Genomic DNA, 1,153,433 nt, shown 5'->3' with positions numbered 1-1,153,433 from the left:
CTGATGCTGGGAAAGATTGAGGGCAGGAGGAGAAGGGGACGAGAAAGGATGAGATGGTTGAATGGCATCACCAACTCAATGGACATAAGTTTGGGTAGACTCCAGGAGTTGATGATGGACAGGGAGGCCTGGTGTGTTATGGTTCATGGGGTTGCAAAAAGTCAGACATGCAGAGCGACTGAACTGACTGACTGATAGGCAATTTAATTGATTCCTGACACACACTTCAACCTTCTTGAAATCAAGCTATATAATATGTTGGCTACTTGACACTGCTGTATGATATACAGGAAAATTATTAAGAGAGTGGATCCTAACAGTCCTCTTCAGAAGAAGAAATTTTCTCTTTTCTTTCTATTGTATCTGTATGATGGATGCTAACTAAATCTTGTGGCAATCATTTCATAATATATGTAAGTATAATCATCATGTTGTTAACCTTAATTCATACAGTGATGTATTGTATGTTAATTATTTTTAAGTAAAACTGAGATGAAAAAGTGATAAATTTCAAATCCAAACATTCAACAGCTTGATATTCATTAATACTGAAGAGAAAAATTTGATTCATTTCTTGGACAAAAAAAAAGTGAATATAGATACATACATATATTATATGAATTACATAATAAATAGATTTAAAATGGCTATCATATATGTGCTCAAGATTATGAGGGAAAACATGGGCATGCTAAGAAAAAAGAGAAAGATATCTTTAGAAACTAAGCAAAAATTGTGGAGAGAAAATATTTTAATTAACTGTAATTTAAAAAAAAATCACTGGAGACACTTACCAGAATACAGACACTTGTCAACCATAGTATTTACTGCCATATCAGTCAACAAGTATGGCACATCCATCAGTTATTTTGAGCCTCCAAATGTGAATTTCTGAGCTTAGAGAGTGCCCAAAAGGAAGAATAATGTGAACTATCCAGCAGTTATCAGCCTCTCCTCACAGTGAGTGCTGAGGATCTCTGGGGATGTGAGAAAGCCTGGAAGGCAACCATCTACCTCGCCCTACCATGAGGAAGGAGCTAAGAATGTGAATATCAATCCAATCATTTAGATTAAATATAAAAATAAAATATACAATTAATCCAAAGGAAGAAAAACAGAGAAAAATAAAGAAAAATATGTGACAGATGGAAAATATATAATATGATTAGTTTGAGTAATTTTGATACCACATTATATAAAAGTGGCTTAAGCATTAAAAATATAATGTAGGTATTGCCTAAATGGATAAAAATGTGAGATCCAACTGTATTAAGACAACAAATGCAATGTTAATATGGACAAAGAAAGTTTAAGTTAAAATACACTATATAAAACTTCATCATAAAAAGCTGGAATGGCTACATTAATTTCACAAAACCTAGATTTCAAAACAAGGACTATTACCAGAAATAAAGTATTAATTTAGCAATGGTAATTTACAAAGAAATCACTAACATTCAGTGCTCATGAAACTAATGGGCTTCCCAGGTGGGATTAGTGCCAATGCAGGAGAGGGATTCAATTCCTGGATTGATTGGAAGATCCCCTGGAAGAATAGGCAATGGCAACGTAATACAGTATTCTTGCCTGGAAAATTACTTGGAGAGAGGAGCCTTTTGGGCTATAGTCCATGGTGATGCAAAAAGTTGGACACAACTGAACATGCATGCATACACACACATGCAACTAATAATGTTGCTTCAAAATACACCAAGCAAAAAAATTGCAACACAGAAAGGAGAAATATAAATACACACAGTCACAGTTGGAGATTTCATACCTCTGCTTTTAGTAACTTACAAAACAAGTAAAATATTACCAAGTATCTGAAGGATAGGAACAATACCATCACCTAAATGATATGATTGCTCTTTATAAAACATTACATTCTGTACTCATGGAGAAAAGTTTGTTCAATGCATACTCAATGGAATATTCACCAAAATAGGTTGCATGCTGGCTATAAAATAAGTATAAAAGAATTTAAGAGTGTGAAAATCATACACACAATTTTTTTTCCTCTGACTACAAAATAATTAAATCAGAAATTAATGACATATTTGGAATCAGTTCAGTTCAGTTCAGTCGCTCAGTCGTGTCCGATTCTTTGCGACCCCATGAATCGCAGCACGCCAGGCCTCCCTGTCCATCACCAACTCCCAGAGTTCACCCATCGAGTCCATGATGCCATCCAGCCATCTCATCCTCTGTCGTTCCCTTCTCCTCCTGCCCCCAATCCCTCCCAGCATCAGAGTCTTTCCAATGAGTCAACTCTGCATGAGGTGGCCAAAGTACTGGAGTTTCAGCTTTAGCATCATTCCTTCCAAAGAAATCCCAGGGTTGATCTCCTTCAGAATGGACTGGTTGGATCTCCTTGCAGTCCAAGGGACTTTCAAGAGTCTTCAACACCACAGTTCAAAAGCATAAATTCTTCGGTGCTGAGCCTTCTTCACAGTCCAACTCTCACATCCATACATGACTGCAGGAAAAACCATAGCCTTGACTAGACGGACCTTAGTTGGCAAAGTAATGTCTCTGTTTTTGAATATGCTATCTAGGTTGGTCATAACTTTTCTTCCAAGGAGTAAGCATCTTTTCATTTCATGGCTGCAGTCACCATCTGCAGTGATTTTGGAGCCCCCCAAAATAAAGTCTGACACTGTTTCCACTGTTTCCCCATCTATTTCCCATGAAGTGATGGGACCAGATGCCATGATCTTCGCTTTCTGAATGTTGACCTTTAAGCCAACTTTTTCACTCTCCTCTTTCACTTTCATCAAGAGGCTCTTTAGTTCCTCTTCACTTTCTGCCATAAGGGTGGTGTCATCTGCATATCTGAGGTTATTGATATTTCTCCTGGCAATCTTGATTTCAACTTGTATTTGTTCTAGTCCAGCGTTTCAATAATGAAATATTATTGGAATAAACCCACAGTCAAAATTAAACAACATACTTATAATGACATGAGTTTAAATAAAATATTGTAAGCAAAATTATGAGATATTTAAATCGATTGAAATGAAAACTGACCTATCAATGGTAAATTCTTGTATTAGAAAAGACTGAAATTCCCAAGAAACAGTTAAGAAAATGAAGTGCAAATTATAACTTTGCAGAAATCTGATACCTAAATCTAACTACCTGGTTAATTTAAAAAGTATTGTTTTTACATAGCTTTTTTTTCACTTATATCTGATCATCAAAGCAGCATTAGAATCCCATCTAATATTTTAAATGCCCAGGTGGAACTATATATGCCTAATTCACTCCGGGATTCCTCCTTTCTATAGCATGGGCTTGGGTGATCATGATTAACAGTATCTGCTGTATTATAAATGTTTTCACATAAATCATGGTTGGTTAAATTTGTTTGATGGTAACACTTGACAAAAGAGTGATTCTTGATAACGACAATGCCACCAAACAAGAAAGTGTACACTTTTATATGTAAAACATAATTTAACGCACAAATCTCCTTATATGTAGAAAGGTTTGGGATTTTTTCAGTGGTCCGCTGGTTAAGACTTCATACCCCCAACCTAGGGGGCAAGGGTTCCATGCCTGGTCAGGAAACTAAAATCCTGCATGCCACAAGGCTCAGTCAAAAAAAAAATAATAATAATAATTTTTCAGTCTTTTAGTTATTAGGGCAGTTTAGTTTTACTCTTTCTGCTGATTGATAAGTGATCCTCTCTCTTTCTCTCTCTTTTTTCCCTTTGTTTCTTTCTCTTTTCAAATTTTAGTTTTCTCTTTATTTCCACTTCTACAACATAACTAACTTTGTTAAGTTAGGTGAATCTTATTGAAGAACAGTATCTTTTAAAATTAGCCAGTAAGCTTCCTTGAAACAGGTCTGCCTCTATGCTGCCTTAAAGGGGTGTGCAGTCCTGGCTGAGTTTCTGAAAGTGGGACTGAGACTAGAAGCTTTCTACCACTGCTTCTAGAATCTTTTACTTTAGATGTGAGATTTTTCACTTGTTAACAGTTTAGCAGCTGTTATTCCTAATATAAATGCAAATGTAGATGTGTTAACTTGAAAGACCAAGCTTGGCCATTCTCCTGATTTATGGAGCAATTTTGGAGAATAATTATAGGACAACGACAGAGGAATGAATGCCCTGTCAGAGGGAGCTAATGTACAAAAGTGATACACTTTGGACATTATGAGATGACGGCAGGTAATACAGAATTTTAGTAAAGCTATTGACTTATTGTTCCAGGGTTTTCTCTGCTTTACTTGTTGAAAATATATCTAATCCTTTTGGAGTAAATAAGTCCTTTGAAAAAAATTTGCATAGGTAAATGAGAATAGAAGAAAAGAAAACTTCAGAAGAAAAATATATTAATTTTTCTATTAGTTTAATCAGAAATGAGTTAATCCATTAATTTGAAAAAATAAAATAAAATGAGGTGAGGTGATGAGATGAGATGAACTAAAAATAAAGTAAAAATAAAATAAAAGAGAACCACATGGATGCCTGGAATTGTAGCAGTAGATCACAAAGTTATTAATTTCTCTTAGAGTGGTAAAGGGCATAGAATAGAAAAGAATAGTGTTTAATCACTCAGTCATCTGCAACTCTTTGTGACCCCATGGATCCAGACTCCTCTGTCCATGGAATTCTCCAGGCAGGAATACTGGAATGAATAGCCATTGCCTTCTCCAGGGAATCTTCTGGACCCAGAGACTGAACCCATGTCCCCTACATTGCAAGCAGATTCTTTACTGTCTGAGGCACCAGGGAAGCCCTAAGGGGCATAGAAATACATTTTAAATATATTCAGTATCTCCATATTATGTCAATGTGGGCCTTGCAATTGTATTAATTTTTAAGTCACTGGTAAAGACCCTTGTTTACTGAGCTCATTGGTCTCCTCACCTCACTGTATTTTCCTGTGCATTTCCTTCTGTCTTGTGATTCTTGCTTAGGCCATCCTGCAGTTTCTACTCTAATAAGTGATCTACTCTAAGAAGACACATATATCTTGCACTGAGGCTAATTTTGTTGCCCTTAAAGCTGCCACTATAAATCACTTTCTTAATCTAGCACACAATCTTCCTCCTCTGATCACTTCACTGCTTTTTCTGGGAACACCACCAAAAACTGCATCCTGCCTTGCTGTAGTTTCAGTATTCTATGCTTAACAAAGAGCATTGATAAAAGGACCTATTTCTGCCCTAGAAAGACTAATATAATAGAGGGAAAGAAAAAGAAGTAACATATTTCTGTTCTTTCTCTGATTATTAGGTGCTATTTTTTTCTCTTTGACTACTCACAAATTAACACATGGACACCCATTCCTTTGACTCTTATTCCATTTCAGCTAACATAGAGGTTATTTTAATTTACCTGGTTTGGTCATGCTTATGTGGCAGTACAAACCATTCATTTATTTTTCATCTGCAATAGCCTCTTTTCTCCATCTCCCACCCCCAGCCCCCTACATGTCCTTTCATGCTGTGCTCCTGAACAGCCTATTTTCTAATTCAAAGTGATCTTGCAGGATTATCTTCCAAAACTAGGCACTTGGACTTTGTTAATAAATCAAGATGTGATGTTTTCCCTGTGGTAATTCATTTTCTACTTAAAATTCAGAAATAAAGGAACAAGTACATTTTTTATGTATGTGACAAATACTAACAGAAAATAACCAAATTACTAAACTAAATAATAAAATGATGGGGTACAACTTCTGGTCACATAGCTTTAAAGTCCTGAAGAATATGCACGACTAGATTTCTTTAAAAAAAAAAAAGAGTCCTAAGGCAAAGGCACAAGCATGAAAAATGTCATGAATGCTGTGCTGAGAACGAAGAAATCATACGAAGCTTACTTGCCTTGAGATGTATAAAAAAAAGATCCCACAATAAATCTCTATTTGTTTTCAAATATCAGTTTGATTAAACTGTTTTAAATGATTAGTTGAAACACTTTTAACTTTTGGGCTTCTTTACTTCATTTGTGCAACACATATTTTTATTTAGAGAGAAAATTATCCTGTGTTTGCCTGAATTTAACTGGGTTGGGAAGATCCTCTGGAGGAGGGCACAGCAACCCATTGCAGTATTCTTGCCTGGAGAATCCCATGGAGGGGCCTAGAGAGCTACAGTCCATAGGGTTTTTATTTTTTTATTTTTTTAATACAAATTTATTTATTTTAATTGGGTGCAAATTACTTTACAATATTGTATTGTTTTTCCCATACATCAACATGATTCTGCCACGGGTGTACACATGTTCCCCATCCTGAATCTCCCGCCCACCTCCCTCCCCATACCATCCTTCTGGGTCATCACAGTGCACCAGCCCCGAGCACCCTGTATCATGCATCAAGCCTGGACTGGCGATTCATTTCACATATGATATTATACATGTTTCAATGCCATTTTCCCAAATCATCCCACCCTTGCCCTCTCCCACAGAGTACAAAAGACTGTTCTATACATTTGAGTCTTTTGCTGTCTCTCATACAGGGTTATCATTACCATCTTTCTAAAATTCATATATATGCATTAGTATACTGTATTGATGTTTTTCTTTCTGGCTTACTTCACTCTGTATAATAGGCTCTAGTTTCATTCACCTCATTAGAACTGATTCAAATGTATTCTTTTTAATGGCTGAGTAATACTCCATTGTGTATATGTACCACAGCTTTCTTATCCATTCATCTGCTGATGGACATCTAGATTGCTTCCATGTCCTGGCTATCATAAACAGTGCCACGATGAACATCGGGGTACATGTGTCTCTTTCTATTCTGGTTTCCTCGGTGTGTATGCCAAGCAGTGGGATTGCTGGGTCGTATGGCAGTTCTATTTCCAGTTTTGTAAGGAATGTCCACACTGTTCTCCATAGTGGCTGTACTAGTTTGCATTCCCACCAACAGTGTAAGAGGGTTCCCATTTCTCCACACTCTCTCCAGTATTTATTGCTTGTAGACATTTGGATAGCACCCATTCTGACTGGAGTGAAATGGTACCTCATTAAAACTCTCACTGACATAATCCTCTACATAGAAAACCCTGAGGACTCCACCAGAAAATTACTAGAGCTAATCAATTAATATAGTAAAGTTGCAGGATATAAAATCAACACACAGAAATCCCTTGTGTTCCTATACACTAATAATGAGAAAATAGAAAGAGAAGTTAAGGAAACAATTTCATTCACCAATGTAATGAAAAGAATAAAATACTTAGGACTATATCTACCTAAAGAAATAAGATCAGATCAGATCAGTCACTCAGTTGTGTCTGACTCCTTGCAACCCCATAAATCACAGCACACCAGGCCTCCCTGTCCATCACCACCTCCCGCAGTTCACTCAAACTCATCTCCATTGAGTCAGTAATGCCATCCAGCCATCTCATCCTCTGCCGTCCCTTTCTCCTCCTGCCCCCATCCTTCCCAGCATCAGAGTCTTTTCCAATGAGTCAACTCTTCGCATGAGGTGGCCAAAGTATTGGAGTTTCAGCTTTAGCATCATTCCTTCCAAAGAACACCCAGGGCTGATCTTCTTTAGAATGGATTGATTGGATCTCCTTGCAGTCCAAGGCACTCTCAAGAGTCTTCTCAAACACCACAGTTCAAAAGCATCAATTCTTTGCACTCAGCTTTCTTCACAGTCCAACTCTCGCATCCATACATGACCACTAGAAAAACCATAGCCTTGACTAGATGGACCTTTGTTGGCAAAGTAATGTCTCTGTTTTTTAATACGCTCTCTAGTTTGGTCATAACTTTCCTTCCAAGGAGTAAGCTTCTTTTAATTTCATGGCTGCAGTTATCATCTGCAGTGATTTTGGAGCCCCCCCAAAATAAAGCCTGATACTGTTTTCACTGTTTCCCCATCTATTTCCCATGAAGTGGTGGGACCAGATGCCATAATCTTCGTTTTCTGAATTTTGAGCTTTAAGCCAACGTTTTCACTCTCCTCTTTCACTCTCATCAAGAGCCTTTTAGTTCCTATTCACTTTCTGCCATAAGGGTGTTGTCATCTGCATATCTGAGGTTATTGATATTTCTCCCAGCATTCTTTTTTTAAAAATTTATTTATTTTTAATTGGGAGATCATTGCTTTATTTTTTTTATTTTAAAATTATTTTTAAAATAAATTTATTCATTTTAATTGGAGGTTAATTAGTTTACAATATTGAGAGACGCTGGGCTGGAAGAAGCACAAGCTGGAATCAAGATTGCTGGGAGATAGCAATTTTGATTCCAGCTTGTGCTTCTTCCAGCCCAGCGTTTCTCATGATGCACTCTGCATATAAGTTACATAAGCAGGGTGATAATATACAGCCTTGACGTACTCCGTTTCCTATTTGCAACCTGTCTGTTGTTCCATGTCCAGTTCTAACTGTTGCTTTTTGACCTATATATAGGTTTCTCAAGAGGCAGGTCAGGTGGTCTGGCATCCCCATCTCTTTCATAATTTTCCACAGTTTACTGTGATTGAATGAGTCAAAGCCTTTTGCATAGTCAATGAAGCAGAAGTAGATGTTTTTCTGGAACTCTTTTGCTTTTTTAACCTATATATAGAAAACTATAAAACACTGGTGAAAGAAATCAAGGAGGACACTAATAGATGGAGAAATATACCATGTTCTTGGATCAGAAGAATCAATATAGTGAAATGAGCATACTACCCAAAGCAATCTATAGATTCAATGCAATCCCTATCAACCTACCAACGGTATTTTTCACAGAGCTAGAACAAATAATTTCACAATTTGTATGGAAATACAAAAAACTAATAGCCAAAGCAATCTTAAAAAAGAAAAATGGAACTGGAGGAATCAATCTGCCTGACTTCAGGCTCTACTACAAAGCCACAGTAATCAAGACAGTATGGTACTGGCACAAAGACAGAAATATAGACCAATGGAACAAAACAGAAAGCCCAGAGATAAATCCATGCAACTATGGACACTTTATCTTTGACAAAGGAGGCAAGAATGTACAATGGAGGAAAGACAATCTCTTTAACAAATGGTGCTGGGAAAACTAGTCAACCCCGTGTAAAAGAATGAAACTAGAACACTTTCTAACACCATAGACAAAAATAAAGTCCATAGGGTTTTAAAGAGTGAGACAAGACCGAAATGACTTAAGATGTGAGCAACTGAGAAAAACTGACCTTGTATGGGTTAAAGAATCCATTAAAGTAAACTGAATACTGTTACAATAAATCTGGACAGTCAGTATCTTAAGTGGGTGAGTAGTGTGGCTAAACCCTGTCACACTAAAAGCTCATTGTGTCAGAAATTTTGTTCAAAGGAGCTATTCAGGAACATAGAATGATGTTCTTCAATATCTGATTTAAATAAAAATTAAAAAAAATACCTTAATATACCTTAAAAAAACAGCTACCAAATTGATGAAAAGGAAGAGGAGAAAGGATAGAATTAAGCAAGAGGTACTGGGAGGGATTTGGCCTGGAATTGGATTTTATCACCTTTGTCTACACTGCATTAATGGAAAATCCAAGCACATACTTAAAAGGAAATACCAACTGTGGAGAATAACTAACCAGTATCTGACCTAGCAAACAATACTAGTTTGTTTGGTTTTTGTTTATTGCAACTGGAATGTTTTCTGGGGCCAATAATAATTTTTAGGATATACTGTATAAATAACAAATAAAAAATTGCTTTCATTCTTTTAGATTCATTATTTCTTATTAAATGCTATTCAAAATCATCAATGGGTATGAAAAGAAACAATTAATATAAACTGTCATAGATTAGTCACAGTAACATACTGTGTTGTCACACAGTGTGACAATGCAAATATGAAGCTTATATCTTTTTCTGTTTCCATTATGTTTTGCTGTTGTTGTTGTTTAGTCACTATGCCATGTCCAACTCTTTGCAGCCCCATGGATTGCAGAACACCAGGCTCCTCTGTCCATGGGTTTTCCTAGGTAAGACTGCTTGAGTGAGTTGCCGTTTCCTCCTTCAGGACATCTTTCTAACCCAGAGATGGAACCCACATCTCTTGTATTAGCAGGCAGGTTCTTTACCACTGAGCTACCAGGGAAGCCCTCCTGCTAAGTCACTTCATTCGTGTCCGACTCTGTGCAACCCCATAGATGGCAGCCCACTAGGCTCCCCCATCCCTGGGATTCTCCAGGCAAGAAGTGGAGTGGGTTGCCATTTCCTTCTCCAATGAGTGAAAGTGAAAAGTGAAGTCACTCAGTCGCTCAGTTGTGTTTGACTCTTTGTGACCCCATGGACTGCAGCCTACCAGGCTCCTCCATCCATTTGACTTTCCAGGCAAGAGTATTGGAGTGGATTGCCATTGCCTTCTTCATAATAGGGAAGCTCTATTATGGTTTATTACAGGATATAAAATGTAGTTTCTTGTGCTATATAGAAGGATCTTATTGTTTATCCATTCTACATATAATACTTTGTATCAGATATCTTAACATGTCCCTGGATTCATTTTGTGTCCCAGTTGTGAGTATCCATGTTTGCGTGCTTATGATGTTGACCCATTTATGTTACATACAACTATAGTAATAAAAGGGTAAATACGGCGTAACTTGACATATGTAATTTTTTTCCTCTCTCTTTGTATCTGTTTCATTGGAACAGATCTTATTGTTTATAGGTTCAGTCAGTCAGTTCAGCTCAGTCATTCAGTCATGTCTGACTTTTTGCAACTCCATGGACTGCAGCACACTAAGCTTCCCTGTCCATCACCAACTTCTGAAGTTTACTCAAACTCATGTCCATCCAGTCAGTGATGCCATCCAAACATCTTGTCCTCTGTTTTCCCCTTCTCCTCCTGCATTCAATCTTTCCAAGCATCAAGGTCTTTCCCAATGAGTCAGTTCATCATACCAGGTGGCCAAAGTATTGGAGTTTCAGCTTCAGCATCAGTCCTTCCAATGAAATTCAGGATTGATTTCCTTTAGGATTGACTGGTTGGATCTCCTTGCAGTCCAAGGGACCCTCAAGAGTCTTCTCCAACACCACAGTTCAAAAGCATAAATTCTTTGAGGCACAGCTTTCTTTATAGTCCAACTCTCACATTCATACATGACTAACGGAAAAACCTTAGCTTTAACTAGATGAACCTCTGTTGGTAAAATAATGTCTCTACTTTTTAATAGGCTGTCTATGTTGGTCATAACTTTTATTCCAAGGAGCAAGTATCTTTTTTTGTTGTTGTTGTTTTTTTTTTATAGGTATACATTTTTTATTTTATTTATTTAGTGGGTTTTGTTTTGTTTTGTTTTGTTTCGTTTTGTTTTGTTTTGTTTTGTTTTACTTTACAATACTGTATTGGTTTGTTTGTTGTTGTTTTTTTATTTTTTATTTTTTCAATTTTAAAATCTTTAATTCTTACATGCGTTCCCAAACATGAACCCCCCTCCCACCTCCCTCCCCATAACATCTCTCTGGGTCATCCCCATGCACCAGCCCCAAGCATGCTGTATCCTGCGTCAGACATAGACTGGTGATTCAATTCTTACATGATAGTATACATGTTAGAATGCCATTCTCCCAAATCATCCCACCCTCTCCCTCTCCCTCTGAGTCCAAAAGTCCGTTATACACATCTGTGTCTTTTTTCCTGTCTTGCATACAGGGTCGTCATTGCCATCTTCCTAAATTCCATATATATGTGTTAGTATACTGTATTGGTGTTTTTCTTTCTGGCTTACTTCACTCTGTATAATAGGCTCCAGTTTCATCCATCTCATCAGAACTGATTCAAATGAATTCTTTTTAACGGCTGAGTAATACTCCATTGTGTATATGTACCACAGCTTTCTTATCCATTCATCTGCTGATGGACATCTAGGTTGTTTCCATGTCCTGGCTATTATAAACAGTGCTGCGATGAACATTGGGGTACATGTGTCTCTTTCCATTCTGGTTTCCTCAGTGTGTAGCCCAGCAGTGGGATTGCTGGGTCATAAGGTAGTTCTATTTGCAATTTTTTAAGGAATCTCCACACTGTTCTCCATAGTGGCTGTACTAGTTTGCATTCCCACCAACAGTGTAGGAGGGTTCCCTTTTCTCCACACCCTCTCCAGCATTTATTGCTTGCAGATTTTTGGATCGCAGCCATTCTGACTGGTGTGAAGTAGCAAGTATCTTTTAATTTCATGGCTGCAGTCACCATCTGCAGTGATTTTGGAGCCCAGGCAAATAAAGGGTCTCACTGTTTCCACTGTTTCTCCATCTATTTGTCATGAAGTGATGGGACTGAATGCCATGATCTTAGTTTTCTAAATGTTGAGTTTTAAGCCAACTTTTTCACTCTCCTCTTTCACTTTCATCAAGAGGCTCTTTAGTTCTCCCTCGCTTTCTGCCATAACTGTGGTGTCAACTGCCTATCTGAGGTTATTGATATTTCTCCCAGCAATCTTGATTCCCACTTGTGCTTCATCCAGCCTGGCATTTCTCATGATGTACTCTGTATATAAGTTAAATAATCAGGGTGACATTATACAGCCTTGATGTACTCCTTTCCTGATTTGGAACAAATCTACTGTTCCATGTCCAGTTTATAGGTTACAAAATGTATATCAAAAAATGTACCACTAAAATCATTTTCAAGAGTCCTTAGCTAGGAAAAAGAAATAACTATTATTATTCTGATCATGTCCCTAGCCTATAATACAGTTAGGTATTTCATTTCTCTTCACCAATAGTCTTGCCCTGGTTTCCAGTGATGTGTGAGAAAGTCCCAAGTGTTGTACTTAGCTATATTTATTTATAGAAACCAAATGTGTAATTAACATGTCTCAAGGAGGTGAAGTAAGTGTCAGTTTGAGCCCATCAAGTGTTATCTAATCAAATTTCATGAATTAATGTTTTCAGTGAGCAGTGTTTCCTGGAGGCATATTGGCTAAGGTGAAAAGTAGAGATGCAGATTAATGGAAATTCAATTTTTTGAACTGTTAATGGGCTCTTAGGTAGTAACCCATTGGCAGATAAGCTTAAATACTTCAGAAAATAAAAGGAAAGTAATCATAAATACATAGTATTCTTGGCCATCATTCATAGACAACAGTTCTGTAATTTCACAATTATTCCCAGGCTTGTAATTATTTGTGTTGGCAAATATATTATTTGATTTTGAAAACTGTGTCACTAATTACAAGGTTTCTGAAGATTTATTTTGTAGTATCTATCCTATTATTACCATTTATCATTTGTAGTTCTGATCCTATAAATTCAAGATTTCTATACACTCCTGGGAGTATTTTCCCTTTAATGAGACATTGATAGTGAAGGGGTATTAATATGAAACATTTCAATGAAAAGGTCGTGAAACATCTAAATTCATAAGAAAGTCTGTTTAAATGATGTTATAATGACATCTTTATATGTACCAGAAAAATCCTTAAAGACATGTTTTTACTAGAAGTTGCAGGAAATATTTATCTAAAATTAACTATTTTGTTCAATGAATTAGGATGTAAGAGTTTCAAGGGAGTCTGAAACATTGAATTTTGTAATTTTCATACCTAACTGCACATCAGACTATGTTGGTACCTAAAGTTATTATTCAGTAAGACTCTTTTTGAAGCCAGAGACCTGTATTTCAAAATGAAGACCAAATTTCTTAAGATAATTCTAACATAGCCAGGCTGTTAATTGAGGATGGCTGTTCAAGAATAAATATTTCATTTTACTTATAAGAAAGTAATATCTAAAAAGAATAAGAGCCCAGGTTAAAGGCCTATTTTTAATTTCATCTAATTTCTTAGTTTTAGGCCAGGGTGAGGGGAGAAGATGAGTACAAGTTACTTCATCAGGGGTGACAAGCACATATTCTAATATACTTTAGTATGCTATATCTTTTCTTTATAAATGTGTTGTCAATATTAAAAAAAAAAAAACACTCAGTGGTTGTTTTAAAGTTGAAAATGTGCATTACTAATATCCAAAAAGGTATTTAGGTTCAAAATTATATTACTTCAACTTCATCCTTTGCTTTTCTTAATTCACACTTAATGCTTATTAATTTTTATTTCCAACCTTCCATTTTTAATTTCTCAAATATGATGTCCCAAGAGTATAATCCTTTATCTACCATCATATCTATATGGATATGTAATTCTTGGCATTGTCATACATTGTATTTATGTGTGTATCACAAATCAATTTTATATTTTATTAATTTTATTTTTATTAGTTCTTTCCTAAGAATGTTATGAAAAGAAAAAAATGCACATTTCTTTATAGTTACCATGTATTTCTGGCATTTTTTTTTTAGATACATAAAATAAACTATAAAGATATACAACATGGGGAATATAGCCAATATTTTGTAATAACTACAAGTGGGGAATATCCTTTAAACATTTTGAAGCTCTATATTTTATACCTGTAACTTGTATAATATTGTACATCAACCAGACTTCAATACAGAAAAAAAATCAGAAAAACAGACACACACAAAATGTCATTTCTTTTCTTCAGGTCTCCATTATTTCTGATGAGGAATAAGTAAGATTCCTGTTACTGTTTTTCTGTATGTAGTAGTTCTTTTTTTTCCTCTTAATGTTTTCAGATTATCTTTGATTTTCTATTAAATTTATCAGACCCACAAGTCCATTTATTTCTGTCATTTTGGGGGAAATTATTTTACATTGTTTATTAAAAAATGTTCTGCCCTACTCTCATGTGCTTCTCTTCCTGACACAGTTATTATATAACAGTTTTATTTTGCCTGACAATTGCTAACTATCTTGAGCATGTTTCTCTCAATCACTGTCTCTGTCTGCTATTCAGTTAATTTTTATTGTATATTTTTTTATTGATTAGTGATCAATGCCACTGGCCCCGTTCTCACCTCCAATCTACTGTGAAGCACAGCAAAAATTTTTGCCTCAGTTATTTTAATTTAAAATTTTAGAATTCCCCTATTTTTATGGATTCCATTTCTCTGATGAGATTACATGAATGTGCAATCATTATCATCTTGTTTTTTAATCTTTTGAAAATAGTTGTACTTTTATTTGAACAATATGTAATACTTTAAACTTGTCTGCAAAATCTAATACCCAAGACACTGTTAATTTGACTTCAATTGATTGTTTTACTGACTACTCATCACATATGCTGGTTTCCTTGCTTATTTAATTTTTAAAATTACCATTTTGTACTAAAAATATTTTATGATAAATTATAGAGATTCTAGATTCTGTTAACTTTCCCTGAAGTATATTTATTTTCTTCTCGTAGGGAATTCAGTTGCTAACTGGTCACTTGTCCTTAGTTAAGCTCTGTTAACACTTTGCTGGGAACTATTTCTGAAGAGTCCTAGGTGTCTCTTAAGTCCTCTAACTTGTAAGACTTGGCCTCTACACCCTTCCTCTCCTGTAGAACTTCTCAGGGTTTGATTTTAGTGTGTTAGGGAAGGTACAATGAAGGTCTTACTAGGTCCTCAGACTTACTCATAAGCTGTAGTCTTTTTGGTGTCTCAGCTGGATGTCCAAAATGTAAAGAAAGTGGCAGTGACATTTTGCCACTTTCGCTGGATTGGGTACCAACATCGCCCTGTGCAGTTACTTCTCCCACTCATTTTATTCTCAATCCTGCAGTCAACACTATTGGGTAAATCCTGCAGAGTCTTTCACTGTGTATCTGAGACTTGGTCCTTGGCACAGAACTTGTTAGGAAAATTCAAGCATGTTTGTGGGAAGCCACTTTTCTAGGCTCCATCTTCTTCAGTGGTTTTATCTACAGAGCCCAGATGCTTGGGCACCCATGGATTTTGACCTCTTCCTCCAGATTTCAACTCAACCGTTGGGAATCCTATTGGAAACCAGCTTCCTGAGTCATGATTAAGGAACTGTCTTCTGGTAGAGGGATGATTGCGGAGCAAATCTGAATGTCCATGTTTCCAAAATTTGGTGCTATATGCCCTTGCTGTCTAGTTCATAATAACTATTGCCTTATGTACATTGTCTAATTATTTGTTTGCAGTGGAGGATGTAACCCAATAATATTACCCTAAAACTGGTTTCACCCTATTTGCAAGTAAGGACAGCACTGGGTATCTTTTCCAAAGCAGTGTGTTTCTGAACAATGTAATTGGAAAGTTTTAAGCTAAGGGTCCGTGCATAATCATAAAGGGGTTGAGTAAAGGAGAATTCAGTATAGATTTGGGGCAAAGGTTGACAGAGTCCAGACTTTAGTTGATCAAAATCAGAAGGGTCAAGGCTATCATTCTATTTTCCACGTGGGCATGTGTGTGTATGTGTGTGTGGTGTGTGTGTGGTGTGTGTGTGTGTGTGTGTGTGTGTGCATGCCTGCACATAGAGCCGTGCTTAGTTTCTTCAGAGCTCAAAGAAAATATATATCAGATTGGTTAGTACATCTTATGAGGAGGAACCTGGACTCTGTTTGACAGCTGAACTTTTCTTTTTCTTTTTTCTTTCTTTCTTTTTTTTTTTTTTTTTTTGCTGCTTTTCCTTCTGTCTTGCATTCCCTCACTTCCCCTTAAAATCATGGATTACTGATTTCTGTCGAAGGGCAAGTTTTGAGGCTGGGCTTAGACCGCAAAATGGCTTGGGCTAAAATGGCTCTTTTTATGTCAAGAAAGACCATTCTTGCTTCTCTTTCTCTGAGAACCCCTTAACCTATGTGCTTACAAAACGACTCTATCATACTTGGAAGCAAAAATCCTGTGTTGATATGTGATGTTTGGCATTAACACACAGAAAAAAATACATAAGACTTAATTGAAACTCTAAAAGAAAAAATTATTTTCAATTCTTTCAAAATAAAAGTCAAATTATGTCTCATGTAAGTTCAAGACAGAAGAGCACATGTGTTGTATCTTCATCTTACAGGAAGATGTCAAAGATGATGTTTACAGTTATCTAAAATTAATAATTAAAAGTCAACTGTATTTTGAAAATAACTATTCTGTATTGAGTGGAACAACAAAAGGGTATACAGATTGAATTTAATAAGGTAAACTGTCATTTTTTTTCATAACAAGTCAATAGTTCCCACATAACATTGATAAACCAGGAACTAGAACTCTGAAATTCATGGATGTAACCATGAGAAATATTCTTCATTCATTGCTAGACTAGAATATTAGTGGAGGAAGATAGAAAAAGTAAAGAGGACATTTTTTTCTCTTCCTTCTAATGAATTAAAGTCATATGTGTGTTAAAAGCTTATAAAACTGCATATTGGTTCAGGATTGGGAACTCATGTTCACCCGTGGTGGATTCATGATGATGTATGGCAAAACCAATACAGTATTATAAAGTAAAATTAAAAAAAAACCCTGCATATTGAATAAGCATACCCATTTTGACACCCATTTATCACATAATAATTAGTTACCACTGGCTTATATGATGTAAAGATCCTATTATTATTTCCTATTTTATTAATGTAAAACTCTTTAGATGCATATGTTATTTTTATGTTCAGAAAGCACACAGGCATGTAACTATTAAGCACAGTGTTTGGTTTGGACTTTTAAAATATTTTAGCTAGACTGATGAACCTAATTGCAAGGCAGCAGTGGAGATGCACACATAGAGAACAGACTTGTGGAAATAGTGGGGGGGAGGCAGGAGACGGTCGGATGAACTGAGAGAGTAGCAGAGAAACATAAATTGCCATCTGCAAAATTTAGCCATTGGGAATTTGCTATATGGCACAGGGAGCTCAAATCAGGTGCTCTGGTTTGGACTTCTGGGTCTCACTGTGTTTGTTGGGCTTCCCTTGTAGCTCAGTCCGTAAAGAATCTGCCTGCAGTGCAGGAGAACTGGGTTCAATCCCTGGGCTGGGAAGATCCCCTGGAGAAGGAAATGGCAACCCACTCCAGTATCCTTGCTTGGAAAATCTCATGGAGCCTGATGGGCTGTAGTCCATGGTATCGCAGAGTTGGGCACAACTGAGCAACTAACACTTACTTACTTAGTTACTTACTTGTGTTTGTTAGGTTGTTTTTTAAAAAGGACATATGCAAATATAGTTCTGCCCAAATTTTCCTCAATGACCCAGGCTTCCTGGTAAGTCACTGTCCTCAAACTATCCAGGGACATTAATCTTTCAGCAATTCAAGGCTTGCCTAGTAGCTCAGTTTAAAGAAACTACCTGCAGTGCAGGAGACCTCAGTTCCATTCCTGGGTCAGTAAGATCCCCTCGAGAAGGGATAGGCTACCCACTCCAGTCTTCTTGGGCTTCCCTGGTGGCTCAGCTGATAAAGAATCTGCCCACAATGCGGGAGACCTGGGTTTGATCCCTGGACTGGGAAGATCCCCTGGAGAAGGGAAAGACTACCCACCCCACTATTCTGGCCTAGAGAACTGCCTGAACTGTATAGTCTATAGGGTTGCATAGTTGAACACAACTGAGCAACTTTCACCTTTTTTTCACTTTCACTTTTTTTTTTTTTTTGGACTGAGCAACTTTTCACTCAACAATTCACCCAAATTTTTAATTAACGAAATTTTAAAAAATATTTAAAAAATTTTATTTGGCTGTGCTGTGTCTTAGTCGTGGCTTGTGGGATCTTTGATCTTGTTGTAACATGCAAAGTCTTTAGTTGCAGCGTGCAAATTCTTGGTTGTGGCATGTGGGATCCAGTACCCAGATCAAGGATCAAACCTGAGTCTCCTGCATTGGGACCTTGGAGTCTTGGCCACTGGATGACCAGGGAAATCCTACAGCCAAATATATAATCATATTTGTCTCTTTTTACTGAAGATTTAAAAAGTTCTATGTATTGCCAGTGAAATGAAATTGTCTTCCTTGGTGAAAGGTTGTTGAATCACGATGCCGGGATTCTTGGCCCCCAGAGAACAATTCAATCTGGGGCCAGAGACGAGACTTGATCGCTCAGAGCTTTTGTGTAATAAAGTTTTACTAAAGTATAAAGGAGATAGAGAAAGCTTCTGACATAGGCATCAGATGGGGGCAGATAGAGTACCACCCTGCTAGTCTTCAGCTGGATGTTATATAGTCACCAGCAGTCTGTTAATGAAAGAAAGGAATGTCTCAAAACTTAGAATGGCACCAGGACCCTCACCCATAAGATGTATTTTGGGATAATCTTGGCATCAAATGGTTTATCTTGGGCCATAAAATGATTAGCTTGAATCTTGAAGAAGGGCAGATCACCATACAAATAGTTTCATTTACATAGATTAGAGGAACAATGTCAGAGTGTAACATACTGGTTTATCAAGTAGGTTCTGAGCCAAAAGGCAGAACCCACTTGAAGACAGAGTTTGGAGTAAATGCATAGTACATTAGCATGGCTTAAGATAAACATTTCCATGAGAAAAAGGCATTGGTTATCTCTAGGTTTGAGAATAGTTAACTTCAGGTGAAACCAGGTGTCATGGAAACACAGAATTTTAAGGGAAACCTCCTTTTAAATTTGTATCAGTTCAGTTCAGTTTAGTCACTCAGTCGTGTCCGACTCTTTGCGACCCCATGAATCGCAGCACACCAGGCCTCCCTGTCCATCACCAACTCCCGGAGTTCACACAGACTCGCTTCCATTGAGTCAGTGATGCCATCCAGCCATCTCATCTTCTGTCATCCATTTCTTGTCCTGACCCCAATCCCTCCCAGCATCAGAGTCTTTTCCAATGAGTCAACTCTTCACATGAGGTGGCCAAAGTACTGGAGTTTCAGCTTTAGCATCATTCCTTCCAAAGAAATCCCAGGGCTGATCTCCTTCAGAATGGACTGGTTGGATCTCCTTGCAGTCCAAGGGACTCTCAAGAGTCTTCTCCAACACCACAGTTCAAAAGCATCAATTCTTCAGCGCTCAGCCTTCTTCACAGTCCAACTCTCACATCCATACATGATAGAGAAGGAAAAAATATCGCTAGTTTGTTTCCTCCTGCCACTTAAGAGAGATAAAAATGTCTGACACTTACAGGCTATTTCCTCCGTTTGGAGACCCCTGGCCTTCCTGCCTGTTACCCTCTCATTTGCATGGCATTCAACTTGTATTCAGAGCTAACTTGTTTGAGCTCCTAAACCTACTTCACCTACCTTGATTCTGGATATTCCTGTAAATGGGATGCCTGGTTGCTGGCCAACCATTGCCTCTAAGGGAGTGCTATGAATTTTACTTCCATCTTCTTTACTTCTAAGAATTAAATTGGACACATTCAAGAACTACTACATAATATTTTAGTATCTGAGGATACAGTAAACCCTCATTACTTTGGGGATAATTTCTGCATCTGAAAAAGGCAGTAAAAAGAGCATTCTCTGTGAAGATGACTTGTGATACCATCTGGAAAATGGCATGCTGAGTCATGTTTCAGAGTTTTGTGCATTAGCAATTATTTGATTACACTTTTACCAGAGAGTATGGTTATCTTTGCACACAGAGTTCTACCATAGGTTGTAAACATAGCACAAAATAAGTGAACAGGGATACTTAACATTCTGCTCTTTTCTATTTATTTAGCTTTCAATGTACTTTCTAACTTTATTTCCTTGCAAACTTGCTGACATTGCATACTATTTATAAAGTTGTAGCTACCAAACTTAAATGGAAGGTTTCATTTTTATATGATGACTATCCTGCATAGTTTCATTTTACACTACTTCACATTTTATGACAAAAAAATATATATTAGGATAGCACAGTTATGAATCATTTAGTGTCTAGAGTATACAAACATAATTATCACCTAACATGATGCAAAATACATAAAAGAATCTCTTATAACTCAAGGAACATATTTGAAACCCTACAAATATTCCTATTCTGAAGAATACTATATTATGGGATAATGAAAAGAATATGAATGTGTAATTCAATAATCATTTCCATAAAAAAGAAAACCTGAATTCAGATCTGTGTGGTTATTTAGTAGAGGAGTAACTCTGATTATTAATATAGGGAATGTTTAATATAATATGCAGTCATACTGAAGTACTCATCTGTGATGTTATATGTTACTCTAATATTTCCCTGAATTCATCTCTAAGAGAAAGGTAATTAAAAATAAAGATGCAATGCTTATTCCCATCACAAATCATACTTTATTGTAATGCATACTTTTAGATACACATTTAAAGGGTATCCATCATAAATTTTTATGTTGTACATGAAAAGTGGATAATATTCCAAATAGGTAATAACTTTAGAAATTGTATGGAAATGAATGGCACAAATGTGCTTGTGCTGCTTATTTTGAATGCATATAGCAGTAAAATTCATCACTCAGGAAATTTTCTATTCAAATGCTTGTAAGTTCAGAATTCCTCTGCAATCAGATTTTTTCCTCCCCTGGTTCTTTTTTGTTTGTTTATTTCTTTGATTTTTTATTAATATAGAAGAGAAGTGAATAACCAAACCAAAAGTCAAAGGATGTTAGTACTTCCCAGTAAGCTTTTTTTTTTTTTTTTTAAGTCCACAGGTAATTCCTTGGAGCACCTAGGGGTCTATAACGCACTCAGAACTTCTTTCTGCTTCATGTATTGAACTCACAATGGTCATATATTTTGTATATGGTAATATACATGTCTCAATGCTTTTCTCTCAAGTTATCCTACCCTCACCTTCTCTCACAGAGTCCAAAAGTCTGTTCTTTACCTCTGTGTCTCTTTTGAGCTTTGCATATAGGATCATCATTACCATCTTTCTAAATTCCATATATATATGTTAATCTACATTGGTGTTCTCTTTCAGACTCACTTCATTCTGTATAATAGACTCCAGTTTCATCCACCTCATTAGAACAGATTCATATGCATCCTTTTTATAGCTGAGCAATATTCCATTGTGCATATGTCCCATGACTTCCTTATCCATTCATCCAGTGGAAATCTAGGTTGCTTCCATGTCCTAGCTATTGTACACAGTGCTGCAGTGAACATTGGAGTACATGTGTCTCTTTCAACTCTGCTTTCCTTGATGTGTATGCCCAGCGTGGGATTGCTGGATCATGTGGCAGTTCTATTTCCACTTTTTTTTTTTTTTAATAGAATCTCCACACTGTTCTCCATAGTGGCTGTACCAGTTTGCATTCCCACCAACAGTGTAAGAGGGTTCCCTTTTCTCCACACCCTCTCCAGCATTTATTGATGATACATATAGATAGAGAAATGTACCATGTTCTTGGATTAGAAGTATCAATACAGTGAAAAAAGAATATACTACTCAAAGAAATTTATAGATTCCCCACAATCCCTATCAATCTAATGGTATTTTTCAGAGAACTAGAACAAACAATTTCACAAATTGTGTGGAAACACACACAAAAAGTACCTTGAATAGCCAAAGCAATCTTGAGAAAGAATAATGGAACTGGAGGAATCAACCTTCCTGACTTCAGCTTATACTACAAAGTTACAGTCATCAAGACAGCATGGTACTGGCACACAGACAGAAATATAGATCAACGGAATAAAATAGAAATCCCAGAGAAAAAAACAAACACCCATGGACACCTTATCTTTGACAAAGGAGGCAAAAATATACAATGGAGCAAAGACAATCTGTTTAACAAGTGGCACTGGGACAACTAGTCAACCATGTATAAAAGAATCACACTAGAATACTTTCTAACACTATACACAAAAATATACTCAAAATGAATTAAAGATGTAAATGTAAGTCCAGAAACTATAAAACTCTTAGAGGAAAACCTAGGCAGAACACTATCCAACATAAATCAAGGCAAGAACTTCTATGACCCCCCCCCCAGAGTAATTATATATATGTAAACAAATGGGACCTTATTAACCTTAAAAGTTTTTGTGCAAGGAAGGGAACTATACGGTGAAAAAGCAGCCTTCAGAATGGGAGAAAATAATAGCAAATAAAACAACTGACAAATAATTAATCTCCAAAATATGCAAGCAGTTCATGCAGCTCTATACCAGAAAAGTGAAAAACCCAATCAAACAATAGGCCAAATAACTAAACAGACATTTCTCCAAAGGAGACATACTGATGGCTAATAAACACATGAAAAGGTGCTCAACATCGTTCATTATTAGAGAAATGCAAATCAAAACCACAATGAGGTATCATCTCAGGCTGATCAGAATGGCCATCATCAAAAAGTCTAAACACAACTTTCAACTGATCAATTAGAAAGACAAAATTGAAATACCTCGTCCTTTTCCTTTGTTTTTATAATCACTGTACTATTGTTGTTTGCTGCAATCCACTGTTTAAATGCAAGAAAGCATAGCACCACAGTAGTTAGAAGCACAATTGAGCCTTAAGTGAACTGAAGCAACTGCAAATCTTGATGAATTTAGTCTTTAATTTTTTGTTGTTTGATTGAAAAATCTAATATATATATATTTTCTATCTCAGTTTTATTTATTTTACTTTACAATATTGTATCGGTTTTTCCATACATTGACATGAATCTGCCAAGGGTGTACATGTGTTCCCCATCCTGAACCCCCTCCCACCTTCCTCCCCATCCCATCCCTCTGGGTCATCCCTGTGCACCAGCCCCAAGCACCCTGTATCATGCATCCAACCTGGACTGGCAATTTGTTCCACATGTGATAATTTACAAGTTTCAATGTCATTCTCCCATATCATCCCGCCCTCACCATCTCCCAGAGAGTCCAAAAGACTGTTCTGTACATCTGTGGCTCTTTTGCTGTCTCACATACAAGGATATCGTTACCATCATTCTAAATTCCATATATAGGTGTTAGTATACTGTATTGTTGTTTTTCTTTCTGGCTTACTTCACTCTGTATAATAGGCTCCAGTTTCATGCACCTCATTAGAACTGATTCAAATGTATTCTTTTTAATGGCCAAGTAATATTCCATTGTGTATATGTACCACAGCTTTCTTATCCATTCATCTGCTGATGGACATCTAGGTTGCATCCATGTCCTGGCTATTATAAATAGTGCTGCGATGAACATTGGGGTACACGTGTCTCTTTCAATTCTGGTTTCCTTGGTGTGTATGCCCAGCAGTGGGATTGCTGGGTCATATGGGTTCTATTTCCAGTTTTGTAAGGAATCTCCACACTGTTCTCCATAGTGGCTGTACTAGTTTGCATTCCCACCAACAGTGTAAGAGGGTTCCCTTTTCTCCACACCCTCTCTAGCATTTATTGCCTGTAAACTTTTGGATAGCAACCATTCTGACTGGTGTGAAATGGTCTTCATTGTGGTTTTGATTTGCATTTCTCTGATAATGAGTGATGTTGAGCATCTTTTCATGCATTTGTTAGCCATCTGTATGTCTTCTTTGGAGAAATGTCTATTTAGTTCTTTGGCCCACTTTTTGACTGGGTCATTTATTTTTCTGGAATTGAGCTGCAGGAGTTGCTTATATATCTTTGAGATTAATTCTTTGTTAGTTGCTTCATTTGCTATTATTTTCTCCCATTCCGAAGGCTGTCTTTTCACCTTGATTATATTTTCCTTTGTTGTGCAGAAGTTTTTAACTTTAATAAGGTACCATTTGTTTATTTTTCCTTTTATTTCCAATATTCTGGGAGGTGGGTCATAGAGGATCCTGCTGTGGTTTATGTCATTGGGTTTTTTGCCTATGTTCTCCTCTAGGAGTTTTATAGTTTCTGGTCTTACATTTAGATCTTTAATCCATTTTGAGTTTATTTTTGTGTATGGTGTTAGAAAGTGTTCTAGTTTCATTCTTTTACAAGTTGTTGACCACTTTTCCCAGCACCACTTGTTAAAGAGATTGTCTTTTCTCCATTGAATATTCTTGCCTCCTTTGTCAAAGATAAGGTGTCCATAGGTGCTTGGATTTATCTCTGGGCTTTCTATTTTGTTCCATTGATCTATACTTCTGTCTTTGTGCCAGTACCATATTGTCTTGATGACTGTGGCTTTGTAGTAGAGACTGAAGTCAGGCAAGTTGATTCCTCCAGTTCCACTCTTCTTTCTCAAGATTGCTTTGGCTATTAGACGTTTTTTTGTATTTCAATACAAATTGTGAAATTATTTGTTCTAGTTCTCTGAAAAATACCGTTGAAAGCTTGATAGGAATTGAATTGAATCTATAGACTGCTTTGGGTAATATACTCTTTTTCACCATATTGATTCTTCTGATCCATGAACACGGTATATTTCTCCATCTATTTGTGTCCTCTTTGATTTCTTTTACCAGTGTTTTATAGTTTTCTCTATATAGGCCTTTAGTTTCTTTAGGTAGAAATATTCCTAAGTATTTTATTCTTTACGTTGAAATGGTGAATGGAATTTTTTCCTTAATTTCTCTTCCTGTTTTCTCATTGTTAGTGTATAGGAATGCAAGGGATTTCTGTGTGTTTATTTTATATCCTGCAACTTTACTATATTCATTGATGAGCTCTAGTAATTTTCTGGTGGAATCTTTAGGGTTTTCTATGTAGAGGATCATTTCATCTGCAAACAGTGAGAGTTTTACTTCCTCTTTTCCAATCTGGATTCCTTTTATTTATTTTTCTGCTCTGATTGCTATGGCCAAAACTTTCAAAACTATGTTGAATAGTAGTGGTGAGAGTGGGCACCCTTGTCTTGTTCCTGACTTCAGGGTAAATGCTTTCATTTTTTCACGCTTAAGGATAATGTTTGCTGTGGGTTTGTTATATATATATTTTATTATGTTGTGGTATATTCCTTCTATTCTTGTTTTCTGGAGGGTTTTTATCATAAATGTTGTTGATGTTGAATTTTGTTAAGGCCTTTCTCTGTATCTATTGAGATAATCATATGGGTTTTATTTTTCAATTTGCTAATGTGGCATATTACATTGATTGATTTGCAGATATTGAAGAATCCTTGCATCCCTGGGATAAAGCCCAGTTGGTCAAGATGTATGATCTTTTTAACATGCTGTTGGATTCTGTTTGCTAGAATTTTGTTAAGTATTTTTGCATCTATTTTCATCAGTGATATTGGCCTGTAGTTTTCCTTTTTTGTGGCATCTTTGTCAGGTTTTGGTATTAGGGAATGGTGGCCTCATTGAATGAGTTTGGAAATTTACCTTCCTCTGCAATTTTCTGAAAGAGTTTGAGTAGGATAGGCATTAACTCTTCTCTAAATTTTTGGTAGAATTCATCTGTAAAGCCGTCTTGTCCTGGGTTTTTGTTTGTTGGAAGATTTCTGATTACAGTTTAAATTTCTGTGCTTGTGATGGGTCTGTTAAGATTTTCTATTTCTTCCTGGTTTAGTTTATGAGAGTAGTTCTTTTCTAAGAATTTGTCCATTTCTTCCAAGTTGTCCATTTTATTTCCATATAGTTGCTGATAAGTTTCTTATGATCTTTTGTATTTCTGTGTTGTCTGTTGTGATCTCTCCATTTTCATTTCTAATTTTGTTGATTTGACTTTTCTCCTTTCTTTTTTTTTTTTATGAGTCTAGCTAATCGTTTGTCTATTTTATTTATCTTCTCAAAGAACCAGCTTTTGGCTTTGTTGATTTTTGCTATTGTCTCTTTTGTTTCTTTTGTATCTATTTCTGCCCTAATTTTTAAGATTTCTTTCCTTGTACTAGCCCTGGGGTTCTTCACTTCCTCCTTTACTAGTTGCTTTAGGTATAGAGTTAGGTTATTTATTTGACTTTTTTCTTGTTTCTTGAGGTAAGCCTTTAAAAATATGTTTAATTTTTCAAAACAAAATTTGTGTGATTCAAGCATTAGCTGCATAAATGAGAATTTTCCAAATTAACTTCTTTGAAGATTACATATAAAAGAGAATGCTTGTTAAAGCATGTGTACCAAAATAAATGTGTTATTTTAAAACACATGCACATGTTTATATGTATACACATATATGTGTGTGTGTATATATATATATATATATATATATATATATATAGAGAGAGAGAGAGAGAGAGAGATGCATCTTTGAACATTTTTTTATCAGTGACTTTATTTAAATCACAAGTGTATATTGCAAAATAAATATGACCAATATTCAGTTAGTTTTTTTGTTTCTGAATTTCTGCAAGATATGCAATACCTTGCTGTCTGAATCCAGGAAATATATCTCCCTTAACCTCAAACTTGACATGCCACTGAATGACACCCACTGAAGGACTCCTCTTTACTGAAACCACTAGTTTCAGTAAATGGCTGAGGCTTCAAAGAGCTCCACTACCACATTTCTTTATGTCTCATCACAGAAAGAATTCACCAACAGGACAGTTCATTTCAGTTCGCTGCTCAGTCATGTCTGACTCTTTGCAACCCCATGGACTGCAGCATGCCAGGCCTCCCTGTCCATCAACAACTTCTGGAGTTTACTCAAACTCATGCCCATTGAGTCTGTGAGGCTATCCAATCATCTCATCTTCTGTTGTCCCTTTCTCCTCCTGCCTTCAATCTTTCCTGACATCAGGGTCTTTTCAAATGAGTCAGCTCTTCTCATCAGGTGGCCAAAGTATCGGAGCTTCAGCTTCAACATCAGTCTTTTCAATGACTATTCAAGACTGAGCTCCTTTACAATAGACGGGTTGGATCTCCTTGCAGTCCAAGGGACTCTCAAGAGTTTTCTCCAACACCACAGTTCAAAAGCATCAATTCGTTGGTGTTCAGCTTTCTTTATAGTCCAACTCTCACAGACATACAAGTCTACTGGGAAAACCATAACTTTGACTAGATGGACCTTTGTTGGCAAATAATGTCTCTGCTTTTTAATACGCTCTCTAGGTTGGTTATAACTTTTCTTCCAGGGAGCAAGCGTCTTTTAATTTCATGGCTGCAATCACAATTTGCAGCGATTTTGGAGCCCCTCCGCCCCCCGCCAATAAATAAATAAATAAATAAATAAAATCTCTCACTGTTTCCACGGTTTCCCCATCCATTCGCCATGAAGTGATGGGACCAGATGATGTCATCTTAGTTTTCTGAATGTTGAGCTTTAAGCCAACTTTCTCACTCTTTTCTGTCATTTTCATCAAGAGGTTCTTTAGTTCTTCATTTTTCACCATAAGGGTGGTGTCTTCTGCATATCTGAGGTTATTGATATTTCCCCTGGCAATCTTGATTCCAGGTTGTGCTTCATCCAGTCCACTGTTTCTCATGATGTACTCTGCATATAAGTTAAATAAGCAGGGTGACAATACACAGCCTTGACATACCCCTTTCCCAGTTTGGAACCAGTCTGTTGTTCCATGTGCAGTTCTGACTGTTGCTTCTTGTCCTGCATTCAGATTTCTCAGGAGGCAGGTCAGGTGGTCTGGTCTTCCCATCTCTTTAAGAATTTTCCACAGTTTGTTGGAATAAAATACTTGTGAGGCTTACAATTGGGCAAACGAGAGGCTCAAGAACTTAATGGGCTACAATTATATAATCAAAGGAAAAGTGGAGACAAGAAAAAGACCACTCCCTTCCTCATTCTGAGTAGATGTCATGTTTCCATCATCAGCTCCTCCTCCAGACTGGGCAAGGGAGTTTTCTTGTCCCTGTGTGATCAAGCCAGAACTATCATAGCACTATGGAAATAGTATTTCATGTCTCAGTACAATACTTTGAAATGTCACCTTTCCATAAATTGCTATTTTTTATGTGCGCATAGAGTATGTCTTAGGGGTCATTGACTTACTAAGTTCACTGGGTAGGATGTGATTCTCATGCGACCATTGTTTTAGTGTTGGGGGCCTCTCACATGCTTGTGCTGCATGGTGTGTTGCTGAGAAAGTCTGCTTTGGTTTTGTGATTAATCACACCTGTTTTCTTCGGTGATCATTAATTTACTGGAGTCTCTCATATTTTTTCTACTTGCATTTCTCTACCTAGTGGGATTAACTATTAATATTTAATCACCTACTTTGTCCCTTTATCTATATCATTACTACTGGGGAAAATATGGAATTGTCTGGCAAATGCCTTAGTATATCAGCTGGAGTAAACAAACCTTAAATAGTGTTAGGAGTAAATTCCCCTACTGACTCTAATCTGTTCTCATTAAATTGTAGCGTGGCAAAATTATTTCCTTCTTTAAGCTTATCTATCACTAAAGCACAATTTGATGCCCTCCTATTATATCAGTGGTAAGGAAACAATACCCAATTGTGTTCCTTATTTTCTGTTTATGCTCAGGACACATGAAAGCCTTAATACTTTCAACAGATTTGTTTTTGGTCTTCAAATAATTGAATATAACACCACAAGGAGAAGTATTCTATCTCACTCCATGAGTGGGCTGGGGAATGAGCAGGAGAGGAACCAACTCAAATATTCAAAGAGCCCAGCTGACAATCTGTGTCTGTAGCCACAACTGATATAAATTATGTAACCCTAAAGCACTGTAGATAGGAGTGAAGGTTTCCCTAGATGGAAGGTACAGAGATCAGTGAGGAAAGATCGAGCTGAAGAGAGTAATGGGTGTATGCACTGAATAATGCAGCTCCTGCCAAGAATTCTGAAGAGCTTTTTTTTTTTTTAAGTTTTTTATTTTGTATTGAGGCATAGTCAATTAACAATGTTGTGATAGTTTCAGGTGAACAACAAAATGTTTTCACCGTGCATATACATGTATTTTTTCTCTCCTAAACTCCCCTCCCATCCAGGCTGCCATGTAATATTGAAGAGTTCCCTGTGCTATACAGTAGCTCTTCATTGGCTATCCATTTTAAATATAGAAGTGTATATGGATAACCATAAGTTCATTCCTTTAGTCTGTAAGCCTCTCTGTTTTGTAAGTAAGATCATTTGAATTATTGCTTTTTTAGATTCCACATATAAGGGATGTCATAAGATATAAAATATTATTTTAAATGTGAAAATAGTCCCCATAAATATAAGAACATAAAAGATATGCTGAGGGAACCAAAGGAATTATTAGTAAATAATGAAGTTTTTGTAGATTTATACTATGTTTTACAAATGGACAGAGAAAGATATGTGTGTTGTTTCAGAAAAAAATTATCCTATGATCCTAGGGATTATGCAGATGACCTTGAACACTTTTGGAAAGAACAGAAAGTAGAGTTGCTAAGAGGGTGGCTCTTCTGCCCACATGACTGCAGATATTCAGACATTTTGATGTTGTGTTTTCAGAGAAAATTCTTTCACGTTAAGATAGGCTATTTAAAATATTTTCCAAAAAAAAGTTACTAGATTTAGAATGCATCAGCACTCTTTTTTCCCTGTTTCTTTAAAGAGACATCAGAACTGTAAAACATTCATCCAGGATAAAAGATAAACACTTTGATGAATTTAAGGTATAAAAGAAATACATTTTCTCTTTATAGTTCCCTGGTTTGAACCTAGTCTGATAAAGAGATGATTTTGTGCATTTGTATTTTCCAAAAGTGTTATAGTTAGCAAAAATCATCCATATTCTTAAAGTGAACCCTCCTAGAGAGACTTTACAGACTTAACAAGATGAGCAGTCTATCTAAAGGAATAAGGTAATGGAGGGTTGTGGTGTGGATCCACACTACCTGCCTCAAAATTCTGACCCTAATAACCATGCTCAAATCCCCCTATCATTTTCCAGTGTGGATGACGCGTCTGGCTCTCCTCCCAAACTCATCCCTTTCAATTTATCAGTGGATCAAGTGGGAAAACCCCTGAAATGTTTTAGTGGAAACATCTGAAGCAGGAGGCTAATGAATCCACAACTCAGTATATGTAGGGTAAAGACATGACAGAATGTGTTGTGAGTTGTAATGTAAATACAAAAAGTTGTCAGAGAAATGAGGGTATGTGATTCTTGGCATTGAAAGATAAGAAACAAGCAACATCTCCATGAAGAAATCACACACACACACACACACACACACACACACACATACACACACACAATCCATTGGTGAATCTTCTGACCTGAAATGTGGCGTGGATCCTAGAAGAGACCTCCTCCCATCACTGCCACTACCACAAGTGACAGGAGCTACTTGGAGAGGCACACTCTAGCCCTCTCTACAGGGGAAGTGTAGCCTCATCTTAAATCTGTTTAAAACATTCCTCTAAGAAGAGTGATATAAAGGCTAGAATGACCCCTCCCTCCATTCAGGGAATTTAGAAACCACTTTCCTCATTTCCTCCTAACCTCAGTGTCTTTTTAAAAAGTTTATTAATTTTTAAATTGTTCTATTTGCAATTTTTTAAGGAATCTCCACACTGTTCTCCATAGTGGCTGTACTAGTTTGCATTCCCACCAACAGTGTAGGAGGGTTCCCTTTTCTCCACACCCTCTCCAGCATTTATTGCTTGCAGATTTTTGGATTGCAGCCATTCTGACTGGTGTGACGTGGTACCTCATTGTGGTCTTAATTTGCATTTCTCTAATAATGAGTGATGTTGAGCATCTTTTCATGTGTTTGTTAGCCATCCGTATGTCTTCTTTGGAGAAATGTCTATTTAGTTCTTTGGCCCATTTTTTGATTGGGTCGTTTATTTTTCTGGAATTGAGCTGCATAAGTTGCTTGTATATTTTTGAGATTAGTTGTTTGTCAGTTGCTTCATTTGCTATTATTTTCTCCCATTCAGAAGGCTGTCTTTTCACCTTGCTTTTATTTTCCTTTGTTGTGCAGAAGCTTTTAATTTTAATTAGATCCCATTTGTTTATTTTTGCTTTTATTTCCAGAATTCTGGGAGGTGGATCATAGAGGATCCTGCTGTGATTTATGTCTGAGAGTGTTTTGCCTATGTTCTCCTCTAGGAGTTTTATAGTTTCTGATCTTACATTTAGATCTTTAATACATTTTGAGTTTATTTTTGTGTGCGGTGTTAGAAAGTGATCTAGTTTCATTCTTTTACAAGTGGTTGACCAGTTTTCCCAGCACCACTTGTTAAAGAGATTGTCTTTACTCCATTGTATATTCTCCATTGTATATTCCTTTGTCAAAGATAAGGTGTCCATATGTGTGTGGATTTATCTCTGGGCTTTCTATTTTGTTCCATTGATCTATATGTCTGTCTTTGTGCCAGTACCATACTGTCTTGATGACTGTGGCTTTGTAGTAGAGACTGAAGTCAGGCAAGTTGATTCCTCCAGTTCCATTCTTCTTTCTCAAGATTGCTTTGGCTATTCGAGGTTTTTTGTATTTCCATACAAATCTTGAATTTATTTGTTCTAGTTCTGTGAAAAATGTTGCTGGTAGCTTGATAGGGATTGCATTGAATTTGTAAATTGCTTTGGGTAGTATACTCATTTTCACTATATTGATTCTTCCGATCCATGAATATGGATACCTTATGACCCAGCAATCCCACCGAGGAAACCAGAATTGAAAGAGACACATGTACCCCAATGTTCATCACAGCACTGTTTATAATAGCCAGGACATGGAAACAACCTAAATGTCCACCAGCAGACGAATGGATAAGAAAGCTGTGGTACATATACACAATGGAGTATTACTCAGCCGTAAAAAAGAATTCATTTGAATCAGTTCTGATGAGATGGATGAAACTGGAGCCGATTATACAGAGTGAAGTAAGCCAGAAAGAAAAACACCAATACAGTATACTAACACATATATATGGAATTTAGGAAGATGGCAATGATGACCCTGTATGCAAGACAGGGAAAGAGACACAGATGTGTATAACGGACCTTTGGACTCAGAGGGAGAGGGAGAGGGTGGAATGATTTGGGAGAATGACATTCTAACATGTATACTATCATGTAAGAATTGAATCGCCAGTCTATGTCTGACGCAGGATGCAGCATGCTTGGGGCTGGTGCATGGGGATGACCCAGAGAGATGTTATGGGGAGGGAGGTGGGAGGGGGGTTCATGTTTGGGAACGCATGTAAGAATTAAAGATATTAAAATTTAAAAAATAAAAAACTAAAAAAAAAATTTTTAAATTGAAGGATAATTGCTTTACAGAATTTTGTTGTTTTCTGCCAAACATCAACATGAATCCATACCAGGAAAGGAAAAATGGTCTAAATTGTCCTTGGTAGCAAGGGAAGAGACAAGCCCTGTTACTGAAATCATGCAAACAGTTCAGATGAAAGAGATGCTCAAAATCAACAGGAGAAATCATAATTTACAATGTAGAAGCAATTATTGGTATCGTTTTGAGGGACCTGAAAAAGCCCCAAACATTCCCATCATTTCTACTTCTGGTCCACTGTTGGAGAACCAGGATCAGATAGGTGAGGGAGGACTCTTGTATAAAATTGCAAGAAGACTTCAGGTATGAAAAATGATGAAGGATCCCCTGATGCCTAGCAGAGGTAGATGTTTTGTGGGTTGATAATTTACCCAAAGGGGAGATTTTAAAGAAAAATTTTGCAGTGTACTCTGAACTTGGTTATGTATATATCACATTCAGCAATAAGATTTCTTTTATGCCTGTAGAGTGTGACTTCTGTTGATTTGAAAAAAAAAAATAACAGCACAATATAAGAGTTATGAGTTAAGTTTTATTTGGGGCAAAATGAATACTATAACCTGGGAGAAAGCATTTCAGATACCTCTGGGAAATCGTTCCAACGAGTAGGGGGAATGTCTGTACATATATGATTTTGGTGAAGGGAAAAGTACTTCCAATTCAGCACTTTTTTTTTTTTCCTTGCAAAAGTTTGCTGCTAGTCTCATGATGGTTACTCTTAGTTACAAGGAGCTGACGTAACCATGAAGGATTTTAGAGCTTTTCTAGACATGAGGAGATGCAAAATTGGACTCATAAGATTTTCTCCTGAAAATATCTGTCTGAAGAAATTTTCTACCCATTTTTCCTGGAACACAGAGTATCTCATGCCTGATCTCCACCCTAAACTCCCCTCGAGGGGTGATGAAGATCAGCAGTTGCAGAGGCTCAAAATTCAACCCATGTAGACGTAGGTACATATGTGTGTTTGTTGTTCAGTCATGTCCAACTCTTTTTGACCCCTTGGACTGTAGCTCACCAGGCTCCTCTGTCCATGAGATTTTAATGGAATTGGTTGCCATTTCCTCCTCCAGGGAATCTTCCTGACCCAGGAATCAAACATGGGCCTCCTACTTTACAAGCAGATTCTTTATGGGGCAGGTGCCAATTTGTAGGTGACACTTTGCTTCCAAAAAATTATGGGTACACCCAAGGTTATTCATAAATAAATGGATTGTCTTTCTAATATTCAAGATATATTCAAATTTCTAAAGAATAGTCACAAACTCAGGGAAAATATAGAGAAATTCTTCATATTAGCAAATATAATGAGACTGAGCCCTAGGAAGTTGAAGGGTGTCTAGAGTAAGGGTCTTTATTCAACTAACGTGAATTGAAGAAAAAAAAAAAAAGAAATAGACCCCTGGATCTCCCTTAAAAGTCTTGTCACCCACACACTTGTGGGAAATTAATTTTTGACACAGGAAGAAAAATATATATTGGAGTAAAGACATCATTTTCAATAAGTGGTTCTGGGAAAACTGAACAGCTACACATAAAACAATGATATTAGAAAATCTAATACCAAAAACAAAAATAAACTCAAAAAGGATTAAAGACCTAAATATAAGACCAGAAACTGTAAAACTCCTAGAAAAAACATAGGGCATTCTTTGACAAAAATCATAGCATTTTTTTTTTTTAAATCTAGTTCCTAAAGCAAAGGGAATAGAAGCAAAAATTAACAAATGAGACATAATTGCACTTGAAAGTGTTCACACAGCAAAGGAATCCACTGACAAAACAAAAAGACAGCCTACTGAATGAGAGAATATATTCACAAATTATATGACCAAGAAGAGGCTAATACCCCAAATATATAAACAGCTTATACAACTCAACATAAGAAAAAGAACAATTAAATGGGCAGAAGATCTAAATAGACAATTTTCCAAAGATTCCATGCAGATAACCAAAGGCACATATAAAGATCCTTAACATCTTTAATCATCAGAGAAATGCAAAGTAAAATCACGATGAGATATCACCTCACAACTATCAGTATGGAGATCATCAAAATGAACAAGTAACAAATGTTGGTGAGAATGTGGAGAAAAGGGTGTCCTTGTGCACTGTTAGTGGGAGTGTAAATTGGTGCAGCCAATATAGAAAAAAGTATGGACATTTCTCAAAAAAAAAAAATGAAAAATAGAACTACCACATGACTCAGCAATTCCATTCATGGGAATACTTTTTTTTTTTAATCACCTAAAAATACTAATTCTGATAGCTAAAATTGTTTCATGTAGCTTTAAATAATAATACTGTAAATAATGCAGCATTATTTGCAATAGCCAAGATATGGAATCAACCTAAATGCCCAACAGATAAATATATAAAGAAGATGTGTTAATCAGCTATACCTAATACAAAATATAGTTTTAAAAAAGGAAGATATGGTATATATACACAAGAGAATACTGTTCAGCCATTATATATATTTTTTCCATTTGCAAAAACACGGATGAACTAGAAGGGTATTTATAAGTGAAACATCAGGCAGAGAAAGAGACTTACAGCATGATATCACTTAAATGTGGAATCTAAAAACTACAGCATATTAGTGAATGTAACAAAAAAGAATCAGATTCAGAGATATAGAGAACAAACTAATAGTTATGAGTGGGCAAAAGGGGAGGAGCAAAATAGGAATAGAGACTTAAGTGTTGCAAAGAACTAGGTGTAAAATAAATAAGCTACAAGGTTATATTATACAGCACAGGGCATACGGCTGATTTTATAACTGGAGCATAAACTTTAAAATTGTGAATCACTTTCTTGAAAATATGAAGCATAAGGTATTTCACACTAATTACACCTCAATGAAAAATAATTTGCTCTTTTGTCACAAATTATTTCAGCATAATTTTATTATATATACTTTTAAATAATAAATAAATATCATGACCAAAATAGAGTATTGTTACTTTTTAAGAAGGACTAAATTAAATATAGACTTCTACAAAATAGTTTCTATAATTCTGTGATTCAAAATAGAAGATTATTTTAAACAGAATGGAAGCTCTCAACATCAGAGTATTCTAAGTGTGGTGATCCTTATTCTTAATGTAAAGTGTTAACCTTCTGTAATTTTATTTAAAAATTGTAAAATGATTAGACTAGTTGGTTTAAAGAGATTGGTTTAGGGAGAGGTAATTAATGGCAGACATCTGCATTTGCTTATTTTGTTATGTAATAGTCCTAGGATTTACTTGAAAATGGTCAACTGGGTTAATGCAAGTTTTAATTCTCTTGAAAGGTATTGATCACTTTGTGAAAACTATAATGAAATTTGGGACTAAATTATGAGATTTCTAAGGAGTACTCTAGTTTCCAACTGGTTCATTTTCTGTAATTTTTATCATCACAATGATCGTAACATCCACAGTCAATAACTACATCAAAAGTAAATTAACTTGCAAGATATTATTTTATTTACTAAGCTTTTTTAAAGCTTATTTACAAAGCTTATTTACTAAGCTTTACTTTACTAAGCTTATTTTATTTTGCTAAGCTCAAAACTGACTAAACAAAATGATTGTCACTAGAGAAAGTGAGTTGGATTACATGCTTTTAAGGTATTTACTATTTGTACCTCATAATCAAGAGAGAGGTAAAATTTAAAAACCCAGAGAAATGATCAGCTTATATTAATAAATTTGCACTACACTTTCCCAGTGGTCTAGTAAATTGAATTTAAGTGTCAACAGGATATTTGAAAAGTGCTAAGGTAAGCTGCATGACAAATAGTAGGTAGATGTGGCTTTTGTGAGAATTCTTAAAGATCTAAGAATATGTAGCTTCTTTTGTTTTTACTTTAACATATATAATCCTTACAAAATATGCAATCACAATCTCTACTCACTTAGAATGTAAAAATGTAAATGTGATTAATGAGATCCAAATTAAACAGCAGCATATGGGGCTTCCCTGCTGGCTCAGATGGTAAAGAATCTGCATACCATGTGAAAGACCTGGGTTCAATCCCTGGGTCTGGAAGATCCCCTGGAGAATGGAATTCCTACCCACTCCAGTATTCTTGTCTGGAGAATTCGATGGACAGGGGAACCCAGTGGACTACAGTCCTTGGGGTCACAGAAACATCAGGCATGATGGAGCGACTAACAAACATGGAGCATATGATTTCAATAGTATAATACATCAAGTTGTTTCATAAAAAAAAAAAGTCAAATTAAGTTAGAGAAACACATTATATAAGAATATCATCATGAAGATGCACAATGAACCTAGCTGTATAAAATGTGCCAGAAAAAAAGTAATTTTCTTAAAAAGAAAAGGTAATTATCAGTCAGTTCAGTCATTCAGTCCTGTCTGACTATTTGCAACCCCATGGACTGCAGCACTCCAGGCTTCCTGTCCATCACCAACTCCTAGAGCTTACTCAAACTCATATCCATTCAGTCGGTGATGTCATCCAATCATCTCGTCCTCTGTCGTCCCCTTCTCCTTTCACTTTCAATCTTTCCCAGCATCAGGGGCTTTTCCAATGAGTTGGTTCTTCATATCAAGTGGCCAAGTATTGGACTTTCAGCTTCAGTATCAGTCCTTCCAATAAATATTCAGGACTGATTTCTTTAGGATTGACTGCTTGGATCTCCTTGCAGTCCAAGGGACTCTCAAGGGTCTTCTCCAACACCACAGTTCAAACACATCAGTTCTTCATTGCTCAGCTTTCTTTACAGTCCAACTCTCACATCCGTACATGACTACTGGAAAAACCTTAGCTTTAACTAAATGGACCTTAATTGGCAAAGTACTGTTTTTGCTTTTTGATGTGCTGTCTAGGTTGGTCATAGGTTTTCTTTCAAGGAGCAAGCGTCTTTTAATTTCATGGTGGCAGTTACTATCTGCAGTGATTTTGGAGCCCCCCAAAATAAAGTCTGTGACTGTTTCCATTGTTTCCCCATCTATTTGCCATGAAGTGATGGGACCAGATGCCATGATCTTAATTTTCCAAATGTTGAGTTTTAAGCCAACTTTTTCACTCTCCTCTTTCACTTTCATCAAGAGGCTATTTAGTTCTCCTTTGCTTTCTGCCATAAGGATGGTGTCATCTGAATATCTGAGGTTATTGATATGTCTCTCAGCAATCTTAATTTCAGCTTGTGCTTCATCAAGCTCAGCATTTCTCATGATGTACTCTGCATATAAGTTAAATAAGCAGGGTGACAATATATAGCCTTGACACCCTCCTTTCCTGATTTGGAACCAGTCTGTTGTTCCATGTCTGTTTCTGCCTGTTACTTCTCGACCTGCATACAGATTTCCCAGGAGGCAGGCCAGGTGATCTGATATTCTCATATCTTTCAGAATTTTCCACAGTTTGTTTTGATCTGCACAGTTAAAAGCTTTGGCACAGTTAATAAAGCAGAAGTAGATGTTTTTCTGGAACTCTCTTGCTTTTTCTATGATCCAACAGATGTTGGCAATTTGATCTCTGGTTCCTCTTCCTTTTCTAAAACCAGCTTGAACATCTGGAAGTTCACGGTTCACATACTTCAAGTCTGGCTTGGAGAATTTTGAGCATGAACAGCATGAAAAGGCAAAAAGATAGGACTTTGAAAGATGAACTCCCCAGGTCAGTAGGCACCCAATATGCTACCGGAGATCAGGGGAGAAATAACTCCAAAAAGAATGAAGAGATGGAGCCAAAGCAAAAACAACACCAAGTTGTGCTAATGATTGGGGATGGAAGTAAAGTCTGATGCTGTAAAGAGCAATATTGCATAGTAACTTGGAATGTTAGGTCCATGAATCAAGGTAAATTGAAAGTGGTCAAACAGGAGATGGCATCAACATTTTAGGAATCAGTGAACTAACATGGACTGGAATGGGTGAATTTAATTCAGATGACCTTTATATCTATTACTGTGGGCAAGAATCCCTTAGAAGAAATGGAGCAGCCATCATAGTCAACAAAAGAGTTTGAAATGCAGTACTTGGATGCGATCTCAAAAAAGACAGAATGATCTTTGATCAAGGCAAACCATTCAATAACACGATAATCCAAGTCTATGCCCTGGTCAGTAATGCTGAAGAAGTTGAAGTTGAATGGTTCTCTGAAGACCTACAAGACCTTCTAGGACTAACACCCCAAAAAAGATGTCCTTTTCATTATAGAGGACTGGAATGCAAAAGTAGACAGTCAAGAAATACCTGGAGTAATATGCAAATTTGGCCTTGGAGTACAAAACAAAGCAGGTCAAAGGTAACAGTAAATTTGTGTAATTCTAAGTTTCCCTTCCCAGTTATTGTTTCAGTTTTTACTGTTGAAACCCACTTTGGAAAATGGTTGTATGATAAGTTTATAGTTTAACTCTGATGTATTATCATTTGGGAAGGACTCACAATAATTGGAAAAATTAGACATCACTTCAGTAAAGAATCTGCCTGACAATGATGCAGGAGATAGAGGAAATGCAGGAGACTCATATTCAATCCCTGGGTTGGAAAGATCCCCTGGAGGAGGAAATGGGAATCTATTCCATTATCTTTGCCTGGGAAATTCTATGGACAGAAGGATCTGATGAAGTACAGTCCATAGTGTAACAAAGAGTCAGATTTGACTGAGTGCCTGAACAAGCACACACATATTACAACATGAATCAGATTACCTACTTGTGGGGTTGGAGGAGGATTGGATGTGATAGTCACTCCATCCTACAACTTCTGTTGGTTTTGCCAGTTAACAGAAGAGTTCTCCCTGAGAGACAACTGTACCTTCCCTCATCTAAATCTTCCCACCCTCCAGATAAGGATAATTATTATGCCTGAAAGCGAAAGTGTTAGTTGCTCAGTCCTGACCACTCTTTGAGTCCCCATGAACTGTAGCCCACCATCCATGTAAATCTCCAGGCAAGAATACTGGAGTGGTTTGTCATTTCCTTCTCTAGAGGGTCTACCCAACCCCGGGATGGAACTTGTGTGTCTTGCATTGCAGGCTGATTCTTTACCACTGAGTCTCCAGGAAGCCAAGAACTATTGTACCTGGATTCTCCTTGTCATTAATCTTCAGTTGAGACTGAACTGCTACACAAACAATGTCCGAATGTCACTATTTAATCAAAATAAGATTAAAGTCAGGATAACTTCAAAGCTAAATAATATTATTTGTAAATCAGAAATAAGTGTAAAAAACATGAATATTTTAATTTCATTTGATCAGGATTCATTCAATTCATCTCTGGGCTTCTCAGGTAGCTCAGTGGTAGAGAACCCACCTGCTGATGCAAAAGGCATAAGAGATGCATGTTCAGCTCCTGGGTAGGGAAGATTTTCTGGAGAAGGAAATGGCAACTCACTCCAGTATTCTTGCCTGGAAAATCCCATGGACAGAGGAGTCTGGCAGGCTACAGTCCATAGGATCATGAAGAGTCAGACAACTGAAGCGACTGAGCATGCACACTCAATTCATCTCTAGTCACTTTACCATCCAGTCAGCCTGCATGAATATGGGATTTTCTTATATTTGTTTGTTCTAAAACAAGACTCACCCCACTTGATTAAAATTACTGAAAATTTAGATCACATAAAACCATATAGTTTATTTATAAATGAGTTTAAACTTTGGAGTTTGGCTTCACTTTCAAAAGTCCCATGTGAATATGCTTTGCAAAAGAAAGAATATTTAGTTTTCATTGCCATTACTTAAAACCAACAAACAACAACAACAACAAAGAAACAGAATATTGTCTTCAAGGTTTCTTAGTGGAAGTATAAAATCTGTGATATCTATAATGTAGAGATGAAAGTAACCAGAGGAAACCACAGACACCCAGATGCCCTTCTGGTAATCAGCTACTCGCAAGCCCTACTTCCTGTAATCTCTTTGTTACCTGGGTCAAGGCACACACAATAATGGTTGCTTTTTCCTGTTATGCTGAAGCCTGGACAAAAATCCAACCCAATGGTCTTTTGATTCCTTTTCACTAAATTCTCAACAAGTCCTAGACTTTAAGAACTTATCTAAAATAGAGAACAAAATAAAAATAAATAAATAATATAAAAATGATCTAAAAATGTATCAGCAGATGGAAAAATATTTATTATGAAGCCCTAAAGCACCCGTTTGTAAGTCAACTAGGAAAAGCATAGAAATGAAAAAGCAAATAAAACAAAGGCAAAAAAATGAAAGCAGAAAAATCTTCACAATTTTGTTTACCTTCCTAGGAGATTGAAACATTTTAAATCAACAAACATAGTCCCAAAGAGAAAGTGAGAACCACAAACACCTTTTTTCTCCTGATAATAACTCCATCCCTGAGTGAAATGCTGCTGCTGCTGCTGCTGCTAAGTCGCTTCAGTCGTGTCCCTCTGTGCGACCCCATAGATGGCAGCCCCCTAGGCTCCCCCTTGTCCCTGGGATTCTCCAGGCAAGAACACTGGAGTGGGTTGCCATTTCCTTCTCGAGTGCATGAAAGTGAAAAGTGAAAATGAAGTCGCTCAGTTGTGTCCGAATGTTCACGACCTAATGAACTACAGCCCATCAGTCTCCTCCGTCCGTGGGATTTTCCAGGCAAGAGCACTGGAGTGGGGTGCCGTTGCCTTCTTTGCTGAGTGAAATAGCATATTCTAATCACATCACAGACCCTGATCATTAATCGTCTTCTGACCAATAAGGCTTTACTGTTTCCTTCAGTTTGACTACACTGAAGGGAACAGCTTAGACAGCTTTGCTCCTGATTGTAGGCCCCTGACTTCCATTTCCTTAGAGGTTTTATTCTGAAAAAAAATTTTTAAATTGTAGTTTTTAATGCCTCTGTAAGATGCAAATCTTCCACTTTCCTGCCAGTTGGGTTGGCTTTACAAACCAGAAATGTCTTTCTCAAGATATTGGCAGCCATATCTCTGAATGTAATGATCAAGCAAATAGGATTCATCTCTCCCTATCTCTGTAGCGGGCTAGAACCCTAACTTTAGTAACTGCCAATTAGTAAACACAAATGGCTAATCACATTGACCAGACTCCCTGCTGATGTCTTTTTGTATTTTTTCACTTCCTCCCTCTGGTGCTTAAAATCTCTCCTCTCTTTGGTTTCAGAAGCACTGAGTTCAATCTCTCTCCCCTCTTTCAATAGTCTTGAGCAGTCTTCCTTGCCTGTTTAGCTCAACAATTTTTCTTTGACACTTTCTCCTTGGGAATTGAGAGGAGTGTGGTGCAATATGACATTTTTCTAATGTCAGGAATCACTAATAAGTATCTGTAAAACCAAACTTTCCTTTGATAATTTAAAAAGAATCAGTAAAAGAAATGCTGTAAAACCAATGAAGCAACCAAAAAGAAAAAAGCACCTGCCTTTAGCATAGGAGATTTTACAGCCCTTCTCTTCTCTTATTCATCCAGCAGCACTCTCCACACTTACTTAGAATCAAGCCAACGATATAGGTAAAGAGATAGGTTTTACTTTTGCTGCTTGCGATCTCAATTAGCTCATAAGAATATTTTAGCAAAAATAATTTGATGTACATTAATTGAAATGTGTGTTACTAAAAAACAAGGAGGCATTTGCAGATATGTATATTTACCTTTATCCAATGACCAGTGACTTAAACAACTAGACTTCAATTATTTCTTTACCTCTATACCAGCTGCTGTAGTCCATCTGGGCAACTATAAGAGAAATGCCACAGACTGGGTGGCTTATAAAAAAATAGAAATTTATTTCTCACACTCTGAAGGCTGGGAAGATCACGATCTTGGCACTGTTCAATTCCTGAATTATATCTGGTGATAGCCCTCCTCCTGCCTTACAGATGGCCATATCTTGCTCTGTCTTCACATGATAGAAGATGCAAGAGAGATTTTTGGGGTCTCTTTCATGAGGATTCCACTCTTATGATCTAATAACCTCCCCAAAGTCCTGTCTCCAAATACCATCACACTGGGGATTAGATTTCAACATACAAATTTATGGGTAAGGAAACAAATTTAGGGTTATGAAACACTAACATTCAAGGCAAAAGCATCAAGTGGTCAAGTTTCATATTTCTTTGACTATATTCATGTACAAAAAAGTTAAATATAATCTAAATTATTGAATATATAATCTAAATTATTGAATCAACACTGCTGTATCTGACATAATATGTGTTCAGTGTTTTGTATCCTTTTATTCATTGCCACTATGCTACAGAGCTTTTATAGACATTTTTCCCCTTAATCACCTAGTTTCAACTGTGAAATTGTGATACCATGGATCTACATTATATCTGCTTCCAGATTCTGATCCTTCAGAAAACTAAAATCATTGTGATATCCAAGATATGCTTGCTCGCTCTCTCTCTTTAGTTGCGAAGTCGTGTCTTACTCTTGCGACCCCATGGACTAGCCTGTCAGGCTCCTCTTTCCATGAGATTCCCCAGGAAGAATACTGGAGTGGTTTGCCATTTCCTTCTCCAGGGGATCTTCCCAACCCAGGAATTGAATGCAATTCAATTCTCCCTGCAATGCAAGCAGATTCTTTACCAACTGAACTATGAGGGAAACCCCCCAAAGAATCCATTTTCATTTCCTTGAAGGTGAAAAGACTCTTTGAGAATGTATGGTCTCAATAATTCTTTTGGATAAGGTGCAAATCACACAGTTCTCCATAACACTGCTAATATGAAAACAAAATCTCTCTCTGTCAATTAATTTATATGTGTATTTATATACCTCATTACTTTCAACAGTTAAAAATGCCATCTTAATGTACTAGGGTTAGGCAAGAGGGCTGGTTGTGGGGGAGATGACAGAGCTTCAGATCACCCTTGAATAAGACATAGTTTTGTATGTTTATGCCTAGAAATTATTCTCAAAAGGAGCGTGTGTATAATTGGCAATGACCATAATAAAGCAGTAAAAGGGCCTCAAGAAATATTATAAGAAATAATTAATGCCTAAAAGGCAGCTCTGTGCATTCATTATCACCCTCATTCACATCTGTTTTATTATATATGCCTTTTTATATGACGTTGAAGAAGAATAGATAGTTTTCTGTTCACCCTGCAAAGTTCCACAGCATGTCAATAATATTCTTCTGAGTTCTTAATGAGAGTCTTTAAATTTCAATAAATAATATGCTTTCATTTGGGAACTCATGAAGAGTTTTCAACAATTCATTCCCAGACAATATTTTGTGGGATCATTATGCCAGAAATTTCACTAAGTAATATTACTCAAATAATTTAATAAGAAAATATCTCTGTAAATAGTTTTCTGATCCTTATAGTGTCAATTTGTTAAGCAGTCTTTTTTTTTTAAATCAAGCTACAATAATGTTGTCAAATCCTTGATGTTGTTTTTAATAATTTCATTACTTCAATGCTTGTCAGAACAAGTTAAACTAATGATAAATTAAATTTATTATTTTAACATATAATTTAACGCTATTTTATTTGCAGTACTTTGCCAGTAATAAAGTTTGCTCTTCAAGTGAAATGAAATATTTGGAAACTGATTTTAAATAGTTTGGTTTAAAAAAAAATCCATGAACCAGTAAGATAATAGTCACAGCAAATTTTTTTATTATTTAAAATTTTAGATGGTCATCTTGGTTCTGTATTTGTATGTACAAAATATGGTAAGATAATGAAAGAGAGAAAACATGATTTAGTATTAGTTATGTACTTTTGACTCTGTAGGAGAGGCCGAGGGTGGAATGATTTGGGAGAATGGCATTGAAACATGTAAATTATCACATGTGAAATGAATTACCAGTCCAGGTTCAATGCATGATACAGGGTGCTTGGGGCTGGTGCACTTTGATGACCTAGAGGGATGGGATGGGGAGGGAGGTTGGAGGGGCTTCAGGATGGGGAACACATGTACACCCATGGCAGATTCATGTCAATGTATGGCAAAACCAATACAATATTGTAAAGTAAAAAAATAAATAAATAAATATTTAAAAGATATGACTTTAAAAATAATATTTAATAATAAAAACCAATTTAAAAATTCCCCTTAAAAAAATTTACAGCAAAATTCAAATCCTAACCTTCTGCTAGTACATTTAGCCATTAAAAGTAAATACATGGAAATTCAAGCAGGTGATCACTGGCATACTGCTAATGACATGAACTCTGGGATTAAGTTGCTTAGTTTGAACCTGAGCTCTGACATCTACTCTCTGGATGACCATTGGCTTAGTAATTAGTTACTAATTATTTATTTTCTTTATTTCACATTCCTATTCTGTGAGAGATACTAATGGTGTCTAGACAGAAGCCAGACACCAAAGACTTGAGATTTTATTATTCAAATTATATAAAATTTTAGAGCAGTCAAACTACCCTGTGATAGAATTCAGTGCAAATAACTCTAGTAATTGGGACTGACTAGGAAAGACAGTGTATTTCTGGAGTAAGGGGATGTTCTCTATGTATCATGATGGGGTCACTGTTAGATGGAAGAATGCATTTGTCAAAAGTCATCAAAGTTTGTCTTATATCTCATAATTTCAATATATGTAAATGACGCCTTATTTATGTTTAAAACATAAAATGATAAAAAAAAAGTTCAACATAAATCTAGTATAGCATAGAGTGAATGTATCATAATAGCCAAACAATTAGTGACTGCTGTGGAGGGCAAGGGCTTGAGGTGGCCCAGCTTTGCTGTTATGATGTTGACAATTACTGGCCTCGAGACCAACCTTCCTTCTTCACTCTACAAGTATTTGTGTGTCTTTAAGGCAAATGCATTGAAGTTGAACAGTATATAAACTCGGAGGAGGTAAAAATGGGAGCTAATGTTGGCATTTCTTAGCTTGTCTCCTTATCTACAGAAAGGTCTGAACTTCAGTAAGCTAAACCATTCAGGTATGACCTAAATCAAATCCTTTATGATTATACAGTGGAAGTGAGAAATAGATTTAAGGGCCTAGATCTGATAGATAGAGTGCCTGATGAACTATGGAATGAGGTTGATGACATTGTACAGGAGACAGGGATCAAGACCATCCCCATAGAAAAGAAAAGCAAAAAAGCAAAATGGCTGTCTGGGGAGGCCTTAAAAATAGCTGTGAAAAGAAGAGAGGCAACAAGCAAAGGAGAAAAGGAAAGATATAAGCATCTGAATGCAGAGTTCCAGAGAATAGCAAGAAGAGATAAGAAAGCCTTCTTCAGTGATCAGTGCAAAGAAACAGAGGAAAAGAACAGAATGGAAAAGACTAGAGATCTCTTCAAGAAAATTAGAGATAACAAGGGAACATTTCATGCAAAGATGGGCTCAATAAAGGTCAGAAAATGTATGGACATAACAGAAGCAGAAGATATGAAGAAGAGGTGGCAAGAATACACAGAAAAACTGTACAAAAAAGATCTTCACAACCCAGATAATCATGATGGTGTGATCACTCATCTAGAGCCAGATATCCTGGAATGTGAAGTCAAGTGGGCCTTAGAAAGCATCACTATGAACAAAGCTAGTAGAGGTGATGGAATTCCAGTTGAGCTCTTTCAAATCCTGAAAGACGATGCTGTGAAATGCTGCACTCAATATGCCAGCAAATTTGGATAACACAGCAGTGGCCACAGGACTGGAAAAAGTAGGTTTTCATTCCAATCCCAAAGAAAGGCAATGCCAAAGAATGTTCAAACTACCGCACAATTGCATTCATCTCACATGCTAGTAAAGTAATGCTCAAAGTTCTCCAAGCCAGGCTTCAGCAATACGTAAACCATGAACTTCCTGGTGTTCAAGCTGGTTTTAGAAAAGGCAGAGGAACCAGAGATCAAATTGCCAACATCCTCTGGAACATGGAAAAAGCAAGAGAGTTCCAGAAAAACATCTATTTCTGCTTTCTTGGCTATGCCAAAGCCTTTGACTGTGTGGATCACAATAAACTGTGGAAAATTCTGATAGAGATGGGAATACCAGACCACCTGACCTGCCTCTTGAGAAATCTGTATGCAGGGCAGGAAGCAACAGTTAGAACTGGACATGGAACAACAGACTGGTTCCAAATAGGAAAATGAGTACATCAAGGCAGTATATTGTCACCCTGCTTATTTAACTTATATGCAGAGTACATAATGAGAAATGCTGGACTGGAAGAAGCACAAGCTGGAATCAAGATTGCCGGGAGAAATATCAATCACCTCAGATATGCAGATGACACCACCCTTATGGCAGAAAGTGAAGAGGAACTAAAAATCCTCTTGATGAAAGTGAAAGAGGAGAGCGGAAAAGTTGGCTTAAAGCTCAGCATTCAGAAAACGAAGATCATGGCATCTGGTCCCATCACTTCATGGGAAATAGATGGGGAAACAGTGGAAACAGTGACAGACTTTATTTTGGGGGGCTCCAAATATCACTGCAGATGGTGATTGCAGCCATGAAATTAAAAGATGCTTACTTCTTGGAAGAAAAGTTATGACCAACTTAGATAGCATATTCAAAAGCAGAGACATTACTGTGCTGACTAAGGTCTGTCTAGTCAAGGCTATGGTTTTTCCTGTGGTCTTGTATGGATGTGAGAGTTGAACTGTGAAGAAGGCTGAGTGCCGAAGAATTGATGCTTTTGAACTGTGGTGTTGGAGAAGACTCTTGAGAGTCCCTAGGACTGCAAGGAGATCCAACCAGTCCGTTCTGAAAGAGATCCACCCTGGGATTTCTTTGGAAGGAATGATGCTAAAGCTGAAACTCCAGTACTTTGGCCACCTCATGGGAAGAATTGACTCATTGGAAAAGACTCTGATGCTGGGAGGGATTGGGGTCAGGAGGAGAAGGGGATGACAGAGGGTGAGATGGCTGGATGGCATCACTGACTCAATGGACATGAGTCTGATTGAACTCCAGGAGTCGGTGATGGACAGGGAGGCCTGGCGTGCTGCGATTCTGGGGTCACAAAGAGTTGGACACGACTGAGTGACTGAACTGAACTGAACTGTACTGAAGCACTGTTTACTTACTTCCCTGGTAGCTCAGGTGGTAAAGCATCTGTCCGCAATGCGGGAGACCTGCGTTCCGTCCCTGGGTTGGGAAGATTCCCTGGGAAGAAAATGGCAACCCTCTCCAGTACTCTTGCCTAGAAAATCCCATGGATGGAGGAGCCTGGTGTCCATGGGGTCACAAAGAGTTTGACGCCACTGAGCAACTTCACTTTTAAGCATTCTTTAAGCTTAAGTTAAGTGGGATAATTTTTCATTCATTAAATAAGAACATAGAACTATTCTCAATTTAGGTACATCTGTTCCTAGAAACTAAAAATGTGGTATTCTGGCTCATATTTTCTTTCATCCATCTATCAACTCTGCTTTTCTTTACACATTATTTCCAATTCCTTCATAAGGCCAGAGAAATGTGTGACAATCCATTTATACACAAGCATTCATTTTAAGGGAAGAAAGACTATTTCCCACAAGACAGGTGTCAAAATGTGCATCAAAAAATACAGATCCCAGCCCATGGTATGGTTGGTAGCTATGATTATCTTCAATAAATAATGTGGCATAGATTTCCAACAACCAGGAAAATAGATGATAGGTCACCAATTATACCAGAACAATGACTACATACACCATCCTCAGGGAGGCAATGAAGTGGAGAAAACAGATACTGTGCCGCCTGAATGCTGGGTACAACAGTATGTTAGGCTATTTATTTATTTAAAATATCGGTGCTTTTTTTGTTTTGAAAATGTGGGTTATAATGCTATTTGTCTTCATAGAGAATAAGATAAAATGAAGGAAAGTTATGACCAACCTAGATAGCATATTCAAAAGCAGAGACATTACTTTGCCAACAAAGGTCTGTCTAGTCAAGGCTATGGTTTTTCCAATGGTCACGTGTGGATGTGAGTGTTGGACTGTGAAGAAAGCTGAGCACCAAAGAATTGATGCTTTTGAACTGTGGTGTTGGAGAAGACTCTTGAGAGTCCCTTGGACTGCAAGGAGATCCAACCAGTCCATCCTAAAGAAGATCAGTCCTGGGTGTTCATTGGAAAGACTGATGCTGAAGCTTAAACTCCAATGATTTGGCCACCTCATGCGAAGAGTTGACTCACTGGAAAAGACCCTGATGCTAGGAGAGATTAGGGGCAGGAGGAGAAGGGGACAACAAAGGATGAGATGTCTGGATGGCATCACTAACTCGATGGAGATGAATTTGAGTAAACTCCGGGAGTTGGTGATGGACAGGGTGGCCTGGCATGCTGCGATTCATGGGGTGGCAAAAAGTCAGACACAACTGAGCAACTGAACTGAACTGAAAGAGTATTTTAAATGGTGTCTGTCAATATGATAATGTTTTATTAATGTAAAATTCAGAACTCCGAAATTTTATGGTTATTTAGAATTATTATTTTGTTTACTTTATATTGCAGTGTAGTTGATTAACAATGTTGTGATAGTTTCAGGGGTACAGCAAAGTCATTCAGTTATATGTATGCATTAGTTTTCTTATTCAAATTATTTTCCCATTTAGATTATTACAGAATGCTTAGCAGCATTCTCTGTGCTATGCAGTAGATATCTGCTGCTTATCTGTTTTATATATAGCAGTGTGTACATGTCCACTCTGATCCAAGCTATTCCTCTCCCACCCACTTTCTCCCTGGTAACCATAAGCTTGTTTTCTAAGTCTGTGAGTCAGTTTTTGTGTTGCAAATATGTTCATTTGCATCACATTTTTTTTAGTTCTGCATACAAATGATATCATATGACATTTATCATTCCTTGACTGGCTTACTTCATTTAACATGACAGTCTCTGGTTTCATCCATGTTGCTCCACATGATACCATTTCATTTTTTTGGATATCTGAGTAATATATTTCTATATATGCACCACATCTTCTTTATCCATTTACCATTATTTACCACATCCGTTGACAGACATTTAGGTTGCTCTCAGGTCTCGGCTATTGTAAATAGTGCTGGAGTGAACATTGCTGTGCATGTACCAACCATGTTTTTCTCCAGATACATGTCCAGGAGTGGGATTGATGGATCATACGGGAGCTCTATCTCTAGCTTTTTAAGGAACTTTCATACTGTTCGTTTTACTGACTGTACCAATTTACATCCCCAGCAACAGTTTGGGAGGGTTCTTTTTTTCTCCACAACCACTGCAGAATTTATTGTTTGTAGATTTTTGATGATGCTTTCTGACTGCTGTGAGGTAATATCTCATTGTAGTTTTCATTTGATTTTTTGTAATGTTTAGCTAGGTTGAACATTTTTTCTTGTGACTGTTGGCCATCTGCATGTCTTATTTGGAGAAATATCTGTTTAGATCTTCTGCTCATTTTTTTTTTCCTTTTCTCCTTTGCTTTTTGCTTCCCTTCTTTTCACAGCTATTTGTAAGACTTCCTCAGACAGCCATTTTGCTTTTTTGCATTTCTTTTTCTTGGGGGTGATCTTGATTCCTGTCTCCTGTACAATGTCATGAACCTCCGCTCATTTTTTGATTGGGCTGTTTTTTATAATATTGAGCCATGTGATCTATTTATAAATTTTGGAGACTAATCCATTGTCAGTTGCATCATTTGAAAATATTTTCTGTCAATCTCAAGATTGTCTTCTCATTTTGTTTATGGTTTCTTTTGCTATGCAAAAGCTTTTGAGTTTAATCAGGTACCATTTGTTTATTTTTGTTTTTAGTTCCATTACTCTAGGAGACATATCAAACAAGATATTCCTCCAATTTATGTCAGAGAGTAGCTTGCCTTATTTTCCTCTCTGTTTTATAGTATCCATCTTACATTTACTTCCTTAATCCATTTTGAGTTCATTTTTATGTATGTTGTAGCAGTGTTGCAATTTTATTGTTTTACATACAACTGTCCTATTTCTCTAGCATCATTTATTGAAGAGACTGTCTTTCTCCCACTGGATATTTTGCCTCCTCTGTCATAGATCAGATGACGCTGGATCATTGAAAAAGCAAGAGAGTCCCAGAAAAACCTCTACTTCTGCTTTCTTGAGTGTGCCAAAGCCTTTGATTGTGTGGATCACAACAAACTGTGGGAAATTCCTAAAGAGATGGAAATACTAGACTACCTGACCTGCCTCCTGAGAAATCGTATGCAGGTCAAGAAGCAGCAGTTAGAACTGGACTTGGAACAGCAGGCTGGTTCCAAATTGGGAAAGGAGTACGTCAAGGCTGTATTTTGTCACTCTGCTTATTTAACTTCTATGAAGAGTACATTACAAGAAATGCTGGACTGGAAGAAACACAAGCTGGAATCAAGATTTCTGGGGAAATATCAGCAATATGCAGATGACACCACCCTTATGGCAGAAAGCAAAGAACTAAAGAGCTTCTTGGTGAAAGAGGAGAGTGAAAAACTTGGCATAAAACTCAACATTCAGAAAACTAAGATCACGGCATCTGGTCCCATCACTTCATGGCAAATAGATGGGGAAATAATGGAAATAGTGACAAACTTTATTTTTGTGGACTCCAAAAACTATAGATGGTGACTGCAGACATGAAATTAAAAGATGCTTACTCCTTGGAAGAAAAGTTGTGACTAACCTAAACAGCATATTAAAAAGCAGAGACTTTGCAACAAAGGTCCATCTGGTCAAAGCTTTGATTTTTCAGTAGTCAAGTATGGATGTGAGAGCTGGACTGTAAAGAAAGCTGAGCACCGAAGAATTGGTACATTTGAACTGTGGAGTTGAAGAAGACTCTTGAGTCCCTTGGACTTCAGGGAGATCCGACCAGTCCATCCTAAAGGAAATCAGTCCTGAATGTTCATTGGAAGGACTGATGCTGAAACTGAAACTCCAGTACTTTGGCCACCTGATGTGAAAAACTGACTCATTTCAAAACACCCTGATGATGGGAAAGATTGAAGGCAGGAGTAGAAGGGGATGACAGAGGATGAGATGGTTGGATGGCATCACCGACTCAATGGACAGGAGTTTGAGTAAGCTCCAGGAGTTGGTGATGGACAGGTAAGCATGGCATGTTGCAGTCCATGGGGTTACAAAGAGTTGGAAACAACTGAGAGGCTGAACTGAACTGAACTGAGATGACCAGTTATTTCTGCGCTTTCTAGCCAGTTTTGTTGACTTACAGTTCTGCTTTTGTGCCAGTACCATAATGACATTTTGGATAATTTTTGTCATAAATGGGTGATTTGTTGTTGTTGTTGTTCAGTTGCTAAATCATGTCCCGCTCTTTGTTACCCCGTGGACTATAACATGCCAGGCTCCTCTGTCCACCATCACATGGAATTTGTTCAAATTCATATATATTGAGCTGGTGAAACTATGTAATCATCTCATCCTCTGCCACTCCCCTTTTCCTTTTGCCTTCAGTCTTTCCCAGCATCAGGATCTTTTTCTTTCTTTCTTTTTTTTTTAATTTTTATTTTTACTTTATTTTACTTTACAGTACTGTATTGGTTTTGCCATTACATGCATTTCCAAACATGAACCCCCCTCCCACCTCCCTCCCCACAACATCCCTCTGGGTCATCCCCGTGCACCAGCCCCAAGCATGCTGTATCCTGCATCAGACATAGACTGGTGATTCGATTCTTACATGATAGTATACATGTTTCAATGCCATTCTCCCAAATCATCCCACCTTCTCAGGGTCTTTTTCAATGTGTCAACTCTTAAGTCAGTGGCCAAAGTATTGAAGCTTCAACAACAGTCCTTCCAGTGAATATTCAAAGTTGATTTCCTTTAGGATTGACTGCATTGATCTCCTTGAAGTTCAAAGGACTCTCAAGAGTCTTCTCCAGCACCACAATTAGAAAGCATCAAAACTTTGGCATTCAGTCCACTTTGGCAAAAGCCTTCAGCTTTTCTCATATCCCTACATGACTACTGGAAAAACTCTAGCTTTGACTATGAAGACCTTTGTTGGCAAAGTGATGTCTCTACTTTTCATAAATTTCTCATAACTTTCATTTCAAGAAGCAAGTATCTTTGAATTTCATTGCTGCAGCCATCCTGCAATGGTTTTCAGTTCAGTCGCTCAGTCGTGTCTGACTCTAAGCTCAGGAAAATAAAATGTGTCACTGCTGCCACTTTTTCATCTTATATTTGCCATGAAGTGCTAGGACAAGATGCCATGATCTTAGTTGTTTGTTTGTTTGTTTGTTTGTTTTTTCCCAATATTGAGCTTCAAGCTAGCTTTTTCAGTCTCCTCTTTCACCTTCATCAAGAGGTTTTTAGTTCCTTTTTGCTTTTTGCCATTAGTGTGGTATCATCTGCATAACTGAGGTTGTTATTTCGCCCTGCAAATTTGATTCCAGGTTGTGATTCATCCACCCCAGTATTTTACATGATGTACTCCACAAAGAAATTAAATATGCAGCATGATAATATACAGACATCATAAAAAATTCTTTCCCAATTTTGAACTAGTCAGTTTTTACAGTTTTTGTCAAAATTTTTTCTGCATCTATCGGTATGATCATATGATTTTTAGTCTTCAATTTGTCAATGTCATGTATCATAGTGATTTATTTTTGGATATTGAAAAATCCTTGCATCCCTGGCAAAAATCCCACTAGATCATGGTGTATGACCTTTTAAATGTATCATTGTATTTTAATTGCTAGTGTATTGTTGAAGGCTTTTGTGTCTATGTTCATCAGTGATATTGGCCAGTAATTTTCATTTTTTGTAGTATCATTGATTTTCTTTCCAAATTGATGTAGCCTTAAAGAATGAGTTTCAGAGTATTCTTGTCTCTGAGAACTTTTGAATCATTTCAGAAGAATACAAGTTAACTCTTCTCTAAATGTTTAATAGAATTTGCCTTTGAAGCCATTCATAGTATCTTATTGTTCTTTGTATGTCTGCTCGTTTGTTGTAACTTCTTTTTCATTTCTAATTCTACTGCTTTGAGTCCTCTGCCTTTTTTTCTTGATGAGTCTGTCTAAAGGGTTATCAATTTCTTTTATCTTCTCAAGGAACCAGCTTTTAGTTTTATTTCTCTTTTCTATATCTTCATTTTTTTTCATTTATTTCTGCTCTAATCTTTATTTTTTTTCTTCTACTATATTCAAGGTGTTTTTTTTTTCTTTATCTAGTTGCTTTAAGTGTAAAGTTAGGTTGTTTATTTGATATTTTTCTTGTTTCTTGAGGTAAGATTGTATTGCTATAAATTTCCCTCTTAGAAATGCTTTTGCTGCATCTTAAGGACTGTGTCTTGTTCCTCTGGTTGGTAGGGCTGTCCTCGGGAAGGCTTTAAGCTACTTTTCTGCTGAAGGTTGGGGCTGTAATCCTACCCTGTTGGTTAGCCTGAAACAGCCCAGCATTGGAATGTAGATGCTGTAAGATGGGGCTAATGGTGACTTCCAGAAGGGCTTGTACCAATGAGTACTCCTCCAGATCTGCTGCTACCAATGTTTTTGTTCTCACAGTGAATGACATACAACTCTACCTCCACAGGAGACCATCCAGTACTAGCAGGAGGTATGGCCTAGTCTCTAGTCAGATCACTGCTTTTTTCCCTGAGTCCCGATGAGCACATGTCCTTGAATGCACCCTCCAAAACTGGACTCTGTTTCCCCTAGTCATGTGTAATTTCTGTAATCAAACCTTACCGGCTTTCAAAGCCAGATTGTCTGGGGCTTTCCCCTCCTGTTGCTAGACCCCTAAGCTAGGAATAGGGCTTAGAAATTTCACTTCTCTTTGAAAACTTCTGTGCTATAATAATTTTCTAGTTTGTACATCATCCACCTGTTGAATTTTAGATTTTATTTTATCGCAATTGCACCCCTCCTACTATCTTATTGTCAGCTTTCCAGGTGGCTCAATGGTAAAGAACCTGCCTGCAGTGTAGGAGACACAGGAGATGCTGGTTCAATCCCTGGTCAGGAAGATCCCTTAAAAGAGGAAACGACAACCCACTCCAGTATTCTTTCCTGGAAAATTCCATGGAAAGAGGAGCTTAGCAGGCCATGGGCTTGCAAAGAGTCTGACACAACTGAGTGTGCATGCACAGACATCATCTTATTGTGACTTCTTTGTCTTTGGATGTTTGGATGTAGGGCATATATATGTGTGTGTATATATATATATTTTTTTTAATTATTATTATTATTTTTTTTTTCTGATTCCAGCTCTTTTTGTTGATGGTTGTTCAGAAGTTAGTTGTTATTTTGGGATTCTTATGAGAAGAGTTGAGCTCAGATATTTCTACTCCCAGAATTATTGTTATTTTCACCTTCATCTTTGCTCTAGTAGTCAGAAAGTAGAAAAATAAAAGCCTCAGAAAGCTATGAAATTGAAATCACACTTCTGAAGAGCAATCATACTGAACAGACCTTTATTCAAACTTGTTATTTCTTTGGAGTTTATTTTTGAATAACATAAAGATTATGATGCAGTATCCCCTAAATTTTCCAGATTTGGAAAAGTTACCAAGCTATACATAGACAAAAGTTCTCTGTGTTGTAAAAGCTATGAGACTACAGATATAAAACATAAAGTCTTGGTTTGTGGCAGGGCACAGTTGATATCAATAAAAATTACAGTGTTCAAAAGTAGAATATCATAAATCTCAAGCTATACTTCAGCTAAGATTTGCTAAATATGCATTATTATCAGGGTTTTAAAATACTGAAATATCATAGGAGTTTATATATATGTATATATGTAACACTACATAACATGGCTGTATTTCTAAAGCAATTTGGAAACAGAAAGATCTCAGGAAAGTTCATTCTCTCTGGTCTTTTCTTTAGAGTTGCATATAAATAGTTGGCACTGTGATATTTTGTTTTATGTTTTAATAGCAATTCTGAAAGCATACATATCCCAGCTGACTTTTTGGATTACATCTTGATAAAAAGCAAGAGTGCTTTACACCCCATTTCCTGCCACAGGTAATTTCCTTTGAATCCTTAGAGAGACCAGCAATTTTACACTTTTTACTTGAGGGAGCCACTTCTGGTGTTAAAATAAAACAAAAATAAAGAGCCAAGAAAAAGAGAAAAAGCCCTTGCCTTATTTTTCAAAGTTACATCCATCCAAAGACTTTCTCTGGTCAAACACAGAGCAGCTGTAAAATCTAAATGAAGGACTGGAGTCAAATATTTCCTAATTGCCTGTTTTTCAGTACCGTCTGTTCTTTTGCTGCATTTGGTTATGTGCCACTAAATATATAAAACTAAGTTACACTATATTACCCCCAAAAGATGCCATGTGTTAATAAAGATTGTGGAAACTTGTTTATGTCAACTTCCAGAAATATATTAAAAAAATAGAAACACATTTATCTGTGAATAAATTTTAAGTCCCTCTCATTCATTCATTTTCTGTTTATTTTGGTGTATTATTTGAAAATAAGGAGGTTTAATTTGAAACATTGGGCAATATTTGATGTTATTTATGATAGTAAAATAGTCATTTCTATCACTGTTGCATAATGATGCTTTTGTGACCCTCAGAGGCTTTTGTAGGGTTCTCTCCATGACTACTGCTGGTAGAAGAGTCCTTTCAGTTTAAGTGTGACCATCCTCTGATCAGTTAAAAGTGGAAAATAAGCTTAAACCAAGTGTTTGTCTCCATGCAAAAGAAATAGTTGATGCTTGAACCATTCAATTAATTCATACATCTTTGTGTGTGTATACAAAATGAGTAATTAAAAGAATGTTTATTCAGCCACAGAGATAGTCTTTTATGTTGTTCATTTCTCAAAGTAGTGAGAGATCAATTTTGTTGCAACAATCCCAGGAGACTTATTTCCGTTTTCCAGGCCCTGAAGTTAATTAGGGAGAGGGGAAAGCTAATGAAAATAATTGAGTGCTTACCAAATGCCAGCTGCTTATCAAATATCAGGTATAGTGCCAGAAATGTTGTGGAGGGCTTAAATCCACAGGCTTTGGAGTCAGATATAATTTAAATTAGAACTAACTTGTTTAGTGACCTTTGGAAATTTCTTACTTCTCTATAGGCTTTATCCTCTCAAGTGTAAAAAAGAAATGATACCGTCACCTGTTTAAGTGATTTCTGTAAGAATAAACATGCACAAATACCATTCATATCATCTATTTATCATCTTTAACTCATCTTACAAAACGATTTGAGACAGGTGAAGCTTTATTATATACATTTCTTAACTCCTTCCCCGTGTTTTCTCATCAGCATTTACTGAAACCGAGGTGTTTGTCATCTGCTATGCCATCACATTCATCCATGTCACTATTTGTATAGTATTACAACTACAGTTTGTCTAAGACCTTTGCCTTTGAGCATATTATCTAAATGCAATGTTGCCGTAAACATTATATCCGGTCACTAAAGAATTTTGTGGTGTTTTTGTCCCCCCTCCCCCTCTAAAAAAAAAAAAAAAAAACAGGAAAATTTTAACATTCCAAAATTTTAACAATTTTGACCAGAAGACTATTAAAGATTATTGGTAAAAAAAAATTCTAAGATTACAAACAATAGAAAATCTCCTGCATTTATATATGAAGTGAAGTCAAGAGAGTTTAACATTGACGTTCTATGGACCCCAAACTTTTTGTTAAATGTCAGATTTACTCGTAAAAAAATAATAATTTTCTTTTAAAGGAAAGTGCTTTAGCATAGAGGCACAATGGTGGAATTTCTGAACATGCAATTATAGTTTGTCCTTTGACGAGCTATTTAAGTACAGAAAAAGTTTCTGCTTAAATAAGAAAGACCTAAATGCTATTATTCTTAGAATTCTCATTATTTTAATTACAGAAACCAGGATATAATTTTGCAAAGGTTAATTTGGTTTAGAATTTATAGCTCAATCTTCTGTTATAGATTACTCCAATTTCTCCAGACTAGAAGTAATACTAATAAAAGAAACGATGAAGAAATTTTGCAATTAAACATTTAAAATTACAATTAATTAAATATATAAGTTTACATATTGGCGATTATAGAACAATTACAACTTTTAGTTATTCAAACTAGCTTGAATGAAAAACTGATTGAATCTGTATGCATCTATTTTTAATAATAATCTCTCCTGAACTCAAATAGTTATTCAAACCTTTTGCTTATCTTTAATAGATTCCTTAGTGTGTGATCCACAGATATCTCATAAAGATTTTTTTAAGTTCCCAATCCTCCCCACACTTAATAATACAACTTGTTTCACACAATAGAAAAGCCTGAGTTTTTTTAAGATATCTTGATCTCCTTAGTATTGCAATAAACATGCATGTACCATTTATAAAATTAACTTGAAATCACATCTGGTCTCTGATCTGGAGTTTTGGTTGAATTAGTGTGACATTTGTTTCTAACAAGTTCAAGCCCTTGTAAAGCATTCTTTATTTCTACTTCAAGTGCAGTTGATTTACCATGCTATATTACTTTCTGATATCATATATATATATATATATATGTATGTGTGTGTGTATATATATATATATATATATATGTATATATATGTATGTATGTATATGCATGTACCAATATCCCTGGTGTCTCAGAAGGTAAAGAATCTACCTACAATGCAAGAGACCAAGGTTCAATCCCTGGGTTGGGAAGATTTCCTGGAGGAGAAAATGGCAACATACTCCAGTATTCTTGCCTGGAGAATCCCATGGACAGAGGAACCTGGCAGGCTATAGTCCATGGGGTTGCGAAGAGTCAAACACGACTGAACAACTAACAATTTTAATTTCATATATTTATATGTGTGTGTGTATGTGTGTATATCTATATTCTTTGCTATATTCTTTTCAATTATGATTTATCATCAGATACTGAATAGATTCCTTATACTATACGGTAGATCCTTATGGTTATCTTTTTTATATATAGTTGTGTGTATCTATTAATCCCAAATTCCTGATTTCTCTCTCTCTCTCCCTTTGCTAACCTTAACCTGTTTCCTATGTCTCTGAGTCTGTTTCCATTTTATAAATAAGTTTGCATCATTTTTTTTTTAGATTCTTCATGTAAACAATATCATAAGCTATTTATCTTTCTTTGTCTGACTTACTTTGATATTGCATGAATGCTAAATTGCTTTGGTCATACCTGACTCTATGTGACTCCATGGACTGTAGCCTGCCAAGTTCCTCTGTCCATGGGGAAGACCTAAAATGGTAATATCTAGATTCAAAAGTGTTCCTTTTCTATGTCTTTAAATATTCTCAAACTGTTCATATTTTTAAGTTGATTAACAAATGCTTTTTATTAAATAGTTGATCTCACATTAAAACTTCTTGGAATGAAATTTGCTCAGAACATTCATGTGCTCTTGTTTTCATAATCTTCCATTTGGCTTCCATCCTTGCACTTCTTTATACACAAGTGGCCTGAAGCTTAAAAAATACTCTCTGATTTTTTTATATTATACTTATCCTTGATTCCTCAGAAGCTTTTGTTGCCACAGATCAACCATTACTTATAAATTTCTCTTTCTTCCTATAAGATCCTGTGCACTCTTGCTGTTTTTAATAGGAACTTCTTTTGTCTCATTGTCTTTCTTTTCTTTGCTACTCACTAGGTCTTAGAGCCTCTAAAATTTGAGTTCTGTTGTGTTAAAATTAATCTTCAAAACCCTAATTAATCTTTTACAACTCTTTAATTACAAATTTATGTTGATTAAATCTGTTATGACTAATTTGATTTTTCCTTTACCTTCTTGTGCCCAGAACTGAGAAATGTCCAAGTATTCAGATTAAAATTGTTAATCAAGTACTTGTGGATGATTCAAATGGATAAAATTAGATCAGAAAAAAACAGCATGGAAAAGAAATATTCTGGGAAAATGTACAGGCTAGATTGGCAATGGATTTCTTAAACTGTAACATGGAGGCTAGACCTAACAATAGTGCTTTGAACTCGATAGGTAAAACTATTTTCTACTAGGAAAACTCAACCAAACTACCAGTTATGTAGGTTAAGTTTAAATAAGAATGCCTTCACAGGTGAGTTCTACCAAAAATTTAGAGAAGAGCTAACACCTACCCTACTTAAATTCCTCTAGAAAATTGGAGAGGAAGGAAAACTCCCAAACTCATTCTACAAGGCCAGCCCTGATAACAAAATGATGCAAAGATGACAGAAAAAAAGAAAACTACAGGCCAATATCATTGATAAACATAGATGCAAAAATCCTCAACAAAACTTTAGCAAACAGAATTCAGCAACATAGTAAAAAATGACACATCATGATCAAGTGAGCTTTATTCCAAAGATGCAGTATTAGCAAATCAATCAATATGATACACTATATTAACAAACTGCAAGATAGGAACCATATAATTATTTAAACAGATTCAGAGAAAGCCTTTAACAAAATTCAATACTCATATGGGATAAAAACTCTCTCCAAAAAGTAGGCTTAGAAGGAACATACCTCACCATAATAAAAGCCACATACTACAAACCCATAGCAAACATTATCCTCAATGGGAAAAAAAAACTGAAAGCATTTCCTCTAAAATTAAGAACAAAAAAAGGGTGCCCACTTCTTACTACTACTATTCAAGATAGGTTTGGAAGTCTTAGCCACAGCAATCAGAAAAGGAAAATGAAATAAAAGGAATCCAGATGGGAAAAGAAGTAAAACCCTCACTGTTTGCAGATGGCATGATCTTCTACATAGAAAACCCTAAAGAGGTCACCAGAAAATTGCTAAAACTAAATCAATGAATACAGTAAAGTTGCAGGATATAAAATTAATATCCATAAATCCCTTACATTCCTATATAATAATAATGAAAATTCAGAAATAGATTAAAGAAACAATCCCATTCACCATTGCAATGAAAAGAATAAAATACTTAGGAATAAATGTACCTAAAGAAACAAAAGACCTTTATACAGAAAAGTATAAAATACTGATGAAAGAAATCAAAGATGACACAAATGGATATGTATCATGTTTGTGGACCGGAAGAATCAATGTAGTGAAAAAGAATATACTATACAAAGCAATGGCACCCCACTCCAGTACTCTTGTCTGGAAAATCCCATGGACAGAGGAGCCTGGTAGGCTGAAGTCCATGGGGTCGCGAAGAGTCGGACACAACTGAGCTACTTCACTTTTAATTTTTACTTTCATGCATTGGAGAAGGAAATGGCAACCCACTCCAGTGTTCTTGCCTGGAGAATCCCAGGGACGGGGAGCCTGGTGGGCTGTCGTCTCTGGGGTCACACAGACTCGGACATGACTGAAGCAACTTAGCAGCAGTACACAAAGCAATCTATAGATTCAATGCAATCCCTATCAAACTGCCAACAGTAATTTTTCACATAACAAGAACATAAAATTTCACAATTTATATGGAAACACAAAAGACTCCAAATAGCCAAAGCAATCTTGAGAAAGAAAAATGGAACTGGAAGAATCAACCTTCCTGACTTCAGACTATACTACAAAGCTAGTCATCATGACAGAATGATACTGGCACAAAGGCAGAAATATAAATCAATGGAACAAAATAGTAAGTCCAGAGATAAATCCACATGCCTTATGAATAGCTTATCTTTGACAAAGGAGGCAAAAATATACAATGGAGAAAAGAGCAGTGCTGGGAAAACTGGTCAACTACATGTAAAAGAATGAAAGTAGAACACTTTCTAACACCATATGCAAAAATAAACTCAAAATGAAAGACCAGAAACTATGAAACTCTTAGAGAAAAACAGAACACTCTCCAACATAAATCAAAGCAAGTTCCTCTATGACCCATCTCCAAGATTAATGGAAATGAAAACAAAAATAAACAAATGAGAACTAACTAAACTTAAAAGTTTTGCACAATGAAGGAAACTATAAGCAAGGTGAAAATATAACCCCTAGAATGGGTGAAAATAATAGCAAACAAAGCAACTGATGAAGAATTAATCTCCAAAATATACGAATTGCTCATGCAGCTCAATATCAGATAAATGAACAACCCAATCCAAAAATGGGCAAAAGACCTAAATAAATATTTTCCAAAGAAGACATACAGAAGGCTAATAAACACAAGAAAAGATACTCGACATCACTCATTATTAGAGAAATGCAAATCAAAACCACAGTGAGGTATCATCTCACACCTGTCAGAATGATTGTCATCAAAATGTCTATAAATAATAAATGCTGGAGAGGGTCTGGAGGAAAGGGAACTCTTTTACACCATTGGTGGGAATGCAAACTGGTACAGCCACTATGGAGAACAGTGTGGAGATTCTATAAAAAACTGGAAATAGAACTGCCACATGATGCAGCAATCCTACGGCTGGGCATACACACCGAGGATAGCAGAACTGAAAGAGACACATATGAACTCCAATGTTCATTGCAGCACTATTTGCAGATGGCATGATCTGCAACCTGGGATATGGAAGCAACCTATATGCCCATTGGCAGACAAATGGATAAGGAAGTTGTGGTACATATACACAATGGAATATTACTCAGCTATAAAACAGAACACATTTGAGTCAGTTGTGATGAAGTTGATGAAACTGGAACCTATTATATACATTGAAGTAAGTCAGAAAGAGAAAGACACATACTGTATATTACCATGGTGGTGGTGGTTTAGTCGCTAAGTCATTTCTGACTCTTGTGACCCCATGGACTGTAGCCTGACAGACTACTCTGTCCATAGGTTTCTCCAGGCAAGAATACTGGAGTGGGTTGCCATTTCCTTCTTTGGAGGATCTTCCCAACCCAGAAATTGAACCTGAGTCTCTTGTGTCGTAGGCAGATTTTTTACTGACTGAGCTACAAAGGAAACCCCCTATATTACCATATATATATGAAATTTAGAAAGATGGTACCAACAATCCTACATGCAGGGCAGCAAAGGAGATACAGATATAAAGAACAGACTTTTGGACTCAGTGGGAAAAGATGAATGTGGGATGATTTGAGAAAATAGCACTGAAACATGTACTTTACCATATGTAAAATTGATGCCCAGTGCAAGTTTGATGCATGAAGCAGGGTACCCAGAGCAGGTTCTCTGGAACAACACAAAGGTGTGGGGTGGGGAGGAACATAGGAGGAGGGCTCAGGAGTGGGAGGGACACCTGTATATCCATGTCCAATTCATGTTGGTGTGTGGCAAAAACCATCACAGTATTGTAATTATCCTCCAATTAAAATGAATATATTAACTTTAAAAGACAAAAAAAATGTATAATCATTTAGGAAATTTACCTGCAGCTAGCTGTCTTTGTTAAGAAATTAGTTGACATTGCATTCTGCAATATTGAGACTATAAACAGGAAAGATAAATCTCAGAAACCGGCTAACAGTGGATCTTACCATAAGTCCCAAGGTGACAGCGTGAGTGCAGGTTAGAGAAAAAATTTTTGTCAAAGAATGGAAATTGAGGAACGAGTGTCTCAGGGGGACAACAAAGAAGCTCAGTAAATGAGAAAAGTTTCACTTAGGGATCAGAACATAAAATGAAGATATGATAAAAATAGTCCCCAAAGAAGATTTTATAAGATTGGCAAAATTCAATAACACTATTACCCCATGACTAATACTATTGTCATCAAACAATCCATGAACGGACTATGAAATAAATTAAATATGACCATAATAGTATAAGTTTCTCTGTTATTTAAAGATGTGTGCTCAATCATTTAGTTGTGTCTGACTCTTTGCGGACCTATGGACTGCAGCTCGTCAGGCTCCTCTGTCCATGGGATTTTCCAGGCAAGAATACTGGAGGGATTTTTCATTTCTTTCTCCATGGGATCTTTCCAATCTCAGAATCAAAGTCATGTCTTCTGCACTGACTGGCAGCTCCTTTACCACTGATCCACCTGGGAAGATCTATTTATTTTAAAATATAGACAATTTACAGAGAAAGAAGAGAGGAATTCTAACGTGGGGTTGCAAGTAAAAATGCAGGTGAGGAAAGGTGAGATGTACAGAGTTCTGGAATATAGGGACTTGTGTATCAATGAAAGACTCGTCTAATCAAGTGGAAAGACACGTGATGCCAGTAAATATTTACCTTAATATAATTGAGACAACATATATTTCAATACAAATGTAATGTAGAAAATCAGAAATGTAAGTAACTAAACAAATAATTGAAATAATATAGCATATATATTAAAGACATGTCAAAATTACAGTAAGAAATATATAATGGAATATTTAAATTTTAGACTCTGTTATTATGTATTAATTTGTTACATAATGAAAGCTTTTTTTAAAGGAGAAAAATATAATAAGACTTTTTAAATATATATCATCATGGATGAACCTAGAGAATATTATACTAAATCTGAGAGCAAAAGGCAAGTACTGTATGATATCACTTATAGTATATGGAAACTAAAAACAATACAAGTGAATCTATATATGAAACAGAAAAAAGACTCACAGATACAGAAAACAAACTTATGGTTCCCAAAGGGGAAGACAGGGGAAGAAATAAATTAGGAGTTTGGGATTAAAAGATACAAACCACTATACATACAACAGATAAGCAACACGAATTTACTCTATAACACAGGGGATAATATTCAATATCTTATAATAGCCTATAATGGAAAATAATATGAATATATGTATATATTAATTTATATATATAAATTAATCTCTTTGCTGTAAACCTAAAACTAACATAATATTAACTATACTTCAATACAAAATATTAATGACACATGTATTTGCCCATTATAGAGTAGATCTCTGTTTCTTCTAATCCTTCTCTGAACTACCTGCTGCCACAAGGAGACCTTGGTTTTGCTTTGTCTGGTTTTGTTTTGCTTTCTTTTGTTTCATGTTCATAGCACAATGTAAAATCCACCCTTCCTTGGTGTTCTGCTCTTCTCAAGCCGATTTTACATTATTTCCTGTTCAGTGTGATGACAATACACTAAATACCCTCTCAACAAAAACATTCAAGCATGAGATAATTAGGACTTTAGTTACCAGCAACAATGTTTTCAAATGTGTAGAAATTAGATCCCAGCTCTTCAAAAATGTCCACTCATTTCTTTCTTTTTTTTTTTTTTTTTCTTAAAGCAAAGGAGACTTACCACAACTTCTGGGTCTTGAGTGAAGAAAAGAAGCCTTGTGGTTGATGAGGTTATATTTGACCTCTGGAGCATAATGTTTCCTGCTTTATTTTACTAAAACACATTTTAGCTCAGAGAAACTAATTCCTTTACAATGAAGTACATTTTTGTGATGATCTGAATACTTTGGTGGTGATCAAAATCTCACTAGGTGCCATTCAAGAGAATTTCAAATAGTATCAGTGAGGTACAGTAATGTGCCCAGTTTGATAGCTCTATGACCATGTGTAAGGATTTATATTTTATAATGTGTAGGCCATAGTTATGTCTGGAGGTCTGCATTTTATGAGAAGGATATTATATATGAATATATCAGAGCATTTCAATATTGCATAGTAAATTAGTGATAGCTGAGAATTTGAACTTTAGTCAGCTAAGTGGTCATTGGTCTGTTCATCTAAATGGACCCAGAAAAATGAGGAAATTATAATATTAAATAGATTTTTCAACTTGCTCATATGATGAATTTAGTAGATTCTTTCAACCTTCTTTTATTTTGAACTCAGGTTTCTAAAAATACCAATATAAGTAAATCTGTCCTAATTGCATACCATTTGAGAAAAGTCTTGGTTTTTTTTGTTGTTGTTGTTTCCACTTATTAAAAGAAATAATTTTTATTATTTTTGGCCATAGCATATGGTGTGTGGGATCTTTATTCACCAGCTGAGGATTGAACCGTGGTCCCCTGCAGTGAATGTGTGGAGTCTTTTTTTTTTTTTAATATAAATTTATTTCCTTTAATTTTAGGCGAATTACTTTACAATATTGTATTGGTTTTGCCATACATCAACATAAATCCGCCACAGGTGTACATGTATTCCCCATCCTGAACCTCCCTCCCACCTCCCTCCCCGTACCATCCCTCTGCGTCGTCCCAGTGCACCGGCCCAAAGCATCCTGTATCATGCATCAAACCTGGACTGGCGATTTGTTTCATATATGATATTATACATGTTTCAATGCCATTCTCCCAAATCATCCCACCCTCACCCTCTCCCACAGAGTCCAAAAGACTGTTCTATACATCTTTTTTTTTTTTTTTTTTTTGCTGTCTCACATACACGGTCATCATTACCATCTTTCTAAATTCCATATATATGCATTAGTATACTGTATTGGTGTTTCTCTTTCTGGCTTACTTCACTCTGTATAATAGGCTCCAGTTTCATCTACCTCATTAGAACTGATTCAAATGTATTCTTTTTAATGGGCTGAGAAATACTCCATTGTGTATATGTCCACTCATTTCTAAAGCCAACTATTTGGTTGTTTACCGATGAGGTTCTTCATACCTACAATTGTATTATATAGGCCTCCCATTTCTAAATTCCCATCATTTTCAATCACTCTGAGCTTGAAGGACATCAAGAATAAGACAAATGTCCCATTCTCAGAGAAAATGGTTTTAATGCACAGAGATCATTTGGATTTGGAAACTGAAGTTAAATTTCAAATAGTTAACTTTAGTACATACATGAAAATGTCTTGTTTAACTTAACTACCTTTTCTGATAATTTTTCCCAGTCCTGAAACTGCCTTATATCCAAACACTTAGCTATTTTTTCACCTTGGGAAATTGTGTCACAACCTACATGTAACAGTGAATAAATTCATCTCTTTCATTTTTTTCTAGTCACCTGAAGTCCTCTTCGGAGATCATCAAGCCTTTTTGGCAAAACTATACACAGATATCTGCTTTATTGTTATATGTTTCAGTTTCCATATTTTCAACCTCAATGCATTTCCAAATTAAAGCAGAACATCCTGTTCCCCACACTTTGAAGATTTGATTTGATGAATGGCCAACATTTTGTAAATCTTCTCTACAACCAGCAAAAATGATAACCATCTTGTAAACACATGTTATTAAACATGTAAAGGTTGTCCTTTTACTTTTATATTAAGGTGAAACTTCATTAAGTGCTTCTACATTGTTTTAAGAAAACTGAAAAGCAAGATAATGAAGAAAATCTTTATTGAGAAACCCTCGATAAACCAAACCTTACTACTTTTGACAGAACTATGTACAAGGTATGCAGAATATTTAACAGATAAGGCTTTTTCAATTTATTTGGTAAGAAGTTTGTAGACAAAATGACATTTGCATTGTCTGTCTGCCAAACATGCAGATGGACAGGCAAAGCCTAGTTTGTATTTGGATAAGATATTAACAATCTTGTATCTTGTGTTTTCTGCAGTTTTGTTACAATCCTCATAGAAATTAGGAATATTACTTGAAACATCATATTTCAAATCAAAGAAGCTGAAAGCAAGAGGATATATATATTTAAAATTTCTTCCTATACTGTTTTGGCCATGATTCAGCAACAAACCTAACAAACAATAGACTAATAGACTCTAGGGAATATAGTTATGGGTAAGATCCTCAAAATTAGCACTAAATGGTAAAGGGCCAAAACATCAGCATTAAAATGTCTCCTGTGTTTTGTTGCAACACAGACCATTTGGTTGCAACTTCTGAATAAGAAAATGGTTCTTTATGAAATTTCTCAGATCAGCCCAGAGAACATTATGATAAATATTGGTTCCTGTGGCACTCCCAAACTAATTCAGCAGCACTATTTTTGACAAGCAATTTGTATCTTTAGGAAAGAAAATCTCTCTTGATTGATTTAGAAGTGCTTTTGTGTCTCATCCTGGATTTGTGAGTTTCCACCTCCATATGTGTGCTCATATGCTAAGCTCCACCAGGCATCATGACAAGTTCTGCTCTGCAGATTGTCCAATATTCTCTGCTGTGGTTGCTATCCTCCCTAATTTAGTGGTATATGTCCTTCCATCTGCCATTAGTATCACTCAGTTGTTTACTTCTCTTTTTGGTGATGTCTGAATCATTCCACTGTTAACGTTGCAATCATTCATTTTCATCATCTTAATTGTTATAAAAAATAGTCAAAATATGTACATTGTTAACATTTAATCTAACACTGTGTTGTGTTACTCACTAACTCAATAGTGTCCGATTCTTTGTGACCCCATGGACGGTAGCCTTCCAGGCTCCTCTGTCCATGGAATTCTTTAGCATTACCATGATACAAAGCATTACAATTAATCCATGAAAAAAGTAAAAGTGTTAGTTGTTTAGTCCTGTCCAGTTCTTTGCAACTCCATGGACTGTAGCCCTCCAGGCTCCTCTGCCCATGGAATTCTCCAGGCAAGAAAACTAGAGTGGGTAGCTATCCCCTTCTTCAAGGGATCTTCCCAACCCAGGGATCAAATCAAAGTCTCCTGCATTCTTTATCATCTGAGGCAGATTCTTTTTCATCTGACCCACCAAGGAAGCCCCACAGTTAATTCATAAGCAAAGTCAAAGATGAAATATTAATACTCAAAATTTCAACACACTTTAATTATACACATAGTTTTCTATTTTGGAGTGAGCAAAGATTCTCATGATCCATTGTTGGGAAAGCAGATCATGATTTCCAAGATCAGAGTTGAGGGAAAAAAAGTAACAGAGACTACAGAAAGCAGATAATCTCTACCATATCCATTTTACACCAAAAGGAGTATTTCTTTTAGCTTCTATTTTGGGGACCATTATAAGTTTTCTATACATTTCCCCCAAACGACCAAGCTCATTATAAAAAGAAAAAAAGGAAAAGAATAGAACTTTTAAAATTCTGGAAGAAGTTTGTTCCAAAATGTGGCACTTTTAGTGCTAAAACATAGGCAGATGGCTTTTCACCCTATGATACTGCTGCTGCTGCTGCTGCTGCGTCGCTTCAGTCGTGTCCGACTCTGTGCAGCCCCATAGACAGCAGCCCACCAGGCTCCCCCATCCCTGGGATTCTCCAGGCAAGAATGCTGGAGTGGTTGCCATTCCCTTCTCCAATGCATGTAAGTGAAAAGTGAAAGTGAAGTTGCTCAGTCGTGTCTGACTCTTCGCGACCCCATGGACTGCAGCCTACCAGGCTCCTCTGTCCATGGGATTTTCCAGGCAAGAGTACTGGAGAGGGGTGCCATTGCCTTCTCCTATGATACTAACTTGTAGCAAATCCAAAGACGCTGAATAGAAATCTAAGTGAAGTACTAAAAAGGAGAAGACACAGAAGCATTGTGAGGGCTGGGGCATGAGCATCAGACACATTTTGTGGAAAGTGAAAGAGCAGTTTGTTAAAAAGAAAACAGGCACATAATAGTAAAAGAGGTTAGCCCCTATACAAATGAGGCTCTTGATGAGAAAAGACAAAAGAATGGCGCTTCTGTCTCTCTCTCTATATATATATTTATACATATACACACATACATACATATGGGCTTCGCAGGTGGTAAAGAAAACAGTCAGCAAAGTGATGTCTCTACTTTTTAATATGCTGTCTAGATTTGTCCTATCTTTCCTTCCAAAGGGCAAGCATCTTTTAATTTTATATATATTAAATATAATTTTGCTTATATTTAATAAAATATAAGCAGTGGCTTATATTTTATTAAATGTGACTTCTTTATGGTAGTTCCTTTAGATATTCTTAGGAAAGGCTAATGTTTTACATATTGAAAAATATTCGTACACTTATATTAATTTACATTCATATACTTTACACATATGTATTAGGTATCAAAATATGTTTCAAAATCTTAGGAGTGTAATTGTTATCACCTTTTCCTTTACTGATAACATTACTTTTATTTAAAGAAATAAAGGCTAATAATTTCTCTATAGTACCTCAGAAGATGTTATTTTTATATTATTTTGTTTTTTTCATTTATAGAAATTGCAAATATAATTGACACAAATTTTCAAAAGATGTAATAGTGACCTTTTGAAAATTTCTAGTAGAGTAATAAATACTTTATTGCTTGATCTCCATGAAATCTATTCAAAATGTTACTACAATGAAGTATTCACAAATAAAGATTAGATAATTGCATTGCTTTAAAATAGTTCTATTCTGTACCTAAGTTAGTAGTTAAAAATTAAATGATGTTTGTATACTTTTCTAATATATTGGCTTATATTGCAAGTGCATTAAGTATGTTATGTAAAAGAAAGAAACCGGGTTGAGATTTGTAAACAGTGGTGCTAGATGTATTTTTAACAGAATTTATGGATCATTGTTTAATATAATTTGCAAGTATATCACCTGACATTTTTCATAAGTGCTATCCTTATGGTATGGAGAGCACAAATTTGTGGTATAAGAAGACTATGGTGTGGAGCCCTATACCAAATTCACAGGTGCGAGGCCTTGTACCAAATCCACAAATGTGGAGCCCAGCATCAAGGTCAACTCCAGAACTGACTGAGCCTCCCAGCAACCACTGTCATAAACTCTCCTGATCTAAACTGGCCAGCTCGCTAACCCCATCTTAGGAAAAGATACCCATGCTAACCAGTCACCAAATACCACCCTGCCAGCAGGAATATTCTTTGTCTTGAGGCTATAAAAATTGACTACTAACCCACAGCAAGGATTGGCTCTCCCTTGAGCCAGCCTGCTGCTCTCCACTCTAATAAGCTCCATTCTGTCATTCTGCCTCATATCTGGAAATTCTTTCCCAATCTGCACACAGATCACAACATACAAGTGTTGTTTCTATAAATAATACAAACAAAACTCAATATTTTGATAGATTTATAGATAAATATCATCGTTTTGAAAGAGCAAGAGAAATCCATGTGCACTAAACTAAGAGTAAAGTATGAACTGTAAGGGCTTCCTAGGTGGCTCAATGGGTAAAGAGTCCTCCTGCAATGCAGGAGATGCAGGAGACATGGATTCGACGCCTAGGTGGGGTAGATACCCCAGAGGAGGGCATGGCAACCACTTCAGTGTTCTTGCCTGGAGAATCCCATGGACAGAGGAGGCTGGTGGGCTATAGCCTATGGGGTGGCAAAGAGTTGGACACAGCTGAATTAACTGAGCATGCACACATGCACTCTCACTGGCATTTGAAATACATGATCACAGACAGGAGAGAAGTCTGAACAGATGATGTATTGAATCTTGCATGCTAATTGCACTGATCTGAATATGCAGCACACATCCAATGTCATTTACTCTAAACTAATGCCTGAACAGTTTCTCCTTAAGTAGATGATAAATATTTTCTGCTGAGAGTTTAAAATAAAGATGAGATCACTTCTTTCTTTCTTTCTGAGCATTCTCCTTTTGTTTCCTTATTTTTTTTTAATATTTAAGGTTGTCTAATAGAATTCTATTCATCGGTAATGCTTGATTCAAAGACGTTATTGCTTTATTTTAAATAACATTTGGATATAGTTAAGGTTTATGATGGAGAAGGCAATGGCAACCCACTCCAGTACTGTTGCCTGGAAAATCCCATGGATGGAGGAGCCTGGTAGGCTGCAGTCCATGGGGTTGCGAAGAGTCGGACACAACTGAGTGACTTTACTTTCACTTTTCACTTTCATGCATTGGAGAAGGAAATGGCAACCCACCCCAGTGTTTTTGCCTGGAGAATCCCAGGGACGGGGGAGTCTGGTGGGCTGCCATCTATGGGGTCACACTGAGTCGGACGTGACTGAAGTGACTTAGCAGCAGCAGCAGCAGCAAAGTGTATGAAAATGTCATACACCATTACCATGAATATAATATATTCAACCATTACCAAACAATAAAATTTGACATAATGCATAACTAATTTACATATATGTAGTGAAACAGTCGCTATACTCAATCCATTAACATATCGTCTCACAGTTAACTTTATTTTTTTCTGGTGAGAGCACCTGAAGCCTATTCACAAATTTCCAGTATTGAACACAGTATTATTTTTTAAATTAATTTATTTTTAATTGAAGGATAATTGCTTTATAGAATGTCGGTAGTTTCCCATACGCCAAATAGATAGCCTATGGGAATTTGCTATATGACTCAGGGAACTCAAGCGGATGCTCTGTAACAACCTTGAGAGATGGGATGGGGAGGGAAATTGGAGAGAGGCTCAAGAGGGAGAGGACGTATGTTTACCTATGGCTGATTCATGTTGATGTTTGGCAGAAATCAATATAATATTATTAACTGTAAGTGTCATGCTATATATTAAATCTTTAGGCTACTCCGTCCTATGCAACAGCAACTTGGACTCTTAGAGCAACATCTCCCCTCCCCTCATAACCTTCATTCCACTCTCTGCTTCTATATAATTTTTAGACTCTGTATATAAATGAGAACATTCAATTTTTTTTTTCTGTGTCTGGCTTATTAGTTATCCAGATTTATCCATGTTGCTGAAAAATACGTTTCTACTTTGAAACTGAATTAGATAGGTAGATAGATACAGAGAGAAGGGGATAGGGATTGTTTCCACATCTTGACTATCCTGAATAATGCTGAAATGAACAATGTATCCCCTCAAGGTACTGATCTCATTTCCTTTGGATATTTACCCAGAAGTAAAATTTCTGGTCATATGGAGGTTTGTTGTTGTTGTTTTTTCCAAGGAAACTTTATACTGTTTTCCATAGAGGCTATTCCAGCTTACATTCTGGCCAAAAGTGTGCAGGGTTCTCTTTTACCCACATTCTCACCAATGCATGATATTTATTGTCTTTTTGATACTAGCTACTGTAGCAGGTGTGAGGCGATATCTCATTGTGGTTTCGATTTGCATTTCCCCAATTATAAGTGATATTGGGCAACTTTTTTTGTATACTAGTTGACCATTTGTATGTCTTTCTTGAAAAATTGTCTCTTCAGGTCTTTCTCTGTTGTTTTTTTTTTTAAATTATGTGTGTGTGTGTGTTCTTGAGTCATGTTGTGTCGCTTATAGTTTAAAACCTTAAATTTATTCAAATATACTCAGTTAATTTTATATGTATTTTCATATTTAATCTGATATCTAAATTATAGGGAAAGCATTCACATGATCATTCATTATAGATAAATCACACAGTAAATGACTTTCTACTGTTTTAAGGGTTTCATCTCACTTGCAGTCACTTCTCTTTTGATAAATTGATGGATCTCACAGGTATGATTCAAAGGATGAGCTTGATAACTTTTCCCAGGGATCATTACCTAATTTCTCTCTTATTACCAATATTTATAATATTTGTGTTTGCTTTATCATAGTCTTGTTTATAAGTCTTCAGTGAAGTTAAACTGAAAAATGGGAAAAATAAGCTTTAGTTTGATTCCCTCCAGGCTAGGATGTGAAAAGGCGACATCCTGATGCCTGGGACACACTGGGGTCTGTACAACAGCTTCAGCTCTGCACTCTCTCACAGAGGGGATGTGGTTCCTTAATTTATTTATTTTTAATTGGAGGATAATTGCTTTACAATTTGTGTTTGTTTCTGCCATACAATATGAATCAGCCATAGTTATATACACATCCATATATATATATTCCTTTTCTCTGGAGCCTCTCTCTCTCTTCTCCCATCCCATCCCTATAAGTGGTCACAGAGAGCCAGTGTAGTGTATATATGTCAATGGTGCTTTCTCAATTTGTCCTACCCTCTCCTTCCCATGCTGTCCACTAGTCCATTTTCTACATCTGTGTGTCCACATCTTACCTGTGAATAGGTTCATCAGTACTACTTTTATAGATTACATATATATATATATATATATATGTATTGATATATGTTATTTGCTTTCTCTTTCTGAGTTACTTCACTCTGTATAACAGACTCTAGGTTCATTTGCTTCAGTTCAACTGACTCAAATTTATTCCTTTTATACCTAAGCTATATTCCATTGTATATATGTATCATGACTTCTATATCTATTCATCTATCAGTGGACATCTGGATTGCTTCCTTTAGAGTCTCAAAGTTTAGAATTCAAACCTTTGAATTTGCACATTTTTTAAAGGTCTGTATAGAGTTAATGCCACATATATTATCACACCACCAATATTACACACAGAAAACTATACACCCCCGAGATTTTTACTCAGATCACTCAAAAACTGCAAGAGAAATTTAGTAGTAGCTGACAGAAAAGGAAAAATGGAGGAATCATCCGCAAGATGCTGATCAGTCCTCTTCATATGTCCAAAATCTACAACTTGGGAACTCAAGTCAATATGAGAGAAACCAGGAAAATACAGACATTAGTATGAACTCTCATTATCTAGTCACCATTTGGGGCAGAAAATTTGTTTCAGTTCTTGTTTTATAAAGTCATATTTCTTTGTTTAGTGTTATTTTCTCTCTGAAATGTAAGCATAAGTGATGAGGACAATGTCTCAGCTTGGCACATGACATTCCCCAAATTCCTCCAAACTCTTTCCACCTTTCAGCTTTATGACATGGTTAACCTCAGACTGATCTTGCAGTAATACATGTTACAGAAGTCAGAGCATATGAGAACCTGAGAGTTCAGACCCTCTGCCATGCTATCCATGAAGACAAAACATTAATACAGGCCTTATATACTTGGGGACATTTTATGAAATATCTGTACAACTCTTACAACATTATTTTTTATTCCAAATGGAGATTTTTAATAGGCGTATTATATTTTTGCTCTACCTTGTATATTGGGCAGATATGTTTATATTTTAAAGTTATCATTGAAAATTAGACAAACATGACCTGATGGTATCTACTTAACATCACAAAGAGATCCTAGAAAGTGAGCTGAGTACAGTGCAGAGGGTATATGAAACAGGTGGTAAAATAGCTCTACTTGTGGGAAAAAAATGGAGTGCATGAATACTGGGCTAATCAGATGACTGAGTTTTACCTATATCATAGTGTCTGAACATATTTTGGTCATTTATTTATCAATTATTGTATTTATGTATAGAACCTGTTTTTATTAAATTATAGTCAACTGATAATGTGTTAGTTTCTGGTGTACAGCAAAGTGATTCAGTTATACTTAATATATATTTTTCATATTCCTTTCCATTATGACTCATTAAAGAATATTATATGTAGTTTCCTGTGCTATCCAGTAGGACCTTGTTTTTCATTCATTCTCTATAGAACAGTTTGCATCTGTTAACCCCAAACTCCTAACCAACCCTTCCCCATCATCCTGCTTTGCAAGCACAAGTCAAGAATGTTTTCTATGTCTACGTATCTGTTTCTGTTTCATAGATAAGTTTGACTGTGTCATATTTTAGATTTCATGTATAAGTGACATCATATGATATCTGTCTTTCTCTGTCTGACTTACTTTGCTTAGCGTGATCATCTCTAGTTCATCCCATGTAACTGGAAATAACTTTGTTTTATTGATTTTACAGCTGAGTAGTATTCCATTATATATATGTATATAATTACATTATATACATTATATACACATATATACTATATTTATTATTCATCTATCACATAGTATCTAATCTTATATTTTTAATTCATTTTTCTATTTATAAAGCCCCTGAGTTGCAGTTGGTAATACGAATGCCAAAGCAGAAATTGCAGTTCCTGGCTGTAGATGTGGCATTGTGCCCAATGTGAGATCAGGGAAATAAGGGGGGTGGATGTGTGCTTACTATGTGCTTCCTCTCCCCACTTCCACAGACTAAAACCCAGAGCAAAAAGCCAAATAATATAATTAAGATGGCAGAACACAAACATACACTTGGGCTTTGAACTAAAACTCAGCTTAGGCATTTCTATCAATATTTGAAATGTATGAGTAAAGGTTTGAACACAAACAAGCTTTCCGTTTATAAGATGAGCAAGTCCTGGTGATTTAATGTACAGCATGGTGACTTCCCTGGTGGCTCAGAGGTTAAAGCATCCGCCCACAATGTGGGAAACCTGGGTTCGATCCCTGGGTCGGGAAGATCCCCTGGAGAAGGAAATGGCAACCCACTCCAGTATTCTTGCCTGGAGAATCCCATGGATGGAGGAGCCTGGTGGGCTTCAGTCCACGGGGTTGCAAAGAGTTGGACATGACTGAGCGACTTCACTCACTCACTCACTCATGGTGACTATAGCTAACAATATTTCATTGTACATATGAAAGTTGCTAAAAGATTAAATTTTAAAAGTTCTCACCATACCAACACAAAAAGTGTAACTATGTGAAGTGATGGATGAGTTAGCATTATTGTGGAGATCATTTTACAATATATCAGTTCAGTTCAGTCTCTTAGTCATGTCCAATTCTCTGCAATCCCATGGACTGCAACACAACAGGATTCTCTATCACCAACTCCTGCAGCTTGCTCAAACTCATGTCCATTGAGTCTGTGATGCCATCCAACCATCTCATCCTCTGTTGTCCCCTTCTGCTCTTGCCTTCAATCTTTCCCAGCATCAGGGTCTTTTCCAATGAGTCAGTTCTTTTCATCAGGTGGCCAAAGTATTGGAGTTTCAGCTGCAGCCTCAGACCTTCCAACAAATATTCAGGATTGATTTCCTTTAGGGTTGACTGTTTGGATCTCCTTGCAGCCCAAGGGACTCTCAAGAGTTTTCTCCAACACCACAGTTCAAAAGCATCAGTTCTTTGGTGCTCAATTTTCTTTATAGTCCAACTCTCACATCCATACATGACTACTGGAAAAACCATAGCTTTGACTAGACGTACTTTTGTTGGGCAAGTAATGTCTCTGCTTTTTAATATGTTGTCTAGGTTAGTCATAGCTTTTTTTTTTTTCAAGGAGCAAGCATCTTTTAATTTCATGGCTGCAGTCACCATCTGCAGTGATTTTGGAGCCCAATGAAATAAAGTCTCTCACTGTTCCCATTGTTTCCCCATCTATTTGCCATGAAGTGATGAGACCAGATGCCATGACATATGTCAAACTGTTATGTGTACATCTTAAACTTACACAGTGTTATATGTCCATTATATCTTAACCAAGCTGGGGAGGAAAAAAGAACTTTGTGATACATCATCAAGGGGTTCCTGGTTCTTTTTGCATACTTTAGAGGTAGAAAGTGAAGTCGCTCAGTCATGTCTGACTCTTTGTGACCCCGTGGACTGAAGCCCACCAGCCTCCTCTGTCCAAGGGATTCTCCAGGCAAGAATACTGGAGTGGGTTGCCATTTCCTTCTCCAGGGGTAACCTCTATCCAAAAACTACAAAGCACTCACTCTAAGGTTAAGTTCCCTCTTTTTTTTTTTAACATATTCACTTCCTCTTTCCTCTAATTTCTCTACCAATATTGTTTTGTATTCTCACCATGCATTAAATTTTTAATCAGTCCAAGCTAACAGAACAAAATGCAATTCACATATTCTTGAATCTGTTTGAGCAGATTTAGACTTAGCTTTGAAGTTAGCATATGAAAATATTTTCTTTGCTGTATTCTTTTTTTTTAAACAATATTTCTCAGTTACCATGTTATACATAATCAATGTTTTTATTTAAAAGTATTTTCTGCTTCTAGATGTAGTCAAATGATAAAAATACACCTATTGTATTCCCTAAAATCTTCTAAAATGCCTCAGAAAGTGATTTATCTGTTTTTATAACTGTTAAAGCAATGGTGATGGTGTTTTTTCTTTTTAATTAATGAAATTAGAAAAGTACTCACAAACACATCAGTGCTAAATCTTTACTGAAAGAGAAATGGTAAACAAATGAATATATTTAAGCCAGTAGCACGACAAAATAAATCAGCCAGAGTGTAGATTTAGAACATTTTTAAATAGGTAAAGATAGAACTCTCAAATGCCTAAATAAGGAATAGAAGCAGTGTTTAGAAAATAGCCTATGCAGTCTCAGAAGACTCTAGAAAGAACTTGTAAAAAGATGGTTTGTAAGGCCAAGTTTTTAGTTTCAGAAAAATTGACTAAGAAGTTTACCTGACAGCAGAATTTGGTGTACACATTTTAATTGCAGAGCTTAATAAATAAAAAAATATTTTTTTTCCCTCAAGACACTTGATTAGAGCTGAAATAAACTATTAGAAGAAAGAAATCAATAGTCACTGATACAGTGACTACAAGAAAATTCCCCCTCAGTAATCGTAATATTTTGGGAGCTTCCTAGGTGGCTCAGTAGGTAAAAAATCCACCTGCAATGCAGTCACAGGAGCAGCAGGTTTGATCCATGGGTTGGGAAGATCCTATGAAGGAGGGCATAGCAACCCACTCCAATATTCTTGGCTGAACAATCTCATGGACAGTGGAGCCTGGCAGGTTACAATCCACGAGGTTGCAAAGAGTTGGACATGACTGAAGTGACAGCACACACACATGCTAACGTGCACACAATCATAATATTTTACAAAATAATTTAATTCCCTATAATTATAATTTTATGTAATTAGCACAATAGTTCTAAATAAGTAGCATATGCCTGGAACATCAGTGTCAATTAAATCATTATGTGTCATAATGAACCACACATAAATATTTCTTATTTTGTTTTCAGTATTAAAGATGATAAGAGAAACAAATAAAAAGCCAAAATATGGCTTATATGATATCTGAATGTTATTGACTTCATATTATGTGAGTTTGGTAGCGAAAGAGCCAGCTGGTATGACCCAGGCAACTTTATTAAAGATGAGAGCAAATTCTCTTAATACAAAATCAATAATAGCTAAATAGTATGACATTTTAAATAGTTAATTTCTAGTAAGTGTAGAAAGAATGTTTGTTATAAACAAATATATTACTTTAATATTTTGTTTATAACCTTACACAGGTAAGCATTTTGAGTCACAGAGAAAATTAAATTTAAACTAGTCTCTTGGGTTCATTTGCATAACATCAGCCACATTACTAGCTTTTGTGAAACAGTTTTTGTAATTGCTGTTGTTGTTACTGTAAAATGTTGGAAGAACAATCTCTAAACTACAGCATTTATTCTGAAACCCTTTTTCTCTGCCAGATACTATGTTAGATGCTAAAGAGATACAAGATTAAAGACCAATTCTAACTTAAACGGATATTATATCCAGAAAGAAACAATGACTGAAAGATAGTGTGATGTGTGTTGGTGGATAACAGAACACACCGCATAGTATGTTTAGGAAGTGAAGATCTGCCAACAGATGATCAAGGTGAATCATGGTGGAAGGTGTTTTGAAAGACAGACTGAAGCAGTGGGATGAAGGGGAGAAGTGTATTTCAGTTAGGTAATGTCCGGGAGGTATACAATTACATGAGTCTTATTTCTGGAATAAGCAGAGAGAAAAGGAGGAGAGGTAAGGACTGATGGTGGGAAATGAGGTGTGGGTTGAAGGCACCAACCAAATTATTAAAGGCTTTACCTTCTAATTAAACACTTAACAATTATGACAATACACTGCTGTTAAAACATGAAAACATGTTTGCAATTTACAGAAATTATTTTAGTCAAGTTGGAGGTTGTTTGAAAGAGTGTGGAAATAAAAGTGGGAAATGCAATTGAGAATCACATCTAGATATTCAGGCTGAAATCATGAGGAGAATAAAGGATGTAGGGACAATGGGAAAGGAGAGCAGATGAGGAAAGCTGAATTGAATAAAGCAGAGAATTCTCAGGCTCTGGTGGATGCTCAGGCTGGTGGCAGGAGGAAGGTCGGAGCTTCCCAAATGTTTCGCTTAGCTGACTGTGGAAACAAGGCAATTCACAAACATGGCAAATGCAGGGAGAGTGGACATTTGGGGAGAAAGATTTAAACATACTGTCTTCAGATTTAAACATATTTATTTTAGCTTTTAATGAGACATCTCTGTGAAGTTGCCAGATGGTCTTTGGCTGAAAAGACAGAATCTAACATCAATTTTGAGTTGTTGAGAGCTTTGGTTTATATGAATTTATCAAAAAATTGTCCAACAGAGGTCATGCAGGGTGAACATATAGAGAAAGCAGAGCTCTGGGTACCAATGGTGAATGTGAGGCAAGCAGAAAAAATACAAACTTACTTTGTAATGAATAATTTTTAAAAATGGTTTATATCATAGCTAAGGCTAAAATATCCATAACTGGGCCTATCTTTAATTGGCACATAAAATATACATAAATTATATTAATATATAATACACTTATTTATAACATATAAATTATGTGATGTGTGAACATATACACGTGTATGTGCTTATTACATACATGTTATATTATATATTTATAATCTTTACATTGATACAGGTCTGGAGTATAGCATAACTCAAAAAAAGTGCCTGTAATGCTCATAAAAAATTTTAAAACAGCATCAATATTTTAAACACTTAACTTTATAATGAAGTGTAGAAAATATTAATTTAACAGCAAATAAAAATTATATTGAATAAATTATTCAGCCTTATCATTTAATTTATTTAGTTAGTAACAGGTTTGTTCTATTGTTAAAATCCAAGCCTTGAAACTTATTTGACATGATGAACAGTATGCAAAGGCAAAATGATAGGATACTGAAAGAGGAACTCCCCAGGTCAGTAGGTGCCCAATATGCTACTGGAGATCAGTGGAGAAATAACTCCCAAAAGAATGAAGGGATGGAGCCAAAGCAAAACCAATACCCAGTTGTGGATGTGACTGGTAATAGAAGCAAGGTCCAATAATGTAAAGAGCAATATTGCATAGGAATCTGGAATGTTAGGTCCATGAATCAAGGCAAATTGGAAGTGGTCAAACAGGAGACGGCAAGAGTGAACATCAACATTGTAGGAATCAGCAAACTAAAATGGACTGGAATGGGTGACACTAACTCAGATGACCAGTATATCTAACTGTAGGCAGGAATCCCTCAGAAGAAATGGAGTAGCCATCATGGTCAACAAAAGAGTCCGAAATGCAGTACTTGGATGGAATCTCAAAATCGACAGAATGATCTCTGTTAGTTTCCAAGGCAAACCATTCAATGTCACAGTGATCCAAGTCTATCCCCCAACCAGTAATGCTGAAGAAGCTGAAGTTGAATGGTTCTATGAAGACCTACAAGACCTTTTAGAACTAACACCCCAAAAATATGTCCTTTTCATTATAGGGGACTGGAATGCAAAAGTAGGGAGTCAAGAAACACCTGGAGTAACAGGCAAATTTGGCCTTGGAATATGGAATGAAGCCAGGCCAAGACTAATAAAATTTTGCCAACAAAACACACTGGTCATAGCAAACACCCTCTTCCAACAACACAAGAGAAGGCTCTACACATGGACATCACCAGATGGTCAACACCGAAATCAGATTGATTATCTTCTTTGCAGCCAAAGATGGAGAAGCTCTATACAGTCAGAAAAAACAAGACCAGGAGCTGACTGTGCCTCAGATCATGAACTCCTTACTGCCAAACTTAAACTTAATTTAAAGAAAGTAGGGAAAACCACTAGACCATTCAGGTATGACCTAAATCAAATCCCTTATGATTATACAGTGGATGTGAGAAATAGATTTAAAGGCCTAGATCTGATAGATAGAGTACCTGATGAACAATGAATGGGGGTTCGTGACATTGTACAGGAGACAGGGATCAAGACCATCCCCATGAAAAGAAATGCAAAAAAGCAAAATGGCTGTCTGAGGAGGCCTTACCAATAGCTGAGAGAACAAGAGAAGTGAAAAGCAAAGCAGAAAAAGGAAAGATATAAGCATCTGAATGCAGAGTTCCAAAGAATAGCAAGAAGAGATAAGAAAGCCTTCTTCAGCGATCAATGCAAAGAAATAGAGGAAAACAACAGAAAGGGAAGGACTAGAGATCTCTTCCAGAAAATTAGATATACCAAAGGAACATTTCATGCAAAGATGGGCTTGATAGTGGACAGAAATGGTCTGGACCTAACAGAAGCAGAAGATATTAAGAAGAGGTGGCAGGAATATACAGAACTGTACCAAAAAAGATCTTTATGATGAAGATAATCATGATGGTATGATCACTCACCTATAGCCAGACATCCTGGAATGTGAAGTCAAGTGGGCCTTAGAAAGCACCACTACGAACAAAGCTAGTGGAGGTGATGGAATTCCAGGTGAGCTATTTCCTGAAAGATGATCCTGACAGATGGTGCTGTGAAAGTGCTGCACTCAATATGCCAGCAAATTTGGAAAACTCAGCAGTGGCCACAGGACTGGAAAAGGTCAGTTTTCATTCCAATCCCAAAGAAAGGCAATGCCAAAAAATGCTTAAACTGTTGCACAATTGCACTTACCTCACACACTAGTAAAGTAATGCTCAAAATTCTCCAAGCCAGGCTTTAGCAATATGTGAACCATGAAATTCCAGATGTTTAAGCTGGTTTTAGGAAAGACAAAGGAACCAGAGATCATATTGTCAACATCTGCTGGATCATGGAAAAATAAGAGAGTTCCAGAAAAACATCTATTTCTGCTTTCTTGACTATGCCAAAGCCTTGGACTCTGTGGATCACAATAAATGTGAAAAATTCTGAAAGAGATAGCAATACCAGACCACCTGACCTGCCACTTGAGAAATCTGTATGCAGGTGAGGAAGCAACAGTTAGAACTGGACATGGAACAACAGACTGGTTCCAAATAGGAAAAGGAGGACGTCAAGTCTGTATATTGTCTCCTTGCTTATATAACTTATATGCAGAGTACATCATGAGAAACTCTGGACTGGAAGAAACACAAGCTGGAATCAAGATTGCTGGGAGAAATATCAATAACCTCAGATATGCAGATAACATGACCCTTATGGCAGAAAGTGAAGAGGAACTCAAAAGCCTCTTGATAAAAGTGAAAGGGAAAGTGGAAAAAGTTGGCTTCAAGCTCAACATTAAGAAAATGAAGATCATGGCATCTGGTCCCATCACTTTATAGGAAATAGATGGGGAATGAATGGAAACAGTGTCACACTTTATTTTGGGGGGCTCCAAAATCACTGCAGATGGTGATTGCAGCCATGAAATTAAAAGATACCTACTCCTTGGAAGAAAATTTATTACCAACTTAGACAGCATATTGAAAAGCAGAGACATTTTTTGCCGACTAAGGTTCGTCTAGTCAAGGCTATGGTTTTTCCAGTAGTCATGTATGGATGTGAGAGTTGGACTGTGAAGAAGGCTGAACACCGAAGAATTGATGCTTTTGAACTGTGGTGTTGGAGAAGACTCTTGAGAGTCCCTTGGACTGCAAGGAGATCTAACCAGTCCATTCTGAAGGAGATCAGCCCTGGGTGTTCTTTGGAAGGAATGATGCTGAAGCTGAAACTCCAGTACTTTGGCCACCTCATACAAAGAGTTGTCTCATTGGAAAAGACTCTGATGCTGGGAGGGATTGGGGACAGGAGGAAAAGGAGACGACAGAGGATGAGATGGCTGGATGGCATCACCGATTGGATGGACGTGAGTTTGAGTGAACTCTGGGAGATTGTGATGGACAGGGAGGCTTGGTGTGCTGAGATTCATGGGGTTGCAAAGAATCGAACACGACTGAGCAACTGAACTGAACAGAACTGAACCCTTAAATGAAATTCTCCCTTTTTCATTCCATTTCACCTACTTCATATATCTTTACAATACATATAGTTAAAAACATTCAATTGATCAGAGCAATCAGAGCAAATATCAGACCAGATCTGATCTTATTTTGCAGATGATAAAAGATATGCCATAAATAGATATTAATAGTCTATGCTTAGTTTCAATTTGACTTTTCATAAATCAAAAAATAAAAATACTTCCAGATATTGTAACATTCAGTAATGAATTTTCACTCTTTTTGCTAAAAGAAAACAATATTATTCCATAAGTGCCTTTTGTGTGTACTGAATGAAGATTCCTGCAGGATAAACAGCAAATGATTGCTTTGTGTGTGTGTGTGTGTGTGTGTGTGTATGTGTGTTATGATTTAATAGCCATAGACATCTGAGTGCACAGCTTCAATAACTGCATGATAAAGGCAGGTTGCCTGAAGTCTTCAATTAAGGGAAAAAGCATCCTTTAGGTCATTTCTGGGAGAACAGAAAGCTGCATTGCAATTAGACTTTCCACTGGGACAAATAGCTCAATCTAATTCCATTTATAAACAACAAAAGGAGTGCTGATAACAATTTATCATGTGTCTGTGCCAAGGAAAATACGCAGGTGACCAGAGAGATTAAAGACAGCATTGGTGTGTGCTATAGGATGCCTAAATCAAAACCAAGTACTGTACGCACACACTGAATACACTTAAACTTCGTTTCTTTCTCATTAAAAAAAGTAAAACATTTTGAGGATACTTTAATGAGTTAATATGGCTATGGTATATTTATCTTTTCAAAAATATATTCCTTATTCCCTTTGATTTAGCAGAGATTTAAAGAGATATCATTATTCAAATCATGTGACTCACAGTTGCTGCCTCATCCTTTTTGGTGTAATTGATATACATTTCACTTTTTTATGTATGCAGTAAACAGGAATATATTACTACTGTTTTGAGTTTAACAGTCAATTAACTTTTAGAAAGATTAAAAATTTTAAAAATAATTTTATTCCTACATTGATTTTGCCATTCCCCACACTTTCTATTGCTTTTTTAGTTACTGTCTATCATATTATATTAATATGAAATAAGCTTATAAAATTCCTTCAGCCTAAGAACTTCATTTAATTTTCTTGTAGTACAGTGCATATCTGCTGGTAATGAATTCTCTCTGTTCTACTTCATCAGAAAAAGGCTATTTTTCTCCTTTAATTTTGAAAGGTAGGAAGAATGAGAAAAACAAAAATTTGAATGAGAAGTATAGGTTGATAGATTTTATTTTTCTTTCAAGGCAAAATGGTTCAGTCCATTCTCTTCTCATATAGTTTTTATCTATAAGACTTTTTCAATTCTTACCCCTGTCCTTCCATATATACTGTGTCCTATTTTAAAAGATAAAGTTGTTTCTAATATATTTCTCTCTCATGTAGCATCTGATGTCTCTAGAATATTTTTTTTCCTTTTTTAAAAAATAGTCGGATGTTCTCTGAGCTTCTTGGAAATAGACTTAGCTATATTTTACCATTTTTGTAAGAATATCAATAGTTTTCTTTTAGATATTCTTCTGAAATTTCAGTAGCATGCATATTAGACCATTTGAAAGTGACTGGCAGCAATATGAACTATTATTTTCTTTTCTACTTTATATTCTCTTTTGTTTCTTAAATATCACTTATTTTTCAAACTTCATCAAACTTCTTCAAGATCCCTGATTAATGTCATTATAAGTTAAAAGAGTTTCAGGAAAAGTACATCCAAGTATACTCAAACATATTGCAAAATACGTAGAGTTCTAAAAATGAGCAGATCTTAAAAACATCAATATAGAAAAGAGAGATAGCATTTCAATTAAAAAAATAGGAGAAGTACTACAGAAATTATTAACAGAACCATCTCAGCAGCAACAATGAGCATCTTGTCTTTTATCTCACTTCTATTATATAGATTCTAAATCTGGAAAAGGATATTTTGGGGGTGGTACTATTAACAAAAAGGAAAAATACAGAGATGAGAAAGTAAATATATTCAAAGAAACTTTTCTTTTCCTCTCAAATTAAGTTTGCTCTGACAAGCTGTGTGGTATAGTTTTAAAAAATACCATTGCAAATCAGGGTCTGTTGTGATGTGACAAGACCAGAGAAATTGGATATAAATATACATTGTAAAAAATACTTGTTGCTTCACATAATACATTTAGTTCATACAATTCCTTTTGCAGTTTTTACATTCACTATATAAGTTTGAAAATTATGTCAAAGTTTTATATTCATGTAATCAATGTATTCCCTTCAGTAATATATTAATACATTGCATTACATATTTATATTTTAATACACACAAACACATATGTACACATAAATTTTATTAATATATTATTTATAGCATCAGTTCAGTTCAGTCGCTCAGTCGTGGCCGACTCTTTGTGACCCCATGAATTACAGCACGCCAGGCCTCCCTGTCCACCACCAAATCACGAAGTTCACTCAGACTCGTGTCCATTGAGTCAGTGATGCTATCCAGCCATCTCATCCTCTGTCTTCCCCTTCTTCTTCTGCCCCTAATCCCTCCCAGCATCAAAATCTTTTCCAATGAGTCAACTCTTTGCATGAGGTAGCCAAAGTACTGGAGTTTCAGCTTTCGCATCATTCCTTCCAAAGAAATCCCAGGACTGATCTCCTTCAGGATGGACTGGTTGGATCTCCTTGCAGTCCAAGGGGCTTTCAATAGTCTTCTCCAACACCACAGTTCAAAAGCATCACTTCTTCAGCGCTCAGCCTTCTTCACAGTCCAACTCTCACATCCATACATGACTACTGGAAAAACCATAGCCCTGACTAGACAGACCTTAGTCGGCAAAGTAATGTCTCTGCTTTTGAATATACTATCTAGGTTGCTCATAACTTTTCTTCCAAGGAGTAGGTGTCTTTTAATTTCATGACTGCAATCACCATCTGCAGTGATTTTGGAGCCCAAAAAAATAGTCTGACACTGTTTCCATTGTTTCCCCATCTATTTCCCATGAAGTGATGGGACTGGTTGCCATGATCTTCGTTTTCTTAATGTTGAGATTTAAGCCAACTTTTTCACTCTCCTCTTTCACTTTCATCAAGAGGCTTTAGAGTTCCTCTTCACTTTCTGCCATAAGGGTCGTGTCATCTGCATATCTGAGGCTATTGATATTTCTCCCAGCAATCTTGATTCCAGCTTGTGTTTCTTCCAGTTCAACGTTTCTCATGATGTACTCTGCATAAAAGGTAAATAAGCAGGGTGACCATATACAGACTTGACATCCTCTTATTCCTATTTGAAACCAGTCTGTTGTTCCATGTCCAGTTCTAACTGTTGCTTTCTGACCTGCATACAGATTTCTCAAGAGGCAGGTCAGGTGGTCTGGTAGTCTCATCTCTTTCAGAATTTTCCACAGTTTCTTGTGATCCACACAGTTAAAGGCTTTGGCATAGTCAGTAAAGCATGAATAGATGTTTTTCTGGAACTCTCTTGCTTTTTCCATGATCCAGCAGATGTTGGTAATTTGATCTCTGGTTCCTCTGCCTTTTCTAAAACCAACTTAAACAACAGGAAGTTCACGGTTTACGTATTGCTGAAACCTGGCTTGGAGAATTTTGAGCACTACTTTACTTGTGTATGAGATAAGTGCAATTGTGCAGTAGTTTAAGCATTTTTTGGCATTGCCTTTCTTTGGGATTGGAATGAAAACTGACCTTTTCCAGTCCTGTGGCCACTGCTGAGTTTTCCAAATTTGCTGGCATAATGAGTGCAGCACTTTCACAGCACCATCTGTCAGGATCATCTTTCAGGAAATAGCTCACCTGGAATTCCATCACCTCCACTAGCTTTGTTCATAGTGATGCTTTCTAAGACCCGCTTGACTTCACATTCCAGGACGTCTGGCTCTAGATTAATTATCACACCATCGTGATTATCTGGGTCGTGAAGATCTTTTTTGTACAGTTCTTCTGTGTATTCCTGCCACCTCTTCTTAATATCTTCTGCTTCTGTTAGGTCCAGACCATTTCTGTCCTCTATCAAGCCCATCTTTGCATGAAATCTTCCCTTATTATCTCTAATTTTCTTGAAGAGATCTCTTGTCTTTCCCATTCTGTTCTTTTCCTCTATTTCTTTGCATTGATCGCTGAAGAAGGCTTTCTTATCTCTTCTTGCTATTCTTTGGAACTCTGCATTCAGATGCTTATATCTTTCCTTTTCTCCTTGCTTTTTGTTTCTCTTCTTTTCACAGCTATTTGCAAGGCCTCCCCAGATAGCCAGTTTGCTTTTTTGCCTTTCTTTTCCATGGGGATGGTCTTGATCCCTGTCTCCTGTACAATGTCATGAACCTCATTCCATAGTTCATCAGGCACTCTATCTATCGGATCTAGGCCCTTAAATCTATTTCTCACATCCACTGTATAATCACAAGAGATTTGATTTAGGTCATACCTGAATGGTCTAGCAGTTTTCCCTGGATTCTTCAATTTGAGTCTGAATTTGATAATAAGGAGTTCATGATCTGAGCCACAGTCAGCTCCTGGTCTTGTTTTTGTTGACTGTTACAGCTTTTCCATCTTTTTCTGCAAAGAATATAATCAATCTGACTTTGGTGTTGACCATCTGGTGATGTCCATGTGTAGAGTCTTCTCTTGTGCTGTTGGAAGAGGGTGTTTGCTATGACCAGTGCATTTTCTTGGCAAAACTCTGTTAGTCTGTACCCTGCTTCATTCTGCATTCCAAGGCCATATTTGCCTGTTACTCCAGGTGTTTCTTGACTTCCTACTTTTGCATTCCAGTACCCTATAATGAAAAGGACATCTTTTTTGGATATTAGTTCTAAAAGGTCTTGTAGGTCTTCATAGAACCATTCAACTTCAGCTTCTTCAACATTACTGGTTGGGGCATAGACTTGGATTACTGTGACATTGAATGGTTTGCCTTGGAAACTAACAGAGATCATTCTGTCATTTTTGAGATTCCATCTAAGTATTGCATTTCAGACTCTTTTGTTGACTATGATGGCTACTCCATTTCTTCTGAGGGATTCCTGCCTACAGTTAGATATACTGGTCATCTGAGTTAGTGTCACCCATTCCAGTCCATTTTAGTTTGCTGATTCCTAGAATGTCGATGTTCACTCTTACCATCTCCTGTTTGACCACTTCCAATTTGCCTAGATTCATGGACCTGACATTCCAGGTTCCTATGCAGTATTGCTCTTTACAGTATTGGACCTTGCTTCTATCACCAGTCACATCCACAGTTGGGTATCGTTTTTTGCTTTGGCTCCATCCCTTCATTCTTTCTGGTGTTATTTCTCCACTGACCTCCAGTAGCATATTGGGCACCTACTGACCTGAAAGAGTCCCTCTTTCAGTATCCTATCATTTTGCCTTTCATACTGTTTATGGCGTTCTCAAGGCAAGAATACTGAAGTGGTTTGCCATTCCCTTCTCCAGTGGACCACATTCTGTCAGACCTCTCTACCATGACCCGCCTGTCTTGTGTTGCCCCGCAGGCATGGCTTGGTTTCATTGAGTTAGACAGGGCTGTGGTCCTAGTGTGATTAGAATGACTAGCTTTCTGTGAGTATGGTTTCAGCGTGTCTGCCCTCAGATGTCCTCTTGCAACACCTACCATCTTACTTGCGTTTCTCTTACCTTGGATGTGGGGTATCTTTTCACGGCTCTTCCAGCAAAGCACAGCTGCTGCTCCTTACCTTGGATGAGGGGTATCTCCTCCTACTGCCCTTCCTGACCTTCAACATGGGGTGGCTCCTCTAGGCCCTCCTACGCCCACACAGCCACCACTCCTTGGGCATGGGGTAGCTCCTCCTGGCCGCTGTCCCTGGCCTCAGACACAGGGTAGCTCCCCTTAGCTGTTGCCCCTGGCCCCGGACTTGGGGTAGCTCTCGGCCATGCTTAGTGTGCTGGCCCACCACTGCCTGTGCTTAGTGCGCCAATATAAACACATAAATATTAGGGGTAAAAACCATAGCCTTTATATTCTCTATAACTTCTATGGAGAAATTTGATCTTAAAGACAAACTCTTAGTGTTAATGGAGAATAGTATTAAAACAAATTTAAGGAATTATTTAAAACTAGCTTTCTATATTTGACTACTGTGTTGCTAGAACATAAGTTGGGTATATCTTGCCCAAACAAACCGTCTGAATCTCTGTCTATTAAAGAAGCAAGTGGAGTGATGTAGACTGTAGGGGGAGGAGATAGAACAGTTCGTCCAGGGCAGACAGATAACCCAGGTCAAAACCAAACATGCTTCATTTTCTCTCAAACTTGCTTTTATTTCCATATTTTGCAAATCAAGACAGCCATCATTTAGTCAATCAAGATAGAAGTTTACATCATTCACAAAACAGTTCTGACCTTTCACTTGCTCTTGGTAAATCTTATCAATTACTGCCCTACTAGTATAATAGGTCTCTAACTGTTTTTCTGTGAGTATGGTTTCAGTGTGTCTGTCCTCTGATGCCCTCTTGTAACACCTACCATCTTACTTGGGTTTCTCTTACCTTGGGCGTGGGGTATCTCTTCACGGCTGCTCCAGCAAAGCACAGCTGCTGCTCCTTACCTTGGACGAGGGGAATCTCCTTACCAATGCCCTTCCTGACCTTCCACGTGGGATGGCTCCTCTAGGCCCTCCTGCGCCAGCCCAGCCACGCTCCTAGGGTTGCTCCTCCTGGCTGCCACCCCTGGCCTCAGGGGTTCGGGGTGGCTCCTCCCAGCTGCCTCCCATGTCCCCAGGCACTGAGTGGCTCCTCAGGGTCACCACCCCTGGCCTTGGGCCTGAGGTGGATTCTCCTGGCCTCCCTGTCCTCAGACGTGGGGTAGATCCTCTCGAATGCCACACCTGACCTCAGATGCGGGGTGTCTCCTCCCGGCCGCCACTGACCTCGGATGCAGAGTAGCTCCTCCCGGCCGCCTCCTCTGATCTCAGACTAGGACCACAGCCTTGTCTAACTCAATGAAACCAAGCCATGCCTGCGGGGCAACACAAGACAGGTGGGTCATGGTGGAGAGGTCTGACAGAATGTGGTCCACTGGAGAAAGGAATGGCAAACCACTTCAGTATTCTTGCCTTGAGAACCCCATGAACAGTATGAAAAGGCAAAATGATAGGATATTGAAAGAGGAACTCCCCAGGTCAGTAGGTGCCCAATATGCTACTGGAGGTCAGTGGAGAAATAACACCAGAAAGAATGAAGGGATGGAGCCAAAGCAAAACAATACCCAGCTGTGGATGTGACTGGTGATAGAAGCAAGGTCCAATACTGTAAACAGCAGTATTGCGTAGGAACCTGGAATGTCAGGTCCATGAATCTAGGCAAATTGGAAGTGGTCAAACAGGAGATGGTAAGAGTGAACATCGACATTCTAGGAATCAGCAAACTAAAATGGACTGGAATGGGTGACATTAACTCAGATGACCAGTATATCTACTACTGTAGGCAGGAATCCCTCAGAAGAAATGGAGTAGCCATCATAGTCAACAAAAGAGTCTGAAATGCAGTACTTGGATGGAATCTCAAAAATGACAGAATGATCTCTGTTCATCTCCAAGGCAAACCATTCAATATCACAGTAATCCAAGTCTATGCCCCAACCAGTAATGCTGAAGAAGCTGAAGTTGAATGGTTCTATGAAGACCTACAAGACCTCTTAGAACTAACACCCCAAAAATATGTCCTTTCCACTATAGGGTACAGGAATGCAAAAGTAGGAAGTCAAGAAACATCGGGAGTAACAGGCAAATATGGCCTTGGAATGCAGAATGAAGCAGGGCAAAGACTAACAGAGTTTTGCCAAGAAAATGCATTGGTCATAGCAAACACCCTCTTCCAACAGCACAAGAGAAGACTCTACACATGGACATCACCAGATGGTCAACACCAAAGTCAGATTGATTATATTCTCTGCAGCAAAAGATGGAGAAGCTCTGTATAGTTAGCAAAAACAAGATCAGGAGCTGACTGTGGCTCAGATCATGAACTCCTTATTACCAAATTCAGACTCAAATTGAAGAAAGTAAGGAAAACTTCTAGACCATTCAGGTATGATCTAAATCAAATCTCTTGTGATTATACAGTGGAAGTGAGAAATAGATTTAAGGGCCTAGATCTGATAGATAGAGTGCCTGATGAACTATGGATGGAGGTTCATGACATTGTACAGGAGACAGGGATCAAGACCATCCCCATGGAAAAGAAAGGCAAAAAAGCAAACTGGCTATCTGGGGAGGCCTTACAAATAGCTGTGAAAAGAAGAGAGGTGAAAGCAAAGAGAAAAGGAAAGATATAAGCATCTGAATGCAGAGTTCCAAAGAATAGCAAGAAGAGATAAGAAAGCTTTCTTCAGCGATCAATGCAAAGAAATAGAGGAAAAGAACAGAATGGGAAAGAGCAGAGATCTCTCCAAGGAAAAGTAGCGATACCAAGGGAACATATCATGCAAAGATGGACTTGATAGTGGACAGAAATGGTCTGGACCTAACAAAAGCAGAAGATACTAAGAAGAGGTGACAGGAATACACAGAAGAACTGTACAAAAAAGATCTTCACGACCCAGATAATCACGATGGTGTGATCACTAATCTAGCACCAGACATCCAGGTAAATGGCTGATAAAATAAATACCATATTGAAGCAGAAAAATGGAGGGTAACGGGTGGGTGGATTCAACCAATAAAAAAGACTCAGTAGAAGTTCTTTCATTGAAAAATTTGGGAAAATAATTGGCTAATATGTAGATATGTATTTCATGAGAAATGTAATGTAAATTATTAACTTTAAAAAGAATATAGAGAGGACATTTCTCAAATATATTACTTGGACCCATAATGAAAAATTTTTACCTTTACACTAAAAGTGAAGATAAAGATATTATTCTGCTGTGTTTAAAGGGCATGATATAAGTAACCAAATTAGAAAACATGACCATGCAGATTGCAGATATTAAGAGTTGAGAGCTGGAGAACAAAGCTTAAAAAAAGATTGTGCTCAAAGCACCCTCATCTTTCAAAACAGGGAGTCCAATGATAATTGATCAAAGTTAAATTATAAATGTAACAAATTATTTTAAAAATTGAAGCATCCAATAAGTAAATTAAAATAGAGATATAAATAGGAATAGATAGGAGACTGTTGACAGGAAGAAAGGTAAAAGAGAAAATACATGAGAAGAGAATTTAACAGGTGAGAACTTACCAGTAAAGTAATAGCTACTATCTCAAACTGATAAATCAAGCATTTATGACAAAGCATATTACTTTGATATACAGTGGTAACTAACAGAAGAGTGACCTAAAAGAGTCAAAAGAAGTTGAGGGGGGAAATAGATGGAGCTGGAAAGCAATAGTAGCAGAACATAGCTGTGTCTCATTAAAGCTGTTCTGCTTACTTCAATGTGACTCTATATATATCAAAGTGTAATAAAACTGACAATATACTAACAATTAAAAGATATATTAATACCACACGAAAATATATGTATCCATACCAGCAATCAAATAATTATTAAATGTTTAAAATTACACTGGAACTCATTTTCATATGTTTTCTAAATTAAGAAAAAAATATGAATAAGAGGCTGGAAGTGATAAAATGACCATCTTCTCAAAATCTAGTGGAAATATCTCAAATAAGCATTTTCATAAAAAGTTGGTATCAAATATAGAATATTTTGTTATTTCTATTTAAAAATCTATTCAAAATAAATAATCAAAAATTTAAAGCCAAAGTAAATTTAAAAACAAATATTAATTGAATTTTTATTTTAATACACATTCAATTTTAAACTCTATGCCTTGATTTCAAAATTTGGAAATATAAATGGAGTCAAGAAATTCAGACTATACATTTGGAAATTGAAATATAATAAGTTAATTTTAATTGAGAAAATCCAAGTCAATTAATAATTTGTCAAATATCAGTTTTATCAACTCTTCTCTCTTTATATGTATAACAAAATAAATAAAACCTCATATGATTCTTAATTCACTGTCTTTCTCTTTTTCTTTTTTTTTCCACTATGTTTCTTGATTTCAACAATATTACTTGGGTAGATGGTATGTTTCCAGGATGTACCTAAGCCATAGCAAGTAGTTATTTACCTACTCTTTTTAAGTATGTGGCAGAATATAATCTCATGAGGAAAGATAATTAGTTATTCTGTTCTTTCTGCTGAATTCTCAGGATCCAGTTAAATGTTTTCCTTGGCAAATTTTCATTAAAGACTTGTTAAATCAATGAATTAATTAATTAATCACTTTAAAATACTTCTTATGTTCTTTTTCACATTGAGGAGAGTGTTTACCCACCAGGGAAACAAGGATATTGTCATTCAACGTACAATTTACCACAGCTGCCAAATCATTATGGATACCCACAGCACCTACAATGTTCTTTGAGTGGCTGGATTTCTTTAGTCATTAATGTGTTAGATGCTAAGGAAGCCATGAAAATGTGAGACTCCAAGAATTTAATGAAATATGAGGTTTTTAGTTGACACTTCCACAATCCATGGACTAGGTGGGATATGAGAAAATTACACTTATATCTACAAGTTGTGAATAATCGACATGGGTCTTAGGTTGGTTTTGCTTAAAAGGGGACAGAAACTTTCCTAATCTTTGGAATAAAGTCTAATAAATTCAGGTATTCATTTTGTTTTCTTTGTCATTTAAATTCTAAACGCTCTGGATGCATTTATTGCTTTGTGCACATTCATTTACGGTATTAGCAGCTTTATGAAACTCTGTATTATGCTGAAATCAGAAAATGAAAGTAGACTTAGTGGAAAATGTCATAAAGAAAATATAGAGCCTGTTTAACCTTGGAAGGCTTTGATTGTGAAATGTGATGGAAAATGAGATATTAAACGTACCTTATGTTAATCAGTTATATTTATCTGTAGTCACATATTGCATTTTTACCAGACATCACCATCTCCATTTCACTGAAAGTAAGTTAGAATATTAAAACAAGTGTGGCTGACTCATTTTAGATACATGGGATACTTTCATTTATCAAAAGACTCTTTTCATATCCTGTGGATTTTTAAAATTCCTTTTCTTTTTTCAAGAGAGTTAATAAAAAGCAAGAGAAAATTCAGAGCCAGGTATATCACAGCAGCTAAGGAAAAGCAAACAGCTGGTACATAAACATGATTGTAGATTCATTAGATCCTGAATATATATTCACACTTACCTGCCATTTCAAGGTGAGAAAATTTTTAGTTATTGTCAATGAATATAGTGTTTCAATAGCTCATTGAACCTGAAACTGGTTGAAATATTATAAACAAGACATTGAAGTCATCTTTAAGTAGAAAAAGGAAACAATTGTAGGTGAAGCCAGGGAAAAAGAAAGCTAACCATATGACTCTATGAAGCCATTGCCAAAAACTAAATTACCAGAAAATTTAATTCTCTGTATTATAGAAGTTGATTATTATTCTAAGTACTCTGAAAATAATTCTTTATCTGGAAATAGTTTAACAAAATACTTCTCTTAGACTTGCAGGCTTAGAGAGCAAGCTTATGACTGCTAGGGTGGAAGGGATAGTTAGGGCATTTGGGAAGGACATGCACATACTGCTCTATTTAATATGAATGAGCAACAAGGACCTACTGTATACCACATGGAATTCTGCTCAATAGTATATGACAGTTTAGATGGGAAGGGAGTCTGGGAGAGAATGGATCCATGTACATGTATGGCTGAGTCCCTTTGCTGTTCACCTGAAAATATCACAACATTATTAATCAACTATCAGTTCAGTTCAGTTGCTCAGTCATATCTGACTCTTTGTGTCCCCATGGACTGCAGCACGCCAGACTTCCCTGTCCATCACCAACTCCCAGAGGTTGCTCAAACTCATGTCCATTGAGTCGGTGATACCATCCAACCATCTCATCCTCTGTTGTCCCTTTCTACTCCTGCTTTCAATCTTTCCCACATCAGAGTATTTTCCAGTGAGTTAGTTCTTCACATCAGGTGGCCAAAGTATTGGACTTTTAGCCTCAGCATCAGTCCTTCCAATGAATATTCAATTCAGGAAGGATTTCCTTTAGAATTGACCAGTTGGATCTCCTTGCAGTCCAAGGGACTCTGCAAAGTATATTAATTAATTATACCTCAATACAAAATTTTTAAACATTAAAAATAAGTAAAAGAAAAAGAAAAAATACTTATTTTTATCTGACTGAATATCAAGCCCATACTCTTAGGCCTTAAATATTACATATGCTAGCATTTGAAGATGAGGAATAAGCATATCAAACTGAACTCAAGACCACAAGAATTAGTAAATACCTATAAGCTCACATATTTTTGAAAAAGTAGAAAAGACATGGTCTTTTAACATATTATGTACACATGTTTTCAAATGTTAAAAATAAAATGTTCTTGTGAAATCCCTAATTAATAGAGAGGGTATGACATGAACAGAAATTAATAAAGTATATAGTTAAATAAAATCAAGAGTCAGTGTTATTTGCAAATGATGGCTTGAATATCCCTTAGAAAAATTTATGTTATGGTATAAATTTCTTGGGAAATTACTTTTTCTGATCTACTGTTTAAAAGGAAACAAATCATTAAAATATATGTAAATATTATTTTATTTCTCAACACATACAGGGTTCCATCTTTGTTTCTAACCATCTGTATAGTAAAATATATAATAATATCATGATTTCTAGAAAAAGAATGTAAAATGCCATATCATATTGCTGGATGAAGCTAGGCTCTATTTCAAGTTTAACTGATAAAGCTGATTTCAATTCCCAATATCTGAAACCATTCAATTTTTATGTAAGTATTTATTTCAATTCCCTCCACAGTTTCATTTTATTCCCTAGATCATGCAAAACAGATAAATGCATACTAATCCTCATTTACCTAAATTAAAAAATTGACTCCTATATTCTTCCTTTAGATTTCTTAAGGGGACTTTAACTTAATTTTCTTTCTACTTTGACACTTTTATTTTATTTTGGATGCTGATATTCTAGAAACAAAAAGTTCAGATGATCTAAACTCTAGTGGACCTTTTTTTGTTGACCTATAGGCAACAACCTCTGAATACAGAATGTTTCAAAATGTACTGGTTTTGTGTTTAGTGTTTTGTGTTTACTGCTCCCCCCCCCAAATTGTTTAATTGAAACATATGAAACTAATATTTTATCAAAATAATACAAGTGTTTTGAATATTGGAGGAAAATTTATTTTTCACCTAAACCTATTAAATCAAGTATATTTTTTTTAAATTAAGCATATTCTTCTAAGTTTACTAAAAATTATTTGGGATAACCTATCTGCTATGATAACATTCAAATAAATATTCAACAAACAATTTTGCTTCACACTAATTTTGAATTACAGTGTGGAGAGTGAAAAAGTTGGCCTAAAGCTCAACATTCAGAAAACGAAGATCATGGCATCCGGTCCCATCACTTCATGGGAAATAGATGGGGAAACAGTGTCAGACTTTATTTTTTTGGGCTCCAAAATCACTGCAGATGGTGACTGCAGCCATGAAATTAAAAGACGCTTGCTCCTTGGAAGAAAAGCTATGACCAATCTAGATGGTATATTCAAAAGCAGAGACATTTCTTTGCCAACTAAGGTCCGTCTAGTCAAGGCTATGGTTTTTCCTGTGGTCATGTATGGATGTGAGAGTTGGACTGTGAAGAAGGCTGAGTGCTGAAGAATTGATGCTTTTGAACTGTGGTGTTGGAGAAGACTCTTGAGAGTCCCTTGGACTGCAAGGAGATCCACCCAGTCTATTCTGAAGGAGATCAGCCCTGGGATTTCTTTGGAAGGAATGGTGCTGAAGCTGAAACTCCAGTACTTTGGCCACCTCATGCAAAGAGTTGACTCATTGGAAAAGACTCTGATGCTGGGAGGGATTGGGGGCAGGAGGAGAAGGGGATGACAGAGGATGAGATTGGTTGGATGGCATCACTGACTCGATGGACGTGAGTCTGAGTGAACTCCGGGAGTTGGTGATGGACAGGGAGGCCTAGTGTCCTGCAGTTCATGGGGTCGCAAAGAGTCATACACGACTGAGTGACTGAACTGAACTTGTATTATTTCTGTGTCACATTTGGCAGGTATAAATTCATCAAAAGCATTCATTTTTATGTTAAGCTAGTACCATTTTTAAAGTGTGTAATTTTAAACATCTTCAATTTTATTTTCATTTTTCCTCAAATTTTAGTTTTTAACTTATTAGTCAATTCTTGTGGTTTTCAGATTTAGAAGTCTTTACATACCAGTCATTTTCTCATTTATAACAAATTTAATTGAAAATAGTTGTAAAAAAAAAAAAAACCATGTCATTTCTTTCTAACATTATCTATCAGAATGGCAAATAACCCTTATGTAGTAAATGATTCAAGAGGTCAGCTAGTATTGGTTTATGTATCATTGATCCTGTTCATGATACCAGTCCTCTTGCTGTTCACACTGTTTGCACCCTTCACTGAACCCAGGGTAGGCAAGGCTTGAGCTAAGAGGCTGGAAGGAAACTTGAGGAGCCATAGGAACTGCAGACACGTTTATCCTCTCCTGGTTGGCACAGCAGTTGTAACAGTAGACATGCTCTTTTTTCTCCTCTCACAGCTGACCCAATAGACATAGCTATGATACAGCAGTAATGCTGTTGCTTTTTAGGTGGAGCTCATAAATCTCAGAGTCGGACGTGACTGAAGTGACTTAGCAGCAGCAGCATAAATCCCTACATACAACACAAAGTAGCTCATGACCAACTGAGTACTTTGTGAAGTGCATGCACAGTGCTATAAATGAGCTCAGCTCTTATATAGTCATTATGTACCAAGTGTAAGGCAAGAGTGAGAGGCCTTGGGGTGAGAGAGCCTGGCCACACTATCTTGGCTAATTTGCTTTCTCCTCACAGTTTACTTCCTAGATAAATGGAAACATAAGCATTCTTGTTTCAAAGCAGATGTGGTAGATAAAAAATCAGCAGTGAAATAACCAGGATTAGGGTATTATGGTAGACTCTTTAAGTTGCATGCAGTTATATTAGTAAGGAATCTTGAGACGGAATTATTGGTAAAATGGGTCATCTTAGAGATATCGTATATGCAGAAAACAATTCTCTAATTTGAGGTGAATGTTATTTAATGTCACTGTACTAAGATGTCCCTCAGTCTTTTGCTTCTAGCATAAACAAAAACTAATTATCCAAATAACTAATGAAATCAAACTACTCCCCAGCTGCCCATTCACTAGACAAATAATTTCTTTTACAAAGTATATGTCTACTATCTAACCCATACCTCCTCAGTTTGCTTTATTGTTAAGCTTAAATCTTAGTTCTTCCCTCTATATTACATCATTTTGACAGTAACATGACTCAGCATGTTTTTAATTACTCATATTAAAAAAAAATAACTAGAGATAACCTAAAAGTGACATCTAGTAGTAAAAGCATATCTAACAACCCCTAGGTCTTGGTTCATAATATCATTCTCCAATATATGGTACAATAGCATCTTAGAGAAATGACTGCATCTTGGTTCAGGGATGGAAATATAAAATATGAGTATGGAGTATGTTCTAGCTCCAGAAAAGGAGGAAGTATTGAGAACCAAAAACAAAACATATTAATGAGAGTATGTCAAAGGGGCAAAAAGCCAAGTGAAAGAGCTCATAGTCATCAAAGTTGTACAATTTGATCAAAAATTAAATAAAGTATCATTAGATGATAACACAAATTATAAAACAAATATCCATGACTTCAAGCTGATGGAAATAAATGATTAAAAAATAAATGAGTGAGAAAATACAAATCTCTTATGCAGAGAATTAAAAAGAATTCAAGCAAATACTTCAACCTCAAGGAGGTGAAGTATCAGTTCAGTTCAGTTCAGTCGCTCAGTCGTGTCCCACTCTTTGCGACCCCATGAACTGCAGGACACTAGGCCTCCCTGTCCATCACCAACTCCCGGAGTTCACTCAGACTCATGTCCATCGGGTCGGTGATGCCATTCAGCCATCTCATCCTCTGTCGTCCCCTTCTCCTCCTGCCCCCAATCCCTCCCAGCATCAGAGTCTTTTCCAATGAGTCAACTCTTCGCATGAGGTGGCCAAAGTACTGGAGTTTCAGCTTTAGCATCATTCCTTCCTAAGAACACCCAGGACTGATCTCCTTTAGAATGGACTGGTTGGATCTCCTTGCAGTCCAAGGGATTCTCAAGAGTCTTCTCAAACACCACAGTTCAAAAGCATCAATTCTTCAGCACTCAGCTTTCTTCACAGTCCAACTCTCACATCCATACATGACCACTGGATAAACCATAACCTTGACTAGACAGACCTTGTTGGCAAAGTAATGTCTCTGCTTTTAAATATACTATCTAGGTTGGTCATAACTTTCCTTCCAAGGAGTAAATGTCTTTTAATTTCATGGCTGCAAAAACCATCTGCAGTGATCTTGGAGCCCCCCAAAATAAAGTCTGACACTGTTTCCACTGTTTCCCCATCTATTTCCCATGAAGTGATGGGACCAGATGCCATGATGTTAGTTAAATCCTACTCTATTGCAGGTTGTGCATAGCCACTTCTTTCCAAAGAGACAGTATGGAAAATATTGGGGGGGGGACAACTTTACAGTGAAACAACCTAACACACATTATATCAGGTAGATGATTGAAGTCAATATCAACATTATAAGGTATGATAATAATGCTTGCTTGATATGGTATGGTGAAAATGGCATTTTTATGTCTGTGATCCAAACTCCATAGTCTCTATATTGTTATGAAACAAAAAAAGATCATACAAACTGGAATAGAGTTGACTCAATAAATATCTGATCATCACTTTTCAAAACTGGCAAGGACACCAGAAAAAAGGAAAATATGAGAACACCATCACAAATAAGATGAGCTTGAAAAGACTTGAGAACTAAATAGAAGGAATCCTGGATGATCTCCTGGGACAGTAAAAGAAAACTAGGTAAGAACAAAGGATATGTGAATGAACTATGGATTTTAGTTGATGATCATATGTCACTATTGGTTAAAGAATATTAACAAATGAAATATACTAGTGTAAAAAACTAATATCAGTGAAGATTTTGTACAGGATATAAGAGAACTCCACACATTCTTCTCATTTTTTTTTCTGTAAATATAAAACTGTTGCAAAAACTAACATATATTAAAAATACAAGGCATTACTGTTGCTAAATATTGTCCCTCTGCTTCAAATCATAAGTTGTATAACCACAACTTTAGATTCATATGTTCAGGACACAACTCATGACCCAATGTTCCATTCACAGAGTGGGATTAGCAGAAGTCATTTTATAGATTCTGTTGTGCAGTAAGAATTTTAAGTGACACAAGTTGCTTCAAATGTCTATTCTCATTTTCTGAAGAATATTTACACAGTGCTTGTCTACGAGCCATTTAACTTGCATATAGTAAGTTCTGAAAGCCTCCTGTAGGAGACTTATTGAAGCATTCCTTTTAAATTCCCTTATTTTAGACTTCTACTCAAGAGAATGATGTAGTTGGCTGAGACAAACACTCCTGATGAAACTGGGGTGGGGGGGACTTGATAAATTACATACATCCATTTTTTTCTTTATTTTATAGATTTTATTTCTAAGAGTAGTTTTAGTTTTAGGTTTGCAGAGAAACTGGACAAAAACAGAGAAAGTCTTATATGCTCTCCAATCTGCCCATAAACTCATTGCTGACCCAAGATTATTTGGATTTTCCCCTCTGTTACCTTCCAGAAGTTTTAAAGTTTGCATTTTAAATTTAGTCTACAATTCATTTTGAATTAATTTCTATAAAAGACAAAAGACCAGTATCTAGAATTTTTCTTTTTCTTTTCTTTTCTTTTTTTTGTCATGAGATCTCCAGATGTTCTAGTACAATTATTGAAAAAAATTATACTTTTTCCATTTGGTTGTATTTGCTCTTTTCTCAAAAATTAGCCAGCTATAATGATGTGGTTCTATTTCTGGACTCTCTTTTCTGTTCCATTGATCTGTCTGTTCTTTGCCTAAGAATAGACAATCTTGATTACTAAGCCTTGAAGTTGGATGGTGTCAGTTCTTTGATTTTGTTCTTCTTTTTAAATATCGTCATGACTATTCTAGGTCTTTGGATTTCCATACGAACTTTAGAATCTGTCTGTCAATATACATAAATTTGATGGGATGTTGGAATTGTGTTGATTTTATAGATAAATTTGACATCCTAACAACAATATGTATTTCTATTCATGAACATGAAATATATCTACATTTATTTGCATTTTCCTTCATTTCATTAGAGCTTTGTAGTTTTCCTTATATGTATCTTATATATATTCTGCTAGAGTTATACACATATTTTTTTCAGTTTTATGGTATTAATGTAAATAGATTGCATTTTTAAGTTTTGATTGCTCATATCTATATATAGGAAAGTGACTGAGTTTGTTTAATTCCTTGTGTTTTGCCACCTTGCTATAAGTGATTTTTAGTTTCAGGAATTTTTGTTTATTTATTAAGACTTTCTATATTGACCGTCATGCTGTCTGTGAACAAGGAGAGTTTTATCTTCCTTTCTCAGATCTATACCTTTATTTGTCTTGTCTTACTGCGTTAGTGAAGGCTTTCAGTATTGTCTTGAATAAGAATAGGAGTTGGGAGCATTCTTACCTTATTTCTGATCTTGGGGACAGAATCTATTTCTCACCTTTAAAAGTCATGTTACTTTTCTTAGCTTTAGGATTTTTTTATAGATGTTGTTTATCAGGTTTATACACTTCCTCTCCATTCTTAGTTTGCTGAGAGTTTTTTTCATAAATGAGTGTTGGCAGAATTAATTTTAAAGAACATCAAAAGATTGTGGAATAATGAGTACTAGAATAAATAAAATTAAATTAACTAAAATGTAATTAAAATACCAGAGAGGGAGGAAGTCTTCATAATAAACTTTATCATCAGGAGACATTTTCTCCCAAGTGGGGATTTGGTAAATCTATGAGTGGCAGGGAAATCAGATTGGTCTAGGAGAAAACTCTCTATTTAGCTGAAAAAAATCAAAAACTTCAAAGTTACTTGGGACTAGCTTGACAGCTTGGGAATTTGTCAATCCATAAAACAGCCTGAATTTACACTGGCACATTTTATGATTTCTAGGATGGCAGATGGGTTGTTTGAACCAGGAAGAAAGAGTGAAATCACCCATAGTGTCACAATGTTTACCATACACATCTGTGATCCAGGGGGTAGTGGATTCAGGCAGTGCTGGCCACAGAAGCACAGTGGGTCTCTCCTTTAAGACATAAATCAGGTTGTGAAAGTGTGCAGAATGAAGCTAAAGAGTTAAACTCAAAATCTGTAAGGGGTGGAGTAGAGTCTTCCATAACCTGTTAGCTCTGAGGAATCAGATACCCATTGTGCAGTTAATCAAAAGACTAAGAGGAACCTACCCTTGAATGTGAGCCCAGTAATCTCTCACAGAAACAACACTTGCAGATAATAAATCCACTTTAGATTAAGTGCTAAAATCAAGAACCAGAAGATCCTATGAGTGAACAAAAACAAGTGGGCTATGTTTGGCATGAATTTCCAATTTTTATGACTTTTAGCCTCAGGCAGGCTGCTGACAGTGCTGTTTAGATGGCTAAATCTTCAAAAGAAAATGTGAAATCTTTCTAGCATGAAGAAGAAAGCACTGTTTGAGACAACTACAGAGCTGAACAATGAGAGATAAATCCCAGAAAGGTTAGCAACAAAGGAAAACCTCCAATCTGTGTCTCAACAGTGTGTAAATATCTGGATCACCCCTGAGCCACATAGACATGGGACAGAAATGGAGCAGCTAAGGATTGGAGAACTGGACTTAGATTTGAGCCTCCCTATAAAATGGCTTCTAGTTTGACTCGAATCAAGTAATGGATTGTTAAAATTTAAAAAAAAAAAAAAAAAAAACCAGCAACAAATGTTTGATATTTTGATGCTACCGACAACCTGTCTTCAATATTTTTGGCTTTAGTTAGGATGCTACCTTTTGGTTATATTTTAAGTTTTGAAGGATAAATTATTGTGAAAAATTACATAACATTATTCTGAAATTAAGATATACACAAGAATAGTTAAAACATTATATAGTTTGCCACCATGTATTAAGCTACAAAAGATGTAAATTCAAATGAATATCACTTACACTGATGGATTTATATGTTTAGAAGTTTTGTCACTATGGTATTAATATTTGTTTCTTTGGGCTATTTTGCTGCACCGGAGGCAATTTTGCCTGCCGTTTCTTTAGGGACTGCCAACTTTCATTAGGAAAACACAGGAAGCACATTAAAATACAATCTGAGACATTGAGATGCATATAGCATTCAACTTCACATACAAACAAGTTCACTATTTGAAGTATTGTATGCAGTCTGTGAAACAAACCCGTGAATTTTTATGATCTCTGTTTCACACAACTCTTGACCACTCTCAATATTATCTATCTATCTATCCACCTACCTATACATATTATACCGTTACAAGGAGAGAATACCCATCATGAGGATCAATGAAGTGAATAGCACACTTATAATTTACACAGCTTGTGATTAGAGCAATTTTCTACAAAATCATTTCTAGATTCATGTATTTAATTTTCTTTCCTGCTACTCTACCTATATAGTTCCAGTTCCTGGTCCTATAGATTACATTTGCTTATGAAAGGTTGTTGTTGAATCACAACGTCTGGATTCTTGGCCCCAGGAGGAGAAGAATTCTATCCAGGGCCAGAGATGAGGCTTGATTGCTCAGAGCTTTTGTGTAATAAAGTTTTATTAAAGTATAAAGGAGATAGAGAAAGCTTCTGACATAGGCATCAGAAGGGGGCAGAAAGAGTGTCCCCCTGCTAGTCTTCAGCTGGATGTTATATAGTCACTAGCAGTCTGTTAATGAAAGAAAGGAATGTCTTAAAATTCAGAATGGCACCAGGCCCCTCACCCATAAGATGCATTTTGGGATAATCTTGGCACCAAATGGTTTATCTTGAGCCATAAAACGATTAACTTGAATCTTGAAGAAGGGCAGATCACCATACAAATAGTTTTATTTACATAGATTAGAGGAACAATATCTGAGTATAACATACTGGTTTATCAAGTAGGTTCTGAGCCAAAAGGCTGTACTGACTTGAAGACAGAATTTGGGGTAAATGCATGGTACATTAGCATAGCTTAAGATAAACATTTCCATAAGAAAAAGGCATTAGTTATCTCTAGGTTTGAGAATAGTTAACTTCAGGTGAAACCAGGTGTGATGGCAACACAGAATTTTAAAAGAAACCTCCTTTTAAATTTGTATAGAGAAGGAAAAAATATCTCTAGTTTGTTTCCTCCTGCTGCTTAAGACAGATAAAAATGTCTGACACTTGCAAGTTATTTCCTCCTTTTGGAGACCCCTGGCCTTCCTGCCTGTTACCCTCTCACTTAGTTGCTCAGTAGTGTCCAAATCCTTATGACCCTTTGGTCTGTAGCCTACCAGATTACTCTATCCATGATAATTTTTCAGACAAGAATACTGGAGTAAGTTTCTATTTCCTCCTCTAGGAGATCTTTCTGAACCAGGTTGGAATTCACATCTCCTGTCTCCTGCATTTCAAGCAGATTCTTTACCAGCTGAGCTATCTAGGAAGTCTCAAAGATTATATTTGCATAATGTAAATTTTGTTTGCGTAATCTGTATTTCTTTGGCCTCTTATCACAATGCTGGGTAAGTCAGCACCTTGGAGGACAGTTCCCAAAATGGAGATGGCTAGCCATATATTGCAAATTCCAGAAAAATGTCACTTTTCTCATGCATTGGAAAAGGAAATGGCAACCCACTCCAGTACTCTTGCTTGGAGAATCCCAGGGACAGGGTAGCCTGGTGGGCTGCCGTCTATGGGATCGCACAGTCGGAGACGACTGAAGAGACTTAGCAACAGCAGCAGCAGAACCAAAAGTGAAGGATTTCCTGCCTCAGTGCTTCCTCAGTGAGACCCAAAAAGTTTCCATACTTAACCCAATATTACATAATATGAGAGAAAAAAAGACAGATGATAAGGTAAAACATTAAAGTGCAGCAGTCTTTAACATCTGCATTTAAAATACTGGTTTGGCAAATTTTACAAAAATATATAGTTTATTTGCAAATACCCAGTGATCTTTCTGAGGTTTGAAAGAAATCCATGCAAGTGAAAGACCGAAAATTTGAGTCTTATTAGCTTCATTGAAAATTCACTGTTACATATTATGTAGCATGGTCAGAAATTTGTGAATTACTAGTTGAAATCCCTAATTAAGATATCAGTAGAATAAAGAATCCAGCACTTTTATACATATCTTGAAGCAGAGGCCATGGACGTAGCAGAGTCAAACATACACTTTTCCTCATTGATCTATGGAAAACAAAAAAATTAGAATTCTTAAAATTGCTCCTGTTTGGAAATTATTAATCTGTGAATAGTAAAACTAAATTTACAGTATTTTCAAGTCTATTTTTATTTCAATCATTTTGAAGAGAAAGCAAATAATTACCAAAATTGTTCCCCCAAAAACTCATTAATTAAGACTATCTTTAAATTTTATTCCCCCCCCCTTTTTTTTTTTTTTGCATTGGCTAAGGAAAAAGGATAAGATTACTTTGCCTAGTAACCAAGATGTCTCCTAAGCACTCTAACATCTATTCAACTAATGTCTTATGTTTTTTTATACGTCAGCCAGATTTATGTGTACCATGTAAACTTATGTATACCAGTAAATATGTGTAGCATGTATTTGCCATCATCCGTGTTCTTTTTTCCTTTCTAAAGTATTTTACTCTCCCCTGTGAATAACTCCTACCCTCAAGAACCAACGCTTCAGTAAATCATTCTATCCTTCCTCAAGAGTCACGTGATATAATGAATCTTTTTTTTTTTTAATGGCAAGGAGGTTATGCCTTTCACAAGAACTTCATCTTTCCTATTAGTTGCAAACTCATAAAGATAAAGGACTACATATTTTTATTTTTATGTCTAGATAATTATTTGGCCCACAACAGAAAAAATTATACTATGTATATTAACAAAAATGACATTATATTAAAAGAAATAACTTGGACCCACAAAAATGACACTGTTATTAAGAAAAAGAACTAACTTTGACCCTCTGTGTGTCATCTATGGGCCACCTTTGCTCTAGATCCCACGGAGTCTTCTCACTTTCCTCCTATTTCTCTAATTAGACGTCTTAGTTTACATATTTAAAGATTATCTTGTTATGAGAAAAACACACATAATGAACAATATTGTCTGCACTGTGCACATTTATTTCCCTTTACTTTTATGTTTAGCCTCAGTAGAGTGACCTATTTTTTTTTTTGAGTCAGTACAAAATAAAAAGATAAAGAACCCTTACTTATAGTAGTTACCTTGCACAGTATAAATGGAATGTTCCCTTATCTCATAAATCATTAAATACCAAAGGAATGTGAGAGAATGATTTACAAAGTCCATCATTAATAGAATAAGGGGAGTTGCAAGCAGGCTAAAGAGAACTCCTACAGAGTTAGATCTCAAAGATACCTGACAAAAAGTTATAGAAAGAGGCAGCACAGTTCAGTTCAGTTGAGTCACTCAGCCGTGTCTGACTCTTTGCAACCCCATGAATCGCAGCACACCAGGCCTCCCTGTCCATCAACAACTCCCAGAGTTCGCTCAGACTCACGTCCATCGAGTCAATGATACCATCCAGCCATCTCATCCTCTGTCGTCCCCTTCTTCTCCTGCCCCCAATCCCTCCCAGAATCAAAGTCTTTTCCAATGAGTCAACTCTTCGCATGAGGTGGCCAAAGTACTGGAGTTTCAGCTTTAGCATCATTTGTTCCAAAGAAATCCCAGGGTTGATCTCCTTCAGAATGGACTGGTTGGATCTCCTTACAGTCCAAGGAACTCTCAAGAGTCTTCTCCAACACCACAGTTCAAAATCATCAATTCTTCAGCATTCTACCTTCTTCACAGTCCAACTCTCACATCCATACATGACCACAGGTAAAACCATAGCCTTGACTAGACGGACCTTAGTTGGCAAAGTAATGTCTCTGCTTTTGAATATGCTATCTAGGTTGGTCATAACTTTTCTTCCAAGGAGTAAGCATCTTTTAATTTCATGGCTGCAATCACCATCTGCAGAGGCAGCACACTTGGAAAGAAAAACAACCATCTCTTTTGGCTAAATGGGCCTATGGTCTGAGAGTTGATGGGGGCTTCCCTGGACAAATTCACCATGACAAAGGAGCTGAAAAAGGTAGGATGAAAGAGAAATCCCGTGGATATACCATATTTGTAAGAAGCTGTCTGTTGCTGAGTATGATGAAAGAATGAATTGAGTAGTCCTATGTCAGGGGATATCTGAAGGCAGTGAGTGATAAAGCTAACACAAACACACATATAGCTTGGATCACAAATAATTTCACTGAGAACTAAAGGAAATTTCTCTTATTCTTAGAAAATCATTTAAAAAACTTTACTAGCATGAAATTATTGAATTAAAAAAATAAATGGCTTGTTACAATTCTGTATGAGGTACTTTCATCTTGTTTGCCTCTGTGTTTGTTTTTCAGCAGTTAGTGGCATGACCACTAGTATTCTGTTTTACCTTTTAAGTGGTCCTTCTGACATTTAAACACCATCACTAAAAGAATGAAACTAGATCACTTCCTAACACCGCACACAGAAATAAACTCAAAATGGATTAAAGATCTAAATGTAAGATCAGAAACTATAAAACTCCTAGAGGAGAACATAGGCAAAACACTCTCAGACATAAATCACAGCAGGATCCTCTATGATCCACCTCCCAGAATTCTGGAAATAAAAGCAAAAATAAACAAATGGGATCTAATTAAAATTAAAAGCTTCTGCACAACAAAGGAAAATATAAGCAAGGTGAAAAGACAGCCTTCTGAATGGGAGAAAATAATAGCAAATGAAGCAACTGACAAACAACTAATCTCAAAAATATACAAGCAACTTATGCAGCTCAATTCCAGAAAAATAAACGACCCAATCAAAAAATGGGCCAAAGAACTAAATAGACATTTCTCCAAAGAAGACATATGGATGGCTAACAAACACATGAAAAGATGCTCAACATCACTCATTATTAGAGAAATGCAAATCAAAACCACAATGAGGTACCACTTCACACCAGTCAGAATGGCTGCGATCCAAAAATCTGCAAGCAATAAATGCTGGAGAGGGTGTGGAGAAAAGGGAACCCTCCTACACTATTGGTGGGAATGCAAACTAGTACAGCCACTATGGAGAACAGTGTGGAGATTCCTTAAAAAATTGCAAATAGAACTGCCTTATGACCCAGCAATCCCACTTCTGGGCATACACACCGAGGAAACCAGAATTGAAAGAGACACATGTACCCCAATGTTCATCGCAGCACTGTTTATAATAGCCAGGACATGGAAACAACCTAGATGTCCATCAGCAGATGAATGGATAAGAAAGCAGTGGTACATATACACAATGGAGTATTACTCAGCCATTAAAAAGAATTCATTTGAATCAGTTCTGATGAGATGGATGAAACTGGAGCCGATTATACAGAGTGAAGTAAGCCAGAAAGAAAAACACCAATACAGTATACTAACACATATATATGGAATTAGGAAGATGGCAATGACGACCCTGTATGCAAGACAGGGAAAGAGACACAGCTGTGTATAACAGACTTTTGGACTCAGAGGGAGAGGGAGAGGGTGGGATGATTTGGGAGAATGGCATTCTAACATGTATACTGTCATGTAAGAATTGAATCACCAGTCTATGTCTGACGCAGGATACAGCATGCTTGGGGCTGGTGCATGGGGATGACCCAGAGAGATGTTATGGGGAGGGAGGTGGGAGGGGGGTTCATGTTTGGGAACGCATGTAAGAATTAAAGATTTTAAAATTTAAAAAATAAAAAACTAAAATTAAAAAAAAATCATAATTAAAAAAAAGAAAATTAAATAATTATTGTAAATGCTTAGTACTCAATCTGAGAAAATTTTTAATATTTCTGTTATCATTATTGCTAGTAGAAATAGTAGTATTATATCAATATAAGTCCACTTAATAATATAAGTACTAAATAAGTTTAATCAATAAATATATTTACTTAAATTATAAAATCGCAAGCATTTAAAGTAAACCTCAGATTTGTATGTGGCAGGAATTAGGAAAACTATCTGTCTTAGCCTATGATTGAGTTATGAGAAAGTAATCATTAGGTAAATTGAAAAATTAAGTAAGCCACTTACTTTATTCAAATGACTCAAACTAAAATATTTAACTCATTATGCTTCATTTTAAATTGTTTTAGATTGCTAGCTGACTTTTGTTCACCACTTGCCCCATTTTGAAACAAAATGTAACAATTTATAGATTATTCTTTTGTATTTCTGTACTTTCATTAGCAGAGGTGTTAGAACCAATTAGATTTATTTTTTTGGTTTTTTTTTTTTTTTAATTCTCAATGAGGAATTTATATTTTCAGACTGTGGTGCTGGAGAAGACTTTTGACTGGGTTGACTTAAGGAAATCAACCCTGAATATTCATTGGAAGGGCTGATGCTGAAGCTGAAGTTCCAATACTCTGGCCACCTGACGTGAAAAACCAACACATTGTAAAAGATCCCGATATTGGGAAACATCGAGGGCAGGAGGAGAAGGGGGTGACAAAGGATGAGATAGTTGGATAGCATCATCAACTCAATGGACATGATTTTGACCAAACTCTGGGAGAGAGTGAAGGACAGAGAAGCCCGGCACACTGCAGTCCATGGGGTTGCAAAGACTGAGTGACTGAACAACAACAAAGAAATATTTAGGTTTTATGGATCAATCACTTAATTCTAACCATGTTCAGACATTTTAGAGACCTATCCTCACTTGGAAAAATAAAACTGAATAAGAAAGAACATCTGATGTAGGTAATTCCTACTATGTCAATACTGACAGCATTTGCTGAGCTTAGTACGTAACCCTTTCAGGAAACAAAGCACAAGGCAATTGTTTCATATCCTACTAAATGCAAACTTGCTTTTGATCTTTTGCAATAATGGAAGTGAAAATTGTCTTTACATTCACAACAGGCTCTTGTTTGCTGGAGAAATAATACTACAGCAGAGCCAATTGTAAATGCACAGTGAAAAGCATTTTGAAGATAAGCAAAATTCTACTATGCTTGACATGTTTGAAATGTGGTCAGTATGAGAACATGTGTTAACAAGTGTGCAGATGATGACTGACATTAAATTAATAGTTCTCACACATAATGGAATGCAAATAAGGTACAGTAAATGAGCTTGTGTCCCGTTAAAATGTTAGGGGAAATGCATGTAGACTCAATAGGTCAGTACAGGGTGTGTATGTGTGTGTATGGGTAGTGATGTTGCCTAACATAAAGCTCTGGAAAATTTAATCAGTACACAGGGGATGGCATGAAGGAATTCATAATCTAAAATAAAGGTTGCCTTCTAATAATGAAATTTGCACAAATGGGCACTGAGTAAATGAGATTAGTAAATCTCTCTAAAATACTAAAACTAAATGATTATCTATAAATTACTGACTAAAATGGATTTTGATAGCCTTATTCTAATCAAGGTTCCTAGAGTATAGTTCTTATCATAGGATCATTTTAGTAAGTTAGTCAAGTATATTTTATCTGTATGTGCTATATATTTCTTGTTTGCTTCATCAAACTCACTCTCCATGCCTCTCTCCCATACTTTGTGCTGAGAGAGACTGATTTTAGGAAGTGCATCAAAAAAATGCAGAACTCTCTGCTCTTGACATCTGATACATCTAACAAGAGGAATAAACAAGAAGTCAGCAAAGAGAGTGGAGTTATTCTTGGGATATTTCCTCTAAATCCATCATCCTTGCAAATTTGCTGCAGAGTGGCTGTTTTGAGTTTTTGTTGTTGTTGTTTTAATAAAAGCTATAACTAATCTTCCCTAATTCTGATAACTTTAGGCATAGGAGTGGATTCCCTTATTGCAAGCTTAGCTCCTTTACGATTCATTATTGGCTTTGTCTTACCCATATCTGTACCATTTAAAAAATTTCCTTTATTAAATTATGCTCAAAGTGCAATGTGTCATTTACTTCTTGATGAATATTACTTCTTGATGAATATACTAAAAAAAAAAAGAAAGAAAAAAAAAAAAAACTTTCCCTTGTCAGGGAACTAAAATTTCACATGCCACGAGGCATGGTCAGGGAAAAAAGAAAAATTGTTTGTATGAATGAAATAAGTGTTTACAAGATCAAAGCTTAAAATTGCTGAGGAAAAAAATAACTGGGTAAATAGATGTCTCCTCCTCTTTAGATGATGTAGTTTCTTGTCAGTTTCTTAAGACGGTCCAGTCATATTTCCCTGGAGGATAGCTTTATCGAGTGATCACTGTTGGCATTGGTAATGTCACTGAATAGTTTGCTAGTGTTTATTCTTATTGAGTACAACTCATATTAATATAAATGCCAATGTCGGTTTATAATTACAGAGTATAACACATAAAACAGCATTAAAATTTTCAGGTTCTGCATGATTGTATCCTGTGCATTATTCCCTGAGAGTTAACTTAGTGTGATTTGATACTCTTGGCTCTAAAGAATTCTTAGTCCACAGTCCAGAGGGGAGTACTGGACTTAAATAGTTAATGATCAAACCTTATTGGTTATGTTTTAACTCAACTTATGTCACCCTACAAAAGACCAACTAGACAGACATGTTCCCTCGGTGTCATGTCTTTGAACTCTAATTGCCTTTGAACTAAAAAAAAATGTTTAAACATTGATTATTTTCCAAAATTTCTTTTTCTGTAAAGATAGCCACCTAACTTTCCATAGCGAAGGTAACTTATTGGTTTATGCAAGCAAGTCAGCTTTTGCAGTTGTGCTGACTTAAATAAATAGCTAGACTGAAAAACAAGCAACAAAAGCAGAGTTACCATATGATCCTGCAATTCTGCTCCTGTGCATATATCTTGAAAAAGCCACAGTTTAAAAAGACACGTGTACCCCAAGTTTCACTGCAGCTCTGTTTACAAAAGCCAACACATGGAAGCAACCTAAGTGTCCATGAACAGATGAATGGATGAAGAGGATATAATATTACTCAGCCATAAAAAAGGATGAAATAATGCCATTTGCATAAACATGGGCAGACCTAGAGATTATACTAATAAATGAAATAAGTTAGAAAGAGAAGATCATTATATGATATCATTTATTAGTAGAATCTAAAATAAGGCACAAATGAACTTAGATGTGGAGAACAGACTTGTGGATACAAAAGAGAAAGGGAAAGAGAAATAAATTAGGAGTTTGGAATTAATATAAAGCTATTTTATATAAAATAAATAAGAAGGTCCTACTGTACACCATAGGTAACTATATTCAATGTCCTATAATAAACAATATGAAAAAGAATATATACATATATGTGTGTGTGTGTGTGTATCTGAATCATTTTGTTGTAAACCAAAAACTAAAACAATATTGCAAATTAAATATAGTTCAATAAAAATAGTAAAATAAAAGAATAATACATTTCCAATAAGGAGTATAATTTTTGTTCAGTAACAAATATAAATTTTAAGAAGTACCATTAGCAAGTATTCATTATAATGTTAAAAGAATACCAATGTAAAGAGGGGTCAGGGCTCATTCTATTAGTTTTGTACTTTTTCCTCAAAATCAATACATCGGTATGGTATCTATGAGTAATGTGTGGTTGATCCTGCCCTAAACCGTGGGCATTTCTGTGGACTAGATAAGGAAGATGGCTAAAACAAGTCTCTTTTTTTCATTGATTTTAATAAAATGATTAAGTATTTCCTATGTTACATGCATACATAGGCCAGAAACATGTTGAAAGCACAAAGATAGCCAAGATACTTTAATCCAAGAGGTAAAAATCTAATAATCAACTATTACTGTAAAAGTAGATGGAGTCTTAAGGGTATTATTACTTTCTATCTACTGACTGCTGCTGCGTCTGTTTTATGAGTATAATCCAAGTATGATACAACGAAGTATCCTTGACAAGAGATTTATTGGGAATTCCTTACACATAAAGAAAAAAAAAAATGAAGCTGTTTCTTTGAGGAAAGTAGCAGAAAGGTCCATAACATCACAAAACCTGTGTTCCTGGGATACTAACAGATTTTAAGCACATACTCAGGCATTAAATAATGATTTAATTTAATGTTAATGTCTTACAAATAAATAAATAAGGGGTGCTTGAAAGCATTGAGCAGAGTTCTCTGTGCTATACAGTAGGTCATATATATGTAATATATATGTTCTATGTAGCATGTATGAGAGAGGGAAATGGCAACCCATTCTGGTGTTCTTGTCTGGAGAATCCCATGAACAGAGGAGCCTGGTGGGATGCTGTCCATGGGGTCGCACAGAATCGGACACGACAGAAGGCAGCAGCAGCAGCATGTAGCACGTGTGCTCAGTTGTGTCCTACTCTTTGCAATCCCAGACCTCTGTCCAAGGAATTTTCCAGGCAAGAATACTGAAGTTGCTATTTCCTTCTTCAGGGGGTATTCCCAAGCCAGTATTTGAACCTATGTCTCCTGCATTGCAGCTGGATTCTTTACCACAGTCCCACCTGGAAAGCCCTATGATCTTTGTCAGTTCAGTTCAGTTCGCTCAGTCATGTCCGACTCTTTGCAACCCCATGATCTGCAGCACGCCAGGCCTCCCTGTCCATCTCCAACTCCAGGAGTTCACCCTAACTCATGTCCATCGAGTTGGTGATGCCATCCAGCCATCTCATCCTCTGTCATCCCCTTCTCCTCCTGCCCCCAATCCCTCCCAGCATCAGAGTCTTTTCCAATGAGTCAGCTCTTTGCATGAGGTGTCCAAAGTACTGGAGTTTCAGCTTCAGCATCAGTCCTTCCAAAGAACACCCACGGCTGATCTTTAGAATGGACTGATTGGATCACCTTGCAGTCCAAGGGACTCTCAAGAGTCTTCTCCAACACCACAGTTCAAAAGCATCAATTTTTCAGCACTCAGCTTTCTTCACAGTCCAACTCTCACATCCATACATGGCCACTGAAAAAACCATAGCCTTGACTAGACAGACCTCAGTTGGCAAAGTAATGTCTCTGTTTTTGAATATGCTATCTAGGTTGGTCATAACTTTCCTTCCAAGGAGTAAGTGTCTTTTAATTTCATGGCTGCAGTCACCATCTGCAGTGATTTTGGAGCCCAAAAATTAAAGTCTGACACAGTTTCCACTGTTTCCCCATCTATTTCCCATGAAGTGATGGGACCAGATGCCGTGATCTTCGTTTTCTGAAAAACGATCTTTATAGTAGTGTGCATTTGGCAATTTCAACCTAATTCACCCCACACCCTCCCTTACCTCCCAGTAATCATAAGTTTGTTTTCTAAATCAGTGAATCTATTTCTATTTTGTAAATAATTTCATTTGTACCATTTTTAAGATTCCACATATAAAGCAATATCCTGTGATATTTGTCTTTCTCTGTTTGACTTCACTCAATATGGCAATCTCTAGGTCCATCCATGTCACTGCAAATGGCATTATTTAATTCTTTTTTGTGGCTGAATAATATCCCACAGTATATATGTACCACATCTTCTTTATCCTTTCTTCTGTTGATGCATATTTAGGTTGCTTCCATATCCTGGCAATTGTAAATAAAGCTGAAATGAACATTGGAGTGCATATATCTTTTCAAATTATGATTTTCTCTGGTTATGTGCCTGGGAGTGGAATTTCTGGGTCATATAGTAGCTCTATTTCTAATTTTTTTAAGGAACCTCCATACTGTTCTCCATAGTGGCTGCACCAATTTACATTCCTACTAACAATGATAGAAGGTTCCTTTTCTCCACATCCTCTTCAGCATTTGTTGTTTACAGATTTTTTTTAGTGATTATCATTCTGACCCATGTAAGGTGATACCTCATTACAGTAATGATTTGCATTTATCTAAAAATTAGTGATCTTACACATATTTTCATGTGCTTTATAGCCATCTATATATCTTCTTTGGAAAAATTTCAAAATGATCTTCAGCCCATTTTTTGATTGGGTTATTTGTGTGTGTGTGTGTTATTGATCTTCACAAGCTGTTTGTATACTTTGGAGATTAACCCCTTGTCAGTTGCTTCATTTGCAAGTATTTTCTCCCATTCTGATGGTTTTCTTTTCATTTGGTTTGTGGTTTCTTTTGCTGTGCATAATGGCCTATATGAGAAAAGAATCTTAAATAGGTGGATATATGTATATGTATAACAGATTCATTTTGCTGTACACCCGAAACTAACACAACATTTTAAAATCAAATTGAAAAATAATAATAATACCTATCATTCCCCAACTATCATGGGCCAAGTTCTTTAGATATATGATCCCTAAACCATTCAACAAAAAGTATGGTATTATTAACTCAGTTTACTCGTCAAGAACCTGAGATTCAGAAGTTTTGAGCAGTTAAATTTCAAGTTACAAAGAAAGGCTATGAAACTCAAGTTTTTCCAAAATACCACACCCAATTCATGTGGCTATTACTCATAAAACTAAGCTACTAAGCATCAAACCATAGCCACTGGTAGACATGGCAGGAAATACTTCAAGAGATCATTCAATTCTTTCTGAAATGACAGCTTGTAATTTCTAAAACATCCTTTCTAGTGAAACTTGGGGGAATCCAAAAACAGAGCAAGTGATTGAACCCTGCCTAGAATTCAGTGAAGTACTTTGCACCTAAAGAAACTGGAGCTACCTCACTGGGATTCTCACTGGGCTTCCCAGGTGACGATAGTAGTAAAGAACTTGCTTGCCAATGCAGGAGACTTAAGAGATGCCCGTTCAATTCCTAGGTCAGCAAGATCCCCTGGAGAAGGAAATAGCAACCCACTCCAGTATCCTTGCCTGGAGAAACCCATGGACAGAGGAGGCTGTCAGGCTACAGTCCATAGGGTCGCAAAGAGTCAGACACCACTGAAATGAGTGAGCACACAGCACAGTGGAATCCAGCACTAAAAAGAGGGTGTCTGGCTCCTGAACCCAGGCATTGCCAACATCATTTTAATCTATGCTCAAGTTCTCATTAAGACAAGATAAACCCTGTGCTTCCTCCCACAACTTTCAAATTCATGAGACACTTCTTCTAGTCAGAATGATAGCACATTAAGAAAAATTGAATTTTTCTACAGTATTATTTCTTTGAAACAATAATATAGAATCTAAAAATGAAATTGGAAAATGGGACAAAAATATGGTAAAACATTTCACAGTTTCTGCTTGATCTTTATAGTATCAAATACTGTAGATGGGTAAAAAGTTAAATAAAAATTTCATTTACCTAATTTTTTTTAAAAAATGGGAAAATTAGAGTCAGTATGAGAATTGAAGAAACTAGTCTAGAAAAGAGAGTAAAGGTAAGATTGAAATGATGAAAAAATAACAAACATGAAATGATGAAGGTATTGTTGGAAAGTTCTGAACTCTATTAAAAACTCAAAATAATGACTTCACACCATAAACTTCTGTCTTGCAAAGGTGCATGTGTGCTAAGTCCCTTCAGTTGTGTCCAGCTCTGTGCAACACTATGGACTCTACACTATGAGGCTCTTCTGTCCATGGGATTCCTCAGGCAAGAATACTGAAGTGAATTGCCATGACCTCCTCCCGGGGGTCTTCCCAATCCAGGGGTTGAACCAAGATCTCTCTTATGTCTCCTGCATTGGCAGGCAGGTTCTTTAACACTAGTGACACCTTGGAAGCCCTAATTCATTTTTTAATCTTCATTTTTAATTGATTCATAGTTTTTTATGAGGTTATACAATTTTTAAAATATGTTGATTATCTCACAGAATTGTGATTTCCCAAAGAAATACCTAAAGAAAAAGAATTGTTATCACATCTGCTATGGTAATAAAAAAATTCTAATATAAAATAATTTTCCTATACTTTAAAAGTTCTCTCCAAGACACTCAAGCTTATTTGCAAATGAATCTTTTATAGTGGTCTCCAAGGACTCTTCCTTTCTGCAGCATTTTGTCTTTCACAGGTGAGAAACTTCAAGTGCCCACAGTAATTTTATTTGATCCTGTACTATCCTTTCAAAGCAGGTGCAAAAACCTAAAGAGCCATGACATTCATCACTCAGCAAGATTTTTATGTCTGTAACACTGAAAGAAAGCTGCAAATTTGATTTGAGATTACTTTACAAAGTCCTAGGAGAACTGAGTTATTAGTCAGCATCATGACTAACATAAACTCTTTTAATCTCTATTACATTGATTATTTCTCTTCTGACGTCAATGAATTTCATTGAAAGTCATGCCCATATTCTCAAACCTTTCCTTCCTCTAGTTGACAAATAAGAAAAATAATGGTTAATGAAAGCAGCATCTGTATATAGGGCAGAAGGGACTATATCTAAAATGTAAAATCAGAACTTTACATTACTCTATGATATTATAGCAAAATTCTGTTTGAATAGAAGTTATAATAACAAACTATAGTAATTTTTCATGAAAGAGATAATGCTCAAACATTACTGTTGTTTATATAATTTTGCACCAGACTTCACTAAAAATATAAGAATCCAAGAATCACTGAGCCCAATTCTTTTATATTTCACCTGCAATACCTATAAAAGTATTTTCTTTCCCTTTTTGATATTTCAAGGCTGTCAATCGCATTGTCCTTCTAGAAAATGACACTTACTAACGTAAACTCGTGGCTTCATTAATTAAAGAGTAGATAATAGGCCAGTTTCCTGAAAAGATTTGTAGGTATTATTTTAAAAAGAATAGAAAAATGTTGCATTTATTATACCTAATTAATGATATTTCTGACATAGTTTAGTTATACATTTCATATATCCAATTAAGTCCTTTTATGGAAGGGATGTATTCTGAATCCTAAGCAAATAATTACATGGTAATTGAAAGTAAAGAAACAAACAAAAAAGATAGTTTGGAAAATATTTAAATACTGTTTTTATCATTTTGCCTAGTAGACTACAGTCCATGGGATTGCAAAGAGTCGGACACAACTGAACGACTTCACTTCACTTTTTATCATTTTGAACTCTTTTGTAAAGTTAATTAATATGTATCATTCTTACATAAATTTTATTAAATATTTTCCTTAAAATTTATTAGCTTATAAACATGAATGATTATTTTAGTTAGATAATTTTATTTAATTCTAAGGGGTTTTGGAAATATGCAAATATCTCATCTATTTCTGTTTCTTTCATAATAATACAACAGTGAGCTATAGATAAAAAATATAAATTTTTATATACACTATTAATAAAAGTTTTACAAGTTATTTAGTCAGTTTGCTGCTGCTGCTGCTAAGTTGCTTCAGTCGTGGCCGACTCTGTGCGACCCCATAGACGGCAGCCCACCAGGCTCCTCTGTCCCCAGGATTCTCCAGGCAAGAACACTGGAGTGGGTTGCCATTCAGTCTGTTTAGCCATAGGTAATTGAGAGTTCCCTGGACTGCAAGGAGATCAAACCAGCCCATTTTAAAGGAGATCAGTCCTGGGTGTTCTTTGGAAGGGCTGATGCTAAAGCTGAAACTCCAGTACTTTGGCCACCTCATGCGAAGAGTGGACTCATTGGAAAAGACTCTGCTGCTGGGAGGGATTGAGGGCAGGAGGAGAAGGGGATGACAGAGGATGAGATGGCTGGATGGCATCACCAACTCGATGGACGTGAGTTTGTGTGAACTCCGGGAGCTGGTGATGGACAGGGAGGCCTGGCGTCCTGCAATTCATGGGGTCGCAAAGAGTTGGACATGACTTAGCAACAGAACTGAACTGAATTGATTCTTATTCTTCCAGTCTTGAATTATGCAGTCTGTTTTCATGAAGCTTGTTTCTGGACTAAAATATTCTGAGAACACTGTCGTTTAATATTGTCTGAAATAAGCCAGTTCATGGTGATACCTTCTTAGACTGGGAAGCTGGTAGAGTCCTGGGGAGGAGATATAAGTAATCTTAAAAAGTACAGGTTGAAGAATTGGTAATGAAATATTGTGATGTTTCAACTTACTTTCAAGTGGTGCAGTAACAGCAAAATACCTCTGCTGTATTTATACAATGGTAAGAAAACAATATATCAAAATATGCATTGTAATTAAATAAAACTAAACTAGGAAATTAGTATAGTAGTATTTTTGCTATTATTCCTCAGTTTTTTTCTATTTAAGAAAATTTTCATAATAAAACACTGGGTAAATAATTAGAAGATAATATAAAACTAAAGTTGAACATTTCATCTAAATTACCATTGGAGATACTTTAAATCTTGCGAATACTTTATTTGTTTGCAATAAGCTTGTACACTATATACTGTGCATAGAGAAGCTGGAGAATGTTGACTTAAACTAAGAGAAGAGAAAAAAATGTAAATATAAGCTCTGTGTATTCAAATTGTTGCCCTTTTAAAGAACTGGATGTAAAAGCTCTGCAGGAACAGAAAATACTTCCAGAGTTATATGTCTTTCTCTTTGATGTTGAGAAATTATACTATTAAAATAATTTAAGATTTTCTTGTGTGGTTAAAGGACTAAAGAAAATAGAGGAGTCTTTTTTAATGGTTATAAATGTGAGGATCAGTTCAGTTCAGTTCAGTCACTCAGTCATGTTCAGCTCTTTACAACCCCCATGGACTTCAGCATGCCAGGCTTCCCTGTCCATTACCTACTCCCAAAGCTTACTCAAACTCATGTCCATCGAGTTAGTGATGCCATCCAACCATCTCATCCTCTGTCATCCCTTTCTCCTCCCATCTTTAATCTTTCCCAGCATCAGGGTCTTTTCCAATGAGTCAGTTCTTCACATCAGGTGGCCAAAGTACTGAAGCTTCAGCTTCAGCATCAGTCCTTCCAATGAATATTCAGGACTGATTTCCCTTAGGATCGACTGGTTGGATCTCTTTGCAGTCGAAGGGACTCTCAAGAGTCTTCTCCAACTCCACAGTTCAAAAGCATTGATTCTTTGATGCTCAGCTGTCTTTATAGTCCAACTCTCACATCCGTACTTGACTACTGGAAAAACCACAACTTTGACCAGACAGACCTTTGTTGACAAAGTAATGTCTCTGCTTTTTAAAATACTGTCTAGGTTGGTTAAAGTTTTTCTTCCAAGGAGCAAGCATCCTTTAATTTCATGGCTGCAGTCACCATCTGAAGTGATTCTAGAGCCCAAGAAAATAAAGTCTCTCACTGTTTCTATCGTTTCCTCATCTACTTGCCATGAAGTGGCATGTGAGGATGAGAAGGTTTAAATATAAACTTTTAGGTGTAAATAGTATATAAGTAATTTAGCTTAGTGTATGCATATATATATAATTAATATTATAAATATTATATTTTTGAGATAAAGACAGAGTAAAGTACAAAGAAAAAACATTCAGGAGTAAATTTTGCTGAAAGAAAATGCTAAGAGGACAGGTATCCATACTTGTACTAAGATATGCTATGCTTGTATGTATGTCATGTAAAAAAGAGTTGTTGAGTTAGCTAATGTCTTCTAACTGTGCCAATAGAATGTGTCTGGTAGCAAAATGAATCAGTAGTTTAAGAAGAAAATACTAGAGAGATGAGTTCACCTGCTAGCTGTAAACCAGCTGGTTCTTTCTATCATGTGAGATATAAAAGATGTATTTTAATGCTAGGAGTTCATAATACATCTATTTGTATGGAATGCTTTTATCTTGCATGAAATTCAAGAAATACTTAGATTTCTGAACCACACAAAGTTAGAATTTCTGTAGTACTGGATTCAAATTCTAAAGTGAATTTCAATTGTTTCTACTTAAAGTTCAATTTTTAGCAAATGGAAATTATTGCTTTCCATTATATTAAGATTCAGATATTTGGTACATTTCCTCTTCAGTTTCATTTGACACAAAACTTCATTACTAATATCTCCTTCCTAATCACCCATCTTGGTGTTAATTTTATTTATAAATTTATATTTAGAAAAATTTTATCTAAAAACTCTTCTAAATTTTCAAATACCATGGAACTAAAATATATATATTTTCTTTGTGTTGAACAGATAATTTATTATGTAGAGATAATAACGTTATTATATAAAAGCATATAGCCAAACAAGATAAAGAAATTTTTTGGCTCCTACACTCACACCCATTCACTAGCAATAAACTAGTAAAAACAGCTAACATTTGGGTCTTATACTTCCAGGTATTTTATGTGTATGTAGGTATGGATGTATTTATTTATATATAATATGTATACATAATGTTTACTACAACACACTTTATTATGTTATGTAATATATTAAATAAAGCAATATTATTTGATAAGAATTTTCCTTTTAGTAATATTTCCTGTGTGTCTTTTCATATCCATGGATTAAAATCTATCTTACTCTTTTTAAAAGCTTTATGGATAGGACTTTATTTCCTTTTGAGATTTGCTATAATACTCGGAATCACTGGTTATTCACCTTGTGACTGAGCACCGCCACATAAGATTTGAGTCTATGTTTGGTGTGCTCTTAACTGTTTTGGTAGCCTTATTTTACCTAAAACTGTGAATGAAAAATGATCAGTGGAGATGTGCCATAAAAATAATGTTTTCATGTCAAGTGAAGCCTTGGTGATGATCATGGTGTACAAATGCTGCTTCCATAAAAATTCAAAAAATAATTTAAAAGGCAGGAAAATTTACACATCTCATGCCACTTGTAAATCCAAATATGACAAACTTGAAAAAAACACTGGCACAGTATCAATATCATAGATAAATGTCTATTGGAAATTTGGTTTCAGCACATCATTTACAATATTGAATCAATGAAACAATAAGTTTAATTGATTAAATTATAGTTATATAGGTAATTAATATAACTTCCTAGGTGGCACAGTGGTAAAGAATCTACCAGCCAATGCAAGAGATGTTGGGAATGTGGGTTTAAATCTTGGGTTGGGAAGATCCCCTTGAGAAGGAAATGTATTTTTGCCTGGAAAATTCCATGAGCAGAGGATCCTGGCAGGCTACAGCCCATGGAATCACAAAGAGAAGGACACAACTGGGCACACATACTATACCGCACATAAATATAGTAATTAACTTGTAAATATGTTTTGGTTTTATATCTGCATAAATGCTATTACAGTTTATATATAAAATACTATTATATTTAATATTTTAATAAAAATCTTCGTAAGATGAGTAGTTCATAATAATTTGACTATTTCTTTAAGAGGCCATACCTTATTCAACTTTAAAAGACACTGACATAGAAAACAGCCTCAACACATATTATGTGATATCTACTTCCTGTTTTCTGAACATTTTATTTCAAAGAATACACTATATTTTAAACATATTTAATGTCAAAAGTAAAAATGAAGGCATAATTGGACTTTTCAATGAAGCAAAAACTAAAAGAGTTAAACAGAGGAAGAATTTTCCAATGTCATTGATGATCCACTTGAAAATATAGAATATAAAATTCATAAGGAATTTTATAACTATGACAGCATAGTTTATTCATTATGGTTATGCCAATCCAGAATATTATGGTTTCTCAATATATATATGCTTAAAATATAGAGATGAATACATACATAAGTAACTAATGTATTGTTTCTTATTGAATGTAAATGGATAGTTTTGCTTGCATAAAATTTACATTTTGATGATGAGCAATTTGAGAAGATACATGAGCAATTTGTCTTAAAATTAAGACATTAATTTTTTGAAAAAAAAATCTGCCTAAATTTTATAGAGAAAAACCTTTAAAGCATTTAATTACATACTTTTGAACAGACAGAAATTAATCATTTGCATACACATAAAAAATTTAGGAGAAAGACAAGTGTTCCAGAATGGCAGAGGACAGCCCTCCAAAAATTTACATCTCTATAAAAGATATGAAAGATTTTGGGTCAGCCAATCAAAACATTGGCCAAAGAACTAAACAGACATTTCTCCAAAGAAGACATACAGATGGCTAACAAACACATGAAAAGATGCTCATCATCACTCATTATCAGAAAAATGCAAATCAAGACAACAATGAAGTACCATCTCATGCCAGTCACAATGGCTGCTATCAAAAAGCCTACAAACAATAAATGCTGGAGAGGGTGTGGAGGAAAGGGAACACTTTTACACTGTTGGTGGGAATGCAAATTAGTACAGCCACTATGGAGAGCAGTGTGGAGATTCCTTAAAAAACTAGAAATAGAACTGCCATACGACCCAGCAATCCCACTGCTGGGCATACACATCGAGGAAACCAGAATGGAAAGAGACACGTGTACCTCAATTTTCACTGCAGCACTGTTTATAATAGCTAGGACATGGAAGCCACCTAGATGTCCATTAGCAGATGAATGGACAAGAAAGCTATGATACACATACAGAATGGAATATTATTCTGCTATTATAAAGAATGTATTTGAATCAGTTCTAGTGAGGTGATGAAATTGGAGCCTATTATACAAAGTGAAGTAAGTCAGAAAGAAAAACACCAATACACTATATTACTGCATATATATGGATTGAAAATGATGGTAAAGATGACCCTATATGTGAGACAACAAAAGAGACACAGATATGAATAACAAACTTTTGGACTCTGTGGGAGAAGGCGAGGGTGGGATGATTTTGAGAGAATAACATTGAAACATGTGTATTACTATACGTGAAATAGATCACCAGTCCAAGTTCAATGCTTGAAACAAGGCACTCAAAGCCAGTACACTGGGACAACCCTGAGGGATGGGATGGGGGACACATGAACACCCATAGCAGATTCATGTCAGTGTATGGCAAAAACCACTACATATTGTAAAGTAATTAGCCTCCAATTAAAATAAATTAATTAAAAATAAGATAAAACAAAGAAACAAAAGATTTTGCTTCAAAATAAGCTTCTCAGGGTCTGGATTTAACCAAAGTCTTGCAACAGCCTAAGTAGTGGTTATTCAGTAATGACAGTTAAATCTTTATAGGAATAGCTGATTTGGGGATATTTCAACTTGTCATCTTCCCATCTCCTCTCCCCAAATCCATAGTAGCCTTTCTAATGACAGCTTCACAATCATGAAAGCTGTGAAAACTAGCAGTCTAGTACCCATTGGTAGTGGCAGGCCTTGCGCATAGTTGAACCAGAAGCCCTATCCCTGGAGAATAGCCACTTTTGACATTGATGGAAAGTTCCTGCAAAAATCCCATTCCCAGGCCTGATTGTATCTGAGGTAGGTCAATGAAAAAAGTTCTCTCCCTCAAGCAGTTGTTGAAAAACTTAGTGATAATTACTTAACATCACAGCAGGCTAAAGCAATGATACTAACTGGGACAAACAAGAGGAAAGTAAAACATTGTGAGGAAGATATGAGAAATAAGATATCCATAGTAGTTTTAAAAAGCTCATTATCTATCTATTATCTATCTCATTATCCTAGAGATCCAAAAGGCCATGTGCTTGTGCAGGGCTCTGTGTATATGACAAGAAAATCACGAAGAAACATTGTTGCTTCACTTGTGGCTGACTGAAACTCTATGCTAGCAGAAGGTAAAGACAAAGCAGAGTTGCAAATTGCCAACATGATCTCAGATCAGAAATGTTGCATCCTGACCAAATCTGAAAGACATTGATTCCAGTATAAGTGAATCTTTGTCCAATCACTACCTAACCTCTAAGCTAGATGAGCAGAGACTTTAGTAGTCAAACATGTCGGGGAAAAGAGACTTTATGAAATCAGTTCCGGAAAGTTACTAAATAGCAAAAAATCCCCCATAATTAGTACCATTAGCAAAATATAAAGAAGCAGGAAGTCTGATATCCACACTTGCCAATTACTTTATCAAAGACATTCAGTTTTCAAGCAAAAAAATTTTTTCAGTAAATTATTAAATCATGGCATTACGCTCTGTATCAAGTAAACAAAACAGTCAATAGAAACTCCCTAAGGAAGAACGGAAATTTCATGGAGCCATGAAATTAAAAGACACTTACCCCTTGGAAGAAAAGTTATGATGAACCTAGATAGCATATTGAAAAGCAGAGACATTACTTTGCCGACTAAGGTGCATCTAGTCAAGGCTATGGTTTTTCCTGTGGTCATGTATGGATGTGAGAGTTGGACTGTGAAGAATGCAGAGCGCTGAAGAATTGATGTTTTTGAACTGTGGTGTTGGAGAAGACTCTTGAGAGTCCCTTGGACTGCAAGGAGATACAACTAGTCCATTCTGAAGGAGATCAACCCTGGGATTTCTTTGGAAGGAATGATGCTAAAGCTGAAACTCCAGTACTTTGGCCACCTCATGTGAAGAGTTGACTCATTGGAAAAGACTCTGATGCTGGGAGGGATTGAGGGCAGGAGGAGAAGGGGATGACCGAGGATGAGATGGCTGGATGACATCACGGACTCAATGGACTGAGTCTGAGTGAACTCCGGGAGTTGGTGATGAACAGGGAGGCCTGGCGTGCTGCGATTCATGGGGTCGCAAAGAGTCGGACACGACTGAGTGACTGAACTGAACTGAAGGAAGAATGAACTCCCTGATGTTCAAGCTGGTTTTAGAAAAGGCAGAGGAACCAGAGATCAAACTGCCAACATCCGCTGGATCATGGAAAAAGCAAGAGAGTTCCAGAAAAACATCTATTTCTGCTTTATTGACTATGCCAAAGCCTTTGACTGTGTGGATCACAATAAACTGTGGAAAATTCTGAAAGAGATGGGAATACCAGACCACCTAATCTGCCTCTTGAGAAACCTGTATGCAGGTCAGGAAGCAACAGTTAGAACTGGACATGGAACAACAGACTGGTTTCAAATAGGAAAAGGAGTATATCAAGGCTGTATATTGTCACCCTGCTTATTTAACTTATATGCAGAGTACATCATGAGAAATGCTGGACTGGAAGAAACACAAGCTGGAATCAAGATTGCCAGGAGAAATATCAATAACCTCAGATATGCAGATGACACAACCCTTATGGCAGAGTGAAGAGGAACTAAAAAGCCTCTTGATGAAAGTGAAAGTGGAGAGTGAAAAAGTTGGCTTAAAGCTCAGCATTCAGAAAACGAAGATCATGGCATCTGGTCTCATCACTTCATGGGAAATAGGTGGGCAAACAGTGGAAACAGTGCCAGACTTTATTTTTTGGGCTCCAAAATCACCTCAGATGGTGACTGGAGCCATGAAATTAAAAGACACTTACTCCTTGGAAGAAAAATGATCAACCTAGATAGCATATTGAAAAGCAGAGACATTACTTTGCCGACTAAGGTCCATCTAGTCAAGGCTATGGTTTTTGCTGTGGTCATGTATGGATGTGAGAGTTGGATTGTGAAGAAGGCTGAGCGCTGAAGAAATAATGCTTTTGAACTGTGGTGTTGGAGAAGACTCTTGAGAGTCCCTTGGACTGCAAGGAGATCCAACGAGTCCATTCTGAAGGAGATCAACCCTGGGATTTCTTTGGAAGGAATGATGCTAAGGCTGAAATTCCAGTACTTTGGCCACCTCATGTGAAGAGTTGACTCATCGGAAAAGACTCTGATGCTGGGAGGGATTGGGGGCAGGAGGAGAAGGGGATAACCGAGAATGAGATGGCTCGATGGCATCACGGACTTGATGGGCGTGAGTCTAAGTGAACTCCGGGAGATGGTGATGAATAGGGAGGCCTGGTGTGCTGCGATTCATGGGGTTGCAGAGTGGGACACGACTGAGCGACTGAACTGAACTGAAGGAAGAATGGGGAAGGGGCGGGGGGGCTTCCCAGGTGATGCTAGTGGTAAAGAACCCACTTGCCAATGCTGGAAATGTCAGAAATGCAGGCTCAATCTTTGGGTCAGGAAGATCCCCTGGAGCAGGGTATGCCAAGCCACTCCAGTATTCCTGCTTGGAGAAGTCCAAAGAAAGAGGAGCCTGGGGAGCTATGCTCCATAGGGTTGCAAAGAGTTGGACACAACTGAAGTGACTTGCCATGCATGCAAGGAAGAACAGATTTTGGCCATACTAGATAAATATTTTAAATTAATTTTTAAATTGTATTCAAAGAAAAAGCAGGAATATTGTTTAGAGGATTAAAGAAAAGTATGGATTGATATATCATGAAATGCAGACTATCAAAAAATAGAAAAAAATAACCCAGAAAGGAAACAAAAAGAAATTCTGGGATTGAGAGGTAAATTGTTAGAACTCCTTACAAAATTCTTTGAAATTTTTATTCTCACATTGTGAAGGTATCTGGAAGTGGGGCTTTTGAAAAGCGTCTATGGCATGAGAATGGAGCCCTCATGAACAGGATTGTTCACATTTTATAAAAGATGCTCCAGAGAACTCTTTTATTCCTTCCACCAAGTGAAAACATGAGATGATGACTTCTGTCTATGAACCAGGTACATGTCCTCACCAGAAATAAAGTTACCAGCACTTTGATCTCGGACTTCCAAGCCTCTAGAATTGTGAGAAAAAAGTGTTTGTTGGTTATGAGCTATGCAGTTCATGATAAATTTGGCATCGTAGCCCAGACTAAGACAAATAGTAACTGATATTTTAAATAAGCACAAGAGGAGTTCAAATCTCTAACACAAGAGAAGATTTGAGTTGACTTAAGAAAAAATAAGCATACTTGAAAATAGGTCAATAGAGATTATCCAGTCTTAGAAGCAGGAGAGAAAAAAATAATGAAGAAAAAGTGGAGATAGTCCCAGATGTCTGCAGGACACCATGTTGTTTACCAATGTGCAGACAATGATAGTGACAGAAGGACAGCAGAGAGGAAAAGGCAGAAAGTATATCTGATGAAACAATACAGTATAATTCCTCTATATACACACCTTCAACCTGTGAGCTTTCAAAGATGTGAATATGTGTTTTCATGTCCAATCATGTAGGTTGCTTCATGTGCCTGGCATACATTGTCACATGTGTGTATCTTCTATAAGCAGTTGTGCTTTTGTGTACTTTATCACAAACAATTCTATACCCAGGAAGCAATCCTTCAAAAAATGAAGATAAAATTAAGATGAATTTTTAAAAATTATGAAGAATTTATTTCAGCAGACCTGGACTGTAAGAAATTCTTAAAGGAGTCTTTCAGGCTTAAATGAAAGAATACTTAGAAATGAGTTCAATCAATCCAAGAAAATAAAGATCATTGATAAAATGATTGGCTTATTTAGGAGATATTGTGGGTTTACTTAAGAACATGATAATAAAAAAAAGAACATGTCAATAAAGCAAATATTGCAATAAGGTCAGTCAGATAAAATTGATTTCTCAGGGCATATAAAAGTTACTGATGATCCTACATGCAGGGAAGCAAAGGAGACACAGATGCAAAGAACAGACTCCTGGACTCAGTGGGAGAAGACGAGGGTGGGATGATTTGAGAGAATAGCATTAATACATGTACATTACCACATGTAAAATAGTTGACCAGTGCAAGTTTGATGCATGAAGCAAGGCACCCAAAGCCAAAGCTGGTGCTCTGGGACAACCCTGAGGGATAGGATAGAAAGGGAGGTAAGAATGGGGTTCAAGATGGAGGGGACATATGTATACCTGTGACTGATTCATGTATGAAAAAAACCATCACAATATTGTAAAGTAATTTTTCTCCAATTAAAATTAATTAATTATTTTAAAAATGAAACAAAACAAACTATGTTTACACTTTAATATACTCTATTATGTGTGTAGTACCCTATCTATAAAAAGCAATGTACATACCTTAGTGACTGAACAACAACAACATACCTTAACTAGAAAACACTTTATTGCTAAAAATTGCCAAACATCATCTGAGCATTCAGTGAGTCATAATCATTTTGCAATAGTGATGTTCAAATGTGATCATAGATCACCATAACGTATATAATAATAAAAAAGTTGGAAACATTGTGAAAGTTACTAAAGTGTTACACAGCGACATGAAGTGAGCAAAGGGTGTGGAAAATATGCCATAGATAGACTTGCTTAATGCAAAATTAACACAAATTTTCAATTTGCAAAAAACACAAAATCTGTAAAATTTGGTAAAGTGGAGTGCAATAAAACAATGTCTACTACACATAAATAAGCAGGAGAAACAGTATAATTTTAAAGATTTCGACTTTAAAACTGTCATCATCTAGCTTAAAAGACAACTGATGAAAGAGATAACCATAAAGTTACGTAGATGGTTTATAGTGTATAAAGTCATGATTTGTGTGACAAAAGTAGCATAAAGAAGGCAGACAGAGAATGAATCTGCTTTGGAGAAAACATTGTTTATGATTTTGAAATTAAGCTAGCATTACTCTGAACTATAAAAGTTTATGTAAAAAGATGTAATGCCAAGGCAACCACTAACAGCATATCTCTAAATATATAGTTTTTTAAAAAAGAAATTAAAATGGAGGACAAGAAAATGTTTACTTTGCATGAAAGAAAACTGAAATGTAGGGATAGAGGAGTGTATGAAATTCAAGACATGTGTGAAGCAAATGGCACAATATCAAACACCATTTTTATTTATCAGTATTTTCATTAACCTTGAACATACTAACTATTCCAATGAAAAGTCATATATTGGTAGAGGGAGAAAGGATGTTATTCAACTATATATTATGCCCAGGTAAATGCTTTAGATTAAAAGTTACAAATAGAAATATAAAGGGAAGGAAAAATTATCCCCTGCAAATAATAAACAAAGGAACAAGATTGGATCTATTAATACGAGGCAAAATAGAATTGAAGAAAAATAGTTACTAGAATCAAATAAACATTCAAATGGTAAAAGGATGAAACAGGAAGATACAGAAAGTAAAACAGGTATGCAGTTAATAACAATGTTCTAAAATGTATAAAGCAAAAACTGAGAGAATTGAAAGAAAGGTAGAAAATTTAACAGTAGCAGTTGGAGAATATGGAAAAATTACTTTTAAAAACCTAAACAACTATTGGATCTGTGAATAATCCACAAGGAAAATTCAGAAATACTTTTATAAGAAAATAAAGACACACGAAAATTAAGGAATGCAGCCAAAGTGTCCCTTAAAATGAAATTTATGGCATCAAAAAGGAATGAAGATAAAAGAAAATAATTCTACCTTTTTCACCAAAATAAAATATAAATTAGAAAGTTAACTAAACTCAAATCTAGCAGAAGGAAAAAAAAACAGGTTAAAATAGAAATAAATGAAATAGGAGATCAAAAACAACAGGGAACATCAATAAAATCAGAAGTTAGATCCTTGAAAAGATTTTTAAAAGTTAATAAAATTTTAGCTTGACTGACCAAGGAAAAAGAAAGATCTAAAAAACAGTGGGAATGAAAGAAGGTATACCTCCAATGACTTTACAAATATATATTATAAATAAAGAAATAACATGAACAGCTACTTATCATATATATTAATATATGTATATTATCAAAATGAAAAAGAATTCTAGAAAGACACAACTAAGTCAAGAAGAAAGAAAATCTGAATAGACCTACCAAAAGTAAAGAGTGTTAATAAATAATTTTGAAAATTTCCATTAAAAAACAGTCCAGGATTAATTGCTTCAGTGGTAATCTCTCCCAAGCGTACAAATTATATTCAATACAAATCCTTTACATATTTTTCCAAAAATATAAAATAAATATAACTTTTTTCCACTAATTTCATGAGTTATATGGTAACCCGAATTTTGATGTTATCCTGATATCAAAATAAGACAATGCATCAAATGAAAAGGAAACTACAGAACAATGTCATGTAAAAACATAGATGGAAATGTTCGTCAAAATGCTAGCAACCAAATCCAGCACATATCCGAAGCATCATATAACTTGATCAAATGGGACAAACTATAAAAATAAAAGATCCATTTATCCAAAAGTCAAGAATCATATTATGGAATAAAGGACAAAATTCATGCTTATCCACAGAGATGCAAAAAAAAAAAACCCTGATAAAGTGCACATTTTACTGTCAAACATTCAAGAATCTAGGAATAGAAACAGACTTCCTTTACCTAATAAAGATGATCAAGAGAAAAGCTACAGCTACATTGTATTTTATTGTTAAAGACTGAATGTTTTCTTTTAGTTTTTTTTTTTTTTTGTAGATAGAGAGCAAGATAAACATCTGCACTCTCTATTCTTTCATTTAATATTGTATTGGAAATTCTATATAGGGAAATGAGGCAGGAAAATATTTGAAAAGACATCCATATTAGGTAGAAAGAAGTAAAACTTTGTATCTGTAATGTGATGCATACAATCTTGCATACAGAAAATTCCAAGGAAACCACAAAAATGTAATTAAAACTAACATCAGTAAGTTTATATAAGTTCAGAATAAAAAAAAATTGCTAGTATAGTAGCAAAGTCCAAAAAAGTCCAATTCACAATAGCACCAAATTAATATAATATTTGGGAATAAGCTCAGCAAAAGAAATAAAAATAATTTTATTGAAAACTACTAAACACACAATTGAAATATTAAAATTTCTGATTAAAATAATTTTTAAAATAAATGCATTTTAAAAGTATCAACATAATGGAAAGCTATCACATGTTTATGAATAAGAAGACTAGATATTGTTATTATGGCAAAATTTCCTAAATAGATCTACAAATTCAATGTGATCCTTCTTAAATAATGATGACAATAATTAATGATAATAAAAAAATTAGGATGAAAGCATCTTCTGGAAGTTTGATGCCTCTTTCTTACACTGTTTGCTAGGTGAATTTCGAGATCTTTTATTTGTCATTACCAAAGTATTACTGTATTTTTACCGATGATCTTGTGACAGCATTCCAGTCCTCAAATATGAACTCTAGGAATAGAAGTTCAGTTTCCTTTATCTTCACACTGATTTTGCTAGTATAGTCTTAAATTTATAATAGATACTCAGGATCATCATAAAGCTATTCATCCACATGCAGCAAATTTAGTTTGCCTCTGTGATGAAAACAATCTAAAATCACTGCTTGAAAAGTCTCTTTATTATCTATTTTAAAGTGTCACTCAAAAAGAAATGATCCATGATAAAAGCAACAAATCCTTTAAAATCAGTTGATGCTAAAGACAGATTTTCATAACTTGTGGAAAATTTATAAGCCACATCTATCGTTTTAAAAATCTTAACAAAGAAATAAAGATGATTAGGGTATTTCATTTCTCTTTAACAAAGAGGTCCACATAACATTGTTCCAATTGGTAAAATTTAATCTCAAATGTTTCATATATTGAAATCTAGAGATGTTGCTTATAACACTATTTTTTCTCTTTATTGTTAAATAAGAAGAGATATTCCATATAAGAACACCTGGAGCTTCTACTGATCAAAGGCTGAAAGGAAAACTAGGTATGCTTTTTTTTTTTAATTAGCTCTAATTTATTCTATTAGAGGTAAATGTGTAAACTGTTGGTAGTAGGCGAGCCTAAAGGGAATTTGCATCAGTGTCAAACACAGACTGTGCCTCAAGTCTTTGCTTTCTAATAATTCAAACTAAGGAAAAGCTAGTAAAATTAAATATGTATATAAAATCAGATTCAAAATTTTAAAAAAACAACAACACGTTTTAACATCAAAGAACAGGCAAGTCTCACACCTGACAATGGTTTATTTCAAAGATGTGTTAAATAAATTATATTTTAATAACTCCAATATTAAATACTTTATTTAATTAATACAGAAAACAAAAAGGCATGATAAATGCAACAGTATATGTACAAGGTTAAAGATGTAAGAGCATCCATTCAGCCTGGAGACAACTTGATATATACTTAGTGGTTTGTTCTTGACTCTTTGACGCTTCATTTTTTAAATTTTATTTTTGTCTGTACCAGGTCTGGGCTTCCCAGGTGGTGCTAGTGGTAAAGAACTCCCCTGCCAATGCAGGAGATAAAGGTTCCATCCCTGGGCCAGGAAGATCCTCTGGAGTAGGGCATAGCAACCCACTTGAGAATTCTTGCCTGGGGAATCCTATGGAGAGAGGAGCCTGGCAGGCTATGGCCCATAGGGTCACAAAGAGCCGGATATGAACGAAATGACTTAGCACACCTGCACCAAGTCTTAGTTGTGTTATGTGAGATACTTATCTAATGTTTTCTTTTACATGAAATTTGTATTTTCTTCTCTTGAACGTCAAAAGTCACTTCTAAACCAGGACCACATACCCTCTTAATCGCCCTGGCTTAACCTGAGAGTTTTAGAAGCTGTCCCTGCTTAGCCACTGGATGAATACTCAGTCTCACTATGGAAATACTGATAAAATCATGTTATCAACAGGGTATATTCATTTGAAGTTCAAATAACCATTGAGAGCATCTGTTGTAAAACACTATTTGACACTATTTCTAAGTTTATTACCAGTTCAGTTCAGTGGCTCAGTCGTGTCTGACTTTTTGCAACCCCATGGATTTCTGGAAAACAGGCTTCCCTGTCCTTCACCAGCTCCCAGAGCTTGCTCAAACTCAAGCCCACAAGTCGGTGATGCCAGCCAGTCATCTCATTCTCTGTTGTCCCCTTCTCCTCCTGCCTTCAATCTTTCCCAGCATTAGGGTCCTTTCCAATGAGTCAGTTATTCACATCAGGGGGCCAAATTATTTGAGCTTCAAGGTCAGCATCAATCCTGTCAATGAATATTCGGGACTGATTTCCTTTAGAACTGACTGGTTGGATCTCCTTGCAGTCCAAGGGACCCTCAAGAGTCTTCTTCAACACCATAGTTCAAAACCATCATTACTTCTGTGCTCAGCTTTCTTCATGGTCCAACTCTCACATCCCTATATGACTACTGGAAAAAATCATAGCTCTGACTAGATTGAACTTGTTGGCAAAGTAATATCTCTGCTTTTTAATATGCTGTCTAGGTTGGTCATCAGAGAAGGCAATGGCACCCCACTCCAGTACTCTTGCCAGGAAAATCTCATGGGCAGAGGAGCTTGGTAAGCTGCAGTCCATGGGGTCACGAAGAGTCGGACACGACTGAGCATTTTCACTTTCACTTTTCACTTTCATGCATTGGAAAAAGAAATGGCAACCCACTCCAGTGTTCTTGCCTGGAGAATCCCAGGGACGGGGGAGCCTGGTGGGCTGCTGTCTCTGGGGTCGCACAGAGTCGGACACGACTGATGCGACTTAGCAGCAGCAGGTTGGTCATAGCTTTTCTTCCAAGGAGTAAGCGTCTTTTAATTTCATGGCTGCAGTCACCATCTGTAGTGGTTTTGGAGCCCCAAAAAACAAAGTCTGTCACCATTTCCATTACTTCTCCATTTATGTGCCACGAAGTGATGGGACCAGATGCTGCAGAGCCCCCCCCAAATAAAGTCTTTCACCATTTCCATTACTTCCCCATCTACTAGCCATGAAGTGATGGGACCAGATGATGTGATCTTAGTTTTCTGAATGTTGAGCTTTAAGCCTTCTTCACTCTCTTCTTTCACAGTCATCAAGAGGCTCTTTAGTCCTTATTTTCTGCCATAATGGTGGTGTCATCTGCATATCTGAGGTTATTGATATTTCTCCCAGCAATCTTGATTCCAGCTTGTACATCATCCAGCCCAGCATTTCTCATGATGTACTTTGTATATAGGTTAAATAAGCAGGGTGACAATATACAGCCTTGATGTATTCCTTTCCCGATTTGGAACCAGTCTTTTGTTCCATGTCCAGTTCTAACTCTTGCTTCAGTATTGGGAGCTATTATTTATCTCTGTTATGATTACTTGTGACATGATGCAAGGATAAGGAATGGGAGATGACAGAGAAAATAGTAGAAAGTAACCAAAATAATCAGAGTTAAAAATGCAATTGTATATTGAATGAGATATGAAGAGAACAGGAAAATAAAATAGATAAAAAGAATGGCAAAAAGTCACAGAGACTCTTGTAGTAAGATAAAGAAATAATTATTTAGGTTTAGGTAAATTAGGGAAGATAAAAACAAGAAAAATAGAATTCTGGAGTAACAAACTCAGGGAAAAACAACAAGGCAGTGAGAAAATGTTGATATGGATTTTAATTACATACATAAAATTTTATATTTAAATTACTGAGCTTTAAGAAATCAAATGCCACTGATTATACAAATTTTCTAGTGCAGATTATTTCCAAATTATTTCCATATATTGTAAATGATATTACAGCTTTCCTACTTTTTCTCCATTTTTTAAAAATAGAAGTAGAGTTGATTTGCAATTTTACGATAGTTTCAGTTATGGTCCATAGTGATTTGGCATTTGCATAGATTGTGGAATGATAACAGCAATAAGTCTAGTAGTCATCTGTCCCCAGGCAAAGTTTTAACATATCATTAAATATATTCCATATGATGTGTTTATTTACTCTATATCTGGAGATTTGTGTTTCTTAATTCCTTTCACATAGTCCATCCTCACCCTAACTCCCTCCTTGCTGAAAACCACCATTTTAATCACTTTGTGCATAAATCCATTTCATTTTGTTTTATCTTATTTTTTAGGTTCCACATATGTGAGATCACACAGAATTTGTCCTTCTCTGACTTATTTCACTTAGCCTAATACAAGCTCAATCCATCCATGTTGTCACAAATGGTAAGATTTCATTTTTTATGTCTAAGTAAATATTTCTTTACTTATGCATACATATTTATGTATATACAATATATATGTCTTCTTTATCCATTCATCTATCTATTATAGTCCTGGCTACTGTAAAAAATGCTGCAATGATGGTTGGTTAGCATGTAACTTTTTGAATCAATATTTTTATTTTTCTCTGGTAAATACACAAAATTGCTGGTTCATATGGCATTTCTATTTTTAATTTTCTAATAAATCTCTGTACTCTTTTCCATAGTGGCTGCACCAATTAAACACTTCACAAACAAAGGAAGGTCCCTGAATATCTTCTCCCACTCAGCAGCTTGCCTAGTTTTTTCATTGATGACTTCCTTCCTGTCCAAAAGCTTTTTAGTCCCATTTGTTTACTTACTGTCTATATTTTTTTCTAGAAATTTTATGGTTTCAGATCACACATTTAATTCTTTAATCCATATTTAATTCATTTATGTAAATTGTGTGAAAAAGTCAAGTTTGATTGTTAGGCATGTTGGTATCCAGTTTTCCCAACACCATTTTATTGAAGAGGTTGTTATTTCTGCCTTATAAACTTTTGCCCCCATTGTCATTTTATTTATGGGTACTTTATTAATGTATATATCCATTTTTACACAATTTAATTATTGTAGCTTTGGAATATAGTTTGAAATTAGAGAGTGTGGTACCTCCATCTTTCTTCTTAATTCTCAAGATTGTTTTGGATATTCCAGGTCATTTGTAGTTTTATACAAATTTTAGAATGATATATTCTATTTCTGTGAAAAATGCCATGAGTATTTTAATAGGGACTGCATTAAACCTGTAGATTGCCTGGAATAGTATGTTTATTTTAACAGTTTCACCCATGAGCATTCTATATCTTTCTAGATATTTGTGTTATCTTCAATCTTTTTCTCATCAGTGTCTTGTAGTTATTAATGTAGTTTCTCACCTCCTTGGTTAGATTTATTCCTAGGTATGTTTTTCAATATATTTGTAAACTGAATTATTTTCTTAGTTTCGCTTTCTGATAGTTTGTTTTTAGTGTATAGAAGTGTAATACATTTCTGTGTATTAACTTTGTATCTTGAAAGTACTTATAAGGTCTAACAAGTTTTTTCTTGTGTATGTGTGTGATGTCTTTAGAATTTTCTGTGAATAGTATCGTGTTATCTGAAAACAGTGACAGTTTTATTTCTCCCTTTTCAATTTAAACTTCCTTTTTTTCTTTTCTGATTTTTAAGTTTAGGACTTCTAATACTGTACTGAATAAAAGTGAGAATGAGCATCCTTGTATTATTTGTGATCATAGAAGAAATGCTTTCAGCTTTTCACTATTTAGTATGATGTATCTGTTGGCTTGTCTTAAATGGCTTTTATTATTTGGAGGTATGTTTCTTCTATACTCACTCTGTTAATAATTTTTATCATTAATGTATTTTGGATTTTGTCAAGAGGTTTTTCTGTACATATTGAGATGATCATATTCTTCATTTAATTACAGTAGTGTACAATGCTGATCGATGTGGATATTGAATCACCCTGGGATTCCTGGGGTAAATCTCATTTGATCATGGTATCTGATACTTTTGAAGTGCTATTGAATTCAAATTATTAATATTTTGTTGAAGATTTTTGTATCTATGATTTATATCAATATTATCAGTGATTTGGGCCTGTAATTTTCCATTTTGGGGATATCTGTTTGATTTTGATATCAGAATAATGCTGGCCTTATTTAATAAGTTTGGAAGTGTTCTTTCCTCTTCAAAATTTTGGAATAGTTTAAGAAGCATAAATGTTGAATTTTCTCTAAATGTTTGGTGGAATTCACCTGTGAAGACTCATGGTTCTGGACTTCTTTATTAAAAGTTTTCTGATTACTGATTCAATTTCATTACTGGTAATCATTCTTTCCAGAGTTTCTGTTAATTCCTAATAAAATATGGGGACATTGTAAATTTTCAGAAGTTTATGCATTTCCTCTAGGTTGTTCAGTTTGTCAGGGTATAATTTTTGTAGTAATCTCATGAATTTATATATCTGTGGTATTTGTTATGTCTTCTTTTTATTTATGACATTATTTATTTGGATCCCCCTTCTATCTTTATTAGACTGCTTCAAGGTTTATCAATTCAGTTTATCTTTTCAAAGAACCATATCTTAGTTTAATTTATCTTTTATATTTTTTAGTCTCCATTAACCCCAAAGAACTGATGCTTTGAACTGTGGTGTTGGAGAAGACTCTTGAGAGCCCCTTGGACTGAAAGGAGATCTAACCAGTCCATCCTGAAATAGATCAGTCCTGTGTGTTCATTGGAGAGACTGATGTTGAAGCTGAAACTCCAATACTTTGGCCACCTGATATGAAGAGCTGACTCATCTGAAAAGACCCTGATGATGGGAAAGATTGAGGCCAGGAGGAAAAGGGGATGACAGAGGATGAGATGGTTGGATAGTGTCACTGACTCAATGGGCATGGGTTTGGGTAGACTCCAGCAGTTGGTGATGGACAGGGAGACCTGGAGTGCTATGGTTCATGGGGTGACAAAGAGTCAGACACGACTGAGCGACTGAGCTCCCTTCTTATTCTTCACTATTTCCTTTCCTGTATTAACTGGGTCTTTTTTGTTCTTCTTTGACATAAATATTTATTTTATTTTTTTTTAACTTTACAATACTGTATTGGTTTTGCCATACATCAACATGAATCTGCCATGGATGTACATAAGTTCCCACTCCTGAACCCCCCTCCCACCTCCCTCCCCATACCTTCCCTCTGGGTTATCCCAGTGCACCAGCCCCAAGCATCCTGTATCCTGCATCAAAGCTATGCAAACTAGTACAGCCGCTATGGAGAACAGTGTGCAGATTCCTTAAAAAACTGGAAATAGAACTGCCTTATGACCCAGCAATTCCACTGCTGGGCATACACAACGATGACATAAATATTTTTAAGGCAAATTATATTTATGAGTATATTTGAAGATGGCATTTTGTTTTAAAACATGCTATTTTATCAAGCTGGTTCAAAGGTAATTTGGGATATTTGAATTAATAACACATATTATAATTTAATTTTTCAGCTTAACTTTGCAATTAAAAATTAAGCCACTTTGATTTGTAGTATCTAACAGAAATCATAATCACTTTCCAACACATGCTTGTTGTATCATGTGAAAAACAGTAGCTTCCCCAATAACACTGCTTCACTATCATGCATCTATGATAAATCTGTCCTTTTCTTGTTTCAGAAAGAAAGGTATATACTACAGTGACCTCAGAGGGAGATAAGCACTACTGCAGTTCATATACATGACTCCTCTATGTGCCTACAGATAAATCTCTGACAAGGTGAAGTATGAAGGAAATAGAAAAAGAAGAAAACCCAGGAGAGACCCATTTTTCTTATCAATTCCATTAATGAAAAACAAAGATTCAGAATCTGAAGTCTGCAGACAGTGCATCACTTCCTAGCTAACTTCAGGCTCATAGAAGCTCTATGAAAGACTAACATACAAATATATTTCTTACTGCACATACACAGACTAGAGATAAAGGAAAGATTTCTTTAAACACCTTACTTAAAAATTAGGGAGCATCCAGAAAATAAGAATATTTTTCCAAAAAAAAAAAATCAGGAGGTTATGTTCTCTCACATTAGGAATGTAAGATCAAAGTGGAACCAAATGTTTATATTGCTACATGATTCCAATTCTATATGTTCCAATATCCTTTTTTTATGAGTAAATAAAAAAAAATCTCCTAGGATTGTCTCTTTCATCTAATGTGCTGGAAAAAAACTGTTGAATGATTGATTCTAATTCTAACTAAGAATTAATATTTTTGGTCTTTGCATTGGAATATTATAGTTGTTATAGTAAGATCACTAATGCTTTGTAGTTGTTGTTGCTCAGTTATTCAGTCATGGATTCTGAAACCCCATGGACTCCAGCACACCAGGCTTCCCTGTCCTTCATCTCTCCTAGAGTTTCTCAAACTCATGACCATTTAATAAAATGAATATTCAGGGTTGATTTCCTTTAGCATTGACTGATTTGATCTTGCTGTCATAGGGAATCTCAAGAATCTTCTCTAGCAATATAGTTTGAAAGCATCAATTCTTCGCCATTCAGTCTTCTTCGTGATCCAAATCTCACATCCATATATTACTACTGGAAAAACCATAGCTTTGACTAGATAGATCTTTGTCAGCAAATTATGTCTCTGCTTTTTAATATGCTGTCTAGTTTGGTCATAGCTTTTCTTCTAAGGAGCAAGTGTCTTTTAATTTCATGACTGCAGTCACCATCTACAGTGATTTTGGAGCCCGAGAAAATAAAGTCGGTCACTGTTTCCATTGTTTCCACATCTATTTGCTATGAAATGATGGGGCCAAATGCCATGATCTTCAATTTTTTAATGCTGAGTTTTAAGCCAGCTTTTATACTCTCCTCTTTCACCTTCATCAAAAGGCTCTTTAATTCCTCTTCACTTTCTGCCATAAGGATGGTGTCATTTGTGTATCTGAGGTTACTAATATTTCTCCTTGGAAACTTGATTCTTACTTGAGCTTCATCCAGCCTGGCAGTGTTTCACATGATGTACTCTACATATAAGTTAAATAAACAGGGTGGCAATATACAGCCTTGACATGCTCCTTACCCAATTTGCAACCAGTCTGTTGTTCCATACCCTGTTCTAGCTATTGATTCTTGACCTGCATACAGGAGGCAGGTAAAGTGGGCTGGTATTCCCATCTTCTTAAGAATTTTCCACATTTCTTTTTTTTTTTTTTATGATCCATACAATCAAAGCAAAGCGTTAAAAGTATACTCAATGAAACAGAGGTAGATGTTTTTTTGGAATTCCCTTGCGCCGCTTTCTGTGATCCAATGAAGGTTGGCAGTTTGATCTCTGTTTCCTCTGCCTTTTCTAAACCGAGCTTATACAACTGGAAGTTCTTGAATCATGTAGTGCTGAACCCTAGCTTGAAGGATTTTGAGCATTACACTGCTAGCATGTGAATTTAGTGTAATCGTGCAATAGATTGAACATTATTTGGCATTGCCCTTCTTAGAGATTGGAATGAAAATTTACTGTTTCCAGTCCTGTGGCCATTGCTGAGGTTTCCAAATTTATTGGCATATTGAGCACAGCACTTTAACAGCATTATCTTTTAGGAATTGGGGCTGGTGCATGGGGATGACCCAGAGAGATGTTATGAGGAGGGAGGTGGGAGGGGGGTTCATGTTTGGGAATGCATGTAAGAATTAAAGATTTTAAAATTAAAAATAAAAAAAAATAATAATAATAGTAAAGCACATTAAAAAAAAAAAAGAAATAGCTCAGTTGGAATTCCATCACCTTCACTAGCTCTGTTCATAGTGATGCTTCCTAAGGCCCACTTGACTTCAAAATCTACGATGTCTGGCTCTAAGTGAGTGATCATACCATCATGGTTATCTGGGTCATTAAGATTTTTTTTTTTGCATATATATATATATATATATTTTTTTTTTCCTTGTATTCTTGCCACCTCTTCTTAATATCATCTGCTTCTGTTAGGTCCATACCATTTCTGTCCTTTATTGTGCCCATCCATGTATGAAATATTCCCTTTATATTTCCAAATTTTCTTGAAGAGATCTCTAGTCTTTATTTCAGTTCAGTTCAGTTCATTTCAGTCACTCAGTCGTGTCCGACTCTTTGTGACCCCATGAATCGCAGCACACCAGGCCTCCCTGTCCATCACCAACTCCTGGAGTTCACTCAGACTCGTGTCCATCGAGTCAGTGATGCCATTAAGCCATCTCATCCTCTGTCGTCCCCTTCTCCTCCTGCCCCCAATCCCTCCCAGCATCAGAGTCTTTTCCAATGAGTCAACCCTTCTCATGAAGTGGCTAAAGTACTGGAGTTTCAGCTTTAGCATCATTTCTTCCAAAGAAATCTCAGGGTGGATCTCCTTCAGAATGGACTGGTTAGATCTCCTTGCAGTCCAAGGGACTCTCAAGAGTCTTCTCCAACACCACAGTTCAAAAGCATCAATTCTTCGGTGCTCAGCCTTCTTCACAGTCCAACTCTCACATCCATACATGACTACTGGAAAAACCATAGCCTTGACTAGATGGACCTTAGTCGGCAAAGTAATGTCTCTGCTTTTCAATATGCTATCTAGGTTGATCATAACGTTTCTTTCAAGAAGTGAGTGTCTTTTAATTTCATGGCTCCAGTCATCATCTGCAGTGATTTTGGGGCCAAAAAAAAAAAAAAAAAAAAACGTCTGACACTGTTTCCACTGTTTGCCCACCTATTTCCCATGAAGTGATGAGACTGGATGCCATGATCTTTGTTTTCTGAAAGTTGAGCTTGAAGCCAACTTTTTCACTCTCCTCTTTCACTTTTATCAACAGGCTTTTGAATTCCTCTTCACTTTCTGCCATAAGGGTGGTGTCATCTGCATATCTGAAGTTATAGATATTTCTCCCGGCAATCTTGATTCCAGCTTTTGTTTCTTCCAGTCCAGCGTTTCTCATGATGTACTCTGCATATAAGTTAAATAAGCAGGGTGACAGTATACAGCCTTGACGTACTCCTTTTCCTATTTGGAACCAGTCTGTTGTTCCATGTCCAGTTCTAACTGTTGCTTCCTGACCTGCATACAGATTTCTCAAGAGGCAGGTCAGGTGGTCTGGTATTCCCATCTCCTTCAGAATTTTCCAGTTTATTGTGATCCACACAGTCAAAGGCTTTGGCATAGTCAATAAAGCAAAAGTAGATATTTTTCTGGAACTCTCTTGCTTTTTCCATGATCCAGCAGATGTTGGCAATTTGATCTCTGGTTCCTCTGCCTTTTCTAAAACCAGCTTGAACATCAGGAAGTTCATGGTTCACATATTGCTGAAGCCTGACTTGGAGAATTTTGAGCATTTCTTCACTAGCATGTGAGATGAGTGCAGTTGTGCGGTAGTTTGAGCATTCTTTGGCATTGCCTTCCTTTGAGATTGGGATGAAAACTGACCTTTTCCAGTCCTGTGACCACTGCTGAGTTTTCCAAATTTGCTGGCATATTGAGTGCAGCACTTTCACAGCATCATCTTTCAGGATTTGAAACAGCTCAACAGGAAATTCCAACACCTCCACTAGCTTTGTTCTTAGTGATGCTTTCTAAGGCCCACTTGACTTCACATTCCAGGATTTCTGGCTCTAGATGAGTGATCGCACCATCGTGATTATCTGGGTCGTGAAGATCTTTTTTGTACAGTTCTTCTGTGTATTCTTGCCACCTCTTCTTAATATCTTCTGCTTCTCTTAGGTCCATACCATTTCTGTCCTTTATTGAGCCCATCTTTGCATGATATGTTCCCTTGGTATCTCTAATTTTCTCGAAGAGATCTCTAATCTTTCCCATTCTGTTCTTTTCCTCTATTTCTTTGCATTGATCGCTAAAGAAGGCTTTCTTATCTCTTCTTGCTATTCTTTGGAACTCTGCATTCAGATGCTTATATCTTTCCTTTTCTCCTTTGCTTTTTGCCTCTTTTCTTTTGATAGCTATTTGTAAGGCCTCTCCAGACAGTCATTTTGCTTTTTTGCATTTCTTTTGCATGGGGATGGTCTTGATCCCTGTCTCCTGTTCAGTGTCATGAACCTCATTCCATAGTTCATCAGGCACTCTATGTATCAGATCTAGGCCCTTAAATCTATTTCTCACTTCCACTGTATAATCATAAAGGATTTGATTTAGGTCATACGTGAATGGTCTAGCGGTTTTCCCTACCTTCTTCAATTTAAGTCTGAATTTGGTAATAAGGAGTTCATGACTTGAGCCACAGTCAGCTTCTGGTCTTGTTTTTGTTGACTCTATAGAGCTTCTCCATCTTTGGCTGCAAAGAATATAATCAATCTGATTTCAGTGTCGACCGTCCAGGGGTGGTGCCCAGGAGGAGCAACTCATGTCCAAGGAGCGGTGGCTGTGCGGGCGCAGGAGGGCCTAGAGGAGCCATCCCACATTGAAGGTCAGGAAGGGTGGCGGTGAGGAGATACCCCTCATCCAAGGTAAGGAGCAGTGGCTGCGTTTTGCTGGAGAAGCCATGAAGAGATACCCCATGCCCAAGGTAAGAAAAACCCAAGTAAGGTGGTAGGTGTTGTAAGAGGACATCAGAGGGCAGACACGCTGAAACCATACTCACAGAAACCTAGTCAATCTAATCACACTAGGACCACAGCCTTGTCTAACTCAATGAAACTAAGCCATGTCCATGGGGCAACCCAAGATGGGCAGGTCATGGTAGAAAGGTCTGACAGAATGTGGTCCACTGGAGAAGGGAATGGCAAACCACTTCAGTATTCTTGCCTTGAGAATCCCATGAATAGTATGAAAAGGCAAAATAATAGGATACTGAAAGAGGAACTCCCCAGGTCAGTAGGTGCCCAATATGCTACTGGAGATCAGTGGAGAAATAACGCCAGAAAGAATGAAGGGATGCAGCCAAAGCAAAAACTACCAAGCTGTGGATGGGACTGGTGACAGAAGCAAGGTCCAATGCTGTAAAGAGCAATACTGCATAGGAACCTGGAATGTCAGGTCCATGAATCAAAGCAAATTGGAAGTGGTCATACAGGAGATGGCAAGAATGAACATTGACATTCTAGGAATCAGCGAACTAAAATGGACTGGAATGAGTGACTTTAACTCAGATGATCATTATATCTCCTACTGTGGCCAGGAATCCCTTGGAAGAAATGGAGTAGCCATCATGGTCAACAAAAGAGTCCGAAATGCAGTACTTGGATGGAATCTCAAAAATGGCAGAATGATCTCTGTTCGTTTCCAAGGCAAACCATTCAATATCACAGTTATCCAAGTCTATGCCCCAACCAGTAACACTGAAGAAGCTGAAGTTGAACAGTTTTATGAAGACTTACAAGACCTTTTAGAACTAACACCTAAAAATGATGTCCTTTTCATTATAGGGGACTAGAATGCACAAGTAGGAAGTCAAGAAACACCTGGAGTAGCAGCAAATTTGGCCTTGGAATGAGGAATGAAGCAGGGCAAAGACTGACAGAGTTTTGCCAAGAAAATGCACTGGTCATAGCAAACACCCTCTTCCAACAACACAAGAGAAGACTCTACACTAGGACATCACCAGATGGTCAGCACCGAAATCAGGTTGATTATATTCTTTGCAGACAAAGATGGAGAAGCTTTATATTCTTTGCAGTCTTTACTTAGCAGTGGAGAATTAGGACTTCTAGATTTGTTAGGAAAGTTTTAAAAATATATAAGTGAGGTCAAGTGACATTTAAGTAATTTTGAGGAAATTTGAAAATAATGTTGAAAAATTGTCTCCATAGCAATTGCTAAGGAAGTAGAGAAATTAATTGTTTAGGAAAGATTAAAAGGATAAAAATGTAGTCTTTCAAAATCTAAAACTTTGATCTCTGTATTTCTTGGAAACAATTTAATATCTAATTATACATTTAATTGTTATTATATTATAATCTTTTTACTCTTTTTATAATATATATTTTTAAATTTTTATTTTTTGCTTAACACACTTGTACTGTACATATTTTAACACTGCTTTTCTCATGGAAATAGCAAAATATTTTAAAAGAAATTGTGTTCTAATTTGTCCAACAATATAAAGTTTAAGTCTAGACTAGTGATGTTATTCCAGTGACATAATTATTTCCCTTATACCAGATGTAGACACGTGTTCAAAAATATACCCTTGGTCATAGCAGTTTTCCAGGGATTAGAAGGAATTGGGTCAAAACCCCAAATACTTATTTGTTCCTTGACTGCTTTTTGGAAGAAATTATCTCTTTTTATTCAAAGATATAAACAAAAAGAGAAATCTAGAACCGATGCCAATATTTTGACTGAAATTCTGCTGTACTTAAAACCAGAAAAATGGATTTTCAGTTTAGTTAAGTCACTATATAAAAGAGAAGCTAAGTGTGAAATTTCAAGACCAACAGCTAAGAAGTTGAAAAGGTAACTTTCTTGGTTTGTGTTGATTTTTTAAAAAATGGACACATTTTTTTAAATGTGTCTCCATTCTAAACCATCTAAGTGAAGTAATCTCTACGTCAGATAAAAATGTTTGAAACTTGCATTTTTTATTTAAAAAGTTGTTATCAAATTATCACTTCTATTAAGCATTGTCTATATTTTCAAATAAAGAATACCATTCTACCTTACATATTTTGACAAGAACAACTTCCTTCTTAGAGAGAAAAGCATGAAATTTGGCTCAAAGAAATCATACCTGTCCTTGCACATCTTGCCTTTTGTACAAAAGCAACTTTTTAAGAAATAGCACACAAAAGACTATATATATCTGATTCCTCTAATCAAGACTCTTCCAAACCACTCTTCTCAGATGGTGATAAAGGTAGATGGTGAGTGCATATCTTCTTTAACCTCCTGTCAGTGACTATGCCAAGGCACAATGAAATATGGCAAATTTACAATGTAAATAAATGAGTGTGAATGACCATCAGACATTTCATCTTTATGGGAGTGGAATAGTTTGTATTAAAAACATAGCACAGGCCCCTGATTGATTGTTTAATATTCACTCAGTAACAGTATGAGCTTGGCTATATACTTTGCTACTGAACTTAGAGATCTTTGTGTTACATTTGAGCAGAGCATATCCTATTCATACTGTTCCTACTCTCCTGCAAGAGTGAATAATATCTGAATCAAATATATTCTTAGTTGTGGATGTGAAGTCACTTCAGATATGTTCAACTGTTTGCAACACGATGGACTGTAGCCCACCAGGCTCCAGAGTCCATGGTTCTCTAGTCAAGAATACTGGAGTGGGATGCTATTTCCTTCTCCAGGGAATTCTTAGAATACTTGTTGTTAATTTAAACTGGCAAATGTAAGCCGTTGTATAGTGCTAGAAACAAAGGTAAAATAACAATATGCATAATAATTTATCATTGCACCTTAAGCATATCTGTGTAGAAAAACTCTAGGCTAAAAAGTTGGCAAGAGTTGGTGTTTTTTTATGCCTAAAACATTCATTTCCATTCAGTTGTTCAGTTGTGTCCAACTCTTTACAACCCCATGGACTGCAGCACTCCATGCTTCCCTGTCCAACATTAACTCCTGTAGCTTGCTCAAACTCATGTCTGTCGAGTCAGTGATGCCATCCAACCATTTCATCCTCTGTCATCCCCTTCTCCTCCTGCCTTCAATCCCTCCCAGCATCAGGGTCTTTTCAAATAAGTCAGTTCTTCACATCAGGTGGCCAAAATATTGGAGCTTCAGCTTCAACATCTGTCCTTCCAATGAATATTCAGGACTGATTTCCTTTAGGATTGACTGGTTGGATCTTCTTGCAATCCAAGGGACTCTCAGGGCCTTTTCCAATGCCATTTTTCAAATCATCAATTCTTTGGTGCTCAGCTTTCTTTATGGTCCACATTTTACATCCATGCATGACTACTGGAAAAACCATAGCTTTGATTAGGCAGGACTGTGTTAACAGGAGTGAGAAATCAAGCTATGTATATTTTGGAATTATTAAAAAATAAATGAATATAGTAGGTTCTTTTGTATATAATGATTATTTTTATTATGCTATTCTTAGAAAGGAGAATTGATTAAAAAGAGATTTTTAAAAATGTAAAAAAGCAAATAAAGAGAGGAAAAAGAAATCATAGATATTTCTAGAGCAGTCAGTCTTACTGGAATTTTCCTTACCATGCTTTATTGAGGAATCAAAGTCAAGTGACTTTCTAAAAATGTTGAGAGTAAAAATGAAATCACTGGGACTTAAGCATCTGTGTATATAAGAAACCTTATATCAGTGAAGATGCGAAGTCATTAGAATGAGGCTTATAATATTCATGAATATAAACTGGTAAGGACAGTTCATATATATGGTTTAGAGAGAAAATGAGATCTATTAAGGCATTAATACTGTGTTATCATGGCACAGTTTTTTCAATCATAATTCAGTCAAGGAAGCAAAATCACTATGAGTGCTATAGGATAAAGGGTTTACTATGCTAATTTGACCTCTTATATTTGTGGATGGAGCTTGGATAGCAAAAACCTAGAGGGGGAGGTAGGGGAACAAAAAAGATTCTAATCAGTCGGTGTGAATAGAGTTCTGCACCCTTATGTGGGCCTGAGATGCAGAAATTGTGCTAAGATCTACAGGGAGCTGCTGCCTTTGGGTAGCTTTATCTCTGTGAGTCTGCAGCTAAGCATATGATGGTGGACTAGGGGCTTCGGTTTGTCAGCAAATCCAGCAGTCAGAAGGAAGAGCTGATGAGATTATGAAGAGGCTTAAACCCATGGGTATGTGGCAGTCTTCAGGAATGGCTCTTGCTTCACTCATGTACTCCAAATTTCATGCACATGTCTCTTTCGGCCACCTCTCACTCAGAACCATACAAGGAAGGGGGTTCTGAAAAACATACTTCTATCTTAACCAGATCAACAGATGGCAAAATAAGTTCTGGCTCCTTAGAATATGAAGTTGGCTAAAACCCAGCCTTTAGAGGAAATCGAAGAACGCATACACACTTGAGAAATGTTTACAGAATGACACATATTAAGTAGAAGAGTAATGCAATATTTTAATGTGATTGAAATCAACAAATTTTTACCAGAAGCTTAGTGTTTACATAAGCACAGCTTTTGATTGTGACTATTAAAAGATGGCTCATAAAAACTGACCCCAAGATATTAATACAACAGTGTGTAACATGACAAGCAGATTACAAATGATTAAAGAGTAGCAGTTTTCCTAACAAGACAGAGAGACGGTCTTGCACTTAGCAATGAAATACAAAGAACAAATGGACAAAACAAGGAGACAAAGACAGATGGAAGTTAAGACCAGTAGCAATAGCAGCAGAAACTAAAGAAAATACAGTCTTTACAATTTAAGGAAATTAGTGCATAGGGAATCCAAGAGGCCCTGGGATCAATAAACTTTTAAATATCACTATATCATTGCCTCAGGAGAAAAGTATTAACTTTAAAGGACAATACAGATCCCAGGTCACAACAACAAAACAGAAAACCAGGACAGAGCAAGACATTCCTTTTAGCTACTTTTTGCTAAAATATTTTAACAGTTCTTAATAAAGACAAATGAGCAACTCAGTAAGAAGAAGGTTATTAATAGGTCATAAAATAAATATACAGATTATTATTCATTTAATTGCTAAGCATAATTTGAAACAATTCATTTGTTGTTAAAATAGATATCCTTTCATCCAAGGGGAATCAACTATTTGTAAATAATCTTGGCATACTTATTGGTGATTACTAAACAACTGGCACATCTACAGTTAATTGAACACATTTTGTTTGTTTGTTTTTGGTCATGTTTCACGGCATGTGGGATCTTGGTTTCTGAACCAGGGATTGAACTCCTGCAGTGAAAGTACAGAGTCTTAAGCACTGGACAGCCAAGAAAATCTTTTGAGCAGATTATTAAACATAAATTGGAAGTAACTGGTGTTTCTCCTAGAAAAATCCTATTTGTGGTACTGAATAGCCAGCTAGAAATTTTTATACATTTTCAACTCTTAAACGCCTTTCCCTCTTTTATCATAGTGGTTAGAAAGCTAAAAGCTACATTTTTCAACTTCCCTTAAAGCTAGATTCAAGGTTTATTTACCTTTTAGAAATAGCATTCTTGTGGGATGTGAAAGTTTAGCTTAGACCATTTTCTTCTATAATTGATGTGTGGCAAGAAAGCCCTGAGATATATGAATATTTGTAACTTTTTAAATATTTTTGTATTTGGCTGTGTTTCATAGATGTGAAACAAACGAAGGATTTATATCTGATAATTCCTTATGTTCTATATATCTGACCTTTTAACCGGTACTATAACCACAAAATTCTTTGTGTTAAATTCTTCCTGGTCGAAATACCTAAAGTGAATTCTTACACTATTTCTTGTATTGTGCTCTGACAGTATACAGGTGCCTCTTTAGAATCATTGATTGATCAGATCTATACTAGAATCTAATAAAACACCACAGGAGACAATGAATTATAATTTTTTAACATAATTACTTGATTGGGAAAATAAAACATGCCTTGTTGGATTGTGAGATTTTACTATACAGTAATATATCTCCAAAGCCAAAGGAACCTGAGATCATCAACACTGGGGTTTGCTTCAAACCTTTGTGTGATTGTTGCCTTATTTGCTCCCAATAGTCTTCACTTAAGAAATAAGATAAAGCATGTGTGAAGATATTGGAACAGTCCTAATCAGCAATTGAGTTACTTGTAATTATGTTTAAAATTATATAAAGGTAATGTTATAGGTACTTCTCACTCCCTAAAACTACAGGAATTTTGACTGATTTTTTTTTTTCTAAAATATTTATTGTTATTTTCAATGTAAAACAATTAAACAAAGTTTCATATTAGTTTTGAAGAAATGGTTCAACTTTATTAGATTTATGCTTTATATTGTGCTTAAAGTATTAATGGTAGGGAACTCATTCATTAAAAAACATTGTGTGTACGTGTGTTCTGAGTCGCTTTAGTCATGTCCAACTCTGTGCAACCCTATGGACTGTAGTCCATCAGGTTTCTTTGTCCATGGGGTTCTCCAGACAAGAATACTGAAATGGGTAGACATTTCCTCCTCCAGGGAATCTTCCTGACTCAGGGGTCAAATATGTATCACCTGTGTCTCCAGGATTCTTTACCATTGAGCCAACAGGGAAGTATGTCTCTCCCAGTCTCCCAGTTTGATCATGAATCTTTTTACAAAAAGAAATGCATAAGGAAAAGTATTTAACATGAATTAGTTATTTGCGGAAAAAAAACTGCTCTATTATCTGTGATTTTTTTTCTTATTCCTATGTTTTGTTTATATTTAATATTAATGGCTCACTCATTTTATATTGTTATAGATTTATTTAATGAAGAAGATGATATCCAAACTTGCCTTATTCTCTGGCTTTGTTCAGTTTAAATAAATAATATTTATCAGCTAAAGGCTCAGTCTGCCCATATCCTGAGCAGGGTAGTCAATACATTGGCAGCCATGCACAGCAGCTGACAAGCTCTGAAACTCATCTGGTGGGTGATCTGGTTACACATAAGTGCACTGTCTTCTCCTCCCCTTTGTCACTGCCCCTTCTACTACCATGGTGCCATGTCAGTATGACTGGACTTCATCCAGCCTTAATATCCTTGGTCAGCACTTATATGCTGAAATTCTGCCACTGCACCAAGCAAAGGCAAGCTGAGTGGAGTCCTGCCACACAGTCTTGTTTTTCCCAGTCTCCCCAAAAATGTTTTTCTTTGGAAGAAACACTGTCCTAAGCAGTCAGATCCATAATCTCCTCTCTGATTCCAATATTTGCTTGCTACCTACATTCTCCCTATACCATTTCTCACCCATCTAAATGGGTCTCGTTAGGTCTCCAGGACTTCTTGAACCAAGCCAGAGTTAAGCATGATCACTTAGAAATAGCACAGCTCTGAAATGCCATATTGTTCTGGCAGGAAGGGCCTCGTTAGCCAAGTTACCTTCATCTGTCTTTTTGCTATTAAATCCCATCTGCTTCGACATCTCTTTGTCCCCTTCTGCTAATATTGCAGTCTGAAAGCCAAGCTTTTCTCTGCTGGACATGATAAAAGCATTTTAGTTTTCTCTTTCTGTCACACTCCACAGATCTCATAAACCTTATACACTTTGAGAATAAGATGACTGGCTTTCAAGCATATAAAAATTTATTTAGGCATATTTTTGGACGTATAGCTTTTATTCCAAAGTTTATACAAAGCAAAATAATCATCAGCAAATAGTGTCAAACTATTTCAAATGCTAGAATTAAAGGAAATATTGATTAAAAGGACTTCCAAGCTGTTCTATAACACACAAACTCTTTATAGTTGTCAACTTCTCAACAAGTATTTCTGCCCTGCTATTTCAATGAAAACAACCTATCCAAAAGTTTTACATGGGTCAAAAACATGAGATAAAAAAGTATTAGGTATACTTTTACCTGTAACACACACTTGCTTCAAAAATTTTTCTTCTGGAAAGGAAAAATCCCCTTAGGTACATTGAATACTAATTGTGTTTACAGTATATTTTAAATACTAGGAATTAATATTGCTGACATAATTATGAGTAAAAAATAAATAAAGAAAACAAGAAAATATTTATTTAAGAAAAAATTCAAAATGGATGAATGATTTCTAAATTGTATATGAATATCCATTACAACATAAATATTTATGTATTTAAAAAAATCTTTTGTAAGTTTTACTTTCTCAGAATCCCTTTTGTAATTTTAGAAAAGTCAATAAATTTAGGGAATAATTTATATAGTTGTACATGCTTGTGTACATGCTAAGTTGCATCAGTCATGCCCATCTCACTGAGACCCCATGAACTATAGCCAGCCAGGCTCCCCTACCCTCAGGATTCTCTAGGCAAGAATACTAGAGGGAGTTGTGATGCCTTCCTCCAGGAGAGTTTCAATACCCAGGGAGAGAACCCTAGTCTCCTATGTCACCTGAATTGCAGGCAGACTCTTCACCACTGAGCCATGAGGGAAGCCCCATTTTCCCACCCTGAAATTGTGTAATTCAATGAGCCCATGATAGCCTAGATCTCATACACTTAATTCAGCTAAGTATACCTTGGAAGATAATGCTGTGTAAAGTAATCATTTGTTCTCATTATTCCATTCAATTGTACTACTGTTTTGTCTTGAAAATAAACATAATATGAAACTCTCATAAAATTAAAAAAAAATCAAAGTATCTTTAAAGGTAATAAGATTAAAAGCTAAACAACCTTCCAAAAGTCTGGGAACACTTTGAATATGTTTTTAAAAAAATGGACAATTTCTGAAAAGATAATTGATCTGTAAAATGGTGTGTAATGAAAATTAGATACTCTGAAATGGGAATCTTTAAAACTAAATTTTACTACCATTAACCTGAATTCAAAATTCAGAAAGCACATTTGTTATTTCTACTATTATGACTAGGCCACCCATATACTTTATTCCTCTTCAATCCATTTTGAAATGTCAAATAAGAAAATGCACAGATAATATAAGTATCTATAACTTGGATTCAGCAGCAATCTGAAAATAAGTTAGTTTTAAGCAACAAAAGCAGGTAAGACGAGATATTTGCAAATCATATACCTGTTAAAGGTCTAATATCCAAAATATGTAAAACATTCATATGACTCAAAAGCAAAAATCCACATTTTTATTTTAAAATGTTCATAGTATCAGAATAGACATTTTTCCAAAGAAAATTTACATACAGATAGCTAAGTACATTAACAGATAATCATTATCAAGAGTCATCAGAGAAAAGCAAACCAAAGCCACAATAAGATATCATTTTATACCTATTAAATGACTAATATTAATATATAAAACACAATAAATAGCAAGTGTTGGCAAAGATGTCAACTGCTTTAAATTGGTGCAACCACTATGAAAACTAGCATGAAGGTTTCCCCCAAAATTAAATATATCTACAGCCACTATGGAGAACCGTGTGGAGATTCCTTAAAAAATTGCAAATAGAACTACCTTATGACCCAGCAATCCCACTTCTGGGCATACACACCGAGGAAACCAGAATGGAAAGAGACACATGTACCCCAATGTTCATCGCAGCACTGTTTATAATAGCCAGGACATGGAAACAACCTAGATGTCCATCAGCAGATGAATGGATAAGAAAGCTGTGGTACATATACACAATGGAGTATTACTCAGCCATTAAAAAGAATTCATTTGAATCAGTTCTGATGAGATGGATGAAACTGGAGCCGATTATACAGAGTGAAGTAAGCCAGAAAGAAAAACACCAATACAGTATACCAACACATATATATGGAATTTAGGAAGATGGCAATGACGACCCTGTATGCAAGACAGGAAAAAAGACACATATGTGTATAATGGACTTTTGGACTCAGAGGGAGAGGGAGAGGGTGGAATGATTTGGGAGAATGGCATTCTAACATGTATACTATCATGTAAGAATTGAATCGCCAGTCTATGTCTGATGCAGGATACAGCATGCTTGGGGCTGGTGCATGGGGATGACCCAGAGAGATGTTATGGGGAGGGAGGTGGGAGGGGGGTTCATGTTTGGGAACGCATGTAAGAATTAAAGATTTTAAAATTAAAAAAAAAAGTTTTTTGGTCAAAGGGCCTTTTTAACACTCAAAAATTATTGAGGGCCTCAAAGAACTTTTACATTGATTAAATATATATATACACACACACACCATATATGCCAGCAATTCCACTTCTGGTTTTCTATCTGAAGAAAGTGAAATGCTAACTTAAAAAGATAAATGCTCATTTCAGCATTATTTTAAATAGAGAAGATATTGAAACATTTTAATGTCCATCTTTGTCCTTGAATGTATTAAAAAAATATGGGGTTGGGGAACCTGGAGGCATTGTGCTAAGTGAAATGTCAGAAGGAAAGGATAAATATCAAAACATCTCTCTTTACCTGTGGAATCTAAAAACAAACTATGAAAAAACAAACAAATAGCAGCAACAACAACAAAAATCTCATTGATATAGAGATCACAGTGATAGTTGCCTGAGGCAAGGGATAAGCATCATGGGTGAAGAGAGTCAAAACGTACAAATTTTCAGTTAAATAATGAATAAGTCAATGTACAGTATGGTTACTATAATTGATAATATTCAGGACTTCCCTGGTGGTCCAGTGACCAGGATTCTTTGTTTCCAATGCAGGGGACTGGAGTTCAATCCCTGGTTGGGGAACTAGATCCCACATGCTGCAACTAAGAGTTTGTCTTCCACAACTAAAGATCCCAGGAGACTGGTTCTACATGGCAGAGTAGAACATGCATTCATCTACTCCTGTGAGAGCACTAAAATTGTAATTAGCTATTGACAATCAGGCACTCTGTCTATCAGATCTAGTCCCTTAAATCTATTTCTCACTTCCACTGTATAATCATACGGGATTTGATTTAGGTCATACCTGAATGGTCTAGTGGTTTTCCATACTTTCTTCAATTTAAGTCTGAATTTGGCAATAAGGAGTTCATGATCTGAGTCACAGTTAGCTCCTGGTCTTGTTTTTGCTGACTATATAGAGCTTCTCCATCTTTGGCTGCAAAGAATATAATCAATCTGATTTTGGTGTTGACCATATGGTGATGTCCATGTGTACAGTATTCTCTTGTGTTGTTGGAAGAGAGTGTTATGACCAGTGCATTATCTTGGCAAAACTGTTTTAGCCTTTGCCCTGCTTCATTTCGTATTCCAAGGACAAATTTGCCTGTCATTCCAGGTGTTTCTTGACTTCCTACTTTTGCATTCCAATCCCCTATAATGAAAAGGACATCTTTTGGGGGTGTTAGTTCTAAAAGGTCTTGGAGGTCTTCATAGAACCGTTCAACTTCAGCTTCTTCAGTGTTACTGGTTGGGGCATAGACTTGGATTACTGTGATATTGAATGGTTTGCCTTGGAAATGAACAGAGAGCATTCTGTCGTTTTTGAGATTGCATCCAAGTACTGCATTTCGGAGTCTTTTATTGACCATGATGGCTACTCCATTTCTTCCAAGGGATTCCTGCCCACAGTAGTAGATATAATGGTCATCTGAGTTAAATTCACCTATTCCAGTCCATTTTAGTTCGCTGATTCCTAGAATGTCGATATTCACTCTTGCCATCTCCTGTATGACCACTTCCAATTTGCCTTGATTCATGGACCTGACATTCCAGGTTCCTATGCAATATTGCTCTTTATAGCATCAGGCCTTGTTTCTATCACCCATCACATCCACAACTGGGTATTGTTTTTGGTTTGGCTCCATCCCTTCATTCTTTCTGGAGTTATTTCTCCACTGATTTCCAGTAGCATATTAGGCAACTAGGAACCTGAGGAGTTCACCTTTCAGTAGCCTATCATTTTGCCTTTTCATACAGTTCATGGGATTCTCCAGGTAAGAACACTGAAGTGGTTTGCAATTCCCTCCTCTAGTGGACCACATTCTGTCAGACCTCTCCACCATGACCCTCCTGTCAAGTAGCTGTGAAAAGAAGAGAAGCAAAAAGTAAAGGGGAAAAGGAAAGATATAAGCATCTGAATTCAGAGCTCCAAAGAATAGCAAGAAGAGATAAGAAAGCCTTCCTCAGTGATCAAGGAAAAGAAATAGAGGAAAACAACAGAATGGGAAGGACTAGAGATCTCTTCAAGAAAAATAGAGATATCTAGGGAACATTTCATGCAAAGATAGGCTCAGTAAAGGACAGAAATGGTCTGGACCTAACAGAAGCAGAAGATATTAAGAACAGGTGGGAAGAATACACAGAAGAACTATACAAATAGAATCTTCATGACCAAGATAATCACAATGGTATGATCACTCACCTAGAGCCAGACATCCTGGAATGTGAAGTCAAGTGGGCCTCAGAAAGCATCACTACGAACAAAGCTAGTGGCTTGTTGACCTATTTCAGATCCCGAAAGATGATGCTGTGAAAGTGCTGCACTCAATATGCCAGCAAATTTGGAAAACTTAGCAGTGGCCACAGGACTGGAAAAGGTCAGTTTTCATTCCAATCCCAAATAAAGGCAATTTCAAAGAATGCTCAAACTACCACACAATTGCACTCATCTCACACGCTATGAAATAATTGTCAAAAGTCTCCAAGCCAGGCTTCAGCAGTATGTGAACTGTGAACTTTCAGATGTCCAAGCTGGTTTTAGAAAAGGCAGAGAAACCAGATATCAAACTGCCAACATTCACTGGATCATGGGAAAAGCAAGAGAGTTCCAGAAAACATCTATTTCTGCTTTATTGACTATGCCAAAGCCTTTGACTGTGTGGATGAAAATAAACTGTGGAAAATTCTGAAAGAGATGGGAATACCAAACCACCTGACCTGCCTCTTGAGAAACCTATATGCAGGTCAGGAAGCAGTAGTTAGAATTGGACATGGAATAACACACTGCTTCCAAATAGGAACAGAACTATGTCAAGGCTGTATATTTTCACCCTGCTTATGTAATTATATGCAGAGTACATCATGAGAAACGATGGGCTGGAAGAAGTACAAGCTGGAATCAAGATTGCCAGGAGAAATATCAATAACCTCAGATATGCAGATGACACCACCCTTATGGCAGAAAGTGAAGAGGAACTAAAAAGCCTCTTGATGAAAGTGAAAGAGGAGAGTGAAAAAGTTGGTTTAAATCCCAACATTCAGGAAACTAAGATCATGGTATCTGGCCCCATCACTTCATGGCAACTAGATGGAGAAACAGTGGAAACAGTGTAAGACTGTTTTTCGGGGCTTCAAAATCACTACAGATGGTGGTTGCAGCCATGAAATTAAAAGACACTTACTCCTTGGAAGAAAAGTTATGACCAACCTAGATAGCATATTGAAAAGCAGACATTACTTTGCTAACAAAGGTCTGTCTACTCAAGGCTATGGTTTTTCCAGTGGTCATGTATGGATGTGAGAGTCGGATAGTGAAGAAAGCTGAGCACCAATGAATTGATGCTTTTGAACTGTGGTGTTGGAGAAGACTCTTGAGAGTCCCTTGTATTGCAAGGAGATCCAACCCATCTATTCTAAAGGATATTAGTCCTGGCTGTTCATTGGAAGGACTGATGCTAAAGCTGAAACTCTAATACTTTGGCCACTTCATGTAAAGAGTTGACTCATTTGCAAAGACTCTGATGCTGGGAAAGATTGAAGGCAGGAGGAGAAGGGGACGACCAAGGATGAGGTGGCTGGATGGCATCACTGACTCAATGGACATCTGTTTCAGTGAACTCCGGGAGTTGATGATGGACAGGGAGGCCTAGCGTGCTGTGATTCATGGGTTCGCAAAGAGTCAGACACGATTAAGTGAGTGAACTGAACTGAACTGATTGAACAATCATCAATATGATGCTACAACCCATCGAAAAAACATACTTCACATCCAAAGACAAAGAAGAGGCTGCACCAAGTCAGTAAGAAGGGCACAATCACTGTAAAATCAAGTCTCATAGTAACCTGGTGGGCAACTCATGACCTGTAGAACAATAATTCCAAAAATGTTCTTTTACTGTTGTGATGGTTCTGAGCCCATGTCTGGTTTTCCCAGGAAATCTGGTTTTCCCAGGAAATCTGGTATTCCCAGAAAATCTTTCCTTGAATACCAGCAGGCTTTGATTGTAGGACTTCCTCAGGACTGGGGAAACAGAGATTTCACTCTTGGAGGGCAAAAATAAAATATTGTGTGCTCCAGGACCAAGGGAAAAGGAGAAGTGACCTCATAATAAATGAAATCAAGTCTACCTGCTAGTGTTGGAGGGTCTCCTGAGAAGTTGTGGGTCTGCAGTGGATTGCCCTGGGGATGGAGACACTAATAGCAGCAGTCCTTGGATTTCCCCCTGCCCCCATCAGGAATCCTGCAGAAGCCTCTCAGCCTCATCCTCCAGATGAGAGACAGAGAAATCAAGAAGAACTATAATCCTGCAGCATCCAAAAGGAAAACCATAATCATAGAAAGTTAATCAAAATGAAAGGGCAGAGGATTATCTCCAAAATGAAGGAACAAGACAAAATCCCAGAAAACCAACTAAGTGAAATAAAGATAAGCAACTTTCCGGAAAAAGAATGCAGAATAATGACAATGAAGATGATCCAGGATCTCAGAAAAAGAATGAAGAAGATACAAAAACATGCCTACAAAAACTAGGAAGACCTAGGAAAACTAAAGAACAAACAACAGAGATGAACAATTCACTAGAAAGAATCAATAGCAGTAAAAAAAAAAAAAAAAAAAAAAAAACTGAAGCAGAAGAACAGATAAATAGCCTGGAAGAAAATGGTGGAAATCACTGTCACAGAATAGAATATAGAAAAAAGAATGAAGAAAAAAAATTAAGACAGCTTTAGAGACCTCAGGGACAAGATTAAACACACCAACAGTCACATTATGGGGGTCCAAGAAGGAGGAGAGAGAAAGGACCAGAGAAAATATCTGAAGAGATAATAGCTGGACAATTCCCTAACATGTTTTGGTTGTTCAGTTGTTAAGTTGTCTCTTACAGTTTGTGACCCCATTGACTGCAACTCACCAGGCTTCCCTGTCCTTAACCATCTCCCACAGTTGCTCAAACTCATGTCCATTGAGTCAGTGTTGCCAACTAACCATCTCGCCCTCTGCCGTCCCCTTCTCCTTCTGACTTCTATATTTCACAGCATCAGGCTCTTCTCCAATGAGTTGGCTCTTCGCCATCAGGTAGCCAAAGCATTGGAGCTTCAGCTTCAGCATCAGTTCTTCCAATAAATATTCAGGGTTGACTTCCTGAATATTTAGGATTGACTAGTTTGAACTCCTTGGGAAAGGAAATAGTCAACCAAGACCAGGAACTACAGAGAGTCCAGTCAGGATAAACCCAAGGAGGAACACACCAAAACAAATAATAACCAAAATGATAAAAATTAAAGACAAAGATAAAATATTAAAAACAAAGAGGGTAAAAAGACAACATACAAGGGGACTCCCATAAGGTTATCAGCTACTTTTACACCTGAAACTCTATAAGCCAGAAAACAAGGGTACAAAATATTTAAAGTTATGAAATAAAAAACCTTACAACCAATAATACTCTATGCAGTGAGACTCTCATTCATATTTGATGAGAAATCAAAAGCTTTATAGATAAGCAAAGGTTAAGAGAATTCAGCAGCACTAAGCCAGCTTTACAAGAATGCTAAAGAAACTTCTCTAGGTAGGAAACACAAGAAAAGGAAAAGACCTACAAAAAATAAACCCACAACTAAGAAAATGGTCATAGTATTACATATATTGAAAATTAGATTAAATGCAATGGATTAAATACAACAACCAAAAGACATAGACTGATTGGATCTATATGACTCATATATGCTGTCTACAAGACCCATATATACTGTCTACAAGAGACCCTGGGACTTCCCCGGTAGCTCAGTTGGTAAAGAATCTGCCTGCCATGCAGAAGACCCCAGTTCAATTCCTAGGTCAGGAAGATCTGATGGAGAAGGGATAGGCTATCCATTCTGGTATTCTGGCCTGGAGAATTCCATGCACTGTATAGTCATGGGGTGGCAAAGATTTGGACATGACTGAGTGGCTTTAACTTTGACAAGAGACCTACCACAGACCGAGGGACACTTACAGACAGAAGGTAAGGAGATGACAGAAAATATTCCTGACAAATTGAAATAAAAAAAGAAACCTGGAGTAGCAACACTTATATCAGACAAAATAGACTTTAAGACTGTTACAAGAGACAAAGAACAAAGCTACATAATGATCAAAATTCAATCCAGAATAAAAATATGACAATTAAATATATACACATCCAACATAGCAGCAACACAATATGTAAGACAAATATGAACAATTATAAAAGGAAAAAAGTCCATAGTGACACAGTAATAGTGGGGGACCTTAAATCTAATTTTCATCAGTGAACAATCATCAAGACAGAAAGTTAATATGGAAACACAGGCATTAAATAACACTTTAGATCAGTTACATTTAATTGATATTTACAGAGCATTCCATCTAAAAATAGCAGATTACATTTTTTTCTCAACTGCACATGGAACTTTCTCCAGGATTGATCACATGCTGGGCCACAATGTGAGTCTTAGTGAATTTAAGAAAATTGAAATTCTATCAAGCATCTTCTGTGGTCAAAAAGCTATGAGATTAGAAATAAACTACCTAAAACAGAAACTATAAAGAACAGAAAACTATAGTGGTGAAACAATATGCTACTAAACAACCTATAAATCATTGAAGAAATCAAAGTGGAACTCAAAAAATACATGGAGACAAATGGAAACGCAAGCATGACAATATAAAATCTATGGGATGCAACAAAAGCAGTTCTAAGAGGGAAGTTTTCAGCAACATAATCTTACCTCAAGAAAAGAGAAAAATCTCAAATCAACAACCTAAGCTTACATTTAAACAACTAGAGGAAGAAGAACAAACAAATCACAAATATACTAGAAGGAAAGAAACCACAGACAAGATCAATGAAGCTAAAAGCTGATTCTATGGAAGATAAACAAAATAGGTTAAATGTTAACTAGTCTAATAAAAAAAAAGGTAGGAGAGTAAAATCAATGAATCAGAAATGAAAAAGAAGTTATAATTGACTCTACAGAAATAAAAAGGATCATAAGAGTACTATGAGCAACTGTATACCAATACAATGAAAAACCTGGAAGAAATGGACAAGCTTTTAGAAAGGTACAATCTCCTAAGACTGAACCAGTGAAAAATAGAAAATAAGAGCACAACAATCACAAGCACTGAAATTAAAACTGTGATTTAAAAACTCCAACAAACAAAAGTCTAGGAACTGATGGTTTCACAGAGAATTCTATCAACATTGAGATAGCACTTAACAGGTTGCTCAGAGGGTAAAGAGTCTGTCTACCATGAGGGAGATCTGGGTTCAATCCCTGGGTGGGGAAGATCTCCTGGAGAAGGAAATGGCAACCCATTCCTGTATTCTTACCTGGAAAATCCCATGGATGGAGGAGCCCGGTAGGTTACAGTCCATGGGTAGCAAAGAGTCAGACACAACTGAGCTTTCACTTTCACTTTAATACCCATATTCCTGAAACTGTTCCAAAAAATCACAGAGAGGAAGAAAAAAATTCCCAAACTCATTATATGAAGCTACCATTACCCTGACACCAAAACCAGACAAAGATACCACAAAAATAATAATAATAATGAATATAGATGCAAAAATTCTCAACAAAATACTAGCAATTCACTATGGCTAAAATTATGTACTCCTTATTGCCAAATTCAGACTTAAATTGAACAAAGCAGGGAAAACCACTAGACCATGCAGGTATGACCTAAATCAAATCCTTTACGATTATACAGTGTAAGTGGGAAATAGATTTAAGGGACTAGATATGATGGACCGGGTGCCTGATGAACCATGGACAAAGATTCCTGACATGTACAGGAGAGAGGGAGCAAGACCATCCCCAAGAAAAAAAAATGATAAAAGCAAAATAGCTTTCTGAGGATGCCTTACAGATAGCTGTGAAAAGAAGAGAAGTGGAAAAGAGAGGAGAAAAAGAAAGATATACCCATTTGAATGCAGAGTTCCAGCGAATAGCAAGGAGAGATAAGAAAGCTTTCCTCAATGATCAGTGTAAAGAAATAGAAGAAAATAATAGAACAGGAAAGACTGGAGATATCTTCAAGAAAATTAGAAATACCAAGGGAACATTTCACACAAAGATGGGCTCAATAAAAGGCAGAAATAGTATGGACCTAATAGAAGCAGAAGATATTAAGAAGTGGCAAGAATACACAGAACTGTACAAAAAGATCTTCACAATCCAGATGATCACAATGGCGTGATCACTCACCTAGAGTCAGACATCCTGGAATGTGAACTCAAGTGGGCTTTAGGAAGCATCATATGAACAAAGCTAGTGGAGGTGACGGAATTCCAGTTGAGCAGTTTCAAATCCTTAAAGATGATGCTGTGAAAGCACTGCACTCAATATGTCAGCAAATTTGGAAAATTAAGCAATGGCCACAGGACTGGAAAAGGTCAGTTTTCATTCCAATCCCAAAGAAAGGCAATGCCAAAAAATGCTCAAACTACTGCACAATTGCACTCATCTCATATGTTAGTAAAGTAATGCTCAAAATTCTCCAAGTCCGGCTTCAGAAATACATGAACCATGAATTTCCAAATGTTCAAGCTGGATTTAGAAGGGGCAGAGGAAGCAGGGATCAAATTGCCAACATCCAGTGGATCATGGAAAAAGCAAGAGAATTCCAGAAAAACATCTATTTCTGCTTTATTGAGTATGCCAAAGCCTTTGACTGGGTGGATCACAATAAGCTGTGGAAAGTTCCGAAAGAGATGGGAATACCAGACCACCTGACCTCCCTCTTGAGAGACCTATATGTAGGTCAGGAAGAACAGTTAGAACTGGACATGGAACAACAGATTGGTTCCAAATAGGAACAGAAGTATGTCAAGGCTGTATATTGTCCTCCTGTTAATTTAACTTCTATGCAGAGTACATCATGAGAAACGCTGGGCTGGAAGAAGCACAAGCTGAAATCAAGAGTGCGAGGAGAAATATCAATAACCTCAGATATGCAGATGACACCACCCGTATGGAAGAAATTGAAGAAGAACAAAAGAGCCTCTTGATGAAAGTGAAAGTGGAGGGTGAAAAAGTTGGCTTAAATCCCAACATTCAGAAAACTAAGATCATGGTATCTGGCCCCATCACTTCATGGCAACTAGATGGAGAAACTGTGGAAACAGTGTCAGACTTTATTTTTCTAGGCTCCAAAATCACTACAGATGGTGGTTGCAGCCATGAAATTAAAAGACACTTGCTCCTTGGAAAGAAAGTTATGACCAACCTAGATAGCTTATTGAAAAGCAGAGACATTACTTTGCCAACAAAGGTCCGTCTAGTCAAGGCTATGGTTTTTATGGTGGTCTTCTATGGATGTGAGAGTTGGACTGTGAAGAAAGCTGAGCACCGAAGAATTGATGCTTTTGAACTGTGGTGTTGAAGACTCTTGAGAGTTCCTTGGACTGCATGGAGATCCAACCAGTCCATCCTAAAGAAGATCAGTCCTGGGTGTTTACTGGAAGAACTGATGTTGAAGCTGAAACTCCAATACTTTGGCCACCTGATGCGAAGAGTTGACTCATTGGAAAAGACTCTGATGCTGGGAGGGATTGGGAGCAGGAGGAGAAGGGGACGACCAAGGATGAGATGGCTGGATGGCATCACCAACTCGATGGACATGAGTTTGAGTGAACTCCGGGAGTTGGTGATGGACAGGGAGGCCTGGCGTGCTATGAATCATGGGGTCGCAAAGAGTCGGACACGACTGAGCGACTGAACTGAACAGAACCCTTTAGAATTTATTTCTTTTCCTACTTGATCCTTTGTATGAACTGAGTTTTCCAGGATCAGTTAAATACATTATTGTGTAAAATTTTATAGATGTGTAAAATACAAATTGTGTATCACTGGACATTAGTAATATTAAAATAATGCATTACAACAGAGATTAAAGTCAAGTCGTATTAATAGAACAAGTATTGATGCTCCAGTTTGAATTGAATTTGACTGAATTGAAGGTTATTATAATATAAATGGAATATTCATTGCAATTTAAATGTAAATGAAGTTAAAAGGGATGAACAGAGAAGAAAATTTGACATGCAAATACCACAGTGAGGTTACATACTACATTTTTGTTGATCATGTACTCTGTAATATTTTAAGTATTCCAGTTTCACAATATCAAGGGATAAAATATTTATATACATATCCACAGAGAGAATATGAAATAATTCCATTCAAACTAAATTCAAATGACAACTAAAGCTAGGTTCTAATACTATAAAGAATGCTTGTGATTTGTGTATTTGTGAAAGCTTCTATTCTGAGGATTTTAAGCAGTATCACTTTAACTGACAATTCAAAAGATATTTTAAAACCATTCTTGAACTAAAAATTTAGGGATACCCTCTTCTTGTTTGTAAATCATCATTTCTTTCTAAATTCTGTAGAAACCGTTTGTATTTCCTTAAGTTAATTCATATCTCATATCTGCCTATATATATATATGTATTTGCAATAATTTTATTATAATTATATTAATTTATTTAAAGTATGACTGATAGGTCTCTGAATCTATGAAATTTTCTCAGTCAATTCAAGATGAAAAAAATCTAAAGAATTAGTAGTTAAGTCAATAAAATATCTACAAGGACACTACCAGAAATTCTATAAATGAGAATCTTAAATTCTGGACTCTTATTCTAGGAAACAAAGGCTTTCTGACTGTCTCATTTCAAGGACATCCCTGCAAAGATCTCATTTATTTTTTTTTCCCACATTAGATGTCTCAAATTGGGTAAATATTATCTCTATGTACAAATGATTGATACCTTTTGTTATCACCTACCAGCTAAGCGCTTATAACTTCCCTAAACTTAAACATTAAGCTTTGGCTTGCCCCCTAGTTTGAGCAAGTACTACAGCACTAGGTGTAGAAAGTATCTTCTTACCAACTCAATGTGAGAATCAGCCAGCTACACAGAGAAACATTTCTAGAATGTGGATTCTGATTCACCACTTGCACATCTGGTCTACTTGCCCTGTTCTCACAAAATCCCTGCATTCCTTAATTATACATACATCAGTTCAGTTAAGTTCAGTTGCTCAGTCTTGTCTGAATCTTTGTGACCCCATGGGCTGTAGCACGCCAGGCTTCCCTGTCCATCACCAACTCCTGGAGCTTAGTCAAACTCATGTCCATCAAGTTGGTGGTGCCATCCCAACCATCTCATTCTCTGCCATCCCCTTCTCCTCCTGCCTTCAATCTTTCCCAGCATCAGGGTCTTCTCCAGTGAGTCAGTTCTTCCTATCAGGTGGCCAAAATATTGGAGCTTCAGCATCAGTCCTTCCAATGAATATTCAGGACTGATTTCCTTTAGCGATTGACTGTTTTGATCTCCTTGCAGTCCAAGGGACTCTCGAGAGTCTTCTCCAACAACCACTGTTCAAAAGCATCAATTATTCAGTACTCAGCCATCTTTATGGTCCAACTCTCACATCCATGCATGACTACTGGAAAAACCATAGTTTTGACTAGACAGACCTTTGTCAGCAAGCTAATGTCTCTGCTTTTTTGATACGCTGTCTGGCTGTTCACAGCTTTTCTTCTAAGGAGCAAGTGTCTTTTAATTTCATGGCTGCAGTCACCGTCTGCAGTGATTTTTGAGCCCAGGAAAATAAATTTTGTCATTGTTTCCATTTTTTCCCCATCTATCTGCCATGAAGTGATGGGACAGGATGTCATGATTTTCATTTTGTGAATGCTGAGTTTTAAGTCAGCTTTTTCACTCTCCTCTTTCACTTTCATCAATAGGTTCTTCAGTTCCAAGTCTCTTTCTGCCATAAGGGTGGTGTCATCTGCATATGTGAGGTTATTGATATTTCCCCCAACAATCTTGATTCCAGCTTGTGCCTCATCTAGGCCATCATTTCGCATGATGTATTTTGCATGTAAGTTAATAAACAAGGTGACAATATACAGCCTCCATGTATTCTTTTCCTAATTTTGAACCAGACCATTGTCCATGTCCAGTTCTTACTGTTGCTTCTTGACCTGCATACAGGTTTCTAAGGAGACAAGTAAGATGGTCTGGTATTCCCATCTCTTGAAGAATTTTCCAAGTTTGTTGTGATCCACAAAGGATATAGCAGTCAATGAAGCAGAAGTAGATGTTTTTCTTAAATTCCATAGCTTTTGATATGATGTAATGAATATTGGCAATTTGATCGCTGATTCCTCTGCCTTTTCTAAATCCATCTTGAACATCTGGAAGTTCTTGATTCAGATACTGTTGAAGTCTAGCTTGAAGGATTTTGACCATTACCTTGCTAGCATAGGAAATTAGTACAATTTTACAGTAGTGTGAACATTTTTTGGCTTTGCCTTTTTTGGGGATTGAAATGAAAACTAAAACTTTCTAGTCCTGTGCCATTGATGAGTTTTCTAAATTTGCTGACATATTGAGTGCCTAATAAAAGTGCATAAAAGTGCATCATCTTTTAGAATTGGAGTAACTCAGCTGGAATTCCATCACTTCCACTAGCTTTGTTCATCATTATGCTTCCTAAGACCCACTTGATTTCACACTCCATGATGTTGGCTCTAGGTGAGTGACCACACCATCATGGTTATCCAGGTAATTAAGATATTTTTTGTATAGATCTTCAGTTTATTCTTGCAACCTCTTCTTGATCTCTTCTGCTTCTGTTAGTTCCTTGTCATTTCTGTCCTTCATTTTGCCCATTTTTGCATGAAATATTCCCTTAGTATTTCCAATTTTCTTAAAGAGATCCCTAATCTTTCCCACGTTATTTTTTCCTCCCCTTCTTTGCATTGTTCACTTAAGAAGGCTTTCTTATCTCTCCTTGCTATTCTCTGGAACTCTGCGTTCAGTTGAGTTTATCTTATCCTTTGCCTTTCACTTTTCTTTTTTTCTCAACTATCTGCAAAGCCTCCTCAGGAAACCACTTTGCTTTCTTGCTTTTCTTTTTCTTGTGGATGGTTTTGGTACACTTCCTGTACAATGTTACAAACCTCTTTCCATAGCTCTTCTGACACTCTATCAAGTCTAATCTCTTGAATCTATTCTTCACTATATAATCATGAGGGATTTGATTTTGGTCATACCTGAATGGTCTCATGGATTTCCCCTACCTTTTTCAATTTAAGTCTGAATTTTGCAATAAGCATCTAGTGATCTGAGAAACAGTTAGCTCCAGGTCTTGCTTTTGCTGAGTGTATAGAGCTTCTCCATCTTTGACTGCAAGGAACATAATCAACCTGATTTTGGTATTGACCATCTGGTGATGTCCATGTGCAGAGTTGTATCTTGTGTCGTTGGAAGAGGGTATTTGCTATGAGCAGTGTGTTCTCTTGGAAAAACTCTGTTAGCCTTTGCCCTGCTTCATTTTGTACTCTAAGGATGAACTTGCCTGTTATTTCAGGTATCTCTTGGCTTCCTACTTTTGCATTCCAGTTTCCTATGATGAGAAGGACATCATTGTGTGTGTGTGTGTGTGTGTGTGTGTGTGTTAGTCTAGAAAGTCTTGTAGTTCTTCATAGACCCGTTCAATTTCAGCTCCTCAGCATTATTGTTTGGAGCATAGACTTGGATTATTGTGATGTTGAACGGTTTGCTTTGGAATCAAAACATGATCATTCTGTTGTTTTTGAGATTGCAACCAATTACTACATGTAAGACTCTTGTTGGCTATGAGGGCTAATCCATTTATTCTAAGTGATTCTTGCCCCCTCTAGTAGTTATAATGATCATTTGAATTAAATTCTCCCATTCCCATCCATTTCAGTTCACTTATTTCTAAGATATTGATGTTCACTCTTGCCATTTCTGTTTGATGATATCCAATTAACCTTGATTCATAAACCTAACATTCCGGATTCCTATGCATTATTGTTCTTTACAGCATCAGTCTTTACTTTCATCACCAGACACATCCATAGCTGAGTGTCATTTCTACTTTGTCCCAGCTTCTTCATTCTTTGTGGAGTTACTTCTCTGTTTTTCCTGAGTAGCATATTGGATGCCTACTGACCTAGGGGACTCATATTCTGGTGTTTGTTTGTTTGTTTTTTATCTTGTCACACTGTTCATTGGGTTCTTGAGGCGAGAATATGGAGGTAGTTTGCCATTTCTTTCTTGACTGAACCACATTTTGACATAACTCTCCTCCATGACCTGTCCATCTTGAGTGGCCCTCCTAAGGGTATTGCTCAGTGCTTCATTGAATTACTCGGGCTGTGATCCATGTGACCATCTTGGTTAGCTTTCTGAAATTGCGGTTTTTCTTCTGGAGGCTGTGGGATTTATATCTTTCTTCTTTTCTAACATATCCATTCAATTCCATGAATGTATTCATAAGCACAGTTTCACTAAAACCACAAATTTGTAAGCTACGTTTTTATTTTCATTTAGCTAAAAATAGCTCCTAATTGCTCTTGAAATTTATTCTTTGACCTATTTGTTATTTAGAAATGTATTGTTTAATCCATATATTTAAGATTCTCCAGTTTTGCTTCTGATTTCTGTCTTAAGTTCATTGTGAATCAAGGGCAGACATTGTATAAATTTTTAATTTAAACTTGTCATGTTTTATTGTCCAGAATGTCACGCATTCTGGTGAGCAGTCCAAGTGAGTTCAAGAAAAAGGTTTATTTTCCTGTGGTTGAATGAAGGAGTCTATAGATGTTGATTGTATCCAGTTGATGGGTGGTATTGAATTCAACTATATCCTTGTAGATTTTCTGCTTCCTGGATTTTTTCATTTCTGATAGTGTATTGATATCTCCAAATATAATAGTGGGTTGATAGAGTGCTGATATCTCCAAATATAATAGTGTTGATAATACAGTATTGATATCTCCAAACTGTTGATATAATAGTGTTGATAATAGAGTGTTGATATCGCCATAAAATAGTGAGTTCATCTACTTCTATTTGCAATTTTGCCCCACATACTTTGATATTCTTTTGTAAGGAATTGTTATGTTTTCTTGGAGGACTGACTCCTTTGTCATTATATCGTGCCTTCTTTATTCCTCATAACTTTTCTTGCTTTGAAGTCTTCTCAATATGAAATTAACATAGCTACTCCTGATTTATTTTGATTAATGCTAGCATGGTATCTGTTCTGTCTTTCATTTACTTTTAATCTGTATTTGTCTTCAATTTTTTTTAACATTTATTTATTTATTTTTTAATTGAAGGATAATTGCTTTACAGAATTTTGCTGTTTTCTGTCAAACAGCAACATGAATCAGCCATAGGTATACATATGTCCCCTCCCTCCCACCTCCCTCCCCATCCTACCCCTCCAGGTTGATATAGAATTGATATGTATATTTGAGTTCTCTGAAACATAGAGCAAATTCCCATTGGCTATCTACTTTACAAATGATAATATAAGCTTCTATGTTACTCTCTCTATACATCTCACCTCTCCTCCCCTCTCCCTGTGTCCAAAAGTCTGTTCTCTGTCTCTCCATTGCTACCCTGCACATATATTCATCAGTACCATCTTTCTAGATTCTGCATATATACATTAGGAGATAATATTTACCTTTCTCTTTCTCAGTTACTTCACTCTGTATAATAGGCTCTAAGTTCACCCACCTCATTAGAACTGATTCAAATTCATTCGTTTTATGGCTGAGTAATATTCTATTGTGTATATGTACAACAACTTCTTTATCTATTCATCTGCCCATGGACTTCTAGGTTGCTTTCATGTTCTAACTATTATAAACAGTGCTCCAGTGAATACTGACGTACATGTGTATTTTTAAATTTTGATTTCCTCAGGGTATATGCCTAGGAGTGGGATTGCTGGGTCATATGGTGGTTTTATTCCTAGTTTTTTAAGGCATCTCCATACCATCTTCCATTCTGGCTGTATCAGTTTACATTCCCATCAACAGTGCAAGAAGGTTCCCTTTCTCCCCACACTCTCCATCATTTATTGTTTGAAGACTTTTCAATGATGGCCATTCTGACTGGTGTAAGTTGATGTCTCATTGTAGTTTTGATTTGTCTTTCTCTAATAATGAGCAATGTCGAGCATCTTTTCATGTGTTTGTTAGCCATTTGTCTGTCTTCTTTGAAGAAATGTCTGTTTGGGCCTTTTTCTCACTTTTTGATTGGGTTGTTTGTTTTTCTGGTATTGAGTTGCATGAGCAATCATCAAGATATTATGGTACAATGGAACAAGATAGAAAGCCCAGAAATAATCCCACACACCTATAGGTACCTTATTTTTGACAGCCAAGGCAAGAATATACAATGGGACAAAGACAGCATCTTCAAAACTTGGTACTGGTAAAACTGGACAGCTACATGTAAAAGAATGAAAACATAACACTTCCTAACACCATACACAAAAATAAACTCAAAATGGATTAAAGACCTAAATGTAAGATCAGACATCATAAAACTCTTAGAGGAAAACAAGGCAGAACATTCAATGACATAAGTCAAAGCAAGATCCTCTATGACCTACCTCCTAGAGTAATGGAAATAAAGACAAAAGTAAACAAGTGAGATCTATTTAAACTTAAAAACTTTTGCACAGCAAAGCAAAGCATAAGCAAAGTGAAAAGACAACCCACTGAATGGGAGAAAATAATAGCAAATGAAACAACTGACAGGATTAATTTCCAAACTATATAAGCAGCTCATGCAACTCAATGTCTTCATTTTTAAAGTGTGTGTGTGTGTTTATTTTTTTTTTTTAAAAAAACAATATGTAGCTTGGTCTTTTCTTCTTCTTGTTGTTGTTATTGCTGCTGTTTTTTGTCATTAGTATAAACTCTTTCTTTCAATGAGTACATTTAGGCCATTCATATTCAAAGTGGTGATTGATGTAGTTGGATTGCTATCAACCATATTTATTACTATTTTGTATCTTTGTTCTTTATTCCTATTTTTGTCTTTCGTTCTCTCTTTTTGTTGCTTTAATTTTAATTAGGCATTTTGTATAATTTCATTTTCTCTTCTTTCTTAGCATATTAGCTATACTTTAAAAACATTTTTGGTTATAGCTCTGGAATTTGTAATATTCATTTCCTGCTAATCCAAATTCACTTTTAAATAACACTATTCTACTTTATGGATAATATGAGTACCTTATAATAACAAAATTATTATACTTTCTCCTCCGCATTCCTTGTATCTTTGTTGTTACTTATTTCACTTATGAGTAAACATATGGATACAGATATGCATATACATAAGTGTATATATATGTGTGTACACATATCTACTTATAAGATATGTACATAAGCAGAAACAATCTAATACATAGTTACTATTATAATTTTGAACAAAGTAATCTCTCAGATCAATTTAGGATAAGAAAAAGTTCATTAGCTTCAGTTATTCCATCTTTGGTTCTCTTCTCCTCTTTATATAGATTCAAGTTTCTGATTTATTTTCCTTCTCTCTAAAGAACATTAAAAAAAAATCTTGCAAGTAAGATCTACTGGCAACAAATCTCAATTTTGGTCATCAGAGAATGTCTATTTCTCCTTTACTTTTGAAGGACAGTCTTTCTGTGCAGAGAATTCTGAGTTGGCAGCACTTTTTTTCTGTAAATATTTGCCACTCTGCAATTCTCTTGTTGCATAGCTCCTGAGGAGAAGTCATATATGTCTTGCCTTTTCTCTTCAATACATAAGTGTCCCCCTCCCAACCCTCAGCTTCTTTCAGGAGTTTTCCCAGGAGTATCTACTGTTTAGTACTTGACGTTAATTTAGGGAAATTCTTGGTCACTATTATTTCAATTTATTTTTCTGTTTTATCCTCTTCCTTTTCCTAGTACTCCCTTTCTATGTATGCTACATGGTTTACAATTGTCCATTGGTTCTGGGGTATTCTGCTCTGCTTTTTCTGTCTTTGTTCTTTTCACTCTTTAGTTTCAGCAGTTTCTGCTGATATCTACCCAAGCTTAGAAATTCCTTTTGCAGCCACTCCTAATCTACTAGCTATCCCATCAAAAGCAATCTTCATTTTTGTTACAGTGCTTTGTTTTGTTTTCCCTAGCATTTCTTTTTTGTGCTTTAGTAGGATCTTAATCTTTCTGCTTACATGGTTTATTTTTCTTGTATGTTTTATACTGTATTAATTAAAATCCTAGCATATTAAGCATAATTATTTAAAATTTTGGTCTAATAATTCCAACATTTCTGCCATATCTGGTTCTTAGGCATGCTCTGCCTCTTCAAATTGTTTTATATTTTACCATTTATATTCCTTAGACTTTTTTCTTTATAGTTGGTAATTATATACTGAGGAAAACCAGCTACTACAATTAGGCCTTTAATAATGTGATGGTAGGTCATGGAAGGCAGTGAAATGGTTCTGTGTCAGGTGTCCCCAACTTCCGAGCCACAGACCAGTAGTTGTCCATGGTTGCACATCAGAAGATGAGTGTCTGGCAATGAAACAAAGCTTCATCTGTACAAACAGCCCCTCCCCTTGCTCACATTACCACTTGAATTCCACCTCCTGTTAGATCAGTGATGCATTAGATTCTCATAGGAGCATAAACCCTACTGTGAACTGCATATGTGAGGATCTAGGTTGGGTGCTCCTTATGAGAATTGAATGCCTGATGGTCTGATTCTACATTATGGTGAGTTGTATAATTTCTCATTATATATCAGAATGTAATAGTGCACAATAAATGTAATGTGCTTGAATCATCCTGAAACCACCCCTCTCTTCCCACCCCAACTCTGAGGAAAATTTGTCTTCCATGGAGCAGGTCTCTGGTGCCAAAACAGTTGGAGACCACTGTTCTATAGTCCTGTAATTATCCTGTAATTTGCCTCTAGACTGAATTTCTTGAGTGCCTCTCAGTCTCCCTGACTCCCACTCTCTTCGATGGAACTGAGTGGGCCAGTGTTGTGTACTGTCCTTCTTCCAGGAAGTTATGCTTTGATAATATTCCCAGTATATTAGACTCTGGTTAATGATTTTGTCCTGAGAGCAGGACTTTTTAAGAAAAACTGAATGCTCTGACATATTTCACAATGTTTCCTTTTCCCCACCCCCTGTGGAAAGTACGTCCAAAATTTACTGTGCGAATTGGTCTGACATTTTGAGGTAAAACTCACAAATATATGGGGCCCTCTATCACTTGGTCTCCCTGGAGGTTTTAACTCTTAGACTTGTCCTCTCTGAATCTCCAGAAATTTGTAAATTCCAGTTCAATTTATCCTATCCCAGCAGGGATTTCTCAGAGGTTTTCACTTGTGAGCTCTGCTTTGATGATACAAAATTCCCCATCTGTCCTTCCAATCTTGGGAACAGTAGTTTGCCCTGTTTCTCACCTCCATTACAGCCCCAAGAAGTATTATTGATTTTTCAGTCTATTCAACTTTATACTTCTTGCTAAACTAGAGTGGCAACTTTCAAGCATCTTACACGTGGAACTGAAAGGCAGATTCTGTTCCTATTTAGTTTTTGAAAATTATTTTTCCTATATATTAATACAATAAAACCATGTTCCCAGAAATTAATATTTATAATTTATTATTAATTGTTCTATAAGTGGTTCACAAAAACTTGAGAAATGGTGCATTCTATAACCTTATCTAAGTTGTGTATAAGAGATGTTATCTACAGTAGAAACACCTGCTTGAATTTCACCACCTTAAACACAGAAGGATATTGACCTTAACTATAATTGCATCTTTTCAACTGTTTTTAAATAGTTGAGAATTTCTGCTTCTGAATTTTTCTAAGAAAATACACATAATCATCACATGGATATTTGAAAGTTTTGTCAAGACTATGGCTGCTGGGCTCTAGGTGTTATCAACATTTAGGTTATTTATCTCCAGTTAACTCCCTGCCATGCTTTCTCCACTCTCCTTTTCACTCTTAATATTAGTCACAAACTACTCCAGGAAAATAACCTTGGATTTCACTTTAATTGAGCATCTAGTCTCCTATTCACAATGTTAGTATAGCAAGCATTTTACTTCTTTTTATCACAAGTATAAGTGAAACAGTCATGTCTGACTGTTTGTGACCCCATGAACTATACAGTCCATGGAATTTTCCAGACCAGAATACTGGAGTGGGTAGCTGGTCCCTTCTCCAGGGGATATTTCCAACCCAGGGGTTGAACCCAGGTCCTCCACATTGCAGTGAATTATTTACCAGTTGAGCCACAGGGCCCTCTCTGAATCTCCAGCAATTTGTGAATTCCTTTGGATCTAATTCCTTAAAATTAATCTTTTGCTCATTTTTAAGTTTCCTCAGGCAAGAATACTAGAGTGGGTTGCCATGCCCTTCTCCCCAGGATCTTTCCAACCCAGGGATAGGGTGCAGGTCTCCTACATTGCTGGCGGATCCTTACCAACTGAGCCGCTAGGGAAGCCCTTTCAATTTCACTGCTGATTCCTTTACCTGAGTTTTAGAGCAGTCCCTAGAAGTATCTCCAGTGAAATTCACTTGGTCATGTCCAACTCTTTGAGGTCCCCATGAACCATATAGTCCATGGAATTCTCCAGGCCAGAATACTGGAGTGGGTAGCTGTTCCTTTCTCCAGGGGATCTTCCCAACCTAGGGATCGAATCCAGGTCTCCTGCATTGCAGATGGATTATTTATCTTTATTTTAATTTAATTTTATTCAAGTTGAAGTACATGATTCAATTATTATTCTTAGAGGCCTATTTTCATTATAATACAGGCTATTCAAATCTTTCAAAAATACCATATTGCTTACTGTAAAATATTATATCTTCTAATTTCATATTAAGCACCAATTTTTTATATTTGTATTTATCTCACTGGTGCATTTTTTATGTTTCCAGAAAAAAATAAATAAATAAAATAAAACAAAAAACAAAACTAACAACAAGAAAAACCCCTTAAATTTGTCCATAGAATCCTTCCACTGTTTCTGGATATAATTCTTTCTTTTTATATCATTTTATTGTGTTTAAATTATTCTTAATTTACTGTGATTTCACATATGATATTAAATCAATAAATTTCAACTACACCAAGAATTTAAATACAAAATGAAAATTTTAAAATCTCTTCCAAATGAGAATATCTTTAAATGACTTGGAACCTAGGGAAGAATTTCTTAGACTTACTGCACAGATTAGAAAAATAAATACTGATACAACTGACTGCATTGAAGTCAAGCATCTTTTTGTCAATAAAAAATAAGAAAGTAAACATGCGCTGAAGAAAATATTTGGCTCATATACAATTAAAATTTTTAATATTCAGATTATATTGTATTCCTATCTATTGTTAAAATACATACACATCTGCACACAAGCATCACAACAAAATATTAAAGTAATGCTCCAATATTTCACAGTAGGAAAAATAGCTAGATGATAAAGATGATTTTTTCAACTTAATTTTTAATGTTGGTAATACAAATTAAATAACATTGAATATAATAGAAATTCATTGCTACAAAATTGAAAAACAAAACAATATGCACTAAAATAAATGAAAAAATTTGGAAAAATAAAGTTGTTAATAATGAATAAAGCAATGGATAGTGTAGGAAAAGTATAAATTAATAAAATAATTTTGAAAACAATTGGAATTTCAGGGTGAATTTACACATCTGTGCTAGTAGATATGTACAGAAATGCACATTTCAGCATTTCTAAGACAAACACTACAAAGAACCAAAAAGTCTATTAGCATTGAATGAATAAATGAGATTTTATAGCTTTGTAAGACAAAATACTTTTAACAGTGAAAATTAATAAATATCCTTTATATTGGCCAACATATATATGAACCTTAAAAAGATAGTTAATGAAAAAAAATCTGGTCACAGAAGTCACAAAAGCATTATTACATGGAAATAAATTTCAATGATGAAACATTTCTTAGAAAGTAAAGATACATGTATATGCCATAAGAGTATGAGATAATATAAGACAACTCATAATAAAATTCTGGATAGTGACTTTCTTGGGCAGGAGGCAAATAGAGAATCTTTTAAAACAGAATGAACATATGAAATTTGATTTCAATGGTAATATTATACATATTAAATTTGGTGATGAATAAAATTATCATTTCATTAGTAAAACTTAAAATATTACAGGAATTGTTTTTTGCTTGCATTTTAACCTATCTACACAAAAAAGGATGAGGAAGAAAGAGAAGGAAATGAAGCCAGTTGAGCTGGGTTCAAGTTCTGCCTTTGACACATGTACTGTTAGCTCTGGGCAAGTTATTGAGCTCTCCTGTGTATCACTTCTTATGTGTAAAAAGGGTTATAACAACTGCTTCTCTCACAGTTTTCATAAAGAATAAATAAATTAAAATACATAAATAAAACAATTTGGAATAGAATCTAGCAGGTAGTATATACCAAACAAAAGACAGTTTTCACATTTAATTCTGGAGGAACAAAATCTCAACTGTAAATTTTTTATCACTTATGTGGAGAAACAGTAACTTGAACATAACAGGAAAATAAAATAAATAGTACTGATTAAAAAAAATACTGAAGTATAATTGTTCTATAATGTTTTCTTAATTTCAGCTGTACAGCAAGGTGAGCTTACTCAAACTCATGTCCATTGGGTCAGTGGTGCCATCCAACCATCTCATCCTCTGTCGTCCCCTTTTCCTACCGCCTTCGATCTTTCCCAGCTTCACGGTCTTTTCAAAAGAGTCAGCTCTTTGCATCAGTTGGCCAAAGTATTGGAGTGTCAGCTTCAACATCAGTCCTTCCAATGAATATTCAGAACTGATTTCCTTTAGGATGGACTGATTGGATCTCCTTGCAGTCCAAGGGACTCTCAGGAGTCTTCTCCAACACCACAGTTCAAAAACATCAGTTCTTCAGCGCTCAACTCTCTTTATAGTCCAACTCTCATGGAAAAGGAAATAGCAACCCACTCTAGTGTTCTTGCCTGGAGCATCCCAGGGATGGGGGAGTCTGGTGGGCTGCTGTCTATGGGGTCTCACAGAATCAGACACGACTGAAGTGACTTAGCAGCAGCAGCAGCAGCACACCCATATATGACTACTGGAAAAACCATAGCCTTGACTAGACAGACATTTGTTGGCAAAGGAATGTCTCTGCTTTTGAATATGCTGTCTAGTTTGCTCATGGCTTTTCTTCCAAGGAGTAAGTGTCTTTTAATTTCATGGCTGCAGTCACCATCTGCAGTGATTTTGGAACCCCTCCCCCCAAAATAAAGTCTGTCACTGTTTCCAGTTTCCTCATCTATTTGCCATGAAATCCTACTCTAGGAGATCTTCCCAACCCAGGAACTGAAGCCCCATCTTTTATGTCTCCTTGATTGGCAGGTGAACTTTTCACTATGCCACCTGGAGTAGCTCCCCACCAACCCATGGGGAAGTCATAAGATCATGCCATGATCTCATTTTTCTGAACGCTGAGCTTTAAGCCAACTTTTTCACTCTCTTCTTTCACTGTCATCAACAGGCTCTTTAGTTTTTCTTCACTTTCTGCCATAAGGATGGTGTCATCTGCATATCTGAGGTTATTGATATTTCTCTTGGCAATCTTGATTCCAGCTTGTGCTTCATCCTGCTCAGTATTTCTCATGAGGTACTCTGCATATAAGTTAAATAAGCAGAGTGACAATATACAGCCTTGAAATACTCCTTTTCTTATTTGGAACCAGTCTGTTCTTCCATGTCCAGTTCTAACTGCTGCTTCCTCATTAGTTATCTATATTATACATATTATCAATAGTGTATGTGTTAATTGATCAGTCATGTCTGACTCTTTGCAACCCCATGCACTGTAGCCCTCCAGGCTCCTCTGTCTATGGAATTCTCTAGGCAAGAATACTGGAGTGGGTTACCATTTCCTTTTCCAGGGGATCTTCCTGAGCCAAGGATTGAATCCATATCTCCTGCATTGTGGGTGGATGCTTTACTATCTGAGCTAGTATGGAAGCCCCATCAAAAAAATATATATGTCAATATAGGGCTTCCCAGGTGGCATAGTGAAAATTTCACCTGCCAATCCAGGAGACACAAAAGATGGGGCTTCAATTCCTGGGTTGGGAAGATCTCCTAGAGTAGGAATTCATGGAGAGAGGAGCCTGGAGAGGTTGAGGGGGGACGACAGTCCATAGGGTCACAAATACTTGGACATGACTGAGTGACTGAGCACACACAAGTGTCAATGCCAGTCTCCAAATTCTTAACCCCCAGTTATCAATTTTTTTTTCAATTTTTAAAACTATTTAGTACAAAAAAATAATCTTTACACACACACACACATGTCAGTGCTCTGGCTCCTGTCAAACTCTCCAAACTCTTCAAAATAAGGACATGGCCTCCTGTTAGTTTTTGACACACAGTTGCTCTGCCTTTCCATGTGCTGATTCATCTGCATAGAATTCTCTTCATTTAGCTCTTTATATCTTTGGTTCACCCTCACAGATTACTTCTAGACAGCATCCCTTCCTGAGGTAGATGGCACAACATCCCTAACCAAAAGTCAATCTGTGTGACTTTGAGTTATAGGATTATTCAGTTATTTGGTGATTGACAGAAATTCACAGGATTACTTGCTTGGTGTCTCTTTCCTCCCAACACACAGTTATCTAAGTTTGACAGAGGCAGGAGCTCTTCTAGCTTATTAACTACTATACCCTCAACACCAAGAAATTCATCTAGTACAGAGTTGTCACTCCATATATATATTCATGAAATAAATGGATGAATGTATGACAGAACAAGGTAATAATTTAATATAGCCTGCTCCTGAGTATTGTTAGGTATTTAGCTAATGCTTTATAGTTCAGTTCCATACATTGCTTGATTATTTTTCTTTCAGTTACATAACATGCAAGTATGGTATTTTGTTTTCAATTTTCAAAGACTTTTTATTTGACAAAATATGCTGCCAAATACAGCAGTGATCATGTTAGCAGAATGCTTCTGTAGAATAGAAGCCTCATCAGTCTGCTTTCATAAAGCATCAAAGTATTGATTTCAGGTAAAATGTGTGATAATTGTTCTCTATCATTCATGAAGAGTCATTCAGACAGATAAGAACAATTGGCCCAAGACAGCTTGAGGAGTGGCACACTACCTCAATTATAATACTGTTTACAGAGGGACATTGCTTAATATAACAATACTAAAACGTTTTGCAAAACCTAGAGAGGCCAGGAGATGATAGTGAAGAACAAAGGAGCCTGGCATGCTGCAGTCCATGGGGTCACAAAGAGTCAGACACAACTTACAGACTGAACAGCAACAGATATTAAACCAGGAAAAGAAAATTCATAAAATAAATCTTCTGAGATACAGTTATTAAACACAAAATGTACATTTCTAAAATAATTTTAGTGAAAGTGAAGTCACTCAGTCGTGTCCGATTCTTTGTGACCCCATGGACTATAACCTACCAGGCTCCTCCATCCATGGAATTTTCCAGGCAAGTGTACTGGAGTGGGTTGCCATTTCCTTCTCCAGGGGGTCTACCTGACCCAGGGATTGAACCCAGGTCTCCCACACTGCAGGCAGACACTTTACCATCTGAGCCACCATGAAAGACAAAAATAATTTTATCTGATGATCTATTTTTAACACTGCTAGTAATTTTGAAATAAGGTTCATGTGTTCTTATTATAAAACTGGAAGTTGAAACCTCCTTAAAGAACTCAGGTCTGGCTTAATGATACAAAATTAGGATGAGAAATGGGAAGTAATTATAAGCTAATGCATTTTACATTATTTACAGTTCCTACTTTCCATATTTTCTCATCTTCCTTCACTTTATTCTCAGGGAAGCTAAAATTGAGTTCCCAAATCAGTGTTGTCCTTATAAAATTTGGATTGCAAGAGTAATGAAGTACCTTCAATTATTGATAACATCTTTCGTCAAAAAGAAACATCATTTAACAAGGAGGTTAAATATAAATAGGTGAGGTATAGAAGTGAAAACTAACTTTAATATATCACACCAAAAAGTAAGCAAATAAAATACATAACCACTTTCAAAGTAAAGAACTCAATAAAAATAAGGGCTTCTCTGATATCGCAATTGGTAAAGAACCCACCTGCAGTGGATAAGACCTCGGTTGGATTTCTAGGTCAGGAAGATCCGCTGGAGAAGGGAAAGGCTACCCACTCCACTATTCTGACCTAGAGAATTCCATGGACTGTATAGGCCTTGGGGTCACAAAGAGTTGGACACAACTGAGCAACTTTCACTTCAATAAAAATAAAGCTACTCATCAATCTGTTCAGTCTGTTGCTTGTTTTATTAGTTTTTTTGAGACACACTTCATAGATTCTTAGTAAAACTCTTTTATAGCAAATCAATGTTTAAAGAACAAAAAAGATGTGATGAATCAAATTTCTTAGAGTTCCAACAATCAAAATAAGACATCTTCCACATGCAGTGATTGTCTAATTTAGTTCACAATTTCAAATGGTGTTCTTCAAGAAACTTTGACAGCAGGACACTTAGCGGGGACCCATATCAATCACTGGCAAATCATTCTCACCATCTAGTGATGAGAGCTATAAGACGAATAATGGCATTTGAAATGATTTAAGGACTTCCCTGGAGGCTTAAGGGTGAAGGATCCAACCACCTATGCAGGAGATACTGGTGTGACCCCTGTCCTGGAAGACCTCATATAGGCGTGACAACCAAGCCTGGGCTCTAGAGCCTGGGAGCCACAACGACTGAACCCACATGTCCCTAAAGCCTGTACACACAACAAGAGAAGCCACTGCAATAAGACCACTTGCCACAACTAGAGGAAGCCTGCATGCAGCAACAAAGACCCATTACAGCCAAAAAAATTAATTTAATTAAATTATAAGGTAAATTATTTAAACTGAGTATAGCACATTTTAATAGCTATGTAGCAATTACAAGTATCTTGAACTATCTAAAAATAAAATAAAAACGAATGTCACTGGGTTTTTCATTTTCACCAATTATGTACAAACCATTACGTCTACCATAAAGAAAGTCTGCTTGTGGACGACAGCAAAGGAGCATGCTTATCTTTTGATCATATCACATTATTTATGAGAAATTGCATATATTTCCACTTTTATGTGTGGGTTAGGTGTGTATAGATACATTTAAGGGTTATACTATTATGCTAAATGTTACAAATGCAAAACCAATACAATATTGTAAAGTAATTAACCTCCAATTAAAATAAATAAATTTATATTAAAAAAAACTCAGATTAAAAAAGTAAAACTAGGTGGCCTAAAAACCAATTCTATTATTTATAAAACAATAAAGCTTGTGAAATTAGCCACTGTACAACTATAATACAATCTAATAGCAAAATATTTGATGGATTCATCAATCTTACTTATAGAGCCCACCATTCTGGGAATAAAAATAGAAATGTTTCCATTTCTTGCCTTCTAAATGGAGAACTGTTATAAAATCTTTAGTCTGAAAAATTATTAAAACTGCACACATAGCTTGGTGTCTGCTTTTCTTTAAAATGGTAATATTGAAAAATATTGTACATGAATAAAAATTATTGACCCTGGAGGAGGGCATGGCAACCCACTCCAGTATTCTTGTTACAATAATCCCATGGGCAGAAGGGCTTGACAGTCTTCAGTCCATGGTTCGCAAAGAGTCGAACACAACTGAAGTGACTGAGCATGCAAAGATTATTGAAATTAGTGGGAGGCAACATTCTGTAGTGGATAATGTTTAAATAGCACATATAACCTTAGTTTAAGAGCATATGCAACACTGATAAACTTTGACCTTTTGACAGGATAACCTTTCTTAACCTCTTCTCACCATGCTTCATTTTCCTTGCTTTAAAAAATAATAATAATAAGGTCAGCTTCAAAATGTTATTAATGTGATACTATACAATGCTCTTAGTAATGAGACTGGCATCACTATATTCTATAGTAATAGTATGTATATAATGTACATGTGTATAAGCATATATATGTCAGTATATACCTATTTCCAGCTTATGTTGATCTTTTGTACTTTTAATCTTATTTAGGAGAACTTTATTTTATTAATGAACTTAATACAATAAATATTATTGATCACATCTATCAGATTTTTGACGATAACCTCTCTCTAAAATATTATTTTTCACTGTTTCCACACCTGTCACCATTATGTTCACATCTGTGAGATTTGTAAGTTTTGATTATTACAACCACCAGTGCTTTGATGAAATAAACATTAAAATTCAGGTGGAAAGATAATGTGTAGATAAAATCAGTATGACTATAGTCTAACCCTACTTATTTTTTCTATTACAATTTGTAAATGGCAACATTCTGTTTTCACAAAACACTGAATCAGCCAACACAAGTATTTCTAAGAGTCTTCATATGTAACAAAAAGAGCTCTGCCTATCACAGTTCTAGGGTCTAGAAAAGGATTACTGGGATGAAGTAAAGTTAAACAGCTTGCTCCATTGAGTATTTAAGGATGTCTATCACAGCACTGATAAGAGTTAAGTATGACTAGAAAGGCAATCTCCCAGGTAGTTTTCAGAATAAACAAGAAGCCAAGCTCTTGAACCGTAGTACTTAGCGCTTTCCTAAGGGGCCTTTAGTTTTGCTCAGGGCCTAGCTGTCAGAAAGACTTCATTTCTGCACCTATGGTAAGTCATATTTGATATCACTCTCTGTATAAGAGTGTGAATTAAGTAAAATATAGAGGGTCTTTGTGCTGAATGTGCAGTTTAAGAAAGCACAATGAACATCCACATGCTTTCCTGGGTCTTCTACACCTGCATACTTGGCAGGACATCGTATATAAATATAAATGAATATTTAAATCACAGATGTGAACACATTTAATTTAGTTGCTGTCATATCTGCCTCAGAGAAAAACATGTGGGAATGATAGTATTTATTGTCTTATAATTAAATGAAAGTAATTACTATAATATGTTCTCATGGAAACGTTGTTCTATTTATTAGCGACTGCTTTAAAAAATGTGTGTGTTAGAAAACATTTCAGCTTCCAGCTGAATTTTTGTTTTTCATCGAGAAGTATAACTTTCTAGTTCTGCTTCTTAGTTATCTACCATTAAAAGGATGTTTTACTTTTCTAGTTTGGGTCATACTTGGACATGGTATGATGCAATAGATATTCAAACAGAGTTGGAAATATATTTTCAACTGAGGTATATCAACTTAAGAAAAAGGGGCAAATCATAATGAATAAATAAATTGGTATTTTAGAAGCCCAGAAAATTAAATAACAAATTTAAATAGAACTGCTCCCAATCTGAGCTGACTACATTTAAGTTTTTTAAAATATTTTATAAAAAAATTTATATATGAATTAACGTAAATGTTTGAAATATTGAAATAAAATTAGAAATAAGAAAAAATTAATTTTTGACACAAAACTTAAAAAAATTCTCTAAACATATCCATGGATATTCTTTTAATCTTTCACCTTTTACGGTTAGAGATGGCATACAGGGAAAGTATAAGTTTCAAATTGTCAGGTTAAAATTTGGTTTTAGAAACAGTGTCAGACTTTATTTTTTGGAGCTCCAAAATCACTGCACATGGTGACTGCAGCCATGAAATTAAAAAACGCTTACTCCTTGGAAGGAAAGTTATGACCAACCTAGATAGCATATTCAAAAGCAGAGACATTACTTTGCCAACAAAGGTCCGTTTAGTCAAGGCTATGGTTTTTCCAGTGGTCGTGTGTGGATGTGAGAGTTGGACTGTGAAGAAGGCAGAGCGCCAAAGAATTGATGCTTTTGAACTGTGGTGTTGGAGAAGACTCTTGAGAGTCCGTTGGACTGCAAGGAGATCCAATCAGTCCATTCTAAAGGAGATCAGTCCTGGGTGTTCTTTGGAAGGACTGATGCTGAGGCTGAAACTCCAATACTTTGGCCACCTCATGTGAAGAGTTGACTCACTGGAAAAGACCCTGATGCTGGGAGGGATTGGGGGCAGGAGGAGAAGGGGACGACAGAGGATGAGATGGCTGGATGGCATCACCGACTTGATGGACATGAGTTTGAGTGAACTCCTGGAGTTGGTGATGGACAGGGAGGCCTGGCATGCTGCGATTCATGGGGTCGCAGAATCGGACACTACTGAGCGACTGAACAGAACTGAACTGAATGTTACCTTCAAAAATTTTTGCTATGCTGTGTTGTATTCCAAGATAGCACTTATAAATGTAAATTATTTAAAATAACTAATTATAAAATAATACAATTTCTAAATTTCAGTAAATAAAGAAATTCAATGAAAATACACGTTTTTACCTCTTCTCAACTTTCATTTAGGACATTGAAAAGAAACATAAACAAGAGGGATGATATTGTTTATATGTGTAATCTAAAAACAAAAAGATGCAAATAAACTTATATGCAAAATAATAGTAGGTCCAGAGGCATAGAAAGCAAAGTTAGGGTTACCAAAGGGAAGAGATAGAAGGGATAAATTATGAGTTTATGAGTTTGAAATTAGCTTATACAGTATACTATATATAAAGTAGATAACAAACAAGGACCTACTGTATAGCACAGGGAACTTTACCCAGTATTTTGTAATAATATATGAGAAAAAAGAATATATATATATAATAATAATAACAGAATCACTTTACTATACATCTGAAACTACCACAACATTATAAATGAATTATACTAAAAAATGATACTTCTTCTGGCCCACTGGAACTGTATAATGAAAAAGATTAATTGTCCCTACCTAATTTTTGTGGAGCCTAGCTTGATAAAATACATTTGAGCTTTCATATTCTTTTGAGATTTGACTGAGGATACTCTCAAAATAGGTATTTTCTAGGCTTCAACTCTTTTATGAATAAAATGAAACATTGTAAAGGACCCTGAACTATAGAGTAAAACAGCAGGGTGATATGCCAAAAGTGGAAATGGACAGTTGATATGAGAGAGCTATGTAAGATGTCATGATCATCCTGAAAGATTGTGGTTCTGAAGATCTGTGTGCTATGCTGGGATTCATGAACTCAGGAGGAGAGGATTTTGTTCAGGGGCCAGAGATGAGGATAGGCTACTCAGAGTTTTTTTGTGTCGCAAAATTTTATTAAAGTATAAGAGAGATAGGGAAAGCTTCTGACACAGACATCAGAAGGTGACAGAAAAAGGGCCTGCTTGCTAATTTTTAGCACGGCGTTTTATGTCTGTTAGCAAGCTGCTAATCAGATAAGGGAGACATCTCAAGGCTGAAGTAGTTCCACCAAGCCTCTCTCCCACAGTATGCATTTTTGAGACAGGATGGCACAAGGTGTGTCATTCCCCCAGTCATAAAACGATTGACATGAATACTGGTTTGTTGAGCCATTATGAGCCTAAGATTTGAGGGGAAAAAGAAAAAGTTGGTCTTAGGTGGAATGTCTTTGAAGAAAGGCAGATTCCAAAGCAAATATATAGTCTTATTAACATAGCTTAAGAAAAATATTTTCATAAGAAATGAATTGGTTAGCTCAATGTTTGAGAAAAGTTAAGTTCAGGTGGAATTAGGTGTCATCACCAGAGAAGGGAAAAAAGTCTGCCACTTGAAGATTATTTCCTCCTACCATTTGGGGACCTCTGGAGTCCCTACTGAAGCTGTTAACACTCTGAATCCCATCCTTCACTGAATCTCTGTTATGAGTTACACATTGACCTAGCTTTGCCATCTGCCTTTGTGGTAGCTACCAGTACAGTACCCAGAGTATCTATTACCACCCTCTTAATCACGTGAGTTGCTTGGGCAAGAAAACTTTAACAGTTGTGACATAAACAGAGGTTTTTAATGCACATATGTTGTTTGACTTAGTCACTTAGTCTTCTACTACTTGCCATGAAAAGAACATGCCCCGAGGAACTGCTTGTCCCCAGAATGAAGAAGATAAATCAAAAAGTACGTAGAGTCTAGTGTCATCCAGCAAAGACCAAATGAGCCTCGTTGAGATCAAACTGCAGCCAACCTAAAGATCTATTAAGCCAGGAGAGTGAATAAATATCATTGCTAGCCACTGGCTTTGGGATTGCTTGTTACACAATACTGCCACAGCAGGAGCTGAGTAATACAGTTTGTAAGGCTTGTCTGTGCTTGAATTCTAACTACACTGATTTTGAATTGAGCGATATTAGTTAAGTTACTGACATTGTACATTAAGGTTCTCTTTTAAAAGAGGAAAGTGTAAAGAAACTTAAGAGGATTGCTGTGAGAATGACATGAGTTGAAGCATATATGTTTCAAATAATACCTGACTATAAATGCTCATTACATGTAAATAAATTACAATTCTTAATAAAGTATAAAATTTCATATAATTTCATCTAGAATGGTGACCCTTATGTAAAAGGAACATATACATTAACCTTTAGTGTCTAAAGATGAATACAAATGCTGGGACTTCCCTGGCAGCCCAGTGATTAAGACTTAGCCTTCCATCGTAGGGGATGTGGGTATGATTCCCAGCTGGGGAGCTGAGAGCCCACAAACCTCATGACCAAAAACAACAGCAAAACAAACAAAACAGAAAGACATATTGTAACAAATTCAATAAAGATTTAAAAATCTGTCCACATAAAATAATACCAACATCTTTCAGATTATAAATATGTGTAAGTCAGTGTGTGTGTGTCTGTGTGTGTACCTCTAACCTCAGATGTAACTGCTAAGTAATTGAATTACCTGTAATGGCTCAAGATTTTAATATTTTATGACATGATAATATTACAGACCACAGAAAGTTGAATGGCTACAATTATTTGGGTAAATTTCTGAATGGAAAATATAAAAATCTATATTATTTTCCTATTACTACTGTAATAAATTACTACAAACTTGGTGTCTTAAATTATACAAATTTATTATTTTATTTTATTACTATTATTTTGTAGTCAGGAGATCAGAAGTCCAAGATGGGTCTGACTGGACTAAAGGCGAGGTGCCCTCAGGGTTGCATTCCTTCCAGGAGCTCTATACCAGTTTCTTGTTTTATCATTGTTTGTGTGTGATATTGGCTTTTTAAATTTTATTTTTAAAAAATATTTATTGCAGTCTAGTTCATTTACAGTGCTGTGTTAGTTTCAAGTGTACAGAGAAGTGAATCGGTTACACATACATTTATCAACTCTTTTTAGATTCTTTTTCCATATAGATCGTTCTGTCTTTGAGAGGTGGCCTGTGTGCCCAAGCCACCACACACAGCTGCATCTCTGTTGTTCTGATTCCCTCTCCCACTTTAAGGTCTCCTGTGATTACACTGAGCTCACCTCAATAATGCAGAATACCTTCTATTTTAAGGTCAGTTCATCAGCAAACTTAATTCCATCTGTACCTATTGCCATGTAATCTAATATTCAAAGGTTCTGGAGGTTATATATAGATATCTTTGAGGTGGGAGGACATTAATCTGCCTAAAAAATATACTAATTTTAACTTCTAAGTATGAATGTTTTCACTTCTACCCATTATAGTGATAAGCAAACTCATGGCCAAAATAAATGTTCATCTTAAAACAAGGTAATATTTCTCTACGCTGCTCTGTATTTAAATCGTCACATATGCTAGTTTCCATTTGGGTGTCTGAGCATATTTGTCTGAGAGAGAATGTTCCAGGATTCAAATCTGCACATTTTACTTCTACTAATAGCATCTTTCAGAAAATAACATTTTATATATTTACATATTCTATATACAAATGTATTTTTTTTCCTAAGTAGCAAACAAAATCTGTGTTTTTAAATTGGCTGCCTTGGGATTAAAAATCAGTGCACATCTATTTTTTAACATAATTCTGCTATACAAGCTTCTTTTCAATGTATTATTTTTTACCTTCTTATTCTACCATTAGCCATGTTATAGGGCTATAATAATTTTAAAAAACCCTTTTGATAAACTAAGTGAAATTCCATCAGGTAAGTTCTGTTCAATTATGGCATTTAGAGTAACCCATATTAGCTTCAGTTGAAATGTGAAATCTATCAGGAACTTATATTTTTATTCTTTTATTTTCTTATTATTAGATATTTGTGTTTTCATATTGCTTTTGTTTTTCTTGAACTCTAGGTAAAACATATTTACAGAGCAAGAAGTGAAATACTTTATCATTTGTTTTTAAAACATAGTTAAATATAAAGTAAGATACAATTATTTTTACAAAGTAGCAATTTACAGTTCATCAATATACAAAGAGGGGCTTTCCTGATGACTTGGTGATAAAAAACCTGCCTGCCAATGCAGGAGACACAAATTATATCCCTGGGTCAGGAAGATCCCCTGGAAAAAGAAATAGCAACTCACTCCAATATTCTTGCATGGGAAATCCCAAGGACAGAGACTGGTGGGCTATAATCCATGGGGTCGAAAAAGAGTCAGATACAACTCAAGAAAAAAGCAACAAGAATATACAAAGAACCAAGGGGGAAAAATAATCTTATTTTAAGACGTAATTTTCTTTTGATCTTTTATTCTTCTTTTTAGGACTATTTTAAGGAGAAAATAAAGTTGTTGAAACTTGGAGGGATCAATTACTATTACAATCAGTATTAGGCTTTGGAGTGCTGGGCATCACTTAACAGAGAAATTTTGTTGTTCAAAATCTTCCTTTCTTTTCCTGACTTAGATATTTTGCAATATGTCACAAAACTATTAGTTTTAATATGACAGTTACAATGTCATTTACTGCTGATATGCTGAGTACATAGTTGACTAAAAATTGTTTATTGGAGTGACCATTCCAAACAATGCTGGGATAAATCTTGCTGACAGATGTTGTTGTTCAAGAGACTTTGCTAAAGAAAATTTACAGTATCAGCCATGTCACCCCTGAGATAAGAGACAAAGATAGGTATCTGTGGACTCTGAAAGCCACAAAACACATTATCCTGAGTTCTAACAGCCTGGACCACTGCAAGCTGCAAAAAACACATGATATAAAAGAATACTAGAATGACTAAGGGTAGAAAAGAGTACTTTTGAGGTCAACAGGTTTTAGTGCCTAGGCTGGCGAAATTGGGACTATTATTGCAGATTTCTCTTTTTAAGGTCACTCCACTTACTTCTTTTAAAAGGGAAAGAATAAATTTTAAAGAAGATGGCTACCAGACACAATTCAACTATAAAATCATCAGTCTTCAGGTTTCAAAATGACAGACACATTTTTTTAAAATGTGATAGTTCCTCAAATTGTTCTTGAAAATATAAGGCTATAAGCCTTTAAGCAACTTTGAACTTATCATTATCTTGTGTATGCATTTGTTTCTCTATGATTTTAAGATCCTCTAAGGGAGAGTTTTTTTCCTCTGTTCTCTGCTAGTTCTGATCTAGCCTGCTATTTTCACTGTTCTAAACTCTATAGGGCTTACATTTATGGCTTTAATTTTCAGTGTCATGTTCTTTTCAAATGCCAATAAAAACTAGCTTTAAAAACACAAAAGCAAGAAATGGTTGGCTATGTTACTTTAATTGGTCTATCTGAAATAGAAATTAAGGAGTTAGCAATAATTGCTCATTTTTGGACCATGAAAATAATAAGAAAAAGAAATAGTTCTAATGGCAAGTTGTTCATGCTACCTCCTAATAAAATTGAAAAGATATTTTAATTCTAAACGTATCTGAGGGAAATTTAAACTTTGAAAACAATGGCTGCCAACAAATCATATTTAAATGAGAAGAGTTATAAAGAACAGAATGCAAATATAGTATATATGAAAATGAATAGTTCCAACACAAACTGTGTTGCTTTTACTTCCTTGGGAAACCTAAAGTTCATTATGGCGAAAATAACTCTCCAAACATATTATTTTGAGAATATTGTGAAGTAATTAACCTCCAATTAAAATAAATAAATTTATATTTTTAAAAATTGCTTGCCATTGAATTTTTTTTTAGTTGAAAATGTTTTGTTAATAGATATCATTTGAAAACAGTAATGATAATAACAGTAAGTGAAAGACCCCAGAGCACACACATACATATTTCTGAAAACTTTAAATGTGCACAATCATGACAGTATCTCATGTACAGTTGGAGGAAGGATGTATTTTAACAAAAGGTAATGAAGTGTCTTGCCAAGAAACTATCCTTCAGATAATACTTTCCATACCTGCCACCTTGTATTTTTTTAAATACGTAAAGGATAAAGTTTAAGGTTTTGCATTATTTATATAATAATATCCACATACTCTTTCCACCATTTACTTATTTCAAGACCAGAATCACTCATTTTATCCTGGGTTCACAATGCATGGGCATGTGTAAAGCAAAGGTAAATCTAAAATCTAAATAGAATTGATTTCACTTGGTTCAAAAATATGCCTCTCATTACTGAGTTAATTCTTTAATACTTTTCTGAAAAAAAATAAAAAGAAATAAAGCAAACCAATTGACAAATCTTAGATAAAGCCATATCTGAAGGATTTTGCTTATTGTTTCCCTAAATATCCAGTTTCATTAGTGAAATAATTATGTTGATTCTCCTGACACACTTTCTTGATTAAGGATATGATGTATATGTCAAAATTTCCTACTTGCATTGGGAGGCAGATTCTTTACCACAGCACCACCTGGGAGGGGATATATGTATACCTATGGCTCATTCATGTTGATACTTAGGCAGGAAAATAACAAAATTCTGTAAAGCAATTATCCTTCAATTAAAAAATAAATTAATTTAAAAATTTCCCACTTGCTAGTTTCCTCAAGATGCAATTGTTTACAATGACCTCAATTCTTCTATGACCCAAAACACCTTTCCAAAATCACAGTATATTACAAAAGCAGAAATCTCTCTCTGCAGGAAATTCGAAACTACATGACCAAATCACATACTGATGTGAAAATGAATTCAAAACTGTTTATTCTTCCTCCTGCACATGAAGCTAGATTACATTGATGCTAGCATTGGTCATGCATTGTGATTGAGCAACAGAATATGAGTGGGAGTATTGTGTACTGTTTCTAAGATTGACCCATGAAACTTCCTGTACACCATCTTCCATTTTCCCGTTTCTTTGATGTGATCCAATGTGCATGAAAGCCTAAAGGTTGAAAAACACAGAACTTCAAGATAAAAAAAAGAAACAAACAAACAAACACCTGATTTGTAAATTGTTACCAGGGAGAAAGACACAAGCTAGTCAGGAACATAGTTTTGGAATTTACTTGACTAATAAACCTCACTAGTGTTTTTGAGCTTTTGTAAATTTATCAGTGCAGTTAATATTATACAGGGCTTCCCAGGTGGCTCAGTGGTAAAGAATCCACCTACCAATGCAGAAGATGTGAGTTCAATCCCTTGGTTGGGAACATCCCCTAGAGAAAGGAATGGCAACCCACTACAGTATTCTTGCCTGGGAAATCCCATGGACAGAGGATCCTGACAGGGTACAGTCCAAGGGGTCACAAAAGTGTCCGACATGACTTACTGACTAAACATCAAAACAGTAACATCTCATGAAGTTAAAGCAAAAGCTTATACCAAAATTTAACTGGAAATGGCTTGCTGGCTTTACAGGCACCTGAAGTGTGTGTCATTGGCTTCATGCCTGGATGACAGATGGTAAGAAAAGAGATATTGCAAATTGTAAAGCTGAAGATCTTTGTTCTATAATGGCAGAATGTTCAGTAAAAGTATTGCCCATAAAAATGTTGACAGTTCAAAACAGACTATGTGTCTACCGAGCCTGAGTTGAGGGAAATGGAGTTAAAATAAACTGTGCACTGGCTATGATCGAAAGCTTTAGCAAAGTATTGTGTGATGTTAGGTAAGCAAGAATTGGCTGGTTTTCAAATATGGATGTGAGTAGAAGAAATAAAGAAAGTTATGAAGTTGGAAAAGCCACCAACCACTTCTGTATCCAAGTCAAAAGATAGGAGATTGGAAAAAGCTTGGAACTAAAACCCCAAAAAGACTTTATTTGAACAAACATGTTAGCCCTGAGAAAAAGACTACTCAAGTTAATACTGACTTACCTGAATCTTTTCCTTCAGTTTATCTCAAATTAGGCAAAATTAAGGGGAAGAAGAAAGTAAGATTGACAAATCAAAGAAACAAAGCAGACCTGAGAATTTTGCGCCCAGAGAACTTTGTGTAATTTTACATGCACATTTGAAACATCTGCAAACGAACAGATCAGAAATCTACATTTTAAAAAAGAATTGTTTTAGCAAAGGAAAAACTAAACCAGCAAATAATGCTTTGAAATTTTTACTTCAAATTAATCTCTGTTGTTAAGAGTTTCACAAGTAGGAAGAAACCTGTAAAAACCATGCTCTATCAAATAAGTAATTACTCCAAATTACACCCACTTCGTATAGAGCTCTGGAGAGTAACAAAGAAGGAAAAATCTGTCAGAAAGAAGAAAAAAACGGCAAAAATAATGAAGAACAATATATTAGGAGAACTAGTTTCTGTTGTTGTTTAATTGCCAAGTCGTGTCTGACGCTTTTGCAACCCCATGGCCTGTAGCCCACCAGTCTCCCCTGTCCATGGGATTCTCCAGGCAAGAATACTAGAGTGGGTTGCCATTTCTTCCTCCAGGAGATCTTCCTAACCCAGGGATCAAATCTGCATTTTAGCATCGGCAGGCAGGTTCTTCACCACTGATCCACCTGATTTCATTACGGCGATTCTCCAACAGTCAAAGCAGAAGTTTCTACAACACTTGCATTGCAGGATTTTACTATTGCTCTAGAAAAGTGATTTCAGTGTGTCTCTCATTCTTCGTTGTTCCAGATGAGAATTTTTACTATGGTCATATGGCTCCCACTTCTCAAGCATGTAAAAACAGACATGCAAAAATCATGTAAGACGTGTTTTGGTTTATAGGTTGTCAGACAATCAGAAATTCATTGAGACCAAGGAGATGGCATAGAGATCTTGAGTTTGGGATTAGGTGCAATAATTAGGTGTCTTTGTTTATCTTCATTGAAAAGGGATTAATTTTTGTCCCATATTTGGAAATAAGAGAACTTGTATTTTGTGACCAGATGGGTTGACTTTCAGAGACAGGCTGTGTATTTATTAGACCCATTTCCTCTTCGTTTAGACAGCCACTTACAAAATATATGCTGATCTCCTTTATATTCAGACCTGATTATATTACAATAAATATCATAGAAACAAAATCAATGTGAATTGGCCTTTAAAAATCTCCCATGTGCATTTTCCATAATTGTTATCTTGTTAGTTTTTGCTTTCTTTTTTTTTTTTTCAGAAAATATAGTAACTTTGAATATCGCACATTGAAAATGATGGGCCTAAAGTTTGGAACTGCCTTGTTGCTTAGAATGTCATCTTAAAAAACACCCATTTTAGATTTTATATGATTAAAATATTGATAAATAATAATATAAATACAACACATAACTAAAATAAAATAACAATTATAAAATATACTTCTCTGTATTTCTTACCTGTTTTGTGTTCTTAGATATGTTTATTTAATTATATTTCAGCTTTACCTTAACTGGTTTACATATGTCACTGCCAGAAACATGAAATTCAAAGTTCTATAATTTTTAGTTATGTCCAAACTACCTCTTATGATATATTTATAGGTTTAATCCAGTTTGTTATTCCACAGATATTTTCACATTAATCCACTTAATTACACAAGTGGTTCTGAGCTGCTCTTTACGTGTGATTCTGTGCTATCATTGGGGAATCAGGAAATAGGGCCAAAATCTTGTCTTCAAAAAGCTTAGAGCCTAATGCAAAAGTGAAAGTGAAGTCGCTCAGTCATGCCCGACTCTTTGCGCCCCCATGGACTGTAGCCCACCACGCTCCTCAGTCCATGGGATTTTCCAGGCAAGAGTACTGAAGTGGGTTGCCATTTCCTTCTCCAGAGGATCTTCCTGACCCAAGGATTGAACCCAGGTCTCCTGCATTGTAAGCAAGACGCTTTACCGTCTGAGCCACCAGGGAAGTCCAAGAAACCTTATAGGTATGCCATAATTAGTCACTGGGTTCTTATAATGAGCCCAAAACATTACTTAATGAGGCTAATGTGACACCTAAGACACCCAAAGAAAGCTCAGAAACAGGAGCAATGAGAGCGGGAACCCACCAGAAGTCTTTGCTACCACTGACAGCATGTATGCCAGAGCTCAGGACACTGAAACAATATCATCGTCCTCATACTTGCAGAACTTGCTGACAATGAACATCTCATTCTCTTCCAGCTCCCACATGTACTTCAGGTAAATAAAAAAATAGTAATAATGAAAGAATGTGAAAGATGCCACTGAGAAAAAAGTATAGCTGTCCCTCAGTATTCACGAAAGATTTGTTCGAGGAACATTACCTTCCCCCATGGATACCAAGATCTAGGATCCTCAAGTTCCTTATATGAAATGGCATAGTACAGCTGGCCTGCTGAATTGCCATGTTCTGCAACCATGGATTTAACTATGGTGGGTGGACCCAACTCAACTCATATAAGCTCTAGAGAGGCACATAAGAAAGACACTTGTACAAATGGTAAATCGTACTTCAGGTATGCATGACTGAATGTAGGCTTTGAGGATGAGTAGGAGCTATCCGGGCAAGGTTAGCTGGGAAGAGGAAGGAGTCAGTAATATAAAAAAAGCTGTAGACATAACAGCAAATTATATCACAGCATCATTTTATGCCATATTAAACTTTTGTGATATTTTCTAAGAACAAATAGATACCATTTACAGGTTTAAATCAGAAATTACATTCTTGGGATATGAATAGTACTTTAGAAAGAACAATTTACCATCTTGGATTTAAATATGTTAAATCTAAATTCAGGATATAAGAGAATGTTAAAAATTCCATGCAGAAGAATGTGCATCTTAACTGGTGTAAGAAAAATGGGTAAAAAATGAAGTGGCAATATTCAAGAGTCAGAAGTATTAAGTATTAATAGGACAAGAAAGGTGCATGATTGATGGATAAATATGCTTAATCTGGAAAGTAATTAATCAAGGTCTTCAGGTTTCTGTCATGGTATTATCAGAGAAAACAGAAAGCTGAACTGACTTGGGATACAGACAATAAGATTTGAATGTACTATGTGGAATTATGTATTAATATTAGAAATTTTAAGTAAAATTATTTTATAGCTGCTCTGGATCTCAGAAATTGATCTTGACTGAAAATAACCATGCACAATAAATGAGTACACCAAGCACATAGAAAACATTGCCTAAAACTTATATAGGAAGGCGTGACCAATAGGGCAGAGTAGGAAGACCCTGAGCTCACCTTCTCCAGTGGACACACAAAATTGCAACTATTTAGAGAGGAAATGTTATCAAGAAAGACCTGAAGACTAGCATAAAAGACCTTCTATTCTTAAGCATATAAAGAAGGAACCACAACAAGAGAAGCAGGATGGGAAGAGATGTGGTAAAGACCCATACCTGCGTGTGGATGATGCACAAACATGAGGATAATCATAAATGCAAAGTTTCTTCCCAAAGAGGAGCGGGAAGGATTCTAGCTCCACACTGAGCTTTGAAACCTAGCATTCCAGAGCCATGAAGACGAGCTCCCAGAATAGTTTATTCTGAAGGCTAGTGAGTCTTACTATCAGGAGAAATTAATGGCTATAGGCGACAGAGATTCCACATATAAAATAAGCTAACAAAATCTCACATGATCTGGGACACAGAATAGAAGGAGTAATTTAAAGGAGCCCGGGTCAGACATACCTGTTAATCCTGGAGGAATGCCAAAAGAGGCAGGGGGCATATTGAGCTAATCCTGGGGACACAGATGCTGGCCTCTGCACAAAGCAGGGCCTGGAAACTAACTGAAATGGGAACCAGCTGTGCCTACCAGACCACACAGAGTAGTCAGCCCACTACAACAGAAAGGCCCATGAAGCTCACATGGGGACATCTCTAGAACACACAGCTCTGGTCCCAGAGAGGAATGCACTACTGAGTCACACAGGGCACTTCATAAAAAAGGCCACTTCTTCAAGTTCAGTAGAGTAACAACTTACCAAATACATGGGGTGGGGGGAAACTATAACAGTGAATTAGGCAAATTGAAATGATAGAGGAAAAGAATTACAAATGAAAGAATAAGAATAAATATCAAAATTCTCACACTGTTCAGGAAGTTTTAGGATACACAACAGATTTCCCAACCTGGGGATCTGGCAAAGGGACTGAGAATCCCCAGAAAATTTGACTTTGGAGGCCAGTGGTACTTGATTACAGAATTTCCACAGGACTGGGGACACAGAATCTTGGAGGGCACAAACAAAAACTTGTGTGCACCAGGACCCAGGAGAAAGAAGCAGTTTCACCACAAGAGACTGAGCCAGACTTGCCTGTGACTGTCCAAGAGTCTCCAACAGAGGCATGGGTCAACAGTGGCCTGCTGCAGGGTGAGGGGCACTGAATACAACAGCATGGTATAAGTCCTTTTGAAGGAGGTCGCCATTAACATCATTATGCCTTCCATAGTTTGGCCTCATGCCAACAAAAGGGAGGGAACACAGCTCCATTCATCAAGAGAAAATTGGATTAAAGATTTGCTGAGCATGGCCCTGCTCATCAGAACAAGACACAGATTCCTCCAGAGTCAGTCTCTCTCCTCAGGAAGCTTCCACAAGTCTCATATTTATCCATCAGAGGGCAGACAAAATGAAAATCACAATCACAGAAAACTAGCCAAATTGATCACATGGATCACAGCCTTGTCTAACTCAATGAAAATATGAGCTATGCCACAGAGGGCCACTCAAGATGGATGGGTCATGGTAGAGATTTCTGACAACACATGGTCCACTAGAAAAGGGAATGGCACCACTTCACTATTCTTGCCTTGAGAACCCCATGAACAGCATGAAAAAGCAAAAAGATATAACACTGAAAGATGAACTCCTCAGGTCATTAGGTGCCCAATATGCTACTGGAAAAGAGTGGAGAAATAACTCCAGAAAGAATGAAGAGACGGAGCCAAAGAAAAAAACAATGCTCAGTTGTGGATGTGACTGGTGATGGATTTAAAGTCTGATCCTGTAAAGAACAATAAAGCATAGGAACCTGAAATGTTAGGTCTATGAATCAAGGCAAATTGGAAGTGGTCAAACAGGAGATAGCAAGAGTGAACATTGACATTTTAGAAATCAGTGAACTAAAATGGATTGTAATGAGTGAATTTAAATCAGATGACCATTATATCTACTACTGTTGGCAAAAATCTTCTAGAGGAAATGGAGTAGCCCTCATAGTCAATAAAACAGTCTGAAATGCAGTGCTTTGGTGAAATCCAAAAATGAGAGAATGATCTCTGTTCATTTCCAAGGCAAACCATTCAATATCACAGTAATCCAAGTCTATGCCCCAACCACTGTGGTTGAGGAAGCTGAAGTTGAGAGGTTCTATGATGATCTACAAAACCTTCTAAAGCTAACATATAAAAAAGATGTCCTTTCCATCATAGGGGAAGTACAATGCAAATGTAGGAAATAAAAAGATACCGCAGTAACAGGCAAATTTGGCCTTTGAGTACGAAATGAAGCAGGGCAAAGCCTAACAGTTTTGCCAAGAGGACACACTGGTCATAGCAAACACCCTCTTCCAACAACCCAAGAGCTGACTCTACACATGGACATCAACAAATGGTCAGTACTGAAATCAGATTGATTATATTTTTCGCGAAGCTCTATAGAGTCAGAAAAAAAACAAAAACAAAAAAAAAAACAAGATTGGGAGCTGACTGTGACTCAGACCATGAACCTGTTTTGGCAAAATTCAGACTTAATTTGAAGAAAGTAGGAAAAAGCACTAGACTGTTCAGGTATAACTTAAATCACTTATGATTATACAATGGAAGTAACAAATAGATTCAAGGGATTAGATTTGAGTGGCTGAAGAACTATGGATGGAAGTTTGCGACATGGTACAAGAGGCGGTGATCAAGACCATCCCCAAGAAAAGGAAATGTAAAAAAGCAAAATGATTGTCTGAGGAGGCCATACAGATAGTTGAGAAAAGAAGAGAAGCTAAAGGCAAAGGAGGGAAAGGAAAGATACACCCATCTGAATGCAGAGTTCCAAAGAATAACAAGGAGAGATAAGAAAGACTTCCTCCATGATCAGAGCAAAAAAATAAAGGAAAACAATATAATGGGAAAGACTAGATTTCTTTTCAAGAAAATTAGGGATACCTAGGGAAAAGTTCATGCAAAAATGGGCACAATAAAGGACAGAAATGGTTTGGTTCTAATAGAAGCAGGAGATACTAAGAAAAGGTGGCAAGAATACACAGACGAACTACAAAAAAGATCTTCATGACCCAGATAACCATGGTGGTATTATCGCTAACATAGAGCCAGATATCCTGGAATGTGTAGTCAAGTGGACCTTAGGAAGCATCACTATGAACAAAGCTAGTGGAGGTGATGGAATTACAGTTAAGCTATTTCAAATCCTAAAAGATGATGCAGTGAAAATGCTGCACTCAATATGTCAGAAAAATCAGAAAACTCAGCAGTGGCCACAGGACTGGAAAAGTTCAGTTTTTATCATAATCTCAAAGAAAGGCAATGCCAAAGAATGTTCAAACTACCACACAACTGCACTAATCTCACACAAAAGTAAAATTACACTTGAAATTCTCCAAGTGAGGTTTCAAAAGTATGTGAACCAAGAACTTCCAAATATTCAGGCTGGATCTAGAAAATGCAGAGGAATCCAACATAGTTTTGGAAGTTTAACCACAGCAATCAGAGAAGATAAAGGAATGAAATTCAGATTGGAAAAGAAGAAGTAAAACTCACCTTTGCAGATAACATGATCCTCTACATAGAAAACCCTAAAGACACCACCAGAAAATTACTAGAGCTAATCAATGAATATAAACAATTTTATTCACCATTGCAGCAAAAAGAATAAAACTTAGGAATAAATCTAGCTAAAGAAACAAAAGATCTATATACAGAAAACTCTAAAACACTGATAAAAGAAATCAAACATGGCACAAATAGATGGAGAAATATACCATGTTCATGGATCGAAAGGACCAGTACAGTGAAAGTGAATATATTACCCAAAGCAACCTATAGATTCAATGCAACCCCTATCAAGCTATCAAGAGTATTTTTCACAGAACTAGAACAAATAATTTCACAATTTGTACAGAAATACAAAAAATCTCAAATAGCCAAAGCAATCGTGAGAAAGAAGAATGGAACTGGAGGAATCAACCTACCTGATTTCAGGCTCTACTACAAAGTTACAGTCATCAAGAGAGTATGGTACTGGCACAAAGACAGAAATAAAGATCAATGGAACAAAATAGAAAGCCCAGAGATAAATTCACACACCTATGGACACCTTATCTTTAACAAAGGAGGCAAGAATATACAATGGAGAAAAGACAAGTGGTGCTGGGAAAATTTGTCAAGCACTTGTAAAAGAATGAAACTAGAACACTTTCTAACAACATGCACAAAAATAGACTCAAAATTGGGTTAAAGATCTAAATGTAAGACCAGAAATTATAAAAGTCCTAGAGGAAAGCATAGGCAAAACACTCTCTGACATAAATCACAGAAGGATCCTCTAAGACCCACCTCCCAGAGTAATGGAAATAAAAGCAAAAATAAACAAATGGGACCTAAGTAAACTTAAAAACGTTTGCACAACAAAGGAAACTATAAGCAAGGTGAAAAGACAGCCTTTAGAATGGGAGAAAATAGCAAAACGAAGCAACTGACAAATAATTAATCTCAAAAATATACAAGGAGCCCATGCAGCTCAATACCAGAAAAATACACGACCCGATCAAAAAATGGGCCACAGAACTAAACAGACATTTTTGCACAGAAGACACACAGATGGCTAACAAACACATGAAAATATGCTCAACATCATTCATTATCAGAGAAATGCAAATCAAACCCACAATAAAGTATCATCTCACGCTGGTCACAATGGCTGCTATCAAAAAGTCTACAAACAATAAATGCTGGAGAAGGTGTGGAGAAAAGGGAACCCTCTTACCCTGTTGGTGGGAATACAAACTAGTACAGCCACTATGGAGAACAATGTGAAGATTCCTTAAAAAACTGGAAATAGAACTGCCATATGACCCAGCAATCCCACTGCTGGGCATACACACCAAGGAAACCAGAATTGAAAGAGACACATGTACCCCAATGTTCATTGTAGCACTGTTTACAATAGCTAGGACATGGAAGCAACCTAGATGTCCATTGGAAGATAATGGATACAAAAGTTATGGTACATATACACAATGGAATATCACTCAGCTATTTAAGAGAAAGCATTTGAATCAGTTCTAATGAGGTGGATGAAACTGGAGCCTATTATACAGAGTGAATTAAGTCAGTACACTATATTAACACTTATATATGGGACTTAGAAAGATGGTAACAATGACCTTATATATGAGACAGCAAAAGAGACACAGATATAAAGAGCAGACTTTTGGATTCTGTGGGAGAAGGTGAGGGTGAGATGATTTGAAACGATAGCATTGAAACATGTTTATTACCATATGGAAATAGACTGCCAGTCCAGGTCTAATCCATGAGACAAGGTACTCAGGGCTGATGCACTGGGATGACCCTGAGGGATGGGATGGGGAAGGAGGTGGGAGGGGAGTTCAGGATGTGGGACACGTGTACATCCATGGCTGATTCATGTTGATGTATGGCAAAAAACACTACAATATTATGAAGTAATTAGCCTGCAATTAAAATAAATAAATTAATTTTAAGAAAAGAAAAGGCAGAGGAACCAGAGATCAAATTTTCAACATCTGTTGAATCATAGAAAAAGCAAGAGAGTTCCAGAAAAACATCTACTTCTGTTTTATTTACTATGCCAAAGCCTTTGACTGTGTGGGTCACAACAAACTGGAAAAATTCATCAAGAGATGGGAATACCAGACCACCTTACCTGTCTCCTGAGAAATCTGTAGGCAGGTTAAGAAGCAACAGTTAGAATCAGACACAGAACAATGGACTGGTTCCAAATTGGGAAAGGAATACATCAAGGCTGTATATTGTCATCTTGCTTATTTAACTTATATGCAGAAGCCCATTATGTTAAATGCCAGGCTGGGTGAAGCACAAGCTGGAATAAAGATTGCTGGGAGAAATATCAATAACCTCAGATATCCAGATGACACCACCCTTATGACAGAAAGCAAAGAACTAAAGAGCCTCTTGATAAAAGTGAAAGAGGAGAGTGAAAAAGTTGGCTTAAAATTCAACATTCAAAAAGTTAAGATCATGGCACTGGGTCTCATCACTTCATGGCGAATTGGTGGAGAAACAATGGAAACAGTGAGAGACTTTATTTCTTGGACTTCAAAATCTCTGCAGATTATGACTACAGCTATGAAAATAAAAGACACTTGCTCCTTGGAAGAAAAGCTATGACCAACCTAGACAGCATATTAAAAAGCAGAGACATTACTTTGCCATCAAAAGTCCATCTAGTCAAAGCTATGGTTTCTCCAGTAGTCAAACATGGATGTAAGAGTTAGACCATAAAGAAAGCTGAGTGCCAAAGAATTTATCCTTTTGAACTGTGCTGTTGGACTTCAAAAAGATCAAATCAGTCAATCGTAAAAGAAATAAGTGCTGAATATTCATTGGAATGACGGATGATGAAGCTGAAACTCCAATAGTTTGGCCATCTTATGCAAAGAACTGACTCATTGGAAAAGACCCTGATGCTGGGAAAGATTGAATGCAGGAGAAGGGGATGACAGAGGATGAGATGGTTGAATGGCATCACCAACTCGATGGACACAAGTTTGAGCAAGCTCTAGGAATTGGTGATGGACAGGAAAGCCTATAGCAAACAGTCGAATACCACTGGGTGACTGCAATGAATTGAACTGAAAATACCAAAAGACTAAATAAAATAAGTGGAGACAAGTAATCTACCATATAAAGAGCTTAAGGTAATGATCATAATTATATTCAAACAACTCAGAAGAATGGATGAGCAATGAGCAGTTAGAAGTTTTTTTTGTTTGTTTGTTTTAAGGCTTGTTAGAAAGCCTTATTATTATAGAAAACAGAGTAGTGGAAATCTCTGAAACTGAACAGAAAAACAGAAAAAGAACTTTTAAAACTGAGAACATTTTAAGTGGCCTCTGGTACAGCATCAAGTGCACTAACATTCACATTATAGAGGTTCCATATAGAGAAGAGAAACAGAAAGGGGAAAAGAGCATATCTGAAGACATAATAGCTGAAATTTTCTAAAACCTGGGAGGGGAAATAGACTTCCAGGCCCAGGAACCACCGGGAGTACCAAATAGGACAAAAACCAAAGAGGGCCTCACCAAGACACACTGTATTTAAAATGGAAGAAGTAAAGATAGCCATGAAATTAAAAGATACTTGCTTCTTGGAAGAAAAGCCATGACAAATATGGACAACATATTAAAAAGCTGAGACATCACTTTGCCAACAAAGGTTCATATAGTCAGAGCTATGATTGTTCCACTAGTCATGTTCAGATGTGAGTGTTGGACCATAAAGAAGATTGAGACTGAAGAACTGATGCTTGTGAAGACTCTTAAGAGTCCCTTAGACTTCAAGGAGATCAACCCAGTCAATCCTAAAGGAAATCAACTCTGAATATTCATTACAGGAACGATGCTGAAGCTGAAGCTCCAATAATTTGGCCGCCTGATGGAAATGGGTAACTCTTTGGAAGACTTTGATGCTGGGAAAGATTGGGGGCAGGAGAAGAAGAGGATGACAGAGGATGAGATGGTTGGATGGCATCATTGACTCAATGGACTTGAGCTTGAGCAAACTCCAGAAGATAGTGAAGGACAGGAAAGACTGGTGTGCTGTAGTCCATGGGGTCACAAAGAGTTTGACATGACTGAGCAACTGAACAGCAACAACAAAAGATAAGAGTATTAAAAGCATCAAGAAAAAAGCAACAAATTTCAACTCCCCAATTTTTGCTGTGAGCTTACTTTCAGCGGAAACTCTGCAGCCCAGAAGGGAGTGGAATAATATATTTAAAGTAATGAGAAGGAAAAAAAAAAAAAAAAAACTACCAGAAAGAATACTCTGCCCAGAAGGTCTTATTTATATTTGGAAAGATCAAAAAGTCTTAGACAAGTGAAAGTTAAGAGTTCAGCACCATGAATCCAGCTTTATTAGAAACATTACAGAGAACTCTTTAAGCAGAAAAGGCCACAACTAGATATATGGAAATTACAAAATAAAAAACATACTAGTAAAAGCAATATACTATAAAGGTAGTAAATCAACCATGTATAAAGCTACTGGGAAGGTTAAAAATCAAAAATTAATAAAATTAAGTACATCCACAATAGATAGTGAAGAGACGCTCATAAATATGTAAAATGTGATGTCAAAACAGTAAATATATGGGAGGTAAAAATGCAGGGTTGCTAAAATGCATTCAGATGTATAGGATCAGCTACTTAAAATAATTAGAGAGATAGGAGATTGCTATAAATAAATGTCATGTTAATAAAAAGTCAAAATTCTATAATAGATACACACATAAAATAGAAAGGAACCAAAATACAACACTAAAGACAGATAGACATCAATCTCTCTCCTTTATCTTTTATTTTCCTTATTCCCTCTTCTCTCCTTCTCTCCACATATCTAACATTTCCCTGTAATTTAAAACATTTTTGCTTCACAAAATTTAATAATATTCTCATTGAGAAAACAGCAGTCTCTCAAGACAGAAAGTTATTGCACTTATTACTTAAGAACAGCAACCAACACCCTCAAAAGGAAAACAAATAAACAGCCCAGTGGGAAGAGGAAGTTCCAGGGATGCTACATTTCTTAAATGATACTTATGTTCTTGTTTACTAATTCCTAAATTTGCCTCAGTCCATGGCTGCTGAATCTTCACTTCTAGCAACTTTACCATGAAAAACTTCTGCTCCTGTAAATATTAAAACTAAGGAAACTTCAAAAGTTAGATTTATTTAAAAAACAGAAGAAATGGTCCTGTTTTATTCTGTTGCATTTTCTTGTGCGTGTGTGTTTTTTTTAAACAAAACTCAATTTATCAATTCGAGAGAGGGTAGAACATAAAAGTAAAGAATGTTGCCATAAAAGTTGGAAATATATCCTCTATAACAGCTTCTGGGGCCGATCTGCATAGCAAGTTCTTGGTTGTTTATTCAGCGTGAAAGCTAATAAATCTATCTGCGAGAACTCCTAAAAGGCAATCATTTTCAGAAAGAGCGAATTCTGGCAAAACCTATTGTTTCAGCAAATCCAAATGACAAGAGCTTTAATATGACAACATTTGCAGTTCCGGGGGCACAGTACATTTTGGAATCATAAAAGTAGTAACACATTCTGTGTGGCAAAACATACTGTGTTTAAATCTGTCCTATTGAATCGTGCTGCTAATGGTAATACACACTGTATTAAGGAAAGGAAGGATGACAAATTACAAACCTACATAGATCTAGTCATTTTGCAAGACTATCTTTATTTTCTTTTCATCCATCTGTTTTGCTTTCACACATTCTCCACATGCAGTTAGAACATCTCTCTCTCAAGAGTTTTCTCAGACTGTGTTTTTACTTTTCTTGAGAAAGTGTGTTTTAGATTTTCCAATAAAAAAATTCTACTTAATTGAAAATGTCAAAAGAATATAATTCTTTTTAAATTCATGAATTTTTAAAAAAACATTTTTTAACTTTGCTACATGTAAAGTTATGATGCCTAGAAAGGTGAAATGCATTTCTTATTTCATTTACTTCTCCAATTTCTTCTTTCTTACTGAGGTCCAGAGCACAGAACATTGTAGAAAATGAAAAGTGTGGTAGTCTTTACTGTAACTCTTACAATCCGAGAATAGAAGCATGACACAGTTCAGTTCAATTCAGTTGCTCCATCGTGTCCGACTCTTTGCGACCCCATGAATCGCAGCACGCCAGGCCTCCCTGTCCATCACCAACTCCAGGAGTTCACTCAGACTCACGTCCATCGAGTCAGTGATGCCATCCAGCCATCTCATCCTCTGTCGTCCCCTTCTCCTCACAGGTAGAGTCAAAATAGGGAAACTGTGGCAAAGTGAAGGTAAGCGATGTTAGAAGTAAGGCAGTAAGAGGGAAAACAATACACTGTGAACTTGGAAGTATAGACAAATAACTGTCTTTATTTAAGAACTGCCAATCTCTCAGGCTGCATGCTGCAAGTTTGCCCCTCTTATAGTCAGTTTAGGTTTTTGTTTTTTAATGGATTTATAAAGATACTTCTTGTTTGGAGTCTGGTTACTGCCTCAATCCATACTTCAGAGAATTGCAGGAAAACACAAAAGTTTCTAAAGGCATTTCTTCACACACGTCTGACTTACTTTTCCTTTCTTTCACATGTCACATCTAATCTAAACCTATCAATCAGTCTTTTAAAGTTCTCTATAAGTGAACTCAATATTTCTTTTTTTTTTTTTTTGAAGGTCGCACAAAGTGAAGTTTCTATCTGTAGCAAATAAGGAGGCCACCAGGAATCATTTCCCAAAGCCTGGCTCCTCAGCAAGAAAAGATTAGTTCTTCTATTAGGGTAAGGGTTGAATGCTCAAGCAGGAAGATTCTGTCAGTACCTATAAAGACAGACATGATCCTACACATGGAACTTGAGAACATGCTTCTTCATACAGCTCATGTTATGTCAACGATGCTTAAGCTTCACCTAGGGAAGAAATTTTAGCATTGAAATGAAGCAAAGGTGCCTTTGGAACACTTTGGTCTGTCTGAGCAAACTCCAGTCTTATGGTCCAGCTCAAGGCTCAAACCAGTTGTTAGATAGGAAGTTAAGCATGAGCAGCGAGGAGTGGCCTAGACAAAAAAGATCATAACTGATCTCTAAACCAACTGAAACACAGAACTCTGTTAAATAAGCTGCCCAAGAGCACATAGATGACAGAGTTGGGATTTGAAGCGACTTCACTTTCACTTTTCCTTTCATGCATTGGAGAAGGAAATGGCAACCCACTCCAGTGTTCTTGCCTGGAGAATCCCAGGGACGGGGGAGCCTGGTGGGCTGCCGTCTATGGGGTCGCACAGAGTCAGACACGACTGAAGCAACTTAGCAGCAGCAGCAGCAAACCCCACCACAGACATGCCCGAATATGCTACAAAATAACCACAGATATCTTTCCAACTCGTGCATGGACTCTAAGCACACAGTGGATACAAACTAAACAGACTTATCCAACTCTGGTACATGTGCCCTTGATGCACAGCAGTGTCCTCAAGTTACTTCGGGTAACTGGGAGCCCATTAAGGATTCAGATATATTCTATACCTACATACATTTGATTTTAACAGACTGAATTATTGGAAAGACGCGCAATAGAGCATGTTGTTATAAAAGTTGCTACTATCAATCAAAACTGTCAGTCCATGCCTACCTAGATGAATATATAAAAGCTCAATCTTGAAAACCCCATACCTCATCATCCTGGGACCAGTTACTCTCATGGCTCGGCTCACCTTTCCCTTGAGATTTCATTTCTGTTCTTTCTTCAATAAAGTTGGTTTTGCCATGGGGGACACCTCAGATTCTTCTTTATGTCTTTACCAAGAACTGAGGCCCAGGAGGAAGGGTCCTCTTTGACCCTCCTTCTCTGGTTTCGGGGCTCTTGATGATGCAGTCTCTTGGAGCTGTCCGTACCCTGAAAAGAAACAACTCAGTAAACAGCACTGGGGATTTTCTGTACCAGAGCCACCTAGGGACACAATGGCCTCCCTGGATCTTATTCTTTGCTTGAGGCTGACTTCTAGAATGTGAATCTGCTTTCACTGAAGCACTTTTTTAGGAGAATTGGGATTTCTCATGACTAACAGATTTTCACTAGGTATCGTCAAGTAAAGGAATCTGTACTCATTTCAAAGCGTGAAAGATAATGTATCCAACTGATGAGAAAATTCAGTGGATCTCTGCAGCTCTCTGAATCCTAACTTCACTTTTCCCAGTTGAAGATATTGCTATTCAGGAGTTGGTCATTATTGAAAGGGTCCACCTGAACCCATTACAAGTCCCCTTGGCCCTGGCCTTTGAAGTAAAAGGCTTTTCCTTTAGGTTAGCAGGTCTCCTCTGAAGCTGCTTCAGAGCTAATGACTATGAATGTGAGGATGTATAAGCAAAAATTAGCTGTTGGGCTGGGGAACAGGTAACAATTTAGACTGTAAGTCCACCATAAAGCAGAGTCTTCTAACTCCCAGTTTCCTGAAGGATACAGATAAAGGTCTGGCACACATTCCTAAATTGTTTTTATAGTAAAAGGACCCCCACCAGATGAAATTAATGGCCACAAGAATATAGACTCTAGACTGGTCTAAACAAGAAGACTGGTGATGCAGGAAGCTTTACCTTGCCGCTAACCAATCTGGGAATTGTGCATGATCTGATCACATACCCTGCAGCCCCCTCCCTTACACTGTCTTTAAAACCTCTTCTCTGAGAGCCATCAGGGAGTTCAGGTCTTTTGAGCATGATCTATCTCCTTCACACATGCAATAAATACTGTACTTTTCTTCACAGGAACTTGGTGTCAGTAGACTGGCTTTACTTTACACAGGCAGATGTACCAAAGTTTGTTTCAGTAACACACCATTCCCAGCAGATAATCAGGCCAGTTTCCTGTGATCCACTTTCTTGATTTGAGGTGCTCAGCTTTCTCTGCTCCCTCTATTCAAATCCTGTCATCAGGGTCCAGATCAATGTCTTCCACTGTCCTGAGACTGTGCTTTCTTAGAGATCTCAATTACTAAGTTATACAAAGGTTTGCTTCCTAGACTGTCAGCTCCTGTTTCTGTTGCTCCTTCAAATGGAAAATGTGCTGCTTTAGGATATCTATGATATATTACTTGCTCACATCTTTCAAAATGCCCTGAATAGAATATGCCTTTGCTATTCTCAAAGCCAATTCTGTGTGATTAAATGATAAAAAAGCACACTGTTTCTTAGACAGGTTTTTTCATTAATAAATATATTAGATAGAAGTGATGGGTTAATAAAAGCAAGCATAATTTAATCTACTTTAAAACTTCCATTTTTATCCTTAAAAAAGTGTTTGGAATATAGCATCTTACTCTAAGAGATGTCCACTGTAATGTTTTTCCTAATTTTTCTCCACTCAATTCCATTCTAATTTTTTTTTTTTAGTAGTACTAATAGCTAACATTTATTCAGCATCATTCTAATTAATATGAAGTGTGGCAAGGAGTTCCTTGCTAATAATTTTCAGTTAAAGTAATACAAAAGAGAAAACTATGTTTTCTCTTGAATACAAGCAGATACATATACACACATATTGATTCACTAAACTGTTTTAATGATTAACAAGCTCTTAGTGGGTTATAATTAGAAGAGCATTTCATCAAATTTAGCAATCTTTTATCTTCATAAATTGCTCATATGCAAACAAATGATAGTATTTATTTTATATAAACATAAAATTTTCAAGATAATATTAATTTAGTTTTGGCTTAAATTCAGTAATATTATTTGGCAAAAACACAATACATATTAATGAAAGATTTCCTGAAGTAATTTTGCTACTGTAGCTAATGTTGTTTCAGAAATTAATACTACTTCACAATATGAAAATAATAGTCACAATTTTCTTAAGTATGTCTAGAGCAGAAAATGTTGGAAAATGGGGTTAAGTTTCAAACCCTGACCTCTCTGCCTGCGGCTCTTCCATTTTTCCACCCTGTGATTTACCTTTCTGTTTTTATGTGCTCAAAGTGATGCAGTCATAAAACAGAATATCTTATGGATGCTGAGGAAGTTCCTGCATATAATTAAATTAATCATAAGCATTTGTTAGGTTGCAAAAAAAATCATAACCATTTTTTTCTTAGTGAATATTTGTTAATGAACAGCATTATCTTTCTCTAGCTCATAGGAATTATTTTTATCCCAAATATATTTCCACAGCAATTCTCACATTTCACTGAAAATGCAGTTCAAACTCATTAGCTGTGTTTTATCCAACTCCTCTGTTGCTATCCTCACAGTATTTTCCAATGGATTCAACTCAAATTTTCTGCAGTTTTAGAAATGTGACCTGATCTATCTCATCAGTTTTGTCACTCTTCTCATTTCACTGTGCCTGGGATTCTTCCCATTTTCCTCCTAATTGCTAATTTCAAAGCTTTGTTCAAGAGTTGCTGTCTTTTTGAAGATGTCACAATGTACTCCTTTGCTCAGTTCCATCTCTATCTCCTTCTCTTCGTATCCTGAGGTACCTGAGTTCTCTTTGACAGTGTCCCTTGTGGGCTGCAATGTGGGTCATCTGAAAAGGATTGTCTTAGTCATCTCTGTGAATTAGAGACCAGAGGCAGTGGTGCAGCAATATGGGGTCTCAGAAAAAACACCTTTGCTGCTATTGCTGAATATGTCATGTTAAATTTTTGAAGAAGGGCAAAAAAGTAGCATGAATTTCAACTTTCAGAAATAAGGAGTTTAGAAGCCATCCTTTCAAGTTATTATAATGGAGATGTGTGGACATTTGTACACCGCAGTTTCCCAGAACTGATAGTCTCAAAGAAGGTTCTGTAGGGAATGACAGAGGGGACACCAAGGAGCTCTGTCAGGCACTTAGCATCTATCCTGTACCAGGGCTTTGTTTATAGCTCTAAAAATACATGTAATTCTGCACGTATATGTAGGTAAATTCAATGCATACATAAAAGTTTTAGGATTTTTATGGCTAATTTGATAGCTATAAAATTAATAATTAATAATATAAAAGTAAGTGAAAGTGTTAGTTGCTCAGTCATGTCCAACTCTTTGAGACCCCTATGGACTGTAGCCCCACAGGATCCGCTGTCATTGGAATTCTCCAGGCAAGACTACTAGAATAGGTAGCCATTCCCTTCTCCAGATCTTCTTGACCGAAGAATCAAATCCAGGTCTCCTGCACTGCAGGCAGATTCTTTTACCACTCAAGCCACCTGGGAACATAAAGTATATGTTAATATTATTATAAAGCTTAAAGGTTGAGGAGTTAGGATGGGGGGAAAAATTCTCCAATCAAGAATAGAAACTTTATAATAGAAAAGAAAAATTCAATTATATGAAAGATACTTCCATAACCTTATTGGTGGCTAGACGAAAATAACTGAAACAAGAATTATCAATATTTTCTCTTTATTAGTTTGCTTCTCCACGCATCCAACAGCTTAAGAACTTTGAAGATGTTTCTATCTATACACCCAGATTCAATGTCATAACTCAACTAAATTATTAAACCAAAGATCCTTTCTATAGCCCGTAACCAATGACTCTTACTTGGATAGCAGAGACGTCTCAAACCTCCATGTGTTTATTGCAATCAGCCATCATTTTTCAAACATTCTTTCATGTTTTGATGGCCAACTTTACCCTCTAGGTTTTGCTTCTTCTTTAAGGAAATTAACATCCTTTATATGCAAAATATTAGAAACATTAAATTTATTTTACATTTATATGAAATATTATTGAAATCTTATGGCATCTGGATAGCATCATTGACTCAACAGACATGAGCTTGAGCAAGCTTTGGGAGATAGTGAAGGACAGGGAGACCTGGAGTGCTATAGTCCATGGGGTCACAAACAGTTGGACATGACTTAGCAACTGAATAAAAAATTGAAATCTTGATTAAAATACATTTTCCATGGTTAAGTTATTTTTATGGGTGAAACCACCAGAATCCTCTTTCTGATTCTCATATTCTAGTGATGATTTCATTAGCTACTTTACCATGAAAATGGAAGCATTAAGAAGAAGACTTCTAGATTCTCACCTTCTTCCCATATCTAGTTCCTTCCAGTGCATTCTAAATTCTATCTCTTATCTTCTCAAGTATATCTCTCAAATACTTTTATTCTGTCTTTTCTAATCACATTTTAAAAATATTAGTATCAGATATTTCTAATCTGCTACCAACTGATGCTTTTGACCTGTGGTGTTGGAGAAGACTCTTGAGAGTCCCTTGGACTATAAAGGACTTCAAACCAGTCAATCCTAAAGGAAATAAATCCTGAATACTCTTTGGAAGAACTGATGCTGAAGCTGAAACTCCAATACTTTGGCCATCTGACATAAAGAACTGACTCATTAGAAAAGACCTTGATGCTGGGAAAGATTCAAGGCAGAGGAGAAGGGGACGACAGAGGAGGAGATGGTTGGATAGCATCACCAACTCAATAAACAAGAGTTTGAGTGAGCTCTGGAAGATGGTGAATGACAGGGAAGCCTGGTGTGCTGTAGTCCATGGGGTCTCAAAGAGTCAGACATGACTGAATGACTGAACAACAACAAATCAGCTACCATAATGATGCAATTTATACTTATTTTTTAAAAATGAAAAACATTTGCCTATAGTCGTGTCCTACTCTTTGTGACCCGTGGACTCTAGCCCACCAAGCTCCTCCGTCTATGGGATTCTCCAGGCAAGAATACTGGAGTAGGTTGCCATTTCCTTCTCCAGTACTAGCCACTACATCCATCTCATTGCATGGATATCTTTGAAAGACTCACAGAGTCCAATTTTCCTTGTCTTGTTCTTTATTTTTAAATTTTTTTTTCAGTTGCAAGATAATTGTTTTACAATATTGTCTTGGTTTCTGCCATACAACATTATGAACCAGTCATATATATATATATATATATATATATATATATATATATATATATATATATATATATATCTCCACTCCTTCTTGAGCCTCCTCTCTACGCCTTCTGCCATCCTTCTTCTTCAGGTCATTGCAGAGTGCCAGGGTGGGCTCCCTGTGTTATGTGGTAGCTTCCCTCCAGTTATCTATTTTACACATTTCCTCATGCTCAGAAGTAAAGAATCTGCCTCCCAGTGTAGAAAACATGGATTTGATCTCTGATTTGGGAAAATCCCCTGGAGAAGGAAATGATAACTTACTCCAGTATTCTTGCCTGGGAAATCCCACAGACAGAGGAGCCTGGCAGGCTACAGACAATGTGCTCACAAACAGACAGACAGGACTTAGGGACTAAGCAACAACAAACAAGTGTATGCCTGTCAATGCTACTATCTCAGTTCATCCCACCCTCTCCTCTCACTGCTGTGTCCACAAGTCTGTTCTCTACATCTGTGTTTTCATTCTTGCTTTGCAAATAAGTTCATCAGCACCTTTTTTCTAGGTTCCGTATATATGCTTCAATATACTATATTTATTTTTCCCTTTATGATTTACTTCACTCTGTATAATAGGCTTAAGTTCATTCTCCTCACTACATCAGACTCAAGTATCTTTCTTTTTTATGGCTGGGTAATATCCCATTTTATTATATGTATGTACCACATCTTTATTCACTCATCTATAGATGAATATCTAGGTTGCTTCCATGTCCTGGCCATTGTCAATAGTGTGGCAGTGAACACTGGGGTACATATGTCTTTTTGAATTGTGATTTTGTCAGGATACATGACCAATAGTGGGATTACTGGGTCATATGGTAGTTTTATTCTTATGGTAGCTTTTTGAGAAATCTCCACACTATTCTCCATTGTGGCTGTATCAATTTACATTCCCACCAACACTGCAAGAGAGTTCCCTTTTCTCCATATCCTCTCCAACATTTAATATTTGCAGATTTTTTATGATGGCCGTTCTGACTAGTATGAGGTGGTACCCAGTTGTAGTTTTGATTCACCTTTCTCTAATAATGAGGGATGTTGAGCATATGTTCATGTATTTATTGGCCATATGTGTATCCCTAACCTCTGGTGAAGGAAACAGCAATCCACTCCAGGGTTTTTGCCTGGGGAACTCCCATGGACACTAGAGCCTGGAAGGCTACAGTCCAGAGGGTCAGAAAGAATCAAACACAACTGAGCATGCATGCACATGTCTTCACTGGAGAGGTGTCCATTTAGGTCTTCTGCCCATTTTTGATTGAGTTATTTGCTTTCATAATATTGAGCTCATTCTTTCTTAATTCCAATTTAATCAGGTTTGAAAGTGATCTCTGACCAAAATTGTTCTCAAGATGAACAATATCATCCACATTGATTAATCCTAGTTTAAGTTCTCAGTAAAATATCTTACATACCATCTTGGCCAAGTTAGACATATTTAACAGTTGATAGCCATTGTTCACATAATTTACAGTGTTATATTACATTATTTTTTAAACTAATTCACTTCCCTTTTTTCTGGCTCCCTCTTTTTTTTTTTTTCAAAATCGCTTGGTGTTAATTCTTGGTCTTTTCTTTCCTTATTTATAGCTAATATCTTGATCTCATTATGTTTCATCATTTTAAATTTTCCAAAAGTTAACAATTTAAAAATATACAACTCTAGCTTGTATATCAAACATGTCAAATTCAACAAATGTAATGTTTAACTCCCAGTGTTTTTCTTTTAGGCTTGCTCTAGTATAATGTTCCCAATTTCTGTAAATAATAAATTCTCTCAGTTGCTCTTTCATAAAAATTCTATAGTTATCTTTTTTTCACCTACGAATTTCACCAAGAAATTTCATCATCTATGAAAGGATAAAGTATATATTGAACAATATAGCATAGGACCTGGAATGTTAGGTCCATGAAGCAAGGTAAATTAGATATGGCCAAGGAGGAGATGGAAAGAGTGAATATTGACATTTTAGGAATCAGTGAACTAAAAAGACAAGAATGAGTGAATTTAATTCTGGTGACCATTTTATCTACTACTGTGGGCAAGAATCCCTTAGAAGAAACAGAATATCCCTCACAGTCAACAAAACACTGAAAGGCAGTATTTGGGTGCAGTCTCAAAAATGACAGAATGATATTGGTTCATTTCAAAGGTAAACCATTCAATATCAACCCTGAATATTCATTAAAGGGACTATTGCTGAAGCTGGAGTTTAAATACATTGGCAATTTGATGCAAAGAGCTGACTCATTGGAAAAGACCCCAATGCTAAGAAAGATTGAAGGCGAAAGGAGAAGGTGATAGCAGAGGGTGAGGTAGTTAGATATAGCATCACTGACTCAATGGACATGAATTTCAGCAAAATCTGAGTGATAGTGGAGGATAGAAGAACCTGGGATGCTACAGTCTGCAAGCTCACAAAGAGTTGGACACTTCAAGACTGACCAACAACATATACGTGTGTATATATATATATGTATATACATATGACTACACACAATGGGATACTACTCTGCCATGAAATATGAAATAATGCCATTTGCATCAACTTGGATGGACCTAGAGCTTATCATATTAAGTTATGCAAATCAAACAGAGAAAGTCAAATATCATATGCTATCACTTATATATGGAGTCTGGAAAAAAATACAAATGAACTGATTTACAAAACAGGAATAGACCTATAGACATAGAAGGCAAATTTTCAATTAACAAAGGGCAATGGTGGGATAAATTAAAAAGTTGATATTAACATACACATACTACTATATATAAAATAGTAAAGAACAACAAAGATCTATTGTATAGCAAAGATCTATTGTATAGCACAGGGAACTATACTGAATATTTTGTAGTAACTTATAAGGTAAAAGAATCTGAAAAAGAATATATATATATGTGTGTGTGTATATATATATATCACTGTACTGTATGCCTAAAACTAACATTTCTTAAATCAACTAGACTTCATTTAACAAAAAAAGAAATCTTATCATCTTATCTCTCAGTCTCTTCATATCTTCATGTCTTTTAAACATGGTCTATACTGCTGTCCTCGAGAAGGAAATGGCAATTCATTCCAGTATTCTTACCTGGGAAATTCCATGGACAGCAGAGCCTAGTGGGCTACAGCCCCTCAGGTTTCAGAGTCAGACACAATTTAGTGACTAAATAACAACAAATCGCTCTCATTTCACGTTCAGATTGCTACCATAACTACTAGATCTCAATTTCTACTGGAACTCTCTACAGTCTATTCATTTTTTTTTTTTTTCCCAAGGCGTGGAAAGGCTTTAATAAACATGACCAAGGGACTGGGTGAGGGGGAGGAAAACTCTAGATCCAGCCTTTTTCCCATTTCAGCGGCTGCAGAGGAGGGAGGGGGCTTGACCCTGTTCCCAGATGCAAAGGCAGCTGGAGGACAATCCCTGGAAGTCTCCTGTACCCAGCAGAGGGGCTGAGGGGAGAGGGAGAGAGAAGTCCTTGCTGGTGCTGCCAGGAACCTCGGAGACCTGAAGCAGCAAGCTGACCTCTGAGGTCAGGAGAGGCCCGGAATCAGGCAGGAACAGAGGAAGTCAGAAGGGTAGATGGACTGAACAGGAAGGGAGACTCTTGGGTCCCCATACAGCATTGTCACAGAGGGGCCCCAGGGTCCGCTGGCTCCAGGGACTGAGACCCACAGGGAGGCACCCCCAGCCTGAGACACTCACGAAGGGGCCCTGACGTTTCCCCTTACCCTGTTCAGCTGTGGTCCGAAGAGGGTCTAGAGGGAGAGGGGAGGACGGGGCCTGCCTGGGTGGGCAGAGGAGGGAGCCTAGGACGGGCATGCGGGGGAGGGACGGCGGGAGGGCCTCTAGCTGCTGTTCTGCTGCTTCCTGCTGGCGAATAAGGTTGGCGATAGGACTCGTGATGCCGCCTATCAAGGTCCAGTACTCGTCAAAGCTGATGCGTCCGTCGTGGTTGGCATCCAGGTCCTGGATGAGCTTGTCAGCAGCCTTCCGGTTCCCCGTGTCCGTCAGCATATGGTTGAGCTCTTTCTGAAGCATCTTCCGGAAGCTGCTCTTGCTGATCTTGTTCTTGACCAGGCTGTGCTTGGAGACGTATTTGTAGAAGTTTTCCACCAGGACGACCACCGCCTTCTCTAGCTCCGTGTAGGAGTCCGCCATCTCACTGCCTCACGCCTCACAGGGCCTGCCTTCTCGGTCCACTTCCTCTCCTGCGGGGCTCTGGGGCCTGGGCTCTGGCACTGCCAAGCAGCTCCCCGCGCTCAGCCCAGCCAGGACTCCTCCCCGCTGCACTCCCAGATTCTGTCCCACTCCCTCCTGGATCCTGCAAAATGTGAGGTAGTTCTTTGGCCAAAACCAACCAATGATTCTTCATTTCTCTCAGAGTAAAAACCAAAGAATTTACGATAATTTAGAAAGCCTGGCAAGATCTTACTCTGAGTTGAATTAAATTCTCCATCTCCCCACCCCCAACAACACAACAACAACAACAAAAAAATGTTTTTAAATGTTGAAATCCTACACAAAGTGATGATGTTTGGAGATGTGGCCTGTGGGAAATATTTGGGTTTAGATGAAGTCATGAAGGTGGGATCCTTATGACGGGATTTGTGTCCTTATAAGAGACATCAGCAAACTTGTGTTTTTGCTCTCTGCCATGGGAAGACACAGGAAGAAAGCAGCCATTTAGAAGCCAGGAAGAAAGCCCTCACCAGAACTCAACAATACTAGCAACTTGATCTCAGACTTTCAGCCTCCAAAACTGTGAGAAAACTAATTTTTGTTGTTTAAACCACCCAGTCTGTGGTATTTTTTAATTTTTTTTTTTTTCTGGCAGCCCAAACTCACTAATACAGATGTCTGTTAGCTTTCTGAGTCATCTTTCTTATATCTCTTTTACTCCAGGAAGAGTCTCCTTTTTCTTTCTGAAACTGCCAAGAATGATTGTGCATTGGAATCTAGTTCTACATATATCCTATGCCTGAAATGGTCTTTTGGAAGACATTCACTTGCCAAAATATATCACCTTTCAAGTCACTGCTCAGATCACACTTTTTCAGTAATCTGCTCCACCTGTCCTATGTCAAACTACAATTAGCCACAATTACACCTGCCCCATGGTTCTACCTCTTTATTCTGTTATACTTTTTAAATTTATTTATTTACTCATTCAATTATTTAAAAAAATATCTAATAGTAAAATACGTATGTTATAAAAATGTTAAGTGAAAGGAATATACAAAACTGTATACATCATTTGATCCCAATCAAACATAAAATACACACTTCTCATTGCCTGGACGAATATAAAAGTTTCAAAGAAAAAAGACCCCAAAAGACGTAATGGATGGATCTATCTGGTTTATGGTATTTGAGGTGATTTTTGCTGTTTATTTGTTATTTTCATGAAGTGTTTATTTAAAAATTAATTTATTTATTACATATTGGAATATAGTTGATTTACAGTGCTGTAGTAGTTTCAGGTGTCCAACAAAGTGATGCAGTTATGCATATACATTTACCTGTTCTTTTCCAGATTGTTTTCCCACATAGGTCATTACAAAATATGGACTAATGTTTCTTTTACAGTATATCAGTTCCTTGTTGGTTATGTATTTTTTATACAGAAGTGTAATCTATTAATCCCAAATTCCCCACTCTATTTTTTCAATGGAATATATTATCTTCCAGTCATAATGCATCATTTACTGATATTATTAAATGTCATTCTCTGCTTATTAAACTGTAAACTTCACAAAGACAGGGATTATTTTCCTTTACTTTTTTTTCTCATGAATCCCAAATGTTTATTAAAATAATAAATATTTTCCTTTAATGGCCAAAACCATTGGCCAATGTTCATGTGTGTTATACTATCTAAAGTATTTTTTCCTGAGTGCTCGAACATTCATCCATGTGATAATTATGAATTATTATGCAGATTTCATATTCTATTTTCCTCCTGATATATATTTTAATAAGTGCCTTATTTTCTTTTCATTCTCATTCTCACTATTAACATTAAAATTTTATATGAAATTAGCTTCTTTTTTCTTAACATTTCTTTTGTTAAGGAATGAAGCATAATCACATTAGGTTATTTTCATTTGAAACTCTGAATCTGATGATTCCTGATGTGCCTTGCTCACAAAAATGTTAATTTTGTAAAGAATTTGAATCATAAACCTCACTGTAATATAATTGGAGGCACTTGGCATGTATATGTGATCAAGAAGAAAACACCACTATTTTTAATCTTATATTCCAGTGATCATATTTTGATATGCTATAAATACAAATTCAGCTGTGTGAGTTTTAAACACTACTGTTTTCTTTTGACACTCAATTTAAAAGCCCATTTCATTTCTTGAGATTTGTCTACAACCTTTTTTCAAAAATTTTTGCTAAAACCATTCCCATGGTACCCATCATGTCCTTCCAAAATTATGACATTTGATCTTTAACTTTAATCCTTTAAGTAAAGATGCTTTCAAATTGTGGTGCTTGAGAAGACTTTAAGAGTCCCTTGGACTGCAAAGAGATCAAACCAGTCAATCCTAAAGGAAATTAACCCTGAATGTTCATTGCAAGGACTGATGCTGAAGCTGAAGCTCCAATACTCTGGCCACCTGATGTGAAGAACTGACTCATTGGAAAAGACCCTGATGCTGGGAAAGATTGAGGGCAGGAGAAGAAGGGGGAGACAGAGGATGAGATAATCAGATGGCATCGCTGACTCAGTGGGCATGAATTTGAGCAAACTCTGAGATAGTGAAGGACAGGGAAGCCTTGCATGCTGCAGTTCATGGAATCACAAAGAACTGAACACAATTTAGTGACTCAACAACAACAAATGCTAAGATGTTTCTCTGAAACTTCCATATGATTTATTTAAGGCTTATCATTATTTTTTTTCATAAATTATCAGTCCCTCCCTCTCAAATGAGTTGATATCTGTAATATAACTTTGAAGGTAAATGCAGATTTTTAATATTCATCTCCACTTTTTCACTTCAGACATGATATACTTTTACTCTGTTTCATCAGTGCTTTTAAAAATTCTAGGTAATAAAAAAAGCTTTTTTTGTAAATACAACATACACTTTTCATTTCATTATTATGAACAGATTCCTTTTAGTTTTTAGTGTTTTTTTTTTTTTCCCCACATATTGCCACTCCATTAGTGAGAATGAGTGTAAAAGATTTCAGTCACACTGAGTAAGTTTGTTCTTCTGTGGACTCAATTCTCTGCCTGAGAGTGAATCAGATACTTGGAGAGGACCATTCGCACCTGCTGTGCATGTGTGATGCTCAAAACAGCACCCAAGTGCCTCAAAAATTTATGTATCTGGTCTCAAAGATATTTACAGAACTTGACCTCAATCCCCAAGAGGAAGGGATGAAAGGATACCAGGAGATTAACTGATGCAGCTATTGTGTTCAGGCAGGCTTATTTTGAAACTATTCAGGACAGATCATTTTCTAATTATTGTTCTGAATCATTACACTTCTGTGTAATTTCATTCTCTTTAAAAGGAAACAAAGCAGGTGCTGCAGTGCCATGCAGCTAGTGCTTTCTAATACTTCCTGCACTGAATGGTTACCTTGGCTCTCTTCTGTTGTTGTTATTTGTAAGTATCCTCCTAGCAAAGGTTAATATATTTCATTATCCATGCTTTTAAATTGAAAATAAAATTATTCTACTGGTTTAAATTTATTTATTTATTTTTTGTTTGTTTGTTTTCTTTTTTTTTTTTATTTTTATTTTTTTATTTTTTTAATTTTTAGTTTTTTATTTTTTAAATTTTAAAATCTTTAATTCTTACATGCATTCCCAAACATGAACCCCCCTCCCACCTCCCTCCCCAGAACATCTTTCTGGGTCATCCCCATGCACCAGCCCCAAGCATGCTGCATCCTGCGTCAGACATAGATATCAAAGATAATCTAAGCACAATAAATTCCCTACTTATGAATGAGTTCTGTTTAGAGAACATGTTGTTTATAAGTCCAACAAAATCAGCCTGGGTACACAAATCACACGATTGGCTATATAGAGCTGTACTATTAGGTTTATAATATTTTTAACAAAAATGATACATAAACATAGATACAAAAAATAAAGAAAACAGTTTACTCTTACAGTACGATAGTGCACTAAAACAGCTGGCATACAGTGGCTGGCCTCTAGTGAACAGACAATAAGAGTTACTGGCTAGAGGAGGAAGAGGAGGTGGGAGATGGTAGAACTGAAAGATTGTGAATAACAATGCCAACAAAGGGCAAGCTGAAACTTCCTTCACTCACATCCTGGGGTTGAAATGAAGATACTGCACTACTGTGTACCTTGCTGTACAAATGTGTACAGACAGTAAAGTACACAGAAGCACAACCATTTGTAGAGGATACATGCATGACAATGTGCATCAGTCACATGAACTAACTCACACAATTGAACATGTGAACACACATTCTCATCTTTGAAAGTTCACATGCAAAGTTCGCATGTAAGGGAATTACTGTAACACAAAAGTAGAAACATATTTTTATTAAGAGTTCAGCAGAGATTCAGTGTAGTTCTGCCACTAGAGCCTGACTACCTTGAACACATCTCCCCTTGTTAAGTGTTTAGAATAATATTTACATTAACTACTTTATTGGATTATTTAAAGATTAAATAAGCTAATGCATGTCATAGTGCCTAGAAAACTACAAGGTGTTTTTCAATTATTAGGCTTTTAATCTTATCACTTCTATGTCCCTGGCAGAATTTTGTTTATATGGCTATTGTAGCATTCAGGATGTTATTTCTTTGTATTAAATGTCTCTGTTCTGATTCTCAGCCCTAAGGTGGTCAACTACCAGAAAGCAGCTAACTTACTGTCAGGTTCCTTGAATGCAAACAAGTACAGGGCCATAAATCTAATAACCAATAAATACATGTGGAATGAACAAGCAAATGAAATATATAGGTTTCATTACTGATTATTTGCAATACTAATATAAGTTATTAGACTAAGTTGGAAAGAGAAAACCAAGGCATAATGGAAATAAAGCTACATATTTCCAGATTTTGATGGGGAAAAAAAATCCCATGTGAAGTAAATCTATACTCCAAGTTTTGCCTAAGCAGAATTTGAAGAGAATATTCATGCTTTGAAACTATTGGAAGGGAATAATATATTCCAACAAAGTAGTCTGTGTTACCATTATGTTTATGTCTGATGCTACTGAGGTCCACTGAGCTTTAAAGAGTAATGGACACCAGAGTCCAGGTACTAAATGAGCCATATTCTATCTCTGCGGTCTTGGGAAGCTGGACTTTAATGGTCTGTAAAAGACAAGGATGTCTGCTACTTAAATGTAAAGTATTGTGAAATATCGCTTGCTTTGTAAACATCTCAGTCTATCTCAATAGATGCAGAGAAATCTTTTGACAAAATTCAACACCCATCTATGATGAAAAAAAAAAAACTCTCTAGAAAATAATCATAGAAGGAACATACAACAACATAATAAAGGCCATATTTGAGAAACCCACAGCAAACATTATTCTCAATGATGCAAAGCTGAAAGCTTTTCCTCTGAGATCACGCACAAGACAAAGGTATCCACTCTCACCACTGTTATTCAATATAGTTTTAGAAATCCTAACTACAGCAATCAGAGAAGAAAAATAAATAAAAATAATCTAGATTGGAAAAGAAGAAGTAAAACTCCCACTGTGTGTAAATGACATGATACTATTCACAGAAAACTTTAAATATGCCACCAGAAAATTACTAGAGCTAATTAATGAATATAGTAAAATCATAGAATCTATGAATATAGTAAATATGTAGGATATAAAATTAATGTACAGAAAACCCTTGCATTTGTATATCCTTACTTCAAAGCTTTAATTAAGCCTGCTCCACACATTGCTTGAATTGGGCACCTGGACTGTTCAATTGATTTTTGTCAAATGGAGTAAAATTAAAGCTTTGTTCTCACCCTGACACTACAAGGACAAGTTAGTGGTAGAATATGACTCTGCTAGAGTAAAGAGATAAAATGATCACTGCTGAGGTGAAGAAAATCTTCCCTGTCTGCACACATGCAGAAGGCTCTTTGGGCATCTAGAAGGAAAGGCATGATCCCATAATAAGTTTGGACATGCACCCATGGCTTCCTAGGTGGTGCAGAGGTAAAGAATCTTCCTGCTGATGCAGGAGATACAAGAAATGCAAGTTCAATCCCTGGGTCAGGAAGATCCCTTGGAGCAGGAAATGGGAACCCACTGCAGTATTCTGGCCTGGAAATTTCCATGGGCAGAGCAGTCTGGTGGAGTATAGCCCATGGGTTTTCAAAGAATTGAAACCACTGAGCACACACACACATGCACCCATAGGCTTCTGCAGTGGGATCCATCTTAGAAAAAGTTTTGCATGCATGTTGGGCAGGGTTCTAGAGCTGGTCAGGTGAGGGAAAATAAATAAAATAATTGGCCAAAGGTAAAAGAAGACTCAGAAGGAGTCCTAGGTATGAGATTTAAGTCACCTTTTTACTGTGTGCCTCGTCATTGCAGAGAACACTCAGACTCTCTGGGTATGCACTTCTCTCTTGCTTCAGTCTTATAAACAGTTTGTCTGTATGAGCTCTCACTTGTTGTGCTGTGTCTCCAATAATACACTTTGTGCCTGTTTGTACTGTTTTTGCCTTCTTGAAAATTCTTGCTTTTAAATGGAGGAAAGAAAGAGCCAGGACCACTTTGCTTCTAGTTTCTAGCTCTTGATGGTCTACTGCCTAGGATTTGTGGTTTTTCACCCTGGCTACCCAGGTTCAATTCCTAGGCAGGGAATTATGATCTCTCTTTAGGACTGCTCATTGCTGTCTCCCAGAGATCAGAATCAATGGTAATTTAAGAAATAAGCAGCAACAAAATCAGCAGAAGCCATACATATTGAGTCTGGTGGAGCTAAAAGGAATATAAAAACACCAAAACTCACTTAAAATATTTGAATAAACACTGATAATCTCACCATATATGACAGAAGTATAATATTTATGTAATATTACTTTAATATTAATAAAAAGAATTTATGATCAAAAAGCATTAATATGAGAATTTAGATGATTAAAAATTATGGTACATAATAAGGGGAGAAAAATGTGAAGAAGCATAAAGCACAGTCTACTTTTGAAGAAGTAAATTTTTTCATTTGAAATAAAATGCTTAGAATTTTGGTGAGCTTAGAGCATAGGATTTCAAAATATTTAATTCAGAATAATTTGCCTTTCATTTAGTGAATCTACATTAAAATTCTGAAAGAAGATATAGCAATTAATGATATTATTCAGAAAATATAAGAAAAAGACACTAAGGATAATTTTCTGTTTCTCCCCTTTTTATACTTATATATGCTGTTTTTTATTTTTTATTTTTCCTATCCTACCAAAAAGAAAAAAGAACAAAGCCAATACGCTGAGGAGTTTTCTATTCTGAATTGCACATTTGTCTAATTTTTTTGCAATTTATGGGTTGGCTAGAAGAGAGCTAATGCTGAGGAAAAGGAAGCAAACACAAAGGAAAGGATGGTTCATTCATGCAGGGATGACTAGTTCACTATTTGACCATTCACAACATTTTTATTCAACCTGATGTTATATTGATTGTCACAAAGTCAAAACTGTGTACAATTTTCTTGTTTAGATATTTTAATGGGTAACTTTATGGCATTTTATAAATATATTTAAACCTACTTGTAAATATTTGCAAAGTTTTACTAATACAGTTTTTTATAAAAATCAAAAGAATTTTATATGTTTTATAATTTCTGGGCTGCTGAATGCCCCTATTTTATGACAAAGTTTATCAGAGTCACTTGTTAGAATAGTTTCTGTGAGGTATTAAGCACCAGACAAAAAAGGAGGAAAAGATCTTGAACCAATAGGGTAGGCTTAGGCGGGAGGGATAGAGGCACCAATTCTTGATGAGAAAGAGCATATTTTACCCTAAACTATAAGAAAAATCTCTGCACTCTACAAACAACAAAACAAAAGTACTAAGTAGGTTTATGCAAATCCTGATCCTCTAATAAATTTATCAATACTTTAAGTCATATAACTAAGTTGTGAATTACTGTGAGATGGATGATTTATCTTCTTGAAACATATTTGGTAGGGTGAGTAAAAAGCACTTGCTGATAATAAAATCAACTACTAAAAATCCTCTTATGAAAGTGAAAGAGGAGAGTGAAAACGTTGGCTTCAAGCTCAACATTCAGAAAACTAAGATCATAGCATCTGGTCCCATCAATTCATGGGAAATAGATGGGGAAACAGTGAAAACAGTGTCAGACTTTATTATGGGGGGACTCCAAAATCACTGCACATAGTGATTGCAACTTGGGAGGAAAATTATGACCAACCTAGATAGCATATTCAAAAGCAGAGACATTCCTTTTCCAACAAATGTCTGTCTAGTCAAGGCTATGGTTTTTCCAGTGGTCATGTATGGATGTGAGAGTTGGACTGTGAAGAAAGTTGAGCGCTGCAGCATTGATGCTTTTGAACTGTGGTGTTGGAGAAGACTCTTGAGAGTCCCTTGGACTGCAAGGAGATCCAATCTATCCACTCTAAAAGAGATCAGTCCTGGTTGTTCATTGGAAGGACTGATGCTAAAGCTGAAACTCCAATACTTTGGCCACCTCATCCGAAGAGTTGACTCATTGGAAAAGACTCTGATGCTGGGAGGGATTGGGGGCAGGAGGAGAAGGGGGCGACAGAGGATGAGATGGCTGGATGGCATCACCGACTTGATGGACATGAATTTGAGTGAACTCCGAGAGTTGGTGATGGACAGGGAGGCCTAGTGTGCTGCAATTCATGGGGTCTCAAAGAGTCAGACATGACTGAGTGACTGAACTGAACTGAACTGAACTGAAAGGTTTAAGCAGTTGCCAGTAGTAACCAAGATTCCTCTTAGTCATGTTCTAATGATGAAAGCCAAGCTGGAATCTCATATTGAGTTTCTACTTTCCTAAGGCCCCTTGAAATATTAGTCAAAACCTGATAGGAAGCAGATATTCTTGGTGTAATTGGAGGAAAGCTTGTGCTATTGGAAAAGATTTAGAAATACCAGGAGGGTTCAGAAATAGCAGGAAGGAATTAGGGTGGTCCTTCAACCTAGTGAGCCTGTCATGGGGTCTGAGTGTGGATGTGGGTTTTCCTGGATGTAGTGGAGGGAGAGCTGAATGGAGAAGACTCCTGGCTCAAGTTGTGTTCTCTAACAGTGAAATGCAGCTCCCATGGTGATACAGAAAGACTCAGGAAACAAAGGACCCTAACTGCTCATACGGATACCAGAAAAGATACATCATTTTGATTACGAATATCATTGAGAGGAGGGTTGAGGTGCAGCCTGGAGGTACCACATTGCATTAGCCCCTGGTCCTGCACGGTTGTCCCCTGCAGTCACTGTCCATGCACTCTAAGAGCTATTTTCCCTTAAATTGTTCCTCTCTAGTTGAATACCACAGGTGGAAGATTGTGCAGGGTCTTCAGAAACCAGCACATTTTTATTGCCTGTGCTCCATTGTTTTCATGGTGAGTCTCTTGTTCAGATGCTACAAAGTTTGTTTTAAATGCCATTTCTCTGTGCATCATGGTTTCACTGAGTGTAAAACAAGGTGTCTTTGCCTTCTGCCTAATGCCTGTGTATGAGGAGGCTGTCCTTGGGCCTGCTTCTGTCATTCTTGCCTCAGTATTGTTCTCTATATGGTATTCTGGTGCTTGCAGGGGGATGGCAGAAAAGTGGGGAGCGGCTGATGCAGTCCACGTGGGTTATCTGCCCTGGGCGTGGGAGGATAAGGAGTGATGGGGCCTGAGAGAAGTATCCACCCATACTTCCTTAGAAATTTTACATTCCTTATCTGCTTCTCTTTCTTAAATTATATTATAGTGTGTATTCATTCAGTGTAAACAACCAGTTTTGTTGAGCAGGGTCCTTCCCATTTAAACGTATCTTTGATATCACCTAAAGTAGCACTGGGACCTCTTCATAGAGTTATGTGAGTAGTCCTCAGTAATGGTGTTACCAGATAGGGTTCTTGGTCTCCTTAATTAATAGAAATTGACAAGAGATCACACAAGAAATTCATATACGGCTTTATTAGGGCCCCTGATGCAGCAGGCAGAAAAGAGAACAAGTAACAGTTTCCCTTGTTAGTTTGATCAATGAGGGTGGGACAAGTTTGCTTTTTTTATGGGATGAGGGTAGTGGTAGGTCCAAGGTTCAGGCCAGAGGAGTGGCTTAGGCGATTTGTCTACCCCTTAGGAGGTGTTGAGTGCAGGGGGCATGTGCAGTACCCTGCTTTTGTGTCAAATAGCAGTTGGGCTCTTCTGGTGTTTTTGTATCTTGGTGTCCATAATTTGCCCCAACTGTACATGTGTGCAGTTATTTTCAGTCCCTCATAATTTGTATTTTGTTGCTCAAAGAGATATTTGTCCAGGTGCAAGCACTACACCAAAGGATCCCAGGTACCAGCCTCTCTTAATGGAACTAGTCTCAATCTGTATCAAACATCAGGCTAGTAACCATCTTTGACAGAGAGTAGAAGATAATATCTGGAAGGGTCACTGTGTCTACAAACTGTGGGTGCTGCAGTCTCTGTGTAAGTTGCTGTAGCTGACACTAAATATCACAGAGCAATTAGGAAGCTTTATAAACTATTTCAGAAGCACTCTTTTTATAAGTGATTTGACATATGTATTTCCAAATTCCTTCCAGTTTATATAGTTCCACTATAATCCAAAAAATTTTACCCTTTGATATGTCACCTTAGGACAGACTTAGAAGCAATCATGATGCTACTTTCTCTCTTCTTTAGCAGCCCATTGTAATATCTCATGTGCCTTCTCAAATTGAGAAATCATTTCTCTACTGGTTCGAATGTGATGTCAACACCATTTATCAGAGTACAGGTGGTGAGTGTCATGACCTGCCATGAAAGATTACATTCCCTTCTGCAATATTAATATAATTAAAATTGAATCTACCTTTTTCTAGGACAACATGCTAGTGGTGTACTGGATCTTTTCCCCAAGTAAATGCAAACTCTCCCAGCTGTCTTTTGTAACAGAGTTGGAAAAATTAGCAGGAACAAGGTCAGTACCAGCACATCATTCTCTTCCAGCCAACTGAGCTTCCACTGCTCAGAAATTAAAAGTATACAGACTCTAGAGCCAAACATTCAGGATTCTTATTCTAGCCCCCTTTCTTAGGAGGTGTATGACTTTGTCCAAGTTCCTTAAATTCCTTGTACTTCATTTTCCCTAATCACAAAAGTGAGTTTCAACTGTATCTACTTCATAGTGTTGCCATGAACATTAAAACAGTTATAATACTTCAAGCATGTAAAGGAGTGCCTATAAATACCAAGCACTATATCAGTGTTTGTTACTACTCATGTACCTAAATCCTTTGTAAATATCATTTTTCTAAAATAGAAAGTATACTTCCTGAGATCTTCCTGAGAGCCATTACTGTTTCAAATTCCCCACTGGTTTTAGCTTTAGTGAGATCGGAGATTTCTACTAAGCATGTCCTCTTAAACCTAAAAGGAGATCAGGCATTCAGCATGTCAGCCAGGTCTTAGCTTTTGGTTATAGTTCCCACATCCCCACATTGTAATCTCAGCATGTCATAGAACAAAGCTCATGTTAAATATTTTTAGCTTCTTTATCTTTGACTGTTCACCACCACCAGCCCACATCCATTCAGCTTTAGAGCAAAGCTCTTGTCTATGTTTTTAACTAATATTAATCCATAGAAGCCAGAATCCTCTTCCATAGTGTTCTTGCAACTTCTGTTGTCTCAGTCTTCTCCAGAGCAATCACCGGGGAAATGCAGTATATGTTTTTTCTTTACAAAGTCTAATATAATCTATTGAGCCAGGACCCCAAGAGGTAAGTTCTTCATACTGTACTGGAAATTCTATTTGTCATTACATAGCTTAATGTCTGAGTCACAGAAGAGGATCAGTTCAACCAAGCATTACAATGTACTCCCACCTCTACTCTCTTTATCACCCTGGTGGTATCTTTCCACCAATATTTGCCCCAAATGGCCTATGATTTCCATAGAAATGTATTTAAACTGCTCATATATAAGTGTGTGCAGTCAGAATATATGACAGAGAGAAGCTGCTTTCTTCCTAAGAGATAGTGGTATAAAGTTCTGGAACTTAGAAATCCTCATGTGCTCCAGGAAATAATAATATGAGAGAGAAGGTCATATCATATCACTAGTATGTTCAAATGAGCCATTGAAACTCATCTTTATATCTAAGGCTAGAGTCATTGTATCAGGTTGGCCAAAGTGTTTGTTCAGGTTTTTCCATAAGATCTTACACAAAACAGGAACAAACTTTTTGCAATAACACCTGGTGAGATCTGAAGTAGGCTGTGCCTCTCTCATTAGTCTCAGCCTCGGGTAGTGCTATATACCAAATGCCAACAGAGTGAGGGAATCCACAGAAAAGAGTCAGGAACACAATTGATTTTCAGGTGTCAGCTGAAGCCTCCCAGACTAATAAACCTGAGCACTATTACTGAGTCCAAGCTTGTACTGCTCGTATGAATACATCAAGAGATGAGTTGTTGGGGCAAGGAATAGTGAGATTATTTGGAAAACCAGCAGGCCAAGAATATGGTAGACTACTGTTCCAAAGACCCATCTGACCTGAATTATAATTCAAACTTCTATTATACTAAAGGAGGAGAGAGTAAAATCAAACACTTCCTGGTCCCCATCAGCCTCAGGATGGGATGTGTTAATTTTTTCTTCCCTGTAGTCATTCACAGGTGGGCTTAGTCAGGATGTTTCCTGTGAGCTAAACAAAGGTTTAGCTTAATCCTCCTCCTTAATCCTACGTGGGAAACAGGGTTCTCAGAGATGGGCCATTATGTCTAAACTAAGCTTATGGGCAAAACCTTTTAATGATTAACTTGCAATAGAATATAAATGTTCTGCCCTATTATGGCACAGTGTGTTCTTGAACTCAGAATTGCAGAGTTACAAGAGTCACATACAAGTTTCTGGGCATCTGGATCTCAGCCCCTTAGATAATCACATAGCCTATGCTTATTACTCATATTTTAAAAATAAACTTGTTAAACATAAAATTGCCAAACCTATCATATGTGATCAAATTATTTGTATTGACTCATTTGTGCTATGATTTGTAAAAATTAATTATAGAGGGAAAAGTTTTATTATTGTCTGATGATTTTACTAAACTAGGAAATAAAATTTCTTCTTAGAAGATGCTCAGTGACTTTAAGTGTTTTGAGGGCAGCATGCCAAGCTTGATAAAAAAGAACATGGCATTGTTACCAAATCAAACTTGGGTCCACTTGCCCACATGCAGTAAAGCCAATCTACTGACACCAGGCTGTGGTAAAGGAATTTCACGGTATTTACTGTGCATTCACAGTAAAGAGAATTGGAACTCATAATCAAAAAGTCCCCAACTTTCCAATGGTTTTAAAAGCATTGTAAGGGAGGGGGCTGCAGAAGGTATGATCATTTCATACACAATTCTTGGATTGGTTGGCATCAAGGTAAAGTTCCACGTAATGTCAGTCTTCTGGTTTCAACTGCTCTCCTGTTTATGTTCTTGTGGTCAGCAGTTTTCACCTGGATGGAGTTTGCTTCTTAGAAAAACCATTTAGGAATGCGTCATGTCTTTATGTATCTTGCAGGGAACTGGGAGTTTGGTGATTCTGCCACGTGGTCAGTTTATTCTAAATTGTTACCAGTTCCCCTGCCCAACAGCTATTCTTTTTTTCTATATCTTCACCTTCCTAATCTTCAGCTCTAGACGGCATTAAGAGACGCAGGAGAGGTCCTAGAGACTAAAGGCAAATCCTTTCTACTTTTTCTTCAAAGGACAGGGACACATCAGCTTGTACATGGTTTCTATCCCCTCTTTTCTTTGATACTCCTCAAGAACACATTCAGGATAAGAAAGGAAATAAAGTGTTGGATAGAGAGGTTAATCATAAACTCAGGAGAGGAACTCCTTTGGGGTGATTCAGCTTCATCACTGGCAACTCTCGGTAAAAGTCCCTAGGCTAGCTCTGTGAAACTTTGTGTCTTCTCTCTAACTAGTTTTAACTTAACTCAGTATGTTTGTGTACCTGTGACATTTCTTTTTCCCCAGAAAATCCTGTACACTATGATTGAGAACTGCAGAGATTAAAAGGGAGAGATGATAGAATCACCTGGAGAGGAATAAATAACAAAGCACAGAAAATAGAAATGGGAATTGGTGAAAACACAGCCTTTGAAATCACTAAGAATAACAGTAGACATAAGACCAAGATTTAAAGATTTAGGAGAGAAGAATTTTGTTCTCCTGGCTCCCTGCCTCCTCCTCACTAGAAAGTAAGCTTCCTTTCAAGAAGAGTCTTTGCTTGCTTGCTTCTTATAAAACCAATACCTAGAGCAGAGGCTAGTAATAGCTGGTCCTTAATAAATATTTCATAAATAAATGAATAAAAGAGTAAAAGTAGCACAGAAAAAGTAGAATTTGAAAATTTGAAGATTAGTTTAGCTATGGACACAGAGAAGTCTGCTAAAAATGTCAGGTTGCTCACATATGCAATGCCCATTTATTCCTAAAGTAAATATTTACCAATTTGGGAAAAGCTATGTTGCTATCTAATAGTAACCACACTCATATAAAACCTTCTTGACTAGTTCCAAAACTAGCAGTGTGACAAAACACAGATGCAAACAATCAAATTGACAAAAGGCAAGAAGTTGCCAAATGACAACTTCAAAATATTCATTTTATCTGATGGTTTAGTCCTCACTGGATTGGAAACTTCTTACGGACAACAGTAGTATATCATCTGTTTTTGTTTCCTGGTGGGGCACAGTATCTGATTCAGAGAGCGCATGTTTATTAATGTAATTGAACTAAATCCTGAGAAACTTTCTCAGCAAAGCAGATATCATGCCAGATCAAATATGGCTTGCCCTAATCTCTACAAATGAAGGATGCACTGTTGTTACTTCATTAAATCTCCTGAAAACAGGTAACTCTTGGCAATTCCTCCTCTCATTGGAAAGAACCATTGTACTGAAACTGAATTGATTATTTAATGTCCATATACTTTTTTCCACTTTTTTTTTAAACTATAGGATAATTGCTTTACAATATTGCATTAGTTTCTGCCATAAACCAACATGAATCAGTCATAGGTCATACCTATGTGCCTTCCCTCTTGAACCTCTGTGGGAAGAGAGTAAATTAGCCAAGATGGCATATTCAGGGTCTCTTGCCCCATGTTTTGTAAATGATGACTATGGAACAACTGAGATCGTTTGTAGCACTGCACATGTGCATCACGAGGTCCTCACTTGGTCACAGGCTCCTGTGTGAGGCACACCTAGCTCCACCCATAAAGCGGCAGGAATTAATGCTGCGTCATGGCTGTGATTGATACGTCAGACAGGAGAGGAGAGAAAATCCATGAATTAGCATGAAAATTCCTGAAGTAGCATGAATACTACTACAGCTGCTGCGTCAGCCAGGAGAGAAAACTGTTCTGGCTGCTGCGTCAGCCAGGAGAGAGGTTATGTGTGGTTATGTTGTGTTATGTCTTCTGCTACGGCTGCTGTGCCAGCTAGAAGAGAATAAACGTGTCTGCAGCTACTACGGCTCTTCATGTCTTCTTCCAGCCTCTTAGCTCGTGCGAACAGTGCGGACAGCGTGAACAGCAAGAGAACTGACCACACAACAGAATGAAGAGCAATACAACCTCCCTCCCACCTTCCACATCATCCCACCCCTCTGAGTTGTCACAGAGCACTGGGTTTCAGCTCCCTGCATCATATGGCAAATTCCCACTATGTATCTATGTTACATATGGTAATATATGTGTTTCAATGTTACTCTTTCAATTTGTCCCTCATTCTCCTTCCCCCACTGTGTCTACAAGTCTATTTTCTATGTCTACATCTCCAGTGCTGCCCTGTAAATAGATTCTTCCATGCTGTCTTTCTAGATTACACATATATGCATTAACATACAATATATATTTCTCCCTTTCTGGCTTACTTCACTCCGTATAGTAGGCTCTAGGTTCATCTACCTCATTAGAACTGACTCAAATGTGTTCCTTTTTATGGCTGAGTAACATTCCATTTAATGTAGGTACCATGATTTATTTATCCATTCATCTGTTGATAGACACTTGGGTTGCTTCCATGTCCTAGATATTGTAAATAGTGCTGCAATAAACATTGAGATATTTGTGTCTTTTTCATTTATGGTTTCCTCAGGGTATATGCCCAGTAGTGGGGTTGCTAGGTCATATGGTGGTTTTATTCCTAGTATTTTAAGGAATGCACTTCCCTGGTGGCTCAGATGGAAAAGCATCTGCCTGTAATGTGGGAGACCTGGGTTCTATCCCTGGGTCAGGAAGATCCCATGGAGAAGGAAATGGCAACCTACTCCAGTACTCTTACCTGGGAAATCCCATGGATGGAGGAGCCTGGTAGGCTACAGTCCATAGGATTGCAAAGAGTCAAACACAGCTGAATCTCTAAACTGTCTTCCATAGTGGCTATATCAATTTGCATTCCCACCTGCAATGCAAGAGGGTTCCCTTTTCTCCACACCCTCTCCAGCATTTATTGTTTATGGACTTTTTGATGATGGCCATTATGACTAGTGTGAGTTTGTATCTCACTGTAGTTTAGACTTGCATTTCTCTAATAAGGAGCAATGTTGAGCATCTTTTCATGTATTTGTTGGCTTTCTGTATGCCTTATTTGGAGAAGTGTCTGTTTAGGTCTTCTGCCCACTTTCTGTTTGGTTGTTTGTTTTTTGGTATTGAGCTATATAAGCTGCTTGTATATTTTGGAAGTTAATCTTAGTTGATTAATTTGCTATTATTTTTTCTCATTCTGAGAGCTGTCTTTTCACCTTATTATTTTCTTTGCAGTGCAAAAGCTTTTAAATTTATGTCCCACTTGTTTATTTTTGTTTTTATTTTCATTATTCTAGGAGGTGTGTCACAGAGGATTATGCTGAGATTTATTCTTATGTTATCGTCTAGGAGCTTTATAGTTTCTGGCCTTACATTTGGGCTCTTCTGATAGCTTGGTTGGTAAAGAATCTTCCTACTATGGCAGGAAACCATGGTTCAATTCCTGGGTCAGGAAGATCCACTGGAGAAGGGATAGACTACCCACTCCAGTATTTTCAGGCTTCCCTTGTGGCTCAGCTGGTAAAGATTCTGCCTGAAATGTGGGAGACCTGGGTTTGATCCCTGTGTTGGGAAGATTTAGTGTCCAAATACTTAAAAAAAATAAGACATAATAGTCTTCTGAATATGTATCAAATGTAAATACATCCTTTAATTATTACAGATGGTAAATTATCCAACCCTCAATATCTGTAAATTTGTAAAGTGTGCTTTGATATTCATATCCTGTATTTCTCATGATAAATTCTTCATTTGCACACTTTTTTTTTTCCCTTCAGATCTTGGGCTAAAGGAACTTCAAAACTTAGAATTTAAAAAGTATTAAAAATTATTTGGCCCAGTCCTTTCATTTTACAGATGTGAAGACAGAAATTCAGAGGAACTAATTCCTACAACTAAATGCAATGATTTTCCAAGGCCAGGTAGCTCACTATAATATGGCTTAGACTAGAATTCCAATCTTCTGATTTCCTAGTCCTGAGCTCTAACTGACTCTAGGACTGAGTCAGCTCAGAGTCCTGAGCTCTCTTACTAAACTCCTTCAAAATAATATCATATAATTTATTTGATTTTTTTTAATGTTTACCATTCTATAATCCCATCATTTAAGGAATGCACTGCAAACCCATGTTGTATGACAGCTTTCTGCCACCCACTGCCTGTCAGTCTCTCTCAGAGGATGAGAGTTCCTAGAAAGTGCATTCACATCTCTGTGATTCCATGAATTGGTTTAGAAAAGTGCCACTTCTAACACAGCACAGCTTCTGAACCACGGGGAAACTTCATTCTCTAGTCCCTTGGGCTTCAATCTGATTTGTGTTGAATAGTATTATCTGTATGAACCAACTGAGACAGGAAAAATGGTACACCAGGAGGTACAGGCAGACATAAATATTTTAAGTAAAACAGTAACAGTGGGAACTGAGATAATATATAGAAACACGGGACCTTAAAGTATTCTAATTCTTTCCTTTTAAAGATAAGTAAACCTTTCTAAAAAGATTATGGGCTAATAAGGATCTCATAGATAAAAAGTGTTAAGAGTAAAATTGCAAATGAGAAACCATACATCCCATGAATTGCATCAAAAGCATTGTTTCCAATACATTTGTTAATGGTTTTCAAACTAGAACTTTGAAGGACTATTTCTGTCAAATGTGTATACACTAGACACATATAGTTGACACTGGGATTTAAATTAACTAAATTAAATTATCAATTCTGGTCCTCAGTCGTAGCAGCCACATTTCAGGTATCCACTAACCACAGGTGGCTCATGGTTCTTTATTGGGCAATGAAGATGTAGAGCTTTCCATCAATGCAGAATGTTCTTTAGGATATTACAGGACTGAAGATCCTCTTTGCTGATGGTCGTGTTTTCACATTAAATTAAGTATTTCTGAAAGTTCTTCAACTTAATGTATTTGACCTTGGTATTTTAAAATATGTTTTAAATCATAATGTAAATACCACACAACTCCTTGCCTTTGTTTCTGCTCCTCTAGCAACATAGTGACTCACCAAGGTGATAAAATATGAATCCCTGGAGTTGGATGAATTATTAACTATATTTTTCATAACTGACAAATATATAGTTCTTATTTACCACATCCATAAAAATGGGCATTAGTAGTACTTTAGAACCTGCCTGCCAGTGCAAGAGACATACGAGATATGGGTTCAATCCCTGGGAAGATCTCCTGGAGGAGGATATGGCATCCCACTCCAATATTCCTGCCTGGACATGGACACAGAAGCCAGGTGGGCTACTGTCCGTAAGATCACGAAGAGATGTGACTTAGCATGCACACATGCAGTACTCAATTTCAATAAAAATTTCAAAATATCCATTTTGAAATAATTATAGGCTCACAAGAAGTCACAAATATATATTCAAGAAGGCCCTTCATACGCTTTAGAGAAGGCATACTCTTCATCTAGACTTCACAAGATTTAACATCTACAATGCTACAGTACAACATTGAAACCAGGAAATTACCATAATTCAAAATGTAGAATTTCTTCAGAATTTAGTAGTTAGACATGGATGTGAGTGTGTGTGTGTGTGTGTGTGTGTGTGGTTCTATATGATTTTATATATGTGTAGCTTAGTATAGCCACCATCACAAGGATATTTAACTGTACCATAACAAGCCTCCCTTGTGTTATAGCCACATCTATTTCACCCTACCCTCTACCATTATTACCAAGTCCATGTTCATATTGCTTGTTGCAAGATAAACCCATAAATCAAGAGACAAGTTGTTAGGGCAAGGAACAGGGGCTTTATTTAAAAAGCCTTCATACTGAGTAGATGGTAGACCTGTGTCTCAACAAACCATCTTACCTGGGTTAGAATTAAGTCTCCTTTTATCCTAAAAGGAGAGGGGGTGTGGTTGGTTATTGCAAGCTTCCTGGTGTTGGAATCCTTTGTTCTTAAAGCTGTCCACATAGGTGAGGTCACAATGTTCCTGTAAACCTCAAACAAGAAAAATTTTACTTTTTATTTTGCACTTTTTATCTCTATATGAATGGAAATGTGTTACACTTTTAAAGGTCAGAGCCTTGAAAATGGGCTATCAAGTATATTTCAGGTTAAAGCCAACATTCTTGTAGCAAAAGCAAAGGAATACAAATGTTAAAGTAAAATAAATGGATCCGGTATTGAGTGAAATTTGCTCTTCCCTATTATACCGTGGCCATCAAGATCCATCATCATCTATGCAATCAGGTTATTTAACAAATGTTATAATGAAATATAATGTTATATAAATGTTGTATAAATGAATGTTATATAAATGAAATGATGCAACTTTTGTTCATCATAGGCTTTTTACACTGAGCTTAATTTTCTTGAAGCTCATTTAAGTTGTGTGTATCAGTAGTTAAATTCTTATTATTATTGAGAAATATTCCAAGATATGAAGGTTCTACAGTTCACTGAATCATTCATTCACTGGAGAATATTAAAGAAGTTTTCTGTTTTTGCCAATTAAAAATAAAACGTATGAAATTTCACGTACAGGTTTCTACATGTTGAAAGCTCTCAGTTCTTTGGAAGAAAAGGCCAAGAGTACAAATCCTGGGTAATTGGGATCATTTTTAGTTTTATTACTGTTAAATTATTTTCTTAACTTAATGTACAACTTCGAATTCAAATAAGCAATGTATGAATCATTCAATTTTGATAAATCTTTACCAGCTTTTGGCTTTATCACTACTTTTAGCTATTCTGATGTTTGTATAATAACAACATATTATCCTTTTAATTTCTATTATTCTAAAGGCTAATAATAGTGAAGTTTTTTCCATATGTTTATTTGTCATGCACATATTTTCTTCAGTGAAATATCTTTTCATATCTTTTGCTTGCTTTCTAACTGCATTGTTTTATTAATACTGAAATTATACATTCTTTACACATTATACATATGAATCCTGTGTTAAATGTGGGATTTGTGTTTTCTCCTAATCTATAACTTTTTTTTTCTTTTAATCTTAGGGTTTATTGCAAAGGAAACCTTTAATTTTGATGCTTTCAATTTATCTATTTTTCCTTTTATGGATCATGCTTTTGATGTCAAGTGTAAGACATTTTGCCACACATGTTTTCTCTTACACTTTTTCTAAATGCCTTATATTTTTAGTATTATGTTTTATATTTAATCCATTATCCATTATGTATTTTTGTATAAAGTGTCAGATCAATGTGTAGGTTAATTTTTGCCTTGAGTTGCCCAATTGCACCAGAACCATTCCTTGAAATAATTTTAGTTTATCTATTCTGTTATACTGATCTAAATCTTTCTCTTCAGCAGAACCACACTGTCTTGATTCCTCTAGACATAGAATAGGCCTTCATGTTTAGAAGAATGTTTCTTCTCACTTTATTTTCTTTTACTGTCTTCTTTAAAAAAAATATGTCTTAAGGAATTTCCACAAAATTTAAAAAATAAATTTGTCTACATTTCAATAAAAGCTTGTTGATTTTCTGATTGAAATTTTTGGTGGTGAGCACGCTATAGTGCAGGAGAATAGTAAAGCAAAGAGAGATAAGAAAGCCTTCTTAAGTGAACAATGCAAAGAAATAGAGAAAAACAATAGAATGGGAAAGACTAAAAGTCTCTTCAAAAAAATTAAAGAGAAATACCAATGGAATATTTCATGCAAAAATGGTCATAATAAAGGGAAGAAATGATATGGATCTAACAGAACCATAAGACATTGAGAAGAGGTGGCAAAATACAGAGAAGAACTGTACAAAAAAAGTCTTAATGACATGTATAGCCACGATGGTGTAATTATTTATCTAGAGCCAGACATTCTGAAGTGTGAAGTCAAGTGGGCTTTAGGAAGAATTACTAGGAACAAAGCTAGTGGAAGTGATGGAATTCCAACTGAGCTATTTCAAATCTTAAGAGGTGATGCTGTTAAAGTGCTGCTGTCAATATGCCAGCAAATTTGGAAAACTCAGCAGTGGCCACAGGACTGGAAAGGGTCAGTTTTCGTTCCAGTCCAAAGTAGGGCAATACCAAAGAATGTAAAAACTACTGCACAGTTGCTCTTATTTTGTATGCTAGCAAAGTAATGCTTAAAATCCTCCAAACTAGGCTTCAACAGTATGTGTAATGAGAACTTCCAGATGTACAAATTGGATCTAGAAAAGGAAGAGGAACCAGAGATGAAATTGCGAAAATTTGTTGATCATAGAAAAAGTGAAAGAATTCCAAAAAAACATCTACTTCTGCTTCATTGACTATGCTAAATCATTTGACTTATACATTACAACAAACTATGAAAAATTTTTGAAGATATGGAAATACCAGACCATCTTACCTGCCTTCTGAGAAACCTGCATGCAGATAAAGGAGCAAAAGTTAGAACCGGTCATGAAACAACTGACACAAATTGGGAAAGGAATACATCAAGGCTGAATACTGTCACCCTGCGTATTTAACTTATATGAAGAGTGCATCATGCAAAATGCCAAGCTGAATGAAGCTCAAGTTGGAGTCAAGATGCCAGGAGAAATATGAATAACCTCAGATATGTAGATGACACCACTCTAAGGGCAGAAAGGGAAGAGGAACTAAAGAGCCTCTAGATGAAGGTGGAAGAAGAGACTGAAAAATCTGGCTTAAAACTCAGTATTCAAAAAATGAAGATCATGGCATCTGGTCCTATTAAATCATGGCAAATAGATGGAGAAAAAATGGAAACAGTGATAGATTTTATTTACTTGGGCTCTAAAATCACAGTGGATAGTGACTGCGGCCATGAAATCAAAAGACGCTTGCTTTTTGGAAGAAAAGCTATGACAAACACAGACAGCATATTAAAAAGCAGAAACATCACTCTGCCGACAAAGATATGTATAGTCAAAGCTATAGTTTTGCCAGTATTCATGTATAGATGTGAGAGCTTGACAATAAAAGAGGCTTAGCGCCCAAGAAAATACGCTTTCAAACTGTGGTGCAAATAGTTGAGCAACTGAACAACATCAACACACTATAACATAGAAAGTCAAAATATAATGCTGTACAAATGAAACATACAAAGTTATAAATGAAGATTGCTGTTTGTCAGTCACTAAGTCCTGTTTCACTCTTTGTGACCCCGTAGATTGCAGTTTGCCAGCGTTCTCTGTCCATCACTATCTACTCGAATTTTCTCAAATTCGTGTCAATTGAGTCATGATGCTATCTAACCACCTCATCCTCTGCTGCCCCCTGTTCCTTTAATCTTTCCCAGCATCAAGATCATTTCCAATGAGTTGTCTTTTTCCATAGATGGCAAAAGTATTAGAGCTTTGGCGTCAGCATCAGTCCTTTCAATAAATATTCAAGGTTGATTTCCTTTAAGATTGATTGGTTTGATCTGCTTGCTGTCCAAGGGATTCTCAAGAGTTTTCTCCAGCACCACAGTTTGAAAACATCAGTTCTTTGGTGCTCAGCCTTCTTTATGGTCCAACTCTCACACCCATACATGAATACTGGAAAAGCTATTGCTTTGACTAAACAGAACTTTGTTGGCAAAAGTAATGTCTCTGCTTTTTAATTTGCTGTCTTGGTTTATTATAGTTTTTCTTCCAAGGAGGAAGGAAAATCTTTTAATTTCATAGCTGCTGTCTCCTTCCTCAGAGATTTTGGAGCCCAAGAAAACAAAATCTGTCACTGTTTCCCCTTCTATTTGCCATGAAGTGATGGGACTGGATGCCATGATCTTTGTTTTTTGAATGTTGTGTTTTAAGCCAGCTTTTTCACTCTCCTCTTTCATCAAGAAGCTCTTTAGTTCCTCTTCTCTTTCTGCCATTAGAGTGGTATGATCTGCATATTTGAGTCTGTTGATATTTCTCCTAGCAATTTTAATTCCAGCTTGAGCTTCATCAAACCTGGCATTTTGCTTGATGTACTCTGCATATAAGTTAAATAGAGTGAGAATATACAGCATTGCCATACTCCTTTCCCAATTTTGAACAAGTCTGTTGTTCCATATCCACATCTAATTGTTTCTTGACCTGTATATAGGTTTCTTAGGAGACAGGTAGGTGGTCTGGTACTCACTTTTCTTAATAGTTTTTTCATTTTTTTGTGATCCACACAGTCAAAGACTTTCCCATAATAAATGAAGCAGAAGTATAAATTTTTCTGGAATTCCTTTGCTTTGTCCATGATCCAATCTATGTTGGCAATGATCTCTGGTTCCACTACGTTTTCTAAATCCTGCTTTTACCTCTGGAAGCTTCCATTTCATGCACTGTTGAAGCCTACCTTGAAGGATTTTGAGCGTAACCTTTCTAAAATGTGAAATGAGCACAATTGTGCAGTAGTTTGAACATTCTTTGGCATTGCCCTTCTTTGGGACTGGAGAGAAAACTGACCCTTTCCTATCTTGTGGTCCTTCCTGAGTTTTCCAAATTTGCTGACATGTTGAGTGAAGCACTATCACAGCGTTATCTTTTTTTTTTTTTAAGTTGAGAGTATATGATATTTATTTTTTTTCCTCAGTTTTTTTTTTTTAAATTTTAAAATCTTTAATTCTTACATGCGTTCCCAAACATGAACCCCCCTCCCACCTCCCTCCCCACAACAACTCTCTGGGTCACCCCCATGCACCAGTCCCAAGCATGCTGCACCCTATGTCAGACATGGACTGGCGATTCAATTCTTACATGATAGTTTACATGTTAGAATTCCCATTCTCCCAAATCATCCCACCCTCTCCCTCTCCCTCTGAGTCCAAAAGTCCGTTATACACATCTGTGTCTTTTTTCCTGTCTTGCATACAGGGTCGTCATTGCCATCTTCCTAAATTCCATACATATGTGTTGGTATACTGTATTGGTGTTTTTCTTTCTGGCTTACTTCACTCTGTATAATTGGCTCCAGTTTCATCCATCTCATCAGAACTGATTCAAATGAATTCTTTTTTATGGCTGAGTAATACTCCATTGTGTATATGTACCACAGCTTTCTTATCCATTCATCTGCTGATGGACATCTAGGTTGTTTCCATGTCCTGGCTATTATAAACAGTGCTGCGAGGAACATTGGGGTACATGTGTCTCTTTCAGTTCTGGTTTCCTCGGTGTGTATGCCCAGCAGTGGGATTGCTGGGTCATAAGGTAGTTCTATTTGCAATTTTTTAAGGAATCTCCACACTGTTCTCCATAGTGGCTGTACTAGTTTGCATTCCCACCAACAGTGTAGGAGGGTTCCCTTTTCTCCACACCCTCTCCAGCATTTATTGCTTGCAGATTTTTGGATCGCAGCCATTCTGACTGGTGTGAAGTGGTACCTCATTGTGGTTTTGATTTGCATTTCTCTAATAATGAGTGATGTTGAGCATCTTTTCATGTGTTTGTTAGCCATCCGTATGTCTTCTTTGGAGAAATGTCTATTTAGTTCTTTGGCCCATTTTTTGATTGGGTCATTTATTTTTCTGGAATTGAGCTGCATAAGTTGCTTGGATATTTTTGAGTTAGTTGTTTGTCAGTTGCTTCATTTGCTATTATTTTCTCCCATTCAGAAGGCTGTCTTTTCACCTTGCTTATATTTTCCTTTGTTGTGCAGAAGCTTTTAATTTTAATTAGATCCCATTTGTTTATTTTTGCTTTTATTTCCAGAATTCTGGGAGGTGGATTATAGAGGATCCTGCTGTGATTTATTTCTGAGAGTGTTTTGCCTATATTCTCCTCTAGGAGTTTTATAGTTTCTGATCTTACATTTAGATCTTTAATCCATTTTGAGTTTATTTTTGTGTACATTATCCTCAATGGTGAAAAATTGAAAGCATTTCCCCTAAAGTCAGGAACAAGACAAGGGTGTCCACTTTCACCGCTACTATTCAACATAGTCCTGGAAGTTTTGGCCACAGCAATCAGAACAGAAAAAGAAATAAAAGGAATCCAAATTGGAAAAGAAGAAGTAAAACTCTCACTGTTTGCAGATGACATGATCCTCTACATGGAAAACCCTAAAGACTCCACCAGAAAATTACTAGAGCTCATCAATGAATATAGTAAAGTTGCAGGATATAAAATCAACACACAGAAATCCCTTGCATTCCTATACATGAATAATGAGAAAGTAGAAAAAGAAATTAAGGAAACAATTCCATTCACCATTGCAACAAAAAGAATAAAATACTTAGGAATATATCTACCTAAAGAAACTAAAGACCTATATATAGAAAACTATAAAACACTGATGAAAGAAATCAAAGAGGACACTAATAGATGGAGAAATATACCATGTTCATGGATCGGAAGAATCAATATAGTGAAAATGAGTATACTACCCAAAGCAATTTACAAATTCAATGCAATCCCTATCAAGCTACCAGCCACATTTTTCACAGAACTAGAACAAACAATTTCAAGATTTGTATGGAAATACAAAAAACCTCGAATAGCCAAAGCAATCTTGAGAAAGAAGAATGGAACTGGAGGAATCACCTTGCCTGACTTCAGGCTCTACTACAAAGCCACAGTCATCGAGACAGTATGGTACTGGCACAAAGACAGACACATAGATCAATGGAACAAAATAGAAAGCCCAGAGATAAATCCACACACATATGGACACCTTATCTTTGACAAAGGAGGCAAGAATATACAATGGAGTAAAGACAATCTCTTTAACAAGTGGTGCTGGGAAAACTGGTCAACCACTTGTAAAAGAATGAAACTAGATCACTTTCTAACACCATACACAAAAATAAGCATTATCTTTTAGTATTTTAAGTAGCTCAGCTCTAATTCTATCACCCCCACTTCCTTTATTTGTAGTAATGCATTCTAAGGCCCACTTGGCTTTACACACCAGGTTTTCTGGCTCTAGGAGAGTGACTACACCATCGTACTTGAGTCATTAAGAACTTTGCTGTATAGTTCTTCTATGTATGCTTGCCAACATTTCTTAATCTCTTCTGCTTCTATTAGGTCCTTAAAATTTTTATCCTTTATTATTCACAACCTTCCTTGAAATGTTCTCTTAATCTCTTCAATCTTCTTGAAGAGATCCCTAGTCTTTCCCATTCTATTTTTTTCCCTCTATTTCTTTGACCTATTCATTTAAATAGAGCTTCTCATTTTCCTTGCTATTCTCTGAAACTCTCCATTGTGTTTCTTTCCATTTTCCTTAATTTCCAGTTCTCTTCTTTCTTCAGCTACTTGAAAGCCTCCTCAGACAGCCACTTTGCCTTCTTACATTTATTTTTCTCTAGGATGGTTTTGATCACTGCCTTCTGTACAGTGTTGCTAACTTCCATCCATAGTTCTTCGGGCACTCTGGGCTACCAGATATTGTTCCATGAATCTATTTGTCACCTCCACTGAATAATCATAAGGGATTTGATTTAGATTATATGTGAATGGCCTAGTGGTTTTCCCTGCTTTCTTTCAATTTAAAGCTGAATTTTGCAATAAGGTACTCATGATATGAGCTATAGTCAGTTCCAGGTCTTATTTGTGCTGACTACATAGAGCTTTCCATCATCATCTGCAAAGAATACAATCAATCTGATTTTGGTATTGACCATTTGATGATGTCCATGTGTAGAGTAGTCTTTTGTTTTGCTGTAAGACGTTGTTTGCTATAACCAGTGTTTTCTCTTGACAAAACTATGTTAGTCTTTACTCTGTGTCATAACCAAACTTACCTGTTACTCCAGGTATCTCTTGTCTTCCTATTTTTGTATTCCAGTCTCCTATAAGGAAAAGGATATCTTGTTCTGATGTTAGTTCTAGAAAGTCTTGCAGGTCTTCATAGAAGCAGTCAACTTCAACATTTTCAGTATCAGTTGTTGGGGCTGAGACTTGGATTTCTGTGATGTTGAATGGTTTGCCTAGAATATGAACCAAGCTCATTCTACTGTTTTTGAGCTTGCCCCCAAGTACTGAATTTTAGACTCTTTTATTAACTACGAGGGCTATTCCATTTCTTCAAAGGGATTCTTGCCCACACTAGTAGATATAATGATCATTTGAATTAAACTTTTCCATTCCCTTCCATTTTAGGTCACTGATTCCTGAGATACTGACATTCACTCTTGCCATCTCCTGCTTCACCACTTCCAATTTACTCTGATTCATGGACCTAACATTCTAGGCTTGCAGTATTGTTCTTATAGCATTGAACTTTACTTTCATCACCAGACACATCCACAACCGAACTTCATTTCCACATTGGCACAGTTGCTTCATTCTTTCTGGAAGTATTAGTAATTGCCCTCTGTTCTTCCCCAGTGGCATATTGGACACCTTCCAATGTGAGGTGCTCACTTTCTAGTGTCATATCTTTTTATCCTTTCATAAGTTTCATGGGATTCTCACAACTAGAATAGACTAATTTGCCATTTGCTCCTCCAGGTAATGAAGGCACTTCAAGTGGGGGGAAAAAAAAAAAAAAAAACAAAAAAACAACCTCTGCAGCAACAGAGAAAAAAAAATCCCTATAGATCAATTTAAGAACTGATATCTTTACTCAGCTGTGTGTTTAAATCAATGTACATAATATGCTTTTTCTAGTATTTATGATTCCTTTGATTTTTCTTCTTCAATATCTTATTATTTTCTATATACAAATTATATACAAGTGTTGTTAGATTTATCCCTCATATTTCATTATCTCTGGAACAATTTTAAATGTTTTTGAATCCTTAATTTCAGTCTTCAATGGTTCATTGTAAATATATAGAAATGCAATTGATTTGTGTGTATTGCTCTTGTATCTTATGACCATACTGAATTCACTTATCAGTTCTAGAACATTTCTTGCAGATTCCTTGGAATTTTCAACATATGCATTATGTCATCTGAATATTTCTCCTTTCATCTCCATCAGTTTTCACTTTATAACAGTGTTACTGAGATAAAATGCAATGCCACAAAACTCAGCTGCTTAAGTGTACAATTGAATAATTTTAATATATCTTAGTTGTACAAATATAATCGTAATCAGTCACAGAAGACATTCATCACCCTAAAAGAAAATCAGTTCTTATTAGAGATCATGCCACCCAATCCTCCCTGAACCTCTAATATACTTTTATGTCTCCCTAGCTTTGTATTTTAGAAATTTTATACAAATGGAATTGTTCAAGATATGGTCTTTTCAGGAAAAAGGACACAGATGTGTATAACGGACTTTTGGACTCAGAGGGAGAGGGAGAGGGTGGGATGATTTGGGAGAATCGGAATTCTAACATGTATACTATCATGTAAGAATTGAATCGCCAGTCCATGTCTGACGTAGGGTGCAGCATGCTTGGGGCTGGTGCATGGGGATGACCCAGAGAGATGTTGTGGGGAGGGAGGTGGGAGGGGGGGTCATGTTTGGGAATGCATGTAAGAATTAAAGATTTTAAAATTAAAAAAAATAAAATAAAATAAATAATTTCAAAAAAAAAGATATGGTCTTTTATGACTGGCTTTATTTAATTAGCATAATGTTTCAAAGTTCACCTGTTTTAAAGTAGGTAACCATTCATTCTTTTATGATTTATAATTATGCCTTCACTAGATGTTAAATATCTGAATATATCCACATTTTTGCTATTATGAATAATGCTTCTATGGACAATTAGATATATGGTTTTCTGTATGCCTATATCTTAAGTCTTGTATGTATACCTAGAAGTGGGATCCTTGAGTCATTTGATAATTCCATATCAATATTTTATGAAGTTTACAGACCATTTTTACAAAGTATTGATAATATTTTACATTCTCACCAGAAGTGTAAGAGATTTCTTATTTTTCCACATACACACCAACACTAGTTATTTTTTCATTTTGATTATTATGTTAGTTGGTGTGAAGTGGAATCACATTATGGATTTTATTAGCATTTCCTTCATAGATAATGATCTTCTGTAGCTTTTCACGGGTAGACTGGCCATTTTTATATTGCCTTTTTATTGTTTTTACAAGTCAATTGAGAGGTAATTGACATTTTATTGCATACATTTGTTATTTTTTATAAAACTTAATTAAGTATAATTGACATATTATATTATGTAAGTTTAAAATATACATTGTAATGATTTAATGCATGCATATATTGCTTATTATTTACCACAATAAGGTCAGTTAATACATCTTACATCTCACAAATTACCATTTTTTTCTTTATTGTTGGTGTAGTGAGAACCTTTGCAATCTAGTTCCATAAGAATATTCAAGTGTACAATACAGGACTGTGAACTATAGTCACCATTCTATACATTCAATCTCTGAATTTTCTTATCACTAGAAGTTTGCATCTTTTGAGAAATATGTCCTTTTCATTCCCAATTCCCCAGTCACAGTCCCTAGTAAACACTATATAATCTCTGCCTTTATGGATTCTACATATGCATGAAATCATTTATTATTTGTCTTTGTTTCATTTCACTTAGCATATTGACCACAGTTTTCTTTTTTTCTTTTAAGTTATAACATTCCATTGTGTGTGTGTGTACAGCATTTTTTAAACCATTTATTTGTCCATGCATGCCTAAGTGTTTTTTTTTTTTTTCCATACCTTGGCTACCATAACTAATACTTCAGTGAATATGAGGGTGAGCATCTCACTTCAAGATAGTGATTTCATTTCCTTTGTATTTATAAACAGATGTGGAAATACTGCTAATTCAATTTTCACTTTTTCGAGGAAACGGCATGCCATTTTCCATAGAGGCCAGACCAATTTATATTCTCACAAAAAATGCAAAAAGGCTCAGTTTGCTCCACGTCCCTGCTACTACTTATTAGCTCTTGTCTTTTTGATAATAACTGGTCTAACAGGTTTGAGGAGATATTGTGATTTGGAGTCACTTCTCCCTGATGATTGGCAATGTTGAGCACATTTTCATTTACTTCCTGGTCATTTGTAGGTTTTCTTTGGGGAAGTATCATTTTAGGTCCTTTGTTCATTTTAAAAAATCAAATTATTTACTGTTTTTTTTTTGAAATTGAGTTTCATGTGTTCCTCATATACTTTTGATATTAACTCCTTATCAGATATATGATTTGTAAATATTTCCTCTCACTCTTTTGTTGATGGTTTCCTTTGCTGTGCAGATTTTTTATTTTTTCAGTTTGATAGAGTTCCACTTATCTATTTTCATTTGTACTGCATTTAGTTTTGGTGTCCATTTGAAACAAAAAATCATCACTAAGACTGATATGAAGGAACTTGTTGCCAACATTTTTCTTTTTCCGGGAGCATTATAGGTTCAGCTCTTACATTCAAGTTTTTCATCTAATTTAGTTAATTCTTTTTATTATTATTATTATTAATTAGTTAGTTTTTATGTGTGGTGTTAGATAGTAGTCCAGTTTCTTTTTTTGTTTTTATATGACTGCTCAGTTTTTCCAAGATAACTTATTTAAGAGAGTGTCCGTTCCCCACTGTGTATTCTTGGGTCCTTTGTTACAAGTTAATTGACCATATATGAATGGGTTTATTTCTGGGCTCTCTATTCTGTTCCATTGATCTATGTGTCTGTTTTTTATGGCAATACCATGCCATTTTTGATTACTGTGCAACTTTGTAATATACTTTGAAATCAGAGAGTATGATGCCTCCAGCTTTATTTTCCTTTTTCAAGACTGAATTGGTTATTTGTTTTGTTGTCTCTCTCTCTCTTTCTCCCTCTCTCTTTTTTTTGTTCCATGCAAATTTTAGGACTGTGTTCTATATTTGTGAAAATTGACATTTGAATATTGATATTAACTGCATTGAATCTGCATATTGCTTTGAGTAGTATAGACATTTACCAATATTAATTCTTCCAATCCATGAACACAGAATATATTTGCTTTGTTTGAATATATGCATTTATTTGTTTCTTCTTCAATTTGTTTTGTTAGTATCTTATAGATTTCAATGTTACAGAACTTTCACTTCCTTGGTTAAATGTATTTATTCTTATTTTTTTATGCAATTATAATTTAGTTTCTCTTAATTTCTCTTTCTAATATTTTGTAATTAGTGCATAGGAATGCACCAGACTTTTATATATTGATTTAGTTTCATGCAAATTTTGAATTATTTTGTTAGTTCTAGTAGGTTTTTGTTTTTTGTTTTTTTGTGTGAGTCCTTGGGGGTTTCTATATATAATGTTATGTCAACTGCAAATAGCAAAAAATTTACTTCTTCCTTTTTTACATTCGCCATTTCTAATAATTTGTTCCAGTGTATTCAAGTTACTGTCTGATTTAATTTCTTTATCCCAATACAGTTTAATACAGCTTCTCTTTCTTGCTATTGCCTAACATAATTCTGTGTTAAAGGACCAACAATACCACTATAGCATAATGTCTGATAAAATTCATTAACAAATCAATTAAAAGAATAGGGAGTGAGTATGCATTTATACTGTATTTAGCAATTATATAATAGCTATTATCATGCTTTTAATTTTTTCTTGTAAATTCACATTATTGTCTGGGTTCTTATGCCTTTATTCTGAAAACAATTCCTTTAGAATTTCAAGTTAGTTTTTTAAGTGAAAAATTCTCTGAATTTTGTTTATATGAGAATATTTCATTTTATAATTTCTTTATATTATAATCTGAAATAAAATTTTGCTGGATATAAAATTCTTGTTGACAATGTTTCAGCATTTTGAACATGTCATACTGACAGTGTGCCATATGTCATACTGTCATACAATGGCTTCCATTGTTTGTGATAATTCTTCATTGTTAATATTACTGGTGTTGCCATACGGGCAATGTCATTTTTCTCTTGCTTTGACTTGTGTCTGTCACTGGCTGTCAAAATCTTTACTATGGCAAGCCTGATGTGGATATTTTTGTATTTGTACTATTTGCATTTTATTGGTAGGTTAATGTTTTCCATTAAATGTTGGAATTTTCATTTCTTATTTCTTCAATATATTTATTTTATTCTGTTAATCCTATTGCATACATTGTGATGTTGTTAGTGATGTAATATTTTTATCTTAGACTCTGTTCTTTTGTCTTTATTTTATATCATATCATTCTTATTATATTACAATCATTATGAATCTATTTTCAGTGAATTAGTTTTGGGTACATATTTTCAACTCTAGAAATTCAGCTTTTTTTTAAAAAATTCTGTCTTTATTGCTATTCTTTCTTTGGTAGGACATTGCTATTATCTTTCTTTTGATGTTTTTAAAGCATAGCTTCTCTTACTTCTTTGAAGATATTTAAAACAGCTGCTTTGAAACTCTGCTTGTTCAGTAAAACAGTTGGAGTCCAAAATATTTTCTGTTTACCCCTCCTCTAGGTCATGGTTTTTTTTCTTTGTCTGTATGTTTTTGTTGTTTTTAAAAGTAAGATAGTTTATAACATAGCAAATCCACATACTGTTTAACAGAGCTTCTTGTAGTTTTTACTCATTTATGACTTCATTGGACTATTAGAGTGAGATATACTCCACCCTGATGCTAGGAAAGATTGAAGGCAAGAGGAGAAGGGGACAGCAGAGGATTAGGTGGTTGGATGGCATCACTGACTCGAAGAACATGAATTTGAGCAAGCTCTGAGGGTTGGTGATGGACAGGGCAGCCTGGTTTGCTGCAGTCTATGGGGTTACAAAGAGTCAAACATGACTGGGCGACTGAACTGAACTAATAGTCCACTCACACAAGTTGAAGTCTAATGCTATTGCACAGAAGGTATGGCCTTTAACATTTTCACAATCATTCTTGAATGACATTGGTTTTAGCAGGACACTCTCAGACTGTTTCATTGTCTGATCTCTGTATTAATATGTCTTTGTTGTATCGTAACAATTACACGGCTCCAGTAATTGCTGGCTGAATTCATTATTGTTTTAACAAACCCTGGGGACAATTTGCTCAAACGTCTGCTCAAATTACATTCAGAGTTTTTTTTCAGAATTTCTATGATTCATCTCTGTAATTTGCTCCAAACTCTGGGTTGGAGTGTGGCGGGGGTGGGGTGGGGTGGGGTGGGGGGTAGGGGGTGCTTTTCTTAGCTGTGCATTTCTCTGATTCTCTCTAGTAAAATTGTTGGCCTACAATTTGTAAATTGTAAACTTTTTTTATTTTTATTTTTCTGGAAGTGTCTGTTAAACAAAGAGTTGCTTTGTTAATATACATGATTAATACAAACTATGAAGTGCTAAGAAATGTTAATACCTAAGTCATAGCAAGCAGGTGGCAATTCAACATCCAGGGTCAATAGAAAACTTAGGGGGGGGGCTGCAACAGATTAGACTCCCATGGTGGAGGACACATTTTCAGAGGTGAAGTGGGTGCAGGTGTAACAGCTTTTCAAGTTCCCTCTCATCACAGAGGATCATCAGCAGCACTCCATTCAAGGAAAAGTGTGCTATCTGGCGCTCTTCAGGCAGGGCAAAATTCAAAATCTAGTGGATTGAAGGGGAAGGATTTTTCTATTTCCGGATAAGTGTTGACTGTAGTAGGCACTGAGCTTTTTGCTTTAATGACCTTCCCAGTCAGGTTTTTGGTAGAGAAGGTTGTGTTTCTATCTGAGTGGTTCACTAGTCTTTCTTGACTTTTCTGAGGTTGATAGTTTCAAGCGCCTTTCTGGCAGCTCTGGGTAAGGTGGGTGGAGCATCAACATTTTACCAACATGTGTTGTTGAAACCTAAGATCTCCCTTCTAAAGTTTACAGAAGGCTCAGACCCCAGCTTCACTCTGTAAATTGTAAGTAGAGTTACCAATTGCTTACAGTTCACATCTTTATCATTTTTAAGAGTGTTCTTTAACCTTAATTTCCTCACATTCTGTTTCAAATAAAGTCAGGTTTTTTTGTGGGTGATTTTGGAGCTATATCTATTCTTATGGCCTCCTTTTCCTCTTGTGACAAACATCAGGTTACTATCTGGAACTGGGAGTAGGGACAGTAACTCACCTTTCTTGGGGTGACACTAGGCTGATGATACAGTCTCCAGTGCAGAGATCCCAACCTTTTTTGGCACTAGGGATTGATTTAATGGAAGATAATTTTTCTGTATCAGGGGTGGGAGGATAATTTGGAGATGACTAAGTGCATTACATGTAATTTGCACTTTATTTCTAATCTAATATCACTGATGATCTGACAGGAGGTACTGGCCCATGGCCTGGAGGTTGGGGACCCCTGCTCTAGTGTTCTTGATTTTTTTTTTTCACCTTGCCTGAAAGTCTAACTTGCAGGTAAATTGGGCCAATGCTGAACAAAACCCCAGTATTTTCAGCTTGTCTAGACTAGATTTGATTCTCTGTTCTCTGAGTGGGTTGCTATGGAATTCAGTGGTTTTATTCAATATATCAGGTAATAAATATTTTATAATGTACAACTTAAGTTATATAGTAATTTAACCCAGGGTTTAGTTTAGTTTGGTCAAGAGTTTAGTCTCTGCCAGTAGTAAACAAACCTACTTTTCATTTAAAGAATGTTTTTCTTGCCAAATATGACATGCATATACTTCTAAGTCCAGTAGGATTTAATGGAGCTTCTTCTAATAGCACTGGAATAATAGGCTGAATACAAATACAGTGGTAGGATAACTTATACTGCAACCCAGGCATTGTGTAAGTCAAATTAATATCTATCCCATTATCAATATTATTTATTTAGACACTTTTACAATACTATTAAGCTCTGAACTTTAAATGTGTTTACCATAATGTCTATAGATGACTGTCCCTTGTACCTAGATATATTCTACACACTTTGCATAATATAAATTTTCCCACAGTTCTCTGTATTATTTGCACTTTTCCTAGACTTCAACTATTAAACATGTCTTATTTTTTACAGTTAAAAGATTTTGTTGTTGTTTAGCCACTAATTAGTGTCCAACTCTTTGTGAACCCATGGACACAGGCCAGGCTTTCCCGTCCTTCACCATCTCCTGGGGCTTGTTCAAACTCATGTCCATTGAGCCCGTGATGCCATTCCACCATCTCATTCCCTGTCATCCCCTTCTCCTGATTTCTAACTTTCCCAGCATTAGGGTCTTTTCCCATGAGTCAGCTCTTCACATCAAGTGGCCAAAGTGTTGGGGCTTCAGCTTCAGAGTCAGTCCTTGCAAAGAATAATCAGGCCTAATTTCCTTTAGGATTAACTGGTTTGGTCTCCTTGCAGTCCAAGGGACTCTCAAGAATCTTCTCCAACATCACAGTTCAAAAGCATCAATTCTTTGGTGATCAGCCTTCTTTATGGTGCAATTCACACATCCATGTGTGACTACTGGAAAAACCATAGCGTTGACTATAAGGACTTTGTAAGCAAAGTAGTGTCTCTGGTTTTTAATACTCTGTCTAGTTTGGTAAAGCTTTTCTTCCAAGGAGCAAGCATCTTTTAATTTCATGGCTACAGTCATTATCTGCAGCAATTTTGAAGTCCGAGAAAATAAAGATTGTCACCGTGTCCATTGTTTCCCCATCTATATGTCATGAAGTGATAGAACCAAATGGCATGATTTTAATTTTTTGAAGGTTGACTTTTAAGCAAGCTTTTTCAATCTCTTTCACCTTCATCAAGAGGCTCTTTAGTTCCTCTTTGCTTTCTGCCATGAAGGTAATGTTATCTGCATCAGTTCAGTTCAGTTCAGTCGCTCAGTCATGTCTGACTCTTTGCAACCCCATGAATTGCAGCACACCAGGCCTCCCTGTCCATCACCAACTCTCAGAGTTCCCCAAACTCATGTCCATCGAGTCAGTGATGCCATCCAGCCATCTCATCCTCTGTCATCCCCTTCTCCTGCCCTCAATCCTTCCCAGCATCAGGGGCTTTTCCAATGAGTCAACTCTTCGCATGAGGTGGCCAAAGTATAGGAGTTATAGCTTTAGCATCAGTTCTTCCAATGAACACCCAGGACTGATCTCCTTTAGAATGGACTGGTTGGATCTCCTTGCAGTCCAAGGGACTCTCAAGAGTCTTCTCCAACACCATAGTTCAAAAGCACCAATTCTTGGGCGCTCAGCTTTCTTCACAGTCTAACTTTCACATCCATACATGACCACTGGAAAAACCATAGTCTTGACTAAAAGAAACTTTGTTGGCAAAGTGATGTCTCTACTTTTGAATATATTATCTAGGTTGGTCATAACTTTCCTTCCAAGGAGTAAGCGTCTTTTAATTTCATGGCTGCAATCACCATCTGCAGTGATTTTGGAGCCCCCCCAAATAAAGTCTGACACTGTTTCCACTGTTTCCCCACCTATTTCCCATGAAGTGTTGGGACCAGATGCCATGATCTTAGTTATCTTAATGTTGAGCTTGAAGCCAACGTTTTCACTCTCCTCTTCCACTTTCATCAAGAGGCTTTTTAGTTCCTCTTCTCTTTCTACAGTGTCATCTGCATATCTGAGGGTACTGAGATTTCTCCCGGCAATCTTGATTCCAGCTTGTGCTTTCTCCAGCCCAGCATTTCTCATGATGTGCTCTGCATATAAATTAAATAAGCAGGGTGACAATATACAGCCATGACATACTACTCCTTTTCCTATTTGGAACCAGTCTGTTGTTCCATGTCCAGTTCTAACTGTTGCTTCAGACCTGCAGATAGGTTTCTCAAGAGGCAGATGAGGTAGTCTGAATTTTCAGACTTTCAGAATTTTCCACAGTTTATAGTGATCCACACAGTCAAAGGCTTTGGCATAGTCAAGAAAGCAGAAGTAGTTTTTTTTTTTCTGGAACTCTCTTGCTTTTTCCATGATCCAGCAGATGTTGGCAAATTGATCTTTGGTTCCTCTGCCTTTTCTAAAACCAGCTTGAACATCTGGCAGTTCATGATTCACGTATTGCTAAAGCCTGCCTTGGAGAATTTTGAGCATTACCTTACTAGCATGTGAGATGAGTGCAATTGTGCAGTAGTTTCAGCATTCTTTGGCATTGTCTTTCTTTGGAATTGGAATGAAAACTTTTTTCCCAGTTTGCTGGCATATTGAGTGCAGCACTTTCACAGCATCATCTTTCAGGATTTGAAATAGCTCCACTGGAATTCCATCACCTCCACCATCTTTGTTCGTAGTGATGCTTTCTAAGGCCTACTTGACTTCACATTCCAGGATGTCTGGCTCTAAGTGAATGATCACACCATCGTTTTATCTGGGTCATGAATCTCTTTTTTATACATTTCTTCTGTGTATTTTTGCCACCTTTTCTTAATATCTTCTGCTTCTGTTAGGTCCATACCATTTCTGTCCTTTATCAAGCCCAACTTTGCATGAAATGTTCCCTTGCTATCTCTAATTTTCTTGAAGAGATCTCTAGTCTTTCCCATTCTGTTGTTTTCCTCTATTTCTTTGCCTTGATCACTGAGGAAGGCTTTCTTATCTATCCTCGCTATTCTTTGGAACTCTGCATTCAGATGCTTATATCTTTCCTTTTCTCCTTTGTTTTTCGCTTCTCTTCTTTTCACAGCTATTTGTAAGGCCTCCACAAACAGCCATTTTGCTTTTTTGCATTTCTTTTCCATGGGGATGGTCTTGATCCCTGTCTCCTATATAATGTCACCAAGCTCAGTCCATAGTTCATCAGGCACTCAGTCTATCAGATCTAGTCCCTTAAATCTATTTCTCACTTCCACTGTATAATCATAAAGAATTTGATCTAGTGGTTTTCCCCACTTTCTTCAATTTAAGTCTGAATTTGGCAATAAGGAGTTCATGATCTGAGCCACAGTCAGCTCCCAATCATGTTTTTGCTGACTGTATAGAGTTTCTCCATCTTTGGCTGCAAAGAATATAATCAATCTGATTTTGGTGTTGACCATCTGGTGATGTCCATGTATAGTCTTCCCTTGTGTTGTTGGAAGAGGGTATTTGCTATTACCAGTGCATTCTCTTGGCAAAACTCTATTAGCTTTTGCCCTGCTTCATCCTGTATTCCAAGGCCAAATTTGCCTATTGCCCCAGGTATTTATTGACTTCCTACTTTGCATTCCAGTCCCCTATAATGAAAAGGACATCTTTTTGGGTGTTAGTTCTAAAAGGTCTTGTAGGTCTTCATAGAACCGTTCAACTTCAGCTTCTTCAGCATTACTGCTTGGGGTATAGAATTGGATTACTGTGATATTGAATGGTTTGCCTTGGAAATGAACAGAGATCATTCTGTCGTTTTTGAGAGTGCATCCAAGTACTGCATTTCACACTCTTTTGTTGACCATGATGGCTACTCCATTTCTTCTAAGGGATTCCTGCCCACAGTAGTAGATATAATGGTCATCTGAGTTAAATTCACCTATTCCAGTCCATTTTAGTTTGCTGATTCCTACAATGTTGACGTTCACTCTTGCCATCTCCTGTTTGACCACTTCCAATTTGTCTTGATACATGGACCTAACATTCCAGGTTCCTATGCAATATTGCTCTTTACAGCATTGGACCTTCCTTCTATCACCAATCACATCCACAGCTGGGTGTTGTTTTTGCTTTGGCTCCATCCCTTCATTCTTTCTGGAGTTATTTCTCCACTGATCTCCAGTAGCATATTGGGCACCTACCGACCTGGGGAGTTCCTCTTTCAGTATCCTATCATTTTGCCTTTTCATACTGTTCATGGGGTTCTCAAGGCAAGAATACTGAAGTGGTTTGCCATTCCCTTCTCCAGTGGACCACATTCTGTCAGATCTCTCCACCATGACCCGTCCATCTTGGGTGGCCCCATATGGCATGGCTTAGTTTCACTGAGTTAGACATGGCTGTGCTCCTTGTGATTAGATTGACTAGTTTTCCTTGATTATGGTTTGTGTATCTGCCCTCTGATGTCTCATGCAACACCTACAGTCTTACTTGGATTTCTCTTTCTCGTTTCCCCCCCCCCCCCCAGAAGTTTGCATATCTCTAGTTCATTTAGTTATTGTCTGCATATCTGTTGTTATTGATATTTCTCCTGGCATCTTGATTCCAGCTTGTGATTCATCCAACCCAGCATTTTACATGTTGTATTCTGCATGTAAGTTAAATAAACAGGGTGACAATATACAGCCTTGACACACTCCTTTCCCAATTTTGAAATAGTCTGTTATTCCATGATCGGTTCCAACATTGCTTTTTGACATAATAACAATAGACCTCATGGGGGAAAAAAATCCCAGGAAAGTCTAAATGGGTAAATATGTTAAAAAACAAAAATTGAACTTAGACATTTTTGAAAGAATTCAAAAATGGAATTTCAAAGTAACATACCTAAGTATTTAAAGTATAACTAGTACATGTATTTATTCTTGTAATTTTCTTTGAAGATTACAACTTTTTTGGATGGTGGTATTCAGTCCAAATAATTATAACTGACATTAGCAAAATTCAAAACTAAGGTAACAATAAAAGAAGCTGAATATAGTTGAATTACATAGTGAAAATTTTTATGCACAATACATACGAGTAAGATAAATCAATGGCAAGTTATTTCATGTTGGATGTTGCAGTAAGCATAAATTTACCACACTCTTAAGATAGGGATCGAACCCAGGTCTCCTGCATTCCAGGCAGACACTTTAATGTCTGAGCCACCAGGGAAGTCCCTAAGATAAATATTAATAAAGTTGTAGATACTCTGAATGATAAATGGTACACTTTTTATTTGATGAGTTAATCTTAAAACTTAAACATAAATATCTCCAAATATACTAATATTTTTCTGGAATACTATATATGCAACATGTTTTATTTATTTCATATAAACATGCTCTTTGTGTCATGGGTAATAAAGAAAGGACCAACCGCCTCTATAACTAAATAAATAAATGCATAATAATTTAGATTTTAATTATATATGAAAAGGATCATTCTTTAACATAGCAAACATCTTGTTTACATAAGCATTTACATTTAATTTGAGATGGAAAATACTTTAAAAGCATCATCTATCCAAATGTTCATTATGTCTATTAACTCTAATACTTTAGAGAGTTAGAGGATATTAAATAGAAAACACCTGCCTGAATAATGCTACTTTCAATTATCACAGTTTAATAACATTCAAGGAATACATTTTTGCCATAATGATTTGAGATTATCAGAAAGTTCAACATATGCTCCAAAAACTACTTTGAGTCCAATTAAAATAGTAATCCAATCATCTCCCATATGTTTATTTACTGCCTAATATGTGCTTACTGCATACAAATCCTTTTTTGTTTTCAGTATTGATAAAACAGACAAATATTCCTGTTCTTGTTTGATTGCATAGTATGTATGTTTTGGATAGGGTTAGTTCAGTCGCTCAGTCGTGTCTGACTCTTTGCGATCCCATGAGTTGCAGCACGCCAGGCCTCCCTGTCCATCAACAACTCCCGGAGTTCACTCAGACTCACGTCCATAGAGTCCGTTATGCCATCCAGCCATCTCATCCTCTGTCGTCCCCTTCTCCTCCTGCCCCCAATCCCTCCCAGCAGCAGAGTCTTTTCCAATGAGTCAACTCTTCGCATGATGTGGCCAAAGTACTGGAGTTTCAGCTTTAGCATCATTTTTTCCAAAGAAATCCCAGGGTTGATCTCCTTCAGAATGAACTGGTTGGATCTCCTTGCAGTCCAAGGGAATCTCAAGAGTCTTCTCCAACGCCACAGTTCAAAAGCATCAATTCTTCGGCTCTCAGCCTTCTTCACAGTCCAACTCTCACATCCATACATGACCACTGGAAAAACCATAGCCCTGACTAGACGGACCTTTATTGGCAAAGTAATGTCTCTGCTTTTCAACATGCTGTCTAGGTTGGGCATAACTTTTCTTCCAAGGAGTAAGCATCTTTTAATTTCATGGCTGCAGTCACCATCTGCAGTGATTTTGGACCCTCCAAAAATAAAGTTTGACACTGTTTCCACTGTTTCCCCATCTATTTCCCATGAAATGATGGGACCAGATGTCATGATCTTCGTTTTCTGAATGTTGAGCTTTAAGCCAACTTTTTTACTCTCCACTTTCACTTTCATGAAGAGGCTTTTGAGTTCCTCTTCACTTTCTGCCATAAGGATAGTGTTATATAGATAATAAACAGAAAATAAATTATGTTGCATGTTAGATATTGATTCAATTATGGCAATAAATATCAGCAAATATGATAGGCATATTCTGGAAGATTATTTCAAATTTTAAATAGGGTAGTCAGAAAAATCTCACTGGTAAGCAGATATGTGAAGAAAGTAAAGAGACAATTTATAAGAATGAATGGGGAAAAGTGCTCCAGGTAAAAGGGCCAGCAAGTGTAAAGATTCAAGACTAGGGATGATATTTTAAAGGAAAAGAAAAGCTGATATGACTGGAGATGAATGGAATGGAAGCGCTCATGTGATGATCACAGGATCAGAAAGTTAATGGTATGCTACATCGTGCAGTTTAATGTAGACAATTTAAGAAAATCCTAGAATCTAAAAGAACAGAGAACTACCATTTCCTACCCACTGCCCTGCTCACAAAGCTGGAGGGTCACTCTGAGAGTAGGAAGGGACTATTTCCAATACCAGTCTCAGATATATGACTCAGATTATTTTACAAATCACTAGGGTAGGGGAAAGAAGATCATAAGAACAGAGAGCAACAGACCTGTTCTCTTAAATTCTGACTTTTCTACAGCAGAGTTTAAAGGGACTTAAACTTGAAGGCTCTTTTTAAAACAATAGATTTTAGAGGTAATCAAATGAGAGGAAGCGGGTAGTTCACATGGGTACAGAGCTAAATCACAGGTCAGCTAATTATTCAGAGATAACCAGGGAAACTGACACTAAGGAAAACCAGATCATAAAAGACCCTAAGACAGAACTCAAAAGCAACAAAGGAAAAATATTAAATTAATATTGAATTGTTTAATTAAAAATTATGTTGCCCTAAAGCAACAAATGCAAAAATATATTTTCATACAGTGAAAAGATCATGAAAAGAATTTAAATGTAACCTTAGAAAATAGTCACCCAATTCAAAAATAAGCAGTAAAGTAAAAGAAGGGAATAGAAAAGAAATGGGGAAGCAGTGGAAACAGTGACTGACTTTATTTTCCTGGGCTCCAAAATCACTGCAGATGGTGATTGGAGCCATGAAATTAAAAGACGCTTACTCCTTGGACACAAAGTTATGAACAACCTAGACAGCATATTAAAAAGCAGAGACATTACTTTGCCAAACAAGGTCCAACTAGTCAAGGCTATAGTTTTCCCAGTGGTCATGTATGGATGTGAGAGTTGGACTATAAAGAAAGTGCCCAAGAATTGATGCTTTTGAAATGTGGTGTTGGAGAAGACTCCTGAGAGTCCTTTGGACTGCAAGGTGATCCAACCAGTCCATCCTAAAGGAGATCAGTCCTGGGTGTTCACTGGAAGGACTGATGTTGAAGCTGAAACTCCAATACTTTTGCCACCTGATGTGAAGAGCTGACTCACTGGAAAAGACCCTGATGCTGGGAAAGATTGGGAGCAAGAGGAGAAGGAGACAACAGGGAATGAGATGGCTGGATGGCATCATCGACTCGGTGGACATGGGTTTGGGTGAACTCCGGGAGTTGGTGATGGACAGGGAGGCCTGGCGTGCTGTGGTTCATGGGGTCACAGAGTCGGACACGACTGAGCGACTGAACTGAACTGAACTGCACTGAGACCTATTTAAAAATAAATAAACAAGAGGAAGATGTAATTCTAAGGATAATAATATTACATTCAGTATGAATGAATCAAATAATCCAATCATAGTGCAGATGTATTCAGACAGGAAGGGAAAAGATCCAAATACACATTGTTAAAAGGAACATATTTCAAACTGAAAGATACAAATATAAAATAAAAGGGTGGAAAATATATGCAAAAGCATTAAGAAGGTGGCTGGAGACAAATGAGATTTTACTACTATCAAAAAAAAAAAAAAAGAAAAGACAGTTTAGTTAAAAAAAAAAAAAGAAAGAAAAGATAAAACTTCCTACAATGTCCCTGTAAGTGGAATTCAGTTCTTCTTTACATGGTTTCCCGACTAGGTTTACCAGATTTCTGCCCTCTTCCCCAGCAGCAGAGCATTCTTCCTCTCTCATTTATCTACCTGTGTCTTGAGACTGAGTGCTTGCTACACTACATCAGCGTCAGAGGATCTGCTCTCATGCCTCTTGTGAACAATGAGTTCTTGCCTGTTCCTGGGGGCGATAAAGATGGCTGCCCTTCCTCTAGGGGCTTACCATTTGGCTTCCTAGGTGAGAAGAGTCTCAGCAAGGGCACAGGGATAGCTCCCCACAGCAGCTGGTCACCTGACTCACAGCACCTCCAGGGAAGCTGCCTCCAGTCTCCTGCCTGCCTCTGATCTTATATGCCATCGGAAAGGATACTGAGTGTATGAACGCCTCCCGTGCTTGTGCTCCTAGCCCCAGCCCTTCCAAACTCATAAATTAGCCCCTACAAGCCTTTAAAAAGCTGCTAAACTTTTTGCTGATTTACTATTGCCTGCCTTTATGTAGACTACCAGGATTAAATAATTCCTTGCTCCTCATTAGAAATGAGTTTACCTGTTGAACTTACAAACCTAGCTCTACACTATGCTCAGGCAAAATTATGATTTTGACACTTTTCCAACTTTTTCTCTTTATTAGAGTGGGAGGGGCTTTCTTTGAAAATTTCTTTTTTCTAACAAATGCCAGTAGCTTCATTATTTTTGAATTATGTTGCCTCATTTTCATCTTATAGACAGAATCCATAGATTCTGAACCGTTCAATTTGATTCCTTTTTTAAAGTCCTGTTTGTGAATACTTGTATATGTTTACTAATTTTCTTATTTACATATTTATAGCTGATTTATTTGAAAATTTTATTTCTCAATTTATTTCCAATGAATTGAGAATGTTTTCTATATTATTTTTCTTTGTTAAATTTGAGTCTGTAATTGGTTTTAAAAAGTACTACTAATTTTTAAGAAATATCAAAGAAGTGATTTTTGGAGATATATAACTGTGAAAGTGAAAAGTAAAAATGTTAGTTGCTCAGTCATGTCTGAAGCTTTGCAACCCAAGGACTGTAGCCTGCCAGACTTCTCTGTCCATGGGACTTCCCAAGCAAGAATACTGGAGTGGGTTGCCATTTCCTTCTCCAGGGGATCTTCCTGACCCAGGAATAGAACCTAGGTCTCCTGCATTGTAGGCAGATTCTTTACCATCTGAGCTACTAGGGAAGCCATTGTATATAGAGAGAAAATAGCTTTTTTGTATGTATGTGAATATATATTTATATGCATGTGTACGTGCATATTTATTCATTAGGTGTTCAGTTCAGCGTCTGATTCTTTGTGACCCCATGGATTGCAGTACGCCAGCCTTTCATGATTATCATGGGACTCTTCACTTGGACTTTGTAAACTGAAGAATTTAGCTCGAGGTATAAAAGAACAGTGTAGTTTTTCATGGAACTGCAAAAAGAATTTATACACGTGAATAAGAGGAACAGATTTAACATTGAAGTAGCAGTATATTCTTTCAACTTTGAGACAATTCTGAATCTTCTTTTAAAAGTGGCAAAATGCACATGCAGAGACAGTCTTCAAGACATTTATCAGAACAACATATTTTATTTTTCAGTCTGTTCTTTCTTAGTTTCAGCCAAATTATGCTATGTACAAAATTTAATTATGAACTTGAACACAAGTCCCAAAACATTGACAATTTTATCATCACTGAACTCTTGTGTAAAAGAAAAATGGTGAAAACTTTTCTAATTCACCAACTGTTAGCTGCACATTACTGTGAAATAGCTGTGTAGCACTCATTATGTTCCACAGAGGCAGAGACATTTTGTTGATGAATATTACTGAGAAACTGTGCTTTTTTTGTTTACTAATAGGACAATGTAATTTATTAACTACAAGCTAACAAAAAAAATCATATTCCTATGCTAAGATTTAGCCTTCTAGGAGGATGGGAAAAGGTTACCATGATTCAAGTCTACAATAATGAGTTTATATAGCATGATTTTCAGAACATATTTCTGTGCATGAAGATTCCAAGGAGAGGTAAATGATATTAGAGTGTGATTGGAAGAAAAATGAAAATAGGCTTTTGATAAAATGTTGCTTTTTTTTTTTCTTACCTCTTCACACAGGAAGAACAGCTAAACAGTAGATGCATGGACAAGTGACATTAGAAGTGACCTCTCATGAGCTCTTAGGCTTGTGACATTTGGGGTGTACATTTCATGTTATTTTACTCTTGCTAATTTTCATGATAGCCATATTGTTCCTGAATTTTTTCTCACTTTTAAAATTTGCATATATGATAAGCTGTCAAATATGATTAAACACTGTTTCATTCTGTGAAATCTGAAATAATGTAAAATCCAGTCAAGTTCACTTAGTTTTTTAAAAAGAAAACCCTCTGAAGATCTTTTGAGTGGGAGTCTTAAAGGTAATAAGATTCTAAAATTATACTTTTTAAAAAACACTTGTATTTTACTTTTATATTATTAGACAGACAATGGAATAATGGCTGAAAATTACATTAGTTTGCTATAATACATGATGACACTACTCTGGAAATATATTCCATGTCCATCATTCTCATTTGTCTTTTATATAAACCCTCCTTCTCTCTGCCAATCTGCTTTTCTTTCATGGCTCTCATATTTTTACCACTGGTGTCATAATTGAAACCTGCTGATTTGTCTCTTTTCATCACCCATATATATTCAGTTGCCATCTCAAGTATGTTTCCTTAACACACCCTGTCTTATATGCATGCTTGTGTGCTAAGTAGCTTCGCTTATGTGTGACTCTTTGCGACCTTATGGATAGTAGACTACCAGGCTCCTCTGTCCACAGAATTTTCCCAGCGAGAATACTAGAGTGGGTTGCCATGCCCTCCTCCAGGGAATCTTCTAGACCCAAAGACTGAACCTGCAACTTCTGCATTGGCAGGCAAGGTTTTTAGCAATAGCGTCATGTGGGAAAACTGATTTTTCTCTTTTTATCATCCATATTTATTCAGTTGCCATTTCAAGTATGTTTCCTTAACAGGCCTTATCTTCAGTTCAGTTCAGTTGCATAGTCATGTTCAGCTCTTTGCAACTGCATGGACTGCAGCATGCCAGGCTTCCCTGTCCATCATCAACTCCCGGAGCTTGGTCAAACTCATGTCCATCAAGTCAGTGATGCGATCCAACCATCACATCCTCTGTTGTCCCCTTCTCCTCCTGCCTTCAATGTTTCCCAGCATCAGGGTCTTTTCCAATGAGTCAGTTCTTCCCATCAGGTGGCCAAAGTACTGGAGCTTCAGCTTCAGCATCAGTCCTTCCAAAGAAATCTCAGGGTTGATCTCCTTCAGAATGGACTGGTTGGATCTCCTTGCAGTCCAAGGGTCTCTAGAGTTTTCTCCAACACCACAGTTCAAAAGAATCAATTCTTCAGCACTCAGCTTTCTTTAGGGCCCGACTCTCACATCAGTACAAAACTATTGGAAAAACCATAGCTTTGACTAGACGGACTTTTGTTGGCAAAGTAATGTCTCTGCTTTTTAATAAGCTGTCTAGGCTTGTCACAATTTTTCTTCAAAGGAGCAAGTGTCTTTTATTTTCATAGCTGCAGTCACCATCTGCAGTGATTTTGGAGCCCAAGAAAATAAAGTCTCTCCATTATGGAAACATAAACTGTTTCCATTGTTTCCTCATCTATTTGCTGTGACATGATGAGACAAGAAGCCAAGATCTTAGTTTTTTGAAGGTTGAGTTTTAATGTTGAGTTTCATCTTGTTGTATATAATAGATCATAAACTTCCATTTTCTGCAGTAGCCTCCCAACTGATACCAGTTTCTCCAATTTCCTGTCAAATCTTCGTTATATTAGAAAATAAAAAAATGTTGCGTGTTGTCACTGTTCTTTCTCTTTTTAAAAATTAGTCTTGAGTTCCCACTCTCTGGATTAAGTCTAGACTCTTTCAATTTGTTTCATTCTTCATGTCATGCTCAGTTGCTTCAGTCATGTCTGACCCTGCAACCTCTGCCTATGGTATTCTCCAGGCAAGAATACTGGCATGGGTTGCTATGCCTTTCCCCAGGGGATCTTCCCAACCCAGAAATTAAAACTGTGGTGTCCTGTGTCTCCTGAACTGCAGGCAGATTCTATACTTACTGAGCCACCTGAAAAACCCTATTCTTTACTTCCCTCCCTCCAAAATCTGATCATAAGCCATTTTTCATGAATTACCACCTTCTTTTTCATAAATATTAATTTTTTCTTGTCAATTTTGCCCAAAGACCTCCCCATGTTCTACTTCCATTCTTGGTTTCACACCTTTTCTTATTTCATGCCTGTTAGGGTTACCACACAATTATTTACCAGATAATTTGCAGCAAAATTGTGTCATATTTTTTTGGCTACCTTGTTGCTATTTTATCTTATCTGTTAAAAATCTATTCTTTTTAGAGAGCGGTGATGTCATCATTTTATTCTAGTCTTTCGTCATGTTCAGTTTTCACATATACCCAGTTATTGATGAGATCATTATATTCAATACACGTTTATCAAGATGTGTGTAGAGCAATGCTGATGCCCTGTATGCCAGCTCTTACTTTTTCTCTCTACCACTGAAGAAAGAAATATCTATCTTAGAAAATACAATATTGCATTTCCTTATTTTTTTAGAGTATCACAAATGTCAATATTTTAAACATTACACTGTTAAAAAGGGGGGCTCAGTATTTGTGTGGTTAATAGTGTAAGAATGTGGGGAAAAAGGGATTTAAGTCTATGTTTATGTTCCATTCTGATATTCATTCATTCCTTTAATACACAAGAGGGGATTCTAAAGAAATACACATCATAAGAGGATAAATATCTTGCTTTACATATGAATATGAAGGGACAGAGCAACTTAGAATTGATATAATGAAGCTAAGCTGTCTTTCCTTGATTGGTCTCACTTTACCTGCCCTCTACGCCATCCCATCACTTTCAAAACAGTGGGGATATAAACCAGTCTGTGTCTGAAGCACTGGGAGGAAAACAAAACAAACACGGGTATTCACATTAAAACACTGACTGAACTCTCAAGGGTTAAAATGTAAGAGGTTTATTCTCTTTTATCAAGCAGTGTCTACAGACAAAGCAGCCACATGGTGTAAGCTACCAAAGAAGGATGTGTGAGACAGACTTAGATTAAATCATTAGGTCACAGCCACTTTATGTGGTTCATGTTCACAAAGAAGAAAACTGCTAAAAAGGAAAGCAGGTAAGTAGAAACATAAGCTAACTTCTGTTGTCTATTAAATCTGCCTCCCATAATGTTTTCTTAAGCTAAGAATAAATCTACTGTTATCACATAGTTCAGGATGCTATATATACATAAGATAGTACACACTATAAAATTTCAGGTTTCTAAGCAGTTTTACACAATTAAACTTGAGTAAAATTTGTATTTAAAAAAGACCTTATTGGATTACCTTCAGGAAATGGAGGTCATTTCAACAGTACATTAGCATTTTTAGCAACAATAAAACAAAAATATAGTAAGTAAAAGATTCTCTAAACGATGTAAGCTTTTACTTTAAGCCTGGATAATAATCTGCTTATTTCAATAAACCAAGTTACTAGTTTTAATGCACTTCTACTGGCCTTTTCTTTGCCCTGAAAAATGAAAGCAATGATTTTTACTTCTATGTAGTGTCTCAAATAAGAGGATTAGTTAGGTTTCAAACTTTGACACACAGTGAGAGAGTTGTTTAAGGATTATATAGGAGTTAAGCAGAAGTCATTTGGGAAAGTTATTAAGGAATGAGTACTTAGATGGATTATATTTAAATAGCAAAGGCAATGGAGAAGTACATCTTTTCTCACCACTGTGGTGCTACCCCCTAATTCCCAATTTCTGTTACTAATTGTCCTAAACCGCTAATACTCATCAGTTCTCTAGCCAGTTTTTTTTTTCTCTCTGTTGTTAATTTCCCTAAATGTGGTTTACTCTAAGCAGACACAAATAATGCTTCTATTTTGGAAATAAAAGTTCCTGCTAATGCAACACTGAACTACTTCAAAAGAAACAAAAATGTCTATTCCACTAATAAGATATATTTGTAAGCAGTTGACATCCCAGACAAACTTGCATTAAAAATATAATGCACTCTCGTGATTGAAAGCAAAGTGAGTCAATAATACACTGCAAACATATTACCATAATTATTTTCCTCCCTTCCTCCTCATTTTCCATAGCATGCTGCAGATTATACAGTGAGTGTCAAACAGAATTTGTCACCTGTGTACAGCCTAAGGACAGTTTATGTCTTCAAATGATATTTCATTGAGGGTTAGACAAATGACTGAAGGCTGGGTTTGGTGAAAAAGATGTTCAACTTTTATCTTTAAATGACAAGAAATTTATAGTGATGAGGGTGGTCACTATGCAGCTTTTAGCCTTCCTTTTCCTCTTGTGACATTCCTTTCAAGGCACGAAAGATTAGAAACAGTGGATGGGACAGAATATTTTGAATTAAGAATTTTAAGTTTCCACAACATCTTTTATTTCTGGTTTAAGCATACCAAAAGGACAGAAAAAAAAAAAAAAGGTCAATTACCCTCAAGATGAAATGGTGTTTAGAATCATTGGAAATTCCCTGCAGTTGAGTTATTTTTAATTATTTAAATTCCTATTCTATTGGAAAAAACATAACAGTAGATTTGGTTCTTATACTTGAAATAGTTTCTCATTAAATATTGTGTTAACTATTTCTAATCAACCAATATTACTAATTGTGTATGTCTTTGTTTAAAAACAAAACAAAACTATTTTATTTGGGCCATCCAAGTAACTGATGTTTGGCTAGGATACAAACTTAGAAAGTTAAACTGTAAATTTAAATAATGGATTAGTGCAGTGTATTGGAAAACTCTTGATTTAATAATTATTTAACAGGGCTTCTAGGCTTCTCCAACCCAGATGACTGTGTTTCCCTTCTCAACTTCAGTGATCTCACAGTTTAACTTATTGAGTCGTCCATCAAGTATAAAGAGAGAGTCCTTGGAAGGAGTCATCAGGTATTGACCAAACAAGCCACTGTCCTGGATTTGCCTGTTCTTCAGGTTCCAAGGCCATTCTTCTGCCTTGAGTGGTTCCTTAAGGCTTTTTATCATCTTAACCTTCCCGGAGGCAAGCTCCACAAAGAGCACATCTGTCTGTGTGCTTGAACTACCATAAATGTTGTACTGATGGCCTTCCGTAAAGGATGGCTGAAAGGCCAGGTCAGATATGTGCAGGTTAGTGTGAATATCAAAAGCCTCCTGTATTTCTCCTCTGATGGTGATGTACTGGACCCTCACAAGACCTTTCACGTCACTGATGGTGACAAGATAGTGTCCATCTGGAGAGATGTATGGAGTACCCGTCACGTCACTGTTGAACCCAATGACCGAGTCGGTGACACCGTCCACCAAGAGCTGTGGGGGAGCCGCCCCAGTGCCGTTGGGTTTGCAGCCAATGAAGTAGTATCCTCCCAAGTGTGTGTATGCTAGTGACTGCGGGATGCATTGATAGTCCTTCAAATTAATAGTCTTGATGTATGACATGGTTTCAAGATCAATCTTTTGCAGTGCAGCTTCATCTTTATGAAGAATAAATCCAAACCTGCAAAAATGAAAATCAAAGTTAGACAGGAAACTCCAAAGGGGTGAAGAAAATGCACTACGGGCAGGAGGAAAGGGGACTCAGAGCCTGGGCATTAGCTGTCAGGCTGTGCAGGAGCTGGTGGCTGAATCTTGTTAGAGTCCGCTTTAAATCCCACTGCCCTCCTCCTTCCTTAGGTTGTCCTTTCATTACAGCCAAACAATTATAACTCATGCTATAGAAAGCAAAATAATTAAAAGTGATGTATCTAGTTAACTGGAACAACATTTTACTTTTATCATTGAGGGCCAAAAAGTAAACATATTTTGCATGTCTCAAAGCCCACTGAAATTGAATCAACTTAGTTAATGTCTAGGAAAACGAGAAAGAATGAAAACCTTGAATATACATCTTTTCCACTCACTTTATTGACTTCTTATATTGCCTGTGATCATCAAATAAATTTGATACTCATCACTGTTTAGAAAAGTATTCATATTTTTCTCATTTTAAGCTGTTTCACCTTAATAGATGCAGATTTAGGGAGTATAGAACTATTAGACTTCTATTTATTGCATTTTAGAATCACCTTAACTACCTGTATGATTTTAACATTTATTTTATTATGTTCTAAATCCAAGTTAAAATTTCATCCTTGCCATGCTAATAGTGTTATAATTATTAATGATACACCTATGTTGTATTGATCATTTTACATTAAATAATGATGAACTTTGGATATTTATGGCATTTTTCTATTAAATTTAATTTAAAAATAAATATATTTTAAAATATGTTTTGGTGATCTCTTTGATTACTTCAGTGATTTTTGTCCTGAATGCTAGCTGTAGATGATCAGAAGTCCCTGTGAAATGGAGAAGTCAATTTTGTGAAGTTTTGCTTGTTTGGGGGTGAATATATATGGAAACCCTTACCTATAACATGGGTGACTTCCTAGCAAAAATAAGATAAAGTGAGATAGAAACTACTTTATAAAGTTACACCCAAAATGCACAGAGGCCAACAGAATTGGAAGTGACTTTTATTTTTTTTATTGATTAAAGCACTGTCTAATATTTCCAAAATAAACACCAATACAGTATACTAACACATATATATGGAATTTAGAAAGATGGTAATGATAACCCTGTATACAAGACAGCAAAAGAGACATAGATGTATAGAACAGTTTTTTGGACTCTGTGGGAGAGAGAGAGGGTGGGATGATTTGGGAGAATGGCATTGAAAAATGTACAATATCATATATGAAATGAATCATCAGTCCAGGTTCAATGCATGATACTGGATGCTTGGGGCTGGTGTACTGGGACAACCCAGAGGGATGGTATGGGGAGGGAGGAGGGAGGGGGGTTCAGGATGGGGAACACGTGTATACCTGTGGCGGATACATGTTGATGTATGGCAAAACCAATACAATATTGTAAAGTAATTGACGTCCAATTAAAATAAATAAATTTATATTTTTAAAAAAAGAAAAAAAATAAAGACAAGAGAGGTATTGTTAACTGACTTTGCTTCTAAATGAAAAAATAATATTAAGATGACTTTACTGTAAGTATTAAAACAAAAGGCTTCTGATGTGGTTCAGCGGTAAAGCAGGAGATGCAGGTTCAATCCCTGGATCAGGAAGATCCCTGGAGAAGGGAATGACAACTCCACTCTGGTATTTTTGCCTGAGAAATCCCGTGGACAGAGAAGCCTGGGAGGCTACAGTCCATGGGTTGCAAAAAAAGTTCAGTTCAGTTCAGTTCAGTTCAGTTCAGTTCAGTTCAGTTGCTCAGTCATGTCCGACTCTTTGTGACCCCATGATATGCAGCACGCCAGGCCTCCCTGTCCATCACCAACTCCCGGAGTTCACTCAAACTCATGTCCATCGAGTCAGGGATGCCATCCAGCTATCTCATCCTCTGTCATCCCCTGCCCCTCCTGCCCCTAATCCCTCCCAGCATCAGAGTCTTTTCCAATGAGTCAACTCTTTGCATGAGGTGGCCAAAGTATTGGAGTTTCAGCTTTAGCATCAGTCCTTCCAATGAACACCCAGGACTAATCTCCTTTAGGATGGACTGGTTGCATCTCCTTGCAGTCCAAGGAACTCTCAAGAGTCTTCTCCAACACCACAGTTCAAAAGCATCAATTCTTCTGCACTCAGCTTTCTTCACAGTCCAACTCTTACATCCACACATGACCACTGGAAAAACCATAGCCTTGACTAGATAGACCTTTGTTGGCAAAGTAATGTTTCTGCTTTTCAATATGCTATCTAGGTTGGTCATAACCTTCCTTCCAAAGGAGTAAGCGTCTTAATTTCATGGCTGCAATCACCATCTGCAGTGATTTTGGACCCTCCAAAAATAAAGTCTGACACTGTTTCCACTGTTTCCCCATCTATTTCCCATGAAGCGATGGGACCAGATACCATGATCTTAGTTTTCTGAATGTTGAGCTTTAAGGCAACATTTTCACTCTCCTCTTTCACTTTCATCCAGAGGCTTTTTAGTTCCTCTTCACTTTCTGCCATAAGGGTGGTGCCACCCTTATGGCAAAAAGAGTTAGATACTACTTAGAGACAAAACAATAACAACAATTAAAACAAAACAAACTCTAAGAATGGCTCATTTTATTCTTGTCACCTAGAAAATTCATTTTCCATATGCTATTTCTTAAAAAATTAATTTTTGTAAAAAAATTGCCACCTAAACACATAATATAGAAATATGGTACATTCAGGATAATAGCACCTTAAAATTTCAATATAAGCATGTGACAAGCTCTAAATATGAAATAAACACAGACTTTTAACATCATAGAATAAAACAAGATAAATGTTCTTTAAAAAGTCAGTCATAATGATGGAAGTTATGGAGTGCATAAGCAGAAATATTTTACTAAAATAGACATAATACTGTAACTGCTAGTATCACTGATCCTGTTCATGAATGAGGCCAGTTGTCTTGCTGTTCACTGCACTTACTGTTCACTGAACCCATGGCAGGCAAGGGGCAAGCTAAGAGGCTAGAAAATGCAAGGAACCATAGGAACTGCAGACTCCTTATTCTCTCCTCGCTGGCGCAGCAGCCATAGCCGCAGACACACTGTATTCTCTCCTCTGTTATTGACTCAAGGGATACAGCCGTGATGTGGCATTAATGCCACTGCTTTTTAGTTGGAAATCATATCCTTGCCTGGAGAATCCCAGCGATGGGGGAGCCTGGTGGGCTGCCGTCTATGGGGTCGCACAGAGTCGAACACGACTGAAGCGACTTAGCAGCAGCAGCAGTAGCAGCATATCACCAGTAGTCTACATCTAAGTAAGTACCTGCTAACGTGCATGTGCAGAGCTGTAAGTGATCTCAGCTGTTACATAATCATGATTTATAAAACATGGGACAAAAGCAAGATGCCCTAGGGTGAGAGAGCCTGACCATGCCATCTAAGCCAATTTGCTCTTTCCCTATATTGCTTCTATGTTACTACATTTAATAGAGTTAGGAAACTATGCAATAATTTTAGATATATTTGAAAATTTGTGAGAGACTACTTGTTGCCTTTGGAGAGCATGACTTTTTCTATACAAAAGAAGAACGACTGTGTATAACTACTCCTTTAAAAAGATTTCTTAAACATTTATTGAATGATTACTAAATAGTAAGTGCTGGAAATATACTGGAGGTGAACATAACTCACCCTGCTTCCAAGGAGTCTAGAAATTTTAATGGATTAAACAACTGAAATTAAGTGATTAATGCTTAATTATAATATTCTGAAGTATTATTACTTAGTAACTATTACTTTTTCTATATATACTTAAAAGGGAATAAAGTAATCATTTTGAAAATAATATTTGTACAATATTTCAGAATGACATGCATAATTTCTTATTAATTTCCTGAATCTTAATCTTGTCTTGTGTCAGTAATAACTGGGTCAGTGTTCTTTCAGTAAACAAAGCTCATACCATACCTAGTCAGGATACAATTTCAGTTTTGATTACAATGGTATGAAGACACCTTTACGACGTTAGCAATCATTTCCAAATGTTCCCATCAAAAAATGAATACTTGGTGTAGGTTTTAAGTACTTTGCTGTTGTGCAGTCCAACTCTTTATAACCCCATAGAGAGGCACACCAGTCTCCTCTGTCCCCCACTATCTCCAAGAGTTTGCTCAGACTCATGTCCTTTGAGCTTGTGGTGCTATCTAATAATTTTATTCTCTATCACCCACTTCTCTTGCCTTCAATCTTTCCCAGCATCAGGGTTTTTTTCAGTGAGTTAGCTCTTTGCCTCAGGTGGCCTAAGCATTTGAGCTTCAGCTTCAGCATCAGTCCTTTGAATGAATATTCAGGGAATATTTACTTCATTTAGGATTGATTGGTTTGAACTCCTTGTAGTGCAAAGGACTCTCAAGAGTCTTCTCTAGCACCAGTTTGAAAGAAGCAATTTTTCAGTGCTCAGCCTTCTTTATGAACCAACTCTCAGATCTGTACATGACTACTGGAAAAACCATGGCTTTGAATATACAGAATTTGTGGGCAAAGTGGTGTCTCTGCTACATGAATACTACCTTAATGCTAAAGAATTTAAAAGCTCTCAAAATAAAAACCCAGTCCAATTATTTCTGTGTTATCAGCATCAAAAATACCATACAGTTGTAAATATAAATAATTTGGCTGAATTTTACTTGTCTTAATAAATAATGGACTTGGGCTATTGAAAAGAGGTGTGTTTCTATTCATTAACAGTGATAAAGGATACGTAAGTATGAAGATGTATACCTGTGTCTGGTGTCATTTATGAATTTGTTAATTATTATGGAAGATATTATCTCTTTTTTGTTATATATGATGCATGTGCTCAGAGGCAAAAGTAGTAATTTGCACATTTAATAAAAGCCATAAACCAATCAAGACTTGGCATTTCAGTTCTCTTAATCTTGTGTCTTCTGTTCCCTTTGGGCAATGTTATTTGAATGCTAAAGAGGAAGTAAGAGACAAGCTCTAACTAACTTGAACTAGTTTCACTCTGATACTGAAGGGTGCATTCAAGTTTTCTGTCATACAATCCAGCCTCTTTTGGAGGTAATTAAAATTTTTAAAAACAACGCCCCTTGTAGGGTGATAAAATTACATTCCTTTTGGCATCCATGTTGTATGCTCCTTCAGGACTATAGATCTAGCTGCATAAGCAGATGCATTGAGAAAGCCTTCAATTCTTCATTGCTGATTTATTGGGTAGGAAGTAGTGTCTCTAATTCAAAATTTCCCCCTAGTACAGATTGATATTCTGAAGTCTCCCACTGTTCATTAGTCTGTGATTATTATTTACAAGGCTCTCAACTATCACGTCTGCTTAATATTATAAAATTCTGCATAGTACTAGGCCTAATAGTTTGTCTAGTATTTGTCAGAATGTCTATAGGAAGTTGAAGACTATGACAAATAAGAGAGTTAAAACTTATTCTTGTGATCACTTTGTTAATTAGGGAAATGCAGCAACTAGGAAAGTTGGACCTCTCATCACGGCGTTGTGTGGATTTGATGTCAGATTTGTTGAAGAGGGTGACTTTTCTTCTTTCCCAAATTGTTTAGTTTTTCTGAGTGTTTAATCAATTTAGTTCATTATAAAGTTTATAAAAAGATTCAACTTTAACTACTGCTTTTATGCTTTAAAGTGAGGTTTTGAAGTGATTCATGTTCAGAGAACTTGTTGTTTTGGATAAAGTAAAGATTTTCAATATGAGCTGATTTAGTTCATGACCCAGTTTTTCAACATAATGCACATATGAACTTACATAAAGTCCTTGACTTCCACAAGTTTCAATTTCCTCATCAGCATGAAGAGAATAAAAGTAACTTGTTTTGAGAATGAGAATAAATGTATGATTATTACCAGGAAAATAGTACATTCTCAAAAAACAGAATTTGTCCATGTTTTATATCTTAATAATAACAGAGTTAAGAGTCTCAGTAGGGGTCCCCAAGGGACAGGAGGAAATAAACCTCAAGGGGTAGATTTTTTTCCCTTCTCTGTTGAGGACACCTGGTTCCCCTAAGCTTAACTTTTCTCAAACCTTGAAGTAACTGATGCATTTTTCTTATGGAAATGTTTTTCTTAAGCTGTGTTAATGAAACCATGCATTTGTTTTGAAAGTTGCCTTTCTTCAATTCAGTACCACCTAACATATTTTTCTTTTCTCAAACCTTGGGCTGACAATGGCTCAGTTCAGTTCAGTTCAGTTCAATTCAGTCACTCAGTCATGCTGGACTCTTTGCTACCCCATGGACTGTAGCACACCAGACTTCCCTGTCCATCATCAACTCCCGGAGCTTACTCAAACTCACATCCATCAAATCGGTGATGTCATCCAACCATCTCATCCTCTGTCATCCCCTTCTCCTCCCATTTTCAATCTTTCCCACCATCAGAGTCTTTTCAAATGAGTCAGTTCTTCCCATCAGGTGGCCAAAGTACTGTAATTTCAATTTCACATCAGTTCTTCCAGTGAATGTTCAGGACTGATCTCCTTTAGGATGGACTGGTTGGATCTTCTTTCAGTCCAAGGGACTCTCAAGAGTCTTCTTCAACACCACATTTCAAAAGCATCAATTCTTTGGTGTTTAGTTTTCTTTACAGTCCAACTCTCACATCCATACATGACTACTGGAAAAGCCATAGCTTTGACTAGATGAACTTTTGTTGGCAAAGTAATGTATCTGCTTTTTAATAAGTTGTCTAGATTGGCCATAGCTTTTTTTTCAAGGAGCAAACGTCTTTTAATTTCATGGCTGCAGTCACCATCTGCAGTGATTTTGGAGCCCAAGAAAATAAAGTCTCTCACTGTTTCCATTATTTCCCCATCTATTTGCCATGAGGTGATGGGACCAGATGCCATGATCTTAGGTTTCTGAATGTTGAGTTTTAAGACAACTTTTTCACTCTCCTGTTTCACTTTCATCAATAGACTCTAAAAGATAATGTCTCAACAAACCAGTATTCATGTCAATTATTTTATGGCCTGGGATGACACACATTTTAATCTCATAAATGCATATTGTGGGAGAGGGGCCTGGTGAAACTCCCTCAGCCTCTCTTATCTGTTTAGCAGCTCTCACTAACAAACATAAAATGCCTTGCTAAAAACTAACAAGCAGGCATTCTTTCTGTCCCCTTTTGATGTCTGTGTCAAAAGCTTTCTGTACCTCTATTATACTTTAATAAATCTTGGCTACACAAAAGCTCTGAGTAGCCAAGACTCATTTCTGTCCCAAGATCGAAATCCTCTCTCCTTGAGCTCACAAATTCTGGTGTAGCACACGGCTTGCAACCGCAACCTTTCAGTAGCATAATTTTCCCTTTGGTATCAAATATAATCTTTCTTATGGCATAATAGATTTTTATAACAGATTTTCCATAGGTGGAAAAATAAGAACAAATGTCAGTTTTTTTCTATATAGCCAGTATTCCCACAATGTGAAAAATAAGCATGCACTGTTACCCAACTATGATGAGATTTCTCTATTTGTGAATTCAACAGAGATCTCTTTAATAACAGAAATTCACATTTTTCTTCTTGCCCTCACTTGTATCAACAGGATTTATGCCCAGTCCACACCTCACCCAATCACCAAATAGTTCACTTGATCAGAAACAAGGGCAGCCTAGCTCACTCCACCATCTTTTAGGGTTGCTGTTTCAGTTCTCAGGGAGGGGGTGGAGCAGATGCCCATGGGATACTGGTGACTTTGAACTCTGCACAGATGATGGGGTTTGAAATAGATACCTCAAGGACTTTCACTAAAAATACCAGAAAATTTTGTGGCTGACTTTAGGACCTGGATCTTTAAGAAGATGGAGAGTTGCAGTCATAGTTTACGCCATGACAATTCAGGAGCCTTGCAGAGGAAGTGATTTGGCAGAGAGAGGAAAAGAATAGATACTTAGAGAGAAACATGATTGAAACATCATGAACCCTAATAAAGAGCACCTGCACAAAGACCTCCAGATCCCACAAGACCAGGATATAGGTCTTGCATTTGAATAATGAATGGTTTTCCCACATCTTTCATTAGACAGTCCCCAAATGAGTCTGATCACATAGAATCTCACAAAGCTGTTTTAAGTTACTCACTCTACAGCATCTGCAATGTTATTCTGCCCCTGTTCCACTTTCAAATCCATCACCTCAGATGCTACTGAAGGAATCGCCTAACTACAGCTAATGACTTGTATTAATTTGCCATATGGTCAGTCCCAAGAGCAATGATACTCCAAAGTTTAGAGTGAAAGTTACTCCAAAGATTTGCAGAAAAACAATTATTTTATCTCCTGAGTTTTCATTTAGGGTTGACTCTTACCAGAGTCCATGCAGATTCCCATCTGGACAGTTCTGTTTAAAGCTGACTTCTAATATTAAAGCTGACTTCGGATCACTAAGGACCAGCCCCCATCTTAGAAGCTGGGAAGTGTTTCTTTAATAAAAAAATATATATATTGGAATATAGTTGATTTCCAATGTTGTGCTAGTTTCTACTGTACAGCAAAATGACTCAATTATACATATAGGCCCCTTTTTTAACAGTTGTTTTTCCTATATAGGCCATTACAGAGTTTTGAGTAGAACTCTCTGTTTTATACAGCAGGTTCTCATGAGTTATTCACTTTATATATAGTAGTATGTATATGTCAGTCCCAATCTCTAAATTTGTCCCTCCACTTTTCCTCCCTGGTAACCATTAGTTTGCATTTTACATCTGTCTCTGTTTGTTTTGTAAATAGTTTCATTTGTACACCTTTATTTGTTTATTTTAGATTTCACATATAAACAATGTCATATCATATGCATCGTTATGTGTTCAGCTTACTTCGTTCAGTAGGGTAATCTTTGGGTCCCAAAGTTTGTTCTTTTATGACTGAGTAATATTCCATTGTATATATTATAGCACATCTTCTCTACCCACTTCTTTGTTGATGGACAGGGAGTCCCTGGTGACTCAGATTGCAAAGAATCTGCCAGCAATGCAGGAGACCCAAGTTCAATCCCTGGGTCAGGAAGACGCCCTGGAGAAGGAAATGGCAACCCACTCCAGTATTCTTGCCTGGAAAATCCCATGGATGGAGGAGACTGGCGATCTAAAGTCCGTGGGGTCACAAAGAGTCGGACACGGCTGAGCGACTTCACTTTCACTTTTGTTGATGGACATTTAGGTTACCTCCATATCATGGCTTTTGTAAACAGTGCTGCAATGGCTTTAGTGTGCATATATTAATATCTTTTTGAACCATGATTGTTTTCTGTTCCCACAGATTTCGCAGTCTTTCTGATTCACCCTCTCCCTTGCTATATGATCTCCTTCCTCAAACCCTGTCCTCTGCACCTAAACAATCTTTCTCTGTATATCAATGGATGCAAATGGGGAGCAGTAAGTGGAGACTGAGTGTATTTGAGGTTTTATTTAGCCAGATACTACACCCTATCAGTTAAAAAAATGCTGCCATCCACATATAAATAAAAGCATTTTCCAAAACTTTTCTGATGTCTCAATTTTAGAAACTATATTGTTTGAACTGTATAGAAAACATATGCTAAAGTAAATAATCACTACTTCATAAAATGCAGGATTAGTAATATCTTGTTTTTCTAATTGGATATGTATCTTGCTTTTCCAAATGGAAGTTAAGAAATGTTTAACAGATAAGGAACTAAAAGTTCCTCTCCTTGTAATGGGCTTCCCTGGTGGCTCAGTTGATAAAGAATCTGACTGCAATGTTGTTGACCCAGGTTCAATCCCTGGGTCAGGAAGATACCCTGGAGAAGGGAATGGCAATCCACTTCATATTCTTGCCTAGAGAATCCAATGGATAGAGGAGCCTGGAGGGCTAAAATCCACAGGGTCACAAAAAGTCCGACATGACTAAGTGACTAACATACACACTCCTTGCAATTAATGTATAGCTCCACATACACAATGTGCTGTTGAAATAGCATCTTCCATTGTGTTACAGTTAGCACAGAGTTTTCATGGACACACACCATAAATCTGACATGAACCATCATTCACTAGTTTATGAATTCTTTTATATTTACTTGTTTTCTATTATCCTAGACTGACCCTTGTAAGAAAAGATTGAATGCTGTTGCTACTCAAGTACCAGAGGATTTAGTTTTTATCTGAACTTCACATAAATAGCTCGATAAACGATACCTGTTCATAAGCAGTGGTCATATTCACACTGGGAAGAGGGAAAGCATATAGAAATAGAATTGATACAGTTAGTAGAGATTTATAACAAGAGCAAGGACAGTCTCTGAATTATCCTAAAGCTTAGATGTGTTTGACAAATGATAATACTTTGATGTTTTCTGTTTTCAACACACAGGTTGAAAAGCTGTAAAATGAACACCAGGATGCCCTCCTGCCTGCCTTTTATAAGTATATTTTAGAAATTCTGTATTAAAGATTTTAGGTACATCACCTCTCCCTTACTTTCTTTTTTTTTTTTCTTAAAAAGAAGTAAAATGTGTTTATGAATATGAAGTCTACTATTGTCTTCTTTCTCTCATATCTTATTTTTCTGTGGTGTCAAGAATTTGATTCTTCTAGAAAAAACTGACATGTAAATATATAACTTAATTTCACTATATTGAGAATGTCTAATTTCTTGACAGCATTAATACAGTATCTGAAGGTCTATAACTTCTAGTGAGTAATCAGGGCATACAGAAAAAAAAATCATATTTATTAAGAATTCTGTGCATACACACCACATGGACTACAGACCATAGTTTGAATATCTAAATTATCCACCATATTTTGAAGAGCTTAAGAGCTTAGGGGAAAACATGACAACTATGCCTTAATATGCATTTTTAAAGACTGGTTACTCTCCCCAATTTGATTTTGGAAAACAACATGAAAATCTGAAAGAGCAACCTCTCTGACTTTACCTGTTCTTCTGATTAGAATGTTTTTCATGAAAAAGTTAGTAAATGGATCAGAGGTGAAATACCAGAAGTGGAGTTAGTAATTAGCAGAGTGAGAAATAATTTTTAAGCATAGAGTGGATACTAGAAAAAGTAGATAAAACAAAGGAAAAAAAAACAAATTAAAATCTTTCTAATCAATTAAAAATATTGCCAAAATGTCTACTGTATACCTGTAAGACAGAAAAAGAAGTGGAAAAAAAAAGTTCCATGAGGAACCACGTTTGGCATGGTTTGGGATCTGGAGACTATGTGATCATATCCAGTAATTATTCATAACCTACTATATGCAGCACACTTTGTAAAACCTTAGGAAGAAAAGGGGGAGGAAATAGATGGTTTCTCTCCTTTAGGAAATTATCCTTAAGGTCAAGCAGTGGGATGCTTTTAATTGTGTGCCTTGACTTGCAAAGTATGTTTAGGGAAATGCTTCAGAGAAAAGATGGGTGTAGCTACAGCCCTGTAACAGTTATTAGCTTGTATTTTTGTAATGCTCACCTTTCACTTGAAGAGAGAGCATATATAAGTCTGGATCCCAAAAGGGAAAGAACAAACTCTAATTAGAATAAATCAATGGGGTTTACAAAATAATGGAAATTGACTACACGTGTTAGTGCAGTAGTGTATGGAGAGCAACAGTAAATGTATAGTCACTGCTGTGTTCTGGAAGGAAGGAGCTATGTGGAGAGGTATGTTTTGTGAGAAGCTGGGACTTTATATCTTAAGAAACAGCTGTTCTACAAGAAATCAGCAGACAAGGTGCTAAGGACAGGGTGTATGTGGAGACATATTACTCTCTTGTCCTGTCTTCTGCATGCAACCTCCAGCCCGGCTTCTTACTGGCCAGAAAAACCAGCCAGTCACATTACCCAGACCCCTGGGATGGAGAGAGGAGGAGAAAGGTAGAGTTTTTACAAAACAGCAACACCAAAGAGGCTGAAAAAACCCATTGAGTGAATGAACAGAACTGCCTGGAGTGAGGATTGTAACATACATATATCTCTAATTGAGATCGCTTGACAATTGATATAAAACAAATATGTACATTTGCAAGTTGCGATAAGAAAAATTCTTGACTTTTTTGCCTGAAATGAATGCTTCTTTGCATAACATTTTCTTCTGGTAAAGGTGTGGAAAATGTCTCTAAATTTTAGTTACTATTAAAACATTTTTAATAACTGCCATGTACTGAATGTGTGTGTCCTATACACTCATTCCCTCCAAATTCACATATTGAAGCTCTAATTTTTCATGTGATGGCATTTGGAGAAGGGACTTTTGGAAAGAATTATATCATGTGGGTGGAGCACAGATGAATGAGACAGTGCCTTATGCAAAACATAAGAGAGATGATCTCCCTCTTTCTCTCTGCTGTGTGAGGATGCAGCAAGATGATAGTGGTCTGCAAACCAGGAAGAATCCAACTAAGCAGATAGATACATGGCCTCTGACTTTCCAGCCTCAGAATGGTAACAAATAAATTTCTGTTGTTAAAGCTATCCAGGTTCTGGTATTTTCTTAAAGCACTTTAACTGACTAAGACAGACTTTGGTACCAGAAGTGGGGATACTATTATAAAAAAGTGTGACAGCAACTTTAAAGCTGAGTCGTGGCTAGAGGCTGGGGGAGTTATGAGTTCATGTAAGAAAAAGTCAATATTGCTATGAAGCGGTTATTAAAGGTAACTCTCATGAAAGCCCAGGAATAAAAAAAGGTGAGAAAGCCTCTGTCTTCTTAGAGAATACAACAGAAACCATGAGAGAATGTGGAAATATGGATGGTAGAGGTCATTCTGATGAGGTCTCAGATGGTAGTGAGAAAATATCATTGAAAACTGGGGAGGACCATCCAAGGCCCTAGGGGTACAATCCCTCACTTCGCAGAGCTGCAGAGGCAGAACGGCCATTCCAGTAGGTCTGGAAGGCACAACATCAAGCTAAAGAGTATATCTTGAGACGAAAATTTCATAGAGTTTGCCATGCTGTGTATCAGAATTGCATGGGACTCATCACTATTTTCTTTTCTCATTTCTCCCTTTTGGAATGGAGCATGCATTTTGTACCTGCTCCACCACTGTATTTTGTGTTCACCCTCAAAATTCACATGTTGAAGCCCTAATTCCCAATGTGCTTCTATTGGATGTCAAGACTTTAGGAGGAAATTAAGTCAAGGGAATAGTGCCATTATAAGAAGAGACATGAAAGTTTATCTCTCTCTCTACCATGGGAGGACATTGCAAGAAGATGCTGCTCTGCAAACAAGGGAGAAGCCAAGCATGCTGACACCCTGGTCTTTGACTTTCCAGCTTCTTAAGAATGAGGAATAAACTTTTGATTAAGCCACTTGGTCCACAGTATTTTGTTAAACTAATGGAACTAAGATAGAAATCATGGAGTAAAAGTTATACACATATGATTAATGTTAGTAGTAGTATAATTATTTTCCCATCACTTTTTACATTTTCTTCAGACAAGACTAAAGCTTCATGAGCAACTACTTTTTAACAGACTAAGGAGTTATAACATAATTTCTGAAATTTATTTGGATTTAGTATTTAAACACTGTATCATCGGGTGTGTGTGTTCTTGGGTATGCAAGGGTAAGGTAAAGGAAAGAGCTTTGTTCTGTTTTCTTTAGTTTGCATGTTTTATTTATATTAACAATCATAGGACTGGTATCTCATGTTGTGTCTTAGTTTTTCTCTTTCAACACTATATTTTGCAGATATGTTCCAGTAGCACTGTGTAGTATTTATATTTATTCTATTGCTTTAAAGTTGTTCACAGGCATCTGCCTTAAGAGTCACCATATTTCACTTCTTCTATACCATGATGTGTGTATTCATGTGGCTTCATTCAACTGCTGGGTTGGTTGGTGGCTGAGCACAGTAAGGAAGCCTGGGGTGGCTGGGTCTCCCTCTTTCAGTGTGGTTTTCTACCCTCAAGGATACTACACAAGACTTTCTCCCAAGATGACTGTGGCATTCTAACAGGAGAACCTCTAGATAGTCAAGTCTCAGCTTGCCTCATGTTTGCTTTCATCCCTTGATATTAAGGGTCAAGCCTAGGGTCAACATGGAAGGGGGCCATCTAAAAGTATTGATGCTATGAGACTATTCACTGAGACCTTTATTATAACTGTCCATTATATAAGGTAATATTTTGAATAGTGTTGTACTGAATACTCCATCATTTCCCACTAATTCAGAATGCTGTTTGTTGGTCACATGCCTTTAGTCTATGTCTGAATGTTCTACTTATTTCATCAGCCCTTCTCCTTAAGCATAAGTTTTGCACTATTTTATTTATAGAGCCTATAAATATGTATAAATATCCAGGAAAATGAATCTTTCACATTTTACCTCAGAATTTATTGGCTATTTTGTATGCATAATGTTCCATAAACTTTATAGTTTATCAAGTTATAACATGATTAGTATTTTTATCTTATGCTTGGTAATCAGCTCATCTAATTAAAAAATGTGGATATTTTGAGGGGATTTATCAAATCTATCCATTAAGTAATGGAATTTTAGCATTTTAAAAAGCAATATGATATATATTTCTATTTATTTAATTTATTTTTAACTTTAATATCAAGAAAGAGTCATCTTTTCTTGGATATATGCATAAGTATTTTATGCTTTTTGTTGCTAATGTTAGATTATTTTTTCCATTATTTCTACTGATTGATTTTTGTTGGTGTATATACAAATTTACTGATTTATGATTATTACTCTTAGGACCCTTAACATTCTAAATTATTTTATTTTCTAGTCAGTTTACAGGTGATTTTCTAGTGTTATCTATTTTTAATAATATCATCTGTAAAGATGGATAACTTCTTACTTTCCTTTTGTAATTTTTAATCCACTTAAGTCTTAATCTTTATCATTATAGTAACTAGTACTTTCTTTTTATTTTTCAAATATAACTGTTTTGACCTAATGGTATTTTAGCAATATGGAAAATTATTTGTTGAATGGAATAAAAATTTCAGAAACAGACTCATGTCACATGGTGAATTAAAAGCATAATAAATATGCATAATATATAGTGTTGAGTCAGCTATTTAACAAGAAAATATATATATCTCATGTCTGATACAAAATAATATATAGATAGATGAAAAGAAAATTATAATAACAATGAAAAATCACTAATTATAATAATATTTAAAGAACAATATTAAAAGATGAGTTGGTAACAGTATTACTGTTAAAAACATCAAATATTTAAACTGGAGAAGATGAGGCCTTTTTAAGCAAGACCCCACATTTGATAAGTCAAAAGGTGGGGCTTTATAGAAATGACTGTATTTTGGAAAAAAAAATGGCTAATGCAACCTATTAATATCCTGATTATATAATGAATAACTAAAGTTAGAAAAAAGAAAGAAGCAAAAAAACATTAGCAAAGAAATGAAAGGTTATTCCTCACATGAAGGGAAACTATAATAGCTTACAAATGTCAAATGATTCAAAACTTCTTAATTAGGTGAATATTTTTTAAAAAAGCAAGATATTTATTTTATCAATCTATTGATAACAATAATAAAGTGTATTTAGATCCAACACTAGTAAGGATGTGATTAAGTGTGTTCTCTTACACACTATTGGTAGAAGCATAGTTGTTTTACTCTTTTTGAAGAATATTTTGGTTTTATTTTCCAAACTAAAATATGACTCTCCTTTAATGAAGTGATAATGTCTCAGTATCTTCCCTTAATAAGTGCCCATAAATACTGCAAGGTAGTCATCTGGAAGGATTTTCACTGGAACACTGGCTGCAGTTATGAAAATTAGAAATAATCTAAACTTCATACAATAGCAGAATAATAGAAGAAAGCAAAAATAAACAATAAACCATCTACCAATTGAAATTTCATTCTGCAGTTACAAAAATGACAGCATATTAGTAATGACACAGAAGAATCTCTAAAAATGCTAATTTTTAAACAAGTATACACCAGTCTGCATTTCACAGGTGGCTATAGTGGTAAAGAACCTGTCTGGGAATGCAGGAAACATAAGATACGTGGGTCTGATCCCTGGATCCAAAAGATTCCCTGGAGGAGGGCATGGCAACCCACTCCAGTATCCTTGCCTGGAAAATCCCATGAATAGAGGAGCCTGGCAGGCTACAGTCCATAGTGTCAAACAGAGTTGGACACGACTGAAGCAACTTAGCACAGAAGCGTGCAGGCATACATGAGTTTAAAAAGGATATTGTTTTTTTTTAAGTACTTGTATGTAATTGCTTCAATAAATGAATTGAAAGATTATTCACCAGTCTATCTTGTCTTTTAGAGAGAAAGCACTATGAGTCCTTTTCTTGTTATTGTGTATATTTTTGTGTGCTTTTTAATTTTTAACTAAGATTAAAGGAGTGAGATGCTAATTCATTTTACAAATTAGGAATATATAATGTTAAAAATGTTCAGTGAAATTGGCACTTTCTTATATTCCTAAAAGCCTTGTAATTGCATGTAGAAAATAATTAGGAATTAGCATTAAAGATCTTTCACACACTTATGTCCTCTTTAATAGTAATTCATATCCAAGTTGACTAACCTAAGAAAACAATAATAAATATAAACAAAACTTAATTCAGAAATGTATGTATAACATTTTATACACAGTAGTGAAGATTTACAAATAATTTGTATTTGTATAAATGCTGATATAACCACCTAATATAATAGAATACACATGATGAAAATATATTATAAAGCATTGATTTAAGATTACTGTTTTATGCAATAAAGTTATATAAGAAAATATAATATTGTATGAATAGTATAATAAAATCATTAACCATAAAATAAGCAAAGCCCCTACCTGCACTGATAAATACGCACAAAGATAAATATGCCCAAAGGTAACTTTGGTCAAAGATTGGATTAAATTAATTTTTATTTTGTTTGTTTTAAATTTTGTAAATTTTTTTCCATTCAATGAGTATAATTTATTTTTGTAATAATGTTTAAGAAATATATAGAGTTAATTGTAAACATATGCATATATACTATATATGTATTGTATGCATTTTATAAAGATGGGCACAATGAAGGACAGAAGCAGTACGGGCCTAATAGAAGCAGAAGATATTAAGAAGAGGGTAAATAAAGGTCTTAGTGATCTGGATAACCATGATGGTATGATCACTCACCTAGAGACAGACACCTTGGAGTGTGAAGTCAAGTGGGACTTAGGAAGCTTTACTATGAACAAAGCCAGTGGAGGTGATGGAATTCAAGCTGAGCTATTTCAGATCCTAAAAGATGATGTTGTTAAAGTGCTGCATGCAATATTTCAGCAAATTTGAAAAACTGAGCAGTGGCCAAGGACTGGAAAAGATCAGTTTTCATTCCAATTCCAAAGAAAGGCAATGTCAAAGAATATTCAAGCTACCATCCATCTGTATTCACTTCACATGTCAGCAAGATTATGCTCAAAATCCTTCAAGCAAGACTTCAATAGTATGTGAACTGAGAACTTACAGATGTACAAGCTGGGTTTAAAAAGGCAGAGGAACCAGAGATGAAATTGTCAACATCTGCTGGATCACAGAAAAAGAAAGGGAATTCTCCCTCCCTCCCATCTCCCACAAACACAAAAAAAATCTACTTTGTTGACTGTGTTAAAGACTTTGACTGTGTGGATTACAGCAAACCACGCAAAATTTAAAAAATGGGAATACCAGATCACCTTGCCTGAGAAACCTGTATGCAGGCAGCTTAAGATGTATCAGTTAAAACAGGACATAGAACAGTGGTTCAAAATTGGGAAAGGAGTACATCAAGGCTGTATATTTTCACCCTGCTTATTTAACTTATATGTAGAGCACATCATGTGAAATGCCAGTCTGGATGAAGCATAAGCTGGATTCAAGATTGCTCAGAGAAATATCTATACCTCAGATATGCAAATGACACTATTTTAATGGCATAAAGTGAAGAGGAACTAAAGAGTCTCTTGACGAACTTGAAAGAGGAGAGTGAAAAAGCTGGCTTAAAACTCAACATTAAAAAAATGAAGATCATGGCATCTGGTCCCACCACATCATGGTAAATAGATGGAGAAACAAAAATTCCAGAAAAATGGAAACAGTGAGAGACTTTATTTTCTTGGGCTCCAAAATCATTGTGGATGGTGACACAGCTATGAAATTAAAAGATGCTTGCTTCTTGGAAGAAAAACTATGACAAACCTAGACAGTATATTAAAAAGTATTGAATCACTTTGCCAATAAAGGTCTATATGGTCATGCTATGGTTTTTCCAGTACTCATGTATGGATGTGAGAGTTGGATCATAAAGAAGGCTGAGCACCAAAATATTGATGCTTTTGATCTGTGGTGTTGGAGAAGACTCTTGAGAGTCCCTTGGACAGCTAGGAGATCAAACCAGTCAATCCTAAAGGAAATCAAACCTGAATATTCATTGGAAACATTGATGCTGAAGCTAAAGCTCCAATACTTTGGCTTCCTGGTTCGAAGAGTCGACTCACTGGAAAATACCCTCATGCCTGGAAAGACTGAGGATGAGAGGAGAAGGGGGCAACAGAGGATGAGAAAGTTGGATGGGATCACCAACTCAATGGACATGAGTTTGAACAGCTCGGGGAGACAGTAAATACAGGGAAGCCTGGCATGCTGCCATTTTTGGAGTTGCAAAGAGTCAGACATGACTGACTGACTGAACAGAAACAACAAATACATATTTGTTCAATAGTAAAACAAAATATAGGGACTCTAGATTGAAAGCTCAGGTAGATCTCATTATAATTACTGACCATCATTTTAGTCTTAAATATGCATTTACTAAGTGAGTAGATAAATGTATGGACTGTGATTAGAGTTTCAATAAACAGGTACATATAAAGAGTCATCTTCTAAAAACTATACTGAAAAAAAAATTAAGATACCAGAATATGTTTGGATATCAAATTAAAGGAAAAATGTATGTAATACAAAGCATCCTTATATTGAATCAAGAGAGGAGATGATGGAAGATTAAATTCAAGGCACAAGTAGGAAATATATAGTAAATGAATAATAGAGGACCAACAGAACATGTGTGATCTGTAATGTGCACAAAGCATTTGACTAGTACTAGATAGTGACTTCTTATTTTGTTCAACTATCTTATTTTGTTCAGGTTTAAGAAAAACATATGTAAGAACTAGAAGAAACCAGAGAATGACATATGAACAAATACAGAATATCAATATAATATAGAATATCAATAAAAAGATATAAATTGTTAAAATGAAACAAAAAATTCTACAGCCAAAATTACAATAATTAGAATGAAATATTTGCTACAGGATTTCAACAGAAGATTTGAGCAAGCCAAAGAAAGAATAAGCAAATTTAAAGAAAAGTGAATGAAATGATCTAATCTGAAGAAAGAATAAAGAGAATTAAGTAAACTAATCAGAGTCTAACAGACCTGTGAGATACCACCAAATATGTCAACATACATGCTACAGTTGTCACCAACAGAAAGAAAAAAGAGAAATGGGACAGGAAATGTAATTAAAGGAACAATGGAAAAACAAACATTCTCCAAATTTATTGAAACCCACGATTCTATGTATCCAATGACCTCAACAAACTCTAAGGGCAAATAAAGAGATCCACATCTAGACATATAGTAATCAAACTGTCAGAAGCCAAAATACAGAGAAAATCAGAAGAGCAGCATAAAAGAGCCTCAGTAAGATTAACAACACATTTCTTATCAGAAACCATGAAGCCTAGAAGACAATGGGATGACCTATCCAAAGTGCTGAGAGAAGATACATATTAACCAAGAATTTTTTTATCCCACAAAAAGACCTGTCAAAAATAAAGCAAAATTGAGACATTCTGAGATTTTAAAAGCTTAGGAAGATTGTGCTACTATATCTGCCACATAAGAAATTCTAAAAGGTATACTTCAGCCTGTAATAAAAGGATACTAGCTAGAATTTGGACAAAATACTAAAAAAAAAAAAAAGAGAATGAAAACTCTCAAAACTTAAATAATTTGTAGAAGTCATATGAATACATTAAAAAACCCATGTAAAAGAAGCTACTTAGGTAAATATAAAAGCGTGTATTATTGTATTTTGGGTTTCTTTTTAGTTCCTAGACAACTAAATAAGATATAATTATAAATCTGTGTTTCTGGGAACACATTGTATAAAGACATAACGCTTGAAAACAACAACATAAAGAAGGAGGGGCAGAGTAGTGTAGATTTAGGGTTTTGTATACAAATAAAATTAAAGAAATGTTGAAGGAAACTAACTCGTCTTAAGATGTTAATTATAATCACCAGGACTACCACTAATAAAATGACTAAAGAGAATATGAAAAAGGAAATGTATATAAGATATCCAAAATTTTCACTATAAAAAATCAGCACAAAAGACAATATTAATGGAAGAAATGAAGAACAATAGTCATACAAAATGTACAGAAGACAAATAGAAAATATGGAAGAGTCATAGTAGTAATTTATTTAAATGTAAATGGTTAAACATTCCAATTAAAGTTATATAAGAGAAAAATGGATTTTTAAAAAGAAAACAAACATGATCTACTCTATACTGTTTACAAGAGAGTCATCTTAGATCCACAGACAAAACTATGTTAAAACATGTAGAATGGAAAATGATTTTCCATGAAAAGAGTAACAAAAAGATCTGGGATGGCTATACTACTAACAATATCAGATTTAAAAAACAAACTTTTAATTAATTACAAGAGACAAGGAAGGACATTATATATTGATGAAAGTGTTCCAAAACATGTGAAGCAAATACTGACAGACCTAGGGAGAAAATTCCACAACAGTTGGAGACAAATATCACACTTTCAATAACAGATTAAGCATACAGATTTTTCAAAAAGAAAATAGAGGACTTGGACAACACTATAAAACAATCCCACCCACAAAACAGTAGAATTCATATTCTTTTTAAGAGCACATGAGACTTTTCTACGATAGTCCATATGTTTCAACCACAAAACAAATCCTATCAATTTTGTAAAAACTGAACTAATACAAAGTATCTTCTCCAACAACAGTGAAGTTAGAATAAAAATCAATAACAAGAAACTGGAAGATCACAAATATGTGGAAATTAACTCTAAAGAACTAACAAGTGAAAGAAGGAATTAAAAGGGATATTAAGAAATAGCAGTTTATGTGTCTGGAAATAGCAGTTTATGGGTCTACCTACATGTGGGAGACCAGGTTCGATCCCTGGGTCAGGCAGATCCTCTGGAGAGGGAAATGGCAACCCACTCCAGTACTCTTGCCTGGAAAATTCCATGGACAGAAGAGCCTGGTAGGTTATAGTCCATGGGGTCTCAAAGAGTCAGACATGACTGAATGACTAGCTTTCTCAGTTTATATTAATAGAATAGAGGAGTTCATGGTCATCAAAGTTGATGCAGAAAATCATTTCAGAATATCCAAAACCCTTTCATGATAGAAGCTTTCAGTCAACTAGGAAGAAGAAGGAATCTCCTTAAAATGATAAAGGACATTTGTGAAAAACTCATTGCTGACATCATGCTCATTGTCACTGAAATCCCTTCCTTCTAAAATCAGGTACAAGACAAGAACCACTTTTATTCAAGATTGAACTGGAATTTTTAGCCAGAATAATTAGGCATTAAAGAAAAAAATGAATGTTATTCTTAATGAAAAGGAAGAAATAAAAATATTTTAATTCAAAGATGACTTGAGGTTGGTTACACATAAGAAATTCTAAAGCATACAGACACACACACTTTCTATTAGGGCTAATAAACAAATTCAGGGAAACTGCAGATAAAAGAATAAGTCAAAACTCTACTGTATTTCTACATCTAGCAATAACCAAGCTGAAAATGAAATTTAAAAAATTTGCCATTTACAGAAGCATAAACATAATAAAGTTCTTAAGAATAAATTAATGAAGGGACTGTAAGACGTTCACACAGAAAACTACAAAGCATCACTGAAAGATGTTAAAGAAGGTTTAAAAAATGAAAAGGCATTCCTTGTTTATGAACTGAAATACATCTTATTACTAAAATGGCAAGACTCCTCAAAGTGATTCATAGATACAGTGCAATCCTTATCAAAATCCCAATTGTCTTTTTTTTTAAATAGGAATGGAGAAATTGGACCTTATATTCATGTAGAATTGAAGATAACCAAAATAGGCCATAAATCTTGTCAGAGAATACAAAACGATGTAGGTCTCTCATTTCCTCATTTTAAAAGTTAATATCAGTCTACTTTACTCACAATTATGTGTTTCTAGCATAGGAATAAAATTATAGGCCAAGAAATAGTATTGAGAGCCAAGAAATAAAGCAGTGTATGTATGGCCAGATTATTTTTCTCATGGGTACTAAGAGTATTCAACTGGACAGGACAGTCTCTTCAGCAAATGGTGCTGTGACAAATAGAGACTCACATGCAAAAGAAGGAAGTTGATCCCCTTCCCCTTACTATATATAAAATTTAACTAAAATGGATCAAAGATCTATTACTATAAAACACTTTGAAGGAAACAGGTATAAATCTTCATGATCTTAGATTTAGCAATGATTTGTTAGATATGACCCCAGAAGTAAAAGTAGGAAAATAAAAATAATTTGGATTTTATCAATTTAAAACATTTTGTGAATCAGAGGTCATTAGAGGGAAGTAAAAATACACCCCACCGAATGAGAGAAAACATTTGCAAATCATATATCTGATATTGTCTAGTATCCAGAATAAAGAAAGAACACATACAATGCAAGATCAAAAAGATAGTCTAAAGTGAAAAATGAGCAACGGATTTGAATAGAAGTTTCTCCAATGATGATAAACAAATGACCAAAAAACACTAAAAAGACATTTAACATCATTAGTCATTAAGAAATGAAAGTAAAAATCCAATAAATAGCATATAGCATACATTAGGATAGCTATCATCAAAAAGATGACAAATATTGGCAAGGATGTGGAAAAATTAGAACTTGTATACATTCTGGACAGCTTGGTGTTTTCTCAAAAAAAATCCAAATATGAAATATCATATGATACAAGATATATATACATACATACATACATATATATCTTATATATATATACACATATATATATATACATAATATATATGTGTATATATATATATATATAATCTCCAAACTTGTAAACAGGTATTCAAGCAAACAGTTGCACACAAATATTAGTAGTAGTACTATTCAGAGTATTCAAAGTGGAAATGACCTACTTATTTATTAATAAATAAATGGGTAAAAAAATGTGGTATATCCATATAACAGAGTATCAAACCCAAAATTAAGTACTGACACAAGTTGCATGTAGATGAACTTGCAAAATGTCAAGCTATGTTGAAGAAACCAGATGCAAAATGTTACATATTGTATAATTCAATTTACTTAAAATACCTTAAATTAATATGTATACAGATCAAAAACAAATTAGTGGTTTCCAGGGGCTGAGGCAGGGGGAGATGGGAAGCGACTGCTTAGTGTGCACAGTTAGGTTCACTTTAGGAGGTGAAGAAAACATTTTGGAATATTCTGAAACTAGAGTAATGCTTAAATAACATTCTGAATATACTAATATTAGGTACTGTACACTTTGAAATGATTAAGCTTGTGCTACATGGATATTCACCTTAAAATATTTTAAAAAGCAACTTAAATCTGAATGCTATTAAAGACTAAACTAAAACCGCTGTTGTTGTTGGTCTTTAAGTCATGTCTGATTCTTTTGTGACTCCATGGCCTGTAGTCTGCCAGGGTCCCCTGTCCATGGGATTTCCCAGTCAAGAATACTGGAGTGAGTTGCCATTTCCTTCTCTAATGGATGTTCCCAAACCAGGAATCAAACCTGAGTCTCATGCATTGACAGGTGGTTTCTTTACAACTGAGCCACCTAGGAAGCCCAAACTAAAACTAATTAACAGCAAAAAAAAAGAGTGGCAGTTGCCAACAAATTTAATTCAGTTTAACATTAATGAATCAAGAACTCTGTCGCTGCTTTGTGGCATATTTGAATATTAGTTTCACCATATCATCAGTCTTTATATAATCTTTATCTATTGTTAATGGATTAAAAAAGCGTGATAAAAATATATGTACTCCTTTGTTGTTCAGTTGCTAGGTTATGTCCAACTCTTTGAGACCCCAAGGACTGCAACACCTCAGGTTTCCCTGTCCTTCATAGTCTTGCAGAGTTTGCTCAAATTCACATCCACTGAGTTGATGATGCCTTCCAACCATTTCATCTTCTGTCACCTCCTTCTCCTTCTGCCCTCAGTCTCTCCCAGCATCAGGGCCTTCTCCAATGAGTTGGCTCTTCACATCAGGTGGCCAAAGTATTGGAGCTTCAGCTTCAGCATCAGTCCTTCCAATGAATATTCAGGGTTCTTTTCCTTTAGGATTGTTGGTTTGATCTCCTTGCTGTCCAAGAGACTCTAAAGAGTCTTTTCCAGCACCAAAGTTCGAAAGCATAAACTCTTCGGTACTTAGCCTTCTTTATGGCTCATTTCTCACATCTGTGCATGATTATCGGAAAAATCATAGCTTTGACTAGATGGACCTTTGTTGGCAAAGTGATGTCTCTGCTTTTTAATATACTGTTTAGGGTTGTCATAGCTATTCTTCCAAAGAGCAAGAATCTTTTAATTTCAGGGCTGCAGTCATTGTCCACAGTGATTTTGGAGCCCAAGAAAGTTAAGCCTGTCCCAGTTTCTATTTTTTCTATGAAGTGATGGGAACAGATGCCATGATCTTAGTTTTTTCAATGTTAAGTTTAAGCCAGCTTTTTCACTCTCCTCTTTCATCTTTTTCAAGAGGATCTTTAGTTCCTCCTCCATTGCTACCATTGAGGTGGTATTATCTGCATATCTGAGGTTGTTGATATTTCTCCTGGAAATCTTGATTCGAGCTTGTGATTCCTTCAGCCTGGTGTTTCACATAATGTACTCTGCATATAAATTAAATAAGCAGGGTGACAAAAAACAGCTTTGATGTACTCTCTCAATTTTGAACCAGTCCAATCTTTCATGTCTGATAATAACTGTTACTTCTTGAACTGTATAGTTTTTAAGAGGCAGGTTAGGTGTTCTGGTGTGCCCATATCTTTAAGAATTTTTCATAGTTTGTTGTGAGCCACACAGTCAAAAGATTTAGTGTAGTCATTGGAGAAGGAGTGGATGCCTTCCTGGAATTCTCTTGCTTTTTCTATGATTCAAAGGATTTTGGCAATTTCATCTCTGGTTCCTCTGTCTTGTCTAAATCCAGCTTGTACATCTGGAAGTTCTAAGTTCATAGACTGTTTAAGCCTCACTTGAAGGGTTTTGAGCATTACTTTGGTAACATGTGAATCCATTCTGTAACCATAAGGGATTTGATTTAGGTCATACCTGAATGGCTTAGTGGTTTTCCCTGCTTTCTTCCAATTACATCTGAATTTTGCAGTAAGGAGCTAAGACTTAGCCACCTTCAAGTCTTGTTTTTGTTGACATAGAGCTTCTCCATCTTTGGCTGCAAAGAATACAGTCAATCTAATTTCAGTACTGACCATCTGGTGATGTACATGTGTAAAGTCATCTCTTATGTTGTTGGAAGAGAGTTTGCTATGACCAATGTATTTTCATGGCAGAATTCTGTTACCCTTTGCCCTGCTTCATTTTGTACTCAAAGGCCAAACTTGCCTGTTACTCTAGGCATCTCTTGACTTCCTTCTTTTGCAATCCTATCCTCTCTAATGAAAAGGACATATTTTCTGGTGTTAGTTCTAGAAGGTCTTGTATGTCTTTACAGAAGCATTTAAATTCAGTGTACTTGCCCAGCCCTTGGCACCATTGGCAGAAAGTACTTTGCAGTATGAGAGGTAGCAGTGGGAACTGCTCAGCCCCCTGGACCTCCCAGTCAAGGGACAGAAAGCTCTTCAGAGGTCTTGATTCACCAAGTGACTTGAGTTCCTAGGAGCACGTGGCTTGTGGTCTGGCTGTGCTTGGCTGTCCAGCCACAGCAGCAGTAGCTGCCCAGCACAGGAATGGCCAAGAGGAGATACCCCACGTCCAAGGTCAGGAGTGCCAGCCAAGAGGAGATACCTCACATTCAAGGTAAGAGAAATCGAAGTAAGACGGTAGGCACTAAGAGAGGGCATCAGAGGGCAGACAGACTGAAACCACAATCACAGAAAACTAGCCAATCTGATCACATGGACCACAGCCTTGTCTAACTCAATGAAACTAAGCCATGCTGTGTGGGGCCACCCAAAACATACGGGTCGTGGTGGAGAGGTCTCACAGAGTGTGGTCCATTGGAGAAGGGAATGGAAAACCACGTCAGTATTCTTGCCTTGAGAACCCCATGAACAGTACAGAAAGGCAAAAATATAAGACACTAAAGGATGAACTCCTCAGATGCATAACTGTCCAATATGCTACTGGAGATCAGTGGAGAAATAACTTCAGAAAGAATGAAGGGATGGAGCCAAAGCAAAAACAACACCCAGTTGTGGATGTGACTGGTGATAGAAATAAGGTCCAATACCGTAAAGAGCAATATTGCAAGGGAACTTGGAATGTTAGGTCCACAAATCAAGGCAAATTGGAAGTGGTCAAACAAGAGATAGCAAGAGTGCATGTCGACATTCCATGAATCAGCAAACTAAAATAAACTGGAATGAGTGAATTTAACTCATATGATCATTATATCTACTACTGTGGGCAGGACTCCCTTAGAAGAAATGGAGTAGCCATCATGTACAACAAAAGAGTTTGAAATGCAGTTCTTGGATGTAATCTCTGAAACTACAGAATGATCTCTGTTCGTTTCCAAGGCAAACCATTCAATATCACGGTAATCCAAGTCCATGCCCCAACCAGTAATGCTGAAGATGCTGAAGTTGAACAGTTCTATAAAGACCTACAAGACCTTTTAAAACTAACCCCCAAAAGATGTCCTTTTCATTATAGGGGACTGAAATGCAAAAGTAGGAAGTCAAGAAACACTTGGAGTAACAGGCAAATTTGGCCTTGGAATACAGAATGAAGCAGGACGAAGGCTAACAGAGTTTTGCCAAGAGAGTGCACTGGTCATAGTAAACACCCTCTTCCAACAACATAAGAGAAAACTTTGCACATGGACATCACCAGATGGCCAACACCACAATCAGACTGATTATATTATATTGTTTGCAGTCAAAGATGGAAAAGCTCTATACAGTCAGCAAAAACAAGACCTGGAGCTGACTGTGGCTCAGATCATGAACTCATTATTGCCAAATTCAGATTTAAATTGAAAAAAGAGGGGAAAACTACTAGACCATTCAGGTGTGACCTAAATCAAATCCCTATGATTATACAGTAGAAGTGAGAAATAGATTTAAAGGACTCGATCTGATAGAGTCCCTGATGAACTATGGATGGAGGTTCATGACATTGTACAGGAGTCAGGGATAAAGACCATCCCCAAGACAAAGAAATGCAAAAAAGCAAAATGGATGTCTGGGGAGGCCTTACAAATAGCTGTGAAAAGAAGAGAAGCGAAAAGCAAAGGAGAAAAGGAGAGATATACTGATTTGAATGAAGAGTTCCAAAGAATAGCAAGGAGAGATAAGTAAGCCTTCCTCGGTGATCAAGGCAAAGAAATAGAGGAAAACAACAGTGTGGGAAAGACTAGAGATCTCTTCAAGAAAATTAGAGATACCAAGGGAACATTTTATGCAAAGATGGGCTCGATAAAGGACAGAAATGGTATGGACCTAACAGAAGCAGAAGATATTAAGAAGAGGTGGCAAGAATACACAGAAGAACTGTACAAAAAAGATCTTCACGACCCAGATAATCATGATGGTGTGATCACTCACCTAGAGCCAGACATCCTGGAATGTGAAGTCAAGTGGGCCTTAGGAAGCATCACTACTAACAAAGCTAGTAGATGTCATGGAATTCCAGCTGAGCTATTTCAAATCCTAAAAGATTATGCTGTGAAAGTGCTGCACTCAATATGGGAAAGGAGCACAGCGAGATTTTGCAGATTGTCACCCTGTTATTTAACTTATACGCAGAGCACATCATGTGAAATGCCAGGCTGGGTGAAGCACAAGCTGGAATCAAGATTGCCAGGAAAAGGATCAACAACCTCAGAGATGCAGATGATAACCACTCATTGCAGAAAGTGAAGAGGAACAAAAAAGCCTCTTGATGAGGGTGAAAGAGGAGAGTGAAAAAGCTGACTTGAAACTCAACATTAAAAAAAAAAAAAGATTGGGGCATCTGGTCTCATCACTTTATAGCAAATAGAAGGGGAAAAAGTGGAAACAGTGACATATTTTATTTTCTTGGGCTTCAGAATCACTGTGAATGTTTACTGCAGCCATGAAATCAGAAGACATTTGTGCCTTGTAAAGAAAAGCTATGACTAACCTAGACAGCATATAAAAAAGCAGAGATATCACTTGCTGATAAAGGTCCCTATAATCAAAGCTATGGTTTTTCCAGTAGTTATGTACAGATATGAGAGATGAACCATTAAAAAGGCTAAGTACCATAGAATTTATGTTTTTGAATTGTGGTGCTAGAATAAACTCTTGAGAGTCCCTTGGACTGCACAGAGATCAAACAACTCAATTCCAATGGATATCAACCCTGAATATTCACTGGAAGCACTGATTCTGAAGCTGAAGCCCCAATGCTTTGGCAACCTGATGAGAAGAGCTGACTCACTGGAAACGACTCTGATGCTGGGAAAGATTGAAGGCTAAAGGAGAAGGAGGCAGCAGAAGATAAGATGATTAGATATAATCACTGACTCAAGGGACATGAATTTGAGAAAACTCTGGTAGATAGAGAAAGACAGAGGAGCCTGGTGTGCTGCAATCCATGGGGTCACAGAGTCAGACATGACTTAGTGACTGCAGAATAACAACTTCTATATATCAGCTTGTGAGATCTTGAACAAGTTACTTTATCTCAGTTTTGGTTGTTTTCTTTGTTGCATATTCTAATAATGTATAATAAGTGAAGATTAGAGAAATACCTGTATGAAGTCTGGTATATATTATTCTTTTTTTTTTGCTGTGTGCTCAGTCATGTCCAACTCTTTGTGACCCCCTGGACTATATAGCCCATGGAATTCTCCAAGCCAGAGTACAGGAGTGGGTAGCCATTACATTTTCCAGGGGATCTTCCCAACCCAGGAATCAAACCCAGATCTTCTGTATCACAGGCGGAATCTTTACCAGCTAAGCCACCAGGGAAGCCTAGTATATCCTAGGTGCTAAGTAAATTACAGCTATTCTCATTAAGAGTAACTGCAGATATCAAAAGAATCTATTAAAATTAAAATAATGCAAATATCAATCAGCAGTTTATTCATTTCAATAATTTAGATAATTTCCCTGAGAAAGGAAGATAAATACTTTTAACAAACAGGATTTTTTTTCCCTAAGCAGTTTTTTTTCCAGTCCATTCATCTTTTCTGAGGTTGACTTAACAATTTTGGCCTTGTATTAAATTCCTTAACTTTTATCTACTCAAAAAGATGTATGTTGCATAAAAAGGGTTAAATAGCTAGCATTTTAGAGAACCAGCATTTAATTTGTTTTGACATTGTTCTTTAATTTAAGGTCTACACGGTTGGCTGAGTGAGGGATGGCCTGCAAGGTCGTTTCTTTATTCAGAAAAATGAGCACTCAGATATTTAGAAATGCCACATGGAGAATATGTGCGTATAGTACATTTAAGTATCTGAGCCTATGTTTACTTTAAGCCTGATTCTACATACTGATTTATTTATGAGATTTTCAGTGCCAATCCTTCAGCATCAAAGTGTGGAATTCTTGAGGCAAGAATAGTCTTCTCCAATACCACAATTCAAAAACATCAATTCTGCACACAGCTTTATCTATAGTCCAATTCTCACATCCATACATGACTACTGAAAAAACCAAAGCCTTGACTAGACAGACCTTTGTTGACAAAGTAATGTCTCTGCTATTTAATATGCTGTCTAGGTTGGTCATAACTTTCCTTCCAAGGAGTAAGCATCTTTTAATTTTATGGCTGCACTCACCATCTGCAGTGATTTTGGAGCCCCCAAAATAAAGTCTGACACTGTTTCCACTGTTTCCCCATCTATTTTCCATGAAGTGATGGGACCAGATGCCATGATCAGAGTTTTCTGAATGTTGAGATTTAAGCCAACTTTTTCACTCTCTTCTTTCACTTTCATCAACAGGCTCTTTAGTTCTTCTTCACTTTCTGTCATAAGGGTGGTGTCATCTGCATATCTGAGGTTGTTGCTATTTCCCCTGGCAATCTTGATTCCAGCCTGTGCTTCATCCAGCCCAGTGTTTCTCATGATGCACTCTGCATATAAACTAAATAAGCAGGATGACAATATACACCCTTGACGTACTCCTTTCCTATTTGGAACCAGTCTATTGTTTCATGTCCAGTTCTAACTGTTGCTTCCTGATCTGCATATAGGTTTCTCAAGAGGCAGGTCAGGTGGTCTGGTATTCCCATCTCTTTCAGAATTTTCCACAGTTTATTGTGATCCACACAGTCAAAGGCTTTGGCATAGTCAATAAAGCAGAGAGAGATGTTTTTCTGGAACTCTCTTGCTTTTTTGATGATCCAGTGAATGTTGGCAATTTGATCTCTGGTTCCTTCAGCTTTTCTAAAACCAGCTTGAACATCTGGAAGTTCACGGTTCACATATTGCTGAAGTCTGGCTTGGAGATTTTGAGCATTACTTTACTAGCATGTGAGATGAGTGCAACTGTGCAGTAGTTTGAAAATTTTTGGCATAGCCTTTCTTTGAGATTGGAATAAAAACTGACCTTTTCCAGTCCTGTGGCCACTGTTCAGTTTTCAAAATTTGCTGACATATTGAGTGTGGCACTTTCACAGCATCATCTTTTAGGATTTAAAATAGCTCAGCTGTAATTCTATCACCTCCACTAGCTTTGTTCATAATGATGCTTCCTAAGGCACACTTGACCTCACTTTCCAGGATGTCTGGTTCTAGTGAGTGATCACACCATTGTGATTATCTGGGTTGTGAAGATCTTTTTTGTACAGTTCTTCTGAGTATTCTTGCCACCTCTTCTTAATATCTTCTGCTTCTGTTAGGTCCATACCATTTCTGTCCTTTATCAAGCCCGTCTTTGCATAAAATGTTCCCTTGGTATCTCTAATTTTCTTGAAGAGATCTCTAGTCTTTCCCATTCTGTTGTTTTCCTCTATTTCTTTGCCTTGATCACCGAGGAAGGCTTACTTATCTCTCCTTGCTATTCTTTGGAACTCTTCATTCAAATCGGTATATCTCTCCTTTTCTCCTTTGCTTTTCGCTTCTCTTCTTTTCACAGCTATTTGTAAGGCCTCCCCAGACATCCATTTTGCTTTTTTGCATTTCTTTGTCTTGGGGATGGTCTTTATCCCTGACTCCTGTATAATGTCATGAACCTCCATCCATAGTTCATCAGGTACTCTGTCTATCAGATCTAGTCCCTTAAATCTATTTCTCACTTCCACTGTATAATCATAAGGGATTTGATTTAGGTCACACCTGAATGGTCTAGTGGTTTTCCCACACTTTCTTCAATTTAAGTCTGAATTTGGCAATAATGAGTTCATGATCTGAGCCACAGTCAGCTCCAGGTCTTGTTTTTGCTGACTGTATAGAGCTTCTCCATCTTTGGCTGCAAAGAATACATAATCAATCTGATTTCACTGTTGACCATCTGGTAATGTCCACGTGTAGAGTCTTCTATTGTCTTGTTGGAAGAGGGTGTTTGCTATGACCCGTGCATTCTCTTTGCAAAACTCTATTAGCGTTTGTCCTGCTTCATTTTGTACTCCCAGGCCAAATTTTCCTGTATAATCTTGGACTAATAATGTGAGTCTGGATGTCAGGGAACCTACCATGTACAGATTCTACCACATACTATTTGTGTGGTCATCGGTGATTTATTTTCTTCATCTGTAAAATGAATATAGTGAGGCTTTCCTGGAGGTCCAGTGGTTAAGACTGTGTTCCCAATGCAGCCATCACGGTTTCCATCTCTGGTCAGGGAACTAAGATCTAGCTTACTGCATGGTGTGGTCAAAATAAATAAGTAAGTAATAAATATGTAAGTAAGTAAATAAAGTCTCCAGTCATTGACATTAAAAAAAAGAAAAATAAATAAAATGAGAATAGCAATAACATCTGCTCATAGGACTTTTGCAAAGGCCGGATTAATTCATGTAACACAAATGAAAAGACGTCTTGCATATATTCACTGCCGTATCTTTGGTATATAAATATTAAATGCTTAGTAATGACTACATGAATTACTTCATGTGCATTAGTCTCTCATCTGTGTCCAACTCTTTGTGACCTCATGGGCTGTTGTCTCCCACTCTCTTCTGTCCATGAGTTTTTCCAGGCAAGAACACTGGGGTGGGTTGCCATTTCCTTCTCCAGGGGATTTTCCTGACCCAGGGATCATACTTGGGTCTTCTGCATTGCAGGCAGACTCTTTACCATCTGAGCTACCAGGTAAGCCTGAATTATTTACTTCAGGGTAATGTACTAATTGCTATAATTAGGCATGGCATTCCACTGGAAAATGGACAGTTCACAGAGACTGACAGAAATTATGAAAGTTTTCCAGAAGGAGATAAAGCAAGTGTTGGAAGACACTGGTCAGATGCAGAACAGGTGATAATTCATTTCAAATATGGTGGTTTAGTTGCTAAGTCTTGCCTGGCTCTTGCAAACCCATGGACTGTAGCCTGTCAGGCTCCTCTGTCCATAGGATTCTCCAGGCAAGAATACGGGGGGTGGGGGGGTTGCCATTTCCTTCTCCAGGGGATCTCCCTGACCCAAGGATCAAATCTGATCCTTGGGTCTCCTGCATTGCAGGTAGATTCTTTACCAACTGACCTATGAGGGAAGCCCCATTTCAAATGCAGGGGAAAAAAAAAAAAAAGCAACATAGTCGGTGACATTGAATACAAGCTGTCTTGCACTACAAAAGCAACATGCATAAAATGGAGATATTTATTTCATTCTGCTCTGAGCTCCTTGAGAGGCACGCATTGGGCAGCATATCTACAGTCCTTGTATCTATAACACTGAGCTTTACATGTAAGAGGCATTTGTCATCTCATGCATTATTCTTTAGATAGCTTCCTAAACTTCTCTCAAACACTTCTCTCAATCACTTTTCAATCTCCTTCACGCAGAGCTTCCAGGATAACCCACGGCACACACATAATCCCTCAAAAGAAGAGCAGACAAGAAAACTTCAATATCTGCCTGTTACCGATGGCCCTGAAGATACATTACTGCTCCAACACTGGCCCCATTTTTCATATCTTCTCTATTCAGCCCCTCTGTTTTTCCATCTAAATCATATATATTTGCCTATACACATGAAACAATTTTTCTAATTATAACATATATATTTTTGTATTGCAGTCTTTAATTCCAGAGGCTAAAAAATAATGCAGTGGGAAAAGCAGGGAAAGTACCAGAAAACAAAAAGAATATGCTCATAAAGGGAAGAGATTAAGTTTCTGAATATTGACCAGTCCTTAGTACTACATCCTTGAGGACTCTTTGCCCTGAAGGACCTGTCCTTGGATCAAACTCCTATGTTAGTTTCCTAACTGCTCTCCACTCCTGTCCTCTGGGACTATAACCTCTACACCAACCGCAGTGGCATCACCCCAATGAAAATCAGGGTTTCATCTGATCCCTTCTCTTTTTAACGGATTCTGTTGCACTCAGAATACAATGTAACCTGATCTCCTTTTCTAAACTCATCTCCTCCCTCAAGCCACAGTGGCCTGTGGTCTGCATGGCAGACTTGTCAGAAGAATTTCTGTTCGATAAGTTTGAGCTCACAGTTACCTCTTCATAAAATCCTTGGCTTGATTGATCTCTCATATTTTTTCAATTAGTATCTCTTCACAAACACCTGCTACATTATTGTTGTCAATAACTTCACATTCTATTTTTCTCAAATTTTGATGCCTTTTAGTGTGCCTGAGTAGTTCCTGGAATTCCGATCGTCACTGGGTACTTGTAGATATTAGTCTCCAATCCTTGAAATTAGAAACCTGGTCCTGAATTCTGTGATCTCATCCAAGAACTACTTGGGGAAGTTCTGTTCAGTTACAGCAGGCTGTCCTTCAGTCAGCAGTATATAATTCCCATTTTTCATTCTCTATCAATATCTATAAATTCCTTCAAAGAAGGACTATTGAGAGCACTGTAAATATTGTACATAAAGAACCCAGTAGACTGCTTGGCACAAAACATAAAGGGTATTTGCTGATAGAGCCATTGCTGTTTTTTTTTTTTAAATAAGAATGTTTATTTATTTATCTGTATCATGTCTCAGTTTCAGCATGCAGGCTCTTCGTTGCAGTACATGCATTCTCTAGCTGTGGCACATGGGCTTAGGAGCATGCAGGCTCAATAGTTGCATCATCTGGGCTTAGTTTTCCCTGTGGCATGAGGGATCTTAGTTCCTTAACCGGGGATTGAACACACTCCTCCTGCATTGCATGGTAGATCCTCAACCACTGGACTACCAGGAAAGGGTTACGAGATTTCTGAACAGGAAAACTAGGTTTTCCTCCTATACTAATGACAATCTTCTTAAGGCTCCAGAACCAATTTTCTTATTTATATTGCCAGATTATTCCAGAAACAAGCTAGGTTTGGAGTTACACCAGAAAAATTGAAGCTAGGCATCCAAGAGGGCTAGGCAAATAGCCAAATATGCAGGTCCCAGCATAGCTCAGGGAATCTGAGCTTCTACATTGGGCCTTAGGGTTGCCTGTGTTGCCTGCTCTCAAGTTAATTTAGCTGACCATGTAACCGAAAAAGCAACACAAAGAAAAAGCGGGCAATTTGAAGCAGGCATTCAGCAGGCCAAAAAAAAAAAGGAGGGGGAGGGGAGGCAAGAAAGCGGGCATTTCCTGCAGGAGGCCTAAATGCTATTCTTCAATACATCTTAAGGAGTTTATTTTGTAAAAATACATCACACCATAATGCGACACATTTATTTCTTGGAGAGGAGAGTATAAGCTTTCAAACACATGGCTTCTTAGCCAGGTGCCTCCTTGGAAAGTACCTGTTGACTGAAATGCATTGCAGCATATTACAATCCGACCGCAGCTTCACTTATCTGTTGGAAAGGCATTTATATTGCACTTATCACCTAGTACCTGTTAAAGCTGTTTATGGAGACCACAAGGAAGAAATAATTTTTATGCTCCTTTTAGTTTGCTATAAATTCAGAAACAATTTTGCTTGAACAGCTGATCTATGAATTAATAATAAGGGACTATAACTTTTTTTCACTACAGTATGTCAAGTACTTCCTTTGTGTTAAAAATTGATGAGGCTCAAAACTCCATTTCTTTACAGGAAACAAATTTCAAAGGCCTATGGGGTAATCACCACTTCCTTTATATGGAAATTTCCTTCTAAGATCACACCTTGGCTGGTACAAAATAAATAAAAGTTTAGCTTTGAGTTCAGTATGACATAAAGTATTATATTCTTTTTTTAAGGACTTCCTGAAAAAATTCTGTGAAAAACCATGTGAAGAATAGTTTTTAGTCAAACAGATCATGCTTTATCTCAGAATTGCTATCTAAAGAAATAATTAACTGAGACTTTTCATCATGTGTATAACCCTCTCATTTGCTTTCATTGACTCTGTTTTTGGATTTTCAAAACTACTATTGTTGAAGTCAAATGATTCTCTGTCTCATGTTTTTTCATTCAGCATTATCTTGAATTTTTCAAGACTAAGACACTGGTGAAATGAGCATTCTACCATTCATATTATTAACCAGATACAGGCCATGATAAAAATATCCTCTTCTTCAGATATGATGTCTTATTCCTGTACATAGACACATGGCAGCTGAACCAAAGTCAACTTGAAGGTACACAAGGCAAGAAGCAAGAGTTCACCTTTTCTAGTATTTAATAGGGTTTATCATCAGATGCAGATGTTGTGCAGGAGAGGGACCAACACTTTCACCAAGGTCCAAAGATTGCCCAGATTATTCATGTAGTAAGACTAATTCTTGGACTTCCCTGGTGGCTCAGAGGTTAAAGCGTCTGCCTGGAATGTGGGATACCTGAGTTCGATCCCTGGACCGGGAAGATCCCCTGGAGAAGGAAATGGCAACCCACTCCAGTACTCTTGCCTGGAGAATCCCATGGGGTTGCAAAGAGTTGGACATGACTGAGTGACTTCACTCTCACTTTTCAAGACTAATTCTTAAACTAGTTTTAGCATAATTATTTTGACATTGGAAATAGATTGTTAATTTATTCAAAACATTTATTTGCTCTTTCTTAGAGTCATATGGCATGAAATGAATAATATAAAGTCATGAAGGGAAATAGTCTACCCTTCTTAAGGTTTTATTTTTGAGAAGCAGTGAGAAAAATTCTTGAATAGGGTCTGTAGGAGGCCTGAATTTTCCTTTATATAAAGACAAGCTTATACCTCTTTTTCTCCATCACTTTTAAATTAAATTTAAAAAACTGCTTTCATTTTCCTCTTTTCCCATTTTTAATCTATTTATATTCCTATAGAAAGGGAATCTTGCTTCTTCCTCTTTTTTTTTTTTTTCTAGTGCTCAGTATGCGGAGCGAAGTGAAGTCGCTCAGTCGTGTCCGACTCTTTGGGACCCCATGGACACCAGGCTCCTTCGTCCATGGGATTTTCTAGGCAAGAGTACTGGAGTGGGTTGCCATTTCCTTCTCCAGGGAATCTTCCTGACCCAGGGATCAAACCCAGGTCTCCCGCATTGTCAGACAGATGCTTTACCATCTGAGCCACCAGGGAAGATTTTGTAAATATCCTGTCTCTAAAGGTAGAGATTGGAAGTTAAGTCAGAAAGGGGCTAAAACACTACTTTGGATTTTTCCAAATACATACTCTGCAAATGAGCTTCAATATTGAGCAGTTTAAAATTAAATATATATATATATATATATATATATGATGTCAGTAGAGTTTTAAAAAGCAGACACTGAAGTTATAGACAAAATGCATCTAGGAAAGAAAATATTTTTATACCATAAAATGTTGCTATTTTGAGTAATGTTTAAGTTTTCCATATTTAGATACTATGTTACATTATGAAAAATATCAGATCTAATGATCATGAGGTGTGTCAGCTTCTGGCCCAATGTCACTCAAACAGGATAAGTTCAGGGTTGATTTGTCATTAAACTGTATTTGGTAATGTGGTGAATTGAGGTATGGTTACCAGTAACCGGACTGGAAGAGACACAAGCTGGAATCAAGATTGCCGGGAGAAATATCAATAACCTCAGATATGCAGATGACACCACCCTTATGGCAGAAAGAGAAGAGGAACTAAAAAGCCTCTTGATAAAAGTAAAAGAAGAGAGTGAAAAAGTTGGCTTAAAGCTCAACATTCAGAAAATGAAGAACATGGCATCTGGTCCCATTACTTCATGGGAAATAGATGGGGAAACAGTAGAAACAGTGTCAGACTTTATTTTTTGGGCTACAAAATCACTGTAGATGGTGACTGCAGCCATGAAATTAAAAGATGCTTACTCCTTGGAAGAAAAGTTATGACCAATCTAGACAGTATATTCAAAAGCAGAGACATTACTTTGCTGACTAAGGTCTGTCTAGTCAAGGCTATGGTTTTTCCAGTAGTCATGTATGGATGTGAGAGTTGGACTGTGAAGAAGGCTGAGCACTGAAGAATTGATGGTTTTAAACTGTGGTATTGGAGAAGACTCTTGATAGTCCCTTGGACTGCAAGGACATCCAACTAGTCCATTCTGAAGGAGATCAGCCCTGGGATTTCTTTGGAAGGAATGATGCTAAAGCTGAAGCTCCTGTACTTTGGCCACCTCATGCAAAGAGTTGATTCATTAGAAAAGACTCTGATACTGGGAGGGATTGGGAGCAGGAGGAGAGGGGACGACAGAGGATGAGATGGCTGGATGGCATCACTGACTCGATGGACGTGAGTCTGAGTGAACTCCGGGAGATGATGATGGACAGGGAGGCCTGGCGTGCTTGCGATTCATGGGTTTGCAAAGAGTCGGACATGACTGAGCGACTGAACTGAACTTACCAGTACCACAGATTTGGATAATTATGTATTACATTTTAACAGCTATTCATTGCTGAGGAAGTCCTTATTTCAAAGAACATTTGTCTCCTTTGAGAGAATGATTAACACTTGGTAGTCCTTTTATCTATATAGGACTGCATGGTGACCACAAAGCATTAGAGAGAAGAACACAGACCATGAGGCTCTGGTTTAAGTCAGTCTTAAGACCTGAGAGTTTGCTTTAAAGCTGGAGGGACTTTGGAGATGATCTGGCTCAATTCCTTCATTTTACAGATGAAAATCTTGAAACCCAGTGAGATTAAAGGATATACCTGAAGTCACACAGTTCACTTATTGAAGCGCTTGGACTGGAGCCTGTGTTCTTAAATTCTATTCTGCTCGTCTCTCAGGAAAGGGATGTTAACAGGCAAAGCTTAAAACTACTGTGGGAGATATTTTTTAGAAGATTGGCTGCACTTTATTTTTATTTTTTGAAGTGTAGCTGATCTATGATGTTGTATTAGCTATAGGTGTACAGCCAAGTGATCCAACCACACATGTATATATCTATTCCTCAGACTCTTTTCCTTTACAGGTTATCACTGAGTGCTGAGTATAATTTTTTGTACTATACAATAAGTCTCTGTTGATTACCTATTTTATATATAGTAGTGAATATCTGTTAATCTACAAATTGTAATTTACTCTGTCACTCTCCTTTCTTCTCTTGTATCCAAAAGTTTGTTATCTATGTCTGTGGGTCTATTTCTGTTTTGAAAAGATGCTCAATATTAATCTCAATTAATATATTAATATTAATTAATATCACTAATTATTAGAGAAATGCAAATCAAAACTACCACGAGCTATCACCCCACACGTCAGAATGGCCATCATTAAAAAGTCTATAAATAACAAATGCTGGAGATGGTGTGGAGAGAAGAGAACCTTCCTATATTGTTTGTGGGAATGTATGTTGGTAAAGCCACCATGGAGAACAGTATGGAGGCTCCTTAAATAAAAAAGAAAAAGGAAAAAAAAAACTAAAAGTATGCCTACCTTAAGATACCACTCCTGGGCCTGTATGTAGAGAAATAATTAAAAAAAATTTTTTTTTAATTGGTTGTTGTTATCTAGTTGCTCAGTCATGTACAACTCTTTGTGACCCCCTGGACTGCAGCACACTAGGCTTCCCTGTCCTTCCCTGTCCCTGGCATTTTTTACGCTCTATAAGCTGAAACTCCAGTACTTTGGCCACCTCATGCAAAGAGTTGACTCATTGGAAAGGACCCTGATGCTGGGAGGGATTGGGGGCAGGAGGAGAAGGGGACGACAGAGGATGAGATGGCTGGATGGCATCACTGACTCGATGGACATGAATCTGAGTGAGCTCCGGGAGTTTGTGATGGACAGGGAGGCCTGGCGTGCTGCAATTCATGGGGTCACAAAGAGTCGGACATGACTGAGCAACTGAACTGAACTGAACTGAACTGAACTGAACTGATGTATTGGCACATAGATGGAAAAAAAACTTAACTATTTTGGAATGTTTAAGATTATAAACCATCAAAAGGTGCCAGAAAAAGTACTTAAAGGAAAAAAAATACCCTATTTTCTAGCTAGTATATCAATCTATTTTGCTTAATATTACTTTTTGTGTAACTTATAGACATTTGTATATCTTCATGTTCTTCACTATATGCAGAGATTCAGCTTACTAAGATGAGTTAACTATTTATAGTAATTCTGTTCATATAACATTTATTTAATAGCCATTATCTGTTAGGTATTGCATAAAGTGAATGGTTTTACAGGTTCTACTAGCTTACTTCAAGAAGCTTAATATCTAGGGAGAGTGTAAGGATAAACAAAATCCTCTGATATTTAAAAAAATGTAATGTAGCTTTAACGGCTGTAATCATAATCAGTTTTGAGAATTTAGGACATGCACAGAGATACAGTTAGGGGATAGACCAGTAAAAATTTGGGAAAATTCCTTAGAACTAACAGGCACAATTCGATGTGGGTCTTGAAGGAAAGGCAGAACCTTGTAGTCAGTATTAAGGTGGATATTTTTAGCACAGAAATTAGTCCAAGTTTATTTCTATGACATTCACCTTTGCTCTTCAAGTTTGAGGACACACTGGAGTGGGTTGCCATTTCCTTCTCCAATGTATGAAAGTGAAGTCACTGAGTTGTGTCCAACTCTCAGCGACCCCATGGACTTCAGCCTACCAGGCTCCTCCGTCCATGGGATTTTCCAGGCAAGAGTACTGGAGTGGGGTGCCATTGCCTTCTCCGTTGAATGGAATAGAATTAAGCAACCATACTTTCTTTGATCTCTGGCTATGAGTGACTGGAAACTAAATTTTTATATTATTTAGTCAGTTACCTAATGGTCTCTGGTAGTACTTTAGTTGCTAAGTAGTGTCCAACTCTTGCAACCCCACAGACTGTAGCCTGCCGGCTTCTCTGTCCATCGGATTCTCCAGGCAAGAATACTGGAGTGGATTGCCATTTCCTTCTCCAGGGGATCTTCCCAACCCAGGAATCAAACCCAGGTCTCAGTTAAAATGGTTGCCAACTGTCTCAGAGAATTCGGCAAAATGTGGTTTTTGAAAGGACTTACATTTTTTACCAAAAATCATGTTAAGAAAACCAAGCTTTACTACTAGGTAGACTTTATAAATCTACATGTATAGTTTAGCTAGAAATAAGAAAACTCCTAAGTTAAATGCTAAATATTTAATAGTAGAAGCTGACTTTAATATTTTGCACAAATTACATCAGACATGAGAATAATCAGTTCTTCTGCTGTGGGGAGTTTAACTGACTGAAGTCTCAGCTGCTGTGCCTTGAACTCCACAGCTGCCTTTGTGAAATGATCGTGTTGTTCACAGGCTTCTCTGAGCCAATCGCTGAGTATGCAGTAGTAAATCAGGCTCATTTCTACTGATGTGAGCCATCTCTAAGTGGGGGTTTTGGCTCCAGGACTTCCAGTGGCATTGTTAAATCTTCCTTAGGCTGTAAGGTAGTCTAAGATGCTTCACCCAAACTAATTTTCTTGCAGACCATTCTTTTTCACTTAGACTCACACATGCACCATGGGTAGACATGCAGCATAATCAGAAATACACCATGGACAAACAGACACAATGGATAGACATAGACACCATAGACACAATGGATAGACAGAGATATCACGATCAGATGTATATCATGGGCAGATAGCTCTCCCAGGCCTGCCTGGCTATCTCCCCATTGTTCTCACAAGTACTTCTCCTAATATAAATTTCTTGCACAATGCTTCATATCTACTTTTCAAAAGACCCAGAATAAGACACATGCATATAAACTGTACATAAAGATAAATTCTGATTAGAATGTCATATCATGACTATGACAAATTTTCAACAAAAGCAATGAATTATTGTTATTTAAGAAGTTCAGTCTTCATAGTAAAGAATTAAAACTAGCCCATTCCCTGGCAACTCTCAGAAATGCTATTCAAATTGGTCAATGAATACAATACTTTATACTTCTATCATACAGAATAAAGGCTCCCCTTGTAGCTCAGTTGGTAAAGAATCTGCCTGCAGTGCAGGAGACTCAGGTTCGATCCCTGGGGTGGAAGATCCCCTGGAGAAGGAAATGGCGACCCAATTGCCTGGAATATCTCGTGGACAGAGGAGCCTGGTGGGCTGCAATCCATATGAAGCATTGTGCAAGAAATTTATATTAGGAGAAACACTTGTGAGAAAAAATGGGGAGACAGCCAGGCAGGCCTGGGAGAGCTATCTGCCCATGATATACATCTGATCGTGATATCTCTGTCTATCCATTGTGCCTGTGCCTATCCTTTGTGTCTGTCCCTCATGCATATCTGTTCATGGTGTCTATTTGTCCATGGTGGATTTCTGATCATGGTGCATGTCTACCCATGGTGCATGTGTGAACCTAATGACTTCCCTGGTGGCTCAGATGATAAAGTGTCTGCCTACAATGTGGGAGACCCAGGTTAAATCCCTGGGTTGGGAAGATTTCCTGGAGAAGGAAATGGCAACCCACTCCAGTATTCTTGCCTGGAAAATCCTATGGACGGAGGAGACTAGTAGGCAACATTCTCCATGGGGTCGCAAAACGTCAGACATGACTGAGCGACTTCACTTTCACTTTTCATACAAAAAAAAACTGGACTTTCTCAAAGGAGTCAGGAAAGCTTTTTAAACTGTGTTTTTTCTGAATGTAAAATAGGCCTTCCATGTTTTGTCATGTACATGTGCTTCTGCACATGCTCTTTCATCTGTCTATAACAACCTCCCTCATGAATTTCCCCTTGTTTGGCTGACAATTTATTAAGATTCAACTTTTTGTTATGGTCTCAAGGTAATCATGATTAAGAGAAATTCTACAACAAATGCAAATGAAAAGATGTTTACTTGCCAAAGGAAGGCAAAGGCTTAAGAACACATCTGTATAGGGTCAAAACTTGATACAGAGGACACACAGCAGAATGCTCCTAGTTGGAACGGCAGTACTACCAGCCCTCAGGTCCCCATAAGAACATGAAATTGTCCATGATACCCCTTTATATATGATAAAGATCTAGAAAATTCCTTTCTTCTCTTTCTGCTTTTCATTCTCAAGGGATCTGTATTCTTTCCCACATTCTTCCAAGTCTTTAGGTGATTTTGGCTATTGTCTGCTTGTCTGGTGTCAGAAACCAAGCATTTTTTAATGGTTCCTAGAAAAGGGGTGAGCTCATCTTCAATTTTCTAGGCAAACTATCCACCAGCATTTTCATGTCACAAGCTTTACATTCTGGTATTTCTTCAAAATCCACTGTACACATTACTGCTACTGCTACTTCTTCCCTCCAAAATGGTTGCATCCTATCTTTCTCTTAGAAATGTCTTGATTTACATCTATTATAGCACTTACCATAATGCATCAGACTATGTTTATATATTAAGCTATTTTACTAGGTTTGGAAGACTTGAGGGTCAGTCCTCATTAAAACCTATGTGTTAAAGTTTTCTCTATCAACTCTCTCCATCTCATCCTATCTTTGCCTACAGATGATCAGATTGAGCCTGTCAAAGAATTGGGACATTTTACTCTTTCTTAAATAATTAGGAGGATTAACTCTTACTTGAGACAGAAATAAAGTAAAAGCTTTTCCTGAGTAATTTCAATCTTGCAGCAGAAAGTTCCTGAAATAGTTTCAAATAACTTCTATTAATTAAATTCAATCCTTCCCTTAGAGCATTCTGAATTGGCACCATGTGCCAGGCAGTGAGCTCAGTGTTGGAGTAGGAATACAATAATAGACAATGATTCTGTTGCTCAGCACCTGACTCTGATGGTGAAGACAAATATGTGAACAAATAATTTTTGAAAAATCATTCTGCTATCATAAAACTTTCATGGAATTCTCTGAAAGTATAATTTTGAGGAGCTGGAATAAATTTAACAGAGGAGATTAGGTATAGAGACAGTGACAGATAAGAAAATTTTGCATAGTAGAAGCCTAGTGAGCAGAGTGTCTAAAGCACAAGATGAACATTAGGAAGTAGCAGCTAGCAAGGGTGAAAAGAACTAGATCACAAATGGACATAATCCAATGATAATTTCTTTTAAAGTTAATGAGGATTATTACTACCTTGGAAGCTTTGACTTGGTTCCAAATGCAATATAGTAACTGAGACAATTTGACAAATAAGAATATATATTTACACCAGTCAGAATGGCTGCGATCCAAAATTCTGCAAGCAATAAATGCTGGAGAGGGTGTAGAGAAAAGGGAACCCTCCTACACTGTTGGTGGGAATGCAAACTAGTACAGCCACTATGGAGAACAGTGTGGAGATTCCTTAAAAAATTGCAAATAGAACTACCTTATGACCCAGCAATCCCACTGCTGGGCATACACACCGAGGAAACCAGAACTGAAAGAGACACATGTACCCCAACGTTCATCGCAGCACTGTTTATAATAGCCAGGACATGGAAACAGCCTAGATGTCCATCAGCAGATGAATGGATAAGAAAGCTGTGGTACATATACACAATGGAGTATTACTCAGCCGTAAAAAAAGAATTCATTTGAATCAGTTCTGATGAGATGGATGAAACTGGAGCCGATTATACAGAGCGAAGTAAGCCAGAAAGAAAAACACCAATACAGTATACTAACACATATATATGGAATTTAGGAAGATGGCAATGACGACCCTGTATGCAAGACAGGGAAAGAGACACAGATGTGTATAACAGACCTTTGGACTCAGAGGGAGAGGGAGAGGGTGGGATGATTTGGGAGAATGACATTCTAACATGTATACTATCATGTAAGAATTGAATCGCCAGTCTATGTCTGACGCAGGATGCAGCATGCTAGGGGCTGGTGCATGGGGATGACCCAGAGAGATGTTATGGGGAGGGAGGTGGGAGGGGGGTTCATGTTTGGCAATGCATGTAAGAATTAAAGATATTAAAATTTAAAAAATAAAAAACTAAAAAAAAACAAAAAGAATATATATTTTTGAAACCAGAATTGAGAGCTTGTGTTGATCTTGTGAAACTGGGGAGTGACATGGAGGGTGAGCTGTCCACATGGAAGCAGAAATCACTCTGCAAGATTTGGCCTCCAGAGGAGTTATTGCTCAGGCTGAGCTTAGATGCTGTGAGATAACAACAAATAAGACAAGCTTAAAGGGATGGAATTGAGATGGAGGATTATACATTGCTAAATGGGGGGCTTTTTTTTTCTCATGTTGAATTAGGACCAATGATAGTGAAGGCAAATAGCTTCCTCCAAGGCCCTGGCACATCAAGGCTGCTCAGAATGAGAATGCCAGGTACATGTGCAAACGTTGCCTCAATGAGAATGAAGTTTCATTAGAGGCAAGGAAGGTGCAGAAAAATGTTGGTAGAGGTCTGTGGATGTAAGAGAATTTAACTCAAATAGCTGTTTATAAAAATGGGATAATGTCAAGGTATCTGAGGTAATTTCCTGCCTAGAAGTCTCTGAGATTTTTCACATTTGCCTTTAAATGGGTCAGTCTCTACTTATTTATTTTTTTAAATCTCTTATGTTCATAATGTACCAGAGAGAAATAAAAATCGCAACTTTGAAATAAGTGAGCAGCTCATTGCACTGATTGCATTGGTGGTGAAAATGAATATACAATTCAACAAAATACTTTATCTAAAATCTTTCATATGGAGCTTTCTAATTGCCCTTTTATTTCTTGTTGATGATAAAGAAAATAGGCTGCCCAGTTAGCATTGTATATAGCTATAGAATGATACTTTTACAAAGTCCTATGAAAAAAATTCACAAATGTCTAACTACCACCAGAGGTTATTTTTCAGTTCTGCAATTCATAAATGTAAATGAACAAAAGATAAGTGAATTGAATTAAAATATATCATTACTGGACTAAGTTTCAAAAGTAAAATTAAATTGATAGATCTACATTATGAATTATTACTATACTCCAGATGCTTGAATTTTTTATAGAATAGTTAATTATCATATAGAAAGCAATGCTTTGAAAGAGATAAGCAGTCTACTCTGATACAATAGATTAGAAACAAAACAAAACAGATTTTGTTAAGTAATTCTTTTCTCTCATACTTGAAATGCATCCTTTCTAAGGCTTATCCCAGTAACATTTCATAGTGAGGACAAATATTGATCACAGAGTATTTAACAGACTGGCAGCTATGAAGGAATCTCTCAAATGATGATGAAAATAGGGAATGAACAGGCTTGTTTTCTACTGGAAGTGATTTAAGCATTAAACATACATTATAATCAACATAATTTAGTTGATTAAGCATAATTCAATTAATTGATTCAAAATCCCCTCTTTTTTATTTTGCAGAGAACACAGCAAGAGTGATTACATATCTGGATGACTTGATAATGTATTTGGTTTTTTTTCTCCCTATATTATAATATGCTATTTTTTTATAGATTAACAAAGAACATGTCTACAAAAATGTCCCATTAAACAAGTATCAGAAATGTATTTAAAATACAAATAATAGTTCAGCATCTCTCCACAAAATGGAACAAGAAGAGATTAGGAGTAAGTAAAGGCAAATTATAAATAGAGGTTAGTGTGTATATATGTGTGTTGGGGGAGTGGGTGGGTAGGGGGCATGGAGTGTCATCAGCCAGCAGAACCAAGTGTTCAAAAACACTCAGACTCAGCATTCAAACAATACTGTGTCCATACGCAACCTAGTTCCAAAATTTAATAGCAGCATAACATCGAGAAAGCACATTGCCTTGCAAAATTAAATGTTTAGTAAAGATCAATTATTTGTAAAGTGATTTAAAAACTATATGACAACTGATAGCACAGAGGCACCAATCCGTTAGAACATGTGACAGCCTATGTACATCTGCTAACAGAAGCCGTGATTATTTAATGCACACACAGCCGAGCTATGTAAAACATATGTACACACAGGGTAATTGAAACCAATTGACACTTTCAAGTTTGTATCAATCAAAAATTAATTTAGACATGCACTGAGTTGTAGAGCTATCCTTTTGTGCATCTAAGAATTGTGTCAGGAAAGTTCTCAAAGAAATGGCCAGAATGAGTTGATTCTGACATACGTTCTACAAGTGATTAAAGATGGATTATTGCCATTTTCAGAAGCTGCAGGTCCTGACAGATACAGATAATGCCAAACAGTACAATATCTGCTCATATTATTTGTCTTGGCAAAGAATAAGGTGACTCAGCATGTCATCTCACAATGACAAGGCTACTTTTTATTTTATTTTTTCCTTTTTAAGTAGCAAAAAGAACAGCTAAATGTTCCAGAGAACACATTGCAAATGAGCATGTCATTACTGACTCTGCAAGGAATTCACCAACATACAGATCTTTGTTCCTTCCATTGTTCTGCAGAGAACACAGCAAGAATGATTGCATATCTGGCTTCTTGATAATGTATTTGTTTTCTTTCTCCTTCCACCCACAGTAAGTCTCTGACAATCTCATTTACAAACAGAATGGGTTCTATCTTGTTTTCCTCAAGCTGTTCTGAGTTTTCTAATGAACGTCCTTCTATGCTGGTGATTTGTTCATTCTGTTCAAAATACTGACCTCCTTCAGGACCTGCCAGATGTCACATCTTGATGTCTTCTTATTTTGTAGATTGTTGCCTTTACCGCATTTTCCTTTCAGCCTTGAGGAAATGAAGGTCTCTATCATGGCTGTGATTTCAACCACTAGTAGTGTTTTATTTTAAAGGGTCTGAGATGTCTTACACTATAGGATTGACATTTACAGTGGTGCATATTGATCCTAACAGAAATAACTGTGGGAGCTTATTTTTTTTTAACTTGTTTGGGGGAACATACTGATATTCCTAGTCAACTGAGGAATACATTTTGAGAATATTCAAGCCTTTGCCTGCTTGGTAGTCATTACATAATAAGCATGCAGATTTATTGACTACTTTGATAGTAACATTTCAAAAATTCCCCAGTAATCCATTTGACAAGTATTTATCTGGAATTCTTGCATGTGATCTTTGTTACAGAACGGTTTTCCTCTAAATTATTTTGGCCAAAGATAAGACTCTCAACAGAGCTCACAGCAGTTGTGTAAAGCATCATTATTGCTCACGACTGACAAGAAAAAAAAGGAACACAAAAACAAAAAGCAACAAACTATTCTTGGTTTTGAGCCTCTATTTCCTGTTTGCTAAAGAGTATGATTTACTCTCTCTACAGCACCAACATTAAAATAAACAAATAAACAAGTTTTCCTGAGTTTTATAAGTCAATTACTAAATATACTAAACGTCAACTGCAGATGACTTTGTTCTTCATTGTGTTACAATTTGATAAATTTCATTTAAAAGAAGAATTACTCTTTTTTTGAAAAATATTAGTCATGGAGTAGGTAGTGTTCTAATTTACTTATAAATCTTTATCAGTTCTTCAACATTGCTGTACACTACATTGATGCTAAATTAAAACTGATGAATCTAATGAAATATCAATGAAATATTTCTAATTAATGATATTTCTAATGAAATATCAACTACAATATGCACACTTTGAACCAAAACATGTATTGAGTAAATGTCTCTCGAGGATTTTCAGAATGGCATGAAAGACATAAATCTCAAGCAAACAATCTAGGAGATTTATAATGAAATCTACCTGAGAGAGAAGAAAACAAAAAAAGATTCTTTAGACCTTAGAATAATGACAGTGTGTCCTGCATTGAAGGTTTCTTCAATCACATGTTTTAGTCAAATCCTAAATGACATAAAGGCTTCCCTTTAAGAAAGGTTCTAGTGAGTTTTCTCTTCATAGCACTTAGAGAAGATGAGGATTTGTGCAAGCTGTAGAGATGGATGCCCAGACTGAATAAGTGAATCGCCCTATTTATAACTGCCATAATCTAAGGAACTCTGAGAAAAATTCTTAGATGGCAATCTTATAGGTTTGGTGTTACCCTTGAGCTGTCTCAAGTAATCAAAAAATCTTCAACTGATCTGTCTCCATACAATGTTACACAAGTAACTGATAAGTGTTTACTCTCTTCTTCCACAGCACCTAAAGCCATGGGGAAATTATCAGAAAGCTACAAACTGGGCACATACTTTCTTTTATGAGGAATAACCATGCCAAAGAAACATTACTAAGTGCAGCATTTTTTAACAACAAATATTTACTGAGTGTTCATTAATGTAACTATTTTAGGAAACAATATGACCAAAAAAAAATAATCATCATCCCAAGGCAAAAAGAAGCAGCATTTATTAATCACTTACTACGTGCCAGAAACTACGTAAAATCCTACAATCAACAAAATAGTGTGAAGCAGGTAATATGTGTATTTTAGACATAAGGAAACCAATAATAGACTTTCATTTTTAAATAATAGGATATCCAATATAAATATCTTAAATGAAAAAAAGAGAAAAAAGAGCGCTCTCATAGAGGAAATTCTGGAACGAGCTCAAATATAGCTGAAATTTGCTCTACAGTAATGTAATCATCCATCTCATGCTAGTAAAATAATGCTCAAAATTCTCCAAGCCAGGCTTCAGCAATATGTGAACCGTGAACTTGTAGATGTTCAAGCTGGTTTTAGTAAAGGCAGAGGAACCAGAAATCGAATTGCCAACATCCGCTGGATCATGGAAAAAGCAAGAGAGTTCCAGAAAAACATCTATTCATGCTTTATTGACTATGCCAAAGCCTTTGACTGTGTGGATCACAATAAACTGTGGAAAATTCTTAGAGAGATGGGAATACCAGACCACCTGACCTGCCTCTTGAGAAACCCATATGCAGGTCAGGAAGGAACAGTTAGAACTGGACATGGAACAACAGACTGGTTCCAAATAGGAAAAGGAGTACATCAAGGGTGTATATTGTCACCCTGCTTATATAACATATGCAGAGTACATCATGAGAAACGCTGGGCTGAAAGAAGCATAAGCTGGAATCAAGCTTGTTGGGAGAAATATCAATAACCTCAGATATGCAGATGACACCACCCTTATGGCAGAAAGTGAAGAGGAACTAAAAAGCCTCTTGATGAAAGTGAAAGAGGAGAGTGAAAAAGCTGGCTTAAAGCTCAACATTCAGAAAATGAAGATCATGGCATCTGGTCCCATCACTTCATGGGAAATAGATGGGGAAACAGTGGAAACAGTGTCAGACTTTTATTTTCTGGGCTCCAAAATCACTGCAGATGGTGATTGGAGCCATGAAATTAAAAGATGCTTACTCCTTGGAAGAAAAGTTATGACCAACCTAGATAACATATTGAAAAGCAGAGATATTACTTTGCAAACCAAGGTCTGACTAGTCAAGGCCATGGTTTTTCCAGTAGTCATGTATGGATGTGAGAGTTGGACTGTGAACAAAGTTGAGCGCTAAAAAATTGATGCTTTTGAACTGTGGTGTTGGAGAAGACTCTTGAGAGTCCTTTGGACTGCAAGGACATCCAACCAGTCCATTCTAAAGGAGATCAGCCCTGGGTGTTCTTTGGAAGGAATGATGCTAAAGCTGAAACTCCAGTACTTTGGCCACTTCATGCGAAGAGTTGACTCACTGGAAAAGACTCTGATGTTGGGAGGGATTGGGGGCAGGAGGAGAAGGGGACGACAGAGGATGAGATGGCTGGATGGCATCACCGACTTGATGGACGTGAATCTGAGTGAACTCCAGGAACTGGTGATGGACAGGGAGGTTTGGCGTGCTGTGATTCATGGGTTCGCAAAGAGTTGGACACAACCGAGCGACTGAACTGAACTGAACTGAACTGAATGTAATCATAACTCATTTTGAAAAAAACTTATGCAAAATTGAGACTTAATACGAGGGCAGGAAGAGCCTCTAGCAAACTAATGTGCTTAGACTCACCCTGCAGTAAGTGTGATTCACCAAATTTGAATCTATGTTCTTACAGTTTCAAAGTATGAGTTCTTTTTAAAAACAATTAAAAAAATAATACATAAGCATATTTACAAAACAGAAACAGAATCACAGATTTGGAAAAAATATATATATATATGGTTACCAAAGGGAAAACTTGAAGAAAGGAGGAGCTTGGAATGAACATACGCACACTACTATCTAAAAATAGATAATTAACAAGGATCTATTCAATAGCACAGGGAAACCTACTCAATATTTGGTGATACCTTATATATAGTCTGAAAATGAATTGATACGTGTATATGTATAACTGAATCACTTTCTGTACACCTGATACTAACAAAGCATCATAAATCAACTACATTCCAATAAAATTTTTAAGACAATGTAACTTTTATTAACTCTAGTTCCATACATATGTATAAATGAAACAAAATCTAGTCTTAGTTTCCTATTGGAACATAGCATAGTGTCCATCATGTGAATAGTTGAAGCTTAATACAATCACATGAAATAAATAAATAAACTTGCTGTGAGGCTGAATGCCTTTAACAAGAAGTACATACTGCTTGTGATTTTGGCAGCTCCCAAAAGTCTCGGGGGACTGGGGATAGAGTGTGCATGCTGAGGCTGCTGGAGTTTGTGGTGTTCGTTCTATTTGCCATTACATAAGCAGACAAAGTAGCCAGGCTTTGGCCTCGAAATCACTGTTGAACAGATGTGCTGTGGAAGGGGAGACCTGACCTTTCAGTACAATATCTACAGTGTTGGCTCAAGTGCTACATGAGATGTGGACTTGCCTGATGATTCCTTCCTTCCAGAAGACTTCAGCATTGTCTTGGGAATAATTAATTAATCCAAGTCGCTCAGTCGTGTCCAACTCTTTGTGACCCCATGGACTGTATAGCCCACCAGGCTCCTCAGTCCATGGAATTTTCCAGGCAAGAGTACTAGAGTGGGTTGCCATTTCCTTCTCCAGGAGATCTTCCCAACCCAGGGATCGAACCCAGGTCTCCCGCACTGCAGGCGGGAGACCCGCCTACCATCTGAGCCACCAGGGAGTCAATGGGACTGGGTTACTACTGCTAACAATGTCTCTCACATCGTGGCCCTGCATCCTCTCAAGGCTGGTTATTTCAGCTTCACCTCAGCAACTATTCCTTACCTGGCCCAAGAGAATAGGCCCATAGTGATGGACTTTATCAGTGCACCTGAACGAGGAGGAATCCTGGCTCAGCATAGTTGAATTGTAGATTTTTCCCCCCATTTCCTGGACTGCGTAGCTTTTTGGGTCAAGACTCTCCCTTCAGTGGGCATCCCCCTGCAGTCATGGTACTCCAGCAAGAGGAAATATGACATCCCCCAAACCAAAAAATAACCAAGTGGGGCTTCCATGGCTCTCCCTTCCCCAGAAATCCAGGTGCTTTCCAGACTCCCAAGGGTATCTCAATGCCATCTTTTCTCCCTTGACCCTTGGCCACCTTCTCCTGGATCCTGCCTGCTCTCAAACAGAGTGAAGGATCATGTGGGAGTCTGTGAGAGCCTCCTTGGTTCCATCATGAATCCATACAAAGAAGAATGCCTTCAAAAACTAGCTTGATCCTTAGTCCCTATGGTGTACCACTGATGTGTCCTGGGATATGTTGCTGGCAATGTGAACTCTCTTGGGGGTTCAGAAGCAGGCGCTTTGGAGACTTCCTGACACCACCCCCATCCCCTGCCCTCCAGTCTCAAAAGAGAGTGGAAGATAAGATGAAAGCTGTGGGACCCTAGGAGGCTACCCAGTCTCTGTGCTGGCTTAGGAAAGCTCTTGCCATATGGGGTATTCTAATAAAAATAAATGCCACCATGGGGGAAAAAACAAAAACGAAAAAACAAGATATAAATTTTGAGGAGAATGCCATCATAAATGACAAAGGAATAAAAAAATCTGCATGAATTAGAGAGTGTTTGAGTTTGTCCAGGAGATTGATATAACTTAAGAAGATCCAAATCAGGATCAGAAAGAGCATTTTAGACAACACTAACAGTTACATGGAAACTACAAATACAGATTCTTTTAACTTACAATGTGTTTATGGAAGTAAATGAAGTCAAAATGAATTGACTAGCCCTAACCTACCAAAAAGTATAGCTTAATCTGTGAGAAGGAAAGTGTTAGTTGCTTATCATGTCCTACTCTTTATGATCTCACGGGCTGTGGCCCACAAGGCTCCTCTGTTCACGGTCATTCAGGTAAGATTCCCCAGGCAAGAATATTGGAGTGGGTAGCCATTCCCTTCTCCTGGGGATCTTCTTAACCAAGAGATCGAACCCAAGTCTTCTGCATGCAGGCAGATTCTTTACTGTCTGAGCCAGCTGAACTTAGGACTCAGAACACTTAACTTTGACCACAGTTGGGCAAAATCATCTAACACAAAGCCTATTTTATAATAAAGTATTGAATATCTTATGTAACTAATTAAATATTGTACTGGATGTGATAGAGAGAATGGCTGCAGAATGGTTATGAGCATGTGAGTTATCTACCCTCAATGATGGTGAGGCTAACTGGGAGCTACAGCATCATGAGAAGAGATCCCACCATGTATCATGATCCTGGGAAAAGAGAAATACTCGAATTATGTTTTCTACTAAGTTTCTCTCACTTTCACCCCATCTAAAATTGAAAAATTGTTAGTCTGGATAGGGGCTACTCAGGTTCCCTTAACTGGACCATAGTATGTGTACAGATCAGTCTTAGGAGTTAAGCCTACTGAAGGCAATAGATTCAACATTGTGTGTTATTGTTATTATTATCATCGGCTATACCCTGTGGCATGTAGAACCTCCCTGACCAGGGAACAAACCCGAAGTACTATAATGTCTTACATTCTAAGATAGTGCCCTCTGCAGAGGAGACATGAAATCTTAACCACTAGACCACCAGGAAAGTCTGGCTTCAACATGCTTTGGACTTAAATTATATGCAATAGAGAATATGTTAAGGTTGCATTTTCCTCCCAATGCAGAGTTGTATCACCAAAGCTCTAAAGTTAGGAAAAAGAGTCTAGTGGTTCTCTGGTGAATTGAAGTATGGAGAAAATGAATATGGATAAATAGTAAAGGAGTAGTAATTTTGTTAGCAAGGTGAGAAGGATCAACTTAGGGCTGGGTCCAGAGACAGAAGAACATGTTAATAAAAAGATATTACAATGTTAGACAAGAGCAAAGAACAAAAAACAAGTACAGGGTCTGCGCAGCTGAGTTTTGTTGTGGCAGAGGTACACAGAAGTGATAGACGGGGATGTTTCACAGGTGACATTAGGATAATTTGCATAGCACGTTAACTAGATTTTACTCGGAAAGTGAATAAAGGACTTGAGTTCTATAATCTATTGAGTGCTAAGGCACTGAATTTAGACAGAACAGAGTTTATAGCTGGTTCCAACACTTATTAGTTAAGTGATTCACCATATGTAGAATAGGGATAAAAGTTTATGGAGCTGCTAGTTTTAAATGAGGGAGTACATAAAAATTCTTACTTCATTGTCTGGTTTGTATTAAGTGCTCAGTGTTTGTTAGTTACTATTAAGATATTAGACAATAACTACAGAAATAAGAACAAAACTATACCTAAGCCATACAACCTGAGGAGGTGTATGTGATACAGCAACTCAGCCAAATCCAGAAAATTATACTGTAAATTCTATATTAAAATTAAAAAAAAAATTATAAGGAACCACTTTAAATGATTCTTGTCCATAGGACAATAGGAAAGTTAGACATTACTGATGAAACTGTTAAACAACATAAATAAATGGTAGTGGGTTTCCTGCATTTCCAGAAAATTTCTCGAATGTTTGATCCACTTTTCTTTAACATTGTTGTTCCTTTACTTCTTGCTAAAATTTGAATTCATTTCAGTGCATGCCTTAGGAAATCATCATAATAAAAAGTCTGAACATCTTTAAGGTATTTACCTCAAAGACATATAAAAAATTTAAGACATTTTGTATTTCACTTGTATAAATACAATAACAAAAACTGTTTCTCTGATGAATTGGCAATTTTAATAATGGCTTTATTAATCAGAATAAATATAATTTATCCCTTTCCTATAAATCCAAATGCTATGGTGGTTCCAAAAGTGTTTTCAAATTTTAAAAGATGGTAAAAATGGATCACTTTGAAATTGGATAAGGGATAGAAGAAGTACCAAAAGCATTATCAGCATATCTTAATTTCATGTTGGTAAGGCACAGATTGGAATCAGGAAATAAAAAAAATATTAAATAGGTTAATGTAACTACTTTTATGAGGTCACTGATAATGATGATATCCATGCAGCATATTTATTAATTCAAAAAACATAAAATATTAAGTTATAGAAACAATGTATATCTCAAATGACTGTTGCCAAATGGTTTATATTCCACTCTACTTACGTTTATTAAAAAGTCATTTGTGTCCAAACAAATCTTTTTGAACTAGATCTCTTTACTTCTCATTGTAATGAAAATTTGGACGGAAGTAGAGGTTTCTTGCCTGGAGAATCCCAGGGACGGGGGAGCTTAGTTGGCTGCTGTCTGTGGGGTCGCACAGAGTTGGACACGACTGAAACGACTTAGCAGCAGCAGCAGCAGCAGAGGTTTTTTAATGTTAAAAAATGACAAGCAAATTAAGTTTACACAAAATCAGGAAGGCATATTTAGTCAATATTAAGATACTCATGCTGCAGTCCAAGGGGTCACAGAGTCAGACAAGACAATTAGCAACTGAACAACAACAACAAGGATACATGTATCTATGATCTATTGAAACATTTTTCAAAAATTTTTATATAAATTAATCATTTATGTTCAAATTATTTTCAGATATCAATTAAATGAGTCTTGTCCATTTTCTTTAATTAAAAATTATTCAGATTTCAAAAACTTTTTTTATTTTACTTTAATTAAACAAAAGCAATGTTTCCTTTTATTCTAATTGATGACTAATTTTGATTTATGTTATTAAGGAAAAAAGTCTAGATTTTTTAGAATTTTCTTGGCTTAGTTACATAAATCAGCAGCTACTTTCATAGCACAGGCAAACTCTGATTCCCTTTTGTTACAAAGATACTAAAGACTACTTACATTTCAAAAATTACATAAACATAAAATAAGCTGCTACATTATGGCAAAAAATTAAATTATTAAAATTTTATATTGGTTTCCTTGAAAATCAGATGTCTATATAGAATAAAAATCTACGTATTTCATTACCTATTCCCCTCTCAAAATAAAAACGGCAAAAAAGATAATGTTTCTATAGTACAGAAAAAAGTTAAACTAAATACAGAAGAAATATTAGGCATACTAAACAGTTTTAAGAGTCACTTAAGGCAACTATTATTTTTATTTCCCTTGAAGCTGTTTTTTTTTTCATCTTGTGAGCCCTGTATACCGTATACCATGCTGGTGTAAACACTGAAGAATAAAACCCTTGCCGTTTGATGTTATCACCTGGTTATGTGAATATGTCTACTTACAGCTGATGACAGATTTGATTTAATAGATTATTCCATTAACTAATTTGGTAGGTTCTTTTGTTATAGTTAAATTTTAGGGCTTTCTGACATCCTTTTCATGTCCTTCAGTTCTTGCTTGAATCACATCTCAAAGAACTTTAAAAACTGACATCTTGCTGAATGATTTTTTTTTCAAGAAATAAAACACTATAACATAACACTGTAACATAACAAGATAACAAGTGAGCATCTTTAATTTGAAAGAAAAAAGGAATCTATTTGTCTATATATTCTTTGATTGACTCATTAGTCAATTTCTTCTTCCTACACAGGTAACCAGAGACAGGCTACAGTTACAGATTTAAAACAAAATTAAATGAGCACAAAATGTTAAAGTGAATTCACAGGGGATAGTTTTTACATAGATAAAAACTCCTGTAAATAGTTTTTACGGCCTCAAATTATTGTAAAGATAATATCAGTGAACCCCGTGTTGTCCTTCTACAGAACACCTACCACTACCACTAATTTTACATTTAAAATAATTTTTCTTATATGGCAAAAAAAGAGAGAAAAATATGAGATATATATATATATATATGAAATAAACATTTTAGCAACATTCCCAGAAATGTTCTAAAATGTTCTACTGACTGCTATCATTAATTTATGTATGTGCTCTTAAAGATAAAATTATTTATTTAATAGCATTGCTTTTTGAGCCACAGTTGGAGTCTTTCATTCAAAAGGCAGGTTTTTTTTTTTTTTAATATGATACTTGTATTTAAAGTTTGAACATTTAAAAAAGATATTTCTTCAAGTAAAACTTCATGAATCATAAAACTAGATGCTATGGTAAAATATATCATTTTGCTTCAACAGGAAAATAACAAATCCCTTTAAAAACAGAATTAAAAACCTCAATATTATTTTCTTTTTTTTCCTGTTTTCTATTTATTTTTATTTTTATTTTAACTTTATTTTACCTTACAATACTGTATTGGTTTTGCCATACATTATTTTCTATACACATTTTATAAGAACTAGTTAATGCTTTATTTGCTTCATTCAAAATATTGTTTTCTAATCTATTGCATTTACATATGAAATAAATCCTGGCAATGTGCACATTAGATTTACATAAGAAATTTCTTAAGTTCTCAGTGTGAGTTCTGTCCTCATCTTGTGAAGTATTGCATTATATCATATCTTGTGATGTATTTCTTCATGTATCTTAACTGTTATCTGAGTTTGTTTTAACTGTCAAACAAAGAAACCCAAGAAATCTAGACAGTCTATTATTTATTTGTTTAGGGTAAAATAAGTTTGTTTTACCATTTCCAGCAAAATCTCAAGTCATATGGGGCAGAGGGGAAAAGTATGTGGGATTGTGCTATGTATACACTGCAGCTGGACTGCTCTGTGTTTTACGGATCACTTTGATGAGTTAGCATAAGGACCTCTGAGGGAAGAAGCAAGAGGTATTTTACTTTGCATAATAAAACTTGAGAGGCAGATCTGTGATGTGGAGTGTTTCTAAATTACATGTTATTAGTGCTCCATTGATTTCTTCAGTAAAAAATGCTGTAGAATTAATCTAGTCAGAGGCTTTATTAAAATCTAGAGCTTGGAGTCTGCTAATCATACCTGTATAAAACTTCCTTTTTAAAAATAATGGAATACATAGATTTCAAATATACATTGCTTTTAAATCCAACCTGGAGTTCCCTTGTGGCTCAGCTGGTAAAGAATTTGTCTGCAGTACGGGAGACCTGAGTTTGATCCCTGGGTCGGGAAGATCCCCTGGAGAAGGGAAAAGCTACCCACTCTAGTATTCTGGCCTGGAGAATTCCATGGACTGTATAGTCTGTGGCGTTGTAAAGAGTTGGACATCGCTGAGCAAATTTCACTTTCACTTGTTTCCCATATGACAAAAATATTATAAGGGATAAATATTACATTATATACTAATAAAGAATAGTAACCTAAGTGAATATTCTGTCAAACAGGGGTTGGTCTATTTGGTTCATCTATCTTGGGCTCTTTCCTTATAAGACTCAGATAGAGCCTGCTAATAAGGGGCAGAGACCAAGTAGGGGATCAGACATTATCTCACTCAAGAAATAATGCAGATAGCTAACTGAACACACACACACACACAAAACACACACACCACTAGGCTGCAAGCACTCAGTAATTTTCTGTCTTAGGCATTTTATTCTCCATGTGTGGGTTTACCAATATGCCAAAGAATGTGGGAAGTACTGTTTAAAATAAAACCAAATCCAGTGAACCAGTAGTGTGTTTACTCCTTTAGAAATAAGGTGAAGATGTGTATAACGGACTTTTGGACTCAGAGGGAGAGGGAGAGGGGGGGATGATTTGGGAGAATGGCATTCTAACATGTATACTATCATGTAAGAATTGAATCGCCAGTCTATGTCTGACGCAGGATACAGCATGCTTGGGGCTGGTGCATGGGGATGACCCAGAGAGATGTTATGGGGAGGGAGGTGGGAGGGGGGTTCATGTTTGGGAACGCATGTAAGAATTAAAGATTTTAAAATTTAAAAAATAAAAAACTAAATGTTGGAAAAAAAAAAAGAAATAAGGTGAAGAAAGTTATCACATTTTTGAATAGAAGAAACTTTGAACCCTAGTAAGAATCCTGGAGCATATGCCAACAATGAATTGCATGTGCGTGCCTTCAGTCATGTCTGACTCGTGATCTCAGGAACTACAACCCATCAGGCTCCTCTGTCCATGGGACTTCCCAAATGAGAATATGGGAGTGGGCTGCTAGTTCCTCCTCCAGGGGATCTCCCCACCCCAGGGACTGAACCCGCATCTCCTGCATTGGCAGGCGGATTCTTGACCACTGAGTCACCTGGGATATGTAGTATTGAAAGTACAGATTTGTTTAATAAACAATTTATATCTGCCTTTTTTTATTTGGTAAAGATAGCACACTAGGCCCTGAGAGTCTAAGAGTTCAAGAAGTCCTGACGATCTAGAGTTTGTGTTTTCATAGAGCAGACAAGGAAGGAAGAAGTTCAGAGAAGCTGAGAAAGCAAAGGTCATGATTTCAGGATTTCCAAGTGTTTCATATATTCACTAAAAGCAGAGCTAGATAGAAAAAGTTCCAGCTCCTGAATATAATACCTTCTGTTAGTTTATTTCTGTCTGTGGAAGGAATTAGCATATAAGACGGAAGGGAGCAATAGAAAAATTGAACCTCACTGAACAGCGATTTTGCAAGATCATTATCTAGGAACCATTTTTGGAAACAATTTTAACTGCTGCTCTTCATCCTGATGGTATACTTTTCCTAAAAAGGCATGAAACAACTGATATTTTCAGTTTCTGATGTGTTTGGCTTTTGATGTAATCAGACAATTTTAGTGCTAAAACTGTATCTTCATACACCTGGCCTGTCCATGAATCAAGTCACAAGTATAGAGTTCTCTTGATATATGGCCAGCCAAATACATATATATATATATATAATATATAAATATATTAATTTATATATTATATATTATATTATATATTATATAATATATAATATTATATATTATAATTAATATATAAATATATAAAAATAATATATATATATAAATCTTGCTTTAACAGATTTGATAAGATATGAGGAGAATGGTATACTTTAACTTTCACAGAATGTTTATTGTTCCCTTGGAGAAGCTTTAAGGAAACACATATCAAGGATGCAGCATGCTTGGGGCTGGTGCATGGGGATGACCCAGAAAGATGTTCAGGGGAGGGAGGTGGGAGGGGGGTTCATGTTTGGGAATGCATGTAAGAATTAAAGATTTTAAAATTTAAAAAATAAAAAACTAAAAATTAAAAAAAAAAAAACAAACCAAAACCAATCTGTTTGTAATCATTTTCTTGCTACAATTTATAAAGAAAAAGAGTGCTGTAGACCTCTCTGCAGACTACCGGAATGGTGCCTGCTCCTTGAGTGGAGACACAGCCATTGGCTGTACAGAGATTATGTCAGATCTGATTCTGGATAAGCCCTTAGACTGTCACTGCCATATTTTTTGCAAGCAGTGGCCTAAAAGAGTATCTCCAGTTGCTACCTTTATCCTTTCCAGCGCACACAAAGTAGACCTTCCCTGAGGTCCACTTTCATAAGATTCCTGAACTCTCTATCCAAGCTGAGACATTCACTGGAATCTGTTTCACCCCTGGGGTATGTGATAGGGAAGTCAGGAGTATCAAGGAAATTTAGGGACTCTCATTGTTTATTTGTCTGCTTTCATTAGAAGGTCAAGTCCAGAGGAAGACAAAACTTTGGAGACTGTCATTTTCAGATTTTTATGTAAGTGCTGGTTGCTTTCAAGGTCTACCTCTCACTGTGATGCACAGACACACTGTTCATCTTATTGTTTGCCATGTAATCCTTCATTGAAATACACACACACTCGCACACACCTTCCAACTATATCCATTAATTCTAAGACTAACCCTAACCCAATCTCCGCGAAACTGCTTCATTTTCCTCTCAAGAAATAGAAGTACTTTACAGGTAGATTTCTAGAGAAATGTAATCCAAACAAAAAGGGGAAGTAGTTTGAAATTTTAGGCAGTCAGTTCAAATGGTGGTATTGAGGGATGACTTCAAGCGCAGGGAAGACTTTTTTTTTTTTTTTTTTTGCAGGCAAGATTTTTAAAACATCTTAAATAGCGATAGTGTTGCCTAAGTTACTATCTTCCCTTCTGACTTTTACAGAACAAGTTCTGGGGTAGATACATAAATCAGAAATGATTTATTTCTTGTATTACTCGAAGCATCCTCTGTGCCAATTGACATTGCCCTATTTGAACCAGTTGGGATTAAACTCTAGCTGCCCTCCAGTTTGAGAGAGGACAAGAGATGAGAGAGGTATGATTTGCAGAGGTTATGAGGGTCAGACTGTAAATACATCTTTTTTCATCAATTGAAACCTGTTTTCAATTGTATCAAAGGTACTATTTTAGTCAGTGAAAATATTAAGAATTTCTACTTAGAGCTCTAAGTAGCCTAAATGTTAGCTGTGCCCTTTTATCTAAGCAAAAATATGTTGGCAGTAATCTTTATTCTTTTGTTATTCATGACAACTAAATCTTCCAAAAAGAATTCTGCTAATTTCTGTATTTGTTGTAGCTTTACTTTCTGGCCTTCTCAGTGTCTTGCACTAAGCTTTATCAAAGTCCTCTGCTCTGAACTACACTGGCCCCTTGTAGTAATCACTTTCCCCCCCTATCTACTACCAAAAAAATCAGTTTTGGAAGAATTATCTAAGATTTTTCATAGGAGATCCGGTGGAAATATTCCTTCACTCATTGCCTGACTCTCTGCCTCTTCATCAGTTTTGCCTTCTATCATGTCAATTCTCGTTACCCTCAGTTTTCATTCAGAGATTTTTAAAAATGTGATAAATGATAAATTACTGTCAGATTTATCATTTTTATTCCATGTAGATAAATTCTAATAGCATTTGCACAGAAAGTTGCAATAATTACATATACTACAACAGGAAACTGACATTTAAACTTTTCTGTCTCCAGAATGGCCCTCCAAATAAAACACAATCAATTATGCAAATATCCATTCTCTCTGAGATTTGATGTGTAACCCAGCCATTGCAACACAACCATTCTTTGGAAAAAAAAATACAATTATTTTTAAATTACTTTTTAATTTCTGGCTAATTAAAAAATTTATAATGAAAGTTATTAAATTCCCATACATTAGCCATATCATAAGAAATTAAAAGTAGTAGGCTATACAATTCAGACATATATATAAAATGATATAATAACTTAGTTCTTTAGATACAAATTATGAGTAACATAATAAACATTTGCTTTTGATTAAAAAGATAATGAATTATAATTTTAATTTTTATGACATTAAATAGACATAATTGAATCTTCTGAGAATTGCACACACATTTTCATATGTAATAGTCTCTTTTAATTTTTTACCTATCTGGAGACTTGTTTGAGTTCAAATTGAAATTCCTCATGTAAGAAATTTATATTTTTCAGGTCATTACAAAATACACATCTTAGAACTACATAATCTTTCCAACTTTTGAACTATGATTCATGGTTTGTTAATGACTTGTTGAAATTTAAGTTTTTTAAAGAAAATTTTCTATGAACTGTCAGTCTAAAAAAAGAATGCCTATTTAATATACATTGCCAGTTCACTGAAATGCACAATGAATTATTAATGTGAAAAATATGTCATTTGTTGAATATGCAGTGGACCTATTTTTGAAAAAAGTAACAGAACATGAGATATGAAATGTTTTATTTGTAAGTGAAAATCACTCAGTTGTGTCTGACTCTTTGCAACCCCATGGACTGTACAGTCCATGGGAATTCTCCAGGCCAGATAACTGGAGTGGGTAGTCTTTTCTTTCTCCAGGGGATCTTCCCAACCAGGGGATAGAACTCAGGTCTCCCACATTGCAGGCAGATTCTTTACCAGCTGAGGTACAAGGGAAACCCATTTTATTCTTACTTGAAAGCAAAAAGGCTTATAATTGTGGAATAATTGAAATCAACATATTTTAATAAACATCAGAAAATCATGTTTTATTAATTAAATTTCAAGTGATTTATATTTTCTCTAAATATTTGGGAGATGGATTAACCAAATATCTATTATGGAGTTTTAATAATCTGTAAACTTATAGTCAAAAAGTGTTAATCAGTTCCTTTCAGAAGCGTAGGAATTACTTTTCTGGGTGAGGCAGAAGTGTAACTGCCCTCTCTCATCTTTCAGGAAGTTTAGTTCAACAAAACTATATTCACAACTAGAGCTAATAAATACAAGGCATATAGAATGGCTGCATGCTTCTCGAGAGTATTTTTGAACCATCTCCTGGACAAGCACTCACATTCAAGAAAGAGACAAGAATGCAAGCTTGGTTCATTAGCCAGAACACAACAGTTTAGAGACCATTTTGATTTCAATCAACTGTATGTATTACCAGTATGTCTGGTTTAGTCCAGACACAGGTTAATCTTTTGATTCTTTTTTTTTTTTTTTTTAATTTTTAGTTTTTTATTTTTTAAATTTTAAAATCTTTAATTCTTACATGCATTCCCAAACATGAACCCCCCGCCCACCTCCCTCCCCAGAACATCATTCTGGGTCATCCCCATGCACCAGCCCCAAGCATGCTGCATCCTGCGTCAGACATAGACTGGCGATTCAATTCACATGATAGTATACATGTTAGAATGTCATTCTCCCAAATCATCCCACCCTCTCCCTCTCCCTCTGAGTCCAAAAGTCCATTATACACATCTGTGTCTCTTTCCCTGTCTTGCATACAGGGTCTTCATTGCCATCTTCCTAAATTCCATATATATGTGTTAGTATACTGTATTGGTGTTTTTCTTTCTGGCTTACTTCACTCTGTATAATCGGCTCCAGTTTCATCCATCTCATCAGAACTGATTCAAATGAATTCTTTTTAACGGCTGAGTAATACTCCATTGTGTATATGTACCACAGCTTTCTTATCCATTCATCTGCTGATGGACATCTAGGTTGTTTCCATGTCCTGGCTATTATAAACAGTGCTGCGATGAACATTGGGGTACATGTGTCTCTTTCAATTCTGGTTTCCTCGGTGTGTATGCCCAGAAGTGGGATTGCTGGGTCATAAGGGAGTTCTATTTGCAATTTTTTAAGGAATCTCCACACTGTTCTCCATAGTGGCTGTACTAGTTTGCATTCCCACCAACAGTGTAGGAGGGTTCCCTTTTATAGAGAAAGAACGGATAAATGAAACCCAAAGAAGGTATTTTCAATAATAACCTCTTCTAAGCTCTCCTGCTATAGAGTAATATATGAATAGAAGTAATAGCATGAAGCCTGGGCAATGTCACTCAGAATAGGGTGGAATTCAGTTAGGGAATTGGATGAGTCAGTGGTACCAGATTCCATTCTCAGGCATTTATAAATATGGAAATTAATCTCCTGAAATTCAAATTCCTCAGACTACTAGGAAACAGACCTACTTCAGGCTCTGAAGAAATTTTAAAGTGCTGAGAACTTCAAATTGTCTTAAAAGTTGAATGACTTTCCAAATTTTGTGAAGACTTGGTTGTTTTTTTTTTTTTCTAAACTGCATGATTATAAGTATCAGTCTTTTAATATAGAATTAGGAAGTTGTTTTCTCTGAAGTTCTTTGATTTTTATTTATTTTAGAGATGAAAGAAGCCTGAGAATTATAGATCAAAAAAAAAAAGAAAAGAAAGAAAGAAAGAAAATAAAGAAGAAACAAAGCAGAGAGAAAACAACAACAAAAAACTTTTAGCAAAACTGTAGCTAATCACAGGGCAGCCCTTGCTACAGTACAGATTATGAGTAGTTCTGTCATTTCTATTATGGGTAACTTAATATTAACACATTATGTTGTCCCAGTTCCTGGAAAGAAAGGAATTAAGCTGAATTCACAATAGCCAGTGGGAAATGGTGTTGCTGGGACAATCAGGCTGGGATCTGTCAAGAGACATAAGTTCCTCTTACTGCTACTTACTGTTTCCCCACATATAACCATTCCTGTGTGCTTGATGCTGTGCCCACCACCTGTCAGATATTGTGTTAGCTGCTGAGAAATCGGGTGCATAAGAAATACTATCCTCCCTCAATACTCTGTAGTCGGATTTAGGGACAAGTGTAACACTTACTTCTTTATTTCTATTCTTATGAGAAACATGAATTAAGTGCCTACCAGTTTTGAAGGGCTAAGGACACAAAACCTTGCACAAGTCCCTGTGTCTCTGTCTTTTAAACACTGACTCAAGAGTTAGTGTGACTTTCTTAGTCACGTCAGACTCTTTGCGACCCTATTGAAGGGCTGTCCAGGCTCCTTTGTCCATGGAATTCTCCAAGCAAAAATACTGGAGAGGGTAGCCATTCCCTTCTCCAGGAAGTCTTCCCAAACCTGATCTCCTGCATTGCAGGCAGATTGTTTACCATCTGAACCAGCAGAGAAGGGGAAATGTGAAGATGTAGAAACAAAGAATAGTTGTTGGGCCAGGAACATAACAATTGAGACTATAAATTAGCCACATGGCAGAATCACCAAACTCCTACTAATTTCTTGAAAGATATAGATAAAGACCTGACACATATTCCCAAATTGGTTTTATTGGAAGTGGACTCCAGCAGATGAGAACTGCTGATCACAAGAACATAGACCCTAGACTGGTTGAAAACAGAAGGTTGACAATGCTTAAAACTTCACAATGATGCCAACTAATATTGGCATTATTGGCACTAATGTTGGAATTATTCATAAGCTGATCACATCCTGGTCCATGAACACACTATAAAACTCCTCACTACCCACTCCAGGGCAGGTCATAGTCTTGAGGACACTAGCCTGCTGTGGCCTCGTTTGCCTGACAAATCAATAAAAACTACCCTTTTTCACTTCACCCAAATCTCTGTTTCCACATTTCTATTTAACACTGGTGAACACAGTTCAGGTTTCAAAAACAGATATAAAATCCTGACACTTGGCCAGAAGCTTTTCAGACATGCAGAATATAAATAATTTGAAATGAGAGAGTAGCTATCTGAGAGAAAAGCAAATTAGTGTGACAATGAAACAGATCAGGACCCTATGGTCCTTGCCCCCATGTCCTCAGCCTGCCTTTTGTCTGTGGAAAAGCTTTAGTCAAAGAAGTTTAATCAGAGAAGTGAGAAAAAAGCAGAAACATAAAAAACCATCAAAGGAGAACAAAAAATAATAGTTTACCCTTTAAACAGTCAAGGACCTGTAGTGCCTCCTCAAAAGAAAGACAGCGCTAAGTCGTATCCAACTCTCCAACTCCTGTGACACTATGGACTGTAGCCTACCAGGCTCCTCTGTCCATGGGATTCTCCGGGCAAGAATGCTGGAGTGGTTTGCCATTTCCTTCTCCATGGGATCTTTCAGACCCAGGAAATGAACTCAGGGCTCCAGCATTGCTGGCAGATTCTTTACCAACTGAGCTATGCAGGAAACCTTCCTCAGAGGCTATAGATAATATTTGGAGCCATATCTGTGAGCTGTCTTATAGATACTGAAACCCCCACGAGGTGGAAGAAGTTAACAACATAATGACCAGACGTAGTAGCCATGACATGAGCTGCCACGATTCCAAGAACTGACCTCAAAGAAATGGGAACAAACTGACCCTGGAGCTAAAGACTAACTGTTTCCAAAACAATCAAGATGACCCTGGTTAGACCACCAATGACCAATATCAAGATGACTATCAGCGCTGATGGTGCTGTTTCTGCTTGTACTCCCCTTTCTCTGTCTATAAAAGCTCTTGCCCCCAGACAGTCAAGTTTGGGCAAGGGAATTGGTCTTTGGACAAGCATTCACCCTCTCCCCTGGTTGCCTGCCAGCATTCAAAATAAAGCAAACTTTCCTTTCCATCAATCTGGCTTCTTTAATGGATTTTGAGTAGTGAGCAACCAGACCTGGGTCTGGTAACAATTAAGGGTCAGAGGAAGAGAACTAATATTAACTAAATACATATTATGCATCAGACCTTCTATCTGGCCTAGAATTTACACCAAATACAATAGTCAGAAAATAGCCTCAAATTCTGAAAAATACAATTCATGAAAAGAACAATCTTATAACACAAGCCACATTTGGGTAGGATAAAATGTTTCATGAATTGTTAGGAGAAAAGACTTTATCCCTCAGGTTCTCCTCATATGCAATAAATCCTCATTATGTTAAAAATTCTTTACATATTCAACAGTTTATTTTTGGAAATACATGCTAATTTTTACTTTCTCTTCACTTTAGTAATAGTGATAATTACTGTGAAATGTAATAGGAATTATGATGATCACTCATATTCCTTAAACTGGGACTCTATACTGGTGGAGCTTCCTGGTGACTCAGGAGCTGGTGGCTCCTGCAATGCAGGAGACCTGGGTTTGATCCCTGAAGAACGGGATGGCTACCCACTCTGATATTCTTGCCTGGAGAATCCCATGGATAGAGGAGCCTGGAAGGCTACCATCCATGAGGTCACAAAGAGTTGGACACAACTGAATGACTAAGTATGCATGCATATGCTGGTAGAATTGCTATAATTTAATTTAGAATTCTTACAAGTATTGTCAAAACATCTATGTATTTGTCTATATATGTATAAAAGAAATAAAGGAACTTAGAAATATCCTCAAGCAATACTTTTCAGTGTTTATTATAAAATATAGAAATAACCAAAAAAATTTGCTTTATATGTGTTAACCTTATTTGCATAATCTTCCAATAATTATTAGCTCTGACTTCAGCTATGTAGTCATCATTCTGACCCTAAAAAGATATGTTCTGACAGGATATCAATTATACATACAAACACAGAACCACACATGGTGTTTATTGCATCCAGACCCAACTCTGGTAACTATTTTATAACTTACTTGCTATAGGGAAAAAATACTCCAAATGATATATTATTAACCATAGTAGTGTTACATATAGGAATTTTGACTCAAATAATTGTATAAATAGTGCACTTTAAAAAATAAGCAAAGTTGATAACACGTATATTAACTATACTAAACTATATTAAGTATATTAAACACAATAATAGGGAATAGGATAGCGAGATAAATAAAAGTAAATGCTACATATTAAATGATTTACTAGTAAAAATTTATCAGCAACTTGAAGATAGCAAAAGGATATTTATTAAACATAACACTCAATGTCAATTAAATAAACTTTGTTCTCATCAAATAAGGATGAAAACATTACATATTTTTCGGTATCTCAGCAGGTGGGACCATTTTCAGTTTCTATGCTGATTTCTTCAGTCTCTGAACTCTTCCAGTGTTTGCAGTCAGACCTAAAGATTATTTCTTTATGCAAATGCTTTTCAAATATGCTGAATTTTCATTGAGTTCGACTTATTTTCCATGAAAACAGTTAATAAATGTGAAGCACATTATAATCACTTTATTGCTGAGGGATATAATCGGCATTCTGAAAACAATAAACAATTGCTTGACAAATATATTAAACTCTTTTAAACATATTCATGGCTGCCCAAAGAACAGTTTCTACATAAAACCTTGACTGTGAGCCACAACTGTTATTTATGAATTTCCCTTTTTATTTTTGCAAGTTGATTTTGTACTGTTTCAGAATTCTTAAATCCAATTTTTAGACAAGATAATTTTCACTTTACTTCAAGGGGAACAAATATACACAAAGATCAAATAATGGTTCATATAAAATATGTGATGCAGTCTCCCCCCAACCAAATTCTCTTGAAAAAGAAAATACAATATTTGTTTTGTTAAGATTCACTAATATTGCTAAGCAATACTTTACATTTTTTCAATAAATCAATAAAATATTGATTAGTTTTAGAAATTGTAAATATCCAAAGTCTCCCACTTTAAACATTTAAACCACTTCTGTGATACTCTAAAGTGATATTGTTAGAAGTATTTACTCTTTTACTTCTTGTGAATACACTGAGAGACTGAACGAATAAACACGTTTTCGCGAAGTGCAGACCTTAAATATTTCATTTCAACTTACTATACATCCTGATACAATGTTATATTTGTTTCTCTATGGGTAAAATGATACAAGAATGTTATTATAATAAGTTGAATGGATTTTTCTGAGATTGGTTCTCTTCTCTGAAATGAATTCAACCAAGTTCAAATTTTAGCATCTTGCAAAAACCTAATCAGAAGAACTTAAAGACAATTTGCAAAAAACATTAAATGCAAAACTGATTTAAAAATGCAGCCATACCTTTATAAATTCAATTCTCCACTATATATAAGAGGGACTAGAATACAGAAAATTCATCACTAATGTTGATAAGCAAAAGTTCATCAAGCAGATGAAACAAAGTTAATCAGAGTGCAATTATGTGTGTATTTGTTGTATAACAGAATTTTTCTTTTGGTGCTTCCCCATGACTTTCTATCAAAATTAGAGAGAAATCTAAAACATGACGCTCATCAGATCGCTCACCTTATGTGGTTGATGAGGAGTGTGGTGGTGGGAATGAAGAAATCGTCCACCCTGTCAAACTGCTTCCCCACAGGCTGGGTGTGGATGGTGTGGTGTGGTACATTCCCACCTGCCAGGGTTATCACCTAAACAGAACATTGTGTTTAGATCCTGGCCAAGCATGTCCTTAATAGGATCAGAGATGAAATAAACCTTTGGCATTTGTTTGCATAGACTCTTTATTTTAAACCTTAATATTAGTGTATTATTAAGCAAATTGGAATTCTGTTTGCTAATTTCAATGTAGAAACTTCTGTTTCTAAAAAGGAAAAAATGGAAAACCTTTTTTATTGAACAATTTCTGCTTAAAATATATAATAAATTTGTACATCGATAACTTCTATATTATAAAAATGTTACTGCTTTAATAAGAAAAATAAAAACAAGCATACATATGATGAAAATTATTAAATTTGTTTCTTTTTCTTTGTTCCTCCCTTTTCCTTCCTTCCTTCATAGCTTTATTGGGGAGTAAATGATATATAAAAAACTCCCCTCCTATAGAACATAGTTGGAAACATAGGAAAGAAAACTCCAAAATATATCATTTGAAATATTTTTGCTGTTAGAAATCTTAGGTTGCATTATATTTTATTTTTTCCTTTAATAAATTGAAAATAATAGATTTAAGCAACTTTAATCAAAGAGATTTTTTTCAAATATTCACCATTAATTGATTTTAAAACTTTCATATTTCTTTAAAGAAAAGATCACTACATGTAAGTTCTTTTATCCCATTTTGCATCAAATTCTTTGTTTTTCCTTCTGATTTCTCATACCTCCACATTTGTCCTATTGTCTCTTCTTCATAGCCATTGTTCTGTATGAGCCTTTTAATGTATGTACTTTCTTGCCTTTATTTTACTTCTTTTAAACCCTTTCTACATGTGGTTACCAAATTAAACATCCTAAACTATTGGCTGCCTAATAGACTTTTCTCCCTCAAAACTGAGTGTCTTCCTTTGGTTTTTAAGACAGAAGTAAATATCATTTTTATTTTTAGTTTTTTCCCCCAAAAGGTTAATTTTTCTTCATTGCAATGATTATACTTTCATTGGGTTCCATTGGAAATTGCCAAGTTCAAGAAAATAGATTAATTATTATAACAGTCAAGATAGGTTCAGTCATGTTACAATCAAAAACCAAAACAGAACAGAAACAAATCCTTACTTCTTTACTGCTTCTTTATTTTTTAAAAATAAACATTTTGTTTTATACCTGTTACTTTCCCAGAGGTCTTTGGCAAGATATCTATTGCTTTTAGTATTTTTATTCTGTTTTCCATGAAGAAAGAATAGCCAACTACCTTGCATATTTCTATTCATGGCAGACTTATTTTGCCAGAACTAATCATATGGCTCCACCCAACCAGGATACCCTTTTCCCCTGCCATGTGCCCAGGAAGAGAGAACCAATGTACGTGGTTAAACTTTAAAGACATTGTACCTATTTTATTCATGGTTATCTTACTAATGTGTATCAGTGAGAAAGTCCTCACTGGACTTCAGCCACTTATAATAATGTCTACAAGACTATAATAAAACTCAACAGGGTTATAAAAAAGGAACTCTCCAAATTGTTTTCCATTAGGCTGTACAGAGGTGTATATTTCTCAGTATGCATGTAGATGCATTTGAAATTAATAATAGTACTGACTGACAACAGCAGTAATAATTTGGAGAGCTTGCTATGTGTTAATATGTGTTTTAAGTAGTTTACAGGCATCACTGAATTTAATACTCAAACAATACTATAATGTGTGTATTGCATCCCACATCATTCACACTCCTGAAGGCCGATTAACTGAACCTCTCTTCTGCATTTGTCATTGTCATAGATTGTAAAATATGCAAAGCCACACCCCCAGTTCCCTTCAGTCTGGACTTTTTCCCCTGATGGGTCTAGGCCCTTCTTGCTTCTGGAATTGAGCTGGAAGTGGTGATTTGCCAGGTTCGGGACTGAGTCTACTGACTGCAAGGACACAGACTGATCTGGGATGCACTTTGATCAATAGGTGCAATCTTGCAAAAATCCTGGCTCATTTCTAAGAATGTTCTGCTGCCTGCCTCTCTGTGTGCGATGCCTGCAGTAAACAGAGACACCACTTCCCACTGTTGCCTCATCGGACTAGACTTATGTCCAGACCAGTAGAAGAATGCAAGGACTTTATTCCAAGTTGTTCACTGGAGATATTTACTTGTCAAATTGTTGTATATTTGTAGGATAGACACTGCATTTATGTCGTAAAACATCAGACGACTGATACATGAATTTTAGAATTTAAGAGAATTTAAGTTTTCATAAGATATAAATGCCCATTGAAAAGAAAAAAACATAACTATGATAAATCTTTAAGACTTTATCTTTAGAACAGTAGATGGAAAATCATTGTCTTAAATACTTAAAATTATGACAATTTATGGGTTTATATTAATCAATTATAAATATCACATAAAATAATACATAATAAATATTGCTTTCAGACTGGACAAAGACATACAGATTTAGTTATATTTTCAACATGAAAACACAGAGAAGGGCTTTCAGATCCTTGATAAAATGTTGTGCATGTTCAAGTTTAAGAGGGTAACATTATAAGATACAAACATTAGAGCAAAGAAGTACTTCCTAGCCTCATAACCTAGCAGTCTGTAGATGTAAGACTTTCACCATCATGGCACAGGGACACTGGAAAAACTGAGAGCTTGACCATGGGGTTCGGTTTCAATTCATTTTTTCCAAAGGAAAATCAGTTCTCTTTTTCAAATAAATCTTAGATCCCATTATTTTGGAAGACATTTCATGATAATCTTATTGGGAGACAATTATCCATACATATTTTGACATTTCTGCTGAGTCAGGTCTTTCTGAGCAAAAAGTTTGCTTAAAAGATGATGGCATAGCAAAAATGCGTTTGAAAGTTGGAGATGGAGTATTGCTCCTGAGAGATTTAGGGACTTAATTCCTCTGAGCCAATTACTACATTGCCAGGATACTGACATACTCCTCTACTCCAGGAGAAGATTTGGATATATTTCAGAATAACAATCTCTATTTCTCACATGAGATGGTGGACTGAGGTGCTAGCCACCTAAAATAACTTAGAGGCTCATGATTTGAGTCAGTAGGACTGTGCTAGTTATTCAGGGTGACTCTAAACTCTCACCGCATCACCCCATGGGGATAGGGGCTGCAGAATAAATGCTAACAGGTTCCAAGGGTAAGAGACAGTCTGTTCTCTGATTCAGAAACCCTGTTATTCCTGCCAATGTATCTATATATCTGTTTATCTATCTATCACCAACTTATCTATCACCTATTTATATATCATCTATCTGTCTTATACATACATAAATGCACACACACACACACATTCTTCATGTAAATAAATTTTATTGTATGTCATATTTTGAGTAATTCTCAAATACTGCATTTTGTATTATATTTTTAGATGTGAGACTAACCTTTCACTTCTACCCAGCAAATATTTTAAAAATTTGCTAAATCTTATTAGCATATTTTTACTAGACATTCGGGGGAAATAACCCATTTTTAGATGGTTATATAGTGTGTGGGATGATTCTTAACATCCCTACAAAAGTAATTGTCAAAATGTGTATATATGTATATATACATCTATCTGTCAATTTCAAATCATAAGCAAATTCTACAAAAATGACAGTAATTATTCCCCAGTTAGAAATGAACCAGCAGTCAGATAGTGAAATCCTGTGTGTTTGGAGAAAACTGAAGACCTGCTTTGAGACTCTGTCTAACTCTCCCGGGCTCTACTTCACAAGCTACACTCCCCACATCCCTTTCTAGAGAGATGAAAACAAGAAAATTTGAGGGAAGCTGGAAATTGCCAAACAATCCATCACAATCACCCCAACCTCCATGCAGTGGCTTCAGCTTTGTCATTATAGGTTATTCTTTTGGCATATAAATCTAATGTTTGGAACATCTAAATTAAAATATTTCCTAACCAAAAATGTATTTGTGTATCAACATTTTTTTTCCTTTCTGTGAAGATCTAGATGAAAGAACATCATTGTTAAATGGTTAAATGCCCAATTAGATACTGAAAGTTTTAAAGATCATCATTTTCTCAGACACACTGAAAGGGACTTACCTGTAGTGTTGGAGAAGTCTTTTCCATTGTACCCCAGCTGAGCACCCAGACCTGGTCATGAGATTTGTCATAGTGTAATTTAACTGGGACGGGATCTGTGCTTACTGCCTGTAACAGATAGGGGTTGAAAAAGATTTCAGACCCAAATATGACTTTAAAACTTGGCCGGAAATTATGTAAAAATTCAAGGGCTTAGATGTAGGATTAATAAATGTATGTTGCCCATAGATGGACCTAGAGATTGTCATACTGACTGAAGTAAGTCAGACAGAGAAGAAGAAATATCACATGACATCCCTTATTTGCAAACTCTAAAAAGAAATGATACAAATGAATTTATTTATAAAACAGAAACAGACTTACAGACTTAGAGAATAAATTTATGGTTGTATGGGGGTGGGATAGTTAGGGAGTTTAGGATCAAATTTACACGCAGCTGTATTTTAAATCGATGAAAAACAAGGTCCTACTATATAGTCCAGGAAACTGCTCAATGTTATGTGGCAGTTTTGATGGGAGGGGAGTTTGGGGGAGAATGGATAGATGTATATGTATGGCTGAGTCCCTTTGCTGTCCATCTGAAGCTATTACAACACTATTAATTGGCTATACTCCAATATAAAATTAAAAGTTTAAAATTGCATGTTGCCAATTAATTTTCTAAATCCTATTTTGATTAATTCAGAAATATGATACCTTACTCTAATATGTTTTTACATGATTTTATATAGTTTTATATTCATTCATTACCTATGTAAATTGTGTTTAACAGAGAAGCTATTTAGGAACTCAAGGTATAAATGATTAATATGTGCATTTTAATCAGCTGTTGAGTACAGGTAAGAACTATATTTATACTATTAGATTTTTCTATCCCAAAGCTAGTTATGGGATTTGACTGTTTATAATGCTAAAACATCAACAATCTAATATATGGTTGCAACTATAATGACAAATTACCTAATTTAGCTTCTTTAATGAGAAATCTAAAATCACAGAAAAAAGAGAAGCAGCTTTTTGTACTATACTTGATATGAGAAATGCATTTTTCTGCAAATATTTATACCTAGCATTTACGGAAAATACAACTTTCAAACATAAATTGCTGCCAAGAAGTTATTTCACTCACCTTAATTCCAAGCTATTGATATTATAACCTAACACTGCATTTCAGTAATTTCCTATAATAGTTACATATTTTCTAACATAATACATAAAACAAATTGTATTCAATACAACAACCCTTATCTGATATTAAAAGCATTTTTCCCCAGAGCTGTATTGAATGACCTTAGAGAATTTCCCAAGTTAATTCATGATGTAATCCTCTTCTCAATGGGCTAAAAGTAAACTATAATCACATTGAGTATATAGAGATTCATATTTTAACTATCACAACAGCAACTTGGTTTTACTGAAGCATTTCTTTTCTAAAATGTTGGCCTGTATTTTAGCTATTTAAAATTCTCAATACATTGCATTTGAAGTAATTATTGGAGTTCTGAAAAGACCTGTTTAAACATTTCTGTGTTAGTGTCTTCAGCCCTTTTTTTCTAGCTAACAAAGCCATTAAAATACTTTGGTTTCAGGTGGGCAGCGATGTTGTCAGGGAAGGTAGTCCACTTGGAAAGCAGCAGAGATTCAAGTCAATGACTAAGCTTATTCCCCTTTGAGAAGTGTGAAATTTCCCAGCCTTCCTAGAGATGAGGGGTGGTCACATGGCATATCTTAGTTAAGATGATGAATGATTTCTGAAAATAAAGCATTTTCATGGAAAGAGACAATAGCAGGAGGAGACTTCCATGCATCACACTTTTTTTTTCTTCCTGCTTTGAAAGTTGTCATTTAAGAATATTAATCCTCAATTTCTAAAGACTTCACACTCCATTTTATGCTAGTATAGCTCAGCAGGTAAAGAATCGATCTGCAATGCAGGAGACACAGACAGCACAATTTTGATCCCTGGGGTTGGGAAGATCCTTTGGGGAGGAAATGGCAACCCACTCCAGTATTCTTGCCTGGGAAATCACATAGCCAGAGGAGCCTGGTGGGCTACAGTCCATGAAGTCACAAAGAGTTGGACATGACTGAGCAACTAAGCATGCAAGCAAGATTCCTTTGATTTTTCATATTTTCCCTTTATATGTTAAACTTGATCTATGTACGATTAATAGTCAGACTAGTTTACATGTAACTTAAATTGGAATAATATTTAGGCTTTTACCAACTGAGCTGTGAGGGAAGCCTGAAATAGTTCAACAGGCAACAATACCACGATGAGAAAGATGTCACTGTTATTCAATTCTTAAGAGACAGTTATAAAAATAGCAAAGATCATTAGCTAGCTTTTATGTAGTAGGAAACAATCTGAATAAAAATTTTTAGTTTGCCAGCTCTTGTAAGTTTCTTTTCTTCTCACCTGGCCATTCACAAGTATTATCTTTTAAAGGGTATACTGGGATTCTCTGGTGGCTCAGTAGTAAAGAATATGCCTGCCAATGCAGGCGATACGGATTCAATCCCTGGTTCAGGAAGATCCCCTGGACAGAGGAGTGTGGCGGGCTACAGTCCATAAGAACTCAAGGAGTCGGACATGACTTAGAGACGAAACAACAACAAAGTGTATAATGGCACAGTCCATAGTTAATATCCATATTAACATACAGTCCATAGTTAACTAGTTTTGTTAATATCCTCATGAAATGGATAAGAAAACTGAGACATTTGTCTCGCCAGTAGTCATCCAGCAAGTGATCAGCAGGCTTGGTATTTGGGTCTGTGTTCTTTCCCTAAGTGGGGACCTCCCTACCTATGAAAGAGCAGCCCCTCTTGCTGAGAAGTTTCATTCCTGACAATGTCTGGATTGGATAGGTTGCCTTCCTATTTATACTTCATGGACAGGAAATATTCTTTTTTATTTTTTTATTTTTTGGAAGGTGAGGAGAAACGGGGCCCAAGTATATGCAGTAGCATTTGTATAAGCAGCATAATCCCAGGGGAAAGGCATCAAGAGGCAGTATACACCATGTTTGCCTGCGTGCCAAGTCACTTCAGTCCTGAACTACTCTTTGAGACCCTAGGGACTCTAGACACCAGGCTCCTGTGTCTGGGATTCTCCAGACAAGAGTACTAGAGTGAGTTGCCATGCCCTGCTCCAGAGGATCTTCCCAACCCGGGGACCGGATCCACGTCTTTTATGTCTCCTGCATTGATAGGCAGATGCTTTACCATTAGTCCCACCTGGGAAGCCCTATACACCATGGTTATGAATGTGTATTCTGAAACTGACTTCAAATTTTAGTGTCTTCATTTAAACTGAAATAACAATAATGAAATAACACTTTGGGAAGTCACTAAACTTACTGTGGTTCAGTTTCCTCTATAATAAGATGGAGACAATAATAACACCTACTTCAAAGGGTTCCTGTAAATATTACGGAAGGTGGTAAGTACAAAGTGCCCAGGTAAGTCTGGTGAGTGTTAAACATTATAAAAATACCACTGCTACTACTATTAGAAAAAACTAACTGTACTAAAGTACATGGCAGCATCTCAGTGTTTTAGAGATGGAATGCCTTTATTTAGCAAATGAATTTGATAATTCTGTAATAATTTAATAATTAATAATCACAGTCTTAGTCCTGGAAGAGTTTATAGGTGATAGGGTGGAAGAACTTAAAATAACTAGCTGCAAGTCTAATTAATAAAAATACAGGACAATTGCCATGGAAGATCAAAGGAAGATGTAAGAACAGGATGAGGGAGAAGAGGAGGTGATGCTTTCACTGAGCCTTAAACTATGAACATTTTCTTTTATAAATGGCAAGCAGAGACTATTTTTAAAAGTTAACTTATGAGAATATGTTCTAGGAGGTGTCAGAAGTTGTTCATGATTAATCTCCTTCAAATAAGATCAATGTTTTTGAAGGAAGAAAATATAAATTTTCAAAGCAACTTCAGAATTTGAAAGATGTTTATTCAATGCCCTCCAAAATGTGTAAACAATTTTTGCTTTCAGTATTTCATAGGTTTAGTATTAAATTCAGTTTATTTTGCTTTTTGGTTATAAAAGCTCACCAGAACTAAAAAAAGACATTCAGATAAAAATGAAAAGTAATTCTGACATACTATGTTTGGAAGGTGTTTAACTCCTAGGAAAAATCTATTTACAACTTTCAGGTGTTCAGATATAACCCATTTTACAGAGGAAACATTGACATGGTTTTCAGCAATGAAATCATACAACCATGACAAAAATATTTCCAAACAACTGTATTCAGGATCATAACCCAATTTTCTGTCAAAAAACTGATATTTTCCTATTTATATGACCAACCTTTGAAAGGATAAATTACAGGTATTGGATTTTACGAATTATTTGCTAGTCCTCTTTGTAAATTACTTAAACCATCTGTCAGTTTAGATCATTAGCTTTTGTAAAAGAATAGCTCTATATTTGACACTTTAAAATTCTTGCCACAATTAAGCCTCTAAGCCTTTGTGTTGTAAAGCACTTCATTTTTTTCAGTTTTAAAGAAAATTGTACACATTCTATTATAATTGACTGTCCTCATTCTCCCCTACTTTCTGTCACCAGGACCTGGCTGGATCTGCCTTCCAAAGACTGAATCTTTGCAGCTCCTGCCCTGCTCTGAGTGCACAGGGAGCCTTTACCATCTTCAACCTCACCTCAGGATTTCCACCTTTTAATTTTCTACTTGTCACAATCTGGATAGCTTTATAGGAGTGACCTGGTTTTTTTGCTGCTGCTTTTTGTTTTCATTTTTGGTGAGTATTATTAGATGGATCATGGCACCAGTTTGGCCAAAACACTGCAATGTCATCTCATTTCCCTCAGAGTAAAAGCCAGACATCCTTATAATGACTTGCCACTCCCGGTCTTCTTTCTCAGACCCCTCATTTCCCACACCGCCCCTCATTCCTGCCTATGTCTCTGATCTAGATGTTCCGGCCACTTTGCTCTTCATCCAACATGTCAGTCAGTCATCAGTTCAATTCAGTTCAGTCGCTCAGTCGTGTCTGACTCTGCGACCCCATGAATAGCAGCATGCCAGGCCTCACTGTCCATCACCAACTCCCGGAGTTCACTTAAACTCATTTCCATCGTGTCAATGATGCCATCCAGCCATCTCATCCTCTGTCGTCCCCTGGTCCTCCTGCCCTCAATCCCTCCCAGCATCAAAGTCTTTTCCAATGAGTCAACTCTTCCCATGAGGTGGCCAAAGTACTGGAGTTTCAGCTTTAGCATCATTCCTTCCAAAGAAATCCCAGGGCTGATCTCCTTCAGAATGGACTGGATGAATCTCCTTGCAGTCCAAGGGACTCTCAAGAGTCTTCTCCAACACCACAGTCCAAAAGCATCAATTCTTCAGTGCTCAGCCTTCTTCACAGTCCAACTCTCACATCCATACATGACCACAGGAAAAACCATAGCCTTGTCTATACTGACCTTAGTCAGTAAAGTAATGTCTCTGCTTTTGAATATGCTATCTAGGTTGGCCATAACTTTTCTTCCAAGGAGTAAGCGTCTTTTAATTTCATGGCTGCAATCACCATCTGCAGTGATTTTGGAGCCCAAAAAAACAAAGTGTGACACTGTTTCCACTGTTTCCGCATCTATTTCCCATGAAGTGATGGGACCAGATGCCATGATCTTCGTTTTCTGAATGTTGAGCTTTAAGCCAACTTTTTCACTCTCCTCTTTCACTTTTATCAAGAGGCTTTTTAGTTCCTCTTCACTTTCTGCCATAAGGGTGGTGTCATCTGCATATCTGAGGTTATTGATATTTCTCCCCACAATCTTGATTCCAGCTTGTGTTTCTTCCAGTCCAGCGTTTCTCATGATGTACTCTGCATATTCCCCCAGAACCAGTCTTTCCCATATAACCAAGTGTCTGCTTCCTGTACACCTTGGTTGAGAACTCACCTTGTAGGTGAGGCCAACCATGGGCACCCTGCCCTCTGTTCTTAACTTTCCCAATCCCATCTACCTTGTTCTGCTGCTTTACCTTTTCCAATAACACTGACCACTTCCCATATTGTAGAATTTACATATAATCTTCTTTTGTCTGTCTCCAGTCACTGGAGTCTAGGCTCCAGGAAGGCAGGCCTTTTCGGTTTGTTTAGCTATGTGATATCACCTTTTGCACTTAGAATAATACCTTGTAAATAGTAGTATTCAATATATAATTAATGTACCTCTGTATCTACTTTTCAAGAGACAGGTAAGGTGGTCTGGTATTGCCATCTCTTGAAGAATTTTCCACAATCTGTTGTGATCCACACAAAGGCTTTAGCATAGTCAATGAAGCAGATGTTTTTCTGGATTTCTTTTGCTTTTTCTATGATCCAGTGGGTATTGGCAATTTTATCTCTGATTCCTCTGCTTTTTTTATCTAGCTTGAATACCTGGAATTTCTCAGTTCACATACTTTTGAGCCTAGCTTGGAGAATTTCGAGCATTACTTTGCTAGCATATGTAATGAGTGCAATTGGGCAGTAGTTGCACATTATTTGGCATTGCCTTTCTCTGTGATTTGGATGAAGGCTGACCTTTACAGGTTCTGTGCCCACTGCTGAGTTTTCCATATTTGCTGGCATATTGAGGGCTGCACTTTCACAGCATTATCTTTTAGGATTTAAAAATAGCTCAGCTGGAATTCTATCACCTCCACTAGCTTTGTTCATAGTGATGCTTCCTAAGCCCCACTGGACTTCATGATCCAGAATGTCTGGCTCTGGCTGATTGATCACACCATCATGGTTATCTGGATCATTAAGATCTGTTTTGTATAGTTCTTCTGTGTATTCTTGCCACCTCTTCCTAATATCTTCTGCTTCTGTTAGGTCCATACTGTCTCTGTCCTATATTGTCCCCATCTCTTCATGAAATTTTCCCTTGGTGTCTCTAATTTTCTTGAAGAGATCTCTAGCCTTTCCCATTCTATTGTTTTCCTATATTTTTTTGCATTGATCACTTAGGAAGTCTTTCATATCTCTCCTTGCTGTTTTTTTGGAAATCTGCATTCAGATGGGTATATCTCTCCTTTTCTCATTTGCCTTTCACATCTCTTCTTTTCACAGCTATTTGTAAGGCCTCCTCAGACATCCATTTTGCCTTTCTTTTTCTTGGAGATAGTTTTAAGCACCTCCTCGCGTATAATGTTAGAAACCTCCCCCCATAGTTTTTCAGGTACTCTATCAGATCTAATCTCTTGAATCTACTTGTCACTTTCACTGTGTAATAGTAAGGGGTTTGATTTAGGTCATACCTAAATGGCCTAGTGGTTTTCCCTATATTCTTCAATTTAAGTATGAATTTGGCAATAAGGAGTTCATTATCTAAGCCGCAGTCTGCTCCAGGTCTTGTTTTTACTGACTGCATAGAGCGTCTCCATCTTTGGCTGCAAAGAATATAATCAGTCTGATTTGGTGTCGACCATCTGGTGATGTCCATATGTAGAATCAGCTCCTGTATTGTTGCAAGGGGGTGTTTGCTATGACCAGTGCATTCTCTTGGCAAAACTATTTTACCCTCTGCCCTGTTTCATTGTGTACTCCATGGCCAAACTAGCCTGTTACTCCAGGTATCTCTTGACTTCCTACTTTTGAATTCCAGTCCCTATGATGAAAAGGGCTTTTTATTTCTGTATCAGTTCTAGAAGGTCTTGTGCCTCCTGAGAATCCTGTATGTGGGTCTAGAAGCAGCAGTTAGAAGAGGACACTGGACAATGGACTGGTCCAAAATTGAAAAAGAAGTACATCAAGGCTGCATAGTGTCACCCTGCTTATTTAGGCTATATGCAGAGTATATCATGCAAAATGCCAGCTGATTATAAAATGCATGCGGATTATACCACCTTTATGGCAGACAGCAAAGAGGAACAAAGAGACTCTTGATGCAAGTTAAAGAGGAGTGTAAAAAGCTTGCTTAAAACTCAACATTCAAAAAATGAAGATCATGGCATCTGGTCCCATCACTTCATGGCAAATAGATGGGGAAACAATGGAAACAATGACAGAATTTATTTTCTTGGGCTCCAGATTCACTGCAGATGGTGACTGCAGCCATGAAAATAAAAGAGGCTTGGCCCTTGGAAGAAACCTATGACAAACCTAGGCAGCATATTAAAAAGCAGAGACATTAATTTGCCAACCAATGTCCATATAGTGAAAGCTGTTTTTTCCAGTAGTCATGTATGAATGTGAGAGTTGGACCATAAAGTAGGTTGAGCACTGAAGAATTGATTCTTTTGAACTGTGGTGTTGGAGAAGACTCCGGAGAGTCCCTTAGTCTACAAGGAGATCCAAGCAGTCAATCCTAAAGGAAATCAGTCCTGAATATTCATTGGAAGGACTATTGCTGAAGGTGAAGCTCCAATACTTTGGCTACCTAATGCAAAGAGCCAACTCATTAGAAAAGAACCTGATGCTGAGAAAGATGGAAGGCAGGAGCAGAAGCAGACAACAGATGATGAGATGAGAAAATGGAATCATCAACACAATGGATACGAGTTCGAGCAAGCTCCAGGAGATGGTGAAAGACAGGGAAGCCTGGTGTGCTCCAGTCCATAGGTCACAAAGAGTTGAACATGACTGAGCAACTGAACAACAACTACTTTACTGGGAAAAGTAATTTGCAAAATTGAACATCATGCCCAATAGCATAATGATTTAATCATTTTTATTGTTTTATAATATATATGCTTAACAAGATTTGTTATGAACAAAGCTTTTCTCTAAATATATTACAAATGCAAAACTTTTTAAACTTCATGACAGTCTGTCTGTTGATGTGTGCACAATTGCTATCTCATTTGTATAGATTAAAAAAAAATAAATTCATTGTACCAATGTCCATCCCTCCAAACTATAAAACTCTCACTTTACTCTCAAATGCTCTCATGCTCATCATCCAGGTGGCTTGGTGGTAAAGAATTTGCCTGCCAATGGAAGAGACATGAGTTCTGTCTGGGTTGGGAAGATCCTCTAGAGAAGGAAATGGCAACCCAGTCCAGTACTCTTACTGGGGAATTCCCATGGACAGAGGAGCCTGGAGGTCTCCAAGGAGCCTTGCAACTCCAAGGAGTTGCAAATAGAGTCAGACAGGACCTAATGACTAAAACAATCAATGTCCACTCTTTCCAACTGTAAAACTCCCACTTTCCTGCCAAGTACTCTCATACCCACCATCCAAAATATAGATGAATTCAGGTATCCAATATTATTCCATTTATTAAATATTTTTTTAAAGTAATATTATTCTTTTTTTAGTTTAAAAAATATTAAAAAATGTCCTGGGATTCCCTTCTCACATCTGTTCATCTCTCAGTGCTTTTTTATTGTATACACTCTGCTTGGAGACCATTGATGTATATATATTTGTTTCCACAGCCACCAAGCATATCTCAGAAAAAAAAAATTCAGAATATAATGTTCAGAAATATAAGATTGGGAAAAAGGATTACACATATGCTTATCTTTCACTTCAAGATTAACTTATGCACATAGAATGCTTAAGTATTACTTATAGTTTGCATTTCTTATCAACATTATTTTCCTAGAATAATTGTTTCCAAACTTTGCCTTTAGAAACTTAGAAATTACACTTATTTGCAGCACATGATTCAACCCCCACCACCATTATAGAACAAAGGGGATCAATTTTGATCTATTGAATGGTTCTGTGGGACTTTGTTTAAATAAAATTTTCTAACACTCTATGCTGGAAATTTCTCTCTCATCCCATAAACACCATTCTTTTGTGTATACCGCAGCCTTTGCTTGTCTTGGTGACATTCAGATAATTAAGCCATCAAAATCCTTCTTCCAAAGATTTATTGACTTATTAGACATATTCAGAAACATCTTTCAAATCACTATATTTCATTATTGTGATTAATTAATAGTAGCTATCTACATCCAATCAGTCCATTCTAAAGGAGATCAGTCCTGGATGTTCTTTGGAAGGAATGATGCTAAAGCTGAAACTCCAATACTTTAGCCACCTCATGTGAAGGGTTGACTCATTGGAAAAGATTCTGATGCTGGGAGGGATTGGGGGCAAGAGGAGAAGGGGACAACAGGGGATGAGATGGCTGGATGGCATCAAGGACTCGATGGACGTGAGTCTGAGTGAACTCCGGGAATTGGTGTTGGACAGGGAGGCCTGGTGTGCTGCAATTCATGGGGTCACAAAGATTCAAACACGACTGAGCGACTTTACTGAACTGATCTACATATACAGATCCTAAAATCCATATTGCAAATTTCCCATGTAAGCACCTTTTCAGACTGTTATATTATCATGATGAAGTAACTTTTTTATCCTGTTCCTATGTAAAAAATATGTAGAATATACTATATAACACAATAACAAACAGCTTTACTTGTAGTTTTATAAACATATTGGTAATATTTTTCTTTAATATTTTAAAACTGTTTCAAACATTGAATAGAATGCAATTTACTTAAAGTATGAAGGTTTTCTCTTTGTATATCTATAAAATTTAACACCCTCATAATTCCAACATAGGAGATACACATTTATCAGTATAAATTCACTTCTTGAAGTGGTGAACCAATTACAGATAATTTAAAATTGATGCTCTATTGATTATGCTCCAGCTGTATCAACTTCTATAAAGATGGCATGTTTAGTCAGAGTGAAGTTCTGAGAATAACAACAAAGATACACAGAACCTGGAGTTTAGCCTTGACATGAAGGAACAGTGAAGCACAGCTTGTTTATCAGTCTGACAAGTAGAGTACCAGCTGGCTAATTAAGTGAACCTAATTTAAACTAATGATGTAGATTCTCAGGATAACGTGCTAACAGCTAGAGGAGACTGCTGATGACACTTAAGAATACCCGAGGTGTTACAATAAGCCACTTCTGCATCCAAGCAGAACCTGATTTTGTTCCACAGAACACAAAATGAGGTCAGTTTACTAGTTAATCTTTTATGCAAAAAAACACCTGCATGCCATTCTTACAAAAATTATTAATGAGAGAAGCAATAAACATTTGATGTTTAAAGCAGTACCAAGATTATAGATTCCTTTAAGAGTTTGTGAGCTTTCATTTTTAAGCTGCAGGTAGAAATGATATTAATGTAAACACTGAAAATTAATATACCTCTACTGTAAGAATTTATCATGAAGTTTCTAAAACATATGTTGTCAAGAAAATATTTATCATTTTAACAATAAAATGTAGCAATGCTGTTCAAGTTTTTTAAACATTGCTTCCTAAGATTACATATTTAATATCAATTTACAAAGTTAAATACATGCAAAAGAAATAAAGAAAAACTCAGAAATTATGATTTCTTAGAGAAAGTCAGTATAAAACACTAGAACTGACAAACAAAACTTGAAATGTTAAATTTAAATAGGTGTAGTGTTATTTTTCTTACTTTCTTTTTCTAAAGTAAGACAATTTGATTTGGACTTCACTCTCACATCACTCTGTCCATTCTATAAAAAATTCTATAGTAGTTTCTATCATGTTTGGGAGGTGATTAACTAAAATTTGATTATAATTATTATTCTTAGTTGCCACTATAGTATACTCAGGTTATAACAAAAGAAATCAACAGAAATACAGCATAGAATCAGGAAGGATAACTTCATTAGGAGACAAAGGGGTCAAATTGATAAAGGTGCTTTACTCTTTACAGGATTAACTTCACAACTTGCAGTTGACTCAGAACGCACTCTGCTCTTGGATATAAATAAAGATTTAAATGACAAATTGTTGGGAGCCACGTTAGGCACTACTGACAAAACGGAGGCACGGCCCCTGCCCCCTCTCCTCATTATGCAGGCACGGACCCGGGATGAAGGAGTTAGGCCTTGTAATCCTGACTTGTTTTTTCCTCTCCTCTGCTGAGTTGACTGAAAACGAATATTAAGGCGCTTATTGTTCTTGAGAGGAGCATGAGAAGGCACAAAGCCTTCTGCAGCTCTGCTCAGAGAATAATTCATAAAGTTAATCATTGACATTTGTTTAAGGCCTTTACAAAAGAGTGTTCCAGGATGAGCCCATAGGTGGCAGCTTGAGGCCATGGGAGGGATTTATATCTGAAGCCTATTAGTGAGGAAACTGTTTATGGCAAAGGAGTTTACTGAATTTAGGGCTTAGAAATAATTAAAATAGTTAGAAGTTAAAGATTTAAGGAATGTTTGTGAGTTAGCATATTTTACTATAGCTTGTAGAGGTTAGGAATTTTTAGAGACACTATAGCTAGAAGCCTTTTTAAGAGATAGTGAGCTCAGGATGTTAGGGGCAAACAGGATTTAGGAAGATAAGTAGTAAACTGAGGAATGTGTCATGAGTTGCAATGTAATCACAAGTTAACTATAGGACACATTAGAGGAAGTAGATAATAGATGGTAAGGCTGATTCCCAGAGAATCACTGAAGCAGGAACTCTGTTTGAAAAGCAACAATGATTTATGGGCATAATAAATCTGGGTGAGGGGAACTGAAAATGTCAAACCTCTGACCTAATGTTTTTGTAAAAGTATAAAAGAGAATCTTAAACTTGAAATAAATAGGCAGTCCAAGAAATCTGAGAGACTGTCTCATCGCCGGCACCGTCCATCTCTTCAGGTTGAATCCTTGGCTGCTGGAGCTGGACTCTGGCAACAAATTAAGCTATTCTCTTTCAATTTTTGAAGTAACTAGAAATACTTTTTTTTTTTCTGGTTTTAAAACTTGAATTACTTGGATTATTAATTTATAAAACAGACATTTCAATGTCTATGTCTATTAAATCTATTATTTACATGAGAAAAGCCTTGAGAGAGTTCAGAATTCTTAAGAGATGATGTATTTTCCAATGTAAAAGTAGAGTAATTAAGATATTCCTAACTCATCTTTAAACATGTTCTTTTGAGGACTAAAATTCACATACTCTAAGGGCATGTTAAACAAACATAAGGATGTATTATTTCACCAAGCAGTCAGAAGACTTATGGAATTCACTTATGGAATTCACCTCTTCTAAAGAGGTTCACAGGTTGAAATTATAAATGGTTGAAAACAGGAGAATTTAAACAAACTCAAAGATAGAAAATTTGATTTTATTTAAAAGATAATTTTATGGGATATATATCTAAAATTTTAGGTTGATATTTTAGTCAACAATATCCCTGAAAAAGTAGTGTCTTGTCAGAAATAAGGATAGATTGCACGTACTCAGTATGGAAATCTTCATTCCCTAAATTAAGGGAGCCTCTACCTTTCTATAGTAGAGATCTGTGCAGAATATCCCAAATCATTGTAGCCACTGTTTTACACGTCTTCTTCCCAGGAAGGAATTTTTAATAGTGAGGAAAAAATCAGACTCCATATTACATCTGTTCCTTTCACTGTGGTTAGTCATGCTGGCTCTGCATCTTTTGTAAAAGAATGTATTGCCTGTTGTTCAGCCACTAAGCCACTAAGTCATGTTCAGCTGTTTACGACCACATGAACTGTAGCACGCCAGGGCTTTGAACCAGCTCTGAATCAGAAATAGGGCCCTCACCAGATCGCTATCATGCTTGCACCTTGATCTTAGAATTTCCACATTCAGAAACTTGAGAAATAAATTTCCCTTGTTTATAAACAATGCAGTTTGCTGTATTTTTGTTTCTTTTTTATTTAAATTATAGCAGCCTGAATGGTGATATGAAATGATAGTGAAAATGCATAGAAAGTGAAATATTTAGTAATAAGGCATATGTAATCACTATTGTATGCAAAAGTTAATAATATACCTTTTAGTTTAAGAATAGTCGTTATGTTCAATTTGTGTATAATATTACTTTTGTCTGTTGATTTATCAAATATTTCTCATTTTGATCATATGTCAATTTTTTCTAGTAATATGGTAATACGGAGAAGGCAATGGCAACCCACTCCAGTACTCTTGCCTGGAAAATCTCATGGACAGAAGAACCTGGTGGGCTGCAGTCCATGGGGTCACTAGGAGTCGGACATGACAGAGCAACTTCACTTTCACTTTTCACTTTCATGCATTGAAGAAGGAAATGGCAACCCACTCCAGTGTTCTTGCTTGGAGAATCCCAGGGACGGGGGAGCCTGGTGGGCTGCCGTCTGTGGGGTCGCACAGAGTCGGACACGACTGAAGTGACTTAGCATTATGGTAATAACCACTTTACAAAATTGTAAGCAATCATATGTTTTCCTATTTTTAATTTTTTAGTCAACTTTTTAACTCATTAAGTAACTTGCTTTAACTAAACACTTTGTGCCTTATAGCCCCTTTTTGAACCTGATGTTAATATTGTTACATCAATTTTTATGTTTTGCTGTTAGTTTATGCTAGCATAACCTGTGACTCTTTTTTTCCATTTTGGAAGTATATCTATTATAATATGCATATGATTAGATATTTATTATTCAGTTTATTACTTTTTATTATAAGCTAGTTACTTCATTTCATCCTCTGTTATTGTAATTATATACATATTTGATTTTATTCTATAATTTTTTTGTTTTTGCTTTTAATTATTTTTTGTTGGAGTATAGTTGATTTGCAATGTTGTGTTAGTTTCTGCTATACAGCACAGTAAATCAGTTATATATATATATATGTCCACTTGTTTTTAGATTCTATTCCCATATAGGTCATTACAGAGTATTAAGCAGACTTCTCTGTGCTATATACCAGGTTCTTGTTAATTACATATTTTATATACAGTAATGTCTATATGTCTTTTGTTTGATTTTTTGGAATTGTGCCCCTCCTTTTTTTTCTATAATTTTGTTTAAAATTTTGGCTTAATTTTTCAGTTTTATATTTTCTCTTCCTTATTTCTTCTTTTCCTATTGTATTTATGAGTAGGTTGTGCATTTATTTATTTATTTATTTATTTTTGCAAGACTTTTTATTTATTTTTTTTTAAGAGCTGTAAAATTTTATTTTGATTTTAAAATATATAGAACATTCCTCTTTATTTTACATATGAGTTTATATAGTTAATCTTTTTTTTTTTTTTTTAAATTTTAAAATCTTTAATTCTTACATGCATTCCCAAACATGAACCCCCCTCCCACCTCCCTCCCCAGAACATCTTTCTGGGTCATCCCCATGCACCAGCCCCAAGCATGCTGCATCCTGCGTCAGACATAGACTGGCGATTCAATTCACATGATAGTATACATGTTAGAATGTCATTCTCCCAAATCATCCCACCCTCTCCCTCTCCCTCCGAGTCCAAAAGTCCGTTATACACATCTGTGTCTCTTTCCCTGTCTTGCATACAGGGTCGTCATTGTCATCTTCCTAAATTCCATATATATGTGTTAGTATACTGTATTGGTGTTTTTCTTTCTGGCTTACTTCACTCTGTATAATCGGCTCCAGTTTCATCCATCTCATCAGAACTGAATAATAAATTATATGTATATATAAATTATAAATATAAATACCAATATAAATATAAATATATATAAATTATATATATACCAATTTATTTATTTTAAATGCACAACCTATTCATAAATACAATAGGAAAAGAAGAAATAAGGAAGAGAAAATATAAAACTGAAAAATTAAGCCAAAATTTTAAACAAAATTATAGAAAAAAAACAGATACAATATTTAAGACATACTTTCTTGAAGTATGAAACACATATTTAACATATGCATAATAATTAGTAATTATTTCAACTTACATAATATAAGAAATCTTAATATAAGTAATATCAATATCAACCCTTCCCCCACTTACATGGTTTTGTACACTATTTAAATACCGTGTTGTTGTTTTTTTTCTATTTTAGTCCTGTGTTTTCACTCTTAAAAATGTTGACCTTAAATTCAGGGAATACCATTATTACTGACAGTTAATATTTTAATAAATCTTATGTTTACCAATTTACTTGCTCATTATATATCATATTTAATAGCTTAGTTTATTTTCCTTATTCTTACAGTGAGTAGTTTCAACTTTATATAACTTTATTTTGTTGATGAAATTTTTCTACTGACCATATAATATCAGAGTATATTTTATTTCCACTTAGTCCTTTAATAATATTTTTTTACTTTCTTTTCATGCTCATTATAGCTATTGAGAAAATTGCTACTATTCTCATGGTAATTCATCTACCATTTTTAGGTCTTCCTTTGATTTTGTTTAATCATTTCATGTCAGTATACTTAGGTATTGAGTTTTCTCTATTTAAGTTTCATTGCCCTTTCTAAATCTGAGACTTTAGAGTATTTTTAAATAAATTGTACAATAAATAATAACACAAGGTACATGTATATTATGATATGTAATAATATAATAACATATGACATATTATCAACTTTACCCATTTCTTTCTATTTGGTATATTATCAGATTTTCCCCTTTCTTTCTGTTATCTCCTTCTAGAACTTATCCTTTCTACTGTTAGTGTATAAATAAAGTCTGATATATATATATATATACATTTATTTATTTAATTTTTATTAGAGTATAGCTGCTTTACTTTTCCCCTGGAGAAGGGAATATTCCAGTGTTCTTGCCTGGAAAACCCCATGGACAGAAGAACCTGGCAGGCTACAATCCAGGGGGTCGCAAGGGTAGAACACAACTTAGCCACTAAACCTTTACAATGTTGAGCTAGTTTCTACTATATAACAAAGTATATCAACTATAAACATACATATATCCCCTCTTTTTCTCAATTCCCCTCCCATTTATGTCACCACAGAGTGCTGAGTAGAGTTTCCTGTACCATATATAGGTTCTCATTCGTTACCTATTTTATACATAGTATCAGTTGTGTATATATATCAATCCCAATTTCCCAATTCATCTCATCCCTCTTTTCCCCCTTGGTGTCCATATACTTTTTTCTTTATGTCTGTGTCTTTATTTCTGATTTGCAAATACAATCATCTGTATGACTTTTCTACTTTCCACATATATGTATTAATATATGACTTTTTTTTCTTTTTCTGACTTACTTCACTCTGTATGACAGTCTCTAAGTCCATTTATATCTACACAAATGACCCAATGATTTACTTTTTTATGGCTGAGAAATATTCCATTATATATATATGTACCAAGTGTCTCCTTGTCTAACCTGAGCCAGAAACATGTATGTCTGTCTGGTCACATATTTCTCACCACTCTGCACAATTCCCTGAATGACTGCAAAATACCATAAGTACTGGTTTTGTGGTTCTAAATAAATTCAAGAGAGTAGGTGAGTTTTAAATACAGAATCAGCAAACAATGAGAATCAACTGTAATTGATTTCTCTGCAGCAAAAATGAAAGAATAATACTTGCTCCAGGTAAATGAAGTGACCTCACAATTATCTTGTGCAGCCAATGTAGCCAGACACAGAAAACGAATATTGTATAAATTTCCATCTCTGTAATAATAAAAATCAGGCAATACTAACTTGTGGTAACAGAAATCTGCATAATGATTACCTTTAGATAGGTAATGACTAGAAAGAGTAATAAAGCATAATTATTAATATTTTAATACCAAAATCACAGGAGAATCCATTTAGACTGTGTCTGTATTTTCTAACTAATAAAAGTGTAAGTTTTAGATTCATGTCTGAAAAATATCCACAATCATAATTATATTATATTTTAATATTATATCCTTGTATGTCTTTTTCATTCTCCTAGTATTTTATAGTCATAATAGTCACTTTGAAAATGCTATAATTTATGTGATTTTTTTAACATTGCCTGAATTTTCATTATTGATATTTTGTATTAATTTTAAAATTTACATCATTGTCTGAAGATAGAAGTTACATGAATAATAAATGATGTTCACTTTTCTCACTTTCAAATATCTAGTAGGTAATACATATTCAGTTGGTGTAGGTTTCTGGTTTGAACACTGAATTTAAAGACCAGCCTGGTTATTCCTGAAAGAACATCTAATTTTAACCTACCAGCTAAAGACTCTTAATAATCCTTGACTAATGCCTGTAATTCACTGGCCTATGTCACTGCTGAAATCAAAGTAAAATAAACCTGGTCAAAAAGCAAGCAGTCTCAAAGACAGACACATAGGATGTAAAATATACAGAAAAATATGTTCTCCCAGTAGACACTGACCATTAGATAGACAGCCATTAGATAGGGTGCACACAAGAAGTACGTAACCCTGGAGGCCTTAGAATTTTCTAGAAGACAGTTATTATCCTTTCATGACCCTACTGTTCATTCTCTTATTTGAAACTGAACCACAAATTTATAACTCTGTAGACATCAGAGCATTCAAACAGATACTTCTTATCTGTGATACCAAGCACATCTTACAAAAGACAATTAACAAATACATATAAAAATGGATAGATGATTGCATGAATTCATATGAAGTTGTTAAAAGCTATTAGAGTGAGAAGCGTGATTTTGAACTTCTTAGAATATTTTTTGTTATAGTCAGGAATCAATATTAGAGGTACTAACAGCTACTTCAATATTGATGCAAGAAAAAAAAATCTATAAAAGTAAGAAATGGTTAGATTTCAGGGTCTGTCAGAATTTTGATAGTAAACCAGTATACAGTGCATATACCAGGCCCTGTTATAAATGCTTGAATGCTTTTATCCATTAATTGATATAATCCTTAATATAATGTTATGGGCTATGTACGCTTCCAAGGTGCTACAGTGGTAATCCTCCTGCCACTGCAGGAGATGCAAGAGACGTGGGTTCAGTTCCTGGGTTGGGAAGATTCTCTGAAGTAGGGAATGGCAGCCTACTTAAATATTCTTTCCTGGGAGATCCCATTGTCAGAGGAGCCCTACTGGCTGCAGTCCATGGGGTCGCAAAGAGTCAAGCACAACTGAGCACACACACAAAATGTGTACAGTTATTGTTCTGATTTAACAGATTATATTGATACACATCTCAGGATACTATTTTAAGTTTGTTTCCTCTGAGCTAAGAAGCCATAGATCCTAACAGTCAAGGGCTTGGAGGCTGAAGCCAGGCTGTCAGGAGGCAAATCCTATCCTTACCCTTGTTTGTTGTATGACTGAATTCTAGTAGATGGTCCAAGTTGGATAGTTTTGGAAAGAGCAGAAGATAAAATAGTTGATGACTCAAACCAGAATAGTCTCCATAACCATAATCATGGCAACATGGAAAAATTACACGGCAAGATTGGAAATTTTTTTCTCTGTCATAGACCTATGTACATATTATTTGTTTTACTACTGTGGTAAAACCTACTCAATTATTATTATCCATTAAATCTATTATTGTCCAGCCTTTCTTATGAATCAAATGAGAAAGCTATAATACTTTTTCTGTGATGGTAACTGCTGATGCTGCTAAGTCGCTTTAGTCGTGTCCGACTCTGTGAGACCCCATGGACGGCAGCCCACCAGGCTCCCCAGTCCCTGGGATTCTCCAGGCAAGAACACTGGAGTGGGTTGCCATTTCCTTCTCCAATACATGAAAGTGAAAAGTGAAAGTGAAATCTGTCAGTCATATCCGACTCTTCGCAACCCCCAGGACTGCAGCCTACCAGGCTCCTCCGTCCATGGGATTTTTCAGGCAAGAGTACTGGAGTGGGGTGCCATTGCAACTAGGATACCTTAATTGACCATGGACCAGGAAGGACTCTCTTTGCTCTATACATAAAAAGCAACTCTGAGGATGATTTCTGCGTAAATGGTCATGTTGGGACTATAAAGTATTCTTGGAATCTAACTGTTGAAAACAAAAGCTCTTTCAATTACTTCTTTAATTGCTTAGGCTCAAATAGTAGAGTAAGAGGAGAGTTTGCAGAAAACTTATGTATTTTCTATTTATCCAAGTAATGAAACAAGTTATCAATGACAATCAACTGATAGGTTACCTCATAATGACTATTACATTAAATTAAATTTTCTTTAAAACAACCTTCACTTTCAAGAAGAGGAATCATTCATACCTGAACAACTTTTTGAGACTGCACATCAACAACAAGGACTCTATCCAAAGTTGGCTGTGCGACATAGATGAACTTGTCCTTGACATTCACAGCTGAGGCCCACACACACCTCTGGATTTCATCACCTTCAGCTTTGGGACAGACTTCATCCTAAAATTTAGAAAATATAAAATTAAATGAACACCTTAAATTATAAATGGATATGGACATATGACAAGTAACATTAATGTTGGACACTTTACTACTTTTGTTGTAGAAAGTTATATATATTTGTATACATGTATATATATAAATACATATGGTAATATATATTTATATGCTATATATTTATATTTATATCAAATATCTAGAGTTAAAACAGTATACAGTACATAGTTAAGTTCATTAAATGTGTATAGAAACTAGTGTGAATAATCCTTTAGAATATATTTTCTCAAGTTTAATTGCTCATTTATAGTAATAATGAATATTGCTATATTCATATAGTCCTTTCATCCATCCCTACCTGTTCATAACTCAGTAACTGCTTAAACACATAATAAGTCCAATGTTTCCTCCCAAATCCCCCAGTCTGAAACTTCTGTACCAGACATCAGAAACCACACTAAATACATCTAGAGCCTCTCCAAACCCAAGGTACATTCATAGTCCTTTCAAAAGCTACTAAACCCACTTGAAAAAGAAGAATTCTAATTTGTGGAGAATCAGGAACTTGGAAAAAATAATAAGGCTTTTTTATTCATAATGTTTATTTTATTTTTGATTTAGTATCAAGGTGAAATTTTACAAAACTCTTTCATCTGTCTGAATTTTTTTTTTTCATTTTGTTCCATTACCCTAGAACTGCCTTCTGGCTGAATATTATATTGTTTGTGCTAGATCTTCTATTTCATCCTTCAAAATTAAATAAATGTTGAAGGTATACAAATGTCTTTCTGATTTGCATCTGCAGATGTTGAAAGGAGAATAATGTCATTTAGGTCTTTATTTTTGCTCCTGGTTTTCCTTTTATTCACTGGTATAACGGGTTTGCTTTTCTGATGGCTCAGGTGGTAAAGAATCTTCCTGCAATGTGGCACACACAGGTCCAATTCCTGGGCCAGAAAGATCCCCTGGAGAAATGAATGGCTATCCACTCTAGTATTCTTGCCTGGAGCTTTCCATGGAGAGAGGAGCCTGGCAGGCTATAGACAATGTGGTCACAAAGAGTCGGACATGACTGAGTGAAACACACACATTGGGTTTGTAATTCTCTCAATTTATTTATAGTTAGAAAAACCACCAGCAAGAGAGCTCTACACAAAATTTATGTATAAGTATATATTTATCTAATGATAATATAATGATAAACACTGATTCTAGTGTGGCACTTTTTTATGATTTAGGCCTGATCTCTGAGTACCACATCTAACATTGATTTGTATACTCTAGGTAGTAACTCCAAAGCTCAATTAAAATACTCTCTTTCTTTTCTAATTTGAACAAAAACAATTATTTTTCATCAGAGAGCCCATCCACCATTTGTATTTAATAATCATGAAACAAAATCAATAAAATGTTCATTATCAGCATCACCTAAACAGTTCTTTCAATGAAAAGATAATACTGACAGTAGATGAACCATATCTGGCATTTAGTAACTAAAATGAATACCAAAATAATTCTCAGGCAGCACAACCACAGAAGATGCTTCTCTTTCTTGCATAAAATTTGGAAAGTAATGTAAAAACCAGAACACTTTGGAATGAGAAGCTCAGTATGGGCTCTGCTGGTTTTGTTCTCCACCCTTAGATCTAATTCTGAAGAACCTGAAGGGCCCACTCATTTTTAAAATCCAGTCCAGAAGTACCAAGTTCACCAAAACACCAGGGACATATAACAGTAGTATTTCCTGAACAGTGCAGTTGTTCCAGGCTTCCAGGACATAAACAAACAAACAAAAGAGAAAACTAAACATCCAATGTATGTTTCTGGTCATTATGGAGGGTTTGAATGAACACCATTTTATAGAATGCACCACAATGATATTAAGATTACCATCAGCAGTGAGTGTCCATGGCACCCATCCGCAGGCAGCATAAGCCAAAAGGCAGAAATCTGTTCTCAGCACATGTCCAGAACACAGCACAGGATTTTACCTTCATTCATCAATTTTCAATGAAACATTATTTTCTACACCCAACAGTTTTCTTTAGAAGAATCCTGAACATCTTTGACAAGGACCTATTTCATGAGAACCAAACACTATATAAAATACGTACTTGAGAAGCATGAAAAGGTGGGGAAGAGTGGGACCTAAGATTGATAAAAGTTTCTGAATATAGGGAAGTTGTTTACAAATTCTTTGCTGTTATGTAAAATCTCACAATGAAACCTGCCAAAATAACAGAAAGCATGAGTGACCTGACACGGAACTGTCAGCCAAACAACTGCTGAACCAGGAGCAATTTCCACCTCTTCGCTACAAAACTATTCAACAGTAAAATAAACTGCTCTGCTGGGAATTATTTCCTACCTTGTATGCTGTCACTAGAAGATGTCCCTGACCAGACTCACAATCATTTTTACAAAGCCATTAAAACTTTCCTGACAGTCACCCTAAATTTTCTTTGCTGTGCTTTATGCCATTATTTCTGATTATAGTCTATTAGGTCCCTTTTTATAGTAACAGTCCTCTTTTTCCAGGTTACATAGATGAATACTTGTTTCTGAGGATAGAAATAGTAGGGGAATACATTTCACATGCATTAGGCATTCAGTGGGATAAAAGAAAAGCTAAAAAAACACCAGAGATGCAAAAGAAGATTAAGATAATATCCCAATGAGGAAAACTGTTAGGAATTATATTAAAGAGTATCATTCAATCATCTTTATAGAAACGTATACTGCCGTTGAGAGTAAAAGGGTTAATAAGATTTTAGAGCTAATGAGAATGAGTCAATAATAAAAAGACAATTCTAGCTCATAATGAATACTTATCTATTTCCTTGTGGGTCACTTACATATTTCATTATATATTTCCTGTATATGAATTATCTTCTTCCAAAATTTTAAAGGAGTATACCATTAGTGATAATGGAAATTTTAACTTAGCAATTAAAGTAGTGTCGATGCTTCCTGATCTGCTAAACTAAAATTATAGTTTGTATAGTTGAATATATTTTGAATATTCAAAATATAGTTTGAATATATATATATTCATCTTCTATAGGAATCAGTCATTTTCATTTATTGTATTGGTTTCCTATTAAAAATACTTAGCTCTTAAATCTCCAATCTTGTATCTTTCCTCCTTTTCTTCACAGTCACTCCTGTGCCATTCATAGCGAGGATGAATGGATCTGTTACAAGCACCTCTGTTTCCCTTTCATCCAGCTCAACGGGAATCTGGCATTATTCTTTCCTCCCATCCTCTCTCTAATCACGGTTTGTCCACTACCCTTTGCCTGCAGAAACAATCTGCCTACACTTAATCAATGTGCTAAGTCACTTTAGTTATGTCCAACTCTTTGTGACCCCATGGACTGTAGGCTGGTAGGCTCCTCTGTCTGTGCGATTTTCTAGGCAAGAACACTGGAGTAGGTTGCCATGCCCTCCTCCACGGGATCTTCCCAATTCAGGTATCAAACTCATGTCTTTTATGTCTCCTGCATTGGCAGGCGGGTTCGTTACCACTAGCACCACCTGGGAAGCGCACATTTAATCTATAACTTTAGTTATACCTCCAGCTGCAATGGAACATGTACATACCTTAGTAATTTAAGCAAACATTAATTGAATTCATCTGCTTTCCCTTCCAATAACCAATCTAATACTCTCTTTATTTTGAGCAAGCTTTTGAGAACCTTAGTTTCATTTCTTGACTTTTCATTCTAAATTGTTCATACTTCAAACTGGCATTTGAGAAACCCTGGCTTTTCCAAAAGAGAAGTCTTGAAAACTTATCAATGGCCTCAGAATTTACAATCATTGGTCTTCACTTCTTGCTGGGGAGGATTTATTGGACACTTTCTATGTGAAAGATAGCATGCAAAGCTATGTTTGGGAAGAAAAACATGAATATGAATGAATGCCTGCTCTCAAGTTGCTTATTATTTCTCTCATATTCAGCTGTTTCAGACATTTAGTTCTTCCTGGAATATGGTTTTTCATTGTTGTAAGACAGAATTAGCAATCAATGGCCCCAGACCAAATTCAGTCCACTACTCATTTTGATATGAGGCTTAGGAACTAAGATTTTTTTTGGCATTTTTTTTAATGGTTGAAGAAAAGTCAAAAGAAGAATACTATGTGGTGACAGGTAAACATCAAATGGTATTCAAATTCATATAAATAAATATTTATTGGAACATAGCTACACCCACTCATTTAAATAGTATCTATCATGTGGGGAGAGAGCAAATTAGCCAAGATGGCATGTTCAGGCTCCCTCGCCCCACGTTTTGTAATTGATGACTATGCAACAGCTGAGATCACTTATAGTACTGCACATGCATGTCAGGAGGTTTATGTAACAGCTGAGAGCATTTGTAACACTGTGCGTGTGCGTCACGAGGTACTCACTTGGTCACAGGTACTTTCTGCAGTACACCTGTATAAGCTTCACCAGGAAAGCCCTGGCTGCTGCTGCTGCCCTGGGGCTACATTGGAGTGACACCATGATTATGTTCTATGAGGTTATGATATGGCTCCATTATGGCTATTTTATGGTTCTGTTGTTGCTGCTGCTAAGGCTGCTCTGTCAGCCAGGAGAGAGGCTGTGTTATGGCTGCCTTGCCAGCCAGAAGAGAATAAACATGTCTGCAGATCCTATGGCTCCTTAGATCTTCCAGCCTCCAAGTTTGCACCTTGCCTACCCTGGGTAGTAGGGTACCCAGTGAAAAGAGTACCTCACAGTGAGCAGTGAGGACAGTGTGAATAGCAAGACAATTGCATCACAGACAGGATAAACGGTACATATATCAGTATTTAAAAGGCAAACAACTCAATTAAAAAATGGACAGAGGACCTGAATAGGTATTTTTCCCAAAGACATACAGATGGACAACAGGCCTATGAAAACAGACACTAATCATCAGGGAAATGCAAATTAAAACTACAGTGAGACATCGCATGACATATGCCAGAATGGCTGTCATCAAAATGACAACAAATAAAGAACCTGCCTGCCAATGCTGGAGACACCAGAGACATGTGTTCAATCCTTTGGTCAGGAAGATTCCATGGAGGAGATGGCAACACACTCCAGTATTCTTGCCTGGACAATCTCATGGACAAAGGAGTCTGCCAGGCTACAGTCCATGGGGTCGCTAAGACTCTAACATGACTGAGCACACAGGCAATTTAAACCTACTCTTAGCTAGATTATATAGATAGGTACCATGTGTCTATCTGCATTATCTGTATATCTATATCTTAAATCGCTGTCATTCATGTACCTGTTTGTGTATTCATGTGTGTGTATGTATTCTCCTTTTAAAATTTATTTTCTATTAAATTTTGGAATCAACTTTAATACTTTCTTTAATACAATGCACTTTCTTCTCTCTATTATGCTTCTATTTCAAATCGCCTATTCAATAGTTTCTTGTGGAAGACAAGGAGGGAGGAAGACCTGATGAATTGCAAGGCCAAATATTAATTCCTGGTTGTCATCCAACCATGATAATAATAAGGTGCATGGGGATGACCCACAGAGATGTTATGGGGAGGGAGGTGGGAGGGGGGTTCATGTTTGGGAACGCATGTAAGAATTAAAGATTTTAAAATTAAAAAAATAAAAAACTAAACTAATAATAATAATAATAAAAATAAAAAAGAAACATACAGTTTAATATGGCTAGAATAGTGTGTTGTATATGATGTGACTTTTAACACAATAAAAATTTTTTTTAACTAAAAAAAAAAAAAAAGAATGAATAAACTCTTAAAGGAATTGAATGTAAAATAAATAGAGCAGAAAAGCAAAGTCTAAGACTTGACTTTCCTGAAGTCACCAGAAGGGAACAGAAGCTAAAGAAACTACTAAAGGTGGAATTTAACTAATAGGATTAAGTGACAACCAGGGTAAGTTAGAGCCTGGAACCCATATCAGCAAACTTGTATTCTGCATGGTCCAGATAGTAAATAGCTTAGGCTTTGCTATTCATATTACCTTCATCTGCATGAAAGCGCAGACAACATATATTTTTCTTCCAGATTTATTGAGATATAATTGACATACAGCACTGTGTACATTTAAGGTGTACAACATAATAATTTAACTTCCATCATGGAATGATTATCATACTAAGTTTAGTGAGCATCTATCATCTCACATAAATGCAAAATAATAGACAAAATTGTTTTCCCTTGTGATGAGAACTCTTATTGTTTACTCTCTTAATGATATTCATATATAACATGAGACAGTGTTCATTAAACTCATCGTGTCATCCATTACATCCCTAGCATTTATTTATCTTATAACTAGAAGTTTATATCACATTCAGGTAATTCTATCTTTCCCCATTCTCTGCCTTGCTGCTGCTAAGTCGCTTCAGTCGTGTCTGACTCTGTGCGACCCCATGCATGGCAGCCCACCAGGCTCCCCCGTCCCTTGGATTCTCCAGGCAAGGACGCTGGAGTGGGTTGCCATTTCCTTCTCCAATGTATGAAAGTGAAAAGTGAAAGTGAAGTCACTCAGTCGTGTCCAACTCTCCGCAGCCTCATGGACTGCAGCCCACCAGGCTCCTCCATCCATGGGATTTTCCAGGCAAGAGTACTGGAGTGGGGTGCCATTGCCTTCTCCATTCTCTGCCTTGGGTGACCTCAAATCTGATCTCTTTTCTATAAGTTTGTTTACCTGTTTATTTTTAAAGTATAATTGATACTATGTTAGGTCACAGGGCACAAATAGTGATGCAATCTTTCTATATATTGCAAAATGATCACCACAATAAATCTAGTTACTACCTGTCACCATACATAGACACTACATTATTACTGACTATACTCCCCCACACTATACATTTTGTCCCCGTAACTTATGTATTTTGTAACTGGAAGCTTGTACGTCAATCTCCCTCATCAATTTCATTCATTTCCCCACCCCTCCCCTCAGATACTTCACCTTTTTGTTCTCTTTATCTATGACTTCATTTCTGTTTTGCTATGTTTGTTCACTTGTGTTTTTTTTTAGATTACATATATAAGTGAAATCATACTGTATTCATCTCCCTCTGATTTATTTTAGTTACCATAATACCCACTAGGTTCATCTACATTGGCAAAAATGGCAAGGTTTCACTCATCTTTATGGATGAGTAATATTCCATGGTATAAATAAATCGTCTTTTTATCCATGTCATCTGTTGATGGGCACTTAGGTTGCTTCCATATCTTAGCTACTGTAAATAATGCTAGAGTGAACTTATTATTTGTTTTCTTCAGAAAAATACTCAGAAATGGAATTCCTTGATTGTATGGTAATTCTATTTTTAATTTTCTTAGGAAGTTTCATATTATTTTCCATAGTGGCTGCATCTATGTACAATTCCACCAACTTGGGCTGATTCTTTAAAACTGAGTCACTTAGGAAGCCCTTGACTTATATTCTGGAAGTTTAAAAAACTAAGCAATTCTACAAAGTAATAAATAAACTATGGGGTAGTAAAATGAGAAAGTAATTGACAATAACAATTATGCATAACCCTACATATAGAACATTAGTATACTCAACATGTAAAATAGCTTGTTTAAACATACTTTATAGGCTAGGCCTCTCTAATATATAAAGAAAGGCAAATACATGAACTTCTGTATAATTTGGATTACAAATGCATTCTGTCATTTGCATAGCTGTTAATGAAAACACACTGCAATAGTATTATAAAGAAGGCAGAAATAAGTGTGCAACAAATCAGGTTACCTAAGCTGAATACACTCAAATTGGGTACCACATTGTGCGTTCACCCAAGAGTAGTATATAGATGCATCTAGATACAGAATGAACTACTGGGAATGAATTTTGAGTCAAAGGTAAAGAGAGAGGCTTTGATGTTTGATAAAAATGTAAGCATTAAATTCGAAAACCCTTAGACATATTGTCGACCTGATTCTCTCACTGATCAGATCCTTAACTATGAAAATAAATTGGTTTCATATATAAACTACTATGTAGAAAATAAATTAATGAAAGCCTACTGTGCATCACAGGGAGCCCTACTCAGTGCTCTGTGGTGACCTCATTGGGAAGGGAATCCAAAGCAGAGGGGATATATGTACAGCTGATTCACTTTGGTGTACAGCAAAACTGACACAATATTGTAAAGCAACAATACTCCAATGATTATTTTTTAAGAAAATAAGAGTTCAGCATTTCTCCTGGCTTAACATTACTGCTTCTTTGCCAGTCAAATTCCTAAGACTGGCAGAAGATTCTGCTCCCTTGAAGGTAGCTGAGAATTGGGAAGAAAAAGATTTTGCAAAAAGAAAAAAATTAAATCTTACTGAAAATATGTAACGGTAATCTTTATTATTTTCCAACAAATGATCTGTTCTTCAGCAAGATTGTTCTCATCAAAATTTCATAAAAACCAATAATTTCCCACAGTGACTAAAAAGCATATCACACATTTTATTAATCAAATTCCTTTTAATCTACATTTAAAAAGCCACATTTCCAAAACCTATATAATTCACCCCTAATTACTATGGGTCTTACTCATTTCTTCTTGTCTGAATTTTCATAGCATTTATATTCAGTGTAACATGATTTGGCCTTTAATCATGTATTATCATTCCCACCTAAAATGTTAGCCTTTGCTATTCCTGTACATTTTCCAAACATACTGGGGAAAGTACAATAGTACTTCAGCAAACACATGTTTAAATATCACTTATTGTAGCAAAAATAAAGGGAGTGGATCCATAAGGTGTGTATTTCTCAAATATGATGTTAAATCCTATGCCATGTTATCCAGAATCACTGAGACACCAAATTTTAGAGCATTTTCAAATTATGGTCTCTGGATGGCTGCCAGTGGCATATCATTTGTTACCAAACTGAGAATAGTATAGAAATGGAAAATAATCACTTAGAATCTTTATATATACAAATATTTGTATTTAAATTTGAGCTATTCATGAATATACTAGATATAATATATTCCTTTTAATCTTGCTTTGCTAAATATAACTTATGTTTATATTTTATATATACATTTATATAACTAAATGTATTAGAAAACCTTGATCTTACAATAACATATTGAACAATTTAATATCAATGGTTATCTCCCTTATTGGATTTTTTAAGGCAATGAAGTTAAAGTACTTTCATAAATTTTTCAAGATCATTGTTTATAACACAAGTTTTACAACTGCTATTTTCTACAATTAGATATATTCAATTTATCTAATTCTTATTGCCATTTCATTTATGAAAATGTCATAAACAGTCTAGTTCATATTAATCAAAGTATAGGTAATCATGGCAGTTGAGGGCTGATTTGCCTTAATTTGGCTTATCAAAGAAAATTGCCAGACAGCATTATTTTGATTCTAGGATATCAAAGTTACTCAGACCACATAGAAATAGAAATAGAAATTTTCATCCTTTCTTTTAATATAAAGTTTATGCATGTATGTCTTTCAGTGATATAATAAAAATGGAGCAGACAACATTACAGTATCATAAACTGAGGACTGGTTTCTTTTTAGAAGCAATGCATTAGAGAGATTAAAACATAGGCTTTGAGGTCAACCAGACATAGACATAATCCAGTTTTATACTCACATTAGCTGTATGAATACTCCGCTAAAGCTTTATATCACCTGTATAATATTATCAATCACATAGGCCTAATACGTAGGTTAAATGAAGTTATGTTTGAAAAGGTCAAATGAGCAATAAGTACTACCTGTTATTTTCATATAGAAAATTCACCATGGGCTACGTTTCATGAAAATTATAACAGTCTATGAATTTTTCATCATTTTTTTCAGTTTCCAAAATGCTTTGGAGGGAAGTTGTATATATTTAAGAATTTCAGATAGGTGTTTCAAATATAGAATAAGAGTTGCATAATAATAAGAAAAAATTTCCCTTTATCCTTTTGCAGTTCAGTGATATTGAGCTAATTATCTTTTCTCAATTTCCTTATCTAGAAATTGAGAGGGTTAATTAGCATTTTTCCATTGTTCTAATAAAAGAAAAAAAAAGGTATTTGAATTATTCTACCCTGCTTAAGCAAAAAATATTTTATTAGTTTTTAGAAGTATTAGTGTTATTGTATTAGGTCCACCCATTTTGTTGCCAATGGCAGAAGTTCTTTTTTGTTTTGTTTTGGCCATTCCATGAAGCTTGCAAGATTTTAGTTCTCCAATCAAAGATTGAACCTGGACCCTTGGCCGTGAAAGCTCAGAGTCCTAACCACTCGATTACCAGGGAATTCCCAGAATCTCATTCTTTTCCATGACCAATATTCTACTGTGTGTGTGTTTGTGTGTGTGTGTAAATCACATCTTTAACCATGCATCTGTCGATGGGCAATTGGGTTGCTTCCATATTTTGACTATTGCAAATAATACTACAATGAATATAAAGGTGCATGAATCTTTTCAAATCAGTGTTTTTATGTTCTCTGGATATATATTCAGCAGTGGAATTGCTGGGTCATATGGTAGTTCCCTTTATAGCTTTAGGAGGAGCCTCTGTACTGATTTCCACAGTGACTGTAGCAGTTTACATTCACACCAACAGTGTAGGAAGGTTCCCTTTCCTCCAAATCCTCACTAGTATTTATTTGTAGAGTTTTTAATGATGGCCATCTTCAGAGGAGTGAGGTGAATAACGCATGTAAGAATTAAATATATTAAAATTTAAAAATAAAAAACTAAAAAAAATAAATAAAAAATAAAAAGAAACAAATTTGTAGAGTATTAAATTTCAAATGTCCACAGAACATAAAAGAGACGAAAGAACCTTAGACATTTTGTGAATGCAAGGCTAAATAATTTGTTTGTTGGATCTCCTGGCTTGGGGTTGATAAGTTTTAGCGAACACTGAGAATCCAGGGGCAGGGACTTAAGGTCTATTTGGAAAGGCATAAATTTGAATAATGGGAAAATCAAATTAAATGTCAAGACCGTGGGTTTCCCTTTAGATACAAGAACCAGTAGAGTTCAACAAAATGTCCTTTGAACTGAAAGCTAATACTAAGTGCTAAAGGAATTAGACAAATATGGGGGATATCAGGACATGTAAATTATATGGAGGCACAAGGTTCATGATGGATCAATTCAATAAAATGTAGTGTAGTTAGTTGGAATTAAAAAATTAGTTGTGTTTCATTCCATTCTCCAAAGTGATGAAGATTTGATTTTTATGAAGGTGATTTGTACAAAGGCTATGAAACAGCAAATGTGCTCTTTCCTAACTTTATTTAACAAAGCACAATTGGTAAGTTGGTTAGATAGAGTGAATATATATCATTTAAAAATTCTTTTTTTCACCTGATAACACATGAACTTAAGTTCACACAAAAAAATAAAAATAAAAAATATAGAAAGATGAAAGTTATTTCTGTGTTCTGGATTCTAATTTTTTAAGTAACAAAAGAGAATATTTGTTTAAATAGTCATTCTAACTATGGATTAATAGTAAAGATTAAAAGGACTATAAGAAGATACTGGATTAATTTACCTTGACATTTCATTTGAAGCATCAAGATAAATTAATTCAAATAGATTCATTTAAAATGTATTTTGTGCATGTTCTTAGTCATGTCTGACTCTTTGGGACCCCATGTACTGTAGCCTGCCAAGCTCGGGATTGTCCAGGAAAGACTACTGGAATGGTCTGTCATTTCCTCCTTCAGGGGATCTTCCTGACCCAGGGACCAAACCTACATCTCGCGTCTCCTGCATTGGAAGGGGGATTTTTACCACTGAGCTACCTGGGAAGCCCAAAATGTATTATAAACTCAAGCAATTTTATTTTGATAGATTTCATTTCTCTGTGTTCTTATTATATTACTCAAGCAAATGTAGATTTTTAAATAAATAATACCTGTGAAACAGATTATCAGGCAGTTGAAGGAATGACTTCTCCAAAACAGGATTGAGGCAAAAAGCTTGAAGTTTAGTTTGGGAGATCATAAGCTATAACAAACTATCTTTAGCCATTTAAGGGACTTTCATATAGATTCTATTCCTTGATGCTTTCTAGCTCTTTTATTAAATGGAGTAAATTAAATTAGTTATTATTGGTATAAATCCATAGGATAAAAATGAAACAAAGCTAAACTTTTAATGAAAAAAGTCAAGCAATTTGAACGAGATTGTATACCAGAAAGAAGTTCCCTTCCCTTTCTTTAAATGCATGATTTTTGGATCGCAGCCATTCTGACTGGTGTGAAGTGGTACCTCATTGTGGTTTTGATTTGCATTTCTCTAAAATCTGCAAGCAATAAATGCTGGAGAGGGTGTGGAGAAAAGGGAACCCTCCTACACTGTTGGTGGGAATGCAAACTAGTACAGCCACTATGGAGAACAGTGTGGAGATTCCTTAAAAAATTGCAAATAGAACTACCTTATGACCCAGCAATCCCACTGCTGGGCATACACACCGAGGAAACCAGAACTGAAAGAGACACATGTACCCCAATGTTCCTCGCAGCACTGTTTATAATAGCCAGGACATGGAAACAACCTAGATGTCCATCAGCAGATGAATGGATAAGCCAGCTGTGGTACATATACACAATGGAGTATTACTCAGCCGTTAAAAAGAATTCATTTGAATCAGTTCTGATGAGATGGATGAAACTGGAGCCGATTATACAGAGTGAAGTAAGCCAGAAAGAAAAACACCAATACAGTATACTAACACATATATATGGAATTTAGGAAGATGGCAATGACGACCCTGTATGCAAGACAGGGAAAGAGACACAGATGTGTATAACGGACTTTTGGACTCAGAGGGAGAGGGAGAGGGTGGGATGATTTGGGAGAATGACATTCTAACATGTATACTATCATGTGAATTGAATCGCCAGTCTATGTCTGACGCAGGATGCAGCATGCTTGGGGCTGGTGCATGGGGAGGACCCAGAAAGATGTTAGGGGGAGGGAGGTGGGAGGGGGGGTTCATGTTTGGGAATGCATGTAAGAATTAAAGATTTTAAAATTTTAAAAATAAAAAAACTTAAAATTAAAAAAAAAAAAAAGTTAATTTTATATGACAACCAGCAACATCCAGCTCAGTGGCTGGACCAAGAAGAAGCTCCAAAGCACTTCCCAAAGCCAAACTTGCACCCAATAAAGGTCATGGTCACTGTCTAGTGGTCTGCCGCCCATCTGACCCACTGCATCTTTCCGAATCATGGTGAAACCATTAGATCTGAGAAGTATGCTCAGCAAGTTGATGAGATACACCAAAACTGCAACACCTACAGCCAGTAATTGCTCAACAGAATGGGCCCAGTTCTTCTCCACAACGCCTGACTGCACATCACACAACCAATGCTTCAAAAGTTGAATGAATTGAATTATGAAGTTTTGCCTCATCCTCCATATTCACCTGACCTCTCGCCAACTGACTACCATTTCTTCAAGCATCTTGACAGCTTTATGAAGGGAAAAGGCTTCCACAACCAGCCAGAGGTAGAAAAAGCTTCCCAAGAGTTCACTGAATCCTAAAGCATGGATTTTTATGCTACAGGAATAACAAACTTACTTCTCATTGTCAAAAATATGTTAACTGTAATAGTTCTTATTTTGATTAATAAAGATGTGTTTGATCCTGGTTAAAAAAAAAAAATAAATAAAAATAAAAATAAATGCATGATTTTTTTTAATGCTAATTTAAGGATTTTTCTCTTTGGGGACATTTGTTGATAAGCAAAACATGTTTTACTGATTACTTTTCTAAGAATATCTATGTCATCCTCCTCTGAATAGCTTACTTTGTCTAGCAACCATTTAAAATTGTTGATGTAGAAGTGTAAATTGAGGTAATTTTATGATTGATGTGTTCTCTACATTTGTTTAGTACAGTGTATATCATTTAGGAATTTGTTTTTGGAGGAAAGTAATCTCACAATGCAAATGGCACAGGGTCATCTTGATGGAGTTCACTGTCTCCCCATATTAGCTGGCAGAGGGCGCTTTATGTGGAAGGCAGGCTTAATCATTTTGTTCAAAATGACATTGACTGAAAAATATTATTCTGAAGTATGGTAGATTTATATTCAAAAATTATAAGGCTTGTTAGAAGATAATTATACACATGTGTACTGAACTGTATTATAATTCACACATTAATTTACACCACATAGGAACACCTATACTGAGTATCATTGCACCTTACTTTTGTGGTCAACATTCTTTAAAAGTCATTTTAGCAGGATTCATGTTATTAACTAGTTAATGATTATTATTGCAAAAAACTTCTATTTCTCATAGGTATGAAGTGAGTGGATACTGGCCAAATAATTTATACACATATAAAATATTTTTCTATGTTTGTACTAATTAATGTAAAATATAAAATTATATCCATTTTAAAATCAAATGTTGTAAACCTTTAAAAATAAATGTTACATTAAAAAATAAATTACTTCTGCATCTACCTTCTTTATGGGTAAGAGGACAGATCAAAAGCACATTTTTTTGTATTTTCTTTTTAAAACTATATCTTTATTATATTGCCTTCAGAATTGCATTTGGTCTTGTCCCTTTTTACTGACAAATCTGAAAAAGTTCTGCCACACTACCCAGCTCAGGAATATTCTCGAGTAATAAAGTGAAGACAATATGGAATAAGAGTTCACCAAAACTGCCTCTGTGATTTAGTTCAGTGCAAATCCTTGAGGTATGTAGATTATATAACCCCCTTTTGTTTTGCATCTTTAAGCTTTCCAAATAATTTCAAAAGTAAACTATAGGACATAAGATAATTTTTGCACAATTATATTCACTATATCTATACACTGAAAGTTACATATTTTAAGAAATTTAGAAAACATAAAACCATTATATGATAAATTATATGGAGGAATATTTAATTGTCATTGTAAACTTTCAGCAATATTTTAAAAATTTGTGATTTAGTCATTTAATAAAATAAAGACGTTAATTTACTATATTGTTTTCCATCCTTCAAATTACTCAAACTGAGACTAATGACCTATCTAAATAGAAAAAGAGATATTAATGAAATGACAAGCTTTCAGTGTTAAATTAATATTTTGACAACTACTGTTGAAATAGAAAATGTTAGCAATGGTAAATCAAGCAAGAGATTAAAGTTAAATATAAAGTTTAAGAAATATCAAGAAAAAATAAGGACTAAAATTAGAATAAATCATGAAGATCATAAATCTAATCCTCAAAACATTACAAAAAATATGTAGTTTTCAACATATTAAGAAAATACGAAAGTTAGGGATTTTTTAAGCAATATTATCCTTCAGAGAGAAACATCACAAGAAAACATCTAATACTGATGATTTAAGAAATATTTTTGAGCACATTAGTTAAAGTGATTAAATGTGATTAATTACATGAAGACAGACTGGGGATGCACAAAGTAAAAAACTACTACTTTTTAAACTAAATTTTTGTATTTTTTTTCCCATGCCAATCTGTTACTTTGAATAAGTCAACTGGTACTTTTTTGTGTGAATACAGCTAAATCTTAGACCAGAAACAGTAATTTAAGAGCCGTAGACTGATTTACATAATTTTGTAATTCTCAAGTAAAAATGTTTCATGTTTAAAGACATTTGTATGAATGATTTTTATATTGAGATCAATTTTAGCCTCAAGAAGTTTCTATTGAAAAATCCAAATTCCTATAAGCACATTTCTTTCTCAAGTACGTAAAATGTGCTCTTAGGTGTATACAGTGAATCCTTATACCTCATATAAAAAATGTGATGGCAATACATTGTCTGAGACACAGACATAATTCTGATCACATCCAAATAACTTGGCTGGTTCTTATTAATAATCTCTCAAAGACTTAGTATGTTATTTTAGATAAAATTACTTGACCCAATTAATATGCTATAGAACTCCATTGAAAGACTGTTGCACAATTTACATGCTTCCCACGACTGTCCCCTAATGTTAGGCTTGCATACTTCAAGTGAGTTAGAGGCACAATGTGAGAATTTCGTGAGTGTGATTTTTAATGAAAGATTAAAAGGCTTCTTTAAATCCAAGGCTTCAAAAACCAATTTCATAAATTTGTTTCTTTTAAAATCTACAGCGTGATCTTCCAAGAAACAGTTAGAGGTAGTTTACATTACTCTGTTTAGGTAGCCTTTGCAAGATACTATTGTAATCACAAAGGGATGAAAGCTTAAATTTTTACCATTTTATAACTCTTTGTAAATTAAGCCATGTTTGAAAAGAAACCCACTGAGAACAGAATAAGTGGGGAAACATTTCGATTACCTTTCTGAAATATACAAGTGGTATTGAATTCAAAAGTTTGCTCAATGGCTTCATGGGGAAATAAATTGTCTGCATGGTATAACGGGGCTGATGTTTTAACAATTATTTTTGTGGACAGAATTTGAAGAGGTAATAATTGAATTAGAAACAGAAGGAGATGCTGGGAAGGGAATTGAGAAATGCCCTAAAGTCTGAGCTGCTCTTTGGACATAGAAAAGAGAGGTCTGTTTTCCCATTTCTATTCTCAGTTTCAATTTCTTGATTCCTGAGTATTCTGCACACTATGGACAAACTATCCCTATGTACAAGCTCCATTCTAATAGGGTACTAATCATATTATTTATAAAGATAAGGCCATTTTCTTATGTAGAAATTCTAAGCCTAGATAATAGACATTTTACATCAGACTTTCTGCAGAAAATATGTTCCCCTAGACTTAAAGTTGCATCAAAACCAGGACTGGAATCTTCACATTTCAACATATAAGACCCATGCATGATGAGGGCCTGAGCCATCAAAGGCTTCCTTGGAGGCTCAGATAGTAAAGAATTTGCCTGCAATGCAGAAAACCCAGGTTCCAACCCTGGGTTGGGAAGATTCCCTGGAGAAGGAAATGGCTACCCACTCCAGTCTTCTTGCCTAGGAAATCAGACAAGCCTGGCAGGCTACAGTTCATGGGGCTGCAAAAATTTGAACACGACTAAGCAACTAACATACACACACACACACACACGCATGATAAAATATATGTGATTTTCTTTCAAGCTCTTCTATTCCCCAGAAAAGAATAAATAATACCATGGTATATATAGAGAACAGTGGCTGAGTGAACTGAAGGAAAAAAAAAGTGTTGAAGATTAAAAGAGTTGTAGACATGTAGATATGTTGACAAAATACTTGAAAACCAGAAGAGTGAAAAAGTTGGTAACCTTGGAAAAGCTTGTCATCCCTGAACCTGTAATCAAAACATTTTTCCAAACCCATTTCAGTTTGAGTTCTGAAGTTACAAGTCTGGAATAGAATTCTATTTGCTTGAAGTTCACACTTATTGCTGGTGACAAGATGAAAGTACATACAACTAGGATAAATATAGCCAGAATCCTATCTAGTTAAGCTACATCACAAAAAAAAAAAAAAGGAAAAAAGAGAGATGAAAGTATAAATAAAATAACATTCTATGAATCTTCAACCAACTATCAAAAGCTCAAATCTGATGCAATCTGACATTGCACCAAAATTGAATTTTTATTTAGAGTAAGCAAAGAGCATCTTCTAAGAGATTTCATCAAAAATTCTATACTCTAAATATTTCGGTTTTCATCTAAATGTTACTGGTCAATGAGTTATATTGGGGATTGCACTGCTCTTCTCTTAATATCAACAGTGACTTTGAAAAATATTATATCTATGTTTAATCTTTTTGTATGTGTGTGGGATAAATGATTCCAAATGCCTCATTTCCTCTACTCACACTCAAGAGATTTATCTCCTAAAATCCAGAAGAGCTAGATTTTTTTTCTATATAAGCATTCTAACCTATCTTGGACTGAGCATCTGCACAGTATATTTTGACTGTGTGATTCTGAATTAAGAGACCCATGAGATTGATTGCATGTGTGTATGCTAAGTCACTTTATTCATGTCCAGACTCTTTGTGAGCCCATGAACCTGCCTGGCTCCTCTGTCCATGGGATTCTCCAGTAAAAAAAAAAAAAAAAAAAAAAAAAAAACTGGAGTAAGTTGCATGCTCTCCTCCAGGGAATCTTCCTGATAACAGAGGTCGAACCCACATCTCTTATGTCACCTCCACTGGCAGGTAGATTCTTTACAGCTAGTGCCACCCGGGAAGCTCAGAGATTATGTTTACCCTAACAATTCAATGATCATTAATTTTATGAAACATTTTTCACAAACACATGAAAAGGGGAATGCTGTTTTGTGGGAATTGTAAAGTAAGGAGAAATAGTAGGTTGAGGAAAGATTTAGATGCATACAACTTTAAACTCAGACAATGCATAAAGATGAAGAGCCTAAGGCTATATGCAACAGAGTTTTCAATAAATGCACTTCATAAATGTTATTTGATTACCTGCCATCTGTAAGGCAGGTACTGAAGTACCAATATTCTCAAGGACACTGGAAATAACAAATTTAATCAAAGCCTTGACTAGTGGAGATAGTAAGATATGATGGAGTGTATTCTCTGTCAGCTAGGCTATGGCGAGGCTATGTTGCCCAATTTTTAGATCAACAACTAATCTGATAGAGAATGGATAAACAACAGAGTCTCACTGTATGACACAGGGAACTATATTCAGTATCCTGTGATAAACCATAATGGAAAAGTATACATACATACATATATATATATATATATATATATATATGTATAAGTGAATCACTTTGCTGTACAATAGAAACTGATATAATATTATAGATCAACTATACTTTAATAAAAAGAACTAGTCTGGTGTCTCTGTGAAAGTGTTATGGATGTGATTAACATTTAAAATTAGTTGGCTCTAATATAGACCTAAGATAGATCATTACCCCTATGATGTGAGTGGACCTCATCCAATCAGTTGAAGGCCTTCAGATTTAAGATTGAGGTTTCCCACAGAAGAAATCCTGCCTTAGAGCTTCCACATAGAAATATACTTGAGTTTCTAGTCTGGCTACAGATGTTAGACTCAAGACTCCAATATTGAATTGTATCAACAGTCTGCTGACTCAGTCTATGGTTTTTGAATTCCATGATGAATATCAACTCATATTTGAATTTCCTGCTGTGTGGTCAGCCCTACAAATTTGACACACATTCCACTCCACCAACCATTACCAGAGCCAGTACCTTAAAATTAGCATATGGAGCTAAAGTTAGTGATGGAGAGATATAAATCCAGATATAATATTAATTCTACTGGTTCTGTTTTTTTCTGGAGAAAAATATTATTTTGGCATCAGTTCAGTTCAGTTCAGTCACTCAGTCATGTCCAACTCTTTGTGACCCCATGAATCACAGCACACCAGGCCTCCCTGTCCATCATCAACTCCCAGAGTTCACTTAAACTCATATCCATCGAGTCAGTGATGCCATCTAGCCATCTCATCCTCTGTCATCCCCTTCTCATCCTGCCCCTAATCCCTCGCAGCAGCAGGGTCTTTTCCAATGAGTCAACTCTTCACATGAGGTGGCCAAATTATTGGAGTTTCAGCTTCAGCATCAGTCCTTTCAATGAACAACCAGGACTGATCTCCTTTAGGATGGACTAGTTGGATCTCCTTGCAGTCCAAGGGACTCTCAAGAGTCTTCTCCAACACCACAGTTCAAAAGCATCAATTCTTCAGCGCTCAGCTTTCTTCACAGTCCAACTCTCACATCCATACATGACCACTGGAAAAACCATGGTGTTGACTAGACGGACCTTTGTTGGCAAAGTAATGTCTCTGCTTTGGAATATACTATCTAGGTTGGTCATAAATTTTCTTCCAAGGAGTAAGCGTCTTTTAATTTCATGGCTGCAGTCACCATCTGCAGTGATTTTGGAGCCCAAAAAATAAAGGCTGACACTGTTTCCACTGTTTCCCCATCTATTTCCCATGAAGTGATGGGACCAGATGCCATGATCTTTGTTTTCTGAATGTTGAGCTTTAAGCCAACATTTTCACTCTCCTCTTTCACTTTCATCAAGAGGCTTTTTAGCTCCTCTTCACTTTCTGCCATAAGGGTGGTGTCATCTGCATATCTGAGGTTATTGATATTTCTCCCAGAAATCTTGATCCCAGCTTGTGTTTCTTCCAGTCCAGCGTTTCTCATGATGTATTTTGCGTATAAGTTAAATAAGCAGGGTGACAATATACAGCTTTGACGTACTCCTTTTTCTATTTGGAACCAGTCTGTTGTTACATGTCCAGTTTTAACTGCTGCTTCTTGACCTGCATACAGGTTTCTCAAGAGGCAGGTCAGGTGGTCTGATATTCCCATCTCTTTTGGCATAAAACCTAGACATTTTCTCATGAAATTTGTTTATAGTTAGACATGTAAATCTAGTAGAAAGTGGCACCAGATAACTTTCATCCTCTAAAATTAACATCTTCTTGTATTTTAGCAGAAAACAAAATAGATTCACATAGGACGCAATTATTTAATTTACCATTTATTCTCAGAGCATAACACCATCAATTTTTCTTTTTTCTACTTCTGTATGCTTGTGTATCATGAAAATATCTCTGTATACATATTCTAATTATTTAAACTCTTATCACATTAAGGAATAACAAAATAAAGCAATGTGAAATAACAGTTTATTCTAGCCTTTATTTCACATATATTGATTATAATAATTTCATAAGAAATTTCTCTTTTTTTGGTATAAGCAAAAATCCCTATATTCTGTATTTGAAAATTATAAACAGGATGTAATTTTAGCCACTTGTCCATTCTCCATATTATTCTTAGTGCTTTACCCAGATATATTGGTCAGTTAGAAATGTATTTGTATTTTAATTTCAATATTCAAATTTCAGGAATGTCATCTATTTAAACACACACTATTTGACAGTTTCTCCTGAAAAATACAAATCTAACTTTTCCTACTCATTTTGCTTGTTTTTCCATTAGCATGTAGAAATTTTGTAAATGTTTGTTTTATATAAGATAGGAACACTAACTTTCTCTCCTTATATCTTTTTGTTTCACAATAGGCATTTCTAGCATTAATCCCGTAGGTACAATGACTATAAGATTTCCAGGAGCTATGATTTGAAAATTCTGAATCATCAATTAGTTCATATAATCAATTATCCCTGATTTGTCATTGGTGGTGTGTACAGTGGATGTGGATTCTCAGGCTGAAGGATGTGAGCTAAGGCTATCATCACTGATGTCTGGTTTCCATCATCTCTTCAATTTTTATCTTTCTTATAGAAAAATATACATTGTGTGTGTGTGTGTGTGTGTGTGTATGTGTGTTATTTGTAGGTGCCTCAGAAGGTAAAGAATCTACCTTCAATGCAGGAGACCCGAGTTCGATCCCTGGGGAGGGAAGATACCCTAGAGAAGGAAATGGTAACCCACTGTAGTATTCTTGCCTGACAAATTCCACAGACAGAGGAGCCTGGTGGGCTACAGTCCATGGGTTGCAAAGAGTAGGACATGACTGAGCAACTAACATTTCACTTTCACTATTTCATACACACACATATACATACAGAGAGAGACACAAAATTCTATATGCTTTCTACTTCAGCTGTTTTAGAAGGAAGTATAATTATCCAGAAAGGCTTAAAAAAGAGACATTCAGTTAAATAAACTTTACATCCCTATTGTCCAGATTTGTCACAAAATTATAAAAACAATTTTTCCTTGCTTTTTTCAGCTTTAGATTCCAAATAGCTACAACTGCTAATTCTGTAGGAATCTGAGAGAAACACTCCTTTGTAAAATGACTTTGTTTGGATTTAAATTATCATTTGGATGCCAAGTTTCTGATATCTGTTAGACCAGACTTATCACTCATACTGTTTTTTTTTAATAGTTTTCATTGGAGTATAGTTGATTTATAATGCTATGTTTGTTTTTGCTGTACAGTTGTATATAGGCATATATATACATATGTGTATATATGTATATATATATATACAGACACACACATACGTACACTCTGTTTTAGATTCTTTTCCCATATAGATCATTACAGAGAATAGAGTTCCCTGTGCTATATAGTAGGTTCTTCTTACATAATGTTTTTATAAAATTATAAATGTGCTATAAAATTGAGTGAATTGCTTTCTCAGGAACAAATATTTAGTATTTTTATATGTTTATTTACATACACACACAACTTATTCAAAATACATTTAGTCAGTATTGATTTGATGTGATTATAAAACTAAAGCGCATGTACAATTTCAAATGTTTTCATACTTGTTAAACTATTGATTAAGAAACATGGTGATGATTCTATTTATTAATTTAGCCTATAAATGAAATATTTTTAAATCAAAAATAGTTTTATTTGTTTTAAATATCTATACACATACTGAGTTAAATTATTTGCTTTCTTTAAAATAGGACACATTAGGTCATTTTTTCCTGTAGTGTCTAAAGAGGTGCTGGCCCAACTTATCTCACTGTCAAATATTTTTTCCTTTTCATCCTAGGATATGGCTTTAAGGTACAAACCATTGTTTCCATAAATTAACATATGGCAACACTGACTACTAGTAGACTGGAAACAGGAGTTGAAAATAAAGTATCTAAACCAAGGCATTAATATATATTTTGCTTACATCTTGAGATCATGCCAACCTTGAAATAAGTATCAAGAGAGGGTTGCATTCTGAGGTCCACCAATATTTTATTTTTGGATGACTACACTTGTGTGGGAACACACAGGTAATGCAGGTACCTTCAGTATTACATATTTTGGTGTAGAAACATATATTTATGTGTATATATATATATATATATATATATATCCATGGGACTTCAGTGGTAAAGAATCTGCCTGCCAAGCTGAGGTTGGAGGTTTGATCCCTAGGTCAGAAAGATCCCCTAGAGAAGGAAATGGCAATCCATTCCAGTATTCTTGCCTGGGAAATTCCATGGACAGAGGAGCCTGTTGGGCTACAGTCCATGGGTAGCAAAAGAGTTGACTTGACTTAGCAACTAAACAATAACAACAGAATATTTAACCATAGCAGTATAAACATAATTTCTTATTACCTTGCATAAAAGTATACTCCCTAATATGTAAAATAAATACCCATTTATTCAGATATTCTTTTATTTTCTGAATGTTGTATCAAAATTTTACACAAAACAATTATTTCTGTGAAAGGTAAGGTATAGATAGATATCAATAAACAAAGGAATTGATGTTTTTCCATCTAAATCTAAGTCATTCATTCCATCGTGAGCTCATGAAAAAATAAGATAAAAAACTAAAGGGAATTCACATTTATAAAGCAGGTAATATAACACTAATTTCATCAAATTATTTACAGTTTATTTTCTTTTACTGTGTAACCACTGCCCGCCAAAATGAAAGACATTGTAAATTAAAGAGCCAGTATGTTCATTTTTCGTAGTCAACTTTAGTGCTTTTATTTGGATTACAAACAAACAATTAAGAATACTCAATATATTATTTTCCTCTTTAAATATAAAACCTGAATAAAATAACAGATAATATCATAGCTTTAATATGGTCCTCCCCAAATATCTCATATATGTATAGATTTCATTGTATTTCCAAAATACAATTCTACTTAAAATTTCTGCATAAAACTATAAAAAAATTTTTATATACTTGCCTGAAATCCAAGGAGCTTTTCACTCGGCTTAATGTGCCTCTGAAATTCACATTCTATGGGTTGTATCACTTTGATTCCATCTTCATAAAAAACGTAGAACATGTTCCCAATTCCCAGACCTTAGGAATAAAAACACATTCAAAAGTTCAAAATAAAATTATCAGAAACCTTTGCAACCAAAACTCAGTGCCTGTCATATTGCTGGTGGGAGATCAGTTTGTGAAGCCATGTAATGTTAATAAAGCAAACCATGTGAGACCTTTACCAAATGTCTGAGTAAATCTGTGATATTACGCAGAAATTCCATTTCTTCACCCTAATCTGTATATCAGTGCTTTCTTTGTAAGTCAACAAATGTTTCAGATATTTTAAACTAATTATAAATGGAAATTATGAGCCCTTTGATACACAGATTATGTCTGCTACCTTCACACTTAATTTAGGTGTTGATTAAGATATAAAAGTACTTTCTGAAGAATCATGTTTATCCTATGTCTTATTCGAGTTCCCTAGGGAAAATAAATTGTCATCCTTTGCAGGAATTTAGAAACAAATTCTTTTTGTTCTAGAAACAGAAAGTTGATTCCTCCAGTTCCATTCTTCTTTCTCAAGATTGCTTTGGCTATTCGAGGTTTTTTGTATTTCCATACAAATCTTGAAATTATTTGTTCTAGTTCTGTGAAAAATGTGCCTGGTAGCTTGATAGGGATTGCATTGAATTTGTAAATTGCTTTGGGTAGTATACTCATTTTCACTATATTGATTCTTCCAATCCATGAACATGGTATATTTCTCCATCTATTAGTGTCCTCTTTGATTTCTTTCATCAGTGTTTTATAATTTTCTATATATAGGTCTTTAGTTTCTTTAGGTAGATATATTCCTAAGTATTTTATTCTTTTCATTGCAATGGTGAATGGAATTGTTTCCTTAATTTCTTTTTCTACTTTCTCATTATTCGTGTATAGGAATGCAAGGGATTTCTGTGTGTTGATTTTATATCCTGCAACTTTACTATATTCATTGATGAGCTCTAGTAATTTTCTGGTGGAGTCTTTAGGGTTTTCCATGTAGAGGATCATGTCATCTGCAAACAGTGAGAGTTTTACTTCTTCTTTTCCAATTTGGATTCCTTTTATTTCTTTTTCTGCTCTGATTGCTGTGGCCAAAACTTCCAGAACTATGTTGAATAGTAGCGGTGAAAGTGGACACCCTTGTCTTGTTCCTGACTTTAGGGGAAATGCTTTCAATTTTTCACCATTGAGGATAATGTTTGCTGTGGGTTTGTCATAGATAGCTTTTATTATGTTGAGGTATGTTCCTTCTATTCCTGCTTTCTGGAGAGTTTTTATCATAGATTTTGGAGAATATGTATTAAATATTTTCCAAAAATAACATTTGTAAATGTAATCCCACTAGAGTCTTACATGTCAGTTTTCATAATGATAAATTTTGGGGATAATTTCTCCACTTTAAAACATGAATTAATATAAGGTCTTGCAAAAATCGCATTTAAATCGTACTACTAGTTTTTTTCACACTGCAGGTTTGGGTTTGTGACATCTTAGAAATCCATCTCACTTACATTATAAACCCACTCCTCATGGGTGCAGGATGCTACAGATCAGACACCTGAAATGCCCATGGGGATTAACAGAGGTGTGCACCTGGGGACTTTTCATGTCTGATTGCATACCTTTTCTCTTGGTTTCCTCTGCTTCTGCCTTGTTCCCCTCTGCTTCTGCCTTGTTCCAACATGTCCAGACTGAGAGTATGTAGTACTTCCTTTCCTGATCCTCTCCTGATTATCTCATCCAGGTATACCAGTTCGCAAACCATATTTATTCAGTTTAATTCTACCATACATAATCCAGTGAGAGCATATGCCCTTTAATAGTTAAGCAATTATATTGAAATCTTGGTAGTTGGAAAATCCAAATTGCTTAAAATGTTTAACATCTGAAAACATTTTTAATTTTTATTTCAATTGACAATACTACAAAGTCTATGAAATCAAGACTGAGGATCACAAGTATTTAATTTGCAAAAAAATAAAATTATTTAACTTAAGCTGTATTTTCTTTTATTAAATATGTTTCTAGCTAATTTAAAATGTCACCAGTTCTGCCTATTTGATCTGTGTCCATCTATTCCTATGATTAAGAGGAATATGTATTCCAATCAGAATTATAACTTTATTGGTATTTATACATAATGAAATTATTTCTAACTAATAATGCATATCCATTTTAATATTTTGACAAATCTTACTGTTTTATAAATATTTTACCATTCTTATATTTTAATACATGTTATCTTGATCAGTTAATTGTGCATTTTAATTCCAGAATGCACAACGTTACAATGAGATGTTCCAGAATAGTAGCAGAAGTGGCAAGGACTAAGTTTAAGTTGTTTTTCATGAAATAAAATTTAAGACTTGTCAGCTGTTATTCATAATTACAGCTCTGCATACAGAAACATCAATTCTATACCTAAAGGTATACAAAATTCAGTTTTTATGCAAAAAAATATTTGTATCAATAAGTTTTTGTATAAACATGGATAGATGGTTGATGTGTGCTACCTATTAGTGATTTGCAAATTAACATGACTGGGGGTTGAAACTTAGGAGCACAAGCAAGCTGTGATGTGGTGTCAGATTTTCACTTGTGTCAGTTTCTTTGTTTGATGGTGATTACAAATTACATAACATTTTTAAACGAACTTGACGCTACCCTCCTTCAGCTGCTGCACAATTCTGCTCCACAGTCAGCAATTTGAATGTGTTTGAATTTTACAACTACTCCAAGTCCAGACTGTTTGCAAAGTTTCTTGAAGCATCTTCTGTCCTTTCTCCTATGGATGCTTTCAATATTATATATATATATATATATTTTTTTTTTTCCTATATTCTGTGCATAGTGCAGTCAGTGAGATTTCACTGTACTTTTGCACAGATTAAATTTCCGGGGGTTATCTTCCTCTGAAAACCTGCTTAATCCATGCAAATCACTTTCAACCCTTAAAGTGTATTTTCTTACTTTTTAAAATATGAGTTACACATCAGCATTTTTACAGAGTATAAACTACTTTCCAAGTTACAAGTTATTGAGAAATACAGATAACTTTAAGCAAGGTGCATTTTACTGTTTTTGGTGGGAATACAACTCCTTAGTGTTTATGAAATAGTAATGCCAACAAAATATCATGTACAAATATATTAAAATGATAATATAAATGAACTAGGTATTAGTCACTCTGCTAGGAAATAAAACTTTATCCTCAGAGCTGTTGATGAATTCCTCTCTTCCCCATCTAAACAAGGTTTATTTTGCCATTTCTTTTCTTGCTAGACATATCTTATTCATCAATTATCCTTTAGATTTTAGCAGAAGAGTTTATAATCTGAGTATACAATGAAGATGTATCATTCTAAACTTGCTACTATAATATTATAATTTATTTTGAATATGCTGCTGCTGCTGCTGCTGCTAAGGCGCTTCAGTCGTGTTCAACTCTCTGCGACCCCATAGACAGCAGCCCACGAGGCACCCTCATCCCAGGGATTCTCCAGGCAAGAACACTGGAGTGGGTTGCCATTTCCTTCTCCAATGCATGAAAGTGGAAAGTGAAAAGTAAAAGTGAAATTGCTCAGTGGTGTCCAACTCTTAGCGACCCTGTGGACTGCAGCCTACCAGGCTCCTCTGTCCATGGGATTTTCCAGGCAAGGGTACTGGAGTGGGGTGCCATTGCCTGCTCTGAATATGCTACATACAGAATAATACAAATTACCTGATGCTGGGGATCTTGGTAATTGAAGACACATGCTGATTTTTACATTAGGGGTATTCATTAGCTTTATTTGTATAATAAGCAATAATGTACCTGTTAGGGGAAGTGCATTGAAACCGCCCACCCTGGCCAGGCACCATAGTAACTTTTTGCCTGAGTTGTTTTGCAACAGGAGGTCCTGCTAAGGAACATGGAACTAATAAGCCACCACAAATTGGAAGAGTTTGGGAAAGGTCAAAAGGAGACACAACATGTCTGACCACCTCCCAGAATCCTTCTCTCTGGTATCCATCTTGGCTGAACAAGGTGTGCACCACCAGGAAGGACTCAGAGTCAGAATGATTGGCCAAAGACAACCCAGAAACTAATCCCATCACCATAAGACCCGAGACTGCGAGCCACGTGGCAGAGCTGTTCTTCTGGGTTCCCTTACCATACCGCTCTCCACCCAGGTGCCCTTTCCTAATAAAATCTCTTGTTTTTTCAGCACATGTGTCTCCTTGGACAACTCATTTCTGAGTGTTAGACAAGAGCCCAGTTTGGGGTGCTGAAAGGGGTCCCCCTTCCTGCAACATACCTGTCTATGTTCAGTATAACTATGTTATTATAACATATATCCATGTTCTAACTGTTTAAAAAATTTTTTTGGTGTGAGAGACTGTTAACAGAGATAAATCCCATTCTTGATTCAGATGGCTCAGAGGTAAACCATAGCTATAGAACTTTTTGTTATATCGTGGGGAAATTATTTATTATGCAACTTCTGTGTTGTAATTGTAAGAAGTAAATAAGATGGAGAAAGGAAAACATGTAGCCGAGTGACTTGAACTCTTACTATGAGTTCAAGAAATGTTGAATTGTCCCTATTTTTATGATTGACATTACCTCTTTGAAACATCATTGGGGGGAAATGGTGAAATGGCATATAACCAAATGTACTTACTGTCCTCATATCTTCCTCAAATCTACACTGTGAGATATACTACTAGTACATTTTAGTTTTTTATGAGGTTGAATTCTATGAATACATGAGCCTTCTGAAAGAACAACCTGATTTTCTAGTAGAGCAGTTGATCTTTTCAGGGGGGTCTGCAAATTCAAGCTATTTTCATAATTATGCTAAGATGTCATTTGCATTTTTCTCTTTCATTCAAATGTAGAATGTAGCTCTTGACAGTTTACATGACATGTGTGCTATGATGATATCACAACAGTTCAATGCAGAAGCAGATATAGGAATTCTATTTTATTTAGCCAGATATTTTTTAAAATTCAGTGTTCAATAGTGAGCCTTTTCAATTTTTAAATATCAGTTTACAAATAATATGCTATTTATGTCTACATGTAATGGGTTTACTACAATTATTTTTCATAAATTATTAAATACATATTTGAATTTTGTTTTAATTTCTAGTATGGTAATTAAAGTGGATAGAAATAACCTACATAAACAAAAGCTCTTTGGGTTGTCAATAATTTTGAAAAGTGTAAAAGATTTCTGAGTCCCAAAATGTCTGACCGCTAGTTTTGATTACAGTTCTTTCCTCATTGATGTATTGCAGTTTACTACAAAAGTTCTTGATGTAAGTAAAAGCTTTACAACTGTAGTCATTGTAAAGTTTAGGAATATGTGCTGTTTTGTCTTTTCTCATCACTTGGTGAAGACAGACATAAGTACTTTGTCTTTTTCAGGTCGATAGTTAATCTAACAAGGTATAGTAGCTCACAAAACTGATCTATAATTTGTTTTTTCCTTGTGAGCTTTTTCTCTGCTTTGTTTTTATTTCTATACAGAAAGGACACACACAAGAAGAGAAGTATTCCCCAGAGGATTTTTTTGATCAATACTGTACTTTTAAATATATGAGATGGACTGAGAAAAAAAATGGATGTAATTTACATCCTTCTATCATTTCTTTGAGGACCACTACACAAGAATAATAGTGCATTATGGTAATATAGTTACATTATGTGTTACATATAACACTATATTCCATAAATTATATCAAATAATGGTTATTTGTGATTATTGGATGAATATTTAAGTCAATAATAAAACTATTTTGTGGTGTTTGCCTTCCTCTGGTGTAAGTTGCCATTACTTTAGCATTTGATTTATGGTCAATAGCAAATTATAATCCTACAATGCAGTGAGTTGGTAACCAATCAAAGGTCATTTAGTAAGTTTTGTGTTAAAGAAGGTCCTTCATTGATTGATATTGTATTATTCTCTTCCCTTTCATATAATTCTAAAGTTGTTTTTAATAAAGAAGAAAATAGGCAAAATAGATGGTCTGCATTATATTTCTCACCTTGAATAACCCAACAGGGATGAATTTTCAGTTTATTAATGTTCCCATTTTTGGTACTCAGTCTTTGGAGCTCAAATCCTTTTCACACACATAGGAACACCAAACTATCACATCTCAGTGAGATATTTATGTTTTGTTCAATTGAAATAAGAGTGACTTCCTCTTTCCATCTTTTAGATTTTTGGAGAGTGATTGTGTTAAACTTATTAGGCACTATTAATTCAGGATGTGGACACTATCTGAACATTATATATTATTGATCAGAATGATATTATCCAAAGCTAGTCTTAAGTCAGAATTCAATTCCCTGAACTTTCAAAGATATGCTGAAAATTTTGAATGCAAATCTGAATGATTGATTTCACATTCAATTATCAACATAGCAAAGGTTATATCATAACAGAGCATTTGTTTGCTATGTAGTTAATATTAGGAGAAATCATACATATTTATGTATATGTGCATGTGCTTGTGTATATACATATATTTGTTGTTTTTGTTCAGTCGTCAAGTCGTGTCTGACTCTGAGACCCCATGGACTGTAGTATACCAGGTTTTTCTGTCCTCCACTATCTTTATAGCATTGAACTTTATTTTCACTGGGTTTTCCTAAGAGTTCAGTTGGTAAAGAATCTGCCTGCAATGCAGGAGACCCCAGTTCAATTCCTGGGTTGCGAAGATCCCCTTGAGAAGAGAATGGCTACTGACTCCAGCATTCTGGTCTGGAGAAGTCCATAGACTGTATGGTTCATGGAGTCACAAAGAGTCAGACACAACAGAGCGACTTTCACTGACTTTCAACACGAGACATGTCCACAGCTGAGCATCATTGCTGCTTTGGTTCAGCTGCTCATTCTTTCTGGAGCTATTAGTAATTGCCCTCTGCTCTTCCCCAGTAGCATGTGGGACACCTTCCAACCTGGAAGCTCATCTTCTGGCATCATTTCTTCTTGCCTTTATATGCTGTTCATAGGGTTCTCCAGGCAAGAATCCTGGAGTGGATTGCAATTCCTTCTCCAGTGAACCACATTTTGCCATAAGTTTTCACTATGACCTATCCATCTTGGGTGGCCCTGTATGGCATGGCTCATAGCTTCTTTGAGTTACACAAGCTCCTTCTCCATGACAAGGCTGTGATCTATGAAGGGAGTGTACAAATATGCATACACATATATGTGGGTGTGTATATGCACATATATCTGCAAATGGTTGTCTTGTCAGATTCCTTTTTTGATCTGAAAACAGTTTTCTGAGATAAAATGCTAAAACATTGATATTTGTTTTTAACAGAGAAGATACAGAACTTGCAAATGAAAATGTTAACAGCTTGATCACTCTGGCATTGGCATCACGAACAGACAGTAGAAGATGTGGTCTCTCCCTCACCCAGGGATATGATACTCTAAGTCCCCTGAATTTAAAAGCCTTACCTTCTGAAAGCTCTCCTTTTTCATTTTAAATATTTCACCAATATTGTTGTGAGACAGTAATTTGGTACTGAGAACCTTACCAATATTTTGCTCTAAAAACAATTATACAGTAGCTCATTAAGTTCGTGTGAACTCTTCTGTATTTCCCATGCACCCCTGCAGCACAGAAGAGTCTGGACAACAAAATGTGACAAATCTGAGGTCGAAGGAGTTAAGAGAGGGCCTGACGCCTATTATTCTTTTTTTCCCACTTTGGTGACATTATAGGTCACAAAGCTAGTCAGATAATAATGTAACACATAAACTTTTTTGCAATATTTCACTGTAATTTTCTATTTGTACCTTGTGCTGGTTGGTGTTAATTGCCCAACTAATATAGTAATTTATTTGAATAATTCCTATTACAGATAAATGTATGAACAGATTCATAAATATTTATAAAGATAATTTTAAAATTATATATATATATATATATACATTTGCTTTCAGATCACTAAATGTCACATCAAGCCAGTATTTTCCAAGGTAATTTCAGTTCCATATTGATCCTATTCATAATAAATTTAGAAAATGCTCTATTATATAACAAACCATCTGACATCTCTCCTTAGAGTTTGAAATTAATATATCTAAAAGTTCAACTTAATCCTGCAGTGAATAAGATGGTTTAAATTGCTTTAATTCAGTGCTTATAAAAACCCTTATTATCATTACACCATAAAACATATACCAAACTGTCTACTAAATAAATATTAGGAAATACTTTATTAGATTATAAGACCATAAAAAATATTGCAAAAGAGACCTAGCCATACCTAATCTTTTAATGTATACTTTGAGATCATCTATGTAGTAAAATTAGTTGACAATGAGTTAATCTTCCATTTCACAAGATTAAAAATTTCATTAGAGCAGATACTAGATCTTATCTTTACAAGTGCTTTCAAAGTGCTGTACATTTAGTTGTCTCTTTAAAATATTTGTAAATAAATGAGTGATATATTTTACTCCCTTCTAAAATGTTTTTTTACACTCCCATAAAAAAAAAAGTTTGCCTTTAAGTCATACGACATTATAGAGGAATTATGATTTTGAAATCATGGTAATAGTGACAATGTAAGCATGCAAACAGAAAGCACTGCTAGAGTGAAAATAAAAATGGGTCTCAGAAATATGGACTTTTTGTTAGTTATTATTCTATCCTTAAAAATACAGGTAGAAATTTACTTTGGATGCTTCTTTTGTTATTTCAATTATTTTTATGAAATAGTTGTAAACATGTTTGTGGTTAAATGATTCCTCAACTTGGTCTATTATGCCTGGCCACCATTATTACTATTGCATGCAATCATTTTCAATTGTAATGACTTACTGATAACTGTGGTATTATAAATATAATTTACAGATTTCTGGAATCTGAGTCAAGTATATTGTTTTCTCAAATATATTGTTTTAAATTTTATTTCAGAAAACAGCAAAGTACTCTGATGATAACAGTACATAGAAAAAAAGGATTTTAAAAATTTCCTAAAACATTTCTTGTATATGCTTTAAAATTACCTGCAAAATGTATTAAATGATTTCTCAAGCTATGATTTCTCAAGCACATATTCTGGGTCAAACAACATCATATAGAGTAAGCACATCACTGACTGATGGAGAGTACTTATTGAAAGCATATAGTTTCAAAGATTAACAGAAGAAAAAGTTAAATGTTTTCATATAATGAATATCAGGATGATTTTAATTAATCTGGAGGTATCCTATATTTTTAAAGGTCACCTAAATAATATTATACTATTACTACATATTAATGATTATTATAAAGTACTAATGTTAATGACATCAATTCAAGTTATAAAAAAAGAGTTGTTTTAGATATTTTAAAGAGATTTACATATCACAAATTTACAAGGAGGGTGCCAAACTATATTTCAAGCATTGTTTTAAAAAATTATGGCTCAGAGAGGTAAAATGAATCATTCAAATTTTCCCAGCAACTAGTGATCTCTGAATATTTAGGTTTTATTCCTTCCCTTTATAATGATTAAATAAAATCCATTTTTTAATACCCAGAGAAATATTTGTTTGATCTCAAGAAATAAGAGAGTCTAAAGAAACATCTAACATATATGCTAATCATGTCATAATAATATCTGTTTCAGTAATGAATTCGTAAGTTCAAATGTGAAATATCTAAGTGGAATAAAATGAGAAGATAAAATTACTCCAATAGCTCTTAGTAAACTGGAGTTTAGGGCCTTTACAAAAGATTTGAGGAGAAAGAAATACCAAGGGAGAAAATAAAATGCGTTATGGTCATCTTTGAGAATAAAATTAAGATGGCTAAATTTCAGAATTTATTAACCCTTCTGAGGCATGGTCCTCCAGGTGGCTGTGACTCCAGTTCATATAAGAGTTACAACAAGAAACAAAGAAGTTTTTCTACAATGGTTTGTGTAGGCAATTACTTTGATAACTGCCTTCCAAGAGTGTAATGATGACTTATCCACACTTTTCTCCTAAGAATTTAAGTAATGCACTTGGGATATTTAAATTCTGGGCAAATACTGCCACTTGGCTTTTGTGGCTAATTAAGAAAGACTAGCACAATTGAGTGCAGACTATAATTTAAAAAGTTGATAAAAAAAATCTTGCTGAGAACTAACAACTGTCCTTAGTTTTGAGATGACAAATTTGTGAGATAAAGAGGCTCTAGTTTATATACTGGTACAGACTGGATTTGAATCCAGTTACTTCAAGTTTATAACCCATTTTTTCCTTTTTTTAAAAGATTATTTTTGATGTAGATTGTTTCATATCTTTATTGAGGTTTTTTTTTGTTGTTTTTTTTTTTTGTTTATTTTTTTACAAAATTGCTTTTGTTTTTGTCTTGGTTTCTAGCCACAGGGTTTGTGGGATCACATGCCTCTACCCAGAGATTGAACCTGCAACCCCTGCATTGGAAGGTTAATTCTTAACTACTAGACCATCAAGGAAGCTGCAATAACCTGTTTTCTTTATTTATTATATTCCATTCATAAGGTAACAGTTTTCTAATTTTTTCTTTTTTAATCTGAATCACGGTTAATATATAAATTCTGTTTAAGTTTGCTTTCATTTATTTGACTGATTTTAATTCTATACTCTTAAAAAGCATTTCCATATATTATAATATAACCTCCCTATTATATATCAATAATAAATCAAGCTGATGAGAACCTATAAATATTTTAAATGGTAGCCATTTACAGAATAATACTGGTTTATGCTCAAATAAAATTTTAATGACAATAGAAATGAATAAGGCAATTATTAGAACTGATAGTCAACAATATATCAAGTAAGCAAAATAATCACAATAATATAAAAAAATGGAATTTAGTACCTTCTTCTCTCCATAATATGTTAGCTACTGCAGCATGTTTGAAAGGAAAAGGGGAAAAAGAAAAATGAGTAAAGTGAGAATCAATTACATAGTAATAAAAATAACTATCAAAGAGGTCACAATCTCTAAGATAGAACGTGCATTTAAGAATAATGAAGGTGAATTCAACAATCTACTCTAACAAAAACATTAAAATGCTGGGACTATGACAATGTTCTGCTCATGTCTTGATAGCCAATTCTTCTTTACAACAGAGATTATGCTAATAAACAACAAAAAATTATGTGTCACTGAAAACATTGGGATATTTAAGCTAATTTGTTAAAATATACCTTTAAAATATGCATAGTAGTTAAAACTATTCATTTATTTGAGGTAATACTTAGAAGTTAGTAATTGGAGCAGTTACAATTTTAAAATTCTTAATAATCATAAGTAATATTTCAACATGGTATGCAATGAATGACAAAATGAAAAACACTATCACAGAAAACTAACCAAACTTCTCACATGGACCACAATCTTGTCTAATGCAATGAAACTATGAGCCATGTCATGTAGGGCCACCTAAGATAGACGGGTCATGGTGGAGAGTTCTGATAAAACATAGTCTACTGGAGAAGGAAATGGCAAACCACTTCAGTATTCTTGCCTTGAGAACCCCATGAACAGTATGAAAAGGCAAAAAGATAGGAAACTGAAAGATGAGCTCCCCAGGTCTGTAGGTGCCCAATATGCTACTGGAGAATAGTGGAGAAATAACTCCAGAAAGAATGAAGAGGTGGAACCAAATTAAAAACAACCTAAATGTCCATCAGCAGATGAATGGATAAGAAAGCTGTGGTACATATACACAATGGAGTATTACTCAGCCATTAAAAAGAATACATTTGAATCAATTCTAATGAGATGGATGAAACTGGAGCCGATTATACAGAGTGAAGTAAACCAGAAAGAAAAACACCAATATAGCATACTAACACATATACATGGGATTTAGAAAGATGGTAATGATAACCCTGTATGTGAGACAGCAAAAGAGACACAGATGTTTAGAATGGACTTTTGGGCTCTGTGGGAGAGGGAGAGGGTGGGATGATTTGGGAGAATGGCACTGAAACATGTATACTGTCATGTAAGAAACGAATCACCAGTCTATGTTCAATGCAGGATACAGGATGCTTGGGGCTGGTGCATGGGGATGATCCAGAGAGAGGATATGGGGTGGGAGGTGGGAGGGGGTGTTCAGGATTGGGAACTCATGTACACCCATGGCGGATTCATGTTAATGTATGGCAAAACCAGTACAGTATTGTAAAGTAAAATAAAGTAAAAATAAAAATTAAAAAACAAAACAAAACAGCACCTAGTTGTGGACATGACTGTTGATGGAAGTAGTCTGATGCTCTAAAAAGCAATATTGCATAGGAACCTGAGATGTTAGGTCCATGAGTCAAGCAAATTAGAAATGGTCAAACAGGAGATGGCCAAGAGTGAACATCAACATTTTAGGAATCAGTGAACTAAAAAGGACTACAATGGGTGAATCTAACTCAGATGACCATTTTATCTACTACTGTAGATAAGAATCCCTTAGAAGAAATGGAGTACCCATCATAGTCAACAAAAGAGTCCGAAATGCAGTACTTGGATACAATCTCAAAAATGACAGAATGATCTCTGCTATTTCCAAGGCAAACCATTCAATATCACAGAAATCCAAGTCTATGTCCTGACCAGTAATGCTGAAGAGGTTGAAGTTAAGTGGTTCTCTGAAGACCTACAAAATTCAAGAACTAACACCCCCAAAAGATGTCCTTTTCATTATAGGAGACAGGAATGCAAAAGTAGGATGCCTAGATATACCTGGAGTAACTGGCAAATTTGGCCTTGGAGTACAAAACAAACCAGGTCAAAGGCTAACAGTTTTGCCAAGAGAATGAACTGGTCATAGCAAACACCCTTGTCCAACAACACAGGAGACAGCTCTACACATGGACACCACCAGATGGTCAATACTGAAATCAGATTGATTATACTCTTTGTAGCCAAAGATGGAGAAGCTCTATACAGTCAGCAAAAACAAGACCAGGAAATGACTGTGGCTCAGATCATGAACTCCTTATTGCCAAATTCAGAATTATATTGAAAGTAGGGAAAACCACTAGGCTATTCAGGTATGACCTAAATCAAATCCCCTATGATTATACAGTGGAAGTGACAAAAAGATTCAAGAGATTATATCTGATAGAGAGAGTGGCTGAAGAATTATGGAAGGAAGCTCATGACAGTTTATAGGAGGCACGGATCAAGACCATCTCCAAGAAAAGAAATGCAAAAAAGGCTAAGTGGTTGTCTGAAGAGGCCTTACAAACAGCTTAGGAAAGAAGAGAAGTGAAAGGCAAAGGAGAAACGTAAAGATATACCCATTTGAATGCAGAGTTCCAAAGAATAGCAAGGAGAGATAAGAAAGCCTTCCTCACTGATCAATGCAAAGAAATAGAGTAAAAAAAAAAGAATGGGAAAGACTAAAGATCCCTTCAAGAAAATTAGAGATATCAAGGGAAGACTTCATGCAAAGATGGGCACAATAAAGAATATAAAAGTAGCAGGAGACATTAAGAAGAGGTGGTAAGAATACACAGAAGAACTATACAAAAAGAACTTCATGACCCAGATAACCATGATGGTGTGATCATTCATGTAGAGCCAGACATCCTGGAATGCAAAGTCAAGTGATTTTAGGAAGCATTACTATGAACAAAGCTAGTGGAGGTGATGGAATTCCAATCGAGCTATTTTGAATCCTAAAAGATGGTACAGTTAAAGTGCTGTACTCAATATTCCAGCATATTTTCAAAATACAGCAGTGACCACAGGACTGGAAAGGGTCAGTTTTCATTCCAATCACAAAGAAAGGCAACACCAAAGAATGTTCAAAATACCACACAATTTCACTCACATGCTAACAAAGTAATGCTCAAAATTCTCCAAGTCAGGCCTCAACAGTACATGAACCATGAACTTCCAGATGTACAAGTCAGATTTGGGTAGGCAGAGGAACCAGAGATCAAATTGCCAACATCTGTTGGATCATTGAAAAAGCATGAGAGTTGCAGAAAAATATCTATTTCTGCCTTATTGACTATGCCAAAGACTTTCACTCTGTGGATCACAAAAATTCTTCAAGAGATGGGAATACCAGACCACCTGATCTGCCTCCTGAGAAATGTGTCAGCAAGGTCAAGAAGCAATAATTAGAACTGGACATGGAACAGCAGACTGGTTCCAAATAGGGAAAGGCATATGTCAAGGCTGCATATTGTCACCCTGTTTATTTATCTTGTATGCAGAATCCATCATGTGCAATGTCAGGCTGGATGAAGCACAAGCTGGAATCAAGATTTCTGGGAGAAATAGCAATAACTTCAGATATGCAGAAGACACCACCTTTATGGCAGAAAGAGAAGAACTAAAGAGCCTCTTGATGAAAGTGAAAGAAGAGAGTGAAAAAGTTGGCTTAAAGCTCAACATTCAGAAAATTAAATCATGGCATCCGGTCCCATCATGTCATGGCAATTAGATAGTGAAACAATAGGTAGAAATTGTGAGAGACTTTATTTTGGGGGGCACAATAAATGTTCCTTACTTTGTTTTTCTCCAAAATCACTGCAGAGGGTGACTGCAGCCAGGGAATTAAAAGATGCTTGCTCCTTAGAAGAAAAGCTATGACCAACCTAGATAGCATATTTAAAAGCAGAGAGACTACCTTGCCAATGAAAATCTGTCTAGTCAAAGCTATGATTTTTCCGGTAGTCATGTATAGATGTGAGTGTTGGACCTTAAAGAAAGCTGAGCACCGAAGAATCAATGCTTTTGAATTGTGGTGTTGGAGAAGATTCTTGAGAGTCCCTTGAACAGCAAGAACATCCAACCAGTCTGTCCTAAAGGAAATCAGTCCTGATTATTCATTGGAAGAACTGATGCCGAAACTCCAATACTTTGACCGCCTGATGAGAAGAACTGACTCATTGGAAAAGACCTTGATACTGGGAAAGATTGAAAGCAGGAGGAGAAGGGGATGACAGGGTGAGATGGTTGGATGGCATCCCCGAATCTATGGACATGTGTTTGTGCAAGCTCCAAGAGTTAGACATGGACAGGGAAACCTGTCGTTCTTCAGTCTTTGGGGTCGCAAAGAGTCGGAAAGAACTGAGTAACGAACTGAACTGAAAATTCAATAAACCTAAACATATCTTGCTTATTTCAATGCATAATAAACAATTCTTATTAAATTATTCCTGTACAATAGGTCTATTAACTATTGTGTAGGAACTAACTAAATAAATGGAAAGTTAAAATATTAAGGCAGGTATGAAAGTAAATATCAACTAAATATATTCTCAGCAAAATGCCTGCCTCCCTTACTAATTCAAATTTATCCAATTGTATATAATTTCATTTTTTGAAATACAGTTGATTTAGAATTATAAAAGTTTTGGGAATATACACACACTTTCAAAGCAAAACAATATTAGTGAAAAGGAAATGAAACTGAAGGCAAAGCTCATACACATCTGATTACTCCCTGCACATTTTAATGATATAAAACATAATCACTTTTGGAAAAACTAAAGTCTGACCATCAGTGTCATAGAGCCAAAACTGGGTTCCAGTGCTCCTTGCTGGAGGCTGGAGGACCAAGTCATATATGTTTTACCACTTAGTATGTTTTTTAAAATTAATTTTCATAGAGTAAGCATTTTTTTGAGATTCTCTCTTGTAAACAAAGGTAAGTAGACTTGTTTCCTCATATCTTCATCCAAAGGGTATGAAGTGTGCACATCATGTGCCAGGCACTGTATTCAGTACTACATTACACAGGATAAGATTGACCTAGTTTCTGTGCTAATAGTGTTTATATGGTAGTTGTTCAGTCACTAAGGTGAGGGTAAAGAAAAAGAAAAAACAAGATTCAAATTATATAATTTCACAATTAAAATTTTAGTGTGTTATGAAAGAAAGGAACATAGTACCCTAAATGCTTTTAATGAGTGGATTATACATGATCAGTGAATCTGGGGGAGATATCTCTTCCTAATGATGATGCTGAAGGAGAAGTTTAAAATATGAAAAAGAGTGCACATGGGGAGGATTGGAGGAATCTGACTTTCAGACATAGGAAAAGCATGCATAAGCCCTGGTGGTATGGTAATACACTGCTGTTGAAGGGCCAAGGGCAGACATTTTTAAGATAGGCAATAACATGTGAGAAAGTACAAAAAATGCGTGATTTGTAATATTAATACCAGATAAAGTAAAATTCAAAGCACTATGTAGTGAGTTTAAAATTATATAAATTTAGAGCACAGAATTAAAATATGAGACAAACTATTAGGATTAGATACAACATTCATAAAGCTATACTCATATTCTGCTTTGACTCAGTCACCTTCAGTATTTGATAAATGAAGAGGAAAAACACAAAGTTACAATGACATGATTATTATTGCTGAATTAGTGTTTTTATAATGAATGTTCTGTGATAAAAACAGGAAGTGTTTTCTTTTCAAGTTTTCTTGAGAGATATTCAAGAGCAGTCCTAAAGTAAGTCAAAAATTGAAAGACTTGCTGTATTCTGGAGGTAGATTTCAATAACCGTAAACTGCTTAGACATCTTCAGAAAGCAATAAAGCAAATATAAAACTGTGTTACAAATATTTAAAACTATTAACAAAAATCATTTAACAAACTAAATATTTTTAAAATCAAATATAATTATAACTCATATCAAGCAACAAAAATGCAAAAAATAAAATTTAAGGTGAACTCAAAGAGTTTTGGCCAAAAGATAATGCATATAATTAATTAATGCATTGCTGATCAAAATAGATGAAAGAGAGAGAGAAAAAAAAAATCCAAGAAGGAGAAGGAAGGCAGGAGAGAGGGAAGAAAGAAGAAATGATTGTAGTTATGTTAATTTTAAATTAATGTAGATTTTTTTCTGTAGCAAATTTAATAAGCTCTATTGAATTTATTTATGTTTTTATACTTTTGTATTTTATAAACATATTTTATAAATTCCAAGGAACTATAAATATCCAAACTGAACACAAAAAAATAAATCTGAATAATAATAATCATGGTACTAATTAAAATATTTTCAAAAATAATTTCTCCTCAATATTATTTTAGGGTATGAGGTTTCTATAAAGTGTATTTAAGACTTCTCTGATGGCTCAAAGGGTAAAGCATCTGTCTGCAATACAGGAGACCTGGGTTCAATCACTGGGTCAGGAAGATTCCCTTGAGAAGGAAATGGCAACCCACTCCAGTATTATTGCCTGGAAAAGCCCATGGACAGAGGAGCCTGGTAGGCTATAGTCCATGGAGTCACAAAGAGTCAGACATGACTGAGTGACTTCACTTTCACTTTCTTTCACTTAAAGAATTATATAATTCCTGTTATATTCAACATTGTTGAATGTAGATCAAGATGGAAACATGCCTTTTCATTTTGTAAAGTCAGAAGAAGAGATGCCAATTAATTGATAATAATCGCAAAGTAAAACAAATTACAAGACACTTTAATGACAGAAATTACAAATAAAATACAAGTGAAATTCACCAGTATATTAAAATTTTGATCATACGTTTGTTAGCCATCTGTATGTCTTCTTTGGAGAAATGTCTATTTAGTTTTTTGGCCAATTTTTTTATTGGGTTGCTCAACGTCACTCATTATCAGAGAAATGCAAATCAAAACCACAATGAGGTACCATTTCAGGCCAGTCAGAATGACTGTGATCCAAAAGTCTACGGGCAATAAATGCTGGAGAGGGTGTGGAGAAAAGGGAACTCTCTTACACTGTTGGTGGGAATGCAAACTAGTATAGCCACTATGGAGAACAGTGTGGAGATTCCTTAAAAAACTGGAAATAGAACTCCCTTATGACCCAGCAATCCCACTGCTGGGCATACACACCAAGGAAACCAGAACTGAAAGAGACACATGTACTCCAATGTTCATCACATGTCCAATGTTCATTGCAACACTGTTTATATTAGCCAGGACATGGAAGCAACCTAGATGTCCATCAGCAGAAGAATGGATAAGAAAGTTGTGGTACATATACACAATGGAGTATTACTCAGCCATTAAAAAGAATACATTTGAATCAATTCTAATGAGATGGATGAAACTGGAGCCAATTATACAGAGTGAAGTAAGCCAAAAAGAAAAACACCAATACAGTACACTAATGCATTTATATGGAATTTAGAAAGATGGGAACGATAACCCTGTATGTGAGACAGCCAAAGAGACACAGATGTATAGAACAGTCTTTTGGACTCTGTGGGAGCGGGAGAGGGTGGGATGATTTGGGAAAATGGCATTGAAACATGTATAATATCATATAAGAAACGAACTGCCAGTCTAAGTTCGATGCAGGATACAGCATGCTTGGGGCTGGTGTACTGGGATAACCCAGAGGGATGGTATGGGGAGGGAGTTGGGAGGGGAGTTCAGGATTGGGAACACCTGTGGCTGATTCATGTCAATATATGGCAAAACCAATACAATATTGTAAAGTAATTAGCCTCCAATTAAAATAAATAAATTTAAATTTAAAAATAAATAAAATAAAATTTTAATCATAGACAGGTATCTTCTTGGAATGAAAGAGGGATTTGATAGAAATTTAATTAAGAAATCAATTCACTTGATATATTAGAACATAAAATGAGAATGATAAATACCGCTTAAATCTGAAAACAGAATCTCACAAAATGCATCACATATTATTAAGTGCAATATACTCTTAGTGACCTAGCACCCTATAAGTAGAGGCACATTCTAATGTTAGAATTAACACTAATATTAACATACACATGTTAATATAAATGTGTGTTAAATTTTTAACATTTAACAAAACAAGGATAATAAATTAATAAATGAATAAGGGACTGTGACTGTACTAGAAATTAATTTTGATGGACTGAACAATTTATTAAATCCAGAAACAAATAAAAATTTATAAGTACTGTAAAATTGTAAATAAAATGATCTAAATTTGAAGATAAAAATGTTTCAAAGAATTAATATTGCACATAAAAATAACAAGAGAGTTCAGTTAGGTGACAAGACACAAGATAAATACTCCAAATTTCACTTTCTTACATAAGAATTAGAAGACACAATAGAAGATTTTATTTATAATAGCCCCAAAGTGTAGTATATCAATAATTTACTGAAATAAAAATGTATAACAAATCAACTATAACATTCATTAAAATTATGCTAGATAGGACCCGATAGTATTCCTAGATCAAGAAGATAAATAATAGAAAAATAAAATTTATTCTTAATTACTTAATTTAAAAATGTCATTTATTGTTATTGTCTGTTTAGAACATGTTCTATTGATTGTACAAAGTTAGACTGGGAATGTTTAGAGACATTGACATGTGTTACCAAAGTTGACTTCTGAAAGGTTGCTGTCATTACTACCAGCTGTCCATGAAAGTTCATCCCACCATACTCAGGGTGAACTGTTTCTGCATACGTGTGTATATGTACACACATATATACAAGCTTACCAAATGTGAATAAATATTATCTCACAAATATACTAGGTTTGCTTATAAATTATATTGACTATGTTAGCGAATATATAAATAAAACTTTCTTCTATTTATGTCCTTATCCATTATTTATATTGGAATGTCATTTCATAATTTTTGCACTTTTGACAGCTACTTGTATATTGGAATGCCTTTATTTTGTCACATCAATTTATCCTTCATACAATATAAACAGCTATCTGTAATAAACACAGGCTTGACGATGCCACTAATTTGCTTAGAAACATAATGTACTTGTATGTGTGTGTGTGTTTGTGTAAGCTCAAAATCCTTAGCAAAGCACACATGGGCTTCCACTATGTGCCTATGTCATCCTAAAGCCACATTATAAACATCTAGTCATTTTGAATCTCTTCATTGTTATACATGCTATACCTGCAGGAATACCCTCAGTAAAATTCTTCACCTAATTTACTCTTGGTTGGCCTTTAAGTTCCAGCTTAGCTTTTTATCTATAGGTAGCCTGCCTGGAACCAAAAGTTGAGTTAAATGACAATTTTTCTCTACATTTGGAATCCTGTGAAACATCTGTGGCATTCTGTAATTTATCATACATAATCTCTCTCAAAATCCTTTCTTTATAATTAAATAATGAAAACTTCAAAGCTATAGACCTCCATTATTCAATGCTTATTCATGACAATTGAAATGTAAAACTCTTTTTGAAGATAATGTGTATCTTATAATGAAAATGTGGTTCAATGGAACAGATGCCTAGACACAAGGAACTTTTATTAAGGCCCTTTTGATAAATTGCCTTATTATGTAAGTTAGGGACTTTCAGTTATGTTCAAATGATGGATGTCATGTTGTATGTGCCATTTCTATGAGAAAATGCATGTGGAGGGTGAATATTACATAAACAACTGTAATATTGTCATCAAGTATGGAGCAGCATGCTATAGTACTGAACAACTATTTTCCTAGGCTACTCATGTGCAAATTGCTTGGCCTTTCAACTAAGTAAGTTTTTTATTAGCCTTCTCTTTTGTAAGTGTAAGGTTTGCACTAGTGCAAAACACTTTTTGATAAGCTATATTTATGTGAGGATAACATTTTAGCTAGCTATCTTATTGACTGTTTCTCCATTTGGACTTAAAAAATTGACAACTTCAGAAGGCAAATGAAAAGGGCAAAGTCAAAAGAAAATATAGATAAAAATTTAATGTATCTGAAAAAATGTGTGGTTAGTCAAAATGTCTTGGAATGTACATATGGTGAAGGAAATGAGACATTTAAAATATACTATTCCAGGGGTGGAAAGCTATATAAGATATGCCAAATACACTGCCTTCCATATGCCAATTTCAAAGCCAATTTTAAGTGAAACTGTCACTCATTTAGCACTGATTGAAGACAATAATCCAAGGACTACAGATTTCCAATCTAGTGCCTAGCATTAGTTGATTAGGCAATAGCACCAAGATTACATGAAGGCATACAATCCAGAAACTAGCCACAGCTCCATGGTTTTAATCTCAATGAACCGATGAGGTAGGGTAATAATATTATTTTAAGGGAGGGTAATTTGAATCAGAAATTGTGTTTCTGATTCATGAAACTGCAAACACAAGAAACACTAGAAAATCAAGAGCACAGAGAACTAAAATTGTAAGAATGCATAGCAAAAGTTACCATGCACAGAATTAGGGCTGTGATAATTTGTGATAATGCAGATCAGGATTCGAGAAAATAAGAAAAGGAGGAAGATCTATGCAACTCATGGGAAAGCAAGAGTCAATCATTGTCTGATTACATAAAGTTGGTTTCTGGGTTCTGAAAGGAGATACATCTCTGACTGCTTCATGTTGCCAGTTTAATGCTTACATATATTTTTTAAAATCCTTGAACATAAACAGATAGAGATAGTATACTCTTGACAACCAAGTGAGTTGGATTGAGACCAAGACAATGTCAGAATTATTCCCATGTTAAGGAAAAATTGTCATTATATGAAGGTGATGTCACACTATATACAGAAAACCCTAAAGACTCCACACAAAAACCACTAGAATTGATAAATTAACTCAGCAACATAGTAGGATATAAGATTAACAGAAATATGTTGCATTTATTTAAACCAACAATGAAATATCAGAAAGAGAATGCTAACAAACAATCCCTATCAAAATTGCATCAAAAATAAAATATTTAGGAATACATCTTTCCAAGGAGGTAAAAGACTTAAATGATAAAAACTACAAAACATTAATAATGCTAACTGAAGATGACTCAAAGAAATGGAATGATATTCCATGCTCTTGCATTGAAAGACTTAATATTGCTAAAATGGCCAAACTACTCAGAGAAATTTACAGATAATGCAATGCCTATCAAAATACCCAGGACATTTTCCACAGTATTAGAACAAATAATCTTAAAATTTATATAGAACCACTAAATACTCAGAATTGCCAAAGAAATCTTGAGGAATAAAACAAAGCAGGGGGCACAAGCAACTGAGACTTCAGACAATACTACAGAGCTATAGAAATTAAAACAGCATGGTATTGGCACAAAAACAAACATATGTGTCAATGGAACAGAATAGAGAGCCTGGAAACAACCTACATGCCTATGAACAATTAATTTTTGACAAAGTAGGAGGAAAAGCAGTCTCTTCAGCAAGTAATTTTGGGAAAGTTTGATAGCTTCATGTAAACCAACGAAGTTAGAACACACCCTTGTACCTACCAAAAAATGAATTCAAAGTGATGTAAAGACTTAAATATAAGACAAGACAGCATAAAACTCCTAGAAGAGAACACAGGCAAAACATTCTCTGACATGAATAGTACCAATGTTTCCTTAGGTCAGCCACCCAAGGCAATAAAGATAAAAGCAAAAATAAACAAATGGGACATAATTAAGCTTAAAACCATTTGCACAGCAGTGGAAAACAAACAAACACAAAAAGACAATGTCCAAGCTGAGAGAAAATATTTGCACATGATGTGACCAAACAAGGGCTTAAATATACAAACAGCTCCCACAATTCAATAACAACGACAACAACAAAAAAAAACCCAATCAAAAAATTGGCAGAAGACGTAAATCGACATTTCTCCAGAGAGGAAATACCCATGGCCAATAGGCACATGAAAAGGTGCTCATATAGCTAATTATTAGAGAAACGCAAATCAAAACTACAACAAGGTATCACCTTACATGAGTCAGAATGGTCATCATTACAAAGTCTACAAATAATGAATGCTGCAGAGGTTGTAGAAAATGCCACACTGTTGATGGTTTTGTAAACTGGTGCAATCAGTATGGAAAACATATGAAGGTTCCACATAAACTAAAAATTAAGTCACCATGTGATTCAGAAATCCCACTCCTGGGCATACACCCAGGCAAAAGTATAATGTAAAAACATACATGCAGCCCTACATTAATAGAAGCAGCCATATGGTCAATAGCCAGGATAATGGACATGGAAGCAATCTGAATTTCCATCAACAGGTGGAGAAAGAAAATATGTTTTATATATATATATATATATATATATATATATATATACGGTAATATTACTCAGCCATTTACAAGAATGAAAAAAAAAAGGCCATGGAAAGAATGAAATAATGCTATTTGTAGCAACATGGATGAACCTAAAGATTACCATAATAAGTGAAGTAAGTCAGAAACTCAAAGACAAATATTATATGACTTATATGTAGAATCTAAAACATGACACAAATGAGCATATCTTTCAAACGAAAAAAGATATACAGATATATAAAGCAGACTTGTGTTTGCCAAGGGGGTGAGGGGATGCAGGAGGAAAGCATCAGGAATCTGTGATTAGCAGGTATAAGAGATTACATAGATGATGGATAAATGAAGGAAAAAACTACAAGAGTAAGTGAAACAGAAGAAGGGGATCATTAGGATCATGTTGTACACCACACAGTGTTAGCGTAACAGACTGCTTTCTAAGCAAACTTCAAGAAAATCTTTCTAACCTCCTCTTGTCCAGACTGCCAATACTTAAGCTTCTCTTAATATAGAATATCTAAGCCTACTAATGTTAGGAAGTGACTTGATTTTTGAGAATTCTTCCCATAAATGACTGGTTGTGCTTTTTACATAATAAACAATAACAGTGACATCATTAAAAATAGTGGGTAATTAGCAACAGATAGGAGAAGGCAATGCCACCACACCCCACTACTCTTGCCTGGGAAGTCCCATGGACGGAGGAGCCTGGTAGGCTGCAGTCCATGGGGTTGTGAAGAGTTGGACATGACTGAGCGATTTCACTTTCACTTTTCACTTTCATGCACTGGAGAGGGAAATGGCAACCCACTCCAGGATTTTTGCCTGGAGAATCTCAGGGACGGGAGCCTGGAGGGCTGCCATCTATGGTGTCGCACAGAGTCAGACACGACTGACGTGACTTAGCAGCAGCAGCTACAGATATACAAGAGAACAACGTTGCCTTCTAATTAATTCATTTACACACTCTACTATTTTAATTAGGTAGCAACGTTACTTTTGCTTTTGCTTTAACTTCACCATCTAGAGCAGAGACAACAGGATGAACTAGATAATTGTAAAACTAAAATGATCATAGCACATTTTAAGTAGTACCTGGCACATGATGTTATATATGTATATATCCATCTCCTAAGCAGAACACAAGATCAGCACACTTATAGAAATTAAATTAATGAAGATGTTGCCAAAACAAAACATTGCATAAAAGCATATTCTAATCTATGATTAGGGCTACCAGAGGACTCTCTGTATCATCATAAGTGAGAACAAATTTTTTAGGAAAAAAGAAGAAGAGTTGGGTAATAACAGCATATATGCAAAGAAAAAGTTAAAGATGGTAGATTTTAAAGATCTAGCAATGAATATCAGTTTTTATAAAAGAAGTATTTCTAGCAATTTTTACTACTCCTCTCATATTCTGAATTCCCCCCTATGGAATATGTCTTCTAATATGCATATTTAAGATATTTTATAATATACTTTATAATGTATTTTTGGAAAAGGAAATGGCAACCCACTCCAGTATTCTTGTCTGGATAATCCCATAGACAAAGGAGCCTGGTGGTTTACAGTCCATGGGTCACAAAGAGTTGAACACGATTGAAGTGATTGAGCACACACAATATATTCTAAATACTAAAATGTAGACTTAATTATATTTAAATATGGTGTAAATAAAAGACATATATTCTTTGAAGGAAATTGACTACTTTAAAAAGTTACTTATTCAGATAAGTGAAGATTTTTAGATAAATATTTTGTGAGAGAAGTTACACAGTACAACTACATACCACAAATGCATTAAATACCATGATATTTAAAGCATTCTGGTTGAATATATAAGTTTATACTTCAATTACATTTGTTTATCTTTAAAGACATTATAAAATATATTAGTGGCAGGGCACTAAGAGGCAGCGGAAACCTAAACAGGATAATCACAGAAGTAGGTCATAAACTTAATATCAAAAATTACTAGCCATCATATGCAGGTCAGGAAGCAACAGTTAGAACTGGACATGGAACAACAGACTGATTCCAAATAGGAAAAGGAGTACATCAAGGCTGTATATTGTCACCCTGCTTATTTAATTTCTATGCAGAGTACATCATGAGAAACGCTGGACTGGAAGAAACACAAGCTGGAATCAAGATTGCCGGGAGAAATATAAATAACCTCAGATATGCAGATGACACCACCCTTATGGCAGAAAGTGAAGAGGAGCTAAAAAGCCTCTTGATGAAAGTGAAACAGGAGAGTGAAAAAGTTGGCTTAAAGCTCAACATTCAGAAAATGAAGATCATGGCATCTGGTCCCATCACTTCATGGGAAATAGATGGGGAAACAGTAGAAACAGTGAAAGACTTTATTTTGAGGGGCTCCAAAATCACTGCAGATGGTGACTGCAGCTATGAAATTAAAAGATGCTTACTCCTTGGAAGAAAAGTTATGAGCAACCTAGATATCATATTCAAAAGCAGAGACATTACTTTGCCAACAAAGATCTGTCTAGTCAAGGCTATAGTTTTTCCAGTGGTCATGTATGGATATGAGAGTTGAACTGTGAAGAAAGCTGAGAGCCGAAGAATTGATGCTTTTGAACTGTGGTGTTGGAGAAGACTCTTGAGAGTCCCTTGGACTGCAAGGAGATCCAACCAGTCCATTCTGAAGGAGAACAGCCCTGGGATTTCTTTGCAGGGAATGATGCTAAAGCTGAAACTCCAGTACTTTGGCCACCTCATGCGAAGAGCTGACTCATTGGAAAAGACTCTGATGCTGGGAGGGATTGAGGGCAGGAGGAGAAGGCGACGACAGAGGATGAGATGGCTGGATGGCATCACTGACTCAATGGACGTGGATCTGAGTGAACTCTGGGAGTTGGTGATGGACAGGGAGGCCTGGCGTGCTACGATTCATGGGGTCACAAAGGGTCGGACACAACTGAGCGACTGAACTGAACTGAACAAGATTTAAAAAGATTATGTTGAACTTCACACTGTCTGAGAAAGTGTTCATGTAGAAACTGAATGATGTCTCATAAAATAAGCTGGTTATAAATTAATAGGTGTTAACTTCTTCTAGAAAAGCTTTCTAAAGAAATACATGAAATATAACAGAAAATAAGACAGCATGAAGATTTTAAGAGCATGCAATGAGCGAAATAATTTCAATTGCTTAGAATAATGTCTAAGACATGCACACACACAAGTGCATATATATGGATAACATATATGTTTATATACATATGTACACACATTTTTTTTAAACATACAGAGAAATATACCTTCAAAGATAAGGACTTTATGTTGTTGTTGTCAGTTGCTAAGTGCTATCCAACTCTTTGAGACTTCATGGACTATAGCACTCCCTGCTTTCCTGTCCTCCACTGATTCACAGAGTGTGCTCAAATTTACATCCGTTAAGTTGCTGATGCTATCTAGGCATCTCATCCTCTGCCACCCCACTCACCTTTTGCCTTCAGTCTTTCCCAGCATCAGGGTCTGCTCTTTACATCTGGTGGCCAAAGTATTGGAACTTCAGCTCCAGAAACAGTCCTTCCAATGAATATTCAGGGTTTATTTCCTTCAGTATTCACTGTTTGATCTCCTTGCATCCATGGGACATTCAAGAATCTTTTCCAGCACCACAACTCAAAAGCATCAATTCTTTGACACTCAGCCTTTTATTATGAACCAGCTCTCATATTTGTACAGAACATCTGGAAAAACCATATATTTAACTATATGGACCTTTGTTGGCAAAGTGATATCTCTGCTTTTCAATATCTCTCTAGTTTGTCAGACTTCCCTGGTGGCTCAGACGGTAAAAGTGTCTGCCTACAACGAGGGAGACCCGGGTTTGATCCCTGGGTCAGGAAGATCCCCTGGAGAAGGCAATGGCAACCCACTCCAGTACTCTTGCCTGAAAAAAATAATCCCATGGACAGAGGAGCCTGGTAGGCTACAGTCCATGGAGTCGCAAAGAGTTGGACCTGACTGAATGACTTCACTTCACTTCACTTCACTTCACTTCAGGAACAAGTGTCTTTTGATTTTAAGGCTCAGTTGCAGTCCACACTGATTTCAGAACCCAAGAAAATAAATCCTTTCACCCCTTCCACTTTTTTCCCCTTCTGTTTTCCATGAAGTGATGAGACCAAATGCCACAATCTTAGTTTTATTTTTTGAATGTTGAGTTTCAAGCCCGCTTTTTCATTCTCCTCTTTCACCTTCCTCAAAAGCTCTGAAGTTCCTCTTCTGTTTCTGGCGATTATAGTGGTATCATCTTTATATCGTTAAAGCGTCTGCCTGGGATGCAGAAGACCTGGGTTCGATCCCTGGGTCAGGAAGATCCCCTGGAGAAGGAAATGGCAACCCACTCCAGTACTCTTGCCTGGAAAAATCCCATGGAGGGAGGAGCCTGGTACGCTACAGTCCATGGGGTCCATGGGGTCCATTGGGTCGCAAAGAATCAGACATGACTGAGTGACTTCACTTTCATCTGTATATCTGAAGTTGTTGGCATTTCTCCTGGCAAACTTGAATCCAGCTTATGATTCATCCAAACTGGCATTTTGCTTAATGTACTCTGCATATAAGTTAAATAAACAAGATGAAAATATACAGCCTTGTCATACTCCTTTCCCAATTTTGAACTAGTTTGTTGTTCCATGTATGATTCTAGCTCGTTTCTTGACTTGTATACAGGTTTCTCAAGCTACAGATAAGGCAGTCTGATACTTTCATCTCTAAGAATTTTCCACAGTTCCTTGAGATCCACTCAATTAAAGGCTTTAGTGTAGTCAATGAAGCAGAAATAGATGTTTTACTGAAAATTCTTTGCTTTCTCCGTGACCCAATGAATGCTGGCAGTTTGATCTCTGGTTCCTCTGTTTTGAACCCAACTTATACATCAGGAGAATAACCCAACTTATACATTGGAGAAGGAAATGGCAACCCACTCCAGTACTCTTGCCTGGAAAATTCCATGGACAGAGGAGCCATGTAGGCTGTAGTTCATGGGGTCTCAAAGAGTTAGACACGACTGAGCAACTTCACTTCACTTCATACACCTGGAAGTTCTCAGTTTATGTATTGCTGAAGTCCAGCTTGAATGATATTTGAGCATAAGTTTGCTAACATGTGAAATGAGTGCAAATGTACAGTAGTTTGAACATTCTTTATCATTGCTCTTCTTTCGGATTGGAATAAAAACTGACTTTTTCCAGTCCTGTGGCCACTGATGAGTTTTCCAAATTTACTGCCATATTGAGTGTAGAACTTGAACAGCATCATCTTTTAGGATTTTAAATAGCTCAACTGGAATTCCATCACCTCCACTAGCTTTGTTCTTGATAATGATTCCTAAGGCTCACTTGACTTCACACTCCAGGATATCTGACTCTAGGGGAGTTACCATATTGGTTATCAGGTCATTAAGACCTTTCTTGTATACTTCTTCTGTGTTTTCTTGCCACCACTTCTTAATCTTTGCTGCTTCCATTAGGTCCTTACCGTTTCTGTCCTTTATCATGCCCATACTTGCATTAAATGTTCCCTTGCTAATCCAGTTGTTTTGAAGACATCTCTAGCTTTTCCCATTCAGTTGTTTTCCTCTATTTCTTTGCTGTGTTCATTTAATAAAGCCTTTTTATCTCTCCTTGATATTCTCTGGAACTCTGCATTCAGTTGGGTATGTTTTTTCCCTTTCTCCCTTGCCTTTCACTTCTCTGCTTTCCTCAGCTATTTGTAAAGCCTTCTCAGGCAACCACTTTGTATTCTTGCATTTCTTTTTCTTTGGGATTGTTTTGGCCACTGTCTCCTGTACAATGTTACAAACCTCCACTCATAGTTCTTTAGGCACTCTGCCTACCAGATCTAATCCCTGGAATCTTTTCATCACTTCTGTTGTATAATCATAAGGTATTTCATTTAGGTGTAACCTCAATGACCTAATGGTTTTACCTGTTTTCTTCAATTTAAGCTTACATTTTGCAATACGGAGCTCATGATATGAGCCACAGTCATCTCCAGGTCTCATTTTTTTTGACTGACTGTATAGAGCTTCTTCATTTTTGGCTGCAAAGAACATAATCAATCTGATTTCTGCTTGACCATTTGGTGATGGCCATGTGCAGAGTTGTCTCTTGGGTTGTTGGAAAAGGGTATTTGCTGTGACCAGTGTCTTCTCTTTACAAAGCACTGTTAGCCTTTGTTTTGGTTCATTTTGTAGTCCAAGGCCAAACTTGCGATTAGTCCAAATATCCCTTGACTCTCTACTTTTGCCTTCTAATCCTCTGATGAAAAAGGTATCTTGTTTGTTGCTAGTTCTAGAAGCTGCTGTAGTTCTTCATAGAACTAGTCAACTTCAGCTTCTTTGGAATCAGTGGTTGGGGCATGGACTTGAATTACTGTGATGTTGAATTATTTGCCATGGAAACAAACTGAGATCTTTCTGTCATTTTGAGGTTGTACCCAAGTATTGCATTTCAGACTCTTGTGTTGATAATGAGGGCTACTTTTCTTCTAAGGGATTCTTGCCCACAGTAGTAGATATAGTGATCATCTGAATTAAATTCTTCCATAACTGTCCATTTTTAGTTCATTGATTTCTAAGATGTCCTATGTTCAATCTTGCCATTTCCTGCTTGACCACATCTAATTTGCCTTGATTCATGGACCTAACATTCCAGGTTCTTATACAGTATTGTTCTTTATAGCACCAGACTTTACTTTCACCACCAGACACATCCATAGCTGAGCATCTTTCCTGCTTTAACCCAGCCAATTCATTTTTCTGGAACTAGTAGTAATTGCCCTCTGCTCTTCCTTGGTAGCATATCAGACACCTTCTGACCTGGGGACTCATCTTCTGGTGTCATATTTGTTGTCTTCTCATACTGTCCATGGAGTTCTTGAGGCAAGAATACTGTAGTGAGTTACCATTTTCATTTCCAGTAGACCACATTTTGTCAAAAACCTTCACTATGACCCAACCATTTTATGTGGCCCTGTACAACATGGCTTGTAGCTTCATTGTGTTATGCAAGCCCATGCACTATGACAAGGCTGTGATCCAGAAGGGGAATAACCTTATGTTATGACTCAAAATGAAGCACCTTGCAGCACTAATATGGTTCATATATATTGCTTTTTTAATGAAGAGAAATAGTTTAATATTTGAGTATACACACTGTGAAGGAAGAGATATTTACATGTCTTTTCAGACAGGCTTTGTCAAATATGAAAAGCCTTATTAGCAAGCCAATGGCAAGATTCTTGGTCAATTCAATTTGTCTTTTTAAAAAATTGGTTCAAGTGTTTGCATTGCATTGAATAAAGCAAATTCCATATTGCTTTTTATTTGCTTTTAAACAATAATGCAAAACCAAACATTCTCAATCTGTTAAATCCCCACCCTATAGCACTATAACCACAAATACTTGGTTAATAGGATGACTAATCCTGGACCTGAAATTTTCTTTTGGAAGTACTTTAAATACATCTTAGTTCTCATACAATTTTATGATAGAGAACCAAAATATGTGTTACACAGTAAAAAATTCAATGTAAAAATATTAATTGGAGGATTATAAATGAACAATGAATTTTATAAAGGAATTTCAGCTTGACCATGGAAGACTTGTTATCAAATTATGGTCCCAAGATGAGTTAACTGTACATGGCATGTCCAACTTGTTCATTGAGTCATTTGTTAAATAAGATTATTTGCACTGGCCATTTCAATGTTAAACTGACATCTTTCCTAGCATTTTTCTGCTTTAGAATAATTTTCCTTCTTTCTGATGTAATTCTAAAAGTAGTATTTATTAAAAAAAAAAAGCACAAGTTTTTTTGTTTTGCTCACATTAGTGGGGAGAGAATGGCAGGTCCTACCTAAGATGACATCACAAGGTGTTTGTTCTCAACCTTTCACAGCATTTTCACTTACTAGTCTATGTTTTCCTAGTTATTAAAATTATCTACCTGTTTTAAAAATATTATTTAGATGAACAAAGTGAAACTTGGGGTGGTTTAATTTGCAAATGATATAACTGATAAGGGATTAATATCCAACATACAACTTGATATCAAAAAACAATTCAGAAAAATCAAACCAAACCAAACAAAAACCATATTTTAAAAAAATGTACACCCGTGGTGGATTCATGTCAATGTATGGCAAAGCCAATATAGTATTGTAAAGTAAAATAAAGTAAAAATAAAAGTTTAAAAAAAATTTTAAAATGGGCAGAAAAACTGAATAGATATTTTTCCAAAGAAGAAATGCAAATATGAAAAAATGTTCAATATTGCTAATCATCAGGGAAATGCAAATCAAAACAATGAGATATCACCTCATAGCTCAGAAAGGCTGTCATCAAAAGAACACAAATAACAAATGTTGGGAGGATATAGAGAAAAGAGAACTCTCATTAACTGCTGGTGGGTATGTAATTGATGCAAGTCACTGTAGAAAAGAGTAATGATGGTTTCTTGCAAAACTAAAAATGGGACTACCACATGATTTAGCAATTCCACTCCAGGGTACATATCCAAAAAACAAAAGTTCTAATTTGAAAAGATACATGCACCCCACTATTTGTAACAGCATCATTTACAATTGTCATGATATGGAAGCTATGTAAATGCCCAGGAAAAGCCAAACAGATAAAGATGTGGTATATATACACATATAATGGAATGTTAGTCAGGCATTAAAGAGTGAAATTTTGCCATCTGCAGCAACATGAATGGCCTTAGTGGGCAGTATGCTAAGTGAAATAAGTCAGACAGAAAAATATAAATACTGTGTGATATCACTTATATGTGGAATCTGAAAAATACAAAATAATAGTGAATATTTCCAAAAAGAAGCAGGTTTACATGATACAGAGAACAAACTAGTAGTTATCAGTGTAGGGGAGGGGCAATCTAGGGTTTAGGGAGTGGGAGACACAAAACACTGGATGTAAGATAGGTTCAAGAATATAATTGTATAACATAGGGAATACAACAGATATTTGTAATATTATATATTACATGTATTTGCAATAACTGTACATGAAAATAACCTTAAAATTGTGCATGCATATATATATATATATATATATATATGTATGTATGTATGTATGTATTTATATACACATATGGGCTTCCCCGGTGGTAAAAAAAAATCTTCCTGTCAATGCAGGAGATGCAAGAGACATGGGTTCAATCCCTGAGTCAGGAAGGTCCCCTGGAATAGGAAGTGCCAACCCCCTCCAGTATTCTTGCCTAGAGAATTCCATGGACAGAGAAATATAGAGGGCCACATTCTGTGGGGTTGGCAAAACAATCAGATACAACTTAGCCATTGATCACACACATATATTTAAATTAAAAGTTAAAATATTTCAATAGTATATTTAAAGAGAGAGGACAATGTAATGAAATCAGAAAACTGTCTCAAGTTATCCACAGGTTTGCTTTTCTATTTTCTTTCTTTCTTTTTATTCTATGCTTCTTACAGTTATAATTCAGTCGCTCAATTGTGTCTAACTCTTTGCGATCCCATGGACCACAGCACTCCAGGCCTCCCTGTCCATCACCAACTCCCAGAGTTTGCTCAAACTCATGTCCATTGAGTCAGTGGTGCCATCTAAGCATCTCATCCTCTGTCATCCCCTTCTCCTCCTGACTTAAATCTTTCCCAGCATCAGGGTCTTTTCAAATGAGTCAGTTCTTTGCATCAGGTGGCCAAAGTATTGGAGTTTCAGTCCTTCCAATGAACATTCAGGACTGATTTCCTTGAGGATGGTCTGGTTGGATCTCCTTCTCCAACACACAGTTCAAAAGCATCAATTCTTCAATGGTCAGCTTTCTTTATAGTCCAACTCTCACATCCATACATGACCACTGGAAAAACCATAGCCTTGACTAGACGGACCTTTGTTGGCAAAATAATATCTCTGCTTTTTAATATTCTGTCTAGGTTGGTCATAACTTATCTTCCAAGGAGTAAGTATCTTTTTATTTCATGGCTGCAGTCACCATCTGAAGTGATTTTGGAGCCCCCCAAAAATGAAGTCTGCCACTGTTTCCACTGTTTCTCCATCTATTTCCCATGAAGTGACAGAACCTTGTCTCATTAAGACTCCTGGTCATAATGCTACCTGATTTTAAATCTCTACCCTTTCAGGAGCCTAATATTTTGTCCATAGAGTTACTGTCCTCACTAGTTGTAAATGCCTGAAGATGAGATTGAGAAACAAAATTCTTCCTCATCATGTTAGAAGGGAAAATTAAAGTCTGAAGAAGTGATATCAGTTTCTAAAGCCAGGTAAAAAAAATCACCACTACACATTAAGATTAGAAATTTGGATTTACTGCCCTGATTACTTTAAATACACTGTCTTCTTCATTTGAAACATCGTTGTTATTCCTGCCAGCTGAATCACTACCTCAAATTATCACTGGAGAAACAAATGATGGAAAATTATGCAAGAAAGAAACATCTCTGTTCTCCTCTCTTTTCTCTCCTCTCCTTTCCTGTCCCCATCACAACTAATACAGATTCTGTACTGATAAAAGAAAACAATGCCAGCTGCCTTTCTTCATTCCATTGTCAGCGCTGAGAAAAGGGCAGAACAGACAACAGCAATACTTGAGCTGCTGCAGTGACTGGCACGGAGAAGAGAAGAATGGGGTCAAAGATGCTGAGAGGGAAGTGACAGGAAGAGAAATACCAAGTAGTGGAGCCAACCATGCTATGTGAAGAGTGAACTTGGCACTGAAACGTGAGGCATTTTCAGCCGAAGTCTTCTGATGTGACAAGGACTCCACTCACGTAACCTCTAATTATCACTCACTCTTGAAAATAAGATGCTGTTAGGCATGACTTTGGAAATGTGATGGTTTCCCTCCCATATATGAGTATGTATTTTTAAACTAACATTCACTATGAAACCTGTCTTTCCCACTCTCTAAAAGATGGAATGGCAAAGGAAAATGATACAATTTGAATACAACCCTGAAATCTTATGTTCCAAGAGCTTTTTTTCAAACATAAGCATAAAATGTTTCTTGTGGCTGTGAGATTCAAAAAGGGAATTAAGCTTCACAGAAGCTACAGACTGTATAAGATACAAGAGTAAACAAATTGGCAGTTGTTATACATGCTGATAAAAGTATAAGCAATCCCTAAATAAACCTGAACCTCAAAATAGTTTTCTGTTAAACAGAATATAAAATATTTAATCTGTAACTCTTTCTTGAATAGTCATATTCCTAGGATTTTTCACTTTTACCCATTTTTACCATTACATAATTTTAGCAAATTTTCAATATATTTATGGAAATATTAAATTTAAATATTTAATTTAAAGCTAAAAATTAATGGTACAGAATAATAACAATATCAGTAACCAGAACACATTTATTGAGTCCTTGTTATGTGCTAAACACTGTGCCAAGTATCTTCGAATATTGGATTCATTAAAATGTCATTTATACCAATATCTCTAATTGAGTTAATTTCCCTAATAATTTTTAAAAAGCAAAATAAAGTAAGCATGTGCTAAAAATATGAGACTAACCAAATAGTCTGGAGTGAAATAATATATTCTAAAAATAAATTGATGAGCAGAGTACCCACTTATTTAAGTATCAAACAAAATAAACTCAGATTAGTCTTTGAGACTAATCTGAGAATTGTGTGCTGGCCAACACTGCACCAATTGGTATGAAGTAAAAGTTGCTTAAGGGCCACCAAACATAAAGCTGGCAGTAGATTATCTTTTAACTATTATTATAAGTGAATCTTTTCATTGCCAGTTTTGCTCTAATTTTTTGGTTACAAATTAATAGGCATAAACAGCCTAAGGCATAATTTAGTTCTCGACTATTTTAATATGATTATTTATTACAAAAATAATATTTTCTGAATGTTTTCTCCTTAGAGGTTCAAATAGACTGATAAATCGAGTAACACTAATCTTTTGAGAAATGCCATTATACCAAATACTTATCAAAAGATAAGAAAAGGAAGATGATTCAACCTTATACTGAATGCTCATGTTAGCTATGTTCCAGTAGCACACTGAAACAAATTTTCACAATACGTATTCCATATTAAGATTAAACGATCAACACAGAAGACTATTGGTCTTATCAACTATGTTGTCAATTTCAATTCAATTAATCCTACCCAGCTGAGAAAAATATTACTCACACATTTACTACATATTAACAATGAAATCTAGCCAAAAAAAAAAAAAAAAAAAGTGGGGGTTATTTCTCCAAGGTAATTGCTAAATAATGGCTGTGCTGTGCTGTGTTAAGTTGCTTCACTTGTGTCTGACTCTTTTCAACCCTTTGGACCATAGCACACAAGCCTCCTCTCTCCATGATCCTGGCAAGAATATTGGAGTGGGTGGCCATGCCCTCTTCCAGGGGATCTTCCTGACCCCAGGATCGAACCTGCGTCTCTAAAGTCCCCTGCATTGGCAAGCAGGCTCTTCACCACTAGCACCACCTGGGAAGCCCAAATAACTTATTTTTCCTTTGCTGAAATAGAGCATGTAAATAAACCCTAATTTGACTTTTTCTATTCTTAAATTTCAATGCCTCCCTTAATCTCAGTCAGTTCAGTTCAGTCGCTCCCTTAATCTGGTTCTACCTAATAATTCATTCTCACTATGTACTGCAAATTCTCAACAAATCTTTTTACGATTATATTACACAAAGTTAATAAAACCCACCATGTTCTTCATGACTCTTCTCTGAGTTGACACACTTGCAAATTTCCAGCTGTACAATTACTACTACACACCAAAGAGTAACTCAAATGTCATCACCTCAATAAAGATTATGCAATGCAACTTAGTTGGAATTTGATATTTCTGGGGCTGCAATCCTATCATATTTGGCTTGTGTGTTTATTACAGCAATTATGTTATTCTAGCTGTCCTTTACTTCTAACTCAACCAAACTATAGCCTTTCAGAAAGTTCAGAGCTATCGTATTCAGTGTTAGCTGTATTCTAGCAGCATATTTCTTTGTGAGTGTTTTTTCCGCAGTGAATATTTCTTAGGTGAAAACACAAACCAGCAAATCTATTGTTCTCTGTACATTTTTTGTTTGCCTTACAATGAAACATGTTAACTTTATAAACTTTGTAAATATCCCTTTTCGAACAGACATTAGACAACAAATAAATTTGGAGTAATGCTGAAATAGTATTCATGTACTGGGGAAAGTAACAGCTTCAAACACATTTAAATTATTTAAATAAAATTGCAGCCATTGTAAAAAGTATTTCAATTAAATTAATTTAGCTACCATAGAAATACGGAAGTAATTAAAAGGCACATAAAATGAAACTATATTATTTCAAAATACTAAGTGCATGGCAGGTTCTTCCTAAAAAACCAATGTTTCTCTAATATGTGTGATTGCTGCTTTCCAAGGGATATGAAAAATCAACTCTAATAGATAATGTCAAAGTCTTTTTAAAAGTACTGCCTAGTTTTATATAAGTTGTTTCCCCTATATTTATCTGTGTATCTCCCTACCTGTATATCATTGCATTAATCAATCAATCTATGATTCTAAGTTCTTATTAGTTTTTTAAGTTGCCAATATCTTGAGGGCAAACTCTTATGATTAGAACTTCTTAAATTTAATCTAATCTTACTGTTTTTATGATATTTTTTCTGTCTTTGAACCATATCCCTAAAATTATATTATGATATTAATATTAGCATGACCATAATTAGCAGCTTCCCTGGGCCAGCAATGTGGGAGACCTGGGTTCAATCCCTGGGTTGGGAAGATCCCCTGGAGAAGGGCACAGCGACCCACTCCAGAATTCTTGCCTGGAGAATCTTCAAGAAAAGAGGAGCCTGGCGGGCAACAGTTCATGGAGTCACAAAGAGTTGGACATGACTGAGCAGCTAAGCACAGCACAACCATAATTAGCACAATTGTGGGTGTAATATATACATATATGTATCTATATAGTCTCTACTTAAGCACCATTATAATAATTACATTAGAATATAACACACCTTTTTTACTTAATGTATGGTATAACCTCATTCTTCTGAATCCAAACATTACCTAGAAATACATTTTGACTTTCTATAAGGATATATTTCAGATAAAAATGGAAATATTTTATTCACTAATAATTATGTTTTATTAAAATATTGCTAAAATTCTTGGAATATTTCTAAAAGTTTTATTTTATGCAGAGTCTAGAATAAATATATGCATTAGGGAATAGATCAATTTAGGTGAAATATATTTAAATTGGCACATGATATTACTGCATGAGTTAGAAAACTTAATTTTAAGAAATTTAATATTTAATAATATTTCATAGTATTTCAACAGAAATACGGAAATATACACAAACTTGGAAAGTAAAGCAACTAAGGAGGATGAACAATAATCAAACTATCTGACTCATTACTCTTTCTGGCATATTCATGTAACAATCAGTTCTTGTAAGAATCCAGATATTTGGGCAAACAGAGGTTAAAGAGCACACAGATGTATAATCTGGGCTCTTTGTACACAGCTGATAAAAATTTAGATTTCATAAAACATTAAAAAGATATCTTCAGCCCCTCACCTGGGAAGCTGGGAATTTGAAGGGCATGTTTTTTTTTTCTAAATTATTAACTCTTCAAACATCAATACCATTTTCTGACAGAGTTCTTATATCTGAGAACTCTAAGAGAATCATGGAGTGATAATTCTAACCTTGTTTTGGACCTAACTACAGGTTTCCAAAAACAGATTTCCACTCTATCCAAAAGTGGAGTGTTCCTGAGAAATTTTTCACAAGCCAAAATGTCATAAAGTGAAGAATTACCTTAGAACACACTTTGCTGAGGGACACACTTTCCTAAGACTCTTTAAAGGCTGCAGCATAACAGACTGAACATGATTTTAACTTTTTACCATGTTTCATAAAATGAAAATCCTTTTAGGGTTTCTTTTGGTTAGGGAATGCTGATACATGTAAGTTTTTCATAAAAGCAAAGTGGCCTAAATTGAATTTATGAAAATTGGAGGCCACCTGTATCAGCTATTCTGCAAAAGATTCACCAAGTATAATGCCTCTGGAATTAAAGTGAGTCCTAAAATTTTTTCCTGAACATCAAGAGCAAAATATTAGTACACAGATTTTATAAATGTTTCACAGAGATTTTATACTCAGTACTATCACTGTATATAAGCTTATTTAGTGTGCATGCCTGAGGAAATATAAACAAAATGTCATCATTACTTTCCTAACTTTATCATAAAGTAAATTAGGCAAATTGTCATTGTGTAATATGTGATGAGATAGGAATATTCCACTGAAGGTATATAAAGCCCTGCAGACAAAATGGAAGCAATACAAAAATACAAACAAAAGAAAACTTAGAGTAGTATTTTGTTTTGTAGGCAAGTGATGCCTGATTACTGATGATTGTTGTAAACCTGTCAGTTTGATGACATTCAGATCACATAGCCTCTTGTTAGATGACAAGCTGCTATCACTGTGCAAAAAATGGCAATGAGTTAGAAACATGGTCTATTTAATGACATTGAAGAGGGTGCTATTTTGAAAAACTAGGATTCAGATATGGAAATCATGAGGCAGATCATTTCAGCATGTTTTGGGTCAACAGATGACACAATTTATGAAACATACTAATTCACAGGATGTGACAATGTCATTGACCAAATTGAGAGCATAAATATTAGAATTTAAGATAAATAATGAAAAATAACAAAAATAATAAATGCTTATCATGCATGGTTAACCTCGACATGAGTCTGATTATCCTTAGTGTGTTATGTTTCATAAAAAGTTTACTCATATGTAAAGGTCTGTGAGAAATATTTAACAGTTTTGTGTTTTTCTAAATAAGTGTGAATTGTTCATTCTACTTTAAAATGTTTTGAGCATAGTACTTTTATTGAGTAGTATTCAGTGGATGCTAAATACAGTTAACAATAATATCATTTATTGATTTATTTAATTTTTCTCAAATATTTGTTTTTATTTGATTCTTTTTGACTCCAGCTCTTAGCTCAGAACTATCAGGATTAAAATATCACCCTGGCTATGATGTCCACACCATATCTCTAACCACAGATTTTCCAGATTCCTAATTATTCTACCTAACTCATGTTGGTTGAATATAAAAATGATTATTCATTGATAACTGGTGCATTTGGGTCCATCTATAATGGCAACCCACTCCAGTATGCTTGCCTGGAGAATTCCATGGACAAAGAGGAACCTGGCAGGCTACAGTTCATGAGGTTGCAAAGAGTCAGATACAACTGAATGACTAACACTTTAAGTTTTACTTCATACCAGATAGACTATACTATTCTTCATTTATACTATACTAGCCTCTGTAAACATGGATAAATCCATTCATAAATGAGCTCATTAAATCTATACAACTGCTCTTTAGAAGTATTTTCTGTATTCTTTAAAAATAGAAAGTACATGAAGACTAGAAAGGTTAATCAACTTGTTCATGTTACCAGAATATGCTCTATTTCCAAAGTTTGTGACACCATACTTAAACTGCCTTTAAATGTAAAAATATCATATTTAACCTATGTTAAGACCCTTTCCTCTACTTCTAAACTAGGTAAGTACTTCTTAAACATTCATATAGCTTTTGGAATATTTAGGTACAAATGGCTATGTTTCACCATATTTTTAAATCTGTGTATTGTGAATAATAGTTATCACATTTTATAATAATTATTAACTTATATGAACATCATATATTTATGTAATTTGTTCATTCTTATAACCTTGTTGTAGAGTTTATCTCATTTAAAACATTCATTTAAAGAACAATAATTAATTTTATTTCATGATAGCCAACAAATATTAATCTATTGAAGTTAATTCTAATGTAAGTAATGTAGTAATAAGCCAATATTTCCAATGCAATATTGCTTGTGATAATCAGAAAAGGAAAAACATGTATGTGTGTATATATGTATATATATATGTATATATGTATATATGTACATCTGTATATATACTAGTGTAATGTATTTAGATATTATCTTCCAATATTTGTGAGAAGTTAGATTAATCATATCCTTTACTAAAATCCCAGAAAGATGTCATATAATCAGCACCTAGTATTTAACACAGGCAGAGGCTTGAAAGCTTTCCAGAGTAGCCTACATTCGTATTGCTTTTCATTTACCATAATTCTGAAGATGAATTGTTATGCTCTTGTATATTTTTGAGATTAGTTGTTTGTCAGTTGCTTCATTTGCTATTATTTTCTCCCATTCAGATGGCTGTCTTTTCACCTTGCTTTTATTTTCCTTTGTTGTGCAGAAGCTTTTAATTTTAATTAGATCCCATTTGTTTATTTTTGCTTTTATTTCCAGAATTCTGGGAGGTGGATCATAGAGGATCCTGCTGTGATTTATGTCTGAGAGTGTTTTGCCTATGTTCTCCTCTAGGAGTTTTATAGTTTCTGATCTTACATTTAGATCTTTAATCCATCTTGAGTTAATTTTTGTGTGCGGTGTTAGAAAGTGATCTAGTTTCATTCTTTTACAAGTGGTTGACCAGTTTTCCCAGCACCACTTGTTAAAGAGATTGTCTTTACTCCATTGTATATTCTTGCCTCCTTTGTCAAAGATAAGGTGTCCATATGTGTGTGGATTTATCTCTGGGCTTTCTATTTTGTTCCATTGATCTATATGTCTGTCTTTGTGCCAGTACCATACTGTCTTGATGACTGTGGCTTTAAAATATACAAGCAACTTCTGCAGCTCAACTCCAGAAAAATAAACGACCCAATCAAAAAATGGGCCAAAGAACTAAATAGACATTTCTCCAAAGAAGACATACGGATGGCTAACAAACACATGAAAAGATGCTCAACATCACTCATTATTAGAGAAATGCAAATCAAAACCACAATGAGGTACCACTTCACACCAGTCAGAATGGCTGCGATCCAAAAATCTGCAAGCAATAAATGCTGGAGAGGGTGTGGAGAAAAGGGAACCCTCCTACACTGTTGGTGGGAATGCAAACTAGTACAGCCACTATGGAGAACAGTGTGGAGATTCCTTAAAAAATTGCAAATAGAACTACCTTATGACCCAGCAATCCCACTTCTGGGCATACACACCGAGGAAACCAGAATTGAAAGAGACACATGTACCCCAATGTTCATCGCAGCACTGTTTATAATAGCCAGGACATGGAAACAACCTAGATGTCCATCAGCAGATGAATAGATAAGAAAGCTGTGGTACATATACACAATGGAGTATTACTCAGCGGTTAAAAAGAATTCATTTGAATCAGTTCTGATGAGATGGATGAAACTGGAGCCGATTATACAGAGTGAAGTAAGCCAGAAAGAAAAACACCAATACAGTATACTAACACATATATATGGAATTTAGGAAGATGGCAATGACGACCCTGTATGCAAGACAGGGAAAGAGACACAGATGTGTATAATGGACTTTTGGACTCAGAGGGAGAGGGAGAGGGTGGGATGATTTGGGAGAATGACATTCTAACATGTATACTATCATGTAAGAATTGAATCGCCAGTCTATGTCTGACGCAGGATGCAGCATGCTTGGGGCTGGTGCATGGGGATGACCCAGAAAGTTGTTCTGGGGAGGGAGGTGGGAGGGGGGGTCATGTTTGGGAATGCATGTAAGAATTAAAGATTTTAAAATTTAAAAAATAAAAAACTAAAAATTAAAAAAAAAAAAAAAAAAAGAATTGTTATGCTCTGAGGATTGCCTTCCAGAGGGAATGTAAGTGCTTTGAGTGCTTGTGCTCTGTGCAAGATGTTTCCAAATAAATAGCTTTCTACCTCTACCTAAACACCCTCACATATTTCAAATCATCTTCTCCTCCCTGTTAAAAGCACTACACAACTGTCTAGGGCCCATTTCTATAGTTCCCTGCATTTAAATCCTCCCTGTATACCATTCCATTAAATCTTAGTCATCAAGCCCTAACCCTAACGTAACTGGAGATTATATTATCTTACAGCATTTTCTTGTAGTTCAAGTTTTGTCACATGACAAAACTTCCAGTGAGTTTTGTCAGCATGTTGGGACCTATAACTCAAGGTTTTCCAATTCAAAGATCCAGACACACAAATATCAACCCCAATGGACTGTGATGTTTTGCATGAATCTGTCTCTCAACAGCATCATATTGCTGGGAAATAGAAGAAAAAAATGTGATTGATACTACTATGAGAATTCAGTTATACAGAAAATAACTAAATGATTTTTCTGAACCCATGGTTAAAGTCTGCGTTGCGTCAGTTAGCCCCAAACTTGTAAATCTTTCTCTGCTTTTTATTGCTGTCTACATGAGATTCAATACCTCTTCTCTGCCTCTTTCAAACTGAAAACAGAAGAAAAGCATTTTAACACATATTGTTTTAGCATAATAGAAATGAAAATTGACCAATGTAAAGGGGAAATAAAGTAAAGCTTTTGCTTTAAATCTAGCAAAACTGGACCCTGGAAAAATATTTATTTTTACTCAAAATATATTAATATCTACATTAAATAAAAAAATATACTCTTCTCAGCAGGGTCAATTTCCAGTATGATGACAATAATAATATTTTATATTTGGATATGTAATACTATAGGTGTTACTATACACTCATATCTCTAGCTACATCTATCCCTACATCTATCCCTATTCATAAATCTATGTACATATTTCATTTATTTTTGTAACTCTCTGATTTCTAAACAATTACTAGATTTTCCAGTCTTACTAAAATGATTTTTATCAATGTTTCTAGCAAGAAGTAAGTAATTATTTTCAGAAGGTTGGTAGGAGTTGGCAAAATGTCCAGCATTACAGTGTGTGCTTTTCTATATCCACACAGAATTCTCTTAGTGAATTAGTATCTATGCCTTACTACAGATAAGAATATTAAAGCTCAGAGAGGCTAAGTCATAGCTCCAAGTCATAGGATTATTATATGGTAGAAAAATAATTCTAATTCATGTCTTACTGCAAAATCCATGCTCTTCAATTAGAGAAATCTGCTTTTTAGATACACAGTTGATACATAAACAACATGTGTTTGAATTGTGGGTCCACTTATACAGGTTTTTTTCTTTGTTGTTTTTTTTTTCTTTTCCAATAACTATCTACTACAATATTACACATTCTGCAGTTGGTTGAATCCATGGATGTGGAACTGCAGATACCAAAGGCTTACTGCAAGTTTACACTCAGATTTTCAACTGCAAACGCAGTTGGGGCTCCTAAGCCCTGCATTCTTCAAGGGTCAGCTGTACTTTGTATCTCATCATTGCTCAAAGGAAAAAAATCTCCAAAATTATTTTTGCTGAAGGTCGATATGTCAATAATTTTTAATATGTGCAAGTAAAAAGAGTGAAGTCATCATTGATTGGTCTGTGAATGTTTCCTCTGTGTTTTTGAGAATATTTATCTGTCAACATACAAATGTGACTTGTGTAATTAATATTATTAGCCTTTGTACATGGAACTACTAGAAGAGAACCCAGACCAATTCTTAAGTTAGAGATTTACAAAGGGGTGTGGTTTTTCCTGATGTGTCCTCCCCCTTATTCTGGTGTTGTTATACATATTCTGACAGTTTATTGAGTACTAGGAAACATCCCAAGGAAAACTGCCTTGTACTACACAGTCTCACACTTTCAGTTTATTCTCTTTTATCATTGATAATATTATACTCAGTAAGCTTACCTACTTAACTCCATCCTAATTTTAATTATGTGTACTACTTTCTAAAAATTGCTACTTTCACATTAACAACTGTATCTATGATAATGGTGCAGAACATTTATGGAAAACAAATGCAACAAAAATTAAAAGTCTCTATTTAAATGAGAGATAAATTTGTTGTTACAAAGAAACTGTGTTTGCGTGCTTACAAAATAGTAGAATATAGACATGAATTAGTGATGTTCTAGGTATCTGTGTTACAGCTAAAATCCATTGGTTTTATTAACAAAACCAATGTCAGGAAGCTTCTCCCTTATGTCTTCTTAGAAGAGGTTTACATTTTCAGGTCTTATACCTAAGTCTTTAACTATTTTGAGCCAATTTTTGTATACGGTGTAGATGGGAGTCCAGTTTCATTATTCTACATGTGGATACTGTTTCCCAGGGCCAATTTTTTAAAAGACTACCCTTTAGCCAATGAGTATTCTGAAGCCCTTGTCAAAGTCAGTTGACTGCATACATGTGATTTATTTCTAGGCTCTATTTTCTGTTCCATTTGTCTACATGTCTCTGTTTATATCCAAAACAAGCTGTTTAAATTACTATAGCTTTGCAATGTATTTTGAATTAACTCTCAAATTTTTCTTCCTTTCAAGTTTGTTTCAGTTATCCTAGATTTTTTGCTGTTCCATATGAATTTTAGGATTTTTAAAATATATTTCTATAAAATGCTGCTGAGATTTTGATGGAAATAGCATTGGATCAGAGATTCTTTTGGTTAGGATGGATGTTTCAGAAATATTCATTCTTTTAATGATGAGCACAGAGTATTATGATATCTCTCCATTTATTTGAGTTTTTTTCAATTTACTTAATCAGTTTCTTATAGTTTTCAATGTATGGGCTTTCACCTCCTTGGTCAAATTTTTCCTAGGTATTTTATTCTTTTTGATGCATTTGAAAAATGGAATTGTTTTCTTTATTGCCTCACAAATATACCCAGTTAACATATAGAAAGACAAGTGATTTTGCATGTTGACTTTGTATTCTGTAATTTAACTGAATATGTTTATTAATTCTAACAGGTTTTGTGTGTGTGTGTGTGTGGATCTAGAGTCTTTGGGGTTCTACCTATTTGAGGTCATATAATCTGCAAACTGAAACAGTTTTTCTCCTTCCTTGGATTTGAATGACATTTATTTATTTACCTTGCCTAATTGCTAAGGCTAGGAATTCTAATAGTATGCTGAATAGAAGCATGGAAGTGGGTACTCTTGTTTTGTTCCTGATCTTAGAGGGGAAATTTTTTTTGTTGTTTCGATTTTTAGTTTTTTACCATTGAGTACAGTGTTAGTGGTGAGCTTAAAAATTTATGGGCTTAACTATGTTGAGGTAAATTCTTTCCAATCTAGTTTGCTGAGCATTTTTATTGTAAAAGAGTTTTGTAAAAAGAATTTTTATCATAAAAAGATGTTTTAAATGTTGTGTTTGCATCTATTGGATGATCAAATGATTTTTATAGTATAGTTTGTTAATGTGCAAATCACATTAACTAATCTCCTTATGTTAAACCATCCTTGCATCCCAGGGACAAATCCCATTTGACAATGGTGTATGTTCTTTTTCATATGTCACTGGATTCAGTTCACTGATCTCTTATAGAAGAATTTTGTAACTATATTCATTAGGTATATTGGCCTATAACTTTCTCAAAAGCACATGTAACAAAAGCAACAATAGCCAAGTTAGAATACGTCAAATTTAAAAGCTTCTGCACAGCAAAATAAAAAATCAACAGAGTGAAAAAACTACCTATGGAATGGGAGAAAATATATTCAAGCTTTATATCTGGTAAGCATTTAATTTTCAAAAAAAGGGACTCCAATAACTCAATAGTAAAAAATAACAGACCATCTTAAAAATAAGCAAAGGACATAAGTAGACATTTATCCAATGGCATACAAATGGCCAATAGACCATATAAACAAGTGTTCTACACCACTAATCATCAGGGAGGCAAATCAAAACCAAAATGAGATATTATTTTCATACCTGTCTACCAAAATAGCAAAAGATCAAAGTATTGGAAAGGATGTGGAGAAATTTGAAGGTCTAGACTCATTTGAGGCAAATCAAAACCAAAATGAGATATTATTTTCATACCTGTCTACCAAAATAGCAAAACATAAATGTATTAGAAAGGATGTGGAGAAATTCGAAGGTCTAGACTCATTTGTAGGTATGTAAAATGATTTAGCTACTGTGGAAAACATCATGGAGTTTAGATATAAAACTATCACATGATCCAGCAGTCCCACTTGCAGATGTATATTGAAAAAAATCTGAAATCAGAATCAAAGACATAGCTGTACACAGCATTATTCACACCATGCGAGATATGGAAATACCCCAAATAGCTACTGACAAATCAATGGATAAAGAAAATATTGTATATACATATAACTTAATATTATTCGCTCTTAAAAAGAAGGAACCATGTGGATGGACCTGGAAGACATTATGTTGATTAAAATAAGCCTGTCACAGAAGAACAGTTACTGTGTAATTGTACTTACATGAGATATCTAAGAAAATTAAAATCATAAAAGCAGAAAATACAAGGTGATTGGCAGAGGAAGAGGAGAAAGGAGAAACCAAGAGCTGTTCAATGGTTTTAAAGTTGTAGTTATGCAACATGAATACATTTTGGAGCTCTGCTGTGCATCTTAGACCCTGTACTTAACAATGTGGTATTGTGCCCTTAAAATACATTGAGAAGGTAGACTCTATGTTAAAAATTTTACTAAAATTTACTAATTAATTAAAAATAAAATCTAGTTTTCTGCTTTTTCTTTGAAAATCTCACATAATTTAAGTACATAAGTAATATCTATAAACGTTTTACTTCCAGACTTAGAAAACAAAAGTCTCTAAATCTTTCTCTTGTACTGTTTCTTATAAGATGGCTTTGAAAATTCCATAAACAAACGTAATAAGGTTGCACTGTTATATCTTATCAAAATAGCATTTCTGATTTTAACAGCATATTGCAAACATAATCTCAAAATTATTTTAAAATACTTATTTTGACCTGCAAGAGTTTGAAGGAATAAGTAAAATAAAGTGAAAACATGATTTCATGAACTGTTGATAAATAAATGAACAATATGACCAAATTTTATTAAATTTTCCAGTAAAAATTTTCACAAATTTCCATGATGGTAGATAGTATGATTCATTGATTAAAGAAACTATGGCTAGATGTTTCAATTTTGTAACAGAGATATGCAGAAAAATATATGACCAATATTTAAAGAAAATTAAAATACAGAGTTGAAATTAAAGTCTGCATCATAAAGGACAAGGACAAGTAAAGTTTTCAACTACTTGTCCTAAAATTAATTTCTAACAGGATGTAAATAGAAAATTGGTATTTAGCATAACTATATAAAAGGAGTAAACAAAATTTCATGGATGTTATCTAGGTCATTAAACTGAGTTTCTTTTTTTCATTTTCTACTTTAGAATTTTATTTTAAAATATTTGCTTATAAAAGTAGTTGTACTAGCCAGACACAATATAGTACAAAAATGCCGGTAGCCATGACCTGGATAAGAGTCTCCTTCCTCATTGGATCCATTCATATCCTCATTTACACACTGATTGAAGAGGAATAAGAAGATTACAGGGACAATGTTTTGTTGCTGTTCAGTCCATCAGTCATGTCTGACTCTTTGCGAACCCATGGACTGAAGAACACCAGGCTTCCTTGTCCATCACCATCTCCCAGAGCTTGGTCAAACTCATGTTCATTGAGACAGCAGAGCCATCCAACCATCTCATCCTGTCATCCCCATCTCATCCTGCCTTGAATCTTTCCCAGCATCAGAGTCTTTTCCACTGAGCCAGTTCTTTGAATAAGGTGGCCCAAGGATTTGAGCTTCATCTTCAGCATCGGTCCTTCCAATGAATATTCAGGATTGATTTCCTTTAGGATTGACTGGTTTGATGTCCTTGTTGTACAAGGGACTCTAAAGTCTTCCTGAACATCACAGTTCAAAAGCACCAATTGTTTGGTGCTCAGCCTCCTTTATGGTCCAACTATCACATCTATATGCAATTACTGGAAAAACCATAGCCTTGACTTGATGGACCTTTGTTGGTAAAGTAACGTCTCTGCTTTTTAATATACTGTCTAGGTTGGTCATAGCTTTTCTTCCAAGGAGCAAGTGTCTTTTAATTTCATGGTTGCAATCAATATCTGCAGTGATTTTGGAGTCTAAAAAAAATAAAGTCTCTCACTGTTTCCACTGTTTCCCCATCTATTAGCCATGAAGTGATGGGACCAGATGCCATGATCTTCGTTTTATGAATGTTGAGTTTTAAGCCAGCTTCTTCACTCTCCTCTTTCAATTTCATCAAGAGGCACTTTAATTCCTTTCATTTTCTGCCATAAATGTGGTGTCATCTGCATATATGAAGGTATTGATATTACTTCCAGCAAACTTGTTTCCAGCTTGTGCTTCACTCAGCCAGCATTTCACATGATGTACTCTGCATAAAAGAAAAATAAGCAAGGTGACAATATAGAGCCTTGATGTATTCCTTTCTCAATTTGGAACCAGTCCATTTTTCCATGTTCGGTTCTAACTATTGCCTCTTGACCTGCATACAGATTTTTCAGGAGGCAGATAAGGTGGTCTGGAATTTCCATCTCTTTAGGAATTTTCCACAGTTTGCTTTGATCCACACAGTCAAACACTTTAGCACAGTCAATGAAGCAGAAATAGATGCTTTTCTGGAATTTGCTTGCATTTTCTATGATCCAACAGACGTTGGAAATTTGATCTCTGGTTCCTCTGCCTTTTCTAAATACAACTTGAACATCTGGAAATTCTCAGTTCATGTACTGTTGAAGCTGAGCTTAGAGAATTTTGAGCATCATTGTGCTAGTGTGCAAAATAAGTGCAATTGTGTGGTAGTTTGAATATTCTTTGGCATTGCTTTTCTTTAGGATTGGAATAAAAACTGAACTTTTCCAGGTCTGTGGCCACTGTTGAGTTTTCCATGTGTTGCCATATTGAGTGCAGCACTTACTGGCCTCATCTTTCAGTATTTGAAATAACTCAGCTGGGATTCCATCACCTCTACTAGCTTTGTTCATAGTGATGCTGCATAAGTCCCACTTGACTTTGCACTGAAGAATGTCTGGCTCTAGGTTAGTGATCACACCATCATGGTTATCTGGGTCATTAAATATTTTCTTGGATAGTTCTTCTGTGTACTCCTGCCATCTCGTCTTAATACTTTCTGCTTCTGTTAGGCCCAAACAATTTCTGACCTTTATTGTGCCCATCTTTAAATGAAATGTTCCCTTGGTATCTCTAATTTTCTTGAAGAGATCTCTAGTCTTTCCCATTCTATTGTTTTCCTCTATTTTTTTGCATTGACCCCTGAGGGAGGCTCTGTTATCTCTCCTTGCTCTTCTTTGTAACTCTGCATTCAGATGGATATATCTTTCCTTTTCTCATTTGCTTTTTGCTTCTATTCCTTTCTCAGTTATTCGTAAGGCCTCCTCAGACAATCATTTTGCCTATTGCATTTCTTTTTCTTGGGGATGGTTTTGATCATTGCCTCCTGTACAATGTTATGAACCTCCATCCACAGTTCTTCAGGCACTCTTTCTATTGGATCTAGTTCCTTGAATCTATTTGTCCCTTCCACTGTATAATCATAAGGGATTTGATTTAGGTCATACCTGAATGGCCTAGTGGTTTTCCCTGCTTTCTTCAATTCAAATTTGAACTTGGCAATAAGGAGTTCATTATCTGAGCCACAGTCAATCTTGGTCTTGTTTTTGCTGATTGAATAGAGTTTCTCCATCTTCAGCTGCAAAGAATATAATCAATCTGATTTTGGTATTGACCATCTGGTGATGTCCATGTGTAGAGTTGTCTCCTGTGTTGTTAGAAGAGGATGTTTACTATGAAAAGTGCATTAGCTTGGCAAAACTTTTTTAGCCCTGCTTCATTTTGTACCCCAAGGCAAAACTTGCCTGTTTTCCAGGTATCTGTTGACTTCCTACTTTTGCATTCCAGTCCCCTATGATGAAAAGGTCATCTCTCTTTTTTGTGTGTGTTAGTTCTAGAAGGTCTTTTATATCTTTGTAAAACCATTCAGCTTCAGCTTCTTTGGCATTTTTGGTCAGGGCATAGACTTGGACTACTGTGATGCAGAATGGTTTGCCTTGGAAAGGAACAGAGATCATTCTGTCATTTTTGAAACTGCACCCAAGTACTGTATTATTAAGATGGCAGAGTAGAAGGATGTGAGCTCATCTTCTATGGTGAGAACTCCAAAACTTCAACAAGCTGCTGAACAACCATTGACAGGAGAATGTTGGATCCCCCCCAAAATTATACCCCACATCCAAGGGACAATGCTTGAACCTTGTCTAAAATTGGGGCTCAGAGGAATTAACATATAAAGGATTCTCAAAATATCAGAGTCTCTGAAAAACTTAGACTAATATGAGTTGTAGATAGACTTCACAGATTGACTTTGGAGCAAGGAGAATGAATAGTCAGTCCAAGCAAATTGAGAAAGAATCTGAAAATAGCCATGTGTGCCATGTGTACCAGAGGAAGAAAGTGTCTGAGTCTTTCCCTATAGGTAGCTTACTTGATCAATGCTACAGGAGTACTTTGTGTTCTAAATATTATAGTTCAGCTGTAACCAAAAATTCATCTTTAGTATCTCCTTCCCATCATATTCCTTTCACCAGGTAAAAATGTTTAAGTAGGACACTACATTTTTCTTAAAACTTCATGAGAAAATCAGGAGACATGTACAGTGATGACAAAGGATTTTAAGCAGTAAGTAGAGAATAGCCCATGGTGTGTTGGTGCCAGGGCAGTGGATGTTTCAGGTGGCTTACTTCTCTACCTGTGGCAGAAAAAGGTTGATGGACAGCTATTGGACCACTGACTACAGTGCAGAAGAGAAAAAAAGAATGATATTATGGTATTAAGCTTATAGGATACCCCTTGGCTGTATTGTGGGACCAAGAATCCCAAATCATTGAGGAGAGGGAATTTACAAAGGATTTAATTTCCTGTATAAGGAAATGGGAAGACAAGACTCAAAATCGCTTATATACATCTGCCAAAAAAACAAAATCACTTTCATGTCATATTGAACATTTCACAATCTTGTTCTTAATCTTTCAACTTACTTTTAATATTTCAAGAATTCTATCCTTCCTATATGTGAAAACTGCTTTCATTTATTTTTTTATTAATTGATCATTTCTTAGCATTTTCTGATGCTGCTATTTCTGAAAAAAGCTTAGTTTTAAAGTTGAGTATGATGTGTGCGTGTATGTGTTAATCACTCAGGCCTGTCTGATTCTTTGCGACTCCATGGATTGTAACTCACCAGGCTCCTCTGCCCATGGGATTCTCCAGGCAGGAATACTGGATTGGCTTGCCATTCCCTTCTCCAGGGGATCTTCCCAGCAAGCAGATTTTTTTACCGTGTGTGTGTGTGTGTGTGTATTCAATACATACGGGTCTTTCTAGCAGAATCTTCCACAAAAAGAGAAGAGATGTCTTCATCCACTCCTGCTTCATTTTTTGCGATACAAGTGTATGCTCCCGTATCTTCATAGCGCACATTGCTAATATGAACCTCACTGCAATTTGCTGAAAACAGAAAGCAAATGCAACTTGTAAGCTACAATTTCAGCTTTGGTATAGTCATTTCTGATTACACAGTCAAATAGTTCACTTAGCTTGTCCTAATTAAACTGTTTTCTTTCCCACTTCCATGCTTTGGAGACATGCTAAGTTATTTCTAATGCATTCAAGTGTTTCATAAATTGTGCTGTCATTCTATTACACAGATCCCAATATTACTTATCAAAAGCACACACAGTATATTTTGTATTCATTTCATACTCCCTACCTTGCATAAGAAGTGTTACATGTTGATAGCTATAATTTCATTTCTGTATTCATTTTTAATATTCAGGATCCACTTTGTCCTCAGCTTTTACAAAAATTTTAATTAATATCAATATGGTTCATTCACAGAGAATACATGTCAAAATACATGTCATAAAGGAATTAAGTGAGCTATATCATATAAGTATAATGCCATTCCATTGAGCAAGCATGTGCATTATACATTAGGAATTATTAAGTATAGGGGACAGAAAGAAAATATACATAATTCCTTTGCAAGATTTTCAGTTGTTTTTAAGAAATATACCTAATCTAAGCAATATTATCATATGGAATTGATATCATCATTGTCAACCAAAGGGTTAAGGGATTGATTAACCCAATTTTTAAATCTTGATAAAAGAGTATTTGAAGCTAATCTCTGAATAATGAGTTGCATTCCTCAAAGTGTAAACAAGGGCATAATTACCCATTTACTATACATTGGCAGAACATGAAGTACTTTTACATATGCGTGCATGATCAGTTGCTCAATCTTGTCCATCTCTTTGCAACCCATGGACTGCAGCCTGCAGACTCTTCTGTCCATGGGATTTTCCAGGCAAGAATACTGGAGTGGGTTGCCGTTTCCTCCTCTATGGCATCTACCCAGGGATTGGACCCTCATCTCCTGTGTTGGCAAGTGGATTCTTTACCACTGAGCCATCTGGGAAGCCTTTACATACATTATCCCTTAATAGTCCTGGATAATAACTAATTATCAGATTAGTTAAACTTAAGCTCCTAGAATGATCTTATGCAATTTACTCCCCTCAAAATAAGTGCTGGATTTCTGTTCTATCATGGCCTAAGTTTCAATGGTTTTAGTCCTCATTTGTTTAGGTTTGCATCTTTTCTTTCACTTTCTTTTTTTCTGTGTGTGTGTGTGTGTGTGTGTGTGCGTGCGCATGCGCGTGCATGGGTTTATGTATATATTCCTTGTTGTCCAATCACTCGGACATCATGTTCTGTCTGCAGTAAAAAGGAGCATGACTTCCTGATAGAGATGGGGATCAAATAATCAGAGTGGCTATTTGGGGAAAGAAGGTAAAAAACCAATGGGAAAAGAGCTTAAATGTCATCCCTATGGGGATATGGAGAGGCAGTGAGTGTTTGGGGAAGGCTAATCACTGAAATCACTCAAACCTCTTTCTCTTACAAATATCACTGCACACTGCCATTCCATCATTTGTTGAGAATCACTTCTCCAAAGCAGTTGGCAGGCTTTTGTGTTTGTTTTTGCTCTTCTCAAAAAGGCCAGATGGTAAATATATTAAACTTTGTGGACTACACAGTCTCTGTGCCAACTACTCACCTCTGCCATAGCAGCCTGACAACAGCCAAAGACAATATTTTTAAAAATGTGTGTGGCTCTGAACTAAAAACAAAAACAGAAAACAAGCAAAAATATTGCTTTATTTACAAGAATAGGCAGCTTTCCAGATTTGGTCTGGGGTCCTTCATTTGTAAACCCATGCTCTAGAAGATGGGGAGGAAACAAAGTATCAATATTTTAGCCCAGATCAGCTTCTTTTTTTGTGTGAAACATGACCCTCTCCAAAGACCACACACTTAACAATGTGAATTCTCTTGAACTTTTGAAACCCTTAAGTTAATTTATTCTTCAAATTTTCTCTTCCCAAAATCCATATATGTTTTTCTAACTTATGCACTTGTCTTTCACTCTTTTCCTACATTAGCTAGCATTTCTAGATATTTTCTATTCCATAGCCAGAGCTACCAATTTCTTGGTTCATTTATCATCCTGACATATCTGATTTCAGAACTAGAACAAGATGACGTCCCCTGCACCTACTTTTTAAATATATTACCAGACCATTACATAAGGAAATTTACAAAATTTCAAATTCACAATATTTAGTTTACAGAATGTTACTTGACTTTTACAGTTTGATGCATTTCATACCCTACTTCAGTTTTATTTCAAATCTTCTTTCTTTGTTTAATGTTTTCCAGCAAATAATGACTTCTTAATTTAAGCAGGTGGTTTTCCTCTTTAAATCATTAAATACATACACATGATTAGAAAGTTAACTCAAATGATTTTACAGTACATAAGTTTAAAAAGTTCATCACGCTGTACATCTTAAAATTACACAAAATTTAGGTCAACTTTATTTCAATAAAAGCTAAAAAATAAAGAAATTAATCCAAACTTTCTGTTTTCATCAACATCTTCATTTTTATTTACTTCTCAAAGGAAAGTTTCTATGCTTCATTCCAAGATCATCCCCTCCTTCTTTCTTGTTGATTTCCACAAAAATTTGTCCATCTTTCACCTGCTCCATTGTCCACATATCTTTTTCTTCACCTATATCTTTTCAAACCAAAATAAACTGTCCAAGAAGTAAGAAATAACTTCACCTGTCCTAAACCTTTTCACCAGAAACTACTACCTTTTCTTTTTCCACCTTTCAAAATTTTGAAAGATATTTTTATTCCTATCTTTCATTTCTAAGGACACAGCAAACTGATTTTTTAAATGTCGCAGGGACAAACTAATCACTAACCAATGAATATATTTTAATGATCTTCCTTGACTGTGCATATAGCATTGATGAACTCTTTACCAGTTTTGGCTTTCTTTTCTTTCCTTCTGTAATATCATTTGTTCTCATCTCTTTGCTAATTATTAGTCTCCTTCTGATATTCTCCTGATTTGGCTGCCAATAAAATATTTCTTCTTTTCTAGAATTTTACTTCTCATAATATCCCATCCATTTACATAGTTATTCAGTTAGTGCCTAGACTTAGACTTCCCATAGAAGTGACAAATAAGCATCTTATGAATACACAGATAATTAAATAACGATAGAATTTGTTAATGCATTAACATACACAAAACCATATGGAAATTCACACTCCTGTGCGCCAGAATCTTCTCTTAGGTTGTGCTCCCAAATCAACTTTTATTACTTGTCCTTGCCTCTTAAAACTTAACCTAATTTCTTTTATTTTTTTTAAATGATAATAGCTGTTTTACAAATGTCCTCATCCTTTCAAAGTTCAGTGATGATTGTAACTAACTTCCCAAATTTCCCTTCTCATATAAAGGGCATCCCAGGTGGTCCTAGTGTTTAAGAACCTGCTTGCCAATGCAGAAGACATTAGAGACACTGGTTGGATCCCTGGGTTGGGAAAATCCCCTGGAGGAGAAAATGGCAACCCACTCCAGTATTCTTGCCTGGAGAATCCCATGGACAGAGGTGCCTTGCAGACTATATTCCAAAGGGTCATAGAGAGTCAGAGACAACTGAAGTGACTCAACACACACAGCACACACACATTTCTAAAACAAGGCTATATTATGTTTATAGAATATGGTTTGCTGCTATCAAGTGGACAAGAGATTGCAAAATCAGAAGCTAATTAGACTTTTACTCAATTTGATTTCTGTTAATCAGATCAATCTTCTTCTCAGATAATAGACACCAAGACGCAATCAGAGAAGTAAACATGCAAATTTATTTTGGTGATTTATATTAACCTTGTTAGGATTCAGCTTTGAAAGATCAAAAATACTCTCATATGTCATTCTTGATTTTCAAAAATAGATAAGTAAATTTTTAAAAAGATTTATTTTTAAATGTATGCTAATACATTGCATTCACTCTCTAAATTGAATGGTAGTCCCACTCCAGTGTTCTTGCCTGGAGAATCCCAGGGACGGGGGAGCCTGGTGGGCTGCTGTCTATGGGGTCATGCAGAGTTGGATATGACTGAAGCAACTTAGCAGCAGCAGCAGCAACAGCAGTATATTCATATAGAAATAAGGAAAATATATTCATTTCTAACAGTATGAATAGAAGGAATTTAAAGGCATGGAATAAGGAATGTAATGCCACGTAACAGATACTCCAATAAAATGACTGTCCCTGGGCTACTCTTGACAATGGAAATAAGATCTGTAAATTTTATTACTTACTAAGATAATCAAACAATATGCAATTAATTTTGCATTATTTTGATTATTTGATATAATAAAGATTATCTGTTTTTTACATACCACACATGTGTGATTATTGTAAACTGTATAATGACTAATCACAACTGCATATTAGATTATTAAAACATGTAGAATATTTTCTATATTAGAGTGCAAGAACTTCATCACTTTAAAACAACACAAATGTGAAACATATTTAGCAACATTTTGATTTTTTTTCCTTTGTTCATTTGCAAAGTGTGCTATAAAATATTTCCTAAAGAATTTCTATATTATTGACATATTCTGTAATACATATTTTAATGTATGATTTAAACATATAAATTGTCTCTTCAGAAATGTATTTAATGAAGAAATTCAATTATTCTGTTCAGCATATCTGCTATAATTTAGAGGATAAGTTTTAGAAGAAAATATTTTACTTATAAAAATAACGACATAACTAATCATTATGACAAGACTATTATTTAAAACATTAAAAGTATTAAAGTATTGTTTCAAATATAATGTCTTAGGTACTAACATAACTTCTTTTCATATTCATTATATACATTGCCACCAAATATCACTTTCTCTTTTTTTCAAAGAATGTAAAATGTGTTATAAATTTTAGTATAAAATTTCTGCATTGTTATTTAAGAGAAAAAAATGCAAGTAAAAAAGCACCTTGAAGTGTGAGTTGCTTGGACAGCTTTGGTGTAATATCAATTCCATTCTTCAGCCAGCTAAGCTGAGGATTTGGTATGCCTTCTGCATGGCACCTAAGACTTGCAGTAACTCCAGGTTCTCGGGCTTGACTCTCTGGATACACCCGGATTACTGGAGGGACTAAAATTAGAAACAGAAGAGAAAATGATTAGTATACATATATGCCACTTGGTTTTCTGAAACAAAGAATAATAGCAATTATATATGTTAATGATGTTATGCATTTTTACAAGGTCTCAGCTTGCAAATCTCAGTAATTTAGTATCCACTAACATACGGTTTTTCCAGTGGTCATGTATGGATGTGAGAGTTGGACTACAAAGAAAGCTGAGCACCAAAGAATTGATGCTTCCAAACTGTGGTGTTGGATAAGACTCTTGAGAGTCCCTTGGACTGCAAGGAGATCCCACCAGTCCATTCTGAAGGAGATCAGCCCTGGGATTACTTTGGAAGGAATGATGCTGAAGTTGAAACTCCAGTACTTCAGCCACCTCATGCAAAGTGTTGACTCATTGGGAAAGACTCTGATACTGGGAGGGATTAGGGGCAGGAGGAGAAGGGGACTACAGAGGATGAGATGGCTGGATGGCACCACTGACTCAACGGATGTGAGTCTGAGTGAACTCTGGTAGTTGGTGATGAAGAGGGAGGCCTGGCATGCTGCAATTCATGGGGTTGCAAAGAGTCGGACACGACTGAGTGACTGAACTAAACTGAACTGAACTGAACATGTGCCAGTGGTCCCTGGACAAAAGCTATTCTGAGACTGTACCAGGTGAAATACAAGGTAAGCCCAGGATATCTTGTTTCAATAATTAAAGAGGTCCTTAAGGAATGAGAAAAACGTATCAGAAAATACAAAACCAGTTTAAAGGGGCTTTCATTTAACAAATAGAAAATAATTGGAGCATTAAGATAATTACAGGTTATGAAGGAGTATAAAATAAGACTCTAAGCATTCAGTCATATAAATAAGTGAACAAATACTTAAATGGGAGAAAAGGAAAAGCTTGTCCTTGCTATAGTATCTTAAAAAAATTACAATAACAATTCCACTTATGGTACATAAGACTCCAAATGCAAAAAAAAATCTTGAGAAAGAAGAGTGGAGCTGGAGGAGAAAAGCTTCCTGACTTCAGACTATACTACAAAGTTATAGTCATCAAAACAGTATGGTACTGCCACAAAAACTGAAATATAGATCAATGAAACAAGATAGAAAGCCCAGAGATAAACCCAAGCACCTATGAGGACTTTATATTTGACAAAGGAAGCAATATACAATGGAGAAAAGACAACCTCTTCAGTAAGTGGTACTGGGAAAACTAGACAGTTATTAATACATGCAAAAAATGAAAATAGAATACTTTCTAACACCATACACAAAGATGAACTCAGAATGGACTGAAGACCTAAATGTAAGACCAGAACCTATAAAACTCTTAAAGGAAAACATAGGCTGAACTCTCTTTGACATAAACCACTGAAAAATCCTTTATGATTCACCTCCTAGAATAATGGAAATATAACCAAATGTAAACAAATGGGACCTAGTTAAACTTAAAAGCATTTGCACAGCAAAGAAAACTATAAATAGTTTGAAGAGACAGCTCTCAGAATGGGAGAAAATAAAAGTGAATGAAACAAATGACAAAGGATTAATCTTCAAAATATACAAGTAGTTCATGCAGTTCAATACCAAAACAAACAAACAAACCAATCAAAAAGTAGGCAGATCTAAATAGGTATTTCTCCAAATAAACACATGAAAGTGAAGTCGCTCAGTCGTGTCTGACCCTCAGCGACCCCATGGATGGCAGCCTTCCAGGCTCCTCCATCCATGGGATTTTCCAGGCAAGAGTACTGAAGTGGGGTGCCACTGCCTTCTCCGAAAGAAAACATACAGATGCTTAAATAAATTTATATTAAAAAAAATGCTCAATATTGCTCATTATTAGAGAAATGCAAATCATACTACAGTAAGGGATCACCTCAACACTAGTCAGAATGGCTATTATCAAAGAATCTACAAACAATAAGTGCTGGAGAGAGTGTGGAGAAAAGGGAACTCTATTGTACTGTTAGTGGGAATGTAAATTGATATAGCCACTATGGACAACAGTATGAGGATTCCTTAAAACACTAGGAATAATACTACCATACAACTCACCAATCTCGTTACTGGGCATATACTCTGAGGAAAACATAAATGGAAAAGACACAGGTACCCCAATGTTGAGAGCAGCACTATTTACAATAGCTAGGACATGGAAGCCACCCAGATGTCCATCAGCAGATGAATGGATAAAGAAGTTGCGGCACACATATACAATGGAATATTACTCAGCCATAAAAAGGAAACCATTCAAGTCAGTTCTAATGAAGTGGATAAACTTAGAGCCTGTTATACAGAGCGAAGTAAGTCAGAAAGAGGAAAAACAAGTATCATATATTAATGCATACTTATGCGATCTAGAAAGATAATACTGATGGCTCTTTACAGGGCAGCAGTGGAGACAGAGATATAGAGAACTGACTTGGGGACACAGTGGAGAAAAGAGTGGTCGGGACAAATTGAGAGAGTAGCACTGAAACACATAAAATACCACATATAAAACAGAGAGCCAGTGGAAATTATCTCTGTTACACAGTGAACTCAAACCTGGTGCTCTGTGACAGCATAGAAGGGTGGGATGTGGTGGAAGGTTGAAGGAGGGGTCCAGAAGGAGTGGACATATGTATACCTGCTTCCCTAGTGGCTCAGAGGTTAAAGCGTCTGCCTGCAATGCAGGGAGACCTGGGTTCGATCCCTGGGTCGGGAAGATCCCCTGGAGAAGGAAATGGCAACCCACTCCAGTATTCTTGCCTGGAGAATTCCATGGGGGGAGGAGCCTGGTGGGCTACCATCCATGGGGTCGTAAAGAGTTGGACACGACTGAGAGACTTCACTTTCACTTTCACTTTTATAGCTGAATCCTGTTGCTGTACAGCAGAAACCGACATAATATTGTAAGACAATTATCCTCCAATTAAAAATAAATTAATACAAAAGTTAAAGAAAAGAATTTAGGATAATTCTACTTATGGCACACACTAAAAATATAGTATTTAGAAACAAATTTCACCAAGAGGGTACAAGACTTTTACACTGAAGATACAAAACATGTTAAAAGAATTTAAAGAAAACCTAAATAAATGGAAAGACATCATGTGTTCAAGGACTCAATTAATTGGTGAGATAATAATAACTGGCAAGATGACAATACTCCAACATTGACCTGTAAATACAATGTAACCACTATCAAAATTCACAACTGATTGTTTTAGTAGATATGGAAGAGCTAATCCTCAGAATAATAGGGAAGTACAAGGCTCCCCAAAGAGACAAAGCAATCCTTAAAAAGAGGAATGAAACTGGCACTCTCATATCTCCCAATTTCCAATCATATTACCAAGGTACAGTAGTCAAAAAATGTGGTACTGGAAATAAGATAAAAATACACATCTATGAAATTAGATAAGAAACACAAGAGATCATTCATATATATATATATCAATTTTTACAAGGATGCCAAGAAACAGTCTTTTAAAAATTGAGGCTAGAATAAATGGATATCCACATGCAAGACAATGAATGTGGATCCCTACTTCACACCTGAATAAAAATAAACTCAAAATGAATCAAAGACCTAAATGCAACAACTAAAACAACACAATTGTCATAAGAAAACATAACAGCAAATATTTATAACCTTGTATTTGACCATGGTTTCTTAGATATGACCCCCAAACATTAGCAACAACAACAAAAAAATAGGCAAAATGGACTTCATCAAAATAAAAATTTTTGAATCTTCACAGGACACTATCAAGAAAGTATAAGTACAACTGACAAAAGAGGAAAAAATGCAAATGATACCTGTTATGTGACCAGTATCTGGATCATATAATGAACATTTATAATTCAGCAACTAAAAAGCAAAGGACCATTTCTGTACAGAAAAAAACATAAGTCAACATGCAGAATGGGAGAAAACATCTGTAAACACTTATCAAATAAGGAGTTAAGCCAAAATATTCAGAAAACTCATACAACTTAATAGAAAAAAAAATAGACAAGTCATCTATATAAACATTTGTCCAAAGAAGATATACAATGGCAAACATGTTCATAAAAAGGTGCTCAGTGTCACTGATTATCAAGGAAATGCAAATCAAAGCCACAATGAAATAAAATTTTACATTTGGTAGGATGTCTGTTATCTGAAAGATAATTAAGAACCTCCAGATGTTCAAGCTGGATTTATAAAAGGCAGAGGAACCAGAGATAAAATTGCCAACATCCATTGGATCATAGAAAAAGCAAGAGAAGTCCAGAAAAAAAAAAAATCTACTTCTGCTTCATTGACTGCACTAAAGCATTTGACTGTGTGGATTACAACAAACTGTGGAAAATTCTTAAAGGGATGGGAATTCCAGACCACCTTACCTGCCTCCTGAGAAATTTGTATGCAGATCATGAAGCAGCAGTGAGAATTGGACATGGAACAATGGACTGGTTCCAAATTGGGAAAGGAGAATGTCGAGACTGTATATTGCCACCCTGCTTATTTATCTTATACATGGAGTGAAAGTGAAGGCGCTCAGTCATGTCTGACTCTTCGCAACCCCGTAGACTGTAGCCTACCAGGCTCCTCCATCCATGGGATTCTCCAGGCAAGAATACTGGAGTGGGCTGCCATTTCCTTCTCCAGAGGATCTTCCCGACCCAGTGATCGAACCCAGATCTCCCTCATTGAAGGCAGACACTTTACCTCTGAGCCACAGAGTACATCATGTGAAATGCTGGCTGGGTGAAGCACAAGCTGTAATCAAGATTGCTGAGAGAAATATCAATAATCTCAGATATGTAGATGACACCACCCTTATGGAAGAAAGTGAAGAGGAGCTAAAGAGCCTCTTGATGAATGTGAAAGAGGAGAGTGAAAAAGCTGTCTTAAAACTCAACATTCAAAAAGCTAAGATCATGGCATCTAGTCATCACTTCTTGGCAAATAGGTGGGGAAAAGTGCAAACAGTGACAAACTTTATTTTCTTGGGCTCTAAAATGGTTTTTCCAGCAGTCATGTGTGGATGTGCCAGTTGGACTATAAAGAAACCTGAGTGCTGAAGAACTGATACTTTTGAACTGTGGTGTTGGAGAAGACTCTTGAGAGTCCCTTGGACAGCAAGGAGATCCAATCAGTCCATCCTGAAGGAAATCGGTCTTGATTATTCTTTGCAAGGACTGATGCTGAAGCTGAAATTCCAATACTTTGGCACCTGATGCGAAGAACTGACTCATTGGAAAAGACCCTGATGCTGGGAAAGATTGAAGGCGGGAGGAGAAGGGGACAAAAGAGGATGAGATTGTTGGATGGCATCACCTACTCAATGGACATGAGTCTGAGTAAACTCCAGGAGTTGGTGATGGACAGGGAGGCCTGGTGTGCTGCAGTCCATGGGGTCGCAAAGAGTCAGACATGACTGAGCGAGTGAACTGAACTGAACTGAACTGAAAATCACTGCAGATGGTGACTGCAGCCATGAAATTAAAAGACTCTTGCTCCTTGGAAGAAAAGCTATGATCAACCTAGACAGCACATTAAAAAGCAGAGACATTACTTTGCCAACAAAGGTCCATCTAGTCAAGGTAATGGTTTTTCCAGTAGTCATGTATGGATGTGAGAGTTGGGCTATAAAGAAAGCTAAGTACCTAAGAACTGATTCTTTTGAACTGTGGTGTTGGAGAAGACTCTTGAGAGTCCCTTGGACTGCAAGGAGATCCAACAAGCCCATCTGAAAGGAAATCAGTCCTGAATATTAATTGGAAGGACTGATACTGAAGCTGAAGCTCCAATACTGATGGGAAGTACTGACTCATTGGAAAAGACTCTGATGCTGTGACAGATGGAAGGCAGGAGGAGAAGGGGATGACAGAGAATGAGATGGCTGGATGGCTTTACCAACTCAATGGACCAGAGTTTGAGCAAGCTCTGGGAGTTGCTGATGAACAGGGAAGCCTGGCATACTGCAGTCCATGGGGTCACAAAGAATCAGACATGACTGAGCGACTGAACTGAACTGAACAGATAACATGCTGTTGAGGACGTGGAGAAAAGGGATCTCATGTACATTGTTGGTGGGAAAGCAAAGTGGTGATGCCACTGGGAAACTAGTATGAAAATTTCTCAGAAATTATAAATATATCTGTAATTAAGTGAATAGATCCCCCCTTTCTGCCTTAACTGATAAAAATTCCTTCTGAACTTTAACCTTGATATTCTCATCAGGAAAAATGAGATTTAATAATGTCTCCCCTGTTATATGTATTAATTCCTCTGGTGCAGCATTCACAGCAGTACCTTAAGAGTGAAAATTATAACATATTCATCGACTCTATAGATAATGCTGAACACTTCATAGTCATGTTGCTGGGAAGATGATTCACAGTGAAGTTAATGACATCTCCGGGTCACACAGCTTATTATAGCCCAGAGTTTGAGATAAAAGTCATGGAGCTCTAATTCCTGGACCAACCCTCTCCACATTTCATGTTGCCCTTAACCAACCTGGCTGAACATGGTCTGTAATAGCCACTGAATTTAGCCAATGAGCTGGAAAGAAAGAAAGACGATCTGATGAGTATTAAAAACAAGTATGTTCCAAATTTTGAGTGGCCAGAATTTCCTATGCCAAAACCTTTTAGACATATTTGTATGTATATATATAAACATACACGGTGCCAATTTGCTTCAGTTGTGTTCGACTCTTTGCAACCCTATGGATTGTAGCCCATCTTCCTCCTCTGTCCATGGGATTTTCCAGGCAAGACTACTGGAGGGGGTTACTATGCCCCCCTCCAGGAGATCTTCCCATTCCCAACCCAAAAGATCAAACCCACATCTCTTAAGTCTCCTTCATTGGCCAGTGGGTTCTTTACAACTAGCACTTCCTGAGAGGCATATACATATATCTATAATGATCTGGCAGTCCCACTTCAGGATATATAATCAAAGGAAAAGGAAAGTTTATTATCTCAAAGAGATAGCTATATGTATGAACATCTTTCCCATGTTCAAAGCAACATTATTCACAGTAGCTTAAATATGGAAAGAATCTAAGTGTTCTTCAACAGATAATAGTAAAGAAAAAAAAATATATACATGCATATATAATATCATAATATAAATGATAATCAAAAAGTGGAAATGATACAGCAAATATCAACTGATAAATAGAAAATAAAATTTGGTTTATCCATACAATAACATATAATTTGATGGTAAAAAAAAAAAGAAGTACTGATATATGCTACTATTTTAACATGCTAAGATATTACACTAAGTGAAAGAAGTGTAACTCAAAAGTCCACATATTGTATGAGCCCATTTCTATGAAACATCCAGAATGGGTAAATTCATCAGGATAAAAAGCAGATTAGTGGTTTATAGGAGCTGAAGGGAAGGAGAAATGTAAAGCAACTGCTTGGTGGATATCAGGATTATCTGAGGGATGATGAAAATGTCTGGGGAGTAGACAGTGAGATGGTTGCACAACATTTTAAATGTACTGTAAACCACAGAACTGTTCACTTTAAAATGATTCAATGTTACGTGAAATTTACTTTGATAAGAAAGGAAAGCCTTATAGAAGTGCTTATAGGTCAAGTGACAGAGAAAGTTCCCATGTAAATAGCAGCTAAGAAACAACATTCACGTGAGGGAACCATCCTGAAAGTAAATTCTCTAGCAAGCTTTTAGATCGCTGCTGCTGCTGCTAAGTCGCTTCAGTCGTGTCCGACTCTGTGTGACCCCACAGACAGCAGCCCACCAGGCTCCCCCATCCCTGGGATTCTCCAGGCAAGAATACTGGAGTGGGTTGCCATTTCCTTCTCCAATGCATGAAACTGAAAAGTGAAAGTGAAGTTGCTCAGTCGTGTCCGAATAGTAGCGACCCCTTGGACTGCAGCCTACCAGGCCCCTCTGTCCATGGGATTTTCCAGGCAAGAGCACTGGAGTGGGGTGCCATTGCCTTCTCCGCCTTGGCCAAAATGTTGACTGTACCTCAGAAATACTTCGTACCAGGGGCAACTAGCTAAGCTTTTCTCAATATTTTTTAACTTCATTTCTCTATTTATTATCCTTTATCTCTTTATTATAGTTTAGAATTCTAATTATGTTGAGAAGATGATACAGGTTTGCTGTTTAAAGCCACTAACATTAGGTAATTTAGTATGTGCTCATAGATAAATAGATAAAATCCCCCAAAGTTGAGAGCAATAAAAAATTAATACCAAAATTAAGCAAGGACATTACTAAAAAAAGAATAACTACTGGTCAATTTCATTCACGAAAATAGACTTTGAAAGTTTTCAAATATATTAACAAACAAAATCTAACAGAATATAAAATGATATTGAAAGTGTTAGCTGTTCAGTCATGTCCAACTCTTTGTAACCCATGGAAGGTAGCCCACCAGGCTCCTCTGTCCATAGGATTTCCCAAGCAATACTGGAGTGGGTTGCAAAATGATATTAGACCATAAAATATTTGTTTTGCTATAGATATTAAAAAATCACTCAATATAATTTACAACATATGTAGTTTAAAGGAGAAAAACCATATATCTCAATAGCTACAGAAGAGTCATTTACTTTTAGCACACGGAAATGAGCAAGTATTTTATTTTTTAAAATAAAAGATGTCTTAAAATATACAGCTAACCTTGATAGATGATATGATTAAGTAAAGTAAAATACAAAATAATCCATGGATGAATTGTCAAAATAAGTACACTCTCACTTTCACTTTTCACTTTCATACATTGGAGCAGGAAATGGCAACCCACTCCAGTATTCTTGCCTGGAGAATCCCAGGGTTGAGGGAGCCTGGTGGGTTACCGTCTGTTGGGTCACACAGAGTCAGACACTACTGAAGTGACTTAGCAGCAGCAGCAGCAGTAAGTTTACATGACACAAGTTATTTATATTTGTAAATGTGAGCAACAAACATTCAAAGTACCTTGAATAATGCAGTGTCATAAAGCAACAGGGCTTCCCTTCTTTTATACTACTTGATATTCCCTAGAAGCTCAGCTGGTAAGAATCCGCCTGCAAGGCAGGAGACCCCAGTTTGATTCCTGGGTTGGGAAGATCCGCTGGAGAAGGAATAAGCTGCCCACTCCAGTATTCTTTGGCTTCCCTGGTAGCTTAGATGGTAAAGAAACCACCTACAATGTGCAAGACCTGGGTTCGATCCCTGGGTTGGGAATTCTCCTGGAGAAGGAAACAGCTATCCACTCCAGAATTCTGGCCTGGAGAATTCCATGGACAGAGGAACCTGGCAGGCTATAGTCCATGTGGTTGCAAAGAGTTGGACATAACTGAGTGACTTTTACATTCATAAACCAACAAACATGCATATATATATAAACATATTTAATGAATGTCCATGCCTCTTGCAAGAAAATTCTAAAATGTTATCTGGAAAAATGTTAAGAAAAATTAGATAACCGATTAATGGAGAAATAAAACCTATTTGCTGTCCTCTAGTTTGCATTATGTCAATTTCAGTCATCAGAAGTTCTTTGCTCCTTTGCCTCCCCATGCCTCAGTAAGGTAAACACATTTGTATAGAAATCTTTAAATATTGTGCCTCTTACCTGAATTCTTTTATTTATTCTATTAACTGGTCATAGATATGTTACCCAATATCTGTGACAAACTGTAAAGTAATATATTGATATGGGAAGACAAGTCTCCTTACTCTCATGTGTACACCATTCAATAATGGAAGCCAAGGAGCAAATAACTTTAACACAATGCTTTTGTCCTGCAGCTGAGCTGATGAGGATGTGATGGGTACATCGTGAAAGGAGTGATGGACACAGCAAATGTTAAGAGAGTGTTTGAGTTGGATTTTGAAGTGTTTTTTAGGAGTACAACAAGAGGACAAGTGAGGGAGGAATTTATAGCAGAAACGTTCTTCAACTTGAGTTATATTATGGGTAGTTAGATGTATGTCATAACACATTTGTTCTGAGAGTCAGTTACTAAATTTGCCATCAGCGATTCTGTGAGAGACATTCTGCATTCATTCAATAAACATATGTATATTGATTACACTTTGTGGAAGGGTTCAGGAATTATGCAATGATTAATTATTAATTACACAATTCTCAAATGATCATGTAATATATTTTGAGAGTTGGATGAGAATGTGAGTACATTAGGGCAAGTGATTTAGACACTTTAATTCCAATATCCAAAAGCATTTGTTCTTTTCAAGAAAAACAAATATATTATCTCTAATATAAATATTAAATGTATTCATACTGAAAACAAGCTGTTCTAGATAGGTGGATTTTCTAAGTGTTGGAGGCAAAATCTTTTATAATACTTAATATTTAAGATGAACATTTATTTTTTATGACAGTCAAGTGAAATACAGATTTCATATTTAGAAATTTCTATGATAATGAAAGCACTGCTTTATTTGGTCACATTCAGTGACATTTAGACTGTGACAAATGAGTGTGAACCCTTACTCTGTTATTCAATAGTTACGTGATCTTGAGCACATTTTTAAACCTTTTTAAGCCTTTGTTTTCCTATATTGAAAACAGATATTGTATCATACTATACAGGTTTTGAAAACCAAATGAAATAATAAAAATTAGGTTTTATATATTACAAATGATATATATTACATTGTTTATGCTATATATTATATATAATGCTATTTATACTACATATATATGAATATATACATACACTACTGACTCTGAAAGAGATGGGAATACCGGACCACCTGACCTGCCTCTTGAGAAATCTGTATGCAGGTCAGGAAGGAACAGTTAGAACTGGACATGGAACAACAGACTGGTTCCAAATAGGAAAAGGAGTATGTCAAAGCTGTATATTGTCACCCTTCTTATTTAACTTATATGCAGAGTACATCATGAGAAATGCTGGGCTGGAAGCAGCACAAGCTGGAATCAAGATTTCTGGGAGAAATATCAATAACCTCAGATATGCAGATGACACCACCCTTATGGCAGAAAGTGAAGAGGAGCTAAAAGGCCTCTTGATGAAAGTGAAAGAGGAGAGTGAAAAAGTTGACTTAAAGCTCAACATTCAGGAAACAAACATCATGGCATCCAGTCCCATCACTTCATGGGAAATCGATGGGGAAACAGTGGAAACAGTGTCAGACTTTATTTTTATGGGCTCCAAAATCACTGCAGATGGTGATTGCAGCCATGAAATTAAAAGACGCTTACTCCTTGGAAGAAAAGTTATGACCACCCTAAATAGTATATTCAAAAGCAGAGACATTACTTTGCCAACAAAGTCCATCTAATCAAGACTAAGGTTTTTCCAGTGGTTATGTATGGATGTGAGAGTTGGACTGCGAAGAAAGCTGAGGGCCGAAGAATTGATGCTTTTGAATTGTGATATTGGAGAAGACTGTTGAGAGTCCCTTGGACTGCAAAGAGATCCAACCAGTCCATTCTGAAGGAGATCAGCCCTGGGATTTCTTTGGAAGGAATGATGTTAAAGCCGAAATTCCAGTACCTTGCCCACCTCATGTGAAGAGTTAACTCATTGGAAAAGACTCTGATGCTGGGAGGGGTCAGGGGCAGGAGGAGAAGGGGACGACAGAGGATGAGATGGCTGGATGGCATCACTGACTCGATGGACGTGTGTCTGAATGAACTCCGGGAGTTGGTGATGGACAGGGAGGCCTGGCGTGCAGCGATTCATGGGGTCTCAAAGAGTCGGACATGACTGAGCGCCTGAACTGAACTAAACTGAACTGCTACTGCTAAGTCACTTCAGTCATGTCCGACTCTGTGCAACCCCATAGACAGCCTCCCTCGAGGCTCCCCCATCCCTGGGATTCTCCAGGCAAGAACACTGGAGTGGGTTGCCATTTCCTTCTCCAATGCATGAAAGTGAAAAGTGAAAGTGAAATCGCGCAGTCCTGTCCGACTAGTAGCCACCCCATGGACGGCAGCCTACCAGGCTCCTCCATCCACGGGATTTTCCAGGCAAGAGTACTGGAGTGGGGTGCCATTGCCTTCTCCGTTATATATATACAGATATACAATTATTTGGCAGACGGGTTTTTGCCTTATTTAGTTATGGTATCCTCATACATAGCTGAGTGATGAAAGAACCATAGAGTGTGGAAAAGTGGTCCACAGGGTGTGCAGCATAGTTTTATCATACCTGTCCCTTTTTCACACTCAGGCTGGCATTTTCTGTTTAGAATGACCATGAGAGTACACGTACCCTGCATTTACCTTAGTAAGAACATGGCTTGGCAAAACAGGAAAGAGTCTAGCTCTCACAGACTCTTTTGCAGGATCTATCTTAGCAAAAGGACCATGGACAGAAAATGACTGGAGGAGCCATTGTACAATCTGACTGACTAATGAACAGATCTTTCTGAAAGTAAACCTTTCAGATCTACTGGAATTATAAAAGCACTGCAAACCAGAAGCCTAGTTGAAGTCACCAGATCAGAACTATAGACATGCCTATCTCCTTATCATCCCTTAGTTCCCATTCTTGGTTATAGATACTCTAGACATCATAAACCATACTCATGCCAACTGTAATGCAGAGACAAAAAAAGAGGGCTAAAGAATGCTCCTCAAAGACTCAATAATCATCTAGGATTTGACGTTGTGTATTGTCTTTCATAGTCTCAGATGTGGAAAAATAATAATGGAATAATAGTGGAAAAATAACCTCTTGATGAAGGTGAAAGAGGAGCATGAAAAAGCTGGCTTAAACTCAACATTCAGAAAACTAAGATCATGGCCTCTGGTCCCATGACTTCATGGCAAATAGATGGGGAAAAAATGGAGAAAGTAACAGATTTCATTTTCCTGGGCTCCAAAATTACTGTGGACAGTGACTGCAGCCATGAAATTAAAAGAAACTTGCTCCTTGGAAGAAAAAGCTATGACAAACCTAGGCAATGTATCACAAATTAGAGACATCACTTTGTGAACAAAGGTCCGCCAAGTCAAAGCTATGGTTTTTCCAGTAGTCATGTATGAATGTGATAGTTGGACCATAAAATAGGCTGAGTGCTGAAGAATGGATGCCTTAGAACTGTGGTGCTGGAGCAGACTCTTGAGAGTCCCTTGGACTGCAAGGAGATCAAACCAGTCAACCCTAAAGGAAATCAAACCTGAATATTCACTAGAAGGACTGATGATGAAGCTAAAGCTTCAATACTTTTGGCCACCTGATGTGAAGAGCTGACTCACTGGAAAAGACCCTGATGCAGGGAAAGATTGATGGCAGAAGGAGAAGGGGATGACAGAGGATGAGATGGTTGGATGGCATCACTGACTTAATAGACATGAGTTTGAGCAAACTCAGGGAGATAGTGAAAGACAGGGAAACCTGGCATGGTGCAATCCATGGGTTCACAAAGAGTCAGACACAACATAGTGATTGAACAAGAACAAAGCTGTGAGCACCAGAATTCTGCTACACATTTCACAATACACACACACAAAGGCATGGAAAACAATGATAGGAAGTAAAACAATTCTGATTTTTTTTTGCTTGATGATTACTTAAATAACTTATTTTAAAATAGCAAATACACTGGTAACCAACAACAGGGAAAGGGAGGAAAGGGATAAATTGTGAATTTGGGATTAGTATATATACATTACTATATATAAAATATATAACAAACAAGGACAGTCTGTATAGCGCAGGGATCTATATTCAATATCTTACAATAACCTATAGTGGAAAGGAATCTGAAAAAGAATAGGTATACCCACACACACACCCATATAATATATATATATATAAATATGTACATTCATATATGTATTTCTTTTATATGTATATACTTAAATCATTTTACTGTACACCTGAAACACTCTAAATAAACTATACTTTAATCAAATAAAAATAAGTTAAGAATTAAATATCAAATACAATTTAAAAAATAATTCTCATAATACTTCTATACTTGCTTTGCTGGTGATATACAACACATATTTAGGCTCTTGAAATATGTAGCACTGAGTAGTTTTTTCTAGCATTTTATTTTATTGGAGCTTAAAACAAATAATTTTTAATGAGATATTTTAATATGCTGCCAGCAAACCTATATCACCATAAGATGTGGAGTAAAAAGACACTTTCAAAACTCAGACCTAATCTCTAATCACTTAACAACAGGGGAGTTAAGAAATGAACTATTAAAAAAAAAGAGGCATATAGAAAGTCAAAATGGATAACTACTTTCAATTAATAGTTAATAAGAGAAAGTATATTTGTCACAATATAGTCAAGTCAACGCTTAATATTTTTTGCAACATTCTTTGGAATAGTATAAACTTGAAACAATCTAAACATATTTGAAAATTAGTTTGAAAGGGAGCAACCAATCAACTCAATGATAACAACAGATGCAACATCATTCGTGTTAGAATATACAGATATTATATGTGTCACCTATATGCCTGATACTTCCCAAAGGGGAATTTTTCAAATAATATGTTTAGGTTTCCCTTGCATTCCTAGCTATTTCTATGTTATTGATACACATATGTGAACTGAAAGAAAATCAGTCAAAAATAATTATTTGTCATATGATGATTTGCATTCAAACAGATATTATATTTTGGAAAATAATAATAGTACTCATATAACATGCTTCTCATTTAGTGTTAGTTAGTTAGTTAGTTCAATTGCTCAGTCGTGTCCGACTCTTTGCGACCCCATGAATTGCAGCACGCCAGGCCTCCCTGACCATCACCATCTCCTGGAGTTCACTCAGACTCATGTCCATCGAGTCCATGATGGCATCCAGCCATCTCATCCTCTGTTGTCCCCTTTTCCTCCTGCCCCCAATCCCTCCCAGCATCAGAGTCTTTTCCAATGGTATCCAAGTGGTTTTCATTCTGTCTCCCCTCTGATGGATGAGGATAAGAGGCTTATGGAAGAAACTGGGTCTTGTTCTGATGGGTGGAGCCATGCTCAGTAAATCTTTAATCCAATTTTCTGTTTATGGGGCAGGCTGTGGTTCCTCCCTGTTGTTTGACCTGAAGCCAAACTATGGTGGAAGTTACGAACATACCTCCTTCAAAAGGTCCTATGCATTCATTGCCTCATTCAGTGCCCCCAACACTGCAGCAGGCCACCACAGACCCACGCCTCAACTGGAGACTTCTGGACACTCACAGGCAAGTCTGGGTCAGTCTCTTGTGGGGTCACTTCTCCTTTCTCCTGGGCCCTGGCTCACACAAGGCTTTATTTGTGCCCTCCAAGAGTCTGTGTCCCAAGTCCTGTGTAAGTTCTGGAGGTTCTCTGGTAGGGTTAATGGTGACCTCCTCCAAGAGGGTTTATGCCATATCCAGATCTGGTGTACCCAGAACCCCTGCCCCTGTGGCAGGCCACTTGTGACCTGTACCTCCATAGGAGACACTCAAAGGCAGTTCTGGATCAGACTCTGTGGGGTCTCCTGGTGTGCAAAAGGTTTGTTTGAGCCCTCCAAGTATCTCTGGCAGATATGGAGTTTGATTCTAAATGTGATTTTGCCCCGCCTATCATCTTGCTTGGGCTTCTCCTTTGCCCTTGGACTTGGGGTATCTTTTTCTGGTGGGATCCAAAATTCTCCTGTGAATTATTGTTCAGCAGTGCGTGGTAATTTTGGAGTTTTTACAGGAGAAGATGAGCACACATATCTTCTACTCCGCCATCTTGTATTGATCAAAATGGCTCATTCTCCTGTTTACTTAAATAGTAATTGGTGGAATCAGCAAAAGCACTCAGACAGTGTGATTATAGACTTCAGTTTTACCTATTATGCTATACTGTCAAAATGTAAATACTGATGTTTCATACTGAGTGAAATAAGTCAGAAAAGGAGATATATGATATTCCCTATATGCAGGATTAGCACTGTGACTTTGACACAGGTCTTCTCTGAATCTTCATTTCTTCACCTCCCTTTCCTCCATTAATCCTTGGAAGCTGGTCCTGCCGCCATTACTAATAATGCTCCTCAGGCTAAAGCAGCCATTCCAGTCCTCCTTCTCCTGTGGAAAATTCTTAAAGAGATGAGAATACCAGGCCACCTGACATGCCTCCTGAGAAATCTGTATGCAGGTCAAGAAGCACAGTTACAACTAGACATGGAAAAACAGACTGGTTCCAAATTGGGAAAGGAGTACATCAAGGTTGTATATTGGCACCCTGATTATTTAACTTATATGCAGTGTACGTCATACAAAATGCCAGGTTAGTGAAGCAAAAGCTGGAATCAAGATTGCCAGGAAAAATATCAATAACCTCAGATATGCAGATGACACTACCCTTTTGGCAGAAAATGAAGAATTAAAGGGCTTCTTGATGAAAGTTAAAGAGGAGAATGAAGGAGTTTGCCTAAAACTCAACATTCAGAAAACTAAGATCATGGCATCCAGTCCCATCACTTCATGGCAAATAGATGGGGAAACAATGGAAACAATGAGAGATTTTATTTTGGGGGTCTCCAAACTCACTGCAAATGGTGACTGCAGCCATGAAATTAAAAGACACTTGCTCCTTGAAAGAAAAGCTATGACCAATCTAGACAGCATGTTAACAAGCAGAGATATTATTTTGCCAACAAAGGTCCATCTAGTCAAAGCTATGGTTTTTCCATTAGTCATGTATGGATGTGAGAGTTGGACTATAAAGAAAGCTGAGCACTAAAGAATTGATGCTTTTGAACTGTGATGTTGGGGAAGACTCTTGAGAGTCCCTTTGACAGCAAGGAGATCAAACCAGTCAATCCTAAAGGAGATCAGTCCTGAATACTCATTGGAAGGCCTGATGCTGAAGCTGAAACTCCAATACTGGCCACCTGATGCAAAGAACTGACTCATTGGAAAAGACGCTGATGCTGGAGAAGATTGAAGGTGGGAAGAGAAGAGGGAGACAGAGAATGAGATGATTACATGGCATCACTGACCTGATGGACATGAGTTTGAGCAAGCTCCGGGAGTTGGTGATGGACAGGGAGGCTTGGCATGCTGCAGTCCATGGGGTCACAGAGTGGGACACAACGAGCAACTGAAATGAACTGAGCTGAACTGATCAAGTGATGGTCTGAAAAATGTCTCACATAAACTTGAAGGATTAGTGATTGGCATAACAACTATTTAACCTTGATGACAAGCTACACAGTAATAGTATGTTATTTTTCTCAGGATACACATTATGAAATATAAATGAGGATTGATTTCAGCCTGAATTAAAAAGTCAATAATCCTCCAGAGAACATTTCAAGCCATTTGTTATAGTCATTTTTACATAGAAAGTGTACTCTATGAACTTGTTTTTCCTTTCTCTGGGCAATGCATGTAAAAAGAAACCTAGGGGACCAAGGGGTTCTTACACTGGCCTTAAAGCAACTTCCTTATAATTTAAACAAGGGATAATTTTAAAGTTGTCTATTCACTGAAAATTTCCTAACAATATTGGATGTCTCACAAAAATATCTCAGCATTTTAAATAGTTGACTTAGTACTATCAAATAATATCAATATTTATATCATCAAATAATATCAATATATTACTATCAAATGATATTACTATTAAATATCAATATTTATTAATATATATGTACATAAAACACATTAAATGGTTAAGTTTATATATTATTCAGCTTTATTCTATAAATATAGCTCAGTTTCTGTCATTTAAAATGGAAGGTATATATAGAACTGCCTTATGACCCAGCAATCCCACTGCTGGGCATACACACCGAGGAAACCAGAATTGAAAGAGACACGTGTACCCCAATGTTCATCACAGCACTGTTTATAATAGCCAGGACATGGAAACAACCTAGATGTCCATCAGCAGATGAATGGATAAGAAAGCTGTGGTACATATACACAATGGAGTATTACTCAGCCATTAAAAAGAATACATTTGAATCAGTTCTAATGAGGTGGATGAAACTGGAGCCTATTATACAGAGTGAAGTAAGCCAGAAAGAAAAACACCAATACAGTATACTAACTCAGATACATGGAATTTAGAAATATGGTAATGATAACCCTGTATGTGAGACAGCAAAAGAGACACAGATGTAAGGAACAGACTTTTGGACTCTGTGGGAGAGGGCGAGGGTGGGATGATTTGGGATAATGGCATTGAAACATGTATACTATCATGTAAGAAATGAATCGCTAGTCTAGGTCCGATACAGGATACAGGATGCTTGGGGCTGGTGCACTGGGATGACCCAGAGAGATGATATGGGTAGGGTGATGGGAGGGGGGTTCAGGGTTGGGAATTCATGTACACCTGTGGTGGATTCATGTCAATGTATGGCAAAACCAATACAGTATTTAAGTTTTTTTTTTTCAATTAAAAAAATTAATAAAAATAAAATGGAAAGTATATAAGAAGACCTAAATATTTGAATTTTGTTTATGAAAAAAGTTTAAGTATAAAATCTGATTTTATTGTCTTAAGATTATAATTGAGAAATATTTATTAAAACTTCTTAGTGTAGCATGTAGTTGTAGGTGTCATTCTCACATGTTCAGTTTTTACATATAAACATGTTGAGTGACTACTGAGACCATATTTGGAAATTAGCCTAAGGGACTATGGGAAATAATTGGTCTAAATTGTCTTATCTGGTAGTGATCACAAAATAAGTGGCCCCAGAGAAGTATCTACTGGAATGTGAGTACTGGGAATCTAAATAGAAATTCTGAATTAGACATCATATAGTCATACATAAGGTATAGTTGAGATTCCCTAAAAATTGTATTTTTAAATGCCAAAGTCAAATAAATCATCAGTTCATGTATAGTATTTTCAGAGAGGTATTACTAACTCGCTTCAAATAGATGCAACCTCTCAAGGAAAGTGAACTATTTCTTTTATCGCCCAGTTAAAATAAGTAGTATCAACTTGCAGATGGTGATTGCAGCCATGAAATTAAAAGACGCTTACTCCTTGGAAGAAAAGTTATGACCAAACTAGATAGCATATTCAAAAGCAGAGATATTGCTTTGCCAACAGCGATCATGTATGGATGTGAGAGTTGGACTGTGAAGAAGGCTGAGCACTGAAGAATTGATGCTTTTGAACTGTGGTGTTGGGGAAGACTCTTGAGAGTCCCTTGGACTGCAAGGAGATCCAACCAGTCCATTCTGAAGGAGATCAGCCCTGGGATGTCTTTGGAAGGAATGATGCTAAAGCTGAAACTCCAGTACTTTGGCCACCTCATGCAAAGAGTTGACTCATTGGGAAAGACTCTGATGCTGGGAGGGATTGGGGGCAGGAGGAGAGGGGACGACAGAGGATGAGATGGCTGGATGGCATCACTGACTCGATGGACATGAGTCTGAGTGAACTCCGAGAGTTGTTGATGGACAGGGAGGCCTGGCGTGCTGCGATTCATGGGGTCGCAAAGAGTCAGACACAACTGAGCGACTGAACTGAACTGAACTGAACTGTGACTAAACTAAACTAATGTTTATCTAACAATTTTAGGGCATAAATGGTAAAAAAAAAAAAATCGGATGCTTTGTATATATGGAGGACAAGTCTAAGAATACATAGATAAGGCTATTTTTAGCTAGTTATAGAAATTAGAAATGTAAATGAGTCTCTGATACTAGAAAGTATTAAATTAAAAGTAAAAAAAAATGAGTTAAAGATAATAAAGTATGATTAGTATAGTTACATTTCTGGAAACTTCAAGAATCAGTTATAAACTGATAGATGCTCAAAACCATGAAATATTTAATGATAATAATAACAGGCTTAAAACTGGGTAATAAAGGCCTATGAATATATTTCTCAAAAACCATAGTAACTTTATTGGATGAGAATAAAACAGTATTTTACTCAATATTTGGAAATATCTAATAGAATCCTTTTAATTTAACAATCTTTCTAACCTAATAGTGAATGTGTGCTCAGTTGCTTAGTTGTGCCAAATTTTTGCCAACACCACGGACTTGAGGCCTGCCAGGCTCCTTTGCCCATGGAATTCTCCAGGCAAGAATACCGGGGTGGATTACCATTTCCTGCTCCAGGGATTCTTCCCCACCCAGGGATCAAACACACATCTTTTGCATTGGCAGATGGATTCTTTACTACTGAGCCACCAAGGAAGACTTTATCTAATAGTAGAAATGACCTGATGGAAAATTTGTATGCCTTGGTAACACTGAGCTCTACCTTTCTGTCATCCTTAACTTTTCATTCTGTGATCTTCCGTTAGCAGCTGCTGCACTATTGCCAAAAATTATGGCACATCCTAGGTATTTTGGAAGTCAGATTTTATAGTTAGGGGATAGCAATCACTGACCCAATACCCTCACTGCATTCTAACTGAAAACAAAAGTGAATTTAAGGTGAATTGTCAGGTCACAGGGATGTAAACAAATAATCGCTGGATATCTTTTTTCCTTTTCTTGATGGCATTATCCTCTATTCTTTGGAAGGATTCTGTCACTGCTCTTCCACAAATTATTCATACAGCTGCACGGCTAGAAAGGCTTGTAAGAAAGCTTAAGGGTAAGAATATAAATGTCTCTGAAGTAGTACAGACTCACAGTGGCATCTGGATTGTTCTGTTTGTATTATGAGTTCCTTTGTCATTAAAGCAACTTTCCCATGAAAAATTACAGACCAGGTTTAATAAATATTTTAAATGCTACTGAGCTTGTCCAATGCCTTTTGTCTCTGACATTATTAAAGCCATCAATTTCTCTTTAACTTTGTCCCAAAGCAATCTTTTTATATTCATGACTTTCACACTGCCTCTTGTCAATATTACAAAAGTCTCTGATCACATTACTAAGCCTTCATGAAAGTGTAGAGTACGCAACAAATGTTGGAGGCAAAATATAAATTAACAGTAACACACTTGTGGTCATAAGTTTTTCTGATTTTTTTTTAACTTGTTAGATCTTCCCATTTTCCCATAGTATTGTAATAAATCACAACTATTTAAGCCATTTTGAAAGGGACAGCAGTTTGTCCTATCTTAATTAATTCAGATCTAATCCATCAATCCTTAAAATTAGTAGTGGCCTTTTTAATCCCCAATTTCAAAGTCTCAAAAGTGACCATTTTCAGAAATGCTCTCTGAAGCACAAAAGAAAACTAAAGTATTCAATATAATATGTAAGATGATATTTTTCTAAATCTATGAAAAAATAAAATAGGAATTAATGAAAGAATGAATTTAATGGTGACACATGATAGATGCTGTTTTTTTCTTTCTTAAATGTTATTTACTTTTATATAATACATATGCAATTTAAAGTTTGTCAAGAGATCTCAAATTAAATACTTGACTGTACAATGAATATATTATTATAACCTATTCAACCTAAAATTTGAATGTGTTTCTAGCACTTACTCTGTGTTCTAAGGAGCAATATATTCAATTTCTCTAAGTCTCACCTTCCCCATTTATAAAATTTGAAATCCTTTCTAGGATTAAATGGATTAAAGGGAACAGTATATGGTGAGTTCCCAGCCCCTTGCTAAACTCAGGTCAGCAGAAAAATGTTGTGCCTTAAAGCACAACTTTCCTTTCCAGAATTTTTTTTTTTTAATCTCTTATAAATAGAATCACTGAGGGTTTTTAGGAGAAATAGCAGAGACCTATAATTTCACTATGGCTCAGATGTTCAGTGGTGTCTGACTCTTTATGACTCCATGGACTGTAGCCCACCAGGCCACTCTCTCCATGGGATTCTAGGGTGCCATTTCCTCTTCCTCCCGGAGATCTTCCTGACCCAGAGATCCAACCCTAGTCTCTTATGTCTCCTGCATTGGCAAGTGGAGTCTTTACCACAAGCACTGCCTGGGAAGACTATAATTTCACTAGTCAATACCAACACAAATTGATTGTACTGCTTGGAGATTTAATTTAAAAGTAGCCTAAATCCATGTATGGGTTCAATAGGAGTGGAAACTATATTTGATCTATATCTGTCAAAACTAGAGACAAGCAAGACACACATTTTGCCAACTTGCTTAATGTTCAAGACGAAAAACAAACTTCTACATAATACAATATACTGAAAGATTTTTTTTTCAAAGGTGTCTTTAAAAAAATAAAAAATTCTAAGCAGACCAAGTTACATCTAAGCATTTCCCCAATCACATTTATATCCCATTAGTCACAGAACCATTAAGTTCATGCATTCCTGGCAAAAAAGCACTTTGTGTATGTGTGTGTGTGTGGCTGGGAAGCAAAAAAAAAAAAATGCATTAGAGCTTAAAAAGATAAGGAAAATGCATGTCATTCAATATAATTAAAATGCATGGAAAAATATATATAAATGATTTTGGAAGGTTTTGTTCATAACTTTTCTTACAGCTATTATTCCAGTTAGCCTTATATTCTTCCATCATTTGTGTAAGAAATTTAAAAATTTGAATATGGTAAAACTATAAAAAATAAAACAGCTTGCACCAAACAGGATTCCTTAAGAGGCAGATGTTATATCACAACCTGGAACTAACTAGCTTTGTGATTTTGAGAGGTAGTCCAGCTCTTTTGGTGCCTATTTCTTCATTTCAAAACTGAACATTATAACCAAATAGTGTGTGATGTTACTTTAAAATATAAAATGCCTTTGAAGCTGGAGAAATGGATTCATGATAACATTGTTAGTTGAGTTGTTGAAAACCTTTTCAATAGAAGTGATAAAATTTGAAAATGTTAAATAACTTTGCTTAGGGATTTTATTATAAATAATAAAGTATATAAATATTTGTATAATATATAAAATGTATTTGTTATTATGTGAAACCGGAGTTCCATATATGAATTTATATGCAGAGTACATCATGAGAAATGCTGGGCTGGATGAATCACAAGTTGGAATCAAGATTGCCAGGAGAAATATCAGAAACCTCAGATATGCAGATGACACCATCCTTTTGGCAGAAAGTGAAAAAGAACTAAAGAGCCTCTTGATAAAAATGAAACAGGAGAGTAAAAATGTTGACTTAAAGCTCAACATTCAGCAAACTAAGGTCATGGCACCCAGTGCCATCACTTCATGGCAAATAGATGGGGAAACAATGCAAACACTGAGAGACTTTATTTTTTTAGGCTCCAAAATCACTGGAGATGGTGACTGCACCCTTTAAATTAAAGGACGCTTACTCCTTGGAAGAAAAGTTATGGCCAACCTAGACAGTATATTAAAAAGCAGAGACATTACTTTGCCAACAATGGTTCGTCTAGCCAAGGCTATGATTTTTGTAGTAGTTATGTATGGATATGAGAGTTGGACTATAAAGAAAGCTGAGTGAGGAAGAATTGATGCTTTTGAACTGTGGTGTTGAAGACTTTTGAGAGTTGCTTGGACTGCAAGGAGATCCAACCAGTCCATCCTAAAGGAAATCAGTCCTGAATAGTCATTGGAAGGACTGATGCTGAAGCTGAAAGTCCAATACTTTGCCACCTGATGTGAAGAGCTGACTCATTTGAAAAGAAACAATTTTCTTTCAGTGGTCTTATTTTTTACACACTACCCAAGAATAAAGCAATATATTCTCCTGAATCTGATATTCTTTCTTCATCATATACTTATATGTGATGATATATATTTTCATTATACATTTAATGTTTTTATTTGATATTTCACATTTATGCATATATGTATATGTTCCTACTTTAAATGATTTTACACATAAACCAATTTTATGTCTGTCTGGTATTTCATCCACCCTTTGAATCTATACCATATTCTTTGGTTAACATAGTTTTAAAAAAACTTTAATATTCCTTATAACAAGTTCATTCAAACTAGTGTTCATTTTAAGTTCTTTTGCAGTAATTTCCCCATATTTATTCTTTTATTGGAAGAAAGGGTAGGGGCAGAAAGGGAAAGAAAGGAGGAGAAGTAAACAGGAAGTGAAGACAGAAAGGAAATAAAGAGGAAAGTTACAAGAGACAAACACTTTGGAATTCTGGCTGAAATGGCCTTAAAGTTATAAACAAAGAAGGTTAATTATTTTAATATATGATCTCCCACTCTAGGACCATGGTATATTATTTCATTTATTTACATTATTTTTAAGACCTTCAATGACATTTTATGATTTTAAGTTAGAATGAATTTTCCCTGGACATTTTTTTTTCCTCAACATTTTCTTTTTTAGCTTCTAATGGAAATGTGTTTTATATATATTTACAATTAAGTGACTGAGTCCCAATTTTATTTTTGTTGAAATACTTTTAGATTTTGATTTCTGGGTTTTAGAGGGAAACCATCACATCACCTACAAATATATATTAAAAATGTCTATTTTATAATATATATGGTTTTCAATTCCAAAACATTTTAAATAGCAGGGGAGAGCAATGATAGATTATAGCCTTGTCTTGTTTTAATGTTAAAAAAACCACTCAATTGTCAAAAGAATTACTTTTTTATGTTAGCTATCATTTAAAAATAAGCATTATAAAGTATAGCTGGATTCCTATGATAACAAATTCAGAATTTTTAAGAACGGTATCTTAACACTATCAGGTACTTTCACCATGTACTATTAAAAGAGTTTTTAAAAAGCCAATCTTGTCATCAAATAAATGATTTTAAAGAAAAGTAAAAGAACACCACTAATGCTACAGTGCTTACACATCCATATATATATATATATATATATATGTGTATATATATATATAATGTACCCCTCAGGTTTGGTGGTTCCTAGACATGTTGTACATTTGATTACATACAATCTCAGGACACTAAAGCCTTTGACTGTGTGGATTATAACAAACTGTGGATACAGGGTTGTCATTGCCATCTTCCTAAATTCCATATATATGTGTTAGTATACTGTATTGGTGTTTTTCTTTCTGGCTTACTTCACTCTGTATAATCGGCTCCAGTTTCATCCACCTCATCAGAACTGATTCAAATGAATCCTTTTTAATGGCTGAGTAATACTCCATTGTGTATATGTACCACAGCTTTCTTATCCATTCATCTGCTGATGAACATCTAGGTTGTTTCCATGTCCTGGCTATTATAAACAGTGCTGCGATGAACATTGGGGTACATGTGTCTCTTTCAGTTCTGGTTTCCTCGGTGTGTATGCCCAGCAGTGGGATTGCTGGGTCATAAGGTAGTTCTATTTGCAATTTTTTAAGGAATCTCCACACTGTTCTCCATAGCGGCTGTACTAGTTTGCATTCCCACCAACAGTGTAGGAGGGTTCCCTTTTCTCCACACCCTCTCCAGCATTTATTGCTTGCAGATTTTTGGATCGCAGCCATTCTGACTGGTGTGAAGTGGTACCTCATTGTGGTTTTGATGTGCATTTCTCTAATAATGAGTGATGTTGAGCATCTTTTCATGTGTTTGTTAGCCATCCTTATGTCTTCTTTGGAGAAATGTCTATTTAGTTCTTTGGCCCATTTTTTGATTGGGTCGTTTATTTTTCTGGAATTGAGCTGCATAAGTTGCTAGAAAGATGGCAATGACGACCCTGTATGCAAGACAGGAAAAAAGACACAGATGTGTATAATGGACTTTTGGACTCAGAGGGAGAGGGAGAGGGTGGGATGATTTGGGAGAATGGCATTCTAACATGTATACTATCATGTAAGAATTGAATCGCCAGTCTATGTCTGACGCAGGATACAGCATGCTTGGGGCTGGTGCATGGGGATGACCCACAGAGATGTTGTGGGGAGGGAGGTAGGAGGGGAGTTCATGTTTGGGAACGCGTGTAAGAATTAAAGATTTTAAAATTAAAAAAAATTAAAAAAAATAAAAATAAAATAAAAGTAAAAAATAAAAAAATAAAAGAAAATAAAAAATTAAGCAAACACCCTATTAAAAATATTGCACATATCATACCACCCCCAACAACATTCTGACTCCAAGTATGTGTTACTGTAATAAACCACCAAAATTTTTCTGAGGCACCAAAAAAAAAAACAAAAAACAAAAAAAAACAACAAACTGTGGAAAATTCTTAAAGACATCAGATTACCAGACCACCTTACCTGCCTCCTGAGAAATCTATATGAAGGTCAAGAAGCACCAGTTATAACTGGACGTGGAACAATGGACTGGTTCCAAATTAGGAGAGGTGTGTGTCAAGACTGTGTATTGTCATCCTGCTTATTTCACTTATATGCAGAGTACATCATGTGAAATGTCAGGCTAGATAAAGCACAAGCTGAAATCAAGATTTCTCGGAGAAATATCAATAACCTCAGATATGCAGATGACACCACCCTTATGGCAGAAAGTGAAGAAGAACTAAAGAGCCTCTTGATGAAAGTGAAAGAGGAAAGTGAAAAAGTTGGCTTAAAACTCAGCAGAAAACTAAGATTATGGCATCCAGTCCCATCACTTCATGGCAAAGAGATGGAGAAACAATGGGAACAGTGAAAGACTATTTTTCTGGACTCCATAATCACTGCAGATGGTAACTGCAGCCATGGAATTAAAAGACGTTTGCTCCTTAGAAGGAAAGCTCTGACCAACCTAGACAGCATATTAAAAAGCAGAGATATTACTTTGCCAACAAAGGTTCATCTAGTCAACACTATGATTTTCCAGTAGTCATGTATGGATGTGAGAGTTGGACCATAAAGAAAGCTGAGCACCGAAGAACTGATGCTTTTGAACCGTGGTGTTGGGGACGACTCTTGAGTCTCTTGGACTTCAGGGAGATCAAACCAGTCAATCCTAATGGAAATCAACCCTGAATATTCATTGAAAAGACTGATGCTGAAGCTGAAGCTCCAATACTTTGGCCACCTGATGTGAAAAGCTGACTCATTGGAAAAAAACTCTGATGCTGGGAAAGATGGAAGGTGGGAGGAGTAGGCGATGACAGAGGATGAGATGGTAAATGGCAACATCGACATGATGGACATGAGTTTGAGCACGCTCTGGGAGTTGGTGATGGACAGGGTAGCCTGGCATTCTGCAATCAATGGGGTCACAAAGAGTTGGACACAACTGAGCGACTGCACTGAAATGAACTGAATCTGGGGACATTCAACTCATCAAGGTTGAAACAGTGAGCATTGATGTTGGTACCAAGTTCCTCTTTGTGTTCACATTTGTGCATTTTCCTTGCTTTTCTACATTTTATATCCATTTGTCTCTTTCCAAATTCTTTCAGTTTCCTTCTATCTTTAAATCTATACTATGCCTGTATCACATTATCTTGATTATTGTAGCTTCATATTCAATATATATTTTGCTTTATTTATGACAATATGCAATCAATGGCAGTAACGTGTTTTGAGAGAAGGGCATCTCGTAGTCAACATATGGGAGGTTGGACTAGCCTCAGGAATGGCAGCAAACTCTAGAAACTACTATTTGTTCACTACTGGGTCCTCAGCACCCAGCACAGTATATAATAGATCTCAACCTGCAGGTACAATGTAGATAAATTACATATGTTTGAGTCAATGAATGAATGAGAGCTTGATATCAGCTTTATAAGAGTCCCCATAATAACATGCTGGGAGGCTGCGGAGGCTGATATCATCTCAGCCTCCAGTTGGTTCTTCCCTATTCAGGCTGTGTTCATTTTATTGTTTCTGCTCTTGTCATTCACATTGCTTCCTCTGCTGCAGTGAACATTCTGGTATCTGTAACATGTTATCTGCAGAGCTTAGGGTTTAATGGATACCCCCACTGCTTTCTGCTCTTTTGTTCTCTGTAATCCCATCCTTTAATTAGTATATATACGTTTTAACCTAACTGTCCTAAACTATTTGATTTCATCCTGATACTTTAGCTAGAGAGCACATGCATGATCTTAGTCAGATGTACTGTAGTGAGAAGAGCCAAGCTAATTTACGTTTTCTAAATAATAGTCTATTATTGTATATAATAAAATCAAAATCATAAAGAAAAGAAATATTAAAATGGTCACATGCATGCATGCTCAGTCGCTTCAGTCATGTCTGACTTTTTGTGACTCTATGGACTGGAGCCCACCAGGCTCCTCTGTCCATGGAATTCTCCAGGCAAGAATACTGGAGTGGGGTGCCATATCCTTCTCCAGGGGATCTTCCTAACCCAAGAATTGAACCTGGTTTTCCTGTGTCATAGTGGATCCTAATAAGTATGCATGCAAATTTTTACATGTCAAAAATATTTTTGTGTATATTAAGTGAATACATTAAGACCATGATTACTCTTTCACCATATTTCTTGCCTTAAAATTTTAGCAGAAAATAGTTAATATTGAATTATTTTTCTTCAGTGATTATATGGATAAAGTCAACCCAATTACACTAAACCCATAACCAATATTATTATCTGAAGTATCACATTATTAATCTTATATACATGTGTGTATTAGTCACTCAGTCATGTCTGACTCTTTGCGACCCCAGGGACTATACAGTCTATGGAATTCTCTAGGCCAGAATACTGGTGTGGGTAGTCTTTCCCCTCTCCAGGAGATCTTCCCAACCCAGGGACTGAACCCAGGTCTCTTGCATTGCAGGTGCCTTACCTTCTGAGCTACTATACACACACATATACATACATGCACATACACCCACACATACACATATTAATGCATTTCCAGTATTTTGTGTGACACAATAGTAATTTAAAATAATAACATTTATTATTGATAACATAGAATTGGGCTTCCCTGGTGGCTCAGCAGGTAAAGAATCCACCTGGAATGTGGGAGACCTGAGTTCGATTCCTGGGTTGGGAAAATACCCCTGGAGGAAGGTATGGCAACACACTCCAGTATTCTTGCCCGGAGAATCCCCATGGAAAGAGGAGCCTCGCGGGTTACAGTCCATAGGGTCGCAAAGAGTCAGACACTACTGAGCAACTTAGCACAGGCACATATACTTTTTGGAGATATATTCCTATTTATGTAAAAATCTTCATTTTCTTTAAGAAGAAACTGTAGTTTTCAATTTAATCAATAGATGGCACTACTATTTACTGTATATTGGTGACACATAACATTTGCTAAAATACATTAGTTGAATAAATATTTTCTTTCTTCTGAAATCTTTTTAATAAAAAAATATTTCCTTGACATAATTGTCATTATTTTAAAGTATTTACTTTCAAAAGTGATACTTACAGCTTTATTTTATTAAGTTATTTTCTTTAGAGTATAATTGATTTACAATGTTGTGTTAATTTCTGCTATACAGCAAAGTAAATAAGTTATACATATACATATATCCACTTTCTAAAATCTTTGATAATACAATTTTAGTACATGATAATTACTGTGAAATGTATTGTTATCATACACAAAATATTCCAGATATTTTCTAGAAACTTTTTTTGTTATTAATTTTAAAACATTCTGACTCATAATAGTGTTTATGGAGGAAATGTCTGTTGTAGTTGTGGGGAGTGGGGCTATCGTATGTTTTGCTTACTTGTTATTTGTTTTTATTTTCAAATAATAAAAAATCTTAAGTCAAAATAGGAATTGGAGGAAATTCTTAAAATTTAATAGCATTAATTATCTATTAATAGTTATCAAGCATCACTGATAGTCCTAAAATGAATATTTTCTATTGTTAATCTATTATGTAACTATATGACATGCATAATTATCTCTACTTTATCATGAAGCATACTTCTCTTGAGAGTCTCTTGGACTGCAAGGAGATCCAACCAGTCCATCCTAAAGGAAATCAGTTCAAATACTCATTGGAAGGACTGATGCTGAAGCTGAAACTCTAATATTTTGGCCACCTGATGTGAAGAACTGACTCATTGGAAAAGGCCCTGATGCTGGGAAAAATTGAAGGTGGGAGGAGAAGGAGACAACAGACGATGAGATGGTTGGATGGCATCACCGACTCAATGGACATGAGTTTGAGTAAACTCTAGGAGTTGGTGATGGACAGGGAGGCCTGCTGTACTGCAGTCCATGCGTTTGCAGAGTCAGACATGACTGAATGACTGAACTGAACAGATACTTACAAGTAACTGTTGTGGTTGCCAGTACACGGTAGAGCAAAGTTTCTAATTACCTTCAGGCAAAGCTTATTTAAACTAATTTTTGTTAACTGGAAATGTGGAGACAGAAGCCAGAAGAACTTCTCAGACTGTCTTATTAACAATAAAATAATCAGAGCCTCCCAGTCGATATTAATTTCTCATTTTCTTTTGGCATTTCTTGTCTGTCATATAAATTATAATTAACAACATATTTTAGCACTTTATCAATACGGAGTCTTTAGTAGCATTAAAATTATACATGTATACTTGCCTAGTAATCTCCATCAAATTGAAATTTCCTTATACTTAATATAATGTCAATAAATACATCAAAAAATAGACATGCAGGTTTTTGAGAAAACAAATACTATTTGCAGGGCCACAACTTTCTCCCTCTCATTTATCATTATTCATCTATGTGAGTGGCTGCTGCTGCTAAGTCACTTCAGTAGTGTCCGACTCTGTGCAACCCCATAGATGGCAGCCCACCAGGTTCCCCCGTCCCTGGGATTCTCCAGGCAAGAACACTGGAGTGGGTTGCCATTTCCTTCTCCAATGCATGAAAGTGAAAAGTGAAAATGAAGTCACTCAGTCATGTTTGACTCTTCACGACCCCATGGACTGCAGCCTACCAGGCTCTGCCATCCATGGGGTTTTCCAGACAAGAGTACTGGAGTGGGGTGCCATTGCCTTCTCCCATGTAAGTGGCATGTAATCCTATTATTAAAAGAAAATTTAAGCAAACCAAATGTCTCCTTGGCCTGCTTTGAAACAGTCCTTGTTTTGCATGCAACCTTTTTTTTTTTTTACATACGACTATTTGGCTTTGCCTAGCACCTCACATCTGAGAAATTCTGTATGGGTAGGAGCTATGTCCTTGCTTATGCCACTAGAGCTTTTCATTAGTGACCTAATCTGCTGTGAGATTAGTACAGTTGCTGATTTCATCATTGTGAGGGTACCATAAATTGAGGCACAAATCCCATTATTACAATGCAGAGTGACCGGCTCACCAGTCCGTGAACCATTTAGTTCATTATTTACTTTAGTATAGCACACACCTTTCCAGTTCAATACACAGAATAGAACAATAAATATGTGTTTACTATTTACTGTTTGCAAAATACAAAATTAAGCTTTAGAAAGCAATGAGGTGTGAAATATGCCCATTTTTCTTTGGCCATCTCATTACAATACCTCATATACATTAAAGATCTAAAGGAAAGGTGTGGCGGTCCAATTAATTATTTCTAATGAAAGCAATATCTAGAACTGCAGGATGCCTGAGGTGGACTTGATTATTGTGCGCTTCAGTGTTCACTGACTATTGCTGTTCAGTAGCCTAGTCGTGTGCGATGCTATGACCCCGTGAACTGTAGCATGTCAGGTTCCTCTGTCCACGGGATTTTCCAGGCAAGAATACTGGAGTGGGTGGCCATTTCCTTCCTTCATGTAAAACATGGAACATGATCTGAACCTTGAAAAAGATCTGACTTACATCAGCCAGAGAAAACAAGAGACTCACTCACACTGGAACTCCTTGATGGCTTTAAGACTAATAATACACTACAGAGGAAACTGTATTCAAAAAGGAGTGAACAGTAAAAATCCTGAAAATAAATTATAATAATCACTCATAAATACAAACAAAACAGAAAAGTGTATTAATTTGAGAACTCATGAAAGCCTATATATAGAATGTGAATATATGATTCTATAATTTCCAGGGCAGCAGAAAACACAATACTATTGACTGAATTATTGCTACAAATGAATGAATGTTTGAAAAATTATATTCTATATTATTGTTAAATTAATTTCCAAAATATTTTTTCCATTTGAAAGTTAACGTTTAAAGTCAAGTTTAAAAATAAATGATATAGTATCAGATGGTGCAATCAAATTAACTAATATATTGGATGATACAATAAACTATGCTAAATAAGTTTAGGATTAAATAAGAATTTGGTCATGACTTGTCAAGAATTACACTAATGTGTCATTTTGCAATTTTAAAATGTTGTATTATTTTGCAGTGAGTACAATTTAAGGATAATATGGAAGAAAAAAATTATAATAATATACATTAAGTGAAAAACTCAAGAAAACACCATCACCAGTGAGAGTAAAACAACACAGAGGAAAAATTAGATACATTCCTTAATTTAAATGAAGTAAATTTTATTTTTAGAACATATGGATTAGCAAGTACACATGCAAATTGCAAAAGGTGCTTAAAACCTAATTAAACTATCTTGAGAGTGCCCTCATGCTGAATCTTTAAGATCAAATAAGCCTCATTATCACATTAACCTTCTTTCCACACACTTGTTATACAAGTGTCGTTAATTAATTAGTCATTATGCAGTTCTTTAAGAGCTGGCCACCTCAGGAATGTTTTGTAACATTACCCAGTCCTTGTACACACAAATGTAGTCTATGAAATATCGCTTCTATCAACTCCTGAAAACTAGTCTAGTAAACCTTGTCAGACTAATTTAAATATTCATGTAGATATAATCAGGTTGAAGTTTTACAAAGAAAAATAATTTTGCAATATGAAAAATAATACATTCATTTATACCTAAAGATATATAAGCATGCTGACTTATACTATAAAAGAATTCTGGTGGAATGAATTTAGATCTGAGTCAATCATAGGTGAGTGCAAAACAATGGTATCTGAGAATGAGTCATCTACCCAAGAGATTTGCTCCAATTAACAGAAGACTGCACACATCTCTGATTCGTGTAGAGATGGGTACATCTGTCCTCTGCCCTTACTAAGCCCCCAAGCTGGAAGAGGACAAAGCATCTGCTTGGTGTTTTGAGAATTACTGGACACAGTCAGACCATCCTTTCTCATATCCTGGATTTGTTCTGGTCTTTTGTCTGTAGACCATCAGTGGCCTCAGCCTTGTTTCTCTGCTGAGATCTAGAGTGGTATTATTTATGGATCTTCTAAATGCCCAAAATCGGATGATCTGGGAAACCTTGAGAAATTCACAGAGTTCCTGTGATTGATAAAATCACATGAGGAAGGATTACAGATTAGAAATGGCTCCAGTGGATAACTTAGCTCTCATGGTATATGCCCTGGAGCTGATTAAAAATATATATGTGTATAGGTACAAAAGATGGTTTCTATATGCTGTAGCCTCAGCAGGTAGCCTCAAGTCTTAAGCATTCAATATATGCACTTGTTGGATTTGATCCCTTTGAATGACTTTTGTCCTTGAGGGATTAACTGTGTTTATGCAGGAGAGCCCAATGACACAAACACAGGCCTTAGGAGGCAGGTTGCCCTGCTTAAGGGGCTATCATGGCTGAACTTTGAATGACAGAGGGGCACTTTCTCTGAAATTTCAATCACAACTGAAGCAAGGATAGGTGCTTTTTAAGGAGAAGCAAGTGACTTTTACTATGTTTCTCAACCAAGTTGGTAGGAAGCATTTTAATGGAATTTTCCCCCTAATGATTTGGCAGTTAATTTCCATTAGTGTTACGAAGTACTAAGTGTAAGGTATTGCTTTATGTTATTAGTAGCAGCTCTAGGTTGGCAGTACTAAACTGCCCCAATTCCATTAATTGCCTTTATTTACAAATGAGAGCTCCTGTACGGAAGGGCTTGTTCAAAACCTAACAAGTACTCTGGTTTCCTTATTTATGTAAATGCTGGTCATGACTTCAGATTGCAGAGGTCTACAATCTGTCTTCACTCAAAGAAAAATAATATATTAACAAACAAATACAAAGGGAAAATCCCTTATTTAAAGGAAATAAATCTCAAAAGCTGGACAGGAAAAAAAAAAAACCCTCAAAACTTTAAAAGCCAAAACACTAAATAGCAGTTAAAGTTCCATATCTCTAATGTCTCTAAGAAGGGAGTTTGCTCAGTTTGTCAAGGAGGACCTGACATGGTTTAAAATGCTTACTTTAATGATTCATCTGGGCAAGATTAGAAGAAATTGAAAGCAAAATAAAGGGAGAAATTGATTAACCTGGAAAGAGAGATTTACTTAGGAGAACATCTTAGACAGAGAAGCCACCAGATATGAAAAGGAAAATTAGATCTTAAATTCAGTACACACACACACACATGCATACAAGCACATGCAGGCATGTACACACAAACATGCACATACGTGTACACACATCATGGAGAGGTGACTCTGAGGACTAAATTCTCTTAAAATAGATATAACTAAAAAATGAGGAAATTTTTTAATTGTCTGTTTAATAAAATGATTGGTAGTCTCCAGCAATCTGACACCAGAGGAGACTGGAAAGATCTCAGAGAGCAAGCTAAGTTGACTCTTCAAAGGAATCCACAATCAGGAACTAATCAGAAACATTTATTCATTTATCAATGTGCATTTATTCAGGAAATATTTATTGAGTCATAATTATGTTCAAGGCACTGTGCAAGGCATGTGAAAGGAGAAAAAGAGAGAGATAACAAGAGAGAGTAAATCTCCTCTAGTGAGGGCAGGCCAAAACTGAACTATAAACTTATTAGGTAAAATTGACCTTATTTAATTAAATTTAAGATGCTACTATTTATGTCTCTGTGAAGAAGTTTGAATGCCAAAGAATTGATGCTTTTGAACTGTGGTGTTGGAGAAGACTCTTGAAAGTCCCTTGGACTGCAAGGAGATCCAACCAGTCCATTCTGAAGGAGATCAGCCCTGGGATGTCTTTGGAAAGAATGATGCTAAAGCTGAAACTCCAGTACTTTGGCCACCTCATGTAAAGAGTTGACTCATTAGAAAAGACTCTGATGCTGGGAGGGATTGAGGGCAGGAGGAGAAGGGGACAACAGAGGATGAGATGGCTGGATGGCATCACTGACTTGATGGACCTGTGTCTGAGTGAACTCCGAAAGTTGTTGATGGACAGGGAGTCCTGGCGTGCTGCGATTCATGGGGTCGCAAAGAGTAGGACACGACTGAGTGACTGAACTGAACTGAACTGAACTGAACAAAGAACGAAACATTGCTAGTTGATAGACACTTTGTTTTTATACCCATTTTTATATATAGAATGTATCACTATTTCAAAGATGTTGACATAATGAGGAAATAAACAATGTTAATACTTTTCTAGGCTATATACATCTTATTAGAAAGTAATAGCACTATCCATAAATAAAATCAAGAGGGACCAAGACTGTGGGAAGATGGGGATTAGTCCTAATCTTAAACTGTATAATTTGGATAAGTCTTTGTTGAGAAAAGGACATTTAACTAAACAGTTTAAAGTGGTTGAAACTGAGCCTTGTTGGCATTTGGCTAAATATCTTCAGGTTTAGGGAATAGATGCCTGCAAACTGGTTATACTAAAGAAAAGAAAAGCAGTGGACACTAAGAGCAGATAGAGTGGAGTTTGCAAGAGAGGCGAACAGGATAGGAAGATACTACAAAATCAGAAAACATATGGTTTTGATGGGCTTTCAAGAGACTGGCTTTTAATCTGAGTGACATTAGGAGTCATTTTAGAATTTTAAGCAGAGGAAGGGTGTGACTTAACTCATAAATGTGAAGTTGATATACACAAAAATAGGAATAATAATTTTAGTTATGGTTACTCAAGTGTAAGAATAGCAGCCCATAAATTTCTATCAAGTGTTTGTGCAAACTGTGTAAAATACATTAGAAAGACAGATGGACAGTAAAACTTTCTCCTGGCATCCAGGGATGTATTCTAAAGCAACAGCTATTGCAGGTGGTCATGAAGTTGTCCTCTGCGCCTAAGGACTCATGATCTGGCAGTGTTTGGAATCAGGACTCTGAGTGAAAACACAGCCAAGGTGAAACATACCCAAAGGACTCTAGGCAAGATAATGATGGATCATGTCTGGGCGTAGGTTAGATATCATTCTAATGGAAGAACTGCCCCTGGGTGGGATTACTCAAATCAGTAAGGAAAGCGTGGAAAACTTTTGCTTGAACTATACATGCTTTTGGCAGATCTAGATGCAATATTTTCAAATCTCTCACTGTGACAAATCCATAAGACTACATATAAGAAATCCATGGGAACAAATATGTGTAGACCAGAAAGCAGAGAGCAATAAAAGAGAAGGAAGACCCTTGTTTCTGCCACACTGCCTTACAAAACGAAAAAGCCAGATGAAGTGGCTTATTCTTTCTGAAAGAAAGAATGGAACAGTTAAGAGCAAGACAGTATTAGAAACAAGAGGAAATGTAGCAGAAATTAATAGAGAACAGGATCTAGAAACTTTCAGACTGAGGGTATGAAATATTGTGGAGTTCACGGGAAGTTTAGCTTTGTAGCAGCCCCAAAAGCACTGGCTGTAGAAACGTTAATCTCATTTTCTGTTTCAGAATCAGGGAGAAGATATATGCCAGCTAAAACAGCATGGGGGTTTGGTGTAATCTCTAGGGACCTACTTTCACAAATGCAAGTAATTCCATCTTGGCGGAAATATGATTGTCTTAACTGCTTTCTGAGAGCGCTATCAGGCTGCATGGACTGATCTTTCTCCCAGAAAGTTTATGAACACTGGGCTTTTGTGGCAAAACCAGGCTTAATGTACATGAAATATATCCTTTCTTCTTTTTGAGCACAGAGCTCCTTTACTTTTCTCAGATTTCTTTATGTCAAACACACTAATTATGTGTTTTGCTAAGCGGGCAAAACACTATCTGATACCACAAGTCCTACTCTTAAAAAATCTCCTACACAGTCCTTCACATGTGGTCTCTCCAGTGCTTGAGGAAAACGATTCTATTTGCAGTGTGGAGATATCTACCCCCTCCCCTTCAATTTTTACAGTTACTCAGATAAGATCTCTTTTATAGGTCATGGTGCAATATGAACTAACTATACAAATGCTGAAGCTTACTCATACTTGCTGTATTTTATCTCATAACCAGGCCCAGGTAACAAACAGTTCACCGACTGGATCCAGGGCATTCAGTAGCATTGTCTTATATGATATTTTGGGCTTCAGAGAGACCAATCCTTGATCACAAGATGACTGCATGAAACAGAGCTCCCTGTTTAGACCCCTAACTGAACTGGATTGCAGTAGAAATGAGAAATCAGCATGATAAATAAAGTTACATATTGGTTAAACTACTAGAATAACAGAGAAACCACACAGTCAGTGGCTTAAGTAAGATATACATCCTGATATGTCATCATAAAGTGGTATCGTGGCTTCATAGTATGGCTATGGATTAAGCTATTTTAACACAGAACCAAATACCTTGTCTAAAACAAGATATTAGACTTGTAGGCAGCCAGATAATGATTGAGGAACTTGTTCTCATTGCACACCCAATGCATTTGTTTCTTATTCCTGCTGTAACATATTAAGCAACCTAAATTTATTTCCTTACATTTCTGAAGGCCAGAAATCAAAACTAAGTTTTACTAAGGTGCCAGCAGGGTTGGTTCATTTTGGAGACTCTAGAGGAAACTCCACATCCTTGGAATTTCTATCTTCTTGGGTTACCTACAATCCTTGGTCTATTACTAATTCTTCAAATCACTCCAACTTCTTGTTTTTGTCATCACATCTCCCAATTTCTTCTTTGACTTTCTTGCTTCTCCTATTTGGGGACCCGGATAATTACACTTAGAGCCTACCAGAATCATATCCTTATCTTGAGAACCTTAATCATATATGCAGGTTGCCTTTGCCATATAACGTAGCATTCACATGTTCCAAGGATTAGGATGTGCATAGCTTCTGTGAGGCCACTTTCAGCCCTCCATCCTCAGGCACCTTCTATTTTTATTATTCTGCTAACTTCAAAGCATAACTTTCTTTCTCAGAATTAAAAATAGATCCTCCAGCTATCACCATCAGACCCATATTCAAAAAAAAAAAAAAAAAAAAGAAGAAGAAGAGAGAGAGAAAGAAACAGGAAAAAAGGAAGGGAAGGCACATATCTTTTCTCTTATGATCACAATTCAGGTATTAAATGCATTAGTTACCCTCACACTCTATTGGCCAAACCTTTGTTACAGGGAAACATTTAGCTTCAAAGGGAAGTGGAAAGATAGGTTTTGGTAGGTTGCCTTAGGCTTGTTAAAAGTGATCTTTTATTATTACAGAAAACTAAAGAGGGTTATTTGGTAGAGAGCAACTCACATATAGTGACAAAATTAATCTGTTTATCTATGGTTTTAAGCAATTAAATATAAGATTTTTGTCCTTGAGTAGTTGATATAGAAAGAGAAATATTATACCAAGAAAAACCATTTTGGGGGGTCATTCTCCTTTCTTTACATACTACTGAGTACCTGCCATGGTTTTTAGCAGAATTAAGTACTGAACTCTGAGAATAAAGATGAATACTTGGAATTACTTGTAATTTCTAAATTTATTTGGTATTTTCTTGATGATGCCCACATTAATCATATCCACTAACTTCCAGAATTGTTACAAATGAGGATCATGGGAAACTTGCCTTTAACTAATACAATCTCTCATGCTTTAAAATGATTTTTATAAGATAGAAGATCCTGATGAAACTTAGTAAGAGCTAAGTCCTCTGCCTTAGATAAATAGAATAAATAACACAACAGTTATCAAATACTGAAAATCAGCAGCAGATGACTGTAATCCCTGAAATAAGACAAAAAGAAAAAAAAAAAGGATGAGCTATATAATGCCTTGGGCTTCCCAGGTGATGCTAGTGGTGAAGGACCCACCTGCCAATGCAGGACACATAAGAGATGTGGGTTCGATCCCTGGGTTGGAAAGTTTCCTGGAGAAGGGCATGGCAACCCACTCCAGTATTCTTGCCTGGAGAATCACATGGGCAGTGGAGCCTGGGAGGCTACAGTTCACAGAGTCACACAGAGTCAGATATGACTGACGTGACTTAGCATACATTTAATGCCTCAGCCATCAAGCATTTGGTTGATATTGATGATGAGGAGAGGAATTGAAAGGTCACAATGAATTAAAGATAAAGCTTGTGAAATTCAAAAAAGCTTGGCAGTTGGAATTTGTAGGAGAGAGTACCAAAAAGTCGAGAAAGATGTTGAGAAAGAGCTATAGTAATCTGAATAGGGGTGGTGGGGGCTTTGGTCCAATGCATAGACTAAAACTACACAAAGAAGTTTTGTGGACTGGAGAGACCTAACTGAAAAACCAGACCCCAGAAACAAGATATCTTAGAAAGATAATGAAATAAATTCTAACCTATAAATACTCAAATAAAGTTAAAAAAAAAACCTCTAAAATGCAAAACTGATTTACAGTAAATTAATGTCAAAACAAAATTCAATACTTCTCAAAAGTATCCAACAAATCTCTCTCAATGGTTTTTATCAATCAATTTAAAAATGTTTCAACAGACATGAGAAGAGAGAAAATTTGACTCACATGCAAGAAAAGTATTAGTCAACAGACACATACAATTTCATAAATGAATTAGCAAAAAAGGTAAAACAATCTGGTATGGAAATACTGAAAGATTTAAAGAAAAACGTGAACACAATGGGGATAAACACAGCCAGAGAAATGGAAAAAAATGACTAGAACTAAAAGTTTTATTAGATATTATACAAGTCTGAAAGCAATAGAATAACATGTGAAAAATGTTGAAAGAAAAAAAAAAAAAAGGAAAACTGCTCCAAATTCAATATCCAGTAGAAATCATTCTTTAATGAAGAAAAAATGAAAATGTCTTTAAACAAAATGGCTGAGAAAAGGTATTAGGAACAGATTTGAATTTCACATTGCTAAATAATGTTTAGTAGGCTAAAGGAAAGTTCAGAAATTTGGATTTAAGTGAAATAATGAGGGGATTAGGAAGGATAAATGTAAAAGTCTGTTTTCTTTTTCTTTTAATTTTTGAAAGACATTTGACTATTTAGAGTAAAAATAATACAATGTATTGTGAGGTTTATTACATATGTAGAAGTAAAATGTTTGACAATGTTACCACAATGAATGGAAAGGAGAAAGAAAATGTATATTGTGTTAAAGTCCTTATATTTTATGTAAAGTGGTAAAATCTGTAAAGATACATAGTAATACATTAAAGCTGTATGTTGAGAACAGTTTCAGTTACACCTTAAAAGTCAAAAAAGAGTTACAGTTGAGAAGTTTTTGGTGGTTGTTATTTGGTCACTAATCATTTCTGACCCTGCAATCCCATGGACTGTAGCCCATCAGCCTCCTCTGTCTACAGGATTTCCCAGGAAAGAATACTGAACTGGGATGCCATTTCCTTCTCCAGGGGATCTTCCCAACTGAAGGATCAAACCCTCAATTCCTGCAGCTCTTGCATTACAGGCAGATTCTTTACCACTGAGCCATCAGGGAAATCCAGAACAAGTTAAATAATTTTGAGATAAAAAACAAAAATCTAAAAGATATGTACTCCAACAGAAGGCAGAATATAAGAAAATAATGAAAAAGAGAGCTGATGCAACCATTGAAAACAGATAGCATGGAGAAGGTGATGGCACCCCACTCCAGAACTCTTGCCTGGAAAATCCCATGGACAGAGGAGCCTGGTAGGCTGCAGTCCATGGGGTCGCAAAGAGTCAGACACGACTGAGTGACTTCACTTTCACTTTTCACTTACATGCCTTGGAGAAGGAAATGGCAACCCACTCCAGTGTTCTTGCCTGGAGAATCCTAGGGACGGGGGGAGCCTGGTGGGCTGCCATCTATGGGGTCACACAGAGTCGGACACTACTGAGGCAACTTAGCAGCATGACAGAACAGTTAAATCAGTGAGAATTATCCCAGGATAGAGATGTTGACGTTCTCCCAAAACTATAAACTTCAAAAACTCTTTCACTTAAAGGAAACAAAATGAGAAATTAGGGAGGGACCTGATTCTTCAGATATTACGTGTTCTTAAAGCTTTCAGACTTTCTTTAGACTTTATGTCACAAGGGTATAAGGATTTAATTTTGGATATTAATTACTTTGGACTAATTTCTTTGAAACTTTAATCTTTGAAGTATCATTACTCTCTGGGAATTTAATAATTAGATTATATATTAAAATTTGAACATTATGCTCTCACTATTGCATAATTGGAGTATCTTGATATCATGATTTAATCTAATTGCAGAAGCTCTGAAAAGCCCTACTGAACAGTATAACTAGACATAATGTAGCATGGGAAACAGAAAAAAATCTTCAGGCTTTGGAATTAATGGCTTAATGTACTGTCCTGCCATGTTCAGCTACTTCAATTATGTCTGACTCTTTGTGACCACATGGACTGTAGCCCACCAGGCTTCTCTGTCCATGGGTTTTTAGACAAGAATATTGGAGTAGGTTGCCATGCCCTCCTCCAGGGGATCTCCCTGACCCAGAGATCTAACTCAACTCTCCTCTATCCCCCACATGGCAGGCAAATTCTTTACTACTGAGCTACCTGGGGAAGCCCAATGTACAGTCCTACCATATTTCAAAGCCTTTTGGAAGAAAACATATGGTACCCACCAGTAGTTCTCAGGGATGCTATAAAAAGGCAGCAATGGTCATTAGGCTAGTGAGTAAATGATAGTTGCTCAGTTGTCTCTGACTCTTTGCAATCCCATAGACTGTAGCCTGCCAGGTTCCTCTGTCAATGAAATTCTCCAGGCAAGAATACTGAAGGACATCCTTAGGTATGAGCATCTCCAAGAATCACTCCGAGAATAGAACTTAGTTCAGATAGTTGGTCTGGGAAATGATCCCAGAAAGCACAAGTTAAAGATTAGGAAAAATAAGATAGAGGAAAGAAAAACAGCACCAAAAAAGGCTCAATTCCAGTGCCTTAGGAATTGAGAAATCAGGAACCACTAAGGAGCTGGAAGCTGGGCTTCCTACTCATCAACTCTTGTTCCCCACTGGTTAAGGACTGTACCTGGGGACATTCAATGCCTGGTACACCTGGGATGCACTGAGTGCAGTTGGTAAAGCTTCTTGTGTCAAGTAAAGACCTAACTAAAGAGAGTGGAAGAAAGATCCCTACATGACCAGCTGTCAGGGGATGTCCACCACACCTGAGAAGGGAGAGTGAGGTTTGGAGCCAATCATCAAAATTAAGGGGAAGACTGACTTGACGTATGTCTGATCTCAACTCTTGAAGAAACAGCCACTCCCTATATATTTATTTTCAAGTCAAAATTAGGAGAACAAAGCTGGAAACTCTGAAGAAGGATACACACCCCTGCATCACATATCTCTGGGGAATCAAATTGTTGCAGCAGTAGTTCTCCAACTGGCATCAGGAGGGTTTGTTTGTCACGGGTCCTCTTACCCCATGACCAGGGCATTCAGGGCATTCAGGGCACCCTGAGAATGTGCACTTTAAAAAATTATATTATTAAACATATTTACAAAATAAAAATAGACTCACAGACATCAAAAACAAACATATGGGTACCAAAGAGGAAAGGGGGGAGAAAGATAAATTAGTAGTTTAAGATTAACAGATGCACAGTAGTATTAAGTGTTAGTTGCTCAGTCATGTCTGACTCGGCAGCTCCATGGACTATAACCCTCCAGGCTCCTCTGTTTTGGAATTCTCCTGGCAAGAATACTGAGTGGCTAGTCATTCCCTTTTCCAAGGGATCTTCCCAACCCAGGGATGGAACCACGGTCTCCTGCATTGCAGGCAGATTCTTTACCATCTGAACCACCAGGAAACCCTAACAGATGCACACTACTCTGTATAAAATAGATAAATATCAATGTCCTATTGTATAGCATGTGGAACTATATTTAATATCTGGAAATAATCTGTAATGGGAAAATTTTTTAAAAGAATATATATATTCTTTTAAGAATCTGCCTGTAATGCAGGAGGCCTGGGTTTGATCCTTGGGTTGGGAAGATCCGCTAGTTAAGGGAAAGGCTACCTACTTCAGTATTCTGGCCTAGAGAATTCCATGGACTATATAGTCCATGGGGTCGCAAAGAGTCGGACATGGCTGAGTGACTTTCAGTTTCACTTTCACGTGTATTATGTATAACTAAATCACTTTGCTATACACCTGAAACTAACACAAAAATGTAAATTAACTACATTTAAGTTTAAAAAAATTAATATTAAAAATAAAATAAGTTGTTGGTGCTGCTTGCCCAGGGACCATAGTTAGAGAATAACTGAGCCAGTGTAACTCTCAAAACCTCTCTCTCATCATCCTCTGATAACTCACAGTGGGAAGAAGAGAGAGGAAGAACTTGGCCTTTTTGCTCCCTGCTTTCTGGACCTTACTATTCACAGGAAGTTTTTATTCCCATCTTTACTTTGTCCTTGCTAAAAACTTAGTTGGGAAGCCTCCCTGAGACTGGGTGAGGAAATTCAGTCTCATGATACAAGAAAAAGCAAGCCACTGTTGCTCCAGACTTAAGCTGCTTTATCTACAAAGCTTTACCAGTAATGAAGGTGATGCTTTGATATCTATATAACTAACTCCAAGTGTTGTTTCCAAACTCTGAAGGAGAAAAATAGGGATGTTCTACATAAACATTCTATAAAGCCAGCAGTTTTTTGCAGAAGTTTTTGACATGAGTAGGAAAATATCCACTTGATATTATGTGTGAGGTCTTCAACAATAAACAAGAAAGAAATAACTGTATGCGTATAGGTCTATTTTGAATATGGACGAGCTTTCTGCCCAGAGGGTAGTGTAAACACCAAATGACATTTAAAATTTCATAGATTCTGTATCTTAAGCTGAAGATCTAAAGATGATTCGCTTTGTATAAAAAGAAAAAGAAAAGCATGAAATGAATTCCACTGGTAGAGTCAAGCTCCTTTGATTTATACATAATGTTTCCTCTGGCAAGGACACAGAAGCACTCTCATATTTCAATAATCTAATTTTGTATTGTTTGAAAAGAAAAAGAGCTATTGATAGACTTTTATTTAGCCTGCACCCTGGGATATTTAAATAGACTTTGCACTTCAAAAACACTCTAACAAATTCCAATGACTTGTGGCATTTGCCTAAGTTTTTATGGTAATCAATAATATATTTTATTTTTATTACTAATTGACAAACTGTTAAGATATGTTAAATTTCCTATGAAAACCTGATTTTCTAAAGTTCTTTTTAACCTTTTCTAAAAAGTGGATGGAGAATGCAAAATGAATTAAACTAGTTTCAGAGATTTATTGGGTCCATAAAAGTGTTATTTGTCTAATTTGCATTTCCTTGCATGTTCATTGTATTTTTCAGTGTCACAGTTCCTTTTCAACCATTCCTTTGTTATTGGCTTATAACTGTTCTGAGTGATCTCAATTTTAGTATATTTACTCATCCACAAATCATACCTTTAAAGTTATTATGCCAAATATAAATATAAAATAAAGAAAAGGGAAACATCAAGAAAAGAGACAAACCGCATTTTAGCAAATCACTTGCAGGCTGTTATTTTTAACTAGTCTTATCATTTCTAAATATTTTGTTATAAAGTTATTATTCTATTATTTTTTTGCATAATATGTTGACATACCAGCATGCTTTGTGATAAACAGGACGAGTTACTTACTCAGTATTTATTCTCATCTTCCTTCTTTCCTTTTAAATAATTGAACACTTCAGTGTTGTGAATGGCAAAACCCCAGTGTCAAAGAAACATCTTTTGCATTCTCTATATTTAGAGAGCCAATGCAGTTATTATTGGCACTCTCTTTAAAGTTTCTTTAAAAATGGGCTCTTGGTGTCAGGCACTGTTTTCCTTCCTCTTGCTTCCTTTTTCCTTCTTGAAATATGAAATTGATGACTACAATTTTCACCTCCACTTGGAAACATTAAGAAAGGAAACAACATGCTAAGCACAGGTAGGGGAAGCATAACATGGTGATGGCGTTGTGGAATTGCCCTCCTGAACCACCTCATCTGGACTTCTTTTATGCGTAAGAACACCACATTTGTGTCTCCCTCAAGCCCTGTTATTTGGCGTGTTTCTTACAGCTGCTGAAGATAATCTATGACCAATACATGCATAAGACATTTTCTACCCAGCATTTTTACTTATTCAAATAATCTTAAATATGAAAAAATGATCCTTAAAATACACTTATTGGCTTCCCCAGTTGATAAAAATTGCAGTAGAACAAGGGGCTTTTCTTTTTTTAGTCAGTTGTGGTTGAATTTGATGAACACTTTTTCCCCCTCTCAGCTAAGGCCAGAACTGGAAAGTTAGATCTAAACATCTGGGTTTCTAAACATCTATCACATTTTAATGGTCCATATACTCCTTTATATATGCTTGACCTAAAGAAGTGTATTTTTAATAGACAGAAATTGCCAGATACCTTAAAAAGACGTTCTGAGTGAAGGTTTTACATTTCTTTCTCTCTCGTACCCTGTACTAGTAGTATTTGACCAAGGTGGATATCCCAGTTAATTTTTCAATTTGTTTCTCCCTGGTGGCTCAGAAGGTAAAGCATTTGTCTGCAATGTGAGAGACCTGGGTTTGATCCCTGGAGAAGGAAATGGCAACCCACTCCAGTACTCTTGCCTTGAAAATCCCGTGGACGGAGGAGCTTGATGCAGGCTACTGTCCACGGGGTCACAAAGAGTTGGGCACGACTGAGCAACTTCACTTTCACTTTCTCATGTTCTCACCTACTGTCTTACCTATCACTTCCTTACCTTATCATTTATTCTGTGGTCCATCACTATAATCATTCTTTAACAACTTGCTTAAATTTCTAGTACCTGTCTCTCTCCCACCTACTCATCTGACAAAATAAAATATTGGTTAAATTCAAATCTCTTCTCTCTATGATTGCAAATGCACAACCAACCACAGCAGAAGAAAAACATATCCATATTTATCATCTCAAGGACACCCAAAGGTCAGAACCATATTCCAACTACATACTGCTATTTTCATTGTCCTTCCTACATACCTCTCTTCTCCTCAAAGCACTAAAGCTCTCAACTCTGCATCCTCAATAGTTGGCATTCCTCATGTCATGAAATAATCCAAGCAATGCAAAGAAGATTTTCTCATGCTCCCTCCCTGAGCATCTTCCCCAGTGTCTTCCTCCTGGTTTAAAGAGATTAACTGCCAATCTTTCAAAGAACAACTCTTCCATTTGTGTACTAGGCTATATCAACTTTTAAAAGATTTGATTACTACAATTTTCCTCTTTTCCTCTCATATGAGCTACTTTTAATTTTTATTGGATTATTCACATCAACATAAAAGATAATCACATCTGCAATTTTTTTAAATAAAATTCTTTCTCCTAATCCTACATCACTCTCCAGTCAAGGCATAGTTCTCTCTTTGTTCCCTTTCAATCTATATAATATCATTGCTTCTCTTTGCAAACCCCATCCTTTCACAAAAACGTTTATACCAAGAATTTCAAAGCAGATTAAATGTAGTCGGAGAAAATAGGAAAAGACTAGTTTTAATCCCAAATTTAGGAATCTTTCTTCCCAGAAAAAGGAAAACCTTAGTGCTCAATCAAGGTAATCACTGCTAATATTGAATTTGTAATGCTAAGCCTGATAATGGCAGAAAATTCACAGTGTTTTCTGAGACCTCATTATTCCTTTATTCTTGTATTCCATCTTCAGAGAAAAATCTGAGATCAGAGTAAATAGTTCATCCACAGGAGGGATGAAATCAGAACACTTCATTTCCCCAGAACCTCTCAGGGCACATTTTATGACACAAATGCCTGCGGTTTGGCTCAAAACCTTCTTCCTGGGCTTCCCAGCTGGAGCATGGCAAATGAGTGAGTTATGTAAGAAACTTACATCAGATGTGAATGGGAAGCAGACACTTGAAAGAGCAACCATTCAGAATAGTTCTTGTGCTTTACATCACAATTACTTGAGAAGCTTGTCAAAATGAAGATTTTAAATCAAACTTCTAGAAGGTGCTGGTAAAACTCCAGTTCTATATTTTTGATACTTTTTCCTGTTATCCTGATCCACTTAGAACATGTAACATGCACTGCTCAACAAATTAGCAAGAGTTTTTACACAGCTGCCACTTAGACTGGATAAACACAGGCTGAAAGTGAGGATGCTCTAAATAAAAGAGATTATTTAGTGTTGTTGTTGTTTAGTTGCTAAGACTTGTCAGACTCTTTGGCAATCCCATGGACTGTATCCTGCCAGGCTCCTTTCTCCATGGGATTTTCCAGGCAAGAATACTGGCCTGGTTTGCCATTTCCTCCTGCAGGGGATCTTCCCAACCCAGGGGTGGAACCATGTCTCCTACATTGGCAGGTGTATTCTTTACCACTGAGCCACCAGGGAATGAATGGCTAGCCAAGAACAAAATTGGAGAATGTTTCTCCCTAATATATTTATGTATATATATATATATATATATATATATATATATATATGCTCAAAACAAAAAAGCACAATGCATCAGTGTTGATAATTCATCAACAAAGAGGGAGGCAATGGCCAAACTTGCTACAACAACCACTTCATCATGGATGCAGCACCCACATAGCAAACATCCCACATACACACTTGTCCTGTCTTCCCAGGACTGTGTGTCCTCCAGGATAGTTGCTATCTCTGAATGTCCTACTTTAAATATCTGAGACCACTGGGAACAAGCATGCTTCACTTCCTTCACATCCTGTCTGCTTTCTTCACTGGTTTCCTTGAAAGTCCATTTCTATGCCTTAACCCATGTCTAGTTGACAGCTGGGTTTGCATCAGAAACCAAGGTCTAAATCTGCTTCTGTGGAGTGCCAACAGTAGTTAAACTATTGGCAGAGTCATACCAAGTCTTTGATGAAAATCCATCAACCTCCAGCTTTAGAAAGATTTATTTAACATAAATCTTTAAATTAAAGGGTCCAGAGATAAGAAAGGATGTTACAAATAAACAAACAAAAAAAATGGAAGAAGCTTGGACCAAGATAGCAACAAAGGTGACCTCCCACAGACCCTGGGTCTTATTAAACACTGATTTTATTTTATTAGCATATTAAATGACACATCTGTCAGTGGCCATGACCCAACATTAAGGGTCAAAAAAGTATAAAAGTGGGCGGCACCCTACTCTGCCTTCCCTGGTAGACTAATGCAAATGTTTTCTCATCATTCACCTCAGCCCTCCTTCCTTTGTCTTTACTCTTTAAAATTAGATTCCTTTCATTAGGCAGGCAGGAAGTTGATCTGTGAACTTAGTTCCCACTTTTCCATTCTTTGGCCACTGAATAAAGCCTGTGTTTTGTCAATCTCAGGTTTGGCTTCATTATTTTCTGCTTTAGCAGATCAGAAAACGAACCCTCCCCAACCCAGGCAGCAGGAGTGAGATCTATAAGAACCTGATAACAAAACCATAAGCTCCCTAACCTTTTCAAACTTCTTTTTCCAATATTTTCTTGATTTATAGGGTGCTCATTCTAAGTCTTCGTTTCTCCAATTGTTAACCTCAGCTTCAAGGCTCAGTTCTCTGACTTCAAATCCAACTATACTTTACCTAAAATGACTTCATCAAGCTCCAATTTAAGACTTTAAATCCAGTCTATGCACACTGATATTATCAAAATATTCAGCTTTGTGCTGTCATTCTGATCTTCGGACTTACATACTAAACTGCATACTTGACTTCCATCTGGATAATTGTATAGAAGTTAACTTGTCGAAACAAATAAACAAACAAACAAACAGACAAAAAAAACATTAATCTTACTCAGTCTCCAAATATGCTTCTTCCCCATTGTAGTTGATGTTATGACCATAGATCTAAGTGCCGCCTTCAAATTCCTTGGGTTCATTCTTTTCAAAGCTCTCTTCTTCTCATATTCACAAGCCATTCTTCAAATCTACTTTCAAAATATATCCCCAATCTGGCCATTTTTTACCTCTTCATCATTAACACTCAATCTTAAGCCATGTTTATCTCTCCTCTAGACTACTAAAGTTTTTAAAAAAACAGATCCGAGTGCTTCCAATCATTTTAAAATAAATTAGAACATGCCATTTCAAATAATAAATGCTTAATATAATAATATATTATAATGTTATAATATAATGATATTCTGGCTATAATAAGAATCAGAATCCAATTTCTTAATTATGTACAGGGATTCATGTGATCTGCCTGGAGGCTGTCTCTCCAATGTCATTCCTGCCAGTCTCCTCTTAATTCATACCAATCACACAAACTGCCTTGCTGTTCCTACAGAAAGCCTAGTAAATTTCTGCCTCCTTTTTGTAAACTATAGAGTAAATTAATGTACATATCTGTATGGGAATTAATTAGTGTGTATTAATGAATCATATATGCAATTCTATATCATCAATTCAATGAAGAAAATTTTAATTGTCATAAATAAAATAAAGCACTGATTATAAAATTGTTATCAGCCTACTTGGCCAATGCTCATAGAAATTAAATTGATTATTGAAATTATAAAACTCAGTTCAGTTCAGTTCAGTCCCTCAGTCGTGTCTGACTCTGTGATGCTATGGACTGCAGGATGCCAGGCCTCCCTGTCTATCACCAACTCCTGGAGTTTACTCAAACTCATGTCCATTGAGTCAGTGATGCCATTCAACTGTCTCATCCTCTGTTGTCCCCTTCTCCTCTTGCCTTCAATCTTTCCCAGCATCAGGGTCTTTTCCAATGAGTCAGTTCTTCCCATCAGATGGCCAAAGTACTAGCCTTTCTTAGTCATTTGGGATGGTCTTTGAATATCTACTGAAGAAAAAACCGTTAAAACAACCCCACATTTCCTACCATTCACTTGGAAGATGTGAGTCTGATAGATGTTTTCATAGCCTTCTGCATAGCAGGTATAATTCCCCATGTGAGTTGTGGTGACTTTGGTTATATACAAGGACCCATCATCTCCAAAGTCCTATAGAAAAAAAGCAAAATTAAATAGAATTAGCCATTTGTCCTTAAAATATATTTTATCAGTTCACATTTTAAAAATGTGTACTCAAGAAAAAGTAAATTAATATATTTAAATTATGGAAATGACCACTGTGAGTGATTAGTTCAATAAACTTGGAAGACTTTATGGGCTAAAATTACTTATTTCAAATTAAGTTTTTTTTTAAAAAAAGTATAACTTCTTAGTATTTATTTGAAATTTTTGAGCTTATATAAAATAACTGAATTTTTACATATTTATTATAATTCAGCTTACATTAATAAAGGCCTACAATGTTTTTTCTTATTTATAACTAAAACAAACAGCTGTTAACTACATTCTTCACATTTGCAATTCTTATACCCTTTAATTATATATTTACCCAGGAAAAAATATTAAAGCAGTGTGGTCTCAGAGATGGAATTTATAGTCATGTGAATAGATCATGATTTTTTCAAGCCTCCTGGGAACAATCAGTACATTAGACAGAAATGACTGTGGCCTTTCAAATTTATGAGGAAACATGGGTAACCATTTAAAAAGAACAAATAATCTTGCATTTCCTGTCAAAATCAAATTCAAGAAACACCTCTGAAACAGTAAAGACAAAAAAGCTTTGCTTTCATAAAGGCAATGAATATATTGGCAAAAATTATCTCAATAAAAATTTTCAGAACTTTGGAAATAGACAAAGGCTTGCACCAGCCCACAGAGCATTTACTGGAAACAGTGGCTGCCTCTCAGAAAGAACAGTGAGGCTGATAGTTTCCCTCTCTTCACAGCTACATAAAAGCCTTGGACCACCAACTTTGTGATTTGACTAGCAGTGAAAATCATCATACCTCAAACTTCAGAGTGGGGAAGAACCTATTTAAAACTCCTCCAAGATCCCATCCTCAGAAAATCATCACAGTCTAACCTATGTAGCAGCTCCCTGAATATTTCCATTTTAATGACCTTTTCTGTGAGCAAGACTTGGAGCTGAGTCTCTGTAAATAGTCCTGGCCCTAAGACTAGTTTTTGAAGAGAAACATCAGCATTTGTATAACATTGTCTATGGAGTCGCACAAAGTCGGACACGACTGAAGCGACTTAGCAGCAGCAGCACAGCTTCCTATGGCAAAGATATGCAATGGAGATAACAAGAACATCAAAACACTTAAAAATGAAAACTGGAAGGTATCCAAAAAGGGGTTTGAAAAGATCACATATTCTAGGAATCTAGAAACCCACAGAAATGTACAAGACTATGTATATAACTAGAAAATGTAGACTTTCTTTACATTTTAAGAGTAAGACAGAATACATAATTTCTCATCTCTATCTGAGTTTGAGGCCCTACACAAGCAGAACAAAGGCTTAGACAGATTTGTAACACTTGCAGAAGTATTCATTGCATAATGCAAAACAGAAATAGAGCACTGGACACTACATATGATCAAGGGATTAACCCAAGAAGATATAAACATTACAAATATATACACACCCAACACAGGAGCAATGCAATACATAAGGCAAAAGCTAACAGCTATTAAAGGGGGAACTGACAGTAGCACAATAATAGTGGGAACTTTACCACTCCACTCATACAAATGGGTAGATCATTGAAACAGACAATTAATAAGGAAACACAAGAATTAAATGATGTTATATCAGTTGGACATAATTGAGATCTATAGGGTATTTTATGCAAAAGAGTAGAATCATGCCTTGGTTAGTTTTAAAAAATTGAAATCATTTCAAGTAACTTTTCTGACCACAACACTATAAGATTAAATATCACCTACAGGAAAAAAAAAATTGTAGAAAATAGAAACACATGTATGCTAAAGAATACATTTCTGAATGACCAACAGGTCACTGAAGAAATCAAAGAAATCCAAAAATATCTAGAAACAAAGGACAATGAAAACACAACTCAAAACCTATGGGATGCACTAAAAAGAGTGTTAAGAGGGAGTTTATAGAAATACAAGCCTATTTCAAGAAATAAAAGAAAACAAATAAACCACCTAATCTTACACATAAACCAACTAGAAAAAGAATAAGAAGAAAAACAACCGCAACAACAACAAAGGAAAAAAAATTAGTAGAAGAAAAGGAAATATAAAGGTCAGAGCAGAAATAAATGGAAATGAAATGAAGGAAAGTAGCAAAGATCAATAAATCTAAATGCTGGTTCTTTAAGAAGATAAACAAATTGACCAACCATTAGCCAGACTCATCAATAACAAAAGGGAGAAGACTCTAATCAGTAAAATTAAAAATGAAAAAGAAGTTATAACAGAAAATGAAAAATCAAAGAATCACGAGACTGATATGAGCAACTATGTGCCAATAAAATGGACAATCTGGAAGAAATGGACAAATTCTTAAAAAGCATAACTTTTCAAAACTAAAATGGAAAGAAATAGAAAATATGAACACATTAATCACAAGAATGGAAACAGAAACTATAATCAAAAAACTTCTGATAAAAAAAACCAAGGGCCAGATGTCTTCACAGATTAATTCTATCAAATATTTAGCAAAGAACTAAAACTTATCTTCAAACTCTTCCAAAAAATTGCAGAAGGAAGAACACTCCCAAACTCATTCTATAAAACCACTATCACCCTGATAACAAAACCAGTCAAAGATATTACAAAAAAGAATATTACAGGTCAATATCACTGATGAATATAGATGCAAAAATCTTGAAAAAACACCAGCAAATAGAATGCAACAATAGAAGGATCGTACCTCATGATCAAGCAGGCTTTAACCCAGGGATGCAAGGATTCCTCAATATACACAAACCAATCAATGTGAAACACCATATTAACAAATTGAAATATAAAAATGTATGATTATCCCAAAAGATGCAGAGACAGCTTTTTGACAATATTCAACACACATTTATGATAAACAAAATAAAACAAACAAAAAAACACACCAAAACTCCAGAAAGTAGGTGTAGATGTAACCTACTGAAGTTCAGTTCAGTCGATCAGTCATGTCTGATTCTTTGTGACCCCATAGACTACAGCACACCAGGTTTCCCTGTCCATCACCAACTCCCAGAGCCTACTCAAATGCATGTCCATTGAGTTGGTGATGCCATCCATCGTCTCATCCTCTGTTCACTTCTTCTTCTGCCTTCAATCTTTCCCAGCATCAGGGTCTTTTCTAATGAGTCACCTCTTTGCATAAGGTGGCCAAAGTATTGGAGTTTCAGCTTCAACATCAGTCATTCCAATGAATATTCAGGACTGATTTCTTTTAGAATGGACTGGTTGGATCTCCTTGCAGTCCAAGGGACTCTCAAGAGTCTTCAACACCACAGTTCAAAAGCATCAGTTCTTTGGTGTTCAGCTTGCTTTATACTCCAACTCTCACATCCATACATGACTACTGGAAAAACCACAGCCTTGACTAGATGGACCTTTGTTGGCAAAGTAATGTCTCTGCTTTTTAATATGTTGTCTAGGTTAGTCATAACCTTTATTCCAAGGAGTAAGTGTCTTTTAATTTCATGGCTGCAGTCACCATCTGCAGTGATTCTGGAGCTCCAAAAACTAAAGTCTCTCACTGTTTCCATTGTTTCCCCATCTATTCGCCATGAAGTGATGGGACCAAATGCCATGATCTTACTTTCCTGAATGAGTTTTAAGCCAACTTTTTCACTCTTCTATTTCACTTACATCGACGTTCTTTACATATCTGAGGTTATTGATATTTCTCCCAGCAACATACCTTTACATAATAAAGGCCATATACCACAAATCCACAGCAAACATTATCCTCAATGTTGAAAACCTGAAAGCATTTCCTCTAAGAACAGGAACAAGAGCAGGGTGCCGCTTTTGACACTGTTATTTAACATTGTTCTAGATTTCCTAACCACAGAAATCAGAGAAGAAAAAGAGATAAAAGGAATCCAGATTGAAAAAGAAGAAGCAAAACTCTCACTGTTTGCCAGGGAGTGAAAGCCATTCAGTCATGCCCAACTCTTTGAGATCCCATGAAATTCTCTAGGCCTGAATACTGGAGTTGGTAGCCCTTCCCTTCTCCCAGGTTTGCAGATGACATGATACTATATATAGAAAACTTTAAAGATGCCACTAGGAAATTATTAAAGCTAATCAATGAATATAGTAAAGTTTCAGGATATAAAATTAATATACAGATATCTCTTTCAGTCCTATACACTACAATGAAAATCAGAAAGAGAAATTAAGGAAACAATCCTATTAACCATTGCAACAAAAAGAATAATATACAGAACTTAACCTCCCTAGAGAGACAAAAGACTTGTTTGTAGAAAACTTTAAGACACTGATGAAACAAATCAAAGTTGACACAAACGTATGGAGAGATATACCAAGTTTTTTGTATTGGAAGAATCAATATTGTGAAATGACTATATTACACAAAGCAATCTATAGATTCAATGAAATCCCTATCAAACTACCACTGGCATTTTTCACAGAACTAGAACAACCAAGTTCACAATTTGTTTGGAAACACAAAAGACCCTGAATAGCCAAAGCAATCTGACAAAGAGAAATGGAGCTGGAGGAATCAGCCTTCTTGACCTCAGACAATACTACAAAACTACAGTCATCAAGACAATATGGTCCTGGCACAAAGACAGAAATAGCGACTAATGGAACAAGATTAAAAAGCTCAGAGATAACCCTGCACACTTATGGACACCTTATCCTTAGAGAAAAGACAGACTCTTCAATAAGTGGTGCTGGGAAAACTAGGCAGCTAAATGTAAAAGAATGAAACTAGAACAATTACCAATTCCATAAACAAAATAAACTCAAAATGGATATAAAGACTTAAATGTTAAGGCCAGAAACTATAAAACTCTTGGAGGAAAACATAGGCAGTGCACTCTTTGACATAATGACAGCAAGATCCTCTTTGAACCACCTCCTAGAGTAATGGAAAAAAAAAAAAAAAAGGACCTAATTAAACTTAAAAGCTTTTGCACAGCAAAGTGAAAGTGGAGTCTCTCAGTCGTGTCCGACTCTTTGCGACCCCATGGACTGTAGCCTATCAGGCTCCTCCATCCATGGCATTTTCCAGGCAAGAGTGCTGGAGTGGGCTGCCGTTTCCTTCTCCAGGGGATCTTCCCGACCCAGGAATCGAACCCAGGTCTCCCACATTGCAGGCAGACGCTTTACCGTCTGAGCCACAGGGCAAAGGAAACAGTAAACAACATGAAAAGACAACCCTCAGAATTCAGGAGAAAATAATTGCGAACCACACAACTGACAAACAATTAATCTCCAGAGTATAATGCAGATCCCATAGCTCAATATCAGAAAAAGAAACAGCCCATTCAATAAGTGGGTAGAAGACCTAAACAGACACTTCTCCAAAGAAGACATTCAGATAGCCAGTAAACACAGGAAATATGTTCAACGTCACTAATTATTAGAGTAATGCAAATCAAAACCCAATGAGGTATCACCTCGCACCAGTATGAGTGGCCATCATCAAAAAATCTGCAGACAATAAACGCTGAAGACAATGAGGAGACAAGGGAACCCTCTTGCACTGTTGGTAGGAATGTAAATTGATTCAGTCACTATGGAGAACAGTATGGAGACTCCTTAAAAAACTAGGAATAAAACTACATATGAAATACTGTTTCTACTACTGTGCATATACCCTGAGAAAACCATAATTGAAACTGATACATGTACTTCAGTGTTCATAGCAACAATATTTACAATAGCTAGGACATGAAAACCTAGATGTCCATTGACAGATGAATGGATAAAGATGTGTTACATATATACAATGAAATACTACTCAGCCATAAAAAAGAATGAATTTCAGTCAGTTTTAGTGAGGTGGATGAACCTAGAATTGTTATATAGAATGAAGTAGATAAGAAAGAGAAAAAAAATCATATATTAATGTATATATATGTTAAATCTAAAAAAATGGTATTGATGAACCTATTTTCGAGGAAGGAATGGAGATGTAGATATAGAGAATGGGCCTGTGGACACAGTGGGGAGGGAGAGAGTTGGATGAATGGAGAAAACAGGATTGACATATATACAGTATAAAATAGATAGCTAATGAGAAATGCTATATATCAAGGAGCCCAGCCTGATACCCTGTGATGATCCAGAGTGATGGAATTGGGGGAGGAGGGTGACTCAAGAGGAGGCTGATATATGCCTAATTATGGCTTATTTGTGTTGCTGTATGGCAGAAACCAACAGAACATAGTAAAGCAATTTACCTCCAATCAAAAAAAAAAAAAAAAAGAGCATCATGCCAAAGTCTGGAACACATATTGATTCAAAGCTTTTAATTAAGTCTCTATCCAGTAATTAGCTCAGCACTAGGTAGGTACCTGAGCAAAGACTGCAGTAACCACATAAGCAAAGTAAAGAAATTGGATGCATTAAACTTTAACAAAATTAATTAAAAAAAAAAACTTCTGTTCCCCAAAGGACACTATTCAAAAAGCTAAAAAATACCCTTCAGAGGAGAAAATATTTTTGAATTATTTGTTTCATAAGAATCTTGTATCCGAAATATGTAAAGAACTATATAACTGAACATTAAAAAGACACCTAATCAAATCAAAACAATGGATAAAGGATTTGAATAGTACATCTCAAGAAAGATTTACAAATGAGCAATAAGCACATAATTTAAAAAATCTAGCATCATTAGTCACTAGGAAAATGCAAATAAAAATCTCTATGAGATACAACTTAAAACTTGTTGGAATGGCTAAAATTAAAAAGATGGATAGTAACAATATTGGAAGGGTGTAGAAAAACAGGAAGCTTCAGACTTTGCTGATGAGAATTGTGCATATACTTTGGATCACAGTTTGGCAGTTCCTTAAAAAGTTAGAGAGTAATTATATGTATAAAAAATTCACTTCTAGGCATATACTTAAAAGAATAAAAACATAAGACTATACATAAGCTGAGCATGAATGTTCAAAGTAACCTAAAAGTGAAAATAACTCTAATACCTATGAACTGTTGAATGGACAAACATAAAATTATACATCTATATACAACAGAACAATTTTCTACTTAAAAGGAAAATATACAGATATATACTACAACATAAATGAATATCGAAAACACACTAAATGGAAAAATAAGTCTCAAATTGTATGAGTCTATTTGTATGAAATATTCAGAATGGCCAAATCCATACAGGTAGAGATTAGTGGTTATCAGGAGCTGAGGGGATGGAATGATGGGATACGACTTCTAATATATATGGAGTCATACTATTCTAAACTGTAATCACAATGATGACTGAAAACTTCTGTGAGTATACTAAGAACCACTAAATTACATATTTTAAAGGGGTTAGTTTTATCATATGAAGATTACATTTCAATAAAACTGCTATTAAAATAATTTATGCATGGAATACATAAATATTATAAATGTAATATATTAAAATAAAACTGTGTATCACCTTGTCTAATGACATCTTTATGAGTATGGAACAATTTATAAATCTAGAAAGAAGGAATAATCAATATGTTTACATAAAGAAGAAACACTCTGAACTACAAAATATTGTAAGCGTTAAAAGATAATAAACCACAGGATATCTATGCAAAATAAAAATAACAATGCATAAATGTATTTTAATCCTTAGTTGCAAAGCAGTTATGTCAGAAATTGCTCTAATTCAGAAATATTGACATATTCAACCTGTAAACCAAATCTATGAGAAGAGACTTCTAAAATCCAGCCATTTGATAGCAGAAGATACTGATAAGTCATTCCCTAAATCTCACTTGGCCCTTAATTAGTAAATAGTTTCAGGTTTGAAAAACTGGGCAGGCTTATTCCAGAATGTGGGCTTTAAACCCCTATACATGGTACCTACCTTGCCAATCATAGATTGACCTAGTGATTTAAAGAATAAAGAAGAAAGTGAAAACAAAATGTCCAAAACAGAGATCAAATATCCTGGTAGGTTTGAAGGAAAGAAGCTAGAAATACAGTGGAAGTGTATGACGAAAATGGAAGAAGGGAACCTGGACAGATCTGAGGTCACAAAACAACAGCGTTCAAAGTAAGTCAACAGTCTCCCTGCTTTCTCAACAACAGAAAATAAAGAAATAAGGTGTTGATTCACTCCCTCCTCTTAAAGTGTAATTTGTAATACCGCCTCTTAAGGCAACATTTATTCTCATGTTCTTATTGTTATAACAATTATATCTAAGCATTTATAATTTCCTTTCAATTTTTTTATAATGAAATGACTATTCATTGTTACCTCTTTTTCTCAACTGTAACTATTGGGTTGGCCAAAAAGTTCCTTAGGTCTTAAGTAAAAATAAAAGAGATATTTTCCATTCTCATTAAGAAATTTATTGAACATCTTCACCACTTTGTTTTGCAATCTTCTGCTATTTTTCAGGTGACTTTATAATTCCATCTTCCCCAAACTTTTTATCTTTTTGAGCAAAGAACTGTTCCAGGTACCTTTTTCAGTCTTCCAGGGAATTGGAATTTTTTCCATTAAGAGAATTTTGTAAAGACTAAATAAATGGAAATTTGAAGGTCCAATGTCTGGTTAATAAAGCAGACGAATCAGAACTTCCTAGCCAAGCTATAAAAGTTTTTACCTCGTCATCAAAGAAACATGTGGTTTTGCATTATCTTAATGGAAGATTATGCATTTTCTGTTAAATAATTTTTGACACTTTTCATTAAGTGCTATTTTTATTTTGTCTAACTTGGAGCAGTACTTGTTGGGAAATAATTGCTTGGTTTTCCAGAAGGAGTTCATAATAGAGGATTTCCTTCCAATCCCAGAATATACACATCAATTTTGCATAAAGACTGGCCTTTGGTTTGGTTGGTGATGGTTCAGTTCTATTGCCTTACAATCTCTTTTTTCCCACAGTATGCACTTGTCATTGCCTGTCACAATTTGCTTTAAAAATGGAATATTTTCCTTATGTTTAGAGAATCATGTATGGAAATACAGTCAAGTGGCTTATTTTTTTGGCTTAACTTATGTGCAACCCAAACATCAAAGCAATTAACATAATCAAACAGGTATAAATGATTTCCAATGCTTGATTTGAATATTGGTTATCTCTCACATAAAATAATGTTGATTATGTTGATTGTTCTCAATGAATGTCTCAATTTGATCTCCATCAACTTCAACTGGTCTCCCAAATCATGGAGCATCACGCAGCAAGAAATCTCCAGGGCAAAACTTCACAAACCACTTTTGACAAAGTCGATTCATCATAGTACCTTCTTTATACACTGTACAATTCATTTTGTGTGTGTGTGTGTGTGTGTGTGTGTGTGTGTTTTGGTTACACTTTATCTTTCTTGAGATAATAAAGCATAATATGCCAAAAATGTTTCTGCTTCTGTATTCACTATTAAAATTGCTACACAAAAATTCACATATTTTGAATTTTTAATGCACACTGATACAGCAGCTCATAATACAATCTTACAAAAATGCTTCAAATGAAGTTCAAGAAAACTAAGCCCTACTAGAACCATTTTGTGGAAAAAAATGAGTGAATATTTTGGGCAACCCAATATAAGAGATTAGGCATATCATGTTTTGGCACCTCCCAGGGGGATCTCACGGACTTGCAGGAAAAGCCTTACATCTTGCCTGATAGGAGAGGATTTAGAGATTTAACCCTAACAAGAATGTCAGTGTTTGACACCAATGTGTCATAGCATCCCCTACATGACCATGGGTTACCATTTAAAACAGGGATTCTACACCCCCACCTAGGCTACAGAGCAGAAATGCCAAACAGAAAGGCCAGAATTATTCCTCAGGTTAACACTGAAGCAGGTAGGTGACATGCAGTTGGTATAATATGGGGAAAAGCCAAACATCTGTAGAGATCAATTAAGGATTTAAAATATCTTGAGAAACATTATAAGCCAAACATAACTCTCGATAACCTGAAATGTAACAGTAAGATTCTCAGTTAACGTAAGGCAAGCAAGCACATAGAACATGGACTCCTCACAGCAGAATAGATTAAGGGAGACCAATTCAGAACAAAGGTGAAATCCCTCACTGGACAAGAATAAATGGAAATCAGCATAAAAACCCAAAGTATGTCTAATATGTGTAATTACGTTTATATTTATTTATGCCAAAGTGCACACACATGTCTTAAAGGCAATTTTCAAATAACACTTTTTTAAAAACTTTTTATTTTTTACTGGAGTATAGCTGATTCCCAGATGGTGTTATTGGTAAAGAACCCACCTGCCAATGCGGGAGATGTAAGAAATGTGGGTTTGATTCCTGGGTTGGGAGGATCTCCTGGAGGTGGTCATGGTAACCCACTCCTGTATTATAGTCTGGAGGATCCCGTGGACAGCAGAGCCTGGCGGACTACAGTCCATGGGGTTGCAAACAGTTGGACACATCTGAAGTGACTTCGCAGGCATGCACATAGTTGATTTACATACAATGTTATGATAGTTTCAGATGAATAGAGCAAGAATTCAGCCATACACAAACTTACATCCATTATCTCCAAAACTCCCCTCCCATCCAGGCTGCCATATAACGTTGAGCAGCATCCCATGTGCCATAGAGTAGGTCCTCATATTTTTAAATATCCACAAAACCCGAAATAAACAACTTTTCCAGATGTTTTCCTACATAACTACCTAGAAAACACTGTCCTTTCCAGATTACTATAATCAAGATTCTTTCACCCAATGATGTGAAAATTTTCCAAGAATATAACCTTTGGAATGTTATTTTTCTATGTATTATTCTGCAATGTGAAGTCCCTTTAACTTAGATATTTTCTAAATTAGCATACTGTGTAACCCCTTCTAGTTTCTATATTTTTTCATATTTTTTCCTGTTTCTTTCAAGTAGAAGCAAAATCTTTCAGACTCAGTTTGTTTCAATATATCATTTTATAATCACCTTCTCATATAGCATTTCTGAATAAACAAGAGTGTCCCACCCCTTCAGATGAAACACAGATTGCTTCACTACATTTATAATACAACTCAACAAATATTTATTGAACACTTGACTATGTCACATGCTGTGATAAATAATTTAAATAAATTACCAAATTTTAACCTTAAGCAACTTTTTAAAAATGTTCTACTGTTAGCTTCATTTTATATAGAAGAAAATTGAAATATGCTGATAATTTGGGGATGATCTGAGATCACCAACTGCTATGGTCTGAATGTTTGTGTGCCTCACCACACACTTCATCTGCTGAAATCCTAAAACTTAATGTGACAGTGGGCCTTTGGAGGTTTATTAAATTGTGAGGGTGGGGACCTTAAGCATGGTTTTCATGTTCTTGTAAAAGAGACTGCACAGAGATGCCTTAGCCATTCCTTGCTTTGAGGACACAGGAGGAGGACTCTGGTGTTGAACTGGGAAAAGGGTATCTTACTCAGAAGACTAATGTGTGGATGCCTTGTCTTGAACTTGGCCTCAGAACTGTGAGAAATACTTTTTTGTTGTTTATACCATCGAGCCTGTAGTCTTTTGTAACAGAAGCCCAACAGAATAAGACATCAACCAAACAAAGGGGTCTAAGATTAACACCCAAATGGTCACATTACAGAACAGAACTCTTGTTATTAGGCAATCGTTCAATGTTTCTTTAATTGGTTACAATATCGCTTATGCCTCATGCTTAGTTGTTTTTTTTTGTTTGTTTGTTTGTTTTTTCGTTTTTTTGCTACCAGGCATTTTAGCTCCCCAGTTCAGTTCAGTTCAGTCTCTCAGTTGTGTCCAACTCTTTGCGACCCCATGAATCGCAGCACACCAGGCCTCCCTGTCCATCACCAACTCCCGGAGTTCACTCAAACTCACGTCCATCGAGTCAGTGATGCCATCCAGCCATCTCATCCTCTGGAGTCCCCTTTTTCTCCTGCCCCCAATCCCTCCCAGCATCACAGTATTTTCCAATGAGTCAACTCTTCACATGCGGTGGCCAAAGTACTGGAGTTTCAGCTTTAGCATCATTCCTTCCAAGGAACACCCAGGGCTGATCTCCTTTAAAATGGACTGGTTGGATCTCCTTGCAGCCCAAGGGACTCTTAGAAGTCTTCTCCACAGTTCAACACCACAGTTCAAAAGCATCGATTCTTCAGCCCTCAGCTTTCTTCACAGTCCAACTCTCACATCCATACATGACCACTGGAAAACCATAGCCTTGACTAGAAGGACTTTTGCTGGCAAAGTAATGTCTCTGCTTTTGAATATGCTATCTAGGTTGGTCATAATTTTTCTTCCAAGGAGTAAGCGTCTTTTAATTTCATGGCTGCAGTCACCATATGGACTTCCCTGGTGGCTCAGACAGTAAAGCATCTGTCTACAATGCAGGAGACCCGTGTTCGATCCCTGAGTTGGGAAAATCCTCTGGAGAAGGAAATGGCAATCCACTCCAGTACTATTGCCTGGAAAATCCCATGTACAGAGGAGCTTGGTAGGCTACACTCCATGAGGTGGCAAAGAGTCAGACATGACTGAGTAATTTCACTTCACTTCACTTCAGTCACCATCTGCAGTGGTTTTGGAGCCCCCCAAAATAGTCCATACTCTTTCCACTGTTTCCCCATCTATTTGCCATGAAGTGATGGGACCAGATGCCATGATCCCCAATCAGGGATCAAACCCACACTTCCTGCATCGGAAGGCAAAACTTTAACCAGTGAACCTCCAGGGAAGTCCCACACAATTCTTAAACCATATTCTTGTCCCAATTATTCATTATTTTAGGGAAACTTCAAAATTACTTGTGGAGTTTTTTCATACCATTACATCAACCCTATACTTTACCTCCATCCTGATTCATCATTTCTACTCTTTTCATATTTCATTTTCTCAGCAGTTTTTCCAATCTTAAATAGATTAAAACAACTGTGTGATTTGGATGCTTGGCCACAGTTGAAAGTTATGGCTTTAGAACAGATACTACTTGAATTCAGAGACAAAATTTGCACTTATTTTAAATCCCCATCACACCTTTATAATCTTGCTGCAAATAGATTCTCCATAAATATTTCTTCAGTGATTAAATCTTTATGAACCTCTATACCATTAGAAAGTCGCCTCAAGGCACTAATGTCTGGAAAGTCAATACAAAATAAAAAAACACCTAAAATCACTTATTTTGTTGAGCTGATTGCTTATATTCTTAAAGGCAGCACAAAAGGGAAATAGAAAAAAGGAAAATCTGCAGCACATTTCTAAAATTTAAATAGTTTATAGCTACTATTTATTGACTATAAGCAATGGTTTAAGGGTAGTAATGGCAAAGTTTAATCACCTGCAGATGACAGGCAGTGATCATTCAGGATGTACATGGCAATAAACATAAGGTCAGATTATACCAGAATAAAACAGCAGAATTTAAGGCCTGCATTTATCCATACACATTTGTTATGATTAAAAGATAAATCCCATCCATTAGAAAATGGTACATTTTGAACTTAAGTGTACTTTCCTATTTCATATTATGCTTTTACTGATCGTTTCAAATTATATGGTCCCAGTATTACTAGACTTTAAATGAGGTTTTCCATGTAATATACGCTGTTTCGATATACACAGACATTAATTTCCTTTCTAATTTCAGTTACGCTAGTATGCTGTTACTTTGTAATGTTGTGAAAGTTATTTTACTAGATTTTTATGTATACAAAATATATTTTTATAAAATAGTAATAAAAGCAATTTAAGATAGGATCTATATATTGAAATTGATGGAAGTTCTATAATCTCATAATTTATATGGTTTTCTAAAAATCATGGAAGTTTCTTTCCAGTCTTTTTCCTTAGATGTTTAATCTATCACCAATTAAAAGCACAGAGTATGATAAAGTCAAATAATAAAAATTCAATTTGGTCAATACACTTCTTTTAATAACTTTTTTCTTAAAGCAAAGAATTTAATGTATCAATTTAAAGAACTGGAATAGAACAGTAAACTAATATGAGTGGGAAATACTTTGAAAAACAAACACAAAACAAAATTTTGATTATTGGTAGAAAAATCAAAATGATAAAAAAACTGTGACTAACAATATTATTTGGGATATATGTAAATAATTATATAAATTATATTTCATCTCCTTAAGAAAATTGCTCACAAAAAGTCTCCATCAATATAATAGTAAGTAATAAAAATAAGCAAAAATATCAATCACTGTTACAGAACCACTCTTCAAGGTATTTTGCATACATGCAGTCAGATGTGCCTTGAAACTGACAAAGTTCACGTTTCAGAGCCCTTCATTTGTGCAAGCCCCTCCCAAGGGCCCGACAGTAGCCATGGAATGTGTTTATATGGACATATATTTCTGTGAAATTTAGAAACATAGTTATAATTTTCTGTGATTTCTTTTTCTGCTGGAATTAATATCCTATGTTTTAACTAATTGTCAATAATAATTTTTGTCCTATTCCTTATACAGAGCATCTTCAAAATGTAGGTACTCTAAAACATAAAGATCCATATAACTTTGAACTGTAATATATTAATTAACCATATTAATTACTCGCATTGACAATATGTTTTACACACAAAGAAACAGAGGTCAGGAGGGTTGAGTAGCTTCTCTATGAAGGAAGGCTATTAAGCTAATAACACAGTAGTCATAACTAGGCCACCTGAATCTGGTTCTAAGGTCACACTTACTGGCCCAAGTGTCTTCATGGATGCATCCCCAATCTCAGGGTCATATGTATTTAGGGTGCAGTACTGCTCAATTTACATAAAGTCCAAAATAGGCAAAAATAAACTGTGCCTTAGATAAATACCTTTATGGTAAGAATAAAAAGAATAGCTCATGGTATGAGCTATGGCTCATACCATGGCTCATGGTAGGAATTATAACTGAGTAAAAGAAAACTATAATGAGGAGGAATCTACAAAGGCTTCAAGTGTGTTTGTCATACTATATTTTTAAATGAGTATCGAGTCTATAGTTATCCATGTATTATTTCACTTTAAATTGTACACACCTCAGACTTATCCTTGTTTAAGTGTAAATAAACTGTTTTTTGAAATATTAAAAAAGTAAAATTAAAAAAAAAATACTAGGATGTCTCTAGGCAGATAAGTGGCCATCTGCTAATACAGGGGACACATGTTTGATCCTGGTCCAGGAAGATTCCACAGGCCATGGAGCAACTAAGCCCATGCATCACAACTACTGAGCCCACGACCTAGAGCCAGTGCTCTGCAACAAGAGTGGCCGATGCAATGAGAAGCCCATGCACCACAAGGAAGAACAGCAGATGCTCTCTACAACTGGAGAAAACGTGCATGCAGCGACAAAGACTCAGCCCAACCAAAAACAAATAAATAAATAAAAATTTTAAAATATCTACTAAATGTTAAATCAACACACTTCAAGTACATAGCTTCCCCTAAGTATATGTAGAAATTCTCAAAATATCTTATTACTTTAAATAGAGAGGAATGGCACTTCTTAATTTAGTGAACTAAAACCATTTAGATTTTAAGCTATATTTTGGTGTATTTCAAAGAGAATAAATACTTATTTTGGTTTCCTCAAAAATATTAACGACATAATAACCAAAGGTACCTGGAAGCTGATGACTTTTATGTAATTAATGAAGTAATGATATGTATTACGGCTCCATCTTACGACAGATATATGAAAAGTATACTAATCCAACAAGAAGAAGAATCTGGGCCACCTGCAAAATCACATTCTTCTTAAACCTATCACAGTGCTGACTTCTTTGAAAAGCAATAACGAGGGAAATATGGGGAGAGGTGAAGTAAACCTCCAGACAGACAAGACACAGGCAATCACTCACCTTGCCCAGAGCATTGCAATGAAACAAGGCAGGCATCTGCACAGGTACTAAAGGTTATCAACTAACTTCTTAGGGAACCGCTGAAAGCTGAGCAGCCACAGCTGTGAGAATAGAGAGTCCTGGGAGCACGGACACTTGCAGCCCCTTCTCCATGGACCAGCAGTTTGCTCCTGGAAAGACTGGGGGCAGGAGAGAGCAGAGGAAGCATCCCTCCCATAACAGCACTGCTGAGAGAAAAAACAATTCTTACCTGGATCCTTCTCCCGGATGGAATAAATTCTTAAGCTGCTGAAAAAGGGCAGCAAATCCTGTCACTTTCAGTGGGTGAAAACTCACGAGCTTGGGTGAAGGAGAGGGGCAAGAAAGCCTCCTAGTTTCAGATATTTAAAGAGCCTTTACTACTGGCGCTTCCCTGGTGGCACAGCTGGTAAAGAATCTGCCTGCAATACGAGAGACCTGGGTTGGGAAGAACCCCTGGAGAAGGGACCAGCTACCCACTCCAGTATTCTGGCCTGGAGGATTCCATGAACTGTATAGACAATGGGGTCACAAAGAGTCTGACATGACTGAGCTACTTTCACTACCACTGGAGGAAGACAGCACCACCGAGGAAACTTGGCTCAAATGACTCAGAGACACATGAAATGCCTAAATCTGATGCTGAATGAGGAAACTGTAGAAAACTTTGCTCCTCACCGCCCAGGATAAGGAGCTCCAAGAAACCAGCAGCAGGAGACTAATGGAGGGACAAGAGTGTTGAGAGATGAAGGTGCAGGCTTATAGGGAGCACCTAAAACTGAACGTGGACCAGACACAACCAGAAGGTGCTCAGATATTCCGTCCATCTGCTCCCTCCCTAACCACAAGGTAACACTGAAGGAATCTGAGGCTCACAGTGCATTGACAGTAATCGTCACAACCAACAAAACTGAAACAGAGCTCCTCAATAAATGCCAAGCAGGAAGAGAGACATGTCTATGCCCAGGCGCAAATAATATTTACCTTGATCTCTGGCACCCGACAGAGTATGTAGATTTAAACTAAAAGTTATGAGATATGGAAAGGAAAAATAGTCTGCTGTTGAGAGACAAAACAAACAACAAGAACTAAAAATCAGACAGGGGATTTAAAATGACTGTGATTAATACGTTACAAGCGCCAATGGAAAAATCTTGAAGACATTCCTGAATAGATGGGTAATTTCAGCAGAGAAACGGCAACAATAAGAAAATGTCAAAGGGCATGCTGGAAATAAATTTACCCCCCATACACAGTAACAGAAATGAAGAATATCTCTGACAGGCTCATCAGTAAAGCTGACACATCCAAGGAAAGCCTTGGTGAACTTGAATATAGGTCAATACACATTACTCAGATGGAAACAAAAGAGGAAATTATTGAAAACATTCTTAAAAGAACAGAGTACCCAAAAGATACTGGCCCATATCAGTGTAAAATATGCTTACTTGAAGCCTCAGAAATAAAAGAGAGCGAGAATGGAGAGGAAAACATTTGAAAAATGAATGGTTAAGAATTTTCCATAGATAATGAACAAAAATGTAACCTATAAATACTGGGTTGGTCGAAAAGTTCATTCAAGTTTTTGTATAAGATGTTATAGGTAAACCCGAATGAAGCTTTTGTCCAATCCAATATATTCATACTGCTAAAGGCCAAAGGTAAAGAGAAGTATTAAAATCTGTCAGATAAGTGTACACAATCATCTTCAGGAGATGGAGTCTCCTAGGTTTTTGAGATCAGGTGGTAACCACAGTAAAGATATCACATGCCTGAAAAATTTATCTTTCAATGAGAGAAGTGAGGGATGAAAGAAGGAGATTAAGAAAAATCAGTGAAGAGAGGTAACAAGGTCAGTTTTCCATCACAAAACTTACTTTTCCTGGCTAGGAAAATTTGGATCACCCAGTAGTCCATAGCTTTATTATAAAAATCAGGCAATCATTCAGTTGATCGTATGAGCACATATGTTTGCTTTGCTGCTCAGTCACTCAATCATTCCCAACTCTTTGTGACCCCCAAAGCTGTAGCCTGCCAGGCTCCTCTGTCCATGGGATTTTCCAGGCAAGAATACTGGAGTGGGTTGCCAATTCCTACTCCACGGGATCTTCCTGACCCATAGATTGAACCCACATCTCTTGCATCTCCATATAAATAAAATATAAACACAATTTTTTTAAATGACCAGATTCAGGTGCTAATATATATTCAAGTGATAAAACTATCCATTTATTGGTATTTGTACTCAATATGCATTTCTTATGGTTTTCTTGCAATAACATTTGTTCCTTACTTTCAATGTGGTTTTGATCATTATCTTTCCAGATTGATTTTAATGTTCCATTAAATTGAGTTTAATACTCATTGATAGCTATTTTACATATCATGAATTAAATTGGCAAATAATATTGTGCTGAATCTATTCAGAATTACTACCATGAATTATCAGTTTTGAATCAAAAGAAATTTGGAAACTTGAAAAAAGCAAGCACATCATTCAAGAAATAATCATTACTTTGCCGACTAAGGTCTGTCTAGTCAAGGCTATGGTTTTTCCTGTGGTCATGTATGGATGTGAGAGTTGGACTGTGAAGAAGGCTGAGCACCGAAGAATTGATGCTTTTGAACTGTGGTGTTGGAGAAGACTCTTGAGAGTCCCTTGGCCTGCAAGGAGATCCAACCAGTCCATTCTGAAGGAGATCCGCCCTGGGATTTCTTTGGAAGGAATGATGCTAAAGCTGAAACTCCAGTACTTTGGCCTCTTCATGCGAAGAGTTGACTCATTGGAAAAGACTCTGATGATGGGAAGGATTGGGGGCAGAAGGAGAAGGAGGCGACAGAGGATGAGATGGTTGGATGGCATCACGGACTCGATGGAAATGAGTCTGAGTGAACTCCGGGAGATGGTGATGGACAGGGAGGCCTGGCGTGCTGCGATTCATGGGGTCTGAAATAGTCGGACACGACTGAGCAACTGAACTGAACTGAACTGAACAGGAAGCATAGGGTGATTTGAACATGGAAATTTTAATCAAAACGATAAACTATAACAAGTAATTGTCTATAAATAAAGGATATTCCATAACCCCTACAGATAAGATGGGGAAGCCCAGGAAGAGACTCTTTTTTGTAGAGGGTGCCTCATTAGAGAGTAGAGAAATTCACTGAGACTGCAAAGTCTCCCAGGGTCCCCCTTTTGGGAACACCCCACTGAAAAACCACTATGGCATTGCTAGAGAAATCTGCCCATGGGGGTTACCCTGAACTGCTACAAATCAGGTAATTTTGGAGCCCAGAGCTGGAGGAGCTGTGTGTTCCTCTGAAGCCTACACACTGAGAAATTTGCACTTAGTGCAGGAGCCTGTCTAGAAAAACACACCAAATTTGGGAAAGAAACCCCTTCCTTACTCTAGTTACCCTCTGCTAACAATGCATGCCATCTGCTGCCAGAGAAAAATTTATGAGGTCTAGATGTATTATTCCAGGGCCATCATTTAAGGGTGATTTGCAGAAAAGAGTCAATGCATCAATAACCAGTACATCAAATTTTAATATCTCTCAAGAAAAATGCCAATTTGGAAAATTAATGGTCAGCTCTATGGCTGACTGAATGTCACACATTTTGCACTACATACACTTTCTATTCTAATTATTCACCAATAATAAGGGAAAAGAAAAAGTTAATGCACAGAGAATAAATTCAAAAGCATCTCGGAGATGGTTACATCAGGATTCTCAATTTGTGAAAACTCACCAAACTGTACACTGAAGGTTTATGTAGCTGTCTTTATCATTTCCATATTTCAGTAAAAACTTTAAAATAAACAATACATGTTGCAAAGTTTAGTTTCTGATTATGTCGCCTGTGCAGGGCACTCCATAGAATTCACATACTTAACCCTATTGACACATTTTATTTCTCTATATTTCAACTGGCTATTTAATTGCAATAACTCTTAATTGAAAATAACTTTATTTCCAGATTCTAAATCAAGGTTTGTTCAAAAAACAATACAACAATTATCTTATTTTGGAAGTAAATGCTCGCCAATCATTCAAAATATGTTTCTTTTTAATGAGTTCTTACATCTTCCTTGTTTATCTCTAAAAGAAGATAATTGCCATTATAAATACTATCAGGAAACTGCTTCCAACAGTATTAATTATCTTATGGTAAAGATCAAATGACTCACATCTCATTCATTAAGTTCTTTTTTTACATAAAATGACATATATTTTACTTACAATATGTTAGTTTCAGGTGTATAGCATAGAAACCCAACATTTTTATAGGTTGCAATTTATACAAAGTAATTATAAAATATTGACTATATCCCTTGTGTAACTTACTTATGTTATGCATAGTAGCTCGTGCCCTTTAATCCTCTTCACCCATTTTGTCCCTTTCCCCAATCTTTCTCTACTCTGGAAACCACCAGTTTGTATCTGCGAGTCTGCTTCTTCTTTGTTATATTTGTCCCTTTATTTTTTTCAATTCCACATATACTTGAAATCATGCCCTTCATTGACATCAACTTGGAGACCCAACTCTTGTCTCCAAAGTGAAAATTGAACTGTCTTCACCTTTCAAGAGAGGATCATTCCCTGTTTCAGAAGACAAGTCTTCTCAACAGCCTTGTTATCAAATGCATAAACCCAGCTGAAACCATCCAAGACCGGTCAGTTCAAAGCTTACCCATAAGCTTTTCACAATTAAATTCAAACTTGATACTTCATATGGTTACTTTGCTGGATGAAATCAGTTCAAGCTGTCAAGAACTGAGAATGGTCTGATATTTTTTCATACTTACAAGCAAATAAGTAAGCCTGACACAGTTTTGTGAATGCTGGCAGAAGACAAGAGGTTCCTGGATCAGAGACAAATGGCTTTATTTCTCATGGCACAGCAAGGTGCCTGAGTTTCAAACTTGCATCAGCTCCCCCTGACCCCTATTCCCATGGGAGCCCTGTGAATGCTGTAGACAGTAAACAAACCTGTACTCTGCTTTGCGAATAGCAATATTTCTATCTTCAAGGACTGTGTATCCTTACACGTATAGCTCAGAACACAAACTGGAAATGCCTCTGCTCACAAGCCATGCAAAACTATGACACCTGTGGGCCATTTTGTCTTAATGTATTCTCATACTAATGAGAATCTTGAAGATTTCATTTTGAAATAAACATTTTATTTATTTTATCAGAACAGTACATGTATGTGTCAGAAAACTTCAATTTCAATAGACAAAATTATGCCTGCTAATTATGCCAATTAAAAATATACTGGATTATTGAAACTCTTCTTGCTAACAACAAAATGGTTAAAAATCTGAGGTTTTAAAAATATTGAAAGTGTGGCTTCCCCTCTTTTGGATTGCATTTCTAAGTTCAGTCATGTTGGACATTTTGAAAGTGATTCTTTGGATGTGTAGGAGTTACATGTGCTCCAATCAGAAAAATAAAGCTTTATTATAGAATCCTTAAGCTAGCCATAGCAATAAAGATGACTAACTCAGAGGTGTGTGTGTGAAAGCTCATTTGTCTCTGATTCTTTGCAACCACATGGACTGTAGCCTGCCAGGCTCTTCTGTCCATGGAATTTTCAGGCGATAATACTGAAGTGGGTAACGATTTCCTCCTCCAGGGGATCTTCCCAGCTCAGGGATCAAACTGATGTCTCCTGAACTGGCAAGTGAATTCTTTACCACTGGCATCTCCTAGATGTACATCACACATAACATCCCAAACCAGTTATATCCCTTCACCATTCCCAACATGTGCTGCTGGTTTCAGAAGAAACACGATTCTAGCCATGTTATAACCAACTTTGCTTTAAAATTGAGAAATCTGAGGTGAATGCATGACTGAGACCAATAAGTAGAATTCAGGTTTCTGAAATACAGTGAAGTACTGCTCTAAATATGAGGAAAGGGAGGACCATTTCCTTACGGACAACCTTGCTCCTCTCATGGAAACCTACTCTAGATGTCACAGAAAGAGCTGGAAAACCAAGATTCTGCACAAACCTCCTTGAAATAATTATATAGTTGCTTACATATTGATATACAATTAACATTGCATTTATTTCCTCTCTAACATATTTTACTTATATTTTGGTTGTACATTTTGTTTTTCTGTTGAAATTGTTTGTGCCATAATTTTTATCTGCTAATTTTCAGTGCAGATATAATAAGAAATGGATTTGCCTAATTTTGATTTTCTGTAACTTATTTTCTCATTCATAAGACAAAATAGGCAACCTATTTAAATTTAATGTTATAAAAAGAAGATTTAGAATTACATCTAAGATAATTCAGCATATTTGTTTTGAGAAGCAGTAAGCTGAAACAGAAGACCTGAATAAGTTGCACAAGGTTTTAGAACAGATGATATCAATTATATATGTGTGTATATATAAATATATATATAAATATATATATATATATATATATATATATATATATATAACTTCCTAAACCAGTTGATTATATTTCATTCATCATATCATGGTCTTTGCAATTTAAACATGAATACCAAGAAAATTGAGATATTTGTATTTTCTTCATCTTTTTTTAAGACTCCTGCCTGACAGGGAATAGCCATTCTGATTGATTTTACTGAGGATCATGTTTTTAGTGAGGGTCAGGTACTGAGAACAGTGCTTTGGATCAGAAAATCCATGATGCCATGTATGGTGAGTTTTTAACTTAAGAGGAAGCAGCAACAGAAACATCCCTAATCCAAATCTTGAGATTAGAGTCTACAGAGGGGACAGAAAGAATGGCAGAGGGGTGTTCAGGAGTCTTAGAAGAACCGTGCCCAACCCAAGATGTCTGTGACCCTATGGTAAGGAAGATGGTATTTAAATGCCAGGAGGTCAATATCTTCCTAGCTCTCTCTCTTGGGTTCATGAAATGGAATGTCTCATGAAAAGTAGACCCTGCATCTAAACCAAGTGCAGGTGAGGCAGATTTGAGTAGATATGAAAGGCACAGTGTGCCAGGCAATGCTGTGAGTGTGCCAGGCAATGTTAAGTGTGAATCACCTGATTGTATCCTCGCAAGGTCCTGGGTAGTGGGCAGGATGGTCTCATTTTACAGATGAGAAAACTGAAGTTCATAGTGGGGAGTTCCTGCTGGTAGGAAGTGTTCCCAGAGCTTGAACCAACCTAGCCTCTTTGGAGGCTTTCTGAAAAAGCACTCAGCTATAGCCCAGTACCTGCTCATGGAAGGTCATGGATACAATTTCAAAGGAGGACCTGACAGAAGGGACACTGTGGTGGATTTGAGTGAGGATTTGAAGGTGGTTTTCTGATGCTCCAGAAATAGTGGGCACAATTGTAGGGTGTGCTGAGGGAGATGCTGATCTCTCAGCTGTCGGGGGACATGGATTGAGAAGAGGGTCACCTGAGGGAATCTTGGTCTGACCTGCCCTATGGGAGCTGGATCTCCTACTTGTCCATGATGCAGGCAGGAAGTGATTTTCCATTTCTTCCCATCACTGGTGAAACACTAGGTGATTAATCAGTAGAATGAAGGCAAAATGGTGAGAGAATAAAAGACATCTTTCCTTTAGTTCTGGAGACAGGTTGCCTCACCTAAGCATCACACTTGAGCTTGAAGTGCTATGATCACCCACCATCCTTATAGCAATGCAAAGTGTGGGGTTCTGAAGGTCACAGATTGTGGCTGTAATCAGGTGCAGAATGCTGGAGAGCACACAGTGGGTCCTGCTCACAGGTGACAACCCAGCATGGGAATTAGGAGATCACGGTACTATCTTACTTATGTGTACCATGTGTCTTTCCATTATAACATGAACTCCAGGGCACAAGGATGGTATCTTTTTTTTTTTTTAAGCTATGGTCTTAGATCATATTTTCCCTGAAATTCCTTGCAATACTGCTGCAGAGCAATTTCTCTGTGAGAAGCAAGACTAGGCAAAAGGAGAGGGTGGTCTGTGATGCTGTCAGAACAGTGTCCTCTGCCCACCCATTCAGAGTTGGAAACATTCTTGTTTGTTACCCACAAAACAAGTGGTATTTGTATTTTCTTTAAATTTCTTCTTTAGTCTCTCATTCATTTATCTAAAAAATTTTTATTTATAACTCAGTACATACATTGGTCTTCCCAGGTGGTACTGGTGGTAAAGAACCCACTTGCCAATGCAGGAGACACAAGAGACTAGAGGTCAATTTCTGAGCTGGGAAGATTCCCTGGAGGAGGACATGGCAGCCCATTCCAGTACTCTTGCTTGGGGAAGCCAATGGACAGAGGAGCCTTGTGGGTTACAGTCCATAGGGTTGCAAAGAATCAAACACAACTGAAGTGACTTGGTATCTATGCACACATACGCTCTACAATAGTTACTATAGGTTCTATTCCTCATTAACTAAAAGCTAGCAATGTTATGTATTTTCATTTACTTATGAGTTTTTCTACTTTCATTTTAAATGTTATGGAACACCTGCTATGGAATAAATACCATTCAAGTACAGTGTATAGAACAGAACAGTGAGCCAATTGAATAAATCTTGGCATCAGGAGGCATAATTATAGCGAGGAGAATCAAACAGTAAACACAAGGAAGCTCATCTCCAAGGAAGCTCATATCCATTGTAAAATTATGTTAGGGAAAAATTAAGGTGGGAAAATGACTTTAGATGGAATGGCCATTGAGAAAATTAATTCTTGAGGTAGGTTGATAGGAAGTCCAGTGCATTCGAGGAGGAGGAAGAGACAAACATTTTTATTCTACATTCCTTTGCCTTAGTCATGTAATACTTTTTTTTCTTAAGTGCTGATTTGCTATGGCAACAATCTATTTCAATTAAGACTAACTTCCCCAAAGAAGACATACGGATGGCTAACAAACACATGAAAAATGCTCAACATCACTCATTATTAGAAAAATGCAAATCAAAACCATAGTGAGGTACCACTTCACAGCAGTCAGAATGTCTACGATCCAAAAATCTGCAAGCAATAAATGCTGGAGAGGGTGTGGAGAAAAGGGAACCCTCCTACACTGTTGGTGGGAATGTAAACTAGTACAACCACTATGGAAAACAGTGTGGAGATTCCTTAAAAAATTGCAAATAGAACTGCCATATGAGCCAGCAATCCCACTGCTGGGCATACACACCAAGGAAACCAGAATCGAAAGAGACACATGTATCCCAATGTTCATTGCAGCACTGTTTATAATAGCCAGGACATGGAAACAACCTAGATGTCCATCAGCAGATGAATGGATAAGGAAGCTGTGGTACATATACACAATGGAGTATTACTCAGCCATTAAAAAGAATACATTTGAATCAGTTCTGATGAGATGGATGAAACTGGAGCCGACTATACAGAGTGAAGTAAGCCAGAAAGAAAAACACCAATACAGTATACTAACACATATATATGGAATTTAGGAAGATGGCAATGACGACCCTGTATGCAAGACAGCAAAAAAAAACACAGATGTGTATAGCGGACTTTTGGACTCAGAGGGAGAGGGAGAGGGTGGGATGATTTGGGAGAATGGCATTGAAACATGTATACTATCATGTAAGAATCGAATCACCAGTCTATGTCCGATGCAGGATACAGCATGCTTGGGGCTGGTGCACTGGGATGACCCAGAGGGATGTTGTGGGGAGGGAGGTGGGAGGGGGGTTCATGTTTGGGATTGCATGTGCACCCGTGGTGGATTCATGTCAATGAATGGCAAAACCAATATAGTATTGTAAAGTAAAATAAAGTAAAAATAAAAATTAAAAAAAAAAAGGCTAACTTCCTTTGAGCCCAGAGCTAATGATTACACAACAAAATAATACATCTTGCTCAAAGATATGTTTTTCTTTAAGCTCCATTCTAATGATTATATAACAACAAGGTATCTTGCTTGAGGACATGTTTCTCCTTAAGAGAAACCCATTCTTTCTGGCTAATCTTTTATTTTTTAATTTAAATTTATTTGCTTTATTTGGAGGCTAATTACTTTACAATATTGTATTGGTTCTGCCACACATCAACAGGAATACACCATGGGCATACATGTGTTCCCCATCCTCAAGCCCCCTCCCACTTCCCTCCCCATACCATCCCTCTGGGTCATCCCCATGCACCAGCCCCAAGCATCCTATATCGAACCTGGACTGGCAATTCATTTCTTATGTGATATTATACATGTTTCAATGCCATTCCCCCAAATCATCCCACCCTCTCCCTCTCCCACAGAGTCCAAAAGACTGTTCTATACATCTGTGTCTCTTTTGCTGTCTCTCATACAGGGTTATCATTACCATCTTTCTAAATTCCATATATATGTGTTAGTATACTGTATTGGTGTTTTTCTTTCTGACTTACTTCACTCTGTATAATAGGCTCCAGTTTCATCCACCTCATTAGAACTGATTCAAATGTATTCTTTTTAATGGCTGAGTAATACTCCATTGTGTATATATACCACAGCTTTCTTATTCATTAATCTGCTGATGGACATCTAGGTTGCTTCCATGTCCTGGAAACAACCAGGGTGGATGAAATTAGAATACTAACACCATACACAAAAATAAACTTAAAATGGATTAAAGATCTAAACATAAGACCAGAAACTATAAAACTCCTAGAGGAGAACATAGGCAAAACACTCTCCGACATAAATCACAGCAGGATCCTCTATGACCCACCTCCAAGAATATTGGAAATAAAAGGAAAATTAAACAAATGGGACCTAATTAAAATTAAAAGCTTCTGCACAACAAAGGAAACTATAAGCAAGGTGAAAAGACAGCCTTCAGAATGGGAGAAAATAATAGCAAATGAAGCAACTGACAAACAACTAATCTCAAAAACACACAAGCAACTCCTGCAGCTCAATTCCAGAAAAATAAATGACCCAATCAAAAAGTGGGCCAAAGAACTAAACAGACATTTTTCCAAAGAAGACATACAGATGGCTAACAAACACATGAAAAGATGCTCAACATCACTCATTATCAGAGAAATGCAAATCAAAACCACAATGAGGTACCATTTCATGCCAGTCAGAATGGCTGCTATCCAAAAGTCTACAAGCAGTAAATGCTGGAGAGGCTGTGGAGAAAAGGGAATCCTCTTACGCTGTTGGTGGGAATGCAAACTAGGACAGCCACTATGGAGAACAGTGTGGAGATTCCTTAAAAATCTGGAAATAGAACTGCCTTATGACCCAGCAATCCCACTGCTGGGCATACACACAGAGGAAACCGGAATTGAAAGAGACACATGTACCCCAATGTTCATCGCAGCACTGTTTATAACAGCCAGGACATGGAAGAAATCTGGCTAATCTTGTACTGATGTTATCGCAAGATGTATGTTGTGGGAGCTGGTCTGGTAAGTCCTTTATAACCTTGAGACATTCTTTTGATCTATTGTTAGTAACCAGTTCAAAAAGCATATAATGCCTTGCGAAAACTAGCGAGGGGGGTACTCTTTCTGCCCTCTTCTGATGTCTATGTCAGAAGAGTTCCCTATCCCTTTTCACTTTAATAAAACTTTTGCCACACAAAGCTATAAGTGACTGAAGCCGTGTCTTTCGCCCCAAAGCAACATTTTCTCCCTCAGAGATCACAAATCCAACACCGTTCACCATAAGCAATCAGCCATGAAAGTCTTCTCTACCAGGGGATGTCTTTCTAATGGGAAGTTGAGTGTTGGAAAGAAGCTGCCATGAGAGGATCCAGAAAGAGCTACAGATGAAGCTGCAAAGTTCTGAGCTGCTGGAGATGCCCTGGTGGTGTCATCATCACAGGTTCCAGGGCTGTGTGGGGTCACTGAGGGAAAGAGAAGAGGGTAAAATCCAAGATGTTGCCAAAATTTGAGGTAGTGAGTGGGGCACATATTGGCAAACAAGAAGGCTGAAGGTCAGCCACACATACAAAAATAAAATCTGCAACATGTGGGAAGCCAGGAGAGAAAAAGAGATGCTTCACATTGTACTCCTTCTAATAATTAACAAACTCAAATTCAAAGGACAAAGTTGAACCTTAGCCTTACTTTCAGAAGAAGGGAAAGCAATCAAATAATATATATGTGAAAATGCATGCATGCTCACTAGCCAAATCGTGTCTGAATCTTTGAGAGCCCATGGATTGCAGCCTACCAGTCTCCTCTGTCCTTGGGATTTCCCAGGTAAGAATGCTGGAGTGGGTAGCCATTTCCTCCTCCAGAGGACCTTCCCAACCAGGGATGGAACGGGTCTTTTGCATCTCCTGCATTGGCAGGCAGATTCTTTACTACTGAGCCACCTGGGAAGTCCAATGGTAAAATTATTTTGACTTAAATGGAAATGGTGTATTCATACTAACTTATGAATGAAAATGTTCTATCCCTACTCATTTTTAGGATAACAGTACATAGTCCAGTAACAAAGTCATGAATGAACAAGGGTTATGTCAAAGTTTTCAAAGTGTGTTTTCTCAGTAAAGAAAAATACAATTAGTGACAGTTTAGAGGATTATAAAAGTCAGATTTCTCTAGTTTCCCCTTCTCCAGAATTCTATGATTGTGTTGTGTGTGTTAAGTCACTTCAGTTGTGTCCAACTCTTTGCAGCCCTATAGACTGTAGGCTCCTCTGTCCATGGGATTCTCCAGGCAAGAATACTGGAATGGGTTGCCCTTTCCTCCTCCAGAGGGTCTTCCCCACCCAGGGATTGAATCTACCCCTATTAAATCTCCAGAATTGGCAGATGGGTTCTTTACCACTAGTGCCACCTGGGAAGCCCAAATTAATCTACTAGAATCATAATCATATTTCTATGATTCTGGTAGATTAACTTGGTGCTGAATCCACACTATGGCATTTAACCTTTGTGATATTCATTAACCCTCATGAGCATATTTTCACAGGCTTGTATAAAATTTTTTAGATTCTTCTAACAAAGATAAAAGGGTGGAGATGAGAAGTATGGGAGACACAGTGCCTTTTTGAGAGAACTACTTTAGCTAGGCATAAAGGGTTATGAAGCTTCAGAGGGAATTCTTGCTCATGAATTGATAGGCTAAGATGGAAGTTAGGAATTTGAGGATGTATGAAAAGATGTTGAGATGGAATCTATAACAGAAACAAAATTTAAATGATAAAGGCAAGTCCCATAAACTTTTGTTCTGTAATTATCATCTATAAAATGGTGAAATATGTAATAACTACCATTTATAAGACTCAATAATTTAATTTGTAAAAAATACAAATGTGTTGGCAATGTGACACTCATAATATAAAACCTTAATATTGTTGTTTTGTTATAATAATTTTAAGTATCTTAACCGTTATGGTTTAAGATTGAATTCTGAAATTTAAACAAGTTTGGAGTTAAGTAAGGTAGTAAAATTTTAACCAAGCCTGAGGCTAACAATATCTATTGAACCTAAAATATAATCACAGAATTTCTTGGAAATTAATACCTGATATAATGACCCCAATACTTATCATGCTGGCCTAACCATGTGAGTACTTAAGAGGGGTGATGCTGATGATGTGAAGATAAAGGGTAGAGAAGGCAGCTTAGGGAATAGAGTGGGAGTGAGGAGGGAAGGTCACATGGAAATCAGAAAACAACGTCTCTGGTCACTTCTTCAAATATTACCCACTTTAAGAAAACATTCAGGCAACTTCGTAGGCAGAAATTCTATTTATATTTCAGAAATATTCACCTGAAACTTCCTTTAAAGAGAACAGTCTCCTATAATCTTTAAAATTACAAATAACAAGTTTTGTTCATCATGTCTCTTTTCTAGAATGTTTCTGGTCTGTGAACTAGCAATGTAAGTATACAGAGTTCAGAAAATATAATTAAGGCTCAAGGTCATGTTTAAAATATTTATGATCTGGGAAGACTGATTGAAACAAACATTAAATATGCAAAACATGAATTTCTAATGCAGTTCAATTATATTCCATATGTCATTGACTATTTAATTAAGACCAGTTTGTGTTTTACTTTTTTATACTTATAGCAATATATATAAAATATTCCCAAATTATTTTCATGTTTAAAGAAACAAAATATCTGAGCATTTAAATTTTAAAAACGATATGGGCTTCTAATAGATTATTGCTATTTAAAATACTTGAGCTTCTAATTTACTTGAACTCCTGAAAAAGGAACATCACCAAGTCATTTTAAATACGATATGACCAATATCTTCTGTAATATTTTACACTCCTTTAATAATTAATTTATCTCAGAATTATAAAAAAATAAATTCAGTGAAAATGGCATGGCTATAAAGCTGAATTGCTATGTATGTATGCTATGTATGAATAAAGCTGAATGCTAGGTATTCTGTTAAAGTTCTCACTCGTTTTCTGTATGAACCCAAAGATCTGATATTTAACAATTATGTAATTCTGAGACAGTAAGATGAACTCCTTGAACCTCAGTTTCCTCATCTTTAAAGTAGGTTAATAAAACATTTTATTTGATTAAATTAAATTTGGGTCAGTTAGTTAATATGTATACTACCCATAAAAAATTGACTTTCATTAAATCAGAAATAATTTAAAAGTAATATATCAGAGTAGCAAAAGGAAGTTTTGAAATCAGAACCTTGGAAAGGATTCAGATTCCATTCTCTATTTATTGTATATATTGACAAGTTAACTGACCTCATAGATTACTAAGAATAAAAATGCTTCTGTTGTATTATACATGTACATGAAGACCTTGGTAAATTCATGTAATCACTATCATTGTCATTTATGATTATATTACAACCATCTATTCTCATTAATAAATCTTTTACCTAAATTCTGATAGAAAATTATTCCTGTATGCCATCCACTATAGAATTTACTATATTTAAAATGATTTTATTCTCAGGGAGTAAGTAATCACAATCATTAAAAAATTAATCGATCCCTCTTCATCATTAATGGTAGATAATGCTGCACACAATATGTCAGCAAATTTGGAAAACTCAGCAGTAGCCACAGGACTGGAAAAGGTCAATTCTCATTCCAGTCCTAAAGAAAGGCAATGCCAAAAAATATTCATATTACTGTACAATTTTACTCATTTCCCATGCTATGAAGGTTATGCTCAAAACCCTTCAAACCAGGCTTCAGAGGTATGTGAATCGAGAACTTACATATGTACAGATTGGGGGTTTTGAAGAGGTAGAGGAACCAGAGATCAATTGCTAACATCACTGGATCATGGAGAAAGCAAGGGAGTTCCAGAAAAGCTTCTGCTTCATTGACTATGCTAAACTCTTTGATTGTGTGGAACACAACAAACTGGAAAATTCTTAAAGAAGTGGGATTACCCTACAACCTTATCTCTTTCCCGAAAAAACCTGTATGCAGGTCAAAAAACAACAGAATCAGATATGGAAGAACTGACTGGCTCAAAATTGAGAAAGGAGTAAGACAAGACTGTATATTGTCACCATGCTTATTTAACTTATATGCAGAGTGCATCAAGTGAAATGCCAGCCTGGATGAATCACAAGCTGGAATCAAGATTGCTGGGCCAAATATCAACCACTTCAGATATGCAGATGATACCACTTTAACAACAGAAATTGTAGAGGAACTAAAGATCCTCTTGATGAGGGTGAAAGAGAAGAGTGAAAATGCTGGCTTGAAAATCAACATAAAAAAAAATTAAAAAAAACTAAGATTATGGCATTCAGTCCAATTTTTTTTCATGGCAAATAGAAGGGGAAAAAGCAGAAGCTGTGACAGATTTTATTTTCTTAAGCTCCAAAATAAAAGTGGATAGTGACTGAAACCATGAAATTAAAAGACACTCTTTGGAAGCAAAGCTTTGACAAATCTAGACTGTGTATTAAAAAGCAGAGACAGCACTTTGGTTTTTCTAGTAGTTATGTACGGATGTGAGATTTGGATCATAAAGAAGGCTGAGAGCTGAAGAACTAATGCATTCAAATTTTGGTGCTGGAGAAGACTCTTGAGAATCTTTCGGACTGCAAGGAGATCAAACGAGTTAATCCTAAAGGAAATCAACCCTGAATATTCATTGGAAGGACTATTGCGGACACTGAAGCTCCAATACTTTGGCCACCTGATGCCAAGAGTTGAATCATTGGAAAAGACCCTGATACTGGCAATGATTGAAGGCAAAAAGAGAAGATGCTGGCAGAGCATGAGATGGTTAGGTATCATCATTGACTCAACGGACATGAATTTTAGCTAACTCCAGGAGATGGTGGAAGACAGACGAGCCTCGTGTGCTACAGTCCATGGAGTCACAGAGTCTGACATGTCTTAGCAACTGAACAACTAAACAACAACAATACCAAAATTGGTGAAGTAAGGAGAATCTTAATTTAAATATAAAGCTGCAGTCACATGTGTACTATCCTTTGTGGAATCTCAATTAGAGAGATTCACTGAGATAATGGAAACTGTAAATAATTGTGGATGAAGAATGTCACCTGCCATACATTAAGCAAAGGTTGTTGAGGCCATCAAGGCATCAGCCACAGCATCTGTCCCCAGCTGTACACCCTGAAGGAACTCAAGAGTGAAATGGAAAGAATACTGGCCCCAGAGAGTTAAGGTGCATATCAAAGGAATGATTGCAATAAGCTCAAATACTTCTATCTTCCCATCCATAGAAAAATGCTAAACTAATTAACTTGAGATATCTGATTTCTTTAACTAGCAATAATCTTTTGATGTTATGACTATCTGAATTTTTTTTAAAAAATAAACTCCTATGTATCCTGGCACCTCTCTTGCCTCTTCAGAACATTCCCTCAGAGCTGAACAGCTGTCTCCTGGGATTAAGTCTTCAGTATGCCCACCAGATACAACATAATCCTCAATTTTTTGTTGTGCAGTTTTTTTCTGGGCAACAAAATCAATAAGAATCAGGTAAAATAAATACAAATAAACAAATAATAAAAAATGAAAACTTCCTGAATGACTAGAAATTTATATACTCCCATCCTCCAGGTTTATATTCAAAGGCTACATAACAAAAAGTGATGAATTTATCAAATGTTACCAATATATCTAGAGCAAAATGATTCTATTTTTTGCCTCTTTAAATAATGAAATTTTTAAACATGAAAATATTTAATGACATACAATCCATTTGTTATTGCATAAAATATTATAAATTGTTTCACTGAATGATATTTCCCTCTATCATTCAAAAAATGTTCAATTATCAAACAATTACATTCATTTCATATGCTAGCAAAATAATCCTCAAAATTCTCCAAGCTAGGCTTCAACAGCTCCAGATATTCAAGCTGGATTTAGGAAAAGCAGAGGAACCAGAGATCAAATTGCCAACATCCATTGGATCATATAAAAAGCAAGAGAGTTCCAGAAAAACATCTATTTCTGCTTCATTGACTACACCAAAGCTCTTGACTGTGTGGATCACAACAAACTGTGGCAAATTCCTAGAGATGGCAATACCAGACCACCTTGCTTGCCTCCTGAGAAACCTGTTTGCAGGTCAAGAAGCAATAATTAGAACCAGACATGGAACAACAGACTGGTTCCAAATTGAGAAACAAGTATATCAAGACTATGTATTGTCACCATGCTTATTTAATATATGCAAAGTATATCATGTGAAATGCTGGGCTGGATGAAACACAAGCTGGAATCAAGATAGCTGGAAGAAATATCAATAACCTCAGATATGCAAATGATACCACTCTTATAGTAGAAAGTGAAGATAAACTAAAGAACCTCTTGATGAGGGTAAAAGAGGAGAGTGAAAAAGCTGGCTTAAAACTCAACATTCAAAAAATGAAGATCATGGCATCTGGTCCCATCGCTTTATGGCATATAGAGATGGTGAAACAAAAGAAACAGTTGACAGACTATTTTCTTGTACTACAAAATCACTGCAGATGATAACTGCAGCCCTGGAATTAAAAGATGCTTGCTCCTTGGAAGAAAAGCAATTACAAACCTATACAGTATATTAAAAAGCAGAGATGTTGCATTGCTGACAAAGATGTGTATAGTCAAAGCTATGTTTTTTTCCAGTAGTCATGTATGGATGTGAGACTTGTAACATAAAGATGGTTGAGCACTGAAGAACTGATGCTTTTGAACTGTGGTGTTGGAGAGACTCTTGAGAGCCCCTTGAACAGCAAGGAGATCAAACCTGTGAATCCTAAAGGAAGTCAATCTTGAATGTTCATTGGAGGGATGGATGCTGTGGCCGAAGTTATAATACTTTGGTGACCTGATGCAAAGAGCTGACTCATTGGAAAAGACCCTGGTGCTGGGAAAGATTGAAGGCGGGAGGTGAAGGGGACGACACAGGACAAGATGGTTAGGTGGCATTATTGACTCAATGGACGTGAGTTTGAGCAAGCTCCAGGTGATGGTGAAGGACAGGGAAGCCTGGTATGCTGCAGTCCATGGGGTTGCAATGAGTCAACTCTCTATGGCACCACAGGGCTTACCAGGTAGCTCAGAGGTAAAGAATCTGCCTGCAGTGTAGGAGACCCAGGTTCGATCCCTGGGTCAAGAAGATCCCCTGGAGAAGGAAATGGCAACCCACTCCAGTATTCTTGCCTGGAGAATGCCATAGACAGAGGACTGTGTACAGTCCATGGAGTTGCAAACAGTCAGACAGGACTAAAGCAGCTTAGTACACACACGGCACGGTAAGAAATGTTAAAGTGACAAAGGATTTGATTACTCTCATTAGATCAAATAAACATTAAAACAAAATCATACAAGGATTCTCCATTTCTTCTAGGGCTTATGGAATTTATACATTAAAACAAAATCATACAAGGATTCTCCATTTCTTCTAGGGCTGATGGAATTTATACATTAAAACAAAATCATACAATGATTCTCCATTTCTTCTAGGACTTATGGAATTTATACATTAAAACAAAATCATACAAGGATTCTCCATTTCTTCCAGGGCCTATGGAATTTATACTATCATTATACTTCTGGATCCATCAACATGTTCTATATTTTCATGTACAGAAACTCTTAAGCTATATTTTTTTAAAAAACTATATGGGACTTCCCTAGTGGTCCAGTGGTTAAGAATCCATTTTGCAATGCAGGGTACATGGGTTCAATCCCTGGGTGGAGAACTAGAATCTCACATGCCACAGAGCAACAAAGTCCACAAGTCACAACTACTGAGCCAACTCATCACAACTAGAGAATCTGTGCTGTGCAAGAAAAGATGCCACATGATGCACTGAAGACCCTGTGTGCTGCAACTAAGACCCTGTGCAGCCAAAGAAACAAATAAATATGTATATTTTTTAAACTGTTTTTTAAACTGTTTTTCTCTGTCAAAGTTATTATTATGCCACAGCTTTTGAAATTGTTTGAATTCTGTCTGCTTCCTGGCAATCACATTCTCTTATTTCTCCCAGTAATCTGAAAGAGCAACATATTATCTTTTCTTCCTAAAGGGTATCTTCAGACTTTATTACTTCTTTATTAGAAGGTGTGGAGAGAACTATGCCTGATGCTTACACACTTACCTTGTTAAAAAGTCTATCATTCTCATTTTACAATGACGTGGTTCACAATTTCAGTCCAGATTTCCATCTACTTAAAAGTAGAGAAAGCCTTTCTGAAGGTAAAGGCCACGGCCTTCATATAGCATCACTGTTTCCAAACTTCCTGGGCTGTATTGCTTAGGTCAATATATAAATCAGGATTAACACTACTTTACCAAAACAGGTTGGGTTTTTTGTTTGTTTTTTTTTTTTTGCCTTTCTCACTTACCATTTTATAAATATTATAAATATGGAATTGTGTTTCCCAGTATTTTCTATAATTTACTTTTCAATTTTTTTTTCTAATCCTGAGGGAATAAACCCCAAGATTGTATTTGTGAAGTCTTATCAAGATCACTACATATTCAGTACCATTTACAATTTGTATAGTTTTCAGGTCAGTTACTAATTACAATTTGCATAGTCTGCAGGGCAAAGAATACATTGAAAGTTTTAAGTGAAGGTCGCTCGGTTGTGTCCTATTTGCGACACCATGAACTGTGGTCTGCCAGACTCCTCTGTCCATGGAATTCTCCGGGCAAGAATACTGGAATGGGTTGTCATTTCCTTCAGGGAATCTATCCGACCCAGGGATTAAACCTGGGTCTCCTGTATTGCAGGCAGATTGTTTGCCATCTGAGCCACCAGGGAAGCCCCAGACTGAGAGTACAGCTGTAGCAATGGACATGGTGTGTCTTGCGCCTCATAAAGTCAATCAAAGCTTATATTCATTTTGTGGTTTTGCTGACACAGTGCTCACAGAACTTTAAAATTGTTTTTCAAGTCTCACTCATTCAACTCTCATGATGGTGACAGAATTTTAAAATATAATTTATAGAGAAAATGTGTGAATATTGTATGTTCTCTTGTATTTAAAATGTATCATTTCAAATATAATCTGCATAAAGCTTGTATCAGGATCCCAATGGACACTTGTTTTAAAATATAGATTACTTCTTCTAGCCAATCTATTTATTAGATAATGAAAGGGAACAAAATGATGCATAATCAAAATAATTCCAAGATGATTTTTAACATATATTAATATTTGAGACCCAATACACATGCACCTGCCATTTTGCCTTTAATAGTGAAAAAAATAAAGCTCTCTCTCAATTTCAATAGTTAAATATTTAGTTTTCTTAACCATTTTACCTCACATTATCTCATGTTTTTCTTTTGTCATTCTTGCAAAACATCTTCCTTTATCTCTAGAAATCTTAAAAGCTAGTAACACTATTGTCTAATAACATATTCTGATTTCCACTAATAAAAACTGACTTGATCCAGCTATACTGCTTGTTACATCAACCCCAATTTCAGACTTTAACTGCTGACCTTACTGACAGTAATCTGGGAGTCTAAAACTGGGTAGGGCATATGCACGTGCCTGTGGTAGCTATTACAACACTTATACACAGATCCTTGAGCCATAGGAATACCATGCCTTTAGTTGGCAACCAGCACATGATGGTAGAAGATGAGACAATGCTGCTGATTGCAGAAAAACAATGTATTGTCTCACACAATGTTCATGTCACACATATCCTCATGTGACACATTGGCTCTAGAAGAATAAGTTAAAAATTAGCCAGAAAGATTTGAGATGCTTTACTGATGATCTTTAAGATGGAGGAAAGGAACCATGAGCCAAAGAATGCTGACAGCCACCAGCAGCTGGAGATGCTAAGGAAATGCGTTTCCCCTTACTTTCCTTTTGCCAATACCTTGATTTTAGCTGATGAGAATAATCTTTCACATCTGATTATACCAAAATGAGTCACTTGGTCCATCCCCTATGCAAGGAGAAGGGATTTTTACCAGGAAGTGGGATCTATGGAACCATCCCTACCACTGCTATAATTTTTTCTTTTGATTGGAGGGTAACTTCTTTATAATGTTGTGTTGGTTTCAGCTATACATCAACATGAATCAGTCATAAGTATACATATGGCCCCTCCTTCTTGAAACTCCCTCTTAACCCCCACCCCATCCCAACCCTCTAGGTTTATACAGAGCAGAGGGCTGAGCTCCTAATGTTGTACACACTCCCACTGGCTATCTATTTCACACGTGGTAGTGTATAGATTTCAGTGCTATCTCTCAATTTGTTCTACCCTCTCCTTCCTCCTCTGTGTCCACAAATCTGTTCTCCATGCTTGTGTTTCTATTGCTGCCCTACAAATAAGATCATCAGTGCCATTTTTCTAGATTCCATATATATGCATTAATACATGATACTTGTTTTAATGGGTGACAATACTTCATGACATTCTGAGTCCTCACAGGCTGCATGGGATGAGAAGATCCTTACCAGTGACATACTGACTGGATGGGATTTTCAGACTAACATGATGCTGACTCCATTAAACTTTGTATGTCTCTCCTGAGCTCCAGCCTGTGAACATGCCCCACACAGTGGGCAATGGGAAATGTTTCTGGAAAAGCATCTCCTACTGACCCTCTGCCTTTTATGACTGTGTATTATAGAAGCAGCTGTGAGCCAGGGGTTAAGACTCTGGAATTATTTGGATTTCTTGGTTGATGCTCACTGTCTAGGTCAATTTAGCTCCTGAACCCATGCTGGCTAAAAGATCTCTCTCCCTCCATTTTGCCAGGATTTGTAAGCATACTTCCAAGACACTCAGGAACCTTGGAGGAATAACTTTTGGTGACAATGGCTCTTTAGATTTCTGTTAGAAAAATGGCACCTTAATATAGGATTTCATTAGGAATAAAGCTCTCAAATCACAATTCTAAAAAAAAAAAAAAAAAAAAGAAAAGTAGCCAAAAGACTCAATAATGCAAGTGGACTATTAGGAAGTTAGCTGGGCTTGCTTTTATCTCTGCCTAAAATGCTTCCATGATGGCTGAAGTGCAGCAACCATGACAAAGGAAGGCTCAGAATGGGAGAAAAGTAGCCTGGCTCTAGGCTTCTGCTTTTTTTGCTTTGCTTTTGCTTTTCCATTCAACTACTCTATATCTTTAGATTGGAAGATTTAATCCATTTACATTTGAAGTAATTATTGGTAGGCATATGCTTATTTCTGTGTTTTAAATTGTTCTCTGGTTGTTATACACTTCTTTTTTCTTTTTTCGCTATTTTCCCTTGTTATTTTATATTTACATTTAGTGTTATGTTTGAGCATCTTTCATTGTTTGTGTGTGTGTATCTGTTACAGGTTCCTGGTTTGTGATTACCATGAGGTTTAGATATAGCAATGCATATCAACATTGATATGAATGCATTCCAACAGCCCTGCCTTTTCACAAGCCATGAGCACTTTTAATAGTTTTAACATATTTTACATCTTATTTTTTTGCATTATTTCACTATTTGTTGTGGATACAAAATATTTTTACTACTTTTGTCTTTTAACCGTCTTACTTACTTCATAAGTTGTTGGCCTACCACCTTGCCTGCATATTTGTCTTTACCAATGAGATTTTTCCTTTCATAATTTTTGTATTTCTAATTGTGACTTTTCTTTTTCACTTAGAGAAGTCCCTTTAGCATTTCTTATAAAGCCTGCTTAGTGAGGCTGAACTCATTTAGCTTTGCTTGTCAGTAAAACTCTTTATCTCTCATTCACATCTGATTAATTTGCTGGATATAGTGTTCTTGGTTGTAGGTAATTTCCTTCTAGCTGCAGTTTTGTTGAAAGGTCAGCTGACAGTCTTCCACTATTTCCTTTATACATAAATAATTACCTTTGCCTTGTTGTTTTTAATAATCTCTTTTATCTTTTGCCATTTTAGTTATTATAATATATCTTGGCATAGTCCTCTGGGTTTATCTGTTTGGGACTCTTTTTTGATTCCTGGACCTGGATTTCTATTTCCTTTTCCAAGTTAGAGATATTTTCAGCTGTAATGTTTTCAAATATGTTCTCTGCCCTTTTCTCTCTTTTGAGTTAGCAATATTTATATCAGACAACATAGTTTTCAAAGCAAAGGCTCTAACAAGAGACAAAAGAGGGCATTACATAATGATAAGATGATCACTTTAAGTAATCTTATCTAATAACTACATTATGAAATTATAAATCAACTGCAAGAAAAAATTGCCAAAACCACAAACATGTGGAGGCTAAAAATATGCTACTCAATATCCAGTAGGTCAAAGAAATCAAAGAGGAAATTTAAACAAAATGGAGATAAATGAGAATGAAGACACAATGATCCAAAATTTATGGAACAAAGTAAAAACAGTTTTAAGACGGAGATTTTTAGCAATAACGTCTTGGGAAACAAGAAAAATCTCAAATAAATAAACTAATCTTACACCTAAAGGTACTAAATAAATAAGAACAAACAGAACCCAAAGTTAGTAGAAGAAAAGAAGTAATGAAGATCAGAGAAGAAATAAATGAAGTAGAGATCTAAAATAACTAAATAGATAAAGAAATTAAAAATCAATGAAACTAAGAGCTGGTTTTTCAAAAAGATAAAAAAAATTGAGAAACCTTTAGCCAGACTCATTAAGAGAAAAAAAAAAAAAGGAGAAGCCAAAATCAATAAAATTATAAATGAAAACAAAGTTACAATTCAAGGCATAGAAATACAAAGGATCATGAACAATTATGCACCAATAAAATGGAAAACCTAGAACAAAGGGACAAATTTTTAGAAAGCCACAGTCTTCCAAAACTGATTCAGGAAGAAATAGCAATTATGAACAGACTAGTTACCAGTAAAGAACTTTAATGTAAAAAACAAGCAGAAATAAAACCAAAAGGCTCCCAATGAATAAAGTTCAGGACCAGACAACTTCACAGGTAAATTCTGCCAAACATACGGAGAAGAGTTCATATCTATCCTCCTTAAATTATCAGAGAAGGTTGCAGAGGAGAGAATACTTCTAAAGTCATTCTATAAGCTCAACATCACCTTGAGACTAAAACAAGAGGAAGACAACATGCTAAATAAATTTATAGGTCAGTGTTACTGATGAACATAAATATTAAATTATATCCTACAACTATGTATGAAAATTGTTGAGTGAATCGTAAAAGTTGGCATCACAAGGAAAACTATTTTCCTTTATTTTGTATCTATATGAGATGATGAATGTTCACTATACTTGTGATAATCATTTCATCCTGTATGTAAATCAAATCATTATGTTTTACAGTTTAAATTTATACAGTGCTATATGTCAATTATAACTCTATAAGCCTGAAAGAAAAAACATGGAATTAAAGACTTCATTCTCATTAGGAAAAAAAAGGCAAAAAAACAATAGAATGACATTTTAAAATCATTAATTAAAATAAAAATTTGAGTGAGGGAGTGTGTATCTAGTGAAAACAAATTTTACGGATAGAGAAATAGAGAAATGCTCAGATCAACAAAGTAGACAATTTACTTCCAGTTGTATTGCTCTACAAGAAGTGTTAAATGGGGTTCTTTAGGACATAGGTAGTATGTGTATATATATATGTATATATATATATATAACATGCACATATATACGTATATATATATTTAATTTATAAGTCATAGAAGAAATCATAATGTAGTTATCCACCACACTAAATAATGATTAAAATATAACATTTCAAAATGTGTTGGTTGAAGTTAATATGTTGCATATATAGATGACTCAGCAGTAAAGAATCTGCCCGCAATTTAGGAGATTCCTGAGACGCATCTCTGAATTGTGTCTCCGAGTTGGGAAGATTCCCTGGAGGAGGGCTGGACAACCCACTCTAGTATTCTTGCCTGGAGAATCCCATGGACAGAAGAGCCTGACAGGCTACAGTCTATAGGATCACAAGGAGTCAGACACAACTGAAGCGACTGAATACACACGCAGCTTATAGGAAAAGTTTAAGCTCAATTAGCTAAGGATAAATAAGCAAATTTAATCCATATTAAATAGAAGGAAAATAATAAAGAACATAACAGAAACCAGTAAAACACAATAAAAACAGACATAATAGCAAAGCAAAATTTGGTTACTTGAGAAGATGAATAAAATTGATTAACTTCTCACAAGTTTCTTAAAGTAAAAGAAAAAATGACCTGTGTTATATCCAAATTGAAGTATTTTCTATTACTACAGGTCCTAAAGGCATTAAAAGTGGCAATAAAGATGTGCTTTACATGATACTCTTATGACAATACATTTTATGATTGGAATTAAAAACTATGTACTAATGATTGAAAATATACATATTAACCCAACAAACATGAGATGAAATAAAATATCTGACTAGCCCTATATCTCTCAAATAATTGTATTTATTGCCAAACTCTCCCCGCCAAAAATAATTCAGACTTTCAGTGTCTTTATTGGTGAATTCTGTACAAATTCTACCACAAAATAGATAAAAAGGACCACAGCTCAATGCACAGCCTGAGTTCAGGAAAATCTATTACCAAAACATGATAGAAATCTGACTAGAATAGAAAATTGTAGCCTTTTATTAATATCAGTAAAAGATTTAACAATATATTGGGAATTAAAAGAAACAATATATGTAACTGATCATAAATAAGCAATAATATATATTTGAGCAGGTAATATTGTCTCGGGAATGATAAAATAGTTTAATCCTTGAAAACTAGACACTATAATCTACCGAATTATCAGACTACTTTGATCACCGATGCTTTTCAACTCTAATTATTGATAAAATTTTTGTCACATTAAAGTAGAAGATAACTACCACAATCTAATGAATCTCTTGGCCAAGAGAATATGTCATGGCTGATGTATATTATAAAAATAAACTAACTATAGTAAAAGACTGAGAGAAAATTCTTAATATCATTCCAGAATCTGAAAAAAAAAAACCCACATTTAATAGAAAAGAATCATTGATGGTAATATTCTTCGACACACTCAGAATAAAATGAGCATCCTTTATCTGCCAACACATATTTATAACTTCTAGAATAAGCACCATATTTAAGGGGCAAACCTTGAAAGCTTCAATTTGAGATCTGTGAGAAGAAAAAGTTCCTGTGCTCAATACTTTCATTCAAGATTGCACTGGAGTTTCAAGGAGGTTCACTAAGTCAAGGAAAATAAAAGCATGGTGACAGAACACGAAGAACCATTTCAGTATTCAACAACATTAGAACAAAATGCAGAAGCTTCAACAAAGTGTCAAGTAAGAACACATCTATCTTACATGCTTCTCTTCAATATGGGAAATATTTGGGTCAGTACCTAAAGATTTATTTTTCCAACTTAAATAGATTTTTGAAGCAGAAAAATTATTTTTTAACTAATTTATTTTAATTGGAGGCTAATTACTTTACAATATTGTAATGGTTTCTGCCATACATTGACATGAATCAGCCATGGGTGTATATGTGTCCCCCTATCTGAACCCCCCTCCTACCTCCCTCCCCATCCCATCCCTTGGGGTCATCTCAGTGCACCAGCCCTGAGCACTCTGTCTCATGCATCGAACCTGGACTGGTGATCTATTTCACATATAGTAATATACAGGCTTCATTGCTATTCTCTCAGATCGTCCCACCCTTGCCTTCTCCTACAGAGTTCAAAAGTCTGTTCTTTATATATGCATCTCTTTTGCTGTTTTACATATAGGGTCATCATTACCATCTTTCTAAATTCCATATATATGCAGTAGTATACTGTATTGGTGTTTTTCTTTCTGACTTACCTCACTTGGTTTTATAGGCCCCAGTTTCATCCACCTCATTAGAACTGATTCAAATGTATTCTTTTTAATGGATGAGTAATATTCCATTGTGTATATGTACCACAGCTTTCTTATCCGTTTCTACTGACGGAAATATAGCTTGCTTCCATGTCCTAGCTATTGTAAACAGTGCTGTGATGAACATTGGGTACACATTTCTCTTTCAGTTCTGGTTTCCTCGGTGTGTATGTCCAGCACTGGAATTGCTGGGTCGTATGACAGTGCAGAAAATGTGTTCCTTATTTTATGTCTAGAGTTATTGGATAATCTCAACAGAAATATAAAGCATCACAAGGATGGTTAAAGTTGTATTTAACTAAACATACATCTTTGTGCTTTGGGTTATATTTGGTACTGATTCTTCACAATAGGATTTTTCTATATTTTTTGGCTCAAATTTTATTGTACAATATACTGAATGCAATTAGATACTATGATATCAATATAGCACTATCATTTCATTCTCAGGTGCACTAACAAAACTAAGAATTATGACTATAAATTTTGGTTTAGTATTTTTAATTTTTTAATTAACACTATTTGTAAAAATACATTCATTCTAATCATTTTAATATTTATGTGACATTAGAGTAAATAAATGACTTCCAAATGATGTGTATTTAAAAATTATAACTTGAAATACGACCCCATGGACAGTAGTCGGCACCAAGCTCCTCTCTCCACGGGATTTTCAAGGCAAAAGTACTGGAGTGGGTTGTCATTTCCTTCTCCAGGGAATCTTCCCAACCCAGGGACTGAACATAGGTCTCCAGCATTGTAGACAGACGCTTTACCTTCTGAGCCACCAGGGAAGTCCAAAATACACTCACATTTATATATTAAATATATAAACATTAAATACACACACACACACACACACAGGCATATATATTTTGGCCATTCTGTGAGGCTTGCAGGATCTTAGTTTCCCAACTAGGGATTAAACCTTGGCCAAGGAAATGGCAACCTACTCCAGTACTCTTGTCTGGAAAATTCCATGGACGGAGGAACCTCGTAGGCTACAGTCCATGGGGTCACAAAGAGTCGGACACAACTGAACAACTTCAGTTTTCACTATGGTTAATTATGATTATTGTTGTTTCAAAAGATTATTACCCTTTTCATGTTTTTGAATAGAGTCCCTGGTTGTCAGAATTTTGAAATGAAATGTTACATTATCAATGAAAGCACTCTGTATTTAATTTTTGATAATATTTTACTTTAGTCTTAGGTTCAGCTTTTACAGATACACTCCTTTTCATCCCGTGACACATTGTTTACAAAAAATAAAAAAAGGAAAGAAAAGAAATTATGGTTTTGAATTTTCCACCTAAAATGACTGATTTCTGGCATAATTCAAGTCAATGACAAATATCTGTTCATTTCTATTAAGAAGGCTACCACTTTTCCTCTTTAATTGGAATCTCTAATTAAAAGCAGAATTGTACAGAATAGCTTGCAGTCTCTGCTTAGCAAGCTTTAAATTAACATATTTGATATACTGGAAATAGTAAAATTCCCTAGGTCTTGCTTATATATTTCAAATTTATTATTTCTATTTAATTAAATTCATATAAGGTCTTAAGCAATTAAGTATTCAAGAGAAATTTTTAAGTGATAAGAAAGATTATACGGATGGATGGACAAAAGTGAAATTTTTCAATACTGGTTTCATCTTATTGTACATAAAACAAAGACAATGAGGGTATATAAATACTTTCTTATAAGACATAAGTTAGCTGTTATCAATTAAGAAATGCATTTGAAATAATTGCTAAAAAATAAAGGCAGTCACTCTATTACATGAGAAATTTTTGAATTTCTCATGCCTGACAAATTGAACTGTGGATCTCTATTGCATAATTAATACACTAAATTTGCTCTATTTTTTCATTTTTTATATTAGTTGGACCACATGCTAATTTTTGAAAGCCTAAATGCCTCCAAATCTGAAGTCCAGAGATAAGCACTTCTTTTTGCTATTTTGATTTTTCTCTGTATGTATATATCCATACCCATGGCAATGTCATTTATTTTAAAGATTGAAATTTAGAAAATCTTTGGATAAAATAATTTAGAGAATAATTGGAAAACATAAAATTATGAGCCCTTTAAATTTGAAGATTATGTACTTTTTTGATTCTCAAATACATATACTTACTGAAAGTTGTTTTATGTTATAAATAGATGTTCAGTTTAGTCACTCAGTCATGTCCAACTTTTTGCGACCCCATGGACTCCCTGTCCATCACCAACTCCTGGAGTTTACTTAAACTCATGTCCATTGAGTCAGTGATGCCATACAACCATCTCATCTTCTGTCGTTCTCTTCTCCTCCCGCCTTCAATCTTTCCCAGCATCAGGGTATTTTAAAATGAGTTAGCTATTTGCATCAGATGGCCAAAGTATTGGAGTTTCAGTTTCAACACCAGTCCTTCCAATGAATATTCAGGACTGATTTCCTTTGGGATGAACTGGTTGGACCTCCTTGTACTCCAAGAGACTCTCAAGAGTCTTCTCCAACATCATAGTTCAAAAGCATCAATTCTTCAGTGCTCAGCTTTCTTTATAGTCCAACTATCACTTCTATACGTGACTACTAGAAAAACCATAGCTTTGACTAGATGGACTTTGTTGGCAAAGTAATGTTTCTGTTTTTTAATATTCTGTCTAGTTTGGTCATAACTTTTCTCCCAAGGAGTAAGCTTCTTTTAATTTTATAGCTGCAGTCACCATTTGCAGTGATTTTGGAGTCCAAAGAAATAACGTATGCCACTGTTTCCAGTGTTTCTCTATCTCTTTGCCATGAAGTGAAGGGACCAGATGCCATAATCTTAGTTTTCTGAATGTTGAGCTTTAAGTCAACTTTTTCACTTTCCTCTTTCCCTTTCATCAGGAAGCTTTTTAGTTCTTCTTCACTTTCTGCCATAAGGGTGGTGTCATCTGCATATCTGAGGTTATTGATATTTCTCCCAGCAATCTTGATTCCAGCTTGTGCTTCATCCAGCCCAGTGTTTCTCATGATGTACTCTGCATGTAAGTCAAATAAGCAGGGTGACAATATACAGCCTTGATGTACTCCTTTTCCTATTTGGAACCAGTCTGTCACTCCATGTCCAGTTTGAACTGTTGTTTTCTGACCCGCATACAGATTTCTCAAGAGGCAGGTCAGGTGGTCTGGTATTCTCATTTCTTGAAGAATTTTCCACAGTTTATTGTGATCCACACAGTCAAAGGCTTTGGCATAGTCAATAAAGTAGAAATAGATATTTTTCTGGAACTCTCTTGCTTTTTCCATGACCCAATGGATGTTGGCAATTTGATCTCTGGTTCCTCTGCCTTTTCTAAAACCAGCTTGAACATCTGGAAGTTCATGGTTCATGTACTGCTGAAGCCTGGCTTGGAGAATTTTGAGCATTACTTTACTAGTGTGTGAGATGAGGGCAACTGTGTGTTAGTTTGAGCATTCTTTGGCATTGTCTTTCCTAGTGATTGGAATGAAAACTGACCTTTTCCAGTCCTGTGGCCACTGCTGAGTTTTCCAAATTTGCTGTCATATTGACTGCAGCACTTTGACAGCATCATCTTTTAGTAGCAATGAGCAGTGGCTGCACGGTGCTGGGAGTGGTTAGCAGCTGGGAGGAGATACCCCACATCCAAGGTCAGGAGTTGCAGCTATGCTTTGCTGGACTGGCCATGTAGAGATACCCCATTCTAAGATCAGAAAACCCCAGTAAGATGGTAGGTGCTGAAGCAACTTTGAGGAGATACCCCATGTATAAGGGCAAAGGAGAAGCCCCAGCAAGATGGTAGGAGGGGCAAATTCATGTTTAGAATAAAATCTCATTCCCACCAGGATGCTCAGAGGGCTGAAACAAACCTTTTCTACACCAGGACCCAAGGACCCCACAGAAATTGAGACAGAATTGTGTTTGAGCATCTCCTGTGGAGGTACGTGTTGGCAGTGGACTGCCGCAGGGACAGAGGCTCTGGGTGCAACAGTCTTGGTATGGTATAAGCTCTCTTGGAGGAGGTCTCCATAAACCCTACCGTAGAGTTGCCAGAACTTACACAAGACTGGCAAATAGATCTTGGAGGGCACAGCAGAATCTCATGCACCAGGACCCAAGAGAAAGGAGCAGTGACCACACAGGAGACTGCCACAGGCTTGCCTGTGGGTGTCCGGGAGTCTCCGGCAGAGGCGTGGGTAGGTGGTGGCCTGCTGCAGCGTTGGGGGCACTGAGTGCAGCAGCGTATGGGAACTTTTGAGGGAGGTCACCAGTATCTTCATTACCTCCACCATAGTTTGGCCCCAGGCAAATAGCAGGGAGGGAACACAGCTCCACCCATCAACAGAAAATTGGATTAAAGATTTACTGAGCATGGCCCTGCCCATCAGAACAAGACCCAGTTTCCCCCTCTGTCAGTCTCTCCCATCAGGAAACTTCCATAAGCCTGTTATCCTTCTTCATCAGAAGGCAGACAAATTGAAGACCACAGTCACAGAAAACTAACCAATTTGATCACATGGACCACAGCTTTGTCCAACTCAGTGAAACTATGAGGCATGCCATGCAGGGCTACCCAAAATGGACGGGTCATGATGGAGAGTTCTGATAAAATGTGGTCCACTGGAGTAGGGAATGGCAAACCACTTCAGTATTCTTGTCTTGAGAACTCCATGTACAGTATAAACAGTACAAATAGAGGTAGAGGTATATGAAAATAGATCTCTAATTTTTTAACCATAACACAGTAAACGTTTTATCCTTCGATGTAAGTTCATTACTTTTTGTGTTCTCTTAAAATGCTTGCAGAGCTCTATTTCAAAATAGGAATTTTGTAGTTCTTGAGAAAATAAAACCTGTTACTCTGAAATATCTTGAGTGTCTAGAACAGAGTGTTGCTCTTTATCATTTAAAAATACATGTGGAATCTAAAAAAAATGATACAAATGGACTTATTTACAAACAGAAATAGACACACAGACATAGAAAATAACTCATGGTTGCCAAAGAGGAAAGGGAGGACAGAAGATAAATTAGGAATCTGGGATTAATATATACATACTATTATACATAAAGTAAATAAACCACAAGGACCTCCCTGCATGGCAGAGTTAACTATTCCATATCTTTCAATAACCTATAAGGGCAAAGAATCTGAAAAAGAGCATATGTTATATATTTATTCATATGCAATTATATAAATATATTGTACATTTATTTATATTTAATTGTACAATATATATTTATGACTATAACTCAATCACTGAACTTTAAACCTAAAAGTAGCATAACTTTATAAATCAACTACACTTCAATAAAAATGAAAATAAGCAAAATAAGTGTTCACTCCTCTAACTTGTCACAACTTAGTGCATATCTTCTAAAATCTGTATCAGAAATTTCCAACCTATTTGCTATAGTGGTTTTATAAATTTACAATGCCACCAACTATGTAAAAGGGCTCCCTTTTCTCCACATACTCTCCAGCATTTATTGTTTGCAGATTTTTGATAATGACCATTCTGACTAGTGTGAGGTGACACCTCATTGTAGTTTCAATTTGCAATTCTCTATTAATAAGTAATACTGAGCACTTTTTCATGTGTTTATTAGCCATCTGTATGCCTTCTTTGGAGAAATGTCTGCGTAGGTCTTCTTATCATGTTTTTTTGTTTGTTTGTTTGATTGGGTTGTTTGTTTTCCTAATATCAAACTGCATGAGTTGCTTGCATATTCTGGACATTAATCCTTTTTCAGTTGCCTCATTTGTGATTATTTTCTCCCATTCTGAGGGCTATCTTTTTATTTTGTTTACGGTTTTCTTTGCTGTGGAATAGCTTTTAGGTCTGGGCATATGCCCTGAAAAAATCTCCAATTTTAAAAGACACAAGTATCACTATGGCCACTGCAGGACTATTTACAATAGCCATGCCATAGAAGCAGCCTAAGTTTCCATCAAAAGATGAATGGATAAAGAAGCTGTGGTACATACACACAATGGAGCATTACTCAGCCAAAAAGTAACAGATCTGAGTCAGTTCTAGTAACCTGGATGAAGCCTGTTATACAGAGTGAACTAAGTCAGAAAGAGAAAGAACAAATATCATTTATTAAAGCATATAGACAGAATCTAGAAAAAATGGGTGCTGATTTTTAAGTGAACAATGCAAAGAAATAAAGGAAAACAACAGAATGGGAAAGACGAGATCTCTTCAAGAAAACTGGAGATACCATGGGAATATTTCATGCAAAGATGAGCACAATAAAGAACAGAAGTAGCACATATCTAATAGAAGAGAAGAGATTAAAAAGAGGTGGCAAGAATAAAAGAAGAACTGTACAAAAAAGGTCTTAATGAACCCAGTAACCATGATGGTATGGTCAATTATCTAGAGCCAGTCATTCTGGAGTGTGAAGTCAAGTGGGCCTTAGGAATCATCATTACAAACAAAGCTAGTGGAGGTGACAGAATTCCATCTGAGCTACTTCAAATCCTAAAAGATGATGCTTTTAAACTCTACACTCAAAATGCCGGCAAATTTGGAAAACTTAGTAGTGGCCACAGGACTGGAAAAATTCAGTTTCATTCCAATTGCAAAAAATTGCAATGCCAAGAATGTTCAAAGTGCCATACAATTGCTCTTATTTCACGTGCTAGTAAGGTAATGCTCAAAGTCCTTCAAGCTAGGCTTCAACAGTACATGAACTAAAAACTTTCAGATGTACAAGCTGGATTTAGAAAAGGTAGAAGAATCAGAGATTAAATTAGATCCAAGATCCGTTGGATCATAGAAAAAGCAAGGGAATTTCAGAAAAACATCTATTTCTGCTTTATCAGGTCAGTTCAGTTCAGTTGCTCGATCATGTCCTACTCTTTGCCACCCATGGACTGCAGCATTCAAGGCTCCCTGTCCATCACAACTCCCAGAGTTTGCTCATATTCATGTCCTTTGGGTAGTTGATGCCATCCAACCATCTCATTCTCTCTTGTCCCCTTCTCCTCCCTCCTTCAATCTTTCCCAACATCAGGGTCTTTTCAAGTGAGTCAGTTCTTTGCATCAGATGGTCAAAGCATTGGAGTTTCAGCTTCAGCATCAGTCCTTCCAATGAATATTCAATACTGATTTCCTTTTGGATGGACTGGTTGGATCTCCTTGCAGTCTGAGAGACTCTCAAGAGTCTTCTCCAACACCACAGTTCAAAAGCATCCATTCTTCAGCACTCAGCTTTCTTTATAGTCCAATTCTCACATCTGTACATGACCGCTGGAAAAATCATAGCTTTGACTAGACAGATGTTTGTGGGCAAAGTAACGTCTCTGCTTTTTAATATGTAGTTTAGGTTGGTCATAACTTTTCTTCAAAAGAGTAAGCATCTTTTAATTTCATGGCTGCAGTCACCATCTGCAGTGATTTTGGAGCCCAAGAAAACAAAGTCTCTCACTGTTTCCATTGTTTCCCCATCTATTTGTCATGAAGTGATGGGGCCAGATCCCATGATCTTAGTATTTTGAACGTTGAGTTTTAAGCTAACTTTTCCACTCTCTTGTTTCACTTTCATCAAGAGGTTCTTTAGTTCTTCACTTTCTGCCATAAAGGTGGTGTCATCTGCATATCCAAGGTTATTGATATTTTTCCTGGCAATCTTGATTCCAGCTTATGCTTCATCCAGCCTGGCATTTCACATGATGTACTCTGCATATAAATTAAATAAGCAGGCTGACAATAGACAACTTTGACATACTCCTTTCCCATTTTGGAACCATTCTTTTGTTCCATGCCCAGTTCTAACTACTGCTTCCTGACCTGGATACAGATTTCTCAGATGGCACATCAGGTGGTCTGGTATTTCCACCTCTTGAAGAATTTTCTGCATTTTATTTTGATCCACACAGTCAAAGGTTTTGGTGTAATCAATAAAGCAGAAGTGGATATTTTTCTTGAACTCTCTTGCTGTTTTGATGACCCAGTAAATTGCATGGGGCCTCTGGTCAGCATCATAGCAGCTGCTTTTGGAGATGGGGGAAACCAGCTTGCCCTTCTATGTCTTCTCCAAGTGTCAACAGCATGCAATATTGTTCACCAATGGAGCAGAAGAATAAAATACCCATCATACAGAAATAACAGCCTTCTAGAAAGTCATTTTCAGTTCAGTTCAGTTCAGTTCACTCAGTCGTGTCCGACTCTTTGCGACCCGATGAATCATAGCACGCCAGGCCTCCCTGTCCATCACCAACACCCGGAGGAGTTCACTCAGACTCACGTCCATCGAGTCAGTGATGCCATCCAGCCATCTCATCCTCTGTCGTCCCCTTCTCCTCCTGCCCTCAATCCCTCCCAGCATCAGAGTCTTTTCCAATGAGTCAACTCTTCGCATGAGGTGGCCAAAGGACTGGAGCTTCAGCTTTAGCATCATTCCTTCCAAAGAAATCCCAGGGCTGATCTCCTTCAGAATGGACTGGTTAGATCTCCTTGCAGTCCAAGGGACTCTCAAGAGTCTTCTCCAACACCACAACTCAAAAGCATCAATTCTTCAGCACTCAGCCTTCTTCACAGTCCAACTCTCACATCCATACATGACCACAGGAAAAACCATAGCCTTGACTAGACAGGCATTAGTCGGCAAAGTAATGTCTCTGCTTTTGAATATGGTATCTAGGTTGCTCATAACTTTTCTCCCAAGGATCAAACATCTTTTAATTTCATAGCTGCAGTCACCATTGGCAGTGATTTTGGAACCCCCAAAAATAAAGTCTGACACTGTTTCCACTGTTTCCCCATCTATTTCTCATGAAGTAATGGGACCGCATGCCATGATCTTCATTTTCTGAATGTTGAGCTTTAGGTCAACTTTTTCACTCTCCTCTTTCACTTTCATCAAGAGGCTCTTTAGTTCTTCTTCACTTTCTGCCATAAGGGTGGTGTCATCTGCATATCTGACGTTATTGATATTTCTCCCGGCAGTCTTCATTCCAGCTTGTGTTTCTTCCAGTCCAGCATTTCTCATGATGTACTCTGCATAGAAGTTAAATAAGCACGGTGACAATATACAGCCTTGATGTACTCTTTTTCCTATTTGGAACCAGTCTGTTGTTCCATGTCCAGTTCTAACTGTTGCTTCCTGACCTGCATACAGATTTCTCAAGAGGCAGGTCAGGTGATCTGGTATTCCTATCTCTCTCAGAATTTTCCACAGTTTATTGTGATCCACACAGTCAAAGGCTTTGGCATAGTCAATAAAGCAGAAATAGATGTTTTTCTGGAACTCTCTTTCTTTTTCCATGATCCAGCAGATGTTGGCAATTTGATCTCTGGTTCCTCTGCCTTTTCTAAAACCAGCTTGAACATCAGGGAGTTCACGGTTCACGTATTGCTGAATCCTGGCTTGGAAAATTTTGAGCATTACTTTACTAGCATGTGAGATGAGTACAATTGTGAGGTAGTTTGAGCATTCTTTGGCATTGTCTTTCTTTGGGATTGGAATGAAAACTGACCCTTTCCAGTCCTGTGGCCACTGCTGAGTTTTCCAAATTTGCTGGCATATTGAGTGCAGCACTTTGATAGCATCATCTTTCAGGATTTGAAATAGCTCAACTGGAATTCCATCACCTCTACCAGCTTTGTTCATAGTGATGCTTTCTAAGGCCCACTTGCCTTCACATTCTAGGATGTCTGGCTCTGGATGAGTGATCACACCATCGTGATTATCCGGGTCGTAAATTTAAAGTCTTCATAAACTGACCATTTTCTAAGATTATCAGTTTTTAACACCTGTATTTCACAATAAGTTTACAATATGAATTCCCACAAAGTGTCTTTGTGGAAAATACAAAAGCTTAAAAACCGTAATGATTAATTATATCAAATTCCTTTTTTATATTCACCAATTTTTTATTTCTATTACCATAGTGATGAGTAGTGGACAGCCAGATGACTTCCCTTGGATATTATCAGATATTTTCTTGGAATATTAAAGTGAATTTGACTAAAATAACAGCATTTCTACTCTATGCTTAAAAAAGCTATGACTTCACATTTGAAATACAAGTTGTTATTGAGAAAAAATTAAATATATCTTGATCTTTTCCTACAGATATGGACCTTGAAATAGTCTCTATGATGTAGACATGACAAAATAAGTCTTTTTAAATTCAAACCAAATACACAAGGAAGATTTAGACATTAATGGAAACATTTTTACACAGAAATAATGGTAAAACTTTAGAACCAACAAATCTGGCTTCATTCTGGTTTTACATTCAGCTTTCTTTATGTGATTTTGGCTAATCAGTCACATAACCTCATCTTCTCATACATAAATAGAGAAAAATAGCACCTTTTCTTACAAGATTTTTATCACAATTGAATAAGTTAGTTTAATATAATGCATAACACTGTGTTCATTAGCTGATTGGCACTCAAAAATGTTAATCTCCCTAGCATTTTTTTATTTTATTTAAAACATCTATTTTATTTGAAAAATACATAATTTCTATGTTTGATATGGAAATATTGTAGTTAGGGGAAATAGTAACAAAACACTCAAATATTGAACTTAAAATCTCAATGAGTCCTGATGAATCTAAAGATTTTCTTACGAACGAAATGTCATAGTGGAAGCAGAAATATGACCGCAGTGCTAAACTGCTTAAAAGAAACATAAGACCGGAAATTCTATGTTTAAGATTATGCTTAAATAAAAGTTAATATATATAACACAGTATCAGAGTATCATTATTTTACTTCCTCAGATTCACCAAAAATGAATGACAGCCATATTAGTTTTAATGTGCACAGTGATGCCAAGAAGGACATTTGAAATCACTTTTTCCATTAATTGTAACATTAAGCCCCAATGAAATTTAAGTTTAAATTTTATAATGCATCTCAATCTGAAACCTCCTTTTCTAATTAGTAATTTATTCCATTAACTTCCTATCAAATTGGTTTTTCCAGTTTTAAGCCGGAAATCACAATTTGTCATTTCTAATATCAAGATTCAGGCAGACATCTGTACTCTCCTGTAGCCTGAATGTACAAGAAAAAGACACTAACCTCAGGGAATGACAAAGCTCGATGCCTTATTAACTGCTTACCATATTCAACTCAATAATATTCACTGGATGCTTCCTATCCAGATATAATTTTGGTATTTGTTACATGGTTGTAAAATAAGAATTAAGAAATACTGCCAGTGAACAAAGCTTGTGTGTAAGAAGATATAGTAGAAAAAAAATTGATACTAATGTATCAATGAAATATTAGTTAAACCTGTTTGTTTTATTTCTGAAGATTGGTGAATTGTATGGTACATCCAGGCAAGTAGAACTCCCTAACAAAAATGCCAGCACATAGTTGCTCCCTCTTTCCTCTTTTAAGGGGACTCATGATCTGAACCTCTATCAACTCCTCTGTTCTCTATCCTGCATTACAATAAATATTTCCAAACATATATTTTATTGGTAAGGAATAGACTTCCCTGGTGGCTCAGTCGGTAAAGCATCTGTCTACAATGAGGGAGACCTGGGTTCGATCCCTGGGTTGGGAAGATTCCCTGGAGAAGGAAACTGCAACCCACTCCAGTACTCTTGCCTAGAAAATCCCATGGACGGAGGAGCTTGGTACAAGCTACTCTCCGTGGGGTCAAAGAGTAGGCATGACTGAGCGACTTCACTTCAGTCAAATTACAAGAGATTATTGAAATATAAATAAAGTCATAGATAATTTACTAAAAATGTTTTTAGTGACACCAGAATCGAAGAAAATATTGATTTTTTTTCAAGTCTTAACGTACACATTTTGTTTAAATCAGTTTGTGCCAAAATTGTTGGGTCTGGCCTCCTGGTCAGAAACCTACATGTAATCTTTGAGGCCTGACCACAGGGAGTTACAAAGGCTTTACTGGGCAGGACTCATAGGGAAGGCTGCCTTCCTCACACCAGCCGGGCTGAACAGACAATGCATCCACCACTCTGAAGGGAGTAGCAGTCAAGGCCTGTGGGATGCCCATGCCGGCTGTGCTCTGGGGTCATCAGTATTCAGGGCCCAGGCGTGTCCACTAGGGGGCGTCTTCACCGGACACTATCTACCGCACAGGCTTTCTTGCCTGAGACATTTTTAGGGGGATAGAAGCAGGGGAGGCAACGGCACCCAACTCCAGTACTCTTGCCTGGAAAATCCATGGCCAGAGGAGCCTGGTAGGCTGCAGTCCATGGGGTTGATAAGAGTCGGACACGAATGAGCGACTTCTCTTTCACTTTTCACTTTCATGTGTTGGAGAAGGAAATGGAAACCCACTCCAGTGTTCTTGCCTGAAGAATCCCAGGGACCGGGGAGCCTGGTGGGCTGCCATCTATGGGGTCGCACAGAGTCGGACACAACTGAAGCGACGCAGCAGCAGCAGCAGCAGCAGCAGCAGCAGCAGCAGCAGCAGCAGCAGCAGCAGCAGCAGCAGCAGCAGCAGCAGCAGCAGCAGCAGCAGCAGGGGATGGTGGATACACTTTTTTCCACTCTTCTCAGTATTTAGTTCTTTGGTCTCCTGGACCTTACCCTTCCTTCCTCTCCTCCTCCAGGTCCATAAAGCTGCAAGATCCTTTTTTTCAACGTCTCTTAGTTGTGAGTGATCACCCAGTCCTTGAGTGATCCCCAGCACTCTCACCGGGGAGAAATGGAGCAATGAGAGAAGGTAGCCTTTTCTCTAATTAAGCTGCTTGCTTACACTTTTGCACTGAGTGACTAAAGGCTTATATGTTACTTTCATTTTGGCTTTTTGTGTCAATCAGCTACTGTGACAGTACGGCTCAGCTCACCGCTTGAAATTATTTACCTTCTTTGAGCCTTTCTTGTCTGACAAATGGGAATACCAATACCCCTCCCATCATAAGCAAGAGATGATATAAGTGGATTTCTTAGGATGAACAGATAGAATTTGCAATCTCAAAATCATAATTATAACTGGAAAGTTGAAGGATCTCCCAAACAGTAAATAACAGTAATTTATGAATCATTTTACACTCAGTATAAGTCAGTTTACACTTGGAGTAGATAAGTTTTTATAGATGGATAATAAATTTTGTCTTCAAATCACATTTATTTTCTATAGGATATCATTTGAATGCTTCAAAGGAAACATATTCATGTGCAAGCGACATTCTAATTCGAGCAAGAATCCAATTCACAAGATTCTTTCGTTTTTACCAATAGCGCTCTCATTTTTAAGCCAGTAAAACTTAAGATTTTGAGTCATATTTCATTCCTGCTTTTTTCCTCATCTGCTTGATAGAGTTGTTCCATATACACTTACAAAAAGGAAACAAAACAGACTCTCACTTGCTACCTACCTGTTCTCTCAATAGCAATTTGAGGCAAAATGCCATTTGGCTTTATTCCCAACATTTTCATAATACATTTGTTCAATAACAAAGCAACAAACAACACTTAAATACATTGCTTTCAGGACAAATTAATAATTGATCATATATACACCAGCATTTTTCAGTATTGCTTTAGCCAGGAAAACCTCATTCTCCATGGGTAGTTTATACTAAGAGGCAGAATAGCAATGGAGTAGTAGTTGATTCTGTGCCTCCTGAATATTATTTATCCATTTCTACCTTCATAATAATATCTCTACAATTAAGTTTCCATATATTTCTTTAAAATTATCTTGTTTCTTCTCATACTTCAAGCCTAAAGCTTCCTCATAAATATTGTTCAGTTCAGTCAATCAGTTGTGTCTGAATCTTGGCAACTCCATGGACTGTAGCACACCAGGATTCCCTGTCCATCACCAACTCCCAGAGCTTACTCAAACTTATATCCACTGAGTTGGTGATGCCATCCATCCATCTCATCCTCGGTCATTCCGTTCTCCTCCTGCCTTTGATCTTTCCCAGCGTTAGGGCCTTTTCAAGCGAGTCATTTCTTTGCATCAGGTGGCCAAAGTACTGGAGTTTCAGCTTCAACATCAGTCCTTCCAATGAATGTTTGGGACTGACTTCCTTTAGGGTGGACTGGTTGGATCTCCTTGTAGTCTAAGGGACTCTCAAGAGTCTTCTCCAACACCACAGTTCAAAAGCATCAATTGTTTGGCGCTCAGTTTTCTTTATAGTCCAACTCTCACATGCATACATGACTACTGGAGAAACCATAATTTCGACTAGGTGGACCTTCTGTTCTTCTATTAATAATGTAAGTGACCCATAACACGAAAATTTGGTGCTTGAATGCTGTTATTATATTTAATAATATGGCTAGTATTTAAAGTGCCATATAGTCTCCTTTTGCATCCACAATTACTACAGCATTTTGACTAGACAACTCTAATAACAAATTAAAACTTTCAAAGCATATCTTATTTATTTAATAAGTATAGTTTCAAATTTAAACTGGTGCCTGAACATTTTTGGTAATTAAATCAAATTGTGTAAGACATTTCAGTATATTTTATTCAAGTGGAGATTCAGATAAGGCATTTCCTATGAGTCTTACTTTATTCTATCCTACTGATTCTCAGTTAAGATTACCTCCAATTTAGAAATATATTAAAACTATAGTTGGTTCATATAAGACTTTAGTGTATGGCAAGATCAGCTGTAACTTCAACAAACACAACTCCTCTTTAACTTCTTGATATTATACTGCACAGGGGTATTTTTTTTAAATGAGAGAAATAAATCCAAGTAAATATGGTGGCAATGGTATAGTTAGACCATTTGTATGTACATTTTCAAAGTCTTAAAAATTTGCATCATTTAAAGACTAATATTTTTTTCTAAGTAAACTACATGACCATGTATACCTTTTATGGTAAATATAATTATGTTATTTTGACTATTCTTCTGCATATTGCAGGTTGTATATTCTACCTTAAATTTGCATCAGGAAAAATATATTTTATATGATATTAAGAGTCTTAGATACAAAGAGATATTTTCTTATCAATATTTTTTTGTTTTTAGTTTTAAGGTGAATATCACGAATTCCTGTGACATAGTCAGTGGAGTTATATATACTTTTTTCAAATTTATTGAAAAGTTACTTTGTTCAGTCAGTTGATTAATAACATATTTAAATATAATAAGATACAATCTTATTAGCAAATGAACAAAGTAATTTGAGTGAAGTCAAAAGGAAGAGAGTACTGTTCACCTGAAATTATGAGACCACTGTTAATCAGCTATAACCAAATACAAAATAAAATTTTATAAATAAATAAAGATAAAAAAGAAAGTTCCTGAGAAGGAAGTAACACTAAATCTTATTAACTTGTTACTATCTACCAGATGTTAACCTAAAGATGTATGGCCCTTTTAATAATAGTTTTTCTACAAAGCTGATAGGCAAGTTGCTAAAATGTCTTTTATTTTTCTTATAAAAAAAGAAAGCTAATTTTTTTTTAATTTCACATATTTATTACTCATTTGGCTGCAGGGGTCTTGGTTGTGGCACTCAGGACCTTTGTGCTGCACGCTGGCTTCTTTCTAGTTGTAGTACATGGGTGGTGGCATGTACAGGCTAGGTAGTTGTCACACTTGGGCTTGGTTGCCCAGGTTGCATGTGGGATCTTAATTCCCTGACCAGGGATTGAACTGGTGACACTTACATGGCAAGGAGAATTCTTACCACTGGACCACCAGGGAAGTCTCAAAGAGAATGTTTTTAATTAGCTATCCCTTTGGCTTGCCAGTATCCTATTACATGGGAAATAATGAGAGTGATGACTGCAGTGTTTCAGGGGTGTAAATCTATGAGGCCAGGGATTGTGTTAAAGTCTCTACATGCCTAAAAATAGTAAAAAAAAAAAAAAATACAAACAAACAAAAAAAAAACTTAAGATGCTTTCACCTTTATTCCACAAAAAAATCCTACCCCTAATATCTAATTTTATCACTAAATTTTATAAATAATAACTTCCTCTTTTTTCAATTACAGAAGGTAAAAGGAACATCTTCTCAAATATCAAATTGGTATATTAAAGAAACTTTAAGTGTATGGAGCTAAAAATGTTGCTGAGGCATAATTTTAAAAGTGCTAAAACACAATTCCCAGGCAAATGTAAGGAAAACATGAGGCAAATTTTATTTATCTCATTAATGAGAGATTCCAAATTGGGAAAAGAGTACATCAAGGCTGTATATTGTGACCCTGTTAATTTAACTTACATGCAGAGTACATCATGTGAAATGCAGGGTTGGATAAAGTGAAAGCTGGAATCAAGATTGCCGAGAGAAATATCAATAACCGCAGATATGCAAATAACACCATCCTAATGTCAGAAAGCAAAGAGGAACTAAAGAGATCGTTGGTGAATTGAAAAAGGAGAGTGAAAGCTGGCTTTAAACTCAACATTCAAAAAAAAAAAAGATTATCATAGCATCTGATCCCATCACTTCATCGTAAATAGATGGCAAAACAATGGAAACAGTGACAGATATTAATTTCTTACGGCTCTAAAATCACTGCAATGGAGACTGAAGCCATGAGATTAAAAGACAGTTGCTCCTTAGAAGAAAAGCTAGGGAAAACCTAGACAGCCTATTAAAAAGCAGAGACACCATTTTGCCAACAAATGTCCATGTAGTCAAGCCTATGATTTTTCCAGTAATCATGTATGGATGTGAGAATTGGACTATAAAGAAGGCTGAGCACTGTAGAATTGATGATTTTGAACTGTGATGTTGGAGAATTGAGAGTCCCTTGGAGAGCAAGGAGATCGAATATGTCAATCCTAAAGGAAATCAACCCTGAGTATTCATTGAAAGGACAGGTGCTGAGGCTGAAGGTCCAACACTTTGGCCATGAGACGTAAAGAGCCAACTCCTTGAAAAAGACCTGATGCTAGGAAAGATTGAATGAAGGGGGAGAAGGGCATGACAAAGGAGGAAACGCTTGGATGGCATCACCAATTCAATGGACATGAATTTGAGCAAACTCTGGGAGATAGTGAAGGACACGAGCCTGGTGAGCTGCAGTCCATGGGGTCACAAAGAATTGGACATGACTGAGCAGTTGAAAAACAATGAGAGAATCAGAAAGTTGGTAAAGCTAGTTCAAAGACTGAGGAGACATTTGCATAATTTGGTTCAGGCATGTTGAAAAAGGTTTGTTAACTTAAACACAAAACTGTTCATTGTCCTTCAGTTCAATTCAGTTCAGTCACTCTGTCGTGTCTGATTCTCCAACCCCATGGACTGCAGCACACTAGGCTTCTCCCTGTCCATCACCCACACCCGGAACTTGCTCAAACTCATGTCCATCTGAGTCAGTGATGCCATCCAAACATCTCATCCTCTGTCATCTCCTTCTCCTCCTGCCTTCAATCTTTCCTAGCATCAGAGTCTTTTATAAGGAGTCAGTTCTTTGCATCAGGTGGCCAAATACTTCAGGTTCAGCATCAGTCCTTCCAATGAATATTCAGGACTGATTTCCATTAGGATTGTCTTGTTTGATCTCCTTGCACTCAAAAGTACTCTCAAGAGTCTTCAACACCACAGTTCAAAAGCACAAAATTTTTGACATTCAACCTTTTTTATGTTCCAGCTGTCAAATCCATACATGACTACTGGAAAAACCATAGCTTTGATTATATGGACATTTGAGGGACAAGTAAAGTCTCTGCTTTTTAATATGCTGTCTATGTTTGTCATAGCTTTTCTTCCAAGGAGCAAGAATCTTTTAATTTCCTAGCTGCATTCACAATCTGCAGTGATTTTGGAGCCCAGAAAAATATAGTCAGCCACTGTTTCCACTGTTTCTCCATCTATTTGCCATGAAGTGTTGGGACTGGATGCCATGATCTTTGTTTTTCAAATGTTGAGTTTAAAGCCAGGTTTTTCAGTCTTCTTTCATTTTCATGAAGAGGATCTTTAGTTCCTTTTTGCCATAAGGGTGGTGTCATCTTCATATCTGAGATTATTGATATTTCTCCAGTCTTGAATCCAGCTTGTGCTTCATCCACCCCAGTGTTTCTCATGATGTACTCTGCATAAGTTAAATAAGCAGAGTAAAAATATACAGCCCTGTCATAATTCTTTCCCCATTTGAACCAGTCCATTGTTCCATGCTCAGTTCTAACTGTTGCTTCTTGACCTGCACACAGATTTCTCAGAAAGCTGGTAAGGTGGTTGATATTCCTATCTCTTGCAGAATTTTCCACAGTTTGTTGTGATCCATCTAGTCAAACTCTTTGGCATAATGAGTGAAGGAAAAGTAGATGTTTCCCTGGAGTTCTCTTGCTTTTTCTATGACCCAACAGATGTCGGCAATTTGATCTCTGGTTCCTTTGCCTTTTAAAGTCCAACTTGAATATATGGAAGTTCACAGTTCACATAGTCTTTAAGCCAAGACTGGAGAATTTTGAGCATTAATTTGCTAGTGTGTGAGATGAGTTTGAACATTCTTTGGCATTGCCTTTCTTGGGATTGGAATGAATGCTTATCTTTTCCAGTCCTGTGGCCACTGCTGAGTTTTCCAAATTTGCTGGCATATTGAGTGCAGCACTTTCACAGCATCATCTTTTAGGATTTGAAGTAGCTCAGCTGGAATTCCATCAACTGAACTAGCTTTATTTGTAGTGATGCTTCCTAAGGCCCACTTAACTTTATTTTCCAAGATGCCTGGCTCTAGAAGAATGATCACACCATTGTGGTTATCTGGATCATTAAGATCATTTTTGTGTAGTTCTTCTGTGTATTCTTGCTGTCTCTTCTTAATGTCTTCTGCTTCTGTTGGGTCCATACCATTTCTGTCCTTTATTGTGCCCGTGTTTCCATTAAATGCTCCCTGGCATCTCTAATTTTTTTGAAGAGATCTCTAGTCTTTCCCATTCTATTGTTTTCCTCTATTTCTTTGCCCTGATCACTTAGGAAGTCTTTCTTATCTCTCCTTGCTATTCTTTGAAACTCTGCATTCAAATGGTTATATCTTCCCTTTGCTCCTTTACCTTTCACTTCTTTTCTCAGCTATTTGTAAGACCTCCTCTGACAACCATTTGGCCTTTGTGCATTTCTTTTTCTTGATATTTTTGATCACTGCCTCCTGTACTGTGTCACAAACCTCCATTCATAGTTCTTCAGACACTCTCTCTATCAGTTCTAATCCCTTGAATCTATTTGTCATTTCCACCATACAATCATAAGGGATTTGATTTAAGTCATACCTGATTGGTCTAGTGGTTCTCCCTACTTTCTTCTATTTAAATCTGAATTTGGTGAAAGACTTCATGATCTTAGCCACAGTCAGTTCCTGGTCTTGTTTTTGCTGATTGTATAGAGTTTCTCCATCTTCAGCAGCAAAGACTATAATCAATTTGATTTCAGTATTGACCATCTGGTTATGTCCATGTATACAGACATCCCTTGTGTTTTTGGAAAAAAGGTGTTTGCTATCACCAGTGCGTTCTCTTGGCAAAACTGTGTTAGCCTTTGTCCTACTTCATTTTGTACTCCAAAGCCAAACTTGCTTGTTATTCTAGATGTCTCTTGACATCCTACATTTGCATTCCAGTCCCCTGTGATGAAAAGGACGTCTTTTTTTTTCTTTTTTTTTTTTTTTTGGTTTTATTTCTAGACGGTCTTGTAGGTCTTCAGAGAAGCATTCAACTTCAGCTTCTTCAGCTTTAGTGGTTGAGGCATAGACTTGGAGTACTTTGATATTGAATGGTTTGCCTTGGAAATGATTAGAGATCATTCTATCATTATTGAGACTGCATTCAAATACTGCTTTTCAGATTCTTTTTGGTGACTATGATGGCTACTTCATTTCTTCTAAGGGACTCTTGCTGACAGTAGTAGATATGATGGTCATCTGAGTTAAATTCACCCATTCCAGTCCATTTTAGTTTGCTGATTCTTACAATGTTGATGTTCACTCTTGCCATCTCCTGTTTGATCACTTTCAATTTACTTTGATTCATGGAAGAGGAATTAATATCTTCCTGCTGAACAATAGTTGATTCATTATTTTTTGACAATAGTTGTAAAATTACAATTTACTTTTCCCGTTGAAAGAAAGGTTTATGAATCATGATAATATAAATATCCTTAAACATCAGTTATATAAATTTAATAATGTTTACTAAGTTATATGTCATAAGTAATTTTCAGGAAGAAAAGCAGTAATTTATAAGCAGTTGCCAATGTACATGCTCCTCAAACATAACTTGAATTTCCCACATCTCTTCATGAAGTTCCTCCAGTGAGCAAAAAAATAAATGTTTATGTTTTTATTTCCTTGTCTAATATTTAATAGTGTGTACTCTAAGGAAGAAAGTATATGTTTCCAATCTTTGTCAAAACTCTGCTAAATTGAACAGAAATAAAACAAAATAAGATGACTTTTTACAGCTTTTCTCTTTAATCATCTCTAACGGCCTTTTTAAATTTCTCTGTCTAAAACACTGAGTACTCAGAAACATAACTGTGATAGCTTATATGGATACTGTTATATCCATATAACAGGAATATCTATCATACTGCTTATTTTAAATCAAGTTATAAGCTTTGCTTCTTGAAGAAAAGGACAAAGAAAAGAAAAATTAGAATCAACTGTTACCGGAAAAGTGATTGGGGGTCAAAAATTCTCCATTTTGCCTTTAACTATGCAATACAGTTTTGATTTTAAACCCTGTGATTTTTGGTGCTTGTGAAGCAATTATCCCGCTATAATTTTTTCTTTTTTTTTTTTTTGTTTCTGTTGAACATAAATTTTGTAGCAGTAAAATCTCTCACAAACTGGGCATTATTTAAAAGGTCTGGAATAAACTTAGCTGCAATTGAACAGCAATGAAAAGTCTCCTGTAAAATTAATTATATGTATTTTAGATAGTTTGTAAGATCAACTGGCATCTTTGAATGGGGCTTGCTAGTTTCCTTTGCTAAGGAACTTAAAAATGGCTTAAAATTGTATGGATGTATTATTCATTCAAATTATAGTTCTGTCTACATATATGAACAAAAATGAAAGGATAAAAGTTAACTACAAAGCAATAATTGAAATCACACCATTAAAAATCAACATAACCCTCATCTTGTATGGGTGTAGGTATGCTGTTCATTTACATATGTCATGTGTTCAGAAGTAAATGAGGTGATACATTTTTAAAGAATGATAATTTAGAATGGTTGGTAAATATTTAGTTTCCTTGCTTTTTTGCTATAAATGTAAGTATGCTCTAAAGTCAAGTGGAACACCTTGATTTTATTTGATATGTTCAAGTCTTTTATTAATGTATTGCCTTCACTTACACTAAGACATAACAGGGACCATCACATCTGTTAAGGCACCATACCCTTTGAAGCCCATATACCTTTGCAAAGCCCATACACCACTCCTTCATCTAGGTATCCTCTCAACTGCAAAACCAATATAATCTTAAATGTCTTTATGTCTCTAAAAACTTAAAACTACCCTTTTCTATTTATATATTAATATATGAAGTATACAAATGTATATATGTATCAAGCTGTTTTATACTGTATTATTGAATGTAACACAGTCATTTTCTTTCTTGATTCCTTCTACCTGTGAGATGTTGAGGCCTGAAATGATATTTTTGTAGGTGTATTCTTACCATCTAGCTGAGTGTCTGGAATAGTGTAGCAGTTGAATCAACATTTGGGGATCATAAAGATTAAACAATGATCAAATATGTGTTTCTCCTCATCTTTTTTTTTTATCCACTTTATTGCATATGGTAGAAGATTAAATTGAAAGTGTAGTAAAAAATCAATATGTTTCATCAGAAATGTTATTAAAGAAATTGAATCCAAAAATTATTGAACTGTGCTTGGCTTAAATGATTGACTGCCATTAAACATCAGTTGATTAATAATCCTTGATGTGGTGAAATAAATAAATAAAATCCCTAGCAAGGTTTTAACTATAAAAAATCCCAGGAACAAACTAAGTAATGCAGATTTGAAAATAGAAAACATGTCACTGTGTCATTTGTTCTTTGAGCATTTAAAAATTTTTGACTATTTTCTTTGTTAATATAGTGCTAACATCATAACATGAAATTGAACAGACAAAGGTCCTTGTGTTCAGAGTTTCTAGGTCAGAGAAGAAAGAAGTATATTCATAGCTTTATTGTGATAAGTATGTAATGTAGTTACTAGGCAAAGAATTTAAAAACAAATCAAGTTTAGGCATTGCAAGTATTTGTCTATTTTTAAAGGAGAACTGGATTTAGGTACATGAAAGGGGCAAGGGAAGGTTTTTCAAATGAGAGAAGAACGTTTTTGACAAAAGTAATAGTAATAACATACTAGGTGGTGCTAGTGGTAAAGAAACCACCCGCCAATGCAAGAAATGAAAGAGATCCCTGGGTTGGGAAGATTCCCAGAAATACTGTACTAATCTTGCCTGAATAATCTCATGGACAGAGGAGCCTGGTAGACTACAGTCTATGTGGATGCACAGAATTGAACATGATTGAAGTGACGGAGCATGCACGCAACAGAGCATGGGTGGTGTTTTGGAGAGTTTGTAGTAAAGAATGAACAGGGGTGAAATGTAGGAAGAATTAATAGATAATAAGCTTTTAAGAATACATTAAATAATTTTCAATCTTTCCTTTTTCCTGAAACCGACAAGAAGTCATTAAAGGTTCTTAAAGAGGAAAGTGAAATTTCCAGATGTAAATTTTATGGAGCTATGTCTGACTGTATTATGAATAAAAGGGTAGTCTCAGTAGGCAAGGATGAAGTTTGATTGTAAGAACTGGACTTCCCTGGTGGCTCAGACGGTAAAGTGTCTGTCTACAATGTGAAAGACCTGGGTTCAATCCCTGGGTTGGGAAGGTTCCCTGGAGAAGGAAATGGCAACCCATTCCTACAGTACTCTTGTCTTGAAAATCCCATGGACAGAGGAGCTTGGTGCATGCTATTATCCATGGGGTTGCAAAGAGTCAGGCATGACTGAGCAACTTCACTTTCACTAAACTAATGCAGCTGGAGAAGTCAATGGCAACCCACTCCAGTACTCTCACCTGGAAAATCCCACGGGTGGAGGAGCCTGGTGGGCTGCAGTCCATGGGGTCACTAAGAGTCGGACACGACTGAGCAACTTCACTTTCACTTTTCCTTTCATGCATTGGAGAAGGAAATGGCAACCCACTCCAGTGTTCTTGCCTTGAGAATCCCAGGGACGCGGGAGCCTGGTGGGCTGCAGTCTATGCAGTCACACAGAGTCGGACACAACTGAAGAGACTTAGCAGCATCATTAGCAGCATGGCATATTAGATTTGAGGACAAAACTGAGAAATAATTCTAGCCATACTTAGTTTGTGGTTACAATTACATGAACTGGGAAAGACACAAATATTATAGGTTTAAGGGTAAAATTATTGCCTTGAATTTTGCACATTTAAATGGATATATCAGTGCTCAGAAGAAAAATTTCAAGTAGAACTATGATTTGGAATATAAAAGCTTAAAAATTAGAGGCCTAGGTTCAGAGCCATGATAATGAAAAAAAAAAAAAAAAAGAAGAAGAAGAAGAAGAAAGAAAGAAAAGGAGAAAACAAGCCTGATCACCTCAAGAACTTGTATTTGGCCTTGGTCCTTGCTGAAAGAAAAAAGAAATGTCACAGTGATGTCCTATTTCCCTACTACTATTCCACATAAATGTATTTAAATGACATGATCTTCCATAAGTTTGAAAATGGAACATAAATTTAAAATTAAAAAAAAATACCAAGTACTCAACAAACTGACATGTGACTATTTATTCCACTCATTCAGACATGGATATTTTATCTTTACCTATGGTTAGATAAACTTTGCAAGAGTATCTTCCCAAAGAATCTAGGCAAAGACATTCAAAAATATTCTTTTTAATGACTGATTTTAAGATTCTTTGAGAACTGAATTATAAAATGCAGTGCTCTACAATATCAGCAATGCAAATTAAATATTTTTAGGCAATATTTATAATTACACAAAATTTCACCAAGCTATCAAATGTTATGAAACTGCATAACATATTTAGTAGAAAGATGAATGCCTATTTCATGTTGTATATTTGTGGAGGAAATTCAACTTCTTCAACCCTGCAAAAGCTCCCTGCTTGATTTGTCTTGGAAGATTTTAAATCATAAATATTCTCTAACTTCACTTGGATTTTAAAAGCCACAGTGGCCTCAGTCTTATATTAAAAATGAGTTGGTGATAAAAAATTACATGACGAATGATGTGTATAAACATTAAGTTTCTACATTTTTGTTGAAAGGGAAAAAGAGATGGCTTGTTTATAGTCTAGAGAAGAAAAAAGACAATAGCTTTCTTTTTAAATAACTAGTTTTGATTGTGTGCTCCAATATGTCCCAAATTAAAACATAACACTTCAGGGTTCTAAAAAAGTTAAAAAGAAAACTTAATAATTTTAATTGTTTGTACTAAGTCATTTCAGTCGTGTCTGACTCTTTAAAATCCCGTGGACTGTGGCCTGCCAGGCTCCCCTGTCAATGAGATTCTCCAGGCAAGAACACTGAGTGGCTGCCACAGCCCTCCTCCTCCAGCGGAACTTCCCCACTCAGGGATAGAACCCAGTTCTCTCCCACTTCCTGCCTTTGCAGGCAGGTTCTTCACCACTACCACCACTTGGCTTTATGTAATCTGGGCTGTCACCAATGAATGGACTAAAGGTAAAACTGTCCCTTTCATATATATATATAAAATATATGAATATAAATATGCCCCACAAGGGAAGACCTGTGGCTCAGCTGAAACTAACTTTAAAAATCACACATTTAAAGGAAAAAGTTATATTTCTACACTGTTTTAATGCTAAAATTAAGTAACAGTATATCTTCTGTTTCTAGGAACTAAATATGGCTTAGGGATTTTGCTTCTAAATTCGAAGAGCAATATATACCCTGAAACATTTTTTTTTTACCAGAATAGAATATAATATTCTATATTAAGCATTTAATGGCTTTAATAATCCAGACATATAAATAACATTCTATTTATTATGCTTTTATATGCTATCATCCAGTGTTAGTTTTTCTAGCTATATACTAGAAAATTTAGCATAAAAAAACCTGGTAATATGACAAGTGCCATACCAGCAACTGGATCCTGATTTGAAACAAATTTTTATTTTAATTGGTTTATTATCTGTGATTTTTTTTCCAACAGAATGCTTTGTTTTAAGAGAGATCATCTATACATGGTAAGAGTTACATCAAATAAGTTGCAGAGATAGAACAATCTTGAGAATGATCAGAAGAAAAAATCATCAGACTGAATGAAAATGCGGTTAGTAAAATATTAAGGAAACTGAAAAGTGAAAGTGAAGTCGCTCAGTCGTGTCTGACTGTTTGCGACCCCATGGAATGTTAACCCCATGCTCCTCTGGCCATGAAATTTTCCAGGAAAGAGTACTGGAGTGGGTTGCAATTTCCTTCTACAGGGGATCTTCCCCACCCAGGGATTGAACCCGGGTCTCCCACATTGCGGGCAGATGCTTTACCACCTGAGCCACCAAAAGAAAACAATGAAAGAAATAAGTTGAAACAGATAGAACTACAGATGGAACTTAAATGGTATGTAGAGCTGTTCAAATTTGAATTCAGAGGGATAATCATATTTAATCAATGCAGAAAGACAAAGCATAATTGAAACATCTTATATTCTCTTAGATGGCCTTGTAAAGAGAGTTTGAGATTGTTCTCCTGGTCCTCCTTTGTAACTGAAAGCTGAGCAGTTATGCCCAGTTAAACAATTGTATTTACAGGTCTTCCTGGTATAGTTATTGCAATAACAGCACATCAGTGATCTATAAATAGTGTGGGACTTCCAGGAACAAGTGCCATTCATCTTTCACCTGCTTTGTACTACTATGAGCTTTGATTATAGCTTGATGGAATATAGATTGGTGACTGGAGGTCCTATAGCCCTCCAGAACCCTGAGATGATCTTGGAGATGAAAGCCATGCTCCTGGAATGCCAATAAAGATGGGAAATTGAGTTTTAGATGTCACATTGTGCAATTATATCAGCTGTGGACAGTATATTCTATGAAACAGTAAACTTCTGTCCATTCAATCCACTATTTTTTTTTTCAGTCATCTACTTGGTGTTGGACACAATTACTAGCACAGGTTTAGTTCAGTTCAGTTCAGTCGCTCAGTTGTGTCTGGCTCTTTGCGACCCCATAAATCACAGCACACCAGACCTCCTCCCTGTCCATCAACAACTCCTGGAGTTTACCTAAACTCATGTCCATCAAGTCAGTGATGCCATCCAGCCATCTCATCCTCTGTCGTCCCCTTCTCCTCCTGTTCCCAATCCCTCCCAGCATTAGGGTTTTTTCCAATGAGTCAACTCTTCTCATGAGGTGGCCAAAGTATTGGAGTTTCAGCTTCAGCATCAGTCTTTCCAATGAACATCCAGTACTGATCTCCTTTACAATGGACTGGTTGGATCTCCTTGCAGTCCAAGAGACTCTCGAGTCTTCTCCAACACCCCAGTTCAAAAGCATCAATTCTTCGGCGCTCAGCTTTCTTCACAGTCCAACTCTCACATCCATACATGACCACTGGAAAAACCATAGCTTTGACTAGATGGACCTTTGTTGGCAACATAATGTCTCTGCTTTTTAATATGCTATGTAAGTTGGTCATAACTTTCCTTTCAAGGAGCAAGCGTCTTTTAATTTCATGTCTGCAATCACCATCTGCAATGATTTTGGAGACCCCCCAAAAATAAAGCCTGCTACTGTTTCCACTGTTTCTCCATCTATTTCCCATGAAGTGGTGGGACCAGATGCCATGATCTTAGTTTTCTGAATGTTGAGCTTTAAGCCAACTTTTTCATTCTCCCCTTTCACGGGTTAGATAGATGTAAAAAACAAAAATCACAGAATAAATGTTGAGAATGAGAAAGTGAAAAGAATTTACAAAACCCAGGATTTTTCTTCAGATGAACTTTTAGCATTTCAAACATTTCATATCAGTGATATAAGCCTCAGTGACATTTTTAGAAGAGTAGCATAATGCAGTATTCAAACTAATTTGAGTTTCATGTAATATGAGTGTCAGACTTAACAAATAATATATGGCATCTATTTAAACTTGAATTTCAGATAGATAAGAAATATTTTATATAAGCATATCACATGCAACGTTTGGTAGGTACATATTTATGGTAAAAAATTGATTTATCATATATCTGAAATTGAAATTAACCAAGACGTTCTGCATTTTATCAAACAGATCTACCTATAAAGTTGTTGAAAGTCATAGTTATGCTTATTACTTAGGTAATTTTCAAAATAATATTTTCATGGGGCTCTTCTATTCACCGTGATCTACAATGCCATATAAAATCAATCTACCAATAGTGATAAAATAACGTTTTTATTGAGCACTTAGGTCATTGAATTTTACAATAATACTTTCTTAGTAGATAAAGATATAGAAGCTTAATCTTCAATCAATTTGTTGTGGTCACACTGCTAAAAAACAGCAAAACTAGGATTGGAATCTAGATTGGTATTATATAATTTCATTTCAGTGTTAAGTAGATGCCAGATTATAATATATCTTAAGAATGGTGAAAGATACAGATATTAAAAATAAAATGCAGACAGGATGTTTAAACCTATATTTTTCCCAGCCAAAATCAAGAAAAAAATTTTTCTTAACAGAGATGTACTGAAACGTTTCTTGGTAAAATCAAGACACTCAAAAAATGCTATATTCCATCTCCTCTCTTTCCTTCACTTCTGACCGCCAGTCTTGTCAGTGAATTGTGTTTTCTATCCACATTCCTCTCAATTCTCTATCTTTGTCTATATGCTCACCTTGCCTTCCTTAATCAAGCCTCCTTAATAAAGAGAAAGTGAAGTCACTCAGTCATGTCCGAATCTTTGCAACCCCATGGACAGTAGCCTACCAGGCTCCTCCGTCCATGGGATTTTCCAGGCAAGAGTACTGGAGTGGGCTGCCATTTCCTTCTCCAGGGGATCTTCCCAACCCAGGGTTTGAACCCAGGTCTTCTGCATTGCAGACAGACACTTTACCATCTGAGCCACCAGGGAAGACTTCCTTAATAAAAGGAAATTGCAAACCAGAAAGCAGCTGGAGAGAAGTTATCTTGTCATCCTCATCTTCATCCCCTTATCACCATCAGATCAGAATTAAGACTCTCGCTCAGTCACAACAATACCACATTTGAAGCTTGGGTTCCACACTTCATCCAAAACTGGGTGATCAAAATAAGCCAGTTATCTCTTTTGGGATCTTGGGCAGAAAGAGGATTGAGGACATGCCCAAAAAGGTAGATGAATACATAATAGCTAACTGAATGTAATGGCATATCTTTAGAGGAAGGATTAATACAAGATTGCTAATACGGAGATACAGCAGCATGATTTTAAATCTGCATGAATAGAAACAAATCTTCCAATTTCAGTGGCTATGACTGGATACAATTTGGTTCTGGCATTTTCTGTAAGTCTCCAACTCTGTTATTACTATATGTATCCTATGTTCTGAGCACATGTCAGTGCTCCTTGACACAAATATTAGGAAGAAGAGAAGAAAAAGGAAGAGTGAGTAGGAGGAAGAAATGATGGAGAAGAAAATACAAAGTAGCTAGTTTGACTGAACATTTACAGTATGTCTTACTGAGTGTTACCAGCTGAAAATATCTCACAAAAAATATGAATTCATTCTATTGGTATATCCAATTCACAGAAAAGGAAGCTGGGGCACAAGGAGGTTGCATCACTTGCTAGAGGACATGTCACTCCCAAGAGACTTTTATTAACTGGAATCTAGATAGTCTGAACCCCCAGCCTATGTTATAAACCTCTGTATCATCTTTCCTCCAGTAATTCAGCAGTCCCCTTTTTAATCATTAGCCTGCAAAACAGGCAAAGTGAACGTCTTCAAACATCAATTGATCATCAATCAATCCTGCACCCAATAGCAGAATATAACACACCTATTTGTAATTTAAAGGAGCCAGAATTATTTGGGATCCATTTTACAAAGGGCAGCAGAACACTACAGAGCTTCTCACTTCCATGCAATAGTTAAGCTCATGATCTAGAGTAGATTAGACCATGTAAACATCCCAGGTGTACCATTTAAAAGCTTACCAACTTGGGGTGGACAACTCTCTCAGCATAAATCCTCATGTGTGTAAAAAGGAACTTATGTCTTGCTTTCATGTAGTTGTTTTTAAGGCTAGTGAGGTAATGAGGTAATGAGATGCAATATAAATATCTCATTAAATAAACAAAACTATATCTGCAATTCATGGGAAGGGGATTCAAAGTGTATTCACAGGACTTCTGCACCTGAGAATAGCAGTAAGTGGATATAAAGGTGAAGAGTAAGTATGCTTTAAAAAAGTCAACATTATTTTAATCTTTTGCAATCAGAGGTATTAATGTATTGAGTAGGTAAATACTAAATATTATATATATTAAGTAATCAGAAAATAGTACAAATTGTTACTGATTCCCCTTTGACTTAAAAAGCACTGATAAATTTAACTTTACACAGTTTAATGGAATTTAGACCCACTTTTGAGAAAACAGACAATACACTAACAGAGTATAAAAACTGACTCATACCTGAATTTTTGAAAGTCTTCTTTGTTTATAAACAAATTAAAATGTATTTTACTATAGTAAGAGTATCTTGATCTTTCAACACATCAGAAATCCACATAGAACATTGAAAATACATTTAGGAGATATAATTAGCAATATTTCTTAACATATTAAATGAAAAAATAATTAGACAACATTTGTGGTGGTAAACAATAGAATATATTTTTTTAGTTTTAAGCAAGGCAAAGATTTAATAGAGATATTAGGAAGGTCATAGAATAGCCAAGATATCAGCATGCATGTCAGCTTAGGGAATGAGAAGGCAGGAAAGATGCACAAACCACATACTGAAAGCGGCCACCTGGAGACTACAGTGAAGCTGAATGCTGACCAGCTCCTGAGCTTTTGTTACTAACGTCCTTGAAAGTGGGATCCTGCTGCCACAGCGCTCGCTAGGAAGGATGGGTGGGGAGGGTGGATTCTGTGAAGCACCTGCATTTGTCTGTTTTTTCTTATAAAAAGAAATCTTGTTCAGCATTCTCTTTATTAGAATCTAATTCACATATCTGCTCCCTCAAGAAAGCAGATTAAGGAAGAATTTTGGTTTCTACTTTGGGGCTGACAAAAATCAAAACATTTCCAAAATATTTATAGGGGTTCAGTAACTAAAAATCACAGCAGATGTCCATCAGAGACAGTACTAAAAATATGTATATTTATATGGTGAAGTCTTTATATTAGTGGATTTTAATTAAACAGAAATGACCCAGAGAGATGTTGTGGGGAGGGAGGTGGGAGGGGGGGTCATGTTTGGGAACGCATGTAAGAATTAAAGATTTTAAAATTTAAAAAATTAAAAAATTAAAATTAAAATTAAAAAAAATAAAATAATTAAAAAATAAAATAACATATATCTGAAAAAAAAGACTATCACAAATGATAGTTTATAACTGTTTAATATCATATTTTGGTTTTATTAGTAAATGCATTTAAATGAATTTTGATAATTTGGCAGATGATGTCATAGCACTCTATGAAAATTCCAGGTATCAGGTAGTTGAATAAATATCCCTTTTTTCAAAGACATCTTTGGATATTCCTCAGTGCTTTACTTGAAAAGCTGGTAGTTTTGTGTACACTGTAGATTATGAATGTTTGTTCAACTTAATTAAATATGGATTGATATGAAATTGAAACTTTGTAAATACTTGAATTTTTATAAGTTCTCAATATTTTTATACTGTGTTAAATATGTCCAAAATAATTTCATCTAGTAAATACAATGTATTGATGCCAGAATCATCTAATATTTACATTATTTGAGAGCTCTAAGTTACCTATAATTATTTTTTCACTGGAAATTTCTAGATTCTATAATAGTCAAGAATTAGAAAGTAAGCAAAGTAATGTATAAGGTCCATGCACAAGAATGTGTCTACTTTTGCATGTTGTCCACATATTATAACTCAGTATCACTCATAGCAGAGTTCCCCTTATTCTTGAAATAATTCAAATGATCTTATTTTGAAGTATCCAAACTGAAGTACATTGAATATATTAGCTTCTTTAAAATAACTGTAGTAAGCTTGATAGTAAGGATGAAGATAGAAAATAAAACAAAAAATGCAGAGAGTGGTTTAAGATTGTGGCATAGAACTTACCTTATTCCACCTCCAGACCAATTCTACAACTATAGATTGATCAACTCCCTCAGAGAAAGAGCTGTGAACTAGCTAACAGCTTCTCTGCAAGAAGGGACCACATTCATATGGTAGAAGAGGCAGAGACACAGACTCTCAATAAACTTTATACCCAGTGCAGCAAGACCCTAGCAGGAGGAAGTCCACAATTACACTTCACTTTGAGAAGGTAGGAGTTCCAGCCCCACCTCAGGCAACCCTAACCTGAGAACTTGCACTGGAAATATGAATCTCCAAAAGCCAGGCTTTGAAAATCAGTGGGTCTTACATTCAGGATACCCAAAAGCCTGTGAGGAATGGAGAGTCTACTTTCAAAGGGCTTATGTGCAGACTCAGTGACACCAAGACCCACCGCAAAAGCACCAATTTGAAAAATGCCTAGACCCCAGGTGAAGGAGATTTACTAGCTAATCTTAGGAGTCATTTGAGGCTTTCTCTGGGGATGGAGGCACTGATGGGAATCATTTTTGCTCTCACACTCCACCTTGGAAGAGCCAGCACAGGGGAGCACCAGCTTCTGTGACCCCTCTACCTTGCTAGTGCTAGCTGGCTTACCCTATCCACATGCTCTCCCAAAGCTGCACTGAAAGCAATGATCTCACCTCTCCCATGAGCCTCACGTGGCCCTGGTGCAGGCAGTAGGCTGGCCCAGCTCTGCCCCTCCCTGATTTCATAGTCCTGTTGGAGTTGATGTCTTTGCTCCATCCACAAGCCCTCTTATGAACCTGCTGAAGCTGGCAGGCTCACCCCATCTCTGTGGCCCCACATAAGTTGGCAAGCATACATGCTCCATACAGGGGACTCTCCTTGAGCACTGGGCTCAGGTGGCCAAGGGAGTCTGTATTTCTGGACCCCATAGGTTTGCAATACTTGGAAAGAAACTTCTTGGTAAGCTACCACTCCCAGTATACAACACAGACAACCCTCAAACTTTTTGTGACAAAGCCTTCTTTATTTGTCCTGGATGATCAGCCTGAACGTTAGCTTCAGATTTACAACATATATAGAGGCTGCAAATTTTTCTCAGCAAATGTAGGTTGGAGATGCCATCTTCATGTTCTCCTTTAGCCTTGCTACAGCTCACTGGTACTTCTCAGAAAGAACATTATACACTCATTTGGAACCCTGGCTTTTGCAACTGTATCCAATAATACATTTTCAAATCACCTGATTGAGGCTAGCAAGGGTAATGAAGGCAGTTCCACAAGAATGCATATATTTGCATTTTTAAAAGCTCCTACTTGTGGATCTGGCTTCCAATTAGCCTCAACCTTGGTGTTGACAAAAGTCTCTTTATCAGTAACACTGACAAGGTTTGGCATGGTCTCAGCAACTGGAAGTTATAAAGAATAAAGTGGACTGCTTAGGCAATCAGAAAGATTCTAGAATCAAGCAGAACTAAGGCAAGATTTAAAAATAACAATGCCTACACAAGGCTATACCTTTAAGACTATAAGAGGTAGATGTTTCACTAATACATGGAAAGAAACTCAGAGAACATAGAGAATCAACAAAACCATAGAGAAACATAGAAACATAGAAAAACAAGAAAATAAGGAAACAAGGAAAATGTTACAAACAGAAGAATAAGGTAAAACCCTAAGGGGGGGGGGGGCTTAAAAATATAGATTTAATTTACCTGATAAAGAGTTAAAGTAATTGTCTCTGAACATGCATAACAGTGGGTAAACACAGTGAGAAGTTCAACAGAGGCATTAAAAAATACAGAGAAGTATAAAAAAGAAGTCACAGAGGTGAAGAATGTAAGAACTGAACTAAAAATACACTACAAAATTCAAAAGCAGTCTTGATGAAGCAAAGAACTAATCAGCAACCTAATGGCAACCCATTCCAGTACTCTTGCCTGGAAAATCCCATGGACAGAGAAGCCTGGTGGGCTATAGTCCATGATCGCAAAGAGTCGGACATGACTGAGCAACTTCACTTTCACTTTCAAAAGCCAGAACAGTGGAACTCACCCAAAGAGAGCAACTAAAAATAATAATAATAATAATAGTAATGATAACTAAAAAAATAAAAATAGATTAAGAGATCTATGGATTAGAGGGTATCATTCAAGTTAGATGGGTCCCAGAAGGAGAATATATTTCAAGAAATAGTGGCTGAAATCTTTAACCTGGAGAAGAAAACAGACATTCAGATCCAGGCAGCACAAAAAAGTTCTAAAAAAGATGAACTCAAAAAGATCCACACCAAGCACATTGTAATTAAAATGTCAAAAGATAAAGAAAAGAGTTTTAAAAGTAGCAAAAAGAACAAAAAGTACAAAACAAACAAAAAGAAACAAAAAGCTACCTTTTACATACAAGTAAATCCCCAAGTAAATCCCCTTAAGCCTATCAGCTGGCTTCTTAACAGAAACACTGAAGGCCAGAAGGAAGTAGAATGATTTATTCAAAGTGCTGAAGGTGCAAAAAACAAACAAAAATGTCTAACCAAGAATACTCTATTTAGCAAAGTTAGGTTATGAGATTCATGTCTGATCTAAAGTTACACGCAGACTGAAAGTGAAAGAATAGAAAAAAACATCCTGTGCAAATGAAAACAAAAGGAAAGCTGGTATAGCTATACTCATATCAAACAAAACAGACTTTAAAACAAAAACTATAAAAGACAAAGAAAGAAAATGCATTATGATAAAGGGGTCAAGCTGATAGGAATGACATAAATATATAATCCAACTTGTAAATATACAGTCACTCAACAAATAAGCACCCAGATATATAAAGCAAATATTAAAAGACCTAAAGGGAGAAATTGACAATACCAAAATAATAGTAAGGAGCTTTAACACCTCATTAACATCAATGGACAAACTATCCAGACAAATCAATTTTAAAAATTGGACTTAAAAATATAGCAGTTGACCTTTATATATATATATATATATATATATATATATATATATATATATGAAATGATCAATTCAAAATCAGCAGAATTCATATTTTTTAAGTGTACATGGAATTTCCTCTAGGTTAGATCATATATTAAGCCAGAAAAAAGGCCTCAATAAATTGAAATAGATTGAAATCATATTGAGCATTTTTTTTCTGATCACAATACTATAAAACTAGAAATCAATTACAAGAAGAAAGCTAAAAAAAGTTAGCAATATAACATTAAACAACATAATACTGAGAGAAATCAAAGAGAAATCAAGAATTCCCAGAGACAAATTAAAATAGAAAAACAGTGCTCCAAAATTTATGAAATGTAGGAAAATAAGTTCTAAGAGAGAAATTCATAGTAATATAGGCCTACTTCAAGAAATAAGAATAATTGGAAATCAACAATCCATTCTTAAAAGTAAAGGAATTGAGAAAAACATGAAAAACAAATCCAAAGTTATTAGAAGGAAAGAAATAATAAATAGCAGAGTGGAAATAAATAATATAGACACTACAAATAAAACAATAGAAATTAAACTAAAGAATTTTTTTTTGTGTGGGGGGAGGATAAAATCCTCATTTTCACCTAAGGAAAAAAAAGAAAAGAAAAGAAAAGCATCTCAAATAAATAAAATAAGAAATGGAAAAAAAAAAAACATCAAAATTAATATAGAAACACAAAAGACCCTGAATAGCCAAAGTAGTCTTGAGAAAGAATAATGGAGTTGGAGGAATCAACTTTCCTTACTCCAGATTATATTACAAAGCTACAGTCATCAAGACTGTATAATACTGGCACAAAAACAGAAATATTGACTAATGGAACAAGACAGAAAGCTCAGAAATAAACCCATATACCTGTGGGTACCTTAATTTTGACAAAGGAGGCAAGGATATACAGTGGGGCAAAGACTACCTCTTCAGTAAGTGGTGCTGGGAAAACTGGACCATATGAAATTAGAACACTTCCTAACACCATACATAAAGGTACTCTCAAAATGGATTTAAAGACCTAAATGTAAGACCAGAAATTGTAAAACTCTTAGAGGAAAACTTAGGGAGAAAACTTGATGACATGATCAAAGCAAGATCCTCTATGGCCCACCTCCTAGAGTAATGGAAATAAAAACAAAAGTAAACAAGTAGGATCTGCTTAAAAGTAAAAACTTTTACACAGAAAAGGAAACTATAAGCAAGGTGAAAAGACAACCCTCAGAATGTGAGAAAATCATAGTAAATGAAACAGTTGACAAAGGATTAATTTCCAAGATATACAGTTTAAACAATTCAATACCAGAAAACAAACAAACAAACAAACAAAACTGATCAAAAAGTGGGAAAAAGACATAAACAGATTTCTCCAAAGAAGACATACAGATAACTAACAAACACATGAAAAGATGCTCAATATCACTCATTATTAGAGAAATGCAAATCAAAACTGCAATGAGGCATCATCTCACACCGGTGGGAATGGCCATCATCAAAACATCTGCAAACAATAAATGCAGCAGAGGGTGTGGAGAAAAGGAAACCCACTTGCACTGTTTGTGGGAATGAAAATTGATACAGTCACTATAGAAGATGGAATGAACTTACCTTAAAAAACTAGGAATAAAACCATGATATGAACCAGCAATCCTATTCCTAGGCATATAACCCTGAGGAAGCCGAAACTGAAAAAGACACTTGTACCCCAATATTACTTGCAGCACTGTTTATGATACTTAGAATATGTAAGCACCTAAATGTCCATTGACAGATGGATGGATAAATAAGTAGTGGTACATATATACAATGGAATATTACTCAGCCATGAAGACGGAACACACTTGAATCAGGTTTAATGAGGTGGAAGAACACAGAGCCTATTATACAGAGTGAAGTAAGTCAGAAAGAGAAAGATAAATACTGTATACTAATGCATATATACAGACTCTAGAAAGATGGTACCAAAGAATTTATTTGAAGGTCAGCAATGGAAAACAGACATAGAGAACAGACTTGCAGACATGGGGAGAGCAGAGGAGAGGGTGAGATGTATGGAGTAACATGAAAACTTACATTCATTTCAGTTCAGTTAGTCATGTCTCACTCTTGGAGATCCAATGAACTGCTGCACCACAGGCTTCCCTGTACATCGCCAACTCCTGGAGCTTGCTCAAACTCATGTCCATCGAGTCAGTGATGCCATCCAACCATCTCATTCTCTGCTGCCCCCTTTTCCTTCTACCTTCAATCTTTCCCAGAATCAGGGTATTTTCCAATGAGTCAGTTTTTCGCATCAGGTGGCCAAAGTATTGGAGTTTTAGCTTCAGCATCAGTCCTGCCAGTGAGTATTTAGGACTGATTTCCTTTAGAATTGACTGGTTTGATCTTCTTGTAGTACAAGGAACTCTCAAATCTTCTCCAACATCACAGTTCAAAAGCATCAATTATTCAACACTCATTGTTCTTTATAGTACAACTTTCACATCCATACATGACTACTCGAAAAAACATAGCTTTAACTAGATGGACCTTTGTTGGCAAAGTTATGTCTCTGCTATTTAGTATGTTGTCTAGGTTGGTCACAGCTTTTCTTCCAAGGAGAAAGCATCTTTTAATGTCATGGCTGCAATCACCATCTGCAGTGATTTTGAAGCCCAAGAAAGTAAAGTCTGTCACTGTTTCTACTGTTTCCCCATCTATTTGCCATGAAGTGATGGGACTGGATGCCAAGAAATTAGTTTTTTGAATGTTGAGTTTTAAGCCAGCTTTTTCACTCTCCTCTTTCACTTTCATCAAGAGTTTTTAAGTTCCTCTTAACTTTCTACCATAAGGGTGGTGTCTTCTGGGAATCTGAGGTTATTGATATTTCTCCCAGCAATCTTGATTCCAGCTTGTGCTTCATCCAGCTTGGCACTTCACGTGATGTACTCTGTATAAAAGTTAAATAAGCAGGGTGACAGTATACAGCCTTGACATATTCCTTTCCAAATTTGGAACCAGTCTGTTCTTGCATGTCTGTTGCTAACTGTTGTTTCTCAACCTGCATATAGATTTCTCAGGAGGCAGTTAAGGTAGCCTGGTGTTCACATCTCTCGAAGAATTTTCCACAGTTTGCTGTAATCCACACAGTCAAAGGCTTTGGCATAATGAAGAAAGCAGAAGTAGATGTTATTTTTTGGAACTCTCTTGCTTTTTCCATGATCCAACGGATGTTGGGAATTTGATATCTGGTTCCTCTGCCTTTTCTAAATCCAACCTGAACATCTGGAAGTTCACAGTTCACATACTGTTGAAGCCTGGCTTGCAGAATTGTGAGCATTACTTTGCTAGTGTGAGATGAGTGCACTTTTGCAGTAGTTTGAACAATTTTTGGCATTGCCCTCCTTTGGGATTGTAATGAAACCTGACCTTTTCCAGTCCTGTGGCCACTGCTGAGTTTTCCAAATTTGCTGGCATATTGAGTGCAGCACTTTCACAGCATCATCTTTCAGGATTTGAAATAGCTCAACTGGAATTCTGTCACCTCCTCTAGCTCTGTTTGTAGTGAGCTTCATATGGCCCACTTGACTTCACTTTCCAGGATGTCTGGCTCTAGGTGAATGATCACACCATTGTGGTTATCTGGGTCATTAAGATCTTTTTTTATAGTTCTTCTGTATATTCTTACCACATCTTCTTAATGTCTTCTGCTTCTGTTAGGTCCATACCATTTCTGCCCTTTATTGTGCCCATATTTGCATCAAATGTTCCCTTGGTATCACTAATTTTCTTGAAGAGATCTCTGGTCTTTCCCATTCTATTGTTTTCCTCTATGTCTTTGCATTGATTGCTGAGGAATGCTTTCTTATCGCTCTCATGCTGTTTTGGAACTCTGCATTCAAATGGCTATATCTTCCCTTTTCTCTTTTGCCTTTCACTTCTCTTCTTTTCTCAGCTATTTGTAAGGCCTCCTCAGACAACCATTTTGCCTCCTGGGGATGGTCTTGATCACTGTGTCCTATACAACGTTAGGAACCTCCATCCATAGTTCTTCAGGCACTGTATCAGTTCTAATCCTTTAAATCTATTTGTCACTTCCACTGTATAATCATAAAGTTTTTGATCTAGGTCATACCTGAATTACCATATGTAAAATAGATTGCTAACTGGAATTTGCTGTATGTTGCAGGAAACTCAAACAGGGGCTCTGTATCAATCTAGCACAGTGAGATGGGGAGTGAGACAGGAGGGAGGTTCAAGAGGAAGGAGATATATGTATCCCTATGACTGATTCATGTTGAGGTTTGATAGAAAACAACAAAATTATGTAAAACAATCATCCTTCAATTAAAAAATAAATAAAATTTAAAAATGAAAAGGGAGATTGTTACAACTGATACCTGAGAAATGCATAGGATCATAAAATACTACTATATATAATTATACACTAACAAATTGACAAACTAAAAGAAATGGATAAATTCTTTGAAAAAATAGGACAAATTATTATAAAATTTATTTGGAATCATGAAGACCTTGAATAGTGTAATCATTCTTAAGATAGAAAAACAAAGCTGGAGGCATCATGCTTCCTGATTACAAACAATACTGCTACTACTGCTAAGTCATTTCAGCCGTGTCTGACTCTGTGCGACCCCATAGATGGCAGCCCACCAGGCTCCCCCATCCCTGGGATTCTCCAAGCAAGAACACTGGAGTGGGCTGCCATTTCCTTCTCCAATGTATGAAAGTGAAAAGTGAAAGTGAAGTCGCTCAGTCATGTCCGATTCTTGGCGACCCCATGGACTGCAGCTCACTAGGCTCCTCCATCCATGGGATTTTCCAGGCAAGAGTACTGGAGTGGGGTGCCATTGCCTTCTCCAACAAACAATACTACAACCTATAGTAATAAAAATAATCTTCCATGGAAACAGATACATGTATCAGTGGAAAAGAATAAAGGGCCCAGAAATAAACTCACAGATAATAACATTAATAATAAAGAAACCAAGAAAATGCAATGGGGAAGAATAGTCCCTTAAATAAATTGTGTTGGGAAGATTAGACAGCCATATGCAAAAGACTGAAATTGGACCACTATCTTACACCCTACATAAAAATAAATACAAAATGGATTAAAGACTTGTATGTGATACCTGAAACCATAAAATCTTCTAGAAGGAAACATAGGTGCTAAGCTCCAAGAGTTTGAACAAACTACTGGAGATAGTGAATGAAAGGTAAGCCTGGCATGCTGCTGTCCATGGGGTCACAGACACAACTGAGTGACTGACCAACAACAGCAAAGCTCCTTGATATCACACTTCCTGTGGACTTTTGGGCTCTTAGCCAAAAAACAATGGCAACCAAAGCAAAAACAAGCAAGTAGAGTGCATTAAATAAAATGCTTCTGGACAGCAAAGGATACCATCTGAAAAAAAAAAAAAAAGAAACCTACTGAATGGGAGAAGATATTTGCAAACCACATGCTTGGTAAAGGAGTCAATACCCAAAACATATCAATACCTTAAATACCTCAATAGCAAAGCACCAACAATCCAATCAAAAACATAGGTAAAGAATCCAAATAGATATTTTTCCTAAGAAGAAATTCAAATTGACAACAGCCACATAAACAGATGTTCAACATCATTATCAGAGAAATGCAAATCAAAACCACAGTAAGATATCACCTCACACCTGTTAGAATGACAGTTACCAAAACTACATGAAATAATAAGAGCTAAAGAGGATGTGGAAAAAAGGAAAACCTTGTACACTCTTAGTAGAAATGTCAATTGGTGCAGCCACTGTGGAAAACAGTATGGAGATTACTCATAAAATTAAAAATAAAACTACCATATAATCCAGGTATTCCACGTCTGTGTACTTAACCTAAGAAAATGAACACACTAATTCAGAAAGATATATGTGTTTCTATGTTTAATACAGCATTATTTACAAACATTAAGATATAGAAGCAAATTACTGCCTATTCATGGATGAATGGATAATGATGTGATGCATATATATTTGTGTGTGTGTGTGCTCAGTTGCTCAGCTATGTTCAACTATTTGTGACTCGATGGACTGTAGCCCTACAGGCTCCTCTCTCCATGGGATCTTTTAGGCAAGAATACTCGGGTGAGTTGCTGTTTCCTCCACTAGGCAATCTTCCTGACCCAGGGATTGAATGCATATCTCCTGTGTCTCCTGCATTGTAGGCAGATTCTTTACCTGCTGAGTGCTTCCCTCCAATGGCTCAGCAGTTTAAAAATCCACCTGAGAAGCAGGGGACATGAGTTCAATCCCTGAGTCAGTATGATCCACTGGAGGAGGGTATGGCAACTGACTCCAATATTCTTGCCAGAAAATCCCATGGTCAGAGGAGCCTGGTGGGCTGCAGTCCATGGGGTCACAAACAGTTGGATGCAACTGAGGAGAGCTCTCTTTCTCTCTATCTCCCTCTCATACACACATACATATATAGGTACACACATACACACACACACACACACAAATATACACAGAGCGAATACTACTCAGCCAAATAAAAAGAAGGAAATGTCATTTTCTATAGCAGACCAAAGGGTGTTATGCTAAATGAAATAAATCAGACAATTTCACTTATATATGGAGTATAAAAAACAAAGCAAACATACAACACAAAACTTGTATATACAGAGGACAGATGGGCAGTTATCAGATTGGAAAGGGTAAAAGAGTTGGGGAAATGAGTGAAGGGGGTCAATTGCATGATGATGGATGGTAACTAGACTTATTATGGTAATTGCTTTGTAATGTGTACAAAGATTGATTGCTTTATGGTTTACATCTGAAACAAGCAAAATATTATATACCATTTTACCTCAATTGAAAAAAAAAACAAACACAATAATCCATAACACAAATCTGAGGTGATTTTGTTTAAGGCCATGCCTCTTAAACAATTTTGAATGATCCTGAGATTATGGCACAAAGTGTCTTAGCATCTTGGCAAATTAAACATTACTTTCCATATAACCTGAGGAAATTTCCCAGATATAAGCAAAGTTAGAAAACTTTTATCAACATAAAAAATTTAAATTTGGAGGCATTTCTCTTTTGAAGCATTCAAAGACATTAAACAAGAATATTAGTAAAATGTAACAAATATGAGTGAATATCTTGCACCTGTGATTTAGGGATTCTTTATAAAGTAGCAAAGAATAAATGCATAGGTGATGGCTCTCTTAAGCAAGAGTTAAAAGATAACTAAAATTTATACACAAATGCATCACTAAGGAAAAGAATTGGCTCAACTCTTTTCTATGGACATCCCATAGCATACAATTTTCACTTCTTTCCATCATCTAAGGTGATGGTCACTTCTTCATGCTCATTTTCAACAGACAACATGGAAAGAAGAAATTAATTCCTGCAGTTGTTCAGGTTTTGTCTCATGATGGGGGCTGTACCCTATTGAATTTAGATTCTGAATCTCTAGGTATAAAGAGTGATGAAATATATTCCTTCATTCCAGGAAATAAACCATTTATTTATTTTATTAATATGCGTTGTTCTAACACATTATGAAGTATTTGAAGCTAAAACTGCCTTTATCCACTTTAACACTTCATAAGCTACAGGCTGTTGCAACTCTAATAGCTAGTATATAGAGATAGAAAAGTGAAAGTGAAGTCATTCAACCATGTTCCAGTCTTTGCGACCCCATGGACTGTAGCTTGTCAGGCTCCTCCGATGGGATTTTCCAGGCAAGAGTACTGGAGTGGGTTGCCATATAATTAGTTGTTGGTAATTACAGAAATTCTTAGAGCCAGAACTTTATGATTTAAGTTGAGGCAATTTCACCAACACAGTGGTATATAACGTGCTTACCATGCTTAAACAAGTGATTTGGATAATTTTAAATATTCAATAAATGCCTTCCAGATAGTAGAATGGATATGACAGTGTAATAATTCTCTTGAATTGTAATATCTGATTTCATTAAGCTCCTCAGAATTCACAAGGTCTAGACTATATCACATGAGATACACAAATTATACACAACCTCTGTTGATGTACTCACATTGATGTCTTCCAAATCTAAGTTGTTGAGAATAATATTGTTCCTCTTCCAAATGATGGGGGGTCTCAGTGCTCCCTGAATGGCACAGCTCAGAACGGTACTCTGCCCCACTGTTGCCGCTGTGATGCTTAGTTTCTGATCTTCAGGCAGACTCAACTGGATAACCTCTGAAAAGATAAAGTGTCAGGAATATTGAGGAGCATGTAGTTTCGTAAAGTTAATTAATACAGAGTTTCTGAATACAACTAATTAAAGCTTTTAAATTGTATAAAATGGAGCAAAGCTTGCGATGAAATGAGAAAAATAGTAAATTGTTTCCAATAAAAGGTCAGAATGACATTTCAGTTTCATTGATTGACAGGCATCCTCATGAGGCACAGAACTATTAAACATGAAATGAATATCAGGAGTAGAGTTATAATAAGCCTGGCAGATTGCACCCAGAAGAGAGATAAATTATTTAACTGCCAAATCGACATGTAGTGTGTCACTGGCATTGAAATAAAAATGATGTTGTTTATTCACTGATAGATTTATATTGTGGGTGAGGTGAGATCATTGCTGGCTGGCTTCACAGAACACTAGCATAGCTGAATGGGTAAAATGCATCATTATGCTGGGAAACATAAATTGACTCTAAAGGAGTAAGATTTATTTGGGAAGTTGAAGGAGGAAAAACTGAAGTTCACCAACTAAACAACAATTTCCTAAAATTCTGTCAGCTGCCTCTGTCACACAGTGTGAGTACAGTAAAGCCATTTCCTTATTCATAAAATTTACATATACTTAAATAATCATTAACATATTTCTAATTACAATGCTATAGCAGGAAATATAATTTGAATCTGGATCTGCTTTCCTGTCCTGATTCCAGACAGTCCTTACCAATGTTGGGAATGAACTGTGTCATTCAGGAGAAATGCCTGGGATAATCCCCTGTCTTCATCCATATGACAATTGCCCTTTAGTTTTCAAATGACATTCACTGGCTCGCTATCATTTCTATGCTATGATGGAGTTGTGCATTTTGATTTTGCTCAGTCTCTTTCAGGAAAGAAAGAGCAAAATCACTATTCTCACTGAAATTTCTGTGGAAGTGGAGAGACTATAACTCTCATTTTTTCCTTTGTTGCTGTTGATGATATTTTTTTTATGATGGGGGAATTGGCTGTCAAAAGTGGTGGCTTTTAATTTGCAATCAATATTATCAGGTACAATTAGTGCTGTCTGCTCCCTTCCTTTTCACCACTTGAACTTTCTCTCTCTCTCTGAATCCTGTCTACCTCTTAAGGAGGAAGGTAAATTCTAATCAAATGACTTTTTTTGAAAGAGCCTGCCTGCCAATACAGGAGACACAAGAGATGTGGGTTTTATCTCTGGGTCAGGAAGATTCCCTGGAGGAGGAAATGGCAACCCATTCCAGTACTTTTGCCTGGAGAATCCCATGGACAGAGAAGCCTTGAGGGCTACAGTCCATAGGGTCACAAAGAGTCAGACAGGACAGAAGCGACTTAGCACACAGAGTGCATTCAACAAACAGTTCTTTGAAGTTTTGGTACTATTAAAAATTGTAACATCAAAAATAGCACACATCTTTGTCTCAGAAGGCCAGTATTTAACATATTGTCCCCTACATGCACTTGTTAAGTGCTGTTATATAAAATCTTGTCTTTAAACCTAAAAGTCATAGTTATTCAAGCCCTCATTATTTTGTGTGGTCAAAGAATGGGGTAGGCAATCTTTTGAAATTGAAAAACCCTATCAGAAGAGACTCAGTCAAATTTATTCTTTTGTTCCTTATATCACTGAATGAAATGAAAGCAATGAGGAACAAGTGTCTTGGCCAGTCATTTGTATTGACAATTTAATGTTCCTTAATGACGTTTATCCATATTCACATTTTATTTCAATGTTCACTGAGTAACAAGACCATAGGGAATATGTTCAATTATCTTTTCTGTAATATTCACTCTGTTGTACTTCTCTATAGATATATAATTATATAAAATCTCTAAAAGAAAATATATTTAACTAATTAGACACATGACATTTTTGATATTTGCAGATAGGGTATCTTTATGTCTTTTTATTTATATTACAAACTTAAAGGGAAGACAGAAAACCATAAAAGTAATAACATAATGTAGGGTACCACATAAGAATTATTAACAATTTTCATTAGCATTCCTGAATTTCAGTTTCTGGTTCCTCATAAAATCATGTACAAGATAATGAGACATTTGATTCTGAAAACAGCATGTTAACATTGGCTATTCTGACATTTAATAATAGAGTTGGTACTGAATCACCTTGAAATACCTTCACTAAACTTTTGCATCTGGTATTAGGTCTTAGGCCATTCAAATAGTTGTGCTTTTGGTAGTTATATATTACAATGCTAATTAGATAACATGAATATTTTAAAATAAATGCCGAGATTTGGCATAACATTATGTAGGACATCCTTTTAAAATGTAATTTTTTGAGAGCTTGCCTAATTAGAATTAAGAATTACTATTCACCCAGGGAATATTAACATGCACAGCAAAAACTTTTATGTTAATTTGGAGATTATGGTTTTAAATGATTTTAAAAATTATCTCAGTAATATATGCTATTAATTAATATGTATTTTTAAAAATCTTTAGACCTTTTTCCTCAAGGTTTCATGCTACACATTTCACCTTTTCCTTAATAATTACATAGAGCTACATGCACAAATATAATTATATTTACAAGTTATTCTTCAAAATCAAGTGATGCGTTCCTTAAGAAAATTTAGCTGCAAGATTTATTTTATTTGCAAAATTGACATGCTCATTATTAATCATCTTTCTCTTAGTTATTACCAGACTAAGATTTAGTCTCAAAAAATCACAAATGTTAAATATTGTTATTCTTGTACTCTAAGGTCTTTCAACATGCTTTTATGGTAAGCAAAATGTTTATAAAATATGTCACATTCATATATTTCATAGAGAAATGATGCTTATACCTAGAAATACATTCACAAAAACAGTTATGAAACTATGTGAGTCCGTTTAAAGAGGTGAGATTGATTGTATCTGAGTGTTTGTGTGTATGTTAGTGATCATAGTTGTTAGTCTAGAAATACGATTTTCAAAGAAAAAATGTTAAAAATTTAATTATATATCAGTTACAATTAATATACAACTTTGTAGATATATATCAATGATAACATTTTTGTTTGCATTCTGTCCGCAAATATCTTATGCTAGTTATGTACAGGCAAGCAACTGTTATGCGCAATGCAGCGTCTTTCATTTTAGTACTCTATCTCTTTAGCTCCAATGATAATGCTCATTTGAAGGTCTTGTTTAAAATCATGCATCACATGACAACAAGTCATTTAATGTCCTGACCAAAGGTAAAAGCACGTAGGTTAGATATAACAGATATTACTGAGCTTTTTGAAACATGTCAGTACTTTTTTTTTGGCCTATAAGTTTGGCCTCTTATTGGAAGCTGTCTCAAGAATTCAAAGAAGAAACCAGAGACTAGTTGTGGTGTTTCTTTTGATCTCGTATTATGAAGACTATTGCTGCCATTTCCAGATCAGCTTCTTTTGTTTTCTTACTTGGAAAGGCTGAGAGGCAATAAAATAGTTTTTCTATGGATCTCTTTTTATACTTTCACAATTTGACTTAGAGGATTATAAAGTGTTTGTTTTCAAAAGCATGAAAAATTGAATTCTCCTCTAGCAGAACCTGAAGTTGGACAGACAAGAGTAGTTGAATACAACTTTAACTGCTTTATTCCAATAGCAACTAGTTGATAAGAATAACAATAAGAACTATAATAAAAATATTATGTAAATTTCAAGTAGTACAGAAAGGAAGAAAATATTTTGACTATTTGTGAAACACCAGTTTATATAAGAAGATCATCTTAGTAACTGAAAATCAATTCTGTATATCATAATTTGTCATAAACAGAATTCTGTTCTTCTTAACACCTACATCTTTTCAAGTTCCTAAGTATATACTTATGTTGAATATCTTATTTAATTGATTGAAATATTAGTCTCATAATTTATTGAGCTGATCATGCTTATAATTTCTACTGTAGGAATGATACCTAGAAGATATTTTATCAGTGATATTTTCAAATAACATGTATTTTCCCTTCTCTATTCCACTAACAGAAATTATTAATTAATTAAAAGCAGATAATAATGTAAAAAAATCACAATAAAAGACATTTAGGAAGTATAGAAGGAATGAATTAATTATTTTCATAGTAAGAAAACCATAGTCAATGACAAGCTCTTTAACTGGGAAATTATTGTGGCATTGTCTATTAAGAAATAAGTGATTTCCAAATAAATGTTAAGTCTGATCTAAGTTAGACATGCCAATATATACATTAACTTATTATGAAAAAATGTTTTTTATGCTAATTGATTATCTATAAACTATTATATACTTATATAACAATGTGTATTATAAAAACAAAACAAAATGAATTTAAGATAAGAATTAGAAACTTCTTCAATAGCAATGTATTAGACAGTTTGGACAAACTCTTCCACTAAAGAAATAAAATAGCAACAAACAAATAAATAACCCTGAATTAAACACACATAATATATTTTAAAGAATATATGAAAGAGATAATTTTTTTTCTCATTCTTAACTAGGAAAGAAGTAAGACATTGAGAAATTTCCCAGCCTATGTCCTGAATGGTGTCACAGTGCTTTGGGAATTTTTCCACCATAAGAAGATGACAGAGCAGCCTAAATGCCCTATGTGGTTTCTCATAGCTAGAGGCATGGAATAGATGGGATAGGTACCATCTCCCTCTGTGACAGGAGTTTAAAGTGTCTCACTCTACTAGCAAACATGTGAATTGCAGGCTACTTTTTTCTAGGTGTTTCATAAAACAGTCTTCCTCTCCATATTAAGATAACATCATTCTAGTTTATCTAACTATTGTTATAAAAATTTTAAATAAAATATCCAGTAAACAATGAAGGATCACATAGCACACACAAAAAAAGACTATAGCATTATGAGAATTATGAAAATGATCAGCAAGATCAAACCAGTCAATCCCAAAGGAAATCAATCCTAAATATTCATTGGAAGGACTGATGCTGAAGCTGGAACTCCAGTACTTTGGCCACCTGAAGTGAAGATCTGACTCACTGGAAAAGACCCTGATGTTGGGAAAGATTGAGGGAAAGAGGAGAAAGGGATGACAGAGGATGAGGTGGTAAGATGGCATCACTGACTCAATGGACATGAGTCAGAGCAAACTCTGGGAGATAGTGAAGAACACGGAAGCCTGGCATGCTACAGTTAGTGGGGTCACAAAGAGTCAGACATGACTTAGTTACTGAACAAGGTATGAAAATAAGGATAAATAAAATAACAACAGTAACAAATCATCAAGTTTGTAAAATTTAGGTTTATCAAAGCAAAATCAGCTTAGAAATTCTAAAAAAATAACTTAAATGTATAATCTACAAACATTATAAGTTGATTAAAGAGCCAAATATAAATTATATAAGTAGAAAATATTGCATTGGTCACAAAAGAATTGAATTCCAGAGAACTGAATTCCTTTTTTCTGAGAGAATTTTGTAAAGACCAGAATAAACGGAAATCTAAAGGTTCAAAGTCTTGTGAATATGGTGGATGAATCAGAACTTCCAGGGAAGCTGTAACAGTTTTTGCCTGGTCAACAAAGAAATATGTGGTCTTGCATTATCCTGATGGAAGATTATGTTTCCTGTTGACTACAATTTTCATCAAATGCTGCTTTTAGTTGATCAGAGAAAAGTACTTGTTGGAACTAATCACTTGGTTTTTCAGAAGGAGATTATAATAGAGGACTCTGTTTCAATCCCACCATATACACAGCATCAGTTTATTCGAGTGAAGCTGGCCTTTGGTGTGGTTGTTGGTAGTTCATTTTGCTTGCCCCATGATCACTTCCATTCTGCATTATGGTACACATTATATCCACTTTTCATTGCCCATTACAATTTGTTTAAAATACAGGATGTTTTCATTACATTTAAGCAGAGAATCACCTGCAGAAATATGGTCAAGAAGGCTGTTTTGCTTAACATATGTGGAACCTAAACATCAAAATGATAAACATAACCAAGCTGCTACATATTATTTTCAGCACTTGATGTGGATATTTTGAGTATGTTGGCTATCTCCCACATGGTGTACTGTTTGTTCTCAATTAATGTCTTTATTTGATCACTATAAACTTCCTCTGACCTACCCAACCTTGGAGCATCCTCCAGCAATGGATAAATCTCCAGCATGAAACTTCTCAAACCACTTTTGACATATCCGATCTGTCACAGCACCTTCTTATACAGTGCATAATTTTCCTTTTAGCGTTTCAATTGCATTTTTACCTTTCTTGAAATAATATAATATGCCCACAATGTTGGATTTTTTCTTTTATCTTCAATATTAAAATGGTTACACACAAAATTACCAGTTTTGGTAAACTTTAATGTACAGTTACAGACATTATTTTATTTTTGAGGGGCTCCAAAATCACTGCAGATGTGCCTGCAGCCATGAAATTAAAAGACGCTTGCTCCTTGGGAGAAAAATTATGACCAAACTAGACAGCATATTAAAAAGCAGAGACATTACTTTGCAGCAAATGTCCATCTAGTCAAAGCTATGGTTTTTCTAGTAATGTATGGATGTGAGAGTTGGATTATAAAGAAAGCTGAGCACCAAAGATATGATGCTTTTAAACTGTGGTGTTAGAGAAGACTCTTAAAGAGTCCCTTGGACTGCAAGGAGATCCAACCAGTTAATTCTAAAGGAAATCAGTCCTGAATATTCATTGAAAGGACTGATACTGAAGCTGAAACTCCAATACTTCGTCCACCTGATGTGAAGAACTGACTCATTAGAAAAGACTCTGATATGGGAAATATTGAAGGCAGAAGGAGAGAGGACGGCAGAGGATGAGATGTTTGGATGGCATCACCGACTCAATGGACGTGAGTTTGAGTAAATCCCAGGAGCTGGCGATGGCAGGGAGGCCTGACTGCTACAGTCCATAGGGTCACAAAGAGTCAGACACAACTGAGTGACTGAACTGAACTGAATGTGCATTGATATGATAATTGTCACAATACAATCAAACAAAATTGCTTTGAATGAAATTAAAAAGACAACAAAGTGCTACTAGAGCCAACTTATGGAAAAACAAAATGAAGTTTTTGGCCAAATTCATAAAAAAACCTGAAATTAAGAATTAAATTGATGTCATTAAGAACAGATTATACCCATAATAAAAAAAAGTCATAAACTGAGAAAGAGCTTAAAAGAAACATTACAGAATTAAAAGCAGAAAATTAAAATTTGAGATATACACAAAAAGGTATGTGAAACCTAGAAGAAACAAAGGTAATTGGGCAGAAGTAGTATTTGAAGAAATAGTAGCTAAGAGATTTCTCTAAATATCGAGAGTCTAATCTATAGGTTTACGATCATCAAATGTCAAGCAAAGCAAATGTAACACTAGAATAATCCACACATAGACAGTAGTGACATTGAAGAAAATAAAAGACAAATCTAAAAATTATGTAGATGAAAAAATACAGATTGACTTTGCAGTAAGGAGAGTTAGGTAACTGATACCATGAGTGCAAATAGGAACAAGAAGCTACTGGGATTATATAAGTGATGAAACAAAGTAAAATCAATCTTAGAATTTTATACACACACATACAAATTAAAATAAATATGCTTTCAAAAAATAGTAAGAAAATATATGTCTAGTAACTTAAGTTTAATTCTGAAGGCATTTCTTCAGGCAAAGGAAAATGATTTTAGATGGAAGCTTAAAGATACAAGAGGAAAAGTGAGAAAACAAGGTGCTTAAATATGTATTCAATTTTAAAACTTTGATACTTCAAGAGTGCATGATAATGTAATTATACACATTTATAATAACAATAAATATATTTATAATAATATATAATGTAAATAAAATATCTTCAAAATCTTATGGTAGAGAATTATTAAATAAGGACCAAAAAGTTACCTTTACAAAATGATTTATATGTTTGATACATTATTATTTAGATCATTTTCTCTTCAAAAGATACTATTCAGTTCAGTTCAGTTCAGTCATGTCTGACTCTTTGCGACCCCATGGAGTGCAGCACTCCAGGCCTCCCTGTCTATCACCAACTCCTGGAGTTGACTCAAACTCATGTCCATTGAGTCAGTGATGCCATCTGACAATCTCATCCTCTGTCATCCCCTTCTCCTTCTGCCTTCAATTGTTCCCAGCATCAGGGTCTTTTTTAATGAGTCAGTTCTTCATATCAGGTGGCCAAAAACTACAGTTTCAACTTCAGTCCTTCCAATGAATATTCAGGACTGATTTCCTTTAGAATGGACTGGTTGGATCTCCTTCCTGTCCAAGGGACTCTCAAGAGTATTCTCCAACACCATAGTTCAAAAACATCAATTCTTTGGCACTCAGCTTTCTTTATAGTCCAACTCTCACATCCGTACATGACTACTGGAAAAACCATAGCCTTGACTAGATGGACCTTTGTTGGCAAAGTAATGTCTCTGCTTTTTAATATGCTTTCTAGTTTGGTCATAGATTTTCTTCCATGGAGCTCCTCTGTCCATGGGATTTTCCAGGCAATAGTACTGGAATGGATTGCCATTTCCTTCTTCCGGGGGATCTTCTCGACGCAGGGATAGAACCCGGGTCTCCAACATTATAGACAGACCCTTTACCGTCTGAGCCACCAGGGGAGTCCTCCAAGGATAAAGTGTTTTTTAATTTCCTGACTCCAGTCACCATCTACAGTGAGTTTGGAGCCCAAGAAAATGAAGTCTGTCACTTTTTTCACTATTTCCCCAACTTTTTGCCATGCAATGATGAGACCAGATGCCATGATCTTAGTTTTCTGAAAGTTGAGTTTTAACCCAACTTTTTCACTCTCCTCTTTCACTTTCATCAAGAGGCTCTTTAGTTCTTCTTCTCTTTCTGCCATAAGGGTGGTGTCATCTGCATATCTCAGGTTATTGATATTTCTCCTGGAAATCTTGATTCTAGCTTGTGCTTCATCCAGCCCAGCATTTCTGATGATGTATTCTGCATATAAGTTAAATTAGCAGGGTGACCATATACAGCCTTAACATACTCCTTTCCCTATATGGAACCAGTCTGTTGTTCCATGTCCAGTTCTAACTGTTGCTTCCTGACCCTCACACAGATTTCTAAAGATACTATTAATGGACCAAAAATGCAAGCCACAAAGCAGGAAAAGATACTTTCCATCTACAAAGCTAGCAAAGTTATTATATATAGAATTAATAGACTCTGAAAATTGGTAAGAAAAAGCTCCAAAGAACTACCAACAAGAGACTCAAAAAAATGTTTTATGAATGAATTAATCCATGGCTAAGAAAAATCTGAAAAAGTGTTCAAAATATACAAATAATCAGTGAGATACAAATTAAGCCAAGTCTTCCAGATTGGTATGGATCACTAAATCTAATGTCAAGAAGAATTTGAAGCAACATGAATTGTTACATAACTTGAAAAATAGTTTCACCTAAAACTTTCTTTCTGCATTGGTAAATGAAGCTCGGCTAGAGAAACTTTCCCTGCCAGCTCATGTTTCCAAGGACTCAGTTATCTATATGCCTTGTGGAAGCCTATAGTATGACACAGAGATGGCAGAATATTCAAGCGTTATAAAGACGATGCAGAGGAAGCAATAGATATGTTCTCAAAGTATCTTCAATATACTGAACAGAGGGAAAAAGTAGAGAGGTTTAAATGTGGAAAAATGAATCTGACAAGGAATAGGAAAAAGAAATCCCAAGTTTATCCTCAGGAAAAGAAGCCACTAGTGAAGAAACTTCTGAGAATTTAAGTGAGAATAGAATTATTTCTTTCACAAGTTCTGAAAGAAAGAAGGACTTATAATCACAAACATAAATAAAAGTATTTTGTAGTTAAAACCAAAGGTCATTTTTTTTCTCTGTCATTGGTGGGATTTAAAAGCTATGGGGATATATTTTTAAAAAGACTTTTCCATAAAAGATTTTTCTATAAAACAATGAAGCAAAAAGGTCCATGTTCAAAAGTAGAATTTTATTCTTATTCACTTTATAACTAGTAATAAGGAAAATATATTATTATAGACAGGACTGTATTTTGACAATACTTCAAGTAGTTTTACATGTTCACAATAGGCAGCCTCATTTTCCTTTTTATTTATTCATGATTTTGATATTCTTTCTGTGGTCTTACAAATATAATACAATTACCATTCAACATTTCTGTTCCATTTTATTTTCTTTCTTTCAAATAAATTATATATAGTTGAATTTTAAACTGAAGAATAAGACCATTCATTCAATGATATGTATGACACTAACGGCTTGAAAAATAATTCTTTATGAAAAATAGTTTTTGTTTGAAACCTGATCTAACAAAAATTGTACCCAACAGGGAATTTGGTTAGCTACCCAAAGTAGTCAAGTTAATTTCAACTTTATGATTTGGAAAAATTGGAGTGCATACAACTGGACAATTTTATCATGATAAGTATATAGCCAGGGATAATAAGGTACTGATATTTCAATATATATTATACCAAGTTTAGTGTCTCCTAACAAGGGAGTCATTCTTTGTAGGACTAGAATAAATGGAAATAATTGTCAACAAGGCTTCCCTGATAGCTTAGTTGGTAAAGAATCTGCCTGCAATTCAGAAGACCTGGGTTCAATTCCAGGGTCAGGAAGCTCTGCTGAAGAAGGGATAGGCTACACACTCCTGTATTCTTGAGCTTCCCTTGTGGCTCAGCTGGAAAGGCTACCCACTTCGCTATTCTGGCCTAGAGAATTCCATGGACTGCATAGCCCATGGAGTTGCAAAGAGTTGGACACAACTCAGCGACTTTCACTCACTTCTTACCTGACATTTGCCAAGACATTGTTCTAAGTAGTTGATTTATTTAATCTTCACATCTATGAATAGATGTTTAGTGATCCTAACATTTTTTTTCTAATTACGGTACCCTCAGGTAAGGAAGAATTAAATAACTGAAGCTTCACCAGACATCTTGCGATCAGACAGGAACTTTCCCGAATGCAATAGGACACAAAAAGAGGAGTTTAGGTTCATGAACACAATCGGTGAGAAGAAAGAAAACACCCTATCTTTGGATATTCTGTACAGTAGTTGTCTTAAAAAGATACATGCTGACAAAGGAGCCTTCATAGCATGGGGAATGAAGGCATGACCTATATTACCAGCAACACTCAGATCTGATACATGGCTTGATGGTTTACCAGGTTTTATTTCGAACAGTGATTTAAACTCTGTCTCTCTCATTTTTTTTTCTTTTTTATGAAAAGATGGTACCTCTTAGAAATATTGTGAAGATAAGATATGATGTTTTGAAACACTTATAACTACTCCGGGCCTTTAGTAAATTCTCCATAACCTGCAGATGATATTACTAGTGAAGAGCTGTTGAAGTGCTTGTATGTTAAGATAGGCACCATTTCACCCAGTTTATAAATATACATTATGATTTCTTTGAGAAAGGTGAGAAAGGTATTGCTTATATAAAATCACATGGGTTTAATTTTCACAGATATTATTCAAGCATGAGAGAAAAAAAAAGTCTCATGACCCATCAGGCTACTTATGCTCTAGTTTTACATTCATCTACAAACTAAGTGCCCTTGAGGTTGAACTTAAATATATGTATGTTTAAAAAAAAAAAAAGGCTATGACTTTGGAAAGCAGTATGAAGATACCTTAAAAAAAAAAAAAAAAAAAAATGCAGTTGTCATATGACTGCAAACCCACCCTTGGGCATATATCTGGAGAAAAAGATACAGTCAAAAGAATACATGTATCCCAATGTTTGTTGCAGCATCGTTTACAATATCCAAGACAAGGAAACAAAGTAAACCCCCACTGACATATGAATAGAAAAAGAAGATGTTGTACATACAGATAATGGACCACTCAGCCATTAAAAAGAATGAAATGATACCATTTGCAGCACATGGATGACCTAGAGATAGTCATACTGAGTGAAATCAGACAAAGACAAATATCATATGATATCACTTACATGTGAAATCTAAAATAGTTGATACAAATGAACTTATTTGCAAAACACAGACAGACTCACAGACTTACAGAATGAATTTATTGTTACCAGGAGTTTGAGATTTACATGTTTCACTGATCCAGCTCACAGAGCCAATTGTCTTGCTGTTCACGCTGACCACACTGTTCACTGAACCCAGGGTAGGCAAGGTGCAGGCTAAGAGACTGGAAGGAGACTTGAGGAGCCATAGTAGCTGCGGACATGTTTATTCTGTCCTAGCTGATGCAACAGCTGTAGCAGCAGCCATGGCATAACCTAGCACAATGCAGTCTTCCCCCAGCTGACAGAAGCCATAACAGTGTTCTCTCTTGGTTGGTGAAGCAGCCGTGGGCAGTAGACATGCTACAGTCTCTCCTCATGGCTGACCCAGTGGACACAGCCATGATGCAGCAGCAATGCTGCCACTTTTTAGGTGGAACTTATACTTCCCTACAGCACTAAGTAGCTTGTGAGCAAGCAAGTACCGCTTGGTGTACATGCACTGTGCTGTAAGTGATCTCAGCTGTTACATAATCATTATTTACAAAAAGTGGGGCAAGAGAGCCTGATAATGCCATCTTGGCTAATTTGCTCTCTCCCCACACATGTACACATTGCTGTGTTTAAAATGGACTGCCAACAAGGACCTACAATACAGCACATGGAACTCTGCTCAATGTTATATAACAACTTAAATGGGAAGGTAACTAAAAAAATAATACACACATGTACAAGGCTTCCCAGGTGGTGGTGCTACTGTTGCTACTAAGTTGCTTCAGTCATGTCCAACTCTGTGCAACCCCATAGATGGCAGCCCACCAGGCTCCCCCATCCCTGGGATTCTCCAGGCAAGAACACTGGAATGGGTTGTCATTTCCTTCTCCAATGCATGAAAGTGAAAAGTGAAAGTGAAGCTGCTCAGTTGTGTCCGACTCTTGGTGACCCCATGGACTGCAGCCCACCAGGCTCCTCTGCCCATGGGATTTTCCAGGCAAGAGTACTGGAGTGGGGTGCCCTTGGTGCTAATGGTAAAGAACTTGCCTACCAATACAGGAGACATAAGAGATTCGGGTTTGATCCCTGAGTTTGGAAGAAATGGCAAACCACTCCAGTTTTCTTGCCTTGGACAGAACAGCCTGGTAGTCTACAGTCCATGTGGTTGTAAAGAGTCAGACAGGAATTAACTGACTTAGCAGGCACACATGTACATGTATAGCTGAATCACATTGTTGTACAACTGAAACTACCACAACATTGTTAATCACTCCAAGATAAAATAAACAGTTTTTAAAAAGGCTTGGAACATAATGATAATCACTTTTCTATTTCTAAAAAGTTGTGAAAAATATCAGTGAAATGTTGAAGTAATCAAGTATCTTTTTCCCTATACAATTTATTGATATAAACATCATACATGATTTGAGAAAATGTTATATTATGATCTAAAAATCTAAATGCTTAAAACACTGAATCATCTTGCTAGCTCTAGTAATTTATATAAAGTATATGATAATTTATAGATAGAATTCAGTGTAGTAATTTGGGGTAAGAAATTGCATAGAAGTACTTCTCATACAATCCTACATGAGGAGTTTGCTGTGAACACTCATTCATCAGTCAAGGTAAAGCGATCGTCTAATCAATACCCATTTCCTGTATGTTAACTGTGTGCTCAGTGGCCTGTTAAAAGCTATTCCAGATATAAGGAAAGAAAGTTAACCTGTGTTCATTCCCAGTTTATCTCTGGGAAACCCTAGGATGTTAATGCAAGAGTCAATCAAACAACGCATTATTTGCTCTGTCTTTAATAAATTGAAAAAAATTCACCATTTTTAAAGATACAGTCTGGCAGACAGACCTGAATGAATGAACTATTCATTCCACACAGTGAAAGAGAATTTGAACATTTCCTACTGAAAAAGACTTTAGCATTGTTTGCCTAATTAAAACAATTCAGGTAAGAGAGATTGCTGTTAGTCATAATGCACTGCTATTATTGGTAAAACTGAAACTGGGATCCGGAGCATTTGCCTTCACTATGAAATTTTACTGAGTTAGAGTCTCTAAGATGTTACAGCAAATAGATGTGAAGAATGGGGAATTGAACACTGGCTGTACATTTTGGCAGCCCTTCAACAGCATCAGAAGACTGGGCTTCAGCTATGCAAATCCAGAAACAAATTTAAACAATTCATCCAAAATTAATTAGGCCATTGGGGATTGACTGAGCTAATCAAAACCACAGGATACTTTTGTTTATCCTGAAATACTAATTTATTCATTTACAATTGCGAAAGCATCAGGTTTAGTAAGTAGCGTCAGCTGTGAGCCTGGGAATCTCCCTTGTAATGCACAGGTCAAAAGCGTCTCAAGATTGATGACTAGAAAATTACAAAAAAGGGAGCTGGCTATTCTCAATCCAGTCAAGCACTAATCAGCTAATGAATTGCCCTTTTCAACTCCAAAGACATTTATGTCTAGAGAGCCTTTCTTTTTCTTGTCACTTTCAAGTTTATTGGCAAATTCTTAGTTCTTGCCCTTTGTTTTCGTTTTTTTTTTTTTTTAACACCATGGATATCACCATGTGTTTGCAACTAGAGCATTAACTCAGATAGGCTATGAAAGAATTGAATTATTAGAGCCATCTTCATATCAGCAAATGTCCCCATTATTTGTGCTTAGCAACTACATGCATTCCCATTATTTGTGCTTAGCAACTTAGCAACTACATGCATAGACCAAATCTGACCCACCACCTGCTTTTGTAAAGTTGTATTAGATCACAGTCATATCCATTCATACTGCTGTCTGTGCTTTTATTGTCTACGGCTGATTTTAGCTTTATAGGCAGAGTTGAGCAGTTGCTATAGAAAACTTATGGTATGCAAAGTCTAAACTATGTACACTGCCCCTTCATAGAAAGTTACCTAGTAAACAGAAACACTTCTTTGCTAGTTTACTTTCCTTCAACATTCTTTAGTTATTTAAGTATCATCCCTTAGATTCTGCTCATTCGCTAGGTCAGAACACTAATGAGGACTAAAATATTGCCTGTCATATTAGTAAACAAAGAATGCTGCAGCCATGAAGCCATTGCATCCGGGCTGCCCTGACAGTAAGCCCTGAGAAAGCTCACAATGGAGACAAACAGGCGGCCCACTGCCAAGACCACCTAGCAGTCAGCTGCTGTAGCCATCACCAAGGGCGCACCCTGAGGAAACGCAGAATACTAGCCCCAGAGAGCTGAGGTGCATATCAAAGGAATGATTTCAACGAGCCCAGACTCTTGTATCTTCCCATACAGAGAAAAGCACTGAGTTCCTTAACTTGATATATCTGGTTTTCTTTTATTCAGTTCAGTTCAGTTGAGTTCAGTTGCTCAGTCATGTCTGACTCTTTGTGACCCCATAGACTGTACGTAGCATGCCAGGCCTCCCTGTCCATCACCAACTCCCGGAATTTACTCAGACTCAAGTCCATTGAGTCAGTGATGTCATCCAACCATCTCATCCTCTGTCATCCCCTTCTCCTGCTTTCAATCTTTCCCATTATCAGGGTCTTTTCTAATGAGTCAGTTCTTCACATTAGGTGGCCAGAGTATTGGAATTTCAGCTTCAGCATCAGTCCTTCCAATGAATATTCAGGATTGATTTCCTTTAGGATGGACTGGTTGAATCTCCTTGCAGTCCAAGATACCCTACAGTCTTCTCCAACACCACAGTTTATTTTTTTATTTTTATTTTTTTTTAGTTTTTTATTTTTTAAATTTTAAAATCTTTAATTCTTACATGCGTTCCCAAACATGAACCCCCCTCCCACCTCCCTCCCCATAACATCTCTCTGGGTCATAAACATCAATTCTTTGGCGCTCAGCTTTCTATAGAGTCCAACTCTCACATCCATACATGACTACTGGAAAAACCATAGCTTTGACTAGATGGACCTTTGTTGACAAAGTAATGTCTCTGTTTTTTAATATGCTATCTAGGTTGGTCATAACTTTTCTTCCAAGGAGCAAGCATGTTTTAATTTCACGGCTGCAGTCACCATCTGCAGTGATTTTGGAGCCCAAAAAAATAAAGTCTGTCACTGTTTCCATTGTTTCCCCATCTATTTGCCATGAAATGATTGGACCAGATGCCATGATCTTTGTTTTCTGAATGTTGAGTTTTAAGCCAACTTTTTCACTCTCCTCTTTCATTTTCATCAAGAGGTTCTTTAGTTCTTCTTCACTTTCTGTCCTAAAGGTGGTGTTATCTGCATATTGAGGTTATTGATATTTCTCCCGGCAATCTTGATCCCAGCCTATGCTTCATCCAGCCCAGCATTTCTCATGATGTACCCTGCATATAAGTTAAATAAGCAGAGTGACAATATACAGCCTTGACGTACTCCTTTCCCGATTTGGAACCAGTCTGTTGTTCCATGTCCAGTTCTAACTGTTGCTTCCTAACCTACATATGGATTTTTCAAGAGGCAGGCCAGGTTGTCTGGTATTCCCGTCTCTTTAAGAATTGCCCAGAGTTTGTTGTGGTCCACATAGTCAAAGGCTTTGGCATAGTCAATAAAGCAGAAGTAGATATTTTTCTGGAACTCTCTTGCTTTTTTGACTGTTTTATTTTTATTCTTTATAAATAGTAATCTTTTGTAACCCCTGAGCACTACAAGGGAGACTACCTGTTTTTTATTGCAAATGCTTCTACATATCCTGGCTAATTCCTCTTGCCTTTTTGGAGCAGTCTTTCAGCATTTTTTGAGATGGTGTGTCTCTTGGGCTTAAAGTCTTAAAATGTCCCCTGAATAAAGCATAACTCTCAACTTCTAGGTTGTGCATTTTTTTTTTTGTTTAGTCGACACTAAGTATAAAGTAATTACAGAAAGGATATGTGAAAATTCTAGCCATTTATACATAGGTGAGTTTGTAAATCTCCAATCACTGAGTCCCTTGTAAATAACAAAAGAATAAATTTTTATTAAAACTACAACAGTTGTGACTTTGAGAATTCAGTGCAAAATGTAAATGTAAGTTAAATTTGTCTTATCCAAATGCAATTTCTTAGTCCCTGATGGTGGCATCCTACTGGGTCTATATTCTCCAAGTTTATCATGTAGAACAGTGATCATTTCTCCCCTATTCTTCCCAACAAAATACTTATTCTCAGGGCACAATTCTCAGCCAGAAATGCCATCTGATTTTGGCATGTAAGTCATTCATAGTACTAGTCTGTGAACAAGCTTGATTACCAAGAGAATATTTACATTTTAATAGGAAACATTTTAATTCCAATGTGTCTTTAACCAAAAAGATGCTTAATAGAAATGCTTTGAGAAGAAGTCACCTCTGCTACCACTTTCTTTCTAAGAAATCGGAGGAACCTAGATCTGTCTAAGCCTGCCTTCATGCTTTTCTCAGTTTGACTAAACCATTAAAAAACAACAACCAACAACAACAAAAACTTATCTGGATTATAAGCCTCTGATCTCCCTGTCTTAGAAAAATTGTAATTATAAATGCTTTCTCTGCCCCTCTGAGATATAAACCTTCTCCAAGCTTGTTCTGGGTTTTATAACATATGAGTGTCTTTCTCAAGGTCCTAGGAGGTTCCCTTTGATGATCAAGGAAGATAGTACCCTGATTTCAGTATCTGTGAGAATGTAACAGTTTAAATCCAATATGTGCCAATTAGCACACACACATGTCCGAATCCAGTTCAGTGGAGTTGAATTCAATCTCTCCTTCTCTTGTCACAGTCTTCATAAAGTCTTCTTCGTCTTTGTAACTTGTCTGGTGTAGTTTTTCATTAACAATAAAAACTCAGATTCCCTCATCTAAAAAATTGCCAATATTTGCTCACTTTTGTTCTCATTCATGTTTGAGTTTACAAAATATTAATGAAAGGATGGGTAACATTTATTTATGATCTATTGATATAATTCTAGAGAGGACTAGGATTGAAAAAAAAAACACAGAGATTTTCTTTGTTTATTTGTACCTCTCCCAAAATAAAAATTCATAAATTTAAAAATCTTTATAAACCTATGATTGTTGCTATACCATAATAGTTCCTTATCACTTGCAAAGCTTGGAATGGCTTTTCTCTGTATATGAATGTAGTTTTAATTACTTTAAATATATATGTCTCAGGATTCTCTAGCCATAATTTAAAATAATATCACTACCTTGAAATTACAAGTCCCATGTAAATGCAATACAAGTGGAAGCTCTTTGGTAAATTAAATACCTAAGAACTCACATCTAGGGTCATTTATCTTCATCATCAAAACAAAGAAGAGATGTGAGCAATTTTACAATGAACTAGATAACTGTGCATGAATGTTCTGTATATTGATTGCTAAAATTAGTGTACTGGATTTAAATTATACAATTTGAAAATGCATTTATACAAATTAGAACTTGCATGACTTTAATTGAAATTCTAAATGTGTAGATCTCAGAACTGCCAAAGCACACTTGATTATTTGAGAAAAGAAGTACTGTGCAATAAACATCAGAATCTACATTTTGAAGCTTTTTTCATGCAAAAATCTCAGTTTTTTGTGTCATTTCAACAATGTTTCTTAATTTTGTGAGGACTTAACTGGCTACTATATCCTGCTCATCTGGAAAATTTTTTTAAATAGTACTGACTAGAAATATTAAATACAATTATTTTTGAAAGAAACTTTGAAGCAAACATGAAAGAGGTTTTAGTGATCCTTAAATAATAATAGTCTAAACTATAGCATTGTATGAAATACAAATAAAACAGGTATTTCTTGGTTAAGTAAATAAAAAAGGGAATCAAACCCATATACTGATAAATTCCAGCATCTGAAATATATATTTTTGTAATAAAGTGTCAAATATCCATATTTTTATATTTAGTTTGAACTTTGTATTATTAATTTTATGTTGTTAAGTGTTATTATTCTGCAATAAAATACATACTTTTTATCAGATGACATTTGTTTATATGTCTAAATTATTATTTTGAGAATATATTTTATGCTTGTTTTAAATTCATGAAGAAATGATTTATAACTGGTTTTGCTTAAATATTAACAGGTGGGAAAAAATAGAAATAAAAAAATAAAAAGAAAAGAGTTGGTATAGCTGATTCAATGGAAGAAATGTACAGAATAAATGATACCAAATAAAAGATACTAACACCAGACAATAACACTATACACACAGACACACACAATTATAGCATGGGCTTCCCTGGTTGCAGAGATGGTAAAGAATTTGCCTGCAATGCAGGAGACCTAGGTTTGATTTCTGGGTTGGGAAGATTCTCTGGAAAAGTGTATAGTTACCCATGCCAATATTCTTGCTTGGAAAATTCCATGGACAGAGCCCTGGTGGGCTATAGTCCATGGGTTTGCAAAGAGTTGCACACTACTAAGTGAATAACACTTTCACTTTCAACCCTGCTGAACATAGATGTGAAAGCCCTCAAAAAAATAGAGAGAATCTGATACCAAAATACATTAAAAGGAAGGATCAGACACCGTGATCAAGAGAGATTTATCTCAAAGATTCAAGAATGGTTCAATAGTCAATTCAAGAATGGTTCAACACTGTTATTAACAAACTATTAAGTAAAGCAACAAAATAAAGAGTAAAAATCATATATTCACCTCAATAGAAACAGGAAAAGTGTTTGACAAAAATTCAAACAATCTCAACAAAGTGGGTGTAGAGGGCACATACCTCAACATAATAAAGATCATATATGGAAAGCCTACACCTAATATCATACTCAATGGTAAAAACTGAAAGATTTTCCTTAAAGATCAGGAACAAGACAAGGATGTCCACTACTGCCACTTTCATTCAACATAGTTGTGGAAGTCCTAGGCAGAGCAATCAGGAAAGAAAATAAACGTAAGTAATACAATTTACAAATAAGTAAGAAAAACTGTCACTATTTGTATATGACATAATATTATATATGGGCTTCCCTGGTAGTTCAGCTGATAAAGAATCCACCTGCAATATAGGGGACCCTGGTTCAGTTTCGGGTTGGGAAGATCTGCTGGAGAAGGATAGACTACACACTCCAATATTCCTGGGCTTCTCTGCTGGCTCAGTTGGTAAAGAATGCTCCTGCAGTATGGGAGACCTTGGCTCAATCCCCAGGCTGGGAAGATCCCCTGGAGAAGGGAACCCACTCCAGTATTCTGGCTTGAAGAATTCTATGGACTATATAGTCCATGGAGTAGCAAAGAGTCAGGCATGACTGAGCTACTTTCACTTTTCACTAATATTATATGGAGAAAATGCTGATAATGCCACTAAAAATTGTTAGAACTAATAAACAATTTCAGTAAAGTTGCAGAATACGAAATAGATATGCAAAAATGTGTTGCATTTTTGTGCAATTATAATAAGCTAGCAGAAATTAAGAAAATCTGAATTACAACTGAATCCAAAAGAGCACAAAACAAGACTGTAATTAACCAAAGAAATGAAAGACCTGCACACTGAAAATTATGACATTAATGAAATATATTTCAGTTTAGTTCAGTTCAGTCGCTCAGTCGTGTCCGACTTTTTGTGACCCCATGAAACACAGCACGCCAGGCGTCTCTGTCCATCATCAACTCCCGGAGTTCACTCAGACTCACGTCCATCAAGTCAGTGATGCCATCCAGCCATCTCATCCTCTGTCATCCCCTTCTCCTCCTGCCCCCAATCCCTCCCAGCATCAGAGTCTTTTCCAATGAGTCAACTCTTCGCATGAGGTGGCCAAAGTGCTGGAGTTTCGGCTCTAGCATCATTCCTTTCAAAGAAATCCTAGTGATCTCCTTCAGAATGGACTGGTTGGATGTCCTTGCAGTCCAAGGGACTCTCAAGAGTCTTCTCCAATACCACAACTCAAAAGCATCAATTCTTCAGTGCTCAGCCTTCCTCACAGTCCAACTCTCACATGCATACATGACCACTGGAAAAACCATAGCCTTGACTAGACGGACCTTAGTCAGCAAAGTAATGTCTCTGATTTTGAATATGCTATCTAGGTTGGTCATAACTTTTCTTCCAAGGAGTAAGTGTCTTTTAATTTCATGGCTGCAGTCACCATATGCAGTGATTTTGGAGCCCCAAAAAACAAAGTCTGACACTGTTTCCATTGTTTCCCCATCTATTTCCCATGAAGTGATGGGACCAGATGCCATGATCTTTGTTTTCTGAATGTTGAGCTTTAAGCCAACTTTTTCACTCTCCTCTTTCACTTTCATCAAGAGGCTTTTTAGTTCCTCTTCTCTTTCTGCCATAAGGGTGGTGTCATCTGCATATCTGAGGTTATTGAGATTTCTCCCGGCAATCTTGATTCTAGCTGTGTTTCTTCCAGTCCAGTGTTTCTCATGATGTAGTTTGCATAGAAGTTAAATAAGCAGGGTGACAATATACAGCCTTGACACACTCCTTTTCCTATTTGGAACCAGTCTATTGTTCCATGTCCAGTTCTAACTGTTGCTTCCTGACCTGCATACAGATTTCTCAAGAGGCAGGCCAGGTTGTCTGGTATTCCCATCTCTCTCAGAATTTTCCACAGTTTATTGTGATCCACACAGTCAAAGGCTTTGGCATAGCCAAGAAAGCAGAAATAGATGTTTTACTGGAATTCTCTTGCTTTTTCCATGATCCACCGGATGTTGGCAATTTGATCTCTGGTTCCTCTGCCTTTTCTAAAACCAGCTTGAACATCAGGAATTTCACGGTTCACATACTGCTGAAGCCTGGCTTGGAGAATTTTGAGCATTACTTTACTAGCATGTGAGATGAGTGCAATTGTGCAGTATTTTGAATATTCTTTGGCATTGCCTTTCTTTGGGATTGGAATGAAAACTGACCTTTTCCAGTCCTGTGGCCACTGCTGAGTTTTCCAAATTTGCTGGCATATTGAGTGCAGCACTTTCACAGCATCATCTTTCAGGATTTGAAATAGCTCAACTGGAATTCCGACACCTCCACTGGCTTTGTTCCTAGTGATGCTTTCTAAGGCCCATGTGACTTCACATTCCAGGATGTCTGGCTCTAGATGAGTGATCACACCATCGTGATTATTCAGGTCATGAAGATCTTTTCTGTACAGTTCTTCTGAGTATTCTTACCACCTCTTCTTAATATCTTCTGCTTCTGTTAGGTCCATACCATTTCAGTCCTTTATCAAGCCCATCTTTGCATGAAATGTTTCCTTGGTATCTCTAATTTTCTTGAAGAGATCTCTAGTCTTTCCCATTCTGTTCTTTTCCTCTATTTCTTTGCATTGATCACTGAAGAAGGCTTTCTTATCTCTTCTTGCTAGTCTCTGGAAATCTGCATTCAGATGCTTATATCTTTCCTTTTCTCCTTTGTTTTTCACTTCTCTTCTTTTCACAGCTATTTGTAAGGCCTCCTCAGACAGACATTTTGCTTTTTTGCATTTCTTTTCCATGGGGATGGTCTTGATCCCTGTCACCTGTGCAATGTCACGAACCTCATCCCATAGTTCATCAGGCACTCTATCTATCAGATCTAGGCCTTTAAATCTAATATATTTAAGAAGACACAAATAAGTGGGAAGAAATCCCATGCTCATGGATTGGAAGAAATAATATTTATAAAACATCCATACTGCCTAAAGAAATCTACAGATTCAATGAGATCACTATTAAGACACCAAAGGAATTTTTCCCAGAAACAGAAAAAGCAATCTTAAAATTTGTATATAACCATAAAGACTCCAAATAGCTAAAGTAATCTTCAGGAAGAAGAACAAATTTAGAGACATCTCGCTCCCTGATTTGAAGCTATACTATAAAGCTATAGTAACCAAGATAATACAGCATTGATATAAAAACAGACATATAACTCAATCACACAGAAGAGAGCTCAGAAATAAACCATTGGCTTTATTGCCAACTATCAACAGAAGAACCAAAAATATGTGATGGATAAAATGCATTCCCTTCAATAAATTGTGTCAGCAAATTAGATAGTCACCTTCAAAAGAATTAATTTAAATCACTGCCTCCCACCATAAGGAAAAATTAACTCAAAATGGATTAAAGACTTGAATGTGAGACTTGAAACCATAAAAATACCTAGAAGAAAACATAGGCAAATACCCCCTCCTTGACATAGGTCTTTGCAATGATTTTTTTAATCTGACACCAAGAGCAAAAGTAAAAATATGGATCTGTATCAAGCTAAAAAGCCTGGACAACAAAAGAAGTCAGCAACAAAGTGAAAGGTATATACCAAATGGGAAAAATACCCATAAATCATAAATCTTAAGGGGTTATCAGATGTATGAAATCATATATCTGATATCAAAAATATAAAATTACTCATACAACTCAATAGCAAAAGAGATGATTTTTTTTAAATGGTCATAAAATCTAAATAGACATTTTTCTCAAGAATACTTATTGATGGTCAACAGGTATATGGAAAGGTGCTCTTTATCATTAAGCATCAGAGAGATGCAAGCAAAAGCACAATGAAATACAAGTGCATACCTGTTAGAATGGTTATTATAAAAAAAAGGCATATATATGTTTATATGTATATTTATAGGTATAAACAAATGGTATATATACATGTGCTGGGCTGTACTTAGTTGCTCAGCTCACTCATGTCAGACTCTTTGCGTCCCTATGGATTGTAGCCCACCAGGCTCCTCTCTCTATGGGGATTCTCCAGGCAAGAATCCTGTAGTGGGTTGTCATGCCCTCCTCTAGGGAATCTTCCCAACCCAGGGATTGAACCTAGGTCTTCTGCATTGCAGGCAGATTCTTTATCATCTAAACTACCAGTGAAGCCCGAGAATAATGGAGTAGGTAGTTAATGTCTTCTCCAGGGGATTTTCCCAATCCAGGAATTGAACTGGGGTCTCCTACATTACAGGTGCATTGTTTTTACCAGCTGAGCTACCAGGGAAGCCCAAATATGTTTAAATATATATGTATGTATAAACCTACAGTGGAAAAGGCGATGGCACCCCACTGCAGTGTTCTTGCCTGGAGAATCCCAGGGCTGGGGGAGCCTGTTGGGCTGCCATCCATGGGGTTACACAGAGTTGGACATGACTGAAGCGTTTTAGCAGCAGCAGCAGTAGCAGCATAAACATACAAAGAACAGATTGGTGGTTGCTAGTGGCTGGGGTAAGTGTGGGAGAAATGGGTATACTTTCTTTGTGTTTCTTTTAAAATTTAATTTTTTAAAAAAATTCCCAAAAATGTAATAATGAAAATATCTTGGGAGGAATCTTACAAATCCATTGGCTTTTTTTTTTTTCTATTGCTACCCTAGTCTTTGATGCAAATAATACTCAAGATAAAAAGTAACTCTTATCCTTTTATATTTGTGTCCTTTCTTTTAAAAATAAAGTTTCAAGACTCAGCAACCAATGCTGCATGGTCCAGCAGCATCTTTGGGATTGGTTCAAGGCACAGTGAGGGCATGGCCCTGTGGTCATATGTGTCTGTCATCATTTCCAAAGGCTCTGTGGTAGGCATTTTAGATTGGGGAAACATAAGAAATAGTTATTGACTTAACTTAGAATCTCAGGTCTGAAACTTAGCAGTATATCTGGAAAAAGGTAGTAAGGGAAGTCATTATAAAAGCGGGACTATTAAGATTGACAAAGAAACATTTCAGCCAAGACACATCCCATTCTGTTTAACAGGAATGTGTCAAATCTTGTCCCTGGGAGCATCCTCTGGACCCAAGCATCCAGTGTTGTCTTTGTGCTTCTGGATTTTCATATAAGTTAGAGGCCTCTCTCCCATGCTTAATCTCATGCCTCAGTATTAGATTTCTGCTTTATAACCTCTGTTTTGACTTAGCTGAGATATCTGATTCAATTTAGCATGAATAGATTTAAAGGTAACAAAACAAGTTATAGATAATGGGGGATACTGCATGAGCATTTCAGTTTACTAGAGAGCTATAACTAAATAGATGTGTTTCTATTTAGACATGGTTGCTAGTGGCTGGGGTAAGCATGGGAGAAATGGGTATACTTTCTTTGTGTTTCTTTTTAAATTTAACTTTGTAAAAAATTCCCCAAAAAATGTAATAGTGGAAATATCTTAAGAGGAATCTTACAAATCCATTGGCTTTTTTTTTTCTATTGCTACCCTAGCCTTTGATGCAAATAATACTCAAGATAAAAAGTAATTCTTATCCTTTTATATTTGTGTCCTTTCTTTTAAAAGTAAAGTTTCAAGTCAAATCACTTTGTTAAAAAGTCAAAAATATATCAACTGATATATGCTTATTTAATTGCTTATTATCAATAAAAGAGTAGCAGAAATATTTTTAAATTATGTGACGATATTTTATTAGTAATACTCTCTTCATGAAAATTTAATAAACCCATACAGGTTTTATTTTATTTTTGAATTTAGTCTGTAAAGAATGTCACATCATATTCTCTAAGTGAATATTTGCTAGTATTTTATTTACTTCAGAAAACAGCAATACAAATGGAAACACAGAGCATAATGTTTCCCAAGTACTTCTTAATGATCAATTTAATATTAAACAACTCAGATATTAAGCTAACATTTTATTAAAATAATAACCCAGGAACACACTAAGATCCTTAACTAATCCCTCTTATGCTCATAAAAACAAAATTTTATAATTAGCACAGTTAAAAGCAAACTGCTTTTATATAATCCATATTTTTATTCATCAAAATTCTAGTTTTATAGTTTTAAAAAGCAAGAATTTGCTATATTATCATGAAAGCATAAACTTCCATGTAGTAATTTCCTCAGAAGTACCAATAACAAAATTTGGAGAGAGGAAAAAAAATAACAATAAACTTACTTCCTCCCAGGAACACGACAAGTCTTCAAGTACAATGGAATACTTAAAAGAGACTTGAAAACTGGATGAACAGAACCTCTACAACAAAGACTGAAAGGAAAGCATTGAAATGTATAATAAAGACAGAGATATGTGCTAGAGAAGGGGAAAGAAAAAATCTACACCCAAGGTATAGCAACCCTCAATTGGGAGAGGGTCACAAATACATGGACTTTTTCAATCTGAGGATCAAAGGATTTGAGCTCCACATCAGACACCCCAACTTGTAGGTCCTGCTCAAAAGAGATGAGCCCCCAGACACCTGGATTTAAAAAGTAAAGAGGAATAAAACCTGGAAAAGCATAGTATGGTAGAGAATTAAAAACAACAACAACAAAAACTCTTAAAGACTATGTACAGCTCAAACTAAAAGTCAGCACAAACACACCAGATTAAAAAGATCACAGACCATAGGTGTAGGGAACCCATCTATTAATATCAAATTGTCTTACAGAGAAACTGAAAAGAGTCAGAATGTTCCCAGTGGAGTAGTCACTAGCAGGAGCCATTTATTTAAACTTAGGCTACCTTGCTAACACCAGGGTTAGCCAGTGCAATATTGGAATTCCCCATGTATCCTACTAGTACTAGAGGGCATTCCTGGCTTGGGTGAGAGCCTCTGAAACTTGGCCAGGCCTCACAGCCAGCTAATGATACCCATACCCACCATTTCCCCACAGCAGCAGCCACAGTTATGCCTGGCCAGAGTGAACAGGTGGCTTTGCCCTTCCGAGCTACACAAGATACCTCCTGAACAAGGCCACTCCTTCAAGACTGATACTCCTAATACACAGAAACAAATAAAAGGAATTAAGCAAAATGAGGAGTCAGAGGAACAAGTTCCAATTAAAAGAGTTTATTGAGGTGCTACTACTACTAAGTCACTTCAGTCATGTCCGACTCTGTGTGACCCCATAGATGGCAGCCCACCAGGCTCCCCCGTCCCTGGGATTCTTCAAGCAAGAACACGAGTGGGTTGCCATTTCCTTCTCCAATGCATGAAAGTGATAAGTGAAAAGGAAGTTGTTCAGTCGTGTCCAACTCTTCGAGACCCCATGGACTGCAGCCGACCAGGCTCCTCTGTCCATGGAATTTTCCAGGCAAGAGTACTGGAGTGGGTCGCCATTTCCTTCTCTAGGGGATCTTCCCAACCCAGGGATGGAACCCAGGTGTCCCTCACTACAGGCAGACACTTTACCATCTGAGCCACCAAGGAAGCCCATTATTGAGGTGGGGGAGTGCTAAATGAGCAGGGAAAAGCACTCCATATGATATGGAGTTCAAAGTAATGGTCATCAAGACGCTAATCAAACTTGGAATAAGAATGGATGAAAACAACAAAAAACTCTAACAAAGAGGCAAAAAATATAAGAAACTACCAAACAAAAGTTAAAGCAGAATGAAAAATAAGGGGTTCAACATCAGAGTGAATGAGGTAGAAGAATGAATCAGTGATCTGGAAGAAAAAAAAAACCAAAAAAACAAAAAACAAAGAATCTCACCCATATGGAGAAGCAAAATGGAAAATGAATTTAAAGAAAGAAGATAACTAAGTGACCTTTGAGACAACATAAAGTAAAATAGCATTTGTATGATAGAAGTCCCAAAAGGAGAAGAAAGGAATGGTCAGAAAGGTTATTTGAAGAAATAGTAGCTTAAAAGTTTTGCAGTCTAGGGAAGGAAACAGATATTCAGACCCAGGAAGCTTGAGAGCTCCTAATGAGATGAATCCCAAGTGACACACATCCAGACACACTGTAATTGAAATGGTAGAAGTTAAGGATAAAGAGAATCCTAAAAGCTGCCAGAGAAAAATAACTAGTTCTGTACAAGGGAAAACCCCATAAACCAATCAGCATGTTTTTTAGTGCTAACTTTACAGGCCTAAGGGAATGACGTGACAAATTACTGAAAGGAAAAACTTCCAACCAAGGATCCTCTATCTGATAAGGATATCATTCAGAACTGAAGGAGATATCAGAGTTTTCCAGGTAAGGAAAAGTTAAAGGAGTTCATCACCAGAAAAATATTTTTACAAGAAAAATTAAAGACTTTTTTAATCTGAAAAGGAACTAATTTTATAAAAAAATATGTAAGTAAAAATTTCACTGGAAAAAGGGTAAATATATAATAAAGGTAGTGAATCAATTACTCGTGAAGCAAGAATGACAGTTAAAACACAAAAGGAGTAAAAATAACAGAAATCACAATAATTAGTAAAGTGAAAGTGAAGTTGCTCAGTCATGTCCGACTCTTTGGAACTCCATGGACTGTCGCCTACCAGGCTCCTCAGGCGACAGTCCATGGAATTTTTCAGGCAAGAGTGCTGGAGTGGGTTGCCATTTCCTTCTCCAGGGGATCTTCCCAACCCAGTGATTGAACCTGGGTCTCCCTCACTGCAGACAGACGCTTTACCATCTGAGCCACAGGGAAGCCCAGAACAATTAGTAAGGGGATGAATGAAGTAAAAAGATGTAAAATGTGTCATCAAAGAATAAAACAAGGGAGGAGTGATAAAAAGATTTATCTCTGGAATGTGTATGAATTTCAGTTCAGTTTAGTTGCTCAGTCGTGTCCAACTCTTTGCCACCCCTTGGACTGCAGCACCTCAGGCTTGGCTGTGATAGAATTTCAGTTGCTATCACTTAAAGCATGCCGCTTATTACAAACAATGCCATATATTCAGTTCAGCCACTCAGTTGTGTCCCTCTCTTTGCCACCCCATAGATTGCAGCATGCCAGTCATCCCTGTCCATCACCAACTCCCAGAGCTTGCTCAAACTTATGTCCATAGAGTCAGTGATGCCACCCAAACTTCTCATTCTCTGCAGTCCCCTTCCTCTCCTGCATTCGATCTTTCCCAGCATCAGAGTCTTTTCCAATGAGTCAGTAGTTCTTTGCAACAGGTGACCAAAGTATAGGAGCTTCAGCTTCAACATCAAAACTTTCAATAAATATTCAGGACTGATTTCCTTTAGGATTGACTGGCTTGATCTCCTTGTAATCCAAGAGACTCTCAAGAGTCTTCTCCAACACCACAGTTCAAAAGCATCAATTCTTCAGTGTTCAGCTTTTTTAATGGTCCAGCTCTCACATCCATACAAGCCTGCTGGAAAAATCATACCTTTGACCAGACAGACGTTTGTTGACAAATTAATGTCTCTGCTTTTTATATGCTCTCTAGTTTGGTCATAGCTTTTCTTCCAAGGAACTAGAGTCTTAATTTCATGGCTTCGGTCACCATCTGCAGTGATTTTGAGTCCCAAGAAAATTAAGTCTCTCACTGTCTTCAATGTTTCACCATCTATTTGCCATGAAGTGATGGGACCAGATGCCACGATTTTTGTTTCTTGAACGTTGAGTTTTACATCAGCTTTTTCACTCTCCTCTTTCGATTTCTTCAAGAGATTCTTTATTCTTCTTCACTTTCTGCCATAAGGGTGGTGTCATGAGATTCGACTTTGGTAATCCTAGTTATAAGAGATTCCTTTTCGGTTATTTTGTGGTATTATATTTTAAGTAGGCTTAGTTCCGTCTTTGTTCAGGAAGTCTAAGACACGGCACGCGTTCGCGGATCACTGTGTGGGTTTTTCAGTAGTTGTCTTATTTCCAAAAATGAACGTTCGTGTTAATTTAAGTTTCTCCGCCAAGTTTACTTATTGCACCACCGTGGACTGAAGTTTTAGCATCTAGTCTTTCCGGTCAATGTTCAGGTCTGATTTCCTTTACGGATTGAGCGGTTGGATCTCCCTGCAGTATAAGGCAGAGAAGGCAATGGCATCGCACTCCAGTACTCTTGCCTGGAAAATCCCATGGACAGAGGAGCCTGGTGGGCTGCAGTCCATGGGGTCGCTAAGAGTCGGACACGACTGAGCGACTTCACTTTCACTTTTCACTTTCATGCACTGGAGAAGGAAATCGCAACCCACTCCAGTGTTCTTGCCTGGAGAATCCCAGGGACGCGGGAGCCTGGTGGGCTGCCGTCTATGAGGTCGCACAGAGTCGGACACGACTGAAGCTACTTAGCAGCAGCAGCAGTAGCAGCAGCATCTTCATACATGAGGTAATTGATATTTCTTCTGGCAATCTTGATTCCCAGCTTGCGCTTCATCCAGCCTGGCATTTAACATGATGTACTCTGCATATAAGTTAAATAAGCAAGATGACAAAATATAGCCTTGGCATACTCCTTTCCCGATTTGGAACCAGTCTGTTGTTCCATGTCCAGTTCTAACTGTTGCTTCTTGACCTGCATACAGATTTCTCAGGAGGCAGGTGAAGTGGTCTGATATTCCTATCTCTTTAAGAATTTTCCAGTTTGCTGTGATCCACACAGTCAAACACTTTGGCATAGTCAATAAAGCAGAAGTAGATGTTTTTCTGAATTCTCTTGCTTTTTCTATGATTCATTAGATGTCAGCAATTTGATCTCTGGTTCCTCTTCCTTTTCTAAATCCAGCCTGAACATCTGGAAGTTCATGGTTCATGTACTGTTGAAGCCTGGCTTGAAGAATTTTAATCATTATTTTGCTAGGGTGTGAGGTGAGTGCAATTCTGCCATAGTTTGAACATTCTTTGGCACTGACTTTCTTTGGGATTGGAATGAAAAATTACCTTATCCTGACTGTGTCCACTGCTGAGTTTTCCAAATTTTGCTGGCATATTGACTGCTGCACTTTCACAGCATCATTTTTTAGGATTTGAAATAGCTCAACTGCAATTCCATCACCTCCACTAGCCTTGCTCATAGTGATGCTTCCTACGGCTCACTTGATTTCACATTCCAGGATGTCTGGCTCTAAGTGAGTGATCACAGCATTGTGGTTTTCTGGGTCATTAAGATCATTTTTGTATAATATTTCTGTGTATTCTTGGCACCTCTTCTTAATGTCTTCTGCTTCTGTTAGGCCCATACATGTTCTGTCCTTTATTGAGCCCATCTTTGCATGCAATGCTCCCTTGGTATCTCTAATTTTCTTGAGAAGATCTCTAGTCTTTCCCATTCTATTGTTTTCCTCTATTTCTTTGCACTGATCACTGAGAAAGGCTTTCTTCTCTCTCCTTCCTATTCTTTAGAATGCTGCATTCAAATGGGTATATCATTCCCTTTCTCCTTTGCCTTTTGCTTCTCTTCTTTTCACAGCTATTTGTAAGGCCTTTGCAGTCAACAATTTTGCCTTTATGCATTTCTTTTTCTTGGAGATGCTCTTTGTCACCACCTCCTGTACAATGTCACGAACCTCCGTCCATAGTTCTTCAGGTACTTTATCAGATCTAATATCTTGAATCTATTTGTCATTTCCACTGTATAATCATAAGAGATTTGTTTTAGGTCATACCTGACTGGTCTAGTGGTTTTCTCTACTTTCTCTTATTTAAGTCTAAATTTAGCAATAAGGAGTTCAGTATCTCAGCCACAGTCAGCTCCCAGTCTTGTTTTTGCTGACTGTATAGAGCTTCTCCTTCTTCTGCTTCAAAGAATATAATCAATCTGATTTCAGTATTGACCATTTGGTGATATCCATGTGTAGAGTTGTCTCTTGTGTTGTTGGAAAAGCATGTTTGCTATGACCAGTACATTCATATTTAAATATAAATAATAAATATATGAAATCATTCATACAACACACACACACACATACACAAACACATACATATAGAAAGCAATGCACAAGGAAAACACTTGCTTTCCCTGGGATGGGTATAAATTTCTAAGTTAATTTTCATATTTTCTGAGAATATCCATTTCCATACATTAATTGCTTATTGTTTATTTCACACATTAACTGATTTCAACATTAAGCATTTAAAAATATTTTGTTTTAAAATATGTTGATTGAAATAGCAATTTTTTCTTCCTGAATGAATCTCTAATCATAATTCCCATTTATTCATTCCTTTTTATTCTTTTTATAAATATCAATATCATTTTTGAATTAAAATATTCAAGAATCAATCTCCAATTTGGGAATTTGTATATACTTGACAACTAATTTTGATCATAGCCATATAGTAATTAAACTTAGTATGATGATCATTTCATAATATATAATAATATATCACTATATTATACATCTTAAATGAACATAATATTGTAAGTCATTTATATTTTGATGAAATGAAATCACAAAAGATTGCAAAATGTTAATTTAAAACTATAGAGTATAGTTGTTTGAAAAATATTTAGTCGTTTATGTCAATAATCATCATGTATTGCCAACTGATAAGAAAAGAAAAGAAAGAGACAGACAGACAGTGACAGAGTCAGAGAGAGACAGAGAATTATGGAGAGCCAGACCAAAGGGAGACAATTAGAGAGATGAAGAGAGAGAAAGGGAGTGAAGAGTTAAAGAAAGCAAAAAATATTAACAAAATATTGTATTTTAGGAAAATAAATAATTTAAAATGAGAGTAATAGCTACCACTTTACAATATATTGTTTTACTTTATTTCAAAGTTATTATTCATAAGTTAGTAAATATGCAATGCATGCCTCTTAACAGCATACATTTGGAAACGCCATCAGTTCCCTTCCTAAAGCTGTTACTATTATTGGGGAGCCTGAAGAGAAAAAGCTGCGAATGTCCATGTGTCGGTTCTCTTTTTTGGACCCTGTAGTTTCCAAGTGAGAACAGATGGGATGTGCACTTTCACTAACAAGCTGGAGTGCTTGCTATGGTTTCTTAAGACTAAGAAGACTGCAATTTAATGTCAGATAAATAATAAAGAAAAGCATGGTTTTATAAACCAGTCAATATCTGTTACAGATGTGAATGTATTATATATGTGTGATGGTTATCATATGTAATATGTATTAGGTATGCATAATAATATTTACAATGTGAATAAATACATTATTTATATATGCACATATATCCCACAAAATTGGGTATAAATCCTGGTGACCAGTCGTTACACCAACTACTCTCATGGAAGTTTATTCTTTGTGGAAAGGAATATTGAGGGGGAGTGAAGAGAGTAACTTAAAATGTGTTGTTTCTGTTTTACAGTTACCAAGGAAAATAGAATATTGCCACCAATCTTTGGTTCAATTTGTTAGACATTCGGGCTCAGCGAAATGCAACAAAAGAACAATGGATCAACTTTGAAGCTCCTAAGGTCCAAGCTCTTTCAAGTTTTATTTTCATCATTATTACTACTACTACTGATAACATAAATTACAGAAATAAATCATTTTGAAAGTATAGAAAAAGAAAGTTAGAATTATATGAGTCAAGTTGAATCCAGAGAGGGGTCTATCATTGCATTTGATCAACAGAAAGAAGAGTATGCATTTATCAGAGCAACAGAGAGATTTTCAAAATAAACTGCAAACCAGTGGAAGGTGGAGAAATGTTTCACGAGTGATGAAAAGTGAGAAATGGGAAAACAATAGAGGATGAGATTTAATTTAGATAAATATTAGGTAATACACAACAAGACTGCTGAAAGAAAGAAACAAGTTGAAGTGTACTGGTTAGAGAACACTGTTTGTGATTAACTACATACTGCATGGGAGAGAATTTTGCTGCATGACAGTGAATTCAAAGCTAAATAAAAATGAGCCGTAGTATATGAAGGGTATTAACTACCTTCGGATCCATACACACAAAGTCCTTTTTTTAGTAAACAATAAAACTTTAAAAACAGCAATAATAATTTTCATAACTAAATGTCATTGAACACTATGTGCTAAACTTTGTACTAATTGTACTAAATTCTTTTCTCAGTATTGAACACTCAAATATTGAAGCAAATAATGTTATTATCTTGATTTTACAGATGGCATTAGATCTTAGGTTAAATAATTATTCAAGGTTGAATCATTATAAGCAATGGAGTGAGGGTAATGTAAATATTGAAAACATAGCATAAAACTTGAGACAAAATTAAAGGACACAGAAAAAAATACTAACAATATACAGAAACAAAAGTTTAGCAAAACATGTTTTTCACAGCAATTTCTAAGATACATTATGAACTTACTGTGTGCTACGTACTGTTTCTCATACTTTGTTAGGTTACATTGAATCCTCCAAAAATATATGAGTTAGGATTATTATTGCATTGTAATGTTAGGAACACTGAAACAGGGAAAAATTGTGTAATTTTCTTAAGGACATTTGGCTATGAAATGGCAGATCTAGGTGTGGAATATAGCATTCCCCACTCCCAGCTCCAGGACTATGGGCTAGTTATCAAGCTGCACTAGTGCTAGAGTTGGGGTTGGGGAGCAAATACACAATAGAATATAAGTGTAGAGATATTTAAATGCAAAATATGGGGATTATTGAAAAAATTATTGTGTCTGGCACATAGTGTAATTATTCATAATTATATATTAAATACATAGAATTACCTAAATGAGTTAAGGAAGTTTGGAATAGACAATAGGTCATTAAGAAAATAAAAATAATTAATCATTATGATCTCGACTTCTGTATGGAAAATATTTATTGCTCACATATGATATGCTATAAGTTCATTTCTGAAATGAAGAAATACAGTCCTGTCCTCCCCAGAAAGTATGGAATAATATTATATCAAAGCCCCAATATTTATACTTTTATTCCTAATAAGATTCTTTCACTTAGTTTTGAATCAAAATATTATTCACGATATAAAATTAAATCCACTATTATATCAAGGACAACTAAAGGTGTGATTTTAACTTAAAACTTTTCTTTACATAAATATATGTTTATGTAGGAAGAAATATTGCATTAGAAATTAATATAATCCAAAAGTTCAGTTAGGAACCAAGAGCTTTGAGATACATGTGAACATGATGAAGTTAGATGCAATGTTATATATTATTCTTGTCACATCATATTCTGAGCTCTGAATATACTTAATTAGATCAGTTTGAACCACCTATCCATCTTGTGTACATGTCCTAATTCTAAGCTGTTCTTTGTCCCTTCAATTTTCCATTCCTGAACCCTTCCATCTCCTTTTGAGCTTACATATGCCAAAGTTTACATGAAGACATTATTTAATCTTCTTGATGAAAAGCTACCTTAAAGCTTTAACTTTTCCATTTTTGTTTGTTTTGTTTTCATCTTTCCCTGTCATCTTGATTTGGGAAAGCAAGGAAGTGGTACAGAAACTCATGTCCCAAGTGGTGTGACATATGCCAGCTTTCTCAGAGATCAGAGTTTGTTTCTGTTTCAAATTTATTTTTTTTTAATTAAATAGAATAGTAGAGAAAGACTATAATGAAATGTACATTTTCAAATATATGTCTACATTTCTCCTTGAAGAAAATGTCTGGAAAAAGAAGTATCTTGTCAAACAAAACATTTACAAAAGATTAAGCAAAAATTTGAGGGAACACACTAGCAGTGGTATTAGGAACATTTGAAAAACATGAGGCACTGGAAGATTGAATATAGCAAGATACAAAGGAATTCCATGTTTTCTAGTATATACTGTTTGTAAGTCCCTCAGCATTAAAGAAAAAACACATTAAATCATTCAGTTCAGTGAAGTGTAGCACTGCAAATGGTATTAATAATAGTATGTAGATGCCATCCAGAAATCAAACTAAATTATAGAGTTAAAGCAAAAGTTTCATTAGATGAGAGTAACTATGGAAATCAATTAATGAAGCAGCTAAATCCAGCCATTGGTTATGTCAATCAAATAAAAACAGCCTCTGTGTGTGTGTGCGTGTGTGTGTGTGTACATGTGATTTGAAAATTCATGTGAATAGAAATGATTCCACTAAAAATGTGTAAATACTGGTATTATAAACAAGCATTTTGATATTATTGTTTGTGTTTTCTCTTTTATAAATGTAAAATCTGCAATAATAAAAAACTATATCACAGAAAAGCCAAGAAATATAAAACTGAATTAGAAAATAATCTAGCATACATCAGGCTTCCCAGGTGACCAGTAGTGGTAAAGAACCTGCCTGTCAATAAAGAAGCATTGGACTGGGACGATCTCCTGGAGGAGAACATAGCAACCCACTCCAGTATTCTTGCCCGGAACATCCACATGGACAAAACGAACCCAGAGGTTCAGTCTATAGGATTGCAAAGAGTCAGACACAAATGAAGTAGCTTAGCATGTGTGCAGGCTAGCACACATCAGAAGCACTGTGATACCTTTTTCAAGCTGTTTTTCAATTAATGGATGGGTATTTGCAGGTCAAGACTTTAATGTTTATTTTCCATTTTTGTACCTGAAATATATTAAACAATTCTCATAAACAGCATCACATTGGTACTGACCAATCAGAAGAGGCTATACAGGAGCTACTACTAGAATTGTCCATGCCAGATGAATATTACCCCTGGTGATGAGCAGAATTTGCATAAGCATTGAAACCTTATTCGAAATTATCTTTTAAAAAATACCTAGATATAGTCTGGAGTAGGTATAATTTAATTATTCTTTAGTGTAATAAAACAATGTGCATTTTCATGATTATAGATATTCCTCTTATTTTATATTATCTTGCCCTAATTTCAAAAGAGGAATTTAAAAGTCAAAATCAAAAAAATATTTCGGAAAATTCTTGGTACATATTGCGAAACTGTCTTACCAAAAAAATGAATTATCTAAAGCTTATAAACGTGTATAGTGAAAGTCACTCAGTCATCTCCAACTCTTTGTGACCCCATGGACTGTAGCCTGCCAGGCTCCTCTGTCCATGGGATTACCCAGGCAAGAATACTGGGGTAGGTAGCCATTGCCTTCTCCAGGGAATATTTGTGACCAGGGTCTCCCCCATTGCAGGCAGATTCTTTACCATCTGAGCCACCAGGGAAGTCTCATGTATGTGAAAACATGCATATAAACCTGTTTCTGCTTCCATATTTAAATAATGTTATGTATTAAATATATTTAGAATCTAATTTTATAGTATTTGTGGGAAAAATGAAAAAAAAAACCCTACATATAATAAAGGTCACTTATAATTCTCCTACACTGAATTATTTTTAAATGTGTATACAGTGAGATCTGAATTTTGCTCAATATGTGTGTATGTATAGTATATAACATTATTATATAAACATATGCACATATATGGTAACATAAAACATAGAAGAGTAATGTTGTATATGTAGATTTATATAATTTTTCTAAATAATATGTGCGCATATTTTTATACCATTACCAATATTTCTTTATTCTTTTTAGTAATTACACTATTTTACATGAAAGTGTTAGTCAGTCATGTCTGACTCTTTGTGACCCCATGGACTGCAGCCCACCTGGACTCTCTGTCCATGGTATTCTCTAGGAAAGAATATGGAGTGGGTTGCCATTGCCTTCTCCAGGGGATCTTCCCAAACCAGGGATTGAACCCCGGTCTCCTACATTTCAGGCAGATTCTTTACCATTGAGCCACCAGCATTAAGTAGATACAAAATGTTTATAATTTATGTAATCAATCTTATGCTTTTAGTATCACAGTCATTTCCATCTCTATTGCAACTTACTCTAAATATCTCATGTACTCTAGATACTCTTTTTAATCAAATTAATTATTTTTAGGGTAAATCCTTAAAAGTAGAATAGATGAAACAAATTTTGTGACGAATGTAAAATTTTCATTCCTATTTGAGATGTCAAAGTGAATACTAATTTTCAATCTAATAAATTTGACTAAGAATGTCTATTGCTCTGGCCCCTGCCTACATTATATACTATCACTAAACAACACACACACATACACACTTGGCAATTTAAAAAATGAAAAATTTTTAACTTAATTAGCATTTTCATAGTTATTTATAACAGAGAAAGATTTGAAGCAAACTAAGTGTATAATGACATGCTAATGTTAAAATAAATATATATTATATTTATCGTGCTTTAGTACAATGTTTATCACTTATCTGTCATGCATGTCACAATGATGTTTTATGGCAGTTTATGTTAAGGAGTCATATTTAATTATTACCAAATATACTTCAGTGTTTATTCCATTAGTGTTTTTCCTACACAAAGCTTTCTAACCTGTGATTAAATGCCTTTATTATTTTATATTAGTTCAATTATTTCTTTTTATCTTTTGGAATCGTTTTACACTAAATTTTCACTAAGATATGAGTTATGATTAGAATGCAATATATTTTCAAATAGTTAATCACTGACTCTTTGTATCATTTTGAATAGTGTAAACACAAAAGATTTTATTCTCCTTCAGGCACTGGGGAGAAGTCTAGAATTGGTGGCTTGGCATTATCTATAGAAAGCTAGGATTTTCTCTCTCTTTCACTCCTGCTTTTCATTCTCCAAGCTAACTCTTGATCAAAATAACTATTGTACAGTCTTAACATGCCACACAAACTGAAAGGAAGAAATTGGAATGAGAGGAGTAAGCCTTTCTGAAAATTCTGACCTCAGTTTTAATCTTATTTTTTAAAAACAATCATATTTAAATAGATTGGAATGCATTAAGTTCATTAATTAAACCCTTCCTTTTTTTTGCATAACAAACTACTTTAAAATTAAATTACTTGAAAGAGAAAAACCTATTCACTTATGATTCTGGAGGTCAGTATTTCAGCCTCAACTCAATTAGTCATTTTTTTTCATGCCATCTGCTTTGTTGCATTCTGCTGCTCAGTGCACGGGACCTAAAGTTCTAGGAGTCTTTGTTCACATGTCAATAGGGCATGTGCATCAGTGCTCTTTCACAAGGCCATTCTCTCTTCACCCTGGTCTTGGGTTTCCTTGAAAGTGAAAGTCGCTCAGTCATATACCACTCTTTGCTATCCCATAGACTGTGTAGCCTGGCCGGCTCCTCCATGCCTCCTCCATTCCTCCTCCATGGAATTCTCAGGGCAAGAGTACTGGAGTGGGTTGCCATTTCCTTCTCCAGAGGATCTTTCTTATCCAGGGATCAAACCCAGGTCTCCTGCATTGCAGGCAGATTCTTTCCCAACTAAGCCACTACAGCACAGTAACCGCTGAGCATTTGGACTTCTTACATGTCACACAGCTTGCATTTTTATTTCATCACATCTTTCAAAAAATTTTATAACTTCTCATTTACAGATGTGTTCTTATATACAAGCAAGCTAATAAGGATATTTAATTATACTGCTGATACAGTGAATGAAATCTTTCACTGTATTTTCTAAATGTTTATTGATGGAATCAGAAGTACCCCTGCTTGTGTATTCCCCTTGAATCTGAAATATTTCTCAACTATAGTGCTTTTTAATTGAGATCTTTATATTTTCTAGATATACAATTATATCATTTGCAAATTATAATTGACTTCTTCTATTCTTGTATATTATTGACTTTATTAGTACTATTATGGTTCAGTTCAATTCAGTTCAGTCACTCAGTCGTGTCCAACTCTTTGCGGTTAGTTAATTTCAAAACAAACAGATCACTTGAAGTCATGAATGATTTAATTTCATGCAGCACTTTTATTGGGAATCATTTATGCCACTATGCAAAGCTATGCATACATATTTATATATATCTTTTGTACATACTGTATCCTTTTAAGTATTTTATAATTTGAAACTATGAAACTAAGGAGAAACTCTTGAGTAAAATGAAAATTGTTTGCTTAAGAAAGTCCTCAATATTTTCTTAGGATAGGACAGACTTTTGTTTTTCCAATCATAGTAAATTCTATACATAAACTATTTTTTATATTGTTATAAACTATTTTGTTCAGATTCATGGAAAGATATTTGTTTCTAATGCAGCATACCCCAGGACAAAGTCAGCAGGTACATGGGATCACTAAGAACTTGAAACATGACCAGTTTGAGTTGCAATGAAGTACATCAGATATAAACTCTATGAGACCTGGGTTTGATCCCTTGGTCGGGAAGATCCCCTGGAGAAGGAAATGGCAACCCACTCCAGTATTCTTGCCTGGAGAATCCCATGGGTGGAGGAGCCTGGTGGGCTACCGTCCACGGGGTCGCAAAGAGTCGGACACGGCTGAGCGACTTCACTTTAACTTTCACTTTCATAGGCAACACAGAAAAGCAAAAGATCTTAACAACATTTATAGTAATCAACATTAATTTTTGATATATTGATTTAATAAGTATGTTTTAAATTAAGTCTTATAGGTTCCTTTTTATATTTTTAATGTAGCTACTAGTAAATCTAAAATTACACATGTGCATGGAATTAGAATTCAATTCAATAGCATAGTTCTAGAGGGCTTATTTTTTTTTAACTAAGATGATATTCATGCAGCATAAAATTAAACATCTTAAAGCGTACAATTCAATGGATTTAGTGCATTCACAGTGCTGTGCAACCAACATGTCTCTGTTCCAAAAATTTTTATTTTCTCAGAATACCCTGTATCTTATACATCTTTCCCTCATCCTCTGGCAACCACTAATCTGCTTTCTGTGTCTATAAATTTAGGTGTTTCATGTAAAAAGAGTCTTTCAATATGTGACCTTTTTGCAAACCTTTTGCAAACCTTTTTGACCTTCTGACAATTCCAATTGTCACTGAAATTCAAGATTCATCCAGCTTATAAAATGTATCAGAATGTCATTTATTTTTAAGGTTGAAAAATATTCTAATGTGTGGATCTGCAATTCCTTTATCTATTTGTATGTGTTCTTTGAGGAATTGTGTATTCAAATGCTTAGCCCATTTTAACAGATTTTTTTTGTCTTTCTGTTGTTGAGTCATAAGAGTTATTCATGTATTCTAATGCAAAACTAGTATTCAGATCCATCATTTGAAAATTTTTCTCCCTTCCTATAGGTTACCTTTTCACTTTGTTAATAATGTTGTTTGAAAAATAACAGTTTTTAAAGATCTATTATCTACTTTTGTTTTTTTTTTTCTCATGTTGTATGTGTTTGTGTCAAATGAATAAATGCACTGTGAAATTCTATTTCTTGAGGATTAACCTCTATGTTTTCTTCTAATTGTTGTATAGCTGTAAGTCTTTGTTTAGACCATTGACCAATTTTGAGTCAAGTTTATGTCTGGAATGAGGTTGGGGGTCCAACTTTATCTTTCACATGTAACTATCCTTCTCAGCAACATTTGTTGACATGATTCTTTTTCCGATTGGATGATCTTGGAACACTTGACCAAAATAAATTGGTTAGAGGTCTGGATTTATTTGGGGACTTTTTATTTTACTGCATTGAATCATATGTCTATTCTTATTCCAATAACACACTGTTTTGATTGGTTAAGCTTTGGAAACTGAGGACTGACTTTTTATTTCCTAAAGACCCACGCTGTTTTCCTTTCTCACCATTGTTATCGCCAAGGGGGAACATTGACTGTTCTATTTCTGAAAAGTACAAAAACTGGCACTGAAATTTTGATAGGAATTGCACTGAATTTTCAGAAGAGTTGGGTATCATTTACATGTTAACAGTATTCAAGTCTTTCAATTCAAATAAGTGATGTCTTTTCATTTACTAACATTTTCTTTAAATTCTTTTGACAGTTTGTTATAGTTTTCAGTACACAAGTCTTTAAGATAGTGATTAAAATTATTTCTTAGATATTTTACTATTTTAAATGAAATCGTCTAAGAATATTTTCTTAATTTACTGCTTGGATTGTTCACTGATGGTAGCCAGAAACATAGTTTCTGTTTCTAGTTTCTTGGTGTTGAGTTTTTATCATGCAATTTTGCTGAATTTGTTCATTAGGTCTAGTAATTTTTTTATGATTCCTTGAAACTTTTTATAGATAAGATCATAGTATCTGCCAATACTAGTGGTGAAAACGAACAAGTTTGTCTTATTTCTGAACTTGGGAGGAAAGCTTTCAATTTTCACCATTGAATATGATTTTGTCTTTGTGATTTTTGTAAATGCTCTTTATTATGTAAAGGAAATTCCATCAATTCCTAATTTGGTGAGTGCTTTTTAATCATGAAAGAATACTGAGTTTGTTAAATGTTTTGTCCACATTTGTTGAGATGTGGAGGTTGTTTTTAATTTACTTTCATTCTATTAATGTGGGCTATTACATTGATTGATTTTCTTATGCTGAATCAGCTGTTTGGGACTGAATTATGTCTCCTCTAATTTTATATCTGGGATTGAATTATGTCTCTTCTAAGTTTATATCTAGAAGACTTCACCACCACTATCTCAGAATGGGACTGTATTTGAAGACAGAGCCTTTAAAGAGGTAATTTAATTAAAAACAGACCTTTAGTTCAGTTCAATTCAGTCCCTCAGTTGTGTCCGACTTGTTGCAATGTCATGCACTGCTACATGCTAGGCTTCTCTGTCCATCACACACTCCTGGAGCTTGCTCAAACTCATGTTGCTAGAGCTGGTGAAGCCATCCAACCATCTCATACTCTGTCATCCCCTTTTCCCAAGGTAAACCATTCAATATCACAGTAATCTAAGTCTATGCCCGGATCAGTAATGCTGAAGAAGCTGAACTTGAATAGTTCTATGCAGACCTACAAGACCTTCTGGAACTAACACCCAAAAAAGATGTTCTTTTCTTTATAGGGGACTGGAAGGCAAAAGTAGGAAGTCAAGAGATATGTGGAAAGAGGCAAATTTGGCCTTGGAATAGAGAATGAAGCAGGGAAAAGGCTAATAGAGTTTTGCCAAGAGAACACACTGGACATAGCAAAAGCCCTCTTCCAAAAACACAAGAGAAGACTCTACACATGGACATCATCATGTGCTGCTGCTGCTGCTAAGTCGCTTCAGACTCTGTGTGACCCCATAGATGGCAGCCCACCAGGCTCCCCTGTCCCTGGGGTTCTCCAGACAAGAACACTGGAGTGGGTTGCCATTTCCTTCTCCAATGCATGAAAGAGAAAAATGAAGTTGCTCAGTCGTATCCGATTCTTCGCGACCCCATAGATTGCAGCCTACCAGGCTCCTTCGCCCATGGGATTTTCCAGGCAAGAGTACTGGAGTGGGGTGCTATTGTCTTCTCCACATCATCATGTGGCCAACACCAAAATCAGATTGATTATATCCTTTGCAGCCAAAGATGGGGAAGCTCTATACAGTCTTCAAAAACAAGACTGGGAGCTGACTGTGACTCCGATCACAAACTCCTTATTGCCAAATTCAGACTTAAACCGAAGAAAGTAGGGAAAACCACTAGACCATTCAAGTATGACCTAAATCAAATCCCTGACAATTATATAGTGAAAGTGACAAATAGATTCAAGGGACTAGATCTGATACAAAGAGTGCCTGAGGAACTATAGATGGAGGTTCATGACATTGTACAGAAGGCAGTGATCAAGACCATCCCCCCAAAAATGAAATGCATAAAGGCAAAATTGTTGTCTGAGGAGGCATTAGAAATAGCTGTGAAAAGAAGAGAAGCCAGAAGCAAAGGAGAACAGGTAAGATATACCCATTTGAATGGACAGTTCCAAAGGATAGAAAGGAGAGATAAGAAAAGCTTTCTCAGTGATCAATGCAAAGAAAGAGAAGAAAACAATAGAATAGGAAAAACTAGAGATCTCTTCAAGAAAATTAGAGATACCAAGAAGGGCAGGAATGGTATGGACCTAACAGAAGCAAAAGATATTAAGAAGAGGTGGCAAGAATACACAGAAGAACTATACAAAAAAGATCTTCATGACCCAGATAATGATGATGGTGTAATCATTCATCTAGAATAAGACACTGTGGATTGTGAAGTCAAATGGTCATTAGGAACGATCACTATGAACAAATCTAGTGGATGTGATGAAATTCCAGCTGAGCTATTTCAATCTTAAAAGATGATACTATGAAAGTGCCACACTCAATATGCCAGCAAATTTGGAAAATTCAGCAGCAGCTGCAGGACTGGAAAATGTCAAATTTCATTCCAATCTCAAAGAAAGGCAGTGCCAAAGATTGTTCAAACAACTGCACACATCTCACATGCTAGCAAAATAATCCTTAATATTCTCCAAACCAAGCTTCAACAGACGTGAACTGTGAACTTCCCAATGTTCAAGCTGGATTTAGAAAAGTCAGAGGAACCAGAGATCAAATTGCTAACATCTGTTGGATCATCAAAAAAGCAAGAGACTTCCAGAAAAACATCTACTTCTGCTTTATTGACTATGCCAAAGCCTTTACTATGTGTATCAAAACAAATGTTGGAAAATTCTTCAAGAATTGGGAAAACCAGACTATCTGACCTGGCTCCTGAGAAATCTGAATGGAGGTCAAGAAGCAACAGTTAGAAGTGGACATGGAAAAGTGGACTGGTGCCAAATCACAAAAGGAGTACATCAAGGCTGTATATTGTCACCCTGCTTATTTAACTTATATGCAGAGTACATCATGAGAAACGCTGGGCTGGAAGAAGCACAAGCTGGAATCAAGATTGCCGGGAGAAATATCAATCACCTCAGATATGCAGATGACACCACCCTTATGGCAGAAAGTGAAGAGGAACCAAAATGCCTCTTGGTGAAAGTGAAAGAGGAGAGTGAAAAAGTTGGCTTAAAGCTCAACATTCAGAAAACTAAGATCATGACAACTGGTCCCATCACTTCATGGTAAATAGATGGGGGAACAATGGAATCAGTGACAGACTTTAATTTTTTGGACTCCAAAATCACTACAGATTTTGACCACACTCATGAAATTAAGAGACGCTTGCACCTTGGAAGAAAAGTTATGACCAACCTGACAGCATATTAAAAAGCAGAGACATTACTTTGTCAACAAAGATCCATCTAGTCAAGGCTATGGTTTTTCCAGTAGTCATGTTGGAGAATATGAGTTAGATTCTATAGAAAGCTGAGTGCTGAAGAATTGATGCTTTTGAACTGTGGTGATGGAGAAGACTCTTGAGAGTCCCTTGGACAGCAAAGAGATCCAACCAGTCCATTCTAGAGGAAGTCAATCCTGAATGTTCATTGGAAGGACTGATGCTGAAGCTGAAACTCCAATACTTTGGCCACCTGATGCAAATAACTGACTCATTTGAAAAGACCCTGATGCTGGGAAAGTTTAAGAGTGGGAGGAGAAGGGGATGACAGAGGATGAGATGGTTGGATGGCATCACTGACTTAATGGACATGAACTTGAGTAACTCCCAGAGTTGGTGATGGACAAAGAAGTCTGCTGTGCTGCAGTCCATTGGACCACAACAGATCGTACATGACTGAGCAACTGAAGTGAAGTGAACCGAATGAATCTAATATCTGTTCTTCCTCAGAGATGTTTTCTGACATTTTTATTTTTTCCTATGTGAAATTGATATCTTCTGGTTTGTTTTAATACTTTTTTCTTTTTTCTTTTTTTTTTTTTTTTTAGTATTGAACATCTTTAATATTATAATGAGTTGTCTCTGGAAATCAAATTATCCTCCCATCCTAGAAATTACTGATGCTACTTATTACTGATGCAAGGTTTTCATTTGCTTAGTGACTTTTGTAGGCTTTTTTACTTTTATGTTTGCAAATACTTCATTCCTTGTCATGCATAATCACTGATATCTTTGTTTTGTTATCTCTACAGTCATCTAGTGACTTTACATTGATTTGCTTAAATTCCTGGGCCTAATATAGAAGTAAGCAAAAACGATGGTTTTTAAATTATTTTTACATATGCTACCAAGGAATCCATTTGAGCCAACCTCTGCATGAGTCACCCAGCAAACGAATAGGCAAATCAACATGAAACTCTGATCTCTATAGGATAAAATCCATACCGTCCAACCAGGCTGCAGCAAGCCACACCTTGAATGTGTGTGCAGCTATTCACACAGTTGGCTTCCGTGAAATTGTTGAATAGAAATTCCTCAAAATTTACCAACCCCTTTATTTCTCAATCACTCTCCTGGGTACTACAATTGTTTGACTAGAATCAAGAGTCCTGATAGTTGATTTTGACAATTCTTATTGAGCAATTAGCCATGATTTCAATGAAGAGACTATTTCTTAGAGCTTCCTACTCTACCATCTTCTATGACATTCTGAAAGGAGATTGGGAATCAGTACTGAAAAACAGTGGCCTATAAAAAGATCTAAATATTGAAGTTCACAGCTATAATAAGCATTTGGAGGAGAGCAAGGAGTAGGATAAAGTGAACTGAGCAGTAGAAGTAATTTGATGCAACAATCAAAGCTCCAAAGAGCAAGAAAGAAACATAAAAAGTGTGAGGAGCAGGAAAACAAATAGGAATTTAATTTTAAGTTCTCTGTTTATCTTTAAATAACTGACTGATTTCAACACATCATTTACTATCTGAAACTCTTGCTTTTTAATTTTAAAATAATGGAACTATGATTTCTTTCTATTTTTCCTTTCACCCACATAGCTTTGAAAATTAAATGTGTAAAAACCAAAAATATTAAATATTTTTTATTTAAAATAATGCTTATGATATAAATATAAGAAGATATTTTATGTGATTAGATTATAGATTTTTTCACTCAAAAATATTGAACATATATTGAACATTTAATATGCAATATTTAGTACTAGTTGCAAGAAATGGTAAATCTTCCAGCTCAAGAACTAGACAAAAGCAGTCTGCTTTATTCCTCTCCTAACCTTCACTCCTATGTTTTCTAGAAGTACCCTCTTTCCCAAGTAACAGCCAGGTTTATGTTAACTTGAAATCTACTGCGTTAGTTATAGGATATTTTGAGGCACAGATTTGCATTATGTGATAGATAATCAACAAGAAATATATTAGCAAACTTACATTTAAGATATAGAAAACAAACATAATTTTGGCCATTTATTTTGTGTTACATAAAATGCTGAATTTCTGTAGAATACAATTATATAAATTTATGTTAATTTGTACATTTATATGCCTGTGTTTTTATAATGTATATAATGTGCTACTAATTATGACATGATAAAGAGAAAGATTTCTTTTCAATATGTATGTTTCAGTTACATATTCAATTACAAATTCTATTAACAATGCTGTAATTTGGAGTTTCTCATTTCTTTAAGTTCTGATTCATTGTTTCCTCCCAATAGTGCTAAAATTCTGAACTAATAAACCTTATGGAGGCATATACTTGCTATCTGAAATTGAGACTGAATTAATCTTGTGTTCATTTGGTTTATCTCTTTCTAATGCAATATGAAAGTAATCACATTTTAAAACCACAAAAATATCATTTAGTCTACAGACTGTGCTTCAAGTTGAATGAGTCTTGTCATAGGCATATAAGTACATTTAGATGCAGCAGAGCATCAGCTAAGAATAAATCAGTTGGGTTCAGTCACTTAGTCAGGTCCCACTCTTTCCAACCCATGGAATGCAAAAACGCCAGGCCTCCCTGTCCATCACTAACTCCCGCAGTTTACTCAAATTCATGTACATTGAGTCAGTGATGCCATCCAATAATCTCATCCTCGGTCGCCGCCTTCTCCTCCCGCCTTCAATCTTTCCCAGCATCAGGGTCTTTTCAAATGAGTCAGTTCTTCACATCAGGTGGCCCAAGTATTGAGGTTCGGCTTCAACATCAGTCCTACCAGTGAATATTCAGGATTGCTTTCCTTTAGGATGGGCTGGTTGGATTTCCTTGCAGTCCAAGGGACTCCACAAGTGTTCTCCACACCACAGTTCAAAAGCATCAATTCTTCAGCACTCAGCTTTCTTTATAGTCCAACTCTCACATCCATACATGACTGCTGGAAAAACCATAGCTTTGACCATACAGACATTTGTTAGCAAAGTAATGTCTCTGCTTTTTAATATGCTGTCTAGGTTGGTCATAACTATTCTTCCAAGGAGCAAGGGTCTTTTAATTTATGGCTACAGTCACCATCTGCACTGATTTTGAGCCCCTAAAATAAAGTTTGACACTGTTTCCACTGTTTCTCCATCTATTTGCCATGAAGTGATGGGACTGGATGTCATGAATTTTGTTTTCTGCATGTTGAGCTTTAAGTCAACTTTTTCACTCTCCTCTGTCACTTTCATCAAGAAGCTCTTTAGTTCTTCACTTTCTGTCATAAGGGTGGTGTCATCTGCATATCTGAGGTTATTGATATTTCTCCCAGCAATCTTGATTCCAGCTGTGCTTTATCCAGCCCAGTGTTTCTCATGATGTACTCTGCATATAAGCTAAATAGGCATGGCAACAATATGCAGCCATGATGTACTCCTTTTCCTATTTGGAACCAGTCTGTTGTTCCATGTCCAGTTCCAACTGTTGCTTCCTTACCCGCATACAGACTTCTCAAGTGGCAGGTCTCAAGGGGCAGGTATTCCCATCCCTTTAAGGATTTTCCAAGTTTTTTCCTGGAAGAAAGTCTTTGGAGTGTCAATAAATCAGAAGTAGATATTTTTCTGGAGGTCTCTTGCTTTTTCTATGATTCAACAGATATTGGCAATTTTAACTCTGGTTCCTCTGCCTTTTCTAAATACAACTTGAATATCTGGAATTTCATGGTTCAAATACTTCTGAAGCTGGCTTGGAGAATTTTGAGTATTACTTTGCTAGGGTGTGAGATGAATGCAATTGTGCAGTAGTTTGAATGCTCTTTGCATTGTCTTTCTTTGGGATTAGAGTGAAAACCGACCTTTTCCAATCCTGGGGTCACTGCTAAGTTTTCCAAATTTGCTGGCATATTGAGTGCAGCACTTTCACAGCATCAGCTTATAATATTTGAAATAGCTCAACTAGAATTCCATCACGTATGCTATCTTTGATCGTAGTGATGCTTCCTAACACCCACTTGACTTCACATTCCAGGATGTCTAGCTCTAGGTGAGTGATCACACCATTGTGATTATCTGAGATTTGAAGATCTATTTTGTATAGTTCTTCTGTGTATTCTTGCCATCTCTTCTTAATATCTTCCACTTCTGTTAGGTCCATGCCATTTCTGTCCTTTATTGAGCCCAGCTTTGCATGAAATATTCTTTTCTTATCTCTAATTTTCTTGAAGAGATCTCTAGTCTTTCCCTTTCTATTGTTTTCCTCTCTTTCTTTGCATTGATCACTGAGAATGGCTTTCTTATCTCTTCTTGCTATTCTTTGAAAAGCTGCATTCAGATGGGTATATCTTTCCTTTTTTCTTTTGCTTTTGCTTCTCTTCTTTTCACAGTTGTTTGTAAGGTCTCCTCAAACAACCATTATGCTTTTTTGCATTTCTTTTTTTGGGGATGGTCTTGATTCCTGTCTCCTGTACAATGTCAGGAATCTCGGTCCATAGTCCCTCAGGCACTCTGTCTATCAGATCTAGTCGCTTAAATCTATTTATCATTTCCACTGTATAATCATAAGGGATTTGATTTAGGTCGTACCTGAATGGTCTAGTGGTTTTCCCTACTTTCTTCAAGTCTGAATTTGGCAATGAAGAGTTCATGATCTGAGCCACAGTCAGCTTTAGGTCTTGTTTTTGCTGACTGTATAGAGCTTCTCCATCTTTGGCTGCAAAGGATATAATCCATCTGATTTTGGTGTTGGCCATCTGGTGATGTCCATGTGTAGAGTCTTCTCTTGTGTTATTGGAGGAGGGTGTTTGCTATCACCAGTGCTTTTTCTTGGCAAAACGCTATTAACCTTTTCCCTCTACATTCTGTACTCCAAGGCCAAATTTGCCTTTACTCCAGGTGTTTCTTGATTTCCTACCTTTGCATTCCAGTCCCCTATAATGAAAAGGATATGTTGTTTGGGTGTTAGTTCTAGAAGATCTTGTAGGTCTGAATAGAACCATTCCACTTCAGCTTCTTCAGCATTAATGGTCAAGGCATAGACTTGGATTACCATGATATTGAATGGTTTGCCTTGAAAACGAATAGAGATCATTCTATTGTTTTTGAGATTGCATCCAATTACTGCATTTTGGAGTCTTTTTGAGTATGATGGCTACTCCATTTCTTCTAAGGGATTTTTGCCCACTGTAGTAGATATAATGGTCATCTGAGTTAAATTTCCACATTGCAGTCTACTTTAGTTCGCTGATCCTTAAAATGGAGACATTCAATCTTGTCATCTCCTGTTTGACCACTTCCAATTTGTCTTGATTCACGGACCTAACATTCCATGTTCCTATGCAATATTGCTCTTTACAGCATCAGACCTTGCTTCCATCACCAGTCACATCCACAACTGGGTGTTATTTTTGCTTTGACTCCATTTCTTCATTCTTTCTGCAGTTATTTCTCTACTGTTCTCCAGTAGTATATTGGGCACCTACCAACCTGGGGAGTTCATCTTTCTGTGTCTTTTTTTTTTTTTTTTCCTTTTCATACTGTTCATGGGTTTCTCAAGGCAAGAATACTGAAGTGGTTTGCCACTCCTTCTCCAGTGGACCACATTATGTCAAAACTCTTCACAATGACCCATCCATCTTTGGTGGCCCTGCATTGCATGTCTCAAAATTTCATTGAGTTAGACAAGGCTATGGTCCAGGTGATTAGATTGGTTAGTTTCCTGTAATTGTGGTTTTCAGTCTGTCTGCCCTCTGTTGGAGAAGGATAAGAGGCTTATGGAAGCTTCCTAGTTGGGAGAAACTGAAGGGAAAACTGGGTCTTGTTCTGATGGATGAGGCCATGCTCAGTATATCATTAATCCAATTTTCTGTTGATTGGTGCAGAAAAAATAATATGTACTTTATTAAAATATTGGTTATCAATGATTTTAATTTCTCTTCATATGGGTGATAAAGTCTCCAAGATATTAAAGTTCATTGAAATTAATATTTTGCATTTTCTTAAATGTTAAAACTGTCTTTCTCACTTAGAAAAATATTAGTATGTATTAAAAACTTTTCTCCAAGGTAACTTTAACAAGCAAAACTGAAGCTAATGTTTTTCCTCCAAGAAAACACATATTTTAATATCTGATTGAAAGAATTGAGAAACCAGCAAATTACCATTTTAATATCTATTATGAAATTGGAAGAAGTTTTAGGCAAAACTTGGTGTGACTTTTACAAACAATATCACTATGTTTTCATAATGATCATTCATACTCACAAATGGTGATATTCTAAGGAATTCTACATATTTTCTTTCTTATTCAATATATAAGGATTTTATTATAAATGCATGTAGTTTAGGGGCAACTCATTTGACATAAACAATTGTTAAGTGATTCATTCAAGCATATTACTCAAACTATGTTTGAATATACTGTATATGGAATAACCATCTGTTATGAAACAGTTCCAAACTGGTTTTATTTATGTTTTGATTATGGTGTAAGAATAGCTATAATGGAGTGTGATTAGATTGATACTATACACTCATCACTTACATATATATATGTTAATACACTTAATTACAATGGTTTAATATTTAAAAGATGTTATGTTGGTGGGCTTCCCTGGTGATTCAGATGGTAAGGAATCTGCCTGCAATGTGGGAGACACTAGTTTGATCCCTGGGTTGGGAAAATACCCTGGAGAAGGGAATGGTAACCTACTTCAATAGTCTTGCCTGGAGAATTCCATGGACAGAGGAGCCTGGCAGGCCAGAGTTCATGTGGTTGCAAAGAGTCGGACAAGACTTAGTGACCAACACACACATACAATAGTATATTCTACAATGTGCTTCATTTAAATACCTTTCCAGGTGAATATAAATATATTCTGTCATTGATGGTATTTATGGAGTCATGAACAATGGACTATGGTATTCTCCTACTTAAAGCTATTAATGATTTTCATTGATTTCCAAAATGAAATATAAGCTACAGTATGGCATTGAAATTAATTCTTTAATGACACTCCAGGTACAAGTGAAACTACATTAAAATTTAAAAATCTTTTTGGATCAAATGAAAGATTAGTGTTCCTGCAGTCGATGGGAAGGGCCAGAGAAACATTACATGTGATGGATCTTCTTCATGGGGACCTGTAAGAGGCTTATTAATGTCCATTTGTGTACAAGCAGACATAGTTATCCCCCTAAAAGAAGCGCCAACTCCAGGGCATCACTTCAGAGAGAAATTAGGGTTTTCTACATTTTGCACTTTATTTCTTGTGGCATTCTACAATAAGAGAATAAAATCAACCGTGCTAATTATCAGACTAGATAACAACCATAGATGTGACAAACTTCAAAGGTAATCAATAAGCACTTTTCCCCAGACAACCCTGTTGAATGAGGACACAGTCATCTTCTGCTGAGTGATTTCTCCTGTCATATCACTGTGGTCTCTAGAGCAACTTTGCTGCTCTGCCTTCTACTAAAGTGATTATTGACACAGCTAATTCCTCAGTCTCCCTTTCTTGATGAAAGAAACCAATACAAAGTTGAACTCTGCTTCCTCTCTTCCTTCCTCAGAAAAAGGGCAACTACACAGTTGTTATGGACTGAATCGCATGCTCACTTCATGTGTCGAAGCCCTAAACACCAGGACCTCAGAATGTAAGTTTATTTGGAGGTAGGGCTTTTAAAGGTGTAATGCATTGAATTGGGGCCATTAGGGTGGGCTCCTGATCCAGTATGACTGGTGCCCTTACACAAAAAGAAGCATCAGCAATGAATGTATACAGACTGACGAGTGAGGACGCAGTGAGAGGGAACCATTTGCAAGAAAACACCCAAAAGAAACCATACTTGCCAGCACATTGGACAGATGAGCTTGGATTTCTAGCCTCTGGAACTGTGAAAAGATACATTTCTACTGTTTGGCCCCTAAAGCTATGATATTTTGTCACAGTATTCTAAGCTTCTCAAGGATTCTGTGTTGCAGCAAGTGAATGGACCAATGACTCCAGGTTTGTTCCTGGTGGTCTTTATCTGATGAGCTTTATCATCCATTTTCAGAGGGTAAAAACCATCTCTAAGCTCAGATAACACTGCTTGAAGTCAAAAGCCATATTCCATGGCATCTGTGTAGACTTAACTGCCAGTATCTATAAAAAACATTTCTTAAATACAGTAGTTTAAGAACAGAATATATATTAGCTTACAGTAAGTATAAAGAACTGACAATAAGCAGTTGTGTGGAAGTAGGTGATAATTATTTAATTTTATACACAGAAAATATGTGATCCTTATTATTTTATCATTTATTATATAATAAGTGAAAGTTGTTCAGTCGTGTTCAACTCTTTTTGACCCCATAGACTGAAGCCTGCCAGGCTCCTCTGTCCATGGAATTCTCCAGGCAAGAATACTGGAGTGGGTTATCATTTCTTTCTCTAATTATATAATAAAGTCATTTAAATTAATTAGAAGAAAAATCTATCATTATTTAAGAATGGTTTTATTGTAACAATATAATGTACTGTGAATAAATATCACTGATTTATCCAAGTTTGCATACATAATGGTCTTAGAAAAAAAATTGTCTAAATGTCCAGTTGTCAGTATAATGCTTTATTGACTAAATACCTGTTAGTGCAAAACAGAGAGGAAAATTAGTAGGAGATGTTACAGGATGTTTGCTAATACTGATGTGTCTCTTCTGCTTTTATTCTCCTAAAAGTATTAATCATTTTAAATAACATTTACATAGGTTAGGCATGATTTGTAAATATTTTTTTGACAAAAGTGATTTTTTAATTTAGAATGAGAAAATGTATACTTAATGAATTTTTGGAACATGGAAATCATCAAAACTACCCAAAACAGATAAATTTGGATGAACTGGTTTATTTAAATTAATAAACTAATTTTATCCAGAGCAGACCAAATCCCAGATTCTAAACTAGGTTCTTGAAATTAGCCTTTGCAGACTGAAATCATCTCATTGTCAGCATCACCCAGCTATTGGGACAGTGCTTCACTGAAAAGGGACATAAGGTAATAGTAAAAAATATATGCACAATTACTGACTATCTATTCTTAAATTAACATTACTTTTGCATAGATTCTATTCTGTGCCATAATATAAATTATTTTATTGTATAACAGTTCTAATGCATTTATTTCACCAAAGATTCATCTCAGCAAAAAATTAACTAATGTTTCTTTCTATAAATTAGCTTGTTCAGAGAAATGTCTTTCTAGAAAAAAATAATTATAATTACTAATAATAGTAAATAATAAGGACAGTAAACTGATTAAAATGAACTAATAATAGTTATGGACCTAACAGAAGCAGAAGATATTAAGAAGAGGTGGCAGGAATACACAGAAGAACTATAAAAAAAGAGCTTCACTACCCAGAGAATCACGACGGTGTGATCATTCACCTAGAGCCAGACATCCTGGAATGTGAAGTCAAGTGGGCCTTAGAAAGCATCACTACTAACAAAGCTAGTGGAGGTGATGGAATTCCAGTTGAGCTATTTCAAATCCAGCTATTTTCAAATGGGGAAACAATGTCAGACTTCATTTTGGGGGCTCCAAAATCACTGCAGATGGTTATTGCAGGCATGAAATTAAAAGACGTTTATTCCTTGGAAGGAAAGTTATGACCAACCTAGAGAGCACATTTAAAAGCAGAGACATTACTTTGCTAACAAAGGTCTGTGTGGTCAAGGCTATGGTTTTTCCAGTGGTCATGTATGGATGAGAGAGTTGGACTGTGAAGAAAGCTGAGCACTAAAGAATTGACGCTTTTGAACTGTGGTGTTGGAGAAGACTCTGGAGAGTCCCTTGGACTACAAGGAGATCCAATCAGTCCATTGTAAAGGAGATCAGTCCTGGATGTTCATTGGAAAGACTGATGCTGAAGCTGAAACTCCAATTCTTTGGCCACCTCATGTGAAGAGTTTACTCATTGGAAAAGACTTTGATGCTGGGAGGGATTAGGGGCAGGAGGAGAAGGGGACGACAGAGAATGAGATGGCTGGATGGCATCACTGACTCGATGGACATGACTTTGAGAGAACTCTGGGAATTAGTGATGAACAGGGAGGCCTGGCATGCTGCGATTCATGACTCATGGGGTTGCAAAGAGTCGGACATGACTGAGCGACTGAACCTAACTGAACTGAACTGTATAACAGTTATCTGCTTTTCCACTTATCAAACAGGATATTTAGTTTCCCAATTCAGAAAAACATTGTACTGAAATGAATTTTAAATCTCAGTTCAGTTCAGTTCAGTTCAATCACTTAGTCGTGTCCGACTCTTTGCGACCCCATGAATTTTAAATCTAGTTTTGGCCAAATTACTATTATGGAAACATGACATGCATTTTGAAAACATATGCTTTTCGGTTAATGACTAATTTATTTCATTAACAAGCAAAAATCATGTTAATACACCTATTAGAAGGTAGATTTGGAAAGGAGAGAATATAATAAAAATTTAAAATTGCATGTCATTCATTATGCTACCAGCGTCTCAGTGGCATAAAAAGGTTTAAAGAATTAAAATTGAAGTGTGTACTTTCTATAATATATTGACAGCCTATTGATGAAAATGAAACCATATGTCTATTCCAAAATTGCTTCAAAGTTTCTTCACAAAATATCATTATTTCAATATTATTCTGCCAAATATAGTGACATATGAAAATATCTTGTTTGCTAACATTTTTGTTCTGGGTTTGTAAATTTAATTTTATAGCATAATGGAAAACAACCATTGCTTATAATTATTTAATAGTGAAATAAAATAAAAGAATATATGCCACAGCATTATTTGAGTAGATAAAAACATCTCTACAGAATTTGGGCTCTGGACAGTGTCTTTGTATCATTGATACTTGATCTAAACCTGGCTATACTGAAGCAGATAAATATAAAAGAGAAACAAAGTATCAGGAGCAAATAGATACTTATTTCTCCCCAAAAATATCTTACAAGTTTTGTAAAGGTGTAGTTTATCAGTTGTAGAACTTTAACACCTCCTCACAAAATTTCAGATGGTGAAAAGTTCAAGCAAATACATCTTAGTGCCATGTGGAAGGTAGGTTAGATGTTTCCTATCTGTACAAACAGGACTGGAAAATGTCCGTTTTCATTCCAATACCGAAGAAAGACAATGCCAAAGAATGTTCAAATTGCACTCAAAATGCACAAATTGAACTTATCTCACACACTAGCAAAGTAATGCTCAAAATTCTCCAAGCCAGGCTTCAACAGTACATGAAATGTGAACTTCCAGATGTTCAAGCTGGATTTACAAAAGGCAGAGGAACCAGAGATCAAATTGCCAACAGCTACTGGATCATCGAAAAAGCAAGAGAGTTACAGAAAACCATCAACTTCTGCTTTATTGACTACACCAAAATCTTTGACTCTGTGGATCACAAGAAACCAGAAAATTCTTAAAGAGATGGGAATGCCAGACCACCTGACCTGCCTCCTGAGAAATCTCTATGCCGGTCAAGAAGCAACAATTAGAACTGGACACAGAAAAACAGACAGGTTTCAAATGATGAAAGGAGTACTTCAAGGCTGTATATTGTAACCATGTTTATTTAACTTATATGCAGAGTATGTCAGGTGAAATGCCAGGCTGGATGAAGCACAAGCTGGCACCAAGATTGCCGGGAGAAATATCAATAACCTCAAATAAGCAGATGACACCACCCTTATGGCAGAAAGTGAAGAAGAACTAAAGAGCCTCTTGATGAAAGTGAAAGAGTTGGCTTAAAATGCAACATTCAGAAAACTAAGATGATGGCATCTGGTACCAACACTTCATGGTGAATAGAAGGGGAAACAATGGAAACAGTGACAGACCTTATTTTGTGGGGCTCCAAAATTACTGCAGGTGGTGACTACAGCCATGAAATTAATAAAGACGATTGCTCCTTGGAAGAAAAGCTGTGACCAACCTAGAGAGCTTACTAAAAAGCAGAGACATTACTTTGCCAATGAAGGTCATCTAGTCAAAGCTATGGCTTTTCCAGTAGTCATGTATGGATGTGAGATTTGGACTATAAAGAAAGCTGAGTGCCGAAGAATTGATTCTTTTGAACTATGGTGTTGGAGAAGACTCTTGAGAGTGTCTTGAACTGTAAGGAGATCCAACCAGACCATCCTAAAGGAAATCAATCCTGAATATTCATTGGAAGGACTGGTGCTGAAGCTGAAACTTGAATATTTTGGCAACCTGATATGAAGAACTGACTCATTTGAATAAATCTTGATGCTGGGAAAGATTGTAGATGGGATGAGAAGGGGATGACAGAGGATGAGATGGTTGGGTGGCGTCACTGACTCAATGGGCATGAATTTGACTAAGCTCCAGGAGTTGGTGATGGACAGGGAAGCCTGGCATTCTGCAATCCATGGGGTCGCAAAGAGTGAGACACGACTGAGCAACTGAACTGTTCACTGATCTCCATGAAAATTCAGCACAAAAATTACCCATGATCCTGTCCCAAATTCAGAGGCAAAGAAAAGACTGCAAATCTGGTCTTCATTGTAACCCATATAGATCCCTTGTCTATTTTTTTTTAACCTTTGTCTACTTCAGAAAACTACAGAGTTTTCAAAGCTTAAGCTTATGTAAAATGTATTAATCCTCTATACTACATCTCTTCTTTTACTTCAAATTTATGTAAGATAAGAGGTACTTGTTTGATAGTTCACATTTTCACTCAGTATTTTCTAAAATAATACTGCTCCATCCTTAATGCATAGTTATACTTTAAAAATATTAACCAATAAAACAATAAAAATATGAAACCCGTAGAAAATTGAAAAAATGGTGAGTTCAGAGTCAGAAGCAAAACTATACTCTTGATGATGTTTTCTTAAAGCTCCCTTCTACCATATGAATCATCCAGACACTAAGATTTTCTAGGGTCTACTTATATTTAAAAAAGGTATTATATACATTATTTTAAAATTTTTCCAAATTAGAAAATACTGTCATTGTATCTGTATTTTCTTTTGTGGCTGTGATTTCTTGTCTGAATTTTCCCTCATGTTTAATGATCCTGTATATTTTTAATAGCTGGATAAAGGGATATGAATTGTACAACAGAAAAAGTATTTCATCTTATTATTTGCTTACCAAGCCCAAATCTGATGCTGATTGTAGATCCATAAAAATATATATCAGGAATATTTCTTCTCAATATTTCTTTCAAATGTTGAATTTCATAAAACTGTTTTACAACATTATACAGAATATTTATGAAATGTCAAATTTAACCTAATGTTAATAATTTGCTAATTTTCTTTTTCTTAGTGCAGTTTATCATAACTATTGTAGCATCATATGTCTAAAAAAATCCACTATGCATTGATTATTTATCATCTAAAGTAACACAAAAATTTCTACTGTTTTGCCTCTAACTTATCTGCTGCTATATTTCACAGCATAGCTTGAAAAATTTCAGGGACCTGAAGAAACTTTTATAAATAAAAATGTATAATACTTTCATCATTTTACATATACTTATTTAATTTTAAAAATATCCCAGCAAAACTTTAAAAGTCTATTTTTGATGTACAATTAAAAAACTTGGGCAAATTAATATAAATTTGAAGACTTCATCCTATTTTTAATATAATCTAATTGCATCATCAAAAGAATTATTTAAAGTCTTCTCAGGAATTCCCTTACAGTCTAGTGGTTATGATTCTGTGCTCTGACTGCTGAAGGCCTGGGTTAAATCCCTGATTGGGGAATTATAATCCCACAAGCCAGGTGATGTGGCCAAAATATATTTTAAAAATTGAAAATTAAAAAATTAAAAATAAGAAATCAATAAGAGATACAATAAGTTCTACACTATATATACCATAGATGATAATAATGAGTCAGAAAGTAAGAAATTAATTATAATTTATTGCTTTATTCTTGAGTTTTTATTTTTATTCATTTTTTCTTGACTTTTAGAGTGGAACAGGAAATTAAAAACCATATTAACTTTTTAACAGGAATAATAGTGATACAGTACAGATCATTTTATTTTTTTTCAAAACCATTTAATATTCTAAGATATATTTTGAGAATATATGAATAAATGATAATTATTTGCTTATTTTAAGAACATCTGCATACCAGATAGTTAAATAGAAAACCTAGCTCAAAATAGCTTGGACGAAATTAGGGAGGCATGCTTTCTACAAGGCAGTTAAGAATTACACCTGGTCTGGCTTTAGACATTGATTGTTCAAAGGTTGCACACTATGTTATCAAACTAGATTTGTAACCAAGTGAGATTTATCTTATAGATCTAAGACTGGTTCAACACTTGAAAATCCATTAATGTCATACACCATATCAGTATAAGAAAGAAAAAAATACACAATCATTTGAATAGATATGGGGAAAGTATTTGACATATCCCCCAAATATTTGTGATGAAAACACTCAATATCTAGAAAGTGAAAGTGAAGTCGCTCAGTTGTGCCCTACTCTTTACAACCCCATGGACTGTAGCCTGCACCAAGCTCCTCCGTCCATGGGATGTTCCAGGCAAGAGTACTGGAGTGGGTTGACATTTCCTTCTCCAGGGAATCTTCCTGACCCAGGGCTCAAACCCAGGTCTCTCGCATTGTAGGCAGACGCTTTACCATCTGAGCCACATTCCTAAGCCTGATTAAGAATATCTGTGGGAATACCACAGCTAGCATCATGCTTAATTTGAAAGACTTGAGCCTTTCCTCCTAAAATCAGGAAAAAGAAACAACAGTTTTCTATACTATTTGATATTATAGAGAAGGTTGAGGTGAATGTGGAGTATGGGATTTCTTTGGAGGATTTTAGAAATGTTCTAAAATTGATTGTGGTGTAGGTTGCACAGTTCTGTGTATACACTAAGGAGCTACTAAACTGTACATATGAAATATGTGAATAGAATTGTAGGTATATGAATTTATCCTATGGATAAATTCGAAGGATACTTTTTTAAAAGTAATAAGTATAGGGCCGAGATTGGCTGTTGTGTAGGGAAAAAAAAAATGTAGTGGTAAGCATTCTTAAATTCTTTTGACCATTAGGTTAAATCATTTGACCTTCAGGTCAACCTTCCTAGTAGTGATTGAAAGACCCATTCAATGCTCACAATGAATACAATGAAGGCCTCACCAAAGAATTAGATTGAGACTAAGAGGCTTTGAAAACATTGATTTGCCAAGTGGTTACCTGACAAGAAAAAAAAAAAAAAAAAAACCACTTGAAAAATACAGCCATTTGCCAATAATACACAGTTGCCAGATTCAAATGAACAAGTGTTCAGTTGTATAATGCATAGTTAATAAACCCAGTGAGAAAATCCTAACTTGCCCCCAACAACTGTTTGACTTAAAGGAGTACTTCTTTCCTGGTCAACTTACTGTAAATAACAAAGAATTGAATAGCAAATTATGAATAATAATAATAATGTGACAAGAAAAAAATGCATTAAAATGTATTTTACCCACATGCATGTTATTATTAGTTCTGCCTGGGTGTGTGCTGTTGTCCTTGCACAAGCAATTGAGATGTGAAAGTTTCTAAGAAAGTTTCTCAGGCCACAAGCAGTATCACCTGTTCTGTCAAATGGGGTTTCCTGGGTGAGTACTTTAAGGACAAGTTGGGTAATACAAGGTCAAGTGTGTTTCCTTGTTCTGTGCATTACTTTGAAAAGCCAATATTCAACATAACTTTCAATATTTTCTTAATATCCTTAAATTGTATTAGAAAATATCTGATAAATTATATCAGCGTGTAAAATAATGCCTTCCTTATAAAAAGAATGAAAAAATGAATACCTGAAATCTCTCTAAACAAGGTGAAGACATTTGATTATCCATTGAAAATCACAACACACACATAAATATATACACTCACACGCACACACGCACACACACACACACATACACACACACACACTTCTCTACATCTAGCACTAGAGATGTTTAAAGTTTTCCTTAATTATATTATTCTTTCCATCATGTTTCATAATTTACTTTTTATCCTAACATGGCAAAAATAGTCATATTATTAGGCAAATATCTTTTCATTTATATAGACTTTCTTTTTTGTATACTTTAGATTACTCATTTAATTATTTATTTTTAATTATAGGATAAATGCTTTACAATATTGTACTGGTTTCTGCCATATATGAACATAAAGCAGCCATAAGTATATGCCTGTTCACTACCTCTTGAAACTCCCCTCCCACCTCCCAGAAGAATTGAGTGAGTAGCACTGAAATGTATGCATTACCATGTGTAAAATCACAGAGTCAGTGGAAATTTGCTATATGATGCAGGGAGCTCAAATCTGATGCTCTCTGTGTGTTAACCAGATTACTGTTGATGAGGTCTGGATTGTTTTACATTTTCTCTACTTAGACTTGGAATGTTTATTAATGGATTTTTTTTTTTTACTTTTAATGTCAGATTGCACCCTTTTATACTCCCAGGGAATGCCGTATCTATAACCTTGTGGCAATTGCATTGCCACTTTTTTCAACCTATTATATTTGCAAATATTTAAAACAATCCCGTTGTGTCAGGTTTTCTTTCTCTATTGACTATGGAGCTGAAGAATGTTTCCTATTGGTTGGTCACTTGCATTACTACTTTTTAAAACTGCTCCTTTTCCCAAACCTTTCTTTGGGAAAAACTGTTTCAGGACCTTCTCATCCAAAGGAAAGACTCGGGGCAGGCAGACACTCATTAGAGTATGTGAAATGGTCTAATGTCATCTCATGACACCCTTTCTCACACAAAGAGAATGTAAATCACAACCTGAAATTCTCATTCAGGTTACTCAGAACCAGAATGCGACATAAGAACATTGTATTGTGAATCCTGTGTTGTTGTTTTTTTTTTTTCTTTTGAGTTAAAGTGAATGCCATTTTACCTAATTCTACATTCATTCTCTACTTAATGTTCAGACATAAAGCATTTCATAAACAATATACACAATGAGGCCTTTTGTGGTGAATACAAAGAAAAAGAAAAAAATGGGATTCAAATCTCCTAATCCTTTAACAAATCTCCTAATCCAGTCGCCTGCCTCCTGTAATGAACGCTGGCTCTGTGAGCAGGATTTGCTGTGCTGCTGACCAGATTCCAGCTTCCTGCTCAGTCTTCCTCTCATCTGCTTAGTTTTGTATTTATTTCAGTGCCACCTTTACATACTAACCAGTCTCTTCTAGAAACAAGGAAACAGAATAGTATCAGCTCTAATTAAAAATATTTGTTTTAGAGACAGCCACAGTTTCTGTACAAAGAGAAATAAACTTTGATTTTGCTTTGTTGATTACAGAGCCAAACAGGTGCAGCTTCATTTTAGTAGAAGAGTTGGAATTTTTTTTTTGGCAAAAAGTCTTGAGGTTATTTTCTCTCTATAGTGTATGCTTAGTTATTCAGTCATGTCTGACTTTTTGTGACCACATGGACTCCTTTGTCCATGGGATTCTCCAGGCAAGAATACTGAAACGGGTAGTCATTCCCTTCTCCAGGGAATCTTTAAATATGTAGCAAATATAACACAAGTAGTTACAATGTCAGTTTAAAAATATTGTTTCCATTTTAGGTTTGAAGAAATATAATAAATTTAGTGTTTTGACCAGTTTTAAAGCAACAGTATTTCACAGAAAGACTAGATAAAAATCTTTAAACAATGAAGAAATTTGACTATTTAAAATAATGTATGATATAGAATGGAATATTACTCAGTCACTAAAAGAAACAAAATAGGGTCATTTGTAGAGACATAGATAGACCCAAAATCTGTCATATGGAGTGAATGAAGTAAGTCAAAAGAGGAAAATAAAAATGGTATTATTAATGCATATATGTGGAATCTAGAAAAATGATAGTGCTGAACCTATTTCCAAAGAAAAATAGAGACACAGATATGGAAAACAGACATGCGGACACAGAAGGGAAGGTATGACAAAATGGGAGATTAAGATTGACGTATATACACTACTGTGGAGAAGGCAATGGCACCCCACTCCAGTACTCTTGCCTGGAAAATCCCATGGACGGAGAAGCCTGGTAGGCTGCAGTCCATGGGGTCCCTAAGAGTTGGACGAGACTCAGTGGCTTCACTTTCACTTTTCACTTTCATGCATTGGAGAAGGAAATGGCAATCCACTCCAGTGTTCTTGCTTGGAGAATACCAGGGACAGTGGAGCCTGGTGGGCTGCCATCTATGGGGTCGCACAGAGTTGGACACGACAGAAGCAACTTAGCTTAGCATGTGTAAACTAGATAGCTAGTGGGAAGCTCCTCTATAGGGAGCCTTGTCCTGTACTCTGCAAAGACATAGAGGGGGTGAAATGGGAGAGGAAGGTAGGGAGACTCAAGAGGGAAGGGACACATATATTTATAGCTAATTCATTTCACTATAAAGAAGAAAATAACACACGATTCTGAAGCAGTTATATTCCAATACAAATAAAATAATTGATGTAGCTATGTTATGAATAGAGCCAGAATTGCTGCAATGAGAAAGAAATATCTTAAAAGGATGGCAGGGAAAAGAGAAAAATGCACTGTGAATCTACTGCTTGTGAGTCATTTAGCATATATATGTAGGTTTCTCCTTCCTTCTGAAAATAGAAACCAAAGTGCAGAAAGGGCATTAGGATGAGCTATGCCAAACTGATGATTTTGTCTGTCAAACTTCTTTTGTCTGATGACCAAGTATTTGATCCCCGTTAATGGATCACTGCCTTGTCATGGTAAAGGGGCTTGCATAACTCAATGAAGCTGTGAGCCATGCTGTGCAGGACCACCCAAGAAGGACGGGTCATTGTGGAGAGTTCTGACAAAATGTGATCCACTGTTAAGCCTGGCATGCTGCAGTCCGTGGGGTTGCAAAGTCAGACATGATTTGGCGACTAAACAGCAACAACAAGTAATTGATAATAATTGATCCTTCTCTCCCTATTGAAATAGTCTCTTCCATTGGCTTCTCAAATGACACACTATGCAGCTGTGTGTTCGTTGTTGTTTCCAGTTTTACTGGCTACTTGTTTTCACCTTTTTGCTGGAGGTTTCACCTTCCTGATTTTTAGAGAGTAGGATGCAGCCTCACTCACAACTCATAATATTCATGGGAGTTCCTCACAATCCATGATTTAAAGTGCTACCTATTTGTACATCCAATGTCAATCTCTCTTCTAAGTGCCAACTGAACATTTCCACTTGGATGTTCATAATTACCTAAACATAATTGCTCTCATTATCTTCCCCCATCAAGGGAAGCAACAACTCATTTGTTCAAGTATTCTGAGGAAAATTCTGAGTTATCATTGATTTTCCTTTCTCACCCACTCTACACTTGATCAAAATTTATGCTCTATGAAATATAAAATATTTGAATAAATATATGAATAATCTCCAGCCTGGAACAGACCAAAACACACCTTCCAATCAATCACTTTCAATCGTGCCCTCTCTTATTCCATAGACTATTCTCTGCAGCCATCAGAAAAATTCCATTAAAAAGGTGATGATTGACCTTCTATCAGATTCAGAATCAAAGTCAAAATTCATATCAAGTATCTACATAACCTAGTGACTACTCATCTCCTAATGACCCTTTTTTACCCCCTCCCAAAATAATGGAAGCTCTTTGAGACTATGTATTTTATTTACCTTTTTATCCTCAGTGGCAAGTGAATGACACACAATTTTTGTTAACTGAAGGAATGAATGAGTTTATTGGTTTAGTCTAGAAAAGAGAATCCTTTTCGAGAGTTCCCTTGGACAGCAAGGAGATCAAGCCAGTCAATACTAAAAGAAATCAACCATAAATATTCATTGGAGGACTGATGCTGAAGCTGAAGCTGAAGCTCCAATATTTTGGCCTCCTGATGTGAAGAGCCAGCTCATTGGAAAAGACGCTGATGTTGGGAAAGATTGAGGGCAGGAGGAGAAGAGGCTGACAGAGGATGAGAGGGTTGGATGGCATCACCGACTCAATGGACATGAGTTTGAGCAAACTCCAGGAAATAATGAAGGACAGGGAAGACTGGAGTGCTGCAGTCCATGGGGTCACAAAGAGTTGGACATGACTGAGTAACTGAACAACAGCAACAACAATAAAAGAGACTATTCTGATTTTATTCAGGTCATGGCATTGAAGATAGACTGAAAGAGTTAGGGAAAATAATCTGTGTAGTAGTTTCAATACAGACTTCAAAATGGTTTAAATACTTTTATGGCTAGCATGGAGAAAAACTATTTGGTTAAAACTAAAAATATTATTATTTTTATGTGAGCTTGAAACTCACTTTTTTGGAACAGACTTTCCCTTTCTTTTGGAAAATTGCCTTTAGTAGGCTTTTGATTATTGGTTAAGACATGCATGTAGTTACATTACCTGAATGTCCATTTTTTTGCACTGAGAAATTAAATGCTCTTTTTATTAATGGAAATTGACAGAAAAAGCAGAGACATTACTTTGCTAACAAAGGTCCATCTAGTCAAGGCTATGGTTTTTCCAGTGGTCATGCATGGATGTGAGAGTTGGACTATAAGAGAGCTGAGCACTGAAGAATTGATGCTTTTGAACTGTGGTGTTGGAGAAGACTCTTGAGAGTCCCTTGGACTGCAAGGAGATCCAACCAGTCCATCCTAAAGGAGATCAGTCCTGGGTGTTCATTGGAAGGACTGATGTTGAAGCTGAAACTCCAATACTTTAGCCACCTAATGGTGAAGAACTGACCCATTGCAAAAGACCCTGAGGCTGGGAGGGATTGGGGGCAGGAGGAGAAGGGGACGACAAAGGATGAGATGGCTGAATAGCATCACCGACTCAATGGACGTGGGTTTGGGTGGATTCTGGGAGTTGGTGATGGACAGGGAGGCCTGGCATGCTGTGGTTCATGGGGATGCAGAGAGTCAGACACGACTGAGTGACTGAACTGAACATTTATGAAGATCATGTTTTCTTTAAAGATTTCATTTTCTAAACAAATATTTAGTCTGTGTTGAGTCTTAGAGCTCATACAACAGAGTGTATTAATAAAAAAGACCCTGTCTTCCTCTTCATTATGAGATGTTATTACTGATTTCACAGCAGTCATTGTCCTTGCAGAGTTTAGCATGACAGCAGATCTTACCCACTAGGGCTAATGCCCAAGTGGATGGAGACTCAGAGTACACAGATATAATTTCAAAAGCATACCTCTTGTGTAAATGAATGCATTTGCTATCATATGCACTTTAAAACCCCCATCAGTTCTATTCAGTTCAGTTCAGTCGCACAGTCATGTCTGACTCTTTGCGACCCCATGGATTGCAGAACCCCAGGCCTCCCTGTCCATCACAACTCCCGGGGTTTACTCAAACTGATGTCCATTGAGTCTGAAATGCCATCCAACCATCTCATATTCTGTTGTCCCCTTCTCCTCCCACCTTCAATCTTTCCCAGCATCAGAATCTTTTCAAATGAGTTCTTCTCATCAGGTGGCCAAAGTATTGGAGTTTCAGCTTCAGCATCAGTCCTTACAGTGAATAATCAGGACCTATCTCCTTTAGGATGGATTGGTTGGATCTCCTTGCAGTCCAAGGGACACTGAAGAGTCTTCTCCAACACCACAGTTCAAAAGCATCAATTTTTTAGCACTCAGCTTTCTTTATAGTCCAATTCTCACATTCATACCTGACTACTGGAAAAACCATAGGCATACCTTTGTTGGCAAAGAGATATCTCTGCTTTTTAATAAGCTGTCTAGGTTGGTCATAACTTTTCTTCCAAGGAGCAAGTGTCTTTTCATTTCATGGCTTCAATCACCATCTGCAGTGATTTTGGAGCCCCCCCAAATAAAGTCTGCCACTGTTTCCGTATTTATTTGCCATGAAGTAATGGGACAAGATGCCATGATCTTAGTTTTCTAAATGTTGAGTTTTAAGCTAACTTCTCCACTCTTCTCTTTCACTTTTATCAAGAGGCTCTTTAGTTCTTCTTAGCTTTCTGTCATAAGGGAGGTGTTATCTGCATATCTGAGATTATTGACCCCATACAGTCAAGTAAAAAAATTGACCTCTTCAGAGAATCATTTTCTCAGATCCTTAGATTTTTGCAAAGGAAGTCTACTTGTGGGAAAGAATACATTTCGGGTGTCAGCTGTGTGTTGTTAAACATGATTTTTATAGGTTGTTGTTTGGTCATTAATTTGTGTCTAACTCTTTTGTAACCCCATGTCCTTAGCCCGCCAGGCCGCTCTGTCCATGGAAGGATTTCCCAGGCAAGAATACTGAAGTGATTTGCCATTTCCTTCTCCAGGGCATGTTCTGACCCAATGATCAAACCTGCATTTCCTGCATTAGCAGGCAGATTTGTTACCATTGAGCCACCAGAGTTTTTATATAAAATGATGTGATTAATTTTTCACTTCACTTCACTTAAATTTTTTTAAATTGTAAAACAACATATATTTATTCAGTTTTTATATTGTTGAATCATTCTATAAGGATGTAATTAAAATAAAAATGTTCATCATATTTCTGTTTAGGTGAAAGTATTTAACGAATCATATATTTACATATGTAAAGACATAAGTATTTTACCATTGAATAGGTTAATACTTATTTAATTATTTTTAAAAACAATTTATTTGACAGATGCAATACACAGTATATATTATATCAATTTAGTCTATGAAATATTAATTCCAAATATTATAGAACTTTATTATGTGTTAAGGGCTTCCCTGGTGGCTCAGAGGTTAAAGCGTCTGCCTCCAATGAGGGAGCCCCAGGTTTGATCCCTGGGTCTGGAAGATCCCCTGGAGAAGGAAATGGCAACCCACTCCAGTATTCTTGCCTGGAGAATCCCATGGACTGAAGAGCCTGGTGGGCTGCAGTCCACGGGGTCACAAAGAGTCAGACACAACTGAGTGACTTTACTTACTATGTGTTATGCCATCTAGCAGAAAAAAATCTACATTTATTTCCTGATATTTGAAATCATTGCATATTATGTTTTAAAAAAAAAATCAACTGGTGTGCTTTTAAAACAGTTGCTGTATCTTACTTATAATCAATGATACAAACTTTGGAAAATTCTGGCTGTTGTTTTATTTATTTTTATTTTTATTTTTTTAATTTTAATTTTTACTTTATTTTACTTTACAATACTGTATTGGTTTTGCCATACATTGACATGAATCCACCACGGGTGTACATGCATTCCCAAACATGAACCCCCTCCCACCTCCCTCCCCATAACATCTCTCTGGGTCATCCATTTATGATAAAAACTCTCCAGAAAGCAGGAATAGAAGGAACATACCTCAACATAATAAAAGCTATCTATGACAAACCCACAGCAAACATTATCCTCAATGGTGAAAAACTGAAAGCATTTCCCCTAAAGTCAGGAACAAGGCAAGGGTGCCCACTTTCACCACTACTATTCAACATAGTTCTGGAAGTTTTGGCCACAGCAATCAGAGCAGAAAAAGAAATAAAAGGAATCCAAATTGGAAAAGAAGTAAAACTTTCACTGTTTGCAGATGACATGATTCTCTACATAGAAAACCCTAAAGACTCCACCAGAAAATTACTAGAGCTAATCAATGAATATAGTAAAGTTGCAGGATATAAAATCAACACTCAGGAATCCTTTGCATTCCTATACACTAATAATGGCTGTTGTTTTAAAATGCTTTTATTTAAGCATAATGTATTTTACTGACCTATAATTCCATAATTGAAAAGAAATTGAACATGATCTTTACCATATGTTCATTTTTTACTAGCAATGATATTTGAAGCCAGAGATATCTTTATATACTAAGTAAGGAATGCATTTAGATTACTGTATTTGACTAATATGTGAGCAGCATCTTGGGGCAATTTGACAGAATTATTGTCATTTTTATGTTCCTCATTAAACTGCTTTATCTCAAAATTAGTATTTCTTATACTCCCCATCTCTAAATTATGGTACTTACGGTATAAATTATGCAATATGCACCAATAAATAAAAATACATTAAAGCAATAACATCATAGTAGCTATACTCTACCAAGTAATATTTTGAAGGAAGATCTGCATCCCTATATGCTTATTTTATTTCCATTGACACCGATGTTTACTTGTTATTCAAATTAGTTACTAAAATTTTGCTTTAAAAGCAAGGAGTAATAAAATCAAGATCTAGATATTCCTTTGGAAGCCACTAGATATCCACAAGTTGTATCTGGGAAATATTGGTACCAACAATTCATATATAAACCTTCATCTATAATGACATCAAAACAACAATAAGAACAATATCAACTGTGAAGCCTCACTGGTTAAAAACTGAGATGGTTAGGTGAGTCAGAAAGTGGAAATCCAAGTCTCACCCCCAGGTTTTTCCCTCACTTCCTATAAACAACCTCTGAGCTTTTCTTGTAGGCAGACTCCCAGAGTCTTTCACATTTTGAAAACCGTAAATACCATCCCATGTAGATGAGCTTATCTTTGAAAAGAAGCTCCTTAATAGAAAATTTCAAGCACTCCCTTTGGTAAAGATTATACAAAAAATACTGAGTGAATTTTAAAACAGTTCACAGAGTTAGTCTCAAAGAGTATAATCAGGTATCATTATACTGGTGAACTAAGGGTCAAAGTAATTGAATTTGTAAAGAGGCACAAAGGATATCTGGTGAATTAAATTATAATTAGAGTGTGATAACATCTGATATACAATGTGAATGCAAATATAAATGAAAAAATACTCTAAGTAGTCTTTTTCTTTCATTTCTCTAGAATAACATGCCTAATTTCTACTACCTTGTCTTAAAGATTATGTGGGTGTTTGGGACTAGTTACCAGAAATGTTAATATTACTTTATTTTTATTCTCTCACTGATGTGAAAGCACAGCTGGGAAATTAAGTGCAAATGCAAATATTTCCGTAGCAAAATTCTTTGTACTCTTGTAAAAATCACTGGTATCTATTTGTTTTAATAACAAATCCCATCCACCATTTGTCATTATTAATTAGCAACATGGATTTGATTCAAAAAGAATAATCAGGCCATCTAAATCTTTTTGGAGTATTCCTTTCCAGGCTCTTTCTGGCTATAAAATTATTGAATTTCAAGTAATTTTCTCTCCTATTCTACAGATGAAGCTCACTTGATGTTCAGCTCACATTCCATATTTCTCCTTTTAGTTCATTTATTTTAGGTGATTTCCCCTCCTGGTATTTTCAGTTCCTTTAAATATTCTGATATATGTAAATTGCAATAATGTATTTCCCTATAATGGCACTGTTGATCTATCTATATGCCAAACTAACCCTGTGGCACTTAACCAGCTACTCTCTCCTTCTAGACAATTTCCATTTGAATCATTCTCACAGCTTTTATTCACCTAAATATATTGAATTATATTCTTAGCCAAACTACTTTTAAAATGGCATATCTCATAAAACATGACTGATTAACTTTTTAGGCCAAATATACTAAATGTCACTAGAAGGGGATCATGAAGGCATGTTAATCCTTTTGGGGCACTAGAATACCACAGAGGTTTCTGGGCCCTGAATAATTGTTGTTAAAGCATGTCTTTATTAAAAAATTCTCAGTAAAAGATATATAAGACTTTTTCTAAGAGTAACCCTCACATTTATAGAAGACCAGCTCCATTACTTTCTGCTCCTGCTTCTGCTAAGTCACTTCAGTCGTGTCCAACTCTGTGTGACCCCATAGACGGCAGCCCACCAGCCTCCCCGTCCCTGGGATTCTCCAAGCAAGACCAGTGGAGTGGGTTGCCGTTTCCTTCTCCAATGCATGAAAGCGAAAAGTGAAAGTGAAGTCTCTCAGTCGTGTCCGACTCTTCACGACCCCATGAACTGCAGCCTACCAGGCTCCTCTAAGGAATGTCTTATTTTATAAGAATAGACATCTGCAAGTCTACGTCATCCTAAAAGGCACCAGAAAGTGCATTTCTGAAATAAGAATGCATCTTTATAATTAATGTGCACAGTTAAGGCATATTTCTCCTGCAGAAATGCTATTTGTAAAGAAATGAGGAAATATAAAGGTTTATAGCTAGAAACATATTTGATTAGCAGTTTCCTTCATCTACTAAAATATATGAAGACAACAAAATCAAAAACAAAACAGACTGATAAGCAATTTATTGGTAGACTAGAGAGATTATCTACTTACTGCAACACTGATTGAGCTTGACAGGGAAAGAAAAATCAGTGGGCAGTTTGTGCTTCTTTACAAATTAAGCAATTGGTTCCCATCCTTCTCTTTGTTCTCTAAATAGAAGATCAAGAATCTGTACCAAACAGAATATTAGGCAGTGTGTAATATTTTTAGGGCACCCTAAAAGCTGAAACTTTTCTTCCATTTGCTCTCTACTCATCTTTCTATATGCTCAATTGTTCAGTATGTCAGACTTTTGTGACCCCACAGACTGTAGCCCACTAGGCTCCTCTGTCCATGGAAATATCCCGGCTAGAATACTGGAGTGGGTTGCCATTTCCTCCTCCAGAGGATCTTCCTGACCCAGGGATCGAAACTGGGTCTCTTGTATCTTCTGCATTGGCAGGGGGATTCTTTACCACTAGTGCCACCTGGGACTTTATTATCAAAGACATCGTTATCATATGACTGGCAAATTCTTCTGGAAATAAATTAGCAATGAATAATGTTTTTTTTTCAACCCATCACCATGTTTCAAGAAGAGCTACATTACACATCACCCTGGATCATCAAGAACTTTGTTTTAGAAGTCTCTAAACTTCTAAAGTTTTAGAGACTTCTAAAAAGGTGGCTCCTAGACTCAGTGGTAAAGAATCTGCCTGCCAAACTAGTACAGCCACTATGGAGAACAGTGTGGAGATTCCTTAAAAAACTGGAAATAGAACTGTCATACGACCCAGCAATCCCACTGCTGGGCATACATACCAAGGAAATTAGAATTGAAAGAGACACATGTACCCCAGTGTTCACTGCAGCACTGTTTACAATAGCTACGATATGGATGCAACCTAGATGTCCATCAGCAGATGAATGGATAAGAAAGCTATGATACATATACACAATGGAATATTACTCAACTATTAAAAATAATGCATTTGAGTCAATTCTAATGAGGTGGTTGAAACTGGAGCCTATTATACAGAGTGAAGTAAGTCAGAAAGAAAAACACCAATAGAGTATATCAACACATATATATGGAATTTAGAAAGATGGTAGCAATGACCCTATATGTGAGACAGCAAAAGAGATACAGATATAAAGAGCAGACTTTTGGAGTCTGTGGGAGAAGGTGAGGGTGGGAATATTTGAGAGAATAGCATTGAAACAAGTATATTGCCATATGTGAAATAGATCGCTAGTCCAAGTTTGATGCATGAAACAGGGCACACAAAGCTTGTGTAATGGGAGAACCCAGAGGGATGGGATGGGGAGGAGGAAGGGAGGTGGGAGGGGGGTTTGGGATGGGGGACACATGTACACCTATGACTGATTTATATCAATGTATGACAAAAACCATCACAATATTGTAAAGTAATTAGCCCCCAATAAAATAAATAAATTAATTAAAATAAAGATTTTGCGTATCAATGCAGGAGACCTAGTTTGATTCCTGGGTTCGGAAGATCCCATGGAGGAGGGCACAGCAATTCACTCCAGTATTCTTGCCTGGGAAATTCCATGAACAGAGAAGCCTGGTGGGCTATAATCCATGTGATTGCAAAAAGCTGGATACAACTGAGCTCCTACATTCAGGGCCCCAGGGAATGGAGCATCACTGAGTTGGCTTTTACAGTGGATTCCAGATAAAAATTTCTTCCCTCACCGCAGTTCCCAAATGCCTAAAATTTTCCATAGAGTGGGATGCCTCTCGCCCCAACAGATTTCTGCATATTTTACAGAAGTGTCCTCTAGAAAAGAAGCCCTCTGAATGTTATTTACAAAATGTACATTTAAAAGACAACAACTGGTAATAAAGGGAGAGGAATATCAAAGGTACACTGAAAGCTGAAAGTCTCTTAGTCATGTCTGACTCTTTGGTAGCTGTTCTCTTCTCCAGGAGATCTTCCCAACCCAGAGATAGAACCCAGCTCTCCTGCACTGCAGGCGGGTTCTTTTTTTGTTGGTGTTAATTTATTTATTTCAGTTGGAGGCTAATTACTTTACAGTATTGTAGTGGTTTTTGCCATACATTGATATGAATCAGCCATGGGTTTACATGTGTTCCCCATCCTAAACCCCCACTCTGGGTCATCTCAGTGCACCAGCCCTGAGCACCTTGTCTCATGCATCAAACTTGGATTGGCAATTTGTTTCATATATGATAATATACATGCTTCAGTGCTATTCTCTCAGATCATCCCACCCTCGCCTTTTTCCAGAGTCCAAAAGACTGTTCTATACATCTGTGTCTCTTTTGCTGTCTTGCAGTATAAGGTTATCATTACCATCTTTCTAAATTCCATATATATGTGTTAGTATACTGTATTGGTTTTTCTTTCTGGCTTACTTCACTCTGAATAATGGGCTCCAGTTTCATCCACCTCATTGGAACTGATTCAAATGTATTCTTTTTAACAGCTGAATAATATTCCATTGTGTATATGTACCACAGCTTTCTTATCCATTCATCTGCTGACCAGCTGAGCCACCAGGGAAACCCAAGAATACTGGAGTGGATAACCTATTCCTTCTCCAGGGGATCTTCCTGGCCCAGGAATCGAACCGGGGTCTCCTGCATTGCAGGTGGATTCTTCATCAGCTGAGCTACCAAGGAAGCAAAAGTACAGTAGATGCTCTGAAATGGAATGGTTTAAAAAAAGTAGAATGGTGCCTGGCAAACTCAGATGAGCTTAAAAGTGAAAACATATATATATATATATATATATATATATATATATACTTATGTATACTTATTTTCTGAAAGCTGAACTTAAACACTAGCCATTGGCCACTGCACAGAAAAATCATCTAGACAGAAGAGTATGTTGAAGAACAAAATAAACTAACACTTGATTTTGAAAATGGTTCTTAATCAGAAGGGAAAAGATATCCAAGGAGAAGAAACATATAATGGAAAATATATCTACAGGAAAAAAAAAAAAACTTCTTAGATGGTCAATGAAGTTTGACATAATATTGTCTATGAAGGAGAACTGAAGAATGTGAAAAGAATAAAATATTTTTGAAATGATATAAAGGTGAAATAAAAGTAAAACTGAAACTCAAAGAAAGAGGCTCTTGAAAGAAAGGTCATAAAGAAAGCAAAATTGCATTAGCAGAGAGAAAACTATAGATGAATCTTGAACAATCCAGGTTTGAGTAGACTAAGTAATGCAAAATCTAATTAGTTATGTTTTAAGCCGGTTTAACACTCAACATTCAGAAAAATAAGATCATGGCATTAGGTCCCATCACTTCATGGCAAATAGACAGGAAAACAATGGAAATAGTGATAGACTTTATTTTCTTGAGCTCCAAAATAACTGTAGATGGTGACTGCAGCCATAAAATTTAGACACTTGTTCCTTGGAAGAAAAGCTATAACAAACATAGAAAGCATATTAAAAAGCAGAGACATTACTTTCCTGGCAAAGATCCATCAGGTAAAAGCTATGGTTTTTCCAGGACTCGTGTGTGGATGTGAAAGTTGGACCATAAAGAAAGCTGAGCACTGAAGAATTGACGCTTTTTAACTGGGGTGTTGGAGAAGACTCTTGAGAGTCTCTTGGACTGCAAGGAGATTAAACCAGTTCCTTTTCCTTAGGAAATCATCCTGAATATTCATTGGAAGGACTGATGCTGAAGCCAAAGTTCCAATACTTTGGCCATCTGATGAGAAGAACTAACTCATTAGAAAGACCCTGATGCTGGGAAAGATTGAAGGCGGGAGAAGAAGGGGCGACAGAAGATGAGACAGTGGGATGGCATCACGAAATTGATGGACATGAGTTTGAGCAAGCCTCGGGAGTTGGTGATGGATGGGGATTCCTGGCTTGCTGCAGTACATGGGGTCACAAAGAACAGGACACAACTGAGTGACTAAATTGAACTGAATAAGTAATATTGAGAAAAAACATGAGAAAACTTTTGTAGGGATGTAGAAAGGAAATGATAAATAAGGATGGCAGTGGGCCACACAAATATTATTCATGTTCTTGAGTAGAGGCAAGGATGGTCAAATGAGAAGTGTCAATAAATAGTGAGGTTTTTTTTTTTTTGGTAATGAAAAATGGCGATGTGTTTTTATGTAATTTTAAAGATCACTTTCCATTTTCAGTTATGACAATACATTAGCTATATTGAACATGTTGCACAATACATCTTGGCTTTCTCTTATTTCACTTAGCACAACACCCTCTACATTCAACCATGGTGCTTCAAATGGTGTAATTTTAAGATCACTTTCCATTTTCAGTTATGACAATACATTAGCTATATTGAACATGTTGCACAATACATCTTTGGCTCTCCCTGTCTTATTTCACTTAGCACAACACTCTCTAAGTCCAACCACGGTGCTTCAAACAGTGACATTTCATTCTTGTTATGACTAAGTAGTACTCCATTGTCATTACAGAAGGAAATGGCAGCCCACTCTTGCATTCTTGCCTGGAGAATCCCATAGACAGAGGAACCTGGTAGGCTACAGTCCATGGGGTCAAAAAGAGTCAGACATGACTGAGCAACTGAGCATTCCATTGTGATATATATAATTTTCTTAATCCACTCACCTATTGATTTACACTTAGATTGCTTCCACACCTTTAGTTATCATTGTTGTTCAGTCACTCAGTCATGTCTGACTCTTGGTTACCCCATAAACTGCAGCATGCCAGGATTCCCTGTCTTTTACTATATCACTGAGTTTCTTCAAACTCATGTCATTAAGCCGATGATGCCCCTTAACCATGTCATCTTCTGTCACTCACTTCTCTTCCTGCCCTCAATCTTTCCCAGGATCATGGACTTTTTCAGTGAGTCAGCTGTTTGCATCAGATGGTCAAATTATTGGAGCTTCAGCTTTAGCATCAGTCCTTCCAGTAAATATTCAGGATTGATTTCCTTTAGGATGGACTGGTTGGATGTCCTTGCACTCCAAGGGACTCAAGAATTTTCTCCAACACCACAGTTCAAAAGCATCAATTCTTCAGTGCTCAGCCTTCTTTATGGGCTAATCTTTATATCCATACATGACTACTGGAAGAATCATAGTTTTGATTATACAGACTTTGTTGGCAAATTAATGTCTCTGCTTTTTAATACCCTGCCTAGCTTTGTCAAAGATTTTCTTCCAAGGAGCAAGTGTTTTCAAATTTCATGGCTGCAGTCACCATCTGCAGTGATTTTGGAGCCCAAGAATATAAAAGTTTGTCATTGTTCCCTTTTGTTCCCCATCTGTTTGCCATGAAGTGATGGGACCAGATGCCATGATCTTCATTCTTTGAATGTTGAATTATAAGCCAGCTTTTTCACTCTCCTCTTTCACCTTCATCAAGAGGCTCTTTAGTTCCTCTACACTTTCTGCCATTAGAAGAGTGTCATCTGAATATCTGAGGTTACTGATATTTCTCCCAGTAATCTTGATTCCAGCTTGTGCTTCATCCAGCCCAGCACTTCACATGATATACTCTGCATAGAAGTTAAATAAGTAGGGTGACAATATACAGCCTTGATGTACTCCTTTCCCAATTTGGAATCAGTCCATTGTTCCATGTTTGGTTCTGCACACAGATTTCGCAGGAGGCAGGTAAGGTGATCTGGTGTCTCATCTCTTGAAGAATTTTCTGCAGTTTGTTGTGACCCACACAGTCAAAGCTTTAGCATAGTCAATGAAGCAGAAGTAGAGTTTTCCTGGAATTCTCTTGATTTTTCTATGATCCAATGGATGATGGCACTTTGATCTCTGGTTTGTCTGCCTTTTCTAAATCCAGCTTGTACATATGGACATTCTCCATTATCATACTGTTGAAACCTAGGTTGAAGGATTTTGAGCATTACAGTGCTACCATGTGAAATGAGTGCAACTGTGTGCTAGTTTGAATAATGTTGCTGTTAACATTAGGATGTATGTATCTCCTTGAATAATGGTGTCTCCAGGTGGTTCAGTGGTAAACGATCTGCTTGCCAATGAAGGAGACATAGGGGATGCAGCTTCAATCTTTGGGTCAAGAAGATCCCCTGGAGGAGGAAATGGCAATCCACTCCAGCATTCTTGCTTGGAAAATTCCATGGAGATTGGAATCTGGTAGGCTTCAGTCCATGTAATCACAAAGAGTCAGACAGGACTGAGTGACTGAGCAGACACACACACACATCTGAAATAGTGTTTCTATTCTTTTTTCAGATATATATCCCAGAGTGGACTTGCTGAGTCACATGGTAGTTCTATATTCAGTTTGTTGAGAAACCTCCATACTGATTTTTACAGTGGCTGCAACAATTTACATTTCCACTAACAGTGTACAAGTACTCCCTTTTCCCCACATCCTCGTTGGCATTTATTTGTGTTATTTTTGCTGGTGGCCATTCTGACAAGTGTGAGGTGATATCATATTGTGGTTTTGATTTTCATTTCCCTGATGATTATTGATGATGAACATCTTTTCAACTGCTTGTTTGACACTTTCACTTCCTCTTCAGAAACATATGTATCCAGTTCCTCTGGCCAGTTTTTAATTGGGTTGTGCTTTTCTGATGTTGAGTTGTACAAACTGTTTATATATGATGGATATTAATCTTTTATCAATCATTTGTTGTTATTGTTCAGTTGCTAAGTTGTGTCTGATTTTTTGTGACCTCCTGAACTGTAGCACACTAGGCTTCCCTGTCCTCCACTATCTCCTGGTGTCTCCTCAAATTCATGTCCATTGAGTCGCTGATGCTAACTAACCATCTCATCCTCTGCCACCCCCTTATCCTTTGGCTTTCAATCTTTCCTAGCATCAGGGGTCTTTTCCAATGAGTTGGCTCTTTGCATCAGGTGGCCAAAGTATTGGAAGTTTGCTTCAGCATCAGTCCTTCCAATGAATTTTCGGGGTTGATTTCCTTTAGGATTGGCTGGTTTGATCTTGCAGTCAAAGGGACTCTCAAGCATCTTCATATTCACCTCAATTCAAATCATCAGTTCTTCAGTAGTCAACCTTCTTTATGGTTCAAAATGATTTGCAAATATCTTCTCCTAATCAGTTGTTTGGCTTTGTGTTTTGTGGATGGTTGCCTTTGCTGTGCAAAAACTTTTAAGCATAATTCTTCTCATTTTTGCTTTTATTCCCTTTACTTTAGGAAACAGATACAAACTATTGCAGTGATGCCCACACAACAAAGTGTGCTCTGTTGATGTTTTCCTCTGGGAGTTTATAATATCTGGTCTTCCATTTAGATCTCTAATCTGAGTTCCTTTTTGTATATGGTATTAGACATTGTTGCAATTTCATTTATTTTCATTTAGCTGTCCAGTTTTCCCAGCACTGCTGCTGCTGCTGCTAAGTCGCTTCAGTCGTGTCTGACTCTGTGCGACCCCATAGACGGCACCCCACCAGGCTCCGCCGTCCCTGGGATTCTCCAGGCAAGAATACTGGAGTGGGTTGCCATTTCTTTCTCCAATGCATGAAAGTGAAAAGTGAAAGTGAAGTCACTCAGTCATGTCCAACTCTTAGTGACCCCATGGACTGCAGCCTACCAGGCTCCTCTGTCCGTGGGATTTTCCAGGCAAGAGTTCCCAGCACTACTTAGTGAATAAACTATATTTTCTCTATCGTGTATTCTTGTCTCCTTTGTCATAAATTAATTTACCATAAGTGCACGGTTTTATCTCTGGATTCTACACTGTTTCATGTGCCTTTTTTTTGTGCCAGAACCATAGCATTTTGATGGCATTACAGCAGTCTGAAGTCAGGGAGCATGATTTGTCCTACTCTGCTCCTCTTTCTCAAGATTGTTTTGGCTATTTGAGATGTTTTGTATTTCAAATAAATTTTAAAATCATTTTTTCTAGTTCTGTGAAAAATGACACTGGTATTTTGATAGGTATACAGCTTCCCTGGTTGCTGAGATGGTAAAGAACTTGTCTGCAGTGCAGGAGATCTGGTTCAATCCCTGGGTTGAGAAGATCACCTGGAGAAGGTAATGGCTACACACTTCATTATTCTTTCCTGGAAAATTCCATGGACAGAGGAGTCTGGCAGGTTACACGCACACACACACACACACACGCACACACACACACACACACGCACACATCTACATATTTCATCAAAATGGCTATGGCATTTCCATCAAATATGTAGATGCCTTAGGTAGTATGGTCAATTAACAATATTGATTATTCCAGTCTAAGAACATAGAATAACTTTCCAACTGTGTGTGTCATCAACAACTTCTCTCATTAGTGTCTTATAGTGTTTGGAGCACTGATGTTCTACCTCCTTAGATAGGTTTATTTTATTATTTTTGATGTGATGGCAAATGATAAATGGGATTGTTTCCTTAATTTCTCTTTCTGAAACTTCATTGTTACTGTATAGAAATAGAAGAGATTTATATATATATATATATATATATATATATATATATATAAATTTTGTATCCAACAACCTTACTGAATTCATTGATGAACTCTAGTCATTTTCTATAGGTGTATCTAAGATTTTCCATGTATAGTATAATGCAATTTTAATAGAAGTAATCCTCCTTTTTTAAACTGAAAAAATGAAGAAAATTCATATTCCAGACAAAATTAATGGAAATGTTAGTGAAAAGGTATCCACGTACACTTTAGACAAAACATGTACATACACATATACGTATGTAAACACATAGCCATATAAGGAATAACGTTATGAACCATTTTATAGATTTCCTGGGTTCAATCCCTGTTATGGAAAGATCCCCTGGAGAAGGAAATTTTGGCAACCTACTCCAGTATTCTTGCCTGGGAAATCGACAGAGGAGCCTAGCAGGCTATAGTCCATGGAGTCATAAAAGAGTAGCACATGTCTTAGCAACTGAACACACATACATATAGATTTCCTTTAGAATATAATATATTAAAAGACATTGTACAATGCACAGATGTGGCCTTTAATGAAAATTTTTTTTGTGTTACGGTTTTTTGGATTGTTTTAGTTTTAATCTGGAAACAATAAAGAGATAATCACATATACAACTCTATTCAGAAAACTTATTAATTACTTTTAATAATTATCTCTTATCTGTAAAAATTTTTTGAAGGTTATATCCTACGTGAATGACATGAATCCAAGTTAAATGCTAAGCATTTGGGAAAAGACATACAAACTTTTTAAAATGAAAATTAGAGATACAAGCTTTAATATGAAATATAATATAGTCAAGACTTTCCCAGTGACACAGAGGTAAAGAATCCTCCTGCTATGCAGGAGATGGAGGAGACATGGTTTGATCCCTGGGTGGGGAAGAACCCTTGAAGGAGGGCATGGCAACCCACTTCAGTATTCTTGCCTAGAGAATCCCTTGGACAGAGGAGTCTGGCAGGCAACAGTTCATAGGGCACAAAGAGGTGGACACGACTGAAGCGAATGGACACGTAATACAATTAATGGAAACAAACAATATGTAGATGCATGAACATCAAATTCTAACAATTCATAATTGCTTGTACATGTTTGGGATGATTTCGGAAATTCACTTAAGTGATTTGTGAAATGGATACCTCCAGGAAGGTGAATTATTTGGGAAAAAGAGAAAGAGCCTCACAATTATGCACCATTGAGTCTGTAAATCCTTCAATATTATTTATTTCATAGCCTATACATATAATAATAACTTGACAGATAAAGTAGAATATATATAAATACATATATGAAAATATTACATAATGTATAACCGATATTTATACATATTTTTGGAAAAAATTATTTAAAGGATTTAGTGATAGCAAGCATTTTTGCCAATGCAATTCAGTGCTTCTGTGAAAAGACAAACTCCATAATATACTTTAATCCTTGGAATCATCTGCATATTCAAGGAGAAAGATTACCTAAATTATAAGAGCAATAATTAGACTGAGTGTTCTGGCTGTGTTCTAAAGACTTTAAGAGACAGTATATATATATTTAGTCTTTTAGTTCTCATTACCACCCTATTAGATAGGTTGCATTATAATCCCTATATCATAGCTGAGGAAAGAGTTGATTAAGTAATCTACTTAAGGTAAAAATGAGAGCAGCAGAGTCAGGGTGTAAACACAGGCCATCTGGCTCCACAGTACACTGGGCTATTCTGCTTCTACAGTGGATTCAAACTAAAAAGACTATTTGGCAATGTGAACAATTTTGATGTGATGATAATTGAAAAGAATTTGAATGCACTCTAATATATTATATGAATATAATTCTAAAAAATTAACTAAATATATACTATAGACAGAAAAATATTGGAAGGAAATATTAATAGAGGTTTTAATGTTACTGGCATCACCTATGATTATTATTAAAAGCACCATATTTTACAAGAACTAAAATGTACAATCATCCCTTTCACTATCTTAAATATTAAAAGTATGTTATGTGCACATAAATAGTTAAATAATTAAATAAGTATATAGATAAAACAGTTCATCTGGGAGCTGATATTCTCAAACTACTAAAGATTAAAGAAGTTATTATCAATCAAAAATCCTAACATTCAAAGTGGCAATCAGTGCTCTGGCAAGATATCAACAAAGAGAAAAACATTTTCATGTAATTTGTATTGCTTCTGTGTTTGGATGAACAAAAGCATTAAAGTACAATAAAAGCATATTTTATCTCGTGTATTATATATACAAGTTTTAGTTTAAAACTTAAATAGAAATGAGCCATTTTACAGAGATATTCTGATTGTCAGAGATATTGCCTGCATAATATGAATCTGAACTAGGAGGCAGATATAAAGCTTCTGTACTGAAAGTTACAGTGCCTGAGGATGTACGCAGGTGAGGGGTCCTGGTGCTGCTGATTTTATAAACATCATTTTGAAAACTGACTTCTTTATTTATCTCATAATACTATATTTTGAGATAATAGTTGCCTTTAATTATTTTTGTTTCAATATATTTTTAAATAACTTGAATTATTCAGTCTTTACAAGTATGAAGCCAAAATTAGGTAGAAAGACTGTGTGTTATTCCTGATTGAAATTCAACCAGATTCAGATATAGCTCCAGCCCCAGGTAGGCACATATGATTCTGCTTAGTAGTTTTGTGAAGGAGATAAAAAATTATTGAACAAAGAAAGGCTGGCCGGTGGGCCAAATATCATTTCACTTTTTTTTTTATTGAATGGCCAAACTGCCAAATTGCTGAATAGTTGTCTGAAAGTTATCATTTGTTCCCTAAAAGCTCTGTCCCCGATCCTAATCCTGTATTTTTTTATGTGGAATTGGGTGACATTTTTACCTACCATAGCATTACCTACCTTCCCATTACCTACCATAGCATTAGATAAATAGATAATTGTCAATACAAGACCAGGCTTTCTGAAACAGGTGATGTCTTAGTTTTGCAAAACTTGAAATAGAGAAAAGACAGGAAAATGTGTGCAAGGAAAAGAGAGTAGCTTTTTAAAAACCATGGTTTGTAACAAAGCAAGACATATCCTGAAAGTGTTGAAACAAAACCTGTGAGGATGAAAAGTTATATGATGAGGAAAAAGAGGGAGATAGCTACAATGGTGCCTAAAATGAAAGCAGAGAGCAGAATCTACAAAGTCCAGCTTGATCCTCCAAGACAGAGAGACACTTTGAGAGACTTACAGGAGAATAGCAACAGCTTTTTTTTTTTAATTTTAATTTTAATTTTATTTTACTTTACAATACCATATTGGTTTTGCCATACACCAACCTGAATCCACCATGGGTGTACATGAGTTTCCAATCCTGAACCCCCCTCCCACCTCCCACCCCATATCATCTCTCTGGATCATCCCCATGCACCAGCCCCAAGCATCCTGTATCCTGTATCGAACATAGACTGGCGATTCGTTTCTTACATGATAGTATACATGTTTCAATGCCATTCTCCCAAATCATCCCACCCTCTCCTTCTCCCTCTCCCTCTCCCTCAGAGTCCAAAAGTCCATTCTATACATCTGTGTCTCTTTTGCTGTCTTGCATACAGGGTCATCATTACCATCTTTCTAAACTCCATATATATGTGTTAGTATACTGTATCGGTGTTTTTCTTTCTGGCTTACTTCACTCTGTATAATCGGCTCCAGTGTCATCCATCTCATTAGAACTGATTCAAATGTATTATTTTTAATGGCTGAGTAATACTCCATTGTGTATATGCACCACAGCTTTGTTTTTAAATTTAGAAATATCACCTTGTTGACAACACTCTTGTTGTTTTTCAGTCACTCAGTCGTGCCCAACTCTGTGACCCCAGGGACTGCAGCACACCAGGTTTCCTTGTCCTTCACCAACTCCCAGAGCTTGCTCAAATTCATGTCCATTGAGTCAGTGATGCCATCCAGCTTCTCATCCTGTCATACTCTTCTCCTCCTGCCTTCAATCTTTCCCAGCATCAGGGTCTTTTCCAATAAGTCAGTTCTTCACATCAGGTGGCCAAAGTATTGGAGCTTCGGCTTCAGCATCAGTCCTTCCAAGGAATATTCAGGATTGATTTCCTTTTTGGATTGACTGGTTTGATCTTGTAGTCCAAGGGACTACCTAGAGTCTTCTCCAACATTCCAGTTCAAAAGCGTCAATTCTTTGGCACTCAGCTCTCTGTCCAACTCTCTTATCCATACATGAGTACTAGAAAGATCATAGCTTTGACTTGATGGAACTTTGTCCGCAAAGTAATGTCTCTGCTTTTTAATAAGCTGTCTAGGTTGGCCATAAGTTTTCTTCCAAGTAGCAAGTTTCTTCCCACTACATAGCTGCAATCACCACCTGCAGTGATTTTGGAGCCCCCAAAAATAAAGTCTGTCACTGTTTCCATTGTTTCCCCATCTGTTTGCCATGATGTGATGGGACTGGATGCCATGATCTTAGTTCTTTGGATGCTGAGTTTTCAGCCAACTTTTTCACTCTCCTCTTTCACCTTCATTAGGACATTCTTTATTTCCTCTTCACTTTTTGCCTTATGGGTGGTGTTATCTGCATATCTGAGGTTATTGATATTTCTCCTGACAATCTTGATCCCAGCTTGTGCTTCATCCAGCCTGGCATTTTTCATGATGTACTCTGCATATAAATTAACTAAGCAGGGTGACAGTATACAGCTTTGATATACTCCTTTCCCAATTTTGAACCAGTCCACTGTTCCATGTCCAGTGCTAGCTGTTCCTACTTGACCAGCATACACATTTCTCAGGAGGCAGATAAGGTACTCTGGTTTTCCTGTCTCTTGAAGAATCTTCTACAATTTGTTGTGATCCACATTCAAAAGCTTTAGTGTAGTCAATGAAATAGAAGTAGATGTTTTTCTGGAGTCTCTTGCTTTTTCTATGATCCATGGATGTTGGCGATTTGATCGCTGGTTCTCTGCCTTTTCTAAATCCAGCTTGAACATCTAGACCTTTTTGGTTCACATAATGCTGAGGTCTAGCTTGGAGAATTTTGAGCATTACTTTGCTAGCATGTGAGATGAGTGCAATCGTCCAATAGTTTGAGCATTCTTTGGCATTGCCTTTCCTTGGGATTGGAATGAAAACTGAATTTTTCTAGTCTTCTGTGGCCACTGCTGAGTTTTCTAAATTTGCTGGCATATTAAGTGAAGCACTTTCACAGCATCATCTTTTAGGATTTGAAATAGCTCAACTAGAATTCTATCACCTCCACTAGCTTTGTTCACAGTGAGGCTTCCTAAGGCCCACTTGTCTTCACATTCCAGGATGTCTGGCTCTAGGTGAGTAATCACACTATAGTGGTTATCTGGATCATTAAGATCTTTTTAATATAGTTCTCATGTGTATTCTTGCCTCACCTCTTCTAATAACTTCTGCTTCTATTAGGTCCATACCATTTCCATCCTTATTGTACCCATTTTGCGTGAAAAGTTTCCTTGGTTATCTTTAATTTTCTTGAAAATCAGATATTAGGTTGAGAACTTTTGAAACAAATATTAATTAGGAGACTTGCAATAATCTAGCCAATCAATACTGAAAGACTAAACAACTAGTACAGATGTGGATAAAATGGAGACATTTTTGAGAGATAACTAAATAGCATTCTAATCTTGATAACAAATTGTCTGCTTAAGGCATTAGGAAAACAACACTAAGTGAAAACATTTGGGCCTGGAAAATTGGTGCTTACTCACAGAGGAAATAAATGAATAATAAGTTTAGAGGAGATAGTGGTAATTTGGCTTATTTTGAATTTAAGATGGAATCAAGGGATTATGTATGGTAATTTATCAAACTCTGTGTGTGTGTGTGTGTGTGTGTGTGTGTGTGTGTGTGTGTGTTTGGGTTTGCACTTAGAGGGGAGAGAGAGATAAGGATTAAGACATACTCAATATAACTGAAAGCATATATCACATAGGAAATATGTATTGGTAAGAAAAAGTAACAAGCTTTGACAGAGAAAGGAAGATACATGATTGAGCTGGGAAGAACTTACATAAGTTTATCTATGTAATTTCTTCTCTTCTGATTCAAAGAATTTATTGGAAATCATAACTATTACTGATATACATATATATAACATATAATAGCATATATATGATAACTATATATATATATATATATATATATATAATACTCTCTGCCTCTCTGTCCTCCTCTCTTTCTCCACTTTCCAGTTAATAATTATGGAGAGAGAAGAATTGGCCATAAGAGAACTTCAAGATACTGAAAGACTTCCACCACTAGAAAAGAAGATTTTTCACATGCTTTCTAATTGCAAATATCTTACCTGTGCTTCTATGATTTAGCTATGTTAATGCTTAGATTTCCACCATTACATAGACCATATTAATCTATATAATGTGTTACACAGAAATGAGAAGTGTGCCTAGTTGTTCAGGGAGGTATTAAAAAAAAACAAATAACAACCAAAACACAACAACAAAAAATGAGTTGACTAGCAGTGAAAGTTACTGTTCTTCCAGATACTCTTCTTCCTCAATGGAGATGTAGTGAATCACCAAGAAGACTGGGTAAATAAGCACAGGAAGTAACTGATAAGAAAGCAATGCATACATTAGACACTTCCTATTTGGAAGTCAAGGTTATTGCAGCCTCCAAAGGATGTGCCTGCTACTGTGGTATGCTGTCACTAAACAGTCCAAGAGAAGGATGTGTTTTCTGTGCTGATGGCATAAGCTCATAAAATCCTGGGATTTTAGGAAAACTTCTATATCTACTACCAAGATGTTTAAATTTGAAAGCTCTTCTGGATATAGGCACTCTAGCAACGGGGAGAAATCAGTTGATAAGCTTGTAAGGATTATCAAGCACTCACTTTAGAAAGCTAAGCACAAGCATCAGTGCAGCAGACAGGATATGCAAAGCAGAAATCCATCTGTAGGTACAGTCCAGGCTAGAGGAGTGGGATCTGCTGCTTACACAGGAGATGCAGGAGATACGTGAAAGGACTTGTGTTACAATGTTCTCTCATATTGTGTGTATTAGGCATAATAGTGGCTTTTCAAATATGCTTGTGCCTAAATCTCCAGAACCTCTGAATATGGTGTGTGACAAAGGAGACTACGGAGATAATTAGCATCCTGTCCTTAAAACAAGCATATAACCTTGGATCCAGGTGGATCTTAATTTTTCACATAATTCCTTAAAAGCAGTGAACTCTCTTTAGCTGGTGTCAGAGATTTAGCAGAAAGAGAAGTCAGTGGAATTTGAACCATGAGAGGGACTCCACAAGCCATTGCTGAAATTAGAATAATCTGGAAAATAAGAAAATGAATGTAGGCAGCTCTAGGAGAAAAGATAGACACACACTGAAAGCCAGAAAGGAAATGGAGTTCTCAGCCCTACAACTGAAAGAAAGTGGTCAGCCAGCAACCTGAATAAGCTAGGAAGCAGATTTATCCTTGGAACAGCCAGAAACACCACAACCTCCCTTACCCCTTGATCTTGACTGTATGAGAGTCAGTGATTTTGTACCATGACTTCTGACCTACACAATTGTGAGACTATATATAAGCTGTTTTGAGCTGTTTAATTTACAGTAATCTGTTGTGGCAGTAACAGAAACCTATGTTGCAGGTGTTAGCATGTGATATTGCTAAGAACTTAGATTGCATTAATAAAATGATGATTTCAAGATAGAACAATAGAAAATTCTCACGTACTCACAAAAGACACTCTGATGTATATTTTATTTCATCTGCACATCCTCCTCTAAAAAAAAAGTGAACAAAATGATGAAAAAATTTTACAAAGTCAACAAAATTGAAACTGCTGTACACATGTGATTCAGTGATATACACCAGATAATCAATTTACTGTATAAAAATTATAGAATAAAATTTTTTAAAAGGATTCAGTTCAGTTCAGTTGTTCAGTCATGTCCGACTCTTTGCGACCCCATGAATCACAGCACGCCAGGCCTCCCTGTCCATCACCAGCTCCTGGAGTTCACTCAGACTCATGTCCATCAAGTCAGTGATGCCATCCAGCCATCTCACCCTCTGTGCTCCCCTTCTCCTCCTGCCCTCAATCTTTCCCAGCATCAGGGTCTTTTCCAATCTGATCCTGGAGGAGGGAATGTCAACCCACTTCAGTATTTTTTCCAGGAGAATCCCATGGACAGAGGAGCCTGGTGGGCTATAGTCCATGGGGTCACACAGAGTCGGACACAACTGAAGTGACTTAGTGTGTACACACACAAAATCTGAAATATAAATAAGTGGGCAGATATAGTTAATCTGTAATGGTACATGATGTCTTTTCAGATCTCCTAATAACACTTAAAATAAGAGAAATTATTTAAGAAATCTTCCCCAATATTATGAGGTTAAGTGCTACTCCCTTCAGTTGTCATTACTGCTACTCCAGCTCATTCATAATTGCCTTGTGCAGCCTCCTAATTATCCATTTGAGAATAGCCTTGAAAATTCCAGAAACATGTCACAGTTCATGGCCCATCTCCCACCAATTTTAGGAAATGGCACATAAGAAGCCAGCGTGTTAGGAGGCCAGCAGAGTTTGCTTCTCCATCTCAGTGTTCAGTTCTGAGAGTGCCATACATACACCACATGTGCTTTCCTGCTGTTTAATAACCCCAAGCTTCTGCTGCCTCCTTTTCAGTCAACATACAATTGGAGGAGTGTGGCCTAACACCAAAATGCATTTATAAAATGTAGGTTTAAGAAAGTTTTAGTGTGCATTCTAGCCCACCCTCTCCATTTTAGAACTCCCCAAGTAACTTTCATAAAATGAATGTTTTATCCTCCCCTACCCATCACTTGCCTCTAAGTGGAAGCTGAAATCTATGGGGCCAAGAGCCAGAGAGTGGAGCATATTTTACGATGCTGAGCATGTCAGATTTTCAGCTTCATGGGTTTTAAAAACACACTTCTGAATAACTCTGCCCTCAGACCTGCTCTTTCTAGCCCAGTAGTCTTAAAAAAGATGGCAATTACCGCTTCATCATGTTCAGTGATATGTGATTTGTCTCCTTTTTATTCTTGTCAGTGATTTAAACATTTGAAAAGAGGAGCAAAAATAGATATTTTAAGCAAAGGCAATTCTGATTTATAAATGTCTATTTAAAAATATGGAGGAACTATTCCTTTCTGATTTGAAAGAAACACAAACAAAATGTTACTCTTCTGGGTATAACCATTTATTTCCAAGGGTATTTATGCTGAAGTTGGCGATAGTAGTAGGTCAATGGTTATATTTTCAGCCTAGAATGTTCTAAATCAGTACTTGTTGGAAGTGTATGTGTTGATGGGGCGGGGCGGGGTGGGGGGCAGTTATTCAAGATGAATGCCTTTGTTATTTTATATCAATCTTTTTCATGTTTGTGTATAAGATTCATGCCAGTATAATTCAGATCCTGTGTTTTGTGGCTTCAATTCTTGTGTATGTGTGTGCTTGCATATGTTGAATTACACGACAGGAGAACTTCAAAAGTAACTAATATTCCTTCAAGAATTATAAAAGTTCCACGTTATATTGGAAGCTTTGTTTCAGAATAGAGTGCCAGAGGAATTATAAATGAGTTATTTTGAGATTTGTTCAGGTATCATATTTTTCTGGATTCATTTACAACAAATAAGAAATAGTAACTATAAAGTATCTAAATCTAAAGCAATTTCTTATAGAAGAGTTATTTTCCATTTTATGTGTATTTTGTTATTTAATATAAATATTTGAAATTAATTCTTATTTTATTTTTTAAAAGACATTTAAAATGAAATGTATATAACTAAATACATTTATCTAATGCCTTAGAAAGCATCACTATGAACAAAGCTAGTGGAGGTGATGGAATTCCAAGGGAGCTGTTTCAAATCCTGAAAGATGATGCTGTGAAAGTGCTACACTCAATAAGCCAGGAAAAACGGAAAACTCAGCAGTGGCCACAGGACTGGAAAAGGTCAGTTTTCATTCCAATCCCAAAGAAGGGCAATGCAAAAGAATGCTCAAACTACCACACAATTGCACTCATCTCACAAGCTAGTAAAGTAATGCTCAAAATTCTCCAAGTCAGGCTTCAACAATACGTGAACTGTGAACTTCCAGATGTTCAAGCTGGTTTTAGAAAAGGCAGGGGAACCAGAGATCAAATTGCAACATCTGCTAGATCATGGAAAAAGCAAGAGAGTTCCAGAAAAACATCTATTTCTGCTTTATTGACTACATCAAAGCCTTTGACTGTGTGGATCACAATAAACTGTGGAAAATTCTGAAGGAGATGGGAATACCAGACCACCTGACCTGCCTCTTGAGAAACCTGTATGCAGGTCAGGAAGCAGCAGTTAGAACTGGACATGGCACAGACTGGTTCCAAATAGGAAAAGAGGTACTTCAAGGCTGTATATTGTCACCCTGCTTATTTAACTTCTATGCAGAGTACATCATGAGAAATGCTGGGCTGGAAGAAGCACAAGCTGGAATCAAGATTGCCGGGAGAAATATCAGTAACATCAGATATGCAGATGACACCACCCTTATGGCTGAAAGTGAAGAGGAACTAAAAAGCCTCTTGATGAAAGTGAAAGAAGAGAGCGAAAAAGTTGGCTTAAAGCTCAACATTCAGAAAACGAAGATCATGGCATCTGGTCCCATAACTTCATGGGAAATAGATGGGGAAACAGTGGAAACAGTGACAGACTTTATTTTGGGGGTTCCAAAATCACTGCAGATGGTGACTGCAGCCATGAAATTAGAAGACGCTTACTCCTTGGAAGAAAAGTTATGACCAACCTAGATAGCATATTCAAAAGCAGAGACATTACTTTCCCAACAAAGGTCCGTCAAGTCAAGGCTATGGTTTTTCCAGTGGTCATGTATGGATGTGAGAGTTGGACTGTGAAGAAAGCTGAGCACCAAAGAATTGATTCTTTTGAACTGTGGTGTTGGAGAAGACTCTTGAGAGTCCCTTGGACTGCAAGGAGATCCAACCAGTCCATTCTGAGGGAGATCAGTCCTGGGATTTCTTTGGAAGGAATGATGCTAAAGCTGAAACTCCAGTACTTTGGCCACCTCATGCGAAGTGTTGACTCATTGGAAAGGACTCTGATGCTGGGAGGGATTGGGGGCAGGAGGAGAAGGGGACGACAGAGGATGAGATGGCTGGATGGCATCACCAACTCGATGGACGTGAGTCTGAGTGAACTTTAGAAGTTGGTGATGGACAGGGAGGCCTGGTGTGCTGCGATTCATGGGATTCCAAAGAGTTGGACACGACTGAGCTACTGAACTGATCTGAGCTGAACTGAAAATATTCATAAAGAATGTAGTGAACAAATCAAGATTTTCTTATATGTATGTCCTTAAACAATGGCCTCAATTGACTCTTCATAAGTAAAGCAAGTACAGAGTGTTTGCTGCTGTTAGAATCTATCTTCAATTGTTGACCTTTCACTTAACCTTTCAGTCAGATTCTAACAAATCTAACCCTTTCTCTGAAATGAAGCATTGGCTCATTAGTCAGAATTCTGAGCCTACTGTCCATAAATTTTGATTTAACACTGATTTACATTTTCTTAGTTACACTTGACTGCAGAAGCCATAGAGATTTAGAAATATTTAAGATTTCCATGTGAACATTGAATTAGAATTGTATGCTAGGTAAGTGCAAATTCTACATGAAAACACTATAATTCCATATCAAATTAGAAGAAATGGAATTTGGGGGGACATAATTTCCAGGTTGCACTGCTGCTGCTGCTGCTAAGTTGCTTCAGTCATGTCCGACTCTGTGCGACCCCCCAGACGGCAGCCCACCAGTCTCCCCTGTCCCTGGGATTCTCCAGGCAAGAACACTGGAGTGGGTTGCCATTTCCTTCTCCAATGCAGGAAAGTGAAAAGTGAAAGTGAAGTCACTCAATCATGTCTGACTCTTAGCGACCCATGGACTGCAGCCTACCAGGCTCCTCTGTCCATGGGATTTTCCAGGCCATGGACAGAGGAGCCTGGTAGGCTGCAGTCCATGGGTTGCTAAGAGTCGTACATGGCTGAGCGAGTGGTAAGTAATTCACCTGCCAATGCAGGAGACATAAAAGATGCAGGCTCAATTCCTGTGTCAGGAAGACCCCTTGGAGAAGGAAATGGCAACCTACTCCAGTATCCTGCCTGGAGAATCTCATGGACAGAGCAACCTGGTAAGCTATAGTTTACAGAGTCACAAAGAGTTAGACACAACTAAAGTGACTTAACATGCACACATGAAAATACTTCTTGCAAATCAGACAAGCAAGCAAACAAACATGTTGCTAGTGCTCATGTAAAAGGAAAAATATGAAGATATAAATGTATGTATGTTGACTTTTAAGATCATCTATTATTTCTATGAGATTTATTTTTTTAGATATGTTTTAGATTCACAGTAAGATTAAGAAGAATATAGAAAGATTTACTATAAATTATGCCTGACCTTCACATGCACAGCCTTCTTCACTACCAACATTCTGCACCAGACGTTACATCTGATACAACTGATGAAGCTACACTGACATATCATAATACCTAATGTCCATAGCTGACATTTGGGTTCATAAGGTGTTGAACATGCTATGGGCTTGAGAGAATTTATTTTTTGTATGATTAATTTGTGTCCGACTCTCTGTGATCCCATGGACTGTAGTCTACCAGGCTTCTCTGTTCATGGGATTTTCCAGGCAAGAGTACTGGAGTGGGTTGCCATTTCCTTTTCCAGGGGATCGTCCTGACCCAGGGATCAAACCCAGATCTCCTGCATTGCAGGCAGACACTTTACCCTCTGAGCTACCAGGGTAGCCCAACATAGTTACCAGTCACTATTAAATGAAGTGGCACTAAGCATGGGCGGCTGCAACTTGGCACACTAAGCGAGGCCGATAGGAGTTACCCCATGTCCGAGGACAGTGGCAGTGACCAAGAGTGCCAGGCTGCGACGGCACAGGAATGGCCAAGAGGGGCTACCCAAGTCCGAGGTCACGGGCAGCGGCTGGGAGTCGCTACCTGGCATTCAAGGTCAGGCCCAGCCGGAAGAAGCCACCTTGCGCCCGAGGCTGGGAGGAGCCACCCCACGCTGGAGTCCAGGGGCAGCGCCTGAGGCCAGGGCAGCGGCCAGGAGGAGCAACCAGAGGAGCGGTGGCTGCGCGGGTGTAGGAGGGCCTAGAGGAGCTATCCTACTTTGAAAGTCAGGAAGGGTGGCAGTAAGAAGGTACCCCTAGTCCAAGGTAAGAGAAACCCAAGTAAGATGGTAGGTGTTGCAAGAGGGCATCAGAGGGCAGACACACTGAAACCATACTCACAGAAAACTAGTCAAAGCAAAACAATACCCAGTTGTGGATGTGACTGATGATAGAAGCAAGGTCCGATGCTGTAAAGAGCAATATTGCATAGGAACCTGGAATGTCAGGTCCATGAATCAAGGCAAATTGGAAGTGGTCAAACAAGAGATGGCAAGAGTGAACGTCGACATTCTAGGAATCAGCGAACTAAAATGGACTGGAATGGGTGACTTTAACTCAGATGACCGTTATATCTACTACTGCGGACAGGAATCCCTCAGAAAAATGGAGTAGCCATCATGGTCAACAAAAGAGTTCGAAATGTAGTACTTGGATGCAGTCTCAAAAGCAACAGAATGATCTCTGTTCATCTCCAAGGCAAACATTCAATATCACAGTAATCCAAGTCTATGCCCCAACCAGTAAGGCTGAAGAAGCTGAAGTTGAATGGTTCTATGAAGACCTACAAGACCTTTTAGAACTAACACCCAAAAATGATGTCCTTTTCATTATAGGGGACTGGAATGCAAAAGTAGGAAGCCAAGAAACACCTGGAGTAACAGGCAAATTTGACCTTGGAATGCAGAATGAAGCAGGGCAAAGATGAATAGAGTTTTGCCAAGAAAATGCACTGGTCATAGCAAACACCCTCTTCCAACAACACAAGAGAAGACTCTACACATGGACATCTCCAGATGGTCAACACCGAAAACAGATTGATTATATTCTATGCAGCCAAAGCTGGAGAAGCTCTATACAGTCAACAAAAACAAGACCAGGAGCTGACTGTGACTCAGATCATGAACTCCTTATTGCCAAATCCAGACTCAAATTGAAGAAAGTAGGGAAAACTGCTAGACCATTCAGGTATGACCTAAATCAAATCCCTTATGATTGTACAGTGGAAGTGAGAAATAGATTTAAGGGTCTAGATCTGATACATAGAGTGCCTGATGAACTATGGACTGAGGTTGGTGACATTGTACAGGAGACAGGGAACAAGACCATCCCCATGGAAAAGAAATGCAAAAAAGGAAAATGGCTGTCTGGGGAGGCCTTACAAATAGCTGTGAAAAGAAGAGAGGTGAAAAGCAAAGGAGAAAGGAAAGATATAAGTGTCTGAATGCAGAGTTCCAAAGAATAGCAAGGAGAGATAAGAAAGCCTTCCTCAGCGATCAATGCAAAGAAATAGAAGAAAAGAACAGATTGGGAAAGACTAGAGATCTCTTCAAGAAAATTAGAGATACCAAGGGAAGATTTCATGCAAAGATGGGCTCGATAAAGGACAGAAATGGTCTGGACCTAACAGAAGCAGAAGATATTAAGAAGCGGTGGAAAGAATACACAGAAGAACTGTACAAAAAAGATCTTCATGACCCAGATAATCATGATGGTGTGATCACTAATGTAGAGCCAGACATCCTGGAATATGAAGTCAAGTGGGCCTTGGAAAGCATCACTATGAACAAAGCTAGTGGAGGTGATGGAATTCCAGGGGAGCTGTTTCAAATCCTGAAAGATGATGCTGTGAAAGTGCTGCACTCAATATGCCAGGAAATACAGAAAACTCAGCAGTGGCCACAGGACTGGAAAAGGTCAGTTTTCATTCCAATCCCAAAGAAAGGCAATGCCAAAGAATGCTCAAACTACTGCACAGTTGCACTCATATCACATGCTAGTAAAGTAATGCTCAAAATTCTCCAAGCCAGGCTTCAGCAATACGTGAACTGTGAGCTTCCTGATGTTCAGGCTGGTTTTCGAAAAGGCAGAGGACCAGAGATCAAATTGCCAACATCCACTGGATCATCGAAAAAGCAAGAGATTTCCAGAAAAACATATATTTCTGCTTTATTGACTATGCCAAAGCCTTGGACTGTGTGGATCACAATAAACTGTGGAAAATTCTGAAAGAGATGGGAATACCAGGCCACCTGACCTGCCTCTTGGGAAATCTGTATGCAGGTCAGGAAGCAGCAGTTAGAACTGGACATGGAACAACAGACTGGTTCCAAATAGGAAAAGGAGTACTTCAAGGCTGTATATTGTTACCCTGCTTATTTAACTTCTATGCAGAGTCCATCATGAGAAACGCTGGACTGGAAGAAACACAAGCTGGAATCAAGATTGCTGGGAGAAATATCAATAACCTCAGATATGCAGATGACACCACCCTTATGGCAGAAAGTGAAGAGGAGCTAAAAAGCCTCTTGATGAAAGTGAAAGAGGAGAGTGAAAAAGTTGGCCTAAAGCTCAACATTCAGAAAACGAAGATCATGGCATCCAGTCCCATCACTTCATGTGAAATAGATGGGGAAACAGTGGAAAGAGTGTCAGACTTTATTTTTTTGGGCTCCAAAATCACTGCAGATGGTGATTGTAGCCATGAAATTAAAAGACGCTTACTCCTTGGAAGAAAAGTTATGTCCAACTTAGATAGTATATTCAAAAGCAGAGACATTACTTTGCCAACTAATGTCCATCTAGTCAAGGCTATGGTTTTTCCAGTGGTCATGTATGGATGTGAGAGTTGGACTGTGAAGAAGGCTGAGTGCCGAACAATTGATTCTTTTGAACTGTGGTGTTGGAGAAGACTCTTGAGAGTCCCTTGGACTGCAAGGAGATCCAACCAGTCCATTCTGAGGGAGATCAGTCCTGGGATTTCTTTGGAAGGACTGATGCTAAAGCTGAAACTCCTGTCCTTTGGCCACCTTATGTGAAGTGTTGATTCATTGGAAAATAATTTGATGCTGGGAGGGATTGGGGGCAGGAGGAGAAGGGGACGACAGAGGATGAGATGGCTGGATGGCATCACTGACTCGATGGATGTGAGTCTGAGTGAACTTTAGGAGTTGGTGATGGACAGGGAGGCCTGGCATGCTGCGATTCATGGGGTCTCAAAGAGTCGGACACGACTGAGCGACTGAACTGAACTGTCCATTACTAATATTTTAAGTAATATGATAATTTACCCCTTCACTGAGATAAAATTGATGTATAAAAACTGCATATATTTAAACATGTGATTTGATGCGTTTTAATATATAAACTGCCATGAAGTCATTACTACACTCCAGATGAAAACATCCATCAACCCAAAAGTTTTTCTGTATCCCTTTGTAATTTTTTACTTGCACTGCTCCAATTCCAACCCTGCAACATCCCCAGACAAACTATGGAATCTTTTTGCTACTATAGAAAAGTTTGCATTTTCTAAAATTTGTATAAGTAAGGTTGGATTTAGCTCCAAGTCCTCTGGGGTTTTCTTTTCAATTTTGTCTCTCCAGAGACTAATTTTGACAGATTAACATGTTATGTTTCCTGCATAAGTACTTTTCTATTTGTTTACATCTTCTTCAATTTCTTCATGAATATTGTCATTTTCAGTGTACTAATTTGCACATTTTTGTCAGATTTATCTTTAATATATTTAATTTTGTTGCTATTGTGTTCAACAATTGATTTCTAAATTTATGATTTTTCCAGTTCATTGTAAGCAGATGAGCTTTATATGTTGGTATGATATCTGTGTCTTTAAAAAATTCATTTATTTTTTCTACAACTAATTTTTGGACAATAATGTTTTCAAATAGACATTTTGACTTCAGTTTTAATCTACATATATTTATTTCAGGTCCTTTTATTGCCTTTTAGCACTGAGAGAACCTTTAAAACAGTATTAAATACAGTGCAGAAGGAGCAGACACACTTTCTTCCCCCAAATTCAATCTTTCAACTTCATGTATAATTGTTGGAGGGCTTTTGTAAATGTATTTTATCAGTTGATAAAGTCTTCTCCTATTTAAAGTTTGTGAATTTTTTATGAATAATAAATTTTGGAATACTTTAATTAGTTTTAGATTTCTTACTTATGAAACTTACTAAAGTTTGTATATATGTCTACTTAATTTGTAATTAAAATTTGTTAAAATGGGGCTTCCCTGGTGTCTCAGTCAACAAAGAATCCACCTGCAATGCAGGAGATGCAAATTCAATCCCTCGGTTCGGAAGTTCCCCTGGAGAAGGAAATGGAAACCCACTCCAGTATTCTTGTGTGGGAAATTCCATGGACAGAGATGCCTGGCTGGCTACAGACATGGTTTCTCATGAGTTGGACACAACTTAGCTACTAAACCATCACCATAAATTCTTACATATATGGAAAGTTGGTACTTCATTTACAAAGATAGGTAGCTGTGGAAGCTATCATCTAAACATTATATTTGAAGATAATGATTATAATTTCCAGTTTGTTTAAATGACCATTTCAGGTTACACAACAATACAAAGTACATATATAAGATTTTCTTTTTCATTTTCTCTCTTCTAATATACATTGTGTATTCAGTGGGAAAATAGGAACAGATTTTTGCTGATTTAACAATGCTACTTTAGAATGATTTTTAAAAGTGAGAAACATTGTTTTTTGAACATTACACAATACATGAGCACTTTCATAAAGGTTTATTTTAGAAGTATTAATAAACTTTTCAGTCAATAAAGGAAGATGTACATGCCAATAATATAAATAATATTATTTAAAGTTTCTTTTACAATGACAGTAAAACATTTCTAAGCAGTTTTAATTTTTATTGTTTAGTGTAGAGATAGGTAAAAGACAGGTTATCTAGAAAGGACATATTAGTGTCACAGTAAAACTTAGCCTTAGCATCCAGAGAGCTATGATGAAGTTTCAGTGAACTAATGACCTTTGAAACCTTGGGCAACTTATTTCCTATCTCCAGATCTTGTTTTTTATTTAAGTTTAAATATAAATATTAAAGTAAATTATATTTTGATTCAACTTTTTTGTGACCTCTGATTAGCCTGATAGGTGATGAATATTCATTAATTAACTTTTTGAAATGTGCTTTACTGAAAATAAAATAACCTCAAACTAAAGGGGTTGTTTCAATATTTACTAATGAAATTCCCTTTGATTTTATCAGAAAATAAAATATTTTTGCTAAACAAATAGTGAATCTTTGAATTCAATCTAGAAGAATTAAGTTAAGTATCTAAGAATTAGGTGATTTCCCTATCTTTTCTTATCATCTGCTTCTTACAAAATCAGTAAAGTGAAGCTTAATTTAATATGTTAATTATATGCAATCTTTCATTAAGAAAACTTTTCATTTGATTCAGAATTTAAAATTTGTATATACAAGCAATAATTTTATTTGTTTTTAATGTATGGATAATTTAATCAATAATGATCAAGTTATTTTTAAATTACTGGCTACTGAGAACTTAATATAAGACTGTCATTTTGTTTGTAGTTAATTAAATATACAGAGTTCTCAGTGTAATTTGTAAGAAAGTAAGAATTCCTACTGTATATTCATTCTTCTAAAGAGTGTGCATCAAAAAATATAATGTTTGTTTTCCTAAAACTTCATTTTCTAACAGAATAGTTTAATCTAGGCTTAGCTTCAATGCAAAACTGTAACAAAACAACATAATCTGAGGAAGAGATTATTTATCAGTTTGTCTACTTCCACATTCAGGAAACAGAAAAGCTAGATTTCCACAATTATGGGAGTATTCTCTCAGTATGCTTAGTATTTGAGTGTATGTGACTTTTTAAAATCAAATTTAACATATTTGAGCTCTCAAAAAGCAATCATATTAATTATTTACAGCAGTACATTTGATTACAGCATATTATTTGCCTGCAATCACCAAAATAAACACATTTAATGCTGTAATAATCTTCAGGGAATAGTTTACTTGTGTCATTTAACTCATTGTTTTACTAACATTTTGTTTTAATAAACAGAAACATTATTAAAAATTTTTGCCTAAGAAAAAGTGACATTATGACATAAATTTCCTGTGAAGATAAAATGAAACTACCCAGATAGTTATGTATTTAATGGAGGGAACCTACCACTTAACTAGCAGTTTTGGCTTTATTAAAACTAACCAATATATTTTGTAGTACATAAAACACATCTGTTTCATTTCCATCCTAGACTTTAGTGATGATAATGGGATGTAACTAAAATAGTGACCTAATGCACCCCTCCCAGGAAACAAGTAAGTAAAGAATAATGATCATGCCAAGGAAATTCCCATTTTCGCTTAATATGTAGCCAAAAAACAGTAATTACAAGAGTTCTTATTTTCCCCTATTTCTACACATTAGAGGGTGTGCATAATCTGAATAGGGTTATGAGAGAATTTGTCTTGCAAATTGGAGCTTGTCAGAATTGTCTGTGTCTGTGCGGTGGTGTGTGTGTGTGTGTGTGTGTGTGTGTGTGTGTGTGTGTGTGTTAGATTAAACTGTGAGTCCTGGAAAATTTAAAGAATAAAGTCGTATCTGCACTTCAAGGAACCAATATTAGCCTGGAAAATCCTTTGAAATTTAAATTGCCAAAAAACTGAGTGAATATTGACAAAATGGACCTTGGAAGAGGAAGTAAATTTCTTGAATAATTACTGGAGAGCAGCAGAGCAAACAACTTTCCTTACCAGGGATATTCACAAAGGAATTAACTTTGTGAGTTAACTATGTAAAAGCTTCGGCTTTGGTTTATGGAAAATGCCCAATTGAAAGTTTGGGTCTTTGCTTTTTTCCATCTGTTTATAATCCCCTTTGAGCTTCCCTGATACCTCAGTTGGTAAAGAATCCACCTGCAATGCAGGAGACCCTGGTTTGATCCTTGGGTTGGGAAGATCCCCTGGAGAAGGGAAAAGATACCCACTCCAGTATTCTGTAATCCCATTTAGTAAATCTAACTCTTCAGTAGACTTCTACACTTCAGTAATCCCCTTTAGTCAACTCTTCTACACTAGTAACACTTTTATTCTCCTATATTTAGTAGCTCTTCTTCTACTGTTTTTCTACACTTCAGTAATCCCCTTTAGTCAATCTAACTCTTTATTAATGCCTGGGATGTCCATAAAGCACTGGGTCCCAACTTTATGGAAACTGAGGGAAAGGAAAATGAAGTGTGCCCATCAGTGGCCCTCTGCTGGCTTACACGGAGGCACATGCCTGCATCCTTGAGGGTGAGCGGAAAGAGAATTTGATCCTGAAGTGCACCAGGAAAGACAGGAAGGCTCACTGAATGTGGGACAATTCTCAGACTTTACAAATACATTCTGCAACATTAATTTGAGACACTAATGCTTTCACTACCTTTCAGAGTCTTTCTATCACCAGTTGGGCACAAGTATGAAGTAGATCTCAAACATTATTTTTGCCATATTTTTTCATGACAAATTCAAAGGATGGAAGGAAAACTAAGAGTTGAAGACAGCTGAACTTTCACTTACTTGAGTTCTATATATTAATTTCCAACCAAAACAACCATCAGTCCAGTTCAGTTCAGTCACTCATTCTTGTCCTGCTCTTTGTGACCCCATGAATCGCAGAACACCAAGCCTTCCTGTCCATCAACAACTCCTGGAGTTCACTCAGACTCATGTCCATCGAGTCAGTAATGCCATCCAGACATCTCATCCTCTGTTGTCCCCTTCTCCTCTTGCCCCCAATCCCTCCCAGCATCAGAGTCTTTTTCAATGAGTCAACTCTTCCATTAGGTATCCAAAGTATTGGAGTTTCAGCTTCAGCATAAGTCCTTCCATAGAACACCCAGGGCTGATCTCCTTTAGAATGGACTGGTTGTATCTCCTTGTAGTCCAAGGGACTCTCAAGAGTCTTCTCCAAAACCACAGTTCAAAAGCATCAATTTTTCGACGCTAAGCTTTCTTCACAGTCCAACTCTCACATCCATACATGACCACTGGATGAACCATAGCCTAGACTAGATGGACCTTTGTTGGCAAAGTAATGTCTCTGCTTTTTAATATGCTGTCTAGGTTGGTTATAGCTTTTCTTCCAAGGAGTAAGGGTCTTTTAATTTCATGGCTGCAGTCACCATCTGCAGTGATTTTGAAGCCCCAAAAGATAAAGTCAGCCACTGTTTCTGCTGTTTCCCCATCTATTTGCCATGAAGTGATGGGACTGGATGCCATGATCTATCTTAGTTTTCTGAATGTTGAGCTTTAAGCCAACGTTTTCACTCTCCACTTTCACTTTCATCAAGAGACTCTTTAGTCCCTCTTCCTTTTCTGCCATAAGGGTGATGTCATCTGCATATCTGAGGTTCTTGATATTTCTCCTGGCAATCTTGATTCCAGCTTGTGCTTCCTCCAGCCCAGCCTTTCTCATGATGTACTCTGCATAGAAGTTAAATAAACAGGGTGACAATATACAGCCTTGATGTACTCCTTTTCCTATTTGGAACCAGTCTGTTGTTCCATGTCCAGTTCTAGCTGCTGCTTCCTGACCTGCATACAGATTTCTCAAGAGGCAGGTCAGGTGGTCTGGTATTCCCATCTCTTTTAGAATTTTCCACAGTTTATTGTGATTCACACAGGCAAAGGCTTTGGCATAGTCAAGAAAGCAGAAATAGATGTTTTTCTGGAAATCTCTTGCTTTTTTGATGACCCAATGGATGTTGGCAATTTGATCTCTGGTTCCTCTGTCTTTTCGAAAACCAGCTTGAACATCTGGAAGTTCACAGTTCACGTATTGCTGAAGCCTTGCTTGGAGAATTTTGAGCATTACTTTACTAGCATATGAGATGAATGCCATTGTGTGGTAGTTTGAGCATTCTTTGGCATTGCCTTTCTTTAGGATTGGAATGAAAACTGACCTTTTCCAGTCCTGTGGCCACTGCAGAGCTTTCTGTATTTCCTGGCATATTGAGTGCAGCACTTTCACAGCATCATCTTTCAGGATTTGAGATAGCTCAACTGGAATTCCATCACCTCCGCTAGCTTTGTTCATAGTGATGCTTTCTAAGGCCCACTTGACTTCATATTCCAGGATGTCTGGCTCTACATTAGTGATCACACCATCATGATTATCTAGGTCATGAAGATCTTTTTTGTACAGTTCTTCTGTGTATTCTTGCCACCTCTTCTTAGCATCTTCTGCTTCTATTAGGTCCATATCATTTCTGTCCTTTATCGAGCCCATCTTTGCATGAAATGTTCCCTTGATATCTCTAATTTTCTTGAAGAGATCTTCAATCTTTCCCATTCTGTTCTTTTCTTCTATTTCTTTGCATTGATCGCTGAGGAAGGCTTTCTTATCTCTCCTTGCTATTCTTTGGAACTCTGCATTCAGATGCTTATACCTTTCCTTTTCTCCTTTGCTTTTTGCCTCTCTTCTTTTCACAGCTATTTGTAAGGCCTCCCCAGACAGCCATTTTGCTTTTTTCCTTTTTTTTTCCATGGGGATGGTCTTGATCCCTGTCTCTTGTACAATGTTACCAACCTCGATCCATAGTTTATCAGGCACTCTATCTATCAGATCTAGACCCTTAAATCTGTTTCTCACTTCCACTGTATAAATTCACCATCGACTTTTGTTTATTGTTTTTATGTTTCATAACATCAACTGCTGACTTCCAGTTACTGACAAATTTTAAAGGAAAAAGCAGGAAATGGAAGGAGGTTCAGATTTTTCTGAAGCAGGTACTTTATATATGCCTTATAACTTTAAACTTAAAGCATATCTGAGTAGGATACATTTAAATATAACCACTATGACTAATTTTAAATATCAAATATTTAGAACCAATACTTTATATAGAGTATCAGTACAGCTCAGCTTTTGACCATTTGATGAGCAGATGATCATATTGATAAAGAGTATAAAAAATGAGAAAACTAAATTTTTACTTATTTTGTAAATTATCATGTATATGATATTTTAAAGAGAAAGGCCAGTATTTACCTGATAACAATTATGTTATATATATCCTCTTATTATACCAAACAAAAATATATACTGTTTTATGACTTAACTATGTTTTCAGGACAATACTTAATTTTGAGTGTCGACTTTATTCAAGAAAATGGAGATGATGGTCTATTGAAAAGCATCCTTATGTTCAGAAGTAGCCATTAACCCCTAAATAATGCTCTCAGTGCAGCAATTTATGTTACTGGTTTTTATTTTATTTTTTTTGGCTTTTTAAAACAAACAAAAAAATTATAATACATATGATTGGCTCAATAATTGGCTCAATAATTGTGAAGAAGTTCATAATATACTTAGGGATGATTTTTCTCAATGACAAAATGAGAAAGGTAAAGAATGAACATGGGGAGATAGCACATTGAAAACCAGTATTATATGAATAAGAATAAAATAAAACTTAGAAAAGTTATCACTGAAGATGATTCAGAGATAGGGTAATTAATATAATACACTATGATCAAAGTGTAACTTGTGTTATACTAAAGCTTACCAAAATGAACAAAAATATAATGGGAACACCAGTAGAAAGTTAACCAAATTAATTTGGTGTTGATCACATTCAAATAATAATGCTTTACCTACTTGAAAACTTATGTGCAAAATCAAAACTATTTGCCTTAACAAAATACTAAACTAGAAAATAAGCCTGATGATTTGCATATTTTTGAGAATACTTAAAACACTTGACTTGTTTTTCTGACTATTCTCATTTAGTTGCATATTTTGGTTAAATTACTTGCACAATTTCCTTAATCATACAAGTTTTAATCAAGCTCTCTTATAAATGCGCTTTTATTTTTTTTAATTTACCAAGAAAAACATTCTTGCCCAAATTTCATTTAATGCAGTATTTGTAAAGGAAATTGCCAACAACTATGCTTCACATTATTTACATACACATGATTTTTACACTTAAGTTATTAAAAATGTGTTTGACGTGACTACTTGTATCATGGATTTCTGTCCCCAGGCCAAAATTCATTTGTTGAAACTTTGACCCTCAATACCTAAGAATGTGACCTTGTTTGAAAACAGGGTGATTGCAAATGTAATTACTTGTTAAGATGAGGTTATTGGAGTAATCCATAATCCAGTATAAGTGATGTTTTTATTTAGATAAAAAGGGAAATTGGGACACAGAGACATGTGTATAGGAAAAATGCCATGTAAACATGAAGATGACCATCTACAAACTGAGGAGAGAGGCCAAGCCCAGATCCTTCATTCAGCCCACAAAGGAACCAAACCAAACTTGTATTTGGACTTCTAGCATCCACAGATGTGAGACAATAACTTTCTATTATGTAAGGCACCAGGTTTGTGATATTTTGTTATGGTAACTCTAGCAAGGTAGTAGAACTTGTTTAATATCATTTTATCCCTAAATGGTTCATTACTGATTTAACTGCCAAATTTTTTACACAGTGAGTCAAACATTTCTACAAGTTGACTTAACTGTGGAGCAATTATAAATAGAAAAGGGCAAGAACAAGAGTCTCCTCAGGACCCCAAGTGATGAAATGCACAATTTGGAACAATGCACAGACTCAGAGACCAACATTCTAAACCTGGGCAGAAATAAGGTGTTTAAATGTAAAATTAGGGGAGGCTGGGATGGGAGTAGTTTGAGGTGGTGAAAAACACCTCTGTCATTTGATTAAAATTTAAATGTGCATTTAAAAATAGGATTTACATACACACACTACTATATGTAAAAGAGAAAACTAATAAGAACCCGCTGTATAGCACAACAGCTGCTATACTCAGTACTTTGTAATGACCTACATGGGAAAATAATTTATAAAAAGAGTGGATATACATATATGTATAACTTTACTGCACACCTGAAACTAATAAATTGTAAATCAACTATATTCCAATAATTTTAAATCCTGAAAAAATAAAATAAAACTTCAGTAGCCTAATACACTTCTATTTTTGAAAGGGTAATTGGGCTCCATAGAAGCAAAGCAAGTGTTGCCTTGTATCTGTTGAAAACTATACTAAAACTTGAATCATCCTTAAATACAGGTTCAATGACAAATCAAGGACAAATGATCCCAGATGTTAATTCAGGTATCTCAAAAAAGATAGACTCCTTTATGCTTTGATTGACAATATTCTAATTTCGTAGAGAGTCTAAGAAGAGGATTGATTTTTTTAAAAAAATTTATAGGATAAAAATGGCAGACCCTATATCAACCTTCATGCTTCAAAGCAAAACAAAACACCAAAAAACCTGATTACTAGAAAGATAGACTAACTTTTTTCAAATCACGAATAGGATAAAGCAGGACTGAACAAAATTCCAGTCTCTAGCTTTTGATTTCCATCTAATTTACACTACACCATATTGTACTGACTCACACAGTGCTATGTCTGTGCAGTGCTTTTCATAGAAATTGCAAAAACATTAACTTTACACCAAAATTATCATATTGAATTTGATATCTCTTAAAATTCATTCATTGACAGTTGTTTCATTCATAAAATAGATATTCATAACACTTGTCTTCTTAGAGAGTGTGATACTTCCCCCCAATGTCCACATATTAATCCTAGGAATTTGTGAATATGTTAGATTGCATATATTCAAAGAAAAATTCATTTATAGTTGAAATTACAGTGTCTAATCAATTGACCTTGAAATGGGGAGATTATTCTATGATATTCTGAGGAGGGCAGTGTAATCACAAGGGTTCTCACAATTGGAAAAGGGACACAGGGGTGAGAGAACCAGAAGATGGCAGCTTGCAGAAGCCTGACCCAATATTTCTGGTTTTGAAGATGGCAGATGGAAGATGGAAGATGGGATCCATGAGTGAAGTACTGTGGTGGCCTCTAGAAGCTGAAAAAGACAAGGAAACAAATTCTTCTCTAGGACCTTCAGAGGAAATGAAACCTTGGAACTAATACCTTGATCTTAGCCAGGGATAGTTGTGTCAAATTTCTGAACTACAGGCTCAAACATAATATATTTGTATTATTTAAGGCTACACATTTTTGGCAATTTGTTACAGAAGATGTAGAAAGTGAATACAGATAATACTCCTGATCTAAGGCACCCCACAATCGAACAGAGAATTCCTAAAAAAATAAACAGAGAATTACAGTGTGTGTGGGGTGAGTGTGTGCTAAAGAAATATGAGTTAGTGTAGGAATATTTAGGCAAGCTCACTGAAGCCTTTGAGGAACTGAGAAGAAAGTAGGACACAAAGAAAGAATGAGTTTTCATTAGGAAAAGTTTGGGTATATATTATGACCTAAAGTGAGAGAACAGAAGACCAAGAAGCAAGAAGGAATGTAACATTTTGGGTAGTATTTTAGCATGGCAGGAATATAGCTTATGAGGAAAAAAACAAAGCAGAAAACAAAAGCGAAATGAGACAAATAAGCTAACAAAAACTCCAAGTACTGTCAGGTTAAAAAAGGATTATATATTTGAGAGATAAGTATATTAAGGAGAATGCATTTGCTATCTTGAGGGGACTGAATGGTAATTAAAATGATCTCTGGAAGAGTTTTGCATTTGAGGAAGTATATTCTGATAAAAAAAAAAACAGAGTAAGAGAGGGCTGCAATGGGTGCAGGGAGACCGTGTAGAAAGCTGTTGCTTTATCTGCTTAAAAAAGGTGATGGGGACTTCCCAGATGATCCAGTAATTAAGATTTCACCTTCCAATGCAGGGGATGTGGATTTGACCCTTGGTCAAGGAGCTGAGATCCCACATGTCTCATGGCCCCAAAACAAAATATAAAACAGAAACAGTAAAGAATTTATAAACAGTCCCCATATTACATATATACAACGGACTACCCAGCCATTGAAAAGAATGAAATAATGTTATTTGCAGCAACATGGATGGACATAGAGGGTGTCATACTGTGTGAAGTAACTCAGACTGAGGAGAAATATCATATGATATCGCTTAATATCTGAAATTTTAAAAAAATGATGAAAATGGACTTCCTTATTAAACATTAAGAGACTCTGAGAACAAATCTATAGTTGCCAGGAGGAAGAATGAGGGGAAGGAATAGTTAGGGATTTTCAGATGGACATGTACACATTGCTATATTTAAAATGGATAATCATCAAAGACTTATTCTGTAGCACACAGAAGTCCCCTCAATTTCAGTCTGGATAGGACAGGAGTTTGAGGGGAGAATGGATACGTGTATATGTATAGCTGAGTCCCTTTGCTGTTCACCTCAAATTATCACAATGTTGTTAATTGGCTATACCCCAATACAAAAATTAAAAGTTGTTTAAAAAAGAAGAAAAATAGTCCACATCAAAAAATATTTTAAAGAACTCTACACACAAAAAACAATGGTGGTTTGAACTAAGAGACTTGTAGGGAAGAAGACAGAATGAACAAGATTTTAGACTTTTTAGAAGAAAAGGTTGACATAATTTTCTTTTTTAATTCCTGGAGGAGCAAAAGAAAGATGGAAGAATATATTTTGATTGCTTTAGTCACTAAGTACACGGTGATGTCATGATCTGAAATAGAAACAGAGAAAGAAGAGTAGACTAACAGGAGATAAACAGTGAATTTAGATTTGAACAATTGGTTATGAGAATCCAAGAGACAAGTTCCAGCGGGCCAAGTATGTGTTATGGTAAGAAATGGTAAGAAATCTAGTTGGAGGTGTTGATTGGATTAGTACAGTGTACAGATCGCAATCTCCAAAAGAGAGTGTGTTAGACAAGAAGAAAAAAAAAATCAGAGGCAGAATCTTGAAGAATTTCAACCTTCATGTGATGAGTAAAGGAACTCAATAAAAGCAACAGAGGAGTGACCAGCAATAGATAACTTTTGAGGAAATGTGTTGAGTGCAAAACCAAGAAAACAAATGTTTAAGTGGAGAGACTAGAAAGCAAATTCACACACTTGAGGACACACTTGATGTAAAAACGTTTCATTGGACCTAGTAACAAGCAAGGTAATGTTGCCACTGGCAACAGCACCTTCTTTGCAGTGGTAGCATGGGGATCAGACCGTGGAATAAGTAGAGGACCACAGTCTGGTGCTCTGAGGGGACCTAGAGGGGTGGGATGGGGGATATGGGAGGGAAACAAGAGACAGGATATGTGTATATATATATATATATATGTTTATACTTATGACTGATTCATGTTGTATGCCAGAAACCAACACAACATTGTAAAGCAATTATGCTCCAATTTAAAAATAAAGAAGAAGAAGAAAAATTAAAAAAAAAGAAACTGTAAGGTTTATATAAGAAAGGAGTACAAGTAGAATGGCAGTTTGAAGAAAGTATGTAGTTTCAGGGGAGAAAGACTTGAAGTCCTTAAAATTATTAATGCAAGGTAGCCATCATAATGTGAGTGACAGAAGTTAATCCATAGAAAAGGAATCCCTTTTAGACTCAGATCTTAGAGGATGTAAAACAAATGGATACAGAGAATGAATATAAAACATTACAAGGAATTGATAGTAGAAGTGCTTCCTTTTATTATAACTAGAAATAATGAAGAAAAGATGAATACGGATGCAGATAAGGGGACAAATTTGTCTGGAATGTATAACCTATTCCTATCCATTGTATGGAGAATTTTAGCAGTACATTAATTGATGTCAATCACCTACAATAAACAAAACTGACTCATAATGAATAGTCAATTATTTTCTGGTCGCATATGGCAATAGTAGATATCCATTCTACTCAGTAAATAATATTGGTAATAAAAGTAAATAAACACGGATCATTTGCATATATTTTACAAAGTATTTGCAGATACATCTATTTTTGTTTGAAATTGTAATTAAATATACATAATTTAAAACTAACCATTTTTAAGTCTACACTTATGTGGCATTAAGGAGAGTACATTATTGTGACACTACCACCATCATCTTTGTCCAGAATCATTTCACTTTTCCCAGACTCTGTATGAATTGAACATAAACTACCTGTCTCCCCTCCTCTAGTCCCTGACAACCATCTACTTTTTGTATCTGAATCTGATGAGCTTCAAATAACTGGAAGCATATAATATAAGCATATAATATTTGTTCTTTGGTGATGGGTTTATTTTACTCAGCACATCTTCAAGATTCATCCATTTTGAAGGATGGATCAGAATTTCCTTGTTTTAAATGTTGAATAATAGCCCATTGAATACACATACCACATTTTGTTTATCCATTTCATCTGTTTATGAACTCCTGGGTTGCTTCCAGTTTTGAGATTGTGAATAATGAATATGAGTACATAAATATCTCTACAGTCGCTGCCTTTGACTCTTCTGAGTACATGCACAGAAGTGGAATAGCTGGATCGTGGGGTAATTTTATATTTAATTTTCTGAAGAATCATTTACCATTTTCCACAGCAGCTGCAATGTTTTACATTCCCACCAGCAAATACATAGGATTTTGATTTTTTCTTGTACTTATCAGCACTTACAATTCCAGGGGCTTAGTCGCTCAGTCATGTCTGACTCTGTCTGACCTCATGGACTGTAACCTGGCAGGTTCCTCTGCCCATGGGATTCTCCAGGCAAGAATACTGGAGTGAGTTGTCATGCCCTCCTCCAGGGGATTTTCCCAACCCAGGGATCAAATCCAGGTCTCCCAAACTGCAGGAGCCACTAGGGAAGCCCTAGTTTGTTGATAATACCCATCCTGATGGGTATGGAGTAGTATTTATTCATGGGTTTTATTTGTATTTCCTTGATGATTAATGATGTTGAACAATTTTTTATGTATCTATTGGACTTATGCATATCTTCTTTGGAGAAATATCTATGTAAAGTCCTTTGCCCATTTTTGCCCATAATTGACTTGTTTTTTATGTTCATGTTGAGTTTATGGGTTCTTTATATATTTTGGATGCTAACCCCTTATAAGATCTGCAAATACCATTTCCTGGGTTCATTTTCACTCTACTGATAGCATATTATGAAGCACAAAAGTTTATTTTTCATTTTAAGTCCAATTTATATATCTTCTTTTTCTTTCATTGCTCATGTTTTTAGCATCATATCCAAGAAAACATTGCCATATGTAATGTCATAAGCTTTTCCCCTATGTTTTCTTCAAATAGTCTTATATATATAGCTCTTTTTTCTTTTAATTATCAGAGCATAGTTGCTTACAATGTTGTATTAGTTTCTGATGAATCAGCTACATGTTTACATATATCCCCTCCTTTGAGATTTCTTTCCCATTTAGGTTACCACAGAGCACTGAGTAGAGTTCCCTCTGCTATACAGTAAGGTTCTCATTTGATTAATTGGAAGACTGGGAATGACATATATGTGTGTGTGTGTGTGTGTGTGTAACTCTTAAGTCATTGATCCATTTTGAGTTAACTTTGAAAATGATGCAAGATATGAATCCAACTTCATTTTTGTTTATGTAGATAGCCAGTTTTCCTAACACCAACTGTTCAAAAAGACTGTCCTTTACCACTTGAATAATTGTGGATTTTTTGCTGAAATCATTTGATTTCTGGATTTTCCATAATTTTCTATATGTCTATCTTTATACCAGTATCACACTGGCTCAACTATGGCTTTATAGTTTTAAAATCAGGACCAGTGAGACCTTTCATTGTTCTTCTTTATCAAGTTTATTTGTCTATCCAGGGTCCATATGAAATTTGGAAGATATTTTCTGTTTCTGCCAAAAATGCCACAGGAATGTTAATAGGGATTGCACAGCATGTGTATGTAGATCACTTTGGTTAGTATTGACATTTTAACTAATCCAGGAACATGGAATGCCTTGCATGTACATTTAAATCTACTACATTTATAACTTCTTTCTCTACAATCTCAGATATGCATACTAATTTAAAAATCAATATAAATATAATTTGGTTTTGAAATTATAGATTCACAGATTGTTTTTTTTTCAAACTGAGAGATGAGTATAAGATTAACAAGTTTTTCAAGATGAATTATGCAGCTGCATCTGAAATATTTTAGCTGGAAGCTATATGTTTTTTACGGAAGGAGACTTTTTAAAGTCACACATACTTCTCTTCTCCCTTCAAATAGAACCTAATATGCAAATTTACTTACAGTGGTGGGAAGTTCAGAACCATTTAATCTGTTATGCTAAACCAGGAGCAATATCCATCGGTACTACAAGACATGACTAATGCAACTATTTTTTAAAAATAATTCTATACTTTCACTAATAAGTGCTTTGCTTAAATGACAAACAGTGTATTAAAAGCATATAATCAGGGATGCCTAAGGATCAAGTGCATGACTGTGAAGACTTTATTTTTTTACAGTAGTGCTTTTTGAGCAAATTACCAACCTAATTAAGAAATACATTCATATTTACTTTGGCCACTTGAGGCAAAGAACTGACACATTGGAAAAGACCCTGATGCTGGGAAAGATTGAGGGCAGGAGAAGCAAGGGAATGATAGCGGATGAGATGGTTGGATGACATCACTGACTTGATGAACATGAGTTTGAGCAAGCTCCAGGAATTGGTGATGGATGGGAAAGCCTGGTGTGCTGCAGTTCATGGGGTCACAAAGAGTCAGACATGACTGAGCAACTGAAACGAACTGATTCATACTTCAGTTCAGTTCAGTTCAGTCGCTCAGTCATGTCAGAGTCTATGCAACCCCATGAATCGCAGCACGCCAGGCCTCCCTGTCCATCACCATCTCCCGGAGTTCACTCAGACTCACGTCCATCGAGTCTGTGATGCCATCCAGCCATCTCATCCTCGGTCGTCCCCTTCTCCTCCTGCCCCCAATCCCTTTTCAGCTTTAGCATCATTCCTTCCAAAGAAATCCCAGGGTTGGTCTCCTTACACCACATATTTCTGACTATGACTTAATTGTACATCCAAATTTATAGATAGATTTAAGTATCCAATGGTACATAAGAACTGGTAGAATCAAAGTTGACATGATTATCTAACTATCATGGATAATATTGTCTATAGTTAATTATAAAATGTCCTAGTGAAAATTATGCTATTGTTCTAATCTGAATTATATCTCCATCTATTTATGAAAGTGTGATGAAAGATGAAACCAACTCTCACACCAAATTCTTCCATACATACATACATACATTCTTAAGTACAAAATGACTGCAAATGAAGCCATTTCTGTTACTGCAGAGCCTCTGAATGAAGTATGCATTCATCCATCTGCAACTCTTTGCGGTCTCTGATAGCCATAACAAGCATCCCAGTAGCTTCTAACAATCCAGTACATTGAAATCCTGTCTCAGCTGAACTCACCAGAATAATCTGATAAAGTTATTCATAAAACTTGTTCAGTTGAAAGCCATTAGCTCTTTTAGAACTATAAATCTCCTACGTATAAGGATACTCTCTCAATTGATACTGCTTCTTTGGTAATAGTTTGGCCTTGGAGTACAAAATGAAGCAGGGCAAAAGCAAACAGAGTTTTGCCAAGAGAACGCACTGATCATAGCAAACACCCTCTTCCAACAACACACACATGGACATCACCAGATGGTCAATACTGAAATCAGATTGATATATTCTTTGCAGTTGAAGATGGAGAAACTCTATACAGTCAGCAGAAACTAGACCTGGAGCTGATTGTAGCTCAGATCATGAACTCCTTATTGCTAAATTTAGACTTAAGTCGAAGAAAATAGGGAAAAACACTTGATCATTCAGGTATGACCTAAATCAAATCCTTTAAGGTTATACAGTGGAAGTAACAAGTAGATTGAAGGGATTAGCTTTGATAGACAGAGGTTCATGACATTGTACAGGAGGCAGTGATCAAGACTATCTCCAAAAAGAATGAATGCAAAAAGGCAAAATGGTTGTCAGAGGAGACCTTGCAAGTAGCTGAGAAAAGAGAAGCTAAAAGCAAAGGAGAAAAGGAAAGATATACCCTTCTGAATGCAGAGTTCCAAAGAATAGCAAGGAGAGATAAGAAAGCCTTCCTAAGTGATCAATGAAAAGAAATAGAGGGAAACAATAGAATGGGACAGACTAGAGATCTCTTCAAAAAAATTAGAAATACCGAGAAAATATTTCATACAAAGATGAGCAAACTAAAGGACAGAAATGGTATGCACCTAACAGAAACAGAAGATATTAAGAAGAGGTGACAAAAATACATAGAAAAAGTATATAAAGAAGATCCAGATAACCACGATGGTGTGATCACACAGCTAGAGCCAGGCATCCTGGAATGTGAAGTCAAGTGGGCCTTAGGAAGCATCACTACCAACAAAGCTAGTGGAGGAGATGGAATTCCAGTGGAGCTATTTCAAATCCTGAAAGATGATGCTGTGAAAGTGCTGCACTCAAATATGCCAGCAAATTTGGAAAACTCAGCAGTGGCCACAGGACTGGAAAAGGTCAGTTTTCATTCCAATCCCAAAGAAAGGCAATGCCAAAGAATACTCAAACTACTGCACAATTTCATGCATCTCACAAGCTAGCAAAGTAATGCTCAAAATTCTTCAAGCTAGGTTTCAACAGTACATGAACTGAGAACTTTCAGATGTTCAATCTGGATTTAGAAAAGGCAGAGGAACCAGAGATCAAATTGCCAACATCTGTTAGATCATACAAAAAGCAAGAGGATTACAGAAAAACATCTATTTCTGCCTTATTTACTATGTCAAAGCCTTTGACTATGCGGATCACAATAAACTGTGGAAAATTCTGAAAGAGAGGAGATTACCATCTGCCTTACCTGCCTCCTGAGAAAACTGTATGTAGGTCAAGAAGAAACACAGTACTGGACAGGGAACAACAGACTGATTCCAAATTGGGAAAGGAGTTTATCAAGGCTGTATATTGTCACCCTGCTTATTTAACTTATATGCAGAATTTATCATGCAAAATGCCAGGCTGGATGAAGCACAACTGGAATCAAGATTGCTGAGAGAATTATCAATAGCTTCAGATATTCAGATGACATCACACTTACGGCAGAAAGTGAAGAGGAACTAAAGAGCCTCCTGATGAAAGTGAAAAGGAGAGTAAAAAAGGTTGCTTAAAACTCAACATTTAAAGTAAAATTAAAAAAAAAAAGTTTAAAAACAAAGATTACTGTATCCAGTCCCATCACTTCATGGCAAATAGATGGGGAAACAATGGAAACTGTGAAAGACTTTATTTTCTGGGGCTCCAAAATCACTGCCGACGGTGACTGCAGCCACAAAATGAAAGGGTGCTTGCTCCTTGGAAGAAAAGCTATGACAAACATAGACAGCGTATTTAAAAGCAGAGACGTTACTTTGCTGACAAAGGTCCACCTACTCAAAGGTATGGTTTTTCCAGTAGTCATGTATGGATGAGAGAGTTGGACCATAAGGAAAGCTAAGCACTGAAGACGATGCTTTTGAACTGTGGTATTAGAGAAGACTCTTGAGAATCCCTTGGAATGCAAGGAGATCAAACCTGTCTATTGCAAAGGAAATCAGTCCTAACTATTCATTTCAAGGGCTGACGCTGAAACTGAAGCTCCAATACTCTGGCCACCTGATGTGAAGTACTAACTCATTGGAAAAGATCCTTACGCTGGGAAAGATTGAAGGCAGGAGGAGAAGGGGACAACAAAGAATGAGATGGTTGGATGGCCTCATGGACTGGATGGACATGAATTTGAGCGAGCTCTGGGAATCAGTGGTGGACAGGGAAGCCTAGCATGCTGCGGTTATGGGCTCCCAAATAGTCGGACACAACTTCGCAACAGAACTGAACTTCTGAACTGAACTAAGATCAAGTTTTCATGTTTGGGTAATTATCATTTTTTGAATGGCTATCCATGCATCAAAAAATGGCAAAAGGCCAATAACACAAATTATAAAATTAATTTTTGAGCTAGAACATATCAGGTATAATTTATTCTACCTTATTAGATCAAGTACCAGCAGAGTGAATAGTTTCTAGAGAAAAGAATGCAATTCTTTGCTGAAAAGGCAAAAATAAGTAAATCCATATAGCTTAGACTTTGAAGAATGATCCCAATTAAATTGGTGAGTCCTAATCTCTCCATAAACAGTTATGTCTGGAAATCCTAAAATATTTTTCAGTAGGTGACAACTTGTGGAGCCAAGTATGAAATCAAAATTTAAAGTTAATAAATCTTTAAAGACTAAAAAATGCAGGATATTGTGTATATTTATCACTGTACATAAAAATATGCTACTTTTTAAGTTAAAAAGCCTATAAACACCACTTTTCTATTACAAACACTTTTTCAAATAATGTATTAAAATAAAATTGCTTTGTTACATTGTGGGGTGATAATGTGAATATTTTATAAGCAATGGCATATATGGCACTTTCATCTGTTGTTTAAACATAGTTGCAGGGTGTTAAAATATTTAATTATGCATTGTTAGTAGAGTGTTGAATGTGTATGAAGGGCTAGAAAATAATCTGCACTTTTAATCAAACTTCATAAAAATAATATTCATTACATAAGAATTGTCACTCACTATAGCAGTAACATAAACTCCTGATTTCAAAAGAAAATGTTACCACTTCATATATTTTAGGACAAATGCAATTACTAAAAAAAAAATGCTGAGCCATCATTTATGTAATTTCAGAATGTTAATATAGAAATTTTTTAATAAAAGATTCTACCAAAATTAATTGTGTCAAAGAAATATGACTAGCAATGCTGTATATTGTTACTCTGCTTCTTTGACTTATATGCAGAGTACATCATGAGAAACGCTGGGCTGGATGAAGCACAAGCTGAAATCAAGATTGCTGGGAGAAATATCAATAACCTCAGATATGCAAATCATACCATCCTTATGGCAGAAAGTGAAGAACTGAAGAGCCTCTTGATGAAAGCAGAGGAGGAGAGTGAAAAAGTTGGCTTAAAGCTCAACATTCAGAAAACTAAGATCATGGCATCCGGTCCCATCACTTCATGGCAGATAGAGAAAGAGTGGAAACAGTGACAGCCTTTATTTTGGGGGCTCCAAAATCACTGCAGATGGTGACTGTAGCCATGAAATTAAAAGACGCTTACTCCTTGGAAGAAACATTATGACCAATCTAGACAGCATATTAAAAAGCAGAGACATGACTTTGCCAACAAAGGTCCGTCTAGTCAAGGCCATGGTTTTTCCAGTAGTCATGTATGGATGTGAGAGCTGGACTATAAAGAAAGCTAAGCACCGAAGAATTGATGCTCTTGAACTGGGGTGTTGGAGAAGACTCTTGAGAGTCCCTTGGACTGCAAGGAGATCCAACCATCCATCCTAAAGGAAATCAGTCCTGAATGATCATTGGAAGGACTGATGCTGAAGCTGAAACTCTAATACTTTGGCCACCTAAAGTGAATAGCTGACTCACTTGAAAAGACCCTGATGCTGGGAAAGAATGAAGGCAGGAGGAGAAGGGGACAACAGAGGACGAGATGGTTGGTGGCATCACTGACTCTATGGACATGAGTTTGAGTAAACTCTGGCAGTTTGTGATGGACAGGGAGGCCTGGCATGCTGTAGTCCATGGGGTCGCAAAGAGTTGGACAAGACTGAGCAACTGAACTTATACCATTAATCACAATCGCTCGTTTATTTTTAGTTTGCTCAACTAATTAGGTTTGATATCATTTCATTCTTCATTTTATATCAGTAAAAAAAAAAAGTTAATCTCTTGTTACTTCAGTAGCTCAAAAATTGTGTAACAAATTTTTCAAAACTTCATTTTTAAAAATCTGTTGTATTCCATATGTAAATTATTTCTACTATAATGAAATGATACATTAAGATCTCTAGGAATAATGTGAATTTTTTTTTTTAATTTTAGTTTTTTATTTTTTAAATTTTAAAATCTTTAATTCTTACATGCATTCCCAAACATGAACCCCCCTCCCACCTCCCTCCCCAGAACATCCTTCTGGGTCATCCCCATGCACCAGCCCCAAGCATGCTGCATCCTGCGTCAGACATAGACTGGCGATTCAATTCACATGATAGTATACATGTTAGAATGTGATTCTCCCAAATCATCCCACCCTCTCCCTCTCCCTCTGAATCCAAAAGTCCGTTGTACACATCTGTGTCTCTTTCCCTGTCTTGCATACAGGGTCGTCATTGCCATCTTCCTAAATTCCATATATATGTGTTAGTATACTGTATTGGTGTTTTTCTTTCTGGCTTACTTCACTCTGTATAATCGGCTCCAGTTTCATCCATCTCATCAGAACTGATTCAAATGAATTCTTTTTAACAGCTGAGTAATACTCCATTGTGTATATGTACCACAGCTTTCTTATCCATTCATCTGCTGATGGACATCTAGGTTGTTTCCATGTCCTGGCTATTATAAACAGTGCTGCGATGAACATTGGGGTACATGTGTCTCTTTCAATTCTGGTTTCCTCGGTGTGTATGCCCAGAAGTGGGATTGCTGGGTCATAAGGTAGTTCTATTTGCAATTTTTTAAGGAATCTCCACACTGTTCTCCATAGTGGCTGTACTAGTTTGCATTCCCACCAACAGTGTAGCAAAAATAAACAAATGGGATCTAATTAAAATTAAAAGCTTCTGCACAACAAAGGAAAATATAAGCAAGGTGAAAAGACAGCCTTCTGAATGGGAGAAAATAATAGCAAATGAAGCAACTGACAAACAACTAATCTCAAAAATATACAAGCAACTTATGCAGCTCAATTCCAGAAAAATAAACGACCCAATCAAAAAATGGGCCAAAGAACTAAATAGACATTTCTCCAAAGAAGACATACGGATGGCTAACAAACACATGAAAAGATGCTCAACATCACTCATTATTAGAGAAATGCAAATCAAAACCACAATGAGGTACCACTTCACACCAGTCAGAATGGCTGCGATCCAAAAATCTGCAAGCAATAAATGCTGGAGAGGGTGTGGAGAAAAGGGAACCCTCCTACACTGTTGGTGGGAATAATGTGAATATTTTTGAATTTGAAGTTTGACAAACAAGAAACATAACCAATTAATTTATTTCAATGTATTTTTTGTTAGTCGCAGGAAACTGGTTGATATAATTCTTATCAGAACTAATCTTTAATTGAAATGTGTGTATTTTCTTAGAATCTTTTCTAGAAATTGTCAGCTGTGTCCTTCAAAAAATGTTTTGGGTATTTTCTCTTAAATATTCCTCAAGCCCATACTTGGTTACTGACTGTTTCCCTTGTTCAGTCCCTCAAAACGTATCACCTAGAAAATTGCAGCTGGTAGTCAGCTGTGTTCTGGTGAATTTTTAAAAGCATGCCATGGGCTAATTTCCTGTTTCCAATATGACATCAACTTGATAGTAAATTTCCTGAAAATGTAATCTCTGCCTTCAATACATCATTGAACAGCAGCAATCTGCTGTTCTTTCTGATTCTGATCTTGTTTTTTAACTGCATCTTTCACTCAGCTTAAATGATTCTTCCAAATTTAGATCTGATAATTCCATATCACTGCCAAGTTCCTTGCCTATTATACGTGAACTAGCTCTGTTTCTCAGTATCCATCGAATTTCAAGATCTATTCCCTATCTCCTTCCTCAACCTGTTTTCTCACTGATTTCCAGCTTGTACTTCCATCTTCTGTGACTCCCAAACTGCTTGCAGTTTCCCACACCTAGATCTTTCCTAATATGATCTCCTTAGTGGAAATCACCTGGTCTCTGGCTGTCTCCTTAAGAACTCATACTTGGAGATATACTTAATTCAGAAGTTATCTCTGCTCAGAATCTGTCACTGAGAGTGCACTCTTTTTTGGTGCCTTGTGTATTACACAACACACCTTTTAGTGTTTAATTTCCTCAAGTTGAAAAGACAAACTCTTATCTATCTTTATATTTGTAGTGATAAGCCTTGATAATGTCACATAAAAATATAACAGATGTTGGCTGTTGTGGATAAAGTTAATAAAGTTAATAATTGTAACATGAAATAGTAAATATGTAAAAGGATGTGATTGAGTTTGTACAACTGATAAAATGTAAAGTATAGAATACTTAACGTGAAATATACCACACTTCTTCTTTCCCTTTCTTCTTTTTCTTTTTAATCTCCCATCTCTGTTCTCTTTGTTTTTCTGCCTCCATCCCTAACTCTCTCACTCCTTCTGTCTCTTTCCTCCTTCCATCCAACTTATCTTTCTAACTCTTATCTTTAATTGAAAATGATCATCCTTTTGGTATAGACAAGAACAACATATCGTATACGAAGATGTCTAATTTACTTATGTATTTGCTCAAGTGTAATTATGATTACTAATCAATTTATAGCCACACTAAGAAGAAACAAATCATTCACTCTCCCCTAGGCAGTCAAATGTGTATTACCTTTCAAGATGATCAGTAATCTGTAACTTCTTTAATGTTTTAAACATCACAGATGCTTTGCTTTAGTCCCAGCTGATCATCAATAACAAGAGTCCATCTAACATTACTTGAATGCCTGGTAACAGATACACTGAAATTTGTTCCCCTTTTATAACAACAATTTCTGTCAGAATGAGCACGATTTACAGTGTATACATTGCATATGATAGACAGTATTCCAAGTCCCATGAAATACTGTCAGGCAGCTAAACAGCACTAAGAGTAGATGTTTCCTTTCCATTTTTGTTAAGAAATTTATTTAGCTTAAATATATTGTAAAGTTGTCACATAAGGATATAACAACCATCCATTAAATTTTAAGATAAATATATTTATGTTATAGAAAATTTTTCATTCTAAATGTACTAAGGATGATTGCAATGGTAGAATATGCTAAAAAATGCACTTGCCAATTAACACTGCAGAAATAGAGGTCCATTGTAAATTGAGGGAGAGAAATTGGAATGGAATTTCCTCGAGAATGAAACTTTGTTGTTGAATAAATGGAGTAAAAAATAAAATTGAAAATTATTAAATACAATCAAACATACATACCTTAAATAGGTAATCATCAATTATTTGTATACAAGTGTGAAGATAAATGTGTATTAACATTTCATTCTACTAACTCTTTAATGTTTGTTAAAAATATTGTCTTTAATACATTTTATAACTGGTTTTAGAATATCTGAAGGGGAATCTGCCAAGAAATTACTGTGCACTGAATAATGATAAGGCATGGTAATAAGTACTTTGCATATATCTTGTTAAGATGAATATGCATACCAGTCCACTTCAGTTCAGTTGCTCAGTTGTGTCTGACTCTTTGCAACCCCATGGACTGCAGCAAGTCAGGCCTTCCTGTCCAGAGTTTACTCAGACTCAAGTCCATTGAGTTGGTGATGCCATCCAACCATCTCATCCACTATCATCCCCTTCTCTTCCCACCTTCATTCTTTCTCAGCATCAGGGTCTTTTCAAGAGGCATCTCTTCGCCTCAGGAAGCCAAAGTATTGGAGTTTCAGCTTCAACATCAGTCCTTCCAATGAACATTCAGGACTGATTTCCTTTAGGGTGGACTGGTTGGATCTCCTTGCAGTCCAAGGGACTCTCAAGAGTCTTCTCCAACACCACAGTTCAAAAGCATCAATTCTTTGGTGCTCAGCTTTCTTTGTAGTCCAATTCTCACATCCATACATGACTACTGGAAAAACCATAGCCTTGACTAGACGGACCTTTGTTGGCAAAGTCATGTCTCTGCTTTTTAATATGCTATCTAGGTTGGTCATAACGTTTCTTCCAAGGAGCAAGCGTCTTTTAATTTCATGGCTGCAGTCACCATCTGCAGTGATTTTGGAGCCCCCAAAATAAAGGCTGTCACTGTTTCCACTCTTTCTCTATCTGCCATGAAGTGATGGGACCGGATGCCATGATCTTAGTTTTCTGAATGTTGAGCTTTAAGCCAACATTTTCACTCTCCTCTTCCACTTTCATTAACAGGCTCTTCAGTTCTTCTTCACTTTCTGCCATAAGGGAGGTGTCATCTGCATATCTGAGGTTATTGGTATTTCTCCTGGCAATCTTGATTCCAGCTGGTGCTTCCTCCAGCCCAGCGTTTCTCATGATGTACTTACTCTGCATAGAAGTTAAATAAGCAGGGTGATAATATACAGCCTTGATGTACTCCTTATCCTATTTGAAACCAGTCTGTTGTTCCATGTCCAGTTCTAACTGTTGCTTCCTGCCCTGTATACAGATTTCTCAGGAGACAGGTCAGGCTGTCTGGTATTCCCATCTCTTTCAGAATTTTCCACAGTTTATTGTGCTCCAAACAGTCTAAGGCTTTGGCATAGTCAATAAAGCAGAAATAGATGTTTTTCTGGAAGTCTCTTGCTTTTTCAATGATCCAGTGGATGTTGGCAATTTGATCTCTGGTTCCTCTGCCTTTTCTAAACCAGCTTGAACATCTGGAAGTTCATGTTTCACGTATTGTTGAAGACTGGCTTGCAGAATTTTGAGCGTTACTTTGCTAGAGTGTGAGATGACTGCAATTGTGCAATAGTTTGAGCAATCTTTGGCATTGCCTTTTTTGGGATTGGAATTAAAACTGATCTTTTCCATTCCTGTGGCCATTGCTGAGTTTTCCATATTTGCTGCCATATTCACTGCAGCACTTTCACAGCATCATCTTTAGGATTTGAGATAGCTCAACTGGAACTCCATCACCTCTACTAGCTTTGTTGGTAGTGATGCTTCCTAAGGCCCACTTGAATTCACATTCCAGGTTATCTGGCTCTCGGTGAGTGATTACACCACTGTGATTATCTGCGTTGTGAAGATCTTTTTTGTACAGTTCTTCTGTGTATTCTTGCCACCTCTTCTTAATATCTTCTGTCTGTTAGCTCCATACCATTTCTGTCCTTTATTGAGCCCATCTTTGCATGAAATGTTCCCCTGGTATCTCTAATTTTCTTGAAGAGATCTCTAGTCTTTCCCATTCTATTGCTTTCTTCTTATTTCTTTGCACTTATCACTGAGGAAGGCTTTCTTATCTCTCCTTGCTATTCTTTGGAACTCTGCACTCAAATGAGTATATCTTTCCTTTTCTCCTTTGTCTTTAGCTTTTCTTCTTTTCACAGCTATTTGTAAGGACTCCTCAGACAGTCATTTTGCTTTTTGCATTTCTTTTCCATGGGGATGGTCTTGATCCCTGTCTCCTGTACTATGTCATGAACCTGCATCTGTAGTTCATCAGGCACTCTATCACCCTTAAATATATTTCTCACTTCCACTGTGTAATCGTTAGGGATTTGATTTATGTTCATGCATTTATTTTCATTGTGATGACCTCGAGGCATTGCAGAATATTTTGGTAATGTAGGTTATTTTGAGTGTAGTGTATTAATTCTTTGGGATCTCAGAGGTAACAATAGTCTGAAACTATTTTCAATACTCTCCAAAACTGGATATTAAACTTTGTGATATATAAGGATGTACAGGCTCCTTGAAACTGTCTCACTGTTCATTCAGTACAAGGACGGAAGAAACTCAGACTAGTGATCCTTTTATTCTTAGAACAGGTTTTCAATGAAAGGCTTACATAATTGGTCCATTTATTTTAGATCAGAAGGAGAAAAGTCATTAATTTTAAAATAAGATAATTAAAAATCAGATAATATATTTTAGAGGTGTTAACTGTGAATAGGGATTATGCAGCTTAAACTTCAATTGATAAGAAACATTAGGGAAGCACTGGTAGAAGGTGACATATAAAATATATGGTAGACTTCAAAACTTGAAGAGAAAAATTATACAAATCATTTCCTTGATTTTATGTTGTGATAATAATATTTTGAATATATTGAGGCAAATAAAGTGTCTTTAAAATCAATTTTACTTCTTTCTTTTCTGTTTTTAATGCAACTACTACAAAAATTAAAATTATTAGGACAAGGAAAATCTTTTCCTTCTTTTTAAATGAGTTAGCATTAACCTCGAAGGAGAGGAATAATAGCTTGACAACAGTAATAAAGTATCATGATTTTAATTTTTATAATTATGATATCTTTATACAAATGCAGGTCATTAAAAGCATGATGTTAGACTATATTTGTTGATGCTGTGTTTCCAATATGCAATTAATGAAAAGAAGGTAGAATTAAAAGAAATCTTGAATATAAAAGTAATGTGGTCATATATATTTCTCAAAGTGATTTTAACTGATGGTGGAATTAAAATAGATTCTTATTTTTGTTTTGAATGTCTTTCTGTGGTCTTTAACTTCTACAATAGGAAAAATAAATATTGTTTTTGTATTTTAGTCAATAAGTCATGTCTGACTCTTTGTGATCTCATGGAGTGTAGCCCTCCAGACTCCTCTGCCTGTTGGATTTTCTAGGCAAGAAAGCTGGAGGCAGTTGCCATATCCTCTCCAGGGGATTTTCCTGACCCAAGGATCAAGGAATGGAAGCCCAAGAAAAATAAATATCCTTTCTTTAAAAAAAACTGTAGAATTGTGGAATAAATGCAAGCAAAAAATAAAGACCTTGATAGAACTTTTATTAATACATGATTTGGGTTAAAATTTATGAAAATCTAAAACACTTTGATTCATTTCTTTTTTTCAACAAGATACAATGGATTCAAATGAATATGACACTGAACATAAATCTTATGATTTCTATATGCATTGATAAGTTCTATGTAAAGCTTCATGTTTTATCTGGTAATATCCATACAACTCCTCTGTGAAAGTGTTAGAACTCACTTAAATGATAGGATAGATCTCTAGCGGGTAAAAAAAAAAAGAGAGAGAGAGAGAGAGAGAAAGAAAGAGAGACAGTAATAACTATGAAGTGAAAACAAACATGTTAGCCATTCAGTCATGTCCAAATTTTTGTGACCCCCATGGAGTGTAGCCCAGAGACTCCTCTGTCCATGGGATTCTCCAGGCAAGAATAATGGAGTGGGTAGCCATTCCCTTCTCCAGGGTATATTCCCAACCCAGGAATAGAACCTGGGTCTCATGCATCACAGGTAGATTATTTACAGTCTGAGCCACCAGAGAAGCCTAAGTAATAGATATACATTAAAAAATAAATTTAGCAGAAATGTAATTTTTAAGTATTAGCTTCCAAATAGTATAAATTAAAAAATATCTGATTCATCTGCTATTATATATTTATAAGTATCGCTTTTTATAGTTCATAATAACACTCACTTGGTAAATTAATGCCTTTCTAAAGGATCACTTGACAGAACAGACTTTTATAAGGAAACTTTCAATTGGAAACTTTAGATAAAATGCATCCTTTCAAACTAACCTAGAGAAAGAAATTCAGAAAAGAGCTAATAATTTAAATGTGACATATTTCATTCCAATTGTTTTAAACTGCTGAACAATTTTGGCCAATTAAAAACTTAAATCCCATAAGTAGGAACTCAGTTTGGGAATCTGAGTTACTTTAAAATGAAGCAAAGGCTTTGTTGCTAATCTGCAGCCACTGTTTCATGTCCAAATAGATGGGATCTTTGACAGCAGTGTGGCTGGAATCTTCACAGTAAAGCCGCTATGAGGAGATGCCAACCAGATATGGTTTCATATCACAAAAGGACAATGCAAGCTTCAATTCAAGATTTTTCTGAGAAATTGGTATTAAGAATGCTGCTGCTGCTGCTAAGTCACTTCAGTCGTGTCTGACTCTGTGCAACCCCATGGACGGCCGCCCACCAGGCTCCCCCGTCCCTGGGATTTTCCTGGCAAGAACACTGGAGTGGGTTGCCATTTCCTTCTCCAATGCATAAAAGTGAAAAGTGAAAGTGAAGTCGCTCAGGCATGTCTGACTCTTAGCGACCCCGTGGACTGCAGCCCACCAGGCTCCTCCGCCCATGGGATTTTCCAGGCAAGAGTACTGGAGTGGGGTGCCATTGCCTTCTCTGGTGTTAAGAATAGGGGGTTAACAAAGCTTAAATGTGAAAGCAAAATACTTAGTCACTTAACAGTATCTGACTCTTTATGAATCCATGGATTGTAGCCTGTCAGGCTCCTCTGTCCATGGAATTCTCCAGGCAAGAGTACTGGAGTGGGTAGTCATGCCCTTCTCCAGGAGATCTTCCCCATCCAGGGATCAAACCCAGGTCTCCCACACTGTAGGCAGATTATTTACCAGTGAATTACAGATATGATTGTGAAAATCTACAAACAGCCTCAGGCAAAGTTCTCCCCAGAATATTATACTGAAATAAGTGGAAAGTAATTTTAAGTCAGATGCACTAAATTGTGATTCACAAGGTATGTCACAGTGTAAAAAATAAGAATAATTGGTCAGTTACCATTTCATTATTTTTTATTTCTATTTCACTTTGTCTCAGACAAGTTCTTATTTTCAATATCTATATGACAGAAGAGTCAAAATGTCAAGAAGTAAATAAAAGTGTTTCACTTGAAATAAAAGAAGTTGAAATATCTAATTGAGTCTGCACTTAAAAGTAACAAACAGGTCAACAAACAAAATTTACCTGTGAGAGATAAGAGCATGTAGAATGCCAGTGGTTATAGGTAAAAAGAGAAACATAAAGGTATATCAGCTACACCAGATTAAGGTAATATAAACAGGATGAGGACAGAGTCATCTTGAAATTGGAAAGATTTAAGATCATAGTTATATAATCTTACAGTTTTGAAGATTTTAAAATTATGGTTCAAATCTGTATTACTTCATCAGTTGTTGTTTTATTAACAGTTAGGGTATAAAAGTTTTTGTTTTTGTTTTTTTTTTTTTGGTTTAAGACCAAGAAACTGTCCTTTTGGAATATGTGTGTATACATAAAATTTCAACAATCATGTTTTGCAATAGTCTTTTTTTTATAGTGGCTGGAACCCAGACACAGCAAAAATAACACACAGTGTAACCATCTGTAAGGCAGTGATTCTGTATTTATCCAACCATCAGGGCATATCTGCACACTCCAACACAGAAGATTGCAGCCATACACACATGTGAACTACCTTTGTAGTCAAGGCTTGCAGTAGATTGATTTCTCCAGTGAATCAGTCAACTAAAGTTCCTGCAAAATTTTATACTACGATGATCCAGTATGGATTCTTTTATGAATATAGCAGTTCTATCAATCCAATGCAGCATTTCCCAAATCAGTGCGGAATTTTTAAATCCAGATAAATAGCATAAGCTTGCCAGCACGTTAGAAGTCTTTCTTTTGCCCATGTTCCCAAAGAGGACCATTCACATTAACTACTATAACCACAAATGAGTTTTATGTAATTTAGATTTTAACTAAATATAGAATTTAATGTACATTTATGTGCTCTGCTTCTTTGCTCAGAATTTTTTTTTCACTTTTTTATATCCAACTTTTCAGCCACTAGCACTTAACTGTCTATACTTCCATCTCTGCTGCAAAGTGCCATGACCAAAGTTACCAATAACTTCCTTATTGCCAGTCCAGTGCCTGTTCATCTGTTGTATACTTTCTTGCTTTGAACTTAGCCTTGAAAACAATTCCTTATTAAAAATCCACGATGGTGTACTCCTTTGGCTTTCCTCCTTTCTCTCCGTGCTAATATTGTTGAGTTTTAGTTTCCTACAGCCGTTTTACTCTTCTCTCCACAAGCAGTAAGTCTCCTACATATGACTCTTCAAGTTGTGAACTTTCGAAGATGCTACCATGTGTTCCCTCAGTGTCAAGCATAAGTGAAATTGCAGCTTGCTCTTCATCTCCTCTTGCTGACGATCTTTCAGCTAGCTCTACCATCTGCCACCTCCTCTGCCTTCTCCAGCCAATAATTCTTCTTGCCTGCTTACTCAATGCCAGCCCCTGCGTGCCAGCTGTTGTACTGTACTACTGTTCTTTCCAAGGTACTGTAAGATTAAAAATGTGTTTTTAGGTATTATTTGTGTGAAAAGTATTATAAACTTATTATATAGTACAGTACTATATAGCTGATTGTGTTAGTTGGGTAGCTAGGCTAACTTTGTTGGATTTATGAACAAACCAGACTTATGAATCTGCTCTTGGCATGGAACTTGTTCATATGAAGGGGACTTCCTGTACTTCCCTTGGATACCTCCATCCTTGCCACAGAATCAAATTTTAACTACATGCCCTATGTCTCTCCTTGCGACCCAGAGCTCTCACCTGATTCTGGGCCACCTGATTCTCCAGCTAAAACTTTCTATTTGAATATGCCAATATGTCTAAAATTTAACTAAATGTACTCCCCAAACTTGTTTCTCTTCCTGTGCTTACTACCTTAATGAGTAGCATCATTGTTTAACTTTGTATGCAAACTAGATAATTTGACGTTATCCTTGACCCTACCCTTTTCCTCCCATGTGTATGTAATCACTCATCTAATCCAGCTAATTCTGCTGCTGCTAAGTCACTTCAGTAGTGTCCGACTCTGTGCAACCCCATAGACGGCAGCCCACCAGGCTCCCCTGTCCCTGGGATTCTCCAGGCAAGAACACTGGAGTGGGTTGCCATTTCCTTCTCCAATGCATGAACGTGAAAAGTGAAAGTGAAGTCGCTCAGTCGTGTTCAACTCCTAGCGATCCCATGGACTGCAGCCCACCAGGCTCCTCTGTCCATGGGCAAGAGTCCTGGAGTGGGGTGCCATTGCCTTCTCCACCAGCTAATTCTACTTGTAAGCTATTTTCCAAACATGGACACATCCTTACATTATTGCTACTGCTCTTCTAGTCCTGTCTTCTTCACTTTCGCATACTTCAACAGTCTTAATTGGTCACTAAATTCTGGTCACTAAATTCAGCTATTTTTCTCAAATAAAGAACTTTCATATACTAATGATGTAATGTCAATGAATGTTAATATGATACTCATATTTCATTGCTTGAGTTATTAGATGGTTCCGATAATTAACATTTTATTGCAGCAACTGTGATTTCCTAGAAAAATAAATTTTCTTTTCCTTATAATGTCACTATCAAATCTATACTCCATTAAGAAGCTTTTCACATATAATCATGAAGACTTAGGTGACTTAAAGTAACTTTTGCATTAAAAAAATTTAGAATCCTAATTATTCTTTTTTAAAAATGAGAGACAGATATTGTACAATTAGTTTCAATATAAATCCCACAATTGATGCATTAGGCTTGCAAAAACTGAATTACTTTATGCATAGTAGAAAAGTATCTTCCTGTGGATCCTTCCACATAGAGATTGTTCCTGAATTGAATAGAGATATATTTAAGGGTGACATTAGACCTGTAACCACTAGAACACATGCGTGTCTTAAAGCGTATATAAATGGCTTAGGGAACTACAACTCATAATTATTTAATAAAATTTCAAGAATGTCAGAATTACACAAACCCCTCACTTCATACAATTTTAAATCAAAGCAATATATAGTTTAACTTAGGAAATTAAGTACTTGATAAGCATTTCCAAAACAAATATACATTTAGGGGGTAGACAACTGCACTAATTTTGGCAATCTAAATGTCCAAATGAAGACAAATATTTCCTAAAATTAACAGTCATATAATTGTACTTTATTATCCCAACTGAATGTGCAAAACTAAATATATATAAACATTTGAACATCACTTCTGAAATTCTGTGTGTGGTCATATTGTCTGATGGTGAATTACTTGCACTTACCTACAGATTTGAAGCAAAAATATGTATTTCAAGGCAAGTCAAACTTAATCAAACATTGTATTTTGATTTTCAGTTGGAAGAAAATAAAATACTGTCTCTATATGTCAGCACAAGTCCTTACAGTTAGTAAAAATACTATTTGTTTTTAATTCTAAGCACTGTTTACACTGCAAATCTACACATTTTACTATTGAGACAACAAAAATGCATGGGTGCAGGGTGTTCATAATTTGAAAAGAAGGTTTAGTATTTCCTCCAAGTATTCAAAACTATGTCTGACCTCACTTAGTTTTATTGGATCCTATTACACAGATTTCCAAGTTTGTTCAACAAAGACGGCATGATTTAAGATATTTGATACTCGCAGTGAGAGTGAGGGATTTAGGTATCTTAGAAAACTCAAAGGATTTTTTACTAATGTCAAAAACACTGGAGAGAAATTAAGAATGTCACATAATGCTTATTAGGAAATATTAAAATAATTCATCTTATCCAAAATGAAAAATAAATTATGAAAAGCCTTATAAGTATGAAAACAGCACTATAATATAATGTAATAACACTCAATGGTGAGCTGGCTTTTTTCTTTACCGTTAACATTTACCTGTTTGGTTTGCAACCTTTTTCCCATTTTATATGATAGCAGTTTATTAACTGGAATTCAAGAATTCTATCTATCCTTATATCTAGCAGTAAATAATGAGTGGATAAAGATAAATTTAACTTCTCTGGGCCTTAGTTTATGCTCTTGGATATTCATTTAGGGACCTTTTAGTTTTCTGTGGTTTCCTTTCAGAAACTATCTGGGGGAATGAATTCTATGTGTGAAAAATGATTAGTATTTACCCTTCCTTCATCTGTCATTTTTATCATTGTCTGTCTCAGATGATGTATCCCTCAGGGAAAGGAAATATCTTTTTCAAGTTACTTTAACTAATACAGCACTCTATACACATAGGTACTTAGTACATAATTTTTAAATGGATTGCTTTTTTACTATTTTTATACATTTTTATTCATAATACTAATATTTTAAATAGAATGATTTTTAAAAATCATGTCATTACACAAATCTTGTCACAAAACTGAGGTGGGTGTAGTTGTATTATAACAGAAGGAGAGAAAGAAATAGGCATATGTTTCCTATTCACATATAAATACCTTGCTGATACAGATAATCCATACAAGTTAGTTTTGCTCTCTCCAAAAAGTCATCATAGAACTGGTTGCCCTGTTTAATAAGGTTGAAACACTAATAATGTAAAACTGTATGGAAAACTGCTTGGTTAAACCACAAGGAATATTAAAACACTCCAGATAATTCTAGCATTAATTAGAAAAACATTATCTTTTCCAATTGATTGTTAGCATAATTTTATCATAGTTAAGAAGAAGTTTTGTGATGATTCAAAGAGAAAAAAGCTCATGATTGCCGATTGCCAAGTGCTTGCATTACCCATTAGCTCTTTATGGTTCAGAATATTAAAAATGTAGACCTTTTGTATTAGACACAATTTTCACCTAATAGCAGAATCATTAATGATATTCATTCAATTTCATGGCATTTCCTATAAATAATTTCTGTAAAATTGACACCATATTACCTTCCAGCCATCAACAGAATCATATAGATTTTCTTCTATCCAAATTCAACTGTTCCTAGTGCCCAATAGTTCCTTTATAAACCATGTTTCACTATGTCTCCATTGAATGCTTGTCCTGGTGCTACAAATTTCTGAATTGCATAATTTTCTTTTTCTTTACAATATACTGAACTACCTTGCCTTCCTTAGCAGCATCAAATCATCTCTCAAACACAGTATCATATTTTCCCCTTCATAGGGGCCAGATAGCAGTATTCTTGAGAAGATTTTATGTATTGATATTGCTAGGGATCACTATTCAGTCTTTGTCATGTTATCACAAAAATAATACATTATTCACACTTTATTTTCATCATTTTGTTATTTTCTGGCTCCACTTTTCCAGCGTCAACAATAACTACATTTCAAATAAAAATCCTATAGAAACATATTTAATTCTCTTATTCACCCTTGATAGTTTATATACCATTAAAAATATTTCCTGCTATTGTAACAAATTTCAAGTACTTTTATTTAGCCACATCCCAGTGTCTTCATATTATGAGACTGTGGAATAGTAGTTGTTAGATTAGACTGCCTGTTTAATAAAATAAGTTAGTAAAATAGCAATAATAGGTAGTTCATAGACTTTCAGACTTAGAAAAGAGCATGTGGTTGGACTAATTTCTCTAAATACTGTGGTATATCATGCAGCTGAGATTTTATTTATACCACAATAGGAAGCACACTCGACACCCTAAAATGTCTCTAGTATACATACTACTTGTGTACTAAAGAGACAATCAAAGCCCAAAAGACTGAGACAGTAACTTCAATTTTCCCCCTAACTGCCTAAGAGAAAGCAGATAGAAGACCTGTTCTAGGAAGGGAGCTGTCACTGTAGGTTAAGTATACTGTGAACTAGGTGTGGACAGGGAGGAACTTAGCAAATCCCTGTTTGTTAAAATTCCTCTCTATGTTCTATTTTCTCTGCAGAGCCAAGCAAACATTTGTTTACCAACCATCTGCTTTTTCATCTGTCTGAAAATTGCCTTCCTCCCCTCAGAAGTCCTCTTTTGTCTTTAGCTGAGGATGGTACTTTCAGTCATTTAAGGTAAGAGTTTCAGTCATTGAGGACAGTACTTAAGGTAAGGGTTTTATTACTTAAGGTGAGGGTTTTGGTTTTCCTGGGTCTCTTCCATTTATATACATTATTAAACTTTGTTTGATTTTCTCCTGCTAATATACCTCATGACAGCTTGATCCTTAGGCCAGTCAGAGAAGTCTAGAAGGGTAGTGGAACATTGCTTCCTCTCGGACACTATTCTGTTTGTCCATCTTCCATCTCTCATCCAACAAAGTCCAAATCCACTCATCCTGAAGACTCATTCAATTATTACTGCCTTCACCACCTCTCCTTGACTCCCCAAGGGGGAGATTATATTTTTAATTCACTTAATATTTTGTGTAGGACTTTCTGCGACATTTATCTCCTCCTATCTTAAATGATTTGGTATAACATAATATAATATAATGTGATTTTTAATAATATAATATATTATGTTTTCCTGATAAACCATAGTATTCCTGTTATCCTAAGCACACAAAAAAATGCTTGCTAAAGAGTGAAGTTCAATGATAAGCACATAGACTTCTTAACTAGTTTGGCATAGATTCAATTATAAATTCAGCCACTTAATTCTTAACTTCTCATGTTTCAGTTTCTTCATATGATCTTCCAGTGATAATGCTGCTTTCTTCTTACATTTGAAAAGTTGTACACACCTTTAAAAAGGATGAAATGTTTACTGAGATATCCCATCTTGTATTCTGCTTGCAACTTAAAGTGGAAATACAGCTTAATTAAATCTGAAGCGCATACTAACTTCTTGCCTTAAAGCTTTATAACCTGCAACTCTTTCATATTTATTACTTTGCTAGTATCAAATACTGCATAAAATATGATCAATGTTTAATATAAAATGAATCATGTGATAATTACTATCATTATTTATATGAATGTTTAGAGATTTAAGTAATTTTTTCCAATATCAGACAGCTGATGTATGACAGGCATAATTCAAACATGATATTTTTACATGAAACAGTCTATTTCCTGTCATCTTGGAAAAAAAGTTACATGTATATATATTTGGAAAGCCCTACATATGTGAATACATATAAAATATTGAAGACAATCTATTTATCTAAAATGCCCTTCAGCTTAGATTACTTTGTGATTTTCAAATACCAATCAGTTTATTTAATGATTTTTTTCCCTTTATTTTTAACACACAGCTCTGAAAACATTCCTTTCTGTTTTTCTGCCCCAGGTTTCCCCCCTCCACCTTTGGAATTATTTTTAAAGAATAACCTGGCATGTAGCTTTTTAAAACAAAAGCAATTTTATAATTTCACATTCAATTTGAAGAAGTCTTCAAACATTTATACATATATCATTCATTCTAAAGTATCTTAACATACATATAGATTTTCATTCTTATGATAATTTTGTTACCATATATGCAAACTATCCATTAAACACCTTTAGTTTACCTCTAAGGTAAAAGAGTCACTGTGTAAATAATTAAATTGTTTTTGATAAGCAGTGACAAACAATGAAGTACTGTTCCTAGTCTAAAATAACCTTGGAAACAGCACTGTGGAATTAATATCTAAACGAGAATCAACAAGAACTGATAGCAAGGGCTACTGAATATTTCTAGCTCTTTATTTTACAATATTAAATCTCTTACCTCTTACATTCTTTTCAATAGAGCCAAACCCTTAAATTTTCTCAGTTGTATCACTTCTCTTAAGTAGCAGCTTATACTTTGAGATCAAGCAAACACATCATATTGGGTAATGAAACAGGAAAAAGAACAAAGAGGAATTAGAGAACGGATCTTGTACTCACGGAATGTTCTATAAAATTCTTCAAGAGCCAGGTGCTTGTCTGAGTTAAAATCATCATATTTCAGTAGATCATACAAAGTACAATCAGAAAGGTCCTTGCCAAGTTCTTCCTGTTTTATCACCTGAAAAGAAAATTAAAATCATGCAATTATATCAGTGTCTTAACATTTCTATAGGTATTTAAGTCTACACTTGAGCAAAGAACTGAATTTACAGGAAACCTGGGTTTTCAGTTACTGGACATTCATTTTCAAGGGTTTCAATGACATAAAAGTATAAATTTGACTTAGTTTATTGTGACACTCATACAGATACTTAGAATTTAGCCTGAAAGTTCTAATACAAAAATCTCCCAGTAGGACCCAGTAAACTTGAACATTAAAGGGGTATTTTTGTATTTTACTCATTTCCTTTGATCCACTTACATTGACTCAAGGAGATACTTTACTTCTACATGAAAATTGCTTCCTAAGTCTCAGTGACCCATGTCAAAATGGAACAGCTCTTTCCCAACAAAAATAGTCAGTAGCTTATTCCAACTTTCATCTTCCTATTATTTGTGAAAAATGAAGTTGGATTTTTTTTTTTCTCTTTTGTCTAGCATCCTCCCCAGCTGGAAGTGAAGCCATTTGGGATTCTGAATTAGCTCCCTGGATCACAAAGGAGCTATTAAGCAAATGACTGTTTCTAGGAGCCTGTTAGAATTAATGCACCAATTGATGATGGGAATCTACCCAAGCATGGGTGAGAAAAATCACCAAATTGCTTTTCTGCTCTGTGCTCTGTTCCATGGACTGTGGCAGTAGCCCTTTTAAGACTCTACTGATTTTGACTATAGCTTGTCTGGTAAAAGGGCTCCCCAAGATTTTTCAAACATTCCCTTTCCCTGGGTAGCTTCATGGCTGTGTTCAACAGTCTTTCATATTTGTCCACAGAGGAAGTAGTTCATATTGCTTGGAGCTTTGCTTCACAGTGTACGTTTTGTTAAAGTTGGTGCAATCAAGAAACACAAGCTCTGAAGTCAGCCAGCTTTGGGTTTAGACCATGCCAAGGCTACTTAATAGCTCTATAATTTCTGGCAAGTCACTCAACCTTTTCTCAGTAAGAAATTAATGATAGCAACCTCTCCTTCTCCTGGTTGGTGTGCAATTATAAATACAAATATACATATATATATATATAAACAGTTTTAGTCAAGTGCAAAACATATAGTATACACTCAGACATAATCATTTAATGTTAAAAATAATGATTTATATATACAAATATGCTTCTCATTATAAAAATTCACTGGAGTTTTCCACACCAGCTTGTATATGTTATGGTTACATATAGTTTGAAAAATTGAGACTTTGTCATGGCAATGGCAGATTGGTGATAATAATGTCTATTTTAATAAGCTATTTTTATGGAACACCCCAGTGTTAAAAGTTGTCATGCCTGCGTGAGGATGAGCTGCAGAGACAGCTCTGAGGATGGAGCTTAGCCTATGCGTCACTAGCAGCTCCTACCCCTGTCACCTGAGTAGTGACACACAATGACAGTGTTTGCACTACTAAAAATAGTTTTCACAACTTAATGTGCTCTCTATTCTTATTTACTGTATTCAAATTTCATTGGCTAAGCTGGCATTTGCTGCTTAGAGGAGGAAAATTGTGAGTGGTTTATCTGCTTTCCATATAAATAGATATGGTTGATAGTGAGTGGTAAAGCCCTTGGCTTTAGCACAGTCCAGCTGGAGGGATTAACAAAACTACTTAATGGCTAGAGTTATCTCTCCTATAAGCCTAATGGGAAAACAAATACTGCTTTTCTGTTTAGAAAGCAACCAAGCTCTCAGCCACTCTCCATCTGTTGTTTGTTAGATGATGAGAGAAGCGTTTTCCAAGGTGGCAGAGGGGCAATGTTTTTGATCTTACCTCACTATGCTCTTTCTAAAGACCTGTGGGGCCAGCACCACAGTAATTTTTAGGATGCAGTGACAATAGAATCTGGTCAGATACTTTAATACTATTTTTGCTGGCTTTAATTCACATACTTCTTTGTGAAATGATGGAACAGAAAGTTGGGAGAGAAGCTTTCATCATTGTCTCATATTAATTTCTGTTCTAATATTTTATTCAAGGTAAATTGTGTATAAACCAAGAGAACAGATGTCTATCTTTTTCCTTAATACTGACTTTGGCATAAGACTAGCTTGCTTTTGACTTGATCTTGATTTGATCATGATAATACAACTCAAGCTGGATATGCTGTTTTAAGGAATGTGCTTTAGAAAAGTGCATGGTCCTGGCTAGTGAGAGATTATATACATACATATATATATATATATATATATATATATATATATATATATATATAACTTTGTTCAACGATATTTGGCCATGCTATGATAGAGGGGTTAAGTGATTCATCCCTTCATAAATCCATTGTTTAATATATATTTTCCTCGTTCCATTTCTGTTCAATGAAATAGCCTACTTAAGACATGCTTCCTGGTAAGCATGTTTCTCCTTTGTTTCCTGATGGGAGCTTTGGCATGGTCTGAGGTGTTTCAATGTGGGAGTTATTATCTTGTGACCTTTTAACCATCATGGGCAAATTGGTTTAGATATTCTGGGTTCTAATAGCCTTAAAGAGCTGTGTGTTTGACTATTGAGAAGAAAATATAAAAGAAGATAGAAGCAGTAATACATTAAGCACTCTGGCACTGGGAATTCAAACTTGTAGAACACTTATTTCATTTATTGTCTGGCTCTGGTTCTAAAACCTTTCCAGTCTAACCTCTTCAAAATGCATGTGTTACATCTGACATAGAGACTACTGGCAAAGCCAGATTCACTGAACATACTGTCATTTAAAAATATATTTTAATTAGGATAAGTACATTATTTATATGTAATGAAGTGAAGTGAAGTGAAAGTCACTCAGTCATGTCCGAATATTTGTGACCCCATCGACTGTAGCCTGCCAGGCTCCTCTGTCCATGGAATTCTCCAGGCAAGAACACTGGAGTGGGTAGCTGTCCCTTCTCCAGGGGATCTTCCCACCCAGGGATTTAAACCCAGGGCTCCTGTATTACAGGTGAATTCTTTACCATCTGAGTCACCAGTGAAGCCCTTATATATAATGGTATTGCACAATTAATAGAATATTATGTAGTATAAATGTAACTTTTATACTCACTGAAAGTGAAAGTCGCTCAGTCAGGCCGGACTCTTTGCATCCCCATGGACTGTATAGTCCATGGAATTCTCCAGGCCAGAATACTGGAGTGGGTAGCCTATCCCTTCTCCAGGGGATCTTCCTGACCCAGGAATCAAACCAGGGTCTCCTGCTTTGCAGGCAGAGTTTTACCAACTGAGCTATATACTCACTAGGAAATAAAAATTCATGTAACTTGCATTATTACAATATTCACTTGACTGAAGTGGTCTGGAAATGAAAGTCGCTCAGTCGTGTCCCACTGTTTGTGATCCCATGGACTACAGAGTCCATGAAATTCTCAAGGCCAGAATACTGGAGTGGGAAGCCTCTCCCTTCTCTAGGGGATCTTCCCAACCCAGGGATGAAACCCAGGTCTCCCTCATTGCAGGCGGATTCTTTAATAGCTGACCCACAGTGGTCTGGAAGCAAACCACAATAACTCTGAGAAATGCTTATAAAATACATAGTGTCTCTGATGATCAACAAGAACTGGAAAGAGAAACAGAAAATGCCAGAGACAGATGTAGAGGGTTGTCTCCTGCTGTGAGATATATGGGTATTAGATTTCTGGGGATAAGATATGATTTGGAAATCCAAAGTTATATTAACTCCATGTAAGAGATACAGTGCATGTGATTTTGATGGTATCAAGTCATGCTGATGAGACTATTTGCGGAGGAGGTTGGAGACAGAGGAGTGAAATCTTCCAGTTTTGTTTCTTTTCTTTACTCTCCTTAGTGGAATAGGAGTGAAGGAGGAAACAGAACAGGCTCTATCTATTTGAAAGCAGGACTCCACTTAGGCTGGACTGTGGACTTTGAGCTATATGCCCAGTATTTATGGAAACAACATACCAACTGGGAAACCAGGCCCCCAGAAGGAAGAGCCCCAGGGCTTTTCATCATCTAAAAGAATACCCTAAGACATACGGATGGCTAACAAACACATGAAAAGATGCTCAACATCACTCATTATTAGAGAAATGCAAATCAAAACCACAATGAGGTACCACTTCACACCAGTCAGAATGGCTGCGATCCAAAAATCTGCAAGCAATAAATGCTGGAGAGGGTGTGGAGAAAAGGGAACCCTCCTACACTGTTGGTGGGAATGCAAACTAGTACAGCCACTATGGAGAACAGTGCGGAGATTCCTTAAAAAATTGCAAATAGAACTACCTTATGACCCAGCAATCCCACTTCTGGGCATACACACCGAGGAAACCAGAATTGAAAGAGACACATGTACCCCAATGTTCATCGCAGCACTGTTTATAATAGCCACGACATGGAAACAACCTAGATGTCCATCAGCAGATGAATGGATAAGAAAGCTGTGGTACATATACACAATGGAGTATTACTCAGCCGTTAAAAAGAATTCATTTGAATCAGTTCTGTTGAGATGGATGAAACTGGAGCCGATTATACAGAGTGAAGTAAGCCAGAAAGAAAAACACCAATACAGTATACTAACACATATATATGGAATTTAGGAAGATGGCAATGACGACCCTGTATGCAAGACAGGGAAAGAGACACAGATGTGTATAACGGACTTTTGGACTCAGAGGGAGAGAGAGAGGGTGGGATGATTTGGGAGAATGCCATTCTAACATGTATACTATCATGTGAATTGAATCGCCAGTCTATGTCTGACGCAGGATGCAGCATGCTTGGGGCTGGTGAATGGGGATGACCCAGAAAGATGTTATGGGGAGGGAGGTGGGAGGGGGGTTCATGTTTGGGAATGCATGTAAGAATTAAAGATTTTAAAATTTAAAAAAAAAAAAATTAAAAAAAAATAAATGCAGGAAAAAAAAATAAAAGAATACCCTAATCATCTGTGTAACCAAGTAGAATCATACATTCTATTACGCTTATTGGAGAATGACCACAAGTCTATTGATAATTGTCCATTGTTAACTACCTAGGTTTAAGGCATATAAATCAAAGGTTAACTTTGATTGTGTCTTTCTTTTTCCTTTGTTCAGACTAGTTTCAGGGAATTTGGGTGTGGGTTTGGGCAAGTATGCTTAGGGTATATAAGGTTTTCACAAAAACTGGTCAGGGTCCTTGGCTAAGAGGAGACTTTGCCTTGGGCCCGCTGGTGTAATGAACTGCACTCCACCATCTGCATTGTCCTTCTGAGTGAGTTTTGCTTCCCAGAATGCATGACTACAAAAGAAGAAATGATGGACTTAAGAGAAATATACTATTCACATTGCCAACTACAAATTGGCACTTGCCATCTGCCTCTATAAGGATTAAAACTTCAGCCTCTGCAGCTGCTGCCTTCCTTTAACACTCCCTTAAATAAGGCACTCTGTGCTCTGGGCAAAACTGGCGGAACAGGTCTTCAGTTAGAGATTATTCAGGAGATTTTATTAGCCCAATCCTTGAATCTCCTCCTATCTAGAAAAACGCTAAAATCCTTCCCAGTGATATCCCCACTTCATGAATAGCAGTAATTTTCATGAGACTAGTAGAAACCTTCTGAAAAACAACATGTGCTTGATTGCATGTACTCCACCTTCACCAAAATCACATGTACTGTCCCTCCTCCTATTTTTTTGGACTAGTTTCTGAGAGCTATCTGAAATGCTGTCTCCCAGTCTATAGTCTTCATTTTGCCCTAAATAAAACTTAACTAATAACTCTCAGGTTGTGCATATTTTTTTTCCGCTTGATAATACATTCAAGTAACATGAGCTCTCCTTCATCCTTGGCAAACTATTTTTCTCAAACTAATCATGAACATGTCAGAATCACAAGGTCTTAGTACTGACTTAGAGCTCAGTGATCCTCTATTTTAAAGAAAACCCATCACATTTATGAAGTTAAGGAGAGGCAGATATATTCACTCCTTTACTTGACAAATGTGTAAATTACATCAAAGCCCAAGGCTCAGAAATAAATATACTCCTGTGGTAACAATACACATCTCCAGGCATTGCCTTTAAGTTTTTCCCACAGTAATATATAGGTTGGATCTTTTATTACTTGGCTCTCCAGTCAGCTCCTTGTACACTTTCTTTCTTTCCTTCTTCCTCCCTCCCTTCCTTCATTTTTGTTTCTTTCCTTTGTTTGCAACCAACAAATGTCAAAAATAGAGTCAGGGACTGGAGATTAATTAGTAACGAAGAAAAATACACTCTGCCCTTATGTAGTTGATATTCTAGAAAGGATGAGTGGAGCAAATTATTAGAAAACTTGGGGAAAAAGATAACTGTAGATTGTCAATCATGTTAAAAAATAAACAACATAAAAGGACAGAGGATAATTAACATTATAAATAATAGTTGTTTGATCATATATAACTGATGCTACCCTGTGATAAATGTATTTAAAGAAAAGAATCACATGGATATAATCACATCTTCTAAGTTCTCTTTTAGGTTTTATAACATGTCTAGCTAGTTAAAAGACATTTAAAAATCATTAGGGTCAATATTAATTTTTAAAGGCTAGCTGAAATACAACAATATGAAATCATTGGTGGGATGAAAACTATTTTATTTTCAAGGCATTCTGTATGGCTCACTGGGGTTCTCTGAACATGAGTGCCAACATTTTTAATGTACCTTGACATTCTAAAGGAAATATGCTACAAATAATATGTTTAAAAACTAAATTTTGGTATATACATATGATAGAATATTACTCAGTTGTAAATAAAAGCAAATAATAGCACTTGCGGCAAACTGGATAAATATAGAGATTGCCATACTGAAAGAAGTAAGTCAGACAAAGACAAATGTTATATGATATCACTTATATGAGAAATCTTTAAAAAAAAAGGTACAAACAAATTTATCTACAAAACAGAAATAGAGTTATCAATGTAGAAAACAAACTTATGACTTTACCGGGGCTAAGAGGGTAAAGAGGGACACATTGGAAGATTTAGTTTAACATATACTCATTACTAGAGCTTCCCTGCTAGCTCAGTCAGTAATGAAATTGCCTTCAATGCAAAAGACCTGGATTCAATCCCTGGGTCAGGAAGATCCCTGGAGAAGGAAATGACAATCCACTCCAGTATTCTTGCCTGGAAAATCCCAAGGACAGAAGAACCTGGTGGGCTACAGTCCATGGGGTCACAAGAGTCAGACATAACTTAGTGCCTAAACCACCACCACCACCATATACATTACTAGGGCATCCTAGTTGGCACTAGTGGCAAAGAACCTGCCTGGCCAATGAGAAAGACATGGGTTCGGTCCCTGGGTTGGGAAGATCTTCTAGAGGAGGGCATGGCAACCCACTCCAATATTCTTGCTCGGAGAACTTCATGGAGAGAGGAGCCTGGCAGGCTGCAGTCCATGGGGTTGCACAGAGTTGGACATGACTGAAGCGACTTAGCACATATGCATACACATTCAGTTCAGTTCAGTTCAGTCGCCCAGTCATGTCCAACTCTTTGTGACCCCATGAATCGCAGCACGCCAGGCCCTGTCCATCACCAACTCCCGGAGTTCATTCAGACTCACGTCCATTGAGTCAGTGATGCCATCCAGCCATCTCATCCTCGGTCGTCCCCTTCTCCTCCTGCCTCCAATCCCTCCCAGCATCAGAGTCTTTTCCACATTACCATATATAAAATAGATAACTAATAAGGATCTACTGTATAGCACAGGGAACTCTACTCAATGCTCCATAAAAACCTACATGGGGAAAAATTACATACATATATAGATATATAACTGAATCACTTTGCTTTATGGCAGGAACTAACACAGTGTTATAAGTCAACTATACACCAATAAAAATTCAAACAAACAAGCAAAATAACATTTTTTAAATTGCTAATAATTTTCATTGTGGTTGAGGACAGACTGCTGTGGACATTCATAAAGGTCAAGACATGCTGTGATAAAAATTAAACATGGTGTTAAGTTTTTAAAAAAAGCAGTACATTTTAGCTTTTGAGTTATTTGTAGGAACAGCCTTAAAGAAAAACAAAATAGTATTTGAAACTAGTTACTATGGTTTCCAGATACAGTTGAAAGTATTGCTTTTTTAATTGTAGCAGTGAGCTGCCCCTAAACCAAAAATTATAGGCCTTACTTTTCTCTGTTAAATGCTAACCATTGTCGTTATTATTGTTACAAAACCCTTAGCTCTTGAAAGGTAATTCCCAGTTCTACTAGGATCTACCTACTGGCATTGCCAAAGCTGTTCTGATTCCTGGTTTCTGCTGCCTTATTTTGTATACCTGACAGGTTCATGGGATTTTAAAATCTTGAATAGGATTAATTACCATGGCATTCCCAGAGAGTCCCCGCTTATCCCCTTCTCTATCCACAGGAGTGCTTATTTGTTTGCAAATAAAAAGTGCTTATTTGTTTGTTTAGTTTGTTCCCACTAAAATAGTGTTTTATCTATGAGGCAAAACAATTTCTACCAATCTCATTGTAAATAAATATGTTGACTAGCCACCAGAACCTTTCAAAAAATTTTTTAAATTTGTAATAGGCTTAACAACTCTCAAAATAAAGATTAACTCAAAATAAAGATTAACTATGTCACAGTTCTAATAAGTTTTAAAGAAAATGAATATGTACTAAGTCTGTAAAGACATCAGCATCATGCCCATCCTGTTAGCTAAAAATATCTAATGTTATTTATTCCTTTTTTATTTAATTTTGCAAATGTATTCACACATAGTAGTCATTGAATAAATGGCTTTTTAAGCCAAATATATATATAGCATAATAATCTAAATCCTGAGAACAAGTAGTTCTTCTTATTATTTTAATAAATAGTTAACATGTGTGCACATTAGGGAAATATTTCATTCTAATAGGTATTCCTAATGTGAATCAGCTTATTAAGATGACAGAATCTAAATGAAGGAAAAAGTTAAATCAATATACTCAATAATCTGGCTTACTTAAATTTCATGGCTGGTTATTTTATGAAATGGGGAGAAGGCTGAGGGACATATTTTCCAAGCTGTTAGCACCATTTGCCTTTAAGAGCACTGTGTTGGCTGTTCTTAAATTAAACCAGGAGAATTTCAGGCTGAGAAGGCTCTAATTCCTTGGTGCAAAGGCAATCCAGCCAACACCTGAGCCTGTAAATGCCTCAGGTTATGAAATCAAAACCTATCACAAACCAATCAACAAACACCTAACTACGCTTTAATCTGTAGCCAATCAGGACCTTCCTTACTTTGTTTCCATCTTCTCTTTATAAAAGCTTTCCTAGCTCCCCTCCACAGAGGGCTTCTAACTACTCCTGGTTTGGCACTGCCAGATTTGAGTGGATTTTTGCTCAAACAAACTCTTAACATTTTAATGTTAAGTATTAACAATTAACCTTCAGTTTCTCTTTTAACATTGCTAACAAATTCAAGGGTGCCATTCTATTGAGTGAAGTCTGCCTATGTATCTTCTCATCTTATCCTGAGGAACAAATAGTTGGGATCATGATGCAAGAAGTTGTTCTTTCTCTAAGGGACACTTTATTCACCCTGGTTTACCTCTATGACCCTGTGAAATTCATCTTCTCATATTGCTTGTTTTCCAATCTACAGCAATCTCCTTTCCTTTCCAACTTACACGCATCATGTACCCTCTGGAAATCCTGTTCTGATCAGAAAACTTTCTTTGCCTTATGTTTCTTATGAAAACATATTCTTCACCACATTGACTTTAAGAAAATCTGACTACTCCTTAATAAAACCATTTGTCCAATATGTATAGCAATTGAAAGTTAATTTTTCTCTCATATCTATTCTACCTCAATGGATGGAAGATAGTCAATAGCTAAATGGTTCTCTATTGGCACATCTGGATTATTTCTTTTTCCGAAGTGAGTTTTCTTTCATTAAACAGATAGAGAATATAGATAGGTAGGTAGATAGATAGATAGAAGATGAACAGGTGGATGGAGGGATGATAGAAACTATCCCTTTGAATGTCAGGTCATTCAGCTAGGTAATTCCTTCTTACTCTGCCCCCATTTTTCACCAATGTATTTACCTCTTGATTCACAATGTTTCTGTCCACCTAAACTCTTTATCAATGTCCCTAGCAACTTAAAAATGCATATGAATAAGCCACCAGAAAGATTTCTGTGATTCATTTCATAACTACTGATTATTAATCTTCTCTCTTCTGAAGACCTCTTCTTACATGTCAGCCTTCCAAGAGGAATGTGATCATATCTAGGTTACTTCATCCTGAAATCTTTAATTCACACATTACAGGTCTCTTTTAGGAATAATGAATGTCCTTAAACCCATAAATGCATTACTATGTCTCCAAGTACCTGATCACACTTGTCACATACACAATACCTAGGGAAAAATCCTCTTTGTGTTTCAAATAAAGATACTTTATATTTGTTAAAGCTTTTGCAATGAGTTATTATCCTATGATACATGCAAATTTAGAGCATATTGCTACAATATGACAATATGATATTGCTACAAAAAGACAACTTTTACTGAAGCAAACATTAATAAACATCAGATCTCAGAGAGCACTGAATTCTTTTTGTTGAAGACAGTTTAAGAGAAGGAACAGAGACAAATGATAGAGATGAACCTCAGACACTTGTCTAGATTTATACAGTGGAACTGAGAACAACAAATAAGTGAGGTTTCACACCTCATCAGCCTGATCTTCAGAAAGAGCCAAAACATTTGATTGTGCTTTAGTACACAGAACTAAAGTGAAACAGAAGAGTGAAAGTTGACTTAAAACTCAATATTCAGAAAATTAAGATCATGGCATCTGGTTCCATCACTTCATGGCAAATAAATGGGGAAACAATGGAAACAGTGACAGACTATTTTTGAGGGGGGGCTCCAAAATCACTGTAGACGGTGACTGCAGCCATGAAATTAAAAAAAAAAAAACTCTTACTCCTTGGAAGAAAAGTTATGACCAACTTAGACAGCTTAATAAAAAGCAGAGCCATTATTTTGCCAACAAAGTCCATCTAGTCAAAGCTATGGTTTTTCCAGTAGTCATGCATAGATGTGAAAGTTGGAATATAAAGAAAGGTGAGCACTGAAAAACTGATGCTTTTGAACTGTGGTGTTGGAGAAGACTCTTGACAGTCCTTTGGACTGCAAGGAGATCCAACCAGTCCATCCTAAAGGAAATCAATCCTGAATGTTCATTGGAAGGACTGATGTTGAAGCTGAAACTCCAATACTTTGGCTTCCTGAGGCGAAGAGATGCCTCTTGAAAAGACCCTGATGCTGAGAATGATTGAAAGTGGGAGGAGAAGGGGATGACAGAGGATGAGATGGTGGGCTGACATCATCGACTGAATGGACATGAGTTTGAGTAAGCTCCAGGAGTTGGTGATGGACAGGGAAGCCTGGTATGCTACAGTCCATGGGGTCGCAAAGAGTCAGACATGACTGAGCAACAGAACTGGACTGAACATAAAACTGGCTACTGGTCAAGACCATTCAGTTCTACAACCTCATTCTGAATAGGATCCAGGCAATCTAGCGCAGATTCAAGAAAGATATTAGGGCCGCTCAGAACAAAATAAACTAAAAGTGCCCGTTTGTTTTTAGTCACTAGGTCATGTCCAGCTCTTTTGTGGCTGCAAGGATTATAGCCCACCAGATTCCTTTGTCCATGAAGTTTCCCAGGCAAGAATACTGGGGTGGGTTGCCATTACATTCTCCAAGGGATCTTCCCAACCCCAGAATCAAACCCATGTCCCCTCCATTGGCAGGCAGATTCTTTACCACTGAGCCACTAGAGAATCCCCAAATGCCCATTTACCTGTTGTTAATAAAGGGAAGTGATACATATTAAAGCAAAAGTTCTCAAAAAAAACACTTCAAATGTGATTGACATACTACCTTTGTCATACAGTAATTAAGACACATATATGGGAGAGAAGACAGTGATACTCTGTTCTATTTCTCTAAAAAAGCAAATTTGATCAAAACCCCAATCTCCCCTATCATCTAACCCCACATACTTTGAGGAGACAAAAGTCCTTGTCATGGGGTGTAAATAGATCTGATACCCACTTGAGAAAAGAGAGAGAGATGAGATTTCACCTCTCTCTGAGGGGTATAAAAAATCAAGGCAGAAGACTGAGCATAGGAATTTCATGTAGCTAGGCTCAGGGACTGAAATTTATTTCCCCAGAGGAAAGAATGTGCTAGATATTGGTTTTTTATGTTGACATTGTTATATTCTATAACTTGCCATTAGTTAGTTTTTTTTTGTCCCTAAAGAGGCAGATAGATGTTGGCAACTACTGATTGTGATGTCTTTTGGTTATACACATATCGGGGGAGAATCTAAATAAAACAGACCATATTGTTTGACATGATAAGAAATTTGAAGCCCCAGGGAAAGTTAAATAATTGAAACTGAGAAACAGACTTGGGTTCCTGCATCTGTGGTGTAGGGAATGCAATGCACACTCTGGACAGAGCACAAGGAAAGGAAAAGTGTACAAAGTGCCTCTTCTAAATTGGATTTCAATACGCAATTTTTGAAATATGTGGTATAATCTCATCTTCTACCACCCTTACACATCTTCAATCATTCAACCAATACACATTGCTTTTTGCAAATGGATTATGTGTGTGTGTGTGTGTGTGTGTGTGTGTGTGTGTGTGTGTTTAGCTAAAAGAGAAGTGCAAAGGAGCTGACAGACATCTGGATCATAGTAATGTAATAGTATTAATAGTATTATTACAATCGCTACTACTATTATCATTAGTTACTATACTAACTGAGGATCTACATATTTTTAAAATATTTAAATTGCACAATACAGTCAAGTAAAGCATATTATTTATTTAATAACATATCTAAGGGTGCCTTGCTGAAAATGTTGCTGTCAATAATTTCTTATAACTTGCTATTATGGACAAGAAAAAATTGCACAAAAATAGATATTTCGTAGTTTGACAAGTAGAGATATTTTGCTATAACATGTACCAGCATCTTGAAATATATATTTGATATTTATTTAAAGTTTAGGTCAATTTAACATTATATCTGTAAACATGGGACACTATATACTCTGGGGAAAATGCTCAATATCACAGTGGTTGCAAAATGATGACATGTACTTGTCTCTAGGCTAGCACACAGGATTTAACAACATTCATGCTAGCTACATGAGGCAAGTATGTGAGTACCTCAAATGAGATGAACAGAATAAAATATATAAAATAAGATAAAATAAATTATGAGATAAAATGAAATTTCTTTTAAAAATACTACAATTCATTTTTTCCTAATTTCTTGGAATAACTAAATTATTTTCATTCCCTTTCAAGAAACATTTTTCATTGTAAAAGCTGGCATTAAAATGTTTGTGTACCCCCATGTTCATTGCAGCATTGTTTATAATAGCCAGGACATGGAAGCAACCTAGATGTCCATCAGCAGATAAATGGATAAGAAAGCTGTGGTACTTTGGCCCATTTTTTGATTGGGTCGTTTATTTTTCTGGAATTGAGCTGCATAAGTTGCTTGTATATTTTTGAGATTAGTTGTTTGTCCTAAATAGACATTTCTCCAAAGAAGACATACGAATGGCAAACAAACACATGAAAAGATGCTCAACATCACTCATTATTAGAGAAATGCAAATCAAAACCACAATGAGGTACCACTTCACACCAGTCAGAATGGCTGCGATCCAAAAATCTGCAAGCAATAAATGCTGGAGAGGGTGTGGAGAAAAGGGAACCCTCCTACACTGTTGGTGGGAATGCAAACTAGTACAACCACTATGGAGAACAGTGTGGAGATTCCTTAAAAAATTGCAAATAGAACTACCTTATGACCCAGCAATCCCACTGCTGGGCATACACACCAAGGAAACCAGAATTGAAAGAGACACATGTACCCCAATGTTCATCGCAGCACTGTTTATAATAGCCACGACATGGAAACAACCTAGATGTCCATCAGCAGATGAATGGATAAGAAAGCTGTGGTACATATACACAATGGAGTATTACTCAGCCGTAAAAAAGAATTCATTTGAATCAGTTCTGTTGAGATGGATGAAACTGGAGCCGATTATACAGAGTGAAGTAAGCCAGAAAGAAAAACACCAATACAGTATACTAACACATATATATGGAATTTAGGAAGATGGCAATGACGACCCTGTATGCAAGACAGGAAAAAAGACACAGATGTGTATAACGGACTTTTGGACTCAGAGGGAGAGGGAGAGGGTGGGATGATTTGGGAGAATGGCATTCTAACATGTATACTATCATGTAAGAATTGAATCGCCAGTCTATGTCTGACGCAGGATACAGCATGCTTGGGGCTGGTGCATGGGGATGACCCAGAGAGAGGTGGGGAGGGAGGTGGGAGGGGGGTTCATGTTTGGGAATGCATGTAAGAATCAAAGATTTTAAAATTTAAAATAAATAAATTAATTAATTAATTAAAAATTAAAAAAAAAAGAAAGCTGTGGTACATATACACAATGGAGTATTACTCAGCCATTAAAAAGAATACATTTGAATCAGTTCTAATGAGATGGATGAAACTGGAGCCAAAGGTGTCCATCAGCAGATAAATGGATAAGAAAGCTGTGGTACATATGCACAATGGAGTATTACTCAGCCATTAAAAAGAATACATTTGAATCAGTTCTAATGAGATGGATGAAACTGGAGCCAATTATACAGAGTGAAGTAAGCCAGAAAGAAAAACACCAATATAGTATACTAACACATATATATGGAATTTAGAAAGATGGTAACGATAACCCTGTATGCAAGACAGCAAAAGAGACACAGATGTATAGAATAGTCATATGCCCTCTGAGGGAGAGGGAGAGGGTGGGATGATTTGGGAGAATGGAATTGAAATATGTATAATATCATATAAGAAACGAATCACAGTCTAGGTTCGATGCAGGATATAGGATGCTTGGGGCTGGTGCACTAGGATGACCCAGAGGGATGGTATGGGGAGGGAGGAGGGAGGGGGGTTCAGGATTGGGAACATGTGTACACCAGTGGTGGATTCATGTTGGTGTATGGCAAAACCAATACAATATTGTAAAGTAAAAATAATAATAATAATTAATAAATTTTAAAAATGTTTGTATATTTAATAATGTGGATATAGATTTCTGGGTTATGATGGCTGATTTGTTCTCACCTATCAAGCAAATGTAAACATTAAAAATGCACAGGATGACCTGGATGGAAACATTGATCAGTTGTTCATCCACTAACTCAAGCATGTGTGCCCTCTTTATTTCCATTGTCATCTACCATATCCATAGGAAAGTTGGATTTGAAATATAATTATAACTAATGATTTCACCATGTTGTTTCTATTGTGTGTTATGTTTCTTAGAAGGCTACATTTCCAAAATAATATTAATATCACATACAATTTACATATTGTGTCTTATTATCTTTCCCAATATGTAGACAAGGCAATTGGGACACAAAGAGCTTGAATCACTTGCCAAAAACCGCACGGTGTCAAGTAAAGGACATGAAATTCGATCTCAAATTCTATAATTAAAATTCTTAATCACTACACTATGATCATAAAAATGATAATTTTTTAAAGAAATCCTAGGACTTCATCAGTACAGGCCATGCACACCTTTGCTACTTAAAATATCATCCTATGATCTTTTAAATGTATATCCCATCATAACATTTACTGACTTCTGTTATTACCTGTTTTAACTCTTCCAGACCTTCAATTGTTAAGGACAAATCTATCCATGTTCTCACATCAATTTTTATCAATTTCATAAAACATGATTCTTTTGAAAGTATATAGTTTCAATTTCAATAAAGTTGAATTTATAGTTGGATAGTTTCAAAATACAAAAACCAGACTCAGATACTAAGCATGTGGTAACAAGTATTCATGTCAAGCTAGAGCAGTGAAGAGTTGGATCAAATGAGATCTAGGTCTATACTTTATCATCTGACACTAGCAAGTACTTTCTTATTATTACAAGTTGCTGTGATTTTATGGGTCTTACCCCCTTCAGCTATTGTTTTTTATTATCTTCTCTCAAATGGAAAGAACTTTAGTTTCTAATTTCCTGCAACAGAAGCTTTGTGGTTGTGGAAGACACTCAGTCATGTCTGACTCTTTGAGACCCCATGGGACAGTAGCCTGCCAGGCTCCTCTGACCATGGGATTTCCCAGTCAACAATACTGGAGTGGTTTGCCATTTCCTTCTCCAGGGGATCTTCCCAACCCAGGGATTGAAACTGGGCCTCCTGCATTGTAGGCAGATTCTTTACCATCTGAGCCACCAGGGAAATCCAAGAGAAGCTTTAAAAGATTTTATATATATATATGTATATATACATATATATATATACACACACATATATATACACACACATATATATACACATACATATATATGCACATATATATGTACACATATATAAATATATACATATATACATACATATATATATACATGTATATATACACATATATAAATATATATATTCATTATTTGGAGTAAGAACAGAACATGTGTAGCAAGCATTAATGCTACATTTATAAAACCTTAAAGTCAAATCATGTTCTTTAATTTTTACTTGCAGTGTCTTAGAGTTGTATATTACATTCCTATTAAACATCGTTTGTAAATTATTAACAGAACCATTAAGATCTTTTCCCTTTTTACTCCTTTAATTTAAATCTTTTTGAAACTTGATATTAAATGATGATGTTACGTGTTTCCAAGCTGATTTTTAAAGTCATATATATCATTGATTTTCATATTATAATACTTGAAATACAAGTTTTTCTAAAGCACCTGTAACCTAAAGAGACAAGTCAAAAACAGTATTTGTGCTGTAACTAGCTAGAAATGTGTTATATCCTTTCCACAGTGGCTGTTAGTTGATTGCTGACGGATGAGATGATTTCCACTCTATAAAGCTGAAGGACTGACTTATGTGGGATGTGTGCAGAGGAGTCAGTAACTATTACCTTCTGAGATCCTTCTTTGTGTGTACCTCATGTTTGACCAATGTATAAGCGGGATTCTAACGATCATTTCTGCATGGTAACTTTCAGATGAATTGGGAGGGCACTTTTCAGATGTAAATTAAGTCTGAATCCAAATAATAATAATAATAATAAACTAAACTCTGTACCAGATGACTTTATTATGGATTGATATGTGCCCTCCCCAAAGATATGTTAAAGCCTTAACCTGAGGACATCAGAATGTAAACTTTTTTTGGAAATAGAGTAATTTTCATGTATTTCGATGATGTTAGATGAAGTCCTGCTGGAGCAGGGAAGACCCTTAATCCAATATGACTGGTATCCTTTGAAGAAGAGACAAGATGATGTGAAGACAGTACACAGAGAGTAGCTATGCGACTGTAGAGGCAGAGACTGAGTGATGCACTACAAGCCAAGGAATATTTGGTGCTACCTGAGGCCGAAGAAGGGAAGAAAAGACTCCTCCAAGAAGCTTCTAAGGGGGGATGGCCTTGCCAACACCTCAGTCTCAGATACTGAGCCTCCAGAACTGAGAGAGAGGTTGTCTGAGCCACAAAGTTTGCCAAACCTTGTTACTGCTACTGTAGGAAATTAATATTAACTTGGATGTAGTAGAAACCTAAAACAGCTACTAGTGAGTGCTTTCAATACCATTTTCCAGTGATGTTCAGTTTTTCCATTGGGGCTCAGATGTGGATCTTATAATAGCTGGATTTGGTCAAATTATGTGTCATATCCAACCAGTGTTTACAGTAGTACATACATGTTAATAGAGAGTAAAAATATTATAAAATAAAAAAGTAAGACTCAAAACCAAAAACACTACATTTGAATATGTCAGGCACACAAAGATCAAGGTGACATGTTTTAGTTATAATTCATTTAATTGAATTGCCTAGTCATCTCTGATTATTATCAGAAGTTTAAATTTCTAAAGAATTTCATTTGTGAAAAATAAATTATGAGTTATATACCAACATAGCTATCTGAATGAAAAGTTTACTATTCTTACCCTAAATTTCAAAGTTTCATTCCTTGAATTCCAGTACCTAGGACTTATAGCTGTTCTATAAATATAAGTTGGATTAAAGAAGATAATGAAAATGATATATATTTTAATTAACTGAAATAGACAAGTCAATTGGCTCAGAAGGTCACTTTGATAATGACTCCTCTAAGTTACACTATCCCAAAGCTTGTATGCTTGCAAAATAAAACTGATATTCCACATTGTTGATTTTTTAAAAATAAGCCATTAAATTAACTATGAAATATGAATGGCATGATGTTGTGAAAATAAATAATTGATTTTTTAAAAATTATTTTTACTGTTAAGCACAGAAGCAAAATCTACCTAAGATCCAGTATAGGAATTATCAGGCAGTCAGCAGCATTCCTCAGAGCTAGTACTAATTTCCTAGTCATTCTGGATTGGCTTCTCTCCCTTTCTCCCTCAAAACCTATATGTATGTTTACAGCAAAATCTTAGGTTCCTTATTTTACATTTCCACCACTATCAACAACCAGTTTAGGTTCTTAAATGTGGGTATTTCACTTTCTTTCAGAGTAGTTTATCAGTCTCAGTAACACACACATAAAAATATGTCCATTTTTTCACAAATATAATTGCTCACATTAAAAAAACTGTGTATTAAAATATTCACTTAACAAATTTTATGTATGTATCATTTTGGTGACAATTTTCAAAGACATGAAGTTTAATAATATAGACATAACATTAAAACTGGATTTAATATAGTTGATTTTTGATTATTGAAAAAGTGCTAAATAGATCAATAATTTAGTACTTTCTTAAATCACTTATTGACATTATGTTATAGATGTATTCAATTGCTTTTCAATAATGTCCTTGAATATTAGCTAAGCAAGCTCCCATAAGAAAATTAAAAAAATTACAAAAGCTCCAGAACATGTCTGGTGATATTTTATAAATTCTATAAATAGAGAACTGGCAATTCCTTTTGACATTTAAGGTATAGAAATCTGTCAAAAGTAAATGCCTCTTTTAAATTGTGTAACATCATATAAGGATCTTGTATGATGTTACTTGAAATTAACAACTTACATTTGTTACTTGAAATTCATACTGCTGAAAAAGTAGTCAAATATTTCTCTTAAAATATTTTATGCCTACAGTCAAACAATATGAATTAAATATTTTTATCAATATGGTAAAAACACACAAATATAAATATATTGAATATATTATACTTAAATAAGTTTGTTAATCATTAATCATACCTGAGTTAGTTCATTAATATCTACAAGTCCATTACTGTCGGCATCAAAATATTTAAACATTTGATCCACCAGCAACTTCTTCCGAAATACGTCATCACCATTAGGGTTTTCATTGTCTTGTGTGATGTATTTTTGATTTTGTAAATCTAAAAGCATACTTTTCATCTTGCTGTATTCAATGGCCTTGCAGTTATCTCCTGTAACAAAAGAACTAAGTTATTTTCAAAGCAATATTATTAAAAGGGAATCATTTTTTTAATTAATGCTCAAAGTTGATACCTAGCAGATAACATATTTTGTATATAATATTTATGCTTCTACTTTGCATACTACACAAGGAGAAAATAATGGACCATTAACATGAGTGGGTACAAATTTTAATTGTTATCAAATTTAAAAACACAATATGTACTATGTGTTTCCTCAATGCCAAAGTCATCAGCTCTATAATGGACACAGAAAAAAAGATAACTTCAACTGGCTCCAAGGCTTAAATACATTATCTTAGTTTAACTCCTCATTATACATGATTAGAGTGATAATTTCAGAGATTTTGAACATGAAGTTTAGGGAGAGGAAATGACTTACCCAAGCGTAAGCTTAGATTGTATTGCATTTTGAACTTTAGCTCATGTCTAGTTCCAAACTAGTATAGCAAGTTTCTAATTGGAAGTGCATTTTTTTAATATTTAGATTTATTTTGAAGAATTTTGTGTGTATGTACTTACAATTTTTAAAAAAATTTTTAACCATGCTAAACTCATATTTGCTTTCTTCTGAAAGTCTATTTTTCTGATATTTATCTATCTCTCCTTTAAGAGCACTCGGTGAATAATATGATCTATGTTTGCATTTTGTATCTTGAAGTTTTAACCTTGCAAATATCATTTCCACAACTAAAATATGAGCTTATTGAAGTAATAATGCATCACAGAATTCAATATCTTCCATAAAATAGCCCAAATACTGGGGACTTCCCATTCAATGAAAGTAGTTGTTGGCATATATCTTCAAAAATAACAGCAATTATTCTATCTTGGGCTTGCCAGGTGATGTTAGTGGTAAAGAACCTGCCTACCAATGCTGGAGACATAAGAGACCCAGGTTTGATCCCTTCGGCAGGAAGGTCCCATGGTTGGAAGAGCCTGGCAGGCCATGGTCCATAGGGTTGCAAAGAGCTGAACATGACTGAAGTGACAGCACTCACACACACACACTTCTCTCTTGACATAATTAGTTTACAAGAATTTTTCTTACAAAAATATGCATGCTGCTGTCTTCATAAATAACACATTGAAATGAATGTATGTTGATAATAAATGTGATATAAAATATTGACATACAGTCTATAAATACAGTCTATAAAATATAGTATATAACATAATTTATAAATGAAAAAGCAGGTATTATTATATTAGCTAAGAACTTTTGCAATATATCTTTAAAGAAAAAAACCTAACTTTATAATTGTGGTTCATTTTGACAATTAGGCTGCAGCAGAATCTACAATTTTAAAGATTTCTAAAGACTTAAAAATATATATCTGAGAAGCAGAGGATTGAAGAACAATATTTGAATTCTCATTCTCTTCCCAGACAAGATGGAAAACAATATTTCAGAGAGATGATATCTTATTTTTCAAAGACGTTGAAATGACTTCTGTTCAGAAATTTTAGTGTTTAACAATCCTGTCAATAACTTCTTTTCTACAGCAAGATGTAAACTTTGTGCCATGGATTAAGTCAATTTTGCATCATTTTAGTCTCAGTAAGGAATGGTAATTAGAATAGTTTTCATAAAAACACAGAAATCACTGACAAAAGAGAAAAGTAATCAAGTACAGAGGGACAGGTAGCAATTTTGGTGTCTGTGAAAGCTGCCTAAGAGGGGCCTTCAAGTATACGTGCCCATGTGTGTGTCAGGAAGAGAGAGAAACTGATCAAAGAAGGGAAAAGGAGAATAAACCATTCCAAAGCCCTCCCTGGATTTCTGTATTTGACCGTGGGCCTTCCTATCATTTCATTTGACTGATGGGAAGAAGGATGGAGTTTGGGGAGCTCCCCTGGGTCCATTGTTATAAGCAGATAAGAACATGGGAAATATAATTTAAATGCAGAACACTTTTTAGTTAATATTTGAAATTGGGGGTTTTGTTGTTGTTGTTTAGTTGCTATTGAGGAGATATAATTTGGGGTTGTTACATTCTAATTTTGACCAAATCAAGGAATACAATCATCATGTTCTTCATGAATGCTTCCATTTCCCAAATTGTAAATACCCTAGTAAAACCAGGGATTAAGTTGTTTGCTGACAATCCAAAGCTAACAAAAATAAAAGGATTACAATTAAGGCATTGATCTTCCACTGAAATGTACAATGGAAAATGAAAGTGTTAGTCACTCAGTCATGTCTGACTCTTTGTGACCCATGGACTGTAGCCCACTGGGCTCCTCTGTCCAGGTGAAAATACTGGAGTGGGTTGACATTCCCTTCTCTAGGGGATCTTCCCAAACCAGGGATCGAACCCGAGTCTCCTGCATGTACAATAAACAACCATATAATTATGGAAAATTTTATAGAATTTAGATATTTTAGATAACCTCTGTCACAGGTCTTTGTTAGTAATAGAAACTTCTATTATGAATAATAGATTACATGTAATGCAGACCTTCTATGTGCCAGGAACTTTATATATATGTAATCAGTTAACTGTCATAACAATCCAACATGAAGGACCTTATAATTACCACAATTTTACAGATGAACAAAAATTAAAGCACAGAGAGATTAAGTAACTTGTTCAAAGTTACAAAGCCAGAGAGGAGCTCAGTGACTTTTACACCCAGGCACTGTCTTATCGTTTCTAGCCTTTATTCTCTACTTTTTTCATCTTCAGAACTGAGTTTTAAAATGAACTCACACATGGTTTCAACAAATTTGTCAAAGGATTATTTGAAAAATGAAAGGCAAATATAACAATAAACTTCAGGCAAAATTACTGCTTAAATTACAGGTAGAGAAAAAAAGAACTTTCAAAGGGAGAGAGAGAGAGAGAGGAAAAAAAAAAAAAAAAAAGGAGTACTTGAGAAATAGCAGGGAAACTATAAGAAAGTACCGAAGAAGAAAAAGGGAAAAGAACTTTTCAAGAGGATGTGACGACATGATAAACATTTCAGAGTTTTTGTTTTTTAAAGGAATAAAACATGCCCATTAGATTACTTAACTTGGAGATAGCTTGTAACTTTGAAGGAACATTTTAATGAATAAGTGAAAAATCCCTATTATAATGGGCTAAAAGGAGTAAAGGCAAAATAATGATTTGAAAATATTAAATGTTTGTTTTCAGTCACGTAGTCATGTCTAACTCTTTATGATCCCATGGACTGCAACAAGCCAGACCTCCCTGTCGCTCAGCATCCCCCAAAGTTTGCCAAGTTCATGTCCATTGCATCGGCGATGCTATGCAGCCATGTCATCCTCTAAGGCCCTCTTCTCCTTCTGCCCTCAATCTTTCCCAGCATCAGGGACTTTTGGTATTAAATCTTTACCACTTTTTTAATGAGTATCAATGTGAAAAAAAAAAAAAAAAGAAGTAGCATTACTAATGAAACAGAAGTGATTTAGAAACAAACAACAATGTATATTAATATACCATGGCCTCATTCAAGAATAACTTCAGGAAGGAAGCTAGCGCGTTGATTTGTTTGTTTGGGTGAGTCCTTTCTCAATACTTAATCAACAAGTGGTGTTAGGTTGGTATAGTGAAGGAAAAGAAATGCTCTTCTGGAGTTACTTTCTGCTGCCAGAGACCAGTAAGAGAACTCCTCTGCTGTCCCTCTTCTAGACACTAAGGACAAGATGAATGAGGTCCCCAACTGGTGGTGCCTATACCCCATCTTCCTTCCTGTGAATGCAGTGATGCCAGGACTGTGCTGACTCCGGACTGAGTCATTCTAGGGCAGTTAAAATCCATCTGGCCTTGTGGGGCAAAGAAAGAGGTGGAATCTCTGACTTTTCCCCCCTTTTTTTCTCATTTAAACACTAGATTCATAATTTTACTCCAACTAAATTATTTTGTGAGCAAAAACATGATTGATAACACCACATGCCCCAAACATGCATATTAATCCTATATTATCATTATGTGCACAAGTTCTCATATGCTTTGATTTTTTTGTAAGTTAATTTTTACTGGAGTGTAGTTGATTTACAATGTTGTGTTATTAATAGCATCTGCTGTAAAGCAAAGTAAATCAATTTTATGTATACATATATACCCTCTTTTTTTAGATTATTTTCCCATGTTTCAAATTGTTTCCCATGTAAGTTATACTGAGTATTGAGTAGAGTTTCCTATGCTATACAATAGTTCCTAATTGGTTATCTATTATATAAATAGTAGTGTGTATATGTCAATCCCAATCTCACAATTTATCCTTCCCCCCACTTTCCCCTTGGTAGCCAAAAGTTGTTTGTTTGTTTGTTTTCTTTTCCTACATCTGTGACTCTATGCTTTATAAATAGGTTCAGTTATACCATTTATTTTAGATTCCACATATAAGCTATATTACGTGATATTTATCTTTTGCTTCTCCATGTCCCTATGGAACCAAGGATAGTTATATATTATATATCTGATAGTACAGCCATCAGTTTTGAGTACATGATAAGTGCTCAAAATTACAGATTCTATCAATTATGCTTAATGCTAGTGTTTCAAAAGTTGTAATTTGTTCTTAACTCTTTGAAGTTACCCTTTTATCCTTCCTCCCCATCTATCAGAAAAACATACTAATTACTTTCAACACAAAAATATTGAAATCTAAGTATATAATAATATTGCTTGCCTCTTTTTAGCATTTCTAGTTTGAAATTGATTAATTTAATTCTAATAAAAGCTGAAATCTTAGAAATTAAATAAGAAGATATTAAATATTTTATTATAGTATCAATTCTACTCATGTATTAGATTGCATACTGGAACTGTATTTTTATCAATCTATTAAATAATTGCTAATGAAAACTTTTAAAGCTTTTTAATATGTAAAAATATTTAAATTTATATAAACTATTTCTCAGACAAGTACTTTGCACTTATGACATAAGGAAAGTATCAAAACTTTAGTATGGTGATTTAATATGCATCTGTGAATCAAATTCAACATGGAAAACTATTATACTTAAGTGAATTGTAAATTGTTAAACTGTATGTTTGATGGAATTAAAATTATCTTGGTTAAAAGTAGTCTGAACAAAATAAAAAAAACAAAACAAAAAAACAACCTTTAACCTAAATGGAGCTTCTATAAAATGTGGAAAAATAAAGGTGTAAATTATTTTGTATCACATAAACTTTACTGAAATGTTCTTATCTAAAATGTTTACAGTTAAACATAAGATTAATATAAAGCTACTATGCTTCAAATGCTAATCTAATTCTGGAAATTTACTAATGCAAATATACTTATATATACCACTTCACAACTTTATACCTTTAAAGGGCCATGATTTTCTCATAGAGAAGGAATTTTAAAAAACAATCTATTTTCTTTTTCAGAGCAGTTTTATATTCAAGGAGAAATTGAGCAGAGAGTACAGATTTTTTCGTATACCCTCTGGTACTCCACATGTGCAGACTCTGTCACTATCAACATTCCCACAGGAGGAGAAAAATGATGTATCTTTAACCCAAAAAAGTCCATAGTTTATATTAGAGTTCATTAAGTACATAGGGTACTTGGTGTTGTATATTCCATGGGTTTTGACAAATGTATAATGACATGCGTACATATCTATCATACAGAATAGTTTCACTGCCTTAAAGAGCCTCTGTGCTCTGCCTGTCCATCTCTCCATCCTCCTTAACCTCTGACAAACACTGACGTTTTTAATTGTTTCAAAAGTTCTGCCTTTTTCAGACTATCATATAGTTGGAATCACACATAACCCTAACCCTGGCCCAATTCAATATGTAGCCTTCTCAGACTGGCTTCTGAGAAGCAAATACATTCAAGGTTCCTCTGTCATGGCTTGTTAGCTCTTTTTTGTTTGTTTGTTTTAAATCGCTGAATACACTGTCTGGATGTACCACAGTATATTTATTCATTTACCTACTGAAGGACATCTTGTTACTTTCAATTTTTGGTAATTTTGAATGAAACTGTTGTAAACATCCCTGTCTAGAGTAAGTTAACTCTACTCTCCCTGGGTAAAGTTAAGTTTTCATATCCTTAGGTTAGATCCTAAGGAGCATGATTAGTTTGTTTTGAAACAAAAGAAAGAAAGAAAAGAAAATTGCCACATTTTTTTTTCCCAAAGTAGCTTATACCATTTTGCATTCTCATCAGTAACGCATGAGAGCTCCTTTTGCTCCAAACCTTCACCAGCAGTTGGTGCTGTCGGTGTTTTGGACTTCATCATTCTGATAGGAGTGTAGTGGCATCTCATTGTTTCACAGGGAATCTCAAGTGAATGAGAGACTATATTTTACAGGAGACATTAGTCCCATTGCCTTTCCCCTGCTCTTTACACAGACACAATGTGATTTGACTTAAATTTTATATCTCCTTGAATACCATTGATTTGTTAAATAAAAATGATTAGAAACATAATTAATTGATTGATATTCTTACTGATTAATTTGGGAATTAATATTATTAGAAATAAAAGGAAAGCATTGTGAGTTAAATATTCATTCTCCAATCACATTGTTCTTTATGATGTAACTTTTGTCAATTATATGCCACGTTGTCATTGTCTGGCACACTAAGCGTGGGAGGCTGTGACCTGGTGCACTAAGCGCGCTGGAGAGGAGTTACCCCACGTAGGAGGTCAGGGGCAGCAGCCGAGACTGCCAGGCTCCAACGGCGCAGGAACGGCGGAGAGGAGCTACCCTGCGTCTGAGGTCAGGGGTGGTGGCCCTGAGGAGCCACGCTACACCAGAGGCCAGGGAAGGCAGCTGGGATGAGCCACCTGGCACCCAAGGCCAGGGGCAGCGGCCGGGAGGAGCAACCCGAGGAGCAGTGGCTGTGCGGGCACAGGAGGGCCTAGAGGAGCCATTCCACGTTGAAGGTCAGGAAGGGCAGTGGTAAGGAGATACCCCTCGTCCAAGGTAAGGAGCAGCTGCTGTGCTTTGGTGGAGCAGCCGTGAAGAGATACCCCATGCCCAAGGTAAGAGAAACCCAAGTAAGATGGTAGGTGTTGGGGCATGAGAGGGCAGACACACTGAAACCATACTCACAGAAAACTAATCAATCTAATCACACTAGGATCATAGCCTTGTCTAACTCAATGAAACCAAGCCATACCTATAGGGAAAACCAAGACGGGTGGGTCATGGTGGAGAGGTCTGACAGAATGTGGTCCACTGGAGAAGGGAGTGGCAAACCACTTCAGTATTCTTGCCTTGAGAACCCCATGAACAGTATGAAATGGCAAAATGATAGGATACTGAAAGAGGAACTCCCCAGGTCATTAGGTGCCCAATATGCTACTGGAGATCAGTGGAGAAATAACTCCAGAAAGAATGAAGGGATGGAGCCAAAGCAAAAACAATACCCAACTGTGGATGCAACTGGTGATAGAAGCAAGGTTCGATGCTGTAAGAGCAATATTGCATAGGAACCTGGAATGTCAAGTCCATGAATCAAGGCAAATTGGAAGTGGTCAAACAAGAGATGGTAAGAGTGAACATCGACATTCTAGGAATCAGAGAACTAAAATGGACTGGAATGGGTGAATTTAACTCAAATGACTATTATATCTACTACTGCGGGCAGGAATCCCTCAGAAGAAATGGAGTAGCCATCATGGTCAACAAAAGAGTCCAAAATGCAGTACTTGGATGGAATCTCAAAACAACAGAATGAACTCTGTTCATCTCCAAGACAAACCATTCAATATCACAGTAATCCAAGTCTATGCCCCAACCAGTAACTCTGAAGAAGCTGAAGTTGAACAGTTCTATGGAGACCTACAAGACCTTTTAGAACTAACACCCAAAAAAATGTCCTTTTCATTATAGGGGACTGGAATGCAAAAGTAAGAAGTCAAGAAACACTTGGAGTAACAGGCAAACTTGGCCTTGGAATGCAGAATGAAGCAGGGCAAAGACTAATAGAGTTTTGCCAAGAAAATGCACTGGTCATAGCAAACACCCTCTTCCAACAACACAAGAGAAGACTCTACACATGGACATCACCAGATGGTCAACACTGAAATCAGATTGATTATATTCTACGCAGCCAAAGATGGAGAAGCGCTATACAGTCAACAAAAACAAGACCAGGAGCTGACTGTGGCTCAGATCATGAACTCCTTATTGCTAAATTCAGACTCAAATTGAAGAAAGTAGGGAAAATTGCTAGACCATTCAGGTATGACCTAAATCAAATCCCTTATGATTATACAGTGGAGTGAGAAATAGATTTAAGAGCCTAGATCTGATAGTGCCTGATGAACTATGGAATGAGGTGTGTGACATTGTACAGGAGACAGGGATCAAGACCATCCCCATGGAAAAGAAATGCAAAACAGCAAAACGGCTGTCTGGGGAGGCCTTACAAATAGCTGTGAAAAGAAGAGAGGCAAAAAGCAAAGGAGAAAAGGAAATATATAAGCATCTGAATGCAGAGTTCCAGAGAATAGCAAGTAGAGATAAGAAAGCCTCCAGTGATCAATGCAAAGAAATAGAGGAAAAGAACAGAATGGGAAAGACTAGAGATCTTTTCAAGAAAATTAGACATACCAAGGGAACATTTCATGCAACTATCGGCTCGATAAAGGACAGAAATGGTATGGACCTAACAGAAGCAGAAGATATTAAGAAGAGGTTGCAGGAATACACAGAAGAACTGTACAAAAAAGATCTTCATGACCTAGATAATCATGATGGTGTGATCACTAATCTAGAGCCAGACATCCTGGAATGTGAAGTCAAGTGGGCCTTAGAAAGCATCACTATGAACAAAGCTAGTGGAGGTCATGGAGCTGTTTCAAATCCTGAAAGATGATGCTGTGAAAGTTCTGCACTCAATATGCCAGCAAATATGGAAAACTCTGCAGTGGCCACAGGACTGGGAAAGGTCAGTTTTCATTCCAATCCCAAAGAAAGGCAATGCCAAAGAATATTCAAACTACCGCACTATTGCACTCATCTCACACGCTAGTAAAGTAATGCTCAAAATTCTCCAAGCCAGGCTTCAGCAACACGTGAACTGTGAACTCCCTGATGTTCAAGGTGGTTTTAGAAAAGGCAGAGGAACCAGAGATCAAATTGCCAACGTCTGCTGGATCATGGAAAAAGCAAGAGAGTTCCAGAAAAACATCTATTTCTGCTTTATTGACTATGCCAAAGCCTTTGACTGTGTGGATCACAATAAACTGGAAAATTCTGAAAGAGATGGGAATACCAGACCACCTAACCTGCCTCTTGAGAAATCTGTATGCAGGTCAGGAAGCAATAGTTAGAACTGGGCGTGGAACAACAGACTGGTTCCAAATAGGAAAAGAAGTACATCAAGGCTGTATATTATCACCCTGCTTATTTAACTTATGTGCAGAGTACATCATGAGTAATGCTAGACTGGAAGAAGCACAAGCTGGAATCAAGATTGCCGGGAGAAATATCAATAATCTCAGATATACAGATAACACCACCCTTATGGCAGAAAGTGAAGAGGAATTAAAAAAGCCTCTTGATGAAATTGAAAGAGGAGAGTGAAAAAGTTGGCTTAAAGCTCAAAACGAAGATCATGGTATCTGGTCCCATCACTTCATGGGAAATAGATGGGGAAACAGTGGAAACAGTGACAGACTTTATTTTGGGGGGCTCCAAAATCACTGCAGATGGTGATTGCAGCCATGAAATTAAAAGACGCGTGCTCCTTGGAAGAAACGTTATGACCAACCTAGATCGCATATTCAAAAACAGAGAAATTACTTTGCCAACTAAGGTCCGTCTAGTCAAGGCTATGGTTTTTCCAGTGGTCATGTATGGATGTGAGAGTTGGACTGTGAAGAAAGCTGAGCGCCGAAGAATTGATGCTTTTGAACTGTGGTGTTGGAGAAGACTCTTGAGAGTCCCTTGGACTGCCAGGAGATCCAACCAGTCCATTCTGAAGGAGATCAGCCCTGGGATTTCTTTGGAAGGAATGATGATGCTAAAGCTGAACCTCCAATACTTTGGCCACCTCATGTGAAGAGTTGACTCATTGGAAAATTATTTAATGCTGGGAGGGATTGGGGGCAGGAGGAGAAGCGGACGACAGAGGGTGAGATGGCTTGATGGCATCACTTACTCGATGGACATGAGTCTGAGTGAACTCCGGGAGTTGGTGATGGACAGGGAGGCCTGGCGTGCTGCGATTCATGGGGTCGCAAAGAGTTGGCCATGACTGAGCAACTGAACTGAACTACATCTGATACATTTAATACCACAGTATTAAATTGGGGTTTGAGTTTCTAGCTTGCCAAAAGTTAACATATATTAAAGTTTCAGTGACAGTGCTCTAGTAACCAAGTCACTTTGCTCTCTTTACCCTGAAAGAACATTAATTAAAATGACTTTGAGGGATGAGATTAGGTATCCTAGACTCTGTTTTCAATTATATTCATTAAATGTGACACACTTTGGAGCAAGTAGGCAATTTAGCTGTTACTATTCCCATTTTCTCACATCATCTTCACAAACACAATCACATAAAGTAAAAATGCAGAGAATGCTGACAGAAAATACAACAAAATAATAGAGTATAACAATGGTGATGATTATCTAGGATGTTTGGGAACTTAAGTGAAACATGTAAATTTATCTTACCTGAAGTAAATACAATTTATTATATTAATTATAATTGTTCAAATATATGATTATAGTGTTTAGTGAAAAGTCTTTTTAAGCCATTAACTGCATAGTCAAAACCAAGAAAATATAATATGCTTCATATGAAAAGGCATAGTTCCTATAGAATGTATGATAGGTAATACTGTCAAATAGTTTGTGAAATTATTTCCCAATTAACTATGTTTTCTGGAAACCTCTGGAAAAATATTTTGTACATACTATGTAATAAGACCTTTCATTTTTTTTTAACATTTTACTAATGTCTGTTGAGACTTAGTGCATATTGCCTTAAATATTACACCACATTTTCCTACAGTTCTTGTATGCTCTATTTTTCTAGAGGTTTTTAATTTTGATTAATATTACCACAGATTTATATTACTTCTAGGAGTAAATATATATAAGACATATTGTTTAACTTTTAAAGAATTTGATAAAAATTTTGAAAAAATTTAACCGTTACAAAAAAGTGAATCTATCACTGGGTCAGAGTCAAAACTAAGACTCATATAACTCCACTAAGAGTAGGGCTGCTAGTACTTCTGAACACTAAATAATCATAGCACTCAAATACGTGGTTTTCAATGAAAATTTTGTTGTTCATATTGATCTTACAGAATATAAACTATTCATATCTGTGAAGCCACAAGGATATAATGATTTTAATCCAGTATTTACATAGGAATTATGATGTGCTGGCACTGTATAAGTACTTTACAGATAATTCATTTAATCTTCAAAATGATCATGTGAAGTAAGTGCAAAGACTATGCCATCTCCTTGAAACATATTAATAATAAGCCCAATGACAGGCTCCACATTTGACTTTACATGAAAGATGTAGAAACTTCTGACCCTAGAATTGTAAGCCCATCATTTAGAAATTAACTCAGACATATCTCATGAGATATAGAGGATGCACAAGATATGTCTATTTGTGTTTTAAGAAGATAGTGGTTTTAATTATTATTATGTTTCTGTTATTCTAAAAATTCATTGAAATTCTGTCAAGAGTTTACAATCTTCTGATGACTGCCTGCATACTTATAAACTGTTATGCATTTCAATAATAAATCATGTGTTTTCTCTCTTCTATACTGAGACAGAGAGGTCTTGGTTGGTAAGATTTTTACTTTCTCCAACAATCTTTAGGGGTATTACGTAACAATGACATAAATGATTCCCCAAGCCTGTCTAAACATTATGATTTTGATAAGCACCTAATAAAATAACTTCAAAAATGTAAATAACTGGGGATATAATTACCAAGCAAATCACAATGATAGAGAAACACTGTAATATTTCTAGATAGAAAAATGCACATCAAGAAGTCATTAAGCATAGTACCTTCATTTGGAGCAAATCCAGAAATGTACTCCTATAGGAAAATAATAATATTCTTTAAGAATCAAGTTTAATGCTAAGTTTATATACATTATAGTTTGAAGTTTAGTTCATTTCATGAAGTTCATAGTTTGGTGTTAAAAGTTCCAAGATACTAGCATAGTTACATGTCTTTTTGTGGTCACTGAATATCTTATTTAGTCAAGAGTTCATATGTCTTGTCTCTTAGAATATGTTACTCTTTGTCTCATTTATCACAGAAAAATTCAAAAGTGATAAAAATAGAATTTCTTCTGTGTTTCTAGTTTATATATTTTCTATGTAGCCTGTTCATTCTTTTCTATCATAAGAAAGAAAAGATAATAGTCATGACCGGGCATCAATCCCTAGCTGTCTTTATCCTATTAAATTTAACATAAATAATATTTCCAAAATACATTTAATACTAATGAATGGTAAATATTCAAATGCCACTATATACTAAACATTACAACAGTAACATTTATAGTATTAGTGTTTCTATTTGGTGTTATGATAGATATTTTCATGCAGGCTTAATATTGATGTGAGTTACTATATGTAACACTTTATGCCCAAGATTAGTTTAAGATGACAGAGTAGAAGGACATGTGCTCACCCCTTCTTGTGAGAGCACAAGAATTAAAACTAACTGTTGAACCACCATTGATGGATAAATGCTGGAACCTACCAGAAAAGATACCCTACACGTCTCAGAAAGTAGAAGTCATAAGATGGTAGTTCAGTTCAGTTCAGTTCAGTCACTCAGTCATGTCCGACTCTTTGCAACCCATGAATCGCAGCACACCAGGCCTCCCTGTCCATCACCAACTCCTAGAGTTCACCCAGACTCGCGTCCATCAAGTCAGTGATGCCATCCAACCATCTCATCCTCTGTTGTCCCCTTCTTCTCCTGCCCCCAATCCCTCCCAGCATCAGAGTCTTTTCCAATGAGTTAACTCTTCACATGAGGTGGCCAAAGTACTGGAGTTTCAGCTTTAGCATCATTCCCTCCAAAGAAACCCCAGGGCTGATCTCCTTCAGAATGGACTTGTTGGATCTCCTTGCAGTCCAAGGGACTCTCAAGAGCCTTCTCCAACACCACAGTTCAAAAGCATCAATTCTTCAGCGCTCAGCCTTCTTCACGGTCCAACACTCACATCCGTACATGACTAGTGGAAAAACCACAGCCTTGACTAGACGGACCTTAGTCTGCAAAGTAATGTCTCTGCTTTTGAATATGCTATCTAGGTTGCTCATAACTCTTCTTCCAAGGAGTAAGCAGTAGGAAGAGCACAAATATGATAGTATCAAATTCCATACCTGCTGGATGGGCAACCCATAACCTGGAAAGCAGTCATACCACAGAAGTTGTCCCACTGCAGTGAAGGTTGAAATCTCCAAGTCTTGTGTACACCAAGACACAGGGGAAAAGAGCAGTGACCCCAAAAGTAACTGGGTCAGACCTACCTGCAGGTGCATGAGGGTATCCTGCAGAGGAGAGGGTATGCCTGGGGCTCACTGTGGAGCAAAGACTCTGGCAGCAGCAGTTCTGGGAAGTACTCATTGGTGTGATGCCTTTCAAAGGCTGCCATTAGCTGCATCATACAACTTATACCCTCCAAGACTGGGTTGCCTCAGTCCAAAAAACCAACAGGGAGGGAACACAGTTCTAATCATCAGCAGGCAAGTGGATTAAAGTTTTACTGAGTGTGGCCATTCCTAACAGGGAGATAAGACCGAAATCTACTCTGCACCCCCCTCCCCCCACTCCACCCCACCACCAATTGCTTCCATCAGGAATCTTGCCCAAGTCACTTAGATAGCCTCACCAACCAGGGGGCAGATAGCAGAAGCAAGAAGAGCTACAATCCTGAAGCTTGTGGAAAGAAAATCACAATCACAGAAAGTTAAACAAAATTAAATGGCAAAGGATTATGTCTTAGATGAGGGAACAAGATGAAAACCCAGGAAAACAGCTAAGGGAGGTAGATATAGGCAACCCTCTAGAATAAGAAAACAGAATAATGACAATGAAGAAGATCCAGGATTTCAGAAAAAGAATGGAGGCAAGCATCAGGAAGATGCAAAAAATGTTCAACAAAGACCTAGAAGAACTAAAGAGCAAGCAGAGATGAGCAATACAATAACTGAAAAGAAAAAAATACATTAGAAGTAATCAATAATGGAATAACTGAGGTACCATAGATAAGTGACCTGGTAGACAGACTGGTGGAAATCACTGTCTTAGAACCAAATAAAGAAAAAAAATAAATAAAAAGAAATGAAGACAACCTTAGAGACTTCTTGGAAAATATTAATTGCACCAGCTTTCACATTATAGGGGTGCCAAAAGGATAAAAGAGAGAAAAAGGACCTGAGAAAATATTTGAAGACATAATAGCTAAAAACTCCCCTAACCTGGGAAAGGAAAAAGTCAACCAAGTTCAGGAAGTGCAGAGAGCTCCTGGCAGGATAAACCCAAGAAGGAACACATCACAACTCAGAGTAATCAAATTGACAAAAATTAAAGAGAAAGAACAAATGTTAAAGTAACAGAGCAAAAATAACAAACAGCATACAAGGGAACTCTTATAAGGTTATTAGCTGATTACTCAACAGAAACTCTGCAGGCCAGAAGGCAGTGTCACTATAACACACACCACACACACACAAAGCAAGCCAAACACAACACTACAGATGGTTATCAAGCCATAAGAGAAGAGAACAAAAAGGGAAGAGAAGAAAAATACCCGCAAGAATAAACCCAAAACAATTAAGAAAGTGTCAATAGAAATGTATATATTAATAGTTACCTTAAATGTAAATGAATTAAACTCTCCAATCAAAAGACATAGACTGGCTGAATAGATACAAAAATAAGACCCAAACATATGCTGTCTATAAGAGACTCACTTCAGACCTAGGAACACATAGAGACTGAAAGTGAGGAGGTGGAATTAGAAGACAGATAGAGTAACAATACTAACATCAGACAAAATAGACTTTAACATAAAGACTGTCATAGGAGAAAAGAAGGACATTCACAACGTGAGCCTTGGTAAATTTATGAAAATCAAAATCATAGCACAAGATCAACCCAAGAGAAAGATATAACAGTTGTAAATATATATGCATCTGACATTGAAGCACTTCAGTATATAAGGCAAATACTAATAGCTATAATGGGAGAAATTGACAATAACATAATATTAGTGGGAGACTTTAACATTCCACTTGTATCAATGGACAAATCATCCAGACAGAAAATCAATAAGGAAACACAGGTCTTAAATGATACATCAAAAGAGATGGATTTAATTGATATTTAAAAGAGCATTGCATCCAAAATCACCAGAATACATATTCATCTCAAGTACACATGGTACATTAAGATTCTCTAGGATTGACTCATGCTGGGCCACAAAGTGAGCCTTGGTAAATTTAAGGGAATCAAAATCATGTACAACGTCTTTTTCTGACCACAACACTATGAGATTAGAAATCAACTATAAGAAAAAATAACTGCAAAAAACACATGAAGGCTAAACAATACTCTACTAATCAACCAACAGATCACTGAAAAAATCAAAGAGGAAATGAAAAAAATGCCTAGAGACAAAATGAAAATGAAAGCACAATGATCAAAAAGTTATGGGGTGCAGCAAAATCACTTCTAAGAGGGAAGTTTATAGAGATACAATCTTATTTCAGGAAACCAGAAGAAACCTCAAATAAACAACCCAACTTTACAACTTAAACTAGAGAGAGAGGAAAAAACAAAAGCAAAACTTAGTAAAAGGATATCAATCAAAAGATCAGAGCAGAAATAAATGAAATAGAGACAAAGAAAATAATAGCAAAGGTTAATGAAACCAAAAGCTTTTTCTTTGAAATGATGAACAAAATTGATAAATCTTTAGACAGACTTATAAAGAAAATAAAGGAAATGACTCATATCAATAAAATTAGAACTGAAAAATAAGTTACAACTGATGTTACAGAAATACAAAGAATCATAAGGGAGTAGTACAAGCAACTGCATGCTAATAAAATGGACAACCTGGAAGAAACAGAAAATATGAACAAACTAATCACAAGCTCACACAAATTGAATCACAAATCACTAATCACAAATTGAAACTGTGATTTAAAAATCTCAACAAACGAAAGTCCAGGAACTGATAGTTTCACAGGCAAATTCTATTATATATTTAGGGAAGAGCTAACATCTATCCTTCTGAAACAAGTTTGTTCTGTGAGACCACCATCACCCTGATACCAAAACTCAACAAAGATATCACCAAAAAGAAAACTACAGACCAACATCACTGATGAACATAAACATAAAAATCATGGTCCAAAAGGATACATGCACCCCGATGTTCATTGCAGCACTGTTTACAACAGCCAAGACATGGAAACTACTTAAGTGTCCACTCACAGAGGAATAGATTTTAAAAAATGCAATACATGTATACAATGGAATATCACTTAGTCATTGAAAAGAAAGAAATGGTGCCATTTGCAGCAGCATGGACAGTATAGAGATCATCATACTTGGGTGATGTAAATCAGACAGAGAAAAAAAAATATTGTATGATATTGTTTACAAGCAGGACCTAAACAGAAATGATACAAATGAACTTATGAAACAGAAAGAGATCCACAGACTTAGGGGGAACTTACAGTTACCAGTGGGGAAGGGATAGTTAGGGGCTTTGGGACGGACATGTACACACTACTATATTTAAAATGGATAACCATCAAGGACATACTATATAGCACTGGGAACTCTACTCAATATTTTGTAACAATATAAGTGGGAAAAGAATTTGAAAAATAGATAGATATATAACTGAATCACTTTGCTGAACACCTGAAACTATTATAACACTGTTAATCAACCAACTATCCACTGATATAAAATTAAAAAGTTTAAAATATATATATATACATATATATAGAGAGAGAGCTTGGATTTGGGAGATCTTTTGTCTGTACTTTATGTAGGTAGAGCAATGTCACTTTATTGGATTTTTCTATCTCAGTGCAATAATTTATTTGACTAAATGTAACATATAAAAAGGGCTTCCCTGCTGGCTCAGAGGGTAAAGCGTCTGCCTGCAATGCAGGAGACCCGGATTTGATCCTGGGGTCAGGAAGATCTGCTGGAGAAGGCAATGGCAACCCACTCCAGTACTCTTGCCTGGAAAATCCCATGGATGGAGGAGCCTGATAGGCTACAGTCCATGGTGTCGCAAAAAGCCAGACATGATTGAGCAATTTCACTTTCATATAAAAAACCATGTCCCTAGGGTAGTCACTATGTGTTGTAATGACTTTTTCTAAGCACTGGTGAGCTTCAGGAGACATTGTCCATTGAGAATCCTTTGCTACTACACATTTTGATTGTTCATGTCATGGATGCCAGCATTAATTGCCTTCTCACTCACTGACCCCCAAGCCATCATATAAACACAAATTATTCTACCAATTTGTGTCTCTCTAGAAAAGGATAACTCAATGCTTAAATAGTTCAATCATCAACATAAGACTTCTTTAACTAGACATGTATCTGCCATTTTTACTATATAAGTATTCTTCAGAATATTTCCAAAATGGACTCCTATTTTTATCTGTAATTTCATCAACTTAAAGATACTGTATGTTGAGAACATTTGATCATATATTGCCTGCATGCAATGCTCATTGTTTTGTTCTCTGGAAGATTATAAATGTTAACTGTTCAATTCCTCAATATTATACATGTCATAAAAATATGATGTGATTTGACATTTTATTTTCATTTACACATATTTAGTCACACACAATAAGTAAGTCATTCTCTTTCTTGTGGGTATTCATCATGCTTTTAGTGATAGCTCATCATTATCTTGATCAAAGATTTATAAGAAATAGAAAAGGCAGAGGACAAATGATATAAAGGATGTGAATAGGAGGACATGGAATATTTAATACTGGAAAATTTCTACTTGAAGTATAGACTGCACGTGTCATCAGTAGAAACTGGGCTTATGAAATCATAGGCAAATAAATTGGATGAAATAATAAATTAATCATTTTTAAAAATAGAAAAATATTTCTTCATTATAGTTCCTTGGAGACTTTTAACAAGCCATTGTAAATATTAGAAAAAAACAAGAATTTCCTGATGTTATTATTATTATAAAAAATTTAGAAGCAAGTTTTTCACCAACAAAAATGAAAAATATTTATGTGTTTGACACAAAAATAGATCAGATCTGATTCACAAACAACATGATGACTTCCTAATTAGGTTAATGGCAAACATTTTCCATAAATTCATCATCTAATTTTGTTCATGGGCTTCCCTGGTAGTTTGGATGGTAAAGCGTCTGCCTACAATGTGGGAGACCCGGGTTCGATCCCTGGGTCGGGAAGATCCCCTGGAGAAGGAAATGGCAACCCACTCTAGTATTCATGCCTGGAAAATCCCATGGACCAAGGAGCCTGGTGGGCTACAGTCCCTGGGATTGCAAAGAGTTGGACACGACTGATTGACTTCTGTTTACTTCTTCACAAGGTAAAATTTATATTTATATTATGTTATAGCTATAATTAATAGCCATTTAACAGTCTTCATAAAGTATATTTTGAAAACCTCCCAGAAATTGAGAAAATGAATAGTCCTAGTGAATGAATAAAAATACTTTTGTAAGCTGAGTTTTTCCCCATCACTCCATAAATAATTGCCTTTTAAAAAGAAAAGAAAAAAAAAAAAACAGACCTGAGGCAGAATCTAATGAAACTGTCAGTAAATCACCAATTTAAAAATAATTCCCAGAAGTGGATCACTGTATGATTTTTAGCACATAACCTAAAAGAATTTCAAAGAATTGATTGACCTATTTGGTAAGAGTCCAGTCAAAAAAAAAAAATCAAACTAGATATTTGAAACAGAAAATTTAATATAGGCAATTAGTTTCACTGTTGTTAAAACTGGTAAGGCAAAAGAAGAGAACTTGTAACTCAGAAGAATTGGAGGAAGCAGCTATGACTTCAAGGGTTGGGGGATTAACTTTTAAATGAGATGAGTTTGAGAAAATTGTGGAATATCCTGGTAGAAGCTGCAATGAGAGTAAAAGAAACATAGTTATAGTTCAAAAGCTCTATAGTTCATAAGAAAGGAACAACCTGATGAATTGGATTTGTGTCATTGGCAAATGCATGGAAGCTAAAGTCTGAATGATAAAGGAGAGAATTTGTAAAGGGTAAAGTAAAGATGATTGTGGTCAAAACATAAATGTGGGCACTTTTTTTAGGAATAGTAAGACACAGACAAGTTAAAAAGAGACTGAAAGCATTGACTAGTTTGGTGGAAGAAGAGATGATGATATTTTCATCACACATCTTTATGTGCTAAATCAATTTCTTAAAAAGGGAAAAATACTGACTAACTGTAACTGAAGGCAGGGGCCCAGCTGCTTACTGCTCAGAAGCAATAAAGAGGCAAAGTTGATGGAAAGGAAAATTTGCTTTGAGGCCATCAACTGGGGCAGGGTGGGGTGTTTCTGGTCTCTTGTCCAAAGGCTGACTCTCCAAACACTGGCAATCAGTGGGCAAGCACTTTTGTACATGGAGAGAGGGAGCTACATGCAGAAATAGTAGTCAGTTCTGAGAGTCATCTTGAAATTGGTTATGTGGTAATCTGATCGAAATCATATTGTTATCTTGATTGTTTTAAGTACAGTAAGTCTTTAGTTCCACGGTTGATTTGTTTCCATTTCTTCAAGTCCCAATTTCAGAATTGTCGCTTATGTGATGGCTATAGTCTGATAAACATGTATTTAAATTCTTCCATCTGATAGAACTTTTAGTATCTACAAAACATCTCAAAAGCTTGGCTCAGAATATTATCTATAGCCCCCAAAGGGGAACTAAAGGTTTTTGACTTAATTTAATGGCTCAGCTATTATTATTTGTCCTGTTTGCCTGTTTTTCTTTTGCTCTATATTTTCTCACTTTTCTGATTAAACTTATTCTTTGGCTTAAGTTTTACTACAGGCAAAAGGCAGGCTGAAGACAGGAGGTGCAAGGACCATAGGGTCCTGCTACATTTCATAAGTGCTGCAAATTAATTGAAAGAATATGAAGATGAGGATGTTGCCTTTCTCTGAAATGCAAAATTTTCTATGAAATCCAGCTGACATCTTGATTTTTACCATGTACATGAAGTAAAGTGCTAGTCGCACAGTAGTGGCTGACTTTTGCAGCCCCATGGACCGTAGCATGCCACACTCCTCTGTCCGTGGAATTTCCCAGGCAAGAATACTAGAATGGGTAGTCATTCCCTTCTCCAGAGGATCTGCTCAACCCAGGGATCAAATGTGGCAATATGCATGGTTGTGTATGTAAATGTGTATAAATAAAGCAAAGTTTGTGATTATATTAATATGAATAAGAACAGTGTATGTAGAGATATATTTCTTTCATTTGGCTTTAGCTCAGCTGATAAAGAATCTGCCTGCAATTCAGGAGATCCCAGTTTGACTCCTGGGTTGGGAGGATCCCCTGGAGGAGGGATAAGCTACCCACTCCAGTATTTCTGGGCTTTCCAATTGACTGAGATGGTATTCTTGTCTGGAGAATCCCAGGGACAGAAGGCTACAGTCCGTGGGGTTTCAAAGAGTTGGACACGATTGAGCAAGCACAGCACAGCACATAAAAGTTCAAGATAATGTTACAGAAGGAAAAGTTATCAAGCTGACTTTTATTAAGCTAATTTTGCTACAATCTAAAAGCATGAACTTTTAATATGTTTACCTAAAAACCATTAATCGAAATGTATGAGATTTTTAAAATCAATAGAAAGACATAAAACTCCAAATTTTCACCTCATGAATAAATAGCAGAAGAGAATGACTTATGTATTTTCATTCCCATGCATTCTTTCAGTTGAAAATGAATTGTAATTCCTCTCATTTTAAAGTCATTCATTTTTACCAGTGAGTTGTTAAATTACTTAATAGACATTTTAAGATAATGTCCAGTTTTCTAGTTTCTGGAGAAAGGAAAAAATCAAGATTTTGCCTTTATATACACTCTAAAATTCATGCTAATTTAATTTCTTGGTTAAACTACTTGATATGAGCAGTGGACATAAAAACATCCTCTCTTTGAAGTTAAGACATTAATGTTCATATATTTATATATGTTCCTGTGTATACTAAGGCAAAATATAAAATGGTTTTAATGAGATGGTATTTTCTTCAATTAAATTTATTTCTTCTTGCCTCTATAATTAAAATTTTAAAGTAGCTTATATAATTTTTTAAAGATGAATATTTATTCAAGCTTATATAATTTGTGTCTAAAGGTTTTCACTTTCTGCTATTTGAATGTCATTTAGGCCACATACTGAATTCTACTACAGTTTGGTAAATAGGTTTGGAATAAACAAAGGCATTATTAGGTGTTTCCAATGGAAAGATACTCATAATTTATAAATGACTTTCTGAATTACTTTACTTGAGCCTTTCATCGCCTTTGAAGTATTTTAGTACTGTATAGATTGCAGACAACTGATACCAATGGAAAATAATTCTTCTCTATGAACTTGCAAATGAATTCTGACTGGAAGAGATTCCACTGATTTCTATCCCCCCTAAAAGGGACTTCCCTGGTGGCTCAGATGGTAAAGAATCTGCCTGCAGTGGAAGAGACTGAGGTTCAATCCCTGGGTCTGGAAGATCCCCTGGAGAAGGGAATGGTTACCCACTCCAGTATTCTTACCTGGAGAACTCCATGGACAGAGGAGCCTTGCAGACGAGCCTGGCAGGGGCTCACAGAGTCAGACACGACTTAGTGACTAACTTTGTGTGGAAAAGGCTAGGTTAATGTCTACTTGTAAGTTCATTTACACACTTGTTTAGCCCATATAAATATATGGCTCTTTAACTTTGAGCCGATTATAAATCTGCCTAGTCCCCATGTAAACAATGAACTAATTAAATATTTAACACCTATTAAATTTATATTTTCAAGAAAGTCATCATTTTGCTCTGAAAAATTATTCTTGGGACTTCTCTGGTGGTCCAGTGGCTATGACTCCACATTTCCAATGCAGAGGGCCCATGTTCAATCCCTGGTGAGGGAACTAGATCCCACATGCTGCAACAAAAAGATCTTAAAAGTCAAAGTGAAGATCAAAGATCCTGCATGCCACAACTAAAACCCAGAAAAGTCAAATCATAAATATAAATAAATGATTTAACAAGAAAAAACATCCTTTAACAGTCTAGATAGCCGATTCTTTTATCTTAGAAAACAAGATGGCCTAATACAAACGCAAGGCTCTTTTGATTGTTTCAGATATATGTGATGAAATATCACTTCAGATAGATGAAAGAGTACATATAAGCAGAGTTAAACATACTTCCTGCATTTTAAACAAAGAATATAACAAGAAAGTATTATAAATAACAAACTTACAAAACACAATTTTAATTTTTCCATTCTGTTACTACACAAAGTAAGCTTTAAAATAATCGAACTCATTAACTGAATTAACTCTTGACATTTCTAAAGCAAATCTCCTAAATTTCTTATATTTCTTTTTAAAGTTTACTTTAAAAAGATAGTCCTTTTATTGTTTTTATTCATTGCAACATCCTTTCAAGGAGAAAATTGTTTTAGTCACTGGGTCATGTCTGACTCTTTTGTGACCCTTTGTTCATGGGATTTCCCAGGTGATAATATCGGAGTGGGTTGTCATTTTATTCTCTAGAGGATTTTCATAAGCCAGGGGTGGAACCTGCTTCTCTTGCTCTGGCAGGCAGATTCTTTACCACTGGGCCATCGGGGAAGCCCGAGGAGAAAAAAAAACACTTTTTTATTGTGGTATAATGAAATAATACCAAAAAAAGAAGCTTTATTATTTTCTGAAGACACGAAACTTAGATTTTTTGTATTCAAAAGAGTTTTCAAATTGTTGTGCATTTCTAACAGGGTCCTATAGACTTTACTTCTCCTCCTAGTGAATTAAGAAGGCAGTCACCTTCTTAATGGACATGACTCTGGAAACAAAACTTAGCAAGCAACTATTGCCCTTGTGGAAAGAGGAGAACACTGGTGAATACAACCTATCATGGAAAGAAGAAAGGTCTTACTGGTGAAGATACCCCACCAAGGATGTCTGGCTTAAAAAGTGAGGTGGAAGATTGATTTCAGCCCCACTCATTGCCTTGATCCACTGTTTTTGTGCCGTGAACAGCTGATGGCAACGTTGCCTGTATACTTTTGTGCTGGGCATCATTTTTTATTTTACTTTGAATAAGCTAACTATTCCACTATAAGTTTTAAAACGGACCTTTTATATGAAAAAACCCTCTATTTTTACACCATTAGTTGTATCAATTTATCATAGTGTTTCATATCTTATGTAAAGATGTCAGCCAATAATATTTAAAATAATGATAAAAGTACTATGAAAAAATTACCATTAATAGCTATCTGATTGTAGGAAAATGAAAAATATAGTTCAAAGAAAAAGGTATCACTATTTAGTCAATAGCAACTCTACTAAAGGATGGATTCTTTTCATATTTTGCATGTTCCTCCTTCATAGCATACACTTTATACCAACTTTCTGATGCCACTGTCTGATGCCTTCTCTTATCTAGCCTTGGCACCCTAAGGAACAGACAGGACTTGGGCTGGTACCCAATACTTGAGTCAGGACCAAGTCTCTAGTACAGTTCCATCTTGGAATTCTGCCAGGTTGAGAGAAACTAGATGGAAAGTTATGTAAGGCATGATCTGAATTTCTATTGTATGCTAATTATCCTTCAAATCATGCTTAAATGATCTTTCCCAGACTTGGTCTTAGGAAAGCAAAGAAAAATTGGACAGTTGATTGTGGAAAGATGACAATCAATTTAAAAGTTCCAGGAAGTATGGCTTTTTAACTAGACCAAGGAAGATTGGAAAACATGGAAGATTGGAAAACATAGAAGTAAAAAACATACAGAAAATATGTGAAGAGGGAAAAGAGAGAGATTATATCACACTGAAGAATGGATTTACTTCACAAATAATTTCTTCTTCCTCTGTTTATTGCAAGGAATTGTCAAAGATCAATTGGAGAGAATTAGTAATCACATGTTATTTTAACAGCAGATTATTAAAAGCCAATTTTTAGCAGGTTTGGATGAAACTTTTCTGTAAATGGCCACTGAGTAATTATGTTACTCTTTCTGACTATCCCATCTCTGTTACCATGTTTACAGCAACTTGTATACCAAAAGCAGACACAAGCACTTGTGAATGAACAGCTGGGGTTTTGTGCCAATAAAAATTTATTTATAAAAGTAGTCTGTGGGCCATATTTTGTGGGCCACTGACCTATACAATAATGGTATAGTATAGGTAGATACCAGTATAAAACTCATTAACATTATTCCTGTGTTTTCTTTTAAGGATTTTGTGATTTAAATATATGTATGATATCACTTATATGTAGAATAAAAATATGACAGAAGCAAAATTATTTACAAAACAGAAATAGACAAACAGACATAGAGAAAACACTTTTGGTTTCCAAAGGGGAAATTGGATTGGGACAGGATAAATTAGGATTTGGGGATTGGCAGATATGAGCTAATACACATAAAATAGATAAGCAACCAAGTCCTACTATACTGTACAGGGAGCTATATTCAATATCTTGTAACAAACGATACTGGGAAAGAACATAAAAATAATTTATATATATAATAAATATATTAAAAAATAAATATACTTATATGTGTGTATGTGTGTGTGTGTAGGCTTCCCAGGTAGCACTAATGGTAAAGAACTCACCTTCCAAAGCTGGAGACATAAGAGATGAGAGTTCGATCCCTGGGTTGGGAACATCCCCTGGAGGAAGGCATGATAACCTACTCCAATTTCTTGCCTGGAGAATCCATGGACAGAGGAACTTATAGGGCTATAGTCCATAGGGTCACACAGAATCAAACATAACTGAAGCAAATTAGCATATGTGGGCTTCCTTTGTGGCTCAGCTGATAAAGAATTTGCCTCCAATGTGAGAGACCTGAGTTCGATCCCTGGCTTGGGAAGATCCCCCAGAGAAAGGAAAGGCTACCAACAACTCCAGCATTCTGGCCTGGAGAATTCCAAGGACTCTATAGTCCATGGCGTCGCAAAGAGTTGGACACGACTGAGCAACTTTTACTGTCACTATCATATGTGTATATATATATATATATGAATCACTTTTCTGTTAATCAGAAATTAACACAAGATTTTAAGTCAATTACAGTTTAATTTTTTTAAAAAAGAGAAAGATTTAAGTGTAGAGCTTTTGTAATCAGAGTAAAACCTGTGGATATAGCTATATTCTTTGATGTATTTAAAAGCAGCAATTTTTGTTGTGTGAATTTTAGACATCTTCTAACATTTCAAATGCTGAATGAGTAAAGTTGCTCAGTCGTGTCCGACTCTTTGCGACTCCATGGACAGTAGCCTACCAGGCTTCTCCGTCTATGGGATTCTCCAAGCAACAGTACTGGAGTGGGTTGCCATTTCCTTCTCCAGGGGATCTTCCCGACCCAGGGATCAAACCCATGTCTCCTGCATTCCAGGCAGACACTTTAACCTCTGAGCCACCAGGGAAGTTTCAATTAAGAAATAACATTTAAAGTAAGATGTGATAAATTCACATTTTATGTGAATTCAAGGGATAGCGTCAGAAGGAAGGAAGGCTTCTCTATCGTATACATCATAGGAAAGTTACTGATTTTTCTCTCTTGCCATAAAAGAGTGGACTAGACCTTACACTTCTATTGGAGTAACCTCTTAGTTGTTTCAGGTGAAGTCATTTTGTTAAGTATAAACAAGGTGAATTTAGTCATGTATTGAATGGTAAACATAAGATAGAGCTATGATTTATCTAGTGAGGATGGTCAGGAAAGCTAGACACACAGGTAATTAGACCACAAAGAGTATTGTTGGCACAGCTTAAACTTGCTTTTCAGTCATTTTGAATGAGGAAATAGGATCTCAGAAGCAGTAGTTGTTCACCTTTTTTTCACTTTACAGTAATCAGGAGTATTAAAACAAGTGCTGTCTGAGCCTCATTTACAGAGGTTCTGATTTAATTCTTCAGTCATGGGACCTGAGCTTCAGTGTTTTTTTTTTTTTAATATATCAGGTAATCCATATGTGCAACCAAGGTGGTGAGAGTTTAAATAAAATAAATTAAAATCACGTCCCTCCAAGGGGAAAAACTGAACTTTGACATTAGTTCAGGTGCTCAGTCTAGATCATAATCCCTCAGTTGCTTCATAATGCACAGGGGCCTACTAGATTATGCAACAGAAAAATTCCTTGAGCATTTAGAAGGCTCAGTGTGACTGTGTATTGCAGTACTTGTAAATCTGAGTTAAATTAGTGGAGCTGAAGGAAAATACACTTTTATCAATAAATTGAGTTCCAAGTCTCATCCATTTCTAATGCTCAATTTAGGGGCAATCTAGCCAGGGTTCTCAGTTTTTTCAAGCTAAGAATTATAGAAGCCCTAGCTGGGGCCTATTTTTGTTTCTCCCTTGAAACTTTTATAGTGTTTTACCTGAACCACGTTAGTTTTCTCTCTCTTTCTCTCATTTTACCTTTTATTCTTTAAACATGTCTCTTCCCCCTACTTTTGGACCATGATGTGCTAATGGTAAGGATCACTTATGATTCATTTCTCTGTTGTCTGTGGGTTCTTGAACTGAGTTTTTTAAATTTTATTTAATTTTTTTGGCTGTAGTGGGTCTTCATTGCTGTATGGGCTTTTCTCTCTGCTGTGCTGTGCTTAGTCATTCAGTCGTTTCCAGCTCTTTGTGGCCCCATGGACTGTAGCCTGCCAGGCTCCTCTGTGCATGGAATTCTCCAGGCAAGAATACTGGAGTGGGTTGCCATGCCCTTTTCCAAGGAATCTTCCAAATGCAGGGATCAAACCCAGATCTCCTGCACTGCAGGCAGATTCTTTACCATCTGAGCCACCAGGGAAGCCTGGGCTTTTCTCTAGCTGTCACTAGCAGGAGGAGCTACTCTAGCTGTGGTGCTCAGGGTTCTCATTTTGGTGGCTTCTCTTGCTGAGCACAGTCGCTAGGGTTCATGAGCTTCAGTAGTTGTGGTACGAGGGCTCAGTAGTTGCAGTTTCTGAGCTCTAGAGCACAAGCTCAGTAGTTGTGGTGCATGGGCTTAGTTGCTCTATGGCATGTGGGATCTTCCCACATCAGGGATCAAACCTGTGTCTCCTGCATTGGTAGATGGATTCTTTACCACTGAGCTACCAGGGGAGGCCTGAACTGACTTTTACACATAGTAAAATTTCAATAAGTTGTCATAAAGTAAATCAAATGTCAATATAAAAATGTTGTAGCTTTTCCTATTGTCCCACTGTGTATATATATCATTTATAAGATGCAAATGTGTATAATTTGGGGAGTGTGGCATGGGGGTAAAAAAACATGATAAAGGTATTGCTATCATGAAAATAGTTATCTTAATCTTATATAAATGGATGTAAAAAATCTGATCTTCACTTTAACTGGTTGGATTAATCCATTTATATTTTCAGTTGCTATGATCTGAATGTGACACTTCAAAATTCATGTTGAAATTCTAATACTCAATGTCATTGTATTAGGAGGTAGAGCCTTTGGGAGGTAATTAGGTCATAAGAGTGGAACCCACATAAATGATATTAGTTCTCTCATAAGAAAGAACCTACAGAGACCTCTAACCTTTTCTACCATGTGAGGACTTAGCAAAAACACAGCCATTTATGACCAGGAAGCCTTCACCAAAATGTGAATTTGCTGATGCCATGATATTCAACTTCCTAGCTTCTAAAACTATAGGAAATAAAGAATTGTTATTTATAAGTCACTCAGTCTGTGATATTTTATAAGAGCTAATGGACTAAGACAATTAGCATGATTTATATATCTGGGCCTACTTCTACAACTTTCCCTTGTGCTTACTATGTCTTTGTATGTTTTCTTTTCAGTCACATTGCATTTGTTTTGTTTTCATTTCATCCTTTTCCTATTACAGACTCGCAATTTGCATGCTTTTCCCCCCTTATTTCAGAGCTTGCTCTGGGTATTTTATCATGCATCTTTAAAACTGTAGAAATATTTTTTATCCTTTTGTGTGTCTCTGAGAAATTTATTTGAAGTTATTTTCATTAATTACCCAACTCTTTTACGGCATTATTATTTTACTCCCACTCTATCAAAGTCTTTAAAAGGTAATGAGATGAATGCTTAATCTCAGCTGCCTTTCATCCATCCTGCCTTAACGTCTGTTGTATTTCTCTAACCCTCACATAGCAGGTAAATTAACTCAGGGCTCCTTTATCATTCATCTCCTTCTTGCATAGTTTCCCAACTCTGCCTAACTTTTAATTCTCTTTGTGTTCAACCCTGCCAACTTCAATCTAATTAGTGTTAAAGTCACCTGAATTAATATTTTTAGATGTCTTTCTGCTGTAAAGCTTTAAATGACTCACCATTCCTTTCTATATGAAGTCCAAACAGAGACATGTGGTGTACTTCCTGTAGTAAAGCTACCAACTCTTCATTTCTAGAGTAGTTAACTTTGGAAACTTTGAAGTTTCTGAGAGCTGAATGATCATTGGCTGTTCTCTTTCTTTTAGTATTCCATTCTGTCTATTCAGCAGGGTCATGGTACAAAAAGCATATTGAAGATGTGCAGTAAGCATTATGCTTCACTCAAATTGTTTAAATGTCCATACACATATTAAATTACTACAGATTGAACACTATAACATTCTGGGAATTGCCTAATGATATTCAGTATAGCACTTAATTTTCCTATAACAGTTTGCTTATATTAATTTTGTTTTAATCAAGTAAAATTCTACTTTTTACCACTGGCACTATTAGGCATTCTAGTAGAAAAATGACAAGTCTTCTCCAAAATTAGGAATTGAAGTAAATATTCAGCTAAACAACTGATCCAGATGATTATATTTCAATTATAAACTACATGTTACATTATTAGAAAAATTGGACTTTAAAACAAAAGGTGGATTCTGCATGTTGTTTCATAAGTACTATGTTTATTAAAGAATTTAAAATATTTTTACTTAATGAACACAGTAGTATCAAAAATAAGAAACTGCTTTTCTCATAAGTAGCAAATCCTATTTGTTGCTTTACTAATATGGTGTTTTTGAAGGTTTTTATATTGGAAATATTTCAATTATAAGCTTTCAGAAATAATATAGTTGAATTAAAAACAAAAATCCATGCAAAATATGTTAAGCTGAGATTTTAACTTCATTTTGACCCTTAATGGTTGTGCACCCTATGTATGTTCATCTAATAAATCCTCTAAGCAAAATATTTTACATTATGCAAAGCATAATGTCATCATCAAAGTAAAAGCTAAAACTCATATATCCCTCATTGTGTATATTTCTAAATGATATGATAATAAAACTACATAATGGGTTGCATGTGTGCTAAGTCACTTCAGCTGTGTCCGACTCTGTGCAACCCCATGGACTATAGCCTGCCACTCTCCTCTGTCCATGGGATTCTCTAAGCAAGAATACTGCAGTGGGTTGCCGTGCCCTCCTATAGAGAACATAATGGGATGGATGACATTATCATTTTCCCCTTTTAGGTCAGGAAACTGTGGCACATCGAAGTTAAATAATTTAATCAGAATAACATTTAAGAAATGGTAAAGCTGAAATTTGAATTTCAGGTAGTTTGGCTAAGAGTCTAAGATACTTTACAGTTTGTCCAGTGATAGTGATCAAACTTGGGAATTATAACTAATAAACTTGATTATAGTCTCCTTTTTCACAAGTATTTTTTTTTTTAGTCTGTGAAATATGGAAACATATCTAAAAATGGAAAACAAAAAAAAATAGTCTTAAAAACTTTATCAACCTCAATCTAATGGGGATATTTTGCTGGTTAGAATTTTGTCAAGGGTTAAAAATGCAATTTAAAAATGATCATTATAATTTAAAAAGTACCTTAGCATTCATGGGAATGTAGCAATTGAAAGGATTTATAAATATACTATGTTATTCTGCACCAGTGGTCTCACATTGCAGCCTAACTGCAATTTCTCAACCTCAATCAGTACTTAATGAATCAGAAACTTTAGGTGTGTGACCCAATCATTTGTATTTTAACAAGATCTTCAGGTCATTCAGATGAACACTCAGCTCTGACAAACATTGGATTTTATTCACAGCAATATGATCTGGTGATGGGGCCCACTGGAAACAGAAAAAAACACAACATTTAAGAAGTTTAGAGATGTGCCAAGTCTAATTTTTGGTATGACCTGGCATACCAAATGAAAAAGTGTTTGTTTTAATAATCTGAGCTAACAAAGAAAAAAAAATTGAAAGTATTTGAACTTCTAAGGATTTAAGGAATGGTGCTAAAGCTGAAACTCCAGTACTTTGGCCACCTCATGCGAAGAGTTGACTCATTGGAAAAGACTCTGATGCTGGGAGGGATTGGAGGCAGGAGGAGAGGACGACAGAGGATGAGATGGGTGGATGGCATCACGGACTCGATGGACGTGAGTCTGAGTGAACTCCGGGAGTTGGTGATGGACAGGGAGGCCTGGCGTGCTGTGATTCATGGGGGTCGCAGAGTTGGACACGACTGAGTGACTGAACTGAACTGAAACTGTATAATGGAAAGAATAGTGGAAATTGAGTTGGAAAGTGGGATGGGATTTTGACAGGCCAGAGATATAAGAGAAGTGATGACTGGCTGTGAAGGCATTATGAAAGTGAAAGTGAAATCTCTTAGTCATATTCGACTCTTTGTTGGACAGGACTTATGGATTGTAGCCCACCAGGCTCTTTCCTCCATGGAATTCTCCAGGCAAGAATACTGAAGTGGGTTGCTATTCCTTTCTCCAGAGGATCTTCCCAACCCAGAGATAGTCTATATTTATTCATATGGCTTGTTTGATTCCAAAATGGAAATATAGAAGCAAGACCTAATGTATACATAAATAACATCTAATTATATTTTAATATTCACCATGTTAAAAGGTCCAAAGCTTAGGATTAGCACATTTAACCCCTTTAGCTTTATTATAGGGGCCTCCCAGATGGTGCTAATGGTAAAGAATTGGCCTGCCAATGCTGAAGATGCAATGTAAGTTCAATCCCTGAATCAAGAAGATCCCTTGGAAGAGGAAATGGCAACTCACTCCAGTATTCTTGCCTGGAAAATCCTGTGAACAGAAGACTCTGGTGGGCTAGAGTCCATGGAGTCTCAGAGTCAGACAAGACTGAGCACACACACACACACATACATACACACAAAATATATTATGAGATAACTATTGTCTCTTTTTCACGGATGAGTAAACTATGGCAATAGGGCGTTGAATAAATTCCCAAAAAAGATAGCTTGTGAATAGTGGAGCTGGGTTATAAAATCAACCAGTTAAACCTCAGAGTCTGTGTATTTAACCACTGTGCCATGATTCAAGACACTTGAAATAAGGATGTTTACAAAGTAGTATTGATTCATAGCCATAATAGCAATTCAAATATTGACATAACATTCAGGACATCTGTTCAAATTTAGATTTCCATATTATACAGATGTAATACAGAATGCCGGAGACAGGCTAAGATTAGATTTGGCTAACTGATTATTGAAATAGTGATGTCTCATCTCAAAAAGCTAATTACACATTTTGTTTTTATCACTGAAATAAAAATCTTTTTTCCATTTTTAGTCTGTTTGTTTTAAGCTTTAATTTTTAGATATAATCTCTGAAGAGCTGAAAATTGTTGACCTATTATTTTAAAGTAAATGGTGCACAAGAAAAAGCCTATATTATAAATTCTATCTCTCTCTATTGGTTACTTTGATTGAATGAGGAACACATAGTAAATAATCCACAAAACCAGTCCAACTAGAGAGAAGCACTTCTTAAAAGAAGGGGCTAGAAGACCATTTCCATATGATTTTATCTCCTCTTTTATAATGTAGGCACCAGACCTACAATCAGCGGCTTTCCTGCACAGTCTGGCCAATTTTCTCCTGTCAATGTTTACGTCAAAGGACATTTCAGAGCCTTCATGTAGACTACTAAATTTAAATTGTAAAAGAATCATGTAAAAGAAAACCTTTCTCAAGCTGGCAGATGGAAATGAATATACAAAAGCTATCTTTTTCTTTTTCTCCCCTCAGCTGGGACAGAATTGACCTGAATCTTTTTTATCACTCATGTAATGCTAACTTTTAATGTACATTTTATAGGCCAAAAACTTTGATAAACTAGCATTTTTAAGTAACTGAAATAGTAACTGGAAATTTAAAGAAGATCATTTATATTACATTTCAGTCATATTTTAAATAAGAAAGTGCCATGAAAAATAATAGTTTTTTTAAAAATTAGGCAATAAACTGTAGGCAATAAACTGTTTAAGGTTGACGGCAAAAGATTTTCTTCAAGTAGAATGGATATCTTGAATATAAACAAATATTTGATTTAATTCCCATATGATCAATCTTTGAAACAATCTTTGAAAAAAATAACAAAATCAGTGACTATTTTGAAATATATTATGGTCATATGTTTAAGTAGTTGATAAGCTTATCGTGGTTTATATGAACACATTGTTTAGTTTCTTTTGATAGGAGTTTGGAAATACTGAAAAACTATTTGAAAATAATGATAAATGACAGTGGATATGTTTCATTAAGCAGCTGCAGGGATTGGTATTAGGTGATGAAAAGTGCTACACTTGTCACATTATGGAGATGAAAATGAATAAAGCAGCATTTTTGCAGTCACAGTTTTAAACAAAAAACAACCTTTTCTTAAATGTCTTAGTTTTTATATTTATGTGATTCATGCACTTTTTTATAGGAGGGGATGTGTTTTTGGGAGGACCAAAATGATGCATATATTATATGATCCTTATATGAACTGTTATTCCTTCTTAACCTTTCCCATGCTATTTTGCACCATCATTGGCAAATAGTAGGGGTGCCATTTGAGTTTATGTAGGAATGTATATCCACATGGTTACAGTGGCTCTGATGGCAAAGAATCCGCCTGCAAAGGGAGACCTGTGTTCAATTCCTGGGATGGGAAGATCCCCTGGAGGAAGAAATGGCAACCCACTGCAATATTCTTGCCTGGGAAATCCCAGGGACAGAAGAGCCTGGCAGGCTACAGTCCATGGGGTCGCAAAGAGTCACAGCGACTGAGCGACTAACCATAGCACAGCACATTTACTCAATGCACATTTATTTTGTGGAGGAATGAATGAGACTTGAGTGTCTTTCTTAGCTCTATGTCTTCCAGGGTTTAAAGATTTTCTTTAGAGGAAATCTCCTCAGAGAAATATGAGAAATAAATCATTTCTGCAATATCAAGAGATCCTTCTGTTTTATCCCTCTGTGTCCCTGATGAGAAAGCAAACTCCTCCCCTCCTTCCAGATTTTCTAGGGCTCAGATTTCAAATCTCTCATCCAGCACAGCTTTCGGTTTCAAACATACTGTAATCAGAATTTTCAATATGACTGATACATTCTTGTGAAACTGTGGTGAATATATCACTTTATGGCTGTGTTATATAAATATTTATAGGCATCGTACCTAGCTAATACAGTATGTACAACAATAATAAAAAAGCCTTTTGAGAATAATGTCTCTACATAGCAGGCATTTTATCAAGTTTCTTCAACATCTGATGAGCTTGGATTGAAATATCGGAAGGACAGATTAAAAAGAGGTTCCTGTTGTGCCTCTTGTCCTTCTCCCTAGCAAATACAACCACAGGATATGGCATTTTTGAATATCTTTCTCCTTGCTTGCACAATATTCAAAGATAGAATTTTATTTTATGGTGATACTCCACCTACAATAGGAATAAAATCATTCCGTCATCCAAAGGCCTCACTATGTACACTTTGAAAAATATTTGGAGAGTATGCTATTCTTTACATTTAAAGACTCATTGGTCAAATTTCAGTATTTTCTTCATTAGGGAAATGACGGATTCTTTGAATTCTCCATGCCCATATGCTTAAAATGCAATCTCATGTTGTTTCTGTTATGTGGCTAAAATAAGTCAGTTTTAGTCATAAAGCGGAGAAGGTTAACTGGGCCCCTAAGAGTTAGTCATGGGATATTAACTGTAGTCATCTTAGTCTAAGTATTGCTAAAACCAGGTAGCACTTTGTGTGTGCATATGTGCATGTTTTTAATATTTTCTGAATCCAACACAGTGAACCCATTTATAATTTTGTAAATCAGAGGACTCTGGCCAATGGTAAGTGAAGCAGTGATGAGTGAGGGGAAATGATATGGAGCTCTCACTTTTCTCTACTCTGCTATCCATTCATCCAGCTAGGTAAAAAGAGGTAGTAAACTTTACCATATGAGAAGTTTTCCTAAAGCCTGCATGCCCCAACCTTCCAAACTCCATGACATTAATTATTATTAGGTCAACATGTAAGGTGCTCTGCTGTATATTAAATAAAATTTAAGGTCTAGCAGGTGCTATGTCTCAAAGAGTGTCTTGCTGCTGGTAAAGCAAAAAAATAAAAAATAAAAAAAATAATACACATGTTTTTATTGAAAAGAGGAACTCCATTCATATGTGGATGGGAAGATGAAAAAAATATTATTCTGTATCATCGCTAATGATTTTCATAGCATTATTGAGCAGACAGATGCCTCCTGAAGAGGCAGACTCCATTCTTGAAGACAGCTGAGTTGAATATATTTTGTGGCCATAGTTTGAAAATAATTTTGAAACAATAATTCACTTTCTGTGAAAAGTTATTTCTCCTATTATTTAAACTAACAATCTGCAGAGACATTAAATATATAAGACATATATTGAGCTTTGATATCCTAGTATCTAGTATATTTTATATTTGTTGGTTTACAAAATCCAAAGTGAGTTATTTGGCTACTGTGCTGAAAAGAATGCTGCATGAGTTCTGCATAAAGCATTACAAAAGTCATTTGCACTTTTATTTTATTTCTGTGCATGGCAGTGTTCAGTGTTTATCAGTTACTTTTTGATTGATTAACTGGGTAAAATTAATCATTTAGCATAATAAAGTCATGCTAAATCTTCAGAGTCATGCTTAAAATCCATATAAAAGGGAACCATAGAAATAAAACATTGGAATTTAATAAATTGTAACTTCTTGAAGAGAGATAATATACAATCTGTATAGTCTTTTAATATCTATGATCCTATAAAGTATTGATAATCAAATATTCTCTAACTGACTCTTCCTAATGGTCAAATTTCAAAGTTTCATGTTTCAAAATATTAAAAAATAACCTCATGGTGGTGAATATCAGTTTTATTTTATCAAGTATATCTGCATGTGCAAATGTGTTTCCCTATGCAAAGCTAGTAATTAATATTTAAAATGAAAACTATATAATAATGTGTTTGCTAATTTCCACTTGTTGCCCTAACAAATTATTACTAACTTAGCTGAATTAATCCAACTCAATTTCATCATTCCATAGTTCCTCCAGGCTAGATGTCCAGATCTAGTGTAGTTCAGATGGGTCCTCGCTTTGAATTTTTCAAAGCTTAAATCAAGGTGTCAACCGGATTGCAGTCCTTTCTAAATCCACGAGGGATAATATACTTCCAAGCTCATCAGGTGGTCAGCCAAATTTAGTCCTTGAAATTGTAGGGCTGAAGTTTTCTTGTTATTCTTAGGCCTCTTTGTTCTTATTACCAGCAATGGCACTTGAAATTCTTTCGATCCTTCAAATCTCTCTGCTGTTTCTCTCTGATTTCTGCTTTAAGGGCCCTCATGACTAGTTAAGCTCATTCAGATAATTCAAGGTATTCTCGCTACTTTTAGGACCCTAATTATAACTATAGCTGCAGTATTAATTTTTCTATTTAATATAATTTGTTCACAGATTCCATGGGTTGGATGTAGATGTCTTTCGGCATAAGGGGTAGTTTCTGCCTACCACAGGGTTTGGGGATTATTTTACATATCTTATTTTTTACAACTGAATTAATTCAATTATATTTCATTTTCAAATTCCAATTACTCATTGAAGTTTATTAATAAATTATGTGCCAAAATATATATTGAAAAGTCTCTCTTATGAACAAATATTTTTATACAGTTATTATTTTTCTTCAAAGTGAAAAACAGCTCTCATACTTGCTATATTTAAGAGATAATTCTTTAAAACATGGGGGGATTTTTATTATCTTTTAAATTAAAAAAAAAGAATAGAAAAAGGAATTTTTGACTGGCACAGATGGCTGGAGGTTTTTATAAAAGTGTGCTTAATGTAAATTTCAGAACTTGTATCAGTTTCTTGATAGACATGAAGTTTTATTGTTTACTCAGTTAAATATCAAAAGAGACCGTAACATAAAAGTCAATTTTGAAGAGACTCTTAAGACATTTAAAAATTGTTGACATTATGTAAAATATGGAAATCTTAAGATCCATTGACACTGAAGTGGTCAAAGGAAGTTTTCAGAGGTCATACCTAACCTTCAATGTTTATAGATATTACTATGTGCACAACATTATTTTAGCATTCAATTCTAAAATCTAATCCTATGAGGTAGGGGTAATTATTAAACTACATTTTACAGATGAAAAGCCAAGCCAATGGAAAGTTAGTTTTACACACATTATACAATTATAATGGTGGCACTGGGATAAACACTCAACATTAAGTCATGTACAATGTTTCTGTGTATATGTTTGTATCTGGGTCCATCTCTCCCACCACCATGCCACTGTTGGCCATCACCACTTTAGTCCATCAAGGACTCAAAGAAAGGTTAGGACTCAAGAGAGATTGGAGGAGAAAATGGAATATATCAGTTTAAGTAAAGAAGGCTTAAAGAGGAAAAACGTCCAACAGTAAAAGACAAATATTATTATCTAAGTAAGAAAAAGCCTGAGAATGGCTGTCAGACATAGCAAAAAGTAAAACCATTGGTCACATTATAAATGCCAGAATAGTGAGAATAAGGCCAAATTGAAACTGGTTAGTACCTGAGTTGATTAGAGTCAGTGAAAACAGTTGAGAATGACTATGAAAGGGAAAAAATTAAATGATTAGTGGTCAAGAGGTAAGTGTTCAATGATGGCTTCATATGTATTTTGTATTCCACAGACTAAACAGTTAAACACAGGATAGATACATTGATAGGTCTGATTTTTTAATGTGAAGAAAAGTAAAAGAAATTAAAGTTAAGAAGGGATATTAGAAAGGAATGCGAGTTGGCTCATAGGTAGACATGGATACTTGGGTTAGACGACTATTCTTTATTATAATAGGACATAATCAGAAGCAATGAGTTTCAATATAGGTTAATCAGTTGGTTTATAGGCATATAATTGATGATAATAATGTTCACACTGAGTGATAAATCAAGGTCATTTATGAAGAGTGTCTGAAGAAAAAGGAGACAATTTGAAATAGCTCTTGTGAAATATGAAGACAGGGATGACTTGAAAATGTAGAACACTGCCACTGGACAAAATTAATATTCAAATTGTGGCTGAATTTGTGATGCTGATATTTAGTGAGATTTGTGATACTGTAAAGGCATGGGTCAGCAGACATTTTCTATCAAGGTCAGGTAGTAAGTATTTTAGTAATTGGGAGTCATATCTCTCTAGTAGCTACTCAATTATTGTTTAAATGTGGAAGCAACCAGAGAAAATACAGGAATCAATGTGCATGACTCTGTTCTCATAAAACTTTGCAAAAATAAGTGGTTGGCTAGATTTAGCCCATAAACCGTAGTTTACAGACCTTTTCTATGTAGGAATGTATATCCACATGGTTGTAGACTAGGAAGCAGACACTTATACTACACCTGGGTAGAGGGTGCCAATCAGTGGACAGGATGGACAGACAATAAGACATGCAGGGTCAGAATATAGGCAAAATCATGCCAAAAGTTCTGACGATATCAAATGTTGCTGGCAATGAGAGGTAAATAAACCAGGGACCTTATATACAGGGAGAAAATAAAGGAATCCAAAGTCAAAAGGGACAAATAACGTGAATGCTGTGCATTGTTGGGTAGAAGAAAGGGAAATAAAATAGCTAGATGAAATAGAATACAGCAAAATCAGGCTACTGCAATTTTCTCTCTAGGTGAATGATGAAATAATTATTTTTGGCAGCATAGAGAAGAAAATAAGTATTATACCTTCCAGAGAAAGGGTTGTTGGGAAATTAAAACCATGTAGACAGAAAATAAAAATAGTGACAAATAGATGAAAGAGAGAAATGGATATAGATATATAGAGAGAAGTGTATGATAACTATGTAAAATAATTACATAAAGGTTCTCCAAAAGTTAAGTATCACATTTCCAAATGATATATAAATTCCATTTTTAGGCATGTACTCAAAAGAAATAAAAGTAGGAACTTGAACAAATATCTGTACTCCCATGTTCATAGCAGTATTATTCACAATAGTCAAAAGATGGAAACAACTGAAATATCCACCAACAGATAAATAGATAAACAACAAAATAAACTATTACACTATATACAAAAAGTTGACTCCAAATTGATGAAACACCTAACTATAAGACCTAAAACTATAAATTTCACATGAAAACATTAAGAAAATGCTTCATGACTTTGGATTTGGCAACAATTTCTTGCATATGACACCAAAAGCACAGGCAAAAAATAGAGATGAATTGGACTATATCAAAATTATGTGTGTGCATCAAAAAAACACAATCAACAGAGCAGAAAGGAAACCTACAGAATGAGATAAAATATATCTTATAGGTATTAACATCCAGAATTTATAAAGAATTCCTGCAACTCAATAACAACAATGAAAATAACCCAATTAAAAATGGGGAAAGGACTTGAATAGCTATTTTCCCAAAGATGATAAATAGATGCCTAGAAGCATATGAAAAAAATGGTCAACAAGTTATTTAGTAGGGAAATGCAAATCAAAATAAAATGTGTCATCTCACTCCTATGGGAATGATTATTATATATGCACACATACACATACAACAACTGAAGTTAAGGCCAGGATTTGGAGAAATTAGGTACTATTAGTGGGAATGATTATTGGTGTAGTCACTATGAAAAACAGTATGGAGGTTCCTCCAAAAATTAAAAAAAAATAGAAGTGCTATGTGCTTGGTGTCTCAGTCATGTCTGAGTCTTTGCAACCCCATAGACTATAGCCCACCAGGCTCCTCTGTCCATGGGACGCTCCAGTCAAGAATACTGGAGTGGGTTGCCATGCCCTCATATGATCCAGGAATTTCACTTCTGGGTATATATTCAAGAAAATTGAAACCAGCATTCCAAAGAGATAATTGCAGCATCACTTATATTCCAGAGGTGGAAGTAGCTCAAGTGTGCATAGACAATTCAATAAGTTAAAAAAATGTGATCAGGACTTCCCTGGTGGTCCAGTAGTTAAGACTCTCTGCTCCCAATGCAGGGGCCCTGGTTTCAATCCTGGGTCAGGGAACTAGATCCTGCATACTTCAACTAAAGATCCCATATGCTACAACCAAGACCCAGTGCAGGTAAATAAATAAAATGAATACATATATTTTTAACATGGTCTATACTCCCTGGTGGCTCAGAGGTGTTATTTGCATTCATGTTATTTGTCCCTTCTGACCTTGGATTCCTTTATTTTCTCCCTGTATATAAGGTCCCTGGTTTATTTACCTCTCATTGCCAGCAACATTTGATATTGTCAGAACTTTGGGCATGATTTTGCCTATATTCTGACCCTGCACATCTTATTGTCTGTCCAGCCTGTCCACTAATTGGCACCCTCTACCCAGGTGTAATATAAGTGTCTGCCTGCAATGCGGGAGACCCTGGTTCAATCCCTGGGTTGGGAAGATCCCCTGGAGAAGGAAATGGCAACTCACTCCAGTATTCTTGCCTGGAGAATCCCATGGAGGAAGGAGCCTGGTAAGCTACAGTCCACGAGGTCGCAAAGAGTCAGACACGACTGAGCTACTTTACTCACTCACTCATACATACATGGGATATTAGAATATAAAAGAAAAAATCTGACAGATGCTACAAGATGGATGAACTATGAAGACACATTAAGTGAAATAAGCCAGAATAAAAAATAAATATTACATGATTTCACTTAAGTGCAGTACCTAGAAAGGTCATATTCATAAGAAAAGAAAGTAAAATGGCGGTTGTCACGGTCTGAGGAAAGAGAGAAATCGGGAACTGATATCTAATTGGCACCTACTGGGGAAGGTGAAAAATTCTGGACATGGAGGTAAAGATAGTTACACAACAATGTGAGTGTACTTATGCCCCAGAACTATACATTAAAAGATTGCCAAAATATTAAATTGTATCTTACCTATATTTTACTTCAATAATAAGAAGAATTGTATGGAAATTAAGTATTCTAATCGCTGACTAACAGATTCTGTATATATGAATGTTATGTTTTAAATGTTAGGCTATGTATGTTTTAATCAAAATATCAGTGCTTGAAGACTGGTGAACCTGGACAAATCAATTAACCTCTCTAAGACCCAGTTATTACATTTATAAATGAGAATAATACTAAAATATGAACCATGATAGTGTTCTGAGATAGAATGAAATAATACATTTGAAGTAATTAGCACAATATGTGGCACATGGAAAGAAATCCAGACAAATTAATTATACTTGGTTATTATTATTTCATATAGTCAAAGCTATGATTTTTCCAGTAGTCATATACAGATGTGACAGTTGGTCCATAAAGAAGGCTTAGCACTGAAGAATTGGAGAAGACTCCTGAGAGTCTCTTGGACAGCAAGGAGATCAAACCCGTCAATCCTAATGGAAATCACCCCTGAATATTTGTTGGAATGACTAATGCTGAAGCTGAAGCTCCAATACTTTGATCACCTGATGTGAAGAGACGGCTCATGGGAAAAGACTCTGATGCAGGGAAAAACTGAGGGCAGGAAGAAAAAGGAATAACAGAGGATGAGAAGGTTATATGGTATCACCAACTCAACAGACATGAATTTGAGCAAACTCTCAGAGACAGTGAAGGACAAGGAAGCCGGGCGCACTGCAGTCAATGGGGTGGCAGAAACTCCAAATGACTGAACGACTGAACAACACTATGCCCAAAGATCGGTGCATTCTTTTCTTTTTTTGAGTAGCCAAAAAAGAAAGCTATAGAGATGTTTAATAGGAAATGGGGAACTCAGAAGGAAATGTGAGATGAAATTTCTGACCAAGAACATTAATTTGGCAACTGTTATGGTAAATTGCTACCATTTCCTACAAAGTTATATTTTATATATATTAATAGAAAAGAAATACATTGTGATATCTATCACCATTGTGACTTTGAGTATTTAAATTTTAGTGAGAGAGGCAATATTTATTTAATAGCTTTGTTATTAAATTATTTTATACTTATTTATTAAAATAGTAATCAAAATAATATTTATATATCATAATAAAAAAGTAATTTATCTAAGCTCCTTAACATGTAGAAGGTACTTAGCTATAACAAAAATAACTAGACATGCACTTAATAAGTGCCTAATAATAATAATAATAATAACAAAATAAAAGCATCACCACCGTCTGAAGGTGTGAAACACTCACTATGTAACTGTGTTGCTGCTGCTGCTGCTGCTAAGTCGCTTCACTTCAGTTCAGTTCAATTGCTCAGTCGTGTCTGACTCCTTGTGACCCCATGAACTGCAGTGAGACCCCATGAATTGCAGTGCGACCTCATAGACAGCAGCCCAACAGGCTCCTCCGTCCCTGGGATTCTCCAGGCAAGAATACTGGAGTGGGTTGCCATTGCCTTCTCCGATGTAACTGTGTTAGCCCTGTCCTAAAGATTTATCATGAAATTTCTCCTCTAATCTTCAAAAATCTATAGAACCTGTTTTTACTCTCCACCATCATTTTTTATGAACAAGTAATACAAAGTGACTCAGTAGAAAGGGGATGAGAAATGTGGAGGGTATTTTGAGAACACCTTTTTTGTTGCTAGAAAGAAACAATGAGAGAAGCAAGTGGGCTTGAAGAAACAGCTTCAGTGCCCAAAGAAAAACTGAACAAGAGCAACCTCACTGAATCAAAGCAGGAAAGAGTTAAAAATACATAATCCATACAATTTTTTTGCCAAGTAATCAAATTATAGCATTATTTTATAATGAGATGCTTAAAATGTTTTCCTTTCATGTCGATGCCAAGTATTTGAATTACTGAATGACTTACATTGTGACAGCATTTTAATGGACTTGCTCTATACACAATTGAATCTAAATTTCCCTCACTCAGCTTTCACTGCAAAAAGCAACAGCGTTAATCTTAAAATGACTCTACTAAGAGGAAAGTGAATTTTGCATAGTGTACAACATGTCTGAAAGCATAGAGATGGAATTACAAATGAAACATTGACCTCAAATTTTACTTTACGTTCAAATTAAGGCAAGGCTTGAAAAAATAAAAATATGTCATTAATCATGTCTAATCTATGAAACACTGAAAGCACAATACTATATATACTAAGATGCCATTATTCTACTCTAAATCAGCAGATTTCCTGCACAACAGTTCACTTAAATACTTAATGTTACACACAATGTGCCATAGCATCAAATATTTAGCTTAAAAATTAAACATAAACACCAAATTTCTCTAAAATAAACAATTATTCGCAATTGGCTCTCAGATCTGCCTCACTGAATACAAATTAAAGGCTCTGAATATTACTATTTATAAAGCTAAATTTACCCTATGAGTATTTCTTTCTGTTTTAAAATTTTATTTTACTCAAGTATAGTTGATTTACAATGTTGTGTTAATTTCTCCTTTACAGCCGAATGATTCAGTTATACACCCACATGCACACATATGTATATACATTTTTTCATTTTCTTTTCCATGTTGGGTTATCACAGGATACTGAATATAGTTGACTATACTATAGAGTAGGACCTCAATCTATAGGATGGACCTGTTTATCCATTCTACATGTAATAGTTTGAATCTGCTAATCCCAAATTCCCAGTCCATCCCTCCCCCTGAGTTATTTCTAACTAATAGATTGCATGTTGAAGTAATACTTGACAACAGTCCTAGGAAATATTTGGATATAACCTAAATATTAATAAGAAATACTTCCCTCAGAATCCTAGAACCTCTGTTTTGATATTACGTTATATATTACAGTGATGTAGCTGAAAACTCAATAGATATTACAGAGAAATCTGCTCCTAAACTGTGTTTTAGGTAACACTCATTCTATAAAATATTAATAGCTGTTTCATTAAAAAAAATTTTGTAAAGCAAAATATTTGGAAAATATTGAAGCAACCAGCCTCAAAAAGATCTCTTTAGACCTTTCAAAAAAGCACTGTGAGTTTTCAAGAGAGGATCACATAGATGCGGTTTCCAGCACTTTTCTTGGTCTGGGCTGGTGCACAGATGCTACAGCAGTGCTGTGATGCTTGACTAGGAGCTGAACTCTGGGATCACACTGACTTGACACAAAACACAGCTCTGCCATTTTGAAGGGGTAAGACTGTGCAGATTTCTTAACCTCTCTGTCTTCAAATGTCCCCATCTAATGTTAAGAAAAAAGTACACAGAAATCAAACAAATGGGAGCATTTCATGAGTTTCTAATGAAGAGTGAAAGTTGTTTTGAGGATTTTTATTACCTGACACATAGGACACCCCCATTAACATTTGTCTGTTGTTACTATGAGCTAGCGAGTGAATGCTTATATCCTTCTTCACCTACATTCATATGTTAACACTCTAATTCCCCATGTGATGGTATTTGGAAGTGGGACCTTGGAAGTGTAATTTGGTCATAAGGGTGGGGCCTTTATTAATAAGACTAGCACGGGTAGTTTAGAACAAGTGCGATTATGTTGATAAGAGAAGACAGACATGAGATCTCTCTCTCCCCCTACCATGTGAAGCTATAGTAAGAAGTTGCTGCTAAGTCACTTCAGTTGTGTCTGACTCTGTGTGACCCCATAGATGGCAGCCCACCAGGCTCCCCCGTCCCTGGGATTCTCCAGGTAATAACAATGGAGTGGGTTGCCATTTCCTTCTCCAATGCATGAAAGTGAAAAGTGAAAGTGAAGTCATTCAGTCGTGCCAGACTCTTAGCGACCCCACGGACCGCAGCCTACCAGGCTCCTCTGTCCATGGATTTTCCAGGCAAGAGTACTGGAGTGGGGTGCCATTGTCTTCTCCATAGTAAGAAGTTAGGTTTCTGCAAAACAGGAAGAGGACCCTCACCAGATACCAAATCTACTAGCATTTTGAACTTAGACTTCCATCCTTAAAACTGAGAAATAAGTATATTTTGTTTAAACCATTCAGTCTTGGTATTTTGTCACAGTAGCCCAAACTAAGACACTGATTTCTGGGAGCATCTCTGAAGAGCAGTGTACAAAAGTACGCAATCTGTTTGGGCATGTTTCCTCAGTATTCGTTCCCTGGTGGCTCAGATGGTAAAGCACCTGCCTACAATGCAGGAGACCTGGGTTCAATCTCTGGGTCCGGAAGATCTCCTGAAGAAGGAAATGACAACCCACTCCAGTACTCTTGCCTGGAAAATCTCATGGACAGAGGAGCCTGTAGGCTACAGTCCATGGGGTCACAAGGAGTCGGACACAACTGAGTGACTTCACTTCACTCCATCAGTATAAAGACTGAAACTGAAGTCATTCGGTCGTGTCTGACTCTTTGTGACCCCATGGACACGAGGCTCCTCCATCAATGGAATTTTCCCGGCAAGAGTACCAGAGTGGGTTGCCATTTCCTTCTCTAGGAGATCTTCCAGACCAAGGGATTGAACCCGGGTCTCCCGCATTGTAGGCAGATGCTCGTCTGAGCCATCAGGGAAACTGAAGATGATATCATCCTTATCACATGGCTCCAGATGAAGCATAGAACAAAATTCAAAGGGCAATGAGTAGGCTTCACACATTGAGGGAGGCCAAATTATTCTTTGAGATATTGTTAATTAGAGGCTAACAAGAAGAGAAGATTGTTAGGAACAGCTATGTGGTCTAACCTGGGACTTTCATAATTCATGCAATTAAGTTACATCTGTCCACTTGCCTCCCTCCATCTTCAAAGTCACAGTACCTTTACAGTGCTAAGTGTTGTTTTGACTGATTGGCTCTTCATGTTAAAATAACTAATTTTACATTGCAAGTATATTTAAATATAAAAATACAGTAAGTCTCTACTTATGAACCTTCAAGTTGCAAGCTTTCTAAAACACGAAACTGTTCCATCAATGTCATTGCAGCTTGCCCTCCATCTCTTATCACTGATGATCCTTCAGCTCTACTATCTCCCACCTCCTCTCCCTCCTCCAGTCAGTAACTCTTCTTCCTGTTCACTTGATGCCAACCCCTGTATATCAACTGTTGTATTACACTATTGTAATTCCCAAGGTACTGTTTTATAAGGTTTAAATATTTTCTTTATTTTTGTGTCAGTTTATTGTATTTTTTGTGTGAAAAGTATTACAAACCTATTATAGTACAATACTATAAAGCCGATAGGGTTAGTTGAGCACTTAGGCTAACTTTGTTGGACTTATGAGCAAATTAGACTTACAAGTTCTCGGAACAGAATTCATTCATATGTAGGAGACTTGTAAGTCACTTGCCATATCACCTATATTAGCAATATTAGAAATGCTTAATTTTAAAGGTTCTAAATCATCCAGAATTAGGTTCTAAATCATCAACTTTGTTGATGTCCTACACTGTGTAACTATGTAAGAAGATAAGCCAAAATTATAATATTTTGTCATTGGAGTAATTAGAGCAAAATTGCATGTGTCACTGTAATAACCAAGAGATCAAAAGTCAAACTTATGGAACACATGAAAGTGTTCAATCAAAGGTCTACATCATAACAAAGAAGACAGTATATTAAGGGCCAAAGTTGAAGTTGGAAAAACCGGACAATTAGGTTGAAAGCCAGGAACCAATTTAGAGTCCATAATCTAATATGAGAAGGTATTTCTTGAGCTGTTCTTTCAAAGGTTCTCAAAATAATACCAATGGAGAGGACACAGAAATGTTATGATGCATTGTAAAACACAGGGAAAGAAGTTTAATAGCTTGTCAGAATCAATGAAAAGGCCTACTTAAAGATTAAGCTTGAGATAAAAAAATAAGTATGTAGAGATATTGCTTATGCTAAAAAAAAAAAAAAAGTGAAAAGTGCTTTTAAGAAAGGAAGTTTTAGGGGAGAAAATAAAGTACAATATACAACTTGGCAGCTAGGTGAAGCCAGCCCAGAATAACGGAGATGGAGCAGGAGTTACTTCATGATTGCCTGGTATTGAGCTTCAACTAGATTTTACAATGTTGAAGAAAATTGACTGAGATTTCTAAACAGGAAAATTATTTGTATTCTCATTTTTCAAAATATTTTCAACATTTCTTAGTAGTTTTAGTTTTTCTTAAATGTTCAGTAGTACTTTTAAAACAATTTTCAAATTTTATAGACATTTAAATGGCAATGATCACATAATACACCTGGAAATTGAATGTGAAACACTGTGTGTGTGTGTGTGTGTGTGTGTGTGTGTGTGTGTGTGTGCGCTTTCAACTAAAAGGGTCTGGGATCATAGGAACTTCTAAATTATTTCAATTCTCTTAAATAATTGGATATTAAGCTTGCAATGAAAATCCAAGAATAGCACATGACTTTTCTAATGGAAGAAAAAACCCTTTTTCTTTCAGAGCTTTCTAAAACTTCAGCATATTTTGAGCTAAATGGCATTTATTCCAAAATTAAATAACATCAACTTAGTAATCACAACAGCCTTTGCTACATAATTTTTCTGTCTATTGATGGGAACCTTTTTTACTGTTGCATCTATTGATGGAAACCTTTTACCTATTAACTTTCCTGAATATATTTAATTTTCAATAAAATTGTTGCTTCATTAAATGCTTGGATTTTGACTTTTGAGAGGGAATTTCTTGAATAATTACTTTTCTCCTCATATTCTTAAGGCTTAATAAAAACTTTATTTAGTGATGAAAAAAATGAGATGCATAAGCTGAAATAAAAACAATTTATAGTCAATTTATAATTTATTAATTTATAATAAATTAATATGCAATCTCAATAGTAATACTATGATATATGCATTCATTTGTCTATTACAATGAAATACATTATTAACCTTACTATTTTATAGCTTAATATGTGAAGTAATGTATTTCTGTAATAAAAATTACCAACTTAATGATGTTCTTGATGAAATGCATGTCACTGTGTTTTATTATAAGTACTGAAAGCCTAAAATTTCTCAATATTCAAGAGAGCTAAGAAATATTCCTGCTTTCTGGAGAGTTTTTATCATAAATGGATGTTGAATTTTGTCAAAGGCCTTCTCTGCATCTATTGAGATAATCATATGGTTTTTATTTTTTAATTTTTTAATGTGGTGAATTACATTGATTGATTTGTGGATATTGAAGAATCCTTGCATCCCTGGGATAAAGCCCACTTGGTCATGGTGTATGATCTTTTTAATGTGTTGTTGGATTCTAATTGCTAGAATTTTATTGAGGATTTTTGCATCTATGTTCATCAGTGATATTGGCCTGTAGTTTTCCTTTTTTGTAGTATCTTTGTCAGGTTCTGGTATTAGGGTGATGGTGGCCTCATAGAATGAGTTTGGAAGTTTACCTTCCTCTGCAATTTTCTGGAAGAGTTTGAGTAGGATAGGTGTTAGCTCTTCTCAAAACTTTTGGTAGAATTCAGCTGTGAAGCCATCTGGACCTGGGCTTTTGTTTGTTGGAAGAGTTCTGATTACAGTTTCAATTTCCGTGCTTGTGATATAAGCAAGGTGAAAAGACAGCCTTCTGAATGGGAGAAAATAATAGCAAATGAAGCAACTGACAAACAACTAATCTCAAAAATATACAAGCAACTTATGCAACTCAATTCCAGAAAAATAAATGACCCAATCAAAAAATGGGCCGAAGAACTAAACAGACATTTCTCCAAAGAAGACATACGGATGGCTAACAAACACATGAAAAGATGCTCAACATCACTCATTACTAGAGAAATGCAAATCAAAAGCACAATGAGGTACCACTTCACACCAGTCAGAATGGCTGCAATCCAAAAATCTGCAAGCAATAAATGCTGGAGAGGGTGTGGAGAAAAGGGAACCCTCCTACACTGTTGGTGGGAATGCAAACTAGTGCAACCACTATGGAAAACAGTGTGGAGATTCCTTAAAAAATTGCAAATAGAACTGCCATATGACCCAGCAATCCCAATGCTGGGCATATACACCGAGGAAACCAGAATTGAAAGAGACACATGTACCCCAATGTTCCTCGCAGCACTGTTTATAATAGCCAGGACATGGAAACAACCTAGATGTCCATCAGCAGATGAATGGATAAGAAAGCTGTGGTACATATACACAATGGAGTATTACTCAGCCGTTAAAAAGGATTCATTTGAATCAGTTCTGTTGAGATGGATGAAACTGGAGCCAATTATACAGAGTGAAGTAAGCCAGAAAGAAAAACATCAATACAGTATACTAACACATATATATGGAATTTAGAAAGATGGCAATGATGACCCTGTATGCAAGACAGCAAAAAAGACACAGATGTGTATAGCGGACTTTTGGACTCAGAGGGAGAGGGAGGGGGTGGGATGATTTGGGAGAATGGCATTGAAACATGTATACTATCATGTAAGAATCGAATCACCAGTCTATGTCTGAAGCAGGATACAGCACGCTTGGGGCTGGTGCATGGGGATGACACAGAGGGATGTTGTAGGGAGGGAGGTGGGAGGGGGGTTCATGTTTGGGATCACATGTACATCCGTGGTGGATTCATGTCAATGTGTGTCGAAACCAATACAGTATTGTAAAGTAAAATAAAGTAAAAATAAAAATTAAAAAAAAAGAAAAGAAATATCTATTAGAATTAAGCAGTAGCTTTCTCTATTGAATAGCTTAGCAAAAGCTGGAATTTGAGTTGGTCCTTTTTATTTTATGCAATAATAATCAAACTACTTCTCTGAGATTTTGTTTTGTATAGCTAGCATAAAGAGGGCTTACAGTTTCTCAAACTTAATCTTTTGGCTTCCAGTTTACCTTTCCAGTTTTACGTTTCTCTGTGGATTTTCACCATTTTAAAATGCAGTTTTGCATTTTGATATCTACACAGAACCTGATCTTTATAGCAAAACTACATCAATCAGATATACTACAATTTATTTTCAAGCCATTGCATCAAACAGGAAGAAATTTTGGACTAGAAAAAAATCTAAACTTAGTTTTGATCATTTAAGAATACATTTTAATTGTGGCAAAGTCCTTTGAAATTCATATAAAATTAGCATATTCTAATAAAGTTGGCAAGAAAGATATGTAAATAAATCGCAGTCCTCAGTAGTTTTAATTCAGGGCAAAATTTAGTTCACATCATTTAAAAAATATTTTATTTGAGTATAGTTGATTGCAGTGTTGTGTGAGTTCACATCTTCTGAGTCAATTATTTCTTTAAAAATATTTTGAATATATCAAAACTTGATGACATTTTGGAATTTTTGTTCATGAGATAATGGAAAATTTATTTATTTATTTTGTATAGCACCCTTTGAATTCTAATATTTAAGAGTTTGAAATATCATTGTATTAATTAAATTATGTTAGGGTATTGTAACAAAAATGTGATGGCAAATAATTTTTAAAATGTAAATAGCAATTTTCTTTAAAGGACATCGAAAACTCCTTAATTCCATTAAAATGCTGGATAGTTAATCTTTTACTCTATTAGGGTATATTTTTAAAGCAGGGAGAAATGTCTCCTGATGCTTTTCAAAACCTCTCAGTAATACAAAGGAGCAAACCATTTACAAAAGTTTACCAGAATTTCCTATGCATTGTCTACTATTTCAAGTAATAATAACTGACAGAAATTATTTCTAACTTAAAAAAATAGTAGTAGAAAGCATTTTGGAAGATAAAGATTACAGGAAGTTATATATTGCATAATCTCCCATTGTATTCCAGGCAGAACAGTAATGGAAACAGTGAGAGAAGAAAAACAAAATCTAAATTACCTTTAAGAACTTTTTGGGATTCTTGGGATTCAAATAGACATATTTTAAGGATTATTTCCAACATACAACAATCTAATACTATGCATATACATACATACACACATACATACTAATTTTAATTTTAAAAATAAGCAATAGCTCTTCATCAAACCCCTTAACCAATTTTCCTTTTTTTTTTTTTTAACCCTGAAATCGCAAATGTGTGAAGTTTTCAAATTTCCTGTAGTGGTTGTGGCTGTGTAACAGCTGATGGGAAATGAACATGTGTTTATGGTGATTTTAGTCAGTCAGTCAGTTCAGTCGCTCAGTTGTGTCCAACTCGTGTCCAGCCCCATGGATTGCAGCAAGCCAGGCCTCCCTGTCCATCGCCAACTCCCAGAGTTTACTTAAATTCATGTCCATTGAATCGGTGATGCTATGCAACCATCTCATCCTATGTCATCCCCTTCTCTTCCCACGTTCAATCTTTCCCAGCATAAGGGTCTTTTCTAATGAGTCAGTTCTTCACATCAGGTGACCAAAGTATTGCAATTTCAGCTTCATCATGAGTCCTTCCAATGAACACTCAGGACTGATCTCCTTTAGGATGGACTGGTTGGTTCTTGCAGTCCAAGGGACTCTCAAGAGTCTTCTCCAACACCACAGTTTAAAAGCATAAATTCTTTGGCACTCAGGTTTCTTTATAGCTCAACATTCACATCCATACATGACTACTGGAAAAACCATAGCCTTGACTAGAAGGACCTTTGTTGCAAAGTAATGTCTCCACTTTTTAATATGCTGTCTAAGTTGGTCATAACTTAAAGTTGCCCCTGGGTGGTCCCCATTGTGTGTTATTTTCATGGACTGAATGTACGTGAAAAGGGTGCAATTTGAAGTCCTGTTGAAGATAATGAAGCATTAAGATGGAAGAAATTCCAGTCCTTGAATTGCCACTGGGAGGAAAATGAGTGAGTAGTCCTTCAAAACATGTTTTTGCTTTAATATAAGCATGAAAAATATATCTATCATATTTAAAACATCATGTTTTTTGTTATAATACCTTAGCATCACTTAATTAATACAATGGTATTCTGAAGGCTCTTAATTGTTAGAATTCAAAGAGTGGTATACAAAAAAAGCAATAGCTTTGCAAGTGAAAAATACATATATTTGTAAACTCAATATTCTATTAAATACAGGTTTAATTAGAGTACAATGAATAATTACATGATGAATATTTCCTAGATTCTATTGGTATGTTAAGATTCATATTTCTTCTAAAAAGATATATTTATTTGGAAGGAAAGCATTTTTTTAACTATAAAAATGGACATTGATTTTTTAGAAGTTATCTGACAATTTTAGAATCTGTAATTTCTTCTGTTAGGTTGTGTTTTCTTTGAGGGTAATATCATATATCCTTATCTTTCTGCTGTTGCTCCTGCTAAGTCACGTCAGTTGTGTCCGACTCTGTGAGACCCCATAGACAGCAGCTCACCAGGCTCCCGTCCCTGGGATTCTCCAGGCAAGAATACTGGAGTGGGTTGCCATTTCATTCTCCAGGGGATCTTCCTGAACCAGGGATCATCCTGCTTCACAATCAGTTGCTAAATATACTTAACTCTGGTCTAGAAAGATTAATGGCAACCCACTCCAGCACTCTTACCTGGGAAATCCCATGGATGGAGGAGCCTGGCAGGCTGCAGTCCATGGGGTTGCAAAGGGTCAGACATGACTGAGTGATGATTTAGTGGCAGCCACAGAACATCTGCAAATATTTTTTTTTGAATAATTGAAAAATTTTATACCTAATTCTACTTTAGCAGTTATCATATTTATTGTGAATCATCAGTACATGCTTACTAGATTGTACAGTGTCTTATAAACATGACGTGCATTCAAACAGAAAGGAAGGTCAATAGAGAGATAGAGATTTCGATCTGGTCTAGCTATGGACAGGAGCCTGTTTCAATAAACTAAAGATTATGTTAGAAGCTGGAGCTCTGTCCTCTACCAGGTCTCAGGTGAAGAGCGAAGTGATGAGGCGAATGGACTTTTGAAATTCTGCACATTGTACATGTCACTGGTAGAAAGTTTAGGATGCTTGAAAAATATCAATAGATTAACTCCAAAGAGGAAAAATTGGGAAATTTAAAGGTTTCAATCACCTTAGGCATTATGAGAAGAAGACAGGTGGATTGCACGTCCAGGAAGACAGTCTGTAAATTTTAGATTATCTCTTTGCCAATAAAACTTCTGACTAATGCATTAATGAAAAAAATATTTATAATATAGATATGCATTACGTATATCATACCTATAAAATTATACATTATATATGTAAAACTTGCATATAAGTGTGTATTCAATGTGAATTCTGATATTTAAAAGCAAAATCTCTAAAAAATGTTGATTCTAACTCAACAACAATCAGGAAAATATTACAATTTTCCATATTGTGATTGAGAGCTAAAGGAAAAAAAGAATTATATAATCATTTTGAAGACTGTCAGTATGTAGAAAGCACTCAGCTTAAACAATAGCAAATCAAAAGATAAACCCAGAGAGAACTAGATTTTATGCTGAAAATCAACACAAATCACATTATGATGAATGTCTACAATTATGACAGTATGTAATCCAAATTGATACAGATTTTTCTTCAAAATTAGCTCACTTTAAGCATTTCTTATGAATGGAAAATAACTTCCAGTTTTGTTTTGAGCCATCAAATAACAAACACCTTGTAAATGAGACGGAAACAAGAATCCATTTGGCTACTGTGCCAGGAGGAACCCTAACAGCAGGTGATTACAATAAAAAAACACCTTATTGTTATATAGTTAACATCTGTGCTTTCTAAATGGTAAAGCAAATGAACATAATGGATATAGTTTGGGTTTCACGCTTTGCCACCTGCCTTTACACAAGCGTATGTAGTGTCTTCAAATCACACATCCAAAATCTCAGATGCATGCTGCCAATTTTCCCTTAAATGATTTTATGTATCAATGGCAAGGAATAAACATGTTTTGCAATTTTGCTCACAAGGAGAAAGCAATAATTAAGTTTATAACAGTGAGAGACTAGAATCTAAAGTGGTTTTTGAGATGAATAAAGACTAGAAGGCAAAGATACAGTAGAATTCTAGAGTCAGCTTATTGCGTTAAATGTTTTTAAAATATATATGATATAAAGATAACAAGTTTGAATGACAACAAATATCTGTGGACCTTTTGGCTGTTACAACAACATTCATAAGGATTTAACTTAAGGATAAATATTTACTATTGGGCTATTTACTATTTACTACTATTTACTATTGCACTCTTCTGCAAGCAGAATTCTCTTTGTGATTGCAGCTATAGGATAGAGAAAAATTGGTCACTCATTATCAGACATATTTTTTCTTTTTTAAAAAATAATTTACTTATTTTAATTGGGGGATAAGTACTTTAAAGCATTGTGATGGATTTTGCCATATATCAACATGAATCAGTCACAGGTATACATGTGTCCCCCCACCCTGAACTCCCCTCGCATCACCCTCTTCACCCTATCCCTCTGGGATGTTAGAAAGCATCTGCTTTGGGTGCCTTTTTTGGCATTTTTAGAGCGTGCCTAAGATACTCCAAGCTGTCTTCCTTGAAAGTAAGTAAACGTGCTGCCAACTATTTCCACAGACTTTGTTACCTGTTAGGACATATCTTACTAGATCTTAATGAACAGTAAGACTTAATAAAAATACCCATTAGATATTTTAAGTTTGAGTGTTTACTGATTTTATCTCAGATATGCAGATGACACCACCCTTATGGCAGAAAGTGAAGAGGAACTAAAAAGCCTCTTGATGAAAGTGAAAGTGGAGAGTGAAAAAGTTGGCTTAAAGCTCAACATTCAGAACACGAAGATCATGGCATCCGGTCCCATCACTTCATGGGAAATAGATGGGGACACAGTGGAAACAGTGTCAGGCTTTATTTTTTCTGGGCTCCAAAATCACTGCAGATGGTAATTGCAGCCATGAAATTAAAAGACTCTTGCTCCTTGGAAGAAACGTTATGACCAACCTAGAAAGCATATTCAAAAGCAGAGACATTACTTTGCCGACTAAGGTCCGTCTAGTCAAGGCTATGGTTTTTCCTGTGGTCATGTAGAGATGTGAGAGTTGGACTGTGAAGAAGGTTGAGCACTGAAGAATTGATGCTTTTGAATTGTGGTGTTGGAGAAGACTCTTGAGAGTCCCTTGGACTGCAAGGAGATCCAACCAGTCCATTCTGAAGGAGATCAACCCTGGGATTTCTTTGGAAGGAATGATGCTAAAGCTGAAGCTTCAGTACTTTAGCCACCTCATGTAAAGAGTTGACTCATTAGAAAAGACTCTGATGCTGGGAGGGATTGAGGGCAGGAGGAGAAGGGGACGATGGAAGATGAGATGGCTGGATGGCATCACGGACTCGATGGTCGTGAGTCTGAGTGAACTCCGGGAGTTGGTGATGAACAGAGAGGCCTGGTGTGCTGCGATTCATGGGGTCGCAAAGAGTCGGACACGACTGAGCAACTGAACTGAACTAATCAAAATTACTTTGCCTTTCTTAAAGGTTTTGATATAACTGAAATTGTGTTTACAGTCATACTTTTGTACAGGCAGAACATTTGATTATAAGGGAATAATACTCTATCTTCTCTGTTCACTTGTTTTGTGACCTAGAGATGGTCTTAAAAGTCTCTGGTCTAGAGATTCTCTGTCTACAAAATGAAGGTATTAGTCACGCTCAAACTCAAGATGATCCTGTGTACTTCAAACACAAAAATAAATGAAAAGAAATCCTTGATAAAATGTTTGGGAAATACCCATTCTCTAGCCTCTCAAAACAGAGATCTTACAAACCTCAGAATATTAAGGACTTTAAGCAACCTTGAAAAAAATCCTAAATAAATAAATAAATAAACAATAAGTCTGCATTTTCTCAAAATGACAGGAGTACTTCCATAAATTGAGATCGGGTAGTAAAATTTGAACACATATTAACGTCTCTCTGACCCTAAGGATAATTCGCTGTTATTTTGAGGAGAAAAGTGGTACAGAATGACATATGGGTTCCCATCAACAATAAATTGCAAGATGCTTAACTTGTTTAAAAAATCACAGTGCATATACATACATGTTCTCCAGAAGTCAAATAGAGATTTTCATGACTTGGCATAATGAAGCATTTTCCTTCTTTGTGTCATTCCCAAAGATCTAATCACTACTTATTATTTTATAGCTTATTTGTAAATTCTTATTTGGACATTTAAATTTAATTCTTCCTTTTTGAAATATACCTCACATCATACATCTGATAAAAAAGCACATAGCATATACATAGTTTTAAAACTGACATATTCATCACCTGAATGCGAATGCCTTCTTTTGTATACTTTTGTGAAAGAAATAATACAGACTTTAGAAATAGAATGGAAAGGTTTAAATTTCCAACATTACTCTTTGTTCCATTAGGAAGTACACATGAATCACATAAAAACATTAAAAATAGAATATCTTAAATGCCCAATTCCAAAAATTTGCATTATAGTATACATGAGATTAAACAATGATCAAATATAATTAAATATCTTTCTTACGTGTTCTAATTCAATATACTATTTTATTCTAAATGCATATTTCCACAAGATTTTCATTTGAAAAGTAAAAGTTGTTTAGAAATCTCTTAAAGCATTGAAATTCACAGAGTAACTTCTATTTTATTTTTAATATGTATACTTATGAATAGATACCAATGTATTATATATACTAACATATAGTGTAAATGTATATACATTATATACAAATAATGCAATTCTGAAAAAAACATTTAAAAATATTTCTGGAGTTTTAGAGACAATTTGCTGAAAAACATATTATAAAAGACTGATAAAATTAATGACTTGTGACTTTATTAACCTATTATGTGATTTGAATAATAGCAAGGGACATTGCCCAATTAAGACCAAATGGTCTTCAATCAACAGATTCTTACTGTGTCCAGCTTGGTATGTGCACAGAAAGTTAATAGAGAATTGAAAGATGCTTGATAGTAAAGCTAGTACAGAACTCCACTATACTCCACTCCATCAACAAACCACTATAATACAACCTGGGGAGTGTTTGACAGTTTTATGCATGGTACACATCTGCAAGCCTTGAGGAGACTTCATGTGAGGGATGACTAACCAATCATTGCCTCAGTACAAGGACAAATGAAGAATTCATAGATGGTATGAAAACTCAGCTTAAAAATGAGCTATACAATAGGACAAGGTGATGGTGAGTTTTGTGATGAGAGCTGATTATTCCAGAGAGTCAGAACACAAGTAGAGATGCACAGAGTTGGTAATGAGTATGAACTATTTCTACACCTGCATTTAGTGCAATATCCCTGAGGATGTCTAGTAGGAAATGAGCTGTTCATGAAGACGTTTTTATGTTCCTCTGAGCAGTTTGGACTATATCAGGGAGCCTACTTTAAGCAAAGCTACTGTATAATCAAACTTGTATATTAGAAAGAGCACCCTAAAGCATCTTTTGGAATAGACTATTGAGAAATAATTTGGGATATTGTGAAATTTGGGATTTTTCAAAACTTATTTTTCAGATATTAAAATAAAGAAAGAGTATGAACATATAGTGGAGAAGGGCATAGCAACTCTCTCCAGTATTCTTGCCTGGAGAATCCCCATGCACAGAGAAGCCTGACGGGCTACAGGCCATGGGGTTGTAAAGAATCAGACATGACTGAGCGACTAAGCACATGCACATAGAAAAGGAGATATAGTGGAGATATATTGGAAAGATCATGTTTTTAAAAAATAAAGTTCAAATATCTATTTCTTGATATGAATAATAGAGTAGTTGTTGATTCCATTTTTTGAGATAGAAAAAAATGAGGGGCAGTTTTTTTTTGTGAAACAGTGATAAGTCAGACTGGATCCTTTGATTTGAAGACACATCTGTGTAACCACCAACAGCAGGTGCTACATGTGTAGTTAAACCTGTGGATTTGGAAGCTCAGGAAACATTTTCAACTTAAGTATTCATTCAAATGTATGTGATACTTGAAGCCATGGAGAATACTATTTATTTGATAATAGGGTGCAAAACAGGTTAAAAACATTTCTTTGGAATTTAAGAGAGATGATGAGGTCATCCTAAGAAAGCATATTGTGAAAAGAAAGAGCAATAAATAACAGATTCGAGAAAGACCCTTACTTTGAACCAAAAGAGGAGAAAGGGGGGCTCCTTAAAGAGACTAAGAAATGCTGAGGAAAATTTAGAAAATAATGCTAGTGAGAATTTCTAGCTATATGATATGCTCAGAAATCTCAAATAGCATGAAAAAATACATCCAACAAATCCTGGAAAATGCCTATTTCATATGGTAACTAAGTAGGATGACTTTGAAGTTAAGCAAAGAAGTCGGTGGGTTTGGGTGAGCAGAAGTCATTGTATTCGTTTGAGGTGAAGAGACAGAAGGATTTGAAATAATGAAATTGGACAAGATATTTTAAACTAAATGAAGCACTTGAATATCACTAGTCAAATAAAAAGATTGCACTATTGTACCTGTGAGATCTCATTTATCTCTGTGTATCTATGAGTCATGAAGAAAAAAAATCCCAATCACAAAACAAATTCTAATATTTAAAATACCATAAAGAAAAACAAAAGCACTTTGTAAGAGTTAACTTTTAATACATTCTTGAGTAAGGTTAAATATATTCTATGGCTTATGAAGTGAATGCATTTTCTTTATTATGCATTTAATATCCTTTTATCTACCCATATAAGCAATGCTGACTCACTTTAAATTATGGACACCACTTCATCTATAAAATACATTTACTTTTGACTTTGGGGGTCAATAAAATAAATACTAATATATCATTATGGAAGCCACAGATAACCATTTGGTATGATCATTTTATATGCTTAAAAGATTTGTCTTTTTTAACATGATTTTAATGTTATATGTGCAATTTCTTATTTTGGCAAGTAGGAGTAAGTTCAATAAAGTCTATATAAGATTTACACACAGACAGACAGACACACACACACACACACACATAATAGTAAATAATCTTGTGTAGGTTTTGGATCCACTATCACAGTCGAGATAAGGAACAGATCCAGTCCTACAAGAAATTTCATATTCACTTTTGAATATACATTGCACTTTTGTGTTCACATCCCACTCCCTCCAGCTTCCCCTGGCACCCACCTAATCTCTGGAAACCGAACACTAAACTTTCTTCCATTTCTAAAATGTCATACTTTTAAGCATGTTGTATAAACAGAATCATGCAGTATGTAACATTTATATTTTTTAAACTTTGAGATTAAATGTAAACTTTTTTATTTATTGCTGAATCATGGTCCAGAGTATGTATAGACCACACTTGGTTTCCCCATTCACCTGTTGAAGGACAAATGACTCCAGCTGTGAATTACTATAAATAAAGCTGCAATAAATATTTGTTCATAGCTTTTCATGTAAGCATAAGTTTTCATTTCTCTGTAATAAATGACAAACAATACAGTTATTGGATTATATGGTATGTTTGTTGGCAAGGGTTGTCATAAGAAAAAGCCATAAATTCTGTGGCTAAAATACAAAAATATAACTACTCACATGCCTGGAGTCTGAAAGTCCAAAGTCAAAGTAAAGAAGGTTTGGTGTCTGTTGAGAGCTCACACTGTGTTGCAAAGGGTCATCTTCTCACCATGTGCTCACAACTTTGTGTGTGTAGAAATAGTAAGCTGTCTCACGTCTCTTCTTATACAGACAGTGAGTCTACTGGGTCAGGGCCCCATTCTTGTGACTTAATTGAACATTATTGGTTTCTTTAGGGACATCGTCTCCAAAGACAGCCAACCTAGGGATTAGGACTAACAAAGGACTTTAGGAAGTACAAAATTTTTCAGTCCATAACATACAGTAATTGGATATTTTATTTCACAAGAAACTGACAAGCCGCTTTCTGGAAAGGCTGTACTGTACCATTTTACATTGCAACCAGTGATGCATAAGTGATCCAGTTTTCCTGCTTTCTCACTAGAATTTGATGTTGTCACTATTTTTAATTTTAGTTATTCTGATATATGTGGAGTGACATCTCCTTGTTTTAGTTTACATTCTCCTGATGATTAATGATGTTGAAAAATTTTTCATGCATTTGACAGTTGTATATCCTCTTTTGTGAAAGTGCTCATGTCTTTGCCCAATTTAAGACTTGATTTGATTGTTTACTTTACTGTTAAGTTTTGAACTTTTTTATATTTCTGAATGCAAATCCTTCCTTGGATATGTAATTTGCAAACATATTCTTCTACTCCATATTTTGTCTTTTCATTCTAATCCAGTAAGATTTTCTAGAACAAGCATTTATAATTTTGATGATACTCAGATTATCACTTTTTTTTCCTTTATGAATCATGATTTTGTTCAGATTCTAAGAAATCTTTATCAAGTCCAAAATCCTAAAGATTTTAGTTTGAAGGTTTGAAGTTTGTCATCTTACATTTAGCGGTAAGGTTTAGATTGAAGTTCTGTTTTTCACTTTTTTTTCCCTTGCCTATGGCTGTACAGTTGCTCCAGCACCATTTGTTAAAGAGGTTGTCTTTCCTGTATTGCCTTTGCCTTTTTCTGGCTCTATTTATGGATTCCCTTTTCTGTTCCATTGGTCTATGTGTCTATCCCCCTACCAATATCACACTGTCTTAATTTCAAGTAAAATACTCTTCCCAATTTATTCATTTTATAAAGATTGTTTTAGCTATTATAAGATCAGTTACCCAGGAGGATCATGCACTCCTAGTTATTGAGAAAATGGATATTTGAATCTTTACATGAGGAAGAACAGGTTTAAATTCAGTGATATAACTTCATATTAGGAAATTAGAAATAAAGAAAAAATACCAAAGTACATGAATAAATTAAATAATATAGATAAAAGTAAATATCAACAAAATATAATGCAATTTAAAAGCCAATAAAAAAATAAATAAAATTTCACAGAAACAGAAAGCAGATTGGTGTTTGCCAGAGGCAGGGTGTGGTAGATGGGCAAAGTGGGTGAAGGAATGAAAAATACAAACTTCCAGTTATAAAATAAACCATCCATGGGATATAATGTACAACATGGTGACTATAGTTATAATTAATCATTATATATGTGAAAGTTGCTAATGATGTGGATCTCATTAGTCCTCAGAACAAGGAAAATTGTTGTCCCTGTATGGTGATAGATGGTAACTAGACGTATTGTGATCATTTCACAATATACTAATATTGATGGACCCTTGAAACTAATTTAATGTTATTAGCCAATTGTACTTCAGTTAAAAAGCCAGAAGTTGTTTCTTTTGAAACATAAACAAAATAATTAAACCCCTAACACAATTGATCAGCGGGAGAGACTCACTAATATTTAGGAATTCAAGATAACATTGTCTCAGAAAGGAGGCTTAACTAGAAAAGGGTGTAGTGGGCATATACTATGCTTTGATTGGAATGGTGATTACACAGTATATGTATTTGTCAAAAAGGTAACCACTTAAGTTAGTGTATGTTACTGTATGTAAATTTTACATCAATAACAAACATTTTAAAAGAAAACACAAGGTTGAATGAGCTTGCCTCAGGGGAACATTTAGAGAGAAAAGCAATGGACAAAGCCTGTAATTTTGAAAAGCAAGTAGACTAGTTGGAAATTTTTAAAGTTTAGATTGTAGGTATATGAAAAATGCAGTATTATGATACATAAGCTAAGGGGTAGCATAATTTTTAATATTATTGATAATATTTGTTTATCTATTTATTTTTTATTGTTCAGGAGTATTATTTATAGAAGTATCTTTAGGTAATGACTGAAAAGTACCCACTGTATCAGCAGGTACTGTCTAAACTAAGGGATAGTGGTCCCATGTATTCTTGGGTGCCCAAGCCAGATAACAAAGGACTGAGGCTGAGTAAGGATAATAAAGGGATGTTTTTATTTTCAAGATGCTTGAATGACATGGATAGGAAGCAGAAATTTAAAATCAACAATAATACTTGGGCTTTTAAAACATTCAGAAAGTATTGTGTTGGATCCTTTAACGACATATCCAAGATAACTTATATTCTGTTCAGAATGTATGCGATAATGTTACTTTCTTCAATGTGTAATAAAGATTTTTTTATTTATGAATAGAAAATGGAGCAGCATAAATATCACTGGTAACTCAAATGGTAAAGAATCTGCCTGCAAGGCAGGAGATCTGGGTTCCATCCCTGGGTCAGGAAGATCCCCTGGAGAAGGGAATGATCACCCACTCCAGTATTCTTGCCTGGAGAATTCCATGGACACAGAAGCCAGAGTCAGACATGACTGAAAGACTAACACACACACACACACACACACACACACACATACACACACACACACACACACACACACACACACTCATTCTGGTCAGTATTCTCAAGCCAGGTTGATATCAGCAGGAAAAAAACAATAGTAAATAGAACTATCTGGTTAATCCTTAAATTCAATTTTAGCTACTCTATCTCCTCCTGGGTATTTCCCTTATGGGAATCTCACTACTACCTAATCCGTTTTATCAATTACTCCACAAACATTGCTAAAGTTATTGTGCAAGACAAAGTGGGCAACTGATTTCTTAGTTCCCCATTCGGATTATCCCATGCTCATTCTCTATTTTCCTGTCCAAATTTTTTCTATTATTTGTATGTGTGACTTCAAGAAGCTGCTTTGACTTTTGGTTTCTGAGGGGGTTCCAAAAATGAGGAACACAGGCAAGAAATGAAAGAAGGAGGGACATTGAGGTTCAGAATAGATAAATAACTATCCAGCCAGAAAATAGATTTAGATACAGACATAGAAGTAGATGTGGATGCAGACATAGATGTGGACATAGCTGTAGATATAGGTGTAGATACGGATGGAGATGCGGATGCAGATGCAGGCGTAGATGCAGCTATAGGTGTGGATGTAGGTATGGGTATAGATAGAGGTAGGTGTGGATACAGATGGAGATGTGGATGTGAATAGGTTAGATGAAAATGTGTTGTAGATAAAGGTGTAGGTATTAAGTACAGATGTAGGTGTAGGAATAGGTATAGACAGGTGTAGGTGTAGATACAGATGTAGATGTGGATGTAGGTTTAAATGGAGGTGTAGATATGGATACAGCTGTCAATATAGGTGTAGATGTAAATGTTCAGTTCAGTTCAGCTCAGTTCAGTCACTCCGTCATGCCCAACTCTGCGACCTCATGGACTGCAGAACATCAGCTTCCCTGTCCATCACCAAGTCCCGGAGCTTACTCAAACTCATGTCCATTGAGTCGGTGATGCCATCCAACCATCTCATCCTCTGTCATCCCCTTCTCCTCCAAACTTCAATCTTTCCCAGCATCAGGGTCTTTTCTAATGAGTCAGTTCTCATCAGGTGGCCAAAGTATTGGAGTTTGAGCTTTAGCATTAGTCCTTCCAAAGAATATTCAAGATTGATTTCCTTTAGGAGGGACTGGTTGGATCTCCTTACAGTCCAAGGGACTCTCGAGAATCTTCTCCAACACCACAGTTCAAAAGCATCAATTTTTTGGTGCTCAGCTTTCTTTATAGTCCAACTCTCACATTCATACATGACTACTGGAAAAACCATAGCTTTGACTAGATGGGACTTTGTTGGCAAAGTAATGTCTCTGCTTTTTAATATGCTGTCTAGGTTGGTCATAACTTTTCTTCCAAGGAGTAAGTGTCTTTTAATTTCATGGCTGCAGTCACCATCTGCAGTGATTTTGGAGCCCAACAAAATAAAGTCTTTCACTATTTCCACTGTTTCCCCATCTATTTCCCATGAAGTGAAGGGACCAGATGCCATAGTCTTAATTTTCTAAATATTGAGTTTTAAGTCAGCTTTTTCACTCTCCCCTTTCAGTTTCATCAAGAGGCTCTTTAGTTCTTTGCCTTTGCCATAAGGGTGGTGTCATCAGCATATCTGAGGTTATTGATATTTCTCCCTGCAGTCTTGATTCCAGCTTGTGCTTCATCCAGCCCAGCATTTCACCTGATGTACTCTGCATATAAGTTAAATAAGCAGGGTGACGATATACAGCCTTGATGTACTCCTTTCTCGATTTGGAACCAGTCTGTTTTTCCATGTACACCTCTATCTGTTGCTTCCTGACCTGCATACAGATTTCTCAGGAGGGAGGTCACGTGGTCTGGTATTCCCATAAGATGTGATGTAGATATAAATATGATATAGGTTCAGATGTAGATAGAATTTCCTTCTCCTCCCCACCACTTGTAAAATCACTGAAATTCATTTACATCCTAATTTAGCTCTTGTCAGAGGCATTTTACAAGTGGCTCTTTTTTCTGGTAACAGCCATTTTTTCTTTACATTTTCAGTCCTAAAATTGGGAATGAGACCTTGTTCTAACTAGGTCCTTCCAAACTTCTAAAATCCAAAATTCATGCATTATTTGTTTCCTGCCAGGATTCTGATTGCTTTGTCTCTTTTATTCATAAATAATAAATAAAAAGAAAGGAAATTGATAGCACCATGGTTAGGTTTTCACTAGTGTCTTCTATAAAATTCTGTATATAATATATTGATACCACGTATTTGTAGGGCCCAAGTGGCTCAGGAATTTGAAGTGGGCATTAACAGATTCCAGTTTCTTCCATAAACAAATTGTGAAGACTGGATATGTTATCTGAACATATATTCAAGTCTTCTAAGAATAAAAAGTTTCAACATTTTAGTTAGCAGAAAATCACCCAATTATTATAAAAAAATACAGGAAATACAATAGAATGTATACATTTTCATCTGATGATATTAATTTTTTTTCTTTAAAATCAGTTTTATCTTAATATACAAAATATGTCCTAAAGCATTCTTATATAATATCTGGGGTCAAAATTCCATAGATAAACATGTGAGATGTTTTTTATTGACTCAATAGATATTTATCAGTCAGCTTTCTGGTAGATGGAGATACATTGTTAAACAGCAGAAATAAGATTGTTGCAATCATAGGGTTTTTATTTAGGTGAGAGTATATATACAATAAGTAAATAAAGAGATAGGTAGTGTTAACTGCTGTTTCTAGTTCTTTAAGGTTATTCTTTGTGAATAAGAAAGTGACCAGTGTAGTAGAAGCATAGTAAGAAAATGTTTAATATTTTAAATTTTATTCCTCTATTTGGCTCTTCAATAACTGTTTTGATGGCAACAACACTTTTGGCATCCCCTCTATGGGCCAAAAGATCCTTTCCCAGCTGGATGGCAGGTTGGTTCAGATTCTAGTCTATATTGGTTCAGATTTCAAGTTTTATTTACACTGAACTTCAGGAAAATACTAAGGGACTTTTGCATGGGTCTTGACTGAAGGACTCCAGCAGAGCTAGGACACTTTGTGACATAAATGTGGATAGTGGCAAATAGGCATCTGGTACCAAGTAACAAAAGCAGATGTCTAAATGTGAACTGAAACATGATGGTGATTATTGTATTCTGAAGATACAGTCTGTAACTTTTCCTGTGCATAAGCAGGATGGCTACTTGCATTATAAATGCTATTGGCTTATTCCAACACCTATCTATGATTTCAACACATCAGATTTCATATTTGCTTATATAGTGTCAAACACTTGATCTTTTATAAATTTCATTTTTATCAATATAGAAAACCAACTCTAAGCCTGAAAGTGGTCATTTTAAGTGGAACATCACTATAATTGTTCTTTCAGGTTATTTGTGGAATTACAAATGATCCAAAATAAAACAGAAATATCCTGATCTAAAATCAAATTGATAAATGGGCCATATAGGTATATTCCACTTAATAATTCTCATCTGTTTATCTCAAATTTATCACCTGTTTTACGTCTAATTTCAAACTTAATCCTAGTTAGTGTTACTAAGATAAACAATATTTCTTTATCGATATTAAAAAAAAAAACAACTCTTTGACATTTTCCCTGTTATCCTATCAAAGAGAAACAACAATCAGCTTTTATTGATTTTTGACAAACCCAAGCGGTTTCTTTATATCATTTGTTTTTCCACTAAGCAATTACAACTAGTCATTATATTATGTTTCTTCTAACTTGTCCTGCTTTAAAGATCAAATATCATTATCATGAAACATAGCTATATGTCATAAAACATGATGATCTTTTGGGAACTTAGTCACTTTGATCTATCATGAGTTCTTCATCAGAATCAAAAGTGTTCTTAGCTATTCTTTATCTACTACCCTACGGTGAGCAGAATGATTCGAATACATGTCTGTTACCTTGACTGTGTTCTACTGTATATTCTAACAGGTTTTATTATTTCATGTGATTTAATATTTCTTTCTTACATTATTAAAATATTGCAATATAGACACAACTCTTTTTTCCAGATTTATTGAGATATTCCGTGTTAAGGTGTACAGTGCAATAATTTGATACATGTGTATGCTGAGAAATGGTCATCACAATAGTTAACACCTTCACCCCCTCACTTAATTACCATGTGTGTGCATGTGTGTCTGTGTGTCTGTATGTGGTGATATGATTTAATATTCATCATCCTAGTAATTTTAAAGTCTCTAATAGACAACTGTTAACTATAGTCACCATGATATACATAGTTCTCCAGAACTTATTCATGGTACAACTGGAAATTTGTACCTTGTGAACACCATCCCTCTTTCCTCCATCTCCCTTCTCCTAGGAACCATGATTCTATTCTCCATTTCTATGATTTTTGGATGTTTTTAGATTACACAAACAAGTGAGGACATAGAGCATTTGTTGTTGTATGACTTCTTTTACTTAGTATAATGTCCTCAAGATCCATTCATGTTGTTGTAAAAGACATGCTTTTCTGCTTTATTTATGGCCAAATAATATTTGTTATATATTTATATCAATAGGTGATAGGCATAGGTACAGATATATAGTTATAGATATAGGTCTCAAATTTTTTCATCGATTTATCCATGGATGGGCACTTAGGTTGTTCCCATGTCTTGCCTATTGTGGATAATGCTGCAGTGAACATGAAGGTGCAGATCTCTCTTCAGATGGTGATTTCATTTTCTTCACATGAATGACAAGGAGTAAGATAACTGAATCATATGGCAGTTCTATTTTCATTTCTTTTAGTAATGTCCAAACTGTTTTCCATTGTGACTATACCAATTTACATTTCTACTAATAGTGTCCAAGGTTTCTTTTTTTCTACATTCTCACCAACTCTGGTTAACTCCTGTTTCTTAGTAATAGCTGTTCTAACAAATATGAAGTTATATCTCATTGCTGTTTTGGTTTGGATTTCCATAGTTATTAGTGATATTGAAATATTTTCAGGTATTTGTTGGGCATTTATACGTCTTCTTTAGAAAAATGTCTATTGAAATCCTTTGCCCATTTTTCAATCAGATTTTTAAAAAAATTGCTGCTGAGTTGTTTGAGTTCTTATATATTTTGGATATTAATCCCTTATTTAGTAGATAGTTTACAAATATTTTCTCTCATTCTATAGATTGACTTCATTTTGCTGATCATTATGTCGATTGTTTCCCTTAGTTTTGCAGGTTTTGGTTTTTTTTTTTTTTTTGGATGCAATCCCTGTTTATTTTTCTTTTTTTGCTTGTGCTTTTGGAGTCATATACAAAAAAAATGTTCAAAGATCAATGGTAAAGAAATTTCTATATTTTCTTTTAGCAATTTTATGTCTTATATATAAGTGTTTAGTCTATGCTGAGTTTATCTTGTGGTGGTTTAAGATGGAGTTCTGATTTCATTGGATGCAAATAGCCAGCTTTCTCATTACCATTTATTTCCCTATTGAGTATTCATGGCTCCCTCATCACATATTAGTTGATCATACATAGGTTGGTTTATTTCTGGGTTCTCAGTTCTGTTCCATTGGTCTATTTGTGTATTTTTGTTACAATACATACTATTTTGATTAATATAGCTTTGTAATAACATTTTAAATTAGGAAGTATGATTGATGCTTCCAGCTTTGTTCTTTTTTCTTAGGCTTGATGAGCCCAATTCTTTATTTGCTGAGCAATACCATTTTCCCAGAAATCTCCTTTATTCATTTTGTGGATATTCACTTAAATGGTTGAATAACTGTCTTGTTATTTATATATACACAATTGTGCTGTTTATTCTCTTTGCCTTGGGTTATTAAGTTTTAGATAATAATAATTAACCTGGAAGGTTGTTTCTTGGTTTGTATTACAGAATATAATTAAAAAGAAAAAATAAAACACAACAGAAAACAACTGCAAACACTGTGCTTAGGAGTTCAGTCATGCTACATACATTATTTATTTCCTGAATTTAATGTGCAGATTTTCAAATTGCACATCTGAGAGACTATTTAATGTATTTTAGTAGTATAAGCTCTGAGATTAATATGCTTTTCAAATTATAATAATTGATTCTTAAATATCTTTAAGGCCCATTTTTTTTTTAATTTTGATTTTTGTTTTAACTAAGGCTGTTGATTTTCTTCATACATGCTTTTTCCTGATGCAAGAAGGTAATTGCCCTTAAAACAAATGAGACTATTGTGTGTGTTTTTGAAATTTCAGAGTATTCAGGAGCTGCCTCACACATTAGTTTACAAGTCAGACTGGAAAATCAATCTCAGTGTTTAATAGACAAATTGCTTTTGTGACTGTAGATCATATTATCAAGCTTGATTACTCTTCTTATTCACCAGGCATGAAAGGGTTCTACTTTAAAAAAAAAAAACCATATTTACCACCACTGAATATATTGGAAGCTTTTGTTTTAGAATACAAATGCAATTGCAAAAGAGAAACTCAAGACATATCTTCAGAAATGTCAGTATCTTTAGATTTTTATTTGATAATTAAAATATATTATTCCATAATATGGCCCCTTATTTCATTCTTTCAAAAATTTGCAGTCTTATTCTTTGCAGATATCTTTAAGTATTTTATCTGATAAGATGTACTGTGTGTGTGTGTGTGTGTGTGTGTGTGTGTGTGTGTGTGTGTGTGCTGAGAGAAAGAACAAGGGTAGCCCAGTTGGTAAAGAATCTGCCTGCAACGCAAGAGACCCTGGTTAGATTCCTGGGTGGGGAAGATCCCCTGGAGAAGGGATAGGCTACCCACTCCAGTATTCTTGGGCTTCCCTTGTGACTTAGTTGGTAAAGAATCATCCTGCAATACAGGAGACCTGGGTTAGATTTCTAGGTTAGGAAGAACCCCTGGAGAAGAGAAAGGCTACTCACTCCAGTATCCTGGCATGGAGAATTCTATGGACTGTATGGGTTGCAAAGAGTCAGACTAGACATGCCTCTTTCAAACTTTAGTCCACTGTGTTATTTTGGGAATAACCTTTATTTGCTACAATCAAGCAATAATTGAAAACATATAAGTATTTATATTTATAGTCATATGTCTGTATTTTCAAAGTGCCTACTTTGTTCAAATTTTTAAGATTTTAGCATATATTAGAATGCTATAAATCTTATAAGTAAGGGTTTAGTGTTTAAGTTTGTGGTACATATTTTTTGTCATTGATCATATCATAAGCCATATATCCTAAATTCATATTATTGAACTTTATTTTAATTGACTGGTTCAGATGTAATGCATTTGTAAGTTTTCATTCAGTTCAGTTCAGTTCAGTCGCTCAGTCGTGTCCGACTCTTTGTGACCCCATGAATTGCAGCATGCCAGTCCTTCCTGTCCATCACCAACTCCTGGAGTTCACCCAGACTCATGTCCATCGAGTCGGTGATGCCACCCAGCCATCTTATCCTCTGCTGTCCCCTTCTCCTCCTGCCCCCAATCCCTCCCAGCATCAGATCCTTTCCAATGAGTCAACTCTTCGCATGAGGTGGCCAAAGTATTGGAGTTTCAGCTTTAGCATTAGTCCTTCCAATGAACACCTAGGACTGATCTCCTTTAGAATGGACTGGTTGGATCTCCTTGCAGTCCAAGGGACTCTCAAGAGTTTTCTCCAACATCACAGTTCAAAAGCACCAATCCTTCAGTGCTCAGCTTTCTTCACAGTCCAACTCTCACATCCATACATGACCACAGGAAAAACCATAGCCTTGGCTAGATGGACTTGTGTTGGCAAAGTAATGTCTCTGCTTTTTAATATGCTATCTAGATGGTCATAACTTTCCTTCCAAGGAGTGAGTGTCTTTTAATTTCATGGCTGCAATAACCATCTGCAGTGATTTTGGAGCCCAAAAAAATAAAGTCTGACAGTGTTTCTCCATCTATTTCCCATGAAGTGATGGAACCAGATGCTGTGATCTTCATTTTCTGAATGTGGAGCTTTAAGCCAACTTTATCACTCTCCTCTTTCACTTCCATCAAGAGGCTTTTTAGTTCCTCTTCACTTTTTGCCATAAGGGTGGTGTCATCTACATATCTGAGGTTATTGATATTTCTCCCGGCAATCTTGATTCCAGCTTGTGCTTTTCCCAGCCCAGTGTTTCTCATGATGTACTCTGCATAGAAGTTAAATAAGCAGGGTGACAATATACAGCCTTGACCTACTCCTTTTCCTATTTGGAACCAATCTGTTGTTCCATGTCCAGTTCTAACTGTTGCATCCTGACCTGCATATAGGTTTCTCAAGAGACAGGTCAGGTGGTCTGGTATTCCCATCTCTTTCAGAATTGTCCACAGTTGATTGTGATCCACAAAGTCAAAGGCTTTGGCATAGTCAATAAAGCAGAAACAGATGTTTTTCTGGGACTCTCTTGCCTTTTCCATGATCCAGCGGATGTTGGCAATTTGTCTCTGGTTCCTCTGCCTTTTCTAAAACCAGCTTGTAGTGGTTAGTCACCCACAATCCTTTCTGTTCAGCCTTTATTTTCACTATTTCATATTCTTCTTAAAACCATGACACCAGTTAGTTTTGTTGTTGTTATCGTTGGAATATAGTTGATTTACAATATTGTGTCACTCTCTGCTGTATGTAATGATAGTGGACAGACAAAGAAAATGAGGTGTTGGAAATTTGGCTATTCACCTAGGACAACCTTGTCAAAGTTGAATGGTGAGTTAGAACCTAAGCATTCTTTTATCCAAAACCACTAACCAAACTGCTTCACTGCATACCATACAGTCATATATTATTGATTTCAGTGTCTAATGTGATTATATTTTAGGGTAACCAATTAAGAAAAAAAATTGACATTTTTTTAATAAAAATAATTTAAGGTGTGCTTTTGACTATCACTTGGAACATATGTTTAACTTTTAAACCTAGTTCTTCCCTGATATTTAGGTGTTCTAATGACCTGCATTAGACTTTGCCATTATTTTAAGTAAACGACAGAAGGCATTTGTCAGCATCATAGAATTATCCATTTAAGATCATATAATCTTTAAAACAGTAAAATAAATATATATGTGAAATCAGGAAAGTTATATTACTTTTACTGGTGTTCACTTCAGATAATAAATATAAGGTAGAATATTTAGAAAACATCAATATCAGGGTTTAAAGAAAGTCAAGATGTTTGTTTTGTTAGAGGATGATTACAAAGGAAGGATGAATTGATAATCTTTTATGTGGTTTCAATAAATAACTTTTGTTGAGTGATTCCAATGTGTACATGATTCTAACGTTCTGAACATTTTCCATGGGTTAACTCAATACAACTCTTTTATGAGGGAGCTACTTTTAATATCCTCATTTCACAAACAAAGAAGCACACCCAGCATGGTTAAGTACCCTGCTCAAGGTCGCATAGACATTAACGTGGGAGCTGAGATTGAATGCTAGTCAAAGGGCTCCAAGGTTGGCCTTATCAAGCACCATAGTTTACTGACTTTTTAGAGCCAACACACCACTAGCATCACTGCTGGTTGCTTTTCCAGAATGCAGATTTTTTTTAATTTTTGTTTTGTTTTCTTTAATTTTTTTATCTTTTTTTCTAAGTGAAATTAAAGAACAGAATAACTCCTAGATTTACTTTAGTATATGTAGCTATCACTTTAACATTTTAATTTGAGCATAATATTAAAATTGTAAGTTTAAAAAGTCCAAGAAATATTAGACAACACTTGCAATTTTATTTTTTCTTAATATTTTGTTTTAAGAAAAGATGACTATAGTATTTCAAAAGTACAGTAATGTTAAGTTACTAAAATGACTGCCATTAATCAGAAATGTACCATCTTCTAAGAATCACCCATGAAAATGATCTCAGGTATGATTAGGCTGTTTGTAAATATAATAAGTACAATGAAAGGATCATCAGCCTTATAATTTTCAGAAATATGACTTCTTAAATACTTTGGCTTTGATTCAGGAGATGGAAGATTACTATTATTTTAAAAACAATATAAATTTTTCATAATTATTCTAAATTTATATTATGCAAAATTCATTTTCTATAATGGGGACTATAAAAGAAAAAGGAGTCCTACTGTAAATTTTAAACCTGCTGGATAAAAAAAATGCTTAATGAAGTCTTCATATTTAATAGGCTAGCAAGTATTATAAACTTTCAAGAAATTAATATGCCACGTATTTGCACACTATGTACATTATTTAACCATGATGTAGTGAGAAATGGATAGAGTTTTCTTCAGGGCATGATCATAAGAAAAGCCTTTGTTGCATGTTCACAATGTGTTTGCTGAAGCTCTGCTCCTCTTCATCACTATCTTAGGGCCCAGTTTTTTGGTGCTGCCTCTTCTTGGAAATTTTCTAGCTCTTAAGACAGAGGGAAAGGGGAGTCTTGACAACACAAATCAGTTCTTAATCTCTGAAAAGTGACACATATGCCACTTTTGCTGTGGTATAATTTACATAGAGTAAGAGTTACATAGCATTCTGAGTTACATAGTAAGAGTAAATTACATAGCATTCTGAGTTCACTAAGGGTGGGATGCACAACTGTTTACCCTAAGAAGGCTTTCCAAGTTGTGTGGTGAAGGGAAATGGAGAATGAATGTGATCTCTGGAGAAGGGTTAGTGACAAACCTGGACTTAACTGAACATCAGTTCAGTTCAGTTCAGTCGCTCAGTCATGTTCAACTCTTTGCAACCCCATGAATCACAGCACGCCAGGCCTCCCTGTCCACCACCAACTCCTGGAGTTTACTCAAACTCATGTCCATAGAGTCGGTGATGCCATCCAGCCATCTTATCCTCTGTCGTCTCCTTCTCCTCCTGCCCCCAATCCCTCCCAGCATCAGAGTCTTTTCCAATGAGTCAGCTCTTTGCATGAGGTGGTCAAAGTATTGGAGTTTCAGCTTTAGCATCAGTCCTTCCAATAAACACCCAGGGATGACCCCCTTTAGAATGGACTGGTTGGATCTCCTTGCAGTCCAAGGGACTCTCAAGAGTCTTCTCCAACACCACAGTTCAAAAGTGTCAATTCTTCAGCGCTCAGCTTTCTTCACAGTCCAACTCTCCCATAGGAGTTGCTAAATAAATGCTTTTGAATAATGCCAAAGTAAATTTGTTTGTATATTAGAGGCATTTCTTAGGAAGATCTTTAGAAAGTCTAAGGACACTCAAGATAAAGCCAACTAGTTCCTCAGGAGGAAGCCCTGATGACCACCAGCAGCAGAACTGCATTGCTTAGATCTGTCTCCTGGATTACCCAACAATGATGGACTATCAGCTTGCATGTTTTCTGATCTCCTTGACTCCTTAGCTACACACTAGATAGTATTTCTTGGTTACCCACAGAATAGTATTGAAATTATCCTACTGGTTAAAGTCATGGGAGAAAAAATGTTACTTCGGAGTCTTGCGTACATTTTCTAGGTTGAGTGTCTGTGTTTGATGGACACAAAAGTACTTCCAAGTTTCATCACTGCCTTCAAAGCTGTACCATGAACACACACACACATGATTCTCAAATTATACTGGATATTTTCTTTCTGTCTCTTCTCTTTATTTCCTTCTTTGCTAGGCAAGAATAACTTCTGTTATATAATGCAAAATACTAATAAAATTGGGTAAGTATTTTTCTGTACATTATAGGAATTGAATGCATGGTCTAGAATAAGTGAGAGAAAAGCAAAGATCAACTTTTAATGGTATAAAATAGTAATGGTCAATGTCTTTAATGACACTGTCAACCTACTTATATTTAACTTTTATTGCCTGCAAGTTTTTAGGACTTTTTTTCTTTTCATAGTCATAAAAAATGTTATTTATATTTTCTTTGCTATAACCCCTGCTATCATAGATCATCCCTAGTCAAAGGCAGCTCTTCTAGATCTTAAATGACAAAAATCAATTTCTGTGTCAAAAATATGTACTAGTTTTATTTCATTAAAGTATAATTATTTGATATGACAAAGACCACAAAGGAAAGGTTAATTTTACATGAAAGCTTCAATAGCATTTATACCTTATAATAACTGTTGAAAACATATATTGTAGAAAATGAGACTGTGATTATATTTCAGCATGTAAACTCTTTGACAGTCTAACAATGCCACAGGCATTATGTCAAAGTACTTTATAACTGAGAAAAGGATAATATGGTTTCAGGAGATTTTAGCCAGAAAATGTTAGAAGTTGCTACTTCTACAGATTAATAGTAATGTGTTTCAGAATCAGCACCATGGGATAAAGATTGCAGTTTCTGAAGAGAAGAAATCTAAAGTGCATTTATTGTACTACTGTGCAATGTCATGGATTTTTAAAACATTAGCCCATTCACCTACCAGGAGGAACACTCAGTGTGATAAAGCAAGATAGATTTGCTTTTGCTCAGAATTGAATTTTCTCATGATAATGAAGTGAGCATGTGTACTGTGGGGAGGGCAATGCTGGTGAGCCTATGATATGCCTCTCAGTGAAGGAGAATCCTGGGTCTGGCTCGAAGTCATGTGGAAGGCTGTGAAGCAGGAGACAATGGTCACCCAGATGACAGAAAAGTGTATTTGCATCTAGATCTGAGGAAGGGGATGATTATGCACCAAATAAAGTGACCACTCTCTCCATGAACCCACAAATCCTCAAGGGTTCACCAGAAAAAGAAAAGTTCAACCTCTGTGTAAATATAAAAGGAGACAAATACGATTGTAAGCAAATAAAATTCTAGAAATTTGTATAAATTTGGAGAAGAGTAAGGATATGGTTTCAGTGGGGTGAGTTAAATGATTTCAGTGGGAAGAGTAAATTTCATCCATATCTCCAAGGGCAAAGAAAGACCCAAGCAAAAATCTGGTCTACTGTAGGAATGCTTATTCCCCCAATACATATGACAAAGTTGAAACTTAGAAAAATTAAATTTCTTGTTTACAGTAACTTAGCTAGTAACTGAGAGAACTCGAATTTGGGAGCTGATCATTATGATCCATAGGTCTTTTTCATGTTGAATATATGAAAATATAGGAGCTATATAAAATGTTTATGACATAAATATATGTGAATTTCTAATATAATCTGCATTGTTATTATAGTGACACCATTAAATTTATCTGTTTGGAGTAGAAAAACTTCAGTTTTCATTGGTTAATTACCTATCCACGCAAACACAGGTGCACACAATCATAAGCATTTTGAGAAGCAGTGTTTCAGTATGTCTTTCTTAATGACAAATTGCCAAAACAAAGCTAAAGATATATGTCTATATGCACATGTGTGTTCTCAGTCACCTCAGTTGTGTCCCACTCTTCGTGACTGTGTGGACTGTATCCCGCCAGGATCCTTTGTCCATGGGATTCTCCAGGCAAGAATACTAGAGTGGATTGCATGCCCACTTCCAGGGGATCTTCCCCACCCAGGAAAAGAACCAGGCTCTCCTGTGGCTCCTGCTTTGCATGCAGATTCTTTACTGCTGAGCCACTGGTGAAGCCCCTATATACACATACATATACACAAATGTATACATATGATATCTGTATATATATTTCATATTTCTATATATTTTCTAGGACTTTTCCTCATACCTGAAATGCTTTCATTCCAGATGGTAGTATAAACGCTATTACATTGTATTAATACTACTGAAATATTTTATAGTAATTCACAAAACAAATATATCAGTCATATATATTTCATGTATCGAGTATATTTTGTTTTGCATTTTATATCACTTATAACTTTGGCTTCTCTCGAAGTTATGTAGGCTTGGACTACTTTCACTTTTATTACAAACATCTTAAAAGACTAGAAATATAGTACAAAGGAAAATCCATTTTATCACACACAACATATAAACTCACACCAGAACACATGATTTTTCAAAGCATTTAGTTTCTTTAACTGTACCTTAGTTTTATTAGTATTTTCTTTTTAAGAAAATTTGGTTACTTTGTTAAGCTATGACTTATAAGAAAATGCGTTGTAGAAACAGTGTCAGACTTTATTTTTTTGGGCCCCAAAATCACTGCAGATGGTGACTGCAGCCATGAAATTAAAAGACGCTTACTCCTTGGAAGAAAAGTTATGACCAACCTAGATAGTATATTCAAAAGCAGAGACATTACTTTGCCGACTAAGGTCCATCTAGTCAAGGCTATGGTTTTTCCTGTGGTCATGTATGGATGTGAGAGTTGGACTGTGAAGAAAGCTGAGCGCCGAAGAATTGATGCATTTGAACTGTGGTGTTGGAGAAGACTCTTGAGAGTCCCTTGGACTGCAAGGAGATCCAACCAGTCCATACTGAAGGAGATCAGCCCTGGGATTTCTTTGGAAGGAACGATGCTAAAGCTGAAGCTCCAGTACTTTGGCCACCTCATGCAAAGAGTTGACTCATTGGGAAAGACTCAGATGCTGGGAGGGATTGGGGGCAGGAGGAAAAGGGGACGACAGAGGATGAGATGGCTGGATGGCATCACTGACTCGATGGACGTGAGTCTGAGTGAACTCCGAGAGATGGTGATGGACAGGGAGGCCTGGCGTGCTGCGATTCATGGGGTCTCAGAGAGTCGGACACGACTGAGCGACTGAACTGAACTGTACTGAAGTTGGTTAATATATACAACCTTTCAGACTTATTTAAGAAATATATTTTAAGAATCAACATAGTTTCTCACTGTGTTAAGTGAGGTTATTAACTTGATGCTCACTGAATAGGCTTTTCAAACAAAGGCAGTTGTAAAATACATACATGTATTAGAAATTATACATATAAATCCTAAAGAAAATGACTGACAAATATTAAAATACTTAAATAACTCATTTGAAGATAATGGAGTTCAAAACCAAAATAAATAAATAAAATAAAAAACTTCACCATGCATCCGATTCTTTAAAATAAAGGTGAAATAATTTCTTGTTCTTTTCACATATGTTACGTAATTTATATATTATTTCTATCATTGAAATGAGAGGAGAAAACTTTTTCTAATAACTTCCCTGATGAATTCTATCAAACTATGTCTCCTTTTTCTAGCCCATCCATTTCCTAACTATAATATCAATAAAATACAATTCATCTTTAAGGAAATTGTAATGAAAACCAAAGTGCATTCACTCACTTAATCACAGAGATGCATAAAGGTTAAATGACTATTTTTTTAATGTATATTTCACTTCTAAAAAAAGAAAGTATCTATCCTAAAAGTTAATCACTTTTTTGTTCCTTTTTGAGTATATGCAAATATTTGCCAGCATTTTTACACTTTAAATAATTTATATTATTGACATGCTCAAGGGGGCAACAATCTTGGGTAGTTGTTTAGTTCTCTAACCATCATTTTGGTCAGAAATACAGCAGAACTGATTTCAAGTGTTCATACACATTTCAAGGCAGTTTATCCAGAATTTGATAGAGAGCAGCCAGAGGACATTAGGATTCTGGAATAGATAAGACTGTCCATTCACTTGCAATGTGTCCTCAGATAAGTTGCAGTTAAGACTCACTTTCCTCATCAACACAATGAGGTAGTAATCTATACTTTCCAGACTCAAGATGAGAGTTCAATAAAACTGTCCACTTAACAAAAGAATAAATAAAAAACTAAGTACTGTAAAATGCCATATTTATAAATACAGATCATAACTATATACAGTTCTTTTTAGCACTAACTTAAAGTTAAGCACAAACCAATGCTAGAATTCATTTAGTTAGGGTGAGGCTCTTTAGCAGGAGAGAAGAAAGCCTTTTACTGGAATTCTAGGGAGAAAGGGTGTGTGATGGAAGAAATTTAGGATTTGTTAGGCAGTTTTACTTTGAATTACAAAGAAAAAATTACTAATATTCACTTCTCAATTGAGAAGAACCATTGCTCAAAAGAGTGCATTCAGTCTTTGGAAGGAGCTTCTGGTCTGGAATAAATCCTTCAATGGTCAATCTCAGAACTCAACATAGAGCCTGGTGACAGAGAAAGGAACAGTATTAGTTCTTTGGATGAGTGGGATGAGTGCCATGAACAACTGGGGAATTCCCATCCTACATGATCATTCTTCTAAACAAGGGTTTTGATTATAATCATTTGTGTCCATTGAGCGTGAATACAATAAGTCCCCTACATACGAAGCTTCAATTGTGAACTTTCAAAAGATGCAGATGTGCGTTCCCATGTCTCATTATGGTGTATGCTTTCTATTTTTTTTTCTTTTTTTTTTTAATTTTTAGTTTTTTATTTTTTAAATTTTAAAATCTTTAATTCTTACATGCATTCCCAAACATGAACCCCCCTCCCACCTCCCTCCCCTGAACATCTTTCTGGGTCATCCCCATGCACCAGCCCCAAGCATGCTGCATCCTGCGTCAGACATAGACTGGCGATTCAATTCACATGATAGTATACATGTTAGAATGTCATTCTAATAGGCTTTGCCATCCACTACAAACATCTTCCTAGTATATATTTTTACTTTCTACATATAGATAGATAGATAGATAGATAGAGATAGATATAGATGTATATCATGGACTGCAGAGCCTGGCAGTCTACAGTTTATGTGGTTGCAAAGAGGTGGGCGTGACCTAGAGACTGAGCACATGCTTGTAGATATGCATCTTTTCTCTAGTTGTGTTAATTCTCTATTGCTAGTATAACAAATTACTATAAATCCAATGGTGTAAAACAATGCAAGTTTATTTTCCTATAGTTCTGTAGTTTAGAAGCCCAACACTAGTCTCACTGGGCTATCAGCAAGGTCTTGGCAAGGTTGCATTACTCTCTGGAAGTCTGTTTCCTTGCCTTTTCCATTTTCTAGAGGTTTCCACATTCTTTGACCAGTAACCTCTTCTTCCTTCTTCAAATCCAGCAAGGTTTCATCCCTCTTACAGTCTTCCCACAGTTACAACTCCCTCTCAACACAGCCAGAAAAGGTTCTTTCCATTAAGAATTTATGTGCTTAGATAGGGCTTACCCAAATGCTACAGGGATAATCTTCCCATCTCAAGGTCCTTAATCACATTTGCAGTGTCCTTCTTGACATGTATGGTAACATAATTTTAGGTTCCAGGAATTAGGACTTGGACATCTTTGGGGATAAAAGGAGGTTTTAGTCTTCCTATCACAATCAGGAAGGAATAGATAACAGAATTCAGGAAAAAGGAAAAAGTATCACTTACTTAATTACATAAGCTGGCTCACACGCATGGTGTACATTATTATGTGCGTGCATCCTCTAACAAGTGTTTGTGCTTTTGTGTACTTTACTTACACAATACTGTATTGAATACAGTGGTTGAGTACCTTTATTTCAAGCCCAGATGTCCAAAAGCAAAGGGTATATAACTGATTGTGTTATTTAGGTACCTAGGCTAACTTTGTTAGACTTATGAGCAAATTGGACTTAAAAACACTCTTTCAGAATAGAACTAGTTCATCTGTAGGGACTTACTGTACATGTCTGTTTTATGACTTAAGATAATGAAAGATATTTCATTTCATGGTGTGTGATGGCAATTTTATTTCTTCATGGGAATTATTAACGTTATGTCAACAAAAACACCAAATTTATAGACAAGCATGTATTTGAGTCAGAGAGTGTGACTCAAATGAGAAATGCTAGGAATAAATGAGTTAGGTTAAGCTATTGTGTAAATTAGTCTGGCTTTGGTGAGAATAGGAGTCATGATAAATATTTTATAAAACATGTAACAATTAGCTATATTAACTATAATAAACAAAATTAATATTAACTAAGTAGCATAAATGTTTATATTACACATAATTTTAAAATAGACCCATATTTATCATACAGTACATATTTAAAGAAACAGCAGTTAGAACCAGACATGGAACAATGAACTGCTTCAAAATTGGGAAAGAGTACATCAAGTTTGTATAAGTTCACCATACTTATTTAACTTATATGCAGACTACATAATGTTAAATGCTGGGATGGATGAAGCTCAAAATGGCATCAAGATTGCCAGGAGAAATATTAATAACCTCACACACCACCTTAATAGCAGAAAGCAGAGAGCAACTAAAAAAACCTCTTGATGAGGTGAAAGAGGGAAGTGAAAAGGCTGGTTTAAAACTCAACATTTAAAACACTGAGATCATGGCATCTGGTCCCATCACTTTATGGCAAATAGATAAGAAAAATGGAAACAGTGACAGAGTTTATTTTCTTGGGCTTCAAAATCACTGTGGACAGTGACTGCAGCCATGAAATTAAAAGATGATTGCTCCTTGGAAGAAAAGCTATGACAAATTTAGACAGTGTATTAAAAAGCACAGACATCACTTTGTTGAGAAAGGTCTGTATAATCAAAGCTTTGGTTTTTCCAATAGTTATATATGGGTGTGAGAGTTGGACCATAAAGAAGGCTGAATGCCAAAGAATTGATGCTTTCAAACTGTGGTGCTGGAAAAGGCTCTTAGGAGTCACTTTGATAGCAAGAATATCAAACCAGTTAATCCTAAAGAAAATAAACCCTGAATATTCACTGGAAGAACAGATGCTGAAACTGAAGCTCCAATACTTTGGCCACCTGCTGTGAAATGCTGACTCATCGGAAAGACCTTGATGTTGGGAAAGACTGAGGGCAGGAGGAGAAGTGGGCCACAGAGGATGAGATGGTTGGATGGCATCACCGACTCAATGGACATGAGTTTGAGTAAGCTCCAGGAGATGGTGATGGACAGGGAAGCCTGGTGTACTTCAGTGCATGGTGTGGCAAATAGTCAGACATGCCTGAGAGACTGGACAGCAACAACAGTACATTAAAACGTAATATTGAAACCCAGAGGCCATTTTTTTTTAAATTCCAAACAAAAACATGCCAAAGCATTTTCTGAAATCTAAGCCTGGTAACAATTAGCGTGTAAATAGCAATGTAACTGCACCTGTCTTCTAAGGAATACAGTTACGGGTTCTCTTTTGTTATTGTTTCCCTTCTAGTTGTGTTACTGCTAAGTTCTTACAGCTTGGGAGGAAAGATTGAGAATGTTCTCAGGAGTCTGACTCAAGGTGATAATATTAAAGAGAAGAGAGTCTTATTAAGCCCTAATTGTGCTGTTTAGAGTTAATTAATTATATTGCAATAAATATAAAGCTTAAGATTAGTAAAGTTTTATGCTGTGAGCTATGTAAACATAGGGCAACATTGCCATAAGGTGTCTTTGGAGAGCTTTCTAACTGGTATATTCAGAGCTATTCTATATTCCCCTGAAATTTCTCAATTGAAGAGAATTATATATTCAAATCTATAAGGAGTGCATGGAAAAGAAACAAACCTTTCCTTTGAGCATAAGCAGACTCATTTTTTTCAATGTAATGTCAGTGTGCAGTTTTGCAGAATACTGACTCACATTTGTTTCAGGAGATATATTGGAAATTCACAGAAACTCAGAGAAAACTGCTCCTAGTTATTCATTACATCAACACCAAAAGATATAGTAAGTACAGGAAGAATATAGAAAGGTATGATATCTGGTCCTAGGGCTATATATTTGAAATTTATGAAAAAGGATAATACATCTCTGAATATTGTCCACTAGTTTGCTTGTTTACTGGTCACATAGCAACTTATCATTTCACTAATAGAGACACCAGTCATATTACATTGCAGTTAATTTAATAACGTTTAATTTTCTCACCTAGACTACTAAGATAAACACCTCAAAATTAAATGTAATCTCAGTTCAATAGGTATTTTTTTTCAACATGTGCATACTAAAGAATGCATAATTTCAGCTGGATTGGAAAGAATAATTCAACACAAGGGAGGAGAAGACACTAAGGAAACAGAATCTGGGTCTGAACAATAATGCTCAACAAGAAGAATGAAAGCAAGATATTTCAAACTTGCTTCCTGTTTTTTTTGTTTCCTTATTTTGTTTTTAAATGCTTACATATATCATGCCATTAAATAGTTTGTTGTCTTATAGAAATACAATATAAACCACAAATCTATAATATATGGTCTTACAGGGATACAATGCAAACCACATATATGTACTACAGAATACTAAGTAGTGAAAGCAGGCTAAAATGTTTTGATGCTGAGGAAACAGTGAACTACTTCACTTGGAAGATGAAAAAATTCTCATATATCACAAATAATATAAATGTTCCTTAAAAGATAATTCAGACTTAATTTCTTGATCTGAAAATGAGCAGAAACAGAATGAAGAAAGGCTTGGAGGAAGGTAAATGTGTATACAAAGGGATGGAGAAAATTGCCAAATATTCAGCCAAACAGCTTGCTGTTTTCAAAGGGAAATATTTAATTTTATATTTAATTATACAGGTCTACATAGGATCAAAGTGTGGTCATTGAAAAATCAGTCATTTTGAATATGTGCATGTGTATAACTAAATCTCTTGGCTGTGCACCTTGAACTAACACTGCATTGTAAATCAACTACACACCAAAAAAATTTAAAAGCCATTTTTAAACACTCTGTGGTTTACTTATATACAATCAGCAAACAGATATACAGGATATCCAGATTAGGTATTTCTCTTGATCTAGAGAAAGAAGGGGCTTTCCCGCTGGCTCAAAGGTAAAGAATCTGCTTGCAGTGCAGGAGCAGCAGAAGTTCCCCGGGTCAGGAAGAGCCCCTGGAGGAGGGTGTGTCAACCCACTCCAGTATTCTTGCCTGGAGAATCCCAAGGACAGAGGGGCCTGGCAGGCTATATACAGTCCATACGGTCACAAAGAGACAGACACAACTGAAGTGCCTTAGCACACATGCATGCAGAGAAACAACAGTGAACAAGACAACAAGATTTTTGTTTCTCTTTGTGTAATTTATATTCTAACAGGAAAGAAAGAGAATTCCCATTTATACCAGTCCCTCCATTATTTATTTGCCTGCTGATTTATGCATGCCTGTGCATGTGTCTATACCTACTCAGAAAAGAAAATAAGTAGGCAATGTGAATTCAAATATTAATAAAATATCCTTAAAAATAAAACTATTTACAATAGCCAAGACATGGAACCAACCTGTATATCCATTGACAGAGAATGGATAAGGAAGATGTTGCACACATATACAATGATGTGAAAAGCTGACTCACTGGACAACACACTGATGCTGGGAAACACTGAAGGCAAAAGGAAAAGAAAACGGCAGAGGCTGAGATGGTTAGATAGCATCACCAACTCAATGGGCATGAATTTTAGCAAACTCCAGGAGACAGTGGAGGACAAGGAAGCCTAGCATGCTGTAGTCCATGAAGTCACAGTCAGATATGATTTAGTGACTTAAGAACAACAAAATAATCCAATAATTCCATTTGCAGTAACATGGGTGGACCTAGAGATTGTCATGTTAAGAAAAGTAGGTCAGACAAAGAGAATCTGAAAAGAAATTATACAAGTGAACTTACCTACAAAACAGAAACAGACCCACAGACATAGACAACAAGGGACAGAGAGTTTGGGGTGGACATGTACACACTGCTATATTTAAAATGGATAACCAACAAGGACCTATTATATAGCACAGGGAAGTCTGCTCAATGTTATGTGGCAGCCTAGAGGGGAGGGGAGTTGGGAGAGAATGGGTAGATGTATAAGTATGGCTGAGTTCCTTTGCTGTCCACCTGAATCTATGGCAACATTGTTTATCAGCTATATTCCATGTATAAAACAACAAAAAAATTAAAATAATAAAATAGAATAAAATCCAGGTGGATGCATAGAAAGTTTGGATAAGAGTCAATGACTGAAGACATGAATGCATCTCGAGACGTGAATTATGAACAGAAATGAGGTTTTGGAAGACCTGAGGGGAGAGGACTTAGGCAGGGTAATCAAGAAACCTAAGCCCTGGGGCCAGGAGGAGCTTTGTGTCCTGATAGAAGGGAAAAACAGGCCATGTGGACTCAAGCAGAGTAGACTTGAGTACAGATGAGATGAGGGCCGAGATGGGTGGAGAAGCCTGATGTACCATCCTGGTAGATTGTTTAGTGAAGTTTGGAATTCACCCTAAACACTATTGAGAATTCATTGACTGGCTTGTGGAATAAACACTATTTTCTCATTAAATATATTTTGATCCATTTAGAATTATTTTTCTAACAAATCCTACAAACAATGATTGGGGAGCAATTACTTATAATGTTACGTCTTTCAAGTGAAGTTAACCTTAACTGCTGCATTGTACTCATCTGCCTGGAATGCTGCCCTCCCAGCCCATCATCAATCTGCTATTCTGCTACCTGTTATTTATTACTCAATATCCTCTTAGAGATTTTGTCTCTGCAAGACTACATATCTTTTAACATATTTATCTCAATTTTAATTACTCAATTTTTAGCTTAACAATTGAAGGTTTCCACTCCCAATATGAAAGCTCTAGAAAAGCAGAAACTGTGTCAGTTACATTCACAGACTCTTCTCTGTCCTAGGACCTTGAAGACAGTCCAATGTCAATAAATATTTATTGAGTGAAAAGCAATTCTCTTTCCTGTCTCTCCTAATTTTTTCCAGTCCTCTGTATGGGAGCTCCTGCTGTCTTTTTCTATCACCTTTATCTTTTCTTTTTTCTGTCAACCACCAGTCAAGTGTTAGGGAGCAGGGGGCTTTTAGCCTACTTTTAGTCGACTATTAAATTCAAAATCCTGGGCAATCATTCATACCCTTAACTTACTTGCACAAATCATTTTCATAAAAGGTATGTTTAGAGTGTTTGTATGTGCTCAGTTGCTCATGTATAGGCTTATGTCTGACTCTTGGCGACCCCATGGACTATAGCGCACCAGGCTCCACTGTCCATAGGATTTTTCAGTCCAGAATACTGAAGAGGGTTGTCATTTCATCCTCCAGGAGATTTTCCTGACCCAGGGATCAAACCTGTGCCTGTATTTAGAGAACGCGTCAGACAAATTAAGATCTGAAGGAGGAGACAGATACTAATGAATCCCACAAAATTCACAATCCCATAAAAATTTACATAAATAAATACCATAAAAATTTACAATCCCATAAAATTCCCTGACCTCCAGTCCATGTTAGCTACTCTACCACAAACACTGTCCTGAGCTGCTCCACTTCTGAAATTGTACTTCCAATCCCAATTCCCAGACTGTAAACCTGAGCCCTCCACCATTTTTATTCTTCTGGTCCTGCTCAGCCAATACATTGAGACATCTAGCTCTCGGCTTTGGCTTTTACTCTAAAAGACAGCTTTGCTCCTGGGTTTATTCCCTAGTTTTCCACTTGATAACCCCTGGAACTTCTCTGTTTCCTTTTTTATCTCCTTCAACTCGGCTTTAGCCACACATGCTTGGTAAATCTTAATCTGGAATATATTTATGTATATTCTTCTCTAATTCTATGAGAGCAGTTGAACTTTGCTAGAGACAATCCTATAAACGCTTTAATTAGTGGCTTTGCAAACTTGTGGTTTCCTATCTCCATTGGGAAGAATGTTCAATGGACATGCTATGTGCCCCTTGTCAGGTCTCCCTCATTTCCACTCTCTCCAGGAATCTTTCTTAACATTGTTTCTTTGTCTCTTAGCAGATGATACTGCTTTGCCTTTTTGGAACATTTGGTCTGTCAAAAGTAAAAGCCTTAACTTATTGCTCAGGTGCCAGCACATTCTCTCAGAACCACAAACTGTCACTTCCCCTACATTTCGACCCTGCAGGAATGAGTGGGAACCTCTCGCTTCCTATTACCATTCTTATGATTTACACAAATGCTCATTTACAAACCTCAGGAATATTTTCTCTGCTCTTGAACATTTCTCCTTGATTCATCGCACTTTGTATCATGAGATTAATCTCAGGAAAATATATGTCATTGGATGCCTTCCACGTACAAAAGCTTTCAGATATTTCGTCAAGACTTTAGTAACTTTCTCAATCCTCTCATCTGTTTACTTAAAACTCTGTAACCTAAATTCCTGGTAGTTCAGCTGGTAAAGAATCTACCTGCAATGCAGGAGACTGGAGTTCAATCCCTGGGTTGGGAAGATCCCCTGGAGAAGGAAATGGCTACCCACTCCAGTTTTCTGGCTTGGAAAATTCCGTGTACTGTATAGTCCATGGGGTTGCAAAGAGGCAAATACAACTGAGCGATGTTCACTTCAGTTCAGCCTAACTTTATGTTAACTACCTAATGTTGTTTTCTACATGTTTAACCTCAGTTCCATTCAGTTCAGTCACTCAGTCTTGTCCGACTCTGTGAACCCGTGGACTGCAGCACACCAGACCTCCTTGTCCATCACCAACTCTCAGAGTTTACTCAAACTCATGTCCATTGAGTTGCTGATGCCATCCAACCATCTCATCCTCTTCTGCTCCCACCTTCAATCTTTCCCAGCATCAGGGTTTTTCTAATGAGTCAGTTCTTCACATCAGATGGCCAGACTCCCAATTCATAGGGCCTTTGTTTTTTCCCAAATACTTTGTGTTTTTTAATGCAAAATTATACTTCTTCAATTTTCAAAATTTGGGAAATGAATTTCAATCAAGAAGTCAGCTATGTTAAGTGAAGTGAAAGTGTTAGTTGCTCAGTTGTGTCTGACTCTTTGCTAGCTCATAGGCTGGAACCCATCAGATTCCTCTGTCCATGGGATTTCCCAGGCAAGAATATTGGAGTGGGTTGCCATTTCCTTCTCCAGAGGATCTTCCAAACTCAAGGATGGAAACTGGGTCTCCCACATTGTAAGCAGATTCTTTATGGTCTAAGCAACCAAGGAAGATAGCCACTAGCTATTTTAAAGGCATAGAACTGTCTGGAATGAAACAATAAAAGAGGTGGCGTGTTCCTTACCATTACTAGACTCACAGCCCATTTGAAGGAGCAGATACTTATATACCATCAATTAAATGTTATTATATACAATTGTGAGGGCCATGGACCATGTAGAAGGAAATGGTACCCAGAAAGAGGAGTTAAATGGGATGCTAAAGAAGGTTTTGTAGATGAAATACCAATTACATTAAGAGCTATAGGATGAGAAGGATATCTTAAACAAAAGAGAGATAGCAGTGAGGAAGCAACAATGTAGGTAATGCTATTTTGAGATGTTAGTGAGTATGTATAGAATATAAAATCTGGTTTGGTGAAGTGCAGATCGAGAGGTGGAGTTGCGGTGACAGATGAGGTTGAACAAGTAATTTGCTTATTGTCACCATGTTAAGAAGCCTATAAATTATAAAGAAAGCATGGGGAGATTTGAAGAATTAAGAAATAACAGGGTTAGATTTGACTTTTTATATCAGTCAGTCTATACACTGGCTTCAGGGAAGAGAGAAAGTCCAGGGGTGTAAAATGCAGGCAGAGAACTGAATTAAGAGGAATTCATGTAAAAAGTAATAGCAGCATAAATCAGAGTAGAGGCAATGGGCCTCTAAAATACTCTACCCTGTGGATATATAAAAATTATCTTAACCATTCCCCTAGTTTTGTGCATTTATATTCTGCCTGGTGAATCTCTAAGAAGTGAATAAAGTGTAAAACATATCTTACATGTATTTGCCTTCATTTTTTTTTCCCCAAAGAACATCTCATAACACTATATTTATGTGGTTCACACTACAAGAAATGCTGACAGAGTATTGTTTAGCAATGAATAAATGCTCAGCCACACACCCAGAATACAAGTTCTTACTTCAAGCCCAAGAGACCTTGATGGATATTATACATATTACTACCAAAAATCACAGTGTATTTCTGAAAAATACATCTAAGTCAATATCACAATCAAATATGTTTAAGGATTATTTCTTCATTCAGTGTATCATGTGTTATATTTACAAATATTTGTGTTGCTAAGAAATCTTTCATTTTACTGGTTCTGCTAGAGTATATTCTCTTTTCTTGTAAGAAATGCTAAATGATAGTTGGATGGCATTGCTCAAATTAGAATTATTCTCATTGATTCTCATTCAAGTATGGTACCAAAAATTCAGCACAACCAATTTTAGAAAAAAAATTCAGTTAGTGTTATATTTTTCATGGGTAGAGGTTGACTCTTCCTTCTGGACTCTTATTAGAGAAGCAGGTGAAGGATTTAGTGGGTAAACTTCAATTCATCTCAAGCAGTCTCTGAAAGTTGCTTTCTCACTTTAATTCTCTGATGATAAATGTGGTATAATAATAGTTGACAGCAAGATGGAAAGAAAATATATAAATACATAGAATAAACTACTCACAGACAATCTGATCAATGCATGTGTCTGTGGCTAAGAAATCATTTCTCTCTTGATGCAAATTTAGTTCATTCTATCCCACTGAAAAGTAATCTAACATCATTAGTCTTTCCTCACCTGGTAAAACTGACAGCATATGCAACAGAATTGAATTTTCTTCTTTAGGAGGAACTGTAATAGAGAAACCATATTACCTCTCAAAGGGAATGAATTCTTTATGCAAATACTTCCCATTTGATAAGTACTGTAGAAAACATTTTGAATAATTCAGTTGATTATGTATAGAAATGTGTCTTTGATAAATTTATAAAATATATTATTTTTTTTACATAGTGGCATTTCACCTTTGCTTTCAACTGGTTCTCAAATGTCATAATGCCTAAATGCACATAAAGCTTATTTTCTGAAAATCCCTACTCTTCATCTGTAACAAAGCAGTCTTTTGCTTTTCTGTCAATTATCACTTCAACATTCCTATTTTAATGAAAATATAATCCCATATATTGTTATATTGTTATAGGTATATAAGAGAACAATAAAAAGACAGCTGGGAAATGGATGGTTGTTTAGGGATAAATAAATGATCTTGTTAGATGTAAGCAGTGAATAATGATTTATTCAACTTCATGACACAGTTTATGTCAGAAGATAGAAGACCTTGGATTGTAGACTGATTTTTACTCCATGTGATACCAGATCAGGTTTGTTTTATCAAGAAGTTGCACCATCAAACCTGCACAGGAGGATGAACATTTGTATTCAGGTGATGGAGGGAGTCAACACAGATAAACTGAAGATGCAGGAGAACAAGTTAGAGGATGTTACAATAGTTACGAACAGAAATAAGAATTGTTGAGAGACAGAATGGATGTGAGAGGCAGGTAGCGGCAGCTGAGTGGGCAGACTGGATGTGATACAAGCAAAACAAAGAGGATGTGGAAAAATGCAGCCCAGATACATGGGACGAGAGAACATTTTCTGGTCCTTGATTTTAATGAGAAGTCATTTTCTTCATTCTCTCTCACTTTTACCTCTCTGGTCTTGAGGTATGAGTTCTTTACCTTGTTTGTGAATTTATCAAGTGTTACTCAACAACCTCCTCACAGCACCATTCACATTACAGAGAAAGCCTACCCTCTCACTCCTGTAGGAGCGTGGATTCTGCCAGTATGGGGCTGGCTCATTCTGTGGTAAGGATTTTTAAGATCTTGGGCTCACAAACATACAGCCAAGTCTTTCACCCTTGATTTTATCAGTGGTGGGAAAAAACACACTCTTGTTTTTTTTTTAATTGTTGAAATTTTTTATGACCCAAGTCAGGAAAGGGAGTCCTATCTGGGTGGACCCACTGATGACCCCAAGAGCATTATCAACTTTAACATTTCTGTAGGTCATCCTGATAGTGAACAAAGTACTTCATACTGTCTTTGAGAAATAGACCACTTCACTCTAAATCCTGAAATACCTTTAAAGTTATGTGGAATCCTGGGGGCACTCAATGAGTCACTGACCCATGTTATGAAGAGAAGCAACATGCATTTCGGGTTCATTCTGACAGCAGTATGTGGTGGCAACCAAGATTCAGAGTTATTCACCAGCTTTGGAGTCATGTGAACCAGACCAAATCCCATCCCTAACTCTTACTAAGAGTGTGGCCTCAGATAAGCCATTAAGGCAGCTGTTAGATCCCCAACCTCTGGGATCTAATGACTGATGATCTGAAGTGGAACTGATGTAATAATAATAGAAAGAAAGTGCACAATAAATGTAATGCATTTGAATCACTCCAAAATAAAGCCCCCACTGGTCTGTGGAAAAATTGTCTTCTATGAAATTTGTCCCCAGTACCACAAAGTTGGGAGCCAATAATCTAAGACATGTGAAGCTCAGTTTATCCATCTATATAATGGGGATCTTTTGGCTTACAGGTTGCTGTAAGGGTTAAATGGCATAAGTGCAGGCATATAAATTAAATTAAAGAGAATGATTAATAATGAGTAGAAGGTCTCATGCTTAATGTTGGAGCAAATTTAGGAAGCTTTTGCAATAAATAAGAGTGAAAATATTTTAAAAGTTTTAGCAAGCGTAAATAGCAAGTTCAGTTTCAGTGGAACTATGTTTGTAATATTGGTGAAATTGCTCAGAAAAGATTTCCAGCAATGAGACAAAGGGTAAATGATGTAATTTCACAGGAATCACAGATATCCAGAGATGATGGGAATAAAATCTATTGATTTACATAAGTGAACCAAGGAAAAGAGCATAAAATGAGATAAGAATTAACATTGTTCCCTGGAGAAGACATGTTCCCTGAAGAAGACATATTTAGCATGTGAGAAGCAAGAAAGAGAAGTCAGAAACAATAGCAACAAACAGCTCAGAAGAGAACCACAGAACAACACATTCAAGCAAAACAAGATGAGCGAGTGTTGATATAATAAGGTGATCAGTGATATAAATGAACTTATATACAAAAAAGAAACAGATTCGTAGACATAGGAAGCAAATTTATGGTTACCAAAGGGGAAAGCTAGGGAAGAGGAATAAATTAAGACTTTGGAATTAGTATATATACACTATTCACACTACTATATATAAAATAGATAATCTATGGTGACCAACTGTATAGTACATGGAACTACATTTAAATTTTGTAATAACTTATAAAGGAAAACAGTCTAAATATACATATACAATATAAATAACTGAATAATGTTGGTGTACACCTGACACTAACACATTTATAAATCAACTATACTTCAATTAGTAAAAAAAAAAAGGTGGTCAATAGCTTTTAAATATCTTAGCAAGAGCTATAATGGTAAGCACTGTGAGGGTTTAGTATCCTTCATAGAATTTACAGTTAATTGTTGTTCTAAAGATTATCAGACAATTTGTAAGACACCTACAAAATTATTTGGTGAAAACATAGGTTAAAGAATAACAACATTGTAAATTATGTATGAAAGTAAATAAAAGCATGCATTCGATGATATGTACAAAAGCACATTTTTTCTTCATTCACTAATCTAATGATAACCTCAATAAATCATTTTAAAGCATATTTTATGATAATATATAAGGTTGCCAAGAGCCCTGATAAGACACAGAATTAATGAAAGATTGCCTAATTATTGCAATGTTGCAATACCATAATTTGTTTTCTTGAGAAGCTATTTCCATTGTCTTTCAAGCATTATGAATCCATTTTGTTCTAATTTAAATCACAAGTGGAAAAAAGTGTCTTTTGACTTATAAGAATGCACTTTCTCTCTAGTTGCTATACTAAATTGAAACTTAACATCTCCAAACAGTAGTTTTTAAACTCAAGTTCTTTTGCTGCTATTGACTGAAACACATTGAACATGAATAGAAAAATTTTCCCAAGAACAGTTGATGGACCCTTACTTTTAACTATAGCATGTCTCTCTCTTCTAGCCCACCATGTGAAAGAGACTTTCTCCCACAATATATAATTCAGAGAAAATAATTTAGTTAAAAAAAAGAGCATGAGCTGCTCACTAGGGCAAATTATTTGGGGTATTCTACTTTCAGAAATGCTGGCTATTGGAATAAAGGTGTCCTTCTAATTCATATAGAACCTAAAGGAGATTATGGAGTTAAGATTAGTTTATCCCCAGAATGATGGTTCCTTTTGAAAAATTACATCCTGGACCTTTTCAAGTTCCAAATCTAACATGACTCCAATATTCCCAACACTATTTTCTCCAGGATGTCAGGTAATTTTTGTGGATTTTCTTTTTGAAAATTTACCAGAACAGTTCATTTTAAAAAGTAAATAAATAAACACAAAACATCCTGCCTTCTTAAAACTCATTCTTCTCTGGCATCTGTGACATATGCCTTTTCTGATTTTTCTCTTCTCTCTCCAGACCTAGATGTTATAGCTGCTATTCCATTTGGATGTTACACAGTGTTCAAAACTGAACACTTGATATATTTCAATTTCAGTAAAAGATATCACATTCTTATTTGCACATAAGAGAACTTATGGAGTATTACTTATTTTCTCCCCTTCTTATTTTTACCTAGAGTCAGATTTGTGTCATCTCTGATCTCTATATGCAGTGTCAATATCTACTTCAAATCTCCATAATCTCTTACTTTGTCTTCAACAGACTTTAACTAACCTCTTCTGCAACCTAATATAAGAGTGATCTTTCTTTAAAAAAAGAAAAAAAAATCCAATTTTCTCATTGAAAATATTTTAGTCTTTGCTGATTCTACTTAGGATAATATTTTAAATTATTTCCCTGATCTATCAGGCTCTTTATGACTTTGTCCTTGCTCATTTCTACAATTTTAATGCAAACTTCTTAGCCCATTTCACTTACATTGTTTTGAATGTGTTTTATTTCCATTTGTAAATCTGTTGCCTCATATTCTTCCTGTAGAATCAGCTTCTTAAGATAGAGACTGGGACTGATCAAAATTTTGACACTCAGCACATATTATCTAAAAACTGAGTGCATTATTCAGAAGAGCCTTAATACCAGTTGTGATTTAATGAAATAATATTTTGGATACTAAAATGTAGTGAACAAATTAATATCTAAAATGTCTTTACTTACATATACATTTTTTCCTATGTATGCAAATGTTTTCTCTAACTTTCTAAGATCAAGTTGTTATTTTTTGCCATTTGGATAATACAGTATCAAGTCATTTTGCGAAGCAGTGCAGATGAGGAAATAAAGGAACAAAAAGAAGTCTAAGGAAATAAGGAATTTTACATTCAGCACTTCATCTTTAAGGTCTTTCTGGAAGAGAAGATCATGAAAGCAGGTGTCAAATGTGATTTATAGGAGGCTAATAAAATGACTTCTTTCTCTTGCTTGCCTCTGGGAATATTTAAGTTTATATTTAATTCAGAAGAAGAAAGACAGAAATAGAATGTTGTACTCTGGGCTACAGTTTCAAACCTGACCCCTTGCTATATCATTTGAGGGCATTTATCGAAGCTCCTCAGTTCCATACACGAACATTTGATATTTGTGTACATATGCATGTGTATCCTATTCAATATCATTTATTTGCATGCTACTTGGTATCTTGAAATTGTCTTTTAATTATAATACATTCCCTATGTAGATCAGTTCAGTTCAGTTCAGCTCAGTTCAGCCGCTCAGTCGTGTCCGACTCTTTGCGACCCAATGAATTGCAGCACGCCAGGCCTCCCTGTCCATCACCATCTCCCAGAGTTTACTCAGACTCACGTCCTTCGAGTCCGTGATGCCATCCAGCCATCTCATCCTCGGTCATCCCCTTCTCCTCCTGCCCCCAATCCCCCTATGTAGATCATATACTTAAAATTAACACCCTTAGTAATATAAAGTATTAATATCATTAATTTGCCAAAATCTCAAATCGTTAATTAATTTAATGAGCACTTTCTATGTGACAGACTCACATACTTGAGCAATTTATGGAGGCTCAAAAAGTGAGGTTTGCAAATATTTTCAATATGTTTAGAAATTATGTTCAACTTTCAAATATCAAATACATTCAAAATTATATATATATGTGTGTGTGTGTTTTAAGTATAAATATCTGGATATTTTATAAAAAATGAAACTAAAACAGTTAATGTCTAACAATGTGAAAAGTAAATGGCATACTCAAATATTACTGTTTGAAAATAATTTAGCAAAATTGCTTATGAAAGAAAACAAGCAATATGTAATAGGAGCATCGGATGTCCAGAAACTCTTGTTTGAAGCAAGTAATGAAACTATAAACTTAGGAATGAATTCAAAATACAGGAAAAAATAAATAGTCACATTATAAGATGTTTACTCCAGGAATTTTCAAGTGCAAAACAGAGAAAATTAAATGTTGAACAACAGGTATTTTCATATAATATAATACAAAGTGAAAGAAGCAGTACAAATTTCTGTTTATAGTGTGCTCACAACTGCATTATATAAATAAAAACTGCATCAAAAGAAGTTGAAGCTAACCAATCCAAAATTAAATCAAGTATATGTAGTTTTAGAATAGCACAATTTTAACAAAAATAGGCTTTTTTTCTTCAAGTTAGAGATACTTATGTAAAGATAATGTTTGAAATGAAACAAGGAAAACATGAAGCTAGTCTTCCATTTTTCTTATTCTATTCATCAAGGACTTCCACCTTTGACCCCCACCTTCAATTCATCTTGTTCTCTCTCTCTCTCTCTCTTTTTTTTTTTTTTCTGGTATTCATTTATCAATATCAATGAGATGGTCAAGCCAAAAACATAAGCTCCACTTTTTCCTTCTTTTAATATTTCAAATCAGTTTATATTTCTTGCAGATTTAATTTGTAAATCTCTCTAGAACATGACCTTTTCTTCAAAATCACGGATATTGTTTTAGTTTAGCTTATCAGCTTTCACCCAGTTGTGTCTGAACCTGCTTATCATTCTTATATAAGTTCCACCTTCTTCAAAAATTTAATTTCCATAATATTTTCAAAGTGATTTTCTATTAACTTGGTGTGATTATTAGTTTTTTGGTCATATTCTTTCAATGACCCTGTATCATTAACTAGGCAACTATATAAACCCATTAGCATGATGTGAGTGGTTTACATTCTGCCTCTTCAAATACCTTACCTAAAATAAAACAAATTGGTATAATTTCTCAATGCAGCACTCTCTACAAGTGTGTTCATTTGTAAACACTAGACTCCCTTCATGGTGTGCCCTCTATGGACAAGCCTTTGTTTCCATCCCAGGCATACTTATTCATCTGCTCTCAGAAACCATCACCTCCTTTAGCAATCTTCTGTGAGTCTCCTGGACAGATATTGACAGTGCTACCCTTGTATTATGAGTCATCTCATGCAGAAACTATTTCACTGTGAAAAGACAATAAACGATGTTGATTTCACTGAGCAGCTCTGAGGGAGATTGTAGTAATGTGTGCAAATATTTTAAAACTTAAAACAGGCATTCAGTGAGTTAATTAACTATTACAGAAGAGAAGAATTAATATATAGAAGTTATTTGAATATTGGCTTGACATTCAGGCAGATCACAGATTACTTGCTATATGATAACCACACATTTCTTAATCTATGAGTCTCAGTTTTCATTAAACTTTTTTATCAGAAAAATAGGAACAATACCCCTGTTGTAACTATGGCTGACTCCCATCCCATCTAACTTCCCAGCTGTCAGTCCTGAGTATTCTAACAGCACAGGTTCTCATCCAAGGGTGATTTTACCTTCTGGGAAATCATCAGCAATGTCTGAAGACCTTTGGTCTTCACAGCTTGAGAGTGTTACTGGTGTTTAATAGGTAGAAATCAAGAAAGTGGATAAACATCCTACAATGCACAGGAAAGCCCTCCAGAACAAAGAATGATCTGACTCAAAGAATCAGTAGAGTCAAGTTGAGAAACGTTAGCCTAATAACCAGTCATGTATATCCCAGACACTGAGCCAATTTTAAGACATCAGCCTGTGTCATTCTCCCACAGGTAAGTATCAGTCTAGCATGTGCTAGAGTCCCAAAAGACTCAATGGTAAAGAATCTGCCTTCCAAAGCAGGAGATGCAAGTTTGATCCCTGGGTCTGGAAGATCCTCTGGAGAAGGAAATGGCAACCCAAACCAGTATTCTCACCTGAAAAATCTCATGGACAGAGGAGTCTCTCAGGCTATAGTCCATGGAGTCACAAAGAGTTGGACACAACTGAGCACATGTGTACAGTGTATGGCTTAAGTTGATATAATTGTTCTTAAATGTAGAAAGTTATGTTTAAATGTGGAGTCTCCATCTCACCCTCTCCAACCCTTTCCACTCATCACTAGTCTCTTTCTTCCCCTTCTACTTATTTCTTTTCCTCCAGTTTCTACCCTGTCTCTAGAAGAGGCCATACAATGTGCTCACCATCCACTGCATAGTGAGTATCCGGCACATGCTAATTGACATATGAATGGTAATTAACTGTTTAGTTGCCTTGGTTTTATGCTTGTCTTTTCACAAAACTATAAAGAATACTTTTCCATTATAAATATAAAATATTATTTGCTCAATCATACATATAATCTGATTAGAAGATATGCACGCACACACACACACACACACACACAAGAATATCTGGCTTCCAATGTTTGCTCTGTCTGTTTAATATTACATCACGGTGTTCAAGCATCATGGTTTTGTTTTGTTGTTGTTTTTTTTTTTTTTTTCTGTTAAGCCGTATAGCAGTATATTCCAAGTGCCTGGAAGAAAAAAATATCTGGCATATACTTGACTCTCAATAAATTCTCAATGACTGAATAACTATCTCTAATCTTTCTGAGCCACAATGATTTCTATAAAATAGGGCTAAATAATACTTACCTATAGGTTTTATTAGGATGCAATCAAAATAAGTTAAATGTTTGTCACAGGTGTTCAGTATATATTAATTCCTTTATGTCTCTATTTTTTCAAACAGTTATCTGGTAGAGAAACATCTCAGACAGCTGGATAGTAATCAATGGTCACATAATGTAAACAAGCCTCAAAAGAATGACAGACTCAGAAGGAAGTAAACTTCGATCTGCTAAGATGCCTTAATAACATGGAGATTTGTTTTAAACCAGAAATTTCACTTAAAAATAAATTATAATTTAATATATATTTTAAAAAATATAGCCAAAAATATGGTTTTCTTTGAAAACCATAGTCTTAGTAAAGAAATATTGTCTTCACATTACTTTTCCAAGTCAAGAATTGACTATTATGTAAATAGCTGATTACTCTTTTTAAGAAGTTATGCACAACTATCTGATCCATAAAAGCAAATACTTTTGAATGAATTAAATTGTTTGGTCTTATAAAATTTTATAATGACATTAATTCACATATACTACAGGTATTAATATAGATTTACCTTACATAGTGAATATAAAACATAACATAGTTGCTAGCCAACTAGTCTATCTTTGCATTGTTATTAATTTTCCATAGACTTGGTTAATTACCTTCAATTTTCAAAACAAAAGAAAATGTTTTGTTTTGTTTTACAGACTAGGAAATTCTTAATTTGTGGAAATTTTGGTATTTAAAATTTTTATTTGCAAATTATAAAATCTATTAGAAGAATAACTGAAATCAAGATTGTAAATTTGCCACAATTTTTAAAACGTAGCACAGTAAAAGCAACAGACAATTACCTAATATGTTGTGTAAAACAGTCATGCATATATTTCCAAATGTAATTGTCATGATATTTCACAGTGCAAGGTACATAAGAATTAATATTCTACAATTGAAATGAAGAGACAGATATCAAATGTTTGTTTAACAAATGCTGGTTTAAGTCTTATTTGACCCTATGCAAGAAGTTCATGGGCTTTCCAGATAGCTCAGCTGGTAAAGAATCTGCCTGTTAATGCAGGAAAACCTGGTTCGATTCCTGGGTCAGGAAGTTCCCCTGGAGAAAGGATAGGTTACCCACTCCAATATTCTTGGGCTTCCCTGGTGGCTCAGATGGTAAAGAATCTGCCTTCAATGCAGGAGACCTGGGTTCAATACCTGGTTGGGAGGAGGGCATGGCAACCCACTCCACTATTCTTGCCTGGAGAATCCCCATGGACATAGGAGCCTGGTGGGTTACAGTCCATTGGGTCTCAACGAGTTGGACACGACTGAGTGACTAAGCACAAGAGCTCATTTTCCAAACTAATTTATTGTTAATATAATGAATATGTAATTTGAAATTACGACCAAGCAACAGGTTTGAATCATGGCTTTTGCTTCTAATAACAGTGCAAGTTTGGAGAGGTTACTAACATCACTAACATCAATTCTCAGGTAGTAGAATGGGGATAATCATACTGTCACCCAAAGTGTCTGGATGAAACTAGTCCTTTGATCCAATGAAAACACACAGAGAAGCATCTGGCATGTCATAAATATGCAGTCATGAAAACTACTAGTATTCCAATGATAATCATCTCAGTAATGATCACTTAATTAATGATCATATAAAAAATTAATTTTAACCACTAACCTGGTATGGTTTATACATTTTACAACTACATTATCTAATTCACACCTAACTATATTGCTTAGTAGAAAAACAGTTCATTGATTTCCAGAAAAGTCTTTCATAACCTAATGTGATGTCTTTAAGAATGTTTCCATTCAAGATCTTTATAAAATTCTACATACCTGATCTCCTTTTTCAAAAAAAAAAAAAAAAAGATTCAGAAAGTCTAAGCAAGTCTATATACTACTCAATATATGTACATATGCATACCATTCAACCAGGCATACCTTGGAGATACTGTGGGTTTGATTCCAGACAACCACTTTCAGTAAAGTGAATACTGCAAATAAAGTAAGTCACACCAATTTTGGGGTTTCGCAGTGCATATGAAAGTTATATATACACTGCACTCTAGTACATTGTCTGTAATAGCAGCCAATTCCAGGAGATAGTGAAGGACAGGAAAACCTGGCGTGCTACAGTCCATGGGGTCGCAAAGAGTCAGACATGATTTAGTGACTGAATGATGAACAAGGAAAAAAAGGCTAGCTGTTCTTTGAGCCTTCGGCAAGTTGTAATCTCTTCACTAGTGGAAACTATTGCCTTGATGATGGTGCCTGCTGGCTGATCTGGTTAGTGGTTGCTGAAGGTTGAGATGTCTGTGGCAAATTTCTAAAATAAAAAAAACAAGTTTGCTACATGGACTGATCTTTCTTTCAGAGGCTCGTTCTCTGTAGCATGCAATGCTGTTTGATAGCATTTTACCTACTGTAGCATGTCTTTCAAAATGGGAGTCGGTTCCAAAATTTTGCCATAGCTTTATTACTTTCAAAGTTTATATAATATTATAAATTCTTTGTTGTCATTTCAATAAACTTCACAGCTTCTTTATCAGGAGTAGATTCTATCTCATGAAATCTACTTTCTTTGCTCATCCATTAAAAAAAAAAACAAACCCTTATCCATTAAATTTTTATCAGTCACATCTTTAGTCTTCTCCTCTAATTCTACTTCTCTTGTTATTTCACTGCATCTGCAGTTGTTTCCTCCATTGATGTCTTAAACCTATTAAGTCATTCACAAGGGATGGAGTCAAATTCCAACTAGTAAAGGTTGATATTTTTATCTTTTCCTACAAATCAGAAATGTTATTAATGGCAGCTAAAATGGTTAATTCCTTGCAGAAGGCTTTCAATTTTTTTTGGTCAGATCAACCAAAAGAATTACTATATGGCAGCTATTCAGTTCAGTTCAGTTTAGTGGCTTAGTCATATCTGACTCTTTGCAACCCCATGGACTGCAGCATGCCAGGCTTCTCTGTCCATCACCAACTCCTGGATCTTACTCAAACTCATGTCCATTGAGTCAGTGATGCCATCCACCATCTCATCTTCTGTCGTCCCCTTCTCCTCCTGCTTACAATCATTCCAGCATCAGGGTCTTTTCCAATGAGTCAGTTCTTCGCATCAGGTGGCTAAAGTATTGGAGTTTCATCTTCAGCATCAACCCTTCCAATGAATATTCAGGACTGATAGCCTTTAGGATTGACTAGTTGGATCTCCTTGCAGTCTAAGGGATTCTCAAGAGTCTTCTCTAACAACACAGTTCAAAAGCATCAATTATTCCGTGCTCAGCTTTCTTTATAATCCAACTCTCACATCCATACATGACTACTGGAAAAACCATAGCTTTGACAAGATGGACATTTGTTGGCAAAGTAATGTCTTTGTTTTTTAATATGCTGTCTAGGTTGGTCATAGCTTTTCTCCCAGGAGCAAGCATCTTTTAATTTCATGGCTGTAATCACCATCTGCAGTGATTATGGAGCCCAACAAAATAAAGTCTGTCACTGTTTCCACTGTTTCCCCATCTATTTGCCATGAAGTGATGGGACCAGATGCCATGATCTTAGTTTTCTGAATGTTGACTTTTAAGTCATCTTTTTCACTCTCCTCTTTCACTTTCATCAAGAGGCTCTTTAGTTCCTCTTCTCTTTCTGCCATAAGGGTGGTGTCATCTGCATATCTGAGGTTATTGATATTTTTCCCAGCAATCTTGATTCCAGCTTGTGCTTCATCCAGCCTGGAGTGTCTCATGATGTACTCTGCATATAAGTTAAATAAGCATGGTGACAATATATAACTTTGATGTACTCCTCTCCTGATTTGGAACCAGTCTGTTGTTCCACATCCAGCTCTGTTTCTCCTTCACCTGCATACAGATTTCTCAGGTGGCAGGTCAAGTGGTCTAATATTCCCATCTCTTTCAGAATTTTCCACATTTTGTTGTGATCCACACAGTCAATAAAGCAGAAATAGATGTTTTTCTGGAACTCTCATGCTTTTTCAATGATTCACTGGATGTTGGCAATTTAATCTCTGGTTCTTTTGCCTTTTCTAAATTCAGCTTGAACATCTGGAAGTTCACAGTTCATGTACTGTTGAAGCCTGGCTTGGAGAATTTTGAGCATTCCTTTGCTAGCATGTGAGATGAGTGCAATTGTGCAGTAGTTTGAGCATTCTTTGTCGTGTTTTTCTTTGGATTGGAATGAAAACTGACCTTTTCCAGTACTGTGGCCACTGTTATTTTCCCAATTTGCTGGCATATTGAGAGAAGCACTTTCACAGCATCATCGTTTAGGATTTGAAATAGCTCAACTGAAATTCCATCACCTCCACCATCTTGGTTCGTCATGATGATTCCTATGGCCACTTGACTTCACATTCCAGGATGTCTGGCTCTAGGTAAGTGATCACACCATCGTGGTTATCTGGGTCATGAAGATCTTTTTTGTATAGTTCTGTGTTCTTGCCACCTCTTTTTAATATCTTCTACTTCTGTTAGATCCATTCTATTTCTGTCCTTTATTGTGCCCACCTTTGCATGAAATGTTCCCTTGGTACTTCTGATTATCTTGAAGAGGTATCTAATCTTTCCCATTCTACCGTTTTTCTCTATTTCTTTGCATTGATCACTGAGGAAGGCTTTATCTCACCTTGCTATTCTTTGTAACACTGCATTCAAATGGGTATATCTTTCTTTTCCTCCTTTGCTTTTTGCTTCTTTTCTTTTCTCAACTATTTGTAAGGCCTCTGCAGACAACCATTTTGCCTGTTTGCATTTCTTTTTCTTGGGGATGGTCTTGATCACTGCCTCCTATACAATGTCCCAAACCTTCATCCATAGTTCTTTAGGCACTCTGTCTATCAGATCTTATCCTTTGAATCTAGTTGTCACTTCCACTGTATAATCATAAGGGATTTGATTTAGGTCATACCTGAATGGTCTAGTGGTTTTCCCCACTTTCTTCTATTTAAGTCTGAATTTGGCAAAAAGGAGTTCATGATCTGAGCCAAAATCAGCTCTCAGTCTTCTTTTTGCTGACTATATACAGTCTCTCCATCTTTGGATGCAAAGAATATAATCAATATGATTTCAGGACATCTGGTGATATCCATGTGTAGTCTTCTCTTGTCTTCTTGGAAGAGGGAGTTTGCTATGTCCAGTACGTTCTCTTAGCAAATCCCTGTTAGCTTTTGACCTGCTATATTTTGTACTCAAAGGCCAAATTTTCCTGTTACTCCAGGTATCTATTGACTTCCTACTTTTGCATTCCAATCCTCTATAATGAAAACGACATCTTTTTTGGGAGTTAGTTTTAGGTCTTCATAGAACCATTCAATTTCGGCTTCTTCAGCATTACTAGTCAGAGCCTAGACTTGGATTACTGTGATATTGAATGATTTGCTTTGGAAACAAACAGAGATCATTTGTTGTTTTTGAGATTGCATCCAAGTACTGCATTTTGGACTTTTTGTTGACTATGATGGCCACTCCATTTCTTTTAAGGTATTCTTGCCCATAGTCATAGATATAATGGTCATCTGAGTTAAATTCACCCATTCCAGTCCGTTTTAGTTCGCTGATTCCTAAAATGTTGATGTTCACTCTTGCCATCTCCTGTTTGACCACTTCCAATTTGCCTTGATTCATGGACCTAACATTCCAGGTTCCTATGCAATATTACTCTTTATAGCATCAGAGGTTACTTGCATCACCAGTCACATCCACAACTGCGTGTTGTTTTTGCTTTGGCTCCATCTCTTCATTCTTTCTGGAGTTATTTCTCTACTGATCTCCAGTAGCATATTGGGCACCTACTGACCTGGGGAATTCATCTTTCAGTGTCCTATCTTTCTACCTTTTCATACTGTTCATGGGGTTTCATGGCAAGAGTACTGAAGTGGTTTGCTGTCTTCAGCAGACCACGTTTTATCAGAACTCTCCACCATGAACTGTCCATCTTGGATGGCCCTACACACCATGAGTTTTATGAAATGTATTTCTTAAATAATAAAACCTGACTTTTGAAGTTATTCATTTAGTCATAGACTGCAGAATGGGTGTTTTAGTAACACGCATGAAAACAATGCTAATCTTGTCATACGTTTTCATAAGAGCTCTTGGGTGACTAAGTGCATTCTCAAGGAGCACTAATATTTTGAAAAGTCTTTTTTGCTGAGCAGTAAGTCTCAGTAGTGGGCTTTAAATCTTTAGTAAACCTTGTTGTAAACAGATGGGCTGGTTTTGTTGTTAAAATATTGAGCACAGGCAGAGTAGAGTTAGCATGAATCTTAAGATCCCTAGGATTTTCAGAATGGAAAAAGTATTGACTTCAAATTAAAGTCACCAGCTGCATTAGCTCTTAACAATAGCCAGCCCACCCTTTGAAGTTTTGAAGCCAGGAATTGACTCTTCTTCTCTTGCTATGAAAGTTCTGTCTTATTCCAATAGAAGGCTATTTTGTCTGCAATAAAAATTTGTTGTTTAATGTAGCCACCATCATCAGTTATCACAGATAGATACTCTGGATAACTTGCTGCAGCATTTACATCAGCACTTGCTGCTTTACCCTGCTCTTTTTGGTTATAGAGATGACTTCTTTGCTTAAACCTCCTGGGCCCACTTCTGGTACCTTCAAAAGTTTCTTCAGCACAACTTCCTCACCACTCTCAGCTGTCATAGAATTGATGAATTTTGCTCTGGATGAAGCTTTGGCTTCAGGGAATGTTAATGAGAACTGGCTTAAGTTAATGAGAACTGACTCATTGGTAAAGACCCTGATGCTGGTAAACATGGAAGGCAGGAGGAGAATGGAATGACAGAGGATGACATGGTTGGATGGCATCACGGACTCAATGGACATGAGCTTGAGCAAGCTCCGGGAGTTAGTGATGGACAGGGAATCCTGGAGTGCTGCAGTCCATGGGGTCGCAAAGAGTTGGACATGACTGAGTGACTGAACTAAGGGAATGTTGCTAGTGCTGTGAATTTCTATTCAGACCACTAAAACTTCTCCTTATCTGCATAACAATATTTTTCTTTGTTACCATTTGTATGTTCACTGGAGGAATAATTTTAATCTCCTTATTGTTTGGCACAAGAGGCTTAACTTTTTGCCTATCTTGGATTTCGATATGCCTCTTTCACTAATCTTAGTCGTTCCTGTCTTTTGATGTAAAGTGAGAGACATGCAATTCTTTCACTTGACCACTTAGGGGCAAGGTTAGAGTTACTAACTGGGTTAATTTCAATATTGCTTTATCTTGGGAAATAGGGAGACCTGAGGTGAAGGGGAGGGATGGAGTAAGAGCTGGTTGGTGGAGAATTCGGAATACACCAAACATTTATTGGTTGCATTTTCCAACTTATATAGTCGTTGGTGCCTCTAAAACAAACACAATAGTAACATAAGAAATCACTGATATCAGGATCACCATAACAAATATAATAATCATGAAATAGCTGTAAATATGGGAAGAATTACCAAAAAGTGACACAGAGACTTAAAGTGAGTAAATGCTGCTAGTAAAATGGTGTCAATAGATTTTCTTGATGCAAGGTTACCACAAACCTTCAGTTTATACAAAATGCAGTATCTGTGAAGCGCAATAAAGTGAAGTGCAATGATGTAAGCAATGAATGTATATAAATGCTGTATCAGTTCTATAATTTCTATTTAATTTTAAGGACTGCATGTTTAGTGTATAGGTTTTTTGCTTTATCACATGTTTAATAACATATTTCTTTTATATATAAAAGAAATGATCAATATAATGATTAATAAATGTCATACATTAAAAACATGTATATATGTGAGAAACACTCATTTAATATATCTATTATTGTGATTATTCTCTCTTATTTTCTTGGTTCTCACTTATTTCTCTTGTCATTATGTAAATATATATATACTTTTATTTGGAGCTGTATTTGATGAAAAAATTTTTCTTCTTTCCAGTGGGACTACATAAAGACTTACGATTAACCTTTATGCTGCTTGCCTTTTCCTGGTGCCTGGTGGCATGCTATCACACAAATACCATTTTAAATAAAATCACTGTATGAGGTTTTACATATTGTGAGTATCATGTGAACTAAAGCCACTATCTCAGGAGAGATATTTGCAATTATTATTTTAAAGAGTATTTTCTTCTAACCCTCCTACTGCCAAGATTGAGATGGATAGTTATGGTTTCCTCTAGCAGTGGGCTTTCCTGGTGGCTCAGATAGTAAGGAATCTGCCAGCAATGCAAGAGACCTAGGTTTGACCCCTGAGTCAGGAAGATCCCTTGGAAAAGGGCACGGCAACCCACCCTAGTATTCTCTCCTGGAGAATTCCATGAACAGAGGAGCTTAGCAGGCTACAGTCCAAGGGGTTGCAAAGAGTTGGACATGACCAAGTGACTAACACTTTCACTTTCCTCTAGAAGTAGACTTATTTCTATTTCATGGAGGTTATGCATTTGAAAGTCTCAATGTTAGGTAAGGCTGTTCTATCAGGCTCTCCTTTTATATAAAATTTTTGCTGAAAATATTCAAGCTCAATTACTTTTGTCCAGTTCTTGCTGATCAGTTGTTAGTTTCAAGGTGTTTTTTGTGTTGTTGTTGTTATATAATTTTGGATTTCCATTATTAATTTGCTTTTGACTTATGAAGATTTTTTTCCCCATTTAACTGATTGATTTACTAAAGTGTTTCAAGCTTTATGTGACATTTCATGACATTATGTTTCCATCTGGATAATGGTTTATGGTTTATGTTATTATTTGCATCATGCAATTACAACTGGAAGTCATTCTTTTTCTATTTTAGAACATGTTCAGTTTATGCACATCTTCTTATCTGTAGTATAGCACTACTCATAAAACTGTGAAGATAAGAAATTTATGATAAATTTGTTGCAAATTAAATGTTTTAATAAAAAAGACAAAATTGTATACTTAAATTCAAGCAAAAATGTGTTAATCCTTGAGTGACATATAAAATGTAAAAATTGGGCCTTGTGTTATTAAGGAAGATGTCAAAAACATTCTTAATGACATTAACCTAGGCAAATTTTATGGCTCTGTTTTTAATATTTCATAGAATACATACACATCATTTAAACATTTTTTGCACACATTTTCTAGGTTATCATCAGGAGGACATCTTACAGTATGCTTGATCAGTGAAGAAAATTTAAAAAGAGAAGATTTCAAGCGACAATTAGGATAGTACTGTATGCCTTTCCATCACCTTTTTATTTTTGGTGAATAATTATCTCTCTTTGAATAGCATTCTAGGGTAACTATAGTTCATATCTTAAGATACATCCTAATTAAAACCAAAAAATATGTTATGCTACAATACAGAGTTAAAATTTATTGTTTTGTTTAAATGGCTAGTAATCAAATATTCATTTCTGGTAATTTAAATATTTTCAAAACCAGAGTTATTTATTGTATTAATTTTTTACAATAAAACCATCACCACTCCTTCTGTATGCTACTGCAAAAGCAGTAATATATATTATAAATAGAGATGTGATGCTTTTTTTTTTTTTGGCTTAAACAACATAGGTTTATTTTCTCATGGTTTCTGGAGACTGGAAGTGCAATACCAAGGAGCAGGCAGACTAGGGCCTCTCTCCTTGGCATGCACATAGCCACCTTCTCACCTCTTCTTCACATGGCCATCACGCAGCATATCCCTGGTGTCTCCCTTTGTGTTCTAATTTTATAAGGACACCAGTAATAATTGGATTCAGTTCAGTTCAGTGGCTCAGTCGTATATAATTATACTTTTAAAATATTAGATAAATATATATTGACTCAATTAGTGAAAGAATATTTCCAACTTCTTTAATATAAACATTTAAATGTTGTATACCTCACTACTTTTTAAAAAAATGTATTAATAGCATTTTTGTGCAACTTATTAAAAATTTAATCTGAAGGTCATTTTTAAGTGCACATATATTTTTATTTAAACATTGTTATACATATTTATACCGACTTATCAATCTATTTATAATTCTATAATCAACAGTAACATGAGTTATTTTTTTCCCCTTCCCTTTCCAGCTTGGTTGACATTACGATGAATACTATCACAGTAGTTTAAGACAGCAAAATCTGTCACTTCATTTCTAACCACTTATATCCTCCTACCTGGACCCCTCTCCTGTACAGGAGCTAGAGTGATTATTTTAAAATATAAGTCTGATATTATACATGTTTCAGTGCCAGGAGGGAGGGGGGTTCAGGATGGGGAACACGTGTATACCTGTGGCAGATTCATGTTGATGTATGGCAAAACCAATACAATATTGTAAAGCAATTAACCTCCAATTAAAATAAATAAATTTATTTTAAAAATAAAAAAATAAAAGTTAAAAAAATAAATTAAAATATAAGTCTGTTCATAATAGTACCCTGGGCCGTGCTGCAGTGCCTCCCATTATGGATAATGCCAGACTTCTTAACAAAGCGTATAAGTCTCTGCAAAAACTCATCTCAGGCTGCCTCCAACACCATCTCAGTAATAGAGTGAATAACCTCCTAAAGACATGCAGTCTGCTTCTGTCTGAGTACCTTTCCAATCCCTTTACATCTGTACTGTCTCATGGCTAGCACACCTCACTCCATTCAGTTCTCTGCTCAAATATCATCCTATGAGAGGAAACACCCAAAAAACTTCTAAAAGTTACATTCTTCCTCCACTCTTGAGATACTCACTTATCTGTCATTCTTGCTTACACTTATCACTATTATATTTTAAATTTGTTTATTCCCTTATACTCTGCTCTCTCCAACAAGAATGTTAATCTCATGGAAGCAATAGAACTGTTTCTCCTGCCTGGTTCTCTAATTATGAATACAGCAATTTCTTAAGTGTTAATTTTCGTTAGCCTTAAAGATTATTAACCCATGCCACCAGACATCATTCTCAAGATCATTAATCACATCAGCAAAGACTATGTTTCTGCCTACAGTAAAGTCACACTTTTCATAGATTAGGTTCTGACTATCTTTTGGAGGGCCATTATTCTTTCTACTACATTAATTAAACACAAAAATATAAATATTAAATACAGTGAAAGTGAAAGCTGCTCAGTTGTGTCTGACTCCAGGCCAGAATACTAGAGTGGGTAGCCTTTCTCTTCTCCAGGGGATCTTCCCAACCCAGGGATCAAACCCAGGTCTCCCACATTGCAGGTGGATTCTTTACCAGTTGAGCCACAAGGGAAGCCCAAGAGTATTGGAGTGGGTAATATTTCCCTCCTCCAGTGGATCTTCCAACCCAGGAGTTGAACTGGGATCTCCTGCATTGCAGGCAGATTCTTTACCAACTGAGCTATCAGGGAAGCCCAGAACTGTCTTAAAAATTTTTTTTAATGCATATTAAGCTAATACCTATGCATCATTAAATTGCAAACTGGCACAATCACTCTGGGAAACAACAAGGCTTTTTCCTTAATAATTTAAACACATACTTATAATATGACCTAACAAATCCATTCCTAGGTATTTATCTTGGAGACATAAAAAGTCATGTATTCACTCAATCTGAGCACAGATCTTTCAGATCAGCTCAGTCAATCAGTTGTGTCCAACTCTTTGAGACCCCATGAATTGCAGCAGGCCCAGGCCTCCCTGTCCATCACCAACTCCCGGAGTTCACTCAAACTCACGTCCATCGAGTTGGTGATGCCATCCAGCCATCTCATCCTCTGTTGTCCCCTTCTCCTCTTGCCCCAATGCCTCCCAGCATCAGAGTCTTTTCCAATGAGTCAACTCTTCACATGAGATGGCCAAAGTACTGAAGCTTCAGCTTTAGCATCATTCCTTCCAAAGAAATCCCAGGGTTGATCTCCTTCAGAATGGACTAGTTGGTTCTCCTTGTAGTCCAAGGGACTCTCAAGAGTCTTCTCCAACACCACAGTTCAATAGCAGCATTCTTCGGTGCTCAGCCTTCTTCACAGTCCAAATCTCACATCCATACATGACTACTGGAAACACCGTAGCCTTGACTACGGTGGACCTTTGTTGGCAAAGTAATGTCTCTGCTATTGAATATACTAGCTAGGTTGGTCATAACTTTACTTCCAAGGAGTAAGTGTCGTCTAATTTCATGGCTGCAGTCATCATCTGCAGTGATTTTGGAGCCCCCAAAAAATAAAATCTGACACTGTTTCCGCTGTTTCCCCATTTATTTCCTATGAAGCGATGGGACCGGATCCCATGATCTTCATTTCTGAATGTTGAGCTTTAAGCCAACTTTTTCACTCTCCTCTTTCACTTTCATCAAGAGACTTTTTAGTTCCTCTTCACTTTCTGCCATAAGAGTAGTGTCATCTGCATATCTGAGGTTATTGATATTTCTCCTAGCAATCTTGATTCCAGCTTGTGTTTCTTCCAGTCCAGCATTACTGTTGTATCTATTGATGGAAAACTTTTACCTATTAACTTTCCTGAATATATTTAACTGTCAATAAAATTATTGCTTCATTAAATGCTTGGATTTTGACTTTTGAAAGGAAATTCCTTGAATAATTACTTTGCTTCTCACATTCTACAGTTCAGTTCAGTTCAGTCGATCAGTCATGTCCGACTCTTTGTGACCCCATGAATCACAGCACGCCAGGCCTCCCTGTCCATCACCATCTCCTGGAGTTCACTCAGATTCACGTCCATCAAGTCAGTGATGCCATCCAGCCATCTCATCCTCTGTCGTCCCCTTCTCCTCCTGCCCCCAATCCCTCCCAGCATCAGAGTCCTTTCCAATGAGTACTGTTCGCATGAGATGGCCAACGTACTGGAGTTTCAGCTTTAGCATCATTCCCTCCAAAGAAATTCCAGGGCTGATCTTCATAATGGACTGGTTGGATCTCCTTGTAGTCCAAGGGACTCACTCTTAAGAGTCTTCTCCAATACCACAGCTCAAAAGCAGCAATTCTTCAGTGCTCAGCTTTCTTCACAGTCGAACTCTCACATCCGTACATGACCACTGGAAAAAACATAGCTTGACTAGATGGACCTTTGTTGGCAAAGTAATGTCTCTGCTTTTCAATATGCTGTCTAGGTTGATCATAACTTTTCTTCCAAGGAGTAAGTGTCTTTTAATTTCATGGCTGCAATCACCATCTGCAGTGATTTTGGAGCCCCCCAAAATAAATTCTGACACTGTTTCCACTGTTTCCCCATCTATTTCCCATGAAGTGATGGGACCAGATGCCATGATGTTTGTTTTCTGAATGTTGAGCTTTAAGCCAGCTTTTTCACTCTCCTCTTTCACTTTCATCAATAGGCTTTTTAATTCCTCTTCACTTTCATAAGAGTGGTGTCATATGCATATTTGAGATTATTGATATTTCCCCCAGCAATCTTGATTCCAGCTTGTGCTTCTTCCAGCTGAGCATTTCTCATGATGTACTCTGCGTATAAGTTAAATAAGCAGGGTGACAATATTCAGTCTTAATGTACCCCTTTTCCTATTTGGAACCAGTCTGTTGTTTCATGTCCAGTTCTAACTGTTGCTTCCTGACCTGCATATAGGTTTCTCACTTGGATGCAATCTCAAAAATGACAGAATGATCTCTGTTCATTTCCAAGGCAAACTATTCAATATCACAGTTATCCAAGTCTATGCCCCAACCAGTAACTCTGAAGAAGCTGAAGTTGAACAGTTCTATGGAGACCTACAAGACCTTTTAGAACTACCACCCAAAAAATATGTCCTTTTCATTATAGGGGACTGGAATGCAAAAGTAGGAAGTCAAGAGACACCTGGAGTAACAGGCAAATTTGGCCTTAGAATACAGAATGAAGTAGGGCAAAGACTAATAGAGTTTTGCCAAGAGAACACACTGGTCATAGCAAACACCCTCTTCCAACAACACAAGAGAAGACTCTACACATGGACATCACCAGATGGTCTACACCGAAATCAGATTGATTATAATCTTTGCAGCCAAAGATGGAGAAGCTCTATACAGTCAACAAAAACAAGACCAGGAGCTGACTGTGGCTCAGATCATGAACTCCTTATTGCCAAATTCAGACTTAAATTGAAGAAAGTAGGGAAAACCACTAGAACTTTCAGGTATGACCTAAATCAAATCCTTTATTATTATACAGTGAAACTGAGAAATAGATTTAAGGGTCTAGATCTGATAGAGTGCCTGATGAACTATGGCCAGAGGTTTGTGACATTGTACAGGAGACAGGGATCAAGACCATCCCCATGGAAAAGATATGCTAAAAAGCAAAATGGCTGTCTGGTGAGGCCTTACAAATAGCTGTGAAAAAGAAGAGAAGCAAAAGCCAAGGAGAAAAGGAAAGATATAAGCAATGAATACAGAGTTCCAAAGAATAGCAAGGAGAGATAAGAAAGCCTTCTTCAGCGATCAATGCAAAGAAGTAGAGGAAAACAACAGAATGGGAAAGACTAGAGATCTCTGCAAGAAAATTAGAGATACTAAGGGAATATTTCATGCAAAGATGGGCTCGATAAAGTGCAGAAATTGTATGGACCTAACAGAAGCAGAAGATATTAAGAAGAGGTGGCAAGAATAAACAGAACTGTACAAAAGAGATCTTCATGACCAAGAGAATCACAATGGTGTGATCACTCACCTTGAGCCAGACATCCTGCAGTGAGAAGTCAAGTGGGTCTTAGAAAGCATCACTATGAACAAAGCTAGTGGAGGTGATGGAATTTCAGTTGAGCTATTTCAAATCCTGAAAGATGATGCTGTGAAAGTGCTGCACTCAATATGCCAGCAAATTTGTAAAATTCAGCAGTGGCCACAGGACTGGTAAAGGTCAGTTTTCATTCCAATCCCAAAGAAAGGCAATGCCAAAGAATGCTCAAACTACTGCACAATTGCACTCATCTCACATGCTAGTAAAGTAATGCTCAAAATCTCCAAGCCAGGCTTCAGCACAGATGTTTATAGGTTCATAATTATTATTTGCCCCATACTGGAAGCAATCTAACTCTCTTTTAACAGGTGAGTAGATAAACAAACTGAAATAATCATGTGACATAATACTACTCAGCAATAAAAGGAAATAAACAATCCATTGTCTAATGTAAATGAACCACAAAAGTATTATGCTGAGAGAAATAAGCCAGTTTCAAATGATCTCACACAGTATGATTCCATGAATATGACATTCTGGAAAAGGCAAAACTACAGAGAAAAATACGAATTAAGTGACTCTTTTCTGGTAGAAATAGGGAGAGTATATTACTGCAAATATTTAACAGAGGGAATTTTGAGGGAGGTAAGATAACTTCTCTTTACCTTGACTGTGAAGGTGTTACACAGTATGCCCATGTGTTAAAACTCATGGCACTGTGCACCAAAGAGATGATAAAGGTCACTAAATCGCTGCAAATGTTTAGATTATCACCTTACAGTGTTCCATAATATAGTAATTGGTGATATTGCTAAGGGACTAAACTTAATGTTAACAACTGATTGATTACAAGCAAATGATTTAACAATTTAACTTATTCAGTCCACAGTGTAATAACTGTATTTCAAATCAACATTTTGTCATCTATTCACTACATACACATAATGTTTTCATATTTTTTCATAGTAGGGTAATATGCATATAAAGTCTTATCATTAAACATTAAGACTTAGGGATTCAAGATACAGGTATACAAACAACTATACTACTCAATCACATTTACATTTTAGAAATCACTCTTTGAACTAATGATAAAATTTTTTGCTCCTGACATTTGAATTCTGGCATGTTTCCTGCTGATTATCAATCGCTTTTTGGGACAGCCTGTCCCATTGCTCTAAATACACTAGTGGGGAAAAGCATGTCCAAGTCCTGTCATTCTAGTAATAGCAGGAATGGACTTAGATTACTACCTTTGGGGAAGGGGTTGCTTTCATTTTATTAAAAAAAAAAAGAAACAAAAAAGCATATCCTCTTGCACAGGCTTATCTCTGGCCATCTGGCTTCATTACCGTAATGATGTGCATGATTCCTCAATTCTGAATACAGGGATTTCTTAAATGCTAACTTTAATTAACCCTCAAAGATTATTTATTATACATTTGATCAGGCACCTAGGGAATTTTATAAAATGGCCTCAAGCTAATAATTGATGCTAGTTCTTATATAGGTCAGACATTTTCCTTTCTGATCATTAAAAATTCCTATTTGATCAGGAAATTTTAAGACAGAAATATATTGGTAAAATGGCCTTACAAATTATCAAAATAGTACCTGAATATTTTTTATATTTGATTAAATGTATTAAGTTAGATAAAAGTCCTTCTTTTACAGCTTTCCTTTACCCTCATCCTCTGTCCAACCTTTTCCAGATTCTGTGAGCACCAGTAATACCTTTTTCCTCTTAAAAGACCTAAGCCAACAGTAAAGGACTTTAAGCTGATCACCTGTCTTATCTTAAATTGCTTCTTTCTAATTCAGAATTTCTCAAATCACCAGTGACTTACTACTTGAAAACCATAAATCCTCAACTAATTCTTGACATCAGGTTATCCGGAAACTTCATCTGTTGTACCAAGGCAAAATTGTATTACTTGGAAAATGGAAAACATTCATACAGCTTTTGGCATCTCTTTTAACTAAGGAATTTCTTTTCTTATCCGTTTGCTATTTTATACTTGTTCATACTAACAGTATTATTAAAAAATAAGAATAAACATTTCAACCCAAGGATATTATATATAAATCCAAAGTGATCATGACAGTTCTTTGTTAAGGAAATATAAAAATTTTAAATAATGGTGAAAAAGAATACTATTTCCTATTAGATAGATTAAAAAATGCTAATTGAAAATAAAAATGATTTTAAAATATGTTTTATCTTTATCTAATTCCTCTACACACTTCCATTTCCATTTAGAGTGGGACAATCATTTTACAAAACCCAAATTATCTTTCCAGTTGAAGAAAGAGTCATAGCGACTTTACATGTTAGAATAGGCAGCAGTATCAGTAGAATTCTCTGATCGTCCAAGTCTAAGGCTTATTGCTAAATGGTGTGTTGAAATGTATAAATGGCTTGTTTTCTTTTTAAACTCCAAAAGACATTCCACTAAAATACCCATTTGGATCAATAGTGAATTAAAAATAAATTTTAAACCAGTGTATATGGACTTCTGGCTTCTAGCTCCTCATGTAAAAGTTACCACTCTGTTTTAATGAAAAGTAAAAAGCTGAATGGATTAAAAAACAACAACAACAACAACAACAACAAGAAACTCATCCTCAGTCCATCAGAGATACAGAGCAAACTGCTGCACTGCTGCCTCCAGGTGGGAGAGACAGGTAAAGACTAGGAGATAGGGTTTACCAAAGCAGAGACTGACCGCCACTGGGAACTACCTTGGGGACCAGTGCTGGAAAGAAAAACCTGAACTCTAACTATGAATTACCAAGGCTCAGTGTGGACAAGTCTGAGAGATGAAAACTTCAGAGATACCCACTTATAGGGGAACCCCCCACACCTTTGTGAGTATTACTGCCAGGAGTTTTACCAGATAATTGCAGTAAATATCAGAAAAAATTCCCTTCATGCTTCCAGCTGGGGGAAGGGAAAATAAATGGCAACCCACTCCAGTATTCTTGCCTGGAAAATCCCAGGTACAGAGGAACTTGATGGGCTGCCATCTATGAGGTCACACAGAGTCAGACACGACTGAAGTGACTTAGCAGTAGCAGCAGCAGCAGTACTTTTTCTTAAGGAGACCTGCCACAGGGGCAATTTTTAAGAAGAACCTAACCTGCTGGTGCTTTATCAGAGCTTAATTGACCTGGAGGAAAGGAAATGCCCGGAAATGGCAACCCACTCGAGTGTTCTTGCCTGGAGAATCCCAGGGATGAGGGAGCCTGGTGGGCTGCCGTCTATGGGGTCGCAGAGAGTCAGACACGACTGAAGCGACTTAGTAGTAGTAGTAGTCAGCTATAGTCATCCTGTTCCAAATAAGGAAGAGGAAAGGATACAGAAACACACGTGAAGTTTACCGTTGAGATGCAGGTGCATTAAAAAACCAAGACTCAATCAGAGGACAATACAATATTTTCTTCCCTCCAGACCTCACTACTGTATTACTTAAAACCTAATTGCAGCAGTTCCTTTCACCTGGTATTTCATGTCCGGCTATCAAGAAAAAATTTACATGATTCTAAAATACAAAATATACCCACTATTTTATGAAATAGAGCAAGTATTATAATCACACATGGCAGGAATGTTGGAATTATCAGAGCAGGAATTTCAAATATGTATGGTGAATATGCTAAAGATACTAATGGATAAAGTAGATGGCATGCAAGAAGAGATAGGTAAAATAAACAGAGAGATGAAAATTATAAGAAAGAAACTAAACTAAATTCTGAAGATGAAAAACACTAACAAAAATAAAGACTGGCTTCTTCGTGTTTATTATTATACTGGTCAAGCCCGGGAAAAGAATCCCTAAGTTAGAGAGTTTGTCCAAGACTGTGGGACAACTGCAAAACGTGCAATGTCCATGCAATGGGAATACCAGATATAGAAGACAGAGAAAGGAATAGAATATTTGAAATAATAAATGACTGAAATCTCACCAAATCAATGACAGATACAAAGTTACAGAAACTCAGAGAACACCAAGGAAGATAACTCATAAACAAAAGCTAAAACAAAACAAACAAGCAAAACACACACACATCTAGACATCATTTTCAAACTACAGGAAATCAAAGATAAAGGGAAAATCCTGAGAGAAGCCAGAGAGAGAATAAACAACTTACCAACAGAGAGACAAAGGTAAGAATTACATGTGACAGTGCCTTAGAAACCATGCAAGCAAGAAAAGATCAAAATGAGACATTAAAATAAGTGAGAAGAAATGTAAACCAACCTAGATTTATGTACCTTGTAAAATTATCTTTCAAAAGTGAAGGAGAAATAAAGACTTTCTGACACAAACAAAATTTAAAGAAATTTGTTACCATTAGACCTGCTTTGCAAGAAATGTTACAATAAGTTATTTAGAGACAAGGAACATAATATAGGTCTAACTTGAATCCACAAAGAGAAAGAAAAGTTTCAAAGAAAGAACAAAAACACAAAATTTGAAAGTGTGTTTTGATTATTATTTTATGTAACAGATAACAGTTTGTTCAAAATAATAATACCAATAAGGCATTTGATTGGGTATGTTTAGATACATATATGCATATGGATATAAATGTATGTATGCTTATATATAAGGAAATACATGGCAGCAATAATGCAAAGTATGAGAGTGAGGAATTAGGATGATTTTGTTACTATAACGTAAACCACATGAAGTAATATACATTATTTGAATGAGCACTTAGATTGTATATTGCTAACTCTAGTGTAACCACTGCAAAAAGTAAAAAAAAAAAATGAATATAACTTAAATATTAAAAATGAGAATGAATGAAATTATATACAATGCTTAATTAAAATCACAGAAAAAGTGAAAAACGAACAAAGAACAAGAGTAACAAATGATAACAATATCAAGTATGGTGAAATCCAAATATATCAAAATCAGTTTGAATATCAAGGGGTTAAATGCACCAATTAAAAGATAGTAATTATTAGACAGGATCATAAAACGTTGACTGACTATATATTTCCTACAAGAAAATCATTTTAAATATAAAGATTCATAGATTAAACATAGATGGGTGGAGAAAAATATACCATGCTAACATTAATTAAAGCAAACATAGGAAGAATTCTTTCATTTTTAAATAGTCAGCTCAGTCACTCAGTCGTGTCTGATTTTTTGTGACCCCATGGACTGAAGCACACCAGGCTTCCCTGTCCATCACCAACTTCTGGACCTTACTCAAAGTCATGTCTGTGGCATGGATGATGCCATCCAACCATCTCATCCTCTCTTGTCCCCTTCTTCTCCCACCTTCACTCTTTCCCAGAATCAGGGTCTTTTCCAATGAGTCAGTTATTTGCATCAGGTGACCAAAGTATTGGAGTTTCAGCTTCAGCATCAGTCCTTCCAACGAATATTCAGGACTGATTTCCTTTAGGATTGACAAGTAGGATCTCCTTGCAGTCCAAGAGATGCCCAAGAGTCTTCTCCAACACCATAGTTCAAAAGTATCAATTCTTCACTGTTCAGCTTTCTTTTTAGTCCAACTCTCACATCCATACATGACCACTGGAAAAAACCATAGCTTTGACTAGATGGACCTTTTTTGGCAAAATAATGCCCCTGCTTTTTAATATGCTGTCTAGTTTGGTCATAGCTTTTCTTCCAGGGAGCAAGTGTCTTTTAATTTCATGGCTGCAGTCACCATCTGCAGTGATTTTTGAGCCTCAGAAAATAAAGTTTGTCATTGTTAGCATTGTTTCCCCATCTAGTTGCCATGAAGTGGAGGAACCAGATGCCATGATAGTTTTCTGAATGTTGAGTTTTAAGCCAACTTTTTCACTCTTCTCTTTCACTTTCATCAAGAAGCTCTTTAGTTCGTCACTTTCTGCCATAAATTCAAATAGAGCTGACTTCAAATCAAGGAAAGTTGTCAAGGATAAGAAAAGCATTACATAATAGGTGGGTAAATTCCCTAAGAAAACATAGCAATCCTTAACATGTATGCATCTAACAACAGAGTATCAAAATATTTGAGGCAACCTAATAGAACTGCAAGGAGATACGGATAAACACCCTATTATAGTTGGAGACTGCAGTACCCCACTGTCAGAAATGAACAGATCCAATGGGCAGACAAACAATAAGAACATAGCTGAACTCAGCAACACCATCAGCTGGACACAAATTATATCTATAAACTATTATAACCCCAAACAACAGACTGTGCATTCATCTTAAGCCCATATGGCATGTTCATCACGATAGATTACACTTAGATCCATAAAACACACCAACTGAACTGAACTGAACAAATTTCATAGCACAGAAGCCATACCTTGTCAGCTCTCAGACCACAATGGAAGTTAACTGCTGCTGCTGCTGCTGCTGCTAGTCGCTTCAGTCGTGTCCAACTCTGTGCGACCCCATAGACGGCAGCCCACCAGGCTCCCCCGTCCCTGGGGTTCTCCAGGCAAGAACACTGGAGTGGGGTGCCATTTCCTTCTCCAGTGCAGGAAAGTGAAAAGTGAAAGTGAAGTCACTCAGTCGTGTCCGACCCTCAGCAACCCCATGGACTGCAGCCTACCAGGCTCCTCCCTCCATGGGATTTTCCAGGCAAGAGTACTGGAGTGGAGTGCCATTGCCTTCTCCAGAAAGTAAACTAGAAATCCATAACAGAAAAACAATTGGAAAAAGCCTATATATATATATATATATATAGAGAGAGAGAGAGAGAGAGAGAGAGAGAGAGATTAACAATGTAATGAACATATGAGTAAAAGTGGAAATCTCAAAACAAAGTGACAAATATTTTGCACTAAACAAAAATGAAAACACAACTTGTCAAAACGTTTGGGATGCAATTAAAGAAGTGCTTTGAAGGATCATCTCCCAGCTTTATGGAGATATATTAGACATATAACATTGTATATATGTATATACAATATATATATATGTATATATTAGACATATAATATTGTACACTGCTTATGGGCAGTGTACAATGATGTTAGCTACAGTCACCATATTATAAATTAGATCCACAGAACTAATCCATCTTATAGCTGGAAGTATGTAACACTTGACTATTATCTTCCAATTTACACTTCCTTGTTCCCAGCCCCTGGCAACCATCAGTCTGCTCTGTTTTCTAAGACTTTTATTTTACATAGGTTCCACATGTAAGTGATGTCACACAGTGTTTTTTTTTCCTCTGACATTTCACTAAGAATAGTGTCATCAAGGCCCTTCCAGGTTGTCATAAATGGCAGGGTTTCTTTCTTTCTCATAGTCTAACACAGAAAATGTATATATATATATATATATATATACATATATATATACACACACACATATATATGTATATATGTATATATATGTATATATATAATTAATTCATCTATTATTGCACAATGAGTTTGTTTCCATATTTTGATTATTTTAAACAGCTCTGCAATTAGCTTTGGAATGGAGATATCTCTTCAAGACAGTGATTTTATTTCCTTTGGATTTATACCCAGGAATAGGATTGCTGGATCATACAGTAGTTCTACTTGATTTTAACTATTTTTGAGGAACCTCCATATACTTCACAGTGGCTGTAACAATTTACATTCCTACTAACAACGCAAGGTTCCTTTTCTCCATATCCTTGCAAACACTTGTTATCTCTTATCTTTTTGATGATATACATTCTAACAGATCTGAGGTGAGATCATGTGGTTTTGATTTTCATTTCCCTGATGATTAATGATGTTGAGAATGTTTTCATGTTGGCCTTCTGTATGTCTTCTTTGGAATAAAGTCTGTTTAAATGTCTTGCCCATCTAAAGTTTTGATTACTAATTTTTTACTTGTAAGTTGTTTAATTTTCTTTTGTATTTTGGATATTAATCAGTTATCTGATAATTGACTTTCAAATATTTTCCCCATTCCTTAAGGTTCCTCTTCATCTTGTTGATTGTTTCATTTGCTGTGTAGAAGTTTTTGATTTGATGTACTTCCACTTGCTTATTTATTTATTTTCTTTTGTTTCTGCTTTTGTTGTCCTGTTCAAAATCTGTTGCCACGATGATGTCAAGGGGCTTCTTCCCTATGTTTTAACAGGTTTATGGTTTCATGTCTTATATTTAAATCTTTATTCCAGTTTGAGTTTATTTTTGTGAGTGGTGTAAGATAAGGGTCCAATTTAATTCTTCTGTGTGTGGATACCAGTTTTCCCAGCACCATTTATTAAAGAAACTATCCTTCCCCCACTGAATATCCTTGGACATCATAGCAAATATTACTTGACTTTTGTACATGGGTTTATTTCTGGGCTCTCAAATCTTTTCCATTAACCAAAGTTTCTGTTTTCATGGAAATACTAACTTCTTTTGACTCTTGCAGCTTTATAAAATAGTTTAAAATCAGGAAGTGTGATACCTCTAGCTATATCCCTCAGTTTTAAAGTTGCTTCTGGCTATTTGACATCTTTTCTAGTTCCATACAAGTTTTAGATTTTTTTTTTCCATTCCTGTGGAAATATACTGGAACTTTGATGTGGATTGCACTGAATCTAGAAATGCCATTGTGTACTATGGATATGTTAACAATATTATTTCTTTCGGTATGTGAACATGGGGAAATTTTAACACTTATTTGTATCCTCTTCCTTATTTTTTCATCCATGCTTTACATTTTTCAGCGTACAGCTCTTCCACCACCTTGGCTAAATTTAGTCTTAATCATTTTATTGTTTCCAATGCCATTACAAATTAGATTATTTTTCTTTCTGATAGTTCACTGTTTGTATATAGAAGTACAGCTTATATTATATCCTGACATTTTACTACATTCATATATTACTTCTAACACCAGAAAACCTAGATGACCTTGGGTATGGCAATAACTATTAGTTATAACACAAAGGGCATGACCCATGAAATAAACAATTGAGGAAGAGTTTCATTAAAATTATAGACTTTTGCTCTGAAAATGCAATGTCAAAATAATAAGAGGTACAAACTAGGAGAAAATATTTAGAAAAAATATTTCTGATAGACAACTGTTATCCAAAATATACAAAGAATTTGTAAAACCTAACAATAAGAACACAAGAAATCTAGTTTTAAAAACTGGGCCAAATACCTTAACAACCATCTCACCAAAGAAGATATACAGATGGCAAATAATTATATGAAAAGATGCTCAATATCAGAAGTCATCAAGGAGATGCAAAATAAAATCAGGATATCTCAACCTTCTATTTTAAAACACTGACACCAACTCTGGCAAGGATGCGGAGCAACAGGAACTGTCATTCCCTGCTGGAAGGAATGCTAAATGGTGCAAGCACTTTGAAAGACAGTTCAATATTTCTCTTACAAATTTCAATATGTTCCTATCATACAATCCAGTCATTTCACTTGTTGTTATCCACCCAAAGGAGCTCAAAATTTAGGTCCACAAAAACCTTGCACATAGATATTTATACAGCTTGATTTACAATTGTCAAAGCTTGTAAGCAACGAAGATATTATTCAGTAGGTGAATGGATCAATATGTTGTGATAGATAAAGACAATGAAATATTATTTGGTGCTAAAAACAGATACCTGATGCATTCCTGTCACAGTATAAAATAGGAAAAATTTTTGCTAATAAAAATAAGAGAGTGAAGAGCAAAAATAATTGTGTTATCATCAAGCCATGAAAAAGGAGAAATATTAAATGTATATTACCAACTAAAAGAAGCAAATCTGAAAAGGCTACTATACAGCATCCTGAAAAAGTCAAAACTATGGAGACAGAAAAAAACCAGTGGCTGCCAAGGCTTGGGAGAGAGAAAAATAAACGGGCAGAGCAGAGGATTTTTAGGACAATGAAACTATTCTATATGATACTACAATGATGGATACAAGTTATTATGCATGTGTCAAAATCCATAAACTATAGAACACAGAAAGTACACCCTAAGGTGAACAATGGACTTTGGGTGATAAAGACGTTTCAATGTAGGTTCATGGATTGTAACTATCAGATGAAATATATTGATTGTGAGGGAGGCCGTGCATGTGTAGTGCTAAGAGGTACACTGACATTCTCTGTACTCTTGACTCAATTTTGCTGTGAAACTAAAAATGTTCTGAAAAATACTGTTAAGAAAATACCAGCATTAAGTGTAGTTACCAGCAGTATTTTAATCTCTAGTTCATAAATTCTTCAGCTTCCTAAGGAAACTGTCATTGATCTGAATACAATCAAGGACTATCAGTTGAATGAGCCCCTATCACTTAATAGTCAGTAACAAAATATTCCTTAACTACCTACTTTAAATTATCCATCTAATTTCTCAATGTCACATTAATTGCCATTGCTATCGGTTTTATATTAGTCTTGGGCAGCTGTTTGATAAATAATTTAAAATTTGAATTAAAAACTACCCTGATTTCTACTGTGATGAGTAGAGGAAGCAAAGGTAGTCCCCTGGGAAATTAAAAATGTTTCAGTATGAGTGATCTCAGATTTAAAATCATGTTTTGTTGAAGCCAAACTTTATCAGGAACCAATTACTAATGACTGGAGTAAAGTGATATAAAATTAATTGACAGATCAAAAGTAGTTGCTGGGAGCACAGGGCATTATCAAGCTCATGAAGTCAGAGACAGAGTTTCATGTCCCTAAGATTCTCCCAGAAGTTAACTAATGCTGTTGCCAGTAAAGCAGGAGACTCCTAGATGACTTATTTTTGTTCTTAATCATAAAATGTATCCTCACCTTTATGAATGTTTTTCTGAGAGATTTGCTCAATATTTATAGAAGAAAATTTTACATATTTCTAGAATGCACTTAATTTTTCTGTAAAAATATGTGTAGAATATTATAAATTCATTTAAACTTCTAATTGTTTATCTCTATTTAAGCAACTCCAGTCAAGAGTAATTCTTTCTCCACTGAAAACACTATGGTGTCAACTACAATGGAAAGATGGGGAAAAAATGCTGATTAAGTGGCTGTGGGCAAGGGTGTTAGTTTAAACTTGATATTTATTAGTTTAGGAACTTAGTGAAAGGATTGACCTCCAGAATTCAAACCATCCCACACACATTGATAGGAATATTTTGACGATGAGATAAGACAGTGAATGTGAAATATTCAAGTTAGAAAGCCACATTATATGACCGTTATGAGTTTCAAAGCTGTGTCTTCCTTGTTTCTTCCTCTACTCCATGTTTCCTGAGAAATTTGGATGTAGAGTGGAGTGAAATGCAATATAAAGTTGAGCTTGCCTTCTATTCAGAGTCAAAAGAGGAGAGACATATAATTTATATGCTTGCTTTGCTTAAATTTATAAAATGCCACCTAATTAAATTGGTATTTTATTTCTGTGATTCATCTAAATAAAGTTTAATATTTCAGAAATCAGATTTGTATTCATACATAAAATACATTTTAAATAAAAGTATCATTTTGGTATTCAGATAATGCTACATTTTTCCAAAGCTATTCTTTTCCATTTCAGTTAAAGATCTCTAGACTGTTCATTATGTCACAATTACCTTAAGTCAACTCCATATCCTGTACTGTACAAATGTAGGGAATTATGATATCTATGACAAGAGCATCTGAAAATATTAAAATGTTAACAAAAGTCTTCTTCCTGTCTCTCTTCAGGTTATTAACAACTTTTTTTTACTGAGAGAGAAATAGTACAATGTGAAAACTACACACTAAGTAATCATTCTACAAAACAAAAGTATAAAGACATGTGCTTTGCCTTCTAAAGTATCAGGTAGAAATTGAAAGTAAAATTTGTGTTATGTTCCCTTTTGATTTTAAATTACTTTTATACTTGAGAGATGCAAAGATGAATGAAAACTGGAATTAAATTTTACCAGGCGAAGTTAAGGTTAAGCTAGTCATAGTCATCTGTTTAGCTGTCATCTATCTGTCTACCCTATACTATTGAGTCTGTTTATTTTCCCATTTAAATGTTGTTTCAGATTTTTCATCTTGTAATATGATATTCCTGGTATACCTATAACATCTTTTATAAAATTTTTAGATTCTTTTAATGTTTTCTAAGATTTACTCCAGTATATTTTTCAGTTTTAATACACGCGTGAGCAAAATTGATGAGAACTCTTATTTTTGATCAAATATTCACCCATATTCAAATGTAAATCTAGTCCACTTCTCCTTAAGACTAGACTCATAAGACAGATTACATACAGTTGATCTTACACAGGTAAATGTTTAGTGGGAATCATACAGAGGAAGACACCTAAGTCTAGAAAGAATACTCTCTTGTCAAGCTATTAAAACTCATGTAGTTCCTATGCACCAATATCCACTCAAGTTTATTCTTTCTTTATCTCTATTTTGCCCCCACTAGCCCACTGACTTTACCAAAATCCAGATGGAAATTTTCCCACTACTACTCCAGTAAAACATTCAGTAGATGATGCTATATAGCTGTGACAGTGGAGATTAACCAGCATTCATCAAACCTGCTTCTTTTTCCTCCTATACATGCAACCATGCTGCTTTCCCACTCTCCCATGAAGCAAGGTACAGCCAAGTGACAGTTCTGGTCCATGCAAGGAGTGTGTTTCTGTCTCATCATGGCCCTTTAAAATCTTGCAGGAGTGGTTCTCATGTTTTTTTCACTCCCTGGCTGAGTGGAGAGAACCTAGAGACCTAGCTAGAGAGCAAACGCTATGATCGAAGAAGCTAGTGTCTGATGACAGCATAGAGCAGACCTAGCCAAACCTGAAAACAGACATTCAACTATAGCTGGTGGAAGAAATCACATTTCACCATGTTACGTCACAACTGCTTTAGGAAGTGTTTCTTACAGGAAGTAGCATATCTGACTAATAAACATGTATTGATATTTCATGTGGGTAACTTTGCAGTTTTGCCCTTGATTTTTAGAAGATTTTGTCAGATATTTTACCAAAGTCTGCATTAAAGCAAATGCTCTCTTTATTCAAAAATAATAAATATTCTAATGGATGATGGGTGCCAGAAATGTGAAATTGTATTTAATGTATATTTGGATTTTGGTAATCAATGTTTATGCTTTAAGTATGTGAATTAAGAAATAGTAGTGCTTTGATTCACTCTTTGACTCATTTTATGACTGTGGATAAACAACAATATACAAAATATCTAGACAGTCTTAGTAAATGCTTTTGACTTGACATGTTATGTCACTTTGATCTTCTATCTTGTTTATTCTGACAAAAGTAGTCCTAAATATACATGAATAATATACATGCATTTTTCTGTAGATCTCATCTTTATATATTTCAAACATTGTATCCTTTATTGACGGAACACAGTAAGATAACAGGTTAGCAAGCCATAAATACTGGGAAATAAACTAATTTTATAACATTAGACCATTGATGGTTCATATTTTCTTTAAACATAAGTCAAGATTTGTTTAGGATTCTTCTATGTATACAGCATATTATCTTATTTTTAAATCTTTTAACAAACACTTCACGAAGAGAATTGTGCTTGTTATAACTGATAGGGTTATTTGGATTTCCGAGATTAGTTGTACTAGTAATTAAAAAAGTATTTATGGATGCGCATACAAAATGTCTGAGGATATTATAACTGAAAAGAATACAACTATATTTTTTAATGCTTTTATCTACATTTAGCAAAACTTTATTTTTAAAAAAATTTTAATGAAATACAGTTGGTTTTCAAAGTTGTATTAATTCCTGCTGCATAGCAAACTGATTCAATTATACATGCATATACATTTATTTTTCATATTATTTTCCATGACAGTTTATCACAGAATATTTAATATAGTTCCCTGGGGCCATACAGTAAGACCTTGTTGTTTAGCCATTCTATACATAATAGCTTACATCTGCTAATTCCAAACTCCCGTTCTATCCCTCCTCCACCCTCTCCCCCTTGCCAACCACAAGTCTGATATTGTATTTTTGAGTCTGTTTTCTGTTGTGTAGATAGGTTCATTTGTGACATGTTTTAGAGTTAACAAATAAGGGATATCAGATGGTCCTTGTCTTTCCATTTCTAACCTACTTTGCTTGGCATGATAATATTTGGATCCATCTACAGTGCTGAAAATTAGCAAGATTTCAAATCGCAACTTATGATTATGCATCATAATTAATGAACTATGTTCTTCTGAGTGTTCTTCTCAAAGCAATATTTGGTTTCATTGAAAGAAGATTCTGCCTTATTATAACAACAGATTCATTTAGATATTATTTGGTTAGAGAAATCCAGGATGATTATATGCTATTTCACACGCTTATCATGTAACGTCCTGGGGAAGCATGAAATAAACACGTATTTAAGAGGATAATAATAATTTTACTGAAGATGTAAATACAATTTTCCTGGTCCTGTTTGTGATGTAAATAGTGGTAGTCCAGCCAGTAAAAAATATGATTTTCCATGCTTAATACTGCTTTCTCTAATAGACTTTCCATGCTGCTACTCCAAATAATCATAAGATTTTTTTCAACAAAAAGAAATTTAAAACTTAATTGGTTGTTTTCATTATAAAGAAGATTCCTATTTTATAATCTTATATCATAATTTTGAAAAAAAAATGAAAACATTAGCACATCAAAAAATCAGTGCCAAAAACACAGATCAGTAAGTTCAGTTCTGTCTGTCAGTTGTGTCTGACTCTGCAACCCCACAGACTGCAGAAAGCCAGGCCTCCTTGTCCATCATCAACTCTCGGAGTTTACTCAAATTCATGTCTATTGAATCAGTGATGCCATCGAACCATTTCATCCTCTGTCATCCCCTTCTCTTCCTGCCTTCAATTTTTCCCAGCATCAGGGTCTTTTCAAATGAGTCAGTTCTTCTCATCAGGTGGCCAAAATATTGGAGTTTCAGCTTCAGCATCAGTCCTTCCAATGAGTATTCAGGACTGATTTCCTTTAGAATGGACTGATTGGATCTCTTTGCAGTCCAAGAGACACAGATATGGAAGGGGAAATTTCCATTTGTCTGATACTGTTCTGAATCATGTAAGATTTACCAAATTAATATTTCTGCATTTCCATTGTTCTTTGCTCTTTGTGTTAGTAAATGGAAATAAATTAATTTATATAATATATTTAAAATAAGTTCTGATGAATTTCATTAAGATATAAAACTAAGGAAGTTCATATGTCACAGTTTGCTTGATCAGCCTGATGGATGCCCCTTTTTAAGTCATAGATGTAAGATGATATTGAACATCACAGATTCATGTTTGGATGGATCCTGGTATAAGTCCTATTTCTCTATTGATTATTAATGTGAGATAAACTATCTTTTAAGAATAATGTATCTGTTCTTTTATGTCATGTTATTTTGAGTGAAATGAGAAAAAATTATCTGTAGAAATATTTGGAAACTAAAATTATTTATATAATTTAGTTATGAAAATTAAAGACTCGTGTTAGAAGAAACATTAATATGCACTCTCTGTGTCCCTCTGTCTTTTTTTCCTGTCTCTTCCCTTTGGTTAAACAATGAAATTATATGTTGTGTTTATGACTGCAAATCCATTGGTGTCAACTAGGGACTGTAATAATGTTGAGTTTATGGATAAAACAGCTGATGCTTCCTCTCTTAGAACCTAATATTTGTATCAATCTAGAATACTATCAGAGAAGGCAATGGCACCCCACTCCAGTACTCTTGCCTGGAAAATCCCATGGATGGAGGAGCCTGGTAGGCTGCAGTCCATGGGGTCTCGAAGAGTCGGACACGACTGAGCGACTTCACTTTCACTTTTCACTTTCATGCATTGGAGAAGGAAATGGCAACCCACTCCAGTGTTCTTGCCTGGAGAATCCCAGGGACAGGCGAGCCTCGTGGGCTGCCATCTCTGGGGTCACACAGAGTCAGACACGACTGAAGTGACTTAGCAGCAGCAGCAGAATACTATAGCTTCCAAACCACTCTAATCAATTTATTTATTATCTTCATAACTATGAATCTATCAGTTCTTGCATTTCCTGATGGTCAATTCCTTGCTGCTTCTGAAATACTTAGTATTCACTTTTTATTTGTACTCTTTTGATCCTCATTTGTTTAATTCAGCCAACAATCTTTCTTTTCAACCCATTTATTGTTTCTTTGCATCATTGCTGAACATTTCATTCCTTACTTAAGAATTTTATTTCCTTAGTTTTGCTATTGTTTTTTACACACTCAGAACAGAATTAAGAATATTCAGAAAGTTCTGTTCTTTTCTTTAAAGATAAAATGTTATTCTATTTGCAGGAATATCAGGGCAAGATCAGAAGAGAAAATTTAGTTGCAAAGATAAAAGATCTGCTACAGCAATAATAATAATTATAAAAGATGACTTACAAATTTGGCATCAAATGTCCATTTCTATATTTAGTTACTATCTTGTGACTTTTTCTAAGTAATTGATGTTTTACAAATGGAATATAGCTTTTCATAAGTAAAAATATCCCTATCTTATGATGATATTTTGACTTTTAGACAAAGTCACATTTGATGGCATATAGCTAAAAATCAACAAATTATAGATGTGTTTTGAAGTTTTGGGGGTAAAAGTTTGAAAAAAAAAAGCCTTACTTATACTACTCATGTTATGATTGAAATAGCAGGATAGAGGCTTCCTAGGCGACTCAGCAGTAAAGAATCCACCTGCAATGCAAGAGATGCAGGTTTGATCCATGGGTCGGGAAGATACCGTGGAGAAGGAAATGGCAACCCACTGCAACACGTTTGTCCAGGAAATCCCAGAGACAGAGGAGTCTGGCAAGCTACAATCCACACGGTCACAAAGAATCAGACATGACTTATGGACTAAACAACAACAAGTATTGCACAGCTTATCCAGTCTGTGATTTAATTATGTCCAACTTTTAAAACAATACTTTTGGGGCTTCCCTGGTGGCTCAGAGGTTAAAGTGTCTGCCTGCAATGCGAGAGACCTGGGTTCAATCCCTGGGTCAGGAAGATCCCCTGGAGAAGGAAATGGCAACCCACTCCAGTATTCTTGCCTGGAGAATCCCGTGGACAGAGGAGCCTGGTGGGCTATAGGCCATGGGGTCGCAAAGAGTTGGATACGACTGAGGGACTTAACTTTAACTTTGGTAATGTTACAGATGTGTATTAATGATAATGGACCTTTTTATGTCCAGCAAGAAGGAAACAGGGATTACACCTTCCCCTGTTTACCTACAAGAAAGATTATGTTATCAGTCTTAGCTTTTCTCACAAGTTTCTGCCATTAGAGAAGTTTATGTGAAAAACCAGCTATAAATGACAGTGTAGCTTCAATTTTCTTTGACCTTCACATGTCTGCAAAGTTTTACTTTTGGGTCAAACCAACTGTCCATATTCATGGGTACATCTAGAAATTTGTTGTCCTTGTGTAGGCTTGTTCTCAAATATCTTGCACTCCAGTAGCATGTGCGTATAATCCCTGTATTTTCATTTCAATTACGTCATTGTTTGAACAACTACCAGCTTAGACCATTATGTGACCAGTAACTTTCTCATTTTCTAATAACTTTTCAACTTAAATCTGCTTTCATTTGCTTCCCTTTCTAGTGATAATCCTGTACAAGCTGAATATTCATTTTGGTGTACAAGAATAAAAATCACTAGTCACATTATTTCAGTCTCTAAAATAATTCAAAATACATTGATTTTTTTCCAGTATTCTATATTTTTATTTGTCCTGGCTTCAAAAAACTGGAACAAATTTTTGCACATTTGTTGAATATTTTATAATTCTCAGTTTATACTCATTACCCTAGGGACACTACCAAAGTGTGTTTTTCTTTGCCACAGAAATTCTAGGTCTGTCTTTGAATATATAAATCTTATATAAATCTATAGGTTTAAATTTATTGAATATATGTAAATGTTCTCCACAGCTTTTAAAATGTGAAAAATTCACCTGAAATTAACTCAAAATATTGCAGGTAACTTCTAAAAAATATATCCCATTATAAACTTATTTACTAAACTTTTACATGTGAAATATTGTTAATCATGTACAGCAAATTAAAATACTTCTGAATATCATGATTTTCTGAAGCTATATTTCTAACACTTAAATAACAGTTATAGGAGAATATAGCAAATAGAAATTGTTCAAGTTTTCTTTTGAAAAATATATCAGGAATTGCATGATATTTTGCCAATATTTTATGCTTTGCTTAACTTTTAATTATCAGTATTAATTATGTATTTAAGTTCATGTCAGTTGAATCTCTCAGTCGTGTCCGACTCTTTGCAACCCTATGAACTGCAGCACGCCAGGCCTCCCTGTCCATTACCAATTCTTAGAGTTTAACCAAACCCATGTCCATCCAGTCGGTGATGCCATCCAACCATCCATCCTCTGTCATCCCCTTCTCCTCCTGCCCTCAATCTTTCCCAGCATCAGGGTCTTTTCAAATGAGTCAGCTCTTCGAATGAGGTGACCAAAGTATTAGAATTTCAACTTCAACATCAGTCCTTCCAATGAACATCCAGGACTAATCTCCTTTAGGATGGACTGGTGGGATCTCCTTGCAGTCCAAGGGACCCTCAAGAGTCTAATCCAACACCACAGTTCAAAAGCATTTTTGTATTTAAGTACATATTATAAAAATGTTTGCCATAATGTTGTAATCTCATGCTGCACATATTTTATCTGTCTCTTGCGATAAACAAAGACGAACTATTTTTAATCTTATGCAAGTCTATGTTTTCTCACCCTAGCTAACGTTTCTGTTTTAACACTTAGTCACACAGTAACAAAGATGGATGTAATCCCTGCACAGCCATTTGCCATCTGGTTAAGCAAATATACTTAAAGATATTCCTGCAATTGTGATCAAGCGACAGCAGATCTAAGAGCAGGCAGTGCTTGAACTCTAAAATGATGATTGTACAGCTGTAGTTGGCATCATTAGAGACTAATAAAATCTTTATATTCCGTTTGGATGGCACAGACCTTTATCAAAGAGGAGCTCAAATAGCTAAATAACAAAGAAATGATCCATTTAGCAGTTGTTTTAAATTTAAGACAGATAATAGAACTCCTAAGTCATAATTGGTTTTTAACATTGGAAAGATTGTTTTCAAGTTCTGTCTCCCATTCTAACAGTTTTAACTTCTTATCTTACTATAATTCTTTGATTATGATTTTGCTTCTTCTAATGTTGCTATCAATATAAGTTAAAGACATCACATAATCCTCAACAGTTAATGATCATCAGAATGCTTTCATACTATTTCCAATTAAATACACAATAAAAACATCGCTAAATATATTTGGCTTGGCAAAAAGGATGAGCAGACATATGCTTTTGTTTTCTTACATAATTTGAAATTATTTCTAACATTGGATATCGATTATGTATTCTGTTAACAGGGTAATTCCTAAGTAGCTCTATAAGGTCTATTAAAGTAGAACACATGAGCATAATATACTTTTCACTGATTTGTAGTATCAGCAGTAATTCCTTAGATATCATTGCTAAGAATTTTCATAGCTCATATTGAAATCAGCAATTTTTATTAATTAGTATTTTTTCTTATCTCTACAGATTCAATAATCTTGATGCCAAAATATTTTAATCATGTTCCAGATTGGAGGGGAAAATTAGCTTTTTATTTCTACAAACTTAAACATTAGCCAGACTTTGCAAGGGAATGCCTGCAGAGAGTAAAGTCTATCTGTTGTGGAAAAATAGAGATGTGTTTTACTCCTATATCTCAAGGCTATATTATAAAATCATCCATGCTAGGGGCTAATATACAGTTTTTAGCTTCAGAATTTTACATGAAGAGGATATAACTATTCCTTTAACTCAACCTTGTGTTCACACACGAAGAAATGTAAGTCTGAGATGAGTGTTTGGATAAAGTTGCACAGTAAGAGTTGAAACATAGGTTACTGTCAAGCCTCCTTAACTCCAGAGTCCCACTTCCTTTCCGTTACACTATGAACTTATTAGTCCTAGCTTTAGAAAAAATCAGGTCTCTTTGACACATTCCTGTAACTACCAGACCACACCTACACCCATTTAATGTATTATTTGATCTATTCATACAAATAACTGTTTTGTTGATTTTAATGTATCTGCCTGTGAACAAAGAAATATGCGATATTTCCAAATGGAATTGTGTGTGGATCACAATAAACTGTAGAAAATTCTTCAAGAGATGGGAATACCAGACCACCTGACCTGCCTCTTGAGAAACCTGTATGCAGGTCAGGAAGCAACAGTTAGAACTGGACATGGAACAACAGACTGGTTCCAAATAGGGAAAGGAGTACATCAAGGCTGTATATTGTCACCCTGCTTATTTAACTTGTATGCAGAGTACATCATGAGAAACGCTGGGCTGGATGAAGCACAAGCTGGAATCAAGATTGCCAGGAGAAATATCAATAACCTCAGATATGCAGATAACACCACCCTTATAGCAGAAAGTGAAGAAGAACTAAAGAGCCTCTTGATGAAAGAGAAAGAGCAGTGAAAAAGCTGGCTTAAAGCTCAACATTCAGAAAACGAAGATCATGGCATCTGGTCCCATCACTTCATGGCAAATAGATGGGGAAACAGTGGAAACAGTGGCTGACTTTATTTTTGGGGGGCTCCAAAATCACTGCAGATGGTGATTGCAGCCATGAAATTAAAAGACGCTTACTCCTTGGAAGGAAACTTATGACCAACCTAGACAGCATATTAAAAAGGAGAGACATTACTTTGCCAACAAAAGTCCATCTAGTCAAGGCTATGGTTTTTTCAGTAGTCATGTATGGATGTGAGAATTGGACTACAAAGAAAACTGAGCACTGAAGCATTGATGCTTTTGAACTGTGGTGTTGGAGAAGACTCTTGAGAGTCCCCTGGACTACAAGGAGATCGAACCAGTCCATCCTAAAGGAAATCAGACCTGGAAGTTAATTGGAAGGACTGATGTTGAAGCTGAAACTCCAGTACTTTGGCCACCTCATGCGAAGAGCTGACTCATTTGAAAAGACCCTGATGCTGGGAAAGATTGAGGGCAGGAGGAGAAGGGGACGACTGAGGATGAGATGGTTGGATGGCATCACCAACTCGATGGACATGTGTTTGGGTAGACTCCGGCAGTTAGTGATGGACAGGGAGGCCTGGCATGCTGTGATTCATGGGGTTGCAAAGAGTTGGACATGACTGTGTGACTGAACTGAACTGAACTGATGCTGGGAAAGATTGAAGGTGGGAGGAGAAGGGGAGGACAGAGGATGAGATGGTTGAATGGTATCATCAACTCAATTGAGCTGAGTTTGAGTATACTCCGGGAGTTGGTGATGGACAGGTAGGCCTGGCGTGCTGTGATCCATAGGGTTGTGAAGAGTCGGACACGACTGAGCAACTGAACTGAGACACACATGTATGTAAGGTGTATATTTATACTATATCTCATATTGAATGTGAAGTTTCTATAAGGCAGAAATTCATTTTCAAGAGTGTGCTCATTATTTAGGAAAGCTCTTTTGGCTCTATCAGTGCCTGTTAAAACTAAATCTAAGCTTAGGGGACTCAATCATAATACTAGCTCAAGTGCACAGGGCATTACAGGGAAGAACTTTTCTATATAATTAAAAGTTATTCTATGACCATATCAGCCTGAATGCACCCAATCTCATTTGATCTATTACAAATTATTCACTAAAGGGAAGTTGTCTGTAAGCCTCTGTAATGACCCACCTTTGGGAACCCTTGCTTCTAGGTAGTGAGCATTAAGCTAAATAAATGTTATTTAATTCATAGGAAACATCCTGACCAGACCTACTTATAAATAGCTGCAGGAAGGAAGAAATTAACACCTCCTTTCCAGAGTTTGGCTGGAACCAGGACTCTCCTCTTAACATAAAAGAAGCCTGAATTCTAACCAGGGGATGATGTTTCTTTGGAATACTAACCCACCGTCTTCATGGTCCACTGGCTTTCCAAATAAAATTGCTATTCCTTGTGCCCACATCTTGTCTCTTGACATATTGACCTGTAGCGCAGGGAGCAGTGGAAGCTTGGATTCCATAAGAAAGGCGTCATGCTTTGAGTGTTACAGTTATGCTCTTCATAGTGTTCAATCTGCACAATAACCCTCCTGGGTAGGCATTGTTTTTATGTCCTTTTTGCAGATAAGAAAATTCAGACGTGAATGTTTGACTAACATTTCCAAGGTCTCATAGATAATAAGTTGCAGAAGCAAATATGCAGATATAATCTGACTCCAATGACTGTTCTTTAAACCACTTGGCCACACTGCATTATTACATTAGAAATGCCATTTCTTCTGCATGAATAAGAAAAAAATCTATTGTTATAGCTCTTTCTACCTTTCAAAGAAGTATTAATTTAAAGAAAAAGGCTATTATACCTCATGTCCTTTTATTTGGAAACAGCTCTAAATGAGACATGATTCACACTTAACTGAGGAGCTCAATTAAATAGGAAGATTTTCCACACATTAGTGAGTAGCAAAGACAGAAATTAAGCCAAGCTTCTGATTTTAAGTCCAGAGCGATTTCAACTGGAGATATATGAAGCTGTACTTATACAGATTTTTTTTGATTTGCCTAAGCATCTATCCATAGCTGTTGTAAATGTGATATTATATACAATAGTTTAGAGCAGCAAGAAGCAGCAAATAACATAATAGAGTTAATTATTTTAATTTACTTTGGAGTACACTTACATTTGTGCAAGTCACTATGATAAAGAAAAAGGGTTTTACAAACTATGTTGTTTAATTCTCACTTAAGGCTGTAAGGATTACTTTCACATGTCACAGTATTTTTTGTACATCCTAGTCATTGACCAGAGAACCATTGGCTTTTAGGTGGCAGTGGTGGGATTTATAGCAACTCTTCTGGACTTCAGAGGTTGTACTTTCTAGCAACTGCAAACAAGAATACAGAGGAGAATTTCTGCTGCTTTCCTTTCTATGCTATTTTCCCTCAGATATGACACTAATGCATTTTACCAATGCCACCTAGACCACAGAGAGTAATAGCTTCTTCTTCCACCTATATGATTATGGAAATATACAGTTGAAATATAGTGCTTGTCTAGGTAATTAATTCATCAAGCATTAGTTTAGCCTTAATCTTTTTGATTAAGGCTTCGCTGGTGGCTCAGACAGTAAAGCGTCTGCCTATAATGAGGGAGACTCAGGTTCAATTCTCTGGGTTGGAAAGATCCTCTGGAGAAGGAAATGGCAACCCTCTCCAGTACCGTTGCCTGGAAAATCCCATGGAAGCAGGAACGTGGTAGGTAGGCTACAGTCCATGGGGTCACAAAGAGACGGACACGACTAATTAACTTAAGGACATAAGGGATCTGTTTGATATGTTTTCATGACTTCTGAATTTCATAATGATGTTAAATTCTTAAAAATACTGCCAATAAAAATATAAGCATTTTTTGATATCTTCATTGGTTTGCTACCTGAATTGTTTCTTTCCTTGATTAATGGTAAAATTTACAGATAACATGTTTTGTAATTATTGAATTACATGCAAATTTATTTTGATTTTCAATGATTGAAATAAATGAAACTATTTTGTAGGTAAACTGATGAAATATTAGAAATTTCTAATGCTTCAAACTGATAATATTTTATTTTCCAAAATATTTATGCTAAACTTTGCTATCAGGTAATACTTTCTCTAATTTTCCTCCACCAATGTATTAATCCTTTGTGAAATTTTTAATATAACTGCTGGAGAGATGTTTACCTCTCCACCACACACACACACACACACACACACACACACACACACAAATTAGACAATATACAACTGGGAAAAATTCATGTCTTCCATGTTGTTTTATAAAATATTAGTAATTAGTTCTTATTCATTAATAAATATTAATGGTTATAATATATATAATGAAGTTTATGTCTAATAATGCCTAATCTGAGAAAGCTGATAAACATGAAAATTTTAATACCTTAAATCCAAAAAACTATTATATTTTTTTCAAAATAGATAATTAGATGTTTACATAATTTCATGAAGAGAATTTTATGAAAATTAAAAATTTTATTTTTATTTCACTAGACATTTTGGACTATAGAGAATTTTATCTTGTATACTTACATTCTACATTTTTATTTTCAGTGTGAAGGCATAAATCAGTCAGTCATACACTCTGTGAAATGTATTTTAAAACAGTATATACACATTATGTATATATACATTAAAAATAGTTTATATATACTTTAAAAAATAGCAAAAGCATATGCATAATTTTAAAAATAGCAAATATATATTAATATTTTATATTTTAAAAATAAAACCCAAATATTTGAATTCAACTGCATGATACTGTTTATGAAATTAAAATATTACTTAAAGAATAAATTACACTTTTCATTATATATTTGCAAAAAATTCATTTATATTTTATAGCTATCCTGCAGATAGTTAAGCTTTCTAACTGGCAAGACTACCATACTTGTTTTAGGGAAAAACCTTTTCTTTTTCTTTACCAAGCTAATATTTAGAAACTGTATATTCACAGGAAAAGTGAGCACATAGTGCAGAGAAGTTCATCTACCCACCATTTCCCACATTCCCTGTTATTAATAACACCTTGCCTTAGCATGGTGCACTATTATATACTAAACTTTATACTTACACTAAGGTTTACTCTTTGTGTCGAACAGCTTTATGGGTAAATGACAATATCACACAGAATGAATAGCTTTAGAGCATTAAAAGTCCCTTACAGTTCACTCATTCAGCTCTAAAACCTTGACAAACCGAATCCTATATTGTCTCAACAGTTTCTATCCTTCTAGAATATCATATAGTTGGAATCATAGGAGTGTTTTTAGACGGCCTTTCTTGTTTAATATGCATTTAAGCTTTCTTTGTCTTTTTACAGCTTAGAATGTGGTCCACTGGAGAAGGGAATGGCAAACCACTTCTGTATTCTTGCCTTGAGAACCCCATGAACAGTAGGAAAAGGCAAAATGATAGGATACCAAAAGAGGAACTCCCCAGGTCAGTAGGTGCCCAATATGCTCCTGGAGATCAGTGGAGAAATAACTCCAGAAAGACTGAAGGGATGGAGCCAAAGCAAAACAATACCCAGCTGTGGATGTGACTGGTGATAGAAGCAGGTCCAATGCTGTGAAGAGCAATATTGCATAGGAACCTGGAATGTCAGGTCCATGAATCAAGGCAAATTGGAAGTGGTCAAACAAGAGATGGCAAGAGTGAACGTCGACATTCTAGGAATCAGTGAACTAAAATGGACTAGAATGGGTGAATTTAACACAGATGACCATTATATCTACTACTGCAGGCAGGAATCCCTCAGAAGAAATGGAGTAGCCACCATGGTCAACAAAAGAGTCCTAAATGCAGTACTTGGATGCAATCTCAAAAATGACAGAATGATCTCTGTTCGTTTGCAAGGCAAACCATTCAATATCATGGTAATCCAAGTCTAGGCCCCAACCAGTAATGCTAAAGAAGCTGAAGTTGAACGGTTTTATGAAGACCTACAAGACCTTTTAGAACTAACACCCAAAAAAAGATGTCCTTTTCATTATAGGGCACTGGAATGCAAAAGTAGGAAGTCAAGAAACACTTGGAGTAACAGGCAGATTTGGCCTTGGAATGCAGAATGAAGCAGGGCAAAGACTAATAGAGTTTTGCCAAGAAAATGAACTGGTCATAGCAAACATCCTCTTCCAACAACACAAGAGAGGACTCTACACATGGACATCACCAGATGGTTAACACCGAAATCAGATTGATTAAATTCTTTGCAGCCAAAGATGGAGAAGCTCTATACAGTCAACAAAAACAAGTCCAGCAGCTGACTGTGGCTCAAAACATGAACTCCTTATTACCAAATTCAGACTCAAATTGAAGAAAGTAGGGAAAACCACTAGACCATTCAGGTATGACCTAAATCAAATCCCTTATGATTATACAGTGGAAGTGAGAAATAGATTTAAGGGCCTAGATCTGATAGATAGAGTGCCTGATGAACTATGGAATGAGGTTCATGACATTGTACAGGAGACAGGGATCAAGACCATCTCCATGAAAAAGGAATGCAAAAAAGCAAAATGGCTGTCTGGGGAGGCCTTACAAATAGCTGTGAAAAGAAGAGAAGTGAAAAACAAAGTAGAAAAGGAAAGATATAAGCATCTGAATGCAGAGTTCCAAAGAATAGTAAGAAGAGATAAGAAAGCCTTCCTCAGCGATCAATGCAAAGAAATAGAGGAAAACAACAGAATGGGAAAGACTAGAGATCTCTTCAAGAAAATTAGAGATACCAAGGGAACATTTCATGTAAAGATGGGCTCGATAAAGGACATAAATTGTATGGACCTAACAGAAGCAGAAGATATTAAGAAGAGGTGGCAGGAATACACAGAAGAACTGAACAAAAAAGATCTTCATGACTTGGATAATCATGATGATGTGATCACTCATCTAGAGCCAGACATCCTGGAATGTGAAGTCAAGTGGGCCTTAGAAAGCATCACTATGAACAAAGCTAGTGGATGTGATGGAATTCCAGTTGAGCTGTTTCAAATCCTGAAAGATGATGCTGGCAAGGTGTTGCACTCAATATGCCAGCAAATTTGGAAAACTCAGCAGTGGCCACAGGACTGGAAAAGGTCAGTTTTCATTCCAATCCCCAAGAAAGGCAATGCTAAAGAATTCTCAAACTATCAAACAACTGCACTCATCTCACATGCTGGTAAAGTAATGCTCAAAATTCTCCAAGCCAGGCTTCAGCAATACGTGAACTGTGAACTTCCTGATGTTCAAGCTGGTTTTAGAAAAGACAGAGGAACCAGAAATCAAATTGCCAACATCTGCTGGATCATGGAAAAAGCAGGAGAGTTCCAGAAAAACATCTATATCTGCTTTATTGACTATGCTAAAGCCTTTGACTGTGTAGATCACAACAAACTGTGGAAAAATCTGAAAGAGATGGGAATACCAGACCACCTGACCTGCCTCTTGAGAAATCTGTATGCAGGTCAAGAAGCAACAGTTAGAACCGGACATGGAGCAGCAGACTGCTTCCAAATAGGAAAAAGAGCGCGTCAAGGCTGTATATTGTCACCCTGCTTATTTAACTTGTATGCAGAGTATATCATGAGAAACGCTAGACTGGAAGAAGCACAAGCTGGAATCAAGATTGCTGGGAGAAATATTAATAACCTCAGATATTTAGATGTCACCACCCTTATGGCAGAAAGTGAAGAGGAACTAAAGAGCCTCTTGATGAAAGTGAAAGAGGAGAGTGAAAAAGTTGGCTTAAAGCTCAACATTCAGAAAATGAAGATCATGGCATCCGGTCCATCACTTCATGGGAAATAAATGGGGAAACAGTGGAACAGTGTCAGACTTTATTTTTATGAGCTCCAAAATCACTGCAGACGGTGACTGCAGCCTTGAAATTAAAAGACGCTTACTCCTTGGAAGAAAAGTTATGATCAACCTAGATAGCATATTGAAAAGCAGAGACATTATTTTGCCAACAAACTTCTGTCTAGTAAAGGCTATGGTTTTTCCTGTGGTCATGTATGGATGTGAGAGCTGGACTGTGAAGAAGGCTGAGCACCGAAGGATTGATGCTTTTGAACTGTGGTGTTGGAGAAGACTCTTGAGAGTCCCTTGGACTGCAAGGAGATCCAACCAGTCCATTCTAAAGGAGATCAACCCTGGGATTTCTTTGGAAGGAGTGATGCTAAAGCTGAAATTCCAGTACTTTGGCCGCCTCATGCGAAGAGTTGACTTATTGGAAAAGACTCTGATGCTGGGAGGGATTGGGGGAAGGAGGAGAAGGGGATGACAGAGGATGAGATGGCTGGATGGCATCACTGACTCAATGGACGTGAATCTGAGTGAACTCCAGGAGATGGTGAGGGACAGGGGGGCCTGGTGTGCTGAGATTCATGGGGTCGCAAAGAGTCGGAGTGACTGTGCAACTGAATGAACTGAACTTCTTTATACTGTTTTTATTTTATGTATATATATTTATTATATCAGATGGCTCCAGCAATATGTAAACCATGAACTTCCAGATATTCAAGCTGGTTTTACAAAAGGCAGAGGAACCAGAGATCAAATTGCCAGCATCTGCTGGATCATCAAAAAAGCAAGAGAGTTCCAGAAAAACATCTATTTCTGCTTTATTGACTATGCCAAAGCCTTTGGTTATGTAGATCACAATAAACTGTGGAAAATTCTGAAAGTGATGGGAATACCAGACCACCGGACCTGCCTCTTGAGAAACCTCTATACAAGTCAGGAAGCAACAGATAGACCTGTACATGGAACAACAGACTGGTTCCAAATAGGAAAAGGAGTACATCAAGGCTGTATATTGTCACCCTGCTTATTTAACTTGTATGCAGAGTACATCATGAGAAATGCTGGGCTGGATGAAACACAAGCTGGAATCAAGATTGCCGAGAGAAATATCAATAACCTCAGATGTGCATATGCCACCACCCTTATGGCAGAAAGTGAAGAGGAACTAAAAAGCCTCTTGATGAAAGTGAAAGAGGAGAGCGAAAAAGCTGGCTTAAAGCTCAACATTTAGAAAATGAAGACCATGGCATCTGGTCCCATCACTTTATGGCAAATAGATGGGGAAACAGTGGAAACAATGGCTGACTTTATTTTTCTGGGCTCCAAAATCAGTGCAGATGGTGATTGCAGCCATGAAATTAAAAGATGCTTACCCCTTGGAAGGAAGCTTATGACTAACCTAGACAGCATATTGAAAAGCAGAGACATTACTTTGCCAACAAAGGTCCGTCTAGCCAAGGCTACGGTTTTTCCAGTGGTCATGTATGGACATGAGAGTTGGACTATAAAGCAAGCTGAGGGCCGAAGCATTGATGCTTTTGAACTGTGGTGTTGGAGAAGACTCTTGAGAGTCCCTTGGACTACAAGGAGATCCAACCAATTCATCCTAAAGATCAGTCCTGGATGTTCATTGGAAGGACTGATGTTGAAGCTGAAACTCCAGTACTTTGGCCAGCTTATGTGAAGAGCTGACTCATTTGAAAAGAACCTGATGCTGGCAAAGATTGAGGGCAGGAGGAGAAGGGAACGACAGAAGATAAGATGGTTGAATGGCATCACAAACTTGATGGACATGGGTTTGGGTAGACTCCAGGACTTAGTGATGGACAGAGAGGCCTGGCATGCTGTGGTTCATGGGGTCGCAAAGAGTTGGAGTAACTGAGCGACTCAACTGAACTGAACTGATTATGTACGTTATGGACATACCTGCCTGTCAATGGAGGAGCCATAAGAGACCTAGATTCAATTGCTGGGCCAGGAAATTCCCCTGAGAAGGAAATGACTATCCATGCCAGTATTCTTGCCTGGAGAATCCCATGGAAATAGGAGCCTGGCAGTTTACAGTCCATGTGTTCACAAACAGCTGGACATGACTGAGCAACTAACACACACACACACATATACAAAATGGTGACCTCTCGAGGGCTTACACCAAGGGACACCTCCCAGGACTGCTGTTGCCAGTGCGCCAGTCCCTGTGGTGAGCCACTGCTGACCCACACCTCTGCAAGAGACCCTCCAACCCTAACAGGAAGATCTGGTTCAGTCTCCTGTGTGGCCACTGGTTGTTTCCCCTGGGTCCTGGTGCACACAAGATTTTGTATGTGCTCCCCAATAGTGGAGTTTCTATTTTCCCCAGTCCTATGGAAATCTTATCAAAATAAGACTGGGCTTAAATCAAATCAAATCCTGCTGGGCTTAAAAGTTAGATTCCCTGTGGGTTCCTAGTCCCTTTGCTAGATCCCCCAGGCTGGGAAGCCTAATGTGGGGTTTAGAACCTTTACAACAGTGAGAGAACATCTTTGGTATTTTTCTTCTCCAGTTTGTAGGTAGCCCATCCGGCAGTACGGGATTAGATTTTATTGTGATTGTGCCCTTTCTACCGTTTCATGGTGCTACTTCTTGGTCTTTTGAAGGGGGGCTTTTTTTTTTTTCTTTTTTTTTGTAAATCCCAGTATCCTCCTGTCAATGGTTGTTCAGCAGATAGTTGTGATTTTGGTGTACTAGCTGGATAAGATAAGCACACATCCTTCTACTCTGCATCTTTTTCTTTTTTTTTAATTGGAGGATAATTGCTTTACAATATTATGTTAGTTTCTGCCATACATCAACATGAATAATCCATAAGCATACATATGACCCCTTCTTCCTGTATCTCTCTCCCATCTCCCTCACCAACCCATCCTCTAGGTTTCCACAGAGCACCAAATTTGAGCTCCTTGCATCATACAGCAAATACCCACTAGCTATCTCTTTTACATATGTTAATGTATGTTTTCAATGCTACTCTCTCTCTTCCCCCACTGTGTCCACAAGTCTGTTCTCTCTATCTGTGTCTCTATTGCTGGCTTCCAAATAAGTTCAGCAGTTATCACCTTTCTAGATTCCATATATATGCATTAATATATGGTATTTGTTTTTTCTCTGTCTGACTTACTTCACTCTGAGTAATAGGCTCTAGGTTCATCCACCTCATGAAAACCGACTCAAAGGCATTCCTTCTTATGGCTGCTATTCCACCATCTTGAACCAATCACCCATTGACCTGTTTAATATACTAACAATCTGTAGCCAGAGCATTTTTTTTCTCTTTATAGTTATAAAGAAAATGTTTTGCATTTTAAATAACATAATATTGTAAATAATCAGGCAAGGGAAACTACACATATTTAAATAATAGACAAAAGGCAATAGGGATAAATTTGAATAGAGCCATGTTTTTTTCTTTATTTTTCATCATCAGTGAGTTTATGTCATTAGTTAAATTGAGGATGAAAGGATTAAGATACAAAGCTTCTTTTAATTTCCAAAAGAATATTTTTGTGGATATACTTAATCCTTGCTATTCTCATATCTATCTTATCTTCTGCTAGCTTGCCCACTAATATTGGTTTTGATAGCTGTTTTTAGATGTTTGAAGGGTGAGGTCTAATTAATCATCAAAGTCAGGCCCCTCACCCTTGCAAGAGTTGACAGTAAACTATATTAAACACCTCTGGGAATTTTATTGTTGGATTTTTTAATAGGTGTTATTCCTATAAGACATCATATCCCAAGATCTAACACTTTCTTGTTCATAAATGTCATTTTGTTTGATCAGGTTATTGTTGTCTATAGTTTTCTCTCAATCTATGTGCCATCACTTTTAATGAGTTTAAAAAATGGTATTGATGTGACTAGCCCCAAGTGTTCTATTCAGATATAATTTTCATTTCCTTTAGCATAAAGATATAATTTAAAAAAAAACTTCTTTTCTTGACCCCTCAAAAGCATTACACCTTTGCTTCATAAAAATAAGAAAAATGAGAAACACTTTTTTCATTTATTTCCTCATTTTTAATTACTTGAAAACTCATTTCATTCTTTTTTCCACCACTACTCTTTTGAAAGTATAAATTATTAAAACATCCTTGTTATAACTGTATTAGAATTTTAGAGAAATGAATGTTTTCACAATTGCTGTCCTACAACATAAACCTTAGGTATCTCAAGACTTATTTTATTTTATTTTTTTTTATTTTTTTTATTTTTTTTTATTTTTTTATTTTTAGTTTTTTATTTTTTACATTTTAAAATCTTTAATTCTTACATGCATTCCCAAACATGAACCCCCCTCCCACCTCCCTCCCCATAACAGCTTTCTGGGTCATCCCCATGCACCAGCCCCAAGCCATGCTGCATCCTGCGTCAGACATAGACTGGCGATTCAATTCACATGATAGTATACATGTTAGAATGTCATTCTCCCAAATCATCCCACCCTCTCCCTCTCCCTCTGAGTCCAAAAGTCCGTTATACACATCTGTGTCTCTTTCCCTGTCTTGCATACAGGGTCGTCATTGCCATCTTCCTAAATTCCATATATATGTGTTAGTATACTGTATTGGTGTTTTTCTTTCTGGCTTACTTCACTCTGTATAATCGGCTCCAGTTTCATCCATCTCATCAGAACTGATTCAAATGAATTCTTTTTAACCGCTGAGTAATACTCCATTGTGTATATGTACCACAGCTTTCTTATCCATTCATCTGCTGATGGACATCTAGGTTGTTTCCATGTCCTGGCTATTATAAACAGTGCTGCGATGAACATTGGGGTACATGCGTCTCTTTCAATTCTGGTTTCCTCGGTGTGTATGCCTAGAAGTGGGATTGCTGGGTCATAAGGTAGTTCTATTTGCAATTTTTTAAGGAATCTCCACACTGTTCTCCATAGTGGCTGTACTAGTTTGCATTCCCACCAACAGTGTAGGAGGGTTCCCTTTTCTCCACACCCTCTCCAGCATTTATTGCTTGCAGATTTTTGGATCGCAGCCATTCTGACTGGTGTGAAGTGGTACCTCATTGTGGTTTTGATTTGCATTTCTCTAATAATGAGTGATGTTGAGCATCTTTTCATGTGTTTGTTAGCCATCCGTGTGTCTTCTTTGGAGAAATGTCTATTTAGTTCTTTGGCCCATTTTTTGATAGGGTCGTTTATTTTTCTGGAGTTGAGCTGCAGAAGTTGCTTGTATATTTTTGAGATTAGTTGTTTGTCAGTTGCTTCATTAGCTATTATTTTCTCCCATTCAGAAGGCTGTCTTTTCACCTTGCTTATATTTTCCTTTGTTGTGCAGAAGCTTTTAATTTTAATTAGATCCCATTTGTTTATTTTTGCTTTTATTTCCAGCATTCTGGGAGGTGGATCATAGAGGATCCTGCTGTGATTTATGTCTGAGAGTGTTTTGCCTATGTTCTCCTCTAGGAGTTTTATAGTTTCTGATCTTACATTTAGATCTTTAATCCATTTTGAGTTTATTTTTGTGTGCGGTGTTAGAAAGTGATCTAGTTTCATTCTTTTACAAGTGGTTGACCAGTTTCCAACAACACATTAAAAAGATCATACACCATGACCAAGTGGGCTTTATCCCAGGGATGCAAGGATTCTTCAATATCCGCAAATCAATCAATGTAATTCACCACATTAACAAATTGAAAAATAAAAACCATATGATTATCTCAATAGATGCAGAGAAGGCCTTTGACAAAATTCAACATCCATTTATGATAAAAACTCTCCAGAAAGCAGGAATAGAAGGAACATACCTCAACATAATAAAAGCTATCTATGACAAATCCACAGCAAACATTATCCTCAATGGTGAAAAATTGAAAGCATTTCCCCTAAAGTCAGGAACAAGACAAGGGTGTCCACTTTCACCGCTACTATTCAACATAGTTCTGGAAGTTTTGGCCACAGCAATCAGAGCAGAAAAAGAAATAAAAGGAATCCAAATTGGAAAAGAAGAAGTAAAACTCTCACTGTTTGCAGATGACATGATCCTCTACATGGAAAACCCTAAAGACTCCACCGGAAAATTACTAGAGCTCATCAATGAATATAGTAAAGTTGCAGGATATAAAATCAACACACAGAAATCCCTTGCATTCCTATACACGAATAATGAGAAAGTAGAAAAAGAAATTAAGGAAACAATTCCATTCACCATTGCAACAAAAAGAATAAAATACTTAGGAATATATCTACCTAAAGAAACTAAAGACCTATATATAGAAAACTATAAAACACTGATGAAAGAAATCAAAGAGGACACTAATAGATGGAGAAATATACCATGTTCATGGATTGGAAGAATCAATATAGTGAAAATGAGTATACTACCCAAAGCAATTTACAAATTCAATGCAATCCCTATCAAGCTACCAGCCACATTTTTCACAGAACTAGAACAAATAATTTCAAGATTTGTATGGAAATACAAAAAACCTCGAATAGCCAAAGCAATCTTGAGAAAGAAGAATGGAACTGGAGGAATCAACTTGCCTGACTTCAGGCTCTACTACAAAGCCACAGTCATCAAGACAGTATGGTACTGGCACAAAGACAGACATATAGATCAATGGAACAAAATAGAAAGCCCAGAGATAAATCCACACACATATGGACACCTTATCTTTGACAAAGGAGGCAAGAATATACAATGGAGTAAAGACAAAGACTTATTTTAAAAAATAATTCTTATCAAAAGCCAAATAGTTCGATTATTGAAGTCACATAGGATTTTCCTAGAAATCAGAATCAACATTTACTGAGGCTCCCTGGAGTATTTTTAGTGCTTAGTTATAAACAATAATTCCCTTTTGGGGATATAGTATGTGGATTTTCCAAAGTATATTTAGTCTTTTTTTTTCCTCCAGATGTATATAATGTATAGATCAATCACTAATTAACAGAAATTCAAATACTGTATGTCCTTAGCCACCAAAACATTTCTGTGTTACTCTGAGACCCTCATACATGTTCCAAGTCTCCAGTCCTTCCCTCAACCATGTGAAATTAGCATAAGGTTAAAGGTAACATTATAACAATAAATTACTAGAAAAAAATCAAGAAGCAAGTTTGTGGGAAAAAAATCAGGAAAAAGAAAAATTTCCTTGTATATTCTAAAACACATTCTAATAGTCCCATGATGAAAAAAAATTCCACTCCTTTTTCTTTAATCTCAAATTCTAAAACTTGAAGATATATATTTTTCCCAACTGGCACTAGAACTTCCAGACTGTTTCTTTAGGTACTCACAAGCAAACACAATTCCCATGAATTCTGTCACTTCCAAACTCACAAACCTTGGCATGCGGACACCAACCCGAGGGTGGATTTACAGGTGTGCAACATGAATGTGGCGATGCCGTGGCTTCAGACAGTTAAGGAATCAAGAGCAATAACAAGTTTGTTCAAATGCTTCAAGATTGGATAATTAGAAATAAGAACCTGTTTCCTCAAAATCCAGTCCATCCTTGATTAGTAACGAGAGCCACTCATTTTAAATATCCCGTTCAATTTTTTTTTGCAGGAAACAAAATTTTTTGTTGAAGCTTTTGTTTTAGTTGAATTATTTATGCAAAAATACTGATAGTGTTCAATTTATATATGTTTTCTTTTTAAAGAGTAAGGATGTATTAGGTATTCACCAGAAACTAGGCCATAAAAGATGGCCTTCATAGTATCCTAAGAAAAACCAAAGCAAACAAACAAAAACCCACAAAACACACACATTTTCACTTAATACAAAAAATGTTAAAGTTATAATGATTTTACACCAATATTAATATATCTGTATATTTTATTATTTTATATTAAAAATCAATGGATTCTCAGCTAGTTAAGTGTTGAGGCATATCTATACATATTAATGCCAATCTTTTTTTAAAAAATCATTTTATTATTAAAATATGTGGGAAAATATAGATTAGTTAATAACTATAAATGTTATGTATATTAACATGTGCATGTATTATTCTTTAGTTGCTCATTCAAGTCCAACTCTTTGCAAAACCATGAACTGCAGCATGCCAAGCTTTCCTGTCCTTCACCCTCTCCTGGAGCTTGCTCAAACTCATGTCCATTGAGTTGGTGATGCCATCCAACCATCTCATCCTCTGTCATCCCCTCTCTTCCTGACTTCAATCCTTCCCAGCATCAGGGTATTTTCTAATGAGTTGGCTCTTCACATCAGGTGACAAAAGAATTGGAGCTTCAGCTTCAGCCTCAGTCCTTCATATGAGGTTGATTTCTCTAGGACTGACTGGTTTGATATCCTTGCAGTCCAAAGGACTCTCAAGAGTCTTCTCCAACACCACAGTTCAAAAGCATCAGTTCTTCAGTGCTCAGCCTTCTTTTATGGTTCAACTCTCACATCCATACATGACAACTGGAAAAACCATAGCTGTGACTAGACGGAGGTGTGTCAGCAAAGTAATGTCTCTGCTTTTTAATATGCTGTCTAGGTTTGTCATAGCTTTTCTTCCAAGGAGTGTCTTCTAATTTCATGGCTGCAGTCACCATCTGCAGTGATTTTTGGAGCCCCCCTGCCAAAATAAAGTCTGTCACTGTTTCCATTGTTTGCCAATCTATTTCCGATTAAGTGATGGAACCAGATGCCATGATCTCAGTTTTTTGAGTGTTGGGTTTTAACCCAGCTTATTCACTCTCTTCTTTCACTTTCATCAAAAGGCTCTTTTGTTCCTCTTTGCTTTCTGCCATAAGGGTGGTATCATCTGCATATCTGAGGCTATTGATATTTGTCCCAGCAATCTTGATTCCAGCTTTTTCTTCATCCAGCCTGGCATTTTGCATGATGTACTCTGCATAAAAATTAAATAAGCAGGGTAACAATATACAGCCTTGACATACTCTTTTCCCACTTCTGAACCAGTCCATTTTCCATGTCTTGTTCTAACTGTTGCTTCTTGACCTACATACAGGTTTCTCAGAAGGCAGGTAAGATGGTCTGGTATTCCAAACTCTTGAAGAATTTCCCCCAGTTTGTTGTGATCCACATAATCAAAGGCTTTGGCATAGCAGAAGTAGATACTTTTCTGGAACTCTCTTGCTTTTTCTATGATCCAGAGGATGTTGGCAATTAGATCTCTGGTTCCTCTGCCTTTTCTAAATTCAGCTTGAACAACTGGATGTTCTTTGTTCCCATTCTATTGAAGCCTAGCTTGGAAAATTTTGTGCATTAATTTGCAAGCATGTGCAATGAATGCTTGTGCAGTAGTTTGAACATTCTTTGTCATTGCCCTTCTTTGGGACTGGAATGAAAGCTGACCTTTTCCAGTCTTGGGGCTACTGTTGAGTTTTTCAAATTTGCTGGTATATTGAGTGCAGCACTTTCACAGCATCATCTTTTAGGATTTGAAATAGCTCAGCTGGAATTCCATCACCTCTTCTAGCTTTGTTCATAGTGATGCTTCCGTGTGTATGTATATATACATATATATTAATATCTCAAATGTGCAGCTTAATTACTTAGTTCTTACCTACTATCATGAAATTATCATTGGCCTATGACAGGAATGGGCTTCCCTGATAGCTCAGTTGGTAAAGAATCCACCTGCAATGCAGCAGACCCTGGTTCAATTCCTGGGTTAGGAAGATCCCCTGGGAAAGGGAAATGCTACCCACTCCAGTATTCTGGCCTGGAGAATTCCATGGACTGTATAGTCCAGGGGGTCACAAAGAGTCGGACATGACTGAGTGACTTTCACTCACGCTTATGACAGGAATAGGCAGTAAAGTGGTATCATGATTTAACAAACCCAATATATAAAAATTCACTTTTTTAACTGTGAAAAACTTTACCCTTTTCTTAAGAGATTTTCATTTACAGGATATATTCCTTCACATTGTAGTTCCTTATAAAGTTGTTTAATAATTTATATTAGACATGAATACGGAAATATTGATAGACAATAAAATATACCTACAATGAATCTATTTGTGTTCATGAGGTGCTCAGTCAGGAATAACTGAAATCTGCATGTTTTCCTGGAGATATTATTCCATATCCCAGATGTTCCATGCCCTGGAAAGAGTCCCTTGAATGACCTCTTTGTAGAATATGAGTATAAAGCAAATAAGATACATTTACTTTGAGAGAAGATTATGATGAAAATTCATGAATATGTATGACTTAGATAAGCAGAAAAGCCGACAAGATGCTATTTTTTGTATTGATGTGAAGGCTCTGGGGATGCACTGGTAGGTAGAAATGAAGCCTTTAATTTTTGCCCCAATGCTCAAAATGAAGAAAACATGGTGGAGTGAGCTGGCAGAGTCCTGGCTAAGATTCACTAACCGGAGGAACCACTGAGTCATCAAAGTGCAACCAAACAGAAAAGAAGGAGAATGGACAAGTTTCTTCAGACACAGAATGTAGCTCAGCCTGGAGCATTCTGGGAGACCCACTTTTGGACAATGTTTTAACCTATGATTTTGGCACATGAACTCTGAAATCAGAGCCCAACCTGTGTAGCCTGTGGTAAGATAAAAGAGTCAAAACTTCTAGACTTCTAGGTTCATATAAAAGATTTTATTATAGGAGAATGGAAAAGGGATCTGAGTGTTCTGATTATGAGACATATCTAAGTACCCAAAGAAATGGCAAGAAACCAACCAGAGCAAAATCTTATGAATGCTCACTGATATCATTAATAACAATCAGTGTTCCTTCTTTATTACTAGTTGCTGATGTTTCCATGAGAGGACTGCCCAGCTTTCAAAAGTGGGAAAAGGATAGCCAGAGAAGACAAAGACAAAGCCATCTGGGTCAAGTGCTTTAGTGAAAAGAGGATGAGTTTATGATGAAGTAAAAGGCTCTAGCTCAGGTTGATTTATTCACCTAGTTTGATTGGAAATAGGTTGAAACAGAGCCTGCTTCATATGCACTTGACAGTTTGGTCCTCTTTGGCTTTTCTTAAGAATCAGACATAGAGAATGAACTTGTCGACACAGCAGGGGAAGAAGAGGATGGGATGAATTGAGACAGTAGCACTGAAACATATATATTGTCATATGTAAAATAGATAGCTAGTGGGAAGTTGCTGTATGATTCAGGGAGCTCAACCTGAAACTTTGTGACAACCTGGGGGGGGGGGAGAGGAGGGGGGCTAAAGCAGGAAGGGATATATATATATATATATATATATATATATATATATATATATATATATATATATATAATTACGACTGAATGACTGATTCCCGTTGTTGTATGGCAGAAACCAGCACAACATTGTAAAGCAATTTCCCTACAATTAAAAAAATAAAATGAATTTTTAAAAAAGAAAGAAAGAAACAGGATCAAGTGGTTCTGGGGTTGTAAATGGGGGCAATGCCTTGGCCTCTTCTGAAAGCCACAAGGTAACAACTTATTTCTATTAAGTCCATTGCTATCAGATCCCAGAGAAAAATGGGCTGGTCTGTGCTGGGGCAAGGGACAGAGGAGGACTAGAAGAGGGGTGAGGTGAAAAGAGACTTTGCCTCTGAGTAGCAAACCATTTTCTATATCTGCAAGTAAAATGCCTAAAAGTGTAGAATGGCCTGGAGTCAAATACACCAACATTCTGCTCTCTACTGCTTGTGAGATAATGTCTGGATGTCCAGATAAGATTTTCGATTAGTTATTAATTTATTTCTCATAGCATTCTGATGATGAAATAATTGGAATGCCACAGAAGGGCATGACATCATCCTGTTCTCATATATTTAAAGATATGCTTAAATGAAACTCCACACCTGTGGCTTCCTGTAGATGTAGACACAACAGTGACATATTTACACGGGAGTCGGTGTGCAGGTTTACTGCAGAATTAATGAACAAAGCTGTTGCTGTGTTGTGTACGGGCTGTTTCTGAGCTCTTGGAGATTGTGCCAATGTGTCATGTAAATGTTTTTACTTGCTAAGATTTTTAAAGGCCAAAATATGTGCTATATTATTCAAGCATATTTTTCTCTGGGATTTGAAACTAATTTTGACATAAATTTAATTAAATCCTACACCCCACTCATAAGCTTTGTATAGTGTCATCATAGTTAAATGCCACAGTTATTATTCTGAGTATTGGAAAACACATCCCACATCAACTTACATGTTTGTTTTTATATCACCAAAAGTGCAGTCAGTCCATGTGGATCTGTTAGTTAGTATCTCTCAAGTGAAAATTAGGCAATGGTAAGTTTTATTGTCTATATATTAACTTACACCTATATATTTGTTTTGAAAATACGTAAATCTGGGGATCCAAAATGCCTTATGGATTTTGATAAGGCATAAAAACTCCACTCAAAGATAGAGCTCTAAGGCAAATGTTCTGTGCTTGTTGCAGGGTAGATAGATGTCCAATGACCAAATAGATACAATGCATATGAATAGATCCAAATATCATTCTCCTCCTTGTAATATTCCTTTAGTCAAAACCGGTCAGGCAATACACCGAGGACATTAGATTGTCTGAGTTTGTGCATGCATGAATGAGCTTCAGCACATGCTACATCACTACACTGGTACTGGTACTCATCTGAAAGTGAAGTGAAGGACCAGTATCTCCAAGGATGAAGAAGGGGACAGAATAAGGCTGAAGATGGTGAATTCTTACAAAGGACTACTCCATCTTAATTAAAACCATAGGCAATAACTTTCAAAGCTGAATGAATTAACATGCTGGATGAGAAGGTGGAATTAGTTCTTAAAACATGTCTTCTGAGGTATAACCTCCCTGTTATTGTTTTCTAAATGTGATTGTCATTTCTTTTTGAACATTGTTCTAAGCATCCTCCCTGTCCTCTTAATTTGGACCCCATACCCAGGAACAATAAAGTACCAATAGAAAATAATATATATGTCCATAAATAATGTTTGGATGTAAGGTAACATATATATAAAAATTGAATCATTTAAAAGTTAAATAGGTTTATTTTGACACAGAATGATTTCAATGTATCTGACTATCAAGTACAGATGCTAATCTAATATAACATGGTGAGATTTTTTTTGCCAATGGGGAAAAATATTGCTAGGCATTTAATGAACAACCTAGCCACTCATCTCAGCTCAGTTGGCAAAAGTAAGAACTGTGTCATCTTCATCTTTGCATAGTGCCTTTAAAATGGGTCAGCCACAGGATTAGGTGATAATAAATGGTCATTAGCAAATGGTCCAAAAATGGTATTTGCTCATGCAAACCTATCCATATATAGGCATGTATCTTATTTCTATAGATATCTTCATTATTATCTGAAGCCTTTTGACAAACATTTGACACTGTGAACATTTATAAATTTAACCAAGCATATGCAATATTGTTCCATCAATTAATTACACTAATGTTTAGTTAGATTAATCAAATTCTTGTGCATCTTTCTCTATTTTTATTAGTCTTTTCTTCAGGAAAAATATTGGTTCAAAAAGTGAGTTAAATGCCCAAAATCCTAGAAACATCCACATTGAGTCAAGCTATATTCCAACATGATTGGGAGCCAGATTGATTAAAACATATAGAATAAAGGAAATGTTTAAATAAAGGCATGCTATATAGAAAATGTTTACATTGTCTAAAACTTTCAAGTAATTTGCTTAACCAAATAAAGCAATTTCATTTGTCAAAGTGCATCCTCGACACAAAGTACCATTCTCAATAACATTCACTCACAGCTTGCCTATGGAATTAATAATAAAATACTATTATCTTAAATGTATGTCAAGATGATTACCCACTATTATCTATTTTTAAGAGTTATCTGTCAATAGTTCTTTTTTTCCCAAATAAAAATATTTTGTTTCCTTCCTGGTGGCTGTTAATTATCAGAAAGATGGAAAGCCATTGAAGTAAAATGGCTATTGTTGACTTGCATGCTTTCCAAATACTTTGGGAAGCTGTGTCTTGGCTAACTAATCTACACAGATTCAATCACTGGAAGTTTTAACTAAGAGGCACAAATGTATACCGAATGTTAGCATTAGGAAGTTAACAAAAATATGTAATGCGTTTTCCAGGATGTACAGATAATTGAGAATCCATTTTGGTCCAAACATAAGCTAAGGCAAAAGACACTCACTGGGAGAGCTCTGGATACTGGAGTGGGTATGCACAATGAAACACAGATAATATTATCATATTGCCCCCAAGAGAGGTGAAAATATGGCTTCAGACTCTTCCCTCCTATATAATTCTTTCCCTGGAAAAATAAAATCATGCTTTAATCCAATTGCTTATCTTCTCACTGCCCACTCTAACAGCTGGATATATCTGCAGAAAAGTGCACAGCCATGAAAGAGTACTCTCACTTTAAATTTATGAGCAAATATATCACAAGAATTGTCAGCACTTCTGGACATCCTCTGATATCCCCTGGTCTTTTCTCTCTTTCCTTGTTTATTCACAACTTTCTTTCTTTGTTCTGAAACCTCTAAAACTTTCTTCCTTTTCAATTTTAATTGATGCTTCACTTCTTATCTCATTAAGAAATTATAAGCAACCAGATGAGACCCACACACTTCCGTAGTATAAAATAAGTCCAGCTACCTGCCCCAGAAAGGGTCTGTTCTTCCGTTCATTTTGGTTAATGGATAAAGAATCCACGTTTTCCTGTGTCCCTGTTGCACTGGGTCCTATTCTCTAACTGATCCAAGGGCTCTGGCAATCACCCCTCTTCCTCTGGCCCGATAAATTTCCCTCTCCATTTCGCTACCCCACTGACATGTCTCCTCAGTCATCATCTGTAGATGGCAGAGAGAGAGAAATAAGAGATAAAGAATTTCTACATGGATTTCTGATATCTCTGCTCCTCTGTAGAGAAACACTTTTGCAGTGAGCTTCTGTATTTGCATTATCACTTTTGCAGCTCCTATTTCTCTCTTACAATTCTTAACCAGAGTCAACCATGGCTTTATTCCTTCCAAATCTGTGGTCATTTACCAATTCTCATTAGCCTTGATCTCAGCCACATGTAATTCAGCTCACCATTCCGGCCTCCTCAAAAATCGTTCTTACTTAGCTTCTGTGTATCTGCACCCTTTAGGTTTTCTTCCTGCATTGCCACTGGCTGTGTGTTTGTCTTCTCTGTTTTTCTTCACTTTCTGACTGGTTTGAAGGTTGAAGTACAGCTAGGTTCTGTCCTTAGTTCTCTTGCTCCCCAATGTGTGCTCACCCATTGTCTATTTTATCCCTCCTATTCAGTTGTTCGGTCTTGTCGCTTATGATTCTTAAATGTATGGCTAGTGATCTAAAATCTTCCTTGATTTGCAGATTTATAACCAATTGCATAAATGCCATTTTCCCTCGCTGTCTAAAAGCAATTCGAATTTAATTGTCTTTAAATGTGTGTGTGTGTGCACGTGTGTGTGTTTGTACTGCTCACATAGGTTTCCAAATTTGAGTCCCCAGTGTTTTACATTTCAGCAAATGACTTTTCACATTGTTTGTTTGCTTAGCTTATTTCTTTAATTTCCATAAATCCTATGTCCAATCCACTACAAATTATTTAAGACAGTCTGATACCTTTAACCACTGGCACTTCTCTCATTCTGATTCAAACCACTATCATCTCTCTCTTGGACCTGTGTGGTAAGGTCTAACTGACCTCCTAACTTCCACCTTGCTTCTCCATAATAATGAATCCTGGGTGTATGCTGAGTTGTATCCAACTCTGTGAGACCCTATGGACTGTAGCCTTCTGGGCTCCTCTGTCGCTGGGATTCTCAAGACAAGAATATGAAGTGGGTTGCCAATTCCTCATCCTCATAGGTATCTTCCCGACCCAGAGATAGAACCCACATCTCTAACAGCTCCTACATTTGCAGATGGGTTCTTTCTAATCTAATCTAAAACACTGGACCATTTTATGTCCAATCTTGAAAAATAGTTTCTACTTAACTGTAGTACAAATGAAACTATTTTACTTATTTTTATATGAATCCACCAATAGTCTTAATTCATTATTCTGTCCTCAATCATAAATTTTGATTTCACTCCCTGCCAAATTTTTATCTTCCTCCTGGTTCTATCACCTAACAGTAACTAAGGTGTTACCTTCATCCTTAAGTGTTACTCAAATATATTTCCACACATCCACCTGTGTACATTTGAGTCAAGGGAAAACTATTAAAATAAATGATGCTCATCAAAGGAAGAACTATTTAGTACCTAACATCCTGAATCATTGGAAAGAAACTGTCAAAACAGCAACAGATATTTGAATTTATATATTACCACTTTTTATGTTATATGATTGTGTTCAGTTCAGTTCAGATCAGTCGCTGAGTCATGTCCAACTCTTTGCGACCCCATGAATTGCAGCACATCAGGCCTCCCTGTCCATCTCCAGCTCCTGGAGTTCACTCAGACTCACGTCCATTGAGTCAGTGGTGCCATCCAGCCATCTCACCCTCTGTCGTCCCCTTCTCCTCCTGCCCCCAGTCCCTCCCAGAGTCTTTTCCAATGAGTCAACTCTTCACATGAGGTGGACAAAGTACTGGAGCTTCAGCTTTAGCATCATTCCTTCCAAAGAACACGCGGGACTGATCTCCTTTAGAATGGACTGATTGGATCTCCTTGCAGTCTAAGGGACTCTCAAGAGTCTTCTCCAACACCACAGTTCAAAAGCATCAATTCTTCGACGCTGAGCTTCCTTCACAGTCCAGCTCTCACATTCATACATGACCACTGGAAAAACCATACCCATGACTAGACGGACCTTTGTTGGCAAAGTAATGTCTCTGCTTTTCAATATGCTATCTAGGTTGGTCATAACTTTCCTTCCAAGGAGTAAGCATCTTTTAATTTCATGGCTGCAATCACCATCTGTAGTGATTTTGGAGCCCCCCAAAATATTTTTGAAAATAACTACTGATTTATGGTAGAAATATGCCAAGTGAAAATTTCCATTTAAAAATCTAGTATTACCATAATGTTGTATGTTTAGACCAATCTGTGGCTGGCTTTTATTTATGTTTTTTATTTATTTTTTGTAATTCTAAAAAAGTCTGGAGATGAATACCTTATCTAAGAAATACACAAAATTTATTTATTCATTATTATTGTAAAGTTTATTTTGTTGATGTATAGTTGATTTGCATAGTTGTGTTAATTTATTTTATTCACCAAAGTAATTCAATTATACATATACATTCTTTTTCATATTTTCTCCATTATGGTTTACCATAGGATATTGAATAACTTTGTTATTTAGCCATGATTTATTTATTATCTTATTATTATCTATAATAATAAATTTTAGTTCAGTAGTCTTTCTACACATTGTGGACTTCAGCTTGGCCTGCTGGTTAAACCCATTCAAAAACTTAGGAATCCATTCGTGAATTCTTTAGCTATGTCAAGAAGACAAAGTACTGACAAAATGTAATCACAACTAATGTCTTGATTTTAAGATGTGCCTGTAGAAAAACATGATACACCCATGGTGGATTCATGTTGATGTATGGCAACACCAATACAATATTGTAAAGTAATTAGCCTCCAATTAAAATAAATAAATTTAAATTAAAAAAAAGAAAAACATGATACAAACAAAAAGAAATTTATACATTGATGAGAAAAACATAAGGGGACACATGAAATGTGTCACAGCTGCCTGAACACACAACACTCAGTAAACTAAGTTCTATAACAAACAAGAAACTGATACATAATTTAGAGCTGGATGATGTGATATCTTAAGTAAAAATCAAAATGATTAGATTTGCTTATTATTGCATCAAATTAACTCAAGTGTTTAATATTCGAGTTGAAGAATTTCCTTATACTTTGTTTAATCAGTATCAAAAGAAAAATATGGCTAATTTCTATGCCATTTTCATTGTTCTGGAAAAAAGCTAAGTCTTTTTTATTCAATGTGATTTTCTGCAAATTTGTTTTTACATAACTATCTATATGCTAATCACATTCAAACTTCTCACTTTTCCCATTTGGCTTTAAATTTTTATTATTAATAAGCTTTCAAATCTTCTCTGAAATATCTATAAGCACTCTCTCAGAGAGGTTTTTTAAAAGTGAAACATAGATCAGACTAATGGAGAAAAAATTTCAACTGCATTTTATAGAACATTTTATCCCCAATTACATATGCTGAATGTAATCAATGGAAAGTTTTTCACCATCTGGGTTTTGTAAAGAAATACCAAGAATGAGAAATAATTCACATTGAAACATAAAAGCTGCAAAAATGTCCTTCACTTTGTAACTTGCAGGAACAGCACATTTAACATTTGAGAATTGTATATTAAGAAAATAAACACCATAAGTAAAGGTGTCAATGACAGGTAATAACCAATATATTTAAACAGCTACAAGATGGAAGCAAAATTATTTTAACTAATAATATGTTCTCATGGAGAGTAAAAGAGCAAAATCACATTTTATTTATCATGTACTTTAAGCAAAATAAACCTATAGTAAATCAGTGAGAAAGATGACTGGATCGATTTTCAATTACAATTAAGAAACTGATAATAAATATGTTTCTAAAATTGAGATAGTTATTTTTTTCCTTTAAGTAGTCTTATCTACAATTGGGAAACATTACCACCAATTTGTCTATCATATAATGATCTGGCAAATTTGGATCTGTAATAACTTGACCAGGGGCTTTTTAAGCAACACTATAACCCAAAATAAACCTAAAAGAAAATGTGTGGCTTTCTAGATTCCAGTGTGAAAATGTATTGGAATCAAATGTTAACAGTTGTTGAAGTTTCAGTCTTAAACATAGTAATTATCTCTTATTAAGTTCTTCTATTGCCCAAGAGCTGTTATATGCATTATTTAATCCTTACAAATACCACAGTGAGAAATATTGATCCTCAATAATGTAAAATATTCAAATACAAATTACTATAGAAAGTAACTTTTTAAAAAGCAAAGAGAAGCAAGCTATTATTGTATTATAGACTCAAATATAAATGTTTGAAGTATATGTGTACTAAAAGAGAGCCCAGAGTCCTTGATCGCTGCCTTAACTTACTGTGTGAATGTTGGCAGCCATTTTTAAAATCTTAAGTTTTGTGCCTTCTGGTTTGTTATTAAAATGAATTAATAATCTAATAGTTGTGAAAGTGTTTTGACACAATACCTGATATATCTCATTTCTCACTGATAATGTTTTAATACATTTGTTGGGTGGTCCTAATATTTAAATCCTACTCTTTTGGAGCAGTTTTCATGTTTATATAAAATCCATCACATATCTATTATCAATAAGTGGAAGATAAACACATACAATGTTTAATGTTTACAAAATCCTTTATACAGCTTTCAAAAATGAGAGGAGAAAAAGTATAATTTTATTAACAAATAGTAAATTTATGAGTATACACCTTATGATTCCTAATATATGTTATATATTGGCTTACACATAGGATTCTGCAGTTCACAGTTTAATTAGGGAGGAGAGTGACACAAAATTATATTCTTAACATTGATTAAATTCAATGCAAAATAGAAAGCTCAATTGATTCTGTAATCAAATCAGAAAATTTTAATATACACCAGCTGACATTCAGGGGATTAATAAAATTAGTTTTGAGGTTGTGGGTACAGGATGCATTCAGAGGAATTGAAACTTCTGAGTGTCAGTATTTTGTCCAAGTTATTAATTTCACTACCAATCTGTAATTTCATTTAGCTAATACTGACTAAAAGCAAAGCAGAACAGAACAGAGCAAACAAATAAACATCTGGGTACTCTTTTCCAAAAGCTGATATATTCATCAACATAATTATTTTTCAAGAAATGGCATACATGCCTATTTCAATTTAAAACAAAACCTTTACACAGATGCCCTATCCCTCCCTCCAAAAAAAGGAAATCTAAAAGCCCATGTATATTAGCACAGGACATTTACTTATATATTTAAAAATATCGTTGGCAGCCTAGTTTTCTAGCCTCAGTTCTCTAAGTTCTGCCTTAAGAAATAATAATAATCAGGTAAGAGAATCAACCGATTAATCAGTTAGCAAAATGAAATGTGAATGTCTCTCTAGATTATATCAAAGAAAAAGGCACCATGTCAGATTTCATTCAAATCACGCACACAGAGGTATAAAAAAGCATATTTCCCAAGTTGTTATTGTTGTGATGCACATTTAAGTGCACAGAACATTTGCCTTTATGGCAGTTTTATTCTCAGAGATTAAATGGCAAAAGAGTTTCTGTTCAATTGATTTTCTCATAAAAGGTTAATTCCATACTCTTCTTAGCATAGGTTATATCTTGAGTTTCTTACTCCAGCTTACTACTATATTCTGAGTGTGTAAATTCTGCTTAGTAGGCCAGACTGATCTGGTATTGAAGTGAGAGGAGTTTTTGTTATGTGTAGACATGTGTATTGCAGCAGTTAGAAAGCCACTTGGGCGTGAGGGATGGGAAATTAAGGCAAAACTCTCATGACAGTTATTAGTGGGCATTATATAAAATGGAATGTTCAGTTCTATAGTTAGCATCATCATAAAAAAATTTGATGCCAATATTCCCTGGTAGCTCAAATGGTAAAGAAACTCCCTGCAATGTGGGAGACCTGGGTTGGGATCCTCTGGAGAAGGGAATGGCTACTCACTCCAGTATTCTGGCTTGGAGAATTTCATGGACTGTGCAGTGCATGGGGTTGCAAAGAGTCAGACATGACTGAGAGAATTTCACTATCACTATAATGTTCTATATCCTATTATAGACAGTTTCTTCATAATCAAATAAATGTGAGTAGAAATAAATTCTCTGAGCCAAGAATACTGGAGTGGGCTCTCATTCCCTTCTCTAGGAGATCTTCCCGACCCAGGGATTGAACCCGGGTCTCCTGCACTGTAGGCAGACACTTTACCGGCTGAGCCACCAGGGAAGTCATGTTCACAAATGTCTGTTTTATCTAGTTTCAAGGATCTTAAATCACTAAAGAAAATTCTCTGTGAGTTCATGTCTAGTACTCTTGCCTGGAAAATACCATGGGCGGAGGAGACTGGTAGGCTACAGTCCATGGGGTCGAAAAGAGTCGAACACAACTGAGCGACTTCACTTTCACTTTTCACTTTCATGCATTGGAGAAGGAAATGGCAACCCACTCCAGTGTTCTTGCCTGGAGAATCCCAGGGACGGGGGAGCCTGGTGGGCTGCCGTCTGTGAGGTCGCACAGAGTCGGACACGACTGAAGCGACTTAGCAGCAGCAGCAGCAGCAGCAGCAGTAATGCAGAGTATACCAAGGAGGCATTTAAACATTTAAAACAAACAATGGGAATAATATACATATACATTATATATTTTTACTTAATTATATATATAATATATATATATGTATATATATCGGAGCCTGGTGGGCTGCCGTCTATGGAGTCCCACAGAGTCGGACACGACTGAAGCGATTTAGCAGCAGCAGCAGCAGCAGCAGCAGCAGCAGCAGCAGCAGCAGCAGGAAGTAGATATAGTTTAGATGGGGCTTCTCTGGTAGCTCAGAAGGTAAAAAATCTGCCTGCAATGCTGGAGACTGGATTCAATCCCTGGGTAGGGAAGATCCCCTGGAGGAGGGAATGGGCTGCCCACTCCAGTATTCTTAATGGAGAATGCCATGAACAGAGGAGCCTGGCAGACTAGCGTCTGTGTGGCAGCAATATGTCAGACGTGACTGAGAGGCTAACACTTTCACTTTTATATGTATTGCCATAGAGATATAAATATAGACAGAAATGTTTCTTAATCCGGACTTGAACTTTAGTTTTAAAATAATGAATAAATATACAGGCTTAAATGCAAATGCCAAACGTGAATTTGATAAATTCAATACATGAAATAAGACTGCTTAAAGTTCAAATAATTAATAATGCAAACCCTCCTTTATTTAACTTTTTACAAAGTTTTTTCTATTACTTTTCAGTACTTTTTAAATTAAACTCTTTTATTTTGAGATAATTTTAGAGTTGTCTGCAGTTGTCAAAAATTGCATTTCATGCATCCTTTGCTCATTTTTACCGATGGGTAATGTTTTATAGAACTATATTACAATATCATAACCAGAATTCCAACTTTGACACCATCCACTGATCTTACTCAGATTTTCTGATTCATTTCTATGCATTTATCTGTGGGTATATGTGTTTTGTTCTATTCAATTTTAGAACACATGTAGGTCCCACTATTCACCACCTTAGCCAAGAAGATAGACTAGTAAAAATCTGAAAATATGTTTAAAATTAATTTTAAGACACTAGTATATTTTTTAAATCAGAAGTTAAAAACTATTACTGAAAAGATCCAGATAATGCATTTTTTTGTCATTTCAGGCCATGCTGTCCCTGTTATAAACACTCAATTTTCCTTTTGTATCTTAAAGCAAACAACAAAAATCCATAAACTGATAGTGTGGCAGTGTTCCAATAAAACTTTGCTTAAAAAATAAACAGTATCCTGGATTTGGCCTATAGGTTTTTGTTTGTTGATCCCTATAAGGTGTTCATAATCACTTTCTATGAAACCTAAAAGTAATAAAATTTTTTAGAGACACATGTATCCCATTGTTCATTGCAGTATGGTTTACAATAGCTAGAACACGGAATCAACCTAGATGGCCATCAACAGATGAATGGATAAAGAAGTTATGGTATATATACACAATGGAATATTACTCAGCCATAAAAAGAAATGCATTTGAATGAGTTCTAATGAATCTAGAGCCTATTATACGGATTGAAGTCAGTCAGAAAATGAAAGATAAATATCATATTCTAATGCATATATAGGGAATCTAGAAAAATTGTACTGAGGAATTTATTTACAGGGCAGCAATAAAGAAACAGACATAGAGAATAGACTTATGGACATGGGGAGAGGGGAGAAGAGAGTGAGATGTATGGAAAGAGTAACATGGAAACTTACATTACCATATGTATAATATATAGTCAATGGGAATTTGCTGTATGGCTCAGTAAACTCAAACGGGGACTCAGTATCCTCAAACAGGGGCTCAGTATCAATTTATAGGGGTGGGATGGGGCAGAAGATGGGAGGAAGGCTCAAAAGAGAGGAGATATATATGTATACCTATGGCTGATTCATGTTGAGGTTTGCCAGAAAACAACAAAATTCTGTAAAGCAAGTATCCATCAATTAAAAATAAATAAATAAAAGTAAGAAATAATGAGGAATTATGTTTTGATATTTTCCTATTTGAAAATAATTAAATATGAATTGTTAGCAGCCCTTGAACATAATATTTTGACTTGCTCCTTCCTTTAGGTCATTATTTGAAACAATATAAATTGTTGAAATTGCACAGAAAATATAATCCACCGTTACAAGAATTAATTTTAGTCATCATGATATTAGGCCTCCAGCTCCATGGAATCTTTCTTATGTCCAAAGTTTGGTCAATTGTGCACTAATAGCACAAGCAATTTATTGTTTTATTATAGATTATTTACTTCCTTTCTGTTGAAATAAAGTTATACTATAAGTAATACTACTGCTAAGTCACTTCAGTCATGTCCGACTCTGCGACCCCGTGAGCTATTATTATGTTATTATGAGTTATATATATATATATATATATATATATATATATATGTATATATAGGACAAAACACCAAAACAAATCAACAAACAGAAGACTGACAAATTCTGAGACCTAGGTAATGTATTAACCCCTGGTAACTCACCCAGTTAATATAAATTAAATTGTAATACTAAGTATGGTGACAATAAATTTTGACGCAATCATGATTGAATAAATATGCTTAGTATAAGTCTGAAGAACAAAAGCTTTTCAAAGCATTGTTTAACATTCCAAGTTATATCCAGTTCATTTATTTCCATGTTGATTTACATATTGAGTAGTATTATGCCTAAGCTTCCATTAATAAAACAGAATATTAAATATAGCAGATTTTTTTCTCACTTCATGATATTTAATTTCATTTGATTCCATATTATCAATTGCTGGTTGTCAGTTAGACAAAACTTCAGTGTTAGAATGATTCTAAGTTAACTTAATTGTATATTATTTACGCAGCTCTGTATCATGTGTCTGTGGAATACTAAAGTTTTCACTTTCAATTCAAACTGACAGAAAAAAACTCTTTTATGAAGATTAAAGCAAAATATTAATACAATTCATTTTAACTTATAAAATAGATTAGATATTCTTTCTGTAAAAGAAGATAATCTATCATCAATTGTGTAGTCAAAACACAAAGAGTTCACTTTGGTAAATAAACTATTCTTACAATTTATCTCATTTATATGAAAAGACTTCTAGTAGAAAAATGGCAACAGACCCTTCCATCTTGATGCATTTGAATACTTATTGAATACTTATTCAATGAAGTTTGTAAAGAAAAAAATTTATCCATGGGTACATGAGCAACATTGTGTGATACTATAAATTTAAGCTAATAATTAAAATATCACACAAGCTTTTAAGTATAAAATTACTTTGGCAGCACTCTGAGAGTTTGGGAGTGGAACCCATTTAAGATTAGAAATCAAACTGATCACTGACCTTTTTGAATGATGGAAGTTCTATATGCTTAACATTTCAAAATTTCAGTCTGGGTTATGACTATTAATAAATAAATATTTTTTCTAGTATAAATAAATAAGAAATATATTTATAAATAAATGAAAGGTATTAAAGATATTTATATATTTATTTATCTAGCATGTTAAAATAATTTGTCAAATTACTAATTCAGCAGTACTTTTCCATAAATAGTTCCCAATGATTTTTAGTACCATGGAAGTAAATATTGCTAACTTTTAATTTTAAATTATTGTCATCTCATATTTACTAATTGGGTTTAGCATGAGTTCTTCATAGCTACTTCAGTGGGCATTTACCAGTTCTCTGTAATTTGAAATAGGGGGTGTATACTGTAGGCATCGTTTTTAATCAGGAAGGAATGAGATGTTATCACAGGATGGCTTGGCGTTCACTCTTCTCTCAGTTTCACTCCAGGTGCATTTCACTGGGTGGAATTGGCTTGTTGACTGAATTGGCCACTCTGTGTCCCTAAGAACACTGCCATGATTGGGAAGCCATATGGTGCAATGCTGTAAGCTATATTAAATTTTGAGTCATATTTTGGCCAGCTTTGTTCTCATAATGGATTCAGAATTATATTCAGACAAATTTCTATTCACTTACTAATCACAAGTGTCTTTAGCCTATCTTTCTCTCTTTTTTAAAAGACTTTCAGTTAGTGATGCTGGAGTTTAAATTTAAGGGCACTAGGTAAGAAGAAGGAAGAAATAGAGAAAGGTGGCACTTTAGGCCCACACTGCATTTACCTTTGAAGAAGCAGTCTTCATTGTGGACAATGGTAATCTTGTGTTTCTTCAGGCAAGCAGCTCTGTGCACCTCACAGTGGTTTTCATAGAATTCCCCATCAGATCCACACACAGGTTTGTAGTGCCGATTGCAAAGGTCCATACAGGCACATTCTGCCTGCCCAGTCTCTCTGCTGAGAACACAGTGCCTTCCCAAACCACAGTATTTGTTTTCACAAGATCCCAAAGAGCCATCCTGAATCAGAATTCCTGTAGACAAAAAAAAAAAAAAAAAAGAAAGAAAGAAAGAAAGAAAATCACTTGGATTTATAGATTATGTATCCAAATAATATGCTGATATCAAAGTTTCAAAGGATTCGCATAAAATAAGTCTAAGAGAAATATAATATAATCAGGGTTCAGTTGTTCTTAAGAGGAGGGATTTTTATCAGAACCAGACACACACAAAAAATACCCTTGATATTGTCCCCCTCTTCCACTTTTCTCCTTGAGCTCTAACCTCGCTACTCAATGAGTATTACAGTCCTTAAGGACAAGGGCTCTGAATTTAAACTGCTGAACTCAAATTTTCTAGCTTTACGCCCTTGGAAAATTTACTTCCTTGTGCTAAATTATCCCATCCATAATACGAGGTTGATAGTATAGACCATCTCCTAGAGTTGTACTAAGTAAAACATGTACTGATCCACAGGACACACAGTCCTGGCATATAGGAAATATTTAACAAATGCCAGCGTTTATATTAGGACAATTCTGCTGGGAGAAAGGAAACATACGTATGTAAAGTGGGAAATAGGAGAGAATAGGAATGAGAAAAAGTGTCTTGAAAACTTTCGGGTTCTAACATCTGATCCTTTCTTGTTTTGACCTTTGCCACTTGGCGATCACTGATCCATTTCATGACTAAATGAACAAATCGTGAAGAATTTTATTATGCTGTTACTTGTTTAATCTAACAATCTACATCTACCTCAAAAACATAGGAGAATCTAGCAGTCTTGCAGTGAAACCAAACTAAGTAATTTCATTCTTAGACTTTTATTAGGTAAATCTGAGAACATTATGTGACTGAAAAAAAAAAGTGAAGTGTACATACATGTCTATGTGTCTATCTATATAAATATGTATATATAGGAAAAAATATATATCAAGGAATAATATATATTCACATATATACATATGTGTAAATGTGTGTAGATATATTTACCACTGCTGACACATACATAGAAAAAAATAAAAGTTTTGAGAGGTTGTAAACCCTGTGACTCAATGGGAAGGTATCTGCCTGCAATTAAGGAGATGTGGTTTCAATCCTTGGATCAGGAACATCCCTTCGAGGAGGAAATGGCAAACCACTCCAGAATTCTTGCCTGGAAAAATCCAATGAACAGAGGAGTCTGGGAGTCTACACTCCATGAAACCATACCTTGGTTGGGTACCTAACACATCTATAACTTGGTTTCCTCATCTGAAAAATGGGGATTATAGTATATCCTCAAAGGGTTATCAAGATTAAAGGGCTTGTGAGGGAGAGGTCAAGATAGCAGATTAGGAGGCACCTGGGCTCACCATCCACCACAAACACATCAAACTAAGTATACATTGGAAAGACTCTTACTGAAATCTACCTGGGACTATTAGAACTCTTCTACAGCAAGGCTATAAACAAAGAGGCACAAAGCATCTGATAGGAAAGGAGGAGCAGGGATCAGTCATGAACCCACATCCCTATCTGAGAATACAGAAGATGAATGGATATCACAGGTTTGGGGAATTCTCCCTGGGGAGCAAGGGATTCAAGCTACATATTAGGTATCCCAGCCCAGGGTCCAACAGGAGGTTAGCTCTCTTAGCTTGTTTGAAAACCAGTGGGGCTTCCAGAGGGCTGTCAGAAACTAAGACTCCCTACTTAAGGAATATACACACAGACTTACTCCTGGTTACATGGAAGCAGCAGATTGAAACTCCCTGAGGTTCTGGTGAGTCTGCCAAGACTTCTCCTACCCATTCCCAGCCTGCATGGCCTCCTGCTCTAGCCCATCTTGTTCCTATTCCCCACTAAGCAATGAAAGTGCAAACATTTGGAAGGAAATGATCCAGTGCAGACTCCAGCCCTGCCTCTGACCAGTGTGAAAGCAGTCATTGCCAGCTCATGAGTCTCATGCCAGCCTATGCATACTGGAGATGGGACAGGGGCAGTCCCTTTATTGTAAATGGCAAAGAGAAAAGCAAAGAGTCACAGAAAAGGGGAGTCTCATAAGGTTATCAGCTCATATTTCTGCAGAAACTTTTCAGGCAAGAATGAAATGGCAAATATTCAAAGTGGTGAAAGGAAAAACCTGTAGCCCAAGATGCTCTACCCAGCAAGGTTATCATTCAGAATTGGAGGAGAGGTAAAGAATTTCTTAGACACAAAAATGCTAAAAGAATTGATTGATATTAAACTGACCTTACAAGAAGTATTGAAGTCTCCTTTGAGTGAAAAAGAAAAGGCAATAAGAAATTATAGGGGGGTTAAAATCCCCAGTAGAAAAGTCAAGTACATAGTAAAGGCTGTGGATCTAGCACTTAAATAATGTAGTATAAAAGTTAAAAGACCAAAGTTATACAATCAACTATAGCTACAATAAACAGTTAGGGATAGACATTAAGAAGTAAAATATGAACTCAAAAAGTATACTATGTATGTAGGGAATAAAAAATATAGAAGTTTAAGAACATATTTGTATTTAAATGGCTATCAGGGTAAATCAAGTAGATATAGTTATCAGTTCAGTTCAGTCACTCAGTTGTGCCTGACTCTGCGACCCCATGAATCGCAGCACACCAGGCCTCCCTGTCCATCACCAACTCCCGGAGTTCACTCAAACTCACATCCATCGAGTCCGTGATGCCATCCAGCCATCTCATCCTCTGTCATCCCCTTCTTCTCCTTCCCCCAATCCCTCCCAGCATCAGACTCTTTTCCAATGAGTCAACTGTTTGTATCAGGTGGCCAAAGTACTGGAGCTTCAGCTTTAGCATCATTCCTTCCAAAGAAATCCCAGGGCTGATCTCCTTCAGAATGGACTGGTTGGATCTCCTTGCAGTCCAAGGGACTCTCAAGAGTCTTCTCCAACACCACAGTTCAAAAGCATCAATTCTTCAGTGCTCAGCCTTCTTCACAGTCCAACTCTCACATCCATACATGACCACAGGAAAAACCATAGCCTTGACTAGAAGGACCTTAGTCGGCAAAGTAATGTCTCTGCTTTTGAATATACTATCTAGGTTGGTCATAACTTTTCTTCCAAGGAGTAAGCGTCTTTTAATTTCATGGCTACAGTCACCATCTGCAGTGATTTTGGAGCCCCCAAAAATAAAGTCTGACACTGTTTCTACTGTTTTCCCATCTATTTCCCATGAAGTGATGGGACCGGATATAGTTATAGGTTAACATATATGACATTTATGGTAATCACAAAACAAAAACATACAATAAATAAGTACGCACACAAAAAATAAATATACAAAAACTCCAAACAGAACAGAACACAAATATAACACTGAGGAAAAACATCATACAACAGAGAAGAGACAAAGAAAATAAAGGAACTAAAGCAAAAGCAAAATTCAGAAAATAAATAACAAAATGACAGTAATTACATGCATATCAATAATCACTTTAAATGTCAATAAAATAAATGATCCAATCAAAATATAAAGGAGAGCAGATTGAGTTAAAAAAAGGACAACAGCAGCAAAAATAAGACCCATCTATGCTGCTTAAAAGAAAATCAATTTAGAGCTAAAGACACAAAAAAACTGAAAGTGAGGTATGGAAAAATATATCCCATGGAAATGGAAACAAAAATATGCTGGATAGGCTTTCTATTTTAAAGTGGACTTTTAAACAAAGTTTATAATAAAAGACAAAGAAAGACATATAAAGATAAAGGAATCAATAAAATAAAAAGGTATAGCATTTTAAAATATAAATTCAACTAATATGAGTGCTTAAATATATAAAGCAGCAATAAACAGGAATAAAGCAAGAAATTGACAACAATAAAATAATTATAGGGGACTTTATATTTTATCAGTCTTTTATCAATGAACAGATCATCCAGACAGAAAATTAATAAGAAAACAATGACATTCAGTTCAGTCACTTAGCCCTGTCTGACTTTTTGTGACCCCATGAAGCGCAGCACACCAGGCCTCCCTGTCCATCACCAACTCCTGAATTTCACCCAAACTTGTGTCCATTGAGTCCGTGATGCCATCCAACCATCTCATCCTTTGTCATCCCCTTCTCCTCCTGCCCTAAATCTTTCCTAGCATCAGGGTTTTTTCAAATGAGTAAGGTCTTCGCATCCAGTGGCCAAAGTATTAGAGTTTCAGCCTCAACATCAATCCTTCCAATGAACACCTAGGACTGATCTCCTTTAGGATGGACTGGTCGGATCTCCTTGCAGTCCAAGATACTCTCAAGAGTCTTCTCCAACACCACAGTTCAAAAGCATCAATTCTTTGGTGCTCAGCTTTCTTTATAGTTCAACTCCACATCCATACATGACTACTGGAAAAACCATAGCCTTGACTAGATGGACCTTTGTTGACAAAGTAATGTCTCTGCTTTTTAATACGCTGTGGGTTGGTCATAACTTTCCTTAAGGATAAGACACATTATAAGAGTTGGAATACATATAATAGGACATTATATTTTAAAACAGCATCATCAGTGAGTAATTTAGATAATACTTGATATAAATAAATATGAAAATATAAATTTCACAATGCTGTGTGCCTGAAACTAATATAACATAACACATCAAATACATTTCATTTGAAAAAGGTCTGACATGTAAAACTCCCTTTAAAATTTAATTTACTAGTTTTAAAAAGCTAATATTCACAAGAAGAGATACACAAATAAGCATTTAAATAATTGATTTATTAGTTTTTATAAATAAAAGCTTGAAGTATTTTTATTTTTATAATATAAATAATTGCAAATGGAATTTTAAAAAATTGAAATTAAAAAAAGGACCAATAATATCGGAAGTATAATTAAAGAAATAATTTATATTTTTGATACCAGTGTAAATTGGAACAAATCTTCTTGAAAGAAACTTTATATTAATTATACTATAATATCATACTAAAATTTTTTGATAAAATATTCAAAGACATTTATAACAAAAGATAAGAAAAAAGGATTGATTAAATCAAGCTTTCCAATATAATATTATTTTGACTAACTGATGGCTCTGAAATATTTAGTATATTTTGGAAAATAAACTTAAAATCATGCTTCTTGAAGTTCGGCATCTTGTAAGGGCCTAGAGAAGTTTCATGGAATAGACCAAACCTTGAGTTTAGAGTTTCTGACTAAATATATATGAAATTGAACCCCAAATTTATATTTCTAATTTTCCAGGTGATGATAATTTTGTTTCTGTGATCAAATTTTTGGGTCTTTGACTTAATGAAATCCTGCTTGCTAGATAAAATAAATAAAAACCGAAAGACTAAGAAAACACCTATGAAATGTTCTTAAGTTTAAAAATGGTAAGTTTATGTCATTACTGTTGTTGATGTTCAGTCTCTAAGTTGTGTCTCTCTTTTTGCAACAGCATGGACTGTAGCATGCCAAGCTCCTCTCTCCTCCTCTATCTCCTGGAGTTTGCTCAAATTCATGTTAATTGAGTCAGTGATGCTATCTAATCATCTCATCCTCTCCCACCCTTTTCCACTTTTGCCTTCAATCTTTTCCAGTATCAGGGTCTTTTCCAATGAGTTGGCTCTTTTCACCAGGTGGCCAAATTACTGAAGCTCTGGCTTCAGCATCAGTCCTTCTAATGAATACTGAGGGCAGATTTCATTTAGGATTGACTTGTTTGATCTCCTTGCTGTCCAAGATGCTCTCAAGAATCTTCTCCAACACCACAATTTGACGTCATTAATTCTTCAGCACTCAGCCTTCTTTATGGTCCAACTCTCACATCTGTACACGACTCCTAGAAAAACTATAGCTTTGACTACATGGGACTTTGCTGGCAAAGTGATGTCTCTGTTTTTTAGTACTGTCTCTAGGTTTGTCATAGCTTTTCTTCCAAGGAGTAAGTACCCTTTTAACTTCATAGATGCAGTCACTGTCCACAATGATTTTGGAGCCAAAAATAAATAAATAAATAAATAAAATCTGTCACTGCATTCACATTTTCCAGTTCTATTTGTCAAGAAGCGATGGGACCAGATTACATGATCTTAGTTTTTTGAATGTTGAGTTTCAAACCAGAATTTTCACTCTCCTCTTTGACCCTCATCAAGAGACTCCTTAGTTCCTGTTTCCTTTCTGCCATTAGAGTGGTATCATCTGCATATCTGAGGTAGTTGATATTTCTCCCAGAAATCTTTATAACAGCTCATGATTTATCCAGCCCAGCATTTTGCATGATGTATTCTGGATATAAATTAAATAAACTGAGTGACAATATACAGCCTTGTCTTATTCCTTTCCCAGTTTTTAAGCATTTAGTTTTTGTTTTTGTTTTTTTTTTTCAATTCTGTTACTTCTTGGCCCACATACAGGTTTGTCAGGACACAGTAGGCTGGTACTCTCATCACTAAGAATTTTCCACAGTTTATTGTGATCCACACAGTTAAGGAGTTTAACATAATAAAAACAAATAGAAGTAGATGTTTTTTTCTGGAATTACTTTGATTTCTCCAAGATCAAGTGAATATTGACAATCTGATCTCTAGTTCCTCTAACTCTTTGAAACCCAGCTTGTGCATTGGGAATTTCTCACTTCATGACTGCTGAAGCTTAGCTTGAAGAATTTTAATCATAATGTTGCTAATATGAGAATTGAGCATAATTGCAGAGTAGTTTGAGCATTCTTTGACATTGCTCTTCTTTGGGATTGGAATGAAAACTGCCCTGTTTTAGTCCTGAGGCCACTGCTGAGTTTTCCAAAATTGCTGGCATATTGAGTGCAACACTTTAACAGCATCAGCTTTTAAAATTTTAAATAGCTCAACTGGAATTCTATCAATTTCACTAGCTTTGTTCATAGTAATGCTTCCTAAGACCCACTTGACTTCACACTTCACAATGTCCAGCTTAGGTGTCTGACCAAACCATCATGGTTATCCTGGTCATTAAAATTTTCTTGTATAGATCTTCTATGTATTCTTGCCACCTCTTCTTAATCTCTTCTGCTTCTGTTAAGTCCTTACAATTTCTGTGTTTTATTGCATGAAATGTTCCCTTGATATCTCCAATTTTCTTGAAGATACCTCTAGTGTTTTCCATTCTATTTTTCTCTATTTGTTTGTACTGTTCATTTAAGAACATCGTATCTCTCCTTGCTATTCTCTGGAACTCTGCATTCACTTGGCTATATCTTTCCCTTTCACTCTTGCCTTTTGCTTCTCTTCTTTCTTCAGCTATTTGTAAAGCCTCCTCAGACAATCACTTTGCCTTCCTTTATTTCTTTTTCTTTGGTATGGCTTTAGTCATGATTAAAACCAGATAAAATCATATGATAAAATGAACACAACTGATTAGGTAATTGGATATAATATTGGCCAAATTTTTCTAATTTTACATAATTGCTTTTTTATTGTTCAATGTAACACATTAAAAAAAGAAAACCTATAGTTGTGTCAAATAACTGTAAAATAATGAACAATTTCATTTTCAAAACTTTTACCTTATACTCCTACCAGTACTTAGGCCTATTGTCAAGCTTTTAGGGTCCAAATGGGGTTGTCATTATAACACAGGTATTTGACTCATGTAGTTGTATTTGTATAGTTTTACAACTTATATTGTCTTTATTTATTTACCATCTTACTAACAATTTGCTTTTTTTTTGCTATGAAATAGTTTATAATTTACCGATAAATTGTTTTATTTCCTTTTAAAAAAAAATCTAAAAACAAGTTTAAGGTCAACAGGGTCAAGATATTATTTTGCATTTTGGTCACAAACTGAGGTGACTATCCTACCAGTACAGTTTCTGAAGAAGAAGGAATGTTCTGCTATAAATGAGGTCATTTATGATATATTTAGGTCAATGAGTCTCTTTCCTTGATTCTCCCTGCTCAATTTTTCCTTTTTTGCCTATACTCCAGTTCAGAGATTTGTGTTAGAATGGCCAATAGGCCATTTTCTAGAAGTTAATGAACTGTCTTACACTAGCTAGAAGCTGTGTGTTGCATATAGCTGCTACAATTAAAGGAAATTTAATTAATTCATATGCAATTCAAAAGAAAGCTCACATTATGTAAATGAATAGCTAGAACATATCCTTTCTGACAGTAATTATCCATGACTAATGCTGAACTTAAGTATCAGCTGAGATTAAATCAATTTAATCTGATCAACATGTCAAAGATTTCTTTTAAATATACTCTGTCAGATAGCACACTAAATGAATTTTACTCAAGTACTTACATCCTGCTATCTCACAACTTAATATAATAACATTTTTCCCCAAAAAATGTTGTATATTTAGCAAGCACATTATTTTATAGCTTCTATACCTTCAGGGCATTACAATGATTTCTCAGTTTTAAAATAAACAGAACTGAAACAAAACACAAAAGATACCATATGTAAAACAAAATCATTCAACATCATTCTAAACATGATCTTCTCAATTATGGTGCAATTCTCAATTGTTTTACATAATATACATTTCATCAATAGGTATTTAAATAGAGCAGGTCTAGGTTGAAATAAACTTTAGTAAAATATGTTATTTTCATGTGCAAGGTACTGTATTAGATGCTACAGAATAGATTAAAAAAAGCAGACATAGATATTTTTGCTAGTTGCTGACAAAGGACATAAAGTAGAATTTGGGCCCCAGGAAAGAGGCAACAATTTTGGGGCATGTTTAGAGACACAAAAGTGTGTGAGATGGATAATATCAGGTAAGAGCTCATATATTTTATGTCATGGCATAGTTGAGGTTATATTTGAGGAATGGCTTAGGAGCTAAAAAGAGATGTAAAGGATACACAGAGTATGAATAATGTTTGATGCTAGATTTAAATCAGTAACAACAGGAGGAAAAAAGAAACAAATTTTGATGAGCTAACTAACCCATAAGTAAAACTGTTTTAGAGCACCAAGTTATTTAAGGTATCAATTGTCTCATCAAAGTGCATAATGTTACAGTAAAAATTCAAGTATTATGCTAACTTTGATCTGTTAAAAAAGAACAACAGATTTGGGGACAGAGAATAGGATTATAGTCTTTGCTTTTCTTTGCTATTAGTCTGACCTCAGCCAGGCTGCAATCTTCTTGAGCTAGATGTTCAAATGCTAAGATAAGAGGAAACAAACATCTTTAGATTTACTCTCATCAAACAAATTATGTCATTTAACAATCCTTGGCAAAGCAGTTTCTAATAAAAGGCAATTTGAGAAATATATTTAGTAATGTTTCTCTAAATATATTTAGAAATATCAGTAATCTCAGATATGAAGCTAATACCACCTTTATGGCAGAAAGCATAGAGGAACTGAAGAGCTTCTTGATGAAAGTGAAAGAGAAAGTGAAAGGCTGACTTAAAACTCAACATTCATAAAACAAAGATCATGGCATCCAGTCCCATGACTTCATGGCAAATATATGGGGAGACAATGGAAACAGTGACAGACTATTTTCTTGGGCTTCAAAATCACTGCAGATGGTGACTGCAGCCATGAAATTAAAAGACACTTGGTCCTTGGAAGAAAAGCTATGACCAATCTAGATAGCATATTAAAAAGCAGAGACATTACTTTCCCAACAAATATCCATCTAGTTAAAGCTATGGTTTTTCCAATAGTCACGTATGGACGTGCAAGTTGAACCTTGAAGAAAGCTGAGTGCCGAAGAACAGATGCTTTTAAACTGGGTTGTTGGAGAAGACTCTCAAGAGTCCCTTGGGCAGCAAGGGGATGAAGCCAGTCAATCCTAGAAGAAATCAGTCCTGAATATTCACTGGAAAGACTGATGCTGAAACCTCAATACTTTGGCCACGTGATGTGAAGAACTGACTCACTGGAAAAGACCCTGATACTGGGAAAGATTGAAGGTAGGAGAAGAAGGGGAAGACAGAAGATGAGACGATTGGATGGCAACACTGACTCCATGGACATGAGTTTGAAAAATCTCCAGGATGGACAGGGAAGCCTTGCGTGCTGAAGTCTGCTGCTGCTGCTGCTGCTAAGTCGCTTCAGTCATGTCCGACTCTGTGCGACCCCATAAACAGCAGCCCACCAGGCTCCTCCACCCTGGGATTCTCCAGGCAAGAACACTGGAGTGGGTTGCCATTTCCTTCTCCAGTGTTGCAGTCTGTGGGGTTGCAAAGAATTGGACATGACTGAGCAACTGAACTGAACTGATAGCATCAACTGTACAAGATGAAACATTATTTTTAGCTTCAGTTCAGTTCAGTTCAGTCACTCAGTCGTGTCCGACTCTTTGCGACCCCATGAATCGCAGCACGCCAGGTCTCCCTGTCCATCACCAGCTTCCAGAGTTCACCCAAACTCATGTCCATTGAGTCGGTGATGCCATCCAGCCATCTCATCCTCGGTCGTCCCCTTCTTCTCCTGGCCTCAATCCCTCCCAGCGTCAGGGTCTTTTCCAATGAGTCAACTCTTCACATGAGGTGGCCATAGTATTGGAGTTTCAGCATCAGTCCTTCCAATGAACACCCAGGACTGATCTCCTTAGATTTGCTAACCTGTCTTTTTCCTAAAATTGTATCTCTTTTTTTTTTTGTTTGCACTGTTAGTACTTATAAAAATGGACTCTAAGATCAAAGTCCTTTATGGATTCCAACTGTCACTACAAGTGTGATTGTGGGCAAGTTAAAGTCACTGCACCTCAGTTTCCCCATATAACTAGAAGATAAAAGAAATTGTGCATTATTTAAATCAATATATAAGGAGAGGTAATAATAGAAATCATAGCAGCATATGGTTGTTGAGAGGATTAAGTAAAAGGAGGTACAGAAAGTTCTTGGCATAGTGTATATTTTAATAAATACAGTTTTAAAGAATTATCATTAACTATGGATTTGGCATGCAAAATATATTGGCTTAGAGTCATTGGAGCAGATAAAGAACAGACTTTCACAACATTAGTTATTATTATAGCTCTTGGAAATGTATTTATTGGAGTGTTTAAAAGTGTGTTTTCAAATAATGCACCTAAAATTTTCAACAGTATCCACTAGATAACAATTTCCTCATATGGAAAAAAAAGAGTAAACTCACATTTGTTCATTAGATACTTGGATTTAAATATTTAAAAAAATTGGTAACATTTAATTTCCATATATGGAAAAATTGTAAATTTCTTCAATAAATCCAAAATAAAATTTTTGTTACACACTGTAAACTCTAACAAACACACGTGATCCTCACAAACTTCAACAAGTGATAATTCAAGTGAATATTTCAAACCTATAGAAGATTGAGCATAGTGGGATCTTTTCATGAACTTTAATAACTGGAATATTTATTTCCTGGTACTATTTTGTAAAGTTGGTTGAAACAAGGCTGCTTGACTGTAAGTTTGCCTGGGGCACCGCTACTGAGAAACAGTTTGAACGGTCACATCTCTACAGTTCAACAAATTTGGAACTTTCAATACCATCTTATTTCAGACAATCCATTGGACTTCTGCAAGCACCTTCATGTAATTCTGCATTCAAATTTATTTCTTTTAAAATAAATTTGAAGAAAAGAAGGTAAGTACAGAAAATGCTGGGGATTCAGTTTTATTGCATCCATCCCAATTATAGTTTCTGTTTAATACAAATTAGTTTTTGCCAGTGCAAATGAGTTTTGATGTATCACTTCAAGAAGTTAGAAGATTTGAGCTAACTAAATAAAATGACAAGAGTTATTCTTATTTCACATCTGAACTGTGATTATAGCAGTAGAACACTGAGAGTTTAAGCAACACTCTCACTCTCAAACCTCTGACTTCAACTTACGATCTTGATAACAAAGTACAAAATAGTTTTTATCGTTAATTTTATCATTTCCAAATCCCATCTAAGACTGTATTTTTCTTTTAATATCTTCTCTAGTCAATTGAGAACTTAGAGTAATATCTTTGATAAACACTTGGTCAGATAAAAATATTTTTTATCATTATGTTATTTAAAAGCAAATGTTATTCAAGCTTTTGAGTGACAAACCTATGATAAACCTAGATAGCATATTGAAAAGCAGACATATCCCTTTGCTGACAAATGTCTGTATGGTCAAAGCTATGATTTTTCCAGTAGTCATGTATGGATGTGAGAGCTGGACCGTAAATAGGGAGCTGGAGAAGATTTTCGAGAGTCCCTTGGACAGTAAGGTGATCAAATCAATCAATCCTAAAGGAAATCAACCCTGAATATTCATTTGAAGCACTGTTGCTGAAGCTCCAATACTTTGGCCACCTGGTACAAAGAGCTGACTCATTGGAAAAGAGCTTGACACTGGGAAAGATCAAAGGCAAGAGGAGAAGGGGTGGCAGAGGATGAGAGGATGAGATAGCATCACCAACTCAATAGATATGAATCTGAGCAATCTCTGGGACATAGTGCAGGACAGAGGAGCCTGGCATGCTGCAGTCCATGGAGCTGCAAAGAGTTTGGTATGACTTAGTGACTGAACAACAACAATGGAAATGTGTTTATTTTGCTAAGTAGTTACGTGCCATTCTCCTTTATGATGCTGTCTAAGCACAATTCCAGAAAAATAAAAGACCCAATCAAAAAGTGGGCCAAAGAACTAAACAGACATTTCTCCAATGAAGACATACAGATGGCTAACAAACACATGAAAAGATGCTCAACATCACTCATTATCAGAGAAATGCAAATCAAATTCATGAGGAGGTACCATTTCACACCAGTCAGAATGACTGCTATCCAAAAGTCTACAAGCAATGAATGGTGGAGAGGGTGTGGAGAAAAGGGAACCCTCTTACACAGTTGGTGGGAATGCAAACTAGTATAGCCACTATGGAGAACAGTGTGGAGATTCCTTTAAAAACTGGAAATAGAACTGCCTTATGACCCAGCAATCCCACTGCTGGTCATACACACTGAGGAAACCAGAATTAAAAGAGACACGTGTACCCCAGTGTTCATTGCAGCACTGTTTATAATAGCCAGGACATGGAAGCAACCTAGATATCCATCAGCAGATGAATGGATGAGAAAGCTGTGGTATATATACACAATGGAATATTACTCAGCCATTAAAAAGAATACATTTGAATCAGTTCTAATGAAGTGGATGAAACTGGAGCCTATTATACAGAGTGAAGTAAGCCAGAAAGAAAAACATCAATATAGTATACTAACGCATATATATGGAATTTAGAAAAATGGTAACGATAACCCTGTATGTGAGACAGCAAAAGAGACCCAGATGTATTGAACAGTCTTTTGGACTCTGTGGGAGAGGGTGAGGGTGAGATGATATGGGAGAATGGCATTGAAACATGTAAAATATCATATGTGAAATGAATGGCCAGTCCAGGTTTGATGCATGATACAGGGTGTTTGGGGCTGGTGCACTGGGATGACCCAGAGGGATGGGATGGGGAGGGAGGTGGGAGGAGGGTTTTGATGAGGAACACATGTACACTCATGGAGGATTCAAGTCAATGTATGGCAAAACCAATACAATATTGTAAAGTAAAATAAATAAATTAATTAAAAAATGATGCTGCCTAATATAATAAACAAGGAAATAAATTAATTTATGAACATAACAGACAAGTATTTATATAAGACTATGCAATGAAAATAAAGATATATGTTAAATTATCTGTGAAACTAAAAATACTTCAGGCTCTGGAATAAACCCCAAACTTTAAAACATCATTATTTCTTATGAAAATTTAAAGCATTAGATAGATGATTCTAAAATAATGTACATGTTTTCACACAGTGGTGAAAAATATTAAATTGTAAAATAAAAAATTCTAAGTGAAGATCAAATTTTATAATAAATGGGTATATTTGAGTAGATAATCTTTAGATTCATTATAATGCTAATTTTTAGAGTATGATCAGCCATATGGCTAATAGAGAATTGAGGGAGAAATAAAGACAGCAATTTCTATTATAGCTATAGGAATTAATGCCTGCTAAAAGAACTTTGCATTTGAATTTAACTTGTTTCATTTCAAAATTCACATCAAAAAGTTATTTTGAAATATCATTATTTATAAAGAAAGATGATTTATTTTTTGATTTTATGCTTTTAATCAAGGAACTTAATTTTTAGAGTGTTTTTAGCTTTACAGCAAAATTGAGTGGAAAATACAAAAGTTTCTTAAATCAGTTCCAGAAAAGACAAGTAGTATATGATCTCACTTACATGAGCTTCTCAGTTCAGTTCAGTTCAGTTGCTCAGTCGTGTCCGACTCTTTGCGACCCCATGAATCGCAGCACGCCAGGCCTCCCTGTCCATCACCAACTCCCGGAGTTCACTCAGACTCACGTCCATCGAGTCCGTGATGCCATCCAGCCATCTCATCCTCTGTCGTTCCCTTCTCCTCCTGCCCCCAATCCCTCCCAGCATCAGAGTCTTTTCCAATGAGTCAACTCTGCATGAGCTTCTTAGAGTAATCAAAATCATAGAGTAAAATGGTAACTTGACAGAGATCAGAGAAGAGGGAATGAGGAATTACTGTCTAATAGGTATGGAATTTCAGTTTTGCAAGATAAAAAGAGTTCTGGAGATGAATGTTGGTGATGGTAGCTCAACAGTATGAATGTACTTAAAACCACTGAACTGGACACCACTGAGCAACTAAGCAGCAGCAGTACACATAAAACAGTTAAGACAGTGGATTTTATGTTGTATGTTTTTAACCATGAAAGAATTAGAAAAAAAATTCAATGTGCAGAGTTCCTATGTATCTCCTCCTTCTAAAAACACACATCTTACACCACCATCAACCAACTTGAACATCTACTATTTGTAAAAAAGTGAGCATCATGTATTTTCCAAGAATGAAATTTTGTCTGTATCTGAAACAATATAATATAGTTCTACAAATGAGGTATAAATCTTTAATCTCATTTTTAAGTCCTTTTTTTTTCTCTTTGAGGGTTTGGGCCAGTGTTAGAGAGGGTTTACTGAAATAGCAAGGCATGGGAGAAACATTGATCTGAGGTTCAGAATACACAGTTCATTATTGATACAATTCTAATTTTATTCTCATGGTCAATCAAGTTCTTTGAACATTAAAGAAAATTAGTATGAAAAACACTATCCCTACATTCATCAACACATTTATTTCAGCCTCCCTTTTCTCTCCTCCATCATCTGTGGTTTAAATCTATTTCATATCTAATTTGTCCAAAAACTTTAACTTTACTCATCCTCTGAATTCTGTCAATTCTCCCAGCTTAGCTTTCTGGAATAAAAGCAGTTTTTTATTTATTTGTTTGTTTTCATTTTTTCTGGATTTTTAGGTGTTTACCTTCCTTGAGGTAACAGACACAGATTCAATCTACTGATTGAACTGGATAAAGGTTAAGTGCTATTCATGCTCATGTCTTCAAATGAATGAATCATATTAGATTCCTCACTGATGTACTCTCAGTCAAATATTATTTTTCAGAAATAAAATGATTATAGCTATAGAATATGTATGTGCTTAGAGACATCTAATAATAGACTACTATTAATACTTTGTTCTTCCCAGGTGATGCTAGTGGTAAAGAACCTGCTGACAATGCAGGAAACTTAAGAGATGTAGGTTTGATCCCTGGGTTAGAAAGATCTGGAGGAGAACATGGCAACCTACTCCAGTATTCTTGCCTGGAGAATCCTATAGACAGAGAAGCCTGGGGATTACAGTCCATAGGATCGCAGAGTCAGATTGACTGAAGTGACTTAGCACCCAAGCATAGATGATAGAATGCTATTTGAAACATTACCCACCATAGTGAAAAAACACATAATCCAGTCTAGTAAGGTTCTGAAAGGAGAAAAGATTCCAGAGGGAAAAAAAGTTGGCACTGTATGAGAATTAGTCATGGAGAGAAGAGAATCATGAAAGGAGATCTGGAGCAAAGGCGAGAATTTATGAACAAAATGATTACATGTTGTCAAAGAATAGAGATTATGGCTGGGATTCTTAGAAGATGTGGTTAATGAATTAGGGAAATGATAATAGCAACTTTGATGGCTATATTATTGAGGTTGTGGAAGTTAGCACTTAATAGATTTAAGAAGGAGCGTACTGGGATGACCCAGAGAGATGATACAGGGAGAGAGGTGGGAGGGGGGGTTCAGGGTTGGGAACTCATGTACACCTGTGGTGGATTCATGTCAATGTATGGCAAAACCAATACAGTGCTTTAAAGTAAAAAAATAAAATTATAAAAAATAAATAAAAATGATAATCTGATTAAAAAAAGAAGAAGGAGCATACATAGAGGATAGAAGAGAAAGAGTATGAGTTAGGAAGCTACCACTTTACTTTGAAAATAACGTGTCAAAAAAAGGAGAGAACTATAAGAAAATTAATTTTTAGAGCAACATGGAATTAGAAAGAGAAGAAGCAAAAAGTGTAGCTTTGAACATAAAGGAAGGAATCAAGGGTGGTTATAAATAATAATTGTTTAAACAACATTGCCAGCAGTCAAAGTAAATATTAAGTAATATTTTTAATATCCCTCAATAATAATAAAAACAGTAAGCACAAGAACAGCAATTGACTGTGGATTAAAATGACACAACTGAAGGTGGAGTCCAAATATGTTTAATTGCACTAATCTGCAAAAGTCATGTTATTTTTCATCCATCTTCAGTCATGTCACATGGAAGAGTGGAAAGGTTACATTATGACATTATTGAGAGTCAGGGTCCTACATGCTCCATGTTGTGGAAGGATTTGATGGATGAGATGGAACCCAAAATACTGCATATAGGTTACAAAGAAAAGGATGAAATACGGGAGACAAGGCAGTTTCCTAAATTCTTGCCTAGTAAGTTGTTTTATACTTTAATACCATTTATAGTCAAGGAATTAGATTCAACATAATCTTTTCAGCTGAAATGGCAATATCTTGAAGTTTCTCTAGTACATATAAAAGCAAGAAATTCTTCTTTAACCCACCCTAGTAACAGGAGACTTTTTACATGTAAAATTGGCAAGATCTTAAATCTTTTTTTTCAAGATACTGTTTTATTACCACCTTTGTGTTCCTAAGCTCTGATACTTACCTGCTGTTCTCAAGTGTCCAAAATTAAGCTCTACATAGTAGAAACTAAATTTATTCATAAGTACCTTAAGATTAACTACTCTAACAATAAAAATAATTTTACAGAAAATGGTTAATATATTAGTATTTAAAATCCCATTTAGTGTTAGTGCCACTGTGATATCTAGGTCTTTAAGTCTTACTGATTTATCTTTATTCTGTAACACTGTAAATATTTTTATTTTGCCCCATATTGCTCTTTACTATTTTTCACTTTCTGAAAAAATTAGTTTGTTTTTAAAACTTATTCCATATTTTTAATATGGAATAAGTTTTAAATATTTATGCATTCTACATATTTGTAATCTTCACCTTTCCACAAAACAAAGACAATATTTTTAAAATTCATCATTTAACCAAAAATTTTTCAGTTGCTTTAAAAGATTATTTTTTTTAAATTTTGTTAGTTAATTGGATTATTTTCTTAGCTTCCATTGATAAACTCTCTACAAGTTATACAGCAAAACAAAACATTATACTAAATACCTAGAGAAACATGTTTTCTTCTTATAAATGTTTTAATTTTAAAATCTGCACACACACATCTTCATATCATGTATAATTTGTTTAGATAGTAGTATTGTTTTTCTGTTTCACATTATTGGCAGACAGATATGGCAGGTTTAGTGTAAACTTAGAAGTTATTTTATGACCTGGCTTGTCTTTCTCCCTACTCTGCCAACATATCTGGCGCTTAAGCTCTTTTCCCGGGGTTTCTCTCATCTTTCACAGGGTCCCACTGAACTGATATTGCATGGTGTTTATAACTTGGTGACTATCCCTGTTTCTTTCCACTGCCCATCCTATCCTTCCTGGTTATCAGTTCAGTTCAGTTCAGTAGCTCAGTCATGTCCGACTCTTTGCGACCCCATGAATTGCAGCACACCAGGCCTCCCTGTCCATCACCAACACCGGGAGTTCACTCAGACTCACGTCCATCGAGCCAATGATGCCATCCAGCCATCTCATTCTCTGTTGTCCCCTTCTCCTCCTGCCCCCAATCCCTCCCAGCATCAGAGTCTTTTCCAATGAGTCAACTTTTCGCATGAGGTGTCGGAAGTACTGGAGTTTCAGCTTTACCATCATTCCTTCCAAAGAAATCCCAAGGCTGATCTCCTTCAGAATGGACTGATTGGATCTGCTTGCAGTCCAAGGGACTAGAGGCTGTATTATATAACTCTCTACATAAAGGTAATACCCTAATACTGAGAAGTATACTAAGATCTCTACTGTGTGCTTAGGCTTACATGTATCATATTTTATTAGGGATACACTATAACTAACACATAAATATTTTATTTGGTAAAAATAATTATTACATGAGAGATACAAACTGATATAAAATTTTAGAAGAGGAAGACAGTTCTTTTGAGGGAAAGTAATAATAGCTTACTCATAAAAATCAGATTTGACAGGGGTTAAAAAAATGGCTAGGGTTTTGACAGATGGAAATGGGTAGGAAAAGGAAGAGCAGAGGAAGACAAAAAAGCAATATCTTATATCAACAAAACTTGATCCTACTATCATTTTCATATTACCCTTACCTGTTACTTCAGAGTGATAGTTTCCTAAACTGACAAGCCTATCATTTATTATTGACCCAACAAAACACAACTAACAAAATCTACTATATCTCTTCTTAGTTTATTTTTAAATAATTAATTTCTATGTGTTTTTAGAAATTATATAAAAATAAGCAACAATGTAGCTTTTCCTATATATTTAATTCTTTGAATGGTAGCTGTGAAGTAACGAAGACGAAAAAAAAAACTTCTTAAACCAAATTACCCTTCCAATAACTACCATTTTGTATTCGAACTAAAATGCTTTTGTAAGCCTTTTTCTTCCTTTGTAACAATCCTAGGAAATGTGTTATTTTTTCCTGTCTTAAAAATAGAGAAGAAACTAATTCAAAGTGATTACTCTTAGGTCACACAGTTGTGAGTAAAGGCACCAAGGTTCAAACTAGTGCCTATTTGAACTAGTAAAAGTTATGTGATTCTTCCTGGATGTTGTTCCTATTGATTTATATGATTCTGATAGAATATATAGGAGATAAGTTGGGCCACTGGAAATGAAACCTTGTTCTTAGCACAAAGCCTAGGAATCTGAATTGACAACCGTCTAAATCAGGGGTACCAATTTGTGGCTGGTTAGGAACTGGTCTGTACAACAGGAGGTGAGTGGCAAGAAAGCCAGTGAAGCTTCATCTGCCTCTCTCTCCATCTCTCACATGACTGCCTGAAATGCCCACTCCCCACCAACCAAATCTGTGGAAAAATTGTCTTCCATGAAGCTAGTCCATCATGCCAAAAAGGAGACCAATTGTCTATAAAAAAATGATAGGTGAAGCTATGAATGAGCATATTGTAAAAAAATAAATAGAAGTTTATGGAGAAGGGATTGGAGAAGGAAATGGCAATCCACTCCAGTATTCTTGCCTGGAAAATTCTATGGACAGAGGAATCTGGCGGGTAACAGTCCATGGGGTCACAAAGAGCAGCGATGACTGCTCTTTGTGACGATACATATGGAGAAGGGACAGTTGGAAATATCTGAACTTCAGAACTGGACTTCAGAACAGAACTTCAACCTGGACTTCAGAACTTTTTCAAAAAGGCTGGGAATACCTTCACCCTCCATCATGAAAGAACTGGTTACTTTAAAAAGGCTCACTTTCTCAGTAGTGGTTGGGAGCCTTGGGCCATAATCCTAGGCCTGGGTTTGAAACCTGGCTCCATCAGTTCTTAAAATCCTAGAAATTTTTTTAGCTTCTTTTTGCTTTGTTTTATCATCAGTAATGGAATTGGTCTTATTGAATTACTGTAAATTTGTGAATATGAAGCCCATTAAATAGTACCTGTCAGATAATAAATGCATTGATGTTATCTGTTATTAACATTCATATTATCACTGCCATTATTATGCCCTTCTGTTCTTGGTCAGTCGCTAAGTCGTGTCTTGAGTCTTTGCGACCCCACGGACCGCCTTTCCTTCTCTTTTACCATTTCCTACAGTTTGCTAAAAATTCATGTTCATTGAATCAGTGACACTATCTGACCATACTAATCATCTTGCTGTGTTATTTCATTCTAAAATAACCAAATTACTAGGCAATTTTCAAAGAAGTTACAACCCAGTGTTTATGTGGTTTTTAATACTCATTGAAAAAATACTTAACATAATAAGATGCTAGGTTAGTCCATGAACTTAACTATCAAGGATTCAATAGTATAGGCCATTTTGATAATATTATAGAAAATATTAAGTTTAACATGTTCTTAAACCAAAGTGGCAAGCAATTTGACTTTGGATCCCGTAACCATACTTCTCTTGTAGGAACTTTCCTGTCCACATTGTCAATATTACCAAGTAATGGAAATAAGAACTCCAGTTCCTACTTAGTGATTCTGGCCCAGGAGTTTTGGTTTGGTTGGTATTTGTAAGGTATCATAAAGAGAAGGACAAGAACATTAAGACAGTAGGGAGAGAAAACTGTGTAGACCAGCTATTTCTCTCAAGTTTGATTCCCAGAGAATCTTTGTTTCCAGTTCGCTCTGTGGTCTTGTGTCCACAGCATCAGCAGTACAGAACTCCCTGCCTTTCCTCAGTGAGATCAACTGTCCCACAATGCCTTCCTGCAAAGGCCACCCTCCTCTGCTTCACATTCATCTGCTTATCAGTGACTGTCCTAATAGACCTAAGGCAGTTGGTGTTACCGAATGCATCTTTCTTATGAAAATTCTGGTTGACATCTAGGGCTACATAGAGCCATTTCCTTAACACCAGGAAGAGGAAACCAGAAGTTGGATATTTGGCAAGATTCATGAACTCTTCTGGAGAAGATGGCTTTTTTCCAAACTTCAGAGTATCACATTCTACTTCTTCCTTTTTGTGTATCTCTGTTTTCTCTGATTCTCATTCTTTTTTGCCCTATGTCAGATCCTTATATTCAGCTTTTATCCAATCAGGCCCAAGTAATGGATTTTCTTCCTAGGTTTCTTTGTGGTCCTGATGGCAGCCAATGGAATAAATCTGAACATCCTTCACAAATAGTCTTATGAGAAAGGCATGGACTTCAAGATGCTCTTCTAAACCTTTTATTGAACAATCAAGCAAGCAAATAGGCAAGCAAGCAAGCAAACAAACAAAAAATTGCATCTATTCTTACCCAATATAGAACTTTCTTTAGTGAAATACAGATTAAAGTTTCTTGATTATTACTTTAGGGAGTTGTAGAAAATAAGAAAGCAATAACATTTATTTTGCATTTTATATACATACATACAATATATATAATCTGAGTATGTATATGTATACATAGATACATAGTATCATACATATATTTTCTTCTTAAGTGCATTTCTGATTTACTATGGCATATTGCACACAAAAATAAAAATATCATTTTACTTCCTCTTTAAAGCCTTCAAAATCACTTAAAATAAATTGTTTTAAAAGATGAAGATAAGGGGAACTGGAGAAAAAACACAGGCAAATACTGTAAGTTTGAAAACATGTAGTGAGCAGTACTCAGTTGTTCTAAGGAAGTTGAATCCCAATCTTGTAGAGGGTAAAACCTTATTTATTCCACAGACCCCTGAAAAAAGTATATAAACTTAGTAATATCAAGTACCTCTGGAAATGAAAGTGTCAGTTATTTTAAAATATGATGACCTACTGAAAATTGCTTGAGAAGTTTTTAAATTACATCCTTGGTAGAAAATTGGAGGATCAGTCACTCGGGACACAATTCAAGAAACAGTCTAAAAATTAAAATTAAGAAAATATTACAGAAAATAAACAGAAAAAAATGATAACACATAGGAAGAAAAATACATAACAACATAGATATTACTTCCAGAGTTCCAAAGTACAAGTAATAGAATGCCCAGATGGAGAGGAAAGAAAAACAGATGGTAGGAAATAATTAATAAATTATTAAACTATTTCCCAGAACTGAAGGACATGAATTGCCAAATTGAGAGAGCTCATCCCAGTGCCCACTAAAATAAATTAGAATAGATTCATGCCATGGCACATCATGAAATTTTAAAATATTGAAAAAAGGAATTTTCTACAGGCTTTTGAACAAAAAAAGAAGAAATAAAATGTTCAAGCACACAAAATGAATTAGGACTCAGAATTGCTTCTGACCTCTCAATAGCAACAGGAAAAACACCAAGGTCACAGAGCAGAACAGAATTCTGAAAGGAAAGGACCTTGTGCCTGTATGTTTGTGCTGTTTGCTCTTTCCTTCCCGTCCTGCTCCCGAGCACAGTTCCTCTCCAGAGAGGTATTTCTTCTGCTTTGGCAGACTCCTGAGAGTTGGAGGTAGAGAATGTGAAACTTAGCCCCAAAATATTCAGATCCATCTCTCTGCCCATGGGTCTTCTGTACTTTAGTATCTGGTTCACTCTTAAGCTCTGCCAGTGCCCCACCTATGACAAGCTCCCAAGTCTTAAAAGCATCCCAGTGTAATGACTGCTCTGATCTCACCTTCTCACCTCCACTCCTGTCCTCTAACTCCCACTCATTGTAGGTCTCCTATGACATGTCTTCCCATCTAAGAGGCTTCACTCACCCTCTTCTTTCATCCTTCCTTACATCATTTTACTACTGAAGTGTCCATGCACTTTTGGAGAGCTGTGTTTTTTCTCTGTAACTCTTAGAGAAAAGATGTTATAGAGAAAAAATATTTGAATATATTACTTGACTATTATAATAACTATTTGAACATTTGTTTAATATTCAAATAAATCTATTTGAATATTTGTTTAATGTCTATGTCTCAATAAACCTGGGTTCCAAGAGAGAACAGATGTGTGTGTTCACATCTGAATATTTTGGGGCTAAGTTTCACATTCTCTACCTCCAACTCTCAGGAGTCTGCCAAAGCAGAAGAAATACCTCTCTGTAGAGTTCACACACACAGATGTGTGTGTTCAACAGCTTCTCTTCAGGGACTGACAGATTCTCTGATAAATCTTGATTAAGTAAATGTGAATGTTTAATGCACTACTGATACTGTGTCATATGTAGAATGGTCAAAATGCATCATCAAATGGTACTACATCGTGAAGTGATTTTAAAACTACACACAAGAATACATACACATATATGTATATATATGGAGGAGCCTGGTAGGCTATAGTCCATGGGATTTCAAAGAGTTGGACACAACTGAGCAACTTCACTCACTCACTCATATGTACCATTGCCATTTAAAAAATGGTATTTCTCTTGAATATCACTTTAAAAAGCGATATTCAGCAAAACTGATTCTTTTAAAATTCCATACATTGGGCACAGATTTTATCTATGAGAATTGTATGTATGTTAGACACCCCAGTTGTGTCTGATTCTTTGTGACCCCATGGACTGTACCTTGCCAGGCTCCTCTGTCCATGGGATTTTTCAGGCAAGAATACTGGAGTGGGTTGCCATTTCCTTCTTCAAGTGATTTTCCTGACCCAAGGATAGAGCCCAGGAATTATTATATGAGAAAATATGGCATATGAAATACTAGTACACATGAGTGTACTATGTATTTGTGTACCATGAGTGATTAAAATGTACCACTGGTAGTTTAGAATAGTATAATATCTAATGATGAAAGATAATAAATTGATTAAATAAGGGTGACAGGAATTTGACATAACTAGCAAAATATCACAGTATCAAAATGTACATATCAAATGTTTGTTCTTGATCTCCATTTTGCCTAACTTTAGATGTAAGATGCTTTAATAATTTAATAGTCCTTAGTGTTATCTTTGGACTTCTCTGGTGACTCAGACGGTAAAGCATCTGTCTACAATGCAGAAGACCTGGGTTCGATCCCTGGGTCGGGAAGATCCCCTGGAGAAGGAAATGTCAATCCACTCCAGTACTATTGCCTGGAAAATCCCTTGAACAGAGGAGCCTGGTAGGCTACAGTCCAAGGGGTCGCAAAGAGTTGGACACGATTGAGCAACTTCACTTCACTAGTGTTATCTTTAAATCTTTCATCTATAATGTACACATTATTCTTTTTCCATATTTATCTTTATTTATTTGGCAATGCTGGTCTTATTGGCAGCGTGGGAACTCTTAGTTGCAGCCTGTGAGGTCTAGTTCCCTGACCAGGGATCACACTCAGGCCCCATGCATTGGGATTGTGAAGTCTTAGCCACAAGAGTAGGTTATTCTTACACTTGTTTCTTTAATTGGTGATGTAAGTTATAGAAAAAGTTTTCCAGTAGTTAATTTTAACTTGAATCAATAATTTATGAATTTATATTTGCTATTCCAGTTCTCAACAAACAGAACAGTTCACAGCATAGGAATATATTAAGAAATTGTATGCACAGGAAAAAGGAATAACAGTGAGCATAATATTACACTTTCCTAGTGTTAACTGAGACCCTTACTCATGTCATCTAAGAGCTGCAAAAGATGTTGGTGAAATAATTTAATTATTATATTGTACAAAGTGCTGCCATTTTTATATTAGGGCAGAAAGTTGTTGAAATATTTAATAATAAGAAGGATGCATCTGAAAATAAATTTATTTGCTCATAATAAATATAAGAAAACTGTTGCTGTGTATTAAATTGAAATAGTGTTCAGGAATCATGATGAATTTCTAAAGTATATATTCTTATTAATATTAGTTAACTTAAAACTTGAAGTTAAATGAGAAACATTGTAATGAGAGGAGCAATTTTTACTGTAGATATATTATTTTTTATGATATTTTTAAATTCCAAATGATCAAGATAAGATTCAATTCTATTTTAGGGCTATTCAGCTAATGGTTTCAGTAACTTTTCTTCTTTATGACCAATAGCTGATTCTCATCTAGTTTGCATGCAAGATCATTAAGCTCATTGACACACTTCATAACTCAGGCATGAAAATGACCATGTAATGAGAATAACTGTAAGAGGAGTTGGTTTTTGCTACTTATAAAAGGGAAATGTAAAACTGTTCTTATTGCTGGTTTGGAGAGTTTAGCTCCATTTGACAAGAAATAAGGTGGTACAGTTGTGAAACAAGCTGTAACATGAGGAAAATAGTGAATCAGAAAGGTTAATTTTAGAGTTTTGTGCTAGGTAATATCAGCAATAGCAGTGGAACAGGAAACATGAAGGGCCCATCCTTCCACAGAAACAGCAAAAAAAAAAAAAAAAGCAATGAACATTCTCCTCCTTTCCATCAAGTCTTCAGACAGATGGTTGACTTTCTTTTTTCACCTTCCAAGAATTGATGAGTGGAATTTTGGAGATTTCTGATTCTCTTTTAAGAGGAAGAAGAGCAACTTAAGCCTCTGGTCTGCAATATTATGTTTTCCAGTTTCCAACATTCTAAAGTGTACATTAATTGCTTATTTCTTTGCAATACTGATGCTCAACCTCTAACTTCTATCTGGTAAAATTCCTATATTCATAGCTAGAGGTTCCTTTTGATAATAATATAATCTTACTATTTTATAAGATTCTAGCATTTAATGATGCTTATCATTATACCAATACATCCTAATGTCAACTGCCAGTGATCTTATGTGTTTGGCCCCAGGACTCAAGTCAAAATATTTTTTGCCAGTATAAAAGACAAGTGCCTTTTTTATGCTTAAAATTAAATATTGGAAGGCAGTTTACAAAACTAACCCTTTATTATGTTATTTCAAAACATAAAACATCATTAAAATAATATAATGATTAAGTTAATTAACTAATTGATGCTGGCTAATTAGGCCAGGATAGGAACAGATACAAAGAATATATGTATCTTAATGAAGCAAGTCCAAATGATGTCACTTCATGGTATAATAGTAAGCATTACACCATCATACAGATAAAGAAACAGTGAAAAAATTACCATAACAAAGTACATCTATATATTTTAAACTTGTAATCATCATGGTGGTATGTATCATATATACATTGAACACCATTATTTAGTTTTAGAAATATATCTGTTAAGTTAAATTAAAATTTATTCCAACTTTATATACCAAAACTATACCAACTTTATAGTTTGGTAGTATTTAGTTTATAATAGTGTCTAGGTTTTATATTAACAAATATAAAATAATTATCAATATGTAAAGCGTATAACTAATCATAGATGTATATTAAGACAAAATATTTAAATGGCTATTTATAATTGGGAAGATCCATCTTTAATTTATTAAATATAAAGCAATATTCATATATTATTTTCAGTTCTAGAAAGCCCACCTAGAGAAATTTTAAAGTTGGGTAATCTCAGGTATAATGTGCTAATTGAAGGATACATATATTATAATCTCAAATTGCAGTTAATACATTAAAGGTAAAAAGTAAGTAAAAAGTAATATTGCACCTACGATATTACCTATTTTAGCTTTCTTTGCTCTGGTCATCAGTCAAATAAGGGGAAAACATTCTTTATATACTGCTATGCCCTTTTCCCAGGGTTTAGACTACATATTTTCCTAAATTTATGATGGGCGTTACATCCCAATAAACCCATTGTAAATTCAAAACATCGTAAGTCAAAAATGCATTTAACACACCTATCCTACTGAACATCACAACTTAGCCCAGCTGACCTTAAAAGTTCTCAGGACATTTTCATCAGCCTACAGTTGGGTAAATTCATCTAACACAAAGCCTATTTTGTAATAAAGTGTAGAACAGCTCATACTATTTATTGAATATGGTACTGAAAGTATAAAACAGAATTCCTCTCTGGAGCCAGAGAGTTTGTGTGTGTGAGAATTGTTTACACTTGCAATCACAGGGCTGGAGTTGTGGCTGTTGCCCCAAGGGACAATTAAGCTGCAGGTCAGTAATCCAGTAAAAGATCAAAATCCAAAATGTGATTTCTATTCAATGATTATTGTTTTCACACCATTATAAATTAAAAAACTTAAACATCAGATCATTGTAAGTTGAGACCATCTCTAATTTTACTATTTGTACTTCATATCAGGTTAATCATTTGTGAATTAATCTCCACGTGCATCTAGCGATAGTAGCTAAAGTTTCTTTGTGAAAACACGTTATTTGTTTTGTATTAAATTTTAGAACATTTAAAAGTTCTATCAAAATGTATTTAATGTAAGGATTGACTGCATGTAATGATTCTTGTGGATTTTCTCTAGAGCATTCTATCAGGGTGGCATGTATGTTTACACTAAATGTGTCCACATAAATATTGTTACCATAACGCCTCTAAATTGGCACAATTGACAATCATTTGAAGCAAAGGTTGAAGGAGTTTGGGACATGCCGCCCCAAAATATGCCACTTTGGTATATTGATTATTTTGAGCCAAAGGCGCTTGAGAAACAGACAATGCAGAAGAGTTCTCTGCTTACCATTTTCTACCTAAAACAGGCCATAAAATTTCTCATGAGGAAGTCACTTTCTGTAGCAGAAAGAGAATATCTTCTTGAACAGAGATTCAAAGTCAATGCTGAAATAAGTCTGCAGAAACAAACTAAAATAGCCCTTATTTGCCACTACACTTCCCCTTATAGTTCCTGATCACATCTCCATTATTTATTGCTCTTAACCCCAAAACCTTTGTCTTAAAACATTTCTTCAAAAATCTATTGTTCCTTTGTCTAATATATGCAAAAATTTTCTGCTCTGGTCGCTTCTTCAAATCTCCATTTTTTTATGAAAGGACTTTACATACAGGTAAAAATTTAAGGAAGGTTGTATGATTTTTATTCTGCCAATCTATTTATAAAAATTTAATTTTTGGCCTTAGCCAGAGAACCTAAAACGGTAAAGGGGAGTTCCCTTCCCTTACAAGGTGTTCATGTCCATGATACATAATGATGACTTTCTATACAGCTATTTTCCAGATCAGAACACAAAATTCAGTGAAGGAGAATTAGAATAGAGAAAAATTACCTAATTCGAAGTGAGAAAAAAATTTAATTTTGAAGTTTATTTTTCTGACAAAGAATAAACAAAGGCAAAAGGGATTTTAGTGTGAAGAGCATAATCCAATGAGACAACAGCATGAAAAACCAGACAGGTAATACATTTCTAAATGCCAACTTCTACATCTAGATTGTATCAGCCAAATTTAAAAAAGAGTTTGATATTTTATACTTAATGTATGTTATATAGATACATCTATGAATTTTGCTTTATATACTATTTAGCATTCCCTGAGATGTTTGGATGGCATCACTGACTTGATGGACGTGAGTTTGAGCAAGCTCTAGAAGTTGGTGATGGGCAAGGAAGCCTGGCATGCTGCAGTCCACTGGGTCGCAAAGAGACAACTGAACTGAGCTGAACTGAGGTCTTTTCTCAGACCCTCTTCCTAAATTATTTTAATTTAAATTACCTATGTCTATTATCTATGCTATAGGATAGGTAAAAGATAAACATTTATATTCTACAAAAGAAAGTGTTTATCTTTGCTTCTGAAGGTCAAAATATACCACCTCAAAATATGCCTCTTGGGTATATTGGTAATTTTGAGATAGTTATTTTTAATAAACAACAGCAGACAGGAACTCTGGAAACTGAGTAGAAGTTATCCTTTGTAAAAGACATTTGCATTTTTAAGGTAAATCTCTATTTGTAGGATGCGTCCCTCTCTGTATAAAGAAGAGGAGTTTGACTCTAAATCTCTAGAAGCTATTATCAGTGAAGACAATGACTTAAATCTGGAAAATAATTTTATCCTTTTCTGAGTTTTCCTGGTCACATCCCAGAACTGACCCAACATCTTTTTCTCTCTTTAGCTGGATATGGTATTCAAGGTAGTGACTTAGGTCATTTTATTTATTTATTTTTTTGTTTGTTTGTTTTTTTATTTTTTTTTCTTAGGTCATTTTAGAAAGCTATTCAATTTTCTGTGGTCTCCTCCATGTATACAGGAGGTACATGTTATATAATGTACCTCTTTTGGTTTTCCCCTATTAGTCTTTTATTATAAGGGGCCTCAGAACCAAGAAGTTTAGATGGAGATTTATTTTTCCTCCTCTTCACTTGCTTATTCACGTATTTGTTTCTTAGTTTTACCACTTGAGGATCAAAGTAGATAAGGAAACAAGAGTGTCTGTGTATCCTAGGTACCAGCAGTAAGTTCCCGAACACTCAGGAGTATAATTGTGGAAGCAAGAGCAGGTCTGTCTTTTCTTGTTGTTTCTCTCAGGTGATGCTTTCATTTGTTCATTAGGAAAAATTTAGTTTCTTTTACATGTAAATATTTATTGTTGCTGTAAAAATAATCTAGCAAACACTGAAGGTTTCTGACTAATCAAAGGATGTAACAGTTACATACTGCTCCAAAGTCAAATATTGTATGTAGATCTGGAATATTTTCCTCCTAGACTCTACCATGGTCAAACACCAAACTTGCTAGTTTTTAGAGTTCATTTTTATGGGGAAGAATTCTATCCACATTTCTTTCCCATTTCCTAATTCCATGGATTTCCCTGGTGGTTAAGATGATAAGGAGTCTGCCTGCAGTGTGGGAGACAAGGGTTCAATCCCTGGATTGGGAAGATCTCCTGGAGAAGGAAATGACAACCCACTCCAGTATTCTTGCCTGGAGAATCCCATGGACAGAGGAGCCTGGTAAATTACAGTCCGTGGGGTTTCAAAGAGTCAGACATGATTGAGCGACCTCACTTTCCTAATTCCATAAACTACAAATGAGGAATGCAGAAATCCTGGAATAGGATGGGGCAACAGTATTAAGAGTTTGGAGGCAGAGAAAAGTAAGAAAAGAAAAATAGAATTCTGAGAGGAGGCCTCAAGAAAAAGCATGAGAGAGAGAGATGGACAGAGAGCACTAAAAGTATTTTAAAAAATCATAAACCCTCCATATTACAATTCTAATTTAACATTTTGCTAAAGGTCTTTTCCTATTCTGATCAATCCTGCCAATATCACATATCTATATAATCAAGTTTAGTACTTATTTTCACATAAAGGACATTACTGAGGCTTATCAACCATTTTCTTTCTGTACACTATAAGCCATATTTCAAATGCCAATGTGAGAATTAGATAAAAGCCAGTCTAATTTGTTCTGTGATTTAACTTACTTTTTTCAAAAAACATTTCTAAATTTTACGGTATCCATCTTTGTATAGTCTGTCTGAACTTTGAGGCAAAAGTCATTAGTTTTATATCCATTAATCATTGACCTTCTCCTACCTCCTTCTATTAAATAGCTTCAGAAGATATAGAAGTTTAATAAAATGGTTATATAACATAGAATGTTGGTGAAAATATTTGCATAATGTATGTTGTTAATTAAGCAGAGAGACATTTAGACTGAGGTGGTATTAATGCTCTGGTGGCTTAGATAAGAAAAGAAACATGTGAGCTTGAAAATTCCTCAAAGTTACAAAATCAGAGCACTCAGGATAACCAATCACAAACAGCCAACCAGGCTTTAATCTAGAGCCAATCAATAATTTCCTTTTTTTTTCTTTTTTGCTTTCACAGTTTATCTATATAATTCTTTCCCCTGGCTCCCTGCGGCTGAGCATTCTTAACCACTTTTATTTTGGTGCTACTCAACCTGAATCAATTTTTACTTAAGTAACCTCTTACAATTTGTAATATGCACCTGTTTATCTTTAAAAGAATATGTCCCACTTGTTTCTGTGGGGACCTAGCTGGAAAACCCAGAGTTGGTGTAAAGATTATTTTAAGCTGAAGACATGTGAAATTCAACAGATACAGGGACAAGCCATCGTTGAGCTTTCCTTAAATGACTAAAATCCGCAACTTCTGGGAAATGAGGCTGCCATAAAAATCTCTCTTCAAGTCAAGGCAAGTCTACTCCCCTGAAGAAGAAGAAGAATAAACCTACCATTAACCTCTTAAGAAAATGGGAAGCTCACTCTCACCTGTGACAAGCAGTATGCAAACTTTATCTCCCCTGTGTTCTAAAAACCCATGTGTCTTTCTTACAGAACTTTTCTGTCCTTCCTGTTAGAGCCTTTTTCCTCCCTTCCCTTTTCACTACTCTACTAGATTTTTAGATGTTTAACTTTGATTATTTAACCAGCCAGCTACTTCTTTCATTGGCTCCACAGTGTATTCATGCATACATATAAACCTTTTCCTACTGTTAATCTTGCTTTTGTCAGTTTCATTTGTAGGGGCCAGGAATTAAAATTAAGAGGGTAGAGGAAATGTTGTTTTCTTTTCTACACCTCAAAGCACTACTACTGTGATTTTATGCCACTCTCTTAAATGACACTGTGCTTTTTTAAAAGTGAATTATGTTGCAGGATATTTATTGGATTCAAATATTATGACAAAATCAGACTGTGAGTTCAAATTAGTTGTGCCTTTTTGAAATATTGTAATTATGACTGAATAATGTCTTGTTATAATTTGATAATTTTGAAGGGAATATGATAGATCAAGTAATTCAAATGACTAGGATCCATCCTCTGATCTTTGATTCCGTTTTGACTCTAAACTACTGATTGACTCTGAGTACTACTGATTGAAAATTTTCAACAACAATGATTTAAAAAATATCATAGCTGACCAGGAATCATGTTCTGTGAAATCCTCATCAAAGTAGAAATCCATGAGTCACTTCATCAGCTAGCCTGCTAGTGTTTACTATGCAAACAAGAAAAAGTGTTTGGATGATGCTGTTTACATACAGTTGTAAACAATCTTTGAATCTACATTTAATGGAACCCTTAGAGTTGAACTAAAATTCAGAACCCTGCTAAAACAGAAAATAGGATTATTTTGCTGTTGTTGATTTTTTGTTTTGTTTTGTTTTAGTACATATGATCTAGTCAGTAGAATGTCCTTTAAGAACAGTGGGTGCTTAAAGTTTTAGGAAGTCTTTCAAATAAGAATGGTTACACCTTAACTATAGCTAATTTAATGGATTAGGAGAAGAGCCTAACCCAAACTCAGTTATTTATATTTTTCTCTGCTTCTAATTTGGAATTGGAAGCAAGAGACTATCAGATGGTTTTGGTGGGCGGTTGGAGAACTCTAACATGGAGAATTAGACGATGTGGGGTCATTAGTGCTTCCGTACAGAGTGTGGTCAGCTTCCTTCTGAGGGAATAGACAATGGGGAAGAAAATGCTACCTGTCTACAATGACTATGGATCCTGGTGCCTGCCCCTACCTGAAGATTAGGCATAGTTCTAAACCATGCCTTTGCAGACTTTATGAGACAAACTCAATTCTAAGTCCTCTTGTCCTTATTATTATTCAGGGCTTCCCTGGTGGCTCAGATGGTAAATGAGCCATGCAGTGCAGGAGACCCAGGTTCGATGCCTGGGTCGGGAAGATCCCCTGGAGAAGGAAATGGCAATCCACTCCAGTGCTCTTGCCTGGAAAGTTCCATGGACAGAGAAGCGTAGTAGGCTACAGTCCTTGGGGTCACAAAGAGTTGGACTGGACATGAATAAGCAACTTAACTTTCACTTTATTATTTTTTAAGACAATTTGAGAACAACTCTGTTCTTACAAATACAATGATAAACAAAAGTTATATCATTGCAACTCTGGAGGGTACAATTCTTGATGATAGACTTTATTTTTTAAAGGATTTTGTTTTACATTTAACTTTTGTTGGAGTATATTTGCTTTACAATGTTGGGTTAGTTTCTACTATACAGCAAAATGAACCAGCTATTCATATACATACATCCACATTTTTTTTTATTTCCTTTCCATTTAGTTCATCACAGAGCACTGAGTAGAGTATCTTGAGCTGCACAGTAGGTTCTCATTAGTTATCTATTTTAAACATAGTATCAATCATGTATATACAGTTAAGATATTTGAAACATTTCTTGAGTTCACTGTACCAACAGGGATATGCAATATAAGTGAAGGGAAAAGGTTCATGTCCTACTCCTTCACAGATATAATGGATTTTGAAGTGCAGTACAATCACAGGGGTGCTCAGGATTCATGCATTACCTTTTAGCCTTTCTGTCTAAGCTGTTGTGATTTGGTTGTATAATGTACAGTCACACATGTTAACTTCTGCCAATATTCCTATGTGATTGTTTAGCTTTGCCTTATGTTGTTTTAAAAAAAAAATACCTGCAGAGTTCATAAAAGACATTGCAGTAATTTAGGATATACTGAAACATTAAAATGCACTTTTTTTTTTATTCAGAGAAAAGTTCACATTAATTTTTAAGCAATACATAGATGACAACTGTGTTAATGCGTCTTAGCTTTAGATGTAATATATTCATACTGACATAAATGTGCATAAATATACAGAAAATATGTAAACACCAGTATTCCTACATTTATTTTTCTCAAAATTAAATTTTAATACATATTGTGTGCTATTCTTATTTCAACACTGAATTTATTATAAATAGCTACTGATAATTATAAAAAAAGATTATTGTGGAAAGGTTCATGACTTTCTTGCTTTCCCCTTTCTGTTTCTCACCTTTCTCTCTTCCTTTAGAACAGAGCTTGTGCTTATTGGCATGCATGTATGGGGAGGGATGTTCAAGTTACCAATGACAAAAAGAAAAGCATGGGGAAAAGGAAGATGGCCAAGACATGTGTGAAACAGTGGCATAAAAAGGACCCCACAGATGCAGGGAGTTGCCAGGACATTCAAGAATACATAGAATGGCTTTTGGGAGGTGTCCTTGTGGGTTACAAATATAGCTAGTATTGTCAGACTGCTTTTACTTGGTACTGACAGAAACCACACTCACCTCTAGTTACACCCTAAAGAAAGGATATGTCCCTTGGGACTCAAAGCCCAGGTTTGATTTTTATTTTGGAAGTAGCCCTTTCCAGGTACTCATCAATGTCATCATGAATTACCTTTACTCTCAAACTGCTTATTGTTGGCTTCAGCTTCTGCAATATCCTTCTACTCAGGAGCAGTGATTTTCCCAGGGTGCTCTGAATTTACATGGAGCTCAGACAGTAAAGAATCTGCTTGCAATGTGGGAGACCCAGGTTCAATCCCTGGATTGGAAAGATCCCCCTGGAGAAGGGAATAGCTGCCCACTCCAGTATTCTTGCCTGAAGAATTCCATGGAAAGAGGAATCTGGCAGGCTACAGTAAATGGGGTTGCAAAGAGTCAGACACTACTGAGCAACTAACACTTCACTCAATTAGCATTAATCTCAGTAGAAGATAGATGACACCCTCTGGGCTATCAGAGCCTTCAAAATTTTTCTAACTGGCCTTAACTGGATTGTAAGCCCATTCCTGGGTTAATCTATGTCTCACAAAGAGAGGTAATCTCACAGATCAGGAAAGGTGAATTCATTCTTTACAGTAAAGCATGGGCAGGTTGCTAAAGTAGCTTTACCAGACTAACAAAGGGAACTTCCATAAACACATATAACAGGGCAGAAAAAAAAAAAAGTATCACATTTTTCTTTTAATGGTCTTGAATAATTAGAATGAGGAATAAAATCGTCTTTTAGGAAGGCAAGGATTAATTCCTAATCTCACACGGTATTTTATTGCTCTTTAAGAATGTGATACATTTGAATATATATTTAGTTTATTTTGAGATGGACTCTATATATTAGTAAATGTACACATATCAAGCATTCAATTTTGACAATCTTATACCCTCAATATGAACATTACTCATATCAGAATGTATAGTATCCCATCACCACAACAAGTTCACTTCTGGTTTTCCTGTCAATTTCAAAGCCCAACTTTCAACTCTAGAGAGAAGCCTCCTTCTGATTTCTGTCTGAACAAGCTACCTAGGACTTATAACTCTTAAAGGCTCCTAGAAATGTTTTAACTTATTTAAAAGAGAAAGGCAAAGTAAATTCCAAGTAGAAGTGAATGTTCTATATTATTTTTTAATATACCAGGAGATTCATAAAGCATTTTATATATATATATTTTTTTGTTGGTGGTGGTGGTTTGTTTGTTTGCATAAGGGCAGGCCACCTCATGAGAAGAGTTGACTCCTTGGAAAAATCTCTGATGCTGAGAGGGATTGGGGCAGGAGGAGAAGGGGATGACCGAGGATGAGATGGCTGGATGGCATCACGAACTCGATGGACGTGAGTCTGAGTGAACTCCGGGAGATGGTGATGGACAGGGAGGCCTGGTGTGCTGTGATTCATGGGGTCGCAAAGAGTCAGACACGACTGAGCGACTGAACTGAACTGAACTGAACTGAGGAGCCCATGAAAGAAGACATGCTCAGTGCCCACAGTGTCATAACATAACCCTGATTTCTAGCACCACAGAAAAGTTTTGCCCATTTTGGACCTCATGTAAATGGAATGAATCATATAGACTGTACCCTTTTGTGCCTATCACATTTCATTTTAAATAATTTTTCTGAGAATTACCCTTACTGTGAATAAGATCTTTTTTTTCATTTTTTAATGCCAATTAGTATTTCATTATATGAATATATGGATATTTGCTATCTTGTTCACCAGCAGATGACTCTCTTTAAGACCATTATGATAAAAGGTGCAATGCACATTCGCAGACAAATACTTCTGTGAAATATGTTTTCATTTCTGAGGTAGTTATTTAGTGATGGAATTTCTTAATCATAGTATGTTTAATTTTATAAAATACTGTCAAATTATTATTTGAAGTAACATTTTTTTACACTCTCACATGCAACTTCCATGTGCTACATCTTTGTTAGATCACTTTCTTGTAACTGTTCCTAATTTTACCCATTCTAGGGCCTGTAGGATGGTATTTCACTTTTTGTTTTTTTTAATTTTAATTTTCCTGATGAATAATGATGTTGACCATATTTAAACATACTTAAGACATTTACAGCTTCCAAGGTGGTTGAATGGGTAAAGAACTTGCTGCAATGCAGGAGATGCAGATTTCATCCTTGGATCAGGAAGACTCCCTGGAGGAGGGCATGGCAAACCACTCCAATATTCCTGCCTGAAGAATCCCATGGACAGAGAAGCCTGGCAGGCTTCAAAGAGCTCAGTTCAGTTCAGTTCAGAAGCTCAGTCGTGTCTGACTCTTTGCGACCCCATGAATTGCAGCACGCCAAGCCTCCCTGTTTATCATCAACTCCCAGAGTTCACTCAGACTCACGTCCATCGAGTCAGTGATGCCATCCAGCCATCTCATCCTCAGTCGTCCCCTTCTCCTCCTGCCCCCAATCCCTCCCAGCATCAGGGTCTTTTCCAATGAGTCAACTCTTCCCATGAGGTGGCCAAAGTACTGGAATTTCAGCTTTAGCATCATTCCTTCCAAAGAAATCCCAGGGCTGATCTCCTTCAGAATGGACTAGTTGGATCTCCTTGCAGTCCAAGGGACTCTCAAGAGTCTTCTCCAACACCACAGTTCAAAGCATCAATTCTTCGGTGCTCAGCCTTCTTCACAGTCCAACTCCCACATCCATACATCACCACAGGAAAAACCATAGCCTTGACTAGACGGACCTTAGTCGGCAAAGTAATGTCTCTGCTTTTGAATATACTATCTAGGTTGATCATAACTTTTCTTCCAAGGAGTAAGCGTCTTTTAATTTCATGGCTGCAGTCACCATCTGCAGTGATTTTGGAGCCCCCCAAAATAAAGTCTGACACTGTTTCCACTGTTTCCCCATCTATTTCCCATGAAGTGATGGGATTGCATGCTGTGATCTTCGTTTTCTGAATGTTGAGCTTTAAGCCAACTTTTTCACTCTCCTCTTCCACTTTCATCAAGAGGCTTTTTAGTTCCTCTTCACTTTCTGCCATAAGGGTGGTGTCATCTGCATATCTGAGGTTATTGATATTTCTCCCAGCAATCTTGATTCCAGCTTCTGTTTCTTCCAGTCCAGTGTTTCTCATGATGGACTCTGCATAGAAGTTAAATAAGCAAGGTGACAATATACAGCCTTGACGTACTCCTTTTCCTATTTGGAACCAGTCTGTTGTTCCATGTCCAATTCTAACTGTTGCTTCCTGACCTGCATGCAGATTTCTCAAGAGGTAGGTCAGGTGGTCTGGTATTCCCATCTCTTTCAGAATTTTCCAGTTTATTGTGATCCACACAGTCAAAGGCTTTGGCATAGTCCATAAAGCAGAAATAGATGTTTTTCTGGAACTCTCTTGCTTTTTTGATGATCCAGTGGATGTTGGCAATTTGATCTCTGGTTCCTCTGCCTTTTCTAAAACCAGCTTGAACATCTGGAAGTTCACAGTTCTCGTATTGCTGAAGCCTGGCTTGGAGAATTTTGAGCATTACTTTACTAGCGTGTGAGATGAGTGCAATTGTGCGGTAGTTTGAGCATTCTTTGGCATTGCCTTTCTTTAGGATTGGAATGAAAACTGACCTTTTCCAGTCCTGTGGCCACTGCTGAGTTTTCTAAATTTGCTGGCATACTGAGTGCAGCACTTTCACACCATCATCTTTCAGGATTTGAAACAGCTCCACTGGAATTCCATCACATCCACTAGCTTTGTTCGTAGCGATGCTTTTCAAGGCCCACTTGACTTCACATTCCAGGATGTCTGGCTCTACATTAGTCATCACACCATCATGATTATCTGGGTCGTGAAGATCTTTTTTGTACAGTTCTTCTGTGTATTCTTGCCACCTCTTCTTAATATCTTCTGCTTCTATTAGGTCCATATCATTTCTGTCCTTTATCGAGCCCATCTTTGCATGAAATGTTCCCTTGGTATCTCTAATTTTCTTGCAGAGATCTCTAGTCTTTCCCATTCTGTTGTTTTCCTCTACTTCTTTGCATTGATCGCTGAGGAAGGCTTTCTTATCTCTTCTTGCTATTCTTTGGAACTCTGCATTCAGATGCACATATCTTTCCTTTTCTCCTTGGCTTTTCACTTCTCTTCTTTTCACAGCTATTTGTAAGGCCTCCTCAGACAGCCATTTTGCTTTTTTGCATTTCTTTTCCATGGGGATGGTCTTGATCCCTGTCTCCTGTACAATGTCACACACCTCATTCCATAGTTCATCAGGCATTCTATCTATCAGATCTAGGCCCTTAAATCTATTTCTCACTTCCTGTATAATCATAAGGGATTTGATTTAGGTCATACCTGAATGGTCTAGTGGTTTTCTCTACTTTCTTCAATTTAAGTCTGAATTTGGCAATAAGGTGTTCATGGTCTGAGCCACAGTCAGCTCCCAGTCTTGTTTTTGCTGACTGTATAGAGCTTCTCCATCTTTGGCTGCAAAGAATATAATCAATCTGATTTTGGTATTGACCATCTGGTGATGTCCATGTGTAGAGTCTTCTCTTGTGTTGTTGGAAGAGGGTGTTTGCTATGACCAGTGCATTTTCTTGGCAAAACTCTATTAGTTTTTGCCCTGCTTCGTTCCCTATTCCAAGGCCAAATTTGCCTGTTACTCCAGGTGTTTCTTGAATTCCTACTTTTGCATTCCAGTCCCCTATAATGAAAAGGACATCTTTTTTGGGCAGGCTACAAAGAGCTGGCAGGCTACAAACCTAGGGAAGAGCTGGACATGATTGAAGTGACCTAGCACACATGCATGTATATCATTACATACTGATTTTTAGAAGTTCAATATATACACCTTTGGCAATTATGTATTTTGTGTGTGTGTATTATGTGAGTTAGAAGGAAAGTTATGACCAACCTAGACAGCATATTGAGAAGCAGAGACATTACTTTGTCAACAAAGGTCCATCTAGTCAAGGCTATTTTTTTTCCAGTAGTCATGTATGGATGTGAGTTGGACTATGAAGAAAGCTGAGCACCGAGAATTGATGCTTTTGACTTGTGGTGTTGGAGAAGACTCTTGAGAGTCCCTTGGACTGCAAGGAGATCCAACCAGTCCATCCTAAAGGAGATCAGTCCTGGGTGTTCATTGGAAGGACTGATGTTGAAGCTGAAACTTCAATACTTTGGCCATCTGATGCGAAGAACTGACTCATTGGAAAAAGCCCCTGATGCTGGGAAAGATTGAGGGCAGGAGGAGAAGGGGATGACAGAGCATGAGATGGTTGTATGGCATCACCGACCAATGGACATGGGTTTGGATGGACTCTGGCAGTTGGTGATGGACATGGAGGCCTGACGTGCTGCAGTTCATGGGGTCAGAAAGAGTCGAACATGACTGAGCGACTGAACTGATTATATGACTTACTGATGTCTATTGATTTCTTTAATGGAAACTTTTGATGAACAGACATTTTATTTTTTATAAAGTCCTACTTATTTTTCTTATTTTATTTTTGGGTTTACTTTTTGTGTGCCTATGCCAATATTGTGGGGTGATGTCAAGGCTACGTCATTTCCTTTATTTCTTTTCTTCATCTATCTTCCTTCCTTCCTTTCTTTCTGTCCATTTTTTTTTCCTCTCAAATAACTTTGCTCAGCCTAAGTGTGATGAGTTTCCTTATATGAGTCAGATTCATATAGAAATTTCTACAGAAGCATGTGTTCTGAGGTTTTGGTTGAGTTTTATTTAACTCTGTAGATCAATTTGGGAAGAAGAATACCATAATAATATTGTGTTTTCTAATCCATCAGTTTGGTATGTCTCTTCTTTATTCAGGCTTTCCATAAAGAGGATTTTGTTAGATTGGTTAGACTTGTGTTTAGTTATTTGATGTGAAAACTATATTTAACGCTATTTTGTTTTTGTTGTTGTTCAGTCTCTGAGTTTGTGTCCAACTCTTTATGACTCCATTGACGGCAGCACACCAGGCCTCCCTGACCCCCACTATCTTCCAGAGTTTACCCAAGTTCATGTCCATTGAGTCAGTGATACTATTTTACTTTATTTCTAATATAGAAAGAAATAGAAGGATATTGATAAATCTTTGATATTTTGTTTCTGAAAAATCTAGGTTTTGATCTAATAGAATTACCCTTCAGTCTGTATAACTTAGTTGTTGTTGCTGTTTTAATAATTCCTAAAGTGCCCTTCTGCAGGGGAAGAATGTTTTTGATTGTTGTCCTTTTCAAAGTGCTTTTTATCACCTTCAGGCTTCCCCGAGAGCTCAGTTGGTAAAGAATCTGCCTGCAATGCAGGAGATCCCAGTTCAATTCCTGGGTCTGGAAGATCCACTGGAGAAGGGATAGGCTACCCACTTCATTGTTTTGGGGTTCCCCTTGTGGCTCAGCTGGTAAAGAATCTGCCTGCAATGCAGGAGAGCTGGGTCTGTTCCCTGGGTTGGGAAGATCCCCTAGAGAAGGAAATGCTACCCACTCCAGTATTCTGACCTGGAGAATTCCATGGACTGTATAGTCCCTGGGGTCACAAAAGGTTGGACATGACTGAGCAACAAATTATCACCTTCAATTTTTTTAAGGCACATTTTTTTCTAGAAATTTAATTCTAAGTAACATTTTAATTATTAAATTTTGCACATTTATTTTTAATTTAGCCTTTAAAGATGCATATTCTGACCTGCATTCTTTCTAATCAGAACAAAGCTACATTTCTTGCTGTTTTTCAGTGTGCCCCATGACATTTTCCTCTTGCAGCTTATATTGCTATGCCAAATCACTACAAATTGGGTGTTTTAAGCAAACATAAGCTAATTGTCCTAAAATTATGGCTATTAGATGACCAAAATGGTCTCGCTAGGCTAAAATTAAGCCATTGGCAGTGCTGTGTCCCTTCTAGAAGTTCTAGAGGAGAATCTGTCCCTCGTAGCCTCTGGAGGCATCTGCATTCCTTGCCTTGTGGCTCTTTTCTCCACCTTCATTCCAGCAACACAGCATCTTCAAATGTTACTCCTCTCTGTTCCCAAATTCCTCTTTGCTCTCTGCTGTCTTTCTCTGGCTTTTACCAGTTTGTCTCCTTTTTTCCCTCATGAGGGTCTTCGTGATGATATTGAGGTCACCTGCAGCATCTAGACTAGTCTTCCATAAGCACATACCTCTCAGGATTAATCACATCAACAAAGTTTATTTTGCCACCTAAGGCACCATACCGACAGGTCCTGGAGATGAGGATGTGGACAGTTTTGTGGGGCTACTATCCAGTCTACACAGTTACTTTTCTTTTCTTTTTTTCTATATTTTATTTGCTTTACTTTGACTTTGATATACCTGGGTATGACTTTATTTTTTTCTCCTGTATAGTGTTTGCTAAGACTCTTGAGTCTATGGACTAATGTATTTTTACTACATTTGGAAAACCTCAGCTTTTGTGTCTTCCATTTTTTTTCCCCCTGTTCCAGTTGTCTTTTTCCTTCTTGGACTTGTTTTTCTGTTTGTCTTGGTTTGCTTTTTGCCATACCACACAGCATGGGTGATACTAGTTCCCTGATCATTGATCCAGCAATCCAGATCCCCTGCTTTAGAACTGGGGATTCTGCACCAGACTGCAGTTTATATGTGCTTAGAACACTTCTATTTTCACATGGATTGCAAATGGTCTGTCTGTATTATTATTCTGTATTTTTTTGCATATGTTTTAGTTTAGATACTTTTAAATATCAATATTCAAGTTCACTGATCCTTTCCTCTCTGATGTCCATTTTTCTGGCTTCCATGGTGATTTTTTTCTAAACATTTCAACTTAAATTTTAGTACTTGATGTTATCTGCTTCAATTCATCTGCTCACTCAACTTATTTACTTTTCTGCTGTATCTTTAACATATTTATCACATTTTTAAAAATTCTCTGATAATTCTAATATCTAGTCCATCTCAACATTAACCTCTACTAATAGTTTCATCTCATAGGATGTTACATTTATGACTCCTCATATTTCATAATTTTAAGCAATTAAGGCAAACATGAGATAATATTACCTTCATTAAATGATACACCTTTTCTCTCTTAGAATGGTAATATATGCCTCTGAAACAATAAATCTATTGTTGAGAAGTTCTAGGTGAGCCTGGTGCTTTGGTTAGATTGAATTCAGTACAGATGAGCACATTCTCCTTAACTAGGCTTGGGCTCTTAGCATCGAGGACCGTGTAAAAATCACTTTCTGATTTTTAGCACAGTCCCAAACCATTAAACCATGGGATGTTTGGTCTTCTGCTATTTGGGATGCTAAGGAAATTATTTGCTTTCTATTCCTATTTCTGGCTTTATGAATTCACCCTCCATCTCTCTTGGTCCAACAATCAGTGAAAGCCTGAGAAGTCTTGGGAACATTTCTCTCAGCTTTCCTATCCTGAGCTGCAGTGCTTCAGACTCAGAAGACACAGTGGATTTCAGTAGCATCGTCTTCAGATCATCTGCCACACAGCAGGCAGCAGCCATGCCCAGTGTTATCCAGGGACTGGATTGCTTTCCTAAAAGGAGTTTGTCGAACAGTTCTGTCCCCACTTCACAGTTCAGCATCTGTAGCCTCCTAGTTACTGGAGGGACAGAATGCCTCAGCTAGGTTTCTCTCAATTATCCTGCCCTCAGACTTCAATGGGACCCCAGGGGCCTCAGAAAACTCTCTAGCTACGCTTCTGCTCTGTCTTTTGCCTTCTGTCTACAACTCCTGTTCTCAGTGAAGGCTTTGGGAACAGATAGCAGGTAGTGGAGACTGCGTTGGAGGTTGGATCCCTTCAGGATTCAAACCATCATGGTAGACAGCGCTTGGCCATATTTTTATTATATCACATAATATATTTTCATCTTGACTTTGTTTTCCTTAAGGTGAATTTCTCCATCCACCCCACCAAGAATACAAGCAGACTTAGTTAGCTCTGTTCTATTCTAGGAGAAACTTCTCACTTCATGGGTTTTAGTTTACTAAGATTTCTGAATACATCCTCATATCTCTGACAGATTTTTAAAATTATAAGTTTTGTCAGATATCTGGCTTTTTCTCATTATTACAGTGAAAACATTATTTTAAATCTTATTTCAAAGTAGAAGTCTGCAATATTTGACATTAAATGTTTACTAACTAATCCTGAGCTGAAGGTATATAATCAAAATTAACTGAGCTATTAATATTTAAATAATTTTATCTATAAGATACATTAGAAAATATAATATAAATAAATTTTAAAAGTCAAATACCACAATGCATTAAAATCCAGAACTTTTTACTAAAGTATCTAAGAGTACTTTTCTCTACATATTATTGAAAGATATTACAAATATTTTAATTTTTAATTTATCTGTTTTGTGTCTATAAATTTTCATATACTGTTGTATCCTCACATGGAATGTAGTTTTATTTTTAACAGAGAACTATGTGGGTTTTATAATAAAAGCAGTGGGAAATAAAGACATTTTCCTAGATATGTCTTAATTACCATAATCCTAAACTTAATTACGTGAATAGAAAATGATTTAGATGTAGCTATAATTAAATTTACTTATTTCTTATTTAGTTTAAATATATAGCCTTCAAGGTATTATATGTTTACTCTTTGAATTAATGAAAACATAAGCCCCTTGACAAAGCTTTAAATTAAAAATAATCTGTAGAAAAAAAGATTTAAAGAAATATAACTTGACAAATAACTAAAGGTGTTTAAAGGTTGAAATTGGCTAAATAATGGATTTTCTTTTTTAATGTGACACTGTTCATCTCACTTGCTTTAATCAGACACTCAGGTACATTTCTCATCTCTTTCTTTTTGGTAGAAAAGAATTTTGATATTTGTCAGACTCAATCAATAGTTTTACTTTTGACCTTATTGAAAAATATGCCTCAGGGGACCTAGAGATGGAAAGTGAGAGAGAAGATAAAAATCCAGACAAAGGAGACAAGGTAAGAGATAATGCAGTGGTTTTCAAGGGATTATTACAGAGAGATTTGAGGTCATTGGAAAATCGTTTAACCCATCATATAATAAGAAGGAAAAAGAGACTGCGTATAGCTTTTAGCCAAAGCCTTGAAAAAATATCTGAAATGTCTAGCTAAGCTTTGTTTTAGATTTCAGATAGCTACTTAGCATAAGAAATCATCATATCTTTGGATTTAGATATTCTTATGCAATAAAGGGAGCCCATCTGGCTTTGAAGATAACATTATCAAGGTCTTATGTTCAATTTAAAATTTAATAAAATAAATCCATTCATTTATTTAGTAAATATATAAGAAACCTAGACACAATACTAGGCTAGGAAAAAAATGATTAGGGTGTAAGTAGTTATGTTTTGTTCCTATCAAATGTTAACTGCTTCTGTAAATATTGTTATATAAGTCAAATTCCCATTATGATAATAACTTTAAGAATTATAATTTTGTTAAAAACTTAACTATGTACAAAAAGGTGATGGGTTTTTTAGAGAACTAAGCCTATATTAAATTAAATGACCATTTAATATTGGCTCAGGGCGAAGTTTTTTTATCTTTATGAATACAAGACACAACTCTGAGAAATGAGTTAGACGTTTAACTGCCTGAAGGCCCTGAAGACAGATGGCTGATCAAAGGATTACTTTAGTTCTCTTTCTCTCCTTAAGAATGCATTATCAAAAAAAAAAAAAAAAAGAATGTATTATCAGAACTGCCTTATGACCCAGCAATCCCACTGCTGGGCACACACACTGAGGAAACCAGAATTGAAAGAGACACATGTACCTCAATGTTCATCGCAGCACTGTTTCTAATAGCCAGGACATGGAAACAACCTAGACGTCCATCAGCAGATGAATGGATAAGAAAGCCGTGGTACATATACACAGTGGAGTATTACTCAGCCATTAAAAAGAATACATTTGAATCAGTTCTAATGAGGTGGATAAAACTGGAGCCGATTATACAGAGTGAAGTAAGCCAGAAAGAAAAACACCAATACAGTATACTAACGCGTATATATGGAATTTAGAAAGATGGTAACGATAACCCTGTATGCGAGACAGCAAAAGAGACACAGATGTATAGAACAGTCTTTTGGACTCTGTGGGAGAGGGACAGGGTGGGATGATTTGGGAGAATGGCATTAAACCATGTATAATATCATATAAGAAACGAATCGCCAGTCTAGGTTTGATGCAGGATACAGGATGCTTGGGGCTGGTGCACTGGGATGACCCAGAGGGAGGGTATGGAGAGGGAGGTGGGAGGGGGTTTCAGGATGGGGAACACATGTACACCCATGGCAGATTCATGCTGATGTATGGCAAAACCAATACAATATTGTAAAGTAAAAGAAAATTTAAAAATTAAAAAAAAAGGAGGTATTATCACAAGCAACCTCAGTAGGTCCTCCAGAGCATACTTTAAAAATATGGCTGTTTGTTCTCTAAATTCAGAAGAGTTGTACTCTAAATTACAGCATAATGTGTGAGCCTGTGGATTCAAGTACACAACTTCAAGAATAGTAGCCTAAATCTTTCTGTTAGGTTTACAATTAACTCATTTAAATCTTAGTACTTTCTGAAGGGAATGAGATGATACCTCATTGTGGTTTTGCTTTGAATTTCTGTAATAATTAGTGATGTTGAGCATCTTTTCATGAGTTTATTAGCCATCTATATGTCTTTTTAGACAGGAGAAATGTCTGTTTAGGTCTTCTGCCCACTTTTTGATAGGCTTGCTTGTTTTTCTGGTATTGAGCTGCACGTGTTAGTTGCTCAGTCATGTCCAGGCAAGAATACTGGTGTGGGTTGCCATTCCCTTCTCTAGTGAGCTGCGTGAGCTGCTTACATACTTCAGAGATTAATTCTTTGTCAGTTGTTTTTCCAGTTGTTGCCCTTATTTTTTCCATTTCGTTCCCTTCTTTGTGCAAAAACTTTTAAGTTTAATTAGGTCCCATTTGTTTATTTTTATTTCCATTACTCTGGGAGTTGGGTCATAGAGAATCTTGCAGTGATTTATATCGCAAAGTGTTCTGCCTATGTTTTCTACTAAGAGTTTTGTAGTTTCTAGTCTTACATTTAGGTCTTTAATCCATTTTGAGTTTGTTTTCTGTGTATAGTGTTAAAAAATGTTCTGGTTTCATTATTTCACATGTAGTTGACTATTTTTCCCAGCAGCACTTGTTGAAGGGACTGTCTCTTCTCCATTGCATATTTTTGCCTCGTTTATCAAGAATAAGGTGTCTCTAGGTGTGTGGATTTATCTTTGGGCTTTCTATTTTGTTCCATTGATCTATATTTTTGTCTTTGTGCCAGTATGATACTGTCTTGATGACTGTGGCTTATACTATAGTCTGAAGTCAGGAAGATTGATTCCTCCAGGTCCATTCCTCTTTCTCAAGATTTCTTTGGCTATTTGGGGTCTTTTTTTTCCCCCCATGCAAATTGTGAAAAATACCTAGTTCTGTGAAAAATACCATTGGTCGTTTGATAAGCATTGCATTGAATCTATGTTAGAGAGGGTGTGGAGAAAAAGGGACCCTCTTACACTGTTGGTAGGAATGCAAGCTGATAAAACCACTATGGAAAACAGCATGGAGATTTCTTTAAAAACTAGGAATTAAATTATTATACAACCTAGCAATCCCATATTGAGCATATACTCTGAGGAAACCAGAATTGAAAAAAGACATATATACCCAAATGATCATTGAAGCACTGTTTACAACAGCAAGGACATGGAAGCAACTTAGAGGTTCATCGGCAGATGAATGGATAAAGAACTTGTGGTACATATACACTATGGAATATTACTCAGTTGTTAAAAGGAACACATTTGAGTCAGTTCTAATGAGGCAGATGAACCTAGATCCTGTTATATAGAGTGAAGTAAGTCATAATGAGAAAGACAAATACCATATATTAATGCATATATATGGAACATGGTTCAAAGCAAAAATAATTTTAGAAGATTCATATTTGAATTGAAAAATTAAGTTAAAATTTAATATAGGAGAGAGTCATGAGCCCCAGTAAAAATAAATCAGGAGATGCAATGAGTTCACTTCTAAGTGAATATTTAAAATTGTAATTTGAAATTATTGTTCTACATTTATATCTCACTAAATATAATCATTTGTGAAGTTACCTGATGTATACCTTTTTTGATTATGCAATCTTTTGATTTGTTCTATTGTGCTTTTTTTTTCAAATGAAAAGCGGAGGGTTACCTTTGGTTATAATAGATGTTTGAATTTTAAATTCAAAGAAAAATTAAAATTAAGTTGCATAGTTACTAGCATAGAAATGTCGTTTCTGTTGTTTAGTTGCTAAGCCCTGTCTGACTGTTTTGTGACCCCATGGACTCTACCTCTTTCTACGGGATTTCCCAGGCAGGAATGTGTTGTCATTTCCTTTCCCAGGGGATCTTCCAGACCTAGGGATCAATCCTGCATCTCTTGCATTGCATCTGGGTTTTTGTTTTCTTTTTTCTGGGTTCCCTAAGTGACCAGGGAAGCCCCGGAACAGGAATACTTGTACCCAAAAAAGATAATAAGCAAATATGTAGTATAATATACTTCAATTTACTTTGAGAGAAAAAATATATATAATTAGCATTATTTAATATTAAATTAAAATTTTCTTAATCTTGGGAACTCTGTTTTCATCTCCCAGAATAATTGTTAGCAATACATTTCTCCATTACATAGCAATGGTTATATATCTAAAGTTCAAAACTGTTACATAGTTTTTTAAGTTGTAAAATACAGTTAGTACCTGAATATTAGAGTAAAATTGAATAAACTGTGTACTTAGGTATTTGTGTACCCAACTCTCATATGTAAAACCTTTTTATAATATTATTGAAAATATTAAGAACCTTAAAGAAAAAATCGATAATTTCTAGGAACTTCTCAGATTGTGAGCCCCAAGAGAATAGACTTACATGAGTTCCACTTACTCTTTAAAATACTTTACCTCAGAACCTAGCGTTGTTCTCAGTATGCAATTATTCTTATATAAATTAGAAAGTGTTTTCTGCTTGCTATTCTTGCCAAGACTGCTCCTTTTTGGGGATCTAATAAATCTCTTTTCCTCTATTGCAACACTCCAGAACACTAATTTGTACCTTCCTATGAACTCAGAGGAATAATTGTGCATACTGCTCTTTGAAAATGAAATTACGAGCATTGTATAATAGCATCTTCTATTATCACCTTTACTGTTGATTATCTGTCATTTAGCTTTCCTAAGTTGATGCCCTGTCCTTTAAGTTCCTCTAGGGCATGCACCATAAATTAAATTTAATTTTGTCACTGAGACAGCTTATTAACTGAGCCCTTATTACTCTTGAAACCACAATTTAGATAATCACTAACAGTTTCAGACATGTTCATAGAACTAAAGAACTTTTATTTCTCAAGGCACTTGACAGACTATCATTGAAACATATTTGTTTCTCAGTTAAGGAAAATTGATATAAAAATCTATGTGCTAGACTTGTGATTTTCAGATCAGAATCCATTCTCCCGTTTCCCAACTAGTTGGGATAAGTGGCTAGTCCTCTGACAACTGAGTCTTACCAATAACAGTAATATGTATTTTCATGAGTGCATATATATATATATATAGCAATTAATAAGCATTGATTGATTAATATCTACAAATAATTATTTGCAATAGTTTGCATATAATTAGTTTTGCTATCAAAATATTTAGAACATGGTAAAAGGGTATTTCAATTTGCAAGGATATTTTAAGGGAGGAAATTAGTGTGTACATATGTGCGTGTGTTGTTGTATGTGTGAGTGCATGTTAAGTTACTTCAGTCATGTCTGACTCTTTGTGACATTATGGACTGTAGCCCACCAGGCACCTCTGTCCATGGGATTCTCCAGGCAAAAATACTGGAGTGAGTGGCCAAGTCCTCTTCAGGGAAGCTGCCTGACCCAGGTATCGAACCTGCTCTCTTATGTCTCCTATCCCGTCAGGCGGGTTCTTTTCCACTAGTGCCACCTGGAAAGCTTGTGTTGGTGTATACTGTATTTTCAAAAGGTGGGTCTTGTTATGAAAGGGTAGCAAAGGCTTTGGGGTTAAAAGTAAGTTTGAATTCCAGCCATGCCACTTGCTAGCTGTGTTTTCTTTAGCGACAACTTACTTCTATTAGAGAGGGAATACAATAACTTTCACAGATCTGCTGTAAATCTGAATGAAATTATTTAAGCAAAATGTTAGGCAGAACACCTGAATAGAATATGTGACAGCTTTCATTATTTCTTCCTTGAACTTCCTTGAAATGCATTTTAAATCATTATAAAATGGAAAGTAGCCCTTCATTCTAGCAAACTCAGAGTCACTGTAAATACATAAAAATGTTCTTTATTAAAATTATACATTTTTAATCCCCCATATATTGTATATACTTGCCAGAAGAGTATTTTTTAAAAGATGGTTCTGAAATTTTAAGAAATAAATCAAAACAATTAGGGCATTCACAGCTAGTTTCCTCATTTGCAGGGCTATTTATTGTGCATAATGCTTATAAAACTGATATACTACAGTAGCCAGGTTCCTCCTTAGATAATTTAATTCCCCTCTAATATATTTCTAACTTAAAAAGACTCAAGCATATGAAAGTAACAATGAGGTTAAATACTTAAACACACACCTAAAAGAAATCATAGCAAAATATGGGATTTATTTAAACCATATTCTTCTATGAATTGTCCATTTCTAACGTCTGACTTTTTGTGATAGATTAATGTCACTCGATAGAAAGAGTTCCTTAGGTTTACTGTTTTACAATAGTTTGCCCAACTACTCTTGTTTTCAGCATAATATGCACAGTTGTCATTAGCAATGAATGGCCTTGTCTAAGTATTAACATGGTACTATGCTATGTTGAACAAATTCAAAAGGTCTTTTTCCTGCTCACACCTGACATGTCTCCAGTTTTAAAATATACTAAGCAGTGATATAAATAATTTCTCAAACTACTGAAACAGTTTGGTAATTGGTCATCTTGTGAAAATGAAAGTGTTACTAAAAGTGAAGGTCTCTCAGTCATGTCTGAGTCTTTGGGATCCCATGGCCTATACAGTCCATGGAATTCTCCAGGCCAGAATACTGGAGTGGGTAGCCTTTCCCTTCTCCAGGGGATCTTCCCAACCCAGGGATCAAACCCATGTCTCCCGCACTGCGGGTGGATTCTTTTTTTTTTTTTTTCTTTTTTTTTCTTTTTTTTTCGGGTGGATTCTTTACCAGCTGAGTCACAAGGGAAGCCCAAGAATACTGGAGTGGGTAGCCTATCCCTTCTCTGGCAGATCTTCCCAACCCAAGAATCAAACCAGTGTCTTCTGCATTGCAGGTGGATTCTTTACCAACTGAGCTATGAAGGAAATCAAAAACTACCAAAACAGTTTGGTAATTGGTCATCATAGTGATCTTATATTTGTACTCATATTTAGCAATATATCTCCATGAATTCTGAATTTTATACAGGTTTGTATTACTGGGACAAAGGATTTCAAAAACATAATAAAGAATAATTTAAGTAATATCCTTTTCTCTATTTTTTCACCTAAACTTGATGAATAATAAATACTAACTCCACATTTCCAGTGATGTGGGCCCCTATTGAGTTCTAATGTGACCCTGGAATATGATAGCTGTGAGTAAAGACACTGCATGGAAGGTGGTCTTTCTTGTCATTGGAAGACTATCTCTGAGCATGTGTTCTGGATCAGCAGTCATCCGACTGAGGTGGAAAATCCTAGTCAGATTTCCCCTCTAGCAGAAAATGATATCTTTACACTTCAGCTCACTGATATTGGTTTCTGATTATTTAATTAACAACCAATTTATCAAATTCTCTTAATAGATTCTACAGAGCTTTGCAGCAGCTCCTAAAACATGATTTGCAATTTATATTTAGATTATTATGGTTTTCCTCTCAAAATCACATAAGACAATCAACCTATATTTTGATGAGTTAAAGAATACAAAGTCTCAGCAAAAATTCTAAGGAGTGGCTATTTACTATTTACCTCAGGAAATCTCAGGCTCCTGCATATAGTAAAGTGGGAGATTTAATAACATCAAAGGTTAACTATTTTAAAGACCCCCTATTGGTTTTTCTTTTTCTGTTACCACAGGAAATCATCTGCTGGATTTTTGGTCCATTTACTGTGCTCTTCTATGAAAACAGGTAATATTTAATTTATAAGGTTTGCTTCATTTTTAGTCTATAAATTTTAATAGCTTTCTGTGTTTGCTTTCTAGGACGCAGCATGAGAATATTCGAAATTTGTGAAACATGATTTTTTACTTCTAGTTACAACCACTACATTTTGGAATAAAACACTTCATAAACACATATGGTCACAATTTTTTAGAATCATTTTTTCCTGAGCTCCAATAAAAGCATAATAATTTCTTTGTAACAAATAAGATCCTCTTTAATTGTTGGTTTATCATTATTTTGCTTCATTTCATTTTAGAGCAGGATAATACTTATCTAATTAATAAGAAAAAATATTGAATTGATCTTTATAAAACTGTTAAGATATCTTCTAAAACATTAATAGCTAACTGAGAACTGATTGAGTTAACATCCATTAATTTTTAGAATTTTTTTCTAAAAGACATGTTATTCACGTGAATGTTGAATTTTGTATTATATGTTAATCTTTCATATATCTAATCACCCACCCTCCTTCTTGCTGCTGCTGCTGTTAAGTCACTTCAGTCGTGTCCGACTCTGTGCGACCCCATAGACGGCAGCCCACCAGACTCCCCCGTCCCTGGGATTCTCCAGGCAAGAACACTGGAGTGGGTTGCCATTTCCTTCTCCAATGCATGAAAGTGCTTGACCATAACTTTCATGAAACATGCATGTCCCTTTTAAAAGTATATTCAGAATCTCAGGCCCATGATCAGCCTCTAGACACTTTTTTTAAGTGCCATAAATTTGTTGAACTAGAGAATGGGTCTACCCTTATATACTTTAGGAAGTTAGAACTTCTAGAAATTTCATTTCGAGAGCAAGAAGACTCAAAGACTTTAGGTAATTTCACTTTGGAATAGTAAATGGAATTTTTATCTGGACTAGAGAGGGAGTGAATATTGATTTATATTTCTTATAGCTTACATTTAATATACTTAATAATTCATTTAATTAAAATTTTGTGAGCAAATCTCTAGGAAGACCAGTTCAGATTTGTCTTAAGACCGGAATTTCTTATGCCCAGTAGAAATAAATCTGGAAGGGATGCAAACTACATTTCTATTTTAGAGGCCATGATTTTTTCTTTTTACTTCCCACTTTCCTTAGAAGGATTATTTAAATATATCACAGCTTCCTTAACATGGAACAAATGATAATCACAGCTTGCTTAACATGGAACAAAGCATTTCTCAGGCCCTTGTTCAAACAGAGTTGAGCTGGGTCATTTAAGAGGGGTGGGGGATCATGGGGATCATCATTTTCTATTGGTAAGAATATGAAGAAGTTCAACTTGGATGCCTTAAAAAAATGCTTCTTTTTCCATTATTATCAGTAATCTATGGATAATATGTTATAGTTTTAAAAATCCCCACCCATTTAAGGACTACTGAATAACCAGATTAGGTAGCTGATATACAAAACAGCCAGAACATAATAAATTTGGTATAAAAAATTATACATCTTGTTTATGTACAAATTTCTTATTTTGTATGTGAGCTTGTATGTGTGTACTATATTTTTATTGCCACAGAGATAAGTGAGCTGCCATAAAATCTTGTGGTTGGAAATATGAAACTATAACAAGAAAACACATATATTTTCTTTGATTCAAACTAAGCAGATGAATGAGTTTGTGAAAACCTAAATTTCAGTTTATATAGCTTTTTGGTTTATAATGCTATAGTTTGAAAACATCTATCCTGATTTTGTTGATTTCAAGTTGTCCATTCTAGGTTTCATTAAATTCCTCCCTTTGTGTAGCTATATATATATATATATATATATATGTATATATATATATATTAAAAAAAACGTTAAATAAACATTCAGGTAATTTTCTTTAAAGACAATTTTATAAGCATTTAAGGAAATTTCTAAAAGAGGTGGTTATTAGCTAAATTGTGTCTCTCTCCAAAATTAATATGCTGAAGTCTTGACCCTTAATATCCAGGATGTGATCTTATTTATAAATAGAATCTTTCCAAAGGTGATTAATTCAAAATGAGGTCATCAGGTACATCCCTATCCAATATGACTGGTGTCCTTTTAAGAATGGAAATTTGGACACAGTGATGAACAAAGGGAAGCCTATGTGAAAACATAAAGAAGTGGCCATCTGTAAGTCAAGGAAAGATCCCCAGAACAGATCTTTCCAACATGGGTTTCAGAAGGAAGTCTCTAGAACTACAAAAACATAAATTTTTTGATGTTCAATTCACTTAGTCTGTGGTATTTTGCAATGGGACCCCCAGCAAATTAATGTAGAACTCTTTTATTTTGCCATCATCATCCCACTTGGGTGTATCTATTCAATTTTCATAAAATAATGCTTTAGTTAATTCAAATGAATGATAAACTGCTTCCTTGGCATGCCAAAAATCTAGATCTTACAGTGGAAATTTCTTTTTCTTTTTCTTTATTTTAATTGAAGGGTAATTACAATTTGTGATGGTTTCTGCCATACATCAACATGAAATGGACATAGGTACATATGTGTCCCCCCTATCCTGAACCCTCTTACCGCCATCTTCCTAACCCATCCTTTCAGGCTTTCCCAAGCACTGATTTTGGGTGCCCTGCCTGATACACTGAACTCACACTGGTAATCTATATTACATATGGTAATGTATATGTTTTAATGCTATTCTCAAATCATCCCACACTCTCTTCCCACTGAGTCCAAAAGTCTGTTTTTAACATCTGTGTCTCTTTGCTGCCCTGCATGTAGGATCATCAGTACTATCTTTCTAAATTCCATATATGTGAGTTAATACACTGTATTTGTCTTTCTCTTTCTGACTTACTTCACTCTGTAAAATAGGCTCTAGGTTCATCTGCCTTATTAGAACTGGCTCAAAAGCATTCCTTTTTATAGCTGAATAATATTCCATGGTGCATATGTACCACAACTTCTTTATCCATTCATCTGCCAATGGACATCTAGGTTGCTTCCATGTCCTAGCTATTGTAAATAGTGCTACAATGAATAATGAGGGTACATGTGTCTCTTTCAATTCTGATTTCCTTAAGATATATGCCCAGCAGTGGGATTTCTGGGTTGTATGGCAATTCTACTCCCAGCTTTTTTTAAGGAATCTCTACACTGTTCTCCATATTCACTGTGCTAGTTTGCATTCCCACCAACAGTATAAAAAGGTTCACTTTTCTCCATACCCCTCTAGCATTTATTGTTTGTAGGCTTTTTGATGATGGCCATTCTGCCTGGTATGAGAAGATACCTCATTGTGGTTTGGATTTGTATTTCTTTAATAATGACAGATTTTGAGCATCTTTCCATGTGTTTATTAGCCATCTGTATGTCTTCTTTTGGAGAAGTATCTGTTTAGGTCTTCTGCCCATTTTTCAATTGAGTTATTAGTTTTTCTGGTATTGAGCTGCATGGGATGCTTGTATATTTTGGAGACTAAATCTTTGTCAATTGCTTCATTTGCTATTATTTTGTCCGTTTCTAAAAGCTGTATTTTCATCTTGCTTATAGCTCCCTTCCTTATGCAAAATATTTTAAGGTTAATTAGGTCCCACTTGTTTAATTTTGTTTTATTTCCATTATTTTAAGAAGTGGTCATAGAAGAACTTGTGATTTATGTCAGAGAGTGTTCTGCCTATGTTTTTCTCTAAGAGTTTTATAGTTTCTGGTCTTAGATTTAGGTCTTTAACCCATTTTGAGTTTATTTTTGTTTATGGTGTTAGAAAGTGTTTTAGTTTCATTCTTTTACACATAGTTGACAAGTTTTCCCAGCAGCACTTGTTGAAGACTCTGTCTTTTCCCCATTGTATACTTTTGCCTACATAGAAAATCCTAAAGATGACATGAGAAAATTGCTACAGCTAATCAAAGAATATGGTAAAGTTGTAGGATATAAAATTAATGCACAGAAATCCTTTGCATTCCTATATGCTAACAATGAAAAATCAGAGCTAGAACAAAATATTCACAATTTTTATGGAAACACAAAAGACCCTGTTAGCCAAAGCAATCTTGAGAAAGAATGCAACTGGAAGAATCAATCTTCCTGACTTTAGGCTATACTACAAAGCTATAGTCATGAATTTTGAGCAACTTCTAGGAGCTGGTGATGGACAGAGAAGTCTGGCATGCTGCAGTCCATGGCGTCACAAAGAGTCAGACATGACTGAGTGATTGAACTGAACCGAACAGTCATCAAACCATTATGGTACTAGCACAAAGACAATCAATGAAACAAACTAGAAGTCTGGAGATAAATCCACGCACCTATGGAAACCTTAACTTTGAGAGTGGAAATATATACCAGATGGACTTAGTCAGAAGCTACCTTGACCATAATAAACCAGCTAAACCTGCTAAACCTTTTTTCATATATAAAAATAAAGATTTCTATAAATGGACTCATTTCCTATTTCTTCTATAGGTTTTTGCTATGTAAACAGAATCAGTGAACAGTTAAGACTTACCAGTTCGAAATACTTCTGGTAAAACACTTGAAACTGCTCTCTAAAGATCAAGAATTATCTCATTAAAACAAAATAAAATAGTATGCTCTGGTAAACCATTTTTGACTTCCATTTAAGTGTACAATAACAACTCAAATCAAATTAATGAATAAGAAAAACATTTTATATACTAACATTCTTATCTTATTTCAAGTTTCAAAACAGACTATTGGCTCCTCTGCAAGTGACACAGATAAGTTATATTTAAACTAAAGTCAGTGCTTAATCATTCCACAATTTTTAATTATTATAAAGATTATTTTCATACAAAGTTAACTATTTAGTGACTGGGGATTTACATTTCACAAAAAAACATGCATTATAGTATACAGTGTTACAGTATAAGATTTAAAGTAAATATGTTAGTTTTGTTTAGATTAGCTAAGATAGTCAATTAGTTACATTCATCTTGAAATTTTCTAGGCGATGGTCATAGCAGTAAAATAATTTTGTCACATAGCTGTCATGTGCTGTCGGAAGGTCCACTTTATGAAATTTCCTTTTGAATAATTGGAGATTATGGAGCTAAACCTTTATGGCAGAAAGTGAAGAGGAACTGAAAAGCCTCTTGATGACAGTGAAAGTGGAGAGTGAAAAACTTGGTTTAAAGTTCAACATTTAGAAAATGAAGATCATGGCATCTGGTCCCATCATTTCATGGCAAATAGATGGGGAAACAGTGGAAACAGTTTCAGACTTTATTTTTGGGGGCTCCAAAATCACTGCAGATGGTGATTGCAGCCATGAAATTAAAAGATGCTTACTCCTTGGAAGAAAAGTTGTGACCAACCTAGATAGCATATTCAAAAGCAGAGACATTACTTTGCCAACTAAGGTCCGTCTAGTCAAGGCTATGGTTTTTCCTGTGGTCATGTATGGATGTGAGAGTTGGACTGTGAAGAAGGCTGAGCACCGAAGAATTGATGCTTTTGAACTGTGGTGTTGGAGAAGACTCTTGAGAGTCCCTTGGACTGCAAGGAGATCCAACCAGTCCATTCTGAAGGAGATCAGCCCTGGGATTTCTTTGGCAGGAATGATGCTAAAGCTGAAACGCCAGTACTTTGGCCACCTCATGCAAAGAGTTGACTCATTGGAAAAGACCGTGATGCTGGGAGGGATTGGGGGCAGGAGGAGAAGGGGATGACAGAGGATGAGATGGCTGGATGGCATCACTGACTCGATGGACGTGAGTCTGAGTGAACCCTGGGAGTTGGTGATGAACAGGGAGGCCTGGCGTGCTGTGATTCATGGGGTCACAGTGTCGGACAAGACTGAGCGACTGAACTGAACTGAACTGATGGAGCTATAAATAATGCAAATAGCCTACTTCCAAATCCCCTCAGTTAAGTCAGGACTTTCCTAAAAAAAAAAAAAAAAAAAAAAGGAAAAGAAAAACAGACAAGAAAGAAAGAAACAGGAAAGAAAGAAGAGTAAAAGGAAAAGAAAGAAATTGAAAGAAGGACTGAAAAAAGAGAAACCTTAAGAGGAGAAAGTTAAAAAGCAGGATGGTCCTAGATCTAAGGAAAAGGGGAAAATGGTTAATTATAGAAAGTAAGTGCATTTGTTAATTTGTTCAATGATGTGTAGATATGAGACAACAACAACTTGCAGAAAGACACAACATGAGACACAACAAACAAAAAACATGCTCACACTAATATTTTTGAGCATATCTTCTTGTGATATCAACTTTTAAAAAAAATCATTGATCATTGTAAGTAGTTGTTTCAAAAAGCCTCTTGCTTTAACTGCCCATTTGGGAAAAACATTAAATTTAAAGAAAAGCCTTCCTCTAGACACTATTAATAAGGATATTAGTTTAGGCTCAAAATAAGGAAATTTTCCAAAATGAGTTTACCTTTAAAATTTTCTATGTTTAGGGATGCTTCCCACTCCAGTGCTTTTGCCTGGAAAATCCCATGGATGGAGGAGCCTGGTAGGCTGCACTCCATGGGGTCGCTAGGAGTCGGAGAGAACCAAGTGACTTCTCTTTCACTTTTCACTTTCAAGCGTTGGAGAAGGAAATGGCAACCCACTCCAGTTTTCTAGACTGGAGAGTCCCAGGGACGGGAGTGCCTGGTGGGCTGCCGTCTCTGGGGTCGCACAGAGTCGGACACGACTGAAGCGACTTAGCAGCAGCAGCAGCAGCAGGGATGCTTCAGGAGAAAAAAAAAAAAAAGAAAGTCCAATTCTTTGTTGTTGTCTGTTTATTTTGAATATATTGTAGTTGATGCAAAAAAATAGAGAAAAACAATAAAATGGGAAGGACTAGAGATCTCTTCAAGAAAATTAAAGATACCAAGGGAACATTTTATGCAAAGATTGGCTTAATAAGGACAGAAATGGTATGGGCCTAACAGAAGCAGAATACACAGAAGAACTGTACAAAAAAGATCTTCATGACCAAGATAATCATGAAGGTCTGATCACTCACACTCAACTAAGCCAGACATCCTGGAATGTGACGTCAGGTGGGCTTTAGGAAGCATCACAACGAACAAAGCTAGTGGAGGTGATGGAATTCCAGTGGAGCTATTTCAAATCCTAAAAGATGATGCTGTGAAAGTGCTACACTCAATATACCAGCAAATTTGGAAAACTCAGCAGTGGCCACAGGACTGGAAAAGGTCAGTTTTCATTCCCATCTGCAAGAAAGGCAATGCTAAAGAATGCTCAAACTACTGCACAATTGCACTCATCTCACACATTAGTAAAGTAATGCTCAAAATTCTCCAAGCCAGGCTTCAGCAATATGTGAACTGTGAACTTCCAGATGTTCAAGCTGGTTTTAGAAAAGTCAGAGGAACCAGAGATCAAATTGCCAACATCCGCTGGATCATGGAAAAAACAAGAGTTCCAGAAAAACATCTATTTCTGCTTTATTGACTATGCCAAAGCTTTTAACTGTGTGGATCACAATAAACTGGAAAATTCTGAAAGAGATGGGAATACCAGACGACCAGACCTGCCTCTTGAGAAACCTATATGCAGGTCAGGAAGCAATAGTTAGAACTGGACATGGAACAACAGACTGGTTCCAAATAGGAAAAGGAGTACGTCAAGGCTGTATATAGTCACCCTGCTTATTTAACTTCTAAGCATAATACATCATGAGAAACGCTGGTCTGGAAGAAGCACAAGCTGGAATCAAGATGGCCGGGAGAAATATCAACAACCTCAGATATGTAGATGACACCACCCTTATGGCATGAAGTGAAGAAGAGCTAAAGAGCCTTTTGATGAAAGTGAAATAGGAGAGTAAAAAGTTGGCTGAAAACTCAACATTCAGAAAACTATGATCATGGCATCTGGTCCCATCACTTCATGGCAAATAGATGGAGTAAAAATAGAAACAGTGACAGACCATATTTTGGGCTCCAAAATCACTGCAGATGGCAACTGCAGCTATGAAACTAGAAGACGCTTGCTCCTTGGAAGAAAAGTTATGTCCAACGTCAACAGCATATTAAAAAACAGAGACATTACTTTGCCAGCAAAGGTCTGTCTAGTCAAAGTTATAGTTTTTCCAGCAGTCATGTACGGATGTCAGAGTTCGGCTATAAAGAAAGCTGAGCACTGGAGAATTGATCCTTTTGAACTGTTGTGTTGGAGAAGACTCTTGAGAGTCCCTTGGACTGCAAGGAGATCCAACCAGTCCATCCTAAAAGAAATCAGTCCTGAATATTCATTGGAAGGACTGATGCTGAAGTTAAAACTCCAATACTTTGGGCACCTGATATGAAGAACTGACTCAGCTGAATAGACCCTAATCCTGGGAAAGTTTGAAGGCAGGAGGAAAAGGCAATGACAGAGGATGAGATGGTTGGATGGCATCACCGACTCAATGGACATGCGTTTTAGTAAACCCATTGGAGAAGGAAATGGCAACCCACTCCAGTGTTCTTGTCTGGAGAATCCCAGGGATGGGGAAGCCTGGTGGGCTGCCGTCTATGGGGTCACACAGAGTCGGACACGAATGAAGCGACTTAGCAGCAGTAGCAGCAGGAGTTGATGATGGACAGGGAGGCCTGGCATGCTTCAGTCCATGGGGTGGCAAAGAGTCAGACAGGACTGAGCGACTGAACTGAACAGAATAGTTAGTTTATTACCCTGAACATCAATTTTTTTATATGTAAAACATACTGTTTTTAAAGTTAAATATATGACACAAGTAAAAATTAGTGTCTTAGGCAAGTGTTACACAAAGGAAGTTAAGAGAAAATATACCCTTATTATTAGTTAACTAAGTGGAGAAATTGAAATCTAAGTATAAAATATAAATGCTATCTTTTTGAAAATGTATAATGCTTCCCCTTGAAATATGTTAGATAGCCTTTAAAAGAGATATAAACACAGATAGTTGAAAAGCAGGATATTTATAAATCAAATAGTTACATTACTGCATACATGCAGCACCACATATTTCTTATATGGAAAAATATAAAAAAAAATGTGACTCTTCTCTTAGCAGAAATTTAGAACAGAAATTTCCCACTGAATATTTGCACTAGCCATTTGAGAAAAAAAAAAAAAACTATTAAAAATAGGCAATCTGGGGTTTAGAAGGGCTCTCTGAGACATTCTAAGGCAACCATTCTTCATTTGATATTTTAATCTCCTCAAAAGCATTTCAGCTGAGGAGCCATTCCATCTATGTTTGAACACCTGTTGTGACAAGATCACCACGTACTGCCTGCCAAGACTTAGGTTGTATCTCCATTATTCAAAGCTAATATTTGGCTTATGTAGAGCCAAACACAAATTCACTTTAGCCTCTACTTATTAATCCTAGTGGACATTAAAAGAGGAAAAATCCCTCCTGTCATAACAGACTTTAAGTAAGCAAAGACAATTATTATGCTTCCGACTAACACCCATAACACATAAGGCACAAACACACAGAGACTGTCTCTTCTTCCAGAGAAATATTAAAGGGCCAGAAACTTACTAGTTGCCTGAGAAAATTTTTATACATTCTCTGCATAAATTTCAAAGTGGGGGCAGTGATGAGGGGCTTTGTTGTTTGGAAGTATAGGCCCACTTATATGTGAAAAAACATATTCCATGTTGAGTTCTGTTAGCATGCAGTTATCAGTTCATTTATTCTGCCATATGACCTATTGATACAAACAAGTTTAATCCATATATTTTTCTGATATTTCAGTGTTATATTTCCCTCTCCTATTTTTCTCAATCTCTTTTTTTTCTATCCTAATATTGGAACTAATATACTTTAGCTCATTTTACTAAACTCTTTGCCAAGATGTGGAGAAGCTTGAGATTATCAACTATTCAACCTAGGTTTTTATCAGAATTTTATAATATACACAAACTGACAAGCACTTCTTCTGTAATCTAAAAGAGAAAATAAGAGTCACAAACCCCTAAATACCCTTCATTTTGTCTTTATTTGCAAGAGATGTATTAATAAGATATTATTTTAGTATATTTGAGGCATATTCATCATTGGGAGAGGTGGACTAAAGCCATAAATGTAGAAGTCATATAATTTAATATCAAATAAAGAGAACTCAAAAACAAATAAACAAACAAATATATATTTCTGCTTCATTGACTATACTAAAGCCTTTGGTTGTGTGGATCACAACAAACTGGAAAATTCTTAAAGAAATGGGAGTATCAGACTACCTTACCTGCTTCCTGAGAAAGCTTTATACAGCACAAGAAGCAACAATTAGAACCAGACATGGAACAACAGATTGGTTCAAAATTGGGAAATAATTATGTCAAGGTTTATACTGCACCCTGTTAATGCAATTTTTATGCAGAGTGCATATCATGTGAAAATCCAGGCTGGATGACTCACAAGTTGCAATCAAGATTGCCTGGAGAAATGTCCACAACCTCAGATATGCAGATGATACCACTTTAATGACAGAAAGTGAAGAGGAACTAAAGAACTTGCTGATGAATGTGAAAGAAGAGAGTGATAAAGCTGGCTTAAAACTCAGCATTTAAAAAACTAAGATCACGGAATCTGGTCCCATCACTTCATGGTAAATAGATGGAGAAATAGTGGAAATAGTGACAGATTTCATTTTCTTTGCTCAAAATCACTGTGGATGGTGACTGCAGCCACAAAATTAAAAGATGTTTGCTCCTTGGAAGAAAAGCTATGACAAACCTAGACAGCATATGCTTTCAAACAGCAGTGCTGGAGAAGACTCTTGAGGCCCTTGGACAGCAAAGAGATCAAACCAGTCAATTCTAAAGGAAATCAACCTGAATATTCACTGGAAAGACTGATAATGAACTGATGTTCCAATATTTTGCCCACCTGATGTTCAAGAGCTGACTCTTTGGAGAAAACCCTGATGTTGGGAAAGATGGGGGCAAGAGGAGAAGAGGGCTACAGAGGATGAGATGGTTGGATAACATCACTGTACTCAACGGATTTGAATTTGAACAAATTCCAGGAGATACAGAAGGACACAAAAGTCGGACACAGCTTAGCATCATGAATAACAACAACAATAACTGAATATCACAGTTAGTTCTTTCACGGTACTCAGGTGACTTCCCTGGTGGCTCAGTCGGTAAGGACTCTGCCCATAATGTGGGAGACCCCAGTTCAATTCCTGGGTTGGGAAGATCCCCTAGAGAAGGAAATGCCAACTCACTCCAGTATTTTTCACTGGAGAATTTCACAGAAAGAGGAGCCTGGTGGGCTACAGTGCATGGGGTCACAAAGTGTTGGACACGACTGAATGACTAACACTTTCACTTTCACACTCAACCCCTCAGAAACAAAAGAATAACATTGGCACAGAGGATATGTTTCATAACCGTGGCAAATGGTTAAGGAAATAAGGAGGAAATAAGGATGGGGCACTGCTGATAGAGACACTGGTGACCTGGGATAAGCAAAGTTTGAGAAAATGATCACATGACCTTATGAATCAGTTCAGTTCAGTTGCTCAGTCACGTCTGATTCTTTGCAACCCCATGGACTTCAGCACACTAGGCTTCCCAGAGCATCACCGACTCCTGGATCTTACTGAAACTCCTGTCTACAGAGTCAGTGATGCCATCCAACCATCTCATTCTCTATCATCCCCTTCTCCTCCTGCCTTCAGTCTTTCCCAGCATCAGGGTCTTTTCTAATGAGTTAGTCCTTTGCATCAGGTGGCCAAAGTATTAGAGTTTCAGCTTCAGCATCAGTCCTTCCAATGAATATTCAGGACTAATTTCCTTTAGGACGGACTGGTGGGATCTCCTTGAAGTCCAAGGGACTCTCAAGAGTCTCCTATACCACCACAGTTCAAAAACATCCATTCTTAAATGTTCAGCTTTCTTTATAGTCCAACTCTAGCATCCATACATGACTACTGGAAAAAACATAGCTTTGGCTAGATGGACCTTTTTTGGCAAAGTAATATCTCTGCTTTTTAATATGCTATCTAGGCTTGTCATAGCTTTTCTACCAAGGAGCAAGTGTCTTTTAATTTCATGGCTGCAGTCACCATCTGCAATGAATTATGAATATCTTTTATCTAATAACAAAGCTTACCTTAGAGCAGTGGTGAATCAATGATAGAGTAAAATGATAATAGTTAAGATTATATTAACTATCTATACAGAAATGTGTTCAAAAGGCAGAGAATAAGATGAAAGCAATAGGTTCCCATCCCAAAAGAAATGAACAATCAATAAAAGACTTTGAGTCAGTTGTAAGTGAGGCAGATGAACCTCAAGCCTGTTTCACAGAGTTAAGTCAGAAAGAGAAAAATATTGTGTATTTTTCACAAATATATATATGGAATCTAAAAAAAAAAACCAAAATACTGATGAACTTATTTACAGAGAAGAAATGGAGATCCAGATGAAGAGAATGGACTTGTAGATACAGGAGGGGGAGGGGAGGATAGGACAAATTGAAAAAGTAGCATTGCATATATGAGCTCTCATGTGTAAAATAGATAGCTAACAGGAGCTGTTATATAGCACAGGGAGCCCAATCTGGCAGTCTGTGTCATCACAGAGGGATGGGATCATCAGGAAGGGAGGCTAAGAAGGAGGGTGTGTGTGTGTGTGTGTATATATATAATTATATATATATATATTATATTATATATATATAATTATGATTGATTTCTTTCATAACACAGAGACCAACACAACATTGTAAAGCAATTTTCCTCTCATAAAAAAGTAATAATTAAAAATATCAAAAGAAAAGACCAACCAACCATACTTGTTTGTTATTTTCAGTTTTTAGGTATAGGTCAAAATTAAGGTGAAGACTCTATAAGTGATAGCAGAAATCTACCTATAGAATCACATAAAAGAATTCAGTTTGTAGAATTGTTAAACCACAGAATTTGTTAGGGAGCACATAGCCATCAAAATGTCAATTTGAGTATTTCTTTTCAGGAGAAATCAAGTTATTATACTTCCCACTGGATGGGAAATTAGGCCTGAGGGGAGGAAAATACAGAGATACAGAGTGAAAAGTAAAAGTATGAGTTGCTCAGTTGTATCCAACTCTTTGTGACCCCATGGTCTATAGTCTGCCAGGCTCCTTTGTCCATGGAATTCTCCAGGCAAGAATACTGGAGTGGGTAGCTGGGCCCTTCTTCAGGGGTCTTCCCAAGCTAGGTATCAAATCCAGGTCTCCTGCACTACAAGCAGATTCTTAACTGTCTGAGCCAATAGGGAACCCAAAAGTATTCTCAGACTCTGAGACAACTTATTTCTCTATTTCCCTGAATCTAAATGCAACCAAGTATATGACAATGAAAAACATTTATTCCCAGGACAATGAAGATAGATAACACCTGCTATTGTAGATGTAATGTAGGGTGTCATACTATGGGTACATAGAAGTCTCAGGATGAGTAAGGACTTTTTGTTGTGGGACTGATTCATAAGTTCAGGCTCAAAAACAAAACAAACAACAAAACCCTAAAAACTGAATCAGGTGATGTTAATATTTACAGAGGAAATGATGGCGGATTAGAGGAGATGAAGATGGTCAGATCAGTTCAGTTCAGTCACTCAGTCGTGTCTGACTCTTTGCGACCCCATGAATCACAGCACGCCAGGCCTCCCTGTCCATCATCACCTATCACCTCCCAGAGTTCACTCAAACTCCTGTCCATTGAATTGGTGATGCCATCCAGCCATCTCATCCTCTGTCATCCCCTTTTCCTCCTGCCCTCCAATCCCTCCCAGTATCAGGGTCTTTTCCAATGAGTCAACTCTTCGCATGAGGTAGCCAAAGTATTGGAGTTTCAGCATCAGTCCTTCCAATGAACACCCAGGACTGATCTCCTTTAGGATGGACTGGTTGGATCTCCTTGCAGTCCAAGGGACGCTCAAGAGTCTTCTCCAACACCACAGTTCAAAAGCATCAATTCTTCAGTGCTCAGCTTTCTTCACAGTCCAAATCTCACACCCGTACATGACCACTGGAAAAACCATAGCCTTGACTAGACGGACCTTTGTTGGCAAAGCAATGTCTCTGCTTTTTAACAGGCTGTTTAGGTTGGACATAACTTTTCTTCCAAGGAGCAAGCGTCTTTTAATTTCATGGCTGCAATCACCATCTGCAGTGATTTTGGAACCCCAAAAATAGACGGTATATGCCTGAAAAACTGCAATTAGTTTATTATTCATTCAGTATAGCTTCAATGAAGAGAGTGAGGGTATAAGCTGAAAAGGTTGGTGGGAGCCAGACTCCTGTTTTCTAGGCTAAAAAAATCTGAGCTGGATTTGATGGTAATCAGGGAAAGTTATGTGATCAAAATAATAGGAAGAGTTGCATTAATGTGGAAGATATTTTTGAGTAAGAAATAGTGAAATAAAAGAATGTTTTCCACTATGAAAATAGTCCAGATGAATATAACAAGGACCCAAGGCAAGATCTTGGTAATAGGAATAAAAAGGTTAAGAAAAGATTTTTATAAAACTGAGAATTTACACTCACAGAGTCTATTCTGTATTTAGCAATTTGTTCTTGGCTATATCAATAGTGTTTTCCAGGACTGTATGAAACCCTTTGCAGTATGGAAATACCTTAATTGATTCAGAATACCTATGAGTTTGGATTTAGGAAGAAAGAGCAATGAGAATAATACTAATTTTATGAGCTATCGTATTTTGAAATATAACACTGCCGTGACAACTGAAGTTTCACTAGGGTACATTACATTTATGTCAAGACAAACATTTTTAAGAATACTTAATTCATATAAAATTACATTATTTACTTTTTCAGAAATCTGGTGCCCAGATTGAACTAAAAGGAAAAAGCAAAATATTGCCTTATGGGGAAGGCATCTGTGCAGCAAAAAACAGATTTTCCCATCCTGCACAAATAACCTTTCAGGCTGGAATACTGAACAGAAAGTTTTCTAAAAGGCACAATATTTTAATCCTGGTTTAAGAAAGAGGCCATTAAAACAGAATATTAGAAATAAAACCCTAATGTTAAAGCATGAAAATATTCAAAAATAACCTCTAAAATGCAAATAGAATAATATGACTGCAATAGATGATTGGAAATTAATTTATATTCTAAGCAACTCTGACGGTATCAGTTATATTTGTACAATGAAATTCAAGTGAATCATACAGAAATTCAAGTTAATACCTGTTATAGATTCTATTTCATTGTGTACTCTCTGTAAGCAATGAAATCACATAAAAAGGGAGCTGGTTCATCATTAAGAAATTACTTTTCCATCTGGGTCTGTGAATTATTTTACTGGGAAACGATAATAATTTCCTACTAATGCATGTGTCAATTGCTGCCATAATATTGTATTAGCAATAGCAAATATTTAAATGCTTATTTACTTTTATCTTCATTTATATAAAATAACTCAGACTCAAGATTTCACAAGATAAATAGAGTGGTTTTCTCAGATCAGATAACAGATTTGATAACAGATTGTTAGTCACTTCTGATAATGCAGTGTCACATTGAACCCTGTAAACTGCTCTTTTTAATAGGTCCAAAATTATGAAATATCAGAAAGTTCATATAGTTCAATCTTAAGATATGATAAATTATTGTTTTAAATTCCATACAAATATTATTAAACTACTTTTTAAGAGTTCTAACATATTTCATGTAATTCTGGATGATTTAAGATGTATCTGTTAATTACATTCATAACTCCTCTCTCTAAGAAGCCCAGAGAACTATCCTCATAGTTCTAGTAGAATATTAGAATAGAATAGAATACCTATTAGAAGGTGGTCAGAAACATGGAATGAGAATTGTGAGTGCCTCAACATTCTTGGGGAAAATATTTATATTAATAATATATACTTCCTCTTTGAAAACTATAAATTTCCTGAGGCTTTAAAAAAATATTTCTTTTAATTTTTTGCCCACACTGAGTGGCATGCAGGATCTTAGTTCTCTGACCAGGGATCCAACCTGCACCCTCTGCAGTAGAAGAATGGAGTCTTAACCACTGGACCGCAAGGGAAGACCCACTGAGATTAAATATGAGAAGAAAAAAGGCATCAGTCATAGTCTGTTTGACATAAATGATGAAAAAATCCTATTATGAGCTGTGCATGTCTCAGACAAAAAGCCTAAGCAATAATATAAATAAACATTTATTTATATCTCAGAAATATGAACATCTTTCCTTCAATTGATTGTTAAGTCTTCTTGAAATCATTCTTTTACCTTACCGTATCCAATCTGTTATCAAGTTGATTATATTTTCTAATTATCTCAATCATCTTTCTGTATTATGTTGGTGTACAGACTCTAAGGTGGTTCACAGTGATTGCTACCTGCTGATGTTCACTCACTTATACAATTCCTCCTGTCTGTCCCCCACCCCACAATCTGCCTGTTTGGGAAGAAGCTGTGACTTGATTCTTAAGAATAGAAATGTTGGAAAGCAACCTAAATGCCCACTGATAAGTGAATGAATAAATAAGATATGGTGTATGTAATATATACATGTATAAATGCATTATATGTTATACATTGTATATATATATATATACATATATATGCAAAGGAATATTGCTCAGCCATAAAAATAAGTAATGCCATTTGCAGCAACATGGATGGATCTAGAGATTATCATCCTAAATAAAGTCAGATAAAGATAAATGTCATGTGACATCACATACCTGGAACCTAAAAGAAATGATACAATTTATTTACAAAACAGAAACAGATTCAGACATAGAAAACAAATAGTTACTAAAGGGTAGTAAGTGGCAAGGACCCAAGGCAAGATCTTGGTAATAGGAATAAAAAGGTTTCCTATTTTTCCAAAAAAAATGGAAATGACAATATGAATTAAAAAAATAGGAGTAAAAGGGAGGGGTAAATAAGGATAAGAAAATTGAGGTTAACATACACAAACTTATGATATATAAAGTATTAATAGATAAGCAAGAGCCTGCTGTACATCAAAGGGAATTCTACTAAATATCTTGTGCTTCAGTTTCTTCACTAGCAAATAGGAATTATCTATTAACAATGTAAACAATATTTTATGTTATATTTACCTATAACCCAAAAGGTTATGCAGCTTTCCAAGTAGCTCAGTGGTGAAGAACCTGCCTGCCAATGCAGGGGATACAAGTTTGATCCCTGGGTTGGGAAAAACCCCTGAAGAAAAAAATGCCAACCTACTCCAGTATTCTTGCCTAAGATATCCCATAGACAGAGTTGCCTGGCAGGCTACAGCCTATGGGGTCACAAACATGGCTTAGTGACTAAAACGACAATGAAAACATATCCAAGATTAAGTGAGTTTATGTATGGAAGTCACTTAGTTTTATGCTCACTACAGAGTAAATATTCAAAGATGCTTTTAAAGTGTTCATAAATATATAATGTACAATGCAAAACACTCCTAGGGCTTCTCAGTGGTGCTAGTGGTAAAGAACCCACCTACCAGTGCAGAAGACATAAAACATGCAGTTTGATCACTGGGTCGGGAAGAACCCTTGGAGGTGAGTGCGGAAACCCAATCCAGTTTTCTTTCCTGGAGAGTCCCATAGACAGAGAAGCCTGGCAGTCTATGGTTCACTGGGTTGCAAAGAGTCAGACACAACTGAAGCGACTTAGCATGCACACACATACACACACATGTACACACAGTACTCCCACTTAGTCCCATAGGCTTAAGGGACTTAGAACACTGAAGAAGGACGTTCCCTCCAATTCTGATAACAAGAGTGGGGAAAAATTGTAACTGTGTGTGTTGTATTTCCTGGTGGCTCAGAAGGTAAAGTATCTGTCTGCAATGCGGGAACCTGGGTTCGATCCCTGAAACGAGACGATCCCCTGGAGAAGGAAATGGCAAGCCAGTCCAGTACTACTAAGACACTACTAAGACACTAAGACTACTACTACAGACACGACTAAGCAACTTCACTTTCACTTTCTTTCTACCACTGTACAGTCAGAGAAAGCCAGGGGCCAAACTGAAATGACTTAATGATCACATCTGAGCATTTCTTCTTCATGAACATTCACTTCAAGTGGAAAACCTCAGCCCATGAGAAGATTATCTTTGGAACAAACATGAGAAAATACATCCAGTCATGAAGGACTCTCTTTGATGCCCTTTGTCTAGAGTGATTAATTCAAATTAGATATAGGTGCTGGGACAGGAAAAAAGGGATAAACTGTTTCTCCTAACACTAACAAATAAATTTGTTGGTACTGTATGCAGATCAGGAAGCAACAGTTAAAACTGGACATGGAACAACAGACAAATAGGAAAAGGAGTATGTCAAGGCTGTATATTGTCACCCTGCTTATTTAACTTATATGCAGAGTATATCATGAGAAACGCTGGGCTGGAAGAAACAAGCTGGAATCAAGATTGAAGGGAGAAATATCAATAACCTCAGATATGCAGATGACACCACCCTTATGGCAGAAAGTGAAGAGGAACTAAAAAGCCTCTTGATGAAAGTAAAACAGGAGAGTGAAAAAGTGTTGGCTTAAAGCTCAACACTCAGAAAACGAAGATCATGGCATCTGGTCCCATCACTTCACGGGAAATAGATGGGGAAACTGTGGAAACAGTGTCAGACTTTATTTTTGGGGGCTCCAAAATCACTGCAGATGGTGACTGCAGCCATGAAATTAAAAAACACTCCTTGGAAGAAAAGTTATGACCAACCTAGATAGCACATTCAAAAGCAGAGACATTACTTTGCCAACTAGGGTCCATCTAGTCAAGGCTATGGTTTTTCCTGTGGTCATGTATGGATGTGAGAGTTGGACTGTGAAGAAGGCTGAGTGCCAAAGAATTGATGCTTTCAAACTGTGGTGTTGGAGAAGACTCTTGAGAGTCCCTTGGACTGCAAGGAGATCCAACCAGTCCATTCTGAAGGAGGTCAGCCCTGGGATTTCTTTGGAAGGAATGATGCTAAAGCTGAAGCTCAAGTACTTTGGCCACCTCACGCGAAGAGCTGACTCATTGGAAAAGACTCTGATGCTGGGAAGGATTGGGGACAGGAGTAGAAGGGGACGACAGAGGATGAGATGGCTGGATGGCATCACTGACTCGATGGACATGAGTCTGAGTGAACTCTGGGAGTTGGTGATGGACAGGGAGACCTGGCGTGCTGCCACTCATGGGGTCGCAAAGAGTCGGACATGACTGAGTGACTGAACTGAACTGAACTGATAGGACCAAGGCATGAGTAGATTTTTTCATGATTACCAGGTAATTTTAAGATGTAGTTAGGTTTAAGAAATTTTCATGAGCTTAGTTAACCTTAAGGGACCATAGAACAGAATAAAAAGGTCTGTGAGATGTATGAAAATTACAGATTAACCCAACACTAAATTTCCATGATTCACCTTTTACTAAAATGAAGATAATGAATTTTGAGTGGAAAAAAAAAAACCTACCATCTTTTTCATTTTCATTGGTGACTATTATGGCTATCTTTATTCTATTCATTCCAAGAGGGTCAATTGTAAAGTTCTAAAGTTATACCATCTCAATTATAAGTGAACCCATCATTCCTTTGTGATGAACCATGATTCACCAAAGAAGATCTAGGCAGACCAGAAGTTTGCATTGATATAATATTCTTTATTAATCCATATATTAATCATGGGTTGAGAATCCATAGTGCTTATATATCTAATTCTATAAGTTATCTTGATGCTTTCATAAAAATGCAGAATCCATTAATCACTGTTATTGTGCTGACAGTATCAAAATGAAACTAATAGTTGGCCTTTCCAATTTTACTTAAATTGTAAACATCCAAAGGCAACCTGCTGTGCCTGTTTAATGTAGTTTGTGCATAACAGCCATTGAAAATAATGGTGAATGAGTTCTAATAAACAATACACAAATCTTGATAATTTGCTAGACATAAATTATATTATTCATGCCTCATTAAAATACATTAGAATACCAAATATTTACATGCATTAATCTATCTTGTGAATCTATTGATTATAAAATGTTAATATTTTCTAAAGTGTTAAAATAATCCTCAGTAAAAAAATTTTTTTTGAACACTTACAGCTACTCAGAAATACTTATTCTTTTTTTGTCTCAATCACATTAAGCTGATTGTTATTCTTTATTTTCATGCAAAATGCAACATATTTATTATTCTCAATCTCAGAACAATTTAAACTTCAACAATTCTCTGTTCTGTCTATGTATCTATCTACCATAGATCCATCCATCTATTCTACCTATCTATGCATTTGAAGGTAAGCCAAAGATGTTATTAGCTTTACCTCTAAATATTTCAGCACTTCTATATAAAATGGCACTCCTAAGAATGGCAGACTCCTATATAATATTACACTATTATAACACTATGTAATTGATATTAGGAGATCCAACCGGTCCATTCTAAAGGAGATCAGTCCTGGGTGTTCATTGGAAGGAATGATGCTAAAGCTGAAACACCAATACTTTGGCCACCTCATGCAAAGAGTTGACTCATTGGAAGACTCTGATGCTGGGAGGGATTGGGGGCAGGAGTAGAAGGGGACGACAGAGGATGAGATGGCTGGATGGCATCACGGACTCGATACACATGTTTTTGGGTGAACTCCGGGAGTTGGTGATGGACAGGGAGGCCTGGCGTGCTGTGATTCATGGGGTTGCAAAGAGTCGGACACAACTGAGGGACTGAACTGAACTGAACTGAATTTAATATTACTATGTACTATATAGTATCTACTTGTTTCTAATTTATCCATTTTTTAGCTAGAATCTTTTTTTAAGAATAGATTATATTTGCCAACATATTAATATCCAAGACATATAAATAGTAGATTTTAAAAATATCTGCAATAGATTTTTTAAAATATAAATTTATTTATTTTAATTGGAGGCTAATTACTTTACAATATTGTATTGGTTTTGCCATACATTGACATGAACCCGCCATGGGTGTACATGTGTTCCCATCCTGAATCCCCCTCCCACCCCCTCCCCATACTATCCTTCTGGGTCCTCCCAGTGCACCAGCCCCAAGCATCCTGTATCCTGCATCAAACCTGTACTGGCGATTCGTTTCACATATGATAATATACATGTTTCAATGCCATTCTCCAAAATCATCCCTCCCTCGCCCTCTCCCACAGAGTCCAAAAGACTGTTCTATATATCTGTGTCTCTTTTGCTGTCTCGCATACAGGGTTATCATTACCATCTTTCTAAATTCCATATATATGTGTTAGTATACTGTATTGGTGTTTTCCTTTCTGGCTTACCTCGCTGAGGTGAATGAAACTGGAGCCTATTATACAGAGTGAAACTAAAATCTAATAAATCTTTATACCTTGCATGTGTTCATATAACTTCATTTCTTTATCTTTTCTGTAGAAGAGGACAACTGACTCAGTATTTGTTTTGAAGGGTAGAGTATATGCCACTTGTCTTCTATAATATTTTATATCCGCATTTGCCTATTTTCTCATAGGTAAATTTAAATTATTTATTTTGGGGGTAATAGTCCTATGCAGGTGATACTGTGCACATACTGCATCACTTTAGGAGATACATGGCATCATACTGTTTGTAATGACGGATCATTTGTTTAATCTCTTTTTTTAGCTACATTATTTTATGTTGAAGCATATTTAACTAAAAATGTTATGATAGTTTCAGGTGTACAGCAAAGTGATTCAGGTATGCATATACACATATCTATTATGTTTCAAATTATCTTCCCATTTAGGTTGTTAACATAATATTGAGCAGAATTCCGTATGCTATACAATAGGTCCTTGTTGAGTATCCATTTTAAATATAGCAGTGTGTACATGACAGTCCCAAACTTTCCTAAATACTCCTTCCTCCTGGTAACTGTAAGTTTGTTCTCTAAGTCTGTGAAAGTGTTTGTTTTGTAAGTTGATTGTTATCATTTCTTTTTAGATTCCACTTGTAAGCAGTATCATACAGTATTTGTCTTTATATGTCTGTCTTCACTAAACAGGGCATTCTCTAGGTTTGTTCATGTTGTTGCAAATGGCAGTATTTCATTCTTTTTAGTGGCTGAGTAATGCTTCATTGTATATATTGCCACATCTTCATCCATTCATCTATTGATGGGCATTTATGTTGTTTCCATGCCCCGACTATTGTAAACAGCACCGCAGTGAACACTGGCAAGCATGTATGCTTTTGAATCCTGGTTTTCTTAAGATATATGCCCCAAAGTGGGCTTCCCTGGTAGCTCAGCTAACATGCTCCAGTCCATGGGGACGCAAAGAATTGGACATGACTGTTCAACTGAACCACATGCCCAAAACTAAAATTGCAAGATCATATAGAAGCTCTATTTTTAGTTTTTTTAAGGAGCATCCATAATGTTTTCCACAGTGGCTGCACCAAATTGCATTTCCACCAATGGTGTAGAGGCTTCCCTTCTCTCTACATGCTCTCTAGCATTTATTGTTTGTAGATTTTTTGATGATAGCCATTTTGATTGATGTGAGTTGATATCTCATTGGAGTTTTGATTTGCAGTTCTGTAATAATTAGTGATGTTTAACATCTTTTCAAGTGTTTTTTTGGCCTTCTATATGCCTTCTTTGGATAAATGTCTATTTAGGTCTACTACCCATTTTTTGACTTGGTTGTTTTGATGATATTAAGCTGCATGAGTTGTTTGTGAATTTCAGCTGTCTTATTTCAGTTTAAAAGGTGACTACAGTATCTCATCATTCAATAGGCTTATTATTTTATCTATGAACCAAAAAATAATCTGTAGTTAATATTTGGGTATGAGTACCCTGATGATCAAAAAACTTTCAGACCATTAATTAGTTGCAGCCACCTAATCTGCGATAAATTAAATCATGGGAGAGTTATTCATTGCTTCTTTATGGATCCATATTGGGCCATACTTTGGCCACAAAGGTGTCAATGGAAGTGATGAAATCATGCCCACTGTTCTTGCTCAGTGAACTTATTCTTTGATATCCCGTCTTTGTACACCAGGAGAATGTGACTTGAGCAACCACTGGTCCAGGAGAAAGAAAAATCACATGGGATTTATCTGAACCCAATATGCAGCCTGGAGTAACTGCACAGGAAGCTTAAATAAATGTTTTTTGTACATGCTGCAACATAAGACTTTGTATGAATGAAATATAGCATGCGCTGATGATCTTTACTTGATTTAGCAATGTTGAGTCTTGAAAAATAATATTTCTCTTTTTTTCTTTCCCTTCATATTTATTAGCTGTCTTAAATAAATCTCTCTCTCCCTTTCTCTGTTTTCCTTAAAGTCTTTAAGGATTCCATTTATTTATTCAATTTGCTGTAATTTATTTAAGCATTACTTTTAGGTTATATGAAACTTTACAAGGGAACATTCTTAAAACTATTATGTTCTTTGGATATGGCCCTGTTGTCTCTGAGCACTTTTTTGCTTTCTGCAATAAAAACATATTCACTGCTGCCCAGACACGGGATCACCTATTTCTCAAGGATCTCTGATCCAAATTAGTGGGGAATAGTACCTAAAAATCAACATATGGGCTCTATGCATTTTCATCTTACTCTTCATGATTGCTTCTAGTCCTGTAGGAGGACATGTCCGACTCTTTGAGACCCCATGGACTATACAGTCCATAGAATTCTCCAGGCCGGAATACTGGGGTGGGTAGTATTTCCCTTCTTCAGGGGGTCTTCCCAACCCAGGGATTGAATCCAGGTCTCCTGCATTGCAGGCAGATTCTTTACCAGCTGAGCCACTAGGGAAGCCCCAAGAATACTGGAGTGGGTAGCTTATCCCTTCTTCAGTGGATCTTCCCAACCCAGGAATTGAACTGGTGTCTCCTGAATTGCAGTTAGTTTCTTTACCAACTGAGCTACCGGGGAAGCCATATATATGTATGGCTTCAATTCATAATTTCATATAGATGCCTCAAGAGCAAATCCAAAATTACACATTAAGTAAGGCCAAACTTTTTCTGGAGATATATACTTCAATCATTTCCCACCAAAAAAAGGAAAAGAAAGAAGAAAGTGTAAGGAGCTGAATAAATTATCATGAGGCAGATGGATTTGACAACAAACATTGGAAAAGAAGCAGCAGCTGCTTAAGATCAAAAAAAACAAATGACAAGTGATATCCACAAGCACCTGTTCCTTTGTTTTCTTTATTCCTAAGCATGGCAGTTTTTCCTCTTCCATTTGTTTCTTTCTTTGCTCATTATAACTCTCTTTCTACATTTTCATCTTCTCTATCTTCTCTTTTTTTACCTTATAGTCTTCCATTTAATCTTTTGTATCTCATTTGTCATCTGTATCATATGGAAATTATAGAAATGTGAGCAGTATTTTTATACTTTAACTTGTTCTCTAAATTTATCTATTCAACACAGCAATACCTTCTCTTAAAAAAAGAAACATAAAATGAATTTAATAATAAGCACAACATAGTTCTACTTTCTTCAAGTAATTTTTGAAAAACTGAGTGTGTACAAAAACATTGCTCTTTTTTTTGCCAAAAGAAAAATAATACACTTATAGCTTTAAGATACATATTCTCTGAGAAGTCAGTGTAGAAAACGAATTGATGAGAGAACCAAGTAAATCACATGTGTTACTTCTTTACTAAAATACAGATATAAAATCCCAGCTTCCTTGATTGAAATTCACTATCATGAACAGCACACACTCTAAACCAGAAGTTAGATCCATTAAAAGATAATGAAAATGTTTTTACTGTTATAATGATGATCTTGCCTTTTATAGTAACTTTCCGATAAGAAATCAGAGTACTGAAAAAAAATGTACCCAGATTACTTATCAAAGTTCTTTCTAAAACAAAATAATGTAAAGCTTTCACATCTTCAGGACATTGTTTAATTCAGAATTACTTATTTAATTCAGGAGGTGTAGGTAGCTGTTGTAAAATGTCACATCATATATACACATCATATTTTCTGCATATTTTCCTCTGTACCCTCATCATATGCCATTATACTTCTTGTTATTTCCATAATGATTTGTAATTACAGTCTCACCTCAGAGCACATGTCTAGTTCATCCTGATAATGCTTAGTAGCAAATACAGATTTGGACTTTCCTTCTCAGTTATTTGGAATTGATCTTCAACTTGATATTTTAGTGTTTAGATATGTTCTTTACCTTGAAAAGTTATGACAAATTTAAATTCTTAATTTTTTTACATATATTGTAATTATTGGCATTAAAATTATCAATTAATATGCTTTTTATAATTTAAATGGAATATTTATAAAATAACTGTGAATACAATTGGTTTATATAAATTCTGCTCATTTCCTATGCTAGCTAGTTAATGCACAAAATTCTTCAAGCTAGGCTTCAATATTACATGAGTCAAGAACTTCCAGATGTACAAGCTGGATTTAGAAAATGCAGAGAAACCAGAGATCAAACTATCAACATCTGCTGGATCATAGAAAATGCAAGGAAATTCCAGAAAAACATCTACTTCTGCTTCATTGGCTATGCTAAAGCCTTTTCCTGTGTGGATCACAACAAACTGTGGGGAATTCTTAAGGAGATGGGAATATCAGATGACCTTACTTACCTCCTGAGAAACCTGTATGCAGGTCAGAAAGCGACAGTTAGAACCAGACATGGAAAGATGGTCTAGTTCAAAATTGGAAAAGAATATGTCAAGGCTGTACATTTTCACCCTGCTTATTTAACCTATATGCAGAGTACATCATGCAAAATGCTAGGTTGGATGACTCACAAGCTGGAATCAAGATTGATGGGTGAAATATCAACAACCTCAGATATGCAGATGACATCACCCTAATGGCAAAAAGCTAACAGGGACTAAAAAGCCTTTTGACGAAGGTGAATGAGGAGAGTGGAAAGGTTGGCTTAAAATTCAACATTCAAAAAACTAGGATCATGGCATCCAGTCCCATCACTTCACAGCAAATAGATGAGAAAAACTGGAAACAGTGACAGTTTTTATTAACTTGGTCTTCAAAATCACTGGGGATAGTGACTGCAGAGTCACTCAATCATGTTCGATTCTTTGCAGCCCGTGGACTATAGCTTGTCAGTCTCCTCTGCCCATAAAAATCTCCAGGTAAGAATACTGGTGGGTTGTCATTTCCTACTCCAGAGTATCTTCCACCAGGGATTGAACCTGAGACTTCTGAATTGCAGGCAGATATTTTACCATCTGAGATGCTAGAGACGCCCATGATAAACCTAGACAGCATATTACAAGCCGAGACATCATTTTGCTGACAAAGTTCCATTTAGTCAAAGCTATGGTTTTTCCGGTAGTCATGTACTGATGTGAGAGTTGGACCATAAACAAGGCTGAGGGACAAAGAATTGATGCCTTTGAACTGTAGTGCTGTAGAAGACTCTTGAGAGTTCCTTGGACTGCAAGATCAAACCAGTCAATCCTAAAGGAAATAAACCCTGAATATTCATTGGAAGGACTACTGCTGAAGCTGAAACTCTAATACTATGACCTCCTGATGCAAAGAGCTGACTCAATGGTAAAGGCCTTGATGATAGGAAAGACTGAGGTCAGGAGGAAAGGGGGTGACAGAGGATGAGATGGTTGGATGGCATCACCAACTCAATGGATATGAGTTTGGGCAAACTCCAGGAGATGAAGGACAGCCTAGTATGCTGTAGTCCATGGGACTGCAGAGTTAGACATGACAGTGAATGAACAACAGCAACATAGATACCTCAAAGTTGTTATGATTTTTGCACATCTCTTTCTCCGAGAGTATGAGGTATCTACAAGTAGGGTTTAGAACCCTCGTCAGTTGTAGAACAGAAAAAGAAATAAAAGGAATCCAAATTGGAAAAGAAGAAGTAAAACTATCACTGTTTGCAGATGACATGATCTTCTACATGGAAAACCCTAAAGACTCCACCAGAAAATTACTAGAGCTAATCAATGAATATAGTAAAGTTACAGGATATAAAATCAACACACAGAAATCCCTTGCATTCCTATACACGAATAATGAGAAAGTAGAAAAAGAAATTAAGGAAACAATTCCATTTACCATTGCAACGAAAAGAATAAAATACTTAGGAATATATCTACCTAAAGAAACTAAAGACCTATATATAGAAAACTATAAAACACTGATGAAAGAAATCGAAGAGGACACTAATAGATGGAGAAATATACCATGTTCATGGATCGGAAGAATCAATATAGTGAAAATGAGTATACTACCCAAAGCAATTTACAAATTCAATGCAATCCCTGTCAAGCTACCAGCCACATTTTTCACAGAACTAGAACAAATCATTTCAAGATTTGTATGGAAATACAAAAAACCTCGAATAGCCAAAGCAATCTTGAGAAAGAAGAATGGAACGGGAGGAATCAACTTGCCTGACTTCAGGCTCTACTACAAAGCCACAGTCATCAAGACAGTATGGTACTGGCACAAAGACAGACATATAGATCAATGGAACAAAATAGAAAGCCCAGAGATAAATCCACATACATATGGACACCTTATCTTTGACAAAGGAGGCAAGAATATACAATGGAGTAAAGACAATCTCTTTAACAAGTGGTGCTGGGAAAACTGGTCAACCACTTGTAAAAGAATGAAACTAGATCACTTTCTAACACCGTACACAAAAATAAACTCAAAATGGATTAAAGATCTAAATGTAAGATCAGAAACTATAAAACTCCTAGAGGAGAATATAGGCAAAACACTCTCAGACATAAATCACAGCAGGATCCTCTATGATCCACCTCCCAGAATTCTGGAAATAAAAGCAAAAATAAACAAATGGGATCTAATTAAAATTAAAAGCTTCTGCACAACAAAGGAAACTATAAGCAAGGTGAAAAGACAGCCTTCTGAATGGGAGAAAATAATAGCAAATGAAGCAACTGACAAACAACTAATCTCAAAAATATACAAGCAACTTATGCAGCTCAACTCCAGAAAAATAATCTTTGTATTTAAAGAAGATCATGCTATTATAAACACTAAACAAACGTTTGTTTAAAGAATGAATGGTGAATGAATTTAGTGTACCGATTAAATGAATTTTAAAAATCAATAACTGGGGGATTTCAGAATTGTTTCCAATGTGGAACCATCTTTGTTTAGACCTTGGTTCTAGAATGAGAAGACTGAATAGAGAGTGGAAGCCAGATTTTTCCCCTCAAAAGCTTTCTGAAAAGTTGGCATGAGATAATGGAAATGTAGAACCCAGGAAGTAAGGTGTTTGCAGGTACCATGTGTGACATGGATGGCTTCCATCTGTCTTTAGCTGTTCCTGTTTAGATAATTTCTAAGAGCCAGGTTTAGTTAGCACTAGGAATTTGAGGAATGTAGCCATAAATCAATCATAAGCTTTAACAGAGAACTACAAATGTACTTGAAAACTAAGTTGTGAAATTGGCTTTAATGACCAAAGGAAGGAGGATCTGAGATCTGCAGTGATTCTAGGGGAGACACACGTCCCTCCAGACCCAGCCTCTCCTTTCCCACACACTTAGATTTTTCCCTATTAAACTTAACCCATTAACTATCATGTAAAGGAAATCTGGCTTAAAATAATCCCAGTTCCTTTTGTAAATTATTTCTATTATTCTGTTTTTGCACATGAAGGTTTTGTGTGGTAATGATTGATTTTATTTGTCTTCACAAAATCATTTCTATAACCCAAATGGATGTATCTCTTCTAGTGGGTTTTGTAAAACAGCAAAAAGTAGTGAGAAAGACACTTTGAAATGGTAGGGAAATGAGACAGTTTTTTTATCAGGGAAGCCCCTAAATACAAGGGTAAGCTTATACTTCTTAAGTAGCAGATTAAATAATATGTGAATGCAGTGAGTTTACCAAGCCTAATAGAAGAAGTCAGAGTCATAAGGAATATTCCTGTGCAATGGCACCAACAGATTATAACTTGCAGGCTAAAAGTTCTCAGTGAAGGACTCCATACCTGAGCACACCTTCAATTAAAACGATCCCTGTGAAAGAGATTTGTCATCTTTAGCAGAGCTATGAGAGATCAACAAGGCTCAGACTACTAGTCATAATACAATCTAAGGTTTTCTAGTTCAACTTCATCACTTTACAGACCTAAAAAGTGATTTTCAGAGACATAAAGAAAGTTACTCTAAGTTATTTCAGTATGAAATTTTAAACTAAAGGTACAAAGAAGTTACTATAAATTTTGTTGAGACTACTTGATTGAATTAAAACCCACTAAAAGAGCAACTGAGAAAACTCATGAGAGTTGAAAGTTGCTTCCAGTATCAGATAAACTGTAGCATTTCTTTGATTTCACAGAATTGGAAAGGTAAATAGAATTTAGAGAAGGTAGAGTGGTTTGGTCTCATGAGGTAATGAACAAGATTTCTCTGTTTCTATAGCCTACAGACCACAAAATGGTGTGTTTAAAATAGGGAAATCACTGATAGCCAAGCAGACAAAGGTGCCTTCAATGTATTTAAGGCAGTGAAATCACTGAAAATAGAAGATGGATCATTACAAAAGGTGAATCTGAGAAAAACAACAGAAAGTCCAGAAAATGTAAATAAATTATTGTGATGGCCAATCCTTTTCAAAGAGATGCTAAATCTCAAAAAGAAGAAAATTCTATAGAATATAAAGCTTGAAAATTATCAATCAAAACCTACCATATTATAATTTTCAGTGAAAGATAGTTGGCTTTATTAAAATAAAAGAAACACCCAGGAAGACAAACTCCTTTCAAAGCATATACTTTTGAGATTAACAAAATCAGGACTATGATGAAAAATATTGAAACATAGTTCCCACATATACATTTAACATTTTATAAACAAAGAAGCTATTTCTTAGATATTTTATTTTTTTCCCTTTTCTGGTGATTTATTTTAAATTAAATGATGTAAAATGCTAAGTCAGTTTAATTTAAAGTTGCAGCAGAACTAATTCTAATAATGAAATAACCCCTTACAGCAAGTCTTTGAATCATTAGAGGATTTTCAGATAATTTCTTGTGAATGCAAACAAGATAATCATAGAAGTGCACATATCAAGTAGCCCTTTCTTCAAACACTAGTGGTCATGCATATTCAATAGAATGCAAATATTGACTTTTCTGATAGCAAGTGGATCAGATTGAAAACTGTCTGATGGGGAAATATAATCATTTTGTGGAATGTGGCAATGACCTTCACACTCCCTATGCCAAGGATGTATTCCATTTGAATCTCTGATTCTACTAACCTTTAAACAGTTTTCACAACTTGAGAAACAAAATAGACATCTGGGAAAAGGCAATCTCTGCCAGTACAATAAGAGCTTGGAAGAAATAAACAGGCCTCGAGTCTCATAATGTTTCTCAGGAGATCCAAGCCAAGAAAGCCAAAGATTGCAACTGACTTCTCAAAAAGACAGGCCAGCACATGAAAAACTTTCTTATTCTGAATCAACTGGGGAGAGAAGAGAAGAGGTCAGTCAATTGCATACTAAATAATCAATATATTCTGGAACTATAATATTTAAATTAGCTTGAAGTATTTATTGTTTCATGGAGGAAAATATTCTAGCACCTTTCAATCAAAATATTGTTAAGCATGTTACATGTTGTACGTTACCTAAACATAGACTTAACATGCTCTAAATACCAGTAATAGCATAGCCATAGAAACAAAGTTTAAAAAATATGGCTAACTATACACTGGCTTTTATTGGTGAAGGCAATGGCACCCCACTCCGGTACTCTTGCCTGGAAAATCCCATGGCCGGAGGAGCCTGGTAGGGTCCATGGGGTTGTGAAGAGTCGGACGACTGAGTGACTTCCCTTTCACTTTTCACTTTCATGCGTTGGAGAAGGAAGTGGCAATCCACTCCAGTATTCTTGCCTGGAGAATCCCAGGGACAGAGGAGCCTGGTAGACTGCCATCTATGGGGTTGCACAGAGTCGGATATGACTGAAGCGACTTAGCAGCATACACTGGCTTTTATACATGTACTTTAACAAGTTAAAACCAAATACTACCTTATTGAAATATTAAATACATTAGATACAGATGCCAATACATTGTCAAAAAGTTACAAATTGCGTGATTTCATTCATATGTTACTCTGGGAAAAGTGAAATGTAGGGACAGAAATCAAACCATAGGGGAAGTTTGACTGTGGAGGTAAAGCACTACAGAGTACTATTGGTTGATGGATCTGCCCAGTATCTTGATTTTGGCAATAATTGCAAGATGCTTCCCAGTTGGCACTAGTGCTACAGAACCTGCTTGCCAATGCAGGAGACATAAGAGACATGGGTTCAATCCCTGGGTTGCGAAGATCCCCTGGAGGAGGAAATGGCAACACACTCCACTAGTCTTGCCTGGGAAATCCCATGGACAGAGGAGCCTAGCAAGCTACAGCTCATGGGGTCGCAAAAAGTTGGACATGACTGAAGTGACTGAGTGAGAATAAAAAGGTCTTAAACCTGGAGTTGGAAATGGCAATGCGCATAGAGAAGCCTAACGGGCTACAGTCCACTGGGCCACAAAGAATCAGACATGATTGAGTGACTGAGCACAAAAAGTCTTAAAACTCATAAATCCAGGCATGAAAATAGGAGATAATAAATTTCATATATGTGTGTTGATAAAGTGATAGGTAGGAATATATATATATATATATATATATATATATATATATATATATATTCACATAGATATCTATACCAACATCTCTTGATTACATTCATAATGGTTGCATATGTGACTATGTTGTCAAAGTCACAGAATAAAACCTGCAAGCAGATATTTACAGCCTCTTTATTCATAATTACCATGACTTGGAAGTAATCTATATGTCCTTTAATGAGTTCATGGATGAATAAAATGTGGTACATGTAGACAATGGAATATTATTCAGCACTAGAAAGAACTGTCAAGCCATGAAAAAATATGGAGGAAATTTAAATACATATTACTAAATAGAGGAAATCAATCTTAAAATGCTACATACTGTATGAGTCTGACTATATAAATCTGAAAATATCAAAACTGTGTATACACTAAAAAAATCAGTGTTGTCAAGGATTAGAAGGTAATGAGGAATGAAGAGGTAGAGTGTAAAGGGATTTTAGGGTAGTGAAAATACTCTGTATGTACTTTAATGCTGGATTGGATATATATCATTAAAAAACCTTATACAACTCCTATAATTGAGTTATACTTCAATACATTTTAAAAATTATATTAAATAAATTTAGATGTACAGGCAATAACTATGAAGAAGCTATTTCCAGAATTTTAAATTAAACTCAAATTTAAATATTTAAAATAAAATAAGATGAAATTCAGATACCACAGTCTAGTGAATTCTATTCAAACTAGTGACACTGGATCTTTATTATTCAACTATGCTTTAAGAACTTAGACTATATAAGCAACCTTAAAGCAGCTTCTATTTGACCCTCATACCATAATAGGAATATAACATGCTGAATTTTTGGTTAGAAAGATATATTGGATTATATACAAAATGGCTTCTTTAACAAAACTTTTGAAACAAAATTACTGATACTTAATTTTGTCTATTTGTAGGGCCTTTCAAGTCACTTTAAAAAAAATTGGTGCTATAAAACATGATCAATAAAGTTGCTTAAATTTTAAACACTTTTAAATATGAATAAATTATTAAGTAACACTTAATAAACTATTAAGAACATATGCATAATAAAATGTTATTAAATATATCAATTCATCTTTCATAAATCTAACATTAGTTTATATACATATAATTTATATTACTATTGTGTAAATTTCTTTTATTCCAACTTATTAATTAAAACAAATAGATATGAAAATTCACAGAATAATAAGATAAGTACCTCACTAAAATACTATTTAGCTTTTAGCTTAAAGTATAATCTTATTGTTTTCCTGAGTACACATTTTAGCTTAATTCCCTATGAATCATCATAACCTTAGTTAAAAATGAATTGAATCAACATTCACACCTGAATCCTTTCTAATGAATGAAATATATGAGACTCAACACATAAAGTTTTGAATGGAATCATGGCTACCAAATAATTATTCTCTAGGTGTTAGATGTGCATGCCCAAACTTGCTGTATTCACTCACCTGGATATCAGAAAATAGAAGCTACTAGCAGAATTTTAGCAATAGAGTCCCAAAAGTGAATAACTAGAAATAGACTATAATAATAAAAAAAAAAAATTCCCTGGATGTGGATCCAGTTGCCAAAACTAATTTCCCAACACAAATTTTACACTATTATTAATTTGGAAATACCCTCAAGGCACAAAAATAGAGCTATTAATATATCCAAATTGGAAATACCATATTTTAATTTCATATTGTGTTTTATTTTAATGTAATTTGACTCACATAATGCTTTGGTTTCTCTAATACCTACTGAATAACCAATGCCATTCCATAATCTGCATCTAACCTTATAATTAGGATAATTGATCATTGAGAAAGCAGAAAAAACTAAGCTCCTGAAAGTTAGAGTATTTAAGTTGTCAACCTATTTTGGTGGCTCCTCTCACAAACTACCCTAAACTCTGTGTGTCCTATCTCTCACTCAGTTCAATATGTGTACGGGAAGGTAATTATTTGGAGAAATAATTTCATGTATTCTATCAAATATTTTAAGATAGAAGTATAAGTCAAGACCCCACATTATGAACTCTTTAAAAATATTTATAAAATATCTATTGATACTAATATTCTATAGTTAGGGTAGAGAGCAGTTACCAAAGGAATCCTTATCCTCAGGTAACTCACATTTTAGTGAAGGAGGCAGACATTAACAGGATAAACAAATAAAAGATGCAATTTGTTGAATGGTGGTAAGGCCACAGCCAAGGACAGAGCAGAGTTAGAAGAGAAAGAGGATGCAAAGCTTCAGTTTTTAAAAGAGTCAGAGTATAACTCATGGAGAAGGTGGTTTTTAAGCACAGACAGACATCAGTGATAGAAAAGGATAAACCACAGGGACAACTAAGGAAAGAGGATTTCAGAAAGAAGGAGGAGGAAGTATGACGACCACAGGAAGAGACTGCCTGATATGTTCTTGTCAAGAAGCAGCAGTGAGCAGTGAGATGGGAAAAAAATAAATGAAAGGAAAGTGACTGAGCTCAGAGATAAGGATCACAGCTCTCAGGATTTTGTGAGTTTAGGTCCCTGGCCTTCATGCAGTTAGAAAGCCGAAAGGGTGGCTTAACCAGAGTGACTCTAATTGAATCCTCCTGGGTGTTGGACTGAGAAGAGTTTAAAGGGAAGAAAGTGCAGACAGAAAGTGAGTAATTGGGATAAACTTCTAAGCAGAGAAAATAGTGGCTTGGATAAAAGCAGTAGAGTGAGAACTGTGGGGCATTTTAGAGCTTTGAATTCTGGATATAGTCTTATCTTTCCTGAGAGTGCAACCTAGTGAAAGAGAGGAGGCCAGGTTGATGCAAGATTTGACTGATCACGTAGAAGGAAGGAGTAGCTTACTGAGAGGGGATATACCGGGAGGAAAAAGAAGTATTCTGGGTTGGATTAATTTTAGATGCTTTCAGATATTCATGTAGAGATTTGTTTCAATGTGTCTCATAAGAGGTATGTGTGTGTGTTTACTTTTGTTTTATAGAAATAAACTGCTTTATTTGATACTAAGTGGTAACACCATGGGTTGACTATCAAATGTCAACCAAGATTTCAAAAATTTGTCATTAATTATTTTTGCAATAATATGTGATATAGTTGGTATAAAACTTGAAAAAGTCATAACACTCATAAATGAATTCATTTCCAAATGCCTTTAGTAGATTATGTTTTAAAACTAAATGATTTACAACTTAATTTTATTGAATAAAACAAGATCAACCAAGAATTAGAAAACAATTTAGGTTGCATATAAGACATAAGATACATTTTATTATTTCCTTGAAATATAATTTACAACTGGGATATGGTGTCTTTTTCAAAAGTATAAAATGAATTTACCTTTGTATAAATTTTAACCATAATGAAAATTACTAAAAGTAAATGGAAAAAATAGCATGTTTTTTTTGTTTTGTTTGTTTGTTTTGCTCTTGGTGCATATTGAAATCAAGACTTTAAAGCTGTGTGATTATAAGACTTTCTCACACCTTATTATAAGCTTATCAAAGAACAACTCTTTTCAAGGAATCTGGCTTTTGAATTAAGACTAACTTAAGGGAGACTTCCCTGATGGTCTATGTGTCCACTGCAGGAGGCACGGGTTCAATTCCTGGTCAGAGAACTAAGATAATGCATGCTGCACAGTGTGGCAAAAACAAAATAAAATAAAAAATAAAACAATGCCTTAGTAGAATGCCTTTTTGTGACAAGGGGTGAATGGTGGTAAATAAAACTACATAGCACTAAAATTACTTTCACCTGATGTTCAGTTTCTGTGAGCGTGTGTGTGTGTGTGTGTATGCGTGTGTGTGTGTGTGTGTGTGCACGCATGGTATGCACATGCTTGTGTGTAAGAGAGTTGTTTTATTTGGAATATACAATTGATTCACATATTAATAACTTGCTACGCATGTGATACCACCATCATTGCAGAAAGTGAAGAGGACCTAAAGAGCCTCCTGATGAGAGTGAAAGAAGTGAGTGAAACAGCTGGCTTGAAACTCAACATTAAAAAACCAAAGATCATGGAGGACAGAGAAGCCTGGCATACTATAGTCCATGGGGTTGCAAAGAGTCAGACATTACTTAGCAACTGAACAGCAACAACAAATTAACAACTTGTATAGTAAGATTACAGGTTATTATATGTGACCTAGGTGGTGGAATAGAAAGACGGAGCTCCTTCCCCACATAGGCACAGCAAAATAACAATTATTACAGAGCAAGTGTCTATGAAAGTGACATAAAGTCTATCAGAAAACACTTTCCACAACTGAAGACATAAGGAAGAGATGATAATGACATGGGTGGGACTGAAAGAGACCACGTATGGCTAAGAATCACACCGTCAAGTAGGCAATGCACACCAAGAGGATAATCATAATTACACAGGTTCTGGGTCCAAGCCCAATATCAGGCTCCACAGCTTAGAGGACGTGTACCAGGAAAATGAATTCCTAAATGTCTGGTTTTGAAGACCAGTGTAGCTGGTGCTTGGGAGCTGGAGTGAGGGGGAGGGGAGCCTGTAGGAAAGAGACCTTGCTGTTAAACGGAGCATGAAAAATTTCATATGCTCCAAGTCGGAGTGCAGAGGCTATAATTTGAGAGGAAATTATATCAAACATACTGACTTATCTTGGAGAGCCTACCAGAGATGCAGGAGACAACTGGGACTCTTTATGTGGACACAGAGTCTGCAGCAACTATTTTTGGAGCTCCTTCTACCACTTGGATATTGGTGCTGGAAAATGCCATTTTAGAGTCCTTCCTCTAGCCTGTAAGTGCTGGGGCTCATCTGCCCAACAGAGAGCTGTATCAACCTAAGGACCCCAAGGGCCCTGTAGCCACCAGTTGGCCAGCACCAGCTCTGAGACTCCCTAGGTTGTGTAGCCAGCCATGCTAGACAGGGCCCCATTCACCAATGGGCTGGAAGCCAGCAAAGATGGCAGGGCCTGACTGTCAACCAGGCCAGTGTCCGCATGGTAGTTAGCCGCACCACAATGGAATGGCCCACAGAGTCAGTGTAAAAGGCACCTCTGGAGCATACAGCTCTCAGGATCAGAGGGGAGTGTGCTACTTGGCCCCATAGGACACATCTTAAACAAGGTTACTTCACCAAGATTGGGAAATATAACTAATGTACTCTACACATAGAAACAAACACTAAGAATTAGGCAAAATGAGGAGGTAGAGGAATATGCTCCAAATGAAGGAATCAAGCAAAGCTTCAGAAAAAATAAGCAAAACAGAGATAAGAACCCAACCAGATAAAGAGTTCAAGGAGTTGGCCATAAAGATGCTCAAACTTGGAAGAATAATGAATACATTGAACATTTTAATAAAAATTTAAGAAATATAAAGAAGAACCAGGTGGATGCGATGAATTGGGAGACTGAGATTGACATATGTACACTTACTATCTTATAAAATAGATAACTATGGAGAACCCACTCTATAGCATATGGAACTCTAGTCTACCTAAATGGCAAGGAAATATAAAAAAGAGTGGATATATGTATACATATAACTGATTTGTTTTTCTGTACAGCAGAAACCAGCATAGCACTGTAAAGCAGCTATAGTTCAATAAAAATTTAAAAAAGAAAAACACAGAGCTGAGTACCTAAATAAAAAATACAGGAGAAGGAATCAACAATAGACTGTATGTTGCAGAAGAATGGATCAGTACGAAAGACAGTAGTGGATATCATCCAAACTGAACAGAATGAGAAGGAAATAACTTAAAAAAATGTGGATAACTTAAGAGACCATTGGGACAACAGTAAACATAGAAATATGAAAATACTATTAGAACTAGTAATTGAATTCAATAAACTTTCAGGATATAAAATTAATATACAGAAATCTGTTCCTTTCTATACACCAACATGAACTACCAGAAAGAAAAATTATGAAAATAATTCCACTTACAATCAATTCAAAAAAAAATAAAATAAAATACATGAGAATGAATATAACCAAGGAGTTACAGACTTGAATTCAGAAAATTATCACCATATTGGTGAAGTAAACTGAAGATGACATAAATGGAAAGATATACTGAACTCACGGATTGGAAGAACTAATATTGTTCAAATGATCTTAATCCCTAAAGCAGTCTACACATTTAAAGCATGCCCTATCAAAATATCAGTAGTAATTTTAGCAAAACTAGAGCAGAGAATTCTAAAACATGTGTGGGGACAAAAAGAGTCTGAGTAATGAAAATAATATTGAGAAAGAACAAAAACTTCAGATATCACATTTCTTTAACTTCAGGCTAAACTTCATGGTTACAATATTCAAAAGAGTGTGGTACTAGCTCCAAAATAGACACATATCAATGGGACAGAATTATAAGACTAGAAATGAAGTGGGCTTCCCAGTAAAATAATAAAATTATCAGTAAAATAATCAGCAGTAAAATAATTAAAAAATTAGCAGTAAAATAATCTTCCCATGATGCAGAAGATACAGGGACCAGGGTTTGATCCCTGGGTGGAGAAGATCCCCTGGAGGAGGGCATGGCAACCCACACCACTATTCTTGCTTGGAGAAGCCCATGGACATAGGCGCTTGGAGGGCTACAGTCCATACAGTTGCAAAGAGTCAGACTTGACTGAAGTGATGGAGCATGGACGCAGAAATGAACTAATTAGACTCTAAGTAAATTTAAGATAAAGGATGCAAGAAGACACAATGCAGAGGGAAAAAAAAAAAAAAAAACACCTGCCTCTTCAGTAAATTGTTTTGGAACACCAGAGCAGCTATGCTTAAAAGAATAAAATTAGACTATTTTCTCATACCATATACAAAAGTAAACTCTAAAAGGCTTAAAGGCGTAAATATAAGACCTGAAACCATAAAACACCAAGAAGGAAACATAAGCAGTACACCTTTTTACATTGGTCTTACGAATATTACTATTTGGATATGTCGCCTCAGAAAAGGAAAATGAAAGCAAAATTAAACAGATGAGACCTCATTAAACTTAAAAGATTTTATACAATGAGGGAAACTTTCAACAAAAAGAAAAAAAGAGCCCTGAGATTGGGAGAATATATTTTCATATGATATATCTAATATAGCATTAATATCTAAAATATACAAGGAACTCAAGTAACTCAACATCAAAAATAAATAAATAAACAAACAACCCACTTTAAAATGAGCAAAATACCTGAATGGACATTTTTGAAAAAATAAATGTACAGATTGTCAACAGATAGATACTCAACGTCACTAATCGTTAGGGAAATGCAAATCAAAATCTCACAACTGTCAGAATGGTTATCATCAGAAAGATAACAAATAGCAAGGGTAGATGATGATGTGAAGAAGAGGGAACAGTTGGACACTGTTGGTGGGAATGTAAATTTGTGCAGCCACTATGAAAAATAGTATGAAGAATCAAAAAGTGTTGCACACTACTGAGCAACTAACACTGTTAGAATTTCCATATTATCCAGCAATTCCACTTCTGGGTATTTCCACAAGGGGAAAAAAATAACACAAATGATACGTGAACTCCTATGTTCATTGCAGCCTTATTGACAATAACCATAGCTAAGTAGATAAGGAATTTAGTACACTTTGCTTATAAACACTGCACCAGATAAGTTTGAAATTAATTCCTTTTGTAAAGAAAAAAATGTGACTTGCCCAGATGCATTGTGAGGAAGCAATGAAATCAGTGTTCCAAATCAGACAGTCTATCACTAGAGCCTGTACTTGGCTTGCTATTAATTTAGCAAATCTTTATGTATCACCTACATTCTTTTTGTACTGAACTTCCCTTAACAAATGCTCTCTTAGTACCAAAAGGGAAGATTGTTCTTATTAGTCTTAAGGAGATAGACCAGGGTTACTCTCTTGTCAGCACCTAGAATGTAATAATTAGAACTCTGATCAGTATTTTTGTGGAAAAGATAGTGGAGCACATCAAAAATATATGTTAGGATATAGACCATTATGCTGTTAATGAATTATTAATTAACATTCTCTTAATAGTTCTCTAATATATTGGATTTTCCCAAAATGTATATAAACATGTAATATGCTTTTTTTCTGTGGTGGAAACTGCACTGTTTCTCAGAGCTAACAAGAACTCTCTGGAGACCCATACCATTCTTCAGATCATCTCAGATTCTAAGCCCTGTTGCTCTCCCCAGATGACTGTCTGCTGCACAGTCACCTCACAAGATATAAAACTACTTTATTAGCAAGATATAAGTACATGAGACTGAATGCAGTAACAATATTTGCTAATCAAAGCCCCACAACACCAGAGAGGTAAAGGCTGGTGCCAGGGAAAAGGTATCTTTTGCTACTGAATTTAGTCCTGAGGACAACTGTATGAATCAGTGATTACAATCTCCTTTATATGTCAAGGAAAACAAGACTCAAAGATACTAAATATGTTGTCCCAGTTAATATATCCTGCATAGGACCAAGCCTCATTTTTACCATGAAATATCTGACTTCAGTGACTGGCCTACAGGAGCCTTCAACTAAGGTTACTCACCAGTGAAACCTCAGTGACATTAGTCTCCAGAACTTGCTTTCCTTTCTGGATCCATCATCACAAAGCATGGCAAATACCCAGGCACCTATAAGTCATCTATAGCATCTCTCTCTGTCCTCTCAAATCCAATTATTTGCTTTTGACTCTAACTCCTTCATCAATCTTCACTCTCTCCCTCTGCTCAAACTTCATTCAGTTCAGTTCAGTTCAGTCGCTCAGTCGTGTCCGACTCTTTGCGACCCCATGAATTGTAGCACACCAGGCCTCCCATCACCATCTCCTAGAGTTCACTCAAACTCACATTTATCAAAGTCGGTGATACCATCCAGCCATCTCATCCTCTGTCATCCTCTTTTCCTTGTGCCCCCAATCCCTCCCAACATCAGAGTCTTTTCCAATGAGTCAACCCTTCGCATGAGGTGGATAAAGTACTGGAGTTTCTGCTTTAGCATCATTCCTTCCAAAGAACACCCAGGGCTGATCTCCTTCAGAATGGACTGGTTGGATCTCCTTGCAGTCCAAGGGACTCTCAAGAGTCTTCTCCAACACCACAGTTCAAAAGCATCAATTCTTCAGTGCTTAGCCTTCTTCACAGTCCAACTCTCACATCCATACATGACCACTGGAAAAACCATAGCCTTGACTAGATGGACCTTTGTTGGCAAAGTAATGTTTCTGCTTTTCAATATGCTATTGCTATTGCCATAATTTAGGCATTCATATTTCACACAACTTCCTCTTCACCTGCCTTCCTTGTCTCATTTGTGTAGCCCATGCTCTACACAGCTACTGATGTATTCTAACATAAAAATAATCATATTAAAATAATTTAATAGCCTTTGTCTTCAGCATTGTGCTTTTCTCTTGCATCCAAATGCATCCTATTTGTACCACCTGGTGTGTGCTTTCTCCCCTTAGGAACTATTGGCCCAGATTATAGTTTGATAAATATGCCAACTTTATTTGCTTCCTACAGTTATTGCCCTCTATCACTAAATTTTGAAGGTTTGATTATAAAACAGGAATACATCTTTACTTTAAGAAGCATATCTATTGCTAATTAGAAAATATATTTAACATTGCGAAAATCACTCTCTTGGGATAGATGTTATGACAGGGGAATCTTATTTTTATAGTTAAAAATATGTACCACATTTTAGTAAGCAATTATTTTTAAAGTGTGAAATCACCACTCCAATAAAATTTATGCAAGTACAGTCAAAACACACGGTAATTAGATCCTTCATGAGATGAGTCATATAGATGTATATTGTGTTTTATTTTACAGTTTTACAGTGTTCCAACTTTTTTTATTATCTCAGTGAGGAGCAAATGAAGTAGCTATATTAATTTTTAGGATTATTTTGAACTATTAAGGTCCTCAGATTTAAAAATAAATATATTTAGAAATATGATAGTCATCATATAATTTCTTTGTTGAGTTAAACACAATTTAAATTTTCATAAGAGTTTTGTGTTTTAATAGATTTTTTTCCTTAATTTTAGGATATATCTTAAGATGTGTTGTACAGTTGAAAAAGAATAGCTTATAGGAATCATTGAGGAGGGAATGGTTGATAAACACATATCCCTGAAGATTTAGGCAGCCTTTCTAAAATTATTAAATGTCTTTTGCATATATATTAATGCATCTGTATATGCGCATGTTCAGCTGCCTGATCGTGTCCAACTCTTTGTGACCCTATGGATTGCAGCCTGTCAGTCTTCTTTATCCTTAGATTTCCCAAGCAAGAATACAGGGTATCCATTTCCTTCTCCTGGGGATCTTCCTGACCCAAGAATCAAACCTGTGTCTCTTGCTTGGCAGGTAGATTCTTTATCACTGAACCAACAGTTCTGTAGATAAAGATAACAGAGTAACTATATATCTGCTCCTTAAAATAGAAATATCCTTTAATTGAAGGCAAGTCAAATATACCTTAGTACAAATGACAATTTTTTAAGCCTCTTTATTTAACATGCATGTGTATGCATGTGTGGGAACTCGTGTGTGCATACACATGTAAGGGTCTACATCACCCCGAAAGAGTTCAAACTGAACACAAAGACCTCCAACTAGAACCATATAAGAAACAGAGCTGGATAAGTGTAACAGTTCTTCATCTAAAGCTACTCAAAGGAAGAGATTCTAACTTTTAACTAACAATTTCCACAATGTTTTATGTACCTTTGTGAACAAGACGCATTCCTGACAACATGAAAAAAATTTAGACAGTTCTTTTCCTGCATATAGGTCTCCAAATTCTTAAAAGATTATAATTTATAATTATAATTATAATTATAATACACATGCATGTTAAATAAAGAGGCTTAAAAATTGTCATTTGTGCTAAGGTATATTTGACTTGCCTTCAATTAAAGGATATTTCTATTTTAAGATTATAATTATAAATTCTTTCTCTTCCATTTTGAGATATATACCTACAACCCATTTATGTCTTTCCTGAGGACCTAGGAATCATCTCCTCAAAATGGAATCATCAAGAGTGTTTCTTCATCTCCCAGCCTCATGTACTTTTCCATTATCTCACTCCATCATTTGAAATCCTTTTGCTTATGGTGGAATTTTAAATCTCTCTCACTTATTGCAATAGTCTTGGCCACTATTGAAATAATCTAGAATAGAGGCTTGGCACTTTTTAACAAGTATCCATTGCAATTTTTCTTTACCGTAAATATGTAAGCTATACAGATGAAGGACTTTGATTGAATCACTTTTGGCTAAAGTAAGCAGCCAATTCAATCAATAGATTCATTTATACAAAGGAGACTTTAAATAGTAAGGTCACTGGCTTTTTGTTCTATACAAAAGGAATTGTATTGAAAGATTTAATAATAAATTTGTTTTTTGGAGGATAAACTAGTTAAGTCATGTGTAGATATGCATTTCTTATCCTGGAAAAATAAATATGTTTACTATTGTGTTTATGGGCTTCCCAGGTGGCTCTAGTGGTAAATAACCGGCTGCCAGTGCAGGAGCAATAGAGATGCGGATTTGATCCCTGGCTATTAATATATAAAAAGTTTTCTTACAAAGGAATATGAAAATTTAAAAATAATTTATCATAGCTTCCCTAATGAAGAATCTGCCTGTCAAAACAGAAGACAGGAGACACAGGTTCAATGCCTAATCGAGGAAGATACCACATGCTGCAGAGCAACTAAACCCAGGCACCACAACTACTGAGTCAGCGCTCTACAGCCCCAGGGGCTGCAACTGCTGAGCCCATGTGCCACAGCTACTGAAGCCTGCATGTCTATAACCTATGATCTGCAACAACAGGAGCCATAGCAATGAGAAGAACATGTACCACAACTAAAGGGCAGCCGCTGCTTGCAACTAAAAGGCCCACTTAGCAACAAATACCTAGCTAAGGTCTGTGGGGTTGCAAAGAGTCGGACACGACTAAGCAACTAGCACACACACACAAGCCATAAATAAATAAATAAAATTATTTTAAAATTATTTATCAATTGTTCCAGTTACTAAACCTAAGCAAAGTACTCTAGAACAATATTATTTCATTTCTTTCAAAGCTCAAGAGATATTTTCAAATATTATGCAACTAGTATTCAGCTTAGAAGGTAAATGCTGAAGGAGTGATATACTGGAATCGATTTTATGATTGAAATTTTACCAACATGAGTGAAATAAGTACTTTTTAGTATATTAGTAAAGGAAAGAATTCATAACGATGTAACTGGGAAAATGGGAAATGTTTATAATGACATCAAATTCTAAATTTATATTTATATTTATCCTATTTTACAGATAAATTTTGAAATAAATGTTGTTTTATTTTATAGTGAATTTACTTTTAAGTAGAAATCCCTAAAAATATTTCTTACTCCAAGTGTCAAGTGTATGATTTAAAACAACACCTTAATAAACTAAAGAATAAAATTCATGATTGTCTCAATAGATGCATTAAAAGCATTTGATAAGTTTCAGCATCAATTCATGACAAACATTTATTATACACATAATAAAGGCCGTATATGACAAAGCCACAGCTAACCTCATACTCAATGGTGGAAAGTTGAAAGCATTTCCTTGAAGATCAAGAGCAAGACTAGGACACCCACTTGTTCCATTTTATTCAATATAGTTATGAAAGTTCTAACCACAGGAGTCAGGAAAAAAAAAAAAGGAAGAAATAATGGGAAACCAATTGAACAAGGAAGAAGTAAAACTGTCACTGTTTGTAGATAACATGAAACTGTATATAGAAAATCCTAAGAACACCATCAGAAAACTACTAGAGCTCAGCAATGAATTTGGTAATGTTGCAGTATTAAAAAATAATATACAGAAATCTGTTGTATTTCTGTACACTAACAAATAAAGCATCAGAAAGAGAAATCAAGAAAACTATCAGACGCTTACTCCTTGAAAGAAAAGTTATGACCAACCTAGATAGCATATTCAAAAGCAGAGGCATTACTTTGCTGACTAAGGTCCGTCTAGTCAAGGCTATGGTTTTTCCTGTGGTCATGTATGGATGTGAGAGTTGGACTGTGAGGAAGGCTGAGTGCCAAAGAACTGATGCTTTTGAACTGTGGTGTTGGAGAAGACTCTTGAGAGTCCCTTGGACTGCAAGGAGATCCAACCAGTCCATTCTGAAGGCAATCAGCCCTGGAATTTCTTTGGAGGGAATGATGCTGAAGCTGAAACTCCAGTACTTTGGCCACCTCATGAGAAGAGTTGACTCATTGGAAAAGACTCTGATGCTGGGAGGGATTGGGAGCAGAAGGAGAAGGGGACGACAGAGGATGAGATGGCTGGATGGCATCACTGACTCGATGGACGTGAGTCTGAGTGAACTCTGGGAGTTGGTGATGGACAGGGAGGCCTGGTGTGCTGCAATTCATGGGGTCGCAAGGAGTCGGACACGACTGAGGGACTGAACTGAACTGAACAATTTACCATCATAGCAAACAGAATAAAATACTCATGAATAAGCCTACATGAGGGAACAAAAGATCTAAAAACTATAAGATGGTGTAAATTGATAAGCCACTGTGGAAAAAGGTATAGAAGTTTCTCAAAAAACTAAAAACAGAACTATATTATGACCTACCAACTGTATTATGACCTACCATAAGAGAACTATATTATGACCTATATCTAGTCCTGGGTATACATTCAAAAAACCCTACTAATTCAACAAGACACATATACCCCAATGTTCATAGTGGCATTATTTACAATTTTCAAGATATTCAAGGAACCTAAGTGTCCATCATCAGATGAACTGATAAAGAAGATGTGAAACACACACAAAAAAATGGAATACTACTCGGCCAAAAAAGGAATGAAATTTTGCTATTTCAACAACATGCATGGACTTGGAGAGTATTATGTTAAGTGAAATAAGTCAAAGAGAAAATACTGTGTGATACCACTTACATATGATATCTGAAAAATACAATAGACTCATGAATATAACAAAAAGAGGCCAACTCACAGATAGAGAGAACAAGCTAGTGGTTACAACTGGGCAGAGGGGCAAAATAGGGGTGGGGAAATGGGAAGGATGAATTTCTGGGTGTAAAATAGACTCTAGAATGCACAACATGGAGAGCACAGTAACTATTTTCTGTAATAACTAAATAAAAAGTAACTTTTAAAATGGTTAAAAATAAAATATTTATTGAAAATAAGTTAAACAAATAAAATTATTATTTAGATAATTTAGTGAATGATCCATCTATGGCATTTTGAACCTTGATTCTGGCTTTACTCATGTTGTTGTTCAGTCGCTGTATCCAGGCGTCCCTGTCCTTCACCATCTCCCTCAGTCTGCTCAACTCATGTCCATTAAGTCAGTGATAGCAGCCAACCACCTCATCCTGTGTTACTCCTTTCTCCCGCCCTCAATGCTTCCCAGTATCAGGGTCTTTTCTGATGACTCAGCTCTTCACATCAGGTGCCCAAAGTATTAGAGGTTCAGCTTCAGCATCAGTCCTTCCAAGGAATATTCAGGGTCGATTTCCTTTAGGATTGATTGGTTTAATCTCCTTGCCGTTCATGGGACTCTCAAGAGTCTTTTTCAGCACCACAATTCGAAAGCATCAATTTTTCAGCGGTCAACCTTCTTTATGGTTCAACACTCACATCCATGCATGACTGTAGGAAAAATCATAGCTTTGACTATATGGACATTTGTTGGCAAAGTGATGTTTCTGCTTTTTAAAAAGCTGTCTAGGTTTGTCACAGCTTTTCTTCCAAGGAGCAAGCATCTTTTAATTTTTAGCTGCAGTCACTATCCACAGTGATTTGGAGCCCAAGAAAATAAAATCTGTCACTGTTTCCGTTTTTTCCCCATCTGTTTGCCATGAAGTGATGAGGCCAGATGCCATGATCTTCATTGTTGAATGTTGACCTTTTTTTCCCCTTGGTCTGTCAAACATCTTCAATTTTTTTCTGTGAATTACTCTATTTTTAAATATAGTATCCCATAAACGATAGGATTTTGTGACTTCTAGTCTGGTGTACAAGTGTATTACCACAACATTATATAATTAGATGGGAACTTCCAATAGGCCATATAATCTCTCCAAGACAGGCATTTAAAAAATTACTTACATGCAAAATACACAATGGAGTATTACTCAGCCGTTAAAAAGAATTCATTTGAATCAGTTCTGATGAGATGGATGAAACTGGAGCCAATTATACAGAGTGAAGTAAGCCAGAAAGAAAAACACCAATACAGTATACTAACACATATATATGGAATTTAGGAAGATGGCAATGACGACCCTGTATGCAAGTCAGGAAAAAAGACACAGATGTGTATAACGGACTTTTGGTCTCAGAGGGAGAGGGAGAGGGTGGGATGATTTGGGAGAATGGGAATTCTAACATGTATACTATCATGTAAGAATTGAATTGCCAGTCCATGTCTGACATAGGGTGCAGCATGCTTGGGGCTGGTGCATGGGGATGACCCAGAGAGATGTTGTGGGGAGGGAGGTGGGAGGGGGGGTCATGTTTGGGAACGCATGTAAGAATTAAAGATTTTAAAATTAAAAAAAAAAGAGATATACACGCTACCATGTGTAAAATAGAGAGCTGGTGGGAAGCTGCTGCATAACACAGGGAGCCCAGCCCAAGCTCTGTGATGACCTAGAGGGGTGGGATGGGGGCAAGATGGGGGGAGGAGGCTCAAGAAGGAGGTGATACATGTATACTTATATCTGATACATGTTGCTGTATGGGAGAAAGCAACACAACATTGTAAAGCAGTTATCTTCCAACTGAAAATAAGTAAAAATAAATGTTAAAGAATGCAAAAAAAAAAAGTTCAAATACACTGTTTCTTCCGGCCACCTTAATTTTGGGGAAAAAAAAATTTAAAGTCTTCAAAAGCATGGAAATGAGAATAAAATATAACCTGATATATCTGATGGATGCAAAGCAGATGTGGATTGTTTGAGGAAAATCTTTAGAATCTGAAATAACCCAAGTTACATGTGGTATAGACCAGCATGTTGCTGGTAACCATATGCTATGACACAGACTGTGATGACTTTGTAACCATACACTACCTTCATTAAAGGAATTAGTCCTCCTAGCTGAGCAAGTTATTCCAGATCTTGGAGGAAGAAATTAACATGAGCTAAAAATATTGTTCAAATGAAAAATAATGTTTTCAGAAATGACTGGCATAATGTGAAAGATGGAAAAGAGGCAAGATCATTGAATTCATTAAGAAGCTAATAAAAAGAGTGCATATAAAATGTACTAAAAGAGAATTTCAAAGAGCATATGTGATTAAATAATAAGTAATATATATTGATCAAAATGAACTATGAGAATTCTAAGCTATCAGTAACAAATTTTATTATATTTCAAGTTTAGACCTGTTCAAGATTTCACAAAGATTGTTTACAAAGACATTATTTTATTTCCACATTCAAAGAAATGTGAAACTAGCTATTTAAGATAAAGATCACATACCTTAATAAAAACTATTATATCTATATGGAGACATGTTATGCCGCAAAAGTCATGTGTGTTCATTGTTCAGTTGTGTCCAACTCTTTGCGACCCTATGGACTGTAGCCCACCAGATTTCTACATCCATGGATTCTCCAGGCAAGAATACTGGAGTGGATTGCCATTCCCTTCTCCAACATAGGTCATAAGTTATAAAATATTTATTTCATTTAAAATACTGACAAAAAAATAAATAACCAACAGTCCCCTGAAAGTAAAGCTAAACATTGAAATATTAACTTCAATCTGGTAACATAAGTTGATATTTATGAGAAAACAAAGTCCCTCTGAAACCATCTCCTCTTTCTAATTAACTAAGTATAGTAAACACTTCATGGTGTCACTAAGATCTGTGTGCTCATCAGCAAGTAGATTGCCTAAAAATATCTAATAAGAAAAGAATCACCCCCTTCTGGGAAAATGACAATGTGTTATGCATGCACAAATGATCGTTTGGATAAGACACTTTAATGTGGTAGAATTACCATCATGATAGCCAACAAATCTCATGTATGCCTCAATTATATCTTAATTTGAGAAATGAAAAATTGAAGTATAATCCATAAGTATTACAAATTTGAAAACCTACATAAAATAAGGATATAAAAAGCACATTCTTTGTCATTCTTCCTGAGACAACTCACATGAAAACCATCAAAGTCATCTCTAAGTCTAGTCAAAAGTGAGAAAAGTTTTTTGAGGTCAAATTCAGCTCTGATTTCACAGGTAAAACATAAGCACATATTTAAACACAAGTAACCATTTTCTCTGGATTCTTCAGGCATCTTAAGATCAGCCTGTACTAAACGACTGAAGATTGAAAATGGTTCTGATGAGTTGATCTGAGATATTGAATTTGAAGTTCTTTTGCTTAGGGGCTATCAGGAGAACAGATGTCAAGAGGTTTGACTTCTGGCTGCATCAGCCTAAATCTCTGCTCACACTCATGCCTGCCAGGCAAAAGTCTCAAGTATCCATAAGGTTGAATTGTTCATGCTTTAAAATTGAAAAACGAATATCTTCCTCTTTTATTGTACCACTTACAGACTTAAAAGAAGTAAAAATGCTATTCTTCTTACACTTTTTCTTAAAAAAATTACACTTCTGTGTAATAAAACAGCAAAGCTAAGGTAGCATTCTTGGATGACTGAGCAAAATTACCTCTGTTCAATGACTTTTCTAATCTAAACTTTTCACAATCTAACTTGTGTTACTAAAATAAATGCTATTATTATCGAAAGAGGTCATAATTATAAACTCTCTTACAGGGACTGCAAAAGTAGATGTGAAATAGAAATCCCAGGAATATCAGTTCTTGATACAAAATAAGGAAGCAGCAAAATAAACAGAAAGAGAGGAAAAGTATGCCTAGGAATGTTTGGCAAGGTATTAGAACTGTAAGTGTTGGAAATAAATTAATACCAAACAATTATGTATGAACAAGGAACCTACATAACTTGTGAATTCAGACCTGTTAGAAATTATAGGTGGATCAGCAAACACAATTCTAAATTTTATTTCCAAAAGTATCCAGAGAATAACAAGAGAAAAGAAGTCCTGATATTTTGTGAATTTGATTTAGTTTCATAATAACATATAATAATTATAAGATATTAATTATTTTCTACATGCCTTGGGCCAGGAACTGAATAAAGTAGCTCCTCCCCCCATCCATGGGGAATTTGTTCCAAGACCCCCAGTGATGCCTGAAACTGCACATAGTACTGAACCTTTCATTTACTGCACTTTTCCCCATAATCACTGGTGTAGAAATTGTACAGGGTGAATGCATTGTTCAGTAAAAGGGAAGATTCATGATCTCAGAGGGACAGAGCAAGTGGGTGTGAGATTTCATCACACTTCTGAGAATGGCGTGGAATTGAAAACTTATGAGTTTTGTATTCTGGATGTTTCCTTTTAATATTTTTGGACCACTGTTGACCCTGAGTAACTGAAACCATGAAAAGCAAAGCCTCAGATAAAGGGCAACTGCTATACTATATTTTTAATATCTATTTATTCATTTGTGTATTTTTAGCTGCATTGGGTCTTAGTTTGCAGCACTCAGGATCTTTCATTGCGGTGGGCAGGCTCTTCATTTTGTTAAACAGGCTACTCCCTTGTTGTGGTGCTGGCTCTTTTGCTTCAGGGAATGTGGGATCTTAGTTCCCCAGGTAAGGATTGAACCCAAATTCCCTACATTGGAAGGCATATCTTTAACCACTGGACCACCAAAGGAGTTCCCTACTGTACTATATTTATATCTTTATCACATTCAGATGTTTAAGAGGGAAACTCCTCAGCAAATCCTTAAGCATATTGTATACAATGCAAGATGGAAAACCAGGTAAGATATTGAAAATGTTGCAAACACCTTAGGGAGAAAAAGTCAGTATCTTATAAATGTATTTGTCTGCTTATCACATTAGTTTTGATGGCATGCTTATAAGGGCAGGCAGTTGGTATCACTCTCTCATATAGATGAACAGCAGTGGGTTAGAACTGAGGAGATATTTAACAACTAATAAGGACTGTGAACTTCTTCCCTCGCGGCTCAGTAGTAAAGAATCTGCCTGTCAATGAAGGAGATGCCAGTTCAGTCCCTGGTTCTGGAAGATCCCCTGGAGAAGGAAATGGCCAATCACTCCAGTAACCTTACCTGGGAAATCCAGTGGACAGATGAGCCTGATGGGCTACAGTCCAGTTCATGGGGGTCACAAAAGAGTCATATACAACTTAGTGACTAAGAAACAACAATAAACTGTAAAAAGAAGGCATCATTGAAGAGAAGTTGAGTCATATGGTCAGAAATCTGAATCACAGCTAAGTCATTTGCTGGCCATTAGACTACAGACACATTGTATTGTTTCCCTGTGTTTTAGTTGTCCTCACTGTACGTGAAGAGTCTGGTGCATGCCTGAGGGCAAAGTTGCTTCAGTTGTGTCAACTCTGTGACCCTATAGACTGTAGCCCTCCAGGCTCCTCTGTCCATGGGATTCTCCAGGCAGAATACTGGAGTGGGTTGCCATGACCTCCTCCAGGGGATCTTCCTTACCCAGGGATCGAACTTGCATCTCAGGTCTCCTGCATTGGCAGGCAGGTTCTATACCACTAGCACCACTAGGGAAACCTGAAGGGTCTGGAAGTAAACATATTTACATGTTGTGAGCTGTTTATTGGATAACACACACAAGGCTCCTTCTGATAAGGGTACATGCTTGTATGTATGCCTGAGTACAGCTCATACATATGCATGGGTATGTGTACTATGTATATATTATGGGTACATGTGTTTATGACTTCAAGAAATGATAATGTTCTTACTGTCATGAGGATTCAAACTCAGGGTTATTTTTAACACCAAAACTCCTGTTTTCCCTGCATTAATGCCAAAACCACAAGCTTCTTTGGTTGCTGCTTTGACACAGATTACGAAAAATGATTTATTCTTTTACTGTTATTTTTATTTAAAACTCCCAACCTAATTAAAGGTTTTTTTAGACATTGTGGCAGTTCCAACAAGTATAAAAAGAAACTACTTATCCATAGGCAATGTGTTCAGATTATAAAGGTAATCATAATAATATAAGGTTGCAAGATAAAGCTGAAATTGGCTACTGTTTTCTTTAAAATTTTATTATTTGATCAATTTAATTAGACATTTAGCATTTCACACAGAAGTATTGTACCTAAACTGATGTACAAAAATTCACATTTGAACCAACTCCAGTAGAAACCCGAAGAGTGTGGTATTTTGTGATTTTATGTGCAACTTTTATAACTTAAATATCTGCTTCATTGCACAGATTTGATTAGCACACTAACACAGAAACACTATGTCAAAATAATTTCAGATGAAAAGATTGATCAAATTTAAAAATCATCAAAATTATTTCCCCCAATCCAGCCTGCCATCCTGTGGTTAATTTGTGCTCGTATATCAGGTTTCAGTTTAGGGGCTGTTTTTACTAGTAAACCCTCCCAGAATCCAACCACAGCACAGGGCTTCATAGGATAGAGACTCTTGCTTGGTGTGTCCATTTCATGTTGTCTTGTCCTGTTGGTTATTCAGTTGCAGCTGTTATTTTCAGCTTGTTAATTGTGAAGTGATGTGTACTTTGTTGAAGATCCTATTGACTAAACAAATGGCTACAAATGCAAAAATCCAATGTATTGTGTTTTACTGCAGGCTATGGTCATCACCTAGGAGAAGATCAAATTCTAGTTGTATACACGAAGACTTAATAGAATCAGATAAAATACTATCAGTCTACCACAAAGACTTAAATATATCTATTTTAGGTGAAGCCTTCAGAATTTTCTTCTATCTCATTGCAGTATTTTACTACATTGGTAATCAGATATAACATTAGTATTACAGTTATATGCTTTCATATCTAACTCTGCTTTTGCTTCCATAGTCCTTGGTTTATTAAGGGTTATTAGCAGGGCTCATCAATCATCTTATCTATCTCAATATCTGGCAAAGAATAACAGAATGTTACATTTACATTTACTGAGGGCCAAATGTGGTCAGTTTATGTACTTTACTGATCCTATTTGCCGACAACACTTAAAGTAGGAATTGCCATTTCCACTTCAGAGTTTGGAAATTAATATGATGACCAAAGTCATTCAGAATTTATGTTCAGATGATTGGCTTTGAAATTTGAACTCTTTATCATTGTAGTATATTTTCCTAGCAGATTTGGTACTGAGTAAACGATGTTTAGAGAAGACAGGAAGGAAAACAAAGGGAAAAAAATATAGTAAGAAAAGAAGAAAGGAAAGAAATTAACGAGTCAGAAAGGAAGGAAGGTAGGGAAGAAAGAATAATATTTAATGTACAATAAATTAAATGATAAAAACAGAATAAATGGCACATTACAATCCATAGATATGACCTATTTAATATATACATGCAAATATAGACTAATTACAGAAGGTAATATATTTTATTAAATACGTATTCAAATTATTTGTAATAGTTTAGTCATTTAAAACTTTATATGAATAAAGTGTCATTTCACATATTGCTTCATTTTTTTACTGTACTCTCATAAATCCTATGAATGTAAGTAGTTCATGTATTACTATGGTTATTTTTTAGATGAGAATACTCTCGAATAGATGAAGTAAATCTTCTGGAAATAGCTTGGAAGCAAAATCAAGAGCAGCAGTAGATCTAATTGAAAAGTCAGGTAAATACTGTTTTTTCCTTTCTATATAACTTAAGAGGCATTATTCAGCAAAGTAAGTAACTTCTCAATATTTTGTGTTCGTCCACTTACAGGATGAACCTTATTATTTTTTCTAAACTTGAGACCGACGGATCAAGCTTGCTTGCTTGGCAAGTTTATTCACCTGGATACATACAGCATAACTTTAAACATCCCAAAGAAAATTTGTATTCTTCCTTCTGAATCTGATTCTCTTTCCCTGTTGCCCATATAGAAATTGGCATTTGCTTCTCTAATCAGAAATCTAAAAATTATTCATAACTTATTTTCTGTCATTATTTACAATAGTCCATCAGTAAATCCAAATGATTCCTCTTCCACAGTTCTCTCAAATCAGCCCACTGAAAACTACTTTTGAGACCACTATCACAACTCAAGTGTAATCATCTCCGCTCGTTCCCTGGACCTCATACGTACCTCCATTCACTCACAATGACCCAATCGCGTATGTCTCCCTCATTTTTTTTTAACATGTTAAGTTTATTCCTACCTAAGGCTTTGAGTATTTTGCCAATCCATGTGGCATGGCCTTTTCCTACCTATTTGTCAATTGTTGTTTCTTGTTGTTATTTAATCACTAAGTTGTGTCTGACTCCTTGTGACCCTGTGGATTGGACTGTAGTCCATCAGACCCCTCTGTCCATGGGATTTCTCAGGCAAAAATACTGGAGTGGGTTGTCATTTTCTTCTCCAGGGCCTCTTCTTGAACCAGAGAGCAAATGGGGGTCTCCTGCACTGCAAGTGGATTCTTTGCTGCTGAGCCACCAGAGAATATTGTCAGGTCCATTACACATCATCAGAACACATTACTTAAATCATCACACATCTTCCTTTTCTTTACAAATTTTTTATTAAATGACATAGCTTATGTTGTTTTTTATGGGATATATCACTATTTGAAGTGAATTTGTCGTGATGGCTCATTTTATGTGTCAACATGATTAATCATGAGGCAGCAAATTAAACATTATTTTGAGGTGTGCCCCTGAGATGTTTCTGGGTGAGATTAGAATTTGCATCTGTTGGACTCAATAAAGTAGACCGCCTTCCCCAAGGTGAGTGGGCATTATCCAATCTGTTGAAGACCTAAATAGAAAAAGGGGAAAAAGAGAGAGAAGCAAAGGAAGGAGGAATTCACCTCTTTTTACTACCTTATTGTTTAGGCTTTCCCAGGTGGCGCTAGTTGTAAAGAAGCCACCTGCCAATACAGGAGACTCATTCCTGGGTCAGGAAGATCCCTGGAGAAGGAAAGGCAACCCACTTCAGCATTCTTGCCTGGAGAATACCATGGACAGTGGAGGCTGGCAGGCTACAGTCCATGCGGTAGGAAAGAGTCAGACATGACTGAAGAGAAATAGAATGCAATGTTTAGGCTGGTCATCTCATTTCATCTTCTCCTGCACTTGGGCTGGGATTTACACCTCATCTTCTCTGACTCTCAAGTCTTTGGACACAGAGTGAATTCAGCTCAGTTCAGTCGCTCACTCATGTCCGACTCTTTGCGAACCCATGGACTGAAGCACACCTGGCTTCCCTGTCCATCACCAACTCCCAGATCTTACTCAAGCTCATGTCCATTGAGTAGGTGATGCCATCCAACCATCTCATCCTCTGTCATTCACTTTTCCTCCTGCCTTCAATCTTTCCCAGCGTCAGGGTCTTTTCAAATGAGTCAGTTCTTCTCATCAGGGGGCTAAAGTATTGGAGTTTAGCTTCAACATCAGTCCTTCCAATGATTATTCAGGGCTGATTTCCTTTAGGATGGACTGGTTGGATATCCTTGCAGTCCAAGGGACTCTCAAGAGTCTTCTCCAACAGCGCAGTTCAAAAGCATCAATTCTTCAGCACTCAGCTTTCTTTATAGTCCAGCTCTCACATCCATACACGACTACTGGAAAACCAAAGCTTTGACTAGATGGACCTTTGTTGGCAAAGTAATGTCTATGCTTTTTAATATGCTGCCTAGGTTGGCAATAACTTTTTTTTCTAAGAAGCGTCTTTTAATTTCATTGCTGTAGTCACCATCTTCAGTGATTTTTGAGGCCCCCAAAATAAAATCTCTCACTGTTTCCATTGTTTTCCCATCTATTTACCATGAAGTGATGGGACCAGATGTCATGATCTTAGTTTTCTGAATGTTGAGTTTTAAATCAACATTTTCACTCTCCTCTTTCACTTTCATCAAGAGGCTCTTTAGTTCTTCTCTGCTTTCTACCATAAGGGTGGTGTCATGTGCATATTTGAGGTTATTAATATTTCTCCCAGCAATCTTAATTTCAGCTTGTGCTTCATCTAGCCCAGTGTTTCTTATGATGCACTACTCTGCATATGAGTTAAATAAGCAGGGTAACAATATACAGCCTTGACGTACTCCTTTCCCGATTTGGAACCAGTCTATAGTTCCATGTCCAGTTCCAACTGTTGCTTCCTGACCTACATACAGATTTCTCAAGAGGCAGGTCAGGTGGTCTGGTATTTCCATCTCTTTCAGGATTTTTCACAGTTTGTTGTGATCTACACAGTCAAAGACTTTGGCATATTCAATAAAGCAGAAATAGATGTTTTTCTGGAACTCTCTTGCTTTTTTGTTGATCCAGCGGATGTTGGCAATTTGATCTCTGGTTCGTCTGCCTTTTCTAAAACCAGCTTGAACATCTGGAAGTTCACAGTTCACGTATTGCTGAAGCCTGGCTTGGATAATTATGAGCATTACTTTACTAGAGTGTGAGTTGAGTGCAATTGTGCAGTAGTTTGAATATTCTTTGGCATTGCCTTTCTTTGGGATTGGAATGAAAACTGACCTTTAGGCCCTTTAGGCCATTTTAGTCCTGTGGCCACTTTAGTCCTATGGCCACTGCTGAGTTTTCCAAATTTGCTGATATACTGAGTGCAGCACTTTCACAGCATCATCTGTCAGGATTTGAAATAACTCAACTGGAATTCCATCATTTCCACTAGCTTTGTTGGTAGTGATGCTCTCCAAGGCCCACTTGACTTCACATTCCAGGATGTCTGGCTCTAAGTGTGTGATCACACCATTGTGATTATCTGAGTCGTGAAGATCTTTTTCATATAGTTCTTCTGTGTATTCTTGTCACATTTTCTTAATATCTTCTGCTTCTGTTAGGTCCATACCATTTCTGTCCTTTACTGACCCCCTGCAGTGTATCTTCCCAACCCAGGGACTGAACCCGGGTCTCCCACACTGCAGGCAGACACTTTACCATCTGGGCCAATACCGGAAACAAGGAGCTAAATTGATTATGATAGTTTTGAACATTTTTGGAAAACTGATGAATATAATGATATTGATTGCTTGCTCTTAATGTTACTGAGTAAAGTGGTGGAAGAAAAAGATGATTTTAGGGTTTAGAATTCTGAGGTCAAGCACCATATGAATAACCTAAGGGCTTTCATAAGGGCACCACTGAAGGAAACCCTTGTGTCCTGTACCTTCAGAGCTAAAATTGTTAAAAATCAATGGCAGACTCTTATCCTGTGAATGGCTGGATTAAAGTGCATGTGGCACTCTCAGCCTTGGTATCTAGTGCTAAAGTGAGGGCATTGATTGAGAAAGAATAGGATCCCATAAGTTGATATGGGGACATATGGGAAGACTTTGATGAAGGTGGAAAAATTAAGTCCCTAAATTTTTGACCAGTGGAAGAGGTTTCTCCACCCACAGGAGCAGTGGCATCCCTACCCCTGGTGGCATTGTGTTCTCCACCTCCTTCTGTGGAGATTAACCCTGTATTGCCTTAGAAAACTCTGATATTTTCCCCTGAGGACATTGCATACAATACAATGCTAATTCTCCTTAATAGTCACTCCAACACTCTCTTTGCTTCTAGACCTATAAATAGACTCATATCCCAGCAGGTACTTCAAGGTGAGGCACGAAGTGTAACCCACCAGGGAAGGTGCTACAGTTCAAAATGACAACTTCAGTCTCCTAATTTACACAGAAAAATATCTGGGAAATACATGTGAGAATGAATATTAAGGGTGTGGGATAGTGGTGGAATGCACAAACATTTGGATCAGGCTAAATTTACTGCTACGGACTCACCAAGAAGAGACTGGGCATTTAATGCTGCAACTGTAACAGAACTGGAAAGGGTTTTAAATCTAAGTTTGGTTGGTTGGCTGAAACCTGAACCAAAATGTGGCCCACAGTGAGTGAACTGGAAATGCTGGACTTGCTTTAGTTTAATTTAGATGAAGGGATTCAGGCTTAGAGAGAATGAAATTCTACAATGGAGTGGGTCCAAAAGGCAGAGGTCTCACAGATACTGGGAGTAATCCATTTGTGAGGGGAGTCTCCTTGAAGAGGTCTGTGATTAGTCTTCTCTGTAGAACAGACCTCACAGCAGGAACTGCAGTCATTGAGGTGAGAAACCAAATACAAGGAGTAATTGATCACTGGGGTGACATGGGCCAAGTGGCAGCACTCAGATGCCAAAGGCAAGGTGTCCATAATTATATGGCAGCTGATCACATAGCAGCTCCATGGACTGTGGCCAACTGTTTGAATAGTTAGAGACTTGGAAGTATTATGATTAAATAACTGGTGACCAAAAAATGGAGAGAATAATATGTGGATGGACTTCTCTGAATGGGCAGAAAAATGAAAATATGTATTTATGTCCCATGTAAATGCTGACTAAAAGTGAAAGTGAAGTCGCTCAGTTGTGTTCAACTCTGCGACCCCGTGAACTATAGCCTACCAGGCTCCTCTTTCCATGAGATTCTCCAAGAGAGAATACTGGAGTGTGTTGCCATTTCCTTCTCCAGGGGATCTTCCTGACCCAGGGATTGAACATGGGTCTCCCACATTGCAGGCAGATGCTTTAACATCTGAGACACCAGGGAATCCCTACGGACTAAAGGGATCCCTACTGACTAAAGTGGATAAAATGACCCATTCTGTAGATACTACTTTCCTCAGTTATCGCTGTCATTGTCCAGAGGGTTCTGAACAAAGTCTAAGGTGGTCATGGTGGTAGGGTTGGAGGTGATGCGTGAACTCAGCCATGTGGACTTCCGATCATCAAGGCTAACTTGTCTATAACCACAGCTGAGCGAGTACCCAACCTTCAGCAAAAAGACCAACACTGAGCCCCTGTATGGTAACATTCCCTGTGGTGATCAGTCACCTATCTGGTGGCAGGTTGGTTATATTGTACCACTTCCATCATAGTAGGGACGCACTATGTTCTTAGTAGAATAGCCACTTTGGATAAGAATTTATGGACTTATGGAATGCCTTATCCACCATCATGGTTTTCAACAAATTGTTGTTTCTGATCAGGAAACCCATTTCACAGCAAAGAATGGGCTCATACTAATGGAGTTCACTAATATTACCATGTTTCCTTCCAACAAAGGAAATAAGTTTAACACTCAACATTCTGAAGTTATTAATATGAAGAATTATAAACACCCATGGTATATAGAGGCAATATTGTTGCTGTTTACTCACTCAGTCCTGTCTGAATCTTTTGCAACCCTATAGACTACAGTCCACCAGACTTCTCTGTCTGCGGGATTTCCCAGATAAAAATACTGGAGTGAATTGCCTTTTCCTTCTCCAGGGGGTCTTCTTGAACCAGGGATTGATTCCATATCTCTTGCATTGGCAAGTGGATTCTTTACCACTGAGCCACCAGGGAAGCCCAGAAACAGTATACATACTGAAATATTTTAAAATAAAGAAAGTGCACTTTTCAAATATAAACTGCAATATTAGTTGCATATCTTATATGTAATAGTATGACATATACATATAATACTATGCATAAAATAGATAACTAACAAGAACCTACTCACTTACTCCTTGGAAGGAAAGTTATGGCCAACCTAGATAGCATATTAAAAAGCAGAGACATTACTTTGCCAACAAAGGTCCATCTAGTCAAGGTTTTGGTTTTTCCAGTGGTCATGTATGGATGTGAGAGTTGGACTGTGAAGAAAGCTGAGCACCAAAGAATTGATGCTTTTAAACTGTGATGTTGGAGAAGACTCTTGAGAGTCTCTTGAACTACAAGGAGATCCAACCAGTCCATTCTAAGGGAGATCTGTCCTGGGTGTTCATTGGAGGGACTGATGCTAAAGCTGAAGCTCCAATACTTTGGCCACTTCATGCGAAGAGTTGACTCATTGGAAAAGACTCTGATGCTGGGAGGGATTAGGGGCAGGAGGAGAAGGGGGCGACAGAGGATGAGATGGCTGTATGGCATCACCGACTCAATGGACATGAGTTTGGGTGAACTCTGGGAGTTGGTGATGGACAAGGAGGCCTGGCATGCTGCGATTCATGGGGTCGCAAAGAGTCAGACATGACTGAGTGACTGAACTGAACTGAACTGAAGTGAAGAACCTACTCCATATTACAGGAAACTCTACTCAATTTTCTGTAATGACCTATATGGGAGAAGGATCATAAAAGAGTGGATATATGTATATGTATATTTGATTCACTTTGTTGTACAGCAGAAACTAATACACTTGTAAATTATCTATACTCCAATGAAAATTAACTTTAAAATTGTGATATAGGGACATGTATGAAAAAATTTGAAGAAAACACTTGCTTTTTGAATAGATTTTTATGAAAAACATAAGGACTAAAACATTTTATATGGTTGGGTAAGTTTTGTATTGATGTTATATATCTCCATAAGTTAACTTTGCAATGCCAGGAACACTATAGTTCACCATATTCTAGTTATTTTGAAAAATAAATGAAGTGTAGTAGAACTAGTACAGGCTCAAAAGACTGGCAAAATCGAGACTGACTTCATGCCCTGTATTAGCCACTGATTTACAGCACAGGGGTAAGTGAATTGGAGTATATTCATACAATGAGATAGTATGTAATTATAAAAATAAACAAACCACAGCTTCAAGAACCTATTATAAGTGTCTTAAGCATTGAAAACAAAAGATTTAAATTATTTCATTTATATATCATTAAATCAGGTAAATTAAACGTAATTTTCAGAAATCATCATCATGGAGAAATTTTGAAGTTGCTAGTGACTGGGCAATGATGGACATGAGAGGAAGACACTTTGGAGGGTTTGGTATCATTCAGTTTAGTGATATGGTATACACCAAATATATCATATGCTTGTAATTTATTTACTTATGTGAATTATAGTATCATAAAGCATTATTTTAAAGATGTATTATAGAAATAGTATTAGTGTATTGTTAAGTATTCTGAAATTTATACTCTGATCACTTGTGTTTATATAATGACCATGACTGAGACAACAGTCCTGCCTACTGATCCGCACTATGACTTTTACAAAACTACACATTTTACAAAGCTAAAATATTTAGTAACTGTGCTAAGTCATTTCAGGCATGTCCAACTATTTGCAACCCTATGGACTGCAGCCTACCTGGCTCCTCTGTTCATGGGATTCCCCAGGCAAGAATACTGGAGTGAGTTGCATGCCCTTCTCTAGGGCCTCTTCCCAACCCAGGGATTCAACCCATGTGTGTCTTCTGCACTGACAGAAAAGTTAACCAGTAATGTCACCTTGGAAACCCAAAACCTTTAGCAAATACAGGTATTCTACGCGGTGATAATGATCAAATGCTCAAAGAACAGTAGTGCCAGGACTGGGCAGAAGAACAGTGGAATGAGTTAGTTCCATGGCTTATTTTCCATTAGCATCCTTTAATACTTTAGAATATTCAAGTTCACCTCATTTTGGTAAAAAGAGTGTTCTTTGATAAAGGATGGCTGTTTGATTAAGGATGGTTCAGTAGGAAAGTCATCTTTCACATTTTTAATAATTCTAGAGATGGTTTATAACTCATGCACTATTCCCCTGACAGGGGCAGAAATGTCTTATTTGATGTTCCAGTCCTGTAGAAACAACAGCATAGTAACTGTGATATTTGCTCAAATTACACAGGTATGAACAATGAGTTATTAAATACAATTTTCATTTGTGTTCCAGGAGATAGCCACCATTACCCTAAAGACAATGAAATAGGTAGAAAAAAATATGCTAGGCTCTGCTCTTTTTTAGCATGACTTTAAGCTATTCCTTTTTTTTAACATTTAATATGGAAGATAAATTGCCTCAACTTAGATTTGACTTACATATTCCTCTAGGACAGTGGTTTGCACTGTAGTATTTAAAACTAAACAAGCTTACTTATTCAGGAAATTATTAAATGCAAGAATTTTTTCTCCTTTATTTAGGTTACATAAAGCAATTTGATTTTGTAGAGAAATTAATTGAAAAAAAGGGGGGAATAAAAAAAATTGACCTTTGATTGACAGAAGCTTCTAATATCCTACAAAAAGTGGGCAATAATTACATACAGTTAAGCTACTAGTTAGCAATAGATGTGTCTCCTTTGGCAAAGCCTTCTTTGAAATGCCATTGCTTTAACAGTAATCAGAACTGACAGCCTGATTCACCTTTTATGATAATGTGGCTTGCAGCCTTGTTAATCTGACCCACTGAAATAAATGAAAAATGTTACTTGTGCCCCAGTGTAATTGTCAGCAGCAGCATTTTAGGCAGGCTTTAATTTGCACTTCCCTGTAATATCTCCTCTCAAGTTTGATGGAAACATTAACCAGAGCTGGCACTACTCATAGCAAGCTAGGATCTAGGGTAGCAGCAAAGGAGAGGACTTGGAGTGAACAGGAACATGACCTTAATTGTCAACGAAATGCAGCAGTTCCTTGAAAAGGGAAAAGCACAAAGTGATATAATAATCGTTTCAATAAGAACCTGCATAATGCAAAAGGCTACAATTATAAAATATGCCACATGAAAAAGTAATCTTTGGATTCATATTTCAAGGTTATATGAGCTCTGATTGCCCTTTAAATTACCAGTAGACAATAAAAGAGAAAATAATATATCTTAATATATAATTAATAATACTTAAAAGCATTAACTCACAGACTTGAAGGTAATAGGTGGTATAAAAGTAAAAATCATAAAACTGCTATACACAGAAAATAAGGATTATTACTTTATTCTTCCATTATTCTGTGTGTGCACAAAAATTTCAATATCATTTAGTATTTTGTGTTTCTTCCTATGTATATTACATAAATAATCCTTCAACTCAACATATTTCTGACCAATTTTCTATAAATTAGGTGTAGTAGTAGCAACCCATAAAGATGAAAAGTAGCATTCTATTTTTGATGTTTTATTTTTGATGTGAAACTATGAACAGTTTTTCTGGTGTTTTTTGTTTATTTTGCTTTGTTTTAAGATATTGAACCCATTGCATCTTTTGATGATTTTCATATCATTTTTACTGGTACAGAATATCAGCATAAGTAGTGAGATTCTGAATCATTTCTTGATGCTTTGTTCCTACTCTTAGGTTAATTTGCTTTTTATAGAGTTCAACACACTAAACTTAGCAGTTAGCAGACAACACAATTTCAAGATAACAAGGTTGAATCATGCAATATATTTTAAACATTTTTCTTTCATTTTCTAATGCACTTGTATACCTATAAAATTCTAAATTTGTCAAAACGCCCTGGTGTTGCATTATTTCTAAAGGTCATAGGCAAATTAAATAAGATATATAGGCCTGAATAACAATATGAATAACATATTGCATAACATATGCTTGTCATTGTCAGGAAGAAAAATGAAAGAGGAACATGTGAGTAACAATTCATATACCATACAGCTCGCCACTTAAATTGCACAATTTATTGTAGTCACAAAGTTGTATAAAAATCACTATAATCTAACTTTAGAATATTTTCATCACTCCAAGAAGAAGTCCCACATTCATTGGCAGTCATTCTTCATCTTTCTCCTTACCCCTCCTGTCTTGTCAACCACTAATATTCTTTCTGTATTTAGAATTTGCCAATCTGGCCATTTCATATAAGTGCAACCATATAAGCTTTTTGCGTGTAGCTTCTTTTATTAGTATAATACTGTTAGGATTCATCCATCCATATTATAGTATGTACTGGTAATCCATTCCTTTTTTATTACAGAATACTATTCTATAGACTTATACCAAATCTGTTCAGCTGTGCCTCAGTTGATGGGCATTTGGTGTACATTTTTATTTCTCTTGGATATATACCCAAGAATTGCTTTGTTAGACCATATGGTAACTCCCTGTTTAGGCTAATTAGATTTTAAGCAATTCTATATAGTACAATAAAAGTCAGAAACACCAGAACAGTTTATATATCCCCCTAGGAAGAAAGAACACATCTGTTTCACTGACTTCTTTCGTGGTTTTCATGTTATGAAGTATTCATGACAGTGAGAAGTAGGGGCCAATGATGCCTAGAACTCTCAAGCCAGATAGATATTCAATGCCACTCTTCTGCTGATGATTTTTTTTTTTTAATCATTGAACATTTCAGATTTCCATCCTCAGGCTTACATACCTGAGTTACATGCCAAAGATCTGACTTGACTTTTTCTGGAGTAATCTCCCCCAAACTGGCTCCTAGTCCAGAGACCAGATTTCCAAAGTAAAATCAGAACATGTGGTTGACATATGGGCTAACAGCAGGACAGAATATTTTTAAAAAATCATAGTTTCCTAAAAATCTGGAGATATAATTCCTTCTTTGTTGCCATCCTTCTCTCCCTATAGCTCTCTCGGTGAACCCGTGCTTGTCTTTCTACTTTCTTAACTTATATTTACTGTAAGTTGTGCTGTTTGCTTGAAAAGTGGGTTCCTTTCATGAATGCTTCTCAAGCCTTGAGCATTTTTCAAGCACTGCATCAAATTTTACTCTTCCAAAAGCCTTCCTAAAGTCTGCTATTTGTTATTTCTCTCTACAGACCTATTTATTCTATTATGATATTTCTCCCCCCCCCCCGTGTATGTGTATTTTTGACTTATCTGGTAGATGACAAGCTTCTAGAAGACAGGTAAAATAGTTCATGAGTTTGCATCTTTGATGTATCTAGGGTAATATTTTCATATACTCTGATGTTTAATACACATATAGATTCTAAATCCATGTGTGATGCCAGGATTGTATTGCCTAGGGCCTTCCATGTGTTGATATACAACTTGCAGGTTGGCTATCAGAAAGTCAAAATACCCTAAGGACTGACTTTTGATCTTAGCAGATGACATATGTATCTATTTCTTTTATTTTATTTTATTTTTTTTTAGTTTTAAAATAATATTTACTGATGTAATAGTTTTAAGACTTGGGCAATCCCTTCTCAGAGCCATGAGACTATTTCATTGTTTTTGCCACTGTGTTATTTGAAAAATTCTCTCACAAAAATGGGCTTTCCTGGTGGCTCAGAGAGGAAAGAATCTGCCTGCAATGCAGGAGACCCGTGTTCGACCCCTGGGTCAGGAAGATCCCCTGGAGAAGGGAATGACTACCCATTCCAGTATTCTTGCCTGGAGAATTCCATGGACAAAGGAACGTGGTGGGTTACAATTCATGGTGTTGAGCAAAGAGTCAGACATGACTGAGCAATTAACACTTTTAGCACAAAAATAGAAAACCATGATACTGAATAGAGTCCATAGGAATTGAATAATTTTCAAAGCAGAAAATATATTTGGAAAATAGTATATGGTAAAACAACAACAAAAAGTTGTTAGTATTAGTTTATGATTGAGCCACTTAAATAAAACTCAGACTTTAGATATATGATTTCTTTCTTGTTAGTAAAAGAATATATATTTTCCTTATCCTAACCAAAAAGGTGATATTGGAATTTATGTTTCACTTCAATCTATTACCTTCCAATATCATCTTTTCAGTTAGGATAAGGAAAACATATATTATCCTGAAGAACATGCACAGAAAACTTAATGATTTGCCAGGGGTAAAAGTACTGAATTTTAATAAGCTTTAGGCCAACAGTTTAGAATATCAGCACATGATTCTCTCACCAGCAGATTGAAATGAAACATAAACTCTAATACCACTTTTCAGGTTAGGATAAAGTAAAAATATGATTTACTCAGAGATACGGGCTACCCACAGAAATCTTGATGACTTTGCAGAGGTGAAAATATAGAATTTTAATAAGTATTATCTGAACACTTTCAATTATCAGAACAAAATTCTCCTGCCTTGATTCAATCTGAGATATCTGAACAGAATTACAAATTCTTCAAATGAACATGGATTATTGGTAAAAGAGAAAATCACAGTTAAAAATTTAAATAATCCAAATTTAATTTCAATCAGACTTAAAAAATTCAAATTATGTCTTCAATCAACAAAAACTAGCAAAATATCAATTAAAAGGAAACAGTCCCAAGCATATAAAATTTAATCTCTACCCTGCTAATAGATTTTGGTAGAAAAATCCCCTTTTGACAAAACTTGAAAATTTCATTGAAAAGTTTAACTCTTAGTTAAAGTATATAGGAAAATTTTAAATATATCAAACATATTTCAGTTCATTAAGTTCATTTCAGTTCAGTCGCTCAGTCGTGTCCAACTCTGCAACCCCATGAGTCGCAGCATGCCAAGCCTCTCTGTCTATCACCATCTTCCGGAGTTCACTCAAACTCACGTCCATTGAGTCAGTGATGCCATCCAACCATCTCATCCTCTGTTGTCCCCTTTTCCTCCTGCCCCCAATCCCTCTAAGCATCGGAGTCTTTTCCAATGAGTCAACTCTTCACATGAGGTGGCCAAAGTATTGGAGTTTCAGCTTTAGCATCATTCCTTCCAAAGAACACCCAGGGCTGATCTCCTTCAGAATGGACTGGTTGGATCTCCTTGTAGTTCAACAGACTCTCAAGAGTCTTCTCCAACACCACAGTTCAAAAGCATCAATTCTTTGCTGCTCAGCTTTCTTCACAGTCCAACTCTTACATCCATACATGACCAATGGAAAAACCATAGCCTGGACTAGACAGACCTTTCTTGGCAAAGTAATGTCTCTGCTTTTTAATATGCTATCTAGGTTGGTCAAAACTTCTCTTCCAAGGAGTAAGCGTCTTTTAACTTCATGGCTGCAGTCACCATCTGCAGTGATTCTGGAGCCCAAAAAGATAGTCTGACACTGTTTCCACTGTTTCCCCATCTATTTCCCATGAAGTGATGGGAACAGATGCCATGATCTTCCTTTTCTGAATGTTGAGCTTTAAGCCAACATTTTCACTCTCCTCTTTCACTTTCATCAAAAGGCTTTTTAGTTTCTCTTCATTTTCTGCCATAAGGGCGGTGTCATCTGCATATCTGAGGTTATTGATATTTCTCCCAGCAATCTTGACTCCAGCTAGTGCTTCTTCCAACCCAGCGTTTCTCATGATGTACTCTGCATATAAGTTAAATAAGCAGGGTGACAATATACAGCCTGGACCTATTCCTTTTCCTATTTGGAACCATGAATCTGTTGTTCCATGTCCAGTTCTAACTGTTCCTTCCTGACCTGCATATAGGTTTCTCAAGAGGCAGATCAGGTGGTCTTGTATTCCCATCTCTTTCAGAATTTTCCACAGTTTATTGTGATCCACACAGTCAAAGGCTTTGGCATAGTCAATAAAGCAGAAATAGATGTTTTTCTGGAACTCTCTTGGTTTTTCCATGATCCAGCGGATGTTGGCAATTTGGTCTCTGGTTCCTCTGACTTTCCTAAAACCAGCTTGAACATCAGGAAGTTCACAGTTCACGTATTGCTGAAGTAAAGTAATTTTGAGCATACTTTACTAACGTGTGAGATGAGTGCAATTGTGCAGTAGTTTGAGCATTCTTTGGCATTGCCTTTGGGATTGGAATGAAAACTGACCTTTTCCAGTCCTGTATTTCAAATGAATATGAAATATCTTACCTGTTATTAATATTAAATTGGTGACTTAGAATGGATGGGGAATCATGTTTTCATCCCAGTCTTCTGTGTGATATTATATTTTACTAGAATATTTAATTACCTATTATTATGAAATGCTTTTCCTAAAATTGTAATCTCTCAGAACAGCTTCACAAAAGTCAATTATAGTTCAAACATTCCCTGGGACCACTTCATTATTCAGTCTGTTCCTCTGAGATTTGGAGAAAGAAAGTGCTGTGGACCAGAGGATGGAGATGAGGAGGTGAAAGGTTATTCCTCCCCTGAGGTCCCTTTCTCAGGGAGTAATTCTATTAACATAACACATACTAATCCTGGTTTGTTTCTGTTTTCTTGCCTCTGTCCCTTAAGAGAAAGCAGGACTCATGGGACAGTTGAATTTGAGAAAAAGCTGAACTCGTTCTGCTTAGATCTCCTTTTGGGGGGCAAGATTATTCTTTACTATCTGTGATTTAGGCTTTGCAAGTTGGGCTCATTGTGCAACCTGCAAACTGAGCACTAATACTCTGTTTCAAGCACTAGTCAACAAGAGTTTTGTGTTTCTTACGTTCATTTTTGTAGAGGCTTAGATTAGATTAGATAAATGAATTTTAAGTTGTCAACAGCCTTAAATAAGACATTTGTGATTTATATTTCTGCTGGGGCTGGTCATTGTAGATTATGAAGGATGTTCATGGGCAACTTTTATTTTTTTTTAATTATTGAAAGTTGTTTTATTTAATACCCTCCTACCAGAAAAATAAACGACCCAATCAATAAATGGGCCAAAGAACTAAATAGACATTTCTCCAAAGAAGACATACGGATGGCTAACAAGCACATGAAAAGATGCTCAACATCACTCCTTATCAGAGAAATGCAAATCAAGACCACAATAAGGTACCACTTCACACCAGTCAGAATGTCTGCGATCCAAAAATCTGCAAGCAATAAATACTGGAGAGGGTGTGGAGAAAAGGGAACCCTCCTACACTGTTGGTGGGAATGCAAACTAGTGGCTGTTTTGTACAGCCACTATGGAGAACAGTGTGGAGATTCCTTAAAAAATTGCAAATAGAACTACCTTATGACCCAGCAATCCCATTGCTGGGCATACACACCGAGGAAACCAGAATTGAAAGAGACACATGTACCCCAATCTTCATCGCAGCACTGTTTATAATAGCCAGGATATGGAAACAACCTAGATGTCCATCAGCAGATGAATGGATAAGAAAGCTGTGGTACATATACACAATGGAGTATTACTCAGCCGTAAAAAAGAATTCATTTGAATCAGTTCTGATGAGATGAATGAAACTGGAGCCGATTATACCGAGTGAAGTAAGCCAGAAAGAAAAACACCAATACAGTATACTAACACATATATATGGAATTTAGGAAGATGGCAATGACGACCCTGTATGCAAGACAGGAAAAAAGACACAGATGTGTATAACGGACTTTTGGACTCAGAGGGAGAGGGAGAGGGTGGGATGATTTGGGAGAATGGCATTCTAACATGTATACTATCATGTAAGAATTGAATCGCCAGTCTATGTCTGACGCAGGATACAGCATGCTTGGGGCTGGTGCATGGGCAACTTTTAAAAGAAATATAAAGACTTACCCACAGGGTCTGGGAGAGACAAATTAGGGATTTTGGATTGACATATATACTACTATACGTAGAATAGATAATCAACAAGGATCTACTGTGTAGCACGGTTAACTATATTCAATATCTTGCAATAGCCTATAATGGAAGATAATCTGAAAAAGAATATACACACACACATATACATGTATATGTATAGGGCTTCCCTGGTGACTCAGACAGTAAAGAATCTGCCTGCAATGCAGAAGACCTGGGTTAGATCCCTGTGATGGGAAGATCCCCTAAAAAAGGAGTGGTGACCCACTCTAGTATCCTTCCCTGGAGAATTCCACAGACAGAGGAGCCTGGTGGGCTACAGTCCATAGATTGCAAAGAGTAACTGAATCACTTTGCTGTACACTTGAAACTAATATACCTTTGTAAATCAACTATACTTCAATAAAAAATAACAAAAACAGCATACGTGCAAATAGCATGTCTTAAATAAAGAAGCATGGACCTTGATAAAGACACTGGGCATCCTGGAGTGCCCCACAGATTTCACCAACCAAAGGATACTGCATGTGGGGGATAAAAGTGCATCCTGGCTCTAAGTGTCCATGGCAGCTTGATCGCAATGCCCTTTGTGCCTGTATGAAGATAGCAGTGCCTTGGTAGATGCTGTCATGGGCTAAAGAGGTGCAAATAATCATATTCAACTGAGGCAAGGGCTCAATTGCCCAGAAAAGGGAATCTTTCTATACACCTGCCATTTAAACTTTACAGAGCAGAGCAGTCATTCCCATTTGTACAATGCTTTCTAGCTTGTCTACAGGGAACAACTTTTTGCAATGCAAGACAGCTGGATTCCAAGTATACTGCATAACACTAAAGAAGTTCAGTTTTAAAATTATTATTTTCAGGTTGAGGTGTGATGCTTCAAATGTCATCTTACATTCAAGGCTAAAGAGGAAACTGTGGGAGAAATAAGCATGAAGTCATGGAGTTAGTCCACAAGTCTGAGATTTGAAAAGTAATAAACAATGTTAGGTAATGATGTGACATTTAGCCAGCTACCCAGGAATTTACTGTGCTTTGAGAGAACATTTTTGATAAATGTGTGGAACTGAGACAATAAAAGAAAGCATAGCAAAAAAGAGGCACAAACAGGAAGGCAGATGGGATGAAGATAAATACAGACCATGCTGTGGTTGGATAGCAGTATCTCCTGGAGGGGGGGATGGTCCAAGCCAAGAATATGAAGGTGTACAAGGTTTGTTTGAACAGTGAATGCATTTGGTAGGTTTAGAACAAACAAGCTAAGATCTTAAGAAAAATACTCTGGGTAGAAAAACAAGGATGATAAAAGGACCAAGGCATTTGGATCCAGGAAACTATTTTCTCTTTACACAGTGGAGAAGGGAAGAGACCAACCTTAAAAATAGGTCACAATGGCTTTTCTAAAAAGAGTAGAAAAATAAAACAGCAGAAGGTGTCTTTCACTATTGCATGAAAAATGTCTGCTAGAAAGACCACTCAAGATCCATAAAGAAGATGTGGTCTATTACTAATCAATCATAGAAAAGAATGGAATTTTGCCATTTGCAGCAACATGGATGGACCTGGAGAGTATCATGCTGAGTGAAATAAGTTAAGTCAGAGAAAGACAAATATGGTATGTTTTCACTTATAAGTGGAATCTAAAAATAAAACAAGTAAATTAATTTAATGAAAGAAAAACTGGCTAATACAGAAACACAGAATAAACTAGAGGTTATTTGCAGATAGAAGGAATGGGGAGGGGCAAAGTAAGAGTAGACGATTAAGAGGTACAAACTACTATGTATAAAACAAATAAGTTACAAGGATATAATGTACACCACAAAGAATACCATATTATCTACAAAAAATATTTAATGACTAGGGTGTACACCCAAAACTAAATATAATTTTGTCAATCAACTATAATAATAAAGATGTCTAAAACATTCAAAAATGAGGAGTATAGCGATTTGAAAATTTCTTGGCTTGCACTGTGTCCTTAGTACAAACTTTCTGAAGCATTCATGTCAGGTGAAATTCAGAAATCTCAGAGGGATGTTAGAACCAGAAGAAGAGTAACACCTTCTCCAAGAGGCAGTAACAGGCACTGCAATGAGCCTTTCATATGGCCGGACGCTGCAAAAGTTAGTGCCCAAGAAAGGATGGTGGCTTGTCCAGTGAAAAGAATCATCTTCATTGGGTCATTGGTCACCCACAAACACCAGGCTCAAGGTAAAAGGCAGAGTCCTGGATTCAATTTTACTCATTACTTCCAGTTTGCCTACTTGATTTGTTTCTTGAATAAATGATTTAAATCACTTAGCTATTTCCTGAGTCATGGAGCCAGTTGCCATGCCTTCAGTTAGACTCGGTGACTCTCACCTCCTACATTCATTTCACATTTCACACACTGCAAAGGAAGGCCCCAGATGCAGCTCAGCATGTGTGCCTGCATGACCCTAGTTGTTTTCTGCCAAGTTCAACATACAGATATGGAGGTTATCAGGGAATTCAGATAAATTATTCTCCCTTCTTTCTTACAGATGGACCATTCTTAGGTGGAGAAGCTTCATACTGTTTCTCTAGAAACATTCTGTGAGACCAACTAACCTGCTTGTCACAAAGGGCAGCTTTTAAGAGCACTGCATCCATGATTCTCCAATACTCTCCTTCTTTTTACATTACTCTTTTCCTCAGGATATGTTCACCATAAAACATCAACACACAAGTCTTTCCAAAGGATTTGCTTTTAGGGGAAATTCAGTTAAGAGAGGAAATGAAAAGATTTTTTAATATGCTGGATGAGAAAAAAAACTGCACAAATTAACAGTTGCCAAAACCGTTTTATTATACATTTCCAGACTCTAAAAGAAGTTGGTCATGTCACAACAGTCATTATGTAAGAAAGCAGAATGTTCATAAGAGATTCAGGTCAGTTCAGTTCAGTTCAGTCGCTCAGTCGTGTCGACTCTTTGGGACCCCATGAATCACAGCACGCCAGGCCTCCCTGTTCATCACCAACTCCTGGAGTTCACTCAAACTCATGTCCATTGAGTCAGTGATGCAATCCAGCCATCTCATCCTCGGTCGTCCCCTTCTCCTCCTGCCCCCAATCCCTCCCAGCATCAGGGTCTTTTCCAATGAGTCAATTCTTCGCATGAGGTGGCCAAAGTACTAGAGTTTCAGCTTCAGCATCAGTCCTTCCAGTGTACACCCAGGACTGATCTCCTTTAGGATGGACTGGTTGGATCTCCTTGCAGTCCAAAGAACTCTCAAGAGTCCTCCAATACCACTACTTTTCTCCAGATATGGTAAATGCTGCACCATAATTAACTTCTTGCTAAAAGTCTTCTGGTTGAAATTACCTTCAAAGTTTATGGACTAACAGATGTCTTGGAGTGGCTGAAAAAAGCCCATTTTCACTCTTCTTCCTTTCCTCAGATAACACTGAGGTTCTATTTTGGTCTTTGCCAAAACCTGAATCCTAGGTTCTGAAAACATCATTATGAATGGAATAACTTTGGGTTCCAGAAATGAGCTTCTTTATGAAATCTCTTGGATGAGAATCCAGTTGTTGATAATCTTAGGACTCTCTAAAAGAGCAGCACATGAGACTTGATACAGATCTAATGAATATTCTGATTTTGGGGAGAACCACCCCAATCCCATGGTTATGGATACCCAGGCTGCTGCTGCAAAGAAAGGCTGTGTTCAAGCCAGACTCAAATTGATCAGGAAAATAAATGGGGGAAATTCTATTTCTTTAGATTTAAAGGAGCTGCATATTTGATTTTGAGTTTTAATCCCTTTGGCCTCCAATGTCTTTGGAGTTTTAACATACATGGGGATTTATTCTTCTGATTAAATTTCTTTAATGACTTCCTCAAGCTTCAAATAAGAATCTATAACTGTATTTGAGATCCATAATTGTATTTGAGTTATTTCTATCTTCTTGGCATTTTTAGAGTGTCTCTCAAAAGTTGTATAATCTCAATATGGAACTTTGGATGAAATATAGTTCATAACATGGCTCTGCTTAAGTTGAGAAGTGAAAAAGAATTGGGATGAATTTTCAGATTTGGAGGGAGTGGTCTTAGAGGTGAAACTATTTTTTCTGATCCATTTCAGCATCTTCTGGGGCAACATCTACATTAGCCATCCAAACATTAATAGGTCTGATAGATGCTGAGTTTGCAACTTCATTAAGTCTTATAAATGTGCTAATAAATTCCAAGGATGATACTCATATTACTGATTGAACATAGACTTAGTAATTTACCTAAATGGTTTAAAAGTCGGTTTTAAAAAACCTAGATGGAGAGGATGGACATTCTCTCCATTCTTATGCTCTAGTAAATTGCACTTCAAATCAGTTTACGCAGGTGCCTGTGTAGTTACCCCATATGAGTTCCTCCCACTGTGATTTTGATCATAGGACCTGTGGTGCACAGATCACACACCAGATGGGTTGGATGCTATCATCCTGTAGATTATCTGCCAGCTTGTTTTTTCCAGAATGACCAGACAATAGCACGACTCTCTACAACATCTTTCAATCTCTATTTGACCTTGTTCTTGTCCCCCCCCCCCGCCAGATCAATTCACTGAAGGTTCAGAGCCATAAAATGAAAGTGAAGCTTTTTCTGTAACAAACAGTCTCCTGATATTTTCAAAATCTATTACATCATACTAAAATCATTATAAAAATATTAGTTACTGAAGACACAACCATGTCTATGTTGAACATGCAGGGGAGGCACTGAGATGCAGTATATAATTTCCATGGTCATTTGGAAGAGCAGTTTGAAACAGGCAAATCTTGGAATATATGAATCAGAAATCTGCTGTAAGTCACCTGGTTTTCTGAAGTTTGTAAGTGTTTGTTTATTTCCAGACTTCAAACTGGACACTTACTAAGTCAGCATCACTGGTTCAACAGAGGATGGGGTCAGCAAGAACTGCAGAATATTTTAGAGAAGAGACGATGGTAGATGACACTTTAATATATAAAGATTTGAAAGCTCATGAAATTCAAGTTTTTCAAAACATGGTTGTCTCATGTAAAACCATTGTTTTTCTAAATATAATCCCCTTTTCTTAGCTTCTTTTAATGCAAATCTGCCTACTCACTGTAGCTTCCTTAAGTGGTATTTTCCAGCTCATCACACTCACTCAAGCAATATTGACTGAGGCTAGGCATCTGGGTTCCTCTCTTGAGCCCCTGGCTTTGGAGAATGCTCTGGAGCACTCTTGGCTAAAGTTCAAACAAAGGTCCCTTGCTACACTTTGGGCCTTTTATAGGGTGATTGGTCTCTAAGATTCCTTAACCATGACCTTAATCTTGCATCCTAGACCTGCCCAGGGAAGACTTTTTGTCTTTTTTTTTTTTTAATTTTCCAAAGAGGTAAACAAGTGGAAGGGTCTTGCGGGTAGGTGTGAGAGAAGAGAAGTGTATGGGTAGTGGGTGAAGTGTTCTATTTGCACTGTTGGTCCAGGACCCAAAAATGTTAGAATTGGGCTTGCTTAAAATGTGTTTAAATCTTGGAAAGACCAAAACTCTAATTCAGAAAGATATATCCACTGCTATGTTCATAACAGTGCTGTTTACCATAGCCAAGACATGAAAATGACCTAAGTGTCCATCAACAGATGAATGAATAAAGATGTGGTACATACATACAATGGAGTGTTAGCCCCAAAAAAATGAAATATCGTTATTTGCAGAAACATGAATGGCCCTAGAGATCATCATACTAAGTGAAGTAAGTCAGACAGAGAAAGACAAATATCATAAAATCATGTATCCAAACTTACCTAAAAATATGAAATTATTTACAAAACAAATAAAGGTTCCCAAACATAGAAACAAATACAGATTCACAGGCACAGAAAATAAATTTATGGTTACCAAAGGAGAGAGAGGGAAAGAAGGGATAAATTAGAATTTTGGGATTAACAAATGTACACTATTATATATAAAATAGATTATCAGCAAGACCTACTCTATATCACAGAGAACTATACAATAACCTATAACGGAAAATAATCTGAAAAAGGATGTATAGAAATAGACTAAACAGTTCATCGTAGATTGCATTAAATGCTTTTATGTGGAAGTATACTGACGTTTGTAACTGAATGTATCTTCTAGTGCATTCATCACTTATTCACAGATATTTTCTGAATTAATTTTATGAAGAACACACTGTCAGGGTCTTAAGAGAAATATAAATCTGGGGAAGTCCTAAATTTAACCGTAAAGAAACTAGTACTCTGTGTGTGTGTGTGTGTGTGTGTGTGTGTGATAATACATAATAGCTTCTCTAAAAGTGAGAAGAACCTTGGAAGAAAGGTTATGACCAACCTAGATAGTATATTCAAAAGCCAGAGACATTACTTTGCCGACTAAGGTCCGTCTAGTCAAGGCCATGGTTTTTCCAGTGGTCATGTATGGATGTGAGAGTTGGACTGTGAAGAAGGCTGAGCACCGAAGAATTGATGCTTTTGAACTGTGGTGTTGGAGAAGACTCTTGAGAGTCCCTTGGACTGCAGGGAGATCCAACCAGTCCATTCTGAAGGAGATCAGCCGTGGGATTTCTTTGGAAGGAATGATACTAAAGCTGAAGCTCCAGTATTTTGGTCACCTGATGCGAAGAGTTGACTCATTGAAAAAGACTCTGATGCTGGGAGGTATTGTGGGAAGGAGGAGAAGGGGACAACCGAGGATGATGTGGCTGGATGGCATCACTGACTCGATGGACGTGAGTCTGAGTGAACTCCGGGAGATGGTGATGGACAGGGAGGCCTGGCATGCTGCGATTCACAGGGTTGCAAAGAGTCAGACACGACTGAGCGACTGAACTGAAAAGTGAGAAGTGATTTTATTTTATATTTTTATTTATCTATGTAGGTATGAAGATATATGGATTTATTTTTAATATATTTTATTTAAAATAAGCTTAGAGAAATTACTGTGAATTGCATATGATATTTAATACTATATATAATATGAACATATGTACATGCACATATCTACCTGTACTTATAAACTGTAATTTGATTTATATTTAATAACTGTTAATTCAATGCCTATAAGATCCCAGGTAATATGCTAAGTACTTTTCACATATATTATTAGATTTATTATCTTATTCAACCTTACCAGTAAAAAACTTTTAAAAATTGCCAAATTATAAGTGAGAAAATGTAAAGAGAAATTTTAAAATATGGAATTTAAGCAGATTTATTTTGCTTGAATAAATAACACTGTATATTAATCTCTTATTTAACCAGGGTCATGGGAAACAAGTTTTACGTATAAACTCAAACTGTGAGTAAAACTAATTACTTAAGTTATTGAAAGTACAGATTGAAAGCACATCTTTTTAGTCAAAATTAATCCAATGTTTAGAAAAATAAATGATTAAGTTCAGGTTTGTGAACAATACTGATGCTCCTTACAACAGATATTTTCTGCTCCACTCAAGGTAACTCATGATATATAGTTCTTAAACAATTCTCCAAAACTTAGTTCATATGGCGAATCACTCAATAAATTATAATAATAGTATTTCAGCCAACAGTTATTGAGTATTAACTATGTGCTGAAACAGTTCCAAAAACTTCTATAAGCAATCATAGCTAATGCTCACGGCAAAACAAGTGTGTGCTATTGGTTGTCTGTCATTTAGGGGCAAGAAGGTTGAGGCTTAGGATAATTAGGTGGCTTGTCTGCAGTCTCATGACAAATGAATGCCTAAGCCAGGATCCAACCCATGCATCTGACTCTTGATCACACAGCAAAATGATCTGATTCTGCTTAACCATGCAGAAGAGGATTAAGTCACTTCACACTCAGTTTAAACAACAACAACTCAAAGAACAAACAAAAAAGCATTTCAAATAAAAACTGTTGTTTCAACACATGTATATCATGTGCTTTTTGCTGATTGACCCAATGACTATTGCTTTATTAGACTTCTTATAAGAGATAATTTAATATTTTATTTTAATTTTATTTATTTTAATTGAATTTTAAGTAAATAAAATTAATTTTTCACTTGTTTAAATCACAGAACAATTATTTTTAGTGTGTGGTAAAATTTGAACTTCTCCTATCTAACTAGTTTAATCTGCTTACATTTATTATTGGCTATAAAGCACCTGAATTTTGACATCTAAATAACCTATGTATTCAATTTTTGAGGGGATAGGGCTTTTCCATCTTACAGTGGACACAATGTAGTTTATATTGATTACTCTGCAGTTTCAGACGATGAACACATTCTCAGATTTAGACTTATTACACATTTAGAAGGATGCTTAAGAATAATTATAAGAATGACAATCTTAAGTAAAAGCAGTGAAATTATTAAGGGTTTCCCTGGTGGCTCAGATGATAAAGAATCTGCCTGCAATGCATGAGACTCAGGTTCTATCCCTGGGTCGGGAAGATCCCCTGGAGAAGGAATGGCCATCCACTATACTATTCTTGCCTGAAGAATTCCGTGGACAAAGGAGCCTGCCAGGCTCTAGTCTGTGGGTTAGCAAATAGTTAGAGGGATGTTTAAGGATAACCGTAAGAAGGACAATCTAAGTAGAAGCAGTAGGCTTACTTTAAATGAATCTTTAAGTATTAATTAGCTGTATAATCTTTCAACAGTTATTTAATTTTCAAGATTCATTTTTCTTACATATATGCTTGTGTCTACTTCTCAGGGCCTTTTGATAGATGTAACAAGCTAAAGAAATCAATATATGAATAGATATGTGGTACCTGGTAAGAGATTGATATGTATTAGCTCTCCTTCTAAAGTTTTACAACAAATGAAACAAAACAAATACACAAACAAAATAAATGACATCTATGATAATATTATATTATTGATATTAATATTATTTACATAAATCTTATATATCAATGTGATTGTATTAATGATATATTTATATAATATTTATGATATATCATCTATCACATAAATCAGCTAATTTATAATGTATAATATTTATATGTGTGTAAATTAACATTTCATATTGGGTGTATGTATTAGTGGGTTCTTTGGGACCCCATGGACTGTAGGCCACCAGGCTCCTCTATACATGGAATTCTTCAGGCAAGATTAATGGAGTGGGTTGCCATTCCCTATCCAGGGGATCTTCCTAACCCAGGATCTAATTTGCATCTCCTGCATTGGTAGAAAGAAAAGAAAGTGAAGTTGCTCAGTCATGTCCAACTCTTTGTAACCCCATGGACTGTAACCTACCAGGCTTCTCCTTCCATGGGATTTCCTAGGCAAGAGTACTGGAGTGGGTTGCTATTTCCTTCCCCAGGGGATCTTTCTGACCCAGGAATTGAACCCAAGTTTCCTTCACTGCAGGCAGATGCTTTACTCTCTGAGTCACCAGGGATTCTTTACCACTGCACCACCTGGGAAGCCCTTAGGAAAGTGAAACATGATCTAAAAATACCTGAGCCTATAATAAATTTTAACAGATATTCTGAATGTCTGTAAAGTTTCAAAGTGGGCAAGAGTCAAGTTCTGATCAAGGAGTTAAAACTTGACAAACGGCTGAAATAGTGCTATGTTCTGAATTTTTGTGACCCCTTCCAAATTCATATGCTGAAATCCTAACCCCTAGTGGAATGAAATAGCATTAGGAAGTGGGGAGTTAGTTGCACTGTCGTGTCTGACTCTTTGCAACCCCATGGACTTATAGCCCACGAGGCTGCTCCAACCATGGAATTCTCCAGGCAAGAATACTGGAGTGAGTAGCCATTCTCTTCTCTAGGAGATCTTCCTGACTGAGGATAAAACCTGTGTCTCTTGCATTCAGATGGTAAAGGCAGGTTCTTTACCATCTGAGCCAGCAGGGAAGCCCAAAGTGAAAGGGTTAGTCACAGTCATGTCTGACTCTTTATCAGCCCTCAATGACTGTAGCCTGCAAGGTTCCTCTGTCCATGGAATTCTCCAGGCAAGAATACTGGAGTGGGTAGCTGTTCATTAATATTATATTAATTAATTAATATAATATCATATGAAATTATATATAATATCCTCCATACTAAGACTTTTAAGGAGAAACTTAAAACACTTTTATTAAAAATTAATGGGATATTAATGTTTGATCAGTGATCTTTTGATATTCCAACCACCTTGTCTTTGTTGCAAAAACTTCTATATACCTCAACTCCTCCTTTACTTCTTTCAAGCAGTCTCACAGAGCTATCTGAGAAGCTGTGTCCCAGGCTTTAGTCCTCACAGTGCCCGCCCAAAAATCATAACTCTAAGCTATTAGATGGTGTATCTTTTTTTTTTAAGTCAATAGACTTTCACATTGATCAAGACACTTTGTTACAGGCAATAGAATATACACTAATTTAAGTTAAATATATTTAAGAAAGAGTATAGAAAATTGTTCACAGATTTAAAGAAAAAGGTTATATAATAAACTGTTAAAAATAACTTTTTAGAATCCACATAGAACTGAAATATCAAAAGGTTATTTCCTTTACCATAATCAAGACTAACCAATAGGGAAGATATTACTCTAGCTTGTTGTTGCTGTTCAGTTGCTAAATCATGTCTGACTGTTTGCAATCACATGGACTGCAGAATCCCAGGCTTCCCTATCCTTCACTATCGCCCAGAGTTTGCTCAAACTCATGTTCATTGAGTTGGTGATGCTATCCAACCATCTCATCCTCTGTCGTCCCCTTCTCCTCATGCCCTCAATCTTTCCCAGCATCAGGGTCTTTTCCAAAGAGTCAGTTCTTTGCATCAAGTGGCCAAAGTATTAAAGTTAAGCCTCAGCCATCAGTCAGTCTTTCCAATGAATGTTCAGGATTGATTTCAAATAGAATTGACTGGTTTGATCTCTTTGTTGTCCAAGGGATTCTCATGAGTCTTCTCCAGTACCCTAGCTGCTGGGCTAAGAACTACACTGCCTTTGCCATTACCTGCGAAAGGAAAATTTATTTTCCCCCAAATGTGTTTACTTTCCAACAAGAATCTCATAAAATGTCATACTGCCTGAATCTGATCATAGAAACCTCAAACATATCCAGAAGGCTAACTGTAAGGGAATCTGGGAAATGTAGCTTTTCATTTACTGCTGCTGCTGCTAAGTCGCTTCAGTCGTGTCCAACTCTGTGCGACACTATAGACGGCAGCCCACCAGGCTCCCCCATCCCTGGGATTCTCCAGGCAAGAACATTGGAGTAGGTTGCCATTTCCTTCTTCAATGCTTGAAAGTGAAAAGTGAAAGGGAAGTCATTCAGTCGTGTCTGACTCTTCGCGACCCCATGGACTGCAGCCTACCAGGTTCCTCCGTCATGGGATTTTCCAGGCAAGAGTACTGGAGTGGGGGGCCATTGCCTTCTCCTTTCATTTACTAGACTCTGTAAAAAAAGAAAAAACCTATAGAAAGAAAGCATGCTATTGGGTGCTGAGTGAGCCAGTTTACAGTATTCAGCACAAAGTGGTTGCAAACATTTGAACACTAACTCTTCCAAAAGAAGAGTACTGAAAGTTTTTGCAGAAATATGTACATATATTAAAAAATTCTGAATTCACATATACCAAAATGTTAGATTGATGGTCATTTTTATATAAATAGATTGCAATAAAATTTATCCTCTTTTTAGTATATAATATTCTTCTGAGGATTATATAAGATAATATATGAAAAGTACTTAGCAGAAAACTTGGCAATAAAGTACTCATAAATGTTAGCTAGTCATATATGCATATGTATGTATAACATATATGCATATAAACATGCATCAAGATAAAGCAACTGAAGTACATTCCATAAGAACATAGGGCCTGACACTATTAATAATTACACAGAAATTGTGAATTACTATAATCATTATTTTTAACATTCTGTTAGGGAAATTAAGTCTTGTGTAGGCTTCAGAGACATAGCAGAGCAGGCCTCTGACCTTGCTTCTTACCTGCCTGAATGCTTCCCTGACTGTGAGTAACCTCTTGTGAGTACAAGCCTTGCTGCACCATGACAGAGGAGGAATCTTGAAATGGTTGAGTTCCTAGAGGGCCTCTGGTCAACCAAGCCCCAGGTTTAGCAACATTCCAAGTTTTACTCAACAAAACAAACAGCATTAACGTGAAACCAGAGTTGCAATTTGCTCACAGATAGATGGCCATATCAATTTGTGTCCTGGAATTATAAGCAGGAAACTGGACTGAAATTTTTGAAGTTTCACCAATGGAGAAGATGCTCTGCCTGGGACCTTTTCCCACCTGGAACTCCAGAGCACTGTTTGAGTCTGGTACTTAGTCAAAACCCAATTTGGTGATGTATTCTCTGCTGTTTCAATTTTTCTTTTCTTTTGCTGTTAGTATATGAAAACTAAGCTAGATAAATCTCTAATAAATACTGGTATTATTTATTTGCATATAATAAGTGGCTTATTTTGTTATCAAATCCTTTGAATCTGAGACAAAAGTGAAAACTTTCTGCAAAACACATTCTGAATTTGTTTGACTTTTAAAATAACCACACATTAGTATTGTGGAGAGAAAAATACTATTTGCATTTCTCTATGTATGTATTTCGGAGAAGGCAATGGCACCCTACTTTAGCACTCTTGCCTGGAAAATCCCATGGATGGAGGAGCCTGGTGGGCCACAGTCCATGGGGTCGCTAAGAGTCGTACACGACTGAGCGACTTCACTTTCACTTTTCACTTTCATGCGCTGGAGAAGGAAACGGCAACCCACTCCAGTGTTCTTGCCTGGAGAATCCCAGGGACGGGGGAGCCTCATGGGCTGCCGTCTATGGGGTCGCACAGAGTCGGACATGACTAAAATGACTTAGCAAACAGCAAATGCATCTATTTGGGCTTCCCAGGTGGCTCAATGGGTAAAGAATCAGCATGTAATGCAGGAGACACAGGTTGGGAAGATCCTCTGGAGGAGGGTATGACAACTCACTCTAGTATTCTTGCCTGGAGAATCCCAAGGACAGATTAGCCTGGCAGGCTACAGTCCATGGGGTCTCAAAGAGTCAGACATGGCTGAAGCGACTTAGCATGTACAGACATGCATGCATCTATCTACATTCACTTGCACCCCACAGGGTAACCAAAAAATAAAATAAAATGGTAACAAAAGAACTACTCCATGAATGATGTTGGTGGTGTTGGTGGTGGCATTTATAAAGAAAATTGAGTGTTGAAGAACTGATGCTCTTGAACTGTGGTGTTAAAGACTCCTGAGAGTCCCTCAGACAGTAAGGAGATCCAACCAGTCCATCCTAAAGGAAATCATACTGAATATTCATTGGAAGCACTGCTGCTGAAGCTGAAATTCCAATACTTTGGCTACTTGATGGGAAGAATTGACTCATTTGAAAAGACCCTGATGCTGGGAAAGATTGAAGGCAGGGGGAGAAGGGGACAACAGAGGATGAGGTGGTTGGATGGCATCACCTACTCAATGGACATGAGTTTGAGTAATCTCCGGAAGTTGGTGATGGACAGGGAAGCCTGGCGTGCTGTAGTTCATGGAGTCGCAAAGAGTTAGACACAGCTGAGCAACTGAACTGACTGACTGACTGATGGAGTAGGTTTCTTGTGACCCTACTGCTCTAAGGGCTCTTAAAGACAATTCACTACTGGTCTTACATTTCTGCATGTCTTGAAAGAAGAAATACTGACTATATTCTACTCCAAACTTTTCTTTTTAGGGATTTTGTATAGCAGGTATCTTTAGAAAATAGAAAGAGCAACTCCCTTTGGAAATAGGAGAAGGATACTTAACTGTCAAGTGTAATAAAAGGTCTCTCTGCAGCCCGATGTCAAGTGTCTTCCTATCCATTATAAAATATTTGTTTCCTGAGCTGGGAGGGCAGAGGGAGTGGTCTGCTGCTATAACACAAACCATTGTGTGTACAGGCATTATGCCTTCTTCTTGCCCTGGGAACCAACACAAGTGCTGGTACTCTAACTACTTCTGTGACTGTGAGAAACAGCCTCTGACAAGGGAGCCTCCTGTCTTTTGCCAGAGTCCAGAAAACCTTGAGGCTCATTTACAGGTTTTGAAGAGGGTAGAATCTCATACTTATTTTGATAAGTGCTCTATACATAATAACTTGTTTAACCATTAAAACAAACCTATCAAAAAGGCAACATCATTACCCACATTTACAGGTGGGGACGTTAGTCCACCAAGGTCAGGTCATTTTTCATAGTGGTAGACTCGGGATTGAAACTTTCTCTGGTTCTAGGGTCAGAATGTTAAACCACCAAGCAAAACTGATTTTACAATCATCATGCTGTTGGTTCTCAGGTTTTTGTTCTGTTTGTTGAAAGGGAAAACATGGAATGATAATTTCATAAAATGGAAGAAAAACTTGCCGCTTGTCAAATTAGAAAACTGCTTAGCTTGTATCCAATATTTCTCAATGCTGTACTTTTTAATCAACATCAGCCTTCTGTCTATCCTGGCAATCTCATCACACAGGCATTATTCCTGCCATCCAGTTTGCCATTGATGTTTTCCTAGTTTGAGATTACTCTATGAATCCACTCCTCTCTATACTGATTTCTTGTTTGCTTCTCATCAGCCTCGATTGATATGTAAACGTGCGTAATTCACTAAGACCTGGAGCACTGGTGCCTCATTCTTCACCTCTCTTCTCCTCAGCTGTTTTTCTAAGACAAGATCTTCTCTCCCTATGAAAAGATGGGTCTCCATTCCTAGACTGCCCCTCAATACATTGCACCTTACACCCATGCTTGTAAGCAATCTGGCCTTTTCTTACAAAGAATCCATCACCTTTTTTATGGTGACTGTATTTATCTGTCCTAGGTTGTATCTCCCAAACTCAGGCCAGCATCACTTGCTTCAAAATTTTATCCTTAATTTCCCTTGTACCTGACTGTGTTTCATAAATGTTTAAATTCATAAATATTTCTTGAAATAATATTCATTGTCAAATGTCGCTGAACTTATGTCTTCTTTTCTAAATTCTTTAAGCAGGTTAACATTACCATAAACTTTGTGACCTAAAGCAACACGTTCTAAATGAAGCAATAGTTAACTTATAGATCAGCGGGTTAAAAATCAGTGGGCTTTTGAAAATTTCTAATAGATTTCTTCACACTTAGTATAACCTATTAAGATATTAAATTAATACTTTTAGAGAATAATACTTTACTTTCTAAAGAATAATCTTCTATATAAGTTATATTGTATACATGCTTATATTCAAAGCTCCATTCCATGGAGCTGAATATCTCATGGTAGGAACCTGATAAATATTACATGACACTAGAGATTATTTTATAGCAGTAGGTCAGATGTCTTAAATATGAAGAATCTATGGATTATAATTTAGAATTGTGTAAAAAAATGAAGCAAAGTGCAATTGAATTGAAGCTTTTTTTTTCATACATGTATCTACCATTATTGGATTAAAAATAATTATAGACATTTCAAAACATTGAAGTAAAAACTCACATAAATCAAGAGCTTTCATTCCATTCAAAAAGTGCTAAACTTTACCCTATTTAATGCTTAAAACAGCACTATGTGGTATATTATACATATATTACAGGTAAGAAAAGGAGATTAAGAGTCCTTAAGTAGGGGCTAAATAATTGAGCTGAAGTATGCTGAGCTTAAACTCCATGATATGTCCTGAAATGTGCTATATAAATCAATGCTTCTTAGAATGTGTTTCTCTTAGCTCTAGTCTTCAAACAATAACAGCCATTACTGACTGACAGTTGGCTGATGGGGGAAAAGAGACCTTTGGTCTAATACAATGAAAATGCTTAATAAAACAAAGTAAGCATCACTAAATGATTATGTAAAAATTTCACAATATAGCATTGCATATGTGAAAAGAGTTTCTTCCTGTTTTCCAATGTTCAGTGGATGAGGAATTCATTTACCAGTTTAAGAAACAATAATAGTAATATGCATTATTTTACAGAGAAAACATTTACATCTTTTATCTAAGTAATTATTATTAAATATATAATGAGTTAAAAGGGGCTTCCCTGGTGGCTCAGTGGTAAAGACTCTGCCTGCCAATACAGAAGCAGAAGGGCAACCCGGGTCAGGAAGACCCTCTGGAGAAGGAAATGGCAACCCACTCCAATATTCTTGCCTCAGAAATTCCATGGATAGAAGAGTCTAGTGGGCTACAATCCCAAAAAGGTCAGACAGAACTAATCGAATAAACAACAGCAAGTGAATTAAAACTATGAAATATAGTTTTGCAGTATTTAGAAGGGATATTATTTGGTGCTTGACATAATATGTATAACTCCAAATTAACTAATGAATCACAGTTAGAAAAAAAAAGGTATGTGTAATTTGTCTCATAGAAGTCACTGAGTATAATATCATAGAGTTATAAATTATTTTTAAATAACACATATATCCTTCATAATTCAAAAATTCAAGTAACTTTGTTGTTGTTTGGTCTCTAAGTCATGTGTGACTCTTTGCTACCCCATTAACTGCAGTACCTCAGGCTCCTCTGTCCTCCACAATCTCCCAGAGTTCACCTAAATTAATTTCCATTGATTCCATGATGCTATCTATCCCATCCTTTGCTGCCCATTTCTCCTTTTGTTTTCCTCTTCCCCAGAATCAGGGTCATTTCCAATGAGTCTACTCTGGCATTAGATGGCCAAAGTATTGGAGTGTCAGCTTCAGCATCAGTCCTTCCAAAGAATACTCAGGGTTGATTTCCTTTAAGATTGACTGGTTTGACATGAATCTGCTACAGGTGTGCATGTGTTCCTCATCCTGAAACCCCCACCCCTAATGTATGGCAAAACCAATACAATATTATAAAGTAATTAGCCTCTAAAAATAATTAATTCATTCATTTTTAAAAAAAGATTGACTGGTTTGATCTCCTTGGTGTCCAAGGAACTCTCAATAGTCTTCTTGAGAACCACAATTCAAATATATCTATTAGTGTTCAGCCTTTGTTATGGTCCAACACTCACATCCATACATAGCTACTGAAGAAAACTAGCTTTGACTATAGTGGCCTTTGTCAGCAAAGTGATGTCTCTTCTTTTTAATACACTGTCAAGGTTTGTCATAGTTTTTATTCCAAGGAGGAAGCATCTTTTAATTGCATGACTACAGTCAACATCTGCAGTGATTTAGGAGCCCAAGAAAACTAAACCTGTCTTTGCTTCCCCTTTCCCCCCTTCCACCTGACCTGCCTCTTGAGAAACCTATATGCAGGTCAGGAAGCAACAGTTAGAACTGGACATAGAACAACAGACTGGTTCCAAATAGGAAAAGGAGTATGTCAAGGCTGTATGTTGTCACCCTGCTTATTTAACTTATATGCAGAGTATATCATGAGAAACGCTGGGCTGGAAGAAACAAGCTGGAATCAAGATTGCCGGGAGAAATAGCAATAACCTCAGATGTGCAGATGACACCACCCTTATGGCAGAAAGTGAAGAGAAACTAAAAAGCCTCTTGAGGAAAGTGAGAGAGGAGAGTGAAAAAGTTGGCTTAAAGCTCAACATTCAGAAAACGAAGATTATGGCATCTGGTCCTATCACTTCATGGGAAATAGATGGGGAAACAGTGGAAACTGTGTCAGACTATTTTGGGGGGGCTCCAAAATCACTGCAGATGGTGACTGCAGCCATGAAATTAAAAGACGCTTACTCCTTGAAAGGAAAGTTATGACCAACATAGATAGCATATTCAAAAGCAGAGACATTACTTTGCCAACAAAGATCCATCTAGTCAAGGTTTTGGTTTTTCCAGTGGTCATGTATGGATGTGAGAGTTGGACTGTGAAGAAAGCTGAGCACTGAAGAATCGCTGCTTTTGAACCGTGGTATTGGAGAAGACTCTTGAGAGTCCCTTGGACTGCAAAGAGATCCAACAAGCACATTCTAAAGGAGATCAGTCCTGGGTGTTCATTGGAAGGACTGATGCTAAAGCTGAAACTCCAGTACTTTGGCCACCTCATGTGAAGTGTTGACTCATTAGAAAAGACTCTGATGCTGGGAGGTATTGGGGGCAGGAGGAGAAGGGGATGGCTGGATGGCATCACCGACTCGATGGACATGAGTTTGGGTGAACTCTGGGAGTTGGTGATGGACAGGGAGGCCTGGCGTGCTGCAATTCATGGGATCACAAAGAGTTGGACATGACTGAGCGACTGAACTGAACTGAACTGATCAGACCAGATGCCATGATCTTAGTTTTCTGGATGTTGTATTTTAAGACACTCTCCTCTTTCACTCTCTTTCATCCTGCTCTCCTCTTTCACCCTCATCAAAAGGCTCTTTAGTTCTTCATTTTCTGCCCTTAGAGTGCTATCATTTGCATATCTGAGGATTTTGATACTCTTCTGGCAATCTTGATATCAGCTTGTGATGCATCCAGCCTGACATTTCATATGCTATGCTCTTCACATAAGTTAAATAAACAGGGTGACTATATAAATCCTTATACTCCTTTCTCAGTTTGAAACCAGTCAGTTGTTTCATGACTGATTCTAATGGTTGTTTCTTTACATACATACATGTTTCTTGTGAGACAGGTTGGGTGGTCTGGTATTCCCATCGTTTCAAGAATTTTCCACAGTTTGTTGTGATCCATACAGTCAAACACTGTAGTGTAGTCAATGAAACAGATGATTTTCTGGAATTCCCTTCCTTTCTTTATGATCCAATGAATGTTGTCAATTCAATATCTTATTCGTTTGTCTTTTCAAAAACCAGCTTGTACATTTGGAAGTTCTCTGTTCATGTCCTGCTGAAGCCTAGCTTGAAGAATTTTGAGTATAACCTTACTAGCTTGTGAAATGAGCAATTGTACAGTGGTTTGAACATTCTTTGGCATTCTCCTTCTCTGTGATTGTAATGAAAGTGATCTTTTCCAGTCCTCTGGCCACTGCTGAGTTTTCCAAATTTACTGACATATTGAGTGAAGTACTTAATCATCATCTTTTAGGATTTTCAATATCTCAGCTAGAATTCCATCGCTTTCACCAGCTTTATTGATAGCAATGCTTCCTAAGGCCCACTTGATTTCACATTCCAGGGTGTCTGGCTCTAGGTGAGTGACCACACCATTTTGGTTATCTGGGTCATTGAGACCTTTTTGTACAATTCTTGTATGTATTTTGGCCAGCTCTTCTTAATCTCTTCTGCTTCTGTTAGGTCCTAAATATTTCTATCCTTTTTCATGTCCATCCTTGCATGAAATATTCCTTTGATATCTTTATTTTTCTTGAAGAGATTTCCAGTCTTTCCCATTCTGTTGTTTTCATCTATTTCTTTGCATTGCTCCTTTGAGGTCTTATTTCTCCTTGCTATTCTCTGGAACTCTTCATTCAGTCACTCAACTGAATGGATATCTTTCCCTTTCTCCCTTGCCTTTCACTTCCCTTGTTTTCTCAGCTATTTGTAAAGCCTCCTCAGACAACCACTTTGCTTTCTTTTATTTCTTTTTCTTTGGGATGGTTCTCGTCACTATCTCTTCTCTGATGTTATGAACTTCCATCCATAGTTCTTTATGCATTCTGTCTACCAGATTTAACTCCTTGAATCTACTTATCACCTCCATTGTATCATCATATGGGACCTGATTTAAGTCATACATGAATGGCTTAATGGTTTTTCCTACTTTCTTCAGTTTAAGCCTGAATTTTGCTTCCCTAGTAGCTCAGAGGGTAAAGCATCTGCTTGCAATGCGGGAGACCCAGGTTCAATCCCTGGGTCGGGAAGATCCCCTGGAGAAGGAAGTGGCAACCCACTCCAATATTCCAGTCTGGAAAATCCCATGGATGGAGGAGCCTGGTAGGCTACAGTCCATGGGTTTGCAAAGAGTCAGACATGACTGAACGACTTCATTTTCTTTCTTTCTTTTCAATAAAAAGCTCATGTTATGAGCCACAGTCAGCTCCAGGTCTTGTTTTCACTGAATGTATAGCGCTTCTCCATCTTCCGCTGCAAAGGATATAGTTAACCTGATTTCAGTATTGACCATCTGGTGACGTACATGTGTAGAGACGTTTTTTGTGTTGTGGCAAATGGTGCTTGCTATGACCAATGAGTTTTCTTGATAAAAATCTGCTAGCCTTTGACCTGCTTCATTTTGTACTCCAAGGCCAAACTTGACTAATACTCCAGATATCTCTTGACTTCTTACTTTTGCATCATACCAATCTCCTTTATGAAAAGGACATTTTTTGCGGGGCGGGGTGGGGTTAGGTCTAGAAGGTCATGTAGGTCTTCATAGAGCCATTCAACTTCAACTTCCTCAGCATTAGTTGTTCAGCTTAGATTTGGGTTGTTGCGATGTTAAATGGTTTGCCTTGGAAACAAACAGATCATTCTGTTGTTTATGAGATTGCACTGAATTACTGCAATTCAGATGCTTTAGTTGACTGTGAGTATATTTCTGATAAAGGATTCTTGCCCACAGTGGTCTATTTATTGTTCACATGATTCAAATTTGCTGTCTCCATCCATTTTAGTTCACTGATTCCTAAGATTCTGATGCTCACTCTTGCCTTGACCATGTCCAGTTTACCTTGATACATGGACCTAACATTCTAGATTCCTGGGCAACATTGTTATTTACAACGTTGGACTTTATTTTCTCCACCAGACATATCCACAACTGAGCATTTTTTCTGCTTTGGACCATCTACTTAATTTTTCTGGCGCTATTAGTAATTGCCCTCCACTCATCCTAATAGCATATTGGACACTTTCCAACCTGGGAGGGCTCATCTTCTGGTGTCATATCTTTTTCCTTTTCATACTGTTTATGGGGTTCTCACAGCAAGAATTGGAGAAAGCAATGGCAACGCACTCCAGTACTCTTGCTTGGAAAATCCCATGGGCAGACGAGCCTGGTAGGCTGCCGTCTATGGGGTCGCTAAGAGTTGGGCACGACCAAGTGACTTCACTTTCACTTTTCACTTTCATGCATCAGAGAAGGAAATGGCAACCCACTCCAATGTTTTTGCCTGGAGAATCCCAGGGATGGAGGAGCCTGGCGGGCTGCCGTCTATGCGGTCGCACAGAATCGGACATGACTGAAGCGACTTAGCAGCAGCAGCAATAATACAGTGAGAATTGGAGAAGGAAATGATACCCCACTCCAGCACTCTCGCCTGGAAAATTCCATGGACGGAGGAGCCTGGTAGGCTATAGTCCATGGACTTGCAAAGAGTCGGACACGATTGAATGACTTCACTTTCTTTCTTTCTTTCACAGCAAGAATATTGGAGTGGGCTGCCATTCCCTTCTCCAGTGGACCATGTCTTATAAGAACTCTTCACTATGACCCATCCATCTTGGATGGCCCTGCAAGGTTTGTCTCACAGCTCATTGAGTTACACAAGCCCCTTTGCCATGATAAGGCTGGGATCCATGCAGGGAATCAAGTAGCTTACCAATACTTGATATTAATACATTAAATGTTAGGTTAAGACCCTGGGTTATAAAGAAGAAATATATATTTTAAAACTGAAGTATAATAAATACGCTTTATTAAATAAAAGAAAATTTCATGTTTCTCCCCTAGCAGGGGAGACAAAAGGAAAAACTGATAGAGCATATAGTTTTTCATTAGAAGGTAAGATGTATTTTTCAGAAAAAAAAGTTATGTTCATATGACTCTTTTTGAACAGTTCTTTCACAAAGACTAACCATTGCAAGTAAGCAAAGTTACTGTTTCAAGTTAAATAAATTAAGTCTTCAAGCACAGTTTGGTTAATATTAATTGTCATTTCTCAGAAAATGACTTTCAACTCTTTCAAGAAACACTATGTGGCATTTCTGTTTTGTTAAAAGTATAAAGTAAGGATATTTTGTATTGATGATTGAAGGGAAGATCAGTGTTGGGATGTTACTTTGCAGGGAAAAGTAATAATTTAAAAACTATGCAAAGAAAGGCCTAAACAATATTCATTTGATATCCTATGAAGCATTAAATCATTATTTATAGTAAATAAATCTAGTTATGGTGGGATGTTTTCCCATCATCAGACCTATTACACCTTGATTTCTTTTAGATAGCATTGCTCCCTGGTGGACAAAATGCCCTCAAAATTAATCATCCTGAAACCAAAATAAATGACCCATTGAATGAGATGATTTATGAATATCCTTCAGAAAAACAGAGAATGTATGCAAAATGGAAGGGGAAAGATAATGTGTTTGGCATAATATAAATTGAGTGATTCTTGGCATAAATGAGAAACGCAATCAGATACATTTTGACGTTTCTCTTGGTTGATGAGAATGGCATCAATGGGTAAAGAAGGATGTTTGTCTTCCTGCTGCTGTGACAGGAGAACATGCATCAAGATCATCTAAAATTGGTTGAAGAACAGAGAACACTTGTGCACTATTGCTGGGAGTGCAGATTGGTTAGGCCATTATGGAAAAGGTACCTCAAAAAATTAAAAATGGAATTACAATATGATCCAGCAATTCTACTTCTGGGTATTACCCGAAAGAAATGACAATAAGATATTAAAAACATATGTACCCTCATATTTATTGCAACATATTCATAATAGCCAAAATATGGAAGTAATCTAAATCTAAACTTCCAGCTATATGATGAATAAATCCTTGGAATCTAATGTGTAGCATACTGACTATAGTTAATAACACTATCATATATTGAAAGTTGTAAAGAGGATAAGTCTTAATCATTCTCACCATAAGACCTACAAAAAATTGTAATCATGAGAAGTGAAAGATGTGCCAAAAATTAAAAAATAAATTACACCTTTAAGTTTAAAAAGAGATCATCTAAAATTGGATCAAGTTGTTTAATGAATTTTTCTTAAGAATGGAGAATGAATATTCTTTCTGAGGGAAAAGTTACTACTTACATTGAAATCTTTACCACTAAAAAGTTATGTAAGAGGACAGTTTGAGGCATCAGATATATTACTTGTAGGGAATATATTTCCAGTAATTTATTTTTCTTCTATAGAGTTACACATTAGAACTTAAATTGTTATATGTTTTAAAGTTTGTCGAAGTATCAGTTACTATTTTTTGTTTATAGTAACTTCCAGAATTTGCATCTATGTATTATCATTTTTGTTTCCAAACTCACTCAGTTTAACATGAAAAATCACAAAATATCACCCACATAAAGAGATGTGATCACTGTTTTTAATAGTGAAAGATCTATTTCTATAGAGCAAATTTCAGCTAATGAAATCAGAAATTTTCCCAATGTGTTCACTATAATTAGAAATTACATTTTATTGATTCATTATTCAGCAATCAATTTGTATTTGTATTGTTAAGTTATATGTAAAATGAAATGAATTAAAATATTTGAAGTGCTTATATTATTAAAGAGTTGCTAGTCAATCATACATTATTAAGTTCTGCATATATGACATTGATATATTGCTGCAAGGTAATCAATAATTATTCATGAGAATACACATTGCCTCCATTTAATTTCAAAAGTGCATTTAAGAAAACAAATAGAGTGTAAATAGAATTGATCTGGTATAATGCAATGGCTATAACATAGTGAGTGTGATAGTCACTCAGTTGCATCTGACTCTTTGCAACCCTATGGACTGTAGCTTGCCAGGCTCCTCTGTCCATGGAATTCTCCAGGTAAGAATTCTGGAGTGGGTTATGTAAAATAACTATTTTTCTCCACATTCTTTTACAACATTTAATTTTTTTAAGAATTGTTGTCAGAAGAACACCTGTCTGGCATTTATACAGCATTGTCATTTGCCAAAAACAAATAAATAAATAAATCTATCCATCTTTCAGTTGACCATTTTAGAGGTGAGTTTTCCTGTCTTTCGGTACTTGGACTTTCTAAGGATTCTAACTATTGATTATGATTGACAAAACCCACAGTTTCATAAATAGCTTACAAATCATTATTTCCCTCAGCAATAGGTTTCTAAATTGAATATCAAAGAGCCTAGGGTTCAGTATGTATGAAATTGTAATCCATTAGAAATACAGTGACTCCGAACTTCAGGTAAAGGTAAGAATCTCCATATCAGGTATTACTAATTGTGCTGGCTACATTTTGTTTCCTGAATATAAAGAAATACAACAATTAGACAAAAGAGTCTCATTAAGGGCCCATGTGTATGAATTATCACCTTACAATTTTACATGATATTTTCATTTGTTAATGTAATATATCCAATGGCCTTTATGAATAAGGATTTGAAGATCAATCTCTCTGTACTAACTGTTCCTGACTAGCTACCTGAACTTGAAGAAGTTAGCTGACCTCAGGAACGCTGTGAGATTATTCTAATGAAGGATATTTGGATATTTAGGAAATGTAAATTAAGAGTTAGAATTTCAAACTTATAGCAACACCCCTTAGGCTCATTGAGAAATATATCCCTGTCTATTTCAGATTATATATGAGATAATTTTTAGTGTTTTCAGTTGCTAATTTTGCAATATGGGAAATAAAGGAGAATCTGAACTCTTGAGTGTTTAAAAATGAATAGAAAATAGTTTGTGTGTGCATTTATGTGCATAAAGACTGCAGGCATCATTCTTTAATGGCATTTATTGTCCCAAATATACTCTTTTAATCAAATCAAGTATGGTCTTGACATAATGATTTCTGTTATTGCTCAATAGTGAAGAAGGTATGTACCATAGGAAAAGCAATTATGCAGCTTACATTTTTCATATACACAAATGTATATAACATAATATTTGCCATACAGGACCTATTTAGAATCACATACTTTTGCAGGATATGTTTTTTAATAGTATAATGACTTTGTTCAATGTCCTTATAGAAGTATAAGCCTTAGCATTTGAGGCATGTAAAGGATTTTTTATGTCACATGTTACGTTATGGTAATATTTACCATAGAAGATGAATTACCTCTGGAGGGTTTAAGTCACTTGTATTTAGTGAACAAGTTGGCATAATTCTTACATATGTCCCTTAAAATAGCACTGTTACATTTGCCATTTTCTATTTTTTCTATTGAAGTTACAAAGTACTGAGCAGTTTGTACATAAATTGGCAGTAGGAAAAATATATGCACTATGACATTAAAGAAAATAATATGTGAATAGAAAAATCCATAAATATCAAGTTTTTGAACATGAAAAAAATACTGAGAATAACAGCATGCTAAATTTACCTACTGTACAATTGGGGATTGGCTAAACAAGCAATGGTCCCTTTTAATAGAATAAGACTGATATTGATCTGAATTACTTTGAATGTGATTTCTCAAAATGAAGACATATTTGGATGATAATTCTTACAATTAACGTGTATTTGAAGATAAAATAAGATAATATATGTAAAAAGCTCAGCACAGTGTCTGACATCTGTTGGATACTTAACAAAAGAGAGATATTAATAATATAGCCTATACATGATTATTAGGTAATTGACTTTAGTCCTTATTGCCCCCAAATGTTCAGTCTTAACAAAATATAAATAGCCATAAAAGGAGAACACGCTTTATTTTTTACACTTCTGAATGGGAAGAGCCAAGAATCTCCACATGAGAAGAGAGGAGGGAATATCTGTGATAAAGACAATTGGATCACTTTGGTGAATGGACAAACGTTCTTTTATCGACAGAAGAGAGTGAAGCCAATGCTGAGGGGCATGCCACAGCATAACCACACAAAACTGTCCACAGTGATTACATCCTTCTGACTGTAATAAAACTTCACACCATTTTGGAAAAGTAAAAACTCAATGAAGTTGACAGAGTTTCTAAGCTATTTGTAAGGCATAGTTGATTTAAATTTTCCTCAAAAACTATTAAAATACTTTCCTGAGAAATAGTGGCAGATGATTATTGATTTGTTGTGATCTTTATAGAAGACATTACTTCTGGATCATATTTAAAAAATTCTCATTGGGTTTTAATGCATAATGTGCTCTATTTTAACTCAGCTTTTAAGTCACTGAAGAACAGCGTGAAAACTGTTTCCTGAAAAGTTTGATCATTCTTTCAGACTCGTGGGACTCTTTATTTCTCTGCTATATTCTTTAATGTAGCTGTAAGGAAGGACCTCTTAAACAACTGGAAACCTCAAAATTGTGTACTGAATAGATTAGTCTTTGTCTCATTTAACAACAGGCCATATACAGATGAAAAGCACTTGAGAATCCATACTAACTATTGAACCAAGACACATCTTGTCAGTTGAATTTCATTGAAATATAATTCTAAAGTTTGAAGATATGGATTAGTATGACTTTCCAAAATAATATTAGAATAAAAGCATGTGAATATCAAATAATCAATTAAAGATAGAATTGCAAGTTTCCAAGCATTTCAATATATGTATACATGGAAGAAATAAGAATTGTTTTTCATTGGATTTTCATTGCTATGTGAATTAATGTAATTTCAGGTCACTGATATCATGAGGTTGGGGTTGGTGTTTCAAGCATAAACAGGCACCAAATGCAAGGAATTAAAAGATTAAAGACTGCATAATTCTTGGCAATGCAATAAACATGTTCCAGCAAATAAGATTAGCAATTAGTCAGGAAGTCCAGAGAATTACTAGTTGAGAAATGTTTACCTAGATCAAATGAGGCCATAGTCTACATTTCAAGTACTAGGGACCAAGAAAAGTACAATATTTGATTTTCAGAATTTTGTTATCTAATAATGGGTAAGACATTGCTTTTTGACTCAATATTTTTCTTTTTAATATTGATTTTAAAATATTTGAAATGGCCATTCATAAGTTCCAGTAATATAATATTGTAAGGTGATTCCTATAACTGTTCAAGAAAAAATGTAGAGTTCTTCTAAGTAGAGCTAGACAGCAAGCCTTGATGTAACTATACATCTCTGATTTATTTTACTTACAATTCAGTAGTCTAGCAGACATTACTTGAAGATTCTGAACCATGTGTCAGCCAATAACAATGACAGAAGTGACAAGCATCATCTTGAAAATTTTATTACATTATAAAAGAAAACATGTTCCCAGAAAATAGTTGAAAAAGCATAATTTTTACTACTTCAGATGATTTAATTTATGTACTCCAAGGCAATAAAGTATTGAAAGGAAAACTATACTGAATTTATTTCAACTATAATGGAATTATAAATATGATTTAAGGTTAATCTGAAACACTAGGCCTCTTTATAAGAAGGAATATGTGCCATCAATATGCTTAAAATGCATGTATCACTTAAATAACATCACATAGCTCCTCTTGGGATAGAAATTTTCTTTTGCAACACAAAGTACAAAACTTTGAGCTAATATGAGTGTTTTGAGGATAAATAAGTGTAATGAATTCATATATAAAATAACAAGATATACATAAGTTTGCTGAAAAAGAACACAGTTTGGGAATCCCTGGAAAGGTAGTCTTACCTAATTCATTTGAACAAAATAAACAGTAAAAATTTTGTAAGTATGGCTTTTCATATTTTTCTGTAATATAAACTCACAGATGATCAAACAAGAAAAAATTGTGTAAATCAGTCAGTTGTGAGAAAATGCACAGAGGAGATTATATTTGCACTTAAGGAAGCAAAATTGGTAACATCAATCTAGCCACCCTCTAAAATGTAACTATCCTTTTATCTTTTCAGGAATACATGTAATCTTTGTATCTTTTCCACAGTTATATATTTTTTATTTATTAGTGTAAAATTCCAAAAAGCTCTAAAAAATATTTTCCTATGCAAAAAGAATGGAATAAAACTAGACAGTTGTCAAGAGGCACATGAAGAGTTGCACAGAATTGCTAATAATTAAACACAAATCAAAGCTACAACGACCTTACACTAATCAGAACAGCAAACATTAAAAAGTCTACAAATAACAAATATTTCGAGGGTGTGGAGAAAAGGGAAACTTCCTATATGGTTGGTGGGAACGTAAGCTGGTGCAACCACTATGGAAAACAGTATGGAGGTCAAAACAATAAAAATAAAGCTGCTCTATGATCCAGCAATCCTACTGCTGAGCATATGGAGCATCATAATTCAAAGTGATACATGCACCCCTATGTTAATAGCACTATTTGCAATTGCCAAGATATGGAAACAACCTAAATGCTCATAGACAGATGAGTGGATAAAGAATATATAAAACAAATATATACACTCTGCCATAAAATGAATGAAATAAAGCTATTTCATTATTTGCCACAACATGGATGGACCTAGATTATCATGCTAGGTGAAGTAAGATAGAGAAAGACAAATGTCATATGATATCACTTATATGTGGAATCTAAAATATGACATAAATGAACTTATCTATAAAACCGAAACAGACTTGTGGTTACCAAGGCAAAGATGGGTGGGTGGAGGGATAAATCAGGAGTTTGGGATTAGCGGACTATCCCGAACTATAAACAAAATAGATAAACAACAAGCTCCTACAGTGTGGCTCAGGGAACCATATTCAATATCCTGTGATAAACTATATGGAAAAAATGAAAAACAATGTACACACACAGAGGTATATGAAATCACTGTGCTATATAGCAGAAATTAGCACAATATTGTAAATCAACTATACTTCAATAAAATAAGTAAATAAATAAACACAGCGCAATTGTGTTTTGCTCCATTGTCAGATTTGAGACTACTACACTTTGGGGAAGGAATAAGTGGGCAAGGATGCCCACAACATAAAATAAGAATGGACAGACCAGAAGGATTAAACTTGGAAAAATCTGTGAAATTTCTATCATTACAATCAGTAGAAGCACACACTAATGGGAACTTTTTGTTGACATATTACAATCTACTTAGATTAATATTATCTCAATTAATGCATTTCAAATAAGAGTCTCTTTGTGGGGTAAAGAAACTTCCTATGTCAGACTAAGATTGACTATGCCATAGAAAAAGTTATCACCAACTTCTAACATGTAAATATATATTTTCCTGCTCTTTCAGAGAAAATATAATGAGATGGCAGTGACTAAATAGTTGGTTCTCCACAAAGCATAGTTTTAAAAGGATCATTTCCTAAATTATAGATGTGACAGAACACCTACTCTTATAGGCAATGGTTGGTGGAGGAATTAAACGAAAACATCTCAGGGAATGAACAGAAAGTTATGTTGAATTTTCCAAAAACACTGTATAAAGAAAGGAAACCTTGACAAATTTCAATTGCCTTGGAGAGTTCCCAAAGCATTCAAAATGACTTTAAAATCATGTTGAAAACTGTGAAGTTTTATTGTTTTTCTCATTTCAATTATACTTTCAAGGTAGCATCAATTTGTTTTTCTTATATACTTACTCAATTGTATGAAACTATGATCTTAAAGTTGTCACTCCTTACCTTTGATTCTTGAACGTTCTTGACTTTTTTCCTGCTGGAAATAAAACAAAAATAGTTCAAAGTTTGTAAGCATTTTCTCAACAGTGTGATATAAAGTAACACTTTAACTAAAGTCTTGTCAAAATATTTCACTGTACGTATACCCAAGAGTCATTGTAACATAATTCTCACTTTAAAGACACATGTCAAATCTTTTATCAGAGCAGTAATCACTGTTAATGTACATAAATGTTTCTAAGAAACCAATACATTGCACAAATGATTTGATAAATAAATACTTAATGAGTAATAAATACATTATTGTGTCTCCAAAATGTCTTGGTCCATTTTATTTAATCCCAACAGATATTAAATCACATCTTCAGAATTTGCTATTAGTGTCTTTATGTTAATTTTATGCTTTTGGTGAGGAAAAATGTTTAATGACAAGCAACGGAGAATTCACTAAAACACACACACACACACACACACAAAGATATTTCAAATGTCTTTCCTTCAGTTTAGCTTAAAACTGTTCCCTGTCTTGCTTCTCTGAGGCTAAAGTTGACAATAATTCTATTATTTATTCGAAGCTGCTTCAGGCAGACTGGTCTTTCAAGTTGACATACTCCTTATTAGTTACCAGGCAACCCCAGAAGAATTTGTTTGCTTTCGAGTTTTTAAGTAGAAATTGTGAACTCTACAACTTCTCAATTAATACGCAGGCAGTTTACTCTGAGTAAAGCTTTCAGGTTCTCAAACAAAAAATAATTTTGAAATATGTTTCTAACTAAAAGTCACACACAGATATGCAGAATTATATGAATGTCAATAAATTTTGATAGCATTTATGAACATAGTAAAAATATGAAAATTATTTTGCTGCAAGTATTCATCCCAGAGTCAGATTGAGAATAAAAATGCATATTGACAGGCTAAACATTCCCTATATTAAGCCCATGCTTGTGTGCCCAGACCTAGTTCTTTACCTATGTCTAAATGCTGGTGATAAACCAGGTCTGATTCATATGATGCATCTTGTGTGGGAAGTGTCTGTGACTCTAGGTATCTGATCAACCTTGGGAAATGGTAGCGCAGCAAGTGTGATAACATTTGAAGATAATCATTGCTAGTTTGATGATTACCAGTCGCCATTAAATGAATTGTAAAATTTTTAAAAATGCATCTTGATAGAAGTATATTCATTGAAACATGCTAACCAAATGTATAATTCTATTAAGCTAATATTTTATACTCTAAATCTCTTAGCCCATCAATACTTCATATTTAAATTCTGGACTGTATTCTGTGAATTAATCATTGTTTAATTATGAGGTACTTTTAATTTAGAGTATATGTTGCTCATTTAAACTAAAATTCTAATAAAAATTATATATATTTATAAATAAATAATAATTACATGCTTTAAAAGTACATTATTGTTTCATAATTACAGGACAAGTTGATTTAAATTTTCCAAATGGTTACTAATGAAAAAATTATCTCTATTTTTCTCCTTCTATTTTGACACTTTTTCATTCATTTAGTCATTCATTCTTTCAGCAAATGTGTATTGATCACTTCTATGTGCCAGACACTGCTCTAAGTGATAAATGATGAACAAAACAAACAAAAATATGTCCTCATGAACCATGATTATTCCATAAATGGCAGTAAGTTCTATATACCAAAAGATATACCATACAAGGTGTAGTTTGGAGTGACTACAATTTTATACAATGATAAATAATTTTGAATAAAATTTTGAGGGAAATGAGAGGATGATCCAAGCATATATCTGGGGAAAACATGTTTTAAGAGAGAAAAACAGTTACAAACTCCCTGTGATACAGCAGGTCTTGACACTGTCAGAAATACCAAGGAAACGTGTGTAACTGGGCAGGCTGAGTAAGAGGAATTTAATACAAAGTTTCAGTCAAGAAAATAGGAGTTGTAGACAGAGGAGCACTGAGGGCATTGGTTAGTGCTTTTGTTTTTGCACTGAGAGAATTCAAAAACACATTGAGGGTTTCTTCTCAGAGGAGCAACACCATGAGAATTACATTTACACAGACTCATTTTGCCTATAGTGAATAGTTTGAACAAGGAAGGGACACAATTAGAGGGACCAATAGAGAAGGTATTGCAGGAATCCTGATGGCAGATGATGGCTCAGAATGGTGTGGTACCAGTGGAGTGGCAAAACTAGTTATAACTAAAAAGGCTTCTGGGTAGAATAAGTGTTGATGTGAGACACAGAACTGATGAGGATGATCTCAAGGGTCTGAGCCCCTAGAAGAATGGCGATATCTCTAACATAAGGAAGATGGCCAAGTCAGAAGCACTTTTATCCTTTTCTGGCTTGCCTTCTGGTGCTGTCCTGCTTTGCGTTTTTCTCTTGTCTGGCTGCTCCTTTTCTGTCTCATTTACTGATTCTTTCATGTGTCCTCAGTTTCTAACTACTAGTTTCCTAGCTATTGAATCCTTATCTTTCTTCTGCATACCTTATTCCTTTGCTCACCTTACCTAGTCTTCTGGTCTTAGGTGCCATATTTTTCCTGAAGATTCTCAAACTTGTATCTCTAGCTAATCCTCAGCATTGAACTTCAGATTCAAATATTCAGCTTTATTTTTGACATCTCTACATGAATAGGTAATAATAGCCCACTTATCATGTCTAAAATTAAACTTTTGATCTTCCCTTATGTCTTTGATCATCTTTCTCATCTTTCTCATCTCTTTATCCTTCTAGTTGTTTAGACACTTACAATAATGCTGTTTCTTAAGAGCAAAACCCTGAAATTTAATGGTTTTGATATTCAACTCTGATTTTACTTTGAATATCACTCTGATGATGCAAAGTAGGATGATGGTCAAAGTGCCTGGAATTCATGGGAGATAGTTCAACAAAATGTATAAATTTATAAATCATCAACCTATGGATAAGTTATCATTCAGAGATTATATAAGCATTGAATATATAGAGATGAATATTGTAAACAATTCAAGAAATAAATAAGGTCAAATCAGGCAGTTATTTTGACAATATCCAGATGGATACCAGATGAACTGACATAGGTGAAAACATTTACTTCAAAAGAAACACATTCTTGGCTTGGAAGTACATTTTAGTTATTCAAGGAAGGAGATGATGATTGACAGGTATATGAAGGGGTAAAAGTGAAATGGGAGAAATGTAATTGGGAAAGAAAAGTCCAGGATGGTGTGTAGCTGAAGAATGAAGGGAAGTCCATAGAGGCATTGTGTTTGTTTTTGCTTTTTTGTCTTTTGTTTTATTTTTGTACATTTATAATATATTATTTATATCAGTGAGAACTGAGAATGTCTAAATGATGGAAGATACAGAGTAGAAACAGAGAGGATTAAGACAAAAGGGAGAGATGATTAGACTAACTTTACAAGGCTACTAAAAAGGTAGATGTGATAGAAAACATGAGTGGGGGGGAATTTTAGTTAGAAAGACAACCAGTTCCTCTAAAATAACCAGTGGGCACAGGAAGACATGGTTATAGGTGCAAGAAATTTGTAGGTTTGATATGATAAATCAAACATGCTTCATTTATGATGATTTATTTTCTTTATGTAGCTGAAGGAAAATCCACTGAATGGTGAAGGAGGATGGTTTGTTAGAAATTTGAGGAGTGGCTAGATTTTAAATGCACTATTGAGTAAAACATCTTTGGTTTCTGAAGTCCTAGTTGATTTTTGGCATCATAAATATACAGTGATACTGATTTAAGGCATTTTAACTCCAACCAAATAAGCTTAATACTCACTGACATTGCATTTATTTATTATTTTTATGAATACAAATTCTCTATTTTGTACAATTTTATATAATTATACTGATAAATTACCAGTGAAATATTCTTAAATAGTCTATAAATGAGAAACTTGTAAGAAGCCTAAATTTATAGAAAATAAATTACCAATTAATTTTATGAACTGGGAATAATAGGAACAGACTTGTAATGTAGAAAGATTAAAAGGATAATATATCTTATTTATTCTTAAACTTGTATTAGACTCTGTCAGTGTAAATATATATATAGATATGTGTGTGCATATATATATATATACTTCAGTATTTTCAAGGTAGTAACTGTTCCAATTCATTTTTATGATGAAAATATTGCATTGTTCACTTGGCAATATATATTTTTCACAATTTTATTGCACAAACTATTACTTCAGATTTTAAATGTTAGTTTTTAAATGTGGAAATGTTAAGAAGGAAACTGAAATTGTTTAATTATGCAATGAGAGGTCAGAAAGATTTGCTATTCTTTCTTCATGATACATTTGAGAAATATTCTTACATTATGAAAATTTAGGTCTCATACATAATAGCAGAAATGCCATTCTCTTGGTATAACTGAATTGTAATATTCTTCCAAAAGATTTTCTGCCAATGTGATCTTATCTTAAAATAAGAAATATATATTTGGCCACGTATCAAAGCTAAATAATAGCAAATGATTCGTGTATTACTTTGTTCCACATCATTTCTTGGAAGAATCCCAAAGTGCTATCTTTCATTTATAAATAGACTCCATGAAATTCTGCTCAGTGGTAGAAATGGGCAAATAGATCCTTTCAGACAGTGTGCTAAAGATTAAAAAAGACAATCTGGGTGAAAGTATGGATTCAGAAGTAATACATGATTGAAAGATACAATTTCTTCAATATTAAACAAAATACAACATAATGAGTAGAACATATCTAAGCCAGGGTAAAATTTTCAAGCTGGAAACAAATTTTCAAGCTGTAATTTTTCAAATGAGATATGGTGGTCCTAAAATATCTAGTCAAACTGAAATACAGCCAAATAACATCAACACACAATAATAAGGAGAATGTTATAACTCCAGAAGATATAATTATGAATGTTTCCTTTCTAGTATTTGAATTTTCATATGACATTTACTAACATCTGATGATGCTTATACCCTAAATAATGTCTTATAATCAAACACTAAAACTGTATATCTGGCCAAAACAGCTTCATACACAATTTGTCCAATTTCTCCCTTTTTGTCGTGAAACACATGCTCTCTGGGAAGAGAAGAAACCATTTAAATGGTGAATGCATCAAGTTCATCATAAAGCACTGAGTTATAATCGTTGGACTATCAATAAATGGTCTTCCTCTTCCATATTATAAAGCTTAAAACACTTTAAGGAAAAGTCATAAACACTATACAGGTTATACCCATGGATAATCTTTTTTAAAATTTGTATATGTATGATACTAGATTAATGAGATTATTTATGCACACTTCGATTAGTATCAGGACTCCCACAGGCTTCTCTCCACATAGAGGGACATAAGAATGAAATGAGTGCAGGTAGAATTGAATTGGTTCCTTAGGAAAGTATACCAATCATCTCTCTGAGTTTGAGATTCTGTACTAAATCTCTCATTAGATATACATGATGATAACCAGTGTATAACTATGTGATAGAAGTAGGGCTCAGCAAGAGTGTAAAAGGCAAGCATCTCCTCTTTTCATCACTTCAAGAATGATAAAGAAAAGTTTTCTAATTTGCTTTTGTTTTTCCTCAGCCCTACATGACTTGGTTTGCATTTCACTATTAAATGAAAGTCTGTGGTGGGACTTCCCTGGTGGTCCAGTGTCTACAATTCTGATCTCCTAATGCAAGGGTCCAATCCCTTGTCAGGAAACTAGAGCCCGCATGCCACAACTAAGAACTGGTACAATCTAATTAAATAAATATTAAAAAAAAGAAAGCCATGATAAGTCCACGCTGCTGCTGCTGCTGCTAAGTCGCTTCAGTCATGTCCGACTCTGTGTGACCCCATGGACTGCAGCTTACCAGGCTCCTCCATCCATGGGATTCTCCAGGCAAGAGTATTGGAGTGGGGTGCCATTGCCTTCTCCCATGCTACCTAGATCATTAACATGATAATATTAGAAAATTGTTTTCTTCTTAAGTCCCCTTTAGTTGAATGGATGGCATAGATTGAGAGGCGATAAACTTCACCTCTTTAAGTTGAGAAGGACTTGCCTGGTGGTCCAGTGGTTAAGACTCCATGCTTCCACGGAAGAGGGTGCAGCTTCCATCCTTGTTTAGAGAACTAAGATCTCACTTGCAGGGGGCACACCCCACCCCCCAACAGTAATAAAATAAAGTTAGGAGGAAGCAAATGCATTTTTATTAATTTATTTTTCTTTGCCTGTAGCTTGTAGTGAAGGACACACTCAAATTGTGTTTAGGTTGATCACGTACTGAGAAAAAAAAATTCTGACATGAACTTTAAGAAAATTCAAATGTATAGAAGTGTTTTACTGGTGTATTGAATAAAGTCCATAATGAATTAACTAAACTCAAAATTAAAAAGTAACAAAAGATAAAACAATGTCTGGTGAAGTAATTTAGCTCCAGTTCCTATGATCCACACTTATTCTTGAAGTAATTAATGTCACCACTCACAAAAGGGGGCTTTATGTGTACATACAGTAGTGCCATAGAAGCTCAGAAAAATGTATGCAAATTTAAAATTATGACCAAATACCAATAGATCCTAATTGTGAAAATAGTCAAAGGATGTCCATATAAATGTTTATGGCAAACATATACAAAGATTTATTAACTGTTGAAGCCTGGCTAATTTAAAATCTTTCTCAGAACTCTCGCCTTCTCTTTGCCTCCCAAATACCAACAAACAAAATTTGTGAGTTGATAATTTGCAGTAGAGTACTGATGTTCAATACAAATTTATTTAACATTTCCATGTGCTAAGTGGTAAAAATATAAAAAACTAAATGTTCTCAAAAACATTCATTAGAGCTATTCAATTACATAGATTGTAAATTCAAGGAGATTGGGAATAGGAGACCATTTCAGTGGAATAATGCAATCCACTGCAATTTTATAACAAATCTATGCTATGCTCTTCTGATGCATGCATACCCATGAACACACAAGCTCCCTCTCCAAGGCCTTCAATACACACATATGCACAACACATACACATGCACAAACATGTACATACTTTTCCTCAAACATATTTTCTTGGTGACAATTTAATTTCAAAATGTCTGGAAAATAAAAGATTATACCAGCAATCATAAAGCAGTATATCTGGCCTCCTAAATCTTAAGTTTATCAGTGAAACTTTAATAAACTGTAATGGTGAATTTTCAGTCTTACTAAGTTTAATCACAATCTTCCTATCTTTGATTTGAGATCACTCCTCTTGGAATTTGCATCGTGTTTCTATTTAATACCCCCTTTCAACAAGCTTCAGTTCCTGAGCATTCCATCTAAAACTGTACCTCCATTACTAAATATCTGATTTTTTAACTTTTTGTTCATTACTCACAGAAGTTATCGCTTTCTATGATAATAAAAGGATTTATATGCACATGATGTGTTCCATTTACTAGAATCTATGTTACTCATGACTTAACTGGCATATACACAGTGTCTAGAATAGTATCCGCAAATGGCACCATTTCTAATACAATGTCTGAAATCTAGATTTTAACATCCCAATGGAGTGACAGGCAAAACCCAATTTATATATATATATATATATATATATATATATATGGAATTATATATAAAATCTAGAGAGCATGGTTAAGGGAGTAATGCATTGTCTCTTAGTCAAGTGAATGGAAGCTTTGTGAATGTGGAGAACTGAGGAATATACAGCGAAGACGTTTTAGTAAAAAGTAGCTGAGCTCTACAGTGAAGCGAAGGGAAGGATTCTCTGCAGTAGATACAGCACGAATAAAGTTAAGAACCTATGAGACTGCATGGTAGCACTGTAAAACTACAGACTGTGGTAGTGTAGAGTTGGGATGGTAAACATTAAATAGAGTTGGGCAACTAATAAGTTTCAGCTCTTTACCAGGTGAAAGTAATTTTATTAATTTTAAAAGAAATATCAGATATATTAATAGTTTAGCATTTATTAACATACATAAAATTTGATTAAAATATTTGCTATTATATATATTTATATTTATCTCTTGTAGAAAGAGAGAGGGATCTAGCTCTATTTAGACATTCAAAAAACACCAATACAGTATACTAACACATATATATGGAATTTAGAAAGATGGTAATGATAACCTTGCATGTGAGACAGCAAAAGAGACACAGATGTATAAAACAGACTTTTGAACTCTGTGGGAGAGGGAGAAGGAGAGGATGGGATGATTTGGGAGAATGGCATTGAATCATGTATACTATCATGTAAGAAACAAATTGCCAATCTAGGTTCGATACAGCATACAGGATGCTTGGGGCTGGTGCACTGAGATGACCTAGAGAGATGATATGGGGAGAGAGGTGGGAGGAGGGTTCAGGATTGGGAACTCATGTACACCCATGGCAGATTCATCTCAATGTATGGCAAAACCAGTATTTTTAAGTAAAATAAAAATAAAATAAAATAAATATAATCTGTAAAAGCTATAGAATGTCAATCTACAGGTGCTTCTCTTTTGGCTTAACATGTTGGTGTGACATTAATTCCAAAGTAAAAATTGTCATTGCTTCTTATTATTTATTCATACTATATTCAATATTTTATAGGACTTTAATGAAGAAAAGATAAAGAGAGGTTAATGAATAATGGATTAATGGATAGTTTCACTGTTACTTCATATTCTGAAGTCCATAAGTTTAGAAATTTTATTAAAATGATGGAAATTTATTTGTATTTAAAATGAAATCAACTACTATTGTGATAAATATATAATGAACTACATTCTTGCATTGTCTAATTATAAACATCAGAAAAACTTTTATTTGATTATTTGTATATGTTCAAATTAAGTATATAAGATATGAATAAACATTCACTACATATAGATGTCAAATATAATCCATAAGAATTTGCACAAAGTGTCACAAAAGACATTGTTGGTTGATTGACTTATAAAAGATATAAGCAAACTAGATCTTCAAAGATAAGCATTTAACTAGGTGAATTACAAGTATCCAGGGCAGGAAAAACAGCATGTGGAAATTAGGAATTAGGTAATGAGATATTTTAGATAGGAAATATCACAAAGACTCATAAGCGCAGCAGTCAGTTAAAATAATCAAAAGGGAAATTATGCACTAAAAAGCCTATACATGCTACAAACATATATGGACTTTCCTTTCTATATTAGTGGACAAGATTATTCATTCAATTTACAATGGATAAAGATTTGAGGATATTAAGAAAATTCTAGAGGAAAGAAAATATTATATTACCTAATCTATAATCTTAAAATAAAATGACAAGTCTATAGACCATTATTAGAGCATCATTGTTTTATACCATTAGACTTGAATAAGATATAAAGGAAATCTAAAATTAATATATGTTCTTCTTAGGTCACTTTTTTGAGATATACATTTGAAATAGAAAGAAAATAAAACAAAATTAATTTTCATAACATTAATTATATTTATTAGAGCATCATTATTTTATACCATTAGACCTGAGTTAAGATATGGAGGAAATCTAAAATTAATATATGTTCATAGGTCACTTTTTTGAGGATATGCATTTGAAATAGAAAACAAAACAAAATTAATTTTGATAACAATTATATACAGTAGACAACAGCCCATTTTGAATCATATTTACAGAAAATTTGGAAACATTTAGAAGTACATCTATTTAATTTTTTGAATATTATTTATTAAAGAGTCAGACATGACTGAGAGACTGAACTGAACTGAACTGAAAAAGAAAATAGTGGAAATTGAATTTTTAATTGATAAAACATATTCAAATGGTTTTGGGGTTCATTATTTATCTTATTTTGTGTAAATAAATTTGATAAGTGATTGAAAAATATTCATCTCCTTATATTCCATTTTAATAAGGTGTTGACATTCCAAACTACTCATTCTTTAAATATAGAATTATTTTGAATCTGTATTACCAGCCTCATGCTTTCTGGATTAATTACAGATAACAATCAAATTCTGATCTCAAAAGTTAACATTCTATTTGGAGAGATGGCAACTCTTATTACAAAACAATCAAAACATTTACAAGATGATGTGCTAAAAAGAAAGGGAGGGTCAATTGCCTAGGCAAAGAGAGAATTCTTTGTGAAAGTGCTGCTTGAGCTGAGACTTAAAGGATGGCAAAATAATTTGCCAGGAAAAAAAAAATAATCTGTATAAAGACAGAACTGAAAACTATTTAATCCTTTTGGAAGAACTGTGAATAATTAATCATAACATAACTCTATATTTCTTTAAACATGAGGAAAGTATAAACTATATTCAAAGGAGTTCTTCTATGTTGAGGAAAATTTATGCCCTCTTAACATAGCTGAATTTTTAAAGAGTCATATGAATTACATTAAATAAACACATCAATTATTACAACACTACAACAGTTTTTACAGTGTGTTTTTGGAGTGTGAGGAATAATGATGATTTTTCCTAACATAAATCACTAATTAAATGATTTGGAATAAGTAGAAATATAAATCACGAATTAAGTAACGATTTTGACTTAGAAATTAGTGAAGTGGATTTAAATGGAAGACATTTACATTATATTTTTTCCCTTTTATGTTTATCCTTCAATTTATTTGGATTAGTAGTTTATTGTCTATAAAAGTCCCTATTATAGGAATCTAATGATTTGATTTTTAAATTTCCAGTGATCTGGAATATAATAAAACTTACAGAGACTGCCAATAAATAACATTTATTATTGAGAACATAATTGCCAATAAATTGTATTCTGCAATGAAGAAACTGCAAACACTTATAGTCATGATGCAGATCAATCAAAACTAAGATAAGATACTCTGGGTGCAGGCATCCAAGAAACTTGATGGGGAAGATAAGCATAAGGGAATCAGAAGTTTGGAGATTAAGTATCAACACAATCATTGCCCTCTCATTAGGCAGAGAGATTGGTTCTAAGTGTCAATGGAAAGAAGATTGAGGTTTGAGGAATACAAACAGAAGAGGAAGAGAAAGAATACCGAGAGGAGGAGAAAGGGGAGGAGGAAGAGAAGGAGGAGAGATTAAAGCACTCATCAGTCTAGGTGGCAAGCAATTTTTAAGTTCTTTACATATTTCATCTCATTTGAGGTGAGCAAAAGTCATGTCTAGCTTCTCCTACTTGCATTCTAAACCGATGGATTCATGAAGTTCTCTAGAGGTGAAGACCATGAAAGTACAAAAGTATTTTCCAGCAAATGTGATTACATGAGACTGGAGCCCAGATCAAGAGTTAAACTTCCATTATAAAAAGACCAGAATTGAAAGAGACACGTGTACCCCAATGTTCATCACAGCACTGTTTCTAATAGCCAGGACATGGAAGCAACCTAGATGTCCATCAGCAGACGAATGGATAAGAAATATGTGGTACATAAACACAATGGAGTATTACTCAGCCATTAAAAAGAATACATTTGAATCAGTTCTAATGAGGTGGAAGAAACTGGAGCCTATTATACAGAGTGAAATAAGCCAGAAAGAAAAACACCAATGCAGTATACTAACACATATATATGGAATTTAGAAAGATGGTAATGGTAACCCTGTATGTGAGACAGCAAGAGACATAGATGTATAGAACGGTCTTTTGGACTCTGTGGGAGAGGGAGAGGGTGGGATGATTTGGGAGAATGGCATTGAAATATGTATAATATCATATAAGAAATGAATCGTCAGTCTAGGTTTGATGCAGGATATAGGATGCTTGGGGCTGGTGCACTGGGATGACCCAGAGAGATGGTATGGGGAGGGAGGAGGGAGGGGGGTTCAGGATGGGGAACACATGTACACCCGTGGTGGATTCATGTTGATGTATGGCAAAACCAATACAGTATTGTAAAGTAAAATAAAGTTAAAAAAAAAAAAGAGGGAGAGAGAGAGAAGCTGCCCAGTTGGGATCTCTCTAGAACAGGTTAAAGAATATTTGATAGGATTTTCATTAATGCTTAGACAGGTAGGTGGTAACATTTATTACAATATGAACCTAATTTTCAGCAAAAAGTGACACCTGTGGTATTATTTTTACAATTGTTTTTTTTTTCAACTTTATTGAGGAATAATTGATGAAAATAATTGTATATATTTAAGTTAAACTAAGGTCCGTCTGGCCAGTTCAGTTCAGTTCGGTTCAGTCGCTCAGTCATATCTGACTTTTTACAACCCCGTGAATTGCAGCACGCCAGGCCTCCCTGTCCATCACCATCTCACGGAGTTCATTCAGATTCACGTCCATCGAGTCAGTGATGCCATCCAGCCAACTCATCCTCAGTCGTCCCCTTCTCCTCCTGCCCCCAATCCCTCCCAGCATCAGGGTCTTTTCCAATGAGTCAACACTTCGCATGAGGTGGCCAAAGTACTGGAGCCTCAACTTAGCCTCATTCCTTCCAAAGAAATCCCAGGGCTGATCTCCTTCAGAATGAACTGGTTGGATCTCCTTGCAGTTCAAGGGACTCTCAAGAGTCTTCTCCAACACCACAGTTCAAAAGCATCAATTTTTCGGTGCTCAGCCTTCTTCACTCCAACTCTCACATCCATACATGACCACAGGAAGAATTGATGCTTTTGAACTGTGGTGTTGGAGAAGACTCTTGAGAGTCCCTTGGACTGCAAGGAGATCCAACCAGGCCATTCTGAAGGAGATCAGCCCTGGGATTTCTTTGGAAGGAATGAGGCTAAGCTGAAACTCCAGTACTTTGGCCACCTCATGCGAAGAGTTGACTCATTGGAAAAGACCCTGATGCTGGGAGGGATTGGGGGCAGGAGGAGAAGGGGACGACTGAGGATGAGATGGCTGGATGGCATCACTGACTCGATGGACATGAGTCTGAATGAACTCTGGGAGTTGGTGTTGGACAGGGAGGCCTGGCGTGCTGCTATTCATGGGGTCGCAAAGAGTTGAACACGACTGAGCAACTGAACTGAACTGAAGATATACATTATTCCCCAGGTGGTGTTTGTGGTAAAAGAACCCACCTGCCAACGCAGGAGATGGAAGAGACACAAGTTTGATCCTTAGGTCAGGAAGATCCCCAGAAAGAGGTCATGGTAACCCTCTCCAGTATTCTTACCTGGAGAATCCCTATGGACAGAGGTACCTGGCGGGCTATAGTCCTTGGGGTTGCAAAGAGTTGGACATGACTGAAGGGACTTAGTACATACACATGCATCCTTATGATGTTATAAATGTTCTCAAAAGGATACGCAGTATGGAATGATTACCAAAACCAAGGTAATTTATACATTTATAACATTGCATGGTCAATTATTTTTGGATGTGGTAAAAATGTTTAAAATCTCTAAGCAAATTTCAAGTCATCTACTGGTATCTGCAGGGAATTAAGTCCAGGACCCCAAGTATGCCAGAAGAATTTGACAAAAAAATAAATTCATGACAAATATATTGTCACAAGTATATGGCCTAAATAACAAGGACAAAAAAAAAATTAAAGCTAGTTTCCTGTTAGGGTAAATGGAGAGATATAGTCTATTAACTTGTGCTTTGGGAGGAGAGACATTAGAAACCAAAGGGAACTAAGCTTAATCTACATGCTGTCCTTTGAGAAGATAAAAATGTTAATGAAATTAATAGATCAATAAATAGAATGTAAACCTGGGTTTTAGTTTTAAATATATATTTTCTATGATCATGATAAAACAAAACCATAACATTTAAGCCAATCAAAGGAAAATATACAATGAAAGGAAGAAACAAGAAATAGTAGAACATAAAATTGTAGTAAAACTCATATGAAATATAAATGGGAGATGGTGAAAACAAAACCAATGCAAGAATAGTAATAATAGTTATAAACTGTTTAAACTCACCATTTAAAACTCTGATGGGTCAAAAGATAAGATTTAGCAGCATGCAATTTTCAAGAAGCATTCTTGTCCTTTAAAAGGACAAGATTGTATACTTGTATCTATCTTTCCGTACATCTTACTATCTATTTATTTATCTATTCCAAATAAGAACAAAGATATTTTGCATAGCATTACTAGAATCTGAAATAAAATGCATGTAAAAATATACAAACAGGATTAAGTAATTAGAAGAAACATATAGTCTTAAGAGAAAGTATGGAACAAGAAGATATACCTATCATCAGCATTTATTCATCTAAATGACTGAACACTAAATTAATATACAAATTAATTATATAACATAATGATTTAATAGAGATATAAGCAGATATATCTACAAATAGATCAATGACTGGTGTTGCTTTTAACAGCCTCTCAGGAACTGAATATTCAACCAAAGAATAATCTGAGCTATGAGTTCTAAGAAGAATCAGCTCAAGCTATTTGATAGGAAAAGAATCCTAATTCAATGAAGAAAAATGCTCTGTTTCATAGCACATACGTAACATTTAATTGAATTTAATTGAATATATACTAGGCCATAAAGGGAACTTCATTTAAAAATAGGAAAATTACACATACAACTTTATGAGATAATATTCAGTGATGTTAGAATAATAACAAAATGATGATGAAATTAACACCCTATACAGAAAATAAATAATGAATTACTAAATAATCCTTTGATTATAGGAAAAACCATAAATAAATTCTGAAATATTTAGATTGAAGCAAAGGAAAACACTGAATGATAAAATTCATAGAGCTCTAGAAGAACAACTTTTGTGGGAAATTCATAGATTTAATTATCAGGAAAAAAGAAAAGTTATAAAATACAAACTATGCATTCATCTTAAGAGGTTAAAAGATAGTAGCAACATAAACAAAAAGAACAAAAGGGATAAGTATCAAGGAAATAAGAGAACAAAAAGAAATGAATAAAATGTTTAAATTGAGAATTTCCTTTTGTTAAGATTAATAAGAAAAATATCTTTGCAATTTTGAATTAAAAATACAAGATAAGATGTAAGGAAAATGTGGCATGAGAAAAGTTGGACATACAGGCATTTAATTTAAAGGGCATTTAAACACTATATTCTTACAAGTCTCATCTAATAATCTTAGATGTAAATGATATATTTCTGAAAAGCTGAAAAATATCAAAATTGAATAAGATGAAAAAAGTAAAGCTTGCATAGTTAAGTAAAAATTTTAAAAACATCAACAACAACAACAACAACAACAACAAATCAATAGAAATGCCTGAAATTTTCCTGAAAAAAGTATCTTTCCAAATACCAAGACCCCAATACTTTAGCAGATAAATTCTACTATATATTTAGGAAATAAATGCATAATTAAAAAAATTAAATTCCAAAAAACACACTACTTTTTGTGTGAGACCACAGCAATAAAGTGGGAACAATTCCCTGCAAACAACATATTATTAAAGTTTAGAAATTCTTATAAATTCCATATAGAATAAGGTGGAGGATGACCATCACAACATTGTTTGTGGTAAATGGTATTGGTAGCAATTCATCTAGTCATTTCTCTGAGAAGTGAATTGCAAAGGTTGGGAATTCAGCAAATAAAAACAATAATAAAATGGCATAAAAAGATCTTAAAAACAGAATACTTAATGAAAAATTAACCAATGGCATGAGAAGAAAGAAATGCTATTTATGTGATATAAAAACAAACAAAAAGAAAATATAGCTTTATAAGTATATATACACATAAACCTAGTCATCAAATTAAAATGGTTGAAATAACAGAAAGAGAATGAAGATAAAAATATAGAGAGATTGATGGAATGGAAAAGTGGATAAATGATATGTAGAGGCATAGATGATAGATAGGTATATATAAATATATATATATATATATATATATATATATATACATCATAAAGACACATACACACTGATAAAGAGAGAATAGATAACTAATTTCACCAGATGATGATAACAGGCACTTCAGTTCAGTTCAGTTCAGTAGTTCAGTCATGTCTGACTTTTTGTGAACCCATGAACTGGAGCATGCCAGGCCTCCCTGTCCATCACCATCTCCGAGTTCACTCAAACTCACGTCCATCGAGTCAGTGATGCCATCCAGCCATCTCATCCTCTGTCGTCCCCTTCTCCTCCTGCCCCCAATTCCTCCCAGCATCAGAGACTTTTCCAATGAGTCAACTCTTTGCATTAGGTGGTCAAAGTACTGGAGTTTCAGCTTTAGCATCATTCCTTCCAAAGAAATCCCAGGGTTGATCTCCTTCAGAATGGACTGGTTGGATCTCCTTGCAGTCCAAGGGACTCTCAAAAGTCTTCTCCAACACCACAGTTCAAAAGCATCGATTCTTCGGCGCTCAGATTTCTTCACAGTCCAACTCTCACATCCATATATGACCACAGGAAAAACCATAGCCTTGACTAGACGGAAGTTTGTTGGCAAAGTAATGTCTCTGCTTTTCAATATGCTATCTAGGTTGGTCATAACTTTTCTTCCAAGGAGTAAGCGTCTTTTGATTTCATGGCTGCAGTCACCATCTGCAGTGATTTTGGAGCCCAAAACAATAAAGTCTGACACTGTTCCCACTGTTTCCCCATCTATTTCCCATGAAGTGATGGGAACAGATGCCATGATCTTTGTTTTCTGAATGTTGAGCTTTAAACCAACTTTTTCACTCTCCTCTTTCACTCTCATCAAGAGGTTTTTTAGTTCCTCTTTACTTTCTGCCATAAGGGTGGTGCCATCTGCATATCTGAGGTTATTGGTATTTCTCCTGGCAATCTTGATTCCAGCCTGTGCTTCTTCTAGCCCAGCGTTTCTCATGATGTACTCTGCATATAAGTTAAACAAGCAGGGTGACAATATACAGCCTTGATGTATTCCTTGTCCCCTTTGGAACCAGTCTGTTGTTCCATGTCCAGTTCTAACTGTTGCTTCCTGACCTGCCTTCAGTTTTCTCAAGAAGCGGGTCAGGTGGTCTGGTATTCCCATCTCTCTCAGAATTTTCCACAGGTTATTGTGATCCACAGTCAAAGGCTTTGGATAGTCAATAAAGCAGAAATAGATGTTTTTCTGGAACTCTCTTGCTTTTTCGATGATCCAGAGGATGTTGGCAATTTGATCTCTGGTTCCTCTGCCTTTTCTAAAACCAGCTTGAACATCTGGAAGTTCACGGTTCACGTATTGCTGAAGCCTAGCTTGGAGAGTTTTGAGCATTACTTTACTAGCATGTGAGATGAGTGCAATTGTGTGGTACTTTGAGCATTCTTTGGCATTTCCTTTCTTTGGGATTGGAATGAAAATGGACCTTTTCCAGTCCTGTGGCCACTTCTGAGTTTTTCAAATTGGCTGGCATATTGAGTGCAGCATTTTCACAGCATCATCTTTCAGGATTTGAAATAGCTCAACTGGAATTCCTTCACCTCCACTTGCTTTGTTTGTAGTGATTCTTTCTAAGGCCCACTTGACTTCACATTCCAGGATGTCTGGCTCTAGGTGAATGATCATACCATCATGATTATCTTGATCGTGAAGATCTTTTTTTTGTACAGCCACCTCTTCTTACTATCTTCTGCTTCTGTTAGGTCCATACCATTTCTGTCCTTTATCAAGCCCATTGTTGCATGAAATGATCCCTTGGTATCTCTAATTTTCTTGAAGAGATCTCTAGTCTTTCCCATTCTGTTGTTTTCCTCTATTTCTTTGCATTGATCCCTGAGGAAGACTTTCTCATCTCTTCTTGCTATTCTTTGGAACTCTGAATTCAGATGTTTATATCTTTCCTTTTCTCCTTGGCTTTTCACTTCTCTTCTTTTCACGTCTATTTGTAAGGCCTCCCCAGACAGCCATTTTGCTTTTTTGCATTTCTTTTCCATGGGGGTGGTCTTGATCCCTGTCTCCTGTGCAATGTCACGAACCTCATTCCATAGTCCTTCAGGCACTCTATCTATCAGATCTAGTCCCTTAAATCTATTTCTCACTTCCACTGTATAATCATAAGAGATTTGATTTAGGTCATATCTGAATGGTCTAGTGGTGTTCCTTACTTTCTTCAATTTAAGTCTCATTTTGGCAATAAGGAGCTCATGATCTGAGCCACAGTCAGCTCCCAGTCTTGTTTTTGCTGACTGCATAGAGCTTCTCCATCTTTGGCTGCAAAGAATATAATCAATCTGATTTCGGTGTTGACCATTTGGTGATCTTCATGTGTAGAGTCTTCTCTTGTGTTTACCAAAGAGGGTGTTTGCTATGACCAGTGTGTTCTCTTGGCAAAATTATGTTAACCTTTGTCCTGCTTCATTCGGTATTCCAAGGCCAAATGTGCCTGTTACTCCAGGTGTTTCTTGACTTCCTACTTTTGCATTCCAGTCCCCTATAATGAAAAGGACATCTTTTTGGGGTGTTAGGTCTAAAAGGTCTTGTAGGTCTTCATAGAACCATCCAACTTCAGCTTCTTCAGTGTTACTAGTTGGGGCATAGACTTGGATTACTGTGATACTGAATGGTTTCCCTTGGAAATGAACAGAGATCATTCTGTCACTTTTGAGATTGCATCCGAGTACAGCATTTCGGACTCTTTTGTTGACCATGATGACTACTCCATTTCTTCTAATGGATTCCTGCCCACAGTAGTAGATATAATGGTCATCTGAGTTAAATTCACCACTCCAGTCCATTTTAGTTCAGTGATTCCTAGAATGTCGACATGAATCTTGCCATCTCTTGTTTGACTACTTCCAATTTGCCTTGATTCATGGACCTGACATTCCAGGTTCCTATGCAATATTGCTCCTTATAGCATCGGACCTTGCTTCTATCACCAGTCACATCCACAGCTGGGTATTGTTTTTGCTTTGCCTCCATCCCTTCATTCTTTCTGGAGTTATTTCTCCACTGATCTCCAGTAGCATATCGGGCACCTACTGACCTGGGGAGTTCCTCTTTCAGTATCCTATCATTTTGCCTTTTCATACTGTTCATGGAATTCTCAAGGCAAGAATACTGATGTGCTTTGCCATTCCCTTCTCCAGTGGACCACATTCTGTCAGATCTCTCCACCATGACCCTCCCATCTTGGATGCCCCCACAGGGCATGGCTTAGTTTCATTGAGTTAGACGAGGCTGTGGTCCCAGTGTGATTAGATTGACTAGTTACCCTCGTACAAGGTAAGGAGCAGCAGCTGCGCTTTGCTGGGGCAGCTAGGAAGAGATACCCCACGTCCAAGGTAAGAGAAACCCAAGTAAGACAGCAGGTGTTGCAAGAGGGTATCAGAGGGCAGACACACTGAAACCATACCCACAGAAAAAGAAAACCAGTCAATCTAATCACACTAGGACCACAGCTTTGTCTAACTCAATAGGCACTTATCATGCCTTAATTAATTTTCTTATATGGAATTCAAATTAGAATTTTTTCAAAATAATAGCATTTTTTGGCAGATAGAAACAAGAGAACATACCAATTCTGAGATCTAGTTACGGAGAAGGTAATTTATTTCGTGTCTGTAACCACAGGCATATTCCCATAAGGATTTAGAGTGCAGATTTATATCTCAGGGAAGACCATAAAAACTCAAGAAATACTTAAATGTTTGTACTTTGTTAGTGCTTTAAGGTCATTTAAAGCAGGGAGATTTTTGTATCTGGAGATTTGTGTTCTCAGCTCATGATTTAAAAGGTTCTCAAAGGCAGAAATTTTTAAAAATAGAATCATCTCAAAGCCAAAATATCAGTTATAACACACATGAACATCAGTGGAATCAGCAATAGACCACCTATGCTGCCCCACATTTCTGAACTGAACTGATACTACCCCACATTTCAAACACTGAAATGTATATTATATATATTGAGATTACCGTCTATAGAATGGGGAAGCGCATGGCTCACCTCAGACTGTGGTGACCCCCTGTGTGGCCCAGTCAAGGCGAGCACTGCCCATATGTCCCAGTGCCATCTGCTGAAGCCCTCCCTCTCCCCAGACAACTGAGCAAGTGAGCCAAAAGAAGTGGCTACTTTCACTACTGTCTGTCTGGGTGGTGAACAGAGGTGGCAGAGAGACTTAAAAGCAAAGGCAGGCCCTAAAATAGTGGAATTTCAGCAGCTGTGTGAACAAAGGAAAGAAGACATTTTCCCAGAAGTTATAGCTGTAGTGGTTTAAATTCCAGCATTTAGCCTGAAATTGTGCTTTAGGGGGCATCTATAGACTGTGAGAGGAAGTACGAGCTGGAACATGATAATACCAGAGTCTGTGCAGACCCCACATTGCCCACAACAGATGCAGAGACCTTCCTAGATGTATAGGGGGGATTTCTGAGTAGGCAAATCAACTTGAGCTAGAAAATGGAGAAATTACTTAGACATTCCTCTCACCATTACTCTACAAATATCCCCTCTCTTTCTCCCTCCCTTTCATTTATATTTTTTCTTCTCATACGATCCTAATGAGGTTTTCTTTTGTTTTGTATTTTTGACAGTCTATTAATAATTTTTAGTATCCATTTTAATTTAGGGGCTTGATTATTGGTATAATTACTCTCTTCTCTTTTTACTCTCTTTTAATCATTTTCCTTTTTTCCCCTCTTTTCTTCTCTGCATAAGTATGTGAATCTCTTTGGGTGATCTTGGTTGTTGACAGTTATTTCACCATTAGTCTAGGGGGTTTGTCTTTTATGCTATGTGGACTGTGAAATCTTGATGCAGCATAAAGTGGTCAGGCCTGAACCCAGAGGCAAGAGACACAATGCCAGAACTTTGAAGCACTAGAGAACTCCCCTAAAGTGAGAGCCCCCCTTAAAGGTCTCCATCTCAATACTAAAACCAAGCCCCACCAAAAAACCAGAAAGCTCCAGTGCCAAATGTCTTATGCCAATCCTTCAGCAAAACAGGGCCACACCATGCACATTAGCACACAAGATGTCCAGAGCCATACCAAACCCATATGCACTCCAAAACACACTACTGAACATGGCACTGCCCTTCAGAGAGACAAGGTCTACATCCATCCACCAGAACACTGGCACAAATCCCCCCCAAGCAGGAAACTTCACAAGGAATTGGTCCACCCTCACCCATGGAAGGCAGACTGTACAATTAAGGGGAACTACAACCTTCCAGGCTGTAGAAAGGAAACTCAAACACAGTAAATTAAATACAGTGAAATGACAAAGACACATCCAGCAGATGAAGGAATGTGGTAAAAACCCACAATGAAGAAATTAAAAGGAAACAGGAAATCTACCCAAAAAAGAATTTGCAGTAATGACGGTAAAGATGATCCAAAGTCTTGAAAATAAAATTGAGGCATGGATAAATAGACTAGAAGTGCTATCCACATGGCACAGTTGTAAAGAATCTGCCTGCCAATGAAGGAGATGCACAATATGTAGGTTCAATTCCTGAGTCAGGAAGATCCCCTGGAGTAGGAAATAGAAACTCACACCAGTTTCTTGTCTGGAAAATTCCATGAAAGAGGAGCCTGGTGGGCTACAGTCCATGGGGTTTCAAAGAGTCAGATGCAACTGGGCCTGCACACATGTCACGTTAGACAGACTGAGAAGATGCAAAAAATGTTTAACAGGGACCTTGAAGAATTAAAGAAAAAACAATCAAACAAAATAACTGAGATTAAAAATACACTGGAGAAAACCAGGGCTGCCCTTGTAGCTCAGCTGGTAAAGGACCAACAGTAGAGTAACAGGCAAAAGAATAGATATGTGAGATATAAGATAGAACAATGAAAATAACTGAAACAGAACATAATAAATAAAAATAATTAAAAAGTAATGAAGACAGTCTCAGAGACCTCTAGGACAGCATTAACATTACAACATTCTAATCATAGGGGTCCCAGAAAAAAGAAGACAAAAGCAAAGGCCATGAGTAAATATTTGAGGGAGTTACAGTTGAAAAATTTCCTGAAATGGGAAAGGAAAAATCTACCCAATTCTAGGAAACCCAGAGAGTCCCATGCAAGAAAAACTCAAGGAGAAACATTCTAAGATATGTATTAAACAAATTAACAAATATTAAACACACACAAAAAAACAAATATCAAAGGCAGCAAAGGAAAAGCAACAAATAATGTACAAGAGGATCCCCATAAGGCCTACACCTACAATCCAGAAGGGAATGACAGGACATACTTAAAGTGATGAAAGAGAAAAATCTTACAACAAAGATGACTCTATCCAGCAAGAATCTCATTCAGATTTGAAGGAGAACTTTACAGACAAGCAAAAATTAAGAAAGTTCAACGCCACTGAACAAGCTCTTCAACAAATGCAAAAGGAAATTTTCTAGGCTGGAAACACAAAAACAACTGGCCAATAGAAATAAACCCAAAACAATATATTAAATGATAATAGTATCATACATAAGGTAATAGGATCAATTACCCATATGCTCCAACCAAAAATCACAGATTGGCTAAATGGATACAAAAGCAAGACCCCTAGATATGCTGTCTAGAAGAAAGCCACCTCAGGTGTAGGGATGCATACAGGATGAAAATGAGGGGCTAGAAAAAGATATTCTATACAAATGGAAGTCAAAAGAAAGCAGAAGTACCAATATGATATCAGATAAAATAGACTTTAAAATGAAGACTGGTACAAGAGACAAAGAAGGACACTACATATTGATCAAGGGGTCAATTCAAGAAGATATAACAATTATATATTCATCCAACAAAAGAGCACCTCTATACATTAGGCAAATGCTAGCATCTTTTAAAAGGGAACTTGACAGAAATACAGTAGTAGGGAAGGTTCTTCATACCTCACTCACAGCAATGGACAGATCATCCAGACAGAAAATTAATAAGGAAAAACAAGCTTTAAATGATACATTTGACCAGATGGACCTAATTGATATTTACAAGGCATTTCATTCAAAAACAATAACTTTCACTTTTTTTTCAAGTTCACATAAAACATTCCCCAAGATAGATGACATTTTGGGCCACAATCAAGCTTTTGTCAGTTTTAAAAAAATTGAAATCTTTCAAGCATCTTCTCTGACCACAATGCTGTAAGATTAGAAAATATAGAAAAAACACAGAAAAAAACTAAAAAAAAAAAAAAAAACTCAAACACAAGGAGGATAAGCAGCACACTTCTGAATAATCAACTAATCGCTGAATAAATCAAAAAAGAAATCAAAATATGCCTAGAAACAAATGACAATGAAATACAACAACTCAAGACCTATGAGATGCAGTAAAACAATACTAAGAGGGAAGTTTACAGCAACATGAACCTACTTCATCATCAAATAAGCAATCTAACCTTACACCTAAAGCGACTACAAAAATAAACACACAAAAAAATCCCAAAGTTAGTAGAAGGAAAGAAATCATAAAGACCAGAACAGAAATAAATGAAAAAGAATTGAAGGAGACAATGCAAAGATTAATAAAACTAAAAAGCTGGTTCTTTAAGAAGATAAACAAAATTGACAATCTGTTAACTAGCCTTATCAATAAAAAGAGATAAGACTCAAATCAATAAAATTAGAAATGAAAAAGAAGTTACAGCAGACAACAAATAAATACAAAAGATCATAAGAGACTACTATGAGCAATTTTATGCCAAAAAAGTGGACCACCTAGAAGAAATGGACAAATTCTTAGAAAAGTATAACCTTCCAAAGCTGAACCAGGAATAAATAGAAAATATGAACAGAACAATCACAAACATGGAAATTGAAACTGTAAACAAAAATCTTCCAAAAATAAAAGTCCAGGACCAGATGGCTTCACTGGCAAATCCTACCAAAAGTTAAAAGAAGAGCTAACACCTATCCTGCTCAATCGCTTCCAAAACTGCAGAAGCAGGAAAATTCCCAAGCTCATTCTACAAGGCCACCATCACTCTGATACTAAAACTAGACAAAGATAACACACACAAAAAAAGAAAATCATAGGCCAATATCTGTAATGATGAACATATGCAAAAATTATCAACAAAATTCTAGCAAACAAAATCTAAATAGCACATTAAAATGATTATACATCATGATCAAGTGGGCTTTATTCCCAGGGATGCAAAGAATCTTCATATACACAAATCAATCAGTGTGATACACCATATTAACAAATTGAAAGATAAAAAACATATGATTATCTCAAAAGATGCAGAGAAAGCTTTTGACAAATTTCAATACATGTTTATGTTAAAAAAAAAAAAAAAAACTATCCAGCAAGTAGGTATAGAAGGAACATACCTAAACATAATAAAGGCCATATATGACAAACATATAGAAAATATTATTCTCTATGGTGAAAAATTGAAAGCATTTTTCCAAAATAAGTAACAAGATGATTGCCCACTCTCATCACTATCATTCAAAATAGTTTTGGAACTCTTACCCACATCAGTCAGAAAAGAAAAAGAAATTAAAAGATTCCAGATTGGAAAAGAAGAAAAACTCTCACTGTTTATAGATGACATGATTCTCTACATAGAAAACCATAAAGATTCCACCAGAAAATTACTAGATCTAATCAATGAATATAGTAAAGTTTCAGGATATAAAATTAATACACAGAAATCCCTTGTATTTTTAATACATAAACAATGAAAAATCAAAAAGAGAAATTTAGGAAACAATCCCATTAACATTGCAACAAAATGAATAAACTTAGGAATAAAGTTACCTAAGGAGACAAAAAAACTGTATGCAGAAAATGGTAAGACATTAATGAAAGAAATCAAAGGCAACACAAACAGATAGAGAGATATACCATGTTCTTGGGGGACTTCGCTGGTGGCTCAGATGGTTAAGCATCTGTCTACAATGTGGGAGACCCAGGTTCAATCCCTGAGTCAGGAAGATCCCCTGGAGAAGGAAATGGCAATCCACTCCAGTACTATTGCCTGGAAAATCCCGTGGACAGAGGAGCCTGGTAGGCTACAGTCCATGGAGTCGCAAAGAGTCGAACATGACTGAGCAACTTCACTTCATTTAACCATGTTCTTGGATTGGATGAATCAATATTGTGAAAATGACTATACTACCCAAAGCAATCTATAGATTTAATGCAATCTCTATCAAACACCAGTAGGTATTTTTCCACAGAACTAGAACAAATAATATCACAATTTGTATGGAAACACAAAAAGCTCTGAATAGCCAAAGAAATCTTGAGAAAGAAAAGTGGATCTGGAGGAATCAACCTTCCTGACTTCAGAATTTACTATAAAGTACAGTGATCAAGACAGCATGGTACTAGCACCAAAACAGAATATAGGCCAATGGAACAACAACAACAACAAAACCTGGAGATAAGCTCACATGTTGATGGGCACCTTATCTTTGACTAAGGAGACAAAAATATATAATGGAGAAAAGGCAGTCTCTTCAATAACAGTACTGGGAAGATTGGGCAGCTACATATAAAAGAATGATATTAGAACACTTCCTAACACTATACACAAAAATAAACTCAAAATGGATTAAAGATCTAAATGTAAGACCGGAAAATATAAAACTCTTAGAGGAAACCATAGGCAGAACACTCTTTGACATAAACCACAGCAAGATCCTCTATGACCCACCTCATAGAATAATATAAATAAAAACAAAAACAAAGAAATGGGACCTAATTAAACTAAAAATCTTTTGTACATCAAAGGAAACTATAAGCAAGGTGAATAGACAACCTTTAGAATGGGAGAAAATGATAGCAAATGAAATAACTAACAACGAACTAATCTCCAATATTCAAGCAGCTTGTGAAGCTCAATACCAGAAAAACAAACAACCAAATAAAAAAGTGAACAGAAAACTTAAACAGACATTTCTCCAAAGACATACAGATGGCTAATAAATACATGAAAAGATGCTCAACATCACTCGTAATTAGAGAAATGAGAATCAAAACCACAGTGAAGTATCATCCCCCACCAATCAGAATGACCATCATTATAAAGTCTACAAACAATAAGTGCTGGAGATGGTGTGGGAAAAATGAAACACTCTGGTACTATTGATGAAAATGGAAATTGATATAGCCATTATGGAGAACAGTATGGAGATTCCTTTAAAAAAAACTAGGAATAAAACTACCATATGACCCAACAATCTCACTACTGGGCATACTCCCTGAGAAAACCATAATTGCAAAAGACATGTGTACCCCAAAGTTCACTGAAGAGCTATTTAAAATAGCAAGGACATGGAAGCAATCTAGTTATCCATAGACAGATGAATGGATAAAGAAGATGTGGTTCATATACCCAATGGAATATTATTCAGCTACATAAAGGAAAGCATTTGAGCTAGTTCTAATGAGATAGACAAAACTAGAGCCTTTTATACAAAGTGAAGTAAGTCAGAGAAAGACAAATAATCACACCTGGGATCTAAAAAGATGGTAGTGATGAACCTATGTACAGGGTAACAATGGAGATGCAGACATAGAGAACAGACTTTTAGACACAGTGGAGGAGAGAAGGTGGAATGATTCAAGAGAGTAGCATTGTAACAGTACGCAAAGTAGATAGTCAGTGAGAATTGGCTGTCTGACACAGGGAACCCAAAGCTGATGCTGTGTGACAACCTAAAGGGGTGAGATGGGGAGGCAAGTGAAGGGAGATTAAAGAGAGAGGGGATATATATATACACATATAGCTGATTCATGTTGATGTATAGCAGAAACCACAATATTGTAAAGTAATTAGCCTTCCATTAAAAATAAAATAAAAATATGAAATGGAGAGATGAAAACACTTATGGAGGTGCAGAGAACTATGATATAAGTAAGGTATGGGACCCTTTTAAATGCACAACTAAGTTAGTTCAAATTAACCAAGTAGTTAACAAGTTGAAGAGCACCAAGCTGAAAAACTGAACTGGAAGACAAATCTCATTATATCAGCCAAAGAACCTGGAATCAATGCAGGTGATTATCACCAGAAGGCCAGAAATACTTTTGTGGAAATTTCTAGAGTCATTTGTGAATATCAATCACATTTGACATTTGGATATGCAGATACACTATGAGATGGTAAACCCACTTTTGATAATGTATCCTAGAGTAATTTCTGCATTTGTGCATTTGGGAAATGTATAAGAATGATACTGAGCAGCACTATTTGTAATAACAAAAATTGGAAACACTATCCTTCACATAGCAGGGGAAACATATTTACAAGCAAAGTATTAATTATAGAGGAAATAAGTAAATTGAAGCTATTGACGTCATTATGAATAAACAAAATGGCATAATATTTATAATTTATATGTAACATTTTATAATATTTATAATTTATAAATAAATTTTTTACATTTTACCATATGTAGCATTACTATTTTACTAATGTACCTACAAATACTAAAAGAGTATATACAAACAATATATATTTGTATATTTTAAAAGAATATAATGAGAGTGTTTAACAGAAAATTCTAGAAGGATATTTTCTCTAAAAGAAGTGTTCAAGTAAAGAATATGGTTCAAAAGAGATACAGAGGGATTTAAACAATGTTTTCAATATTTTATTCCTTACTTTGGTCTCAGATTCATAAAGGTTTATTAAAGTATTTATCAGGAATGTTTTCTGATAAGTTATAGGAAAATAAAATATCTAAATGTCAAGTGTCAAAAAGCTAAAATAAAATAGACAAAACAACTGCTGTTAATTTCATTATCATAGAGAAAAATATGTTGATACAAGGATCCATCTGATATCATGTGCCTGCACAAGCATATGATTTAAACTGCTGCTTAATATAAAAAGACATGTGCAGCAGGTTGCAAATAGGTCCTGAGGGGCTGGAGCAACCCAGCTGGAACATGGGGCCCACCTGCCCGATTAGCACGGGGGCTGAAAGGAGCTGACAAGCAGTTTCTATTTTTATCTAATCTTTAAATTCCAGGAACCTCATTTCACTAAATCATAGCTTTCTAGTAGGACTGAAAAAGCTTTCCCTCTGCTTATTCCTTTTTAATCTGGATTTCCCTCAAGACCTCTGCTCATAGATGGTTACTAACCTGATAAACTCTCCATAGCCTCTGCAACTGCGTTAATGGGGTTGGGGCCAGTGGAGTGGGGGTGCGGTCGGGGGAATAAAACTCCCTAGAGCTAAGATTAAAGGAAAAAAAAGTATTTAGGGAGTAATTTATAAATTATTTGTGCTATTAAAAACTAAAACTTAAAAGAATTAAAAATGTTATATTATTTTTAATGTTTGTGCCTTGTGTGTAACATAAACCAGCGTGCAAAGTTAAATATATTTACATCTACTCATTCAATTTTGTTAAAGAAATAATAATAAACATTCACCCATGAGTTTATGAAACATTGGTAAAATTGCTTTTTAAATGTCAGTTTTAATTTCATTTTATGTTCAATATGTTTTTACATCTAGAAGATATAATGATAAGGTATGGCCAATGATAGGATAGTATGCCACAAATATATTCTGAAATTGTGTAATATGAGGAGTGTTAGCATTTACCCTGTTACACATGTGCAAGCATTCTTAATTGAGTACATTCAAAATCATAAAGTTGTTGTTTTTCAGTTACTCAGTCATGTCCAATTCTTTGCAACCACATGGACTGCAGCACTCCAGGCTTCCCTATCCTTACTATCTCCTGGAGTTTGCTCAAAGCCATAACCATTGAGTCAGTGATGCATTCCAACTATCTCATCCACTGTTGTCCCCTTCTCCTCCTGCCTTCAACCTTTCCCAGCATCAGGGTCTTTTACAATGAGTTGGCTCTTCCCATCAGGTGGCCAAACTACTGGAGCTTTAGCTTCAGCATCAGTACTTCAAATGACTATTCAGGGTTGATTTCCTTTAGGACTGACGTTTGATCTCTTTGTAGTACAAGGGAATCTCAAGAGTCTTCTCCAACACCACAGTTCAAAAGCATCAGTTCTTTGGTGCTCAGCTTTCTTTATGGGCCAACTCTCACATCCATACATCACTACAGAAAAGCTGTAGCTTTGACTAGATGGACCTTTGTTGGCAAAGTAATATCTCTGCTTTTTAATACACTGTCTAGGTTTATTATATCTTTTCTTCCAAAGAGCAAGCACCTTTTAATTCCATGGCTGCAAGTCACCATCCACAGTGATCTGGGAGCCCAAGAAAATAAAATCTGTCACTGTTTCCATTTTTTTCCCATCTATTTGCCATGAAATGATGGGACCGGATGTCATGATCTTTTGTGAATGTTGAGTTTTAAGCCAGTTTTTTCACTCTCCTCTTTCACCTTCATCAACAGGTTCTTTAGTTTCTCCTCACTTTGTGCCAGAAGACTGGTGTCATCTGCATATCTGAGGTTATTGATATTTCTCCCAACAATTTTGATTCCAGCTTGTACTTCATCCAACCTTATCTGTACTCAGCATATAAGTTAAATAAGCAGGGTTACAATATACAGCCTTGACATATTTCTTTCCCAATTTTGAACGAGTCTGTTTTTCGATGTCCAGTTCTAGCTATTGCTTCTTTATCTGAATGCAGGTTTCGCAGGAGATAGGTAAGGTAGTCTGATATTTCCATCTCTTGAAGAATCTTCCACATTTTTGTTGTGATCCACACAAAGGCTTTAGCATAGTCAAAGAAGCAAAAGTAGATGTTTTTCTGGAATTCTCTTGTTTTGCCTATGATCCAACAGATGTTGCCAAGTTGATCTTTGGTTCCTCTGCCTTTTGTAGATCCAGCTTGAATATCTGGGATTTCTTGGTTCATGTACTGTTGAAGCCTAGCTTTGAGAATTTTGAGCATTACTTTGCTTGCATGTGAAGTGAATGTAATTGTGAAGTAGCTTGAACATTCTTTGGCACTGCCTTCTTTGGGGTTGGAATGAAAATTGACTTTTTCCAGTCCTGTGAAAGAGGTCTATACAGGTCTATAGACAGAGAAGCTCTATACAGTAAGCTAAAACAAGACCAGGAGCTGACTTAGCCTCAAATCATGAACTTCTTAGTGAAAAATTCAGACTTAAGTTCAAGAAAGTAGGGAAAACCACTAGGCCATTCAGGTGTGACCAAGATCATATTCCTTATGATTATACAGTAGAAGTGACAAATAGATTCAAAAGATTAAATCTGATAGACAGAGTGCCTGAAGAACTATGGATAGAGGTTCATAACATTGCACAGGAAGTGGTGATTGAAATTATCCCCAAGAAAAAGAAATGCAAAAAGACCAAATGGTTGTCTGAGGAGGCCTTAAAAATAACAGAAAAGAATAGAAGTGAAAGGCAAATTAGAAAAGGAAAGATACGAAACTCTCTTTAACATAGAGTTCTTAAAACATCTAAATTTATTAGATAATTGTATAACTATATGCATATATTTTAATTAATAGCGAAAACTTCTAAAAGTCTGAGAAGGTATTAGAAGTCTGAGAAAATCTAAAATTATTTAATATTTAATCCCCAACAGTTTCCGAGTAGCTAATACTTCAGATACAACAAAATGGAGAAAGAGAAAACCTAAGAATTATGTGTTATTTTCTCATACTTATTGATAGTTAAAAAAATTCAGTTTTTCAGAACTGAAATAGCCAAAGAACATCACTCATAGAAGAAGTCGTCCATTCTCAAGTATTAGTGCCATGCTTAGGGTAAAACATTCAAATTTCAAATTTAAAAAAAAAGCTATAATAGAATAATCTCTTTAGATTCAACACTTGAAATTTTAGCCTCAATTGGAACTTGAAGATAAGATTAAAATAAACATAATACCAGTTATTGTTTCTTTATTAGGTCTGTATACCATCATCAGTATTCTCAGTACAATGTGAAAACCACATTCTGTCTCAGATGTCCGTTAATATCATATTTGTCTGCCAAGTCAGTGCACAAACAATCACAAAGGTCAGGAAAAGTCAAGAGTCACCGTGGAATGGGAAAGTTAATAATAGTCTGTAAATAGCATAATCTATAACTCAGACAAATGAGAAATGGTTATGTCTATAAACATGAGGAAAACAGGGCAAGATCATGCTCAAAATTTAAGTGTACTGTAGAGAAAGGTGGGCTGCAAAAAAGATCAAGGTTAAGAGATCAGAAACATACACAGATGTATGAATTCTTGATAAAGGTCACAGGTCTGGAAAAAGGTTCACATTTCTCAAATCATGGTGTGCATCAGAATCACTGGGGAACTTTTTAAACTGAAGACTTCCTTGGATTCCATGTTAAGAGAGGTAAATTGATTCAATAAGCTTTGTATAAAATATCTTTAAAATAAATTCCTCATAGGAGCCTTTTTCTTATAAGTTCTCTCAAAATTATATTGGAAACGAAGGGAAAAAAGTACATCAGAATTGAAGAGTACATTCAGTTTGTGTTTCTTGAGGGATTCAATTAATTCCCTACATTCAGTTCTATTATTTCTTACTAGTCCCTACATACTTTTCATTCCATAGCTTTGTTAAAAACTGTAGTTGAAAAATTTGTTGTAAAATTTTAGAACGATGATCTCATACTGGTGTTGTATGCACTCAGTCACTCAGTTGCATCTGACTCTTTGCAGCTCCATGTACTATAACCCACCAGGCTCCTCTGTCCATGGGATTCTTCAGGAAGAATACTTGAATGGATTGCCATGCCCTTCTCCAGGGGATCTTCCCAACCCAGAGACTGAAACTGCAACTCCTACATCTCATCTCCTGCATTGCAGGTGTATTCTTTACTGCTGAGCCACCAGGGAAGACCTTCATCTCATACTAGATTGATACTCAAATCAGTTGGTCAATAGCTGAAACCAAACATTGTACTACAGAAGACCTCTATACTTGAAATCCTCGAGTTTTGCAATGGTGATTGGATTTCTCTAATACAATTTCAGAGCACTTTGCTTAGCTTCTGATAAAATAAAGTTAGCTTTATTATGTACAAATCTTCCAAATTCATTATTAAATTGTTTTGCTAACCCTATAGGCCCCCTTCAGGTCTTCTACTGTGATATTTTTCCCTTTCAGATCTGAATTATACCTGACATCTTGTCAGGTTTCAACATACATTATTGCCCAGAGCTGTCCTCTCTGCATAAAGATGAGATGGTACAGACTATTAGCAGAGATATGTAGCACTGTGACATGCTAAGTCGGAAAATGACTGTTAGAGATTCTATGAATGCCCATGAGGAATATTCAATATTTAAAACACATAAAATGTGTTTTATGAAACACATTTCCAACTTGCTAGTATCCCATGTTCAGCCACATTAAGATACAGAACTCTAACAATTCCTACAATGCAGGGGAAATACCCTTTCTGGCCACTTTTTCTAAAGCTTACAGGACTGAAATCCTCCTTTTACAGTAACAATATCAGAAATGTGATCATTAGTTATGATGTTTCTTCCTGCTGGGTATGAAGTGACTTTATTTTTAACTGATAGCTATAAAATAATTGTTTTGAGCCACTGGTTTTCAACGTCCCCAGCAAAACAAAAATAAAACCTGTTGCCATGCACTACAGAAGTTTTCCACTCTATTCAATCTTGGCTAATTTCACTTCTGATTAGAAATTCTTCCTGATCTTGGAGTTTCTCAGTTGGCACTTAAAGCTTTTATCTTATCCCTTAAACCAGTTTCTGTCCTAGCTTTTCTTCTCAGACTATGTGAGCTCTGAATGCTACTATTGTTCTTGTTTTATCTACAGGCTTTCTTCCTATTTTATTATTGAAATCCTCTGGATTGACATTTGATTTTTTTATTAGTTTTGCTTTTTAATAATATATTATTGCCCATTTTTCCCACTTATCAAATGCTTCATCATGAAATATATAATGCTTCTTGTCTAAAATCTTTGACATAACTTTGAAAAGATTTATTGATTTATTTAACAACATTTTCAACATATCTAATCATACTTTAACATTATGAGAGATAAGTGCTTTTATTGATAAAATTAGAATACATGTAATTAAATTTCTGAGAGATAGTCTCACCCCAAGAATGTCATAACCAATTTCTCAGAACCAAAATTATGCATCAGATGCTAGAAAGATTAAAATATTTCACTTTATATTTGTAAACTTATGATTTTTCTATTAACAATTTATTTTAAAATGAGGGCCAGGTCACATCACAATAAAGTCTGTTCCCCTATTTTATTCCTATTTTCCTTTTACGCTTTTCCCTTTATGTGGGCATATGTAATAGACTAGATCCCCCCAAGTGATACGTGTCAAAGGCCTAACCCCCAGTACCTCAGGATGTTACATTTGGAAATAGTGTCTTGACAGAGTTAAAGTAAAAATGGAATCATTTTAACTTAATCCATAATTAATTTAAAATGGGAACATTTGGGGCCCTAATGCAATATGACTGGTGTCCTTATAAAAAGGGGAAATTTGGATACAGACGGACATATACAGAGGAAATATGAAGCTACAGAGAAAACACTATCTATAAGAAATGCAAAAGATTGCCAAAAATAATCCAGAGAAAGAAGAAAGGCTTGGAACAGATCTTGTTTCATGGCTCTCAGGAGAAAAAACCCTGTGGATCATAGACGTCCAGCCTCCAAAACTGTTAGACAATACATTTCTGTTGTTTTAAGCCACTAAATTTGTGGTATTTTGTTATGGCGGTCTTAGTATACTGATATAACATATGATCTTTTTTTTATCAAGAGCAATATGTGTTTACTTGAGTGAAATCTATTGTGTGGTACCAATATAATACACAGGAAAAAAGCAAAAACCTTTCTGGCCTATTATTGAGAGTTGACACATTCCTCTTTCAAACACTCATAAACTAACTATAGTTTTATGTTTACCTAGGGAAACACTTAAAAGTTCCATTTATGACTCTGTAGCAAAGTAACTTTTCAGTGATTAAATTTGGTCTTGAGAATTTTTGAAGACTGGAGAAATGTGCCTCCACTTCTAAATATCTATTATACATGAGTTTATATATTTTGGTCATTTTGAATTGTTCAGTTCAGTTCAGTTCAGTTGCTCAGTTGTGTCCAACTCTTTGTGACCCCATGAATCACAGCCTGCCAGGCCTCCCTGTCGATCATCAACTCCCAAAGTTCACCCAAACCCACATCCATTGACTTGGTGATGTCATCTAACCATCTCATCCTCAGTCATCCCCTTCTCCGGTGCTCAATCTTTCCTAGCATCAGGGTCTTTTCCAGTGAGGCAGCTGTTCACATCAAGTGGCCAAAGTATTGGAGTTTCAGCTTCAACATCAGTCCTACCAATGAAAACCCAGGACTGATCTCCTTTAGGATGGACTGGTTGGATCTCCTTGCAGTCCAAGGGACTCTCAAAAGTCTTCTCCAACACCACAGTTCAAAAGCATCAATTCTTCGGTGCTCAGCTTTCTTTATAGTCCAACTCTCACATCCATACATGACCACTGGAAAAACCATAGCCTTGACTAGACAGACCTTTGTTGACAAAGTAATGTCTATGCTTTTCAATATGCTGTCTAGGTTGGTCATAACTTTCCTTCCAAGGAGTAAGCGTCTTTTAATTTCATGGCTGCCATCACCTTCCACAGTGATTTTGGAGCCCTGAAAAATAAAGTCAGCCACTGTTTCCACTGTTTCTCCATCTATTTGCCGTGAAGTGATGGGACCAGATACCATGATCTTCGTTTTCTGAATATTGAGCTTTAAGCCAACTTTTTTGCTCTCCTCTTTCACTTTCATCAAGAGGCTCTTTATTTATTCTTCACTTTGAATTATTATTTTGCTAGAATTTTTTTTTGCTTGACTTTTTTTTAATTTGCTGGAAGTAAAATGATGGGTTCTTGTACAAGTTAAAAAGTAAATTTAAATTGTAACTTTTTGAGAACCCCCCATACTGTTTTCCAGAGTGGCTGCAGCAATTTACATTCCCACTGATAGTGTACAAAGGCTCCCTTTTCTCCACATTCCCATCAACATTGTTATGTGTATACTCTTTGATGATAGCCATTCTGACAGATGTGAGGTGGTATTTCATTGTGGTTTTTATTTGCATTTACCTGATTTCAAATTCCCATCCTGGGTATATATATTTAAAAAATCAAAAAATTTGAAAAGATACATGAAACACAGTGTTCTTAAGAGTGTTATTTATAGCAGACAATACATGGAAGCAAATAAAGTGTCCATCAACAATAGAATATTAATCAGCCACTAAAAAGAATAGAATTTTGCCCTTGTAGCATCATGGATGGACTTGGAGGATATTATGATAAGTGAAGTAAGTCAGACAGAGAAAGATAAATACTGTATGTATCACTTCATTTATATGTAGAATCTAAAAAAAAAAACACAACAAATTAACAAATATAACAACAACAAAAAAAGAAGTAGTCTCACAGATATAGTGAACAAATTAGTGGTTATGGGGGTGTGATAAGGTGTGTAAGATAGTGGTGATGGAGTGGAAAATACGGAGTACTGGATGTAAAATAGGCTCAGTGATATATTGTACAACACGGGGGATATAGTTAACATTTTGTAACAGCTATAAATACAATGTTACAATGTACACTACCATCCTAATGGCAGAAAGTGAAGAGGAACTAAAAAGTCTGTTGATGAAGTTGAAAGAAGAGAGTGAAAAAGCTGGCTTAAAGCTCAACATTCATGGCAAATAGACAGAAAAAATGGAAACAGTAGCAGATTTCTTCTCTGGGGCTCCAAAATCACTGTGGATGGTGACGTCAGCCATGAAATTCAAAGACACATGGTCCCTGGAAGAAAAGCTATGACAAACCTAGACAGTATATTAAAAACAGAGACATCACCTTGTCAACAAAGGTCTGTATAGTCGAAGCTATAGTTTTTCCAGAAGACACGTATAGATATGAGAGTTGGACCATAAAGAAGGTTGAGTGCTGAAGAATTAAAGCTTTTAAACTGCTGTTGGAAAAGACTCCTGAGAGTCCCTTGGACTGGATGGAGATCAATCCAGTCAATCCTAAAAGGAAATCAATATTGAATATTCATTTGAAGGACTGATGCTGAAGCTGAAGCACCAATACTTTGGCTACCTGATGCGTAGAGCTGGCTCATTGGAAAAGACTCTGAGGCTGTGGAAGACTGAAGGCAGGAGGAGAAGGGAGTGACAGAAGATGAGATGGTTGGATGCCATCACCAACTCAAGGCACATGAATATGAGCAAACTCTGGGAGACAGTGAAGAACTGGGAAGTCTGGCATGCTGAGGTCCATGGACTCACAAATAGACACAACCTAGTGACTGAATGACAACAAGTATAAATGGAAAGTAACTTTCTATATAAATATTAAAAAATAGTTTTTATATCAGTGCTTGTAATTGGGTTGTTCATAATTTCTATTTCTTTCTGGTTCAGTCTTGAAAGATTGAACTTTTCTAAGAATCTGCCCATTTCTCCCAGGTTATCCATTTTATTGCCATATAGTTGTCCATAATAGTCTCTGATAAACCTTTGTATTTTTGCATTGTCTGTTGTAGCTTATCCTTTTTTCATTTCTAATTTTATTGATTTGATTTTTCTCTCTTTCTTGGCTAAAGGTTTGTCAATTTTGTTCAACTTTCCAAAGAACCAGCTTTTAGTTTTATTAATCTTTGCTATTGTTTTTTTCATTTCCTTTTCAGTTATTTCTGCACTGATGTTTACAACTTCTTTCCTTCCACTAATTTTGGACCTTTTTTGTTCTTCTTTATCCAGTTGTTTTAGGTGTAAAGTTAGGTTGTCTATTTAATGTTTTTCTTGTTTTTTGAGGTAGGACCACATTGCTATAAACTTCCCTCTTAGAATTGCTTTTGGTGCATCCCATAGGTTTTGAGTTGTCATGTTTTCATTGTCATTTGTTTCTAGGAATTTTTTTATTTCCCTATGGCCTCACAGGTGAATTCTGTCAACCATTTAGAGAAGAGCTAATGCCCATCCTTCTAAAACTCTTTCAAAAAAGAGGAAGGAACTCTTCAGAACTCATTCTATGAGGCTGCCATCACCCTGATACCAAAACCAGACAAAGACAACACAGAAAAAGAAAACTACAGGCCAATATCACTGATGAACATAGATGCAAAACTCTTCAACAAAATTCTAGCAAACAGAATTCAGCAACACTTTAAAATACTCATACACCATGATCAAGTTGGGTTTATTCTAAAGATGCTAGGATTCTTCAGTATATGCAAATCAATCAATGTGATACATCATATTAACAAATTGAAAGATAAAAACCATATAATAATCTCAATAGATGCAGAAAAATCCTGTGACAAAATTCAGCACCCATTTATGATTAAAACTCTTCAAAAAATGGGCATAAGAGGAACCTACCTCAACATAGTAAAGGCTATATGTTATAAGCCCACAGCAAACATTATTCTCAATGATGAAAAACTGAAAGCATTCCCCCTAAGATCAGGAACAAGACAAGGATGTCCACTCTTGTTCAACCACTACTATTCAACATAGTTTTGGAAGTCCTAGCTACAGCAATCAGAGAAGAAAAATAAATTTAAAAAACCCAGGTCAGAAAAGAAGAAGTAAAGCTCTCACTGCTTGCAGATGACATGATACTATACATTAAAAAAAAAAAAAAACTAAAGATACTATCAGAAAATTACCAGAGCTAATGAGTGAATTTAGCAAATTCACAGGATGCAAAATTAATACAGAGAAATCACTTGCATTTCTATATACTAACAAAGAAAAATCAGAAAGAAAAATTAAGGAATCAGTTCCATTCACCATTGCAAAAACATTTTTTAAAAAAGAATTAAATATCTAGGAATAAACCTATGTAAGGAGACAAAAGAACTATATACAGAAAATTATAAAACACTGATGAAAGAAATCAAAGATGACATAAACAGATGAAGAGATATTCCATGTTCTTGGATAGAAAGAATCAATATTGTGAAAATAACTATACTACCAACTGTAATATACAGATTCAATGCAATCCCTATCAAATTATCAATGGCATTTTCCACAGAACTAGAATTTAAAATTTCACAATTCATATGGAAATACATAAGACCCTGAATAGCCAAAGCAGTCTTGAGAAAGAAGAATGGAGCTGGAGGAATCAATCTTCCTGACTTCAGATTATACTACAAAACTACAGTCATCAAGACAGTATGGTACTGGCACAAAAACAGAAATATAGACCAATGGAATAAGACAGAAAGCCCAGAAATAAACCCATGCACCTATGGGTACCTTATTTTTGACAAAGGAGGTAAGAATGTACAATTATTATCAATTGGGCAAAGACAGCCTCTTCAATAAGTGGTGCTGGGAAAACTGGACAGCTACATGTAGAAGAATGAAATTAGAACACTTCCTAAGACCATACACAAAGCTAAACTCAAAATGGATTAAAGACGTAAATGTAAAATGAGAATTATAAAACTCTTAGAGGAAAACATAGGCAGAACACTTGAAGACAGAAATCAAATCAAGACCCTCTATGACCTACCTCCTAGAGTAATTGAAATAAAAACAAAAGTAAACAAGTGGGACCTGATTAAACTTAAAAGCTTTTGCACAACAAAGGAAACTATAAGCAAGGTGAAAAGGCATCCCTCAGAATGGGAGAAAATCATAGCAAATGAAACAACTGACAAAGGATTAATTACAAAATAAATAAGCAGCTCATACAACCCAATACCAGAAAAACAAACAACCCAATCAAAAAGTGGGGAAAAGACCTAAGCAAACATTTCTCCAAAGAAGACATACAGATGCTAACAAACACATGCACAGATGCTCAATATTGCTCATTATTTGAGAAATGCAAATCAAAACTAAAAATGAGATATCACCTCACACTGGTCAGAATGGCCATGCTCAAAAAAATCTACAAACAATAAATGCTGGAGAAGGTGTGGAGAAAAGGGAACGCTCTTGTACTGTTGGTGGGAATGTAAATTGATACAGCCACTATGGAAGACAGTATGGAGATTCCTTTAAAAACTAGCAATAAAACTGTCATATGACCCAGCGATCCAACTCCTAGGCATATACCCTGAGGAAACCAAAATTGAAAAATGCACATGTACCCCAGTGTTCATTGCAGCACTGTTTAAAATACCTAGAACATGGAAGCAACCTATATATCCAATGACAGATGAATGGATAAAGAAGCTGTGCTACATATACCCAATAGCATATTGCTGCTGCTGCTGCTGCTGCTGCTGCTGCTGCTGCTGCTGCTGCTGCTGCTGCTGCTGCTGCTGCTGCTAAGTCGCTTCAGTCATGTCCGACTTTGTGCGACCCCACAGACTCAGCCGTCCCTGGGATTCTCCAGGCAAGGACACTGGAGTGGGTTGCCATTTCCTTCTCCAATGCATGAAAGTGAAAAGGGAAAGTGAAGTCGCTCAGTCATGTCTGACTCTTTGCAACCCCATGGACTGCAGCCCACCAGGCTCCTCCATCCATGGGATTTTCCAGGCAAGAGTACTGGAGTGGGGTGCCATTGCCTTCTCTGCAATAGCATATTACTTAGCCATAAAAAGGAACACATTTGAATCAGTTATAATTAGTTGAATGAACCAAGAATCTATTATACAGAGAGAAGTAAGTCAGAACGAGAAATGCATATATATGGAATCTAGAAAGACGGCACTGAAGAATTTATATGCAGGGTGGCAATGGAGAACAGACATAGAGAACAGAATTATGGACACAGGGAGAGGGAAGGAGAGGGTGAGATGTATGGAGAGAGTAACATGGAAACTTACATTACCATATGTAAAATAAGAAAGCCAACCAGAATTTGCTGCATGTTTCAGGAAACTCAAACAAGGGCTCTGTATCAACCTAGAGAGGTGGGATGGGGAGAGAGAGGGGAGGGAGGCTCAAGAGAAAGGGGATAAAAGTATATCTATGGCTGATTCATTGAGGTTGGACAGAAAACAACAAAATTTTGTAAACCAATTATCCTTCAAATAAAAATAAATAAATTTTTATTTTTTTTAAGTTTTAGTTTTTTATTTTTTAAATTTTAAAATCTTTAATTCTTACATGCGTTCCCAAACATGCACGCCCCTCCCACCTCCCTCCCCATAGCATCTCTCTGGGTCATCCCCATGCACCAGCCCCAAGCATGCTGCATCCTGCGTCTGACATAGACTGGCGATTCAATTCTTACATGATAGTATACATGTTAGACTGTCATTCTCCCACATCATCCCACCCTCTCCCTCTCCCTCTGAGTCCAAAAGTCCGTTATACACATCTGTGTCTCTTTCCCTGTCTTGCATACAGGGTCGTCATTGCCATCTTCCTAAATTCCATATATATGTGTTAGTATACTGTATTGGTGTTTTTCTTTCTGGCTTACTTCACTCTGTATAATCGGCTCCAGTTTCATCCATCTCATCAGAACTGATTCAAATGAATTCTTTTTAATGGCTGAGTAATACTCCATTGTGTATATGTACCACAGCTTTCTTATCCATTCATCTGCTGATGGACATCTAGGTTGTTTCCATGTCCTGGCTATTATAAACAGTGCTGCGATGAACATTGGGGTACATGTGTCTCTTTCAATTCTGGTTTCCTTGGTGTGTATGCCCAGAAGTGGGACTGCTGGGTCATAAGGTAGTTCTATTTACAATTTTTTAAGGAATCTCCACACTGTTCTCCATAGTGGCTGTACTAGTTTGCATTCCCACCAACAGTGTAGGAGGGTTCCCTTTTCTCCACACCCTCTCCAGCATTTATTGCTTGCAGATTTTTGGATCGCAGCCATTCTGACTGGTGTGAAGTGGTACCTCATTGTGGTTTTGATTTGCATTTCTCTGATAATGAGTGATGTTGAGCATCCTTTCATGTGTTTGTTAGCCATCCGGATGTCTTCTTTGGAGAAATGTCTATTTAGTTCTTTGGCCCATTTTTTGATTGGGTCGTTTATTTTTCTGGAATTGAGCTGCAGAAGTTGCTTGTATACATCCATTTATGATAAAAACTCTCCAGAAAGCAGGAATAGAAGGAACATACCTCAACATAATAAAAGCTATCTATGACAAACCCACAGCAAACATTATCCTCAATGGTGAAAAATTGAAAGCATTTCCCCTAAAGTCAGGAACAAGACAAGGGTGTCCACTTTCACCGCTACTATTCAACATAGTTCTGGAAGTTTTGGCCACAGCAATCAGAGCAGAAAAAGAAATAAAAGGAATCCAAATTGGAAAAGAAGAAGTAAAACTCTCACTGTTTGCAGATGACATGATCCTCTACATGGAAAACCCTAAAGACTCCACCAGAAAATTACTAGAGCTAATCAATGAATATAGTAAAGTTGCAGGATATAAAATCAACACACAGAAATCCCTTGCATTCCTATACACGAATAATGAGAAAGTAGAAAAAGAAATTAAGGAAACAATTCCATTCACCATTGCAATGAAAAGAATAAAATACTTAGGAATATATCTACCTAAAGAAACTAAAGACTTATATATAGAAAACTATAAAACACTGATGAAAGAAATCAAAGAGGACACTAATAGACGGAGGAATATACCATGTTCGTGGATCGGAAGAATCAATATAGTGAAAATGAGTATACTACCCAAAGCAATTTACAAATTCAATGCAACCCCTATCAAGCTATCAGCCACATTTTTCACAGAACTAGAACAAATAATTTCAAGATTTGTATGGAAATACAAAAAGCCTCTAATAGCCAAAGCAATTTTGAGAAAGAAGAATGGAACTGGAGGAATCAACTTGCCTGACTTCAGGCTCTACTACAAAGCCACAGTCATCAAGACAGTATGGTACTGGCACAAAGACAGAAATATAGATCAATGGAACAAAATAGAAAGCCCAGAGATAAATCCACACACATATGGACACCTTATCTTTTTCAAAGGAGGCAAGAATATACAATGGAGTAAAGACAATCTCTTTAACAAGTGGTGCTGGGAAAACTGGTCAACCACTTGTAAAAGAATGAAACTAGATCACTTCCTAACACCGCACACAAAAATAAACTCAAAATGGATTAAAGATCTAAATGTAAGATCAGAAACTATAAAACTCCTAGAGGAGAACATAGGCAAAACACTCTCCGACATAAATCACAGCAGGATCCTCTATGATCCACCTCCCAGAATTCTGGAAATAAAAGCAAAAATAAACAAGTGGGATCTAATTAAAATTAAAAGCTTCTGCACAACAAAGGAAAATATAAGCAAGGTGAAAAGACAGCCTTCTGAATGGGAGAAAATAATAGCAAATGAAGCAACTGACAAAAATAAATTTTTAAAAACATGAAAAAATAAAAGAAGATGTTACTACAAAAGAGGAGAAAGGAAAACATTTAAAAAAATAATAAATACACACGATGAAGACAATAAAATGAGAAAGAAGTTGCTGAGATGTTGGAGGAAATGTGAGTGAAGCCATAGAGCCCCCAGAGAAAAACAAGGGGAATGATGAAGTCAAAGATGTAGCTTTGAGGAGTGATTTTCTGAGGCTCTGCTTCAGAGCATACGTGACCGTTATAAACAGTCATTCTCTTTGTTTCAGGTTTCAACCAACAGACGAGAAGTCTCAGGCACTCTCGCCTCAGTCGTGTCCGATGCTGTGCGACCCCATAGGCTGCAGCCCACCAGGCTCCCCCATCCCTGGGATTCTCCAGGCAAGAACACTGGAGTGGGTTGCCATTTCCTTCTCCAGTGCATGAAAGGGAAAAGTGAAAGTGAAGTAGCTCGGTCATGTCTGACTCTTCGGGACCTCATGGACTGCAGCCTACCAGGCTTCTCCGTCCTTGGGATTTTCCAGGCAAGGATACTGGAATGGGTTGCCATTGTCTTCTCCGGCTGATGTGGGAAGCAGCTTCAATTATAGCTTTCCTTCTGACATTTGTACCTTCCTGGAAAGGCAAAAGCAGCAGAGACCATACACAAGAGGCACTACCATCCTATGACTCCCTGAAAAAAAATGAAGGAAGCATCTTTGGCTCTGAGAAACGATCAGCCATGTAATTTGCAGGGTTCCAAACAACAGGAAAACACACGGTCCCTTGTTCAAAAATTACAAAGGGTTTCAACATAATGACAACATAAACATACATCCTACTAAGCATGGGGCCTCAACAGCACATGTCACATGTCAATAAAACCTTCCCTACCTGGATACAATTCATGCAGAAGCAGATAGGGTAGCAACTGACATGACATAGTATTATCAAACTAATGAGATTATGGTTAAACATGTAACTGGCTTCCTGTCATTCCTCAATTTACTAAATAGCTATACAAAATTTTAGTTTTCTGACTTTAACTGCCTTAAAAATTTAAATGGTGACTATGCTAACAGTATCCAACTCAATGGACTTCCCTAGTGGTGCAGATGGTAAAGAATCTGCCTGCAATGCAAGAGACCCTGGTTCGATCCCTGGGTTGGGAAGATCCCCTGGAGAAGGGCATGGCAACCCACTCCAGTATGCTTGCCATGGGCTACACAGTCCATGGGGTCACAAAGAGTCGGACACGACTGAGCTACTAACACAGGCACACATTCAAGTCAACAATATATTTCAAACTATTAAACAAATAAATGAGTCACTAGTTTGAGAACTTATTTTTCAGATATTTTTATTAAAATGATCAAGAAGTGGTTTCTAAATTCTATTAGAACTCAGTGCATGAAGTCAAAACATCTTCCTCATTTATACATGGTATATACAATTTTGATTAGCACCATTAATAAAAAGTTGGTGATATTTTCATTATAAATTACTCAGATAAAATCTAAATTTTCTCATATCATGAACTTATTGTTCTCCTTGACATGGATTTCTAAATAGAAGCTGAGTAGTGTAATTTCAAGTGTGAATTTATAAATACTAGCGAGGTAGTTGTATAAACAAAATGAGGAATTCTTAACACTCCTGCCTGTTCAGAGAGTCAGAATACTTATATTGCTTTTTGAGTTCAATTCCTGCTACAGTTTCCTAAGATAGATAGAAATTTTCTCAGCACCTGCTTTACCTGCCTCAGTGCAGATAATACATGTATGTATTATTTTGTTTTCTCTTTTACATTGTTTTCTCTTGTATGCTTCTTCTTGGAATAATTTACATTCTCAAATTTGACATTCCCTATCGCCATTTCAGTCTTCCCTAGTGGCTCAGCTATATAGAATCTGCCTGCCTGGAAAAATCCTATAGACAGAGGAGCCTGGTGGGCTACAGTCAATGGTGTCCAGAGATGGGCATGACTAGCCAACTAAGCACGAGCCTGACCCTCATTTCATATGGATTGACATACAACTGCTAAGCAAGAAATCAGGTTGGCATTGATTATTGTTACAATTAAATATTAAATAATATGTTTGTCATCCTCATGTTCTCCTTTGCAATTTAAAGGTAGGTTACAATAAAGTTTCCTTAAAAGCACTGTTTATAATAGCCAAGACATGGAAGCAACCTAGCTGTCCATCAGCAGATGAATGGATAAGAAAGCTGTACATATACACAATGGAGTATTACTCAGCCATTGAAAAGAATACATTTGAATCAGTTCCAAAGAGGTGGATGAAACTGGAGCCAATTATACAGAGTGAAGTAAGCCAGAAAGAAAAATACCAATACAGTATACTAACACACATATATGGAATTTAGAAAGATGGTAATGATAACCCTGTATGAGAGGCAGCAAAAGAGACACAGATGTATAGAACAGACTTTTGGACTCTGTGGGAGAGGGAGAGGGTGGGATGATTTGAGAAAAGGCATTGAAACATGTATACTATCATGTAAGAAACGAATCGCTAGTCTAGGTTCAATACAGGATACAGGATGCTTGGGGCTGGTGCACTGGGATGACCCAGAGAGATGATATGGGGAGGGTGATGGGAGGGTGGTTCACAGTTAGGAACTCACGTACACCTGTGGTGGATTCATGTCAATGTATGGCAAAACCAATACAGTACTATAAAGTAAAAAAATAAATAATAATAATTTTAAAAATAAAATGGTATGTTACATTAATAAATATTTTAACTTACACAGCTTAGTTGAATAATGAAGCTTTTTTGCTTACATTGAACAACATTTTCATGTTTTCTAAAATAGAACAATAGCAATAATAGTCATGTGATTCTCATAAATTTGCAAATGGTTCTCAAACCAAGTTCCTCCATAAACAAGTTTGCCCTGTTCAATTCTCTCCAGTTTCTTATAATGAAAATAGCTTGTTTTAAATTTGTATATATCAATAATTTGTATTATATGCTACTATTTTAATTTTTTTTTGTTTTCTTTTTAAATATTTCCTGAGCACCCTCTCTTGTGGTCCTATTGACACCTCCAATTTCTTTGTTACATCTCAACTTTATTTAATCACTCCTGTGTCCTTAACTCTTCTGAAGTTATTTTTTTAACTTCTCTGTGATTATTATTTGCTTTTGCTGTCTTGTTCTCTTATTTTCTCCCATTCTTCTCCTTTTTCTCATCCACAAATTATAAACCATTTTTTAAAATCTTGTTTTCTGTTTTTATCCTTAAAATGCTTATTCTTAAATAGAAAATCCTCTTCCTAATGCAGTTGTTATAAACTTATTTTACATAAGACAACGTTCATATTCATGTTTCTCACATATAAAACAATGACTGCATTTAAAATTTAAAAATCCTGTTTTAATGGCTTCCTGAGTTTTATTGATAGCCTGTATGGATCAATGTACCGTGTCAAGTAAAACCCTGTATTGAAATGAAAGAACACAGTAAAACCATCCTTCCAAATCTTACGCTACACAGTAAAAATGCTGAAATCAGATGCTAATTCTTAAAATAAAAGTGATATGTATTATTATATATGAAAATTAGCTAAAAATTGGTCTGAACAGTTAAGTCACTGAATTTCTCTATGCTTCTAAACTCAGTGTTGTGCTATTTATTACAACTATCTGCTATCACTTTTAAAATATCAGTTTCTGTGCTCTTTTAAAATGATACATGCCTTACTCTGAAACATTTAAATTTGAACAATTATGCTTCTTTAAAATTCATTCAATGGAATTAACCAAGTTTCCCATTTCAAGAGACTTTTCTTCAAAGTTGTTCCACTTACGAAGTGAATTTTTAAAAATTAAGCTCTCTTTGAAAGTATTTTTTCTGCCATGTGCTCTTCTTCCCAGAGACTTGTATAAACCTTTTAAAACCACCTTTCATTCTGTATTCTCAATGAAAGATAGACTGAGAAATTAAGAAATCCATTTTTTTTTCCCTTTCTCTTGCTCAGTCTTTGCCATAATTACATTTTCTATATTTTCTTTCTGTTAAATATTCAGCTGTTTTCTCCATTGGTATAGTCATCCACCTAAACCAGGTGAGGAACGGCTTCAGTTATAATGAATTGGCATAGATGCTTAGATATTATACTTGCTATTGGTATTGCATAACATCAATATCAACAAGTGATCAGGGATACATTGATACAAAGGAATCTTAATAGATGGAAGGAATATGCAGGAGTCTTAAATAGCCTGTATTTGTAACTATTTTTTCGAATGATGTCAGTTTAATTGATATTAGGTCAACAGATTAAACAATGCATAGTTAAAAAGGGATATCTAACCAGAGTTCATCATATTGCGTCACATTTAAAAAGTCAAAGTGTCAGTGCTAATTTATTAAAGTATATCCTTTTTTTCTACTACCAATATACAGAGAATAAGGATAAAGTCTTACCAAAATAATTCCAATTATTGTTAATCCTCCAAAATGTATAGATAAAATATGTTTTAAATGTTGACATGAAATATACAATTAATTATAAAAGAGAATAACTTTGTTCTGAAATCTGTAAGAAATCAAAAAAGGATAGCACTTCTATCTAACAAGTGAATTCAAATTTATTTTTTCACTTATTTATTATTAACTTAATGAATAAATATACTACATGATTTTGCTTCTAAGTATGAAATTAGTTTTTTAAACAAAATCAAGTTTTATAGTTATATAGAAAATACAGTGAAATAATTTTAACAGTATTATTGCATTCTAATACAACAGCAAACACTTGCTGTGTATAATGGAATATAATTGGAAACTAAGATATATTCAATTACAACATAGCTGACAAGCCAACTAGACTATGTTGGGAGAGTCCAGATATTTAGTCCAACACTATTCTGTGTGTTTCTGTGAAGATGGTTTTTGGGGAAAACAAGTTTTTAAATAAGTAGAGCCAGTAACCCAGATTGCCTTCTCTATTGTGGGTGGTCCTCATCCAAGCAGTTAAAGGACTAAATAGAACAAAATGCTGACTCTCTTCAAGAACAGAATTCTTCCTGCTTGAGTCCCTTAAATCTAAGATGTTGTTTTATTTTGTTTTATTTTTTTCCTGCCTCTGGACTTGTACTAAAACTTTGGCTCATCCTGGTTCCCAAGACTGCCAGCCTCCGGGCTGGAACTACACCATCAGTATCCCAAGTCTCCGGTTTGCTGACTCATCTTTCAGAGCTTGATTCTTAGCCTCCTCCATAAGCATGTAAGTCAATTCCTAGTAAGAAATCTCTTTCAAAATATATGTATATAGATGGAGAGTTTGGGATTGACACATACACACTGCTGTATATAAAATAGATAACCAATAAGGTCCTATTATAAAGCATAGGGAACTTTGCTCACTATTCTGTAATAACCTAAATGGGAAAAGAATTCAAAAAAGAATAGATACATATATCAGATTAGATCAGATCAGTCGATCAGTCATGTCCAACTCTTTGCGACCCCATGAATCACAGCATGCAAGGCCTCCCTGTCCATCACCAACTCCCGGAGTTCACTCAAACTCACATCCATCGAGTCGGTGATGCCATCCAGCCATCTCATCCTCTGCTGTCCCCTTCTCCTCCTGCCCCCAATCCCTCCCAGCATCATTGGTCTTTTCCAATGAGTCAACTCTTCACATGAGGTGGCCAAAGTACTGGAGTTTCAGCTTCAGCATCATTCCTTCCTAAGAACACCCAGGGCTGATCTCCTTCAGAATGGACTGGTTGGATCTCCTTGCAGTCCAAGGGACTCTCAAGAGTCTTCTCCAACACCACAGTTCAAAAGCATCAATGCTTCGGCACTCAGCTTTCTTCCCAGTCCACCTCTTGCATCCACACATGACCGATGGAAAAAACATAGCCTCGGCTAGATGGACCTTTGTTGACAAAGTAATGTCTCTGCTTTTCAATATGCTATCTAGGTTGGTCATAACTTTTCTTCCAAGGAGTAAGCATCTTTTAATTTCATGGCTGCAGTCACCATCTGCAGTGATTTTGGAGCCCCCCAAAATAAAGTCTGATACTGTTTCCACTGTTTCCCCATCTATTTCCCATGAAGTGATTGGACCAGATGCCATGATCTTCGTTTTCTGAAATGTTGAGCTTTAAGCCAACTTTTTCACTCTCCTCTTTCACTTTCATCAAGAGGCTTTTAGTTCCTCTTCACTTTCTGCCATAAGGGTGGTGTCATCTGCATATCTGAGGTTATTGAGATTTCTCCCAGCAATCTTGATTCTAGCTTATGCTTCTTCCAGCCCAGCGTGTCTCATGATGTATGCTGCATATAAGTTAAATAAGCAGGGAGACAATATACAGCCTTGACGTACTCCTTTCCCTATTTGGAATAAGTCTGTTGTTCCATGTTCAGTTCTAAATGTTGCTTCCTGACCTGCATATAGGTTTCTCAAGAGGCAGGTCAAGTGGTCTGGTATCCCCATCTCTTTCAGAATTTTCCACAGTTTATTGTGATCCACACAGTCAAAGGCATAAACAAAGCTAGTGGAAGTGATGAAATTCCAGTTGAGCTATTTCAAATCCTGAAAGATGATGCTGTGAAAGTGCTGCACTCAATATGCCAGCAAATTTGGAAAACGCGGTAGTGGCCACAGGACTGGAAAAGGTCAGTTTTCATTCCAATCCCCAAGAAAGGCAATGCCAAAGAATGCTCAAACTACCACACAATTGCACTCATCTCACATGCTAGTAAAGTAATGCTCAAAATTCTCCAAGCCAGGCTTCAGCAATTCGTGAACCATGAACTTCCAGATGTTCAAGCTGGTTTTAGAAAAACGCAGAGGAACAAGAGATACATATATATGCACAGCTGAATCACTCTTTTGTATGCCTGAAACTATCACAACTTTGGTAATCAACTATGCTCCATTGTAAAATGAAACTTAACAACCAATACAATAAATATGTTCAATATAAACAAAATAAAATAAAACTATATATATATATCCTATTGTTTCAATTTCTTTGGAGAAGCTTGACTAATGCAGAATGTAAAAATATTTGTTTTTAATAAACTTCTGTCAATCTCCATACTACTCTGTGTGTCTATATATACTTTTTGATGTAAATTCAATAGAAGGATAATTTTTATTAAAAAAAGAATAACTTCTTTTACATTGACAACTTTAGGAAGCTTATTTTTCTATTTCCTTTTAAAAGGTTTCTGATTGATTAAATTACATATATCACAATAAAACTCTTTATATTAAGGGAAATTGTGGCATATTTATTTGTGTTATTCCTTTAATTTTTGCAAAAATAGAAATATTCTACATCAGGAAATATCTCAAGAAGTAGGAAAGCATAAGACCTAAACAGCTGTGCTTTGAAAATATGCTTCTGATTAAGAAGTATATAGATGACACTTGACTAAAATAGCAAATGTAAAACATGAATATTTGTGTTACTATTCCTTTGGTGAATTAATGTTGGTTGAGATATTAAATATAGGGTAAAATTACAGGGGATTAATGGTTATAAACAAAAACTACTTAGTCTAATACCCTTGTGTGTAAAATTGAATATTCTTGCTGTAGTCCTCTTCTACAGAAATAAGGTAAGATAGATCAGGCAATGTTTTTAGTGTCTGCAACTTTTGCCAAAGCAATACAGACACTCTCTTTAGAGAATTTTGATATTCTCAAGCCAATGAATTGTTAAAATATATTGAACAATGCCTGTTATATTTGTTAGTTTGTCAGTGATGAGTCTTATACACTAAAATCTACTTTTTTAACTTGCATTTCTACATCTCTCAGGTAGTTTCATGCCTTGAAAACTCTTATTTTACCAAAAAAGGAAATAAGATTAGTTCAGCACCATTAGCCCTTAGCAAAATCAGATGGATTGTGCACAGCTAATTTCCAGTTTTACGGGATTCTAAATAATTGCCTTCAGTGACTTTAAGTGATTCTCCAGGCACAAGTATTTGCTCACCACTTAGTAATTTACAGACTTATTATTTCGTTTTTCATAAGAAGATTTACAAACTTTTTTATGCAAACTACATTTATTATTTTTATAATTATGAGTTGTGCAATTTCTTTTGAATATTTATTAACTGATAGTATTCTTAATGCTTGCTAAGTTTTCTTTATCTTTAATTTGAGTCTTTGGTTCCTTCCTAAATTTATCCATACAGATATTACAACTCTGAGCAAAGAACATTTTTTCCATAAGACTACAAACTTCAATATGGAATACCAAGGCCACTACCTATTGCAGGCTTAATGAACATCTGCTGAATTGACATTTAATGCATATATGTTACCTTAATTATTAATACACTAAAAACAAAATACAGCAGACTGAATTGGTCCTCCTCCTATGCACTTCTGTATATAATCTTTGGAATTAGTGTGTATCTTACCACTGTATGAACTTCTTATAAACAAATTCCATATATTTTTTCTTTTATCCTTTTACTTATGGAAAAATGACTAGCATCAAAGATGTATTGGTAAAAATACATCAGAGATGTATTTGGGTTGACCAAAAAGTTTGGTTTCTTTGTTATGGAAAAATCCAAGTGGGCTTTTTGGCCAATCTAATACTTTCATATTGATTTAATCAAAAAGCAATTATTTTCATCTTTAGGTATATGGAAAATTATCTCAACACAACATTTCCAAGGATTCATGTTCCCAGTAAGATTTTTCAGAGCTTGATCACTGCCTTCCCTTGATTTGGCTCATATCTTTATGAAAATCGTCCAAAACTGATTAAGAAAATTTTTTTCTGGATGTTAATATCAAATAATCTAGTAATAAAATAAGAAAACTATTTAAAGGAGAGAGCTAAGAAGAGAATTACCAATTTCTCATTAGATTGAAAAAAAGGTGTCTATAAATACTAAGAAGAAAGAAATAGGCCAGGCAACCTTTAGTGGTATGAAATGATTATAATAAGGATCATTTGGCTACTAGCTTCAGAAATCTGTTAGAGGCATACACACACACAGCCTCCAAAAACATCTAGAAATTCTGGAAAAAGTATAACAAATTTTCTTTTAAATGCGCCCAGGAGTTTTTGAGAAAGAAAGAAAGAAAGGTACTAGAAACAGATAGGAAAATGAAAAATCAAGCTTCAAGAGTCAAAAGGAAACTGCATATTTTATAAACTGCTGATATAGTAATTCTGAGGCTTGAAATATATTATGCACATTAAACAGGAGCTGAAGACATGGGCTTCCCAAAACTGGCTTATATCTGTGATGATTGAAAAAAATCTACACCTTCCGTGATCTTTTCCCTTAATGAAATGCTGAACTATGTAAAAGATAAAATATATACATATATCCATCAGAAAGAGCAAGAAAAAAACAAAGGAACTAGCTTTATTTCTGGGGAATCAGAGAAATCTCTGAAAACATAATAATAATCACAATCCCACCAGGGTAGGTTTTACATATGCAATGTCTGTGCTAGAGGAAAATACTGGAAGATATTAACATAATACTTGGTCCTGGCTGGATATATTGCTAAGTCGAATGAAAAGCAAAAGCTTTCCAGAGAGACACAAACTACAATATACACCATAGGTTACATCTGTTAGTCTGCTCATCTTCCAATCTTGTATCCATATTGTTGGCTGGATAGAGAGAAAATATGAAATTTATATTTCCTAAACATCCTTTTCCATGAGGATTTGGATGTACATTGGGTGTTCCCAGTTAGATGCACCAGCATGAGATTTGGAATACAGTCACTGAAGCAGAGGCCATCTTCCTGATATTGTTGCCTTCAGGAAGCAATGTGGCTATACTAAGTGTTAGACCCAGTTGAGGTGGCCATTTATCCAGTTATCATCTCCATAAGGATTTGAGGCAGGGACAAAAAAAGAGATGCCACCTTCTAGTATCTGGTTGTCAGGTTTATGAGCATTAGAGTCAGCTGTAGCAGCAGCACCAATGGCTTATTGATGTGAAGAACTGTGAAGGATCTGAGAATTTATATGATTTGCAGTAACCAGTTAATGTGCCCCAGTTTTGTTGATGCACTCAGAAGACATGAGGGCATCATAGGCAAACTACTTCATTGCTAATGGCACAGCAGAAAGCATGAGCCAGTTCACGCTGAGTCCTCTTCCTGCTTATATCCCACTAGGAGAACAGATAGGGGCTTCATAGATGGCGCTAGTGGTAAAGAACCTGCCTGCCAATGCAGGAGACTTAAGAGACGGGTTCAGTCTCTGGCCCTGGAAGATCCCCTGGAAGTAGGCATAGCAATCACCCCAGTATCTTTAACTGCCCATGGACAGAGGAGCCTTGTGGGCTACAGTTCATGGGATCACAAAGAGTGGGGCATGATTGAAGCAACTTAGCATAGCAGCATGAACGCACAGGGGAATAGATAGATATCCATGTATGTTCTTCACACCCTCCTTAGGTGCAATCACATGTGGAGACTGGTTAATAACAGGATTACAAAGATGGTCACCCTTGTCTCAAATTGGGCCACGCCTGAAAGACCATCTTAGCTCCTAAGCTCTGTGTGGGACTGGCTGGGGTCTCTGCTGCAACACCATAGTAGTTTAATTTATTCCTCCGTCCAAGCCTTCATTATTTAAAAGTGGTTTTCTTCAAAGTATTCCACAGTAGAACATCTGCACACAAATCTCTATCTCAGATTCTGTTTCCAAGAAAAGAACTCAAGACATATACTGTAGCAAACAGGAAGCAGAAACCATCCTTCGTTATTCTAGGGCAAATATTGTATATATGGGAGGTATTAGATGATTATACAGTAACTGGGAGGTCTGAAAGAGGAAGAGTCTGAAGCCAGAGTTGGATAATTAAGTTCAGGAACATGTTGCTGTAGCTAAAATCTCAGTGTCATGAGAGAGTGTTCTTCCTCGGTCGCTGGTGTTTCCACATGTCTTGAGAGTAAAGCAGCATCTCTCTTCTTCTTCCGAACTATATTGTCAAGAATGTTTGTATATTCATAGGTTTGGGATTTAAGGATACTATTTCCATCCAGAGTAGATGACAGAAAGGGGAAAGGGAAATACAAAGGTGGAGTTGGAGCACTGGCTGCTCCTGCTCTGGAATAAATAGTAAAAATTATAAGCTAAGGGCTTTCTACCCTCAAATGAGAGGACCAACAAAATTTTGTAACTGCCCTAAAATTGTATTTTATATCTCTTTAGACCTAACAGGGCTGATGCTTACAGAATCTAATCTTATAGATTGTTGAATTACAACATAAATTGCCTTTTTAATTCCTCTATGTCTCTTAAATAAGCGTTAATGTGCCAACTTGTAGGAGGTAGGACTTTGAAAATTAGAATGGACTTGTGCTGATATAACCGTACAAAAACTCCACTGTTTGCACAGTCAACTCTATCTATGTCTAATCAAACTGCTTCTCTGTCATTTTAATATATATAAATACATTAATAGCAACTTCACTTGAAATAGTTACCTTATAACGGCATGCCAATATTTTTCTGACCCTTTCGATCCCTAAGGTTCAGAACCAGGTGTCCCAGAGGGAACAAAATAAAACTTTCCTGAGGAGGAATTAATTAATGCAAATACTTGTAAGATGTAGATATAAGCAAAAATCTGGATAATGTGTGGTGATAAATTATAAGAACAATGAACCATATAGGAAATAAATAAATTTTAGTCCTATTTATCAATATGAATGTAATTATGAGTATTCTGGACTTACTAGGCTGGAATCAGAATATGATATTTGATTCTTTGCTTGATTTATTGACCAAAACTACAATACTAATCAGTGCCTTATATTAAACAAGATGAGAGTCCTAAACTTCTCTGATACAGTTCAAAAGATTAAATAAATAAAACACTGAAGATGACCATAAAGTTAAAATAGACTTATCTTAAACTACATATTCAGGATCTTTAGTGTCTCCTAAGACAGACTGAAATCTTTATATAGGCACAGGTGAATTGATCATCAGCACCCATGAAAAGTACTATTTATGATAGCAGAAGTCATCGCTAAATATTTGATGTGGCCACCTGTACAATGTTCCATATCACACTGAGGTGCCAGCAAATTGCCTGAGCAGGTTGTTTACACTGGTCATATTGCATCATGGAATTGGTAGATATTTTCCTCACTGGAATAGACACTTTTGCATATGGATTTACATTTTCTACCAGCAATATTTCTGAGGTCATCACCTTCTTTAGACTCACCAAATCCCTTATTTACCCCACACAATATTGCTTCTAGACCAAACAGGTATTTTCAAGTAAGAGAAGTGATCAACATGATTATGAAACTCACTGAGCTTGCCATGAATCCTAATACCCAGAAGCAGCTGGCTTTACAGATAATTGTGATGGTTTATTTTATTGAGGACTCAGTTGTGATCTCAGCTAGGAGGATACAAATGCTTGTAAATTAGTAGCACAAGATGAGACAGATAATATAAATGGGTAATCAATATGTGATGTGGTTCTTCCATATCCTAGAAGACCAAGGAACACAAGGATACAAGTAGAAGTATTTCTTGTTATTAAACTTACTAGTTTATTCTCAAAGTTTTGTTCACTCTTTCTCCATCTTTGAGGTGTATTACTTTAGTAATCCAGGAAGGAATTTTCCCACTAAGGCACAAAAAGTTCTTCCACTTAACTGTATGTCTAAATTTACATGATGAATGTATATAACCTCATGCAGTTGACATAAGAAAATAGGGAAGATGATTATGATTATCAAGGGAACAGAGTTTCAGGCACAAGGCAGCTGTCTGGAAATCAGAAAATACTTTGGACTAATTCATAATATTTTCACATACATTGGTAAATATGATAGAAGGATAGGAGGTTTTAACAACCTAACACTGAAACCTTTAGGAGAGAAATTTGAGCCCAACCTACTAGGAAAAGAACTCTAATAATTGAGGAATTGTCTATGGATCCAGAAAACATGAAACTGATGGTAAAGCTGTTATAAACACCAACTATAATTTTTGGATTGGTTAATCACAGAATATAGAAACCACCTGTGTTTTCTTCCTTTATCTATTCTCTTTTTTTTTTTTTTTTTGCATTAAGAATAATGTTATTGCCTTTCTCCTGTGGTTTTACATGTGGCATGTAGGTGGCGGTTGACTTTCTAATTTAGTTTTCAGTTTAATGCATATCAAGTTGAGATCATGACTGAATTAATGCAATGAACATCATTCCAATTTGTATTCCACGACAAATAGAACCCAGTGTGTCTTCTTCTGGGTATGTAGTCTAGTGTTTGAGATAGGTGATTGCATTACTCTGTAGGGAAAATGACTTCTGAAGATGGAGACGAGAAGTAGAAAGGAATGAAGAGACGGTCATAAGGTGTGTCTTTCTCATATATTTTATTTTTATAAAAAGAAATAGGAAAACAACTTGGAAGAATGTTAATATCTCTTTATATGGCTGTGAGACATGAGTTATTGTGCTATTTTTCTGAACTATGTTATGTGTTTAAAAGCTCTGAGAGTTAAAGAAAATAAAAAAATATGATACTATTATAGTCATGCTTATTTTTCCCTAAACTTGCATGTGCAAATATGGTAACATTTACCCTTTAATTAGCTTTTTTTTTTTTAAGGATAGGCTCAGGGCAACCTTAAAACATTCTATTATTCAAAGGGACAGTGAAATAAATGAGAATATAATCAAATTTAGAATAAATTTTAAGATAATAAAATGTACTTTGGATTTGTTGTAATGTTAGTGTACAGTATAAAGATCAAAACTTTACTGTCAGTTTTAGGAGCACATTAGATTTGTTGAAGAGATAGAGAAGGAGTACAGTATACACCTCAGGAAGATAATACTTAAAGGACTGTAGCAGACCAAAAGTAACATTAGCTGATAGAAAAGACAATGCGTACATTCCAGAAGGTACCACAACTTTTCCCCAAAGTAAAATGATAGAAATTTCAGTGAGGAAAGCTATATTCCCCTCCCTAGAACAATGCATTTTGTGCTGCTTCACATGAACCTTTAAAAATATTCTGTCTTGCTCATCATTTGCCAAGAAACATCTCTTGAAACTAAATAGCAATGGGATTATTTATGTGTGTTGAGTTCCCCATGCCATATAGATAGAATTTATTTCAATCACCTTTGTAATTTTACTCATATTTTTATTATATTTACTTTTTTATGACAAATTTTGTGAAGACTTTTTTCCAAGTTAATATATTGAATGCATGTCCAGAAACTGACATGAATTATTAAATCTCATGCTGCAGGGCATAAGCAAATTGCTAGAGGGTTTAAAGGAAGAATTTTCCCTCTGTGCACAGTACTGTGATGACAAATTAAAAGGCAGAGGGTGTGGGGGAGAATCTATTGTTCATTACTGCATCACTGGTACTGAAGTAAGGCACCAATCTGGAAAATTCTAGAGAAGGAGACCTTCATTCTTAACATTTTTGTAAAGTATTACAAAGTATAGTCTCTATACATGTAACACATGTTAGCATTTTCCATTAAATTAATCATAAAACAATCCATTTTTCAGTTTTACTAATTTTCTTTGTATGGTATGGTTCATTTCATTATCTTGTCTCCTAATCACTACTTTTTAATTTGAGTATCAATAATTTGAAATTGAAGCCAAACAAAATTCCCTATGATTCCAAATTTGCTAATTTTTAAAATTAAACTTCATAATGTAAATTTGACAAACTTTGTGCAATAGATTACATATAGGGACTTCTAAATATAATTTAACTCTCAAGTCCTAAATAAATTGACTAAAAGCACCGTAGGGGATTTAAATTGCCCAAATTTAACAGCTTTGATGTAAACTAAGCATAAATAAGCCTTGTTGTTTTAGACAACACTGTTCTGTACAAATTATGTATATGGGATTTATTTTTTCCAATATAACAATTGAAATTCCAAGATTGAAATATATTATTAAATTCATTAAGCTGAAAAAGTAATCTTAGCAAATTTTGTATGTTTGCCCTCTAAATTAATCTTCACTGTGGGAAGCATTCTAATTTTTTACAAAGAATTGTTTAATCGCTCTTCTCGAGATCTAGCAGTGCTGGAGTTTACACAAAATGAGAGTTTTCCTGGGTCACTGGCACCAAAATACACTTAACGGGCAAGTCTCTATCAGCATAGGTCACAAGGGACAGGATATATGTAATGAATTAATGAAGTCGAGGTTCACAGGGCCCCTCAGGGAGGGCCCTCCGTAATGAAGCAGCTCAGAGGCAGATGTCCAGTCAGAATGATTTAACTCATTTATTGCTGGCCTGCCATTTGTTTAGCCAAAGGCCAATTTGTAAACTAATTCTTTTTATCAGTGAACAGAACCCAGATAAATCAAACAAGATACAGAAAATGAAACCCAATTTTTTCTCTTTTCCCTCCTGAAGGTTTTAAAACAGGTACAGGTGGGAAAGCAAAACTGAGGTTTGTCTTAGAGAAGTCAGATTACTCTTTTATTTCTCAGGAGGCCACTAAAAACATAGCCCATTTACTGCTTGACAACACCAGGGAATCAATAGAACAATTTGGTAAACAAGGGCTCACTTCTAATACAGCATCTTGTCCATAGATAACAACTAGAAAAAAAGGTAAATAATATGCAAACAGAACCAGGAACAAAATCCCTGAAGTCTCTCTCCTCTTCCTCTATTATTTCTCTCTCTCCACAAACACACACAGACACAGACACACACAGACACAGACACACACAGACACACACACACACACACAGTTTCTCAGGGAGACAAACTGACAAGAAAATACACTTCATAGATTTCTAAACTTAGTTCAGTGACCAATATGCAGCCCTCAGTCCTAGTGTCAGGACATTTCAAACAATATGCCAGTATATTCTGGAAAGTTATATTGATCTCAGAGTATTTTATAAAATTTGAATTATTTCCAACATTTAAAATTTGCTGGAGTTAAGTACTTCAAGAATAATGAGGTGTAGAAGGATAATTTGGGATGTTAGGACTGATATAACATACACATTACTATATATAAAATATGTAACTATTAAGGACCTAGTGTATAGCACAGGGAACTTTACTCAATACTCTATATGGATAAAGAATCTAAAAAAGAGGGGATGTTTGTATAAGCATAACTGATCCACTTTGCTGCACAGCAAAAACTAACAAATTGTAAATCAACTATACTTTAATAAAAAAGATAAAATGAGGTATTTCTCAAGAAAGAAAAGTGGAATTATATCAGAGCCTTGGCATTATTTGCTTTTTCAAGTGAGATAGTTTAGAAGTTGAACAGTTACTTGGACAGAAGTCTTAGCTGTGGAGCATCTGGTTTAAGTGCTTTATCAATGTTAATATCAAATTTACTTTAAACTTTTTTTAAAGCAATTGGAGAATAACTTTTCATCTTTCATGCGAGTTGATTTTGAAATTTTCCATTTCCTACAAAATCATCAATTTTGTCTAAATTTCAAACTTCTGCAATTGAATTGGTATAAGAATTGCTTATATTTTTTCATCTTTCCTGTTGTTTTCTATCATTCACATATTTAATTAGACAGATTTAAGAGAGGATTATATATTTTGTTAGTAAATTAAAGAAAATCTTTGGATATAATTATTCCACTAATTTTATTTAGTGTATTAATTTCTGTGTTTAATTCATAAATTCCTTATTCCTGATTTTATTTGATTTAATATTTGTCCAATTTTAGGATGGAAAATCTAGTTCTTTATTTTTTTCTAAATCTGTATTAAAGAAGGTATTTAAGGCTGTATCTTCCCTCTGCTGCTGCTTAGTTGCTTTATTCTTATTGAACTCTGTGTGACTCTATGGACTGCAGCCTGCCAGGCTCCTCTGTCCATGGGATTCTTGAGGCACGAGTACTGGAGTGGGTTTCCATACCCTCCTCTAGCGGCAGATTCTTTACCATCTGAGCCACCAGGGAAGCCCATATCTTCCCTCTAGGTAAGGTATTCTAGTTTCTTCCAGTTTCTACCAAGTCCAATCTCTTCAATTGTGTCACTTATTTAGTTCCCAGAATCATTTGAATTTGCAACCCTTGAACCTTAGCATGCCAATTTATGGCATCTCAGCATAATAAATACATAAATTTACTTATTTTGATGTCATAATCACATTAAATTTAATCTATACCAACTCACGCCCAGGGCACAACTTTTTTTCTTTTCTCTTCTTTTTTTATGAGACAAGACAAAATACACTCTGATTTGTTTAACTTCATATGGTTTCCAAATACATTCAGAAATTAACCACTGCAGAAATACTTCAGTACATACTAACAATACAAAGTAAAACAGCATCAAATACAAAGATAATGGTAATCTTGAAGGTACCTCATAGTGATAGTTTTATAAGTTTGGTAAATAAGTGATAACAGTAAAAGTATAGCCAGTATTTAGTGCTTACTCAATAGAAAGCATTTTGTGAGTCGCCTGTTTGGAAAAGAATTCATAATAAAAATATGCACGTTAAAAATAATATACTACTTTTATTTTTGTTGTTGTTGTTGTTGTTGTTTTTAATTTTAAAATCTTTAATTCTTACATGCGTTCCCAAACATGACCCCCCCTCCCACCTCCCTCCCCACAACATCTCTCTGGGTCATCCCCATGCACCAGCCCCAAGCATGCTGCACCCTACGTCAGACATGGACTGGCGATTCAATTCTTACATGATAGTATACATGTTAGAATTCCTACTTTTATTACTTTTACACTTCGGACAAAATAGATGGACTGGGTTTTTTACAATAGTTATTTCATAAAGTTCTGCAGGAAACATGTAAGGAACACATGCTATCAACATTTACTTGATAATTGTTTTAGATGTAATGGCTAAGTAAGTGTAATGAAAGCCTTTATAATGTTGAATTCATGACAAGCAGTGAGCAGTCGGACATAACTGAGTGACTGAGCGACTTCACTTTCATACAGTTGCAAGGAATAAAGTTATAGCACTTTTAACACAAAATAGTATCAAAAAAGATCTATTTACAATAGCAGGACATATGAAATTCTTAGAAATAAATGTAAAACATGCAACACTAATATCAGGAAAACTAAGAAACATTAGTAAGAGATGTTAAGGGAAAGTTAATTGATATATTTTGCTCCTCTATGGAAAAAATTAAACTCATTATTATAAGATGCTGGTTCTTCCCAAGGTAAAATTAACTCACAAGACAGTCACAAATTTTTGATGTAGGAACAAATTAATTAATATGTTCAGTGCAATGCATTAATAAATAATCCTATAATTTAACTAAATCATTCCATAGTGTTCATGGAAGAAAGTGTCATAAGTAGAAAGAATTCTAAAAAATGAATATTAACAAGGGTCATGTATGCCCACTCAGGATTAAAGAATATCATAAACCTACAGTAAATAAAACTGTTGAACTTATGCCAGAGTGAACATATATATTAATATTATAAATTATAAATTATAGACACAGAATTTTACAGGACAGCTTGCAATACAATAGTCCTCTGACAGATCAATGCCCATAACCATGCTTATTGTTATATATTTGAATATCATCTTCTAGATTCATGTTAATTTTGCAATTTAGCTTATGACTAAATAGCATTTAAAGAGGCTAGAAAATATTAATCACAGCAGGGTAACAATCTGAAGAAAAGAAATAAATATTTCTGAGCTCAAAGTCAAGATAAGAACAATAACAAAATGTATTTTAATCTTTTTGGAGTGTATATATACATATATACACTTTAAAAGAGAAATTTAAACCATGTAATCATATTAATTCTAGGATAAGTATTTTAGATTAATGATTCACATATAGTACAATGCTAGCATAGGAATAAAAAATAACAAATAATAGTTGTCATGATGACTACAATATTGAAAGTTGTTGTTCAGTCACTCAGTCATGTCCTGCTCTTTGCAAACCTACAGACTATAGCCTGACAGATTTTCTGTCCATGGGATTCTCCAGGCAAGAATACTAGAGTGGGTTGTCCTGTTCTCCTCCAGGAGATCTTCCTGACTCAGAGATAAAACATGTGCCCCTGTCAAGTCACCTGCCCTGGCAGGCAAGTTCTTCACCATTAGCACCACCTGGGAGGGCCATCAAGTAATCCTATACTAATAAAACTTAAAATACCTACAGTGAGAAAGAACAAAGAAAATTCAAGTACCCAATAAGTATATAAAAAATTTTAACATTACTTTAAATAATGATAATAGCACAAATAGCAATGAGATTTTCAGCTTCACTATAAAGGAATTTGCAAAATATATTGATTTTAATGATTTTGGAAAAAAAGTCAAATATATGATATTTCTTAGTTTTCTACAAGTATAGTAAACAGTATACATATGCTCTATATATCAGACATACAGTATATATCCAATATACCATATATAATCACCAGTCAGGCACTGAAACATCAGGCTCATGAACAAGAAATATGATCAGAGATTGGTGTAGAAAAGACAGATAAAGTGCTCGTGTGGTATACAGGGAGGTGCCCAGAATTCCGGTCTGATCAAGGTGGCCTGTCATTGAATAGTTTTATCATTGGATAATGGTTCACTCTAGCTGGATACTAAAATGCAAGACTTTGGATTTGATACCAATGATACTCAGCTCATGTGCTATGGGATTTTGTTTCACATTTCACAATTTAATTTATATCACAAACTGTCATAGTTACATTAAGCAGGGCTCTTGAAGCAAGGTAAAAAAAAAAAGTCAACATAATCAGCATTTAAACAAAAATACACCATGTTAGAAGGTGGTCTCCGAGATTTAATCTGTTATTAGACTCAGGAAGTTGTCAATGCAGGCATCAGATGCAATATTTAATATTTGTTTTTGCTCTCTCCCTTAACATTTGATGGATTTAATGTATTCTTAACTCAATCTTTTCAAAACATATTCTTTAAATACCTAATTTCATAATGCACTAGGCAGAATCCAAAACTTCTGCAACACAGATCAGGGGAAATATATTCACATTTTTTTCTTTCCTTTACATCATTTCCACAGCATGTACTATTGCCTTTGCTTGTATATCATCTTTCTCTTACCTCCACTTCTTGACCTCTCCCCATCTGTTTTGCTATTCTTTCCCAAACTTCAATCTTGATAATTAATGTTGTTCACTCAGTTATGTCCTAAATTGGTACTCTACTGCAAACATGAACAATATCTGGGTGCTTATAAAACTTTCAGTTCTGGCATAATGGATATGTGGCAGACTAATTATCATTATTACCATTATTATTCCTATGGCATTACAGCTTATATCACTGTAGGATACTTTTGAAAATTGACACCATCTAAAATGTAATTCCCTTTTTATTAATTTAATGGTTAATTTATGGCAGTGTTTGTGGTTTATTCCAAATGTATTTTTCCTATAGGGAGTGTTATTTTTCCCACTTTTGGTTTCCCTGTGTTTTTCAAAATGGTTATTGATCTGAGAACTATAGATTTTAACTTTTTTTTTTTCAAAGAGTTCATCACAACTAAATGACTAGACAGCAACAATAGCAGAGTCCAAAGTTTAATTACTATATACTCAGTGGACACTTTCATTTAGAAAAATAATATAATTTTAGAGTTTGAAAGATGAAGTTAATATTTTAGCGTGTTCTATAATTTTTAAACATGAAATAAAATGTATCTCAATATTTGGTTAAACCCAAGTGTAAATAATGCATTCACATTACAAATTATCCTTTGTCTCAAGATAACTATTATTTGTATATATTATAGTGATAACTTGTTTCTGATGGAAAATCATTTTATTTATATCTATAAAGACAATTTACTGATGCACCATAGCTGAGGAAATCTATGAGGATATGAAGTAGTGTGAGTGTATAAAACACAGCAATTTGGAAGTTTTAGAACTCTCTTGAGATTTCCTGTGTTCTTCATCATCATAACTACTCTATTTCTGCTCAGAGGAAATAAATCAAACTTTTATTTTCTTTGAATAAGAGAAGGAGAAAAAGCAATTCAAATTCTGCCCAAATGAAACATGGCAATAATAATTTCCTACATAGTAGCTTATAAAAGACTATTCCAATTAATGAAAGTTAAGTTGAACAAAAATCTGTGTGACTGTTTATTGGTTTATAATTTTACTTGTATTGAGGGAAAATCAAGCAAATAGCAGGTTTGTTGTTTTGTCATGATTGCCACGCAAGAAAAAAAAAAACCTTCAGTTTGTTTCTGCTTCATTTTAAATACAATCAAGAGAATGAAACCTTAGAAAAACATTGGTAAAAGATAAAAGCCCAGGAACATTAAAGGGATTATAAATATTAAATATTCCTGCTTCAAAAAGATTCAAATTTCAAGGTCTAAATGAATTTCTTCCTTTTTATTCCCCAAAATTTACAAAAACAAAACAAAAAGAACAAAAACAGATTTATAAATCATAGACAGAAGAATTTTAATTTTAAAACAATTTTCCATAAGCAATTACTGAACAACATCACACTTTGTACACCTAAAAGTTGAGAGTCTTATGATTAAGTAAAAGTCATTATACACTAAGTTTTTAATGTTCCCTTTTGAAAATTATCACAAAGAGAGATAGAATATATCTTCACTTCAGCCAAGTACTGAATACATTATGGGATACTTAGCTACATAGGTTGATTCTGGATCAAGTGCCCTGAATCTGAATAATTGTTCACATTTTTCTATACCAACAGCTATATCAACATTTTCTAAGTTGCAGGTATTGTCTTAGATAGGCATACACAAAATAATATATTGATCTGAGGATAACAGGAATCTAAGTGGAAAAATAAATGAAACAGAGATTCTTGATTTTAACAAAAATAAAACTAAGATACTAGTTTAACTCTCATTACAGAGTCTTCCAAATTCACAGTAAAATAGCCTGATTTAACAATGATAGGAAGAAAAAATCTCTCCCACACACATACAAAAAAAGCATAAAATTAGATTCTATATAGTAGATTTTAAAATAATTAATGTGTATCATCATTAATGCATGCAAGCTAAGTCCCTTCAGTCATGTCCAACTCTTTGCAACCCTAGGGACCATAGCTCATCAGACTCTTCTGTTCATGGGATTCTCCCAGCAAGAATACTGGAGTGGGTTGCCCTCCTCCAGGGATCTTCCAGACCCAGGGATAGAACCCAGGTCTCTTTGGTCTCCTGCAATGGCAGGTGGGTTCTTTACCACTAGTGCCACCTGGGAAGGGTCTTTAATTAGCTGGAATAAAAGAAAAGAAACAACTAATTATTTATTAATTATTTAATTCTTTTGATGGGCTTCCCAGGTGGTGCAGAGGTAAAGAATCTGCCTGTCAATGCAGAAGAAGCCAGAAATGCAAGTTCAATCCCTAGGATGAGAAGATCTCCTGGAGTAGGAAATGGCAACCCACTCCAATATATGTTGCCTAGAAAATTCATGAACAGAGGAGTCTGGTGAGCATTACTGAACACATACATACACCCACGATTATTTTGATACGAGTTTCCCATCCAGAAGGAAGCTTGAGTTTAGTTGGGGGAATATCATACCTGGAGAATTGGGTTGTATTCTAAGCACCTCACTTAACAGGAAAGGGATAAAATTGAGTGTATTCAGCAAAGTTAAATGACAAGTCATTTGAATAATAATGAATAGAACTAAAAAATTTTGCTTTAGGAATAGAGCATAACAGAGAATACAACAGTCATGCTCAAATATTTCCAGGGCTTCTCTGTGGAAAGAATATTAGATATTTTCTTAAAAAAATCATAGTGCTGAATTAGCACCAGTAATCAAAAGGTACAAGGAGATAGATTTTACTTAAAAAGAGTAAAAAGATTTACTAAAGAGATTACTTAAAACTTTTACTAAAAATGTTTTTATTTTACTTAAAAATATTTTCAAGTCACAATGAGAAGTTTCATCCACTTATAAAGGGTTGTATGTTATTCAGAGTAACTTACTATAAGCTGAGTGAATATTTAACATGCATTTTTGAGATTATATGATCAAAAAAAGAATAATCATCTGATAAATGATGATTTTAACACCTCCAAAATATGTAACATACTTTAAGTGAACTATCTCATGTTAGAGAAGGAATAATTATGATTTAAATTCTCATATACTCAGAAATTTTAATTTTATTTGGGAGAAAAGGGGAGATATTTTCTTGTGTTAAGAAAACTGGAACATTTTAACTTAGGTTTTTCCCAGTTGTTCTCACATTTTAACCTGAGTCAGAATTACCAGATAATCTGATGTCGAAATCTGGGTGGTACCTGAGAATTAGCATTTCTAACAATTTCCCAAAGGATGCTGGTGGGATTGATTCTGGGACCACACTTTTCTGAACCTCTGCCTTGAGGAAGTGGGTGTCTAGTATTATCACTAACTTTCTAGCTAGTTAAGGGACCTAGACAACAGTGCAATCTGAACTACAGGTTATTATGCAGAATGGCTAGCCTTTCCAAATTATGTTTATCATGTTGAAGCATAATAATGGTTAGCTTCTGCACAAAATTATGCATCATTAAAAATTATCAAACTATTTTTAACTTTTAAGATATGTAAGATCACTAACTTTATATTATCCCTTTATGCTAAACTCTCTCATTCCCAGACTAAGATTAAAACTTTATTATTGTTTGTGATATTCTCTATTAGCTCTCTGCTCCTTTACTCTCTAAACTTTTTCACTGACTCTATTTCCCTATAAGCTGGATACTTTTAATCCTTGAAAATAAAGAAATAATTCTCAGAGTTTGAATAGATACAGCTTTCCTGCTGCTTAGAACAATTTTATCCCTTCCTTTTGCTATGTAACACTAACATTCTTTTTCAGATATCAGTTATGTTGTTTCTTCACTTACCCAAACCCCTCAAAACCAGTTTCAATGCCTACCTAATGCATATCAATAGCTCCCCACAGTTAAATCAAGCTTCTGCTTGATATATTACTTCTCTGAATGTATAAGTACTATATATTGTTGAAATTTCTGCACAGTATATGATTAAAGTATGTTAATATTGGAAGATTTTAAATATCTAAGCCTTATAGGCATCTTGCTTCATAATTTACAATGGCTGTCAGTTGTGGCTTAGACCACATATATTTTCTTAATTATGAACAGTCACCCTGGCCTGAACAAAGGTGTTGTCTCTTTTGGGGATTTCTTTCAGCACAAATTGTCATTAAAAGTTTCCAAGCATCTTTCCCCAGCCAACTCGGCAATTAAAAGATGCTAATTAAGGAGATGATCCAAACATTCCCTCTGGAAGTTCTGTCCTTATTATTTGCTTAGAGTTCACTCTCCCAGGCCTTGATTATGGCTTGAAAGATTATAGGTTTGATTTTCCTCTGCTAATATCATGTCAGGCACCCACCCAAAGGCAACACACATTCGCATCCTCTCTGCTTAATATAATTATATTATTATATTCTTTGTTTTTATAAAAACTGCAGCAGTAAATACAATTTCTGCCACCTGCACAGTTTTCACCAAAGTGGGTTTCTTTCTTTATGAAATCATTTGTCTTTGTTACTTATATTCAAGTTATATATAGTATATATAAACATATATATTATTATACATATTCATATATTTTAATTTATAAATATAAAAATTTTATACATAATCTTTCTAGAATATATATTCTTTCTAGAATGTATTTTTCTAAAATATATATACTCTAATAATAAATATTATAGACTGTATATGGAAAAGGAAATGGCAACCAGCTCCAGTATTCTTGCCTGGAGAATCCCATGGACAGAGGAGCCTAGTGTGCTATAGTCCATAGTGTAGTAAAGAGTCAGACAGGACTGAAGTGACAGCAAGCATGCAGGCTGTTAGGGAAATTAAATAGTCTTGTTTAGGCTTCAGAGGCAAAGCAGAGCAAGACTCTGTGCTTCTAAACTCCCTGGACTCTGCTCTGACTGTGGGTGACTGTGAGTAACTGCTTGCTGCACCACAGATGAGATAGTCTTGAGATTGTTGAACCCCCGAAGGGGCATTGGCCAACCAAGCCCCAGGCCTAACAACATTCCAAGTTTTAAAAGACAAAACAAACAACATCAACATGAAACCAGTGCTGCTATTTGCTCGAGGATTGCTGATGATATCAGTTTGCCTCCTGGGATTATAAATGGGGGGGGGGAGTGAACCCCCAAACTACAATCATTGAAGTTTCACCCACAGAGGAGACCTGCTTCCTGAGACTGAACCTTTTCCCAACTGGGACTTCAGTTGTACTGTGACATGAGACTTCCCAGTGCTGTTTGAGTCTGGATATTGGTCAAAACCCAATTTGGTGATGAATCGTCTACTGTTTCTATTTCTCTTTTCTTTTAATTGAAAGTAAGCTAGATAGTTCTCTAATAAAGATTGGTATAATTTATTCGTATATAAGGAGTGGCTTATTTTGTTAAAAAATCCTTGGAACCTGAGAAGAAAGTGAAAACTTTTGGCAAAACACACACATGACGGTATTATATACCCAATTTGAATTTATTCTGTGTATTTTCCATATGTTTTATTATATGAACTATTATGTGTAATTCATAAATTTAAAAAAGCTTAATATTGCTTTTTAAACAAAAATGTTCTCATTGCTTTTTATATTCAATTATGTGATACAGAATTCAAGCAATTACTGTAATGATTATCTACCCTGAGTGCTTCCCTGGTGGCTCAGAGGTTAAAGCATCTGCCTGGAATGCAGGAGACCTGGGTTGGATCCCTGGGTTGGGAAGATCCCCTGGAGAAGGAAATGGCACCCCACTCCAGTACTCTTGCCTGGAGAATCTCATGGAGGGAGGAGCCTGGTAGGCTACAGTCCATGGGGTGGCAAAGAGTTGGACATGGCTGAACGACTTCACTTTCGCTTTCGCCCTGAGTGCACTACGGAATTATCTAGGAACATTTATAAATATCCACGTCTAGCACCCAACCTCAGAAGCTCTGATTCAAAGGAACAGATCAGACATCTGTATTTCCATATGCTCCTAGATGATCCTAATATGCAATCAAGATTAATAGCTTCTGCTTTAGAGGCCCTAAGAGTCAGTCTACACCTGTAATTCAAAAGAAATAACTTTGACAAATATAAAATCTTTTTTTTGTAGGTTTGTGTAATGTTTCAGCATGATGATACTAAATATAAAGTTTCTATTGAGAAACTTTGAGTAATATTTGTTATTATTTATAATTGGCAACAGGTTAAAATCCCCAACAGTTTATCATTTTCCTGCCAGAAATAAATTCTCCTGTCCTACACTCCTGATAACAGCACTAACACAACAATAAAAGTAATTTTGAGATCATTGCCACGGGTTAAATGTTTATATTTTTCCCAAATTAATATCTTGATACCTAACATCCCATCACTTCACGGGAAATAGATGGGGAAACAGTGGAAACAGTGTCAGACTTTATTTTTGGGGGCTCTAAAATCACTGCAGATGGTGATTGCAGCCAAGAAATTAAAAGACACTTACTCCTTGGAAGAAAAGTTATGACCAACCTAGACAGTATATTCAAAGCAGAGACATTACTTTGCCAACTAAGGTCCGTCTAGTCAAGGCTATGGTTTTTCCTGTGGTCATGTATGGATATGAGAGTTGGAATATGAAGAAGGCTGAGCACCGAAGAATTGATGCTTTTGAACTGTGGTGTTGGAGAAGACTCTTGAGAGTCCCTTGGACTGCAAGGAGATCCAACAAGTCCATTCTGAAGGAGATCAGCCCTGGGATTTCTTTGGAAGGAATGATGCTAAAGCTGAAACTCCAGTACTTTGGCCACCTCATGTGAAGATTTGACTCATTGGAAAAGACTGTGATGCTGGGAGGGATTGAGGGCAGGAGGAGAAGGGGATGACAGAGTATGAGATGGCTGGATGGCATCACTGACTCGATGGACGTGAGTCTGAGTGAACTCCGGGAGTTGGTGATGGACAGGGAGGCCTGGCATGCTGCGATTCATGGGGTCTCAAAGAGTCAGACATGACTGAGCGACTGAACTGAACTGAACTGAACCTAACATCCAGCATGGTGATAGTTGAAGATATAGATTGAGGGAAGCAATCAGGTCATGATGATGGAGACCTCATAATTGGTATTAGTGCCTTTACATGAATAAATTTAAGAGAGTTGGCTTCCTCTCTTTCTTTCTCAACTTCTCTCTCTGTCTTTGCCATGAGATTATATAATGAGAAAACTGTTGTCACTGAATCATTAGGAGACCTCTCAGCAAACAACAGACCTGCTGTCACCTTGATGTTAAACTTCCAAGTCTTCAGAATTGTGATAAATAAATGTCTTTTAAGCCACCCAGTCTACGGTCTTTTTATTATAGCAGCCTGAGCCAATTAAGAAAATTATTTTTCAACAATTTCATAAGTAAAAGAGAAATAAACTATAGTAGCTTCATTTAGAAGCTTAGTAATTTTACCAGTTGACACATAATTCAAAACAAATGGCTGAGTTTATGCCTTCTGGTGATGTAGAATTTTACATAGTTTAATCTTAGGCAATTTCAATAAGATTCTATGTTCAGCAAGTGTCTACAATTAATAGTAATAATATTATGAAAAAAGATATTCACAAAAAGAATATAAAAATTAAATATGCTTTTCAGTGGTAAGCACTCTTTCAGGGGAAAGAGTAGTTCTCTTCTTTATAGTTTTCTACAGTAAAACCTGATTTTACTGGTTATTAGAAAACACTGAAATAATAAAATGTTGAAGTCAGTCCTACTAAGGTTTGAGAAGAGATAGAAGCTTCTTCAAATCCCTTCTTTAATGTGTGTAATATGAAATACCATACCTGGAGAGTATTTTATACGAAATAATTAAATAATAATGTTAAACACGTTGATGTTTATACTATGTACAAAAGCTCTAAGAAGTTTAAATTCATAATCACCAAGTTTTCTAACATGTCAAAAGAGATAAATACCCTTAAGAAGATTTTTAACTATAAAGTTCTGTGATTTATCATTAAGTTTAATTTATAGTTGAAGTATAACTTTTCCTGAGTCAGATATTGCATACTAATTCACATTGTACTAAACTTTCAAAAAGAGACTTAACAAAAAATTTGGAACTTCAATTTTAGTACTTTATTTTTCTTGAAGGATGAATATTCAGTCTCTTAATCATTCTATAATTGTTTTGTTCGACATTCATCATCAGCAGCAGTAATATAGCATCTGTTCACATCTCATTTTTTTCCAACTAGGTAGACAATTAAAAGATCTAGTTTTAAAATAATTCCTAAGAGTCATTCTGAAATATTTTACAAAAATAAATATGCTGGTACAATCACTTTGAAAACTCTTCAGAATTATCTATTAAAACTAAATATATGCTGACCCTGTCACCTTACAATTATACTCCAAGAGAAATGAGTACAGATGTCCAGAAAAAGGCATATGTGAGAATGCCTTAATAGCCCCAAACTGGAAACAATTCAGATACCCATCATTAGCAGAATGCATAAAAAATGTGAATTTCATGTGACAGCACACTTTAGATTAATATGAACAATGAAATTCTTATATATTCAACAATGTGGATAAATATTACAGATACAGTGTTTAGAAAGAAAAAAATGCATATGTAAAAGTTCCTATAGTAGGATTCTATTAATATAAAGTTCAAAAGCAAGACAAATTACAGAAATGGTGAAAAATATGGAATAGTTATTACCTTCAGAAGACAGTATGGATTAAAAGTGGCAAGAGGAAGCTTCTGGACTGCAGGAAATATTTGCATTATAATCTGAGTGATAGCTCTGTGGGTGGATATGTATATTAACGTGTATTTAAATGTGCAGTGATGACCTATGTACATTGCTGTATCTGACCACCTCAAATTAAAAGTTGATGTATTTCAATATTTTTTCAACTACAGTCTAATCACTGATAGCAATATTTTGAGAAATAGTGCTTCATACATGAGCAGTTTGTAATTTAAATTCTGTCTGATAATTCTTAGCACAACATCAGCATTCTCTTTCTAGGAAAAAATATCCTAAAATAGACACTGTATAAATATTACTTTGTTCCTGTAAAAAATATTAAGCCAAAGCTTGAACATTGTTAGTTTCAAGAGATGGCAAAGTCAGTTGATGTGTATAGCAGTAATTAGTTCTAAAAGTCACTAGAGCGGAGTTACCTAAATTGTGTTTCCCAGAATATCAGAAGGTATTCAAATCTTTCTATAGTTCATTTAGTTGGGAAATTCTAGGTTAAGCAAAGTTTAGAATATTTCTCAAGCTTTAATGTGCTCTTGTGCATTGTGGATTTTCACAGAAGCATAATATGCAGTTTTCTCCAAATGACTTGGTCATTAGAATCCATTTTCAGCAGAACATTTCACAGAAATAATGTTCTCAGGGGCAATGAATGCAGACTTCTGGGAGGTGAATAAGGAATTTTATTATATCAATCAAAAGTAAAAGTCCTAAGATCTTCAGGAACAATTTTCCAGAGAGAGGGACAATGAACACAGCAAGAGGTTTTACAGTAAGAAGTTTTAATCTATAATGCATAACTCAATTATATTTACCTTTTAAAGGGGATTAAAATAATGATGGACTTAAATGACTGATTTTCACAGGGAAAATTAAATGTACACCCGTGGTGGATTCATGTCAATGTATGGCAAAACCAATACAGTATGGTAAAGTAAAATAAAGTAAAAATAAAAATTAAAAAAAAAAAGAAATTAGATTTCAGAATTGTTCTATATATTTTCATTCACATATATATCAAATTTATATAAATCTAAAACTTACAGGATAAATACAAAAAGTGAAAGTCAACAGCATTCGATAGATGGCCTAAAATTGATACAGTGAATGACATAATGTTGAGCTTTATTAACACTTGCCACATGCCTATCACACTCAAAGGTTAAATGTAGACCTCAGTAGGGCTAAATATCTTTTACTTACATATCCCTTAATTATCAAATAATAATTCATTTATAAAATGTGTCAAAAATGTAGTATAATGTGATAAAAGAAGAGACATTTTCTCATTACAATAGTTACATGCTCTGTTATGCTTTCTTTCCTTAACTGGAGATTTAATTTCTTCTTTTCAATGATATATCTGCTATTTCTTGTTTGCCTATCATTAATTTCACAGAGAAGATACTTATAAAATACTAGGAAAATACCATTTTAGACTTTAAATTGGGTGTGACTGATTAAGTGACTCATAAACTAACTGCAATAGTTGAATTCCTAAATTTTTTAAACAATGAATGATAGCTCAGTTCAATATATTTCAGTTGCTCAGTCATGTCCGACTCTTTGCATTCCCATTGACTGCAGCACGCCAGGCCTTGCTGTCCATCACCAACTCCCGGAGTTTACTCAAACCCATGTCCATTGACCCCAACTGTCTCATTCTCTGTCATCCACTATCCTCCAGCCTTCAATCTTTCACAGCAACAGGGTCTCTTCAAATGAGTCAGTTCATCTCACCAGGTGGCCAAAGTATTGAAGTTTCAGCTTCAGCATCAGTCCTTCCAATGAATATTCAGGACTGATTTCCTTTAGGATGGACAGGATGGATCTCCGTGCTGTCCAAGGGACTCTCAAGACTCTTCAACACCACAATTCAAATGCATCAATTTTTCAGCATTCAGCTTTCTTTATAGTCCAACTCTCACATCCATACATGACTACTGGAAAAAACAGAGCTTTGACTAGATGGACCTTTGTTGGGAAAATAATATCTCTGCTTTTTAATATGCTGTCTTGGTCGGTCATAACTTTTCTTCCAGGAGCAAGCGTCTTTTAATTTCATGGCTGTAGTGACCATCTGCAGTGATTTTAGAGCTCAGAAAAATAAAGTCTGACACTGTTTCCACTGTTTCCTCATTTATTTGCCATGAAGTGATAGGACCAGATGCCATGATCTAAGTTTTCTGAATGTTGAGCTTTAAGCCAACTTTTTCACTTTCCTCTTTCGTGTTCATCAAAAGGCTTTCTAGTTCTTCTTCTCTTTCTGCCATAAGGGTGGTGTCATCTGCATATCTGAGGTTATTGATATTTCTCACAGCAATCTTGATTCCAGCTTATGCTTCATCCAGCCCAGCGTTTCTCATGATGTACTCTGCATAGAAGTTAAATAAGCAGGGCAACAATATGCAGCCTTGATGTACTCCTTTTCTGATTTGGAACTAGTCCATTGTTCTATGTCCAGTTCTAACTGCTGCTTCCTGATCTGCATGCAGATTTCTCAGGAGACAGGAAAGGTGGTCTGGTATTCCCATCGCTTTAAGAATTTTCCAGTTTGTTGTGATCCACACAATCAAAGGCTTTGGCATAGTCAATAAAGCAGAAATAGATGTTTTTTTCTGGAACTCTCTTGCTTTTTCAATGATCCAGCAGATGTTGGCAATTTGATCTCTGGTTCCTCTGCCTTTTCTGAGTCTAGCTTGAACATCTGGAAGTTCACAGTTCATGTATTGTTGAAGCCTGGTTTAGAAACTTTTGAGCATTACTTTACTAGCATGTGAGATGAGTGCAAGTGTGTGTTAGTTTGAGCATTGTTTGGCATTGCCTTTCTTTGGGATTGGAATGAAAACTGACCTTTTAAAGTCCTGTGGCCACTGCTGAGTTTTCCAAATTTGCTGGCATATTGAGTGCCTCACACTTTCACAGCATCATCTTTTAGAATTTGAAATAGCTCAACTGGAATTCCATCACCTCCACTAGCTTTGTTCATAGGGATGCTTTTTAAGGCCCACTTGACTTCACATTCCAGGATGCCTGGCTCTAGGTGAGTGATCATACCATTGTGATTATCTGAGTCATGAAGATTTTTTTGCATAGTCCTTCTGTGTATTCTTGCCACCTCTTCTTAATATTTCCTGCTTCTGTTAGGTCCATACCATTTTTGTCCTTTATTGTGCCCATCTTTGCATGAAATATTCCTTTGGTATCTCTAATTTTCTTGATGAGATTGCTAGTTTTTCCAATTCTGTTGTTTTCCTCTATTTCTTTGCATTGCTCACTGAGGAAGGCTTTCTTATCTCTCCTTGCTTCTCTTTGTAACTCTGCATTAAAATGGGTATATCTTTCCTTTTGTCTTTGCCTTTTGCTTCTCTTCTATTCACAGCTATTTGTAAGGCCTCCTCAGACAAAAATTTTGCCTTTTTGAATTTCTTTTTCTTGGGTAAGGTCTTGATCCCTGTCTCCTGTACAGTATCCCAAACCTCCATCCATAGTTCCTCCTGGTACACTGTCTATCAGATAATCCCTTGATCTATTTCTCACTTCCATTGTTTAATTGTAAGGGATTTAATTTAGGTCATACCTGAATGGTCTAGTGGGTTTCCTTACTTTCTTCAATTTAAGTCTGAATTTGGCAATAATGAGTTCATGATCTGAGCTGCAGTCAGCTCCCAGTCTTGTTTTTGCTGACTGCATAGAGCTTCTCCATCTTTAGCTTCAAAGAATATAACCAATCTGATTTTGATATTGACCATCTGGTGATGTCCATGTGTAGAGTCTTCTCTTGTGTTGTTGGAAGAGGGTGTTTGTTTATGACCAGTGAATTCTCTTGGCAAAACTCTATTACCCTTGCCCTGCTTCATTCTGTACTCCTAGGCCAAATTTGCCTGTTACTCCAGGTATTTCTTGACTTTCTACTTTTGCATTATAGTCCCCAATGATAAAAAGGACATCTTTTTTTGGTGTTAGTTCTAGAAGGTTTTGTAGGCCTTCACAGAAGCACTCAAACTCAGCCTCTTCAGCATTACTGGTCAGGGCACAGACTTGGATTACTCTGATTTTGAATGATTTGCCTTGGAAACGAATAGAGATCATTCTGTCTTTTTTGAGATTGGATCCAAGTATTGCATTTTGGACTCTTTTGTTGACTATGATGGCTACTCCATTTCTTCTAATGGATTCTTGCCCACAGTAGTAGATATAATAGTTATCTGAGTTAAATTCACCCATTCCAGTCCATTTTAGTTTGCTGATTCCTAAAATGTTGATACACTCTTGCCATCTCCTGTTTGACTACTTCCAATTTCCCTTGATTCATGGACCTAACATTCCAAGTTCCTATATAATATTGCTCTTTACAGCATTGGACTTTATTTCCATCACCAGTCACATCCACAACTGGGTGCTGTTTTACTTTTGCTCTGTCCCTTCATTCTTTCTGGAGTTAGTTCTCCACTGATCTCCAGTAGCATATTTGGCACCACTGACCTGGGGAGTTCATCTTTCAGTGTCCTATCATTTTGCCTTTTCATATTGTCCATGGTGTTCTCTAGGCAAGAATACTGAAGTGGTTTGCCATTCCTTTCTCCAGTGGACCACGTTTTGTCAGAACTCCCCATCCATTTTGGGTGTCCCCACATGGCTCGGCTCATAGTTTCATTGAGTTAGACAAGGCTGTGGTCCATGTGATTAGATTGATTTAGTTTTCTGTGATTCTGGTTTTCAGTCTGTCTGCCTCTGATGGAGAAGGATAAGAGGCTTGTGAAAGCTTCCTGATGGGAGAGACTGACTGAGGGAGATAGCTCAGTTGGTAAAGAATCCACTTTCAATGCAGGGGTCTTTTGTTCAATTCCTGGGTTGGGAAGATCTGCTGAAGAAGGGATAGGCTACCCTCTCCAGTATTCTTGGACTTCTCTGGTAGCTCAGCTGGTAAAGAATCTGCTTGCAATGTGGGAGACATGGGTTTGATCGCTGGGTTGGGGAGATACCTTGGAGAAGGGAACAGCTACCCACTCCAGTATTCTGGCCTGGATAATTCCATGGACTGTATAGTACATGGGTTGCAAAGAGTCAGATACAACTGAGCAAATTTCATCTATGCTTTAGAATTTTACATATACATACATAGTACAGTAAATATACAATTATCTTATTATTGTTGTTGTTCTTCAGTCGCAGAAAAAGTTGTCCTACTCTTTGTGACCCCATGGACTGCAGTATGCAACACTTCTCTCTACTCCACTGTCTCCCTGAGTTTGCTCAAATTCATGTCCATTGAGCTTGTGATGCTATCTAACTATCTCAACCTCTGTGCCTCCTTCACTTTTTGCCTTCAATCTTTCTGAGCATCAGGGTCTTTTCAATGAGTTGGCTCTTCGCAACAGGTGGCTAAACTATTGGAGCTTCAGCTTCAGCATCACTCTTTCCAATGAATATTCAGGGGTGATTTATTTTAGAATTAACTGGTTTAATTTCCTTTCTGTCCAAGGAACTCTCAGGAGTTTTCTTCAGCACCACAATTCAAACATATCGATTCTTCTGCTCTCAGCCTTCTTTATGGTCCAGTTCTTACAGTCATACATGGCTACTATTATACAGACTTTATTCAGCAATGTGATGTCACTGCTTTCTAATACGCTGTCTAGGTTTGTTATAGCTTTCTTTTAGAGGAACTTTCATCTTTTAATTTCACGGCCACAGTCACCATCTCCTGTGATTTTGAAACTCAAGAAAATAAAACTTGTCACTGCTTCCACTTTTTCCCCTTCTGTGTCACATGAAGTGATGGGATAGAATACCATGATCTTAGTTTTTTGAATGATGGGTTTCAAGTCAGCTTTTTCGCTCTCCTCTTCACCCTCATCAAGAGGCTCTGTAGTTCCTTTTCACTTTCTGCCATTAGAGTGGTATCATCTACATATTTGAAGTTGTTATTTCTCCTGACAATCTAGATTCCAGATTGTGATTCATCCAGCCAGGCATTTCTCATGATATACTCTGCATAGAAGTTAAAATAAGCAGGGTGGTAACACACTGCCTTTTTGTACTTCTTTCCCAATTTTGAACCAGTCCATTTTTCCATGTCCAGTTCTAACGATTGCTTCTTGACCCACATACAGATTTCTCAGGATACAGGTAAGATGGTCTGTACTCCCATTTCTTTAAAAATTTTCAACAGTTTGCTGTGACCTACATAGTCAAGGGATTTGGTGTTATCAATGAAGCAAGGATAGATGTTTTGCAGAAAGCCCTTAAGCAAAACTCCATGACCCAAATAATTTTGGTAATTAATCTTTGGTTCATCTGTCTTTTTTAATTCCAGCTTGTGCATCTGAAAATTCTCAGTTAACATACTGCGGAAGTCTTGTTTTCTTGGGCTCCAAAATACTGCAGATTGTGACTTCAGCCATGAAATTAAAAGATGCTTGTTCCTTGGAAGAAAAGCTTATACAAAAGGTCTGTATATGACCAACCTACACACAATATTAAAGAAGAGAAATTGCTTTGCAGACAAAGGTGCATCTAGTCAAAGCTATGGTTTTTCCAGTAGTCATGTATGGATGTGAGAGTTGGACCTTAAAGAAAGCTGAGCACCAAAGAATTGGTGCTTTTGAACTGTGGGGTTGGAGAAAACTCTTGAGAGTCCCTTGGACAGCAAGGAGATCAAACAAGTCAATCCTAAAGGAAATAAACCCTGAACAATCTTCCTGATGTGAAGAGCTGACTCATTGAAAAAGACCCTGATGCTGGAAAAGATTGAAGGCAGGAGGAGTGGGAGATGACAGAGGATGAGATGGTTGGATGGCATCACTGACTTGATGGACATGAGTTTGAGCAAACTCCAGGAGTTGTTGTTGAACAGGGAAGACTGACAAGCTGCAGTCCATGGGGTCACAAAGAGTCAGACACGAATGAGTGACTGAACTGAACTGAACTGAAGCCTTGTTGCTGTTCAGTTGTCCAGTAATGTCTGACTCTTTGTGACCCCATGGACTGCAGCACACCAGGCTTCCCTGTCCTTCACTATCTCCCAGAGATTGCTGGAGATGCCATCCAAACGTTTGATCCTCTGTCACCCCCTTCTCCTCCTGCCCTCAAATCATCCCCAGGATCAAGATCTTTTCCAATGAGTCAGTTCTTTGTCTCAGTAAGTCAAAGTATAAGACCTTAATCTTTAGCATCAGTCTTTTCAATGAATATTCAGGGTGTTTGATCTCCTTGCTGCCCAAGGGACACTCAAGAGTCTTCTCCAGGACTACAGTTTGAAATCATCAGTTCTTTGGTGCTCCGCCTTCTTGATGATCCAACTCTTACATTCATACATTACTACTGGAAAAACCGTAGCTTTGTCCATATGGACCTTTGTCCACAAAGTGACGTCTCTGTTTTTGCATATGTTTTCTAGGTTTGTCATAGCTTTTCCCAAGGAGCAACTGTCTTTTAATTTCATGTCTCTCATCACCATACACAGTGATTTTGGAGCCCAAGAAAATAAAAGCTCTCACTGTTCCCATTTTTTCCCCATACATTTGCCATGAAGTTATGGGACTGGGTGCTGTGATCTCCATTTTTTTTGCATGTTGAGTTTCAAGCCAACTTTTTCACTCTTCTTTTTCCTTCACCAAGAGACTCTTTAGTTCTTCTTTGCTTTCTGTAATTAGAGTGGTGTCATCTCTGGATATCTGAGGTTGTTTATATTTATCCTGGTAATCTTGATTTCAGCTTGTTCTTCATCTAGTCCAGCATTTCACATGATGTACTCTGCATAAAAGTTACATAAGCAGGGTAATAATATACAGCCTTGATGTATTATTTTCCCAATTTTCAATGAGTCCATTGTTGGGTATCTGATTCTAACTGTTGCTTCTTGATCAGCATACAGGTCTATCAAGGGGCAAGTAAGGTGCTCTGGTATTCCTATCTCTTTAAGAATTTCCCATAGTTTGTTGTGATTCCAACAGTTAAAGGTTTCAGTGTAGTCAACGAAGCAGAAGTAGATGTTTATTCTTGTGGAATTCCATTGCTTTTTCTATGTTGCATTGGATGTTGGCAATTTGGTCTCTAGTTCCTATGCCTTTTCTGAACGCAGCTTGTGCATCTGGAAGTTTTTGATTCACATATTTTTGAAGCCTCACTTGTAGGATTTTGAGCATAACCTTGCTGGCATTGTCTTTTCTTTAGGATTGGAATAAAAATTGATCTTTTCCAGTCCTGCAGCCACTGTTGAGTTTTCCTAGGTTGCTGACATATTGAGTGCAGCACTTTAGCAGTAACATCTTTTCAGATTTGAAAGAGCTCAAGTGGAATTCCATCACTGCCACTAGCATGCTTCCTAAGGCCCATGTGACTTCACCCTCCAGTATATCCAGCTCTAGGTGAATGACCACACCATTGTGGTTATTTGGCTCATTAAGACCTCTCTTGTATAATTCTTCTGTGTATTCTCCCCACTTCTTAGTCCCTACTGCATCTGTTAGGTCCACACCATTTCTGAATTGTGCCCAACCTTGCATGAAATGTTCCCTTGATAGGTCCAATTTTCTTCATAGTCTTTCCAATTCTATTGTTTACCTGTATTTATTTGCATTGTTCATCTAAGAAGACATTCTTATCTATCCTTGCTATTCTCTGGAACTCTTTATTCAGTTGAGTATCCCTTTCCCTGTTTCCCTCGCCTTTAACTTGTCTTCTTTCCTCAGCTATTTGTTGCTATTTTGTAAAGTTTTCTCAGACCCCTCTTTACCTTCTTGCTTTACTTTTTCTTTGGAATTATTTTGATCATTGCCTCCTGTACAGTGTTATGAATTTCAATTCATAGTTCTTCAGGCACTCTGTCTACCAGATCTTACCCCTTGAATCTATTAATCACTTCCACTGTATAATCAAGTTATTTGATTTAGGTCATACCTGAATGGCCTAGGGTTTTCCCTACTTTCTTCAATTTAAGGCTAAATTTTGTAACAAGGAGCTCATGATCTGAGCCACAGTCAGCTGCAGGTCTTGTTTTTGCTGTCTGTATAGAGCTTCTTCATCTTTGGATGCAAAGAACATAATCAGTCTTATTATGATATTGAGCATCTGGGGATGCCCATGTCTAAATCCATCTCTTGAGCTGTTGGAAGAGGGTGTTTGCTATGACCAGAGTGTTTGATTGCCAAAACTCTGTTAGCTTTTGCTTGCTTTCATTTTGCACCCCAAAACTAAACTTGCCTGTTATTCTGGGTATTTTTTGACTTCCTACTTTTGCATTCCAATCCACTGTGATGAAAGGATATATTTTTTGGTGTTAGTTCTTGAAGGTCTTGTAGGTCTGCATAGAACCTCTCAACTTCAGCTTCTTTAGCATCAGTGATTATGGCATAGACTTGGATTCCTGTGATGTTGAATGGTTTGCCTTGGAAGGGAATCAATATCATTCTCTCATTTATGAGGTTAAATCCTATTGCCACATTTCATATCCTTTTGTTGACTATGATGGCTACTCCATTTTTCCTAAGGGATTCTTGCCCACAGTAGTAGATATAACAGTCAACCGAATTGAATTTGCCCATTCCCATCCATTTTAGTCTACTGATTTCCAAGATGTTGATGTTTACTCTTGCCATCTCCTGCTTAACCACCTCCAATTTACCTTGATTCATCAAGCTAACAATCCAGGTTCCTATGAAATATTGTTTTTACAGCATTGAACTCTTCTTTTACCACCAGAGACATCCACAACTGAGCATCATTACCATTTTTGACTAGCCTCTTCATTCTTTCTGGAGCTATTAGTCATTGCCCTCTGCTCTTTCTCAGTATGTTAGACAGCTTCCGAGCTGGGAGGCTTATTTTTGGTGTCATATCTTTTTCCCTTTTCATATGGTACAGGGTTCTCTTCTCAAGAATACTGGAGTAGGTTGTCATTTCCTTCTCCAGTGGACCATATTTTGTCAGAACCTTCACTATGACCTGTTGGTCTTGGGTGGCCCTGCACGGCATGGCTTATAGTTTCATTTAGTTACTCAAGCCCCTTCACCACAACAAGGATGTGACCCATGAAAGGGTATTATTATATACAATTCTAAATATAGATTCACAATACTTATGTACTTTGTATTGTTATATAATTATAAATTATAGATATATATTAATATACATAAATAAATATGTACATACATTTCACATGCACTTTAATAAAATATAGCATTATTTTCATTATACCTAATTTGTGTTAACAGTTCAGTTCAGGTCAGTCGCTCAGTTGTGTCTGACTCTTTGCGACCCTATGAACCGCTGCACACCAGGCCTCCCTGTCCATCACCAACTCCCAGAGTCCACTCAAACCCATGTCCATCAAGTCGGGGATGCCATCCAACCATCTCATCCTCTGTTGTCCCCTTTTCCTCCTGCCCTCAATCTTTCCCAGCATCAGGGTCTTTTCAAATGAGTCAGCTCTTCTCATCAGGTGGTCAAAGTATTGGAGTTTCAGCTTCAATATCAGTCCCTCCAATGAGCACCGAGGACCGATCTCCTTTAGGATGGACTGGTTGTATCTCCTTGCAGTCCAAGGGACTCTCAAGAGTCTTCTCCAACACCACAGTTCAAAAGCATCAATTCTTCAGTGCTCAGCCTTCTTTATCGTCCAACTCTCACATTCATATATGACCACTGGAAAAACCATAGCCTTGACTAGACAGACCTTTGTTGACAAAGTAATGTCTCTGCTTTTTCATATGCTACCTAGGTTGGTCATAACTTTCCTTCCAAGGAGTAAGCATCTTTTAATTTCCTGGCAGCAGTCACCATCTGCAGTGATTTTGGAGCCCAGAAAATTGAAGTCAGCCACTGTTTCCACTGTTTTCCCATCTATTTCCCATGAAGTGATGGGACCGGATGCCATGATCTTCGTTTTCTGAATGTTGAGCTTTAAGCCAACTTTTTCACTCTCCTCTTTCACTTTCATCAAGAGGCTCTTTAGTTCTTCCTCACTTTCTACCATAAGGGTGGTGTCATCTGCATATCTGAGGTTATTGAGATTTCTCCTGGCAATTTTGATTCCAGCTTGTGCTTCTTCCAGCCCAGCGTTTCTCATTATGTACTCTGCATAGAAGTTAAATAAGCAGGGTGACAATACACAGCCTTGACGTACTCCTTTTCTTATTTGGAACCAGTCTGTTCTTCCATGACAGTTATAACTGTTGCTTCCTGACTTGCATACAGGTTTCTCAAGAGGCAGGTCAGGCGATCTGGTATTCCCCTCTTTCTGAATTTTCCACATTTTATTGTGATCCACACAGTCAAAGGCTTTGGCATAGTCAATAAAGCAGAAATAGATGTTTTTCTGGAACTCTCTTGCTTTTTCGATGATCCAGTGGATGCTGGCAATTTGATCTCTTGTTGTTCTTCCTTTTCCAAAACCAGGTTGAACATCTGGAAGTTCACAGTTCACGTATTGCTGAAGCCTGGCTTGGAGAATTTTGAGCATTACTTTACTAATGTGTGAGATGAGTGCAATTGTGCGGTAGTTTGAGCATTCTTTGGCATTGCCTTTCTTTGGGATTGGAATGAAAACTGACCTTTTCCAGTCCTGTGGCCACTACTGAGTTTTCCAAATTTGCTGGCATATTGAGTGCAGCACTTTCACAGCATCATCTTTCAGGATTTGAAATAGCTCAACTGGAATTCCATTACTTCCACTAACTTTGTTCATAGTGATGCTTCCTTCCTAAGGCCCACTTGATTTCACATTACAGGTGAGTGATCACACCATAGTGATTATCTGGGTCATGAAGATCTTTTTTGTACAGTTCTTCTGTGTATTCTTGCCACCTCTTCTTAATATCTTCTGCTCTGTTAATAGTTACAGCTTTTAATTATTGTTTAGCTAAATATTTAAAACTTCTCCCCAAATGTATTCCCTTTGTAATGTTCCCATTTTTTTCAATAAAATCACACTGAAGAGGTGCTAACATAGCTTTACTGAGCTTGAAATTTTAAGATAATATAAATACTTCCATAATTTATAGACTTTTAAATATTCATGAATGATATAACCAAATATTAAAATATATATCACAAACAATAGGCAAAATGATTTGAACAAATTTTACAAAATAAAATTATTGAATGACCCTTACATAAAATGAAAAGATGCTCAATGTCATCAAGAAAACTCAAATTATATATTATATAGTAAGTTCTATAATGAATAAGACTCCTCAGAATGAATTAAATTTAAGATACGAAAAACAGCAAATGTTGCCAAAATGTGAAGTAACTGAAAATTTTATGCATTAATTTTGAGTATTTAAAATTGCACATCTACTTTGGAAAAAGTTTTAGTAATTTTTTATTCAAAGAAATGTACCTACCTTACAAAACAGGAATTCATGGCTGGCTACTGACCAAAGGGAAATGAAAATATACAGCCAAAAAGGATTTGTATAGGGATGTCCTAGGAAGCTTTATTTTTAAGAATTCCTTCCAGGTTTTCATCAATATAAATGTATTTAAAACAAAACAGTGTAGTATATTCATATTCTGGAAAATTATTCAACAATAAACTTAAATATCTTGTTGAGAGACACAATAACATAGATATGTCTCAATAACACTAAAATCATAAAAGAATTATATACATTCACAGATTTAGAAGATCTCTTTAACATGAAATTTCAGAACAAGTAAAATTATATTATTGTGAAAAATTTCAGGGCATTGGTTGCATCAGAAAGAATGAGGGCAGAGACTGCCTAGGTAGAGGCATGAAAAAATTTTCTTGGGAAATGATGACATTTCAATCTTGTGCCACCTAGATATTTATGCTTGTTTCACAAATGCACACATTGTCCAAACTCAGAAAATAAAGACATAAGATCTGGGTTTTCCATAGTATGGAAAATGTATTTCAATTTAAAAAAAATTCTAAATAAATATTTAACTAATGATATATAGACTTCCCAGGTGGCCCAGTGGTAAATTTGCCCAGAATTATTAAATACTTGATATAAACCTCACACAATAATTATAAGATCTATATGAAGACAACTATAAGACTCGGATGAACAAAATCAAAGAACTAAATAAATGGAGAGATAGTCCGTGTCAATGGATATAAAGGTTCAATATTGTCACAATGCCAGCTGTTCCCAATTTGATCCATAGATCCAATGCAATCCCAGTTAAAATCTCAGAGTCAAAATCTCTTATTTGTGTAGATATTGATAACTGATTCTAAAGCTTATTTTCAGAGGCAAAACACATACAAAATTCATACAATATTGAAAAAATAATAATATGGGAGGACTGACACTAATGGACTTGCTGCTGCTAAGTCACTTCAGTCGTGTCCGACTCTGTGCAACCCCATAGACTGCAGCCCACTAGGCTCCTCTGTCCCTGGGATTCTCCAGGCAAGAATACTGGAGTGGGTTGCTATTTCCTTCAATGCATGAAAGTGAAAAGTGAAAGAGAAGTTGCTCAGTCATGCCCGACTCTTATGACCCCATGGACTGCAGCCTACCAGCCTCCTCTGTCCATGGGATTTTCCAGGCAAGAGTACTGGAGTGGGTTGCCATTGCCTTCTCTGCTAATGCACTCACGACTTACTATAAGTCTATAGTAATCAATAATGTATTGGTGGAACCAAACAAAAAGCTCAATGTGGAACAGAGTGGAGTCCAGAGGAGACCCAGGATAATTTAATCAACTGATCTTTGATGAAAGAGTAATAACAACACAATGAAACAAAGGTATCCTTTTCAACAGATGGTGCTAAAACAACTGGACATCCCACAAATCTAAAGAAAGAAAAAAAGATGGATCTAGACACAAACTTTAAGCCCTTGGCAAAATTAACCCAAAATGAATCACAGGCTTAAATGTTAAAGGAACTATACATCTCCTGAAAGACAACAAAGGAGAAAATATAAATGACCTTGCATATGGAAATGAGTTTTAAAATAAAGGTATGATGCATGAAAAAATAATTGGTAGGCTGAACTTCATTAAAATTAAAAATGTCTTCTCTGTGAAAGACAATGTCAAGAGTAGGAGAAACCAAGCTACAGTCAGGAAGAAAATATTTTCAAATAGCACAACTGACTCTTATTCAAAACATACAATGAACCAGCAAAATTCAATGATAAGAAAACTAAGAGCACAATTTAATAAATGGATAAAAAAATCCTGAGTAGACACCTACACCAGAGAAAATATACAGATGGCAAATAAATATAAAAGTAGGTTAAAAGTCATAAATGTCTTTAGTGAATGACAACATACAACCTCATTGAGATACAACTAATGTATATCAGAATGGTTTAAAAAAGAAAAATTGACCACACCAAACAGTAATAAGAATATGGAACAGCTATCATTGCTGATGAGACTGTAAAATGGTGCAGCTACTTTGGGAGACAGTATAACACTTTCTTATAAAACTGATCATACTCTTCCACATAATTGAGTAATCAAACTCCTTGGAATTTCCCCAAATGTGTTGAAAACTTATTTTCACACAAAAGCCATACATAGATGTTTAGAGCAATTTTATTTTTAATTATCAAATCAAATAACCAATATGTCCTTCAGTAAGTTAAGTTGTGGCACATCCAGTCAATGGAATACTATTCAGCACTAAAAAGAAACAAGCTATTAAGATATGAAAAGATATAGAGGAATCTTAAGTACATAATACTAAGAAAGGAGTCAATCTGGGTATATTGTATATAATCCCAACATTATGACATTTTGGAAGAGGTGAAACTGTGGAGACAATAAATGATTAGTGATTATCGGAGATTATAGAAGGAGAGATAAATAAGCAGAATACAGAGTATTTTTATGATGATAAAATTATTCTGTATGATAGACACTACAATGGTGGTCACAGGTTATTGCACATATTTAAATAAAGTGTAGAACATTGAGAATGGAACCTAAGGTAAACCGTGGCCCTTGGATAGTAATGATTTATCAATGTAGATTTATGAATTGTAACAAATGCACCATCTGGTGCAGGATATTGATGTGGGAGAGGCTTAAAGGTGGGGTTCCAGGCAGTATATGGACACTCTTCACATTCTGTACTCAATTTTGCTGTGAACCTAAAACTGCAAGAAAAAATAAATTCTATTAAATATTGAGAAAGCAAAAAGAAGCACCTTTCTTAGGAGAAGGCAGAACCATATTCCAGCATTGCTGACCACATATGTAAGCAACCTTTTGACAAAGACGTTTAGAAAAGATTTTTTTTTTTTGCTGGATGGGTCTACCAACTGGGCTTCTCAGATGGCATTAGTGGTAAAGAACCCACCTTCCATTCAGGAGATGTAAGAGACACAGGTTCCACCCCTGGGTCAGGAAGATCCCCTGGAAGAGGTCACAGCAACCCACTCCAGTATTCTTGCCTGGAGAATCCCATGGACAGAAAGCCTGGTGGGCTATAGTCCACAGAGTCACAAAGAGTCAGAAATAACTGAAACAACATAGCACGCACACAAGGGTTAAAGGAAAATGGAATTGTTACAGAAGACAGGAAATACAGGTTCTCAACTGAGTAGCACCTAGCTATGTGATCTTCAGCGAAGACCATTGCCTCTCAGGCACTCGCTTTCCCCATCAGTATTTTATGTATCCAAAGATGGACTGAATATTTTTTACTGTCTTATAGATCTAAAACCACTTCATATACTAGGGATCTGATGCCAGAAACAAGCAGTGAGTAATATTAGTTTAAAATAATCCTATTCGTTTCAATAGTGATCTATATACTATAAGATTTTTATCTCTTAAACATGTTGAATGTCAAGCTCATAAATAAGAATATTTCTTTTCATTTATAATACAGGACTTTTCTAATTGAATTCTCAATAGAATTTTAATAATGAAAGACGTACAAATCAATTTATGATTAATTTTCACATTGAAGAAGTGACTATAAATGCTAGCTTGTGGTTTATTAATATTAATTTATCTCATTTGCCTGTTCTTTACTCATAACCCTTTTTCCTACATGTACAAATTTAAAGTAACCGCAATGAACCCTGTTATAAACATTGACATCTGTATTCTTTTGGGGGTAGTATAGGTAGTATAATGTACTTAATTAGTGGTAGATCTGGGTATATGAATAGTTTGCTTTTCTTTAGTAAACTGATATGAACTAGTGTTATTCTCTCCACAGAAATGAGGAGAAAAATATAACTAGATCTAAAGGTAAGAAAGATTTGGAAGTCAATCAAAAGGAAATGAACAGTAATGAAAAAACCTGTTTAACTACACCTAGGTCCTAATATGCTGGTGCTCCTTGATCAGTAAAAGGATAAATTACTGTTCAGGGAAACAAGGATAAGTCAAGTTTTTCAATTATCTATCTATCTATATGCGTGTATGTGTTTGGTGTGTGCCTGTGTATATGTTCAGTTGTGTCTGACTCTTTGTGATCTCATGGACTACAGCCTTGCTAGGCTGTGGGTTGCCATCTTCTACTCCAGGGGATCTTCCCAGTCCAAGGACCGAACCTATGTGTCTTTCATCTCCTGTATTGCAGGCAGAGTCTTTACAAGTGTAAAGAATGGCAAATAGATGGAGATGGGGAAACAATGGAAACAGTGAGAAACTATTTTCTTGGGCTCCAAAATCACTACAGATGGTGACTGCAGCCATGAAATTAAAAGATGCTTGCTCCTTGGAAGAAAAGATATGAACAACCTAGACAGCATATTAAAAAGCAGAGACATCACTTTGCCAACAAATGTCTGTCTAGTCAAAGCTAATGGTTTTTCCAGTGGTCATGTATGGATGTGAGAGCTGGACCATAAAGAAAGCTGAGTGCCAAAGAATTGATGCTTTTGAGCTGTGGTGTTGCAGAAGACTCTTGAGAGTTCCTTGGACTGCAAGGTGATCAAACTAGTCATTCCTAAAGGAATTCAGTCCTTAATATTCATTGGAAGGGCTGATGCTGAAACTGAAACTCCAGTACTTCGGCCACCTGATGTGAAGAACTGACTGATTGGAAAATACCCTGATGCTGGAAAAGATTGAAGGCAGGAAAAGAAGGGTATGACAGAGGATGAGATGGTTGGATGGAACCACTGGCTCGATGGACATGAGTTTGAGCAAGCTTGGGGAGTTGGTGATGAACGGGGAAGCCTGGTGTACTTCAGTCCATTGGATCGCAAAGAGTCTGACATGACTGAGCAACTGAACTGAACTGAACTGTTTACATCTGTGCCACCTGAGAAGCCTGTATATCTATATCTATCATTGATATCTAAATCTATATATATATGTGTGTGTTGGGTAAGAGGAAGTACTGTAGCTCAGGTGACTTGAAAATTCATTCTAGGGTGGTAAAACAAAAAATCTTAAGTGCTCAAGACTAGTGCATAAATGGAGTTTTCTGGAATATGGACAAGCTTGGTTTTATATACTATATGAATTTGACTTTGACTAGTTTGTTACATCGGAGAAGGCAATGGCACCCCACTCCAGTACTCTTGCCTGGGAAATCCCATGGGTGGAGGAGCCTGGTAGGCTACAGTCCATGGGGTCGCTAAGAGTTGGACAACACTGAATGACTTCACTTTCACATTTCACTTTCATGCATTGGAGAAGGAAATGGCAACCCACTCCAGTGTTCTTGCCTGGAGAATCCCAGGGACAGAGCAACCTGGTGGGCTTCTGTCTATGGGGTCGCACAGAGTCGGACACGACAGACACTACTTAGCAGCAGCAGCAGCAGTTTGTTACATATTGTTGAATAAATGTAAGTAGAAGGCTAATGTTTCCCATTTTTAACATTTCACAACTTAAAAATCTTAAAATGAAAACAGCTCTTTCTTCAAGTTTATAACAACTACTTTTAAAGCTTTACAAAAAGTATCTTAAGGTAGCCTCATTGAAGTGTTAAGGAACAGACTTTATGCATCCTACACATCTGTAATGATAGTACTGCTTTGATAATTCATTCTCAAAAAGATCAAATGACTAGTAGGTTTTTATCTTGAGAATCTTAGAGACCAGATATATTTCTTTATTGACTTAATTTTGCCTAGCAAAATGATTCAGTCTACCACATGCCGAATTTTCCCCAGATTAGCAAATATATTCCAGTTTGAATGAATAAACTTGCAAGCAACACATCCAAAGGTCAACAAAACATTTTTTTTTCTCTTAAAGTTCTAGAAAGGACAAAATGAACCAGCAAAACCTACAATGAAATTGTAACTATGTATTTGATTTGCAAATCAGTTTTGAAACACACAGCATCAGTTTAGGCCTTAGATATACTTGATGGTGACTGATTTCCTGACACCGGTAGTACTACCAATGTGTTTTGGGAGACAATCCTCCATGAACCCATAATGTTTTTGCAAATATTATGGATAGAGACACTGACTGCCATTTGCCTTGTGATCTATTCAAGGATGTTTGAACAGCAAGAAGCTCTGTAACACAAAGGTAATGTTCCCATCCAGAGCAAGCAGCAAGTGTATGGAAAGCCTTAGAAGACAGAGTCTGTATCTCCAATTTGAGCAAAGGGAAGGACTACGGACTGCTCAGTATCCTAAAGATAACTTCTTCCTTTGGTGCAATGAATAAGAATTATGGTCCATATGGTGTCCTTAACTCACAGATCTTCTACATCTTATGGTGTGTGCTGGTATAAACTGGAAACTGAACTCCAGGCACTAGCTCAATTAAGGGTAGAATTTCATTTCTCAGGAAAAAAAAATTAATGTTCTTCTTTTCAAACATTATTTTTTGATGAAAAAATCAGATTTGCATTTATCTAATAATTAGGAATATTGAGCATTTTTCATGAGCTTTTGGCCATCTGTATACCTTCTTTGGAGAAATGTCTATTTAGATCTTCTGCCCATTTTTTATTTCATTTTTTATATTGATCTGTTAAAGCTATTTCTATACTGTGGAGATTAATTACTTGTCAGCCACATTATTTGCAAATATTTTCTCACATTCTGTAGGTGTTTTGTTTTATTTGTTTATTTTGCTATGCAAAATCTTTTGAGTTTAATTAGGTCCAATTTGTTTATTTTTGTTTTTATTGCCATTACTCTCTGAGACAAATTCTTAAAAATATTGCTGTGATTAATGTCAAAGAGCATCCTATCTATGTTTCCTTGAGTTTTATAGTATCTGGTCTTACATTTAGGTCTTTAATACATTTTGATTAAATGTATTATTAATTTTTTGTGTATGGTATTAGAGATGTTCTAACTACATCCTTTAACATAGAGCTGCCAAGTTTTCTCAGCACCACTTGTTGCAGGGAATGTCTTTTCTCTATTGTATATTCTTGCCTCCTTTGTGTAGATTAATTGCCCATAGGTGTGTGGGGTTTTCTCTCAGCATTATGTCCTATTACACTGATCTATATTTCTGTTTTTGTGCCAGTGCCATACTGTTATGTTTACTATGGCTTTGCTGTATAGTTTAAAGCCAGGGAGCATGACAACTCCAACTCTGCTCTCTTCTTCCCAAGATTAGTTTAGCTATTCCAGGTCTTTGTGTTTCTATACAAATTTTAAAAATTTTTGTTCAAACTCTGAGAAAAGACAAGAAATGCAGATCAAAACTATAATCGGGTATCACTTCACATTGGTCAAAATGGCCATCATCAAAATTCTACAAATAAAAAGCAATAGAGAGGTTGCAGAGAAAATAAGAACACTCCTACACTGTTGGTGGGAATGTAAATTAGTACAGCCACTAGGGAGAACTGCATGGAAGTTCCTTAATAAAACTAATAAAATCATATGATCTTGCAATCCCACTCTTGGGCATGTATCTAGACAGAATCATAATTTGAAAAGATGCATACACCCCAATGTTCCAGTAGCACAATTTACATAACCAAGACATGGAAGTAACTTAAATGTATAATGACAGATGAATGGATAAATAAGATGTGGTATATATACACAATGGAACATTACTCAGCCATAAAAAAGAATGAAATAATGTCATTTGCAGCAGCATGGATGGACCTAGAGATTATCATAATAAGTGAAGTAAGCCAGACAGAGAGGAATAAATATCATATGATATTGCTTATATATGGAGTATAGAAAACAAATGATACAAATAAGCTGATATACAAAAATGAAATAGACACACATACACAGAAAACAAACTTATGGTTACCAATGGGGAAAGGAAAGGACAGATAAATGAGGAGTTTGAAATTAACATAGATACACTTATATATATATATATATATATATATATATATATATATATAAAACAGATAAACAAGGGCCTACTATATAGCACAGGGAGCTATACTCAATATTTCACAATAACTTGTAAGAGAAAATAATATTTAAAAATGTATCTATATGTGTGAATAACAATCATTTTGCTGTGCACCTGAAACTAACACAAATTTTTAAATCAATTATACTTCAATGAAAACATTAAAAATGTATTACTAATACATTTTAATACATTTGAAATGCATTAACATTATTCAATCATTAAGATATATATGTAATAAATATATTGATATATTAATTAATATATTCCTTAACATTTACTTAATTAATGACCATAATGTCTTCATTTCCTTCTTCGTGACTATTTTTCCTATTAGATAATGGTCCAGATTACTTCTTGACCTCTGAAAAATACATTAACATTTTAAAGGGTCTTCCCTCGAACATGCTGGAAGCAGTCAGATATTTCAGATGGAATGGCACAATTTTTCATCAGCCAGGAAATAATGCTCCTGGGTTTGCCTGAAGGTTTCTATCCTCTCAGCAGTCGTGGTTTTGATGTGCTATTTAATTTTTCTCTCCTTCCCTACAGTTCTCTTTTGCCACTCTTCACGAATCCACATCTATCACTCTTTTAATACTTAAAGCATAACCTCCTGTAAATGACTTATTTGAATTATATTGTACTGCTATGCATAGCAACACTCTCTGGACTTATTAAATTATACACACACTTTGCCCCATTTGCACTAGTAACTTGTTTCATAGACAAACATTTTGATTTTGTAAGTAAAGGAATCATGATGCAATTTTGATTTGCTCTGTACTATAAATCTGGAGATTGCATTCTCTGGCCACAAAAAGTTATACGCATTTTAAGACTTTTCAGTGGTCCCACTAGGTATACTCAAAGGGCACTCCTTACGGTCCTCATAATCTTCCCTCAAGCCTGGCTTTGATCATCAGTATCAGCAAACAGTGTAGCAGTGTGATCAGTGCTGTAAGTAAGAAAAGGGAAGGAAGATAACACACTGAATCTAAAGAATTTTACAGTGAACTGATAGGGTATATGACGATATGCTGAAATAATAGTCCATGCATATTATAGGACCGTGACTACAACAGGGCAGGCCTCCTAGGTGGCACAGTGGTAAAGAATCCACCCGCCATTGCAGGAGATGCAAGAGTCAGGGGTTCAATCTCTGGGTCAGAAAGACCCACCGGAGTTGGAACTGGCAACCCATTCCAGTATTCTTGCCTGGAAAATTAGATGGACAGAGCAGCCAGACAGGCTAAAGTCCATGAGGTCAAAAGGAGTCAACACAGCTGAGTGATTGAGCATGCACGCACAATTACAATATTCATTGTGATAGGAAATGATCAGTTCAGTTCAGTTCAGTTGCTCAGTCATGTCCAACTTTGTGAACCCATGGATTGAAGCACATCAGGCCTCCCTCTCCATCACTAACTCCTGGCGTTTACTCAAATTCATGTCCATTGAGTCAGTGATGCCATCCAAGCACATCACCCTCTGTCATCCCCTTCTCTTCTCCTCCTCAATATCTTTCCCAACCTTGAGATCTTTTCAAATGAGTCAGTTCTTCACATCAGGTATCCAAAGTATTGCAGTTTCAGCTTCAGCACCAGTCCTTCCAATGAATATTCAGGATGATTTCCTTTAGGATGGACTGGTTGGATCTCCTTGCAGTCCAAGGGACTCCCAAGAGTCTTCTCCAACATCACAGTTCAAAAGCATCAATTCTTTGGTGCTCAGTTCTCTGTATAGTCCAACTCTCACATCCATGCATGACTGCTGGAAATTATGTCTCTGCTTTTTAATATGCTGTCTAGGTTGGTCATAGCTTTTTTTCCAAGGAGCAAGCATCTTTTAATAGGAAATTATGAGCCAGAAGAATACAGAAAGAAGAAAGAAATATTGGATGAAAGAGAAAACAAAAAGCCTTGGAATAGAAATGAAAAAGGAAACCAAGGTAGTAGAGGAAAAAGTGTACAGAATTTTTTGTTAGATGATAAGAGTTTACATTCTAGTTCTCTAGGACAGAAAATGATAATTCCAAAATATCAGACATCTCCCAAATCTCAGTGGTTTAAAACAGAAGACCTTCCCCTCATTTCTTATTCCAAGATAATCACTAATTGCCAGGGAGTTTTAGTCATCCTAGTTGATTTAGACACTTGGCATGATTAAGCAGGCACTCCCTTGAACAGATGCTGTTTGACATGCTAGAAGAAAAAAGATAATTCAGGACGGTTTTACAATTGGGATCAAATGTTCAGCCCAGAGCCATTCCATGGTACTGTTTAACAACTTGCTAGCCAGAACTAGACACATAGTCACTTTGAGCACAAAGGGACTAATGTGATCAGAATGCAGGGAGAATAGGAAATACATGGCACACAGGATAAATTAACACAAAAGTACTCACTGTAGAGTGGTTATTAAAATATACAGGCTTTATATTAAATCCTAATCCTGCTTCCCAACATTTAAGTGTGTTGTATTAAACAACTACTAAACATTCATGAAGCCTAGTTTTCTCTTCTATCAAACAGTAATAAAAGCACTTACAATATATGAATCTTCATATAATTAAACCAATGTACAGAATAAAGCTAACAGAGTACCTAGTATACAGTAAATGCCCTGTGATACTAAGTTCTGTGTGACCTGCTCTGAGTATATCAATTCTGAAGATGGTTCAAAGTATAGAAAACTTCAGGGAATTTTCTCACAAATGCTCATAGTAACCAATAGGTACTGTGTGTGAACTGTGTGAGTATATGCTCAATCATGTCTGATTCTGTGACCCCCATGGACTGTGTAGCCCACCAGGCTCCTATGTCCATGTGATTTTTCTAGGCAAGAAAAATGGAGTGGGTTGCCATTTCCTGGAGGAAGCACAAACTGGGATCAGGATTGCTGGAAGAAATATCAATAACCTCAGATATGTAGATGACACCACACTTATGGCAGAATGCCAAGAAGAACTAAAGAGACTCTTGATGAAAGTGAAAGAGGAGAGTGAGAAACATTCAGAAAACTAAGATCTTGGCATCCGGTCCCATCACTTCACGGCAAATAGATGGGAAAATAATGGAAACAGTGACAGACTTTATTTTATTGAGCTCCAAAATCATTGCAGATGGTGACTGCAGCCATGAAATTAAAAACCACTTGCTCCTTGGAAGAAAAGTTATGACCAACCTAGACAGCATATTAAAAAGCAGAGACACTACTTTGCCAACAAAACTTCATCTAGTCAAAGTTATGATTTTTCCAGTAGTCATGTATGGATGTGAGAGTTTTACTATAAAGAAAACTGAACGCTGGAGAATGGATGATTTTGAACTGTGGAGTTGGAGAAGATTCTTGAGAGTCCCTTGGACTGCAAAGAGATCCATCAGTCCATCATAAAAGAAATTAGTCCTGAATATTCATTGGAAGGAATGATGCTGAAGCTGAAACTCCAATACTTTGGTCACCTGATGTGAAGAACTGACTCATTTGAAAAGATCCTGTTGCTTGGAAAGATATTGAGGGCGAGAGGAGAAGGGGACAATGGAGGATAAGATGGTTAGAGGGCATCACCAATTGAATGGACATGGGTTTGAGTAAGCTCCAGGAGTTGGTAATGGGCAGGGAAGAATGGGTTTGTAAAGAGTCGGACACGACTGAGTGACTGAACTGAACCATTTCTGCTTCAGAGATCTTTCCAACCCTGCGCATTGGCATGTGAATTCTTTATTGCTGAGCCACCTAGGAGCCCCCTATAGTAACTACTATGCTCAAAACCAGTGACAGACCAGCAGTTAAGGTGGTGACTATAGCTTCCGAGTGAGTCTTCATTGGGAGATTGACCTAAACTATAGCTATAGTAATATTTGTATTGCTAAGTCACTTTAGTCTTATCCAACTTTATGCTGCCCTATTAGGAGAAGACATTCAGTTCAGTCTAGCCAAGAAAACATACATGGAAACACTGTGATTGTGCTTATGGAAGGGGAGAAGGAACAATATGTAAGGACATTAGATGTTTCTCCTTGAAGCCAGTGTCACTTTGCTTTACTAGCATTATCATCTTTATCCTTTCTGATCCTTCTTTCCCATCTGTGTTCTACCTATGTTTTTATGGGCTTCTTACTAATCTCATTTTTCTGTCTGATCCTCTCTCTTTCCATTAAGAAAGTTACTTTTCCTCTCAGGTTTTAATACTGTCATTTGGATAAGCAGGAAAAATATTCCCTGTATCCAAGGATTACTGTGGAATTAAATCACAACAATTAATGTATATGAAAGTTTGTAGCACAATATAGTGGAGAAGGCAATAGCACCCCACTCCAGTACTCTTGCCTGGAAAATCCCATAGACGGAGGAGGCTGGTAGGCTGCAGTCCATGGGGTCACAAAGAGTCAGACACGACTGAGGACTTCACTTTCACTTTTCACTTTCATGCATTGGAGAAGGAAATGGCAACCCACTCCAGTGTTCTTGCCTGGAGAATCCCAGGGACAGGGGAGCTTGGTAGTCTGCCGTCTATGGGGTTGCACAGAGTCAGACATGACTGAAGTGACTTAGCTTAGCATAATATAGGTATATGTAGGTATACAACACAGCATCAGCCCCCTTAGATGCATATTATGGACTATAATTAAGATTTCTATAATTAGCATGATGGATTTATGTTACTCATTTTTATCTTGAGACACAATATATATTTGCAATCACACGTGTGTATACAAAGTTATAAATGATACAACTATGTACACATATGTTTATACCTATACTACATTACGCTATGTATGGTCTTTCCTAGTGGCTCAGATAGTTAAGAATCTGCCTGCAATGCAGGAGACATGGATTGATCCACTGGTTGGGAAGATCTCCTGGAGAAGGCAATGGCAATCCTCTCCAATTTTCTCGCCTAGAGAATTCCATGGACAGAGGAACCTGGCAGGCTACAGTCCGAGAGGTCACAAAGAGTCAGTCAGGACTCAGTGACTAACATTTTCACTTTCACTTTCACTGTGTAATCTGACAAGTAAATCGCACATTTCCGTTTTTGCTCCCAAAAGGGGATTCATTATACAACTGACACACAAATATTTGAGAAAATTCCGTTCTGTACATACATTTGTTCAGACTCAAGGAACTGACACCTCTCTGGGGACAATGTGATCAAAACTCAAAATCTAGTGTATTTATTATATATTTTAGTGTTTTGTAGCTAGCAACTAATATTTATGCTAGTGAGACCTATCCAAATAGAAAATCTCCTTATGCATTCCCTAAGTCTTACAGATTTATAGATGTTTATAGTCTTTTTTATTCAAATAAAACTATGCAAGTTAAAAATAACAAATGCGAGGAAATAAATTTATACAATGCTATTAAATAATGTATTTTAAAAATTTTTATTAAGTACAGCCCAGTTGATTTTACTCTGGCAAAAAATGATAGAAAAGGAAATTATTTTAATGTATTATTAATTATAATATGATATAATTATACACACATATATCATCTTGATTTAAGCCTTATTCTAGTCAGTGATGGAATCGTTCACTATAAATACATTTGTTTCTTTTTACTGTCCTAGGTGCTGTGCTATAGCAAGACGAATAGTGTGTGTGTTTAGTCACTATGTTGTGTCCGACTCTTTTGGGACCCCGTGGACTGTAGCCCGCCAGGCTCCTCTGTCCATGAGATACTGAAGTGGGTTGCCATTTCCTTCTCCAGGGGGTATACCAGACCCAGGGATCAAACTCCCATCTACAATGCAGGCAGATGCTTTACCTCTGAGTCACCAGGGAAGCCAAAGATGAATAGTAGCTTACCTCATAATGGAAAGAAACATCCAGCTAACTAATAAGTAAATGAAATACATATTTTGACAAATAATGGTATTCTAGAGTGAACATTTACAGGGGATCAAGGGAATGTCTATGTTTGTTCCATTTTCTGTTATGGTTTGGGAAAACCTCTCCAATAAAGCAGCATGTGAGCCTAATTGGAGTGGAAAGAAGTGAGAGAAAGACAATCAGGTATTCTTCGGATTCAAATAGTGACTAATTCAAAAATAAATAAATGCTATAATGAGATTAGTCTTCAAGGTCTTGGAGAAGGAAAAGTACATCCCAGTGGTTGGATTGAGGTTGATAATGAGGGGAAAGTATCTGCTGGGGTTTTGCAGGAACTTAACAGAACTCAGGGATCTTTTTAATTCCTACCAGATACACACTTTCACACACACACAGAGTCACAGAATTATTTTTATAGCTTAATGTCACCTCTGTCTCAAGTCATTTGAAAGTTAGGTATTGTCATAACATTCTCTGCCTCTCTGCTCCTAAATACCAGCAGTCATGTTCCTTTTCTAACTATGTAGAGGTAAGGATTCACAGAGAAGGAAAAGATTGGGAGGTGACTTTGACCATTTTGGGTGAGTATTAGTGTTTCTAAAACTGGTTTAACTCATTGTGTTGTTTCATTTCTTTAAAGGTTTCTTAAATTACACAGCAATGCATGGTAAGTGATTTATCTGCAATGTCCAAATTTAATTCAAAATTATTTATAAATAATACACAACAATCTGTGATGTTACATTTAACAAAGGAACAATCAAAACATTTAGTCAGGCATTCTACCTGCTATTTTTCTGCCATTGATTCAATCACATAGTACCTACTAGGCACCAGGAATAAAAAGATTAGAAAGGCACAGTTCTAGACCTCAAGACACATAACATAGGGCAGTTCACAGTATGGAATAAATATTCACTGGGTCTGTAATAGTATTAGTCAGTATGTTGAATTGATAATGTGTTTTCAGAGTATTCATAAAGTTATGGAGTTATTATATCTAAGTTTGGAGCTGAGACAAAACTTATTGTTATTCCATGAAGTAGGGGAAATGAATGATAATAGAAAAATAGTGGGATAAGGCCAATTCTCCAATTGTATTTATCTAGAATGAACATTTTAATAGCTTATTTACTTTTACATGCAACTAAACTTCTATAATAATTTTTTACTTGAAAGTATAGTTTATTTTCTACTTATTTTCTCTTTGATACCCTGTCATATCTATTCTGCATGCTATACCATAGCTTGTTGAAATATTTAATAAATATTTAATAAAAATTCCTTAATGTTCTAAGAATTTTTAAATTTCTTATCTATAGAATGAAAATAGATACACTTTCATAAGTTTGGTTTGAAGATTAAATAAAACAATAAATTTAACAGCTTAGCCTAATGTCTGGCAGATAAAAATCCCAGAAAAGGTTAGTGATTTTGTCAAAATACTACACTGTTATGAAAGAATTTCAGCAAAAATATATGCAATGTAAGTGCTACTATCATGGAGTGACTATAAAGGACAAAGTCAATATAGTTATGTTTGTTTATTTCAAGTGATTTTTAAAAGATAAGTACCATAAGAAATCCTAAAATGTATATGTTCTTTTCAATTTCAGCATTTTTTTATCTTTTTTCCACTCTCTAGGAAAACCAAAATGTATTATAAACTTTTATTTGATTGAATAAAATGTTGTTTAAGTATTTTACTTGCAGTATCATGATGTGTTATTAAAAGCACTAGCTCAATTTATTGTAAGTATATAATCTATGGAATTTATAAAAATCCTAATGTCAACTTATTTAATTCTTGAAAATATTTAACATCAATAAATGAAATATTTCCTATTAGACAACCTGAAATTATTATTTTTGTCAAATTAAAATATCTAATGATTTTTAAAAGAACAAAAACTTTGCCAAACTATATGTCTCTAGATGGTATAGGCATCCTTTTTTGTTTATCTTAATGGCAAATTCAAGAACATAACACTTTTGGTTTAGTTTGAAGTTATAAACTTAAAATTAATATGGAAATAATAGAAATCATCTGGGTGATTAGGTCTTGACATAATTACTTTTATAAGTCCTATCCTATTTCTTCATGTGAAATTTTAATGACACGTTTTTTTTAAATAGTCCATCTCTATACTTTGTCAAAAGTAATCCCCCAAATTGTATTTCTAAGACTTTTTTATATAAATTTAAATTATACTCTGAAAGTATATTCTGCAATAAGTGCTCCTAGGTGAGTAGTAAACCAGAGAACCAACAGTTTAGTTCATTATGAGCAAGTCCAGAATGGTAAGGTACCTTGTGTCGCAATCTTATTAGAGGTTGGTAGGATTTAAGGCCATATCCTGCTTCTTTGGTTGGCCTTCCTTCAGACTCCAGAAAAATGAATCCAAGAATCAAAACAGCTGACCAGCACTTAAACATCCTTATTGCTTTCACCTGTGAAAATTAACATTGCAAATAATCAGAAAACACATTCTAAATTGAAGAAATATATCAAAAATATTCAATAACAAATAGAATTATCCATAGAATTAATCAAAACTCAGCAGCAGTTGCCAACTGAATCCGTAATAGGTAAGCATCTTCGAATAAAGATTATAATTCTTCTTGACACAAGAAATATTGGTTTTGTTTTTTCACACATACAGCTTTATATAACATTGAATTAGTAGAAATTTAGGGGCCAATAAAAATATTGAGGTAAAATAAACACAAGCTGAAAGAAATTTTTTTCAAAAGAGAGAAAACATTAAACCATGATTAATTTTCTTATCATCTATACAGGATACATTTATCAATACGTATAAATCTCAAAGTTCTCTTTGAGTATATCTGATGAAAAATGCTTAATAAAACTATAGCTATTATAATTTACTAGTAAATATCAGTGAAATGTTAATGAGATAGTCTTCTATAGCAGCAACCACCAATCTTTATGACACCAGGGACCAGTTTCCTGGAATAGAATTTCCATGGGGGTGGGGTGGGGTGGTTCAGGCAATAATGCAAGCAATGGGGAGTGAGGGAGAGCAGCAGATGAAGCTTTGCTTGCTCACCAACTGCTTACCTCCTGCCATGTGGCCCAGTTCTTAAGAAGCTATGCACTGGTGCCAGTCTATGGCCTAGGGATTGGGGATCCCTGTACTATGATAAATTCTTAATAAACTGAGCTACAACAGAAATTATGCCATTGGATTATACTGACTTATGAGTATATTTTTTCAGTAGCACCCAAAAGGACATTTCCTAGAAAGCTGTTTGGTTTTTTTTTAAGTGCTTTAAACTGAAAGCCATATGATTCTTTCCACAACTCTGTGTTGTTGAATATACCAGAGAAATTGTAAAAATGCATAAATTTATAACCATATAAATTCCCTAAAACCTCTTCCAAACAAACAAATCTATATGTTGAACTCAACTATATTCCTCTTTACCACTTTGAGAACACTTCTTAACCCTTATTGTGACCGTAGTGAAGTGAAGTTGCTCAGTCGTGTCCGACTCTTGCGACCCCATGGATTGTAGCCTCTCAGGCTCCTCTGTCCATGGGATTCTCCAGGCAAGAATACTGGAGTGGTTGCCAGTTCCTTCTCCAGGGGATCTTCCTGTCCCAGGAATCGAACTTGGGTCTCCTGTGTTGCAGGCAGATTCTTTACCGACTGAGCTTTACCCTCAAATCATTGTGACCTTAAGAGGAGCTTTTTCTCCTCCTGTCTAATCCAATCTGGCCATCTGAGTTCTTGAGAAACTTAGTCAATTTATTAACTCTGTTATTAAGTGTATTCAAACTCTGTCTCTCAATGATTTTCTTCCATCTTTCAACATGCTCAAATCATGAATTTTTAGATAATTCCTCTCATCTACTTTCTGAACTTTTAGAAAGAACTATGTATCTCAATCTATCCATGTTCTGACCAATCATGATTTTGTTTTCATCACTCTATCAAAGTACCATTTCTTTCTCTCTTTTTTTTTTTTTTTGCAAGAAATGGTCACTTTGATGTCTACAATATCTGTCTCTTCTATTTCTGTAGAATTTGTAAAAACACCTTCTCAGTCCTTTCACAAGTTCATCCTACACCTTTATCTTGCCATTAAACATTATTTAATCCCATTAGCCATGTATCCTACTCCATTCACTCAGCCAAACATTCAAGTAGTCTATGGTTGTATTAATATGCAATGCTTTTCATTCAATCTTCAGGTTTTTATGATTAACCTCCTTAACAGCTTCTGCTAACAAGTTTCAAAAGTAACTCCTCATAGTATACATACGCTAACATAAAGTCATGCTTTTAGAGACTCTTTCATTCATCCTTTTACTCAAGTCAGAAACAAAAGAGACATTTTTTATATCTTTGTCTCCCTTATTCTTCATATTAAACTCATCCCTAAGTTCCATTAATTCTAGCTTCATGTATACCTCTCAAACATCCGTTTCTTTCCAAGTCTATTATAACAACCCTGACACAACCACTTTCCCCTTCAAATGCCCCAACCCTGTCCTTCCTTACCTTTTACACTAATGCACTTTCAATCGCTTCTCCACACAACAACCTGAGCAATCATGGTCGATCCAAACATCATAACGTTAGTGCATTTGCTAGTAACTTTCGGATATACACTATTCATTTATTCTTAAAATAAAAACTAAATCACTGGTTCTTACAAGTTTCCACAGCATCTTGGCTCTGCATGTCTTCCTCTTCTCCAAATAATTGTCCTCCAACCAGACTAATTTTGTGCAGTTGTTCAAATTTTGAACATACCTACTATAAGGATTTTCTACACTATTTCCTCCAAATGAAATGCATTTTTTCTCATTTACCACCCAAAGATCATCTCATGTCAAAAATATCCCTTGTAATCCTTCCCCATAATGCCAAGACTGGGTTACATTTCTCGTTTACTCTATTTTTAGATCAGTTTTTCTTTGTTTCAGAGCTTCTGTTTGTAATTATACATAATTAATTTGATTACTTCAAAACGTTGGTTTTCCTCACTAGAATATGTATCTGTTCCTCAATAGAACATGTTTCCTCACTAGAATATGTATCTCCTTTAAACATCATGACTGCTGGAATTTGTTGTGTTTTGCTTTTTCTCCAGCATTACATCGTCTGGGCCTTCCGAGTTGTTTGGTACCTGCTGGACATGCAATGAATAAATGCATAAATGAATGTCATCTTGCATGTGAGGGAAACAAGAAAGAGCATGTTTTCCTGCATTCTGACAATTCTGAATGCAATTCCTATTTTCACTACTTCTGTGAAACATCTGAAAGCTAACCTGGGAAACTAAATATTTTCATGTGCAATCCATCATTTTGCTGTCATTTTGATGTATAGTCTAATCCTTCTCCCAGAGGTAAATATTTGTTTATAAGACAACTGGACAGAATATTTTAAATTTAAGAAGAGATTGAGAATAAAGCAAACAGTTTGGGAAAGGGTGGAGGAGTATTTTTCCTGAGCTCTGAATACTATGTTTCTTCTGTTGTGAAGCAGGAGAGGGAGGGAAGGGGCGTGGCAACAATCCTGTAACAGTATGATGCTGTGTGAAGGTGAGGTCATACATTTCCTAAAAGGGCTCACTTAAGGGTTTGTCTTTCTCTGCCCTTTTTCTTCTAACCCTAACCTTCCTCTCTTTCTGTACTTTTTGTGCACACAAACACACACACACACACACACGCATGCAAGTGTTCATCTACTCTAAAATATAAAACAAATGAACAATTAATTCATTTTAATGAGTGAATAAAAATCTCATCAATCTTGGGTGAGTAAACTTATACACATTGATAATTAGATCAACAAGTTGCTAAGTATATTTCCAGCCAAAAGGCAACAGGATAGAAATATCTATTTTAAGAAATTTCACTAAAATTTGAGAAAAATGTCAGCAGGTAAAGCTTCAGTATAGTATATACAACCTATTTGTACTATTTAAATCTACATCCTTGATACCCTTGACCATGATTATTTTTTCCATTGCAAGTCATGATTTTCAAGTCTAAAATTTCTTAAAAATAATGTTATACAAAAATAAAAATGCTTTATCTCAGCAAAAGCTATCATATAACTGCAGCAATTTACTTGGTATTAAAGATAGAATAGGTTTCCCAGGTGGTTCAGTGGTAAAGAATCCTCCTGTCAATGGAGGAGATACTGGAGATGTGGGTTTGATCTCTGGGGTCAGGAGGATCCCCTGGAGGATGAAATGGAAACCCACTCCAATATTCTTGCCATGCGGTTGCAAAGAGTCAGACATGACTGAGCAACTGAGCACTCATACAGATAGAGTAAAACAGAACTGATATTAAAATTCAGATAACTTTTGGGGGGAATAACTCTGATTTCTATTCCAGATAGGTATTTGAGCTCAGCAGCTAAATGTTAGACAAAGGACAAAAGCTAGTTTCTGTGCTTCTCTCCTGTGAATGACACCACATGATATTCTCCTCCACTGAAATATCACTAAAAAAAAAAAAAAACTTGAATTCAATTTTATAGTTATCAAATGGAAACCTAAACATAAAGATGGCTCTTCTCATTGGATGCTCAGAAAATAATTATCAGTTTCTTACCTCTCTTTGCCTACAGGATCCAAAGATGTCATTATTATATTTTTAAAAGTTCACTTGTCTACAGAAGGTGTTCTTGAAATCGTAAATCAGGAATAATTGATTCCATGATATACTGACTCATGATCTCACTTTCTCAGTATCCTAACCTCTGACAATCTGTTAGGTTTTCATAATTAATTGGCAGTTTGTTGACAGCTCAGTAAGAGCATTGAAAAGCATGTGTTGAAAACAAACCATCTGGAGCAGAAGGTGTGATAATGATCTTATGACTTTTCCTTGTAACCTCAACATTTAAATGGAAGCATCAGAAAACAATCTCACTATTAAGTTAGAGAAAATGCATGGGTACCTAAAAGGTATCTGCATAATATCATGGTTAACAAAGTTGTACTTGAAAAAGACAAGGAGGATGGACAGAGATTTCTTTCTCTTCTTCAAAAAATAATATTTTTCTCTGAATAAAACTATTTTTTTCACCAGATGGCACAACAGGCCATGCTGGTTATGGCAGTAGGATTTAGAAAGTAGGATTTACATTATTCAGTAGATTTAAAATGAGGGATTCTGATTTGTTCACACATTATAATCTAATGTGGATTAATCTATAATGTTTACACATTATAATCTCATGTGGAAGACAAAATGAAAGTGATAAAGTATTGCCTTAGGAACAAAATGTAGCATTTGAGATAGAGAAGACAACTTTGCTAGCAAGCCTATGAATGAAAAGAATGTCAGGGTGAAGCAAATCACCACCATTAGCAAATATTTTAGAGCAGTCAAGTATCCTAAAAGTTTTACCTAGAGTACCCTCACTGCATCTCATTCCATCTTAGAAAGCTGCAATAGGTTTTTCAAGAGATAGCTCCAGTTACCTCTTTTATGAAAATATCCCTGCCAGTCACACATAAATTTGACTGCTCTCTGCTGCAATCTTTAAGTGTATGCCTTACATGACTTCTTACTGTGGTTATTGATTTAAGAAAGGCGATCATCCTTGTTATTTACAGCATCAGACTTTACTTTCACCACCAGTCACATCCACAACTGAGCATTATTTATGCTTTGGTCCAGCCTCTTCATTTGGAGAAGGCAACGGCACCCCACTCCAATACTCTTGCCTGGAAAATCCCATGGACGGAGGAGTGTGGTAGGCTACAGTCCACGGGGTCACTAAGAGTCGGACACGACTGAGTGACTTCACTTTCACTTTCTGCTTTCATGCATTAGAGAAGGAAATGGCAAACCACTCCAGTATTCTTGCCTGGAGAATCCCAGGGACTGGGGAGCCTCGTGGGCTGCAGTCCTTGGGGTCACAAAGGGTTGGGCTCAAATGAGCGACTGTACAACAACGATAAACATCCTTGCACAGATATAGAAGGAAGTGCATTGAACTGATTGTGTCACAATTTAACATGTGTCTTAATTTCCCCAGACCTGTCTTTATTCAGTATCAGGGAGGTGAACACTACCTGGACACTAGTGTCTATACATTTTGACATTTTATAATTTAATGAGATGGAGAAAACAGCTTCTAGACTACCTTTTGGTTCTGGAAAACCTGAGCAAACACAGTTGTCACATTTGTACCCCATATGTAAGAAGAAATTTATGAGCATATAAAATCTAGCACCTGTACCAAATTATTGCTACTGAGTTGATTTATTAATCAGGAGAGGATACAGGGAAGAATAGGTTTGAGAGAGAAAAAAATTATGATTTCCTTTCTTGAGTTGCCTTTTGCAGTCTTATTAGAGATATTAAACAGATATTGGGATATTGAATCTGGAGCTCAGCAAAGAGGTAGAGGCTAGAGATGCTTATTTGGGATTGTGAACATTTGTACGTCTTCTACCTTAGGTATGAGATGAGAAGAAGTTAGAGAGGACAAAAAATTCAAAGACTAAGACTTCACGAAGATTTAGTTGAAATAGAGGGTTAAATGCTGTGATGAGTTGTAAAAATTGAAAAGAGTGAAATGGCAATTTTAGAAAAATGATAGATAGCAATTTCCATTGGAATGGAATGACTAGAATGCACAGCCCTTATTATTTGACAGCCTGTATAGTTTCACTGGTTTGCTTGTGTGTTCTCTGTATACAACCAGATTGCCAGCTACATAAGTACAGGGTTTCAATAATCATTTACATGAATCAGAGTAGTACACGGCACACATCACAAATTCAACAAATTATTTTGATTAATTAATCAATTAAATAATATCTACTAACAATTAATTTGAATACTAAATATACATAAATGAGTCTTAATATTCTTCATGTGGTCAACAATAGTTACTAAAATAAATTATGAAATAAATCTAGATTGAGTTGCATTTAGCATAAAAAACTTTTCTCTTTCCCCTATAATAAAACCTTTGAATTTAGCTTTCAATGGGAAGTTCCTCTGAAAATGCCTCACTTCTCAATAATAGACAATCTTTTCATTTTGTGGCTCAACTGGAATTGGAAACATCAGCCAGATTCTCTTACATCTCATGTATACAGCCTCTCAACAGGCTTTTCTGTTGCAGCAACTGTTTTCATTTCTTGATCCACTTTACCATGATATCCACAACTGTGAACTCAGATTGAGTTTCAATTTGATATTTCTCTTAGGAGGAAACATTATCCAAAGAATTCATTTTTATATGTACAGTGGACTCTCACCATCCAGCCATGAATTCTTCTATCAGAGCAATGATCCCAACTGATGTACAGTGTTCAAATACTCATTCTAATAAGCTTCACTTGAACACAAAGCAAAACCAACTAGAAAATAGATAAGAATTGAATAAACACAGAGGAGAGCAGCAAAGGAAAATCAGATCATGTATAGCCAGCTAGACACACTGGGATGATATCTATTATATATTTACAACTATCCAAAAATATATTCTGACTGTTATCATTGCTTATAGTGAATGAATACATAAATAAAAAGAAATTTCTCAAGACAGTGTTTAAGAACGACTCACCAAATTTGACCAGCAGTTCTACTGTATAAATCATTAGTGTATATATGTGGAATCTAGAAAAATGGTATATAGATGAACCTAACTGCAAAGATGAAATAGAGACATAGAGGTAGAGAGCAAAAGTATGGATACCAAGGGGGAAGGGGAGTGGGATGAACTGGGAGATTAGGATTGACATATACACACCACTATGTATAAAACAGGTAACCAATGAGAACCTACTGCAGATTACAAGGAACTCTACTCAGTGCTCTGTGGTGACAAAGAGGAGGGATATACATACATGTGGCTGATTCATTTTGTTGTACAACAGAAAATAGCACAACACCATAATGCAACTGGACTCCAATTAAACAAAGACAGACATTATATTGCAGATATAACAAGATAACCTCTACAAGAAGCAACCGCAGAGAAAAAAAATGACTATTTATACTATATATGAATAATTGTGGAGAGAGATTGTGTAAGAGCGATCTTCCACTTCCATTTGCTTTGGATCAACATATATGAAGACTTAAGCAAATGCAGCTACATTTTGAGAGTAGTAGATATGTGACTTCTGTGTCCAGACTGCATGGGTAAGTGTGGTTCAAACCTATATGGAAATACTAGCAAACATGGAACTTTCTGCATTCTTAATCCTTAATCATATTGTGAAAGTGTCTAAAACTTTTAAATGCAATGCTTTATGCTGAAAGATTCTAACAAGTGCAATATGTTTTTCTAAACATCTGGGATAAGAATAGAATTGCATGTTAAATAATGAGAATTATGATCATTAAATTAATTTTACTCTTTCAAAGAAGGTAGAATTCATATTGTAATGACATCTGAGTCATTAATTCAGATGAAGAAAATTGCCCAGATTCTAATAAATTATACTTTTCAAAAGCTTTCTTAGTTTGTGGCTATACGAAGCTAAATATAGATAAAATATATTCTTTGCCATTTTAAAACCACAGTGTAAAATGTATAATAATTTAGGCTCACACTATGAGAAAGTATCCACACTAAATTATATTGAATTAAAAATTGTCTATTACTCAACTTTCAGCAAATTAAATTCCTACATTATGAAAAGAATGCTAGGTCATAAATATTGTTTTTCAAAACCATCTTTGCTTTACACAACTATTTATACTGCAGCTATAATAACTATCCTGGTGCACTAAAGAATGTTTTCAATAAAATATTCAAGTACAACATATAACAGATAACAGAACTGAAAAGCATATTAGAAACATACTGTAAACTGTTTATTTGTGAGGAACAGAGACCCAGTAAGAATAAGGTTTGCCTATGAGGAAAGTAGCGGAGAAGGCAATGACACCCCACTCCAGTACTCTTGCCTGGAAAATCCCATAGACGGAGGAGGCTGGTAGGCTGCAGTCCATGGGGTCGTGAAGAGTCGGACATGACTGAGAGACTTCACTTTCACTTTTCACTTTCATGCATTGGAGAAGGAAATGGCAACCCACTCCAGTGTTCTTGCCTGGAGAATCCCAGGGACAGGGGAGCCTGGTGGGCTGCCGTCTATGGGGTCGCACAGAGTCGGACACGACTGAAGCGACTTAGCAGCAGCAGCAGACCTTCTAAAAGTCAACTTACAGGACACGAGTCTCTGGTTCTACAGAATCCTGTTGCTTAAGCAGAATTTTAGGAAAACTTTTTGGTTGTACCTTTGTTCTATACAATGATCTTCATTGGGAATATAGTTATATGTAGTTACAGTTAAAGTATATAGAGAGATGTTTACAATTGTCCTCATATAAACTGAAATTACACACCAGATTTATATATATATAGGCTTATATATATTTGCTAATAAGGAACCTCTTCCCAAAAGGCAGAACTTATTGCACTAACTAGAGCCCTTACCCTCGCAGCTAATGAGAGCAAATATATACACTGACTCTAAATATGCCTTCCACATCATACACTCACATGCTGCCATTTGGAAAGAATGAGGGCTCCTATCTACTAAAGGCTGTCCCATCACTAACGTCCTCCTTATACTCCAACTTTTAAAAGCAGCTAACATGCCAACTGAAGTAGGCATCAAACATTGCTGAGGTCACCAGGTGGCCTCAGATATAGGCTTCCCATGTGGTGCTAAAAAAATTAACTGCATACAAAATACCTCTATTTTGTATGCAACTTATTACACATGTTAAATTTCTAAGATTTAGTATTTTCCCAGCAGTCTGACATCAAACAGGCATTTTTTTCTTCTCATGGGTAATAAACTGAAGATGTTTATTTCTACAAACCTTATAAATGTCTTTTCAATGCTGAGCAGTAGCATGCTATGTAGTGGAAATAACAGGAGGCTGAAAGTCAAGAAGTTGAGCCTGGAAGAATTGATGCTTTTGAACCGTGATGTTGGAGAAGACTCTTGAGAGTCCCTTGGACTGCAAGGAGATCCAACCAGTCCATCCTAAAGGAAATCAGTCCTGGATATTCATTGGAAGGACTGATGCTGAAGCTGAAACTCCAATACTTTGGCCACCTGATGTGAAGAGCTGACTCATTGGAAAAGACCCCGATGCTGGGAAAGATTGAAGGTGGTAAGAGAAGGGGATGACAGAGGATGAGATGGTTGGATGGCATCACTGACTCAATGGATAAGAGTTTAAGTAAGCTCTGGGAGTTGGTGATGGACAGAGAAGCCTGGTGTGCTGTAGTACAAGAGGTTGCAAAGAGTCAGACATGACTGAGCAACTGAACTGAACTGAAAAGTCAAAAGAGCTGGACTCTACTTTCGGCTGTGTTTATAAACTATTTTCTTAACACTTCTTTGCAGTTCTCAACCAAAGGTATTTCCCCGCTAGTCCACTGAAACTGCCTCCAAAAATGAGCTCTTTATTGACTTTCCACTCTCATCACACAATATTCACATGATTTCATTTCACCTTTCTAACCTTGATTTTATAGTCTCTTTTCCCATCTCTTTCATCATTCACCTGATCTCTTTATCTGATGTTCCAAAATGAAAAAAATTATCGGAATAATAACGTTCATTTTTCCTTTGACTTTTTATTTTATATTAAACTTTTTATTTTATATTGGAGTATAGCTGATTACAAATGCTGTGATAATTTCAGGTGGATAGCAAAGGAATTCAGTCATACATACACATGTATCCATCCTCCTGCTCCCCTCCCATCCAGACTGCCACATAACATTTAGCGATTTCCCTGTGCTATACAATATGTCCATGTTGGCAATCTGTTTTAAATATAGCAATATGAACCTGTCCATTATTTTAAATAATATATTTAGAATATTAAGGAACAGCATCTGTATATCATGGACACATATACTGAAAGTTATCAAAAAATATACTTTCATTCTTTTCAAACTAAGTACCAACTGGATGGGATCAAGCAAATTAAAACAAATCAAACACAATGATCTTGGTTTTTCTCTCTTTTTCTCCTAAACACAATGGATCTAACCTTGAACTTTGCAAAATGTTACCTAAAGACTAACAATTGCATACATGTTTGGTGTGAAAGACCTATTCTCTTTATTTGTATCTCAGCTGAAAGAAGTTTGACTAATATAATATGAAAAAATGTTTTTAATTTTTAAAAATAACAATATATTATATGACCTTGAAAATATATCGTGGTTCAAGAGAAGAGAACATCATTATAGATTCTGTCTTCTGAATTCATTGCCTTATACTTTGATGAGCACTTAAAATGTAAATTAAGGAAGAATACAGCTCTTAGGATTGCCTGTGCTTAAAATCCCAAAGGTACTATGTTACAGATTTTATTTGCTATTAAAAAAAATCATTGCAATTTTGTCAATGTCAGACATTTTAAATTCAAACTATTTCATACTAAGCTTTCTAGAAGCCTATGTTCTTTAAATCTGGGACTATACTTAGTGTATAAGAAAAAAAAAAACATGGTATATTTCTCCATCTATTACTGTCCTCTTTGATTTCTTTCATCAGTGTTTTATAGTTTTCTATATATAGGTCTTTAGTTTCTTTAGGTAGATATATTCCTAAGTATTTTATTCTTTTCGTTGCAATGGTGAATGGAATTGTTTCCTTAATTTCTTTTTCTACTTTCTCATTATTCGTGTATAGGAATGCAAGGGATTTCTGTGTGTTGATTTTATATCCTGCAACTTTACTATATTCATTGATTAGCTCTAGTAATTTTCTGGTGGAGTCTTTAGGGTTTTCCATGTAGAGGATCATGTCATCTGCAAACAGTGAGAGTTTTACTTCTTCTTTTCCAATTTGGATTCCTTTTATTTCTTTTTCTGCTCTGATTGCTGTGGCCAAAACTTGATCGGAAGAATCAATATAGTGAAAATGAGTATACTACCCAAAGCAATTTACAAATTTAATGCAATCCCTATCAAGCTACCAGCCACATTTTTCACAGAACTAGAACAAATAATTTCAAGATTTGTATGGAAATACAAAAAACCTCGAATAGCCAAAGCAATCTTGAGAAAGAAGAATGGAACTGGAGGAATCAACTTGCCTGACTTCAGGCTCTACTACAAAGCCACAGTCATCATGACAGTATGGTACTGGCACAAAGACAGACATATAGATCAATGGAACAAAATAGAAAGCCCAGAGATAAATCCACACACATATGGACACCTTATCTTTTTCAAAGGAGGCAAGAATATACAATGGAGTAAAGACAATCTCTTTAACAAGTGGTGCTGGGAAAACTGGTCAACCACTTGTAAAAGAATGAAACTAGATCACTTTCTAACACCACACACAAAAATAAACTCAAAATGGATTAAAGATCTAAATGTAAGATCAGAAACTATAAAACTCCTAGAGGAGAACATAGGCAAAACACTCTTCGACATAAATCACAGCAGGATCCTCTATGATCCACCTCCCAGAATTCTGGAAATAAAAGCAAAAATAAACAAATGGGATCTAATTAAAATTAAAAGCTTCTGCACAACAAAGGAAAATATAAGCAAGGTGAAAAGACAGCCTTCTGAATGGGAGAAAATAATAGCAAATGAAGCAACTGACAAACAACTAATATCAAAAATATACAAGCGAATTTAGGAAGATGGCAATGACGACCCTGTATTCAAGACAGGAAAAAAGACACAGATGTGTATAATGGACTTTTGGACTCAGAGGGAGAGGGAGAGGGTGGGATGATTTGGGAGAATGGCATTCTAACATGTATACTATCATGTAAGAATTGAATCGCCAGTCTATGTCTGACGCAGGGTGCAGCATGCTTGGGGCTGGTGCATGGGGATGACCCAGAGAGATGTTGTGGGGAGGAAGGTGGGAGGGGGGTTCATGTTTGGGAATGCATGTAAGAATTAAATATTTTAAAAATTTAAAAAATAAAAAACTAAAAAAAAAAAGTCACAGTTTAGCAATGAAGTGCTGCATAGGGAACAACTTAATTTCCTCTGTATTTAAAGCTGAAATGCTATGGGGGAAACTCATTCATTCAGGTCAGCTGAATCTCAGAGGTATGCTAGTTCATATTCAGGCAACTGTGGGGAGGGTCCAAGGATGGAGCCCAAAGTGAAAGTGTAAGTGAAGTCACTCAGTCATGTCAGATTCTTTGTGACCCTATGGACTGTAGCACACAAGGCTCCTCTGTCCATGGGATTCTTCAGGCAAGAGTACTGGAGTTGGTTGCCATTTCCTTCTCCAATTCAGTAGTAAAAGTCATTGGGACCTGAGATATTTACCAGGATGACCTCATACCTCCACCAAAGGAAAGACTTGAATTACTTCTAGATCCAGCAAGAGGATTTTTACAATTACTCAAGTCAAAACATCTATGTTTTCACAGGAGATATGAAAAACAGAGTAAACCGGACATATAGATCAACTTCAATTTAATCAGTTGAGGATGAGCACATTCCTAGTGATCTGAATCAAGGTAGACAAGGGGAGTGGAAACTTTCCAAGAAACTCCTAATAGGAGGTGACCAGTTATCAAAACAAAAGTTATTAGCAAAATTGCAGCAAAAAAAAAGTCAAGCTGGTAAGCTGGTTTTCAGCAAGTTACACAAGAGAGTTTGAATTTTATTTTAAATCAGTATTTTTCAAAATTCAAAAATAAGCTATCCATAAAAGCTTGGATGTTTTACATATGTATGCATTAATTTTTAATATTCTTTTCATTATGGTTAATCACAGAACACTGAAAAATGATTCCCTATGCCATCCAGTAGGATCTTGCTGCTTATTCATCCTATACTTAATAGTTTGCAACTGCTAATCTCGAAGTTCCAATCCATCCTTTCACTAACCCCTGCCCCTTGGCAACCACAAGTCTATTCTCTACGTCTCCAAGTAGTTTGCATTTTTTAAAAACATGTTTTATCAGAGTGGGAAAGAAAGAAAACTGAAAAATGATGAAAAAGAAAGCCAGTTATAATTTTAAAATAAAAAGTACTCTTTGGATATTTAGTCCAGGCACAAGTACACTATGTGCTTTTACATTTTTGATAGTGATCAACACAAAATATGCTAATTTCAGTAGAACGGATATGTGAGTCCAGTCAACATATTCATAGCGATTTACTAGCATATACAATCAAAAAGTAAATGCTCTCTCCTAGAGGAAAATAAAGGCAAGACACAGGTACTCGTATGTTTTCTGAGACTCTCATATCTGTGGTCTTTGGGAATGAGTCATTCTAATTAGATTTAGAAGCAAATACTATATCTATGAAATTGAACTACATGGAATTGGAGCTAAC

General features: G+C 36.0%; 1 protein-coding gene, 1 non-coding gene and 3 pseudogenes across 4 annotated transcripts; 2 read left to right on the top strand and 3 right to left on the bottom strand.

Annotated features, from left to right (window-relative positions):
• Window positions 1-214,812: 214,812 nt before the first annotated feature.
• LOC138422937 (protein S100-A16 pseudogene) lies at window positions 214,813-215,872 on the bottom strand (annotated as a pseudogene).
• A 15,312-nt stretch (window positions 215,873-231,184) lies between these two features.
• LOC138422282 (securin-like) lies at window positions 231,185-251,850 on the bottom strand (annotated as a pseudogene).
• A 14,287-nt stretch (window positions 251,851-266,137) lies between these two features.
• On the bottom strand, window positions 266,138-1,139,550 carry FSTL5 (follistatin like 5). Of its 3 annotated transcripts, none has more exons than XM_069557498.1 (15): window positions 1,139,425-1,139,550; window positions 1,040,177-1,040,210; window positions 890,889-891,137; window positions 727,263-727,459; window positions 707,814-707,934; window positions 575,497-575,663; window positions 490,070-490,190; window positions 440,290-440,451; window positions 435,222-435,356; window positions 394,761-394,787; window positions 383,836-383,954; window positions 360,070-360,219; window positions 340,121-340,228; window positions 335,950-336,074; window positions 266,138-266,840 (listed from the first exon to the last, which is right to left on the bottom strand). In XM_069557498.1, exons 1-15 carry the CDS (start codon window positions 1,139,548-1,139,550, stop codon window positions 266,138-266,140), a joined length of 2,544 nt encoding a protein of 847 aa, XP_069413599.1. The 3 variants fall into 3 exon arrangements, with proteins under 3 accessions (XP_069413599.1, XP_069413600.1, XP_069413601.1); XM_069557499.1 differs by having other exon boundaries at window positions 1,040,177-1,040,207; XM_069557500.1 differs by lacking the exon at window positions 394,761-394,787 and having other exon boundaries at window positions 1,040,177-1,040,207.
• Window positions 283,885-318,787, top strand: LOC138422812 (translocon-associated protein subunit beta-like; annotated as a pseudogene).
• LOC138423026 (small nucleolar RNA SNORA72) lies at window positions 1,041,023-1,041,169 on the top strand. Its single transcript, XR_011250128.1, has one exon. It is a non-coding gene; the product is annotated as a small nucleolar RNA SNORA72 (small nucleolar RNA).
• Window positions 1,139,551-1,153,433: the final 13,883 nt, after the last annotated feature.

This window comes from Ovis canadensis, chromosome 17, assembly GCF_042477335.2.
Source record: "Ovis canadensis isolate MfBH-ARS-UI-01 breed Bighorn chromosome 17, ARS-UI_OviCan_v2, whole genome shotgun sequence".
NCBI classification, from domain to species: domain Eukaryota; kingdom Metazoa; phylum Chordata; class Mammalia; order Artiodactyla; family Bovidae; genus Ovis; species Ovis canadensis.
This window is presented reverse-complemented; position numbering and strand designations above follow the sequence as displayed.

Coding starts and splice junctions, on each gene's coding strand:
- FSTL5 (XM_069557498.1), bottom strand. CDS start 1,139,550: ATGTTTAAGTGCTGGTCAGCTGTTTTGATTCTTGGATTCATTTTTCTG. Junction 383,955..394,760: donor CATATTATGGAGAGAAGAAG/GTACTAAATTCC, acceptor TTTATTCCTAAG/GTCTGGGAATTGGGAACATG. Junction 336,075..340,120: donor AGACTTCTCCAACACTACAG/GTAAGTCCCTTT, acceptor TGTTCTGTTTAG/GTGATAACCCTGGCAGGTGG.